Source organism: Neovison vison, chromosome 13 (assembly GCF_020171115.1).
Source record: "Neovison vison isolate M4711 chromosome 13, ASM_NN_V1, whole genome shotgun sequence".
Lineage (NCBI taxonomy): Eukaryota > Metazoa > Chordata > Mammalia > Carnivora > Mustelidae > Neogale > Neogale vison.
Window position 1 is genome coordinate 132083185 of NC_058103.1, and position 839072 is coordinate 132922256.

Consider the following 839072-nt stretch of genomic DNA (forward strand, 5'->3'; position numbering starts at 1 on the left):
TGCTTTACCATCTGAGGGAAAACGAGGGGAGTTCAGTTTAGAATTTGGAGTTATCTATTTTTGTATGCCTCGCATGTCTGGGTGCAGGTGTGGTCGGTGTGGGTGCTGGGGACAACCCCTGGGAGAGACGAGGCCAGCCAGGACACTCACAAATGTGTGGGCCAGGTTCCCTTGGTCTCCTGAAGGGACAGCAGAGCTTTCTTCTGCTTCCTTCTTATGTATGAGGAAAAGGAAGCATTGACATCTGAGTATCTGTCCTGAGCTGCCACCCTCCCCGGATCAGCCCCTGGGTCACTTACAGTTAGTGACCAGAGGCCATTGGTCATACAGGCAACATGGACCCAAGCTGATGTGCGTATGGTTGAGGATCGTGTAAGGAGCAACGGGGAGCCAAGTGTCTGTGTGGGCTGAGCTGGTGCTTAAGATTCATGGCCAACACCGAGTAGGTGGTAGAAATGGCTTTGTTCCCATAGGAAGGACTGGCTGGCAGGGATGCAGGAAAACAGCCCCCCTCTCACCCCCCAGCAACTGAATGCCTGGTTTTGGGGAAATTTCATGGTCTTTAAAGTACATAAGATTCGCTTCCTATATTTTTGGAGGAGGCACAGCAGAGAGTGAAAGGAGGAACCCCACAGGGGAGGGAGAAGCCAGATCAGGATCCCTGCTGCTCTGTGAATGGGCCAGGCTGGCCAGGAAGGCTGTGGTTTATGCAGAACTGGAGGGCACTGCCTGGGGCTCAGCCTCTTGCTGGCTGGGCAGTGGTGGACGTGGCTTCCTCCACCTGCTGCCAGAGGAGAGGACACCTGCTTTGCAGGACAGCGTGAGTCAGGAACCAGACCGTGTGCCCCACGTCACTGCAGGATCTGAGGCTCGGGAGGTGCTTGGTGTGGGATAGGCGAGGCTTGGTGCTGTGGCTGGTTGGGGGAAAGGTGCCTACACCGCCGGAGACCTTGTGCAAGTCACAGGCCCTCACGGGTCCTTGAGCTGGTGAGAGGGAACGATTCCCACAGGTCTTACAACTCATCTGGATTTTATGACAAAACCAAGTTGAGCCACATGAACCTGCTATTTTTGTTAACTCAGAAGTGGTCAAAGGCAAGCAATTTCCTATGGTTCAGTTCAATAGAGTTAATGCCAAGTTTTGGCAAGAGAGAATACTCTTTATCTTAAAAACTTTATTTTTAGTTATTCCACACCTATGAATTCATTGTGCTAGGAAGAAGAGATAAGCAAACAGAAGAGACGTTTAGATACCCAGGTCTCCCTGCCGGGGCACCGTGGTCCTGCGGTGTCTTCCCAGCTGCCTGGGCACATGCTCAGCTCCTGGACCGTGTCAGGATCCCCTTCCCCTGCTCTCGGGCGTTTGCAAGGCATTCATGGCCCCGGGCCCCCATGCTTGAGCATCGGAGTTGTTTAGAATGTTTTTCTGCTGTGAACCGTGCTGTAATAAATATTCTTGCAACTCCTTTTTTCTTCTTTCTTTCTTTTTTGGTGGATATTCTTGTTTCTTTCATTATGATACATTTTGGGTAAAAATGCTGGACAAGATGTGAAAGCTTCAGACAGACCTCCAGAAAGGTTCATTGCCCACTGACAGTGTGAGGAGGACAGGGCTGCTCTCCCTCCCTCCCTCCTACCCATCCTCTCCCCTTTCTGTCTCTCTTTCATCCAGTCCCTTCCCTCTCCCCTCCCTCTCTCCCCCTCTCTCCATCTCATTTCATCCTTCCCTCTCTCCCTCCTCCCCCTTCCCGCCCCCATCTCTCCCTTCCTCTCCCCCCTGTGTGATGGGATCCCATGGCGCAGCAGTCCACGGATCACATTCCAGCTGCCCCTCCAATGCCTTGCGACCCCCCAGGATCCCTCTGTTCCCCCCCCTTCCAGGGTTTGCTTGAGGTATTTTGAGAGGAAACCAAGAACTTGCGGGGGACCCGATATGGAGAATTTCGGAGACTTCCTGCTGACACACAGGCGGCCAGGCCGCGTGGGACTGATGGCTCAGGTGTGATACCATTTCTTCCAGGGAGAGATCCCTTTTCTGATTGCTCCCGCCCCCCAGCATGCTGGGGACCCTGAGGTGCTGACTTCATGGGTCAGACCCAAACGCGGGGCTCACAAGCCATTATTAGTTTTAAAGTATCTTATTTTTTCTGGAGATATGGCAAGTGGAGTGATGCCAGACCCTCTCTTCCTGAACCGCCAGAGCCAGCTCCAGAGCCTGTGAGTCAGATGGCTGCTTGCCACCGTGGGACACTTGGCCGGTGTCCTGTCCTGGAGCCACCGGCTGCCCTGAGAATCCAAAGAAAGGCCGCCGAATCCTGCGGCCCCAGGAGGATCCTTGCCCTCCTTTTGCAGAAGCAATTGACTCGTGGATTCGCTCTGTTGAGCTGGAAGAAAGAATTTTTAAATTTCCTCTGGTTGAAGAACCTAAAATGGGACAATCTACATCAGTTCCCCCAAATTGGACTTTTAAGCATGTTCTTGGAAAAATGGACCGTTTTCTGTGTGTGGGAGCAAATTCCGTGGGAGCCGTCTGGTAATAAATTTTAAAGTGCAGATCTATTAGTGTCATTCTCAAATACTGAGAGTCTTGAAAACCGGAAGCTGCCTGATCAAGTCCTGTGAGGCAGTGCTCCCCCGCCCCAACCCTGGGGAGGGGACAGCTGGGGAAGCCCCCTTTCTCTGCCCCAGATCCCCTCTCTCCAGGTCAGCAGCATTGTTTGTAACCAGGGGTAAACACTCCTTCCACCACCTCCTGAAGATCCCAAAAGACATTAGAAGGGTGATTTACAGTGCTGGAGTGACCCTGAAATTTACTGGGGTACATATTGTCTGGTGGAATGCAGTTTGCATGTAGTCTAAAATCTAAAGAGCTAATAAGTAAAAGAAATAGATATGACATCTCTGTTTTTAAAATAGTGCCTTCTAACAATTCTCTCGTTATCTCTAGAGGAGGAGAGAGCCATTTTTTCTGGCAGCAGAGTCGGGTTGAGAAGGATCCTGGTCTCATTGACGAGGAAGGTGTCTGACACACTCTAGATCTGGGATTCCTTTGGCATTGGTTTTGCATGACCACTTTTTTTTTTTTAACTCAATTTTAATTTCTGATTATAAAGCTAATAGACACTCATTGTAAAGATTCAAAATTTTCAGAAATACCTGTGTAGAACATGAGAGCCCCCCTCCCCCAACCCCCTGCAAAGGCAACCATTGTTAAAGTTTGGTGCAGATTCCTCCTGGTTTGTTTTTTTTTTTTTTTTTTTATAGAAATGTTTTACTTAAATCTTACACAAATACCTTTATGTTTGTTATTTTTAATATTTTTCAGTGAACTGAGATTGTATTACCAGTGTGGTTTGTCCGTAGATCTCTTCCCCCAGCAATGCATTTCAGACATTGTGTCTTGTCAGTTACGCATGGTAATATTATTCTAACATTGTACAATACTTGACTGTTTACTTATTTATTTTTAAAGATCTATTTATTTGAGAAAGAGAGAGAGAGAGAGCAAGCGAGCATATATGCAGGGAGGGACAGAAGGGGAGGCAGAGAGATCCTTTAGCAGACTTCTTGTTGAGTGTGGAGCCTGATGTGAGGCTTGATCCTACAACCCTGAGACCATGACCTGAGCCGAAACCAAGAGTCGGACGCTTAGCCGACCGTGCCACCCACACAGTGCTGCCCACTTGACTCTTGACTTATTGACAAACTTTTGGGTTGTTCCCATTGTCCACACGTTGGTCACACCAGGCTGTGGAGTCTCACATGTATATCCTTGCACCTGGCATGGGCATACCTCTAGCGTGGGTTCCAGAGGCAGACTTGCGGGGTCGAATGGTTTGAGATTTCTAACATGAATAGTTATCACCAAGGTGCCCTCTGGAGCACTCCCGACCATTTTAAAGGATGCCAGTTGTGTGGGACAACTTTCTCCCCATGTCCTCGTCAACGGATGATGTCTTCGTAGTTTCACTTGGTCATACAGGTATAAAGTTATCACTGAGTTAAAATTATGGATGAGAACAAGGTTTCTTGCCAGTGCTTCATAGTATATCTGAATTGCTTCTCTTTGTTTTCTTTTTTGCATCCTTGCCTGTCTTTCTGTTAACTTGTTCATCTTTTCCTTTTGGATTTATAGGCATTCATCATGCAAGAGGGTTATTTCCCCTTCCCTCTCTGTGTTGCAGATGTAGTCCTCCCCAGTGTCTTTTGTTTTTCACCTTCATTTAAAGGTATCCTTGATGGCACAAGAATGTGGGAGATTTACGTTGTCAAATCTATCAAGCTTTTCTGTGATAGCTTGATGGTTTACTTTGAGAAAGGAATTCTCTGCCCAAGTGTATACCTCCTGTACAGAGAGATTTTCTTCTAATATTGATGGTTCAGATTTTTTGACATTTACATCTTTTATTCATCTGGAATTTATTTCCAGGTACGTGAACTGGAGATGGAAGTTTTTTCATATGCATACAGTTTTTCGACGTGATGTATTAATAGCCCACCTTTGTCTCTGTTTTAAGATGTGTGTTCGTCATGTGTGAAGTTGTTGTTGCGTCCTGGGACATGGGGCTGTCCCGTATGTCTGGACCATCCATTCTGATTTATTGATGTATTCTTCTGCCAATATCTACTGTTTAAGTTACCGTGGCTTTTTGGTATGCTCTGTTACCTTAAAGGGCCACTGCCTCTGCATTAATTCTCCTTTTCCCATGCTTTTCTAACCTTTTGCATACATTTCTTTGACTGCATAAACTTCAGAATAAGGTATATTCATCCCACAATCTGATTGGGATTTTGATCGGGATTGCTCTAGAGGTTTCTTTGAGGGAAAAGAGGCATCTTTATATTTTCTTCTCATTGGATATTGGGATTTATTCATAGGCCTTTTATATCCATCACTAGTGTTTCATCACTTTGTTCACACACATTTGATACATTTCCTGTTAGATGTGTTCATAGGTATTTTGTAGCCCCTGTGGCTGTTGTCAGTGGAGTTATCCCCTTCTCCAGCCTCATTTCCCGGCTGATTCTGGAAAACTGTTGACTTAGGAACGGCTGGCCTGTCTGTCCTTTGGCCTAAATCTCTCTGTTGGCCTAAATGGTTGGTTAGTTCTTTCTTTTGGATTTTCTCCTTGGGGGATCATTTGCCAATGTTGACCTCTCCTTCCGGATATATACCTTCTTATTCCTGACTCATTGTTGTGGGGAGTCTTTTTCGCCAGCTCTGTAAACACCCTCTAGGGATGGTCGTCTGCTTCACATCCTGGGGTCAGCCCTCTCATGGGGCCCACATGGATTCACAGCCTCTCAGGCCACTTGCTGTGGCCTGAAGTGGGGGCAGACTGATGGGGGATGCTGTGGGCTCCCACGTCAGCCTGGTATCTGCTCCTCCCCAGAATCGGTGGGGCTCCCCCAGGCAACAGTGGTGGCCCTAGGCTTGTGCAGGTTGTGGGGGGAGGCGGGGAATGCAGGATATAGCCTGGGTTCTCGATGCCCCCCTTTGCAGGTGGTGGGCCACCTGGGAGTCAGAGGCTGGGGGAGCCCAATGAGGTGGCTCCCAGCAGGGAAGTGTGGGCATTGGCCAAACCTGCCCAAGGCATACCCCATCCCAGCTGTGTCAAGACGTGGTGCCTATATCACAGAATTCCCACGTGGACCCTCTGGGCAGGTCGTGGAATCTGTGGTGATGGTCACTCAGGGTCACCCTTCGGAAGTGAGTTCAGGTGGCAGGGAGGTGGGGGTTGGATGGTGCAAGGGAGAGGAGAAGCTGAGTTGAATGCAGGATCCCTTTGGTCGAATCCCTTTGCTCAAGCCATTAAACAAAAACATCCCTTCCTCTTGTTTACACTGTAGCCTTGGCCCTGGGGCGTCACACCGTCTAGTTCTCGGTGCTTCTTACTGACAAACGGTAGAGAATTGCTTTTGCAAGTTAAGACTCCTCGTTTCTTCTGCACATCATGGAGTTTTTGCATTATTTCCCCCCATTTGCATGTAGAACATTCACTGAGGATAGCATAGCTCTCAATTCTTGTTCATAACATGTTTGGGATGATGGGCGTTATTTCTCCTTTTCTGAGGTAAACCAGCCACCTAGTGCCTTTGGGGGGTGGGGAGGTGGTGCTGATACTTGGCATTTCGGGGTTGGTGGGCACCATGATGGGTTAAGCCTAGAGGGGACTGAGCCTCAGGGCACAGTGACGTGACCCTTACCATCCTCTGGTGGTGACTGGAGTGGGCTCTGAGGCTTCCCAGTTGGGAGGTCCCTGCCCCCGGGGGTCAGCATTCAGTTGGAGAGGCATGGCAGTCTGCCTGGATGGGTGGGCTCCAGACCTGGTGTTTTTGTTTCTTGCCCTCCCATCTGCCAGCAGTCTGTTCCTCTTCCAGGCCCCTAGACACCCCATTTCCAGCCTCTTTCTGGCTCATTTCCGCTGCTCATGGGAGGATGCACAGCAGGAGGCTGCATGGTTCTCTGTGCTGTCTTCAGAGCTGATGGACGCAGAACTAGGCCAGCCGTGTCACAAGCCAGCGGAAGAGCAGCCAGCAGGAAAACCCACTCTGCCTGTGGTACTGTACAAATTCTGGTTAGAGGGAGGGTCTGGAGGAGGGGCGGGCGGGGGGTCCACTGTGGATGGCAGGTAGCTCTCGGTTCCTGGGATATGGAGACACACAGAGAGAGGGATGGAAAGTCCAAGGGTCCTGGGTGTGTGACCTCTGACACCAGGGGCTTGGTGGGTCTCCGTGATTTGAGAAGGATGCAATCCCTGCTTAGCCGGACATGAGTTCTCTTTTGTTCGAGTCCTTCCTTGCAGTTTGGGATGGGTTCTAGAATTTGTATTCGAAGCTATGGAAAGGGGGCGGGCAGCCTTTCGTGATGGTGGGATTCTGAACTGGAGAGGTGGTGGTGTTAAAATCCAGTAGCTCAACCCGTGCAATGTCAGTAAGTACGTACCTCATTATGGCCTGCTTGAAAGCTGGAAATCTGTAAGGTGACTTTTAGGGGACTTTTTGGATGCTTGATGGGGGTGAGGGGCAGCCGTGTGCAGGGACAGGTTTGTTTCTGCTTGTGTGCCCCTCATTTCCTGGGAAACACTGAGGAATAGCGCTTTGATTTTCAATTTAAAACCTGATCTCCCTACAGTCAGCCTTTTAGAACAGAATGTTGAAATGGGCTGCAGTCATGGTGTTCCCATTCAGGTGGGTTTTATTTCAAAAGCGTGGACGGTGACAGCATTTCACTGTGTTCATATGCCTGCTCACAATAGCCCAGGTTTTCTTTCTTCTAATGGAACATGTGGAGCCAAAGCCCGCTTCACAGTTCTGTCCCCCATGGTGGCCTGGGCAGATCCCAGCTCATCTCGGAGGCCACGTGCATGCGTGGTCGCCGGCCCAGCCACAGCCAGGGAGGGCAGAGGAGGAGGGGCCCCAGATCCCACTCAAGGATCCATGTGGCTTTTATTTTGCTGCATCTTGTCCAGAAGCGTTTGTATTCAGGGCAGAGTTGTTTTGCTGTCAGCCTTCAGCAGGAGCAAGGCAGAGAGCCGTAGTACGCGGGTGTACGTGATAACCAGGGACGGCAGGCGGGAGCGCACGTGGGATGGAAGCTTAGGGCCCCAGGAGCCTTGCAGGGCCTCGCCCTTCTCGGCACCAAGACTTTGCTTTTGTAGACATCAGATCACGCTCTGAAGAGTAGTGCCCATGCCCTGTCATTCACTTGACTGCCCACTACCTCTCCCTGGAGCTGCCTCTCGGAATCTTCTGGAGTGAGTGAGTATCTGAGCTGCTTCTCAAGTTGCTTAAACCCCAGGGAGCTCTGGGACCCTTTAGACCATAAAGTCTACCTTTCCCCAGAGAAGCAGATGACGAAGGTGTATTTTCTATTTGAACCAACCCTGACCAGGCCTTCTGAAGTGTCAGAAAGGAAATCTCACTCTTGACGTATGCAGAGGGGAGTCCTTTCATTTGTAAAGCCTGTTGGAAACCCTGCATGTTCTTTAAAAAGAAAAATTAACTTTGCCATTGGTGAAAAAGAGAACCTCTTATGTCATTGGCAAGTGATGCCTCCGGCCTCTCTCGGGTCCCCCCTGAGCACATGGCTGTGCCCCTGGCGTGGCCGGACCCCCTGGATCTTCCATATCTTCACTGGCCGGGTATCTTGCCGTGAGCTGCCTGTGAGAAAAGGAGAAAAGGCAAGTCTCCCTGATTTTGATAGGAGGGTCCTCTGGGCCCCTCATGGTTCCAAGGTGTGGGGTGTCTTCTCTGACTCCTGCCATATCCTCCTGTGGTAAGGCTTGCTCCCATGTGCTTCCTGGCCCCTCATTCTACCAGGGCGTCTGTCCTTTCTTGGACAGGCTTCTCTTTAGAGGACCTCAGGCCTGGGGCTACTCCCCGGGCAGAGGAACATTCTGAGAGAATCCTCTGGTGAGGTGCCTGATGTGTATCACCCCTCTTTGGTCTTCCCATTCCCAGGATATTATCTTTTTTTAAATTTTGTTTTGTTTTAGTTTTCTAAATTGTGGTAAAATACCCACAATTTTTTTTTTTTTTTTAGTTTTCTAAATTGTGGTAAAATAGACGTAGCTCCATTCACCATTTGGATCATTTTTTTAAACTGTCGCGGTTAGTGTCATTAGGTACGTCCGTCCGCCTTGCTGGGCGACCGTCACCACCATCAGTCTCCAGAACATTTTCATCTTCCCAAATAGAAACTCTGCCCCCATCAAATAGCTGAACTCTGTTTTCCACCCTCACCCCAGTCCCTGGCGACAACCATGCTACTCTTCTGTTTCTGTGAAAAACTGACAGCACTAGGAGCCTCATATATGTGGAATCATACAGTGTTTGTCCTTTTGGGACTAGTTTTTTTTTTTTAAGATTTTATTTATTTGTGAGAGAGAGAGAGAACATGAGGGGGGAGGAGCAGGGGGCAAGGGAGAGGCAGACTCCCTGCCTAGTCCCCAACCCAGGGCTCGATCCCAGGACTTCCAGATCAGGACCTGCACTGAAGGCAGGTGAGCCACCCAGGGCCCCCTGGCCTGGCACAGTCGCTCCACATAATGCTTTCAAGGTTCATGCCTGCTGTAGCATGTGGTACGATTTCCTTCCTTTATTTATTTTTTTCTTTCCTTTATTTATTTTTTTCCTTTTTATTTTTTTCTTATTATTTTATTTTTTCCTTTATTTTTTTCTAGCTTTGTCAGAGTATGATTAATAAATAGCTATATATTGAGGGTGTGCAATGTGCTGTGTTTTGGTAAGGCGTACACCACGATGATTTAATATGCGTACGTGCTGGGAAGTGAGCACCTCAGTCAAATGAACACTTCCATCACCTCCTCGGGTTGCCTTTTTTTTTTGGTGGTGAGAGCACTTAAAGATCTACTCTCTCAGCAAATTTCAAGTATATAATACAGTATCAACGATAGTCACTGTGCTGTACATGAGGTCCCCAGAATTTATTAATCTTTTTTTTTTCTATTTTTTTAAGAAAGGGAGAGAAAGCAAGGGGGGGTGAGGGAGGGAGGGGCAGAGGGAAAGGAAGAGAGAGGATCTCAAGCAGGCTTTATACCCAATGCAGAACCTGACACGGGGCTTGATCTCACGACCATGAGATCATGACCTGAGCCAAAATCAAGAGTTGGACACTGGGGCGCCTGGGTGGCTCAGTGGGTTAAGCCGCTGCCTTCGGCTCAGGTCATGATCTCGGAGTCCTGGGATCGAGCCCTGCATCAGGTTCTCTGCTCAGCGGGGAGCCTGCTTCCTCCCCTCTCTCTCTGCCTGCCTCTCTGCCTGCTTGTAATCTCTGTCTGTCACATAAATAAATAAAATCTTTAAAAAAAAAAAAAAAGAGTTGGACACTTAACCGACTGAGCCACCCAGGCGCCCCAGAATTAATTCATCTTATAACTCAAAGTCTCTACCCTTTGGACACCATCTTTCCCATCCACCCCCCGCCCCCCACTCTTGGTAACCAGCATTCTGTTCTCTGGTTCGGTTTCAACTTCTTTTGATTCTTTGTGTGAGATCACATATATTCGTCTTTCTGTGTCTGGCTTACTTCACTGAGGGTGATGTCCTCAAGATTCACCCAGGTTGTTGCAAATGACATTTCCTTCTTTTGGATGGCTGAGTATTCCATTGTGCATGTGTGCATGTGTGGGCATGTTTGTGTGTACCCATTCATCCCTTGATGGACACTCAGGTTGTTTCTACATCCCGGCTGCTGGGCATAGCGCTGTGATGAACATGGGAGCGCAGATAGCTCTTTGACAAACTGATCTCATTTCCTTTGGATATATGCCTGGAAGTGGGACTGTTGGATCGTATGGTAGTTCTATATTAAGTATTTTGAGGAATTTCTGTACAGTTTTCCGTAGGGGCTGCACCAGTTTACATCCCCACCAACAGTGCACAAGGGTTCTCTCTTCTTCATACCCTCACCAACACGCATCTCTTACTAGCCATTCTAACAGGTGTGAAGTGATAGCTTCTCGTGGTTTCGATTTGCATTTCCCTGATGGTGAGTGACCTTGAGCACCTTTTCATGTGTCTGTTGGTCATTTGTATGTCTTCATCCAGAGAATTGTCTGTCCAGGTTTTCTGCCCATTTTTAAATCTGTTTGTTCATTTTTTTGTTTTTTGTTGTTTGTGTGTTTTTTTTCTTCTGAGTTTTGTGAGTTCCATCTATATGTAGGATTTCATTCTTTTTTAAGGCTGAGTCATATTCTGCTGTAAGTATAGACCATATTTTGTTTCTCCATTTATCCATCAGACATCAACAGTATTGCATACAGCAGAAAGAACCAAAGCAACAAGCAGGGACTTGGTACGTGATTGCCCTCGGCCCCTCACACCCTCTGTGGTCACAAGAGTGTCAGCGGGAACTGGGTTGGCCAAAGTGGTGCTTGCTCACTCCTACATTGAGCAGACAGACGTGGTCTCCGCATGGGCCTCTGAGCCTGGTTCTGAGTGCAGAGGATGCTGATGTGAGCAAGAAGCCAGGTCTTGTTCTAAATGGTCAACAGGGACATATCAAATTAATGCCCCCTCCTATCTAGGGCTTTACATTTCTTTCTTTTTTGAGAAAAGAACCTATATTCATCCTGAAGGCTGCATGGTTATGGGCCATCTGAAGGATGCTTATCTGGTCTCGGAATTGGGCGGGAGCTTCTTGGAAGAATGTGTTTCTCCTGGAGCTCCTGCTGCAGATGGGAACTCCCATCATGTGTTCTGTAGGAGGTGTTCTGATCATGGCCAGTTGCACAAGAGCCTGGGGGTCCTGCCAGTGTCACCTCTCATACAAGGATGTCAATAAATATGTGAAGTCTATAATATATTCAGAAATAGAGTTTTAAAACCATTAGTTAGAAGGCTGGGAATAGCCACCAGGAGAATTAGAATTGGTAACGATGAAAAAGGTTGGCAATGGTGTGGGCAAGTCTGGATCAGGGAATGTGGCTTTTCATTAAAAGCCCTTGCCTCGTTTGATTATTTTTAGTCTGAATGAAGGAATCGTGTCCTTTTTTTTAGAGCCTCGCAGCAGCCAATGACTGGACCCATCTGTCTGCGTACCTGGTAAGGCTGAGACAGAGGTGTCTGTCCTCAGATAGGTAGGGAGGGGAGAGCAGGCACAGCATAAAGCATCATCCGTCAGCATGAGGCAAAAAAAATGAGAAGTGCTCAGTGATCGGTGGGGTCACAGTACCTGGCACAGTCATTCCTAATCAAGCCTTAATAATGAACAATAAATTAGAGTGCTGCCCTAGCCAGATGTTACTTGCATTTTGACAGCAGCCATGTCTTGTGTGAAAGGCATATGAGGATTGGGGCATTTTGAGTCCATGGAAGGGGTTGGTGAAGGAGTTTTCAATTTGGGGCACCTGGACTTTGCTTCAAGCCTCCACATCACACCATTGGGGTTGTTTGGGAAAGGCAGTGACTACTATCTTCTTTGTTTTAATAGACTATCTGGGGAGCAGTTGCAAGTTCACAGCAAAATCAAGGGGAAGGTGCAGAGATTTCCCATATACCTTCTGTTCCCCACAAGCACAGCCTCAGCCATTCTCAACACCACCCCCTACCCCCGCGATGTGGTGCATCAGTCACTATTGGTGAACCTACATTGTCACATCATTATCACCCACAGTCAAGAGTTCACATTGGGGCTCACTTGGTGTTGGACATTCTGTGGCTTTAGATAAATCCATAATGGTGATACTCCATTAGAGTATCATACAGCCCAACAGAATTTGTTTCACCACCCCAAAAATCTGTGTTCCTATTCATTCATCCCCATACCCCTGTGACTTGTGAAATCCCTTCTTTTTGCTGTCTGTAGTTTTTGCCTTTTGTACAACATCATGCAAGTGGAATCCTATGGTATATTAGCCCTTTCTGCTTGGCTTCTTTCAGTTGGTAGTATGCACTTAAAGTTCCTCCATGTCTTTGCATGGCTTGATGGCTCATTTCTTTTTAGTGCTTAATAATACTCCATCTGGTACAGTGTGTACCAGAGTGTATTCCTTCACCCACTGAAGGACATCTTGGTTGCTTCCAAGTTTGGCAGTTATGAAGAGCACAGCTCTGCACATGCGTGTGCAGGTCTTTGGGTGGTCGGAAATCTTCTCAACTCCTTTGGGTAAAATACCAAAGAATACCATCACTAGGCCATATGGTAAGAATAGTATGTTCATTTTTCTCAAGAAACTGTCAAAAAAAAAAAAAAAAAGAAAAAGAAACTGTCAAACTGTCTTCCAAAGTAGCTGTCCCATTTTTCAACCCCAAGAGCAATGAATGAGAGTGACTTTTCTCCACATTCTTGTCCACCCTTGGCAGTGTTCCAGATTGTGGCCATTCAGATAGGTATGTAGTGGTAGCTCGCTGTGGTTTTAATTTGCATTTCTCTGGTGACATGATGTGGAGGCTCTTTTCATATGCTTATTGACCATCTGTATATCGCCTTTGCTGAGGTGTCCGTTCACATGTTTGGCCCGTTTTATAATTGGATTGTTTGTTTTCTTATTGTTGAATTTCAAGAGTTCTTTTACAATTTGGATAACGGGCTTTTCATCAGATATGTCTTTTGTAAATATTTTCTCTCAGTCTGTGGCTTGTCTTTTCGTTCTTTTGACAGTGTCTTTCACAGAGCAGAAACTTTCAATTTTAATGAAGTTCAGCTGATTTATTCTTCCTTATGTGGGTTTCCCCTTTGGTGTTGTATTATAAAACGCATCACTGCCAAACACAAGGTCATCTAGATCAAGATTTTTTCCTATGTTATCTTCTAAGAGTCTTAAAGTTCTGTGTTCGTCAATTAGGTCCATGATTCATTTTGAATTCACTTTCACGAAGGAGATGAAGTCTGTGTTTGGCCTCCCGTTTTCACAGGCATATGTCCAGTTTTAGTGCTATTTGTTGAAAAGACTCCATTGTCATTTGCCTTTGCTTTTTTTTGTCAAAAATCAATGGATGATTATTATGTGGGCTGATTTCTGGTCTCTGTAGTCTGTTCCATTGATCTATTTGTCTATTCTTTTCACCGCTCCTGTATTGTCTGGATACTATAGCCTTATAGGAAGTGAGGAAGTCCAGTAGTATCAATCCTCCAACTCTGTTCTTTAATTTTATGTGCGCCCCATCATTTTCTCTTGTAACACTTTCCCGTTGAACTGCGGTGATTTGCTTTCAAAGATGTCAGAACCATGGTTGGTCTCAAGAACACCATCTTTAGGAATCCTATATCACAATAAAGCAATTTTTCTCTTTTCATTTTTGTTATGGAGCTGCTTCTGTTTGAAACTTTAGTTTTATATCAGTTCTGTATCTGTGGGACATCTGGATGGCTCAGTCGGTTAAGCATCTGCCTTTGGTTCAGGTCATGATTCCCAGGTCCCGGGATCAAGTCCCACATCAGGCTCCTTGGTCAGCAGGGAGCCTGCTTCTCCCTCTGCCTGCTGCTCCCTCTGCTTGTGCTTTCTCTCTCTCTCTCTCTCTCACATACTCTCTCTCTGGCAAATGAATAAATTAAATCTTTAAAAAAACAACAAAACTCTGCTTCAGAGATTGTTTGTTTTCTATTAACTGGGATTGGCATGAAATTATTTAAAAGTTAGAACATTTTGAGTTTCAAGGATCATAAGTCTTGATTTGGGGAAATATCCCAACTTCCTAAATGTGATTCTTTTTGCAAAAAGAGGATCACTATATGAATAACTTACCTTTTCTGCTTTTCCTATAAGAAACAGTGTTTCTGGTTTATAAATGTTAAACATCTTCTAGGTTTTGCAATAAGAAACACTGATTAAGTGTGTTAAAAAAAAAAAACAACCATAAGATGTGATTTTGATTTTGACTTCATATAAATACCTTCTGGAACAGAAGATTCTCTGTTCATGGGTTCTGCATTTTTGATTCAGAAACTATGCTGCACTGAGGTCTGATCTACGAGGGAAGAGCCTGTGAGTGAATGGTTTGAGTTCTGCTGGCTGCCTTCCCACTCTTTACCTAGGGAGACTGGATCCCAGAGAAGGATAATAGGAATTAGGTCTTGTTGGGAAGAAAGAACACAGCCACCAGCCCTGCACCATTTTGCTTCCCCTGTACAAATAAGATAGCATGATGCTGGTGCTTGGGGTTTGTGTAGGGTTCTGTGGCCACGGCTTGCTTGTTCAAGGGCTGCTTGGTGGAGATAAGATGCCCAGAGATACGCTGGGGTCAGGGAGGGGGTTTAATTCGTTGTACTTCCTGCATGTCTTTTTTTTTTTTTTTTGAAGATTTTATTTATTTATTTGACAGAGATCACAAGTAGGCAGAGAGAGGGGTGGGGAAGGAGGTTTCCCCTTGAGTAGAGAGCCCGATGCATGGCTTGATCCCAGGACCCTGAGACCATGATCTGAGCTGAAGGCAGAGGCTTAGCCCGCTGAGCCACCCAGGCACCCCACTTCCCTGCATTTCATTTACTTTTGGGGGGCTAATAACATTCCCTTGTTCTATAAGGAGCCATTTATGGCTTCTTTCTCTTTCTTCAATTTAATAGAGCCTTGAAATCAAAATACATCTTGCTTAAGCCATCCAGAAATGTTTCATGTTAAAAAACAAGAAAACCAAACAGACAGTTGCATGATGCTCCCCTCCTCCATCCCCCTCCCCAACTCCCACACCATGGCCTGGTGGACAGCCCCCTACACTGTCCCTACACCCGCTGAAAACGGCTTCTGATTCTCTTCAGAAAGGGAGCTGTAACAGTGCAGATGATAGATTCCCGTTAGCTTTCATGATGGAAGGGTGGAAAGAGATGCTTCCTTGTTATTGCCATTCCAAGTACAGTAATGAGGCTGCATATTTGCAGCTAGCTGCTGAAGCCAGACGTCACCAGAGTCATTTGGATTCGTAGGAAGTTGGAACATATTGTTTTAAAAGAGATTTCAAGAGCATCATCTTTGGAAATCCCATATAGCAGTGAAGTAGGGTTACTTTTTTTTCTTTTTTCAATCTTACTTATATAGCCGTATCTGTTTGAATTTTTCATTCCCTATCCATTCTCTCTGGTGGTGTATTTGCCTGAGCTGTTTTGACTTCTCTTAAATGGGCTTGATATTAAATTATTTTAAATACTTTTATTGCCACTCAGAAGACATGGAAGTATTTCTAGTGTTCGTATTTGGGTCATGGAGATGCCACTTTGCATCACTTCGTCACATGTAAGAGCCAGGCTATTTCAAGGAAGGGCCAGAGGAGAGACTTTCTATTTCTGAGAATATACTATGGATTAGGAATCATGGCTTATGCAAAGATTTATCTTTTTATACTTTGAAATCTGAAACAGAGAAACTGGGAGCTTAGTTACTTGGAGATTTAGGATCTATGATAGGTTGATTAGGCTTTTGCCTTCATTCAGAACTGGCTCCCCCTGCCCCAACAACCACATCCAGCCCTAGAAGCACTGTTAAGATGAAGATCTCTCTCTCTCAAATAAATAAAACTGTGGAAATAAAAATAATAAAACAAAAGGGCCACCTGGGTGGCTCAGTCGGTTATCTGCCTTCATCTCAGGTCATGATCCCAGGGTCCTGGGATCAAGTCCTGCATTGGGCTCCCTGCTCAGTGGGGAGCCTGCTTCTCCTTCTCCCTCTGCTCCTCCCCCTGCTTGTGCTCTCTTTCTTTTTTTTCCTCTCTCTCAAATAAATAAATAAAATCAAAAGAAAAGATGAAGACCTCATGTAAAGCCCCGAATTCCAAGCTGCTCGTCACTTAGCTGGGCAGGAGCGGGATGAGGAGGCTGGAGGGCCATAGCTCGGCACCCTCCAGGGCTGCCCCTCTTTCCTCTTTGTATTCCATAGGGATGAGAGAAGAGCCGGCCTCATTTCTGCCAGGCACCCTCATCTAGTTATTGGGAAACACTCTCGAACTGCTGGGATGTCAGAAGACAGGCCCCTGGTCCTGATGGCCTCCTGACTTTTATCCTTTGTTCCTGGGCCTTTTACTGGAAGGTATCTTGTGTGTCTATTTACTTTAAAAATACACATTTAAAAAATCATAAAGAAACAATTTCAAGGAGGTACCTGGGTGGCTCAGTGGGTTAAGACTCTGCCTTTGGCTCAGGTCATGATCCCAGGGTCCTGAGATAGAGCCCCACATCGGGTTCTCTGCTCAGCAGGGAGCCTGCTTCCCCCTCTCTCTCTGCCTGCCTTTCTGCCTACTTGTGATCTCTGTCTGTCAAATAAATAAAATCTTTAAAAAAAAGAAACGCTTTCAAGGACATGTCGCATCCGTCCATGTATCCACTCATTCATGATCTGGCAAATACTTACCGAGCACCTCCTGCTGAGCACAGGGGTGAGCAAACCGGGGCCTTCTTTGCTCCATGGGGCCTGCATGCTTGTAATTGATACAGCCGCACTGTCTGGGGAAGGACCCCCGAGTTTTGTCATGTATCAAGCAGAATGCGTCTGCACCACAGTGTGCTTGTGTAAGGTACACAGCCTGAACGCAAGAACTTCTGGACAGCCAGAGGCGGTCTTGGGAGGGTTGCTCAGTAACCGAATTGAAAGCTGGGGGGTACAGCCATCCCATATGTGTGGGATCCAGTGTCTGTCCACTGCTTTGTCTTCACAGTAGCCTGGGCAGGACCGACAGTGGAGGCTGGGGACTCAGCTGAGTCAGGTGATGGAGTTCCAGAAGCCAGTAACCCCGGGGCAGCCCCCACCAGGTGGGGGTCACTGTCTTTAGAACTTGAGCTGTTATGAAAATTTTAGAGAAAGTGCTACTAGTTGTGGCATAAAATCACTTCACTTCTTTCAGGGTGTTTTGAGGCTTGGGAGCCGTTTCTGCAGATTCTAGTTCGGGGATGTGACATCTACGTAAATGAGTGGCTGTGCCCATTAGCTTTGGCCTCCTTTGTGGGGGAGCCCCCACCCCCGCTGGGCTTCCGTGACGGGCTGCAGGATGGTGGGGCTGCCCTCAGACCTTTCTAGAACACAGGGTCTTAAATGTCCATTTGCCCTGGTCCTGCATCATAATTCCAGCTACGTAGTATTCCTTCCTCTGTGTGGAGGTCCTTGAGGAGCGAAACTTGAGAAGTACATTTTGGTGTTCAGAAAATAGTTTCCATCGTGTTTTAGTCTGAGAATGACATATAGGCTTTTTAATAATGTGAGAGTGCCTCCTAACAGAGGGTGGAAAATAGTCTCCTTGCTACCCTTCTGGGTAGCAGTGTCTGGCGTGTTGCCCATGAGACGGGGGTGGAGGCGGCCGTTGGCCCCGCCGCATCTGGGGCCTCCGTCCCCGCCTCGCTGCTCCACACCCTGCGAAGGTGCCTCACTGCCAAGCATGGTTGTGTGAGAATTTAATTGTTATTAGGAAGTTTTAAAAGGGAAGCAGACATTAGAAGATCTGTTACATGGGAAGAGGTATATGTTCCCTTTGTCTAAGCAGGATGTGACATTGCAGCGGAGCTTTAAGCAGGTTGGGGTTTTGGGGCCACCTTGCTGCGGAGTGTCTCTTCGGAGCGAATTTGTTCTTCTGTGGACTCCCACAAGGCCTGCAGCGTGCTGTGGGATTAGATACCCTGTGGGATGGTGGGATTAGAGATCCTGCCCAGATTTCAGACGGGCGGCTGTTTGGACAAGCTGCTTCCATTCCCCGGGGCACTTTCACTCAGGGACTCCGCGTGTCCACCCCCTGCTCCCCGTCACAGCTCAGTTCTAATGCAGGGCTCTTCCTCTGCGCTCTTGCCTGACCTCCCCCCACCCAGAGGGTTAGAGAAAAAAGTCTCCAGAGCACTTGGGGTCCACCTTGACCCTTGTGAGCCCCTTCATGAGTGCTGTTTGGGAGAGGGAGTGCTTCTCATTCTCTCTGCCTAGAAAGGTCGCCTGCCCCGAGGCCTGAGTGGGTTGGCTCCGGTGTGGGGTAGGGGTGCTGAGCGGCGTCACCCCCTCTTCCGGAGCCCTGCGAGGGCTGAGCTGGTCCCTGCTGCGTGTTCAAGCCTGACAGCCTGCCTGTCTTTCCCTGTCCTACACACACACCACTCACGACCCGCATCTACACACATATCACAGGGACACCGTGTACATACATACACTCATGCCACCTGTGTACATCATGGATCACACACACACACACCACCCACCACCCACATCCACACACTAATCACAGGGACACCGTGTACATACATACACCCACAGCACCTGTATACACCGCAGACGCCACGCACACACACACACACACACACAGCAGCCACACCACCTACCACACACATCCACACACACACACCCCCCACACACAAAATAACACATTCACACACACCCGACACATACATTAGCACGTGCACCATTCAGGGAATGGTGCTGAATTCGCTACTTCGAGCCCAGATTAACACCCAGCATCTCCCACTGTCCTGCCCTAGAACACCCCCAGGTCTCCGAGCCCCTGTATTCTTTCTATTTTGGGTCACCGCTTCCCCTTCCGATCTTGTTCTCTCTGGGCTTGCCCTGTGATGTGTGTGGCGTCCTCCGCATTGGGGAACTTAGTGACTCTGCCCCAGCGGCTGTCGCTCTCTGCTCTGCTCCTCCCTGATGGTGAGGAGCAGGCGCTCCTGTGGGAAGCCCTGCCCCCGCGCTGCCCACCCATCCGTCCCCTCCCCCACCCCTCCCCCTTCCCCTCAGCCATTTCTCTCTTTTTTTTGTTGTTTATTAATTTCCCCTTTTAAAGATTTTTTTCCAATTTATTTATTTTCAGAAAAACAGTATTCATTATTTTTTCACCACACCCAGTGCTCCATGCAAGCCGTGCCCTCTATAATACCCACCACCTGGTACCCCAACCTCCCACCCCCCCGCCACTTCAAACCCCTCAGATTGTTTTTCAGAGTCCATAGTCTCTCATGGTTCACCTCCCCTTCCAATTTACCCAAATTCCCTTCTCCTCTCTCACGCCCCTTGTCCTCCATGCTATTTGTGATGCTCCACAAATAAGTGAAACCATATGATAATTGACTCTCTCTGCTTGACTTATTTCACTCAGCATCATCTCTTCCAGTCCCGTCCATGTTGCTACAAAAGTTGTATCACCTTACACCAGTTAGAATGGCCAAAATTAACAAAACAGGAAACAACATGTGTTGGAGAGGATGTGGAGAAAGGGGAACCCTCTTCCACTGTTGGTGGGAATGCAAGTTGGTGCAGCCTCTTTGGAGAACAGTGTGGAGATTCCTCAAGAAATTAAAAATAGAGCTTTCCTATGACCCTACAATTGCACTCCTGGGTATTTACCCCAAAGACACAGATGTCATGAAAAGAAGGGCCATCTGTACCCCAATGTTTATAGCAGCAATGGCCATGGTCGCCAAACTATGGAAAGAACCAAGATGCCCTTCAATGGATGAATGGATAAGGAAGATGTGGTCCATATACACTATGGAGTATTATGCCTCCATCAGCCATTTCTCTTACTGCAGACAGCTCCCTAACTATAACGTGAACTCCTGGAAGGCACAGACTGTGGTTTTCATTATGGTGCTGGTGCATAATGAATGTATTTGGGTAAAAGACTCAACCAGGACACACCTATTTAATAAGTTAAAAGTGAACACCCCCTCAGCCTTCCCTGTTTCCAGTCCCTCCCCCAGAGGAAACTGCTGACAAGCGCTGGTCCTTCCCAGTCTGTTCCGTATGCCTTTGCCTCCATACTCGACTTGCAGCTATGTCCGTGTTTACTCGCTAGCTTGATGGATCTATATACATACTCCTACCCTCTAGCTGTTTTACCATTTTCACTGCACCATAGGCCATAAGATTTCTCTCTGTCTGTACACATTGGTCTACCTCTTTTAGAAAAAAAACGCCTTGAAGTATTTCAGCGCGTGGACTTGGCCATAATTTATTTAACTGTTCTCCTCTTTATGGGCACTTAGGTTGCTTCCAGGTTTTAGAATGATGGCTGCAATGAAGAACGCTCGTACAGGCATCATTTCGGATATATGTGAGTCCCTCTGGAAATAGCGCTGTTGGATAAAAGGATATGCAGATTTAAATTTTTGATAGGGAATGCTGAATTGCTTTTCGGAAAGGCTTCACTGGGACTCCTCCTAAAGAGATAAATTTTTTAAAAAAGAGAAAACCAGCCAAAAAAAGTAATTCACCACTAACAGCTGAGTAAAGGAGAGAACACTCTCTTAGGCCATGAGCTGGGAAATGCAGCAGCCTGGAAGAGGCCAAGGACATGGGCTAAGGTTTATATCTTTTCTGAGGCTCCTTTGCTGCCCCTATGCCATCCCCCCCCCAAAAAAAAAGCAGTCAGGGGGGAAAAGAATATGAACAACCAAAACCCTGGGAACTTACTGGTCTTCTCAGTTTGGAGAGCTGGAGGCTGTGATGGCAGGCTTAGGGGGTAGGGGATGCTGCTGGAGCCAAATGGCCTCCTGCAGGGGGCTGCCCAGGTCTGTTTGCATTGCACTCTGGGAAAATCCCGAAGCTTCGTCTTCCAGTTGACCCAATGGTGGTATCCACGCTTACGTGTAGCCCTCTCAATCTCAACTATTATATTTGAAAAAAAAAAAAATCAACAGCCTTCATGTCTTCCAGCAGTTTTAGGCTTACAGAAAAATTGAACAGAACATTCCACGTTTCCATTTGCCCCCTCGCTCTCAAACCCTCACTTTCCCTTATTATTCACATCGAGTGTTAATATGGGATATCGGTTAGCATGGATGAGCCAGCACTGTATATTATTGTTATTATTAACTAAATTCGGGTAAGGCTCACTCTTCGGGTTGTGTGTTCCATGGGTTTTGACAAATGTTTTGACTCCACTAGTTGTGTTCCTGTCTTGGTAGCTTCCTCTTATTTTACAACTATCCATTTGTGATAGTCTTTTGAGTCTTTGCTTCCTGTGGCATGGGGGAGGGCCAGGCTGCTGAGGGGCTGGCTCGTCTCTGGGGACAGGTGTCCCCATGTCCTGGTCTCTCTGACTCCCCCATTCTGGCCCTGTCTGGTCTCAGTGTCCCTGCTGCCACTTCCATCTGCCTGTCCCAGAGCAGCTGCCCACTGCTTCAGGGCCATCATGGGGCAAGGAGGGGCTGCCTGACCTTGCTGCCCTAATTGGTCCCCGATTACTCAGCCCAATTGATAGTCATCATCTTTGGGAACCTCTGCGAAATTCCCAAACTGGCAGTGAGGTGAAGGGAGGTGGCCTCCCTGCCTGGAAGGAAGCCCCCATGCTCCTCTTCACCAGTTTCCTCTCCTTAGTCCCTCCTGGATTCCGTGTTGTTTCTTGTGTCATGTTCCGGAAAGCCGTGGTCTTTCACAGGACTACCTGAGTGGGGTAGGGGTGCGGGGCCTGTGCGGGAGCCAGGCTTTGGAAACAGCAAGAAGGGTGGCCGCTGCCCGGCCCGGCTGTCCCCGTGGTCGTGGGGGTGGGCGGCAGCATGGTGTTCCGTGAGGGCTAAGGCCACGGCACCGTGGGAGGACACACGGGCCACTGTTCTTCTGCTATGGCCTCACACGTGCCCAGGGACATCAGTGCTCCTGTCCCCTGCTGGCTCCTTGAGGAGGACATGAATAGAGAGGAAGGTGGGAAGGGATTTGAAGTCCCTTCCATATGACATCCAGCACCTATTTCATCGTGTGGTTGGAACAGGATGTAGCCTAGACATGGGAGTCATGGTTGGAACAGGCGGTTTTCCACAGTCCTACGGTGGGAGGCTTCCCTAATGGCATTCTTCCAACTGCGGCCATTTATTTATTTATTTATTTATTTATTTTTTAAAGATTTTATTTATTTATTTGAGAGAGAGAGACAGTGAGAGAGAGCATGAGTGAGGAGAAGGTCAGAGAGCGAAGCAGACTCCCCATGGAGCTGGGAGCCTGATGTGGGACTCGATCCCGGGACTCCAGGATCACGCCCTGAGCCGAAGGCAGTCGTCCAACCAACTGCGCCACCCAGGCGTCCCCAACTGCGGCCATTTAGAAGGCAGAGCATGTGTCCCCCCTCAGTGTGCCTGGTGGGGATGTGGCCCAGGCCCCATGGGCCTCAGAGGCCCTTGTAGCTGGAGGTCGGGGTGGGGAGGGCCATTTCCTGTCGAGTCACACATGTGAGCTGGTTTCCTGGTCCCACCGAGGGGGCCTTTGCTCACCCCCAGCCCATGTGCGGTACACAGGAGGTACTGATACTGCTCATGTCCTCAGACCCTGGCTGAGTGACTGCTCTGCCTTCCTGGCCATCGGTCTCTCTGAGTGGGCATCCATCTCTGTGTGTGTCCTGGGGACAGTCCTGTCACTGAATCAACATTCAGAGGGTTGCCATGGAGCACTGTCATAGGCGTTATAGGTTAGGGGAGTATTTCATGGACCACAGCAGGTGGGAATTGCAGGGATTTCCACCCCGGCAGGTGAGGGGCAGCATGAGGGGCACAGGGCAGGACGAGGGATGTGGCCTCGGGGTGAGTGGGACTCCATGGAAGTCAGGCCTGGCATATCTGGGGAACAGCAAAGAGCCCATGAAGTAGGGGCAAAGTACGTGACCAGGAGCAAAGCCAGGGGGCCTGGAGGTTGTGAGTGGAGGCCTTTCCTGCCACCCTGAGGACCTTTCCTCTGAACGGCAGTGGGCTGCTGGAGGAGGAGGTTGAAGAGACGAGAACATGATCTGACTTATGATTTAAAAAAGTGTGTAACAGCTTTATTGAGATGTTCCCGTACCATAAAATCCACCCCTTTAAAGTATACGGTGCAGAAGTTTTTAAAGTGCTCACCATGTTATGCAGCTATTACCCCCACGTAATCCCAGAAAACTTCCATCCCCAATATCCTTTAGCGAGGATCTCCCATTTCCCCCTTCCTAACCCCAACCACTTCGATTTCTTGAAGCGAACATTTTGTTCAAGTATAATCGTCATCCAGGCATGTGCGTGCATCCCGGACTGAATGTTTGTGTCCCCCCAAATTCGTGGTTGAACTCCATGCCTGATCCCAGTGTTAGGAGTGGGGCCTTTGGGGGTAATTAGGTCATGAGGGTGGGGTCCTCACGATGGGATTAGTGCCTGTATAAGAAGAGGCGGGACAGCTCTGTGAGGAGGTCCACCACGTGAGGTCATAGCAAAAAGTGGGCAGTCTGTATCGCAGAAGGGCGTTCTCACTAGGACCCGATAGCCCTGGTGCCATGATCTCAGATTTCTAGCCTCCAAATGGTGAGAAATAAATTTCTGTGGATGCCCCTTCCCCCCCCACCAAGTCCATGGTGCTGTGTTTTCATAGCCCAGGCTCACGGAGACCGTGAGTGCAAAGCTCCTCCCGCGCTGTGTTGAAGGACCACGCTTGCCACTAAGGTAGGCTGCTGTGTAGTGTCTAGGTTGAAGCAGGAAGCCCTGTGAGGAGCCACGAGAGCATGCAGGCCGTGGCTGGCTGGGTTGCTGGGGAGGACCAGAGGAGCTGGAGTTCTGGAAGCATTTGAAGCTCGAGCCCAGTACTGTGTTCTCTGATGGCTCAGAGGTAGGGTGGGAGAGAGGGGAGGCAAGGGTGAACCCAGCTGGGCAGTGCGTTGTAATCAGCTGGTAGTGTGCGAGGCTCTGCGTGGTGCTGGGTCTTTTGCAGGGAAATCTTGGCCCCGCTTGGACACACTGAGCTCGAGGAGCCTGTTAGACACGCGCTGGGTGTGCCGAGAGGGATGCCGTGAGTGTGAACTTCAGGAGAGCTTAGACGGAGGTAACGCACTAGGGAGCGGTCAGCATAGATGGGCCCAGTCCATGCCCCTGTGTCTGGGTGTCTGGCACAACAAAGGACACCCCATCCAGCCACAGCTGCGAGCTACTGAAATGACAAGCCTCGGGTGCAGTCCAGGGACCTCAGCTTCCTGTACAGGCGTGGTGACCCAGCCAGAAGGCCAGGGAGCCGTTTGGAGGCTCAGTACCTTTCTCTAGGATTCACTTGTCCTGGGATCCAGTCAGGGGCCACATTCCCCATACATTTCTCCCCACGTTCGTATCCAGCAAATTAAGAATACTTCACAGAGTATGCAAAAAATTTAGTCCCTCTGGAGCATTTTTATACAGTGAATAGGATTTCCATCATCTTACCCCATTTGATCACACCAGGGAAATTTTTGGGGTAGCCCAAGAGAAGGGTCCTTCTGGCGTGAAACAAAATGATAGCACTCTCAGAAGTTGGCGAAGTACAAAAATATACCTAAAAGTGTTTACACGCGACACCATCATCACATCCCGCATCGATGCTCCACACGTCCGGTGCCCAGACGGAAGGCAGGACAGGGGCACGAGGACAGAGAGGGCTTCAGAATGTGGTCTCCCCAGGGTCGGGGCCCTGGCTTCTCCTGGGACTTAGCTCGGCCCCCTCGAGCAAGTCGCTCGCCCTTCCGTAGTCTCTCTGCTGGTCCACTAGGGCAGGAGAAGAATAGAATCCCCTCAGGGATGTGGTGCTAATTCCCCAGGGTGAGGCTGGTCCTCACTGGCTTCCCTCCTACTGGGCAGATGGGCCTGGAGTCTGAGGGAGGGCCTTCCTGGCTGCGGTTTGCAAGAAAGGGGCTCCTGTCCGGGGTTGGGGACCCTCCACCCTCCGCTGGATGGGGGCCATTGGTTTGGATTTGTCCCAATCCCTCTGCCCTAAACCATTGTGTACCCCTCTGTTCTCTCTGCAGGGGCCCCGGGCTTGCTATCCCTTTGCCTGCCCCCTCCAGCACCCCACTCCGAGGCACATGGAGCCTTGTGGTCCTTGCTTTCCAAAGTCATCATTTTGTTGCCTTTCACAGTGGATCCTGATTTTTTTTTCCTCCAGACACTTGTTTGAGTGGCCCTCCTGCCTTCCGAGCCTGCAGAAGCCCCTAATATGGCTTCTGTCACATGCACCAGAGCAGAGCACCTTCCCAGGGACAAATGTTCTTGGAACACACCTCAGTTCCCAGGACCATGTGACAGGGGTGAGGCCGTCGAGGTGGGGTGTGCCAGTGGGTCTGAGTTTTTGTGAGGAAGAGTGGGTCCCCTTCTGCCTTTTGTCCTGGTCCTGGGCCCCCCCTAAGAGCACAGCCCTACGCCACATCCCCATGTCTGGTCTTGCAGAAGTGGTCAGCCTAGACTTTCCCTCAAGCTGGTGTCCAGAGTGGTCCCCCAAAGCTGGGGAGTACCCTCTCTGCCTGGCAGTTTGCAGCTGTGGTGAGCTCCTTCCCTTAGGACCTGTTTCCTCTTCTGTACCTGGGATGCCCGGCCCCACAGAGGATCGGAGCATGGGGGCGTGGGCTGGTACTCATTTCTCAAGGCACCTTGCCCCTCCTGGGAAAGGCAGGAGAAGTGGGTGCCTGTCTTTGACTGGGTTTGTCTCTCGTGGGTTCCATCCGGGAGCCTGGCTGACAGGAGTGGGCTCTCGTCGTCCAGTCATGGGCTTGAGCCAGGAAGACTGCTCCACACCCACCACTCCACACTGACGTGTTTAGTTCCTTGCATCCTAGGAGGAGCTTTTTTCTTTCTTTCTTTTCTTTTCTTTTTCTTCTTCAGGAAAGTTATGGTGAACCTTCGTGTTTCCTGTCTGCAAAGTGTTCTTCAGAAGACCTCGTAGGGCTCACATTAGATCAGTAAGGAAAGTTCTCAGAAAGTAATGAGGACAGAGCCATTAGATAGGTGAGCTTCTGAATTCTTATTTCCTTTCATTATCTTGATTAAAACTCTAGTTGTTCTCCATCTTTCCAGGGCTTCTCTTCTCGTTTCTCATTGCCCCGCATCCTGGGGCAGCCTCGACTTGTCAGTGTCGAGGGGTCCCGGTGCTTGCTCATCCCCAGCTGGCCCTGCTCTAGGTGGTTTGGTGCAGATGTTCCTCCTCCTCCTAGAAGCCTGTGGAGATTTCGGAAGTCCCCCATGTTCTAGAATCAGGACAAGAGAAGCCAGGGGAGTTACATGATTTGCTGGGGTTTTCAGAAAGTGAGCCTGGGCAGCCTGACTCCAGATGGGCTCCTAACCACTCCACCGTGGCCTCTGGGGGTGCTTGGGGCCAGCCTGGGGACCAAGCCCTGTGCCCACTGCTACTGGGGTGTGGTCAGGGCTGCAGACCACAGCAAGGCCTGGGGTGTATGGTGGGGAGGGGGGTCTGTATCACCCTCTGAGCCTCGGCTCCTCACCCGTAAAAGGAAAGGCTGGACCTGGTGCTTCTAGCTCTGGGCTCTCTGTAGAGAGCTTATTTGGAGGGGGGCTTATTTGGAGGGGACATTTGGATCCAAGAAGGACTTCCTCTTCTTTCCTGGACAGCTTCAAATGCTGGAGTCTCGTCATCACCTGTGAGGTGGAGAGCAGCGCTGTGTCCCTGTCAGCTTCCTGGGCTGCTTGGTGTTGGCCATGGCATCCTCCCAGGGGGAGGATGGAGTCACTCATTCATTCCACATATTTTTATTGAATGTTGATTGAAAATCCCTCCACTTATATGGAGCTTGCTTTCCAGTGAGGGAAAGCAGGCTATAACCAAGGTAAATGAAAGAAATATATCACATATTACATGGTGGTAATTGCTGTGGGGAAGCATAAAGCAGAGAAGGAGGCCAGGAAAGGCTAGGTGGGTGGCATTATGGTTTTGAGTAAGGTGGTCAGGGAGGGTGAGGTATGAGCAGCAGCATGGAGGAGGGGAAGGACAGAGCGATGTAGGGAGCTAAGAGAATGGCCCATGTAAAGCGCCTGGGGTGAAATCTGTCCAGTATGTTCGAGGAAGAGCAAGGAGGCCAAGTGGCTGGTGCTGAGGGAGCGAGGGTGGAGGTCATGAGGGGCAGTTGGAGAGAAGGATGTCAGATTGTGTAGGGCCTCAGAGACTGGTGAGGACTTAACCTTGGGCTGGTGCTCCAGGACTAGGTTGGAAAAGGCCAGACAGAGATAATGAGCTGTCAGGAGCCACTGCAGTCATACAGGGACGGGAGGCTCAGCCCAGGCACCAGTGGTTTCCTGATGGGTGTGAGGACAAGGGAAGTAGGAGAGCCCAGGATGGCTCTGGGGCTTCAGCCTAAGCAACCGGAAGAAAGTAGCCATCAATTGAGATGGGAAGGCTTTGGGGCGGGGACGATGAGAGCAAGTTCTCCATGTTTCATATATCAGGGACCCACCCTTGGCTTCCCAGGCAGACCCTTAGAGCATCCCCTGATTCTCTGGTCCTTGGAGGTAGAGGAAATGCGAAAGGCTTTTTGGACACTGACTTGGCTGTGCCAGGATACCTGTCAGGGCCATGTGCCATTTGCTTGAGGGCTGCGAGGAGGGTATGTCTGTCCCAGCTGCAGTTTGCCACCCAGAGGCTGGGCTGCATGTGGGCAGGGCAGAACCTCAGCATAGGACCTTCTGGCCTGCACATCTGGGGCCCGGCCCCTGGTCTGTACATTCTCATCTCTGTCCCCTCAGACCTAGGTTTTACCTTTTTGCCTTCTCAGATTCTTTTTCTTTTTTGTAAGTTGAGGTGTAATCCGCATATAACATTATATTTGTTTCAGGCGTACAGAGCAGTGATTTGATGTTTATGTATATTGTGAAAGGAACACCACGTTCACAGCCTTCACCACGTGTAATTACAAAATTACTTTTCTTGTGAGGAGAGCTTTTAATATCTTTCTTAGCTACTTCCAAATATGCAATACAGTGTTATTAACGATTGTCACCAAGCTCTTTCTTTAATCCCCAGCACTTACCTTATAGATGGGGGTTTGTACCCCCACTTCATGCATTTCCCCCTCCCCCCACTGCCCCCTACCTTGGGCATTTTGTTCTCTGCCGGTCTGTTCTTTGTATCTGTGAACTCGGTGTTTTTGTTTGTTTCTTTATTGTTTTAGATTCCATGTATATGTGAGATCGTATGGTGTTTGTCTTTCTCTGTCTGACTTATTTCATGTAGCGTAAGACCAGTAAGGTCCATCCATGTTGTTGCAAATGGCAGTCTGTCTGTCTGTCTGTCTTTTTCTTTCTTTCTTCCTTTAATGGCTGAATAATTCTACTGTGTATATATACAGGTTTTTTTTTTCAACCACATTTTCTTTATCCATTCACCTGTCAGTGGGCACTTCGGTTGTTTTCTTGTCTTAGCTTTTGTAAATAATGCTGCGGTGAACATGGTGGGGGCAGGTGTGTTTTGGAGTTAGTGTTTCCATTTGTTCAGATCAATACCCAGAGGTGGAATGGCTTGAATGGTACTTCTATTTTTACTTTTTAAAAGAACCTCCCCACTGTTTTCCACAGTGGCTACATCAGCTTTCTCCCCACCAACTGCACACAAGGGTTCTCTTTCCTCCATGTCCTCGCCAATACTTGTTACTTCTCGTGTTTTTGAGACTGGTTCTTCGGACAGGTGTGAGGCGGTATCTTGCTAAGGTTTTGAGTTACATTTCCCCGATGATGAGTGATGTGGAGTATTTTCACGTACCTGTTCATCATTTGTATGTTTTCTTTTTTAAATGTATATTTGTAAAGATTTTATTTATTTATGTGTGTGAGAGAGAGAAAGTATTAGAGTGGTGAGGGTCGAAGGGAGAAGCAGACTCCCCACTGAGCTGGAAGCCCAATGTGGGACTCGATCCTGGGACTCCAGGATCATGATCTGAGCTGAAGGCAGACGCTTAACCCACTGAGCCATCCAGGTGCCCGCCATCTCTGTGTTTTCTGTCTCAGATTCTTTAGGGACCAGGTAGAGAAACACCTCGCCGAGCTCATCTGGTGGTTGAGACTGGGAAGCGGATGCAGTGGGACTTTCCTCTGACTGAGAGGACAGAGGCTTCTGTGCGTCGTGCGCTGTGGGAGTGTGAGCAAGGGGCAGGACAGGGACAGACAGCCCAGCTGCAGCACACAGAGGGCCTCAGACAAGAAATGACTCTAGCAGGTTACAAAGGTTGGAGCATCCCCTGACCTCGGGGGCAGGCCTGACCCTGTGAGCTCTGCCTTCCAGAGCTTGGCCATTTTTCTGCTGTCCAGTGTCAGTGTGGACGTGGTGGAAGTGGGTGTGACATTGCCAGCACCGAGTCCCTCTCAACAGACCAGGCTGTCCTCTGGCAGTGTCCCTATGCCAGCGCAGCCCTGGCTGGGCTGTTCACCGCTGGGTCACTTCTTCCAAGTGCCCACCCATGTGCCTCCTCGTATTCTTTCTGGGGTTGGGAAGGAGCAGTGGAGGGCAGCAGCTGGGGGCTGCGCATTACTCCTTGTCTGTTCATGACTAGGGAGTTATGAGTTGCTGATGTGTTTGCCATTTCCTTGTGAGCCTTTTCTGGGTGAGCCCTGTGTGTGGCTGAGTACAGGGCGGTGGGAGTGGGGTAGGGAGGGACACAGTGTCAGCTGGTCCTGCCGGGCAGGCTCATGGGAGCAGACGGAGAGCTGAGGTCCTCAGCCTGGCACAGAGCTGGTTGGCCCCACAGATGGCTTTTGAATGGAGGATGGATGCTCAGCCAAGGAAGACTCCCTGGTCACCGGCCAGCTGCCCTCTGCCCCTGTGGAAGGCCCCTGGAGGACGAGTGTTGCCGGGAAGCTGGCTGTATTTTTAGCCTCGGGGACATGCTGTATGTGGCAGCCTGTGGCTCATGGCAGTTACCAAGCAAGTTGAGTAAAGGCAGTTTTGCAGAGTAATTATGCAGCTTTGGGGACTGGCAGGAGGCTTCCCATACCGAATGCAGGGCTGGGGGTCATGGGGAGCAGGGAGAAGCCAGGGAGGAGCTTTTCTGTGTTGTGAACCCCTTCTGAATAGCGCCATCCACATAGCCTAGGCGGGGGGCTCAGTGTAGTGTCGAGCCTCTTTCTTCTCCCCAAGGGACTCTGCATTCCTTCTGGGGGCTCCTGGATGAGCCCCACACCTCCCAGGTTGTCTTGCCCCTAACCAATCCGGTAACCCCCTTCTACAGTCAGAAGCTTTTGGTGGCCGCATTTGCCTGCGACTTATCATGGGCCTCTGAGCTTGGTGGTGGGTAGGTGCTCTGTATGGTCTTCAGTCGCCTGTTTTTTTACTTCCCTTCTGCTGCAGCTGGTGTCTGTGACCCCAGCTCAGCACTCCTGTTCAGAGTCCTTTCCCCGCCTATGTAGTGGCTTGCGTTAACCCTCCCCTTTCTTTAAGGTTATGTTTGAGGTCCAGGTCCTTTGTTGGCAGTCTCTGGAATGCTGCCTTCAGGATGCCAGGTGGGCTCCTGGAGGGATCAGGGGATAGGGTTGGGAATGAAAGCTGCAGCAACAGGCCAAGCCAAGAAGAGTGTTCTTACCACTGAAGCTCAGGGATGCCTTTCCCCACTGGGTTTTGAAGAATGAATAGGAGTTTGTCAGTACGATTCTGGAGGAACCAAAAATGGAATGACCCAAACACTGGCGTGAAAGGGGTGAAGTACCAGTGGCAGGGGGGCTCGGGGCATGATGAGGGCTCAGGCCTGGGAGCTTGGCTGCCTTGCATGCCGCAGTCCAGAATCAGTGCCGTGTCCTGGAGTACCGTACCTCCACGCACCCCCTTGGTGTCCCTGGCTGTAGCTGGGTGCTGGTGCAGGAGTGGTTGGGCCAGCGTGTTATCTGCACAGACAGTGGTGCTCTTGCCCACTGGTACTGGAGTGGGCCCATGATCGGGGGTGCGGGATCCATGTTAAGACTTCGGAGGCCTTCAGTTGGGTGGCCTGTTTCATGGGCAGGGAACACGGCAGGTGCCATCAACATTAAAGCTTAAGGCATGGGGGTCAGTGCCTTCGTTCGCCATGGTAGGGAGACCAAGGTGTTGGTGCTGGAGGTGGGGCCTGAAGCCCAATATCTCAGTGCTCCCCTCCTCCTCTGAAGTAGGGAAACTGAGGCACGGGTGGGTTTCCTTTGTCTTTCCGTGCTGTATGGGACAGAGTTAGGATATGATTCAGGCTGTCTCTCAGTACTTGGGCTCCATGCAGAGATCCAGGCAACGGCCCTCGCCGTGGTGGCCCTGGTGTGCAGGCCGCCGGCTGAGCGCCGGCATCCCCAGGGCGTCAGGGCGGAAATGATGCCACTTGCACAGGGAATGGCTTGCACTGTGCACCCACGCGTCCATACGGTCGCCTTTCTTTGAAAAGGCTTGGGTTAGTGTCTTTTGTAGAATGTCCCCCTATGTGTGTCACACACCATTGTAAGATGAATAATGCAAATGACACCGAGCTCTGTATCTTGTATCGCATTTTGCGTCTTGGGAAAACAAATTGGGAACAGGACCTTGAAGAATGGACTTCATTTCCTGTTAGAGCAAGTGAAACCTGCAATATTAATGCCACAGGGTTTCCCATACCTTCCTCCAAAAGGATTACATTCCCTGCTCTCTCTGGTGGAGGCCTGGCTGCTGGTGGCCCCAAGTCGTTAGCTCTCTGTGCTTGCTGATCTTGGGGAACGAACAGGAGGCATCACTTGGAAACCTGGAGAGGCTCACGATCTATTCGCAACTCTGATTTTCAGTCTTTGGCTGTTCTGCAGAACCCCAGAGTTCTGACCCTGCAGTTCTGAGCCGCTTTTAAAAAATTTTTATTTTTTTTTTCTTTCTTTATTTTTTCAGTGTTCCAAGATTCACTGTTCACGCATCACACCCAGTGCTCCATGCAATCCGTGCCCTCCTTATTACCCACCACCAGGCTCTCCCATCCCCCCACCCACCTTCTCTCTAAAACCTGTTTGTTGCTCAGAGTCCACAATCTCTCATGGTTCGTTTCTCCTTTCAATTTCCCCTAATTCACTTTTCCTTTCCTTCTCCCCATGTCCTCCGTGTTATTCCTTATGCTCCACAAGTAAGTGAAACCATATGATAATTGACTCTCTCTGCTTGACTTATTTCACTTAGCATAATCTCTTCCAGTCCCGTCCATGTTGCTACAAAAGTTGGGTATTCATCCTTTCTGATGGAGGCATAATACTCCATGGTGTATATGGACCACATCTTCCTTATCCATTCATCCGTTGAAGGGCATCTTGGTTCTCTCCATAGTTTGGCGACCGTGGCCATTGCTGCTATAAACATTGGGGTACAGATGGCCCTTCTTTTCACGACATCTGTGTCTTTGGGGTAAATACCCAGTAGCGCAATTGCAGGGTCGTAGGGAAGTTCTATTTTTAATTTCTTGAGGAATCTCCACACTGTTTTCCAAAGTGGCTGCACCAACTTGCATTCCCACCAACAGTGTAAGAGGGTTCCCCTTTCTCCACATCCTCTCCATCTGAGCTGCTTTTAACGCTTCGATGCAGGGTGCGGTTAGCCTCTCCTTTTAACGTGTGGCCCGTCGCTCAGCTAGAACGCCCGTGTGTTCATCGATGAGCAGCCTGCCCGCAGCCCACTGATGTCCGGTTTGTGCTCTCTTTCGTTCCAGTCTCCGGAAGCTTGAAGCTTTGCTGAATCCCGGGTGGGCACGCCAGCCTCTGAGGCCAGGACCGTCCTGCGGATGGCTGAGCGTCCTCTGGGGCCTGGCGACTCTGAGTGAGTAGGACTTGTGGTTGTCACTGCTGTGCTGCCCCCACCCCTGGGAGCTGTTGGCATAGACACCTCGGCTCATGTGCTGAATGGGAGCTGGGAAAACAGCGATGTGCCTTGTTGCCCCCACCTCTGCCTAATGAAACCTTAAGTGTGGTAACACGAACATTTTTCATTGTTTTCCTTTTTTTTTTTTTTCAAGTTTACCTTCATCAAAAAAAAAAAAAACATTTTTAAAGGTTTTGTTTGTTTATTTGAGAGAGAGAGCATGCAAGAGAGAGCACAAGCAGGGGGAGCGGCAGGCAGAGGCAGAGGAGAAGCAAGCTCCCCGCTGAACAGGGAGCCCAACACGGGGCTGGATCCCAGGATCCCGCGACCATGACCTGAGCCGAAGGCAGATGCTTAACCAACAGAGCCACTCAGGCACCCCATACGTTTACCTTCATTTTGTGGAGAAAGATGGGAAGGCGTGCAGGACATGCTTAGAAATACAGTAGGCTGTATTTCCTATGACCCTGTCTATCTCCCCTGTCAGACCTGCCAGGTCCCTTTCTGCTGCCCTGGTGTTCTGGGGGGTACTGTGTTGCCTCTGAGGCAGCCCCATTCCTGTCATAGAGGAGTGGCTCTCCCTGCAGTGCGGCCATCAGGGTCCCAGGATGTTTGAATATGTGTTTCCAGTTCTTTTGTGTATAAACCTAGGACTGGAATTGCTAGATCATGTTGTAATTTTGAAAACCAAACTGTTTTCCACAACTACTGTCTTATTTTACATTCTCACCAGCAGTATTTGAGGGTTCCGGTTTTCCTCATCCTTACCAACATTTGTTTGTTTGTTTGTTTGTTTTTAAGTTATGGCCAACCATATGGGTGTGAAGTGGTACATTACTGTGGTTTTGACTTTATTTCCCTTTGTCAAGCTAAGGATCGTCTCTATCACTAATGTGGTGAATGTTTTCTTTTTAAATCGAGAATTGGTGTTGGATTTTTGTCAGATACTTTTTTTTTTGCATCAATTAATACAATCGTGTATTTTTTTCTTCTTTAGTCTGTGTTACATTAATTGCTTTTCTCATGTTGAACCAACATTGCATTCCGGGAAGACATGTCACTTGGTCGTGGTGTATAATTCTTTGCATACATTGTTGGATCCTATTTGCTAATATTTTGGTGAGGATTTTTAAGGGTGTTCATGAGAGATACTGGTCCGTAGTTTTCTTGTAATTATCTGGTTTTGATGTTAGGGTCATACTGGCTTCATAATTCAGGAAGTATTCCTTTCTTTTCTTTTTTTTTTTAAGAGAGAGAGAGAGAGCCAATGAGTTCCCATGTGTGCATGCAAGGTAGAGAGCGGGGCACAGGGAGAGAATCTTAGGCAGACGACTCCTCACAGAATAAAGAGCCTGACATGGGGCTTGATCTTACAGCCCTGAGATCATGACCTGAGCCAACACAAAGAGCTGGACACTTAACCGGTTGAGCTACCCAGATGCCCCATCCCTTCCTTTTCTAATTTCTGAAGTAGATTATAGAAAATTGATATCCTACCTTCCTTAAATATTTGATAGACCTCATGACAGAAGTCATCTGGGCCCAGTGATTTTTTTTTTTAAAGATTTTATTTATTTATTTGACAGACAGAGATCACAAGTAGGCAGAGAGGCAGGCAGAGAGAGAGAGGGGGAAGCAGGCTCCCTGCCGAGCAGAGAGTCCAATGTCGGGCTTGATCCCAGGCCCCTGGGATCATGACTTGAGCCGAAGGCAGAGGCTTTAACCACTGAGCCACCCAGGCGCCCCTAGAGAAGGTTCTTAATTATTGATTTAATTTCTTTAATACAAATAATTGTTCCACTTTGCCTTTCTCCTTGTTTGAATTTGGTAGTTTATATCTTTTAAGAAATTGGCACATTTTATCTAAATTATCAAATTTGGAGGCATAGAGTTCTTTGTTGTATTCTTTCATTATCCCTTTAATGTCCATGGGATCAGTATTTCTTTCATTTCCCATATGAGTAATTTGTGTCTTCTCTCCTTTTTCTTGTTCAGCTTGGTCAGAACCCCCCAGAATTTTGGTGTGTTGATTTTTTTTTTCCTATCATCCTTCTATTTTCAGTTTCATTGATTTATGCTCTTTTGCTGTATTTCTTGTGCTTAATTTAGGCTTACACTTGTTCTTCATCTTGTTGCCTAAGGTAGAAGATTAGGTTACTGAATTTAGATCTTCTTTTCTAACAGATACATTTAATGTGATACATTTTTTTCTCTAAACACCACTTTTGCTACATTCTACAAATTTTGACCAATCCTATTTTCATTTAGTACAAAAAAATTCTAAAAATTTATTGATACTTCCTCATTGACCCATGTGTTATTTAGAATTGTGTTGCTAGATTTTTGGGTTATTTGGGGATTTTGTCTATCCTCCTGTTGATTTTTAATTCCATTCTAGTCTAAGGAAATTGTTTGTATAATTTCTATTTATTTTATTTTTTTAAAAAAGATTTTATGTATTTATTTAACAGACAGAGATCACAGACAGAGATCTGCCTGCAGAGAGGCAGGCAGAGAGAGAGGGAGTGGGATGCAGGCTCCCTGCTGCAGAGAGCCTGATGTGGGGCAGGATCCCAGGACCTGGGATCATGACCTGAGCTGAAGGCAGAGGCTTTAACCCACTGAGCCACCCAGGTGCCCCTTTGAAAAAATATTTTGCAAATTTTTTCCTTCTCCATTATTTCTTTTGACTCCTCTTGATATTCTAAGTACACATATGTTATATCTCTTGATATTGTCCCACAGCTTTTGGATGCTACTCCTAACCCCCGTTCCTTTTTTCTCTATGCACTTCATTTGGGAAAGTTTCTAATGATCTATCTTCAAGCTCACTGATTTCTTCCTCAGCCATCTTGAATCTACTGATGAGTATTCTTTATTTTCAAGGGCATTCTTCATTTCTGTTACAGGTTCTTTTCTTTTTTTTTTTCTTAAAGATTTTATTTATTTATTTGACAGACAGAGATCACAAGTAGGCAGAGCAGCAGGCAGAGAGAGAGGAAGGGAAGCAGGCTCCCTGCTGAGCAGAGAGCCCAATACGGGGCTCGATCTCAGGACCCCGAGCTGAAGGCAGAGGCTTTAACCCACTGAGCCATCCAGGCGCCCCCCCCTTTAAAAGTTTATTTATTCCAGAGAAAACAAGGGGAGGAGCAGAGGGAGACAGCTAAGTAGACTCCCAGTGGCGCATGTAGCCTGATGCAAGGCTCCATCTCAGGAATCTGAGATCATGACCTGAGCTAAAACCAAGAGTCAGATGCTCAACTGACAGAGCCACCTGCATGCTTCTACAGGTTCATTTAAAAAAAAAAAAAATTTTTTTTTTTTTTCCTAGCATCTGGGTGCTTGGGTGGTTCCATCAGTTAAGTGTCTGGCTCTTGATTTTAGCTCAGGTCATGATTTCAGGGTCGTGAGATCAAGCCCCGCAGTGGGCTTTGCACTGGGCATGGAGCCTGCTTAAGATTCTCCCTCTCCTCTTTCTTTCTCTCTCTCCTCTTCTCAAATAAATAAATAAAATCTAGCATCTCTTTTTGATTCTTAGACTTTCCATCCTTCTGTTTACATTACCAGTCTGTTCTTCCCTGTTGTCTGTCTTTCCCACTGGAAGCCTTAACATATTAATCATAGTTATTTTACTTTCCCAGTGTGATAATTTCAAAATCTACGTCATATCTGAATTTGGTCATAAGGCTTACGTTATTGGTTTTAAATGTGGGATTGAAAAGATAGATCTAGTTATATTTATATTCATATTTATTGATTGATCGATTTGGTTTTCATCATGCATTATAATTTGTTGAAAGCCAGGCATTTTCTGTTGGAAAACATGAACTGAGGTCATAAGCCTTTCATGTGATGGTTATGTGAATCTCATTAGGGGTTGGGGTGTCAGGTCTCCTGCAACTGTAGGTGCTGGAGGCATCAGAATCCTCCTTGGTTTTGTCTCCTCCCCCTTGACTTTGGCCTTCCCTTGGCCCTGCTGGGCAGGGACTCCTCAGCAATTTGAGCCATCACCCTCTGGTGTCCTACTGAAGTCTTGTGTCGTGGTGGAGAGGTGTGGGGCAGGGGAAGCACTCTGGAGTCCCAGGATAAACTCTCCATCTTTAGGTGGGCCTGTGTGGCTTCAGGTCTGGGAGTTTCTTCTTACTTTGCTCTTCCAGCCCCCTCAGGTGAGACAGGGAGGTCAGGGGACTGCCGTGAGCGGACCATCTTCCCACAGTGGCTCTGACACAAGGTTCTGGCTGAGTCTATCCCCCTGGACAGCAGACCTTTGTCATGGAGAACATTCTGGGTGTATTTCATCGTGGTTACTTCCTCCTCCCTCTGCCAGAGCCAAGAGATGTTTCTTGGTCCTTCAGATTTCAGGGGGCAGGCTGCAAGCTCTGTTCACTGAGGGGTCCAAGAAAAGTCCTTGGTGTTCAGTTTGTCCAGCTCTTTCTTATTGTAAAGATGCAGTGACCACTTCTAAGCTCTTTACAAATGGGAGCTGAAACCCAGCCCTTCCCCAGCTTCCGTTTTCCTCATGACTCTTGTCACCACCTGGGATTACATACTTTATTTGATAGTTCACTCATTTTTTTCCCTGTCTTCTTCATGAGAACATAAAACCTGGAAGATCAGAACTTCGTCAGTCTGTTCCCTCTCATCCCCAAACCTAGAACAGTGGCTCTTTCCAAGAGCTCTCATGGTGGCGCCGGGAGCCAGGCTCCCTGGGCAGCCAGGCAGCACAGAAGCAGGTGGCTTTTCTCCCGTCACTCCTAAATGGCCAGCTGTTTTGCCTTCTTGGTGTGGGTGAATCTCGCACCTCACCCTTCTCCCCCTACATTCCCAGTACTTTGTTTTTGGGATTGCCATTGTGGGCAGAATTGCCCCCGTGCTCCGCATCTTGCGGACGATCTGGCCACCAGCATCGGTTCTCATGAACCAATTTTTAAACCATCGCCATTGTTCTGCTCTTCATGCCGACTGTAAGAAACATTGTTTTCCTGATTCCGTCGGGGAAGGGGGAGAATAGGGATTCCAAAGACCAGGCTCTTGTAGTGCGCCAGTGTGGCCCCGCCTCTCACTCACTCCAGATAAGGTTGCTCCTGCTCCCTGTTAAGACATTTGCAGTAAAGTTAATTGACAGAAAGGGCAGTATCGGCCACTGATGTCTGGATAAAAGGAAGTTAGGAGAAAGGCGGATGTAACCAAGTTGGTGCTGTCAAGAACAAGATTCCAGCGGAGGGCGTTAGAACAATCTGACTGTCTTCGTGAAATGATTCTTGAATTGGGCAGCATGCGTGCAGTCGAGCAAGGAGAGGGGAGCTGAGGAGCTGTACAAAATTCAGGGTTTTTGTAGGAAGGAGGGTGGGGCAAGGAGAGAAGGGATTTTCTCTGGCCTGTGACCTTCCCCTAAGGGGAAGAGTAGGGAGTCTTATCATGCAGGTGATCTTACTTCCTCTGGGGGTGGAGAGGACCCTGTGACAGATGACTTCACAGATGCCAGTCAGAACATCCTTCACGGAGATGCCTGGGTGGCTCATTCATTAAGCAGCTGCCTTCTGCTCAGGTCATGATCCCAGGGTCCTGGGATTGAGTCCTATATCGGGCTCGTTGCTTGGCGGGGAGTCTGCTTCTCCTTCTGTCTGCCTCTCTCCCTGCTTGTGCGTGTGCACACGCTCTCACTCTCTATCTCTCTCTCTCTCTCTCTCTGACAAATAAATAAATAAAACTAAACAAAAAAAAAAAAAAAAAAAAAAAAGAACATTCCTCACAGACCGGGTAAGACTCCCATTCTTGCAGGAGGTGAAAACTTCCATTAGGTTAGATATTAAACCCCTCTTTGGTGACTTGGCCTAAGTGATGCCATTTTGGGCCTGCGGTTTTCTTTTTACACAATGCAGAGGCCCAGAGGCCAGGTCCTTCCACCTCTCTGGGGCCTCCGTGCCCTGGGATACAGGGTGGAAATGACTGGCAGTGATACACGGTGGCCTGTGCTGCTGTTGGGGATGTTTCCAGAAGAAGGCTACACTTGTGAGGTTGACCCAGGCCAGTGCTGAGCCGGTAGGGCCAACCGCCACGCTGTGGCACTGAGTGGGCCACGTCTGTGCCCGTGTTAGATGTGGGCGTCCTGCCCCACAGACGGACAGGGGCAACATTTTCAGTGGTTCTCCATGGGGTTTGAACCAAACCCTTCCAAAGTACGGATATGTCCCGCCCATGTGGAGTTTTCCAGTAGAGGACATCGGGGGAATTTCATTGGGGAAGGGTATGTTCAGGTCTCCTACCCAATGTGTGATAATGCTGGTGTCCGCCTGGGACATCAGAGCCTGATGCCACTACGCCCACTATGTTGAATTGCGTGCATTGGGTAAGAAATGAATGAGACGTTGCTTTATATTTACCCCACTGTCTCTCCGAACCCGCCCCACTGAACATGCAGGGAAGTCCTAGAGCTTTCTGTTGTTCTAGGGCAATAAAATGTTCCTCTGGTCACTTTCAGCCCTAGAATCTCATTTCAGTCATCAAATGAGGAATTGTAGAATCTCTGGAGTTTCATCCACGTGCCTGCAGCAGCCTGACCTGTCTCGGAAGCCGGCAGTGGAAGGAGGGCCGTGTGTGTATATGTGTGTGTGTGTGTGTGTGTGTGTGTGTGTGTGTGTGTGTGCGCGCGCGCTCTGCTCTCTTCTCTTGCTCTGTCCCTGTTAGCCAGGGTTGGGCCCCGAAAGGTGCAGTATCTGGGCAGTCTGACCTAAGAGAGGCTGTTGGGCATGCTTGGGGCCCAGTAGATGTTGAACTCTGAGCTGTCCTCTTGAGGGCCACTTGTGTGGCTTCCCCGAGATGCTGCTGCTGGGAACTCATAACTCATGCCTACGAAGCCTTGTTGGGCTGGTGCCGGGGACTGCTCCACCTGCTCCTGGCATTTGTGTCCCCATCCCTCACTACCCCTGGCTCCTTGGGCAGTGCCCTGGGCTGGCCGTGCCCCACACCCACGGGCAGCTGGCTGCTCTTCCCGAAGCAGCTTCTCTTCCTTTCTTGGTGGGGACAACTCTGGCCATGGCTTCCTGCCTGTGGATTTTCATAAGACTTATATGCCAGTCCCCTAGATGCAGGGGACACAGAGAAGTCCTTCCGAGGGTCTAGAAGCCCTGCTCCAGAGGTAAACAGAGCCCCCTGCCCCTCTTGACGATACGAAGCCCTCCAATAAAAGCTCTCCGCCGCCACCCTCCTGTGGGCCAGAGCACTGGGAAAACTGGCTGGGGGATGTGGTCAGGGGGCATCTGTCAATGGTGGTTGTGGCCATGCTTGTCACCTCTGCCGGTGCTCCCACAGCTGGTGACTTCCCAGGACAGAGAGCCCCAAGTCTGTCATCTGGAACTCCTGGACTTTTGCGGGGGCTGCAAATAGGAGGTTATGGTGAGGACAGAGAGTTAAAGGGCACCGTGAGTCAGAGGGCATCTCTTGCCTCCACTCAATAAAGCAGGATAGACGAGGAATGGTCTTGTGCCCTTGTCCCCTGCCCACCGAGACCTGGTGCTGCAGCCTTAGGTTCAAGCCATTGCCACACTGTGAGCAGGGCACTGCTGCTCCTTTAATAGGTGGCTGGAGAAACACTCTGATTTTGCAAAGCTGAAAGAAGGACTATTTCTAGAGTTTGTGGAGGGGGCTCCACCTGTTTTCAGGAGCGGCTTGACTCTATGAGGGTTCCAGAGGGGCTGTTTCCAGGAGTTGGGTGGCGTCTGAGGGTTAATTGTGATGTTGTTGTCTGCATTTGGCTTGGAGATGGGAAAGCTTTATGTTTATTCAAATAGCAGTTAATTTAAAATTACAATTTTAGTCTTAATTGTATGTATTTGGGGATCCCATTTAAGTCTCTGGAAATAATTGCAGAGTAATATTTTGGGAAGTTATATTAAAATGCACAGATGTTCGAGGAAAGAGAGGTCCCGGTGGGTGAGCCTCAGCCCTGACAGAGAGGGTGCCCAGGACAGCTTCCGCAGCAGGGGAAGAGGTGACCCCCTCCCCGAGTCCTCGGTCTGCCTCTGGACAAGGCTGTGGGTGAAGCCTCGTCAGACACAGCATCAACCAAATCCAGCCCTCCTCCTCCAGTTCAGTGCTATCAGATTCCACAAAGCAAAGGCTGTAGGGTCAGTGTCTCTGCTTCTGGGAGGCATCTGGGGGAAGGAAGGGGAGCAACCAAGGTGGGGAGAGCAGGAAGGGTAAAAGATATGGGGCAGATGCTTAAAACCCTGAGGGGGCTATGCAAGGCCAGGCTTCAGAGGTGGTGCTGGCAGAGGGGGGCTTCAGGTTCACCAGGACCTTCTGTTGAAGCCCCCTGGTGAGCTTGGTGGTGGGTCTGCACAGTGCAGGGTTGCTGGCTCCTGTGCCCAGGAGTCACATGCATGGGGAGTTGCTGACCCATGGTAGAGGGGTTGAAAATCTGAGGACAGCCCTCCCCAGAGGACGTCCTGGAGGAGCTCCGAGGGTCTCCTCTGCTCCTGCACAGGATGTGGGTGCTGGCTGGCCATGGAGCAGTCACGAGGGTGAGCTCTGGGGCTTGCCGACCTAGGGGGAGTGTCCCTGGGGGCCTCCCCTTTGTCCTTGTTGACTTTCAGGTGTCAGTCCTGGGGCGGTCCCTGAAGGCCCCCTTCACTCTGTGCCATCCTACAGAGCAGCTGGGCAGGGGCACGCTTTCCAGGTAGGAAACTGGGCCCTGCCAGTGTCTCTGTGCCCCTGGAGGCCTCTGCTATGAGACCTCTGGGCTTTACTCCCGGTGACAGTGACAAATGCTGGTTCGTGGCCCTTCCTGGCACAGGATTTACTCCACACAGGAAGGAACTATATCCCCCAAGATCCCATAAGCATCAACTGGACGGGTTTCTGTGGCTCCTCAGGAGCTTCTGGGCCCCAGGCCAGGCTGGGCTGGACCATAGTGTGTGGCATCTCATGAGCCTTGCCAAAGGCCATGGGGATGGGCAGGGACCAACGGGGGAGGGGCCGGAGGCTATACTTCCTGCAGGGAAGGGTGTGGGGAGACCCTCCTCCTTGCCTCTGGCAGTTGTGAGAGCAGGAAGTCCCTTCCACAGAGGAGCGCAGGCCCGTGAGGGGAGACTGGTGGGGGGATGGCGCAGTCACGTAGAAAACGCGCCCACATGCCCAGCTGGGGGTCTTCAGGGCTGGGGTGTGTCCTTGGCACCTGACCTGCCACTGGGACCACAAAGGGGCGCTGGAGTTTCCCCACAGGCTTGTTATCCCTCAGGGCAGAAAATGAAATGCCTCAGCTTCTCACAGGCCCCTTTGGCAGGATGGCGGGCTTTCTGGTGGCAGAGATGGAGGGCCCTCTGAATTGGGGGTTTGTCCCGGCTTGCCGGCAGAAGGGACCACAGCCTCAGTGGCCAGGCTCCCAATTTCAGTACTGGGCGGATGAAAGCCGGGTCTCTCCCAGCCTGCAAAGGGAATGAAAATGAAGGCCCTTCCCACGATGGTTCTGCCTCCTGAAAGAGAAGGATTAACAGTCGCTAAAGTGAGTACCAGCCCTGAACCCAACTTCAGCTGTTAGGATCTTACTGTTGGAAGCCACGTCGGCGAGCCTGCAGCTTACTGGTTTGAAGTCACGGCCATCGGTGGGGTCTGACGGGCTGTGTGGTCAGCCCCTGCAGCCGGCTGTGACCTCCAGGGCATCCTCTCCCCTGTGCATGGGCCAGTTCGGCTCTGTGTGGAACGGGGAGTAGGAACAGACACAGCTCTGGCCCTCAAGGAGCCCACAGTCTGGGATATGATGCTGGAGCCCAAGGAGGGGTGGCCCATGGTAGGCTGGAGCAAAGGGCACTGGGGAAGTTTCCAGGAAGATGTGATGATTCTCTGAGGCTGATAGGAGAAGATGGGTCCAGGAGAAGGAGAGATGGGGTGGCTCCCAGACAGAGAAAGCTGCCCATGTGTTGGGACAAGACAAGGGAGTGCACAGCTGTTGATGGCTGGTCCATAAAATGGAGGGAAGACAGTTCTGGATCGAAGAGACTGAGGCAGAGGAGAAGGGAACAGGCAGCTGGCCAGACCCCTGCAGCCTTGGAAACAGTTAAGGAGCTCGGATGGTGTCCCAGGGCAGTGGGGCCATTGTGGGGGAGGGGGTGGAGACCAGACCACGCTTGCCTTTTGTGATCTGAATGTGGGAGTAGATGTGGTGGCGGCAGTTGCCTCTAGGAGCTGTGTACACCTTTCCACAGTGGGGGACAGGGGTCCGTAATTGGCTCTGATTGGGCAAAACGGGTCTGCCTGCTGTGTAGACCTTATTCAGGAGGGCTGACAGCTAAATGCTAGTCTTTGCGAGATAACAAAGAGGGAAAAAAAGTCATCGTCCTCCGAGGCAGAGTGAAGGCTGACTGTGACCTATGAAGTCCCCAGGGCCCAGGTGGGTGTGGTTTCTCAGGCACCTGTGAAGGCTCTGCCTTGGCTGTGGCTTCTTTATTGCTGGGGCTGCTGGTGGTCACTTGTCCACCTCAGTGCTTTATCCTCAGAGCCATCTCCATTGCCATAGATGTTCGTAGTTCTAGAGGGACTACCGATGCTACACCTGGTGGCCTGGCCGCTCAGGGCTGTCGGCTCCGAGCTTTACTGTCAGAGAGTGAGGCCAGAAAAAGGAAAAACCATGTTTAAGCAAAGTGCACTGACCTGCCAGACCTACCCTGTGAAAGAGTAGCTTTATCCTGTAACGTTGGTTAGGACTAAGTTTGGCTGCATAAAACTGAAAAGGCAACGTAACAGTATCTTCAACAAGAAAGAAGTTAATGTTTCTCTCACTTAAAAGAAGCCCATAGGTGTGTAGCTTCATGGGAACTACTTGATGGACTTTTATGTCTTTTTGCTCTACTGTCTTCACACATGGATTTCGCTGCAAAGCATCTCATGGTCCAAGATGGTTGCAGGAGCTCCTTCCAAGCAGCAGAAGGAGAAAGGTTGGCAGAAGGGGCCCCTTCCAAGCTGAGTAAACTGCCTTTTAAGGATCTTTCCTAGGAGTCCCTGTTGCATTTCTTTATCTTTCTGGCCAGTCACTAGTTAACATGGCCCCAACTAGCTAAATGGAAGACTATGCAGTTCTGCTTAAAATCCAAGTTTTGTTGCCAAAGAAGAGAGTGGGGGTGGTTGCTGGGGAGGCTGTTCCCCCAGTCCCAGCCCCTTCCAGAAGCCTCTGCCCTATGGCATTGTTCTGCTCCAAAGCCAGACAGTCTGTTCGCTTGCCTTCTCTCTGCCTTGCCTTTCTCTGGCTCCTCTTTCTCAAGTGCTAGCTGGTGTCCACCAGGTGCTAGGCACTGGTGGCCAGAGATGAATATGTCAGAGAGGAATCGTGGGCCTTGTGGGCTGAACTTTGGCCTGCCCTGCTGCCCAGCTGCTGCTGCAGTTGGGTTCTGCAGGTGGCAGGGGAGGCAGGCTTCTGAATGGGATGGGAGCTGAAAATCTGGGCAGAATTCCGTCTGTACAGCTTGCCTCAGCTGTGTGTTCATAAGGTGAGGGCAGGACTTTGGTCCTCCTGGGGCACGGTGAGCACGGAACGGACAGCCGTGCGCTGCGCCCCACACGGGTCCTGGTACACTTGATAGAGCCATTGTTGTTCTTAGAAAAGACAAAAGCAGGGATTTTCCATGTGCCCCCCAGAGACTGAACTAGAAGTGGGGTAGATAGTTCCCCTATACCATTTTTCTTTGAATTTTTATTTGGTGGATAATTCCCTAAATCACAGGTCTCCTTAAAACAGAGCGAGAGCCCTGCACAGTGGCGTGAACCCTCAGGATCCCCTCCCGTTGTCTCATGGCCCTGCTGGCCTCTGAGCCCTGCCTTCCTTCACCTGCCTGCTGCAGCATGAGGAGGGTGTACAGCTCTGCCCGTTCCTTCAGTAATGCGCAGTCAGGGTGGGAATGGGGCGTTAGAACCTGCAGCGTAGGGTCCGAGTAAGTGGCTTTTAAATCACTGCTGGGGGATTCTAGGGCCCGCAGAGCTGAGGGCCAGAGCGTCAGCACCTCTGGGCACAGGCAGAGGTCGTCCGGGGGTTAGAGCCAGAGGGGTCAGCAGTTTGGGCAGTGGACAGTGGGGGCCGACGTTCAAGGTTGCTGTGCAGATCACAGTCGGGTGGAGTGCTGGCTGGAGGACCAGAGTCGACGGGGCCTTCTCCTTAGCCTCTGAAGTCTGTCTGGCTCAGGAGAGATGTAAAGTCTGCCCGAGGGGCAGCCCACACAGCAAGACTCAGACGGTCTCATCGAGCGCGCTTGTCCCTGGTGAGGGACCCCGACTTATCCAAGAGAAGAGGCTTGTTCATTTCTGTTTTGCTTAATGTTAGGCTGTGTTGGTTCACATGGTTTGTTCGCCATTCGTCATTGCCGCAGAGGCCGTCTCCGTTAACCGGACACAGGACTCGGCCGAACTGCTGTTCCCGAGCCTGAATGTGAAACAGAGAGTGTGCGTTCCGAGGAGTTTCTGACGTCCTGATTTTGTCTTATTGCCTGCTGATTTGATTCCTTGTAGAGGAATGAAGGTTTGTGGCCTACCAGAAATTTCTTCCTCAGGAGATGTGTTTCAATCTGGTTGAAAATAGATACAGAATTTGGTTTTGCAGGGATCCTGGCGTCTCCAGTAGCTGCAGGGGTGGGTCTGTCGGAGGAGTGGGGAGCCTCCCGGGGTGTGCGACGTTTGATCATTTTGCATTTGCTCTTCCAGCTTTGCTCTCTGCCTCTCTTTCTGCCAGGCCTCGTCTACATTTTATTTTTCGAGGAGGAGGTTTTGAGTAGAAGCTGTAGGGCTCATGGTCTCCTGCTTGCTGCCGTGTGACCTTGCAAACCAGCTGTACTGGGACTTGTGGGCTCCCTGCCCACCCCAGGACATAACCCCGTAGGCAGGAAAGCATCCTTGCGGAGCGTGTGTGGACAGGGTGAGTGGCCAGCTCCGTGCAGGAGGCCAGCTTATTCCCCGGGAGTCATCGACAGCTCTAGTGGAGAGATCATGACGCCCATGCATTAGGCCCTGGCTGGGTGCCTGGTTTCTCTGTGTTCCTCTCCATGGATCAGATCTCCCACAGAGGACAGAGGGGGCTCAGACAGTGGGCTGGAAATGGCCCCTGGGTGGGGCCCCTGGGCTCTCTAACTGGGCCGTGCCATCCAGGAATGGACAGTTAGACCCTAAAGAAAGTGAAAGGGAAGCAGAGGATCCTGGACAGGGTGCAAGTTGGGAGATCTGCTGAAGGTGGGTGAGAACAGATGTGCGGGGAGACAGGGGCTCTGAGAGAGCAGAGAGGGAACGCTGGGGCCAGAAGCAGAGATGGGGCTTGACTCATCTTTTTGGTGACTGTGTGCCCCCTGGGAACCCTGTGCCTCTTTGAGCCTCAGTGTCCCCTCCTTCCAATCTGTGAGATGAGCACAGTGGAAATCTGCTTATGCAGGGAGAGAAAGCAGTTGACAAACAGCACAGCACTGTTTAGATCTTCCTGGCTCTACCTCCACAGGCAGAGCCAGGAAGATCCTGTATAAGACCCAGGCCTGCCTTGTCCTGGGGGGACAGTGTCCTGCCAGCAGGGGCAGCAGAGGCATTGCCACAGCAAGGGGCTCTGGGGGTGGCCTGGGACACAGGGCACTTCCTGTCTCTTTCCCCATCCCTGTGGGCTTGGGGATGTCCAAGGATGTGTGGTCACGTTAGGAGCTTTTCTCCCTGGGAGAGCAACCCCTCCTGGCGATTTTGCCCTGGCTGAATTCACGCATCGCTGAATGTGTTCGGAGTGTGGCCATGGTCACAGCTGGCAGGGTCAGATGGAGGGTGGCTGCTCTGGGAGGGCAGGGCCCAGAGGTCGGAGTCAGGGGGTCTCACTCTCCAACCCAGCTTCTTCCTGGCAGTGAGAAATATCCCGTCACTGAATCGCTTTTGCCCCTTCCTACAGCACACACAGCTGACTGCTGTCATTTCTCGTACTTTCCATCTCGGATCTTTTATTGGGAACTTACCCAAACCTGTATTTCTTGTCTTTGGTTCTGTGCTTTATTAAAGGTGTTGGATGTTACTGTTGTTTTCTGTGATTTTTATTCTGTTGTTTTTCTTGTAAGGAGCTTGTTAGGTGTCCTCTGAGAGCTGGATGCCAAGGCAGGATTAAATATGTGTGGATTTTATTGGGGAAGTGCCTTGGGAGCCTGGGTGGGCATGGGGAGCCATCAGACAAGAAAGAGAGGTGGGTGGAAGCTTCCAGGCGTCCGTCCAAGGAGGGCAGAACTACCTGGATTCGCTTTGCATGGACAGTGCTGCTGTGGGAGTCCTGTGCCTCCCGGGGCAGGGTCTGCATGAGTGGCCTCACTGTGCTCAGCCTGTCAGAGGAGAAGGGGTTGCCTGTGCAGACACTGCTATGGCATCTCAAGGTTACGGAGCCAGTCCCTGAAATGCTGCAGATTTTGACGGATAGCCATTTTGCTTCGCAGTTTGCTTTGTCTTCTTGTGGGAGGCAGTGTGGTGCAGTGGTTAGGAGCAGGGCTCTGGAGCCACATGGTCAGGGTTCAGATCTTAATAGTGTGCCCCCTATCGGCGGTATCCCCCTACCAGGGCAAGTTACATGTCTATGCTGTGCCTCAGTTTCTTCATCTGTAGAATGGACGTGGACCTGGGACAGGGAGGATGCCTGATTGCACAGTGCTGCAGTGAAGGCAGTTCCGGAGTGGGGCCTGGCCAGCTGGCACCCCGGGGGGCTCAGGAATCGTTCCTCAGATGCCTTGGTTGTAAAGCCTTTTGGCCATCCTTATGCAGATTCATGGGAGGAGCATGAATAAACTGGTATTTCCTGGGGTGGTGGCTGGTCCTGGAGCCAGTCCAGAGTTTCCCCGCTGTCTTTGTCTCTCCTCCTCCTGTCCCCGGTCAGACCCCGGACGCGGGTGGCTCCTCCTCTAGTAAGTGACTTGAGAGGTGACCTCACCCCCAAGACCGGCATGATCTTCTGGTGAAGAGACCCGATGTGCAGACCAGAAGGACAGGTCCACGTGTGCAGCCGCTCCCTCTTCCCACGAGGCTTTCCCTGCGAAGAGAGGGTGAACGCCAGGCTCGGGTCCCCCTCGGCCGTCGTGGGGCAGCCCGTGGGCGACCGCGGTGCCAACTGGGGCTTCTGTCGGAGCATCTCTGCGATGTGTTCCACCATCTAATTTGTAAATGCTGTGACTCACCCAAAATTACAGAGCCGCGCTAATATGGAATCAAGACTTTTTAGATTTCCCTTTCCCTTGTGCAATCCCTTGAGTCCGGGGAAAGTTCAGCTCAGAAGGAGAGGGTCCTCTAAGCAAGGCGTCAGGCGTGTTTGAGGCCTTGCCGGTTTCTGCCTGGTCGGTTAGGTGAGCCCTCGGGACCTTACACGGAAGGCCTGTTTCCTGTCTCTGTGAGTCATGTTCCGCGCCTGGCAGCCCCTCCTGCTCTGAGGTGGAGGTGGTCCTGGAGCCACGGTGGCGGGAGTGGGGGCGGAGCCTTCTGTAGCTTACCCGCTGCGGTCTGGTCCAGTGACCTCGGGGGGTTGGACAGGTGGGGGCCTGCACAAACTACGTGATGAGCAGCAGCTGTCCGTGTCACCCCCATTCGTACACAGCCCCTTCAGACTCCGAGAGAGCATTAGTCTTGCAAACGCTTACAAGGAGACCTTCTTGGCATAGGTGGTCTCGTCTGATGGGTGAGGAGACAGAGGCTCAGCGCGGGGCTCTCAGTGCCGTCTCGGGAGGTGAGAGCTCAGAGCTGCAAACACCCCTAGAGTGTCCATCGGGCAGAGGTAAGCTTGTCGCTCAGCACTCCTGTGAGGCTGCTGCTTACCTGAGTCTGAGCCGGGGGCTCCTTCTCTGCAGGGTGCCTTCTTCACCCCCACTGTCGTGGTTAGGGATGCCCTGAGCTCCACTCCCCTCACTTCCCATTCTAGACCAAATACCCGTAGGCTCTTTAGGGATCCCAGACAGCCCCCTACTAAGCTGGCCTCAGACGGCTGCCTGGGGAGGTACGGGGGTGGCCCCTGAGGGTACGCAGCTGGGAGTACCCCTCTGCTCCCTCCGTCTGCAGCTAGGGCTCCCCTTCCCCACCATCTTCACTGCTTCTCCAGGATGTCCAGACCAGCCTCCTACCCTAACCCTTCCATGCTTCCCCCTCCTACCGGCTCTCCACCCTGCAGCCAAGCAATCTTTTCAATAAGCGTAGCTGACCGCTGCCCTCAGCTGACCGTTGCCCTCAGGATTAAGGGCAAACCCTTTGTCAACAGCGTGCATGAGCCTGGCTCCCCTCCTCACCCTACCTCTTGCCACCCTTCTCCATCTAGACCTCAGCCCCAGCAGGAGGCTTTCTCTGGTCCTCCTTGAATTTTCCCGCAGGCCCTCCCTGAAGCTGTGCCTTCCGCCTGGGATGCCTCCGCATGTCCTCCTCACTGGTCTTTCTCTTCCGTATGCGGCGTCTACTCCTTCCTGGGAGGCCTTCCCAGCCTTGAAGATCTGGGGGTACTTTATGAAAATCTCACCTTGCAGAATAAAGGGAGATAGGGACGTTTTCAGTGTGTGTTTATGGACGCCAGTGGCTAGAAATCATAAAGTAATGATCTGGACTCAGGGATTTTTGTTGTGTTGCTTTCCCAAGAATATTGATGGAGGCAGAGAGTGTGCCCAAGAGGGCAGCCTTTTATTTAAAGACCATCTTAAATAGAGCCGTGATCAAGGGAAGGATTCTGGCCCTATGGCCTGAGGGAGGTGGGAGAGGTTTTCACCTAACAAGGCTGTTGGGCTGTGGGGGCCACACTTGGTGTGATTTGTTGAAGCAGGTAGATAATGAGTTTATCACTGTGATGCAAATGGAAAGACGCACTTCACAGGGTGCCTGCCTGCTTTCCTCCTCATGAGCTTTGCTTGTGTAGGAAAAGCCACTGACATGTTTGCCTGTTTCGTGTGTGTTGAGTTTGAGGAGTTCATTATAGATCCTGGATATCAACCTTTTGTCTGTACTGTCATTTGCAAATATCTTCTCCCATTCCGTGGGTTGCCTCTTTGTTTTTTTGACTGTTTCCTTGGTTGTGCAGAAGCTTTTGATTTTTTGGAGAGCAGTGTAGAGATTCCTCAAGAAATTAAAAATAGAATTTCCCTATGACCCTGCAATTGCACTCCTGGGTATTTACCCCAGAGATATAGATGTCGTGAAAAGAAGGGCCATCTGTACCCCAATGTTTATAGCAGCAATGGCCACGGTCGCCAAACTATGGAAAGAACCAAGATGCCCTTCAACAGACGAATGGATAAGGAAGATGTGGTCTATGTACTCCAATACTCCATACTCCAGTATGTGGTCAATACTCCAATACTATGGAGTATTTTGCCTCCATCAGAAAGGATGAATACCAAACTTTGTAGCAACATGGACAGGACTGGAAGAGATTATGCTGAGTGAAATAAGTCAAGCAGAGAGAGTCAATTATCATATGGTTTCACTTATTTGTGGAGCATAACAAATAGCATGGAGGACATGGGGAGATGGAGAGGAGAAGGGAATTTGGGTAAATTGGAAGGGGAGGTGAACCATGAGAGACTATGGACTCTGAAAAACAATCTGAGGGGTTTGAAGTGGCGGGGGAGGTGGGAGGTTGGGGGAACCAGGTGGTGGGTATTATAGAGGACACGGATTGCATGGAACACTGGGTGTGGTGCAAAAATAATGAATACTGTTTTTCTGAAAATAAGTAAATCAATTTAATAAAAAAAAAAAAAAAGGTAAAGCCACTGACGATCTTGGTTTTGTTGCAAATAGGATTCCAGTTGAAAGGGAGTGTCCTGGTCCCTTAAAGACATCTACACCCTAGTCCTGAACGCCTGTCCATCTGTCACTTTACATGGCAAAAGGGACTTCACAGATGGGATAGATACCGGGAGGAATCCTGGCTTATCCAGGGAGGCCCGATGCTATCATGGGGTCCTTGTTCGAGAGGCTAGAAGAGTCAGAGGAGAGGTGAGGGGGTGATGGGCCAGTGGTCACAGAGATTGGAGTGACGGGCTTTGGAGATGGAAGAAGGGGCCACAAGCCGAGGAGTGCAGACACCTTCTAGAAGTTGGAAAAGGCAAAGGAACAGAGTCTCCCTGTGGCTTCCACCTGGTGAGACCCTTGTGAGACCGCAGATTTGTGTCATTTTAAGTCACTAAATTTGCGATATTTCCTTACAGCAGCCACAAGAAACTAAGAAAGACCCCTGGCTGACCTTTAAAGAGGCGTCAAGGTTGGCCAGTAGTCCTGTCCCTGTGGTGGGCTCTCATTTTGCTGAAGTCCTGACGACCTTGTCCTGCTGTTTTTAAGTGACCAGAGCCTATTTGGGGCACCAGAGCTCCCTTGCCCTGCCTGGGAATGCTCGTACCTTTTGGGAGGTGAATGTTCTGCCTGCTGCTCTTTCTGGAAGGACCCACACTGGGCCATTCGTGGGAAACAGCTGGTGAAAAGAAAGGCAGCTCCCTTCGGGGATGATGAGCAAGGCTAGCACCTGAGCTCGGCTTACCTCTGGGTATCTGAGGTGTATGTATCGACCGCATGCCAGCCGTATGCGACTGTCCGTCCTTGTGGGCACAGCCAGGTGTGTGTGCAGGTAGGCAGGGAGGACCGAGCTGTTCTCGGTTCTCAGGGGGGCAGTGCCTTCTCTCTGCTTATTCCGGAGGCAGAGCTATCAGGAGGTGGCCATCACTCTCCTGTCCTGGCCTGCCACCAGCCCCGGGTCTCTTGGGCTGCCTCTCAGCCTTGGGGGTGTGGTGGCTGCCCTCAGCCTGGGCTCTGCAGGCTTCTTTGTTTCTTCTGACCTGCCCCACGACTGTGGCTGCGGAGCGAGGGGCCTGGTAGCCTGGGCCCTGGCCATCAAGTTTGGAAAGGCTTGGCTGCACGGCTGCCGTGGTACCAGACCCCCAGCCCCGTGTCATCATCGAATGAGCCTTAAACCCAGAGCTGCTTGAGCCTCAAACGTGTGCCTCCAGAGATTAAGAAAGCTCCGTGGTAAATACTGCTCAGAGCTAATGATGGATTTATTATTCGGTAACTAGGATTATACTCTAGTCTGTTTATGGGTTTTTCCTCTAAATTGCTGATGTTAGAAGTGGAGACGTTCGACGCTGATTAACGTTCGATGCTTGTTTCCAGATTTGCTTTCAGGCAACTTATTTATAAATATCGTAGCTTTTCAGGGCTCACGCGCAAATTTCAAGGATGATTAGCATGATGAGATGCGTGACCAAACCGGGATGCTGGAGAGCCCCGTTCTCCATAGAGGGGCTTGGAAATCTGGGTCCTTGCACCATTGCGAAAGGGGACATTTGCATATGTGGATTCATTTGATTTTTCAAAACAGCCCGTGAAGGAGTAGTTGGTACAGAAGAGGAGAGCCCAGGGCTCACAGAATCAGTTTTTTCGGGGATCCCACTCGAAAGAGGGGGCGCTGGCCCTTGTGCCGAGTTTGGTGCTCCTTCTGTCTTTTGAACTCGTCCAGTATGTACATCTCATTTCTTTGCCATGCTGGCTACTTCTCTTTCCTCCCATCGCCCCGAGATCCCTGTTCCCTTTGACCCGTGGGGATTCTGAGTAGTTTTGAAAAAAGCACTCACATTTTTGGACCCTAAGATTGAAGAAAAGCCCTCCCCCCTTTTCTTTTCTAAGGGTTTTGGTGTGACGTTCATTCTTCCTGCCCTATGTACCTTCAGCATTGGGCAGAGGAGAGGAAACTGTCTGTCGGAGAGCAGGGGGTTCCCGGTTTTGTCCTTCCAGGCTCCTAACTGCCAGCAGCCCCACTTGAATCAGTTTACCAGCAGCCGCTTCCGCCGACGCCCGTGCCCAGGGAGCGTGAATAATCATTTCCCTTTTCTCATTTCTGTCCCGTGTCCTGTGCTGGTGCCTACAGGCTGTAGCCTGTGATTTTGGTTCTTGGAGGGGCTCATGGCACATTTGAGGATGTTCACTTCAAACCAGCAGAGGGTGGAACGATAGGGAAATGTCCCAAGTTACGGGAGGGTCCCGAGTCCCCTCTGTGTTGTGCAGTTGCAGGCACGCAGCAGGTGCTTAGTAAATACTGGGGGAGGTGTGGCGGGGTGGGCAGGAGGTTGGCCTGGGCAGGGGCGGATAAGGTCCCAGGCTGCGGAGAGCATGTGTCACCTGGCGGTAGCCAGCAAGTCCACTTTTTAACGCTGTTGCCCAAAGTGTCTGCCTGCGAAATGGCACGGATTTGGCTTTCGTCTGTCTTGCGAGTTTGGTTTCTTGTTCAAGTGAGGAGAACAGAGGAAGAAGGGAAGAGAGGGAGTGTAGGCTGAGCGGCGTGCAGGCCGGTAAAGCTGCCCTCCTTTGCATGGCTGCGTACTGACCGCCGTGTCCGGGAACCATCCCCAGAGCTGCCACGCCCGCAAAGCAGGATGGGCCTGGTGGGTGTGTGCCGGTGTGTGTGCCTGTGCATGCACCAGGCACAGAGAACAGAGAAAGGAATGCTTGCAAGGAGAAGAGCTTCCAGAAGACAAACGTTCAGTGGAGGCAGCCAGTCAGAGAGCTGGGGCAGCTTCAGGAATAGAAGCCCCCTGAGTTTCTGCAGAAGTCATGGGGGCGGGGCTTGCACGGCTTGTGGAAGGGTGTGTGTGGGACCCAGCAGCCGCCTCTCCTGCAGCTTTTTGTTGTTGTTGACAAACTATGACTTTTAGAACTGTTTTCATTTTGTAGAAAAGTTGCATAATAGTCCAGAGTGCACCCAAGTATCCTTTGCCCCACTTCCCTTCTTCTAATTATTATAAACTTAATTATTTGTTTGCTTTTAAGTAGGCTTCATGCCCAACTGGGGCTTGAACTCACAACCCTGAGGTCAAGGGTCGCATACTCTATCCACTGAGCCAGTGGGGCGCCCCACAGTTTCCCTTCTTGTTCACATCTTGCATCATTGTGATACGTTTGGCTCAACTAGGGAACCTACACTGGCCCATTACTACTAACTGAATTTCACACTTTATTCTGATTTCCTTGGTTTTTACCTAGTGTCCTTTTTTTTTTTTTTTTTAAGATTTTTAAATTTATGTACTTGGAGAGTGAGCAAGAGGGAGAGAGATGGAGTGACAGGAGGGGCAGAGGGAGATGCAGACACTCCGCTGAGCAGAGAGCCCGACATGGGGCTCGATCCCAGGACCCTGAGATCAGAACCTGAGCCCAAGGCAGATGCTCAACCGACTGAGCCCCCTGGGTATCCCCCCAATGTCCTCTTTGTATTCCAGGATCCTGTGCAGGAGACCACATCTTAGCCTCCTCCAGTCTATGGCAGATTTTGGATGGTTTTGAGAAGTGCAGGTCTGGTGCTCTGTAGAATGTCCCAATTTCGGCTTATCTGATGTTTTCCTCATGGTTAGACTTCATTACGGGTTTTCGGAAGGAAGAGAGCCATTCTCAACAAATCATCTCAGAGGTGCATCTATCTACAAGATTTATCACCATTGACCTTGGTTGACCTTGATCACCAGGCTGAGGTGGTGGTTTCTCAGTTTCTCTGATATAAAGTCATCCTGACCCCTTTCCAGAATCCTCTTGGGAAGGAAGCCACTACGCACAGTCCACATTTAGGGAGTGGGGAGTTACGTTCCCTCTTACAGACAGGAGAGTGTCTACATAAATTATTTGGAATTTTTGTGTCGGAGACTTTCTGTTCTCCCCCACTTATTTATTTAAACATTTCTTTGTATCAATATTGACTCATGGGTATTTAAATTATAGTCCTACACTATTTTGTTGTGCGGATGATTCTAGCTTTGACCAGTGGTGGCTTTTCCAGGTTGTCTCCTGTCTCTGACATGTCCCCATCCTCTCATTTTGAGTGCTTCCTGGCCTGTCTCAACACGAGTCTCCAAGCTCATCTTGCATTTTCCATGTCCCAGCCCTAGAATCAGCAGTTTCTCCAAGGGTCCCTGGGTCCTTTTGTTAGTTCCTTTTATGGGAGAATGCCATTAGAAACCAAGGTCGGAGTGTGGAGAGGGCTTGTTTCTACTGAGGTGCCATTGTTCCAAGCTCCCCTTGTTGGACAGGTGTAGGAAATAGAGTGTGGAGTGTGCGTGCTAACCTGTGTACACCTATGTGTCTCCCCTTGCTTTTTGAGTGCATGGCCCCACTGATAGCCGAGCCCTGGACCCAGTGTCCTGATCACCTGTGAGAGCCATCCCTTCATATCCCAGAGTGGAAAGGAAACACCTAGACTGGTGGTTGAACGGAGTAGGAACAGACCAAAGACTTGGAAGGGTGCAAGAATATTCTTGAGGTCTGCAAAAGACACAGAGAATAATAAGAGGAACATCTGCGTACTTTCTACCCAGTGTAAGAAATACGGTATGTGCAGTTCAAGATGCTGTGAAGGCCCTTCCCCATCACCCCCTTGGAATCCTACAAAAACAAAGCCACTGTTTAGTATTTTGGGGAACATTTTTATATATTTTGTATAATATATATTTCTGTAATTTGTGTAATAATATAGTTCCATGCATATGCCTAAATGATATCTCTTATTGTTACATATGTTGTCAGACTCCCTAAAGATGATATTTTACTGTGTTTCTGCAACTTGAATTTTCATTAACTGAGAACTTTTATACATATTTATCTTCTCGGCAGTCCTGAGAAACACAAGAGTGTCTCTGTGGTTCTGACAGAAATAGAACTTAGGGCAATGATATGATTCTTTTTTTTTTTTTTTCTTTTGCCAACTTCAAGCAGCTAATAAAAATGGGCTCAAATTGTTAACTTCAGAGACCAAAAGTCTGTGCTCTTGATGCCACGGAACTGTTGAAACTCATCAGCAAAGAGAAGACGGAACTGGTCTCCGTGGTCGGTTTGTGACTCAGTCCCTGCCTCCGGCCTGGAGGACCGAACATCTCTCATCTCTTTACCTGGAATCCCAGCTTCCCTCCGGGTTTTGCAGGCTCCAGAAATTTTGATGAAATAGGGCTCTCATTATGGTTGGCTCAGACCCCCACCCCCTCATCACATCCTTCCCTGCCAGCATCTGTGCCCGTATCCTTCGCGCTCCTCCCGAGACTGGAAATAATGTATCCGGCTCAGAGCCACCCCCTCTTCATGTTCGCGCCAGATGCCGCCCCTGGAACTTCTCTCGGCCCCCCGCCCCGTTCCCTGCTCTCTATTGGATCCTTTTCTGTACGTTCACACATGCTGCTTCTCTCTCCCATCTGAGAAAAGAGAAAAAAGTCTCTTGCTCCCACTTCCTCCTCCCGCTACTGTCCTATTTTTCTGCTTTGTTTTGCTGCAGAACTTCTGGAAAGAGTTGTCTCTGCTGGCTTTCTGCAGCTCGTTGCCTCTCATTCTCTGCTAAACCCAGTCGGGTCAGACGTTTGCCCCTTCGGCCGATACTTGTACCAACCCTACCAAAACTGTGCCCGTCCAGGTTACTAAACATCTCTGAGTCACCGCATCCTGCTGTCACTTCTCTCTCCTCCTCTTGCTTGTCCGGACTGTCACAGCATCTGTCCTCTCCCTTCTCCAGGAAATCCTTCTTGCCTTGCCTTTCTAAGTGCCCCGTGCCTGGGATTCTCCTCACTTCACTCTGTCCCTCATGGCCCCATCAGGGATTTTGGGGTATTCTTGGGACCCAAACCATGGACCTCTTTCCTGCTTGATCTTACTCACACCCTTGTTGGTCTCATCCAGGCTTGTCACATTAAATCCATCCATATGCTAAAGAATTATAAATTTATAGCTTAGATATGACTTTTCTCCTGAGTGCCAGACTTGTAACCCAAGCCCACACGGCGCTTCCCCCTGGAGGTCTGACGGACATGCCAGCAGAGCAGGTGTCATCGGTCCCCCACCATCCCTCCCAGTGCTATTTCCCATCTCAGTAAATGACACTCCATCCTTCCAGAGGCTTGGACCCTAGACTCTAAGTCAACCTTGACCCCCATCTTCTTCCCAAGCTCTACATTTCAGCTGTTCTAGAATCCCATCCCCAGGACCACCTGCACTGCCCCAGTCATATTCTGACTGGATTGTTGAACTAGCCTCCAGTTTCGTCTTTCTACCCTGACCTCGCGGCTTCCTGGCCAGGTCTGTCTCCATGCCACAGCTTTGAAACTGAAACCAGGGTGATTGCTTTAAAACTTATATCATGATCCTCCTCAATCCAGAGCCCTGCAAATGCCCTGTCTCACTCAGAGTGAAAGCTGGTGGCCCTGCTCAACTGTTTCCTCTCTGACTTATTTACTCAAGCTCTTCCCTGCAAAAACCTAGCTGGCTAACTTGATCACCTTCCTCACGTGCTGGGTCAGACATTTTCTTCTCCGTGAGGCCCCTGCAGACTAGCCTGTTTAGTCCCGGTTGCCCCCTCACCAGGCGTGACTGAACACCTCCCATGTTAACTCTGTAACTTCTTAATTATTGCCTGCACCCCCTCCCAAGTGGACGTCTGGAAGCTCAGAGGTTTGGCAGGCCTCATCTTGCCCCGGGTTCCCAGGCCTGACACATGATGTAAGAGGCAGTCCCTGGCCGGCTGCTGCAATGACAGTCTACACTCAAGAGCAAGCGTCCACAAAACCCCAGAACCAGCCTTTCATGGCTGCTTGGCCTCTGTCCATTCAGGGAGTGTCCCTCACCCTGGCCACCACGGTGGCGTCCATGTGGACACTGACTGGTGGGCTTGGTTTCCTCCAAAGAGGACCAGGCCAGAGGTACAACCACTCCAACCTCTATGTGTGTCACCCACGGGATGACTTAGTCCCTGGGCCTTCCCAGCAACACTTCTCTAGGTCTAGGTCACCTGGACATTACAGATCTCAAATAGAAGTAAGTTTTAGGAAACAATTTTTTACACTCACTAGAGGTGATGTATTCCATATAGTACTCTACTTTGGAAAATTCCTAACAGTCTGTAAGCCAAGGCTCTTTCCCCCATGCTGCTCATCTTACAGATGACCTATCTCAGCCCTGAGGAGCTACGGGTATAACGAAGGTCATATCCTTTAATTTGCCAAAGAGCCCAGACTAGAAACCCATCCTCAAATTCCCATCCTGTGACTTTTTTAAGGCTCTTATAATTAATTTTAATGATTGTGCCAATGCGGTTTATTTAAATTACTCCAGGAGGAACATCAGCCCTATTAGAGGAACTTTATTGTAGCTGCCCACCTGCTCTATTCAGGGAAATGGCATCTATTGTGGGATTTCTTCTGAGTAATTAACAGAATCTAAGAAGCTGGTTTTATAGTCATTGATTTAACTGTAGATAACAATGAAGTTAAGTAAGAAAGTTGGTTTCATCTACAGGAGCATGGGAGTGATTTGAATTAGAAAGGGGGTTTACCAAAGCAGGGCTCAGGTGCCTAGGGAGACAGGCCAGCCCTTGCAGGACTCTGGACTAGCTCCCACATGGTGTCCCAGGGCAGGCATGTGATGTTGGACAGGGGTCACAGCCCCATTCCGTGAGGTGTCCTTGGGACAGTAACTGGTACCTGTTGGAGGTGTTAATGTTGACTTGTGACTGTTTTGGGCTGTTAGACCCAGCTAGGAACTGTGAAAAATGCAGTCTTGGACCCTACCCCAACTCTGCTGACCCGGAGTCTGTGTGTTAACAAGGCCCAGGGTTTATATGGTTGGAGCAGCTGTGGTCTGAGGATTTGAATTTTGGGTTTACAGCTGTTTATCATCCATTTGGTCATCTTCAACAACTAAGTTACTAGGGTTCGGTTCCCCATTCAGGGCACCATGCTAGGTGCTAGGATAAGAAAGAGTTATGGCAGAGCTCTCCCAGCCCTCTGAGGACTTGCTCTTGGGTGGGAATGAAGGACGAGGTACACAGTCATAAATCATGGCGTTTTCAGGAAGTGGGAGTGCTGTGGACTCCCCGAGGCAGGCAGGATGTGGATGCAAGAGGGAGAACAGGAGGGGAGGGCATCCCCAGCAGGGAGAATTGGGCGAAGGAAGGTGTGGAATCTCTACCGCCCTGGGTGCAGTCAGGGCACACCAGTGGAGGCAGGTGATAGCCGGATTTTGGAAGGCTTTACATCTTAATTCAAGATACTTGGCCTTTATCCAGTGGGCCATGGGAGCCGCTGTAAAATTTTTTTTAATTAAAAATTTTTTTTTTCAAATTTTTATAAATTATAGTACGTCTTAGTCCATAGGAGCTGCTCTAACAAAATACTATAGATTGAGTGACTTAGGAAAAACAAATTATTTCTTATGCTTATGGAGGTTGGGAATCAGGATTGTGGTGCCAGCCGATTTGGTGTTTAGTGGGGGCTCCCTGGTCCATAGACGGTGCCTTCTCCCTGTGTCCTCACAGGGTGGAAGGGGTGAGGGAGCTCTCTGGGGGCTCTTTTATAAGGACCCAAAGTCCATTCATGAAAGCTCCACCCACATGACCTAATCACCTCTCAGAAGTTCCCCACTTCCTAATACCATCACACTGAGGATTAGATTTTAACAACATCAAGTTTGGGGGACACAATCCTTCCTCAGACCATATCATATGGTCAAATAAATGAAACATGAAATTGACCATTCAGCCACTTTCAAGTCTGTGATGAATCCAGCGGCATGAGTCACATTCACATTGTTGCACTGTCATCCCCTCCATTCAGTTCCAGAACACTTTTCCTCTGCAAAACTGAAACTCTGTGCCCATTACAAAAGAACTCACCATACCCTGCCTTCTCCAGCCTCGGGCAGCCACTACTGTGCACCTTGTCCCTATGAATTTCACTGTTTTAGGTACTTCATTTAAATGGAATCACAACATTATCTTTCTGTGACTTACTATGGTATGACGTCCTCCAGGCTCCTCCATGTTATAGCATATGTCAGAATTTTCCTCCTTTTTAAGGCTGAGTAATAGTCCATTTTATGAATACACCACGTTTTGTTTATCCATTCATCTGTCAGGGGACACCTGGGTTGCTTCACCCTTTTGGCTGTCATGAATAATGCTACTGCGAACATGAGTTCGCAGACAGATGTTCTGTCTTTGACCAATGGAGCGTCTTTGACTTGGCCCTTGAGACCTTTTGATCCCATTCACTAAATTCACTAAGACCCTGTTATAAAGACAGGGTCTTTAAAGAGGTATGTATGTGGGGCGCCTGGGTGGCTCTGTGGGTTAAGCCCCTGCCTTTGGCTCAGGTCATGATCTCGGGGTCCTGGGATCGAGTCCCGCGTTGGGCTCTCTGCTCGGCGGGGAGCCTGCTTCCTCCTCTCTCTCTCTCTCTCTCTCTGCCTGCCTCTCTGCCTACTTGTAATCTCTCTCTGTCAAATAGATAAATAAAATCTTTAAAAAAAAAAAAGAGGTATGTATGTCACTAAGAGGTTATTAGAATGGGCCCCAATCCAACCTGACAGGTCTTTCCTTATAAGAAGAGGAGATAAAAACACAGACACTCACAGAGGGAGGATGATAACAAGACACAGGGAGAAGGCCATCTGTAAGCTGAGGAAAGAGGCCTCAGAAGAGACATTATCAGACTCCTGAAGAGATACTTAGGTTATCTTTTACGGTAAATACTCAGAATTTGAGTTGCTGGATGATCATATGCTAGTTCTATTTTTAATTTCTTGGGGAATTTCTGTGCTGTTTTCCATCAGTTGTACCATTTTACATTTCCAAAGTACACAAGGGTTCCAATTTCTCCATATCCTTGCCAACACTTGTCGCTTTCTGTTTTTTGTTTGTTTCTTTGTTTTTGGTAATTGCCATTCTAGTGGGAGTGAAGCGATAGCTCAGTGAGGCTTTGATTGCATTTTCCAGATGATCAGGATGTGGAGCGTCCTCTTACAAGGGGAGTACTGTGGGAACTTTGAGCAGTTCCGTGGTGGGGAGGTGTAGGGTGCTGGTGATACTGTCCCGCTTGCACCTGCAGGTCAAGCTTCCTACATGCTGCTTTGGTGGCTTCTGTGGGAAGTTGCTGTGTCCGGGAGGCTGTTCCCAAGCCAGGAGGGAGCACTGTTTGTTTATGTATTTTATTATTTTTGAAGATTTATTTATTTGGAGAGAGAGCATACGCGTGGGTGGGGAGGGTTCAGGGAGAGGGACACTCTCAAGCAGACTCCACATTGAGCATGGAGCCCATCGTGCAGCTTGATCTTGCTACCCTGAGACCACAACCTGACCCGAAACTGAGAGACACCTAACCAACTGTGTCACCCAAGTGCCCAGGGAGCTTTATTTATTTTGACAGGCGGTCTGCACCAAATCCACTTTGCTCTAGGGCTGTGTTCTCACTGTTACTGGGATGAAGGCAGAGGAGGTGGGGGGGCATTTGAAGGTCATATGCGTGGCTGTGGGTGTCTTTGTGGGAGTGGTAGGCTTTAGTGCTCAGCACCATCGGGTATTTTTGCGGCTGCTCCTCCTGGGTGCATGGGAGCATTGTGCTTCCCCACTTCCTCAGAGTTAGAGATGACCATGTGACTTGTCTCAGCCAATAAAATTGGAGCAGAAGTGATGGGCAGGTCAGAGCTTTAAAAGACTTTCCAGGCTCTCTCTTCTCCAGTCACTTCGGTCCTAGAAGCATATGCTGTGAAGGTCTTGCCATAATATGGTCTCTGCCTGGGAGTGGAAACAAGACCTGCAGTAGACATTGAGTGAGCAAGACAGAAACAACTACTAAGCTGGGGCACTGTGATTTAGGAGTTCCTTGTTAATGCAGCATAGCCTAACCTGTCCTGACTGATGGAGGAGGAACTGGCGAAGTGTTTTACATGCAAAGGCAGGTTAAGATGAAAATGTAGCCTTTGGGGTAAATCCATATACTTCTTAATACCTTGAGGTAACGAGCCCCTCAGATGTAGCAGACGTTTTGAGACAGCTAATGGGCTGCAGTTTCCTGTAGGTGAGTCTCTTGCTGAAGAGTTCATTATCAGACATTAATGGTTTCATTTTGCCAGCAGCACACAGTTCTGGCCTGTGATGGCCCTGCAGCCTGCCCCAGGTGGGGCTGGGAGGTGTTGGGAGCTCACTCGGGAGCACTCCACCTGTGTTTAATGACTTCTGTGTTTTCTGGTGCTTAGCAAATCCAGATCCAATTTAGATTTTAGGAGACAACCCCAAACTCTGTGGGCCTCATTATACTTCCAAAGCAGGAGGGTCATTTTTTTTCGTAATTATTCCCAACTGTTTTTGAAAGTGGAAATGCCTTTTTAATATCAAACATGTTCTAGACCTCTCCCACTTGGCCATAGTCATGTTTTTAGTACTATTTTGGTTGTTCAGTAACTATTCATTGAATGAAACTTTTAAACTTTCTATTATAGAACTTTTCAAATACCTACAAAAGCAGAGAGAATTATATTCATCTGTTCCTGTTATGGGATGAACTGTGTCCCCCTGCCTCCAAATTCATATGTTGGAAGTCCTGTCCCCCAGTATCTCAGAATATGACTATACTGGGAGACAGGGTCTTTAAAGAGGTATGTATGTCACTAAGAGGTTATTAGAATGGGCCCCAATCCAACCTGACAGGTCTTTCCTTATAAGAAGAGGAGATAAAAACACAGACACTCACAGAGGGAGGATGATAACAAGACACAGGGAGAAGGCCATCTGTAAGCTGAGGAAAGAGTACTCAGAAGAGACAAGCCTTGCTGACACCTTGATCAGAAACTTTCAGCCTCCAGAATTGTGAGAAGATAAATTTCTTTTTTCTAAGCCACCCAGACTCTGGGTAGTACTCTGATACTTTGCAATGGCAGCCTTAGCAGACCTCTACGGTCCTCATGCAACATACATCAGCTTCAGCATTGCTCAGTATGTAAATTATCTCCTTGGGCTGCCTCTGATGTGGCAGGAGCGTGAGGGCATACAGCCGAGAGTCCAAGAGAGCACTTGCTCTTGGGAAGCTTACTGCCTATAGGAACTGGAAAACTTCACGAGGAAAAGTTGTAATTAAGAGCACTTAGAATTTTCCGTAATTGCACAACATCTGTACACCTCAGAAGCCATTGCCAGAACACAGAATGCAGCCAGTCTTCCAGCAGCGCTGGGGATGCAGATGAATTCTTGGAAGCTTTCAACTATGGTGCACTCCTGGGGTCAACATTTAGGGACCAAGGCTTCAGATATTAGATAGGTTTATGGTGTACATTGGATGAAAATGGAGGAAGTCTGGCCCAAGCAGCTTTGTCCCTGTCAAACCAAACCTGTCCTATGGATGGAGACTCCGGCTACTTCTGGGAGCAAGCTAGCCCCAAGAGGAGCCAAGATGCAAACACCATTCTTATACAATAAAGAAATGAGAGAATGAAGAGTCATACTGAGAAGTGATTCATTTGCTTACAGATGGATTCATCCAACATTCCTTTAAATACCAAATCCCCTTGTACATTTAAAAATACCCAAGTTCACTCAAAAACATTATGCTGAGTGAAAGATGCCAGACACAAAAGTCTACGTATTGCACAGTTCCATTTATATGATGCCTCTGGAAGAGGCCTAATTATAGGGAGAGAAAGAAGATTGGTGGTAGCCTAGGCCTGGGGATGTAGGTGGGATTGGCTGCCATCAGACTTGGGGATGAGGCGAACATTCTAAAACTACATTATGATAGTTGAGCAACTGAAATTCACTAAATTCACTAAAATCATTATCGCTTATAATAGGTGGATTGTGTGGTCTACAAATTATACATCCATGAAGCTGTAAAAAAATGCACAGTTGAGCTCTGTGGAAAATCAAGGGAGTCTTCTTAAAGGAAGTAGGCTCTGAGCTGGATGTGAAGGATTGAGTGTCTTTCAGTGAGGAAGGATGGCTGGAGGGGATTTCAGACGGAAGAGCACCATTCTGGGGGAGATGACAGACCGATGTGATTGAGGTAGAAGGAAGGAGAAGCTTGTTGCAGGTGAGAAAATTAGGGAATTGAAGGGATATTCAGAAATCTCAACTCTGGTTGCACATTCCAGCCACCTGGAAAGCCAGTCACCTGGGCGCCATTCCTAGGGGATTTGGATCTAATTGTTCTGGGATAGATCTTAGACGTTAGTTCTTTGTTTTTGCTTTTTCAGATGTTAGTATTTAAAAAATATTTTTTTTATTTTTTATTTTTATTTATTTATTTATTTATTTATTTTTTAAAGATTTTTATCTATTTGAAAGAGAGAAATCACAAGTAGGCAGAGAGGCAGGCAGAGAGAGAGAGGGGAGAAAGCAGGTTCCCTGCGGAGCAGAGAGCCCGACGCAGGGCTCGATCCCAGAACCCTAGGATCATGACCTGAGCCGAAGGCAGAGGCTTTAATCCACTGAGCCACCCAGGCGCCCCTAAAAAATATTTTTTGAGTGAGATAATATTCTAATTATAGCATTTCTTTTTTGCATATTAGCCGGAATGATTCTGTAGACACTTCTCTCACCTCTGAGCTTACTCAGGGGACAATTCATAGAGAAAAGGCAGGGTGAACACATGATTCTTCCATTTCATTTACCAGTTTCAAAGACGATGAATGTGTTTCCCATAATCTTCCAAAGGTGATCAATTCGTTTTTTAAAACTATCATTATGATCTTATGGACTTGAACATATTTGTAGGTTTCAAACCATTGCACTCATTAATCCATACTGAAATCCAGATCGTTCTATCTTTGACCAATGGAGAGTCTTTGATTTGGCCCTTGAGACCTTTTGATACAATCCCAGTCCTCTTTGATAGCTTCCTTGCATTTTTTTTTTTAATGAAGTAGTTTTTTTTTTCCATCCTCTCCCGCCAGCTTCTTAGGTATGCATTCTTTTACTGTTCTTTTGGTGGTTGTCCTAGAGGCTATGACGTGCAGCCTTACTTCTAGACTCTAGTGATTATCTTCTTTCAATCACTACTTTAACTATTTCCTGGACAATACTAAGACTTTTCAAACAGACATCAGTATTTTTTGAGAGCTGGGCAGATTTCTGTGGTAGTCAGGGTTGAATGGGTGGGGTATTAGATGGACAGTAGGTGTATTGAGGAAGTTGACAGCATGTAGGGGTAGAGAAGAAGACAGGACTGAAAGTCTTCGGTGAATAAGTACCCGTGTGAATTCCTTAGCTGGTTATCAGGTTCATATATTAAGAAGTGTTTTTCCATTTTGTTTGGTGTAGCCTGATATGATGATGTGGACTTTTCAATGTATAGGTTCTTTTAGGGCTGAGAAAAAGGGATACCCTATTGTTAGAGATGCTTCTGCCATTCGGGTGCTATAGGAAATTATGCAGCCCAGAGCTGGCAGGGGGATGCATTGAAGAGTCTCAGCATGAGAGTTTGAGTCCTCACAGGCACCAACTCCTCCCTAGATGAGGGGTCTTCCCCTGTGCCTGATGCATTATTGAGGGCCTTTCCTGTGAGGTCAGTTAGTTCTTTCAGTATCTGACAGATGAGGATATGGAGGATTCACAGGAGCTCCCAGACACATACTCAAAGTCATACAGCTGGCAGGTGGCACAGCTGGGATGTGAACTTAGTCTGTCCAACTTCTGTTTCCAGCTGGAAGGGGTGAGAAACCCTGCTTCCACTTCTTTTTTTTTTTTTTTTAAGATTTTATTTATTTATTTGAGAGAGAGAGAGACAGTGAGAGAGAGCATGAGCGAGGAGAAGGTCAGAGAGCGAAGCAGACTCCCCATGGAGCTGGGAGCCTGATGTGGGACTCGATCCTGGGACTCCAGGATCACGCCCTGAGCCGAAGGCAGTCGTCCAACCAACTGAGCCACCCAGGCGTCCCACCCTGCTTCCACTTCTAAGGGTCTGGCTGAGACCAAGTTTTCACTGAGAACACATTCTGACCAAATAGGCTTGTTTTAGAATATTGTTTGGAAGGAAACATTGTCTTTACTGTTACCCTATTTTGGGGGTGAATTGATATACTTAAATTACTTTTTAATTTTGAAATAATTTTAGATTTACAGGAAGGTACAAAGAAATGTTCAGGGAGGTCCCATACACCCTTCACCTCATCCTTCCCAATGTTAACATCTTGCATAACTAACTACAGCATGATAATAGTGAAACCAGGAAATGGACATTGGTATAAACAATAGAAGTTACTCAGAATTCACCAGTTCTACATGAGCAAATATATGTGTGTGTACATGTATAGTCTGATGCAATCAAATGTATAACTAGCTTCTTGTGACTACCACCATAATCAAGATATTTAACTGTATCATCACCCAAAGACTCCATCCAGCAACCCCTTTGTAGCTAAACGCACGTGCGCACGCACACACACACACACACACACCCTCTTGCATCATTCCTAACCCCTGGCAACCTCTAATTTGCTGTGTCCTTCACATCTGTATTATTTCATGAATGTCATGTAAAAGGAGTCTTGAAGTATGTCTGTCTTTTTAAGGCTGACTTTTAGCCCTCAGCAGAATTTCTTTGAGGTTTATCCATATTGTGTGTGTCAGTTGTTCATTCCTTTTTATTTCGAGTAGTATTCTGTGGTATGGATGTGCCATAGTTTAAGTGTTCTCCCATCAAAAGACATTTGGGAGGTTTCTAGTTTGAGGCTATTATGAATAAAACTGCTGTGCGCATTCATGTACAAGTTTATGTAGGAAAATAAGTTTTCTTTTTGAGATAAATGCCCAAGTATGTGCAATTGCTGAGTCATATGGTAAATCTACTTTTAGTTTTTAAAGATGTTGCCAAACTATTTTCCAGAGTGGCTGTACCATTTTATATTTCCAACAGCAATGTATGAATGATCCAGTTTCTCAGCATCCTTGCCAGGCGTTGTTACTGTTTTTTATTTTAGCCATTTGGATATGTGCGTAGTGGTATCTCATTGTTTTCTTTACATTTTTCTAATGCCTAATTATGTTGGACATTTTTTCATGTGATTAATTGCCATCTGTTTATCTTCTTAGGTGAAGTGTCTTTCATGTCTTTTGTCCATTTTCTGATTGTATTTTTCTGTTGGGTTTTGTGGGTTCTTCATGTATTCTAAATTCAAGTTCTTTGTTGGATATATGATTTGCATACATTTTCTCCTAGGCTGTAATTTGTCTCTTCATTCTCTTAACATGAACTTTGGCAGGCAGAAGTTTTAAATTTTGATGAGGCCCAGTTGATCAACTTTCGTTGGATACTGCCTGCAGTGTCGTCTAAGAACTCTTTGCCAAATCTTAGGTCTCACAGTTCTCTCCATTGGTTTTCTTGCATGGTTTTATGTTTTAGATTTAAGTCCACAACACATTGTGAGTTGATTTTTGTATAATCTGTGAGGTGTAGGTAAGAAAAAATTGGACAATTCTACATGTCCAAATCTCCAGCACCATTTACTGTAGCAATCTCTCATGCACTGAATTGCTTTCACTCTTTTTCCAAAAATTAGTTGGGCATATTGGAGTGGATCATTTTTTTCTGGGTTCTATATTCAGTTCCATTGATTTGTCTAGCCCTCTGTCCAATACCAAACAGTTATAGCTCTACTGTAAGCCTTAATATTGAGTAGAATGATTTCTCCCACTTTATTATTCTTTTTTGAAAATATTTAGCTATTCTAGGGTTTTTTTCTTTCCAAATATATTTTAGAATAAGTTTATCTGTATCAACAAAAAACCATGCTGAGATTTTCATAGGACTTTTGTAAATCTATAGACCAGTTTAGGGCAGAATTGACTTTTTTTGTTTTTCTTTTAATGTTGAGTTTTCCATTCCATGAACATAGTATATCTCTCCAAGTAGTTAGATCTCCCTTGATTTCTTTCACCAGCATTTTAAAATTTTCATCATAAAGATCCAGTACATTTCAAAACATTCATTCATAGATATCTCATTATCTTTGGAGCAGTTATAAGTGGTATTACATTTAAAATTTTGATTTCTATTTGTTTGTTGTCATTATAGAGACACAAAATTGATGTTCACGTATTGATCTTGTATCTTGCAGCCTCTTAGTGAATATGTTTTTCTCTCAGCACTGTGAGGTGTATCCCACAAATTTGGTATGCTGTGGGTTTTAAAAAATCCATTTCTCTGTATTTTGAATTTTTCTTTGAGATTTCCATTTTGGCCTATGGACTATGTAGAAGTGTGTCATTTAGTTTCCAAGTATTTGGAGATTTTTCCATAATCTTTCTGCTACTGATTTCTAGTTTGATTCTGTTTTGGTCAGAGAAGATATTCTAAATTTCAATTCCTTTGAATTTATTAAGGTTTATTTTGTGACCTACAATATGATCTGTCTTAGTGCATGTTTCATAGCACTTGAAAAGAAAGTGTTCATGCTGTTGTTGGACAGAGCTGTCTGTACATGTCAATTAGGTCCTAATGGTTGATGGTATTGTTCAGTTCTTCTATAACCTTGCTGATTTCCTGTCTAGTAGTTCTTTCAGTTTCTGAGAGTTGGGGCTGAAGTCCCCAAATGTTGTTATAAGTTTGTTTTTTTTCCTTTTGGCTAGATCATTTTTTTCCTTCATATATTTTGAGGCTCTGCTGTTTGATAAGTATAAATTTAGGATTGCTTTGTGTTCTTGAAAGGTCTATACCTTTATAATTATGTAATATACTTCTTGGTCTTTATTAATTTTCTTTACTCTGAAGTCTATTTTTATGTGATATTATTGTAGTCACTTTTGCTTTCTCATGACTAGTATTTACATGACATATCTTTTTACCATCTCTTTATTTTCAGTCTACCAATGTTGTATATTAAGTGAATTTCTTATAGATAGCATGAGTGGGTTAGGTTTGTTAAAATCACACTTCTAATGACTTTCTTTTATTTGGTATTGTTAGGCCATTAAGCCCAACAGTATTTGTTATATTTGAAGTGATTATTGATAGGTTAGGACTTATGTCTGTATTTTACAATTTGTTTTTTGTTTCTTCCCTCTTTTCATTCCTTTGTTTCATTTTCCTTCCCTTCCTGTGGGTTACCTAAACATATTTTAGCATCCCATTGGTCATATTTATAACATGTCTGAGTATTCCACTCTGCATGCATTTCTTTGTGGTTGCTGTAGATATTTTCACAACATTCTGGTATCAGAGTTTTGCCATTTTGAGCAAAGTAGTGAAACATTTTTTACTTTTTACTTCCACTTGAGTCCCTTAACCCTTACCATTTTTTAACATAACTGTCTTAAGTATTTCCTCTACATTCATTGTGTACCACATCCGATAAAGCTGTGACTTTTGCTTCAGCTTTAAAAGAAGATTAAAGAAACTCCTGAGAACCTAGGATAGTTCTGGTGTTCTTCTGTTACCATTTTCTTTCTGTTTGGAACACTTCCTTCAGCCATTCTCAAAAGATGGGTCTGCTAATAACAAATTCTCTTAGTTTTTATTTATTTATTTTTGAGTATGTTTTTATTTCCCCCTCGTCCCATTCCTGGGGAAATGGCTTTATGGAGATGTAATTCACATACCCTGGAATTTATGGTTTTCAGTATATTCACAGAGTTGTGATCCATCACCACAATCTAATTTTAGAACATGTAATGAGTTTTTAGATCTGAATTTTTGTGTAACTTAGAGAGGAGAAAGAAAAGTAGTTCACAATCTTGTTTCTGAACCAGAAGTTAATGTGCCTTTTTAAGTCTTTTGTAAAAAGAGGTTCCTCTCTCTTTTTCTTTACTTTTTAATTTATTTTAATTAAAACTTTTAAAAGCTGTGAAATATTTATAACCTAAAATTTATTATCTTAACCATTAAGTGTACAGTTCAGTAGTATCAAGTACATTCACATCATTGTGCAGTTAATTTCCAGACCTCTTTTCTCTTTCAAGACTGAAACTCCACCTGTTAAACAACAACTCCCCAGTCCCTGTTCTGCAGACTTTGGCAACCACTATTCTACTTTATGACTGTGAATTTAACTATTCCATGTACCTCATATAAGTAGAATCATTACACTGTTTGTCCTTTGGTAACTGGATTATTTTACTTAGTGTCATGTCTTTATAATGTTGTAGCAGAAATCAGGATTTCCTTTCTTTTTAAAGCAGATTAATATTTCATCTTACGGATGCATCATTACCATTACTGATTTTGTTAATGGACACCTGGGTTTTTTTCCATCTTCTGGCTATTGTCAATACTGGTGCCATGAACATGAGTAAACAAATATCTCTTTGATACCCTGCTTTCAGTTCTTTTGGGTGTATACTCAAGTGGGATTGCTGGATCATATGTTAATTCTATTTTTAATATTTTGAGGAACTGCCATATTATCTGTCCTCTTCTTTTCCCTACAAAATATCTACTGAGAATTTTGGGCTATTTGACCTATAGAATGTCCCACAGTCTTATTTTGGATGGTTACAGCCATGATGCAATTCACTGTGTCCTGTCATCTTCTTTCTTCTGCACATTGGCAGCTGGATCCATTGCCTGTGTCAGACTTAGATTTCATCTCTTTAACAAGGTTGGAGGAAGCACATAATGTCTGTGAGTGTAGCAACTGTTGGTGCTCAACACCACTGTTATAGGTTGACTGATACCCCCTAAAATCCGTATGTTGAAGTCCTAACCCCTGGTGTCTCAGAATGTGGTTTTATTTAGATGAATAGTCTTCACAGAGTTGATCAAGGGTGGGCCCCAAATCCAATACAATGGTGTCCTTATAAGAAGAGGACATTTGAACACAGGTACATACAGAAGAAAGATGATGTGAAGATATAAGAATGCAATATGAAGATGAATATGGCCATCTCCAAGCCAAAGAGAGAGGTCTGGAGCAGATCTTTTCCTCACAGCCTTCAGAAGGAAGCTCCTTGATCTCAAACTTGTAGGTTCCAGAACTGTGAGACAATGTATTTCTGTTGTTTAAGCCACTTAGTTTTAGATGCTTTGTCATGGCAGCTCTGGTTCTTATGTCAGTGCCTTGCTGGTCATTTTGATTTTCTGATGCTTGCCTTCCAATAGGTCAGGAAGACCTCATGGGATGGAAATCATTATGTCTTTGCATTTTGGAATCAGTTTCCTTTGTCCTTCATACTTGAAAGGCAGTTTTTCCTGGATAGTAGATCCTTGAGTGTCTTAAGTATTCTGGGAGTAATCATAGTTGTCCAAAAGTCTGATAGTTACCTCGTTTACTTTCTCTTATGTGTCCTCTTTTATTTTGATATGCTCAATGGATAGTGTGTGTGTGTGTGTGTGTGTGTGTGTGTGTGTAGTAATTTTATTAGGGTATGTCTTGACGTTGGTCATGCTGGGGTAGCATTCTTAAGTACATGGTGGGCTTTTTCAATATGTAATTTCACTTTTTTTAAGAAAAAAGTTTTTTTTCTGAGAGGGAGAAAACAGTAAGAGAGAGCATGAGCAGTGGAGAGGAGCAGAGGGAGAGAAAGAAGCAGGTTCCCTACTCCCTGCTCCCCACACAAGGCTCAATCCCAGGACCCTGAGATCATGATTTGAGCCAGATGCAGAGACTTAACTGACTGAGACACCCAGGTGCCCCACTTTTCTGTTTTCAATTTCAAGAAAGTTTCTTGAGGTTTTCAGTATTTGTTTCCTCCCCTCCCCCGCTTTGGCTTTTTTCTTTATGAACTCTGGTTATGAATGTGCTAGATCTTCTCTGCTCACCTTCAGTAGCTGTCACTTGCTCTGCAACTCTTTTTTTTACCTCATTTTTGGCTTTCAACACTTTTCCTCCTCTTCATCTTGTATTTTGCAATGGGATTGTCTATTCTTTTTCTTTGCTCTTGCATTCCTTCTAGTTTAGTCTTAATTTCTGGAATAATTGCTTTCTTTTAATGAAAACACATCTAATTCTTTCCTGAGCCCTGACATCTGATTTCTGAGTATTTCTAATTTTGATTCATGTTGTTTCATGTTTTTTCTTAATTTCTTTCAGTTCAGTTTGGAACAATTTTTATGTTTTTGATTTGTGCAGGCATACATTTTTGGCATGCTTTTATTACCTGAAGGGATGTTATTTTGCTCCTCGTTCTCTTCCCCCAGCTCCTTTTTTCCTTATCAGGGTGTCATATAATGGTATTTGATCTTGATTTTCTGTTGTTGTTGTTCTTTTTAATGTGGAATTCATTTTCGTGAACTTTTGGAAAGAGATGTGGTTTAGGAGAGCTTTTCTATGCACATATAGTTTTGTCTTCTGGTATTTATATACCGTGTTACATAAAAGTGTGACCTCCTGAGATTCACTATTTCCTTTCCCCACTTGTACCTGGACCTTCTCTTTCCTTCATCTCTGCAGTCAACGTTCTGTTTAATTTTGATGCCAATCCCAGTGGGGATTCTCCATGTGGGTCCTGAGTTGGAAGTGAGCCCTGGTTTCCTTTTGGAGAGCCCAGAACTCATTGGTACCGACTGTGAACTCTTTATCCCACTACTGCTGCGGACAACACCCTTCCCTGAGTCTCTGTTGGGTTTTCCTGTGAATGTCTGTTGGATATTCTGGGTCTCTCCTGTTGTCAGGTTTCTTAGACACCCTGCTGCTTTCCTGGTTGGTTCTGCCCATGTCAAGACCCACACAGGTCTTGAGGCTGTTGGTAGTCTCTTCCCACCTGCTTGTATTTGGGGGTTTATAGGGAAACATTGTTACCTAGTGGTGTTGTAAATATTGTCTTTGGTTTTTGGGTTTTAATCTATAGTTGTTATATTTGTTTTACGTGGGCATTTCAGGAGATTTCAAAACCATGCCGCTGACAACATCGCCATCTCCCCACGCCCTGCCTCTAGGTTTTGCTTATTGCCTGTGCTCTTGATCAGATGCCGCTGATTATCTGAGGCCTTGGAGCACATCTGTTCTTTTCTGTGGTTCTGCCAAGGCACTAGTTCAGATCCAAACAGCACCAGAAGGTAGATTTGGAAGGGAAAGTGGCCTCTGTCAGTTGTTGGTGGGAGAACACCTTGTGGGGAGCAAGATCTTGCCACTTTCCCCTATTTGTGTTACAGAAGAATATGATTTGGGCCAAAAAAAAAAAAAAAAAAGGGCAGCAGGGGGAGAAGAGTAAGCAACATTTATGTCTATGTGGAGTGTACTGTTCAGATGCCAAGTGGCCAGGTTAGACACGATAGCAAAGGAGAGGCTGTGCTGGGATGCTGGGGGGCACAGGCCCTGGGAAACTTGTCTACCCTTGTTCTAGCCAGTTCCATGAATTCCTAGAGGTAACTGTGGTGAGTGGTGGTGTGGACCCCCTTGTCACCAGGCACTGCCTTGTGGCTCTGGGCAGTGCTGAATGTCTTCAGTTGTGTGGGTGAATGACCCACCTGAGACCTTACTCACTTTCCTGGTAGTGGCCATCCTAAGGACTGTTACTTTGTGACTGGCCCCTTTTATTATGCCTTTGTCTCCAACAGACTTTCTTTTACATATGAGATGGAAATAGACACAGAGAACTACAGAATGGCACCATATTAGTCGGTCATGGCCGCTATCACAAAGTACCATAGACCAGGGGGCTTAAGCAACAGAAATGTATTGTTGCACGGTTCTGGAGGCTGGACGTCTAAGAACGTCACACAGGAAAGAAGCATAGGATATGGGGGAGGTCTGCATGGCATGGAGTTTTGTCAACGTGGGTGCTGTGGCGTGAACTCTTGGCAGGTCCTCACAAACTTGGGGGGTAATTATTGTTTGTTCTGAGTCATGGATTGGACTGGGTCGGAAGCATACATGGAGAGGAGCTGTCACTGGGACCAGGGAGTGTCTGCTGGTCGAGGAGGTGGGCAGCTGTCACCTGTGTGGCTCTGAGCCCAGCTGTTGGTGACTCCATGTTGGCTGTGGAACACAGGTAGCCTAGTAGTGTGAGTGACAAGGATGCGTGTGTGTTTGTGTGCACACGGGCACATGTATTCACACACACATGGAGCAGTGACAGGCAAAAGAAGTAAGACAGGTCATTTAAGTTTGGATTCTGTCTTCGCAGGGAATAGGAAAACTTGGAAGGTTTGTGTGCCTGGGCCTCATATGGTAAGACTGATTTTAGGACTGGAGAGCTATGGTATTCATATTGAATCTACATATGTTCTGATTAGTTCCAATGAGACCTGATGACTGGATGGACAGCCCCATGGTTCTCCCTTAGATAGTTCTGATTATACGAAGACAGTCCTAACTGGCAAGCTGGACCAGACAGAATTGAAGCAGGTTTTTAGGCAGTAAAGCAATTTTGACTTCATTAAAAAAAATAAAAATGAAATAACTGAATCTTCTTTGGGGACCCTGAGTGTAGAGACAGAAGGGAACACAGAATAGGGTTTGAAACCTTTATATCACAGATCAAGCTACGTTCTGGCAAGCAAGGTACCAGTCATTAGTCTCCTGAGCCCTGGACTGTCCAGAGAGGGATTTGAGGGGGGAGTCCAGAGAAGGAAGGTAGCCCCTAGTTTACACAACACCCAAAGGGTAGATTTCCCATGTGACTGAAATGAAAAGACTAAAAATGGAAAGGAATGAAAGGAGCCAAAGCTTACGATATTCCAGGTGGGGATGGTGACGAACCCAGGGCTGAATCATTTTGTAGTTCCTGGAATGTTCCCACGTAGGTGTCTAAGCCAGAACTGGAGAGAGTGCAGCACTTCCTCCCAAGGCTTGTCTGAGGTGTTGTGTCTGCCAAGGAAACACCAGCATCTCTCAAGTGAGGCAAGAGTTGAGGAACCTCCTCACAGCCTGCCCAGCTTTGAAAATTCACGTGTCTCAGAAACACATTAGAGCTTTTCCCTGCTTGTTCAAGTTGAAATGTGAGTTTTGAGACGGGGTGACTTTGCATCTTGTCTCTTACATTTTCCTGTATGTGGCAGAATAATATAAAACCCTTCCCATTATTCTGCAAAAATCAAAATCATGCAAGGCACACTACGCAGTCTGATATGAAACAACCACAAACACACATGCCAGCGGTCTTGAAAGTAAACCACAGAGACTCATGCGTTTTCTGATGGCTGTTATTATTAACACTACTACTGTTTTTAAAGGAACATTTTGAAGCGCACTTCATTTTTTCTGTGTAGCAAAGTCCAAGCCTACAACTTGTCATATTTAAAGTAACCTGTAAAATCCATCCTAATGTCTTGTAGTTCACAGTCATCAGGAAGCCTGCATTCAGAAAACTTCATACAGGATGAGAGAGAGAGAGATCACCCTACCCTCAGTGGGGAGATGCCAAGAGTAGGTCTAAGATCTAGTAAATCAAGTATTGGCTATTGAGGGAGTGAAAAAGAGGGGCTTGGAAAGTGCATGGGGTCAGAGGTTCTTCTGGGAGAGGGATACAACTTGAGAAGCATAGTGCCTCCTGGAGATTTAAAAGGAGGAGGGAACCAGATGGAGGTAAGGAATTTAGTGAAACAAAGCATCAAAGAATGAGAATGAGAAAGGCCAAATTGGGGGTGAGTAGGAGGGGGTAAAGTTTGAGGAGGGGGGTGGGGAAGGGCAAGGTGGGGAAGGAGAGAGGAGGAGGGGAGGAGGAGAAAAAGGAGGAAGAGAAAGAGGAAGAGAGGGGAGGGGAAAGGGAGAGGAAAGGAAAAGAGGGAGAGAAAGAAATCGTCTATTATTTATTAAAGAAACTTAATAGTTAATACTTATTAAGAGTATTAATAATTATATAATATAATATATAATTATATATTTTATAATATTTTATATTATTATATTATATAATTATATAATATATATTATTATATTATTATATAATAATATAATAAAATTAATACTTATTAAGAGTATTTAATACTTATTAAGAGTATTTAATAGTTAAGAGTAGTAAGAAAGGAAGATAAAACTAAACCAGGTTCCTAAGCAAGCCACAAAAATCCCACTTACTTACTGCACCCAACCCCCTCCCCTGCCAAGTCCATCTCCTGAGATTGCTGGTCCAGGCAAACTGGAGAGACTAATGAAAATAAATATAAATTTAAATAAACGTAGAATCCATACAATGTTACTGTAAGAAAAAAAAAAGAAATGAGTCACAAAATATTTAGGCATATGAAGAGTCAAGAAACAAAGAAACAGAAATGCATTATGATTAACAAGCAATTGCAAATGTAAAAAAAAAACCCACCATGAGTCAAGAAATTTAAAAAAAATAGACTGGAAATGGACAAACACTAGGAGATATGAAGTGGAAGTTTATTAAACTAAGGAAAATAATCTTTCTTTTTCTTTCTTTCTTTCTTTTTTACTAAGGAAAGAAATGGAAGAAAAAATAAAATTATCTCTGGAATTAGTGGTATATTATGAGGAGTCCAAGGGGACAGTAGATGCCAGTGAAAGTACAGTAAGTATAGAAATGTATAGAATCAAGAAAATGAAAAGAGATAGAAAGAATTGGAAAAGAGATGGAAAGTCCCCAAGCATACAGACAGTTGGAAAAAGATCCAACATACCTATAGTTAGAGACCCTGAGGAAGAAAAGAGAAGCAATGGAATAGAACTAAAATTAAATCTGTAATTCAAGAATAAATTCCTGAAACAATATCTGAATCTGCCCAGAAACACAGCTGGCCCTTGAACCACATCGGTGTGAACTGCATGGGTCCACTTCTTTGTGGATTTTTTTTTTTTTGAGAAATATAGTACAATACTATAAATATTAAAATTTAAATCTTAAAATTTTCTTAACATTTTCTTTTCTCTAGCTTACTTTGTTGTAACACAGTAGATAATACAGAGAACATACAGAGTATGTGTTAATCTAAACAGCTTATGTTAATTATAAGGCTTCCCATCAGTGGTAGGCTGTTAGTCATTTAGTTTTTGGGAACTCAGAAGTTACATGTGGATTTTTAGCTATGTTGGGATCAGCACCCCTAATGTCCTCATTGTTCAGCAACCACCTGTAGTCTACGATCATTTGCGAATGGTCTACTCAAAATTATGCTTTAAAGCTATTAGACTTTAAAGATAAATGTACCATAAATATAAGTAAAGATAAATGTACCATCAGCTGCGCCACTGGACAAAACGACCAAGTTACTTACAAAGGAAAGAAAACCAGGTAGGCGTCTGACTTTGTGACAATGACAACAGTGGCACAATATTTTAAAGAAACTCAAGGAAGAAAAGGGAGCTAAAGGTTTTGTATCCAGCCAACTCTTCTTGAAGTATCAAGGTTTTAGAAAAACAGTTAAAAGATGCAAGAAATAGAAGAATATTGTACCCACCAGCCCTATTTAAAGAATCCACCAGAATTTGTGGTGTGCTGGGGATAGCAGAAGTGGTCTTCGCTGGATGCAGGCAATGAGTTGCTTCATCTGCAGATAATTTAAAAACACTGATAAAACTGACTAAAAGTTGGTCTGCTTTTTATTATCACTGCGTTCCAGCACTGTTAAAGAATGTTAGTGTGAAATGCCCCTCCTGAAGAAAAAAAATCTCTTTTTGGTATAATTTCTAAGCAATTTTTCCTGTTATTGGCATTTTAGTAAGGTGCACAGGGTTCAAATGAGCACATCTGTATTACTTATGGTTTAATAAACATTGTTTTCTACATGGCACTGAATTTAGAGAACTCCCCCTTAGTCACCCTCTGACATACATAGACTCAGGTACACATGGATAATTTGAGAGTCAAGTTATAACCATTCAGAATCACTCAAGTTCCTTTCATGGACAGGCTTCTTCCGTGGAACTGCACATTCTTGTATTTGAACAGTAGATGTAGAAATAAACAATGCTAATCCAGTAATTGTGAAGACAAAGAAACAGAATTTGCGTTCTCCAATTCCGTCATTTTTTGTAACCATGTGGCATCTTTGTGTTTATTTTTTTTAAAGATTTTATTTATTTATTTGACTGACAGCGATCACAAGTAGGCAGAGAGGCAGGCAGAGAGAGGGGAGAAGCAGGCTCCCCACTGAGCAGGGAGCCCGATGTGGAGCTCCATCCCAGGACCCTGAGATCATGACCTGAGCTGAAGGCAGAGGCTTAATCCACTGAGCCACCCAGGTGCCCCTTTATTTGTATTTAAAGTTGAAACAGTAAAACAGAGCATAGACTATGAAGTGTAATACTTCTGTTTGTTAACAAAATAGTCGATACAGGAAATACTGTACTAAATTTGAATCATATCTTTAAAATGAAAATTTAAAGAAATTATTTAAGTTACAGATCAAACCAAGCAAATAATGACAATTATTATTATGATGTTATTATTATTATTATTATTGTGTTATTATTATTTTATTATTTTTGTGATAATTTCTGCAAATATAGTTGTTGTATAGAGGATGGAGGTGTTAAAAACAACCCCACTCTGTCAAATATATGTATGCTGTGCAATAGAGGACAGATTTTACTCAGTGAAAAGATAGTTGGGGCAGCCTTGGCAAAAGGACTGGTAGTGAGTATTAATATGGTTTTTAATTGCATGTGTAAGAACTAAAGCAAGGGTAGGGGTAGATGTGGAAGAGTAGATAGAAATGTATGAAAATTGACGAAATGGAAATAAGGTGGACTAAGGAGAAAGGCAAGTTAGAATAAGCTCATGGATTGCCCTGCCAGTAGCAAAGTCAAAATATCGACTTTCCTAAATACCCAAATGGGAAAAAAGAACCTAAGGGAATGAAGAAAATAGACTACAAAGTGAAATACACGTGGTAACGACCACACAAAAGAACATGACAGAGCTGGAATCAAACACACTGAGAAATTGAAGTGGATTTATTTTTTTAAATCTATTTAAAGAATATTTATGTATTTACTTGTTTTTGCTTCTGCTTATGAGTTTTTTAATGTTTACATCTTTTTTTCCAAGTTTTAATTAAGATTCCAGTTAGTTAATATACAGTGTGATACTAGTTTGAGGTATACATATGTGATTCAACAAGTCCACTCATCACCCAGTGCTCATCACACAAATGCTGTCCTTAGTGCCCATCACCTGTTTAACCCATCCCCCGCCTGCCTATCCTCTGGTAACCACCAGTTCTCTGTAGTTAAGAGTCTGTTTCTTGGTTTACCTCTCTTTCTCTCTCTTTTCCCCTTTGCTCATATGTTTTATTTCTTCAGTTCCACATGAGTGAAATCAGATGGTATTTGTCTTTCTCTAACTGATTTAATTTCATTTAGCATAATACTCTCTAGCTCTCTCCATGTTGTTGCAAATAGCAAAACTTCATTCTTTTGGATGGCTAATATCCCATTGTGTGTGTATGTGTGTGTGTGTGTGTGTGTGTGTGTGTGTGTATCTCCTCATCTTTATGCATTCTTCAGTTGATGGACATTTGGGCTCTTTCCATAATTTGGCTACCATTGATAATGCTGCTGTAAACATCATGGTGCATGTATCCCTTCAAATTAGTATTTTTGTATCTTTTGGGTGAATACCTGGTAGTTTAATTGCTGGTAGGTCTATTTTTTCTTTTTTTTGAAAGATTTTATTTACTTATTTGACAGAGAGTTAGGGAGAGAGCACAAGTAGGCAGAGCAGCAGGCAGAGAGAGAAACATGCTTTCCACTGAGCAGGGAGCCCAGTGCAGGGCTTGATCCCAACCCGAGCCAAAGGCAGACGCTAAATCAGCTGAGCCATGCCCCACCCCCCCGTAGGTCTATTTTTAACTTTTTGAGGAACTCCCATACTGTTTTCCAGGGTGCTGCACCAGTTTGCATTGCCACCAAGAGTGTAGGAGGGTTCCCCTTTCTCCACATTCTAACCAACACCTGTTGTTTCTTGTGTTTTTGAATTAGCCATTTTGACTTGTAGGAGGTGATATCTCATGGTAGTTTTGATTGGCATTTCCCTGATGGTATGTGGTGATGAGCATCTTTTCATGTGTCTGTTGGGCATCTGGAAGTCTTCTTTGGAGAAATATCTTTTTCATGTCTTCTGCCCACTTTTTAAACCGGATTTTTTTTTTTTTGGTGTGTTTTGAATTTTGTAAGTTCTTTATATATTTTGAATACCAACCCTTTATCAGAGATGCAGTTTGCTAATATCTTTTCCCATTCAGTAGGGTGCCTTTTAATTTTGTTGATTGTTTCCTTTGCTGGGTAGGTGGATTTAATCCAGCAAGTAGAAGACTTTCAGACTGGTTCATGCAGTGGTGTTTAAGGAAGGCATACCTGAAACAAAGTAACTATAAAGGCTGGAAAGAATGGGAGGGTGTACAGAAATGAAGCCAGCAGAAAGAAAAAGAAATTAGGGGTTTTAATCCTGATTCCTGAAAATAAATAAAGGAAACCTGAAACAAATAACACATTATATGTTAAAACAAAACAAAGCCAGGAAGCACCAAAGGCGGAGCTCTTACATAGTACTGCCCAAATCCCTGCTGGAGAAGACTTACTCTCTGTACCCCAGCAAGAGGAAGGAAGAAGTTCTCCTTGCCCAGCAATAGCTGAGCCAACGAGAAACTGCCAGTCCTACCCAAATAAGAAGCTGTTGCCACTCTCAACTCTGTGAAATGGCCCCTCCCAACTTCCTCCTTTCTCCTTAAATGCAAGCCCTTCTCTGCTGTTCTCTGGATTTGCCTATGGTTTGACCTAGTTTGCTTGTCCTGCATCGTAATTCCTTTGTTATTCCTGAATAAACTCATTTTGCTGGTAAAATGGCTGGCTCTTTTTTAGATTTTGTTTTTAAGGTCAACATTACCAAGGGAGAATTCATGCCAAAGACATGAAATGAAAGAGAGGGATACAGTGGAATAAAAGGCTGCAATTCACAGAGAAAATATTATAATTGTGGCTATGAGTGCCACACTGAACATCGAAGAACCTCCTTGAAGGACCTGTGAAGCAGGAGATATGGACAGAAGCATACTCATTCTGGAGACCATGACAGCCATTTGCTATCTAAGATGTGTGAAGGAGACAAAAGACTATGCCCCCAGCATACTGGAGTGAGTTTGTACTCCGATAATAGAGAATACAACTTTGTTTCCAGAACACATGGAACATTTGTGACAGTTGACATCTGTTAGGTTACAAAAAAAACACTTCAGTACGTTCTTGTAACATAAAAATGATCCATACAAGGTTCTGTCATCACAATGCAATTAAACTAAAAGTTAATCATAAGATAAAAAATGAAAAGGCCTTTCAGCTTGGAAAATCACACGATTAAACTCTATAAATACTTCAGTCTATGAGGTGCACATAAAGTTGTGCCTTAAAATAAAAAAATAAATGAATGAAGGAACATCAAACTCACAGTGTTAAAGCAACCAAATAACTGAGTGAGAGCAAAATGGAAAATAAGAGTAAAGTTGGAAACTAATTAATTAGAACAGAGAAAAATATAAAAGTAATAAACAACAAAATGCCAATTTTTAGGGAAGAAATCAAATGAACAAGCCAGTATCTAACCTAATTATGGGGGGAACAAATACATAAAATAAGAAATGACAATAGGTAAATAATCAATAAAATAGAACATGTTAAAAAAACATTAAAATTTACTCTTTATAATACTGTGCAAATAAATGTGAAGTCCTGGAAAAAAGAGTACTTCTCTAGGAAAATGGATTTACTCAAATGGGCCCCAGTAGACACATAACATTTAAACAAGCCAATTTTCCTCAGGAAAAAAAATATAGAAAAACCTTCAAACCTATATAGCTTACATGAGAAGTCCATCAAATCTTCAGATAATGGATTATCTCAGTTCCACTTAAATCATTCTAGAGCATAGAAAAAAAATGGAAACCTCAAGATTATTTGGTAAAAGAAGTCAATACATCAGTCTCACTTAGGAATATTGATGTAAAATTCCTAAATAAAATGTTAGCAGAGGGAACCTTTAAAAAAAATAGTTTTGGGATGACTGGATTGCTGAATGGGGAAAATTGAGTCTTTTCTCTTGAGTAGGAAAAAAAACCAGCCTCCTCTTCCCCCTGCCATGTGTTTCCTTTGTAGTCACACTTCTGACACCAGGTGTGTGGGGTTGTTCCACACCAAGCAACTCTCTGTAACACCAGCTGTGTGTCCTACATTTTAACTCAGTTTTGACATTCTCTTCCTAGAGGTCGTGTCAGATCCCACAGGTTAAGAACTCAGCCCCATGAGACTGTTCCCACTCCCCTTTAGATGCCAGATATAAGTCCAGGTAATTGACTGGCTATAAATCTGAGGTTCCCCTGACCTCCTCCTTGAATTAATTCATTAATCAATTAATTTGCTAGAGTGGCTCAGGGACCTGAGGGAAACACTCACTTATGTTTACCAGTTTATCACAGGGTATGATAAAGGATACAGAGGTACATAGGGCAAGGTCTGGCAGGGTCCTGAGTGCAGGACCTTCTGTCCTGGTGGAGTTGGGGTGTGTCACCCTACTGGTGTAGTTGTGTTTACTAATGTGGAGGGTCTCTGAACCCCATACTTTTGCCTCATGTGGGCATGATGAATCAGTAATTCCATTTCTAGCCCCTCTCCCTTCTCAAGAGAATGTGAATCATACCTTATAGTTTTATACTTTTTGGTCACCAGCCCCCCCGCCCCATCCAAGAACCATCCAGGAGCCCACCAAGATTTCTCTCATTAGAACAAAGATACTCCAGTCACCCAGGAGATTACAAGGGTTTCAGGAACCCTCTGTTAGGAACTGAGGTCAGAGATCAAATGATAACAAAAGATGCTCCTAGCGCTCCTATCACTTAGGAAAGGAGAAAGGTTAGGAGTCCCTCTGCCGGGAACTGGGGCAGAGACCAATATATATTTTCATTATCTAACAATAGCTATTTGGATAAAGATAAAACTTAATTGATATCTTTTATTATTCTATTATTTCAGATGGTTCTAGATGGATAGATAGCTACCACAAGTACTGGAAGAAAATGCAGATGAGAGAAATTATGACTCAAAATCCAAAATAACATAAAAAAGATTGATAAATTCAGTTGCATTAGGGATAAAAGTCTTTCCAGTGGGGGAGGGGGATATCATAGGCAAAGTAAAAAAAAAAAAAAATCAAATAATAAGCCACGAAAAAACAATTGCAAGTTAGGTCATGAAGAAAGCTTATTTTCCTAAAATATAAGGAATTAATAAAAATTAAAAGGCCACATAGGAAATAGGTAAAAATATATGAACAGATGGTTTACAGAGAAATAAATACAAATGGTCTTTTAAATGTATAAAAAGATGTTCAGCTTCTCTTGTAAGAGAAATGTAAATTAAAATTATCCTGAGATACCATTTCTCACGGCTTAGATTGGCAAAAGTCCAAGTTTGCGCTCTTTGTTGGTCAGGTTGTGGAGAAGTACAAAGTGCTCCAGTTCCTGAAGAGATGGACATCCTGGACCCCAGTGGATCTGCCTTGACCCTGACTCAGCCATCCCCCCCCTTCATTTGGAAGACAACACCCCAAATAAAAATATATACTCTTAGCTTATGGAGACCTAATTTTAATAGGTCTTCTTTTATGTCTTTCAATAAATCAAGAGGTATTTTCCTTAAAGGTCTTGTATTTTTACATTAGATTTCTTGCTGGGTTTCTATTTGTGGTTACTGTCCACATGGCATCTCTTTCAAAAGGACCTTTTGTGATAGTTGTTGAGCGGGTATGTTGATCTGCTTTTCAGCAACCTTGCTGAGTGGTTTGTAGACTCTTGGATTTTCTCCATGGATGTCATGGCCCCCATAAATAATTCCAGGTGGATCTCATCCAGTCCAATCCTCATTCTTTGATTTTTTTTTTCTTATTTCTTTGGTTGGAGTGGTGGGACATTGTTACGATGCAGTGAGGCTGTGAGTTCTTTTCTTTTCCTTAATTTTGTGGGGGCCATAGCTAATGATCCACCATCAAATGGCTGTTTGCTGTGGGCTAGGTGCACACTCTGTTCAAGAACACCCCTCATTTGGCTCCTCATTTCCTAAGAGTTTTTTTTTTCATCTTTAATTATGAATGCATGTTGAATTTTATGAAATGGTTTTTCTGTATGACTGAGATGATCTTTTCATGGGATGACTTATGTGATTGCATTAACAGCTTTTCTAACATTACACCAACTTGGCATTCCTGGAATAAACCTGCATTTTATCATGATGTGTTTGTTTCCTTAGAAATTGCCAGGTGCACTCAGCTAAGGTTTCATTTCAGAGTTTTGCATCTATGTTTATAAGTCAGTTTGGCCAAAATTTACCGTTCTTATTTTGTCTTCCTTTGCCTTTAGTACAGAGGTTATTTCGGACCTATAACATTCCATTTTCTGAAAAGTGGTTCGTATAAGATGGATGATCTGTTCCTTGATGGTCTTGTTAAAGCTCATCTGTAAGACCTTGTAGCCCTGGTGGGTTACTAGTGGGTGGGTTTTTGACTTTAATAAAGTCTATGCAGAATGCAGAAGTAAACCTCGCCTCACTGGTCAGGTTCCTCTGACACTACTGTTTTTCTTCTTTGTTAGTGTGTGACCCCATCCAGGATCCTCCCTAACTGAATGCTCAGTTTGGATGCTCAAAGTGGGAGCTTCCTCATTGCATCCACTGGGATTCAGCCTCCTGCTAACCTGTGAAGGTGGTGAATGAGGAGACCCTGCTTCATTAAGGCACATTCAGCTGCCAGCGTGCTGGGGGCTGCCTTCAGGTTCTCTGGGTGGCTTCTGTCCAGCACATCGGCCCCCTGAAGTGTTCTGGGATTGGGGAAAGTGAGGCGTCTTCCAGACAGGCTCCTGTATCAGCTTCCTTTCTGCTCTCGTCTGTGTCAGGCACATACTCTTTCTAGAAGATGCCTTGATGCTTAGCACAGAAATGCTAAGCAGCACACAGAATGTTACGCGCTGGCTGCCACGTGACTACCAAATAATCAGAAACTGGGGCCGTTAGACCACATACCTGTCTGTCCCATCCTCAGTGAAGAGGAAGTCAGGTCTCAGGCAGACTTCCGTTCAAATCCCAGCTCTGACACACAGGGGCTCGATAACTGCTCTGAGACACATGAGGAAAACAAAACAAAACAGGTCTCTTTCACCAGAGTGTGGTGAGGCCAAGCTGTGGAGGCCTTTGGCAAGGGCTGGTGTGCTTAGTGGGCTAGCATCTTTCTCCCTCCCTTTGCCTCCTTTCCCTCTCACTCAAAGGGGAGAGCCCTGTCCCTCTTGAGTGTTTGCCAAGGGAAGGCGCAGATGTGCTACCCACTTGTTCATGCCACTAGCCCAGCTTGTGCTTGCCGTGCTGCAGTGTGGGACTTGTAAGCACTCTTCCTCGCTGTCACAGAGAACAAGAAGACAGCTGTGGCCACCTTTGTTCAGGCTGGCCCTGGGTTCTGAGCTCTGGAGTCTTCCGGAAACATGGCTGAGTGTCTGAACTGTGGGAAAGGGGAGGCCACCTGAAGTTAATAGGGCCAGGGATAGTGATGGGGCTTTCTGTGCCCCCTTGATGAGTAGCACTCACTCCCTAGAGAATTTTAGTGAGGGGCCCCTCCAGTCCAGTTCTTGGGCCATGAAGCCCACTCTGAGCCCACCCAAGGGAGCCACAATTGCAAAAGTTCTCTAAGAGAGAGTCTGCCTTTAAATCATAAAGCTGTATTGGCATCTTGTGAGATGTAACAGCATCAGCTGTGAGGATCTCCGTGGTCTCTGTGGCAGGTTCATGTTCCTTTATGAGGGCCGGCAGGCCTGTCCCATGGAATGGAGCACCCTGAGGTTTCCATCTCTACAACCTGAAATGCAGCAGGTGGTGGAGAGTTTTCTTCTCCCAGCAGGAGTTGGATGGAAAACACCTTGAGCCTTAGGCCTGAACTGCTTAATGGTCCACAGCATTCGATGAGAGCAAAGGGCTCTTCACCTGCCACATCCGGGGATGTTAAGATCCTAAAATCCTACAGGTCTGACCCCACTGACCTACAGGTCCACCCACTGTGGCTTCACTATACCTGGTGTGGCAGCAATAGCTGCAGCGTACTCAGCTTTCCAGAAGTTCGAGAGGAGAGCTCTGAGCACCTGCCAGGGTGCGCTGCGCTCATCTCCTGCCTGGCCCCACCCCATTTCCAGACGAGGCCTCTGGATTCCCTCATACCTGCCTCTTCTCTCCTGATTGCTTCGTGGCTCTTCCTTGGTGGGTCCTGCCTGGGCGCCAGTTTTCTTTCTGCTGGTCCTCTTCTGTCACTGGCCATTCTGCTCTGCCCCCCACTCCTTATCCTTCAGCAACAAGTGGCCCTCCCAAACCCTGGTCCATTCCTCTCAACGTTGAGAACAAACAGAAGCCTGGGATACTGTCTCATTGAATTTCCTTTGGGCCTTTGTTCCATCTGTTTGGAGTCTGTCAGCCCCTGCCCGGCCGAGCATGTGATCTTCCCAACATCATTTGATTTGCCCATCTGGTTCTTTACTGCCCGCCTAGGGGTTACAGAGCCCTGCAGCTTTGCAGGACCACCAGACCTTCTCAGGGAAGCAGGGTGAGGAAGGGGACACTCTTCTCCTGTGGGGGAGCCTCCTGACACCCCCTGTCGTCCCCATGGACAGATGACTGCATCAAACGTCAGTCCTCCCTTGGCAGTCTTGGGCACAATCCTGGCTTACCATGTGCGCACTTCCTTGGTTGTCCTCTTAGAACGGGTCTTGTGTTGTTGGTTCTGTGAATTTTTCCATCGAACACCAGTGGGTGGGTATACACTCTGTGTGTCGGGTGGCTGACCCCAGCCTCACGCCCAGACCCCCGGTTCCCCCCAGCCAGCCCCCTAGAGGGCCCCTGGGCTACTGCTGAACAAATGTAGCAGCTACACTGCCTTGGCTTCTGGGAGGCCCCGGGCCGGGCTCTGGTGTAGCACAAGCAGGAGAGACCTTGGCAGGGCTCATCCTCACTCCTCAGGGTGGGGAGATGTTTGCTTTTCGTTTTGGGGGAGGGGGACCCCTTCTGCTCTTCAGCAGCCAGCAGCACCAGCTCCTACACAGCCAAGAAAGCGAGTGGCCTGCTTGTCTCGGAAATAGGATGAGCATGTCACGAAGGCCCAGGGAAAAGCTGGGACATGGAAGGGGTGTCATACCCTGTCCTTGTGCTACTCACTGACATGGTGCAGAGCCATGGGGGCAGTGGGTGACTACACTCGATGACCCAGGAGGGCGGCACAGGCTTCCAGGCAGGAGAGGGGTAATGCTAGAGTGTGGGGGTGGGCAGGAATGGGGCCAGAGTTGGGCCAGACCCCACCAGCCAGTTCGGACATGTGGAAGGGCTAGTGTGGTAGAGGGACCAACTGGGTGTGGGGGGAGATCTGAGGGCAAAGAGCAGGCAGGGCTTTCTGACGGAGGCTGACTCCCGAGACTTCAGGGCAAAGCTAGCTCCCCAAGGTTGCTTGTGACTCTTGTGGGTTTCCAGAACCTTCAGCCTTGCTGCTGAACCTTCCTCTTCCCTGGATGCTGCACATGTCCCAGGTGTGGGTTCCTCTCCATGCGGACGGCTGCTCTGTGGAGGCTTGTGGTGACCACGGGCAGCTGGAAGCTTCTGCTTCCCTGATGTCATCCAGGTCCTGGGCAGAGCTCAGACTTGCCTTTGGTCATCAGGCTTGGCTGAGCAGATGGCATTCTCTGTGGCACAGTTTTCTGGGGAGGGAGGCTCAGTGCAGTGTGAAATGAACCCAGGTCTCTGACCTTGTACATTTGGCCCCAGGCTCTGACTCTGAGAAAGTCACCTACCTCTGGACCCTTGGGTCTAAAACACACAGACAGTGAGGCTGAGACATGATACTGCTAATCCGTCCTTGGGGCTTTGTATCAGAAAGAAAGAACTGGAAAGAGAGAGACAGAGAAGGAAGGAAGGAGGGAAGGACGACCAATACAAACGTAGCCAACTGATCACTAGAGCCGTGCCTATTTATGAGGCTAATTAAGAGAACATTTCTGTCTGAAAGCTGCCTTGACGTTTTCTGTGAGCAGAAAAGTGTGGGTCAGGGTCAGAGTTATCTTTGAGAGAGGGAGGTGGTGCAGAAATGTGGGATGTACATTGTGCTGTTTCTCTTGTATGTTTGATAGAATCCCCACTGACCAATTAGGCCTGTCCTGTGGCTTTTGGAGAAGTACCAAAGATGTGGTCAAGTTAAATATACTTTTTGCCAGATTTTGATTGTGTAAGGCTTGGATATCTGACCTGTCTTCACACTTGTAAAGAATTAAGGGTTTTGGATAAATCACAATGAACACAGCCTAGGATTTTTGACACAGGCAGGACTTAATGCAACATAACTGAGCTTGCATTCCGTTGCTCTCTAGGCTGGCAAAGTCATGTTACCTCTCTGGGCCTCAGTTTCCTCATCCATGAAGACACTTGATCTAACAGAAAACTCATTTCACCATAATATAAACTTTCTCATATTGTTGGAACACATGGTTTCAGACAAGGCTTGATCTAGCAGCTTGACCTTATCATGGGTCCAGTTTCTTTCTCTCAGCCCTCTCTTCTGTTCTATCAGCTTCCTCTCAAGGCTGGGTCAGTAAGAATATTCTGATTGTGTATATTTCTGCTTTGGCAGTAGAGGATTTATATTTGGTTCTCCCAGGAGTCCTGTCTTAAAGAACAGTCTTGGGAAAATAAATTGTTAAGGTTGGACCTAAACAAAACAGCAAATTACTATGATACAGTGAGGCTAGCAAGAGGCCCTTGACAACCACCACCATCTGAAGGGCATGTTGACGACATATTGAGAGCAAGCTTCCTTACCAGGTTGTCTGAGAACATTGGATGCCTGCCTGTAGGGCCAGCATCCAGCCTGTTCCACAGAAGCAAAATTAGAGACCACCGGCCTTGGTGATGAGTCCAGGTTGTAGGAATCTTTAGGTAAAAATGAAATGGTAATGGAATGTATCATTGAACCAAAGGAGGCCTTGCAGGTGGGTTAAGGTCCTGGCACCTCAAAAGTCATGGCTTTATCAGAGTTGGGGGGAGATTGGTGAAGCAGGAAGTCATTGCATGTTCACTACCCATGTCTCCACTATGAAAGCTGGTTGGGGATTCACAGGTGTGGACCCCAGAGTGACCACACCGTTTCCCTCTTCCAGTGGGCTTGGGTTACCTGCCAGAAGTCTGAGGTCTGGGGGTGGAAACATTTCTGCAGACTTTTCCAGCCAGCCACCATCTCCCTGTATGTTTCCCCAGCCCGTGCATGGGTTGAGATACACAGGGCAATCCTTGCTTGAGGAGAGCCCTGTTCTGAAAGTGAAATTCACCTCCTTGCCTTTCTTTTCTAGATGAGAGGCTGCATATTTGTTGGTGGTGGTGTGTGTGGTGAGGAGCTGGTTTCAGTGTTGACGCAGATGACCCTACCCAGGATCTTTGTCTCATACTCAGTTTGGGGGCACATGCCTGACAATTTCGGTTCCTTTCAGCTTTTGCTAATATATTATTTTCGAGAGTCTCTTCTAGAAAACTTAACCCAAACTCACCTTTGAATTTTGTCATAGAGGTTGATGTGTCATAGATGCTGAAGCCCCCTGGGTACGTCGTACAGTGAACAGGTGACCTCCAGGAGGAGTGTCACCCCAGTGTCATCCCATGCCACCAGCAGCGAGTGAGGAAGCGAGCCAGGATGGGTTGGAGGGCCCTGGCCTGGGGGTGGCTCCAGGGCGGCTGAGCTTCTTTACTCACCAGGGGGAGGACCCCCTCTAGACCCCCCAAGACAGATTCCTGTCTTCTGGGAAACCTCTCACTGTGGAAGGTGTGGGCCCAGGGGATGTGTTGGGAGGGGTTTCGGAGTAGTTTAGAGGGACTTTGTGACCCAAAGCACCCAGGCAACTCTGCAGCCACCACCCTGGGCCAGGGTCCTGCTGACATATATGCAGAGGCCCTGACCTCCCCCAGGCCCCTGCCTCCCTCTGACTTAGTGGCTTCCTCTCTGAAAATGCCGCATCCTAGGAGGGCACCCAGCCTCTCAGGCTCTGGTTTGAGGTGCGCTGCCGGCTCTGAAAGAGTGTCTTCTGGGGGCTGCAGAGGTGGCCTGGCGGGGGGGGGGTTCTGGAGTCAGGGAGTGGGACCTTGTCTATGTGCCGGGTGCTGTGAGTGCAGACCTGGGTACGGGGTCCCCCTCTGAGGGGCTCACGGTGGGTGCTAAACAAGTAGCTGATGCATTCCTTCTTGGGGTGCTGGGGAATGAGGGGGAGAGAGAGTAGGGCCAGCCCCAGGGCAGCAGGAATCGCATGGCTTTCTGAGAGCCAGCCTGTGTTTCTCACGAGTATCTGCTGGCAGGCACCCCTGGGAGCCACATGGCAATCCTGTGAGGGAGGTTTGTAGGAGACTCATGATCCCCATTTCACAGCGGAGGACACTGAGGCTCAGGGTCACAGAGCTATTGAGTCCTGCGCCAGCACTCACCCCCCTCCTCCCCCCCAAGCCCCTGAGCTGGCCTCTGATTGATTTCCTCCCGACGTGGGCTGACTGTTGTCCTGAAGGCCAAGGAAGGACTGAGGGAGCTTTAGGATTCTGCTCTGTTTATTTTTCAGATTTTTTTTTCTTTGTTTGAGAGAGAGAGACAGAAAAAGCACAAGCAGCAGGGAGCAGCAGGGGGAAATGGAGAAACAGACTCCCCACTGAGCAGGGAAAGCAGGTGAACATGGACGTGAGGGGATCCCAGGACCGTGGGGTCATGATCTGAGCTGAACACGCAGACGCTTAACCGACTGAGCCATCCAGGAATTTCTCCTCCACCCCCACCCCCATCCCACCTTCTCTGCTTCTGAGGCAGAGCCTGAGTCTCAGAGTGCTGGGGGGAACATGTTGTGGTCGCAGCTCTTGGGCAAAGGCGGGATGTGAAGTTGGGCCTTGGACTCAGAAGTCTGGCCATCTCCCTGTCTCCTGCCATCTCTGGGTGGTGGGAGAGAAGCCTGGGATACTGGGCAGCTCAGGGCTGAGCTGGTGGTGGTGGCCAGGAAGCTTGGGGACATTGTGCTGTGTGGGCTCATGTCTGAGCCGGGCCTTCACTGGCTGGGAACAGAGGGAGGCCCTGGGCTGTCCTGATCCCGAGTGGCTGAGCCTGGCCCTGTTTGGTCTGTGCCCACCCTGCGAGGGGACAGCTGACCATCGCCGGGCATGGGGGCGTCTGTCTCCTGTGCCATCTCTGATGCTTTCCCCAGCACCTCCAGCATGGCCCACGCTTCCTCTCGCCCCTTCCGGTTCTCACCACATCTTCTTCCTCCTTTTGTCCACTGGGGCCAGCCACAGAGAGGTGAGGAATGAACGAGCACAGATGCATCCGAGGTCTCAGTGGCCATCTTCCTAACAACAAGTCAGGCTCAAAAGAACAGCGCTGAAAGCATGGCTAGTGTTCTTCTGTCATCTCAACATGCTCTGTTGTTGTTTTAAAAGCAAGCGAGTGCAGAATATATTAAGGGTATCGCTGCTTCAGCTGTCACTTCCTAGTGAGAAAAGTGGTTGTTTCAATTAGAGTAGATTTTGGACATAGTTCTTTGAATGAGTAAATTGCAGAATGTAGCACCAGTTGTGAGCTGATGAACGAGGACGGACAGGAAGAGTTGTGGAATACTTACGGGGGTTCCTCGGGAATCCCGACACGGGTCGGGTCCGTCAGATTTAATGGGTTCTCACCACTTTTGACTGGATCGGTTGACCCTGACCAACTCAGTGACTTCCAAGGAATGTACCTTTGCTTTTTCTGGAACCTGAAGGAGAGAAGGAGACAGACACAGAGAGAGAGACACACACACACGTTGGTGTCCAGATCCTGGCTTCTGGGGAACCCCACCCTTCTCTGATGGCCTCAAGACTGGGGAGGTGTGCTTGAGGAGGAGGGCCACCTGGTGCTACCAGACATCCCCCATCCCTGCTGGCCAGCCTGGAAGGCTCAGACACACCCTCTTAGCCTAAAAGGACTCCCTGTTTTAAATATGTTGATAGAGCAAATCCTTCTGCCTCCTCTTCTGCCCTCAGCTTCTCATGACTCTGCACCTTAGATGGGGTTTTTCTAAGTTCCCTATGCCCCTCAGGAGAGAAGCCATTCTCTGATCACCCAGAAGGATGAAGCGCCTGCCTGTCCCACTTCCCTGTCTTTTACTATCCACTATTTCTGACCATTGACCTGTGTGGGCCTAACTCAAGTCTTATAGATTCAATTTTTATTATGAAATATTTGACATGCAAAAAGGGAATTATGTGCCAAACCCCTGTGTACCCACCACCCACTGAAAGTAGAGAATACTGCGATGCTGGTTATTGCCTTCTGTGTCACCGGTTATGCCAAAACTCAGCAGCAGCAAACAGTAAACATTTACTACCTCACGCAGAGAGTCAGCGGGTCAGAATCGGGGCGCAGCTCAGCTGGATGACTCTGTCTCAGGGTCCAGATGTGGGCGAGGGCCATGGTCCTCTGAAGGCTTGGCTGGGGCTGGAGGATCCACTTCTGAGGTGACTTCCTGTGGCTGTTGGAAGGAAATCTTGCTTCTTTTGCCGGGAGCCTCTCCACAGTCCTGCTTGGGGGTCCTCACAGTACGGCAGGCAGCTTTCTGCAGAGCGAGTGATCTAAGAGAGTCGTCGTTGTCTTCTTCATCTTCGTCTTTGTCTTCTTCATCGTCTTCTTTGTCTTCTTCGTTGTCTTCATCTTCATCTTTTTTTTCCGAGAGAGTCTTGAGAACACCGCAGTGCCTTTTATGATCTGGTCTCCTTAGCCATCCAGTGTCACCTCTGCCTTATTCTAGACCCATGTCACTAAGCCCAGCCTGCATTCTAGGAGAGGGGAAGTAGGCTCCACCTTTTGAAGGGAGTGGAAAAGAATTATTTAGTATTTTTTTATGTTATGTTAGTCACCATACAGTACATCACTAATTTTTTATGTAGTGTTCCATGATTCGTTGCTCGCGTATAACACCCAGTGCTCCATGCAGTCCATGCCCTCCTTAATTCCCATCACCAGACGCACCCATCCTCCCACCCCCTCCCCTCTAAAACCCTCAGTTTGGACCCACAGTGTCTCATGGTTCCTCTCCCCCTCGGATTTCCCCCAATTCACTTTTCCCTTCTTCTCCTAATGCCCTCCATGTTATCCCTTATGCTCCACACGTAAGTGAAACCATATGAAAATTGACTCTCTCTGTTTGACTTATATCTTTTTTTTTACTTCTTTTCAGCGTAACAGTATTCATTGTTTTTGCACCACACCCAGTGCTCCATGCAATCCGTGCCCTCTCTAATACCCACCACCTGGTACCCCAACCTCCCACCCCCCGCCCCTTCAAACCCCTCAGATTGTTTTTCAGAGTCCATAGTCTCTCATGGTTCACCTCCCCCTCCAACTTCCCCCAACTCCCTTCTCCTCTCTAACTCCCCTTGTCCTCCATGCTATTTGTTATGCTCCACAAATAAGTGAAACCATATGATAATTGACTCTCTCTGCTTGACTTATTTCACTCAGCCTAATCTCCTCCTGTCCCGTCCATGTTGATGCAAAAGTTGGGTATTCATCCTTTCTGATGGAGGTGTAATATTCTATTGTATATATGGACCACATCTTCTTTATCCAGTCATCTGTGGAAGGACATCTCAACTCTTTTGTGGACATATTTTAAACCATCATAATTAACTAGTGGAGCTAGATCCCCTCCCTGACTGCATCCCCTTGTTTCCCACCCAGAAGTAACTACTATTAGAGTTTGGTATGTTTTTTAATTTACTGCATTAGTCAATATACTAAGCCTGTGATTTCTGCATGTCTCTAAGCATTGTGTAAACAATATCAAATTGTAAGTTTTTCTTTCTATAGCTTGCCTTTGTTTTGCCTCACTTTATATGTTCCCATTTCATCTATGTGAAAATGTGTAGCTGTCCTTTATACCTTTTCACTGCTGTGTAGCCTTTCATTGTAAGAACATGATATGCTCTGTTCTTCATTGGTGGATGTTCAGATGGTTTCCAGTTTCTTGCTGCTACAGACAAGGCTGTTATGAATACTCATGTGTGTGTCTCTATGTGACCACGAGCTAGATTTGTTTAGAATACTTAGCAAGGATCAGAACTGCTGTGGGATAAATGTATGAATCTTTTTTTTAAAAAAAAACATATAACATATAACATATAAGGAATTATTTTCCCCAGGGTACCGGTCTGTGAATCATCAGTCTTACAAAATTCACAGCACTCACCATAGCACATACCGACCCCAATGTCCATAACCCAGCCACCCTAAATGTATGGATCTTTACATTTTCTAGAAGTGGCCATGTTGTTTTCCCAAGAGGGTCTACTGATCAGTGCTTCCCCTAGTAGTGTGTGGTACCCCTTCCCCCTTTTCCCCTGATTCCACTTGGTATTGTCAGATGTTTTAAATTTTTGTTAGTCTGATGGGTGAAAGTGGTCTCTACTGGGGGGGTCTTTGCATTTCTCTGCCTGCCAGTAATGTTTATTTCATATATTTATGTATATTTATTTCTCTACCGGGGGGGTCTTTGCATTTCTCTGCCTGCCAGTAATGTTTATTTCATATATTTATGTATATTCATTTCATTTTTTATTATTCTTTGAATTACTGGTTCGTACCTCTTGCTCCTTTTTTGAATTTTCTTATTGATCATTGAATCCTTCATTTGATTTATATATTATAAATCTCTTCTTTCCCCATTTCTTCCTCCCAATGAAATTTCTTGGGCTGCACTGCCAGGATTAAGTCCCAGCTCCAGAACTTCCTTTTTTTTTTTTTTTTTCTTTAAGATTTATGTATTTATTTTTGGAAAGAGAGAGAGTGAGCGGCAGGGGCAGAGCAAGAGGGAGAAGCAGACTTCCCCCCTGTGCAGGGAGCCCCTTGTGGGACTCAGTCCCAGGACCCTGCGATCACGGCCTGAGCCGAAGGCAGACACTGAACCGATTGAGCCACCCAGGTGCCCCTCATCTCCGGAACTTCTTGTGTGACCTCAGGCGTACCACTAAATAACTTTTCTGTGCCTTAGTTTCCTCATCTATAAAAGGGGTGACAACAGCCCCGCTACCTCAAAGCACTGCTCTGAGGATTAAAAGGTGCACCTCTGTGAAATAGTGTCATCACGGTGAGTGTGACATGGGCACAAAGGACCCTGATGTCCCCTGAATGGTCATATCAGACCACACACCTATATCACACCTTGCCTGGAGCTTTCTTGAGCTCCCTGTCCTCATTTGAAAAGATTGGCAGGTGCTGCTTCTCTCTGGCTCTCAGCCATCTGGACGACCCTCCCTTCTGCATCCCTGAGCTGCCTGAAAAGAACATGAAATCCCCGCCTCCCTCCGGGGACGCGGGGGAATTGGAAGGCATCAGACTCCTCGCAGCAAAAATAGAAACTTCATTTGCCTGGGAGAGAATAATAATGAGGAAAGCCCGGCAGATGCAGGCTTGGAAGGCTCCTCTGAACTCTCCCCTCCATCCCTGGGGCCGGCGCGGACCTGCCTGAGCCCGGCGCACCAGCGGCCCCCTTTGCCCTTCACCCCTGCCTCTTAAGACATCACTTCTGGCTGCAACGTGGACAGCCCTGGCACCATGTTCTGACTTTCATCCCTCAGCGTTGCACTGTCCTTTCATTCCCCAGAGCCAGGCGAGAACTCCAAACACACACAAGACTGGTTTAATATTGAGAATCATCACAGAAATATGTCAGATGTTGCAGTGTAAACACCTCGGCTAAGAAGAGCCCTGGGGGCTGGGATTCTGTCCATGGAGCTCTCAAGGACAGATCTATTGAGAATAAAGTGAGGCTGGGTCAGGGCACCTTTAGTTTCAAGCCTGGCATTAATAAATCAGCTCAACACTGCTGTAAGGAACTCTCTGGCTTGTTTGGTAGGGCCTCAGATGATTTTACATAAAAGCAAATGCAGAAAAAGTAAGTTGACATTATTGGACGTTAGAGCCAGTTGGGTTTAGAGCAAATTATTAGGTTTTGAAATGGATCGTAATGATCTGTGTCTCTACCCCCAAATCTGCCGTCGGTGTGGCTTCACAGGCCCTATGGAAAGAAAGTCCCCATTCAGGAAACTAATCGTAGATAGAGCGTGTCTGCATCGGAGTCAGGAGCCGAGAATGAGGATCTTCCCCAACCAAGGAGTCTGGTGGGAGATTGTGACACGTTCTGCTTGGCCGGTCACCTCCACACTTGGAAAGATCAGCTTCCAAGAATGGAGAGTTTTTGACCATGCCATCAGTCACAATTTGTGCGCTTCTCTTAATAACGGTGTATTTTAATAGCCTTTATAGAGGTCCCCTTCTCAGGGGTGCCTGGGTGGCTCAGTGGGTTAAAGCCTCTGCCTTCGACTCAGGTCGTGATCCCAGGGTTCTGGGATCGAGCCCAGCGTCGGGCTCTCTGCTCAGAAGGGAGCCTGCTTCCCTCTCTCTCTCTCTGCCTGCCTCTCTGCCTACTTGTGATCTCTGTCAAATAAATAAATAAAATCTTACAAAAAAAAAAAGGAAGTTCCCTTCTCAAACGAGACCATTGTTTTTGAAACTTTGAGACCATTGAAGATGGATTTTTAAAATCCAGTGTGTTCCCAAAACGTTTGTTCACATGAGAATCTCAAGGTTTGAGCTCTTTATTTTAAAGATGCAGCTTTCTTCCCAGGAGGAGAAAAGTAATACATACTGGTGTTTATAAATAGAGTTATTAGGGACGCCTGGGTGGCTCAGTTGGTTGGACGACTGCCTTCGGCTCAGGGCGTGATCCTGGAGTCCCGGGATCGAGTCCCACATCAGGCTCCCAGCTCCATGGGGAGTCTGCTTCGCTCTCTGACCTTCTCCTCGCTCATGCTCTCTCTCACTGTCTCTCTCTCTCAAATAAATAAATAAAATCTTTAAAAAAAAATAAATAGAGTTATTAGCATTTGAAGACTGCACTTGCAGCTAGCTAGGGGACTGAGTTATCGAGAATTTTGAGATTTTTACTTGTAAACAGCCCATTGGTGTCCACTCAAGCTGGAAGATCCCCCAACTTTCCCATCACTGCTCCCCCAGCCCCCTTCCCACCATAACCTGGGCTGCAGCCTTTCTGTTTATCTGGCTCTGAGGACCTGGGCCCCCTTTCTGAGCCCTGCCCCTGTTTCCCGACTACAATTGGTCTGTGGCCAGTATTTGAAGTGGTTCCTAAGGGCCCTCTTTCTTTCTCTTGGAATGGCCCTGCCGTGCCTAACTGAGCACTGTCCTGGTGAGTCCTTCCCATCAGGAAGCAGCAGACCCACAGTAAACTTGGGGAACATTCACACACCCACAAAATCCTCCCTTGTGGTTCCAGCCACACCTGTGGGGACACTGGGCTATTTCATGCTCCAGCCCCCTGGGGCAGCTTGGCGGAGCTGTAGTACTGGCTCCCAGGATTTCTCTTCATGCAGCAGCTTCTCTGCCGGATGCTGACCTCTGCTAACTGCCCGTACCCCTCTGGGAGACAGCCCAGTGCAGATGAGCCCCATGCTCCCCTGGGCTGGCTCATGAAGGCCACAGGAGTGTGAACTCCTGTTCCAAGCTCTACATCATGCAGAGATACTGACAATCCCATGAGCTCCTGGTTTTCAGTGTGGGTTGCAGCCACTGGGCTGGTACTAGAAAGAACCACACCCAAGCTGGCTGTAAGGTGCCACTCACGGGCCCTGTCTTTGATGCGTCCTGACTGTTCCCCCATCATTCTGGCCACCATTCTCTGCGTAGACCCTTCCCAGCCCTATCCCCAGACCCCCTGCTCAGTGTGGCCAGAGCCTTTCATCAGCAAGCATTTCACTGAATCTCGGTCATTATGGCTCATCAAATTCTTCTCCTTATTCCACAATCCAGTTGCAGTCCCCAACCCCCGTGCCCAGGGCCCAGCCTCTTATAAAGCACAGGGCTGCCTCTTTGGTTCAAGGAAACGTGCTTCCGCTGGGCAGGGCCCCGGCCACTTTGTAAGGCTGTGAGATCAGCCTTCTGGCCTCCAGGCAGACTTCCTGCCTCGGCTCTGGTCACGTCCATCTCTGTCTACCTCTGTGCCAGGCTTCCTCCCAGGACAGCTTGCAGGGCTGGGAGCCCATCGAACTGCAAGTGTTGCCTTCACTTTGCCAAGAAATTGCTTATAAATTCTGGTTACGACCCCCACGTCCCCCGGGCCCTGCACCGTCGGTGCTGCAGGGTCCCCCTCTCGCGATCTGGGTAGAGGCTTGCTTGAGCTGCTCTCTCAGAGCCCATGTAGGTTCTCTTCACCTCTGGGGTTTCCTGTCTCGGGAGCCCCCTCCTCAATCATGCGGGGCGCTAATGGGGCCCCGAGGATGGCTCTTGGAGTGGGGGCCTCCCAACGCGTCCCCTGACCTAATACCAAAGGGAAGCAGCAAATTTATGAACTGTCCACTTGAAGCCATGTTTAGGATTTCTGTTTACCTCCCAAGTGTCTGGAAAGGCGGCCTTTCAAAGGCCCTGTGTGATCAGAGCTCCAACTGATTTGCCAGAAATGTGCATGTCGAATAACAGAGAATCTACAATGGCAGTTGCAGTGGGCATCATGTGGGAAAGTTAATTAATCCTGACACCAGATACCGACGCCTCGGCAACAACAGTCATAAGCGAGCCGAACCGTGTGGTGTTTCAAGTCAGGCAGCTGGAGGGCTGTTCCCTGGCAGGATTCTCTGTGCCTGAATTCGGCTGTGGATTCAGTGCCCCCGGCGAGGGCCTGCCCTCCCTTCTGTACTGGTTCCAAAGGCAGTGGGGGAGGGGAGCTCTCCGGACCCTGGGGAATCCCGTCCTCAACATGCTGGCAAAAGGAGCCTTCGTGGAATCTGCCAGGCTCCTGGGGCTCTGTATTTCCCACCTCCCCTGGGAAGCCGCAATACAGGACAAGCTACCTTCCTTCTTCCCCAAATAACTTGTGGGTGGGCCAGCAACTTGGAAAGCGGAATGTTTAAGTCTTATGGGGACACTTGTCTACTTCATTGTGTACCAATCCTGGGGCTTGGTAAGGACGAGGAGGTTATTCCAAAAAGGGCTGTGTAGGGGCGCCTGGGTGGCTCAGTCATTAAGTGTCTGCCTTCGGCTCAGGTCATGATCCCAGGGTCCTGGGATCGAGCCCCGCGGGCATCAGGCTCCCTGCTCATCTGGAACCCTGCCTCTCCCTCTGCCACTCCCCCTGCTTCTGATCCCTCTCTTGCTGTCTCTCTCTGTCAAATAAATAAAAATCTTTAAAAACAAAAAACCAAAAAGGGGCTCTGTGTTACCAGAAGAGCAGGTGCTGGGATTTCTGTCACGAATGGCCACGAGAAACAGGGGACATGACCTGGCCCTCGATGCCTCCAGAGAGGGCAGAGAGAGGATGGGGACAGGTGTGTGGCAGAAATAGGAACAGCCAGGCCGTACCTGGCCGAGAAGAGAAGTCTGGTTGTTCCAAAGTATAGGTGATTCTGTGTTCGTTCCAGCTGCTGAAACGGGAGCGGGCCCTCCCTGGATGTCCCTGGCTAGGTTGGGGGACTCAGGGCCAACAGGAACCAGCTGACCCCCAGGCGCCTTCCCAGGTCTCTGTGCTCCATGACGTTGTTGGTTTTTTGAAGGTGAACTGTCTGGCCAGAGGCACAGTTCACCAAAAAATAACACAACCCTGCTTTCGCCAACGCAAGCGAGGGGCCCCAAGAGGGCAGAGAGAGGGCACTGCTGCATGGCCAAGAAAATTCATATTTTTCTTTGGAGGAAATGGAAAGTGGTGCTGGGTCCAAGTGACCCAGCAAGGTCCAAGTGACCTTGCTATTGAGTTAAAATGCTGCTGGGGAAATTAGAGAAGACAAACATGAAAAGAATGCTAATGAGTAGTGGTGGACCAGAGCCCGGAGCCCTGATTCCTTCACCGTCCACGAGGGGTACTTGTGTGATGCCTATAAATAGACATTTAAAAACCGATTCTAAATTGAGTTAAGATGTCGGCCCGTTTCCTCCTATGGAAAAGCGTTATGTAAAGTGCAGAGCTCTGCCCTTTCTCCCAAGGCGGCGTGACGATTCTGTGCCTCTGTGGGGAATCTGTGTGGGGCATATTAGGGACACTCGGGCTACAGATGAATGAGACTCTTGTCCTTTCAGGAGACTGGTAGACTGAGGGCAGGGAGAGGAAGAGCTGTGGCTCCTTCCTCCAGGTGGAGCAATGGGGCAGGCCTCCCCTCCAGGGCGGGGAAGCCCAGCTGAGCCTGCAGACTAGCTCTGGGGTTCCCGGGGAGGCTTCTGGGTTGGGAGGAAGTGGAGAAGCTAGATCTGTGGACACGTGGTCATTTCCATGGGCCCACTGTGGCCCTGGGCGATGCGGGTGGCTGTGGACCTGAGAGAGGAGGGGAGAACCTGGGGGACAAGTGGGGAGAATTCTAGCCTACGCTGGCAGTCCAAGGCTTCTGGGCTCTTCCCTGCAGCCCCCTTGGTCAAAATTGCCCAGAGCTGGAGTAGGGGATTCTGGGAGAGGACTGAGGTCCTTCTCACTAACCTGCTTGAGTTCATAAGAGTAGGGAATCGAGGCCCTGTCTTAGGACCACCAGGGAGGGGTTCTTGTCTCTGGACATAGCATTTAGGGTGTGTGCTGACCCCTGACATCACTTCTTTTTGGAGGTCCTGGGATGGTGGGGTTTGGGGATAAAATTTGGGGATAAAGAAGGAAATACTGTTTGACGCTAATGAGTTCCCAGGCAGTGTTTTGGAGGCTTTGTGGCCTACACCTTCCCAACCAGCTTTGAGAATTATCTTGTCCATGCTTTACATGTGATAAAACTGGGACCAGGGGTGTAAAGGGATTGGAAAGGCAACTGAAGCACCGTACCTTTGGAAGAAATTGAACAGCTATGTGGATGGATGTCAATTTGCCCCTGAGCAGAGGCAAGCAGATCACACATATACAAATGGCTTGGTCAGAACGGAAGCATCTTCAGCCTTTAAGGGAGAGCCAATTTTTTTTTCCCCCCAATCTTTTAAAAATTATCTGGACTAGAGGTATCTGCAGTGGGCCAGTTTGGGGTGGCAGGAAACTCCCCCAAATTCCCTGATTAAAATCCACTGTTGACAATGCCTATCTAGGGAAATGAGAGTGACTGTCAGGTTTCATTAAAAAAAAGTGTCAACACTGGGTCCAGGAGAGATCTGCGTGATAAAGTAGAAACCTTTGTCTGCCTGTGCCAATAGCAAGACCATATTACCTCCCCCCAAGAATGATGTCATTCCCTGTGATTTCAGACCCCAGGACCAGACTGAAGATGAACTGTCCAACCAGCACAACTCTTCATGAAACGCTCTTAGACCTTCTGTTCCCAGTAGCTGAGGCCCCTGGGAGGAGGCTGCCATTGGTGTGGTTCTGAAAGGAACAAAGACCTTCCTTCATAATGCCTTGTGTCTTTGGCCAAATTGGAGGAAGAAAGGAATTTTTTAAAAAATTTAAATTCCATAGTTAACATACTGTTTTATATTGGGGAAAAAGAGGAATTTGGATGTGATGTTTAAGACCAATAAATCCCCCTCCTCGTACACCACCCCAGGCTTCCCGCTCTCTGGCGATCGGCTGCCCCACCTTGAATTTCTGATCTAACCCAGAGTCTCACCTTGAGTTCTGGAACGTAGAATATAAGGGACTTCCTCTTCACCTTTCATGGCAAAGCTTTCGCTGTCCAAGTGGAGTACGAAGCCTGATGGCCTTTTTTCTGTTCTCTTTGTGAAGCCCCCTTGCCCAAGAGGAAGGGTGAGAACAGGTGAACTTGGGCAGAGGAAGTGCACGGTGGCCCGGTTTTCTTTCTCTTTGCTTTTATCTCTCTTCACCGCCCTCCAGGCCCCACAGGCACACCCACCTCCTTCTGAAAGTGTCCCAGAATACCGGCTCTGCACACTGGTGGGGTCAAGCTTTGTTGTGGGGAAATACATATTCATGAGGGCTTTGAGGAGCTTCATTAAAATGCGGAGAGTCTCTCCTGGAGGGATACACAAGCCATGGCTTTATTTGCCCAACAGGATGCGGTTACGGCAATCATTATGTGAGGAATTGCTAAAGAAACATTTTAATTATTTGTTTCTGGTAATTTGTGATCATCTCATTAGAATGATAATTGGTTCACTTTTCCAGATAATTCAAAACCTCTCACTCCTTCAGATGTCTGTATTTGAAAGGGCTCTGTGTGAACACCCGTGTGTTTTCGGAAACCCAAGTAATTTCTTCTCTTTCCTTCTGTTTTATTCCAGAAAGGTTTCGTCACCAGAAGGTTTTGGGGGACATTACGAAACCACTTGTTTTCGGTAAGAAATCTGAGGGCACCTTGCATGGAGTGAGGTTTTGCTTCGGATTATGTGTGAAATGGAATTGTTTTACTCGAGGGACACGGCCTTTCAGGTGGAACTGGGCATTTGCCACAGCTCCTTATTTTCTGGCTCATCTGCCCACAAGGGGTCTGAGGCTGGGGCTTGATTCCCAGCCATGGAGCCCATGAGCACAGGGCTCTCTGTGGGCACTGATGTTGCCTGGAATACCTTTCCCCGTCACCACCCCCAAGACAATGGCAACATCCCCCTCTCCCATACGTGCCCTCCTCACTATACTAGTGCCTGTGAAAACCGTAGGCCTCACCAGATTCAGGCACTTGTTTGCGCAACTCCTACCTCGATTCTGATTTATACCAAAGTTAGCTAGATATCACCAATGATAAATGCCATGCACAACCAACCTTGCAGTATTAAACTGGGGGAATGTTTTGAACCTAACTAGAAGTGCACCCCCGTGAGATACCAGGACACTGAGAGGAAGAATTTAACTTGGGTCAGAAAGAGTCCTCCTAAGCTGCTCAGGGAGGAGGGACGGCCCGTGTTGCTGTTGCCCCGAGGGGGAAGCTAGATTGCGGTCCTGATCACACTGGCCCATGGTCAGCACTTGGCTTGGTCTTGTGAGTAGGACCTACAGCAGCAGATCTGCATGGGTCTTTGTAGCCCAGGTGCCCCCTGAGTGCCCGCGATGAGGGACGCTTGCAGGAGGCGTGTTCTGATTGAAAATGAGTAGGTGCTCTTTCTCCCGGGCTGAAGAGCCCCAGTGGCTTGGTTGTGGGGTTGCTGGTGTTAGGGGATGGGGTATGTTTGGAAAACGGCGTGGTGGATAGACTGTTGTTGGAGGCGAGGAAGCCGGGCCAGGAGTGGTCTCTGTGTCTTGATGCCACAGCAGGTCTGAGCTTCTGATGGATTCCCTGGGTTCTGATGCATTTGTTGGGCTTGGCTAGGCCTGCTCTGGGGGTCAGTAGTCCAGAGCATCACAGATAGGAAAGTGGCTTGGGGACTTCCAAAGGAGAGGAAGATTTGGGGTTTCCCAGTGGGGAAGCTCTGTGCCAATTCTGAGGGTAAAGATGAAGACCAGTAGGGGCAGGGTTGGGATATCAGAGCGTCAAGACCTGGGTCTCAAACCACTGTCTTGCCTCTGGGGTGGCAGAGGGGTCCCAGAAGTAGTTGGAACTGCTGTTTGGGCTTCCTGCAAGAGGCTTCTTTTGTAAGTCGATGCAGATGCATTGATCTCAATTTCTAAAGCAGCCTCTGTCCTACCGGTAGGTCGCCGCCCATGAGCCCGGTGCTGTGCAAGGGCAGGAATTCACCTGCCATCGTACTGGGGGGTGTTCTTGTCACAGATGTCCTGGATGCATTCTGCAGTGGCTTTACGGGTAGGGAAGAGGACACATCCCTAACACATTTAAGAGTTGGAACAATCAGCTCCTCTCCAAGGAAGCAGAGGGTGAAATGTCAGTGGAGCTGCTTGACTGTTAATGTGTTTGGGCATAGGAATAAACGAGCAGTTTTCTGAACTTGTCCTCCTCGGCTGTCGGTCTTTAAAGTTCATGAATTTACTTCAGTGCTCTCAATGAGGCCTTTTCCATCCTGTTTAATTTTAGACTCGTAAACATTCGTCGGCCTCAAATAGAGGAGGTGCGTCACCTGCCCTCAGCTGTGACAATGCTGAAGAGTTTGGGGGGATTCTGGGAAGGGAGGAGATTTCGTGGGTAACCAGCAGCAAGGATGGCTTGTAAAGAGGGAGGTTCTTATGGGGAAGGGGTCTCACAATGGCAGTGAAATTCCCATCTTCTGGGAATTTCCCACCCCCCGGTCAAAGGGCTGGTGTAGTCTGTTGGTCCTCTAGGAGCGGTCCACCGTGAAATTGGCTTCTTGAAGTTTATCTAAATGAAATTGGCGTTGTTGTGGCTTTCTGATGGAGCCACGGGGCAATTCTATATTGTGCCTCTAAGGTATAAGGTATTTTTTTTCCTCTGAGCCCAGAAAAGACCTAGTGGGATCTTTATGTATCCTGAAATACTATTAGAGTTTCAAAATCAGCTGCAATAGGCAAGCCGTCTCACGCTCTTTCCGATAGCGCTCACCCATCTGCAGTGTAATGGGACTGCCGTTTAAGTGAGTGTACTCATCGTAATTCCCAACAGCTTCCCTGCGGAAGAGCATATTTCTTCTGTGAGAGAAAAGTGGCAACGAGATGGATATTTTTAAATGTCAATTATGCTAGAATGGATCCGTGTGAGGAGAGCTGCTGAGAGAAGAGACCCAGGTTTATTTATTTATTTTTTTCTACTGCAAAAGAACCATTCTATAACATCAGAATACCAATACCCAGAGTCTGTGCCTGGCATTTCCTCATAGAAGAACTTGGGGAATATGCTTCCACCCTCGGTAAAAGTTTGGGGCTGTGTTCTATTCTCCCCACCCCAGGAGAATTAAATCCTTGGCCTCACTATCGTATGGTATCAATCCTACAAGATCGGTGACTTGGAATTACAGTTGAGCCTTGAACAATGGGAGGTTAGGGGCACTGACTCTCACATAGGTGGAAATTTGCAAATAACTTTTGACTCTCCAGAAACTTCCCTATGAATCCCCTACTGGTGACTGGAAGCCTTCATGATAACTTAAACATTCGATTAACACATATTTTTTATGTTATATGTGCTATATACTGTATTCTTATTATAAGCTAGATAAAAGAAAATGTTACTAAGAAAATCATAAGAAAGAGAAAGTACATTTACAGTTCTGCGGTATATTTATTTTTAAAAAGTATGCATGTCATGCATGGCGGGGGGGTGGGAGGTTGGGGTACCAGGTGGTGGGTATTATAGAGGGCACGGCTTGCATGGAGCACTGGGTGTGGTGAAAAAATAATGAATACTGTTTTTCTGAAAATAAATAAATTGGGGGAAAAAAAAAGTATGCATGTGAGTGGACTCTCACATTTCAAACCCATGTTGTTCAAGGGCCAACTATTTATAAACTTAGTGATTTCCTTGAAGAAATGGTGGGAGAATTAATAAGCTATGTTTAAATCATGGGAAGTGTCAGAAAATATGTTAAGATAGAAGACATTGCATTCGTGGAAATGGTTCCCTGATATGTCAGCATGCTCTTACATGGAAAAGTGCTATGTAAAATCTGACCAAGAGTCATCCTAAAGTATAAGATCCAAAGAAGGCAGTGAAATTCCCAGCTACTAGACCTTAAAAGAAACACAATGCTGGAATGTTAAGGGGAAGCTGGCACAAGGGTGAGACAATGAGATTCCTGATGGATGTTATTTGTGTAGGGTGGTATTTGTGTAGGGAGGACAGAGGGATGGTGAGACAGGATAGTGAGCCTAATAAACTCTCACATGTGCAGGACATAGGAGGTGGCAGAGATGTGTTATTGATCCAATGGGGAAGGATGGAGGACGAATGGTCGTCCACATGGGAAGAGAGAAAATGAGATCCCTACCTCACATCATACACACAAGTAAATGCCAACAGAATTAATGACAAGGAAGGGCAAGATAGTAAAATGTATAGAAGAGATTTTCTGTATGCCCTTGAGGTAGGACAAGGTGAGGCACCCACACACAGGCACAGAAAAGGCTGATTAACTAAACACCAATATTAGCAACTTCTTTAAGAGCAAACACACTATGTGAGGTTAAAAGTGGAGGACAAGGGGCGTTAGAGAGGAGAAGGGAATTTGGGTAAATTGGAAGGGGAGGTGAACCATGAGAGACTATGGACTCTGAAAAACAATCTGAGAGGTTTGAAGTGGTGGGGGGTGGTGAGAGGTTGGGGTACCAGGTGGTGGGTATTATAGAGGGCATGGCTTGCATGGAGCACTGGGTGTGGTGAAAAAATAATAAATAATGTTTTTCTGAAAATAAATAAATTGGAAAAAAAATAAAATAAAAATAAAAATACTTTATTGCTAAAAAAAAAAGCAGAGTATTACCTGAAGTAAATATCTGAGATACCTTTACTGTATGGGATTAGCATTCTGTCTGTATAAGGAACTCTTTCAAATCCATTAGAAAAGAGACAGTATAATTTTAAAAATGAGCAAATAATATGAAGGAGGAGGAGGTGGGATGATAATGCTGGGGAAGCCCGAAGGGTGTATCCATGGATGTTAAGTTACTACCCACGCGTGCTCCTGTGTACTTGAAAAAACTGATAAAGAAGAGGGTTTGTGTCACACCTCGCTCTGTGCCCACACAAACCTCTCTGCTCTTGTGTTGTGTGTCCCTCTGGCAGGGTGATCCTGCTCCTACTTACTAGCTAATCCTCCAACTCAACTGGAGCTGCTGGCTTCCTAGGCTCACCTTTTTATAGATGGTTCTGCATTCGTATCATTGAAATGGTTAAGACTTCTTTTTTTCTTCCCAGCTTTATTGAGGTAAAACCAGTAAGCAAAAAAACCACATCGTGTACGCAGTTTGGTGAGTTTAGACATAGGCGTACACTTATGTTGCATTCACCACTATTCAGGTAATGAACTTATGCATCACCTCCAGAAGCTCCCTTGTGCCCCTTTGTTTTTTGTTTATTTTGCAGTAAGAGCACCTAACCTGAGATCTGCCTTCTTAAACATTTTCTGAACTACAGTCCTGTACTATAACTGTAGGCATTACAGTTCGCAGAGGTTCCCTAGAACTTAGTCATCTTGCCTAATGGAGACTTCCCACACATTCAGCAGCTCCGCATTCCCCCTCCCCTCAGCCCCTGGCAGCCACCATTCTACGTCTACTTCTGTTCCTTTGAAGACTTCAGATATAAGAGGAATCATGCAGTATTTGTCCTTCTGTGATGGGCTTACTTCATGTAGCATAATATCCTCCATGTCCATCTGTCGTGTTGCAAATGGCAGGATTTCATTCATTTTAAAGGCTGAATACTGTTTCCGTGTACATATATACCTCATTTTCTTTATCAGTTCATCTGTTGATGGACATTTGGGTTGTTTCTGTATCTTGGCTGAATGAGGCAGTCTTTGTACACTGGTCTGCCCTGTTGTTTCAACAGAAGTGTCTCTATGAGTCCTTTTTTTGGCTCTGTGTGGCCAATTGCTTTTCTGTGTGCTTCTCCCCATCTTGAAAGACAAGGCTCATGGGCCACCTGCTTTGAGGTCTTTGTTGGACATTGAAGCCCCGTATGTGTCTGCTCTCTGCTTTCCTGCTGTGCTGCTGATCTCTCTGTGGACTTGCAAGCCCGCTTGTTCTGCATCCTTCACGATGTCCTGCCCAGTGCCTAGTAGATAGTAGATGTTCTGGAAGGCTGTGATCATCATATAGCTCTAGTTTCTTAAAGTTCCAGAAGCTCCTTGTCCTCAGCTGTACACGGGGATTCATGGTTTTTGGGGGTGGTTATGAGAATGAACCACATCATGGGTGGAGAGCACATGGCATGTGATAGCTCCCCAATATTATTGGTGTCCTTCCCTGGAGGAGCAAAGGGAGGGCCTGGAGCTGGTCATTATTGGCTTTCAGGCTTGGTATGTGTGTTTTCAAATACTTGAAAGTGCCTGCTCTGACACCTAACTTTTTTTTTTAAGTTGCATGTTAAGACAGAAAAAATTTCATCAACACCTTTTTTAAAAGATGAAAAATGTGTTAAGAAAATAGCGGGATGAGCTGCTACTAGGTTGAGCGCAACATAATTAGTGTGATTAAATTGAAGGAAGTTAGCCATTACTGTATGTAACTTTTTATTAATGACATTCAGATCTAATTAATTAGACCCAGTTCCAATTATAATTACATGAGTATGTAAGCTGGCGTTCTCAAACTGTGTTCTGTGGACTCCCCTGAGATGTTCCTGAAAATAGTAATCTGCATTCAGATGAGGCTGGGGATGTGTTGTGTGTACTGCCCCCTCTTGGAGCATCCCAGAGCGCCATCACAAAGCCTTTTGAAGTCCTGCAAGAAAAGAGCTTACTTAATTCTACTTAACTCATCATTTTCCAAACTGATTTGGACCACAGGTGTTTCTAGATACACAAGGAAGTGCTAGTTGAAGCCAGAACAATTTTTATACCATAGCTTGTGCTTGGACTGGTTGAAAAAGAACATCTATGTTTATGGAATAGTTCCCTAAGTCTTCCAGAGGAGCCCTGCGGGGGTCTCCTCTATTGTAGCTGAGCAGGCTGCCATGAGTGTTGCTTTCATAGAGTCTGGAACCACGAGAGATTCACCTCCTTTCTTGGACAAATCACTTAATGTCCTTTGGTCAGTCTGCAGGGAAATATGGTGGTGTCCCACTTGTCCTTCAAGGTGGCTGTCAAGGTGAAAGTTAACAATTAGAAGTGCCTGGATTGGCTTCTGGGCTGTGGAAGGGCTCCCATGGTTAATAGCAGCCTTGGCAGAGACCCTCACTTATGAGGAAGGCCATGTCATTGACCATACCCTGGTCTCAGGGGTCAGGGAGGAAGCACCACTCATGCCCTGGCAAGGTGTTTATAGGAGATTTGAAAGTATTCATTTTCTCTGACCCCCACCTGCTCCGTGTGGTTGAAAATCCATGTATAACTTTTGACTCTCCAAAAATTTACCTACTAGTAGCCTACTGTTGACTAGAAGCCTTACCAGTAACATAAATAGTTGATTAATGCATATTCTGTATATGTACTGTGTACTGTATTATTACAATAAATAGGCTAGAGAAAAGAAAATGTTATTAAGAAAATCATAAAGAATAGAAAGTACATTAACAGTGCTGTACTGTATTTATTGAAAAAAGTCTACACATAAATGGACCCATTCAGTTCAAACCCATGTTGTTCAAGGGCCAACAACAGTTTGACTGGCTTGACAGAGGAGCCAAAGGATGAGGTAGCAGAGGCCAGACTGTCCTGTTCAGATGGCCACAGAGAACTCTGACAGGACTTCACCAGAGGGCTGACACATAGATGTCTGTTGAAGGCAAGGGGAAGGGCGAAGGCTCAGGTACTAGAGGCTCCTCATATGGTTCCTGAGGAGAGATGAGGTATTTTGAGGAAAGGCTGGGAGGGTGTGGAGGAAGAGCTGGCAGAGCCATGTGGTGGGAGCAAGAGGTGGGAATTCAGAGGGAGAGAAGACCATATTTGAGGTGGAAAAAGAATGGTCGAATTACTACTTCAGGGAGGACCACAGAGCTTTTGAGGGGATGGGGGTGAGGCTGATGAGTCCGGCCCTTAGCCAGGCTGGCTGAGGCCACGGGTAGGGGTGACCTCCATGAGGAGTGGAGGACTGCAGAGGGGAGTGAGGAGTCTGAGAAGAACGTCGGGGAAAGTGGGCGGGAACCAGGAGGGAAGGGTGTCGAGGATTTTCAGTGATGAGGTGGGAGTTGCTGGACCACCATGAAGGATTTTTAAAAAACAGAGAGAGTGGCTGTGGGATTTTTCTTTTGCATGAACACGGATGAAGGAGGGGAAGGAGGCAAGAAGGGAAAGGGGTGGGCACAGAAGGGAACAAGGTATTTTTCTGTGGAGGTGGAAAATTGATTGTTGAGTGCAGTTCACGGATGAGGAGAGAACAGACGCAGCATGTAACAGACAAGCGAGGAGGGAGAATGGAGCCTGGGTGCCCGTGAAGAGAGCTGCTTTCTGGAGGGAGCTAATGGAGAAGACCCTGAGGCCTTTCTGGTCGTGACCTCTGTTCTCTCTGGGAGGCGGGAGTCAAGTCTGTGAGGAGCAGAAAGGAGTCACCATGATGGATGTATGGTCAGCACCTGCGTTCGTCTTTGAACAAATGTCTCCAGAAGTGGAAAGTGTCCTTTGGGAGGCTGGATTTGACTCATCCAGCTTCTGAAAGCAGTTCCCAAAGACAACAGACCTCCACCGCCATTTTGAGCCCTGAAAATGTGGACTATCTGAATGGCCTCCGCAGGTCCTGCCTGAGGAAAACAACACTCGTCAGGGTGTTTGTCTGGCTTTTTTGTCTATACTCGGCCTTGACAGTCTTGACTTCGGGTCCGGTAGCGACGTGGGCACATTGTGTGACAAGAGCTCTGGGATGTTGTTCCAGGCTGAGAGACTTGTCCGTTGCCAAGGAAAATCAGCTCCTGCACGCGACACAGTGAGACTTCATGTCAGAAAATCCATCAGCTCTGGCGAGCGATTAGCTTCGGGATAAATCGTAGCTTCCTTCCCTTCCTTAGGCTTCTGGGGGGATGGGATGGGGGTAGTCTGGAGTTCACCAACCTTAGCTGTGCCCATATTCATTGCTCTGTGGGCGGCTTATTGAATCCAAGGATTCTTTCAGGCGCTGAAGCCACCAGGCTGCCTCTGTTTTCTCTGTGAGGTCCTGTGTTGGCACCACGCAGCCCCCTGCATGGAAGGTACCTTGCAGATGGTTTCACTTCTTCTGCCTGCACACTCCTTCCCCATCTACCTCAGACCCAGAGGCAACAGGAGCAGCCTGTGATTGAGCACAGTGGTGTGCCAGACGTAGAATCAGGCTTCATCAGAGCTCCTTAAACTGTGTAAGCAGATGCGGTGATTTCCATCTTACAGAGAAGAGAGGCTTCTGGGCACGATGTCTTAGGCAAGGCCGGACAGTACGCCGCTGAGCTGGGCACTGTGGGGCACAACATCTCAGCATCGTGAGTGAAGCATGCAGCTCGCCCCTCCTCACCCTCCCTTGCAGACTCGGAGGCACCTGCCTGCCTCCTGCCCTTGGTGCCCACAATCGTGGTTACCGCCCCTCGGCAGGGGGAGGATGCCCAGATGGCCCCGGAGCCCAGCCCTGCTTTGATGGGAAGGTTGCTTTATGACCTGATGCCTCTTTGTTTTCTCATCCAGCAGAGGACTTGGGGAGGGGTGAAGAGGGAGTGTAATGGGCGGAGAGCTCAGATTTGCCAGAGAAATGGGTTCTGGGAATGGATGGGAGTGGTGGATCCAGGACAGTGTGAATGTGCTTAATGCCACTGAACTGGACCCCTAAAAACGGCCTAGATGGTAAATTTTATATTCTGCTTATCTTACCACATTTTGAAAAACAGAAGGAACGCAGCCCTATATCCGTGAATGTTATTAAAAGCACGGGGCTGGTCACAGAGACACTTAACCCGCGGAGGTTCTATCTACAATTATTCTTCACGGCCCTGAGGGCCTGCCTTCCCATCTTTGTGGGACTTGGTGTTCTGTCTCTCCTCTCTCCTGTCACTCGGCTCCACATGTCGTCAAGACTGTGTCTCTGTCCTTCTCCGGCCTGGCCCAGGTAGGAAGCCGTTCTCTGTGGTGCTTTCATCAGGATGGACTCTGTGTGCGTATGTGTGTGTGAGAGAGTGTGAGAGTGTATATAAGTCTTTGTGTGAGTGTATGTGTCTGTGTGTGTGTGTGTGTGTGAGTGAGTCTCTGTGTGTGAGTGCGTACAAGTCGAGCATGTGTCTGTATGTAAGTGTATATGAGGTTTGTGTGACTGTATGTGTGTGAGTGTGTATGAGTCTGTGTGTGTATGCGTCTGTGTCGGAGAGTGTGAATCTGTGAGTGTGAGTCTCTCTCTGTGTGTAAAAGTCTGTGTATGTTTTGTATGTGAGTATAAGTGTGTATGAGTCCAATTTGGTGTCTGTGTCTGAGTATATGTGAGTGTCTCTGTGAGGGCATGTGAGTCTATGAGTGTGAGTCTGTGTGCGCTTGTATGTGAGTGTGAGTCTCTCTGTGTGTATAAGTCTGTGTGAGTATGTGTGTGTATGTGAGTGAGTGTAAGTGTATGTGAATGTGTATGAGTCTGCTTATGTGTCTGAGTGTGAGTCTCTGTGTGAGGGTGTGTGAGTGTGTGAGTGTGAGTGTGCATGCATGTATGTGGGTGTGAATCTCTGGGGGGTGTGTGTGTATGTCTGTGTGTGTAGGGGAAGTAGGCTGGGGCCTTCTTCCAGATGCCGGACCATCAGAAGTAAGACTAGCCTGGGTGCCCTCTCCAGGGGCCTTACCCCTGTGGAGCACCAGGGCCTCAGAGAGAAGGTTCCAGGAAGCCTGACTCACAGAAGTGAGGGCAAGTGTTTACACTGCGGTCCTGCCTGGACAGCAGGCACTGGTGCCTCAGAATAGAATCTGAAGGAAAACCTTAAAAGATGAGCCCTTGCCCATAATATGGCGGCTTCTCTAGTCTCCTCTGAATTGCATTCCTCTTCCTTCCCTGTAACAGTCCACACCCCATAATGGCCACTTGGACTTACTAAGAAAGTTGACTGAAAGCAGGAGGCGGTGCTGGAGACTCACCTTGTCAGAGCCTCTGTTGATTGCATAGTGCGCAAAACCAGCAATAGAGACCATATTGTTTTTTTCAAATATGTTTTTCAACTTGGCTAAATGAACAGAAAGTATAAAAATCCTGTGTTTCAAAGTGAATACATCTGTGTAACTCTCATCCCATGAAGAAAGGAAAGCATCTCTAGAAACCAAGAATCCCCCCTCGCCTTCTCTCCTAGCCGCATTCCCACTTACCCCAAAGTAACCAGAATCTTATCGCCAAATTCTATTGTTGCTAATTTTTGAATTTTTGAGTAAATGAATTTCTACAGCTTGTACCCTTTTGTCGTAGCTTCCTTCACTCAATGAGAATCATGCCTGGTGTTGAGTGGGCAGTAGCTGATGGGTTTTCACTGTCATGAAGTTGCATATTGTGTAAATATACTGGAATTTACCCACTCTACTTTTGATGGAAATTTGGATCTTTTCCAGTTTTTGGTCATTATTGCTGCTGGGAACATTCTTATATGTTTGGTGCACACGGGTGATGGCATTTCTGTTGCTGTACTTAGGGGTGGAGTTGGTGAGTCATAGGGCATGGGTATGTTTATATTTTAGTGGGTCATAGGGCATGGGTATGTTTATATTTTAGTGAACACTACCGATGAGTTTTCTGAAGTGGTTTTAATAAATTTCACCCCCATGTAAGTGTAAGAGTTTTAGTTGTTCCACATCCCTGTGTGTTGCCATTTTGACATTGATTCTGGTGGATGCAGAGTGGGATCCTGTGGTTCTAATTTGCATTTCACTGAAAACTAATGATGTAGAGTATGTTTTTTAAAAAATATTTTTGTAGTTCCTCTGGGTATCTTCTTTTGTAAAGACCCACCTTCCTGTGCGAGTCCTTGGCTCGCTTCTCTGTTGGGTTTTCTTTCTCTTTGTGCTTTGTAGGATTTCTTTACATGGTCAGTGCCTGATGACGTTGTTAGATGCCAGCATTCCATATATTTCCTTCGTCTCCCTTTCCCACTTTTAGTGGTATCTTTTGGTGAAGAGAAAGCCAAGCTTGTGAATCATTTCCTTTAAGGTAATTTCTTCTTGTGCCTTGTTTAGGAAATTTATGCATACCCAAGAACATGAAAACATTCTTCTCCTTCTAAAAGCTTTATTGTTTGAACTTTCACTTTTAGATCTAAGTCCACTTGGAGTTGATTTTTTCATATGGTGTGAGGTAGACATTGAGATTCAATTTTCTTCCAGTGGAATAAAGGTCTGACTCTGCCTTTTGGTGTTTGACTGCTGGCTACTTTCAAACCCTACCTCCTGCTTTTCTTTCTGCCCACCTGTGGGAAAGCTAGTCAGAAAGCTGGCATATAATCTTGAGTGGTTATGGTGGGAAGTTTAGACAACATCATCCTAAGCCTCCGTATGCACACTCCTCTGTGGCCTAACCATCATGGCCACTCAAGACATTTTTGGACTGGCTTTTGTGCCTGCCATATTCTCCCCAGAAAGACCAGTCTGTGAGTCATTCATCTCTTCATACCCTTTTGATAACTGCTGAATCACCAATCTCAACACCCAAACCAATTTTGTATGGGAAGGTAGATCCCATGCTCTGTGTTGTGATCACAACACACTACAATATTCCAAAGTGTGTGTGTGTGTGTGTGTGTGTGTGACTCTGTTCAGCTCTGCAGGTTTGTTGGTCTATCCTTGTACCAGTACCACCAATACCACAATATCTTAATTACTGTGATTTTATAATAAGTATTTACTTCTGCTCCTTCAGTTTTTTTTCTAGATTATCTTGTTGTATTGGGCCCTTTGCATGCCTATATAAAATTTAGAACCAACCATTCCATCAATTTCTATACAGACACTTGCTCACAAAATCCGACTGAGATTTTGATGTGAGTCCTTTGAATTATAGATGCTTTAAGGGGAAGTTGATACCCTTATAATGTTGTCTTCCAAACTCTGAACCCGTCATTTATTTCTCTTTGAGTTTAAATTTTCCTGATACATTATACAGTTTTATATGTACAACATCTTCTGTTAGATTTCTTCCGAGGTATTTGGGTATTGTTTTGTTTGCTGTTGTTATTTCTGTCCAAAGTGTTTTTTTTTTAATTCTGTATTATAATTGCTTTCCACAGGTGTTTATAAATGTGATTGTTTCTTATGCATTTCCCTTATATTTAGCAACTCTCTTAAATTCATTTGTTAGTTATAATAATTTATTTGTACGTTCTTTTAGATTTTCTACATGTATAATCATGTTGCCTCTGAATAATGAGAGGTTTTTTTTGTTTGTTTTGTTTTTTTTCCTTTTTGTACTGATTACAAGCCCCTGTTCAATAATTCTCCTCTTGGGGGAAAATCTTTCAGTATGTCACTTTGAATTAAACTTGTTGCTTTCAATTTTTTTGTGAATAGTATTTACAAGGGTAAGAAAACTCCCTTTTGGGGCGCCTGGGTGGCTCATTGGGTTAAGCTGCTGCCTTTGGCTCAGGTCATGATCTCAGGGTCTTGGGATCGAGTCCTGCATCGGGCTCTCTGCTCAGCAGGGAGCCTGCTTCCTCCTCTCTTTCTCTCCCTGCCTGCCTCTCTGCCTACTTGTGGTCTCTCTCTGTCAAATAAATAAATTAAATCTTTAAAAAAAAAAAAGAAAGTTCCCTTTTATTTCTAGCTTGCTACGGATTTATCATGAATGGGGTCTGAATTTTATCAAATACTTTTTCTGCATCTAACAAAATCTACAAATATTTTCCCTTTAATTAATGTGTTGAATTATCTGATTGATTTTTGAATATTAAACCAACCTTGCATTTCTGGACTAAATCCCACTGATTTCTGTTATGATATAATCTTTATGTATAAGTCTTTTTGATTTAATAATTTCTAATAGGTTTTTTTTTTGGCAGCTGTGTTTAACAGGGATTTTCCTGTAATTTTATTTTCATATAATGTCAAGGTCAGGTTTTGGTGTCAAGATCATGATGACTTTATGAGTTGGGCAGTATTTCCTCCTTTTATGTTCCCTGGAATATTGAGAGGCAATGTTAATGTTTTCCTTTCTTTCTTCCTTTCCCTTTCTCCCTCCCTTCCTTTCCTTCCTTCCCTCCTTTCTTCCTTCCTCTCTTTCTTTCTTTCACATTTTTAAATTTATTCATTTGAGAGAGCACTCCAGCACATAAGCAAAGGGAAAGGTCAGAGGGAGAAACAAACTTACCTCTGAGCACAGAACCCCTTATGGACCCTGATTCCAAGGCATTGAGATCATCACTCACGCCGAAGGCAGACACCCAATTGACTGAGCCACCCAGGGGCCCTCTTTTCTTTCCTTCCTTTCTTCCCTTCCTTTCCTTTCCCTTTCCCTTCCTTCCTTTTCCTTCCTCCCTTCCTCCATCCCTTCCTTCCTTCCTTATTTCCTTTCTTCCTTCCTTCCTTCCCTTTGGATTTCTTTTTTTTTTTCAATCTGGTGTCAGTTTTGCTAAGTTGTGTTTCAGGAAGCTGTACTTCCTGAATGTATAAACATTGTCACAATTGTTTGTGTAATTTATAATGTCCATCATTATCTTTTACAAATGATATCTACCTTTTCATTTCTGATATTGTGATTTGTGCATGCTGTCTCTTCCTACCTTCCATTTCCACTTTTATCAGTCTTGCTAGGGATTTATAAATTTAATATTCCCGTGGGGCACCTGGGTGGCTCAATTTGTTGGGTGCCCAACTCTTGGTCTCGGCTCAAGGCTTGATCTCATGGTCCGGAACCCCACCTCAGGCTCCATTCTCAGTGAGGAGACTGCCTGAGATTCTCTCCCTCTTCCTCTGTCCCTCCCCCGACCTGAGCTTACACTCTCTTTCTTTACTTAAATGCATTTTTTTTAAAAAAGAAGGTAAATGGGTCAGAGGGAGAAACAAAGTAACCTCTGAGCACAGAACCCCTCATGGACCCTGATTCCAAGACTCTGAGATCATCACTCGAGCCAAAGGCAGACAGCGTTATCTAGATTATTTATGTTTACATCTTTTTCATTTTCTAATAAAGGAATTGGAAGTTACAAATTTCCCTGTAAACCTGCTTTAGCTATAATCTACTACTTTTAATTATTATGGTTAAAAAACACATAAGAAAGAATTTGTCATTTTTAAGTGTATAGTTCAGTAGTATTAGCTATTCACATTGTTGTGAAACTTATCCCTGGGACTTGTTTTATCCCTCAAATCTGAAATTCTGCACCCATTAAATAGTAACATCTTTTTTCCCCTTGTCCCCAGCTCTGGCAACCCCCATTCTACTTTCTCTATCTATGAAATGACTATTCTAAGTGCGCCCCATATAAGTGGAATCATACAGTATTTATCTTTTTGACTTGCTTTTTTTTAGCTTAGCATAACATTTCATACATGCTGTACCATATGTCAGAATTTCCTTCCACTTTAAGGCTGAAAGATATTTCATTGTATGTAAATGTCACACTTTCTTTGTCCATTCATCCACTGATGGACACTTGGATGGCTTCCACCTTTTGGTTGTTATGAAAAGTAAAGCTATGAATATGAGTATGTAACAATATTTTTGATATGTTGTATTTCCATTAATCTGTTCAAATGTTTTCAATTTTTTAAAATATTCTATTTACTTATTAGAGAGTGAGAGAGCATGGTGGGTGAGCTAGGAGTAGCAGAGGGAGAAGGAGAAGCAGGCTCCCTGATAAGCAGGGAGCCTGATGCTGGGCTCGATCCCAGGACCCTGGGCTTATGACCTGAGCTAAAGGCAGATGCCTAGCTGGCTGAACCACCCAGGCATCCTAAATATTTTTAATTTTTATAACTGTTTTATTCTTTGATATGTGAGTTATTTCAAAGTGGTTTATTTGCAAATGTCTGCATATTTTCTAGGCACACTTTTATTGTTTATTTCTTGCTTAATTATACTGTAGCCAGAAACATATCCTTTATGATTTTTAACATTTAAATTTTGCTTAGACTCATTTTAGATTTGCCCACCATATGATTAATTTTGATAAAATTTTCTGTGTGTACTTGTGTGTAGTTTCTTGGTGCAATAATTTACATACATCAACAGGGAAAATTTTGGTAATTATGGTGTTCACATCCATTTCCATTCTGACTCTTTTCTGCTTGTTATATCATTTACTAAGAGAAGTGTGTTAAAGTATCCCACTGTGATTTTAGATTTGTCTTTTTATAGTTCTGTCAATTTTCCCCTTCATACATTTTGAGAGCATATGACTAAATACATATAAATTTAGAATTTAAATTTGGAATTTATTTCTAGCAGGTTACCCTATGTTTTATTATGAATTACTTCCTTTTTCCCTTAGAAATGTCTTTTTCCTAAAGTCTACTTTGTCTGTCATTATAACTACACCAACTTTCTTTAAACTATTTTTTTTAACTTTAGAATAGTTTTAGATTTACAGAGAAATTGGATAGATAGTAGAGGGAGTTCTCATGTATCCTATACCCACTGTTCCCTCTTGTTAACATCTTATAATAACAGGGTACATGGCAAGCAGTAAACCAGTATTAATACATTATTATTAACTACAGTTTGTCCTTCATTCGGGTTTTCTTAGTTTTTATCTAACATCCCTTTTCTGTTCCAGGTTTTCCATTTAGGATACTACATTGAACTTAATCTTCATGTCTTCTTAGGCACTTTTAGATTGTGATAGCTTCTTAGACTTGGCTTGTTTCTGATGACCTTGACAGCTTTGAGGAGTACTAGTCAGGTATAAACTATGCTGCAATTTAGGTTTGTCTAGTTTCTTCCTAATGGTTATACAGGAGTTAGGGGCTGTTGGTCAAAAGAGTGCCTAGGGAAAAGCAGCCTTTTCATCATATCAAATCAAGGGTACATAATGTATCACTCTTATTAACCTTGATCACCTGGAAGTTATGTCGCATCTCTATGAGGGGCAGTAGCTAACAAATTATGTGGAATTATTGTACACAGATTGGTCTCTTCTCCCTTTTTTATTGATATGTTCATTTATTTAATTTGTCTGTAACAGAACATATGTTATGTTTCCTAACATATCCAACATATCCAAATATCAGACTCCTTTTTCTTTTCCCCCTTCTCTCCAGGAGTTTGGTTCCTCAGGTTCTCATTGTGTTAGTAGCCCTAAACTACAATTTCTTGTATCCCCAACCTTGTAAGATTGCCAGAAGTTCTGTTTAGTCCTTTTGCTTATTAACCACCACTTCCTGCTCGATTTTTAAGTCTCTTGGCTTCTACCAGTTATGAATCCACAAAAATGCCTTGGTGAGAAGAGCTGCACAAAATGCCGAGTTTACTGCAGTTATATTTTCTTGCTTGTCATGGGGCACCTGGGTGGCTCATTTGGTTAAGTGGCCAACCCTTGATCTCAGCTCAGGTCTTGCTCTCAGGGCTGTGAGTTCAAGCCCCACATTGGACTCCACACTGGGCATGGAGCCTAACTTAAAAAACATTTTTTTCTTGCTTGTCAGGATCTCAGCCCCTCCAGTCCTAGTTGTCTTGGCATCACTCTGATGTTTCCATAGAGATTTTTTTAAAATGTCATCAAGAGTTTCTGGTTTTGCTTGGTGAGTGAATTAGTCTGGCACAAGCTGGTGCATCATAGAAGTAGCATTGATCAGGCATCATGCTTTTTGCTTTAATCCACTATGTCATGGTTAATGATGCCTCATAATATTTGAAGATCTGGTGCTTTGCTCTCAGTCATCAGATATCCTAAGTAATGCAGATTTTATATGTCACTTAGGAAAATGAATCATTCTGTACATATCCTTTATCTATACCCGTAGTCACAAGGGCTGTCAAAAAGGATGTCTTCTGACTTCTTCTCAAGGTAGGGGGGGAAAATAATGACCTTGGAAGAAGATAGACTTCATCACAGAAGTTTATGGTGAAAGGAACAGATGGGGAGAGCTGTGTGAAATGAACTTTTCAGTCTTGGGGACCTAGCAACAGTGCAATTACTGATGCAAATTTTTGGTTTAATCTTAAAAACATTAAGCCTCTCTGTATGGTTAAGAATGGATTAGTGTGAGGACATCACTTCCAAGATGAAGTCTGTGCCTCACATTAGGGTATCTGGCAATGACAGTGTATGTTTCACTAGATGAATCTTCACTATGTGAGATATTCCATGTATGCTCTTGCCAAGCCTTGCCTCTGCCACCCCTGTACTTGGGCTGGATATTTTCCCACCCTTTCAGTTTTGCATATTCTGTGGTTCTGAAGAGCAGCTGTGTTCCTTTATTTTCACCCACAATGGAATACAACCAAATCATTGAAAAAGTCTCCACAGATTGAGTTATCCACGAACTGATGCCATTGTAGTATGATCATTCAGTTAGGCACAAATCCATCTCACTTTGTCACATCCAATATAACATAGTTCGGTTTGACCCACAAGAATGTTGGGAAGGACCTGTCATGTATCTTGTTGAAACCCAGGTGCATTCTCTTTTCAGGATCTTCTTTGCATATGTCTCTATCAGAGAGAGAAATGGGACTTATTTCACAAGCAAATGGTTAACTCTCACAATGGCTACTTTTCTTAAAGGTAATCACAAACCAGCCCTTTAATAAGTGCATTTTAGAACTTCGCTGTCCAGTATGGCAGTCACTAGCCATGTGTGGCTGTTTCTATTTAATTTAAATTAATTAAAATGAAGCAAGTTAAAACATCAATTTCTCAATGAACTAGCCACATTTCAAGTGCTCAAAGCCTACTATATTGGGCAGCACAGATAAAACACTTCTATCATTGCAGAAAGTTTTATTGAACAGCTGTTCTAAATCTTGATTCTAGAATCAGATTCAAGTCCACCAGCCTACACATTGCCCTGTCAGGATTTGATAGTGTCACAGACATCTGCATGGTACTTTCCTGTAGACACTCTTTCTCACCGGTCTTCTTTCTCACATTTCCTCTAAAACTCACCATCAACAGTAACTCTGTTCCTCCTTCGCCCAGATCTGTCTAGCAGGTGGGACTTGGGTAGCTATGGACAACCTTTTTGGCTTTCAAGGAAGTTGCATAAAAAATGAAAGTAAGTCATGTCTGATATTCAAGGATATGTGCCTGATTTGTGTCCTGTTGGTGTTTATGTGACTGTCACTCTTGTTAATAACTATATATTACTTGTCCAGGATGCCTATTTCTAATCCAAGAGAGGTGAGACGCATGCTCTTGGAGAAATCAGCCACGTTGTCTTATTCTGTACGTAGATGCCATTGAGGGCAGGTACTGTGAGGACCCTGTAAAGTGAGTGTTTGGGGTCCTCAGTTATGTCTTCTACAGCGTCCTTAGTAAAAGTGATTTTCCTGTTTTAAAAGGCAAAATGTCCCCAACTGTCCTAGGGCAAGGACCTCAACTGCTAGTCGGTAGCGCCTCTCCTGTCCCATGCCTCGCTGCCACCCCAGGATTGACACTCACCAGTTTGGTTTGCTAGTAGATGGTAAGGGCGGATGGAACTATCTCAGGACCCAGACCCTGGACAGCATTGTTAGTGGTAGAACTTATTTTCATATCAGGAAGAAAAAAAACTTTCTTAATTGAGAGAATACATTTTTTTTTTTTTTTTTTTAAGGAGTCATCAGGCAAGCTCAGGAAGATCCGCCCACTGTTTGGAAGATTTGCTTGCTCGGTGGTGTCTGCACCCAAGTAGCAGATCGTGAGTCAGAGATGTGAGGGGACAAGGGTGTAGGAAGACCTGGAAGGAGGAGCTCTGGGCTGGGAGGCAGGGACACCCATGCTGTGACCTTAGGCAGGTCATTGCAGTGTAGAGTCTCGATTTCTCCCCTCACCCCTTCTGTTTTCACAGAGTTATTGTGACGACTGGGAGCACTGTCAGACATTTTACCCATATCTCTCTGGTCCTCAGAATACCCATGTAAGCTCGTATTAGCCTTCATTCTAGACGAGTCACCTGGAGCATAGAAAGCATGACTGTCAGCATGAACTCTTAGTAGACATTCATGCCTGTTCTTTTGGTTCCTGGGTCCAGACTTTTCCTCCATAGGATCTTAGATGGGTGGGGAAGGTCTCTTAGCCTGTAACACTTCCCAGTGATGTGGAGATGGCAATGCCAGCTTCTAACCTGAAGGTGGCGCATGAGCACGTGATGCCAGTGGCAGTGTGCCCTGCAGAGGACTGGTTGAATTCCTATGATCGCAGCTCCAAGAAAAGTATCCGTGGAAAACCAGGAACCACTGAAATGCATTTCCACTCTATGGTGGACACTGTGACTCAGGTCGTGGGTTTGGTGGTAGAGAGAAGTGGCTCTTCTTTCTGTCCATGGGGTCCCCATCCCCCATGTGCTGTTGGGTTTCAGTGTCTCGTCTTACCCTCCCTGGACTTCTGTCCCTCCCTGGTTTCCTCTTTGCCTGTGTCTCCTCATTCTCTGTTTCTCTCTCCCTGCATTCTATCTCCCTGTCTTTCTCCCACTACCCTCACCCTTCATACTTCAACAAGTTCCTTTCTCCAGGTTATGCTTACTAAATAAATTCAGTGGTTAATATACTTAGGTTTCTTTCCAAGAAAGACAATCGAAAGGTCTGTAAATTCTGACTACAAGAAGAAGATAAGGAACCCAGGCACACAGCACTTCTGAGGAAGGGAGGGTTGGGTCCTGGAGCAAACGGTTTGGGTCGTGTGTTTGCGCAGCGTGTGTCTTACCTGCCTACAACTGAGAAACCTGGGAATTCAATGCTCTGGTTCCCTGAGCTGGGGCATCTCAGTGGCTGAGCTCGAAAGAGAATCAGAGCCCAGAGTGGACTCACCCAGCCCTCGGTTCAGTTCTGAGAAACTTCCTTTTATTTTCTAGTTGATAATTTCCTTCTCTCTTTTCTCCCTTTCTGGAATTCCCATTTGGCTGATGTTGGACCTCCTAATTTCATCCCACGGATCTTGGTCTTCTGTAGTTTTCCATCTCCTTTCTGTGCTGCTTTTTGGGATATTTCTGACTTTATCTTTGAATTCCTGTAGTGAGATTTTTATACTCTCTCACACTTTTAATTGGAAATTGAAGAGGTCTTTCTGCTCTGTCATCATTTCTTTTTTGTAGCACCCCACGATCAGTTTTGGGGAGCAGTATCTTCTTATATTTGTTGATGGCATTAACTACTATTTTTTTCTTTTTTCTTTTTTCTTTTTTCTTGAGAGGGGGGAAGGAGAGACAGAGGGAGAGGGAGAGGAAACTCTCAAGCAGACTCCCTGCTGAGTGTGAAGCCTGACTTCAGGCTTGATCTCATGACCCGAGATCATGCCCTCAGCTAAAATCAGACACTCAGCCAACCGCACCACCCAAATGCCCTTATTTATTTATCTTTGGCAGTTTCTCCTGTTTGCTGCTTTCTCATTGTTTCGTTTGGTTTCCTTGCACTTGCTTATCTGGATTTTTCTTTTCCTGTGTGAAGCCTTCCTCCCAAATCTGTGATCCTTGATCCCCAAAAGTGGATTGGAATCTCTGTTTGCACCTGTGGCTTCATATTATAAGCCAGGGAGCATTAAAAAGCACCAGTCCGGCAGCGGGGGCAGGGGAGGGGTTCCTGTCCCAGGCCAGTTGGCTCAAGATCTCATGGAGTGGGGTATTGATAGATTGATGGATAGAGATATGCAGATAAAGACACAGATTTCAACTCACCAGTCATTCTGATGTTCAGCCAGAGCCGAGAACCACTACTTCACTGGTTGCCCTTTGGGGTGACAGTGCTGGTTCTTTCAAGAGTTAGCTCATCTACCACGTGTTCAAACCAGTCTAGAGCTTTTTAACGCACTGGGTGCCTAGGAGACTTTGATGGCATCCACATGCTTTTCCATCTTTCTGCACCTTTGGCAGATTTCAGAGTGGGACTGTTCAGTGCTTTAAGTTACCCTCCCTGGGTAAGCTCCGGTGTCTGGGGGGTGGACAGGCAGTCCCTCTGCCAGACGCGTCTGTACAACTGCAGTAGGAAATATGGGAAGGAAGCAGGTCAGTCCAGCTGGGAAGAGTGGGATCTAGGTGGGGTGATCTGAGGCTGAAGTGGCCAGTGAGCAGCCCCTGGCTGGGGCATGGACCAGGATCTGTGGGAGAGGCTTCAGGAGTTTTGGTCTTTGGGCTCTGGTGAGACGAATCCTCCTTGTCCTCAGTGCTGGGAGAAGAGTGGAGGCCAGGACTAGCGGGATATGGTGTATCAATGTCAATTTATCTACATCAGTAGTAAAAAGATGCCATGGTTTGAGAGTGAAGACACAATGGGAAAGACTGGACTGTGGAGGACTAGTGAGACAGGTGGCCAGGCCTTGGGCCACCGTCCCTCACTGTCTTGGGACCTGGCCTCAGCCATGCCTCTTCTTGGAGTCTGGGCTTCTTCTTCTGGGAAGAGAAGGTCTCCTGATGGTCCCTGCCTTTGCAAGAGAGTAAATGGGCTGGTGCATGTGGGGAAATGGGGTTATAGGCTGGGGTGCGCTATAGATGAGGCTGGATCACAAGGCGCCAGTTGGTGTTTTTTGTTATCTCAGTGTTTGTGGTATAACTTTCCATCATGCAGTAGAGATCAAGTTTGCTCTTGAGGCATGAAGATGGAGGGGAGAAGGAATAAGCAGAAGACAGGGCGCTCTCGAGGCTGCCCTCTTACTCATGGTGAACTGGGCGGAGGGATGCTAGGTCCGTGGTGAGAGGGCCCCAGGGTATCCCCTGACTTATCCTCCCCTCTCCCTTTTTACCTGTATGGTTCTCCTGGGGGAGGGGGTTATGTCGTTCTCTAAGGAGGAAGGTGGTCTCCTGCATTTCCTTTTGGCTCAGCACAAGTTATTTTTGGTTTAAGGATATTATAGGAAGGCCAAAATTATTTGTATTTTCTTTGTAAGACACTTGAAGATCTGCACAACACAGAGGTACATTCTTCAACACAACTGAGATGTCACAGATAAAGCCAGACGCTCCCTTGGCATATTCTCCCTTGTGTATTTGGACGAGCATGTGGCTGTATTTTGTTTTTACATGAACGGAGGGGATCTCAGAGTCCGCGCGTTGTTCTGCTACTTGACTGCCTCAGTGCACCCTCTTTCAGAGATCTTACGTACAGCGCTGCCGAGGAGAGCTGCCTGCTTTGGTTTAACCACCGTGTAGGGTTCCAGTGACCCAGTGACTACACGTACTGCATAGTGTTGCATGAACCCTCTCCTGCGATGAACGTGTGGGTCGTTTTCTTACATTTGCTCGGCAAGTGGTAACGGTCGTGGGCTCATGTTTCTCTGGAGTACATGGCAAGAGGTGGGATGGCAGGGTGACAGTTGCTAGGAGGTTTCTTTTCAGAGTGGCTACAGAGTGGTTTTGTCCCTACAGTGAAATCAGCTCTTGATGCTACAGCTCTGCAGATCTAATGGGAGGAAGATCACGGCCTTACTTTGTCAATTCCCTGATGATTTGTGAGGTTAAGGATATTTATATTGTCCCCTAGGTCAATTCCCATTTGTCATTTTTGCTCTTTGTCTCCTCCTGGGTTACTTGTCTTTTTCTTATTGGTATGTAGGATATGTTTCGGTATTGATGTGAGTGTTTGGATCTGTGGTGTACAAGCAAATGTTGTAACACATCCTGTATATGAATCTTTTGTGTCATATACTCCCACTATCTGCTCCAGTTAATTTGTCTTCTTTGTTTTTGGTGGTGTTGTTTTTTTTTTCCTCCTGTGCTGTGGGTTTAAAATTCTGATATAGGAAAAAAGTTATTAGTCTTGATGATTTTTTGTTGTGTTTTACTTAAGAAACCTTCCTTGCATGGACTGTCCGCTATTGTAGAGTCATCTCCTTTATACTGAGATCATGAATCCATCTCAAATTTATTTTCATAAGAGGTGTGAGGCAGGTATGTCTTTTTTCCTAAATGGGTTTTGATGATTATAGCCCATTTTCCCCCGAATGATTTGAAATGTTACCTTCATTGCATATTATGTCATTATAGATGTTGGGCTGTTCCAGACATCATTTCTTTTGGTTCATGTATATATTCCTACGCCAATAAAAAAAATCACTATTTATTTTTATATCTTTCATTGTTCTACAGGGTTTCGACAGTCGCTTCTTCTGCCGCCTGGATTTTATTATTCTTATTGAGGTTCTGCTGGAATTGTGTAGATTTTATAAATTGATTTGGAGCAAATAAAAATATTTGTAACACTATTATAATATATAAGTATTATCATATTATATATGCATATGCTTATATATTTATGTTTATGCTATATATAATTTTATATTATTATATTACCATATTTACAGTCTTGTCTGTTGTCTCCATAATATATGTTTCTCATCAAAGTTTTATACATTTTTGTTACGTTCTTTTTTTAGATGCTTCAATTTCGTTGCTGTTGTGTCTGAAATCTTGCTCATTATTATATTTTCTCAGTTGTTACTGCTAATGTTTAGGAAAGCTATTGAGTTTTATATGTTGAACTTGCACATAGTGACCTCACTAACCTTTCCTTTTAGTTCTAGTAATTGAGCTAGAAAAATGCTTTTCTCCCAAAGATAACCCTATTGCCAGCAAAAATGCCTCTTCTCAGCTTCCCACATCTTAAGACTTTTTCTTGTGTCTGTAGCTCTGTCTGAGATGATCAGTACATGATGGACAGTGACAGTGATAGCACACATCCTCCTCTTGTTCCTCAGGCCAAAGGGAATGCTTTGGTTGTTTTGTCATAAAATGTTCACTGCTAAACATCTATTATCAAGTTAAGGAAATCTGCTTCTTCATCTGCTTCTTAAGGTGATTTTCAATCAAGAATGATTTCATTGGATTTCATCAAGCTCTTTTTATTTTCTTTTTCTTTTTTGGGGGGTCATGATCATATGGCATCATTTAGCATTGATAGATTTGGGGAGGAAGTGATGGTAGTGGAAGTTTTATGAACTGACTGTCATAATACTTTTTTTACTGAACTAAAGATTTTATAATTCACAGAAGAAGAGAAAAGCCATAATAAACAGGCATATCCATTGCCATATTTGCTTAGTTTTTATTTTTGATGATTGGTCACATTTGCTCTCCCCCCTTTTCTTTGCTGAAGTTTTTAAAATAAAATAAATGATGATAGCCATCATTATTTGCCCGTAAAATGTCAGTATACACTTTAAAAATAAGCACATCTTCTTATCTTTCACAGTACCACTATCATGTTAATAACATCAGCATTAATTCATTAATATCCCCTCACCCCGTCTGTATTAAACATTCAGTCATCCCCAGAATGTCTTTGAGAGTTGGTCTTTTTACTGGGACTCAAACAAGGACCCAAACTGCACTTCCAGTTGTAAAGGTTCTTAAATCTCCTCTTTAAACTAGGATACTTCCCCTGCTTTTTTTTTTCCCCATTATATTTAACAATTGTAAAGACTGAAATGGACCAGTTGCTGTGTATCAAGTCTCATCTTCAGCCTTTGACTGCTTTCTTGTTGTATCATGTAACTTTCTCTCCATCTCCTGTGGTTCTTGTAAACTGGAACTTAGGTCCAAAGACTGGTGTATTAGTCAGTTTGTGCTACATAATGACAATGATAGAATCTTAACTGACATGTAACTGTGAGCATTTTTCTTTATGTTCACAGGCTGTGGGACAGCTGGGGCAGGTACAGGCAGGTACAGGTTAAAGGTCTGCTGAGGTGGCTCTGTCTTTCACCTGCTTATACTGAGACCCAGGCTGGTCTGAGATAGCCTGGTTATTCGGAAACCCAGCCCCAGGTGCTGCCTAGGGCATGCATGGCTCATGGTAGATCCTGGGAACACAAGAGCAGTACATGGAAAGACGGGATAGCCCTCAAGGCATCATCTTGGAAATTTTGCATATTGTCATTTTGTCCACATTCCATTGGCAAGTCACATCGCCAAACCCAGTATCAATGGAGTGGGAGGTACCCTTCTCCCAGGGAGGAAGGCATAGATTGTCAGTGATAAATCTAATTTACCAAAGCATGTTTAGATTCAGATGAAAATTTCTTGGCAGGAATATTTTATCAGAGATGCTGTGTATTTCATATTACAACGTATTACAGTTCACACATGGTATCCGGATGTCTCATGGTTGCTAATTCATCTGACGAGTTATGATTAATCCCTGGGTTAAGATGGTGACAGCTTGGTCATCTGTTGCAAAGCTGTGTGTTCCCCTTGAGACTTACAAGTGATCTATGAAGGGCTCTTTGGTACTGTGTATATTGGGTGCTTAGTTAACTTTGCATGATCCTTGGATGATCCTGGCCTGAATCAATTAATCTGTTAGTTGCTATAAATTGGATTTCACAATTCTTTTATACCATTTGCGTTCATTACCTGGCATTCTCTGGAAAAACATTGGTTTCTCCCATCAACTGGACCACCCTGTAGTATAATTTCTACTGTTTTCTAAATTATTTTTTTATTATTTATTTTTTTAATTAAAGATTTTATTTATTTATTTGACAGACAGAGATCACAAGTAGCCAGAGAGAGAGGAAGAAGCAGGCTCCCTGCTGAGCCAAGAGCCCGATGCAGGGCTTGATCCCAGGACGCTGAAATCATGACCTAAGCTAAAGGCAGAGGCTTTAACCTACTGAGCCACCCAGGCGCCCCTATTTTTTTATTTTTTATTTAGAGAAGAGAGCACATGCTAGCAGTGGGAGGGGGGCAGGGTGAAAGGGGGAGAGAGAATTTAAGCAGGCTCCATGAAACGGGGCTTGATATCATGACTCCAAGATCATAACCTGAGCCCAAACCAAGAGTCAACTTAAATGACTGAGCCACCCAGGCACTCCCAATTTCTATTGTGAAAACAGAATAAAAGCTGACTGTTTCCCTTCAATTATTAATTTTCAAAATAAAAAGTTGGTGTAATAGCCAACTTTATTGGTATGATAGATTTTCTGAGGCCAAACCATCTTCCTTTTTATGAAATAAATGGTTTTTGGTCATAGTGTATTAGTCTTTTAATACTCATACTGAACATATTTGTTAAAGTTTTATTTAGAGTTTTTGCATCCCTGTTCATATTGGAGATGGAATTTGTTTTCATAAAAGGAGTTGCTTTAGGGAGGCCTGGGTAGCTCAGTCAGTTAAGCATCTGCCTTTGGCTCAGGTCATGATCCCAGGGTCCTGGGATCGAGTCCTGCATCGGGCTCCCTGTTCAGCGGGGAGCCTGCTTCCCCCTCTGCCTGCCACTCCCCCTGCTTGTGCTGTTTCTCTCTCTGACAAATAGCTTTTTAAAAAATGAGTTGTTTTAGCTTTCTTTTTCTTGGATCTGACATGATGATGATCTGTTTCTTAAAAATTTAATAAATCCTACTTTGTAATTTTATCTGGATCTGTTGCCATTATTAAATTACATGTGCGGTTAATTTTTAAATATATGGTTACTTATGTTTTATACTTATTCAGCCAGTTGTGGTAATTTTTGTTAAGAAAAATCTTCCTTTTCATTCAGTTACATTTGTAAGTTTATCAATATAAAATTCTAAAAAGTATTTCCTTATCACTTTAAAACTTTTCTGCATTTGTAATTATGGCCACCTTTTCAATTACATTCATTCCTTTTTTTTCCTTGATCATGTTTACTTTAGTAAACCTTTAGTAAAGAATATGTAAACATTTAGTAAAGAATATATATATTCTTTTTATATTAAGCCAACTTTTGATGAATTTTGTCATTTAAATTTTTTATATTCTACTAATTTCTGCTTTCTAACCTTAAATTTTCACTTTTCCTTTCTTAGACTTTCTTTATACTTTTGACCATCTTTCCCTACTTAAAAAAACCCCCAATTCTAATAAATGTATATATTTCCTAATGAGTACTAATGCAGCCACATTCCTTAGCTGTGAGCTCTAATTTTTTTATTCATTTTAAAAAATGTATAATTTACATTTTGAATACTATTTACACCTAAGGCATATAATCATTGTTTTTGTTGTTAACTATCCCTGTAGCAGCCTGCATCCAAACAGGAGATAGAAATCATGCCGTAGGTTAAATAGGGGTAGCTTACTGTACAGAATGATCAAGTGTTTTTTTTTTTTAAAGATTTTATTTATTTATTTGACAGAGAGAAATCACAAGTAGATGGAGAGGCAGGCAGAGAGAGAGAGAGGGGGAACAGGCTCCCTGCTGAGCAGAGAGCCCAATGCGGGGCTCGATCCCAGGACCCTGAGATCATGACCTGAGCTGAAGGCAGCGGCTTAACCCACTGAGCCACCCAGGCGCCCTGATCAAGTCTTTTAAAAGAACAGCTATAAGATATCAGAAACCCTCTATGGTACCCTAGGGGTGGGGGAGAGCACCCAAAGAAGGATAAACCTGAAAGAGATCCGAGGACATGCTCTCATTGGAGAAGGCGCAGATTAGCCACCAGGGAGCAGGAAGGTTTGTATTGTAACACTAGGCCACCCTCCAGGTGCAGGCCAGAGCAGGTGATGGGCAACTGGTATGGGCCCACCGTGGGATCTCAGGGGCCGGCAAGGGCAGAAGGCATGTGGGTCATGCGGAAGTAATGAGTTCTTGGTATGGGACCCTCCTGGCTGCAGGTGGCCGCATGTGGGTTGTCAGAGGCTTGCCAGCAGAGCCCAGACAGGTGGCTGTGCAAAGGATCTGTAAGGGTGTTTGCTGAGGTCACACACAGCTCTGTGTACCAGGCTACACAAGGTCTTGCCAGTCTGGTCTAGCAGGTGTCTGGCTCAGTGGGGTTCTGTGTTCTGTGTTGAAAGAATGGCCTGACCAAGCGCTTGGTGTTCTCCCTCAGGACAACTCAGCCTCTTCTTCAATCAAGGGGCCCTAGGAGCTTGAATTGACTTACTTTAGAAATTTGAGTTTGAAACCATGATTTTCTGCTTTGGCAACTCAACTCACATATCTTGAATTCTTCCTATCATATAGATGAAGCAGTACTCCAGAAGGCTATCCATCTGTTTCTTTCCTTAGAGACATCATGACCAGTCAGCCACCACAAAAGATCTTTGCCGGCCAAAGCTTTCTGATTACTGGCGCTTTCCTACTTTTCCATATGGCTAACATGCCCGCCTTTGCCACTTGGCCTTGGCTACTCTGGGATCCCATCATCCCCATTGCATCAGGGAGTTCATCTTGGTTGGAAAATCCCCTACAGTCACACTGCAATCTGAGTCACATTTAATCATCATCCTCATATTAAAAACTTCTATTGGAGGAGGTGTCAATGGACATAGTAATGTACAATTCCACTAACTCTCCTAAAAAAAGAGGAGGGTATTCCCTTCACTGATGTGTTTATCAATACTGTGGTGAATGGAGTATGTTCTGGGCCTTCTCATGCAACCTAGTGGAAGGGTTGAATGTGAAGGTCACACACGATAAATCCAGTCCAACATTCCTATCCCTCTGAGGCTTTGGGTTACCTCCTCCACGTCATGCTGGGGAAGCTCTGATATTCCAACTTCAGCAAATGTAGACCACCTTTGTGTCCAAGTTTCAGCCAACCAAGTAAGTTGTCAGGGCCTCATCCAACTGCATGAGCTCATACATTCAATCTAGAATCCCTAGCAAGTGCCCCCTGCCTCAGTGAATTGGACTTATCTAGTGTTATATTCTACCTTTCTTGGTCTAACACCCTCAGGATTCATTCCCACACGTGTTTCCCAGGTATCTGCCTATCTTTGTCAGTCAGGTCTTACAATGCTTTTGGTATGGAAGTGGTTTCCTCCTGGACCAAGCACATCTGTCCCCTGGAAGGTATGGAGATTTGTTGCTGGATATAGGTGTCATGGCAGTGAGGGGGTAGTTTGGGGTCAGGAGTATGAGCTTCCCCTTTTGAGGCATCTTCCCCAGGTAAAGTTATGACAGGTTTCCGAGCTATGGAAATCTGGTCTCCTCGGACAGCAGAGGCAAGCTACTTCTACTGACAAGAGATTCTCAGAACAACATTTCAAGATTGTCCGTTTCCTCTGGAGCCAACCAGATGTTCCCACTCAGGTCTCAGGATTTGTTTGTTCAATGACTGCCCTGACTGGCCCATGAAAACTGGGCAAGACTGTGCATACCGTTGTTGTTGCCATTCAGCAGGTGCACAGTTACACTTGTGTGTGATTTCTGCCAATAACAGTAATATTCCTGTGGCTACCAGAGTCAGTTCTTTAAGGGATGTCAGGGATGCTGTCTGACTCTCAGAGCATGGTGGGCCAGGAGTTAGCAGACCTCAGTTTGGCATTTTCTGTCTGTAGGCACTCAAGGGCTCTCAGAAGGATCTATCACCCATCACGGCCCATGTAGTTGTCCTTAACCGCCACCAGAGTCAAGCGTGGCAGCCACTCCAGTTCCCAAATTACATGCTTCTGTTGCCACTTCATCTGTCAACCACTGCTCTTACCTTGATTAATTGCGATGCTGCTGTATTCCATGGTTGCTAACATCCTACTTCCCACCGGTGGAGAGGAGTTCAGCATTGTACTCAAGGCGAAGGGCATCACCAAACCCATTCCCAAATCCCGTCTTTAGGGGTCTACCTCTTGGGACCAATTCTGTCACATTCTAGGTCTAATCAGGAGGTAAAAGTGACATATTAGTTTTAATGAGGGAAACCTAGTAAAAGGAATTACTAACTATGTTAAAATAATAACTAGGAGATATCAGGAAACTCTCTGTGGTACCTTAGGGATGAGCAGGAGTATCCAAGGAGGACAGTCTTGGGAAAGCTTCAGACTTTATTGGAGGAGGAGTGATTCAGCGATCAGATAGCAGAGACATTCAATGGCTTAGGCAGGCCAGAGCTGGTTTGGAGTTGCTGTTGACAGCAACAGGTTACCCCTCTAGAGCATAAGCAGGGAGCAGGCAATCAGCAACTGGCGGTGTGGGCGTGCAGGGGGAATTCAGGCCCCAGCAGGCAGGAGGAGAAGGCCTGCAGAGTGTGCAGACCCTGAGGGAGACCCAGAGGGGCCTGGCTGTGTAAGTCTCTGGTTTCCCCTTGGAGGGATGGCCAGACCAAGGCTGCCAGAGTACAGAAGAACTGGAGTCTGGGCTTGTGGCAGGAGCTGGAAATTGCAGGAAGCTGCATTCCTCCTGCAGGGCCCCTCCGTTGCCCTCTATCCAGAGCGCTTACCGTTGTGCTCACCTGCGAGGAAATGAACTTGAGAGAATTCTGTGGTCCATCACTCATCACAGAGTGACACATATCATTCACACGTGTCACAACGGCTGTGTTCAGAGCTGAGAGGCAGTATGCTGATACCTGACACAGGCTTTCTGTCCTTATTTTCTAATTTTATCCCATTGTAGTCAGTGAGTACAGGCAGTACAAATTCTCCTTTATAGAATGTAAAAGTTCCTTTGTGGCCTTATACTAGCTACATAGTATTTATTAAAACACAGCATATCTTTTTTTTTAAACTTTGCTTTCTCTATTTGTTGGGTACAGAATTCTAAGTAAATCTCTGTCAAGCTTGTTAATTTTTACTTAAATCTTTATATCCTATGTCCTTGGTATCCTTGTGTTTATATCCTTATGTTTAGTTATTTTTACCTCTGTTAAGGTCTCCCGATATGATCATGACTATGGGCGTCATCTTTTATCATCATTAGTTACTTTGTTTATATTTTGAAGGAATGCTGTTAAGTTGATCTAGGTATGTGATGCTCTTGGTGAATTATTCCTCATTAATAGGAATTTTTCTTTTTGTCTCTTTCTGTACTTTTCCATTCATGTTTATTTTGTTCCATCAGTATTGCCATACCTACTTTCTTCTTGTTGGCATTTGTCTGGTGTATCTTCTTATCCATTTTTTACTTTGAGCGATCCCATATATTTTGTTTAGGTATAGTCATGTAAGAAATGCTGTGGTCTAAATGTTTGTGTCCCCCCAAATTCAGATGTTGAAATCCTAACCCCTCAATGTGGTGGTGTGAGGAGGTGGGGCCTTTGGCAGGTAGAGCCCCCATGAATAGGACTCCTTAGAAAGGAGACCCCAGAGCTTTCTCAACCCATCTCCCAGGGGAGCACAAAGCGGAAAAAACACAGCCACCTGTGAACCAGGCTTTCTCCAGACACCAGCTGGAGATGCCTTGGTCTTTGACTTTCTAGGCTCCAGAACTGTGAGAAATAAATGTTTTTTATAAGCCACCAGGCTATTGCATTTATGTTATAGCAGCCTGAATGGACAAAGACTTCATAGTTGGATTTCCTCAGATTATCTGAAAATCTACCTTTTTCAAACAGACAGACTAAAAGAGAGTGTAAATAGCATGCTACAAATTTCTCTGGGCTGTCATAATAAAATACCACAGAAGTCCAAGATCAAGGGGCTGGCCAGGTTGTTTTCTTCTAAGAGTTCTTTGGTTTGCAGATGGCTGTCCTGTCCCACCCTGTGGCTGTCCCTCTGTGTCTGTGCATCCCTTCTGTCTCTCTGTGTGTCCAGATTTATCTTCTTATGAAAACTCAGGTCACTTTGGATTAGCCCATGCTAATGGCCTTGTTTTGACTTAATTACCTCTTTAAAGCCTTATCTCTAAATAATATCACATTCTGAGGTGCTGAGGGTTACAACATCAACGTATGAATTTGGGGGCACATGATTCAGCCCAAATAAGCACATAACTAGATTTTGTGCTGCTTTTGCAGACTAATCTGAAAATCTCTTTTATTAGGTAAATTTAATGTGATGATCCATGTTTGAACTCCTCTTGACATTGCAGTTTGTTCATATTTTCTTATTGCGTCTGTTTTGTCTCTTTTCTATCTTTGGTTAAGTGGATTGTGTTTTCTGAGTTCTCTTTGTTTTCCCCTAACAGTTTAGAAATGATGCATTCTGTTTTTCTTAGACATCAATGAAAAACTTGCATTTTTGTGTTGCCATCTGTAGTTAAGGAATATGTCCTCCTTTCTCATAAAAACGACATGGATGGAACTAGAGGGTATTATGCTGAGCAAAATAAGTCTGTCAGAGAAAGACAGTCATCATATGATTTCACTCATGTGGAATTTAAGAAACAAAACAGAGAAGCACAAGGGAAGGGAGGGAAAAATAAAATAAGACAAAATCCGAGAGGGAATCAAACTGTAAGAAACTCTTAACTCTAGGAAACAAACATGATGAGGGGAGGTGGGTGGGGGGAAGGGGTAACTGGGTTATGGGCATTAAGGAGGGCACCGAATAGAAGGAGCACTGAGTGTTGTAGAAAACTGATAAGACTGATGACTACCTGAACTCTATGTCTGAAATTAATGATATGCTGTATGTTAATTAATTAAATTGAAATAAAATAAATTTTAAAAAATATTGGCATTCTCCTACTTCGCTCTGCTTGCCCTCTGCCCTTTCCTCCTGTATGGAGATAATTCCTGATTTTAGTTCTAGAATTCCAGACTTCCAAACTATTTCACAGTCATCAGGTATTTATGATGAGTTACGTTTCACCATTACCCTCCCCATCACTGTAGCTCCTCATGTACTTATCTTTCCTCTTTGTGACAGTACCATCAGGAATTCATGTTCTGTTTGCATGGCTGGATTTGTCTGCATCTTAACCTCTCCCATGAATGATAATTTGACTGGATATAAATTCCGACCAGTTCTCTGTTACTCACACCTTTAAAGATGTTTTCCCATTGTCTTCTTGAATTCAGTGTTGCTGATGAAAAGTCTGCAATCAGTCTAATAAGCTGGTTTTTGCTTCTTTGTATGTCATCCCCACCACTGCCTTGCAAAACTTTTAGGATTTGTTCTTGTCCTTGCTGCCCTAAAAGTTCACCATGATGCATGCAGCAGAACTGTTAGTTGGTCTGACATCCATTCCCTCCACACTTTTTTTCCCTTACTGCCTGGCCCTAGAGATGGAGGCAGTAGGCTCCCAGCTGATCTTATTCTGGTAACTCCACCTAATCACCCTAGTTTGCTCAAGGCCCTTGCTGCCCCGCAGTCTGCTACATTAGAGCAACCTTGGAGTCTTGTTCACTTTTCCCAGAATTTCCTCTTTTGGGCATATATTTTGGCACACATTTCTGTCTACTTTTGAGTTATTTTAAGAAAAAGCAGTTTAGTTGCTATGGGAAGACAGGGAACTCCACAGGGCTTGGGATAGATAGAAAAGACCCACGGATATATGCCTAAAGGTTAATATATGATACATATTATATATTTTTTTGTAATTCTGAGACCCAACCCCCAAATTATGTATGTATTTGAATTTTCTGGTGAATTAGTCTTAGTGTATGGATGGCAAGAATTTCTGAGTATACTAGAAGAGAGGATGAGAAAATTGATTTCTGATAAAGACCCCTGGTTTGGTGTCAGGAAGGTCCTTCAAGAGATATCTGAAGGAGAGACCCTGTTCCTTAGCAGGTGTGCCTGACATCCAAGCTTGGGATAGCCAAGCTGCTTAAGACTCTGCCAGCCAGTCTACATTATACCTAAGTTCTGAATTCCACCCAGGATGTCCACAACTACCCCAGGAGAGGTCATCCATGAGATCATGGGTAGGGATGATCAGTATGTGGCAGAGAAGACTCTCTTTGGGAGGGCCATAGAGAGGAAGAATGTCTAACTCCTGGCAGAACAGGAAGAGGTGACACCTCCATGAGAAAAGGGACCTTGTCTTGTTTACTTACGTTTCCCTAGTACTGGTGGGGGATATGTGTTGAACAGAGTAATACTTGGGCAGTCATGATGATTAGTTTTATGTGTCATCTTGGTTAGGCTATAGTACACACTTGGTCAAACACCGATCTGTTGCTGTGAAGGTTTCGTTTTGTTTTTGTTTGTTTGTTTGTTTTGACTTTTAATTTGTGATTAACATTCAAATCAGTAGACTTTGAAAACAGATTACTCTCCATAATGTGGGTGGGCCTCATCTAATCAGTGGAAGGCCTTAAGGGAAAAGACTGACTTCCTCTGAAGAGGATATAATTCTGCTTCCAAACTGCCTTCAGACCCAAGACTGCAACATCAACTCCTGTCAGAATTTCTAGGCTGCTAGCCTGCCCCATACATTTCAGACTTGCCAGGATTCTCTGAGTCAATTGCTTGAAATAAATATCTCTGTGTGTGTGTGTGTGTGTGTGTGTGTGTCTCTCTCTATATATATATATGTGTGTGTGTGTGTGTGTGTGTGTGTGTGTGTCCCCTATTGATTCTCTCCTTCTGGAGAACACTGACTGAGGCAGCAGTTTTTCCATTTGGGGATCCATCTGGTTCTCTTACTAACTTCCGACTTGGGACAGCCTCAAATTCAGAGACAAACCATCTGTCTCTTGGACTCTTCATCCCTAGTGGTGGTGTTGCCTATCCCTTCAATTCTGCCTTCTATTTAGTAGAGCTGACTGGTCCAGTTCTGTGCTCTATGCTCAGTTCACACAGGACCAGTGTTCAGCACTTGGCCTTCTGTGGTGCTGGGCCCTGTTCTGTGTCATTTCTATAAATCTTCCCTCTGAAAACAGATCCTGAGTGCTGAGGCCAGGGAGCATTTCTGTGTGGGCTGCTCCATCCTACAGTGGGACTCATGCAGAAGGCAGGCAATACATACAGACAAGTCCAGTTGGAAGGACAGATGTACTGAAAGTCCAGTCATAGCGTGGGCAGCATCACTCCATGGGCTGCTAGGACAGGATGGGTCAGCAAGAAGGCTGGCCTTCCTGTCCAATGTGGATTGGGAGTGATTTCCATCCTTAGCCAAGCTGTACCACTTGGGGCTGGTGCCTCCTCCAAGACAATGCTGTAGGTCCCATCCCAATCTCTCAAGAGTCACATAGCATAATGCCCAGGTGGTTGGTGCACTTTACAGGTTGAGAAGATCTTTGCAGGAAAACCTGCAGAAGGATGACCTGTGACCAAGGACTTGACAAGACCTATACCCACAGCTTGGTCTTCTCCTATTTCACACCTTTCCTGACCTGATGTTGCTTCTCCATGGTCTCTTCCCTTGATTTATGTGGTAAGACCTCTCTCCCAGCATCTGGAATGGTCTTACCAGTCTTCTTCACCAACCACCTCTTTCCCTGCCCCTAAATCCCTGGTTCTCAATGTGGAGGAGCTTTGGCTGATTGGGATGCTGGAACTTTCTAATCAGAGGGTTCCGGGCCAGTGATATATATCCCAACTGGATGTTTGATCTCAGTGCCAACTCTTGATCCAGAACTGTTCCCTTCATTGTTGGTGTTGCTGGCAGACCATCTCAGCCTCCTTGCCTCTTGCTGCCCATACACTCCCTGCAAAGTCATATGCACTCTTTCTTTCAAGTGCCACCTCTGTGGGGAGGGCTGCCCCATCTGTCATGCTGTGCCTGGGATGCATGTCTTTTAGGGAACACCAGTGCCTGTGAGGTTTGTTTCAGACCCATTGTGACCCAGGAACCCCTCAGAGTGGTCAGTCCTCAGGGCAAGGACTCCATCCCTAGAGCAGTTGGCCCAGGTGCACGGCACAGGAAGTGCTGAATCTGAATTAGTGGAGGAATCAATGAATTATTCAAGAAACCCTTTACATCATTGCCTTAGGAGATTCATAAGTATTTAAGGTTCTCTAGAGAAACAGAGCTACTAGGACACACACACGCACATACTCACACTCATACTGAGAATGTCGTGGTCTTCTATCTGCAAGCTGGAGATCCAGGAAGGGTCAGTAGAGTAACATGAAGGTCTGAGAGCCAGAGATATCATGGTACAGATTCCAGCCCAAGTCTGAAGGTTCGAAGGCTTGAGAGTCAAGAGCACTGAAGGTAGAAAAAGATCAGTGTCCTGTCAGGCAGAGAGCCAGTACAACCTTCCTCTGCTTTTTTGTCCTGTTCAGACCTTCAACAAATTGAATGATGCCCACCCACGTTGGGGAGAGCTGTTTACCCAGTTCACCAGTTCAGATGCTAATCTCTTCTGGAAACGTCCTCACAGACATAGAGAGAATGTTTAACTGGATATCTGGGTGTCCCATGGCTCAGTCAAGTTGACACAGAAAATTAACCATCACTGTGTGTTTGTCATCAAACATTTGGAAGATGCAAAAAAGCACAAAGGAGAGAAAAGCCTCCGTGATCACCAAGCTTCTTTGGAGGAGGGCGGCGGGGGGTGGAAGAAGAGAGAGAGAGACAGAGAGGAGAGCCGTATCCTGTACAGTGTTCCTCCCTCTCTCTACCTTTTTCTTTTTTTTCCAGTTGACAGTTAAATCAGATGCTCTACTGTGGGGCCCTGGGTATTGGTCCATTTTATTTGTTTAATTTATTTGAGAGAGAGAGAGAGCAACATAGATAGTGAGAGAGAGACAAGTGGGGAAGAGAGAGGCAAGCAAACTCCATGCTGAGCAGGGAGCCTGACGTGGGGCTCGATCCCAGACCCCGGGCTCATGACCTGAGCCAAAGGCAGATGCTTAACTGACTGAGCCACCCAGGCCTCCCTAAAGCAACTCCTTTTATGAAAACAAATTCCGTCTCCCGTATGAACAGGGACACAATAACTCTAAAACTTTAACAAATATGTTCAGTGTGAGTATTAAAAGACTAACACACTATGACCAAAAATAGTTTATTTCGTAAAAGGGAAGAAAATCTCCCATGCCAATAAAATTGGCTATTACACCAACTTCTTATTCTGAAAATTAATAATTGAAACAGTCAAGCTTTTATTCTGTTTTCACAATAGAAATTAGGAGTGCCTGGATGGCTCAGTCATTTAAGTTGACTCCCCGGTATTGGCCCATTTTAAAAACACTACCCAGAGATTGCTCATGTGCATTTGGGCCTGAGATCTTCTACCACTTTAAACGGCTGCACATGACCCCTTGCATGGATATTACAGTTAACCAATTTGCAGATGTTTAGGAATTTTGGATGTTGTTTTGTTCTTGTTTGTTTCACCTCCTCCTCCTGTCCTATCTCCACAGCAAAACTGGACGCTCCTTGGGGGCCATGGCCTTGCCTGAGGCCTGTTTTTGTTCTGCACAAGCTCTGTACAGACAGAGCTGTTTAATCAGCTCTGACCCAGAGTTAGCCATATTTGGTGATCCTCAGGTACCCAGGACCACTCTCGCTTCCTATCAGCTGACTACAATGTCGGGGGTTTCCCAGGATCACCCTGAGGTTTGGGAAGTTGCTAGAATGACTCCCTCGACTCAGGAAAGCATTCTGCTTAACAATGACACTTTTATGACAGCAAGTCCAAAGAGACCCACACAGGGCCAAGTCTGGGAGGGTTCCAAAACAGGACGTGTTCTCTTCCCAGCATGGAAGTGTGGCGGTCATCACAGGGTAGTGCCTGTGATGACAACAGGGGAAGCTCACCTGATAAGACATTCCTATCACTTAGGCACTTAGGTATCCTACATGTTGAGAGGCTGCTTCTCAGGAATGCTTAGCCATTAACAGAGAAGGGCTCAGTTCGTATGGATGGCCCCTATGAACTCTTGGGGCCCAGAAGCACGAAGTCCACCTTCACAGTAATGAGAGGTAGTGGTTCTCAGACTTGGGTGTGCATCAGAATCCCCTGAAGGCTTGGGAAGACCCAGATTGCTGGGCCCACCCTGAGTTTCAGTCCATCTGGAGCCAAGAGGTTTCATCTCTGACAGATTCCCAAGGGAGGCCCACAGGGCTGGTCCAGAGCCACCCTTACAGAATCACTGAAGTGGACACTTTGCTGGGTTTTCGCATGGGATCCTTGGCCATCGTTTTTAAACTGCTGTGATGGGATAGAAAATGTGGCTGCAATAAAGATTCCTTTTTACACACAGGCTCCCAAGGAGGTTCTTCCTGCCTTGGTGCCTCTGTCCAGCCACCGGCTGCAGATCAGACCCTGGATCTTGTGACTGGGTTGACCTGAATGGAAACTGCTGGACTCAGGCATAAGATCTTGGATGGACTGTGGCCTCAGACTGCTGGAGGGTGGCTGTGCATGTTCAGCTCTGGATGGGGGTGTCAGCAAAGCTTGGTTCTGGAGCCCCTGACTTCCAGGAGGGCATCTGACTCCCCATCCTACTCTTAAAGCTTATTGTGAGGCCCCAGGTTGACTCAGCTTGGGTGGCTGGGCCTCGTCACTGGGGGACACTGACCTTCCCTCACTGGTAGGAGCCCACCAGCCAGACAGGCAGAGCTGTGTGGGCTTGCTGGTGGAGTAGTGAACATTTTAATGGGTTGCAACTGAGGGCTAATTGGGATAATTGTAGTAAATAGCCATCAGGTGTTGAAAAATAGGTTCATCAACAGCCTGGGAGGGCAGTTAGGTGTATCTGCCCAGATTTTGGCAGGAAAGTGTAAATCTGCTATTATCTCCAGCAGGGGCTCCTGTGAGCTCTGGACCCTGCCCAGGCCCGTTGAATGGGTGAGTGTGGCTTTGAAATCCCGTTTTCTTTTTCAGGCTTAGTGAACTAGGTGGGACTGGGGGGAGAGGCTTCGGGGGCCTCCTGTGATGATTGCATTAGTCCCTCTCCCCTCTGAAGCCTGCTAAGCTATTTTTCCTGGAAGTCATCGTGGGATCTTTATTACTGATTCCAAAGAGGTGGCCGCTGAAGGGTGGACAGGGGCACCACATCTGGTCCCAGACCAGCAGCGTCAGTTCTACCCCAGATCCCCCACATAAGAAGCATCGGGAGTGGGGCCCAGTTCTCTACATTATCACAAGCCCTGCTGGTAACCCCAATGCCCTAATGTGCAAGGCCCACCCTGCAAAGGGGCTGTTAGAAGGCAAAGCAGGCAAGAGATGCCATGAGGGAACCAAAGAAAAGAGGCAGGTCCCTGGAGCCCCCAAACCCAGGGCAGCTTTGAGGTGTTTGTCTCCAGGTGGAGGCCAGAACTCAGAGGCTGCAGGTGGCAGGAACCCTTCTCCTGCCCACTTGCCCCGGCTGCACCATCTGGGGCAGGCAAAGGGCCCCAGGAGGCTGGAAAAGTGCCTGGGCTCATTGCCAGAGGCTGCCCCGCCCCTAACACCTGAGGCCTGCCAGGTGATCCTCTGCCCCCAGCCTTCTGCATTCCCTGCCAACCAGGCATATCTGCTTGGCTTCAGTCTCAAGGACCACTGGTTATTCTGTTTTATTTTGTCTTGAAAAGCCACAGCCAGGGCCCTAATTTGAAAGTATGCACTGTCTCTCCCCTTACCACCCTTTTCTAGGGGAAGACAATGTTACTTATGGGAAGAAGGCAGTCCAGGTCTCCTGTGGTGAGGATCAAAATCGTCCTGCAGTCTTCAGCTAGGAGGGTGAATAAGAGCTGAGCCCAGCGGTAACGGGAACCTCTCTGGAGAAATCTGGTGGGCTGCCTGTCAGCAGACCCCAAGAACTGGGGTATGAGATGGAGCTGCCAGCAAAGGATGAGAGGCCTCCCCAACTTGAGCTAGAGAGCCTGTGCTGGGGGGAGGGGGATGTGGAGACCATGTGCCCTCCAGAGGAAGGGTGGTCACAGGCCCGCAGGTGACCGAGCATCTTCTATGTTGCAACACCTGCTTGCTCCTGCCAAGGACCCCAGAGTTCCCTGCTTCTCACAGTGGAAACATTTGTAAAAGAGTTATACATAAATAAAGTTAAGTCATTTTAAATGAGCCAGGATCAGCTGGCTATTTAAAGAAATCCTGTGGGAGATCTTTTATTCAGAAGATAATCATTTAACAAAGTGATTGAGTAGCCGACAATTTATATCCATTTCCGGAGCTCTGTCTCCACAGCTGAGTTTCATTTACACTCATTGAGCCCCTTCTTCTAGGCCCTGGAAAACCCCCAAACATGAGACCCAGCCCCTGCCTCCACTGGCTTATGAACAGGGTGGGTGTGTAGGCACCATCTGCAGAGAGTTAAAGAATGTTCCAGAAGACCAAGCAGATGGCTTGGGGTGACTTGCCGGAAGGCTGAAGCAAATGAACGATTGTGTGAGATCACAAATTGGCCATTACTGCGAGCCAGTGCCTCGCGGGGTGGGGGTGTGTGTGTTAGAACTTGGGAGGGGGGGGAGTCACACAGGAGAGGAGGCATCCCTTGTGGGTGAGCACCCAAGGCAGGTAAGGATGTACCTCTCTGGCTTGGTTATTTCTTGCCTGAGTTAGCTGGGGCTGGGGAGATATCAGTGCCAGAGCAAGTAGGACCCTTGACTCTCCCTGTTGGAGTGGTTGTGCTTCCCCCTGGATTCCCAGTTCCTACATCCTGGGATGGGTCCAAGCTCCAGCTGTCATCTCTGGACCAGCAGCTGAGACCCTGTGCTCTGGTCTGGGCTGCTGGCACTGTGACGGCTCAATGCTTTTGCAACTTCTGCTCACTGCTTTCTGAATTCTAGGACCCCCTACATTTTGGTAGAGGTGAACTGTGGCTTCCCACAGAGCTCTTCTCTGAGCACTGCCCCCCTCAGCAGCCCTGGGAAGTTCCCTTTTCCAGTTTCAGGTGACCCAAGCTTCAGGGATACTTGAGAACTCAGAGGACCCCAGCTGTGGAGGAGTGCAGAGGTAAATCTAAACCACAGGTCACACTCGCATGGTGAGCTTTGGAAAATGACTACCTCTTCCCCTAATAAAGGTTGGTTTCCTATCCTGTTTACATGATGCTGAACCAAGTCAGCAAAGCTGTACTTGGAAAATTTGACAGTCTGGCATCTCAGTCCTGTGATTAGAGCCCACAAGACAGTGTTAAAACAGTATGTTAAATGTGGAGAAGGGAGCCCTGGACCCCCATATGGTAGAGGGGCCTTACACATGCATACCTCCCTCTTGGCTGCTGTCCTGTCTATGTGCACTTCCTAGAAGGACCTGGAGATGATTGTATCATTATTGATCAAGGTAGAGGGTGGAGGCAGGCAGATGCCCAGCCTTAAGGCCTTTGAAATACCACCTTTTTCCTTACTTCAGCTTCATGCCGTGGTGTAAAGAGAAGGCCACTATGTGTGAGTCAGGGCCTATGCCGAAGGGCAGCCTGGCTTTCCTGAGGCCCCAGGGGAAGATTGCTATGAAGGACCAGGATCAGGAGAGCCCTAGAGGTTTCATGTGCTGTTAGAGGAAGACACCAAAGACGTCAGATGCTGGCAGGGGTGGATGGTGGAGGAGAGGCTGCTTGGCCAATGCTCAGCAACATGAAGTTCTCATTCCCTACACACTTGCCCCCTTTTCTCCTGACCCAGAGCTGCTTAATCTGGAAACTGTGAACCTTGGGGGATTATAGAGTCTTCTTTGAAGGGCCCGTGGCTCTCAGCCTTGGCAGTATTTCAGAGTCAGTGGTATAGTTCGAAATACTGATATCAGGGCCCCACCAGAAACCCTGACCTCATGGGAAGCTCCCCAGCGGTTATTGTAATATGCAGCTGGGATTGAGGACCCTGGGACTAGTAGGAATTTTCAATTTGCCTCCAGCATAGCTTCCACTCCTGCTGTTGCTGATGATGATAGCAGGCTTGAGCCCAAGTCATCAGTGGCAGTTATTTGTGTTTGATGAATTGAACAAAATAAAAATAAGTGGGCTTTCGCTTAATGTCCTTTTAAAAACCTATGAACAGATCAATGGAGGACATCTGGTGCTGGCCAGGATTAAGTAAACCCACTAGGGCTTCCTCTCTCATTCATTAAAACTAAAAACCATTGAGAAGGAAGTCAAAGCTTGGATGCCAGGTAATTTGACATAATTATGAGTATAGAGGTAAAAAAAAAAAAACCTCAGTAATATGTTAGCAAGGTATATCCACAATACCTAAAGATAGTACATTGTGACCAAGTGGGGTTATCCCAGGAGTACAAAGTTGCTTCAAAAGTCAAGCATTAGTCAATGTGTTACACAGAGTAGAGAAGAAAACCACATGAGCATCACAGTGGGGGTAGAAAAAGCATTTGATGAAAGTCAACATTCATTCGTGATTAAAAAAAAAAAAAACTTAGCACACAGGAATAGAGACATCTTCAATCTGAAAGAAGACATCTACAAATATTTACAACAAAGATCATAATGAATGAAAGACTGAACGTTTTGCACCTAAGATCAGGAACAGGGCAACGTCATTCCTGTTTATCCCTTCTACGGGATATCCTCTCCAGAGTGGTAAGGCAAAGAAAAGAAATAAAAGGCATATAGATTGCAGAAATGTACGTAAAACAGATCTTTTTCTTTAAAGATTTATTTATTTGAGAGAGAGAGCGTGTGCATGAGCAAGGGGATGGGGAGAGGGAAAGGGAAAGTGAGAGAGAGAAGCAGACTCCTTGATGAACATGGAGCTTGATCTCAGACTCTGAGACCATGACCTGAACTGAAATCAAGAGATGAATGCTCAACCAAGCCACAGGCACCCCTAAAGCCCATTCTTATTTGTGGACTTCATTGTTGTCTGCAAAATCCCAATGGCATCTACAAAAACTCCTAGAATTAATAAATGGATTTATTACTACATCAGTAAAGCAATTCTGAGGAAAAAAAGAGAACATATACAGTGCACCAAAAAAAGAAAAGAAAAACATATAATTCTGACAAAGCATGTGCAAGATCTATAGGCTGAAAGCTGTAAATACTGATAAGAGAAACCAAAGAGGACCTAAATAAATGGAAAGATATTCCTATTTATGTATTGGAAAATTCAGTGTGGTTCAGCTGTTAATTATCCCCAAATTGAGCTATAGATTAGAGGCACTCCCAATCAAATTCCCAGCCAGATTTTTAAAAAATAGGTATCGACAAGATGATTCTAAATTGTATGTGGTGAAAAGGCAAGGAAACTTGAGTAACTGATACAATGGTGGAAACGCACCCTGATTACATGCTGGGGAATTCTGCAGAAGATAAAAAACAAAGCAACTCCCTTGAGTGAAGTACACATAGTCCTTAGGGATTGTATTAGTTGGCTAGGGCTGCTGTAACAAAGTAGCCCAAACTGGGTGGTATAACCAACAGAAATGTATCATCTCAGGGGCTCCTGGATGGCCCAGTTGGTTATGCAGAGTTGACTTCAGCTCAAGTCATGATCTTAGGGTTCTGAGATCAAGCCCCCGAGTCTGGCTCCATGCTCAACGAGAAGTCTGCTTCTCCCTCTGCCCCTCCCCTGACTTGCATGTGTGTCCACACACTCTCTTTTTCTCTCTCAAATAAATGAATCTTAAGAAAAAACAAATAACTGTACGGTCTTACAGTTCTGGAGACCAGAATTCTGAGATTGAGGTGTTAGTGGGATTACTTCCTTCTGGGGGCTGTGAGGGAGAATCTGTTCTGTGCTTCTCCTGTTGCTTCCGGTGCCCACCATCTTAGTATTCCCTACCTTGTAGAGGTTTGCTCTCATTGTCACGTGGTGTTTTCCCTGTGTGAATCTGTCTTCACATTTCCTCTTTTTATAAGGTCATCAGTCATATTGAATTAGGGCCCACCCTAATGACCTTACTGTAATTAGTTACACCTGCAATGTCCATTTCCAAACGAGGCCACATTCTGAGCTCCTGGGGGTTAGGACATCAACATATAAATTTGGAGAAGGAAGGGGCACAACTCATCTTGGAATGGGTTCTTTTATGTCTGCACAGGGAGTGATGCATGTCTTTGGAAGTGATGGGAAAAGTATGAATATTGTTGGAGAGCCAGCACAAACAAATCCATTTTTCCCGTCTAGTCTTGTAGTTGCTTTCTTTGGGGTGACTGATTCCTTTGTCTTAGAGGCTGGGTTTGGAGAAGAATGTGTTTAGAGCATCCTTCCTGGCACAAGGCGTTGGCAAATGCAGATGTGCCTTTTTCTCAAGCATGTTGAGAAAAAGGTCAGTGCCGATAACTCTTGTGTTGTTTAGTTGTCTTCTTATCTGGACCCCTGTTTCTTTCTTTTTTTATATCATTTTATTTAGATTCAATTAATGAACATATCATATATCATTAATTTCAGATGTAGAGTTCAGGTATTCATCAGTTGTATGTAACATTACATCACATGCCCTCCTTAATGCCCATCACCCAGTTACCCCATCCCCCCCACCAGCCTCCCCACCAGAAACCCTCAGTTTGTTTCCTAAGTTAAGAGTCTCTTATGGTTTAGCTCCCTTTCAAATTTTGTCTTATTTTATTTTTCCCTCCTTTCCCCTGTGGTCCTCTATTTTGTTTCTTAAATTCCACATAAGTGAAACCGTATGATAATTGTCTTTCTCTTATTGACTTATTTCACTTAGCCTAACACCCTCCCGTTCCATCCACATCATTGTAAATGGTAAGATTTCATCCTTTTTGATGGCTGAGTAATATTCAATTGTATATCTGCACAACATCTTCTTTATCCATTTATCTGTCAGTGGACAATTCGGGCTCTTTCCATAGTTTGGCTATTGTGGACATTGTTGCTATGAACATTGGGATGCAGATTTTGCTTCAATGACATTTGTATCTTTTGGGTAAATACCTAGTAATACAATTGACGAGTTGTAGGGTAGCTCTATTTTTAACTTCTTGAAGTCCATACTGTTTTCCAGAGTGGCTGTACAAGCTTAAAATCCCACCAACAGTGTAAGATGGTTCCCCTTTCCCTGCATCCTCGTCAACATTTGTTGTTTGCTGATTTGTTAATTTTAGCATCCTGACTGGTATGACGCAGCATCTCATTGTGGTTATGATTTGTATTTCCTTGTTGCTAAGTGAAGTTGAGCATTTTTTCATGTGTTTTTTGGCCATGTGTATGTCTTCTTTGGAGAAATGTCTGTACTTCTGCCCATTTCTTGACTGCATTATTTGTTTTTTGGGTGTTCAGTTTGATAAGTTCTTTATATGTCTTAGATACTTGCTCTTTATCTGATATGTCATTTGCAAATATATTCTACCATTCCATAGATTTTTTTGCTTGTTTGTCTTATCTACTATTTGCTGTGCAAAAGCTTTTGATCTTGATGAATTCCCAATAGTTCATTTTTGCTTTTGTTTCCCTTTGGAGATGTGCCTAGTAAGAATTTGCTGTGGCTGAGGTCAAAGAGGTTACTGCCTGTGTTCTCCTCAAGGATTTTGATGGACTCCTATCTCACATTGAGGTCTTTCATCCATTTTGAGTCTGTTTTGGTGTGTGGTGCAAGAAAATGGTCCAGTTTCATTCTTCTACACATGGCTGTCCAATTTTTCCTAAACCGTTTGTTGAAGAGACTGTCTTTTTCCCATTGGACATTCTTTCTTGCTTTGTCAAAGATTAGTTGACCATAGAGTTGAGGGTCTATTTCTGGGCTCTCTATTCTGTTCCATTGATCTATGTGTCTTGTTTTTGTGCCAGTACCATACTGTGTTGATGATGACAGCTTTGTAATAGAGCTTGAATAGAGCTTCAACATTCCTCTGGGTTTTCGGGGTCTTTTATGGTTCCAAACAAGTTTTAAGATTTGTTCCAGCTCTGTGAAATATGTTGATGGTATTTTGATAGGGATTGATTTGTGGACCCTTGATTTCTTCCAGGAGGCAAGTGGGAACAGGTACTGAATTTGGTAAACTGCCAATATCTCCAGGAGTTCTTGTGGGTGAAAGTTCACTTCTTGCAGTTAGGGATAACTAGTAAGAAGAGCAAGCATCTGCTGGACCACAAGTATGATACTTCCATTGATGAATGCTGGTTTCAGGTGTAGGTGCCATTACAAATATCAGTTCCTGGGGACTTGCTATTGGTGAAGGGCTGATAGCATTTTTAAATTGTATTTCAGGGTCAAATCATTCCCTTTGCTTATTCTGAAATGAAGATTCAGTGGGCAGATATGCAGGTATATCGGAGCCCCAGATAGAAAAAATCCTATCCCAGGACCCTTTCAAGAGATGCTGACACCTATGTCCTTTCTATGCAGAAGCATCCCTGGGCAGGTGTGGCTGCAGAGGGCTTACCCTCCCCGGCACTTGTTTTTTTCTATGTTACTTGTCTGTAGAAATACCAAATGCAGAAATGAAGAGGGAAGGGAAGTAAATAACATTATTGTTACTCAAAGGAAACCCTTACTGGTGTTTTAATGTAGTTCTTCACAGTTTATTCTATGTTTATTTGGTTGTGAATAAATTATAACAACGCACTTTATGTGATAAACTCTTTGTAAATATTTTAGTCGCTGCATAATTGTCTTGTGGATGTGTTGACACTGGCTTAACCAAGACCCTGTTATGGAAGGTTTGGAGTGTGCTCAACATTTTTTGCCTTTTTTTTTTTTCCTTTCATTTTCCAAAGAGAAGCATATCCCTCTGTGAGCTAAGCTAGTGTCTTGTGTTGGAACTCAGCCTGGTTATGGGGAGATTATTAATGTCCCTTCAGAGTCTTTGGTTGTCTGATCTTGGAGCAAACTACTTAACGACTTTTGTCTGGGATGCTCGAGCTGAGTATACAGGTGTACTCCAGGACCATGTAAGCCCAAACTGTGTGTGGTCAGAGCACCTAAATTATATCTGAAAGGAAAAAAAGAGTATTATCTCTACAACAAGGACAGAACTGAGGAACATGATCATGGACAGCAGCAATCTGGTTGAGTACATATCTCATTTGTATGATGATGTTCTTACCTTGCCTGTAGTTGGCCACCAAATCTCTCCTTCTCATCTTGGGCTGCTCTATTACCAGCCCTTCTAAGAGCTGGCTTATGCTGTTTTCCCATGCAGAAGAAAAATGTGGTTTAGAATAAGGACACTGGGGCTCTTGATTGTTGACAGTGAGCCTTTATTTCCCACATCTCATTAGGATGTTTCAGAAGGAGACTGGTGAGCCCTGAGTCAGAGGCCGCATTTACTATTGATTTATGTGCTGTTCTAGAATTAATTGAGTCTGGACACAGGGCCTCATTTTCATTTTCTTGGATGCATAGCAGGTAATCGTGTTTCTTCTGTACATTTGAATTGCTTTCCAGATGGTCTGTTGTGAAGGATTTATCTTTAATATGATTAATCAGAAGCAGGGGACCTCAGTATGTTTGCTCACAGGCTCGCATGCAAAGTTTCTCAGCACCACTGGTTTAGGAGTGCTTAACTCTCTCTTGGCCACCGCTGTCCAGGGGCTTTTCCGAGCACCTGGATCTTGGATTGAAAGAAAGTTTAAAGGGCCCTGGATAAAAGCCCTGGAAAGGGGTAGAAGGCCTAGAGTTGATTTCCAGGGGAGCGTCAGGACATTATTCGGTGTGCAAAAATAGGACACAATCCATGTGTCAATAGGGAATGGTTAGATTATGTCCATTGGGCCAGGAAATACTATGTAGCTATTAAAATCGAAGAGAGTTCCTACTGCTTATTCTATTATGTTAAAAGAAGAGGGGGGAACATGACACTGTGTTTACCTCAAGACTTCAGCCATGCGAAAGAGATGTATAGAGGAGAATGGAAAGAAATACATCACAAAAAAACAGTAGCCATCTGTGGACAGAATAGCTGTGAGGGGGTGTCTCTTCTTCTCTGTATCCCCTGTTACATAGGCAACAAAACAAATAATAATCCTTATCCCTGGGAAGTCTTGTGTCCTCAGAAGCAGTCACCTCCCGGGTGCAAAAATCTGCCTGCATTCGCTTAACAAATGATGTGCTAAGATTAGTCACATGTCCTGCCCTCTTCCAAGGCAGGGAGTGAAACTCTTCACAGCCTCCTACAGGGCAGCTGTCCCCTTGTCACAGCTGCACCCCCAGAAGGAGGATGCGTTGAAGTCACTGCAGATCTTCCCAGGAGATGCTGCCTGGGAGCCTTGCAGCCCGGGAAGGTGAGATTTGACGGCTATGTGGGACCTCCCTGCAGACACGAAGGGTGCTGCAAAAGTTGCTTGTAACTGAGGTGTTGTATGTGGAATTCTTTATCGTCAAGCCCTGAGCCCCTCTGCTGCAAAGGCAGTGAGTTAGGCCCTTGAGCTTGCAAATGCACCTTTGCTGAGTTGCACTGGGTGTTATGAACTCGGAACTCTTTCTTGGCAGGAACCACTTGGCTCTACCAATGTTTTATTTTGTTTTAAACATATAATGTATTACTTTGGAGGGGTACAGGTCTGTAATTCATCAGGCTTACACAATTCACAGCACTCACCATAGCACATATCCTCCACAATGTTCATAACCCAGCCACCCCATCCCTCCCACCCCTTCCTCTCCAGCAACCCTCAGTTTGTCTCCTGAGATTAAGAGTCTCTTATGATTTGTCTCCTTCTTGGGTTTTGTCTTGTTTCGTTTTTCCCTCCCTTCCCCCTGATGAGCCCCCACCCTACCTCTCAAATTCCTCATATCAGAGAGCTCATATGATAATTGTATTTCTCTGATTGACTTAGCATTATAGCCTCTAGTTCCATCCACCTCATTGCAAATGGCAAGATTTCATTTTTGATGTCTGCATACTATTCCTCTGTGTGTGTGGGTGTGTGTGTATCTATATCTCACATCTTCTTTATCTATTCATCTGCTTATGGACATCTAGGCTCATTCCATAGTTTGGCTATTGTGAGCATTGCTGCCATAAACATTCGGGTGCACATGCCCCTTCGTATCACTATATTTGTATCTTTGGGGTAAATATCCAGTAGTATGAATTGCTGGGTCGTAGGGTAGCTCTATTTTCAACTTTTTTTTTTTTTAAGATTTGATTTATTTATTTGTCAGAGAGAGAGAGCGCGCGAGCACAGGCAGACAGAATGGCAGGCAGAGGCAGAGAGAGAAGCAGGCTCCCTGCCGAGCAAGGAGCCCGATGTGGGACTTGATCCCAGGACGCTGGGATCATGACCTGAGCTGAAGGCAGTTGCTTAACCAACTGAGCCACCCAGGCGTCCCTATTTTCAACTTTTTGAGGAACCCCCATGCTGTTTCCCAGAGTGGCTGCATCAGCTTGCATTCCCACCAACAGTGTAGGAGGGTTCTCCATTCTCTACATTCTCACCAACATTTGTCATTTCCTGGCTTTTTAATTTTAGCCATTCTGACCAGTGTGAGGTGGTATCTCACGGTGGTTTTGATTTGTATTTCCCTGATGCCAAGTGTTGCTGGGCACTTTTTTATGTGTCTGTTGGCCATTTGGATGTTCTCTTGGCAGAAATGTCTGTTCATGTCTTCTGCCCATTTCTTGATTGGATTATTTGTTCTTTGGGTGTTGAGTTTGATAAGTTCTTTATCAAAGATTATAGATTTTGGATACTAGCCCTTTATGTGATATGTCATTTGCAAATATCTTCTCCCATTCTGCCGGTTGTCTTTTGGTTTTGTTGACTGCTTCCTTTGCTGTGCAAAAGCTTTTTTTTTTTTATTTTATTTATCCATTTGACAGAGAGAGATCACAAGCAGACAGAGAGGCAGGCAGAGAGGGAGATAGAGGGAAGCAGGCTCCCTGCTGGGCAGACAGCCCGATGCGGGACTCGATTCCAGGACCCCGAGATCATGACCTGAGCTGAAGGCAGCGGCTTAACCCACTGAGCCACCCAGGCACCCGCTGTGCAAAAGCTCTTGATCTTGATGAAGTCCCAGTAGTTCATTTTTGCCTTGTTTTCCAGCTTTGGGCGATGTTCCTAGGAAGAAGTTGCTGTGGCTAAGGTCAGAGAGGTTGCTGCCTGTGTTCTCCTCAAGAATTTTGATGGATTCCTGTCTCACATTGAGGTCTTTCATCCATTTTGAGTCTATTTTTGTGTGTGGTGTAAGGAAATGGTGCAGTGTCATTTTTCTGCATGTGACTGTCCAATTTTCCCAGCACCATTTGTTGAAGAGACCGTCTTTTTTCCATTGGACATTCTTTCCTGCTTTGTCGAAGATTAGTTGGCCATAGAGTTGAAGGTCCATTTCTGGGCTCTCTATTTTGTTCCATTGGTCTATGTGTCTGTTTTTGTGCCAGTACCATACTGTGTACAAGCTTTGTAATAGAGCTTGAAGTCTGGAATTGTGATGCCACCCACTTTTGGTTTTCTTCTTCAACATTCCTCTGGCTATTTGGGGTCTTTTCTGGTTCCATATAAATTTTAGGATTATTTGTTCCATTTTTTTGAAAAAAGTTGGTGGTATTTTGATAAGGATTGCATTTAATGTGTAGTTTGCTCTAGGTAACATAGCCATTTTCACAATATTTATTCTTCCAATCCATGAGCATGAAACATTTTCCCATTTCTTCGTGTCTTCCTCAATTTCTTTCATGAGTACTTTATAGTTTTCTGAGTACAGATTCTTTGCCTCTTTGGTTAGATTTATTCCTAGGTACCTTATGACTTTGGGCACAATTGTAAATGGGACTGACTCCTTAATTTCTCTTTCTTCTGTCTTGTTGTTGGTGTATAGGAATGCAACTGATTTTTCTGTATTGATTTTATGTCCTGCCACTTTACTGAATTTCTGTATGAGTTCTAGCAGTTTTGGGTTGGTCCACCAATATTTTTGCCTCTCCTATCCTTCTCCCCACCCTTTGACCTCACCACACTTACTGAGTGGGAAGTGTCTGCTGTTCTCTGAATAGCCCTTGTGTGCCCAGGCCACTCACCTATGTCCTGCTGGGAGTATAGGTGACCGAGGACCTAGATCTCTGAAAGGGATAGGGAGAGAAGGTATGGAATACGATGGTCTGGGCATCTAGGGAAGGGTCTTGTGTTTCTTGGCAAGGAGGTCATACCCATTCTGTAGTTAGTGGAAAGCCCCTGGAACCTCCCTGAGCATCTATTTAGGGCAGGGTTTCAAGTACAGTCCTAGAGCCTCTTAAATCAGAATCCCCTGCAGCTCTAGGCCTGGCTTTTGACTCACCACCACTTCAGAATCTTGGGCCCATGAACCTGCATGCTTCCTGGGTGGGCCTTGCATGCATCAAAGTGAGTGAACCCCTGCTTTGGGGGAGCAATTCTTTTAATTTTTTTTAATTTTTAATTTTTTAAATTTTTTATAAACATATAATATATTTTTATCCCCAGGGGTACAGGTCTGTGAATTGCCAGGTTTACACACTTCACAGCACTCACCACAGCACATACCCTCCCCAATGTCCATAACCCCACCCCCCTTCTCCCAACCCCCTCTCCCCAGAAACCCTCAGTTTGTTTTGTGAGATTAAGAGTCACTTATGGTTTGTCTCTCTCCCAATCCCATCTTGTTTCTTTTATTCTTCTCCTACTGAGGGAGCAATTCTTAGCCTTCCCCAAGACCTGTGCCTGCCCTGCATTCCCACCTGGATGTACCCCTATCCCATTGCAGAGATGCACAATTAGGGCCCCAGCACTGTCTACCTGTGTTGGCAGAGTTCCCATCGAAGGGAACGTAGATCCCCATCTAAGACACGCACCTAGTCTGGCATTCTCTCTCTTCGAATTTCATTTAAAATTTTTCTCGACTCCCTGTACGTGGTAGAAAAAAAAAATTATAGAGTTGAGGTCTGCGTGGGTTTTTCCTCTATTTAACCCACGTCAAGCCCTGAAGGCAGGTGCTATCATTTCCAATTTACCGAGGGCAGAAGGCCATCCCTCTGTTAAATATCTTGCCCAAGGCCTGACAGTAAATGGAGGTCTGAATTTAAACAGGACCTTCTGTCTTCATCTGTAATAGAAGGGCTCTTTCTCTTATATCCAGAGTGCCCCTATAGGTTAAATGTAATTCTGCAAACCTTTAAAGACACGGCTCCCTGCCGCCCAGGGTTCTGCTGTGGGTCCCTTTCCATCTATATCCATGGAGAAGAGAACCAAATCAGAAGGTCCACACTATCAAACTCTAGACAAGCCAACAACTAGCATTGTATTTAATGGTGAAAACGTTTTTAAAAAATAGGATCATTCACAATGTCCAGCCAGAGCCCTATGGGAACCTGAGACAAAAGAAAAATCAATAATACTGATCTTGTCTTTACTTAAAGCTTCAGTATTTTGTTTACCATCTATTCTTGCATTGATTTTTATTTTTTAAAGTGTTGCATTTAAATATTCACTGTTTGGGGTACCAGGGTGGCTCAGTCAGTTAAGCATCTGACTCAATTTTGGCTCAGTTCATGATCTCAGGGTGGTGAGATCAAGCCCCACGTTGGGCTCCATGCTGGGCATAGAGCCTGCTTAAGAGCCTCCCTCTTCCTCTGCCCCTCCTCCCATCTCCTTCTTCTTCTTTTTTTTTTTTTAATTTTATTTATTTGTTTTACAGACAGATTACAAGTAGTCAGAGAGGCAGGCAGAGAGAGAGAGAGATTGAGAGGAGGAAGCAGGCTCCCTGCTGAGCAGGGAGCCTGATGTGAGGCTCGATCCCAGAACCCGGGGACCATGACCTGAGCTGAAGGCAGAGGCTTTAACCCACTGAGCCACCCAGGCGCCCCCTCCCATCTCTTTCTTAAAAAATAATTCCCTGCCTTGATTTCTGAGTTTGTTGGTGCCCTTTTAAATTTTGTGACTGAGGTGAGTGCCAGTCATGCTTCACCCTGGACCAAACCTGCTAAGAAGTAAAGACTGTTTTGTTGCCATTAGGAATAAGTCAAGGATGTCACTTTCATCACTTAACTGTGTAGTAGAAGCCCAGGGCAGTGCAGTCAGACAAGGTGATCAAATGCTGGAAATGAGAAGAACAACATTTACCAGCTCAAAATTATTAGAATTTAAAAATGGACTTTTACAAGCTTGTATGGATTTTTTTTTCTTATGTGCCAGCAATAGCCAGGTAAACATGTAATGGGAGACACACAGCCACAAAATTATATATATATATATAATTATATATAAATTATATATATATATATATATATAATTTTTCTAAGAATAAACTCTCTATGAAGTATCCTGTAATGCTGAGAGACATTTAATACTTGAATAAATGAGGAGCTATTTCTTGAGTGAAAAGAAAAACTTCTCATTGTACGGGGCTAGAAGGTTTGGGGGGAGAATGATTTTTCTGGTGAGTCGGCAGCAGTTGGTTTGACCATCTAGATCTTGTCATTGACATGTGAGAAAGGAGGCTCCTGTGTTTTGTTTTTTTTTTCCCAAAGGCTTTTTGTGTATTTATCTTCCAGAGAGAGAGAGAGAGAGAGAGAACCCAAGCAGAGGGAGCAGCAGGCAGAGGGAGAGGCAGAAGCAGACTCCCTGCTCATCAGGGAGCCCGACTCGGAGCTCGATCCCAGGCTGATCATGACCCAAGCTGAAGGCAGACGCTTAACCAGCTGAGCCACCCAGGCCCCTAGGGCTTCTCTATTTGTAAAGTATGGACAGAAATGGGCTGTCCTCCTCTGACTGTGCTGCTTCAAGGGAAAATGTCCTCACCTCCCAGAGCCACGGAACATAAGTGCTTCCTCTGACACACCCTGGGTCTGTGAGCTGCACCCCATCCCCAGGACCATGGGTTCCAGATTTCCTAAGGGAGGGGCCATTTTCCCTTGAAGAAAGCAAATCTAGCCACATCCTCTGGAAACCTTGTTTCTTTACATTTAAAAATCTTCTCCATCTGGAAAGTATATACCATATGGTAGGAAGCCACTTTGTTTTCTCCTCAGTGGTTAGCCCAGTGGGTTTCAGATTTTGCTCTACATTAAAAATCTTTCTTAAAATTTTAATTTATTTTATTTTTTCATTGTTCCAAGATTTATTGTTTATGCACCACACTTAGTGCTCCATGCAATATGTACCCTCCATAATACCCACCACCAGTCTCGCCCATCCCCCACCCTCCTCCCTCCCAAAACCCCATTTGTTTCTCAGAGTCCACAATCTCTCATGCTTCATTTCCCCCTCCGATTTACCCCCATTCACTTTTCCTTTCCTTCTGCTAATGTCCTCCATGTTATTCCTCATGCTGCACAAGTAAGTGAAACCATATGATAATTGACTCTCTCTGCTTGACTTATGTCACTCAGCATAATTTTCTCCTGTGCCGTCCATGTTGATACATGTATTCATCCTTTCTGATGGCTGAGTAATATTCCATTGTATATACCGACCATATCTTCTTTATCCATTCATCATTTGAAGGGCATCTTGGCTCTTTCCACAGTCTGGCAATTGTGGCCATTGCTGCTATAAACATTGGGATACAGATGGACCTTCTTTTCACGACATCTGTATCTTTGGGGTAAATACCCAGTAGTGCAATTGCAGGGTCATAGGGAAGTTCTATTTTTAATTTCTTGAGGAATCTCCACACTGTTCTCCAAAGTGGCCGCACCAACTTGCATTCCCACCAACAGTGTAAGAGGGTTCCCCTTTCTCCATATCCTCACCAACACATGTTGTTTCCTGTCTTGTTAATTTTGGCCATTCTAAGTGGTGTAAGGTGGTATCTCAATGTGGTTTTGATTTGAATCTCCCTGATGATGAACATTTTTTCATGTGTTTGTTGGCCATTTGTATGTCAAAAAATGGGAAGAAGACGTGAACAGACACATTCAAAGTCTTGAGGCCTGTTCATACCTCATGCCAGTGAACTTGGAATGCCAGGCATCAGCACTTGTAAAGACCCATACCACCAGGTGATCCCAGCGTGCAGCAAAGTTTTAGAACCACTAGGTCAGCCAAGGATCCCCATACCTGTCAGTGAATTAGAATTTTTTCCACCTGCCTTAGGGTGACCACCCATTCTGGCTTTAGCACTGAAAGTTCTGTGTCTTCAGAAACTCCTCAGTCCCAGGCGAACTACATTTTATGGATAAAACTATGTAAACACAGATCTGTTTCTGGGCTTCTCTGGTTTGTACCACTGCTCTCTGTCTGGCAACAATACCATGCCATTTTAATTACCATGACTTCAGAGTCTATTTATATACTTGATGAGGCAAGCTCTCCTTCATGACTCTCATTTTTAGATATTTCTCAGCTATTTTCACGTGTGGATTCTTCCAAATGAACTTAAGAATCATCAGGCCAAAGTTTCCCCCCTATTCTGCAGAGATTTGGGCTGGGATAGCCTTACTTTATAGATTGCTTTGTGTGACTTGTTTATAGGACCAGGGACTATTCCATGTGACTGTCATATATGCACTTTGGTCCTTGAGTCTTAGATTGGTCTGGAGGGCATGATGTGTAGGTATGGGTGTATGTGTATCTAGGTATGCATGTAATTTTTTTCCCCCAAATGACAGAATTTGAATTTAAGCTGGAATTTGAAGTCAAGAGGTCCTGTGTACCTGAATTTGTTCTTTGACAAGGGTATAGAAATGTGCAGTGTGCATGGCCTGAAGAGGAACAGAGACGACGTAGGGATAGTGTCACTCCCAAGGAATAGGAGCCGAGTGTTGAGGTGCAACTAACTGCCAGGCCCATTTGCCTTCGACCATCCTGACTCTTGAAGTATGGGAGTCTGGCTGTCTCTCTGCTGCTGCATTCGATGCATGCTTTGGGACCATTTGGGGGAATGTCATTACTAGAGAATGTTTCCACAAGAAGGTGACTGCCTGGTTCTGTCAGTCAGTGTCCCGGGCATTAGCTATCCTCTGTAAAAAGTAAGAGATCTGTTGTAAAATGGTAAGTGGCTGTGAGGCAGGTCAGAGCCTTCGATGCACCCTCTGGGCATCTGTGCTTCAGTGACCACTGTACCCCTTCATCCCTACCTGGGAATATATCTCTGGAATCAGTTTTGGGGTTTGGGGACGGGGTAACCTGTGAGGACATTCAGCCTCTATGGGTTCCATCTCAGTGATAATATTACTGGTGTGGGGTATCTTGCTTTTCTTTGGAATGCTCTGGAGAGGAAATACTGTGCATCTCTCAGCATCTAATGATTTTATTAGGACATAGCTGTTCATGAGACCCTTGTAAAGGAAACTTCCTTGGACTGATTCACATGTTGGGAGCATGTAGCTCAGCCAGTCATGGTGCACACACTCTTGAGTGTCTGGATGGATGAAATAATTGTCTCCTCCATTCTTTTGGGAATATGCAAAATGCTGTGACCGGCCATCCGGTAGACCCAATGTCACAGCAAAATGCGTTTAGGATACCACTATAAGCCCAATGCTGTGTGGGTGTTCTGGGGAGTACAAAGCACAAAGGGTTTTTAGTTTAGGACTTTCCTGGGGAGATACGGTGAAAGAAAGAAAATGTAGCGCCTGGGTCAGAACTGCCATGACAGCCCGTGTCTCCGACCTCCACTCATTCTCTACTCCTGCTGAGCCCACAACCCACTGCTTCCGCTGCCTGAATACTCCCTGAGCCCCGTCACCTCTTTCATTCCTGCTGCTTTAGTTTCAGCCCTCATTTCTTTAAAAACAAGTTTTCATTGTGATAAAATATACATATCATGGAATCTAACCTTGTCAACGTCTTCACAGGCACAGGCTCTCATTTCTTCTCTCTGGGCACAGGAATAAGTTTTTAAAGAATAAATGAAATGTGATGGAGACAAAAACAAGACATATGTAATGTAAAAGTACAATTTGAAGAATAAAGCAAACAGGGGAGCCTGGGTGGCTTAGTAGGTTAAGCATCTGCCTTTGGCTCAGGTCATGATCCTGGAGTCTTGGGATCGCATCAGGCTCCCTGCTCAGTGGGGAGTCTTCTTCTCCCTCTGACTCTCCCCTTTCTCATGCTCTCTGTCTCTCTCTCAAATAAATAAAATCTTAAAAAAAAAAAAAAAGAACAAAGCAAATACCTGGGTAACCACTCAGCTGGAGAAACAAAATGTTAACCAACTGCTTGAATATCCTCTATGCCTTGATGCCTGATGCCAGTCCCTCACTTGCCCTAGAGCATGGACAAGGAATAGACTTTTCACTGCCTCTCTTCTTCCAGCGTCTCTTCTATGCTGGGTTCAGACAGATGAGGCTAAAAGAGAAATCCTGTGTGCACGCACCTGCTGAAATTTGCCCGATCACTCTGCATGGTTTATGGGATAAAAATGCAGAGTCCTGGGTGGTTGGGTAAGGACTTCCCCAGTTTGGATGCACAGGGTCTTTGAGGTGCCCTGTGATACCACGACCCACCTTCTACAAGCTGCAGCCACACTCTCTGCCCTTTCCTGGGTGCTCCCCTTCTCTCCGTGGCCAGACAGGCACTGTCCTCCTCCTTGTGTTCCCCTCCTGTGCCCTCACCCTGCTGAGCTCATGAGGCTAGAGCTCAGGTTCAGCTTCTCTGTATGGTGCTCGGCCTGGACAGGTCCTTGCAACTGTGGTCACTGAGGGAATCTGTTTGAGAGGGAGGAGGAAAGAGAGGCTTCTGAAAGAGAGGGCAAGACAAGCTGATAGGGGAGGGAACTTGAGTGGGCCTTTGGGAAGCCTTGAGGATATAGACTTGGAAGTTAGCGTACCTCCTTACCAGACCTCATTATGTCTTCTGAATGCAAGCTTCTCTCTCTCTCTCTCTCTGCCTCTCTCTCTCTCTTTCGAGAACAAATAACTTGATCTAATGACCTAAACTGGGTGAGCATTTTCAAGAAGTCCTAAATGAGCTGGTGAGATTCTGGGAGAGAGGCAGTCTTCCCAGTGAATGGCAGGTGCCTCGCCTCTGCCCCTTTCCCTCCAGCCCTGCACATCCTCTCTTCTCTTTGACGTGGGCATGCGCAGCTGTGGTGGGGATGTTGCATTATCGGAACAGATGTGTCTTACCATTGCCATTAAACAACATGGTGGCCAAACACTCCAATGGGTCCCATGTGGGTGGCAGCCCATGGCCCGACACGATTCTTGGGGTGGCCATGCTTGGCGGGGTTCTCATTGTCCTCTCCAACATTCCTCCCCACAGTGGCTGCCTGCAGGTGACCATGGCTGTGTGAGTGTCCGCCATGGCCAACCGGAAGCGTCAGAGCACGGCGAGCAGCATGCTGGACCACAGGGCGAGGCCGGGTCCCATCCCCCACGGCCAGGAGCCAGAGAGCGAGGACACAGAGCTGCCCCTGGAGGAGTACGTGCCCAAGGGCCTGGAGCTGGCCACCCTGCGGCCTGAGAGCCCCACGCCCCCAGACCAGGGGTGCCACGATCACAGCCCCGATGGGGACTCCAGCTCAGACTACGTGAACAACACCTCCGAGGAGGAGGATTACGATGAGGGCCTCCCCGAGGAGGAGGAGGGCATCACCTACTACATCCGCTACTGCCCTGAGGACGACAGCTACCTGGAGGGCATGGACTGCAACGGGGAGGGGTACCTGGCCCACGGCACACGCCACCTGGAGACGGATGAGTGCCAGGAGGCAGTGGAGGAGTGGACAGACTCGGCAGGCCCCCACCCGCACGGCCACGGGGACGAAGGCAGCCCAGACTACCGGGACAGCCACCTCCCCATCCCGGAGGACGAGGCCTCTGTCCTGGAGGTCCAGGACCAGGAAGAAGGTGTCCACTACTGCCCCAGTGAAGAGGGCTATGAGGACTACTACCCCACAGAGGCCAACGGGAATGCGGGCAGCGCCTCTCCTTATCGCCCGAGGCGTGGGGATGGGGACCTGGAGGACCAGGAGGAGGACATCGACCAGATCGTGGCTGAGATCAAGATGAGCCTGAGCATGACCAGCATCACCAGTGCCGGGGAGGCCAGCCCTGAGCACGCACTGGTGCGGGGGCCTGAGCCGGGGCCCGGGGACTCCACAGAGGCTAGTCCGCCCAGCGAGGCCAGCCACGGCCCTAGCAGACACGAGGGAAGGCCCAAGACACTGAATCTCCCTCCGGAGGCCAAGCACTCCGGAGACCCCCAGAGAGGCTTCAAGACCAAGTCCAGGACTCCAGAGGAGAGGCCGAAGTGGCCCCAAGAGCAGGTAGGATGCTGGTTATCCCCAGGGACGGGAGTGGGGGTGGGCAGAGGGGCCTAGAGAGTAAAGGATGCTTTCCTGTCGCCCATGTGATCACCGAAGCCCATAGTTCAAATATGCATTTAATTCTTCATCTGTTCCATTACGTAGCAGGTGTGTGGATGTTCTGGTACCATCCCCTAGATGCCCCCTCCCACTAGGTGGCTAGTAGGCCTCCTGCTAGGGTCTCTAGCCCCCGTGCCCTGGGTCTGCTCAGGGTTGGGGGTGGTCCATGTCACTACCATCCCCCACCAGCTGGTTTCTTCAGGCCGACAGGACGTTGGCAAGGAGGTGAGCCTGCTGGCTCGTGCAGGGTCCTGCAGCCAGTGACAAGGGACAGTGACCTGAGCACATGTCACAGGGGCCACTGTATCCTGGTGACATTCTTCCAAAAGCTCAGGGGCTTGGCCTTGTGGGCTGTTAACTGTAAATAACCATTTTGAAAATAATTATGTGAAAGTTTGACTAAGGGGCGGAGAAGACAGGCTGCTGATGTGGCCAGTGGATTTAAGCATGACTGTATTCCTTTTAATGATATCAAAGTAAGCGTGTCTTCTAATAGCTGCCTTTGAAAAGCTGCTTTTCAAAAAAAAACCCTCCGTGAACATATAAAGAAGATGGGATGATTGCACTTGTGTAAAGGAACTTCTTGTTGGCCAATTCTGTGGACAAATGAGAGTGAAACACTTTTATATTTTTAAAGCCTTAATTATTATTTTTTTTTCCCCAGAGGAGTCCATGAGTTTAAAAAACACATACATATGCTGAGAACATGTCTTTGGGACATGAGTCAGATTCATTTGCTTCTAGATTTCTGGCACTGGCTTATTGATGCCTTTTGTTCTTTTTAGAGATTATTAAATGTAGGTTGACTTCACTGAAGGTGTTTCTGGAACTCAGGGCAACTGTGCCTACACGGGGGGCGTTGGGTTGTAGAGAAACTGCTGTTGCACCAGTGGATTTGGGGAGCTTCCCCCAAGGGTGGGTAGCTCAGGGGGGGCAGAGGTCTGGGCTTTGGGCCAAAGTGTTGCTGGCCATCTTCATCACTTTGGCCGAGTTGGACTCATGGCCCAACAACAGCTATGACTCCGCAGGGAACTCACGGGGGGGGCTGCCCGGGGTGGGTGACATACTATGCTTTGTTGTGACAATTTCCCTGACAAAGTTCTTGTCAAGAGAACATAATCTTTAGAGCATGAAGTGGGGGGCACTCAGGGGAGGAGTAGGTAACTTCTCTCCTTAGATAGAGTGTCTCCTCAAAGCAAATGCTCTTATTCAAGATACAGGAAAAGCTCATTTAGATGGGTTAATTATTGCATAGCTTTTTTTTATTTACTTATGCATTGGTAAATGACTTCCCTCAAAGAGAAAGACTGCCTGGTGATTCCCAGCTTAGGACTGACAAGGGTCCTGGATGAACATGGGGTCCGAGGACTCCTTTGGAGGGCTCTGCCACAGCTGAGCGAACATCACGTGACCTGGGTCTCGACATCTCATAGACCCAAGTGACCCCTTTTCCAGATGAGGAACCTTTTGAAATTTGACCCAAAAAGCCACTGTGATAGGATCATCTTGAAAGCAAGATTGTGTGAAGCAGGAGGTACAGTGGGAAACATGGGGACTCCTTGCTTCAGATCTCAGCCTACCTTCATCCTGGAATTCCTGACTCCCCGCATCCTTACCCCACCGCCCCCACTGGGGACAGCCAGGCTGTGCGGTCGGAGCCAACCCAAGAGGGGCCTCAAATGGGCTTCCAGAGTGCATGAGTTCCATGCTGGCCTTTCCTTGGGCCATCTGCTGTTAATGTGGCATAGCCTAGGTTAAGGCTATGGTAAATAAAACCAAAAAGCTAAAGGAGAAAGGCTAGTACTGGCTACCTAGAGCCTCCTTCCAGAAGCTCAGTCTATGCGCCAGCAGTCTACTGCAGGAGGCTTCCACTGGGGGGAAACTGTACAGCAGAGTGGCTCTCTTCCCTTTGACATTTCTTTTAAAGCTGGAAAAGTTATGTCGTGGCCCCTCTGAAGAATATTGTGTAGCATTTTATTTCATCCTTGCATGGACAATGCCACAGTGGAATTAGAAATGGGAATATGGAGAAAGTTCCTACCATGGCTCCCACCGCCCTCCCAGATGAGCTCTTTCTGTTTCCCTGTGTTCGCCTTCAGACTCCAGCACTGACTATGAATAGCATACATGGCTATCACTGTAGTCCAGACATGCTTTTGCCCCCCTCCTCTTAGAACCTGACACCTTGCAAGTATTTTTCCGTGTTACCATGTAATTTTCATCATCATTTTTACTGACCTTTGCATGTCCCATTCAGGCCATGTGCCATCTCATTCATTCGTCTGCACAGACCCTGCTCCTGACCCTGCAGGTTGCACATGGCTTTGTCTTCTATGCATCAGACCTCCGGGGACATCTCCTTCCAAGTTTTCCTGCTGGTTTATTATGTGGAGATAAATTCCTGGAGTGGACATGAACGTTGACCATCTCCCCATATTTGTCTTGCCTCCTTATTTCCCCTTTTCTATGAATGTTTGATGTATGCCCTTTATTTTTGGGAGGTCTGGATGATTTTCTATTTCCCAGGAGTACTTTGTATGCTCTAGATGTTACTTATTTTTTTTTAAAGATTATTTATTTATTTATTTGACAGATTGAGAGAGAGAGAGATCACAAGTAGGCAGAGAGGCAGGCAGAGAGAGAAGGGTGAGGAGCAGACTCCCTACTGAGCGGAGAGCCTGATGCAGGGCTTGATCCCAGGACCCTGAGATCATGACCTGAGCTGAAGGCAGAGGCTTAACCCACTGAGCCACCCAGATGCCCCTAGATGTTACTTACTGCTACAGATATTTCCTTCAGTATGTTTCCTTTATTTATTTATTTATTTAGTTAGTTAGTTATCTAACAGAGAGAGAGAGATCACAAGTAGGCAGAGAGGCAGGCAGAGAGAGAGGAAGAAGCAGGCCCCCACCAAGCAGAGAGCCCGATGCAGGGCTCGATCCTAGGACTCTGAGATCACGACCTGAGCCGAAGGCAGAGGCTTAACCCACTGAGCCACCCAGGGGCCCAGCATGTTTCCTTTTGTAAAGGTTCTGGTTTGCAGGCGGACCTCTCCCCTGCATCACGCAGGGGAGAGGTCCGCCTGCAAACCAGAACGTCTATACTGGGTGGGGAGGGGGCACTATTATGAGAGAACCCAAATGAGATAGGCTCAAGTTGCCGAAAGACAGGATGGGATGGTGGGGGACAAGGGTCTGTGCGTGAGTGTTTTTACGGAAGAAAGAACTATTTCAAAGCAGTGCATGTTTATTGAGGGAAATTTGGAGAACAGAAGCAAAAAAAAAAAAATTATATATTTTGCCACATGGCAGGGCCAAATTCTATCGCTGAATGTTTTCAAATCAAAGAGGCGAACTATCTGACAGGATTTCCCAAAGCGTCCTGTTAGATGTGTTCTGTAAACAAAGCCAGGCAGATCCTTGTTATTCGTGGATTCCATTACCCGTGACCTGGCCTCCTCGCTAACCTTTACTTGTGTGAGCTTCAAATCAGTTCTCGTCGCACCTTTGTGAGCATTTGTGGGCATGCGCAGAGAGGCAGAGACGTGCGAGGCCCTCAGCGTGCACGACCCCAGCTGCGTGTGAACAAGGAGACCCTTTGCCTTCTTGTCTCAGCTCTCACACTGCAAGTAGGTGTCCTATCCGCGATCCTTGTAGTGCCAGGGTTTTTTTTGTTCTTTTTTTTGTTTTTTTTTTTTTTTTTGCATTTTTGTGCTCTCTGTGGGATGACGCAATGACCTCCACGTGCAGTGCTGGCGTGCTGTCTGGTGCTTCTGGGCACGAGAAGGCTGTGATGTGCCTTATGGAGAAAATACGCTGTGTTCAATAATTCATGGAGGTGTGAGTTGCAGAGCTGTTGGCCATGAGTCAACAATATGGTGCAGCCAGAGAGAGGGAGAGGAAATTCGTCGATCCGTACACAAGGTTGCTCCGGGAAGTGCTAAAGTAATATGGAGAGCGTGTGGAGAAACATCGGAGAAGTGGCTAACGTTGGGGGTTCACGAGATGACCCGCTATAAAAAGAGCACAGGAAGGCACTGTGATGAGGCCAAGAGCCCGAGAAATGTATGGTCTTATTTTCCGAGGTCAGGCAAGTGTGAGACTCTTTGCAACCGGTTTTATTAGAAAGAAATACTGGATATAATTACTTGTGAGGAATGCACGTTAAAAAAAAAGTGTCTAAGTAGGAAAACACATAAAACAGGTGGATCGGCCTTTTGTTGCATGGATGGGCCAACAAAAATGACGACCAGAGGCTTTGCAGGAACCTTATCTTGCATTTCTCCTCGGAGCTGGGTTGGTACCCACACACACGGAGATCACAGCGGGCTTACAGACAAGAACTCACACAAATAAAGAGAACCGAACTGCATCTGATTGGCCAATGAGGTTGAGAACTTTACTGCAAAGGTATCCCGTCTCTTTCGTTGTACGTGTGCCGTGGGGCGAAGTCCCAGACTCACTATGACCAAGACACCTCCAGCCCCCGTTGGCTAGTGTTGCCCCCCAAATCTGGATCATCAGGCCCTTTACCCTCCATGCAGGGCCGATCAGGAAAACACAGGCCAAGTTGCTCATCTTCGGGGACGGAGAGCCTAATCACATGATTTCCCGAGGTCTCTCCCTTCTTGTCTGTATCCCAGGATGACTCAACATCCACCCAAAATGCTGAGGATGGGAAAGGTGTTGCCTTTGTCACCCTTGGGGCCCTGGGCTTCTGAGGAGTTCATGTTTCTTGTCCTACCGTTTGTGGAAGTCCGTGGGTGCTGGTGGAGGTGATGCCGGTGTCGGTGGTCAGGGCCAGCACGGGGCTCCGGACTTCGTGTGGACGATCTCAGTGAGTGCTGGAACATTCAGGAGAGGTAGAGACGAGCGTTATTCCCATTTCACAGATGAGGCCGTTGAGACTTTCATGGGCTCAGCACCACACCTGTGGTCACACAGCTCAAGGGGTAAATAGTCTGTGTTGCACTGAAATTCATGCTTCTCACCATCGCCCCCTGCAGTCCTTGAAGGGCTTCTAGAAGAGGTGATGCTGACTTCAGGGGCAGGGAGTGTTTGAGTCTGCCCACTAGTGAATGAATCGGGCGATCTTCCTCCCAGAGAGCGGTTACCCCTACTAGTCTGTCCTTACTGACTTGGTAACCACAAGGCCTTGACGCCTATGTCCTGACACCCATGTGGTGACCAGCGTCCAACAAGACTTTCAGGCCATAAAATTGTCTCCACGTCTGGCTTCGTGAGGTCTCAGGCCGTGGATCAAAGTCATCAAGTAGAGATGGTCTATGAGTCACTTTCCTTAATTTTATTGAGATTTGTTGATACAAAGTATTTTAATTTTTACATATGGCCATGAAGAATATGTGAGTTTCATCCAGCCTAGTTCATATCGAATATCTAGATTGAGTTTCCATTCCTGCACCCCACCTCTACTGTGAGCCGAGGGAGGACCTCCGTGGGACCCTGGTCCCACAGCTCAGGGGTGGGCTTTGGGGACTTGGTGTGTCATCGGGACAGCTCCAGGAGCTGCTCCTCCAGGCTCCTGTAAGACATGTTTGCTTAGCAGCCGAGAGAGTTCCGCAGATTTGCAGGGTGGCCTGGGATGGCGGGTTCTTGTAGTCTCTGGGTGATGCACTGTGCATCTGGGTTTGACAAGGACGAGGTTTGATTTGGACCGATTCTTTTGGGATCCCCATCTTTTTCCTGTGTTACCTTGAGACATCTAACTCGAGAAGAGGTACTCTGAAAATACCTGCTCTGTGCCCAAGGGTCCCCTCTCAGAAATGTCTTCTTTGGGCTCTGGAGGTTTCTGGAGCTGCAGGCATTCCTGGTCCTGTTCATGTCCTCCATGGGCTGGGCGCCTGTCAGGACATCTAGTTCAAGGTGTTTGATTTCTGTGGCCACTGTGCCCAGAACAACTCTGCACGCTGGACGGCACAGCCTACTCCTGTTGCGATTATTGGGGGTTTTCTGAGATTTTTGTTTATCATCATTCCAGCCAGTGCTTTCTATATGAGCCCTCTGACAATAGAAAAAGAAGGAAGATCAACGCATCATAGCCAACTTAATATAGCAGTTAAGTTGAGGTGACGTACCGAGCCCTGAGACCACATCAGATGTACAAGTGTTTGTCATTGCTCCTTGTGGAGAAGGCTTTGCTGTGATTTGGCAATCAGTGGAGGCTTGCCTTGTGGAGGACCTTTCGAGATTGTGATAGGAATGCTGGCATCACATCCGGAGGGAAGACGCTCGGTGCGTGAGTGACCTCGGCCTGCCTGGGCGTGGGGTGGGCAGTGGCTCTGTGAGCGCTCCCTTGGGGCCAGTGTCTCTCATGTGTGTCCTGTTCAGCGGCATAGGAAGTTAAGTCTGGGCACCTGCTTTATACGAAAGGGAACCACACCCTGAGGGGCTGAGAGGAATACCCCGAGGTCGCTATCTCCTGGGTAACCTCTGTTGGCATGCCACAGGGTAGCAGGTGCGTGAAGGGATCTGCTGCTTGCACTGTGCCTGGGGTGCAAGCAGGTACATTCTGTCCCAATCTGTCCCAAGCTAGGACAGAGCTGGAGAAAGCCTGAGGACAGGAGCTGAGGGCACAGCCTGGTCAGGGGCAGGTCCTCACCCACCTGCTGAGCTTCTATGGAGTGTAGGTAGGCTCTGTCTTCCCACAGCCCTGCCCCCGATTCTGCCGGCAGCCCCCCTCCCCGTCCACCGTGACATCGGGTCCTGCCTTTCTTGTGCACATGGGGAGGTGGCATGGGAGAGTTCCCAGGGGCTCCCGTGCCCCTCTCCAGCCTCCTGTGCTCCAGTGCCTTGATGGGTCCCCATAGCATCTGCCGTGACGGATTTCTAGAGCCACCCTGAGAGACAAAATCCAGGGTGTTCCAGCCTTGGTGTTCTCAGCCCCTCACTCGATCTGTTCAGGCTCCCAAACTTGATCTCTCTGGGGCTGTTTGTTGAGTCAGCACAAAGGCCTTATTTGACTTCTGTGAAGCCTCTTGAAGACACATGACTGCTGGTGGCCATTGTTGTCACGGACCAGCTTATTCACCAGGATCCTGGGATTGCTTCAGCGCTTTTAAAATCTAGTTAAAGCCAGGGTCTCTAAAACACTGTTTTGTTGTCTAAGAAAATCATGTAGAGTCCTTCCACTAACGATAATCCAGACAGAAATGTCCCCACCTCTAGGCCTTGAAGAGAGAGTAAGGTGCAGTGGTTAGGAGAGCTAGGAAGCCTGGAGCCCATCCTGCTGCCCCAGCTCCCAGTTCTGGAACATGCTGGACACGTGATATGCACTAACCACTGCCTATCCCCTGGGGCTTCGGGGAGCAGCGTTGGTGTGGATCAGAGTCTGCAGTGGATGTCAGGTGCATGGAACGCTTGCCCCAATGGTGACGGTGATGATTTCAAGTCTGGCGAGCCTTTTTCAGGATGTGGGGGAGCCCGCTGGGGGAGGCTCTGCAAACAGTTTGGGTGCAGGGCCAAGCTGTGCAGGGCTGGGGACACCCCCGAACAGGTTGGCATCACTGACTTCTGGAAGGCCGTCAGGGGAGGGCTGAAGCCAGACACACTGGAGGCAGGGCGGGTGTGTGTGTGTGGCCCGAGAGCTGAAAGGCTAGAGGTGCCCAGTGAAGGAGGGGCCGCTCCAAGGTGTCTGCGGGCTCTCCCCTCTGCAGGCCTTCCTCGGGTGGACCCTCTCCCCCTGCAGGGCCACCCAGGGGAGACAGCTCTCACGTGCCTTCTTGGGGACATTCTCAGTCCCTTTCTGCTCTGCAGTCTGATTTTGGGGGAACGAGGTGACACTGACACATCTCCAAGGGCTGCTCTGGTTTCCCACACTGCGTTCCTAATAGGAAATTGAGAACTCCACTTTCTGGGCAGATGAGCTGGGCTCTGGGCCACCGGTCTCTCACTAATCCCAAATGGCCTTCTCCTCAATCTGGAGTTTCTGCACATAACTCCCACTCTCCTTCGAAGCTGACTGTCCCTAGCCAGGCCGATCGGATTCCCTGGGCTGCTGGCACCTGCCTTCCTTCCCCAACAGCCCATGCGTCTTGGCACCTACAACGTGCCAGGCAGTGGGGGTGCAAAGATTTAAAATGACGTAAGCCCTCACTGCAAACCTCATTCTAGAGGGAGATAGACACACAGAAACCTCCTAGTCACGGTGGGGCTGGGTGCTCTGGGGAGGGACTGGCTGCAGCAGGGGTGATGAGCCGAGAGTCTCTGGGTCTTTGCAGGGCTTGGAGGGGGGCTTGGAAAGTGAGCCAACCAAGAGAGGCTGAATGTGGAGGGGCCTGGGGGCTGGGTTTGTGATGGGGGCTGAGAGCCCTGGAAGAGAGCCAGGGCGGGGGGCAGGACGTGGGATGATGATGGTGACAAGGGAGGGAGAAGGCCCATTAGTTGGGAGGGGAAAGCCAGGAGGGAGCTTAGGGGCAGGGGCACCTGGAAGGCCAAACACAGCATGGCCGCTAAGGGAGGCCTTGCTGGGAAGCCCCCGTGCTGCTCTGAGGGGCTGTAAGGGCAAAGGGTCACATGTGGGAACCGAAGGAGGTAAATGGGCAGTGTCTGTAAGGACAAGAAGGGAGGGACCCAAGGAGTTGCCAACAGGGAAAGGAGGCCCAGCATGGGTGGGGCTTAAACTGAATTGCATTGTCCCAAGTCACACCCATTTGCCAGCCATGAGCTTCTCGGGCAGATCTGGGGGAATGGGATGGGACTGGGTGCGGGACCGAGGCAGTGAGTCAGCGAGTCAACCCACACCCAGCTCCGGTCCTCAGGCCCCTGCGGCACCTCCCACAGTCCCTCGCATGCCCCAGCGGCTTGAGACGCAGCCGGCTGACAAAACTGCTTTGTCACGTGACATTGCCTAGGAAGCGCAAGGCTCCACGGAGGAATTTTTAGAAACATCTGCTGTTCAGGGAGAAAGGCCACATGGCTGAACACGAGACTCAGAGACGTGTAATGTCACTCGTGGGATCCTCTCCTCAGGTGGGACCACGTGGCCGTGGCCACCATGGGGTGGTCCACCCAAAGCATCCAGATCTCGGCCAAGGCTAGTCAGTTACTTAAGAGGTCACGGGACTATCGTAACAGGATGTGAACAAAGACTGCCTCCCAATCCTATGTGGATAACACCCCAGGCAATTTAGGAACATGAAGCACATCTCAGAAACTTCGAGAAGGAGGTGTGGGACAGAATGGTGCCCCAGGGCGCGGTGGACTCCAGAAGCTGCCAGGTCCAGGATTGTTTGCTGATTCCAACGTCATACCAGAGAAGCTGATCTCTCTCTGCCTGCGACCAAGCTCAGTTCCAGACTGCTGGAGCTGAAGGATGTTTGGAACTGGGCTTCCAGAATCTCCCAGTCTGGCTCCTCTGGTTTCAGTCAGGAGCACGTGGTGGTCCAGGCTTGCGTCTGGTTCCTGTCTCCATTGAAGAGACATTGACGGAGATGCCATATGCCGTCTTTGGTGCCAAAGCACTGCTGGACCTGCCCCCACAGTCAGCCACCTTGTCCTGCTGTGACGGCAGTCGGGCCACACAGGTTAGGTCAGTGAGCCTGAAATGGACTCCGGACGTGGGGCTGCTGCTCGGTACAGAAGCTTGGCACGTTGTAAGGCTGGAGGAACGTTACTGTTTGGGGAGGTTGCCCATTCACCCTCGTTGGCCAGCCTTCCTCTTCCTTGGCCCAGATACTTGCAAGGGCCTCTGATTTAAGACTTGTTTGCCCACACTGAATCCTAGTGCAGCCCTACTCCTACCCCAACACTCCCCACCCAGCCTTTGAGTCTCTTGCTTCCCCTCAAATCAGCCCTTGGTGACAACGGGGAGACATCTGTCCCTAACTTTCCTTCCCAGAGTTTCTAGGTCTGCTGACTTTGACCATTATGCTGCTGACACAGACTCACCTGCCTGAGTGTCTTTGTCAGACAGGCTCAGACCTGGACCATGCCACACCCATGCCAGGTGTCTGGGTGCTTCTGGGATCTTTTGATCACTCCTGCTGCTGCTTCCTTTCTCTCTCTCTCTCTCAAGATTTGTTTATCTTAGAAGAAGAGAGAGATCGGGGGGAGTGGCAGTGGGGAGAGGGAGAGACAGTATCCCAGCAGACTCTGCACTGAGCATGGAGCCCAGCACGGGGCTTGATGTCCCAGCCCTGAGATCATGACCTGACCCAAAACCAAGAGTCAGGTGCTCAACCCCCTGAGCCATCCAAGCACCCCTGCTTATTGAAATGACCCCTACTCATTGAAAATAGAAGCTCTGCCTCTCTGTGGTCTGTCACCTGCTTCACTCATTCACTCATTCATTCATTCATTCATTCATTCATTTATTGGGACCCAAGCATATAAAGATAGCACACTAGTCACGTCAAGAAATATGAATGTTAATCTTCAAGAGAAGACACGTGATTTAGCCACTCACCAGTCCTTAAAACCTGCTCCAGGAACAAGACCAGTATCAGGTCAAGGCTCTTTTTGTGGAATCGAATTTGCAATTTATGAGAGATATTGTAGAGTGAATGCCAAGAAGAATGAAACAAAATGAATGAATCTGAAGAATGCCAAGTCATCTAAACTATGGGCAGTTTGGCCCATATTCAGAGACCACGGCGTGGTAATTTTTTTCCATATTGGTGGGAGCATCGTTTTTTTCTCCTGTGCCACACTGCTAGTCATAAAGTACAAAAGAAAAGAATTTGGGGGGTGCCTGGATGGCTATTAGTAAAGCGTCTGCATTTGGCTCAGGTCATGATCCCAGGGTCCTGGGATCGAGTCCCACATCAGGCTTGCTACTCATTGGGGAGCCTGCTTCTTCTCCTGCTTACTCTGCTCTCTCCCCCACCCCCCACTCTCTCACTCAAATAACTATAATCTTAAATAACAACAACAACAACAACAACCAGAAGGAAAGACTTTTACGTGGAATATTATTCAGCCCGAAAAAGGATGGAAATTCTGACGTCTGCCACAACACAGATGCACCTTGAGGCCACTATGCTCAGTGAAATAATCCAGTCCCCAAAAGACAAATCCTGTATGATTCCCCTCATATGAGGGTCCTGGAGGAATTAAATTCAGAGAGACAGAGAGTGGAATGCTGGCTGCCAGGGGCTGGGGAAGCAGGAATGGGGAGTTAGTGTTTAATGGGTGCAGAGTTTCTGTTAGGGAAGATGAAAAGTTCTGTGGGTAGATAGTGATAACAGATTGCACAACAGTGTGAATGTATTTCATGCCCACTTACCTGTCCACTTAAAAATGATGGAAAGGGGGGCTCCTGGATAGGTCAGTTGGCTGAGCATCTGCCTTTGGCTCAGGTCATGGTCCTGGAGACCTGGGATTGAGCCCTGCCTCAGGCTCCCTGCTCAGCGAGGAATCTGCTTCTCCCTCTGCCCCTCACTCTGCTCTTGTGCTCTCTCTTGCTCTCAAATAAATAATCTTTTAAAAAATGGTTGAAATGATACATTTTATGTATGTTTATGGTGATAAAAAAAAAAGGAAAAGAAAAAGGGCTCTTGGCCCGTTTATTGGCCTGAGCCAATATGAATCATCTAAAACCAAGTCGAGCCAATCTGAGCCCATGTAACCAGTATCAGACACCTCCCTCCCCTGACACACACACACGTTCTGGGCCAATCAAAACCAGTCTGGTGTAGTCACAGTAGAGATGAGTGGACTGCACTCCTTTGGCCCTGTGGTCACTGTTGTGCATGGTCACAAAGCAGTGGATCTGTTCATTGTTAAGTAAGATTGTTGAGGTCCTACTTTGTTGGTATCATTCAAATAAAAATGTATTTTCAAATATATCATTAAAATAACAGCTAGTTCTGGGGCACCTGGGTGGCTCGGTCAAGTGGCTGACCTTTGATTTCAGCTCAGGTCATGATCTTGGGGTCTTAGGATCAAGCCCCGTGTCAGGCTCCCTACTCGTTGGGGAGTCTGCTTGTCCCTCTGCCTTTCCCTGTGCTTGTTCTCTCTCTCTTTCAAATACATAAATAAGAATATTTTAAAAAATAACAGCTAGTCAGTCTCATAAAAAATAACAGCTAGTTCGACTCTCTCTTCTTATCCTTAGTGTTAGGAAAACCAAATATTCTACCTTGTATAATCATAGAAGTTGAACAGGTAGATTTGTAGAAGCTAACTGGGTCATTGGTATCTTCTTTACATATTAGCTGGCTAAATGTATTTTTCAAATTATGAATCACAAAACTTTGTGTTAGTGTTTACAGGTTTAGGCAGTTCAATTGAGTTTTTTATTACTTAGGACTAATAGTATTGACCAAGAGAAGTCCTCTTGTTAGAACAGAGAGCTGGTCACAGCAATTCCATATTGGGAACAGTGACCTCTTTAGATGAGTACAAGTCCAATATAGAAAAACGCCCCTGGAACTGGAATTCTAACATTGACTTAGTATCGTTCATTTGATTTCCTTTTGATTTATGCACCTTCGTTGCCTTCATTTTTCAGATGTCAAGCTAGGTGGGAGGGGCCTCAGGTCTCCCAGGAGAATGCAAGAGCCTGCCGCAAGGCCAAGAGACCATTCTGCTGCTCTGGAGAGCCGCTGTCATTAAACTCTGCTCACACAAGGCTTCTCACCTTTAAGTTGGCAGGATGGGAAAAGATGCCAGTGTTTGCTGCCAACCTGTGGAACCTGTGGGAGAGGCGGCCATGTTGGCTCCCCAGCCACAGATTTAGAAAGGGGGTGGTGTCAGTTTCTTCCTTTGAGAACTGAACCAAACCAAATGGAAGACTCCTTAGTTCCATAGCATGCTTTGCTTTAAGAATTGGAACCCCCGGGATGCCTGGGTGGCCCAGTGGGTTAAACCTCTGCCTTCAGCTCAGGTCATGATCTCAGGGTTCTGGGATCAAGCCCTGCATCGGGCTCTCTGCTCAGCAGGGAGCCTGCTTCCCTCTCTCTCTCTCTCTGCCTGCCTCTCTGTCTACTTGTGATCTCTCTCTGTCAAATAAATAAATAAAATCTTAAAAAAAAAAAAAAGAGTTGGAACCCTCTTCTTTTCCACAACTGAATCCAAGTGTGATACCCTGATGTGTGATGCAGGTGACTGGGAGGGAAGAGCCTCTGTGCCACCTGGACAACCCACCTCCTTCCCTTGGCCTTTGTGTCCAAGGAGAGGCTTAGTCCTGCACAAGCTGGTGGGTGACCTTCAGCTAAACTAAAGTGAATATTACAGGTAGGGGTAGTAAGCCTTAGGTTCTTAAAGGGCTCTGGTTATTCATTCTTTCCACATTGTTTAAAAATAACTTTTAAAGATTTATTTATCTATTGGAGAGAGAGAGAGAGAGCGAACACATGCAAGAGCAAGAGAGGGACAGAGGGAGAGGGAGAGAAATCCTTAAGTGGATTCCCTGCTGGGTGAGGAGCCCATCACCGGGCTCCATCCCAGGACCCTGAGAACAAGACCCGAGCCGAAGTCAAGAATCAGATGCTTAACCAGCTGAGCCACCCAGACAACTCATCCACATTATTTTTAAACTGTAGTGATATATACACATAAAATAAAATTAACTATCTTGATCATTTTAATGTGTAGGGTTTGGCGACAGTTAGTGCAGGGATGTGCAAGCACCTCTATTTGGTTCCAGAACATTTTCATCCCCCTAAAGGGAGAGCTCATGCTTATTCCTCAGCAGTCACTCCCCATTCTCCCCTCCCCCTCCAACCCCTGCCAAAGACAAACCTGCTGTCTCTGGGTACAGATGTGCCTGTTTCTGGACATTTCCATCTAAATGGGATCACACAGTATGTGACCTTTTGCGTCTGGCTTCTTTCGCTTGGCATGCTGTTTTCAGGGCTCACCCATGTCCTAGCACGTGTCAGGACCCCATTCCTTTTCCTGGCTGAGTGATATTCCATGGAAGGGATACACCATCCTTTGTTCATCCATTCAGTTGTTGACAGACACTCAGGTGGTTTCTGCCTTGTAACTGTTACAAATGAGGCAGCCACGAACATTCAGGTACAAGATTTTGTGTAGATAGCTGTTTTCAGCCCTCTGTGGGGTGGTGTTCCTGGATCACATGGGCATTCAGTGTGTAACTTCCTGAGGACTCCCATACTGTTGTCCACAACGGCTCAACATTTTACATTTCCCCCAGCCATGTACTAGGGTCCTGGCTGCGCTCAGATGAGAAAGATCGAACCATTCCCAAGCCTTTAATGGTTCAGCGTTGGGGCTCCCCTCTTAGGCCCCTCAGGCCAAATCACACAGGAACTGCCGTTGTTCCTATGTGTATTTGTTTGTTCTCCGGCTTGCCCCACAGAGGGTCTAAAGCCAGCAGGCTGGTGAGCTGTGCCACACTAGATGGGGAGCTATCCCTGGTCAAGACTTTTGTTGTGTGTGTTTTGGGGACCTCAATGTAAGTCACCCAAGATGCTTGCTTGGGACCAGTCCTGTGGATGTGACCTTTTTTTTTTTTTTTTAATACATTTTTTCAAAGATGTATTTATTTGAGAGAGAGATTAAGAGAATGAGTGGGAGGAGAGGCAGAGGGAGAAGCAGACTCCCTGCAGAGCAGGGGGCCAAGTGCAGGACTCGATCCCAGGACCCTAGGATCATGCATGACCTGAGCCGAAGGCAGGCACTTAACCAACTGAGCTACTCAGGCACCCTGGGTGCAGCCTTTGGACAGTGCTTCATAAGGGATTGAAATGCAGAGGGCAGTTTAGGAAAATTCGCTTCTGCTCTGAAATGCTGGGCCAAGCACCCTAGGCACCACTGAAGGACAAAGTCAAGGACATGCTAGGTGGTTGTGGTGGTCAGTGGTGGGGGAGGTTTTAGCAAACCGGATGCAGAGAACTAGGCCAGGCCCTGAGTGTGCCCTGGGGGAGCTCAGTGCAGGTGGCAGTCTCTCAGGCCCTAGGTAGGGCTGCCAGATGGAGTAAATAATAAGAGGACACACAGGGCGCCTGGGTGGCTCAGTGGGTTAAGCCACTGCCTTCGGCTCAGGTCATGATCTCAGAGTCCTGGGATCGAGTCCCGCATCGGGCTCTCTGCTCAGCAGGGAGCCTGCTTCCCTCTCTCTCTCTGCCTGCCTCTCTGCCTACTTGTGATTTCTCTCTGTCAAATAAATAAATAAAATCTTAAAAAAAAATAAGAGGACACACAATTAAGCTTGAGCCTTGGACAGAGGATGCGGAATTGTTTAGTATAGGTATGTTTCATGAAATATCTGGGCAGGGGATGGAGAGAGTGTGGGGAGAGAGACTCTCCTTAACCCTCCTGTTCACAGGCCCGCCTGGAGATGTTAAAAGATAGACTGACCGGCGGGTTTCCCTAATGGATCTTGTCATGATTCTTTGAAACCACAGATTGGCTTCAAAAAGATATGATCACCCCCATGGGGATGACTATTATAAGAATAAATACTTCATCCCTAAGCTCTCATTCTCCTCCAGACAAATGTCATACGAGTGATCAGAATTCTAAGAGGGGCAGAAGAAAAAGAACAATATTGTCATTTTTCTGAGCCACCCGCCTGTCAGGGGACAGGTTGAAGGGCTTGTGAAATATGTTCAGGACGCAATAGGCAGACCTTCAGTCAGCCCACCGTGGCTGACGTGCTCAGGGCGGCTCTCCATGAGCCCCCAGCAGGCTGTGGGTCCCGGCTGACCCCTGCTGTGTGGGACAGAGGAAGGCAGCTTTGCTCAATGTCTGATGTCTTTGGGAACGGGGAGCAGGTGATTCCCAGAGAAGGCTGTCACTGAACTGAGCTGTCTGTAAGCCTGGAATGTGTCTGACAAGGAGTCACGTGTGAGGGGAGACAGCATAGTTCAGTGTGAAGCTTGTGGCTTGCCCGGCTTTGAGCTGACGCTCTGTCCCTCCGTGTGTCACTAACGTGCTTGTCATTCAGGAGACTGCTTAGGAATGTTTGGTGTTTATTATAGATGGCGTGAGGGCGGGCGTGCTTGTTTGCTGTTGTTTCTTGTCAAGCCATGTGGGTTACGTTGCTGTATTTTCCATTTAATCAAGCAGACAAAATCTAAATTGACACTTAAAAAAAAAAATCCTAGCTCTGGCTTCACCAACTGGAGCCAAGATACTTATTAGAGCGATTTATTCAGATGAATATATTTTTATTACAGACAAATCATCCCGAACCCTGAACAGCTGTCCCTGGTCCTGGCATGTCCTGACCAGTCTCTGCCACACATTTCTGTTCTGTTCTCAAGGTGCCGGCAAGGGGGTCCTGCCCCATTTCCTCCCGCTAGATTTCACTTCACAGTTTCACTCACCATCCTTCTCCCTTGGTGCGGCTTCCAGCCCCAGAGCGTCAAGAACAGCCCTCAGTGCTGGGCTGCTTCCCTGTTGGCTGAGAAGGACTCAGGTATCCTGGCTGGCCTCTCTTGCTGAGGTGTGGCTGCCTGCTGTGGTTTGGGGGTACCCAGAAGGGTGAGAGAGCATCTTCCGCTGAGATGCTGGGAACCCCCAACCCACGTGGGCCTCTACGATGTTAATTTCAGATGCTGCACCCCATGCTGCCAAGCGCGCCCCCGCCTTGCCCTCGAGATAAAAATCAGAGCGCCGGATGGGCTCTCCCAAGCCCACCTCTCTGAAAACAGCCCCAGCTGTTGATGATGAGACATGGTTGTCATGGTGATGACTGGAGAAAACGCTGACATGGAGGAAAGGGTCGAGACTGTAGAAGCTCTGGGGAGAAATCTCCGTTATAGGTGGATCTCAGACCCTGTATTGCCCATGGTGACCACGTGCTGTGGCTCCATGCGAGGTGTTCCAAGGATGGGCATGGGGGCACAGCACCCAGCCTCTGCTCCCTACCCAAGCCCTCACCCCGTGGGGGCTGCCTCCCCCAGAGGGACCCCTCTTCACCCCATGTAAGATGAATAACAGGCCCGACATGGCCTTTTCCCGCAATGCATCTGGCGCCCTGACGAGAGTCTGTTGCCCTACGTCCGTGGCAGAAAATGTAGATTCCACCCCAAGCTGTAACATTTGTAGATGTGGTGTTATCTTAGTCCATTTGGGTTGCTATAACAAAAATACCGTAGACGGGGTGCTTATAAACGACAGACATTTATTCTCACAGTTGTGGAGGCAGGAAGTCCAAGATCAAGGCCCCAGAAGATCTGGTATCTGGTGAGGGGCCACTTCCTGGTTCACAGCCAGAGCCTTGTGGCTGTGTCCTCACATGGTGGAGGGAGTGAGGGAGCTCTCGGGGGGCTCCTGTTCATGAGGCTCCCATCCTTACCAGCTCATCTAATACGAATTATATCCCAAATGCCCTTCTCCTTGAAGGTTAGGCTTCAATATATGAAATTGGTGGGGACAAATTCAGTCTCTAAAAAGTGTGGTTGACAACCATTTTCATCCATCAGTTGGCTGGTTTGTTTCTTTAGGCATTTTGGAGATGACTGTTGTCCATCCAGCATTTGGTAAGATGGTGCGGGCCTTCCAGAAATGAAGTCCGTGAACTCAGCCTAGGAAAAGTCACCAGATTAGAGCTCTTTCAAACAAAAGGGGAAACACAGATGTGCTCTAAATAGACCTTGAAATAGCCAAGAGTATAAGACAACAGAAGGTTTTCCGGGAGGATGTGGCAAATTTGGGTTTAATAAAGGCGGATGGGAATAGCGTTTGAGGTAAGAGTTCCCACTGTACTCTTTAGGAGATATTGCCTGGTCTACTTTGGCCACAAAGGGAGGTGCAGAGCCAAGGAAGCAGAGGGAAGACTTAACTCAGAGACTGGGAAACCATCCTGGCTCCCTGAGCACCCTGGCAGGAGTCATTGCCAAGTCATCCTCAGCCCTACAAGAAGGGACACTGTCCACTCAGCTTGGTCAGAATGGGTTCTAATGAGGTGGAGACCCCAGATGAATCACAGTCCTCTCCTCCAGGAAAGGATGGGTTCAGCTCCCAGAAAGAGGGCTAGGAAGGACCGAGGAGCATGCCAGCGTTCCCAGACCTGCCCGAGCCCCAGAGCCCTGCCTTGAGGCATACTGGGACAGCAGGATGAAACCAGGACCCATGTGAATTATCTGAGAGTTCACAGGGCTTGGGGTGCAGACAGTTCTTTGGGCTTCCAGCAAAGGAAGCAGAGACCAACCGACATCAGAACTTCCTGAGCCCCAGCTGCAGCTCTGCTTCCCCTCTGTTTCAGGAAAGCCTCATTTCTTCCTGTAGCTTGAGTTTTAAATTTTTCTTGGTATATGGTGATTCCCTCCTTTCTTCCTCTGTGCTCAACCTTCCTCATGCTTGAAGCCCAGCCCCATTTTTCCCACCTCCTATCTGAGCCATCCCTGAACTCCCCACTCACCCCCATCCCTGCCTTTGAGATGTAGTAGCGTTTGTAGTCAGGAAGGGGATGCTCAGCTAGGAATCTGTGGTCTTCTCGATGTCATCAGTGCCAGGAGGGTGGGCCCATGTCCCTTCATTCTTCTCTAGCCCTGCCAGAGAGACTGAATGACATCAAGGAACACAACAGTAACAGTCTAGACAAGGAAGAAAACCAGCAGCGACATCTTGCTATGCTATCTAGACCTGTGGGAACCTAGCTATTATCTCCAACACCTGAAGCCTCAGTCTTGTAAGCTGTAAAGCAAGAGTGGAAATAGTGTAAATTAATTATTTCTGTGTAAACATGAGTGTAGTATATATTTATAATATAAATTTATTTACTTGTAAGTATAACTTATCATTAATCTCATCATCATCATTATATTGTTACTGCTTGATAATTTATTTCCAGGAAGTTCTGAAACTTCGCATGATGGCTTACTAAAACCTCCCTTGGGGTTTGTAGAGTAATTTTGGTGCTATTGATCTGGACTCTACATTCTGGATGGTGCAAAGCACCACATAGAGATACTCAAACTTTAAATTTTGTTAAAATTTGAGATTTTGGTTTGATGTCCTCTTTAAGAGAAGACTTATGACATGTCCTTGGAACATTTTGTTTTCCTTAGTAGTAGATTCACTAATTTGCATTAACCAACAAGTTTAGATTCTAGAGTTTAGAATTTGCATTAAACTAAGAATTCAGGTTTTTTAGGACTATGATTTTAAACTCTTGGAAATTGCTGGGAATATAAAATCGTACAGTTGCTGGAAAACAATATGGGGGTTCCTCAAATATTACAAATAAAATCACAATATAATCTTGCAATTCAATTCCTCTTAAGGGTGTATATCCAGAAAATTGAAAGAGGAACTCTAAGACATATTTGTACCCATGTTCAGAGCAGCATTATTCACAATAGCCAAAAGGAGGAAGCAACCCAAGTGTCTATCAATAGATGGATGGATAAATAAAATGGGGTATATGCAAATAGAAGAGTATTATTCAGTCTTGAAAAGGCAGGACATTATGATACATGTTACAATATGGATGAACCTTGAGGACATTATGCTAAGTGAAACAGACAGCCACAAAAAGATAAGATTCTACTTATGTGAGGTTCCTGGAGATGTTAAATTGACAGAGACAGCCAGTGTCTGGGGGGAGAGGGTAATGGGGAATTAATGGTTAATGCATACATAATTTGAGATGAGCAAGATGGAAAGAAGTCTGGAGAGGGATGGTGGTGATAATTGCAGAATGTTAATGTACTTAATGCCTCCAAACCATCCACTTAGAGTGGATAAAGTGGTAAATTTAATGTTATGTGTGTTTTACCACTATTAACAAATAATAAATAATAAAATTAGAAAATCTGATTCAGAATATGAAGATGTCACAAACAAATGGAAGACATATCATACTCATAGAATGGAAATTGATGTTGTTAAAGTGTCCACCCTACACAAAGCAATTTACAGATTCAGTGCAATCCCTATCAAAATACCAAAGTATTTTCCATAAAACTAGAACAAATAATCCTAAAATTTGTATATAAACACAAAAGACCCCAAATAGTCAAAGCAATCTTGAGAAAGAAGAGCAAAACTTGAGGTATCACAATCCCAGGTTTCAAGATAGACTACAGGGCAATAGTCATTAAAACAGTAGGGTACTGACACAAAAAGAGACACACAGATCAATGAAAGAGAATAGAAAGTCAAGAAATAAGCTCTTCGGGGCACCTGGGCAGCTCAGTGGGTTAAGTGTCTGCCTTCAGGTTGGATCATGATCCCAGGGTCCTGGGATCAAGCCCCACATGGGGCTCTGGCTCAGCGGGAAGCCTGCTTCTCCCCCTACTGCTCCCACTGCTTGTGTTCTGAGTCTCTCTGTCAAAAAAATAAAATCTTAAAAAAAAAAGAAAGAAAAAGAAAGAAGCCCCTCCTTGTATGGTCAAATATTCTACAATATAGAGACAAGAATACAAACGGGAGAAAGATAGTCTCTTCAGTAATGGTGCTGGGAAAACTGGACAGCTGGCTATATGCAAAGAAAGGGAAACTGGGTCACTTTCTTACGCCACACACCAAAATAAACTCAAAATGAATTAAAGACCTAAATTTGAGACCTGAAACCAAAAAAATTCTAGAAGAAAACACAGGCAGTAATTTCTTTGGCATTGGTCATAGCACCATTTTTCTAGATACATCTTCTGAGGCTAGAGAAACAGAAGCAAAAATAAACGGTTAGGACTTCATCAAAATAAAAAGCTTTTGCATAGCAAAGGAAGCCATCCACAAATCAAAGAGACAACCTACTGAATAGCAGAAGATATTGACAAATGATATATCCAGTAAGGAGTTAATCCCTAAAATATATATAAAGTTATGCAACTCAACACCAAAAAAAAAAAAATTAAATAATGAGCAGAGACATGAATAGACACTTCTCCAAAGAAGGCAGACAGATGGTCAATGGGCACATGAAAAAATGTCCACCATGTCTCAGCATCAGGGAAATACAAATGAAAACTAAAATGAGATATCACCCCATATGTGTCAGAATGGCTAAAGTCAAAAGAGATAAGCAATAACAAGCATTGGGAGGATGTGGAGATAGGGAATTCTTTTGCACTGCTGGTGGAAATATAAATTGATGCAACAACTGTGGAAAACAGTATGGGGGTTCCTCAAAAAATTAAAAAATAGAACTACCATATAATTCGGTAATTCCACAGCTACGTGTTTACCCAAAGAAAATGAAAACACTAATTTGAAAAGATATATGCACCCCATGTTTATTGTAGCATTATTTGTAATAGCCAAGATACAGAAGCAGTCCAACTATCCATTAGTAGAAAAATGGAGAAAGACGATGTGGCCTACACACAATGGAACATAGCTCAGCCATAAAAAAATACGATATCTTGCCATTTACAACATGGATGGACCTGGAAGGTATTATGCTAAGTGAAATAAGCCAGAGAGAGAAAGACAAGTATCATGTAGTTTCACTTATATGTAGACTCTAAAAGACAGAACAGATGAACAAACAAACAAAAACAGACTCATAAATACAGAGAACAAACTAGTGGTTTCCAAAGGGTAAAGAGGAAGGGGGCGGTGATGGGCAAAATAGGGTAAGGGGATTGAGAGGTACAAATATCAAGTTATAAAATAAGTCATGGAGATGAGAAGTAAAGCATAATAGAAGTAAAGCATAAGAGAAATGAAGCATAATATTATAATCATGTTGTGTGGTGACAGATGGTAAAAAAAATGATTCAAAACCATTTTATTATGCTGAGTGAAATAAGTCAAGCAGAGAGAGTCAATTATCATATGGTTTCACTTATTTGTGGAGCATAACCAATAGCATGGAGGACAAGGGGCGTTAGAGAGGAGTAGGGAATTTGGGTAAATTGGAAGGGGAGGTGAACCATGAGAGACTATGGACTCTGAAAAACAGTCTGAGGGGTTTGAAGTGGCGGGGGGGTGGGAGGTTGGGGTACCAGGTGGTGGGTATTATAGAGGGCATGGCTTGCATGGAGCACTGGGTGTGGTGAAAAAATAATGAATACTGTTTTTCTGAAAATAAATAAATAGGAAAAAAAATGAAAAAAAAATGGAAAAAAAAACAAACCATTTTATAAATATAAAAGAATACATGTTAATTGCAGAAGAGTTTAAATTACACATATACACGCACATACATACATGGGCATTTCATAAAATTGTGTCATAATATATCTTGGTTTATTTCTCTAACATACAGAAGCACCATCTTCATCTTTCACTTCCTGGTTTCCAGGTTTGCAATGGCTTGGAGCAGCCAAGGAAGCAGCAGCGCTCTGATCTCAACGGACCTGTGGACAATAACAACATCCCAGAGGTAATTTTTTCCAAGGATAAGAGTTGTGGTTTAAGTTCCTAATATTGAAGTCACCACACCACCATGGTCTGCTCACCCTTTCCACCATGTTCTTATCCCAGCCAGTGTCTTGGAAGTGGGGATTCAGTCAAGCAAAGTTGGGTGTCCCTGTAGGAAAAGGAAGGAAAGTTTCTTTCCTGCTGATTCAGGCTCATACCACTGTGGGTTCATGCGTTTTCAGTGGCGTGCGGGGTTGGGGTTAGGGAAGTTCATTTATGCTCCTTGGTTTGACAGAAACTTGTTCTACTCCATTATCTTACAGTTATGTTCTAAGTTAGGGTTACTCAATAATGGCACCATTGACATTTGGGCCAGAACATTCTTTGTTGTGAAGAGCTGTCTTTTCCTCTAAAGGATGTGCAGAAGCATCTCTGGCCTCTATCCACTAGATGCCAGTAGCACATAACCTCTTTGCCAAGCTGTAAAAGCCAAAAGTGTCTACAGACATTACCCAATGTCCCCTTGGGGACAAAAAAATCATCCTGATTGAGAACCACTGTTTTAAATCCACAGCATGGTTTTGAAAAACAATCGTATATTGATTAACACTGCCTTGATGGAGGTTGTTAAAATGAGGCCTTAAACCAGTGATTTCCCTTTTCTGGATGACATAGTTTGGATAGAATTTTCTAGCTTTGATGAAATAAGTCTGGCCACCCATAGAGTGGTTTTCAGTATCCTTTATCTTGCTTTTAAAGATGGGCCCTGGTAATTCTCATGCCCATCAATTGGAGAACTATTGGTTGTATGGCCTCTAGTCTCCCTTCTAGCAATGACATAGTAATCTGGGGGTCCCTAACTTTAAATGATGGCCCTTTGTACCCCAAGCTTTCCCATGGGAATGTTTCCATGTGTCCTTCCTAAACACCATGGTGCCTGAATGCCATTGGTTTGCTTTCTGGAGCTGACTTCTTAGGAACATCAGACACTCAGTGGGGTTTAGCTTTTCACATACAGTACTCTTCTTAGCCTAGATTTTTCAGGCCATCTACTTACGCTGTCATGTGTGTGTTTTCTTTTCTTTTCTTTCTTTTTTTGTATTTGCCAATAGACAAAGAAGGTGGCATCATTTCCAAGTTTTGTGGCTGGTAAGTGACTTTGAATTTACTCTTAAAGAACAGTTGCATTTTTATCTCAAAGCAAATGGTATTTTTACCTTTGATTTTCTCCTGCAAAGCTTGTGCAGAACGCACACCTTCAAGGTAAAAACAGTGTTATAATAAGCAAAGGTGCTCAGGCATAAGCCCGTATTGTTATGGAGGGGGGTGGTTCAGCTCATTAGGGGAACAGTCAGCCATCCCATTGAATTACATCCCTTGACACTACTGATCAGGTTAATAGACTGAAATATGTCTGTATAAGCAGCTCATTATGATCTAACACTTTTGATTAGGGTGGATATACTTGCATCCATATTCAGGCTCTTACTTCTTTATTCTCCTGTCTTTTTTGAGGAGGTTAATATTGGATTTCAGCATTCGGTGTTTAGCCAACTTTGCACTGTCTGAATGGCCTCAGGGAAACTTGGGCTGCTTCTTTCCAAGGTCCTCCAACAACACCATAAAGAGCCTCTTAAATAGGATGTTTCTTTAGCCAGGAGGCTGTTTCCTGCTGTTGCTAATGTTACAACAAAAAGTGTGGATTTTATGAATTCTTTCAGTAAGCTGGTAATTAATTTTTATGAATATTTATGGGAGTAAGGTAAATCACTCACCGGAGATAAGTAACTTTAAAACCTCTCCTACCCTGGTTTTTTTTTTTGTTTTTTTTTTTTTTTTTTTTTTTTAGTAAAGAGCTGACATCTGGGAAACTGAGACCCCCAAATCCCCTTTCAAGGGACTAGTTTGAATCAGGCTAACCCAATCCAAACTGGTTGAAAATAAATTAGTTTGTTCAACCCAGTTTCGGCGGGTTCAACATTGTATTGGCTCAGTGTTGCTCAAACTAGATTAAAAACAGTTTCAGACTATTGGAATCCATGTTATATTGTTCAAATAAACTTGATTCCATTTTGACCAACTCAAGTAGGCTCAAGTGGGTTTTGCCCAGGTATTTACATGTGGTGCTTATGGTTAAAACTGGATCAAATTGGTTTTCATCAGGTCACAGTAGACTGTGATAATTCCAATCTAAATGGCTAGTTGTAGTATTTTTCAGGAACTAATTATTGGCAGAAAGAGACAACACCTACTCCATGCCCCCATCATAGGGTTGATTAGGTTTCTGATTCAGAGGACTGGACATCTCATAAATAGAGAAGACGCACCACTTTCCTGGGTGGTGGGAATGCCAGGATGGCTTGTACCAGTCACACTATTCCAGTGAGTTAGGCTCTTATGGATCCAAGAAGCTCACTTTTCAAAGTATCATGGTGTCATTTGGGCAGGACTCTTTCAGACTGCCTAGGGGAATGGTTTGGGCATTAGACTCCCCTGGCTCTTGAGTCTGCCCCCTAACTAGAGGGGAAGGTAGTGGAGAAGGATTAGGAAGCACTATCAATGCCTAGGTGCTCTGAGAAGTACCACTCACTTGCAGCATTCCTGAAGTCTCACTTCCCTAAACCAGCTTAGAAATGTTCTAAACCAAAATCAAAACAATGTGGGATGCCTCAAATCAGTTATGATGGGCTGAAACTGCCTGTCACCAGCTCAAACCAATGTGGATAGCCTTAATTTAGAATTTCCTGGGGCGCCTCAGTGGCTCAGTTGGTTGAGTGTCCAACTCTTGGTTTTGACTCAGATCACGGCTTCAGGGGCCTTGGATTGAGCCCCACGTCTGGCTTCACGCCCAATGGGGAAACTTCTTGAGATGCTCTCTCTCCCCCTCTGCCCCTCCCCCTGGTTGCTGTTTCTCTTTCTAAAATAGGTGGATAAATCTTTAAAAAAAGGAAAAAGAATCTCTGTTAGGCATGCCCATGGAGTGGTTGTCAGAGATATTGGCCCCTGAGAACATGAGGGTCTTAAAAACCAGGATGGCTCCACACATCCTTCTTCAGGGGTGTTTCTTACCCTCCGGCTCCCTCTAGCTCCTGGACAGCTGTGTGGACACTCGCAGAAGAGTCCAGCTGGAAAGTTGTATTTCCTGCCTTATTCCTTCTGGGAAAGCAGTCTCATGTCTACTTGAACTTAGGAGGCCTTATGAATCTGAATGTTTAGTTAAACCTTAAAACACCTTGAAGACCAACTCAACAGTCTTCTCATCGGCCAGACCTGTGCCACATGACCAGTGCCCTGGACTTCAGGGTTGACTGGAGGATCAGATATTTGGCTTTCCGGGAAAGCAGGGGAGAAAGTGTGGAGATGAGGGAGTAATTCCCCAATGTCTGCCATACCCCATCCATCCGGCGAGTGTTTCAAGGATGAGGGAGCCCCTAGGACTTGTTCAGTCCTCCAGCTGAAAGTCTGAAGAGTTGAGAAGACTTCGTATAACTGACAGGAAAGCAGGCTTTCCTCCTCCTCTGGGTGAGAAATCACACTGGAAGAAAACCTCCTTGGAGTTTTAAGGAGGGATGGCCTCCAGTCCCAGCACATGCCTTATTTCACACCTTGTAACTGTTCATAATAATGCAAGATAACAGTAACAGTCATAGGGACACCGTCCTAATCTTTATTGAGCATTTAGTGTGCAAGCCCCAGGGATGTGTGCTGTGCCCCTACTTCATGTCAGCCATCATAGGAGGGCTGATGCTTCTCCTCATTTGAGAGGTTAGGAAAAGTGGGGTTCAAGTGACTCATCTGAGGTCTGATGGCTGGGGACCAGGGGCCTGTGTCCTGGAGTGGTGAGGAACGGCGGGACCTGCAGGACCTGCAGGATGTCCTCTACTGCAGGACATGGAAGCTGGCAGTGGCGTGAGTCCAGGTGGACCAGATGGTTGTCTACCTCTGAATGAGTCTTTGTAAAAGTCTAGCTTTTCCATAAAACCAGAAATAGGTTCATTAAAACCAGAAGTTTGGTGCTGGTCCCAAGCAATGAAGTCTAACAATGGCAGCTTTTGGACCAAACCACAAGGGCTGATAGATAGAATTCTGCTCCTCATACTGTTCTAATCCAACAGCCAAAGCTTCTGTGAGATGTCCTGAAACACCGCCCACCCCACCAACAGCTCTTGCCCTGTGCTAGAATGTGGCTTGTCCTCAGGTATCAGGGCCCTGGGATCCCTTACAACCTATCTCTCCTTTGTAACTTCCCACCTTTGAGAACGTGGGAACCCCCATCACTGCCAAGCTTACCCCTCATACCTTCCTTCTCTTGGGGGTCCTCTCAGTGATAAAGCCACTTGTTTATTATCATGCACTGAACACCTATGACCTGACCTCTTGAAAATGGGCAGTTGGGATAAACCTGTTCAGATGAGACTGCTGAACTGAAGGCTGCTCCCATCTCTTCCTCTTCAGACCGTCAGAGGGGCCAGGCTCCTGAGCCACAGAGCAGGCCTGAGGGGGTGGGTCGGCGTGGGTCTGGGGTGCTGTTGGCAGGAGGACCAGAGTAAGGTAAATCCCCAGCACCAGCGGGGCCCAGAGCGTTCCAAAGGGAGTTTATGAAAACCAAAATGACTTTCCTTTTTTTACAAATAGTGTTTGATCTTGTCCAAATGGAGTCGTGAATAAGGATTAGACAGATTTTAAAATAGGAATTTTTATTCACTAGAGGTTTGTTATTTCTGAGTACTTCTTAGAACAAGCCAGAAGCCATAAGAATTAAAAATGCATTCTACCCTGGAAATCCTTATTTCCCTTCTCTGTCTTCATATCCCTGTATTTCTCCCTTTTCTGCCTGCACATCCCAGACCCCTAATCCCTTTCTGCAATCAAAGCTACTGTTGAGTCTCTAGTGACTCATCCCAGAAATTTCTTGGACATATACAAAACCATAGATCTTTTTCTTAAAATAGAGATTACACTTGGACACATGAGTCCTTACTTTTTCTTTTTTCCCTTTTTTGAGATTTATTTATTTATTTGACACAGAGAAAGCATGTACACTAGCAAGGAGAATACAGGTTAATAGGAGAGGGAGAAGCAGTTTCCCTGCTGAACATTGAGCCTGATGTGGGACTCGATCCCAGGACCCTGGGATCATGACCTGAGCCAAAGGCAGATGCTTAACGACTGAGCCAGGCACTCCTGCTTTTTCATTTCTCACTTCCCCTTGGAGATAAGCTAATATAGAGCCTCTTAATTATTAAGTGGCTGCCCAGGATTCAGGTTCATGGCTATATGATGGGTACTAATCAGTCCCCAGTGGACCACTTGTTTGGGTCTTGTCAGTGCAGCAGTGAGCAGCCTCATGGATGTGTCTCCATGATCATGTGCTGTGTTCCTTCACAGAAGCTGTTCCTAGGTAGAGCAAGGTTGCAGGCCAGCCAGAAGCAACTTGGGTAGAAATGGCCCAAGAGGGAGATGGTGTCACCAACACTGTCAGCCACCAGGCCAGTGGATGGAAAGTGGCATATTGTTGGTTTTACACTCAGCATCCTCCACTGGAAGTGAAGCTGGGATGCCTGAGTGGCTCAGTTGGTTAGGTGACTGCCTTCAGCTCAGGTCATGATCCCAGAGTCCTGGGATCCAGTCCCACATCGGGCTCCTTGCTCGGCAGGGAGCCTGCTTCTCTCTCCGCTTCTGCCTGCAACTCTGCCGGCTTGTGTGCATACTCGTGCTTTCTCTCTCTATCTGACAAATAAATGAATAAATAAAATCTTTAAAAGAAGAAGAAGAAGAAGTAAAGCCAAATGCTGTTTCATGCATTTACAAGCCTTTTTGGATTATCTGTTTTGTGTGTGTTGAGTTTGAGGGATTCTTTATAGATTTTGAATATCAGTCCTTTGTCTGTATTGTCATTTGTGAATATCTTCTCCCGTTCCATGGGTTGCCTCCTTGTTTTGTTGACTTTTCCTTTGCTGTGCAGAAGCTTTTGATTTTGATGAAGTCCCTAAAGTTCATTTTCGCTTTTGTTTCCTTTGCCTTTGGGGACATGTCTTGAAAGAAGTTACTGTGGCCAATGTCAAAGAGGCTACTGCCTATGTTCTCCTGTAGGATTCTGATAGATTCCTGCCTCACGTTGAGGTTTTTTATCCATTTCGAGTTTATCTTTGTGTACAGTGTAAGAGAATGGTGGAGTTTCATTCTTCTATACATATCTGTCCAAGTTTCTCAGCACCATTTCTTGAAGATACTATCTTTTTTCCACTCTATATGTTTTCCTGATTGTCGAAGATGATTTGACCATAGAGTTGAGGGTCCATATCTGGGCTCTCTTCTCTGTTCAACTGGTCTGTGTGTCTCTTTTTGTGCCAGTACCATGCTGTCTTGGTGAACACAGCTTTGTAGTAAAGCTTGAAATCAGGCAACGTGATGCCCCCAGTTTTGTTTCTCTTTTTCAAAATTTCCTTGGCAATTTGGGGTCTTTTCTGGTTCCATACAAATTTTATGCATGTTTGTTCCAGCTCTTTGAAAAATACCGGTGGAATTTTGATTGGGATGGCATTGAAAGTATCTCTAGGCAGTATAGACATTTTAACAATGTTTATTCTCCCGATCCATGAGCATGGAATGCTCTTCCATCTTTTTGTGTCTTCTTCAGTTTCTTTCATAAGTGTTCTGTAGTTCCTCGAGTACAGATCCTTTACCTCTTTGGTTAGGTTTATTCCCAGGTATCTTATGGTTCTTGGTGCTATAGTAAATGGAATCAATTCTCTAGTTACCCTTTCTGTATTTTCATTGTTAGTGTATAAGAAAGCCACTGATTTCTGTACATTGATTTTGTATCCTGCCACATTACTAAACTGCTATATGAGTTCTAGTAATTTGGGGGTAGAGCCTTTTGGGTTTTCCATATAAAGTATCACATCATCTGTGAAGAGAGTTTGACTTCTTCATTGCCCATCTCAATACCTTTCATTTCTTTTTGTTGTCTGATTGTTGTTGCTAGAACTTCTAGTACTATATTGAACAACAGTGGCAAGAGTGGACATCCTTGCTGTGTTCCTGATCTCAAAGGGAAGGCTGTCAGCTTTTCCCCATTGAGGATGTTATTTGCTGTGATTTTTTCATAAATAGATTTTATAAAGTTTGGAATGTTCCAAACATAATCAGGAACAGATGCTGTATTTTGTCAAATGTTTTTTCTTTTTTTTTTTTTTAAAAGATTTTATTTATTTTATTTGACAGACAGAGATCACAAGTAGACAGAGAGGCAGGCAGAGAGAGAGGAAGGAGGAAGCAGGCTCCTTGCTGAGCAGAGAGCCCGATGCGGGGCTCGATCCCAGGACCCTGGGATCATGACCTGAGCTGAAGGCAGAGGCTTTAACCCACTGAGCCACCCAGGCGCCCCTCAAATGTTTTTTCTGCATCAATTGAGAGGACAATGTGGTTCTTTTCTCTTCTCTTATTGATTTGTTCTATCACATTGATTGATTTGTGAATGTTAAACCATCCTTGCATGTCAGGGATAATCCCACCTGGTCATGGTCATGTATCGTTAGATCCTATTAGCTAGGATCCTGTTGAGAATCTTGGCATCCATATTCATCAGGGATGTTGGTCTGAAATTCTCTTTTTAGGTGGGGTCTTTGCCTCATTTGGAGATCAGGGTAATGCTGGCTTCATAAAAAGAGTCAGGAAGTTTTCCTTTTGTTACTATTTTTTGAAGCAGCTTCAGGAGAATAGGTATTATTTCTTCTTTGTCCATTTGGTAGAATTCTCTGGGGAATCCATCAGGTGCTGGGTTCTTATTTTTTGAGAGTTGTTTTTTTTGTTTTGTTTTGTTTTTTTAATCACTGCTTCAATCTCATTACTAGATATTGGTCTATTCAGGTTGTCAGTTTCTTCCTGATTCAGTTTTGGAAGTTTGTATGTTTCCAGGAATGCATCCATTTCTTCTAGGTTGCTTAACTTATTGGCATATAACTGTTGATAATATTTTCTGATGATTGTTTCTATTTCCTTTGTGTTTCTCCCTATTCATTCATAATTTTGTTAATTTGGGTCCTCTCTCTATTCTTTTGGATTAGTTTGGCCAGTGGTTTATCAGTCTTATTGATTCTTTCAAAAAACCAGATTCTAGTTTCATTGATGTGTTCTACTGTATCTCTAGTTTCTATCTCATTGATCTCTGCTCTAATCTTGATTCTTTCCCTTCTTGTGTGTGGGATGGCTTAATTTGTTGTTGATTCTCTAGTTCTTTAAGGTGTAAAGACAGCTGGTGTATTCTGGATTTTTCAATTTTTTTGAGGGAGGCTTAGATGGCTATGTATTTCCCCCTTAGGACTGCCTTTGCTGTGCCCCATAGGTTTTGTACTGATACGTCTTCATTCTTATCGGTTTTCATGAATTGTTTAAGTTCTTCTTTGATTTCCTGGTTGATCCAAACATTCTTAAGCAGAGTGTTCTCTAGCTTCCAAGTGTTTGAATTCCTTCCATACTTTTTCTTGTTGTTGAGCTCCAATTTCAAAGCATTGTGGTCTGAGAATATGTGGGGAATAATCTTGGTCTTTTGGTATTGGTTGAGCCCTGATTTGTGACCCAGTATGTGGTCTATTCCATGTGCACTCGAGAAGAGTGACTATTCTGTTGTTTTAGGGTGGAATCTTCTGTATATATTTATGAGGTCCATCTGGTCCAATGTGTCATTCAATGCTTTTGTTTCTTTATTGATAGTCTGCTTGGATGATTTGTCTAATACTGAGAGTGGCATGTTAAGATCCCCTACTATTAATCTATTCATATCCATATGACTCTTTATTGATTAACTGTTCTCTTATGTAGTTGGCTGCTTCTGTATTGGGGGAATAAATATTGACCATTGTTCAATTGTTAGGTCTTCTTGGTGGATAGACTCTTTAAGGATGAGTTGCTAGTTTAGTTTAGTTTAAAGTCTAATTTAACAATCTGAGAATTGCTACCCCAGCTTTCTTTTGAGGCCCATTGGCATGAAAGATGCTTTTCCATCCCTTCACTTTCAGTCTGGATGTATCATTAGGTTCCAAATATGTCTCTTATAGACAGCATTTGGACGGGTCCTGTCGTTTTATCCAATCTACAACCCTGTGTCGCTTTATGGGAGCATTTAGGTTGTTTACATTGAGAGTAATTATTGAAAGATACGTTTTTATTGACATCATGTTACCTGTGAAGTTCTTGTTTCTATATATTGTCTCTGTAAATTTCTGTTCTTCTGTCACTCTTGGTTCCTTCTTCTTTTATGGAACCCTTCTTAGTATTTCTTGTAATGCCTGCTTGGTAGCTACATGCTCTTTTAAACCTTGCTTGTCTTGGAAGCTCTTTATCTCTTCATCCATTCTGAATGTCAGCCTTTCTGGATAAAGTATTCTTGGATGCTTGTTCTTCTCATTTAGTGTCCTGAATATTTCTTACCAGCCTTTTCTGGCTTGCCAGGTTGCTGTTCTGACAGGTCTGACGTTATTCTGATGGACATTCCTCTGTACATAAGGAATCTCTTCCCCCAGCTGTCCTCAGGAGCTCTTATCTAAAATTATGATTCATCAGTCTCACAATCAAGTGTCTCGAGGTCTTTCTAGATTCGTTGATTTTGGGGGATGTCCTTTCTGCCTCAGGGACATGAATGCTGGATCCACTCCCCAGATTGGGAAATTTTTCATCAAGAATTTGTTCAACTATATCTTCCAGTCTTTTTTCTTTCTTCTCCCCCTCAGGGATCCCAGTAATTCTGACGTTGGAATGTTTCATGGCATCATTTATCTCCCTAATTCTGTTTTCATGGTTTCCAAGGTGTTTCTTCCATCCTTCCTTTTGATCCTTTTTCTCTATCAGTTTGTCCTCTAGATTCTTTCTTCTGCCTCGGTTACCTTAGCTATTAGCTATTAGTATTTAGTATTTAGATTATATTGGATCTCATTGATAGCATTTTTAACTTCTTCCCAGGGAGACTTTCACTTCTACCCTTAGAGATTCCATGTTGTCACTAATGGTTTTCTCCAACTAGCCATTGCCTGGATAATTGTTAGTCTGAATTCTCTTTCTAATATACTGTTTACATCCATATCCAGTAGTTCTGATGGAGAAGGCACAGTCTGCGAATTTTTCCTCTGTTGGGTGCTCCTCCTCCTAGTCATGCCACAATCTAGGCAAGGTGCACCCTCTCCACCAATGTCTTCTGCCCCCACATAGATCCTAAAGTATATAATCTTAGATCTCAGGCTGATTTCATGGGTGTTTCAGAGTGTTCTGGTAGATAATTAGATGACTTTAGCGGACTGGTTGAAACAGGGTCTCCTACTTCTCCGCCATCTTGCCCCTCCTCAAGCTATCAGCTACTTCTTCCAGGAATATGTACACATTCATTTCTTTCTAATTTTAGGATATAATTCCATCAGTAACAAGAGGGGAGAGTCAGCAGCTTAGATCTGATGGAGATCCAGTGTCCGCAATAAGTGGCTGGTGACATCTACAGAGTCCACAACAGGAAGTAGGCCAGGCCTTGCAGAAGTCCCTCCTGGCAAGCACACCCACATGTATCAGGAAGGCCTCTTTGCCTTCAGGGAGGTAGTAACACACACCTGAGGTCTCACACAGGCAGCCAGGCCTGGCCCCAGTGTGTGGTCAATCAGTGGCTGACCCTGCCCCAAGGCCTTCTGGACAACGCCGGCCGCCCCAGCCAGGTGGAGCAGGAGACTACAGTCATCTTTTGATATTTTTGCATTTTTAAAATTTTCATTTAAACCCCAGTTCATTCTCACACAGTGTTACGGGTATTTTCAGGTATGTAGTATAGTGATTGAACACGTCCATGTATCACCAAGTGCTCATCACAAGTGCCTTTCTTCATCCCCACCACCTGTTTCCCCCATCCCCCACCCTTGCCCCTTCAGTAACTATCAGTTTCTTCTATTTAAGAGTCTGTTTCTTGGTTTGCCTAACTCTCTTTTTTCCCTTTGCTCATCTGTTTTATTTTTTTCATTCCACATATGAGTGAAATCATATGGTATTTATCTTTCTCTAACTTACTTCACTTAGCATAATATTTTCCACCTCCCTCCACATCATTGAAAATGGCAAGATTTCATTCTTTATTACAGCTGAATAATATTCCTCTGTGTGTGTGTGTGTCTACTACATCTTCTTTATCCATTTATCAGTTGATGAACACTTGGGCTTATTCCATAGTTTGGCTATTGTAGATAATGCTGCTGTACACATTGGGGTACATATATCCCTTTGAATTATTATTTTTGTATTCTTAGCATAAATACTAGTAGTGCAATTGCTGGGTTGTACAGTATTAAATTTGTAACTTTTTGAGGAACCTCCATATTTTTACTTTTTTAAAAATGCATTTTATTTTACTATTATTATTATTTTTAGAGAGAGGAAGAATGTGAGAGTGAGCATGAGTTGGGGGAGGGGCAAAGGGAGAACGAGAAAATCTTAAGCAGACTCCATGCTCAGCGCAGAGCCCCATGTGGGGCTCCATCTCATGACCTTGAGATCATGATCTGAGCCAAAATCAAGAGTCAGTTGCTCAACCAACTGAGCCACCCAGGCGCCCCTCCATATTTTTACTTAGCTGGACGTTTTCTGTCATCAATTGTATCTGTCTTTTTCCTTTGAAGCTACTAAGTTTTTGAGATTAGTATGACCTTAACAGTCTTTTTAAAAAAGATTTTATTTATTTATTTGGAGAGAGCATGCAGGAATGGGGGGAGGGGCAGAGGGAGAGGGAGAGACAGCACCTCAAGCAGACTCCATGCTGAGCATGGAGCCAGACGCAGGGCTCGATCCCATGACCCTGAGACCACAATCTGAACTGAAATCAAGAGTTGGACACTCAAACAACTGAGCCACCCAGGTGTTCCAACCTTTACACTCTTACTATTATTTTTTTTCCTTCTAGAACTTTTATGATTTTTTTTCACTTGAGTTCCATATTTAATATTTCTGGAATTTATTTTGGTATATCGATCCAGAAATAATTACATTTTAATCATTTTCTTGCAAACAGCTAGTCATTGGTGCCAAAACCATTCCATAAATTTTTCCCTCTCTGATTTGAAATGCTGCCTTTATCATATAATACTTTGTCCTTTATACCTAGCTCTGTTTCTGGATCTCCATTGAGGTTCCAGAACCAAGCTGCTTTGTTTAGTTGAGGATTTATAGTGCATTTTATTGCCTGGAAGGCCAATGTCTGCCTTCTGTCACTGTCATTTATGTTCAGAACTTCCCTGGATCCTCTTGTGTTTTTTTTTTTCCATAGAACTTGAGAATTAGCTTATCAGTTATACAATAAAAATTCCTATTGGCATTTTTATTTGACATGCATTACATTTATCTTTATGTTAGTATATGAAATGGCAGAAGCCTCCATTTGAAACCCCATATGGGAAATCTAGGCCCTGCTGATCTCTCTGTCTCTGGCCAGCAGCCTCATAAGTGAACTTGGAAGTAGATCCTCCCCTGTTCTGAATGGCTGCAGCCTTGGGAGAGTCCCTGAGCCAGAAGCACTGAGCCTAGGGGCACCAGTGTCCCCCTGCCCACAGAAACGAACAAATCCTTATTGTTTTCAGCTGCGAAGTTTGGGACAATTTGTGATGCATATATATAGATAACTAATATTCTGTGTTTTTAAGATAAGCATGTTGTGATTCATACTGATTTTAAGATAAAATGCACCATGATTCATATTGTCAGGACTGTAGGGTTTTTACATTTGTACATTTTCCCCATCCTCAAGGACACCCACCTAATTCTGCATTTGTTTTGTTCTATCAATCATACAATAGTCTCAGAGTAATAAGACCAACATCACCAAGGACATGTGATTATAGATACAATTCAGGATTCATTTGCATTGACTTTGGTCTTCAGAGGATAGCCCAGGAGGGATGTACTGTTAAATTACTGCATTTTGAAATCATTCAGAATAGTTCTCTTCATTACCATGTCACGACTGCATTCACATTTAGATGCATTTTTTTTTCTTTAGGAATTTGTTTTTTTCATTGAATTTTGTCTTATAATTATATAAAATACTTACATGGTTCTGAAGTCAAGTATAGAAAACAGGATGTCTGCGAAGGCGTCTAATTTCTTATCCCATTACCCCACCTCCCAAATCCTTTCCTCCCTCTGGGGGTCACAGTTTTAACATTTCACCTATTTTTAGTATTTTAGGTGAATCTCCCCTTTCTTAGATAAATGGTAATGAGTTAACACGCTTATCTTCATCTTCCCCCCCCCTTTTTTCAAAAAGACATTTTATTTATTTATTTAACACAGAGAGAGTGTGTGCAAGTGGGTAGGGGCGGGTAGCAGAGGCAGAGGGAGAAGCAGGCTTCCCCCCAAGCAGGGAGCCCGATACTATGTGGGGCTCAACCCCAGGACTCTGGGATCATGACCCAAGCTGAAGCAGGTGCTTAACCCACTGAGCCACCCAGGTGCCCACTTCCCGTCTTCTTTTTTACACTTAACTCTAAGCCCTGGTGATTATGCCGAGTTCTGCCCACTGCAGAACAGTACATGGAGGTGCCCTGTGCTCTTTGGACACCTGCTGCGTGGATGAATGTCCCCTAGGCAGGAACATTTGGGTGGTTTCCAGGATTTTGTTCTTAGAAATAGTGCCACAGTGAGTATCTTTATGCCTGTGCCTTTCCCTGTTTTTGGCCAGTTTTTGTATTCGTTCTGCTTTTTCTGGGATGTCATTCTCAGGTCCAAGGTCCAAGTGTGTGTTTAGGACCTGACTTGGGTAGATCTGTCCACGGAATAGCTTGGCCTTGACCTTCCTTGACTCTTTCTCTTCCTCTGGCAGCTGGTGACTTTATCTCGCTTGCTGGGGGTCTAACGATCCATGCTATGGAACTTTCACATCCTTTCCTTCGGTGATGACCCAGCCTGTCCTGCAACCCCAGGCAGGCCCTCGCCCCAGTGAATGTTCCAAGGCTCTGGTTTCTCAGACGGCATTTTCTTTTTTATAGTAGCCCCCTTATGGGGTCGCCTTTAACAGGGGTGTCTGGGAGGCCCAGCTCAGCCCACAGCGGTGGTGGCTATCTGGCTCTGGGACAGGCTGGTGTGTGTCGTGGGGGACTGGTATTCAGGGCAGGTGGAGCCCTGCCAGAGCCCAGAGACCACGCCCCAGGTCTGTCGGTAGAAGGTCTGACCTGAGGTCCAGTTTCATGACTCTGAGGTTCATCCGCTCCTGCCGCAGCCACTGTTGACACAGCTTCCCTTCCCAGACCAGCTCTTGCCCTCATTTCAGTGGCTTGCCTGGCGTGTGGCCTCAGCACTTGGCCTGCTCCTAGCCCCTCCTCCCTGTCCTGTCTCCTTAGAGTCACGGCCCCTCCTCCTAGCTGAGACCAGTCCCTCTCTGTCCTTGTGAACCTCACCCAATTTGATGTGTTTTCTCTCCCATATCTTCCACTCTCCCCTCTATGGGCTTCCGAGAGTGTGCGTCCTGGCCTGCACGTGCCCATAGCCAGCACTCGACCACACGCCGCAACACTTTGCCTGGCTCTCCGAGATCACTGCTGGCTTCCTGGCCACTGTGCACAAGAAACGCAAGGGCTCCCTTCTCCTCCTGCCAGCATGGGCACAGCTGAACCTGCCCCTGGGCACAGGGTGCTGGAGCACGGTGGAGCTGAGTCCTAGGACCTCTCCCCACCATGTCCCCCTCCCCTGATGATTCTTCTGTGTCTGCACCAACACGCAGTTTATCGGGACCCCTGAGTCCAGCTGCCTCCTGAGCGCCTTGGAAGACTCCCAGTTTCCTGCATCTAGATGTGCAGAATACCCACCCCCAAGGCCAGCCCCCTCCCCAGCATCCCTTCCTCATAGCTGCAGCTTTGTCCATCCCATGGTACAACCTGCTTCCCAGCACTCCTCCTGTGGAACTGAATCTCCAGAGTGGATCCAGTGTGTCGCTGTCTCTGACACCATCATCATGCTGGTCCACACCGTCACTACTATTACCACCGCCGCCACCACCACCATCATCATGACTCACTCACTTGCTAGGACAGCTGCAGTAGCCTCCTGGATTCTCTCCCTGGTTTGCCTCTCCGCGGCCAGAGTTGCTTTGTAAAGACAGAGAGGCTGGGCCCCGTCCCTGACCAGTACTCTGCAATGGCAGTCCTTGGTGTAGCCCCAGGATCCTTGCCTCCAGCTGGCACTCTCTGCAGCCTCAGCTTGTTGCAAGTGCTGGCCCGCTCCATGCACCCGGGCAGTTTGCATGTTTTGTAACTTTTGAAAGGTGCTATACTCTGTCACCCCAGGGCCTTTGCACCTGCTCTTGCCTGAGCCTGGAAAGCTCTCTTCTCTTTTCCCTCTGTGATTTTTTGATCCCTTTGCATCCTCCAGGCCTCAGCTCAGAAAGCAGCTACCGCCAGCTTCTCAAGGTCATACTCCCCTGTTGCTTCTTCACAGGTCCTTCCTTCATGGCTTCACCACATGCCATCCTGATGTGTATATTCGGTGACTGTGGGACTGATGTTGGCCTGTGAGCTCCACATTATCTGTCCTCATGGGAGGACTCAAAAATCCTAGTACCTGAATCAGTGGCAGTGGTCTTGTGCAAAGTCATTTGACCTCATGGGCACTGTCCTTATTTGTAAAATTGGGAGACACCGAGATCTGCTTCATGAGGGTGTTGAGGACTGAGTGGAACTAGACCTTTGTTACACACAGAGGTCTGGTGTGTCAGGGGTGGGGGCTGTTCTCAGCGACCTTTCAGATACACACTCACACGCCCGTCCTCTGCTGTGCTCTGGCTCTACCCAGCAGTCCCCTCCCCACGAGACAAGCAGAAGCAGGCACAGGCCTTGAAATTAATGAGATCACCTGGATCCGGGCCAGTTGTGGGAAGCCTCTGTCCACCACCCACCTTCAAGATAATTTCCCCCAAAGGTGTCAGGGGCAGAGGCTCCAAGGCATGACCCTGTTGGACCTCTCACCCCTTTTTCCCTGCTCAGAGAGGTCTGCAGGGCTTAGTTTTCCAACAGACATTTCAAACAGGGGCTTCCTCCAGGAGGAAGGAGCCTGGCACAGCCTCTTCTTCATGTCCCAACTGTGCAGATCCGTTCTGCATACGCTGACGTTTGTACGGTCACAACAAGAAACTTACAACAAGAAGACAGAAGTCAGCAATCATTCTCTGAGGACACAGGATGGCCTTTAAACCTCTTTTTATTCTTTCGCCGTTCTGTCGCCCTCTGGTGGTCTTGGCCTAGGGTTAGTTCAAGACTTGAGCAGAAGAAGAATTTACACCCAGCCGTAGAGGGCCCGCTGCTTTCGTACCGTCATGAGGCTCTGTGATTTGTGGTTCTGCATTTCATGATCGGGGTTGAGAGCCGTGTCTGCGAGCCTGAGACGCCCGCCTCCGCACTCCGGCCGCTCCTCTCTGCTTCCTCATAAGTGTGCAGGTGCGAGTGGGTCCGACAGGCAGGCAAGAAGCTGAAGGCACCGTTTTGTTTTGTATTGTTTCCTTTTTGAAAGAAAGAGCAAGGCAGGGATGACAGGAACCTCCGGCGGAGGTGGGCAGCGGAGGTGAGCATCTTTCGGAGTTGTAACAAAGGCCGGGATCTTTCTCCGGCCTCTCCCCAGTGGACATCCATGCATGTTGGCAGTGGACCCCACTGCCCAGGATGGGTACCCTTCGCACCCCACAGCAGTCTGGGCTCCCGGATCTGCTGGGGCTCATTCGGGGGGATGGGGGGCAGCTTTTAATGTGTCTACTCAGGAACAGGATACGAATTTCAGAAAGGTCTGGCGAGCTGCTCCTGGCCATCCTGGGAAGTGGCAAGGGGAAAGGCAAAGGACAGTGGCCCCAGAGGGTGGGGGTCAATTCAAAAGGCAAGGCCTAACCTCCCACCCCCAGGGATGGGTTCCACAGAGAGCCATTCGACTCCTGCCCCATAGATAGGGCATGAAGACCCTTGTCCAGGCCCAGGCCATGGGTGCTGGCTGAGGGAGTGGGGGCTGTGGGCCAGCAGTTACCTCATGGCTGCTGGCACCGCGGGACTTCCCTGCAGAACACCATGGCACCATCTACTGGTCAGTAGTGGTCATTGCAGGGAGGACAAGTGGCTTGGCCCTGCTATGTATGGGGTGACTTGGAACCACACTTACTGGAAAGAATGAGGCCTGAGGGGAAGATGGCATAACATAGCAAAAATGGACACGCTTCGGTCAGAAGCCCTGAGGGGCAGGGCGGGAAGTTCCACGGTGGGACTGGCCATCCTCTTTCCCTCTCTGGGGGTGGCATCTGCCTTCCCCTAGCGAGTGACAGGGGCCAGTGGGCTGGCAGTGCATACCAGGGCTGCTGATGGATAGACAGGGAGGGGCTCCTCCCTCCACGCCCCTTCCCATTCTGCAGCTGTCCCCTCCCATCTCTTACTCTTTTACCATGATGTCGCCAGCCCTGGCCAGCTGGAGGGGGGTTGTCATCTCCAGAGGTAGGACCAAGGTGCCTGAGATGGAAGGAGTCACCAGGAATCCTGCCCTTGGGACCTGGTGCTTTGTAAAGAGCCAGCCCTGCCAGGGAAAGCAGGTGCTGGCCTGGCCTCTCAGCAGCTTTGCTCCTAAGATGACAGGGGAAGAAGAGGGCTTGTGTGCTGAAGGTCAGGTTTGCCCAAAGGGGTGCTCTTCAGTGTCACTGGGGCATGTATGTAATGCGAAATCCCAGAACCCACCCGATGGGACTGGGGCCTCTGCAGGCCCTTGGGCTCTGAACACGATTCTGGACACAGAGGAGCTGCCTCGGATCTTCTTCTGTCCCTCCGTCCCCAACTTCAGCTCCAGGGTTTTTAAATCTGGCACCTCCCACTGCCCCGTAGGGTACCGGGTTTGGAGAGGTTTGTACCACTTTGTACCTGCAGTGTGGGGACTCCCCACGTCAATGACAGTTCAGGCCACCGTGCCGGATATGGCTGCCTTTGAGTATGGCCCCTGCTCTGTCCCTTAACATCAGTGTGACCATGGTGTCCCTTTGTTGTCTGAGCCTCAGTGGGCTGTCAGACCACGTGCCCGCAAGACCATGTGAGCGCACTCACTGGCCGCGGACCCTGCCCGCTGGCATTGCTGCTGTCCCCATCAATTGGTGCTCAAGGCCCTGCCTCCGCTAAGTGCTATGATGTGTCTTTTGACTTACACGGAAATGAAACCTAAGACTTTGTTAACTAGTGCCTTGTCCTTTACATGCTTTTAGCATTTATGAAGCTTATCCTATTAATCTTACCTTTGCAAAAACCCTAAGAAGATAGAAATCAGGAGTTCCCCCTCACCCCATTTCACTGGTGAGTAAATTGAATCCCCCCAAAAAGAGAGAGAGATGACTGTTCCAAGGGCACAAAGCCTTTTCGAGCAGGACAGTTGGAAGAGCTCAGACTCCCGCCGTGTCCCTGGATCCATGGGCAGGCTCTGTGGGACCCTAGAGGGCTGTCCCCACCTCTTTTCAGACCCGGAGAGGGGTCCCAGAAAACAACACACTCCTTTTCAAGGATTTCCCTTTGCATCACACAGGTCTGTGCTCACCGTGGCTTCGGAAAGCAGCCTTCCCTTTCTTCATCAGATGCAGGCTGCACCCCCGTCCCCCTCACACCGGGGGTTTGCTTCCTGCCTCCTAATTCTCATGGTCTGAGAAGACCTTGCTCGTTTGTTTGCTTTTCTTACTCAGCTCTCTAAGAGAGGGCTTAGTCCCAGTCCTTGCCTTAGCCCCAGTCCTTGCTGTGGCTGTCCCAAAGCCCCCATGGAGTGTCCCTCATCGTTGACAGCGGGAGGGAGAGGGGCAGGTGCCTTCCCTCTCTGCAGAACTGGGAGGGGCGGCCCATTCCGCACCCCGCCCGCACAGATACCCCAAGTGCTTGTTGCCGTATTAAAATGCTCATGACGGTAACGTGGCTTGCTGAGCCCTTCTTCTAAGCTCCGGCACTGCCCTCACTGCATCCTGCATGGGCCCTGGGGTGGGCGGTCCTGGGGTCAGAGGCCTGGGGAGTTGTAGGCTCCGAAATGGGCCCCCTCTCCTGGCCAGCCCTTCTTGTCCTCGGTTCTCTGAGAGTCCTGCCTGCCGCAGGGGGGACGGGGTGCCGGGCCACCCGCTGCCGGAATGGCCTTCCTCTGGGGTCTCCACAGTGTTCGGAACTCCCCTTTCTCTTGTGTTTGGGCTTGTGGTCGTAGAAGGGCTTTTTGACCTCAATAGTGTAAGGTGTCTGCCCGCGGGGGCGCCTCGTTGTATCTGCGGGCCCTGATGTCATCACGGTGGGCACTTGGTCTCGGACCTCCCAGTGGGTGCACAGGCCTGTTTCGGAGGGGTGGCTCTGTGGGCTCGGGGCCGGGTGAGAAGCTTTGTGGACACTCCTGTGTACCTACATGGGTGTGGGTGCTTGTATACGCATGCACGTGTGTGTGTGGAGGGGTGAGGGCTTGCTGACCCGTGATGGACTCTCAGTGAAGTGAGAGGCTCTGGGAGGAGCGCTCAGAGTCCTCGCACTGGGGCCCCACCAGAGCCAGCACCAGCTGGAGGCCAGAGAGGGCAGCCCGGGAGGCAGTGGGTAGACTGGGCTAGAAGGGAAGGCACCGTCATTCCGCGTGGCCACTTGCACGGACCTTTGGGGAAGGTAGCGGTGACGACGGTTCAGATCAAGGAACGCTTTGATCTGAGCATGCGTGTGCGTGTGCTTTTCTGGGGTGTCTTTTAAATACTGGAAGGGTGAACTTATAAACCTGCCAGAAGCGAGGGTACCCCCTGGGCCCTCCAGCCCACCTGGCCCCAGCCTCCAACCTCCACCCCTAATCCCTCCCACCACCAGCCCTCAACCCAGAGTTCACCCCCCACCAGCCCCTGATACCCTCTTCTCAAGGCCCCTGTGCCCACCCCCCTCCTTGGCCTTCACTGACCCCCGGGGCTGTGGAGCCCTTGGACCACCACCCCCAGGCAGCCTCCAACGGATCCAGCAAGGCCAGCTGTGTGGGAAGAGCTTTCCCAGGGAAAAGGATGTGGTGGGGAGACCACCCACAGGGGCAGCTCTCCCCCTCCAGACCTAGGCCCTACTTTCTCCTGTCTCCCCTCCCCCATCCAAAGCTCCTGAAAGGACCCCTTCACTTGGTTCTGGAACAGAAGATGCTTCTTTCCTCCAGACGCAGATGAGGGGCTGGGAGAGGCGCTTGGGGAAAGGCTTTGCCAGCAGACTGTGGGAGTCAGGGAGGTGTCCATCCTGGGTGGGGAGGACCAGGTAGGTTCTGTGAGGACTCTGTAGCCCTCTCAGAGAGGGCTGGGGGGCTGAGGGGTGGGGCTTGTTCCCTGAGGGTTTGGGGGAGGCTCCCAAAACTTATCCGAGATCCCTGGAACAAGCCATCTGAGCCCCCAAGAAAGGGGTGCATCCTCTGGGCACTGCTAGGGAGGCTGTCAAGGTCAGTGGGGAGCAAGAGAGGGCATCCCCAGGGCAGGGGTGTCAGGATGCGAGGGCCCCCACAATTTTGTGGTCCATGACCTGGGGCGTTCCTAAGGTGGACCTGCCAGGCCCATTATTACTAACAGATTCCTTTCAAACTTCAGAATACTTGACCTTGTTCTAAAGCACATTATAAAAATTGCCTTTAGTGCAGGAGCCGTGGTGCTGGCTTGAGAGAGAGGGGAGTAGGTCCCCGGCTGTGAGTCTGACATGTGAGCCCCTGGGGAGGGGTCTTCAGGCAGCCAGTTGAGGCTAATGGACACATGCTAGGACCAATTTCGGAGCTTTAATGGCAAGTCCACAGGCTGAGGCTTGTTCCAGTGAAAGCCTAATGCACGGGTCCCCACCCAGACATCTCCCTGTGGGCCATTATCTCCTGTGGTTTGAAGAGAACTAACGTTTCAGAAAGTAATTTGAAAAACCTGCCCAGAATCCAGGGTTGGGCTGGACGTTCCCATCCCATCCCATCCTGGGGTGACAACCTGCACACAGTGAGCCCCTCACTGAGGCCCCAGCACCCGAGCAGCCGGGGATGGGCATGTGGGCCGGAGCTGGAGCCCCAGTCTCCGGGGGTCTGCTGACATCGGGATGACAGAAGCCAGCGAAACTGCCCTTGTCCCCTCACATGCACGGACCTCTGAATGGGAGCACTGGGTTTGGGGGCTCTCGGGACATTCTCCTGAGAGAATGAGGGGCCCCATGCAGTTTGCAGCACGGGAGTTCTAAGAGGACCCTCTCGTGGCAGCAGGCGGAGTCACCTGTGGGTAAAAGGTTCAGGTCTTACTTAGTCTTGCTGCTCTAACCGAGCACCAGAGGCTGTGGGGTTTATAAACCATGGAGGATAAAAGTCCCAGATCAGGGTACCCATGTGGTCGAGCCCCCTTCTGGGTGACAGACGGCCTTCTCTCAGTGTCCACGTGTGGCAGAAAACAGTCAAGGGTGCTCTCCAGTGTCCCTTTTATTAGGGCACAGATGCCATTCCTGAGGGCTCTGCCCTTCTCGACCTCACAGATCACCTCCCAGAGGTCATACTTCTAATCCCATCATGTGGGGCGGGGGGTGGGGGGTTGGGGGGTGGGGACGGTGTGAGGGCTTCTGCATCAGGATTTTGGAGGGACACAGGCGGTCCACTGCTATTCACACGGTCTAGCTGAAGGCCGTCCTCACGTCCAGGATGGAAGGAGGCAGTGGCGGTGGCAGAACTGGAGAGAGGCCCACTTGGACTGGGAGGAACAGCCTTCGGGGATAGGTTGGTTATGAGAAAAGGATGAAATGGTGCTTATGCAGCGGGAGAGGGGGCGCTCCTCGGGGGCACCTTTCGGGGTCACCAACGTGTTCTGAGGGTATTTTGGGCTGTGAATTTGGAATGGAACCAGTCTGCCTTGTTGAGCGGCTCTGGCTCTTTCCAGCGCAGGCCCGCAGGTAACAGGGGGCTGGAGTTGTTCCTCGGCCCTGGGGCCCACAGGTGGGACGTGGGGGGAATCGTGGGTGTTGGGCAGATGTTATGGGACTGGTGGACAGTGGCATCCAGGCTTTTGGCAAGTCAATGCTTTTAGCAGCAGAGGGGTCGGAGGGGAGAACACGGTTCCCCACAGCTGGCTGAGGGTCGGGGTCCGGAGGGGACTGCTGGCCATGGGGACCCGCCAGCCAGCCCTGTGGACCCTGGAGTGAGGGGGAGCCTGAGAGTCAGAGCCAAGGTCCCTCAGAAGGAGGGGTCTGGCCGAGAGGCAAGCAGAGATTTGGAAAGGAAGGTGGTGGGTCTCAGAGGAAGGCCTAGTGATGGTCTGTGGCTTACAGGCTGTGGACCTGGGGCCAAATGCTCCCAGCCACCCGGGTCCATGTATGAGGTTTTCCGGAGCCTGCTCATAGACAGACGTGCCTGCTCATAGACAGACGTGCCTGCTCATAGACAGATGGCCTGGGCCTGCTTTTGTCCTCTGGATGCTGAGATAACTCGTTGGACCCAGATTGCAAAGCCTAAGATATTTTCCATCTAGCTCCCTGCAGAAAAGTTTTGCTGACCTTACCTATCACTGCCTGTCCAGGACAGGAGTCACTATCCACATGTGGCAATTTCTGGGTAAATTACTTAGATTGCATGAAATTTAAAAATTCATTTCCTCTTGCAGTAGCCCCAGATCAAGTACTCCAAAGCCACACATGGCTAGCGGTCCCCATATTAAACAGCACCAAGATAGAACATTCTACGTCACGGCAGAAAGTTCCATTGACAGCGCTGGTCTAGAGGCTGCAGGGGGGAGCAAGAGCTATGTCACCCAGCCTGGATCTGAGGTGTAGGGAATGAGGGGACCCACCCAGGCGGGCATGTGACAGGACCAGAGCCCTACAGCGCAGATGCGGAGAAGGCCCCAGAAGAACTGGAGGGCAGTGGGCAGTTTCTGCTCCCTGTCCTGTTTCCGGAGGGCTCCGGGGTAAGCCTGGAAATGCTGTCCAGTTTGGGAAAGTGTGTCTCTGGGATTGCAGCATATGGTTGTCACCTTGGAGGCTGAGATGCCCTGTGTGACAGCTGCCCGAGGTCCTGGAGCTGTCCTCCCAAGCCATGCATGTGGACTTTTCTGGTCTGGGCGTTGCAGTTGCTTTCTTCCGTGTACCACAGGCTGTGTGGCGATGAGGGAAGGAGACTGGCCTTCCTCTGCTGACTGCGGATGGGCCCTGGGTCAGCCCTTTGCTTTCGTCCCCTGTCCCCGTGACCTTATTCTTTGGTCCTCTGGGAGGATGCTGACTGTGCCCTCATCAGTTCCAGGACCCTGTGAACCAGAAGACCTCATTGATGGAATCATCTTTGCTGCCAACTACCTGGGGTCCACCCAGCTGCTCTCAGAACGTAACCCTTCCAAGAACATCAGAATGATGCAGGCGCAGGAGGCCGTCAGCCGGGTCAAGGTACTGGTGGGCTCAGCGGGGCGCCGGTTTGGCCAAGTCAGCAACACTAATGGGGTCTGGAGGGAAGGGGGTGGTAGTCCCAGGAGATGTCCCCTCTGGGCAGGATAGGGTCTGTGGATGCTGCCAGCCCCTGGGGGCTGAAAAAGCATGTTGGTCCCCTCGTCTGTCCTTGCTGTCCTCTGACCTTCTTCATGGAGGCACAGGGACACGAGATCTTGGTGGTCTGGAGAAGAGAGCACAGTACCCCGGGCCTTCCTGCTCCACACCCCAGTCCTGCTTTTCTGCCCAAGAGCCCGGTGCTTCTCTGCACTTCCCGCCAGTGGCATCACTCTGTCCCGTCTCAGCCCCTCAGATCCAGGCGGTTGTTGGTGATTCCCAGCGCCTGAGGGACGCGTGGGGGGGCTCCTCGTGGTCAGCGTGCGTGCTCGCCGAAGCGGTGGCTACCCACCCCTCCTGCCCCTGTGGGGGGCTTCCCCTGAGCACAGGGTCGGAGTCCCGGGGGCTTGACCCCAAGACCAAAATAACTTGGCTGCCCTTCCTTCTCTTCCTTTCTTTCTTCCTTCCTTTATCCGTTTTTCTTTTCTCTTACATGCTGCGTAGAGGATGCAAAAGGCTGCTAAAATCAAGAAAAAAGCGGTGTGTAGGGCTGAGGGCTTTGCCTGGGTTTCTGGGCCTCGTCCTGTGCAGTTTGGGAGGGTGCTGTCCAGTTTGCAGGAACACACATCATGTGGCAAGCAGCTTTTTCCTCATCCCTGGGTAGATAAATAATAGACTTTTGAACAAACTACAGACACTGGTGTGTGGGGTTTTTTTGTTGTTGTTGTTTTGGTTTGTTTGTTTTTAATTTTTAACCACCCACTTATGGAAAAATCTAATCATTGCCCTTTTTCCAGATTTCTTGTTTATTCTCTCCCATGCTAGAACACGGCTAATGCCGCGACATTGCTGTTTCACGCAGGTGTTTTTACAGGTGACATTTGACACGACCATGTGATGCATTTAGCACTTAGGTCCCCCGTACAAAATTAATTAAATTGTTCTGATATTTAAAAACTCATTAGGCTTAATTTGTTAAATCAGGATGATGATGAGAAGGTCACTTTGCTCACGAGATGCGTTCCCCACTGGAAAGGGTTGCTGCGGGGCGTCTGGGAGGCTCCATAGGTTAAGCATCTGACTCTTGGTCTCCGCTCAGGTCTTGCTCTCACGCTGGTGAGCTGAGGTCCCGCATCGGTCTCCATGCCCAGCAAGCAGTGTGCTTTTTTTTAAAAAAAAAAAAAAAAAAAAAAAAAAAGGGTGGGGGCACCGAGTTTCTGGGCATGAGCCAACTTAAAAAAAAAAAAAAAAATCACGTTGACCTCCAGTCGTGTTTGTGAGCCTGGTCACTTAGTAAACACTAAGTCCTCTTGATATAGGAAATCTCAAATGTTCGGTGTTAGAAGACACTGATTTGCTGCCCTTTAAGCGGCAAAGGGCAAGAGATTCAATCCTCTGTTCGCCACTTGAACAGCATTTTCTGGGTCTGGATGCTCACTTCCTCCTGTGATGAGACTTCTCTCCCTATGATGATATTTGCTCTTTGCCCGGTGGTGTCTCCTTGGATTCCTTGAGCTGTAGGAGAGGAAGGAACTTACCCATCTCCCTCCTCCCAGCGAGACTTCTGCTAGGCGCCTCCAGGCAGTGGAGATGGGCCTGGCTTTGCAGAGGTGGGGTATGCTTCCCTCCCAAGGGAGAGGGGCTCCCAGCCTTTGGTTTGTCCAGGGCAACTCTGGGCTGCCCAAGCACCAGGAGGCTGGAGCGGGGCTCTGGTCCTCAGTGTGCCATTCAGGGAGCCCAAAGGGGCTCCAGGGAGCTGGCAGGTCCAGCCCAGAACAGCCTCCAGACCTGCTGAGGCGAGCTGGTTAGATCCCTGGAGAGCTGTTCTTCCCAAACCCACGGCTCCTATTCTGGTCTGCTTACGTCTGGCCACACAAGCGCTGAGAGGAGGATGCGTCACGAGTTTGGGACCAGGAGCAAGCAGCGTCCCCCACACAGCTAACCTGGCGTGACTATGGGGTCATGGCTCCCCATCCACAGACATGCCCACCCCGTTGTCTGGTGGCCTCTGTTGGATTCCTGCTGTTGACACACCCCCTTTCTCCCAGCAGAGAGCATGGCGGGGCGAGCTTTGCTGTCCCCTCTTACCGATCTGGTTTTGGCTTTCTCCACTCACCCCCAGTTCGAAGCCAGTCCCCTGCACGTTTGTCCCTCTTCTCCCATCAAGGGCACAGCACTCGAGCTTCCTCCAGAAATTGTCACTAAAACCCAGTCCACCTGCAACTTTTCTCCTCCTCCTCCTCCTCCTTCTTCTTTCTTCTTCTTCTTTCTTCTTTTTTTTCCCCCTTCTGGCCAAACCTACTTTTTCAAGCAAGAGAGTTTTGAGGAACAATCCCATAATATGTAACATTTGAAAGCATGTGGACATACGGGCTTAGACATACATGTTAGAATATAACCCGGTTTTTCAAATCAGAGGAAAAATAGTTCCTCTACATTCCTGCTATTTTCTTTTTTTTAAAATATTTTATTTATTTATTCGACAGACAGAGATCACAAGGAGGCAGAGAGGCAGGCAGAGAGAGAGGGGAAAGCAGGCTCCCCGCTGAGCAGAGAGCCCGATGCGGGGCTCGATCCCAGGATCCTGAGATCATGACCTGAGCCGAAGGCAGAGGCTTAAACCACTGAGCCACCCAGGCACCCCACGTTCCTGCTATTTTCAACTGCATTATTTTGAACTGTATTTTTTTCTTCTTTTAAAATCAGTTGAAAGCAGTGTCACCTCAGGGTGGGCTGAAAGCCCAAAAGAACTTTTCCCTTGAAAACTGAGCTGCAATGCAAATATGTCAATATTATATAGGGTCTCTCTGCAACTCTGATTTCTGGAGGAATTGTCAGCGGGGGGATTTTGGATTTCAAATTTCATAGCCAGGAATTAAATCACAGTTTCTGCTCTTTTGAAGTGGAAGATATGTCACCGTGGGCTCCCAGTGACCATAAAGTATTTCTTACCTCAGTGGGTAAATTGAAAGAATTTGTATTTCATTGCCACTGTGCAGTAGTAATTAAAATTCCCATGGTTGTAAAAACCAATGAAAAGCTGTCCTGGTTTAGAGCAGACCCTGAATAAATAGTTCACCCAGCTTCTAGAACATTCCAGGGACACATAAGCAATGGCCATAAGCTGAACACACTCCAGGAGCTGACAGCATCTTCTGATTTTTCGCATGTTGCTGGGAGGGCAGCACTGAGTCCTACTGGGGTCTTGCTTCCCTTAGGGTTTTTGGAAGATCAGCATTAAGCCTGCTGGGGGGTTGACATAACTAGGACTATTTAAATCAGAAGAAGATGCTGACGATCTAATCCAACGCCTTTGAAAATTTCTTCCCCATTTCTGGGGATATTTGGAATCCCAAATCCCGGAAACGTGTGCAGCCCGAGTACACAGACCCTGTGCCTTTACCGAGTCTGATAAGCGTCGGCAGGCAGGCCTACTTTTTAGGGAGTGGAGGGGCTGCGCTTTGGATGCTGGGACCCAAGACCCCAGGCGTCCGGCCCCCTCCATGCTCAGGCTTCCGGAAGCTGTCTCCTCCCTCCTTCTTCACGCCCTGTGCAAACTGCCTTCAGAACTCAGTTCGCTAGAGATTGTGCTGGAAGGCGGTGTGCAATTGAGATTTCCCAGGGCTGCTCCCAGCCGGAGAGGCATTTCCCTCTAGGGGCGCTCAGGGTCATTAGTAAAATTGTCAGGCCTTTGTTCAAATTAGGTTTTTTGTTTTAGGGGTTTTTGTTTGTTTTTTTGTTTTATTCATTTACTGTAACAGTATCCACTGTCCTATCTTAGAATTCGGAGGGGGATGCCCAGACCCTGACCGAAGTGGATCTCTTCATCTCCACCCAGAGGATCAAGGTGTTAAATGCGGACACACAGGTAAGCGCTTTAAAGACCATTGTTTAAAATCATGTCATTGAACCCCAACTTCCCACCTCAGGAACCAGAGGAGAACAAGGTCTGGCTGCGGGCGAACTTTCCCTCTGGGAGTGAGCTGAAGGGCTGTCCCCGAGGACAGTCGCTGCGGACCCCGCGGCTTGAATGGGATGTGGTTGTGAAATCTGGAGCAAGCTGCAGGGGGCCGAGAAAACCCTGTGGTGTCCTGCGGTGTAGGTGTGCTGCAGCCCGGATTAAGGAGGCAAAATGAAGGGGAAGGTGTGGGGAGTCGGAAGCTGTGTGCTCACCATCAGGGTTCTAGAAGGGCCTTCCGGAAACCTGGGCATGCCAGGCCTGGGGAATGGAGCAGGAGGGTGGAAAGGCCATGTGAGCCCTTGGCCCTCCGAGGGGGTGGTGCTCCACCAAGGGGGTGTGTGTTGGGGGGGGAGGGCTGTCTTAAGATTTTCCACCTGTGAACCACTCATCTGGTCAGCTTCTGCTCATTTTCCCTGGGCCTTCATCACTGCTGTCGGTGGAGAAAACAGATCTGTGAGGAACAAGTGAGCCATGCCAGATAGAAAGGCCCACGCGGCGAAGAGGAAGAGGGCAGGAGGCCAGCGGCGTGGGGCAGAGGAAGGGAGGGGTCGGGAAGGCCTCTGGCAGTGCCCTGTGCCTGAAGTTTGCTGGGGAAAGGGAGGCTGCGCTCACCTCCATTCCTAGGCCCGTGGGAGGAGGGCCAGATGCCAGGGTAATGACCCCTTTGCTTCTTTGTCCTCAGCGAGTAATCTGTATGGTGACTGTCTGGATGTGTGGGGACCCTGTTCCCTGATACCCATGTTGCCTGCAGGTTTTGTCACAAGGGATCATCTTGCTTGCGTTGGTTCTAACACTGGAAGTGCAAAAATGGTGCATTTCCTAATTATGTCACACTCTCCACTTTTTATTATTGCACCTGACCCTAGGCAGAAGACCTTTTGTTTCTTTCTCTCTCTCTTCACTGTGGACCGATGGATTTTTTTTTTTTTTTTTGGTAACTTGTGTTATTCTTTTTGGGGCTCTGGTGATCCCCAGTTGGACCTTTAAACTGGGTCCTGGGTGGTTTGGACATCTTCGCTTTAGTCGCTGATCACGTCCTTGCTTTCTGAGGCAGTGAGCTGTTCCGAGCTCCCCTGATGTTTCCCCAGCCGCAGACCTGGAATCGGCGGTTTCTTTGAGGAGTCACACGCACTTCCTTTCTGTGGGGAACAATATTACAGAAACAAAAGATCCGGGCTCTGGCCGTGCCCATGGTCGCAGGGGTCTCATTTTTCCTGGGGCTTTGCCGCGAGCGGAGCTAGACAGTATATGTGTTCTAAAAAGCCCAGAGTTCATACTTGTCCCTCTGTCTGCCTGGGATCTGTGGCCACAGGGTGCTGAAGAGGCACCCTCGGCGGTTTTGCGGACCAGTCCCCCTTCCTGAAAAGTGGCTCTAGTGGCGTGAAACCCCCACCCCACCCCACCCCACACGGCCTTGGCCAGGAAACAAATCAGCTCCCGAAAGACAGACGCGGGGTAATATCTGCTGTAAAAGTAGATTCTGTGAGGAAGAAAAGAGGCTTCCGAGGTTGCAGAAGCAGCCAAATCTTCTTTTGTGGAAAAAGCACAAAAGCATAAAAGACCAACTGATTAGTTTTTCAGAGCTTTTGTGTGCAGCCTTGTTACATAGGGGTCACAAGCAGGATGCTCAGGGGAGATTCCTGGAAGATGACAAAAGCCATCAAGGGTAATGGACCTGCCAGGAGCCCAGGGAATTGGATGGCCAGAGACCCATCGATCAGTCAGGGGAGCTGCCTCAGGGTCCCCTGACAGGGGACTGCCCTGCTTGGGCTCCCCGGGAAGAACTCATCTGTGGAAAACTTTGGCCTCAGAGCCTTCCTCAGCTGCTAGGGAGAAGCACATGGCTTGCAGAGAAGGGACCCCTCTCCAAAGCCACAGATTGCCTCTGCCAGCTGCCCCCCTTCCCCCAGCAGGGACAAGAGCAGCCCCTGACCTTGTGCCTGCAAGAAACAGTGGGAGGGTGCTGTGGGGCAAAGCCAGAGTCACTTTGACTGTGCATCACTGCCCTCGAACGCCATGTTCCCCAGAGCAGTGATTGTCAACCAGCGTGATGTTGTCCCCCACAGGGGCATTTGGCAAAGACTGGAAATATTTCTGGTGGCCACAACTTAGCAAGGGGGCGATGCTACTGGCATCTAGCCAGGAGAGGTCAGGGGTGCCACTAATTGTCCTACAGTGTGGGGGACAGCCCTTCACAGTATAGGAGGTCCCACCCCAAAGGGCATCAGCGTCGAGGCCAAGAAATCCCGAACTCGAGTGTGTTGTGATGGCTTGTTCTCCCTAACGTTCCCTAACGTGGACCCGTCCTGCTCCTGACAGGAGACCATGATGGACCACGCCTTGCGCACCATCTCCTACATCGCGGACATCGGGAATATCGTGGTGCTGATGGCCAGGCGCCGCATGCCCCGGTCGGCCTCGCAGGACTGCATTGAGACCACCCCTGGGGCGCAGGAGGGGAAGAAGCAGTACAAGATGATCTGCCATGTGTTCGAGTCCGAGGACGTAAGTAACTGTGCAGGCACACAGGACCCCTCCCTGCGGGAGCGACCTTAGCACGGCCCCAGCAGCATCCCAGGCTCTTTAGAAACTGTGCCTGAGGTGGAAATCTGGTGCACTGTCATTGATGTCTCCAGTGGAATCAGAATTTTTTAGTTTTTGTTTGTTTGTTTGTTTTTCCTAACATTCAGAGTTTGCAAAGAGAGTGAGCATAGTTTTATTTCACTTCGTGAAATAACGTCCTTCAGGGCTGTTTGTAAATTGAACGTGGTTGAACAGGCCAGGGGCGCTAACAAATTACTCCTGACTTTGTGGTGGTTAAGATGTGCATCTTCACACGCCAGGCTTGCATACAAGGAAGCAATGTCTGTGCCCAAGGAACAGCTTTGCTTTTGCTCATGGCCATTTCATGTCGTAATTCAAAATACTTCACACTCACTAAGAGACCATGAACCCCTTGACTCTTTCCTTCAGTGGGATGAGAGCATCTTTCTGAGCCTGGAGCTGGGGGAAGGAAGCCAGAGAAAGGAGCAGGGGGCCAGGTGGTGAGCAAAGGAGACTTTGGGCTAGGTCTCTCTGCTGCCCCCTGGCGGGAAGATCTTGTGGGTGTTGCCAAAGGAGAATTTTGAAAGCCAGTCCTCCTGGATATTTGGAAAGGGACATTCTTGTTCACATATGGGCTTGCAGGGCAGGGACCTGAAGCAGAAGGGAATGGCCCCCAGATTTTTATATGTGAAGGCAAGACTGAGGTAGAGTTCTCCTTTTGCTAAGCAGTTGAAGTCATCTAGAAGTGCTTTGAAGCAATGGTATATTGATGGGAGAAGAAATTTAAACACAGACCCGCTGGTGCACACACAGATTCTTCTCCCCATGATCCAGATCTCCTTGGGCACCTGGATGGGCACTTCCATGGGACTCGGGGCTAGAGGATGTCTTAGAGACCTGGTGGGGAGAGATGTGTCCTCGGGAAGGCCTGTGAGTGACCGGCAGGGCAAGGCCAGTGGCAAATGGTGAGCAGCCTGCCGACAGAGAAGTCACAGGAGCAGGGAACGCCATGGGGCTCCGAGCTGCCAGCCCCTGTGGATGGCCGCGGGCTGAGGGCTAGGGTCGGAGGTGCTGTTGTCTGGAGGTGAGTGTGAGTGGGACTCTGAGTGGCCCTTGAAGGATTGAGGGCAGGACCCTCCTGGTAGGGTGTGTGTGGGAATACTCAGCAGTTGCCCAGAGCATAGAACCTGGATGGTGGCTCCGTCTGGGGGGGCTGCTGGGGATGAGTAAGGGGTCTGAGGGTCTGCTGGCAGCAGAGCGAACACCTGGAGAAAATGAAAAGTGGCAGTAAGGATACCAGGGGCTCATTCTGAGACTCAGTTTCCCTCTATGAGATGGAGCTCAGGCACTCTAGGACTGAGGCCAGGGTATATGACCCACATAGGTGAAAGTGCTAAGGCAAAGGAGCACTGGGGTGTGGCAGCTCCCATTCCCCCCACCTCACCTCCTGCAGGAGGCCGCCTCTGAGTGCCAAGCTGCCAAAGCCAACCCTTTTCTGAGCCCCTTCTACTCCCCCCTGCCTGAGCGGGGCTCCTGGCTTCACAGCATTGAACACCCACAGGCCCTGGCTATGAGCTGGGGGGACAGGGGAGCCCCTTGTATGCAGGGTTCCCAGTGTGGCCCCCAGGCCAGCTGGGAGGGACACTAGGACATGGGGCAGATGGGGAAATGGGAGACTGCCCCCAGCTGTTGGTGGGGAAGTGCCTAGAGTTCCTGGATTGCACCCTGGCATGAAGGGCCTCACTGTCCCCAGGAGCTTCTATGGGTTGGGGTGGGGCACCCAGGCAGAGCCCCAGGAAGAGCCCCAGGGCATCAGATAGCATCACCAGGTGATCCATACAGGGGTGAAGGGAGCGATGCTCTCAGAACCCCTCCCTGTCAGAGGACTACAGTCAAGTGAGGACAGACACGGAGGCCTGGGGGCAGCTGGCAGCAAGCCTTGGGACCCCAGTGGGGCAGGGCAGGTCCTGGGCTCTCATTCACCACCCCCACCTTCTTCTGGCCTCTTCCCGAGGTCTGACTCCCAGCTTCTGCTAGAGCCCTGGCTGTTCCTCTGCTGCTCTCCAAAGCACCATCTCTGGGCTGTCCACCCTTCAGTCCACATGTGCCCAGGCGGGGGTGTCCCCTGGTGGCCTCCAGGGAAGGCAGCTCTGGCCAGTCTGCCCTAAGCAGTGCAGCCAAAATGCTGGTCTTGGGAGCAAGCAGGGCTTATTCCTGTGAATTCCAAGTGAACATTGCCTGTCCTTCCTGTAAACTATTCTGGGCCCAGTGTGGGGGGGCAGTTCAATCTAGACTCCTTACCTATTTCAGGAAAGCTTTCCACGCTCCAGCTCTGCTTTTATTGTCCGGCCCAGCCCACTTTGGTACAGAGACATACTCATTTGTAGCACTTAAAGCATGCAGTGTATAGAGGGAGAAAGAGATTTAAGCATTTAGGTCAAAACCAGAGGGAGAGCCTGGCCATGACTTTGCAATGTCCAGCACTCTGTAGTGTCAGAGATGCAATGACGTCCACACAAGTGGTTCCTTGTAATGGAACGACTTGCTTTGCTCTGTAGGGTCTGTACTGGTGTCTCCAGGTCTTGTGCTTCTCATCAGCGTCAGCCTGAAACAGCCACACTGCCCCCCGCCCCCAAAAACAGCTGGACATACACCCTGCCTCCCCAGTTAACATTGGGTTCTGTTGCTAAAGAGACATAAATGTTGGGGAGACAGCTCAGTCTCTGTGACCCTCCTCCAAGAACATACACCTTAAGTTTACTTTTGGAATAGATGGGAAGAAAGAAAATATAGTACATTTTTCAGTTAAAACAATGAAAATAAGATGTTTAGCAAACAATCCATAATTTTTCTGGACTTTATTTGAAACTGTGCTTTGTCCTGGATGGTCTAGGACTTAAATGGCTCAGGTGGGAGCAGATAGGATCAGGCCCTACTGAGTTCAAGACAGCAAAGAGGCTCCCCCTAAGGTGGCTGACCGTGGGGTGTTAGTGGGAGGACAGCCATCACCAGAGGAGGGCTTGCAGTTTCTCTCTGGTTGCTTTAAGCCCAGGCAAGGGCCTACCCCAGGCTTACACGTGCCCCTGCACCCAGCCCTGTCACAGCCCCTCCTCTCCTGGCTGCATGGTGCCTGTGGTCCTGTGCCAGTCGCTAGTGGGCTTCTCCCTGCCCACAGGCCCAGCTGATCGCACAGTCCATTGGCCAGGCCTTCAGTGTGGCCTACCAGGAATTCCTGAGGGCCAACGGCATCAACCCCGAAGACCTGAGCCAGAAAGAGTACAGCGACATCATCAACACCCAAGAGATGTACAATGACGACCTCATCCACTTCTCCAACTCTGAGAACTGCAAGGAGGTGAGACACACACACCCTGGGCGGACCACAGGATGCCACACTGCTATGGCCCCTGCCACCACCCACGCCGGGCCCCTGCACACCAGAGCTCCCCCGACCCCCCCGCCACAATGCCCCGGAGCAGCTCGCTTGAAGGGCCCTCATGCGAATCCCCACCCTCACGGCAGAATGAAGCGCTCCCCGGAATGTACATTTGTGCCTGCCTTTGGAGCTGAGCACTTGTGTGTGAAATGAGGTGTTGTTGTAACAAAGGAGCTGATTACAGTCAGTCTTAATGACCTTGAAAATGTGCCTTTTAATGCCGCTATTATCATCTGCTGGAGCTCAGCACCCAGGAGATGTTTCTGAAAAGCATGTAAGAAGCATCTTCAAAATGGAGAGCTTCGGGGCACTGCCCAGGGGAAGGAATAATCAGACTGCTTGTTGAATGAATGAGTGAATGAATGAATGAATGAATGACTATTCCAGACTTGTTGCTGAATGAATGAGAGGCAGCTTTCTGAGAGTGATCCTTGGAGTGGAATGAAGGTAGGACTTTTCTAGATCAGAGCAAGAGCTGGGGGCAGATTTGAGCCCTGGAGTCTATCATTCTTCTCGCCTCCATGGGTTGGTGGGAGGTGAGAAGAGCAAGAGGTAGGACCCTGGAGCCCCGCTGGGGCCTGGAGGGGTCCGTGCCAGGCATGGGCAGGAGGGCGTCTGTGCTCCTGGTTCAAGCTTGGGAGCCAGAGCCAGGCGAGGCCGGAGTGAGGTGGTAGGTGCACAGGTCCCCGGCCCCCACCACAGGCACCTCTCACCACTCATGTCCTTATAGCTGCAGCTGGAGAAGCACAAGGGCGAGATCCTGGGCGTGGTGGTGGTGGAGTCGGGCTGGGGCTCCATCCTGCCCACGGTGATCCTGGCAAACATGATGAACGGCGGCCCGGCAGCCCGCTCAGGGAAGCTGAGCATCGGGGACCAGATCATGTCCATCAACGGCACCAGCCTGGTGGGGCTGCCCCTGGCCACCTGTCAGGGCATCATCAAGGTGTGTACATGGGGCCCCTGCCTTGTTTTATTCTCACTGCCTTGTCCTTTCCCACTTGACACATGAGGAAACAGGTCTGGAGAGACCCCAGCTGCCCTTGGGGGTGAGAATGGGACATTTGGTTTCACTGATGCCATTTCTGAGGGACATGGACTCCAGGCAAGGGCTGAGGACCCCCAGATGCAGGGTGACCCAGCATGCGTGGGACTTTCGCAGACTAGCACCAAGAGTCCCATTTCCTGGGCACATGGGGAGGGTTGGTCACCCTGCAGGGGTCTAAGAGCTGGGCTGGCGGCTCCGACCATCTGGCCAGTGAGCCTGCAGCTTTGGGAGATGCTGAGCTCCCGGTCCCTGCTGGGGGGTCCTCATACCTGGTTACTCTGGCTAGAGAAGAGCCGTGGGACAGGAAGCTCAGAGAGGCGGCCCAGGGGCCTGGCGCTCCTGTGCCTTTGCCCTGTCCAGGGTCTCCAGACGGTGAGCTTCGCCGGCTTGGGGGGAGCCCTGGGGTGTCCATCGGCATTCTGCCCCCAGCCCCCTGTGGCTTATTCCCTCCTCACATGCTGCAGTCTTGGTGCTGGAGGACAGGCCTGTGTCCTCATCAGACTGACAGCTGAAGGGCATTCAGAGGTCACCTGCTGGGCGACCACCTGAGAAGACAGACAGTAGGCTCAGCCCTCAGCCCTCCAGAGACTTCGTCTGCAGGGACTTAACCTCACAGCCATGGCCTGGGGCACCTGCTGACAGTCACAGCCTCTCTGGGGCCTGAGGTCCCCCTTGGCTTCAGCTGGCCAGGTCTCGCTGTGGACACTAGGTCCTCTTGCTTACAGATTTTCACTGAGCCCCTCACCACCTGTCCCCACCCCTGCCATTCGCACATTTTGTTTGGAGGAAGGCTTCCTCCTGGTCCTTCTTCTTTTTTTCTTTTTTTGTTTTAAGATTTTATTTATTTTTTTGTCAGAGAGAAATCACAAGTAGGCAGAGAGGCGAGAGAGGCAGAGAGAGACGCAGGCTCCCCACTGAGCAAGGAGCCCCATGTAGGATTCAGTCCCAGGACCCCGGGATCATGACCTGAGCTGAAGGCAGCCGCTCAACCGACTGAGCCACCCAGGCATCCCCCTCCTGGTCCTTCTAAACAGAAGGAGCTCCTCCCGCATCCAGTGTTGGCCGAAGGCCCTTCCCGTGACCCTGGTGGTGTCCCGCTGGTCATGCACGGTGGTGGGCAGGGCCTGGCCTCTGTCTCCACGAGCAGCTTGGTTTCAGCTGGGTCAGATGGCATATCAGAGCGCAGCGGGCCATGGCCTGCACTGCCGCCCGGGGTAGCCAGCCGCCGCACACGCGGGTTGCACAGAAGGACCTGGAGGCCGAGAGGGGGCTGACCCCCAGCCTTGTTCCCCTGCACCTCCCGCCCTGCCCGCCGACTCTGCCTCGGTATGGGCAGGCGAGCACATGCTTGTAGGTGGCATCCGAGGCTCCCTGTGACTCCCGCCCCATCCCGCAGGGTCTGAAGAACCAGACGCAGGTGAAGCTCAACATTGTCAGCTGTCCGCCGGTCACCACGGTCCTCATCAAGCGGCCTGACCTCAAGTACCAGCTGGGCTTCAGTGTGCAGAATGGGATCGTGAGTCCCCCCTCTCTGCCTTGGCCACCTCCACTGTGCATGTGTGGGCCTGGATGTAGGGAGCCGGTGCGGGTGGTCGGGGGCAGCTCTCCACCCCCCTGCCCCTGCAGCTGCTTCTGATGGTGCAGGCCCCGGTGGGTGGGCACAGCTGGGCGGGAGCTTTCAGCTCTTCCAGGAGCAGGTCCCTCCCCACTAGGGAGGGAGGGCTGGTGTGTGTCAGAGGAATGGGTGGGTCCCTCTAGCCCTGCTGGAAGCACCCTTGTCCCTGTGATGGCTGGTCCCTCCTGTTTCCAACCACTGCAGTCTGGACACATCTGGCCAATGGCAACATCCTACTCTCTATGCTCAGCAAACAGATATTTACTCATTCACTCATTCATTCACCCATTCAGAGCCATTTATGAGGTGCCTGCAATGGATAGGCACTGAGGAAGCAAGAGGGCTTCCAGGAGGAGGCGATTCTGCGCTCAAGTGAGTGTTAGTCTGCCCAAACATCTGGGCCTATTCCTCAGGCAAAAGCTCGTAGTTCAGGGTTCCTGCCTTTTCTTTAACCCGTCTTTGGCTAAAGTGAATCTGTTTCCTTGGTCCTTTCTCGTGCAAAGGTCCCAGTGGGCAAAGATGTGGCCATAGATGGAGGACAGAAGAGGTGAGGCCAGTCACTTCCAGATTGCTTAAGTCCGCCTTGAGTCTTAAAGACCTGAGGAAGAGATCATGCAGTTGATGGAAGTCGGGTCAGGGGAGGGGAGATATGTGTGAGTGCCCATGAGCATGGAAGAAACACGATGGGAGAACATTCTAGAAAGACAACTGTCAAGGGATCAAAATTTTCCCTGTTGCTATCTAGTGCAGAAGTGTGGAGAGGTACTTGTGCTGGGGAGAGTCACGGGGCCATTTCTGTCCCTTCTGTGTTAGTGTGCCCTTGCTGGTGTAACAAATATTCTCTAAATCTCAGCATACTGAATTGGTTCCTCATTCAGGTCAGTCTGCTGTGGGGGAGGGGGGCGGTCAGGTCAGTCTGCGTGCCCTCACCTGGGATTTGGAAGCCCGCACTCGCTGCTCTATGTCTGGCCAGTAGCTGCAGGAAGATGGGGACGTAGGTGTGGTCCTTGCCATTTCTAGCCACACCTCACTGGCCCGACAGGACTCAGTCCCATACCGCACAAAACATGGCAGGCTGGGAAGGTGGCCACCTGCTGCTTGTGACAAAGAGGGAAAGGGTATCGGGGCATCGAGGCAGCGCTGGCCAGACTTTCCTCGCTGTGTGACCCTGAGCGTGTCAGTTAACCTCTCTGGGCTCTTCTCAAAATGCGACTGTGAGGGTTAATGGAGAAAATCCATAAAGTACACAGAGACATGTAAAGAAGGCCCACTGGGCCCGGATTCTGCAGAGGAGACCCTTTGGCACTTGCAGCCAGGCCTGGGGCTAGGTTGTCTGCAGCCCTCTGGGGACTTCTGTCCAGGTCAGGGCCTCTGTCCCAGATGCTGGCCAGTTGGGGGTGTGGCCTGACCCTGTCCTGCCCAGCCAGTCTGCTTACGGTGGGTGCCCTGGGCATAAGCAGCTGCTGGGAGCACGGTGTGGGTGAGCTGGGGCCCCGTGATCGGGGAGGCGCCAGGCGGGGCCTTCTGACCTGCCGCCACACAGGGCCTGCCTGGGAGCCACGCTGCTGCTTCCAAGGAGCCTCCCTCCCATGTGGAGGAGGCTGCCGTGTGGTGGCAGGGAGAGCTGCCTCTTCTCAGGGACCGTGAGCCTGGGACAAGCCTGACGCCACCCCCTCCCCAAACCCCTGCCTCTCTTCAGCTTGTCTCATTACACCTGCCTGAGGAGGAGTGTGGGTCCTCTTGAGGAGGTGACCGCCACACAGAGACGCTTAGTACCTGGCCCCAGGGCCCACAGCCAGGGAGGCCCTCAGGGACTGTGGGGGAGAAGGTGGGGGCAGGGGGAGAGGAGAGGCAAGGAAGGGGCGCGGCTAAGTGAAAGCAAGCAGGAGAGGAAGGGGACGCTGTGAGGTGAGGTGAGCAGCCATGAGGGACAGGTAGGTGGGTCTGAAGGGAAGTGTGAGGCTTCCTTCCCAGAGACAGTGGGATGGAGGTCGCTGGGAAGAAGGCAGGATGGCTGACAGGGGGGCTCTCCTGGAGAGGGTAAAGGGGGGTGGTCTCTGCAGGTGGGGACGGGCACGCCGGTCCATGTCAGTGACTGTGAAGCTGAGGGCAGTGAGGCAGGCAGAGGCGCTTCTCTGAGCGCTTGGGAGAGGTGGGGAGAAGGGCAGCAGCAGATCTAGGCTCTGGGGGTCTCAGAGCTGGGGGGGGGATGACACCCAGTTCTGCAGGCAGCATCGCCTGGGTTGTGCCTCCCTGGTCACTGACACGCAGACAGGAGTCCTGAGGCAGAGTGCTGGTCACTTCTTGGTGCATCTGCCACGGGTCCAGAGTGCATGTGAAGCTTGGGGTCTGGGGGTGACACCATGGATGAGAAGCAGCGGGGGGCTGGTGGCAGAGAGGTGGGGCCTGGGCTAGTTCTTGAGGACTTGCTCCCAAGTATGTGGCAGCTGGCCCTGTGGGCCCCAGGGAAGGCTGTAGGTAAAGCAAACAAATCTGCAGGGTCTCTCCTGCCATGAGGCAGCCCCCCGGTGACCCAAAAAATGGGCAGCAGGTGGCTGCACAGATCAGTCCCCCATCTCCACTGGACCCTGCAGCAGTGGCCTTCAGGTCAGCGGTGCCCAGGCTCTTCCTGTGCCTGCTCCGTGGCATGCCCGTGCCATGGACAGGTGTGGGGTATGGGGGCTGGCTGTCCAGGATCAGCTCCCTGTGCGCTCAGAGGCCCCAGGCAGCTGCTGCCACAGCCACTGCTCAGGCCATGTCCCCTCATCTGTGGTGGCTGACGAGGGCCACAGGCTCGGTCGCTCAGCGGGGGCCTCATGGGAGGAGTGTGTTTGGGAGAACGTTCAGGAAGCCCGAGGGTGCTGACTCTTCTCAAGGGCTTGCTCTGGGGACAGAAGAGCTGGCTTTGCCCTTCACAGCATGGTCAGGGTGGACCTTGACTTCCCGCCCACCCAGCCTCCCCACAGGGGCCTGGCCTGGTCACTATCTCCCCCCAACCCCGTAGTCCCCTGCTGCCTCGCAGTAGTGGAGCTGACCCCTGGCTGGCACGTCTCTCACAACCAGTGGCCTCCCTGTCCTCATTGTCCATGAGGCTCTCTGGGGTCCCCTTCGACCCTCACCAAGCCCCACACTTGGAGTCCTGGCTCCCGGGAAGCCCTCCATCTCCACCCCGCCTGACCACAGCAAGACGGGACGGTGGCAGGACGCCTGACTGGGAGATGGTATTAGTCAGCTCCTGCACACACCCGCTTTGGTTTTCTGCCCGATGACTATAAAAGCTTTTCCCATGGCAGGTGGCCGATGCCAGCGTGCAGGGTAAGTGGTTAGAGGAAGGATGTCCCAGCTCTGGGGCGGCTCAGGAAGTCTGGGCGCTGTCACGTGAGAAGTGAGAGGGAGGGATCCTCTGCACAGCTGTCGGCACGTGCGTATGTGTTTGCATACAGGCGTGCATTTACATGCATGTGCATGTGCACATACTGTGTACATGTGTGCGCGCGCACGTGTGTGTGTTTGGGAGAGGTGCTAGCCTGGGCACTGACCGCCTTCTGGAACTTGGCACAGCCTGCCTTTTCTCCAGAACGAGAGGCCCTGTGTGGCTAAGAAGCTGTATTGGGTTTTAGAATCGGCCTCCCTCACTTCAGCCCCAGCTCTCTCCTAGGACTTCTGTTTCTTCTGTTTGTTTCAATTGTAGTAAAATCGATTAACAAAAGATTTACCACCTTAACTATTTCCAAGAGTCCTGAACGTTGTAAAACCCTCTCGAGAAGTCTTCGTTGTGGGAAAGGGGAACTCTGCGCCCACCAAACACAGATTCCCATTCCTTTCTCCCAAGCTTCTGGCAGCCAGCATTGTACCTTCTGTCTCTCTGAACTTGACTGCACTATGTGCCTCCAAAAGTGGAATCAGACAGTACTTGGCCTTTGGGGACCGGCCTTCTTTAATTCCCACCATAATGCCTTCAGGGCCCATCCACCTTGTAGCCTGTGTCAGACATTCACTCCTTTTCAGGGCTGAGTAATATTCCCATAGATGACTAGCCCACATTTCGCTTTTCCATGCATCGGTCAGTAGACACTGGGTTGCCTCCACTCCCCACCCCATGGGAGTGAATCGTGCTGTGGTAACTTGGGTGTGTGGGACTTCTCTTTTTCCAGTTCTAGTTTCGCTGTTGCAAATACTCATAGGCCTCCTGATCCGTCTGTCTGGGGCGTCTGGCCATGCATCAGTTCTAGCAACTAGGAAATGAAGCTCTTCCCTCAAGCCTCGGGCATCCCTGGGCCGCTGGTGTCTGCAAGGCTGGTCCTGTTAGGGAACAGCATTTTCTTTTTTTTTTTTTTTTAGGTCTTTTTTTTTTTTTCTAATTTATTTATTTTCAGAAAAACAGTATTCATTGTTTTTTCACCACACCCAGTGCTCCATGCAAGCCGTGCCCTCTATAATACCCACCACCTGGTACCCCAACCTCCCACCCCCCTGCCACTTCAAACCCCTCAGATTGTTTTTCAGAGTCCATAGTCTCTCATGGTTCACCTCCCCTTCCAATTTACCCAAATTTCCTTCTCCTCTCTAACGCCCCTTGTCCTCCATGCTATTTGTTATGCTCCACAAATAAGTGAAGCCATATGATAATTGACTCTCTCTGCTTGACTTATTTCACTCAGCATAATCTCTTCCAGTCCCGTCCATGTTGCTACAAAAGTTGGGTATTCATCCTTTCTGATGGAGGCATAATACTCCATAGTGTATATGGACTACATCTTCCTTATCCATTCATCTGTTGAAGGGCATTCCTCAAGAAATTAAAAATAGAGCTTCCCTATGACCCTGCAATTGCACTCCTGGGTATTTACCCCAAAGATACAGATGTCGTGAAAAGAAGGGCCATCTGTACCCCAATGTTTATAGCAGCAATGGTCGCGGTCGCCAAACTAGGGAACAGCATTTTCTATTACCATTTCACAGAGGACGAAGGAATAGGGAGGTCAAGGAACTTGCCCCGAGGCTCCCAGCTGGGAAGTGGCAGAGCAGGGATCAGGCCAGAGGCCAGCAGTTGTGATGAGTGTGCCCACAGTCCCCGCTTATACGAGGTGCCGGTGAGTGTGTGCACAGTCTTGGCAGCCCTTGTGAGCAGCTCAGAGGCTGATACATTTGTACCGAAGGCTAGGGCTTTAGTGACCCCCATAAGTGTCCACTGGGTCCTGATTACGGCTTCGGGGCTGGGCTCGCCAGTCTCTCCTCTCACTAAGAGTGCAGGGACCACTGTGCTTCCTGGTGAGTACGTGCCGCACAGCCAAGTTCCCCTGAATCCCCCGGAAAAGTTTGCTGACATCTGAGTTAGTCTCGCACAAGTGCTTTTTCCATTTTCAGCTCCATTACACCCAATGTACAATGCATTAGTTGGCAGACAGGCCCCGGATGACCCAGTTAGCGCTATTTCTAAACGGATCCTTCCTCTCTCTTTCCACACCACCATTCAGGACATCAGGAAGTCTCCCGCTGGGAGACATGGGCCTTCTCCCCCCACAGAAGTGCGCCCCATGAGGTTGGAACACACCTCGGTTCCTGTGGACATGCCTTATTCGGGAAGGCCAGGACCGATGTGTGTGCATGCACACGGCCTTCTCCTCGGCATGTCCTGCCCCCCGCTTCTGTCTTCTCCCCCTGCCTGCCCCCCAGATTCCGGCTGGCCATTCCTTCTAAAGGTGCAAAGCCATTGTCTCCTGCTTCTTCTCACTTTCTTTCCCTGAATCTCCACGACTAGGGAGGAGGCTGCTGGCAGGGACAGAACCAAGACTGCAGCTTCCACGGACTGTCCCAGCTTCTTTGCTGGGGAGCACGCTGGGCCCTGCCTGACGCTTGGTCAATCTGGGAAGCGAGCTCGGTCACTGTGAAATATCTTCCTTGGGACCTTCGAAGAGCCAGTTTCAGTGGGCACAGAATGCCGTCAGATCGTCTCGGGGCGGGGAGACAAGGAGTGGAATTCTCCTTAATTCTCATATGGAGAACTGGGCAGTCAGGCCACCCTGCGTCCCTCTCTCTGCCAGCCCCCTGGTCGACCCCATCTGACCTGAGTGCTCAGGTTCCAGGACTGTAGCCTGCTCTGTTGCAGGAGTCCACTCGGCTGGGCCTGTGACCTCAGACTGTACATATGTCCTGTACCGGAAACACAGAAATCCCGAGGGCTGGGAGGGATGCTGGTGGTTGGCTGAGAAAGGCCTGTGGCATCGGTGATGAGGCAAAATCCACAAAACAGAGGACAAATGGGAATCCTGCATACGGTGCCAGGGTCAACCTGTGGTCAGTGGTCTTGGGAGTCTGTCTCAGCTTCAAACGTTGCCATGCCAGGTCCTGAGGTTGGGGACAGGAGGAGGGAGAGCTGTACTGTCTAAGGGGGAGTGTCGTCCCCCAGCAGCCTCAGAAATCAGAGGCCCTAGCTAAATGAGCAGGCCAGGCCTGGGGCTGGATGCGAGGTGGCTGTGACACGGGCAGGAGTCCCAGGGGTGCAGGCAGGAGGGCATTCCCTACAACACCCAAGGAGAGTTGTGGATAATGACAAGCCTCGCCATGGAATGAGAAGAACCGTGAAGCAGAGAGAGGGCTTGGCTGTCCTGTCTGCTTTGAACACCCCCCCCCGCCATAGCTGTGCCTCCTGCGGGCAGGCTGACCTTTGATGTCTTAGGGCGCTGACCCAAGTCACCCTTCCTGATTCTGGGCTGGAGTCCCCCTGCCGTCTCAAGTATGAAGAAGTCTTGAAAAGTGACCAAATCCTCAAGGAGACAGGGGCTGTAATCATGGTGTTTTCAAATTAAGGAAACCATAAGGACAAGGCCGAATTCACCACGAATTTGGTGGGGGCTCTAAGATGACATGGGGTGGCCCCCGCACACCTAGGGGACAGGGTCCAGACAGCCTAGGCTGCTCCAGCCTGGCTCCGGGCTGGGCCTTCCTCATTCTCCAGCATGGCTGGTGGGGTGCGGCCCTCCAGGGCTGCTGCGCTAATGCTGGGGAGGGGACACCCGGAGTCTGGCCAGTGCTGGCCGAGGGGCTCCAGGTCAGAAAGAGACCTCTGGCCGTGGGTGGGCCGTCAGGAAACCTCAGCCCCAGGGTCCCTTCTGTTGGACCTATTTCTGCCCCTGCCTTGTGTTGTTGGAAGCAGCATGGGGTTCAGGGACCTGGTGTCTCCTGTGCTCCCTCCGACCACAACATCCCCAGGACTTCAGCATTGGGGTGCAGCTGGTCCCCTTCTCCCCTGGGCCGGCAACTCTCACCCTCCGGGGTCCGCTGCCATCTTCCCGTTGTCTGGGCAGGCATCCACCTTTCTGATGGCCTGATATTTAGTGAATTCCACACATGGGTGAATTTCACAAGCTCAAAGCTTTCCTCGTCCTTTCCCCAAACTCTTTCCATTTATTGGCTCTTGAATTCATCACCTCCTTGTGAGATGGAGACAGTGACTTCTTAGCTTGTAAGAGGAGCAGAAGGGAGCCGGTGGGGAATCTTCCAGAATGTGCTTCCGCTGTACACACCACCAGCCCTCCACACTCCCCTGACAGAGGAACTGACGCCCTGGGATGGCTGGAGGGGCGGGGGGCAGATCTCCCGAGGGCCCGCAAGGTTCTCCCACAGGCCGTGCTGTTGACTTATGTGTTTTAACCTAGTCCCGATCATAGATGTCCCTGATGGTAAGTCAGCAGTGGCATGCAGAAGCATTTGTCCTGTGGGCCTCTCCCTCTGCATGCTCAATGTCCCCGCTTCCGGTTTGGGGATGGCGGTGAGCTCCTGGCGGGCGTGGCAGGGACTTGTGTGCTGACTTGACATGTGTCTGCTTAGATCTGCAGCCTCATGCGAGGGGGCATTGCAGAGCGAGGAGGCGTGCGAGTCGGCCACCGCATCATCGAGATCAACGGGCAGAGTGTGGTGGCCACAGCCCACGAGAAGATCGTCCAGGCTCTCTCTAACTCGGTGGGAGAGGTAAGGCCATGCCCCGTCACCTTGCTGGAGTTAGAGCCAGAGCTGGGGCCATCTGAGCCCTACGTTTCCGTGACCGACCTCTATGCCCCTGAGAGGGTTTCCAAGAGGGGCTTGGGCAAGCCACTGACCCCTTCCTAGGAAAACCTTCCTTCTCAAGAGAGCCTGCCCTTGCTGGGAACTTGGAGCATGCCTCTGCTGGTCCTGCGTGCCCACCTTGACCTCTGCCAGTCACTCCCTCTGCAGGGGACCCTGGGCATGTGCTGAGCCGGGAGCTGTGTCTCTCACCCAGGGTGTGTCTGTGACAAGGCTGAGCAGATGGCAGGTGCCACTCGGCTGTTCGTTCCAGCCCTGTGCTGTGGAGGGGAGGGCAAAGGTGGTTGACACCAGCTCTGAAATGGGGTCTTGCACGCTCCATGTGGAAGCCCTGCCCTCTGCGGGACTTACCCTCCCGGGCCCAAGGCTCTGGTCCAGGGTTCGCCCTTCTGCCTGCTTCCTGCCATCTTCCTGCCCATGGAGCAGGCCAGCCGTGGCTGCTGCACCCTTTCCTGCATCGCTGGCTTTAAACTTCCTCCATTTCCAGTTCTTTCTGGCAGCCAGCTTGAGGTGGACGAGGGTCAGAGCGGAAGGGCCCAGGTTTCCTCAAGAACTCTTAAGTGAACAGGGTAATTGGGGATGAGAAGATGCTGAGCCTGTGCAACCAGTGTCTAGAAGGAGGACTCCCCCAGAGGCTAGTGTGGGGGGGTATGAGTGGCAATGGGGCAGGCGAAGGGGAGAGCCAGGACGAACGCGGTGAGGGTCTCCCCGGGAGAAGCGTGGGAGGCCGAGACCATGGCAGAGGTGGGGGGGGGGAGGGACCAGCTGCAAAGGGCCTGGGTGTTGGGTGGGAGTCACATTTGATTCTCAGGGCTGTGGGGGGGCCCAGGGGGCGGTGGGGAAGAGGATGTGGCTTCCATTTTGGTGGCCACAGCCGGGGGGGAGGGGGAGAGAGATGGAGAGCTCGGCCCCTGGGTGAGTAGGTGGGTGCTGTTTCTGAGGGGGCTTTTGGCCACATTTCCTGGGTTCCTACTCTATTTTGTAAAACTACCAGGCTTAGGGAGGAGGCCTGTTTTCCCGGGGTTCAGTGGTAGCAGATGGCTGGCTTTCAAGGTTGGGGGGGGGGCAGGTAGGCACCATTAGCCTCCTTTTACAAATGGCTTCAAAGAAAGGAAAATCCAATTTTCCTAAGTGGGTGTTTGAAATGGCTGCCCCACTGGGGAGATTAGTCTGACACGTCTACGAAGAAACCAGTCGCCGGGGAGAGAAATGTTTCCACGTCTTCAGACTTGGACCTGAGATGAAGTGGTACCCAAAAAGGTAGAGAGGCAGCAGAGGGTGTGGCTGGGCGATGGAAGTGTCTGCCTGCCGTCTCCCAGCATCCCTGAGCACGTGTGCAAAATCAGTCCCTGGATGGGTTTCAGATTGAGGAACCACACAGAATGTTCTGATGGAAGAAGCCACGCCGGGCAGTGATGGGGGCATAAAATCTAAATTGAGTACGTGGATCCTGGTGGTGGGGGCTGGCTGGGAGCACGGGACATTGTGAAAACCCCCTGCACTGCTGGCCTCTCTCTGGGTTGGTCAGATGGGGGCCCGAGACCTGCTTGCTGGAGGAGGGGCGGCCCTAGGGCGGCCACACCATGGCCCCCCCCAACTGGCTACCTCTTGCTGGGCACTGGGGGTGTGAGGCCTGCAGCACCCAGGCCATCCAGATGTCCCAGAGCTGCAAGGCCTGAGCCCGGCATAGACCTGGGAACAGGGTACTAAGAGGGGAGCAGAGCAGCAGAAGCAGAGCCCAGCTCCTGGGCTTCCACTGGTTTAACTCTTCCTTCTAGAACCATCACGGTGGGGGAGGAGGTGGCGGAGTGATGAAGGTCCCACAAGCTGAGTCTCCTGGGGAGTTATCTTGAGCCATGCCTGGCTACCCAGCTACTTGGTGCCAGAGCGTGATGGCTCCGATGGCTCGTTTGCTACCTGACCCTGGAAGGATAAGGCGAGAGCGAGGCCTCTGGCCCTCAGTGAGCAAGTTCTCCGACCCCAGGTCACTCTTATTTCCAGGCTTCCCTGGAAGCTCTTGAGAGGCCTGGGCACCCCTGGCTGAGTGGGCAAACCATAGTCACAGTTAAAAGTCCGATTTTTGGCCCTTCAGCTGTCAGCTTCAGCTGAGGGAAAAAACTAGCCCTTCTTTAACGTGTGTCAGACACCCTGAAGACCCAGCTGGGGAGGCCAGCTCGGAGTCCGCCGTGTCAGGACGCGCTTTCTGAATCTCCGTGGAGATGCTCATTCCTCCCTCACTTGGCAAGTACCTCACTCGGTACTTATCGCAGAAAAGCCTCAGGGGGTCCCAAAGTGAGCTGGTTGCCACAGTGTTTGCTTTCTGTGGATGGCATCAAGGGTCGGGGGGGTGCCAGTGTGGGCCAGCCGGTTCAGCCCCTGTCTCTCGTTGACAGATCCACATGAAGACCATGCCGGCCGCCATGTTCAGGCTCCTCACGGGCCAGGAGACCCCGCTGTACATCTAGGCCCACCCAGCCTGCTCCGCCCAGCCCGCCTGGCTTCAGAGGAGCCGGAAAGGCTGGACCCGGGACCTGACCCCTGACCCCCACAGCCCCTCCAAGGACACTGGCTCCTCTGAAGGGCCTGCCCTCACCACCCACTTTTTTTTTTTTTGGGGGGGGGACAAAAAGGGGTATGTCTTCATCAAAGGAGAGTCACAGGAAGCAATCTCTGTACAAGAGTCACGTGTTTTGCCCATTCTGACCCGTTTTCTCGTTGCGACCAGCGGACAAGGGTGTTTTTTTGTAGCTGTGTGTGGTGTGGAGTATGTCTTCCCTCCCTGAAGCCGTGGAGAGCGGACGTGAAGGGAGCCCCACGAGGACAGCGAGCTCTGGGGGGCAGCGGTCGTCCCCTCCTGCCCCCCTCCCCCCGGGGGGCCCTGGGGTGCTTCGGGGGAGGGCGCCCTGCTGCAGCCCGGCTCCCGGGGTGTGAGTTGTAAGTGAGGTCCGGGAACATGTGATTGTATTGAACCAGAGGGGAGACGTTCCTGAGTTCAATAAAAGATGATGGCTACAACAGCGAAACTCCATATTTATTTAGACAATGTCACGGTGTTGACCTTTACTTTGAGAAGCCGATCTTCGGACCTGAGGGTTTCCGGATGACCCGCCATCGCAGCCGCTGCTCCTGTCCTCCCCCGAGGCTCCGTGGACTTGAGAGGGCCCCCCCCCCCCCCCGCCAGCCGCCTCTCCTCTCCCTCCGGCCCCCCTCACGGGGCGGGGGCTGCTGGCTCGTCCCCCCAGGGACAAGGGACACCGCGGAGGCCCTCAGTTTCCGATCTCTGTCTACACACACGCATCCACACGCCAGCTCCCCGACCCCCCAAAGCCAAAACCCTCTCTGGATGACTCTGCCACTCCCAGGGCAGCCGGCAGCCGGTGCGGATCCCTGGGCCTGCCAGGCGTCACCGCGAGCAGTATTAGCGTGTGTAGATATAAAGTGAAACGTAGTCTAGTTCGGTTCATTAGAGGTCATTGTTAACCGACGTCCTTTTGTCTGGAAGTCTCTTTTTTTGGCCCCGGCCTCGGAGAATACACTGTGACTTAAGAAGCCTTACCATGCAGTAACTAAAGCTTTAGGATTACTGTATTCAAGGAGTGACCTGTGTGTTGCATGCAGCCGACCCTAGGAAGACTCGCTAATATCACTAATAAAGCTCAAGTCATGACCAAAGCGGTCTGTGTGGCTGGTTTGTTAATGCAGGAGCGGATGCCGGACTTCCGCTCACCTAGGCACCTCACACAGTGCCTCTGGGATGGTGCCCTGATTGCTGATGGCATCCCCTCTGGGTCTGGGGTTGCGGCGGCGGGGGAGGGGGCTCTTTCTGGGGAGGTGTGGGGGTGGGTGTTCCAGGCACCCGGTGACAGCCTCCCCCACCCCCCGCCAGCCCCCCATCACCAGGGAGGAGACAGGCTGCTAACTGCCTAAGGAAGAGAAGGAGCCTTGTCATTCTCCTAGTCTAAAACTCAATGATTCCTGGAGAGGTGAGTTGTATGTGTGTGAATCTATGAAACAAAGTGGGACTATCCATCCTAGTGGCATCTGCTTACCTGGAGGGTCCTTTGTGGCCTGTCACCTGCCGGAGAGAGGCAGGGGTGAACACGGGCTTTGATCAGAAGGCCGGGGCTGGGGTTCTCCCCGCGCCCCCCACATTAGTCTGGGGAGCTTGGCCTGGTAGGACCCACCACAGGTCCTCCCACAAGTCACCTGCTCTCTGCACTATGAGCTATTGACCAGGGCCTTCGCCCTTGCCCTCGCCCTTGGGTGATGAGAGGGAATGTCACGTGAATAATAGCTTGGCTCTCACTTAGGAGAGCCAAGGGGTATGTCCCTGCCTTGCCCAAGACAAGGCAGGGGAACAGGCTCCGGAGGCGAAAGCCGTGGCTAGCAAATGATGCAGCGGTTGGGGTGGAGGTGGGAGTCCCACCAAATGATTCACATAAAAAATCCAAATGAAAGAGCCCTTGGAGCCGGTGGCCTGCATCCTTCTGGGAAGCCTCCGACGGATGTCGCATGCGGGGAGGCGCAGCTGTGGGCCAGCACAGGCGGGCACCTGCCCTCCACCGCTCAGCCCCCAGGACCTGCCCTTTTCTGGAAGGATGCTGGGACACATGCTTGGGTGGCCGCGGGGGCCTCACGCTCCCTGCCGGCTGCTCAAGCTCCTGGTCTTCAGAGGCACATGGGCTCTCTGCCTCTGTCCCAATTAGACCCGGAGACACAGAGGCCAGAAATAGTATTTATTAAAACACGGATCATTATGAAAACACCTTGAGGTACATTAAATAAATACAACCTTCCAGTTGTACAAACAGGTCTCCTGTGGCTTGAAAACAATTTCCTATAAATTCTGCCTAATAGCAGCATCTGTGAATCAATAGAGCTGAGGGGCGGGTGGGAAACACGTCCATTGGAAAGAAGCTTTCTGTGACATGGTTTGTTACAAGCATTCAGTTGGCATTGTTGTCACCAGCTGAAGGAGAGCTTAGGTTCTTGTGAAGGATGAGTCCCCCGCCTGTTCGCCATGAGATGGGGTCCAGAGCTCACGCACCTCAGCGTTCTTTTGCCACATCCCCGCCGCCCCCCCCCGCCCACAGGCAAATGGCAGTGTTTGGACAGGCTCTGGCTCCCATGCCAGCTGACTCCATTTGGGTTGTGGGAAAAGTCCGGGAGAGTGTCCAGGACCCAGACTTCTGCAGGTGGGGGGGTCCCTGCAGGAGGGGGACCCGTGCCTTAGCTTCTTGGTGCAGCCCGTGGGGCTCTGCCCTAGCCTGCTGATGCTTTATCAGGAGGAGACGGGGGAGGCAGTGCACCGGCAAGGGGAACCCGTTTTCCTTTGGTCGTGCGCCCATATGGTCTGGACTTGGGGTGTTTGCTGCTGAGCTCTGCTGAGCAGAGCAGGGTCCCAGGTACTAGAGCTGGCTTGTTCCTAGGGGTTCTAACTGGTGCTTCTCTCTTCCTGGGGCCTTTCAGGGAAGCCAGGATCTTGGGCCCTGCTGGACCTCACATGGGCCGCCTGGGGCCCCGAGCAGATGGGCAGAAGGTTCTAGCTCAGTGGTATAAAACTGGGTACGATCTCCTCAACTGCGAGATAAGAGTTGTTCTGAGAGCAAATATGCAACTGAGCGTGGAAGGGTGCAGGAAGGGCAGGGCCCTTGAGAACATCCGGGACTCTGGGCTTTGGCCAGAGCTCCCGCAGGTACCCACGTGGAGGCTCAGGCTGCCGGAGGTGCCCACGATGGCCGAAGAAACACTGTCCCACTGCAGGGAGGAGAAACAAAGGACACAGACCCCCAGGGTGGGCTCCCAGTGGCCACTTGCCCTGGCCACCCATACAATGAAAGGACTGATGGTCAAGCCCCAGCCCAGAGACACGGAAAATGCCCAGATTCAGAAGCCACAAATGCTGTGCTGATGGGCGCAGGGGAGGCTACTCTGGAAAACCACAACTAACTGGACCTGCGAAGGGATCCGCTCTGGGGGGGGGGGGACTTCAAAAGCCCTCGGCTGAGAAAAACGAGAGGAGAGATTCCCCATTTTGTCGTCTGAATAAAGTGCTCATAATTCACCTCTGGCGTTCGCCGGTGGAAGAGTTCCTGTTGGCATCAGAAGGCCCGAGGAGGATCCTTCCAGCTGTCTCACGTCACCCAGACGCGAGGGAGGCAACGCCCAAGAACATTACTGAAGCAACGTGCTGAAAGCAAACCGTCCTTGCAGGCTGGGACTGCAGGCGTCTGGAACGCAGAGCCTCCCTGCCAGCCCCTGCCCAGCCTCCAACCACACAGACGCGTCCCCAACGCTACAGGTGGGGCGCAGAGCAGAGGGAAGGGCAGCACGCAGCCCCTCGATGGCCGGACGCCAAGCAATAGTGGGCAACCATCAGATCTTCCCTTTGTGCTCCCCATGCCAGGCCCTTGGGCTCTCGGTTGAGAACTGTGGTTTGTGGGCTGCCTTGTTCGTGGCAGGGCCACGGCATGGGTGCTGGTGGCTGCTGTTGTGGATGGCACAGGGACAGGCGTTCCCACAGCTGCAGAAAGTTCTCGAGGACAGTGCTGCTCCAGGGCCCTGGTGGGAAGTGGCTGCTGTTTAATGTTGCCAGAACATGGAGGGGGAGGGTGGAGAGGGGAACCAAGAAAGGCAAAATGCCCAAGCTGCCAGTGCAGAGGGTCTGGGTCTGCCCCCTTCCACATACACAACGCAGTGGGTGTTGTCTGGAAAGAAATGATTTATAGCCTGTGTCTTCCCGCGCAGGTGCCCAGCTGCCCAGCTGGCTGGGAAGAGAATGCTCTGGGTTGGCAGCGACCCGCTTTCTGAGGAGGTGCACAGGCCCCAGGGTCCAGGCCTCTTCCCCCAGACCTCCACTCGTCCAGGCCATCTTGGGGAGAGCAGACACAGGGAGAACCTCCAAAGGGGCTCACCAGCAGTGTCTGCAGAGGAGGAGACAGGAGACAGCCCGAGAGACAGCGGGGAGGGTGTCCCAGGGAGGGAGGGTGGAGAGGGGAGGTCCGGGAGACTGGTGACCCCAGGTGGGGTGGGGTGTCCAGCAAAGCTCCCTGCCACACCAGCTTGCGTCCCGGAGATGGCCAGGCCACAGGGAGGTCCCCTATTGTGATTCGCACGCACGACAGCCCTGCCTCCTGTGGGCGGAGAGCTGGGCTCCCCCCGGCTGTCATCCGTGTCAGAATTCCCCATTTTCTTTCAGTCAGCGTATGACAAAGGTAGATTACTGACACACACCATAGAAGAAAATGGTCTCATTTTACTTGATATCCTCTACCTGCTCAACACTCAGCTGACTCAGAGGTGGGCAGAGTCTTGCTTTGTGACGGCCCTGACTCTGAAGACACTTAGAGTCGCTGGATTCTCAGAACGCTGCTTAGGTGCTCCATGTCTGATAAAACCAAAGAGTTCACGGTGGCCGCAAGAGTCATTTTTTGGTATTAGTGGAACAGGTAGGAAGGGTCCTCCTCAAGACAATGACGGACCGGATCCTCCCGAAGAGAGGGACCGTAGTTCCCCGCCTGGGCCACCCCAAGATTCTCCTGGGCCACAGGCCCCTCTCCACAGAGCACAGTGACCTCCAGCCAGGATGGTGAGTCCAGGCCCGTCCGTGGCCCTGTCAGGACCCGTGGGCTGGTCACACCTGGTCCAGAACGCCGGCACTGACCACGGCCTCCTCCATGTGGGCCTCCTCCGCGGGGACCACCGGGCCCAGGGTGCCCACCACGTGCTGCACCTCGGGAGGGAGGGCACAGTTCGAGTGTTCCAAAAACTTAGCCACCAAAACCCTGGCGTCTGCGTGGGCCTTGCTGTCCACTAAAGAATGTGGCCGCTCTTTGAAGACCGTCTGTAAGGCCTCTGGCTTTCCCCGTGGGTCGGTTTTCCAGGTGTCCCGGGGCCCAGGGGGCGAGAGCGGGTGCTGCCCTGCACAGGCGGCCGTGACAGAGTGAGCTCGGGAAACTAGAAATCAAGGGAAAAGATAATATCTGAAAACAACCAAAACAAAAGGCAGCTGTTAAATGAGTTCTTGACAAAGCAAATATGAGCCTGCTTGGGACATGCTTTCGGCTGGAATTTCCACGTCCCTGGGCTGGTGCGCTGGGCACGTCCCCATTTCCCGTGTCTCTTCATCCCCACTGTGGCCCCTCTCAGCCCTGAGTTGAGCTGGGGTTAACCTAGGGGGGCCACAGCTCCCTGGAGCTGAGGGGCTGTAGATTGGGGGGGGGCAAGATGTGAAGCAGGAGGGGAGAGAGGGGCTGGTGCAGGTAGGGGTCCCCCTGGCCTTTGTCTCTCTGCTAGAATTCCTGCACTCACGCAGGATTCTTTGGCTCAATGACCTTTGCCCTTGTGGGTCTGATGGCATCTAGAGAGGGTCTGCCTGAAGACCAGAGCTGGGGGTGACAGAGGGGCAGTAAGAACACCACACTGCCACCAAGTCAAGGGGTGACAGTTGCCACCTCTCAATGGCACTGGAGCTCAGAGCATGCAGACCCTGCTCCCAGTACCCACCCGGCCAAGGCCAGGGGCAACAGCACTAGCTCCCAACAGGGCCCACGGCTGCTCTGGATAACCCAAGGGTCAAGCCATGGTCTGATGGTGCCTGCAGAGAAAGCCAGCCCTAGGCGGTCTCCTGGGACCGTCGCCCCAAGGACCAGGTTAAGGCCTGACCTGCCCACAGCATGTTCCAAGTCACACAGAAGAAACACGTTCTGAGCGGGCTGCCATCTTTTCGGTGGTGGAGGGGCAAGCCTGACCACGAGGCATGAGGGACTGTAAAGACCTCACACATGAGGCGCATCCCCCCTCCAAAGAGCATCTCACAAATGCGGTGAAGCCAGCAGCCACGGGCCTGGTACAGCAGCTGTAGCTTCTAACACATCTCCGGAGATAGCAGGGGAGGCAAGGCCGTTCTTTCAAAGCCCTCAGCACCCAAGAGCCTGTGCTTCTGGCCGACACTGTGAGGCCAGGTCTTGGACAAAGGCAGCCAAGCACCGGGAGTCCCGCCCCGCCCCCTCTCCCCCCATCTCGCAGCAGGTGTCAAAGTGCTTCAGAAAAGGAGTGTCTCACCGGTCCCCGGAGCAGCCCTGGACAGTCCTGCTTCCAGGTCCTGGCTGCAGGACGGGGTGTGTGAAGAGGCAGTGCCTTGATCAGAGAGAGAATTCAGTTAACAGGTGGCAGGGGAGAAGGAGAGCTCCTGAGGATGGGAACCTCCCTCCCCTGTGGCCGAGAACTATCTTTTTGATGCAGGACTCACGGACGCACGTGCTTTTCACCTGCGGGACAGTAACTGCTTTGCCGGCTGAGGAGAGGCTGCGCTAAGGGGCTGGTGTGGGGACCCGGAGAAGGCCCCGCGACAACTTGTAATCAAACCACCACTTCTCCTCATCCCCACCCCCCAAATGTCACGGTTTGCAGAGCCCAGATTTCCCTGCAGCGCGGGATAGGCCAGAGGAAGCCATCAGGGGCCCCACGTGCATGGGATCGTGCCCCCGATGTGAATGGGTAACAGCCCTCACGGGGAGGAGAGAAGGGCTGAGCCTGGCATATGCATGGGGGAGGTGGGGGTCTGATGGAGTCCTGCCTAGTGAGCTGGCAGCCGGATGTGGGAGGGGAGGGCAGCGAGACAGAGGGATGTGGGCCAAGGAGCCTGCAGGGGCAAATCTGGCATTTCCACCAGGAGGCCCCTTGTAGGCAATGACCTTGGCGGGTTTATGGTTCCTTCTGGGGATACAGTTCTCCTGCGGCACAGATCCTGTCTATTTGAGGTTCAGCCAGACAAGACCACTGAGTCCAGACACCCAGCGGGCCCTGTAGCCCTAAGTCACACTTTACCTGCAACGACACTGCCGCCGACCTCACCCCCTCCCCGCCACTCCCGCTCAAGGCAAGCACTGCGGCACCATGGGAGGAAGTGTGGGTTCTCCAGCTTCAGGGTTTACTTAGGGCCCCTGGGAGGTTGGTGTGAAATGCAAATGCTGGGCTGCGGGGCCATGAACTCTGATGCCAGGTCAGAGAGCGCAGGGAGGGCGTCGCCTCTTCAAGGTCACGTGGGGGCAGTTTGGACCCAAGCTCCAGGCCACACAGGGAGTGCTGCCAAGGGAGCCTATGACGTGCTATTGGAAACACCCTGTGTCTGCCTGGGGCGGCTCCGGCTAGGAGGCCCCACCAACCCACTGCCTCAGGGGCAGAGCCTTGCCTTACCCTTGGTAAACAGCCCTGCCCCTGGGTCCCACCAGGCAACGAGCAGGCACTGGCACTTCCCACAAGTTGGAGCCCACACTAGTCCTGGGTAGAGAGCCACCAAGGCCGATGGGTGGATACAGCCTGTGGTCACCTGCCCGACCTGAGTCCCCACCTGGGCCCCAGAGCTGGTGTGTAACTGCCAAGCTAATGTCAGGGGCTAGCTGACCCCAGGAGGGGCTCTGATCACCCCACACCTTCCCTCCCTCCTCCCCTTACTCCCTAGCCAGAAAGTAGAAAGCCTTCTGGGTGCTCAGCAAGGCCCCCTGACTGTCTGCCCCTCCCTAGGGCTCTCGGGCATTAAGGCCACTTTCCCAAAGTGGCCCCTGAGCACAGGTCCCAAGGCCTGGCCTTGACTCTCAGCTCACTGAGGTCTGCAGTGTCCAGGGCAGAGCAGGGCACATGCTGGGGACGCAGGGGACTGGACTAGCCATACCTGTCACAACAGATGAGCACGAAGTGGGGTCGCTGGTAGAGCGGGCCACACGCCCAGGACCTGGCGCCGCCCTTGTGCCCTGGTCAGGGCCCTCTGGGGACTCGAGGCCAGGTGGCAGGGGCTGTGAGGCATCCACAGGGCCTTCGGGGCTCAGGCCCGGTGCCGTGGCACTCTCGGATGCCAGGAGGCTCGAACTATCTGCAGGCTCTGCAAGGCAAGGGACAGTGTTAGTGCCGGTGCTGAGCCACCACTGCGCCACCCAGGACGGACCCTGTGTCCGCCCACACTCCTGTTGGAGAGCAAAGGTCTCAGCCTCCTGCAGCCCTCCCAGGAGGCCAGCGCCATCTGCCCTTCGCTGCCCAGTCTAGACAAACCTGTAATCTCAAGGGCGTGGAAACACGGAGCAGGTTTACAAGTGCTTTATGGTGCAGGAAAGTTTGGGGGGGGGCACCAGACGATCTCCCAAAAATGATCCCAGAAGGGGTGTGGGGTGCAGGACATTTCCACTCTTGACACTCCACAAGAGACTAAAAGTCAGAAACCAGCCCCGTCTCCCATCCAGGGCATGGCTTCGTGGGGGGTGGTCTGAAGTTCCGGAAGGGGGAGGTCACAGGATGCTCGAAGCACACAGCCCATGCAGAAAGAGGCTGGCCTCGGAGGGGAGGCACAGCATCCTAGGCGGGTCCTCCTGGGCCTGAGAACATGCCTGCTGCCCATCGAGGGTACGGCCCAGGGCCCGGAGTGCAAGCCTGGCCCTGGTCACGCAGAGGCAGGAAGCTGCCTGGGGAGACCTGCCTGGTTCTCAAAGCGTGGACCAGGCCAGCAGCGGCAGCACTGCCTGGGAACGTGCCCACGTTCAGACCCACTGCATCAGAAACTCAGGGATGGGCCCAGCCATTGGGGTTTGAACAAGCCCCCAGGGGATTCTGATGCCTCCCCCCCCCCAAACCACGTGTGCAACCCACTCTCTATTCCCGTGATGCTGGTCAGGTGGGGCTCAGCCCCTCACCACTCCAAGACCGTCCACTTGCTGGGACTGCATCAGAACCTGTCTTAACAAGATCCCAGTGGGCCTGTGTGCACATTATTAAGGCTCGAGAAGCAGTGCTCCCTCCGCTCTTCTATCCCATTAGCAGACAACGTCAGAGCTGCCTTCCGTGAGGCTCCTCACCCATCAGGCTCCGCAGACTTTTGAGGCGAACGGCTCACTTGGGGGACCCTTTGTAAGAGTCAGAGCAGCCTGAACAACTCCGGAGTTGGGGGAGGGAAGCTTTGGGGTCTGACCCTTCCATTCCTTTCCGTGGGTCTTATGGGAGGCCTCTTTGTTTCCAGGGCCCTCCTATCTGCAAGCTTGGGTTTCCCGGTGACCTCCCACTTAATCCTCACGGCTCTCCCAGGCTACCACTCAGGACACACGGCTGAGAGGCCTCGGAGGGAGAGGGTCACGAGGCCACGGGGTGGTGGAGCTGCTTGGAAGTAGGCCCGCTCTAGAGCACTCCGGCTTCACCAGCCCTCTGCTGTCTACCCTTGCCCTCTCCATAGATGCTTTGAGACAATCAGTAGTCCATCTGGAAAAACAGAAGGACGAACTGAAACTCTCAAATCCTAGCAAAAAAAAAAAAATCTTCAGGACGATTAATCTTTCTATTTTGTATTTTTTCTAGAGACAGAGGAGGCATGGGGAGGGGCAGAGGGAGAGGGAGAGAGAGAATCTTACGCAGGTTCCATGCCCAGGGCACAGCCCAGTTCAGGGCTCGATCTCCCGACCCTGAGATCATGACCTGAGCTGAAATCAAGAGCCCAACATCCAACCGACTAAGCCAACCAGGAGCCCGAATCTTTTTCTTTTTCTTTTTTCCCAATCGTTTTCTTTTTTAAGATACTAGAAGAATAGTAGTAGAAAATACAGGAGAATAAATCTAAAACCTGAGTGAAGAAGTGAAGAAATGAAGTGAATGAAAGACTTTGTGTGTGAAGTCTTTCAGAGTGAAGAAAGACTTTTGTAAACATGATAGATACCAGAAAGGAAAAGCTTGATAAATCTGACAATAAGAAAAATCGTTCAAAAAAACTGTAAAAATTGTATGGCCAAAGGCATCATTAACAGGGAGGAAGCCAAGCACAAACTGGTAAGGTGTCCCTGCAATGAATAGCAAAAGGGAGAAAATGTCTCTATTTAACAAATATTTTTCTGACAAATTTATTTAAAAAAATAACCCATAAAACACTACAAAAAAGTGGACCCCAAACTGACCTATAAGTAGGTAACAAACATGTACGAAGGTGCTCACACCCCGTCTTGTGTGTGTATTGGTCACCTCCAGGGGTGATAAGGATCGTCAGGAACGATGACGTCTTGGGGTGTCATAAACAGCTTTTGTGGGTAGGGACACTAGCAGTAAAACCCTTCCAGAACGTCATGTGGCCAACACACCAAAACCTAAAATACCTATTTCCTTGGACCCCGCAAGTTCACTCATAGGAACTGATTCTAAGGGACTGGTTGGACAACCACTCAAAGCTGAATGTATCCATGAATGTATCCACTTCTCTGTATCTTTGGAAGACCTCAAGCCAGCAAGCGGCATTATTAACTGTATTAAATCACAAAGCGGCTTACTAGAAATATTCTGAATCGTGTGCATCCCTGCTGATTCCTCTTGATCTCCGTTTTCTCTCTTTTTAACAGCTTTATTTTAGTATAACTGATAAACAAAACCCCGTGCAATTTTAATATGTAATATTTGATGAGATTGGACATAAGCATATCCTTGATCCCTATTTCCTTTTTTTTTTCTTTAGATTTACTGAGACACCGATTTTTATTTTATATCACTATTTTACAAACATGAGCAGGAAGATATAAATGAGATAGGCTGTTCCTTGTTTTGCAGTTAAATACAATGTCACAGTCATTCTGCCAAAAATGAATGTTCCCTTCATTATCACAAACTTCAGTCTATTCCTGGTCTTCCTGTAGTAACAATAACTTTTTGCTTCAAAAAGTTATTCAATTGTAATTGCCTCAAAAAGATTTTTTTCTTTTTTTTTTCAATTTATTTATTTTCATTAAAACATTATTCATTATTTTTTCACCACACCCAGTGCTCCATGCAAGCCGTGCCCTCTATAATAACCACCACCTGGTACCCCAACCTCCCACCTCCCCCGCCACTTCAAACCCCTCAGATTGTTTTTCAGAGTCCATAGTCTCTCATGGTTCACCTCCCCTTCCAATTTACCCAAATTCCCTACTCCTCTCTAACGCCCCTTGTCCTCCATGCTATTTGTTACGCTCTACAAATAAGTGAAACCATATGCTAATTGACTCTCTCTGCTTGACTTATTTCACTCAGCATAATCTCTTCCAGTCCTGTCCATGTTGCTACAAAAGTTGGGTATTCATCCTTTCTGATGGAGGCATAATACTCCATAGTGTATATGGACCACATCTTCCTTATCCAGTCATCCATTGAAGGGCATCTTGGTTCTTTCCATAGTTTGGCGACTGTGGCCATTGCTGCTATAAACATTGGGGTACAGATGGCCCTTCTTTTCACTACATCTGTATCTTTGGGGTAAATACCCAGGAGTGCAATTGCAGGGTCATAGGGAAGCTCTATTTTTAATTTCTTGAGGAATCTCCACACTGTTCTCCAAAGAGGCTGCACCAACTTGCATTCCCACCAACAGTGTAAGAGGGTTCCCCTTTCTCCACATCCTCTCCAACACATGTAACAAAAGCGAAAATAAACTTCTGGGACTTCATCAAAATCAAAAGCTTCTGCACAGCAAAGGAAACAGTCAAAAAAACAAAGAGGCAACCCACGGAATGGGAGAAGATATTTGCAAATGACAGTACAGACAAAAGGTTGATATCCAGGATCTATAATGAACTCCTCAAACTCAACCCACACGAAACAGGCAAACACATCAAAAAATGGGCAGAAGATATGAACAGACACTTCTCCAATCAAGACATACAAATGGCTATCAGACACATGAAAAAATGCTCATCATCATTAGCCCTCAGGGAGATTCAAATTAAAACCACATTGAGATATCACCTTACACCAGTTAGAATGGCCAAAATTAACAAGACAGGATCCCTATTTTCTTTTTTTTTTTTTAATTTCACCTGTGCCTTTTATTTTTTTTTTTTTAGGATCCCTATTTTCTTAATGTCAGTGAGAATCCAATGGCTGAGTTCTTTAGGGAAACAGAGTCAGAGAGGGAAATGTGACTTAGTTCCAAACAGTTGGCCTTAACAGAAACACAGAATTAGGGTAACATGACCAGGAAAGCTCATAGGTCAAGACATTCTTGTCCCCGCTCACCAGCTTTGTTGTTAGCCTGTTTACAGAGTACCACTCGTCCCAGCTTCCAGCTTTTCACCTAACGGATCGCAAGCATTTTTCCTAATTAATGTAAAATGATATATTTAGTGTATGTATCATATTTCCCTTGACTCTTATCAATGGACATCATTATCCCTATAAGTTTTTACTCTTATGAAAAATGCAAGTGATTTCTATGGGTACGGTTCTCTTTTCTTTCTTTCTTTTTTTCTTTTTTTGCATTATTCCCCTAGGGCCGTTCCAGAAGTGTGATCACCACATCTAATGGCATAAACATTTTTATGGCTCTTTATCAAGATGCTTTGCCAAAAGGAGTGGGTTGATTTGCAAGCTGCCCATCAGGGTTGGATGAAACAGCTTCCCTCTAGCCTTGCCAGCCTCCATGTCCTCATTATTATTTTATTTCAGTAAGTGAAAAACAATTCCAGCATCTACCCCCTTCCAGGCACCTGCACCCCCAAAATTCTAGAGCTCTTACGTGAGTCCGGCAAGGTTGCAGGAGACCAGATGAACACACAAGAATGAATGGTGTCTGTACTGCCATTGGTCACGTGTACTAACAACGAGTGTGCAGAAACCCAAGTCAAAGAAGACCCAAATCCATGGGGAGACAGACAGGGTAGAAGGCTCAGATTTGCAAACATAGCATTTCTACCCCAGTTGCTCTGTGGGCTTAATGCCATTCCTGCTCAATTCCAGGTCGCATTTTTTGTGGACACAGACAAGTGGGTTATAAAAGGGATATGGAAACACACAGGCCCTAGACTAGGACCTGGAACAATCCTGACGAAGCGGAGCAGAGTGGAGGTGTGGCTCCCGATGGGAACGCTTCCCGCAGAGCGCCCAGTCATCAGAGCAGAAGGACTGATGCACAGATGAAGAGAACAGAGATCAGGGCCCGGAAATAGCCCCACGCCATTCTGCCGGGCTGACTTTTGACAAAGGCACCCAGGCAACAAATGATCTGGAGCAGCTGGATATACATAGGCCAAAAAAATGACATGGACCGCAACCTCACCCCACCCAGAAACTACTTGGCGGGAGGCATCTTTTCTAAAGTGAAACCAGCTTGGCCTGCTGTCCCATGGGTATGTCTGTCCATTCTTCTCCATATAATCCTGCCCACTTCCAGGCCTGGCCCTTGGGCCGGGAGTCAGTATTGGAGGCAGCCCTGAGCTTCCCAGTGGAGCCCAGTTAACTGCTCAGCTCCTGGGCGTCGAGGAAGGCCCCTCCCGGATAAGTTCCTGACTCTTCTGTCCATCTCCACCTGCTCTGGGCTCTGGGAACCACTAGGCTGCTTGGCCTTCCCTACCATGCTTTCCTCCAGAATTTGCATTTTGGGGAGTGGTTGGAATGGGGAGATAGACTTCCATCTCTGAATAAACCCATCCATCTGAGCCCACCCAAGGGCCCAGCCCCTGCCCATTTGCTCCCTGTGCAACCCGGGGTTGTCTGCTTTCCTGATACTTCAGACGACCTCCCTGCCTCTGGTTCCAGACAGCGGCTCCCACCTCACATCTGAGAGATGACCTTCCGCATTTTTCCTTCAATGTCCGCTAGGATACCACTTCCAGCATCCTTCCCCCAGCCTCTCCCACCAAAGCCAGTGGGCCCCGGGCATCTCCTGATGGAGGATCCCTGTAGACAAGAGCCTGCTATGGTTTTAGCCCCAGAAAGGGTCTGTCCCAGATCAAGTCAAGCTGCTCTTCAAACCCATATCCCTCAAGTGGAGGAGAAAGTGCTGGGGGAGGGGCAAGTCCCCCCAGAGAGAGCATGAGGCCCCCAGGTATACTGACTTACTTATTACTGCATGTGGCTAAGTGGGGGGGGGGGCGGTGAGCTTTGGAGAACATACATGGTCCTGAACAGCAAAGCCTGTAGCAAATTCCAATCCCTTAAAAAGTAAGCATTGGAGGGAGGGCAGGAGCAGGAAGGAGACAGAAATAGGAGGTTGACGAAAGGGGACATGCTTTGAAAAATATACACTTACTTTAAATGCTGAAAAAGGTTAAAATTACCTTGTGTGCTGAAGCCAGCGGTGGCATCTGGGTCCCCGGGGCTGGACTCGGTCACCTGCTGATCCACACTTGTAAGCTACGGCAAGAAATGAGGCATCAGATGGGACATTGCAACAGGCCCCAGAAACCGAGGTGGACTTCAGAGCTCATCTTCTAGAAGACATGGACGTGCATTTCTGCTTTTCTCCTCTAAATTTATGGACTCAGGCTGTGAGGATGCCAAGGCCAGAGCCCGTCTCTCTGACCTTCTGAAAGCCAAGTGCCCAGCTCTTCCCGAGAGCCCAACCGGGAGCAGGCACCAGCCACCCTGAACCCACTCACCTTCCACTTCCGGGGGCCCTGTTGGGAAATGATCAAGGCCACACAGGGTCCTCCAGAGTCACTGTAGGAGGTAGGACGGCCCCTGGCCTCGCTTCTAACTGCTCCCTCCCAACTGCTCTCCTCCTTGCTTCCCCAGCAGGAAGAATGAAGCCCTGGGGGACAGACATCGTGAGACCCGTCATGCACAGCTTGCATGCAGAGTGGACTTTTAAGGAACAATCCTGACCTCTGTGAGCCCCTAGACTCCCCCAGAGTTTGCATCAGCTCCCTTCCCTTTAGGCTTCTGCAGATGGAAGCCAGAGGTTGCTCCCACGGCTGCCCACCCTCCCTGAGCTCTAGCTCAGAGCCCCGGTCCACTTAGGCCGTGTGCTTGGTTGAACGTGGGCCCCATGGCTCCGGGCACACTGTCCAGTCCTGGTGGAGGGAGTGGCCGTGAAGACTGCATCATGTTTGGAAGACGTCATGCTCCTGCAGATTTCTTCTTGAACGGATCATTCTGCCCAGAAAGGCCTTGGGGAGTACTGGGTGGGGGGTGGTGTTCTGGGAAGACCAGACCTCCTCTGCCGGTGGGGGATGGGTCACCTCTGCTCTGCGGCCCTGATGTCACCTGCCCATCCTCTGCTCGCACACTCGGTTCCCACCCCGGGTGACCACATCTGTTCCACTGCTTTTACAGGACAAGGGCCCCACACAGGCCACGTGCCTGAATGTCATGAACACCGCACGCGTGTGCCTGTGTGCGATCTCCAAAAGCAATTTCTGCATCCTTGTGTTATTTCAGTATGGCTCTGGGGACCCGCTTGCAAATAATGAGCTCTGGGGGAGGCCCAGGAAGGTGAGGTGGGCCCCTGCGGCTTGGTCCCATTCCAGCTCAGGTAATTACATCCCTGCCTCCCTTGTCTCCCGCCACTACAATCAGACAGCTGCTCGTCTTCATCTAGTCTTTCCACCAGGCTGGAGCTGTGGCAGGTGCTGGGCGGCAGCCCTCCCACCAACACAAAGCAGGGGAGGCATGCCCATGCCGGGGGCCCGCGACAGGGTTTGGGGGGCAAGAACGGCACCTGCGGTGAAGACCCAGGGCCGCCTAACCGTTCCCTTTGATCCCGCTTCCGTGTAATACCGCACACACTGTGTTCCCTCCTCAGCGCACCCGTCCCGCGGGGGAAGGAACCGGGGGAGGGAAGAGTCCCATGGCCACCAACGCTCACCTGCTTATTCACTGAAATCGCTATTATCTGCCTACAAACTGATGTTGGAAATCTGTCCAAAATATTCTGCTAAATCACACGAAAAAGAACAACGGCCTCAAGGTTCATTCCCTTCCAATACTCTTCCTGACTCTTCAAACACTTTTTTTTTTTTTTTTTTGCAGGCATGGGTGGCCACTCGGACGCTCAAGGCCTGAAGAAGAGCTTCTAGTAATAAAGAAATATAAATAAAACAAGAGAAATAAAAGGCACAGTGGGACAAGGTCAGGAGGAAATTGGATTCATTTCATATTTCGCAGCCGCAGTGCTGGCTTCCCTCTGGCTCCCGGTCAAATCTGGTTTTGAGAAGAGACAGCTCCTGGCAGCGTATCTATCACATCTCATAAGCGGGGTGTCAAGGGTTTAATTTGAATTTGGCCCTCCCTGACGGCCAAGGCCACCTTTCCTCCCAAAAGCTGGGGACAGAATAGCTGTGAGGTCTGCACGGCATTTTCTATTAAATATAAAGGCAGCAGAGAAGGCAGGAGAAGGCATAATTTAAGTTGAAATCTGAGTTTAGCAATAAAGGCTTCTAATAGCTCTTGTAGGAGAGGGCTGCTGAGAGGTGAGGCTGTGCCTATGGCCTCGTGTGGGGCACCCAGAGGCTGCCTTTGCTTGTACCCAGACACGCTATACTGACCAGTTGTTTTCATTAAAAAGTCTGTTGGGAGGCGCCTGGGTGGCTCAGTCGGTTCCTCTTGAAATCAAGTGGTTCCTCTTGATTTCGGCTCAGGTCAGATTCTCAGGGTTGTGAGATCGAGCCCCACTCTGGGCTCCACACTGGGCAGGGTGTCTGCTTGAGATTCTCTCTCTTCCTCTCTCCCACTCCCCTGCTCTCACGCACCCATGCATGTGCTCTCTCCCCCCAAAAATAAAAATAAAAATAAAAAAAGTCCATTGGCATTGAACAAATAAGCCAAATCTTTGTTTCTTTTAGGAAGCTCGGTGGCTCAGACCCCCACATGGAAATTCTGCCCTATTTCTGCAGTAAATTTCCTACCCCTGGGGTGGGTCAACCAGCAAATAATCTGATATTATCAGATTTTCTTCGGAGGCAATTGTCTGCAATGTGAAAATGTGAATTAAGATCTTAGGCTAGGGTCCCAAGGCAATCTTTGAAGCAGCTGTGCTATCCAGATTTTTAAATGTAAAGGTGATTTCATTTGAAATTATAAATTCTAACCTTTAGGACTTGTGGTTGGCTGCACCTTGGCCGTGTCCACTGCCTTTCTCACAATTTCTAGTCTCCTACCTCAGGTTTCCCTCCTGCCTGCCAGATGGCCACCAAATTAAAATTCTTGAATTTTAATTCAAACGCCGAACTCTTCAAAGGCACTGCTGTAGTCCAACATCCAAGGTCATAAAATCTATACCCAAATTATTTCTGTGAACCTCCTTAATTATCTCAAGCTCCCCAGCCAGGCTCCACGCTGTCCCACCACGGTCTCTGCCCAGGCTGTCTCTTGATGAGTTTCCCCGTTGTTCACATGCTCAATCCCACTCAAACTGTCAAGGTTGGTTCCTCCCCGGAAGCTCCAGAGAGGTTTCTTGGAGTCCATCCTGTCACTACACCAGACTGCTAGTTCCGCGAGGAAGGGACTCTGCTCTGTTCGCAGTTCCGTATCCCACAGAACACGGCACAGTCTTCTGTGGTCCCTGGAATGTAAGCCTGTCATCCCTATAGGAAGATCAAACTGGCAAATTCTCGGGAATTTTCTTGTTATAGAAAAGAATGTACCCCTTTTGATCCTGCCCTACAGTTATGGTCTTGAGCCAAGAGAAAGAGAAGGTCATCACAAACGAAGTCTCCAGTCTGGGAGAGTGAATGGGTCAAAGTGAGTGTGCTTGGTCAAGGGGTGTTTTTTCTTCCTGTATTAAAAATCTCCCCCAAATGAGTGGCCTCCTGCCCCTGTACAGACCTCCCATAACACATGTCCTGCTTTTCCATCTTCTGTCTTCCCCTCTCTACCCAGATGAGTCCTGATAGGCAATTTACATGCCATTTGTCCACAAGGGGAAATAATTAACCTCTCCCTCCCCCTGGGAGAAAGGATGGTGCTGGAAAGGGGGAGTGGTTCCTTGCTGTGTGCAGGTGGGAGGGCTGCCCTGGAGGAAGGGGCAGCTGGCCATGCAGCCGTCCCTCTGTGGAGGGGAATGGGATTTTATTGGCTTCCAGACTCCCAGAGGTGTCTGTGGAATTGAAAATTGCTGCCAGACCATGGGGTCAAAGAGGACAGGCCCAGTGAGAGGAGAATGGAGGTAGCCCTTCAATCACCAGCTCCTGACCCAGAGGGGCCGGCCCAGAGAAAGGCCATGTAGACCCGCACTTCTTCCGCAGATCACATTTGTGGAGGGCCGTGTAAGCGGGTGGTTTCTGAGCCAACACAATGTGAGACAGGCCTTATCAGTGCATTTCAGGTGGGCTGGGGCTGAGCTATGATGGTTGGTAGGTTACAGGTATTAAGGGTATTTTCAAATTACAAGGGGGTTGTATCTCTGGTTGTAACCCTATCATAAGTCAAGGAAGATCTGTATTCCATGTTCCAGAAGAAAAGAGTAAACCAGAGATAAAACACTCATCAGTATCCTTGGGGTGTGCAAGTGTAGGGTAGATCCAATGTCACACGCAAATCCAGAGGCCCCTTTCCACCATCTAGGGTCCTTGATGGGCTGGAGGGGGTGTTTCCCATTTCCATGATAAGGACAACTGTTGGGGGGTTCTCACCATCAGGACTGGGAAGCAAAGGGCTCTGAGAAGTCCGGCTGCTCCCCACAGGGAAGTGGGCCCAAATCACTCATCCTTCCATGGCATTCTGTGTTCTGGAAATGGGAATGACACCTCACAAAAGGGAGGACAGAGAGGTGGGCCACAGCTGGTCCCCAGAACAGAGCTAAATTTCCGTGATGGCAATTAGCAGCAGGTGGAAGGGTGACACAGAGCTCCTTCTTCTGCCCAGGGCAGCTGTGGAGAATCACACACCTCTGGGCTTGTTGGGGTCTCCAGGTCCATGGATGGCCCTGCCTGGTGTCCCTGCTGGTTACAGGGCAGAGCTGACCATCTGAGGCTGGGTCAGCCTCCCTCTCCTTGCCCCTCTGTGGACTTCCCTCCCCAGCCTTGGCTCAGATGCTCCCAACCCCAGGCCCTTCAAAAGCCCCTTGGTAAGCCCACACCCCAGGCCAACAATCCTCCTAACTATCTCCTACCTTCTCTCCTCTTGGCCAAGCGTCTCACAAGAGTGAGCTACTCCAGTTCCCAGGGTGTCCCTGGAAAAGCAGCCCTGCAGGAGCAGGAGCTAGAGCTTAGGTAGGAACACAAATTCTCAGCAGGATCCCCTTCCCAGCTACTGACTCAGAAACTCCCGGGGTGGGCTAAGCCTGGGATGCCCACCGGAGTCCAAAAACTACTGGCTCACATCCCTCCTACAAGCCCTCATGTCCCATCCCCTCCTCTGTCCTTGTAGCTTCTCAAAGTATTGCCATTCTGTAGGGCTCTCCCTGCAGAACCTCCCAGTTCCCCAGAATTGGTGACCATCTCGGTGGCTAACATGGATCTCTCCAAGGCCCCAAGCTATAGATCCTGTCACCTGGTGGACACCTGCGTGGATGTTCTGATGATCTCAGAACCCACTGGGCTGCCTGGGTAGGTCACCCTCTACCCATGTCATCCTCCTTGCAGACTCATCCTGAGCGGCTTTCTATTTGAGGATATGCATGCTGCACTGTCCCTCCTTCTGAGTCTTGCGACCTGCCACCCACTTAGCCTGAGCCCTCAACTCCCATAGACTTCCTGGAATTCCCCAAGTAGAGATGGATGTCCATGCCCAGTGTCCTCCAGCAGGGCTTGGGGCTCCCCTCAGAATACTTATAACTTCCTTCACAGGAGACAGTTCCCCTTGATAACACTGATCTGAATTATTTTTATCATAAAGAGGAAAATAAATCACTTCAGAAAGGCAGAATTTTCCACTCAGCTTTTTACAGAATTCAAGAGAAGTTCAATTATTTTATGTTTAGAAATAAGATTTCACAGTCACACTTTGCATCTCCACTAATGAATCCCGCCCCCACTCCAACCCCAGGCAGCTCCTACACACCTGCTTCTATTGTGGACAGGAAAAAGGTCAAGAGTCCTTGGTCACTCCCTGTCTGCCATCTGCAGTTTGATGAGCTGGTCCAGGACATTTCAGGGCAAGAGGTGGTGGAGAAGGAAGGCCTAGGGGCTCAGGTGGTCAGCACCATCGCCTGCACCAGGGTGGGCTGGGGCAGCCTGAGGAGTCCCTCCCAGGTGACCCTCAAGGAATATCTTTCTTGCAAAAAATGTGTAGCCAACGTCCTGTTGGGCACAGAGGTAAGCACTTCTTGCCTTTTCTTCCTGTCCCACAACTGTCAGGCCTGCAGAATGTGATCTCCCCTGTGAATGTGATTGTTTCTAGAGGCTTGTGGAAGCTGAGTCTGAAAAGCCATTGTGTAAAACCATTCTCCACCCACAGAAGTCCCTTAGGGCCAGGAGCTCCTCAGTGGGGGGCTGAGGAAAGGACAAGCACTGCCTCCTGGTCTTCTCACCACATGGCCTTGAGACCTCAAAGGGACAGGGCAGACATCAGAAGGTCTGGGCTAGATGTGAGATCCGTACTCCATCCTGGTAGGTGACTTGGGATCCTGTCTGAAGGTTCTGTGCTGCTGAGAAGCCCATAGGTATGTGGGTCCAGATGGGTTAGGGAGAGCTCAGTGGTACCCTTCAGATGCTCCTGGTTCTTGTTTGCATACCCTCTTCTGCCCAGGGCTCAGGGCCCAGAACTGGATGCAGTCCCCGTTCTTGGCAGGATTTCTCAGTTCCCCTGAATGTGCCCCTTCTCGGCTTGACTGCTGTCCTCACCTATGGGCCCCCAGTTCTGGGCCTTCCCCAAACCCTGACCTGCACTCAGGTGCTGTGTGAATTTTGAGAGTTCACATCTCTCTGCTCTGGCTTGTGGCCTTCAATATTCAGGAGTGACAATTGTGATGACGACAATGATGATGACAATATCATAAAAAGGGGCAACTGATGTTTGCTGAATCAGAACCTGCTGTATGTCAGGTGCTGTGCTGGGTCCATTCCACACATTCCATTCCATCCTATGTGCCTGATACTATTATCCCCATTTTATAGGTAAGGAAACCGAGAATCCACCAACGTATCCCCCCAGTGCGTATCCCCCCAGTGCGTGTCCATTGTGGGTCAGGGACCCCAAGGCAATGGGAGTGTCTCACTCACCAGGCTCAGAGGAAGCCTGCTACACCTTGCCTGGTGGCTTAAGCACTTTCCTGGCCTATGGCCGCCAGGCCTCATGCAGGACCAGGGATCTGGCATGGCTCTCTCAACTCCCCAGTAGACAATGACAGAGGTATGTCACTGACACAGGCCAGACTCCCCTGAGTACTCAGTTCATAGCCTGAGCTCTATCCCTGGGGGGGTCTCTGCTCATGGCTTTGAACCTGTATCAGCTCTTTCTGCACCGTGTCCCCAGACACACCAGCCAGACTTCAGCTCAGGTGCATCTGAGAGGAGCCAAGGGAGAGAAGCTCAAACACTGGGACTGGCATCCTTGGACCTGGGGTGGGGTCTCTGTAGGTTCTACTCTCTGAGCCTGCTGCCTTCTCTCCACAAGATCACAGAGAGAAATACAAATGCAAGGACTGTGTCTTAGTACAGTGAACTGGCTTGTCTGGGGTGGGGAGGTCTCACCTGGCTGGTGGTGGTCGGGCCCACCACGGCCTCGTAGGGCGGGGGAAGCTCGGTGGGGTAGAGCAGGCCGGGACTGTTGATGGCAACATCATACAAAGTGCTGAATGGAGAGGGAGCAAAGTCCAAGTGGAGGCCCCTGAAAAGGCAGAACCATCCCATTGTCACTCCTGGGATGGGGGAGGGGATCCTGAACTGCTGACCTTTCTCTTAAAGGCAATCAGAATGTCTTTTGTCAGGGTTTCCCTTGGTCGAATACTCATTGTGTTTGGAAATAAAAGTCTCATTCCCTAAGCAGTTTTACCTTTTTTTTTTTTTTTCCTGGAGAGATGTCAACAGGCCCTGTTCACTGAAATTAAAATAATCATAGAACCGATTAAATCTTTAATTAAATTTTACAGGTCCTCTTAATGAGCATAACTCAGCGGCAGTTTTGTGTTTCATGAGAACGTAACGGAGCCGCTCTTGTGGGACTAGGTTTGCTTTTGTTGTTGCACGGCGGCAAAACCAAGAGAAACGTTCTCTCTTAAAGCCAACGTTCTCTCTTTTCACTGTTCACGCTCTGGTCTTTAATCAAATATGCTCTCTTATGTTCACTCTCCTCTGCTCAGCTGCCCCACTGAAAACGAGCGTGGCTGTTGCAAGTTCCACCTCCCCTACTGCTCCTATCTTCCTGGTGTCCACATAGGTCACTGCAACCATCACCAGAAAGACCAACCTGTGGGCTTCGGCTGTGGGCGTGCAGGTGTACTCTGGCGGGTAATAAGGTGGAGGTGGGAGTGGGGGTATGAACTCATCAAAATCCAGGGTCTGGTGGAGCACGGTGCCATGGGGGGTCACACAGGCCGGGCTGGCAGAATGCACCCTTTGTGGAAGGAACTGGAAAACAGAGAGATTCAGAGTTATTTGGGGCATCTTGTGTGGCTTGTATCTAATTAAGCTAATTATACATAAGCTTTAATGATTCGTTTGGAACTTAAGTAATTTAAACTATCGGACTGTGACGCTGAAACACACACTTAAAGATGATGGCTCCGTGAGGAATGCCTCGCCCCCACAGCTTCTTCGTTAGGCTTTGTTTCTCACAATGCTACACAGAATGCCTCCATTCTAAGGAGAAATGCAGTCTGGGAAGTCTTTAATTCCACCCCCACCCCTAAATCTTTCTCTTTAGATTATACTACTCAAAGCCTGTGGGTTAAAATGGTGCCTAATGTCCATGATTTAAGATAGCACACCCTGAAGTGCATTCATGAGGAAACACCAGACCCTCAAGATGTTCCTCTACAGCCCCTCCCAAATTTCTACAGTGAAATAAATTTGGGAAATGCTACATAGTGTTGTACTCCCTTTTTGGTGCCTTGTAGTGCATGTTTGTGTGTTAAAGCTCCTGAGAAGGTCTGCACCAATAAATAAAAAAATACATAAATAAATACATAAAATAAAATCTGTTTAATCCATTAAAGGAATATTTCTCAAATATTTCATTATGGGTCCTTTTGGACACATGGTATCTATGAACACTTCTTAGTCCTAGAAATTCACAAACTCTGTAAAATACTGCTCTGAAGGAAAAGAATCATGAGCTCCAAAACATTCTATGGGGCGACCTTAAAACCAAGACACTGCTTGAGCAAACTGAGATAAAATTGCTTAAACAAAAAGAATCCTGCCTCTGCCTAGCTTTCCATTTCTGCCATAGGAAGCACTGGCCAATAACTTCCCATTTCTGGTCACTGCTGCTAGCGGTTACCTATAGCATGGAGATGTCTGAGCCATTGCTCCAGTTCCAATCAACACTTCACTGTGAGTGCCTGCAGGTACAAGGAGATCTATGCTACTCAAATGCTACACTCTGGGCTATCCACCACATGGAGAGTGAGACAATCAACTGTATATGGCCAAGCAAGAACAGTTCTGCTAGTAAACAAGCTCTCCAAGCACTGTGGGGGGGGCCTGGAGTCTACAAAGGGTTAATGAAGATGACATTTGAACAGGTCTGAAGATTGGGAGGTAGGCTTACAAGAAGGTGCTCTAGGCTCAAGAAGAATAGGTGACCTAGTGAAAGATGTTTAAGAAAAGCAAATTTACATAAGACCATAGACGTTAATACTGGAGGCACTCGGAGGGGCTAGGGAGGGTGCTAGAGCTGGGAAGCAGTGCTATTAAAGTTGTGTGGTAGGAAGAACCTTCTGGCAGCTGTGCTTAGGGTAGTCTGGACTTCTTAGGAGGCTGGGATGGTAGGATATTTTTGCATGAGCAAGGGTGAGGTCATGATTCTGAATATGGTCAAATACCATGAAATCGGCATGCTCCAGACTTACAGAGAAAGAAAAGTGACCGTGTCCACACATGTAATGCATCAGACTGAAATCATCTCATGTGGCTTTTTTTTTTTTTTAAGATTTTGTTTATTTGGCAGACAGAGATCACAAGTAGGCAGAGAGGCAGGCAGAGAAAGAGAGAGAGAGGAGGAAGCAGGCTCCCTGCTGAGCAGACAGCCAGATATGGGGCTCGATCCCAGGACCCTGGGATCACAACCCGAGCTGCAGGCAGAGGCTTTAACCCACTGAGCCACCCAGGCACCCCTCATGTGGCTTTTCTTAACACACAGAGCACATTCCTTGCCTTTCCAGCAGGTCTGAGTTGTGGCTTTGTTTAATTGTCTGAAATAGAGGTGAGTCAGTGGCTAGGAGCTGGTCGAATGTGTGTCTGTCATCCTGTGCCTTGGAAAGCTGTCAGCCCCGATGTGCATTGAACAAAGCTGAGCAGTTAGGACAAGGCCAAATGTCCTTGAAGTCTAATAGGGACATATTTTGAATGAGTCTCTATCAGAAATTAGAAAAATCAATAACATACTCAAGCATGAAATGCAAAAGTCAACATGCTTTCTTACTAAAGGTACAATCCCACCAGGAGCGGGAACAACAAGCATTTTCAACGAGAAAGGCAAGACACTTCAGATGATTCTATTAGCCAGTTTAAATGCGTAGATGCTGCCATACACCAGAGGTGTTTTAAAAGCTAAATGACAGCTTTAACCACTTCTGCTCTAAACGTCAGATCACCTTTCCAGTGGTGTGTTGGTTCCATTTTCAGGGAAGCGACTCAGACTCAGCTTATTGCGAACTGAGCTTTCACCTAGGTTCCTCAACCTTCCCAGGAGGAAGTCCGCAAGTAACCCTTGACATACACCCTCCTCCACAACAAGGTGGGGTCTGTCTTCAAGCCCAAGGTTACCTGCTTGGAACTCTGCTCTGAGATGTTAAAGCTAGAAGTCTGCAAACCACATTTCCCAGACCCCCTTGTCAGTTGGAAGAAGAGAGCTACTGGTCTGCTCTTTCCCCACTCCTACCCTTGTGTTCCATGGAAGCTGCCTCCGTGGCTGCTCATTTCTGTGTCTGTTCTCTCTTCCCGGATCCCCACTTCCCTTTCACCTGGCAACCTCCTAGTCATTCTTCAGGACGCACAGGAATGCCTCTTGCCCAGCCCACACCTCACCGTGCTGCGTGCTCTCATGCCCACAGATCAGCGGCCAGGCTCAAAGACTGAGCCTGCACTGGGCTGTGGTGGGTGGAAAACCGGCTCTGAATCACCACTTCTTCCCCAGGTGGTCCTCCCTGTTCTGGGCCATCTGCAAATGTTTTGTTTGTTCCATGTATGGTGGAGTGGTGTTGGTACCCGGCTGAAGTGTTCCCACACCTGATGTGAGCATTATTATTGCCCAGCACTTGTCATCCACAAAAGAGGAGTGTGCATTTTTTTTAAAGATTTTTTTTTTTTTTTTTTATTAGAGAGAGAGATTGCGGGTAGGCGGAGAGGCAGGTGGGGGTTGGGGGGAAGCAGGCTCCCCGCTGAGCAGAGAGCCTGACACGGGGCTTGATCGCAGGACCCTGAGACCATGACCTGAGCTGAAGGCAGAGGCTTAACCCACTGAGCTACCCAGGCGCCCCGGGAGTGTGCATTTTAGACCCTGCTGGAGACAAGCCCCTCCTCATCTGTCTGCTCTGGAGAGGGAGTCCCAACTTATGGGGTACTGTCCTTCCAGGTGCATTGGAACCAGGGAAGAGGGCTGGGGGTACACGGGCCTACAGCAGCTTCCCAAGGCCCACTTAGGAAGACCCTAAAATTTGGTTCTATAAGAACAGTCCATACTCTGGGGTCTCAGAGGGGATGTGAAGGGGTCAGTGGGCCTTGGGTGGCCCTGCCTGACCACTGAGGGCCCATGAGACTATGAGCACATTACTGACCTCTTCGAGTCTCGAACCCCTACTTTGACCTCACCCGGCCTGACAGGGTCACACTGGGAAACACCATTTCTGTTACAGACCCAGATGGCAGTGTTGTGTGGCTTAAACAAAGGACCGTATCACTGATATTCACTCTGCAGTCCCTACACCTCCCTCTCCTGCCATGCAGGAAGGGGGAGGAGTGAGGAATGAAGGGCAGGACAAGGGGCTGGTATTTCCAGGCAGTCCTCTGAGTTCTGAGCAGCTTCTTCTCTTCCAGGCTCCAGGACGGGTCTGCCAGCCTCTCTTCACACCCCTCCCCAGACTCCTGAGCAGAAGCGGCCTCTCTGGTTCACTGGGGAGCAGAGGACACTCTCCTGGCTTCCCCATCACACTCCTGAATGGCTCCTGAATGGATCACGCACATCTCTGAGATTTCCCATAAGGACTAAGAAATACAGGGCCAGGGCACCTGGGTGGCTCAGTGGGTTAAGCCGCTGCCTTTGGCTCAGGTCATGATCTCAGGGTCCTGGGATCGAGTCCCACGTCTGGCTCTCTGGTCAGCAGGGAGCCTGCTTCCTCCTCTCTCTCTCTGCCTGCCTCTCTGCCTACTTGTGATCTCTCTCTCTGTCAAATACATAAATAAATAAATAAATAAATAAATAAATAAATAAATAAATAAAAGAAATACAGGGCCATAGCTCTCTTCCTCTATCCTTCCTGACACTTTAGAGAAATATGCTAATATTCCTTAATTGACCTCGTGTCGCCGACCGACTAGATGAGCTGGGCTCTGTCTCCACACTCCAAATGCCAGAATCATGCCCACCAGAAACACATTGCTGCTCTCTGGTCCTCCTACCACCCCAGGGACGTTCCCTGCCAAGCCAGGGCACGGGGTGCCTTTCCCAGCAGCTAATGACTAGGTTAGTTACGACCGTAATCTATAACGAACTATGAATGCAGGCAGAAAAACTTGCTTGTGCTATGAGAACCAAGTTGAATGCTTTGGGGAGACTTGACAAAGGAGCACAGCTGAGTAGAAAGTGCTGCCAAACCGGGTCCTGGCAAGGCAGGCATAAGGGAGCGGAGAGGAGTCAAAACATCCGGGGGAACTCTGCGTTCTGCTCACTTTGCAGGTGTCACTCCAATTTAAAGGAACGGAATCTGGAAATTACAGATGGTGCTGTTTTCCATAAGTTTATACAGGAAATATAACTTGGTACACTAATACCCAGATCCCCAATCAAACAGAAGGTCTTGGCCCCAGATCAAAACCCTGGTAGACAAATGTTCATCTGCATATTTAAAGTCACAACGTTTGCAGCATATACACGTTTCACTGTTAGGATTGTCTGTTGTAACTAGCTTTTTAAGACAAATCAGGGAATGCCTGGGTGGCTCAGTCAGTTAAACATCCATTCTTGATGGGCTCAGGTCAAGATCTCAGGATTATGAGATCCAGTCCTGCATCAGGCTCCACACTCAGCACAGGTCTGGATAAGATTTTCTCCCCCCCTCCCCCAAAAATAAATAAATAAAATCAAGAAGAAAGAAAGAAAGGACAGAGAGAGAGAAAGAGAGAAAGAAAGAGGAAAGGGAGGGACAGAAGGAGGGAGGGGGACGGAGAGAAGGAAGAAAGAAAGATTCATTAATCAGACATCCTTTGGTCCTAGTCTGATAGATAAGTAGCATCTACCAGATAAATAAAATCTTTAAAAACAAAACAATACAGGGGCGCCTGGGTGGCTCAGTGGGTTAAGCCGCTGCCTTCGGCTCGGGTCATGATCTCAGGATCCTGGGATCGAGTCCCACATCAGGCTCTCTGCTCAGCGGGGAGCCTGCTTCCTCCTCTCTCTCTGCCTGCCTCTCTGCCTACTTGTGATCTCTCTCTGTCAAATAAATAAATAAAATTTAAAAAAATAAAAAAAAAGAAAAAGGAAGACATGGAGATGTTTCTGGTAAACCCAGACCTCAAGGAAGGTCACTATGGGTCCAAGAAGGGCCAGCCTCCATGAGGCGCTAATGAACTGGGGTGAGCTGGAGAGGTGAAGATGCTGGTGAACTTGAGTGATTCTGGGAGTTCCAGGCTTGGGGGTGTCCCTGACCGCAGCACCCTTTGCTAGCTCCATGGGCAAGCCCCCAGTTAGCACACCTGTGAAAGTCTTGGCTCTCTGTCTGCACTTTCTGGAGGCCTTCTGCTTGACAGGGCACACGACTCGTGTTGAAAACATAAATGACAATAATAAAAGATAAAGTTCACAAGCAAGTGCCTAATGGAGATGCATGTAATAGCATATGATGTCCCTTAGGGTAAAGTGGCTGGTAATAAAGTTCATGGGGAGGAAAAGAGCTGAATGGAGAAATGGAGAAAATGAGATTACACTCAAGAAATAAAACTAAAAATGTGAGATCAGAGATACTTTGGAGGTAAAAGCTTTCTCCGCTAAACTGTATCAATAAACTGAATTTTATCATCAGTTTGCCTTTTATCACTATTTCCAAAACGTATTAGAGTGCTTTAGCTTTATAAATTCTGATGCTAGGCATAAAGCTTTTCATCTCGTGTATACATGCATTCATGATGAGTTCCAAAAATGGTTAATTATCCCAACGCACAGACCCTCAGAAGCAAGGAAGGAATTAGGGGTTCCCTCCATGCCAGGCTAAAGTCCTTGCTCTGAGTCACTCTGCGGTCTGGGGTGCCCCATGGTCTTTGGTGCATAAATGAATTATCTTGCTTCCCGTTTCTGTGTTTTGGGAGCAGAGCTGGAACTTAAAAGTACTAGTGAAACAATGTGTGTGCAGACACCTCCAAGATCTTTAAAACTTTGTATCTCAATCCCTCATGACTGTCCCACCCACACTGAAATAGAGAGCAATTGATCTAGGACCCTCTTTCATTGAATCTTTCCAAAGCACTCATTTTTTTAAAATTTATTTCTTTTCAGTGTAACAGAATTCATTGTTTATGCACCACACCCAGTGCACTCATTTTTTAAATAAGAGAGACAATGATCCTTTTTGACACTTATATTTCATTGGCTTCTATAATAGTACAATATGCACTTATAAGCCAAATACCACTGGCTTAGACTGTTTTGGGGACAGCTACAACTGACACTTTGAAAGCTTGTGACCCAACTGCTGGGAGCAGAGATGGCATGTGGGTGAACCAGAGAGGCTGCCGGTGAGCAGTTATGCTGTGGGGAGCAGGCAGCACATCTTACATGTGGGATGGAGAACCGTGGCTGTCCGGCCAGTGGGTTCAGCACCGGTGGACTAAGGGAGCTGTAACTGTATGCAGAAGAAGCTTACGGAAGAAGCTTACTGCATGGGACTCTCAAAACCAAAATCAAAACCAAGAAACAACACAAGCATCCACACACAGAGAAATGGCTCATTAACGTTGCATGCACAGTATCGATCAATATAGACATGAAGACATTTTTGTGTATATTGACCTAGAGGGATGTCCTTGATCGTTTCAGGTTACAAAATCAAGTTGCAGCACGATATGAATGGTATGATCCCCTTTGGTTAAAAGGAAGGCATAACATGGGGTGCCTGGCTGGTTCAGTTGGTTAAGCATTTGCTTTCAGCTCAGGTCCTGATCTCAGGGTCGTGGGATCGAGCCCTGCATTGGGCTCCCTGCTCAGCAGGAAGTCTGCTTCTCCCTCTCTCTTTCTCTCTCTCTGATAAATAAAATTTTTTTAAAAAACAAAAAAAGGAAGACATAGCAGAAGGAAAAAGAGAAGGAAGAATGGAGAGAAAGAAGGAAGGAAAATAGACTATTTGTATATGTTAATATAAACACTAAGAAATCAAGAAAGAAATGGAAGGATTCGCTGCAAAGTTTCCTCAGGAGAATGAGGAGGAAGAACGTAACTTATTAACTTTGTCTTTATATATCTCTGTATTTTACTTGTTTCAGTGATCATATATTACTTCTTTAATTCAACAGTCTAATGAAATAAAGTAAGGAAATTAAAGTCAATTACACCTTAATAAAGCTGAAAAAAAAGGAGAAGACTTTTCTAAAAAGTTAAAAAGAGCTTCTGAAGCATGCTCATAAATAACTCGATTCCAGGTTCCATCCCTCAGGGCGAACCATGAGTTCTTGTGCCTCCTCACTTCTCCTTCTTCCAGGGTGCAGCCTGTGTAGCCAGCCTTGCCCAGCCTCTGACCCCTGTGGTAAAAGCCGACCTCCTCCAGGTGGGCCACCAGGGTTTTTCAAAGCCCACGCACATGGATTATCTGATTCCTCTCTCAGCGGCCACTGAGGACAGCAGAGCATGAAGAGTCTTGCATAGAGCAGAGGAAACTGGGACGAAGAGGCAGCGGTATGCCCAAGGTCATGCACGGGTCACACAAAGCACCACGGTCATATGCCCCCAGTTCCCTTTTGCGCCGCCACCTCAGCCCCCGAGACACTGCAGGTCAGCAGCACTGCCAGAGACTTGCAAGAAGAGTAGAGCCTTGTCTGGTCCCACAGCCCACAGTCACAAAGGGAAAAAGACTCGCCAGCAGGAACTTAACTGATTTCTACTTCTATGTCAGGGGTTAGAAGCGAAGTTACCCACAGATACTCAGCCATGGAACAACCATGGGCTCTGAGGGCTCTGTTGTCATGGTGACCACACCTTACCTCCCTGTGGTACAGAGGGTACAGAGTACATCAATGACTGTGGCATTCACAGTCATGGCTCCAGGACATTCCTAATAACAAACCAATATTCCCCCTGCATTTAAGCGTCAAGTAGGTCACACTTCTTGAATGTTCACCGGGTATGCCATTCGGTCCATCTCAGAGGTGAGGAAACCGAGGCTCAGGCGGGTTCGGTGACATGTCCAGAGTCACTTTCTTCATACACAGAATAGGTGGGACTCAGATGCAGACACGGCTGATGCCAGGCGCAGGATGGCAGGCCCGCGGGCGAGCCACATGGCAGGATGATAGCGTGAGCCTACATCAATGTGATCATAACTGTATACACCATCACGGCTACCGCACGCCTCCTTCGGATTTAGTTGGTAATTTTCATTCTAATGCTTCACACCGGGGAAGGCAACCTTTTATATTTACAGCCCTTTGGTTCTGTTAGGTTGGTCAAATTGGTATGATGTTTACAGATCAACGGTAAAATCTGCAGAGGTGAGTAGAACCCCATGGTACTTAACCTTTTCTTTATACAACACGCCGGAGAAAATCACCAACATGAGGCCTCGGTGAGCGAGGCCAAAAGTTCATTGCCGCTGAATAACTGCTTAATTAAATCCCTTTCAGAAAACCGCCACCCCTCTGAAAGGTCAGGCCCGGCTGTGACAGCTGTGTAGATATACACTGAGACAAAGGGACGGGCGTTGCATGTGATTAGAACCAATGAATTTTTAACGTCTTGGTAATGATGCTTTCTGGCCCTGTAACTTGAGGAACTGATGTATTGCCATGGGGTAGATGAGAAAAAGTAAATCAAACAGTCCACTGCAAGAACAGCTTGCTTTTTCATTCATGCGACACATAAAACATTGAGGGGGAGGCAGGGCAGGTCTTGAAGAAGCAAAGAGAGAGAGACAGATACACACACACACACACACACACACGCACACACACTCGATTTCTACCCTTAGCCTTAGACAACCATGTCTTCCCATCAGTTTTTCTTTATCGTGCTGACTTTAGTGGTAACATACTGAGAACTGTGGGCTGTGTTTCATTCACGTTGAATAAATGAAGAGCCTTCATTATTAATCAAGCATGTACTTATAGACGTGTATTAATAAGTGTGTGACCCTTGCTCCTGGTCTCATTTCTCTCCCTTGGGAGCGGCAGTTCTTCAGCTGTAAGACTTTGGCTGGGTCGGGGGAGGGGAGCAAATGATGGCCAGCCAGTCACTCTGCCACTAGATTATGAGCTCAGGGTTAATGAGCAAATCTAAAAAGCGCAGATGAGCAGGGTTTTTTTTTTCCTTTCTTTCTTTCTTTCTTTCTTTTTTTTTTTTACTTGAAAAGGACTCATTTTCTAAAAGCAACTTCCTTTTATTAAAAGAGAATTCCAAAGCTGGAGGAAGGCACCTCGCTCTGGAGGTCCTGGACCCGGAGGATGTCTAGGGCTGTCTAGGACTGTCTCTGAAATTACTCAAGAGCACACACCGGGGGTCATCTAGACAGGTATGACGGTGGCTGGACTCGGTTAACACACAGTTCCAACAATGCCTAAAATAAATACATTCATGGCACCAAATGTACAGGTCCTCGGTCTTCCAGAGGACAGCATGAGGTGACCACCAAGCTCCACGGACTCTCAGAGCCTGTCATCCCTGGGGCTTCTGGTTGGAAGCCAGAAGAGTCCACTCTCCTTTAGTTTCAAAAAGGCTGGAGGAAAAGGGGGTCAGTCTCACTATTTTGAGTGTGCTTGGGAAGGAAGGGGCCCACTCACCATCTGGAGGACATCGGAAGAGACCATCTGCATGCAGCACATGGCCGTGGCCAACGCACACACGATGGTGGAGAGGACATTGAGGGCACACACGCTGAAGAGGAGATCCTGGGAGAGAAAAATGCAGCAGAATGTCAGCCTCCTCTCAACAACCCAGATGGCAGATCCTTAGCATTTCCATCAAGGTCCAGAACGACTGTGACCAGTTGCCCTCCACTTCCCAGGGGTTTTCTTTTGGAGTTTGTTTGTTTCAATAATCAAAACTGGCCTTTAATATAGACACATTTGTTTACCCTTCTACAATGCTGATTGAATTATTCTTAGATACTGAATGATGTATTTCACACTTTTGGTCATTATTAGACACTCACTGTCTAAGAAAATCTTGAACTCACCAACATTTAAGTAGGGGCAATCGTTATCAATTATACAATGTAACTTAAAATCTTGAAGACTTTAGTAAAATGCCAAGTTAAAAATTTTTTTTAAATTTTTATTTATTTATTTGACAGAGAGAGAGAGAGAGATCACAAGTAGGCAGAGAAGCAGGCAGAGAGAGAGGAGGAAGCATGCTCCCTGCCAAGCAGAGAGCCTGATGTGGGGCTCGATCCCAGGACCCTGAGAGCATGACCTGAGCCAAAGGCAAAGGCCCCAACCCATTGAGCCACCCAGGCACCCTGCCAAGTTTTTAAATTAAACTTTTTGCCTTCAGGTAATGGCAGATTCACAAGCAGGTGTAAGAAATAATACAGAGAAGCCCTCCAGACCCTATGCCCAGTTTCCTCCACGGTAGCATCTTGTAAAAACCATAGTGAAATATCACAACCAGGATTGACGGTGATGCAGTCAAGACACAGAACATTTCGGTCACCATGAGGATCCCCGCCCCATGTTGACCTTTTAGAGACACACGTACTTCTCTCCCTTGCTCCAGCTCCATCCCATTACCAACCCCTATCAACCATTAGTCTGGCCTCCATTTTTATAATTTTGTCCTTTCAAGAATGGTACACAAGTGGAATCATATAGCATGTAACCTTTCAAAATTGGCTTTTTTCACTCATAGTGATTCCATCAAGATTCATCCACATTGTTTCACGTGTCAGCAGATCATTCCTTTTTAATACTGAGCAGTATTTCATGGTGAATGTACCAGAGTTTGCTTAATCAGGCACCAGATGAGAAATATCTGTGTGGCTTTCAGTTTGGGGCTATTACAAATAAAGCTGCCATGAATATTCGTGTACAGGTCTTTGTGTTCATGTAAGTTTTTATTTCCCTGGGGAAAATGTCCAAGAATACAATTGCTAGGTCATAGGGTAACTAAATGCTTGGTTTTATAAGAAACTGCCACATTGTTTTCCAGAGTGACTGAACCATTTTATGTTCCTACCAGAAATGTATGCATGATCCAGCTTTTCTGCTCTCTTGCCCATGTTTGATATCACTATTTTTATTTTAGCCATTCTGATAGGTGTGTAATGATATACCAATATCATTTTTTAATGATACTGGTTTTAATTTGAAGTTTCTTAATGGCTAGTGATACTGAATATCTTTTTGTGTGCTCATTTGATCTGTATATCCTCTTTGGTGAAGTGCCTATTTGTATCATTTGCCCATTTTCCAATAGAACCATTTGCTTTTTTATGAATTTTGAGAGTCCTTTATGTGTCTTAGGTCTTGGTCTTTTGTCAGGTATGTTGTTTGCAAATATTTTTCCCAGTCTGTAGCTTTTCATCCTCTTCGCATAAGTTTTCACAAAACAAAAGTTTCATATACATAAGGTCCAGCTTACCAATTTTTGTTTTTATGGCTCATGCTTTTGGTGTCAAGATTTTCTCCTATACCTTTTTCGAAAGTTTTTTTTTTAAATGTTGTTACATAAATTGACCCATTTATTATAGGCTAGCAATGTTTCAAATGGCGGCGCTTCTACTGGTCTTTCAACTCCTTCAGTCTTCTGATGGCAGACTTTACTGTGACAGCAGAAGTGGTGTTGTAGGTCCAGGCGCCACCAGCGACGGTTTTCATGCAGGAGCCACAACGCCAGATCCCCACAGCTCGTCTTTTCACATTTTAACATTTAAGTGTGTGATTCACTCTGAGGTAATTTTTGAATAAAGTATGGGTTAGGTTGAGGTTTATTTTTGTGTTTCTACTTTTAATCTTGACATGTTCATTGCTAGATATAGAAATGTGGTTTATATTTGTATATTTATCTGGTATCTTGTGACCTTGGGATTTATGTAGACAATGAGGTCATATGCAAGTATCTATTTCCTTTTTTCCAATTTGTATGCTTTTTAATTTTTTCTTGCCTTATAGCACTAGCTAGAATTTCAAGTTTATGAATAAGAAGATGAATGAGATGGTGAGAACAGCTATCTTTGTCTTGTTGAATTTTGTGGAGTTTTAACTCTCCAAGTACAATTCATTGCTCTTTAGGAAATTTATTCTCTAAAAATAAGCATGAGTCACAAAAATGATACAGGAATACCTTGTAGATATTTGAGGTTGTGTTCCAGATCATTGCAATAAAACAAATATTGCAGTAAAGTGAATCAAATGCATTTTTTGGTTTCCTGGTGTATATAGAAGTTATGTTTATGCTATACTGCTGTCTATTAAGTGTGCAATAGCATTATATCTAAAAAATGTGCATACCTTAATTTTAAAATACTGTATTGCTAAAAAGTGCTAAACATTGCCTGGGGTTTCAGCAAGTAGTAATCATCTTACTGGTAGAGGGTTTTTCCTCCCCGTTGATGTCTGCTGACTAATTAGGGTAACAGTTGCTGAAAGCTGAGGTGGCTGAAGCAATTTCTTAAAGTAAGACAACCAGTTTGCTGCATTGATTAATTCTTCCTTTCATGAAATATTTCTCCATAGCATGTAATGCTGTTTGATAGCATTTTATCCAAAGAAATTTTTTCAAAATTGGAGTCAATCAGTTCTCTCAAACTCCATCTCTGCTTCATCAGCTAAGTTGATGTACTATTCTAAATCCTTTGTTAACATTTCACCAATCTTCACAGCATCTTCTCCAGGAGTAGATTCCATCTCAAGAAATCCTTTCTTTGTTCATTCATAAAAATAAACTCCTCCTTCACTCAAGTTTTTTTTCATTAGAGGGCAGCAATCCAGTCCCATCTTCAGGCTCCACCTCCAATTTTAGTTCTGTGGCTGTTTCTACCACAACTGCAATTATTCCCTCCACTGAAGATCTGAACCTGTCAAAGTCATCCAGGAGGGCTAAATCAGTTTCTTCCAAACAGATGTATGTATTGATATTTTGACCTCTTCTTGTGAATTATGGATGTTCTTAATGGTATCTAGAATGGTGATTCTTTACAGAAGGTTTTCAGTTGACTTTGCACAGATCCATTAGAGGAATCATAGTCTATAGATGCTATATAGAAGCTTATGAAATTTCTTTTTTTTATTGTTCTGAAAAATACTTTATTTTTTATTGTAATTCTAGTATTGTTCACATACAGTGATATTAGTTTTAGATGTACAATATAGTGATTAAAAATTTGATACACCACCCAGTGCTTATCATGACAAGTGTCCACCTTAATCCCCATCACCTCTTCCACCCATCCTCCCACCCACCTCCCCTATGGTAACCATCAGTTTGTTCTCTATAATTAAGAGTCTGTTTCTTGGTTTGGTTTGTCTTTCTCTTTTTTCTTTGGTCATTTGCTTTGTTTCTTAAATACCACATATGAGTGAAATTATATGGTATTTGCCTTTCTCTGACTGACTCTTTAGCTTAACATTACACTCTTCAGCTCCATCCATGTCACTCCAAATGGCAAGATCTCATTTTTAATGGCTGAGTAATATTCCATTGCATATACACACACCATATGTTCTTTATCTATTCATCTATCAATGGGCACTTGGGCTGCCTCCATAATTTGGCTACTGTAAATAATGTTTCTATAAACATAGGGCTACACTAATGAATTGTGTACCCCTTTGAATTAGTGTTTTTGTATTATTTGGTTAAATTCCCAGTAGTGTGATTACTGGGTCATAGGGTAGTTCTATTTTTAACTTTATGAGGAACCTCCATATTGTTTTGTTTTTCAGAGTGGCTGCACCTGTTTCCATTCCTACCAAAAGTGCCAGAGGGTTCCTTTTTCTCCACATCCTCACCAACACTTATTGTTTCTTGTATTTCTGATCTCAGCCATTCTGACAGGTGTGGGGTGGTACCTCACTGTGGTTTTGATTTGCAGGAAATGTATTTCTTAAAAAACAAGACTCGAAAGGCAAAATTACTCCTTGGCCTGTAGGCTACAGAATGGATGTTAACAGTCAAGAAAACATTAATTTCATTGTACATCTGTATCAGAGTCAGTCTGTCTTCTGAATCTTTGAAGCCAGGCATCAACTTTTTTTCTCTAGCTATAGAAGTCCCAGATGGCATCTCCTTCCAGTAGGAGGTTGTTTTGCCTATATTGAAAGTCTACTGTTGAGCGTCACCACATTAATTAATTATCTGAGTTAGATCTCCTGGATGACTGGCTGTAGCTTCTCCATCAGCACCTGCTGCTTCATCTTGTACTTTGATGTTATGAAGAGAGCCTCTTTCCTTAAACCTCATGAAGCAACTGCTGCTAGCTTCAAACTTTCCTTCTGAAGCTTCCTCATCTCTCTCAACCTTTGCAGAACTGAAAAGATTTAGGGCCTGGCTCTGGATTAGGCTTTTTGCTTAAAGGAATGTTGTGGCTGATCTGCTCTATCCAGACCTCTGGAACATTCACCATATCAGCAATAAGGAAGTTTTGCTTTCTGATCATTCATGTGTTCACTGGAGTAGCACTTTTAATTTCCTTCAGGAACTTCTCCTTTGTATTCACAAACTGGATAACTGGTGCAAGAGGCCTAGTTTCTGGCCTATCTCAACTTTCAACACGAGCTTTTCACTAAGCTTAATCAGCTCTAGTCAAAATGAGCCGGGAAATGGCTGGTCAGTGGAGCAGTCAGAATACATATATATTTATCAACTAAGTTCACCATTTATGTACGGGCATGGTTTGTGATGCCCAGAAACTATCATAATAGTAACATCAGAGATAACTGCTCATAGGTCACCATAGCAAATATAATAATAATGAAAGTTTGAAGTGTTGTGAGAATTGCCAAAATGTAACAGAGACATGAAATGAGTGAATGCTGCTGGGAAAATGATGCCAATAGACTTGCTTGATGCAGGGTTGCCACAAACCTTCAATGTATAAAAAACACAGTATCTGAGAAGTGCAATAAAATGAAGCATAATAAAAGAAGTTATGCCTGTAATGATATGTTCTCTAATTCAATCTTAGTCATACAAACTTATTCAGGCAAAAATATACAAAATATTGTACATACTCAAAAAGCTATCAGGAAAAATGGATCTTTCACCTGAAGACAGTGGTATTTAATAGGCTAGTTTTAATAATCTAACTAAGGGGTTGACAAATCCTCAAGACGAGATGGGAAATATCACTGTATTTCCTCACTGAATGCTTCATAGATGCATTAGGTATGTGTCCAAATGACTTTCTTGTCTTGGAGATCCCAGGATCTATTTACTCATAGATACAGGAACCCATATATTCTAATCTATACCATTCTTTAAAATGGTTCCCCAATCTCCTGTAAATTATTGTGATCACAAAGTCTCTGCAAGCCCTTTCCCTGTTCATTTGTTCTCAAAGTTTCCTTGTCTAATAGCCAAGAGGAAGATGATTATGATAATATTATAGGGGACAAAGTTAACATAGCGTGTTTAAATATATCCCCAAGGTTAAATCATCCAATGACAATGTGAAGACACAGAAGAGTCTTGTTTATAAGATTTGTTAGGCAGAACTGGGCAGGGTTCAGTATATGGCTAATTATTCCCCACTCCTGAAGTAAGAGTGTTCTGGGCACTCTGAACAATATGGGCACATGGGCTTCTCTCAGACCTGCATCACACACTGTTTCTAAACCTTTTTCTGTGGTTCTTTTCTAAGACAGTTTCTTCCCATGCATGCGCTAATCACTATCTAGCTGAATACTTCAGGGGGATCCTCTGAAGATCCCAGAGTTCTCTCCCTTCTATTACTCAGGCCTAGGAACTCTAGTCTCCAGGTTTTCGTCTCCCTAGGACTCTTAGATCTGTGTTCCCAACTCTGGGAGTCTGTAGGGATCCTCCTGAGCTCTCCATCCCTGTGCTGTGACCTGGAGGCTTTTGAAGCTATAAGTTGGGGCTGCCATAGGGCTCAACTCATTTGTTGACCATATCTCAGGATCATGGTCCCTAGTTGCCCGATATGTCTTCATATTCTGTCTATTTTGGTTTCTTTTGGCTGGGAAAGTGGGGAGTTGTTTCAAGTGGGAATCTAAATCTAGTTCCTATACTTCCATCTTGGCCAAAAGGTCTTGGTAACTTTCTGGTTTCCATTTCCTAAGTGGTTGTAGCAGGGCTTAGACAACTGCTTAAGTAATCTGTGCAATATTACTGTGGCCATCTCAAGTGTCTTCCCTGCTCCTGTAGCCACTAAGGATGGAGCAGGATGGGAGCTCAGCGGTGTTAAAGCACATGCACAGATATGGCTGGCAAGAGTCTAAGGAGCTTGGGTTTTATTTTCTAAGTGATGAGATACCTCTGAAGATGTGTTGATGTTGGGAAAGAGAATGCGGCCTATTGTCACAAATGATTGAGAGAGACACCTTTTGGTAGGGCCAAGCACAGAGGCCAGGATTTAACAGGTGCTCAGTAAATATGTGTTGAAATGAGAGACTGGCAGCATGGGGGTGATCATCTCACCCCTGCTACAGAGGGTTGAAGCCAGAGCACATGAAGGAAGCATGGAGACGGGGAGTCTGAGAATGACTTGAAAGCTGAAACCAGCAGAGCATGGTCATTGGTTGGGCACAGACGGGGATAAGGGAGAAGAAAGGAAATGACCCTGAGGCATAAGTTGTAAGTGGGAGCATGATGCCAGCAGTGTGCCAGGGGCCTGAGGGAAAGGGGCAGTCTTCACAGGCCAATAACCAATGTGGTCTGTGACATGTAAAGCTGGTTGCCAGGGACCTGCCCACAGAGATGTTCATGACCAGTTGGAAAGGTGGGTCTAGGGCTCATGATGGAGATCAGGATGGGAGATGCAGACTAGGTGTCATCCCTACAGAATCAAGATGTTCCTTCCCCTGTGGGTGCCCCTGATACACCTGATGGCCTGGGTTTACTCATTTTCTTCTCCCCCACCAGACTGCAGAGTATTAGGGTGCTGCTCTAGACTTCCTAGAGAAGAGGGCATTCTTGGATGAAATTACAATTCTCACCTTAAAGATACATCAGAGAATAACCCGAGATAGTACATAGAAACTATATATATAGATATATATGTATGTGTGTGTGTGTGTGTATATATATATATATATATATATATATATATATATATATATCACATATATATATATATGTGATATCTCTCAGGGGGCAATTCAAAACTAGAACCAATATAGTGACATCTCTTAATGGACCATAATCAAAAATATAATCAATACCCTTGATTTTGTCCTCAATCTAAAAATTTCAACTTTATTGACCATATATTCCACTGTCATTAAAACAAACGCCTTTCCGAAAAGAACATTAATTTTGTATATGCTTTCATTTGCAACCAAATAAAACTACTCACAGAAAAAAAAAAAAACACAACACAGATCACAACTTTTTTTGAATATGCCTCATGAGGCAAGTGCTGCTTTATGTTTCATGGAGTGTATTCATTTGAAATATACACCAAAGACTCTTTTCCCCCTTCTTCCAGCTGTTAAAATGCTTGGCTTTTCTTTCTTCCTTTTTCTTTTTTTTTTTCCTAGATAATGGCACACCACCTGAAATTATGCTTATGTGTTCCTTTGGAATTCTCTTTCTGGCTTAAATAATGCCTTTACTTCTGCCCTTTGACAGCTTTATCAGAGAATCTTCTGCAAGTACTGAAATCCATGTTCTATAAAATATTTTTATAAGGTCATTCAAAATGGCAAGTGTGAAAACAAGGCAGGTCTTCACTGTGGATGCTAAGTTTTGCTGCCAGCCATCAGGGATACTTACGCTAATAAAATTTACTGTTGTCCAGAGGACGAACTGTCTTACATTCATTTCAGTTACATTCATTCCAGTTTTTTTTTCCCCCTACGTGTTTTTTTCTTTCTTTGCATAAAGAAAGAGATCCCATAGGAGACCATTATCAGTCAAAGTGTAATGATGGAAGGTGAGGAAAGGCTCTTAGCATAAAAACTAAGGGATGAGACCATAGCCAACAGTAATTTTGTGTGTTGTAATTAAGGGATGGTCGTAGGGCTTTATCAGAATTATCCTATTGAAACTTATCAATTACTCAATGCAAGGATGTCTGTCTTAATGAGTCTTTCATGGCAGGAATGGGACTCCAATGTAGAAAAACAGGATGTTAGGGCTCCTGGGTGGCTCAGTGGGTTAAGCCACTGCCTTCGGCTCAGGTCATGATCTCAGGGTCCTGGGATCGAGGCCAGCATCGGGCTCTCTGCTCAGCAGAGAGTCTGCTTCCCTCTCTCTCTCTCTGCCTGCCTCTCTGTCTACTTGTGGTCTCTCTCTGTCAAATAAATAAATAAAATCTTTAAAAAAAAAAAAGGAAAAAAAAAGAAAAGCAGGATGTTAGAAAAGGCAGGTGAAAGCAGTGGGGAGCATAACAAAAGAAACTATGCTTGTGGACATCCTGCTCTGTGTTCCAGGTGGGTAGGTCCAAGATTGGTGACTTCCAGAGCTTAGAACCTCCCGCATTAAAACACAAGATACACTCCCAATTAGATTGTTCTGCTTTGAACATGAAGCAATTATATGAAGACTTCAAAATTCTGGACGGGTTGTTCTCATGTCACCAGCTTGAACTGAAGCATCCTCTGTAGGGCTTTTCCATGTCCCTCCCCTCCCAAATCCAGTGCCTGTCCAACTCAGGCCTTCATTAACACACACGTTCCTGGGTAACTTACCCCAGCTTCCCAACCACTCATTCTCTGATGGACCCTACCTAGTGGAGTATTTAAAAGTCTCCTCTAATTATAATTCTTTCTTATGCTTCTTTGCCTTTTGGATCCAGATGTGACTCCACTTTCAAGGTTCATGTTGAATCTCATTTCCTTCAGTGTCTTCTCCAACAGCTGATATCTCAAGGAATATTTCCTCCTTTGAACCCACAGGGTGGCCTGCACCATATATTCTTTATTGCACTGTGATGTTAGACCCTGGTCATGGACTATTACCTGGCACTTAATGCAGATCTATATTGGGAGAGGCAATCTGCCATAGGCCCTGAGCATGCCTGTAAGTTCCTGCTGGGCAGGTTAAGAAGATAAACCTTGACTCCTCTTTACCCCTCCCACTGCTCAGTCTTTTGTTTACAACAAGCAACCTTGAGGAAAGAGGTAGCATTGCTCCTAGACAAAACATGGGCTTATTACAGATGCAGTAAATTCTCCAGGCTCAATGTTTCTCTCCCATAATGTGGTCCACTGATTGTGTAGGCATCTGTGATGGACAATTAGCATTGTTCCAAGAGACTTGGGGAGCAGAGGGAACTGACAAAAACCAACATAAATCTCTGGCAATACTTTTGCCATAAGTAATACTATCCTTTGCCTCTGAACCAGGGCGTCTTGTGTCTTCTACCACAGAAGTAACAGTAAACTCTAACAGGCCACTTTGTTAGCTTGAAAGCAGGTAAAAATCTCAGACCCTGCACAGCTCCTGACAATGTATTGCCAATATCATTTTGAGAGGACAGCAAGAGTAGAGAACCGGTCTTCTGTTATTTCTATAGTAGAATACCTCATTCGAAATAAGCAACTAGTAAATATTTGTTTGAAAATGTAGGGGATATTTCATTGTTCTCTTCTGAATTTTAAATTCAGACTGGAAGGAAATGATATGTTGACTTTCCAAATTTCCAACCACACACAGAGAAAAATTCACCATCACCCATATAAATTAAAGGATAAGCAAGATTCTGTACAAGAACTCTTGATGGTAGTATGGTCTGTGTGTGTGTGTGTGTGTGTGTGTGTATGTGTGTTTAAAATTTGTGACTTCTATTTTCCATAAAATTTCTCAAGTGATGAGCACATCCTGGAACATATCCCAGGCCATTTAATTTGTCTCCATAGAAAGTAGTTCTTGCAGACAGAGGTCTTCGTGGCTGGCTTGAATACTGATCACAGTATTCAATACTGTGGTCTGTGATATACTGATATCTGTGATATACTGAATACAGTGAAAATTAGGCTGTCATATGGAGAAGGTAAGTGATTCATGGAGGAATCTGTGAAAGTTATTATTTCAAGATGCAAACATTCTACTTAGGATCCCTACAAATTTAAGTGAATTTTGGCCTTGCTCTGGTCTCTCAGGCACCATCAATAACACAAATGCTACTAGAAGAAGACAGGTTTGCTTCTCATACAATATGTGCTGTTTGTTCAATGGCACTTTTAACTTTGAGCAAGGACTTATGAAGAGATTTACACTCTCCACAATGGTACAGAACTGCGCCTTATTTGGTAATTCAAAACTGCTCCTCTGCCCTCTGAAGCAACTGCTTTTAGTTTCTAGTTGGTGGATATAAATTGCTTAGATAACTATATAAATAACTATAATTCGCAGACTAATTATTTTCTTACAATTCTATCAAATTTTAAGATCAAGAAAATAATCTTTAATGTTCCTGAAATTCAAGAAAGGGTAATCAGGTAAAAAATAGGTTTCTCTACCTATGTGTGTGCGTGTATGTACATAAGCACATACATGTATCTTTGTATATTGTATTAATTTTTTTCAAAATTTCCTTTTAGGATTTTTCTCCTTCACCCAGTGTTTGTTTAAGAGCATGTTAGTTTCCACATATTTGTGAATTTTCCTGTTTCCCTGCCATTACTGATTTCTAGTTTCATTTTATCATGGTCAGAAAAGATGCTTGGAAGGATTTCAATCTTCCTAAGTTTGTTAAGACTTGTTTTGTGCCCTAACATGTAATCTCCTGGAGAATGTTCCGTGTGTTCTTGTACTGATGAATGAAAAGCTCTGTATGTGTCTGTTAGGTCTATTTTATTCAAATCCACTGCTTCTTTATTGATTTTCTGTCTGGATGTTCTTTCATTATTGAAAGTGACATATTGAAGTCTACCATTATTGTTTTGCTGATTTCTCCTTTCAAATATGTCAATATTAATTTATATACATAGATGCTGTGATGTTGAGTGCATATATATTTACAACCGATATATCTTCCTGTTGAATTGACTTTTATCAATGACCCTTGTCTATAAACGGTTTCTGACTTAAAGTCTACCTTGTCTGATATAAGTATAGCCACCCCTGCTTTCTTTGGTTGTCATTTTCATGGAATATTCCTTTTCATCCCTTTGCTTTGAACCTATGTGTGTCCTTGAATCTAAAGTGGGTTTCTTGCCTAGCACAGAGATGAATATTCATTTTTTTATCCCTTCAGTCACTCTCTATCTTTTTATTGGGGATTTAGTCCATTTAGATTTAAAGTAATTATTGATAGGGAAAGACTTACTAATGCCATTTTGTTAACTGTGTTCTGTTTGTCTTACAGGCCTTTGTTCTTTTCTCTCTCTCACACGGTCTTCTTTTGTATTCCAGTCTTCTGATTTTTGTAGTGATAGGTCTTGATTCCTCTCTCTTTTTCTTTTAACTTCTATAGGTATTTTCTTTGTGGTTACCAAGAGGCTTACATAAAATGTAGTTCTGACGGTATGTATATGTTTTATAAAATACATCTTTCCTATATATTCCTTTATAACATGTATTTTTCCTATAAATTCTGAATTTCTAAAACTTAACTGTGATTTAAAGCTAATTAACCTTTAGCTTTAAAACAATGTCAAACAAAACATAACTGTATATTTATATGAAAGAAAAAATAAACAGGTGTTGTCAAGAAATCTTTGGAAAAGGAGAGGGGCTTTGCATATCTTAAAACATACCATACATTTGCAATCACAGAATAGTGTTGCACTGATAAGGAAACAGGAGAGCCTAGATACAGATTCTTATTATAATGATGGTACATTACATAACTTGTGTTGAGATAATTGGCTGTTAAAAAAAAAAAACGAAGAAAACAAATCTGGATACGAAAAGAACAAGAGGAAACTTCTTCCTTGTGAACCTAAAGATAAAAATGCTAAGCAAATTACTGAAAAACTAAATCCAATAACATATTAAAAAATGCATTATGAGGGGCACCTGGGTGGCTCAGTCAGTTGAATATCTGACTTCTGATCTCAGAGCAGGTCTTGGTCTCAGAATTGTGAGATCAAGTTCTGCATTGGGCTCCACACTGGGCATGAAGCCTACTTAAAAAAAAAAAAAACAAACATTATGACAAGTTTGTTTTATTCTTCTAAGGGTGTTTTAACATAAGATAATCTATTAATGTAATTCACCACATTGAATGAGAAAAACCATATTTAATCTCAATAGTGCAAAACATCAGTTGCTATTTCAACACTACTTTAAAAGCTCCCAATAACTAGAAATAGATGAATGCTCCCTTAATTTAAGAAGCCCTATAGCAAATATCAGGAAGGAGATAAGGATGGCTACCATTATCACTTCTGTTCAACACCATTTAGCAGATCTCAACCATTAGAATAAGACACTAAAAAGAAGCAAATTGTACAGAGTTACAAAAGAAGAAAAACTGCCACTATTTCCATATGATATGATTATTTACATATAAAACCCAACATTTTCAAATGTTTAAATTAAGTAGGATCATTGAGCAATGTTGCTGGGTATAAGATCAACACACACAATTATAATTATATTCTCATATACCAGCAACAAAAAGGAAAAATAACTTTTTTACAAGATGTGATTTAAGGGCACCTGGGTGGCCCAGTCAGTTGAGCATCTGACTCTTTGATTTTTAGCTCAGGTCATAGTCTCAGGGTCATGAGACTGAGCCCTAAGTTGGGCTCTGTGCTTAGTGGGAAGCCTGCTTGAGATTCTCTCTCCCTCTCCCTCTTCCCCACCCCCTGCTCCTGTGTTCTCTCTCTTGCTCTCTAAGAACACCAAATAAATAAATCTTTGTTAAAAAGTATGATTTTTATAGTAGCAACAAAAAATACTCAAGAATATAGAAAAATGGATGAAATGATAATATATTGAGAAGTAACAAATGGTGTCATAGGAAGACTCATTAACATGTTAATTCTCTACAAATTAATTTAGAAACCTGATGGAATCCCAATAAATACTGTTACAAGGTTCTGTGTATGTGTGCACAGACTGACAGGATGACTCTAAAGTCCAGACAGCAGAGCACAAGACCAAGAATAGCTATGGCAGACTTCCACTTCAGGTAGTATGGTTAGCAGATTTCCTGGGATGGGGCCCTCCTGCTTCAGAACAGATTCCAAACAATGTATTGTTCTTGATGCATTGCTGACCTTGCAGAAAATAGAGGAGATCTCCAAAGACTTCATTTCCACTCCTCTTTCCAAATTTAAGGACCAACCTATGAACCAAAACTGGAGCTGGAAAATGTGAGCAGAGAGCAAGACTGTGCTGAAGGTAAGTGCTAACACCAGCACTCAGATCTGGTTCTTTGGGTTAGCAGTAAAAAGGGTCAATTGAATAGAAACTCCAGAATTAAACTCAGACCTTGAAAGAAACTAAAATGTGCAGCAGTTCCAGGCTTCTAGAACAAGCAAAGATGAATTGTTTTTGGAGGAAACAGTCCTCAGTTTAGGTCCACAGAATTCCGATTCATTAAGATCAAGCAGATAGGAGTTCTCAATCAGAAATCATCCTATATATGAGGACATGAACCACCCACCAGTGGGAGGCATCAGAAAGAATAAACTTCAGATTTAGATTCTAAAGGAGTTCAAATACTAGACTTCTTAGAAACATGGAGTACAGAACAGCTATGTTTATATTTAAGGAAATATTAAAAAATGGAAGCACAATTATGAATGATGAATAGAGTTGACTGAACTAACAGATTTTTTTTAAACATTTCTTTTTTGCAGCTTTTGGTTGCCTAAACCATCTCACCTAAGGGTCAACTCTTATAAAGGTACAAATTTGGACTTCACTTCTTTTATCTCCCCTTGTATGGAAAAATAGCATAAATACTCAATGATTGATTTGGAGGACACTGGTTCCTTATTAGTTTTTTAAGAGTCATTATCCAAGTTTGCTATTGGCTTGTGAAATTCACACAGTAAAACTGCATTAATATGCAAAGACAAAAAAATGAATAGGTAAACCTAAAAATTATTTAAAAGGTTCAACAGATTTGCCTAGTTTTGATAGGTTAAGGCAGATGTGAGATTTCAAAGATTTAACAGCTGGTACAACTTGAGCACAGCCAATCAGATGGAGCCCAGCATGGGCAAGGTACCAGCCAGAATGCCCTCGAGGCTGGATCCTGGAGGGTCCTGGGATCCAGAGAAAGGCTCAGGGCAGAAGGAGTGGTGGATATCAAATGTAAAGACTACATATTAGCACTCATGGAAGGGAACAATAGCTTTACTTTGGGATACATTTATAAATTTAAATTCCTACCAGCTATCAAGACTTATGATGAAACTACAGTCATTGAGACAGTGTGTTATGAATGGAGGAAGAAAAGAAAACGATTCATTCATATAAACAAAATAGTGAGCCTGGAAGAAGATGCAAGTAAGTATTAGAACTTGATGCATGACAGATGGGACAAAGAAGATTTTTGTGGAAAGAATGAACTATTCAATAACCAATGTTAAAATAATTGGCTATTCATACATATTACTCAAAAATCAATTCTAAATGGATGAAGAAAGACATAAATATGAAAGGAAAAATTAAGTGAAATAAATATATGAGAACAGCTTTATGTCTTCAAAATAGGGATGGATTTCTAAAACGAGACAAAAAACAAATCTCATACAAATCAATTAAAAAGACAATCATTAGAAAAATAGGCAATAAACATGAAAGATAATTCTCAAAAAAGGAAACATAAATGACAACTATCTAAAAATATGATCTACTTCAGCAATAGCTGAGAAATCAAACTGAGATCATAAAATACCTTTGTATGTCTGTTAGATTGGCAAAATATATTGAAAAATGCCAAATGCTGGTGATGTGGATCAATGAGGATTCTAACAAATTTCTGATGGGAGTAGAAACTGATACAATCACTTTGGCAGATAACGTGGCACCATCTCCTAAAACTGAATATTTGCAACAATCCTATTCCAGCAACTATTGTAAGAAGCTCTTACCATGTATACCATGGGACATATGCACATGTGTCCATTCTACTAATAGCAAACAACTGGGACCCACTCAGTGTCCTTCCACAGGGGAAGTGATGAATGCATTATGTTCCCAGATAGACTGTTCCACAGCCATGAGAATGAATGGATTACAACAATACACAACAACATGGATTAATTTTAGGAAAAAATGTAGTAAATGATTATGCAACATGCCACCTATAAAGCTAAAGACAAAGCACAAAACTAAACAATATTGTATATAGGCATATGTGCCTATGTGATTAAACTATAAAAAAACAACAACAAAGGAACAAAAAGTGTAAAATTCAAAATGGTAGTTCCCTTTGCTGGAGAAGCACACAGATGCCAAAGACTGGTGATATTCTAGAGTTCCAAGTGTTCATTTTATTATTATGCATTATAATCTAAAGAATACTCTATTGTAGTATCTATTATTTTTCTAAATATTTATTTTTTTTATTTGAGAGAGAGAAAGCATGAGCAAGAGCATATGAGTGGGTGGAAGATGCAGGGGGAGAAGCAGACTTCCTGCTGAGCAGGGACCCAAAGCCAGGCTCGATCCCAGGATACTGAGAGCATGACTTGAGCCAAAGGCAGATGCTTAACTGACTGAGCCACCCAGGCACCCCTATTGTATCCATTATTGCATTAAAAGATACTAGAGGGATATTAAAGAAAGCAAGGTGGAAGAATCTTCCCCCACAAGATATCAAGATCTATCTTAAAGGTGGAGTGATAAAATGCAGAAAAACAGACTAAGGGAGCAGAAGAGTTCACAAAAAGAACCACATATATGGAAAATTGACATATGACAAATCAGTAGGAAAAAGGATAAAAGCATGATAAATGGTACTAGGAAAATTGTTTATCCATAAAGAATGATGATTTATTATACAACCATTCACCAATGGGAATTTTAAAAATCTAAATCTAAAAAACAGAACTCTAGAACTACTAGAAGAAAATGGAAGAGACTATATCTTTATAACTTTGGGGAAGGTAAGTATAGTCAATCCTCATTATTTATAAGTACCACATCTACAAATTCATGCACTTGCTAAAATTTATTTATGACCCCCCCCCCAAATCACCCACTGTACTTTTCTGGTCATTTGAGGACATGCATATAGCGGCAAAAAAAATTCAAGATGCCTGATGTGCATGTTTCCCAGCTGAAGTTGAACAAGGACATGTTCTGCCTTCTTGTTTCAGCTCTCAAAACTGTAAACAAGTATCCTTTTCATGGCCTACTTAGTGCCACATTTTTTGTTCGTGCTTTTTGTGGGCAATTTTGCTATTTAGAATGGCTCCCAAGTCTGGTGCTAGAGTCCTGTCTGCTGTTTCTTAAAGTTCAGGGAGGCTGTGCTGTGCCTCATGCAGAAGATATGAATGCTAGATGAGCTTCAATAAGACTTGACTTCTGGTGCTGTTAGCTTTGAGTTCAAGGTCCGTGAATCCAATAAATATTAAATAGAATCCATAATATTATATTAAATAGAAAGACACATACAGCAAGGTTCTGTGTTGATGCGTTGATGAAAATTTTGTGACCAGAGACTCACAGGAACCTAACCCTGTATTTCCTCTAGGAGCAATGGTTCAGTATTCGCTCATTCTGCAATTCTGTAAAGTCATTCTGCAATGACTTTACAGAATATCAGTACTTCGAATAATGAGAATCAACTGTATTTGCTACACAAGACACCTGCCAATGCCCTGGAGGGACTAGGACCCCAAGGAGGACAGGATGGAGTTGCCCCAGGCCTCACCTATACCTGTGAGCATAGAGAGAGTAGAGAGGGACCACCACAGTGAAGGGGGCACCTGACCTGCACGTGGAATGAAGCTCTGAAGGAGACCAAATACAATGTCAAGAGCTGAAGGTCAACAGAGGTGCAAGAAACTGTCCAAGCACGTCATTTCAGAAAGGAGCGTCCACGAGGCTGGACACAGTGATGGCTGCCGACCCCCGAGCTCTCAAGTCACATGGGGGAGCTCTGGAAGGCATGGGACCCAACGCCCTTGAAGGTGGCATAAGAGGCGGCTCAGAGGGGGTGAGACAGAATGCCTCAAGTAAAATGACAGTGCACCATGAGGTGTTTTCTTTGTTTTCATGTAAAATGGTTTGCAAGGGAAATCTCAGAAAAGAAAAAGACCAACATCACTGCGGCTTCCGACATTACATGGTGTACTCATTGGAAAGCCATTTAGAGTCTTCTTCTGTGTGAAACCACTCTTGTCAATTATGAGCCTGACTGTGAAGGTCTGGAAGCCAATACTGACCCAGTGTAAGAAAGGCCCCTGGCACGGAACTGCCGGGCACATGTTGCTTAACCTTGATTGACTTCAATTACTGTGTCTTATCTCCTACGGCAAAATAATTCTCCAAGGAGACAAAGAGCAGTGGAGGGTTTTTGCTCATGAAATTACCCTTAATGGACCTCTTTTGCTTCGGAACTGAACACCAATTAGATTAGAGCCTGCTTAAAAGAAAATCTTTTAGGAATCAATTAGTTGGCCCTATGCATCCACACAGTCACAAGGGCAGGGACCAATGTGGACTTTAGGAATTAGATCAAAATGGCAAATTGTGACTCCATCATTATTTATTGATTTAGTTTTGATTATGAAGGACAGTAACTGATTGAGCTACTTCTCTGGGCAAGCGCCAGACTAATGTAGTATCCTCTTGGTATCTCTCTTGTTAAATTCCATGGACAGTGGCTCCACAGCCACCTGGAGGGTGTGGGTTTAGCTGAAGGGGGAGGTCATCAAGTGGGGAGATTTGGTCACATAAGGACCCAGACTACAGCACTTGTTCAGACATCCACACCCTTGAGGAAGGGCAGTGAGGTCACAACTGGTACAGGCCCATGGGGAAGGAGAGAGAAAAGAAGTAGGAGCCCCATTACCAAGGCATGGACAAGCAGAGTCTGTTGGGGGAGAAGAAAAGAGAGTGTGGAGAGGATCATAGGAACAGAGGCCCTCTTGCCTTTCTACAATGGCCTTTATTCTTGCTTAATCAAAATGCCATCTGTGTGGTTGGTGAAGCCCAAATCCTAGTGGCATCCTTGATGCCACTTGTCCCGAATACCTCATGTCCAAACCTGCCATGGTAGCTGTCAGTATAGCCACCGAGGTCCCCAGAAATCTGTTCTCTGCTTGTCTTCCAGAAGACCCTTCATCCTAAGACTGGTTTGTGGTGGGGGTGGGGGTCTTCTCATTCCCCAGGATCTATTCCTGCTAACTGCAGTGCCCCCTCCAAGAGTTTCCAGGGTACCTGCTTCTGGTCCCTTCCAGCTTAAAAATCTATGAAGGATGCTTGCAGCAGCTGGACAAAATCTGTGCCTGTGGTCTGTCCCTCTCTCCATCCCCCTTTCTGCTTCACCACCATGAGTGAGCTCTCCACCTCACGAGATCTCCACCGGCCAGTTCCTAGGTAGCCATGACCAAAATAAGTAAGTTAGTATCTGTTAACATTACGAAGCATTCCCAGGATTGAACACTTAGAGTAATCACCTGTGTTTATGCTACTTTCTAATGTTAATTAAATTTTTAGTTGCTTTATTTTTTTAAAGACTTTCTTTATTTGACAGAGAGAGAGAGTGAGAGCAAGAGAGGGAATACAAGCAGGGAGAGTGGGAGAGGTAGAAGCAGGCTTCCCGCAACAGAAAGCCAGATGTGGGGCTCAATCCCAGGACTGCGGGATCATGACCCAAGCCGAAGGCAGACACTCAACACCTGAGCCACGCAGGTGCCCATATAGTTGCTTTAAAATGTTGGGACGCCTGGGTGGCTCAGTTGGTTGGACGACTGCCTTCGGCTCAGGGCGTGATCCTGGAGTCCCGGGATCGAGTCCCACATCAGGCTCCCAGCTCCATGGGGAGTCTGCTTCGCTCTCTGACCTTCTCCTCGCTCGTGCTCTCTCTCACTGTCTCTCTCTCTCAAATAAATAAATAAAAAATCTTTAAAAAAAATAAAATAAAATGTTTTAGAATCTCTTATTTAGCAATTGATTTTAACTATTCATAAGTGAAATCTCTATAGTTAAAATTAATCTCTTCATAGCTGAAAAAGAAAGAAAGAAAGAAAGAAAAGAAAAGAAAAGAAAAAAGGAAGGAAGGAGGTAAGGAGGGAAGGAAGGAAGAAAGAGGGAAGCAGGGAGGGAAGAAGGGAGGAAGGGAGGAAGTTAGTTTCATTCATTTAGGTGAATGGAGAAATATTTAGGATTCAGAAAATATAGCAGACTTTATTTCAGGCATTATTTTAAAAGAAAAATAGGATAATCATAACCCTCAAAGATTTGTAAATGAAGGCTTGTTAAGATTGTAATTTCCTGAATAAAGACATCTACAGATATGACTTGGTTATTAGCACTGCCCCTGAGTTTTGGGATGTGACCTCACTCACTAGAAGAATCCCACGAGTCACTCACATGTGTCAGTCTTGATTTCATGAGGATGACACATCATTTTCCTCCAATGTATCAAAATGACAATTTACTCCTTGCATGACAGGAGAATGGAGCTGCAAGGTAACATCACTGACATTTTATTCAGCTGGTAAGGAAGGGACAAACTGCCTTCCCCAGGGGTCTATCAAAACCAGAATCACCTCACACCCAGAGCCCTAAAGCTTTGTTTGTAAATCGAGAACTTCTCTTCACAGACTAGTTCAGAAGGAGAACACACAACACACTAAAGCCTTTCACCTGGGCCGCTTGGTAAAGGGAACTCATGCAACACAAAATATTCTGTTCAGAGGGTATTATTTCATGTGTGAACCATGAATTTGTGGTTTATCAATTTTCACAGAATTTTTTTAAAGGCACTCAACATAAATTAGAATGTGCATCACTTAGTTCTTGGTAATTTAGAAAGTACTGGTTTGTGGGGTGCCTGGATGGCTCAGGGGTCAAGTGTCCCACTCTTGACTTTGGCTCAGGTCATGATCTTGACGTCGTGAGATCAAGCCCCACGTCAGGCTTTGTGCTGGGCACGGAGCCTGCTTGAGATTCTCTCCCTTCCTCTGCTCTTCCCTCCTCAAATAAATAAATACATCTTAAAAAAAAAAAAGCAATTGGTTTCTTGTTGAAGCTTGTTCTGAGCATGCGTGTTCACTGTCCTGTGGCTAAGCCATGGTCCTGGGTAGCAGGTCTACTTGTCCCCTGAAGATGGCAGTGAGAGCCAGGTGTCTGGAGCTAACTGCCTGACCAGCAGGGATCCTTTAGGATCTGCATGACCTTGGGAGGTTGTTTCATGTCACTGTGCCTCAATGTGCTCATCTGTAAAATAGGAAAAATGATACTCACACCTCACAGGGCTGTCGTGAAGGTTAAGTGAGTTCATAAATGCCCAGTACTGAGAACAATGCCTGGCACACAGCAAGGTTCAGTCAACACTGGCTATGATTTTCACATGTGACTGGTCACCTGAGTGCCTCCATTTGATTAAAAACACAAGCACCAAGGGCGCCTGGGTGGCTCAGTGGGTTAAGCCTCTGCCTTCGGCTCAGGTCATGATCCCACTATCATGGGATCGAGCCCCATGTCAGGCTCCCTGCTTGAGAAGGAGAGCCTGACATGGGAGAAGCGGGACGCCTGCTTCTCCCTCTCTCACTCCCCCTGCTTGTATTCCCTCTCTCGCTGTGACTCTCTCTGTCAAATAAATAAATAAAACTTAAAACAAACAAACAAACAAAAAACAATACACAAGCACCAGAGGATAAATTCACCAAAGGACTTTACAGCCTTGTCCATGAACACTTTAGAAAAGTAGTACCAAAAATTATTAGATGGCCACCCAAGAAGATACTTCTGCATTCTAAACCGATCCTATACTGTAGCTCTTTTTGTTCAATCGATGGGAAAGAAAAGTCCACTTTTTATTGTTCTGCTATTTTTCTGTGTCCTGAAAGTTCCATCCCATGGCGGCTGCTTTGCCACCCCGCCTCCCCAGCCCTCAGCCTCGAGGTTAAGTGTGAAAGAAAGCCGTTTGATTAGAGCCCAGGCAGATCAAGATGAAGTTAAAAGGAATGGAGAGACTCGTGGGAAATACTGAATAACACGCAGAAGTAATTTAAATGATCTCATTAGCCTTTGCCTCTTGTGTACTTGGAGCTATTTATAATCAGAAGTAACTTTTCTGATCTGTACTTACCTGATATTCTGACATTTCTTTAAAGGTGTAGGCATGCCACTTTCCCTATCTGGCCAGACTAGATACTTTTCCTTAAATCCCAGAAGCATGTTTGAATTAGAACCCAGAATCACATCCTAATTCTGGAGGAGGAAGAGGACTCCATCAAGATGGGAATGGCCAGGGCACCAAGAGCAGCTGGGAGTATAGGTGGACAAAGCCACGTGCCATGGAGGTTTTAACACACCTGTCTTGGCATCTCCAGCAGGCAATTAGTTAGTGAGGGAGGACAGAGAAGAGCCAAACAGGCCAGATCTAATACACCTGCTAGAACCTTGTTCCCAACATGATAGGTGGGACTTTTACAAAGACTCACCACAAACGAGCACCAAAGGCACAGGCTCATTGGCTACCTGACTACAGTGCCAGTGTACATTGCTATTGTTACATTTGCTATTGTTACATTTGCTATTGATTTCAGAAGAGAAGCAAGAAAACCCTCCGTATGTCTGCACAATTCAGAATACACTGCTAAGTAACGCAGGGATTGAAAAAGAAATCATAATGAAATCAGAGCACCCTGGGAACGGGGAAAAAAAAAAAAAGGCCGAAACATTAGAATTTGGAGTGTGCAGGTAGAGACATCGAAACCTTACATCCTTATAGGAGAAAAGAAGACTGAAATTTACTAACAAAGCACACAACCTGGGACGGGAACAAAAGGGAAAGGAATTTGGAAGGAAAGAATCAATGAGGAGAGCAGAAATGATGGAGATGCGAAAAAACAACAATAGGATCAATAAAACTAAAGCTTGTTCTTTGAAAAATAAAAAATAAAATGGGCAAATCTCTGACAAGGCTGAATAACAAAAGAAAGACAAGGAACAAATTACAAACACCAAAGACATAATTATGGGCACAGTACACACATGTCAATGACTTGAAAATGTGAACAGAATGGACAATTCTTTCAGAAAAATAAAATATACAGACCATCTCAGGAAACAGGAGGAAGATGATATGAGTAATAATGACAAATGCTTAATAAAATATAAGCTAAGTGGGTTTGCATAATCACATAAGAGATTGTGATTGGGTTTTATCCCAGAAATATAAGAATTCACTAATGTAATTCACTATATCAACAGAATGAAGTTATATATGTGACTACATATATATTCACATATATGTCTATCGAATACATTAAATATATTAAAGAGTTTTAAGTCTTAGTCTTAAGAGTCTTAAGTCTTGTGTCCGAGCATTATATCGTACTGAGATAAATATGCATGTATGTGTTTGTATATTCAAGTGTGTGTGTGTGTATATAAAAACACACACATACATATTTATCTCTAGAGATGTAGCACTTGATAAATTTTAAAACTCCTTAGTGGTAAACTCTTAGCAAACTGGTAATAACTTTAACTGGCAAACACTATTTAATACCAGAAAATTTCAACAAACATTACTAAATATATTATGCTTAATTATTGAATATATTTCCTCTAAAATCAGGAAGAGACAAGGATGCCTACTGCTTTAATCTCCTCTCAATAATGTACTAGAACCATCACAGCAGTAAGAGAAAGGATGAGAATCACAAGATAATTTCAATACATGCAGAAAAAGCATTTGACAAAGTACAATATGTATTCATGATAAAAGCCCTCAACAGTAGATATACAGAGAATATACCTTAACATAACAAAAGCCGTATATGAAAAACCCACAGGTAATATTATCCTCAGTAGGGAGAAACTGAGAGCTTTTCCCCTAAGGTCAGGAACAAGATAAGGATATCCACGGTCACTTTTATTCAACATAGTACTGCAAGTCCTAGCTGCTGTAATTAGACAAGAAAAAGAAATAAAAGGCATCCAAATCAGTAAGGAAGAAAGTAGAACTTTCACTGTTTGGACGTGATACTCTATATAGAAAACCCAGGGCTGCCTGAGTGACTCGGTCAGTTAAGTGTCTGGCTTCAGCTCAGCTCATGATTTCAGGATCTTGGGACTGAATCCCCTGTTGGGTTCTCTGCTCAGTGGAGAGTCTGTCTCTCTCTCTGTCCCTCCCTCCTGTTCATGTGCTCACTCTCTCTCTCTCTCAAATAAATAAATAAAATATTAAAGAAAAAAGAAAACCCAAAATCCTCCACCAAAAAACTGCTAGAACTGATAAAAATTCAGTCAAGTCACAGGATCCAAAATCAATGTACAGAAATCTGTTCATTTCTATACATCAGTAATAAAACAGCAGAAAGAGAAGTTAGGAAAACAACCCCATTTAAAATTGCACTAAAGATAATAAGATACCTAGGAATAAACCTAACCGAAGAGGTGAAAGATTTGTACTCTGGAAACTATGAAAACACTGATGAAAGAAATTGAAGGTGACACAAAGAAATGGAAAGGTACTCCATGTTCATGTATTAGAAGGACAAATATTGTTAAAATGTCTATACTATCCAAAGCAATCTACACATTTCATGCAATCCCTATCAAAATACCAACAGCATTGTCACAGAACTAGGAAATCATAGAAGTAGGGAAAAAATTCCAAAATTTGCATGGAAGAACAAAAGACCCCCAAGTAGTCAAAAGACCCCCTTGAAAAAGGAAAAGCAAAGCTGGAGGCATCACAATTCCAGACTTCAAGTTATATTACAAAGCTGTAGTGATAAAAACAGTATTGTACTGGCATAAAAATAGACACATAGATGAATAGAACAGAATAGAAAATAAATACAAATAAATATAAATATATATAAATAGAAATAAATAGAAATAAACTGACAATTATATGGTCAATTAATCTTCAGCAAAGCAGGAAAGAATATCCAATGGGGAAAAAAATAGCATGGAGGACAAGGGGCGTTAGAGAGGAGAAGGGAATTTGGGTAAATTGGAAGGGGAGGTGAACCATGAGAGACTACGGACTCTGAAAAACAATCTGAGGGGTTTGAAGTGGTGGGGGGGTGGGAGGTTGGGGTCCAGGTGGTGGGTATTATAGAGGGCACAGCTTGCATGGAGCACTGGGTGTGGTGAAAAAATAATGAATAATGTTTTTCTGAAAATAAATAAATTGGAAAAAAAATTGTAAAAAAAAAATCTCTCCAACAAATGGTGTTGGGAAAACTGGACAGCAACATGCAGAAGAATGAAACCAGACCACTTCCTTACACTAAAGATCTAAATGTGAGACGTGAAACCATAAAACATCCTAGAAGAGAACACAGGCAGTGATGTTTCTGACATCAGCCGTAGCAATGTTTTTCTAGATATGTCACCTTCTGAGGCAAGGGAAACAAAAGCAAAAATGAACTATTTGGGCTACATCAAAATAAAAATCTTCTGCACAGCAAAGGAAACAGTCAACAAAGTTAAAATAAAACTGACTGAATGGGAGAAGACATTTGCAAATGACATATCTGATAAAGGGTTAGTATCCAAAATATATAAAGAACTTATAAAACTCAATGCCCAATAAACAAATAATCCAAATAAAAAATGGAAGGAAGACATGAATAGACATTTTTCCAAGGAAGACATCCAGTTGGCCAAGAGACATGTGAAAAGATGCTTACCGTCACTCGGAAATGCAAATCAAAACTACAATGAGATATTACCTCACACCTGTCAGAATGACTAAAATAAAAAACACAAGAAACAACAGGTGTTGGCCAGGACGTGGAGAAAAGAGAACCCTCTTACACTGTTGGTGGGAATACAAACTGGTACAGCCACTCTGAAAAACAGTATGGAGTTTTCTGGAAAAGTTAAAAACAGAACGACCCCCTGATCAAAATCACACTACTGGGTATTTACCCAAAGAATACAAAAGCATTAATTCAAAGGGATACATGTGCCCTTATATTTATAGCAGCATTTCTTACAATAGCCAAGATAAAGCAGCCAAGTGTCCCTCAGATGATGAATGGATATAGAAGATGTGGTTTTATATACAACAGAATACTGCTAAGTCATCAAAAAGAATGAAATACACAGCATAAGGATAAATAAATGAAGATATATATTTAAAATGACCATTCTCACCAAATTAACCTAAAAATGCAGTGCAGTTATGAACAATGTTTTTTTGTGCAGGTGGTGAGTGAGGAGGGAAGGGGAAAGGGAGGAGGCCAAGGACCAAAAAGAGCCAAGACAACTTTGAAGAACAAAGTTGGGAGCTTATCCTACCAAATACAAGACTAATAAAGAAATAGCATTTAATACAATGTGGTATAGACAAAACATCAAGCCATATGCCAATGAAAACGAAAAGAAACCTCAGGAATAGATGTCTTCAAATACAGAAACTTGATACACGACCATACAAATAAATGGCCCCAGACCGGTTCTGTTCTAACCGATGTTTATATGTAAAAAATAAAATAAAATTGGATCTATATCACATACCAAGTGCATAATTAAACCCCATGTGGATTCATGAACTAAATGTGAAAAGCCAAAGACTTCAAACTTACAGGGAAAAAAAAAATACAGGGTATTTATATGACCTCCAGAGAGGAAAACAGTGCTTAAATGCAACACAAAAAAGGACACATCATTTTGGGAAAGAATTTGAACTGCATTAAAACTGCAAACTTCTCTCTGACAAATGCTACCCAAAACATAACAAAACGACCAGTCACAGACTGCACGCAAGAGGTTTATGGCTAAAGGGGTCATTTAGAACAAAGAACAAATTGCCCAACAGGCGAACACACAAAACAGGCAGTTTGCTGGTGAGAAACCCAAAAAGGCAATCATCATATGAAAAGTCTGAACCTCAAGGATTTTTGGCACCCACGCGAATGGAGCAAGGGCACCCCTCCCGTCGGCAGTAAGAGCGGGCAGGTGCAATTTCTTTGTAGAGAAATAGGAGATGTCCTCTAAAAGTGCAGACACACCCCCCCTTACACCCTTGGAGTCTGCATGCACGCCAATGAGTGCACAGCTATCCCTTCAGCACCAAACTGAAAACACACTAATGTCCATGAACATGAGACAGATAAGCGAGGTGCAGAAGTTTAAAAGACAGAATTAGGGCTACCCATATCCACGATCCACATGGATAAACATCACGATGGTGGGTGAAGACAGAAGATGGCTTATGGTACTGCTTCTGTCAAATTCTAAGGAAAACTTTAGCCCCGTATGAGAACATATATGGGACCAGCAAAATTCACTAATCTCAGGATAATAGCTGCCCCTGGGCACTTTCTTGTTTCAGACAGACAGAGGGGGAGACCACGGCTGGGAGTTCAGCTGAGTTTATAATAATATATAATAACATATTTCTTACTAAAAATATTGGAAGCAAATATTATAAATCTAGGAAGATTGGGCCAGTCTGGGTGGTATTTGCTACATTAGTCTCAGGCTTTTTGGTACCTTGAACTGGACTAACTTTGCAGGGTGGAGGGGCCACTCCCACATGACCATCAGATGAAGAGGACAAGGGCGTATCTAGGACATTGTTGTTTGGACAGAAATGACCCCATGCCAGTCACTGCTCTGTCTCCACCTCCTCCCAGGTGGACCGTAGTGGTGGTGGAGGAAGCCCCAGATCTGGCATTAAAGACAAAACCTGGATCCACCACTGGGTAAGAGAACGCAGCTCGGTCCCTGCACATGCTGGAGCCATTTTCTCGTCTCTGACATGTCCATAATCAAGTCAGCCTCTCAGACCTCACTGTGCCTGGAAGAAGGGTGGAGAAAACAACATGGCTGACCTAAAGAGGCTCTTTGCCAAAGAGCCCAACAAGGACCAAATGTAAAGGAACATGATCATGCAATATTCCTCTGCTGGGCGGTTTCCTTCTCCATATGTTCTGCTCCTGAGCCAAAGGCTCTCTGTCCTGGGACCCCTCTCATCTTGCCCATCTCCACTATGGCTCCAAACAATTTCACTCAGCCCTGCCATGATCACACTATTCCAAGTTTCTGCACCCAGTTGTCTATTGATCTCTGGATCAAATCAAATGCCCTAAACCCAGCTTCGAGTTCCTTCATCATCCCATCTCTTGTTTCTTGGTTTTTAATCCCTTTCTTTTGTCCTAAAGACATTTAACAGTTGTATTGAGGGGCAACTGATGTACAACACAGCACACATATTTTAAACATACAATTTGCTGAGTTCTGATACACATACACACCCGTGGAGCCAGAACAATGATCAAGACAATGAATTTATCTCCTGACCTCAAAAGCTGCCTCTGGCTCCTTCGTGGTAAGTACTTCTGTGCTTTCATGTTCTCTTCTGTCATTCCTTCACATTCGTTCTAATGGTCTCATCATTGGGTTAAACTGAAACATTTCCCATACTGCATATTTCCCTGTTCATACTCACCTCCTCCCAGCATCCCTGTATTAATTGAGAGTCCTGAAAATAACTGAAGGCTTTAGAGATAACCTCTCATCACCAGTGCGGTCTCCTCCAGCTCCCTTGTGTAAATCCTGAGTGTTTCCACCACTCTGTTTGTCTCCAGACAAGGCAACGGCACTCCTCCCGGAGTCCCTGATTTTATTTGGACACCAGAGCAGGACGCTCTCAAGAGTGAAAATTCTGTCTATTATTACTTACACTGCGATGGTCCCAGACAAACCAGCGTGTTGCTAGTCCTAGTCAGAACGCTCCCCCGCTAAATCTAGAAGTCCAGGCTGTGCGACCTTTGCAGATATCCTGCAGCCTGAGGGAGGAACGAAATGGGCCAATAGGTCTTTGCGATGCCTTAGCTGAATGTGCCCTGGGTCCCAGTGTGGGGGTGAGGTGCAGAGGCATCCAGGTCCTAGAGTCTCCCTGAGAAGCTGCCTGTAATCCTGCTTACATCACAGCCACCAAAAGACCCCAAAGGCAGCATATCCCTTAGTGATGGTTCTAGACTGTCTAGGAGGCTCATGGCAGCAAGCTAGGTGGCACCAGGGTGGGGCTATGGAGTGGATCCTGATGCTGTATTTACAAAAGCACATTGCATCAGACCTTTAAAATGTCTGCTGTCCATTTCAAAGAATGGGAGTGCAGCCCATGGAAATGATGGGAGTTGAAAACACCCTTTGGCATCACAACTGATTCCAAATCTGCCCCACCACACCCTCAGCTATCAGTCCTTGCTTTTCAAAATTAGGACACATTCCTAAGGTGGAGGACGGCTTCCAGTGACTTCTCAGAAGACCACATGGAGATGAGCTACAAACTCAGTTGTAAGCTGAGTAAGCGCCCCTCTATCCATCTTTTCTGGGACTCACACCAAAAAAAAATTCTGAAACCTTCTAGACAGGTTGGGTTGATACCCTTCCTTCACAGCCCATGTGATGCAGGCTTTCCCCTACTATGATGGTTAATTTTATGTGCCAACTCGACTGGGCTCAGGGATGCCCTGAAGGCTGATAAAACAATATTTCTGGGTGTGTCTGGGAGAGCGTCTCCAGAAGAGATTAGAATTTTAATTCGTGGCCTAAGAAAAGACGATCATCTTCCCCAGTGTGGGCGGGCATCACCCAATTCACTGAGAGCCTGAGTAGAACACAATGGCGGAGGAAGGACGAATTCGCTCTCTCTGCTTCCACTGGGATGTCCGCGCCTCCTGCCCCTGCCTGCCTCTTGAGCTTTCAAACTCAGACCAGAGCTCACAGCATCGCCAAGCCAACCCCCACCGAGTCTCAGGCCTTTGGACTTGGACTGAATTGTACCGTGGGCTTTCCAGGCTCTCTGGCTGGCGGATGACAGACTGTGGGATAATATACCTCCATACCTCTGTATGTCTCTACCCTACTGGTTCTGTGTCTCTGGAGAACTAGTTCAATCATGATTATAGGTCTTCAGTCATTTCTGTCAGGAGTAGGTAGGGTATGTGTGTGGCCAAGCAGCTGTGGGGTGTGTGTTTGGGATCACTCAGCAAAAGAAACAAAAATATTTGTTCTCTCTCTGCACTCCCCCAGTTTCTTAGATGTCACCAATTCTGTCCTGAGAGCTAACCCACCCCAAGATCTCCGTGTACCTAAAATTTTATCCATTATGCCACTCAACAAATCCATTACGCCCTCCCTTAGGACAGAGTGGAGGATTGAAAATTCTTTTATAATTTAATATTTTTATTTCCTCTCACAGTGGAAATAAGACAGTGCACTGAAATTGCTGTTCTGCTTGGGATTTTTCCCCACCAGACCTGTGGGAAGAGTCTGTCTTTTATTTTTGTACATCCAGGGCCCAACTCAGGCATGAAAAAAAAAAGTGCTCAAAAAACTTCCTGAATGAATAAATTAAAAACTCACCGATTTCAGAAACATTTAAGAGTATTGATCATGTTGTGCCCTTCCTTGGAAGCCACAGCAAGCCAAAGATACCATTCTGCCCTCACTGAGCTTACTGTCCGGGGGGTGGGGAGTGGGTAGGAATTAATAAATACATCACAAAAAGGCACATTCACAATATGTGATAACTGTCACATGAAGATAAAGTACAAGGCACTATAAGAATTTAATGCAAGGGTGACCTGGTCTAGTCTGAGAGGAAAGGGGAACGCTGCAGGGTGGGGAGGAATAAGTTCATTGAAATGGGGAGGAGGAATGTTCTGGACACAAAGAACATCATGAACCAAGATTATGGTACAGAGACCTTTCTGGGGTATCCCGGAGGCTACCAGAGGCCAGTGTGACTGCGGGAAGGGGAGAAGCAAGAATGTCACAAGCTGAGGCCAAAGAAGAGATAAGGACTCTATAAGACAGGCTCAAGACTTAGGTCTCCACCCTAAAAGCAAGCGGTGACCCAATCGGTTGTGCAATTTTAACATCAGTATGGGATGGTGTGATGCAGGGGATAGAAAATGCACTGGGACCAGGGGGGAGGAGAATGTGATAGTTAATTTTGTGTGTCAACTTGGCTGACATGGTACTTGCGTGTGGGGTCAAACATTCTGGATGTTTCTATGAGGGTGTTCTTGCATGAGACTAACATTTAAGTCAGTGAACTCAGAGCATAGCAGATTGCCTTCCAAAATGTTGATGGGCCTCATCTAATCAGGTAAAACCAACTAGACAAAAAAACTGGCCCGCCCAGAGCAAGAAGAAATTCTTCCAGTTGATGGCCTTCAGTCTTGGACTATAACAGTGGCCCTCCCAGGGTCTCCAGCCTTTTGGTTCCCCCTGCAGATTTGGACTTGTCAGCCTTTACAATCAAGTGAGCCAATTCCTTAAGATCTCTCTCCCTCTCTGTTTATGTGGTATGTATATATAATTAGTATATGTGTGTGTGTGTGTGTGTGTGTGCGCGCGTGTCCATTGCTACACACATCTTGTGAGGTCTGTTTCTTGGGCGCAACCTGACAAATACTGGGGAGATTTCAGAGTTGAGGAATGAGATGGCTAGAGGAGTGCTAGGCAGCACAGACCGCCAGGTGAGGCTGGTGACCCGAGCATAAGGCCTCGTGGCAAGGTCTGCTGGTCTTGTTGGTCAGGGTGCGAGTGTGAGCCGGCTGTGCTGGCCGGAAAGGTGCTAGGAAAAGACAGAGAGGGTAGGAGCTCTGGGGCCCCGGTCCCTGCGTCCGTGACGCAGTGGATACAGCTCAAGGACAGGGAGAAGGATGGAATCACACGTACAGTCTAGCTGAGACTGAACAGCAGGCCCGGTGGGGGTGAGAGATGGACAAACTGAAGGCAACAAGACCTGGGCCAGAGAAACTGGGGAGCCCTATCAAGCCACCCTGCAGGTGGCAGGGCTCAGGGAAAAGCCCGGATCATGTGGTGACCTCAGAGGGGGCCACTGGGCTGTGTGGAGAAGGTGGGTTTGGAGAAGGGGTGTTCAGAGCCAGAGATGCCAGAGGTTTCCATGAGACATCTCCCTGGAATTCCATGTTTCTGGGGAGACCAGAAAGAGAAGGCGACTGAGGGACAAAGGCTAGGGACTGGCACCACGGAACGTGCCCTGACCCCCAGCAGCGAGCAAAACCTTCCTGCGCCTGCCTTTTCCATGCTTGGCCTATCACTGGACTGACTGCCCAGGGGGGTGTGGGTGCTACTCCGCAGCTGCCAGTCCCGAGAGACCCTGAGAGGGAACCAGTCCAGTGAGGCCATGTCCATGGGATGGGACTGCTATGAACAGATCACTGAAAATACTTGCACCTCAATATCTTGGACCCTGTTCCAACTCAGCAGCAGGGGAGGAGTTACTACCCCCTTGCGTAGAACCTCTGATCTGGAGGATTATTTCAGAGGCTGTTTAGTTGAACTAAGGCTACATGGGTTTGTGTAGACGCGCCACCAAACCCAGGATCACAAGAGACCTCTAGAATCAGAGGATGGCAAGGCAGGGTTTCAAGGGTATTGGAAACCAGGGACAGACATGCCACTCAAGCCACGGTGGGCATCCCCTTCTCCACAATGAGTCCTGACAGACATAAGTTGTGTTCAGTGGCCAAGAGAGCTCACTATTTCTATTTATTCCTTTACATGGGTCCCATGGTTGCTAGTATAAGTGGGAAAGCACAGAGGATCCCACCTGGCCAGAGGGACCATTAGTTTCTCTTAAGAATCCAGGGGTGAGAAGAAAGCTGTAAAGAGATAGAGACATCTGTCTTACTCGGGGTAGCTGCCCACTTCTGAAAATGTCACGGTCATGTCTAGCAGGTGTGTGTGTGTGCATGTGTGTGTGTGTGTGTGTGTATGATGCTGCACACTGCCAGTCCAGGCTGGGAGTTTTGTCACAAAATGTTGACTATTTTTATTTTTTATGCTCAGAGTAATTTTTATTTCTTTAGCATGGTGAAGAACGTGTGGAAGAACAAAGGTTAAAGGATGAGTTCATCTCCCAAGTCCCTCGGTTTTAGGAAATGATCTTGCTTTTTTTTTTTTTTTTAAGAGACAAAGATAAAACATCTGTAAGATAAGACAAGAAACCACATAAACTCGATAACTGATTTCTTGGGAAACTTTTATCTCCTTGTCCATTGATAATGTTTCTTTGGGTAATTTGGTTTCCTATGGCTCAATAAATTAAATCCAGATAGATGAAGCAAGAAATAGATTTTTAACTCTGTTCTGAATTAGAATTGCATCATTATAATAAAACCATCAGGACATTCTGGGATCTAGCAAAGAATTAAAGCTGGGATGGATATCATATCAGCATATGATGAAGCATATTCCTTCCCCAGTTAATCATTCTGAGTTTTGTAACCTTTTAAAAATTCTGTTAATACGGATTGGAAAATATGTCACAATCTTGTGCTGGGTTTGACTTGGCACAGGCGACCGTTCAACTACCCAAACATCTTTTATCATTTATTTGATCGTTTTGTCTTTCAAAAGCCTAGACATTATTTTATCAGGAGAAGGGATCTGTAGACTTGCTCCTTTGGGAAAAATTGCCCACCATTGTCTATCGCTTTGTTAGAGCAGAGACTGAAATCATTGAGTTTTAGGCCCTCTTTTTTTTTTTTTCCAATTTATTTATTTTCAGAAAAACAGTATTCATTATTTTTTCACCACACCCAGTGCTCCATGCAAGCCATGCCCTCTATAATACCCACCACCTGGTACCCCAACCTCCCACCCCCGCCCCGCCACTTCAAACCCCTCAGATTGTTTTTCAGAGTCCATAGTCTCTCATGGTTCATCTCGCCTTCCAATTTACCCAAAAGCACATACCCTCCCCAATGTCCATAACCCTACCCCCCTTCTCCCAACCCCCCTCCCCCCAGCAACCCACAGTTTGTTTCGTGAGATTAAGAGTCACTTATGGTTTGTCTCCCTCCCTATCCCATCTCCTTAGAGCAGTAGGCAGCGCGTCAGTCTCATAATCTGAAGGTCCTGAGTTTTAGGCCCTCTTTATGGATCATTCATAATGGGATGCCCATAGCCAGGTCCCATCATCAGGGAGCAGAAATGGGAATCTTGGAGAATCAGACCCTCTGAGGAGCCCTGCCCATCACTGGACTTGCTCAGGGACCAGCAAGGAACCGTCTGACCTCACTCTACCTACACAATAAGCTGTGGGACAACAGGGTGCTCCATCCCTCTGGTTCTGCCATCCTGGGATCCCACCATGGCCCGATGGAGTTCGAGATCCCCGCTATCCCCTCTGCCCTGCCCTCACCCCTTGAGGGGACAGTAGCAAACTTTAGCAGGGCGTGAGGCATTATGTTGAAGTGGCAATCAATATCCTTAAGAGAGAAGCTTGTGTGTCGCCAGGGGTTCTCTGGCTGAAGAATAGGAGAATCCAGGAGTGGGGGTGGTTGGGAAGGACAGGAAAGAGACCAAGGGAGAGGGGGCTTCCCAGGCCTCCAGGCCATGGAAAATAATCTTAGGGCTGCATCATCTTTTGGATTCCAAATATATTCTTCATTAGCCGGGAAACGTTTTGGGTTCTGCTTGTTTCCTCTGATGACAGACTGTGTGTGTACCGCCTTCTGGGATTAGGTGGGTAGCGGGATGGGGGGAGGAGGGTGGCCCATTGGTAAATGAGTAGTTAGACCAATCTCATTAAGTCACTATCAGTTAACTCAAACACAACCGAAATGAAAGAAGTGTTGATTCCTAAACAAATTGCATGAGATTTTCCCAGCACAAACTAAGTTCATTAGATACAAAGTATGGATAATCCATAACTTAATATGGAAATTTAGGCATGGAGTATTACTAATCAGATAAGTAGAGCCTCAGATCAGACTATTAAGAGATCCAGGGAACCTGCTCTAATTGCTGACCAAAAAAGAACAGGCAAGGGAAATGAATGAAAACAATATTCCCCTTTGCACCTCCTTTGGCTAAGGGTTGAGAACATCTGTAAGCTATAGGAAGGGGCTCCCATGGAAATATGCTCCATTTTATAAGAACACCTCCCATGTGTTTTCTGAGAGCTTTTTTTTTTTTTAAAGATTTTATTTATTTGAGATACAGAGAGGGTGTGAGAGAGAGCAGGAGCAGGGGGAGCGGCAGGCAGAGGGAGAGGGAGAAGCAGGCTTCCCGATAAGCAGGGAGCCCAATGCAGAACACGATCCCAGGACCCTGGGATCATGACCTGAAGCGAACCGACTGAGCCACCCAGCTGACCCTGTTCTGAGAGTTTTAACGCCAAGAAACACCAGGTCCCTGCTGCAGAGGCTTTGACTGCAGAAATGTCACCAGGCACAGCGTGGCTTGAATGACTTTAAGAGTAAGGAGCACATTAAAAATGACTGCACCACTAATTATAAGAAAATTAGAGAATGTGGCACTTAGACCTATATGAATCTCAGAGGAAGCAATGCCTATATTTATGAGAAGGAAGTATACATTCTTAATTATGCTAAAGCCTATTTAGATAGAGCACAGCATTTAATACAGGTTAGGAACTGGCTTTTGTGGTTTGAAGTATCCATATGCATCAGAAAAGATCTACACTGAAAACGCCACTGTAATTAACCGGCTAGAGACATCTGTGGGGACAACTGGGAGCAAATAGAGAAGGTTCTTGTAATCCAAGGGCTAAGCGCAGAGACACAAGGGCTCACGGAATAAGTGATAGAGAAGCAGAGACTTGCAAAGTGACCTACCAAAGCTCAAGATCACGTCGAAAGCAGAAGAAAGATACCGCTCACTGCAGAAAACAAGGTAGGAGAGAGCCTTAAGAGAAACTTTGGAGCAAAATAAGATGGAAAAGGAAGAGTTTAAACAATGAGAGGGAAGAAAATGGTAGTTACAAAAGATGGGTAAAGCTGGGCCAAGAAAATTAATGCATCATTGGACTCCACCTCTGAAACTAATAATACACTCCGTGTTTGTTAATTGAGTTTAAATTTTAAAAAGTGGTCCAAGAAATGCAGTTATCCTAAAAATAAGAGAATGGGGGAAAAATCAGATTTCCAGTTCAAGGAAACTTTGCTGAAATAAAGCAAGATGCAAACTCACTATGCAAAAATTTACCACAGAAAGCTTGAGAAAGGTCAAAAGGTCGATTAACATCAAGACGTATTGCAGTGAAGCAAATAGACTTGATGATTTTAAAAATATTATTGGCACCTGAACCAAAAGAACCCATTACCTTGCATCAGATAGAATGGGCTAGGTTATGGTGGTAACAAGTATCCCCAGATCTCAGTGGGTTAAAACAATAGAACTTTATTTCTCACCCATGCTACACTGTCCAATGTTGGTGAGTTATGGGGCTCTACCCGTTACAGTCACCTAGATTGATGGTGCAGTCTCCATCTACAACTTGCCAGTTACCGTGCCAGAAGGAACGAGTGCTCTGCACAATGTCTCACTACAAGAACAACTCAGGCTTGGAAGTGATACATGTAAGTTTTGCTCACACGGCCCTACACAACCACAAGGAGACTCTGGAAAGTACAAACTTACCACATAAAGGGAAGTTGGGGAGCTAGAAATATTTTTAAACAGCACTAATGACCACCACATATCAAAAAGGGAGAAAGCATTAGGCTGACTTTGGGTCTTTCTGTATAGCAATATAATATTGAGGCAGAAAGCTAAAAAGAGCCCTGCTCCTACCCTTTCAACAACCAAAACACTGAACATTGCAAATTCACAACTTAATTTGAACCCATCAGACAGCTGAGGTCCCAAGGCAACCAACCCACCGAAATTCAAAGGACATGAGAATTTCCATTTTGAGAAGCATGAGCACCTATTCACCTGGGCAGATGTTTTAGTGGAAAAAAAGGTGAACAGTGTGCAGGGTCACGTAGGTAATTCAGCAGAGAGAGGGAGGAGGCTATATGGAGAGTCAGATGGCTAGGCACAGTCACAGAAATGAAGGATGTCTTTGATTGGAACATCAGCAGGCTCAGCAGAACTGAGAGAGAGCTGATCAAGTGTCATTTATATTGAAAATGCAAGGCTGGCCCACCATTCAAAAGTCAACCATTGTTTTTCACCACATTAGCAAACTAAAGAAGAAAAGGTAGATGAACATCTAAGTCAATGCAGAAAAAGACAAATTCAACGTCCATCCATGATTTAAAAACAAAACAAAATAAAAATTCATAAAACAAGGAAAAGGAGGGAACTTCTGTAACCTGATAATGAGCATCTATGGAAAACTTAGAGCTAACATTATATTTAGTCCCGAAAATCAGAAACAAGGCAAGGATGTATGCTCTCAGCACATCTATCCAACATTATACTGGAGGCTCTAGTCAAAGCAATAAGGCAGAAAGATAGAGAAAAAGAGGGAGGAAGGGAAGAAGGGTGAGAGGGAGAGAAGGAAGAGGGAGAGGAAAAAAGAATTAAGAGGCTCCCAGACTAGAAAGGAAGTTACGTAACCTTCTCTCTTTGCAATTCTCATGACTGCCTACATAGAAAACCCCAAAGAATCTACAAAAGAGCTCCAGAACTGTTGAGTTTAATAAGAGCACAGGATACATGGTCAGTAACAAAAACCAAATTTCTATATACTAGCAATGAACAAGAGACAAGTAAAACTTTGAAGTACCATTAAAATAGCACCGAAATTAAAAATAGAGATTCTCTATGACCCTGCAATTGCATTTCTGGGTATTTACCCCAAAGATACAGATGGAGTGAAAAGAAGGGCCATCTGTACCCCACTGTTTATAGCAGCAATGGCCACAGTCGCCAAACTGTGGAAAGAACCAAGATGCCTTTCAATGGAAGGATGGATAAGGTCCATATACACTATGGAGTATTATGCCTCCATCAGAAAGGACGAATACCCAACTTTTGTAGCAACATGGACGGGACTGGAAGAGATTAGGCTGAGTGAAATAAGTCAAGCAGAGAGAGTCAATTATCATATGGTTTCACTTATTTGTGGAGCATAACTAATAACATGGAGGACATAGGGAGATGGAGAGGAGAAGGGAAAGTGGAAGGAGAGATGCACCATGAGAGACTATGGACTGTGAAAAACAATCTGGGGGTTTTGAAGGGGCGGGGGGTGGGAGGTTGGGTGAGCCAGGTGTTGGGTATTGGGGAGGGCACGTATTGCACGGAGCACTGGGTGTGGTGCATAAACAATGAATTCTGTTACGCTGAAAAGAAATTAAAAAAAATAGCACCAACAAACATGAAATAGTATAAGCATACATATTATAAAATATGTTAAGACCTATATACCAAACACAGTACAACACTAACAGAATGTAAAAAGGCCCAAGAAAATGGAGGTCTATATCATGAATATGCCAATTCTCTCCAAATTGAAATATAGAGTCAGTGCAATCCCAGTCAAAATCCCAGCAGGATTTCTGGAGAAACTGATCAGCAGATTCCAAAATCCTTGTGAATGCAGAGGAACTAGGCTAGCCAAAGCAATCTGGGAAAAGAACAAAGTTGAGGGCTGGCAGTAAACAGACTCTCATTTCAAATGTTCTCTCATCCTCCTGACCCCACATGAAATTCAGCTCCCCACCCCCTATATTTAAGGCCATTGTTCTCCCTACAGGCCCTCAGCAGAGGGCCAGGCTGCTCACGTCTTGCCACTTCCAGACCATTGGCCTCCTACCTCAATCATGAATCCTCTCTCATCCGACCCTCATGCCACCAGCTCTGTTTGTCGTGACCCCTACTCAAGTTTTTAAAACAAACTTATTCAGAAGTTTGGTGTAGTCTTCTGCCTTCATCTCTTACAACCATATTGGGCACTCTGAACACCCACGGGGATGAGCCATTCAAGGAGACTCCCCAGCATTGACTTGAACTCTTTAAGTATCCTTCACCTCCTTCCATTTTAGTTAGCCCCTCCCAAGTGGCTTCCTCATCAGGACACTAGAGCAGTGGGTCAGGAGGGACCACAAGCTCACTAGCTCAATCTAGGCCTTCTTAGATGGAGCACTGTTGTTCCAACACTGTCTTCCCAGCCATAGCCACCTCCTCTGCGGACAAAGAAACAGGTCCTGAGAGGCTTCCACAGAGTGCAGGTGTCAAAAAGGACCCCAACGCCTTGGGACAGCAGGTCAAATACCACCAACCCATCAACTGAGTGAGAAAAAACTTAGATGTTTGACTGCCTCCGTGTACTCATTGAGCCTCCAGAACTACAAGATTCCCTGGGGATTTGTCTGCTCCCCCAGGGGTAGTGGTTCCACTGTGATTTAATTATGATTACCTATTGTCTTGTTAGGTGTTTTTAAATATGGAAAGAAAAGGGGCCCAGATTGAGACAGTGACTTAGGAGCTGTCACAATGAGATCTCAGAGTTAGTGCTGGCTGCCCCTGCCCCCATCCCAGGAAGACTATACAAGGCCACGGCTGACCCTGCACATGCCCTGTGACACCGGAAGAGAGAAATCATGGTTGTATGCACCATGAGGCAGCAAGACATACCTTGCAGGTAGGATAGGTCCCATGAGTGCTACAATCTGTATTACCCAGAGCCTGCTGGATCTATCACTCTGGAGGGCTGCTGGACCGCTGAACTTGGCCCATTCCTCCCTGCAAAACGAGGCAGGTTCTAGGGTGCCGGGCCCAGTCCAACCTTGTACTTTAGGTGTATTTTTTTTTTTATCTCTGTACGTCATTTCCCATTTGCCACCTGGTTTCACAGTGCCCTGGACCACCAGCAAGGAGCTCACCCCGACGAAGCCGTCATGCTGGTCAGCCTTCGAAAGGACTCTCAGGGAGGACTAATCCCAGGAGCCCAATTCCAGAGGGCAATGTTTTTCCCCTTCTTCGCAGACGCCAGGGTCCTCTAGTCTCCAGATCCCCACATACTGTGCTCCTGATGCACATTCTCTAGAGCTCCCTACACAGTACAAATACAATTTCACCACCCACGAAGGATCCCTTTCACCTTGCTCGCATCCTTTTGGAAAGGTTTTCGCACACCTTTGTCCAGGGAAAAGAGAGAAACCAGGTTCATTGTTCATATGCATTTTTAAGCAGCCAATTTGGGTTTTGGAAGAAAAAAAACACTTGTTGGAAGAAAAAGCAAGTAACAATATAAACAACTTTCTATGTCACTTTAAAAGAAATCAGATGCTGTACACGAGAATAGACTACTGTGGGAAATTGGAAAATGTCTTTCTCCAAATATCTTTAAAAAGGCAAAATAAATACCCATCTGTTCCCCGATGGCAGAACAGCAAAAATGTTAGAAAAGCAGTAGAACGCATCACAGCCACATTTGTAAAGACCTCTTTCAACCATGCATATCCTCCTTCACATATGTCAGAGGTGGGAAAGTGGGATGGTAAAAATGGAAAAGGAGGTCCAGGAAGCAACACCTTTATAGTGAGAATCTATAATCCTATAAAACATGCTCCGGAAAGACAGTCCCTCTTGCATTGAGCCTAACCTGAAGTGAATTAAGGACCGGGACTATATACATGAATAAAGTCTCCCGAAAATGTCTGTAAATGCATGGGATGGAATGCATGAATCAGGAGTGCCCTTGGCCGTCACCTTCAACGTGAGCCTCACAGCGTTGCAGTCCTCCTGCAGCGGGTTCAGCTTCAGCGTCTCCCCAAGGTTGCTGCAGCCCGACGACTGGTGCTGCCTTTCGCAGCAGACACACACCTCGACACTGTCAAACTTAATCTAGACAGAGGAACACAGACAGATCTCACAATTAAAACGGCATTCTGCCCTGGGCGGGGGTACACTTGAGCTACACAATTCAGATCGTGTGAAAACGCACCCCACTTCCATTTTCCTTAAGTAATAAAGCCAAAATGATTTTTTTATGGACAAAAAAATGAAACAACAACAACAAAAAAAACCCCACCAACCCCCCCTCCCCCACACCCCGGTAGGAATAACTTCACGTTCCAATTTCAAAAGTGATAAATTAAAAGGAATACATGTGGAGTGATCGAAGTTATGAAGTTACAATTTTGGGTGAGCTGCAGAAGGAGATTAAAGTAAAGGAACGGAAAACTGCTCATGCTATGGTATGCATGGAGATGTGTTCTCATGGCTCTGTGCCTTGGTTTACCAGTGCTGCTCCCTTCCTGACTCACTTCTTGGCCTACCAAACTCCTACTCATCCGTTAAGACCCAACTCCAGCGTCATCCTTGAGACCTTGTCTGGTTTTCCCTCTCTGGAGCTGCTTGCCTCTCCCCTAGGCAGCACACTCCCACCCCAGGTCTGCTGGAGAATTTTTTTTTTAAATTTTTATGTTTTTTAAAGATTTTATTTATTTGTCACAGAGAGAGAAAGAGAGCACAAGCAGACAGAGCAGCCGGCAAATAGAGAAACAGACTCCCCACTGAGCAAGAAGCCTGATGAGGGACTCGAACCAAGAACGCTGGGATCGTGACCTGAGCCGAAGGCAGATGCTTCACTGACTGAGCCACCCAGGCGTCCCTACTGGACACTTGTGTTGTCCAGCTGCAGTTTCTGTGTCCTGCGTGCCCCCTGAGGACAGTCACCACACGTCACCATCATAGCGTTCATAATGCAATGAGGTGTGGCATTTCAATAAATGTAGAATAAATAAAAATGTCTTGGAAAATTGCAAACCATGGGAAGAAAAAAAAAGGCAATTTGAGGGTTTTAAAAAGCCTGGAGCTCAGCAGGAGACCCTCAGAGTACACGGGCCGTCTTCCCCCGGCAGCCTGATGTGGGACTGCTCAGCCCAGGCTGCAGAGATGAGCAATACTGCATTCTTCCGTTCACTGGGTCCTGCACGCCCGCCACCCCTCACTTCCTCCTTCCCACTCCTAGTCGAGCCCTCCCCTGCACCTAATTGTTACCGCATGCACACCCAACTGCTCACAAACACAGACGTCCAGAAAGGAAAAGGAACAGCCACAGGTCAAGGGTATTGTCCACAGCCAAATTTTCATCTATTTTCAGCCTCTGGATAGTTTGTCCCTTACTTGATGCTTCAATTTTTGCTCTTTTAATTTGATCTTCTAACGTAATGAGTGACGGGCTGGTAGAAGAGGACGGAGGTCTGGAGGTCAGCAGCAGAAGAGCCGTACCTGCGTAAACTACCCATCCGACGGCAGGGGGCCTATGAAAGTCACCTTTGCCTCTCATGCTTTTACTGATGTCTCCAGACTCCAGAGCTGGAGTCCACACTGAGCACGGAGTGCAGCCCGCAAGCCCTAACAACACACCCGTAACAACAAACACCTCTCAGAGAAGGTACAGCCGGCACCTACTCTGGGTGTCTGCAGGGCCAGGCTGCTGGGTACAAGCCCTCCCACGACTCCCCTCCTTTGCGCAAGGCAGCCTGTCCTGCCGAGGCACAGAACACACAGAACTCTGGGCGCCAAGTGGGGACAGCTGGGTCTGGACCCCTGAATCCTGCACACCCAGATGTGTGCTCCGGGCAAGGCTGGTCAGGGCTCCCGCACACCCAGATGTGTGCTCCCGCCAGCTGGTCAGGGCTGTGAGGTGGCTGCAGGGACACTGTCCCATAACACACCCCTCGGTCTGCAGGTTCTTCTCCAACTAGAGATGCCACAAAATGAAGAAGGGGTGCCTGGTGGCTCAGTCTGGTAAGCATCTGCCTTCCTCTGAGGTCATGATCCCGGAGTCCCGGGATTGAGCCCCGCATCAGGCTCCCTGCTCAATGGGGAAGCTGTTTCTCCCTCTGACCTTTCCCCATCTTGTGTGGTCTCTCTCTCTCTCTCTCTCTCAAAATAAATAATAAATCAAATAATAATAAAAAAGGAATGAAGAAGTATATTTGGAAAGTACAACAGTCATTCCTCTTGCCTGGGAAAGTGTTTTGTGTTGGTCTCAGCCTATTGAGAGTGATGTTACTGGCTAGGAGAGGCTGGGGGCATTCACCTGCGCCCCTGTTACCTGTGATGAGTCCCCAGAGACATGACCCTGACTGGAGCTAATGATGTGGCTAGACCAGCCCTTATGGTTCTTAAAACAACTATAAGATGGTCCTCAGCAATACTCATCAGGGAATTTTGATAGAATAAAGCCTATTAGTCAAAGTTCCCGGAGGGTACCCCATATACCCAGGGCTGCTTAGGGATGCCACAATGGGGTGGGGAATCAGGGGAGAGGCCACCTGTGGCTTTGTCTTTGCTGTGATTCAGGGTGGGGTAGGTGCCCAGGATTTCATAGGTTCACTCTTAAAACATAAGAGCAAGTATTAGGGCACCGGAAGGGAAAAGCAGGGTCACTCAAGAGGTCAGCTCTTTGGGTCACCCAGCGCTTTCTAAGAGGGAATCTTCAGGGCTGGGGTGCCTGGCTCCTTATCTCATCATGTAGCTTGTAACTGTGGGCAGTGTGTTTATTTAGGATGGATGGCTTTGAAATGAATGCCTTGATAATCAAAAGCTTAATGTCAGGCACATACACTATAGAGACTCTTTCCCCGGAGCCCATTCTCCTTCCTCTGGTGTCCCCCACATTTTCTAGGGGAGCTCAACTGCTCAGGGAGGCCTCCCAACACCTTCCTTAATGCCTTCCGCCTTCCTCTTTTCTCTCCCTCTCTCGGGGCCACTCCTGGTCCCCCTCACTCTTCTGCTTTCTCCTCTGACCACGGCATTTACCACCTCCACACATGCCCTAGGACTGGTTCATTCTGTTCATTTTCTGTTCCATGCATCAAGAATATAAGGGGGCGCCTATGTGGCTCAGTCATTTAGGTGTCGGCCTTCAGCTCAGGTCATGATTCCGGGGGTCCTGGGATCAAGTCTGGCATTGGGCTCCTTGCTCAGCAGGAAGCCTGCTTCTCCCTCTCCCACTCCCCCTGCTGGTGTTCCCTCTATCTCGCTGTCTCTCTCTCTCTGTGTCAAATAAAAAAATAAAATCTTAAAAGAAAAAAACAACCCAAAACGAGTGTAAAGCTAAGATTTGGATCTGTGTTATTCGCAGATGCACGGGAGAACCTACAACAGCTCTGACTGGGGATGGCTTTCTCTCTCGATCTCTCCACAACCTGCCTGCTACCCGCGCTGGAACAATATGAAAGGATCCTAGTTCCCATATTTCCCCTGAAAGGGGCAACACATTACGCTGTCCACTAGCCTCATTGGCCTAATTAGCTTATTGTGTCATACTCTTAACTGTGGGCATAAAATAGCCTAATGCTAGAAGAGGAAGGAGAAGACAATTTTGGGGGAGCAGGCAAGACTAGCTAAGTCTTCAATGGAGCAAAAAGGCCTAAAACAAGATTCTCATGGTGCCCATGGCTATGTCTGCATAAACTTGAAATGGTGTCCCTTGTTAGGTATCTATCTAAGTATTCCTGCTCTGAATTCAAAGCCACAGCCCAACACTTTCTACAGAGTGCACATTTTTTCAACTGAAAATTAAGATTCTATAATAAGGGAAAATCTATTTAAAATACCGGAAGTACCTAGTAGTACCTCAGGGAATGCTCAAGACCAACCATCACCCACATGAGTAAATGCACAGCCCACCGATTTACTGAGACCAAGTGTGGCTTGGTCATGGTGTGGCTGGGATTTGATTTAATTTTAATGTAATTTAATTTGAATGTAAAAAAAAAATTCCTACACAACCTTTAGAAAAAAAACACTGGAGAAGATCTTTAGGATCTAAGGCTAGGCAAAGAGTTCTTGGAGCGACACCAAAAGTATAAGAGCAAAAATGGAATTTTATGCTATAAATGACCAGTTACGAGGATGAAAGAAATACTATAGGCTATGAGAAAATATTTCCGAACTACATATTTCAACAAAACCATAGACCATATATGATTTCTGTCTTTTATTCTAAAGTTTTAACTGTTTTGTTTTATTGCTTGCTGAGTGTCCTCTCTGCCCATCTCTAATTCACCCTCGATCTCGCCAGAAGAACTGAAAATATCCTGAGTATGATCTTACACATCCAAGGTTCTGTCGGCTTGGTATTTTCTTCTTGGAGACCGCTGCACTGAGACCCTATCTTCTGCTTTAATCTGGACTAGTTAATCCATAGGCAGTCCATACACGCTGGTCATGTACATGTTGGGAAATACTTCTGCCTCCGTCCCTCGGGGCACCTGGGTGGCTCAGTCCTTAAGTGTCTGCCTTTGGCTTGGGTCATCATCCCAGGATCTTGGGATCGAGTCCCACATCAGTCTCCTTGCTCAGTGGGGATTCTGTTCTCCCTCTGCCTGTTGCTCCCCTTGCTTGTGCTCTCTCTCTCCCTGACAAATAATTAAATAAAATCTTAAAAAAAAAAAAAAGTCTCTCTCTTTCCTGAGTTAGATACCCTCTTCTCCTGTTTCTTGGCTTACAGTCTCACTGTGGGGAAGTAAGCTCCTTCAGGACTTTTCTGGCTAAAATTTAAGACTGCAAATCCCACATAAGCCAGGATGGGGAGCACTGGAGATCTTCATACAAGTCTAGTAGGTGCATAAATTGACACAACCCCTTTGGAGAATGGTGAGACATTATCTACACTGTAGTATGAAACTTAGGATGAGCTTGATATTTCTACCCATAGATATCTAACTGCTCCAGTACCATTTGTTGAAAAAGGCTATCATTTCTCCATTGTTTTTGACCTTTGTCAAAAATTGGTTGAGTATATTTCTGGGTTCTCTAATTTTGTTCCTTTTGTCTATTTCTCTCTCTCTCTCTGTTTTGGTTAATGTGGCTATAAGTCTTTAAATCAAATAAGCTGATTCCTGCCCTTCATTCTTCTTTTTAAAAATAGTTTCTTTGTCTGAGCAGCTGGGTGGCTCAGTTGGTTAAGGTTGGACTCTTGATTTTGGCTCAGGTCATGATCTCAAGGTCATGGGACAGAGCTCCACCTCAGGCTCTGTGCTGGGCGTGGAGCCTGCTTAAGACTCTCTCTTTCTGGGGCAACCTCCTACACTGTTGGTGTGAATGCAAGCTGGTGCAACCACTCTGGAAAACAGCATGGAGGTTCCTCAAAAAGTTGAAAATAGAGCTACCCTATGACCCAGCAATTGCACTACTGGGTATATACCCTAAAGATAGAAACATAGTGATCTGAAGGGGCACGTGCACCCAAATGTTTATAGCAGCAATGTCCACAATAGCCAAACTATGGAAAGAACCTAGATGTCCATCAACAGATGGATGGATAAAGAAGGAGTGGTATATATATATATATATATATATATATATATATATTGCAGCCATCAAAAGAAATGAAATCTTGGGGCGCCTGGGTGTCTCAGTGGTTTAAGCCTCTACCTTCAGCTCAGGGTCATAATCTCAGGATCCTGGGATTGAGCCCCGAATTGGGCTCTCTGCTCAGCAGGGGGCCTGCTTCCCCCTCCCCTCAGCCTGCCTCTCTGCCTACTTGTGATTTCTCTCTCTGTCAAATAAATAAATAAAATCTTTACCAAAAAAAAGAAAGAAAAGAAATGAAATCTTGCCATTTACAATGATGTGGATGGAACTAGAGGGTATTATGCTTAGGGAAATAATCAATTGGAGAAAGACAACTATCATATGATCTCCCTGATATGAGGAAGTGGAGATGCAACGTGGGGGGTTTGAGGGTAGAAAAGAATAAATGAAACAAGATGGGATCAGGAGGGAGACAAACCATAAGAGACTCTTAATGTCACAAAACAAACTGAGGAAGGCCGGGGGTGGGGGGGTAGGGAGAAGGTAGTGGGGTTATGGACATTGGGGAGGGTATGTGCTTTGTGCTACGGTGAGTGCTGTGAAGTGTGTAAACCTGGCGATTCATAGACCTGTACTTAATTAATTTTTTTTTAAAGATTATCCTTTTTATTTTTTTATTTTTTTTCCCATTAATTAATTTTTAATTAAAAAATTTAAGAAGACTTTCTCTTTCTTTCACCTGCCCCTCCTCCACCACCCATGTTCTCTCTTTTCTCTCTCTCTCTTAAAAAAAAAATTGTTTCTTTCCCTTTCCATATACATTTTAGTATAAAATTGTCTACAACATCTATAAAAAAACTTGTTGGGGTTTTGACAGGAATTGCATTAAGCCTGCATATCTATTTAGGGAGAATTGATATCTTTACTTTGTTGTATCTTCCATTTCACGAATGCAGTATGTCTCTCCATTTATTTAGAATTCACTGATTTATTTCATCATCATTATGCAGTTTTCAATGTATAAGTCTTGTATATATTTTGCTATATTTACACCTGTGCATTTTTTATATTTATATTTTTTCTTTTTTAAAAAAAGATTTTATGTATTTATTTGACAGACAGAGATCACAAGTAGGCAGAGAGGCAGGCAGAGAAAGAGAGGGGGAAGCAGGCTCCCCGCTGAGCAGAGAGCCCAATGCAGGGCTCAATTCCAGGACCCTGAGATCATGACCTGAGCCGAAGGCGGAGGCTTAACCCACTGAGCCACCCAGGTGCTCCCACCTATGCATTTTTTTAAAGACAGTTTTACTTATTTGAGAAAGAGAGAGGAGGAGTAGAGGGAGATGCAGAGAGAGAGAATCCCAAGCTGACTTCACATTCAGTGTGGAGCCTGAGCAGGGGTTCAATCTCACAACCCTAATATCAGGACCTGAGCTAAAATCAAGAGTCAGATGCTTAACTGACTGAGCCACACAGGTACCCCACTTTTATTATCTTTTTGATGTCTGTAGAGTCTGAAATGACATCCCCACTTCATTTCAAACATTAGTAATCTGTGTCTTCTATTTTTTTCTTATCGTAGATTTGTCAATTTTATTGGTCTTATCAAAGTATCAGCTCCTTTTTTCATTGATGTTCTCAACTGTTTTCCTGTTTCCAATTTCCACTGAGTTGGCTTTTTTATTTCCTACTTGCTTTGGGTTGATTTTGTCTTCCTTTTCTAGTTTCTTAAGGTAGGAAGTGAGGTTACTGATTTGAGACTTTAGTTCCTTATGTAAGCACCTAGTACAACAAATTTCCACTCAGTATTACTTTAGCAGCATTTCCCATATTTTGATACGCCATCCTTCCTAAATATATTTGAATTCCCTCTGCGACTTTTTCTTTGATCCATGGATTCTTTAGAAATGTGTTGTTTAATTTCCACATATTTAGAAATATTCCTCCTAACAGTCATGAAAACTTACAATATGGCCAGAACTTCCATGTTAAAGACGAGTAAGATGGAAAGACAACATTTGGCAACCACACAAATATCCTACAGCAGGAAAAGGGGAAGGTAATGAGGAAATACAGACTCACAGCCTATAAACAGGACACCTCGCTATTACACTGGTTTTAGAAAACAGAAAATCTTTTCTTCCTAACTGTTCTTTTTTCTCCCCATAGGTAAATCATCATTTTTCTATGGCTGCTTCAAGATTTTTTCTTTGTCTTTATTTTTCTTAAGTTTGACGATGATGTGTCTTGGTGCAGATTTCTTTGGGAATAGTCTGTTTGGATTTGCTCCACTTCCTGAATTTTTAGGCTAACATCTTTTTACCAAATTTAGGGAGTTGTCAGCCATTATTTCTTCAAGCGTTTTTCAGCCTTGCTTTTTTAATCCTCTCTTTCTGTAACTCTTAATGACATGAATGTTAGTCCATAAGCCGCTGAGGCTCTGCACATTTTTGTTTCCAGTCAATTTCTTCTCTGGTGTTCAATTTGGGTAATTCCTATTGTTCCATCCTCCTGTTCACTGATTCTTTTCTCTTTCCCTTTAAACCCAGCCACTGAGCTTTTTTATTTCATTCATTTTGAGTTCTAAAACTTCTCTGTGGTTCTTGTATATTTCTTCTACTTCTTTGCTGAGGCTTTTATTTATTTTTTTAATTTCAGGAAATGTTCATAATTCCTGATAGAGGCATTTTTATCATAGACTACACATGAACATATGAAAGTCAAAATAATAAAACTGTGAGAAGGTAAGATAGGAGAATAACTTCATGTCCTTGGAGTAGGAAAACACTTCTTAAACATGACTAAAATGTGCTAATCATAAACAGATGACTGATGTATCTGACTATTTAAAATGAAGAATTTCTTTTCATCAAACAATACCCACATTAGAGTAAAAGCAGGAGATTTTGCATCACAGGTAAGTACAGAGGATTTATATCAAACAAAACAAAACAAAACAAAAAAACAAACAGAAAACCCTCTCTAAACATTAAGAAAAAGACAAACAACCCAGTGTGAAGCATGTGATAAGAAACCCCACCACAACCTTAATCTGAGAATCATAAATCAAAATTACAATGAGATGTCTGTTACACCCTCACTAGAATGGCTAAAATGGAAAAATAATTATAACAGACAATACCAAGTTATAATGAGGATGTGAAACAATAGGAACTCTTACACACTGCTGATGGGGGTATGAAATGGTACAACAACTTTGGAAAACAGCTTCTTGTTATATACTTACATTAAAGATTACTACCCAATCTCATGTAACATCCAAAAGATATTCTAATTCTAGGAACATATCCCCAAAATGCATGCAATGGTAACAAAAATCATGAGCTAGAAAGTTCAGAGCAACATTATGCAAAATAGCCTCACACAGAAAAAATGTTTGAGGTCCATTCACAGTGAATGGACGAATGAACAATATTATACTCCCAGTATGCACTGCTACAAAGCAGTGAACATGAGTGAACTATGGCTATATACCACATGAATAAATTACACAACATAAAGGTGAATGCAAGAAGCCAGACACAAAAGACATATGAAGTGTGTTTTTGTTTAGATGAAGTCCCAAGAAATTCGCAGAATTATACTGTGGTGTTCAGAGGTACATGCACAGTTGGTACAACTCTATAGAAAATAAAAGATGGGAATATCCTAAAAATTGAGATGGTGATCATTCTCAGTGGGAATGTAAAGGCAGCAAAATAGGAGTACCTAGGGAGAGCCTTGGGTTACTGGGGAAGCTCTTTTTCTAGATTTTACTGAAGGTCATGTGGATAGTTGCCTGATGATAAATGGCTGAGCCTTATATTTTTGTTTTGTGCACTTTCTGAAATATGTTTTACATTTTCAATGAGAAAGGTTGAAAACAAATGGCTTACCTGAAAACAAATAAAATGCAAAACTTAAATTAGTAAAAGAACAAAAACCAAATTAACAGAAAATAGGGAAAAATAATTTGACACACATACAAAATGAAACAAATGAAATAGGAATAAAGATAATAGCATAATAAAGCCTAAAGATGACTTGTGACCAAAAACAAAACAAAACAAAACAAAAAACCCCAAGAAACAATCCCTCCCCCCAAAACAAACAAAAAACCCAGACAAATGCCTGGTAGGATTAAAAACAAACAAATGCCTAAGCAACTACACTGGAGAGGAGAAAGGAGCTTTAACTATACACATGTTAGAGATTTCAAGAATATGAGGCGCTTTCTAGCTATAAATCCAAAAATCTAGAAAACATGGATAATTTCCTAGCAAAATATAAACCACTGCACTAAGTCCAAGAGATGCAGTAAACTCAAAGTCCCATCACCATAAGAGATAATGAAAATTCCAAAATGGTACTTCAGGCTCCGTTCATTACAATGTTTTATGAAAAGATAACTCCTACATTTTAGCTAGTGTAATAAGATAAGAAAATATTATACACTGTAAATATTGGAAAGACAGCATTGTCTTTCTTTCCAAATGATATGACTGAATATCTTAAAAACCTAAGAGAATATACTTAAAAACAACTGGAATTAAGAATATTTGCTATATTGAGTATAATAAATAGGATATTAGTAACAACAAAAACAACAAAATAAAAATAAAAATGGCGGGGCACCTGGCTGGCTTGATCAGAGGAGCATGCCACTCTTATTCTGGGGTATAGAGATTACTAAAAAAATAATTAAATAAATCTTAAAAAAATAAAAATGGAAAACATATTGAACTCAAAGTTAATAATAATACAGAATACCTAGAAATGCATTAAACATGAAATAAATTAAACATGAAAATTAAATGAACAATGTGAAGCTATGCATCACAAATAAAAACAAAGCCACCCATTGTTATTCAATAGCAAAAACTCAGGTATAGTAGATCTGGGTCATTCTATCTGGCTACCCACTGCCATTAAGTCTTCCTCCTCGGTTTGGGGAATCCTCACCTTATGAGTCTTCCACCTTCTCCAGAAATGCTTTCTAGGCCTGTCTTGTTGAGATGGAGACCTTGAGGGAGGGCTCCACCCATGAGACACCCCACACCAGACTTTAGGTGGGAGCTTAGGACACAGAGGTATGTACTGAACTCCATTTTGAAATGGGGGGCAGCAGACACACACAGTTTCCAGAGGAGGCAGGAACTCAGGCTCTAGAGACAATATCCAAAGCCAGGGGTCAGCAGGGTGAGTAACAGGCTACTTGTGGGGTCACAGTCCAGTGATGATGAGGTTTTCCTCAAACCATTCCTTAGTATAATTTGAAGCATCATTCCTTTCCTAGCCTTATAGCTTCCAAACTTGGTTTCTGGCCATCCTGGAGACTCTGAGTTCTTTTGGTTCCTTCTGGGTGAAAAGTAGCTTGAGCTGGTTTCTTCACAGCTTAAAACCCAGACTGACACCACAGCCTGAGTCAGCAGAGGCACACAGTCTGCTCCTGAAGGGAAACGTATAATATCCGAAAAATTGCCAATTCCTTCCCAAGAAATGCTCAACACATGTGCTGGCATTCCAATCAGAATCCCAAGGGAGTGACTGGAACTGGACAAAATCATTTTAAAGATTTGTAGAGTAACAAATGTGTAAGAATTATCCAGAAATTTTGAAAAAAAAAAAAGTGATAATGGGAAGAGCGAATGTCATAATAGATATTTGTGTTACAATTAACACACTGAAGTCAAGCCTTAAAACAGGCAGAGTTCAACCAGATAGAACAGTTTCAGAAATCAGAATGATAATTTATAGGAACTCAGTATGTGGAAAACATGGCATCTCAATTCAGTAGGAAAAAGATAGTTTGCTTAATAATAGGTACCGGCATCATAAGCTATTTATCTCTGATTTTCTCAAAACAAATAAAAACAAAATATATTTGACTAAGCTTCTAAATTAAAACAGTAAAAACCCAGAAAAAAATGTAAAAGAATCATTGCATAAAGATGGAGTGTAGAGTCCTTTGAAAAGCAAACCAAGAAATGTTATAAAATTCTCAAGACAAAAGACAGACCAGGACAAAGTCTCTGGCCAGCGAGGTCCAGAGTAGAGCCATCACTACACATACATTTTCCACCAAGGCTGCTAACCCACCAGGTTATGGGTCTGGAGATCCCAGATATGTTTTCAGGAGATAGGTAAAGAGTTAATATCCCTAACAACTTTAGGGAGCATAAATACAAATGCTTGGGGACTAAAAATGGGAAGAAAATGTGAGGAATAACTTTGTGCCAGCAAATTTGAAAATCTAGAAAAAACAGACCATTTTCTATGAAAATGTCAATTAATAAAATTGGCAATCTGAAAAGCAAAACAAAATGGAACAGCCAGGTTTACAAAAACATGGACCGACTACGAACCATAGAAGGAATCTTACAAGGCGGCACCTGAGGACATCTAGGTGGCCTAAAATACGTGCCACGTTCTTTAGAGGCTCGGCAGGGATGAAGTCCCTCAGTTCCCTCACCTGTCAATGACTCCACCAAAGATTCCAAGTCCTGGAGAAGAATTCCGGTTGGAACAGCTTGGTTCACCGGCCTGCCTCGTGGCTCAGGGAGTGCTGGGCACCAAGAATGCACATAATGGGGAGATGGGCTGCCCAGAAGAAAGCAGGCCAAGTGGCCGTCCAGAAAATCTCATCTGGTTTAGAGACTAATTAACTCACAAAAAGAAGCCATAAGAAATTCACCAAATGGTTGTTTTCCTTTTCTTCTTCCCACGGAATCATATTAATACACAAGGTCAAATTACGCTCTGGCAAGTTCTCGTCATGCCATGACCACAAGCAGGCGGGCATCCCTGGCAATTCACCAGCTCTGGATCTGGGAGCATTGCCTTTGGCTTTGGTGTGTCGTTCTGTTCAACTGGACAAAGTGTCCTGAGTTCTGATCTGGTCTGCTGTCCCACATCTCAAACCCCACAAGGAATTATTTCACACAATCATGCACGATCATGCCATTACCTTGGCATGAAGACAGAAGGAGCTAGTGTAAACAGCAAGGCTGTTTCCTCAGGGGAAGATAGGAAGGGAAAGACTAGGCTTGGCTGGGAAGCAGAGTTTATCACGTTAAATAACCTTTCCGTGACCCCAGGGAATAGACATCAAAATAAATCTTTTCCATCAGTTGTTTCACTGAGTTTGTGATTAATTCCAAGAAAAATTCTGGAAACCTCCTGATTAGTTCTCTGACCTCAGCATCTTGGGTGTGCGGAAGGCTGACAGATTTATTTCGGGATTGCCCCTCCGTGTTCGGGTCACTGGGAACGACACAGCAGAGACTTTGCAAATGAAGCTGCAGTAATTTTTCATGAATCTCTTTGGAGCATTCACCAGCTAGCCGACCCCCTTATTTATGGTCCATCAGCCTGTCTGGGAGTAGAAAGGACTTAGACAGCAGAGAGGGATGCCCCGCGATTCTTTTAAGAAGCACAAATGAGACAGCTATGTGACCTTCAGACACTTTCACAAGGAACGCAGCAGGGGAGGCTGACCCTAGGGGGCAGCCCATGGTCCCCCGGGGATGCTCAGTGGGCAGACCATCCCTGAGGGTGATGAGCCTGCTGAGACCTGGAGAAAGCAAAGTGTGGAGTCAGAGTCAGACCCACCTGGGGTGCTTTCTGCTAAGGAGTGACCCAGGACAAGTCACAGAACCTCTCTGAGCTTCCTGTTCCTGGGGTACAAGTGCGAAGTGCAAATACTGCTGGTTGGTGGTGTGTCTCACTGTGTTACTTTAATTGGAGAATAGGTTTGCAAAAACTCGGCCCTCGTTCTGAATACTTCTAGCATTCTACCGTTTTCACAGACATTCTCATTAATCTGTTGACATCTGCTAAAATCACTAACTTGGCTCATTCCGGCCCCGCCCTGCTAATTCGAGTGACCCCTCTGTCCTGCCGTATCCCTGCGGCTGGCAGTGGCGGGTTCCTAAAACGCAGGCTCTGCTGATGTGAGACTAGAGAACTTACACGCTGGTGGGACACTCGGGACCCTGAATGACACGGGGCAGACCCCAGAAGTGCCTGTAATTGCATGACAAAGCTGAAAACCTTAGGCTGAGTGAAGGCCACACAACACAGGAGTCCATGAAATGGGATGTCCATATGAAATGTTCAGCCCAGGAAAACCTAGAGAGGGAAATAATAGTGGCTGCTTGGGGTTGGGGGTGGAGGTGGGAATAGGGTGTGGGGGAGGGTGATACCTAAAGGGTATAGGTTTGTTTGTTTGTTTTTGGTTTGTTTCTTTTTTGGGGGGAGGCGATAAACATGTTCCAAAATTGCCTGTGGTGGGGCCCCTGGATGGCTCAGTTGGTTGAATGTCCGGCTCTTGGTTTCAGATCAGGTGCTGATCTCAGTGTCATGAGATCAGGCCCCCGTCAGGCTCTACGCTCAATGTGGAGCCTGCTTGAGATTCTCTCTCTCCCTCCCTGCCTCTGCCCGTCCCTCTCCCCACCCACAAATAAATAAACAAAATCTTTTTAAAAAATAGAATTGACTATGGTAATCGTTATGCATATTGGTGGATATACTAGAAACTACTGAACTGTACACTTTAAATGAGTAAATAATATGGTGTGTGAATTATAGCCCAATAAAGGGGTTTAAAAAAATAGAAACAATTATCATCACTGTCTTAGCTTTAATGTTCTGCCAGTATGTTTAATATTCACAAGTATGCCAAGAACATAGAAAGTTTAAAACCAATGAACTCTACCTTCTCTATCACCATCTCCCCAATGTGATGCAGCTAAGAGATCAGTCTTAGCCAGACTCTCCGGACTGTGGAGAGAAGGCCACCTCTTCCTTCCCAAGTACCCCCTTCCTTTCTTGCCACAGCAGCCCTTGCAACCTGGCCTCGGGCTCTTCCTTGCTCTGGAGGCATTAGGGACTGGGGCACCTGCTCCTGCCAGAAAGGCAGTGGGTTCCCACCAGGCTTGGGGATGCAGCCAGCCAGTCACTAGGAGGACAGGACACCCCAGATTCCCTGCCAAGCCAGAGACACAACCCCACTTGCTAGCCTCTCCTGGCCTCGTTCTCCAAGGGCCTACATCTCCAGAAGGAAGATTCCAGGCAACTTGTTGCTCAGCAGGGATGGGGGTGAGAGGGGTTGGGGAAGCCTGTCCTGGCAATCATGGCCTGACCTGTGACTCTGACTTTGAAAATACAGAAGTAGCTAAGTCTTTGCTGTATTTCTTAAAATGAAAATACATTTGACATGGAACATTGTGTAAATGTAAGGTATACAACCTCACAACAGTAGTTTGGGTATATCTAAGACTCTGCCTCAGAGGGTCACCCACCCTGGGGAAGAGGGAAATAAGAGATTCTGCAGAACATTCTTGCCAGCCAAGCAGGAAACGTGGACAACAGCCTCATGAGACAAAGTTACCAGATGCTGTTCCATGCGGAGAAGCCAGGAAGGACCCCAGGTCCAACCCACAGACCTGGGTACATGGCTTGTCTGGGAATTTAAAAAGCAAGTTTCTTCCACGGTCATCAACTTAAAGGACCCAGGCAAAAAAATAACAAAATCTCTGAAAACATGAGCCAAGTAAACAACTAATGTCCTAGAGGAGATGCCAGGACACACAGAACCGTGTCCCCCTCCACAGCCCCCCGCCTATATTCCAGATGTGGACGGCTTCAGTTTTTCTATGATTTAGATGTCATGTAGGGGGTTCTTGGTTAGTATTTTTTCTTTCAAGAGAAAATGATCCTTTTAAAAAGTATGCATGTCCTTTAACTTGTTTTAGAATGCTTTGCCAAGACAGCAATATGTCAGTAATGACTGATAATTAGTTATAGATTATCCTACCACTTTTTATTTCTTGGGAGATGTCTGGGATTTTATTTTATTTTTTTAAGATTTTATTTATTTATTTGACAGACAGAGATCACAAGTAAGCAAAGAGAGACGGAGAAGCAGGCTCCCTGCTGAGCAGAGAGCCCGATGCGGAACTCAGTCCCAGGACCCTGGGATCATGACCTGAGCTGAAGGCAGACGCTTTAACCCACTGAGCTACCCAGGCACCCCAATGTTTGGGATTTTAAAAATTTCATAGTCTGATTCATTCTGAAGGAAATATGCAAAAAAAAAAAAAGTCAAATAGGCAGAGAGACATATAGATGAATTAACTCTACCCCATCTTAAGACTTTGAAATGGGAAACACCTTTTTCATTAGAGAAGTTAACTCTTAAACCAAGATACCGTGATACACTATAAAGATGGATTGATCCTTTGAAAAAGTTTTCGAGTACGTTTTTCAAATCATCTAAATATATGAAAAGGTTAGACATTCCTAGATTCTTAAAAAATATAAAGTGAAATTATTTGTGATCCCTGCAGGCTTTAAAAAGGGAAAATACAGACCAGAAAGGAAAGGGGAAAAAAATTACTTTGGTTCTTCACTAAAATAAACATTATTCTTAGGTGAAATTTTCTATTGGCCATATCTGCCGATACATACACATGTATATTTACATTTAACTCTAAGTGGACATAAAATCACTGCTTTGTGATGAATAATTGGGGCAGCTACTAGGACGTGACAGTTATCCAAGTCTGTGAGCCAGAACTGGGCTCAGCACTTTCCTTCTCTATTACCTTTAAAAATAGGAAACCGAGGTTCAGAGAGGTTAAGTGACTTGCCCGAGGTCCCAGAGCTTGTCTGGAGCCAGGACTGAATCCAGAACTTGTATTCAGAAGTTTGTACCACCTTTTCTTCACTTCACCTGTGTTTCGGACATGCCAAATTGTTTACATTCCTGGGACAAGCTGAGACCTTTCCACTCTCGCCGTTATTAATAGTTCCTTCCCTGGACTGTCCCCCTCAAACCACCCCGTCCAGGAACCACGTTCCTCAAGGCCCAGCTCAATGCCCTCCTGTGTGTAAACTTTCCTGATCTCACATTTAAAACTTTTGTCCTCTCTTCTCCCATTTCTTAACGATAGCACTCAGTTTATTTTGCTTTATGATGATATTTTAACTCTATCTTTTTTTTTTTCTTCCTAAAAAGCTGTTGTGGAATTCTTGAGAACTGGGACTTACTTTTGTGTCCCGCATAGAAGGGATGACAAACACAAGACACACATCCCCTCAGTTCCCCCTCTTTTGCTCGTGGTAAACACAGTTTTTGTACTTCTCCCCCGTGGAGTGCAGACACAGCCTCAGAGTCCTACTTAACACACTGCTTGCTCCCAGCAGCTACTTCCAGATGATGGAAATTGGCACCCAAGGTAGAACCTACTTTGCATGACAGATATGACTACCAAACAACAACAACAACAACAAAACAACCCACAAAAAAATAAAACAGCAATAACAACAACAAGAAACACATGCTTCCAACTGAATGTACATAAGGATATTCTAAAATGCTGATGCCTAACTCAGGGACAATTAGCTTATTTCTTATTTCCCTTTGAAATGATTAAGAAATGTTGGCCTATAAGCAGGCTTCTAAGTGCTCTCCTTGCCTCTGCCCAGCAGCTGGGAGAAGCCATTCTCCCCTCTACCCCAAGCTACAGTCCAGGTTTGGGGGAGGCACCAGCACACAACAGAGGTCTGACCCCTAAGCAAATGGGACACACATACACTCCTGGTGGAAGTGAAGATCAGTCCAGACCACTTGGAAAACTGTCAGCATCCACCAAAGCCAAGCACATGTACACCCTAGGATCCAGACACTCCGCTTGACCAACAGAAAGGCATAGGGACGTTCATCAGAAGATGCTCACTGCGACATCCATAGCCTCACCGTCCTCACTAGCCTCTCTGGGAAGAACCCAAGATCCCTCAAGAGAAGAAGGGGAAAATAAACGGTGGCGTGTCCCCACAGCGAGAAGCCAGAACTACTTGTAGTGACCGACTCCGACTTACAGGGAGGATGGAAAAAACACTGTTCTCAGGCACGATTCTATTATCAGATGTTGAAAGCCAGGAAAGCTGATGGAGGTTAAGTCAGTGGTTGCTCTTGAGGAGGGTGAGCCCCAGGGAGAAGGAAAAATGGGGACTCCTGGGGATGCTGGCCCTTTCCTCTCTGCATCTGGTGCTGGTTCCCCACGTTTGCGAAAAGTCACTTAGCTGCACACTTCCAGTATGTCAGGAGGACAGCTGCAGGGGACGGAGGGAAGCCAGAATGTTGCGCGTTGACACTGTTTCTCCTACTGTGAATATCCGTGACTTACACTATTGCCGTTGTACTCAATGTGAAGAATGCAAAGAAAGGATCATGTTTTCCAAGTCTTGGCCAAAACATCCTGTACTGTACGCTGAGAAGCTTCTCTGCTTCTGCTCTCCCCAGTGGGACGGAGTACCCTAGGCTTAAATTCCCTGCCCCCACTCCAACAACGTGCGAGCATCTCTCAGGGCACGGGGTACACACTACCCACTGACACGCCATACAGAGTGAAAACATCCTCAGGACCAGCACTGCCTTCCCCGGAGCTGCACCGGGCCCCGCACAGCTGACTTTGGTGCACGGCTGAAGAGTTAGTGCACAAGCAAGGTAGATAGATGCAAAGTGTCCTTTAGGTTCATTCGGTCAGATTCTAGAGGCTTCAAAGAGGTTTTCTATTAATTATGTTTGTTATATTTTGCATTTTCTGAGACTCTGACTGTCTCCAGATCTTGTTGATCTTGGAGAGACAGCAGGTCCCAGGGCCAGCTGATCCCCGAAGAGTAAACAGCTTGCTTGTGAATCTGCCTTTTATATGCAAAGCTGCCACTCGGGAGCCTACACCCTCAACCGCCCTGCATCTCCAGTTCAAGCTCCAGGTCCGCATCCCTCCTGCCCTAAATCACCCCTGGGGACCACCCCAAGGTCCCAATGTCCCAAGGCCCCAAGGCCGAGGCTTGATCATCTAGCACCGTGAAGGTTCCCATTTGGCTTGCTGGGGGTCTCTCCAAGCTCATTAGAATGTAAATTTCCACCTTTACACAGACAGAGGATTTTAGGTCCCTACACTGCTTCATTATGACATTTCACACCATCAACGAAGCTTGGCAGTTGCAGACGGATCAATGTTTCCAAATTCCACTTTTCATATAATTCAAGGACATTAGAACTCGGACACGTGGTAGAGAAAGTGCACTCAGGCTGCTGATGAAGGCACGGAGCTGCCACGTTCATTGTTTTTTGTTTTGTTTTGTTTTGTTTTTTCAGTTTAGCATTTTTTTAAAAATTTCTTTTCAGCGTAACAGTATTCATTGTTTTTGCACCACACCCAATGCTCCACGCAATATGTGCCCTCCCTAATATCCACCACCTTGTTCATTGTTTTTAATTGTGTTTTGGAACAAGCATCAAAGGCACAATGAGACAATATTTAAAAATATTCTTTTCAAACCTCAAAGCTGATGAGAATCTAGGGTTTTTTTTTTGTTTGTTTGTTTGTTTTTTTGTAGATGCATGTGTGCACGTGTGTATGTCTTTATAAAACATTTAAGGTAAAAGTTATCTAATTCCAGAAGATAGTATTTTTATTGTAGCTTGCATTATATTGTTAGAAAGAAAACCAGAGACCCCAAATGGCATTATTTAGGTTAAAAGCCCCAAGTCAGTAAACCAGGGCTTCTTATCTAACCTAACGGTGGTTTCAACCTCCACCAGAAAGGGAGTCTTACTACCCAGTCAGTCTGGGAATGTTGTGTTGAGTACCAATAAGGTAAATGTCACAGGGCCCTCTCCATCCATGTCTCTCACCCCCAAAGGAAGAGGAGATAATCTGCATAGTTAAGCCCCCAAGCTCTTCCCCCAACTAAGAAAGAGAAAGTGACCACACCCGAAACAATCCTTTCTTTTTTTTAAGATTTTATTTATTTATTCAACAGAGAGAGAGACAGTGATATAGAGGGAACACAAGTAGGGGGAATGAAAGAGGGAGAAGCAGGCCTCCCGCCCAGCAGGGAACCCTTTGTTAGATCCCAGGACCCCAGGATCCTCACCTGAGCAGAAGGCAGATGCTTAAGGACTAAGCAATCCTGCCTTTTCTTTTGTTATTAACTCCTTGCCCCACCCTCCTTCCTATAAAAACCTTCCCTTTTTACCACTCCTCCCAAATCTTTCCCTCTACTTGCCAGACGGTATGCTGCCCCAATAATTCAAGTCAAGAATCACATAGTACTGGCACAAAAACAGACACATAGACCAGTGGAACAGAGTAGAGAGCCCAGATATGGACCTTCAACTCTGTGGTCAAATAATCTTCAATAAAGTGGAAAAAAGACAGTCTCTTCAATAAATGGTGCTGGCAAAATTGGACAGCTACACGTAGAAGAATGAAACTCAACCATTCTCTTACACCATACACAAAGATAAACTCAAAATGGATAAAAGACCTCAAAGTGACACAGGAATCTATCAAAATTCTAGAGGAGAACATAGGCAGTACCACTTTGACATTGGCCACAGCAACTTCTTTCAAGACATATCCCTAAAGGCAAAGAAAATAAAAGTGAAAATGAACTTTTGGGACTTCTTCAAGATCCAAAGCTTCTACACAGCAAAGGAAACAGTCAACAAAACAAAGAGGCAACCCATGGAATGGGAGAAGATATTCACAAATTATACTACAGTCAAAGGGCTGATATCCAAGATCTATAAAGAACTCCTCAAACTCAACATATGCAAAACAGATAATCACATCAAAAAATGGGCAGAGGACATGAACAGACACTTCTCCAAAGAAGACATACAAATGGCTAACAGACACATGAAAAAATGTTCATCATCACTAGCCATCAGGGAGATTCAAATCAAAACCACACTGAGATACCACCTTACACCAGGTAGAATGGCCAAAATAAACAAGACAGTATACAACATGTGTTGGAGAGGATGTGGGGAAAGAGAGACCCTCTTACACTGTTGTTGGGAATGCAAGTTGGTGCAGCCACTTTGGAAAATAGTGTGGAGATTCCTTAAGAAATTAAAAATAGAGCTTCCCTATGACCCTGCAATTACACTACTGGGTATTTACCCCAAAGATACTGATGTAGTGAAAAGAAGGGCCATCTGTACCCCAATGTCCATAGCAGCAATGGCCACAGTCACCAAACTGTGGAAAGAACAAAGATGTCCTTCAATGGACAAATGGATAAAGAAGATGTGGTCCATATATACTATGGAGTATTATGCCTCCATCAGAAAGGATGAATACCCAGGGATGGATGTATCAACAGGGACAGGACAGGAGGAGATTATGCGGAGTGAAATAAGTCAAGCAGAGAGAGTCAATTATCATATGGTTTCACTTACTTGTGGAGCATAAGGAATAACACGGAGGACACTGGGAGATGGGGAAGAGAAGTGAGTTGGGGGAAACTGGAGGGGGAGACAAACCATGAGAGACTGTGGACTCTGAAAAACAATTTGAGGGTTTTGAAGGAGCGGTGGGTGGGAGGTTGGGGGAGCCTGGTGGTGGGTATTATGGAGGGCATGTATTGCATGTAGCACTGGGTGTGGTGCATAAACAATGAATACTGGAACACTGAAAAGAAATAAAATAAAGTAAAATGGACAAAAAATATAAAAATATATATTTTAAAAAAAGAATCACGTAGTAAAACCAATTAGATCTTCAAATGGACGCAGTTGGGTTTTGTTTTTTAATAGTATAAATCATAAAATTAAGCCTTATAACATTCCCTGACCTTTTTTTGGGGGGGGCCTCCTTGTTGTTTATATCATCAGCTATGTTACCCTTATTCCAGTCTTTGTGTTGTTATATTCTATCTACTCAAATTTTCATCACATGTGTGCATCCTGATGAGAGACAGAATCCAGGAGTGTGAGAATTGGAAGGTGCCCATTGCAACTTCCCTGCCAACTAATAATTGTCAAATGTGTACACCACGCCAAGCTCACAGTACTCTTCAAAAGTCATCTTCACAGGACACAGCAACAATTTCTACAGTCTTGGGGATTTTTACAAGACCTTTTTGCTCAAATGACATTTTCAAGGATGGCCTCTGGTAGAAAGCTATGAACGTCTCACACCGTCCTCCCTGGGAACAGGAAAATGAGACTGCTCTTCCTGAGATGTTCCTATCACATGAGAAGTGTGGAACTAGTCGGACACAGAGATTCCTCCTCTGGGCATCTCTGGTTCATTACATAGACTTGTGTTTTCAGTCCAGGCTCGGAAATTTCATTCGTTAGCACTGTAATCAAAGCAGAGTTCCACGTGGCTGGCAGACATGGAGAAAGGGCTGGAACAATTGGGCTGGTTAACAGGAAAATGAGGAGCGTTTAGTGCTTTTCTTCCAGAGAGACCCAGACAAGAATGTTTGCAGTGGCGGTGTTTAGAATAACAGAAAAATTGGAAAGAAGCTCAATGAGGCTCTGTGGTCAAATTAACTCAGGCAATAGTGTTTTAAAGAATTAAATGGGAATCTCTTTCTGCATGGCTTCCCAGAGCTTTAATGATCTAGGATGTGCAGTGCTCTGTGTTTCCAAGCAGGGAACTGCACAGAATTGACCACATCCCTTCCCTCCTCCTTCTCCCCTGACCCCCCCATCCATTCACATCTCTGCAACTCATGCTGAGGAGTAGCTGGGGGGGGGCTGTTTCCCCCCATACCCCTGCTTTAGGGGTGCCAAGTGCAGGGCCATGGGGTTCCTTCCTGTTCCTCCCGTTTGGAATCACCATTTACAGACACAAATGCCTATCACCTAGCCTTTGTTCATTACTAGAGGATAATGTAAGTAGCAGCCAATAAGGAAGAACATTTTCATTAGTTTTCAGTTTTTTCTGGTCTCTACCCTAATGGGATGTGATATTCTCCTGACTTTCAGAATCAAGCCAGACGTGAAAATACATTGCTCACAGCGTGTGGTGCGCTTCTAGGTAAAACTGAAAATACCACTACAGCACTAGTCCTCTGGTTGGCCCTTAACAAATTATGATCTGTTCGCCAATTCCGGTGGTGTGAGTCTATCCAATAAGGGGGGGGTGGTACTGGACAAGAACCAAGGGAGGAAGGATGTGGGTAGGGCTGTGGATTAGTCACCCACCAATGGACAGTGATCTCAGCAGAATGAAGACCCTTCTCCATGGAAGGCACAGCTGACAGAGGACCGGGAGGGTGAAGAAGTCCCAAAGAGGATTAAGTAAAGTCTGAAGCTGCCAACTCTGTCTTCTGTCCTCAAACACAGACAGCCCCACCTGTTCAATCAGAGAACTAGAAGGGCCCAAGCCCGAGAGAAAACATCCACACACGTTGACATTTTGGGGTCTCCTAAGGAATGCTAGATGTTCTGTCAAGAGTCCACACCATTGGGCTAGACCATGGTTGACCTTCAAGCTCTTGTTATGTTTCCATGAACTGTGGAGACAGGGCAGTGAGTCAATCCCACCCAGAGCTTACTGTATCTAGGTACAGGGATGAGGAAACATCACCTAGAAGGTGGCAGAAGACTGGTAATAAGGTCACAAGTCACACAAGGCACAGAAGCAAAACCCCCAGAGGAAAGTACAGTGATCTTACTTCGAGGTAGGGATCAAGTCCGGTGGAAAGAAGACTCAGGGCCTGAGCTTTACAAGGTGCATGGGACATACAGTAAGGGCTGAGGTGTGCGTTTGGGGAGCCTCAGTCCCTGTGCCTCTCTCCATGCACAAGGCTCCAGCTGCATGGCCTCCTTCCTGTTCCTCAAACTCCTCCAGGTACCCTCAGGGCCTCCTTCCTCAGGCTCCCTCTTCTGAAACCCTCCTCCCGCTGTTCCACACTCCCTGGCATCCTCAGGCCCTAGCTCATGTGTCACATGCTCAGAGAAGCTCAGAGCTGTCTCCCTCCCAACCCCCAACTGCCCCTCAGAGCCCTCTGTTTGATGTGTCATCCCCCTGTCCTCTATAGAGCCGGGACTTGCCTGTCTCGTCACTGATCTGTCCCCAGCACCCGACCTCTGTAAAAATGTAGTGATCCAGTGGATGAAAGAGTCGATGAATGGACACAGGACCGATTTGTATGGAACTGCTGCTGGCCCACGTTAGATCAGTTAATCTTTATTTTGCTGAGAACATTTTCTTTGCTAGAAAGCTGTGGGATTCGGAATTAACTTTCAAACGGCTGCTTTAGCCTGGATAGGGGCAAATTCACACAAAGACAAGTTAGAGCAGAATTATGTGGCCACCAGGGAAAGATTCTGTGTGATCACGACACACACTGCAAAGAGCCATCACATGCTAAATTTCTTGTGAGGCTGAGAGAGGCCACGACTTTTCTCGACCCCTGATTAGTAGAACAAAAGCTGCACCTTTTGGCAACAGAGGAAACTATGAAAGACCCCAGGGCGACAAGACCTCCAGAGGGGCTGTGTAGTTTGAGCAAGTTTCCCTTCATCTTTAAAGCCAGGCATCTCCAATAGCCCCTACCTCAAGCCCTGTTCTGTCATAATTTATTATTCATCACGATGAAGCTAAATCAGGGTTGCCCTGGTTACTGTGGGGCTCTTCTGAGGGCTGTGGGTACATAATTGGTGTTGGCTTGGTTACTGGATGCTTTCAATTTTGAGACTTGAGTGGTGGTAATAAATGCACCTACGAGCCTCAAGAAAAAAACTCGAACTCTGGAAAGCACGAGATAGTCACAGAATTAAGGTCCTGGTCCAAAATGCACCACTGAGGTCTCCACCTGTGGTCCTGAGAAACTCAGTGATAAAATATAAAATAACTGGCCCATAAAAATGATCGATGACTTTTTTAAAAAACAGTAACAGAGTCAGGAAACTATTAATTCGATTACTTTGGCTAAGTAAATCGGGCTGTTATACACAGGATGTGAAGTTTGCTGTGAACATCCTGCTCAGACCAGCATTCAGTGAATGTTTCCTGAGCCCTGTGCTGGACCCCAAGAGAAGGGCAAGTTTTGGGGAGCAGCAGAGTGGAGGACGGACTAGAGGGAAGGTGACCTAGGAATGTGGCCTAAGGGTAGAGTTAAAAAAAAAAGACAATAATGACTTGGCCAGCCAAGGAAAGCATTAGAAGGTCAGAATTCACCTGGGATCCCTTCTCAGTGGCCCATCACCCTTGTACCTCTGACATCAGCCTGAGAATAAGGGAGAAGGGTTACTGGCCTACAGAAATCCTAAATGTGTTTGTGGGCATCTGGGGATCAGTGGTTTTTTTGGTTTGGAACTTGGTCTCTAAGCTAAAGCCAACCTTGGGCAGCTGCAAAGCAGTGGAAGTAAAGGGACGGCATATTTAGGGTCTGAGATGTTGCCCCTCACACCTACACTCATAAGGGACATGTGTGACATGAAGGGTCCCAGAATTCCTTTGTGCCCCAGGTGGCCCTGAGAAGAGATGGGGAAATCCCAAGCAGGTAGGTCTTGAGCTGAGACCCTGGTAAGTACCTCAGATATCCCTAGCAGAGGCTAGCACAGACCCTCAGATGGAAGGGCCATGGGTCATCATCCGTGCACCAGAAAGGACTTGGAGGGCACAAAGAACAGGCGCCACTCTACCCATCCCCACTCCTGTGATGCTAAATCTATTCCCCCCACACCTAGATAGTGCCAGGGGCAAAAAAGGAGGGGATGAAGAGGGAAGAAGTGCTGAATACCTTCTGGAAAGCGAGTTAATTGGAGAGATTGTTTTAAACTGATAGAGAGGAAATCACTTTGCGGTGATAAGAGTCAAATTTCTTTTTCCCAAATCAGTAGACACACACCAAGCTGAGACGGATTACAGAAAATGAGGAAAGCCTTTTGCAGTTCTGAGGCATAATGTAAACATTTAAACACACCACATATAATACAAGTCAATAGGAATGAGACCAAACCTCTCTCATAAACATAAATAGGCTAAACTTGCAGTTAAAGGAGAAAAAAAAAAAGACTTGAATATATTACGCTAAATGAAATAACCCAGAACCAAAAAGACATATATTGTATGATTTAATAAAAGGTGCCCAGAGTATACAAAACTGCAGAGAGATAAAGGGGAATAAATTGGTGGCCAGACACTGCACAAAGATGGAACAGGGGATTAGTGTTTAATGGACACAGATTTTCTGTTGAGAAGGATGAGAAAGTTCTGGAGATGGACGGTAGTGATGGTTGCACAGCCGTATGAATATACTTAATGCCCCTGAGTTATACATCTAAAAGTAATTAAAATGGTAAATTTTATGTTATGTGTATTTTACCACGATAGGAAAAAAAAGGAGAAAGACGACTCTCACTTTTATAAGCAGATTAATTGCCATTTAGTGATTAACTCATAAGTGCAATGAAGAAGAAAGGCAAGATGCATAAATTAGCAATGATATAGGTAAAACCTTGCATACAGAGGAATATAAGATATAAAAATACACAAAATACTATAAAATATTTATGAAAGATTATGAACTGTTTATATTCATGACTTAAAAAATGATTGAAAGCCCAAAGAGATCACAAATATGAAAAAATACAAAAATTGACAAACAACTTTAAGTACCACCACTCTCAGACAGTTGGAGGAAATGATTTTTTGACAAAGCAACAAAACTGGCAAATCTCTAACAAGAAAAAAGATAAAAGCTACATATTGACATTATCAGAAGTGAAAATGGAGATATCACTACAGGCCCTGCAGACATTAAAATAATGATTAGGGAATAATATGAACTCTACATCTATAAACTTCACAGTTCAAAAGAAAAGAATCAACTCCTTTAAAAGCACAAACTACCACAACTCAGCCAATATGAAATAGATAACTTCAGCAGCTTTATTTCTATGAAGGGGATTAAATCAATAATTTTAAAACTTCCCAAAAAGAAGCCTTAGGCCTAGATGGACCCACTGAAAAATTCTATCAAACACTTTAGGAAAAATCAACACCAATTCTACACACTCTCTTCCAGATAAGAGAAGGGAAAACTTTGCAATTCATTCATAATGGGGTCATTATTACTCTGATACAAAACAACAAAACAAACAAAAAGACAAATATTTCTCATGAACTTAGATGCAAAATAGCCTCAACAAAACACTAGCAGACTAAATCCAAAAGAAAAAAAAAGTATGAGACTGGTTATATAACATGCCTAAGATATATTTATTCAATGTATATAAAACTGGTTAGCATTAGAAAATCAATCAGTGGGGGCGCCTGGGTGGCTCAGTCAGTTAAGCATTTGCCTTGAGCTCAGGTCATTATCCCAGAGTCCTGGGAACCCTGCATTGTGCTTCCTGCTCAGCAGGAAGTCTGTTTCTCCCTCCCCCCTGCCTCTCTCCCTACTCATGCTCTCTCTTGCTCTCACTCACTCTCTCTCAAGTAAATAAATAAAATCTCTTTAAAAAAGAAGAAAAGCAACATAATCCACCATACTGATAAACTAAATGAGAAAAATCATGTGATATTAATTGATAACAAAAAAAAATCTGACAAAATCCAACACCTAGTCATTTAAAAATCTTTCATCAAGTTAGGAATAGAAGGAAGTGAAACTCATTCTAAAACACACACACACACACACACACACACACACGAAAAAAAGTGTATACAAAAACCCCATAACTAACATCACATTAACAGTGGAAGGCTGAATGCTTTCCCCCTCTAAGACTATGAGCAAAGTGAATGTGTCCACTTTCACATTTATCCCACGTGATACTAGAAATTCTAGCCAGTGCAAACAGGCAAGAAAGAGAAAATGCAAACAAATTGGAAGCAAATCCCAGAAAATCTATCAAAAAAAAAACCTCCTAGAACTAAAAAATGAATTCAGCAAGGTCACAGAATACAAAATCAACACACAAAAATCAATCACATTTCCACATAGTAACAATAAATGTGCAGAACTTAAATTAAAAACATATGTCATTTTCTAACAAAATATCTAAATATACATTTAACAAATACGCAGGAGACCTATATGCTGAAAATTATGAAATGCTGTTGGAAAAATTTTTTAAAGGTGTACATAAATGTAGAGATATACCATGTTCATGGATTGAAAGACTCAACACAGAAGGATGTTAGTTCTCTCTAAACTGCTATATAGAATTTATATAATTCCTATTAAAATTTCATCAATATATTTTGGAGACAGAGACAGCACATTCTAAAATATATATGTAAATCACAGCCTACGGAATAGCTGAAACAGTCTTAACAAAAAAGAATAAAGTGAGAAGAATCACTCTACTCAATGTTAAAGCTATTATAGCTACAGTAACCAAGACAGTGTGGTATTGGTAGACACTGTGTCCAGTGACACATAGATCAGTGAGCCAGAACAGAACACAAAGAAGTAAACCCATGCAAATATTCTCAATTGATTTTTTTTTTTTTTACATAGATGCAAAAGCAATTTGGTGGAGGAAGAAGAGTCTTTTCAATACAGTCTGGAGCAATCAATCACAGGCAAAATAATGAACCTTGACCTTAACACTTCATGCCTTATATAAAAATTGACTCAAATGGGACAATTTTTAAATTTAAAGTGTACACCTATAAAGCTTTTAGGAAAGACATCAGAGAAAAGTGTTCAGATTATAGTTCTTAGTCTTGACACCAAAATTATCATCTATGAAAGGAAAAAAATGAACAAACTGGACCTTATAAATATTTAAACTTTTGTTCTCTGAAGAGGTCGAAGAGCCAAGTTATAGACTGGGAGAAAAAATTTGCAAGCCACATATTTGGCAAAGGACTAATATCTAGAGTATATGAGGAAGTTTCAAAATTCAATAGTGAAATGCAAATAAGCCAATTAGAAAATGGACAAAGCACATGAATATGTATTTCACTAAACCACATATAGAGATGTCAGTGAAGCAATTGAAAAGATGTTCAGCATCATTAGCCATCAAGGAAATGAAAAATAAGACAAGAACATATCACTACCTACTTACAAAAATGACTAAAAGCTAAGATAGTGTTGACAACACTAAAAGCTGAAGACGATGTGGAGACCTTCCATCACTCATACATTTCTGATGCGAATGTAAAATGATACAGCCACAGTGGAAAACAGTTTGGTAGTTTCTTATAAAACTAAAAATTTAATTATCACATGATACAACCATTGCATTTTAGATATTCATCCCAGAGAAATGAAACTGATGATAGCACAAAAACTAGTATGTGAAGGTTCACTGTAGCCTTACTCATCACAGCCAAAATCTGGAATTAGCCCAGATGTCTTCAACAGACAATGGTTCAACAGTAATACATATGTACTATGGAATACTACCCAACAATGAAAAGGAACAAACGACTGATCCACACAATAACTTGGATGAATCTCCATGGAATTATGCTGAATGGAAAAAAAAAACCTAATTTCACAGAGTTATATACTATCATTCCATTTATATAACATTTTGGAATTGACAACATTTTTAGAAATAGTGGACAGATGAGTGGCTGCCAGGATGGGTTGGAAAGGAAGTAGGTATGGTTATGAAGACTAGTAGAGGAATCCCTGCGGTGTTGAAATATGTGGCTCAGCATCTTGACCAAGACGTGGATATACAAATGCACACAGGTGACGAAACAGCATGGAACTGAACACACATACTCCAACACCTTTACAGACAGAAAAATGACGATAAGTCAAAACAGGGAAATCTGAATAAGATGGAACTGATTCTATCAATGTTAGTATTGCTGTTGTGATATTGTTGCCATTGGGGGAAACCGGAAAAAGTGCATAGACAATGTCTGCTATTTCTAACAACTTCATGTGAATCTACAAATTCCTTAGTAAAAAGTTTGGTTCAAAAAATTTTAAGTTCTGTATTAACAATCCCAACCCTCCTCTATTTCCATTCTAGAAACAGAGCATTTGTAGGTGACATTCCTATAGATGTTCATTGTGGAGTAGCACCAAATACCAAACAAGTCTTTGGACCCATTTTCACAGGGCTCTTGAGATTTTTCAAATCCACTATTTATAGGGGGTAACAACAAAGGATTTGTGGTTACTCTGTTTTATAGAAGTTATCTGATCAATACAGATAGACCTATTCTCCTTGTCCATTTCTAAAATGAGCAGATTAACCTTAGATAATGTCTAAAGTTCATTCTTGCTATATAATTCTATGTGTTCATTCAACAACTCCAATTTCCAATTCACGTGTTTACACAAAAAGTATTAATGTAGAAAAAGAAATAAGAGGGACTTAATTTGTATTTGTTCCTTTCTCCACACTAGCATGTATTCTTGTGCTTTAAGTCTGAATGCATTTTTAAATCCTTAACAATCAGGTTTAGCCACATTTTTTTTTTTAAAGATTTTGTCTATTTATTTGACAGAGAAAGAGAGCACCAGCAGACAGTGGGAGAGAAAGAAGCAGGCTCTCTGAGGAGCAGGGAGCCCGACACGGAGTTCGATCCCAGGACCCCGGGATCATGACCCAAGCCAAAGGCAGAGGCTTAACTGACTGATCTGTCCAGGCGCCCAGGTTTAGCCACACTTTGAACCAAAACATTTCATTTCTTTTCCTATCCCCAAAAAACTGCTTCGCAACAATTTAGGAGATGACTGGGTCAGGGATGGAATGAAAATGTGGATAACTGTATAACCCTTTTTGAATTACAAATGCCTACAAAAACAGTGGATGGCAGACACAATTATAAATTGTAAAAAGGGGCACTCAGGTGGCTCAGTGCATTAAGTGTCTGCCTTCTGCTCCAGTCATAATCCCAGGGTTCTGGGCTTGAGCCCTGATTTGGGCTCCCTGATCCGTGGGGAGTCTGCATCTGCTTTTCCCTCTCCTCTGCCGCACCCCAATCCAATCAAGCTCACTCTTTCTCTCAAATAAACAAAATCTTAAGACAAAGAAGCCTTAAATATGATTTGGTACCCAAATTAAGTAAATTTGAGGCTGACCTATTGTATTGAATTAACTACATCCCTGCTTCCTCAAGTTAGCCAGAAAAAATCAAGAACTGAGAGACTAAATGTAAACAGTTTAAATAAAGGTCTAGATAGTTTTTCAAGTGCCTTAAAATTCATGAGAAAGAACAACACAGAGGCAGATGCATATACAAAGAAAGGCATAACCACTCTGATAATACTCATTGTCCAGTAGCATCAAACACAAAACAAGTCTATGATACAACATCCCCTAGGATGATTAAACACTCGCTGATACTTTGTCCTGACTCCAGAGACAATGCTTGGGTAAGGTGCAGTACACTTTGGTTATTTATTTATGGAAGAAAACATCTGCCTTGTTTTCATTATTAATCCATTAACTGTTTTGGGGGGGTTTTTTTGTTTGTTTGTTTGTTTGTCTTTTTTTTTTTTTTTTGCCTCCCTCCTTTCCTCTCTTCCTCCCTTCTGTCTTTCCTACCTTCCTTCCCCCCTCTTTTCTTTCTTTCTCTTTTTGGTGCCAGAATTTAGGACAAAGGAACATGAACAAAGGATAAATAAAATAGCCAGGCTAGAGTGGGATGTAGTACGCAGGGTAGGAGGATGGGGGAAACAAGCAAAAACAGGTATTCAGGTAAAGAAGAAATTGTATGTTAATGAGTGGAGCAAGAGAAAATGAATCAAATATGGGAACTTCCAGTAGAGGTATGCTAGTAAATGTTTAACAACAGACTCTTCAGAACTACATACATGTATAAACTAACTACACATTTTAATAAAACAAAGATTTGTAACAAGCAATTTACAATAAAGATACAAAAAAACTCATTTAAGTATACTCTCCATACTTGATAACTATGAATTCTACATCTATAACTTCAGTTTGACTTGCTATTTCTTTTTTAAAAATAGCTATCTTGAGATGTAAGTCCAACTTACCTATGCAAAGTGTATGATTCAATGGTTTTAGTTTATTTACAGTTATGTGCAACTATCATCACTGTCAATTTTAGATAGTTTTCAATGACCTCAAAAGGAAACCTTATACCCTTTAACTATCAACCTTCTTCCCGCCTTTCTCCAGCCCAAGGCAATCAATAATATACTGTGTATCTCTATAGCATTTTCTTTCTCTCTTTTTTAAAGATTTATTTATTAACCTGGGGGAGGGGGGAAGGGCAGAGGAAGAAGGAAAGAGAATCTTCAGCAGGCTCCATACTGAGCATGGAGTTCAGTGTGGGGGCTTGCTCTCATGAACCAAGATCATGACCTGAGCCAAAATCAAAAGTTGGATGCTTAACCAGTTGAGCTACCCAGGTGTCCCTCTATAGAGTTTTCTATTCTAATTTTCATAGAAAGGAATCATAAAATATGCAGTTCTTTTACTTAACATAATGTTTTCAAGGTCCATACATGCTGTAATATGTGTCAGTAGTTCATTCCTTTTTTATGACTGCATAATATTCCATGGCATGGATATACTACTTTTCATTTACCCTTCTGTCTATTGATGAACACTGTGGTTGTTTTCACCTTTAAGCTATTATGGAAGAATGCTGCTATAAACATTCATGTACAAATCTTTGTGTGGACATATGTTTTCATCTCTCTTAGGTATGTATCTAGGAAGGAAATTGCTAGATCATATAGTAACTTTATGTTAATGTAGGTCATATAGTAACTCTATGTTTAATCAGACTCTTTTCCAAAGCAGCTACCTACCAACATCATTCTCACCAGCAATGCAGAATCGTTCCAATTTCCAAAGAGTTCAGAAGCGCTTCTCCTTTTCTATTTTTTGGAAGACATTGCAAAGAACAGCTATTAACTTTGCAAATGTTTGGTAGAAATAGGCAGAGAAACAACTGTGCCTGCATTACTCTTGGTGGGTAGTTTATACTCTTCACTCTTTATACTCTATACTCTTCTTTAGGTCTGAGTCAATTTAGGTAGTTTGTGTGTTTCTAAAATTTGTCCGTTTCATCTAAGTTATCTGATTGGTTGGTATATAATTGCTCATAGTATTCCTTTATAATCCTTATTGTGTGACAAGCTTGGTAGTTCTTCCTCTCTTTCATTTCTGATTTTATTAATTTAAGTCTTTTTTAAAATTTTTACCCCCATCAAGTTATGTAAAGGTGTGACAATTTTGTTCATCTTTTCAGAGAACAAACATTTGGTTTTGTTGATTTTCTCTACTGATTTCCTTTGTTCCCCGTTATGAATTTCTGTTCTAATCTTTATTATTTCCTTACTTCCACTTGCTTTAGATTTGGTTTCTCCCTCTTTTTCCAGTGTTTTAATATGTAAAATTAGATACTGATTTGGTATCTTTCTTCTAAGCATTTACAACTATAAATTCCCCTCTAAGCACTGCTTTAGCTACATCTCCTAAGTTTTGGTATGTTATTTATTCACTTTCATTCAGCCTTAAGGTTTTTCTGATCTCCCTGTTGATGTCTTTTTTTTTTTACCCAATTATAAGGAGTGTTATTTAATTTCCACATCTTTTTTTTTTTTTCTTTTTTGGACTATTGGTTTCTAATTTCACTCCACTATAGTCAGAGAACATGCTTTGTATTATTCTGTCCATTTGAATTTATTAAGCTTATGGTCTAGCACATGTTCTATCCTGGAGAATGTTCCATATGCAATTGAGAAGAATATAGAGTCCATTGCTGTCAGGCACTGTGTGTTATAAATATCTGTAAGGTCTAGAGTGTTGTCCAAATTTTCTTCTTTCCTGTTGCTCTTTAGTTTACTTGTCCTATCCATCATTGAAAGCCTGGTGTTGAAGCTTCCAACTATTATTGTTGAATCATCTGTTTCATTATGTCAGTTTTTTTGCTTCATATGTTTTAGTGTTTTGTCATTTGGCACATACATGTTTAAAACTATCATATCTTACTGTTGTGTAGATATTTTAATCATTATAAATTATCCCTCTTATCTGTAGCAATTTTGACTTCCTATTTCTTGCAAAATTCATTATCCATTTTTATTATTCAAATAAATCAGCTTACGAATAAATGCCTGATTGTCACTTTTGTATAAGTTACTCAATTCGATGAAAGCGAAATAACAAAGACCTTTGGAGCTTTACCTGACATGAGCAACTTCTTTGCTAAATCATATAATTACTTTTGGATAGTAGAAGAATATGTCCTCATCTTTTTTTTTTCATTTATTTATTTTCAGCATAACAGTATCATTATTTTTTCTCCACACCCAGTGCTCCATGCAATCCGTGCCCTCTATAATACCCACTACCTGGTACCCCAACCTCCCACCCCCCCCGCCACTTCAAACCCCTCAGATTGTTTTTCAGAGTCCATAGTCTCTCATGATTCACCTCCCCTTCCAATTTACCCCAATCCCCTTCTCTCTAACTCCCCATGCACTCCATGCTTTTTGTTATGCTCCACAAATAAGTGAAACCATATGATAACTGACTCTCTCTGCTTGACTTATTTCACTCAGCATAATCTCTTCCAGTCCCGTCCATGTTGCTACAAAAGTTGGGTATTCATCCTTTCTGATGGAGGCATAATACTCCATAGTGTATATGTCCTCATCTTTTTGTGTTATATTCAATGTAATGGCTATAGACACAACACACTTTCATGTTTAATCTGCACTACTAATGTTTTTTCCACTACTTCCTTAATTCTATTCTTTCTAACTCCTACCCAGAGTTGGAGTACTATCGTGCATGAGGCAAATCCAGCCCATGGCCTGGTTTAATAAAGTTTTATCACAACACAGCCATACCCATTCATTGACTTATAGTCTATGACTGATTTTTGGGCTACAGTGGCAGAGTGGAATAGTTGCAACAGACATCATCTGTCCTACAAAGCCTGAAATATTTACTATTTATCCTCCACCCAAAACAAAACAAAACAAAACAGCCTATACATGAATCAGCAAGCTAACAAATAAAGCCCTGATTTTTAGTCTTTGCTGATTTCTAAGATACCTTACTCAAATTAACACTGAAGTGCTAAATAAAATCAGCAAGAACTGAGACAGACTGATCATCTTTCTGTGTCTGATAAACTAGAATTATGACTTTAAAACGGTAAAAGTTCAAACACATGGATGTTTAACATTCTAAATAAGCGTTCCAAGAAAGAGAATTCAATGTTTTAGTAAAAGCAACATGATTTAAAAAAAAAAAAAAAAACACCTTACTCCCGCCATGGCCAATTTCCAGCTACCAACAAGACATCAGGGGAAGCAGAGCTATGAGGAGAAGCACAGAAGCACACACAGGATGGTTAATTTTACACATCAACTCGAGGTGCCCAGATTAAACACTATTTCTGGGTCTGTGAGGCTATTTATGGGTAGGATTAGCATTTGAATTAGGGACTCAGTAGACCGTCCTTCCCAATGTGTGTGGACATCATCCAATCCACTGATGGCTGGAATAGAACATAACGTGGAAGAAGGAGGGATTGGCCCCTTTTTTTTTGCCTCGTTGTTGAGCTGGGACATCCTACTTCACCTTCTCTGGTCCTTGGACTGGGGTTTACACTGTAGGCTCCCCTGCTTCTCAGGTCTTCAGACTCAGACTGAATTATACTACTGGCTTTCCCTGGGTCTGTGGTCTGGGACTTCCCAGCCTCCCAGTAGATCATGGGACTTCCCAGCCTCCACAATCAGGTGAGCCAATTCCTCATAACAAGTCTCTTCATATACAATAAATTTCACATACATAATAAATTAATCTTTCTTTCTGCACAGGTATGCATGTATATATGTGTTGACCTTCAATACTGCAGGGGTTATAGGCGCTGACACCCTGAACAGTTGGAAATCTGCATGTAACTTCTGACTCCCCCCAAACTTAACTGTTAATAGCTTACTGTTGGACTGAAAGACTTACCAATAACATGAACCGTCGATTAACACATATTTTGTATGTCATATATATTACAGACTATTCTTGCAATAAAGACAGACAGAGAAAAGAAAATATTATCACGAAAATTTTAAGGTAGAGAGAATACATTTACAGTACTGTACTGTATGAAAAAAAAATCCATGTATAAGTGGACCCATGCAGTTCAAACCTGTGTTGTCTGAGGGTTGATGCTTACCTCCCACTGGTTGTGCTTCTCTGGAGAAACCCACTAATATAACACACAATACAGTATTTCTACCATAAAGGATGTAATGAATATAAAAAACCTCAAGACCATGCAAAGATGCAAAAAACCTCAAGACCACATGCTTGATGTGGCTGGAGAAGAGCTCCCATTTCTTACGAAACTACACACTGCTTTCACTTTTCTTTGCCCTGACATATAAGTCATGGTTTAGGTTCCTTGAAATTCTTCTCTATACAGGAAAGGATTTCCCATGTTTTCAATGACTGACTATGACCAAAATTAAAGGAGACATATTCTTTACCTTCACTGTCTGTTGTTTCTTTTCCTTTTTTTTTTAAACTATAAGTAGTATTCTAAAGTTAAAATGCTATGTAAATAAATGTATTTATTTTTAAAAAGTGGTGAATTTTGAATATGTTATCTTGTTTTTAGTAGAATGTATTTAATTGTAATTTATATCAGTTAATTTTTAATATTAGCTATAGCCAGATCACAAAATTTGATCATTTAATAAGCCATTTTCCCAAATGGCTAGAGTGCTGTTCAAATTTTCTTCTTCCCTGCTGATCTTTTGTTTAGTTTTCCTATCCATCATTTAAAAGGTGGTGTTGAAGCTTCCAACTATTATTGTTGAATCAACTGTTTCATTATATCAGTTTTTGCTTCATGTGTTTTAGTAACATCCAGCATACCCTTCCTTCAGGAGCTGCTTCTGCACTCAAATGAAGGAATCAGTTCCTAGGAAAATCATCATCCCTTCTGTATCTCCTAGGTGGACTTAGAAGTAGGACAAGGTGGAAATTATAATTCTCAAATACATCATGCCTTCTTCCTTTGCTACCAAATGCTTTTCTTTCATCCCCTGTTCTCCTGGGTTCTGTGAAATATTCTTTGCTCATTACTATAAGAAAAAGAGGCTGTCCTCTGGCTTCACCCACCAGAAATCATGCATCATACCTGGGATGCACACATGAGGGAGAGCCTGAAATCAAGCTCTCCAAAGAGAAATACAAACATACAAGAAAGAAGGTAGTGATCTGCTTCCCATCAAAACAATTGCCCAGGTGTCATATCTCCTGAGGCCAACATTTTACTTTGTTCTTGGGGTTATAGGTACATAACACAAAACCTGGGCAGACACTAGAGATGTCCAATTAATGTGCAGATAACAGGCACAGCAGGATCAGGGATAGCCAGGCTCTCCAGCTGACAAGGATAGATCGCACTGTCTCTGCAGTGTGATGAATCTAATTAAAAAGGACTTAGGGTCAGAAAAACAATGGTGTAGTCCTGGGTGAACACAACATACTCATGTTACTGTTTACTTACAGGGAACGATACTTCTCCCAGTTACATGCTTGATGTGGCTGGAGAAGAGCTCCCATTTCTTACGAAACTACACACTGCCTTCACTTTTCTTTGCCCTGACATATAAGTCATGGTTTAGGTTCCTTGAAATTCTTCTCTATACAGGAAAGGATTTCCCATGTTTTCAATGACTGACTATGACCAAAATTAAAGGAGGCATATTCTTTACCTCCACTGTCTGTTGTTTCTTATCCTTTTTTATTTTTAACTATAAGTACTATTCTAAAGGTAAAATGCTATGTAAAAAAAAGAACTGTTTTCATGATTTGCCCATGGTTACGAGCACAGGATGACTGATACTAGCGCCTGCTAGCTCTATGACTTAACTCCCAAGGTCTCAATTTCCTTACCTGTAAAGTGGAGATAAAATAGCACCTGTCCCCTCTTCACAGCTGTCAGGAGAAAATGAATGAACATATATAATGTGCTCAGAGCAGTGCCTTCAACATAGCAAGTGCTCAAGAAAGCAATCGTCGCATAACAATTAGTACTAGCTTTGCATAAAAATATCAAAGAGCACATTTCAAGCTTATACCTAAATACATATTAAAATGAGTAAAAATATACTTTTTATGAACTCTTCCACTTAAATTTCTAGATTCTGTGGCAATACTGAATAGGAAAAATATTTTAATATACACCGTGCTACAGTAACAGAGATTGTTTGTCTTCTTCTTTTTTTTGTTTTTTTTTATTATTTTTTTTTCCAATTTATTTATTTTCAAAAACAGTATTCATTATTTTTTCACCACACCCAGTGCTCCATGCAAGCTGTGCCCTCTATAATACCCACCACCTGGTACCCCAACCTCCCACCCCCCCACCACTTCAAACCCCTCAGATTGTTTTTCAGAGTCCATAGTCTCTCATGGTTCATCTCCCCTTCCAATTTACCCAAAAGCACATACCCTCCCCAATGTCCATAACCCTACCCCCCTTCTCCCAAACCCCCTCCCCCCAGCAACCCACAGTTTGTTTCGTGAGATTAAGAGTCCCTTATGGTTTGTCTCCCTCCCTATCCCATCTTGTTTCATGGATTCTTCTCCTACCCACTTAAGCCCCCATGTTGCATCACCACTCCCTCATATTAGGGAGATCATATGATAGTTGTCTTTCTCCGCTTGACTTATTTCGCTAAGCATGATACGCTCTAGTTCCATCCATGTTGTCGCAAATGGCAAGATTTCGTTTCTTTTGATGGCTGCGTAGTATTCCATTTGTATATATACCACATCTTCTTGATCCATTCATCTGTTGATGGACATCTAGGCTCTTTCCATAGTTTGGCTATTGTGGACATTGCTGCTATAAACATTCGGGTGCACGTGCCCCTTTGGATCACTACGTTTGTATCTTTAGGGTGAATTCCCAGTAGTGCAATTGCTGGGTCATAGGGCAGTTCTATTTTCAACATTTTGAGGAACCTCCATGCTGTTTTCTAGAGTGGTTGCACCAGCTTGCATTCCCACCAACAGTGTAGGAGGTTTCCCTTTCTCCGCATCCTCGCCAGCATCTGTCATTTCCTGACTTGTTGATTTTAGCCATTCTGACTGGTGTGAGGTGATATCTCATTGTGGTTTTGATTTGTATTTCCCTGATGCCGAGTGATATGGAGCACTTTTTCATGTGTCTATTGGCCATCTGGATGTCTTCTTTGCAGAAACGTCTGTTCATGTCCTCTGCCCATTTCTTGATTGGATTATTTGTTCTTTGGGTGTTGAGTTTGTTAAGTTCTTTATAGATTTTGGACACTAGTCCTTTATCTGATATGTCGTTTGCAAATATCTTCTCCCATTCTGTCAGTTGTCTTTTGGTTTTGTTAACTGTTTCCTTTGCTGTGCAAAAGCTTTTGATTTTGATGAAATCCCAAAAGTTCATTTTTGCCCTTGCTTCCCTTGCCTTTGGCGATGTTCCTAGGAAGATGTTGCTGCGGCTGAGGTCGAAGAGGTTGCTGCCTGTGTTCTCCTCAAGGATTTTGATGGATTCCTTTCTCACATTGAGGTCCTTAATCCATTTTGAATCTATTTTTGTGTGTGGTGTAAGGAAATGGTCCAATTTCATTTTTCTGCACGTGGCTGTCCAATTTTCCCAACACCATTTATTGAAGAGGCTGTCTTTTTTCCATTGGACATTCTTTCCTGCTTTGTCGAAGATTAGTTGACCATAGAGTTGAGGGTCTATTTCTGGGCTCTCTATTCTGTTCCATTGGTCTATGTGTCTGTTTTTGTGCCAGTACCATGCTGTCTTGATGATGACAGCTTTGTAATAAAGCTTGAAGTTGGGAATTGTGATGCCACCAACTTTGGCTTTCTTTTTCAATATCCCTTTGGCTATTCGAGGTCTTTTCTGGTTCCATATAAATTTTAAAATTATTTGTTCCATTTCTTTGAAAAAGATGGATGGTACTTTGATAGGAATTGCATTAAATGTGTAGATTGCTTTAGGTAGCATAGACATTTTCACAATATTTATTCTTCCAATCCAGGAGCATGGAACATTTTTCCATTTCTTTGTGTCTTCCTCAATTTCTTTCATGAGTACTTTATAGTTTTCTGAGTATAGATTCTTAGCCTCTTTGGTTAGGTTTATTCCTAGGTATCTTATGGTTTGGGGTGCAATTGTAAATGGGATTGACTCCTTAATTTCTCTTTCTTCTGTCTTGTTGTTGGTGTAGAGAAATGCAACTGATTTCTGTGCATTGATCTTATATCCTGACACTTTACTGAATTCCTGTATAAGTTCTAGCAGTTTTGGAGTGGAGTCTTTTGGGTTTTCCACATAGAGTATCATATCATCTGCGAAGAGTGATAATTTGACTTCTTCTTTGCCGATTTGGATGCCTTTAATTTCCTTTTGTTGTCTGATTGCTGAGGCTAGGACTTCTAGTACTATGTTGAATAGCAGTGGTGATAATGGACATCCCTGCCGTGTTCCTGACCTTAGTGGAAAAGCTTTCAGTTTTTCTCCATTGAGAATGATATTTGCAGTGGGTTTTTCATAGATGGCTTTGATGATATTGAGGTATGTGCCCTCTATCCCTACACTTTGAAGGGTTTTGATCAGGAAGGGATGCTGTACTTTGTCAAATGCTTTTTCAGCATCTATTGAGAGTATCATATGGTTCTTGTTCTTTCTTTTATTGATGTGTTGTATCACATTGACTGATTTGCGGATGTTAAACCAACCTTGCAGCCCTGGGATAAATCCCACTTGGTCGTGGTGAATAATCCTTTTAATGTACTGTTGAATCCTATTGGCTAGTACTTTGGTGAGAATTTTTGCATCTGTGTTCATCAAGGATATTGGTCTATAGCTCTCTTTTTTGATGGGATCCTTGTCTGGTTTTGGGATCAAGGTGATGCTGGCCTCATAAAATGAGTTTGGGAGTTTTCCTTCCATTTCTATTTTTTGGAACAGTTTCAGGAGAATAGGAATTAGTTCTTCTTTAAATGTTTGGTAGAATTCCCCCGGGAAGCCATCTGGCCCTGGGCTTTTGTTTGTTTGGAGATTTTTAATGACTGTTTCAATCTCCTTACTGGTTATGGGTCTGTTCAGGCTTTCTATTTCTTCCTGGTTCAATTTTGGTAGTTTATATGTTTCTAGGAATGCATCCATTTCTTCCAGATTGTCAAATTTGTTGGCGTAGAGTTGCTCATAGTATGTTCTTATAATAGTTTGTATTTCTTTGGTGTTAGTTGTGATCTCTCCTCTTTCATTCATGATTTTATTTATTTGGGTCCTTTCTCTTTTCTTTTTGATAAGTCTGGCCAAGGGTTTATCAATTTTATTAATTCTTTCAAAGAACCAGCTCCTAGTTTGGTTGATTTGTTCTATTGTTTTTTTTTGTTTCTATTTCATTGATTTCTGCTCTGATCTTTATGATTTCTCTTCTCCTGCTGGGCTTAGGGTTTCTTTCTTGTTCTTTCTCCAGCTCCTTTAGGTGTAGGGTTAGGTTGTGTACCTGAGACCTTTCTTGTTTCTTGAGAAAAGCTTGTACCGCTATATATTTTCCTCTCAGGACTGCCTTTGTTGTGTCCCACAGATTTTGAACCGTTGTATTTTCATTATCATTTGTTTCCATGATTTTTTTCAATGCTTCTTTAATTTCCCGGTTGACCCATTCATTCTTTAGAAGGATGCTGTTTAGTCTCCATGTATTTGTGTTCTTTCCAAACTTCCTCTTGTGGTTGAGTTCTAGCTTCAGAGCATTGTGGTCTGAAAATATGCAGGGAATGATCCCAATCTTTTGATACCGGTTGAGTCCTGATTTAGGACCGAGGATGTGATCTATTCTGGAGAATGTTCCATGTGCACTAGAGAAGAATGTGTATTCTGTTGCTTTGGGATGAAATGTTCTGAATATATCTGTGATGTCCATCTCATCCAGTGGATCATTTAAGGCCTTTATTTCCCTGTTGATCTTTTGCTTGGATGATCTGTCCATTTCAGTGAGGGGAGTGTTAAAGTCCCCTACTATTATTGTATTATTGTTGATGTGTTTCTTTGATTTTGTTATTAATTGGTTTATATAGTTGGCTGCGCCCACGTTGGGGGCATAGATATTTAAAATTGTTAGATCTTCTTGTTGGACAGACCCTTTGAGTATGATATAGTGTCCTTCCTCATCTCTTATTATAGTCTTTGGCTTAAAATCTAATTGATCTGATATAAGGATTGCCACTCCTGCTTTTTTCTGATGTCCATTAGCATGGTAAATTCTTTTCCACCCCCTCACTTTAAGTCTGGAGGTGTCTTCGGGTTTAAAATGAGTTTCTTGGAGGCAACATATAGATGGGTTTTGTTTTTTTATCCATTCTGATACCCTGTGTCTTTTGATTGGGGCATTTAGCCCATTAACATTCAGGGTAACTATTGAGAGATATGATTTTAGTGCCATTGTATTGCCTGTAAGGTGACTGTTACTGTATATTGTCTCTGTTCCTTTCTGATCTACCACTTGTAGGCTCTCTCTTTGCTTAGAGGACCCCTTTCAGTATTTCCTGTAGAGCTGGTTTGGTGTTTGCAAATTCTTTCAGTTTTTGTTTGTCCTGGAAGCTTTTAATCTCTCCTTCTATTTTCAATGATAGCCTAGCTGGATATAGTATTCTTGGCTGCATGTTTTTCTCGTTTAGTGCTCTGAAAATGTCATGCCAGCTCTTTCTGGCCTGCCAGGTCTCTGTGGATAAGTCAGCTGACAATCTAATACTTTTACCATTGTATGTTACAGACTTCTTTTCCTGGGCTGCTTTCAAGATTTTCTCTTTGTCACTAAGGCTTGTAAATTTTACTATTAGGTGACGGGGTGTGGGCCTATTCTTATTGATTTTGAGGGGCGTTCTCTGAACCTCCTGAATTTTGATGCTCGTTCCCTTTGCCATATTGGGGAAATTCTCCCCAATAATTCTCTCCAGTATACCTTCTGCTCCCATCTCTCTTTCTTCTTCTTCTGGAATCCCAATTATTCTAATGTTGTTTCGTCTTATGGTGTCACTTATCTCTCGAATTCTCCCCTCATGGTCCAGTAGCTGTTTGTCCCTCTTTTGCTCAGCTTCTTTATTCTCTGTCATTTGGTCTTCTATATCGCTAATTCTTTCTTCTGCCTCATTTATCCTAGCAGTGAGAGCCTCCATTTTTGATTGAACTTCATTAATAGCCTTTTTGATTTCAACTTGGTTAGATTTTAGTTCTTTTATTTCTCCAGAAAGGGCTTTTATATCTCTGGAGAGGGTTTCTCTAATATCTTCCATGCCTTTTTCAAGCCCGGCTATAACCTTGAGAATTGTCATTTTGAACTCTAGATCTGACATATTACCAATGTCTGTATTGATTAGGTCCCTAGCCTTCGGTACTGCCTCTTGTTCTTTTTTTTGTTGTGAGTTTTTCCGCCTTGTCATTTTGTCCAGCTAAGAGTATATGAAGGAGCAAGTAAAATACTAAAAGGGTGGCAACAATCCCAGGAAAATATGCTTTAACCAAATCAGAAGAGATCCCAAATCATGCGGGGGGATTTCTCCCCCCTCACGATTGGGTGAGGGATCTCCTCTGATTGGGATCTCCTTTGATTGGGATCTCCCAATCTCTTCTGATTGGGATCTCCCAATCTCTTCTGATTGGGATCTCTTCTGATTTGGGGATAAAAAGAGGTTCAAAAAGAAAGAAAGAAAAAAAGAAAAAAAGAATTAAAAAAAAGAGATTGAATTAAAAATTCAATCAAGAATTTAAAAAAGAATTAAGAAAAAAAAGATTGAAGAGATTAGGATCTCTTCTGATTTGGGGATAAAAAGAGGTTCAAAAAGAAAGAAAGAAAAAAAAAGAATTAAAAAAAAAGAAAATGAATAAAGAAAAGTATAAAAAAGCAAAATATATATATATTAGATAATCTAGTTAAAAAACGTTAAAAAAGAAAAGGGTAAAATTATTAAAAATTTTAGCAGAAGAAGAGAAAAAAAATGAAAAAGAAAAAAAAAATAAATTAACTGCAAGACTAAAAAATCACCGGCAGAAAGCCATGAGTTCCGTGGTTTGTTTTCTCCTCCTCTGGAATTCTGCTGCTCTCTCCTTGGTATTGAAACTGCACTCCTTGGTAGGTGAACTTGGTCTTGCCTGGATTTCTTGTTGATCTTCTGGGGGAGGGGCCTGGTGTAGTGATTCTCAAGTGTCTTTGCCCCAGGCGGAATTACACCGCCCTTACCAGGGGCCGGGGCTGAGTGATCTGCTCGGCTTTGCTTTCAGGAGCTTTTGTTCCCTGAGCGCTTTCCGTAGAGTTCCGGAGGACGGGAACACAAATGGCGGCCTCCTGGTCTCCGGCCCGGAGGAGCCGAGAGCCCGGGGCCCCGCTCCCCTGTGCGCCCTCAGTGAACAGCTCCTAGTAACTCGCGTCTGCCTAACCTCCGGCCGCGCTCCGAGCTCACCGAGCCTGCGACCGGTTCAAGGCAACTCCGAGCTGCGAGCTTACTGTCGGCTCTGTCTCTGCAGCCGGCTTTCCCGTTCCAATATCCACAAGCTCTGCGACACTCAGACACCCCCGATCCTTCTGTGACCCCGCGGGACCTGAGGTCACGCCGACCCCGTGTGGGCTTCGCCCCGGTTTAGCCTCCGGAGCGATGTCCCTCAGCGGAACAGACTTTTAAAAGTCCCGATTTTGTGCTCCGTTGCTCCGCCGCTTGCCGGGAGCCGGCCCCTCCCCCCGGGGTCTATCTTCCCGTCGCTTTGGATTCACTTCTCCGCCAGTCCTACCTTTCAGAAAGTGGTTGTTTTTCTGTTTCTAGAATTGCTGTTCTTCTTCTCTTCGATCTGCTGATGGATTTGCAGGTGTTTGCAATCTTTAGATAAGCTCTCTAGCTGATCTCCTGCTAGCTGAGGTAGTCTCAGCCTGCTACTTCTCCGCCATCTTGACTCCTCCCCCTGTTTGTCTTCTTCTTAAAAAAATGTGTACCTGACTATGTTTAAATTTACCAAAAACAAAGAAAAAAATACAGTACATTCTGGTCACATCTGTAATAGCAAAACAATGGACATGAACTTGCTGCCTCTGAGCACAGATGAACATGGCACACTACGGGGCAATGCACAAAGCTGCCTTAAAGAATGAGGGACCCCCTTGATATAGTTGACCAATATGGGTGTTAGGGGTGCCAATACCCCCCACAAAGCCCCGAATCCCCCAAATGTGGAACTTTTGACTTCCCCAAAACTTTACTACTACTGTTGACCAGAATTCCCACCAATAATAGGAAAAGTTGATTAACACATATTTTGTATGTTCTATGAATGATATATTGTATTCTTATAATAAAATAAGCTAGAGAAAAGATGTTATTAAGAAAATCACAAGGAAGAGAAAGTACATTTACAGTACTGAATCTATCAAATAAAATCCATGTATAAACAAACGTATGCTGTTCAAGGGTCAATTGTGTATTTCCACAGTAATGTGTGAAATAATATCATTGAGTAGGGAAATGAGACAAAAGTATGTAAGTTTATTTAAAAAAAACTATATGAGGGGCGCCTGGTAGCTCAATCGATTAAGCATCTGCCTTTGGTTCCGGTCATGATCCCAGGGTCCTGGGATGGAGCCCCTGCATCAGGCTCCTCGCTCAGTGGGGACTCTGCTTCTCCCTCTTCCTCTGTGCCTGCCTCCCCGCTCCTGCTCGCTTTCTCTAATAAATAAAAAACCTTTTTAAAAACCTATAATAAAAAACCTCTCTGTGCATACACGTGTACACATAGACAGCTCATTGATATATATGCACACAAAGAGATTTGATGGGTCATAAAGTAATCATGCAGGGTGGCAGGGAGTGGGAGGCAGAGAGTGAGAAAAGAACTTTCATTTTTATCCTAATTTATGTATTGCTTGCATCTTCTATAATAAGAACTATTAATATTTTATTTCACATTAAAAAAGGAAAACAGCATCTTTTCATTTAAGACAAAACGCTTATCAACACACATAATGCATCACACTATGATGATCTGCATTTGAAGAGCATTCTCTTATGCTTTCATTGAAAAGCGATGTAAGAAACAACATACAGAGTTGTCAATCACTGTGTTGTACACTTGAAACCAATGTAACACTGTGCAGCAAGTGCCGTTCCATACAAAAATACATTCCTTAAAAAAGCAAGAAAAGTGTGAAATGAAATCCAGAACCTCTGCAGGATGAACCGAAAAAAGAAGGGCCCAAAGATTTTTAAATGAAAGTCTGCTGCTGTCATCATTTATTGTACAAGCAGTGTCAAATGAAACAAAACGTGATGAGGCATTTTAAAAGGCTTTCGAAAACCAACAATGCTTTTCCTTGTAATTAACCTAAAAGGGCGTGTTGACTTAAAATCCCAAAATGATTTTTTTACCTTCCTTGGGGGCTCTTAGGAAAAGAGCAACCGGGAGTCATTCACTGCTTGATGACTCACTCACTCACTCACTCACTCACACGCGCTCTGGGCCAGGAATGGCATCAGGCCCTGGACCTATGACAAACCGAACCCAGATGTGGGTTTTCCCGTCTGCTGCCTTGCCAACTAGGAAATGATGGGGAGAGAGGCCAGTCTCTGGAAGAAAAGAGAATGCCCTAAGGAAAGAAGAACACAGGTGGGGGGCCTCTCAGATAGGGTGATCCAGGAAGACCTCTCTGTGGTTATGCCACCTACTCTGGAATCTAGAGGATGAGGAGGAACCCCCTGTGCAGAGGACACAGCCCACAGGAGCAGCCCCAAGGGATAAAGAGCCTGGATCTCCCCTGGCTGGGACAGAGCAGTGTGGGGAGCATCCCAGGAAAGATGGGGGGAGGAGAGGGAAAGCCCAGGGACAGCGTGGGAACTTGGGGGGTCCAACATATTAAGAAGCAGTGGGGAAGGGAGTCATACCAGGGTAAGCTCTAAGGGAGGGTGGGGGGATTTAAGGACCACCACAAGAAGCTGTAGCAGGATAGAGAACGGGGGCGCTTAGAGAAAGAATGGGAAGCTGGGGCAGGACATCACAAGAGGCTGCATGGAGGAGGAGCAGGGCAGAAGGGCTCCAAAGGAATAGGAAGCAGGAGGGGCCAGATCAAAGAACTCACAGGCCACAAGGAGGGCTTTCTGCGCAGCATTTTACGTTCAATGGAAAGCATATGATTGAATTTATACTTTAAGAAGCTCTTCATACAAAAATTTATGAATGGATTTGAATCCAACACACCGGGAAAACACACACACACACACACACACACACACACACACACACATACATATATATTTAGAAGACACATACTCTCATGCTATAGTATTAGAAGTTAACAGTAAAAGGATAACAGAGGGGAAAAAAAAGTCTATGTACCTAGAAAGTTAGGAACATAAATTTAATGAATGCTTAAACAGCAACGCAAAATTAAAGTTCTAATTTCATTGTTATTCAGTGAGACTCAATGACCCCACTGTGTACCTTTGTGTCTCAACTATGAAAGGGAGCAAATGAACAAATTATTCCTTGGGAAAATAGAAGAGGTTAATAAAATAAAGCACGGTCAACAAAACAACTCAAAAGAGTAATCTTAAGAACACTAGCAGCTGGTTCTTTGAGGGAAAACAATTTTAAAAAAAGATAAACTTTGAATCAAGGGAGAGGAAACAGTTTAGCTTTAGAAATCAGAGAAGAGGGGTGCCTGGGTGGCTCAGTGGGTTAAGCCTCTGCCTTTGGCTCAGGTCATGATCTCAGGGTCCTGGGATTGAGCCCCACATCGGGCTCTCTGCTCAGCAGGGAGCCTGCTTCCTCTCTCTCTCTCTGCCTGCCTCTCTGCCTACTTGTGATCTCTGTCAAATAAATAAATAAAATCTTTAAAAAAAAAAGAAATCAGAGAAGACATCAACCAAAAGGTTTTTAAAATGATAACAGCCTTGCTGAGGTATAAACCACATACTACTCACTTACTTATGTAAAGCTGACAATTCATTAGTGTTTAGTATCTTGACAGAGCTGTAGAGCCACAGTCAATTTTAGGACATTTTTATCACTCCAAAAATAAACCTTAAATTCTGCCCAATGTCCCCATTTTCCTTCATGCCTTCCAGCCCTAGGCAACTATGAATCTACTTGCTATGTCTACAGATTTGCTAAAAATTTAGCTTTATTTAGAAAAGAACATGACCTTTAGATTTCTCACAATATAACAGATGAAATACACAATTTTAGAAAGATACGTATTAACAAAAATTACCCCAAACAACATAAATAACACAATGAGCCTATACAAATATTTAAAAGAAGCCAGATCCACTCCCCAAAATGTAACAAACTGGCATAATTCCTAGGTTATTCCAATGGTTTCAGGACACAGATCAAACCACATGCTTCCAAGTTCATTCCAGGCAGGCCACATGATTCCAATTCAAAAACTGGACAAGGCTGTGGCTAAAGGTAAACTTTGGGTCAATCTCAAGTATGAATTTAGGCATACAACACTTCAATAAAATATTAGCAATTTGAAAGCCACATAATATGTATGCCTCAGAAGTGCCCCGGACCGAGGAGGGCCTATTTCCATAATGCAAAGCTGGTTCAGCATTAGGAAATCTATTAATGCAAATCACGACATTAATAAACTAAAAGGGGAAAGCTGTATGATCAGCTTCACAGATGTTGAAAGACGATGATAAAATTTACATGCATTCTTGATTAAAATAAAAATCTTAGAGAGCCAGGCAAGATGGAAGTGCCGTGAGTTATTAAGGGCACCTTTCTCGTAAGCTGACAGCAAACATTAGGCTAAATGGTGACTCCTTGGGTCAACCCCATTCACTTTGAACCAGCTTGAAAGTCAGCCAAAAAATGTGGTATTAAAAAGGTCTCTTTTATTAGTCAAACTTTTCCCCTCATAAATCCTCATTGGGATTGGGAATTAACAGATGACACAGCGTTTGGTCTGATCCAGATTTCCCTGGGACAGTGACCTGTACATTCTAACTTATTTAGTCCCTGCTTTCTTGGACACTACAGATCAAGGTGGAAATGCTCTGTCTGCCTCATTCGCCCTTGCAGGAGTCCACCTGATCAGGAAAGCTCTGCATTGGTAGGCAGGACTTGGCTTCTGGCTACAAACATGTTATAAAAATTATATTTTTATTATTATATATTATTATATTATATTACATTATATTATATATTTTATTATTATATAATATTATATCATTATATTATTTTAAAAGGCTTCTTAGAGTCAGAGTAGAACCTGAACTTCTGGGATAGCAGTACACAGCTTGGAAGATGATGGGCAAAGGAAGCTGCTGAGCCTCCTGATGATGGGAAGATTCTCTCCCTTCCCTCTGCCCTGTCTCCTCCCCTGTGTCTTTCTATGAAGCTCAATGGTCAGATTACAAGCCTACTTCATTGCAGCCTACTGAATGCCAACTGAAAACTGCATCAGTGTAAAAAGCCAAGAAAAAATACACAAGCTGTAAATATACATCACAAAGGGACAACACTCTTACTTTCACAGCTACAGGGTAGTCCATATGGACAAAAAAAGATACCCTGGAAAAACTTTTAGAGTGAATAAAAAAGTTCTAGAAAACAAACAAAAATTAATAGCATTTTTCCTTCTGGAAAGAGAGGTGAACCTTTTTCTATTCCTCTAAGTACAACTAGAAAAACCCTGGATGTTATGTATCAAATGTATATCATTTGTATTTATATCAATGTATTTATACTAGAAAGTATAAAGACGGACTGGTTAGGAACCTCAGGACCCAGAGAAGGGAAAAGCAATGAGTTTCCTGGGTTTTCTTTTTGCCTCATGGATCCTGTAGCTGGAGATGAAGACAGAGAGCACCCACCCCCAGCCATCCCCTAACTCCCACGATGTTGAGGGAGACCACATGGAGAGCTTGGGCTTCCACCTCATCGGGCAACAGGAGGTGCCATCTCTCCTTTCTCAGGTTAAGTGGACACCACATAGCAATCATGAGGCCACCTCCCCACCCCATGTCAATATAAGCCACCTGGGGATCAGTGATGAGGCATTCCCACCTTTCCCAGCCAGGCAGGTACCAGTGGAGGCCCATGGAGGCTGGGGAAATGCCAACTCTTGTCCCCATCCAGGGGAAAACCATTAATAGGATCTAGGGGTAGGTAAAGAATTCTTACACTTAACACCCAAAGCATGATCCATAAAAGCAAAAATTGATAAATTAGACTTCATCAAAATTAAAAACTTTTGCTCTGCCAAAGACCCCATTAAGAGGATGAAAAGGCAAACTGTAGACTGGGATAACATTTGCAAAGTCCATCTTCAATGAAGGACTAGTATCTAGAATGTAAAGAAATCCCAAAACTCAACAGTATAAAAAATGGGTAAAAGATATGTGACCAGACACTACACCGAAGAGGATATACAGACGGCAATGAAACAAAGGAAAAGCTGTTTGCCACTGTTATTCATCAGGGAAGCACAAATTAAAACCACAAGACATCACTCCAAAGCATGAGAATGGCTCAAGTGAAAATGGGTGACAACCTCCAGTGCTGGTGAGGATGCAGAGAAACTGGAGCTCTCGTACACTACTGGCGGGAAAGTAAAATGATATTGACAACCTAGAAAACAGCATGGCAGGTCCCAAAAAAATTAAACAGGTGTCTGTCATATAACCCAGCAATTGTACTCCTGGGCACTTATCTCAAAGAAATAAATTATGTCCACACAAAACCTTTATGTCAATGTTCACAGCAGCTTTATTTGTGATAGTCAGAAAATGGAATTAGTACAGATGTCCTCCCACAGGTAAATGGTTAAAAATGGTTAAGCCAACTGTAGTATATCCCTACAGTGGAATCCTGCTCCACGGAGGAAATAAGAAGAAACTCCTGGTATGCAGCAGCAACCTGAATGAATCTCCAGAGGATTATGCTGAGTGAAAAGAGCCAATTCCAAAAGGTTACATATTGTACGATTCCACTTATGTAACATTTTGAAAACTAAAAAAAAAAAAAAAAAAGTAATAGAAACGGAGTATTCTAAGGGACTAGTGGTTGCCTGTGGTTAAGAAGGGAGTTGGGGTGGAAGGGAAGTATGGTCATGAAAACAACCTGAGGGACATTTATGGTGGTAGGAACATTCTGCATCTTGACTGTTAACAGTGTAAAGTAACCCAGTAACATGCTAGCAATGGGGGAAACTGGGAAAAGCTACACAGATCTCTCCGTATAATTTCTTGCAACTGTTTCCAAACCCATGATTATCTCAAAATGAAAAGTTTAATTTAAAAAAAATCAATAGTTTTCCTATATTATAGCAATAAGCAATTATAAAAAATAATAAAAAATGCCCTAACATTAGCATCAAAAACTGAAAAAAAACTAGAAAAAAAGTTAATATAAAATGTTTAAGCCCTTTATGAAGGAAGTTGTAAGACTTCCTTCAAGACATGAAAGACCTGAAAACAGGAGTGAAAGAATCCCTTTCTGGATAAGAAGACTTGATCTTTACACAGATCTCAATTCTTTCCAAAGATACCTACCTATATGTTCAATTCTTCTTCTATGAAAAAAAGCTCAATCTCCCTGATAACCAGGGTATACAAATTAAAATAATGAGATTTCATTCTTCGTCCTTCCGACTGGCAAACATTTTCAACATTGGTAACATCTAATGCTGGCCTGGGAGTGGGACATGCTCATTTTTTAATATAACCTTTTCTGGAAGGCAGTATCTATAAAAAATTGTAATGCATTCACCCTTTGGGCCATCAGTCCAAACCTGAGAAAATGTCCTACATAAATACACATAGACTTGTCCCCAGATTTATTTGTAAGACAATGAGTTCCAGCATTATTTATGACATTAGAAGTTAGAGACCATGTAAATGCCTTGCAGTTGGGGGCCTGTTAAATAATGTATACAAATTGCATCCATAGATTCTAATGCAGGAATCCAAAAGACAGACTAGATATGAAGCTATTTCTCAATTTTACAAACAGAAATTTCCATAACGGTACATGCTGACCTAAGGTATTAAAGAGGACTTTTTATACTTCTGTAGTTTTGAAATTTTTCAATGGACCTATTTCTTTGATAGTTTGAAGCATCAAATAAATAAAATAGTTGCATTTCTGGAAATATACAAAAGAAAGGAAGTGAAATAGACAATATAAAGCAGTATGAATGCAAATAAAATAAATAACATAATGTTAGCATAGGTATTTTTAAGACAATTCAATGCATTACTTCATATTAATAAATATGGAAAGGCCAATATAATGAAAAAAATGTTAATAATACAGAATTGTCAAAAGCTTAGAAAGAAATAGAAAAAAGCTGGAAAAGAAAACTATGTCAAATAACTATTTTATAAAATAGTGCTGGACTAGGGAATTACACATTTAGGTGTCAATATCCATCAAGTAATGGAAAATTCCTTAGATTTCATTTATTCAACTAAATGGAATGGTTGAACTTCGTAAGTGAAATTATGAAAATCTGAAATTGAAAAATTAAATTATGAAATTGCTATACTCTGGAAACAAAGTATGGAAGGGTAGGAGAAAAATGAAAACTATACATTAATTGCATTTATGAATATGAAAAATCATAAATATCAGCAGATAGAATCTAGTAGTTATTTTCAAAGATTATGGGGATTTCATTCTAATTATGTTCCATGTTCCTTAATCTTGAGAATCTATTAATATAATTTATCATACCAATGCATCAAAATAAAAATATATAATCTTAACAGATGTCCAAAAAAACTTGATAAAACTTAACTTCAATTTTATTTTTAAAGGGCTCTTAGTAAAATATGAATAGAACATCATCACCTTAACATTACAAAATGGCTATTTGAAACCATCTCTTACCATCATATTTGAAGTAAATAATTATATTCAGCAACAAAAAGTACCATTAATATCTAATGTTATTTTGATAATTTTAGACAAAATAATGAGTTGGGATAACAAGTACAAACACTGGAAAGCAGAGACAATATTATAATTACTTTTCCTGACAGACTATAAATAAAAGACTTAATTGTACATTCAATGGCATATACTATTAAATATAAATAATAAAAAATCACTGAAAGTCTTACATATCACTAGGGGCCTCTTGCAATATAAAATAATAATTTTAAAAAATGCATCCACCAGAGCAACAAGTTATTTAAAATATCTAGCACTAAACTTTAAAAGAAATATGTATGGTCTGCATGTGTATTTTTTAAAACTGTAAAAACATAATGGTATTTATAGCAAAATAAATGCAAGATCTATGAAATACATAAATATTAAAAAATGAAGCCCTAAAATTCTGGGAGTAAAATGGGAAAACTTTGTATAATTTTGGAGGGGAAAATGCTTTTCTAGGTAAAACATATAAGCCAGAAATCATATAAATATGATTTATATATACATGAGTAAAGCAATTTGAGTTTATGAAATTTCCACACAAGAAAGAATGCAGAAAAAAAGTCAAAAAATGAATGACAGGACGCCTGGGTGGCTCAGTTGGTTAAGCAGCTGCCTTCGGCTCAGGTCATGATCCCAGGGTCCTGGGATCGAGTCCCACATCGGGCTCCTTGCTCGGCAGGGAGCTTGCTTCTCCCTCTGCCTCTGCCTGCCTCTCTGTCTGCCTGTGCTCGCTCTCTCTCCCTCTCTCTCTCTGACAAATAAATAAATAAATAAATAATCTTAAAAAAAAAAATGAATGACAAACTATGAAAAATATGTATCTGTTACACATATGACCATGAGCAGATTCCTTAATAGAGGAAGTGCATTTATAAATCAATTATGAAGAGCAACAACCTCAAAGAGAAATAGACAACAAAAATGAACTGGCAATTAGCAAATAAAGAAATCCCTTCCAAACAAACGTAGAAGATGCTTAACTTCACTTTTAACTAAAGAAATGCAAGTTACTATTAAGATCTTATACTTTTAGCGGATTGGCAAAGACCACATATAATTCTGATGACACACAGAAGTTTGCATGGGTCTGGATAATTGAGTCCTGTTGGTGAGAGTCTGGCGTCCTATCTTTGGAAGTTAATTTAGGAATAACATTCTAAATTTAAAGTGCACTCTGATTTTGACTGAAAGGACACTCTTAGTAATTTCTTCTCTAGGTCTACATGTACCTTCTTCTCTGGTTGGCCACTGTTCCCTTTACACCCAGGTCAGTTCCCACAGCAGTAGCCCTAGCTGTTCTATTGGTTGAGTAATTAATGTGCACTGAGGGTAATCTTCTCTGCCATGTTTGTTTTAGCAGAACACTAGAAACATCCCTAACCTGTCCTTCATTAAGTGGTGGTTAAATAAATTATCCTGCATCCATCCATCCAGTGGAATTCTCTGCTGCTCTTTATTTAACAGCTGGGCAGATCTCCAAGTGCTGTTACATAAATGTTGCCAAGCCACAGGGCTGGCTGACAAAAGCCACCTAGATAATGATGTATGGCATAGACTCCCCATGTATGTAAAAATGATAATATGCAAAATAAATGTACAAAATGTCTGGCTTCCAAAAAATTCCTGGAAGGGGGTGGGAGTTTGGAATAGAAAAAAATATATATATGAGAGAATATGAGTTAATTTTTAATTATGCATAGGAAAAAGAGAAACACACATACAGATATGGAAATGTACTAGATAACATAAAGGATAACAAAAACCACACTGAAGGATTTACAAGAACAATTTGGAGAAACTAAAACACAAACAATGCTCCTGAATGGGAAAACATGCTATTGTTAACCCATCAACTCTCTCCCAAGGCAATCTGTAATTTTAATGTGATTCCAGTTCAACTCTCAAATCTATTCCTTTTGAGTCTTGACAAACCCCCCCCACCACCAAATTTTAAACTATTCTGGAAAACTAAGCTTCTATATTTTTTAAAAGTAGATTAAATTTTGGAATGGGGACTGCCTGCATGGCTCAGATGGTGAAACTTCTTATTCCTAGTTTCAGCTCAGGTCATGATCTTATGGTTGTGGGATCAAGCCCCATGTGGGGCTCTGTGCTCAGAGTGGAGTCTGCTTCAGATTCTCTCTCCCTCCAACTCACTCTCTCTCTCACTCAAATAAATAAAATCTTAAAAAAAAATCTGGAATGGGGGTGTGGATAAGGCTTGTCCTACCAGTTGTAAAATACATATATATGTAATATAAAATACATAAAAATACATATAGACTCTCTCTCTCTCTCTCTCTCTCTCTATATATATATATATATATATATATATATATATAAAACATTTCCCTCTCCATACACACACACACACACACACACACACACACACACACACACAGTTAAAGTAATTAAAGTAATACTGCTCTGGAATATAAAAAAACAAACCTAGAAGGGGGGGAGAATGAAAAGTTCAGTCATAGGCAAATAGACATAAGTAAGCATCAGTCTGCATGTGTACATCAGTCTAGATGTACAGCTAGAGTAGATATTGGTTGTTTTTCAATCACCAAACATTTTTGCCTCCTCCTACTTCTACCCTTCCTAGTAATACCTAACTTTGTTTTTGAGGATTATCTCTTGAATCGCCTTGGCAGGACAGTTAAGTAGCTATCTGTCTTGCCCCGACCAATTAAATGCTCTCTCTCTGGGTTCTGACTCTAGAGCAAATGAGCTGAGATTAAAAACCACTGGAGAGGCCCCTGGGTGGCTCAGTGGGTTAAATCCTCTGCCTTCGGCTCAGGTCATGGTCCCAGGGTCCCGGGATCGAGCCCCGCATCGGGCACTCTGCTTAGCAGGGAGCCTGCTTCCTCCTCCTCCTCTCTCTCTCTCTGCCTGCCCCTCTGCCTACTTGTGATATCTGTCTGTCAAATAAATGAATAAATTAATTATTTAAAAAAACACTGGAATTGTTTACTTCTGCAGAACAATACCCTGGGGAGTTGAGGGTTCCTGCAGCAGGCCTCCTACTCTGGCCCCCACTTCTGCATCCACAGAGACCTCTTTAGAACCAGCCAGTTTCCAAGTCTAAGCTGTAGCCCTCTTGGTTTTTCTACAGAACCTACCATCTTTGCAATAAATGGCTATGGCTTTGTCAGTTTCTGTAGCTTTGCCATCAAAGGACTCTTAGGATTCAGGTGGCATGTCAAATCATCAGGGAAATATTGGGTTACTCAGGGGAATTGTTTCAGGAAAGCTAGTACTCATTTTGGGGAAGAGTTAAATTCTTTAAATAAATTCCAGAATATGAAAGAGTTAACTATATTTTTTAAAAGGGGGGAAGTAACTTGATCTTGGAAAGAATGTCTTTTTACTGGTTCCAAGATAAGACCACAAAGGAAAACATTCATAGATTTAAATGCACTAAAACTGAAAGGCAAATAATAATCCAGGAAGTATACTTGACGAATACAAGCTGTAGGACTCAAAACCGTAAAATGTAAAAATCTCCTAAAAGTCAGCAAGATAGCTAAATCTTTAAAAAAATCTAAAAATGGGTAAAAGCCCCAATCAGTTCATAGAGGAAATATAGTTATATTTCCTCTATGTTTTATAGTTATATTTCTTCTATGTTTTATATATATATATACACACACACATATATATATACTCACACACATATATACATACATATATGTTGCATATATGCATATACACATATAAATTTATGTATGTATAATTATTATATAAATGAATTACATAATTGCATTTATAAAGAGTTCTTACAAATCATTAAGATAAATACCCCTAAAAATGGGTAAAGGTTATAATCAACTCACTGAAGGAGAAATATAAATGGTACATACACTCATATCCATATATTATTACCTATATATGTATACATGCAGGTACATATATAAACTTATGTAATGCAATTATAAGTAATTGGTAATATTCAAGGAAGTTCAAATTAAAGCAATGATGTCATTTTATACCTTTTAAATTAGCATAATCTTTAAAAAGTAAGAATCTGCAGTGCTGGCAAAGGGTGTAGCAAGAACACCATTCTCATCTATTGGGATTATAAATTGGTAAACTCTTTTAGAAGGCAGTATGTCAATATGTATCAGTTGCTTTAAAGATGTGGATTCCTCATGATCAAGCAAGTCCATTTTTAGGAGCTGTAAAAATATTTTGTGTAGGGACCGTGGCAAACTTCATCCATGCAAAAAGCAGACATTGGTTAAATAAATAATGCTATATTCATCCATACAGAGCAGCCACTACACTTAAAGTTGTAGAAAAGAATTTAAAGAATTATTATATTATAATATATATAACATAATATATGTAATATACTAAATTATACATAATGTTCACAAACAATAAAAAATCAAATCGCAAAACTGCATGGAGAGTACAGCACATTTAAATGTATGTTAAATACACACATGTTATGCATACATGCACATACATACACATACACACATATTATGCACAGAAAATACAGGAAGGACATAATAAACATAGTAATAAAGTGCATTTTGCTTTTTGAATTTTCTGTAGTAATTACATATTTTGTTGTAACAGGAAAGGAGTATACTTTTGTGCATTTTATGAATCCTATCTTATCTCAGGAAAAGCTCAGGGCAGGCAATATCCACTCTTAATAGGAAACAGAAGTAAAGCTGAGACAGGGAAGGTGATTTGTTCTAAGTCATTAACTATGGGGTTATAAAGCCATGACTTTGATCCTGATTCACTGAGTCCAAATCCCCTACTCTTTCTACTATTCATGCTACACCTCAGCAAGTGACCACACTGATCTTGCTCGGAAATTACTGGCCAAGTATGAGCCTTGGGGTCGGGGGTGGGGGCAGAATGGCCAGTCCCTTGCTAGTTGCCAGATATCCACAGCACCTAGTATTTAGGAACAAGGAGGCTGGCTCAGTTAGGGATAGAAGGTGGCAAGTCATCCTTCCTGAGGGTGGTAGGGCTCCTGGTTGTATCAATTCTCAGCCTTCATGAGCAATACTGCAGTACATCAAGGATACTCTGTACATCCTAATTGGATGAAATCTGATCAGTGTGGTCTAGGCCAGCTGAACAGAAAGTTGCAAGCTGAAGTTCTCACAGTTAGTTTTTGGAACTCAGTAGGTGCCTCTGCATTGAAACTGTACCAAGGGACCCTAGTCCTTCTAGCCTGAGTAGATAAAAACTGGAGAGAGCAGTAGGCTTCCCAACAGCTGCTCCTCTGAACCCAAATGGCATGGCCACTAGAAAAAAAAGCATGGCTCTGCTATGGAGAAGCTTCAGGTAATTCAGGATAGCCCCTGACCTCTCAGAAGTAACAACCCCAGGCCCAGCAAGTGCACAGGCAGCTGTGGAAGAGAATGGCTCTAAAAGGTAACTGCGTAGTCTCCAAGATTAATCAACAAATACCAGTGTCTCGCATCTAGCTGCCATGATCCTATTGGGAGTCAAACTATATAACCCCCATGCCCCTTAACAAATGGGATTGCCCCACCTGGAAGCACATATCTCGGTCCCAGGAGCCAAGTCATGATATGGAATGAAGCTTCTATCCCACAAAGCATTTATTGATCCCTTACAAAGTACACAAAACACTGTCTACCATTCTCCTAGACCTAAAAGATAATCCACTTTTTGAATTGAAAAAAAAAAAAAAGTGAACTAAATTGTTTTGATGCACCCATTATCAAGCTCATATGTATCACGGCACTTACAATCAACTTACACAATTGATTTCTAAAAATTCAGTGGGGACAAAAATCAATGCCACAAATGCCAAAATATAATCTTTGCTAAAGACATTTGCTCTAAAAGCACTACGCCGTGATCCTGAGAAATATGCTTTTAGTAACTGACTTACAAGTAGGCTGAGTTTTAATTTGAGATAATGTTTAGAAATGAACCAACTTAACTCAAATTCCCTATACAATTATAAAACATCAGACTAAATCCAAGGATATAATAAAATTTATTTTTTTTAAATTACTTTCAGGCAAAATCAAAGCCTGTGACCTTTTTCAAAAGGTTTGTATTTCATTACTCACCAACTGACAGCCTTCTAGGGAGTTCACTAGCTGAGCATTCTGACAGGAGAGAATTGAACCAGCCAAATTCAGCATTACGCACACTGCAGAGAGCAGCATGAAAAAGGTTATCTGGAAACAAACCAAACAAAAAATGGATTATTCACTTGGAGAAGTTCGAAGGAAAAGTGATTTGGCTTTTAAAAAAGCCTTCAGTTTATCAAATAATTATAAGAGTAACTGTTGTATTTCTTTTTTAAAAGACGGTATCATTTCTCAAAATTTGAATTACATAGTGAAATATTTTAGAGGCTCAACTTGAAAACACTATACATTATATAGGCTCAGGATAGTTTTATATTGTCTCAAAAATAATACATTGGAAATGACTAAAGAAAACCAACAGAAAGTAGTTTATTTATTAGAAAGCCTTTATATTTATTTAAATTTTTATGGAAAATTTCCTACCTAGGCAAAACCAGAGAAGAGAGTTTAATGAAGCCTCCACCCCACATACCTATCACCCAGACTCAATAACTAACTAATTCATGGTCTGTTGTGTTTCATTTATACCTTCTCCACTCTAGAACGCTTTGCAGTAAATATCAGACATGATATAATTTCATCCTTTCAGTGTATGTTTCTAAAATAAGACTGTTTTTGAAAACACAACCAACATAATGTCATCATCTCTAGCGTAACCATTCACTAATATCAAATGTTCAGAGTTCACATTTCCTTAACTAGCTCAAAAACTTTTTTAAAAATCAGTTTACACGGGATATGAAGGAATTCGTTCCATATAGATAACTAATTGTTTTGCGTCTTTGCAATATTTTTTAGTTGATGGGTTTTCCCACCCATTGTATTTTTTCTTCTATGAAATTTATTGAAGAGACCTGTTACTTTGTTCTTTACTTTGCTGTCTCCTCCTATTAGTTAACATTTCCCCATTCTCTGGATTTCTTGTAATTTGGTGGTTAGACATAGAAGTTTGATCAAATTGAGACTAATAGAAGGCAAATAATGTCTATGATGTTGGCAGCCATTCTTAATGATTGCTTAGACCATTAATTTGTTAGGGTTTCCTAAACAGTGCTAGTATAACACCATCATTTCATAGTTCTTTATTCCCAGGGATCAGTATATAGAACACTGTTCCTCATCAACTTTTTAAAAAATTTAAATTCAATTAATTAGCATAAAATGCATTATTTGTTTCAGGGGTACAGGTCTGTGATTCATCAGTCTTATATAATACCCAGTGTTCATTACAACACATACCCTCCCCAATGTCCATCACCCTGTTGCCCTAACCCCCCACCCCCTTTCCCTCCACAACCCTCAGTTTGTTTCCTAAGGTTAAGAGTCTCTTATGGTTTGTCTCCCTCTCTGGTTTTGTCTTGTTTCATTTTAACTCTCTCTCTTCCTCCATGCTCCTCTGTCTTCATCAACTGTTTTTTTACCCTACGGTACAGTTCATATAGGAAAATCAGAATATATGTTTGATTCTTCACTTACTTTCCAGATTCAAAATAATTAGTTGATACGGTGCTAGATTTACCAAATAAACTCAGGCCTATTATAGTTAGTTAATACTCTTGCTGTACCTTTATAAATAATCAGGCTAAATCTAATGAAACAAAACTTTTCTTTAAAAAAAATTTTTTTTTCATGTGTCTGATAGCCATTTGTATGTCTTGATTGGAGAAGTGTCTGTTCATATCTTCTGCCCATTTTTTGATATGTTTTCCTGTTTCGTGTGGGTTGAGTTTGAGGAGTTCATTATAGATCCTGGATATCAACCTTTTGTCTGTACTGTCATTTGCAAATATCTTCTCCCATTCCGTGGGTTGCCTCTTTGTTTTTTTGACTATTTCCTTTGCTGTGCAGAAGCTTTTGATTTTGATGAAGTCCCAAAAGTTTATTTTCGCTTTTGTTTCCTTTGCCTTGGAGACATATCTTGAAAGAAGTTGCTGTGGCTGATATTGAAGAGATTACTGCCTATGTTCTCCTCTAGGATTCTGATGGATTCCTGTCTCACGTTGAGGTCTTTTTAAAAAAAGATTTTATTTATTCACTTAAGAGATAGGTAGAGAGACAGAGAGAACACAAGCAGGGGGAAAGGCAGAGGAAGAGGGAGAAGCAGACTCCCCACTGAGCTGGGAGCTGGACATGGAGCTCAATCCCAGAACCTGGAGATCAGGACCTGAGCCAATGGCAAATGCTTAACCATCTGAGCCACCAAGGCACCTCGAAACAAAACTTTTCTTGTGATCAAGAATAATCTTTAAGATAATATCATCAAGAGGGGAGAGAGTATCACAAAAACTTGTTAAAAACTTTCAAATAGGAAAAAAAAATACTGGATATCCTGCCTAGTGTACCCTTTTGAGTTCTTAGTGCCTTTCATTGTCTTTAAGCTATTTGACAACTCTGTACAGTGTAAAATAATCCTAGTAATGTAAATTATTTTTTAAGATTTTTAAAATTTATTTTGGTGAGAGAGAGAGAGCACAAGTAGGAGGAACAGAAGGCAGAGGCAGAAGGAGAAAGAAGAGAATTCCCGCTGAGCAAGAAGCCCAATGCAGGATCAATCCCAGGACCCTGGGATCACAGTCTGAGCCGAAGACAGATGCCTCACCAACTAAGTCACCCAGGCACCCCCGTAAATTATTTTTGATAATGGAAATGGAAATGAATTTTGTCTGGTGGAAGGCAGTGACTGCCTTCCATGGGTGCTAACCATTTTTTAAATTTATTTGTAAGTTAATTTCAGCATTTTGGATGGCCTGTGTGTGTACATTGCTTGAATTCTCCTTTGAACTGGTTGTAGCATTTTACTGGTTCCCTCATTAAACGAGTAAAATATAATCCTTAACACATGTTTATTAAAAAAAAATTAGTTGGGTCCCTAGTATCCTCCAAAAGTACGGTTTGCGGTGTGTGTGTGTGTGTGTGTGTTTGATTCATTATGAGCCACAAACTTAAACAAATTTCCTATGTTTCAATCACCAGAGTCATTAGCGAGAGAGCATAAATTCAAGTTGACCCAACTCTAGTAGATTTGAAAGCTTTCTTCCTTTCTAATATGACAAGATTTTCCAAGATCATCACACACATCCCCTAGCCCAGCCCTGGAACCAGCCATTTCTCCAGTACCGCCTGGTTCCTTTCAATGAAAATGGTATTTAAATACCATACTTTTCAGGCCAAAGGTGCCCTTGCTACTTGGTCACTGTTTTCAATTATTTTCAGTTGTTAGATACAATATATCATAACATACTGATGTCTCTGATTCAAATTCAAAACTACAGGGTTTTTTACTTAATTACATCAACCTTTCCTTCCAACCATGCCAGAAACCTTATTTCTCATTGCAATTATCCATTTGATTTAACCTCATGATACCCACACAACAGTCTCAAAACGACAATACTAATATTAGCACCAAAAACACGATCCTTGAAAACAGGTAAAGACTTTTACATTTCTTTCTATCCTTCGAGTACATTCTACCAAGAAAAAGTGGTCAAATTACTGTGTTTTAGAGTGACCAACCTTTCTTTATGTGTGGTTATTGTACTTCCTGTGAACCCAGATTCATTTTATTTATTTATGTAATTTATTTTTTAAATTTTTTTTTTTTTATTTGACAGAGAGATAGAACACAAGTAGGCAGAGCAGCAGGCAGAGGGAGAAGAAGAAGCAGGTTCTCTGCCGAGCAGGGAGCCCAATGTGGGGCTCAATCCCAGGACGTTGGGATGATGACCTGAGCTGAAGGCAGCTGCTTAACTGACTGAGCCACCCAGGCGCCCCTCATTTGTTTTATTTTTTACTGTTAGGGATATTTTTTAAATTTAGTTTTGCTTTGAATCATGCCTATAGCCACACCTTTACTTTTTTTCTAGGCATACATCTTGGATTTCATATTAGGTTAGATTAAATTAGATTTCATACACATATAAAAATGTGTGTGTGTGTGTGTGTGTGTGTTACCCCCCCCCCCATCATGTTCTTCTTTCTCTCAACTTGGTTGTGTACTTTTGGTCTTCAGGCTTTTGGTGGAAAGACCACATTTAAACTCTTTTCTCTCATCTTGTCCTTTTAAAAACATTGGACATCCAACCCCTAGTTAAGCCTTTATCCTAAACCACTGTAATACATTCATATATTTTGACAACAGGAGGAACACCTATACCATGGATTTATTTGATCCTTGCCCCAAGACTGTGGCTTAATTTGCCTGTGTCTCTCTATTTTATTTTTCACTGGTTGGGGGTTCAGAAGCATTTGCATATCCATACACTTCTAGATTCTCTCTATTCTATTCATCCCTAAACACATACCAGCCAAGCTTTTCCAATTTTGCCTCTTTCCTGAAATTTTTGCTAGACGCAGCCACAGGCACCAACATTCATGCTACTAGTGCTCTGTTTCCTAACTTTAGAGTTACAGGTTTATTAGGTGTTGATATGTTTCTTCAAGTTACCACAAAAGTCACTTCTACCAATGCCTTTCCATTACATAATACATATGGTCATCTTTGCAAACTCCTCTGTATCAGGGTAGGACTTCTGGATCAATTTCTGGACCAATGAGGACCGGGTAAGTTAAAAATAACTCTAAAATCTCAGAGGCCTAACAAAACTGAAGTGTATTTTTTCTTCTGTTACAGGGCCAAAATAAGTCAAGTGGGTTTTGCCCTAGGTTCACTTAGGCACTTAAGCCAATGAAGGCTTCCCTTCAGTGATGTTCCTATAATCATTTCAGCCATGGAACTTAAAGCTCCTGCTGGAGATGTCACATGCAATATCTGTTCACATTTCATTGGCCAAAGAAGGCACGTGGCCACACTCAACATTCAAAGGGATGGAGAAGTACAGTCCTACCAAATGTCCCGAAGAGAAAGAGCATCCCTAATAACCACAACATCCATATCTGGCTCTTATACTGTAAATCCTCTCTGTGTAACCTTATCTAAGAACACGACGCATGGCTCCATTTATGTTTGTGACTCTTATTTTTGTCTCCCTCCTAGACCTATTCTACCATCTATGAACAACTGTCTCCTCAACATTTCCACCTGGACATCTCAGAGGCTCCTCAAACTCACTTAGCATAAAAGATCAAAATCAGGAAAATCTTCCTGAAATGTTGTCCGACTCCTGGCATCACCATCCTCCTTAATCTCCCACATTAGGTGTTTTTGACTCACGCTCCCTTACTCTGACTGCACCTAATAAACCAGCAAGTTCTGTTAATTCTATTTAAGAAATCATGCCATCCCCACTGGTGCCACTCTCTAGTTTCAATGATCATCACCCGAGTCTCCGTGGATGACTTTTCTTTCTTCTTCCTGCCTCCAGTCTTAACTTCCTTGACTCTGGGACCAGAATAAGGTTACTAAAGTATAAATGGATTATTGAGAGCAGAGATCTCTGTTTTATTCAGTGATGACCACGAAAGCCTAGCTAGACAATTGATCCATATTTGCTGAATGAGTGAATGAATGAATGAAAGAGATCACTCCTCTGCTCAAAACCCTTCAGTAGCAACTCCTTGTCTTAATAAAACTCCTTGGTTTGAATTTCCAAGGCCCAACAAACCTTGTACATGGCTGACCCAGTCTTTGCCCATTTCCTGCCACACCCTCTACCATCCAGCCATAGTGAGTATCTTTTAACTCCTGGAATTCAAGTTTCTGTTCATGTTATTTTTCTTTTCCCAAACACCCTCTTGGTTCGTTCACCTGATTCTTGTTCATCCCTAAGCCATCACCTGATACTGGCCTCTTCTGAGAGGTCTTTATTGATTTCTATAGATGGGGCTGGATTCTCTGCTGCAGATGCAGAGACCATGTGTATCTTGCCACCACTGCATTCTCAGCAACTGGGCCACAGGAGGTGTTGAAAAAAATGTTTACTGAATGAACATGAGGTTGTGGGGGGAAATCCATAAGCAGCAGCTGCACAATGATCAAAATGGAAATGAGTATCTGCAAGAAACAAGACGGAGGAGGAAACAATGTCACTGAAGATCAGCTTGACAGTTCATCAAACACTTCCTGCATATGTGCCAAGCAGAGGACAAGACGACTGGATGTCAGCTCTTATTAATAGGACTATGCAAGCAGGGACTAATGGACCATTCATTCATTAACTCATTCAGCATATCGAGTCTCTACCAGGAGCCAGATGCTATAAAAAGTGGTGTGGTTGCCAACATGGATAGATGCAGACTCTCCTCTCTGGTCAAGGTCCAGTAAAATCACCCAGACTCTACTTCGACTGCCCACAATCTGGTGTATTTTAGGGAACGACCTTGACCTGGGAAAGGTCCTTTGTCTTTATATTTTCAGAGATCAGTACTGCTGCAGTTGCTCTCCGAGACCCAATTCCAAATGTTAGTACAGAACCAAATTAGTTTGGGGACATGGACATCAACATATGATTCTAGTCCATAGAAAACCCTTCTACTTAGATTTCCAAAACTTTCAGCTAAATTCCAAATAAGCAATGAACACACATTCTTAGTGACTACAGAGCTATTGATACTTGGGGGCAGAATAATTTAAATTTCACTTTGATTCCATGAACTTTGGCCCTAGAATAGGGAAAAACAATTTTGAATATCAGAGACCAACACAGAAAAATTAGGTTTGTTAACCATGGATCTGAGTACTCAGGCAGATTATAAGTCTAACAATGAAAAACTGTTGAAACCATAAAAGCTAGTTAGTCCTTTAAAGTGTATCTTATGAAACAAAATGCATCACATACTAGTAAATGAGATAGGTGAAGGGGTCTGAGTATATAATGGGCTAAATGCAAATGCAAGGCAACACAGGGGCAAAAAACCCAACAAACGATGGCTAGAGTTGTCATAAACTCAGTAATTTCTCAAAGGAATTGGAGCCTAGGAATCCATGTCTGTGGCCTCCACACATTTCAAAACACAGTTGATCACATTTAACTATATTATCTCCTATATAACAGCAAGAAACAATGACACATTTGTTACTTTTTAAAAAATGCCTAAAACGAGAATCTAAATTTTCAAATAAGTCTTAGAGGGTACTTGTCTAGGCCTGCTATTTCCCAGCGAGGAAAAAAGAAAAGCTCACAAAAGGTACAAAATGAGATAACTACCATGAAAAGAAAAAAGATTCACCAATAAACACAGTCACTGTGTTGTTTAGTTCCCATGAAAGGTCAGCTTTTTCCTTTACATTTCACTTCAAGCTCATCTTTAGAAATTAGCCTGTTCTGCAGCCTTCAAGCTGTGTCATTATACTACCTCTAGATGGTTTGTATGTCCTTTCTTTATACAGCATAACACTTAAACCTTCTCAAATCTGTTTCTTCCCATATAAAACAAAACAAATAAAATAGACTTACTAATGTGTATGGAAGCTTATTATATCCCCGCTGACTACACTTAGGGGTCGACAATTCATAATCAGAGAACAGAACTCTGATATTCAGAGTATCCCAAGGTTGGGTAAGAAAACTTTGTTAATACTTCAGAAAATGAATGAAGGGCGCCTGGGTGGCTCAGTGGGTTAAACCTCTGCCTTTGGCTCAGGTCATGATCTCAGGGCCCTGGGATCCAGCCCAGCATCAGGCTCTCTGCTTGGTGGAGAGCCTGCTTCCTCCTCCCCCTCTGCCTACTTGTGATTTCACTCTGTCAAATAAATAAATAAAATCTTAAAAATAAATAAATAAAAACACTTTCTAGAAAATCAAGTGACCAAAAGTAATTTGAAGAGAAAATCTGAACATCCCATTATTGAAATAAAATTAGGAATTAAAAATCTACCATTCCAAAAACACCAGGCCCAGAACCTTTTACAGGTGGATTTCTTCAAAACTTTCAAAAACATGTAATCCTATAATATGACAAAAGAAGAGCAGCCCAACTCATTTACAAGAATAGAACAATGTTTTCTATTTCTTGGGCAATTCAGTCCTAAAGCCATGAAGTGGACAAGAGCAAGATATATGTGGGGGAGGAGTGAAAGACAAGGGCCCCAGGAGGGAGCTGGAGCCCAAGAATTGAGAGGTGGGTGTATGCCCAGAGAAAGGCAGCTCCTGTGGGATGTGAGCTCAGCACAGGGGAGCAGAAGGCATCCCCCATATGGGAAGGGGTAGCAGCCACAATTATAGACGGGTTACTTATAGGGGGATTGGTCAAATCAAGATTGTAAGGATAATAGAATCTGAGTTACTCATTGTTGGAGAGAAGATAGGTACAAATATAGAGGGGGGGAAACTAGAAGAACACTATGGTGTTAGAATGGGAATGATGTTATAAATATAATCTCAACAGTTTCCAGTAGATAATAGATCTGGAAAGTAAAGAAGTGCTCAGAATGATGGGAGCATGCTGAAGACACATAAGTCAGCTTAAAAAGGTTCTCACTGGCCAATCAGAGATGATTTGAGTATCAAAAGACATAACGATAGTAAGAGATTATAACTCATGTGTCTACACAGATAGAAATAGACAACGAATAAACTGAAAATTTGGTGAGAACTATTTACAAAGTCTCAAAGTATCTCTCCACATAACTCACTCATTTATTGCAAAGGAGCATAGATAATTTTAGAGGAGGGGAATGGTAAACAAAACAAAACAAAACCTTCTTTAATCAAAGTGATCAAAATTACCAAACAACAGGACAAACTGAAATTTTGTGCCACTGATAGGATTCAAAAAGAAAAACACAGCATCACTTCTATGGTATTCCTGCTGAAGATGCATAACTTGAATCTGAGCATAAAGCAATAGCAGACAAATTACAATTGCAGGTGTTCTACAAAATAACAGCCTGTAGTCCTCAAGTGTCAAGATCATCAAAGTCAAAGAAGGACAGAGGAACTGTTTACAGACTGAATAGATAGATAACTAATGTGCTCAAATAGCTGGTGGGGGAGGGGATAAAAACTCCTTGTATTGTGCTTACCACTCTTCTGTAAGTATGGGTATAAATTTAAAAAAAGTGTAATCTCAAAGCCAATAATGCAATACAATGTAAGAAAATTATAGGCTAATTCCCCTTATGACCCAAAACATACAATTTATAAATTTTTAGCAAATAAAAAAATACAATTGTTTTAAAATGTATCATCCACAAGAAGGATTTGTCCCAGGATTGTTAGGTATCAGAAAAACCTATCAGTGTTACTACACTAAACTACATTAAAAAGTATACTGAAATTGCAGAGTAAAAACAAAAATTTAATCATCTAGCAGTTTAATAAAGAATATGATACAACTTAAAAAAAAAACTATTCATAATTTTTCCAAACATCTTTAAGCAAGCTAGGAACAGGCGGGATATTTAAAAATACAAATAAGGATATTTATAGGAAAGAAAACTGAAACCAAACATAGTTAATACAATATCTTAAAAATGATTTTTTTTTTTTTTTAAATCAGGAACAAGGAATCAGGAACATTCTTGAGGCCTGATGTTGCCACTTCTTTTCAAGAATGTATTGCAGTTCCAAGTCAATGAAGATAAGTCAAGACCAAAATGAAAGCTGTAAGAATTGAAAAGGAGAAAAAACGCTTACGTTATGATGCTATAGAATTAAAATGGCATGGTATTGGCAAAGGGATAGGAAATCATATAAATCAATTTAGTCCCTGCCAAAATTTATATGTATGTGAAATATTGTATATAATAGAGAGCATATTATAAATCAGTGTGGATAAACGATGAGAAGTTGGTGCTAGGCAATCCATATAGATAAAAATGAATATTATATCCATACCTCATATCATATGCAAAAACAGATTAAAAACATAAATGTGAAAGTCAAACATTTTTAACACTTACTAGGATTAGGGAGACTTTTTTCTAAAGCCCTACACAAAAAATATAGCCCTTAAAAAGAAAACATTGATGATTTTGACACATTAAAACTAAATCATCTGTATGACCAAAAAAAAAAAAAAAAGTGAAATGTGATAAGACGTTTGCCCTAGATATAACAGACAATAGATTAATATGCAGAACATATAAAGAAATCAAACAAATCAATCAAAAATAGAAAAAGTCTAACAGATATAAAACTTGATGGCAAAAAAAAAAGATAATGTCATTAGTAAACTAGAGATGCAAGTTAATACTATAGCAAATCATCACTACATACCCACAGTAGGGCTGGAAGGGTTAATTTTCATAAGGGCGGGGTCAGTGAGAAAGATCTCTACAATGTTGGCAAATTGTAATTTAACACAAGCTCCAGAGCAATCTGGCAATGCCCCATGATCTATTTATTTCTGACTAGAGAATCTTGCATGTGCCTAAGGAAGTGCTATACACTGCAGGCAAATTGCAAAAAATTGGAAAGGACCTGTCCAACCATGAGGAAATGGATAAACTGTTAATTTTTCTCCACATGAAGGAACAACTATAAAGAACAAATCAGACCTTTGTGGCTGAACAAGGTGAGTTAAAACAGCAAGTTGCAAGAGTGTAGTATAATACGCCCTATATAAGTCATAGAAGCTCACAAAATACTACATATTGTTCATATATGTATGTGGGGGGGTGGGTAAAAGTGCTAAGTCATACCATGGGGGTGGGTAAAAGTGTTAAGTCATACCATGGAATGATGTCCACAAACTTTTGACCATCTGGGAAGGGTAAAAAGAAAAGACAGAGGGCTTCATCTGGCCTATAATGTTTTACATTTTAAAATCTGAGGGCACTTTGGCAGGCTCAGGAGGAAAACATGCAATTCTTGATCTCAGCGTGGTGAGTGCAAATCCCATGTTGGGTGTAGAGATTCCTTAAAATAAATAAAAATTTGAAAAAAGTAAAAAAAGATCAAATCTGAAGCAAAATGGTAATTCATTAAAGGTCAGTTGTTAACATCTCTATGGAAAAGTATAGGAGTGGGAGAAGAGATCTGCTTCTATTCTCGGAACTGGTATCTTCTCGGAACTGAGAGCAGGTTCTGGTTTTTACCATACAGGTGAAAATACCAGTGCTAAAACACTCCAGAAGGGGATTCAGTCAGTGAGGTAAGGGACCGGTAAGCAGGATGCTCAGTCACGAGGTAATTTATACACTGAAATAAAATGCAAACCAAGAAGAAATGCCTTCAAGGACCAATTATATTCCACTGATGAAATAAATGCAAATTCTAATTCAAGAGAATGAAATAAAACACAGTAACCTATCACATTCTTCTATACTGCTACAAACCCACCATAGACCCTTCTAGGGGTCGTTTAGTCCAGGGTTGATCAAATCCACTTTTGTTGTTGTTGTTGTTAGCTAAAGTAAATTATCTCATTTCAGGGTTAATTTGTAATAGCTTTTCAAACAATCACTTATTCACCCACTGAATAATTATTTGTCGAATCTCTGACTATAAACAGCATTTTGCCAGAGGCTATGGGAATACAATGGGAGGAGACTAGGAGCTCTTTTCTTTGGACTCTTTATGTAACAAACTATGATATTGTTACTGTTTTTCCCATTTTATAGGTAAAATGAGATTCAGAGAACTTAAAATCTACCCCCAAATCACCATGCTGACCTAACATCAGCCCTAATTCAAATTCTGTTTGTCAGACAACCTCAAAACCCATACCCTTTCACTATACAGTTAGCTCTCAGCCAAGAATAGGTTTTTTGTCTGTCCTGCTCTACTCATATGGGCTGTACTTACAATATACCAGGAGTTACATTTTTCCAAGCACCAGACAGTCGAGTCGGGCTAGAAGAATACTGATAGAACTTTTGAACCAGTAACTCCTACTCTGTGATTGAGAAGATAATGACAGAAAACCTGAGAACAAAACAAAACAAACAACAAACAAAAACTTTACTGTAGACCCAAGATTAAAAAATAAATTTAAAAAGTTAAGGAACAAAGTTAACAACTAAAATCCTCCACACCAGGCATTTGTACCAAGAACTTTGCATACACTTCTAAAATCTAATTACCACATTATCACACATAGCATGGGCATCATCAGCTCATTTCACAGGTGAGGAAACATCTGTATACAAATAACCTGCCTAAATTAACAGAGCTAGTTACATGAAGCCTGGATCTGAACCAGGTAGTGATTCCCAAGTGGGCATGGTTAATCACTAACAGTTTTATCCATTTTTTTTGTACCCAATGAGAAATGTATTTTCTTCCTTTTCCTTTTTAAAGATTTTATTTATTCATCTGAAAGAGAGAGCGAGCGAGCGAGCACAAGCGGGGGGAGAGGCAGAGGGAGAAGCCAACTCCCTGTGAGGCTTGATCCCAAGATCCAGAGATCATGACCTGAGCCAAAGGCACACGCTTAACCATATGAGCCACCCAGGAGCCCCCAAGAAATGTTTTTTTTTCTATTTTAGATCGTGATCCAACATGTACAGACCCATATAAAAGTAAGCTAGCTTCTATAAAACATTATTTACCTTAATAGTGTGTATCAAGAAAAGTTTTTAAGATGCTGTTTTTGAAATTACTATCTCATTAACCATGATTTAAAAATGCACAATGCTTAATTGCTTCAAAGATACAGTATTTATTACAACTATAGCAGCAAAAAAAGGGGATAAAAGGGAAAAAACTAAATGGCACTAAGTGGTCAGTCACAGAGCTGACTGATAATTATGAATATTAAAAAAATTGCTATTCAGAGAAAATACAATAGGTACATTACTTAGATGATGCATAATGCTTATGTACATAGGAAACATAAATATAAAATAGCTGTCTTAAGGTAAAAAAGGATAAGACAATTACATTTTAATTTTTAATTTATAAAGGGTTTTATTTTAACTTACAAACTACCAGGAGACCAGATTATATCCACTTCGCTTTTATTTTCTTGGCGCCAAAACAATTCACCGATGTGTTCTTTTTTAAATACCTGTTCCAGATCATGGTACAAAGTTTTTCAATCAGTTGTATAATGTTAGGAAAACTTTTATGCCAAAATATACAGCGGTAAAACAAATCAAACCAAAAATCCTCTCCTAATATTTTTAAAAGTGAGAAGTTGGAACCAAATAACTGACAATATTAAAAGAGAACAGAGGTTTGCAAGCACCTCCTAAAGCCACACACATTTAAGCGTTACAGAAATACGCCTCCCACCCCTACCCCCTCACCCAGTGCCTTTGACATTCCCCAGGAACCCCTCAGAATCTGTCTCAGACTTCAAGAGGAGGGTGCTGGTCCACTTGTCTCTGGCCTGGCTCTGGCCTCCTCATCTGCCAAAGCCTCACAGTACTGTGCTGGCCAGTCCTTGGGGTCTTGATTATGGACTTTGGCCACAAACTTAAGAACTTTCATCTTGCTGGTTTCCAGGTTGGTTCGGGGGCCCCACTGCAATTCATAGTCTACGGGATCAGTGTGGGGTATCCGCCGGTACTCCAGGTAACGCTGCCGCACGAATTCTTCGGTGATAAGTTTCTTTGGGTCCCCAAACACTAAATGCTTCTTTGTGGGGTACACCCCTAAGCGACGCAGGAAGTCCCAGACCTCCGTTTCCTTGATGGTATTGCCCTTCATAAAGATGAGACCCAAAACAATCATCAGGAGGCCGGTGGTGGGCGTGCCCTGATCGCCTCTCACCTCCGCATCCTCCTCCACCGGTTCCAGGGTGTTGATCAGGATGTAGGTGTTGCTTTTGGGTTCCAGTTCCACCAGCTTGTACCCGAAGACGTACTCGAGGCGCTCGGCGGCCAGTTTGAGGAGGTCCGGGAAGATGTCCTTGTAGTCCCCGATGACGTGCTTCAGTATGTCCGTGCGCTTGATCGGGATCTTCTTCTGGTCCTTAATCAGCAAGAACTGCACCAGCTCGGCTACCTTCAGCTCCAGCTGCTGCTGGGACCTGGGCCCCACCTCCGGGGAGGCCTCGGCCCGCCGGGAACCCTGCGACGAAGAGCTCCGAGCCTCCTGGGAGCTGCCCGCCCCACGGGAGGTGCTCGGGGCCTCCTCGGCGGCGCCGCGGCCCCAGTCCCTCTCCCTCTCCGCCTGGGAGTTAGGGCGGCCCCGGCTCCTCGGTTTCTGCAACATGTCCCCGGCGGCGGGAGCCGTAACGGGCGGCGGCGGCGGCAGCAGCTGCGGCGGCCGCGGCGGCTGCAAGATCGCAGCGGGGAGCGGGAATTGTGGGTTGGCGCGCGATACGTCTGGGCGGCCGTGGGCGGGGCCAGAGGGGGCGCGCGTTGCATCACGGAGACTGCGCCTGCGTCGGCGGAGACGGCGCGTTGCGTCGGGGGCGCCTGCCCGGCAGCGGCGGCGGCAATACCTGTAGTCCTGGCGCAGGTTCTCCTTGTAATTTAGAGCGTTGTCCTCACCAAACCACCCAGAGAACAGGAACCGAAACTCCTAAGTAAGTCTGCGGCTAAGTTCAGGACCACACTCCCCGGTACGTACTGCAGAAAGTGAGTATTAAGAGTGGTAAAATCGCTAATAGGTTCAAAAAAGTCTGGAAGTGGGAGAAAAGTAGGGCGAAGAGGAAGGGGAGAGCGTCAAAGTGAGGCAGAAGCGTTTCCTCCCACACAAAACGACGTTAAGAAGAATAAAAGACCCAGATCACTCCCTCCCCTCGGCTTAGGTTCAAACCCTCACAACCGTTCACCCGCCAGCCCCTAAGAGTTGACTGAAAAATGAGTGTTTGGTAAAAAAGCAAGCTTGCCTTGCAACCACGACTCTTCTTAACCGCGTTTTCACTCTTTGCAGTATTTACGGTCTATGCATTCAACTCCCTCTGCTCCACAGCTAGGACAAAACCACCGCCTAAAGCACGTTACTGTGAGGTCTTCCCGCGTCTGTCTTTTGGAAAGCACTTGCTCACGTAAACTGCCTTGGGCCCGCAATCACAATTTCAGCAGAAGTGGCTAAGAAGAGGGCTGCAAACAGAAACGTGATCCCTCAAGAGATCCCCATCTAATTTTGGGCATCACTGATCAAGAACTGCCATAATGTGAATCTCTTAAATTAAATCTTCTTAATTTTTAATATCTTAGCCTTGGGGCCCAATGAGAAAGAAAAGAGAACCCAGGAGTGCCATTCCTCATAATCTGTGATGTGTGCACTTTACAGATATATTTTTAATTGTGCAGCTCTAATAGCCAACATGAGTCATTTCATTAACTGAAGCCATCTGCAGTCTGCTGCTATTACTTCTGCAGATCTTAGCAAATGGGTTCCTTTTCTATTTACGGACTTGAAGAGAAGAAACTGAATTTCCTACTTTGTCTTTTTAAAGCTGCCCAGAAAGTGGGAAAACTTCAAAGAACCAAATCAAATTGAGTTCCTCTTAAATGCAAATATATTCAAAGGAAAGCAATTCAAAACACATTATTTGAATAATGGCATCAAAACACAACCTTATTAAAATTTCATTAAGTGCTAGTAACATAAAATTTTTGTTTGTAATTCAATATGAAAATGCAATCTGATAATGGCCCTGGAACTGCAAATCTAAATGTAAAATGATATTCCATGTTGTGATGCAAGTAGGCTAAGATCTGGGAAACTATGAGTAATAACTTTCTGTTCCATACAAGGTCTAACAACAATATATCCTCAAGCATGCATCTTAATGACAGATGCTTACTAAGAAAAACAAATATATCATCATCAAGGCATTCTTTTCTTCTTCTTTTACAATGAAAATTCATCTGCTTCATTTTCCTTCCTTATAAATTTGGACTTTTGTTAAACCTCCTGCAATCAAGAATTTTGCAGAGGTCCCTCCAGAAGGATCAATTGTACCCTGAGTTTAAAAAACGAAAGAAGGAGAGAGTGAGAGAAAGAAATCAGCAACCGACGGAGGAGAGAGAAATGGAAAATGAGATGAAAACCTTTGGCAACAATTAGGCTGCATTTTCAGTATAAATCTGCAGTGTCCTTCAGCAGCATCTTAATTCAGATTGTTATACTCAAAATAAGTCAGAAAAGATACTGGTTAAAACACCTCTCCACCCTGTCCAGGAGAATACAGGTGAGAAAATACAGAAATGTTATAATAGTATTAGAATGAACTTTAGGCATTGCATGAAGTCATGCAGACCACCCTTCATTTGAGAATGACATGGATGTTTGGGGAAAAGCTGTAGTGATGATGATGGTAATAACAACACTGACAGTAATAATAATACATAAATAACAGCTGACAGTTAATATAAAGGTAACTGTGGGTCAAACTCTAAGTGGTCTACATGTATTGCACTTCATGTAATCACCACGACAACCCTATAAGACCTGTGTGTGGTGGATTTCTACTCACAAAGGAAGAAACTGAGGCACAGAGGAAAATATTAACTGTTTGAGATCCTACAGCAAATAAGTGGTGGATCTGGTCCTAAATGAAGACCGCGTCCTTCCGGACACTGCTTTTAACCATATGTTGAAACAGAACAAAAATATGATGTCCTTGAAAAAGCGAAGGTATGGAGTTAGATGGACCTACGTTAGAAAACTTTGTGATCCCAGGAGAGCTACTGACACTCCTTTCTGTCTCCAGATCAACAAAATGAGATTACCATAGTCTTTCCTTATCCCGAGGGAATATGTTCCAACACCCTCGGTGGATGCCGAAACTGCAGATACCACTGATTCCTATATATACTGTTTTTTCCTATCTTGCATATATACCTATGATAAAGTTTACCAGTTAGGTCCAGTTAAAGATGAAAAAGAATAACAATAATAAAACAGAATTATAACAGTATATTTAATTAAAGTTATGTAAATATGGTCTGTCTCAAAATGTTACCCTTCTTATGATGTGAGATGATAAAATGCCTACATGATGAGATGAAGTGAGTGAATGACCCAGCACTGTGATGTAGTGTTAGCCTGTTATTGACCTGAGAGGAGTCAGGAGGATTGTCTGCTTGCACAGGGCAGCTGACCAATTGTAACTGAGAGTGAAAAGTGAAACCACAGTTAAGGGGCGTCTACTCTAATAACCCAGGCATCAGGGAACTAATGAGATAGGCTTGTCAAGTACCTAGCTAGAGTCTGGGACAGAGAAGTTGGTAAGTTTGTTTCTTTCCACAGGGTTTATGTGAAGGAAAATATCTGAGGACTCTACAAAGCTCTATGTAGAATGTTGTTTACTGACATGAAACACGTGTACACACAAAAATGAGGAAAAGTTCTGGAAAGAAATATATCGAGATGCTATTAAAATTATTTTCTTTTAAAAATGAAATTCAGTGTTGATTGTCTTGCTTGGGAGATAAAAGCCTGCTTCCCTGCCCCCCACCCCGCCTGCTGCTCTGCCTACTTGTGATCTTTCTCTCTCTCTCTGTCAAATGAATAAAAATAAAATAAAAAGAAATATGTTCTCAATGATTTTTAACTTCCCATGACACCATCCATGCTCCAGCAGTTGTACATATTCAGATTTTCAGCAAATTCAGTGTGACTTAAATATGACACTTGTGACTTTGTTCAGCCAGTGAAGTAATAAAGACAAGTGGGGTTTGTTTGCTTTTGTTTTGTTTTGTTTAAGATTTATTTATTTGACAGAAACCATGAGAGAGGGAATATAAGCAGGGGGAGTGGGAGAGGAGGAAATCAATGCGGGGCTGTATCCTAGGACCCTGGCATCATGACTTGAGGTGCTTAACAACTAAGCCATCCAAGTGTCCCAAGACGAGGTTTAAAAAGAAAAACATTTTCAGTTTTTGTTAATGACCTTAATACTTTTATTAGACCCAAAAGAGAAAAAAAAAAGAAAAATTCTTTGAGGCAGAATTTAGCTAGCTAAGATTTCGAATGCATTGAACAAAGAAATGCCTACCAGTTACCAGTTGCTCTTTAGATGTCTCTGAGTAATTAATTGCTTTATTTCATCTCCTTGGTAGCAAATGACTGCCAACAAGCTCTAATCATCTTTATTATCTACTGGATTTTCCTCTTCATTCACTGGTGTTTCTTGCAGAACCAGAGAAAGATTTTAAGTTTCCTGCCAACCACATAGTGCAAAAAGCAGGTAAGGGCTTTCTGGGGAGAAAAGCAATGATAAAAGCATGCAGCCACCATATATGAGCAGCTTCTCTGCCTTTTCCAGTGAAAGAAAGTGGGACAGTGTGCAGCATGTGAGCAAAGGAGTTGGAGTGGGGGAGGCAGATACTATTTTGGTGAGTAGACAGGAGGAAAAGGATTCCAGATACTATAATTAATGGTTGCAATAAAATCCCTTGTGTCCACTCATTTGTAAAAGATCCGTACAGGTTAAATCACACAATAGGACTCCTCAATAACACTTTGTCCCTCATGGAAGAATACTTTAAATGACAACAGGGCTTCCACCAACAGAGCTGGTTGAAGGGGCTGTAGAGGTGGAGCTTGCGGAGAAAGCTCTTTCTAAGCATTGCAGCCATTTGGTCCAGAAACACCTTCTTAGAATCTTATCAAAAAATAAAAACCTTCCAGTTACACAGGGCCTTTTACTTACAGAAATCATTAAGGTCTAGTAAATTATAAAATTCTAGACCCATAAGGTCTCAAGAGTAGCCAGTAAGTTTCTTGTTGGCTTGTTTTGTCTCTTGCACTCATCTTTTCTCCTTTAGGAAAAGATGCTTCTTCCAACCTCTACGAGACCATGTTAAGGCTCTCCCTTTCTTTCCTGGGTGCAGGAGATTCAGACCAGGCACAGCGACTGGTTCAGAAGTCCAGTCAGCATCCTTTCAGAGGTTCACATAGGTTCTTTCTCCAAGCCAAGAAGCGGAGTGGTGACGTAAGCCTAGTCACCTTTGCCTTTGCTTGGACATAGCCTGCCTCATGGTGAAGCCAACTCAAAGATCTAAGGAGACGGAGAAATAGTCCTAATGCTGCCATTTGAATTCCTGGATCCCAACTTCAAGGTCATATTCCTGGGGATAACTACTTAGGGAAGCAAGTCAAATCACCTTTTGCTTTATCTGCTTCCAATTGGTTCTTTTCCCTTGAAACCGGAAAAATTCTGGCTGAACAGTATCCAAACTCAATTAAGCAGGAGAAAAGTAGGTATTAAGGAATGAGACTTGGTTTCAAGAGAATGGAGCTATACAAAGTGAATATTACCTATAAGGTTATTGAACACAATGAGAGGTGATCTCAATACAATTTGGCATTTGTACTATTTCTGGGCATGATCTGTGGTTGAGGAATGCTCTTAAGATTTTAACTGCTAGCAATAAGGCCAAAGTAGAAATCATGAAAGACCGCTTTTCCATGTAGAATGTACATATGAGCTAATCTGGTGATTTACCACTGAAGAAAGAAGTTTCAGACAACCTAGAACATATCTTAAAGTATTTGTTATTCTAGGGTAGCTGTGTTCTCCATTTTAACGCAAAGCATTTTGCCATACCTTTCAAGGTGATAGAAATCTCATTCTTTTCTTGTAGGTTTCACTATCGCCTACAACAGAGGTATACTCACAGGGCAAGGACACTAAGGAGGAGAATGGACAAGGCTAGTACTCAGGGGCAAGACAGATAAGCTGTTTGGAGAAAAATGAACAAATTGAAATTGATTAATAATAAAAGAAGTGAATGAGAAAGAAATGAAAATACTGAAGGCAGACAAGAAAAACCTCACATGTATACATAACTGGTGGTCCTGAAGGAGATAACAATTATAAACTGAAAACCAAAAATAACATTCAGAGATGGCTGTAGGAATCCTGGACAGATGGTGGGTATGCACAGACCCCTTGTCTCTGGTCCCTTCTCCTTCCTGGTTCCATCCCTTGAGCTCCCTTGAGCTAAATAAGCAACAAAAGCAGGTATGCATTCAAGGCTGGAGAGTACACAAAAGCCATGGGTGCTCCAAAATCTGCAAAGGAGAGTGTACAGGCTTCTTCCTCTCTGAGATGCAAGAGAGCGCTTGGGTACCTGGTAAGGAGAAAGCCTGCCCCTTCCCAAAGACTGGGAAGACCCAAGATCATATGGTACTTGTGGGTATTCAGCTGGCAGAAAGCCAGGTCTCTCTTCTGAGAGAGCCTGCAGCTTTGAGGGTAGTTCTTCAAGAGCCTGTCCAGGCTGCTGACTAATTGCCCTCAGAGGAAGCCTTACAGGAAGGTCAAATGCTATCAGGCTCTGAGGTTGGGGGAGGCCTTGAGCAGTTTCAAGCCCATTCAGCCTGGACTCCAAGAGGCCGCATCATGGTGCCTCAGGAGACATGTAAACAGTGTGTTCTTTGATTCACAGTGGCTCATAAAAGCAAAGTCTGCTGTGCCAGAAACTTCTGGGCCTCTGGCCACCTGCCAGCCTACTTACCACTAACTCCAGTGGCATGAGCTGTAGAGGAATGAAAGAAGTGCAGAATCTGGCACAGGTGAAATAAGAAAATGGCTTATTAAAGACAATCCAAGATTTTAGAGAAGCAGTAAAACTGACAAAGAGCTACATTGACCAAGAAAGAACACCCAAATTAATAAAATCGGGAATGAAGGAGGGGATATCACTACCAACCTTGAAAAAAATTAGAATGCTATGAGCAATAGAAAACAATAAATCAGATAAATTTGATGAAATGGAAAAATTCCTGAAAGTCACAGGTTTCAAGAAGAAATAGAAAATATAAATAGGCCTAAAACAAAGAAAGATTGAATTAGTAGTTTAAAAACCTCCCACAAAGAAAAATCCAGATCCAGGTGTTTCATTGGTGAATTCTACCAAAATTCTTTTAAAAATAAACCAACTTTTTACAAACTCCTTCAGAAAACTGAAAAGCCAATTCCCAGCTCATTCTGAGTCCAGTATTATCTTGATACCAAAACCAGATAGTAGGAAAACTACAAACCAACATCCCTTATGAACACAGACGCAAAAATCCTTATCAAAATAGTAGCAAATTAAATCTAATAATATATAAAGCAGATTGAAGACAATCCCTATCAAAATTCCAGCTGCATTTTGTACAGAAATTGACAGACTGATCCTAAAAGTCATAAGGAAATTCAAAAGAGACAGAATAGCCAGAACACTTAAAAAAGAACAGGAGGACTCACATTTCCTCACACTTCTACAATGTGTTAAAACTTACTACAACACTATGTTAATCAAAGCTGTGTGGTACTGGCCCAAGCATAAACATATTGTTATGGGATGAATTGTGTCTCCCTCCTCCTCAAATTTATAAGTTTACGTCCCAATTCCTAGTACCTCAGAATGTGACTGAATTTGGAAATAAGGTCTTTAAATGGGTAAAGTTAAAATGAGGTCATTAGAGAGGGCTGCTAATCCAATAAGACTGATGCCGTCAAAAGGACACCATTCTTCTTCACCCCTGAAAGAAACACCAGGCATGTGTGCACACAGAGAGAAGGCCATGTGAGGACAGAGTGAAAAGGCAGTGGTCTGCAGGTCAAGAAGAGAGGCTCAGGAGAAACCACACTAATGAACAGTTTGATCTTGTACTTCTAGCCTCCAGATTGTTAGAAAATAAGTTTCTGTTGTTTAAGCCACCCAGTCTGTGGTAGTTTGTTATGGCAGCTCTGGTAAACTGATACACATAGAGAGCGATGGAGCAGAAGTGAGAGTGCAAAAGTAAATCCATACATCCATGGTTAGAGGGACCGAGGTAATTCAATGGGGGTAACAAGAGATGGTGCTGGGATAATGGATATTCACATGCAAAAGAATCAATTGGACCCTGACCTCATACCCCATACAAAATTAACTCAAAGTAGAAGATGGGCCTAAATGTAAGAATTAAAACCATAAAACTCTTAGAATGAAACATAGGAGCAAATTTCATGGCCTTGGGTTTGTCAATGACCTCTTAGATAAGAGACTAAAAGCAGAAGTGATAAACAAGAAGATTTGTAAGTTGTACTTCAACAATGTTAAAAAATTGTGTATCCAAGGATACTCAAGAAAGTGAAAAGGTTGGGGCACCTCGGTGGCTCAGTGGGTTAAGCCTCTGCCTTTGGCTCGGGTCATGATCTCAGGGTCCTGGGATGGAGCCCCACATGGGGCTCTCTGCTCGGCAGGGAGCCTGCTTCCTCCTCTCTCTATGCCTGCCTCTCTGCCTAGTTGTGATCTCTCTCTCTCTTTCAAATAAACAAATAAAATATTTAAAAAAAAAGAAATTGAAAAGGCAATCTACACACTCTGGGGGAAATTGTTTGCAAACCATGTATCTAATAAGGGACACATATGCAGAAAATATAATGACTCTTGGAACACAAGAAGATGACAGAAATCCAGTTGTAAAACTGGGCAAAAGATTTGAATAGACATGTCTCCAAAGATGTAAGAATGGCTAATCACATGAAGAAATGTACAACATAATTAGTCATTAGGGGAATCCAAATCAAAACCATAATGATCTACCACTTCACGCTCCAGAATGGCTATAAACAAAAAAGGCAGATAATATCAAGGGTTAGCAAGGAGGCAGAGGGATTGGAAACCTCAGATATTGCTGGTGGGAATGTAAAGTGGTACAGCTTCTGTGGAACACAGTTTTATTCTGGGGAGTGGGGAATGACCACTAAAGGGTGTGAGATTTCTTTTTGGGATGATTGAAAATGTGACAAAATTAGATAATTATGGTTGCATAACTCTGAAGTATGCTAAAAAATATTGTATACTGTAAACAAGTATATTAATAAACCTGTTTTTAAAAGAACCCAAAGAAGGTCAAACTGAAGAATCTTGAATAATTTTTTCCTTCTGAAGTATAATGAAGTGAAACAGAAGACAAAGAAAACAGTAGTGAGAACCATTGAATGGATGCAGTTAAGACACCCAGACTTTCTGGATCAACAGCAACAGAAAGAATTTATAATTAAAAAGCTAAACTAGAATGGAGCAGAGTCTACTGTTGAAACAGTGATTTTTGCCATTAGCACAAAAATGTTTATATTTTGGGCAATTAATGAACATTTTTATGCTACATGGTTTATGGAACATAGTTTCATCCTTCCTCTGCCACCAGTTTCCTCTGGGTCCTGGAAGACCTTTCACTGGTTAGGTCTCAGCCTCTTCACCTGCAAAAAGGCAGGGGTGAGTTAGGCAAACTCTTTTCAGCTATAAAACACTATTCATATAGGAAAGAATTCTGAGGGGCACTTGGTTGGCTCAGTTAGGCATCCAACTCTTGATTTGGGCTCAGGTCATGATCTCAGGTTTGTGAGATTGTACTCTGCATCAGGCTCTGCACTGGGTGTGGTTTCTTTTAAGATTCTCTCTTTCTAATAAAATGTGTGTGTGTGTGTGTGTGTGTATTTATATAAAAGAATTCTAAATAAGAAATCATACACACGTGTTAAAAAGGAAATAGAAAGCCCTCCTGAAAGTAACATTTAAAGAAATACCTGGTTCCTCGTTTATTAGATGTCAGTATGCTGGACCATCCTGAGCTTCCCAGAGCATATGCTGGTAAAACAATAAATTTCCTAACTTGTCTCTATTTTCCCTTAAGCGACACAATTCTGTGACTTCTAGGACAAGTGGAGGTCTCCATTTAAAACTACTCTGTGGGAATGAATCTTTAACAGCAGCAAAATATCTTGAAGAAATGGGGGCTTGTTTCTGCTGCTTCCTGCCATCCTGTAACAGAGACACCAGAGAAAGGTAGGCTTTGGGGGGTTGCCTTGGCCCTTGGGTATTCTTGAGAGGAGAGCAAAATTAAAAGATAGGTCATAAAGTCAGTCATGCAGGCATCAGGATCCTTTCAGAATTGGATCGACCTGCTCATGAGCAAGAACAAGTACCTGTTCTCTCAAAGAGATCTACCGTATCGAAACATACCGACCTCACTATGAAAATAGCTTCTGAATTAAGCCTAGTGCAATACGTATAACTTAATTCAGGATATTCACAAAAATGCAAAATCAGTTAACATCTGCAAAAGTATGTATTTATGAAAAGGTGTATTTATGATACATTATTTTAAATTAAAACCGTCTTTGTTTTACAAGCTTATTTTTTATTTCTTCATATAACCCTGAACTGAAGGCAAGATCTACTGCAATGAAAAATAAAGTAGCAGCCTCCCCCCTGCGCCCCAAAAGCGGTTCAGACACATACAATGGATTAATAAGCAAGTCACACACAATTTTAGGTACACATGTGCTCCTGATTGGGCCCAACCTTGACATGATCTCTCTTACCCTGACGTCATCACTTTACTAAGCTACATTCCATTAGATGAACTGAATTTGGTTCCCACCCTGTCTTAATTATGACAGCTGGGAACAGTGAGGTTCTATACAAGAACCCTATCAGGATCATGAAACTTAGTAAAAACCAGTGCAAGCATGATTCAGGGGAGACATGTCACCTCATCGATCTTGGGGTTCTGTCGACTCATTTGGCTGACCAGATTTTCAAGTGGACCTTCTGAAAGGCTGCCCATCTAGTAGAAAAAGATCATCTTAACTGTAAAAGAAGACGATGAAGAACAGCGACAATCGTTTTTTCAGTTAATACAGAAAATGAGTATTTTCAAAGACTAAGAATTGATGTAAACAATTCTTAGTTTATATTTCTAGGGGAAACAGAAAGTCAGATGCTCTGTCCTTTGTACATGGGCAACCCTTTCTCTTATTGGACTCTCACTCACCTGGACAAAAAGGCATAACTGTTGCTTTTCTTAGTATGAAAATTGTTCAAATGAGCAAAATCTGCACTCAACCAGAACTCTCACTTCTGTTCACTTGTCTTCCAGCATTAAAACACTGAATGCTATCCTATTTCCATGAAAACTCGCAAATCATTTAGGGCATATCTAACAACCCTGCTAAACAGAGAAGTTGGCCACCTCATTTGTTACAAAGTTACTAGTTCTCTAAGAAGGTACCCTCAGAAACTCAGTATTAAAGGAACCTTAGTCCCCTATCCTCTAAGGCTTTCCTTGCATGTACATGAGATGTTTTGGCTGCTAGTGGACCTTTCAGAAGCCTTGAACAAAGAAAATACTAAGAATGGCATTCCAGGCAATAAACAAGTTTGATCTCATTTGGACAAAAGGAGGCACAAATAGGTCCTAGGGAAGGAAGAAACAGAGAATGGGTAAGACAGAACACACATTTTAATGTTAGGGAAAAAGGCAACTTTATAAATACAAATATGCTAATTGGGGGGAAATCGGATGGGGTGATGAACCATGAGAGACTGTGGACTCTGAGAAACAAACAGGGTTTTGGAAGGGAGGGGGGTGGGGAGATGGGTGAGCCTAATGGTGGGTATTAAGAGAGCACGTATTGCATGGAGCACTGGGTGTGGTGCATAAACAACGAATCTTGGAACACTAAAAAAAAATAAAATAAAAATAAAGTTAGGCATGAAAATAAAAAATATGTTAAACGACAAATATCTATCAGTGCTGTGGTTGAGAAAAGTGATTCAAAGAAGAGATAAAGCCCCACACCTAAGCTGAGAATCACATGCGTCCAGGAAGGAAGAAAGAGCAGAGGGGAACCTGCTGCCTACTTACATGTCTGACCCAGCTGGTTGGCTGCAGTGTTGCTTCCCACAACCAGGAATCCACTGTGGGAAGGACAGCCCTAAATGCACAAGAGGCAGAGGAGTTTGGTTTTCTGAAGGACTCTTCTGCCTCTTGAAGATGGCAACATACTGTCTTCTGGCTGGATAAACCAGGGCATCTTTCTTGAGAAGTGTGATTTTTTTTTTTTTAATTCAGATTTTACTAATCTCACAGGTTTGAGAGAGGTGGTGTGGGAAAAGCAAATGTTAGCTAATTAACTGTTTCCTGGGATCCAATCAGTCATTAAAAATGTGCTTGTGCAATTTTCTTGAGCTGCTCAATTGTTTATAATTACCATTGGTTCATACTACTCACGCATGTTTTCTTTTCCCTTCACATCTATTTCTAAGCAAATTACCTAATTCAGTGTGGTTATTACTCTGGATTACTCTGGATATATTACTATATATTGTGAAGCTTCACACAGTAATTAATGTGGATATATCTGTTATGCTTAATCCTTTGTGCCCAGGTGTGATTATCAGGTGCAAATTACAGAAATTCAGCCCAACTCAATTGCCACTTAAAATTAACATCCATTCACTTGTTCATTTGATTAATCGTACTCAAGGGTGATATTTTCTAAATTTATAAGTAAATTATACAGCCCACATAAAAAGTGACTGGTTTAAGAGTGGACATCGGCCCAGTTCTGGCCAATGAGATTCTGAATATTTTGGTGATATGTGGGGGGTGGGGCATCTGAAAAATGTTTACTTGCTCTCAAAAAGAGGTTCACAGGAAAACAATTCCTCTTCTACTAGACGTTTTATATCTGCATGAAATGCCTCAAGCAGTAGCAGTCATCTAGTGACTATGAGCAGAACTAAACTGATACATCAACATATTGAAACTGGTAGAATGAAAAGCTAGAGAGAATCTGGATCGTGGATGACTTCTCTGGGCTGCTGAACCAACTAACTCTGGAGCAGCCCACCTTTGAACTTGTGATTTGAGAAAATTTATGTCCTTTGTCATTGAAGGTTTTGTGAATTGGGTTTTATGTAACTTAGAGCCCAAAGCATCTCAGCTGACATCTGTAAACAAGAGAATCCCAGCAAAGGGAATATATCAGTTGGTTGTTCACACTTCACCTGGTGAAGCCAGGGCTCCCAGTTATCCGCCATGTGCCAACCCCCTTCACCTAACTCTGAGATCTATAGATGTTTCAATATCAGCTTGAAATACTGCTGAAGATTGCGGTACAAGACTGCAAGTTGGCAGTCAGCCTCCCTCTCTATGGCAAAAAGACATTTAGATGTTATCGAGGACCTGCAAAGGTGGAGGAGCTATGATTTGCCCCGATATCTGGAATCTGTAAGTTAGAAAGGCAGAATGTGCTTGGAAGTCCTGTAGACACGTCCTTATATTTCATGGATCTCACCCTCGCCTCAGTGACGCCCATCAGCCAGTGGTTCCTTTTGAGTACCCGCTGAGGAGTTTACTCTCACTATATACTAGAACTTCAAAGTATATCACAAACTTCCCATTACTGAATTCACTGTTTCAAGCAGGGTCATGTCTCTAGCTGCCTGATGGACTTGGCATTTTAGCTTCCCAAGGCCATCTTCCAGGAGACTGAATCTTCAGTTCTCTGCCACTTGGCCTATACTGGTCCCTGACCCCTAAAGCCCTACTCTATGCTACAGACTTGGTTCCCAGTTTTCTTGGAAAGAGAAGACAGGAAGTTATAACCTGAGGGTCTGGAGGTTTTCAGGAGTGCCAATATGTCCTGACTGTGTGGACTCATGCAGCATCCCCAAGTCTAGCCTTGTTTCCTGCCTATAACTGTTAGTAATATGTTGAAGACCAGGAGACAGCTGAGCTCTAAGAGCCCCAGGATGGGCCAGCTAGTCACATGTTCTCTCCTGCATCTGATGATGCCTGGGGTGGAGGTGTGTCCAGAGGCTGACCTACTATTGCTCCCGTTGGCCTTTGATAAGGGTACATGCTTAGCACAGAGAGCCAAAATCAGTGACTCTACAGACCAAAGACAGTATGGAGAAGCTGCATCTCTGGAAGAGCTCAGAGTGAGAAGCAACTATCCCAAGTCAGAGTTGGCAACCTAGGGGCCTCTGAGAAGGAGAGAGGGAGCCCATATGACTTACCTGAGGTGTTGGCCAGCTGTCTCCATTGACAGAGAAGTTGCAGTGTAGGTCTGAAGAAAATCTAGCTCTATCTGATTCTGAAAATGGACACCATCCCTATTCCTACCCAGCCGCCCTCTGCCATACCTAAAGTGCGACAATGTAGTTTGCCAGCTCAGCTGCCCCTTTCCCCCAGAGGGAAAACAGTCCCACCCTATCTGCCTCCATCTCTTCCTGTTACTCTTTCATGACCTTAAAGGGGATCTTGCCGTAGCCACCAGCTAAGCCCAAACCAGCACTGGGGGAACTCCTAGCAAAATGATCAGGCAGAGCAAACTCACATGCACACTGAAGAAGCACAGTGGTTTAAAGAAAGGAGAGAGCCAAATTCCAGAACAGATGGCTACTATGGAGCAGAACAAATAGAAGAAACAGAAATAGACTATCAAATAAAAACATAATGAGAACACATAAGGAGACGTTATTAGAGCACAATAAAATGCTTCTAGAACAGAATAATTCTCGGTTTTTAAATTTAAAATTCTAGGAGAGGTACTATAAAAGAGAATAGTCCCTGCTGAAAACCAAATCACTTATTTAAAAGGTTCAAGTGAAAGATGTGCCACACAGTACAGGACAGAAGTTAATGGAATAAAAATCAATCACAGGGGAAATATCAAGAGATGAAGGGCAGAGAAGGAGGCAATATTATATAAATCACAGAAGTTTGGGAGAAAAAACATATGACAGAATAAGCAAAGAAACCATATAAAAGGAAATGCAACTCAAGTCTTCAGATTTGAAAGGGCTCTTCAAAGGCAGAATTTAGCCCCATCCTTGCTAAAATTTCTGAATTTCAAGAATAGAAAAGTTGTACAAGCTTCCACACAAAAAGAGTTAAGTTGTTTCTAGAAACAATCAGTCTAATATTCCACTTCCCACTTGTAAACCAAAAATTCTCTACACAGGCAAGCTATTATTACGTGAGTGCAAAGGGAAAGATTATGGGCCTTGCAGAGTGGGAAGCAGGTGCCCCAGGTGTCCTCTTTGAGAATACTCCAGTATACTCTCACCAAAGAACCAAATCAAACAGGGACCTATGGGAGGTGAAGATACTTTAATAAGCATTAGAACAAATCTTACAATATTTATTTTAAAATCTCAATGGACAATGACAACGTGAATGTAAATGATACTACATTTGTTCATCATGATTTTCGAAGTAGAAAAAGGAAGATTTTGGTAAAAGCCTGGGCCCAAACAATCTCAGCATATCCCAGGAATAAGAAGAGGCAGGAGATGGAATATAAGGAAAAATGATTCTAAGGGTCTTGTCCAGGCAGAGTGAGATCAAGAGGACAATGAAGATACTTTAGTGGGAGGTGCTATTTATTAAGGTCTGATCTCTCTGTTCCAATTCCACTGCTCTCTCCTGCTGGGGTTGGATCTCTGAAAGTTATGTTTTCTTCTGTTAGATGCCTTTCTGTTGAGTTCTTCTAATAAGGGGCAATGGGGTAGCCTGAAAAGTGGGGCAAGGGGTAGGATATGCTTCTTCCTGTTTGCTTGCTCTTCTGGTCAGTAAGGTCCTAGCAATACCCCCTGCCTTGACATCAGCAATTGGTTCCAACCTCTTTGAATGCTCGCAAAACCAGCTTCATTGTGCTCTCCCACAGGAATGATCAACAGCAAGGTACATCCCTGTAGATATTAAAAGGATAGGAGAATATGAGTTACAGTGTTCACTGGTACTTTTGAAAACCAATGAAATGGGCAAATTCCTTGGAAAACAATCAAACAAAACCTATACAAGAAAAAATGCACAAGGTTATAACAGTCCTGGGAACTACTGAATCTGTAATTCCAAGTTTTCCCTAAAAAAAAACCCAAAAAGCCTAACCTACGAGACTTCACTAGTGAAATCTACTGAATGCTTAAATGAGAGGTAACATCAGTCTTAAATAAATGCTTCCAGAAAAGAAAAAGAGGAACTATTCCCATTGTGTTTTATAAAGAAATCACAACTTTAATATAAAAAGCTGACAAGGACATTTTAGAAAAATGAAGATAAAAGGCCAATCTCCCTCACAAATATATAATCAAAAGCCCCGAAGAAAACATTGACAAACAAAATCGAGAGATTCAACATTGAGAAAGCTGAGTTTAATCTAGGAAAAGCAAATTGGCTGAACATTCAAAAGTCAATCAAGGTGATTCACCTTATTAACAGAATAAAGTATATCTTTCATATGGTCATCTCAAAAAAGAAAAGTCAAGGGAGAAAATTCAGTATCTATTCATGATCTTAAAAAATACTAACAAAACAAGAAACTCAGAAATCTGGAAAAAGAAGGGAACTTAATTTATCACTGCAAATAATCTGCATTAAACATCACTCTTTATTGTGAAGTATTGAAAATGTTCCTCTGAGGGCACCTGGGTGGCTCAGTGGGTTAAGCCGCTGCCTTCTGCTCAGGTCATGATCTCAGGGTCCTGGGATCGAGTCCCGCATCGGGCTCTCTGCTCAGCAGGGAGCCTGCTTCCTCCTCTCTCTCTCTCTCTGCCTGCTTGTGATCTCTCTCTGTCAAATAAATAAATAAAATCTTTAAAAAAAAAAAAAGAAAATGTTCCTCTGAGATGAGGAGTAAAAGTTACAAAGATTGAAAAAAAAACAAAATTGTCTTTTTCTTTCAGATGACATGATTCTCTATGTATAAAATTCAAAAAAAATGTAAAGATAAACCATTAGAATTAACAAATTATCAAAGTGGTTGAAGATAAGATCCACATGCATAAATCAGTTTCGTTTCCATTTTTCAATGACAAACAGAAAATGGAATTAAAATAAATGCCATATGTGACACATTTTCCCAAAGATGAATCCCATAAGACTTCTGTACTATAATGTGGGTGGCTGCTTCTCCCACCAAGAAGTGGGGACAATTCTTCCACCCCCTCAAACATGGGCTAACTTTGTGATTTGTTTTGAACAACAGAGTGTGGCAGAAGTTGCATCATGTGGATTTTGGAGCCTACACCTGAAGAGCCCCACATCTTCTGCTTTTGTGCTCCTGGGAAACTCCCTTTCACAGTGCTCTCTTTGCCGGGGACAGATGCCCCACCCAGACTAATAAGTGATGACAGGAGAGGCATCAAAGTTCTGAATATGTAAGTGACGCTATTGGAACTGACCACCAAGCATCTTCCAGTCATTATCTGAACACCATCATAGGAGGGACTCCAGGCAAGACCAACAGAATACCTAGAGAGGGGCGCCCGGGTGGCTCAGAGGGTTAAAGCCTCTGCCTTTGGCTCAGTCATGATCCCAGGGAGCCTGCTTCTCCCCCGCCCCTCTGCCAGCCTCTCTGCCTACTTGTGATCTCTGTATGTCAAATAAATAAATAAAATCTTAAAAAAAAAAAAAAGAATACCCAGAAAATCATCAGAGATAATGAACTGTAGGTATTTAAGCCATGACATTTTGAGGTGGTTTGTGGCACAGCAGGAGATAACTGATCACTATGCACAACACTGCCAAAAAAATTAAAGATGGATAGATAAACAGGATTTATAGCTAATGAAAAATATGTAGTATCTCTACTCAGAAATTTATAAAACAAAATATTACCAAAAGAAATTAAAGATGATCCAAATAAATATTCATAGGATGGAAAACACACTGTGGTAAAAATGTCAATTATCTCCATATTGATTTACTGATCCACTATAATCCCATCAGAAATTCTAGCAGGGTTTCCTTGTAGAATTTGACAAGCTGACTGCAAAATTTATACAAGAATGTAAAGGGCCATGAATAGCCAAACAATCTTAAAGAACAAAGTGCTTACTTTATTGGATACCAAGATTTACTTACAAAATTTTAGTTATTTAAGACCAAAAAAGCAAATAGAGAATCTAGGAAGAGACCCATAGATACAAGAATACTTCTACATCACAGGGATGATATTGCACAGCAATGAGGGAAGACTATCTTTTGAATAATTGGGTCCAGGTCAATTGGATATTTATGTGGAAAAATAAAACTATATTTTTGAATCATAAAAAACTAACTCTCAATAAATTATAGTTGTAAATTCAAAAGGGAAAATAATAAGACTATTTAAAGTTAACAGAGGAAAAAATCTTTATGACCTTGGGGTAGGAAAATTTTATTTTAATCTAGACACCAAAAAGATCATTATGAGATGAAAAGGCAAGCCCTGAATGGAAGAAGATAATATGTGGGTGTATATCTACGTGTGTGTGTGTGTGTGTGTGTGCGCTTCTGACAAATTACAAACAACTTGACAAAAGAAGGGCCTATTTCCGGAATATATATAAAAACTCTTTAAAACAAATACCTACAACACTCTTTAAAACAAAGTACCTACAACACAATGGAGAATGGGCAAGAGCTTTTTATAGGTACTTCACGAAGGAGGGTATCCAAATGTCTAATAAACATATGAAAAGGCATTCAGCCTCATTATTAATTAAGGAGATGCAGAGTAAAACTATAGTGAGATACCATGATTCACCCACCATATGGCTCAAAGGAAAATCACTGGCAACACCAAGTATAGATGATAATGGAAAAAAATGGAACTTTTGTACTCTGCTGGGGATAATATAAACCGGAACAACCACTATGGAAAATTATAGGACATTATCTATTAAAGCTGAACCCATGTACCCTAGAATTTTACTTCTGGGTAGTGCACAAAAAGGTACTTAAGTGAATGTTCATAGCATTATTTGCGATCGTCACCAAATTGAAATAATCTAACTGTCCATCCACAATAAAATACATAAATAAAATGTGGGACATACATACCGTAGAACACAATACAGCAGCAAGAATTAAAGAACCACATCTAAATGCACCAACACGAATGGATCTCATTCTTTCTTCGTTGCTTTTGTGCCCTGCCCTCCCAGGATATGGGTACCAGAGGGACCCTCTTAAAAGCCTTTTCTCTGCTCACCATTACAGAGGTCCCGACCTTACTTAGGGTAAAAGGCAAAGTCCTTTAAATCATCCACACCAGCAAAGCCCCCAGCTGCACCTCTAACTTCAAGGCCTTTTACTTTCCCCTCAGACACTCGCCTCCAGCCCCACCTCTCCTTGCTGTTCCCAGAGTATGCTCTGTACTGGCTATTCCCTCTGCCTGGACAGTTTTCCAACCCCGCCCCCTCCTAGGCCTCGATGGATGGATCACTGGATCACACAGCTCACTCTCACCTCCTTCAGGTCTCCAGCAACAGGAGAGCACCTCTCACCACTCTATCAAATAGCCCTTTGGTCCTCATATTCCTTATGTGCTTCCTAGTTTTCCTTTTTTACTCTAACACTTACCTGCATGTGGCATATGATTTACCTTTTTTTTTTTTTCTATCTCCCTGAACTAGAATAAATCTTCACGAGAATGGGAATTTTGTCTGTTTTTTTTTCTTTTTCATTGCTCTATCCTCAGCATCCAGAACATTTCCGGGCACACAGAAGGTGCTCAATAAAATCCTATTTAAGAGTGGCCACATAAAAGGCACTGAAATGTTAACTGAAGCTCTCTATGCTTAGCAGGAGCTTGTCTACCAGTGGGCCTCACTAATGGGTTCCCGTACCTCCCCAGACCTTTTCTTCTCCCCTTGGACAGTGGATTTCTATGGAAAGGAATCCTCATGCTTCAGCCCAAGGATGGTTGGGACTAGCAGTTAGTGCTCTGGGAGTTGCAAAGAGGGAGTGTGAGATGGCCAATGGAGGCACACCCTCACCCTTCTCCCCCAGACCCTCATTTAATCCTATATGGCAGAGACAGTTTGTGTCCCTAGAACATCCATGTGTGCTGCAGGAGCTCCAGCCTCCCTCAAAGATGGGATGGGTCATGTGGCCAAGTCTGGAGAAGCAGGGTTGTGCTTAACACAACAGGGTTGAGGCACTTAACAGTTAGGGGACCCACCCCTCTTTCTTCTCCCTAGGCAGCTATGTGGGGATCATGGATAAGATGATACAGACACAAACAGAAGCAGTCTCAACACCTCTCTAACTGCACAGAAGAAAACTGCCCGGAGGAGTTGCTCAGCTCATATGAGACATTTTGTGAGCAAGAAACAAAATTGAAATTTCAAGGTCTTTTTTGTTTGTCTGTTTTGTTACTGCAGCATAGATTAGCTCATCCTGACTCATCCCCCATAGGCATCGCTCTCCTGCCTTGTCATCTCTCCAGCTCTCCCTAATGTCTCCCTGGTGCAACCTCTGTCTACTCTTGGAGAGTGACAATTTCATAGCTATACAGTCTCAGCTTGGGAGTCGGGGGGTACAGTGGGTATGGGTCTAACTGCTTATTATACAGATTAAACCAAACCTCTAATTTTTGCCCCATTCACATCCCTGCCTTCAGGAACATCCAAATAACAAAACATTTAGATTCATATAGAGTTTTTTTTCTTCCCATAAGTTCAAAGTTCATTTAAAATCACTCAAAGAATACCTAGCTGAGGCCTGACTATCATTTTGCCAGTATTTTGAGGACCTTAATAAGTTATTTCACCGCTATTTGAATACCAACCATCGCAGGCTTTGGTTCCTAATTTCATATATGTCTTTTAACATGATTATGTTCCCAAACACAAAAATATACAATAACATAATGGAGAGATGTATTTGGGGATTGGAAAACGCAGAGGTTCACCACTGTGTACCTGGACATCTTGGTTTAAAAAGAAACATAGCGAGGGAGGATAACACTTCTTTCATCTCTCACTTCTTTTCCACTCTTATGTATTCTCTCGAATACATGATTATAAAAAGTGCCAAACACAGGTCAAATACGTTCGCCATGGAAAACAAGATAAAAAGCAAAGTTTCCTGCTTCTCACAACTACTTTGTATTAAAGCACAATGATGATGCTTTCTCTACTGCAGTGATGCATACATATAGAATCTCTCTGAGAGACCCTGTATCAATGATGCTTTCACAAAAACACACCAGGAGGCAGGATCTGTATGATTCACAGCACAACCACCATTGCTTATCATGATGCTTTTTCTCGATTAAGATCCTCATGGGGCAAACACTATTGAAGAGGGCAGAAAACAGAGGTGGACATATGTATTAGGTAGGTAGGCCTTTGGGCTATAAGTGATAGAAGCCCATATCTCTGTCTTCGGCTTTGCTCTCTCCCTGGAGCATGGCTTTCATCACACACTGGGAAGCACAAAAGTGGGCAGTGCTGAACAGCACATTTCAAACTCTGCCAATGGGGACAGGCTGCCTGTGGGACTCCCTGAGCTAAGTCCAGATATTCTGAGGAGTGGGATTCTCCAGTCTACCAGGGGCTAGTTGCCACGTCCAAATCAATACATTCATGCTGTCTGGACAGGGAGCTCTTGCGGGGAGGGGATCTCGGTGGTCCCTACAGCCTGGCCTCCATTCTCTGCCTGCTTCATATGGTCACCAGGGAGCCCTGAAGCCTGAGGCTGACAGTGAAAGCCTCTGACCCCTGCCCAGAGGCCCGAGTCAAAGAGGATGTCCTGAATCACAGTGGAATAAGAGCCTTCTGGTGGGACAGTCAATGCAAAGACACCAGAGCTCAGAGCCTTGACAGCAAGGAGTAAGGACCAGGAAAGCAGAAATAGGTGGAAGCAGGAAGGGCACAGCAAGACTAGCAAATCCTGGAAGCAGGTATTGCCAGGGTTCTGGAAGTTCAAAGAACATGTGGAATGTGGGGGCAGGCCCAAACATTTAGTGGCCAGAGCCCAAACTCAACCAACTCCCTGCCTTGAACCACAGCCCACACCCTGCTGATAAAGGGCAATTCCACTGAGCCAAGGTGGAGGGGGGAACGGAGGAAGCCCAGGCACATAACTGTACTTGTCCTGCTGTGGCTGCAGGTCAACGGTGGGGGAGGAGCCTGCCCTGGGCACCCACCATGGAGAAACGAGAAGAATACTGTCTCTTCTGATGTGGAGACCAAGTTCAGAGTCCTTCAAAGGTTTGGCTGACAAACAAGGAGACTTCCACAAAACATTTCCTAGATGCAGATCCTGCTACTGTTGTTTGTTACCTGGGAAACTGAACAACCACATAGAAACGAAAAGGGCCAGATCTCAGACACAAAAGTTCCTTAAGTACAAAATTATATTAAAATGCTGTGACTTTTTGAAAAGGGTTCCAATGTAGTGATTGATAGAAAACATTATGTTTTTTTTTTTTGACAAGGAGACTGAATGTCTTATTTACAATTACTCAGGAAATGGCAAACGTAGCAGGGCTTTCCTATTCTTGGAGCACAGGTCAGAGTGAGCTGAGGGACAATTTCTCATCCGTGGGAGAGGAAGTCTTTAGCAACGAGGCAACCAGCCTGCCTGCAGCTCTGGGACCTGTGAGGGAAGCAGAGAGCTTCCAGGGACACACTCCAGGGCCTGCCACTCTCCCTGTGCTAAATGTAGAGGAATGCATGGTGCCCACATGATGCATTGGCCCCCAGGTGCTGAGAGGAGGTTGCTAGAGCCAGACCCCCAGAAGGGAAAAGAGAGGGACAAGACAACAGGGTTAGTACATAAAGATCCTCAGACAGCTCTTTCATTCCCAAAGCAAAGAACAACCAATAAGAGCCCAGCCTCTATCTCACCAGAAAAGTCAGAGGGCTCAGAGTGTTAAGCTAGTGTCCCACAAGGACAGTGGGGACCAAGTGGTGCTGGAATGGGACAGGGAAAGTGGCAGGGCCTCATGGAAGCTGCATTCCCCAAGACCCGGAAGATGTCAGAGAGGTGAGATCTCAAAGCGAGACGCCAGCAACCCTTTCCCACCTATCCTTGGAAGGAGCTGAGTACAAAGGTCAAGAACTGGATTACCAGGGGCCTTGAGAGAAGGGCAGCCACAAACACAAGATGCTCCTGGCAGCCCCCTCAAAGCCCTGTAGGCAAGAGTGGTACATCTCCCAGCACAGCATCCTCTCGTGGGAGAAACAAAGGCTGATGGTGAGGTCCGTGGTGTACAAGGAGGAGTCAGAGCCAGATAGTTTAAATTTTTTAAAAGAAATGTAAGAAAAGGTATATATCGGGGCATCTGGGTGGCTCCGTCGGTTGAGCATCTGTCTTTGGCTCAGGTCATGATCCCGGGGTCCTGGGATCAAGTCCCACATCATGGTCCCTGCCCAGCAGGGAGTCTGCCTCTCCCTCTCTTTCTAAAGAACCCCGTTCTCTGCTCGTTCTCTCTCTCAAATAAATAAAATCTTTAAAAAAAGGTATCTAGGGGCACCTGGGTGGCTCAGTCTGTTAAGCATCTGCCTTCAGATCAGGTCATGATCTCAGGGTCCTGGAACTGAATACTGTGTCAGGCTCCCCCCGTCAACAGAAAGCTTGCTTCTCCCTCTCCCTCTGCCTACTACTCCCCCTGCTTGTGCACGCTCTCTCTCTGTGTCAAATAAATTAATAAAATCTTTTCAAAAAGAAAAAAAAGGTATATACCCAAAGGAAACAAAGTCACGATCTTGAAAAGATCTCTGTACTCCCATGTTCACTGCAGTGTTACTCTATATAGCCAAGATATGTGCACAACCCATGTCCACTGAGGGAGGAATGGATAAAGAAATTGCCTACGTATGTAAGTTTGTGTCTATGTATGTACATATATAATATGTATAAGCATCTATAATGGAATATTATTGAGGCATATGAAAGAAGGAAACTCCACCACTTAGAACAACACGGATGGACCTTCAGGGCATTATGCTAAGTAAAATACTTCAGAAAAAGACACACACTCACATGTGGAATCTAAAAAAACCGAATTCACACATTCAGAGAACATGCTAATGGTTATCAGAAGTGGGAGGGAGGTGGGAAAATGGGTGAAGATGGCCAAAAGGTTCACAATTCTAATTACAAGAGAAGTCTGTCTTAAGGATGTCACGTACAGCTTGGTGAGTCTAGTTAACAATACTGTGATGTTTATTTGAAAGATGCTAAGATAGAAAATCTTAAAAGTTCTCATCATAGGAAAAAAAATCCCTTTTTAACTGTGGGAGGTGATGGATGTTAACAAAACCTGTGGTGATCATCTCACAGTATATCAAATCATCATGTTGTACATTTACAACCAACAATATTATATGTCAGTCATAGCTCAATGAAATTGGGGGAATTTTTTAAAATTAAGAACTGCACTGTTTAAGATGATTTTCATGGTGCAATATGTACTCAAGTCAAGAGGCTTTGCATAAGGAAATATCATGAGAAGACTCAAAATATATCTCGTAAGTGAAAGAGTTTATCCTTCAGTTTATCCGACAGTAACAAATGAGCCAACCAACAGGTCTAAAGTTGGAGCTCATTTTGGGCTATTGGCAACAGAAATCTGGTTTAATTCCAATTATACTTCAAAATTTGTGTCTGTAATGTGTGTAATTATTCTTAGTCAGAAAACAAAACAAGAGACAAATATATATTGCTTGTTCCAGGTTGTAGATAACCATTTTTTCTACATGATATCATGACTCATATTCTCCAATATCCTTGATGTGATCACTATGCTAAGAAATCATTACTTTCTTAAGAGCAACTTAATATACAAAACATAAAATTTACCTTCTATCTGTGCTCTGTTCGGTGATCCCAACTTCTGCTCTGCTCATTCTCACTTTGCAGTTTTATGGTTAAACACACTTTTTTTTCCCTAAAAAGGGCAGTTCATTTTCTTCTTAAAAATTAATTCTAATTTTATTAATTTGACACTCTTTTAAAAGCTATGTCCATTTAGACATATTTTCTTAATTTAAGAATGCCCAGGATTCACCTGAAAAAACTTTCCAGGGCTCTAGAGTCAAAATAAAAATCTGTTTTGATTGTACACTAAGCACTTCCATGCATTTGACTGCAATGACTAAACAAAAACAAACACAAAAACAAAACCAACAAAACCGAAAGTCATAACCTGTTCAGAACATATAATACACACCTAAAAACTGAAATAACTATACACAACTATGAACTGAACGAGGAGAAATATTACTAAAACTTTATAACATTAAAAAAAAAAATGGACCCTTTCTGTCTCCTTTTCAGCAGCTTTCCCTGGGACTGAGAAGGAAATGTCAGGTGCCAAAAGCCCACGTGCAGCTCCTGGGAAGAGGGCTGGGTGACTTCAGGAGTCTCTCAGAGCTTTAGGGTGGAGTGGGGGCAAGATGGATCCAGGTAGAAGCAAGTCCTCCCTTCTCCCTTAGTCCCTCCAAGCCTGTTCCGACTGGTCTCCTCCTCCCCAAGATAACCCAGCTGGGGTCACTGGGATCAGCCTCAGTTCATAAAACAAATCCAGGATCCTCAGCAGACAGTTGCACCCCATAAAAAGGAACTCCTAATATGATGCCAGACATCCATAATTATGGAATTTGGAAACAAATGTTGTGTCATTGACTTGGAAGATAAATGATATGTAAACGAATAAACACAAAAAGAGGGAACATTCCAAGACAGAGTGTTCCAGAATTGACAAGACTTACAAGTTGCTCAAAGATTCCAAAACCTTTCTTCTTTCTTGTAGAAAAGACCCAATTTGCACTAACTCCCTTTTCCCATTTCCTGTGAAAGGCGTTAAAATGGTTGGCAGGGAAAAAAATGGGACATAATTATTTTTGGCAAGCAGGATCAGGTTATAAATATGCCCATTCTGAAGCTATTGTAAGAGCTCTTCATTAATTTTTCATTCATTTGAAAATCTAATATAAAGTAGTCTGGCTGCTGCTGATGGACTTAAACTTTATCAAGTTCAAGTGGAATTAATTCCTATTTGCCTTGAGTGCAAGTGAGCTGCACAGGCCCCTTAAAATACTAGGGTTTGCACTTCTCTGAGCCAGCATCACCATACTTAAAAAAAAGTCGGTGAGTGGGGACTTTGAATTTCACATTCTAAGATGAAAAGATAGATGAACGCTTATCATGATAAATTAAATATTTGTGTGTGTGTGTCTTGGTTATCAAATTCATTTCTTAAAATGGCTTTCCTCAATTCTAAAAAACAAAACAAAACAAAACCAAAAAAAAAACAACAATGATTTTTGTCTTTTCATTCTCCTTTTGTGATTTTCCTGGAAAAGACACCTCCAACAAACAATGTAATATTTCAGACATGTGCAGTGTGAGGATGAAGAGTGAGAACATGCACAAACTGAACCAACATCAGAAGTGAAAAAGCACAGAGAAAATGGAAACCTAGGTTTATAAGACCAAGATCTCAAGTTTCAAAAGTTCTGGTCTCCTGGAGAAATCCAGGGAGCTATAGTTTAATTGATAACCATGGCATCATTGAGTCAAGGTCAACATTTGGAGCCACAGACTCAGACATAAAACTTAGGTAAAATGTTTAAAATTTTTCCCATTTACTAAGGGCCTGTCAATCAACTGTGAATTAGAGTAACATTAGAGGAAAGCAGATGGCATAAGAACAAAGTTCTCTGACGATCTGAAATTTTTGTTGATGAGAACCTTAAGAGCATAAGTAAGTTTTCTGCCTCAGTAAACAGGAAATCCCGAATGCCATCTAATCTTCATTTGATGCACCAAGACCTCATCATACTGCAAGGTAGTCCCTGAAGATTAGCAATGCTTTTCATGAATTTTGTTAAATGAAATTACTTTTATTTTTTTATTTTTATAGCAATTATTTATTATTTTAGCAATGAGCATTGCAAAGAAAGCTCCTTTAACTACCAAGAAAACCCCTTATGATGTTCAGAAGTGAACATATGAATAGAATGGTTTGAAAATTCTTCAGAAAAATACTAAACGAGAAGGTAAGAGCTCCAGTATTACTTGTGTTCCAGTCCCTCTCCCTAATACTCCCATTAGGAACTGTACTTTTCTACTAGTTCCACAAAACTCTGAGGTTGTATGTCTATACATATTCAGCTATCCAGAAATTATTTTTTAAATGGACACAAACAGGGCATACTGGACTTTGTTCTGTATGTTGTTTCTTTCTCTGGGTAATTGTTCATAGTAAAACATAAAGTTTTAACTTATTCTTCTTCTTCCCAACAGTCACACGATAATATTCCATTTATATTCTTTTTACCTGGTGAATCCCCACCATTGTGATTCCATACCTCATATCCATCCATCCATCCATCCATCCATACATACATCCACCATCCATGTGGCCAACAGATATTTCTTGAGTGACTTATGATATACCAGTTTGTAGTCTAGGCTCAGGGGACACAGCAGTAAACAATACAGACAAAATATATCTACCCTCATGAAGTTCACATTGTGGTGAGAAAAGATGACAAAGAATAAAAGTATAGTTGAGTAAATTAGTGATATAGTATATCAGAAAGTAATAAACAAAGCTGCAAATGTAGCTAATGTCAAAGGGTACTGGGAGGGGATTCCCACTTTACAGAGGGAGGCCAGGGAAAGTCTCAAGCAGAAGGCAACTGAGAAGGTGAGTGTCCTAACCTGGTGGGTATCTGGGTCAAGAGGGCTTTGGCAGAAATATAAAGGCCGTGAGGCAGGAGCCTGCCTGGTATGTTAAGGAACAGCCAAGAAGCCCATGTGGCTACAGCCCAATGATCCTGGAGGTGAGTGATAGGAGGTGATGCTGAAGAGGTAGCATATCCCTCCAGCCACCGAGTCTTCCCAGCAGAGGTCCCAGACATCACAGTGTAGAGACAAGCTATCCTGACTCTGTGCCTTGAGAAATCCTGACCCACAGAACCCAAGAGCAGAAGAAAGTGGTTTTCCTGTTGAGGCTGAGAGAGTTTGTGTGTACCAGTAAGTAGTAGCCAAGACACCTGTACAAACGTGCTAACTTTTATCATGAATGCTTGTTGAACTTCATCACACAACTTCTTTCGTTGGTAAAGAATCAAAAAATATTTCTTCAGCCTGTCACGGGCAAAAATCAAGTTTGCATCCTAGAGCCAAACTTTCCATGGTCATGATGTGCCGTCCTTCTTTTGTATCTCTAAGAATTTACTTCCAGGAATATGTCTTTTCCTTTGATTTCCGCCCCCCCTTCATTTTAGAGTCATATTTGTTAAAATATTTTAGAGGATTTTTTGCAATATATTCAAGAGACAAAAGGTCCTATAATTTTTGTTCATCATAAGGCCCTTGGTAGGCTTGGTACTGAGGTTATGCTGCTTTCATAAGTGCAATGGGAAATGATCCCTCTTTTTCCTTTCATTATTTTATTATTTTACTTTATTTCTTTTCTTTTATTTTCAGTGTTCCAGAATTCATTGTTTATGCACCACACTCAGTGACCCATGCAATATGTGCCCTCCATAATTTTCACCACCAGGATCACCCAATCGCCCACCCCTCTCCCTCCAAAATCCTCATTTTTTCCTCAGAGTCCAAAGTCTCACATGGTTCATCCCCCACTCAGATTTCCCACAACTCACTTCTCTGCTCCATATCCCAGTGTCCTTCATGTTATTCCTTATGATCCACAAGTAAGCGAAACCATATGACAATTGACTCTCTCTGCTTGACTTATTTCACTCAGCCTAATCTCCTCCAGTCCCATCCATGTTGATACAAAAGTTGGGTATTCATCCTTTCTCATGGAGGCATAATACTCCATTGTATATATGGACCATATCTTTATTCATTCGTCCGTTGAAGGGCATCTTGGTTCTTTCCATAGTTTGGTGACCGTGGCCATTGCTGCTATGGACATTGGGGTACAGATGGCCCTTCTTTTCACTACATCAGTATCTTTGGGGTCAATACCCAGTAGTGCAACTGCAGGGTCATAGGGAAGCTCTATTTTTCATTTCTTAAGGAATCTCCACACTGTTCTCCAAAGTGGCTGCACCAACTTGCATTCCCACCAACAGTGTACGAGGGTTCCCCTTTCTCCACATCCTCTCCAACACATGTTGTTTCCTGTCTTGCTAATTTTGCCGTTCTAACTGGTGTAAGGTGGTATCTCAATGGTTTTTTTTTTTAATTTTTATTTGGTATTTTAATTTCTTTTTAGTGTTCCGGAATTCATTGTTTATGCACCACACCCAGTACTCCATGCAACCCATGCCCTCCATAATATCACCGCCAGGCTCACCCAACCTCCCATCCCCTCCAAAATCCTCAGTTTGTTGCTCAGAGTCCACAGTCTCTCATGGTTTGTCTCCCCCTCCAGTTTCCCCCAACTCTCTTTTCCTCTCCATCTCCCCATGTCCTCCATGTTATTCCTTATTCTCCAAAAATAAGCGAAACCCTGTGATAATGGATTTCCCTGATGGCTAATGATGATGAACATTTTTTTTCATGTGTCTGTTAGCCATTTGTATGTCTTCTTTGGAGAAGTGTCTGTTCATGTCTTCTGCCCATTTTTTGATATGATTGTCTGTGTGTGTTGAGTTTGAGGAGTTCTTTGTAGATCATGGATATCAGCCCTCTGTCTGGAGTTATCATTTGTGAATATCTTCTCCAATTCCATGGGTTGCCTCTTTGTTTTGTTGACTGTTTCCTTTGCTGTGCAGAAGCTATGGATCTTGATGAAGTCCCAAAAGTTCATTTCACTTTTGTTTCCTTTGCCTTTGGAGACATGTATTAAAAGAAGTTGCTGTAGCCGATGTCGAAGAGGTTACTGCGTATGTTCTCCTCAAGGATTTTGATCGATTCTTTCCTCACATTGAGATCTTTTATCCATTTTGAGTTTATCTTTGTGTATGGTGTAAGAGAATGGTCGAATTTCATTCTTCTACACATAGCTGTCCAATTTCCCATTTATTGAAGAGACTGTCTTTTTACCACTGGATATTTTTTCCTGATTTGTCAAATATTATTTGACCATAGAGTAGAGGGTCCATGTCTGGGTTCTCTATTCTGTTCCACTGTTCTGTGTGTCTGTTTTTGTGCCATGCTGTCTTGGTGATAACTGCTTTGCAGTAAAGCTTGAAATCAGGCAATGTGATGCCCCCAGTTTTTTCTTTTTCAATGTTTAATGTTTCCTTAGCAATTCGGGATCTTTACTGGTTCCATACAAATTTTAGGATTGTTTGTTCCAGCTCTTTGAAAAATGCCTGTGGAATTTTGATTGGGATGGCACTGAAACTATAGATGGCTCTAGGCAGTATAGACATTTTAACAATGTTTATTCTTCCAATCCATGAGCGTGGAATGGTCTTTCATCTTTTTGTGTCTTAATTTCTTTCATAAGTGTTCTGTAGTTCCTTGAGTACAGATCCTTTACCTGTTTGGTTAGGTTTATTCCCAGGTATCTTATGGTTATTGATGCTATAGTAAATGGAATTGATTCTCTAATTACCCTTTCTATATTTTCATTGTTAGTGTATAAGAAAGCAACTGATTTCTGTACATTGATTTTGTATCCTGCCACATTACTGAATCTCTGTATGAGTTCTAGTAGTTTGGGGGTGGAGTCTTTTGGGTTTTCCATAAAGTATCATGTCATCTGCGAAGACAGAGAGTTTGACTTCTTCATTGCCAATTTGAATACCTTTTATTTCTTTTTGTTGTCTGATTGCTGTTGCCATGACTTCTAGTACTATGTTGAATAAGACTGGCAAGAGTGGACATCCTTGTCATGTTCCTGATCTCAAAGTGAGGGCTGTTAGCTTTTCCCTATTGAGGATGATATTTTCTATGGGTTTCTTATAGATAGATTTTATGAAGTTAAGGAATGTTCCCTCTATCCCTACACTTTGAATCGTTTTAATCAGGCATGGATGCTGTATTTTGTCAAATGCTTTTTCTGCATCAATTGAGAGGACCATGTAGTTCTTCTCTCTTCTCTTATTGATTTGTCCTATCACATTGATTGATTTGCAAATGCTGAACCACCCTTGCATCCCAGGGATAAATCCCACTTGGTCATGGTGGATAATCTTTTCTTAAAAATATTTGTTATTTTTATTTTTTTTAATAAACATATAATGTATTTTTATCCTCAGGGATGGTGGATAATCTTTTAAATGTACTGTTGCATCCTATTAGCTAGGATATTTTTGAGAATCTTGGCATCCATATTCATTGGGAACATTGATCTGAAATTCTCCTTTTTGGTGGGGTCTTTGCCTGGTTTGGGAATCAGGGTATTGCTGGCTTCACAGAAAGAGTCTAGAAGTTTTCCTTCTGCTTCAATTTTTTGAAACTGCTTCAGGAGAATAGGTATTATTTCCTCTTTCAATGTTTGGTTCTCCAGGGAATCATCAAGACTGGACTCTTGTTGTTTGGGAGGTTTTTGATCACTCTTCAATCTCGTTACTAGATATTGGTCTATTCAGGTTGTCAATTTCTTCCTGATTGTGTTTTGGAAGTTTATAGCTTTCCAGGAATGCATCCATTTCATCTAGGTTTCTTAACTTATTGGCATATAACTGTTGATAATAATTTCTGATGACTGTTTCTATCCTTGGTGTTAGTCATGATCTCTCTCTTTTCATTCATAATTTTATGAATTCGGGCCCTCTCTCTTTTATTTTGGATTAGTTTGGCCAACAGTTTATCAATCTTATTGATTCTTTCAAAAAACCAGCTTCTAGTTTCATTGATGCATTCTATTGTATCTCTAGTTTCTATCTCATTGATCTTTGCACTAGTCTTGATTATTTCCCTTTTTGTGTGTGGGGTTGGCTTAATTTATTGCTAATTCTCCAGTTCTTTAAGATGTAAGGTGTATTCTGGATTTTTCAATTTTTTTTTTGAGGGAGGCTTGGATGGCTATGTATTTCCCCCTTAGGACGGCCTTTGCCTATCCCATAGGTTTTGGACCAAAGTGTCTTCATTCTCATTGTTTTCCATGAATTGTTTAAGTTCTTCTTTGATTTCCTGGTAGTTCCAAACATTCTTACGCAAAGTGATCTTTAGCTTCCAAGTGTTTGAAATCCGTCCAAATTTTTTCTTGTGGTTGAGTTCCAGTTTCAAAGCATTGTGGTCTGATAATATGCAGGGAATAATCTCAGTCTTTTGGTATCAGTTGAGCCCTGATTTGTGACCCAGTATGTGGCCCATTCTGGGAAAGTTCCATGTGCACTCCAGTATTCTGTTGTTTTAGGGTGGAATGTTTTGTATAGATCTATGAGGTCCATCTGGTCCAATGTTTCTTTATTGATTTTCTGTTTGGATGATCTGTCTAATACTGAGACTGCTGTGTTAAGATTCCCTACTATTAATGTATTCATATCAATACAACTCTTTATCATGATTAACAGTTGTCTTATCTAGTTGGCTGCTCCCATATTAGGGGCATAGATATTTACACTTGTTAGATCTTCTTGGTGGATAGACCCTTTAAGAATGATGTAGTGTCCTTCTGTATCTCTGACTACAGTCTTTATTTTAAAATCTAATTTATCTGATATGAGAAGCACTACCCCAGCCTTCTTTTGAGGCCCATTGGCATGAAAGATGCTTCTCCATCCCTTTACTTTCAGCCCGGATGTATCCTTAGGTTCCAAATGGGTCTCTTGTAGACAACAAATGGACGGGTCCTGTCATCTTCTCTAATCTGCAAGCCTGTGCTATTTTACAGGAGCATAGGCTGTTCACTTTGATTATTGAAAGATACATTTTTATTGACATCATGTTGCCTGTGAAATCCTTGTTTCTATAGATTTTCTCTGTAAATTTCTGTTCTATGACACTCTCGGGTTCTTTCTTCTTTTATAGAAGCCCCCTTAATATTTCTTGTAGTGTCAGCTTGGTGGTCACAATTGAAGCTCTTTATCTCTCCATCTATTTTGAATGTCAGCCTTGGTGGATAAAGTATTCTTGGCTGCTTGTTCTTCTCACTTAGTGCCCTGAATATGTTTTGCCAGCCCTTTCTGGCTTGCCAGGTTTCTGTGGAGAGTTTTGACGTTATTCTGATGGATTTTTCTCTGTATGTAAGGGATCTCTTCCCCCTAACTGCTCTCAAGAGCTCCTGTCCAAAGTTATGATTCATCAGTTTCACAACCAAATGTCTCGAGGTCTTTCTAGATTCATTGATCTTGGAGGGTATCCTTTCTGCCTCTAGGACCCGAACACTGGTTCCATTCCACAGACTGGGGAAATTTTCATCCAGAATTTGTTCAACCCTATCTTCTAGTCTTCTTTATTTCTCCTCCCCCTCAGGGATCCCATAATTCTGACATTGCAACGTTTCATGGCATCATTTATTTTTCTAATTGTGTTTTCATGGCTTCTAAGCTGTTTGTTCCAAGCCTCCTCCTGATCCTTTTTCTCCTGATCAGTTTGTCCTCTAGATCACTAATTCTGTCTTCTCAGTTACCCTAGCTGTTAGAGAATTTAGATTAGAATGGATCTCATTGATAGCATTTTTAACTTCTTCCCAGTGGCTTTCACTTCTGCCCTAATTGATTCCATGTTGTCATTCATGGTTGTCTTCAACATAGCCATTGCCGGTATAATTGTTACCCTGAATTCCCTTTTTGACATACTGTTTATGTCCATATACAATAGCTCTGATGGAGAGGGCATAGTCTCTGAGTTTTTCCACTGTTGGGCGTTCCTCCTCCTAGTCATTTTGGTGAGATGTGATTGAGGGGAGGTGTAGCTGAATACATCAACTGCAGTCCAGGCAAGCTGCACCCTGGAACACTTCTGAGCAATCGGAAGACACCACCAAAAAGAAAGAAAAAAGAAAAAAAGAGAGAAAGAGAAAGACAGGAAAAAGAGAGAGAGAGAGAGAGAGAGAAGAATGAGCCAGAATGGGCCCCACAGGTAGGATTTATATGGTATACAAACAAAAACGGACAAACAAAAAGTCCAACAAAAGTAAATGACAAGGAAAAAAAAAAAAAGAACCCAGCCAAAATGAACTCCAGGGATAAGATTTATATAATACCAGAACAAAACAAATACATAGAAACACTGATGGAAGAAAAAGATGGGACGGTGGTTATAAATCCTCGATGTGGGGGAGGAAGATTATTTTTATTCTTCCTGGGTGTATCTTGATATCTTTGTTAAAGGACTCAACTTTCCAGAGATAAAGGGAGATTAAAACTGGTTTATATACATAGGGGTAGTATTGATTAGGGAAAGAGGAATACCTTGAAGCTTATATCTATATGTATATTAAAAAATAGAAAAGCAAAAGAAAAAACACAGGTATATGTATGAAAAAAGTTCAAGTTAAAAGGTTATTAGGCAGGGCACCTGGGTGGCTCAGTGGTTTAAAGCCTCTGCCTTTGGCTCGGGTCATGATCCCAGGGTCCTGGAATTGAGTCCCGCATAGGCTCTCTGCGCAGCAAGGAGCCTGCTTCCTCCTCTCTCTCTGCCTGCCTTTCTGCCTACTTGTGATCTCAGTCAAATAAATAAATAAATCTTTTTAAAAAAAGGTTATTATGGAATTTGTTTTATTGAACCTCCCATTGTAATGGTAAATAAGTTAAAAAAATTAAAAAGACAAGAATAGTGAGAAAGAATTAAAAATAAAAGTTGTATCTATGAAGTATACAGGTTTTAGGGCAATATCGAAAGCTTAATATCTTGTTTTCCCCTGATATTAGGGTTTTACAGTTTTATGGGGACCCTGTGGTGGTTGTCCTCTCATTCTTTTGGCTGACTTCCTGGGGGAGGGGCCTGCCATGTTGTTTTTCCGTCAGTCTTAAAAGTTTGGGTTGAGTCCTCCTGCTCCCTATCAAGGGGCTGGGCTCTGTGGAAACTGGTTTTTCAGGCTTTTGTTCTCTGGAGGTTTTTGTTCCTTGGCGGCTTATTGTGGCTTTTTGGAGGTTTAGTGGAAAGCAAACTGCACCCAGACCTCTGTCTCAGAGAGAAGCCTCAGTCTGCTCCCCTCTGGGTGGCCCAGAGCACACAGACTCCCCCTCTGCAAACTTTGTTGAGCCGTGCAAACTCCCACAGGCAGTGCACGCCCCCGGCCACCGTCTCAGGGGTCGCCCAAAGCACCCACTTGTCTCTGCACCTCCCTGCCACTAAAACTTCCAGCGAGGGAGCCCCCTTCCATTGGCTGCCTTTGCCAGGTGCTATCTGGGGTCCAGACTGCCCAAGAGATCCCAATCAGAGATAGCAGGCTGAGATTTTTCAGGCCCAGGCTGGGAGTGTTCAGACTCTTGGCAGTCCTAGAGACCACCTCTCTCAGGGGAGGGTGGGAGCATGGTTCCGACCCCAGTTGTGCAGTGTACAAGGCTATGGTTCTAGAGAGTGCCAGCTGATGTCCACACCAGGCTCTCTTACATGCACCAACAGGAGTGTGCCTAGCCCAGCACTGGTGCAAGCAGGAGAATGCTGGGAGCTCAGGCACCATGGCCTGGAGTCTTCGTTGCACTCTCTCTGGCATGGGGAGTCACTGGCAGTGGCCGTCCTGGGTCCTTGGGCTAGGCCCATGCCTGTGAACCCCCTGATTCCACTAGTTACCCCTTAAGATCTTTTGCTCTTTTTGAGTGCTTTTAACCAGACTCCAAGTTAGTGCTGGTCCTCCATCACAGGGCACTCTCATATTAGGTTATTACTTTCCAATGGGTGGCTTCTGGTGGTTCCCTCCCCCTTCTGTTTATCTTCTAGTATCAGTCCGATCATTCCCAGTATGCTTTACCTCTACACTGGAATCTTCTGTCTCTGTAGAGATCCAGAGTGTATAATCCTACATCTCAGGCTGATTTCATGGGTGTTCAGAGTGTTTTGATAGATAATTAGCTCACTTTAGGGGACTGGATGAAACAGGGTCTCCTACTTCTCCACCATCTTGGCCCTCCTCCCTAATCCTTCTTTTTCTATTCTTTGGAAGAGTTCATGTACAATTGACCCAATTTCATCCTTATGTGTTCAGTAGAATTCCCCAGTAAAGTCATCTGGGCCTGAGGTTTTCTTTCAGGGAAGGTATTTAATTATGGATCCAATTTATTTAACAGTTAAGTCAAATTTTGTATTCTTGGGTCAGTTTTGGTAGGTTGTATTTATTTCTTAAGGATTCCTCATTTTATCTAAATTTTCATAAATTTAGTCATAAATCTGTTGACAGTATCCTCTCATTGTCTTTATAATGTCTGTAGGATCTTAAGTAATACCTCCTTTACATTTCTGATATTAGGGATTTATGCCTTTGGTTTGCTTTTCTTCATCAATCTTGGCATGGATCTACCAGTTTTATGAGTGAACAATAAATCCTCTTTGGACTTTATTCATCTTTTTTACTGTAGGTTGAAATTTTATTATGTTGCTTTCTATGCTTATCTTTACTATTTATTATTTATTCCTTATTAAACTTCCATTTAATTTGCAGCTCTTTTTCTAAATTCTTGAGAGGAATACTCAGGTCATTAATTCACAACATTGTTTCTTCTCCAGTGTATGCTTCCAAGGCTAGAAATTCCTTCTAGTACAGCATTACTTCTCTCTCCTTAGTTTTGGTATGATCATTCGATTCAAAATATTTTCTAATACTGATTATGATTTCTTCTTTGATCCACAGGCTATTTAGAAGTATAGAAGTTAATTTCCAAACATATACAGTTTTTCTAGTTAGCTTTTGTTATGTAGTTCTAGCTCAAGTATATTGTTCTTGGAGTCCACACTCTTGGTGTTTCTAACTTTTGATATTTGGTAAAACTTGCTCTGTTTCCCTGTGTATGGCTGATTTTCTTAATGATCTACATGTTCTGGAACCATGTGTATTCCACTGCTGAATTCTTTTGTTGTTTCAACACTGAATGGGATTCCAAAGACGCTATAGTTTAGTCTCTTCATTTTAAAAACTCTTATGTCTATACTGCTGGTTTACTTCATTATACAGCAATAGTAAAGAGGATATGACAATTCATTGAGGGAGGGGTCACAAAAGACCTCCTAGAGATGGTAACTGGGCAGTGATTTGCTCTCCACCAATGACACTGTATCAGACGTTCCTCCTGTATTGCTTCACCAACCCCCGTGACACACTCTCTCCTTTCAACTTCACCTCTCCATCCTCCTGTCCTTATCCTTCTTCCCCTCCCCATGTCCTTTCTCTCTCTCTCTCTCTCTCTCTCCCCTTTTCTCCTCCCAATCAGATAGCAATGGGAAGGGTTGTATAAACCACTCCAGATCTTTGGAAAGAAGAAAACACCTTTGATGATTACATATTACCCCCTCTAAGAAATACTCATTTCCATAGAGCAGATTTCTATGTGATAGACAGATATACCCTCCCTCCTTTTAGTCCTCCTAAAATGTGTACTCATTTTGTGCCCATTGCGGATGGGCCCCACAAGATTTTAAATGAACTCTTTATGAAATAGCTACTTTATTTATACCTTAGGGAATATCTCAAATCAACTATAATATAAAAACAGTGATTCAAAATCGTCCAATTCATACCTGTTTTTTCTTGATGAATAGAACTAAAAGAATGAATCCACAGCCCTAAATGTCTTTTGCAAAGAAGAAAATTTACTACAGAGACAGGTTAAACAGCTGAAAACACAGATGTAAAGACTATTTGTCCCAATTTTCAGAAAGCTTGCATTTTGAAATTTTGGTAGAATTGCTTACAGAATTGTCTATTCTACTTAGAATGCCTTTGGTCTCAGCTCTTCACCAAGTGGGTCTCTCCACGGGCTGCATGGGTGTCCTCATGACAAGACAGCAGGATTCACCTGGAGGATTCTCTCTCGAGGAGAGCAATAGTTATAAAATACAGAATGTAGTTTGTAGTTTAAGTAATAATCAGATTTTCAATTTGTGTATTTACTCCTGTCACTCACACAAATAAAGCATTTTAACTACCAAAAAAACCCCAAAACCTGTTCTGTCTTTTTGTCCTTTTTAATCTCAATTTTCCCTGTATCTGTTGAAGGACCTTGGGCATTTTACCTGTAGTCAGTTCCCTGCATGCAGTCACTGATTATCTACTTTTGGTACAGTTCAAAATGTTTACTTTTTGCATGTATGTCTTATAAATAAGCAACAACAACAACAAAAAATAAGCAACAGGATTTAGAGACTTTGATTAGACTCAGGTTCTTTCTCTTTGGTAAGATGACAGGTCATACTGTGTTCATTCATATGAAGGCAAGCAATGTCTGGCTGCCAATGCATTACTACACTGGAGGCTGCAAAGTGATGATATTCTAATTATATTATTCTATGATATTCTTATGATATTCTAATTATATTATTTCTTCCTCATTTATTAATCTGAATTCTTTCATATGGAGATGGAACTACTTATCTACAATGATTAAATCTTTCCCTTTATTTAGTCTTCAAGAGAATAAATTGGTTCTCTAGCATCCTCTGGGAGTAGCAGTTCATTTTTTTGTAAAGATCATTATAAATTTATAGACCCAAACATATTTAATATGTTTCACTCCTCTGCAATTTTATTCTTTTTAATGTACATATTGCCCTAATTTTGGCCAGTAAAAGCTTTCTAACTGTCTTTTGTCAATGTCTTAGGTCATTTTGGTTGTTTGAAACTTGTTCTCTCATGAATTCATCTAGTGATTTTTAACTGTATGCTAGAAATTGTGAATGTGCTGCTGTTGAGAATCTGAGTTTTAGATTCTTTCTTCAGAGAGTGCTAAATTTTGTTCTAGCAGGTAGTTGATTTGTTAGTGAATCAGTTCAATCCTTTTGAGCTTGTTTTTAAGATTTGGTATGATGGGTCTAGAGCAGGAATTGGCAAACTTTTCCTCTATAGTAAATATTTTATACATTGTGTATGTGCTGCCGAAGCGAGCACGATATTTTATACATTGTGAATCATATATATTCTTTGTTGCATATAGTTCTTCATTTTTATTTTTAAAGATATAATACTTTAAAAATGTAAAAATTGGGTGCCTGGATGGCTCAGTTGGTTAAGCGTCTGCCTTTGGCTCAGGTCATGATCTCAGGGTCCTGGGATCCATCCCCATGTCAGGCTCCCTGCTCAGTGGGGAATCTGCTTCTCCTTCTCCCTCTACCCTTTCCCTCTACTCATTCTCTCTCTCTCTCTCTCTTGCTCGCTCTCAAATAAATGAACAAAATATTTTTTAAAATAAGGAAATTAAAATGTAAAATCATTCTTAGTTCATGGATTTTACAAGAGGCCAAAACAACATATTTTGCCCATGAACCATAGATTGCCAACCCATGGTCTAGAGTAGCCATTTCTCTAGAGCTGAGGTAAACCTACTTTGAAGCCATGGCCTTTCATGGCTGTGAGCTCACTGCCCAGACTGTTCAATGATGTTTGCCCATGGTTGGAACTCCTTGCCATATTATGCAACTTCTAGAATCTGTTTAGCTCAAAGCCTTCCAGCAGTTCTTCTCTGGCAGATATTGCAGAATCTCACCAAGCTTAATTATTTGGCTAAATAACTGGGGACTTTTATGAAGATTTCTGGAGCTCCTTCTCTGTACAGCTCTTTTCTCCCCAATATGCTGCTCTACAAACTCCTTTCATGTTAGCAGTTCTATACTCTAGTCTTTGTTCCCCAAACTCAGTGAAACAACTGTGCTCTTCATGGGCTCCATCTCCTTACACTGTACTGTGGAAGATGTCCTGAGCCAGAAAACTAGGATGACTATAGAACTCATTTATGAATTTCTCCTTTCTGAAGGATTATAGTTTTGTTCTACTTATTATTATCTAATATCAGAAAATAATCATCTCATTAATCTTGTATAGTGGGAGGGTTAATTGAGTACCAGTTATTCCATCATAGTGGGAAACAGAAGTCTCTGAGAAGATTTTTAAAGTAATGAGTTCTTCAAATTTTTGATAGTCTTATTTGTGAGAAATATGCAGATGGATGATAAAAATTTTAAAAACAATATTTTCAGCCACGCAACTTTACAAAGAAGTTACAATTAAATAATTGAATATTGCTTTTTTTCTTGACAAATGTCTTTTAATAATGCACATAGTTTTCAAATCTTTTCAGAATTACTCATATTTCTACATGATCATGGTACTGTAATTTGCAGAATGTGCTCGCTCTATGTGAGTATTTGCCCTGTGGTTAGTATAGACAGCACTGAAAGAACACATTAGCTCAAATAGCCAGAAGTATATGATACAGATGAAGACAGAATTTTGATGCCACCAGCTATAGCTATATCATCCAGGAACTTGGCCTGCCTGCAAATCTACCTACCTACAACCTTGGGACAGCTGGAATACAAACTCTTCCCTCAGTCTCAGGGGCCCTAGGCCCTCAATGAGTAGCAGTGGCTCAGAGTATCATGATGGTAGAGGGAATGTTATATGTTGTTCCCCGCAGACACCATGGCATGCACCTTCAGAACCAGCTTCTTTGAAGGCACCTTCAAGGAACCCAAGATATGAGAATCTATCATGCCACCCAAAGACACCTGAAACCATTTGTGGGACATCACTGTTCCAAAGCATACATACCAGCAGATAAATTTGATTTATTCAGTTGTCAACTAATGTATGCTTTGTTGTTTTAAGCCATGCAGTGTGTGGTACTTCATTACAGCAGCCTTAGGAAACTAATACATATCCCGATCTCATTGTTATTTTAATTGGGCTTAATTATATTTATGTGTTATGCTAGTGAAAACTGACATCTTTATAGTATTGAGTATTTGTCTATTATTTCATTTTTTTAAAAATCATGTTTTATGATTTTCTGTAGAGCTTCAGAGTTTTTATTTTCCTACAAGTTTGCAATATTTCTTATTAATTTTAGGACTAGGTATTTTACAGTTTTGTAAATATTTTTAAAGAGGATCTTTTTTCCCTAATATATATTCTAAAAAGTTTTTTTTTTTTTAATTAAGTATCACCCTTCTTTCTACAGCATTCTCACATTTGTCATTCTGTTGGGATACTATAGAACTTCTGAGTTAACTTTAACCTTTCTCTTTTCTCCATCCCATATCCAAACTTTCAGGAAGTTATGCAAATCATCCTAAATCTAACTATTTCTTATTAGCCCCACTGCTACCTCCACCTGAATCAATCCACCATCATTTCTTTTTTTTTTAAGATTTTATTTATTTATTTTACAGAAAGAGATCACATGTAGGCAGAGAGGCAGGCAGAGAGAGAGAGTGGAGGAAGCCGGCTCCCCGCCAAGCAGAGAGCCCAATGCGGGGCTTGATCCCAGGACCCCGGGACCATGACCTGAGCTGAAGATAGAGGCTTCAACCCACTGAGCCACCCAGGTGCCCCAATCCACCATCATTTCTTATCAGAGTTACTATTTGTATTATCCAGAGTTCTCCAGAGAAACTGAACCAACAGGATGTGTGGGGGGGGGGGTGGGGGGGGCTGTACACACACACACACACACACACACACACAGAAGTCCAAAGGCAGTCTGTTGACGGAATTTTTTCCCGCTCAGGGGAGGTCAGTCTTTGTTCTATTAAGGCCTTCAACTCATTGGAAGATGTCCACCACATTATGGAGGGGAATTTGCTTTACTCAAAGTCCACCAATTTAAATATTAGTCCCTTCCAAAAAACACCTTCACAGAAACACCCAGAAAAATATCTGACCTAATATCTGGGTAACTTCGGCCTAGACAAGTTGATACACAAATTAGCTGTCACATTGTTATAGCCTCCTCCCTGGTCTTCCTTCTCTTTGCTTCCCTGCATCTCATCTCTTCTCAGCAACCAGAACAATCCTTTAAAAAAGTTAAATCAGACCATGTCATTATCTGCTTGCACACACACACACATACACACACACACCCCTCTCTCTCTCTGTGTATACACCTTCTAGTGATGCCCCATTTCACACAAAGTCAAAGCCCTTCAACTTACTTAGAAGGATCTACATTTTCTTTTCTGCTCCTTTCCTCTATGACTTCATCTTCTGCTCTTCCTCCCTTGTTCACTTTCCTCTCCCCACAATGTCCTCCTGGCTGTTTTTAGAACCTGTCACTCCTACTCAGGGCCTTTGCACTAACTACTCCCTCTGCTTCAGATATCCACATGGCTAACTCCTTCACTTCCTCATTCCTTCACTTGGTCCAAGTATCATCTGCTCAATGAGTCCTGCTGTCATCATATAAAAATAGAAACCTCTCAGGGCACCTGAGTGGCTCAGTTGGTTAAGATTCTGACTCTTGATTTCAGCTCAGGTCATGATCTCAGGGTCAGGAGACAGTGCCCCATGTTTGGCTCTGTGGTAGGCATGGAGCCTGCTTAAGATTCTCTTTCTCCCTCTCCCTCTGGACCTCCCTATCCCCTCTATCTCTCTCTAAAAAAATAAAACAGCAACCTCTTCCCTTATCACTCTCTCAGTATGCTGTACTATATTCTGCCTATTCCTTTTCCCCAACACATATCACTTTCTAACATACAGCATTGTCCTTTCATATTTTGTTACTTGATACTTTGATTAAAATATCAACTCTCTATCTGATTTGTTCACTGGTGTATCTCACAGTCTCAGAGCAAGTGCTCATAGTTAGAAGGTACTCAATAAATAGTGGTTGAATAAATGAATAAATGAATAAATGAATGACATATAAAATGCAAAGATACTTTTTTTTATTAGAATTCTCTATCAGAGTCTCTGGTTCTAGTGAAGATGAGACAAGCACATTCCACCGTCTCTCTCTAAACTGATTATAACTCAAAACCCTGTGCAGAATATACAAAGCAACTATCTTGGGACTCTGAAAAGTTAGTAAGAGCAGGAAGACTGGGTAAGGAAACAGAAACTCAAGGTACCATAAGGTGATGAGGTTCCCTGTTTTTTTATTTGTGTTTAGTTTTGATCTCCTGGCTTAGATTCTTCTATGTACTAGAAAAAAATGTACTATGTACATGGAGTACCAAGAAAAAAAAAATCACTCTACCTGTTCAGAGTCCTTTGGAAAGGGGCAAAAAGGGCAACTGTTAGACAAAGGTTTTTTGTTTTTTGTTTTTTTTTGTTTTTTTTGCTTTTTCTGGCCCTTCCTAAGGACAGTGTTAGTGAGGAAGCTGCAGTAAGGGAGCAGCAGGTGCTGGGGCAGTGTGTAGCAGGGAAGGTGGCAATGGTGGTCACCCTCACAGGTTCTTCCTTCTCATCACATTGCTCTGAGGCCAATGCCATATTGGGAAGTACTTGGGAATATGGGAAGGAAAGAGCCTACATTTTATAGTCAGATCATTGAAAAAAAGGTGCCCTCAGAAACAGGAAAAGCTCAAATAGCTGAAACAATTTTGAAAAAGAACAATGTTGTAGAACTCAAACTACATGCTCTAAAGGCTTATCATAAAACTATAGTGATCGATACAGTGTGGGATTGCCAAAGGGCAGACACACAGATCAATGGAACAGAACAGAGAGCTCAGATATCCTTTTACAAAAATGTGGCCAACTGTACTCTGACAAAGGCACAGTGGTAATTCAATGTGTAATTCACCTTTTTGGTGAATTTGGAGAAAAAGGTAATTCACCTCTTCCAAAAATGGTGCTGGGAAAATTGGGTACCAGTATGTCAAAAGATACAAACTTCAAGGTACACGTCACATCACACAAAAACTAACTCAAACTGGATTATACACTTAAATGTAATATATAAAACAAAAAAAAATCTCAGGAGAAAACATAGAAGGAAATCTTCAGAACCTTGGGTAAGGTAAAGATCCTTACATACAACACCAAAAGCATGATCCCTTAAAGAGAAAGCATTGAACAACTGGAAGAGAAATAGCTGATAAATAAACTTTTACTCAGAAAAAGACACTGTTAAAAAATGAAAAGAGAAGCCACAGATTGGAAGGAAACACTTTCAAATCACATATCTGACAAATGACTCACATCTAGAATATATAAAGAATCTCCAATCAAACACCCTCATTTAAAATGAAAAAAAAAAGTGCAGACAGACATTTCTATGTGAAAAGATATACAGATGGCAAATAACATGAAAAGATGCTGGACATCACTGGTTATTAGGGAAAATGCAAATGAAAACCACAATAATATATTACTACATGCACACTTATTAGAATGGCAGAACAAGTAAAAGGACCAGGCAAGTGCTAGTAAGGATGCACCTGGACTGCCACATATGCTAGAGGGAATGCAAAATGGTACAGCCACCCTGAGAAAACAGTTTGACTATATCTTACGAAGTTGAGGTTCCCTCTGCATATGACCCAGAAATCTTATTCCATGTCTTTCAGTGAAAGATACTAAAATGTATATCCATGAAAAATCTATAAATAAATGTTTATGGAAGCTTTATTCATTATCACCAAAATGTAGAAATAATGCAGTGGATATTTTTTTTAAAAGACTTTATTTATTTATTTGACAGAGCCAGATCACAAGTAGGCAGAAAGGCAGGCAGAGAAAAAGGGGGAAGCAGGCTCCCTCCTGAGCAGAGACCCCCCCCCCAGAAGCAGGGCTCAAACCCAGGACCCTGAGATCATCCCAAAGGCAGAGGCTTAACCTACTGAGCCATCAAGGCGCCACAAAATAATGCACTGTTTTAATAGGTTAAGGGATAAAGCAGTTGTGTTATATCGATATGAATGAACGATGCCTAGTGTTATAAGAACAAAATTATTTATATACACAACAGCACAGATGAGTGTCAAATATAAATGAAGCCTGCCTCACGAAAACACATATTGCATGAGTCCACCTAGATGATATTCTGGAAGCAGAAAAACTATAGGGATGGAGAACAGATTGTTTGTTTCCAAGGATTAATAATAGAGCCAAAGTTGGGCTACAAAGGTGCAGCACAGAGAATGTTATAGTGGTGGTGTTTATATTAATATGTATATATGTTAAAACTCATTGAACTATATGTCTAAAAAAGGAGAATTTTTCTGTAGGTAAATTCAGTAAATACTGTAGGTAATTCAAAATATTTTGAATTCACTGCTCTAAATATGAAAATACCTGATAACCCTGAGAAACTTACTCAGGACCCACAATATCTAATAAGCATTCTAGAACTGCATATTATTTGGATAGCACACTAAGAATACCAATATAACAATTTTTTTCCATTTGTTATATAGCCAGAAGGAAAAAATATTATCTAAATTTTTAATATTTTAACTTTTAAAATTTAGCTTTATTATTTTAGCTGTCCTCAGGTATTAGGGAAGAGGCATAAACCATCTCAAGGAATTGTCTTGTTCAAAACAAACAAACAAACAGTAGTTTTATCTAGTGTTCACAATAGAAAACAGAGTTTGTCCCTCCCAAATTCTTGTCTCCAGTTCCACTTATCAATTCTACTCATTTCAGAAGAAAGAAGCAAAGGAGGGTGAGGACAAGATTTTGTTGTATAAAAATAATCTGGGCAAGGGGAATATTTTAGGTAGCATGGCCAGGGATGGTCTTTGTATAGAGCTGTCACTTGAACAGTAGCCTATCAGAAAAGAAGGAGAAGGCCAGGGTAAGATCTTGTGAAAAGGGATGGCAGGGGGAAATAACAATATGCACACAGACTCCAGGGAGGGAAAGCATGCAGGTGTACAAGGACAAGCAGGAGGGTGAGTGTGGCTAGCGCAGAAGGGAAAGGTCCAGGAGGTGGGCAAGGACAAATCATACATGGCCTTGTAGGGCATGATGAAGAGTTCAGATTAATATTCTGAGTAAGACTAGCAGCTGCAAAAGAATTGTGAACTGCAGAGTGATATGATGTGACTTTTCTATGTGATATGACTCTTCATATCATATGACTATGACAGTCATATGACTATGACTTTTCAGAGTGATATGATGGTTTTTCTATGTTCACCAAGGCACCCGTGTGGCTCATTGACTTAGAAGCCAGAGTAGAATTAGGTAGACAGTATTATGGCTGTGGTGGCCCAGCAAGAGGTTATAGTGGCTTAGATGAGGGAAGTCATGGCAGACGCAATGAGAAAGAATGGGAATCTGGGTATATCATGAAGGGAGAGCTAATGGGTCTTGCTGATGGAACTACAGAGATACAGCAGTCAAGGAGGATCATTAAATGCTTGGTCTGGCAACAGGGAAAATGGTGGTATCAAGTTACTAATGTTGAAAAGGGCTGAAAAGAGCAGACTTGAGCAGAAAATGAAGATTTCTGCTTAGGACATGTTCAATTCAGGATGCCTACCAGACATCCATATAAAGATAGTGACTAGGCAGCTAGACACATGTGTCTTCAGGAACCCAAGAAAGAAGTTGAATTAGAGATAGTATTTAAGGCCATGGGTCTGGCTGAAGTCATAGTAGTGAGAGAACATGGACAGAGAGCAAGACTCAGGACTTTCCCCCCCCCCATTTTTTTCCCATTTTCTTACAGTGATTTTTTTTTTAATTTTTAAATTTATTTTCAGCATAACAGTATTCATTGTTTTTGCACCACACCCAGTGCTCCATGCAATCTGTGCTCTCTCCAATACCCACCACCTGGTTCCCCCAACCTCCCACCCCACCACCCCTTCAAAACCCTCAGATTGTTTTTCAGAGTCCGTAGTCTCTCATGGTTCACCTCCCCTTCCAATTTCCCTCAACTCCCCTCTCTTCTCTAACTCCCCTTGTCCTCCATGATATTTGTTATGCTAAGTGAAACCATATGACAACTGACTCTCTCTGCTTGACTTATTTCACTCAGCATCATCTCTTCCAGTCCCATCCACGTTGCTACAAAGTTGGGTATTCATCCTTTCTGATGGAGGCGTAATACTCCATAGTGTGTATATGGACCACATCTTCCTTATCCATTCGTTCTTTGAAGGGTATCTTGGTTCTTTCCACAGTTTACCCTTCAGGAGGAAAAGCCAGCAGAGAAGCTGGCGGGGGTGGGAGGGGGAGCCAGTGAGGTAGGGGAGACCTGTGAGATTCTAGTGATCTAGAAGTCACATGGAAAGTAAGATGAGCCAAAGATGACTGCTGGATTCACAGTGTGATGATCATGGGAATCCAGAAAGAGTACCATAACTGCCAGGCTATGTGGCAGGTACCCCCTGGGTTGCTGTCACAACATGTGTCAGATCCTTTGAGATGGGCTGCAGTGCCCAGCCTGGGGCAAATGGAATGAGTATAGGCAAGTCATGAGGGACCCAGTGCTCAGGGTCTGAGCATTCATCAGCAGGCAGGAAACTGGATTCAGGGTGACCAGAAAACCTCTAGAACCAAGCACAGCCATCCTTGGGGGAAGAGGAGAGGGACAGAATATGTTGGGTTTCCCAAATACAGGGCACTGAGGTGTGAACAGGATCACCTGAATGTTAAAGGAGATGGTGATGCCGTATGGCTGGAAGATTTAAGAGACCAGGATAGTTACAATTACAGAGAAGAAAGAGGTTATCTTTTTTCAAGGGAAAAGTTAAATATAAGAAGTTTAGAATACCATGTGACAACGTTTTAGCTTTAATTAACTTTCAGAATTCAGCACATTTCTAAAAAGATAGACTTTCCTTTCTAATCACACTGAGCCAGTTTTTTATACTTGTCTCATATATATTTTTTCCCCCAAGAGCAAGTTATATCAAGGTACCTACGACCCACAGGCAAAAATTGGCAATATTCTTTTTTATTTTTAAGTTCATCTGCCAAGAACCCAACTGTTTTAAGCAGCAGTTCTCTCTAGTTTTCTGTAACTAAATGAGAACATTAAATTCCGAATGTATCTCTCTCCTAAAACCATAGAGTACCCTATCCTTTCTCTTACATAAAAAACACAGGATGATGACCTGATCCGGTAGAAGGAAAATTTGAACAGCCACCTGTGAAGGGAGATTCAAAATGAAATAACACTGTTAAGAGTCACTCAAAATAGAGCTGAAAAGAGACTGAGGAAGTAGAGCCTATGCACCTCTCCTGTTTCAATTTCCGGAACACCATGAACTTTTTAGTTTATTCAGTTGCAACTCCACCACTTCTTGGAACACATCCTTCTACTTTGGACTGAACTAGAGATAATGTAACACCTGTTAGTTTAAACTCTGCCAGCACCAATCTTCATTCTTTCAAAACAAGTTATATAACTTGGTTTTTGCCTTTATAAACCTGCACTTACGCTAGCAATTTGGGCCACACTTTCCATTTCAGCAGACTTGGTCTCTTTGGGACCATAATGCCCCAAGTCCCAAATAAACACTTTGGTTGCTTTACAGCCTCTTCTCGATTGACATACCTTTAAAAGTTGATTTAATGTTATTTTTCAGCTACCATATCCAATACTCAAAGTCTACTTGAATCTTTAAATTCTCTGAACATACTGATCATGCTCATTACCTCCCTTTTTTTTTCTTAAAGATTTTATTTATTTATTGGACAGAGAGAGAGATCACAAGTAGGCAGAGAGGCAGGCAGAGAGAGGGGGAAGCAGGTTCCCTGCTGAGCAAAGAGCCCGATGTGGGGCTTGATCCCAGGACCCTGAGACCATGACCTGAGCTGAAGGCAGAGACTTAACCCACTGAGTCACCCAGTTGCCCTCTCATTACCTTCTATAATAATTATCACTTAACAGTAAAAAATTAAGAATAATGTGCTGAGTGGTTCATAGATCAGATATTTAGACACAGATCCTTCCCACTGGTATTTATAATCCAGCTGCAAAAGTGGATGAAATATAAACACAGCAAAAAAAAAAATCAAAGGGAGAAATGAGATTTAGAAAAACAAAACAACTTCCCTATTGCTAAAGACTGAATTGTGTCCTTCCGAAATTTGTATGTTGAAATTCTAAGCCCCCAATGTGACTGTATCCAGAGGTAGGCTTTTAGGAGATCATTAAGGTTAGCTGAATCATAAGGGCAGGATTCTAACCTGATGGGACTTGTGGCCTTTACAAAAAAGAGAGAGAGATCACTCTTTCTCCAAATGCATACACCAATGAATGGCCACATAGGGACACAGCAAGAAGCCAGCCGTCTACAAGAAAGGAAGCAGAAGCCAACCAGGACTTAGAGAAAATAAATTTCAGTTGTTAAGCCATCTAGTCTCTGGTATTTTGTTACAGCAGCCCAAGCTGACTAGGATAACTATTAAGTCTTCTGCCCATTTTTTGACATGATTATCTGTTTTTTGAGTGTTGAGTTTGAGGAGTTTCTTATAGATCTTGGATATCAGCCCTTTGTCTGTAGTGTTATTTGCAAATATATTCTCCCATTCCATGGGATGCCTCTTTGTTTTGTTGACAGTTTCCTTTGCTGTGCAGAAGCTATGGATCTTGATGAAGTCCCAAAAGTTCATTTCACTTTTGTTACCTCTGCCTTTGGAGACATGTATTAAAAGAAATTGCTGTGGCTGATGTTGAAGAGGTTACTGCGTATTTTCTCCTCAAGGATTTTGATCGATTCCTACCTCACATTGAGATCTTTTATCCATTTTGAGTTTATCTTTGTGCATGGCATAAGAGAATGGTCAAATTTCATTCTTCTACACATAGCTGTCCAATTTTCCAAGCACCACTTATTGAAGACACTGTCTTTTTACCACTGGATATTTTTTCCTGCTTTGTCAAAGGTTATTTGGCCTTAGAGTTGAGGGTCCATGTCTGGGCTCTCTACTCTGTTCCACTGTTCTATGCGTATTTTTGTGCCAGTACCATGCTGTCTTGGTGATCACCGCTTTGTAGTAAAGCTTGAAATCAGGCAATGTGATGCCTCCAGTTTTGTTTTTCTGTTTCAACATTTCCTTAGCAATTCAGGGTCTTTTCTGGTTCCATACAAATTTTAGGATTGTTTGTTCCAGGTCTTTGAAAAATGCCAGTGGAATTTTGATCAGGATTCCACCGAAGTATAGATTGCTCTAGGCAATGAATGGGCAGAAGACTATGAACAGACACTTCTCCAAAGAAGACATACAAATGGCCAGCAGACACATTAAAAGATGTTCATCATCACTAGCCATCAGGGAGATTCAAATCAAAACCACATTGAGACACAGTCAGAATGGCCAAAATTAACAAGACAGGAAACAACAAGTGTTGGAGAGGATGTGGAGAAAGGGGAACCCTCTTACACTTTTGGTGGGAATGCAAGTTGGTGCAGCCACTTTGGAAAGCAGTGTGCAGAGTCCACAAAAAAGTAAAAATAGAGCTACCCTATGACCCTGCAATTGAACTACTGAATATTTACCCCAAAGATACTGATGTAGTAAAAGAAGGGTGATACATACCCCAATGTTCGTAGCAGCAATGGCCACAATCACCCAACTATAGAAAGAGCCAAGATACCCTTCAAATGACAAATGGATAAAGAAGATACGGTCCATATATACAATGGAATATTATGCCTCCATTAGAAAGGATAAATACCCAACTTTTGTATCAACATGGATGGGACTGGAGGAGATTATGCTGAGTGAAATAAGTCAAGCAGAGAAAGTCAGTTATCATATGATTTCACTTACTTGTGGAGCATAGGCAATAACCTGGAGGACATTAGGAGAAGGAAGGGAAAAGTGAATTGGGGGAAATTGGAGGGGGAGATGAAGTATGAGAGACTGTGGACTCTGAGAAACAAACTGAGAGTTTTAGGGGGGATGGGGGGGGCTCAGTGACCCTGGTGGTGTTTGTGGTTTTTTTTTAAGATTTTATTTATTTATTTGACAGAGAGAGATCACAAGTAGGCAGAGAGGCAGGCAGAGAGGCAGGCAGAGAGAGAGGAGGAAGCAGGCTCCGTGCTGAGCAGAGAGCCCGATGCGGAACTCGATCCCAGAACCCTGAGATCACGACCTGAGCTGAAGGCAGAGGCTCAACCCACTGAGCCACCCAGGTGCCCCTGGTGGTGGGTTTTAAGGAGGGCATGTATTGCATGAAGCACTGGGTGTGATGCATAAACAATGAATTTGGAACACTGAAAAAAAAAATTAAATTAAATTGAAAAAATAAAAAATAAATTAAAAAATAATTTTAAAAAGATACCTTTTAAGAAGATTTTACTTTTATTTACTTTATTTTTTTACTTTTTTATTTTAGAAGAGAAACAACATGTTGGGTTAAATATCAACTAATAAATAATAGTGTTAACACATACTTCCATTATTTCTTCTGGAAGGCAAAGAGATAAAAATTAAGTAAATTTCTTCCCCTAAGACTCCTGCCTACAGATCATATTTTTCATACACTGCTACCCCAATGATTTCCCCTAACAGTCATATGGATGCTTTTGATGCTTGTTTGAAAGTGTGGGGACTTGCTGGGGTGCCTGAGGACTCTTGGTGTCAGCTAAGGTTGTGATTCAGGGTCATGAGCTCAAGCCCCGCATCAGGCTCTGTGCTCAGTGTGGAGTCTGCTTGAAAGTCTCTCTTCTTCTCCCTCTGCCCCTCCCACTCATGCTCTCTGTCTGTAAAATAAGTAAATAAATCTTAAAAAAAAAAAAAGTGTGGGGAGATGTCTGTATTGCTCAGTTCGGGGATCAACTCCCATATCAGGTTCCCTGCTCAGCAGGGAGTCTGCTTCTCCCTCTACCTGCTGCTCCCCCTACTTGTGAGCACATACTCTCTCTCTCTCTCTCTCACACACACACACAAATAAATAGATAATTTTTTAAAAAGTGTGGGGACTTGTTTTGGCACTTGCATTAAAGATGGTAAAGATTGGTCATAGGCAAAGCGGAGAGCTCTTCAAAACTGACCGTCAGCATGATGATCATGGCCTGAGCTGAGTGCAGACGCTGAGCTGACTGAGCCACTCAGGTGTCTCTAAAGTTATAATATATTAAATGTCTGCTGCTTTTTGGATGTCAATCACACTTCAAAAAAGTGATTTAACAAAATCTTTATTCTACTGCATTAGCAGATAACTTTGGGCAATGTATTTAACAATCTAAACCTCAATTTCTTCATTTTTAAAATCAGGATGATAGGACTAGTACTTCCTTCTGGGTTGTTATGGGGCTTGCATGAGTTGGTATCTGCAAAGCACTAAGAATAATGCCAGCATATAGTGAAAGTTATGTGTTTGCTGTTATCATATTTCCAGGTTATTAGTCATATTTCAGGATTCTCTGGTGAAACGTATTATTTATACTCCAGTAGGGTAAGCAGACAGCAGAAGCTGGGCCCAACAATAAAAAAAAGTCCTGTGGAGAGGTTCAGGAAGATTTGGCAGTGGCCATTAGAAGGTCTGTCACCAATTAACAGAAAGAAGATGCCTGAGAAGATGGTGGGACCAACTGGTTATCCTCTGGAACTACCACTTCTCTCAGCGGAGTTTCTGGTATGGTAAGAGCTACAGTTACTGAGCTTCTCCTCCCTGACAAACACCTGGATACAGCTCATCTCTGCAACTTCAGCAGTCAACTGAGTAGATTGATTCAAGGAGTACTAAGCAGGAACATGCAGACACCAAACTTTGGAGGACAGCAACAATTATGAACAGCATGGTTGCTTGTTTCAACGTGAACAAGGAAAATTTTCCCTGCTTATAGGGCCCTAGGAGACCAGAGCCACGTGAAGTCATGACGCTTAACCACCACCTCTCCCACATACTGAAGGGAGAATTCAGATGCCCATTGCAGTCAGCCAGACTGCTTCTTGCATATTCCCTACCTCCACTCTGCTTTACCCTGAAAGACCTTTCTTCTGTGCTGTTAAGACTGAATGATATCCTTGAATGTAAGATCATATCTTTATCACCTTTCTACCCACACCAGCCCCAAACGTGAAATTCCCAGGGTTGGGATGCCTGGGTGGCTCGGTCGGTTGGGTGTCTGCTTTCAGCTCAGGTCATGATCCCAGGGTCCTGGGATGGAGTCCTGCATGGGGCTCCTCGTTCAGTGGGCAGCCTGCTTCTCCTTCTGCCTGTAGTTCTCCCTGCTTGTGCTCTCTCTCTCTCTCTGACAAATAAATAAAATTTAAAAAAAAGAAAAAAAAAACTGACCGTCAAAAGCTAGATGACCTAACTCCAGGCATCAGAGCCTTGTTCATTCATCATTCAAAGAGCATGGCCTCAGAGTCTATGTGGACCTAGTCATGAATCTTGCTTCCACCCCTCAGTATCTGAATCATTGTGTGCAATAACCTCATTTCTCTCTGACCCCCTCTTTCTTCATTCATAACACAAAGATCAGAGCCTCCCTGCAGGTCAGTGGTAAGGGTGAAAGACTGACATTAAGTAAAGCAGCCAGGGCAGTTCCTGGCACCTAAGAGGAAGCTATTTCTATGACGACTGAATTACAGTAGAAGACATACACTTGGAAGTCATTAATTTGAAAGCGGTCATAGTGACAGTGCCCGGAGTAATTTCTTTAAATAATATTTTTAGTTCATATAACACTGATGCCTGCTCATATGTCGTGCACTTGCCAACATTGTCACAGTGACTGGTTTCCATGCCATGAGATTCCCTCATTTGCTTTCACACAGAGGCAGCACCATGCAAAAAACCTTCAGGCTCCAGAGCAGGACTCTCTGTGTGCAAATCAAGGAGATATTGCTTGACTCCTCTGAGCTGCAGTTTCCTTGTCTATAAACATGTTTGATGGTAATGCCTTTCACAAAAGACAATTACGAAGACAATTAAGGTCAAGCCCACTGAGTAATTGCTGGCACTCAGAGGCCCTCTGTAAATGTCCACCCTGGCCTCAACAGGAAATGGAGTGGGAGGCTGGGAGCTCACCTAAATACCCCTGTGTGGCAAGACCCTAGGACCCTCTTCTGGCCCCTTGTGGAATGCACAGGACAAACATTTTAAGAAATTCACCAGCACAATCCAAAGAAGGGAAGAAAAAGACACAACATTATATCCAAATTAGAGAGGGGCCTCAGGAACAGAAATAAGGGAAGAAATAGGTGGTTCCAAATGTGTTTTATTCCTACCCCACCTTCACAAGTCACCATGAGCACAGAAGGTTTTACCTGAGCGTTCTCAGTCACACCTGCAAGTCAGAAGTGACACTAAAAGCACTCCAACCCATCTGCAATGAGAACTTGCTTTAACCTTATGCATTCCCTGCTTGCCAACCTAAGTCCCTTGATCTGTTGCAGAACTAACTTACTTTCCTGAAGATTTGAAGACTACTGGCCTTGATGAGGAAAGGACCAGACTTTCTCAGAAGATAAGACCTGAGGACATTCAAAAATAGCTCCCACTGATGCCAGCAGTTCTGTTCAGGGTCGTGTCGAAAGATGACTCACTGCCTGGGCACCTGCTTCTCCTGCACCCCACCCTCTTCCCATGCCTTCTCCTTTAAAGGCCTCCAGCTTCTACAGAGGGAATATGGCCTTTGAGACATCAGTCCACCATCTTCCCAGGTGGTCAGCTGCCTGAATAAAGCAAACTTTCATTTCCTATCTTCACTTGTCTCTTGAGTATTGACTTTCAAGTGGGGAGCAGCTGAACTTGAGTTTAGAACTGGTTCCCTATCTGGTAATAATGTGAATGGGGTAGGGGATAGGTGGTTTTAGGAAATAGAGTTTTAAAATACCTTTGGAGTAAGAGCTCATACAGTGCAGCTCATGGCTCAACAAAAGAAGAAAGGACCAAGATTGAGGGGATGGGCCAGTGCTCACAGGAATGAGACCTGCCCAGAGCTCAGCCAAAGGGACATTTGATGGGGCTTCAGAAGGAAACTTAAGACTCTGGGCCTTTGTAAGGGCAGCACTCAGCCTGCATGGGCTCTCCCCATCATCTCTCGGAGGCTCAAAAAAAGGCTGGCCAGCAACATCTGTCTCTGACAGGGAACAATAAACCAGCGTGAAGGCTATGGGAGAGGAGTCACACACATGGGAACCAAGGAACTCAGAGCCAATGGCATCGCACATGAGTGGGACAGAGTGTGGGCTGGTGCATATACAAACGAACATCTACCATGACAGCAAGAAAGTAAACAAACAGAGGCCGAAGGACTGAGAAAACAGAGCCTGACCACCAGGAAGAAAAACATAAACCCAGAAACAGAAGCTCTTCCACTTTGTGGAACCTAAGATCTCAACAACAATATAAATCCAACACCAGAAACATGCAAGGTGATAAACGGAGAGAGTACTATTACAGGACACTGGAGACAGAACTGAGGAAACCAATTACAAAGTGAGAATTAAACCCTCACCACGGCACATGTAATAAATAATTTTGAAAACAGCGAGGAACAGAGCAGACATGAGTGAAAAATCACAGTACTGGTATGGGGGAAAGTGTGAGATCGCCACAGTAATTTCAAGGAGAAGGAAAGTGATGTGTGATTAATTACAATGAAGGGGATGTGAATAGCAGCTGGAAGGAGTTTGGTTTGTTGTTGTTGTTGTTGTTGTTTTTCCCCTTAACTCTATAAACGAATGTGTCTTACCATGAAGGAGCCCTTGTCTGAAGTTGAGAATTAACTTTCATCTCTCTTCAGTACATCTTCTGTTAATTTCAAATAAAAACAATTGTTTAAAACAAATGTAATGTTTTTCCCTTGTAGCTCATCTCTTTTATCACTATATGCATAGAGAGATTTCTGAATTCATGGACGCTTAATGTGAAAAATAGGTCATGACTCGATGGTATAAGTCTGTTAATTCATTGCTTTCACTGTGGTACTTTTCTGTGTTGTGTAGCTTGTTAGAAATATGCATAATTCTGTTCTTAAAAATATAATCAGTACTGTAAAAGGAAGAAAATTCATTCAACATTACTTAGATAAATATATATGTATATGTGTAGATAGAAAGATAGATATACACTATAGATACATATTGTTTCAGGCACTGAAGGTTCAAGTCAGACTAAGATCTTGCCTGGCTACAAGTAAAATCAGGGAAAGCTGCAGATTCAGGAAGACAAAGATTAATCCAAATGCAGTTCATTCCAGAAATGTAAGAGAGATTTCACAGTAGGAAATACAGTTACTCATATTAATAAAGCTAAGGAGAAAAATCATATCATCTCTAGGATACAGCAAAGATCTATAAACAACTTCAGCATCCATTCATATGAAAAACACCAAAAAAAAAAAAAGAATTGAGGGTAATGATAAAGTCACACCACAACATAAGGGGAAACATATAAAATACAGCATAAATCTCACCTCAAAAGCCAGCATATGAATGTACAAGATAATTAGAGGCTTTTCTGCTAAAGTCTACAACAGGAAAAGGGAAGCTGCCATGTCCACTACTTCTTAACATGGAGTTCAATGGATTAGCCCATTAATTGGACAAGAAAAATAAGCTACAGCCATAAAGTCTGTGAAAGGAGAGGTTAAAATATCTTTATTTGCAGAGCACATTTACAGACTATATATGTGGAAAACTAAAAGAATCCATGCAAAACAAGCACACACACAAAGAAAACTCAGTTAAAAAAAAACAGATTGTAACATAAATACATAAAAACCCATAATGCTCATTCATCCCAAATACAACAGTCAGCAAATATAATGGAGGGAAAGACCACATTTACAATAGTAGAATAGATAAAGAAATACCATCACTGTCAACTTGACAAGAAATGTCTAAAGCTTACATAAAGAAAATTGCAAAAACACTCATAAAAGAAAAAAGTACTTTGAATAAATGAAAAGATGCACTGTGTGCTTGGACAAGAAGAGCCAACAGCAGCAATGTCAGTTTTTCCAAAGTTAATCTATAAATTTAATACCGTATCAATAAAAACATCCCATCATTGTTTCCCAGAAGCCAGGCAAATTGATTATACAGTTCATTTGGAAGAACAACCAAGCGCGAATCACTAAAGAAACCTTAGAAGTGAATCAATGAGGAAGGCTAACCTACCAGATATTAAAATGTATTATAAAGCCTCTATTATCAAAGCAGGCATAGTATTGGTGTACAAATTGACAGACCAATGGAATAGAAACAGGCTTGTCTGTGGGAATCTAGGGAATGACAAAGGTGTAGTGTTGTTTAAAACCACTGGGGGCAAAAGGGACTTTCTAATAAGTAGTATTGACATAACCAGTCATATGGAAAATGGAAAATATATATCTGTCTTACACAAATTATATCAGGATTAAGTCTAAATTGATCAAATGCATAAGTGGAAAAGTAAAGGGAGAGAAAAGGAAGAAAGAGAGGGAGCATCCATTTAAGTATTAGAAAAAAATAGGGACTTCATCTATAAGCCATATATAAGCTATATGCAAAATATATATATATATATATATATATATATATATATATATGTATTTAGGAAATACTTCTTAGAAATCCAAAGCAGCAAGGGAAAAGAATAAGAAATTAAATAAAAATTAAAGTCTTCACATATAAAAAAAAAACACTAGAACTAAACAAAAAAGACAAAGGGTTAAGTTCCCTCACATACCCAGTTACAGTACTATGCAGCTGTAAAAAGCATGAGAAATACCTCTATATTATGCTACAGACTTATCCCCAGGATATATCATTAAGTTACAAACCAAGAGCTAGGACAGTGTTTCTAGAATGCAAATATACATGCAGGATGTGTAGAGTATATACACACATGCTTATAATTTTTAGATGAAAGTATAAAGCAAAAACCCATAAGACTGGTTGCTATGGGGGTGGATGTAAAGTGGTGGGGGCTGGGAGAGGAAAGAAACAGAAACCGGATAAAGGGGGCAGGATGATAACTAGAATTCTCCAAAAATCCTTTCTGGTATAGATTCGACTTTGCAGTAGTAAATGATCTATATGATCCTGTCACAAAATTAAATCAACACTTAAAAAATAAATCCCTAAAATCAAAAGCAATCAAAAGGAAATAAATCAGTATGTTGGATTGGTGGCTCAACCACCACAGGGAGTGGTTTTAAAGTGGCCTTAAAACAAATAATTTACTGTATCTCTCTAGTGGTATATAGCCTAAGGGATAACAAGGGCTACGTAGGCTCTAGCAGCCCCCTCATCAGGTCCAGCAAAACAATAAAACAAAATAAAAGATAAAGAGACTTAAGAGACACAGACAGATACAGTGTGAGAAATCTGAACGTGGGATATTTTATGATAAAACAAATTACCAGTATTTATTAGGTGTGGTAATGGCTCTGTGACTTTATAATTTTGTAAATGGAATCCTTTTCCTTTACAGATACATACTTCAGTATTTTGAAATGAAATAATACGATGTCTCGGATCTGCTTTAATAATCCAGGGGACAAATGGTGAAAGCTATCAGTAAAACAAGAATGGTCAGGCATTGTTGTAGCTGACTGATGGATACACAAAGACCAATACATTATTTTCTCTACCCCTGCATGTATTTGAAATTATCCCCAATAAAAGTAAAAAAAAAAAAAAAAAGACACAGGTTCGACAAGTTGGTGCAGCTACTTTGGAGAACAGTGTGGAGATTCCTTAAGAAATTAAAAATAGAGCTTCCCTATGACCCTGCAATTGCACTACTGGGTATTTACCCCAAAGATACAGATGTAGTGAAAAGAAGGGCCATCTGTACCCCAATGTTTATAGCAGCAATGGCCACAGTCGCCAAACTGTGGAAAGCACCAAGATACCCTTCAACGGACGAATGGATAAGGAAGATGTGGTCCATATACACTATGGAGTATTATGCCTCCATCAGAAAGGATGAATACCCAACTTTTGTAGCAACATGGACAGGAGTGGAAGAGATTATGCTGAGTGAAATAAATCAAGCAGACAGAGTCAATTATCATATGGTTTCACTTATTTGTGGAGCATAACAAATAACATGGAGGACATGGGGAGATGGAGAGGAGAAGGGAGTTGAGGGAAATTGCAAGGGGAGGTGAACCATGAGAAACTATGGACTCTGAAAAACGATCTGAGGGGTTTGAAGGGGCAGGGGGTGGGAGGCTGGGGGAGCCAGGTGGTGGGTATTAGGGAGGGCACGGATTGCATGGAGCACTGGGTGTGGTGCATAAACAATGAATTCTGTTATGCTGAAAAGAAATTAAAAAAAAAAAAAAAGATGCAGGTTCAGATCCTAGCTCTTGGTCATGTGGCCAAGATTTTAAAATCTTCCTATGTATGGGGAAAATCTCTTCCTCCATTTTTATAAAAATGACACAAACACCTAAGTCATAAGACATATTAATGGCATAAAGAAGGTCCATCATGTAGTAGGGCTGAACAAAGACTGGTTATTTTTTATATTTACATAAATATAAAACAAATAGTATGTAGGTATGACTCTGCCAAATTACTGAAAGTATGTTATAAAACACACAATCAAAGTAGTATTGCAGGGGCGCCTGGGTGGCTCAGTGGGTTAAGTCTCTGCCTTTGGCTCAGGTCATGATCTCAGGGTCCTGAGATTGAGACCCACATCGGGCTCTCTGCTCAACAGGGAGTTTGCTTCCCCGTCTCTCAGCCTGCCTCTCTGCCTACTTGTGATCTCTGTTTGTCAAATAAATAAAAAAGAAATCTTTTTAAAAAGTAGTATTGCAAAAGAACCTTTAAAAGAGAAGTAAAAAATTAAACTATTTCGGTTTGATAATTACACAAAAAAGCCCCTTTTTGTCTGTTTTTTTCTAGAGTAGAATTAAATTGATGCCTGAATGTATAATCAATATGGCTAAACTCAAATCCCAGGTACATATAATGGAGTCATTCTAACTAGTAACTAGTAACTAGTCCAAAAACTACATATAGTTATTACCATAAATGATATTTAATGTGTGGGACCACAGATGTCTGCTAAGCCTGCTGTTCCTTAAACTTCATTAACATATTTTTGCCTATTGTCCCATTAAAAAAAAAACTAGTAATCAGATTAGGTTAATTATAAAGCCACAGGCAAAATACTGCTCCTTTTTAAAATACCCTGGTAAATATGATAATTTAAAATGAGGAAATATTTTAATAAAAATAGGGAGAGACAGACCCCAAAGCATTAAGGAACTAGATCTGTACACTCTAGGGATTCACATTCAAAGACTCAATCAAATTTAAAGTCATCACTTATGCAAAATAGAACACGAAACTCCCATTACAATGATCATAACTGCTGGTTTGTTAAAATGCTCAAATGCATTAGATATACCAGAGGAAAAGCTGATATTCTGTAATTCCAACAGTGCTTCTATATTAACCCAGAAAACATGGGGCTTGACCATAAAGCAATGAGAGATGCTACAGAACCATACAAAATTTGTCTTACGGCTTTAGAGAATGACCCACTCAACAAGACAAAGAGTCTCATAGCAACCAAATCCAGAAAAGCCACACAGGGGCCCAGAAAATACATACATGAGATGGAGAAAAGAATCTTCAGCACCGATCCACAGAAAAAGACATGAGGTTGAGGTCAGATGAATACACCAGTGACTGAACCAGGCATCCTCTTAGGATGATGTCCTGGGTATGGTTTTTTCCACTGTGGCAGTGCAAGTAATTCTGGAACCACATGAATTCACGGAACTACTGCACTGCTTTTGAAAAAGTGTACTGGCTGAGTTTACTGAAGGCTCACCCACACCTGGCCCTCCAGTCAACAAGCAGCTCCTGATCTGAGGTGTAAATGTTCTTGTTTCTAAACTGTTGTCCATATTTAGATGGCAAATTCTCAACCACACATCATCTAGGTTTCCTAGATGTGAAACAGAGGCAAGGTGGTAAAGATTAGGTGGAAACCAAAGTCTGCAAATGGAACGTTCTCTTTCGCCAGGAACATCCAACAAACCCACAGCACTTTCCTCTATAAAGCTGTTACTGAAGAGAAGCCAACTCACTAAAAATCACCTGTAAAACTAAATACTAAAATTTGACTGTATGCCACCTGAAGTACTGATTCAATTACAAAAAAAAAAAAGTATGGGAAGTAAGAATACCTCATTTCTACATCTGCACCACATTCTCGAAATGAGCGAAAGCTCTGCGAGGGGGTGCTAGAAAGCATCACATTGCTCCTGTGGACACTGAAGACACTTGAAAATAGTAACAACCGCCTCCCTGTACTTTCATTTCATATGAATGGAAACACGAGGTTGTGTGAAGTCTTCTCTAACTCTCAGACATCAATAGGGTGTCTAAGAATTCAAGACCATTCTGATACTAACTAACCACAGTGTAGACCCTGCAGGGTAAGGACTCAGTCCTGTACCACTGTTGACACTTCAAATGCTAGTTGCAACTCCTGGGGCCACCTGGACTTCTGGCCAGCTGGCTGAAAGTCAGAGGTTCCCATAACCCCCATCTCAGGTTCAACAGTTTGCTAGGATGGCTCCCAGAACCAGAAAGATGCCAGTTATGTTACTGCTTCATGGTAAAGGATAAAACTCAGAACAGCTAAATGGAAGAAATTTATGGGGTAGGGTTTGGGGAGGGTGCCAGTGGGGGTAGGGAATGCAGAGCTTTCATGCTTTCTGCAGGTGTACCACCTTCCCAGGACTTCCACATGTTCACCAAACCAGAAGCTTTCCAATCCCATTATTTAAGGTTTTTTTTTTTTTAAATTCTTTTTTTTCCCAATTTATTTATTTTCAGAAAAACAGTATTCATTATTTTTTCACCATACCCAGTGCTCCATGCAAGCCGTGCCCTCTATAATACCCACCACCTGGTACCCCAACCTCCCACACCCCCGCCACTTCAAACCCCTCAGACTGTTTTTCAGAGTCCATAGTCTCTCATGGTTCACCTCCCCTTCCAATTTACCCAAATTCCCTACTCCTCTCTAACGCCCCTTGTCCTCCATGCTATTTGTTATGCTCCACAAATAAGTGAAACCATATGATAATTGACTCTCTCTGTTTGACTTATTTCACTCAGCATAATCTCTTCCAGTCCCGTCCATGTTGCTACAAAAGTTGGGTATTCATCCTTTCTGATGGAGGCATAATACTCCATAGTGTATATGGACCACATCTTCCTTATCCATTCATCCGTTGAAGGGCATCTTGGTTCTTTCCATAGTTTGGCGACTGTGGCCATTGCTGCTATAAACATTGGGGTACAGATGGCCCTTCTTTTCACGACATCTGTATCTTTGGGGTAAATACCCAGGAGTGCAATTGCAGGGTCATAGGGAAGCTCTATTTTTAATTTTTTGAGGAATCTCCACACTGTTCTCCAAAGAGGCCGCACCAACTTGCATTCCCACCAAGAATATAAGAGGGTTCCCCTTTCTCCACATCCTCTCCAACACATGTTGTTTCCTGTTTTGTTAATTTTGGCCATTCTAACTGGTGTAAGGTGATATCTCAATGTGGTTTTAATTTGAATCTCCCTGAGGGCTAATGATGATGAGCATTTTTTCATGTGTCTGATAGCCATTTGTATGTCTTGATTGGAGAAGTGTCTGTTCATATCTTCTGCCCATTTTTTGATGTGTTTGTCTGTTTTGTGTGGGTTGAGTTTGAGGAGTTCATTATAGATCCTGGATATCAACCTTTTGTCTGTACTGTCATTTGCAAATATCTTCTCCCATTCCGTGGGTTGCCTCTTTGTTTTTTTGACTGTTTCCTTTGCTGTGCAGAAGCTTTTGATTTTGATGAAGTCCCAGAAGTTTATTTTCGCTTTTGTTTCCTTTGCCTTTGGAGACGTATCTTGAAAGAAGTTGCTGTGGCTGATATCAAAGAGATTACTGCCTATGTTCTCCTCTAAGATTCTGATGGATTCCTGTCTCACGTTGAGGTCTTTTATCCATTTTGAGTTGATCTTTGTGTACGGTGTAAGAGAATGGTCGAGTTTCATTCTTCTACATATAGCTGTCCAGTTTTCCCAGCACCATTTATTGAAGAGACTGTCTTTTTTCCACTGTATATTTTTTCCTGTTTTGTCGAAGATTAATTGACCATAGAGTTGAGGGTCCATATCAGGGCTCTCTACTCTGTTCCACTGGTCTATGTGTCTGTTTTTATGCCAGTACCATGCTGTCTTGGTGATCACAGCTTTGTAATAAAGCTTGAAATCAGGTAAGGTGATGCTGCCAGCTTTATTTTTGTTTTTCAACATTTCCTTAGCGATTCGGGGTCTCTAATTCATAAAATTATGAATGAAAAGGGAGAGATCAGAACTAACGCCAAGGAAGTAGAAACAATCATCAGAAGTTATTACGAACAGTTATATGCCAATAAGCTTAGCAACCTAGATGAAATGGATGCATTCCTGGAAAAATATAAACTACCAAAATTGAACCAGGAAGAAATCGACAACCTGAATAGACCGATATCTAATAACGAGATTGAATCAGTGATCAAAAACCTCCCAAAAAACAAGAGCCCAGGACCTGACGGATTCCCTAGGGAATTCTACCAAACCTTCAAAGAAGAAATAACACCTATTCTCCTGAAGCTGTTTCAAAAAATTGAAGCAGAAGGAAAACTTCCAGACTCTTTTTATGAAGCCAGCATTACCCTGATCCCCAAACCAGGCAAGGACCCTACCAAAAAGGAGAATTTCAGACCAATATCACTGATGAATATGGATGCTAAGATTCTCAACAAGATCCTAGCCAACAGGATCCAACAGCACATTAAAAAGATTATCCACCATGATCAGGTGGGATTCATCCCTGGGCTACAAGGATGGCTCAACATTCGCAAATCAATCAATGTGATACAACAAATTAATATGAGAAGAGAGAAGAACCACATGGTCCTCTCAATTGATGCAGAAAAAGCATTTGACAAAATCCAACAGCAGTTCCTGATTAAAACGCTTCAAAGTATAGGGATAGAGGGAACATTCCTGAACCTCATCAAATCTATCTATGAAAGACCCACAGCAAATATCATCCTCAATGGGAAAAAGCTTGCAGCCTTCCCGTTGAGATCAGGAACAAGACAAGGATGCCCACTTTCACCACTCTTGTTCAACATAGTATTAGAAGTCCTAGCAACAGCAATCAGACAACAGAGAGAAATAAAAGGTATCCAAATTGGTAATGAAGAAGTCAAACTCTCTCTCTTCGCAGATGACATGATTCTTTATATGGAAAACCCAAAAGACTCCACCCCCAAACTACTAGAACTCATACAGCAATTCAGCAACGTGGCAGGATACAAAGTCAATGTGCAGAAATCAGTGGCTTTCTTATACACTAACAATGAAAATACAGAAAGGGAAATTAGAGAATCGATTCCATTTACTATAGCACCAAGAACCATAAGATACCTTGGAATAAACCTAACTAAAGAGGTAAAGGATCTGTACTTGAGGAACTATAGAACACTCATGAAAGAAATTGAAGAAGACACAAAAAGATGGAAGACCATTCCATGCTCTTGGATCGGAAGAATAAACATTGTTAAAATGTCTATACTGCCTAGAGCAATCTATACTTTTAATGCCATTCCGATCAAAATTCCACCGGCATTCTTCAAAGAGCTGGAGCAAATAATCCTAAAATTTGTATTTAAGGTTTTTAAATGAAGGCACAGTCAGTTATTGGTCACTGGTGATGGAACTCAATCTTTAAGCCCTCTGCTGTCCCGAAAGGTTGGTTGAGGGGGTAGGGGCTGAAAGTTCCAATCTTCTAATAACAGCCTGGTCTTTCTGGAGACCAGCCCCCACTCCTGAAGTTATCTAGAGGGCCCCAGCCAAGAGCATCAGCATACAAAAAGATATCCTTGCACTCAGGCGATTGGAAAGATTTTAGGCACTCAGTGCCAGGAATCAGAAACAAAGAAGAAATGCCTATATTGATTATACTACACAGATCTAAATTTTATTAACACACAGGTTTTTTCATTATAAACTAGTAAAAAAAAAAGTCTAGGAAAGCCTGAGCTAGACCCCTAATTTAAGAACTAACTAGTTATTTTGAGCAAGAAGCTCAGATAGTCCTATTTTCCTCTGCAGTAACACAAGGGAGTTTAGATTGAATGAACTATAATATAGCCAATTGTTGAAAATTTCTCTGAATCCCCAACTACCCAAACTAATTACTGACATCCATTTGACAGTGGCACATGAGTTCTTCTTCACTAATACACCCATACCCACAAACCAGCCACTGGTAAGGAATTCTTTTGGAGTAACAAAGTTCTCTTTAATTACCTACACAGAGATGTCCAATTTCAGCTCTAAATGTAAAGAACTTGAAAGTCATCAATCTCATCCTTAGAACCAGAAACACACACACACACACACACACACACCCCAAATTGAAGATCAACAACTTTTCTTAGGCCCCCTGGGAAGCTAAGGTTTCAGGACAAACTGCAACCCAGAAACTCGAAGGTATAGTTGGAACCAGAGAGTCACAGAGAAGATCTGCTCACCTGGAGAAGCTGCTGGAGCCATGAATGGGTAGGAACACTTAAAATGTCAATTATGACAAACTGTTGGAGGCCAAGTATAAACTAGCTTGAGCATGGGGCTACAGTCTTTGGGGACCCCCACATGAGAACACAACCAGGTTCTCATGGTGAAGAGCCTAGAAAGGTTCCTTGTTGGTAGTGGCAGAGGGAGGGAGAGACTAATCCCTCAGTAGGTATACTAATCATAGTGAAGTATGAATGGAACCTTCTCTATAAGAAAGAACTCCTCTCAGGGGTAAAAATCTTTACCACCTGTAGGAAGGGCATTCCCTGACTCCATGACCCTCTAGCAACCTGTTTCACCTAATGAACAATTAAAAGTCTAAGAAACACATAGGAAAGCCACAGCATGGGGATACTGGCCCACTAGGACACTGAAATTATTGAATGTTTCCCCCCATATAAACCTTACCACCATATAAGCAGAGTTCCAATGTAATTACAATGGATTGCAGCTAAAAGAATTATAAGACACAAAGATCAGTTTTTAGGAAAGTCCAAAGGAAACAGATGAGACAAACAAAGGAGAATAGATGAATTTGAGGCCTCTGGGACCTCCAGAGAAAGTAAACTTTAAATAGGACCCAAATCTCAGCCACAGAAAGATAAAAATCTCAATTAAGGTCTACTTACCTCAGTTTTTATTACCTATTACAACACATTGAGCTTTCAGCAAAAAATTTCACAGCATATTAAAAAGCAAGAAAAAAAAAGTCTGAAGAGACAGAGAAAACAACAGAACCAGATTCTGAAACAGGAGAGATTCTGGAATTATTATAGGGCTAATTAAAATAACTATGCCTGGGGCGCCTGGGTGGCTCAGTGGGTTAAGCCACTGCCTTCGGCTCAGGTCATGATCCCAGGGTCCTGGGATCGAGTCCCGCATCGGGCTCTCTGCTCGGCAGGGAGCCTGCTTCCTCCTCTCTCTCTCTGCCTGCCTCTCTGCCTACTTGTGATCTCTCTCTGTCAAATAAATAAATAAATTCTTAAAAAAAAATAAAATAACTATGCCTAATATGCTAAGGGTTCCAAAAAGGTAGACAATGTGTAAGAACAGATGGGTAATGTATGCACAAAGATGGATACTCTGAGAAAGAATCAAAGGAAATACCAGAAATCAGAAACACTGTAACAGGAATGGATAATGCCTTTGATGGACTCATTAATAGTCTGGGCACAACTGAGGAAAGAATTAGTGAGCCTGAAGATAGATCAATAGAAATGTCCCAAATTGAAGTGAAAAAACAAACCCCCTGTCCACCCTCCCGGAACAACAACAACAGCAACAACAAAAGCCACATAAAACAGAAAATCCAAGAATCATGGGACAATTTCAAAGGGTATAATATATGCAGAATACTAAAAGGAGGAGAGAGAAAGAAACATGAAAATTATCTAAAGTAATAGTGACTAAGAACATGCAAATTTAATGACAGACCCCAAACCGCAAATAAAGAAAGCTCAGAGAACACCAAGCAGGATAAATTAAAAAAAAAAAAATTTATAGTTAGGCATATCATAATGAAACTGCAGAAAAAACAAAAAGAGAGAGAAAATTTTGAAAGAAGCCAGAGGGAAAAAATAACATTGTACCTAAAGAGAGACAAAGATGAGAATTACAGTGCATTTCCCATCAGGAAAGCAAACATGAACAGAATGAATATTTAAAGTGGTAAAAAACAAAATAAAACAAAACAAAACAAAAACCCAAAACACCATCCTAGAATTCTGCATCGAGCAAAATTATCCTTCAAAATTGAAGAAGAAATAAAGACTTTTTCTGAGAGACAAAAATGTTGAAAATTATCGCAAACAGACATGCCCTAAAAAAAAAGTTAAAACAAGTTCTTTAGAGAGAAGGAAAATGAAATAGGTCAGCAACTCAGATTTACATAAATAAGAGAAGAACACTGAAGAAGGAATAAATAAAGGTAAAAGAAATTATTTTATTTTTCATATTCTTATTGATAAAAAATGTAACTTCTTAGATATTAGTAACAATGTGGTAAGTGATTATAGTGCTTGGATAAATGCAATAGGTGACAATAACGTCATAAAGTATGGGATAGAGAAATTGGGAACACTGTTAATAAGATACTTATGCTACCTGTGAATCAGTATAGTGTTACTTGAAGGTAAATATAAATTAGTTAAAAGTGTATATTGAAAACTCTAAGACAGTCACTACAACAGAACTGTAAAAGTATAATTAACATGCTACAAGAGAAGATAAACTGGAACCACAAAAACATGCTCAATTAAAACTATAAGAAAAAAACACAAAACAAAAATAGAAAAATGTACAAACATGCTAGATATGTCTCATCTTAGTTAGATATATATTTAACTGTATTAACCCAATTATATCAGTAATCACTTTAAATGTGGATGACCCAAATACCCCAATTAAAAGACAGAGACTGTCAGACTGGATAAAGAGTCAACTATATGTTGTCTACAAAAATCCACTTTCACATTAAATGTAAAGACTCATATAGATTAAAAGAAGAAGGATGGAGAAATTTTTATGTTATGATAATAAAAAGCTATAGTGTCAATAATAATTTCTGAGAAAACAGACTTCAAAACAGAGAAAATTATCGGGGGAAGATAGGGGTATTACATAATGAACCAAAGGTGAATTCTGCAAGAAGACCTCACCATCTTTAATGTGTCTTCACTAACAACACAGAGTCAGAGTAGAGGAGGCAAAAAACTGATAGAACTGAGAGAAGAAACAGACAAACCCACTATTGTAATTCAAGACTTCAACACTCTATTTCAGATAAATCAAGACAGCAGATAATCAGCTAAGGATGTGGTTGAACTGAACGACACTAACAGTCCATTTGATCTAATTGATATCTATAGACAACTCCACCCAATGACAACAAAATACACATTCTTTTTTAAAATATTATTTAAATTCAATTTAATGAACATATACTGTATTATTAGTTTCAGAGGCAGAATTCAGTGATTCATCAGTTGTATGTAACACCCAGTTCAAGTGCCTTCTTTTATGCCCATCACCCAATTACTCAACCCCTCACCCACCTCCCCTCCACCAACCCTCAGCTTGTTTCCTAAAGTTAAAAGTCTCTTGCAATTTGCCTCCATGTTTTGTCTTATTTTATTTTTCCTTCCCTTCCCCTATGTTCACCTGTTTTGTTTCTTAAATTCCACATATGATTGAAATCATATGGTATTTGTCTTCCTCTGACTGATTTATTTTGCTTAGCATAACACCCTCTAGTTCCATACACATTGTTATAAATGGCAAGGTTTCTTTTTGATGGCTGAGTAATATTTCATTGTATATATACCCTACATCTTTTTTGTCCATTCGTCTGCCAATGGACATCTGGGCTCTTTCCATATTTTGGCTATTGTGGAATTTGCTGCTATAAATGTTAGGATGCATGTTCCCCTTTGATTCACTGCTTGTATCCTTTGGATAAATACCTAACAGTGCAATTGCTGGGTTGTAGGGTGGCTCTATTTTTAACTTTTTGAGGAAGCTCCATACTGTTTTCCAGAGTGGCTGCACCAGTTTGTTTTCCCACCAACAGAAAATCCACATTCTGTTGTGTGGGAACAACACATCTCACATGGAACATCCATCAAGAAAGACCACACTGCTGGCTAAAGAACACATCTTGACAAATTTAAAAGGATAGAAATCAAACAAAGTATGCCCTCAGATCACAGTGGAATTAAAATAGAAATCAATAACAAAAAAACAGCTGAAATTTATAAAATATATAGAAACTTTAAAACACAATTCTAAATATTACATGGTTTTAAGAAGTTCTCAAATCCTGTCATTTGCAACAACATGGATGGACCTAGAGGGTATTTTGTTAAGTGAAATACGTCAGACAGAAAAAGAAAAATACTATATGATTTCACTTAAATGTGGAACCTAAAAAAAATGAACAAACAAAAAAAATTAGAGACAGAGTCATAAATACAGAGAACAGACTGATAGTTGCCAGAAGAAAGAGGGATAGGGGGATGGGTGAAATGAATAAAGGGGATTAAGAGGTATAAACTTATGCTGAGTGAATTAAGTCAAGCAGAGAGAGTCAATTATCATATGGTTTAGCTTATTTGTGGAGCATAAGGGATAACACGGAGGACATGGGGAGCTGGAGAGGTGAAGGGATTTGGAGGAAATTGGAGGGGAAGACCAACCATGAAAGACTGTGGACTCTGAGAAACAGTCTGAGGGTTTGGGGGGGGTGGGAGGCTGGGTGAGCCTGGTGGTGGGTATTAAGGAGGGCACGTATTGCATGGAGCACTGGGTGTGGTGCATAAACAACGAATTCTGGAACACTGAAAAGAAATTTAAAAAAAATAAAGGCTACCTGAGGGGTGGGAGAACAAGCAAAACTGAATTCATCTTTGTTTGCACAATTGCTCTCAAATAGGGAAGGAAAAAAAGTAAAAAAGTAAATACTGACTGAAGATTACTGTTAAATCACTTTAAATCTAGACAAAGTGATTATAGAAACGAACTTATGAACTCTGTTTTCAGTAAGTTTCAGTCAGACAAATGATAGAAGAGAAACTGAGAGACTGCAACAAAACTGTCAAAGATAACTTCATGGAATCATTAAGAATATTCAGATCTGTAAGTTTCAAGATAAGTGTATTAGTTCTCATTTGTTTGTTTAAGATAAATCATGATAATAATGTGATTTTCAAAGACTATCACTTAGTAATTCAATAATGTTCCCATGTAAGAGAATAAAACATTTTTTTGAAAAAAAAAAAAGGTACAAACTTCCAGTTATAAATAAGTCACAGAGATGAGAAGAACAACATAGAGAACATAGAGATACTGTAATAATATTATATAGTGACAAATGGTAACTATACTTACGGTTGTAGGTATTTTGTAATGTACAGAATTATTGAGTCAATTTGTTGTACACCTGAAACTAATATAATATTTTATGTCAACTACAATGAAAAGACTCAAATGAAATGAAAATTTATTTTGAAATAAACAAAAATGAAAATACAACTTATCAAAATCTATGTATAGTAAAAGCAGTGTTTATGAGGAATTTATACCATTAAGTACCATTAAGTGACTATATTAGGAAATAAGAAAGATCTAAAACCAATAATCTGAGCTTACACCTTAAGAAATTTGAGAAAAGAGCAATGTAAGCCTAAACACCCAGAAGAAAGGAAATAATAAAAATTAGGGTATAAATCAATGAAACTGAAAATAGGAAAAATGGTGGAGAAAATAGGCTGATGAAAAAAGAGAAAGAAAAGACAAAAATTACTAATATCAGAAATAAATTAGGGGTCATCACTACTGATCCCATGAACATTAAACAATAAAGAAAGGAATACTATGAACAATTTGTATACCTACAAATTTGACAACTTAGATGAAATTGACTCATTACTTTAAAAACACAAATTATCAAAACTCATGCAAGAAGAAATAGACCAATCTACCAGAATAGTCCTCTATCTACTAAAGAAATTGAATCAATAATTAATAATCTTACCAAGCAAAAAAGCACCAGACCCAGATGACTGCACTGGTGAATCCTACCAAACATTTAAGAAAGAAATCATATCAATTTTCTGTAACCCCTTCCATGAGAGAGAAGTAGAGAAAATACTTCCTTTCAGACTCTACAAGAATTCTATGAAACCACCATCATCCTAATAACAACACCAGATAAACATAGTAAAGAATGAAAAAAATATAGGCCCACATTGCTCATGAAATTAAGTATAAAAATTCTCAACAAAATATTAGCCAATTGAACTCACCAATGTATAAAAATAATTATATATCTTAACTAAGGGTATTTATTTTAGGTATATGAGGCTGGCACAATATTTCAAAATCAAGCAATGTAATGTACTCACATCAACAGGCTAATGGTGAAAAATCACATCATCATATCAATTGATGCAGAAAATGCATTGGACAAAAATCTAAGACCCATTCATTTAAAAAATGTGTATATATTGGGAATAGAGATGAACTTCTTCAACTTGATAAAGAGCATCTACAAAAAATCTGTAGCTAACATCATTCCTAATCATCCTAATCATGGACTCTCTCCCCCTAAGAATAGGAACAAAGCAAGGATGTCTTCTATCACCACCCCTATTCAACATCATACATAAACTAATGCAGTAAGACAAAACAAAGATTAGGGAAGAAGGTCTTTTTTCATAAATGACATGATTGTCTATGTAGAAAATCCCAAAGAATTAACAAAAAACTCCTCCTGAACTAATAAGTGAATATAGCAAGTTTGTAGGCTGTACAATGTTAATATACAAATTACCTGCTTTCCTATATACCAGCAATGAACAACCAGAATTTGAAATTTTAAAAAATTACTACTTACTATAGCACCAAAGAAGGAAATACTTCAGTATAAATCTAACAAAATATGTACAAAAACTGTATGCAGAAAACTAGAAAACTCTGATGAAGAAGTTCAAAGATGCTCTAATTAAATGGAAAGATATTCTGTATTGACTTGAAGACATTATTAAGATGTCAGTTATTTCCAACTATATCTATAAATTCAAAGCAATCCCAATTAAAATCACAGAAACTATTTTTTAAGATATCAAAAAACTAATACTAAAGTTTCCAAGAAGGCAAAAAAATCTAGACTAGCCAAGACAATCCTGAAGAGGAAAAAAGAAGGAAGTTGGAGGGCTCACATTACCCAAGTGATAAATTTACAGTGAAGTAATCAAAACAAAATAGCATTGGCAAGAGAATAGACAAATAGATGAACATAATGCAATTGAGATCCCAGAAATAGACCTACACAAATATGGTCAACTGATTTCTGGAAACAAGCAAACGCAATGCAATAGAAAAATAATAGTCTTTTCAACAAATGGTACTGAAAAAACTGGACATCCATATGCAAAACAAAGAACCTAGACACATGTCTTGCAAAACACATGTCTCTTAAAGGGCTTGTATCCAAAATGCATAAAGAAATTTAAAATGCAGCAATGAGAAAACAAACCAAAAAAAGACCCCAAGTTTTAAAAATGGACAAATAGGAGCGTCTGGGTGGCTCAGTGGGTTAAGCCTCTGCCTTCTGATCTCAGAGTCCTGGGATTGAGCCCCACATCACGCTCTCTGCTCAGCAGACAGCCTGCTTCCCCTGCTTTCTCTGCCTGACTCTCTACCTACTTGTGGTCTCTGGATGTCAAATAAATAAATAAAATCTTCTTAAAAAATGGCAAATAGCTGAACAAATACATCACCAAAGAAGATGTACAGAGAGCAGATAATCATGTGAAACAATTAGCATCATTTGTCACTAGGGAATTGCCAATTAAAATAGCAAGAAGATATCACTGCACAGCTATCACAATGGTTAAAATCCCCAGACTGAGAGTAAGAATGGCTGCTGAAGAGGCAGAACACAGGAGCTCTCCCTCATTGTTGGTGGGAATACAAAATGGTACAGCCACTCAGCGAGGAGTGGGGAGCAGTTTAGAAGTTTCTTGCAAAACTAGGCGTAGTCTTACCATATGATACAGCAATCACACTCCTAGATACATGCCCAATTCATTTGAAAATATCTGCACATGGATGTTTATAGCAGTTTAATTCATAATTGCTCAAAACTGGCAGCAACCAAGATATCCTTCAATAAGTAAACAGATAAACTATGCTACATCTACACCATGGAATATTACTTGGCAATAAATGAAATGAACAATCAAACCACAGAAAGATATGGGTAAATCTTAAATAAATATTGCTAAGTGAAAGAAGCCAGCTACTTACCATATGCTATGGTCTGAATGTTTGTTTTCCTGCAAACTCATGTTGAAATCCTAACCCCCAAAAGTGATGGTATTCCTATGTGGGGTCTTTGAGAGGAGCTTTCATCATGAAAGTACAGCCCTCATGAATGGGATTAGTACCTCATAAAAGAGGCTCCAGACAGATTCCTGGCCCTTGGGCCATGTGAGAATTTGAGAATTTTGTGATCCCTGCACCAGGATCCCAGACTTCCAGTCTCTAGACAGTGAGAAATACATTTCTGTCATTATAAGCTACTAGATCTATGGTATTTTTGTTATGGCAGCCTGAAAAGACTCAGACACTCTAGGACTCCAATTACACAACCTTCTGGAAAAGGCAAACCTGTAGCAACAGTAAAAAGATGAATAACTGCCAGGAGTTCAAAAGGAGAAGAGTGGATTGTTTACATGATTCATAGGGGACTTTTTAGTGTGGTGAAACTATTCCTGGGATATTGTGATTGTGAATACTACACTACATATTCAACAAAGTCCACTGACTGGTAGAGCACAGAAAGCAAACCTTAATGTACACAATATTTTTAAAAGAAGTATTTAGGAGGTTGGAAGATCCAAGGATGGAATACAGAATGTAGCAAAACAATCTGTTTTACAAAAATATGAAACAATCTCACCAAAAGGAGTAGAGGGGGAAAGGGCTAACCTAATTCATTCTGGAAATGAGTAGGGTCTATAAATCTAAAGGCAAAGGAAACTGTCCTGTGTCTTGTGGCCATTTGTATGTATTCTTTGGAGAGGTGTCTGTTCATGTCTTCTGCCCATTTCTTGACTGGATTATTTGTTTTTTGGGTGTTGAGTTTGGTAAGTTCTTTTTAGATCTTGGATATCTGCCCTTTATCTGATATGTCGTTTGCAAATATCTCCACCCATTATGTGGGTTGCCTTCCAGTTTTGTGGACTACTTCCTTTTTATTTGTGCAGAAGCTTTTTATTTTTATGAAGTCCCAATAGTTCATTTTTGCTTTTGCTTCCCTTGGCTTTAAAGAGGTTTTTTGCAAGAAGTTGCTATGGCTGACATCAAAGAGGATACTACCTATGTTCTTCTCTCAAATTTTGATGGATTCCTGTCTCACAGTTAGATCTTTCATCCATTTTGAATTTATCTTTGTGTATGGTATAAGAGGATGGTCCACTTTCATTCTTCTGCATGTGGCTGTCCAATTTTCCCAGCACCATTTATTGAAGAGATGGTCTTTTTTTTCCCCCATTAGATGTTTTTCCCTAATTTCTTGAAGATTAGTTGACTACAGACTTGAGGGTCCACTTCTGGGTACTCTTTTCTGTTCCACTGATCTATGTGTCTGTTTTTGTGCCAGTATGATGCTGTCTTGGTGATCACAGCTTTGTAATACAGCTCAAAGTCAGGCAACAGGAAACAACAAATGTTAGCAATGATGTAGAAATACGGGAACCCTCTTACACGGTTGGTAGGGATGCAAGCTCTGGAAAACAGTATTGAGGAGGTTCCTCAAGTTAAAAATAAGAGCTACCCTATGACCCAGCAATTGCTATGAGGTATTTACCCCAAAGATACATATGTAATGAAAAGAAGAAGCATAAGCACCCCAAGGTTCAAAGCAGCAATGTCCACAATAGCTAAACTGTGGAAGGAGCTGAAATGTCTTTCAAAAGATGAATAAAGAAGATGTGGTTCATATGTACAATGGAATATTACTCAGTTACCAGAAAGGATGAATACTACCATTTACATCAACATGGAACTGAAGAGTATTATGCTAAGTGAAGTAAGTCAAGCAGAGAAAGACAACTATCATATAGTTTCACTCATATGTGGAATGTAAGGAATAGCACAGAGGAACATAGAGGAAGGGAGGGAAAACTAAATGGGAAGAAATCAGAGAGGGAGACAAACCATGAGAGACTTGGGAATACAGGAAACAAACTGAGGGTTACAGAAGAGAGGGGGCTGGGAGATAGTGTAACTGGCTGGTGGGTATTAGGGAAAGCACATGATATGATAAACCCTGGGTATTATATGCAACTAATGAATCACTAAACACTACATCAAAAACTAATTATGTACTCTACATTGGCTAACTGAGCATTTAAAAAGAAGAAAAAGAAAGAAACTATCAACACAGAATTCTAGTTGATAGAACTGTTTTTCATGGGGCTTCTGGTTAACAGTTCTGATATCACTATACAAGTATAATGGACTTGAACAATTAAGTAAATGAATGGTAGATGGGGAGTGTCAGGCTTCTCACTACTGGAGTGGGAGCAAAGGGAGGAGACTAGAAGTGAAATTAACATATGAACAAAGGCTTCACCATTGTACCCTAAGAATATTCTCCTAACCTGACTTATTTATGAGTCTATTTTGCAAAAGTGGACCAATCACTCATAAGACCAACTAAGACTGCACTAACCCAAGATAATGTCAGAACTAAATTGAGGCATAGGATACCCAGTGGTGTCTGGACTGCTGCAGAACTGGTTGATATGGGGAAAATCTCACATGCATTTAGTGACCAGAAGTCAAGTATTAAGAGTAGAGTGTACCCCAATGTTTATAGCAGCAATGGCCACAGTCGCCAAACTATGGAAAGAACCAAGATGCCCTTCAACGGATGAATGGATAAGGAAGATGTGGTCCATATACACTATGGAGTATTATGCCTCCAGCAGAAAGGATGAATACCCAACTTTTGTAGCAACATGGACGGGACTGGAAGAGATTATGCTGAGTGAAATAAGTCAAACAGAGAGAGTCAATTATCATATGGTTTCACTTATTTGTGGAGCATAACAAATAGCATGGAGGACAAGGGGCGTGAGAGAGGAGTAGGGAATTTGGGCAAATTGGAAGGGGAGGTGAACCATGAGAGACTATGGACTCTGAAAAACAATCTGAGGGGTTTGAAGTGGCGGGGGTGTGGGAGGTTGGGGTACCAGGTGGTGGGTATTATAGAGGGCACGGCTTGCATGGAGCACTGGGTGTGGTGAAAAAATAATGAATAATGTTTTTCTGAAAATAAATAAATTGAAAAAAAAAAAAGAGTAGAGTGAAGGGGCGCCTGTGTGGCTCAGCAGGTTAAGCCTCTACCTTCGGCTCAGGTCATGATCTCAAAGTCCTGGGATTAAGCCCCACATCAGGCTTTCTGCTCATCAGGGAGCCTGCTTCCCCCTCTCTCTGCCTTCTTCTTCTCTCTGTCAAATAAATAAAATCTTTAAAAAAAAGAGAGAGTAGAGTGAAAAGTAGAGTGGAGAGAAACAGAAGAGTATTCCTTTCACATATAGAAATATGTATAGTATGAATATACATGGGTGTTAGTATATGTCTATATATTTCTGGTTGAGAGGACCCAGACACAAAGATTCTCAGGATCAGTGAACACCACTTACACCCTAATTTTGGTTTCTAAGACCATCTTCCAATAAAAGGAACCAGGGCTCCTTGGAGAAATAGTTGATTCTAGGACTGGGGAAAGAAATATGTAAGATGAGCCTGGAGTAATTTGTAGTGCCAGTGTATTACTGCTTTCTTACTTCCTGGCACTAATAATAACTTATACAATAATATATTATATATATAATAAAATATAATTATATATAATAATAACCTCAGAATGATGTGGGTGTGACAGAGAGACAAAAGAACCAATTGGAACAATTTTAGCAACATGATAAACTAGTATTGGTCTATAATCCAAAGCATAAAATAAATATCTATGAATTCATGCTGATATAAGTAAATAAACAAATAAATAAATACATGGGAGAAAAAAAGATAAATATTCCATGCAGAAAAATTCCAAAGAATTTATGTAGACAGTCTCCCTTCAAGGGGAAGGAATATCTACCCCTCCTCAAGTGGGCTGTGCATTGTGATGTCCTACCAAAGAGGAAAGCACAAAAATTGAGAAAGAAAAGGATAACTTCACATCAGAGAAACCTGACAACCACTCCCTCAGCCAGGTGATCAAAGTCAACACCAACAGTGATGAGTCATGTTGACAGAGTGTGCCCTTGATAGGATGTCTTGAGAATGGCATTTTCCCTCTGCAGGCTTCCTCTCCAAAACCCATAACCCCAGTCTAACCATGAGAAAAAGCATCAGACAAATCCTAATGGAGGGTCATCCTACAAAATACCTGACGGGAATACCTCAAAACTGTCAAGGTCGTTAGAACCTGGGCAAGCCTGAGAAACTGTCACAGCCAAGAGGCACCTAACCAGACAGGATGACTTAATGTTATATGGTATCCTGAATGGGATCCTGGAGAAGAAAAAAGGACATTAGATAAAAAGGAGAGAAATCTGATGAACTGTAGACTTTAATAATAATGAGTCAATACTGGCTCATTAACCATAAAAAAAAGGGGCCCTACTAATGTCAGATGTTACTATTAGGAAACTATGGGAATTCTTAAACAACCTTTGCAATTTTTCTATAACTCAAAAATGTTCTAAAAGATGAAGTTTATTTAAAAAATTCAAACAGCAATCATGCAGCACAAAGATCTCAGCCAGCTATCTCCCACTCCATTACAGGTTGTTTTTGCAAACAAACAGATCCTAGTTGCTCCAGAATCCCTAAGGGCTAGGCCCAGGGGCTGTTTCCCTACAATACATAAGGCAGGCCCTGAGCTGTCTGCCCTGGATTCAATCCCTGAATCAAATTAATGTGCATGTAGTGTGAGTTTTAGACTGTGGAAAGGGATGTTTAACACTGGCTTCTTTGATGTAGGGATGAATAACCCTAGACTATGATTTTCAGAAGGGCCAGAGAGGGCTTTTCATTCAACAGCAGGTAACCTGATGATCACTAGCCCACCCCTGTGTGCTGGACAGGAAGAGAGAAAAGCACAAGGATACACAGGACAGAGACCTGTGAGAAATGCCAGAGGGGCTAGTATTGTCCCTTGCCATGAAGGCCACAGCGGAATACAGCAGGAGCCAGGGATTTGAATCAAAAAAGCTGCCTGGATTCCTGTCACAAATCACTAGAAAGCACAGATGTCACTGGTGCTAATGCCCAAGACTCGAGCTTCCGCACCATTTCATTTACACTTCTGGAAGTAGACTCTTCAAATGCACCTTAAAAGGGGAGTCTCATCTCTCTGCCTACAGCTGACAAAATCAGAGGGTTCCCCAGTGTCATTTCCACATGTCCCGTGAAACAAGCACTCTTAATGTAAGTAAACACTGGTATACCAAGCTTCAGCGAGAGCATGACCATTAATGTGGCAAGATTTCTAGCTGAGCTGCCGGACAAGCCACTTAGCTTTATGGGCTCCACCTTCCCACACAAGCCAAGAAAATAAAAGCACTAGAGCTTTGAGAGTCCCATGGCTGACAGTTCAGCTCCTCCAGAGAAAGGTAGGGACCCAGTCAAGAATCTGGCTTTCCCGGCTGTCACACCTGTGGCATTCATTTACCTGTGCAGCTGGGATCTTTGCATTGCAGTAAGTCTAAAGGTAGAGAGTCTATATTACCACCCAATACCACAATCGAATATTCTTGAAGAACTTCCCCAACATTGTCATCTCTATTCTGTAATGATTAGGTGAATATAAAAACCAAAGTTGCACTTTGGAAAAATCTACTATAAAAATAAATACATATCATTCATATCTAATCACCAAAGTGTCAATCAATATGTCAATAATTTAGACATACAAGGACATACAGTTCACTGCTCATGAGGGCAAAACTTCTGCAAAAAAAAAAAATGTACTATAATAAAATTTAGGTCAGAGAAAGCTGTTGGATTTCTCAGGCCATCCTCAAAGAAAAAACTGGAAGTAAACAGGAATTGTAAAAGGAAGGCGGTGTAAAAATTCAGAGAATGAAATATGAAATATGACCCAGTGTGATTCTATAGCCATAATTTTACATGTAAACACTGAATTTAAAATGCAAAATCTGTGGTAACCTCTAGATCACTGACACTCAATTATTTATACTGGTTATTTACGGGTAGCTTCTAATGGAAGTCAATATTGAGTATTTTTAAATAGGAAAAAAAAAAGCGAGGGCATAAATTCTCATTTGCCTGGAGAGCTTTGAGAGAGTTTTTTCTGAAGGGAGGACAGTGGGTTAGGTGGTCTCTCAAGTTCCCTTTCAGCCTCTGATGCTGTGGTAAATGAATAGCAGAGGTAAAAGCAAGGCTGAGTACAACCAAACCACACATAATAATGCTGCAGTTTCCTAAAAATGTAATACTTGGGTTTTAAGCACAAGTATCTGCAAAATGCATTCTAATAGTGCACATGGGGAAAGTAGGGTTCAGATGGAAATGGGAGAGAAGTTCCAAAAATGTCCCTCTCAGAAAATGACCCCAATAAGCAGTTAGCCTGATTAGCCTGGCAGGTGGCTGGTCACAGAGAACTGTCTCCTTAGAGGACATCTCACTCCACATATACGTGAAATCATAAGTTGTTTGTCTTTCTCTGACTTATTTCACCTAGCATAGTACCCTCTACTACATGGAATCTAAAGCAAAACAAAGAAGGATAGAAATAGACCCACAGATACAGAAAACAACCTGTGATTTCCAGGGGAGAGGGGGATGAGTGAAAGAGGGGAAGGGCATTAAGACATACAACCTTCCAGTCATAAAATAAATAAGTCACAGGGATGAAAAGTACAGTGTAGGGAATATAGTCAGTAATATTATAATAACACTCTATGGTGACAGATGGTGATTACACTTATTGTGGTGAGCCCTGAGTAATATATAGAATTTGAGAGGCGGGACAGGGTTGTGGGGGGTAGGTAAGGAAAAAATGAAACAAAATGGGATCAGGAGGGAGACAAATCAAAAGAGATTCTTAATCTCATGGAACAAACTGAGGGTTGCTGGGGGAGGGTAGAGATAGGGTTACTGGGTTATGGATACTGGGAAGGGTATGTGCTATGGTGAATGCTGTGAAATGGTAAGCCTGATGATTCACAGACCTGTAGCCCTGGGGCAAATAATACATGAGTCAATTTAAAAAAGAATTATATGTCAATCAATTATGTGTCAATTAAAAAAAGAATTATCAAACTAGTATGTTATATACCTTAAACTAATATAACATTGTATGTCAACTACACTTTAATAATAAAAATTGAAAGAAAGGGGCACCTGGGTGGCTCAGGGGGTTAAAGCATCTGCCTGCAGCTCAGGTCATGATCCCGGGTCCTGGGATCAAGCCCCATATTGGCGGGGGTGGGGGTGGGGGTGGTGGGCACTGCTCAGCAGGGAGCCTGCTTCCTCCTTTCTCTCTGTCTGCCTCTCTGCTTATTTGTGACCTCTGTCTGTCAAATAAATAAAATCTTTTTTAAAAAATTGAAAGAAAAAAAGAACACCTTTCCTTTTTTTAAATTTATTTATTTTCAGCATAACAGTATTCATTATTTTTGCACCACACCCAGTGCTCCATGCAATCCGTGCCCTCTATAATACCCACCACCTGGTACCCCAACACCTTACTTTCTGTGCTAACACCATGTGGATGTGCAGGGTACCTGTCCTGGGGTGGGAGGGCGGTAGAAGTTTGGGAACAGGGCACTCATGTCCCATCCTTTCTAGTCATGATGTCCTTCTTTCCTGATTTCTATTACTTTTTGGTGATAGTATTTTCCCCAAAGCTTTATCTATTCTCTCTTAGTCCCAAGGACATGTAATCAAAATTACTAGTTTCGGAAGCTGTCCTACGTTATGGGTGGAATTGTGTCCTTCTACAAGTCTTGTTGACATCCTAACCCCCAAATCCTCAGAATGTGACCTTGTTTGGAAACAGGGCCACTGCAGAGGTTGTGAACTCAGATGAGTGACACTCAAGTAGGATGGGCCCTAATCCAATATGACTGGTGTCCTTATGAAGAGGGGAAATTTCAACATGGAGACACCGGGACGATGTCACGTGAACAAGCAGCCAGATACTGGAGGGATGTATCTACAAACCAAGGAGCACCAAAGATGGTCAGGAAACCACCAGAAGTTAGGAGAGAGGCCTGGAACTCATTCTCCTTCACAACCCTCAAAGGCTATCCATGCTAGAGCACCTGGGTGGCTCAGTCAGGTAAGTCTTCAGCTCATGGTATGATCTCAGGGTCCTGGGAGAGAGCCCCACATCTGGCTCCCTGCTTAGTAAGGAGCCTGCTTCTCCCTCTTCCTTTGCCCCTGCCCCCTGCTTGTGCTCTCTCTCTCTCTCTCTCTAATAAATAAATAAAATCTTTTAAAAAATAATAAAATAAAAGGTCTCAAGCCTGCTGACTCCTTGCTCCGGGTCTCCAGAGCCATGAGACACTGTGTTTCTACTGTCTAAACCCCCTGGTTTGTGTACTTTGTTACAGGAGCCCTCCCTAGCAAACAAATACAGACCTATAGACTGTGATGTTAACTTTACACAGGCTGTAACATAAGTTTTACACAGATGTTCCCACAACTTCCCTAGGACATGATAACTCAGAAAACAAGTGAAGAAGGCCCTGGGGAGACCCTGTCATTGTCCTACTTCAAGGTGCCTGCACAATCCTCATGGGGAGGCCCCCAACCAGAAACTAAATGAGTCTTCCTAACAAGCTCAGAGATGTACACTGCCCAGTACAGGCAGAATATGCTTTATCTTGAACGTGCATCTGAGTTTTTCAAGATGGTAAGAACTGTAAAGCAGTTTCCATTCTCACATCAATCAGTTCTAAGAGGCATATTTCTGTCCTTAGAGGATTCTATGAGTAAGATCATAGAGTCTCTGCTCTTATGTTAAGCATCTGCGCAAATGCTTCACTTAAATGGGGCTTTAAGTTGAATTTCACCTTAATTTATCAAAGCACTGCAATGTTGAAATTTACACGATTTCTTCTTCTATTGAGAATTGAACTGTAATTCTGGTTCCCTTGCATATGGGTGAGACTTGGTGACTTCCTTGATCATGCAATGTGAGGTAACACTCTGGGACATGGCAGCCTGAGTCATAAGAAGCCTGACAGCTTACACCCGAGTTTCCTAGAAAGCTTACTGTGGGAGAAACCAACCATCACATAATCAACCCAACTACCAGGAGATCACCATGCTCTGAGGAAGCCTAAATTAGCCACATGGATCCCATGAAGAGATGGGGTATCAGGCCAGCCCCCCCTGCTACAGCCACCCCAGCCGAGGTACCACGTATGCATGTGAGTGAAGGAGACTTTTGACTAGTACAGTTCCAGCAGACAGCACATAAAAAAGATCCAGGGAACTCAGCTGATAGACAGAACCTAGTCCTCAGAGCTATGACTCCAGCCATGGCCAGCCACCATAAGGCTCCATTCACTGATAAGAAAGTACCGCTATGGGGCGTCTGGATGGCTCAGTGGGTTAGGCCGCTGCCTTCAGCTCGGGTCATGATCTCAGGGTCCTGGGATTGAGCCCCGCATCGGGCTCTCTGCTCAGCAGGGAGCCTGCTTCCTCCTCTCTCTCTGTCTGCCTCTCTGCCTACTTGTGATCTCTATCTGTCAAATAAATAAATAAAATCTTAAAAAAAAAAAAAAAGAAAGTACCGCTGTGCCCTACCTAAATTTCTCACTCACAAAATTGTGAACATAAGAAAAGGGTGGTTGTTTAATGCTACTAAATTTCAAGGTGGTTAATTATGCAGTAATCTTGATAACTGGGATACCCTTTCTGTGAAGTATTTTTTTTTTCCTTTCTAGCCTCTAACTGAATTAAGTGAGTTTATCTGGAACCTATAGTATAAACTGAAAGTCCATTAAAGATGCCTTTTAACAAAGAACCGAGACTCAAACGTCTTCCTATTACAGAGGATTGCACCGTCTTTGTCAAACCACATCTGATGCTGCGAAGTTACCCAGGAAAACATGTATCTCATGTTTATACACCTCAAAAGCTGCCCAACTGAAATGGAAACTAAGATAGGATAGAAGAAGAGTGTTACCATAACCTTTATAAGCGAAGTATGATTCAGCTTCAACGTAACAGTCAGAAATCTCAATAAAAGTGAACTTGAGGGAATGCTTACATGCTTCGCAGCTCTCATTTCAAGAAGGCATCAGACACGTGCCAAAGCCAGTGTGGCCAGAGATCATGGAGAATGGACCACAGGTCACCCACCCAGGTGTTGCCTCCAGACACGCCAGCCCCATGTGACCTGAGAGATGTCTGCCCCACAATGTCTCTTCAGAAACACTGCCCCAACCTCTCTCTGCTGGTTGTCTGCTCTGGCTCTAGAGTCAAAACATCTTGCTCAGATCTTATTGTTAACACAACAAGGAATATTTTTTCCTTTTGTCAACAGTCATCTCATATCAGACTTTCCAACCCATGTTAACTGGAAGTATAATATCTGCTTTATAGACAGCCACATGGTTTTCAAGTGAACAATGACAACCAACACTGTTTTAAAATCAAAAGTAAACAATAAAATGCTCCTAGCAACTGGAATCTGCCAGCACTTTGAAGAATACCCTTTTTAGATAACACAGCTACATGGTCATCTCAGAGCCTCAGGTCAAGCCTGTGTCAGCCCCATTTCCACAGAGAGGCTATGCAGCTCTCCTAGGTCCCACAGCTGGTTCCTAGTGCAGCATTCTCCAAATCCAGGTCTGCCAGATGTCAGAGCTTGCAAGGAAAAGGTCTGAGTTGTGCCACCCTAATGCCACCCTCCAGCAAGGCCCAGGTCCTCCCATCTGGGCAGTGAACACATGTACATGTTTCTCATCCCAACTCTACCCCCAGCATCTGGTTGGACAACATAGAGATCCATTCCGCAGATCCCAGGGCACAATGGCCAGAATCCTCAGGTCTGAGGCTATTTGTTTAAAGCACAGTTAGGTTTCAGTTACCCTGCTGTTAGAGAAAAATGGTTTTTAAATTATGTAAGGCACACAAAATTAAGGATTATGGATTTCCTGCAGCCTTCAAAGACGGTATTATGTAGCTGTCAAAAGCCAACTGGCTACGGCTGATTTTTCTGACCTGAAGGAATGTGCCAATGCTAAGTGGAAAGTATAAAGCTGATGGAGACTGTGCATCATGTAAATTCATTTTCCATTAAAATAAAATCAGAGAACAGAAAAACCTCTGTGTGTACCTTGGTGTAGGAAGGAGCAGAATGATGTGGGTGGAAGCTCACAAACCTCCAACTTAGGTCAGCAAGGGAGGGTGGGGCAGAGCAAGGGGACCTGCCTGCCTCCTTCTGTAGACCCTCCCCTGCTGTTTGGCTGGTCACAAGGAGACTGTATTGTGCTTGTAATTTGGGGGTGTAGGATAGAAATTGCAGGGAAATCAACAGCTATGTAGAGCACGCAAAGAGGACAGATAGCACTATATCACCTGTGGCTGAACATCCAGGCTTTGCGATCAACCCCAGGGGAGAGTAATTTAAAATCAGAGACTAGTAATAGTTTAGATCATTGAAGGCCTTGGTTAAGTTTTTTGCATACACTGTGACTCGATTTCTTTTCTTCTAAAATGTATTGTTTTAAAAATAAATAAATAAATAAAATGTATTGTTTTAACTATTTCTAAGTGTTCAGTTAAGTGGTAGAAATACATTCACATTGCTGTGCAACCGTCACCACCATCCATCCCCAAAACTCTTTTATAAATCTTGTAAAATGGAAACTTTGTATCTATTAAATAATAGCTCCCCGTTCTCCCTCCCCCAGCCCCTAGCAATCACTGTTCTGCTTTCTATCTTTACGATACTGACTACTCTAAGGACCTTATAGAAGTGGAATCATAGAGCATTTGACTTTTTGTGACTGGTTTATTTCACTTAGCATAGTGTCCTGAAGGTTCATCCATGTTGTACCAAGCATCAGAATTTCCTTCCTTTTTAGGGCTGAATAGTATTCCATTATACTGTACAGATCACACTTTGTTTATCCATTCAACCACAGAAGGTCGTTTTTGTTGCTTTGATGTTTTAGCTCTTGTGAATAACCTTGTTATGAACATGGATGTACAAAGATCTCTTTGAGACCTCACATTCAATTCTTCAGTTCTCCCAGAAGATTGCTAGATCATATGGTAATTCTATATTTATTTTTTGGAGGAACCACCACACTGTTTTCCACAGCAGCTTCACTATTTTATATTCATATGAACAGTACACAAGTTTCCAATTTCTCCACATCCTGACAAACACTTGTTTTTTGGGGGGGGGAGGGGGGTTAATAGTAGCCATCCTACTGGGTGTGAGGTAGTATCTCATCATAGTATTGATCTGTATTTCCCTAATGATTAATGACACGGAGCATCTTTTTATGGGCTTATTGGTCATGTGTAGGTCTTCTTTGGAGAAGTGTCTGTTCAAGCCTTTTGCCCATTTTTCAATCAGGTTATTTTGTTCTTATTGAGTCTTAGAAGTTCTCTATATATTCTGGATAGTAATCCTTTATCAGTTATATCATTTGTAAATATTTTTCTCCCACCCTGTGGGTTGCCTTTTCATTCTGGGAGTACTGTCTTTTGACATACAAAAATTTTAAATTTTCCTGGAGTCCAATTTGTCTATTTTTCTTCTGTTACCTGTGCCTTTAGGTCATATCTAAGAAATCATTGCCAAATTCAACATGGTCAAGCTTTTGTCCTATGCTTTATTTTAAGGGTTTTATATTATTTTAGGTCTTACTGTTAGGTCTTTGAACCATTTTAAATTAATTTTTGTATCTGGTGCAAATTCATTCTTTTGCACATGGATATGCAGTTTTCCCAACACCATTTGTTGTGAATTGTCATTCATTTTTCACAAACACCCCATGAGGTAAGCCCTAGCACTACCCTATGTTACAGATGAGAAACTAAGGCACAGAGAGAGCAATAACTTCCCTTAGTTCCCAAGTCAATGGTAGAGCTGGAATTCTGACCCAAGCAGCCCACACACTCTATGCTTTCACATAATATGCTGTAGCACTTAAGAGTTGTGTTGACTTCAAGTAAAGTATTCAATGATTTTAAGAGTCATTTTCCTCATCTGTCAAAGGAGGAGGGTAATACTGCCTCTTTGCAAGGACTCCTTAAAGTGTTACATATACAAAAATTAGGCATCTCACTGGGTAATCTAAACTTGTTCAGCAGAAACTGACCACCCAGATAGGGGCTAGCCAGTGAGGGCCCTGGATCCCAGCTCAGGATGAAGAGCACAAATAAGGGATGTAGAGGCAGCTTCTGCAGGAAATGGGCCCTTCTATCAGAGTAGCCATCAAGGAGGTCTGGTGCTGAGCATTTGGCCCAAATTCTCCAACTGATGATGTCTTTTAATATCTGTTCAACACTTAGGTGGCACAGGAAGAAACTACTTCCCTGTCAATAAAAAATGTTATGCCCTCTTTGAGCATTGTCAAATAATTTTTTAAATACCATTTTCCAAATAAAACAACTCTAAGAGGCATATAAATGCTTAAAATTAAGATCATAAAATGAATTAGTGATCCACAGCAAACAATGCTCTCCCACTTAGTTCTAAAACATTAGCAGACTCTAACTGGGTCTCGGACCCTGTGTCCAGGCCTGTCCTCCACATTTGGGACTGCAGGAACACGTGGCCCAGGCAGGTCTTTACATGAGCATTCTGTGTCCTCAAGGGCCAACCTCAGCAGGACTGGGCCAATTCCTAATTCACTAGCTTTAGCATGAATCCAGCACCTCCATGACCTGGGCTGCTTTTCTGAATTATTTCAGTGATGTTCAGAGTCTGGCACAAGATGAGGCCCCTGGTGGCAACCCATCCTAACCACACCTCAATCCAGCTCCGATGTAGCTGAGCCAGGGTCCTTGAGTGTCAAGACCTGTGGAACCAGGCTTTCTGAGATGTTATAACCTGAGGGTGAAGGGGAAAAGTAAAGAGAGAACCAGAAGGAAAAAGAAGAATGGGTTCTAACATCTAGGGAAGTGGAGATGAAACAAGTACACGGGACTTAATGGGGACAGAGTGGGGAGTGGCAGGAGAGAGACCCTCCAAGGACAGCTGCTGCATTGGGACAGACCCACCTGAGGCTTATGGGGTGATGTGGGGTGATCTTTGAATAAAGGCATAAAGGGAATCTGCGCTCTGTAACATGCTTGGCCCTTCCCCTACCTTACGTCATAGTAATACTTCAATCATTAGATCTGAACTAAGTACAGATTTAATTTACCAAATAATGTTTTAATGACAATAGCAGCAGCACCCAGCCGTGCTCCAATTTAAGCATAATTTCAAGATAAATTACATCTTTTGACTTGCAGAGAAAGATGCCTCATTAGGAAGATTTTCAAATATAAAGAATTGTCACTGTAAGGCATGTAATCTCATCACTGCAAAGTCATTCATTAACATATGAAATGTTAACATTTAATAAACTGGCTACAGAAAACACGGTCTGGGGATTGCCCCCCAAGTGGAAGGCAACAGCAAAGGTGCTGGTACCATGTCTGGCTCAGCCCCCTCCTAATATCATTGGCCATGGGCATCCCTTCCTTTTAGATGTAGCCACATGATGCGTAGGTTTGCCATAAAAGATTCTTTTTTATTTCATATTATCATATCCTGGTTTTCTAGCTGGGAATAGGTCTGGATCAGAAATTATATTAGGATGAGAGATTTAATATTCTCTTTAAGCCCTGGTGTTCAACAGTTTTTCTTAAGGGTTGCTTCAAAGTTATTGCAAGATGAAATCATTCAGAAGTTTGTCAATCAATGGCAATCATGGTGGCCAGACAAAGGCAGTAAAATGGCCATTAATTCCCCAGCCTTGCTCCAAATGAAGGCAGAATCACGCTGGCTCCAATTCAGCACATACGCCAGGTTTTGCGATGGCAGGGAGAAATACTTCATGAAGTCAACCTGGAGGTTCAGGAAGGATGCCTCTGTGGGTTCTATTGGATGAATAGGAGTTTGCCAACTAGACTGACTCCAGGAAAGCATTTCAGGAAGAGGTTAACATGGACACTGCATGGAGCTTTGAGAAAAAAAACACCACAAGAGGCTACTTCAGGCTGGTTAGGTGTCTGTTTGCTAATAAATTTGGTATTTTCTTCTACAGGCAGTAGGGGTGGGTCACAGATGGGCATTGAGCAGGGTGACAAAGTGACCAGGACAGTGAGGAGGACAAATCTGGAGCCAAGGAGGGGTGGTTAGAAGGCCAGCGATGGGGAGAGACTATGGAGAAGCACGCTATGTTTTCTGACCAAATGTGTTTGCAGGCTCACTGGGAAAGTGCACTCAGATCAGCTCACCCAAAACTGACCGGAACGAGAGCTGTTCTAATAAAGCCAAGCATGAGTGGGGCCATGAGGACAACACCACACACTGAGAGTTGTACAATCTTTGATGGTTCTAAAACTTTTTTTTTTTTAAACAGAAAATCAGTTATTATCGTGGGAAAGCTACTATATCATCCCCCGCCCTACTTTTGTTACTGGAATGTTGCTCATTTGATTTTTTTTTAAAGTAGAGACAGAAAAGCCACAATGACGACCTGGCAGTGTGGCTGAGGAAATCGCATGTGTGAGCCACCGTCCAATGCACAAGTCCCAACGCCCTCCGCAAGGTTCATCAGCCCCGTCTCCAGATTGCCAGGGCATCAGCGCCACGGGCCGTCTACTCCTATTCCTCTACATCCCCCTGAGTTTTGTTTTGACTCTATTCTTCCCTTCCCAATTTACTGCTTCATTTCTTCATTACTCAGACATGCCAGGCACCGTGCTGGTAAGGAGCAGGTACGCGGCCCTGAGCCAGCTGGAACCAGCTGCCACACCTGGGGCTGATGTTCCCATGAAATTCAGCACATATACATCTGGTTAGCAACCACAGCTGGGTGAAACCCTCCCAAGGAGAGGTCAAGGTGCCTTTCACAACCCAGGTAGTAGACCTATCTCGCTCAAGCACACTCCCAAGCTGTGGCAAAGCTGCAGCTGAAATCTCGAATTCCTCATCTCCAGACTGGCACTTTTTCCTACCACATTCTCTCTGCTCATTCACTGTTTGGTTTCTTCATTTGTTCGTTCGTTCATCTGTTTGTATGTCTGTGCCCTCGTGCGCTCATTCTTTCAACTTTTGGCAAGTTTTTCATCCATCAAATGTACACACAGCAAGCACTGAAGATGCAGGCCTCCTGCCCAGCTGAGCTGTAAGGGGCTGAGGCATGAGGCATTATAGCTGGCTGATCGGTGTTGCACCTAGGCCAACGCGGGCACCCCGGGTGCACCTGCTGATGAAGACTGAGTGAGCGTAGAGGGGCTCAGTGAAGGCATCATAGAAGTGACCCTGGACCGAACTAGAGAATGAGCAGGATTTGTCCCTTCTGCAATAAGCAGTGAGGGCTGACCTGTGCCAGGCATTACACAGACCCTATGCCTGCCTTCTTAGAGGTCACAGTCAGGAGGCAGAGAGGCTGGAAGCAAAGACACTGCACCCTGGGACGAGCGCTCTGGAGAAAATAAGCTACATTATGGGGAGGCATGGAGGTCTTCTGTGGAGGAGGTGGTGGCACCTGCATGAGGGGAGCCAGGAGAAGAGCAGTACCACATAAAGCAAAACAGGGGGTGTTCCAGAACTTGGCAGGAGGCCAGCGGGGCTGGTGCACAGGGCACAGGTAGATGCCCTCAGCAACTTGGGCAAAGCACTGCAGGCCAAGGGGAAAGGTGTGATTTTTTTTTTCCTCTACATGTGATGAAAAGTCCCTGAAAGGTTTGAGATGATTCACTGACAGGTTCCCATGTGTATCTTTGAAGAAGCAGACTGTCAGGCTCCCAAGCCCACAGGAGGAGGTTTCCAAGTAGAAAAGGTTGCCCCTCCCTCTAGATGATGCAACAGGTCCCACCTCGTGGCCAGGGGCCTTTATGCAAGACAGAGGGTTCCCTGATTCTGGCCTCTGCATAGATTCCGGGATGGTGACTGGAGATGGTGGCTGGAACAGAAGAGGGGGTTATAAAGACGGAGATGAGAGAATGGACTGCAGGCAACTTTTGGAGGAAAACCTGGCAGGGCTAGATGTGCACTTGTGTGGGAGAGTAAAGGAAACGATTAAGGATTCCTTGCATCTTAGTTATAGATTATTTTTAAGGCTCTATTGAAAGCTTTGAGTGCTACAGAAATGCTTCAGAACTGCAGGTTTTTCATGGTGTGTGTGCCATCGCTTATCAACTTATTCCACTGTGGACAGTTGTTTTTGGTCTTTTTTTTATTATTATTATTTTTGTTTGTTTGTTTGTTTTTGGTCTTTTGCACACACAGTGTTGCCCTGAGGCATCACTTCAGGGTCCCAGATCCGGGATTCCTGAAGCCAAGAGGGAATTCGAATTCCCCTCTGGTCAGTTTAACACTGCGGAGTAATCCTGCTGGGGGCTGTACCATTTTACACTCCTATTAGCACGGCCTCCTCAAAAGAGCCTGTCGTCCAGATTGTGGGTTTCTGCAGGATCTGAGAGGTGAAACGTGCATCTCAGTGTTGTTTTAATTAGATTTTTCCTCTTGTCACCAGGGACGTTCACAGTATTAACATGGGGATAAGACCACTGGATTCACTCTCTTTCAATCTCTCTCTTTCTTTCTTTCTTTTTTTTTTATTTAATGAACTCTCTCTCCCCGTCCATTTTTCTCTTGGCTATGTCTGGTCTTTCTCTGATCAGTTTCCACAAAGTAGGAAGTGTTTGTGATCCGAGTTGGAAATGTGTTTCCTGGTTTCATGTTTTGCTTTTGAATGTACTTGCTTTTTTTTAAATTGTCATTTATTTATTTTTAATAGTTGACGTGCAATGTTACATTCATTTCTGGTGTGAAAGTCAGTGATCTGACAAGCTGATACATGATCCCGTGTTCAGCACAAGTGTAGCTGCCATCTGTCCTCTGACATTCCTGTTACAGATCTCCTTATGCTCTGCTTCATATTTCAGTGACTTACTTATTCCACAGCTGGAGGTCTGCATCTCCCTCTCCCCTTCACCCATTTTTCCGAATCCCCCATGCCTCTCCCCTCTGGCAACCCTCAGTTTAGTCTCTGTATTTGTAGGTCTGATTCTCTTTCTGTTTATTCATTTTTTTTAAGATTTCACTTATGAATGGAATCATATGGTATTTGTCTTTCTCATTATATTTTTCACTTAGCATAATACCCTCTAGATCTACCCATGTTGTCTCAAATGTCATGATCTCGTTCATTTTTATCACTATGTAATAGTCCATTGTAGATATATACCACTTCTTTATCCATTCATCTATTGATGGACACTTAGGTTGCTTCAGTAACTTGGCTACTATAAATAATGCTGCAAAAAACACAGGGGTGCATATATCTTTTTGAGTTAGTATTTTTGTTTTCTCTGGGTAAATACCCAATATGGAAATTATCAGGCCATATAGTATTTCTACTTTTAATTATTTTGAGGAATTTCTAGATTGTTTCCCAAAGACAGCACCAGTTTATGTTCCCACCAACAGTGCATAAGTTTCTTTTTCTCCACATCCTTGTCAAGATTTGTTTCTTATCTTCTTGATTTCAGCCATTCTAACAGGTGTGACTTCATATCTCATGTGGTTTTAATTTGCATTTCCCTGATGATTAGTGATGTTGAGCATCTTTTCTGTGTTTGTTGGCCAACTATATGTCTAAGAATAAACTTAATCAAGAAGTGAAAGACCTATACTCTGAAAACTATAAAACAGTGATAAAAGAAACTGAAGATGATACAAACAAATGAAAAGATATTCCATGCTCATGGACAGGAAGAACAAATATTGTTCAAATGTCTATATCATCCAGAGAAAGCTACACATTTAATGTGATCCCGATCAAAATACGAATACCATATGTCACAGAACTAGACTAAATAATCCTAAAATTTGTATGGAACCATAAACGACCCCAAATAGTCAAAGCAATCCTGAGAAAGAAGAACAAAGCTGAAGATATGACAATTACGGACCTCAAGTTATATCACAAAACTGTAGTGATCAAAACAGTATGGTACTGGCACAAAAATAGATACACAGATGAACAGAACAGAGAGCCCAGTAATAAACCCACAATAATGCAGTCAATTAATCTTTGACAAAGGAGGCAAGAATATGTAAATTTGGAAAAGACAGTCTTTTCAATAAATGGTGCTGGGAAAACTGGATAGCTACATGCAAAAGAATGAAATTAGGCTGCCTTCTAACACCACACACAAAAATAAACTCAAATGGATTAAAGACCTAAATGTGAGACCTGAAACCATAAAAATTCTAGAGGAGAACACGGGCAGTAATTTCTCTGACATTGGCCATAAAAACATCTTTCCAGATATGTCGCCTAAGGCAAGGGAAACAAAAGCAAAAATAAAGTATTGGGACTACATAAAAAAAAAAAAAGCTTTTGCACAGCAAAGTAAACCATCCAAGAAAACCCCAAAAAGACAACCTGCTGAATGGCAGAAGATATTTGCAAGTGATATATCTGATAATGGGTTCGTATCCAAAATATTTAAGAAGGTATACAACTGAACACAAATCATCTGTTTAAAAAATGGTAGAGGACCTGAATAGATATTTTCCCAAAGAAGAGATACTTGCTTTTTTGACTCATTAATTATTTTGCCGCGCAAATCTTTGTACTTTTATGTGGTCACATTTACATTTTAAATTTACAACATTCACATTTACAAAATTTTATAGCTGCATAGAATACTGAGCTGGTAAAAAAGGAATGGGGAAGCTATTTGGCCCAGATTTAGAAAGATCTAAATGTAATGTTAATCTAAATGTAATGATAAGTGGGAATAGCAAATGGGTATAGAATATGCTCCTTTTTGTGTAAGAAAAAAGGGAAAATGGGAATCTGTGTTCCTATTTGCTTATATTTTCACGCAGGAATTGTGCCAGTTAATTTTAGTCAGCTTGGTTAGGCTATAGCGTCCCACTGTTTGGCCAAACACCAGTCTAAATGTTGTTGTGAAGCTATTATTTAGATATGACTAACATTTAAATCATTTAAATCAGTACACTTTGCTTTAAGTAGATTAACCACCACAATGTGGGTGGGCCTCGTCCAATTAGCCTTCAGAACAAAGACTGTTTCCCTGAAGTAATTCTTCTCAAGACTAACACAGAAACCTTGCCTCAGTTTCCAGCCTGTTGCCATGTGTGATATGCTCTCAAGACTGCAACGTCAACATTTAGCTGACTCTCCAGCCTGCTGATTTGTCTTACAGATTTTGGAATTGCCAGCCCCTATAATTGCATAAGCCAACTTCTTAAAATAAATCTCTCTCCCTCTTTCTCTCTCCCCTCTCCCTATAAATATATACATACATATATATGTATATATGCATATGTGTGGACACACACAGACACACATACACACACACACAATGGGTTCTGTTTCTCCAGGGAATCCTGATCATAAAGGAACACTAGCAGGTTTCCACAAGAAATGAATAAAAAATAATTGGGGAAAACAAAATAATTGGGCATAGGAGGGACAGGGGAAGCGTAGACTGAAACAGGATGGAAATAGGAATTCTCAACTTGGATTTTGTTAAGCTCAGAAATTCTAAATTATATAAATATATTACCTATTCAAAATAGAAAATGAAGTTTAGGAGAAAATCAACTTTTGGATGTAAACTAAAACAAATGCCATATAAATTGAGGGGTAAATCTTACTTGCTTTGTATACACTTGAGAGACACACACAAAAGGAATTACCCAGTTTTATTCAGAAAATGAATTCCTGGGGCACATTGGTGGCTCAGTCAGTTAAGCATATGCCTTTGGCTCAGGTCATGATCCCAGGGTCCTGGAATCAAGTCCCACCCCGCCTTGCTCAGCAGGGAGACTGCTTCTCCATCTGAACCCCCCCCTGCTCATGCTCTCTCTTTCATTCAAATAAAAAAATAAAATACTTTTTTAAAAAAACAAATAAATAGAAAATGAATTCCTGAGGGAGGAGGTACTTTTCAAAGCACCAAGATTTAATGTAATTCTTTTAAATATGATGTTATATATCATACTTAAAAATACACCATATTCTAATATCTGAGAGAAGAACATGAGGTTGAGAAAGCATTGTACTCAGGATGGGGCAGACAAGGTTGCCCAGGGCTGACAGCAGCCCTGCTCAGGTCCAATATGTGTCTCTGCTCTCTGCAGCAGGGTCCCCACTACCATCAAAGCATACATGGCCCCTTCAAACACAAGGCAGTCAACCCTCCTGAGCATAACACTCAGTGGCATCAGTTCTGAGGTCATCCTGGGCCATCAAGCCCCAACGGCCCACAGTGACAACCTTGCTATACTCTAGTAGGGATTCTTCATCCTCTCTCACTCACTCTCCCAGGCCCTCAGGCCTGCTCCCCTGTCTTGGGCTCTGCTTTAGGGTAACCTAGAAACAACTCCAGTGTGGAGAGCTCTTTGTATTCCAAGAAGATACCAAGGACCTGAGGTCCCTTCTACCATGTACCCCAGGCATCCATCTCCCATTCAAATCCTTCAGACGAGGCCACTATCCATCAAACACACTCTCTAATGAGGCAAAACAATAGTAGTAAAAAATGGGACATTGATTCCTTGCCAGACACTGATCCAAGTACATTATAAACCATTTTAATTCTTACATGGGGAAATGGAGGCACAGAGAAAGTAACCCAGTTTCCATAATTAACCCAGCTCATAAGCCTCAGAGTCTAGGTTTCAAACTGAATAGGCAAGCTCCAGAGTTTGTTCTTTAGGTAGAAGCTGTCCCACATGAGGAATACCAAGGTGAGGGCTTTGGAGGACCCAGGCACACAGAGAGCAGGAGGGAAAAGAACAGCCAGCAAAGGCAGGGAAGAAGCCAAAAGAAGAAAACAAAACGAGGTGAAAGTCAAGGAAAGGAGCCAGCAGGAAACACAGCACGGTCACCAATTCCTGAGAGAACGCGCTGAGCGAGAAATTCTCAGAAACATCACCTGCTGGGCCCAGGTGTGGGTCTAAAGCGCCTAGAGCTGAAGTCCAGACTGGGCCAGGAGCCCTGGCTTTTTCTCTGTGCCTCACAGGGAAGACAGAGAAGAATGGAGGTCAATGGGTGGGGTCTTTGGTTTCTGTTTTTTCCATAAATTAATCCTATTAAAGTCAAATAATTACGTTAACTAAATTCTTTTTTATTTTATAGAACAGTTCCACAAACGGCATTTTTATTTAGCTTCAAATAGTCCTTCTCAGCTGACTTCCAAATTCACTATTTCACTTTCCTACTATCTTTGATGAAAGCCTATCATGTTCTGTATAGAGCAAGATTTACGTTGCCATTATTCAGTTGTTGTTGTTATTGTTGTTTTTCCTCAAAACTTGATGTCAACTTCAGATAATGCTCCGATTTAGCAGTTTTCAGGTTAAGGATTCTTGGCCACAAATGAAAGCGAAGGCTAAATTCCAAAATGGACCAGTCATGTCTTAAAGGCAAGATCTGAGGGTACGTGGGCAGTACAGTCAGTTGAGTGTCTGACTCTTGGTTTTGGCTCAAGTCACAATCTTAGGGTGATGAGATCCAGCCCCATGCTGGGCTCTGTGCTCAGTGCAGAGTCTGCTGGAGACTCTCTCCCTCTGCCCCTCTCCTGTTCATGCACACACTCTCTCTCAAATAAACAAATGAATCTTTACCAAAAAAAAAAAAAAAAAAAAGGCAAGTTCTGATGAAACCTACTCTTTCCCAGCTTATCTGGGCATAAATTGAAATTTTAAGCCACAGGCCAAGAATTAAAACTATAGTTTCTGATCTGCTTCCACTTTGATCTCTAGTTATTTATAGTCCACAGAAAAGTTTGGATTCACTTCAGAATGGCCTCTCACTCATCACTATCTGAAATGTTCTTGAAAGGCTACGTTTAATATAATCCAGAATGGATCCTCCTTTGTTCTCAGACTTCTAAAAAGAAGGAATCACTTCTCATCTTCCATATGGGTTCTTAATTTTGAAATTTAGATCTTTTTCACCTTTTCTCTACAGAGGGCATTGTTTCATTTTACCTGCTTAAGAGGACATTCAAAGAGACTTAGGGCTTTATTTCCAAGTGAATGAGAAAAAAAAAAAATCTCTGCTAAAATAGAATAATTTTTACATGAAAAATTGTGGAGAAAGGAAAGTGCCAGAAGAGTTGATGATGGTTGATGAAGAGTAGCCCAGACTTCATGATGTTTGTTTCACTGGTAGGACCTAGGTAACGCAGACAGTGTATCTGGGTGGCAAAGATCAGCTGTATTTTGCATTTCTCTCTTACAGTACAGAACCTTCACCAAAGAATTCTATCTGGAGACCCACCTTCCTGTTCGCCATTGCCAGTGTCAATGGAGAGTCCAGTTTAACAAATTTATAGAGAACACAACCAGAGACAAATAGAGAGTATTGTTGTATTACTGAATCAGGGTCTAAGAGGTTGATAGGCTTAACCAAGTGAGAGGGAGTTTATACAGGATGAATAGCCTATCTTGTACTTGGATCCCAAAATAATCAACTGCAAGTTTCTGAATTCTGAATTCACTGATTCATTCCAGAAGCACTGCCGTGTGTCTTCAACATGCCAGGCACTGTTTTCAGGATGGAGAAGCAACAGTGAATAAAACCCAAAAGTAAACTTCAATCAGTGAGAGGACAAGGAATGAAATAAACCATAGAGAGTATTAAAAAGTCGGTAAGGGGTAAACTAAAACAGGGGAAGTGGCTAGAAGGTGGAGCAGCAATTTTAAATGGGGTTGGCCACACTGAAATATTGAAATCTGTGCAAAGACCGGCAGCACTGCCCCTCTCTAGGGTCAGAATATTCTAGACTCAGGAAACAGTGAGGAAGAGTATGACCAGCTGAGTTAGGAAGGGGAGTTCAGAAGAGGGCCTCAGGAGCGGGAAGGGAAGGTGGTCACAGAGTGGAGAGCTCCGGCTTCTATTCTGAGGAAACAGGGACTCTCTGGAGAGTTTCCAACATGAGAGTGACGGGTTGGACAGAAGGTACGGAAGAATCCTTGTGGCTCACAACAGTAGCTCAGTGGAAACAAGTTTCTGTGGCTTCCTTAATGTGGCCCATGATTTTACACAACCTCAAGAAAAACCCAGCCCAGAAGAAAAAATAGCCACAGGCCATATAGTATTCATACACATACAAAAAATATTCATACAACTACCAGAAGCCCAGGGAGGGACAAGGAAGGAGGGATCCTCCCTCAGAGCCTCCAGAAGGACCCAGTCTTGCTCTTTGACATCTGGCCACTGCAACTAAGAGAGAATAAGTTTCTGTTGTTTAAGCCACCAAGTCTGTGAATTTCCTATGACCACCCTGAGAAACAAAGACGGTTTTTGTGTGGAAAAAGCAGTCTCCTGCATTATGATTTTCCTTCCACATTAAATCTGATTTCAGACCCAACCTTTGTTTCTAGGAAGCCTCAGCTCGGCCCTTTTAGGCTCCCACTCCCCACAGTTATGCTGTCTCTCACATGCCTGGAAAGAGGAAAATTTTGTTTTAAAAAAAGATGTTTCCTTGAGGATTATTGCAGGAAAAAAGCAGTCAGAGTGAGAGAGAATATATAACTCCCGAGGGGTCCACACATGCTTCCAGAAGGAAGGAGAACCAGATAATACTACGGCCTTTGGCCTGGAGGGTATGGCACAGGGTGAGGATTGGTATAAAGAAAAGAGACAAAGAGGCATGAAGCAGTGAGCCAGTGGGTACAGAGGTGAGATGGAGGAAAAGATGTTAGCCGTTCACAATGGGCATAAAATTTGGGGAAAGAGGAGAGAGACTCAAACTGGATTTTTATGAGTCTTTTTATGTGCTGGGCTGTGTGACCCCTCCAATCCTCCACCGCAGGGACAGCCACTTTAAGGAGACTCACAGTTACAATCTAATGCTATAGGCTTCATTCAGGTTTCTGCAGGAGCCACCCCAAGGATGGGCCACAGGGGGCGCCAGTGATGACAGACATTTTGGAAGCTGTTATCAGGAAGTACAGGAACCTCAGTCTAAAACCATCCCCCTGGGTCTGAGCAAAGAGTATATTTTCACAAGCCCGCCTAATAAATTTATGTTGGAAAAGAGTGACAGCCCCGCAGACCCAAGCCATCCTGGTTCTTAAAACAAAACTGCAAGGACAGAGAGACATCACGGGAAACACATCAATTTTGAAACCGTTTACAGGAAATTTTCAAGTGGATAAAGAGATTTTTCACGGCACTCTGTAAGAACAGTTAGTTGAGGACATCCACAACGGCTCTCGTGAAGTTTCAAACTAGAGTTATTTTTAAACTTTCCTTCACAGAAGCCCATTTTACTTGTAATTTATGACTTCTGATTAGAATTACAATTTGTCTGTCTGATCCTTCCTAAAAGCCTGGGGTAGGGAAGGAAGAAATGAAACAAGATGGGATCGAGAGGGAGACGAACCATAAGAGACTCTAAATGTCACAAAACAAACTGAGGGTTGCTGGGGGAGGGGGGTATGAAGAGGGGGGTGGGGTTATGGACTTTGGGGAGGGTATGTGCTATGGTGAGTGCTGTGAATTATGTAAGCCCAGTGATTCACAGACCTGTACCCCTGGGGCAAATAATACATTATATGTTAATTAAAATTAAAAAAAAAAAACTATAAGCTGCTTGATGCTGAGACTTCACTTAGCTCACGTCTGAACCCAAGGCAGTAAGTAACACAGACTTTAATAAGGGCTGGGATTGTGACACACACCCGCCAAGGGTACCTGCCCACCAATCAGGCTACTGAGGTCAGGTTACAGACCAGGAACAGAGATATGAGGATTAGCATCAGGAGTCAGAGTTCTAGAAAACCAGGTCTGACCCCCAGAACATCAGGAAGAGGAGGCTTTAACAGAGGGGCACCCAAACCAGGGAACTCAACCAAGGTCTGGGAGCCAGCAGGAAGGACAGATTGGGGGCAGCAGATAACTGGGGGTAGCGCTAAGTTCTCACTGTTACCTGGGGACAGTTCAGGGCCGAGAGCAGCTAGAAAAGCTCATGGATGCACCTTTTGCAGTTCCTTAAAACACAACCAGCTGTTGTCATCTTGGCTCTTTGGCCTCTGCCCCTGTTGGCTGCCTCTGAGCACTATTGATGCCTGGAGTTATTTACTTGCTGGCATTCTTGTTTTCTGTCTGACTCTCCCAGCAGACCACGAGCTCCAGGCTCTCATTTGTCCTACATCCTTCGCACCTGACTTCTCACTCAGCCGCGCCTTCAGGTGGAAACACCAGTTGGGTGCATGAACAGACGGGATCCATCTCACAGGCAAACCCCTCCACGCCTACCTTGTCTCGCTTGATACATAAACCCATTCCTGGTGATACTGAGTGCACCTGGGCCAGGAAAATAATGCAATTATATATAAATCTAAAGACAAGCTGGAAGGGACGCCTGGGTGGCTCAGCCAGCGAAGCATCTGTCTTCAGCTCAGGTAATGATCTCAGGATCATGGCATCGAGTCCTGCATCGGGTTCCTTGCTCAGTGGGGAGCCTGCTTCTCCCTCTCCCTGCCATTCCCCCTGCTTGTTCTTTCTCTTTCTCTGACAAATAAAATAAAATACTTAAAGACAAGCTGGGGAAAAAATGCCTCCTGAAATTTAAATGGTATAAATGAAAATAGCCCACTTTTTTTTCTGTACGACTGTGAACAAATATCTGAATTCCAATCAAATATTTCAAGGTTAGCAAACAAGATCATTCAGAAACTTGGGCATCATTTGAAAGCTTCGGCTCAAATGTCTTACCCACTGCAGCTGCAGTGAGCAAAAATTCATGTTGGAGTAGCAGGGCCCATGTGATGGACAATGCACAGCAGATCCTGCTGCTCAGAGTTCCTCCCACTTGTCATAGGCACAGCTGATGCCCTTTCTAGAGCCAGCCAGACTGGCTGGGGCTGGTATCCTGACTGGACCACACTGTCTGCTTTTTCCAGACCCTTCTGAACATTCATCAGGCTTTCCCATTTGGTCAGCACTACTCCTTCTGCCCTGCAAAATCGGCTTCCACCAGGAAATGCCACAGCGTGTGCTCCTTCCCACAGGGTACACACAAAAACCCCAAATCCCAACATATATCCCCATAGTAAATGAAGTTGACTCTATGTCCACACCACTGCAAAGACAAAATGCGAGTCGGACTGTGGAATCCAGATTAACTAGCCATTGAAAATACACAGAACAGTTTCATCAGGAAAGTATACAAGCTTATCCTGCAGACAAATTGGCATCAATCATGAATACGTGAATTTTGGCTCTTTTCACATTTCGTGCATAGTACTGATTTCCATGCACACTGGCAAACCAGAACATAAACTCGCAATACAAAAGATAACACATATTAGAAACAGCCCAAGCTGCCGGATACAGGAAGAAGGCAGAGTGTTTAGCTTCCTACAGTGTGAAAAACTTAAGAGTGATAACACAATTAATTCACAGCAAGGCAAGGGGGGAGGGAGGAAAGAGCACACTAATCTAGAAGAAATTACCACAAACTGTTCTCCATTTTTAGCAGACACTCGAACGCATCTTATTCCTGACCAAAGACATCTCTGTTGAATACCTCCCTGCATTTGGGGTTATTAATGCTGCCAACCAAGCAATAAATTATTTATTATTTTACACAATCTTCCGAAATAAGAGACCAAACTTATTTACTCATTTTATAATACTCGGTGTAAAGATACAATGTCTGTAGTTGATGGATTAATGAATTGAGATTTAAGAACAGTATTCATGTTATGGATGTAACCAACAGTGAAAGTTAAGACAGCTTACAGCTGCATGAGAAGCCAGTCCGTCAGGTAGCAAACAGAAGTCAAGGACACTTGAGCAAAAGGATAAATCAAGAAATGGTAATACAGTCGTACTGCTTGGTGACTGGATGGAACTCCCAGAAAAAATAAAATCAAATGATTAAAACTTCAGACTCTGAGGAACGGAGGTAGCGGAGGCAGGGAAGAAAGGTACAGAAGAAAGTGACCTCACTCTTTGCCCCCCTGGACCAGATTCTTTGCCTAGTTTCCTACTGAATACTCTGCCTCTTACTTATTATCCTGTAGCTATTCATAATCTTCTGTACACTAACCCTTACTTGATCACATCCTTGATATGCATCTCTACCCAACCAGTAACTCCTATTTTCCTTCTACGGTATTTTGCTGGTGCACAGACCTTCTTAGTTTTAACATTTTCCTTAATGGTCTAAATTTTCTCTATGTTTTCTGCCATTTTCCTCTTCAAATTTTAGTCTCTAGTCTATAGGAAAGTTGCTATCAGACCCTGTACGAGGCAGGATCTCGTACTGTTCCTCATCATTTTTCACACGGACGTCCAGTGGTACATGCGGCTTTATTGAATAGTTGTCCATCCTTGTCCAGCCAATTTAAATAACATCATTTCTGTGATAAATCAAATTCCAATATTCATGGGTCTGTTTCTGGGCTTATTATTCTGTTCCCCTGATGTATTTGATTATCTCTAGACTAATACCACACCAATTAATTTTTTTATTAGATTTCATTTAAATTCAAGTTAGCTAATATATAGTGTATTATTAGTTTATCACACCTCTTTAATTATTATGGTTTAATAAATCTCAGTACCTGGTGAAGAGACTCACTTGCTAGGTCCACTTCAAAATTCAATTGGCTATTTTGGGATCTTTAGTGATCTGTATGAATTATGGAAGCAGATTAGTTTTTTTTTAATTAACTTTATTATTATTATTATTATTATTATTATTAATTTAGTGAGCAAGTACAATTGCAAGCAAGTCTCTTACGGTTTCCCTCCCTATGACATCTTGTTTCATTATTTCCTTCCCTATCCCCCGAACCCCCTACTCTATCTCTCAAATTCCTCATATCAGAGAGCTCATATGATAATTGTCTTTCTCTGATTGACTTATTTTGGGGAGCAGTTTAGTTTAAAAAAAAAACAAACTCTGCACTACATCAAAAACTAGTGATGTAAAAAAAAAACTAATGTACTGTATGCTGACTAACATAACATAATAAAATAAAAAAACAAATAAAGCTCTCTGGTATTCTGATAGGAACTGTACCTAATTCATGGGTTGATTTTAGAAGGCCAGCCATCTTTACGACACCAAACTTTCCTGCCTGCAACATGCTTTCTTCACTTAATCAGGGATCTATGTCCCTCAAGAAAAATCTTCTGCATCTTTTATTAAATTTAATCATAGGATTTAAATTTTTGAATTATAACTTTCATATTGGTTTATGCTATTGTATATAAATGCTATATATTTTTGTAATTTGATCATGTTTTACCTTACCGGTTCTAACAGTTTATAGATTTTCTATGCAGACAATCAAATAGGTTGTCAATAAAATAATTATGTTTTTTTTTCCCTTATTTCCATACTCCTGATTTATTCTTTTCTTGTCTAATTTCATTGGCTGGAGGTGCCAGGACAAAACTGAGTAACAGTGATGGCAGTAGATGTACTGTATTGTTCCCATCCTAATTTCAAACATTTAACAAATTTAATATGGTATATATTACAGGGTATACAGCATATGGGTAGATCTATGTTTCATTAGATTAAAGGAGTTCTACTCTATCCTAGTGTTCTATTTCTATAATACAATTTTGATAAATGTTTTTGTAACTTTTATTGAGAAAAATCATGTGGTTTGTCATCCTTAATTTTTTTAAATTAAATAAATTGTTAGATTTTAAAAGTTAACCCAATCTTTCTTCCCTAAAATAAACTGTGTTTAAGTTACACTGCATTTTAATATAAATTCCTACAATCAATTTGCTATGTTTCTTTTTTTCATTTTTGCTCATTAGTGAAACTGGCTTATAATTTTCTTTTCTTCTACCTTCCTTGTCTAAGGTTAGCTATTGCTTTAAGCCAGATTTATAAAATAAGTTAAGTCATTTTCCCTCCTTTTTCCATTATTGCTTTTTTTAAAGTTTGCTAAAATTCCACTGTTTAACCATCTCAGCCTAGTGTCCGTCAAGGAAAAGGGAGATTTTGGACTCCATTTCAAGTTCTTAATGGTTATTCTTCTATTTGGTTTCTTTATTCTTCTTACATTAATTTTGGTTCTTTATAGTATTTATGAAGACCAGCCATTTAATTTATATTTTCAAATTATGTGTATAAAAGGTTGCTAATTATCATATAGAGTCTAAAGTCCCTTCTTTATATTGCTATCTTCCTTTTTTGGATCCTTTGTTTCCTCTCTGTTTTTATATTAATCTGTAATAACAGAGATGTGTGTACTTATAACTCTTTTCAAAGAATTTTGAGTTTTTTGACTGTCTTTATTATTTCTTGGATTTCAATTTCATTACTTTTCTTTAAATCTTAAATTATTCTCTTTGTGGATTTATGCATTTACTTTAATAAATACAAATAGGAATTTAAATTTATCTCTGGTGTTTATAAAGTTTGAAAATGAAACTCTGAAAAAAAACTCTAGAAGCCTCTCTCCCTCAAAGAAGGTTTCTAATACTTATTAATATTCAATAAGGCAACACGCGGTGTTTTATTTATTTGATTGATGTGGGAGTCATTCTGACCATAGGCACTGAGGATATGTAAGATTAAAGTTTCACTCCAAAAAGGAAATAAAATTTAATAGTAGCAATATTAACAATATTAACAGCAACAGTAGTTTCATTACTTATTATGTGCAAGGTACTGTTCTAAGTATTTGATATGAAATCAATCCTCAAATGACCCCATACAAAAGGATGAAAGGACTACACTATTCCTATTTTACAGATGAAAATCCCCAGGAATGTTAGGGATTGTTGTATAACACAAATGATTATTAATAGCCATTAGCACTGTACATAGAGCCTTAGTGTCTTCAAGGGAAGTTGTGCTATGTTTTTAACCGTCATCAAAACAGGTCAGGTCCTTGATTAATTGCACGACTTTTTTTCCTGCTTATGATATCACATGTTAAAGTTGTTTGGTTTTAGGAGTGCAGACTTTCTCCTTCCCTTGCCGTCTCTGCTGACTGCCTTTCTCACGTGGCCTCTCCTCTGTCATCCGTCCAATGTGTACTGTCAGCTCATTCATCATCTGACAGATTTACTAACTCACTCATCATTTTGCCATTTATGAGCCTGTCCCTTGGTGCATTCAGCCTCCACACCCCGGCTGCTGCTCATTCTGACATGTCGACTGCCTGTCACTGTTCACCAGCCAAACCAGTACTTTCCCTTGTAACCACTATTATCTCATTTGTCAGATTACTTTATTCCTTTTTACATATTAACTTGATTTTGAATATTTCCTAGATTTTTTTCTTTCCGTTCCTCCGGGCCGTTCATTTGGTTCATTTGCTTATTATCATAGGATATTATCCATCCTTTGTCATTTGACAGCTTTTTAGATTCCATTTCTCACGAGACATAAACATTTAAATTCTATCTCTTGTTTCTATTAGATGAAACACATACAGGTTTTGCTCTGTGTAAAGTGACTTAGAATTTGCATGAGGATGACATTTAAATTAGCATGTATTCACTATGGCATCTGAAATCTGGAATAAAATGCCCATTTCCCTTTCACAGGAAGGAAAACCTGGATAATCGGCAGCATTTTACAAAACACCATGCAGCAGCATTTTAAAAAATGTATTAAGATATGTAATTGGGGCTCCTGGGTGGCTCACTGGGTTAAAGCCTCTGCCTTCGGCTCAGGTCATGATCCCAGGATCTTGGGATCCTGCCCCGCATTGGGGGGAGGAAGGGGGGGAGTCTCTGCTCAGCGGGGGACCTGCTTCCTCCTCTCTCTTTGCTTGCCTCTCTGCCTACCTGTGATCTCTGTCAAATAAATAGACAAAATCTTTAAAAAAAAGTTTTAAAAAAGGTATGTAATTTATTCCCTTCATTGTACAAAAGTGGCAATATGTTCTCTTCTGAGAACTGAAAAAGATTCTTTATTCAATCTCCTTTGAATTGGTGCGTTTGATGGTATGTACTTCAGAAAAAAGATGGGGCTAAGTACTGATCACACAAGAGAACTAGTCATGAAGAACACATGCACACTGGACATGAGCTCCAGATACCTGCAAACTAAACTTCTGAAAGGTCCTGCCTAGACAGACTGTGTTTGTATGTACTCATGCATGCGTGGATATATGTTTATGTGTCTCTATGTGTATAACTAGGTACTGTGTGCACATATATGCATATGTGTGGAAACACGTGTGTCATGTGTATATATGCAAGTATGTATGGGGGTTCATATGTATATATGTTAAGCAAGTGAATGTCTACTGTGATTCCCATGTGGAAGCCTCTGCACTAAGTACAGTACCCAATACCCAGATGCAGTATCTCATTTGGTCACTACCACAACCCTTGTATAATCTCAACACCAAAGGCCGCCATGTAGTCACTGGTTACTACATGCCTTGATGCTCACCATAAGGCAGGTTCTATCATTTTCTCCATTGGCACAACCGAGTGAGCTGAGCCTGCATGGGAAAGGAATCACTCCCCCTAGACAGGAAATCCTACTATTCCAATGGTGTCAGTGTGGAAGCTGAAACATAGGTTCAGAAATGTGCTGAAGGTCATACAAGGAATCAGAAACAGAACCTGTGCTTTTAACCATGTAATACTGCTTCCCAGTAAGGAAAGTTCACCTTCTCTTCAAAAATGTGTAAGAAGATACACATTTATGTATATGCACACACATACACAACTTGAATAAGGCCTTCCCATCAGAAGAGAATGAGGCCATGTTCCAAAATACTAGGGGGAAAAGGCTAATTCTTAAATAAACATTTTAATAAAACCAGAGAAATTCTTGGAAATTTTTAAAAAAGATTTTATTTATTTAAGAGAGAGAGAGGGAGAACAAGCCGGGGGATGGAGAGGGAGACACAGACCCTGTGTTGAGCAGGGAGCATGACACAGGGCTCGATCCCAGGACCTTGAGATCATGACCCGAGTGAAAGGCAGATGCTTAACTGACTGAGCCACCCAAGTGTCCCAGAAATTTTCTATAAATTTCCTAACAATAAAAATACATTGCCTCTGTGAAACAGAAGCAGGTTGCGTTGACAAAAAAAGGAAGAGATGAAAATAGCTGGTGACCAAAATGAAATTAACCAAGACAAGAAGAAGCTGCACACACACCAAAAAAAAAAAAAAAAAAAAAAAAAAAAAAGAAGAAGAAGAAAGAAAAAAGAAAAAGGAAAAAGATACACATGCCAATTTAAAGTCTGCATAGGAAACAGTAAAAAGCAGGCTGGATACTGAAAAAAAAAATCAAAGTTGTTAAAAATATTTGCCATAGAGTAGCATTTAATTTTTTCCCCCAATTTTGCTAGATTTTTCTGCTTTCCTCCAGATCCACTGTGTACCCTGTACTGCTACCTGGAGACTGACCTTGATGGGTTACATGAGCTGGACTCCTCTGTTCTCCCAGGAGCCCAGCTATGTGAGGCACTGACACTTATAGTGAGGACGAGAAAAAGTTGGGTTATTTAGTCCCTCTTTGGTGGACATTGTATCACTGACTGCATCCTTCTACCAAAGATCACATCTCTTCTCAGGTGGTCCTTTCCTATGAATTTGTTCTTTCCAGGCTCTAGTGCCACCCCTTCCCTCTGCCCTTTGGGCCCAAGGGCAGCTCTAACAGCACTTAGCATCCCCTGCTGGCTTCCCTTAGCTCTCCCTAACCTTTGTAAATAGTCTCTCATTAAACTCTACCTAATTTGACTGTGTCATCTCTTTCTGCTGGATCCTGAAGGATACTGAGTAGAGAGGTCCAGGCATCCTCCCAAGACAGCCCCTTTATCTCTTTTATAAACTTTGGTTCTAGACAATAAATTCAGTTTTTAAGCAATCTAACTGCTTTTTTAAAAAGCAGTTCAAAATCAACTGGTGAAAATAAACTTAAAAGCACACATGAGAATGCCAAAAAAGAAACAGAGAGATAAAAATATAGGGAGAAAAATCCCTCACTTGGACGATATTAAAATGACCAGTAATATAAAATTTCAGAGAAGAACCCAAAACACATAATTATGTTCTCACTACAGAATGAAACTTACATTGGCTTCAGGACTTTCTTCAATTGCTAGTGCCAGAAAAAATGATTACTCAAGAATTCTGAATCTAACCCAACTGCTCCTGTTTTGAAAGTAACAGATGGCTACTTTTGTTTATACATGGCCTGGGGGGAAATATATCCCCATGTACCCAATCCAAAGAGATGAACAAAAATTCAAGAGTGCTTAAGTCAGTCATTGTATAGCTGACATGGGAGTGAAACCACTAGGTTAAACAAAGGGGTTGCCACAAAGAGAAGGCTTTATAACCTGAAGTCTAAATATAAAACGAAAATGCAAAGGGGATTTTATTTTTTTTAATTTTTAATTTTATTTTTTCAGTGTTCCAAGATTCATTGTCTATGTACCACACACATTATGCAATATGTGCCCTCCTTAATACCCACACCAGGCTCACCCATCTCCCCACCCCCCCAAAACCTTCAGTTTGTTTCTCAGAGTCCACAGTTTCTCATGGTTCGTCTCCCCCTCTGATTTCCCACCCTTCACTTTTCCTTTGCTTCCCCTAATGTCCTCCATATTATTCCTTATGCTCCACAGGTAAGTGAAACCATATGATAATTGACTTTCTCTGCTTGACTTATTTCACTCAGCATAGAGTGTTTTAGATGAACAAAATGAAAAATGTTAATATGCATTTACAAAAGAAGAAGATTTTAAAATACAACTTCCTGAGGGGTGTAATTCCTGTACAATGACATGTTCTCTAGTTTCACAATGGTGATGGTCACCTCGGCATTTACTTTTCTTCAAACACAAAGAACTTTGTGTTTAAAACAGATGAAAACTGTTCTATGTGAAGAAGAGATTTTTTAATTTTTGATTTTGGCGATTTGGCAAATGTAGGATTGAGGACACTTTCACAAAATCAAAAAGTGGCCCAAAAATGAAAAGGTGAAATGTATTTTTAATTATATCATTTCCATAGACATTTAAAAAGTAAAATACGAAGCATAAGTGCATCAAAAGATATCAAAGTCCTCTAGAGAGAAAAATCACAGAACCCAGCTCAAAATACTTTGTAAAAGGCTTAAACAAATGGAAAGATATCATATTTCATGGTCAGGACCATGACCTCGGTAATGTAAAGATGTTCATTCTCCTTAAAATGATATACAGATATAATAAAATTCCCATAAAAATCCCAAAGAAGATACTCATGAAATTTCACCAGCTGATTCTAAAATCTCCGTGGAAGAACAAAGGGCCATGAACAGTCAAGATATTCCTAGAGAAATGAAGAAAGTAGAGGATTATTCCTTCTCAAATGTATGTTATAATAGAGAAACAAACAAAATGAACCAAAGGGAATAGTATGGACTGCCCAGAAACACACACACACACACACACACACACACACACACACACAAAGTGGGCATTGCAGCTTCCTGGGTGAAGAATGAGCTATGGTGCTGATATAGACAGTTATCCACATTAAAAAGGGAAAGGAAAGAGAATTCTGACCTCAAAGCATACACAAAATTCAATTCCAAGTGAAATAAATGCTTGAATGTGAAATGCTTCAGATTTTGAAGAAAAAAATATTTATATGACCTCAGAGGTAGGAAAGGTTTTATTTTGTTGACTAGCTTGAGTTATGATTTACATAACATTGTGTAAGTTTAAAGTATGCAACATGATGATACACATATGTACTGCAAAATGACTGCCACAACAGGGTTAATTAACACATCCATCATCCCACATAATTACTTTTTTGTATGTGTGCAGTAAGAACATTTAAGATCTACTCTCCTAGCAACTTTCAAATATGCAATATAGTATACTGTCGAGTATGGTAATGATGCTATACATTAATTCCCCAAAACTTATTCATCTTTTTTTTTAAAGATTTTTTTTTTAATGTATTTATTTGACAGAGAGAAATCACAAGTAGATGGAGAGGCAGGCAGAGAGAGAGAGGGAAGCAGGCTCCCCGCTGAGCAGAGAGCCCGATGCGGGACTCGATCCCAGGACCCTGAGACCATGACCAGAACTTATTCATCTTATAACTGAAAGTTAGTACCCTTTGACCAACATCTCTCCATCCCCCCCATATCCAAGCCTTGGCAACCATCAACGTACTCTGTTTCTGTGAGTTCAGGTTTTGTAGATTCCACACATAAGTGAGATCATGAAGTGTTTGTCTCTCTCTGCATGACTTATTTCACTTAGCACAATACCCTCAAGATTCAGCCATGTTGTCACAAGTGACAGGATTTCCCTCTTTTCATGGCTAAATAATATCTCTGTGCGTGTGGGTGTGTGTGCACACGCATGTGTACGCTATCTCTATGATATCGCCATTCATGCACACTCAGATTGTTTCCACATCTGGGCTATTGTGAATAATGTTGCAGTGAAACTGGGAATATAGATAGCTCTTCAAGACAGTGATTTCATTTCCTTTGGATGTATACCCAGAAGAGGGATTGCTGGATCACATGGTAGTTCCATTTTCAACTTTTTGAGGAACTTTCATCCACATGGTGGCTGCACCAATTTACATCCCCACCAATAGTGCACAAGTGTTCCCTTTTCTCCACACCCTTACCAGTACTTATCTCTTGTCTTTTTGATAACAGCCACTCTAACATGTATGAGGTGATATCATAGTTTTGGTTTGCATTTGTCTGATGATAAGTGATGTCAAAAACATTTTCATGCAACCTGTTGGCCATTTGTGTATATTCTTTGAAAAATGTCTATTCAGGTCAGTCACCCATTTTTTTTTTTTTAAGAATTTATTTATTTATTTATTTATTTATTTATTTATTTATTTGTTTGTTTGACAGGCAGAGATCACAAGGAGGCAGAGAGGCAGGCAGAGAGAGAGAAAGGGAAGCAGGCTCCCTGCTGAGCAGAGAACCCGACGTGGGACTCGATCCCAGGACGCCGAGATCATGACTTGAGCCGAAGGCAGCGGTTTAACCCACTGAGCCACCCAGGTACCCCAGTCACCCATTTTTAATTATAACATCTGTTTTGATATTGAGCTATAGGGGTTTCCTCTATATTTTGAGTATCAGCTCCTTATATAGTTGGCTAATGCTTTCCCCCATTCCATAGGCTGTCTTTTCAATTTTTAATTTTTTTAACTGTTCATAAGCTTTTCAGTGAGATGTTGCCACTTGTTTATTTTTTTCAATTTATTATTTATTTTTTTAATTAAAAAATTTTTTTAAATTTATTTTTTATTTATTTTCAGCATAACAGTATTCATTATTTTTGCACCATACCCAGTGCTCCATGCAATCCGTGCCTTCTATAATACCCACCACCTGGTACCCCAACCTCCCACCACCCACCCCTTCAAAACCCTCAGGTTGTTTTTCAGAGTCCATAGTCTCTCATGGTTCACCTCCCCTTCCAATTTCCCTCAACTCCCTTGTGTATTTTTTATTTTATATTTTGTTACTTCTGTTTTTGGTGTCATAGCCAAAACCTCATTGCCAAGACCAATGATCTTTCTTTGTAACTATTCTATTTTATTTATTTATTTATTTTTAATTTTTTTCCCATTTATTTATTTTCAGAAAAACAGTATTCATTATTTTTTCACCACACCCAGTGCTCCATGCAAGCTGTGCCCTCTTTATATTACCCACCACCTGGTACCCCAACCTCCCACTCCCTCGCCACTTCAAACCCCTCGGATTGTTTTTCAGAGTCCATAGTCTCTCATGGTTCACCTCCCCTTCCAATTTACCCAAAAGCACATACTCTCCCCAATGTCCATAACCCTACCCCCCTTCTCCCAACCCCCCTCCCCCCAGCAACCCACAGTTTGTTTCGTGAGATTAAGAGTCACTTATGGTTTGTCTCCCTCCCTATCCCATCGTGTTTCATGGATTCTTCTCCTACCCACTTAAGCCCCCATGTTGCATAACCACTTCCTCATATCAGGGAGATCATATGATAGTTGTCTTTCTCCGCTTGACTTATTTCACTAAGCATGAGACGCTCTAGTTCCATCCATGTTGTCGCAAATGGCAAGCTTTCGTTTCTTTTGATGGCTGCATAGTATTCCATTGTGTATATATACCACATCTTCTTTACCCATTCATCTGTTGATGGACATCTAGGTTCTTTCCATAGTTTGGCTATTGTGGACATTGCTGCTATAAACATTCGGGTGCACGTGCCCCTTTGGATCACTACGTTTGTATCTTTAGGGTAAATTCCCAGTAGTGCAATTGCTGGGTCATAGGGCAGTTCTATTTTCAACATTTTGAGGAACCTCCATGCTGTTTTCCAGAGTGGTTGCACCAGCTTGCATTCCCACCAACAGTGTAGGAGGGTTCCCCTTTCTCCGCATCCTCGCCAGCATCTGTCATTTCCTGACTTGTTGATTTTAGCCATTCTGACTGGTGTGAGGTAATATCTCATTGTGGTTTTGATTTGTATTTCCCTGATGCCGAGTGATATGGAGCACTTTTTCATGTGTCTGTTGGCCATCTGGATGTCTTCTCTTTGTAACTATTCTGCTAGGAGTTTTAAAGGTTTAGGTCTTACATTTAAGTCTTTTTTAGTCCATTTTGAGTTAATTTTTTTATTGAAATATAGTTAATATACAGTGTTATATTAGTTTAAGGTGTACAATATAATGATTCAACAATTCTGTACCTTACTCAGTTCTCATTAAATAAGTGTACTCTTAATCCCTTTTATTTCACCCATACACCCGCACATCTCCTCTCTGGCAATCACCAGTTTTTCTCTGTATTTAAGAGTCTGGTTTGTTTGTTTTGTTTTTGTTTTTTGGTCTCTTTTTTATTCTTGTTCATTTGTTTTGTTTCTTAAATTTCACATATGAATAAAATCACAGTATTTGTCTTTCTCAGCCTGACTTCTTTCACTTAGCATTATTGCTCTCGGTCCATCCATGTTACCGCAAATGGCAAGATCTCATTCGTTTTTATAGCTGAGTTATACACACACACACACACACATACACACACACACATACACACCCCACATCTTCTTAGTCCATTCATCTACTGATGGGCACTTGAACACATGGGTTGCTTCCATATATTGGTTATTATAAACAATGATGCAATAAACATAAGGTACATATATCTTTCAGAGTTAGTGTTTTTGTTTTCTCTAAGTAAATATCCAATAGTGAAATTACTGGATTATATGGTAATTCTATTTCTCATTTTTTGAGAACCTCCCATATTGTTTTCCACCAATGGAAAACTGGCTGCACCAATCTGTATTCCCACCAACAATGCATGAAAGTTCCTTTCTCTCCACATCCTTACCAACACATATTATTTCTTTTCTTTTTAATTCTAGCCATTCTCACAGGTATAAGGTGATATCTCGTTCTAGTTTTGATTTGCATTTCCCTGATGATTAGTGATATTGAGCATCTTTTCATGTGCCCGTTAGTCATTTATATGTCTCCTTTGAAGAAGTATTTGTTCACACCCTCTGCCCATTTTTTAATCAGATTATTTGTTTTCTGGTACTGACCAAATTTTGAGTTTATTTTCTGAGTGGTATAAGATAAAAGACCAATTTATTTCTTTTGAATGTAAATATACAGTTCTCCCAAACCATTTATTAAAGAGACTGTCCTTTCCTCATTGAATATTTTTGGTTCTTCTGTCAAATACTAGTTGAGCATATATTCACGGGTTTATTTCTGGGTTCTCAACTCTGTTCTACTGGTTTATGTGTCTATTTTTATGACAATCCCATACTGTTCTAATTATTATAGTTTTATTATGTAGTTTGAAATCAGGAAGTATGAGGCTTCCAGTTTTGTTCTTTCTCAGGATTGCTTTGGTTATTCAGGATCTTTTGTGGTTTCATACAAATTTTAGGATTGTATTTTCTGTCTGTGAGAAAAGCGACTAGAATTTTCATAGGGATCTCAATTAATTTCTAGATGGCTTTGGGTAGTATGGCCATTTTAATGATATTTATTCTTCTAATGAACATGGGATACCTTTCAACTTCTTCAATTTTTTTCATCAATGTCTTCTAGTTTTCAGTGTACAGATCTTTCACATCCTTAAATATATTCCTAAATATTTTATTATTTTTGATGTTACTATAAATGAGATTGTCTTCTTTATTTCTTTTTCAAATAGGTCATCCTTAGAGTATACAAACACAACTGACTTTTATATGTTGATTTTGTATAATGAAACTTTACTGGATTCATTTTTTTAGTTCTAACAGTAATCTGATAGAGTCATTTGAACTGTCTATATATATGATCATGTCATGTGCAAACAGATAAAATCTTACATTTTCCTTTCTGATTTGGATGCCCTTTGCTCCTTTTTCTTGTGTAATGACTCTGGCTAACACTTCTAGTCCCGTGCTGAAAAGAAGTGGTGAGAGTGGGTACTCTTGTTTTGTTCCTGATCACAGCAGAAAAGTTTTCAACCTTTTTTTTTTTTAAAAAAAAATTTCTTTTCAGCGTAACAGAATTCATTGTTTTTGCACCACACCCAGTGCTCCATGCAATCCGTGCCCTCTCCAATACCACCACTTGGTTCCCCCAACCTCCCACCCCCCTCCCCTTCAAAACCCTCAGATTGTTTTTCAGAGTCGAGTCTCTCATTGTTCACCTCCCCTTCCAATTTCCTACACAACTTTTGTAGCAACATGGATGGGACTGGAAGAGATTATGCTGAGTGAAATAAGTCAAGTAGAAGGGAGTTGAGTTTTCAACCTTTTATCACTGAATAACTTAACATATATGGCATTTATTATGTTGAGATTCATTCCTTCTATACCCAATTTGTTGAGTTTTTATCATGGAATTTTACTGAATTTTGTCAAATGTATTTTTTGTACCTATTGTGATGGTATATGATATTTATCCTGCATTTGTTGTATCACATTTATTGATCTACTTATGTTGAACCATCCTTGTATTACAGGGATAAATCCCACTTGACCATGGTATATGATACTTTTTTTTTTAATTACTCCAATTTTACAATTCATCTATTCAATCAGAAAACTGAGGGGGCACAGAGATAAAGAATTTGCCTGAGGTCTCACTGCTTGCAGATGGAAGGACCAAATCATACTGTTAATGTGCTGTTGAATTTTGTTTGCTAGATTTTATTGAGAATTTTTGCATCTATATGGATCAGGAACACTGACATGTAGTTTTTTCTTACAGTGTTCTTATGTTGCTTTAGTATCACGGTAATGCTGGCCTCCTTATAAAATCAGTTTGGGAGTGTTTCCTCCTCTTCAATTTTTCAGAAAGAGTTTGGGAAGGATCAGATTAGTTCTTCTTAAATGTTTGATAGGATTTACCAGGAAAACCATCTGGTCCTGGGCTTTTCTTTGTTGAAAAGTTTTTGATAAGTGATTCAATCCACTTACTTGTTAATACTCTGTTCTTTCTTCATGATGCAGTCTTGATAGGTTGTATGTTTCAAAAATTTTTCCATTTCTTCTGTGTTTTTTAACTTGCTGACAGATAATTGTTCATAGCAGTCTCTTAAGATCCTTTGTATTTCTGTGGTATCAATTGTCATGTCTCCTTATTTATTTATTTCTATTATTTATTTATTTACTTCTATTTATTCTGATTATTTATTTCTTTTTCATTTGTTCTCACTTTTTTCTCTAACTAAAGATTTGTCAATTTTATTATCTTTTTTTTAAAGCTCTTAGCTTCATTGATCTTTTCTAATGTTTTCTTGTCTCTATTTCATTTATTTCTGTTCTGACCTTTCTTATTTCCTTCCTTCTGCAAACTTGGAGTTTAGTTTGTTCTTTTTTTAGTTTCTTATGGTATAAAGTTAGGTTATTTAATTGAGATATTTCCTTTTTTTCATGTAAGTGATTATCATTATAAACTTCCCTCTTGGAACTGCTTTTATTTATTTCCCATAGTTTTTGCATGTTGTGTTTCCATTTTCATTTATTTCAAGATTTATTTGAAATCCTGTGTTAGTTTTCTTTTGACTGACTGATTGTTCATGAATGTGTTGTTTAATTTCCACATATTTATGAACTTTTCAGTTTTCATACTGCTATTAATTTCTAGTTTCATACCATGGTGATCAGAAAAAAATATATGGTATAATTTCAATCTTCTGAAATTTGCTAAGACTTGTTTTGTGACCTTATATATGGTCTATCTTGGATAATAGTCCCCTATGTACTTAGTAGAATGTGAATTCTGTTGCTGTTGGATGAAATATTCTGTATATATCCTTTGGTCCATTTGGTCTAAGGTATAGTTCAAGTCCAGTGCTTCCTTATTGATTTTCTGTCTGAATGATCTATCCACTGTTGAAGTACTGAAATCCCCCATTATATCTATATTATTATTTATTTCTTCCTTTACAGCTATAGACTTAGTATTTGCTTTATATATACATGTGCTAATGATAAGTACATATATATTTACAATTGGTATATCTTAATGAGTTGATATCTTTCTTTATATAATGACCTTCTTTGTCTCTTGTGACAGTTTTTGACTTAAAGTCTACCTTGTTGCAAGTATAGCTACTTCTTCTCTCTTTTGGTTTCCAATTGCATAAAGTACCACTTTCTATCCCTTCACTTTCAGCCTATGTGTATCTTTAATCTAAAATGAATTTCTTATACAGAGTATAAAGTGGAGTTCTTTTTTTATCCAGTTATCCATTCTATGGCTTTTAATTGGAGAATTTAATACATTTACATTTAAAGTAATGATTCAAAGGTAAGAACTTACTAATGCCATCTTATTGTTTTCTGTCTGTTTTGTAGTTCCTTTGTGCCTTTTTTCCTGTCTTATTGTCTTCCTTTGTGAACTGATGATTTTCCATAGTGGTATGCTTTGATTCCCTTCTCTCTCTCTCTTTTTAAAGATTTATTGATTGATTGATTGATTTTAGAGAAAAAGTAAGTGCATTCAAGCAGTGGAAGGGGCAGAGGGAAAGGACTGAAGGAAAGGGAGACTCCCCACTAAATGAGGAGACCAACACAGGGCTCAATCTCACCACCATGAGATTATGATCGGAGCCAAAATTAAGAGAGGTATGCTTATCTGATTGAGCCACCAGGCATTTCTGATCCCCTTCTCTTTACCTCTTTTTGTATCTACTGTAGGTTTTTGTTTTGTGGTTATCATGAGGCTTAGTAAAAACACCTTAGAAATATAACAGTCTGTTTTAAGCTAATAACTTAATCGCATACAAAAATTCTACCCTTTTACTCCACCTAACATTTTATGTCTTTGTTTTTTTTATATATACCCTTTTATATTGTGCATACATTAAGAAACTATACCTACAGTTATTTTTAATACTTCTGTCCTTTAACCTTTATACCAGAGTTAAGTGATTAATATTAGAGTTTGTGGTTTTATAAATCTGACTATATAACTTCTTTTGCCAATGGGTTTTATACTTTCCTATGTTTTTATGTTACTAATTATTGTCCTTCCATTTCAACTTGAAAAATATTCTTTCAGCATTTCATGGATGGCAGGTCTAGTAAGAATGAATTTCCACAGCTTTTGTTTGTCTGAGAAAGTTTTTATCTCTCCATTTTGGAGGCAAAATTTTGCCAGGTTAAGTTTTCTCAGTTGGCAGTTCCCACTTTGAATACATCATCCTATTCTCTCCTGGCCTACAAGGTTTATATTGAGAAATCCACTGACACAGCTTTATGGAGGTTTCCTTTTATATGAGGAATTTTTTTCTCACTTTTTTTTTAAATTTTCTATTCAGATAACAGTATTCATTGTTTTTGCACCACACCCAGTGCTCCATGCAATCCGTGCCCTCTCCAATACCCACCACCTGGTTCCCCCAACCTCCTACCCCCCGCCCCTTCAAAACCCTCAGATTGTTTTTCAGAGTCTCTCATGGTTCACCTCCCCTTTTTAAATTCTTTGTCTTTAATTTTAGAGAGTTTTATTAAAATGTCTCAGTGAGTTCTTCTTTGGATTGAACTGTTTGGGGACTTACAGGTTTCATAAACTTGGGATGTTGAACTATTTCCCCATATTCAGGAAGTTGTCACCCTTCATTTCTTTTTTTTTTTTTGAAATTATGCATCTTTTTATTTTCTGTAGAATTCCAATTTGCTATCATATTAAATTACTATGTTTAGAAGAACAAATGTAATATATTTTCTTACAATGAATTAATAATATAAAGATGGCACTGATACATTACATACAAAATTGTTTCTTATTCACTTCTATTTTATTTATTTATTTATTCATTCATTCATTTTATTTTTTTCAGTGTTCCAAGATTGATGGTTTATGTACCACACCCAGTGCTCCATGCAGTACATGCCCTCCTTAATACCCACCACCAGGCTCATCCATGCCCCCACCCCCATCCCTCTAAAACCCTCAGTTTGTTTCTCAGAGTCCACAGTCTCTCATGGTTTGTCTCCCTCTCTGATTTACCCCAATTCACTTTTCCTTTCCTTCTCCTAATGTCCTCCGTGTTATTCCTTATGCTCCACAGGTAAGTGAAATCATATGACAATTGACTCTCTATGCTTGACTTATTTCATTCAGCATAATCTCCTCCAGTCCCATCCATGTTGATACAAAAGTTGGGTATTCATCCTTTCTGATGGCTGAGTAATATTCCATTATATATATGGACCACATCTTCTACATCCATTCATCTATTAAAGGGCATCTTGGCTCTGTCTACAGTTTGGCAACTGTGGTCATTGCTGCTATGAACACTGGGGTATATATGGCCCTTCTTTTAACTACATCTGTATCTTTGGGGTAAATACCCAGTTGTGCAATTGCAGGGTCATAAGGTAGCTCTATTTTTAACTTTTTAAGGAATCTCCACACTGTTTTCCAAAATGGCTGCACAAACTTGCATTCCCACCAAGAGTGTAAGAGGGTGCTCCTTTCTCCACATCCTCTCCAGCATCTGTTGTTTTCTGCCTTGTAAATCTTTGCCATTCTAACTGGTGTAAGGTGGTATCTCAATGTGGTTTTGATCTGAACCTCCCTAATGGCTAATGATGATGAACCTTTCTCATTCGTCTGCTAGCCATTTGTATGTCTTCATTAGAGAAGTGTCTGTTCATGTCTTCTGCCTATTTTTTGACATGATTATCTGCTTTGTGTGTATTGAGTTTGAGGTGTTCTTTATAGATCCTGGATATCAGCCCTTTGTCTGTAGTGTCATTTGCAAATATCTTCTCCCATTCCCTGGGTTGCCTCCTTGTTTTGTTGACTGTTTTCTTTGCTGTGCAGAAGCTTTTTATCTTGAAGAAGTCCCAAAAGTTCATTTTTGCTTTTGTTTCCTTTGCCTTTGGAGACACATCTTGAAAGAAGTTGCTGTGGCTGATGTTGAAGTGGTTACTGCCTATGTTCTCCTCCAGGATTTTGATGGTTCCTGTCTCACATTGTGTCTTTTATCCATTTTGATTTTATCTTTGTGTATGGTGTAAGAGAATGGTCGAGAATGTGTTGGAGAGGATGTGGAATTTCATTCTTCTATACGTAGCTGTCTAATTTTCCCAGCACCATTTATTGAAGAGACTGTCTTTTTTCCACTGTGTGTTTTTTCCTGCTTTGTTGAAGATTTGACCATAGAGTTGAGGGTCCATATCTCAGCTCTCTACTTTGTTCCATTAGCCTATGTGTCTGTTTTTGTGCCAGTACCATGCTGTCTTGGTGATCACAGCTTTGTAAAAAAGCTTGAAATCAGCTTGAAAACATGATACCCCTAGCTTTGTTTTTCTTTTTCAACATTTCCTTAGCGATCCAAGGTCTTTTCTGGTTCCATACAAATTTTAGGATTGTTTGTTCTAGCACTTTGAAAAATGTCAGTGGAATTTTGATTGAGATGGCATTGAAAGTATAGATTGCTCTTGGCAGTAGAGACACTTCAACAATGTTTATTCTTCCAATCCATGAGCATGGAGTGTTTTTCCATCTTTTTGTGTCTTCTTCAATTTCTTTCATGAGTGTTCTGTAGATCATTTATTGTTTTACTGTTTGGTTAGGTTTATTCCAAGGTATTTTGGTGCTATAGTAAGTGGAATTGATTCTCTAATTTTGCTTTCTATAGTTTCATTGTTAGTGTATAAGAAAGCAACTGATTTTTGTGCATTGATTTTGTATCCTGCTTCATTACTGAATTGCTATAAGACATCATTTCTTTTAAAAAGCTTTCTGCCTCTTTCTCCTTCTATTTTCCTCCTGGAATCCCAAAATACATAGGTTTTTTAATGGTATTCTATAATTCAAATAGCTTTTCTCCACTCTTTTTTATCTCTTTTTTCTTGTTCTCCTCTGACTGGGTAATTTCAAATGAACCATCTTCAGTTTTATAGACTCTTTCTTCTGCATTATCAGGTCTGATGGTCATGCTCTCTACAGTATTTTTTTTTTTCCATTTCAGCCATACTATCCTTCAGCATTAGTATTTCTGTTTGGTTCTTTTAAAAACTCTTTGTATGGGATGCCTAGGTGGCTTAGTTGGTAAGTGTCTGCCTTCAGCTCAGGTCATGATCTCAGCATCCTGGGATCAAGTCCTACATCGGGCTCCCTGCTCAGTGGGGAGCCTCCTTCTCCCTCTCCCACTCCCCTGCTTGTGTTCCCTCTCTTGCTGTCTCACTCTCTGTCAAATAAATAAAATAAAATCTTTTAAAAAATACATTAAATAAAATAAAAATTATTTATATCTGTTAAATTTCCCATTTTTTCATTGTTTTCCTGATTCTGTTAAATTATCTTTCAGCTCAATGAACTTCTTAAAACAACTATTTTGGATTTTTCATCAGACAAATCAGATCTCCACTTCTTAAAGGTCAGTTACTATAAAACAGTTGTGTTCCTTTCCCCTGTTGTTCCACTATTGTGTTACATTCAGTAATGTAGCAGGATACAGAATCAATTTGGTCGTATAATGTTTCTATGATTTTTCATATTCTTTAACGTCTTGAATTGTTGTGTTCATATTTGAAGAAACAATCACATACTCCAGTCTTTACTGACTGCCTTCAGCAGAAAAATATCTTATCATCTTAGAGATTCTGAGGCTTTCTCAGACCTCCTCTATGGATACACCTGTTCCACACTTCTTGTTCCCTCTTGGAGTGCGGGAGAGGTAGAAATCTTGAGACTGCTTTCTCTCAATCCCATCAAGCCAATCCAAGTGCGGACAGCCTCTTACTTGTTTTCCACTGATGCCTTCTGAGAGCCCTGGCTTCTGTTCTCCCAGCCCTTTCTACCCTCCAGTCATTAGCACACCTCAAATTCTGAGTGGGCCAGAAATAAATAGGCCTCTTTGACAGCATCCCACACAGTGGGGGATGCCAGTAGCATTCACTCACACACCAGTCTCACTTTTCTCCTTGGGAGAAATCACGGGCTGAGAAAATTCTCTTGGCAATGAGCTGTGCTGCCTTGGGGGAGGGGTGAGTGAAGCAGTTAACTTGTAACTGTTCCTCTTACCCTCTTTATCGTCTCTAATCTTGGATAGTTTTTGTTCCAACAATTTGCTGGAACTTCTCTGCTGGAGTTCCAGACTTCTGCAAAGGCACTCCCATCTGTGGCTGATCCTCACAATCAGTGTTCTTTGTGTGAGAAAATGGTAGAAAACTCCTCTTCCTCCATATTGATGATATCACTCCAGGAAGGATTTAACAAAAATTGCACATGCACAAAAATTACCCATAGTGAAAGAGATTGATAAATACAGAAAACCATAAAGAAAGTGAAATGGTAAGTCAAATCCTAAATGGCGACTTAACAAAGAAATAGCATCCAGAAGATATAAAGTAAGTAACTTCTAGAAATAAATAAGAAAGATAAACAAAAATAAAGTACAGTACAAACCTATTATAGAAGAGGAAACACACTGGCCAGTAAAGACATAAAAGTTGGCTGATTTCATCAGAAATAAAATAAATGCAAACTGAGACCATGAAATACTATGTTACATGCGTCAGACTTTCAAGTCAAGCCCTGTGAAGTTCTTTAAAAAAGAAAAAGTGAACACTACTCAGTGTCTATATTGGTTGCTTTGGAAAAACTATGTGGCATTATTCCATAAGAGTGAAAATATGCATTCCCTATAGCCCCGTGATTCCACTTCTGGATGCATATACCAGAGAAACTCTCAGGTATATGAAGAGGCAGGTATTAAAATATTCACAGTAGCACAGTTCATAATGGGAAAAAAAAGTTACTTGTTCCACTCAAGAAGAAGAGACAAACATATTGTGATTATTCACATGATGGAACATTATACCAGCATTAAAAGCAATTAATCTAGAGCTACACACAAAAATATGGATGATCCCCTAATATTATGCTGAAATGAAAAAAAAAAACGAAGTCATAGAAGAATAGAATGTGATTCTATTTATATGAAGTTCAAAAACAATAAAAATACCATATTATTTAGGGAGATGTATACATGTGGTAAATGAAGGGCGACCCTCAAACCCCTGCTCTGAATCAGAGAGAAGGAGATGAGATGGAGAGGGAACCATAAGCAGGCCTCAGAGTGGGTAATTTACGTTTCCTAAGTCAACTAGTTCCGGGGGGCAGGGGAGCTCTGTTGTTTGCTTCAAGGTTATGCTTCATAATTTACATGCATTCCACATAGGTGTCATATATTTTGTTCTACTAATAAATATTTCACAATTTAAAATGGAAAAGATGAGCTATATTTTAAAATGTAACTGCCGGCAGAATAGGAAACTAGCTGCTTACCTTTTAAATGTTTGCACAGAATAAAGCACACCGAATGGAGTCCTTTTAGAAAGAACACTAAAAATCAGAAGGACTGATGAAAAAATGCATAAAGGCAGAAAGATGAAAAGAATAACTTGAACTCATTCAAGACATATAGAGGAGATTTCACAAGAAACAGTCACCCTGGTTTAAGCAAATTGATTTGGATTAAGAGACATCCCAGAATAAACTATCACACAGAAGTAAAATAAAAATGATAGGCAAAGATAGCAGGCAAATCTGAACAAAAGAGAAATGATGGTGGTGCTCTAATTTTAGACAAGGCAGAATTCAAACACCATAAAACGTTCAACTGGGCAAGACCACTTCATATTAGTAAGAGACATAATCTACAAATAGTGAACACTAACATACATACAAACATAAAATCCAAACAGAGCACACAGTGGTGGACATGAGGAACTGGCAAAAACAGAGCTCCAGTGTGTGATACCAATCTGGATCATGGAGCAAATGGCTGTTTGTAGGAAAAGATGAGGTGAGTCTGGTGGTGGGTATTAAGAAGGGCACATATTGCATGGAGCACTGGATGTTATGTGCCAACAATGAATCTTGGAACACTACATCAAAAATTAATGATATATTGTATGGTGACTAACATAACACAATAAAAACTTAAAAAAAAATAAAAGATGAGACAAGGATAATAGTGGCTGTGAGCAGGGGCAGAGCCCCTACAGCTGTCTTCTCAGTCATGTCTCTGAATTTTCCAGGTTTTCTAGAACATGTACCTAATACTCACAGAGTGTGGGGGGAAAAATTTCATCAAGACATGTTTTTGGGAGGCCCCTGGGTGGTTCAATTGACTGAGCATCTGGTTCTTGATTTCCACTCAGGTCATGATCTCAGGAGCCTGGGATCTAACCCCACCCCCAGCTCTGTGCTCAGCATGGATTCTACTTGGGATTCTCTCTCTCCCTCTCCCTCTGCCCCTTCCTTCATTTGTGCTCTTTATCTCCCTCTAAAGTAAACAAATAAAATCTTTTAAACAAATAAAGAAAGTAAATGGAATTGATTTTCTAATTGCCCTCTCTGTATTTTCATTGTTGGTGTATAAGAAAGCAACTGGTTTCTGTACATTGATTTTGTATCCTGCCACATTACTGAATTGCTGTATGAGTTCTAGGAGTTTGGGGGTTGAGTCTTTTGGATTTTCCATATAAAGTATCATGTCATCAGTGAAGAGAGAGAGTTTGACTTCCTTATTGCCAATTTGAATACCTTTTATTTCTCTTTGTTGTCTGTCTGCTGTTCCTAAAACTTCTAATACTATGTTGAACAAGAGTGGTGAGAGTGGGCATCCTTGCTGTGTTCCTGATCTCAAAGGGAAGGCTGTCAGCTTTTTCCCATTGAGGATGATATTCACTGAGGGTTTTTCATAGATAGATTTTATGAAGTTGAAGAATGTTCCCTCTATCCCTATATAAAATTAACAAGATTGTTTACTGTGTGTTGGAGAGGATGTGGAGAAAGGGGAACCTTCCTACACTGTTGGTGGGAATGCAACTTGGTGAAGCCACTTTGGAAAACAGTGTGGAGATTCCTTAAAAAATTAAAAATAGAGCTTCCCTATGACCCTGCAATTGCACTACTGGGTACTGACCCCAAAGACACAGATGTAGTGAAAAGAAGGGGCATCTGTACCCCAGTGTTCATAGCAGCAATGGCCATAGTTGCCAAACTGTGGAAAGAACCAAGATGCCCTTCAACAGACGAATGGATAAAGAAGATGTGGTCCATATGTACAATGGAATATTACGTAGCCATCAGAAAGGATGAATACCCAAGTTTTTTTTTTTTTTAAGATTTTATTTATTTATTTGACAGAGAGAAATCACAAGCAGGCAGAGAGGCAGGCAGAGAGAGAGAGAGGGAAGCAGGCTTCCTGCTGAGCAGAGAGCCCGATGCGGGACTCGATCCCAGGACTCCGAGATCGTGACCTGAGCCGAAGGCAGCGGCTCAACCCACTGAGCCACCCAGGCGCCCCATGAATACCCAAGTTTTACATCAAAATGGATGGGACTGGCGGAGATTATGCTGAGTGAAATAAGTCAAGCAGAGAGAGTCAATTGTCATATGGTTTCACTTACTTGTGGAGCATAAGGAATAACATGGAGGACATGGAGAGATGGAGAGGAGAAGTGAGTTGGGGGAAACTGGAGGGAGAGACAAACCATGAGAGACTGTGGACTCTGAGAAACAAACTGAGGGTTTTGGAGGGGCGGGGGGTGGAAGGTTGGGTGAGCCTGGTGGTGGGTATTATGGAGGGCATGTACTGCATGGAGCACTGGGTGTGGTGCATAAACAATGAATTCTGGAATACTGAAAAGAAAGTAAAAAAATAAATGAATAGGAAAGAAAAAAGAAGAAAGAAAGAAAGACCTGTGTTTGGTAATACCACACAAATAAGAAATGTAGATAATGTCTTTCTTCCTCCTAAAGCCAATCTTCAAATAATCAGTATGACTGATTTTAAAAGTTTGCTAGTCATTAGATAATACTCCCTATCTACAGTGCTATTTTCAATCAATTTTTCTATCAATAGTTGAACTACACAAAGTGAATAGCAGAACAATCAAATCTGAAAACTCTGAGTTTTCTTTTTCATTCCTAATCAGAATTTCTGAATTTTAACAAGAATTAGAACCTACAGAAACTTGAATTCAATGCATACAAAAATCAGGGTAAAATATGGATGTTCCAATATTACCGTTACTTATTGTACAGCAAAAAAATTATTCAGGAATCAAAGATAAGGTCCATGAGTAATAATCTTCATTAAAAGAAGTTGGACATTTGAAAGAAAATCTGATAACTAATAGCCTATAAGTTACAATTTTTTTAAAGCTGGATAAGTAGAAACAGTTCCTCAGAACTGCATATTAAATTCACTTTCAATTAATATGGTTCAGCATTTTAGTCTTATGATTTGTATGCTTGGTAATACTTTTAAAATTAACTGTGCCACAGACAGACATACTACATACTTCTCAGCTGCAATAATTTTTCTAATGCTATATCTTTATAACAGTAATTGCCTTCTTTCTGAAAGAATATGCAGTTTGAATCTAGTGACACTTCATTTATTACTTTTCTTATATTAGAGCTACCTCAGCATATTAAGCTTTTTTTTTTTTTTCTTAACGACTTTTTTCTATTAGAAGACCATGAAGACCCCAGGGCAAAGGAAGTGCATTAGGAAAGAGAGACATTTTAGAGGTGGCAGGGATTTCTAAAGTGGACATCAGACAATTCTTTTTTTTTTTTTTAAGATTTATTTACTTGAGAGAGAGAGATAAAGAGAAGGAGCACAAGCAAGAGGAGTGGCAGGCAGAGGGAGAAACAGGCTCCTTGGTAAGCAAGGAGCCTGATGCAGGACTCGATCTCAGGACCCTGGGACCATGACCTGAGCCAAAGGCGGACACTTAACCAACTGAGCCACCCAAGAGTCCTGACATCAGACCATTCTTATCAAAAACAGACTGTACAGGAGACTCTCCATTTCCTTTAACTATAAATGCTTTTGGCAAATGTCTATACACAAAAGGCTATGGAATTTGCAAGACTTGTCATTAATATGGTGAGTTAAATTGCCAGCACAGCAAAACACACATTAAGTATGTCACTGACCATGCCACTGCCACTCTCAGTTGAAGGGCCACCCTGCACCTGCTCCCTGGTCACCTAGGACCCACCAGAACACTTGGAACAGGAGACAGAGCTCCTCCTGCACAGACAGCGGATTCAGTCTTTTCCAGACCATAAGCATCAGGTGATTAGGTCAGTGTTGGAGCAAAATGAGTCAAGAGCCAGTTACTAAAGTATGACCAGGAAGCACTTCTAAGAAGCTACTCCATGGGCTGGCAGATTTGGGCAGTCATCTATCTCTTGATGCTGGAAGCACTCAAGCAGAGGCTGAAGACAACTCTGAAAGCTAGAGAGAAAATTCAAGAACCAGCTGTGGCTCAACCACTGCCCTCCCTTTCTCCCCAAAAGTTTCTGCAATTGAATTTCTCCTGGACCCTTAGACCTTGTGCTTTTCTTGATTCCTAGATTTTGTTGATGTTGTTCTGTTGGCTTGGCAAGTGTTCCACTTTCCAATCCACCTGCACAAATGCCACCTGTCTTACATAGGTTGAATCCCATTCTCCCTGTAAGATGCATTCTGATTCATCCCTAGTGGAAGCAGCAGGACGTAATGAAAAAAGCAGACCCTTCAGAAGCAGACGGACCTAGATATCTCTACCCAAACTCTGGCGAGTTCTCTATCCAAACCTGTGACCTGGGTCAATTACATATTACTTTTGGAAGGAATGAATTCGTCACTTGTGATAGTGAATACTTGTCTTGGAGGGCTGTTATGAGCTGATACACAAAAAGCATCAGCAAAGCATCAACTCCTTTCATCTTTCAAAATAAAAAACTATGTCCAATTCATTTCTTGATTAAGTTCTAACCTGCAACTATTTATTATCTCTTATTACTATTTTAATACCTTTATTGCTGTTTATATTTTTCCAATTCATATGATTTCCTCATCTAGAATCCACACTTTTGAAGGCAAGACCATATCTTACGCTTCTTTGTTCCCAACTCAACTCAGAGTTCTGCACATTGCATGTATGAGCTATACCCCCTGTTCTGCACATTGCATGGTATATTTTGCTATCTGGAGGACTCCTGTGGCACAGAAGACCCTGAGCCTCATCATGTAACACTTCTGAACATTGCTGCTTATTGACCATATCCTGTATGTGTCCAGGACACACAGAATAAAAAACTATCTGAAAGACAGAATCATCCCGGGGTTATACACGTGAAGGTCATCTACTGACACGTACCAGGAAACATGTTACCAAGCCTCAGTAACCAGCAGGGGGGCAAACTCCTCTCTTCTGGAAACATCTTAATCTTTGCTGATGCCTGCAACTGGGGGATACTAGATACTGGGTTAATCATCATCAAGAAATTAATCAGGGTCTGGGGAGTCAGTTACGTGCAACTCATCTCACAACATACTTACCAGTGTACATGGATTACAAGTACCCACTCAAGGCATTGATAGATACATAGGAAGGGTCTAGGATGCCATGCAGAGGCAAATACTGGGAAATCTGCAACATGGAGGTATGCACGTTCCATAAGGCTTCTGAGGTCCCAAAGACCACCACCTGTCCTCAGTACTATTCCTGTGGACCTCATTGCTCTCCAGTCTCTGCCTTCAGAGGGAAAGAGCAAAATTCCCAGACTGGCCTACGGAAATAATTCCATCTCTCTAAAATGAGTCTCAACAGCCAGTCAGAAGAAACAACCAGGGGAAAGTCTATTATAGTTATTTCCAGGTATGAATCAAAATGATGCATTTAATTTGTTATGCTTTTAGGCACATGACTACCTTATTAGATATCTTTTGTCTACCTTGTTTTTAATTTTCGTATTCAAGCTCATTGTCTCTTGTAGAGAGTAACTTTTATTACATTTTCAATTAAAATGTACCTGATGGATCAAAACAGAAGAATTTATACTGAGAAGTAAATGACTCAAGCAAATATATTTTTTTTAAAAAGTCATGTTTTAATAAAATTGGGTATTTTACCAATGACCATCTTTAATTTCACTTGGCCTTCAGTGGTTTTCTTATGCTCTACTTTAATTACTCTGTGCCAGTCTTGGTTTTCTGGTGAGACTGGCTTTCCCTAATGAAATTTAACACTGTTAGTAAATTTAAGATGAGCGTATTAGTCGATCTTCATAAATAAGATAGAGTGTTTTAGATACTTAAGCTGCTTTATTAGCAGAGTAAGAGTCTGCATTGTTTCAAAGACCTGTACAAATTTGTACACATCTTACTTCCTTCTCCTCTTCAGCACTTAAGGAATGAAGGCTTCATCTTTAATGTAATCAAACAAAATACATTCTCTGGAAGAAAGGTCGTGATCTTGACTGTAAGAAACCCCCAAAGTGGATTTATAACGAATTTTCTGAATAAATAATGACTCCAAATACATTTACATTAAATATATTAACCTTTAGCTCACCTAATTTTTAAACAGCATATTAAAGTTATATTTGAGCTCAATTCATGAGCCTGAAAGAAAGCCTTACAGGCTTTCTATAACTCATATTAAAGGTTAAAGTGATTCAAACATTTTTTTTTTCCCACAAAATACTGCCAAACATACAAATCTGTAGTGAAACTAAAGCTGAATTTCTGATAGGCACAGCAGGAAACATTTTCATTGGTACAAAAATTCAAAGACACTTTTAAAAAGAATTTAATATATTCAGCATAAGATTTTTAAGCTTTCTTATATTGGAAAATGATCGCCATAGCAATGAAAAGAGAGGGGGGGAAAAACCCCACCCTAATCCAGGTTGAAGTTCATTCATCAAATAGTTCTAATTCCTTGGCATTTGCATGTTTCATTAAATACTGCAGTTGAGGAAAAAAACCAACAGTAACATAATTCAAGCTGAATGGAAGGGCAATGAAAGCTATTTTTTTCTGTCATTTATCTGTAGGTTTCCAATAAATCTGGTACTATAAGAATCAGTCATTTATACTTGGGTATATAAGGCTGGTTTCTCTAAACTTGGGAATAATTTTTTTTTTATTTTTTAAAGAAATCTATTCATTTTTTCTTAAAGATTTATTTGGGGGCAGGGTTGGAGAGGACAGAGGGAGAGCGAGAATCTCCAGGGACTCCCCACTGCGCGTGAACCCCTATGCAGGGCTCAATCCCATGATCCTGAGATCATGACCTGAGCCAAAATCAAAAACTGGTTGCTCAACTGGCTGAACCCAGGAACCCCTAAACTATTACTACCACTCCTGGGACAGCTCCAATGAATTAAATTCCAAAAAGATTGGAGGTGCTCTGGCCACTGCCCAGTGTAATGAAAGAGCTAATCACATCTCTTGGTGCCACATACTTGTGTTTCTCAGGGCTGGAATGCTCCCTGCAGCGTAGGAACCACCCAAACACCTGCTGGGATGAATGTGAAATTACGGGAGCTGCCTTTTCTGAGAAAAGAAAATATGAAAGAAAAAAAAAAATCTTCCTCTATCTGGCAGCTTCTAATGAAAAGGAAATCATGAAATAATGAATCGGACATAAAAGCATTTTATTTAGTCTGATGCTGTGCTGCACTAAGTCTTAGCCTGACATGCTAAGGGAGCTGAATTTATGCTTCAGTAAGCTAAAGAAAGAGGTTTTTTGTTGTTAAATTTAAAGATCTCAAGTAAGGCAATGTGGCACAGGGATTAGGAGCAGAGCCTCCAGGACCCTACTGGTGTGAGCTGGTGACCAGCCCATTGTTTTTACTCCCCGCCTCCCCCGACCCCCACCGCTCCCATCCTGTGCCTCAGTTCCTCCTTTGGGTGGGATAGTAACAGAGTGCGCCACTGGGGTGTCATGAGAACCAAATGCTGAGAATACTTGAAAAGGTCCTGCTACATAGAATATTTTACAACCATACTCATTACGGAAGCTAAACAGAAATGATGCCCTGGGTCTGAACTAGTCTGAACTAGTATTATTTTTTAAGTGCCTCAGGTGGCTCTGATGTGCAGGCAGGATGAAGGCTAGCCTAGCGGTTAAGAGCATAGGCATATTCCCTGGGCTCAAACCTGAGCTCTGCCACTCACAAGCTGCAAAACCTCAGGTATGTCTAAAACTTGTTGTCCTCACTTCATAGAGTAGTCCTTAGAAGACTGTCTGGAACATGAAGAATGACTGATAACTGTTAGCCATTACTGCTGACATCATCATCATCATCATCATCATCACCACCACCAGGACAAGCCTGGCTTGAGGTACCTCTGAGACTTCACAATGGATACTGAAGTTGGAAAAGCGGTTCTGCCTGGTGGAACATCAGCCCTAAGCTGGTTGCCTCTCCCAGGAGGCCTGACCTAGATCCTGCCAGTTCCCATGGATCTCCTGCTTTCAAAGATCCCAAAGATGGTCTTCCCATCCCAGGGCAGGTCTACCCAGGTGTGGGTGGCAGGAACTATGAAGGGCTGCACGCCACCCTAGCAAGAAAACACAAAACACCAAGCAACCAACCATACCAACCACCTACCCACACCAACACAGTCCTCGCTTTGTACATATGAACAGGATAACCAACCATCTGAGCAAAAAAAATTTCCTGAAAAGCTAGATGAATAAAGAGGCCAACTGACCTGTGGGGGGAAGTGAGAATACAGAGTGAGGAGATCTGACAAATAAAATTCTAATTAATACTCCTAAAGGAGACTGCACCCATACAATAAGTGCTTCATGAACTGTGAGCATATTGCTATGAAAAAGAAGCAATCAGAGAACAAGAGAATTCTCTGAAAATAACATGCTGTCAAAATGAAACATTTAGCAAAAGGGTCAAATAGTAGAATGAAGATGGCTGAGGTCCAAATTAGTTATCCAGAAAATAAAACAAAAGAAATAACCCAGGAAGTAAGAAAGAAAAAGAAAAATATTAAAACATGTTAAGAATTATTTGGCATCAGTTTAGCAGGTAGAATATCCTTCTACCAACTCCAAGTAGGATAAATTCTAGAAGGCAGAGAAATATGAGAAGAGATATAATCAAAAACTTAACAGAAGAAATTTCCCCAGAAAATTTCTCTTAAATATCTAATAGACTAACCAGATCCAGAACAATAGGTCACTATGGTGTGTTGTAGCCAGATATAAGATCAACACACAACATCATCTTTCTGGAAATTATAACAGAAAATATATCCCCATCTCTCAAAAATATAGATATTACTTGTCCAGAGTATATAAAAGCAATGTAAATGTAGTCACAACCAAAATCAAAGCATTATCAGTATAAAACTTTATGAAGTGATTCAAAAGTTTTTTAAAGAGAAAATACACGTAAGTACCAAAATTTATGTAAAAATAAGGGCACCTGGGTGGCTCAGTGGGTTAAGCCGCTGCCTTCGGCTCAGGTCATGATCTCAGGGTCCTGGGATCGAGTCCCGCATCGGGCTTTCTGCTCAGCGGGGAGCCTGCTTGCCTCTCTCTCTCTCTGCCTGCCTCTCTGTCTACTTGTGAACTCTGTCAAATAAACAAAATCTTTAAAAAAAAATAAGAGTGACTCACTTTAAAGCTTCGCTAATTAAAACATTGTACTGCCTTAATATGGATCAATAAAAAATTTTAAAAATGGACCAAAAGACTCATGAAACAGAATAGAGATTAATAAACAGACCCATGTCCAGAGAAGTAGGAAGGAGAAGGACACTTCACTTGTGAGGAGAAATATTAAACATTCAAAAATTGCTGCTGGAGAAATAAGTATTCATTTGGAAAAAGTAAAGTTAGAGCTTTACGTTTCATACCATATTTAAAAGTAAGTTTGGGATCAATTACCTAAACATAAAAAGAAAACTATAAATGTTTTAGAAATACACAGGAAAATAATTTCAGAATTGTGGGGCAAGAACAATCTTTTTAAGTACGGAACCCTAGACACCACATAAGAACAACAAAGTTTACAAGATAAAAAGCTAACAATTCTATTTTTTTAAAAAAAGACACTTCATTAAAACTAAAAAGGGAAAGACAAACAACAGACTGGCATAAAATATTAGCCATTTAGAGCAGAAAAGAATTACTATATGAAGAAATCCCACATACCAAGGAAACAGTCTTAGAGAAAATAGACAAAACAAATGAACAGCATTTCACAAAAGAAATTCAAATGAGTAATAAAATCTTACTATTTGTTTTCTTTATGTCTCATCTATGCTCTGTTCCCCCTTTTCTTTTCTTTTTTTCTGCCTTCTTTTGGATAATTGGGTATTTTGCATGACCCCACTGTATTTCCTTTGTTGGCTTATTAGCCAGCTCTTCATTTTTTCTTTTTATTTTAGTGGTTGCTTTAGAGTTTATAGTATATATTTTAGCATATAGCACTTTGCCTTCAAGTGACAGACCTCATATATCTTTTTTTTTCAATTTATTTATTTTCAGAAAAACCGTATTCATTATTTTTTCACCACACCCAGTGCTCCATGCAAGCTGTGCCCTCTATAATACCCACCACCTGGTACCCCAACCTCCCACCCCCCCGCCACGTCAAACCCCTCAGATTGTTTTTCAGAGTCCATAGTCTTTCATGGTTCACCTCCCCTTCCAATTTACCCAAATTCCCTTCTCCTCTCTAACACCCCTTGTCCTCCATGCTATTTGTTATGCTCCACAAATAAGTGAAACCATATGATAATTAACTCTCTCTGCTTGACTTATTTCACTCAGCATAATCTCTTCCAGTCCCGTCCATGTTGCTACAAAAGTTGGGTATTCATCCTTTCTGATGGAGGCATAATACTCCATTGTGTATATGGACGACATTTTCCTTATCCATTCATCCGCTGAAGGGCATCTTGGTTCTTTCCATAGTTTGGCGACCGTGGCCATTGCTGCTATAAACATTGGGGTACAGATGGCCCTTCTTTTCACGACATCTGTGTCTTAAGAGGCTTACATTGTATACCTCTCCCTCACCTTTACACTATTTTCTTCATACATATGTTAAAAATCCCACAAAATGCTGGTGTGTTTTTCTTCATATTTCCTGTCTGATGTGTGCATTGGGTTTCTCAGATCTCTGGGTTTATAGATTTTATCCAATTTTCAAAATAAAATTGGCTATTTTTTTTTTGAACTGAGATTCAACTGACACATAACAGTGTGTGTGTGTGTGTGTGTATTTTTTTTAAGATTTACTTATTTATTTCAGAGAAAGAAGTGAGCAAGTGAGCAAGAGAGAGAGAGAAGAGAGATCACAAGGGTTGGGGGAGTAGCAGAGGGAAACAGAAACCCAAGTTGACTCCACACTGAGCACAGAGCCTGACTCGGCTCAATTTCATGACTCATGAGATGGCGACCTGAGCCCAAACCAAGAGTCAAACACTTAACCCATTGCATTACCCAGGCACCCCAACATATAACATTATATTAGTTTCAAATGTACATTATCCTCAAAATCCTCAATCCTCAATATCCTCAAAATGATCACCACAATAAGTCTACTTAATGTACATCACTACACCTTGTCACAAAATATTTTTCTTGTGATAAGAACTTTTAAGATCTGCTCTCTTATTTTTTAATATTTTTTCTATTCATCCCCATTTCTTTAGGGACCCCCATTCCACATAGAGGCTTCTTGAAATTCTCCCCATTAACTCATAACTCATTAATGCTCTGTTCATTTTTCACAATTTTTTTCCTCCATGTTCTACCTTTGGATAACTTCTATTGCAATGTCTTGAGTTCACTAATCTTCTCTTCTCTTATATTCTTTTAGATTTATTTATTTGAGGGGGGCAGAGACTCTAAAGCAGACTCTCCACTGAGCATGAAGCCCAATGCAGCCCATGACCCTGAAATGACTTGAGACTAAACCAAGTGTCAGATGCTTAATTGACGAAGGCACCCAGACACCCCTCTTCTCTCTTACTGCATCTGCCATTAATCTCAACCAGCGAATCTTTTCTCTCTTATATTGAATTTTTCATTACTCAGAGTTCAAACAGGTATTTTTTAATACCTTCCTGTCTCTAGTTAACTTTTTGAACATCTGGAATACAGTTATAACTGTTTTAATGTCCCTTCTGTCTGCTGTCTGCTATTTCTAACATGTGGATAAGTTTTATATCAATTTAAATTGATTTCTTTTTCTCATTTCAGATTGTATTTTCTTGCTTCTTGGCATGCCTAGTAATCTTTGATTGGATGCCAGACATTGTGATTATTATCTTGGAGGTGCTAGATATTTTTGTACTCCTATGAACATTCTTGAACTTTATCTTAGGACATAATTAAATTAGTTGGAAATGGTTTGAGTCCTTTGGATCTCGCTTTTAAGATTTATCACAGAGCTTGCTGAAGCAGCACATATATTAAGATTTGTCATAAAGGACTGGAGTGACATGTACTCTGGGGTTAATTATTCCCCATTACTGAGGCAAGATTCTTCTAAAAGTATTCTACTCCCCTGTCTGAACAAATCACGAGATTTTCCAGTCTGGATGGTAGGAAAGCCCTGCTTTTTTGCCCATACTATTCCCTCTAATCCACTCAGATTATTCTTTCCTGACCTCAGGTAGTTTTCTCATATGAAAAATCTGATCAACATCAGCTAAATAGGGAATCCTTTGCAGACCTCCAGAACTCTGTTTGTGGAAGTCCCTTCTCTCCGGTACTTTTCCCTGTGAACTCTAGCCTCCTTGAAATCCCCAGACCTTCACCTTCTTCTTCTTAACTCAGTGAGTGCTCCAGGCTCTTCCCATGTTTTCCCTGCCTGTGCTGCTGCCTGGAAACCCTCTTACAGTTGGAGACTGGGGACAACCTTAGGACTTACTATTAATGATGGAGGATCAAGGTAGAAGGAATATAGAGTAGAATCAGGCCAGATTTATTTCTATCTGCTAAGCAGAGATCCTAACATTCAATGTTTAGCTGGAGGAGTTTAAAAAAAAGTTTGTTCAGTTTGTTAACATATGAATCCAAAGGTGGAGGTACTCTAAATGAAGTTGAAATGCCAGACTTCCTTGGTATACTGTAAAAGGAAGAGATCTAAAGGCTTAAGGAGACTGGAATAAGAATATGCACTGATCCCATAAGACTTGCTTGCCTGTCCTGTAGGATCCAGGGAACACACTTCTTACCACTACTATAAGAAATCTGTGAGATGAACTCCAACATCCTTGAAGAGCTTTGTGATACCTCTTCTCTGCAGGCCAAAAATTAGATTGGAAATATCTGTGCTACAATCAAACTAGGTTCCCTAAATGCAATAAGGATTATGGGATTCCAGGATGGCAGGGACCAAGTGACAGCACTATGTTACCAAGGACCATGTGGTTATAGTTACTGAGTGTCAGTGGGGCCAAAGCAGTACTCAGAGGAATCTGACTCACAGAGATGCTTGCTGTTAGCTCCTAGAGGTTCTATTTGTTTGATCAAACCTTTACTGATACACATTCCCAACTTGGTTGATAAAAATTTTGCGATTAAAGTAAACCAAAAAGCCAGACTCCTCAAATAAAAGTAAACCAAAAGCCAGATTCCTCAAACAGTATAATATAAAATGTAAACAGTAGTTCACTCAAAATTTTTTTAAATTACACTACCTGTGATTATGTCTGAGGCTAGTTCCATTATTGATAAATAAGCAATCACAAGATGTTCCACTGAATCTTTCAAAAATTATTTAAATCAGAGCTATAGAATTTTATTCCTAATTGTAATCTATCATAATATAGAATCTTTTATAGTTTAATGTAAGGAAGACAATTATCTCAACCACAGGAGACACTTCTCAAACTATTACAAAAAACAGAAGAGGAGGAAGAGCTTCCAAAGTCATTCTGAGGCCAGCATTACCCAGACACAAAAACCAGACAAAGACACTACAAACAAAAAGAAAACTACAGGCTAATATCTCTGATGAACATAGATGCAAATATCCCCAACAAATAAATAAAGCAAACAGAAGCCAACAATTTATTTAAAAATTATTTATCATAAAAATGTGAGATTTATTCCAGTGGTTCAATACTCACAAATCAATCAATGTGATATATTACATTAACAAGAGACAGGATGAAAACCATATGGTGGTGGGTATTATGGAGGACACATATTGCATGGAGCACTGGGTGTGGTGCATAAACAATGAAATCTGGAACACTGAAAAGAAAAAATAAATAAATAAAAATTTTAAAATATTTTTATGGTCATCTCAAAAAACATCTGAAAAAGTACAACATCCATTCATGTTGAAAACTTTCAACAAAGTAGGTTTAGAGGGAACATACCTCAACATAGTAAAGACCTTATATGAAAAACCAACAGCTAACATCATACTCAATGGTGAAAAACTGAGAGCTTTCCCTTTAATGTCAGTAACAAGACAAGGATGTCCACTCTCACCACTTTTATTCAGCAAATTACTAGAAGTTCTACCTGCCACAATCAGACAAGAAAAAGAAATACATGGCATCTAAATTAGTAAAGAAAAAGTAAAACTTTCACTCTTTGCGAATGACATGATATATATAGAAAACCCTAAAGACTCCACCAAAAAACTTCTAGAAGTGATAAATGAATTCAGTAAAGTTGTAGATACAAATTCAATATACAGAAATCTGTTGGATTTCTATATAGCGATAAGTAGCAGAAAGAGAAATTAAGAAAACAAGCCCATTTATAACTGCACCAAAAATAATAAAATACCATAATCAAAGAGGTGAAAGACCTCTACTCTGAAAACCATAAAACACTGATAAAAGAAATTGAAGATGACACAATGGAACAAATGGAAAGCTATTCCATGCTCACAGATTAGAAAAACTACTATTGTCAAAATGTCCATACTACACAAAGCAATCTACAGATTTGATGCAATCTCTATCAGAATACCAACATTTTCACAGATCTACAACAAATAATCCTATAATTTGTATAGCATCCCAAAAGACCCCAAAAAGCCAAAGGAATCCCGAGAAAGAAGAACAAAGCTGACGTATCAGCTGATAATGGTAGTAATCAAAAGTAAAGCATGGTATGGCATAAAAATAGACAATTAGATTAATGGAGACAATTAGATTAATGGAACAGAATAGAGAGCCCAGAAATAAAACCATGATTATATGGCCAATTAATTTGTGACAAAGGAGATAAGAACATATAATGGGGAAAAGACAGCCTTGTCAACAAATAATGCTGGGAAAACTGCACAGCTATATACAGAAGTATGAAAGTGGACCACTTTCTTATCCATACATGAAAATAAACTGAAAATATATTCAAGACCTAAATATGAGACCTGAATCCATAAAAATCCTAGTAGAAATCATAGTAATTTCTTTGCCTTAAGCCACAGAAACATTTTTCTAGAAATGTGTCTCCAGGCCATGAAACAAAAGCAAAATTAAACTATTGGGACTACATCAAAATGAAAAGCTTTTGCATACTGAAGGAAAGCATCAACAAAATGACAAGGCAACCTACTGAATGGGGAAGATATTTGCAAATAATATAACTGATAAGGGGTTAATATTCAAAATATATAGAAGACATATACATACTATACCAAAAAGCAAATAATCTGATTTAAAAATGGGCAAAGGACCAGGGAATAGAATTTTTCCAAAGAAGATCGATCAATAGACACATGAAAAGATGCTAAACATCACTAATCATCAGAGAAATGCAAATCAAAATCACAATGAGGTATACCTTACACCCATCAAAATAGCTAGAACCAAAAAGTCAAGGGATAACAAGTGTTGAGGAGGATGTAGAGAAAAAAGAACCCCTGCATACTATTGGTAGGAATGTAAACTGGTGCAACCACTGTGGAAAACAGAATGGAAGTTCCTTAAAAAATTAAAAATACAATTACCATATGATCCAGTAATTCCACTACTGGGTATTCACCCAAAGGAAAAGACATATGCATCCCTGTGTTTATTGCAGCATTATTTACAATAGCCAAGATCTGGAATCTACCCGGTTGTCTGTCCACAAATGAATGGATAAATAAAAAGGGTAAATATACACAAAGGACTATTACTTGGCCATAAAGAAGGCTGAGATCTTGCATTTGCAACAACATGGGTAGACCTAGAGAATATAATGTGAAACAAGTCAGACTGAGAAAGACAAATAGCGTATCATTTCACTCATATGTGCAATTTAAGAAACAAATGATCAAACAAAGGAAAAAAGAGACAAAAAAACAAGACTCTTAACTGGTGGTTAGCAGAAGAGAGGTGGATGGGGGGTAGTTGAAATAGGTGATGGGGACTAAGAGTACACTTACCATGATGAGCACTGAGTAATGTACACAACTGTTGAATCACTCTATTGTATATCTGAAATATTGTATCATATAATAATTATGAACTAATATAACAATATAACCTGATACTATATAACTAATATAAGTATATATTAACTATACTTCAATTTAAAAAGAAGAAAAGAACCACATTAATGCAAAAATACATATTCTCTACTGAAATAGCTATTATCACTTTCCAGCATTATGAAAGGCTCTTATAAAATACCAGTGCAAAAAAGTCCCAGTATTTTTCTCCTCGTTTTCCCTCTGGCATCATATTCACCAGCCTGGAAGGGGCAACCTTCCTTCCTGTCCTCTCAGACAGCCTGCTGCCCCTTCTCCCTTGCTTTTTCCTAACACAGTCTCCCCACCAGCATACCAGTCACTCCAGGCAAAAAGGATACCGTTCCTCATCCCATTGTGTTTTATAAGATTGGACTGATGGAAAGAAAGGACATGCAGCAGAGATTAGGATATGACCCCACAGACCAGCCCTTCAGAGGAAAGGCACTGCCAGCAGACCAGTGACGGTACCAAAACCCTGCCTTCAGCATGCCCACACATGGCTGTCCTCACCTGCCAGCCCCCGCGAGCGTGGGGCATGGCGCTGCGGATCCTGGATTGGCAGAGCCCAACACTGCCTCTTCCAACCACCCAGAGAGACAGACACCCTCCTTCAGAGAGGGCAACTCCCTCTGGGGGGGGGGAGGGGGAATTCTTCGCGGGGACAGGAAGTGGTGGTGAGACCCCTGGAAATGAACCAAAATGGCCAGAGTGGCTCCTTCACTTTTATAGCTCCGGGAAGAAGGAAACACTATCATTAGGGTAGAGGATAGAAACAGGAGCTTGGGATAAAAGAATTCCTTAATTCTAGATTGGGAAAAAAGAATTCATCGATTCCTCAGTTCTAGCTGAGTCTAGAGTGAGTTTTTACTAATGAATCAAAAGGCTGTATTGTTACAACTCATAAATTATTGAATGCTACATCTGAAACTAATGATGTATTCTACGTTGGCTAATTGAATTTAAATAAAAAAGACTGTATTGTCCTGGTCAACAGAGAAGAATGATCTCACCGTAGAGAGGAACAATTTTCTACCAAAATTCCCACCCACCTCTTTACATAGTATGGAGCTGCTACTGGGAAGTTCAGGAAGGGACTACCTTTTCCAGCTTCCTACCCGGCCCAAAAGGGCCATGTGACAGGCCCTCCACAGTGGTTTGACGTGTGAGCAATGAGGATCACATTTAAGCCCATCCACATTGCCTTTCCCGTTCTACTAAAATGAAATGAGTCCACAAACCTAGGGAACGGTAGAGTCCCTTCTAGAAGGAAGCAACCAGGGTCTCTGGATCCCCTGTGAGGGGGATCCATTCCACTGTCTGGAATGACCACTCAAGAAGAAGCATGTCCTTTGGCTGAGCTTTTGGGTTTTTAACTCGTGCCATGTTAGGCCACTGACAGTCTGGGCTTTGTGACAGCACCTAGTGTTATCCTAACCCATCCCTTACCTCCCTAAGTAAAGAAAGTGGTCAGTTGAGCATGGGGAGGCCCTCCTCTCCTACCTGGGGCTTGGGTAGAAATAAATGAATGGGAGAAAGTGCTCACCACCGCCCCATTGTGGCTTTTCCTTACTTGGCAGCCAGCACAAGAGGCCTTCCTTGGCCTGTTTCATCAGGGCAGGTGAGGAGGAATGGAACAGGCTGGCCCCGTGTCCCCGAAGGGAGCCCAAAAGCACAGCCAACGGGCATCTGCCCCACAGCTGGTATGTCCACCACCATTTTCCTCTGCACAGTGGAGTCAGGTCCTTGGCACACTAGTTGTGATTTACTTTAAAATACTCCAGCAAGGGGCTTGGATCAAATAAGACAGGCCAAGGTTGATATTTGCAGAAGACAGATGGGGGGGGGGTCTACAGGGATTCATTATACTAGCTTCTCTCTCGACTTGTGTGCATGTTTGATACTTTCTACATTAAAAAAAAAAAACTTTTTTTTTTAAAGGAAATTTCTCAACAAGTCATAGGAGAAGAGGCTCACTGAATTAATGCCACTCTCTTCCCGATGCCTCCTCAGGATGCTGTGGTTACTCTCGGGAGGGGAAGGTGTTTACAACAGGCAGATTTGTGGGATTTTTCTACTTCCATTAATATTTAGTACATGTCATTATCTCCAAACCTAATCACTTAAAGAAGAGATTTTAAATAATTGATGCCTACAAAAGAGAAAAAAAGCCATGCCGTGTTTTTTCATTATCCATCAAAACCCAGAAAACCTCTTCGTCTGGCCCTGACATGGACACATAAATATATTAATGTACACCCTGAGAAAAACATGCATACAAATCAATACACATGAATCTGCTCAGGCTACTTGCCCGATGGAAAAACCATCCCATTCTTTCCATCTCCTGTGTGGCCTGCTCCTCCCCAGCATGGGGCTGTGGCCATGGGAGAAGGGGTTCCAGCAACACCCCTGTGCCTTTGGAGCAAATAAACACCCTCCTCTGAAACACTGAGTTTCAGTCCCCAAAACACACACGCGGCTGACATTTCTTGAGCTCTGATAAAGGAGGGGCTGCCCATGGGCTCATCCACGCACATACACATGTGCAATAATATGTTTACACACCGAGAGAAAATGCTTATACTGACACTTACTAAAATGTCTTTGTTCCCAGAACCCAAACAGAACAAATGAAGAGGACACCCCATGAGCATCTCAGATGAGCACCAGACAGCTACTCTCCAAAGGACAGAAGGTAGGATATGCCCTGGTTGTTACCTAAGAGCCTCTCTGCATTGAGAGGTTCCAGGTCTATCAAGGTCTCTGTCCCGCTTTCATTAAAGTAGCCAGAACTCTCTTTGCTGGTACCTTTAAAGTGCTCACACCCCCGCAGGGAGGGCCCTGCTCCCCGGATGCCGTGGAGACAGGTGCAGACTTACCACCAGCGAGAGAGGCCTCTTCCAGGAGACGACGCCAATGAGCCCTGACAACAGCACCTGCAAGGACAAACAGTACAGGAAGGTAAGACTCTTCGGAAACCTCTAACCGACCATCAACACAGTCCTGACCATCTCAGCTAGAAAACGGACTACTTCTAGAATTCAGCTCAAGTACAGGAGCAGGGGGACAATGAAGCTTGCTGTCCACCTGGACGCTCACCCTGCAGCCACTGTGGGTGGCACATGGGCCTCTGAGACCACCGGGAACTCCTGAGAGATCACTTAGGCTCTGTATGGATGGGCCCAGGACTGGACACACTTGCCGGAAGAGCATTTTCTCCACTCTGTTCCTGTGAGTTTTTTGGCTTTGTGACTTAAAAATCACAGGGAGGACTATAAACCCTACTTTGGGGAAAGGCGGCGCTCCCCCCTTGCCAGTCACCTGGCTACTTTCCTTCTGCGCATGGGTGCCGGGCACAGCAGACCTGGCAGGCTCCTCTCCTTTCCCGCACTTGGTCCCCTTGACAGCTTCCCAAGTCACCAGGAGGCGGTGCCACTGGACGACGTCCCCAGCTTCCCACATACTGGCCTACATGGCTCCAGGTCCCACTGAGCGAGTCCCCTCCAGGACCTCTTCTAGCAGCCACTCCTCCCACCCTGGCTCCTCCATGTCTCCCTAACCCCATGAGGATCATTGTGTCTTCTCTCTCAGGAGAACCACCCCTCAGCTCCTGGCCCACAATCCCTGAGGCACATGCTAGCCATGGATCCCTCCATTCCCAAGCTCCTTGGGACAGGCAGGGCCCAACAGATCACAGAGACACAACTGTTCCCTCCCCACTGCCATCTGGCTTCAGCCCTCACCACTTGCCCACACACTTCCCAAGGTCACCAGAGGGGTCGCTGAGTGCAACACACTAGTGCAGTGATCAGCTTGAAGACCTGAGGTTAACCACACCCTCCTGTGGGAGGCTCCCTCTCCACTAGGCTTTGCATCACTCCCCAGATGTCCTCCCTTCTCTGCTCCATCAGGTCCTCCCCCCTCTCTTCCCTTCCCACTCCCTAAGACCTGTCCTCCAAGACTGCTGAATCTTACTCACACACAACACACAAAACAAACAAACAAACAAACAAAATGAACCAAAGAGCTCAACATGGCTCTGCTCCCAAGCACGTCACATATATACTCTTTCTTGATGCATGCATTTGGCAAACATACTCAATATCAACAAATAGTATTTACGAACACTTTCCCATCTCCCAAATCTCTCTTCATGATGCCACCCAGCTGCAACCTATATGGAAATCCCTGATGACTATTTTCCTGTGTCTCTCTGAGCCCCAGTCCCTTGTTCTTCACCCACAAGGTCTATAACCTCTCTCTTCATTTTTATACCCAAACCACTCTCCCTCTTGTCATCTCTCCTCCCACAATGGCACCCCTCCTCCCGATCTCTCAAATCTAAATCCTAGAGATGGCCCCAGCCCAGCTGGCCCTGACCCTGCCTTCTCCTTAGGATATGATTTCCAAAGAGCGCCCTCTGTTTTCCCTTGAGGCAGCACCAGCCTGAACCAAATAAAGCCTGGGTAGAGGACGGGAAGGTACACTTTCCAGAAAACATGTGTTTATACTCTGTCTTCTACTTCCCATTTCTACCATAAAAAATTTTACCTATTCTTTAAGACATGGCCCAACTCCTCCTTACTCAGGAAGGGCCTATGTATTCATGAGTACATGGGGCCCCACTAAATCCCTAAACTACCACCAGACCTCTCAAGCCATGTTTAATAAGCTCAAACAGAACTCCTTGATCTTTTCTTCTAAGTTGAAGTTTATAAAACTATCAAATGTCTACAGTGGCCAAGTTGCTTATAACAGACATATTATTGGGAAACCCACAAACCTCCAGAGAACAGGCATTTATAAACACAAAGGAAGTTAGTTAATAATCATTTACCTTAGGTTACAGTAAAAATTCTTGACCTTCCTTGCCTCCATCCCACAGTTATCATTCCATGAATCCCCTCAAATAATTTTACCTCCAACAAGTATGGGCAGTTTGCTTTACTGAAGAAAATGTTCCATTTTCTAAGTATCACTGAGAACTGTAATTACAGATGGATCCAATTCCCCTACACAAAGGGAAAAAATAAAACCATCAAACTCTGTGGCATGTAAATCTTTAGATAATCCCTGATAATCCATGGGCTTGTATAAAGCCCTCCCCTTTATATCAGTATGATGGGCTATCACTCCTGTGGTCCTACTCAGTGACACTTACAACGATGTTGCCCCAGCAACACGCTGCAGCCTTTTAAGACCCTGGCCAGTTGACTCAGATAGGCCATGTCCAGACTCCTGACCTACAAAAACTCTGAATGTTGCTGTGTCAAGCTATAAAATTTGTGGTACCTTGTGACACAGCGGTAGAAAACTATTTATTAAGGACTAAATGTCCTTATGATGGACTAAATACATATGATGAAGTCCTAACCCTCCAGTGTGATGGTATTTGGATGTAAGCCCTTTAGGAGGTAATTAGGGTTAGATTATGTTATAAGGGGTACGGCCCTCATGATGGGATGGTGGCCTGACAGGATGAGAAAGATTTCTCTACTATCTCTCTTTCTCTCTCTCTCTCCCAACATGTGCACACCATGGAAAGGTCACATGAGGACACTGCGAGGTTTCAACAGCCTGTAAGACAGGAAAGGGGCCCTCACCAGAACCCAACCCTGATCTCAGACTTCTGGCCTCCAGAACTGTGAGAAAATAAATTCCTGTTAGTCAAGCCACCAAGTCTGTGATACTTTGTTATGGCCACTCGCGCTTATTAATACACTAATGTTAATAATGAAGAGTGGAATATTGTATTCTTGTTTTCAAACGTGCACTCTCTCCCCATGTCTCTTCAGAAGAAGCAGACTTCCCTGACCACAGATCTAGAAAACCAGAACACCAGAGAACCAGAGGAGGCCTCCTCTGGTCCACTTGGCATCATAGAAGAGAGGAGCATAGCTCCCCTCAGAAATGACCGGGTCTTAGTTTGAACTTTTTTTTGCTCAATTCCCACTACCGGTGAAAATTATTGTTGCATGTTCTGCCACTCTGGTACTTCTGCGGGTTTATTTTGTACCACGTTGGTGAGGGACGAGGTCATTGAGCTAGTTAGCCGTGAAATTACTGCCTCTCATGAAACCTTTGTCCCATTTAATTTGCCGATATCGTTATTCAAAGTCCACAGTTTACACAGAATATGAAGACATTGAAGAGGGTCAGAGAAGAGTAACATATAATTAAATAGCTGTGAAAGAAAAGCCAAAAAAGAATGTCAAAGGCGTGATATTGCTGAGAGAGAAGCTTAACTTTTTGAGCACCTGCAAGTTGTTAAAAGGACACAAACCCACTTTTTTTTTTCTCCACTTGCTGCCCAGCATAAATAGAGGCAAGTGATAATATTAAAAATGAGACAGAATTTCCTGCTGTTGAGGGCAACGAAAGGGGATAATAGACTGCCAGGAAGTAATGGCATCTTTAGAGCCAAAGGCCTTCCTGTTGGATTGGTACTGCTGTCTGAACACAGAGGCTGGAAGAAATTAGCTCTTTAAATCCTGTCCTCTAAGATCGAAAAGTCCTTTCATTGTCCCAAATCAAGAATTTTCTTCCGAGCTCCTCTTCTGGTTCAAAGGCAAATGATAATGCAACATTTTAGGTAAGGAAGCGAGTCCTTCTAGAATGCAGACTTGAAAGCCAATCCAATTATTTCACAAAACATATGGCAGGATTTTCTAATAGCTACTGTGGCATCAATTAACCCCTAAGAAGCCAGGCTTCACCACTTTCTGGAAAAAGAGCTGTTGTTGCAAAAATGGGGCAAATAATATTCTGAGCTTCCTGAAATGAATGAAGTCTACCTAGCCCACTTCCCCACGTCTTCCAGACTTCAGACCTGTGCCATGCAAAATGCTTCCTTCTCCTTCATGGAGTAGGGGATCCTCCTACTTATTCCGACCTACATTTGCTTTTCTTTCTGGGTGGTTTTCTGTGTCTGGGTCTCCCTGGGGCCACAAGGCAGGGCTGACTCCATTATGCCTTCTGTGTCCATCTGTGTCCATCTCAGCTCCCTTCTGAGAAAAATACATGCCTTCCCATCCACCCCATCTCCATGGCTTCTACCCCCTTCTCTCAGAACAACCCCAAACCCATCTCTCTCCCAACCATTCACTCCCACCGGCAGTCCTGACTTTCTCCACACCACTTTCCGCTGGAGGCTTCATCAATACATCAAACTCAAAACATCCACAAGGAACGCCACTCTCCTTCTCAGTCTACTTCCTCCATGATAGAAAAGAAATCTGTAGCTTTCATTCTCTCAATGCATAAAAGCAAAACTAGACACTGATGGGAAAGACAGCCTGATCAAAGAAAAAAGAAGAAAAAAGGAAACTGTTTTAAGATACTGCAAATAACCCGTGAGTCAAAAGAAAATCCAAGCAAAATACAACACAGTCTGGGGGCACCTGGGTAACTCAGTGGGTTAAAGCCTCTGCCTTCGGCTCAGGTCATGATCCCAGGGTCCTGGGATGGAGCCCCGCATTGGGCTCTCTGTTCCTCGGGGAGTCTGCTTCCTCCTCTCTCTCTCTGCCTGCCTCTCTGACTACTTGTGATTCTGTCTTTCTAATAAATAAATAAAATCTTTTAAAAAAAATACAACACAATCTCTTCTGTAGTGAGTGTTTTTTTGACGCAAATTACTATATATATGCTTGGAACCCATTCAAACTGGTCCTGCCCTGTGTGATGCAGCCTTCCACCAGGCTATTTACTCAAAACCCGCAACTGGACTGTGTTATTTAATGAGTTAATAAAGCAGCATATGTGTTTTTATAACACATTTCTAGAATATTTGGATTTTAAAAGATTTCAAAGTAATTGGTTTCCTCTATAATCCTATCTATTTCATTTTATGCATTAGAAAGCCTTATTCTGAGATGGGCTCCCCAGGCTTCCCTAGGCTGCTATGAACCCTTGACGTAGAGGTTCCTTTAGTGCAGATATTTTAGTAGTCAATTCCATTTTTTTTTTTTTTAATCTAGAAATGTCTTACTTCACCTTCATGCTTGAAAAGTAGTTTTGCTGGGTACAGGGTTCTAGGTTGATGGTTTCTCCTCTCAATAGGCTGAAAACAGTATTCCACCATCAACAGGTTCCCGCCCCGACCATCAGGAAGTTGGCTGTCCTTTTAACTGCTGTTCCTTGAGGCAGGAAGCTGTGCTTACCCTTTTTCATTCTTTTGTTGTTTGTTTTGTTGTTGTAAAAGATTTTATTTATTTATTTGAGAGTGAGAGAGATCATGAGGGGGAGAAGGTTAGAGGGAGAAGCAGACTCCCCACGGAGTTGGGAGCCCAATGTGGGACTAGATCCTGGGACTCCCTGGATCATGACCTGAGCCGAAGGCAGTGGCTTAACCAACTGAGCCACCCATGTGCTCTTTTATGGCTTTTTTTTAAGATTTTTTTTTTTTTTAAGTTTCAGAGACAGAGTGAGCGAGAGAAAGTACAAGCAGGGGCCAGGGTGGTAGGGGAAGCAGGCTTCCCACTGAGGAGGGAGCCTGACGTGGGGCTTAATCCCAGGATGCTGACATCATGACCTGAGCCAAAGGCAGGTGCTTAACCTAATATGCCACCCAGGCACCCCTGTCCTTACTCTTTAAGGCCTTTTAAAACCATCTACTTGCCTTTAGTGTTCTGAGGTTTTTGCGTATTATGTCTAAGTGTGGATTTCTTTTTATGTATCCTTTTTGGCATGTACTATGCTTCTGACATGATGAATTTACATTTTTCATTAGTTCTGGAAATTGCATAGCCAATATCTCTTCAAATATTGTCTCTCTGGCATTCTCTCCATCAGGGACTCTGGCAATCTCATGCTAATCCTTCCTATTCCATCCTCCGAACCTCTTAGTTCTGCTTTCACATACTCCACACCCTTGTCCTTCCGTATTTCATTCTGAAAAACTTCCTTATGTTTACCTTCCAGGTGACTAATTTTCCCTGAACGACGTTTAACCAGCTGTTGAACATCTGCATTTATTTAGAGAATTTAAACAATTATATTTTATGTATTTATAAGTTCTGCTTTTATCTTTTTCCAAATATGGTGATTTGTTTCAGACAGTCTCTTACTGCATGCTCATCTGTACAACTGCTTAAAATATTTCATATGCAGATGCTCTTACATCCAAGATGTGCAGTGAACATTAGGTATCTAAGCCTGTCGCTTGTTGTTTCTGTTGACTCTCACTTACTGCAGCGTCCTTCCTTTGATGTTTGTAGTTTGGGGAGTCTTTTGTTGTGAACACATTGCTTGCTCTTAATTAGTGAGGTTCTGTGGACCCCAAATAGAAAAATTTTCCCTAAGACAGGTATACTTCTGCCAATAACCAGGAAGAACCTGAGCTCTAGAAATGCTGTGATCTCCAAGGGGCTCAGCTCATGGTTCAATCTGGAAATCTCAGTCTGAGCCCTCCTCACCCCATCTCACCACACAGTGGACATTCATGCCTAGGCACCTGTCTGCTCCAGCCGTGTACTACTCTGACCCTGCTCCCTGCCTCTCAGATTCCAGCTGCCTGCCACTCTGGCCTTGGGTCATTGTGTGGAGTTTGTTTAGGGGTGGGGTGGTAGACCCCAGAGATCTGCAATGCCTCCAGGTGCATGCCCTTTGTCTAAGATCAGGGTGCGAGCAGATTCAATGTCTGGTGAGGGCTCACTTCCTGGTTCACAGATGGCCATGTTCTCACATGTCCTCACATCATGGGTCTCTCTTATAAAGGCAATAATCCCATTCATGAGGTTCCATTCTTGTGACCTAATCACCTCCCACTGGCTCAACTTCCAAATACCATCACACTGGGGATAAGGATTTGACATGTAAATTTTAGGGAGACACAAACATTCAGTCTATAACAATCAGGATATCATAGATGGTTTTCTAGGAAAATATGTTACTACAATTGAGTCCCCTTAAAATAAAAAACTAAATGTACCTATAAACACCAATAAATTGGGAAAGTGGTCAAATACCCACAGGCAAATTCTTCAAAAGCTTCAAAATATAGAGATTTCCAACACAATTTAATTTTTTTTTCCGAGCACAGAGGGAAAAAACAAGGAAACTTTCCAAATTCTTTTTGCAAAGGTCAGCCTAACTGTTACAACCCTGTAAAATATCACAAGAAAAGAAAACAGCCAATTTTACTTATAAACAGAGGTATACAATTTTTAAATAAAATGTTAGAAAATAGACTTCAGTGGTACATTTAGAAGAATAAAGAGCAAGGCGGGGGTTCACATCAGGAATGAAAAGATGAATCAGTAAGAGGAAACAGCAATAAAATTAATCATATTAATATGACAAAAATGAAAAATATCATTCGGTAGATATATAAAAGGCATTTGATAAAATTCAATCACTATTTTTTATGAAAAATAAATCTTAGTTTAATACAACAAAATAAAGATGCCCAAATTGCCACCTATATTTAAAACTAATCTGGAAAATACCAGTGTGGTGTGCAGAATTATGTGATGTTTCCCAATAACTGCTCCCCCCAACCTGGTTGTATATTGCCTACAGAATCCCCTCTTCTTGAGAGTGGGTGGGATTATGAATATGATGAATTTCAGTCCTGCGGTTAGGTTACACTCTATGACAAAGGCAAAAGGATTTTGCAGTACACTCAGGTCCTAAATAAGTCTGGTTTTGAGTTCATCAAAAGGAAGGTTCTCCTGGGTGGGCCTGGCCTCATCAGGCAAACCCTTGGGTCTGGGCTTTTTGTAAAGCCAAAAATTTGAAGCACTAGGGAGAGTCTGCTGCTGCCTGAAGAAGTAAGCTGCTATGTTTTGAGAGGGATTCTAACAGCTGGATCCTCTACAGCTGACACCTGGCAAGAAAATAGGGATCTCAATCACACAACCATACACATAAACGCTGCCAATAACCTGAGGGACTATGGAAATGGATCTTTCTCTCCTCAAGCCTCTGGGTGAAAATGCATCTGGCCTCACTTTGATTTTAGCCTTCAGACTCAGCAGAAAGCCCAAATGTTCCAGGCTCCGGACCCATGGAAACTGCAAGATACTGTATCTGTATTGTTTTAAGCCATGGTGCTTGTGGTAATTTGTTATATAGCAATAGAGAACTAATACAACTAGCTAATAAAACCAAAGAAGAAAGAAAAGTTAAAAATTTGTGAAGAGGGGGCAAATGATTACTACTTGAAAATGATACACTTATCTCAAATACTGAAGGAAACTGATGAAAAAGAATAACAAAGTAATTACAAGAATTCAGTAAATCAAATGGTTAGAAATTAATATATTTAAAAATCATGATATTAGTTATATTTAGTGAACACTGACTTATGACATATACCTACTAAGGTTTTATACTTTAACTCTTTGTATCTTGACAACTGTAAAAGGCATGTATGATTTTTGCATACCACTGCACAGAGGAGAAAATTAAAGCACTTGCCCACATTACAGTATTAGGATATAAGCTCATAAAGTATGGAAAAAAAATAGCTTTCCTATATACATGCAAGTGAAGATGGGTTAGAAAAATGAATAAAATTAAGTATTCCATTTATAACACTTCCATTTATAACAAAAAATTCCATTTATAACAAAAAGGTAGAATGACTTAGAACACAGAGACTAATATGAAATGAGCAAGAACAATATCAAAAAAATCTTGAATATCTAATGAGAACATAAAACTCCTCATATTAGATGCAAAAAAAAATCCTTTTTTCAGGGCGCCTGGGTGGAGCAGTGGGTTAAAGCCTCATAATCCCAGGGTCCTGGGATGGAGCCCCACATCCGGGCTCTCTGCTCAGCAGGGAACCTGCTTCCCCCCATCTCTGCCTGCCTCTCTGCCTACTTGTGATCTCTGTCTGTCAAATAAATAAATAAAATCTTTAAAAAAAAATCCTTTTTTCAAAGTGAAGAACCAAAGAATGCATGAAGCTCCTTGAAATTCTAATGAAAATACTATTAAGAGGAAAAATAATCAATTCCATAAAAAGCATTGGGACAATGAGTTAACCACTTGGAAAGAAATAAAACTTATTTTCTGCCTTATTCTTTATACCCAAATAAATTTAAGTGTAATCAAAGGGTAAACCAAAAATTAAAATCTGATAGTCCTAGAGGAACATGCGAGCATTTTTTAAAACAATCTTGAGAGGAATTCAGTGTTGGAGGCATGACATGGAATCAAGAGTCCTAATAAAAAAAAGATTAATATGTTTTAAACGTTTGTTTAAAAAACAACACCAGTGGTTAGGTTACACTATATGACAAAGACAAAAGGGGTAGAGTAGATCTTTGTCCTTAATCCCATGGCCTCCCCATATGACAAGTACAAGTCCATGCTTCTGACAAGTAATATGGAAGACTCCCAAGACAATTCTTAGAGTCCTCATCCTCAGCTGATGTTGGGCTTGGCCATGAGACTTGCTTGGCCACACTGGGTGGAGGTGGCCCTCACCCTCAAGACCTCCAGGGCATCTCGTGATGCCACCCAACAACACAAATTGCCTGTCATCCTCTGTGTACCTGCCCCTTGAGCCAGTGGACTGGACCCAGACAGCCATGGCCCCTTCAGCCTGGGCCCCAGAATGGATAGATGGCACAGACCCAAACCCAACCAAGCCTTCATCCAAGGTGGGGCCACCTCAGCTTTCCTGAAAACCAGAGCAGAAGACAAAGACTGGCTGCTGCCAACCACTGAGGTTTGGAGTGGTTTCTTTATACAGTCTTATCATGGCTAGAGCTAACAAACATATTTGTGATTTAAAAAGAACCTAAAATGGAAAACCAATTCTAAAGAGGAAAAATACTTATAATACACACAACAAACAAAAGGTTTATTGTCTTAACTTACAAAGAGCTCCTATCAATTAACAAGTAAAGGGAACCACTCAATAGAAAATAATGGGGAAGGATGGTCACATTTTTAATGGATGGTAAACATATAAAATGATGTTTCAACCTACTCCAGTTTTTTCTTAAAACAAGCCAAATCAACATGACAAATATTTTGTGTCAGGCTGCCAACTTTTTGGTGAAGTGGCAAGGACAGAGGAGAAAAAACGTTCCTCTTTAATATGATTGGTGTTGGCATAAAATGATGTAGTCTTCCTTGGGAGCAATTTCATAAAACCCTCAAAATAGGAAAGGCACATACTTCTACTGAATGATTCACTACCGGGAACGTCATCTATGGAAACAGTACCGGAGGTACGCCAAGTCACTTGCACAAGGATATTTACCGCAAAAACCTATAACAAGTGGCTAACAATAAAGGGCTAGTTAAATAAACTTTGATATTTACATGTAACACGAATATATGCATTATGAAATTTGAGGCGGATCTATTTATGCTGATGTGGAACAATGTCCAACACAAACAACTGACAAACAAGACACAGCCTAGTGTGCAGAGCATGATCTTGTTTGTATAAACAGAGACAAATGGATGGATGCTGGAATCACACCTAAAGGTTTTTCCCTGGAAGGACACACAAGAAATTCAACAATGGGAAACTGGATGAGGGAGGAAGGGAAGGGACACTTGCTATTAAATGTGTAACTTTCTGAAATACCAGCCTTTAATCTGTGCACGTATTATGGCATGAATATTTTAAACTAGGCATGCCACTGGAGCTGGTAATTCCACTCCTAAGAATTCCAGGTATTAATCAAAGTGTTCTTTATAATTTTGCAAATGGGAAATGACCCGAGTGTTTAGCAAGAGAGAAGTGCTTATATCTACTGGGTCTTTCCTAGCTGCTGCCATTAAATCATGTTGCATTAGATTATTTAGTACTGCGTGGAATGCTCACACCACATAAAAGGGAAAAAAGAAGCAAAGAAAAAGCAGGCTATGAAATGGTTTGGAGGAGGGATAATTTCCCTCATATTAAGTAAAGAAATACAAATGCCAACACACAACAAAATACATAAGGAAACCCGCACCAAATCCCAAAGACAGCCATGAATCCTCTCTGGAGAGCGGGACTTGGGTTTCCTCCTTGTACTTTTCCAGTTCCCATGTTTTGTGGTAACAGAGAAAACATTTCATTGAAACACAGGCTAACAACAGCTGGTTCTGCCTTCTGAGGGAGGTGGGTATACCCAAGCAAGGGAGACATAATTCCTTCTAATGCTCCCTTCCATGGGTGGGAGATATGAATGGGGACAAACAAATTAAAGGCTTGCACTGACAGGCCCTTTGCTTCAGAACACATCGATGGTCTCTGAAGACTTACAGCCTGAGAACTGAGTAAAGATGTGGGAAATCAGAATCCCAAGCACTGTGATGAGAGTCCAGAAGGTGGTAGGCATCCAAGGAGTCTATGGGGAAGGCCCGGCCTGCCAGGAAACCTGCCAGCCAGGTGGCCATGGTCAATTCCATGTAGGCTATTATTCTTTGATGGAGAATAATAAAAACTTAAGATATAAAAGCAAGTTTCAAAGATCAATTCCAACTAGAACCCAAATGTGTGTAAGAGCCTCCTGTCCCTCTCCTGCCCTCACCCAACATGGGGAAGAAACCATGAAGTGTGCAGGTATATTGCCTGTTTGGAAAAGAAAATTAGGCAAACCCATGTGCAAATCATTTTGAGTCTCTTCTTTTAGAAGTCTCCTCTTTGCACAACAATAAAAACAATGTATTTGTTGATACAGAACATTAATTCCATTAAAATCACATTACGTGTAATGAAAAGCTATCAGAGTATAATTATGCTAGCAAATTCACAGACCCACATCAACTTTTAAGTCCACTGGAATTACAATAGGAAGTGAACCTGCCTGGTAGACAAATTGCCCCTTCATTTCCAAATGATTATGAATAAAGGCCCACTGTACTGATGTTATAAATGACACACCATTTCCGAAAACTCCCAAATCTAGGCCTGCTCCTTAAAGGTGTCTTTGCCTGGGTTTTCCCTTAGCCATCCTGTTCTTGGGGCCAAAGGCTATGCTCCTGAACCCTGAGTCTTCTGAGTTAATCTTGCTCCATGGCACACTCCCTTCTCGGAATTCCTGCCCCTTGAACCCATGGACTGGACCCTGCAGGGTGCCCTGAATTCCTATACATTCACAGTGACCCCTTGGAGTATCCTCTGCAGTTCAGACCAGGGCCAGATGCTCCCGCCTGCCCAGGTGTCCTTCCATCCTGGCACCAGCCCTGGTCTTCAGGCCACACATACATACTTGGGTGCAGAGCAAGTCTTCTATCTGGAACTTAATGAGATACTTAATGAGGAGATGGAGGGGTGGAGGAACAGGGGAGGCAGGGGGACTTGCAGTGAGAGGGTACCAGAAAAACTTCTGCACTACTAGGCATCCCATGGGAGTGAGGACCACCATAACTGATGGTCATCCCATTGCAGTGGCTCTCTCTGGGATTCCACTTTGGCCTGACCTTTGTTCATGGTCTATGACCATTCACAAGTTCAGATCCTATGAGGAACCCCAAACAGAGTCTGGGAAGCCTGGATGGCAATGCCATGCTGGTAACATGTAGGGAATCTCCCCCCCAGTGGCCCTGAATGGATCCAGTGGCTTCCCCCAAGAGCGGGATGGTAGGGGTCTGCACCCCTGTAACTAACAGCTGGGCTCTATTCTCTAGTCCTGTTCCCCTTTCCTTGTGACTGGTCCCTGCAGCCACCCCTTCTCTGGAACACTTCCACCAATCTCAGCCCTTCTCCCCTCCACCTGTGATCTGTCCTGGGAGAGCTCATACCGGCTGCTGAGTTCACGCCAGCCCTTCTCCCAGCCTCTCTGCCTTCCAGGCCCTGTGTACACCCAGAGGCTCCATGGAAATTTACTGGACACCTCATCGACATGTCTGACTCAATAGTGCCAACCGTGCCATCATGACTCTACCCCCACTGGGACATTCTCTACCCCCGTCAGAGGCCTGCCATTCACACAGGTGTGCGCTACCTCACTTCCTTCCCTGACATCTGCTTATGCTCAAACCCCATCCAAAGCAGGGCCCACAGAGCTCACACTGGATGGACCCCCCTACCCATCCCTTCACTCACACGTGGTCACCTGTCTGTCACTTTGCCCCCTGAGTTACAGCAACAGTGGATGATGGGTCTTCCTGTCCCGGCTCCTGACTGCCCCTCTAGCCAATTCTCCAGGCTGCAGAATCATCATGGTACAGTGCGGACATAACCACGTCCCTCTCCCCTTCTGACAGTCTTCTTTTATTCTGCTTTTCGGGTAAGTTCCAAATCTTCAGGCTCAGGGAGTCACTGCCCACCCATTCAGCCTCATCAGATCCTTCTACCACAACGAACCATTGTGCCTCCCTCTTCCCACACAGCGGATCACCAGAACATGCAGCCCCCTCAGGAAAGAGCTATAGGACCATGGCACTAGGACACCAAGGCCCAAAATCCCATCCACGTGCCCTTCTTCCTGCCACGCAGCAAGTACCAGGGGCAGAGGACATACCTTTTTCATGCAGGTAGTCCCCACACAGAGCCCAGGGCCTGAAGGCTCTCCGTGTACAGATGCTCAGCCTTCCAGGACCACCGTCCTTCTCACCTGCCTACCTGGCCATTTCTGCAGCCACCCAGGTAGCACAGCCCTGAGGGGCAGTGTTCTCACTTTTACCCTTTTTTTAAATAATAAAAGCAATGCAAGTTCAAGGTATTAAAATAAACAGGGCTTTCAGGAAAGGTCTATCAGCTCAAGGAGAAAAGGAAACCATCTCTCTCTCACACTTCTATAACTTCTGCTATAGACTGGACTCTACTGAATTCTATTTGGCTTGATTTTAGAAAATGGGATCATAGTGTTGTCAATAATCTTCTGTCATTACCATATAACGTATCATGATCACGACATCACACCCTGTAAGAATTCATTTGCATCACCTCAGTGGCTAAGCAATATTCCATTTTATGAAAAATCATTACTTAAAGTCATCTCCCATTCGCCTATAAACACTAGAAATCAGAAACGTAAGTAATATACTTTTGAGAAAGCGTATATGGATAAGAACACTGATTTAATTTTTGCTCATCTAAGTGACTCTTTTACATGAATTGAAAAGTCAAGCTGCTCTCTAAAGAGGCTGTCATTTACAATTGTTTAGCTATTTCTTCTGGTATCCACGTTCAAATTTCTCTGCAGGATCTTCTGGCTGCTTTCCGAGGAGGAAAGGTGAGGATTTTAACTCTCCCAGCAATCCATACACTCCCCAGGCAGAGCCAAATCCACACTCTCACCCATGCCCAATTCTAGGAGAGCAACAGCCCATCTGTCTGGTTATTCCAGTTCATAGTGTGAACATCATGATGACATGTAAGTATTATCCATAACGGGGCCATTACAAGTACTATAATTACAGTGCCTTTTAAAAATCACATGACAATATTTAATTGGGGCTAATTGTCCCATTTTTCATTTCAGTCTTCGGTGCATCTATCACAAATTCATCCCCAATCCTCTACAGATCTGACAGTCTCCACTCACTCTGAGCATACTAAGGGCTCCTGCTTTGGTTTTCTTGGATGTGTCCCTCTTGTAGTCCCTCCCCAGCTCCTCCTCACCCAGCTGTCCCGTTGGCCTGGTAAATGGCTCCCAGAGACTCCCCTTCACCCCTGTCCTGCGGGAGAGCCACTGTTTCCTTGATCCCATGTCTTTTTTTCCTCTCCTTTTTTTAAACAAGTTAAGTTTCACTCCATTTCCACTGCATCAGGATCACTGAAATATTTGGATTTGTTTCCACCTTTTTAATTTTTTTTAATTATTTACCTGACTTCTATGCTTTTCACCTCCTCTCTTGCTATTATTTTTTAATTGACAATTTTTTCTTATTACATTTTTTTCTCCCTACTAATTGAGAATTTAGAATGTTTCTTCTTCTTTTCCTTTTTTTTTTTAAAGTGATTTCACCCTGAGATTGTACCACTCTTATGTATTTAACAAGGCCTAAAATTTAACAACAAATTAATGACCTCCTCCAGTTTCTGGAAGCCATGTTTTCTTCCAGTTTATTGGAAATACCAATTTCTCAAAATTCCTACCTAGATGTTCCATTACAGGTTTTGAGTCTTAGATGCTATGCCCTTTGCCCTCTTCTGCAATATATTCAGAGACCACATATCTCATACTTATTAATAAGATGAAATGTGAATGAATTTATGAGTCCATTCACCATGGTCCTGCTTTTTGTGTACTTGTCTGGTAGTTATATCGCCTTCTTGGATCTATTACTTCGATATAGGTTTATGTCCATAGCTCTCATCTAATTCAGTTTCTCAAAGGTGTAGCAGGTTATTTTTCAGGTGCTATCTCTCTCGAGATAGAAATTATCGAGATAATACTTTCTCTGGATTTTTGATCCAAAACACTACACAAGAATTTACAATTTCCAAAATACATTGTAACCAGTGTTCACCAGTCACAGCCTCTACATACAATATTTTGCTCATGAACCATCCTTTCCCTTCCTCCTACCAAACTTTGTTACAGCTTTTAAAGTTTGCTTACACTGCCTAACATGGTGGTCCAGGGACATGTGGAAGGGTAGAGAGATAGAGAGCATTTGGTCAGCTTCAAAGAGTAGAACCCAAGGAACAAGTCTTTCCCAATGGGTACCTCAGGAAGCATCATGAGTGGCTTATTTTCTCCTTTCTTACAGACAAAGAAACCAAGTCTCCAACATGTGAAATAACCTGTTCGAGGAAACATCTAGTAAATTGCAAAGTCAACAAAAAGAAGCCTAAACAATTTCACAAAAAAGTCAATACTTGCAAACAGCAAAGATATACCATAGAAGCAATTCCACACATAAAAAAGACTGCTTTTTTTTTTTAAGTCTCTAGTCCCATGTGCAATAATCTAAATACAAAAAGAAACTTCCGTGTGGGCAAAATATATAAGGAGTATATATTTTCTTGCAAATATAATTCATGGCTATTTTCCATATAAATCATCCCAAATCAAGATTTGATTTTCTCTAATAGCTCTAGTCTGAAAAGAATCGTTATGAACAGGAGTGAAAAGACACATGCATTCACTGCTTCTTTAATTGCATTTTCTGCAAAACTCTGTAGCACTATTTTTAATATCTGATTACGCCATCAATAGAGCTATATTCCACAAAAGCAATTATGTTTTGCTCAGCAAAAAATCAGAATGGAATAACATGTGGCATACTAACAACTGTAAGAATAGAAGCAATTTAGAATATTTTAGAATAATGATTGGGATCATTTATTCAGAATTTACAGCAAACACATTTTAAAGACACGCTATCATGAAGTCTACTGCAAAGTTTAAGTTATGCACTCACAAATGAAAAATGCACAGAGAGCTCAGTATTTTATCAAAACATTAATAATAGCACTCTAAAAACCAAAGCTTTTATCAAACACTTCCTGCTCACCAGCTCTCTCCAGTGTAAAAGCAGCATTTAACATAATGTGCTTTCATTTTCTTTTAAGAGATGTGTCCAAATGTCTGTCAAGTACTAAAGTGGAATCTTTCGAACAGGAAAGGCAAATGGGGGGCAACCCCCTCCCACGACCAAGAGAGACAATTCTCATCTATCACAGCACCATTCTTTGCCAAGTACAGATGGGACACAGTATTCCAGGCACCATTACTTAAAATTTGCGTTGCTGGGCCATACCTTACCTACATAAAGGTCCTACTGCACAGGTCAGAGCAGTTGGAGGGATGCAATTATTTATGCATAAGAGAAGCTTGGTTTATGTTCCCAAAAGGCAGTTCATAATTTTTCAGGTCTTCCACTTCTAGGCAGGCTGGAGCAGTTACCAGCCCATCAGTGTGCCCATCAAGAACAACTGAAAACGCTACATAAAATATGGAAATCAACTCTTTGAAAGTGGTTGAGAGCAATGAAATTCAGAGCAGCTGCAATGAGGAGGAAGCCTTCCTCCTGGAGGGGAGCTAAACTTTGCAACTTCCTTTTTCTAGAGGCACTGGCCAATTTGTGGCACAAACAGAAGCCTGAGAACACAGGCTTGCCTTTAGGGAGAAACTTGGGATCCAAGCACAGGGTTGGCATACAACTTGGGACATTTTTCAAATTCTAAGGGTAAGACACATAAATCTTAACAAAAAGCCACTGAAAAGCTGGGTAAAGATAAAGATTAAAATTCAGAAACCCCAGAGGCAGGGTCTGTGAAAAATACAAAAGTCTCATTTGAAAACCCTACAAGGCCAAGCTAGCCGGAACAAGGCTGCAGCTCACCTGGGCGGCAACTCTGACACAACAAACAGTCCCTGTTGGCATAAGGACATGGCCACCAGCTAATCCAAACAATGAAATTAGCTCACCAACTTCAGAATGATTATGTCCAAGAAAACAAAATGAACAAAGGATGGACAAAAGAAATAAAAGAACTTCACCAGATAATTAAAAGCTTTAATAATAATCGAAGATTAAAAGTGTAGAACTAAAAAAAAAAAAAAAACCCCAAAATTTATAATGCAATGGACAGATTTAACAGCAAAAGATAAAAAGAAAAAAAAGATAAAAGATAAAAGCACAAAAAGAAAAAAGTCAAAAGTAGTATTAGAGAGGTATAAGACATAATGAAAAGGTCTGACATGTGTAATTCGAGTCCTAGAGAGAAAAAAAGAGATGAAGATGAAAGACATATAGCAAAGAATTTTCCAAAACAAATAAAACCTCAAACCACAAATTATTCAATTAGTCCTAGAAAGCCAAGCTGGCTAGTTACAAAACGAGAAAAAAAATCACAGGAAAGGGAAAATCTTAAAAGGTGTAAAGGGATGGAATTGGACATACACATTACTGTCAAAGAACTAACAAAAAAAACTGAAAGTCAGTATCTCACAGGAATCATGGACACCACCTATAACGTGGTTAAAGAAAATAACTGGAAACCTAGAATTCTATAACCAAGAAAACATCCTTCAGAAAACAAAAAATAAACAAAGACTTTTTCAGATAATCAAAGCAGAATTTGTGACCAGCAAAGCTGCACTAAGAAAAGCAAAGGAAAATGACCCAGAGAGAAGCCCAGATAAACAGGAAGAAATAAAGGCTGATGGAAGGAATAAATAAATATTGCCTACAAAAAAACTTTGGAAGCTATGAAAAAAATAGACGGTTTGCTCTGATATGGCAGAACTGAGTAAGATGAATTCCAAAAGCAGCAGAAAGCAGAACAACCCAGTATACGCCTCAGAATTCCCAGAAGGTTCAGGCACAGGCCTCACTAGACATCTTTGGAACCAGAGCTTAATTAATGTAGATTTAAGGGATTTGGTGGTTGGTCAGGGAAAAAGGTCAGAAAAGGCAGTAACCCACAATAAGCTTTAATCAGGTGATGCCCAGTTGCATAAGGGGGACAGTCCCTTATAACATGACACTGTTCAGTGGCCTAAGGCCAGGTAGCCACCATCTAGAAGGGAAGGAGAGCAACGGTACTCCCAGAGTAGAGGTAGAAAAGCATCAGAGAGGGGCTTATTTGTCTAGGTGATGTCACTCAGCAGCACAGTGAGAGGGTCAGAGAGCTTGCCAAGTGGCAGCAGCTTGGGGCTGCTAATTACAAGGCTTGATCTTATCAACAGCCAGTAGAGGCTGAGGGAGGTCTTCCAGAGTATACAAAACAAGGAGGTTCTAAATGCTAAAAACAAAACAAAACAAAATAAAACAAAACTGTTTATTCAGGCAATTCTTTAAAATGATTGGAATGTGTAAAACTTCAAGTTTGGCACCAGCAAGCTACTGAGCTAACAGGTGGCAAACTGTGGTGAAGAAATAAACAACCTAGGGGCTAGTAACACAAAAGAGAGTGAGACCATTGTTTGTCATTTATATAACAATTGGGAAGGAGGAACTAGAAATAAGGGGAAAGAATTGGGAAGGCCAATTGAAAACAGATCCCTAAATTCCCCTCCCATTACCCTCGCAGAATTCTGCAGGTTTGTTCCCTGAAAAGATTAAAACAAAAGGTCTGTGGTGGAGGGACTGACCAACACTAGTCCACACTGCAGCAGTGTGAGCCAAGAGAAGGTACGTTAAACCCAGGCAGCATTTTTTTTTTTTTTAGATATTTTTTATTTGTTTGACAGAGAGAGAGAGAGAGAGGTCACAAGTAGGCAGAGAGAGAGGAGGAAGCAGGCTCCCTGCTGAGCAGAGAGCCCGATGTGGGGCTCGATCCCAGGACCCTGGGATCATGACCTGAGCCGAAGGCAGAGGCTTTAACCCACTGAGCCACCCAGGCGCCCCCAGGCAGTATTTTTTTAAGATGAAACTAACGTTAAGATGTGCTCCACCAAAACAAGGGAGCAAAGCCAGAATAAGGAAGACCTAAGATCCAGAAAATAGGTAAATAGAATTCCAAAAATGATAGCAAAGGGAGAGTCCAGGATGACAGCTCTATAACAGGCCTTGAGAGTCATCAACCCAAGATAACAAAATGAGGTGCTCAAAAAGAAAAAGTGAATAGGAAAATTACTTGCTGGAACTGACTTTGTGTAACACTCTTTTGAGAGGTTACAGTAAGGGGAGATATTGAATGATTAAGCAAATGAAAAAGCAAGGCAAGTATCAACTTGAAGAAAACAAAAGGTAAGTTATGCAATAGTTATAATTCATGACATGGCTCTGGCATGAATAATATTTGCATATGCATGATAATGTAAACCCAAATACTGACTTAACTAAACTTATAATACATCCACTCTCGAGGATAAGAAGCAGAAGGCAGAAGAGACAGTGGGGTTAAAAAGCTAAATCCTCATTGCTGTAATAAATCTAAAATGATGTCTAAGACTGATTAATCAAAGAAAATAAGACCTTCATCCTACTCAGAAATGTGCAAATGTAGTAAGTAATTGGAAAAAAAAAAAAACTAAGAACCAAAAGTAATTGCCTCTGGACAAGTTAGGGCAGAGAACTATTAAGTATTCCTATTTGCTATTTGACTTTTTAAACTATGTCCTTATTTTATTAGATGACATGAAAATTAATTTTAAAAAGAGGTAAATGTGAATATTTTTCTATTTAGCAATACAAGAAATGCTCAAACCACCTAAGTAACAGCAGCATCTGTAACAGCTGTGAAAAAACAGCTGATCGTTTTCCATTTAAAATTTTTTTTAATTTAAAAGAGTTGAAACTCTCCTAAATTATACCAAAGCTCCCAAATTGCCCCATTTTTCATGGCACGATGGGGTAAAGTAAATCTGGCATTTCTGCCCACAAAGCACCAAAAGGATTAAGATCAGTTAATTTCTTCAATTATTATTTCATGAGCAATGGGCCCTAAGTACTGGACAGCAGCCAACAGCATTCCAGATGCTGAAGAAGGCATGGTGGAGACCTGAAAAGAACTCAAGAAGACACACCAGCTGAATGGCACTGAGCAAGTGACCTCTCATCAAGGATAAGAACCCCACAGACCTATTATCTGCTCTCCTATCTCTTGGTAAGTTGTAACAACCCTGTAACAGTTTCAGAGGCTGCCGGGACTGAGTAAAAAGTCCCTGAATTATAGTGGAAAAAGAAAGTTTAATTCTTGGATTTGAAAAGAAAGTACTGATGAAGTTCTAGAACCTAGGTGAGGTTCGGTGGGCTGATGTCTGGAGCTGATGACCAAGAAAGAATTCTTGAGACATCTTTGGTGCAAAATGGTGGTTTATTAAAGCACGGGGACAGGACCCATGGGCAGGAAGAGTGGCTGCCCCGGGTTTTGAGGGATGGCAGGTTATGTACCCTGCAGTTGGGGGATAGTGAGGGGGAGGAAGGTTTCAACAGAGCTTTCATATGCTAAAGAGGGCCTACAAGGTGCCAGGATGTCCGAGGCTTACCAGAGGCCTTGCCCTTGCGGCTTGATCAATGTTGTCTTTAGACCAGCCATTAACATTAAGATAGTTGGGAGACTTTTTGGTGGGGTGTCACAATCCTGCTATCAATCGTCTTTGTTAGTGAGATTTAGGACATTTGTAAGCCAAGGGAGCCTCCTGTCTTGCAGGATTGTGAGCTCCACAAGTTAACTATTTGCTTATTGTTCATGGCAGTCAGGGCTGCCTGAGGGATGCTACACATATGACTGAGGGGGAGCGGATGGAGAGGGGGGTGCAAGTCGCCAGCTTTTGCTTTGTCTTCAGCCAGACCCGTGCTCCCTCATCAGTACCACAGGGTAAACTCTAAGAGTCTGGAGGAGAAGGGCCAGCATTTGTACAATAAATAAGAGAATAATATAGAAAGATCCTTGGTGGCTGTTAAAGACAAAGAACTCTGGATACCTGTAAATGTTGAAAGGTGTTTACACTCGGCTGTTTCAGAGAAATCTCCCACCTCTTATCAGCTCCCCTACAAAATCATCAGTCAAATTTTTATGGTGCTTCAGAAAAGATGACCTTGTAAACCAGGGTGGAAGGAAGGTGACAAAAACTCACAAGAGATTTTTGACTGCCAAATTTGGATAAGATGGGGCAGTGCCAAAATAGCCCCTAAGTATGGAGACTCCAGAGAATGAAGCACATAATTGGTGGGAATTAAAAAGAAAGCATGAGGACTGTTTGGGACATCCTGACCAAAGTAACCAGGCAGGTCCCAGCCAATTACAACAGACCTCAAAAGACAAGGGGGCGCTGCATGGAATCTGAGACACATGATCAAATGAATAATTTTGGGATAAATGAGTGTGTGTTAGAGTGTTTCCTGCAGAAAACTAGTTTTACAAGGAAAGCACATAAAAAATTTTCCATAGTTAATGACGTCTGAAAACATGATTCAGTATATCCCTTTCATGAAGAGTGAGTACACAGTGCACATCAGAGTAAAAAATGCTCTGGAAGGTTTTTGTTTGTTTGTTTGTTTTTAAGATTTTATTATTTATTTGAGAAGGAAAGCATGAGCCAGGAGAGGGGCAGGGGGAAGCAGACTCCCCACTGAGCAGGAAGCTGACAAGGAGCTTGATCCCAGTACCCGGGATCATGACCTGAGCTGAAGACAGATGCTTAACCGACTGAGCCACCCAGGTGCCCCAGAACATATAACATGCAGCACAGAAAAAAAAAAAAAAAAAAAAATTCAACCCTGAATAACTAGGCCTTCTCCAAGTGTGACCTTAGAATCTTTTTTTAAATTCAAAACACATATTTAACATTTTGCATAAGCTCTTCCTTCACTGCACTGTTATAGGAAATGCTGGCATGGGAAATTACAGTGGGAATTCAGAGAGATATAAAGGTAGGGCACCTTCTTCTCAAAATGGAAATAGCTTTTTCTAACTACATAAATAATACATACTCACTGCTAAATTTACAGAATATGAAAAATTATAGAGAAGAAAGTAAAATTTACCCATACTACCACATAGTGTATTTTTATCTAGTTTTTTTTTTTTTTTACTAAGTTCATTTGATATTTTGTATAAAAGCTAGGCTTACAGTACAGTGGTTCTTTTAAAAAATGTATCGTGGGAAGACCTGGGTAGCTCAGTCAGTTAAGCGTCCAACTCTTGATTTCAGCTCAGGTCATGATCTCAGGGTCATGAGACTGAGCCCCACATCAGGTTCCATGCTCAATGGGGAGTCTGCTTGATATTTTCTCTCTCTCCCTCTGCCCCTCTCTCTGCTTGCTGGCATCCTCTCTCTCCCTCTCTCTCTCTCTAATAAATAAGTAAATCTTTAAAAAAAATGTATTGTAGACATCAGTGGACACAACCCTCCAAGAATGGACACTTAGATTTTTTGCTGTTGTGAAAAAGAATGAAGTTAATGTCATTGTTAACCCTCTTCTATGCTTTCTGGGCAGGCTCTATCCTCTCAGGTAAAGGGAATGAAAGAGAGGCTTCAGGCTGCCTGCACCATTTATAACCCAAGATGAGAGCACTGATAGCAGCAAGAAGAACCAAGGACAGTGGCTCTGTGAACTCTGAGTTTCTGTTTTCTGGTCTTAATCATCAGACAAAAATGACAGGCAGTACACCACCCCCAGGCATTCTTTTTTTTTTGTTTTTAAGATTTTATTTATTTACTTGACAGACGGAGATCACAAGTAGGCAGAGAGGTAGGCAGAGAGGCAGGCAGAAAAAGAGGAGGAAGCAGGCTCCCTGCCAAGCAGAGAGCCCGATGTGGGGCTCGATCCTAGGACCCTGGGATCATGACCTGAGCCGAAGGCAGAGGCTTTAACCCACTGAGCCACCCAGGTGCCCCACCCCCAGGCATCCTTAAGCTCACAGTCTCAATACATGCCCTTCTACTTATAACTCAAGCCCTTTTGAAAGTAGTGCTCTGGAAAAATTCCTACCACATCCCTCCAGTACTTCCCTGACTGGTGGTCACCAAAACATCAAAACATATCTTGATCTTGTCAACCAAGTCATGTTCCACTAATTCTACTGACTTAGTACATTCTGTTTCTGCCATTAAAACCCATAAGACAATGTGTCTCCAAACATCTTTGTAGATGATTATACTAAATAGTTTTAAAGCCTCTTTACTCTGTTTACAGTTATTTTTGTATTACATTTTATTTGATCTTATATTGATAGCCCTACTCTCCTTTCTTTGGTGCTTGCCCGATATTTCTTTGCCTTGGGTCTTTTATTTTAAGCTCATTTTTTGGTTAATAGCATCCTCGGATTTTTGCTTTTTGTCCCAGTCCAAAGAACTGTCTTTTAATATGAGAATTTAGCCAGCTTACATTTATTGTGATAGTTGACATATCGGAATTTTCTCTTGCTCTTATGTTTATGCTTGTTTATTACAATTCCTTATCTTTTATTTTTCTAATTTTCCCATCTTTTACTATTTTGATCAACTTTTCTATTTGTTGTTTTCTTTATCTAGTCATTTGGAAGTAATACACCATTTTTCTATTTAAATTTTTATACATATTTAAAACTACATATCTAACATGTATACATCAATGGCATATATACCAAGAGTCTCTATAAAAGAAAGAGGGATTTTCTACACCTGCCTCCCAGACTTTATTGAAACAACCACATTAGCATCAATTATTCACACTTTACATTTTATTGGTTTAATTGCTCACTGCTGAATCATTTATACAAATGTTTCTCATTTCCTGTCTTTACTCATAAATTTTTTCATTTGGCTTCCATACTTCAAGTAATTTTTTCTTTCAGAAATGGGATGCAGAGACTGCACCCATTGTATTTCTGAAGATAATTATTATTTGCCCATTTACATGAATGAGCTTAGAAATCTTCCATACAGAAAGCCTACAAAAATCTTGCTTAATAACCTTCTTCCTTCTGAAACATATAAATGTTGCTGCATTATCTTCTATTACTTACTTTTGAGGATTAAAATCTAGTATCAGTTAGGTTCTCTTTCCCTTTGCTTTTCTTTAATTAATGCTTATTTTTGATATTTTTAACCACTGAGATTCAGAAAATTCTATATATATGTGTGTGTGTTTATTTATACTTATATATATTTACATGTTATATATAAAACATATTTATATATAACATATATAAAACATATAAGTATATAGAATGGCCAAAATTAACAAAACAGGAAACAACATGTGTTGGAGGGGATGTGGAGAAAGGGGAACCCTCTTCCACTGTTGGTGGGAATGCAAGTTGGTGCAGCCTCTTTGGAGAACAGTGTGGAGATTCCTCAAGAAATTAAAAATAGAGCTTCCCTTTGACCCTGCAATTGCACTCCTGGGTATTTACCCCAAAGATACAGATGTCGTGAAAAGAAGGGCCATCTGTACCCCAATGTTTATAGCAGCAATGGCCACGGTCGCCAAACTATGGAAAGAACCAAGATGCCCTTCAACGGATGAATGGATAAGGAAGATGTGGTCCATATACACTATGGAGTATTATGCCTCCATCAGAAAGGACGAATATCCAACTTTTGTAGCAACATGGACGGGACTGGAAGAGATTATGCTGAGTGAAATCAGTCAAGCAGAGAGAGTCAATTATCATATGGTTTCACTCATTTGTGGAGCATAACCAATAGCATGGAGGACAAGGGGCGTTAGAGAGGAGTAGGGAATTTGGGTAAATTGGAAGGGGAGGTGAACCATGAGAGACTATGGACTCTGAAAAACAGTCTGAGGGGTTTGAAGTGGCGGGGGGGTGGGAGGTTGGGGTACCAGGTGGTGGGTATTATAGAGGGCACAGCTTGCATGGAGCACTGGGTGTGGTGAAAAAATAATGAATACTGTTTTTCTGAAAATAAATAAATTGGGAGAAAAAAAAACTTAAAAAAAAAACAAAAAAAAACAAAACATATAAGTATATAACATATAAGTATATGTGTGTGCATTACAAACAGACGTAGAAAAGAATTATGCAATCAGGATTAAACATGGGGGCTTTGACTTATTATTGTGTGTTCAAATAAGTGATGAGGGAAGGCCCGTAGGCATGTGGGTTTCCAAGAGAGATGGCAGAGTGCCCTCTTATATCTCAGCAGTGCTTTCTTTTTGTTCTTTACTCTATGTGATTTATTTATTTATATTTAAAGCAAACTAGAAACTGCTGTCGTATAAGTATCTACAGGTCTTTTTAAACACTATGTGTACTATTGTTGTTCTTATGTTTCTATTCTTAAAGCTTTCCAGGCCTAAATCATTACCCTGCAGCTACTTTCAGATAAATGTGAGTAAATGACTTCCCCTACTCCACAGCTCATAAGAATCCAACAGCGTGTGTATGACGGGGGAGATAGAAAGGCAAACTGCCTGAGTCTCTATTCCCAGACTGCCCAACTTGGGATGATCCCAAGTCTATTCATTGTCTATAGCTGATGTAACCAATGACTACAAACTTAGTGGTTTAAAACACATAAACCTATTATCTTACAGTTCTGGAGGTCTGAAGTCCAAAATGGGTTGGTAGAGGTGCATTCCTTCTGGCTCCAAAAGGAGAATCTGTTCTTTTGCCTCTTCCATCTTCTAAACGCTACCCAAAGTCTTTGGCCCATAGTACAGCATTACTATGAGCTCTTTTCCCAACCTCACACCTCCTTCTCTGACTCCCCTGTCCCCCCTTTCCCTTCTGAGGAAAAAGGAGGAAGAAGGAACTGGGGGGCCTGGACTCCTAGGTCACAGGGAGGAGGGCTGGGGGCCTGAAGTCCTGGGTCTGAGGGTCCAGATCGCTGGAGTAAAAGAAAAAAAAAAAAATGACACAGGGCCCTTGCAGATAATCTAGGATAATCTCCCCATTTCAAAATCCTTAATCATATCTTCAAAGTCCCTTTTGACAGATAAAGTGACATATTTACATGTTTGGGGGATTAGGATATAGATGTCTTGGAGGCAGAGGAACTGTTCTATCTACACACCCAGGAATCTGCACTTTTAACCAGAAACAACAGAATACACACTGGGAATACCAAACCAGAGGTCATGACATGGTCACTGGAATTAGGACATTCTCTAAGTCCTCTTTACCTTAAAAGTGCTACAAATGACACAGAGATGAACAAATTGACCAAAATATAAAATAGAACACTTCCTATTCATTAAGATAAAATATTGTAACATGTACTCAATCTACTTATTGTAAGAATTAATTTTTAAAATGGGATATCAAATCAGACAACAGACATGTTTAAGAGTCAGCAGAGTAAAATAACAATCAAACCAAAACCTTGGGGATGCCTGTGTGGCTCAGTACTCAGTACGTTAAGTGTCCAACTCTTGACTTCAGCCCAGGTCATGATCTCAGGGTCCTGAGACTGAGCCCTACATTGGGCTCTGCACTTAGTGTAGAGCCTGCTTAAGATTCTCTCTCTTCCTCTCCCTGCCCTTGCTCATGTAAGCACACACTCTCTCTCTCAAAAAACAGAAACACAACAATAACAAAACAAAACAAACAAGAACAAAAAACATCACCACTGACACCGACAAAAAAAAAAAAACCCAAAACCCAAAACCTGGGAGGTAATATTTGTGGAATCACTAGAGCTCTGTTTTCCACAACCAAATCAAGAAGGCCCCTGTGATTAGCCTTATAAATTCCTTATCAGTTCTTTCACACTAAGCTTTTGGACAGCTAGACTCTCACACATTCAAAAAGTACACTATAATTTTTTAAAGCTTCACTTTACAATTTTTCTCTAGCTATTTTTCCAAAAGGAAAAAAAAAAAACAACTTCTGAATTGTTTAAATACATTATTTTTATGGAACAGAATTTAAAATGACCAGTGTTCTTAGTACATGCCCACCCATATTTCCAAATGTGTCACTATTTATATTATAAATAGCACCCAGAATTGACAGATTTCATAATGTGGGAGTTTCCTGAGCTGCCATTCACCAGCTGATATAAAAGTTAGTATAATGAAAATGTCAAGAAATAGCATCACATTTAGAAACCATGAAATACAAAAATGGAGCTATCACTCATCCCTAATGCTTGCCAAATAAAACTTTTAAATATAGTCATGGGTCATCAGAATTATAAGCAACAATTTATGACAGAGATCCACTAGGATTGTTAAAAGTGGACAGAGATCCACTGCACAGAGATCCACTAGGATTGTTAAAAGAACCTGAAGATTGGTCAGGTAGCTGAACACGTTAGCTTACACTGAACTTGCTCTTAATGGCGACATCCAGATTGTTTTTGCATTAACTGCCAAAATAATGGGTCTTCTCTACCTTACACTGACACTGTTAATATTTACTTTGTTGTATGTGGATAGCCTATGTTAAAGCTGAGGTTTTATGTTTATATATATACTCTAAATCACATTTAAACCATCAAAAATGTCATCTTCTTTGTTGGTTTCAGGTCTTCCTCCCCTCTGTCCTGATTCTGACAAGATGTGGTGGAAAGGACAAGTCAGACTGTGGTTGAAACCTACAGATAGCAATGATCTAAAACGGGACTTCCCATGGTTCTCAGAGAAATAACCAGGGAATCAGCTTTAGAATGCCATCATGAGTAAGCAATACCCAATCCCAACCAGAGTGAGGACACCTCCATGATTTGAGGTGACAGGTGAAGGAGGAGCTCCAGTTAAAGAAGCTAATATCAGACGGTCTGCCTTAGTCATCCATGCCTAACATAAAGCCATGGACCCTTACCTGCCCAATAGGAGATGGACACAGTCTTTCCAATCCTATTTAACCTATACTTTCTATGACTCACGGAGGCTGGTGTTACAGACAAAACCACCATGGATACATTGTCTGTAAGGAAAAATCAGTTCTGAGGGAAAGCATTGGGGAGGGCAGGAAGTGCATACTTCTGCTGACCACTCTACCCAAGCCCCAAGCCTGCTTAAGAGTTGGCAAGGAGTCCATGGAAGTTCACAGAGATGAATGTGCACCCCAGGCCAAGGTGGAAGCAGACACAGATCAAGGCCAGGCAACACTGCCCCTGATGTCCCTAGACCCAGGTGATGATGAGGCAAAACCAACAGCAACGTGGAATGAAGCCAGCGTGAAATCATCAACACAGGAAGTAGGTAGAGGCACTGAGTTTTCTTCTCTTCTTTCAGAGAGTAAGTTAGAGATAATGGCTGCCTCTCCCCATTGACAGAAGGCTCTTCCCATGGCTGGCTCCAGTCATCATACAGGTCTCTGTTCACATGTCACCTGCTCAGAGAGAGGCCTTCACTGAGCTCCCCAACCAAAGCAGTGACCTGACCCCTGTCTACTGCATTGCAGTTTTATTTCTTCTTCAACACATATCTCCATAAGAAATAGTTTACTTATTTATAGCGTGTCCCCCTGCTCCAGAATGTAAGCTCACTAGGCATAGCCTGGTCCATCCTATCCAATACTGTATCTCCAACTCTTAGCATGGGGCCCAGCAAGCAGAAGGAACTTAGATAACTATGGATGGATGGATGGATGGATGGATGGATGGATGGATGGATGGACGGACAGGCAGATGGATGTGTGGATGGGTGAATGGGTGGGTGGGTAGGTGGGTGGATAGGTATATGGATGTATGTATGGATGAATGAATGGGTGGGTGGATAGTAGGCTGGCAGGATGACTAGATGAATGGGCAGATGGAAGAGGGGGGAGAGAGGGAAAGAAGGAAGGGAGTGAAAGAGAAAAGAAGCAAGGATGGAAGGATCACCTCACAATAAGGCCTGATCTAATCTAGCTTTAATTTTCCCAGAGATCACCACCTTCTTCAAAATAGCCAAGGACCCATTCTGAATCTTGGGTGAACTAACAAAAGAACAGAAGAAAAAACAAAATGGGCAGTATCTGATGAAACTGACCTAGACATCATCCAGGTTGCCCCATGCTTGGCCCTATTGACACTGTGCTGTGATCTCCCACCCTCCCCGAAGACCTTCCACTAATTTTTCTGCTTGTTAGTCAAAACTGGCTCCTGCTGCTTGCCCCAAGTACCCTCCATCTCAGAAGTGTAAATTATAGCTAAGGGTTCCTGATGCATACCATGTGCTAAAACTGTTCTTCACACTTGCTGTGCATTTCTATGTCCACGCATTCCATTTGTTTAACACTCATGAGGATCTGAAAAGGGAGGTACTGTTAAGATCTGATATTCTAAAGAAGAAAAACAGGTCTAAGTGGCCAGGAAACCCATATTAGGCCACACTGGTGGTAACAGGGAAACTAGGCTGTGAACCCAGGCCATAGAACTCTAGCATCTATGTTCAAGTCCACCAGTTGCCCCTGGAACAACACAGGTGTGAACTGCCCGGGGCCCACTTACATGCAGACTTTTTCCACCACTATAGTATGGAACATGATTTTCTTCTTAAAAAGATTTTCTTTTCTACAGCTGATGTGATGGTCAGAATGCAGAATATAATACATACAACATAGAAAATACGTGTTAACAGACTCTTTATGTTATGGGTAAACCTTCCAGTCAACAGTGGGCTGCTAGCATTAAGTTGTTATTAAATAGTTAATTTGCAAACATTATACATGGATCTTTCGCACAGGGCATGGGTCCCCCTAACTTCCATGTGGTTCAAAGGTCAACTCTACTACTTCCTGCCGTGGCATTCTGTCCCCTACAGGTATGGTTTTATTGTGATGAACTAGCAATCCATACATAAAGAATTCCACACTACTTATCTTTTTTATGAATCTAAATGTTTATGAAACAGGTCTCCTGAGGGGCAGTGGGGTCCACCTATATGTCATTCTGAATCTTTTTTTTTTTTTTAAAGATTTTATTATTATTATTATTTTATTTATTTGAGAGAGAGAGACAGTGAGAGAGAATGAGCGAGGAGAAGGTCAGAGAGCGAAGCAGACTCCCCATGGAGCTGGGAGCCTGATGTGGGACTCGATCCCGGGACTCCAGGATCACGCCCTGAGCCGGAGGCAATCGTCCAACCAACTGCGCCACCCAAGCGTCCCTGTCATTCTGAATCTTTTACCTTGGCTAGACAATGCTTGGGATCCTTCTCCGACAATATCATTTTAGAGCTTGCCCCCAGAGAGATCTTACCGGCATGCTCTCAATGACAATAGAGCCTACGAAGAAAAATTTATCTTGTAAAAGCCTCTCCCCAAATTTATGTAATATATATAACCATTTCTGTTACGGTTATTTTTAGACCCAAGCAGAGGTAAACTCATTAGCCTGATTGTAATCTTATAATCCCTGGCATCTCCAGGCCCAGAACATATAGAGCACAGCCTGGGGAAAATCAGTAAATAAATTAAAAAGTAAAATAAATCTTATAAGCCTATTTTCCCACAAAAAAATTTTTTTTTAATTGCAATTTTTACAAGGACAAGGGGTGGGAGGTGGAAGCAATGAGATCAATCCATTTTCCTCTCACTCCAGGTCTAAAAATCCTCATTTTCTATTCTTCAGATTAATGAAATGAACACAAGACCACTCTGATTAGGAAGTCTGAAAATAATGGAAGTGCCGACACATTTGCATTTTCTTTCAATGTGAACAGGCTATTTTGATAGTTAGAAAAACCATGACAAATTGCAGAAGATTTCATCCTTTGTTGCTCTAAAATGGCTCTCTGGCCATAATATGCCATATCATTGCAAAACGCACTTACCTTCAAATGAGGAGGCAAAGTGGATCGTGTTAAATATGAAATTAGTGACATGTTTTCTCAACGCATCCGCTCTAATTCTAAATTAAATGACTTTTGTAAGCTCAAGGTAACTCCAGTACATTCCTGTTTAAGACTTCAGTTGGAATATTTTGCAATTAGAATAAAACCCCCCGCCAGGGCCCCCATGCAGTTGGTCCTGCCATCCCCGTCCTCTGCCTGTCCCATAAGCACACCAATCATACCGGAGGTACTGCCTATTTTTGTTTTGCATTTTAGTTTGCTCATCTCTCCTACCTAGAATGCTCTTCACTGCTCTTGTCTCTGCTCGAATCTCACCTCCTCCTGGCAGTCCTCCCTGAAGAACTGCCCCAGTGTCGCTATCTTTGTAAATGCCCTGTTACATCATATTCTTCTTCATGAACTATCTCCAGTTGGACCCTCTCTCTGACACTGTAAAATCCACTGGATCCAGGACTCTGTGTCCCCAGCACACACAGCAAGCCTTCAGGGACAGCTAACGACCAAGACTGCGGGGGTCACACACAGGATGGTACCCCTGAAAATGACTGGAAACAGCACGGCAGCTCACACCTACAGGGACCCAGTGGGCCCTGCTCCATTGTGGCCTCACCATCAGCCCTCCCTCCCACTCCCAGCTGCAAACTCAGACCCAGGGATCCACACTAGTGGGAGAAGCCCTTCTTCTCCCCATAGGTCTAAAATCAGGCCAACAGGACTGATGGTCTAGCCCTGAGCTCCTGCCTCCTGCATCACACTTGCCCCGCCCCAACCCTCCCAGGGTAACCCAGGTGTATTCACCTGTCCTCCACCTGTTCGTTGCACCCCCAGCCAGGGCTCCATCATTATGTGGGAACATGTATCCTTCACTGACGGATGGTCCATGAGAACAGAGATCACATCTTATTTATGACCAAATCCCCAGCATTAACGAAGCTCAGTCACATCCATAGCTCCCCATGCCTGGTCCTCTCAGAACCTGAGATGCCCACGTGGGTCCTCTAGGATGCTCCTTCCTCAGGGTCCTGGCACTCAATGCCATCAGAACCAGCCCCAGCACCGGTAGCTATGATGCCATACCCCCCTCATATCATTTAGGCGTGTGTCTAGCCTAGGACGGTAGGTTCCAAACTATCCCAGTGAGTGAGGCCTTTGGGTTACATTTTTATTACAATAACTAACCAGAATCTGGTCATGAAATTAAAAACTGTGCTCTGCCTCAAAAGGATCACAGATGCCTCCTTCCTTTTTGATGTGCCTTTCTTTTTTTGAACTAATGGTCAAAAATCTCCTTGACCTTAGAAATCCCAAATTCCAATGGTGATTTACGTACACTTTTTTTTTCCCCTTAAGGCTGCTGATATGAATTCACATATCCACAAGAGAAAGGCCAATTTATTTAACAGTATAAATCTTACTTCCCATCACATAACATAGCTATTAAAAACACATTCTTTTGAATCAAAATAAAACGATTCCCAGAAAGTTCCTTTTATTCCAGTTTGGATTAACTCAGCAAGGAATTCCCCCATCAGAGACCTCAGAGGCTGGCCCCATAGCCCATCCTGGAGACTGGTAGAGAATCCCAGGGAGGAATCCTGTCCCAGGACCCTTGTCTTCCACTGTCTGTCTCTCAGCAGGAGACCTCAAAGACACCAAAGGAAGTTTGCAACAGGCAAATCTGGGGGCCCCTACACAGAAGAAGCTACAGCTACATTTTGACCCTAGGCCCCCTATATCCTTCTTACCTAAACTGAACCATCCTTACCTTTGCACAAAGCATCCCTAGGCTATCCATTATCTAGTGACTGACAGCCACCAAACTGTCACTCTAGCCCCAAACCCTGCCTTATTTGTCATCATAAGACTGATTGTGGCCAGGCTTTATATTGCAGGTTTGTCTCTTTACTCTGTCTCTGCTGGAGCCTGGGAGCTTTGTACAACTGTACCTAGAAACAGATGACCAGTAAAATTTGCTGAATGAGCTAATGATCATATGGTTACTGTAGCTCTCATATTTGTCTTGATTTTCAGGCATTCCAGAATTCCCTGCAGTCTTTCAAAGAGGTCATTTGGGCTTCTGTGATGGCAGAAATCAGAAATCCACAAGTGAAGATCTAAGTACTTCACCATTTCTGCCTTGGAGGAGACCGGTGATCTCTGAAAGGTCTGGTATTCATGAAGGCTTTTATTAGCACCACGCTCTAACCAACTGAGCTAACCGGCCGACGATTCATGAAGGCTTTTAAAAAGCTGTGTTTCCCCAGTGCTGAGGTCCCCACTGTGTATTGTCCCCTTGACCTTCCAAAGCAAGATTCATGTAAGGAGTCTTATGATTACTGGCTATTTGTGTGATTAAAGCCACATTCTTGCTTTTCACCAATATCCCCTCACCTGTGTCTCACACCCAACCACAGCTGTCCAACAGAGCATACGTAAGATTCAATGTCACTGAAAGGATTGTGTGCTACATATTACACATATTACACAATGCATACAAGATATATCCATGTATTGCCAAACAAAGACCTAAAGAGAAAAAGAGTCTTGCTCCGGTGGGTTCAGCGAGAAGCCAAATGACCGTACTTCCACAGGAAGTATATGTTACAACTCATGCCATGATGGTCAAGGTGAGGTCTGAGGACAGCCCACTGGCGGCAAAGCAAGGCCTTCACGTGAGAAATGACATCTCACATGGTGAAAAAGGCTTGTGCTGCCAACGGATATTTCAAAGTAGGATTCTGGTAAAAGAATCAGCAAGAGAGCACGGCAGACACAGGCCAAGTGTTGTGTGACCCCAACATCACGTTTCTCAAATGCGAGTTTGTGGCTCCCAGGGAACCTCAGATGGGAGCACGATTGAGAAACTGCCCTCAACTCGGTGATGCTTATTTTCTGTGGCTATTTAAGTTGTGGCCTGTGTCAAAGGGAACTGAACGGCCTGGTTGTATGCTTCCCAATTTTCTCCCTCCTCTAGCCACTCTCCCATTATCCCCCACTTACTCTGCTTGACCTCACAAACAGGTGTTTACTTGCAGGGACTGCCCCCATTTTCCTTTCTGGGGAGTCTGCCTTTGTTTGGCATTTGCATTTTGCTTGTTTATTTGTTCATTTTAATGCATACTTATCAGCAATCCCACTCCAAAGTATGCACCTGCAATAAATGGGAACATATTTGCAGAAAAACATACACACTGATGTATACAGTAGTAATTCCATTCGTAGTCGCCCAAAAGAAGCCTGGAAACCCAAATGTCCCTCAATGCATGAATGGACAAACCACAGTATATTCGTAGAAAGGAATACCACTCAGCAATGAAAAGAAAGGAACTATTTATGCAATAAAAATTTGGATGTATCTCTAAGACATTAATTATGCTGAGCGAAAGAATCCAATTCTTAAAAGGCTACATGCTATATGATTCCATTCACATGACTATGAGTAAAAACAAAATTATAGTGATGGAAAGCTGATTGGTGGTGGTCAGCAGTTCAGGGTGGGGGTACATTTGTCTATAAAGGGCTAGCTCCAGGGAGTTTTTTGGCGGTGATGGAACAATTCTGTATTCTGAAACATGTAAGATGTACATGTGTTAAAATTCACAGAACTGTGTTCCCAAATGCGCCATTTTACTGTACAGTAATTTAAAAAATAAAAGTAACTTAAAAATCAAAGCTGTTTCCTTTCCTCAGGGGGGAAAAAGATCTTTGAATACAACCTTTTTAAAAGGAATCCATGGAATCTAATTAAGCAAGGGGACATAATCCCATTAGCATTTGAGTTAGAAAGCCAGCAAAACCATGAGCTCCGAGAGAGATCGTAGCTTCTCAAATTGTTCCAAGGTGGAAATGGACTTGCCAGTCTGCAAAGAGAAAGGAAAGGAGAAAAGAAAAAGGAAGAAGAAAGTCCTCAGGTCCTCAACAGCTTGCAGATGAAACCAGACCCAGATTTGGGTACATGTCCTTGGTACTCCCCAAACAAGTAAATATTTTACCAAGATCATGCCTCCCAGATTGGGCTTGTTTTCAGTACTGCTTGTTTAAATTTTAATGTTCATTAATATTATCTCTTATTGGATGAGAAAAAATGACTCAAGTCCCCAAAGCATCTTCATCGTGTCGTTTTTTTTGTTTCGTTTTTTTTTTTAAACTTTCCTTTGGCTCTGGTCAAGCTGCCTTATTGGGAAAAAAAGGAAGAGCAAACATAAAAATAGGAGCAGACTATAAAATTAAGGCTTTTAGCTTCTTTCAAAATCACTTTGCCAAAAAAAAATTCAAAAATGTAAATGTCACTACAAAAATGCTGTGTCCCAGTTTGCCTGGCACTTCCTGGATTTTAGCATCGGAAGTCCTGTATCCTGGGAACCTCTTCAGTTCTGTTTGGCCAGCCTAATTATATCCAACATGACAGCACAGCATATGTGTCCACTGGGAGAACCATAAAATGCTTGGCTACTGACAAGGCAGCCAACGTATTCTTGCGGCCAGTGGCAACAGGGCGAGATAGGGGATCTGGGCTAGGAAGAACACTTGTGCCCACGGATGATATCATTCACAGGGTGGAAGCACGTGAAACTCCCACCAATCAATCCAGCAGGAGTTCAGACACCGCAAAGTTTGCCATTTTTCATTTTCTGTTCATGCACAGGAATTACATTGTAAAACATCTACCATTCACCTAGAGAAAAAAAAAATGTACTTGATTCTGTTGCAACATACTCAAGTTATCTTTCCTATGTCAGCAACATTCTCCAGGTCTTCTCTAAGTGCAAAGAGTCGTGGATTTTATTCTTGAGGAAGTGCCTTGAGGGCACAAGGACTTTGGGTCAACGGTTTTTAAACTTAAAGACAACTTTTATTCTGCAAAGAAATTCCTAAATCAACAGACAAAAGTTGTGTTTTGTTATCAGAGATTCATCTTAAAAGTTCAATTTAGGGGTGCCTGGGTGGCTCAGTGGGTTAAAGCCTCTGCCTTAGGCTCAGATCATGATCCCCAGGGTCCTGGGATCAAGTCCCACATCGGGCTTTCTGCTCCGCGGTGAGCCTGCTATTCCCCCCTCTCTCTGCCTGACACTCTGCCTGCCTCTCTGCCTACTTGTGATCTCTGTCAAATAAATAAAATCTTTTTTTAAAAAAAGTTAAATTTAAAATACTTATTACAGATTTAGTCAAAAGCACATGAAAGCTGGAAATTGGTATTATACAGGACAGCTAAAGTCACAACACTACCTATGAAGATGATTTCTTCTAAATTCAATCTCGGTTGCTCACTATAGAGAAAAATTTGAATATAGATGAGTATGATTTTACAATTTTCGTAGACTCTTAAATTAAATGAATCTAGAGGCTTCAAGCAAAATACAAGGGAATGGATGATTTCAATGTTCAGTCATTAAAATGAACCAATGCCTGGTGTACCCACCAGTTTAAATATTAATTACTCAGTAGAAAGTATTTTTCATATATATCTATAACATTATGGGATTTCCAACAATGTTACATTTTAAAACATGCTATTTTGGTACATATTGAATCTTTAGACAAAATTTCAATTAAATTTACTTTGTTTTCCCTGCTCACTACAAACCTCCTTTCTAAGGACTCATAAGGCCCAAAAGAAGAAAACTCACAGGAACCAGAGCCAAGAAAAAAAAAAAAGTCACTAAAACCTTACTGTAATCTTAATTTGTCTTTTATATTTGACCTCCACTAACCATCCACGCCTGAAGCCAGAGATCCCTAGGTTCATCATAACTGCAACTTCTCAGCATCTCTGATCCATGCAGAGAGCCAATGAAAAATCAGCTAAATAAAAAGAATTACTGGTTCTTTCCAGTACATTAGGATTTCTCAAAAGCTAAAATCTGTAGTAGAGTGTAAAGCTTTATTGAGTATACACGCCTAAAGGTCTACAAAGAAAAGAAGACCGTAATGTTTTTGCAACTAACTGTAAAATATGAAAATTAAGTAACAAATATCATGGAGGAGGGGAGATGGAGAGGAGAAGGGAGTTGAGGGAAATTGGAAGGGGAGGTGAACCATGAGAGACTATGGACTCTGAAAAACAACCTGAGGGTCTTGAAGGGGCGGGGGGGTGGGTGGTTGGGGGAACAAGGTGGTGAGTATTAGGGAGGGCACGTATTGCATGGAGCACTGGGTGTGGTGCAAAAACAATGAATACTGTTTCCCTGAAAAGAAATTTTAAAAAAAAAAGAAAGAAAATGAAAAAAAATTAAGTAAGTAAATGTTTAAATTACTAACTTAAGCTGATTATCTGAATTCTAAGAGGAGATTCATATCCAGTTCTAAATATAAAAATAAATAAACACCACAGGATGAACCTAAAAACTGAGTCTTCTGTTATCAAGTGGCCTGCTTTAAAAGTGAATATTTTATATAATATTCTGGCTCTAATTTCTGTTATTATTCACAATTCTGAAACGAGATTTAGAGTTTGGATAATTAATAAAATCACCCCTTCCACTCACCCTTGATTATAATTCATCAGGGTCATGTTTGTACTTCGTTTGCCAATTGTAATCATTTATTTGAACCAGTGTCTCTGTGGTTCATCAGCTCTTCATTAGTGCTTGTAGGTTGGATAAAATGTGCTTGAATTTCCAAAGTAAATGCAAATCGCATTGGTATTTGCAGCAAAGATGTGAGTTCCCAGGATGTTTTCAAGTTAAGACAGTTCCCCCTGAAGACACTGGTTCTTAAGCGCAAAAAAAGCAATGTCCACTCTCAATGGCAGAGAACTCATGCTCCTGTCCAGGCCTGAACATCCATCCTAAAAGCCCTTCAGTGACCACAACATCAGACTTCATCTTAGACCTGGCCTCAACAAGTAGGAAAATGTGTTGTTACTTAAGTAGGAATAAAGAGTAAAAGTCCAAAGGATTCAATACAAATTTTAAAAGCCAAAGAATCACCTAGCCAACAAATTCAAAATACAATTGCTAGAGCCCCATACTGGAGAGCCAAATTTCCCAGCCCTGGGAGCAGAACCGGGCACTGGGATCAGCACAGCCTTGAATACAACAGGCCTGGATCCAAATCCTCATTCTGGCCCTGGGCAATTGCACAGACTTGCACATCATAAACCAAGTTTGATGATTTCATCTTTTTTTTTTTTTTAAGATTTTATTTATTTATTTGACAGAGCGAGAGAGCACAAGCAGGCAGAGCAGTAGAGGGAGAGGGAGAAGCAGGGAGCCTGATGTGGGGCTTAATCCCAGGACTCCGGGATCATGACCTGAGCCGAAGGCAGTCGCTCAGCCAACTGAGCCACCCAGGCACCCCTGGTGATTTCATCTTTAAAAGAAGTTGGTAACCCACAGTCCTTCAGAGTGCAGTGGAGGCCACAGATAAGAGAAGGAGGAAGTCCCTCACACAGTCCCTGGCACAAAAAAGGCCTCTACGAATGACCACTCTTTCAAAGATCTGAGGGACAATTTCTCTAGCAAAACAAAGTGGAATTGGAGAATTGAAATGCATGCCATGAGATAGAAGAGCAGGACAGACAGCACCATGAGGAGGCAATGGGACACATCCAGAATGTGGGACATTCTACAGGACAATGGACCTCTTCAATGAGTCATTATCAAAATAAAACCTGAGGGATTTTGCTCGATTAAAAGGGATTTAATGGAGCCAGAGAAAAAAGTAACAAAAGCAAGGGGAGGAGACTGAACTTGACATTGAACCCGAGGCGCTGGATTAGTTAGAAATACCAGTACACACTCATGTTTAGCTAGAGTGAAAGAGAAATAAACACAGCAATGCAGGTATGTGTGTATCCCTGGGTTTGTATACATACAGACCACCCTCATTACCCACAGCTTTCATATTTTCAAATTCATCTACTCACTATAATCTATGGGTAACCCTAGAATCAACGTTCCTCCTTTTGCAGTCATTTGCAGACATGCATATTGCAGAATGGCTAACAATTTGAGGCACATGTTCCCAGGTAAGGTTTCCAGCTGCAATCAAACAAGGTGACCCTCTGTCTTGTTTCAACTTTCATACTATAAACAAATATAGTTTTAATGGTCTGTGTGGTGCCACATTTTTCATACAGTTCAGTCTATAATATCACATAATGCTGTATATATGTTTTATCATTGCACTTGAGATAACCACATAAGTAGGTTCAGATACACACACATAATATATATAGACACATATACATATATATGTACACATACATATACATATATATCCATATACACATATATACCCATATACATACATATATCCATAAATATATATTCACAAATATACACCCATATATGTATATACACACATATACATACACACATATACATATATTTACATAAAACACCTTTTCCCACCTCACCTTAGAAATTAACTTCCAAGGTCTTGTTTGATATCATACATTAATAATTCTGAAGTCAGGAGATTTCCAGAGAATTTTTACCTTGCAGAAAGTTTAGGTTTTGTGACCATACATCTTTTAAAACCATCACACTTGAGGCGGAGGGGCAAGATGGCAGAGAAGTAGGAGATCCTGTTTCAACTGGCCCCTTAAAGTGAGCTAAAAATCTACCAGAACACTCTGAACACCCATGAAATCAGCCTGAGATGCAAGATTATACACTTCTGGATCTCTACAGGGGCAGAAAGCATCAGTAGAGAGGGTGTAACTTGCCTGGATCATGGCTGATATTTAGCTATACAACCCCTCAACCACCTCCCACCAAAATGACTAGGAGGAGGAACACTGAACAAAGGAAAAATTCAGAGACTGTGTCCTCTCCATCAGAATATTGGATATGGATATAAACAGTAAGTTGGAAAGGGAATTCAGGGTAACAATCATCCAGGCAGTGGCTAATTTGGAGAAAATCATTAGTGACAACATAGGATCTCTAAGGGTGGAAGTGAGAGCCAATCTGGCAGAAGTTAAAAATGTTATCAATTAGATCCAATCTAATCTAAATACTTTAACAGCTAGTGTAATTGAGGCAGAAGACAGAATTAGTGATCTAGAAGACAAACTGATAGAAAAGAAGGATCAGGAGAAGGCCGGGAACAAATAGCTTAGAAACCATGAAAACAGAATTGGGAAATAAATAACACCATGAAACGTTCCAATGTCAGAATTATTGGGATCCCTGAGGGGGTGGAGAAAGAGAGAAGACTAGAAGATATAGTTGAACAAATTCTGGATGAAAATTACCCCAAACTAGGAAAGGAAACAAGTATTCATGTCCTAGAGGCAGAAAGAACATCCCCCAAGATCAACGAATCTAGAAAGACTACCAGACACTTGGCTGTGAAATTCACAAATCATAATTTTAGACAAGAGTTCCTAAGGGCAGCTAGGGGGAAGATATTCCTTACATACAGAGGAAGGCCCATCAGAATAACATAAGACCTGTCTACAGAAACCTGGCAAGCCAGAAAGGGCTGGCAAAACATACTCAGGGCACTAAATGAGAAGAACTAGCAGCCAAGAATACTTTATCCAGCAAGGGTGACATTCAGAATGGATGGAGAGATAAAGAGCTTCCAAGACTGGCAAGGATTAAAAGAGTATGTGACCACCAAGCCAGCACTACAAGAAATATTAAGGGGGGGGCTCTATAAAAGAAGAAAGAACCCACGAGTGACATAGAACAGAAATTTACAGAGATAATCTATAGAAACAAGGACTTCAGAGGAAACATGATGTCCATAAAAACTTATCTTTCAATAATCACTCAATGTGAATGGCCTAAATGCTCCCATAAAATGGCACAGGGTTGCAGACTGGATAAAATGACAGGACCCATCCGTATGCTGTCTACAGGAGACATATTTGGAACCTAATGATACATCCAGACTGGAAGTGAAGGGATGGAGAAGCATCTTTCATGTCAATGGTCCTCCAAAGCAACCTGGGGTAGTGATTCTCATATCAGATAAATTAGATTTTAAGCTAAAGACTGTAGTCAGAGATACAGAAGGACACTATATCATTCTTTTTTTTATATTTTATTTATTTATTTGACAGAGACCACAAGTAGGCAGAGAAGCACACAGAGTGAGAAGGAAGGAGGCTCCCTGCTGAGCAGAGAGCCCAATGCGTGGCTCGATCCCAGGACTCTGGGATCATGACCTGAGCCGAAGGCAGAGGTTTTAACCCACTGAGCCACCCAGGCACCCCCTTAAAGGGTTTATACACCAAGAAGATGTAACAACTGTAAATATTTATGTCCCCAATATGGGAGCACCCAACTACATAAGACAACTGTTAATCAAGATAAAGAGTCATATGGATATGAATACATTAATTGTAGGGGATCTGAACATGCCACTTTCAGGGGTAGACAGGTCATCTAAGCAGAAAATCAACAAAGAAACAAGAGCTTTGAAGGGCACACTGGACCAGATGGACCTCATAGATATATACAAAACATTCCACCCTAAAACAACAGAATACTCATTCTTCTTGAGCGCACATGGAACTTTCTCAAGAACAGAACACATACCGGGTCACAAATCAGGAGTCAATCAATACCAAAGGACTGAGATTATTGCCTGCATATTCTCAGATCAAAATGCTTTGAAACTGGAATTCAACCACAGGAGAAAGGTCAGAGGGAATTCAAACACATGGAAGCTAAAGACCACCTTGCTTAAGAATGTTTGGATCAACCAGGAAATCAAAGAAAAACTTAAACTATACATGGAAACCAATGAGAACGAGGACACTTCAGTCCAAAACCTATGGGATACGGCAAAGGCGGTCCTAAGGGGGAAATACATAGCCATCCAAGCCTCCCTCAAAAAAATTGAAAAATCCAGATACACCAGCTCTCTTTACACCTTAAAGAACTGGAGAATTAACAACAAATTAAGCCAGACCCACACACAAGAAGGGAAATAATCAAGATAAGAGCACAGATCAATGAGATAGAAACTAGAGATACAATAGAACACATTGACAAACTAGAAGCTGGTTTTTTGAAAGAATCAATAAGATTGATAAACTATTGGCCAAACTAATCCAAAAGAAAAGAGATAGGGCCCAACTTCATAAAATTATGAATGAAAAGGGAGAGATCACAACTAAACCAAAGAAATAGAAACAATCATCAGAAATTATTATCAACAGTTATATGCCAATAAATTAAGCAACCTAGATGAAATGGATGCATTCCTGGAAACCCATTATCTTCCAAAATTGAATCAGGAGGAAATTGACAACCTGAATAGACCAATATTTAGTAATGAGACTGAAGAGTGATCAAAAACCTCCCAAAAAGCAAGAGCCCAGGACCTGACAGATTCCCTGGGGAATTCTACTAAACTTTCAAAGAAGAAATAATACCTATTCTCCTGAAGCTGTTTCAAAAAATAGAAACTGAAGGAAAACTTCCAGACTCTTTCTATGAAGCCAGCATTATCCTCATCCCCAAACAAGGCAAAGGCCCCACCAAAAAGGAGAATTTCAGACCAACATCCCCAATGAATATGGATGCCAAGATTCTCATAAGATCCTAGCTAATAGGATCTAACAATACATTAAAAAGATTATCTACCATGACCAGGTGGGATTTATCCATGGGATGCAAGGGTGGTTCAACATTCACAAATCAATCAGTGTGACAGAACAAATCAATAAGAGAAGAGAGAAGAACTACATGGTCTTCTCAATTGATGCAGAAAAGTCATTTGACAAGATGCAGTATCCGTTCCTGATTAAAACCCTTCAAAGTATAGGTATAGAGGGAACATTTAAACTTCATAAAATCAAAACTCACAGTGAATATCACCCTCAATGGGAAAAAGCTGACAGCCTTCCCTTTGAGATCAGGAATACAACAAGGATGCCCACTTTGGCCACTCTTGTTCAACATAGTACTAGAAGTCCTATCAACAGCAATCAGACAACAAAAAGAAATAAAAAGTATTCAAATTGGCAATGAAAAAGTCAAACTCTCTCTCCTCACAGATGACATGACACTGTCTATGGAAAGCCCAAAAGACTCCCCACCCAAACTACTAGAACTTATACAGCAATTCAGTAATGTGGCAAGATATATAATCAATATACAGAAATCAGTTGCTTTCTTACACACTAACAATGAAAATATAGAAAAGGAAATTAGAGAATCAATTCCATTTAGTATAGCACCAAGAACCATAAGATACCTGGGAATAAACCTAACCAAAGAGGTAAAGATCTGTACTCGAGGAACTACTGAACACTCATGAAAGAAACTGAAGAAGACACAAAAAGATGGAAGAGCATTCCATGCTCATGGATCGCAAGAATAAATATTGTTAAAATGTCCATAGTGCCTAGAGCCATCTATATTTTCAATGCCATCCTGATCAAAATTCAACTGGCATTTTTCAAAGAGCTGGAACAAACAATCCTAAAATTTGTATGGAACCAGAAGAGACCCCGAATTGCTAGGAAATGTTGAAAGGAAAGGAAACGTTGAAAAACAGAAGCAAAACTTGCGTCGTTGTGAAATCACGTTGCATGATTTCAAGCTTTACGACAAAGCAGTGATCACCAAGACAGCATGGTACTGGCATAAAAACAAATACATTGACCAGTGGAACAGAGCAGAGAGCCCAGATATGGACCCTCAACTCTATGGTCAAATAATCTTCGACAAAGCAGGAAAAAAATATACAGTGGGAAAAAGACAGTCTCTTCAATAAATTGTGCTGAAAAATTGGAAAGCTATGTGTAAAAGAATGAAATTTGACCATTCTCTTATACCATACACAAAGATAAACTCAAAGTGGATAAAAGACCTCAACGTAAGGCAGGAATCTATCAAAATCCTAGAGGAGAACACAGGCAGTAACCTCTTCGACATTGGCCACAGCAACTTCTTCCAAGATATGTCTCCAAAGGCAAAGAAAACAAAAGTGAAAATGAATTTTGGGGACTTGATGAAGATCCAAAGCTTCTGCACAGCAAAGGAAACAGTCAACAAAACAAAGAGGCAACCCACGGAATGGGAGAAATATTCGCAAGTGACACTACAGACAAAGGGCTGATATCCATGATCTATAAAGAACTCCTCAAGGGGGCACCTGGGTGGCTCAGTTGGTTAAGCGACTGCCTTTCGGTCAGGTCATGATCCCAGGGTCCTGGGATCAAACCCCACATTAGGCTCCCTGCTCAGTGGAGAGCCTCCCTCTGCCTACCTGTGCTCACTCTCTCTCTCTCTCTCTCTCTGTCAAATAAATAAATAAAATCTTTTAAAAAAAAAGAACTTCTCAAACGCAACACACACAAAACAGATAATCACATCAAAAATGGGCAGAAGACATGAAAAGATGCTTCTCCAAAGAAGACATAGAATTGGCTAACAGACACACGAAAAAATGTTCATCATCATTAGCCATAAGGGAGATTCAATCAAAACCACATTGAGATACCAACTTACACCAGTTAGAATGGCCAAAATTAACAAGACAGGAAACAACGACTGTTGGAGAGGATGAGGAGAAAAGGAAACCTTCTTATACTGTTGGTGGGAATGCAAGTTGGTGCAGCCATTTTGGAGAACAGTGTGGAGATTTCTTAAGAAACCAAAAATAGAGTTACGCTATGACCCTGCCATTGCACTACTGGATATTTACCCCAAAGATACAGATGTAGTGAAAGGAAGGGCCATCTGTACTCCAATGTTCATAGCAGCAATGGCCACAGTTGCCAAACTGTGAAAAGAGCCAAGATGCCCTTCAACAGATGAATGGATAAAGAAGATGTGGTCCATATACACTATGGAGTATTATGCCTCCATCAGAAAGGATGAATACCCAACTTTTGTATCAACATGGATGGGACTGGAAGAGATTATGCTGGGTAAAATAAGTCAAGCAGAGAAAGTCAGTTATTATATGGTTTCACTTACTTGTGGAGCATAAAGAATATCATGGAAGACACTGAGAGACGGAGAGAAGTGAGTTGGGGGAAATCGGAGGGGGAGACAAACCATGAGAGACTGTGGACTCTGAGAAACAAACTGAGGCTTTTGGAGGGAAATGGGTTGGAGGTTTGGGTGAGCCTGATGGTGGGTATTAAGGAGGGCACATATTACATGGAGCACTGGGTGTGGTGCATAAACAATGAATTCTGGAACACTGAAAAAAAATTTAATTTAATTAAGAAAGAGGATATGGTCCATATATACAATGGAATATTGTGCCTCCATCAGAAAGGATGAATATCCAACTTTTGTATCAACATGGATGGGACTGGAAGAGATTATGCTGAGTGAAATAAGTCAAGCAGAGAAAGTCAATTATCACATGGTTTCACTTACTTATGGAGCATAAGGAATAACATTGAGGACATTAGGAGAAGGAAAGGAAAAGTGAATTGGGGAAACTGGGGTGGGGGAGATGAACCATGAGAGACTGTGGACTGAGAAATAAGCTGAGGGTTTTGGAGGGGAGGAGGGTGATGGGATAGGTAAGCCTGGTGGTGGGTATTAAGGAGGGCATGTATTGTATGGAGCACTGGATAAACAATAAATAAACTGCATAAACAATGAATCTTGCAACACTGAAAAGGTAAAATTAAATTAAAAAATAAAAAATAAAAATACCCATTACTCTTATTTCTGTGAGTATGTCCCAATCCCCTGAATATACCATAACACTAGTTGATTATTTTAGGCCACACTTCTTTTTTTTCTGCAGTAAAATGTACATACAGTGAAATTTATAGGCTGTAAATGTGCAGTTCTAGGACTTTTGACAAATACATACACCTTATCTAACATCCCAATCAAGATATGGAACATTTCCACCACCTCAAGAAGTTCTCCTGTATCCCCCTCAGATCATCCCCACCTCCACAGGCAACCACTGTTATTAGAATTTCCATCACCATTGATTAGTTTTGCCTGTTTCTGAAATTCCTATAAATGGAATCATAAAACACTAGAGTCCTTAAAAAAGTGATTTCTGAACAAATCCCCCCCCACCAAGTCAAGTAATTATTACAGCAGTGACCTAATTTCCTATTCTTTTTTAATGCCTAGTGCCAGCTAATGTGCATGTCACTTTGCATAGAACACTATAGGTAGAGGAAACTTTTTTATTTTGCCTATAATAGAATAGTATGCATTTCTCATAAAACTTTCGCAGTAACCTTGAGTTAACATCACATTTATAAAATTACAACCTCCACTCATTTCCAACATTAACATGTGGAATAAGTTCACCTCCAACTTTCCAAGTCTTACTGGAGAAAAACAGGGATACTGATATTGCCAGAAGTATCCAGTTTTCAACGTTAGCTCGGCTGCCATTTTGTGAGTCCCTGTGCCCCAACCATAGGGCTCAGCCATACTGGCTGCCTTGCCTGGCACTACAGGGGCAGGCCAGCTGTGGATGACAAGCAGCTCTCCCTGCCACCTCCCCCCACACTCCCCTGCCTCAGAACCAGCACCACCATTCTCTCCTCTCTCCCAAATCCCACACCCCTCTCCCTCCAGGCCCTGTTCCATGGGTCGTGCCTTTAGTATCTGCAACTGAGTCCTTCCACCATCCACAAACATCCCCTGTCTCCCCATCCTAAAAGTGAACCTTCCCTTTGTTCATCAAAAACTTAAACATAGAATTACCCTGCGACCCCTCAATTCAACTCATAGGTATAGACCCAAAAGAAATGAAAGCACAGACAAATATTTCTACACCCATATTCCCAGCGGCATTAAACCCAACTGTCCACTGACAAATGAATGGATAAACAAAATGTGGTCCATACATACCATGGAATATTAATCAGCCTTAAAATGGAAGGAAATCCTGACACCTGCTACAACACAGATGAACTTTGAGGACATTTTCTAAGTAAAATATGCCAATCATAAAAGGACAAATACTGTATGATTCCATTTATATGAGGTCCCCAGACTAGTCAAATTTATAGCCACAGACAGAATGGGAGTTGCCAGGTGGGGCAGGGAGAGGAAATGAAGAGTAAGGAATATCAGGAATATCAGTTTGGGAAGATGCAAAAAGTTCCAACCATGGATGGATGGGGGTAGCCTACATACTAAAGTGACTCATAAACACACGCATCCCCCCTGTTGTCTAACCCAATGCGCCATTTGTAAGAGCACTCCAACCCACTCCTTTAAGGGCTAACTTGCTGGAAGCTTGCACCCTCCTTGCTTGCTGACCTAAACCCCAAAGTTTATAGCAGAACTAACCTACTTCCCTTGAGATCTTGCAGACTGTCGGCCTTGAGGAGCAAAGGACCAGACTTTCTGGAAGATAAAGCCTGACTGCACTGGAAAAGAGCTGCCACTGACGGAGGAGTCCTCAGTAAGAGCTACCTGGGAGCCTTGGTTCCTGGTACAGGGGGAGGAGCCCAGACTGCCTCCCCAGATGCAGCTCCTGCGCTACAGGGTGGAGCATCTTTCATTGAGAGACACCTGGGAGCCTTGAGAATTGACAGAACAGAGCAATCTGGAAGCCCTGTGAGGACAAATGATTAACTAAATGCTTAACTAAATTAACTAAATGCTTGATGAGCACCAGCTTCTGAACTTAGTCCCATCACCATCTTCCCCTTTACAAACCTCCTGCATCACCTGGAAGGGGGAAAATGGCCTTTGGGGCCTTAACCCTCCATCTTCCCAGGCTCCTGCTTCCTGAATAAAGCAACCTTGCCTTTACCCCCAATGTTTGTCTCTTGAGTACTGGCTTTATAGCAGCAAGCAGCCAAATCCCACTTCTGAACCAATCCTTTTTTCCAGTAACACATCCTCAGAAATTGATAGGCTTGGATACTTCTAACCAAGTTCTACAGGTATAAGCCATCTGCTGTTCCAGAACTTACCTGTATTTACTGAGGGACAGGTGTATGTGGGGATGGGGTGTGTGTGTGTGTGTGGATGGGAATCTACATTATAAATAATGCTGGACGTGCATTTACGTACACACATGCACGAATCCTCTGTCTGTATAGTTCCACTTATTGAATGTTTACCATTCCTGCCAGGTACCCCGCAGGTGTTCACATTTATCATTTCACATAACTAACTCAGATTATCCTATGTCGCTTCCTGAACATTCCACCAGCACCTCCGATGACTCCTATTTTGTTTCTTCTCCAGCACTCTCATATGGCAGATTCTTTGGGATTCTGTCCCTTGTCCTGTGAGCAGGTGAGCTCATGCACTCTCGTGGCTCACCACCCGGTTCCACGGCAATGGCTGAGTCTTCTCCAGACCAGGGCTCACTGCTGAGTTCAACACTCACAGCAGGGGCTCACCCAACATCTGCATCTGGACATCCCAGGAGTCTCTCAAACTCAACAAAGCCTGTACCAGCCCCGTCCTCTCAGATCTGCTCCAGTATCCATAGCTTCTTGGTTTAGAAACCTCTATTGTCTCTCGGTTGCTTATCTGACTCAGTCATGAATGACCCCCAAATCTTAGCAGTTTGTAACAATAAGACTTTATTTCCCTTCCATCTGATCAGTCCGTGGGTGACCTGTTGTGGCTAGGGTCATGCTATCTCCCTTCCAGAACCAGGCTGATAGAGTCACCACTCCTACAACGTAGCTGATCATGAAGCAAAGGGTAAGAGAAGGTGAACCAGGGCCTGGCTCTCAGGGCTTTCTGCTCAGAAATTGTGTATATTCCTTCTCGGAGACCCAGCCCACCTTCACCCTCCCTGGGAGGCATCCTTAGCTCCTCCAGGCATGAAAGGCTCCAGGTTGTGCACACAGTAAAGCCTTCTTGCGTATCTATGGAAAGATCTCTCTAGTGTTGTGTAAAGACACACCACCACCCGGAGCTCCTCAATCTGATCATGTCAGCCTCAAATTCCGTTCATGTATGCACATTTACTGAGACCCAACCAAGCAGGGCTCCAAGAGCTTGGAATACATGAATGGAAATGACAAAACTCCCTGCCCGTATAGAGCTTACATTTGAGCAAGAAGAGACAAAGCAATAAACGTAATAGACTACAAGGTATGTTAGAAGGTAACAGGTGCTACAGGAAAAAAAGGATAAAATAGAGAATGGTAAGAGGGATAGGAACACTCGTCGCATGCAGGGAGTGGGGGCAGCCGTATTAATAGGTGGTTAAGAGTAAGGCTCCACAAGCAGGCAGCAGATGAGCAAAGGTTGGGAGGAAATGGAGGCAAAGCCAGGTGGGTGGTGGTTAAAAAAACTTCAGGCCCGGAATAGAGTCACTTGAATTAAAGCCCCACGTCAACAAACCAACACTTACTACCTAACCTAATGGCAGTTTCAACCACACACCCAGGTATGTAACCTTTCACCAGTCAACATGGAATTGCCTGGTCAGCATTAAGAAATTTACAGATTGCATGGAGCACTGGGTGTTACAGGCAAACAATGAACCATGGAAAATTACATCAAAAACTAACGACGTACTGTATGGTGACTAACATAACATAATTTTAAAAAAAAGAAAAAAAAAAGAAATTTACTGGTAGACCCCTACTGTTCCCCTTAAGAGGGTGACCTGGGCTAAAATAATTTGCTAATAATTTCCTTTTTTCCACTCCCTCTCCACTTTTTTTTTTTTTTTTAGATTTTATTTATTTATTTGACAGAGAAAGATCACAAGTAGGCAGAGAGTCAGGCAGAGAAAGAGAGAGAGAAGCAGGCTTCCTGCTGAGCAAAAAACCCGATACAGGGCTAGATCCCAGGAATCTAAGATCATGACCCCAGCCAAAGGCAGTGGCTTAACCCACTGAGCCACCCAGGCACCCGTCCCTCTCCACTTTTAAAAGCATTCCTTTTCCGCAGCTCAATGGAGTTCCTTTCTGTTTGCTAGACGGATGATGCCTAATTCATGAATTGTTTAAGAAAGCCAATTCGATCTTCAAATTTACTCCCTTGAATTTTGTCATTTAACAGATCTGGTGTCAAAGATGGAATCCAAAGTGAACTTCCAGCAGCGTTTGGGGACAAGAAATGCAGGTGTGTACTCCGTGAACCCTCCCAGGTCACTTTCTTGATATTTCCGTGGGCTGTGGGTAAGTTCCTTTCAATTCTGAGCTCTACTCTCTTTGCATTCAGCTCCCAATCTAATTGGCTTTCCACAGTTCCCCATTTTGAGTGGAAAACCCCAATCCTTTCCTAAGTCCCCAGACTGCACGTGGGGAGATTTGGTAGTTACTGGCCAGGGTCAGGCTGGGTCTGACCTGAACATGAGACCGGGTCCAGAATCGGACTGGGTCTGGGATCAGACTATCCCAATTTAAGCTGGACTGCGTTGAATGCAAAGCCTCAGGTGAACAAAATTTGGTTTTAAGTAAAGAACAGAGTTAATGGGAATCTCGAAAGTTTGAAAGAAAAAGAAAAAGGCCATAAACACCGGTGGGCACAAGTCAAACATTTAAAGGTTATTAGAGAGCTCACCACCTCGACTCCCGTGATAAAATAACTTGGTCACCGAACAGGATAGATGGACACTGGATCACCAACCAACTTCAAGAAAATTTCCGTGCAACAAGGCATAATGTAAAACACCCCACAATTCCCAGACTCCATAGCACTTCCCTCTTGGACGTTAGCCCAATTTTGAGAAACCTGAAGGCCTGGTAAATTAAACAGACAGGATCCTCTTAATCCAAAGAGTTGACCACACCACCTTCCAACAGACCTGCTTGTTTTATGTCTGAAAACTGCAGTCTTGAAAGCTGCAGGTACCTAGCAAAGAAAACAGACTCTTACTGAGCTTGTTCTGTGTCCTGAAAAACTTGGCTTGGCAACCATATATTTTGGGGCTCCAAAATAAAGCCGGATAGAAACATGAGTTGCACCCCATGTGTGGCTAGATGTGGGCTGAACTCCATTTGTGGCTAGGGTTAAACCAAACCATGGCCAGCCCTCAGGGGAACCTCCACCTAGAATTACAATGGTCATTATGAAGAATGTTCCAATTTGATAAGGCTATTTAAGAAGTGTACTTAAGAGCAAAGGCCTCCAAATTCCAAAAAGAGCTTCACTGAAAGTCTTGTTGCAAAAAGCCAATAAAACTCAAAAAGACTTAAGACTTAAAAAGACACAAGAGGTGCCTAAGACAAAAACTATAAAAATGACATAATTCTGGCTGATTCCCTATGTCCTCCTTCATTTGAATACTTATTCTAGTTATTCTCTATCTGACATGCCTTTCTGTGACTGGCAACAAAGTCTAATGACCTTACAGAAATCTCCTTAACGACCTTCAAGAAAGAGCCCCCTATGGGTCCCTCAGAACTGTCAAGACTCTAAGGAATTTTATTCTTTTTATTTTATTTAATTAATTAATTAATTAATTTATCTATTTGAGAGAAAGAGAGAGAGACAGAACAAGTGGGGGGAGGGGTGGAGGGAGAGGGAGACTCCCTGCACAACAGGGAGCCCGATGTGGGACTCAATCCCAGGCCCCTGTGATCATGACCTGAGCCAAAGGCAGGCACTTAACAGGCTGAGCCACCAAGGCTCCCTTTGAGGGATTTTCTGACAAATTGCTACCTTATTCCCTTCAACAGCCAAGGGAAAACTAAAAGGACAAAAAAATTAATTCCAACCTAGGTGGGTAGACAAGTCAGTTCTTTACCATCCAGGCTCCAACCCAATTCTTTGAAACGTTAAAAGCAACTTTCCTTTTCTTACAAAACTAGATGTGCAGCTCTAGAGGCAATTCAAAGTTCACAAATTTTTTGTAGTACTTCTAAAACCTTTTCTATTTACCTCAGAAGGTTTGTAAATTATCGGCCTTGAGAAACTCAAATTCTTCTTGGAGAAACTTGCATTCTTTCCCTGTGCCTTCGAGATGAAAATATGAAAAGTACAAGCCTCAGAGAGGTAATTCCTACCAGAAGTGGAACAAAAAGGGAGAATTAGTCATATTGAAATTGAGACTAATGAAAATTCTTAAATGTCTTCTCCACAAATATTAGAAAAAAAGTTAGCCATCTGAGCTTAATTTACTCCACCTGCCAGAAAACAAGTCTGCTTCCAAATAATTCATTTACAAATGAGTGAGTTTTGCATTATCATACCCATCCCATGGTTAGACAACTTAAGACAATAGCTATAAAGTCCCTGTGTATAGGTTTATGTGTATCTGTTAAAGATGTGTGACATTTCCTACCTCCAGATGGTATTCCTAAAATTAATTTGTAAAGAATTCTAACTGGCTAAAAATGAGCATTTATAAATTAAGCATTTCTAAATCTCAGACATCTTGTAATAGAAATGAACCCAAATGTTTTAAAGAGTCATGTGATCTGGAGAAAATATTCAGTATTAAAGCTAATTTAAGGGGTGCCTTGGTGGCTTAGTTGATTAAACATCTGCCTTTGGCTCAAGTCATGATTCCAGGCTCATGGGATTGAGCCCTGTGTCAGGCTCCCTGATCAGTGGGGAGTCTTCTCCTCCCTCTTTTTCGCTGTTTCCCCCTCTTTGTGCACTCGTTCTCCCTCTCTCAAAAAAATAAATCTTTTTTAAAAAAATAAAGCTAATTTGAGAGAGGGGCAAGGTGGCAGAGAAGTAGAAGACCCAAATATCATTAGGTCCCAGGAGTTTAGCTGGATAGTTATCAAACCACTCTGAACACCTACAAACTCAGCAGGAGATAGAAGAGAAGAAGAGCAGTGATTCTAGGAACAGAATATCAACCACTTTCTGGAAGGTAGGACGTGTGGAGAAGTGAATCCGAGGCAACATTTAGGAAGATAGACCACGGTGGGAGGGGCCGGTGCCTGGCAAGTGGTAGAGCACCTGAGCACAAAATCAGAACATTTAGAAGTTTGCTTCACTGAGGGACATTGCTCCAGAGGCTAAGCAGGGTGTGGAGCCCTTGTGGAGACAGTGTGGTCTCAAGACCCGTGGGGTCACAGAAAGACTAGGGGTGCCTGAGTGTGGCAGAGTTCCCAGGTACTGGAGCAAGGAAGCCAGCTATAGAGACGGAGCTGAAGAGGGGGCTCTCAGCTTAGGGTTACTTAAACTGTGATCCAAGGCACAGTCGGACCGCTGCTCTTCCAGCAGGCACCCCACAAGCAGCAAATCTGGGGAGACCCACCTTCCTCCAACAGGAGGAGTGGTGCAGGAGTGCACTGCAGGAATCTGCTGGGTTTAGAGACTCCAAATGGAGGCATTCACCAGAGATAGAAACATGTGGTTATAGGCTGGGCGAGCACGGAGTGCGGTCAGAGGCCAGGGAGATGGGAGGGATTGACTGCTTTTCTCTGAGGGTGCACTGAGGAGTGGGGTCCCAAGCTCTCAGCAACTCTGTGCTAGAGATTGCGAGGCTGCCATCTTCACTGCCATCCTCTAAAGTTCTACGGAAAGTGTTCAGGGAACAAAAGCTACCAAGAGCGAACCCAATCAGATAACTTAGCCCCTGGCAAGGACAGTGCAATTCCGCCTCAGTAAAAGACATTTGAGAATCATGGCAACAGTTCCCTCCCCGAGAAGATTAGCAAGAACACTGGGGCAAGACCACGTTCACCAGTCAATGAGAACTGTGGAACTCCAGAGCTAGGGAAAAGCAATGCATAGAATTCATGGCTTTTTCCCCATGATCCTTCAGTCTTTCAAAGTTAACATTTTTTTATTTTATTATTTTCTTATTCTATTTTTAAAAAAAATTTTTTGTCTTCCAATTTAACATTTTTAACTATTTTATCTTATCAATACCATTTAAAAAATCTTTTTAAATTTTCATTGTTACAGTCATATTTTACCCTTGTTTTTAACCTTATTTTTTGTATACCTATAGGTTTTTTTTTCTTTAAAATTTTGGTATATAGATCAAAATATACCTTAAATTTAGTGCATGGCTTTGTTCTACTCTCCAACCTGATCACATATTTCCTCTTTTTCTTCTTTTCTTTTTTCAATCAACATCTTATCTTATCAATTCCTTTTCTAGAATATTTTTTAAACTTTCATCTTTAGAGTCATATTCCATCTCTTCATCATGTTTACCCTTATTTTTGTGTATATATATGTTTTTCTTTAAAATTTTGGGAAGTAGTTTCTTGTAACAGATGAAAATACACCCAAAGTCAAGTGTGTGGCTCTGTTCTATGCTACCCTCTTAGCATTTTGTTCTCTCATTCATCTATTCCTATCTGGATAAAATGACAAGGCGGAAAAACTCACCACAAAAAAAAAAAAAAAAAAAGAACAAGAGGCAGTACTGACCGCTAGGGACCTAATCAATAAAGACATTGTTAATACGTCAGAACTAGGATTCGTCAAAATCCTAGAATGATGTTATCAAGGTGCTAGCTGGGCTCTAAATAAGTATGGAAGATATTAGAGAATCCTTTTCTGGAAAAATAAAACCTCTTTCTGGAGAAATAAAAAAAATAAAATCTAACCATCGAAATTAAAAAAAACTATTAATGAGGTGTAATTTTAAAAAATGGAGGCTCTTACTGCTAGGATAAATGAGGCAGAAGAGAGAATTAGTGATATAGAAGACCAAATTATGGAGAATTTAAAAAGCTGACCAAAAGAGAGACAAAAAAATTCCTGGACCATGAGGGGAAAATCTGAGAGATATATGATACCATAAGACAAAACAATATTAGAATAATTGGGATCCCAGAAGAAGAGAGAAGAAGAGAGAGTTGGGTAGAAGGCATACTGGAGCAAATTATAGCAGAGAATTTCCCTAATTTTTCAAAGGGAACAACCATCAAAATCCAGCAGGCACAGAGAACCTCCCTCAAAATCAATAAAAATGGGTTCACACCCCATCATCTAATAATAAAACTTACAACTCTCAGCTCAGGAGAAGAGGGCTGTAACATATAATGGTAGAAATATTAGACTGGCAGAAAACCTATCCACAGAGACCTGGCAGGCCAGAAATATATATATCACTGATATGATATATTCAGAGCACTAAAAAAGAAAAATATACAGCCAAGAATACTATATCCAGCTAGGCTGTTATTCAAAATATAAGGAGAGATAAAAAGCTTCCAGTATAAACAAAAACTAAAAGAATTTGCAAACACCATCGGAGAAAGACAACTATCATATGATCTCCCTGATGTGAGGAAGCAGAGATACAACGTGGGGGGTTGAGGGGTAGGAAAAGAATAAATGAAACAAGATGGGATTGGGAGGGAGACAAACCATAAGAGACTCTTAATCTCAAAAAACAAACTGAGGGTTGCTGGGGGGAAGGGGGTAGGGAGAGGGTGGTGGGGTTATGAACATTGGGGAGGATATGTGCTATGGTGAGTGCTGTAAATTGTGTAAAGCTGCGATTCACAGCGATTCACAGACCTGTACCCCTGGGGCTAATAATACATTGTATGTTTATAAAAAATTTAAAAATTATAAAAAAATAAAATAAAATAAAAAATTAAAAAAAAAAAGAATTTGCAAACACCAAACTAGCCCTACAGGAAATATTGAAAGGGGTCCTCTAAGCAAATAGAGAGCCTAAAAGTAACAGAGACAATATACAGTAACAGTCACCTTACAGGCAATACAACGGTGCTAAATTCATTATCTTTCAATAGTTACCCTGAATGCAAATGGGCTAAATGGCCCAATCAAAAGACACAGGGTATCAGAATCAATAAAAAAAAAATAATAAGACTCACTGATATGCTGTCTACAAAAAAATCATGTTAGACCCAAAGACACCTCCAGATTTAAAGTGAGGGAGTAGAAAACAGTTTACCATGCTAAACTGACATCAAAAGAAAGCTGGGGTGGCAATCCTTATATCAGGTAAATTACATTTTAAGCCAAAGACTATAATAAAAGACTGTAATAAGAGATGAGGAAGGGCAATATATCGTATGTAAAGGATCTGTCCAACAAGAAGATCCAATAATTTTAAATATCTATGAACCTACCATTAATTAATTAATTAATAACAAAATTAATTAATAATAAAATCAAAGAAACATAACAATAATTCAATAATAGTAGGGGACTTTAACATCCCCCTCAGTGAAATGGACAGATAATCTAAGCAAAAGATCAACAAGGAAATAAAGGCTTTAAATGTCACGCTGGACCAGATGGACATCACAGATATATTTAGAACATCCCATCCCAAAACAACAGAACACACATTCTTCTCTAGTGCACATAGAACATTCTCCAGAATAGATCACATCCTGAGTCACAAATCAGATCTCAACCTGTTCCAAAAGACTGGGATCATTCCCTGCATATTTTCAGACCAAAATGCTTTGAAACTAGAATTCAACCATAAGAGGAAAGTTGGAAAGAATTAAATTCATGGAGGCTAAAGAGCATCCTACTAATGAATGAATGGGTCAACCAAGAAATTAAAGAAGAATTTTAAAAATTCATGGAAACAAGTGATAATGAAAACACAACTGTTTAAAATCTTTGGAACAACAGCAAAGGCAGTCCTGAGAGGAAAGTATATAGCAATACAAACCTTTCTCAAGAAACAAGAAAGGTCTCAAGTACACAACCTAACCCTACACCTAAAGGAGCTGGAAAGAGAACAGCAAATAAAGCCTAAACTCAGCAGGAGAAGAGAAATAATAAAGAATCAAGTAAAATCACTGAATATCTAGGTCATTTTCAAATTAAGATAAAATACTGAACCTTAATTACTAAACCAAGTTTGTTTACCTACTTTTGTCTTATCACAGTGAAACTAAAGATGTTTAGGTCTGTTAGTAAATGTGTTTTATGGCACACTGAGAAATTTTCTATGAAAAAAAAAGCTCATTATCTCAAGAAATCATAAAAAGTGTAAGTTTGCCAACTGACAAAGCTAATGTAAAAAGACAGTTCACAACTAAGTTAACTTCTTAGTTAAGTTTCCTAAAGGTTAAGAATTCCAACTAATTGGGGCACCAGGGTGGCTCAGTTGTTAAGTGTCTGCCTTTGGCTCAGGTCATGATCCCGAATCAGGATCCCCATTCGGCGGGAAGCCTGCTTCTCCCTCTCCCACTTCCCGTTTGTATTCCCTCTCTTGCTGTATCTCTCTCTGTCAAATAAATAAAATCTTAAAAAAAAAATTCCAACTAATATATATGGTTAAAGCTACTAGAAATGATAAGGGAAACATCTCCATATGCCAAAAAAAAAATAGTAGAATGTGTGCTTTTGATAAAAGAAGGTATGAAGAATGGAAATTATTTTTTGTTAAGGGAAAAGAAAGTAACTTTGTCCTCACATGAGTCTAGTCATTTAAAGAGGAAAAATATAGGACAATGTCTGAATCTAAAAAAGAAAAGTTGTAGAAGGCCTGTGGAAAAGGCATCTGGCTAAGATTAAAATGAATCTATTTAAAAATGAGTTTTAATATAAAAAGTACACTGGTACAAAATTAGAGTTTGGTTTTTCTCCCTATTAAAAGAACAAAGGTTTCCAAGACTATTGGTCTGTCCTTAATAAGAAATTGTAGACAAAGGCTTTTCTTTAACTTTAATATAATCTGCTTAGAAAAACAAAGATTCTCTGTTTTATCTTTATCATTATTTAAGTAAATTTACTTTTAGTAACAGAAGAGCTAAATTTTGCCTAGAACTAGATTATTTTCTGTATTTGCCTATGAAATCTTTAATTATGACCTTGGCTAAATAGACAACAGAATTGTTTCATAGTGATCTATGATCCTACCTGACCATGTGTCCAAACCTTTTGATTTTTGACAAACTTCCCCCAAATCAAATTCTGAACACAGTCTTTTTGACCTTGACTGACTTTGAAATATTCCAGAGGAATCTTGGGACATCTCAAAAATTTGTTCTTTCTCCTTTTTAAAAGAAAGACAATAATCAAATAAGCTTATTTGCTATGTCAAATTTCATAGGAAGCATTATAGAGCAAAAAGTAATGCCAAGCCTTCTTTCTTCTGTGTGGGTATGTAAGTGGGTATGTAAGAAATCATGTGAAATTTCTGAAAATCTGCTACAGTCCTGGTATAATGTTATCAGTCAAAATTCCTGTTATTATCTTAAAATGTATGTCACAGAAATGCCCAAATTGTCAATTGCATCATAATGAACTTGAATCAGACTTTTAACCATGCCATTTTAAGTCTTGCCATTTACAGACCGTCACTGTTTTACTCAGATGCTTTTACAAAAGCTTCTTGCAAAAAACTTCCTGCAAATTCATGGCAAGGAATCTGACAAGTATTCTAGGATACAGGCCCCTGATAACTTTCAGATCATACATCTCAACTGGGTCAGAATTTCTGGAACTAGTGGGAAAACTGAATTCAAGCAGAACAAGAACCAATAACGGGAATAAATGAACTTTGGGAAGGATGATTATATTTATGACTCTTCTTTAAAACATCACTGGTAGTGATCCGAAGGGGCATGTGCACCCCATTGTTTATAGCAGCAATGTCCACAATAGAAACTATGGAAAGAACCTAGATGTCCATCAACAGATGAACGGATAAAGAAGATGTGGTATATATACACAATGGAATACTATGCAGCCATCAAAAGAAATGAAATCTTGCCATTTGCGACGACGTGGATGGAACTAGAGGGTATCATGCTTAGCAAAATAAGTCAAGTGAAGAAAGACAACTATCATATGATCTCCCTGATATGAGGAAGTGGAGATGCAACATGAGGGGTTAAGGGGATAGGAGAAGAATAAATGAAACAAGATGGGATTGGGAGGGAAACAAACCATAAGTGACTCTTAATCTCACAAAACAAACTGAGGGTTGCTGGGGGGAGGGGGGGTGAGGAGAAGGGGGGTGGGGTCATGGACATTGGGGAGGGCATGTGCTATGGAGAGTGCTGTGAAGTGTATAAACCTGGTGATTCACAGACCTGTACCCCTGGGGATAAAAATATATTATATGCTTATAAAATATTAAAAATTAAAAAAAAATCATCACTGGTTCTCTAATATCTTGTTTTTTTAGATTTTAGGAAAACCTTTTTCTCTTTTCTCTTAAGCTATTAACAATTTGGTACGATACACCTTTGTGAACAAAGAGGAAACATGTACTTTTCTCTTCCTACCTGATCCCTCCAAAATTCAGAAATTCTCCAGTGTTCTTTTCATGGCAAAATAGTTACTTACATTTAGTTCAGTGAGAATCTGTTCTCCTTGTATCAGGACATACTTGGAAAAACCGGCCATATTACCAAGGCTTTGACTGGATTGTCATGTTTGAGAGAGACCTAAGAATTGGCTTGGTAACTTGCTTCCAAGTTTCCAGAAAAGCACTCTTTTTTTTTTTTTTTTTTAAAGATTTTATTTATTTATTTATTTGACAGAAAGAGAGATCACAAGTAGGCAGAGAGAGAGAGGAGGGAGCAGGCTCCCCGCTGAGCAGAGAGCCTGATGTGGGACTCGATCTCAGGACCCCGAGATCATGACCTGAGCCGAAGGCAGCGGCTTAAACCACTGAGCCACCCAGGCACCCCAGAAAAGCACTCTTTAAAAGAGCTTACATGGTCAATCACTACTCTTACTATACTTACATAAATACCCAGGCAAAGCTGGATGCATTTCCTATACAAAATGGGGATAATTATAGAGAGAAAAATTATGTTGAGAGCTTTGTCTATAGTAGATTCTAATCCTGTCAATTGTCTTTGTGTCTCTTTTATATTCCTAGAAATTAGACCGAATCCTGAATCAAAATCAAAATCTAGCTATGGCTCTCCAAACTAACATTATCAGTTTTCTGCTACCCTTCTGATTTGGTATCTGGAAAAACAGACTTCCCTTGACTCTCCTTGGAAGGGACGATATCAGTCCTCCTTACTGTCCAGATGACAGACAAACTTCAGGGACTTGAACCTTGGATATGCATCTCATAATGAAAGAAAGATCCACCTGACATCTGATCCCATATGGATGCTGGAAACCTCCAAAACACATTGCCAAGGAAGAGAAGTAGCCACCATCCAGGTGGACTGCTTCCTCCCAAGATGCTGGATCAAGAGTTCATTCTTTAAACATAAATCCCTCTCTCCTTCCCTTTCTTTCCTTTACTCTGGCACTGGTCTGGGAAGATAATGCCATCATCCCTCTCTCTCAGGCCATTGCTGGTGCTGGAGAAAAGAGGGGGGTGAAGGTAGAGGTAAGCTTTGCTTTTCAGATGGCTGAATTTGTCACCAGAAACTCCTGTCTGTCCCTTAACAGTGCCACCATAGTAGAATGGGTTTGTTCCCTGGCAGGATTTGTCTTTGTCCGTGGTAGTTACCCATGAAGGCCTTTTAACCAGGCAATGCCTCCTAGGTTACCTCCCAGTACCCCTTACTGTTGCACCTCATTGATTGACTCCCTCCTGGATTTACATCACAGAGCTAGAAAGGAATTACCAAGAGGCATTCATGACTCAGGATTCACTTCCTCAACAGGATCATACTTTCCCAGTTAGGAATAAATCAAAATAAGAATGTGATCAGAAGCCTCTCCTGAACTCTTGAAAAGGTTGTGGAATCTGTTGCTAAGACAACAGCTGCCCAACAAAGATCCTTTATCCTCAAGCCAGAGCCATCCTTGATAATAGGACAGCCTCTGATTATCTTTTAGCTGAGCAAAGAGGTATCTGTGCTATGGCCAAGACCAGCTGCAGCACCTGGATTAAAACTTCAGGCAAAGTTGAAACTCAATTATGTAAAATCATTGAGCCAGCCACTTGGGCTTCAAAAGATGACTCCTTCAGTGGGGTCTTTCTTTGACTTCTTCGGTGATGGGTTTGGATCTTGGATACCATAGCTCTGAAATGCACTCCAAACATGGGGAATCGTCCTGCCCATAAAATCATCATAATCCCCCTGATGCGTTATATTCCCTCAAAAGTTTTGAGTGTGTGTTCTGAGCGGCTAACCACCAAACAAACGATCTTCCTAAGACTGGAACATCAGAAAAGGAACAAACACAATGACTGACTTAAAAACTGTAAAAATGAGGTTATAACTTGTGAATATCACAATGATCAGGCATAAACCTCTGAACTGGGAATACCACATGGAGGACCAAGGAAGGTTATAGGACTACCAAGCAGTAGTTAAAAGTGGAACTGAAGCCTTGAATTTTGATCACATCTTTTGGTTCAGTTGAAAGTCCAATCAAAAGGAGCAAATTGTTAAACCACACATGCATACACATACACACAGCCCAAAACACAGTCACTTATGTTAAGAGCCCCACGTCAGCAAACCAAGACCTACTACCTAGCCTAAATGCAATTTCAACCCCTTCTTCCAGCACAGGGAAGGTAACTTTTAACCAGTCAACATGGAATTTCCTGGTCAGCACTTGGGAATTTACTGATGGGCCCCTCCCGTTCCCGTATGGAGGCAACCTTGCCTAAAACAATGGCTTCTTTGTTAATAGTTTCCTTTATTCCACTCCCTTTCTACCTTGAAAAGCCTTTCCCAAACACCAGAAATCCAGGGAAAAGGCTGATCCTTGGGAAGGAGTGAGTTAGGAATAATCAAATAGCAGAATGAGCTACTCCTATGTTAGCCCATCAAAACAGACCAGGACAATGACTAAGCTGAAAGTAATGGGATGGCCACACTCTGATGGGTGTATCTCACACAGTGAGGGTTGGATAACCAGCCTTGAACACACAATCTAATGGGCACACTCTTAGGTAAAGATTGCTGGAGAGGCAACGGTCCCTAAAAATGGAGCTCATGTGATTGTCCACTGATCACTCTGAGACTCTGACTCTAGGAAAGGTGGGTATCAATAAGGCTGAAGACGTTGGACAAAGACTACAAAGGACAGAGTTGCAGGTCAATGCTGACATCCCCCATCCTCACAGAAGAACCCAACTAACACTGCTTTCCCACACTACCTTTGTTTCGCAGCAGCACGTGACCCAATTCTGGTTAACAAGATGTGTGTGGAAGCCTCAGGGGTTCTTGGAAGACTTTCTCTTTTTTGAAACAGGTGCCATCCCTTTCTATTTCCAATTTTGACTGCCTGGAAGACAGACATGTTACGTGGGCAGCAGCCCTATGGTAACCCTGAGACAAGAAACACAGCGCAGAGCCGACATGCGGAAGACGGAAATCAGAAAGGAAATGGAGCCTGGGTTCCAGGAGCACCATGGGGTAGGGAATGGGATAGAACTGGCTTTTTCTTTATAGTTCATGTTGTTTTGCTTCTGTATTTGTTTTCTATGGCTGTTGTAACAAGTTACCACAAAAGTTAGCAGCTTGACACAACACAAATCTGCCATCTTAACGTTCTGTAGAAGTCCAACATAGGTTTTGCTAGACTAAAATCAGGGTGTCAGTAGGGCTGTGTTCCTTTCCAGAGGCTCTTGGGATGATTCCATTTATTTGCCTTTTCCAGTTTCTGGAGTGTTGTGTTCTTCCACAGCCCTTCCACTTAAAGGACCCTGGGCTCATCCAGATAACCCAGGATAATTTCTCATTTCTTGGCCAGCATATTAGCAACTTTAACTCCTCCCTCTACAACCCCTTTGTCATATAGCCTAGCAGATTCCTTACCACATTAAGATGAGGACATCTTTGCGGGACCATCACTCCACCAAGCACGAAGTCTTACAAGCATTAACTCCTTTTGTAATTTGAAACATAAATCACTTTTAACTTAAATATTAAAAACTGGGACTATATGGGGCTATTGGGTGGCACAGTTCGGTAGGCATCTGTCTTTGCCTCATGTCATGATCTCAGGGTCCTGAGATCGAGCCCTGCAGGGGGCTCCCTACTCAGCAGGGAGCCTGCTTCTCCCTCTCCCTCCGCCCCTCTTCCCGCTCATGCTCACTCTCTCTCAAATAATAAATAAAATATTTTTTTAATTGGGACTGTGATCTAATAATTTGAAAAAAAAAATTCACCCTTTGAAGCATAATGATCAAGAATGCCCTTGAAGATTTCCACAGAGAGAAGCAGCAGCTCCACGATTCAATGAGATTAAACCACTTCTAATCAACCCTGCTGTCCTGCGGAAGTGTCTGAATCTCACTGAATGCAGAGGAAGGGCAAGTTTTACACAGCATACCCCTTCACAGTCTTTACTAAGCTAGGGCCCCTTGCTACCTACCACATATGTGTCTGTCTGAGCTAGTGCTTTACATCCCATCCAAAAAGTGTCCAGGTTCTTGAATATTTTTTAGTTTACTTAAAAATAAGACGTAGGCAATGTCCAATTATTTAAGTTTTTAATTTTTTTTAAAGATTTCATTCATTTATTTGACAGACCGAGATCACAAGTAGGCAGAGAGGCAGGCAGAGAGAGAGAGAGAGGGAGAAGCAGGCTCCCTGCTGAGCAGAGAGCCCGACGCGGGGCTCGATCACAGGACCCTGAGATCATGACCTGAGCCGAAGGCAGAGGCTTAACCCACTGAGCAACCCAGGAGGCCTTAAGTTTTAATTTAATAAACCTAATGAGATCCTTCTCCTTTCTAATTAAAACTACCAGGTATGCTTCTTAAACAAACAAACAAACAAACAAAAAAACACTGGCCTGCAAGTGCATCATCTTTCTGTTGAGACAAGCTCTCCCTGAAACAGCACAAAGGGAGGGGACAGCACCCTTCATGGATAATTTGGTTTGGTGGATGGCAAGGAAGACATATAGCAGATGTTCAAGATTCCCCATGGCAGGCATCTGTCCATCATTCAGCCCTCACAGACAGCTTCCAAACATGGACTTCTCCTACTTCTGGAACTTGAGAATTGGGTACACGGGCGGCAAGCAGGACAGCTCTGACTGCTTGCTATATGAAATCCAGCTCAGGTCACAAAATCCACTCTGCTCTCTATCCTAAATGTGTGTAGGGACTCCTTCCCTTATCTTGGCACTGAGTGTTGGCACCAACCAATGTAATTGTACGTACAATGCTCACAGTTAAAGAAACCATCCACAGATGATGATGTTCAGGTCAAGAACAGATCAGGATGAACAAAGACTGCAGAAGCTTATCTCTGTTCATCAGTAATGATATCGTTCACATGCAATAAACTCTTCACATCCATAAACTCTTCCACACATTGCATCAGTGAAGATGAAAAGGAGACTGCTCAACCAGGTGATCCAAATGTTTTTAACTGTAATTCCTTTTTATGTCAACTTTAAGACATTGATGGCATAATATAGACCTAGAGTAACATCATACATAATGATTTTACTTGACTGGATGGGACACCACTTCAACATGTGTTATAATAGACTTTTTTTCGAGCAGTTTTAAGTTCTTAGCAAAACTGAGTAGAAGGTTCAGAGAGTTCCAGTGTTTCCCCTGCCCTCCCCCACCCTAGCCTCTCCTACTGTCTACATCCCCTACCAGAGTGGTTCATTTTTATAATTGATGAACCCACCCCGATGCATCATAATCACCCCAAATCTCCCTTAGGAGCGGGAGATGTGGTCCCATTCCACAGATGGGAGCACTCGGGTTCAAAAGGGCCAGAGCAGAGGCAGTAGCCTTTTACCTCTATCTGGAGAGACTGGGTCTTTCTCCACTCCACTGCCTTGACCTATGAGTTGTGTACTGTCCCCACTAGAAAGGGGGATGAGGCTCAGTGTTAACTGTCAACCAACAAGTGAGTGGCTGAGCTAGATTCTAATCCAACAGGTGATTCAAACTTACTCTAGCTTTTTCCATCCTGTTTCCCAAGTATCTTGCCTTACTTGAAATCGGCTTTGAAAAAAGTAATGTGAAAACTTTGAAAAATATAAAAGACACAAATGTAATCTAAGTTTTTCAGAGAAGATGGTCTAAGGACACTTAACTCCAAGACACTGCTCTCTTGTTAGTCTTCTTCAACCAAGTGGTCCTCAAGGCCCCCAGAGGGCCACATTCCTCCCTCCTGGCCACTAAAGGAGAGGCTGGCAAGGACACAGGCTTCCCCCCTCCCTGTACTGCCCCCGAAACTTGTCCACTTAGTCTTCCATTTTAAAAAGCACTCAATTGATTGAACAAGGCCTGCTGGAAATTTGAGGAAAGCTCTCCTTCGAGAAAAACAAACACTGTTTATGTATGAAACTGTTCAGGAGAGAAGACAGGATATTGCAACCGCTGAAGAATGAACTAGAAAAAAAAGCATCAGCCATGAAAACCATAACTGCCAAACTTAGCTTTTTTTTCCCCTTTATCTAGGAAACCAACCTAAGAGAACCAGAGGGCTCCGATTGAAGAGGAGAGAGAAGTCCGTCCAGGATGGAATGAGGGAGCAGCATTCACAGACACCTGAAGTCACATGGGACACCTGCATCAGGGCTGGGGGGGTGGGCAGCTGGAGAAAGGAGTCAGCAGTGAGGTAGTAATGGGGACAACTGGGAAGACCCAGGAAAGGCGCAACAACGCTCAGGAAGAGAGAGGACTTCATCACTGACTGAACAAGAGAAAAGGGAGAGAAGGAGCTTGGCAGATGAAACAGAAACAAAAATAATGATGAATGTGAATAATTACCCTTTATTCTGTGGGACCCAAACTCAGCAGAATAAATCAGCGCCACGTCAGTCATGCTCAGGTACCACACTAAAGCCGTGAAGACTACACACAGTTAAGATAAAAGGTGACAAAAATGTTAATATTAAAGAAGAAAATGGATCTCATGATACCAACAGTTACACTTCAAAGGTTTATTTATCTACTTGAGAGAGAGCGAGAGAGCACAAGTTGAGGGAGGGGCAGAGAGCTCCCCGCTGAGCAAGGAGCCAGATGTGGGGCTCGATCCCATGACCTTGAGCCAAAGGCAGACGCTTAACTGACTAAGCTGCCCAGCAGCAGCTCCCCCCCCTGCAACAGTCACACTTCAAACTCACCCCTGGAACAATGTGCTGACTTAAAGCTCAAGCCTTTTATTATTTTTGCCATCCTCAAAGACCCTAGAGCACTTTACAGTTTTAATTAGCTAAGCATTTTGTAGAGTACTGCAAATAAGGGAGATGGCTCTTTATCTTTTTTTTTTTTATTTTTTTCTTAAATTAATTTATTTATTTTCAGAAAAGCAGTATTCATTATTTTTTCACCACACCCAGTGCTCCATTCAATCCGTGCCCTCTATAATACCCACCACCTGGTACCCCAACCTCCCACCCCCACCCCCGCCACTTCAAACCCCTCAGATTGTTTTTCAGAGTCCATAGTATCTCATGGTTCATCTCCCCTTCTAATTTACCCCAACTCTTTATCTTTTAAATATACTTTCAACTCTGGTAAAAATCTTTCATATTTAGGAGTGTTGACAGCTCTGAATAGATAGGAGAACCTGTCAGCACATGCCCAAATGCCCACACCGCTCCCCACCCCAAGCCATTCCCACTGAGCCCCAGTGGCCCTGTCCTAATCCCCACAGGACCTGGAAAGAGCGCCGGGGTCTCCCAGACGCAGGGCTGAAGTGCACATGCTATGGAGGCTGCAGCTCCCCTCCCTACCCCCAAAGTCTCTGCCCTGGTAGGGACATGGGATTTCGCCACATTCCCCAGGACTCCTATTCCCCTTCCCCCAAAAGTCTACAGGACCACACTAGCAGCTGGCTCTATTTACTTACAGCATAGCCTCCTGCAAACATAGCATACAGACTCAGACGGAGTCACCAGGAGACCTCAAACACAGGAAGCTGATGCGGGGGGTGTGGGGGACCAAGGGGAGCTGATAAAAAGCCAGTCAGGTCCAAAGAGGCAAAGACGGGTCCAGGGCTGCCGTGGACCATGCAGGGTGTAACTGAGTAGAAGGGATGGTTTAGAAACAACCCAGCAGATCCCCCCTGCCCACCGTGGGAGGGTCCTCACTGTCTGGGGGAGCAGAGAGCACTGGCTGCTGGAGACCCCTCCCTACCTAGACTCTGCAGGGTTCCCTGGAGGGGCCAGGGTCCTGCTCACCGCAGTATCTCCATGAAACCCTGCTCCCCTGGGAGTCGTGCTCACTGGCCGTGCTGGCTCAGAGGCAGTGCTGGGAAAGACAACAATAAAGCTTAGCCTTCAGTGCAGAGTTTCAAAAAATGCTCCCTGAAACGAAAAGTTCAAACGCGAAAGTCCTGTTTCCTATATTGATTGCTACCTTGGCTCCTCTGAATGGGAAATGCATCCTTTCTAGCTTCATCTTGTCCATTTTCTATACAGACAACTCTCAGTTAATTCCCTACACCAAACTAGAAATGTTTCATGCACACTTCATTCACACCGAGGCGTAAATGACTAGCGGCCTGCCCAGCTGTTTGCTCTCAGCAGCGTTCAAAGTCAGAAGCTGACAAACCCCACACACCCACACGCCCCGCTCAGCGCCCACCTCCACACAGGCCGTCTGGAGAGGGGATCCTGGGAATCCCAGGGAGCGGGGATCTTGAGCAAGAAGTGATCAGAGAAGGCAATCCAAGGCCTCTCCTCGCCAGAAGCCTCCAAAATACCAAGGAGAGGTCCTCTTACCCCACTGGGTGGGACGGGACTCAATGAACTCTGGCTAATAAGAACGTAGCCCCAGAACACAAGTTACCATGATGCGTTCCATGCTTCATATTTCTAAGTAGAGATGCTTATCCTTCCCCATCCTGCCAGTCCCATCTGCCTCTGACTTCAGAGACTTGATTCTCAAGCAGGAATGCTGTGTCTCAGAGACTGGTGTGACCCTGTCCCTCCAGACGCCGGCGACGCTCCTGAAAGAATGCTGTCCATCTCCACACGTCTTACTCTGCCCGATGTTTCCCTATCTCACATCTTTAAGATAGACTATATTTCTTTGATTCGAAGGGTATCTTTAATCTCAGCATGACACTTAGAAGCAAACCCTTAAGGCATGAGGGGGGATGGAGAGGAAGCGGAAGTCCAATCCCAGGGGAAGGTGGGGGCAGGAGGAAGGAGGAAGCCGGAAATGAAGCCAGAGGTCTGGCCAGGCTGGAGGGGCAGCAGGAAGCACAGGAAAGGTGAGCAGAAATTAATGGGAAAGCAGAGAAGGGCCGAGAGGAAATTAAACTGGAAGAATAAAAAGCAAATAATGTGACTCCATGAAAGGAAATGTCTCCCTGCTTCCGGCCCCTTCTAAAATAATCACAAAGGGTTACTGACCACACACGCACGGCCTTTTATGACAACAAAGGGATCCCGATTTTTAAATGACGTATCAACGTTCTACAGAGAAGACAGCCACGGTCCCCAGCCATCGCTGGACACGCCAGTGTAGGCAGAGAAAACGGAGTAACTTCTCCAAAAGGCAGCGATTGTGGGATTTTAATTTCAAGGTGACAACCTCAGAACTACGTACTCAAAGGCCAGGAGAGAATGTTACTCAACACGCTGATTTACCAACCTCATCTTTTTGGGGAAGGATTAAAAACACACATTTATCTAACTGAAATGTTACCCATGACTTTTGGCCATGTATTTTGATCTTAAAATACAGGAAGGCGCCTGGGTGTTTCAGTCCGGTAAAGCATCTGCCTTTGCCTCAGGTCATGATCTCAGGGATAGGGTCCTGGGATCGAGTCCCACTTTGGGCTCCTTCTCCCTCTGCCTGTCGCTCCCTGGCCTGCGTTTTCTCTCTATCTCTGACAAATGAATAAATAAAATAAAATAAAGCAAGAAAGAGGAAGAAAGGAACGTAGGAAGGAAGGAAGGAAGGAAGGAAGGAAGGAAGGAAGGAAAAGAACGCACTGGCTTAGACTTTAAAAAAACTAAAAATAAAATAAAATGGTCAGTTCTGGGCAGAATCTCTGCAGGAGTCCCTGCACGCCCCCTCAGGTGAGGACGCCCGGGGAGGGGACTGGCCGGCTCTGTCCCCAGGGGGTACACAGAGGGACACACCTGCTGGCCCACAAGCCTCTGAGGCCTGGTCTGGATGTTTCTGGCTCCCTTTGTATCCGGTTCCGACAGTAATACATGGATGAGGAAGGAAGTGAAGAACCCAATAAAGGATAAAAGAAATAATATACATCACCACCCAGGGATAACCGCTATTCATTTGTGACCTGTCTCCACGCGGTATTTTTTCCCCTGCACACATATTGTACGAAACTGGAATTCTACTGTATGGCAGGGATTTTGCTGTGTCCATTTCACATGACATGAGGATTTCCATAGGTCACTGAACGTTCTTTGAGAAAAGGGTCTTAAGGATCATATAATCTAAGAATGGCATAATGTTAGCATCCTGCCATTGCTTTCAATTTCCAGCAGAGATAAATAAAGCCATGGTGAGGATCTTCACACATAAATTTTATTCATATCTCTTATTTTAGTAGGAAACCCTTCACAGTGAGATGATTGAGTCAAAGGATATAAACATTCGTTTTCAGTAAGGTTATGCCCATTGACATGTCCTCCCGTGGGGTATGGGGGTTATTTACCTGTCCTCATATATGGTCACCCACATCAGAATTAATATTTAAAAGATTACTAGTTTGGTGGAAGAGAGAGAGAGAGAGAGAGAAAAGAATTATTTTAATTTGCATTTCTCTGATTACTTGAGAGGTTCAGCAACTCTCTGTTTATTTGCCTTTCATATTTCTTCAGTGACTTGCCGGTGAGGGTCCGTGCAGACGTTTTCCATCGGATGTTAATGTTTTCCTATTGATTTATGACTGCTTTTAGTATAATAGGGATGGATTGGCAGGCAGACAGTGTTACGTCTTGACTTACCAATTCTGGTGATGGTGCTCGACACACATGGGACACTAATGGATTTGTGGTCAATTGCACCAATCTTGCCCCCTTATGATACCTTCCACTGCAAATAAAGTGTCATGAACCTTCAGCCTGGGATCCAGCCCCAGATTCCCCACTTGCTACCTGGGTGGTCTTCGCTTTGCCTCGATTTCCTTGACTGGAAATGAAGGATACTGGAGTGCATTTATTACCTAAGTTTAGTATGCAGCAGGCAGCCTCCCAGCTGGTCCCCAGGGACCCCACCTCCTGGTGTCCACATGGAACCCACTCACGCCCAGTCAGGAAGGACCAGGGACCTGCTCACAGCCATGGAGTGAGCTGAGAATATAGTCCTCCCCACTGATACCTTCACTGTACCCCTGTAAGACCCTGACCAGAGGGACCCAGACAAGCTGTGCCAACACTCCTGGCCCATGGAAACTGTGAAGTATGAGCTTTCACTGTTCTCAGCTGCTAAGTTTAGGGTCATTTGTTATGCACCATGAGATAACTAATACACAATATATGTAAAGTACTTCAAATAGTGGCTATGATAGATAGCAAAAAACAAAACAAGACAAACAAACAAACAAAAACCCGAAAGGGCCTAATACATTGCTACTCCTCCCACGTGAAGATGGGATTCTTTTTCATGCCCTGACTGTGCTTGCTTGATTGACTCCATGACTTCATTCAACCAAAAGAGCAGAAGCAATGTGATGCAGAAATCTAAAAGGCACCTGCACACTGATGCCTTCCCTCTTGCTACACTTGGAGTTGTGTTGCTGCCATGTGAAGAAGCCCAGTCTGCTGGAGCCTACTGTACCTGCTATCCCTGTTGCACCCCGGTGCACAGGCCTCCACTACAGATGCATGAGTGAGGCCATTAACTGCAGACTCATAAGGGAGCCCAACTACAAGAAATACCTACCATGCCCAGGCTAAATTTCCAACACATCTCATATGCAGAATAAGTGGGTGTTGGGAAGTTCTGGGGTATGTTGTTATGCAGCATGTGAGAACTGATATGGCTATCATTCTTAGTACTTACTATCGTTATTATCTTGGGATCAATTAAATGCTCACAGATATTTCATAATAGTGCATTTCCTCTTTACATTTAACCAATCTACTGAAAACTTATTTTGGTATATGATGTTAGTTAGAGGATCTAACTTAATATTTTTCCACGTAGCCAATTCTCCATTTTCCATAAAACTGCAATACCTTATCTTTGTATATTAGAATCTAGAGGGGCACCTGAGTGAATCTCAGGGTCCTGGGATCAAGCCCTGCATTGGGCTCCCTGCTCAGTGGGGGCTGCTTCTCCCTCTCCTTCTGCCCCTCCTCACCCCTGCTTATGCCCCCTCTCTCTCAAATAAATAAATAAAATCCTTAAAAAAAAAAGAATCTAGAGCATTTTAGGATATCATTTCCACTGATCATTTCTATTGGTATATTAGCGAATCTTAAATCAATACCATGATTATTTTGTTTTGATTTGGGCCAGGATAATATTATATATTCTTCTACTGGGACACGCCACGAGAAAGAGGCATGAATCAGACTGCAGGAAAGAAGCAGGGAGGCTTCCAGGGAAGGTGCCAGAAAAGAGGGAGAATGACAACAGCAATCTAGGACAAGTAGGTAGAAGCAGCAGGGAGAGTTACCGTTACCAAAGGGATGGCCCCAAGGCCATTTTTCCTCTGGAATCAAAACGAAACCTGTCCCACATTTCTAAGTCAGTCAGTGGCAGGATTCCACAAGCTCTTTCTGAGTACAGTGCTAGGCACTGTGAAGGGACGGGCAGGGTGTAAGCAGAGATGTCTCGGGGCCTGTTCTCTAGGTGTTCACAGCCTCACTGGGGAGATAGTTCTACATACAGAATCTCTGTAGATCAGATTCACAAATCCACAGAAATACAGACTGATAAAACAGAAACACCATATAATGGTTAAGGGGAGGGGCGCCTGGGTGGCTCAGTTGGTTGAGCGTCTGCCTTCAGCTCAGGTCATGATCTCAGGGTCCTGGGATCTAGTCCTGTATTGGGCTCCCTCCTCAGCAGGGAGTCTGAGTCTCCCTCTGCCCCTCCCCTCTGCTCATGCTCTCTTTCTGGCTCTCTCCCTCTCCCTCTCTCAAAATAAATAAAATCTTTAAAACAAAAAAATAAAAATGGCTGAGGGGAGCTTAGAAGCCCCTGAGGGCAATCATGGAAGACTACCTGGAGGAAAGTTTTCAGATTTTGAGAAATAAGCTTTAGCAAAGAGAGGGTATGTGTGAAGGCAAGAAGCAGGAAGAAGGCATTCATGTACAGTAAGCAGATTTACTCAGTGAAAGTAGAAAGTCCACATAGGTACACTAAGAAGTGAGTTTGATGAATAAGTAAGGATCAGTTTAACGATCTTCAGTGTCAGTCTTCACAGCAAATGAGCAAACTATATTTTCTTAGGAAAGGAGAGTAAGAGAGCATAGCTAAGGACCAACCCCTCTGCTCTTGAATCAGTTTTGTAATGCACCCAGCAACCAGGAACTGCTCCCAGTTCTGCCTCTCCCAGTGGCGAAAGGGGCATGACTCCCAAGGACAAGGCAAGGGGAAAAGCCAAAGGGGACCTCAGCTCTCTCCACACATCCATCAAGATGTTCCTGCCCCTCACTGATTCTTGATAGAGAGCAGGCAGGAGTACATTAAGAAAACAATTTCTTTTTTTTTTAAATAAGGATTTTATTTATTTATTTGAGAGACACAGAGAGAGAACAAGACAGTGTAAGCAGGGGCGGGAATAGCAGAGGGAAGGAGGAAGCAGATTCCCCACTGAGCAGGGAGCCAATGTGGGGCTTGATCCCAGGACCCTGAGATCGTGACCTGAGCTGAAGGCAGACGCTGAACCCACTGAGTCACCCAAGGACCACTTTGTTTATTTTTAAATTGTACTATCAGCTTTGATCCTAAAAGTTCAGAAATTAAAACATGAGAATGAATGGAGCCCTAAGCTACAGGACCTGCTCATGGCCCTGAGGTCAGCAAGAGCACAAACCAGTCCCTGGTCACTGGCAGATATCATGCAGTGGGAAGCAGTGGGCACACAGGGCAGAGACTCAGCAGAGGTGAGACCCAGTCCAGGGCCTCGACTGGTGCCTGTCCTACTGGTGCTGTTACCCGCTGCCAGGGCCCCAGCTGGCTGCCATGTACCTCACCCCAGAACCTCCTGCACACTTCCCTGGCTATGTTCCTAAAGGCCTCTTCCACATCACAGGTTGTTCTGGCCATGGTCTCCTTCTTCCCTCTTCACATCCCCAGGGCCCCTTGGTCACTCGTCCCAGTCAGCATGAGGCTCCTGGGTGTTTCCAGTACGGGTCAAACAGAAGGGTGATGTCTGAGAGTCACACTTGAGAGTTGCTTTGGCTGGCCCCCAGACCCCAGACCTGCCACCTGTAACCTGCAGAATAATGTGGCTTCCCCATACCTGAAGGAAGAGGGTGTTGGGTCTCAGCCTCAAAGCACAGGCCCAGGCCCTGGGGCACCATGGAGAAGGAGAGCAATCAGGAGCCCACCCACTGCCCCCTGCCTCGCCCTGGAAGTGTCCCCAGGAATGCATTTGAGGAGATGAGCCAAAGTCCCGGGTACGCCTCCTCTAGATTCCAAGTCAGTCCAACTTCTCCCAGTCATCATGTTTAAACAACCAAAGCTAGAAATACATTTTACTAGAAAAAGGGCAAATTCTCTACTGAGAGAGATAAACTGTTTCATACAGGTTTTTTTTTGGGGGGGGGGTCATGCTCTTGTTCACTTTCACAGGAATGTCTCTCCTCTGATTGTTCAGCAAAACATTCTCTTTCTTTCAAGCTGTAGTATTTTTTTTTTTTTCTGAGACCTGGTACTGCTTTTCCTCTGTTTGCTCTTCCTCAAATGAAGAAAACGGATCCAGACCCTGAGCTTGCGAACAGATGGGATATGTGGATTTCCAGAGGTGTCTGGTGCTTATTCTCACATTTTCCCAGGTGCAGAGCTAGTGGACCCAATCTCAAAGCTAGAAGACCCTCCCAGCATGACGTAGTCTTCCCCAGGACCACCAGCTGCCATACAGGGCTAAGATAGGATTATGCAACACCCACTGCCTCTCAGATACAGGCAATCCACACGGTTCCCAAGAAACTGATCCCCTACTGCACTGCCCTGGGGCTTGGTCAACCTCTCCACGTTTCCCCAGCCAAAATGAAAACAAACAAACAAACGAACAAACAACAACAACAACAAAAAAAACAAACCAGCCCTCGACCTTCTGGTCAACCCAGCCATCTTCTAAGAATGTATTTTCAAAACAGACTAGAAAGCTGGGGTGGGAAAAAGAGGGTGGCAGCCAAAACTATTGGGGTAACACTCCCTGGGAGAGCACAGTGAGTCCCAGCATTTTCCCTGAGGCCAGGCACGATGTTCTAGTAGGTGAAGGTAGGTGGGCCAGTTCCACCAGCTTTATAAGATATTTTCCTCGGTTACTGTAAGATAGCCTCATTTCTTGAGGTTTCTTGGGCGCAATATTTTAATTAAACTAGAAGCTATCCGCTAGGTTATGTGAGGATTGTTATGAAGACCAAGGAGTTATCATCCTTAGCCCCTAAAGGACTGGCATGCAGACTTGGGCAAGGCCAGGAGGTAGTAACCCCAGGGGTTCCATGAAGGCCTGACTTTCTCCAGTGAGCCCCTGTGCAGCAAGGCCCTGGACCCAGGAAGCCCACGGGCCCCTGCCCATGCTCTGTGTGGGAATCTGACCTTTGTTTAGTTACTCTCCCATCAACGCTACTTGACTAGATAAATCAGTTCCCGCTGTTAGTATAAGTGCCATTGCCTACAGCTATATTAATATGCCACACTTCATTAAAAGCTGCAAAGTGATCAGAGAGCCTGCGTGGCTCAGTCCGTGAAGTGTCCAACTCCTTATTTTAGCCCAGGTCACAATCTCAGGGTCGTGGGACCGAGCCCTGTGCCCACTCCGAGCTCAGGCTGGAGGCTGCTTGAGATTTTCTCTCTCCCTCTACCCCTCCCTTTGCTCACATGCACTCACTCTCTCTCTCGAAATAAAATAATAAGAATTTTAAAAAGCTGCAAAGTGATCTACTTACTAATCTCAAGTATAAACACCTAAAGACAATGTTTTCAGACTAAATGTTTAAGTCTAAAAATCTGAAACAATCCACGTGTCAGGTGCAATTCTTAAATTTCATGTTGAACTAGGCTCAAGGCCTTAACATATTTGAGCAATTTAGCAATTGCAAAATATTATGAGGATTCTTCTAAGCTAACAAGTCTAGACACTCACAGAAAGACTAAAGACTCTGACACCATTAACCCAAGTCACTGTCCCCTCTCCTCCAATTAATACGCACCTGGTGGTGAATAAAACCTAGAAGTCAGTCTTGTGTGAGCTCTAAATTGACAAGAAAAAAAAAAAAAGCTATCCGGCTTTTCAGTTACTTTCTGATCTCTTTCTAGTTTTCATTTAATGGAAAACTTGTCAAGTTACAACTTTTTTATGTGCCTTGCTACAGAGCATTTACTGTCTACAAATGGGATTTTCTCAAGACAATAACTATACTGACAACACTAGGCTGAATGCAAGAAATCTATTTTTACCTATTTTCATGGGTGTTGGACATGCCTCACACTACCCTCTTTTGTAAATCTATTACCTTGTTCTGTGTGATCTTTGTGATAAATGTATTGTCACAGAACACCTCGCTGACTATCCTTTATTTCCCTTTATTTTATAAATGCCGTTTATTTAATGCCTACTGTCACATAAGTTTGTCACCCAAATGTAACAGTTAAGACTGTGTTCTAAGCCACGGCATATACTAATAATAAATCAGAAGACATGAGTTGGTTCTCACCAAATTTTTTGATGACCCAAAATACCCCACTGTTTAATCTCAAAAGAGGCTTTCATTTGGCATACCTAAAAAATTGCGGTAAAACACACGTAACACAAAATTTACCATCCTAATCATTTTTTTAGCATATACATCAGTAGTGTTAACTATGTCCACATTGTTGTACAAACCTATCTCTGGAAACCTTTTCATCTTGCGCCACTAGAAATCCATACCCTCTCCCTCCTTCCCTCAGTCCCTGACGACCACCACTCTATGTTCTGTCTCCATAAATCCGACTCCACTAGGCACCTCATATAAGTGGAATCAGGCAGTATTTTTTCTTTTGCTGATTTCAGTTAGCATAATGTTCTCCAGGCTCATCGATAGAGTAACATGTCAGAATTTTTTTTCCTTTTGAAAGCTGAGTCATATTCCGTTGTTCATACATTCTATATTTTGTTTACCCGTTCATCTGTTGAGGAACACTTGGGTTGCTTCCACCCTTTGGCTGCTGTGAACATGGGCGGGCAAATTCATACCTGAGCCTCTGCTTTCAATTCATTTGGAGGCAAACTCAGAACTGGAAGGATAGGACCACAGGGTGATTCTGTTTAATGTTTTAAGAAATCACCATGCTGATTTTCTTTTGATGTTTTTTTAAGAATACCATTTGACAATTTGAGAGGGCAAGTGATGGTCAACTCAGGAGCAAGTTCTTGGAACCATTGGGAATTCTATCATTATATCTTTAGCAAAGCAATCCTCTTTGTGGCATGACCCCTTGCGTCCCCCCCTGCAGACAAGCTCTATTGGCTGCACTTTACCATGGTAAACAAGAAATTCCAAACAACTAGAACATTTTACAAAAAGAAGAAGGAGGAGGAGGAGAGGAGGAAAAAAATAAAAGCAACAGGATTCTAATGTATAGTTTCTGATTCTCTTGAGAGTTTTGAAAATTAATGAGGAGGAGGAAATCCTGGTTAAAAGTGATACTTGACCTTCTCCACCTCTCTTCTCCCTTTAAAGTTCACAGGTACAGATCCACAAGGACAAGGAGATTGGGGAGGTATGAGCAGGTAAGAGGGTCCAACACATTCCCAGAAACCTAAGGCATGGAACACAAAAGGGTGACCAAGCTGGCAGGTGCAGGAAGGGGGGATTGAGGAGGTACAAGCAGATCCCTCCTGCAAGGGGAAGGGTGTGTGTGGGGGTCACAGCCCCTAGCTGGCAGGATGGCAAGTGGCAAGGGGCACCAGGCTGAACGCCAGGGTGTATGTAGAAAATCAGAGCCCTGCACTTGTCTCATGAAGCCATATGAGACACACACACACACACACACAGACACACACACACACCAGAAGGATCCTGAAGACTAGTCCCAGGGAAGCTCCAGAGGTCCAGGGCTGAGAGGAAGCCTGGGCGCAGGGACTGACCTTCCGCAGGGCAGAGTCTGGAGCTGCTTAGGGGATGGGAGTGTTCTACAGCTAGGTTGTGGTGCTGGTTCCACAACCATATCATTTACTAAAGATCATCCGTTGTACCCTTACAATGAGTGAATAATATGCATCGTAAATTATACCTCAAGAAAACTTAAAGAGATAGATAGATAGACAGACAGATGGATATCGGCAGACAGAAGTAACCAAAATACCCAGATACCATCAACTGACACATTTTTATTTATTTCTCCTGCTGCCCAGCAGAATAGGAGTCTGAGAACAAAATAAGGTCCATTATAACAATTAGGGAACAAGGACCATAGATGATCCAGCAATTCCACTTCCGCGGATAATACCAACAAGCACCGAAAGCAGGGACTGAAACAGGTTATTTGCACACCGGTGTTCACAGCAGCATTGTTCACAAAAGCTGGCAGCTAGAAACAACCCGAGTGTCCACCAACAGATGAACAGGTAACCAAAACGTGGTCTAGACCCACCACAGAACACTATGCAGCCTTAGAAAACAAGGGAGCTCTGTAGCATGGATGAACCTGGAGGACCGTACACTGAGCTGAAAGAAGCCAGTCACCAAAGGACTAATACTATGTGATTCTACTGGAAGGAAGTTCCTATAGTTGTAAAATTCACAGAGACAGGGAGCAGAATGTGGTTCCCAGGGGCTGCAGGGAGGGGAGGGAAGAATGAAGTGTTTGTGTTTAATGGGCGCCAGGTGTCCATTCTGCAAGAGGAGAAAGTTCCGGAAACGAGTGCTGGTGGTGATGGGTACACAACAGCATGCGTGAACCTGATGCCGCAGAGCCGTGTGCAGAAAAATGGTCAAGATGGTAAATTTTATGTAATGGGCTCTTTGATCAAAATAAAATTAATAAATAAGTCTTTTTTCTTTTCTTTTTTTTTTTTAGCCCAAAAAGAAGAGGATCAAAGCAAGCAAGAGGCTCGGGAGTGGCTGTCCCCAGGGCTGAGGCTGGGGTGCCCATGTGCGGGGTGGAGCTGGGCCAGCTGTTCTGATCACCAGCTTTCCAACACGATTTGACTTTTATTTGACTGTTATGTGCTGGGTGGGGTGTTCGGTGTTTTGTTGTTGTTGTTGTTGCTTTAATATTAATTTTAAGCCATCATGGGGAGCAGTGGAGATGCAAAGAAAAGCAAACCGAGGAAGGTCACATCAATAAGCCCAATGTCAATCCTGGTCCAGATCCAAGGCGGGGGGATTATCTGAGCAGAAGTCTCCTGAGTACTCAGGAAGGAAGTGCCAGGCCAAATTGTCTCATTTTCTCTTTTAATAAGGTTATGAGATTGGCACATTAGAGGAATGCTAAGCAGAGGAGGACCTTTATTTCAGCAAGATGTTAACACACAGGGGCCGGCGGCCGCCCCCTGCCTGGCCTCAGAGGACACAGGCGGGGGTCCAGGGCATCGAGCCCTGGCCTGGCCTGGATGAAGGATGAGTACGGGCGGAACACTACAGGGATTACGACATCGGGCTTGTGCTCTTGGACATGAGACACCAAACTGAGATCAGATCATGTCAACAGGCTGCAATGCTAACTTGCAAAGTAGAGAGATGAAATGATCATCAATGGTTACAAAGGTTTCCCATTTTGATACCAAACTTCATCAGACGCCATGAGTAGCAGACCATGGGGGGGGGGCACATTGGGCGGAGGGGGGTGGAGTGGGAGGGGGGAAGCACGGGGTTTTAAGTCACCACCACCGCAACCTAAGGCAGCAGGCTCTGGGACCGGAAGCTGCCCAGATCACAGTGGAAACAATCCACTTCCTGTCCCCCTCCACCTAGTTCGGTGCTTGTCCAGAAGGATGAGACGCCCAGAAACCACCAGATGAAAGCTGGATGACAGGCCTCTGAGTGTGGGAGCAGAACGGAGCTACCAGGGAACGGGGTGCAGCTGTGGTCTCGCACTTGACGGACGACCGTGTGGGAAGGGGAAGTAAGGACCTTTCCTCATTCTGCAGAAGAGCCGGAGAAGTCGAATCAGTGTGCAAAATTAGATTTGGCTCCAGCTGCTTCCTCCTGACGATAAAGCCTGTGACGTGGCGAGTTCCCCATCACTGGCTCCAGGAGACCAAGGACCCATGAATCAGAAATACCACTGAAGGAAGCCTGCCTTCTGCAGAGGGCTGATTTAAAACGAACTACAAACACCTTCTGCTACCATATACAGTAAGAATAACAGCAGCACTGAAAAGACCATCTGACGCTAAGTTTTTACCACAGCTGCACAATGCTGGGGGTTCTTTAAATGCACCTTTACTCAGTAATTCCATGATTCTTCAACTTTATGGTCCATTATAAATATAATCAGCAAACAAAAAATACAGAAATACATTTGATATAAATCATGAGTTCTTTAGGATGATAGTCCTATCTAAACGATTTTCAAAATTCTATAAATTTTTTTAAACATTTATTTATTTGCTAGAGAGAGAGACAGACACAGCACAAGCAGGGGGAAGCAGAGGCAGAGGGAGAAGCGGGCTCCCTGCTGAACAAGGAGCCTGATGCAGGGCTCGATCCCAGGACCCTGGAATGATGATCTGAGCCAAAGGCAGACACTCAACAAACTGAGCCACCCAGATGGCCTCAAAATTCTATAAATTTGAAAGGAAAATTTTAACAGTGTAAATGAAAAAGAAGGGACACCTCGGTGGCTCAGTTGGTGAAGTGTGTGCCTTTGGCTTAGGTCATGATCCCGGGGTCCTGGGATCAAAACCAACATCAGGATCCCTGCTCTGTGGGGAACCTGCTTCTCCCTCTACCTCTGCCATTTCCCCTGCTGGGCTCTCTCTCTCTCTCTCACTCTCTCTCTGGCAAGTAAATAAATAAAATCTTCAAAAAAGTAAAAAGATAAATGCGAAGCAAATTGCCTAATACTAACACCTAATTAATATGAATACCTGTCACACTCCTTCTTTTAGAGACATCAGTAATATACATAACAATTTTCAGAGTCAGTAGGTCCCCATATGAGTGATATTTCCTTTGTTTGTGCCCTGGAATCTTGGATAATTGAAGGTAGATTACGCCAGGCCTTGCTCCGCCCACAACTGATGAACTGCTGGGTTCACTCACTTATCCAGCAAACATTTACTGAAGGCCAGCAAAGTGGCAGGCATTGTTCTATGGGCTGGCGAGTCAGCTGTAAACAAGACAGACGCCGTGTGGTCGCCAAGAAACTAGGAGAAAACAGGTAGTAGACGGTGCAGGAGGGAACAGACAAGCCAGATCACAGAATGACAGATGGAACATAGGAGGCGGTGGCTGCGGGCTCCGGGAGCCCGAGTGTGTGCAGGAAGGGGAGCTCTGAGAAGGAACAGGGGTGGGAGCAGCGCGGGGCGCGGACCACAGAAGGGATGCACCCACAGGCTGTGTGAGGTTCTGGCGCTGGAGCTGCAGAGGGCATCGACTTCTGGAGGAGGGAAAATCTGGTTGGCAGATCAGGAGGAACAACATGAAAAGGAGAAAGACATAGGAGGGCCAGTTCTGTCAAGGTGGAAAGAAAAAGGCAGGAGAGAGGAAAGGAGAGAACGCACTGAGAGTCTACCCAGGGGCATGGTGACGTCTGACTCATGTTTTTGTAATGATTACTCTGGCTGCTGGATAGAGACGGTCAGTGGACAGGTCGGGAAGACAGTGAAGAGACTAGAGAGAAAGATGTAATGACCTCCAGGTGAGTCACAGACGAGCCCCTGCGTAAGAAGCAGAGGCTCTGGGTGCCTGGGTGGCTCCGATGGCTGAGTGTCTGCCTTCGGCTCAGGTCATGACTCCGGAGTCCTGGGATCGGGTTCCATGTTGGGCTCCCTGCTCAGTGGGGAGTTTGCTTTTCCCTCTCCCTCAGCTCCTCCCCCAACTTGTGCTCTCTCTCTCTCTCTCTAAAAATAAAAAAATAATAATAAATAAAAATACAACTATTTTTAAAAAAGAAGCAGCAGCAGCAACAGCAGGGGCTCAGCCCAGAGGAGCAGCAGCAGGATGGGGAGGGGGAACAGACTTGGGTGTGTCCCGCAGGCAGAGCTGAGGGGCAAGGGTGAAGGGAGAGAAGGGATCAAGATCCCTCTGAGGCTTCCGACATGAATGACATATATGCCAGCCAGGTAGAGAAGCTGCTTCTTGGAGATGGAGCCCGGAGAGCATCCCAGCCAAAGCGGTTGCCCAACCGGTAACTGCCAGACCTGCGATCTGCGCATCCGCCACTAAACAAGGATGGATAATGGCAACACGGCGCTCACCCACGGAGACTGAATGTCCAGAATAAAGTCTGATCCCGCGCGCAGGGAGGCAGCGCCACTAAAACAGCAAGGAAAAGACCACCTGAGCCTTCAATGGCAGCACAACGGGACACGCAGGTCAACAAGGACGCTTTTGAAGGCTACAGCGCTTTTGTGGTTGGTCTGTCCCAGTTACAGGCACTTCCGGAGGCTGTGCCAGAGGGATTAAACGCGGGGACAACGCAGGGAAACGACTCTCCTCACTCCTTCTAGGACCACGCACCCTGAAGATTTGAAGGTGAACATCCATAGCCCAGACTGTGACCCCACACAGCCGGGCACGGAGAAGGAACGGCCCAGCCATGCTGTCCTTCCAGACCTCCCGCTCTGCAGGGTGACTCGTTAGCTTTCCAGTACACTCTGCCTGTTTTGTCCCCCCAGGGGAAGCGGAGGTACGCACACCCACTGCCTTTCTCCACGCTCCACTGCACAAACCCCACCCACCTACCATTTCTGGCTCCAGTTCTCCCTCTCCCTGAAGCCTCACCTGATTGTTCCTACCTCCAAAACATTCACCTGCGTCCAGATGCTGATGGAACCATTACCCAGAGACCCTAGAGAGTGTTCACTGCTCCTTCTATTGACTACAGACGGCACATGCTGGACAGAATGCAAGGTCTTTAAAAGCAGAGACCAGCACTGTGTTGCTTTTACTGCTTCCAAACAACCCAAAACAGTGCTTTTGGTCCTAGGGGCACCCTGGACCCCACCCACACACCCATCCACCCACACACACACACGATACTGATTAACTGGTGAGGTTTACAAAGTTGTGAAGCCATAAATATTTCCGAATGTATATTGAGCTTAATTGTGACATTCCAATCTGGCAAATATGCACTTTACAAGGTAGCCCTTGAAGTGGGATCTCATTTGCAGTGGTGGTTCACCAGTCGTGGTCAAAAGTGGGCAATTAATAAAAGGGGAAGACCGATAAATAACCAAACGGACCATCTGCAGAGTTGATTAAACTATTGAGGAAAGTTTCAATAATGTCTGAAGGTTTTCCTTGATTATTTTGATTCATTTTTATTAAGCTTCTAGATATTATTTTGAAATACAACCCTAATCATCAGTTGATAAATACATTATTTTTAAAATAATTTTATGATGATTATACCTGTTTTGAAACCGTTGCATGTGTAAAGAGTTTCTTACAGAACCCCAGTTGGGTGGGGGGTCTAGCAGCAAATGTTAAGCTATGCAAAAAAAAAAAAAAAAAAGTATAAATACCAACTTTTTAAAAGTTCTTCTCGTTTAATGTAATACCTTTCATAGAAGCAGCACAAAGGCCATCTGAGCAATCCTGCACGGCCAAATACCAGGAGACAACTCTTCCCCGGAGGCTCAGGGATGGGGCGGGCACTCGGGGTGGGGGAGGGAAGAGCATCCACAGTTCCCCACTGCAACAATCTCCCTTCCAGAAATTTGACACCTGCTACAATGTGGACAAATCTCGAGGACAACAGGCTAAGTGAAACAAGTCAGTCACAAAATAACAAATACTGTTATGATTCCGCTTCCATGAGGTTCTGAGAGTCCTCAGATTCTTCAGAGTGGGATGGTGGTGGCCAGGGGCTGGGGGAGGGGAAACGGGAAGTTACTGTTCAATGGGGACAGACTTCAGTTTGGGAAAAATGAAGAGAGTTCTGGAGACAGGTGGTGGTTAGAGTTGCACGACCCTGTGCATGTACAACTTCATGGCACTGAACTGAACAACTAGAAGAAACAATTTAAAATGCTTTATAAATTACCAGGTGGTGGGTATTATAGAGGGCACCGCTTGCATGGAGCACTGGGTGTGGTGAAAAAATAATGAATACTGTTTTTCTGAAAATAAATAAATTGGAGGAAAAAAATAAATAAAATGCTTTATAAATTGAAAAAGGGGTCTCCCTTCCAGCCCCAAAGGTGGCCTTCAGCACACACACCTCCCAGAGCGAACCCAGCAAGGCCCTTCCTGAGACCCCAGCCGCAGCCAGGAGTTCTCGCGGCAACACTGGTGCCTCCATCTCTCTCGCGATAGTCGAGGACCCTTTACCACCATGGACGTCCTTCCCTGTCCTTCCCTGAAATCGATGTCCATTGGTACTCAGAAGTAAGAGCTACCACCACAGACTTCCTGCAAGCGGCAGGGATCTGTTATCATGTACATTCAACACAGCTCTAAAAACCATAGAACAGATCTTTCCATCATGAAGAAAAGCCCAAGACAAGATCAAAGAATGGATGCTGAATTAGATAAACCTGCCCAAGCGTACCACAGAAAATGACAACGTGCCCAGGAACTCTGGCAGGACAGGGCAAAGCCCAGTGGTTGGGGGCGGGGGTTGCCAGGGGGCCACCTCGATTGTCCAGGCTTGTTGCTTTCCGCTGTACTGAATTCACAGTGGGCACTGCCCGTCCTGGGTCCCTTATTCCAGGCTGCACCCCACTCCTGAGCAGAGACATGGGTTCTTATACTTCCCCTCAGGACACCTGCCCACCAGCAACTTCGCACACTTCCTCTCAACTCTCTGTCACCCCCTCACATGCTCCCTCCCTCCTCCTGCCAGCCAACCCAGGGGTGTCAAATACCTGTCCCTAGGGCCATAGGTGCCTCCTTTTAGCTGTGGCTGTCACTGCCAACTGGCCACCTGGAAGCCCAGATGCACCTTGAAATCCTTCTCCATCCTTCCAGAAACTGTTGGAAGCCGTAATCAAATGATGAGTGTTGGCAGACAAGGTGACTGATGCCGAAAAAGCCCTTCCTTTGATACTCTTTTTAGATTAATTCATTGCTTGATTACTAGTTAGTGTTCATTTCTTTGTGCCAAGTTACCATTAAAGTCGTTCTAACTCATACAGTCATTTGACAAACATCATCCCTTGTTTTAACATAAGCAACCACCATCAGGTGTGTTCTTATGATGTCCTAAAATGTTGGTTGCTGTTCTTCAGCCCCCAGTGACTGCCTGCTGAAAGTAAGCCAAGCAGGGATTGTGGAATTACTCTACCTTTTCCTGCTGATTCCTCAGTTTGGGAGGCAGAGCTCAGCCCAACAGAGAGAACCTCAACGGGCAATGCCCAGAGCCCAGGAGGATCTAGAAGGGGTTCGGGGTCCTCCCAGAAGGATCTTGTTGCCAAGGGGAGGGGCATGAGCCCCATGGCCCCTGCCTTCATCCAGATCAACTCCATATTCACATTTCCCAAAAGCACACTATTTTGAGATTTTCATGGGAAGAAAAGACTCTGCTATCAACAGGGAAAGATCATTTCCCAAATGTTGGGTCAAGCATTGTACATAGAGGCCACTCCCTGATGTGAAAAGCTCCAGCAAGCATTGCTCCTAAGGCAGCAACCAGAAGGATCTCCTGCATGCTCCTTGGATCCCAGGGTTTGAGCTGTGCCAGGCACGAGCCAAAGGGACCAGAAAGTTGTGCTGAACCAAGAAGGCAGAGATCCTGGGGGCAGAGCCACCTTGACTGCCGTGCCGAGGAGCTGGTCTTCTGCTGAAGGAAGGGAAACTGCCACCCACGAATGAGAGTGGATTTGGAAAACAGCAGTGACAGAATGATATACTGTGCAGGGGAGACAAGAAGGAGAGAGAGACCAGACGGAGAGGCAGACAGGAAGTGAAGGCACGGGCTGGTGAACATGTGAGCACCAGGGAGACCAGAGAGAGGCAAGGTGCAGAGAGCCAAGACACCTAGGAAGCAAAGAAGCAAGAGCTTCCCAGAAACAGCTAGAAGGACTGGCAGTTTGCTGGTAACAAAGGAAGGACCAGACCTCTGCTGCCCAGTGCCTGTCTGCCCAGCACATCCTTCGCAGCAGCGAAGTAGCAAAGGGCCCCCAAGGTCAATACAGACACAAGGGAGCAAGTCGGAAGGCCCTCCCAGAGGAACGGCGCACCTTGAGTGCAATGGTCCCTGTCCCCTTCCTGTGAACACAAGTCACACCCCTCTACGGCACAGTGTTTCCACCCCATGCCTCCTTCTGAGAAAAGAGTTCTTATCCATCCGCACACATGGTTGCACACACTAGCATGTACAAACAGTCAGGTGTGCTGCTCCAGGCAGCAAGCTGAGAAGCAGAGGGCCCAGACCATTGGCACGACATCTGATCTGGTTGGGGGCAATTCCAGGGGTGGGTCACGGAGGCTCAGAAGCCCTAGAGAAGCCACTTCAAAGCAGGAATAGAGCCAAAAAGCACAAAGGGCAGCACGGGGCAGCACAGGATGGGAGTCTTGGAGGGCTGGGATGGGTAAGGATCCTTGGCGGATGGGAAAAGTGAGGCACGAGCAACCACAGGGACAAGGAGCACCCCATAACAAAAGCAGGTCCTCAGGCGGGTGGGGAGTGCAGCCGGAGCAGAGTGGAGCTGTCATTTTAATTTCCCAAGAACTGCAAAACAGGAGATCATCGGGAGCAACCCCGATGGTGACGTTTTCTAGAACAGTGCTCTTCTGATGGCACTGGCCACATTCTCTTGTCTCCCTCTCTGGGGACAGCTTCAGGGCTGGAGCCGTGCCCTGTAATCTAATTCTTCCAGTATCAGCCGTGACAATTCAGCAGAGGATATGAGAGGAGGACAGAACTGCCTCTGGAAGGGCAGGTGTTGAATGCCCAAAGCCACCTTGAAAATGTCACCAAATGACAGTGGCTTTCAATTAAGGCAGCTCTGGCTTCAGAGTATAGACAAACACAGACATATACACACATAGACACCCCACACACACATACGCACGCATACATATATATACACACAAATACATGCACACACATGTACATACAATCACACACATGCATAGACACATATATACAGGCACGTGTGTATACACGTATGCCACATGTATGTACACAAACACACCCACACATACACACACAAGGACACACCTACACTCATATATATACATACAAATGAGCACACACATACACATGGCTAAGAATCCCCTTTTCTCTATTTTCAGAAATGCCAGGGTTAAGCTTACAAGCACTTGCACATGATTAGATGAAAGGGAATAAAAACGTGTTATCAATATCTGTTGAAGGATAACAGGCACTACGGGCAGGGCAGTCCCCTTGGTCCCTGAGATGCTGGGCCGGAAGGGGGTTCAGCAAGCAGGCAGGGGTGGGTGCCGGTGGGCTTGGGGGGTGTGCATCTCACAACACCCACCGCCGTCTTCTACGCCCAGCACTGGGCAGCGGCTTTCCTGTCGGCTGCACAGATTTGGCTCCTCACTCCCATACGCAGCCCGACCCGCGGTCCCCTGCTCCTCCCTGGCCTCGGCTGTGACCGAATCAGGGCAACCTGCCCTCTTCCGCAGCTGAATGTCAGCCTCTCTTTCCCTGGAAAATCCATACTACTTCAAGCAAAATAGGAAAGCCAGCGTTGTCAGACCAGGAGGCCTTCCTTTAGGTGAAGCTCTGAAGCTGCAGAAATTCTGGGCTGCTGGGCACATTCTGCTCCTTGCCCTCCCCCCCCGTACCTCCCCCACCCCCACTACGGAAGGGCATCGAAACTGTGCCTGTGCTTGCAGAGCGGGGAGAGCACCGACTACAAGGATGTAGCCCTCAAGGATGCGGCCCCTCTCAGACAAGAGGTTCCAGGGCTGGCACCGGGTGGGACAAAGAAGGGCACCGAGGGGGCCCATGGCTGCCAGGAGCTCCACCTCCCCAGAATGAAGGCGCCGGCCACCCTCCGCTCAGCTGCCCTGCGGGAATCCACCCCCAGTGGGGCCAGATCTTCCAGTTTTGCCGAAGAATTCAAAATCCGTATTCTACTGCAAACTCTCCCACGTTCCAAGTGTTGGGAAATAATTAAACATTTTTCAACGCTGCGTGACCTAAATAAAACACATCGCGGCGGGAGGGGGGGAGGTGCAGATGGTCACCTGGAAGCCTTGGTTTTATGGGCCAGAAGATATCCTTCTATGTTCAGAGTAAACAGAAAAATATATGTTAAAAAAAAAAAGAAGTGTCAGAAAGACCTCTCTGTTGATTTATGCTGGGTCGGTACCGGGCAAGGAAGCAAGGGCTGCAGAGTGGGGAGAGCACCGATAAGTCGGCACTGGCCGACTTCGGTTCAGAGCAGATGTAGGTGCCCAGCTGAGGCTCCCCGCCGATGGACCCCAGGGTGTCGACCGAAACCCCAGCTCTCATCTCCCTGGGTGAGTGTTGGTGCTGAAGCGTGCATTCAGGACAGTCAGAACATCACAAGGCCAGAAGCCCTAAGAATGGTGATGGGGTCACAGCTTCCAACTGCTTCTGAAAGGGGCCCCAGACCTTGAGAGGGCTAAGTGTTACTGCCCTCATCAACCCCATCACCCAACACACACACGAGAAAACCCAAGACCTCCCAGCACAGAGGACAGTCAGGACAAAATACGGGGCTCTCACTTTCAAGGTTGGGTCTCTTGGATGACTACTGACACCTTTAAACCTCCCCCTGGAGCGTGGGCAGCATTAGGGCCTTAAAGAAAACTGCTCAAGTCCACGAAAGCTCAATTCTCTCCCATCTCCCGTACTGAAGGGCATGCATTAGCTACTACAGAAATCAGGGCAAAGGCCCACATCATGTAAAGAACAGTCCTCACCCCAACCCCTCCCTGACACTTTCAAGAAAAGTTTTCAGCAAGCTCAGAGCTGATGGTAGGTAAGGAGGTGACCCATGATTCTGGGAAGCCGGCAAGGATAAACCATACACGTATTTCCCTTGAAGTGGAAGCTGGGGTCATAGTCACCCGAGTCCTCAAAGCAGCAAAACCAGGGCCGCGTGGGGTCCTAAAGCTCAGATGGAAAGGGCTGGCTGTGTGTGGCCACCAACGCTACAGCCAGCCACGGTCCTTGTCGCGCAGGACTGCCACCCCTCAGCAGCCCGTAGATGGTTGGGACCCTCGTGGCCACAGGCTCTGAGAACGTGCCCCGCCCCTGTTCAGGGACAGACGACCCAGCCTGCTGGTCTAGGTCCACCACGCCAGAGACCACCACCTTCAGCAGGCACCGCCCTCAAACACCTGTCAGCGCTCTGCAGGCCGTGGCCACCCCCGCTTTTCTCCCTCTCCTTGTCAAGCATTCACTCCTTCCCTGCAACCTGGCTTCTGCCCACCAATGAAGCAAGATGGGTCCCCCTCCCCGAAGGGATGTCACCTAGTCCCCAAGCTGCCCCTTCCCATCTTGTCACCACTTCCTGCTGGCTCTTCCTTCAAAATTCCACAAGAGGCTGATTCATCAGCCAGTACGCCCACCTGCTGGTTAGCAGGAGAGAGGAAGTGCCCGGAAGCCTTGCTGCCCAGCACCGTTTGACACCACCCAGTGGGGAAAAGCACACAGAAGGGTAAGCAGGAGGCCGCCTGGAAAGCCCAGGATTGAGACCCAGAACAAGCCAGGCCATCCAAACGCTGCTGGCTCTTGCCCGGCAAGTGTGGGGCTCTGTCATCCAGAAAGGCTACAGGGCAATCTTCCTGGGCACCAGAAAGGCTACGGGGCTCCAGAAATAGACCGCAGACATTAGCCCTTCAGCACACACAAACATTCCAGCTTCATGGTTACATCCAGTCTTTCAGGCCCTCCCCACCACCAACAATCTCTATATTCCCGGGTCACCCAATGCGTACTTGGGTGCCTAAACCCCCTTGGCCATACAGCTCAAAGTCACACGTCTCAGGAGCATGAGTTCTCTAGACGGCTGGTCCAATTCGTTACACATTGATTCTTCCTCTTTTACTCTGGAAGGAAACCTGTTGTCCCATCATAGAGGGACCTCCCTGTTGTTCTCCTGCAGAATCCTGTGGGCCCTAACTTGGACAATCTCGCATAGAATCTGACTCCACAAAGAGCACAGGTTCATGCCCCAATACACCAAAATGCATGCAGCTTTTAACAGAAGCAGGGTAGGGGTGTGGGGGACAAGTATGATCTGAGGGCCAGTGGGTACCTCCAGTCCCCAGGGGCGTGATGCCAATAATGGCTATTGCTTCTGAGGACCGTGCTGGGGACTGATGAGGCTCATACACCAGCACCAGGCTGAAGGTGGGCAAGCTCTGTGTAGTATTATTATCCCTGCGCTGAGCAGGAAAGCCACGCCCCCCACCCCATGGCTCTCCCCTAGGGCGGGTTTCACGGGGCTGCTAGAAAGTGGGGCTCACTCCACTTGGCTCCCTTGGCAAGCACCTGCAGTCCCAAACTTGAACCTGGATTCAGACGGCCTGTCCACTCTGGGCTCAGTGGAACACGATTCACTTTCAAGAGGTCTGAAGCTGACTCTTACCGAGGCAGACAGAAGGCACAGCCAGGGGAGAGAGAAGGGACTCCAAGGCAAGACGCAGCTGTAGATGAGCAGAGAGGAAATGAAGCAGCAGGTCTTCTAGGCTCCAGGAAAACCAGGTCCAACAAACAGAAAGCCAGACTGACCCATGGTGACAGGTCTCCTATTTCACTTCTCAGTGATGTCTCTACCCAATGGTGGACACCTGTATCCTGTTCACATTAATTTCCATCCACGAGATAATAGTCTATTAAGAAATACTCACAGACAAGATAATCATATTTAGGGAAAATGGGACAGATCTGCAAATGAAAATAAATGCAAACTTACCAAATGTCAAGGGACAACTGTCTGAAATCTAGAGACATAATACTTACAAATAAATTTTAGACAGCAAATTATACTGTTCAAGATGAAACCTTAGCTCTGTAATTTTTACAACTAAAATCTGCATTCTTTTATTTCTAAAAATAATGTTTTAAAGTGAAATTGGCTATTTACGTAATGGGTGAATATTTTGAAAAAAAGCAAACTGTGTATTTTAGTACATGCTTAAACAGCTTCAGAAACCACCGTAAAGTTCACCTCTCCCTGACCCCTACCCCCCAAAAGGAAAAAAAGTCTATGTTCACAGAGGAGCAGGTAGCTGAACCTTCCTCATTTTCAGAAGGCTTTCTGAGCTAAAACCCCCGAAGAAAATGACATCAGAACCCTCATTCATGAAAGAACTCCTGAGTGCCTGCTGTCCCAGGGCACCAAGGAAGTCAGCATGGGGTCTACAAAAAGGAAGGCCATGTCTGGCCTCATGGGTTGGCCATACAGCCATATGTCCATACAAGGCTGCTGGGCATGTGGCCCTACTCTCCTACCTCTACCCCGACCACATTCCAATTCCCCAGCCAGATTCTGGGCCTTGGCTGTTTTTATGAGAAGCCATAGGGCACTTACTCCTTACATGGCCGTAGCCTGCCTCAGGCCTGTCCTGCAGATCTAGCCTGAGCGTGGCTGCTCACAGCCTCCTCTACCCAGCCCCTCCCCACAGCTTCTAGAAACAGTCCAGGAAGCCCACTCAGGTCCAGCCAACCTGGGGTCCAGCATGGCTATCTTGGCCTGCTATCCCATCACCTCCCACTGTGCCTTCAAAACCAGGAAGTGCTGTGTGACATCATCTCCTCTCTGGGACACTTTGAGGTCAACAGCCCTGATACACAGGGGATGCAGCCCGCTTCTGCTTCTTCATTTCATTTCACAGGGATGTGTGTTTGCTGCAGAAAATACGAAAACCCCAAGAAGAAAAACGACCCAGTCACAGACTACACTGTTAATTTCTTGAGGGACACTCTTAGACTTTGTCCATACATGTACATAAATGTATGTGCACCAAAAGGGGGTCATCCTGTATTTATTTATTTGAGAGACAGAGAGAGAGAGAGAGACCAGGGGAAGGAGCAGAGGGAGAGGGACAAGCAGACTCCAGGCCAAATGTGGAGCCCCATGCAGGGCTTGATCCCATAACTCTGAGATCATGACCTGAGCAAAAGTAAAGAGATGGACCCTCAATCGAGCCACCCAGGCGCCCCTCCTGTATATATAGTTTTTTATGAACTCTTATGAATTATTCATTCTACTTAATATGTCATAAACACTTTTCACCTTAACAAGTAGACTGTCACAAAATAATATGTAATGACCATGTGTGATTTCACAGCATAGGTAGAGAACATCCTTCAGGTGTCAGCTAGTCATTACAGGACTGGGGAATGTTACTTGCATGGGGGGCATGGGCCCAGGTAGTGGGACCACCCCCTTGTGCATGGCTCTTGTGTGCACACACCAGCCCATGATCCTTACAGCATCTTCCCTGGGAATACTAATTTAGTTAATCCCCTTGAAGAGGATATTTATGTTCCCATTATATTGCTTTTATAAGCATATGTTTGCATTCATGATGCGCTATTCCCTCAAGATAAATGTCAAGAAATGGAACTGCTGAGTCAAACAGGCACATTCTTCAAGGCTTTGGAATTATACTGCCAAGGAGCCTCAAAGACTTGGCAGCATTCCTAGCAACTTGTTCAGAAAAAAATACTACCTGTGACAAGCCAGGTGTTGTGCTAGGTCCTGGGGATTTGACAATAAACAGGCTGACCCTGGCCCTGATCTCTGAGAGCATGTGCAGGGCAAGGGGACAGTGTAGAAGAGACCCTGTTTCTTCATATCTTCACCAGCAATGCTTCTACCATTCTTCAAACCTTTATTTATTGACATAACATATCGGTACTGACAGTAACACAGAAAGCTAGTATTTATTAAGAGCTTATCATGGTCCAGGCATCATAGCATTAAAATGCTTTGCATAAATGATCCCATTTAACCTTTAAAACAATCCAAAGACTCAGGACTGATTATGCCTACTTTATTTTTGTTTTGTTTTAGCTGCAAGTAATCTCCACGTCCAACATGGGGCTCAAATTCAGGACCAGGAGATCAAAAGTCACGTGTTCCACCAACCAAGCCAGGCAGGGACCTCTATTATGCCTACTTTATAGGTGAGAAAATGGAGGCATTAAAACAAATTAAAGCAGCAGGACCCAAATCACATGCTGAGGATTGGCGGGGAGGATGCAAGTGTGAGTACCAAAGTCCAAAGTCCAGATCTCCTGCCAAACAAAAGCATCATCTTGTCAGCCATCCCACTGATATAATTATTAGTGAGGTTTATCAAGACTCCAGTCATGCTCCTTATGCTAACTGGCTGCTGTTTTTTAAACTTCTAATTATCTTTGTACTGATTTTTCTCCTGGAATATTCCTTTCTTCTCCTATTGATTTGTTAGATTTGACATATCAAATATTTTAATACATTTCCTACCACAGGCAAACTTTTTTTCGTGAGCCTTCTGTTTGCATTTAATTTTAATTGAAGTACCAGTAATAATGTCTTAATACTTAGTTCAAAACATCTCCTCTCATTTCTGTTCCTTTATAAAAATTTCCTTGAACGTTGTTTTTCTATTTCTTCCTTGGACACTAGCCCAATTGGGGTTTTGCTGCTTCTTGAGAAAATGTGATGATATCTTTTCCTAGAAGAACATTTATTTCAATAAGGTTTTCAAATATATTACAGTTGCACAAATATTATATTTAAATGCTTATCCCTGCATTACATGCTCATTTTCGTTCAATATATTTTCTTTGTTTTTCTGCTTTGGGGAGATTATTCTTATCATATGATTTGTTTATCTTATTGGGCTTTTCCAAGAATGAGCCCCTAGGTTTATTCATCAAATCTACTATTTTTCTCTTTCCTAATTTTTTCATCTCCAATTTGATCTTTATTTCCTCCTCCTATTTTTAGTTGGGTATGGATTATTATGGTTTTTCTCTAGTCTATTGAAGTGGTGCATTCAGTTCATTTTTTAAAAAATTTTTTAACAATAAAAGCACTGAAACTATCAATTTTCCTATGCAAACATGTACCTACATTTGATTATTGTTTTTTTCTTATTTTCATTTAGTATTCGGTATCATTTCTGTGCATTTTATACTTACAAAGCAAATGAAGCCTCCCTAAAATAATATTGTTTTGTATACCTTAAAATTTTATATAAATGGTATACTATATGGGCTTTTTTATGAAGAACCTGACATTTCAGTTTTGATTTCTCCTTTGATTCAAAGGTTATGGACCTAGTGGCTGTGTTTATTTATTCACCTTTATTGGTTCGCTTTTTTAAAAATGGCAACTGGTTAGCTTATCTATGTATCTTTATTAAATTCTAAATTATAACGTGGTGGTCATAGATATATACATAATTTCTATGGAGATAAGCTGATGTTTTCCTTGAGATCTAGAATGTAATCAATTTTTTAAATTGCTCATCAGTATTTGAATTAAATGGGTGTTTTCCACTGGAAAAAGAGAATATTGGTATAGAGATACTAAACTGTCCTTTTATATTATTATATTGTTTCATATCTTCATTCATTTTATCTTATCTGTCAAAGAAATCAGCAACTTACAGACTACAACTCGAATTCTGTCGATTTCTCACTGCATTATTTTTATTTTTCTTTTATTTATTTTCAGCATAACAGTATTCATTATTTTTGCACCACACCCAGTGCTCCATGCAATCCGTGCCCTCTTCAATACCCACCACCTGGTACCTCGACCTCCCACCCCCCGCCCCTTCAAAACCCTCAGATTGTTTTTCAGAGTCCATAGTCTCTCATGGTTCAGACACATGAAAAAATGTTCATCTCACTGCATTTTTTAATAGTTTTTATTTTATGTATTTTGAGGGTATATGTTTTTTGTAAAGGATCAGAACAATTTCAACTCAACTGCAGAATCTATCTTTTTTTAACCATAAAACAACCTTACTCATTCTTTTTGATGCCTTCTGCTTTGATTTAATATCGTTTTTCATCTGTACCTGTCTTGTGTATCTTTGTCCATTATTTTTAACCTTTCTTGGTTTACTCATGCGGCTTTTTAGAAATTTATGACTAAATTTTATTCTATGACCACATCTATTTTAATAGAGGACTTTAAGCTGTTAACTGTAGGGACATCTATATCTGTCTTCCTTCTGTATATCTCGTTTTTTTATTTCCTTAGATGTGCCATAACAATCACTGCCCTTCCTGTGTTTACCTCTCCCTGACTCGCTGCAGTGTGGGTGTATTGGGTGTGCTAGTCCTGAGAGCTGGTGTATTATCCCCACCACACTCTCTGGACTTCCAGTCTCGATCAGAATGGCATGAGGATGGAAAGAATGGGAGGGACCCATGCATCCCAGTGGCATTCTGGGCACAATGGAGTGAGCAGTATTTGGGTCCTACCCAGGCTCCCCACCTGCATCTCCAGCCTGGGTGATCGGGGTGGGGTAGAAGGTGGCAAGAGTTCCTCTCCTCAGAGCTGGAAGCTAGAGGCACAACCACTATTGCCCTTGTCCCCTGTTTTATTCTGGGGCTCACCCATGAGCTTTCAAGGCAGTAGCATGAAGACACATGATAGGATAAATTCTGCACGTTGGCCTTCATGGGCTGCATCGTGTGACCCTCAAAGCATTTCAGGATGAATCTGGACTATCAGCACAAGTAGGAAGTAGAGAAAAGAGACTGGCTGAAAAAGGCCCATTCGTGTGGAGCCTGAAATCCAATGTGCTTAAGAATCCAGCAATCTTAAATTCCTAAATCTAGATAACCCGACAGCTCAGCTTGATCTAAAACCAGCACCAACTGTGGTGGCGAAGGAGACCCAGAGTTTGGGCTTCAAGAAGGAAGATGACACCTGAAGTCCAAGCAAATCCTGTCACTCAGCCCCTGTGCAAGTCAAGATCCTTATGGCAAGAAGGTTGGGGCAGAAATGACACCTGGGGGCAAAAGGCAGGTGACTGTCTCATTCTTACGTGGGGCAGGAGCCACGCTAGGACCACTGCAACGAGGGCCAAGAAGTGCCCACAAGAAATGACCGGAAGTCTCAGACACCACTGGAGGGAGTGGACACCAGGACAATAGCCCGGAGATCTGGGGTAACTACTGCAGTTGCACCTGTGTGTGCCCTGTACCCAATATAGGGGTCCCCACACCCATCTTGATGGAGCCACATACCAGAATGCATCCGGCAGCACTGACCCCAATGGCCCACACGGGAAGCCACCTACATGCATGTCAACAGCAGAATGGATAAATAAACAAGATATATTCACCCACTAGAGCCCTCCACAGGCAGGGAACACAAATGTACCACAACTCCACTCAGCAATATGCATGGCATTTCACAAATGCTGTTGAGGGTGAGAAATCAGACACTAAATAACACCTACTATGTGATTCCATTTATATGAAGTTCAAATAATAAGCAAAAATGTTTTAATGAATTTATTTATTTATTTGACAGAAAGAGAGCACACGCGCACATGCAGCAGGGGAGCTGCAGAGGAAGAATCAGGCTCCCCACTGAGCAGGGAGCCTGATGTGGGGATTGATCCCAGGACCTGGAGATCATGACCTGAGCCGAAAGCAAATGCTTAACCGACTGAGCCACCCAGGCACCCCTAAAATAAGCAAAATTAATGTATAAAGCTAAAGATCAGAACAGCGTTAATCTTGGGGAGGCTAGCAACTGGAAGGGGTCACAAGAGGGCTCTTGGAGTACAGTTGAGGTTCTGCACCTTGACCTGGGAGCTGGTTACTCAGAGATATCCATTTTGTTTAAAAAAAAAAAAAAAAACAGATTGAGCTGTGTACTCAACGGTTTGTACAATTCTCTGCATGTATGTTAGACTTGAACAAAAAGTTCAAAAAAATAAATAAATAAATTAGGGCTGGGGGAGAGAGTCTGTTGCTAGGAGACAAAGAAACCTGAATCCTTGGCTTCAGTTATTAGCCCTTAGAGCTCAGAGAAGAGATATACTCTAAACCCTATGAAATGTTTCAGGGAATTTTAGTACCAGAGGAATACTAAGCCCAGCCAGCACCAGCTAGATTGCCAGTCACTGGGCCAAAGGATGAGGCCATCAAAGAGCCACAGCCCCAGCAGGGGCACCCTGCCCCCTCAGATATGGTGGGGGACAGCGGTCCAGGATGGTCTTGCAGACTGGGCCAAGGTGTCTATGAATCGTGCCCAGATCCTGAGCTGTGCAAGATTCAAGGCTGCAGGCTCTTGCAGAGGAAGTGAATGTCCTTATGGGCATTCTTTTTCTTTCTTTATTGAAATAAAATGAACACAGTATTATTAGTTTCAGGTGCACAGTATAGTGATTCAACAATTCTGTATATTACTCAGTGCTCATCATAATAAGTGTACTCTTATTCCTCTTTATTTGTTTCCCCTATCTCCCTACCCACCTCCCCTCTGGCAATCACCAGTTTGCTCTCTGTGTTTAAGAGGCTGTTTTTTTGTTTGCCTTTTTTTTCCCTTGTTTGTTGATTTGTTTCTTAAATTCCACATCTGAGTGAAATCCTATGGTATTCGTCTTTTACTGGCTTACTTCACTTAGCGTGCTACCCTCTAGACCCACCATTTTGTTGCAAATGGCAAGATCTCATTCTTTTCTAATGGATGAATAATACTGCATGGTGTGTGTATTTGTGTGTGTGTGTGTGTGTGTGTATCTATGCCACATCTTTATCCATTCATCTATGAATAGACACTTGTGATTTTTTCCATTTCTTGGTTATTATAAATAATGCTACAAAAAAAACTGGGATGCATTAATCTTTTCAAATTAGTGTTTTCATTTTATTTGTGGAAAACAGTATGGAGGTTCCTCAAAAAATAAAAAATAGAATTACCATATAATCCAGTAATTCCTCTTAAAGGTATTCTTAAGGTACACACCCAGAAGAATGGACTGTGAGGATCCTGGGTGACCCATTTGAAACACTGTTTCTACTACACTGGACAATAACTCTTCTGTGGATCATGTTCCCCTTGCTTCCAGGCAGCCCTGTTCAATAGAAACATATTCTAACACTTTGGAAAACAGTGTGGAGATTCTCAAAAAAACTAAAAAAGGAGCTTCCCTATGACCCAGCAATTGCACTACTGGGTATTTACCCCAAAGATACAACTGTAGTGGAAAGAAGGGTCATCTGTACCCCAATGTTCACAGCACCAATGGCCACAGTTGCCAAATTGTGGAAAGAAACAAGATGCCCTTCAACAAACGAATGGATAAAGAAGATATGGTCCATATATACTATAGAGTATTATGCCTCCATCAAAAAGGATGAATATCCACCTTTGTATCAACATGGATGGGACTGGAAGAGATTATGCTGAGTGAAATAAGCCAAGCAGAGTCAATTATCACATGGTTTCACTTAGTTGTGGAGCATAAGGAATAACATGGAGGACATTGGGAGAAGAAAAGAAAAAATGAATTGGGGGAAATCACAGGGGGAGATGAACCATGAGAGACTGTGGACTCTGAGAAACAAACTGAGGGTTTTGAAGGGGAGGGGAGTGGGGGGTTAGGTGATGGGCATTAAGGAGGGCATGTATTAGTGGCGGGGGGGTGGGAGGTTGGGGTACCAGGTGGTGAGTATTATAGAGGGCACAGCTTGCATGGAGCACTGGGTGTGGTGAAAAAATAATGAATACTGTTTTTCTGAAAATAAATAAATTGGAAAAAAAAAGGAGGGCATGTATTGCATGAAGCACTGGGTGTGGTGCATAAACAATGAATTCTGGAACACTGAAAAGAATTTTTTTAAAAAAGAGTATGCCTCCATCAGAAAGGACGAATACCCAACTTTTGTAGCAACATGGACGGGACTGGAAGAGATTATGCTGAGTGAAATAAGTCAAGCAAAGAGAGTCAATTATTATATGGTTTCACTTACTTGTGGAGCATAACAAATAGCATGGAGGACATGGGGAGATAGAGAGGAGAAGGGAGTTGGGGGAAATTGGAAGGGGAGGTGAACCATGAGAGACTATGGACTCTGAAAAACAATCTGAGGGTTTTGAAGGGGCGGGGGGAGGGAGGTCGAGGTAACAGGTGGTGCGTATTATAGAGGGCACGGATTGCATGGAGCACTGGGTGTGGTGCAAAAATAATGAATACTGTTATGCTGAAAATAAAAAATAAATTTAAAAAAGAGTATTATTAACAACAAACAACATAAATAAATAAATAAAACTTAGAAGAAGGAAGAACAAAAAAAAAAAAGAAGAAGAAATGGTAGGGGAGAATAAGGGGAAGGAGAAGGGAAGAGGAAGAGAGAGGAGAAGGAGGAAGAGGAGAAGAAAAGGGATGCTGCCTTGGGGTCCATGCATCAAAGAACCCGGTACCCAGGATCTCTGCTCCTCGCCTCAGGGAGGGCAGAGAGCCACAGCGTCCCTACAACCTGCTGCCATTCTGGGAAGGAGGCTGCAGGGAGACAGAAGGCTCCCATATAGATACTTCTGAGCATCTCTTTGCGTTCTCAGCCTTCTGTCTCCCTGCAGCCTCAGAAGTATCTATATGGTGGGCGCCTGGGTGGCTCAGTGGGTTAAGCCGCTGCCTTCGGCTCGGGTCGTGATCTCGGGTCGTGATCTCGGGGTCCTGGGATCGAGGCCCGCATCGGGCTCTCTGCTCAGCGGGGAGCCTGCTTCCTCCTCTCTCTCTGCCTGCCTCTCAGCCTGCTTGTGATCTCTCTCTGTCAAATAAATAAATAAAATCTTAAAAAAAAAAAAAAAAGAAGTATCTATATGGTGCTTGACTGCATAGGACTCCCCTGGGGACACGCAAGTCCTGATTCAGCACATCTGGGGTGGGACATGGGGTCCTGCATTTCTAGCAGGTTCCCACGAAATGCAGACATTCTCAGTCTATGGGCCACACTTCAAGTGGTAAGGGTCTATGGAATATGGATTAAACAGAATTAATTTAAAAACACTGATAAGGCAAAAAGATTAAAAATAATAAATTACATGCTTAATACACCCTGGCTTTCCAGCAGATGCAAGATTCACATAAAACAGACCAGTTATACAAAGAAATAAGGAAGCCACGTGTTCCCTCCACACCTGAGCTTAGTGTGAATAAACACCACACCACCACCATACACACTTAAAATCTAATGAAAATTCTGAAGTAAACACTTATGCAGCATAAAGACAAAAAATATGTTAAACAATATGCCTAACATTGCCTGGTTCAGCACATGCTAGGGGTTCTCTTATTTATGGGACAAGCCCATAAATAAAGGAGCAGCGCCTTCATCTTCCTTTATAAATCACAGAGCCTGGTCCCAGCCATTTTCCTTGGTAGGAGTGCTCCCTTTCTCCTCTGATCTGATGGATGAGCAGGTTCTGCTTTCTGGCCCCCAACACTGCTGAGCACTGCATTTTAAAATTCTAGTTGATTAGTAGACTTGGCTATTTAGAGCAGTTTTGGGTTCACAGCAAACATCAAGCAGCGAGAACAAAGTTCCCCACATCCTCTTCCCCCACACACTTGGTCTCCCCCGTCCTCAAGGTTCCCACCAGAGTGGCACATTGTTACAATGTGTCACATTGTTACCACAAATAAATACTGAGGTGTATCCACTATTACAGTATACAGACTAGGTTCCCTGCTCTAAAAGTCACGTGTACTCCACCTGTTCTTTACTTCCACCCTTCCAGCCCCTGGCAACCACTGCTCTTTTTGCTGTTTCTGGAGTTTTGCTTGTTCTGGAATGTCATATCTTTGAAGTCATGCAATATAGATCTTGTCACGCGGCCTTCCTCCACTTAGAAAAATGTATGTAAAATTCCATTTAAGGTTCCAAGTCTTTTTCGTGGCTTGTTAGCTTGTTACTTTCTTGGGCTAAATCACATTCCATTGTCTGGATGTAGCAACACAGCTGTTTAACCATTCACCTACTAAAGGACATCTTGGTGGCTTCCAGGTTTTGTAAAATAATTATGAGTAAACCTGTGAGGAACATTCATGTGCAAGTGTTTGTGTGAACAAAAGTTTGCGGTTTGTTTAGTTAATAGCAAGGAGCATGGGTTCCGCATCACACAGTAAGAGGATGTTAGGTTATGTGAGAGACTACCAGACTGTCTCCCAAAGAGGCCGTACCATCTTGCATTCCCATCAGCAATGAACGAGAGTTCCTGTTGCTCCACATACTGTCAGCATTTGGTGTTGTCAGTATTTTGGATTTTGGCCATTCTGATAGGCCAAAACAGTGTATCACTGTTGTTTTCATTTAAAATTCATTAGTGACGGACGCCTGAGTGGCTCAGCGGTTAAGTGTCTGCCTTCGTCTCAGGTCATGGTCTCCGAGTCCTGGGATTGAGTTCTGCATCAGGCTCTTGCTCAGTAGAAAGCCTGCCTCTCCCTCTGCCCTCCCCACTGCTTGTGTGCATTCTCTCTCTCTCTCTCTCTCAAATAAATAAACAAAACCTTTAAAAAATAAAATAAAATAAAAGTCATTAGTGATATATGATGTTGAAACATTTTTTCGTATTCTTAGTTGCCATATGTATATCTTCTTTGGTGAGGTGTCTGTTCAGATAGTGTGCCCATTTTTTAATCTGGTTGTTCATTTTCTTAGTGTTAAGAGTTCTTTGTTTATTTTGGATAACGGTCTTTTATCAGATAGGACATTTGCACACACTTTCTCCCTATCTGTGGTGCGTCTCCTCATTTTTTGACAGTGTCTTTTGCAGAGCAGAAATTTTTTATTTTAATACCTTTTTTTTTGAAGATTTTATTTATTTATTCGACAGACAGAGATCACAAGTAGGCAGAGAGGCAGGCAGAGAGAGAGGAAGGGGAGCAGGCTCCCTGCTGAGCAGAGAGCCCAATGCGGGGCTTGATCCCAGGACCCTGAGATCATGACCTGAGCCGAAGGCAGAGGCTTTAACCCACTGAGCCACCTAGGCGCCCCAGAAATTTTTTATTTTAATGAAGTCCATTCTTTCACAGATCACACCTTTGGTGCTGCATTTAGGATCATGGCCAAATCCAAGGTCATTTAAATTTTTCCTATGTTATGTATTATAAATTTTATAATTTTATATCTTCATTACACTTAGGTCCATATTCCATTTTCAGTTAATTTTTGTGAAGATTCTGCATGTGGATATCCAGCTGTTCCACCATCATTTGCTAAAAACAATATCCTTTCTCCAGTGAATTGGCTTGTTTCATTGTCAAAGACCAGCTGACTTATGTGTCTATTTCTGGGATTTCAATTCTGTTACATTGATATATTAGTATATTATTTTGCCTTTATGACAATGTCTTGATTACTAGGCTTTATAGTAAAACCTGAGGCTGGGTAACATTGGTCTTCCAACTTGGTTGGTTGTTCTCCTTTATTATTATATTGGCTACTCTAGGTCTTTTGCCTCTCCACATAAACTTTAGAATAAGTTTATTAATATCCACAAAATAACTGGCTGGGCTTGCTGATCATTATAAACTTTTTAAGTAATTACAAAGCAAGTGGTTTTATAAATTCATTTAAAATTATAGATCTGTCTAAATCCTAATTCAGCTGTTATGAAATCTGTGATTCCTCCCTTAAAGCTTTCGTGCTATGATTATTTCACTGCTAATTAGTGCCCTTATGATCCTGAAGTTCTGGAGAACACACAAGGCATATACAGGGACACACACCACCTGGGAGGGCAGTCAGGGCTCTCCCAGGATGTCAGCGCTCAGAGGAAACAAACACCAGGTTTTCAATATTCTTTTAATGTTTTAATTTGCTACAACAAAGGTTGACAGCAAGAACGCTCCTTCATGAACCTGAACAACGTGACCTTCACACCTAGTAATAAAAATGTTTCATTAAAATAGGAAGTTACCCCAGGGCTCTCACTATTCATAACTCCCCACCTGTGTGCATGGATTACATGTGGGTTTGGGGGCCCCTTTCAAGATCTTCATGTAAGCAACCAAAATTGTTCAGGAGGCAACCTAGTTCTCTGAAGATCTGCTCACGATATTTGTGTATATGTATTCTGCTAGGCAGCCCGTAGAATAAATCTCTGGTCACACCACCAATACCACAGGTTCAAGACACCCAGGAGCACTGCTGCAGGAAGGTTAAAATTTTGTGCCTTTTAATTAGGATCAAATCACTAACAGTATGGGTGATGGGTATTAAGGAAGGCATGGGTCATGATGAGCAGTGGGTGTTATACACAACTAATGAATCATTGAACACTATATCAAAGACTAATGATGTATTACACAGTGGCTAAATGAACATAATAAAATTTTTTTAAAATTTTTTAAAAAAAACCTATTAACAGTATAAACATACACTGTAACAAACACACACAGGACCAACAGAAAATAATCATTTGTATATCACACACACACACACATGTTTATTTGCTTGTTTTGTTATGAAAAAGGCTTACCAAACGTGCAAACAAATCTAGGTTTTTTTAAGGGGTCATGCTAAAAAACACCAATAACTCAGACAGAGAAAAACAAATACCATACAATTTCACTTCTATGTGAAATCTAAAATACAAAACAAAAGAATAAACAAACAGACTCTTAAATACAGAGACAGACTGGTGGTTTCTAGAGAATAGGTAGATGGGGAGGATGGGTGAAATAGGTGAAGGGGATTAAAAGGTACAAACTTCCAGTTATCAGATAAGTCAGTCATGGAGAGATGAAAAGTACAGCATAGGGAATATAGTCAATAATCTTGTAATAACACTGCACAGTGATTATACTTATTGTGGTGAGCATTGAGTCATGCATAGAATTATCAAATCACTCTATTGTACACCTGAAACTAATACAACACAGTATGTTAACTATACTTCAATAATAATTTCTTTTAATTGACCAAGAAAAAAAGATTCACTTAAGAGGCTCTCCCACTGATTTATAAATGCTTTGCTTCCCAGGGGCCTTCCACAGCTTACACATTATTTACTGAATGAAATATGAAATTCATAAAGTATCTATTGCTTACAATATGAAAGGAAAATCCTCTTAAAAGAATGTATCGCTACATCTAAAGTTACAAAATAAGCTTGGGGCTAAAACAGGGAAGAGACTGTAAAGTTATGAGTTAGAATTTTTATTGTTCTATTTCTTGTTGGGTTTCATAGAACACTTAGCCTGTTTAAGGTCTTAAATCTTTAACCCTAAGCCTTACCCTGCAAGGCCAAGACATATTTTGTGGCCAATAACTAAACATTTCTGGCTTCTGGCCCAGGATAATAGCAAAAAGACAGTGTAGGCAGCTCCAAGGGCCCATCCCACCACAGGAAACATTGAAAAATCAAGCAAAAATAGAAGCAACATTGTCAGAATTCTGGGAAGCAGTAAAAGGCTCACAGCAACCAAACGAACACTGAAAGACGAAAGGGGTAATACAAAATAAGGGGGAGGGGAGGAAAACCCTGTGTATTTTAGTTTGCCCCTGCTTTGCCCTCCTTTCCACCTTAATGGTACAGCGGTCTTAAAGATACAACCCACGTTCCCAGTGTAGGACCTCAGTCCCTGGTTCCAGAAGGAGCTGAGTAGATGTTACTCATAGAGAATTGTATGTCTGCTCTGTCTAGAGGTTGCCTCAAAACTGGCAAAGGGGCTCATCTCTGTTTCACCTACCTTGGAACTTTCTCAGGGTAGAACATCGGAAAGCACTCCTTAAAAACACTATAAGGCAGGGGCGCCTGGGTAGCTCAGTGGGTTAAGCCGCTGCCTTCGGCTCGGGTCATGATCTCAGGGTCCCGCATCGGGCTCTCTGCTCAGCAGGGAGCCTGCTTCCTCTTCTCTCTCTCTGCCTGCCTCTCCATCTACTCGTGATTTCTCTCTGTCAAATAAATACATAAAATCTTAAAAAAAAAAAAAAAAAAAAAACACTATAAGACAAATGAACTCCAGGCAGCAGGCTGGGATAGGTGATTACTACTGAGGCACACAAGACAGTGCCAAAAACCTGAAAGAAGTTGAAGGTAATTTCTTTGGGTAATTTGGGCATTTGGAAGCACCCATGTTTCCTGGGAGATTTAGAGAGCTGTATGCATATCCAGGGCAGAATGCATGCTCAGAAAAGACACTGATCTTTCACCTCTAGATGACCTTCACAGCAAATGAAGGCTAGGGCAGAGCTAGCTGCCTGGCTAGATGGTGAAGAAGTGTCCCGACACAGCCATTCTGCAAAGACTAGGAGAGGTGTTGCTCTTCCCTATTCATCCTCTCTCTCTCTCCCTCTCTCTCTCTCTCCCCACTCCTGGCACTCAAGGAAATCTCTGTGATAGCACTACCTGAACCAAGATTTAAAGAACCTTCAAAGACTATATGCATTAGACCTGGCAAAATAGTTTTATTAAGATTTTATCTATTTGAAATAGAGCATGAGCAGGAAGCAGAGGTAGAGGGAGAAGCAGACTTCCCACTGAGCAGGGAGCCTGACCCAGGGCTTGATGCCAGGACCCTGGGATCACAATCTGAGCCGAAGGCAGATGCTTAACTGACTGAGCCATGCAGGTGCCCCCACAAAATAGTTTTAAATAGTCACTAAACAAACAGAATGAGCCACAACACACCCTGAGGAGAGACAATCATCTGACCTCCAGAGTTTGTATTATATAATGTTCAAAATTTCTCATTTTCAGAAAAGAATTATGAAACACATAAAGAAAATATAGCCCATTCACAGAAATTAACAGAAATTGTCCCTAAAGAAAAAGACATTGGACTCACTAAACAAAGACTTTGAATCAACTCCTAAATAGCTAAAAGACTTAAAGAATAGTATGGATGAGGTGCCAGAGAAACCAAGAGAGTGATGTGTTAACATATACACAATAGCAATAAAGGGATAGAAATTATAAAAAGGAACCAAGTAAATCGAGGCTGAGAGGTACACATGGACGGGACTGGAGGGATACGCTGAGTGAAATAAGTCAAGCAGAGAAAGACAATTATGTGGTTTCCCTTATACATAGAACATAAGGAATCGCATGGCCCACAGAGGAAGGAAGGGAAAACTAAATGGGAAGAAATCTGAGAGGGAGACAAACAATGAGAGACTCTAGACTCCAGGAACCAAACTGAGGACTACGGAAGGGAGGCAGATGGGAGGATGGGGAAACTGGGTGATGAGCACTAAGGGGGGGGCACGTGATGTGATGAGCACTGGGTGTTATACGCAACTAATGAATCGTTGAACATTACATCAAAAACTTATGCTGTATTATATATAACTAACTGGCCATAATAATAAAAAATAAGTTAATTTTTTTTTAAAGTACACTAACTGAAATTTTGAAAACTCTCTAGAGGGCTTCAATTTGAGTAGGCAGAAGAAAGAATCAATGAAAGTAAAGGTAAGACAAGAGAGGGGCACATGGGTGGTGCAGTTGGTTAAGTGTTTGACTCGGTTTTGGCTCAGGTCATGATCTTGCAGTTGTGGGATTGAGCCCCATGTTGGGCTCTGTGCTCAGGGCACAGTCAGCTTCATACTCTCTCCCTCTCCCTCTCTCAAATAAATAAATCATTTAAAAAAAAATAAGGCAAGAGAAATTAGCCACTCTGAAGAACAAGGAAAACAAAGGAGTAAGAAAAATGACTAGAGCCTAAGAAACATGTAAGATATTATCAGTAGTACAAATATCAATTGTGTAACAGGAATCTTAGAAGGAAAGGCAAAGAGATAAAGGAGCATGCAGAACATTTGAAGAAATAATGACCAAAACATCTCAACATAATAGAAGGTATGGACCTATTCACTCAAGAAGCTCAGCACCTCCAAGAAGGATAAACACAAAGGAATCCACACCAAAATACATTATAACCAAACTGTCAAAAGCCAAGGACAGCAAGTGTTGGAAACAAGAGAAAAGTAACTCATCACATACTAATGGTCTTCAAAAAAAATTAATAATTGATTTCTCATCAACAACCATGTAAGCCAGAAGGCAGTGGGATAACATTTTTAAAGTGCTGAAAGAAAAAAAAAAAGGTCATCAATCAGAAATTGTTTAACCTATAAAACTGTCCTTCAAACATGGAGGAGAAATTAAGAACCACAGAATATATGGCTTTAATTATCTGAAATATCACAGAGTAGGTACACAGAGACAGAAAGCAGATTGGTGGCTTCCATGGGCCAGGGAATGGGGAAGGAAGAGAAACCTGTTAATGCGTACAGAGTTTCCTGTTAGAGTGATGCAAATGTGCGGGACCAAAGTACAAACGGTGGTTGCACAGCAATTTCCCACACTAGCCATCTGTACTAAACCCTTCAACTTTTCCTGAGTGTCCTAAGTGCAGTGAACTGTTCACTTTAAAATGATTAATTTTACATAATGTAAATTTCACCTCAAGAAACTAAAAATTGAAAATTGCAGAAAATTCTGTCTTCTGACACATTGGCAGAAGGGCTGGTCACCATTAGCAGCAGAAGCAGCACTGACTGGCCTCTACTTACTTTCCTCCTTAGCTACCTAACTGACCCCATGGGTATCTGAGAGATGGACCCTGGTTTAAGGGTCAAATACTAATCAGGCTTTCTAGAAATACCAGAAAGCAACACAATATAGACTGCACCTCATGGAGCTAAGAGCTCTCTAGCATAATTACTAACTTGCTCTTCTGAGTAAAACCCTACCCTTGGAAAAGAACAGGGAACACGGAGAGGGCAACTTTTACTGGCAGTCAGCAATGCACCAGAATTTCACATACCAGGGCTGCCTTACATCTCACTGTTTCTTTGGTTTTGTGGGTGGATATTCCAAAGGGCTAGAAAAGCAGTTCAAAAATGCTTTAGCCAATTTTATTCTATGAATTTATGTAAGTGCAGCCCCCGTGCCAATTACCGGTATCAGTTCTGATTCAGTGAATGAGAACATTAGCATTTCGCACAGAAAACCTTGCATCTGCCTAGATATTTGAATGCAGCCTAAATAGTAGCTCCAACAGACCCTCCATCAGTGTCTGCAGTTATGTGAAAGAGAAGTTATATCATCACTCCACGTGGACATACCATTGCCTGCTGCGGCCCACGAAGCCAGAAACATTTGCAGATTCTGCGACTCATCAGTCAGCTCCACAATTAGAGCCCCTGATGGCATATTTCTTCCAACTACACCATGCCAAACGAGAAGACAGCTGATGATTTAGACACTTCCTGAGGATTTTCCTCTAAAGATCACCATAAAAAATGTTAAAGCTTGTCATACTCATCAAAATATTTTAATTCTCTTGAAATTATGATGTCACTTTCTCTAAAGAGCTCTACAGTACTAAGACGTTGAGTGATTCCATTGAGTCCAAAGCTTAACACAGGAAAATGAGGATAGGCATGCGCTGTCCATCTTGTCTTGTCGGGGACCATGTTTGGGTCTGCTAGGTCTGTATCTACATTTTATGAAAAAAAAATCAATTATTTTGCTCCCTGGAATTTTAATTTCCAACCCTGTGAACTCTACGTTTCCCCAGGTTTGGTCTTCCAGAGCCCTTTCAATGCATGTTAGCTTTTGATTTGAAGGAAGAACAAAGTAAATGCAAAACATTTCCCACACGAGCCATCTGTACTAAACCCTTCAACTTTTCCTGAGTATTCCTAAATTGTTGGGAGAAGATAAAGGAAAACAGGCATTTATGTATGCCATGTAGGTGGATAAAATGAGGATCTTTTTTACTTTTTTGATTTACGTCAATGACTAGAAATGAAGTTTCTCATTTTGGTTATGCCCTGGCTTACATCACACCACAAAGCAAAGGTAGAGAGTTTACAAGAAAAACTCTGCTGGACACTAAGCATATCAGTCTCCTCTTTCAACTGGAAAAAAAAAAATGTTGCAATCATCTAGTTCTTTTCTTGCACTACTTAATCAAAGAATCAAAAACTCAGTATTTCAAACTTACATTTTTTTTATACAATCAAATATCAAGGCTAAACCTGTTACAGTGTGCTAGCCATCTGGCACAATACTTTTATTTCTACTGTTGCTTTGAATCTTGTTTAGTTTGTGGGTGGGCAGGGACAGCTAAAATTCTCAGGCAGGAAAAAACAATTTAAAGTGGAGCCTACACCAAGCCCACATTGACCACACGTAACTTATTTAATTCCTCAAAGTTTTCATTTAATCACCTGCAGATTACAAAATTGTGAAGACTAACAGTAACAAGAGTAAAACCTCGGCGGATGATAAGGAGTCACTGATTACAGCCTGTTAATAATCAGATTTAGTATTCAGTTCACACCCACCAGGGGGAAGTACTCTGGTCCAACATACTTTAGTTCTAGTTATGACTCCTCAATTTCCATGTGTTTGAGAGCAAGTACCAATTACCCTCTAAGTGAAAGGAGAGGAGTGTGTCCTCAATCAGGTTGTCGAAGTGTTTTATGGAACTCTAAGGACCCAGAGAGATACTTTGAAGGCCATGGAGGGTAGGGAGGGAGGTCTGCTAAAATTCAACTATCTGATGGCGCATTATGACTTCAAGTGTTGAAAATATTAATACATGGGTATAGCTTCCTGATGGAAAGAAAAGGCAAAGATAATTTTCTACATGCTATCAAACATACCACACACTGTTAAAATAGTATTTTTAGTTTATGTAGAAATAAGTTATTTTAAATGACAGTAAATTCAATTAAAGTCAAAATTAATGAACTCACTAACAATTCAACAAATGCTTCCCATGCTTCCCTGACAACTTGCTTCAACTGAGAAACTTGCAAATCCTGATGTAAGCATCACACTTAATGCTGAGTATTTAAAAGTATTCCCAGTAAAGACAAGAAATTTAAAAAAAAGTAGACTAATAAGAAAGAGATGTTATCATTACTTACTAATAGCCTTCAAAGGTTATATTAATCTAGTAAGAAGCCACAGTAGCTGAAGTAGATAAAATCATTCACCTAAAGATACCATGATCAAACTGGGAAAAAAACCAGAGGGAATCCTGAAAGCGGCAAAAGTGAAGCAATTCATCATGTACAAGGAATCCTCAAGAAGACTAAAGGCTAATATCTCATCAAAAACCATGGAGACCCCAAGGGAATGGGATAACTGACACAAAGTGCTGAAATTAAGAAGAAAATTAGAGCGGTTGAAGAATAATCCTCTATCCAGCAAAAATTGTCCTTCAAAAATGAAGACACTAAGACATTTCCAGATATACAAAAAATGAGGGTTCATAGTTGCCCTACAAGAAATGCCAAAAGGAGTTCTTCAGGCGGAAGTGATGGGACACTAACTAGTAACCTGAATCCACATGAAGAAATAGAGAACACCACTACTACATGGCTACATATAAAACACAATATAAAGGCATTTCTGTTTGTAACTCCTTTCTTTCTATCTTAATACTCATCTGTGTGAAATGATGATTATGGGTCTATGTTGATGGGCAAACAATATATAAAGATACACTTCATAAAAATACCAACAGAAAGGGGAGAATGGAGCAAAGTTTTTGTATACAAATGAAATTAAGTTGGTATGAATAATAACTATATTGTTACAACTTAAAATGTTAATTGCAATCTCCAGGACAACCTTGAAGTAAACAACTCAAAAGATACAGCAGAGGAAACAACAAGGGAATGAAAATAATATACTATAAAATATTTATTTAACACAAAACATGACAGTAATTGAGGAAATAAGAAACAAAAAAGACACAAAATGTATAGAAAGCAACACCAAAATGGCAGAAGTTAAGATCTTCCTTATTGGTAACCACATACTATGTACATGGATTAAATGCAACCCCGAAAAACAGGGATTGGCCAAATGAATTTGAAAACCTGATCAAAATATATGTTGCCTACAAGAGACTCACTTTGGATTAAAAGACAGAAATTGAAAGTAAAAGGACAGATGTAGATATTTTACACAAAGAGAAACCAAAAGAAAGCTAGGGTATCAGACCACATAGATGTTAAGACAAAAACTGCTACTGGAGGGGTGCCTGGGTGGCTCAGTGGGTTAAGCCTCTGCCTTCAGCTCAGGTTATAATCTCAGGGTCCTGGGATCAAGCCCCATATTGGGACCTCTGCTCAGTGGGGAGCCTGCTTCCCCCTCTCTCTCTGCCTACCTCTCTGCCTACTTGTGATCTCTCTCTCTCTGTCAAATAAATAAATAAAAATCTTTTTAAAAAACTGCTACTAGAGCCAAAGAAAGACATTATATAATAATAATAAGGTTATCCATCATGAAGCTATAACAGCTATAAATATAGATATACCCAACAATAGAGCCCTAAAAATATATGAAGCAAAAACCGACAGAATCAAAGAAAGAAATAAACAATTCAACAATAATAGTTTCAGACTTCAATATCTCAGTTTTAATAATAGAACAACTAGACAGAATATCAGCAAGGAAAGAGAATATTTGAACAGTGCCATAAACCAACGAGACTTAACAAACAACTATAGACTATCCAACCCCAAAACAGCACAATACACATTCTCCTCAAATGTATATAGAACATTCTCCAGGATAGAACATATGTTAAGCTTCAAAACAAGTCTCTATAAACTTTAAAACATTCAAGTTATGAGAAGTATGTTCTCTGACCATAATAAGTTAAAAAAATAGAAAGAAATTTGGAAAAATCCAAAATAAGTGCAAATTATCCAACACACTCCTACATAACAACTGGGTCAAAGATATTGCAGGGATAATTAAAAAGTACTTTGAGATAAATAAAAAATAAATACAACACACCAAAATTTAATCAGTCATAAGAGTTTACTCCCTCCAAATGAAAGTAATGTTCAGAAAGATATTTTTACCTGAAAACTCCTATGCTAAAAAAGAAAATATATCTTAAATCAATAACCTTCTTCTTCTAATCTTCTACCATAAAAAACTAGAGGAAAGAAGAGTGAACTAAACCTAAGTCAAACAAAAGAAAAAGAGTATGATGGGGAAAATGAAATAGAGAAGAAAAAATAAAGAAAGTCCACAAAACCAAAAGTTGGTTATTTGAAAAGATCAACAAAATTGACAAACTCTAGCCAGACTGACCACCGGAAAAATAGCAGAGAAAGTCAATACCAAATTTAAATGAAATCAATAGGATTTTAAGGAAATACTATAAAAAACTGATGCCAAAAAGACCACATAACCCAGATGAAATACACTAATTACCAGAAACACACAAGCTATCAAATTGACTCAAGAAGAAACGGAAGATATAAATAGACTAGTAACAAATAAAGAGAAGGGGTCAGTGCTATGGACTGAACGTTCGCGTCTCCTCCAAATTCATATAATGAAGTCCCAATCCCAGTGCGATGGTATGAAGAGGTGGGGACTTAGAGTGTGAGAGTAGAGCCCACATAAACGAGATTACAGCCTTTATAAGAAGGGACATGATTATCTCTCTCCCTCAGCCATGTGAGGATAACAGTAAGAAGATAGTCATCTTCAAGACAACTGGTTTACCGGAAACCAGATCAGCTAGCACTTTGATTTTGGACTTCCCAGCCTCCAGAACTGTGACAAATAAATGTTTGTTGTTTAAGCCACCCAGTCTGTGGTATCTGTTACAGCAGCCCAAACTGGCTAAGACAGTCAGGAATCAAAAAAATACTTCCAATCAGAACCAGATAGATGGCTTCACTGGTAAACTCTACAAAACCTTTAAGAAGTACTAACAGTAATTTTTCTAAAACTCCTCCAAAAACAGAAGAGGACTAAACATTTCCTAATTCATTTCATGGGGACAGTATAAGCATGACCCCTAAACCAGTCAAAGACATCTTTGACAAAGAAAACTTCAGACAAATATCCCTTGTGAATATACATGTAGAAATCCTCAACAAAATATTAGCAAATTGAATCCAACAGCATATAGAAAGGGTCATTCACCATAACCAAGTGGTATTTGTCCCAGAAACTTGAGGTTGGTCTAACATATGAAAGTCGATCAAAATAATATACCATAGTAATAGAATAAAGCACATTACCTACCTTATCAATGGATGCACAAAATGTATTTGCTAAATTCCAGCATCCTGTCATGATAAAAACACTCAAAAAACTAGAAATAGAAAGGAACTTCCTCAATCTGATAAAAGGTATCCATGAAAAACTGGCAGTGAACATCATACTCTTTTATGATTGAAGTAGAGTAGACATACAATGTTGTATTAAGTTTCAGGTATACAACATAGTGTATTCACAATTCTCTACATTATGCAATCAATGCTCACCATAATCAGTGTAGTTACCATCTGTCACCATACAATGGTATTACATAGTATTAACAATAGTTCCTATGCTATACTTTTCATCTCCATGCTTACTGATTTTACACCTGGAAGTTTCAACCTCTTAATCTCCATCAACTATTTTGCCCATCCCCCTACCTTTCTTCCTTCTGGCAACTGCCAGTTTGTTCTCTGTATTTATAAGTCTACTTCAGTTTCTGTGTTTTTGTATGTTCATTTATTTTGTTTTTTATATCACATATATATTCCATATATAAGTTAAATATAATATATGTTATATTCCATATATAAGTATTCCATATTTTTATAGTCCATATATAAGTAAAATCATAGTATTTGTCTAGCTCCCTCTGACTTATTTCAGTTACCATGATACCCCCCAGGTCCATCCATGTTGTTGCAAATAACAAGATTTCATTCTTTTTTATGACTAATATTCAATTGTATATACACACCACATCTTTTTTTATCCATTCATCTACAGTTGGGGACTTAGGTTGTTTCCACGTCATGGCTATTGTAATAATATTGCAATAAACATAGAGGTACATGTATCTTTTCAAATCAGTGTTTTCATTTTCTTTGGATAAATACCCAGCAATGGAACTATTGGAATGCATGGTATTTCTATTTTTAATTTTTTGAGGAACTTCTATATTGTTTTCCAGAGTGGCTGCACCAGTTTGCATTCCTATCAACAGTGCACGAGTGTTCTCTTTTCTCCATATCCTTGCCAACACTTGTTATTTCTTATCTTTTTGATACAAGTCACTGTGACTGGTGTGATATGGTACCTCAAGGTGGTTTTGATTGGCATTTCCCTGATGACAAGTGATGGTGAGCATCTTTTTGTATATCTGTTGACCATCTGTATGTCTTTGGAAAAATGTCTATTCAGGTCTTCTTCACTAGCATCACACTTAATGAGGAAAGACTGAAAGCTTCCCCCTATGATTGGGAAGAATCACTTCTACTCAACACCATACTGGGGAATCTAGCCAGGGCAAGGAAGTTGTAAGCAATAAAATTATATAAAATGCGTGCAATTTGGAAAAATAAAGAGGCAAAACTATCTCTGTTGTCATATGACATGATCTTATTTATAGAAAACCTTAAAGAATACACACACAAAAAAATATTAAAGCTAATAAACAGGTGCAGCAAAGTGAAAGGACACAAATTCAACATACAAAAATAGGTTGTATGTAATATACACAGATAATGAACAATTTGAAGTGAAATCAATAAAACAATTCCATTAACAATAGTAGCAAAAAGAACAATTATTTTTAAAGATTTTTTTATTTATTTATTTGACAGACAGAGATCACAAGTAGGCAGAGAGGCAGGCAGAGAGAGGAAGGGAAGCAGGCTCTCCGCTGAGCAGAAAGCCCGATGCGGGGCTCGATCTCAGGACCCTGGGATCATGACCCGAGCCAGAGGCAGAGGCTTTAACCCACTGAGCCACAAAAAGAACCAATTTAACCAAAGATATGTAAGACTTGTAGACTGAAAACTATTAAACATTGTTAAATAAAATTAAAGAAGACTTAAATAAATGGAAAAACAGCCCATGTTCACAAGCAGATTCAACACAATCTGTATCTAAATCCCAGCTAATATTTTGCAAATATTGACAAACTAATTTTAAATTGATATGGAAATGCTAGAGGCCCAAACTAGCCAACAATCTTGAAAAGGAGCTACTAAGTTGGAGGACTCACACTTTCTGAGACAAACCATGTGAGGCTCTTGACTCAGAAACAAACTGAGGGTTGTGGAAGGGGATGGGAGTAGGGGGATTAGGAAACTGGGTGATGTAATGAGCATTGGGTGTTATATGCAACTGATTAATTATTGAACACTATATCTGAAATTGATGATGTACTTGCTACATGTTGGCTAATTGAATTTAAAATTTTAAAAAATGGTACTAGGACAACTAGATATCCATATGCAAAGGAATGAAGTAGGACCCTCATCTTATACCATTCATAAAAATTAACTCCAAATGGATCAAAAACCTAAATGTAAGAGCTACAAGTATGAAACTCCTAGAAGAAAGCAGGTATAAATCTGCATGACTGAGTCAAACAAGTTTCTTGGGTAAGACACCAAAAGCACATAGAAGCAAAGAGAAAATAAATAAACTGAACCACATCAAAATTTAAAGCTTTTGTGCATCGAAGGATAATATTTAGAAAGTAAAAAGACAACAGACAAAATTAAAGGTATATATATTTGTAAATTATTTAATAGAGGTATAATATCTAGAACATATTTTTAAAAAGCTGCCACAACTCAACAAGAAGAAGACAAATAGCCCAATTAATAAATGAGAAAGAATCTCACTAGAAATTTTTCCAGAGAAGACATACACATAGGCAATAATGCTGAAATGATGCTCACCATCATCAACCATTAGGGGAATGCAGACAAACAAACAAATGAAAATGACAAGTGTTTGGAGAGGCAACAGAGACACTGGAACTGTCATATCTTTCTGGTGGGAATGAGAAAAGGTGCAAATGCTTCGGAAAAAAGCCTGGCAGTTTCTCAAAGTGTTAAACACCGAATTACTATTTAACTCAACAATTATCCTCCATATACCTAACATAATGGGAAAGATATATTCACACAAAAGCTTGCACACTAATGTTCACAGCAGCATTATTCACAAGAGGCAAAAAGTGAAATAACTAAATGCCCACCAGCTGATAAATGGTTAAACAAAATGTGGTATATCCATATAATGGAAATCATTTGCTATTAAAGAAAGGAAGTACTGTTTCATGCTATAACATGGATGAACCTCAAAACATTACACAAGAAACAGAAGCCAGACACAGAAGGTATATATGATAAGATTCCTGTTATAGAAAATGTCCAGAAGAGGCAGAACCATGGGAACAGAAAGTCAATTAGTGGACCCCAGTGGCTGGAAGTAAGGGGAAATTGGAGGTAATTGCTAATGGGTACAGAATTTGGGGGGAGATCGTGGAAATGTTCTAGAATTAAAAGTAGTAAGGACTGGGATACCTGGGTGGCTCAGTCGGTTAAGAATCTACCTTCACAGTCCTGAAAGGAAAATATACAATGATACAAGCCTTTCTCAAGAAACAAGAAAAGTTTCAAATATACGACCTAACCCTACACCTAAATGAGCTGGAGAGAGAACAGCAAACAAAGCCTAAACCCAGCAGGAGAAGAGAAATAATAAAGATCAGAAGAGAAATCAATGAAATAGAAAACAAAAATACAATAGAACAAATCTACAAAACTAGGAGCTTGTTCTTGGAAAGAATTAATAAGATTGATGAACCCCTGGCCAGACTTCTCAAAAAGAAAAGAGAAAGGATCCAAATAAATGAAATGATGAATGAAAGAGGAGAGATCACAACCAACACCAAAGAAATACAAACAATTATAAGAGCATATCATGAGCAACTATATGCCAGCAAATTTGACAATCTGGAAGAAACAGATGTATTCCTAATGACTTATAAACTACCAAAACTGAACCAGGAAGAAAGAGAAAACCTGAACATCCACAACCAGTAAGGAGATTGAAGCAGTCATCAAAAATCTTCCAATAAGAGTCCATGGCCAGATGGCTTCCCAGGGGAATTCTACCAAACGTTTAAAGAAGAATTAATACCTATTCTCCCAAAACTGTTCCAAAAAATAGAATGGAAGGAAAACTTCCAAACTCATTTTATGAGGCCAGCATTACCTTGATCCTGAAACCAGACAAAGATCCCATCAAAAAAGAGAATTACAGGGGGTGCCTGGGTGGCTCAGTGGGTTAAGCCTCTGCCTTCAGCTCAGGTCATGATCCCAGGGTCCTGGGACTGAGCCCCACATTGCGCGATCTGCTCTGCGGGGAGCCTGCTTCCTCCTCTCTCTCTCTCTGCCTGCCTCTCTGCCTACTTGTGACCTCTGTCTGTCAAATACATACATATATACATACGTACATAAATAGATAAATAAATAAATAGAATTACAGACCAATATCTTTGATGAACACAGATGCAAAAATTCTTACCAAAATACTGGCCAATAGGATCCAACAGTACAGTAAAAGGATTATTCACTATGACAAAGTGGGATTTATTCCTGGGGTGCAAGGTTGGTTCAACATCCGTAAATCAATCAATGTGATACAATACATTAATAAAAGAAAGAATAATAACCATATGATACTCTCAATAGATGCTTAAAAAGCATTTGACAGAGTATAGCATCCTTTCTTGATCAAAACTCTTCCAAGTGTAGGGATAGAAGGTACATTACTGAATATCATCAAAGCCATCTATGAAAAACCCACAGCAAATATCATTCTCAATGCAGAAAAACTGAGAGCTTTTCCACTTAGGTCAAGAACATGACAGGGATGTCCATTATCACCACTGCTACTCAACATAGTACTAGAAGTCCTAGCCTCAGCAATCAGACAACAAAAAGAAATTAAATGTATCCAAATCAGCAAAGAAGAAGTCAAACTATCACTCTTTGCAGATGATATGATACTTCATGTGGAAAACCAAAAAGACTCCACTCCAAACCTGCTAGAACTTGTACAGTGTCAGGAAATAAAATCAATGCACAGAAATCAGTTGCATTTCTATATACCAACAGCATTACAGAAGAAAGAGAAATTAAGGAGTCAATCCCATTTACAATTGCACCCAAAACCATAAGATACTAGGAATAAACCTAACCAAAGAGGCAAAGAATCTATACTCAGAAAACTATAAAGTACTCATGAAAGAAACTGAGGAAGACACAAAGAAATGGAAAATTGTTCCATGCTCATGGGTTGGAAGAACAAATATTGTGAAAATGTCTATACTACCTAAAGGAATGAACACGTTTAATGCAATCCCTATCAAAATCCCATCCATTTTTTCAAGGAAATGGAACAAATAATCCTAAAATTTATATGGAACCAGAAAAGACCTTGAATAGCCAGAGGAATGTTGAAAAAGAAAGCCAAAATTGGTGGTGTCTCAATTCCAGACTTCAAGCTCTATTACAAAGCTGTCATCATCAAGACAGTATGGCACTGGCACAAAAACAGACACATAGATCAATGGAACAGAATAGAGAGCCCAGAAATAGACCCTCAACTCTATGGTCAACTAGACCATAATTTTTGACAAAGCAGAAAAGAATATCTAATGGAAAAAAGACAGTCTCTTCAACAAATAGTGTTGGGAAAATTGGAGAGCCACACGCAGAAAAAAATGAAACTGAAACATTTCCTTACACTACACACAAAAATAGACTCAAAATGGACAAAAGACCTCAATGTGAGACAGGAATCCATCAAAATCCTTGGCAGCAACCTCTTCAACTTCAGCCACAGCAACTTCTTCCTAGAAACATCGCCAAAGGCAAAAATGAACTACTGGGACTTCATCAAGATCAAAAGCTTTTGCACAGCAAAGGAAACAGTTATCAAAACCAAAAGACAACTGACAGAATGGGAGAAGATATTTGCAAGTGACATATCAGATAAAGGGCTAGTATCTAAAATCTATAAAGAACTTATCAAACTCAACACCCAAAGAACAAATAATCCAATCAAGAAATGGACAGAGGACATGAACAGACATCTCTGCAAAGAAGACATCCAGATGGTCAACAGACACATGAAAAAGTGCTCCACATCTTTCGGCATCAGGGAAATACAAATCAAAACCACAATGAGATACCACCTCACACCAGTCAGAATGACTAAAATAAACAAGTCAGGAAATGACAGATGCTGGCAAGGATGTGGAGAAAGGGGACCCCTCCTACACTGTTGATGAGAATGCAAGCTGGTGCAACCACTCTTGAAAACAGCACGAAGGTTCCTCAAAAAGTTGAAAATAGAGCTACCCTATGACCCAACAATCGCACTACTTGGTATTTATCCTAAAGATACAAATATAGTGATCCGAAGGGGCACCTGAATGTTTATAGCAACAATGTCCACAATAGCCAAACTATGGAAAGAACCTAGATGTCCATCAACAGATGAATGGATAAAGAAGATGTGGTATAGATATACAATGGAATACTATGCAGCCATCAAAAAAATGAAATCTTTTCATTTGAAATGACGTGGATGGAACTAGAAGGTATTATGCTGACTGAAATAAGTCAATCAGAGAAAGACAATTACCATAAGATCTCCCAGATATGAATAATTTGAGAGGTAACATGGGAAGTTTGGGGGTTAGGGAAAAAAACGAAACAAGATGGGATCGAGAGGGAGACAAACCATAAGAGACTCTTAATCTCACAAAACAAACTGAGGGTTGCCGGGAGAAGCAGGGAAGGGAGAGGATGATTGGGTTATGGGCAGTGTGCTATGGTGAGTGCTGTGAAAAGTGTAAGCCTAATTATTCATAGACCCATACCCCTGGGGCTAATAATACATTATATGTTAATAAAAAATTAAAAATTAAAAACAAAAACCAAACCAAACAAAACAAAAAAAGAATCTGCCTTCAGCTCATTTCATGATCCCAGAGTCCTTAGATTGAGACTGCTGTGGTACCTGGGTGGTTTAGTCAGTTAAGCATCTGCCTTTGGCTCAGGTCATGATCCCAGGGTCCTGGGATCGAGTCCTGAATTAGGCTCCCTGCTCACTGGGGACCCTGCTTCTCCCTCTCCCTCTGCTGCTCCCCCTGCTTGTGCTCGCTTGCTCACTGTCAAATAAATAATTTTTTTTAAAAAAAAGTAGTAATAACTGCACAACACTGGAATCTACTGAAAATCACTAAATTGTACTCTTTAGAATGGTGAATTTTGTTATGTGACTATCTTAATAATAAAACATAAAAATAACAGAATCATTTTAATCAGCCATGCTAGCGAAAAACAACTAAATGTCTTTTGATAATCTAGAGCAAAGGAAATTACAAAAATCATTGCCTTCTGAATAGGCAATCAAAGGATATATGGCAATATATTATAGAAGAAAAAGTATTACAGAGCTGTGCTATGCAATTCTCAAATTTTTTCAAATGTTATTTTTCTGGATCGCATGATATATTTGGTACATTTCAAAGCATTTGTTAAATTTATAACTTGTGATTTATTTTCTCATTCTAAGTAAATACCTACATTCATGATTAATTTGTATTTATAAAGTTGTTTTCTTTCTGTTAAAAGAACTATAAAAGTCGGGTCCCACAAAATCTATGGAGGAAGCAGAAAAACAGTAACTCTTCCTGGCCTCTTATAGGAAAACGAATTGATCTAAACGACTGAAAAAGCAATCTGGCACTTTTAGAGACATTAAGATGCCCACTCCCCATGTCCCAGAAATTCCACTTCTAGGGATGGGCTTTGCCAGTGTGTCTGTACCTCAACATGGGGGACCCATGAGAGGACATTATCAGGATCCTACTTATAAAGGCAGAATACCAGAAACAAGCTGAATGGTCATTACAACACAATGCAGATGACCAGGATATATTCTCACAAAGCAATTCTAAACAGGTGGTAAATGAATCCACAAAACCTGGATGGATATGGAAAACAACACAAAATACTACAAGCAATTTTCGGAATGATACATGCAGTTAATACCGCTTATGTGATTTTTTTAAAAGATTTTATTTATTTGAAAGAGAGAGAGAGAGCCCAAGCAGCAGGGAAAGGGAGAAGCAGACTCCGTGCTGATCAGGGAGCCCAAATCAGGGCTGGATCCCAGGACTCTGAGATCATGATCTGAGCTGAAGACAGACGCTTAACCAAATGAGCCACCCAGTTGCCCCAGTGTGTGATTTTTTTTTTTTTTTTTTTGAAAGCACATGTACAGGTACTGCATGTTTGTTCTGCAGACAGAAATGAAATGAAAAAAGAAGGTTCTCTTTGGTTGTGAAAGGAACAGACAGGCTGGGGGAGGATACAAAAAAGATTATCACTGAATCTGTCATGTTTTCATTTTTTACAATTTTAAAAATATTGTGAAGAACGGACTCGAATACTTCAAAGTTCTGGCATCTAAATTTTGTGTTGCTCATATAGGCCTATACTTAGGCTCATTCTCTGACCTTTTTTTCTCCGAATCTAAGCTGAGAATATTTACCTGAGTGGAAGAAATACTTGCATGTTTAAAAACAAAATGTATTGGGGCACCTGGGTGGCTCAGTGGGTTAAGCCTCTGCCTTCGGCTCAGGTCATGATCTCAGGGTCCTGGGATGAGTCCTGCATGGGGTTCTCTGCTCAGCAGGGAGCCTGCTTCCCTCCCCCTCTTCTGCCTACTTGTGATCTCTGTCTGTCAAATAAATAAATAAAATCTTTAAAAAATCTTTTTAAAAAAAAAACATATTTGCCAACAAAGGGGGTAAAAACAGTCACAAGCAAATCGGGAAATGCTAACAATATAATGCGTTAACAGCTTTTATCTGTTGAAGTGGAAGCTTTGGCATTGCCTCGCCCCCATACCCGGCCCCCAGAGTCATACCCCAGGCTGACAAAAGTTTGGAAACAGCAGCACTGTCATAATTTTCCCTTAAGAAGCCTGGAAAACATATATCTCCCTTGGCTGGAACAGTTCTCACCTGGCAATTTACCCTAATGAGATTCTCCTGAAGTTGTGCCGACTCTGATACAAAGACGCATGGTGCCAAGTCACCTTGTAGATAAAAAAAGAAACAACCAGAATGCCCAACAACGGATGGGGAAACGGGATCTGTGAACTAAACCATGACCCTGGAGCAGATGTGCATACAGACGCGCAAGGACGCGCACTACTAAAAAAACTCCGTCACGAGGCACCTGGCTGACTCAATCAGTAGAGCCTGCAACTCTTGATCTCGTGGTCGTGAGTTCAAGCCCTGCACTGGGTAGAGAAATTACATTTAAAAAAAAAAAAAAATTCACGTATGTCAGGTGGGCTTCCTGAAGAAGTGGGAAGATGGGCTCATTTCGTCACGGGGTCTCTACAGCAGCTTGCGTGGGGTGTCAGAGAATTTTCAAACTTCTCCCAAGTACCTGGTCATGCCCCGCCCCCACCCCCGGCCCGGAACTTCGCAGATCTCTCCTGAAGGACCTGTGAACTGACCTGTGCTGGCAAATCACCAAGCCCAAGTACGCAGCTAACGCCCGGCAGTTTCATTCAATCCCCTCAAAACCCTGCGAGGTAAACCGCTCTAATTGCGGTGTCACAGGGCGGGAGGGGTGCAGATGTCATCCACCAACGGGCACAGGACAGTACGCAGGGGGGCACAGGACAGTACGCAGGGGGACCCAGTTCCCACTCCGTCACCCGGCACCGCTGACTGTGGTCCTCCGCATCACCTCCAACCTGGGGGCATGCCCGCAGCGTTCAGTATCCAGGTGAGGACAACCCCTTATTCTAGCATTGTATAAGGTGTCAGCAATGCCGGCAGTCCCGCTGCAGGAGAAAAGGCAGTCCCGCTGCCACGGACAAACGCTGACACACCGGGTATTGGGACGCGCCGTCCAGGCTGTGGAAAGGTTGAGATGTGAAAAATCTGCACATCCTGGAATCAACATACCTTTTGCATAATAAAATAGGAACCGTGATCATTTGAGAGTTAGGAAATTTAGGGCAGGTGTTTTGGCCTACCTGTACTTTCTAAATTTTCTACAGTCAACCGTATTACTGCTAAGACGAGCAAAAATGACAAGTAAACATTATTTCAAAAGGAAAATAAATGAGACAATTGGATTTACTGTGAAACTAAGGAAGTTTAAGCTTCAGGGCCCTAGCCTGTTTGTATTGGTGGTTTTGTATCATTTGGGAGAAAGAGGTCCCCAAACTGTACGTGCTTCAGGCCCATAAAACTATGATCTGCCTTACAACCAGTACACATGAAGCATCCAACAAGTCTGAGCTTCCTGCTTTAAAAGAGAGAGATGGTAATATTTTCAACATCGGTGAGGACAAAAGCAAGCCTAAATCATCACACCCAGGCAAAAAATAAAATATAAACAAATAAATCAGTATTCTCTCTCTCCCTTTCATAATTAGCAATCCTGCTCTCCGCCCACAAAATTCAAACCTGGAAGCCCTACACCCAGTGTGTCATGGTATTGAGAGAAGGGGCCTTTGGGAGGAGAAGAGGGCTAGATGAGATCATGAGGGCAGAGCCCCTATGCCTTTATAAGATTCACGCCTTAAAAGAGGAAGAGAGAGTGCTCCCTCTCTACCGAATGAACACCAAGCAAGAAGGTGGCCATCTGAGAGACAGGAAGAGAGTCTCATCAGGAAATGACTCTGCCAATACCTTGATCTCAGCCTTTCAGCCTCCAAAAATGTGTGGCATTTTGTTATGGCCTCCCAAGCTAATAATACAGCCGCTGCCCCTCTAATGATCATACCAGGTCATACACTCACCCCACTAATGAATCAGCAATTTAAGCCACCACCTGTCCCCATACCACTGAAGTTTCCTACATAAATGGTGAGCTCCAGTGTTTTATAAATGCTACAGGAATATGCACCCAAGGATTTTCTTTTCTCTGGAATCTGTCAGATTCTTTAGTGAGTCAGCCTCTTTTCATCTGCAATGAGATTTTCTTTTCAAATCCCACTTTAAACATTTCCTTTTGCGGGCTGTCTTAGCCTTAAGTACTGAGCCTTAAAGAAAAGTTGTTTTCCCTTCACTGCCTTGTTTTAGATATGCATTCCTTGCCCTTTGAAAATGGCAAAAGAAAGGATCTCAGGGCCACCTGCTTTGAACTACCCAGCGGTAGAAGGGCCAACTGACAAACCCAGTTAGAATCCTGGCCCCAAGGACCTTGAAGCCACATGCAGCAGAACTCTCTGCCAGATAAACCATTAGGCTGAACATCAAAATGTAAAGCTGCTAAAAGTTAAAGTGCTCTCTTTGAAAAGGAGTAACAAACCCTCAGCTTCCTCTAAACCTAGTTTGAAAAACCATTGGTCTGCCGAGAAGACCAAGAAGCAAAGAAAATGTAGGATTCTTTCCCTCCGCAAAAGCTGGATCTCCTCTACCTCGTCCACAAGAGGAGGCAGAAATACACCCGGCGTGATGCGCACACCTGCCATCCTACAGGGAAACTGCATGCCACACCACTAGAGGCATGTGGGATGAACAGGCAATGCTCATTTTAGCCACACCTTTACAACAGTCATTCAAATACGGTGAATATTTACTCCAGTTTAAAAACACACAGCATGCCTCCTAGACCCTGCCTGCCTGTCCCTATTCCACAAGGAGCATTCCTACCCAAGCATAAACCCTCAGCTTAACGAGCACACACTCATCATTGGCAGCACCCCTGAGTCTGTGTCCTAGTGTCTGAGGTCTGGCTGGGCCAAGATTTGGGGCACATTCATGTGATCGACATACATTTATGAAGTTCCTGATCAGTGCCTGGGATTTGTCTTAGACAATCTGTGAATAAAACAAATGACAAGCTCACCTTTGTGGGGTTTACAACCTAGAGGGGAGATGTCCAAAGTAAGTAAGTTAAGCACACCAGAGAGTGATCAGTGCTCCAGGGGAAAAAGGAGAGCACTAAAGGGAGGAACGGGGAGTGACAGGGAAGGCCTAGATTTTTATTTCTGCTTTTTTTATAGTGGTGAAAAAACACCTCATATAAAATTTACAACCTTAACCATTTTTAAGGGTACGGTTCAGTAGTGTTCCATGCGTTGTAGTACAACAGAAACTCTACCCACTAAATAACAGCACGGTGCCCCTCCCGCAGCCCTAGGAGTCTCATGTTCATGCAGTCATAGAGTATTTGCCCTTTTGTGACTGCTTATTTTATTCAGTGTAATATCCCCAAGGTTCATCCATGTTGTAGCATACGACAGGACTGCCTTCCTTTTTAAGGCTGCATAGTATTCCACTGTATGGGTGTAACATTTCTCTATCAGTGCACACTTAGGTTGCTTCCACATCCTGACTCCTGCAAATGCAATTAACGTGCAAGCACAGACATCTCTTCAAGATCCTCTTATCAGGGAAGGCCTTGTTTTTAAGCAGAGCGGTCAAGGTGGTTCTCACTGAAAAGCTGGCATCTGAGGAAAACAAGCTGGTAAGAGAGAGAAGGAGCCATGGGAACATCTGGGGCAAGGGGAGTGAGACAGGCCACAGCCAAGGTGCTGAGCTAGGAGCCTCCCAGTGTAGCAGGAAGACCAGCAAAGGCCTGAGAAACTGTGGGTGGCGGGGAGCGAGCCCCAAAGTGTCGGGGAAGAAGAGACGTGTGTCAGAGGGGGCAGATCACACAAAAGGGAAACAGGACAAGAGCTCTGCAGGATCCCAAGCAGAGGCATGACACGCCCATCTCCACATTAAAGGAGCTGAGTAGCGAGCAGTCACCAGAAGAAGGCGACAGTGGCTTGGACTTGCTGTGGCAGTGGAGACAGAGGCAAGCGGTCACATTCTAGTGAACCTGATACTCCCATTAAAGGAGTTGGGGGGGTGTGGAAACAGAGTGAAGGATGACCCCAAGGGTGCTGCCGAACAGAGGGTAGCTGTCATCAGTAGGAGGAGGAAGGCTTCAGGGGAGCAGGTCAGGGTGGACACGCATGGGGTCAGAGATGCCCGCTGACATGCACCTCACAGACCCCCCTTCTCTCCTGCCTCCACAGGAGTCACACGAATTCTCTTCTCGGCACTGTCTCCACCTTCTGGGTGGGTGAAAATTCCCAATCTCAAACTAATTCCTGTCACTCTGTGATCAGTAGCTATGCAAGGCATCCCTGCCTGTCTGGAACACCCCCCACAGATTTCTGTGAACTCAAAATCACCTATTTTCTGAAGATAGATTTCTTCAAAGCACAGGGCCATTTGGGCCAACATGAATGAAAAGAGTAAAGCATGGAGATTGAAAAATAACTTGTGAACACAGGCGCCTGGCACAACATTTTCACAGGTACTTTCAGTTCCCCCAAAAGAGAGTCCCTACTCGTTTCCATCAACCAGACCAAATGGACAGCACAATGTCACCCATGACCTTGAAAAGGTTGCGGCTGTCCTTATTTTCTACCAAAGAACGACCCATCAATAGAAGTACAGTACAGGGTCATGGGGCACCTGGGTGGCTCAGCCGGTTAAGCGTCCAACTCTTGGTTTTGGCTCAGGTCATGATTTCAGGGTTGTGAGATCGAGCCCCGTGGTGGGCTCCATGCTCAGCGGGGACTCTGCTTGAGATTCTCTCCCTCTGCTCCTCCCCCCACTCATGTTCTGTCTCACACACTCTCTCTCTAAATGAATGAATGAATGAGTGAATTATGGAATCAGCAGGAAAACTCACCTTAAAGTCTTCCTTCAGATTTTTGAAATGTTCTGACACCTGATTAAGGAACCAAGAATTCAAGATTAAGAAAGGACTTCCTGGGGCGCCTGGGTGGCTCAGTGGGTTAAGCCGCTGCCTTCGGCTCAGGTCATGATCTCAGGGTCCTGGGATCGAGTCCCGCATCGGGCTCTCTGCTCAGCAGGGAGCCTGTTTCCCTCTCTCTCTCTGCCTGCCTCTCCATCTACTTGTGATTTCTCTCTGCCAAATAAATAAATAAAATGTTTAAAAAAAAAAAAGAAAGGACTTCCTGAAGTCTTGAATAATCAAGACACAATCCACACAACCAGCCTGGAAATCCTGACAGAGGGCGGGACACCCAGCCACACAGTGCAGGGAGCTCAGTCAGGATGGGTCACACCTGAGTGCTGAACGGCCGCCCACCCCTTCTGGCAGTAAACAAGAGATCCTGTATACGGACATCTAAGACTCGCGGTGGGGTCCATGTATCATGAATTTTAATGATGAATGCTTAAAACTGTGCATAGGACAACAGTCGTCAGCAGCTGTAACCCTGAAACACATAGACAACAGCAATCCAGTGGAGTAATTGGCCCCCAGCAAAGACGACATTAAATCCGTGTATCTGATGCTCAGGTCGCAGGTGTGCTTGTTCACGGTCCTGAGAAGGGCAGCAGAGCCAAGAAAGGACACCCCAAAATTTCACAGAAGACTCACGCCCCACAGGACGGGTGTGCACAGGTGAGCAAGAGAGCAGAGGGAATCAGAGAGTGACACGGGCTCGTCACTCCACCAAAAGCAAACGCGTCCTGGGTCTGCCAACCGGCGACTTACAAAATCTATTAGGAATGAAAAAACTAGTAAGCAGAGAGGCCTGGGGCAGCTTCTCAGGCAGCATCTGAGAAAGCTGTGAAAATAAAACACCTGCATGCTCATCGTTATGCTGACGCCTCTGCTGACTGGCACTGATGCCTCTGGCAGGTCTTCCAGCCCCTCACTTGGTGAGGGAGGACATCCCCAGAAAGAAGTGACTGGAATGAGTTAGCTGCCTGATCTGTGAAGGTGGCCATGTGCCTGGGTGAAACCCAAAATCAATAAACCCACCAAGGGTTTCAAATTCCAAAAGACCTCTCTCCTAAGGGCTCTCATTTCAAAAGATTTTTATATATTTATTTTTTAATTTCACTCCAATATTAAAGTTTACCTTGAAGGCAACCTGCTTGGAGGAGTTCATCAAAAGACTGTCCTCTTCTCCCCCTCCTTTCCCCTCTCCCTGTGAAGGGAGGGGACAGAGCAGGTGGCCTGTAGCTGCCCCCATCCACCCCCATCATAGGACAGAGATTTGGTAGGGCAGGGAAGTGAGTGTGTTGAGGGGCAGGAAGTGGTTAAAAACCCAAAGAGCTAAGCTGTGGGGTCCAGTACCCTTGGCTTCCCAGTTGGTATTATTCCTGACTGGCATCCAAGCTATTTTTATATATTGTATTAGGAATCTGAGAAAGAGAACAACAAAATACCTGGTTTGGCTTAATGGATACGTTAATTGGAGAAATTTAATCACTCTTCATTAATAAGCATATATCGTGATAGAAAATATGTTTCCCATTCCACATCAGATCAAATCTCATAATGGTCTATTTCAACACTAAATCTCCTCTCACATATGCCTTCCTTTCCTCACTGTCGATTTACTAAACACCTACTATGTGCCAACCACTGGTCTAGGTACTGGAGTATAGCACTAATCAAAGCAGACAAGAACCCCTGTCTTTATAGAGCAGGAGCAGACAACAAACAAAGAATAAAAACAACAAACAATAACTATAGCAAACAAGTGAATGTTCCAGAATGCCAGGCAGGGAAGCGCAGTGGGAGGGAAACAGAGCAGGCTGTGGGGATAAGAAGTGGGGAGGGACATTTAAATGGAGTGGTCAAGGTAGGCCTCCTCGTCCAAGGAAAGATCTGAACAACTGGAGGGATGAGCGATGATAATATCTCGGGCTTTGAAAAGCATTCCCAGCAGAGGGAACAGTCCTGATGTGAGCCCCAGTGAACACAGCAGAAGTCAATACAGCTGAAGGCAAAGAGGCAAGAAGGAGGTGAGTCAGAGGGGCAGGAGGTGACTGGGTGGCTGGGTAGGTCATCTAGGGCCCCGGAAGCCACTGTGGGGCACTGGGCTTTGATACAGAGAAGAGCGGGGAGCCCCTAGAAGGTACTAAGCAGGGAGGGATGTGACTCTCCTATGCTTTGAGGGGGAATCTCAAGCTACAAATAGCATGTTGGGAGACTGGAGTGGAAGCAGGAGACCTCCAGAAAGTCCCCCCACCCCAACCCAGTGATACCTCAGGAGACTGGGGTCTGGAACCAAGAGGACAGTAGAGACAGTGCAGAGACATAGCTGAGTTCTGAATATATTTTGAAAGTAGGGTCGACAGTATTTGCCAATGGACTCGTCAGAGAGAGGAAAAAAGCAAAAAATCAAGGATACTTGGCCTGCTTGTCTGGGAGGACGGAGCTGCCATGAGCTGTGATGGTGGGGACATCGGGAGGAGCAGTATGGGGAGACCAGGAGTTTCCTCTGGGGATGTTGAGCTTAAAATGTCAACCAGACAGCCAATCACATTGGTCAGGTGGGTGGCCAGTTGCAGGAAGCTGGGAGCTCAGGGGAGGGACCTGAGCTGGAGCCAGAATTTGGGAGAAAACAATTAAGCCATATATCCCATAGCACCCAATGTGAGAAAGATTCCCATTTCACAAAGCAGGCCAGATAACAGCCTCTCCTACATTCCTCTGGAGTATCGGTGAAGAAGACCGAGAAAAAGATGAGAACCAGAGCACCGCACTCAATATCCGACTCAGGGAAGCAGGTAAATAGCTGATCATGAGACCACAAGGCTGGTGGCCCTGGGCTGATGAGCCCCTGGCCAGGTGGAGCTCTGGAAAATGGCAGGAAGAAGCTGTGCTCTTCTCCTGCTGGTCCTGGACGCTTGTCCATGATGTTGACCCACAGCAGCCTCAGCACCATCCCATCCCTGCCCCCACCAGCTCCGACACACCCACCCCCACCATTCCCTACTCCCAAGACAGTACAGCCACTCTCCAACGACTGGAAAGAAGCCCAAGCCCTGATGATCTTTTGTGAGATGCAGCTCCCCCTTCAAACTGGGCACATGGGAACAGGACCCCAGTGTCAGTACCTGGGCTGTGTTGTTTTCGTCATTCTCCATGATCACAGAAGGGGCAGGACCTCTGGAAGAGAGCCTGCTGGAAGCTGGGAGTTCACACCAAAACCAAGCCACCCCTCTGTTACCCACTGCTAAGATCGCACCACTGTGGCCCACATGAGCCTTCTTAGGTCCTGCTGACTGATAAGCCCCTGGTCTAGCCTGGGCTCCCCCTGGTTCAAAGAGAAAGAGAGAGTACCCTGGAGATAGAGACAGTAATGGTGGGATCATCTATACCCAACACCCAGCCCCAAACTCTACCCAAAACAAGAGAGTGAGATACAGAGAAGCACGGGGTCAGGAAACACGGCTGCTGAGCAGGCCTGAAGCATGTGAGGCAGCATCCCTGCCAAGCCTGGGGGTGCTGGGACAGATAAAGCCCCTCTTCCTAAGCTGCTATCAGGTCCTTAGGAGGACGGAGTGGGGGTGGGCCTAGCACAAGGGCTGGGCATCAGGGAGACCTGGATGTCCGCTCAGTCCAGTGCAGGAGCAGGGCAGAGCGCAGGAGGAGATGAGGTCAGCCAGCACCCAAAACCTCACCCTGAGCTAAGAGTCTGGCCCGGGTGGGGGTGCAGAGTTGGGAGACGGAGCAGAACTAAGGCCCAAGATGGTGGAGCTCAGAGACAGAGACCTTAGGCCACTTGACGGCGAGACGGATCCACCACACTCAGTGGAGGCTCTGCCTCTTGCCTTCCTGGGACAGGTCCCACCACTTGGCAAGAACTGGCCCAATCAAAGGAAGACAACCAGCAAGGAATGGAAGCACGTCAGTGTCCACGCATCACAGAGAAGAGGCAGATGACACATCCCAGGTAGATTAGTTTGCTAGAGCTGCCGAAGAACCACAGACTAGGGGCTTCAACAACAAAGTTTATTGTTCCTCACAGTTCTGGAGGCTGAAAGTCCAGGATCAAGGTGCTTTTGGGATCCTCTTGAGGACTGTGTGGGAGAATCTGTTCCATGTCTCTCTCCATGCCTCACAAATGGCTGTCTCCTCCCTGTGCCTTCACACCATCTTCCCTGTGTCCCTGTCAGTGTCCACATTCCCCCTTTTATGTAGATGCCAATCAAAGGGGACTAGGGCCCTCTCCAAAGATCTCACTTTACCTCAATTACTCCTGTAAAGACCCCATCTCCAAGTAAGGCCATGGTCTGAGATGATGGGGTTAGTGCTTCAACATACAAACTGGGGATGTGTTGGAGCAAGGAAATACAATTCAACCATAATAAGAGGGGAAAAAAAAACCACCCTAAGACAGAAGTATTCAGGAGGGATGTGGACATTGTCATCACTTGCCCAGCATCCGTTCCTTCCTCCCTCCAATGTAGGAGCCTGTACTGGGGATGGACCCTGCTTGGCAGCAGGGGGTGGCCCCACAGGTCCAAGCCAATCACCCAGTTTCTTCTGCTCTTGCCAGAGTCACTGATGTTGGATGGGCATACTCTAGGACCTTGAGGAAAGGTGGGTACAGGGCAGTCTTTGGCCATAGCGATCGATGGGTCAAGGAGTAGGCCATGGCTTAAGCTGGTCCATTTAGCAGAAAGTCCAAAACACTTGCTCATACCCAGGCCGTGTATGGGTATGAGGTCTAACACTGCTATAGCCATTTTGCTACTGTGGGGCCAGAGCTGAGCCACAGAAGAGGACAGAGAACAAAGAGAAGAGCAGAAAAAAAAAAAAAAAAATCTAATCGCTAATGACTAGACCCACCTGAAGCTCAACGTAACTGCAGCTATCAACAAATCAATGAAACAGAAACGCCAAGAAAATCTGACATAAAACCATCAGCGCAAAGCTGTCCTGGTAAACGTCCTCTTTAAGAAGGGAGAACTTTTCACTCTAGCAGGTAATTGGGGAAGCTCTGTCTCTGTATATTGGCAAAAACATTAAAGAGTAACAATACAGGTGCCTGGGTGGCTCAGTGGGTTAAGCTGCTACCTTCGGCTTGGGTCATGATCTCAGAGTCCTGGGATCAAGTCCCGCATCTGGATCTCTGCTCAGCAGGGAGCCTGCTTCCCTCTCTCTCTCTGCCTGCCTCTCTTGTGATCTCTCTTTGCCAAATAAATAAATAAAATCTTTACCAAAAAAAAAAAAAGAGTAACAAAACTAAGGGATTGTGAACATGTTGATGAAAAGGAACTGCCAAATGCCGGAGTAGACGTGGAAATTCGGATGGCCTCTAGAACAATCTCCCCCATCCCGTCTGGCCCCCCCATCCCTGCCTCCCCTGAAGGTGCCTACACCCAAATGCCCTGCCTCTATGCCAAAGAGAGTTGGCAGAGGTGAGGAAGGTTAGGATCTTGGGATGGGATCATTATCCTGGGCTATATGGGCGGGGCACGTGGATGTAATCTCATGAGCCGCCTGAGCCCTTAGGAGCAGAGAGACTTTCCGGCTGTACTCAAGAGACAGGAGGCAGAAGAGATCCAAGAAAGGCTCCAGCCTCTGCTACCGGCTCTGAAGATGGAGTTGGGGCCTCTAGCTAAGGAATGCAGTGGCATCCAGAGGCTGGTAATGACCTTCACAGTCACAGTGGGGAGAAAAGGATCTCAGTCCTAGGGACACAAGAAACTGAATTCTGCTATAATCCAGAAGCAGCAAGGAAATGGATTCTCCCTGAGAGCCTCCAGGAAGAAGAGCAGCCTGTCTGGACCTTGGCTGTAACCCAGGGAGATGGGCAACGAACAGCCACCAAATGGTAGGACAATAAATCTGTGCTGTTTTAAGGCACCAAACATGTGGCAATGTGTCAGAGCAGCGGTAAAAAACAAAAACAAAACCAAAAACAAACAAACAAGCAAAAAAACAAAGAGAGTTGCTTTAAAAAGGAGTACAACCACAGCTCGCCCAGCCAATGAGGCACATGTCCCCTGGCCAACAACCGCCCACCCAGGTCTATACATCTTAGAACAAACATCTGTCTGCAGCGGTGGGAATGTCCCACACCCGTGCTGGCCAATATGCCAGCCACTAGTCACTTGGGGTTCTCAGGCCCTTGACTACTGGCTGGTGCAAGTGAGGAACTCTATTTTTAATTCCTTTAATCTTAGTTTACTTAACTTGGAATAGTCAAACATTCTGTGGCTCCTGTATTGGACAGAGGAGTCTAAAAGCAGAGGTTGTCAGGAGCTCATGGGTGGCTCAGTCTGTGAAGTCTTCGGCTCAGGTAATGATCTCAGGGGTCCTGGGACTGAGCCCTCCATGGGCTCCCTGCTCAGTGGGGAGTCTGTTTCTCCCTCTGCCCCTCCCCCCACTCATGCTCGGTCTCTTTCTTTCTCTCAAATAAATAAATAAAATCTTTTAAAAAATAATAAAACAGAGGTTGTCAAACACTGCTGCATGTCAGAATTTTCTTGGAGAGATTTTTAAAATGCTGATGACCAGGGTGCCTCTCAGACCAATTGAATTAGAATACCCAGGGGTGGGACACAGACATCAGCATTTTTTTAACTCTCCACGGGATTTCAAATATGCAGTTGAGTTTGAGACCCAGTGCCCCAGGGAAATGGTCACACAAAAGCACATGGAGGTAGATACACAAACGGAACCATAGCTAAAATCCTCCATTTGCAACACTAAACAATGGAAAACTCCGAGGTTTCCACTCATGCAATGAAATGTTACATATGCAAGTTAAGGTCTACACATACCAACATGGGTAAGTATCAAAAAAACAGCACTGATGACTGACAACATGATATCATTTGTGTGAATCTCAAATATACCAAACAGTGCTCTGTGTTGATTACAGACACATGGGCACCTAGTAGGAGGTATAAAAGTGTGGGTGGGGAGGACACACAGACTGCAAGATGGCGGCTACCCACTGAAAAGGGAGTAAAGATGAGGCAGTGGGGGTGGGGATACTGGGGGACATGTACCAAGAGAGATCCAACTGTCCACAGCAATTTCGTTCCTTTAAAAGGAGTTGAAGCAAATATGGCAAAATGTTGGTGTCTGTTATATGTGGATGCTCTAACACAAGTGTGTGTTGTAGATATTTTTCTCTACACTTTTCTGGGTACATTAAATTTTTCATCATAGCAAGAGACCAATAATTGACTCTCTAGGCAGAATGCATACAGCCCACAGAGGGCAGTACAGGGGAGGGTGTCTCTCTGGTGGGAGTGGGGGATTGGCTGGACAGTATTGTCTTGAGTGAAAGAAACTTAATCTTAGGTAGGTTTTCCTACCTAAGAAGACCCAATGCTCTTCAAGAATGTAAGGAATGGGGCACCTGGCTGGCTGAGTCAGTAGAGCATGAGATTCTTGATCTCAGGGTCATGAGTTTGAGCCCCACACTGGATGTAGAGATTACTTTAGGAGAAAAAGAAAAAATTAAGGGGTAAACCAATTATGATCCCTTCTTTAAAAACAAACAAAAACAAAACAAAAAACTACCGGACTACAAAATCTGGCCACGCATGAATCAACAACATGAGGAAGTAGGCATGTCCTTTAGTAAAGGAAACAGCCTGGGTGGAATATGTGGTACCAGGGACACTGGTGTGTACGGAACACACCTAAATATGGGACAAAGGTGAAATACTGCAGGAAGTAGGATAGCAGAGAAGACAAATGCTACTAACTTGCTCTATGAACTTAACAGTCTAACTAGACCAAAAAAAAAGGGGGGGGTGGATAATGAGATTAAAATGCCAGACAGTGTCCTAAGTACCTTATATTACAAATTATAATAATATATATAATTATAACATTATATCATAATATGTATTATAATAATAAATATAATAATAACTCATTTAATGTTCATGACAACCTGTAAGAAAGATACAATTATTAGGAAAATTGAACCACTGTGAGGTTCCATGATTTGCCCAAGGTCAAGTGGCAGAGCTGGGATTTGAACCCAGACTGTTTAAGTGCCAGGGGTTAACCCCCATGCTATACTATTCTGTGAAATGAAGTATGTGTCTGCTAATTTCCACTGCACTGGTAACAGGCATTCAAGAATCACTGTGTACAACTGAACTAGTTTCTGAAAAAATGACTCCAACTACTTAAAAATTTTTACAACATTTTCTACTGGACTGTGAGGCATATTCATATTCTGTTTCTTGTTAAATTATAACAAAAATAAATTTAAATTTTAGTAATTATCCTTACAGTAAAATGTATATAAAACTCTCTATACACATACTCTCTATTTATATCCATAAACAGAGGGATGCCTGAAATGCTGTTCACCAGATGGCACATTGATGGGTATTTGTTGGAGGTGGCATTTTGTATGTATGGTTTTTCTCCTTTTTTTTATACCTATCTGTATTGCTTGAATGTTTGTAGTGGTATTCCTCATTTTTTACAACACAGTCTACACCAAATGTTCATGTAATGATATTTTGATAAGGCAAAGTAAGAAAGAAAAGACCAAAGCACCTCACATAGAAACACGGGGAAAAGGAAGAGCCTATGGACATTAAGAAGGAGAACATATCCATAAAAATGATGTGTAGGATCAGAAAGGTCTTTTGAAGATTGCATCCTGGGTGGACTGCAAGCAGACAGAGCCTCCGCGAGCCAAGGGCAGAGAGCCCAGGAGAGAGCAGGCTGTGCTCAGAAGGGACAGCATGAAAGGCAATGCACTTGGAGCTAGAAGGAATACCATGGAGACAAAAAATGCAAGTACAAAAGAGGAGTTCAGACTGAAGGAAGCCAAGATCAGAACTTATACCCTGGAAAACCAAACTAGTGAGAGAGGGAAAAGCTTAGGAGATTCTATCAGAATGCAAAAACATAAAAGAACACCACTTGATGAAGTCTACTGTAGTGAGAAAAAAGACAGGAGGTCACAGGATATGAGGACAACGTATATTGATAAAAAGTGCTACAAGATGAACTGGAAACTATTTTCCAAAGAGATACATGCACCACCGTGGTACAGAGGCAGACACTTATTGTATCAAATAAAATATTTCTCTACCAGTAAGTGCTCCAGATACTGCCTGAAATGCTCTCTGAGTACGTAGTAGAGGGACCAATTTGTTTTACCAGGTCAGAAAAATAAAGTCTGTTTATTTATTTGGAGCACCAAATTCTTTGGTATTCTAAGATAATATACATTTCCTTCTCTCTGTTTCTCTTTCTCCCACACACCTCCTCTCACACTCACTAGTTAAGAAGTTCCTTTAATCTAAATTAAATAAAGTATAGTTTAAAGAGTATCAATAAATATAATTATGTCACGTGGACAAAACTGAATACTTTTTTTTCTTAAGATTTTATTTATTCATTTGACAGACAGAGATCACAAGTAGGCAGAGAGGCAGGCAGAGAGAGAGGAAGCAGCAGACCCCTGCTAAGCAGAGAGCCTGATGTATGGCTCGATCCCAGGACCCTGAGATCATGACCTGAGCTGAAGGCAGAGACTTTAACCCACTGAGCTACCCAGATGCCCCAAAACTGAATATCTATAAAATAAACAATGGTGGAGTGAAGTCCCCAAGATGGTAAAATAGTTTTCTACTGTCATCTGTCACAGAACATCCATTTCAACCATCACCAGCAGACAAGAGTATCTCTGTGGGAGTTCAGAAGTCCAGCAGAGAAGTTTCAGAAAAAAAAAAAAAAAAGACAAAACAAGAACAGAGGCACAGAATAGAGTAAGAAAAACAGTTTCACTTTGCTGCAAAAGTCCTCCCACAAGACACACAGCTCAGGGACAAGAAAGACCCCTCAGCCAGCCTGTGATGTCTCCTGTGGGAAAAATGAAAACATGTCAGAGGTTTTCCCAGGTTCCCTAGTTATGTGGGACACTGCCCAGAAGGCCTACTTCTTTCTTGCTCCACCAAGAATAATGAGGGGAACTATAACTTTTGGTACATGCTCTGGCTTTGTGGGCTTGCAAAAAAAGCATATGATCTTAAGAACTATCCCTCCAAGAAAAAACAAAAAAGTAGGTGGCAGGCACACCCATAAAAGATACAAGAAAGTCTCAAAAACCCTAGCTGTGCTGATTGTTGAAGGTATTTCTCTCCAAAGACAGTCAGTAAAGACTAGGGGAGGTGACTGCTTCTTCAAAAGCAAGAATGAAACCAAAAAAGAAAAAAAAAAAAAAAAAAAAAAAAAAAAAAAAAAAAAGGATGCCCACTCTCACTACTTTTATTCAACATAGTACTGGAAGTTCTAGCCAGAGCAATTAGGCAAGAAAAGACATAAAAGGCATTCATATCAGAAAAGAAGTAAAACAGTATCTGTTTGCAGATGCTGTGAACTTACATATAAAAATTCTGAAGGCAGAGAAAAAAAGGCAAACAAAAACCCTGTTAGAACTAATAAACAAATTTAGTGAAGCTGCAGAATACAAACTCAACATACAAAAATCAGCTGTATTTCTATACATTAACAGTGAGTTATCTGAAGGAGAAACTAAGAAATCACTTATAATAGCATCAAGGGGCATGTGGGTGGCTCAGTCAGTTGAGTATCTGACTCTTGGCTTCAGCTTAGGTCATGATCTCAGGGGCATGAGATCGAACCATGCACTGGGTCCACACTCAGTGTGGAGTCTGTTTAAGATTCTCTACCTCACCCTCTTCCTCTGCCCACCGCCCCCCCCATCGGCTCGCTCATGAGTTTTCACTCCCTCTAAAAATAAATAAATAAATATTTTTTAAAAATAGCATCAAAGCAATATAATGCTCAGGGGCAAATTTTTTTTCCAATTTATTTATTTTCAGAAAAACATTATTCATTATTTTTTCACCACACCCAGTGCTCCATGCAAGCCGTGCCCTCTATAATACCCACCACCTGGTACCCCAACCTCCCACCCCCCCGCCACTTCAAACCCCTCAGACCGTTTTTCAGAGTCCATAGTCTCTCATGGTTCACCTCCCCTTCCAATTTACCCAAATTCCCTACTCCTCTCTAACGGCTCAGGGGCAAATTTAACCAAGTTGGTGAAAGACTTGCACAATGGAAATTAATACTGATGAAAGCAATTGAAGATGGCTCACATAAAATCAAACATATCCCATGTTCATGGATTGGAAGAATTAATATTGTTAAAATGTCCACACTGCACAAAGTGATTTACAAATTCAATGCAATCCTTCTCAAAAACTTTTCACAAAAATAGGTAAAACAATCTTGAAATTCGTGGGACCACAAAAGACTCTGAATAGACAAATAAATCCTGAGAAAGAAGAACAAAGCTAGAGACATCATGCTTCTTGACTTCAAACTCTATTACAAACCTACAGTAATCAAAACAGTATAGTACAGGTATAAAAACAGACACACAGACCGACAGAACAAACCTGAGAACCCAGAAACAACCCATATATATATGGTCAAGTAACAAAATGCCAAGAACACACAGGGAGAAGGGGCAGTCTCTCCAATAGATGGTGCTGGGAAGACTGATTATCCACATACAAAAGAATGAAACTAGACCCTTATCTTATACCACTCACAAAGATTAACCCGAAATGGATTAAAAATGTAAATATAAGACCTAACTGTAAAATTTCTAGAAGAAAATATAGGAAAAAAACTTGACACTAGTCTTGGCAATGATTTTTTTAGTAATGATGCTAAAAGCACTGGAAACAAAAGCAAAAATAGACAAACAGAACTATATCAAACCAAAAAGCTTCTACATGAATAAAAGAAACAAAATGGAAAATCAAGATATAGAATGGGAGAAAACATTTGCAAACTACATATCACATAGGAAATTAATATCTAAAATATATAAGGCACTCATACAACTCAATAGCAAAAAAAACCCATAAACAATCTAATTAAAAATGAATAAGTGACTGAATAGACATTTTCCTAAAGAAGACATACAAATGGCTAAAAAGCACATGGAAAGGTACTGGACATCGCTCATCATCAAGGGAATTTGACCAAAACCACAACAAGTTATCACCTCACATCTTATAGATGGCTGTTATCAAAAAGACAAGAGATAATGATTGTTAGCAAGGATGTGGGGAAAAAAGAACCCTTGTAGGTTATTAGTAAAAATGTAAATTAGCAGAGTCATCATGGAAAACAGTATGGAGGTTCCTCAAAAAATTAAAACTACAACTACCATAATATCCAGGAATCCCACTTCTGGGGATTTATCTGAAGAAAACAAAATTAGTATCTCAAAGGGCTATTTGTACCCCCATGTTCATTGCAGCATTACTCACAATAGCCATGATATGGAAACTACCTATGTGTCCATCAACAAATGAAAAAAGAAAATATGTGTGTCACACACACACATATGCAGTTACACACACAAGAATATTATTTGGCCATAAAAAAGAAAATGCTGTCATTGCAACAACATTAATATACCTATGGGACATTATACTAAGGTGGAATAAGCCAAATATAGAAAGAAAACTACCACATGACCTCACTCACGGTGTGGAATCTAAGGCTGTTTTTTTAAAAGTCGTTCATAGAAACATGGAGAATGGTGTGGTTCTAGATGGTGGAAATGAGAAAATGTTGGTCAAAGTGTAAAACTCTGTTATAAGATAAATAAGTTCTGGAGACCTAACGTACAATATGGTGACTATAGTTACTAATATTGTAGGTGTACTTTAAATTTACTAAGAGAGCAAATCTTGAGCACTTTCACCACAAAAAAAGGTAACTATGTAAGGTGATGTTTGCTAATTAAATTGTGACAATCATTTCAGTGTACAGTTGACCCTTGAACAACACAAGAGTTGGGGTACCAATACCCTGCACAGTTGAAAATCCACATGTAACTGTTGACTCTCCCAAAACTTAACTACTAATAGCCTACTGTTGATGGGAAGCCTTACAGATAACCTGAACAATGGCTTAATGCATATTTTGTAAGTGCCATGTATTATGTTCTATATTCTTACAATAAAGTAAGCTAAGACAAAGAAAATATTAAGAAAGTCATAAGAAAGAAAAACATATTTGCTATACTGTACTGTTAAAGAAATCCATGTAAAAGAGGACCTGCACAGCTCAAATCCATGCTGTTCAAGGGCCAATGGAATATGTATATCAAATTATCACATAATACACTTTAAACATATATAATTTTATTTGTCATGTATACCTCAATTAAGGTGAAAAAAAAAATACAAAGCAGCAACAAGTCCAAAACCCATAAACTGAAGAACAATTCTGGATTTCTCTGAAATACTACTGAGGAATAAAAATAATCTTCTCAAAAAAACATAGCAAACAGATAGACAATTTACAGGTGTCAGTAAAGGAGATAAAAGTAAACAATTTTTTATTTGGGGGAACAGAGAGCAAAATAACCATCAAACATTCATTTAACTCTGTGATATACGATCAAAGAATTCACTTTCCACCTTCATCCTTCCAGAATTATTTGGGTTACTATCAATACTATAATACCCCCACATTCATTGCAGCATTATTTACAATAAGCAATAGAAGAAAACCATCTTAAGTGTCCATCAAGAGACAAATGGAGGGATGCCTGGATGGCTCAGTGGGTTAAGCCTCTGCCTTCAGCTCAAGTCCTGGGGTCGAGCCCCACATCGGGCTCTCTGCTCAGCAGGGGGCAGGGCGCCCCCATGCCTGCCTCTCTGTCTACTTGTGATCTCTCTCTCTGTGTCAAATAAATAAATAAAATCTAAAAAAAAAAAAAAGACACAAGTGGGCATACACATACAATGGAATATTACGGGCATAAAAAAGGATGAAATCTTGCCTTTTGCAACAACATGGATGGATCTAGAGGGTACTATGCTAAGTGCAATAAGCCACAGAAAGACAAATACTATATGACTTCACTTACATGTGGAATCTAAAAACAAACAAACTAACAAAGCAAAAGAGGAAGACTCATAAATACAGAGAACAAACTGGTAGCTGCCAGAGAATAAGGGCGGATGATGGGATGGGCAAAACAGGTGAAGAGGATTAAGAGACAGAAGCTCCCATTATAAATTATATGTCACAGGGATATAAAATACAGCATAAGGAACACAGTCAATCTATGGTGACAGACAGTAGCTAGACTTACTGTGATAATCATTTTTTAATGTTTCTAAACATCAAATCACTCTATTGTATACCTAAAACCAGTATAATATTGTATTTCAACTATACTTCAATTAAAAAAATACTACAGTAGTCACCAAAAAAAAATAAAATAAAATAAAAGTAATTCCACATATGGCAATCTGACCCTATATTAAATTGTACCCACCAATTCTACAGAACACCTCCCATGTTTCCTATGAAAAAAGCAATTGGAAAACTAAAGGAGTAATCCACATACAACTTAAACCTAAAAACCAGCACTGAAATAGAAAACAAAACTGTAAAGTCTTCAGTGAAAATCTACAAGAATTAAGTGAGTTTAGCAGCGTTGCAGAATACAAGATTGATAACCAAGATGAAACTGAATTTCCAGATACTAGTAACAAGTAATTAGAAACTTAACTTTTAAACAATACCATTTACAATAGCATTAAAATGAAGAAAAAAACACAAAATAAATAAGGGTTAAGTCTGACATAAGATGTGTAAGACCTGTACACTGAGAAGTAAAAACTACCGCTGGAAGAAATTAAAGGACTAAATAAATGGAGAAGTATAATGTGTTCATAGGGCAAAAAACTCAATATTGTAACAACATCAATTCTCTCCAAATTGATCTACATTAGTGATTTTTCACCTAGGGGTGACGTCTCCCCAGGGGTTGTTTGCAATATCTAGAAGCATTATCAGTTGTTGCAACTTGTAAGCAGGGAATAATTCTGCTCTCTAGTGGGTAAAGGCCAGGGATGATACTGAACATCCTACAATGCAGAGAACAACCCCCATAACATATGATTACCCAGGCTGAAACGTCAGCAAAGTCAGCGACCAGGTTGAGAAATACTGATCTATAGACTTAATGCAATTCCAATAAAATCCCAGCAAGTTTCATTGTAAAATTGAAACACTAATTCTAAAATTTACATGAAAAGTCAAAGGATATAGAGCAGCCAAGACAACTTTGAAAAATAAGATCAGTTGGAGGTCTAACACAACCTGATTTCAAGGCTTAAAATAAAAGTTACAGAATGTTGGCTGAGTAATATTCCACTGTATATATGAACCATATCTTCTTTATCCATTCGTCTGTTGAAAGGGTAAATTCTTTTCACTACATCTATATCTTTGGGGTAAATACCCAGCAGTGCAATTGTCATATGGTTTCACTTACGTGTGGAACATTAGGAATAGCATGGAGGACATTAGGAGAAGGAAAGGAAAAGTGAATTGGGGGATGTCAGAGGGGAAGACAAACCATGAAAGGCTGTGAACTTTGAAAAACAAACAGGGTTTTGGAGGGGAGGGGGGTGGAGGGTTGGGTGTCCCTGGTAGTGGGTATTAAGGAGGGCACGTATTGCATGAAGCATTGGATGTGGTGCATAAACAATGAATCTTGGAACACTGAAAAAAAATAAATATTTGGTAAGGGGGAAAAAATAAATGGTAATAAATAAATTTCCCCTAAGGGGAAAAAATCAATCAATCAATCAATGATAGTTAGTTAACATAAAAAAAAAACTACAGAATATTGAAAAGGAATTCTCCATGAATTTCTGCATAGTCTGGGCTTTCTTAGCAAGCAGCTCTGGAATACATAGTTAAAGGATGATTTGAATGCCTTGAAAGATAGAAAGAATGTATTGCTCAGGAGAGACATAGAGACTTATCTCGCAGATAGCCATTTTCTTACATTCCAGTGTATTGAACCTAGCGAACTTTCCTTTCCTTCATGGGGATTTGTTTACATTGCAGAGTAAGAGTCTCACCTCCTCCTCTCTCTCTCTCTCTGGAAGAGAAAAAGGGCAGAGGTGCCAACCAACCTATTTGAATTCACAGTTCCTCCCCAATGGGGCAATACCACTGCACCCATAGGTAAATGATTACCACTCACCATGTTTCCCCTCAGGGAATTGATGCAAGATGCACTGTGAGCAATAAAATGTTTGTTCTCTGATACAGAGACCTTATTTCCTGAACACACACACACACACACACACACACGCCCACACGCAGTTGTTTTTAGCTTATTAACCAAGACAATGGGGTAGTAGTATCAAGATAAACAAATAGACCAATGGAGCATTACAGAAATAGCCCCACACATACAGGCACAAAAAACTTTTGACAATCGTACAAAGGCAATTCCACAGAGAAAGGACAGTCTTTTCATCAAATGCTGCTGGAAAAACTAGATATCCATATGGACAAAATGAAATAAACTTTAATCCATATCTCAAACTACATACAGGAGTTAATTTCAAGTGAATCACAGACCTAAATATAAAACTGAAAACTGTAAAATTTACAGGGAAAAAAAAAAAGAGAAAAATCTTTGTGACCTTGGATCCGGCAAAGGTTTCTTAGATAAGACACCAAAAAAATAATCTATAAAATTAAAAAAAATTGAGAGGCCAAACTTCAAAAAAAAATTTACACCTCTTGGGGCACCTGGGTGGCTCAGTCAGTTAGTTGTCTGCCTTCAGCTCGGGCCATGATCCCAGGGTTCTGGGATCGAGTCCTTCATCTGGTTCCCTGCTTAGTGGGGAGCCTGCTTCTCTCTCTCCCTTGCTCCTTCCCCCTGCTTATGCTCTCTCACTCTCTCTCTCTCTGTCAAATAAATAAATAAAACCTTTTAAAAAATTGTACACCTCTTATCTTTTTAAAAACACCAAGACATCATTAAAAGAATGAAAAAGCAAGCAACACAATGGGAGAAGATATTTGCAAAGTATATATTTCATACAGGATTTGTACATAGAATATATAAACACCCCTCAAAATGTAATAAACACAGTGAAGTCAGCAAAAAAAAAAAAAAAAAAGACAGCATAAGCACCAATGAATAGTCTCTGTGCCATAAAACAAATGAGAAAATCAGCCCCAAATAGTCAGAATTGACTTTTTTCAGAACTCTAGAAATAAACAAAAGGCTTTCAGCATTCTAATGAGTGTTTATTAAATAAAAATGGCTGTTATCTCAGTAAGAACAGAGAGACTTGTGGCATTTTAAGTTTGCCCTATTCCTATGCCACTTTCATACTCCGCTGCAACTGAAAACCAACAGCCCACAATCACGATGTATACTAGCAGCCTGACAAAACACAGTTACGTTCCTTCCAAGTCCCATTCCAGGAGAACTGCCATTATTTGACCTGTCTGGTAGCTGTCTGAAAGAGCTCACTCAGAAGACTGTCTTTATTTGACCTGCCTCAGAGTTTGCTCAGTATGAAGTCTTTTTCCTTGGGGATATTAGTGAAAAACAATTGACAACAATTGTTAACAGTCACAGCTGCTAGATGCAATGGATACCAAAGGGGCAAAAAATGGGCTGACCAAAAAGCTTAAAGGAAAAAGCCATGAAAAAGAAAGAAGGAAGGAAAGAAAATTTTAAAAAGAAAAGAAAAGACAAGAAGAGAAGAGAAGAGAGAAAAAGAAAAAGCCAAGAAACTTGAGGGATCCATAGGGCCTTTGAAAAGCTCCAACATACATGTGAAAATCCAGAAGGCCATGATCATGCAAAAGGGTATGCGCATGCCAAGGACTGTGTGTATGCTCAGGAAAGGCCTGAGAAAGTCCTAAATTCTCATTTCTGACTGACCGTGTGATTCTGTGCAAGCAGAAAGTGAAGGCTAAGAAGGAATTGAAAACTAACTGGCTGAGTGTTGAAAGCATTTTCTAAAATGTGCACACACAGCCTTTCCATAAAGACGTCTGAAAGTCTAATTGATTCTAGGCATTTAGGAAATTTCTGTCTGATCATTAGTTGACCTCTACACTAACCATGCAGAGAATTCAGCAGCCACACCTGACAAAAAACACAAGCTTTTACAGAATTAGTTTTTAAGAGGCATTAAATAAGCAACAACAAATCACGATAATAACAAACACCAGGGAAAGGGAATAATCAAATTTCCAAAGTGCCCTCATTACATTACTTAAAATATCCAATTTTCAGGAAACGATTATGAGGCATCCAAGGAAGCAAGAAAATATGGCCCACATAGAGAAGGGAAAGAAATCTATCAAAAGAAGCTCCCTAGGAAGCTTGGATGTTGGGACATACCAGATAAAGACTTCAAATAAGGTATTTCAAATATGCCCAAAAAATATTGTCTCACCAGAGGATCAAATAAAGAGACAGAAATTATTTTTTAAGTGAAAATTCTGTAGTTAGAAAAAGTATAGTACTAAAATAAAACACTTACATAAGAGCTCAACTGCAGATCTGAGCAGGCAAAAGAAAGAATGAGTGAACTTACAGATAGGTTAAGATCATTCAGTCTGAGGAACAGAAGAAAAAAGAATGAAAAATATGAACACAGCCCAGCCTCAAAAATCTGTAGGACCCTACATAGCATAGCAATATATAAATAATGGTAGCCTCAGAAGGAAAGGGGAGAGAAAGAGGCAGAAAGAATGTTTGAGGAACTAATGGTGAAAACTTCCATGAAAAGCATTAAATATGAGATGTAGCATCTAAGAAGTTCAATCAAACTCAAATTATGATGAACTCAAATGCATGTACACCCAAATCATAAAAAAAATTGTTGAAAGACAAAGAGAATCTTGAAAACAGCAAGAGAGAAGCAATTAAACATGTACAAGGGATCCTCAATAAGACTAACAGTTGATTTGCCATCGGAAGGCAGTGGAATGAAACATTCAAAGTACTGAGAGACTCTCAACTAAGTATTTTATATTCAAAAGATTATCCTTCAGAAAGAAGAAATTAAGATGCTCCCAGATAAACTAAAACTGAGATAATTCATCACTAGCAGACTTGCCCTGTGAGATATATTGAAAGGAATCTGTTAAACTGAAATGAAAGAATACTAAGTAACTGAAATCCACGTGAAGAAAAAAAAGGGCACCAGGAAGGTAAATATAAAAGATGATGTAAATGTATTTTTTGGCCTGGAATTCTTTTTTTTTTTCTATCATCTGATTTAAAAGACATCTACAGGGAGTCTGGATGGCTCAATCTGTTAAGCATCTGCCTTTGGCTCGGGTTATGATCCTGGGGTCCTGGGATGGAATTCCACATCGGGCTCCCTGCTCAGCAGGGAGTCTACTTCTCCCTCTCCTCCCTCTACCCCTTTCTGTTTGTGCTTGCTCCCTCTCTTGCTCATTCTAATAAATAAATAAAATCTTTAAAAAAAAAAAAAAGACATCTACATAAAAATAATTAAATACCAGTATTGCTCAAGAACACAATGTTTGAAGACATAATTTATATGATAATATCAGCACAAATGATGGGTAAGGAATGGAGATACATATAAGCAAAAATATTGCATACTATTGCAATTAAGTTGGTTTTAATTTGAAGTACTTTTCATAAATTAATACTTTAATGTTAATCACCAGGGTAACCACGGTACAGTAACTCAAAAATGTAGTAAAAGAAAAGCTAAGGGAATAAAATGATATACTGGAAAATACGTATTTAATAAAGAAGCAGTAATGCATAAATAGAGGAAGAAGACATAAGACATAACAGAAAACAAATAGAAAAATGGCAGATATAAATCCTACCTCACTGGTAATTATATTAAATGTCAATGGATTAAACACTGACATTCAGTGTTACTCAAATTTTATAAAAGGCAGAAATTTACAGAATGGATTTTTTACATGATCTGACTATATGCTGTCTACAAGGCAAACACTTTACACTCAAACATAGACATAGACTGAGAGTAAAAGGATGGAAAAAAATACACTATGCAGACAGTAACCAAAAGAGAGCTGAAATAGCTATACTAACAGCAAACAAAAGAGATTTTGAGATTAAAAAATATTACTGGGGACAAGGAAGGTTTAATAATGATAAAAATAGGGGTGCCTGGGTGGCCAGTGGGTTAAAGCCTCTGCCTTGAGCTCGGGTCATGATCCCAGGGTCTTGGGATCGAGCCCTACATGGGGCTCTCTGTTCAGTGGGGAACCTGCTTCCCCCTCTTTCTCTGCCTACCTCTCTGCCTACTTGTGATCTCTGCCTGTCAAATAAATAAATAAAATCTTTTTAAAAATTAATGATAAAAATATCACTCTAACTAGAAAATATAACTATTATAAGTATATGCACACCTAACACAGAGCCCCAAAATATCTGAGCAAAAATAGGGAGAATTTAATACAGAAATAGACAATTCAACAATAATAGTTCCAGAGTTCAATAACCCACTTTCAAAAGGGACAGAATATCTAGACAAAAGTTCTATAAGGAAATACAAAACTCAAACAACATATAAACCAACTCAACCTAATAGACAACTATAGGACACTCCACTCGTCAGCAGCAGAATATATATTCTTCTGAAGGACACATGGAACATTCTCAGTATAAATTCTAAGCCAGGCCATAAAACAATAATAATTTTGAAACAACTGAAACCATACAGAGTATGTTCTTTGACCACAATGAAATGAAATAAGAAATCAATAAGGGAAGGAAATCTGTAAAATTTACAAATATATAGATATTAAACATCCCGCCACTAAATAACCAGTGTGTCAAATAAGAAATCACAACAGAAATTGGAAAATACTTTTACATGGATGAAAACAAAAACACAGCATACCAAAATTGAGGAGACGTAGCAAAATCAGTGTTCAGAGGGAAAATTATAGCTGTAAGTGGCTATATTTAAAAAGAAAATCTCAAGTCTACTTTAAGAAACTAGAAAAAGAAGATAAAGCTAAAGCAAACAGAACAAAATAAATAGTAAAGATTAGAGTAAAAATAAAAGAGAAAGTTTTAAAATAGAGAAAAATCACTAAAACCAGAAGTTGGTTCTTTAAGAAGAACAAATTTTAAAATTGACAAACCTTTGGCTATATTGACTTAACAGAGAGGATGAGGGAGGGAGAAAAGGAGGGCAAGGGATAGACAGAAAAAGAGAAAGGGAAAGAGAGAGAGGATTCAAATTACTAATATCAGGAATGAAAGTGAGGATATTACTATCAATATTACAGCAATGAAAGAATTATAAGGAAATACTATGAACTGAATACTGGCAAATTAACATAGATAAAATGGACAAATTCCTACGAAAGAAAATTGAGACTTTGAATTGAATAGACCTATAATAAGAGAAGAGGTTGACTCAATTTAAAAAAAAAAAAAAAAAGGCCCCAGGACTAGATGGCTTCACTGGAGACTTCTACTAAACTTTAAAGAGGAATGAATTAACACTTATCCTTAACAAACTCCCCCAAACAGGAGAGGGAATAGTTTCCAACTCATTCTGTAAAAGTAGTATTACTCTGATACCAAAATTCACAAAACTACCACAAGAAAACTACAGAACAATATTCCTAATAAATAATACCAAAATGCTCTTAACAAAATATTAGGACACTATATCTAGCAACTTATAAGAAGTATTGCACAGCATGACCAACAGGAATTTATCCTGGGAAGGCAAAGTTGATTTAACACATAAAAACTGGTCAATACAATAGAAAATATCAATAGAAAACAGGGCGAGCAAACCATATGGTTTTCTCAACAGACACAATAAAAACATTTAAAAACTCCAACATCCTTCCATGATTATAAAAAAATAAACCTCAAATAAAAAGGAATAGAAAAACCACTCCGAAATAAAAAGAAACATCTTCAACCCAATAAAGGGCATCTACAAAGAACATACAGCTTACTGAAAGATTTCTTCCTTAAGATTAAGAAAAAAAAAACAAGAATACCTGCTCTCATCACCTGCTTTTTTTTATTCAACACAGTACTAGCAGTTCTAGCCAGGGCAATTCGGCAGGAAAATGAAATAAAAAGCATCCAGATTGGAAAAGCAGAATTAGGGGCGCCTGGGTGGCTTAGTGGGTTAAGCTGCTGCCTTCGGCTCGGGTCATGATCCCAGGGTCCTGGGATCGAGCCTCGCGTCGGGCTCTCTGCTCGGCGGAGAGCTTGCTTCCCCCCCTCTCTCTGCCTGCCTTTCTGCCTACTTGTAATCTGTCAAATAAATAAAATCTTTAAAAAAAAAAAAAAAGAAAAGAAAAGCAGAATTAAAACTCTGTTTGCAGATGACATGATCTTCTAGATATAAAATCTGAAGGGACCCACAAAGATACCATTAGACCTAATAAATAAGGTCATCCAGGTTTCAAGATACAAAATGGATATTAAAAATTGATAATATTTCTGTAAATGTACAATAAACAATTCAAAAATAAGTTTAAGAAAACTCCATTTACAATAACATAAAAAATAAAATAGGAATAAACTTAACAAAAAAGATACAAGACTTGCATGCTGAAAACTACAAAACATAATTTTTTGTTTTACACAATAAATTTATTATATATAATACATATACATGTATTATATTATATATTATATACATATTACTTATAATTGATAAATTTATAATTAATCTGTTAATTATAATTAATTATATATCATGTGTAATAAATTAATAGTTTATTGTTTTATACAAATTAAGACAAATTAAAGAAAACTCAAATAAATGGAAAGATATACCAGGTTTCTGGACTAAAGGATTTAATATTGTCTAGATGGCAATATTCCCCAAACTGATCTATGAATTCAACATAATCTCAAGATTTTCTATAAAAGTGGAAAGCATGTATTCTATAATTTATACAGAAATGCTAAAAAAAAAAAAAGAAGAAAAAAGAAATGCTAGGGGCCAGAATAACAAGATTCCCAATTTCTGCTTTCAAAACTTACTATAAAGCTACAGTAATTAACAGGATGGTTCTGGCATAAGGGCAGATATACAAATCAATGGAAAAGAAGTAAGAGTCCAAAATGAAACTTATATTTATGGTAAACTGATTTCAACAGGAATGCCAAAAAAATTCAATGTGGAAAATAGTCTTTTCAATAAACAATGCTGGGATAAGTAGATAATCACATGCAAAAGAATTAAAACTGAACCTGTCTGACACCATATACAAAACTTAAGTTAAAATGGATCCAAGACCCAGATATAAGAGCTGAAACTATAAAACTCCTAGAAGAAAACAAAGATGAAAATCTTCATGATCTTGGAATAAATGGAATGGTTTCTTATATGTGACACCAAAAGTACAAGCAACCAAACTAAAAAACAGATGAATTGGATCTCATCAAAATTAGAAACTTCTGTTCTTCAATGGATACCATTGAGAAAGTGACAAGACAATGCACAGAATTAGAGAAAATATTTGCAAAGCATATATCTGATAAGAACCTAATCTTCAGACTATAAAGTGGACTCTTAGAATTCAGTAATAAAAAGACAATAGCCCAAATGAAAAATGAGTGAAGTATTCAAATAGACATTTCCCCAAAGAAGATACTCAGATAACAAATAAGCACACAAAACATTCTCAACATCTTTAGTCCTCGAGGAAAAGCAAATCGAAACCACAATGAGATACACTTCACAACCGCAACCACTTCACAATCATAGCTATCATCAAAAAACTGAAAAATGTAAGTGTTGGTGAGGATGAGGAGAGACTGGAGCCCAAAACACTTCTGATAGGAACGCAAAGCAAGGCAACCACTTTGGGAAACAGCAGGCAGTTCCTCAAAATATTAAACAGAATTACACACAACCCAGTCATTCCACTCCTAGGCTCATACCCAAGAGAACAGAAAACATATGTTCATTCTAAATCTTGCACATGAATGTTCCCAGAAGCACTATTCATGGTAGCCAGAAAGTGGAAACTCAAATGTTCAACCAGTGATGAATGGACACACAAAGGTTGTATATCTCTACAATGGAATATTATGCAGCCATAAAATGGAATGAAGTATTGTTACATGCTACAACACGTTGCTAATTGTAAGAGGCCAGATGAAAAAGGCCAAAACTGAGATGTCCTTTAGTAGGTAAATAAATAACAAGGTGAGGTGAATACATCCAAATGCTGAGTAATTCCATGGATAGAGTAGTACATCATCCACATACAACAGTATAGATTAATCTCAAAGACACCGTGCTGGATGAAAGAAGCGAATCCCAAAGGATTACATACTATACGATTCCATGTACAGGACATTGTCAAAAAGCCAAAACTATGGGCATGGAAAACAGATCAATAGTTGGCAAGGGTTGTAGGGGGGATGACTATCAAGGGGTAGCATGCAATAAGGGAGGTTTTTTTAAGGTAATGGAACTGTTCTCTATCTGATCTTGGTGGTGATTACAGGAATCTACACATATTCATAGGACCATGAACACAGAAAACAGAAACAAAAACCTAACCACAAACAGAAAGAAACAAAAATAAGTCCTCCTTTCCTGACGTGCACTTTTTTTTTAGTAATTAATTAGAAAAGCTTTGCAACTTAAAAAAGAACTTAACTGAGACTTATTTCAAAAATGACCTAATCAAGTCCATATTTATTAAATCCAAATGTTTCCAAAAGGGAATATTTAATATGCTATACCAGGGAGAGGTGCATTCTGTATACTGAAGTATAAGAATTAATTATTCAAGCTTGGATGCAAAAAGTGCAAAAATTAAAATTAAAATTCCATGTGTATGATATAATGTCAAGCTTGGAGGAAAAAAGCATTCCTGTAGATTGAATTGAAAGGCTCTTGCAAACATTTCAATCACCTGATAAAAGGAAAAATAAAAGGGAAAAAATAGGGTCACAATTCCATTCTATCACAGGGAAAGTGACCCTCTTTCAAAAACGAAATGCTCCCCCTCAAGCTTCTAGAAGATGGTGGTTCTACCTTAGTCCCTCTGAATCATTCTCCACAACCCCCACTAACAAATGCTTGGCTTCAAGACAAGCCTCAGCCCATCACCTTTACCTGCCTCCTGAATAAAAACTTGAAAACAGCCAGTTAGCAAGCACCCCGTCTCTTCTGGACATTCCAGCATGTGAGCCCCACACCCTTCCAGCACTTCCTTATTTTTCTATCCTTGACAGCCTAACACCTCCAGAGAGCCATGTCTGCTCCCACATTTCCACTCTCTCCTCCATCACCCCATCTGACTTTGTCAACCATCTTCCAAAAACCCTGTACCGCAGTGGTCACCAACACCCTCCACATGGTGGAATCCAAATGATGCATCTGTTCTCTAGCTCAACTTCTCAGATGTCATCAACCCGACTGGATGCATGCTCTCCTTCTGGTCATATTTTCCTCTCACAAGCTCCTTAACATCCTCTTAATTTCCCCTGATTTGGCCACACTTTGTTGGTTTTCCTTCCTGGCTCTGTCTGCTCTCCTGGGCTTCTAAATAGTAGAATTCTTCAGGATCCAGGTGGAGGCCCTAATTTCTCCACACTCCCCAACTTTGCAGCCCACTTCTCCTCCTATTCCCCATGCCATCAGGATGAACCTACTCACCTTGTTCCATTGGCCCAATCTCTTTTGGGTTTCAGGATACTTTCTAATCGGTCAATGAGATCTGAGTTAACATTGCACTAAAAAGGGACAAGATGGCGGGGTACTAGGAAGAGGCGTCTTTTCAGCTGGTACCCCAAAGTGAGCTGATTACCTACCAAAGAACTCTGATCACCCATGAAATCAGCCTGAGATCAGAATTATACACGTCTGGATCTCTACAGGGGCAGAAGACGCCAGTGAGCAGGTAAAGCGGAATGGGAACAGCGGACTGATATCGGAAGATAAACAAAAGGGGGAGGGAGCCACCAGAGGCGACCGGTGCAAAAGTAATACCCCGATACGAGCGAGAGTGCCCTGCGTCTGGGGACCAGCATTAACTCGGAGACTGGTTGAAAGCACTCCAAAAGAGCAAAGGATCGCGGGGGCAAATTGTGGGAATCGGGGCGGCTAGGGACAGGGGCTTGAGTCCCCGGTCCCAGACGGCCTCCCCGGCGCGGAAGCAGAGAGAGTGCGGCGGAGAAACCGGCTCCTGGTCCCTAAGCCGCCAGCGTGCCCCAGAGCGCGGGGTTCCGGCTCCTGTGAGGGGATGGGAGCCGGTCTGCAGAACGCGCGCTAGCCCTACCACAAAGCTTGAGATGCCCGTGCACGTCGCTCCAGCTCTCCTGGGTTTCTAAGGCCCTGGGGCGCTTCTTGACCCGGGCCATTGTTTCAAAGTCTAAGCCTCGCGCCCGCGAAACTCTTCCCCGGACAGAGGCGCGCAAAAGCCCAGCCTGCGGCTTACGGACCAGCACCCCGTTCTCAGTGCCCCAGATGCGCGCCCGACCCACAGCCGCCTCTGAAAAGAGGTGCGCGCAAGCCGGGCACTCCCAGCCCCGGCCAGCGGCAAAATCTCAGTGTGCGATCGCTGCTTGGAACCTCTCTGGCAGTCAGGAGCTCCCAGACAGCCGCCACTGCCTTGGCTTTGGGGACGAGCAAAAGATCCTGCGCCCCCAGGGTCTTTAACTTGGAACCTGCACTGCCAGCGTCCAAGGGGGAATTTATTCAGCTTCTGCACCCAGACTGAGGCTTCTGAGACGGAGATCAGGAAGTGTTCCAGGGTGCACCTTGACTGCACCAGAGTTGATACATCCAGCTACATCTGTTCAGTCTTCTCCCACCAAAATGACTAGGAGGAGGAATGCCCAACAGAAGAAAAATACAGAGGATGGACCTTCCGCAACAGAGCTAACGGCTATCAACATAGACAATATGTCGGAAAGAGAATTCAGGCTAACAATTATCCAGGCAATAGCTAGGTTGGAGAAAGCCATGGATGACCAAACAGAATTGATTAGAGCCGAACTGAAAGCGACCAGACAGGATGTTCACAATGTTAGGGCGGAGCTTAAAGCTACCAGGGAGGAGGTCCACAATGCTCTCAATGAGTTCCAATCCAATCTAAACTCTCTCAAAGCTAGGGTAACTGAGACAGAAGATAGAATTAGTGATCTGGAAGACAAACAGATAGAGAGAAAGGATCAGGAGGAAGCCTGGAACAAACAGCTTAGATCCCACGAAAGCAGAATTAGGGAAATAAGTGATGCCATGAAGCGTTCCAACGTCAGAATTATTGGAATTCCTGAAGGGGAGGAGAAAGAAAGAAGTCTAGAAGATGTCGTGGAACAAGTCCTTCATGAAAACTTTCCGAGTCTCGCGAATGAAACCAGCGTTCATGTACAGAGGCTGAATGGTCTCCACCCAAGATTATACACTCCAAAAAAACATCACGACACCTGATAGTCAAATTGAGAAATTATAATTGTAGGTATAATCTCTTGAAAGCTGCCAGGGCAAAGAGGCTCCTTACTTACAGAGGGAAGCCCATCAGAATAACGTCAGACCTGTCCACAGAGACCTGGCAAGCCAGAAGAGGCTGGCAAGATATATTCAGGGCACTAAATGAGAAGAACATGCAGCCAAGAATACTTTATCCAGCAAGACTGACATTCAAAATGGATGGAGAGATAAAGAGTTTCCAAGACCGGCAAGACTTAAAAGACTATGCAACCACCAAGCCGATACTGCAGGAAATATTAAGGGGGGTTCTATAAAAGAGGAAAAATCCCAAGAATAGCATTGAACAGAAATATAGAGACATTCTACAGAAAGAAAGACTTCAAAGGTAACTCGATGTCAATAAAAACGTATCTATCAATAATCACTCTCAATGTGAATGGCCTAAATGCACCCATAAAACGGCACAGGGTTGCAGATTGGATAAAACGACAGGACCCATCCATATGCTGTCTACAAGAGACCCATTTTGAACCTAAAGATACACGCAGACTGAAAGTGAAGGGGTGGAGAAGCATCTTTCATGCCAATGGGACTCAAAAGAAGGCTGGGGTAGCGATTCTCATATCAGATAAATTAGACTTCAAACTAAAGACTGTAGTCAGAGATACAGAAGGACACTACATAATCCTTAAAGGGACTATCCACCAAGATGATCTAACAATTGTAAATATCTATGCTCCCAATATGGGAGCAGCCAATTACTTAAGAAAACTGTTAATCAAGATAAAGAGTCATATTGATATGAATACACTAATCGTAGGTGATCTTAACACGCCTCTTTCAGAATTAGATCATCGAAGCAGAAAATCAATAAAGAAACAAGAGCATTGAACGACACATTGGACCAGATGGACCTCATAGATATATACAGAACATTCCACCCTAAAACAGCAGAATACTCATTCTTCTCAAGTGCACACGGAACCTTCTCCAGAATAGACCACATACTGGGTCACAAATCAGGACTCAGCCGATACCAAAAGACTGAGATTATTCCCTGCATATTATCAGATCACAATGCTTTGAAACTGGAGCTCAATCACAAGGAAAAGTTCCGAAGGAACTCAAACACCTGGAAGCTAAAGACCACCTTGCTTAAGAATGCTTGGATCAACCAGGAGATCAAAGAAGAACTGAAACAATTCATGGAAACCAATGAGAATGAAGACACTTCGGTCCAAAACCTATGGGATACAGCAAAGGCGGTCCTAAGGGGAAAATATATAGCCATCCAAGCCTTGCTCAAAAAAATTGAAAAATCCAGAACACACCAGCTGTCTCTACACCTTAAAGAACTGGAGGATCAACAACAAATCAAACCAACTCCACACATAAGAAGGGAAATCATCAAGATTAGAGCTGAGATCAATGAGGGAGAAACCAGAGATACAGTAGAACGTATCAATGAAACTAGAAGCTGGTTTTTTGAAAGAATCAATAAGATCGATAAGCCACTGGCTACACTAATCCAAAAGAAAAGAGAGAAATCCCAAATTCATAAAATTATGAATGAAAGGGGAGAGATCACAACTAACACCAAGGAAGTAGAAACAATCATCAGAAGTTACTACGAACAGTTATATGCCAATAAGCTTAGCAACCTAGATGAAATGGATGCATTCCTGGAAAAATATAAACTACCAAAATTGAACCAGGAAGAAATCGACAACCTGAATAGACCGATATCTAATAACGAGATTGAAGCAGTGATCAAAAATCTCCCAAAAAACAAGAGCCCAGGACCTGACGGATTCCCTGGGGAATTCTACCAAACCTTCCAAGAAGAAATAACACCTATTCTCCTGAAGCTGTTTCAAAAAATTGAAGCAGAAGGAAAACTTCCAGACTCTTTCTATGAAGCCAGCATTACCCTGATCCCCAAACCAGGCAAGGACCATACCAAAAAGGAGAATTTCAGACCAATATCACTGATGAATATGGATGCTAAGATTCTCAACAAGATCCTAGCCAACAGGATCCAACAACACATTAAAAAGATTATCCACCATGATCAGGTGGGATTCATCCCTGGGCTACAAGGATGGTTCAACATTCGTAAATCAATCAATGTGATACAACAAATTAATAGGAGAAGAGAGAAGAACCACATGGTCCTCTCAATTGATGCAGAAAAAGCATTTGACAAAATCCAACATCCGTTCCTGATTAAAACGCTTCAAAGTATAGGGATAGAGGGAACATTCCTGAACCTCATCAAATCTATCTATGAAAGACCCACAGCAAATATCATCCTCAATGGGAAAAAGCTTGCAGCCTTCCCGTTGAGATCAGGAACAAGACAAGGATGCCCACCTTCACCACTCTTGTTCAACATAGTATTAGAAGTCCTAGCAACAGCAATCAGACAACAGAGAGAAATAAAAGGTATCCAAATTGGTAATGAAGAAGTCAAACTCTCTCTCTTCGCAGATGACATGATTCTTTATATGGAAAACCCAAAAGACTCCACCCCCAAACTACTAGAACTCATACAGCAATTCAGCAGCGTGGCAGGATACAAAGTCAATGTGCAGAAATCAGTGGCTTTCTTATACACTAACAAGGAAAATACAGAAAGGGAAATTAGAGAATCGATTCCATTTACTATAGCACCAAGAACCATAAGATACCTGGGAATAAACCTAACTAAAGAGGTAAAGGATCTATACTTGAGGAACTATAGAACACTCATGAAAGAAATTGAAGAAGACACAAAAAGATGGAAGACCATTCCATGCTCTTGGATCGGAAGAATAAACATCGTTAAAATGTCTATACTGCCTAGAGCAATCTATACTTTTAATGCCATTCCGATCAAAATTCCACCGGCATTCTTCAAAGAGCTGGAGCAAATAATCCAAAAATTTGTATGGAATCAGAAGAGACCCCGAATCGCTAAGGAAACGTTGAAAAACAAAAATAAAGCTGGCGGCATCACCTTACCTGATTTCAAGCTTTATTACAAAGCTGTGATCACCAAGACAGCATGGTACTGGCATAAAAACAGACACATAGACCAGTGGAACAGAGTAGAGAGCCCTGATATGGACCCTCAACTCTATGGTCAATTAATCTTCGACAAAACAGGAAAAAATATACAGTGGAAAAAAGACAGTCTCTTCAATAAATGGTGCTGGGAAAGCTGGACAGCTATATGTAGAAGAATGAAACTCGACCATTCTCTTACACCGTACACAAAGATCAACTCAAAATGGATAAAAGACCTCAACGTGAGACAGGAATCTATCAGAATCTTAGAGGAGAACATAGGCAGTAATCTCTTCGATATCAGCCACAGCAACTTCTTTCAAGATACGTCTCCAAAGGCAAAGGAAACAAAAGCGAAAATAGACTTCTGGGACTTCATCAAAATCAAAAGCTTCTGCACAGCAAAGGAAACAGTCAAAAAAACAAAGAGGCAACCCACGGAATGGGAGAAGATATTTGCAAATGACAGTACAGACAAAAGGTTGATATCCAGGATCTATAATGAACTCCTCAAACTCAACCCACACGAAACAGACAAACACATCAAAAAATGGGCAGAAGATATGAACAGACACTTCTCCAATCAAGAAATACAAATGGCTATCAGACACATGAAAAAATGCTCATCATCATTAGCCCTCAGGGAGATTCAAATTAAAACCACATTGAGATATCACCTTACACCAGTTAGAATGGCCAAAATTAACAAAACAGGAAACAACATGTGTTGGAGAGGATGTGGAGAAAGGGGAACCCTCTTACACTGTTGGTGGGAATGCAAGTTGGTGCAGCCTCTTTGGAGAACAGTGTGGAGATTCCTCAAGAAATTAAAAATAGAGCTTCCCTACGACCCTGCAATTGCACTCCTGGGTATTTACCCCAAAGATACAGATGTCGTGAAAAGAAGGGCCATCTGTACCCCAATGTTTATAGCAGCAATGGCCACAGTCGCCAAACTATGGAAAGAACCAAGATGCCCTTCAACGGATGAATGGATAAGGAAGATGTGGTCCATATACACTATGGAGTATTATGCCTCCATCAGAAAGGACGAATATCCAACTTTTGTAGCAACATGGACGGGACTGGAAGAGATTATGCTGAGTGAAATCAGTCAAGCAGAGAGAGTCAATTATCATATGGTTTCACTCATTTGTGGAGCATAACCAATAGCATGGAGGACAAGGGGCGTTAGAGAGTAGTAGGGAATTTGGGTAAATTGGAAGGGGAGGTGAACCATGAGAGACTATGGACTCTGAAAAACAGTCTGAGGGGTCTGAAGTGGCGGGGGGGTGGGAGGTTGGGGTACCAGGTGGTGGGTATTATAGAGGGCACAGCTTGCATGGAGCACTGGGTGTGGTGAAAAAATAATGAATACTGTTTTTCTGAAAATAAATAAATTGGGAAAAAAAAAAAAAAAACAAAAAAAAACATTGCACTAAAAAAAAGGTTCTGTGGGAAGGCAAGCTTGAGAAACATGAGCCTGTCCTCAACTTAGGAGTAGAAAAACATGTATGTCTAAAACATTCTTAGAAAAAAAAAAAAACAATCAACTAGTTCTTTTTCCTATTTTTACCTCAGTTTCTTTTAATTAAATGTTTTTACTTAAATTCAATTTAATGAACATATACTGTACTATTAGTTTCAGAGGTAGAATTGAGTGATACAACCCAGTTTTCTAACAAGATTTGTACTACCTTCTGCTCTTCCTCCCTCACTGAAATTTAGTCCCAGGTGACATGAAACACAGAACTTACAGCTTTATTCCTAAGTAATTCCCAAGAATTTCCTTACCAGGATGCCAAAGCAGAGAAGCAAAAACAGAAGGGGTCTGCAGGCCCACTAGTCTTGAAACCTCGGTTCTTTAAGGACCATGGAGACACTGGATGAAAGATGGAATCCCCTCCTCAGAAAAAGGAACACATGCCCCAAACCCAGGCCTCTGTATAAAATTTCAAGGGTCCAAACCCTCACTCCCTAACCCATGGACTCAAGCTAAGCCTCCTATGCTGATTCTTGGTGGGGAGACCTCCACTCTTGCAGGCTTCCCAGGTTGGTCTCCCAAGAAAGTAAGCCCAATGCCAATAACAGTGTACACCATAACTGAGACCTCTCAGCCCAGGATTCAGCCCTACAGAAAATGCAGACTTGTTCATTCAACAAATATATCCTAAGCGCATCCTACATTCTAGGTGCTCTTGTACTCGGAGAAGATAGACTCAGTGAGCCCTTCCCTCAGGAAGGAGGTAACCCAGTGAATGGAATCGCTGATGCTGGGTCATCAGTTGTGTCATTTTATAGCATTTGAGACTCCATTCCATAAAAATTCCATCCAGATTTATAAGGCACCTCTACACCCTTTGAAATTAGAAACTACAGTCTCAATGTGAGGGTTGACCAAAAAAAAAAAAAAAAAAGAAAGAAAGAAAGAAAGAGGGATGTGAGCTGAAAGAGCAGCCACATGTCCTTCTAAACGAATGAAAAGATGCTCATCCTCTTGGCTCACCACTCCCAGGAGAAATCGAGCCTCTATTACCCAAGTGAGAGTCACACATTCCTGCCCAGCATGCCTAGAGTCACAGCCATCTGGCACAATGGCCTTGTGCCCACTCAAAAGATAACAAGCCAGTTTCAAATGGTAAAGAAACCCAAAAATAAAGATGTAAAAACAGAGCCCCTAAAATGAGCCAAATTATACTTCCTCAGAAAACTCATCCTCTGATGGTAAATCAAGTCCAGAAGTCTTATTACAAAGAATTAGAATTCTAGATAGAGAGTAAGAGGATTAGTTCCACGATGAAAGCCTATATACCAAAGCTGTTTTGTAATTCACTTAATTACAGATCTCTATACTTGAAAATTACATTTTTGTGTTTCAGATAGAAAAAAAAATTAAGAAGCAGTCTAAGCTCTATCAAAAGGAAAATGGCTGCATAGATTACATTTGTAAAATAGAGTAATATGTAGCCATTAAAAATAACTACATAAAACTATGTATATTACTCAAGTGATATGTGTTGTTTTATCTGCCTTAAACTCTATTTTTCTTAAAAATTCTCCTTCATCTCATGTGACTCTACTTGGAACTTCTGATTGTACTCTTTCTACATGCTCCCCCACCCCCAGGCACATGAACTAAATCTATTAGAGTCTGAGGCGCCAGGTGGCTCAGTGGGTTAAAGCCTCTGCCTTTGGCTCAGGTCATGATCTCAAGGTCCTGGGATCGAGGCCCGCATCGGGCTCTGTGGTTGGCAGGGAGCCTGCTTCCCCTTCTGTCTGCCTGCCTCCCTGCCTGCTTGTTATCTCTGTCAAATAAATAAATAAAATCTTTATAAAAAAATCTAGTAGAGTCTTCCCTAGGATTTCCCAACCTGGAAAGCGAAAGCAACTCACATGTCCAGTTAAGAGGCTGTAAGTGCATGAGCTCCCAAGAACTTCAAGTAGCAAAAGTCCACATAAAGGTGCAGGGTATGTGTGTGTGTGTGTGTGTGTGTGTGTGTGTACACACACATGCACATGGCTCTCCCAGTATAGACATAGGAAGGCTATAGTTCACACAGTTTATAATAGGGTGGGAGGCAAAGAGAGAGGAAATTCTGCTTTGTGAAATTCAAGGGAAGGTCTAGGATTATTGGTGATATTTTTCTTTCTCTTTAATATGTTTCAAATTAAAGGAAAGGTACCATAGTTTATCACTGACAATACCCCCAAGTTGCATTCCATAACTCGGCTATGAGTCAGTTATTGGGACTAGGAACATATTTTTCCAAAGAAACCATGCTATAAACAGCTGAGGTTAGATCCCAAGCCAAACCCATAAATACTAATTTAAACCATGATTTACTTTAGGGAAATTACGTTTTTTTAAAGTCCTTCCTATGTGCCAGACATTATGTCTTCTAAAAACATTAGCTTGTTTATTTCTCAAAACAATCCCTGACAGGGTTTGATTTCCTGAAATAGGCAGCTGTAAGGTTTGGGATAACCTGCCACCTCGAGTTTCGGGGTAGGTTTCTCCATCTCCATAAACTTACCTACAACTATGACATTCCCAACTTAAGAGTTCGAAGGGGGAGAAAAAGCAGAGCTCTCTGTGAACAGAAACGAGTCTGTCAGGGTGCATTCTGGACCCTGATTCTCCACTGGTTTCTTCATTATCCTCATCTCTTTTTCTCATTTCCTCTTCGTTTTCCTTAAAACACCATAGTTCTCTGGAGTTCTGTCCTCAGCCATGAGTTCCTCTCATCATGAGTGCTTTTCTTGGGTAACTATGTCTACTTCCACAGCCTGAGCCATCCCCCCCTAAGCCAAGATTCCCAAATCTTTACCTAGAGGACCTACCAAGAACAACCCACATGTTCACCACGGGAGCCTCAGGCGTCTCAGTTCTAACAATCCCCAAATGAACTCAAGATCCATTCTAACCTCTCCTCCTGGCTCTGTTTCTAACTCATTTTAGAAAAGCTGCATCATCATCATCGTACCAGTCTTCAGACTTCCAAGTGCTGTCATGTGCTTTCTTCTCCTTAATCCTCACTGAAAACCTCTGGACAGGCATGAACAGACACTGTGTTTGAAGAGTACCCAGAATTTGTTTTGATCAGATCTGGTTAGATATACAGGCACAAAATGCTCTCCATGAAGGAAGAAGTTTGACTCACAGTTGCCTAGAAACAGGAGGCACACCACACCACAGAGCCACATAATGAAGCACTGGGGTCAGTCGTGGGGGTGGGGGGGATGCGTGGGCGAGTCTTTGCTGTGGTTTCCATGGGAAGGATCAGGTGAGGCAGAGTAAACAGACTTAAGAACAGCTAGTTTGAATGATTTCAAGGGCTCTGGGTGTAGGGGCTGTCCCTAGTTGTCTGGTAACTGACCCTGGGATGGGTAAAGCAGGTAGAAAGGTAGAGAGTGGTCCACAGTGTGGGAGTCCAATAGAGCAGGTGCTTGGGGGACACACACTCTGGATCAGTTAGTTTGTAACTTGAGAGGCATGCTTGCAGGCAAGTGATTTGCTAACTCTAGGAGTTAGCTAGCACCAGGAGGGGCATCTTTCCAGGGTCAGCAAGGTCCCAATGTCAAACCCTCAAAATATAGAAAGTAAAAAAACATGAGAAATACACACTCCCTGTCTTACACAGAATGACATCCAGAGATATTCACCAATTTGACTAAGTTCCAATGGGCTAACAGAAATTCTACCTTAGAGTTCATGCAGCATTTACATACATCACCTCATTTCAGAGCTCACAAGAACTTTGAAGCATAACAGCTTTATTTATGCCCATTCTGCATCTGAGGAAAATGGAAGTTCAGAAAGGCTAAAGAGTTTTCTTTCAGTCACCTGACTAAAGAGAGGCGGCACTACAAGTAAGCCAGACCCTCTCTTCCAGCCCTTTCTCTGAGGGCTTTAACCACACAGCCTCTGTAGACATTGGCTCCCACTGGGAAAATTCATAAGAAGTATGAGGTCCCTGGGTATAGATGGTCCCTCTCAGTTGTATGAGGCCTGGCTGGGGCTGTCCTTTCTGCTCACGCCTCCAACACTCAGATATGCTGAAGACACCTCAGTGGAGAGGAGGTGCTCCAGAACATAAATCTTTATTCCAGAAGAAGACTTCAGAATCAGTCTTGAGCAATCTTCTCGTACCAAGGAAGAGGACTAAACAAGTTCCCTGAGCCTCGCTCTACAGCAGAAGATCTTAAGGCTCTTATGAGACAGACTCTGGGTTATCATATGACCATGTCATTCCTGGAATTCCTGGAATTCCTGGAATTCCTGGCGATGGCCAGGCCAGGAATGGTAGCCATCTTCAATAAGCAGTGCCAACCTTGAGATGTTAATTTGGCTACAACACTGATTTATATTTATATAATAATCTCAAGCCTAAAACTCCCCTCCATGCTTAAACCCAAGATGTTTCTCCATTGTTCTAATGGACACCAAGTGACCCAGCACTGCACCCACCAGGCCAGTTGTGGGGACTTTGGTGTGTCCAGACCTTTACCCAGAGCTGGCCCTCATTTGTGGAAATAATGCCCTGATGACAAGGCCACTCCAGCATAGTATCCCGCAGGGGCAGCTGTCATGTCCATGGTGATGGTAGGCAGAGGTGCAAGTATCTGGTCATTCATTATATATCTTAGTGGGATACTTGCCTAAGCATCAAAATACATATTATTTTATTGAAAATTACTTTCCTTTTTTTTTAGACTGCATTTAGTGTTTTTTTCCTCCAATTTATTTATTTTAAGAAAAACAGTATTCATTATTTTTTCACCACACCCAGTGCTCCATGCAAGCCGTGCCCTCTATAATACCCACCACCTGGTACCCCAACCTCCCACCCCCCTGCCACTTCAAACCCCTCAGACTGTTTTTCAGAGTCCATTTAGTGTTTTATAATGCTATTTGAAATCCTACCTGAGAGAGTACACTGGACTTTCTAGGACTTCCATTTGGGGACACAATAAAAATATTGTAACCGAGGCCTGTGGGATCTGACGGGGTTTGGCCACAAACCCAGAGCAGGCTCTGGCCAAATACCTCCTGAAGCCTTTCCTCTGGGCCCTGTCCTATATCCTGTCCATAGTTCAGTGCTCACATATAGACTCATCTCCAAAACAGCTCCCTCAAAAGGCCTTTAACATCGAAAGAACAGAACAGAAAGAAAGAACAGAGAAGAAAAGAGAGAAGCATGTTGCTTTATTCTTCCTTTTAGTATCTAAAACCATAGGTGGAGAAATGGATACCCCAGTGTGGTTGTGCCATACTTTCTTCCAAGTTTTCCTCTCATCTACAATGGCTCTCTATCATTCTTGCCTTTGCAAATTCCTTATGCATGGTTTTCCTTGAGACGGAGAGTTAGCTGGGGAAGGGAGCAGGCAATTTTGTCTACCAATGATTCACAGAACAAACATACTTTAAATGCCTCCTATCTTTTTTACCAGGACTCCTCACAGACACTCCAAACTTTGAAACTAACCATGAAATGTAAAGTAATTCGGAATTTCACATTAGAAGTGTTTACTACCTGGAGTGGCCACAAAGTAGGCCATTGTGGAGTATAGTAACTTCTACCTTGACTAGAGCCTAGGAGATCAAGAAGACTCCTGGTTCAGAGGTCTGGAATCTGAAAGAAAAAAGCAGGGCCCACCTGGGGAGAACTGAACATAGGAATACCGAGGGCCAGGAGATCAAACGGTTGTAAGAAATGTTCATTTTTAATGTTTATCCCATATTAAGGAGTGCAGTTTTAAATTTATTTCACTACACTGTGATCAAGGGAAAATATTTTCTTCAGAAAATATCACTGGTAAACAAAAAGCTCAAGAAGTGATCTGTGTTTACTAAAACTTTCAAGTACATTTTAATATATTCTGCAAGGACAAAATGTAGTTATGCAAGAAGGAGACAGTGGTTTCTAACTTGTGGTATTCACAGCCCAGATACGCTATGAAAAAAAAAAATTCTCTTGACGATTTAGGCATCTATTCAGAATCGTAGGCAGAAAACATGGTCATACCTTCCTGCTGGCAGTCACACAAAAGCGATGCATCCCACACACTTGTTTTAGTAGCTCCAACACCGGCTGTTCTAGCAACTTCTGAGAGAATCTGCAATCACAGACTGACTGTTGGTCACTGATGTGCCAAACAGCATCATCTTCTAACCTAAAACTAAAATCTCACTTTGACAAATGGGCTGACCAGATTAAGTTAGCCAAACCAATGCTTAAGCCTCAGTTTTGATTTTGAAAACTTTTTTTCTTTTTCTAGATTTTTTTGTTTAGTTTGGTTTAATTTTATTTTTTCAATGTTCCAAAATTCATTGTTTATGCACTACATCCAGTGCTCCATGCAATACATGCCCTCCCTAATACCCACCACCAGGCTCACCCATCCCCCACCCCCTCCCCTCTAAAACCTTCAGTTTGTTTCTCAGAGTCCACAGTCTCTCATGCTTCATCTCCTCCTCCAATTTCCCCCAATTCACTTCTCCTCTCCTTCTCCCAAAGTCCTCTGTGTTATTCGTTATGCTCCACAAGTAAGTGAACAAAAAGGCACCCACAGAATGGGAGAAGGTATTCACAAATGACAATACAGACAAAGGGCTGATATCCAAGATCTATAAAGAACTACCCAAACTCAACACCCAAAAAATAGATAATCATGTCAAAAAATGGGCAGAAGACATGAACAGACACTTCTCCAAAGAACATACAAAAATGGCTAGCAGACACATGAAAAATGTTCATCACATTAGTCATCAGGGAGATTCAAATCAAAACCACACTGAGATTTTGAACACTTTCTGCATATACTATAATAGCAAATAAGGATTTATGTTGTTTTAACAAAAGAGGAGAGATCGCCCAGAGGATTTACCCCTACTAGATTTTAAAACCTACAAAATCCAAGGTCTTTCCAAGAATTAAAAGCAATTCTCAGATCGAAATACTTATAAAAATACATAAATTCCACTAAAAATACATAAACTCCACATACACACAAAAAGAATAAAAGGTATTAAATATAAGAACCAAAATTACAGCCAAGATTGTCAACTATCCAAATGAAATTCAGTTATGTATTCACCATCCAAAGACAGTAGAGCCTTCCATGCTACTCTAACCTTGGTAGGAGCAAGGCAAGATTAACATGCATTGAGTACATGTTCTGTGTACTGTATACAGACCATTTCAGTTAATTCTCTCTGACTGTTGATTTCCTGCAGATAGGCTCCTTATCAGCACTCCACAGTTGCAGAAATGGAGGCTCAGCGACACACTCCAGGCTGCTCAGGCAGGAAGCAAGAGTTGTGTCTAAAAAGACCTCCATTCTCTTTGGGTATATCATAGCTATCTGATTGCGAATCCACAGCACACCAAACTTCAACTCTCCAAAAATGTTTCCACAAAATTATGTTTTTCTCATCTCTTAAAAACTGCACATTTTGGTTGCAGTAAGCAGTAGTCACTTTAAATATATCAGACATCAGAACCAGAAAGAGGTGCTCTGGACTGCTGATGCAGTGGTTACCAGTGGGGGAAGGAGAAGCAGTAGCTGAAGGAGTGACTGGGGACACAATTGCTGGACTAGGCTCAGGGACAAGAAATACCTCTTTCAGTTTTTCTGCGTGAAATACTTCTAAGTCTCCTCTGTCCCCCTTGCATGAATTTCAATTTCATCATGGACTATAAGAATCCCAAGCAGTTTATGCAGCCCAGAAAATCTGGGGAAAGGTCCCTCATGGTCACCATGGAGTCTCTTATATCCCAGGTCCAGATGGTCCATTCCAAAGGGACTGTGGCAGGGATTCTGTCCCACCCCCCCATCTCTGGTCATCTTCACCATGGAATCCCCCCTTTTCAAATGAGCTGATCTGACACCCCAGTAAAAAAACAAGAGGCTGGCATTTCTCCCCTATATCAAGGGAACCTCTCACCTGGGCAGACTACAGCTCTGTGCTCTCTTTGGGGGGGAAAAAGAAAGGAAATACCACTCATTCGTCAGCAAAGAGCCACCAGCAGACCACAGAGGGCTCAAGCAATGAGAAACAAGACAACATGTGGGTCTGTTTTCTATCTCTTCAGTTGTGCTATGCCAGGGTCCCAGGACTCTCCATGCATGATTTGGAAACTGCAGAAGATATATGACATTGGACTGTATGCTTCAGCCCAAATTGGATCATATGTGACCCAAAAATTGTTACTTTGTACCTTCAACCAAAGCCCACAGCCCACACTAGTGCAGTTACCCCTTGGTAAAAAAAAAAAAAAGGAGGATGGGCTTTCATGGGAAATGTTTGAGCCAACCAAACTCTGGTTCCAATTCTCAGGTTGCAATCCTAAATACTGGGAAGTGATTTCTGCATTGAAGTCTTTAAGAGGATGGATTTTCACCTAACTAAAATGGGTTTCATGGTAATACTGGGTTAGACTTTATAAATGTGGCTCATGAGTTCCAAACCTAAAATGGAAAACTGAGCTTCCAGGGTTTTATGATTATTGGTTTGAACTTTACTATTTTATTTATATCCCTCCTTGCTCTGAAAAATATTCAAGGGTTTTTATTTCACCATGTATAAAAGGGATGATTTAGCAACAGAATAGAAGTAAGGTACAAAGAAGTGTATTTCTTCAATGTCTATAAAAGACCCAGATTTGGTGTCCAAGTTTAGAAAATACTTAATCTCCTTCAGCAATGAAATGCCAAAATTCTTTTAAAGGCTGAGGGCTTATTTATTTTAAGTAGGAGAGGAGTTAAACCTCTGGCAGCCTCAGTCCATCAGAGGTGCCCCTACAGAGAATGTGGTAAGCACATTGCAAGGCATCATGGAGAAGGAACTTTAAGGGCACCTTAGTGGTAGTTAAGTTCTGAGGCATGGTTATCACCACACTAAGGCCAGAGTCTAAGTTTTCCCATCCAGAGGAAATGAGAAAAATAAGCACCAATAAGTATCTGTAGCCAATGGGATGAATGAATGAATGAATGAATGTACACGGTCTACTCTTCCAAAGAGATAATGTATTACATGTAAAGAACTATCCTTAAAATTAAAAATAATCTTTAACCTGAAGGTCCTCTATAACTTTCTTATTAAAATATCCTTTTTTAATGTAATGAAATGATGTGAAAGAAGACCACAGTTTCACTCTGAAAAAACAAAGTTAGCAGCCTTATATTGGACACCAAAATATTCTTGAACTTTTACTGGATGAAAAATTTGACAATTGGGGATCCACTGCTTTGGAGCACTGATTATAACCTTTATAAGGGGAACTGGAATCAGAGACGCATGGTCTGGCCAGAAAACATCCCCTGAACACAGGGTTGTAGACCCAGGAGACAACCTACCGAACAGCCATGTTTCCTTCTTCACAGGGAGAATCCCCAGATTTGTTCATCCTTTTACCATGTGACTCAAGCTCAAGTACCTCTACCTCCAGCTCCAGAAAAGGGTTACTAAGTAGCCCACTCCCCTTGCCTGTGACTGATTAGGGATGAGCATGTGACCAATAAGACAAGGGGAAATCTAATGGAAGACTCCTGGGAAAGATTTCTTTGCCAGTAAAAAGAGACACAGAAATGAGCAATTCTTCTCCTGTTGGACACTGTCCTCTCTGACTGCAACACCTAGAGCTACAGCAGCCATCTAGCCTGAAGACAAGCCGTGGCATTCTTAATAGCAGAAAAGAAAAGGGGAAGGAACCTGGGTCCTTCATGATGTCACTCAGGCACTAAATTAACAACCTAGAAATCTTTTATTACGGATTGCACCATATTCTCCAAAAAAGACAGATTGAAGTCCTCAACCCAGTACCTTAGAATGTGACCTTATTTGGAAAGAGCGCCTTTGCAGATTTAAACAGGTTAAAATGAAGTCATCGGGTTGGGCTCTAATCCAATACAACTGGTGTCCTTGAAAAAAGGGGAAATCTCATTGCAAACACACAGAAAAGAAAGACATTGTGAAGACACACATGGAGAAGTCCACGTGAAGATGGAGGCTGAGCCTGGACCGACGCAGCTGCAAGCCAAGGAACACCAAGGACTGATGGCCAGCACCAGAAGTAGGGAGGATACAAGGAAGGGTGTCCTCCAGAGTCTCAGGGAGCACAACTTTCTCGCACCTCAATTTCAGACTTCTAGCCCCCAGGACTGTGAGAGAATAAATCTGTGTTGTTCTAAGCCACCCAGTTAGTGATACTTCGTTAGGGCAGCCCTAGGGAACAAACAGACCCTCCTTCTCTGAGACTTCTTACTCTGTGAAATAACAAATTTTCCTTCTGCTTCAGCCATTTGGAGTTGAAGATACCTATACTTGCAACTGAAAGCAACCTGACCAATATTGAGTTCTTAGCATGGTACTGGTCCCAAGAAGGAGGGGCCCAACCAACAGGGAAATCATCCATGGGAAGTAAATGCCCTCTAGAGTCCACGTGTGTGAATACCCAGCATCAACAGCCTCCCTTCATCCCAACCTCACACTTCCAAACACAAACACAGGCAGCTTTGCTCCACACATCATGCCATGATCCTTCTGCAACCCAAAGCACTCCTACTTCAAGTGCAGGATCTCGATTAATGTCTATTTCTCCTTCAGTTTCCTCCTGATTCCTCTTTTCGACTAGCTTAGAGCTTAACTATAAAACCGAGGAACAGCAATGCACCTTATATAAAATAGATGCAAAATACAAGTACTTTTCCTCAAGCCCGAGCCACCGTCATCTCTCATTGGATCACTGAAATAGCCTCCTGACTGGTCCCTCTGCTTCCCCTCCTTCAAAGTATTCACAGTAGAGCCACCAGAATGATCCTGTTAGAACCTAAGTCAAGTCATGCTTCTCTGCTCAGACTTCTAGTAGCTCCCATTTCATTCTAGAAAAAGCTGAAATCCTCCCAACGACTTCTAAGGCCCCAGATGATCAGGATCTCTGTTCCCTCACCATTTCCTACTGTTCTCCCTCTTCTTCACTCCACTATGGTCACACTGTCCTTTGCGCACACCAAGGAGGCTCCAGTCCCAGAGACTTTGCACTTGCTCTGTTCACTGGCTGAAATGCCCTTCCCCAGATATCCACCTAGCTCATTCCTTCACTGCTTCAGGTCTCCACTGAAAAAAATCACCTCATCAATGAGGCCTTCCTAATCCCCTCCTCGTCACCCTTCAGACCCCCTCCTCTGGCTTTATTTCTTCTTCCTAACACTGATCACTATGCATTTTACCTAACTTTCATGTTTATTGTCTATCCTGCACTAATATGCATGCTCCATGAGGGCAGGGATTTTTGTCTACCCTGCTACATCCCACAGCAGTGTCTGGGAGAGGGTCTACCACATATGTGAACAAGGAAAAGAACAGGAGGTAATGAACGTGGTCATTTAGACCACCTAGCATGGTCTTGTGTTTTGTACCAGCCACATACAGCTGGGCAGATTCACGCATGGAGTAAGCAAAGAGTTGGATCCAACGGGGTTGGGGTTTTGCCAAAAATGTATAATGAAGTAAGAGAAGAGGAAGGGAGATAAAGGGGCAAACAATGGAGGTATGAAAATGATTGACCTCAGAAAGCAAGTTGGAAGAAATTAGGCTGGGTAAGGAAGGAAGTGAGGCTATGAGGGAACAAAGGACATGGAAAGATAAAAGAGTCAATGGATTAAAGATCAATGTGGGATTTAAGCTCTTTTTGGAGGAAGCACACCCACACTGATAAATTTGGTGTAACCTAAAATTATGTCTGTCCCTCCTTCCTTTAGCACCCTTGGCTTCCACTTATGCATACATTAGCTAAATCTGCACCTATGTAAATCAGCAAAATCCAAGTTCAGTTGGTATGAAAGCTTTCTCCTTGTGGACTTTGTAATAACAGCTACACTAACCCACCTTGCTTGCTGGGCTCTGACTCAAGTCTGGATATAAGGGGGGGTGGGATGTAAGCACGAGGAAACTGACTTCCCAGGTGTGGTGTTCAAGTGAGGGGGACCAGGACCTGCTGTGATCTGTCTTCCAAACCTTCCTCCACAGTCCATCACAGTCTTCCTCAATCAAGAGCCAGACAAGGCTGTGAACAGACCTGCTAGTGGGGTCAGCAACCAGAGGGGTCACACTTTGACCCACTGCCCGTTTCAGTGCAATCATAGAAAATTCTTCATGATCAGGCCATGGCAAAAGCAGAAAGTTGAAGACCCTGGGCTCATCCTCCATGTTCCCTAAACTGACAAACCATGAGAAGCAACCAGCTCCTTTCTCCCCCAGTCCCTGACTTCCTTGGACATCTCCTCCTCTTCCATCTCCCTTCAGGGCCTTCAGGTTCACGTCTTGCTTTGGGTGATCAGAGGAAATAATCTCAGTACTTGGCACCCCTCTGCCTCCCACAAACTGTCAGAAACTCATCATCACTCGATCTCGGCTGAACTGCCCAGCCTTCTTCCCCCACCTGGGTGAATCCTCAGACCCAGATGCCTTGCCCCCGTTGCCCATATTGTGGGCTCACTGAATCCACTTCTTACTCCAACCTGGTATTATTCCGGGCTTTTGTTTGCCAGCAAAAGAATGCAGGTTGGCTGAGCAAAGTGGAAAATGTAACTTGCCTAAAGAATGCTGGACGGCTTACAAAATCCCTAGCAAGGCAAAAGGAAATCCTGAGGGCTACAAAGTCCTGCCCAGGGAAGGAGGGGAGTCAGTGCTGGCTCTGGACAACAGATGGCACTCCTAGAGCTGGACGCGGGCACACCCTTGTGCCATCACAGTACATACTGCCAGGGAAGCCCACCATGATGCAGAGGCTTGCTGCCACTGCTGTTCTCCCTCTGCCCTGAGTCGCTGTCTCCCAAGACAAGGTCTGAGCAAGTGTGGCTAGGGCAGGCCAGTTGGTCAGGTGCTCTGTGGCCTCAAGGGGACTCCTTCGTCTGAGTCACACCTGACAGCAAAAGCCCACAGCCCTTCCCTGACACCCCACCCCACATTTCCTGACACCCCAGCTTTTCTGGGAGCCCTAGCCATAGTTTTCCAGTTTTGATGGAAGAAAAGAGACCTCAAAAAGGCCACTGAAGGGCATTCAAATGCAAATCTGTCAACTCTGTTTTCACCCACCAGGGCTGGATGAAATTGTTTCCAGGCACCAGCCAAGAGAATGGGGAACATCAAGTCCACAGGGGGAAGCCAAGCCAAGATTGGTAGATACGTGTTTACTTTTATGGTAATATGGCCATCTTAAAATAATACATCAAGAGTTATAACGTGTCAGGAGAGAAAGGCCTAAGACTTTGCTTGCCACCTGTAATTCCTTGATATCATAAAAGTAATTGCCAGCTCTTCCTTCATCTTGTTCTTTTTTTTTTTTTAAAGATTTTATTTATTTATTTGACAGAGAGAGATCACAAGTAGGCATAGAGGCAGGCAGAGAGAGAGAGAGAGGAGGAAGCAGGCTCCCCGCCGAGCAGAGAGCCCGACGTGGGACTCGATCCCAGGACCCCGAGATCATGACCGAAGGCAGCGGCTTAACCCACTGAGCCACCCAGGCGCCCCCCTTCATCTTGTTCCTAAGCAGTTAAGATGCCATTTGTAAAATGATGTAACCCTACGAACTGCACATGTGACCTCCCCCTCAGCAGTGTGATCCAGAAAGTGCTGAAGCCAACCAGGGCTCAGAGAGACGATACCATTGGACTTTTTAACAGTTTTCTCCCAACACAAGTATAAAAAAAAAAACCCTTAAATTAAGTGAAAGGCAGGGGCGCCTGGGTGGCTCAGTGGGTTAAAGCCTCTGCCTTAGGCTCAGGTCATGATCTCAGGGTCCTGGGATCAAGCCTGGTGGCATCGGGCTCTCTGCTCAGCAGGGAGCCTGCTTCCTCTCTCTCTCTGCCTGCCTCTCTGCCTACTTGTGATCTCTGTCTGTCAAATAAATAAATAAAATCTTTAAAAATAATAATAATAAAATAAAATAAGTGAAAGGCAGACAACAAAGTAGCCCTACAGCCTTGAATAGTTATCCTAATGATATTCTAGAGACCACTGGGCTAGGCATACAATCTGACTGAGGATGTGAGGAAAATATTTTTTAAAATAACAAAGCCCATTAAAAAGAATCCAGCTGGCATCTCAAGATGACAAAGCCAGAGCCATTCTTGGGTATCGACATGGCTCCTGGCCTGATGATCACAAACCACCAGGTATTCACAGACCTCTATTGACTATAAAAGGCATCACAAACTGACAAAGACCCACTGGACCCACCAGACCCACTTCTGGAAACCAGACAGTAGACACAGAGTAGTAAGCCTGCAGGAAGCAAGGCTCATTCCATCTGCTCATTGGGTTAGTCTGTAAATCCCTACTAAACATCTGCTGTTGACCAAATCTGGTTCTAGAGGCAGGAGTGGATTCACCGACCCAGACCCCTGCCTCAGGGACCCTATGCTCCAGAGGGAGAAAGACAAAGAATCGGTGAAATGGAATTTCAGGTCACAAAAGGAGTGCAACAGAAGAGAGAGCAAGGAGAGAGGGCAGTGCAGGAGAGCAGGCCTGGGTAGGCCAGGGAATGGGGTGGGTGAGGGGAAGGCTGGGGTTCTTACAGCAAGAGGAAGGGTCAGGGGTCAAAGAAAACAACCAAAAGACAAGGAGTTATAGGAACTTGGACTCTAACTTCAGAGAAGAATAACATACCTCAGTCTTAGAAAAGAGGATTACGATGTTTTCTAGACAGAGGGAAGAAGAAACATAAATGTCCTGTACCTGAAGGGAGACAGGGTTTGGGGGGTGTCGAGAGGCCACTGTAGCTGGTCACAGGGGAGCTGCACAGGATGGTCTGAGGGGGCGGGTCACGGGGCCAGATGAAAGGGGCCTCCCAGGCCAGGTAAAGGGCAGGTTTATCCAGGAACAGCAGGAAATGAGAGAAGTGGGTCTTACATGGCTGACTAGGGCTGACACAATCAGAATTAATACACATACATGAAAGCAAAATAGGCTTTAAAAAAAAATAAAAGCCCTCATCTTTTACTCTTCTATAATTTCCTGAATGAGGTGGTTTTCCTGCTTTTGGTTTTAATTGGTAAGGTGCACTGTATTTTTATCTCATTCAAATAATGTCCCTAACTTCTTGGGTTTCTTTTAATGATTAATTTTTTGAATTTTCAGAAGTTTAATTAAAAAAATTTTAAACATACAGTTCTGTGTCATGAAGTATATTGAAATTGGCAGGCAACCATCACCGCCGTTCACCCACAGAACTTTTTTCATCTGGCAAAACTGAAACTCTGAAACCTTCAGACACTAATACCCCAGAGTCCCCTCTCCCCACAGGCCCCAACTTTCTGTCTCTATAATGACAACTCTAGGAACCTCATATAACTGGAATCATACAGTAGTTGTCCTTTTGTGACTGGCTTCATTCACCCAGCATAATGTCCTCTAGGTTCATCTATGTCGTAGCAGGTGTCAGAATTTCCTTCTGTGTTAAGACTAAATAATATTCCATTGTATGCACAGAGCACATTTGTTGGCCGTTCCATCTATCAGTGGACACATGGTTGTTTCCACCTTGACTACTGGGAATAATGCTACTATGAATAGCAGGTACAAATACCCCTTCAAGTTCCTGTTTTTAATTATTTGGGCTATATTCCCAGGAGTAACTTCTTACTTTCAAAGATACTCTCTACACTTGGTCACATATGGTTTACAATAGGAGCTGGGTATAGGCTGAGCAAACCATGACCGTCCACTAAAGCTGCAGAAACCAGAGGACCCCCCCCTGTGCCTCTGAACCTGAAGTAGACCCCTGCTCCTGGGACACACCTCCAGAGGCTCACATTGCTACTGACACAGGTCATAGCCTTGATTCTAATGCATGACATAATTGGTTTTAGGAACTTGATGAGGAGATAGGTTTCATTTTCTCTTCAAAGTTATCTGGTGGAGAAAAAAATTGCTGTGTTTGACTTTCTCAAAGAATTTAAAACTTAGCTTCAGAAACCTATCACATGTCTTAGAAAAAAGAGCAAAAAATTCCCCCCTCCAATTTTTTTTTTCAAATCTGCAATCTGACTTTCATAATGAAAGTAACCAACAAGGTTGTCTTGATTCTATTAACATAACAGTCTCAAATTTCTATTCCCTTTGTTCTTCATTCACCATGATTACTCATATTTTCAATAAATGGGGGCTAATTTAGTAGAGGAGTTTACAGAACACATTCTATTAAAGCTAACTTTTAAATATTTTTATTTAATTTCATATATTTTATATAAATTTGTATTTACTTATTAAAACATCTTTATTCTGGATGATTTTATTCAATACAATTAAATATTAAAAATTGATACATGGCACTTTAAGGAACCTATTAATTTTGCAAAACACAGTAATACTGCAGAAGGAAGGATCAGAACACTTTCCAAGCCAAATAAACAGATATTAGAGAAAGGACATTTGCACATTAACTATTAATTGGCACATGGAACAAAATAATTCATGGTTAGTAATCAAATTCATACAGACAGAAAGTAGGATGGTGGACGCCAGGGGCTATGGGAAGGAAAAAAAAGGATTTGTTGCTTAATGGGTATGGAATTTCACTTCTGCAAGATGCAAAGAGTTCTGGAGGTAGATTTCACAACAGTGTGAATGTACTTAACACCAAACTATATACTTAAATGGCTAAGATGGTCAATTTTATGTTATGGATATTTTACTATACTGTTTAAATTTCATTTAATTTTTTCAAATAAAAAAATAGACATTGTTTTTTGAATAACTAATGCTAGCCAAGACCGGCTACCCATCAGCAGAAGACTGCTTCAGAGTCAGCTCAAACTAAGGAAACTTTCCCTACAATTATTCATAATTCCCCAGGAAAATCAGCAGAAGAGATATTTTCTGGAGTATGGTGTTATGTCTGATCGGAGCAGACAGCACTGAATTTACCTCAGGCTAATCCCAATGTTTCTTCTCCCGATGTTGAGGTGCCTCATGCAATCACTCTCAAAAGAAATCCACTATCCGCCAGGCAGTGGTCTAAACTGACTAGCAGCTGTGCCTGCCTGTGAAGGTATAAACTTAACCAGGCATCAAAGGTTTCAATTCCTAGTGACATATAACTGCATTGGTGGTACCAGGTGCTTGAACGTACACTTAAACTTGAATACCTACCGTCCCAACAAATGTCTTCAAAAAGATTACACGATGATACAGAACTAAAACTAAACATTATTGTGTGGACAGAAGGTTGTCTTTCACATGGCTAAGCTGTACAATTAAAATAAGCAACAAATGCCAAATCTTTTGGGTACATCATAAAATGCTCAAAGTCAGGACAGGTCAATGGGACTGACGGATCCACTGTGACACTTCTCTGTCCAAAGTTCCAGCTGACTTTCCAGAACAGCTGTTTAATTTCCACAGATACATAATACAATATGTAAAAACTAAAATTCAGGGCTTAACCAAAGAGGAAATGCAGGTATCTGGTAATTTTCAATATGCCTTAAAATTATGCTGTCCATCCCAGAAGGGTACGAGAGGTCAAGAACATGAGCATGGAGGAAGAAAAGCAAAAAGCATCTTGATAAAGGCTGCCAATAAAACCATCAATAGCCAAAGAGATAACAAAAAATTATTATACTGTGAATGAGAAGAGAGCTTACAACTCAAACTTTGTGATACTGAAGTTGAAATGGTATGATACTGGGGATAAATGTTGGGGATACCTACTAATGGTTAGAGAGCCTATGGAAACTACACTTATTATAGTAGTTCTTTTTTCTAAAAAGATGCTGCTTAATAAAGAGTGGTCTTTGTAACCAGAAGGTACATCACAGGTTTTATGCTACAGTAATTTATGTGATGAACCAAGTCATTTTTGCCACATTGAAGGTACTTATTGAAGGCCACCTTGTCTCTCACAGTGTATTATTAACCCACTGTAAACTCTTCTGAATGAAGGTGGAATACAGATTTTTTAAGTCATATATGGGTACTGTAAACTCAACCTCCCACTAATAAACAACTGAAAATAGCTTCTGATGTTATTCCTAAGTATATCCAAGCATTGTTTAACATGTTTAAGATTGGTGTCCTTGACTGTGCTCACCTGAGAAAAAAATGCATTCAACCTCAGGAAACACTGAAAGTATATGTAATGATTCTAAATCATTACCAGACAGTGATATTTCACAAACAGAATCAACAACTTGATGAGGCTATTGCTGCCTTCATCACAGACCCATGCTATCTAAACAATGCAATTTAGGTACTTCTGATATGACAAACTGTGGGATCACTTGATATAGGAAATTCAAACCATAAAGCCTGAAATGGTACCAAAATTAACAACTCTAATGCCCAAGGGAAAGCCCTAACCCATGACACTGCAAAAGGAAAAGAAACATCTTCTTTAAGATAAAAATAATGTAAGGTGTAAGGCAGTAGAAGAGAAGTAATAAAACATTTGCAGACCCTGGAAACCAAAAAATCTCCAAAATCACCGAAAGATAATAACTGTGAAGTGCCAGGGCCAGTATAAAACAACAATGACACTGAAGGGGTTCTTCAGATCCAATTCACAAGACAAAACTACTAGGAGTAGAAACCAAATTGGAAGTATGACTAACAGGGGCAAAGGAAGGAGAGAAGGACCAGATACAAGTGGCAGACAAGAGAAAAGGAGACAAATCTCACCAAATAATTGGCCAAAGTACCTGCCATGGTGTGAAAAACCACAGAAGGAATGCCAGAGTGATGAACCTAGAAACCTATCCTACCTATAAATGCAGGTAATAAAATTGGGACATGGAAAAGAGGAAAAAATAATAAAAAGGAAATGAAAGAGAGAAAGATAGAAAGCCATAGAGAAGATAGGCAAAGAGGGTCCAACCTAAGTATAATAGGAATCCGGGAAGGGGAAAGGTGGGGAAGGGACAAAAACAGCTAATAAAAACTATAATCCATGCAGACACTCCCAAAGGTTAAAAAAGGAGGAAAAGAAAATACCTAAAACTATATATTGACTCAGTTTTTAAAATAAGCAAAATATCTGAATAGATATTTCTCCAAAGAGATCTACAAATTGTCAATAAACACAAGAAAAGATGGTCAACATCCCCAGTCATTAGAAAAATCCAAACTGAAGCTACAATGAAGTATCACCTCACACATCAGAATGACTGCCATCAATCAGTCAATCAAGCAGTCACAAGTGTTGGCAAGAACACAAAGACACTGGAATCCTGCGTACTGCTGGTGGGAATGTAAAACAGTGCGGCCATTGTGCAAAACAATAGACTGTTCCTCAAAAAAATTAAAACCAGAATTACCATATGACCCAGCAATTTCACTTCTGAGTATATATGCAAAAGAAGCAAAAACAGGAACTCAGACATACCTGTACACACATGTTCACAGCAGCATTATTCTCAACAGCCAAAAGGTAGAAACAACCCCAGTGTCCATAAAGGGATGAATGAATAAACAAAATGCAATCCATCCATACAATGCAATATTATTCAGGCTTAGAAATGAAGGAAGTCTGACAGATGCTCAACATGGATAAACCTTGAGGACATTATGCTAAGGGTAATACATCAGTCACAAAAAGACAAATATGTATGATTCCACTTAAATGAGGCACTTAGAGTAGTCAAATTCAGAGACAAAAAGTAGAATGGTTGTTGCCAGAGACTGAGGGGTGGGGGGAATAGGAAGTTGTATGGAGCTATACACCAAAAAATGATAAATTTTATGTTATAGGTATTTAACCACAGTTTTTAAAAATTAAATTAACTACTATATTGAAAGGGCACACTATATTACTGAAAAAGGGGGGCAGGGGACCAGGGAAGTCATACTCTGCCACATACTCTGCCAAAATTATTAAAGGAGAAAGGATACACATATCTCCCTCAACTTACAGTGATGTTACGTCCCAACAAACTTATTGTAAATGGAAAATATTGTAAGTCGAAAATGCATTTAATAAATCTAACTACCAAACATCATAGCTTAGCCTAGCCCACATTAAATGTGCTCAGAACACCTATATGAGCTTATAGTTGGGCAAAACCATCCAACACAGAGCCTATATTCTTTTTTTTAATTTTTTTTAAATTTATTCATTTGAGAAAGGTAGAGAGAGACAACGAAAGAGAGAAAGCATGAGAGGAGAGAGGTCAGTGGGAGAAGCAGACTTCCTGCTGAGCAGTGAGCCCGATGTGGGACTTGATCCCAGGACTCCAGGATCATGACCTGAGCCGAAGGCAGTCGCCCAACCAACTGAGTCACCCAGGTGCCCCCAGAGCCTGTATTCTTATAAAGTGTTGAATATCTCATGTAGTTACTGAATACTGTACTGAAAGTGAAGAACAGAATGGTTATACAGGTGCAGAATGGTGGTTAAGTATGCCAGTTTCAACCCTTGGGATCGCAGAGCTGACTGGGATCTAGGGCTCGCTGTCATTCCCAGAGTATCCTACCACACATTGCTAGCCTGGGAAAAGATCAAAACTCAAAGTACAATTTCTATTAAATGCATATCACTTTTGTATCATCATAAAGTTGAAACATTGTAAGTCAACCATCATAAGTTGGAGGCTGTCTGTACAGAAGAATCAGAAGGTACCTCTAACACTATTTGCTATGCTTTAGTTCTCTGGGGTGAAAAAACTGTACTTTTTTTTAATATAAATATTTAACATAATGAAATAATATTTAATATAATGAAAATTTATTATTTTCATTATAAAAGATGGGAATCTGTTGCATTACTCTCTTATCTGTGTGCTGTTGAAATAGTCAATCACACATTCACACATAAAATAAAGAGAACCTACTAGCTTCCATAACTGAAGAGTTCAGAGATTACTGTGATATTCGGGGCATGCTTAAACCAGGAACTCAATGTCACTAGAGTCCCAAGTGTTTTCTACCTTCTGCTCCGCTTTAGGGGCATCAGCTTCATCCTTGGGGTTCACACCGAAACCCTCAGGCTTCCCTCTTATGTAAATGTCTGAGGTGGTCTCCAGTCTCCTAAATTCATTATTAGGAGAGAGCATTTCTTCAGGAAACTTCCATTCAGGTCCTGGAATTCACTCTCACAGTGACTGAAAGTGGGTATTTTCCTTTAACAGTTGGTATGGCAAGACAGTAGGATACAATGATTAGGTCAAACTTACCAGGAGTTAGGGGTAAAGTAAGTCTTAAGAACAGAGAAGGGAAATGGAGGTAACAAAGGAGAAATGGATTCTGTGAGGCATCATCAGCAGAGATCATAGTCCTGTGGTTGTTTCTCAACCTCACAGATACTATCCCTCTGCTAACCTGCATGAAATCATCAGACACACCTAGATTTGCTATGAGGATGTAGCTCCACTCTTTATCTGCTATATATTCCTAACAACCCTTACGTAAAAATCACAGAGGTCTTTAGATATAGGATAACTTTACAATACTCATCTGAGGAAGACAGAACAAATAAGAAATATTCTGCCTGCACTTTCTCCTAATCTTAACCAAGAAATATAAAATTAAGGGAAAGCCAACACATAATTAAAACTGAGTTGATAGTCAATGAGCAAATCCTATCAAAGATGATGGAGAGTCTATGCTCCTCTGGGTACTCACTCAATAAATACCATTTAGTCCATCTACTGCAAAAGCAAGTATTATAAATAATTTAACTCACTTAGGAAAGGATCTTTCCCATTATTTTATCTGGATGTTATCATATCTTGAAGTCTGACAGTTACCAAAGCAAATAAAAATTCTAATGTTCGAAATGCTAACATAATCATTAATAATTCATTTTCACTGAAGCTTTTTTGATAACTTTTTACTTCCTTGTTCTTGCCATAAATTAACCTAAAAAAAAAAAAAAAGCTAAAATCTGAAGAATTTCCAGGACTTTCAAACCACTCTAATTTAAAACAAAATTCATAACCAGAAGTTAACCCACCTTATCCCAAGGTCTCTTTGTGCCCATTTATCTTTCTCCAAGGCCATCCGATAACAGACTCATTCATCCATGCACACAGCCAAGATTTACATAGTGTCTTACACATGCTGGAAGGGCGGTGAAACACCACACTTCCTGAGCCCTTCTTTGCTGATGAGGAACTTGAGGTCAAAGAGAGTAAATTTTCTGCTCACAGCCACAGAGCTAATAATTAGGAGAAATCATGGGACCAATCAAGTTCCCTCAACTCCAGGCTGGTGCATTCTCCTCGCTGGTGCACTCCCTCCCCTGGGACTACAGAGAACACTATTATAGTAGTAGTTTTTGTTAGATTTGTGGCCGCCTAGCATCATTTGAACACCCTTCCTACATCTGGAGAATGTCCCCAAGAGAAGTAAGACCTCATCCAGCTGTCCTGGCAGCAAGGGCTCAGGCTCCTGACTCAGTTTTGCTGTTAGGTGAGCAGTGTGAGACAATGGGCACAAACGGAGGAGGGAAGAAGGCAATAGTGGCAGAACTGCTGGCATTGGAGCCAAGCAACTGGGGTGTCTGTGCTAAATGGTGATTGCAAAGCTATCTACACTTGTCCTAGCCCAGTGCTTTGGTCTTGACACTGGTCCTTGCTATGGAGTTCTCTGAAGCTGGATAAAATGGACTCTGTTTTTTGCAACCAAGAATCCTGACTCATATACCACCTGTGTACTTTACTATCCACATGCTTAGAAGATACAGTAGCTATATTCAGAGTAAAGAGACCTTCTGTGTGAAACTTCACTATGAATTGCTTCTTGGCCTTTTGGCTAAGACCAAGTAAAACCTCACAATGAGTGACAGGATACAATTCTTCTCTATCGAAGTCTTAATTTTTAAAAAATCTAAATGGTTCTTTTCTATTAAAAAGAAAATGGTAGGACTCCTGCACTTAAGCAATATGTACAGAATTGTCAACGCCTCTTTACAGAAAAAAAAAAATAAGAGGATGACAGAATGAAAAGTGATATCAAAATAACTTTTCCCCAAAATCTAACAACTGAGCAAAGGGGCTGCCACGCCTCTGCTCTACACGCCAGGTCCTCATAGCCCCCAGCTCCACCCTCCTTGGAAGCAGGAAGCAAGGGAGAAGCAAGTAAATAAAATCCTGAACAATCTCACTAAGAGCCACCAACTTAGAGAGGAACAGAAGGGAAACAGCTGAAGGTAACTTCCAGAGACTAAATAGAATTCTCCCTAACACCTCCATGTCACCCCAGAGATGGAAAAAAAAAAAAAAAATGCTGTGACTCCTGCAGAGAGGAAAGTTAAAAAAAAAAAAAAAAACACTCTTTTTCCTACGGTTACAGATGGGAAATGTTTAAACTTGACAATGTAAAAGCAACAGTCATCTGAATTGACAGCATGGAGTGGGAAATGGGAAGATGGACAAATGCATTCATTTCCTCGTGCGTCTTAGAGGGGATTCACTCTCCTTGAGAACCAAGATGGGACCTAACACTGGTAAATCTAGAAACAAGAGCTTGCAGGTTGGTCTGTAAAGGTAAAATATAACAACAACAGCAACTAAAATAAGAATATGAGAAATAAAACTCAGGAGATAAAAGGGAAAATGTAGGGGTTTTTTTTTCACTTTCTTTTTTTTTAAGATTTTATCTATTCATTTGTCAGAGAGAGAGAGAGAGAGAGAGGGAGCAAGTGCATAAGCAGGGGGAGCAGGAGAGGCAGAGGGAGAAGCAGGCTCTCCACTGAGCAAGGAGCCCAATGCAGAACTCGATCCCAGGACCCTGGGATCATGACCTGAGCCAAAGGTGGATGCTTAACCAACTGAGCCACCCAGGTGTCCCTTTTTTTCCAATTTTATAACAAGAAAATGATAGATACAAAGATATGATAGATAGAAACAGAACATTGTATATAAATGCATAGGTTTAGATGAGTAATCACAGGAAAAACTAAAAGCAGACTCTAAATAATCCAATGTACTAGAAAGGAAACACTATATAGACACACCCAAATTAAAAAAGAAAAAAGAAAAACAGAAAAAGTGCACCTCAAAAGATAAACCATTTGGGGTGATAAAATTAGGACCCAATATATCTGTGATATCAAGTGCAGATGACACAACATAAGTGTTATTGGCAAATGACAGGATACACCCAGAAAGTACAAGAGAATCCAATTTAAAAAACTGTTAGAAATAGCAAACAATTTATAAAATTCAAAAATATCTTCTCTTCGTATAAACAAAAATAGACAACATGGGCTGAAAAGAGCTCATTGACAATAACGCCTGGAAAGAATGGCACAGCAGAGAATTGACATAAGAAGACTGAGCTGAACATCTATGCAGAAAACGTGACAGCTCTCCCATGGGGCACAAAGAAGAAAGGAAAAGTCATACCATGTCCTTGCACAGGAAGATCCAATACTATAAAGTCATTAATTAAAATTCTCCCTAAATTAATTCACAAATTCACTGCAAACCTCGTAAAATACCAAGAGGCTCTAGAATCATTTTGGAAATTGACAAAATAATACCAATGGTAATGCTGAAAAAACAGACATGTGACAATTACCAGGTGTGACAGCTTGTGCTTTCTGATGACAGTCCCTACAATATCGCCCACCCCACCTGATTTTTTATAACGCAATGAGGCCTCCACTCCCATCTAGACTCAGGGGCTCCGTCCTTCCCCTTGAATGCAGGCAGGCTTGTGATTGCTTTGACCAATAGCATGCAGAGGAAATGATACCGTGGGACTTCTGAGACCAGGCTAGAAAAAGCCATCGGCTTCCACCTGGTGTTCTTGGAACCACTTACTCTGAGGGGAGTAGCCATAATGTAGGAAGTCCAACCACCCTGAGACCACAAGGCTGAAGAAGCCACAACTACACCCATGGCTCGGCTCAGCTGCCAGCCAGGAACAATGGCCAGCCCATGAATGAGCATATCCAGCCCAGTCGAGCCTTCGGATGACTCCAGCCCCAGCCAACATTTGACACAATCACACGAGACAAGAATTAGCCTGCAGAGCCCATCCAACTTCCTCACTGAAAAACTCATGAGCAAAATAAAATACCTATTTTCAGTTGTTAGCTTTGGGGATAATGGGATATGCAGTTAGAGTAACCAGAATTGCAAGTAAATTCTGTGAAAAAGAACAAGGGGAAAAAAAAAAAAGAAAGAACCAAGGAACAGCCCTAACACATTTTAAAACATAATGTATCAAAGTCCATTCATTAATTCATTTAACAAACGTAGAGCGAGTGCCTACAGGTCCACAGCAGGCCAGGCTTTAGATGGCCTGTTAAATGCTATAAAAAAAACCCTTATCTTGATGGGATTTGGATTTTAGTGACACAGACAAACTATTTCAGGTCAGCATAGGTGTTTTGAAGGAAAATAAAAATCAAGATAACAAAGTAGGAAATGCTCTTAAAATAGGGTGGTCAACACAGGCCTCTCTGAGGACATAACAATGGAGCAGAGACCACTAAAGGGTTTGAGATTTTCTTACTTTCTGATGCCCATTTGGGGGTGGAATTCACAAAATCTACATCAGTCTAAAATGCAGGTACCCCTCGACCTAGAAATGTGTTGGCTAGGCAATGTCCTGCGAAGATTCTTCCTCAAGCCAGCATACGCTTTCAAGTACATTCTCACAGAAATGAAAATCACCACAGTGTAGAATCAATAGGAGCTTATTAAATAAATTATGCTGTAGTCATTCAAAAGAGCACCATGAAGATTTTAGAAAAAGCAGTTGAGCCATATACACAAAAAGCCACAAGATACATGATAGCAAGAAAGAGAACAGTACACACAGCATCTCTCCCTCTGACTCACCCTTGGTCTGAAAGAAACCCTCTTTCCTCAGGGACACCTCTGGGAGAGGAGGAAGGCTGTGACTTCTCATTTTGTACCTCTCTGAATCACTTTTTCCAACAAGCTCCTGGACCAGTTTCCCTTTTGTCTGATAAACGCCCACAGGGGTTCTCTGGGCTGTGACAGTTTCTCTCCAAAGAGAGAATCAAGATTGCCAGGAAGGTTTGTTTTCTCTTTGGGGAGTCTCTGTATTTTCAAAAACTAACCCCATGGGTTTTAAATTAAAAAAAAAAAAATTAAAAAAAAAACAGTTTTTTAAGAAGAAAAGGTCTAACAACAAAATATGAAATTGTGTTCATATACGTTCTACATATTATTAAGTACAGGGAAACCTATAAAACCCCACAGCAGACACCCCATTCTACACACAGCCAGCACTTCCATGGCAGCCAGAGAGATACCACTGTGGTTATCCGGAACCACACTGGTCTTCTGGATCTCCACCCATTCTCAGATCCCCCACTCCAGCCAAGCTCACACTTGCCCAATCAACTCAGAACCAGAGAAAAGATGTGTACCAAGCCCTCCCGATTTACCCCCGAGGGCAGCCTACTTATCCAATGTTTCCTCTTTCCAGAGCTCAGTATGATGTGGGCAGCCCTGAGTAGGTCAGACACACCCCTACTCACAAATGGAACAATTCCTTCTTCACCTCCGCTTCTGCCCTCACTCCCCATCACAACACCCCCAGATCTCTGGCATGCTTCCCCCACAAAGGAACTATTTTTGCAAACAGTAATAAAAACATTTACTCTGAGCCTTTCTTGCAAGATCTTTCAAGGTGCCTAGCTGGCGGACTCCTGCACATTCTGGCTCTCCCAACTTCTCCAATTTTTCCATCACTCTTACCCATTCAAGGCTCTGTCCTCTGACGTTCTCTCTCTCCTGGCTTCAGCCCTACACAGGCGGCTCCCTCGTCCCACACTTGGACGTCAGCTCCCCACATGGGTGCTGTGCACATCCCCTCTTGTCAGCCATTCCCAGTGTGACTCAACTTGGGAAGCTATGTCATCATAGGGTGCAAACTGGGACACCCAGCTCAGGCCCCAAAGCCCTCCACCCCATGGCCAAAGGCTGGCTGTTTGCCCCTGAACACCTGGGAGTGCATAACACACAGTATGTTCCTTCCTCTGAGCTCACAAGTTTGTCTGCCTGCAAATAACCCGCCAGCTCCTCACTACGGACGAGCCCGCACATTAAGAGCTAGCTTCACTTCTTTATAAAGAACACAAATGTGAATGATTAGTCTTTCTAAGATACTGTGTTACGTCAGAAATCTGCCAGAAAGCTCCTCAGTTCCACAGCTGGCCCCAATACCAGCCCCACATCCCCCCAACTGCCACTTACCACATTCCCCTTGGGTCCCCATGTTATGGCAGGGTCTCTGGCTTCCTATAGAGTGAGCTCCCACTGGGCTTCCCAGAGCTCTTTAAGGCCAACAGACTCAGATCCACACCACAGTTAGGTGACCCTAACTGTGTCTCTCAGGGAACAAAGGTGGGGTTTTGGTTTCTTTCTCTAAAAGCCCAGAACCACATAAAAACTGATCTACCCCATTCCCAGCAACCAGCTTCAGGATCAAGGGTCACAAGGAGCAGAGCAGCCATGGAAACACACACAATTCCCATCACTGGCCCCTCTCCCACTGCCCACAAAGCCACCCACATACTTGCATCTAGGTAATTAAGAGAGCCCACTCAAGAGACAGTGGGTGAAATGAAGCTGCCCCCCCCCCAGGATCCAGGATCACCATGGGACGCCCAGGACAGGAGAGGCTGGCAGGACTGCTTTATGTCCACACCCACTCAACGTTACCGTGACGGGCAGTGTATAGCACTCATTGGGACCAAAGGGGAACAAATCACAATTCATTTATAGGATCTGCTGCAGTGACCGTGTTCCACTGCTTGGACCATGAGAAAAGAGCCCCTCCCCTCCTCACATGCACCATGAACAACCAAGTCCCTACTGCTTCCCCCTTACCTGAGAACCCAGAAATCACGGGCTAGCCCTGCTGCCTAGAAATCTGTGCCTACTGCTTCTGCATATTTTAGAATGTTGAATGTTATGCTCTTATACACTGGGATCATTTGAATGGGTAAAATGACGGCTTTCTGGAATTTTACTTGTCCAGAGCATAGTCTGGTTTAGAAACAGAACTCGGATTCAAGCCCCACTTGGCACAGATAATAAAATTCAGGCTCAGGGAAGTTGTTCTGGTCATGCCACAGACTTTTCTTAAACAACCACCTGTTCCAGGGGATGATGGGCCCTTGTATATCCACCCATCCCTGAAAGGTGGAGGTTGGTGCGCGGGCATCTTGCAAGAGGGGCAGAGGGAAGGGAAGAGGGAGCGTGGACGGCGGTGGTGCAGGGAGCTACTCAGAGGACAGCAGGCTCCCATCTGTGTGATTCCTGCTTTCCCTGCTCTGCAACCTGCTGAAAAGCCACCCCACCAGGAGAATTCGGTTTCCCATGCCTGGGGACTGCTGCGCCTGCCCAGGCATCCAGGTCCACCAGGTAGAACGGGTGAAGCAGTATGGGTCACCAAACACGCTCAATCCATGCCAACTGTGACCATGCCACGGGAGAGAGCACAGGCCCATGGGAGCAGTGCGTCTCCCTAGGGCCCGGGCTCACTACATGCCCCCTCTCTTACCATTCAAGACCAACCTTTCCCAGCACCCGATTTCCATCCTCCACAGCACATCCCGCCCAACCTTCCCCCCCAGGTGGCGCTTCTTATCCAATCTCCAATCTACAGAAGGGGAAAGGAGACCACTCAGTCCTCATGGGCTAGCAGCAAGATGTAAATGAGTTAACATGTAAAAACTGTAGGATAGGGTCTGGCAAAAAAAAAAAAAAAAAAGCAAGCATTCAACAAGTGTTAGCGCTCTCTCTCTCTCTATATATATATCTATATATATATTTTTTTTAATTTAAGTATTTGACAGTGAGAGAGACAGAGAGAACACAACTGGGAGGAGCAGCAGGCAGAGGAAGAGGGAGAAAGAAAGAGACCCCCTACTGAGCAGGGAGCCGGATGTGGGGCTCCATCCCAGGACTCTGAGATCATGACCTAAGCTGAAGGCAGACGCTTAACCAACTGAGCCACCCAGGCCCCCCCCACACACACCTGTTAGGTCTTCAGAGTGTTCTGATTGCAGCTTCCAGAATGCAGACACAGCAGGGGCCATTCCATCAGCACTTTCCTGAGAAGGGGTCCTCAGAACTGGAAAATGGCACCTGTGCCAATCTACTGGTCAAACCTGTATTGCATCTGTCTGAAGCCCAGCTATATGTGCTTTTCCTCATCCTCAGCCCATCAGAATGTAAACAGTCAGGGCACCTGAGTGGCTCAGTGGGTTAAAGACTCTGCCTTCGGCTCAGGTCATGATCCCAGGGTCCTGGGATTGAGCCCCGCATCCGGCTCTCCGCTCAGCAGGGAGTCTGCTTCTTCCTCTCTCTCTCTCTCTCTCTCTCTCTGCGTCTCTGCCTACTTGTGATCTCCCTCTGTCAAATAAATAAATAAAATCTTAAAAAAAAAAAAAAAAGAATGTAAACAGTCTTCATCCCTCTGTTTCTCCCACTACCCAGACCTCCTTCAGATTTCTCCACTGCATTCACTTGCTGCTGCTGTTTAAACAAGTTACCGTGAACTCAGTGACTGACAGCCGACACAAGTGTATTATCCTACAGATCTGGAGATCAGAAATGCAAAATCACTCTCACTGAGCTGAAGTCAAGGTGTCAGCTGGCCTCGTTCCTTCTGGAGGCTCGAGAAGAGACTCCATTTCCTTGCCTTTTCCAGTTTCCAGAAGCCACCAGCATTCCTCAGCTCGGGGTCCTTTTCCACATCATCACTCCAACGTCTTGCTTCCATCTCATCTCCTCATACTGACCAGACTTCCTTCTTCCTCTGATAAGGATCCCTGCGATTATGCCAGGCCCACCCGAATGATCCAGGATAAGGTCTTTATCTCAAGCCACTTACCTTAATCACACCTGCAAAGCCCCTTTAACCACATCGGGCACACAGCCACGGGCTCCAGGGATTCGGACATGGACATCTTCGAGGGGGACCATCTATCTACCCACCAGGCACACTGGCCTCACACATTTGACATATTCCAGATCTTCTCGTTCTGAATAGTTGGGTTGGTCCAAATTGCCTAATCCACCATTTTGGAATTCAGTAGGATACTGCATATTCACACTTTTAAAGATAACTCTGACCAATGTGTGAAGGACAGACTGGGGAGGGGGTGAACCAAAGCAGAAGTGGAGAAGCCAGTTAGGGAGCTACAGAAATAAATCTGGGTAAGAGATACACACAGTAAGCTAAAAAATCTATAGGACTCTGTGGCCACCAAGATGCTGGGTTAACTGGTTTGAGGAATTGGGCAAGAACAGAAGAGAAGAAACATGTGTGGAGGGGCCAATGAGGAGCTTTGGGTTGCGACATCCTGAATTTGAGGTGCCTGTGACATGTCCAAGTGCAGACAGGAAGGTGGCAGTGGAATATCTGGGCAGGGGGAGGGAAGTAAGCAGCTCAAGCATGAAGAACTCCACGAGGGACAGAAGTGCCCACTAGTGCAAGGAGAGGGGAGCCTGGGCCAAGTAATGACCTGCTGTGAAACAGAGATCATTCTGCCCCTTCCCCCATCTTTTGGTGTCAGCCCTGCCCTTGGTGTGTCCCCTTCAGAGGTACCCCTCACAGGGCAATGTGACAAGATCACTGCCAGGGAGCACGGCATTGCCCCCTCACTGACTCTGCCTGTACCTCACCTCAGTTTTAGGTGATGCTGAGGGTCCTGATACTAAGCTATGAGTTCCACAGGCCCCAGCTATGGATGGTGTGTCCTACAGCCTCATCTAGATACCATCAAGTCACCCTGACTCTCTCTCCTAGCTCCTTTTAACATGTCTCACTCACATCCACATGGAAACTTCCAGAAGTCTTTATTCCACACACAAGCCACGGAAAATCCCAAGTCTAATCTTCTAGAGCAGAGGTCAGAAAACGATGGCCCTTGATTCAAATTTGATCTGCTTTGTTTCTGTGATCGAATTTTTGTTAGGACAAGGCTATGCCCTATCCTTTATGAATGGTCTAGGGCTGCTTTGGTGGGAGAAGGGCAGAACTGAGTACCTGCAACATAGACTATCTGGCCCACAAACACCCGGTCTAGACATTTCATTCTCCCTTCCTTGTAAGTGCTATCTTACCGGTCCTGCACGAGGCTGGAGGACGTGGATGGTAAGGGGACCACCAGTCTGAGTGGTTACGTTCCCACTCACCCATCTGACTTCTACCCTGTGGAGTGGGGTGCTGTCATGTTAGGCCCCTTCTCAGCGACCCAAGAAGCTTCTCCTTGGAGTGAGTTGGGGGAGAATTGGAGGGGGAAACTAACCATGAGAGACTGTGGACTCTGAGAAAGAAACTGAGGGTAGGGTAGGGGGTTGGGGGGTTGGGTGAGCCTGGTGGTAGGTATTATAGAGGGCACGTATTACATGGACACTGGGTTTGGTGCATAAACAATGAATTCTGGAACACTAAAAGAAGTAAATAAATAAAATAAAATAAAAAGAAGAAGAAGCTTCTCCCTGGGGACTCCTGACTCCTGTAAGCTCTTCCTTCCAGGCCCGGCAGGCTTTCTGCTTCTCCTTCCTTCCTGCTTCCTGTTGGGTGGCAACTTTCCTTCCATCAACCCCTCTGTCTTACCAACAGGGAGGGTGAGAGTCAAAGAATTTCCAGGTCTTTAAGTTTTGTTCTCAGTGTATAAAGAAGGCTTCTGGAATTTAGAGATTCCTTTTCACTCGCAACCAAGTGTGGTTTTCATGACTATAGCCTCTCTAGAGACTCAGCAAAGTGTTGGCACTCAAAGCTAAGTAATGAGCGCTTTGTTCTAGGGAGAGGACCTGCTATTCTCCCAAAGCAATGAATGTTCTTGAATGAATGGGTAGGAGAGGTGCAGGGTAACATGGTTTATAGGAAGTTAAAAATGGGCCAATTTAAATTCTCAAAAATATTATTCTTGCAATAACTTGAGTGAGGTCCAGAAAGTATACCCCAAGTGGTAGGAAGAGGGATATGGAACAGGACTTGGAAAATGGGGGCAGGACTCAAGGAAGCCCACAGGATTTCAGCTCTGCTATCCAGTCTCAGACTATGTGAACTGCTCCTCCCAATGGGCATTCTCCTCCCAATGCACTTAGTTTCCGTAGAAGAGGAGAAAGAGGAGACCATTTATAGTAATGGGAAAAAAAGATTAAGATCAGTTATTGGCAGAGGAACCAGAGGGAAAGGTCTCTGATCCAGGGATCCAGGAGAGAAGGCTTGAGAGAGAGAAAAGCTCATCTGCATCTGTGAGCCCCCAGACCACAAGTCCCCAGAGGAAAAGTAAGAAGTAGGACCTAAAGCAGGTAACTCAAGGCCATCTGCAGAACTACAGACAGACGTCCATCCCCAGACCCCCATGCCCTCACCCCGGCTCTTCCAGCACTGGTGTGTTAGCAGGCAAAAACCAAAAGAATACTACTCTGTGCACCAAAGAAATGAGTTTTCTGCCTTGTCTGTTTCCACAGAGAGAAGTCATGCCCCAGGGCTGACACTCTTCAGAGTGGCCCAAGATACAGAGGGGAGGCAGCTAGCCTAGTCATAGCCCAAGTGCTCAAAGAAGTAGCTGCTAGGTGATATATCGTACCAGCATCCAGAGAGAGCAAAGTCAGGCCTTCATTTAATGGGAAGACAGGAACAGGGAGGAAAACATGCCAAGTACCTCTTTTTTTTTTTTCTTGTTAGTTACCATACAGTAAGTACATCATTAGTTTTTGATGTGGTGTTCCATGATTCATTGTTTGCATATAACACCCAGTGCTCCATGCAATACATGCCCTACTTAATACCCATCACCAGGCTTACCCATCCCCCACCCTCCTCTCCCCTCTAAAACCCTCAGTTAGCTTCACAGAGTCTACAGCATCCCCACCCCCTCCCCTCTAGTTTCTCAGAGTCCACAGTCTCTCATGCTTCGTCTCCCATCTGACTTCCCCCAATTCACTTTTCCTTTCCTTCTCCTAATGTCCTCCATGCTATTCCTTATGTTCCACAAATAAGTGAAACCATATGATAATTGGCTCTCTGCTTGACTTACTTCACTCAGCATAATCTCCTCTAGTCCCGTCCATGTTGATACAAAAGTTGGGTATTCATCCTTTCTGATGGTTGAGTAATATTCCACTGTACACATGGACCACATCTTCTTTATCCATTCGTCCACTGAAGGGCATCTTGGTTCTTTCCACAGTTGGGTGACTATGGCCATTGCTGCTATGAACATTGGGGCACATATGGCCCTTATTTTCACTACCTCTATATCTTTGGGGTAAATACCCAGAACCCAAGCACCTCTTTTAACCAACTTTCACATTCCTTACATTATAAACACCAAAGGACAACCGGGAACCACCTCACCGGTAAGAAAAATCGAACAGGCAAAACAGGCAGATTTAGAAAAATAAACAGACTGACCCTAGGGCCAAGAGAACTCAAGGATAAGAAGAAAACAGATTTTACTTAATTCCAACAGAGTACCCCAATGTAGAAATGAAAAAGTAATGCAAGCAGAAAGGAAGACAAATGCTAAGAAAAAATCAGCAGAAAAGATGAAAGAGATCATTGCAATTTTCCTTATGGTTGCTGGGTAAGGACAGAGTTAATCTCACCCGGCATGTTGCAGCCTATGCTAGGCTCCAGGGGGACTTGGAACCACAGGTGCAGACAGTTAGCCAAACTGAATGAATTAATAAATGAATGAATGAATGAAATGCACCAACAAGCAATTAACATCAACCCATACTAGGGTCGCAAGCTGACCTGGGCGACCCGCACCAACTCATCAGACTGTTTCTAGAAAATGTTCAGATTGATGGTTTGCATTTGGTTTCTCCAGATTTTTCTCTTTTGAACCTGGCTGTGTAGCCTGGCTTTGGCTACGGGATGGGAAAGTGTAGAAAAGATGCACTTTCAGGTAAGGGTGTTGCTCTCAAATATCATGACAGTTCACAAAAGCACATCCTGTGCAACAGAGAAAGGACCCCGGGAGCTGCCCCCGGGGTAGCCGAGAGCTCTCTGATATTTGCTTGTGCTTCTTTCTCCTGCTACACTGAACTCTCCCTTCATTAAAGCCTTCCTCAGGTACATCCCACAGTCTCCAGAAGCCTTTCAATTGTCCAGCCCTGTGTCATGGCTGCAATTACTTTTTTTAAAATTCCCATAGATGATCCAGAAGAGGAAGCTGAAGACGTCACTCAGATGATAAAGGCAAAGGCATCTAAAAAAAATGGGATGACAAGCTGAGGAGACTAGAAGATCAACACAGGTCAAACACCCAGTGAACAGGAGTTCCACAAAAGAGGAACAGAAAAAAACCAAGATGGAGAAATAATCAAAGAACCAGACTTCGGCTCAGTGGGTTAAGCCGCTGCCTTCGGCTCGGGTCATGATCTCAGGGTTCTGGGATCGAGTCCCGCATCGGGCTCTCTGCTCAGCGGGGAGCCTGCTTCCTCCTCTCTCTCTCTGCCTGCCTCTCTGCCTACTTGTGACTTCCAGCATTAAAGAAGGCACACATTGAATGGCGAAGACCCTTCACTAAATACTGCAGCGTATCAGAACATCCAAGAACAAAGAGTAGTCCCTAGAAGCTCCCAGAGGGAAAAACTGGGTATATCGCCAACAAAAGTGAATAAGCCAGATAGACATTAGACCTCTCTCCACTGACATTAAACAGGAAGACAAGGTGTGCCTGCCACCGAAAGAAATAACAACAGAAAGGTTGAAAATATTTAACTTCGAGGAATGGGGAAGAAAGGAGCTGAGGGATGGATCTTCTGCATTTCAGTCTGTACCCTTCCATGCTATCTGAATTGCAGTTTTCACAAAATTCGATAGCTATTACTTTTGTCATCACCATCAGAATCAACATCACCATCATAAAACAGCGAGAGAGGAATGGGTGCTTTCAAGAGAACACGCACTGCCAAGGCTGTTTCTCCACATGGAAACATTGTTTCTCTTCTCCTAAACTCTGATTCCATTCCCCTCACCTGAAAGATGCCATCTGGACTACCCCTGAAGGCCACTGGTAGAACTCTTGAAGTCCCTGGGCAGTGCCTTGCTCAAGGGGTTCCCAGCCCTTTGTTTTCTTTTGGGTTTTTGTTGTTTTTATTGATTACAGGGCAACAACAACAAAAAAAAGTATCATGGATATATATATATGTATATATATATATATATTTTTTTTAAACATATACTGTTTTTTTCAAAGAGAAAGTCCATCTCCAGAGAAGCTATTTACCACCAGTTACAACAGACCTAAGCCTCCATTAATCCACTTCTTAGGAGTTATTTCTTTTCGAGAAAAAAAGAGTGGACACTGAGCCTCACCCCTATCTCGTGGCACCAAAAGGCAATGGCGGGCATGGAGAGAGGACACGGATGCTGAATTTTATAAATTGGCAGGTGAAAAGCAGATGCTGTGTTCCTTTGGCTTTCTCTGAGACTGGGTCAAAAATCAGTGTCTAAAAAGGTAGTGAGTGTCCCTTTGTGAACAGCTGAAAAGAACTCTGTGGGATATAACTGAAAAAAAAAAAAGTATGTGTTTTTCTTAAATCAGGTGATTCTGATGAGTATATGCTCTTTGTGGCTAAGTAGCTTATTAACATGTTAAGTAGGGGTCATTATCATAGTCCTTTCAAATTTTGCTGAGGGTTCCAAATCTCCATTTTAAAATCACCACCCAAAGTCACTATCAAAGCCATTATCTGTAATTTCTCATCATGGATGAGAAGCCAACACTTCACTCATAATTAGATAACTTCAGTACTTTTCAAATAAAAATTTACTTTTTCATGAACTCCACATTTTTTGTTTTTCTCTATAAAAGAAGGTGCTTAAATTTTAAGGACTTATTTTAGAACAATTAAACTGCATGCCTAGGTGGTAGATAACTGAATCATAGTCTCTAGTAGCTGCTGATATAAAAGATGTCATTTGTTTACATTTGCCACGCCCTGCCTGGGTACTTGACTGAACGCTGTCCCCTCCAAAATGTCAGTATCCTCAATTCCTGTAGGCTCCTTAAATTACCATCCACTTCACTATACTATACCTGTTAAGGAAAATACAATGTTTTTGTCAACAGTTAAATGTAGAGAAGATAAAAGCAAGCCATGATTATAAATTGAAATTATAATTCCAAAACATGATATCAATGTCAGGTCAGTTAAAGTGCCTAAATGCAGAAACAGAATTCGGGTTCTGCATTTAGTCTGGTGGTGGGCATTAAGGAGGGCACGTAGTGCATGAAGTACTGGGTGTGGTGCATAAACAATGAATCTTGGAACACTGAAAAAATAAAATTTTTTAAAAAAGAAGAAAGAAAGAAACTACACCTGGCGTCTCAAAGAAAGGGCCCGGGGCTACCCCAGGTGGGCACATGGGCAGGGACACCTACAGAGCCTCCAGAAAAGCTAACAGGATCCATTTACACATACTGCCCCAGGGAGAAAGGCTTCTCCAAGGACTGAGGGGGTCTTCCCTTCATCAGGCAACGTTCTCAGCAGCAAGTGCCTGTGGAGAACCAAGGAGGATAGGGTGCTGGGGGCAGAGACGAAGCCCTGCCCTAGCTTTCTCTGCATCTATCAACATCTCTCCTGTTGCTGTCACCCTGACATCAGCTCTGTGAGGATCAAGCACCTCACACATGGTTCGAATTCATCAACAATATCAAGTAGTCTAAGAAACCATCATGGGCTTTATTACATTTTCTTTACTCTTCAATAAAAGAGTACTTTTTTGACCTTTTCAAGATTCAAATTCAAAATTCCCCAATAAAAGACTGAACCATGAAGCAAAAAAATATTCTCCCTCATGCATTCAAAGAATATGTATTATATAATGTTCAAAATCTATTTCCTTCTGAACTAGCCTTTCAGATTGAACCAGGGACAGAAAAAGGTTCCAGAGATTTCTTCCTGAGGGGCTGCTGGGCAGGGGGTAGGAGCTGGTAGAACTGAGGGGCAGGAAGGGGTGAAGAAACCATTCCACCTGAAAGAAAAGGACAGTATCATATCAATCATTTCATTTGGTAGGCTATTAGAAAATTCAGTTTGGGGGTGTATGGGTAGCGTAGTCAGTTAAGCATCTGACTCTTAGTTTCAGGTCAGATTGTGGGGTCAGGTCGTGATCTCAGAGTCGTGGGACTGAGCCCTGCCTTGGGCTCCATGCTCAGTGCAGAGTCTGCTTGAGTTTCTCTCTCCCTCTGCTGCTCCCTCTGCTGCTGCCCCTCTCTCTTTCTCAAATAAATATTAAAAAAAAAAAAAAATTCAGACTGATGGGGCACCTGGCTGGCTCGGTCATTAAAGCATGCAAATCTTGATCTCAAGGTTGTGAGTTCGAGCCCTACATTGGGTAATAATTTTTTAAAAAATTAAAACTTTTTAGGGGCGTCTGGGTGGTTCAGTGGGTTAGAGCCTCTGCCTTCGGCTCAGGTCATGATTCCAGGGTCCTAGGATCGGCCCCCGCATGGAGCTCTCTGCTCAGCAGGGAGCCTGTTTCCCCCTCTCTCTCTGCCTGCTTGTGATCTCTGTCTGTCAAATAAATAAATAAAATCTTTAAAAAAAAAAAAGAAAATTCAGATTGAAATATTGTGAAAATGTCTATGCTACCTAAGCAATCTACACATTTAATGTAATCCCTATCAAAATCCCATCCATTTTTTTCAAGGCAATGGAACAAATAATCCTAAAACTTATATGGAACCAGAAAAGACCTCGAATAGCCAAAGGAATATTGAAAAAGAAAGCCAACTTTTGTAGCAACATGGACGGGACTGGAAAAGACTATGCTGAGTGAAATAAGTCAAGCAGAGAGAGTCAATTATCATACGGTTTCACTTATTTATGGAGCATAACAAATATCATGGAGGACAAGGGGTATTAGAGAAGAGAAGGGAGTTTGGGGGAAATTGGAAGGGGAGGTGAATCACAAGAGACTATGGACTCTGAAAAACAATCTGAGGGGTTTGAAGTGGCAGGGGGGTGGGAGGTTGGGGTATCAGGTGGTGGGTATTCTAGAGGGCACAGATTGCATGGAGCACTGGGTGTGGTGAAAAAATAATGAATACTGTTTTTCTGAAAATAAATAAGTTAATTTAAAAAAAAGAAAAAAGAAAGCCAAAGTTGGTGGCATCACAATTCCGGACTTCAAACTATTACAAAGCTGTCATCATCAAGACAGTATGGTACTGGCACAAAAACAGACACATAGATCAATGGAATAGAATAGAGAGCCCAAAAATAGACCTTCAACTCTATGGTCGACTAATCTTCGACAAAGCAGGAAAGAATGCCCAATGGAAAAAAGACAGTCTCTTCAACAAATGGTGTTGGGAAAATTGGACAGCCACATGCAGAAAAATGAAACTGGACCATTTCCTTATGCCACACACAAAAATAGACTCAAAATGGATGAAGGACCTCAATGTGAGAAAGGAACCCTCCAAAATCCTTGAGGAGAACACAGGCAGCAACCTCTTTGACCTCAACCGCAGCAACTTCTTCCTAGGAACATCGCCAAAGACAACAGAAGCAAGGGCAAAAATGAACTATTGGGATTCCATCAAGATCAAAAGCTTTTGCACAGCAAAGGAAACAGTTAACAAAACCAAAAGACAACTGACAGAATGGGAGAAGATATTTGCAAACGACATATCAGATAAAGGGCTAGTATCCAAAATCTATAAAGAGCTTAGCAAAGTCAACACCCAAAGAACAAATAATCCAATCAAGAAATGGGCAGAGGGGGGCACCTGGGTGGCTCAGTGGGTTAAAGCCTCTGCCTTCAGTTCAGGTCATGATCCCAGGGTGCTGGGATTGAGCCCCGCATCAGGCTCTCTGCTCACCAGGGAGCCTGCTTCCTCCTCTCTCTCTCTGCCTGCCTCTCTGCCTACTTGTGATCTCTATCAAATAAGTAAATAAAATATTAAAAAAAAAAGAAAGAAATGGGCAGAGGACATGAACAGACATTTCTGCAAAGAAGACATCCAGATGGCCAACAGACACATGAAAAAGTGCTCCACATCACTCAGCATCAGGGAAATACAAATCAAAACCACAATGAGATACCACCTCACACCAGTCAGAATGGCTAAAATTAACAAGTCAGGAAATGACAGATGCTGGCAAGGATGCGGAGAAAGGGAAACCCTTCCTACACTGTTGGTAGAAATGCAAGCTGGTGCAACCACTCTGGAAAACAGCATGAAGGTTCCTCAAAAAGTTGAAAATAGAGCTACCCTATGACCCAGCAATTGCACTACTGGGTATTTATCTTAAAGATACAAACGTAGTGATCCAAAGGGGCACGTGCACCTGAATGTTTATAGCAGCAAAGTCCACAATAGCCAAACTAAGGAAAGAACCCAGATGTCCAACAACAGATTAATGGATAAAGAAGATGTGGTATATATATACAATGGAATACTATGCAGCCATCAAAAGAAATGAAATCTTGCCATTTGCAACAATGTGGATGGAACTAGAGGGTATTATGCTTAGCGAAATTAGTCAATCAGAGAAAGACAACTATCATATGATCTCCCTGATATAAGGAAGTAGAGATGCAACGTGGGGGAGTTTGGGGGTAGGAAAAGAATAAATGAAACAAGATGGGATGGGGAGGGAGACAAACCATCAGAGACTCTTAATCTCACAAAACAAACTGAGGGTTGCCGGGGTAGGGAGAGAGAGAGGGTGGTGGGGTTATGGACATTGGGGAGGGTATGTGCTATGGTGAGTGCTGTGAAGTGTGTAAACCTGGCGATTCACAGACCTGTACCCCTGGAGCTAAAAACACATTATATGTTTATAAAAAATAAAGACATTTTAAAAAATTAAATCTTAAAAAAAAAAAAGAAAATTCCTATTGAAACAGATTGTCCAAGATGAAAATATAACCACCAGAAGGGGGAAGCAGAGGAGAGGAGGGTTAAAGAATGGAACAAAAATCAACTTGAGGACAGAGATTTATACAGCCTCATACATAGCATTATTCATGGGAGCCAAGAGGTAGAAGCAACCGAAGGGTCCAATAAAGGGTGAATGGCTAAGCAGAATGTGGTACATATATACAGCAGAATATTATTCAGCCTTAAAAAGAAAGGAAATTCTGCCACATGCCATGACAGGTAGGAACCTTGTTGAAATTATGCTGAGTAGAATAAGCCAATTGAAAAATATATATTTTACATGATTCTACTAACATGAGACAAAATGTTTCATGTTGAGTGGAACGGAGGTAAAGGGTGCAGAGCGGCAGCTATGATGGCCGGACTTAGCTAATGTCCAAGCTGGAAGAAAAGTCAGGATCTCTGGTCACAAGAGGTAGAGAAAGCCGGAACTGAAACCAAAGCACAAAGCTACCACCCTCAAGGAATGAACATTCAATAAATTTCTGGCACGTGCATGATGTAGGAACTCTCAAGCAAATAAATTAACAGAAAAGTTGGTCCCAAGTGGTGATATCTGGCACCTAACGAAGTTCTGAAAAAAAAAAAAAGAGTTTTCCAAAGCCTCTCTATAGGACTACCAGAGTAGTCCACAAACTTCTACTGAGGGAAACATCAAATGCGAAGGTATATAAAATCATTTTTTGCTTAAATTTACTAAAGACATACAAGAATCAAGACCTTAAGAAAAGAACAAAGTATTATGACAGAAGGAGAAAAGGCATATTTAGAAAAGACCAAAATAAAACCTTTAGAAATAAAAAATATAGTCCTTGAGAATCTCAAAGGACAGGTTTAATAACTGATAAGAAACAGCTAAAAACCGAGCCCGTGAAATGGAAGAAACATAAGGAAGTTATTCAGACTGGCACACAAAGCCAGAGTTAGACAATCTGAACAAGAGGAAAAAGGAAAGGAAGGATAGAAGGAAGTCCAAGATGGATCTGGGAAGACATGATCAGTCTTCTGACTCAAATATCTTACTCTAGAAAGGTATTCATGCCATAAATCCACATTCGTTGGAAGTGCAGACCATCAAATCAAAAAGATAACCTCTAAAGCAACCCTGGAAAAGGCAGTTTTCTTATAAGCAGACTTAGGGTAAAATTTCTACAAAACCAGAGGCCAGAAGACATCTCAAAATACTGAGGAAAAACAACCATCAACTTAGAATTCTATACCCCCACCAACAATCTTTCAAAAGATAGAGTGAAACAGATTTTTTTCAGACAAATAGGCATTCATAAACCTTCACTGAAAGAATTACTAAAGACACCTTTGACTAGAGAAGAAATCTAAACCCCAAGGAAGTAACAGAATATAAGAAGCAATGATAACCAAAGAAACTGACAAGTATGTGACTCAATCAAGAAAAGGTTGGGACGCCTGGGTGGCTTAGTTAGTTAAGCAGCTGCCCTCAGCGTCCTGGGATCAAGTCCCATATCGGGCTTCTTGCTCGGCAGGGAGCCTGCTTCTCCTCTGCCTCTGCCTGCCATTCTGTCTGCCCATGCTCACTCTCTCTCCCTCTCTCTCTCTGACAAATAAATAAAATCTTAAAAAAAAAAAAAGAAAAGGTGTTGACTATAAAAATTATAAGGACAATGAAAGTCTCTAAGATTGTTGGCATTTTTTTTAAAAAGGCAAGCATGGTGATAATAATATCAACTAGAGTGGAATCCAATACCAATAGCTCAGAACAGATCAAAGATGTATACTCTGTTATGATTAAAGATATCAATAAATAAGGTGTAGTCATAAACACACACACAAAACAACATCAAGGTAAAAAACATAAGGCAAAGTCATAGAAATACAAGAATGTAAACCATAAAACAGAGGGGATGACTTTAATATACCTGTGAAACAATGCAACATATCAAATAGACAATGACCAAAAGATTAAACTTGGGAAAAAATTAACAATGCACTGATTTTCAAAACAGCTAAATTTACAAAAAAAAAAAAAGAAAGAAAGAAAGAAACTTTGTAAGCCACATTGACTATCATTAAGTAAAACAAGAAAACAGTAACAATGACATCCAACCTCCACCTCTCAAAAAAGACTATGTGCAGGTCACCTAGGTGGATCTGTTAGACAAGCGTCTGCATTTGGTCCAGGTCATGATCCTGGAGTCCCAGAATCGAGTCTTGTATTGGGCTCCCCATTCAGCGGGGAGTCTGTTTCTCCCTCTAACCTTCCCCTCTCTCATGCTCTCTCTCTCTCTCTCACTTTCTCGAACAAATAAATAAAATATTTTTTTAAAAAAAGCTATCTGCTAATTAAGAAAGATTATTTTACAGAACACCAGTATCAAAGAAAAAAATCAAAATTAAAATTATAAATAACCAAAAATTAATGTAAGTGGGAGAACTCTGTATTGAAATCCGTGTGCTACAAATATACCTATACTCAATAAAAATTTAACTGTACTTGTTATTATTAAAAAATGAATATGTCAAATATGAATAACTGACGTATCAGTAACGTATCACAAATCTACCAAACTAGGAAAATAAAACAAAACAAGGGAGCCATGTAAAAAGATAAAAAGTGGAAATTAATGAGCTAGAAATGATTATAATAGACATCCAGTGACAATTTTTAAGTAGAAAAAAAGAAATAAAACCAAAAGTCAAAATTTGATGAAGACAACTTAAATAGACCAAGATGTAAGACAATTAATAGTTATTGAGAATCTATCACTTAAAATGGTCAACTATAGACTTTACAGATGAGCTAACTTTTAAAGAACAGATCGTTCCCATGTTAATCCACAGAAAAATACGGAAAGCTCACCAATTTACATTACAAAGCCAGCGCAACTTAACAAAACTAAATATAGTGTATGCTAATGTGTGAACAAAGTCCAGACCAACTTTATGTATGATTATAGAAGCAAACATCTTAATACATGAGCACATGGACTCCAACACTATATTTAAAAAAAGTGATAAAGTTTATTCCAGAAATCCAAGGATATTTCAGTGTTAGGAAATCTATCAGCATACATACTTCATACTTCAGTGTGTCAATTACTTAAGGAGAAAAACGAAGGGATGATATAAACATACGACTGAAAACATCGGAAAAATCCAGCAGTCATCCTTTAAAAGAAATCTAAACAGAAGTTAACCACCTAAGTATGACTTTTGAATTCCTAACTTGAACACTAGACTGGACAGTAGGCAGGGAGAAATATTTACAAGGAACATTTGGGTGACAACTGACAAAATTTGAATGTGGACCATAGATAACAGTGTTGTGTCCATGTTAATTTCCCGACTTTTATTATTGTTCCATGTTTATGACATGCCCTTACAAGGAAATACACACTGAAGTATTTAGGGGCAAAGGGATCTGAGGTTTTCAATGTACTTGCAAGGGATTCAGAAGTAATATGTAGATGGATGCATTACTCATGGATCAACCGGTCAATCAGAAGTTTGGGGGGGTTAGAAATGATAAAGCTAATAAGGCAAAATAAAAGTTAATAATTGGTGAATTACGGGGCACTTGGGTGGCTCAGTGGGTTAAAGCCTCTGCCTTTGCTCAGGTCATGATCCCAGGATCCTGAGATCAAGCCCCACATCGGGCTCTCTGCTCAGCAGGGAGCCTGCTTCTCCCTCTCTCTCCGCCTACTTGTGATCTTTGTCAAATAAAAAAATAATCATAATAATTGGGGAATTATTAACATACCCCGGTTAAGGTGTGGGATTCCTTGGACTTTTCTTGTAACTTCTCTATAGGCTTGATATTATAGCATAATTTAAGTAATCAAAATTAACTATCTACTAAGAAATAGAAGAGCAAACATTGATTCAAAATATCAAAATTAAAGCCATTCCCCTTAAAATCAAAAACAAGACATGAATGTTTCCTTTCACACTCTTCCTTGACATTATTAAGGTTTCAATCAATGCAATAAGTAAAAGAAATAAACAGTAGAAAACAAATATTGAAATGTGAAGAATACTGAATATGAAGAAAATATGCATATGCATATGCATATAGATATGGATATAGATATGGAAAGCCCAAAGTTACTTAAAAATACAGTTAGTACAGGGCGCCTGGGTGGCTCAGTGGGTTAAACCTTAGGCTCAGGTCGTGATCTCAGGGTCCTGGGATCGAGCCCTGCATCCAGCACTCTGCTCAGCAGGAAGCCTTCTTCCCCTCTCTCTCTGCCTGCCTCTCTGCCTGCTTGTGATCTCTGTCTGTCAAATAAATAAATAAGATCTTTTTAAAAAATATAATAAAAAATAAAGTAAGTATGAAAATTTCTAAAAAGAGAAAGAAACAGTTTCCTTGTAGAGGAGCAGCAAGACTGTTAAAACGTTAATCAGGAGAAGCAAACCATGAAGATGGCATTATACTGTATCATGAACAATATATGAATTTCGCCATGTCTGTCCACCCACTTTCCCTTTATTTGAAGTCGCCTGGTATACCTTTTCTTTTATTTTTAGCCTTTTCGCTTTTTTTTTATTTTTAGGTCTATCTCTGGATCTTGCTTTGTTAGTCAACCTGAAAAAGTTTTTTAAACTAGGTTAATTGAGCTCATTTACATATATTAATACAGTCTATATATGCAGCATCAGCTTTGGCAGATATTTTAACCTTCCATTTAAAACACCTACACGCATACACGAAGTCTTTTGGTATGTGGGCTGCAGACTCTGCTTGCTTGTTCTCTCTCCCTATGTTTCTTCAGGTATGCAAGAAGGATCTGAGAGAGCCCCGATCTCTAGTTACTACTTTTCTACAGTACCTTGTATAACCCCCTTGGTAACCTCTGCTTTGGGATATTATCACCTCCCTACTCTGAGCAATAATGCAAGTAGCAAGCAAACGCTCCTTCCTCCCTCCCTCGCCCTTCTAGAATCACCAATCTGAGTCCCTAGTATTCTGATATTAATCTTTATAGTCTTAATTAAACTTAAATAAACTTAAACCTTCTCCTCCCTGCTTTGTCAGCTTCAAGAGATAGTTCCTACGTCTGGCTAATTCAACTGATGTGATGAGGAGCTTATTCTGTTCGCCCCTTCCTCTCCCTCATCTCCTGCCATTTATTTTTTTAGCTGTATAATTCTATATAATCAGAGCACATAATGCTTATGTATTAATTTGCCCCCCTACTGTCATGTTTTAGCTTTATAGTTAAAACAGTCAATGCTCACCCCCAGAATTTATGAAAATCATCACCAATCATTTTACAGTTTTCTGAAGCTTATTCTCTAGTAAACTCCTCATAGGTACAATATTCCCAGAGTTCTTGCAAATTCAAAACCGTGTGTCTGTGGGCTTTGTTATTTAAAGGACAATTATCTGAATATAGGATGTCTGACTCACATCGTGAGCATATTAAAAACGTTGAGGTCCAGTTCTAGGTAGAGTAAGCAAGCCTACATTACCCTGTGTCTCCCACCAACTGCAGCTAGAAGTCCTAATCGAATGCATAGAATAAACAGCTTGAAAACTGAAAAGTAAAATAGCAGCCAGACTGAGGAAGAACAATATAATTCAAAGTACCACCAAATTGGCAGTAGTTTATCATTTTTCCCTCCACAGTGTCCCCCAGCCAAAACTCAACACAGCTTGAAACCCAAAATTGAGCATTCATGCAGACAGAAAGAGCCCAGAAGCCCTCCAGTTCTGGCTCAAGGATTTGGAAATGGGCTTCCCAATGCCAAAAGACAGTAAGGCAATCCCCATTGTTCTCTCGTTTGGATTTCGTTCTCTTCTTTCTCTCACACCCCAGCCCTCCAAGCAATACCACAGCAGCAATAGGAGCAGGCAAGGCATAGGAGAATGTTCCTTTCTGATGGCAAGAGCTTGGTCCCAAGATGGCAGTGCTAAGCCTTGTTGCTGATCCCCTATCTGTCCTCCTCCTGCATGGCCCCTACTCAAATGCAGGATGCAGCAAAGGAAGGTAAAGCTCTAGCCCTCTCGGAGGACTGGATAAGGGAAGCCCCAGGGAAACAGAAAACATCCACGTCACAAAGAGGGAGGAGCCAGGGAAAGAGATCCCTAACATGTATTTATGAAGTCATAGCACATCAACCCAAGTGGTGCAGGTGTATGTACTACCCACCCTAAACAGTAAACACAAATTCTGGGAACAGACCTACAGGGTAGATCACCATCCAAGAGCTAGATTAGCCACTGGGTGGCCCACGTGCAGGACGGATGTGAACAGGACAGCAGAGACTTTGAAAACTGAACTGATCTCAGAACCATGACCCACAGTAAGCCAGTCACAAGTTGTGAAAACAAAAACATCAACACTCTCCTTGTGATTCAAACAATACCCAGAGACTCACAACATAGCAGTCAATATGTCTAGGACACAATCCCAAACTACTCAGCATGCCAAAATTCAGGAAAATGTCAATTTCCATGGGAAAACGATGACAGATTTTGGAATTCTCAAACAAAAAGACTTTAACGCAATGATAATAAAAAAATTCCAGGAAGTAAGGGTCACTACTTTGGGATATGAATGAAAAACCATAACCAAAAACTAAGAGGAAAATATAGGAGGTTTGAAGAAGAACCAAATGAGATTTTTTTTTTTAAGTGAGAAGATAATAAATAGAACACACTGGATGAGTGTAATGGCAGAATGGAGATAATAGGAGAAAATATCCATCACCTTCTCTGGCAACAACAATCTAAAACACCGTGAATTTCCATCAGAAAACATGGAGGATGACTGGAATTGGAATACTTTTCAAGGCTGAAAGGGAAGAGTTGTCAACCCAGAATTCTGTATCTAGTGAAAATGCTCTTCAGAAACAGATGTGAAATAAAGACATCCCAAGGTAAAGAACAACTAGACACAGACTATTTAAAGTTCATATGGAAGAACGGCCAAGGCATTTTTGAAAAAGCAAAGTTTGGAGGGGCGTGCTTTACTAGAGAGCAAAACCCACCATGAAGTACTAGCACCAAAATAATGTGGTATTGGCTCTATGATAGACCATTAAAGGAGTAAAACTGAAGAGAGCCCCAAAACTAAACCACACAGGAAATCTGTCTGAAAGCAAATCAAGTTAGGCCCTTTTTCCCTATGAAATACAAAACCGATTCCGGATAAAATAAAATTTGAATGGAAAAAATAAAATGAGAACATTAGAAGGAAGTTTAAAAAAAAATATTTGTGTGACCTCGGTAATGATGACCCTCTTAAACTCAGAAAAAAAGGACCCAGAAACTGTAAAAGAGAAAAAGAACAGACTTGACTACATAAAAAGCCCTTAAATCTTTTATATGGCCAAGACGCCAAAATTTAAGCCAAATGAGAAGCGAGGATGTTGCAAGAAAATACTTGCAACGTATAATAAAGTAACCATGGAAATGCAGATCAAAGGAAAACAAGGAAATATCTTTTTTTCTCCTATCCAGTGGATAAAAATGTTAAGAACTGCTAACATCCTATGCTAGTAAGAAGGTCGCAAAAGAGCACACTTATGAAATGCTTCTGTGGGTAGGAATGACTACAATCTTCTGAGGAAATCAATCTAGCAATACCCAACAAAATTCTAAATTTGAATACCCTTTGACCAGCAATTTCACCTTGAGGAATTTATGCTCGGAAAAAAAAAAAAAAAAACCTGCATCTCAGGTTAGATAAGCAGCAATGTTTGCAGAGACAAAGAATGGATACAATCAGAATATTCCCAACAGGAGAATAACTGAATAAATTGTAATAATTCATATGGCGGACTTTAACGCAGTCATTACAAATAATGGGGATAATAATAATAATGGGTTATGGCTGGGAATATTTATTATATACGAAACTTAAAAAGTCATGCAGTATGGTCTGTGGTGTGATCTTTTTGTAAATTTTTTTAAAGCAAAGAAACATATGCCACACATATACATTAATTATAATGCTTTTGTGATTCTATAGGAAGCATGGAAGAATCCCATTACCCAACACAGTACAGTGGGTCCAGAATTAGGATAGATGGAAACATTGTTATCATGTTTTCTTTGTTACACTTCTACATTTCAGTTATTGCAACAAGAGTATATTACTTTTGAAGTATGAAAAAACCCAAGTGTTGGTTTCACAGAAAAAAAAATACACATACGCACACATACAATACGCAGTCACACAGTCGGCTCCCAATGACTGTCTTCATCAATGTAGGTCACTGGTCATGTACATAATTCACAACGTGAATTTGCCTCTGATGTCCTGGGCCTTATAAAATTTTCAAAGAATCATAAGAAAGCTGCTCTGCTAAAGGACAACTATTCAAGACCTAGCTCCATGAGGCTCCTAAACTGTTCATACAGATGATCATCTCTCAAAATGCTCCAGGCATTCATCCACGAGGGAGACCAACCCACCTCCCAGCTCCTAGCTGGGTGGCAAGGACCCAGGCAGCAACACCATTTGAAGGTGATCTGTCGATGCTAAAATAGCAACTGCTCCCTCTGGCCAGACCTGCTGCCCCCCCCACCACTTCCACTCCCTGCCTATCTCCAATTTGTCCAAGGTGCTCCCTGAACCTTACATATCATTCCCAAAGTCAACACCTCCCCACGTTTTTCTTGAATGCTCACCTCTGCATGCACGTTTTGTGTTTTTCCTAAAAGACAGGAGTATGACATCCTTGAGGAGATGTACATTTGATTCTTGACTATGGTGCTTTATTCTATCTTTTTGCCTCTGCCTAAGGGGGACAGTTTAAGTCTAAGGGCTAGAAGTATGGCCTCCAGGGTCAGAGCAACCAAGTACAAACCTGACTGTGGCCGTTTACCTAGGCAACCTTGAGCAGGTGTGATGGTTAATTTCATGTGTCCACTTGACTGGGCTAGAGGATGCCCAGAGAGCTGGTAAAACATAACTTCTGGGTGTGTCTGGGAGGGTACCTCTGGAGGAGATTAGCATTTGCATCAGTAAAAGTAAACTGAATAAAGAAGACTGCCCTCACCAAGGAGAACAGGCATCATCCAGTCCTTTGAGGGCCTGAATTAAAACAAAAAGGCAGAGGTAGGGTGAATTTGCACCCTCCAACTAAGCTGGGACATCTGTCTTCTCCTGCCTTGAGATACCACTGATAGGGCCAATTTAACGTTAAAACCTGTTAAACCCCTAGGGCCTGCCTGGGCCTACTTAGCCATAGTGACTCCATGTTGCCTAGGTAGCCATTTTGTTGCTTAATAAATGCCTCAGCACTTACTGATACCAGTTCCGGGTAACCATTGCTAAAACACATACCGTTACTAAAACACACAGGTAGGAGACATCCAATCAGCCAAAGCCACATATGTAGAGGTCTGCGGTTGTGCCCTGTAAAACTAGCCTGCAAGACCAAGGGGTGGTCGCTCTCTTCGGAGGCGGCCCTGGCCATTTCTAATTTCTGATTTCTAATGCTTGGCATAGAATAAAGCTTTACATAACTTTCACTTTGTCTCAGTCTCATTCCCCTGGCCAGTCAGTCTAACTCCCAATGCTTGGCATAGAATAAGGCTTTGCATAACTTTCACTTTGTCTCAGTCTCGTTCCTTTGATAACGGACCCAACACCACCACTCCTAGTTCTCAGACTTTCAGACTCCCACCGGGAATTACACAATTGGCCCCTTGGTTCTTAGCCCCTTTGGATTCAAACTGAATTATACCACCAGTTTCCCTGGTTCTCCAGCTTGGGGATGGCAAAATCATGGGATCTCTTGGCTTCCATGTTAGCCTCAAGTAAATGAATGAACGGATGACTGAGCAAACTATTGGTTCTTTCTCTGGAGAACCCTGTCTAATACAGCAAGTTACTTACTCCCCCTCCATCTCAATGCTCCCAGCAGAAGCTGCCAAGACTTCCTACAGCTTAGGCTCAGGCCTGAGACTGCCTCTGGTCCTCAGGATTCTACTGGCCAAGGCAAGTAGGAAACCCAGTCCAAATTCAAGTGGAGGGATCCGCACAAGAGTGTGGGCACCAAGGGCCACAGATTAAATGTGCTATCCCACGCATAAAACACTCAGTTTAACATCTGGCACATAGTACATGCTCAAAAAATGTGAGCTCTTTTTCATTTGCATTATTTTCTCTTCAATAGAGATGAGTTATTTCTACAGTGATTCTTCGCTATGTACAAACCCCAGAGAAGGCCTAGAAATCTAGAGATTGTTAGAGCCCTCGCAATTCATTACAGAAAATGCAGCGAAGCTAGAATGTGGCCGTAACCCCATAGGGCAGATTTCAGAATAAAGCCAGAGACCCGAGTCACCATTCTGAAATGAAAAATAATCTTGCAGGCCAGTTTCCAGGTCTCAGGAGACAGGTATACCCACAGCCAAGCTAACATGCAAACGTGTCCCAACATAACAGGAACCAACCACCATTTCTGTAGAGGGCAAAGTCAGGATGTGAAAAATGGTGTATATTCCATATGAAAAGAATTTTAAAGGTGTTGTGGCAGATTAAGTTTGAAGAAAGAAAACATGGCAATGAGAAAGTGGATATAAGGGGGCAGAGTAGAAAATAGAGAAGTTACCCTAAAATCTCAAAAACATAAGCAGAATTTGTTGTGTGCATTGTTGTCCCCAGACCCTAGAGGAACGCCTGCACATACCAGCTATTGGCAGAATCAGGGGACGTTAAAACTCATAGGTTATACTTGTTGAAAGGAATAACGCTGAAAATGAAAAGTGAATTACTGCTTTGCAATTTACCCCTTCAAACTAAAATGGAGTCAATGTATATTTTTCACACAGTTTTTCTACTGTGTGGAGGTAATGTCTTCCCTTTTAGGTTTATTGTTAAAAGGCAGCTGTTTTTCAATGCCTTTGGGGAGTACCAAAAATCATAGCTAAGGCTAAATGGTAGAAAGGGAGGTTCAGGGAGGAGCCAGGAAGTGAAGCTAATTTACCAGTCTGCCACCTGTAGGCTGGTTCCAGCAGACATAAACATCAGTGCCCACAAAACAGACGACATAAAAATAATGCATATTAAATAATGCTAAAAACTGAGCAACAGATGTGTGAAAACTATATATAGTGGTCCATTTGAATCATGGCTCCCCCGTTCCTGCCTCGAATGTCCTCTCTCTAATTTAAACACCCGGAGCTGTGGCCACACATACTGTCGTTCCTAATCAGCTCTCCAAGACTCACCCATGGTCTGAAATAAGCTTTAGAAATTAATACCCCCATTAGGATGAAGGACTGCACCTGTATGGGTCAGGATGTCACAGAATCAGTTTCAGATCTCATTTCAAAAGCCAAGCAATGGGCTTGGACAACAGAGGCCATTACAAAAGAACAACAGCGTGAAAAACCAAAGCTGGACAGAATTACTAAATTTCAACATTCGAGAACAAACACCAAACATTCATTACAAGGGCTTAGTTTGGATTTCTGGAGAAGGAATTAAAACATACTGAGTTAACAGTTTAAGCCTGTAAGATGTACTTCAGCACCATAAACCAAATGTAGTTACAGATGTCAAGACTTCTCAGAACAAGTGCTTCTCTTTATAAATGTCTGCTCTCCATGTATTTTTTCCGTTTCCATATGTCCACTCTTTATCAATATAAGGAAAGCACAACTTTCATCAAAAGGCTACAAACCCCCCCCCCATTAATTCTTGGGAACAATCGCTTCCTTGTAAGAGAGATCTCCCGGTGGCTTTCTCCTACGGAGGCTTGTTAGTCCCTGGCTTCTCTAATTTGGGGGTCAACAGCCTGAAAATCGGTCACCGTTGAGGTGTGGAGCTCAGAAAACACGCCCCCGGACGCGGGTTTCGGGTCTCCTGCCCAGTCCCGCCGCCCACAAACCGTTCCGGACGCACGCGGGAAATGCCAAGTCCACGACGCCAAGTCTGGAAGTGGCCGCAGGGGGGCCGGCCAGACTCCGCGCCCGGGCTGACCCACAGCAGGATCGGACGCGCCCGGTGGCCCCAGCCCCTAGTTCCCGCCGCCGCGCAGGCGACACGCGCGCGGAGTCGCAGCCCCGCACCCGGATCCGGCCCCTCGTCCCCGCCTCGGTCAGGGCCTCCTGGCTGCTGAGTCTGCACCTAGCCGGGCCAGAGCGAGTCGCGGGTCCCCAGCGCGCAGAGTCCCTGAGGGCCCAGTGCAGACCCCGCGGCCGGACGCGCACCCGCAACCCACCCCTCAGCCGGCGGTCCCCCCGGCCGCTGCAGGCTCGGCGGAGGGCGGGCGCCTGGCTTCGGTTTCCTCCAAGAAAAGTAACTCGGGGAATAGCGCTATAGGAAAGGGAAAGCGATGCTCTAGAGCGGTGAGTAAGGTCCCCGGAGTTATTCAGCCCGGAGTTTTCTGAACTGCACCCCGCGCTGCCGCAGCTCGGCCCCAGCGTTCGCGCCCCGAACTTGGAGCCCGCGGTGCCGTCCCGGGCGGGCTGCAGCCCTGGGGCCCGGCGCACCTCCCCGCCCCGCCGCAGACACTCACCGAGAAGCCGGCCCAGAAGGGGCAGGAGTGGCGGACGCGGGCCGAGGTGGTAAGCGCCAGCGCGGCGAAGCTGACGGCCACGATGAGGCATCCGAGCGCCATCTGCGTGGCCCCGAGCGCCAGCACGATGCGGGAGCGGCCCGGGCACTCGCGCAGGCGGGACAGGCTGCGGGGCAGCGCGGCGGGGCGCGGCGCGCGGGGACCGCCGGCCCGAGGCATCGCGCCGGGCGCCCGCACGCCTCGCCCCGCTCCCGCCCGGCCCCGGCGCGCGCCGCCGCCGCCGCCGCCTCTCCTCACAGAGGGTCCGAGGCAAGTTGCGCCGGGCGAGGGGACGGCCTTCCCGCGGGTCGCGGGCGCTGCGGCGGCCGCGCGCCGGGAGCGGGCCGGGCCGGGCGGGAAGCCGGACGCCGGCTGCCCCTGCCCGTGCCCGCGCCCATGCCGCCGCCGCCGCTCCGCAGGGCCGCCCGCCCGCCGCCGGCCGCGCAGCGCTGCGCCCTCTCCCGCCCGCCCCGCGCGTTCCCCGCTCGAGCGCGGGCGCGAGCTACCGCGTGCCGGGGGCGAGCCGCCGCCGTCCCCGGGCGCGAGCCCCGCCGCCGCGCGCCGGGCTGGGGCCGGGGCCGGAGCGCGAGCCGCGAGCGGGCGGGTGCAGGTGCAGTCCCCGCGGCCGGGCCTCGGTGCTCTCGCCTGCCACGCGGGACGGCACTAGGGACCGCAGACGCTTCAAGGTCGAGGGCAGCAGCCTCCGAGGCCGAACCCTCGGTGGGCGGGAGCCGGGGCCCGAGGGCGGGCCGAGTCACGGGGACCGAGCCGCCGGCCGAGCCTGGCGCCAGCCCGGGATGAGCACTTTCCGCGGCGGAGGTGGGGCGAAAGGGTCACTGCGCGTCCAGGCGGGGAGAGGAGCGGAGGTGAAATCCAAGTGCGCGGCCCCAGGTGTGGCGCGCCGCAGCCTCTAACGAATGCGGAATTCCAAGATCCAAGATGCCGCTTTCCTGCAGTTCCGCAATTTCCCAAGCAATCCGCTGAGAACTGGGCCCGGGAGGAGTTGGCGTTTAAGCCTCCCCGGTTCACAAACGGATGTCTCTTACTCACCTTTAGTTTGCAGGGCTTTTGATACAAGTGAAAAGTTTAGGCTTAAATCGCACCGAACGAATTTAAATGAGCGATGGCATTAAGGACCCATTAACTCATACCTACTCCCTTTAGCCAGCATAAGGTTTTAAATTGGTTATCAGCTTCTCTGAGGTACCAAGAAAACTGGGAAGTTTGGATTGTCACAGTTCTCTTTGTGGCCCTACTGTTGTGACCTCAAGACCATGGTATTGAAAAAGACTGTTAAGAGACCCACGAGTGTTGGGAAATCTAAAGGGATCAGACACAAAAAGGCAACGTTCAGCATAAGAAAGGGCAATGGTAGGTCATTCCCCCAGGCCATTTGTCCACTGTCGCATGGTGGAACTGAGGGAGTCCCCCGCTGGATCAAAACACTGGAGAGTAGCGCCCCAGAACGTCTCAGTCGCTGGTGCTTGAAATTTCACCCTTAGAGATATTGATTCCTTTGGGGCTTGACGAGCCTCTATTAAAATGCAAATTCCTCTTGAAGGGGCAATAGCTCAAGCCTTTATCAGCCAACACCTTAGCAGGGATGGGATTTATTTTCCAATTTAAAGGGATGGCCAAGGGATGAACTGGGGGTGGGGAATTCCACAGATAAAGTAGCTGACCTCAAAATTTTGGCCATTGGCCAGACTCTGCCTTTTCCGCCAGTTTTTATCTGTAACATGGCTGAGCCTCAGGCTGGCATCATTTAGAGTACCAGAGTACAAATTCAAATTTCCTGGAGACATTCTCTATCTAGAAATTCTCAGGCAGCACTTTTTAAGGCCTTGGAACAATACCAAAGCCAGCTCCTGGACTGCCAGGAGGTTAGGTTATCAATGGAATCACCTCCCTCCCTCCCTCATTTATTTATTCCCCACAATAGTTTACAAAGGACTCTCTAAGCACCAGGCACTCTTAGGCCCTTAGAGTAAGTACAGAAGTGAACAAAACAAACAAAACTCGTGTCTTTTCGGTAGAAGGAGAGAAACAGTACAATAAGCAGAACAAGTAAATTACAGAGTTTATTGACATTATGCAGTACTCAAAAAATATGTTAAGCACTCACTATGTGCTAGACACTGAACATGTAAGGATTAGCAAAAGCAAACAAGCTAGAGAATGTTCAGTCTACTGGTTAAATCAACAATACACAGATAATTGCTCCAAGGCCAATTGTGGCCAGGCACAGTGTGATGGAGAATTCTACGTGGTGCCAAAAACCAGCATCCTCTACAGAAAATGAATTGAGGAATGCCCAAGAGAATGTAGAGTTCACATGTTACTGCTGTCATCTAGGCAAGAGATGACAGTATTTGGGATGAAGGTAGAGATGGTGGAGATACTCAGAACTGGATAGATTTGAGACGTTTGGCAGGTGTCCGCAATGAATGAAATGTAGACAAAATACAGGGCAGCGCCAGTTGGACCATCCTGGGGAGAGTACCGAATGGTAGAAACCTCCCGTGAACTCCCGTGTGTGTGTATTAGATGTGCTTCCAAAATATATGTGAATCAATTCCTTCTAATTATAAATGGCATGGAAAGAGAGCTCTGGGCAGCACAGCAGAGGGTTTGGGTGTAGGTGGATTAGGAGAGGGATCTACATTGTCTGTGAAATTTGATTTTGGGGCAGAGGGAAAGCCTGAGCCAGAAATTACAATCACTTAGCCATTTTAAAAATCATTTCTGTATTTTAGAGAATTTTAAAATTTGGTTGTATTAAATGTAATATCTGACTTTCTCTCGGTAAACAACTGGAATTTGGAGATATAAATAAAGTGAGTCAATTTCACAGAAGTGAATCATAAAGCAAGCAAGGATGGAAGGAAGGAGGGAGGGAGCTGGCCTAGCCCTAGCTCTGATCCTAACAATTCATTGATCCTCTTTGCTTCTCAGCGTTTTTCTTATAAAAGGCTGCATTGGGGGTGCCTGGGTGACCCAATTGTTTGAGTGTCTGACTCTTGGTTTCTGCTCAGGTGGAGATCTCAGGGTGTTGGGATCAAGCCCCACATCCAGCTCTTCACTCACTGGGGAGTCGGCTTGGGATTCTCTCTCTCCCTCTGCCCCTCCCCGCTAAAATAAATAAATAAATCTTTTAAAAAGAAATAAAACGCTGCCATAATACATGTCCTAGTATTATGAGAGATTCTTGGAGTCACCTGGGACCAACTTATCGCAACTTTTCCTTCTTCTTAGATCAGATGACACTAATAGATTGAGACCATTGTTCTTAAGCATAGCATGACAAGGTGGCTGAGCTTTTACTGAAAGGTAGGCTGTATGCCTGCGTGCGCCAACAGGAAGGTGAGTAACACAAATGCCTCATTTATAGTGCCCTTGTTCAAGTTTTTGCTCTTTTCAACATACCTCTCCAGCAATGGATGAAAAATAAATTGGTCCTTCCATACTATATAGCAGAAGAAAGTTCTTCTTGGATTTCACAGTCTCCAACTCTGGAATAGTAAAAATCAGCAGAGAATCACCATTTCCAGGAACCTCAGACTTGCAAATTTCCTGCTGAACACAACTAAGAAGCCAGATGAAAAAATTTTTTAAATATCTTCTTAAAAGTAGAGATAATGGGGAAACAAAGACCAAGGTTCAACAGGAGAAGGGATCAGAGAGGGGTGTGCACCACATTGGAATCTCCTGCCCTGGGCACTTGCATTTCTGGATTTGGCAGACAAACAGCATTAGAAAGATAAATTTTGAGTCCAGGGCCCTCAAGAATAAGGACCCATTTCACCAGTTCCCTGCTTTGTGATGGAACCCCAGATAGCTGCACCCAGAGAGTAAGGAATTAGTTCGTCTTTCCTCTAACTGCAGACGCCCAGAAGTCCAAACCCTGAATCTGACTTAAGATAATCCTTCATTGGGGCACCTGGGTGGTTCAGTGGGTTAAGCCTCTGCCTTCAGCTCAGGTCATGGTCTCAGGGTCCTTGGATCGGGCCCCGCATTGGGGCGGGCTCTCTGCTAAGCATGGAGCCTGCTTCCCCTCGGTCTGCCTGCTTCTCTGCCTGCTTGTGATCTCTCTCTCTGTCAAATAAATAAAATAATTTAAAAAAAAGATAATCCTTCATTGCTTAGGCTGTAAGGACCTGGCAAAAGCAATAACAAATCACCTCTGGAGAATGATAGCTTTAGCCCAGGCCTCTCATTATTTCTACAAATAGCATCTTAAAAAATTGCCATAACTTCCTCAACATGATAAAGGATATTTATGAAAAACCCACAGCTAATACCATACTCAGTGGTGGAAGTCTGAACGTTTTCCCCCAAGATCAGCAATGAGATAAGTATGTCTACATTCAACATTTCCATTGTACTAGAAATTCTAGCCAGAGCAATTATATAAGAAAAAGAAATAAAAGACATCCAAACTGTAAAGGAAAAATTAAAACTATCTCTGTTTGCAGAATGATATGATATGATATGATATGATTTTTATAGAAAATCCTAAGGAATCCACAAGAAAACTATTAGCAGTAATAAATTCAGCAAAGTTGTAGGATATAAGATCAACACACTAAAATCAGTGGTGTTTCTGCAGACCAGCAGTGAACAATCTGAAAAGCAAGGAAGCAACTCCATTTACAATAACATCTAAAAGAAAAACATTCAGAAATTCAAGGAGATGAAAGACTTATATATTGAAAAGCACAAAATATTACTGAAAGAAATTAAAGACCTAAATAAATGGAAAGACACTGTGTTCATGGATAAGAAGACTTTATACTAAGATGTCAATATCCAAAGTGTTCTGCAGATACAATGCAATCCATATTAAAATTCCAATAGAATTTTTTTTGCAGAGATGGAAAAGCCAGTCCTCAAATTCATATGGAATTACAATGGCCCCAAATAGCCAGTCTTGAAAAATAAGAAACAGTTGGAAAGACTCACACTTCCAGATTTAAAAACTTACTACAAAGCTATAATAATCAAAACAGTATGATACACACATATGGATAGATAAACCATTAGAACAGAATGGAAGGTCCAGAAGTAAATCCATCTATCTTAAGTCAACTGAGTTTTCACATGGGTTCCAAGTCTACTCAATGGAGAAAGAATAGTCTGTTCAACAGATAGGGCTAGGACAACTGGATTTTCACATGCAAAAGAAAGTAGCTGGACCCCAACCTTACACTATGTATAAAAATTAACTCAAAATGGATCACAGATTTATATATGAGGGCAAAACCATAAAACTTTTAGGAAACAACATTGGTGTATATCTTCATGACTTTGGATTGGCTGTGGTATCTTAGATATGACACCAAAACCATAAGCAACAAAGAAAGAATAGACAACCTACAACCTTTGTACTTCATCAAAATTAAATTTTTTGTGCATCAAAGAATGCTATCAAAAGTAACAAGAATGAGAAGAAATATTTGCAGATTATATATCTGACAAGGTTTCAATATCCAGATATAAACCACACCGCAACTAAAAAACAAAGAGACAAACATGGGGCACATGGGTGGTCCAGTGGTTTAAGTGTCTGTTTTCAAGTCAGGTCATGATTCCAGGTCCTGGGATTGATCCCCACATCAGGGTCCCTGCTCAGTGGGGAGTCTGCTTCTCCCTCTCCCTGCAATGGTCATTCCCCCGCATAAACAAATAAAATCTTTAAAACGCACACCCACACACATACCTACAAGGAGACAAACAGCCCAATTTAACATGGGCAAATGACTTGAGTGGACTTTTTTCCGAAGAAGATATACAAATGGCACATAAGCTCATGAAAAGATGCTCAGCATTGCTGATTAGGGAAATGAAAATGAAAACCACAATGTGATACCACTTAGCATCCATTAGGATGGCTATTATAAAAATTGATTACTTGAGACACCTGCGTGGCTCAGTCATTTAAGTCTCTAACTCTTGCTTTTGGCTCAGGTCATCATCTCATGGGTCATGGGTCATCAGATCAAGCCCTGCATCCAGCTCTGTGCTTAGCAGGGAGTTTGCTTGAAGAGTCTCTCCCTCTGCCCCTCCCCTACTTTTTTATCTCTCTAAAATAAATAAATAAATAAATATCTTTTAAAAGTAAAAATTCATTAATTTTTTAAAAAACAGAAAATAGCAAGTGTTGACAGGAATATGGATAAATTGGAAATCTTGTGCCCTGCTGGTGAGAATATAAAATGGTGTAGCCATTATAGAACATAGCATGGCAGTGCCTCAAAAAATTAAATACAGAATTACCATTTAAGGGATGTCTTGGTGGCTCAGTCAGTTAAACATCTGCCTTCAGCTCAGATCATGATCCCAGAGTCCTGGGATCGAATCCCACATCGGGTTCCTTGCTCACCGGGGAACCTGCTTCTCCCTCTGCCTGCTACCCCCCTGCTTGTGCTTGCTCCCTCTCTCTCTCTCTCTCTGACAAATAAATAAATAAAATCTTTTTTTTTTAAGAATTACCCTTTAATCCAGCAATTCTTCTAAGTATATATCCAAATATCTGTACTTCCACGATTATAACAGTGTTATTCACAATGGTCACATGCAGAAACAACTCAGGTGTCTATCAACAGACAAGCGGATGAGCAAAATGTCATGTATCTACATATATATATAATATATATAATATATATCAATATGAATAACATTCCATCATGTAGATGATGGAATATTATTCAGTCTTGAAAAGGAAGGATATTCTAACACATGTTTCAACATGAAGGAACCTTGAGCATATCAGTGATATAAGCCAGTCACAAAAGGACAAAGGTTGTTGTGCTTCCCCTTATTTTAGGTTCCTTGAGTAGTCATGTTCATAGAGACAGAAAGTAGAATGGTGGTTGCCAGGGAGGAGGGAAAATGGGGAATTAGTGCTTAATGGGTACAGAGTTTCAACTGGGGAAGATGAAAAAGCTCTAGAGATGGATGGATGCACAACAATGTGAATGGAGTTAATACCACTGAATTATATACTTAAAAAAGGTTAAAACGGTCAATATTACATTATATCTGTTTTACCACAATAACCAAAAAGTACAATAAAATACCCCTTCATATCCACTAGGATGACTATCATAGTAATTTAAAAAAAAAAAGTCCTGCAAATAACAAATGTTGGGAAAAATGTAGAGAAATCGGAACCCTTATACATTGCTAGAGGGAATGTAAAATAGTGCAGATGGAAAACAGTCTGACATTTCCTCAAAGTTAGACACAGAATTATCACATGACCAATAGTTCCAATTCTATGTATAAAATTGGAAATCAGTAACCTTAACTTGTTCCCCCATGTCCTCTGGTCCCAGCTCTGGAGTAGATTTGGTTAGATAATTATAACTGCAGGGTTGGAAGCCAGTGTGGGCACCTCTAGACCTTAACAAACAATAACGCATGTATGGAAACTTTGACTCATCTCTGTTCATTGGGTTATGAAATGTCTATCTCACTGCTATCTAAGAATAAATTTAACCAGACTTGAAAGACTGGTACAATGAAAATTCTACAAACATTTCAGCTCAGAATATTGCTGAAAGAAATCAAAGAAATCCTAAACAAATGGAAAGGCACCGTGTTCATGGATAAGAAGACAACATTAAGATGTCAATACCCAAAGTGTTCTACACTTAATAAACTAATTAAAGGACAATTTAGTGCAGGGAGGAAAGAGATCTAATTTTGACAGGACTTGAAACACTTATGATACTTCATAGGCTCTGTGATGAGGTTTAAATTAGATCGTGAATATATAAAAGTATTTTGCAAACATTAAAGCACTTTATGAATGCTGGGTGACATTATTCCATTAGTAATGAGTTCCTTACAGACAGAAGCAGAGTTTCATTCATGCTTGCAATCCCCTAATGCACCTGGCATAGTCCTTAGCAGATAGTGGTACTCTATTACGATTTATTCAGTTGAATTCTATATCCTACACTCTGTTAAAATTGAAGTTTTAATACTCCTGAGCTACTGACTAGAATTTTATGAAAGGCCCCGGAGAAATAAATGGTGCTGGATTAGTCAAGGAGTACAAAGAGGCTAAGAAGTAAGTTCCACTTAAATTAACTCAACTACCGCTATTAAATCAGGTTATTAGAACATATTTTGTAATGATTTCATTAGAATAAGCAGTTACTCATATTCATACATATTGACTCAAACAAAATTATGCATGAAAGTAATGTTTTGTCTTCGGGGAGAATGTGTCAAAATTATGAGTCAAGCCACACAAAACTTAAGAATTCTCATCCATCAACTGAACAGGAAATAATGAAGTAAAATTTATCATTTGCTTTTGAAATAGGAGAGTCACCTTCAACCAGAACTACTTGAATAGCCTTTTTTTTTTAAATAGGAAGCAAATATGAAACACTTTGTTCATAGATAAATGGGAAGTCTTTAGGAAAATAAACATTAGGAGTCACTAATCTCTGGTGTCAATTACATGATTGGGCCCACTTTTCACAGCAAAGATACATTACTGCGATGTAATTCTTCAGGGATTTGCTTGGCTTTTTCATGCAACAAAGCTGTATGCTGTATGCAAGTAAATCTAAGTTGCAGCCCAGATGATCCAGAAAACCCAAGTTCTTTCTCTGCCCTCTCCAACATGTTTCCCTAGACTTCTGCTCCTGCAGGGCACTGGCCTTTCCTTTTCCAGCTTCTGGACATTAGTGAGCCATTCCTGCTGAGAATGACCTACTTCATCATCTATGCAAACTTTATCTCTCTTCTAGGTCTTTTGTCACATCTCAAAGGGAGGCCAGCAGAGTAGTTAGGGCACAAATGAAGGTGTTATACTGCCTAGGTTCAGACCCTCGCTCGGCCACTTCCTAATGAAGTTAGTAATAGTCCCTGCCTCATAAGCTCCTTTGTAAGGATTAAATGATTAAATTTCTCTGGAGTACTTAGAACAGCACCAGCCTAGAGCAAATGCTACTTAGCATTTTTCTCATCACTTTTCTATTAGTGACAACACTGCTATATGAAGGCACTCCTGTTTGGTTCAACTTCTCCTGACCCATGCAGAATGAGTTAGGTCAGAAAAGACCAAAAAGCAGGTTAAGCAGACCCTGCAACCAGGTGAAGACAGGTTAAGACTCAAATGCCAAGCCAAACTAAACAAAAATAGGAGGAAAGGTGAGCTTTGACACTGTTGGTAGACAAAGAGCAGATTACAGATGTCCAGCAAAGATGGAAGAGGCCCATTTTCCAAACCACCATAGGGAAAAGCAAAGTAAGCTATTTCCCCAAATGTACGGTAAGTTTTAGGAGAGACTCCTAGATCAATATTTCTTTGGATTTCCTACAGTTCTCAGAATAGTGTCTTGTTATAATAAAAGATATAGTAAATATTTTTGACAGGGCTTTCTTAAAGAATTTTTGTTTTTTACACTTCTTCCTGATTTCATCCATCTATTCTATAAACATCTATTGAGTGATACTATGTGCAAGGCATTGCCTTAAACATGTACAGATCATTAAGACCCTATGCCAAGCATCATATCTCATATAGATTAATTCCCACCTATAATTCAAAAAGCATTATGGTAAGGTCTTTATTAGTTCTACTGTTCCAGTTATATAATTATTTCAATGGCCTTTGAATAAATGAACTAAGAAATGAAAGCAGAAATCATTTAGTGATTTAAATATGGAATCTGCTCCAAAACCACATTCTAGGAGGTTCCAGAATTGATTATAATGATACCTTACCTTGGAAAGGATGTGAAAGTCCCTTTCCTACTTTTTTCTCATAGGGATGAAGAAGACTTAGATTCTTAAAGAGGATATTTTAAAAAGATGGGCGCCTGAGTGGCTCAGTGGGTTGGGCCGCTGTCTTCGGCTCGGGTCATGATCTCGGGGTCCTGGGATCGAGTCCCACATCGGAATCTCTGCCCAGCAGAGAGCCTGCTTCTCTCTCTCTCTCTCTCTCTCTCTCTCTCTCTGCCTGCCTCTCTGCCAACTTCTGATCTATCTCTGTCAAATAAATAAATAAAATCTTAAAAAAAAAGAGAAGAAGGAGAAGAATAACATCCTTATAGACAATAAAAGCATACCAGAAAGATAAAACTACAAAATAGATCAAAATGCTAACTTACTATTTGAAAACAATGTGATAAGCTTTACAAACAATGCAAGAAAAACATAAATCAAATTCACAAAGTATAGAAAAAGAAGGAACAGAACCCAGAAAAGATGACTCTACTTGATAAGACCATCTACAAAAAAACCTAAAGGTTTTTTTCAAGGTTAACATCATGCTTAATGATGGAAGACTGAGTGATTTCCCTCAAAAATCAGGAGTAAAGGAAGGATATCCTTTCTCACTTTATTCAACATGGTTTGCAGGAAGTTCTGGCCACTGCAATATGGCAAGAAAAAGAAATAAAAGGCATATAAACTGGAAAGGAATAAATAAAATTGTTCCTATTTGCAGATGATCTCAGTGCCAATGTAGAAAATCCCAAGGAATCTACCTAAAAAACTCCTAGCAAGTTCAGCAAGTCCACAGACTCAAGATCAACACAGAGAAGTCAATTGCATTTCTATAACTAGTAATGAACATGTAAAAACTGAAATAAAAAACAGAATACACAGGGGCACCTTCATGGCTCAGTGGGTTAAGCCTCTGCCTTCGGCCCAGGTCATGATCTCAGGGTCCTTGGATTGAGCCCTCATCAGGCTCTCTGCTCAGCAGGGAGCCTGCTTCCCCCTCTTTCTTTGCCTGCTTCTCTGCCTACTTATGATCCCAATCTCTGTCAAATAAATAAAATATTAAAAAAAACAGGATACACAATATCATTTACAATAATGCCAAAGAAAATGGAATATTTAGGTATACAATTAACAAAAAAGGTAAAGGATCAGAAAGTAATATAACACTCTGTATTAATTATACTTACAAAAAGCCAGGGACACCTGGCTTGCTCAGTCTATTAAGCAGCAGCGGGGTGTCTCCACCCTCTCCCTCTGCATATCCCTCTAATAGTGCATGCTCTCTCTCTCTGTGTGTCAAATAAACAAATAAAATCATTTTTAGAAAAAGGTAAAAAATCTGTATATTGAAAATTACAAAATGATGATCATATAAAAAAATTCTCCAGAGAAACAGAATAGGATATATACAAAGAGAAAGAGAGAGATTTGTTTAAAACAATTGGCTCACACTTTGTGGAAGATCGGTAAATCTGAAATCTGCAGGGTAGGCTACTAGGATGGAGACCCAGGGAAGGGTTGTAATTTGAGTCTAAAGGCTATTAGCTGACAGAATACCTTCTTTGTTCAGCCTTTGTTCTAGCAAGACCTTCAACCGATTGGATGAATCCCACCCACATTATGAAGGGTAATCTGCCTTACTCAAAGTCCACTGATTTAAATGTTAATGTCATTCATTTCTGAGCTCTCTCTGCTCCAGTGTTCTATGTGTCTATTTTTGTGCTGGCACCACTCTGTTTTGACTACTACAGCTTTGTAGTACATCTTGAAATCAGAAATTGTGATAAATCCAGCTTTGCTCTTCTTTCTCAAGATTGCTTTGGCTATTCAGGGTCTTTTGTGGTTCCATACAAATTTTAGGATTATTTATTCCCATTCTGTGAAGAATGCCATTGGTATTTTGATAGGGATTACATTGACTCTGTAGACTGCTTTGGGTAATATAGACATTTTAACAATATTAACAATATTAACTCTTCCATTCCATGAGCATGGAAAATCTTTCCACTTGTGTCATCTGTAGCTTCTTTTATCAATGTTTTATAGTTTTCAGAATATAGGCCTTTTACCTCCTTGGTTAAATTCAATTTAATAATTTTTATAATTTTTATTCTTTTTGGTGTGGTTATAAATAGAATTACTTCCTTAATTTCTCATTCCACTACTTCATTGTGAAATATGACTCCACCATAAAGAGAGAATGAAATCTTGCCATTTGCAACAACATGGATGGACCTAGAAGGTGTTAAGTGTCAGATAGAGAAAGACAAATACGATATGATTTCACTTATTTGTGGAATCTAAAAAACAAAACAAATAAGAGGAAGCAAACAAAGAGCAGAAACAGACCCACAAATACAGAAAACAAACTTATGCTTGCCAGAGAGGTGGAGGATGAGCAGATGTGCAAAATGAGTGAAGGAGAGTGGGAGATACAGGTTTCAAGTCATGGAACAAATAAACCACAGTAACAAAAGGTAAAGCATTTAAAAAATGTTAATATTATTCAAAAAACACTTTCAAAGAAACATCCAAAATAACTTTTGACCAAAGATCTGGGCACCATCGCCCAGCCAAGGTGACACATAAAATTAACTATCACAATTATGAACTCAAAAGAGACCTAAACCTGGGTGGCTCAGTGGGTTAAGCTGCTGCCTTCGGCTCAGGTCATGATCCCAGGGTCCTGGGATCGAGTCCCGCATCGGGCTCTCTGCTCAGCGGGGAGCCTGCTTCCTCCTCTCTCTGCCTGCCTGCCTCTCTGCCTGCTTGTGATCTCTGTCTGTCAAATAAATAAATAAAATCTTAAAAAAAAAAAAAAAGAGAGACCTAAACAAATGGAGAAGCATATTGTGTTCACAGATTGGAAGACTCAGCATAGTAAAGATGAGGATTCTTCCTAAATTTCTCTATTGGTTAATGAAATTCCAATCAAAATTCCAGTGAGGCTTTTTTTTAAGACATAAACAAACTTGTTTTTAGAATTATATGAAAAGGTACAGGCCCTGGAACAGCTGACCAATCTTGAAAAAGAAGAATGAAGTGGGAGGAATCATTCTACTCAATACTGAAACTTAGTATAGATCAATAGTAATCGAGATCTTGTAGCTTTGCAAATATATGGAGGTTAAAGAAGACACAATTGCGCACAAAATAATAAGATACATAAGAAAAAATTCAACCAAAGAGGCAAAGAATCTGTACTCAAAAAACTATACAATACTCATGAAAGAAATTGAAGAAGACCCAAAGAAATGGAAAAACAGTCCCTGCTCATGGATTGGAAGAATAAATACTGTGAAAGTGTCTATGCTGCCTAGAGCAAACTACACATTTAATGTAATCCCCACCAAAATGCCATCACCATTTTTCAAAGACATGGGACAAATAATCTTAAAATTTATATGAAACAAGAAAAGACCCTGGGGGCACCTGGGTGGCTTAGTGGGTTAAAGCCTCTGCCTTTGGCTCAGGTCATGATCTCAGGGCCCTGGGATCAAGCCCCGCATGGGGCTCTTTGCTCAGCAGGGAACCTGCTTCCTCCTCTCTCTCTGCCTGCCTCTCTGCCTACTTGTGATCTCTGTCTGTCAAATAAATAAATAAAAATCTTAAAAAAGAAAAGAAAAGAAAAGACCTTGAATAGACAGAGGAAAGTTGAAAAAGAAAACCAAAGCTGGCGGCATCACAATTCCAGACTTCAAGTTCTATTACAAAGTTGTAATCATCAAGACAGTGTGATACTGGCACAAAAACAGATACACAGATCAATGGAAGAGAATAGAGAACCCAGAAATGGACCTATGGTCAACTAATCTTTGAAAAAGCAAGGAAGAATGTCCAATGGAAAAAGGACAGTCTCTTCAACAAATGGTGTTGGGAAAATTGGACAGCCACATGCAGAAAAATGAAACTGGACCATTTCCTTACACCACACACAAAAATAGACTCAAAATGGATCAGAGGCCTCAATGTGAGACAGGAAACCATACAAAATCCTTGAGGAGAACACAGGCAGCAACCTCTTTGACCTTAGCCACAACAACTTCTTCCTAGAAACATCACCAAAGGCAAAGGAAGGAAAGGCAAAAATGAACTATTGGGACTTCATCAAGATCAAAAGCTTTTGCACAGCAAAGGAAACAGTCAACAAAATCAAAAGACAACTGACAGAATGGGAGAAGATATTTGCAAATGACATATCAGATAAAGGGCTAATATCCAAAATCCATAAAGAACTTATCAAACTCAGCACCCAAAGAACTGATAACCCAATCAAGAAATGAGCAGAAGACATGAACAGACATTTCTGCAAAGAGGGCATCCAAATGGCCAATAGGCACATGAAAAAGTGCTCAATACCACTTGGCATCAGGGAAATACAAATCAAAACCACAGTGAGATACCACCTCACACCTATCAGAATGGCTAAAATTAACCAGTTAGGAAATGACAGGTGTTGGCAAGGATTCAGAGAAAGGGGAACATTCCTACACTGTTGGTGAGAATGCAAGCTGGAGCAGCCACTCTGTAAAACAGTTGGGATGCCTGGGTGGCTCAGTTGGTTAAGCAGCTGCCTTCGCCTCAGGTCATGATCCCAGCGTTCTGGGATCGAGTCCCACATCGGGCTCCTTTCTCAGCAGGGAGCCTGCTTCTGCCTCTGCCTCTGCCTGCCTCTCTGCCTGTCTCTCTGTCTGCCTGTGCTCGCTCTCTCTCCCTCTCTCTCTGACAAATAAATAAATAAAATCTTTAAAACAAAAAAAACAGTATGGAGTTTCCTCAAAAAGTTGAAAATGGAACTACCCTATGACCCAGCAATTGCACTACTGGGTATTTACCCTAAATATACAAAGTTAGTTATCCAAAGGGGCATGTGCACCTGAATGTTTATGTAACAGCACAATATGTCCACAATAGCCAAACTATGGAAAGAGCCTAGATATCCATCAACAGATGAATGGATAAAGAAGATGTAGTACATACATACAATGAAATATTATGTAGGCATCAAAAAAAATGAAATCTTGCCATTTGCAACAACGTGGAAGGAACTAGAGGATATTATGCTAAGTGAAATAGTCAATCAGAGAAAGACAATTATCATATGATCTCACTGATGTGTGGAGTTTGAGAAACAAGACAGAGGATCATAGGGGAAGGGAGGGGAAAAATGAAACAAGATGAAACTAGAGAAAGAAAGACAAACCATAAGAAACTCTTAATCTCAGGAAATATACTGCAGGTTGCTGGAGGGGAAGGCAGTGAGAGGGATGGGGTGGCTGGGGGATGAACATTGGGGATGGTATATTATATGGTGAATGCTGTGAATTGTGTAAGACTGATGAATCACAGATTCATACCCCTGAAACAAATAATACATTATACATTAATTTTTAAAAATTTCAAATAAAAAAAATGAAAGAAGTCATCCAAATTGACAAGGAAGAAGTCAAACATTCACTCTTTGCAGACAACATGATATTCTGTGTTGAAAACCCTAAGACTGCACCAAAAAATTGCTAGAACTGATACAGGAATTCAGCAAAGTTGGAGTATATAAAAATCAACAGAAAGAAATCTGTTGTATTTCTATACACCTGTAATGAAGCATCAGAAAGAGAAATCAAGGCATTGATCCCATTTACAATTTCCCCCAAAACCATAAGATACCTAGGAATAAACCTAACCAAAGAGGTGAAAGAAATTGTTTGGACTTTCCACCTCCAAAATGGTGAGAAATAAATTTCTGCTGTTTATAAGGCACTCAGTCTATGGTATTCTGTTACAGCAGCCCAAATGAAAACATGACAATGTAGATATAATACAGCTATTTAAAAAAGGGGGGGTTGAATGAGAAGAACAAATGCAAAAATTTTAACTACTCTCCATAAATAATTGGTTATGGTAGTATTCACGTTATTATTATGAGACTCCTGGCTGCATAATTCTGGATTAAGCAAATGAGAAATTATGGGTTATTCTAGTTATACCATCCCTTGTGTCCTTTTTAGAGGAAAGAAGTTAGAGATATAATATAGGTCGAGTTACAAAAACTCCTATAGTCCTGAATTTGAATGGGAAATATAAATTCATGAGATCTTGTTTATCTGTGTAGCTCTGTGTGTGTGTGTGTGTGTGAGAGAGAGAGAGAGAGAGAGAGAGAGTTACTTAACTCTGTCCACTAAAAATCCCAGAAACAATGACCAGCCCAATAGCAATAAACATCCCTAGGGCCCTGATTATCATCTTAAAATACCATTTCTCAATAAGAAAAAAAAAAAAAAAAGGCTGATGCCAGGCTTGGGATCATATAGCAAAAACACCAGGAAATGCTAGTAAAGTAATGCCAAAACGATTCTGGAGTTGATTTTGGATGTTCCTACTTGGTAAAGATGGGTAAATTTGAATGTCAATAAGGATATTCACTGAAATGCATTCAAAACTGTCAAATATGTTTAAAATCTACAAGTTCATAATGGTATCTTTAAAAACAACTCATTGGTTGTTAGAGATGAAAGGGAAACAACTCATTATCTTAAAACCTGACAAATAACAAGAATATAATTAGGCATTTGTTCCTCCTTTCCTATATGAAATGTCCTATTGGGCAACTAGACAAATAGATGAGGCGGCGTGTCATTTTATAAAAACATCCCAATCAATAGTTGAAAAAGAAATATTGGATTAAAATATCACCATTTTGCAACTCACAGTGAACAGGGCTCAGGGAGCACAAAAAGCTGCTGACATCAAAAAAGAGTGAAAACCAGACATGATGTGCCTCCTGATGAAAGAACACATCAATTATGTCCTGAGAAAGATTTGAGCCTGATTCCAATCCAGTCTCTGGATCTAGCTGCCAATTTGCAGGAAACCCAGAAGGCAGAGTAACATGGTTGAACATGGCAGGGGTTAGCATCCTCAGCAAAACCTGGACTGCCAGACAGCCTGGGTCCTTCAACAGATAAATTGTAAAGAAAGGAAAAAGATGGAGGAGGAACCTATAGATTAAAAGAGATTTCAGAGACACATTAAGTTTTCTTAAATGGGCCAGAATAAACTGTAGTGTCTAGGGATAGGTACTTGCTGGGAGAGAAGGAAGGGGCTGCCATTGGGATAGGGCACACGGAGGGAATTCTGAGATAGCTGGAAGTTTAATTTCTTGACCTGGGAAGGTGGTTACAAGGGCACTCACCTTAAAATAATTTATGTAGCCCTCCACTCGATTTGTGTGGATTTCTAAAGCTGTTTTACTGTGCCATAAAAAGGTATTTAAAATCTTCCTCCCAGAAGCATGTTTATTTACAATTTCAGGTGAAAACCTCACATTCTTGGCTTGTCCAAGTTCATCATGACTTTCCTATTCCATGACTTTTGTGCCTGTATTTGAGAGTAAGTTTTAAAACAACTCAATTTTGCATCTGACATCACGAAACAAAGATGTATGTCCTGTTCTTCTGGAATATGCCTCTGTGCATCTTCATTCATCTTGGATAAGTGGCTGCATATCATCTTCCAGATGGTGCTTGACAAGCAAACCCTTTATATAATGAAAGGAAACTGTGGCAATGAACACCTCATTCAGCTTTCTCCGAACACCACTGCACCTTTTAGATGCTAGCATAGACTGTCTTCCCTACTGTGGATTTATAGCTATTTGGATGTCAACTCTTTATTCCTCCCAAACTTAATCTGCAGCAGATTACTCAAAACAGGCAGCTGTGATACAGAGAGTGGAAAAAAAACAGCAGGCTTGGAATCAAAACACCTGGCTTAACCAGCAACTCTGCAGCTATGAGATCCGGGGCAGGCCACTTGATATTCCTGCACCTGTTGCCTCATCTGGAAAGTGGCAGTGATCCACAGGGTATCATGAAGTTTCAGGAAGGTGATGAATAGAAAAGAAGCTTGTGGACTCTACAACTCAACGGTGTCTTCATCACTCCTACACAGCTCACTTATAATGAATTTCTTTCTCTCTGTCATCACCTATGATCCTATAATGGGTCACCTTATGACTCTGCCCCATCAGATACAAAATGATGATTGAAAGATCTCAGTGTGGGGTGCCTGGGTGGCTTGGTGGGTTAACCCTCAGCCTTGGGCTCAGGTCATGATCTCGGGGTCCTGGGATCGAGCCCCGAATCGGGCTCTCTACTCAGTGGGGAGCCTGCTTCCCACCCCCCACCTCACCTGACTCTCTGCCTACTTGTGTTTGTCTGTCAAATAAATAAATAAAATCTTTTAAAAAGAAGAAGAAGATGATGAAGAAGAAGAAGAAGAAGAAGAAGAAGAAGCAGCAGCTACGTCTCTTTAAAAAAAAAAAAAAAAGATCTCAGAGCCCTGTGATTGCCTTTATAGCAGAGCCTTTAGGAAGCCAAGGATTGGGGACATAGAATCTTGGAATATGAAGGCCTCAGGGAGTCTCAGAGCCATCTGCCCCTGAGTTCCAAGTTGTGTCCCTTCTAAGGAGACCCAGGGTTCCATGGCCGACTTCAATGGCTGCCTTAGGGCCCAGAAGAAACCTACAAGACTCTGACCATCACTGCTACTTCCTTCTGAGCAGTTTGTCCTCATCAAATCTATTTCTTGGTGCTCTGTGTAAGAGTTCATTTTACAGGTTCTGAAAAACAATTAAACAACAGAAATATATCTGTTCCAAATCTCATTTTTCAGGTAAGAATAAAGACCTAGAAAAGGTAAGAGACTCATTCAGCATCTTTTATAAAATTTCTATTTTAATTCCAGTAAATTAACAGATAGTGTTATATTGGTTTCAGGTGTACCATGAAGTGATTCGGTAATTCCATGTATCACCCTGTGCTCATCAAAACCAGTGCACTCCTTATCCCCATCACCTATTTCTCCTGTGCATCCACCCGTGGTTACCCTCTGGTAACCATCAGTTTGCTCTCTATAGTCAAGAGTCTGTTTGTTGGTTTGCCTCCCTCCCTCTCTCTTTTTTTGTTGCCCTTTGCCTATTTGTTTTGTTTCTTAAATTCCATGTATGGGTGAAATCATGGTATCTGTCTTTCTCTGACTGATTTTGCTTAACATTATACTCACCATCCATGCGGTTACAAATGGCAAGCTTTCATCCTTTTTTATGGCTAAGCAATATTCCATTGTGTGTATGTGTATATACATACACATACACATACATACACACCACATCTTCTTTATCCATTCATCAATTGATAGACACTTGGGCAGCTTCCATAGCTTGGCTACTGTGAATAATGCTGCTATAAATAGAGGGGTGCATGTATCACTTTCAATTAGTGTTTCTGTATTCTTTGGGTAAATAGCCAGCACTATGACAGTTGAATTGTAGGGTAGCTCTATTTTTTAACTTTTTGAAAACTCCATACATTTTCCACAGTAGCTGTACTAGTTTACATTCCCACCAGCAGTGCACAGGTATTGCTTTTTCTCCACATCCTCACCGACAACTTTTGTTTCTTGTGTTGTTGATTTCAGCCATTCTGACAGGTGTTAAGTATTATCTCATTGTAGTTTTGATGTTGGCTATCTGTATGTAGTTGGCTCTCTGTATGTCTTCTTTGGAGAAATGTTTGTGTCTTCTGCTTTTTTTTCCCCTTTTTTTAAAAAAATAGTTTATTTACTTATTTGACAGAGAGAGATCACAAGCAGGCAGAGGCAGGCAGAGAGAGAGAGGAGGAGGAGGAAGCAGGCTCCCTGCTGAGCAGAGAGCCCCATGTGGGGCTCAATCTCAGGACCCTGAGATCATGACCCAAGCTGAAGGCAGAGGTTTTAATCCACTGAGCCACCCAGGTGCCCCAAATTTTATTATATTTTATTTTTTCAGTGTTTCAAGACTAATTGTTTATGCACCACACCCAGTGCTCCATGCAATACGTGCCCTCTTTAATACCCACCACCAGGCTCACCCATCTCTCCAACCCTCTCCCTTCCAAAACCCTCAGTTTGTTTCTCAGAGTCCACAGTCTTTCATGCTTCATCTCCCCCTCAGATTTACCCAATTCACTTGTCCTTTCCTTCTCCTAATGTCCTCCATGTTATTCCTTATGTTCCACAAGTAAGTGGAACTATATAATTGACTTTTTCTGCTTGACTTATTTCACTTAGAATAATCTCCTTCAGATCCTTATTTTCAATTGGATTATTTGTTTCTTGGGTGTTGAGTTTTGTAATTTCTTTAAAGGTATTTTTGTAAGATTTTATTTATTTCAGAGAGAAAGAGAGAATGCATAAGTGGGAGGGAGGGGCAAAGGAAGAGGGAGAAACAGACTCCTCACTGAGCAGGGAGCCCAATGTGGGCTCAATCCCAAGACCCCAAGATCATGACCTGGGCTGAAGGCAAACACTTAACTAAGCCACCCAGATGCCCTTTATTTCTTTTTGTTGTCTGCTTAAGACGTCCAGTACTTTGTTGAACCAAAGTGGTAAGAGTGGCTATCCTTATCTTGTTCTTGACCTTAGGGGAAAAGCTGTTTTTCCCCATTGAGGATGATATTACCTGTAGGTATTTCATATATGCCCTTTATTATGTTGATATATGTCCCCTCTAAACCTGTTTTGTTGAGAATTTTTATCATGAATGGATGTTGTACTTTCTCAAATGTTTTTTTCTGCATCTATTGAAATTATCATATGGTTCTTATGCTTTCTCTTATTGATATGATATGTCACAATGACTGATGTGGGAATATTGAACCACCCTGACAACCCAGGAATAAATCCCATTTAATCATGATGAATGATTATTTTCATGTATTGTTGGATTCGGTTTCCTAGTATTTTGTTGAGGATTTTGGATCTATGTTCATCAGAGAAATTGGCCTGTAGTTCTCTTTTTTTAGTGATGTCTTTTTCTGGCTTTGGTATAGGGTAGTGTTGGCCTTATAGAATGGATTTGAAAGTTTTCATTTTTCTTCTATGTTTTGGAATAGCTTGAGAAGGATATGTATTAAATCTTTCTAAATGTTGTTAGAACTAACCTGTGAAGCCATCTGGTCCTAGACTTTAGTTTGATGGGAGATTTTTGATTACTGATTCAATTTCTTCTTAGTTGGTGTATTCAAATTTTCTATTCCTCTTTCAGTTTTATAGGTTATGTGTTTCTAGGATCTTTTCCATTTCTTCTTAGTTGTCCAATTTATTGGCATATAGTTTTTCATAATATTCTCTGATAATTGTATTTCTGTGTTATGGTTGGTTGTTTCTCCTCTTTTATTTGTAATTTTATTTATCTGAGACCTTTCTCTTTTTTTCTTGATAAGTATGCCTAGAGGTTTATCAATTTTATTGATTTTTTTCAATGAACTAGCTCCTGGTTTTTCATTTATCTGTTCTATTGTGTTTTTGTTGTTGTTGTTGTTTTTAGTTTCCAAAGCATTTATTTCTGGTCTAATCTTTATTATTTCCTTCCTTCTCCTGGTTTTAGACTTTGTGTGTTGTTCTTTTTCTAGCTCCTTTAGGTGTAAGGTAAGGTGGGGTAGGTATGGCCTTAAACTTCCCTCTTAGTACATCTTTTGCTGCATCCCATAGGTTTTGGACCATTGTGTTTTCTTTTTATTTGTTTCCATGTACTTTTTAAATGTCTTCTTTTATTTCCAATTTGGCTCATCCATTGCTTAGTAACATGTTATTTAATCTCCATGCATTTGTGGTCTTTCAAGATTTTTTCCTGTGGTTGACTTCTAGTTTCATAGCATTGTGATCAGAAAAGATGGTATGATTTCAATCTTGCATTTGTTGAGGATTGTTCTGGGGCCTAACATGTAATCTCCTCTGTGATCAGTTGGAAAGAATATGTGTTCTGCTGTTTTAGGATGGAATGTTCTGAATATAACTGTTAAAGCCATCTGGTCCAGTGTGTCATTCAAAACCATTGTAGACAGCATATAGATAAATCTTATTTTTTTATCTTTTCTTTCACCCAATGTCTTTTGATGGGAGCATTCAGTCTATTTGCATTCAAATTAATTATTGATAGATATGGGAGTGCCTGGGTGACTCGATGAGTTAAGTGTCCAATCTTGATTTTGCCTCATGTCATGATGTCAGGGTCCTGGGATCAAGCCCCACATCGATTTCTGTGCTCAGTGGGGAGTCTGCTTGAGAGTCTCTCTCTTCCTCTCCCTTGCCCCATCCTCCCACTCACATGCTCTCTCTCTCTCTCTCTTGCTCTCTATTTTTCAAATAAGTGAACAAATCTTTTTTTTTAAGAAAGTAATTATTGGAGTACCTAGGTGACTCAGTTTGTTAGCATCTGCCTTTGATTCAGGTCATGACCCCAGAATCCTGGAATCGAGCCCCACATTGGGCTTCCCTGCTCAGTGGGGAGCCTGCTTCTCCCTGTCCTCCCCACTTGTGCTCTCTGTCATGATTCTGCCTCTCTCTCAAATAAATAATAAAATCATTTTAAAACATAATTACTGATGTATTTACTGTCATTTTATTATTTTTATAATAATATGTCATTTTTTCCTTTTTTTAATAATATGTCATTTTAATATCATTTTATTATTTATTATTTTGTTGTTTCTGAATATTTTCTCTGTTCTTTATTATCTTTTTCTCTTTCGTGGTGTACTGACTTTCTTTAGTGACATATTTGGATTTCTTTCTCTTTATTCTTTGCATATTTGTTAGTGGTTTTTGATATATGGTTACTGTTAGGTTTGTGTATAACACAACCTGCATATAGCAGTCTGTATTAAGTTGATGGTTGTTTACATTTGAACCATTCTTTACTCCTTTTCCCCCATGCTTTAGGTACATGTTGTCATATTTTACAACCTTTTATTTTGTGAATTCTTGGACTGATTTTTTACAGAAATATTCATTTTTGCTGCTTTCCTGTTTCCTACCTTAATACTGCCACTTTAGTTTTCTCCTTCCCACTCAAAGGGTCCCCTTTACTATTTCTTGCAGGGCTGGTCATGAATTCCTTTGTTTTTGTTTGTCTGGGAAACTTTTAATCTCTCCTATTCTGAATGATAGCCTTGCCAGATAGGGTGTCCTTGGATGCAGATTTTTCCTATTTGGCACTTTGAATATATCATGCCATTCTCTTCTGGCTTACAAAGTATCTGCTGAAAAATAGCCAACGAGCCTTGGGGTTCCCTTATATGTTACTGTCTTCTTTTGTCCTTGTGCTTTTAATTCTGTTTTTGTTGTGTTGTTGTTTATCACTGCATTTTGCCAGTTCAATTGCAATATGTCTTGGTGTGGATCTACTTTTGTTGATTTTGTTGAAGGCTCTCTATGCCTCCTAGATCTGGATATCATTTTCTTTTCCCAGATTAGGGAAATTTTCAGTTATCATTTCCTTTTTTCAAATATTTTATTTATTTATTTGATAGACAGAGATCACAAGTAGGCAGAGAGGCAGGCAGAGAGAAAAAGGAGAAAGAAAGCTCCCTGCTGAGCAGAGAGCCTGACGCAGGGCTCCATCCCAGGATCCTGGCATCAAGACCTGAGCCGATGGCAGAGGCTTTAACCCACTGAGCCACCCAGGCACCCCTATCATTTCTTCAAATAAAATTTCTCCCCTTTTTCTATCTCTTCTTCTCCTGGGACTCCTATAATACAAGTATTATCACATTTGATGGAGTCACTGAATTCCCTAAGTTTGTTCTCATGTTGTATAATGCTCTTTTATTCAGCTTCATTACTCTCCATTACTCTGTCTTCTAGATCATTCATTCGTTCCTCTGTTTCTTCCAGCCTGCTGTTCATGCCATCCAGCATATTTCTTATTTCATTTATTGAGCTCTTTATCTCTGCTATGTTATTCCTTAGTTCTGTGTCAAGGGTCTCTGCTCATGTCTTCCACTCTTTTCTGTAGTTCAGTGAGTATCTTTATGATTACTTCTTTAAATATTCCATCAGCCATGTTATTTATGTCTGTTTTTGCTTAGGTCTCTGGCCATAGCCTCATCCCGTTATTTCATTTGGGATAAATTTCACTGTCTTCTCATTTTGTCTAAGTCTCTGTTTCTATATGTTAGGGAAGTCAGGTGCATATCCTATTCTTGAGGGTAATGGCCTTATGAAGAAAAGGTCCTGTAGTGCCCTGCCATGTAGTGTTCCCTATTCCTCAAGGCCTGACACTTCTGTGAGTGTCTTCAATGTGTGCTGCATGTGCTGTTATTTTGTTCTGCCACTTTGTCCTTCAGGCCAGTCATCTGCCAAAGCTCTCTTTGCCCGTTGTGGACAGGGTTTTGTCCCTGAACTGAATATGGTGCATTTTAACTAAGTGTGCTCTGGTCTGCTTGTGAAATAAAATCTGTCAACACTGCCACCAGAACTGAGGTTCTGCAAAACTTCTGAGTCGGGAAATGAGGGAGCAAGGGTTTGGCCGGTTTCCTGAGGAAGGGGGTCTACCATGCTGGGACTGAGGCAAGACTGACTGGGAAGGGCAGTTCCACCAAAATGTAGGGAGTGGGTCTTGGTGCAAGCAGGTTGGGTAGCAATGAGCGCTGCATTGGTTACTGCAGGAGGGTCTATGTATATACTGGGAGGTAGGAGAAGGAAATGTCACTGGCCAGTTCCTTTTGTTCTTGGAGTGGTCTGTCTATGAATGCTGTCTCTCCAGGACACACTCTGAGATGAGAGAATTACCTCCCCACTACTTGCCCCAGGTGCTCTTCAGACTGCTGTTTCACTCTGTATGTCCACAGGTTGTTTGCCTGTCTTTTCTCTAAGAACAGCACAATGCCTTCTGGGCTCTATCCCAGCCAAACCTGTTGACCTTTAAAATTCCAGACATTAAGCCCTGCTGATTGCCAGAAGTCACAAAATTTATACTCTTTCAGTTTCCAGGCCAATTACCATGGGGATTCATTTTCCCTGCGAGCCCTCCTATGTGCTATTCTGTCTCTTGCCCTTCTCCGTAACGGTGGCTCCCTCTGCACTGCAGCAGCCATGATCCATTTCTCTCCCAAACCATGAAAATTTGTTCTGCCAGGCTTGAGGCCAGTTTCTGGGATATTAAGGATGATTTGATAGTCATCTAGTTATACTCGTGGCAAGAGGTGAGCCTGGGGTCTTCCTACTCTGTCACCATCTTCCAACCCCTCTCATCCAGGTTTTCAACTAATGACAGGCAGAACTATGGCCAGAATGTAGTTCTTCTGGAATCTATGCCAGCATCCATTCCACCAAGTCTCTCTCTGTGGTGCCTCTGAGCTCCATTTTGGACTTATGGATAAGAAGTAGAACTAGCAGCTGAGCAACCAGTTATGGTTGTGTCCTGCACAAGGATGGTCCATCAAGGTCAGGCACCCTGGACTGGTGCTTGTCCCTTTGGTATTTTCTGCTGAGTATGACTGTGCTGTGTGAGCTGGCTTTAGTCCTGGCCACCAACATGACCAACATTTTGTGCCAAGGCTCCCCAGCTTCTCTCTTCTGATTCCTTTCAAGGTGGCCTCACAATTTTGCCTCATCTCAGCTTTGTTGCGAACAGCACATCCATAGAATTGTGAAGCTTATTAGTTTTTCCAATAGTCTATGTCCTCAAAGTAAGTTAGATGGGACTAGAAACTGTAATTGCTTGTCTAAGCCACTAGAGTACCATTTAGGAAATTACTTCCTCAGTAAAATTTAGTAAATTACAGTTGTAATTTAGTAAAACTAGGCTACTCTTTGGTAAATTAGTGTTTCAGGGCAGTTGGAATCATTTCCTGCATAGACCTTAATGAATAGTATCCCAGTGACCTAAAATCCTTAATGCCCCTTCTAGATGGACCTACACATAGGGGAAAGCTTCTGCATTGGGAAAAAAAAATGTCCAGTTTAATTATAATTCATGGAGAAAGGAGAGACCAAGAGTCCTTAGGAGGTCAGAGGGTCCTCCCTATATTTGTTAAGGAAGATTTCTTGAACAGCACATGTAAATATCTCCCAAATGGATAGAGCATTTCACAGCTTTCAGGAAAAATAAATTTAAAAGGAGGAAAGAAGGAAGGAAGAAAAATTTTGCATGATTGATAGGATGGGATGTTTAAAGATGCAACCAAAATGTTTCTAATGGATCCAAATATTCATAAACACATGGTAAGAATGACTGTGTTTTATAAATGCTCTAACATAAATTCTTGATAATATGCAAATAATGCCCCAGGGGACCTGTAATGTGCTTCTCCTCAGAAACTCAACAAACTGCTGTGTAAATGATTAGCTATTAATATTTTCTACATTAATCTTATACATTAATTCAATCTTCAAACATTACTGTCAGCTCTTTTGCCAATCTCCCTTCAGTCATTATTAAATAAAATTTCTCATTTCTTTCTTCCTACAAACATCCCTCTTTTTCTCAAATCTTTCAGAAATTCTGGAATATATCAAAAGATATATAAAAAAATCTGTCTTGCTAGAAGATGCTGTGGCCAGTTAATCCTTGTAAAAGAATTAATTTTTTTTGAAATCAGTGCCTAGTTAGTTTTTCCACCTTCTTTTAAAGGATATACTCCATTTTAGAATGTTCTTGTTAAGGGGAACTTATTCCTCATCTCACACCCCCAGAAGGAGCAGTGTGGCGTGCCCAGTTCAGATTTCTCTGCCCCTGGTTTGTTCCTCCCTGTAAAGGAGTGACTTATTTGATTAATGATTGGACCACATTACCTGGAGGGCACTGATGCTCATCTTAGCTGTTATGGGTTGACTTGCATCTCCCCCAAAAATATGTTGAAGTCCTAACACCCAACATTTGTGAATGTGACCTTATTTTGAAATAGGGCCTTTGAAGATGTAGTCAAGGTCATTAGAATAGACCCTAATCCAATGTGACCTGTGTTCTCACAAGAAGAGAAGAAATACAGATGCATCTACAAGCCAAGAATGCCAAAGATTGTTGACAAACACCAGAAGCTAGAAGATGCAAGGAGGGATTCTTTCCTACAAGTTTCAAAAGAAGTATGGCCCTGCTGACCCCTTGGTTTTGGACTTTTTGCTTACTGTACTGGGAGTTTTCAGCCACCAGTTTGTGGTACTTTGTAGCAGCAACCCTATAAAACCAATACATCACCCTTGCTCTCTCTTCCTCTTCTATCTGCCTCTTGTACCCATGCATGGTGAGGGTCTTTTCTGGCCAAATCTCCTCTTTCAAGTCCAGCTCTCACCTGTGGCAAAACCAGGCAAATCAGAGTCATGAAAAGTCCTAAAGATTTAGGTTGTGGGAGGGAGGTCTCTCTGTTCTCTCTCATCCAAATCTGTCACTTACCAGAGCTGCTCCAGAACTTTGCTTCATTTTATTCCTTGTGTCTGTTTGCAGATGATTATAACGTGGAGGCTCCCCCCACTTAGCTATAACACACTGTCTGACTTATGTCACCTGCTCACCCTCTATGCTGGTTAACAAGCTAGTGCTGACCACAAATCTACCCTTGTGTTCTCTCTACTTTGTGTGGCTGTTGCCTGCCATTCATTCCTGCCATCATCCTAAGTAACTTCAACCTGCTCTTGACAACCCATCCAGCAGCCCTGTCCCACTAGCTCCTGCAAAACCTCACCTCCATGTCCTGCTTCACTGCATCTGACTTGATCACTCAACTATGACCACCCTTTGACCATCATGTATCCCCTGGACCAATATCTGTCCTCGCCCCCTCCAATCCACTCCACACATCAGAAGCAGGGAACACTTTGCACATTTGGTCATGTTACTCTGAGTGTGTCAACCTTCTTCCTAAAAAAAAAAATCATAAATAAAATATATATAGAGAGAGAACAGAGTAACAGTTGCCAGGAAGGAAGGGGGTTGGTGGATGTGGCTATAGAGAGAAAGGGTGAGGGAGCCTGATAGTGATGGGACAGTATCTTGATTGCAGTTCTCATGCGAATCTACACATGTGATAAAATTGCACAGAACTGTGCACACGCACACACACACATGAATGAGTGCATATAAAACTGCAGCTATTTGAACAAGCTCTATGTCAATTTCTTGCTTTTGATATAGTGCTATAGTTAAAGAAGGTGTTATGCTGGGGAAAAATGAATGAAGGGTACACAGGACTTTCTTGTAATTTTTTTGGAAACTTCTTGTGAACCTACAATTATATCCCCAGAATAGATTTTTTTTAAAAAGTAATCGAGTTGCCTTTCCCAGCATTGTGTTAAATGTTGAAGACAGAGTCAAGAGCAAAGCAGATGGTATACCTTACCTCATATCATTGAGAAAGTTCAGTGGGGTTTAACTGTGTTCCCATTATTCTTGAAACAAGCCAGAATTCTGAACAAGGCCTGATGGGCCCTGCCAACCCTGGAGGCCTCACCTCACATTACCCCTCATCTCCCTTCTCCACCCTCCAGCCATGCTGGTCTTCTCAGATGCCCTGGCATGCAGCAGGTTTCCTCCGTTACATGGCCTCCCACTCATCCACCCCTGAGTAGTCTTTCCTGAGTCCTAGACCTCATCAGGCCCCTGTTATAGGGTCTCCTACCACCTTGAACCTTTTCTCCAGAGGTGCAATAGATCTAATCTTCCCTATTAAATTATGAGTCAATGATTTCTCTACTCATGATTAAATCCTCAGCACCTCACACAGTGGCTGGAAACTAGGAGTCTCTCAGTCTGAACTTTTTGAATGAGCAAATGACTGGAAAGGCTTTAAGAAGAGGAAGGACATACTCTGATTTACCTTTGTTGAGATAATTGTTTTATATTTTAGAACTACTATGGAATTATAGAACAATTATGAAGGTAGTACAGAGTTCTCATACACTCCATATGCAGTTTTCCTATTGTTAACATCTTTTATTGGTATGATAGATTTGTCATAATAAAAATGTTAATACATTATCATTAATAAAAGTCAATATTTTATTCAGATTTCCTCAGTTTTTCTTCTTAGTGTCCTTTTCTGTTCTAAGATCCCTTCCAGCACACAACATTAACAATCCATTGTCATGTCTCTTTAGACTCCTCTTGGTTGTGACAGTTTCTCAGACATTCTGTTTTTTATGTCTTTGACAGCTCTAAGGATTGTTGGTCAGATACTTTGCAGAATTTTCCTCAACTGAAATTTTTTTTATATTACTCTCATGGCTTGACTGGGGTAATATAGTTTGCAGGTAGGAAGACCACAGACTTAAAGCACACTCTCAACACATCATATCAAGTGTACCTGTTACCGATATGACTTATCACTGTTGATGTGACCTTGATCATCTGGGCTCAGTGAGTATTTGTCAGGTTTCTCTACTGTAAAGTTACTCCCCACACTTTCCACTCTCCTCTTGGGGAGAAAATCACTATGTGCAGCCCACACACGGGGAGTGAAATGTTATGCTCCCTTTCCTTAAGGACAAAGCTATCTCTATAAATTACTTGGATCTCTTCTGCTTAGGAGATTTATATCTTCTCCACTATTCACTTACTTATATATTCAGTCATTTATTTATATAAATATGGACTTGTGGGTATTTATGTTTTTGTTATATATGAATTTGTTTTGTTGCACAAATAATTCCAGCTTTAGCCATTGGGAACTCTTTCAGTTAGCTCATGTATCTCTTTTACATACCTCCATTATTGTGGTGAATTTTTTTTTTTTTTAGCACTTCCTTACTTTCTGACACTACAAGATGCTCCAGGCTCATTGGTATATTTCCAACCTGAGTCCTAGATTCAGCCATTCTCCAGGAATCCCTGGTTCCTTCTACTGAAGAATGATATTAGAAACCAAGATCTAGATTGGATTATTTGTTCTTTGGGTGTACAGTTTGCTAAGTTCTTTATAGATTTTGGACACTAGCCCTTTATCTGATATGTCGTTTGCAAATATCTTCTCCCATTCTGTCAGTTGTCTTTTGGTTTTGTTAACTGTTTCCTTTGCTGTGCAAAGGCTTTTGATCTTGATAAAATCCCAATAGTTCATTTTTGCCCTTACTTCCCTTGCCTTTGGCGATGTTGCTAGGAAGATGTTGCTGCGGCTGAGGTCAAAGAGGTAAGAACAAATAATCCAATCAAGAAATGGAGCACTCGGTGTGGTGAAAAAATAATGAATAATGTTTTTCTGAAAATAAATAAATTGGAAAAAAAAAAGAAATGGGCAGAAGACATGAACAGACATTTCTGCAAAGAAGACATCCAGATGGCCAACAGACACATGAAAAAGTGCTCCATATCACTCGGCATCAGGGAAATACAAATCAAAACCACAATGAGATACCACCTCACACCAGTCAGAATGGCTAAAATTAACAAGTCAGGAAATGACAGATGCTGGCGAGGATGCGGAGAAAGGGGAACCCTCCTACACTGTTGGTGAGAATGCAAGCTGGTGCAACCACTCTGGAAAACAACATGGAGGTTCCTCAAAATGTTGAAAATAGAACTACCCTATGACCCAGCAATAGCACTACTGGGTACTTACCCTAAAGATACAAAAGTAGTGATCCAAACGGGCACATGCACCTGAATGTTTATAGCAGCAATGTCTACAATAGCCAAACTATGGAAAGAACCTAGATGTCCATCAATAGATGAATGGGTAAAGAAGGTGTGGTTTATATACACAATGGAATACTATGCAGCCATCAAAAGAAATGAAATCCTGCCATTTGTGACAACATGGATGGAACTAGAGCGTATCATGCTTAGCGAAATAAGTCAGTTGGAGAAAGACAACTATCATATGATCTCCCTGATATGAGGAAGTGGAGATGCAACATGGGGGGTTAAGGGGGTAGGAGAAGAATAAATGAAACAAGATGGGATCGGGAGGGAGACAAACCATAAGTGACTCTTAATCTCACAAAACAAATTGAGGGTTGCTGGGGGGAGGGGGGTTGGGAGAGGGGGTGGGGTTATGGACATTGGGGAGGGTATGTGCTATGGTGAGTGCTGTGAAGTGTGTAAACCTGGCGATTCACAGACCTGTACCCCTGGGGATAAAAATATATTATATGTTTATAAAAAAATTAAAAATTAAAAAAAAAAGAAACCAAGATCTAGACAGTGGGTGTGCTCATTTTCACTGAGAGCTTTTGCTGAGAGGTCTTCTCAGATGACAGGGAAAGGAAAAACATGTCTATAATCTAACCTGTGTACACTTCTTATCTATAGATATTTCTATATGCAACAGTATATTAGGATAAACATGAGTTCATACTGAGGTTGCCAATTCTAATCCATTACCATGTAGATGCTTCTAACCTCCTTATCTTGCTTTTCTGTAACCTCCCACCCCCACAGTGAGAAAGCTAACTTCCACCATTTACTTAATTTACCTGTTGAATTCTACTATATATGTAGAGTGGTTTCATACTTGTTAACCCATGCCCCCTGAGAAACAACTTTACCCACTAGAATATGGTGCTTATTTTCAGTTCTTTGTGCCTTCAGTCTTTTTAGACACACACTGTGATGTCAGTGATTTGTCAGGAAAGCTGCTTAAAGAATAAATTCCACAACCAAGCCCTTCTCCTTACTGACATTATTCTTATGACAATAATATTGCATGGCTGTTATGTTATTCCGTACACACTTTTCCACTTATCTGGAATGCCACCTTTCTTTCTCTGGATTTGTCCAAATTGGAAATTCCAAAGCCCATCTCAGTACTTCCATCATCATTATGATCCTCCCCCGCCCCTCCTTCTCCTCCTCATCCCAGCCTGGAGAGATCTTACTCTCCCTTGGCTTCTTGGGGAGATCAACATCTGTAAAAATTAGTTGTCAATGGATCATGTGTTATTTTGACACCCGCTGTATCATGATGTCTTACTAAATAACTAAAATTTAATTATTCATGTAAGGCAGTCCTCACTTTTCATGGTAGTGTGGGACAATAAAAATGACCATGTAACCTGAAACTGTGCAATGAGATCTTAATGATCATAGGAAAAAATATAATTTTTCAATGACATTTAATAATACCTGTCAAAACATTTAAAATTCTCTTACTGTCAGTTGCAAATATATAGGAAAAGAAAGAAATAGTAAAACTAAGTATTTAATTAGCATGCTATAATGTAAAACACTAGAAACATTGATAATTAAAGTGTTTGTTTCTTTTTTTAAAAAACTTATCGAGAGTAGTTTAAACAGCATTTTTTTTCTCATCTAGAACTGATGATGTGGAGCAAGCAACTTTTCTATGCCTGGGTGAAGTGTCTGCTTTCTAAGTTTGGGTCATTTCCAATGTTTTCCCCTTATTCTTTCAAATGGTGTAAAATATATCGGGGAGTGCTTTTAACGTGAAGTGGGTATTTTTGCTGGTGTTACTTCCTCTGGGACACCATTTTGTTTTTTTTTTTTATCATGACTACTTTCCTCATTTATGTCTGTACTTTTGCCTTCCGTAAGTTCATCTGCCTGCACATCTATAGTCTTTCCAAAGGTGGCAGTGGCAACATTCCCATGATCAGCTCTTTCTTCTACGAGGTCACTGACGTCCAATTAAAATTTCACTTCCATCTTTATCACATTTTTATTTCTCTGGCACGCTTTCCTCTCTGTTGACCAATTCTTCCTTTTGGTTATACGTTTTTATAAAATGCTTTTCACTGAGGGAAAAGGAGACAGTGCAACTGCACGCATTGCTGTCAGTGCCTGAGCTGGTAAGAGATGCACAGTGACCAGTCACTACAGACTTTGAGAGAAGTGCATGAGTGGTCACTGATCATGAAGAACGTGTTATTAAAAATGACCATGTAACCTGAAACTGTGCAATGAGATCTTAATGATCATAGCTATTTGTGGACGGGAGAGCTAGTAGCAGAGTTCGTACTTAAGTAATGACAGTGCCTATGCTATTACCACATTGTTAGGGGGCTGGTGTTATGTAACTGAACCTTGGTAACTGAGACTCATGCATATCAGAACCATGAAAAGTGAGAACTGCCTGTATTTTTATTTTTTTAAAGATTTTATTTATTTATTTGACAGAGAGAGAGATCACAAGTAGGCAGAGAGGCAGGCAGAGAGAGAGGGAGAAGGACGCAGGCTCCCTGCTGAGCAGAGAGCCTGATGTGGGGCTCAATCCCAAGACCCTGGAATCATGACCTGAGCTGAAGGCAGAGGCTTTAACCCACTGAGCCACCCAGGTGCCCCCTGCCTGTATTTTTACTTTGTCTCAAGCCCAGCATGAGCCCCATGAGGTAGGACTCATGACTCAGGGAGTAATCTGCACAGATTCCCTACCATCACCCTAATCACCTGCCATAGCACCTTACATACAAAAACACTCAAGTGTTTATTGAATTTAATTTTCTTTCTTTCTTTAATTTTCATCACTAGAGAAAGACCATGTAAATATATCTTAGTGCTAGAAGTTAGGGGACCTCAATTCTTGGTTTATATCTGCCACTGTGAATAGTTTTTAGACTCTTCGCCCAAATAAATGTATTATAACCATATTTTCTATCTGGTACCTAAAGATTTAATCAAAATTCTACCAATTATTGTGTACTAGCCACATTCAAATGGAAAAAACAGAGCCCTTTGTCTCAGTTTATTCTGCAAGTAGAACTTTTTTTTTAATTTTTATTTTTTTAATTTTTTTTCCAATTTATTTATTTTCAGAAAAACAGTATTCATTATTTTTTCACCACACCCAGTGCTCCATGCAAGCTGTGCCCTCTATAATACCCACCACCTAGTACCCCAACCTCCCACCCCCCCCTGGCACTTCAAACCCCTCAGATTGTTTTTCAGAGTCCATAGTCTCTCATGGTTCATCTCCCCTTCCAATTGACCCAAAAGCACATACCCTCCCCAATGTCCATAACCCTACCCCCCTTCTCCCAACCCCCCTCCCCCCAGCAACCCACAGTTTGTTTCGTGAGATTAAGAGTCACTTATGGTTTGTCTCCCTCCCTATCCCATCTTGTTTCATGGATTCTTCTCCTACCCACTTAAGCCCCCATGTTGCATCACCACTCCCTCATATCAGGGAGATCATATGATAGTTGTCTTTCTCCGCTTGACTTATTTCGCTAAGCATGATATGCTCTAGTTCCATCCATGTTGTCGCAAATGGCAAGATATCGTTTCTTTTGATGGCTGCATAGTATTCCATCGTGTATATATACCACATCTTCTTGATCCATTCATCTGTTGATGGACATCTAGGTTCTTTCCATAGTTTGGCTATTGTGGACATTGCTGCTATAAACATTCGGGTGCACGTGCCCCTTTGGATCACTACGTTTGTATCTTTAGGGTAAATTCCCAGTAGTGCAATTGCTGGGTCATAGGGCAGTTCTATTTTCAACATTTTGAGGAACCTCCATGCTGTTTTCCAGAGTGGTTGCACCAGCTTGCATTCCCACCAACAGTGTAGGAGGTTTCCCCTTTCTCCGCATCCTCGCTAGCATCTGTCATTTCCTGACTTGTTGATTTTAGCCATTCTGACTGGTGTGAGGTGACATCTCATTGTGGTTTTGATTTGTATTTCCCTGATGCCGAGTGATATGGAGCACTTTTTCATGTGTCTGTTGGCCATCTGGATGTCTTCTTTGCAGAAACGTCTGTTCATGTCCTCTGCCCATTTCTTGATTGGATTATTTGTTCTTTGGGTGTTGAGTTTGTTAAGTTCTTTATAGATTTTGGACACTAGTCCTTTATCTGATATGTCGTTTGCAAATATCTCCTCCCATTCTGTCAGTTGTCTTTTGGTTTTGTTAACTGTTTCCTTTGCTGTGCAAAAGCTTTTGATTTTGATGAAATCCCAAAAGTTCATTTTTGCCCTTGCTTCCCTTGCCTTTGGCGATGTTCCTAGGAAGATGTTGCTGCGGCTGAGGTCGAAGAGGTTGCTGCCTGTGTTCTCCTCAAGGATTTTGATGGATTCCTTTCTCACATTGAGGTCCTTAATCCATTTTGAATCTATTTTTGTGTGTGGTGTAAGGAAATGGTCCAATTTCATTTTTCTGCACGTGGCTGTCCAATTTTCCCAACACCATTTATTGAAGAGGCTGTCTTTTTTCCATTGGACATTCTTTCCTGCTTTGTCGAAGATTAGTTGACCATAGAGTTGAGGGTCTATTTCTGGGCTCTCTATTCTGCTAAAATTTTTTATAACTTTTTTTTTTAATTTTTAAATTTATTTTCAGCGTAACAGTATTCATTGTTTTTGCACCACACCCAGTGCTCCATGCAATCCGTGCCCTCTCCAATATCCACCACCTGGTTCCCCCAACCTCCCATCCCCCGCCCCTTCAAAACCCTCAGATTGTTTTTCAGAGTCCATAGTCTCTCATGGTTCACCTCCCCTTCCAATTTCCCTCAACGCAGTTAGAACTTTAAAAGGTACATCCAAATTGTCAGCACCATCCACCCTGGTGGAGTTCTTTTCTTTTTTGCATGCTCATTTGTGCAAACCTGAGCCTTGGAAAACGTATCATTTGGCCCATTTCCATTCTCCATTGATTCTATATCACTCACCTAGTCTCTCACTCCCCATACCTTTAACCATATCACATGTCACTCCATTTCCCCAAGTACAGAAGGAAAAGAGTTCTGTTCCGTCTAGAGCCTTGACAGTTTCACAAGGCACATGGCTTGAGACTTTTATAAATCTCCCATTTTGTGCCAAAAATGATACTAATGCTTAAAATTGACCCCTAAAATGTTAAAACTATAACTAGAATTTTTAAGGTATTCTTTCAGACCCTAAGTGAGTCTCTAAATGTGGGAATAAAATCTTTTTGAGTTTTACAAAGCGACTAAAATATTTTTCTAATAAATCAAATGTTATACTATGTCACCACTAAGTAATATTGTTTTACCTGATGGACAAAATAAGGTAAAAATGATGATGATGTTTTTCACATAAAACATGTGCTAAGTTCATGCATTTTACAAATGGTTAATTTATCTAAAACTGTCATATTCTAACTATATATTTTTAGACTCTTCATATTCTCTTCACTTTAATCAGCATTGTTATAAAATGCCTTTTTTTTGAGGACCATTTTTTTTTCTTAAAGAAAAGGATGTACTGCTTCTGGCAGTGTTCCTAGGAGCTCCTTAATGAGTCAAAAATGCAAAATCATTTTGACATGTGGATGTTAGCAGTCATGTGGGTTCATTAAGAGCTAAGTAATTTGATCCATATAGCTTCCTAACTGCAATTGTAATACAAATTTACATTTCATCAAAATGACCAAACACTACTGCGAAGGGCAAGAGAAGAGGATTCTAAGTATAAAAAGAACGGCATGTGCAAAGGCCCTCGAGCAAGAAAGAGCAAGGCGTTGCCTAGCTACCAAAGGCCACTGTGCCAAAGAGCCAAAAGCAAGAAAGATGTGGAGAGTAGCACAAGATTGTCCAAAAACCATAGGGAAAGGGTTTTAAGGAAGAGAATACCATGATTGAATTTTGAAATCCTTCTGGCTGCAGTATGGCAAGTGGATAGAAAGACAGTCATAATGGATATGGGAGAAGAAGCTATGGCAAGAGCCCAGAAGAGAGATGATGGGAGTTGGCTCCTTGGTGAAACCAATGACCAGAGAGACAAGGGAATAGATTCCAGAGATATCAAGAAGTCAACCCAGTGTTCTAGAGTAATGGGTTCTCCAAGTGTGGCTCCAGAACAGCAACATCAGCATGTTGGGAACTTATTAAAAATACAAATTCACAGGTCCACCCCAGACCTGCTGAGCTGGAATCTCTAGGCCTTAGCAATTGGAGTTTTCATAAGACCTCTGGGAGATTCTGACTCTCATTCAAGTGTGAGATCTCTTAGGCTAGGTAATAGAACAGAGAGAAGAAACTCTAAAGGCAACATACGAGCAAAGTTGGCTGTTGCTCAGGGCCTGGGTGGTGGATGCCTTACCAGGGCTGGATTTAAAACAAACCACCACCACAACAAAAACCCTACCAAACACTAAGCAAAAAGACAGCAAAATCCCATCTTAAATGTGAAACTCTTTTTGAAGGATATATATGACAACCTAAAATTTAAATATCTCTATATAGCAAGAGTTGTCACCCAAAATTAAGATGAGTACCAGAGGAAGAGACGATATGTGTAATATTTATAATAGGAGGGAAAGGGTCACTATCCCTAATACACAAATAACTCAATGAGAAAACTCAGTTGAAACTGGATAAAGAGTATGAATGGGAATTTCACAAAAAGAAGAAACACTGGCTAATAATGAATGAAAAGATAGTCATGTTAGTAATCAAACAAATGTGACAATGACAATGGGATCTACCTTTTGCTTGTCAGCAGGGCAAAAGAATTTTTTTAGGACTGATAACATCCAATATTAGAGTTTCAGAAAATGGGCAAAGTCTACACTGTTAGTGAGAATATAAACTGGTACAGTATTTGGTTATGGTAATTTGATAGCATCTTTTAAAACTTAAAAATGCATATTCTCTGAGAACCAGGAAAAAAAATTCCCATGAGATACATACCACAATAATTTTTGAGAGAAATAAACTATAAGACAGTTTAATTTCTATGTAGATACCTTCTTATTCATAATGTATTATATCAAGTAATTCTCAATTTACTTTCCGAGTAATTATGTTATAAATCCCTGAGGTCATTATACACCTCATCCAAGGAATTATAGTATCTAGCAATAACAACAAAAACATTCAAAAGAAGTAACTGACTCCGAACCTTTCAAATATTTTATTTTGAATTTCAATGTGGACTTTCAACTGAGCATTTTTATTTCTCTTGACAAAGCATCTCAACAGAGAGCTCTTTCACCAGGAGGGGGTGGAAAACCAGCTTTCATTCCCTATGAAATCCAGTTCATTCTAAAAGAAGCTGACCAGAGAGGAGAAATGATGCCATGTTTACCAGAAAGGGTGGGGGACCTAACTAGCCTCAAGCCTAAGACACAGGTAAGAGAGGCTGGTACTCTGTGGGCCCTACCCAGGGTCATACCTAACTGCAGTATTTTTAGGGTATTCCAATGCAGGCCAACCTCAAACCCTGTCCCCTAACAAAGGTACAGATAAGAGATAATGTTTAAATTGAAGAAAAGCCCTGCAGGTTCTATAAAGCCTGACTGTCACTGAAGCAGTGTCACTTCCTGACCCACTAGCAGTCAGCAAGTGTACCCCTCCTCAGTGAACAATCAGAGTCCGAAATGTGGATGACAGAAAATCAGAGGAAAAGGGTGTTCCGATCCTTTGAGAATAATACTTTTTTAAAAGGGTAGTTAATTGCTTTTATGTTTGTTTTTTGTTGTTGGTGGTGGTGGTGTTGTGTTAGTCACCATACAGTATGTCATTAGTTTGGTTGTTTTATTTTTTTAAGATTTTATTTATTTATTTGACAGACAGAGATCACAAGTAGGCAGAAAGGCAGGCAGAGAGAGAGGAGGAAGCAGGCTCCCCACTGAGCAGAGAGCCTGATGCGGGGCTTGATCCCAGGACCCCAAGACCATGACCTGAGCCAAAGGCAGAGGCTCAACCCTCTGAGCCACCCAGGCACCCCCATCATTAGTTTTTGATGTAGTGTTCCATGATTCATTGTTTATGTATAACACCCCGTGCTCCGTGTAATATGTGCCCTCCTTAATACCCATCAATGGATTAACCCATCCCCTTCCTCCCCTTCCCTCTGAAACCTTCAGTTTGTTTCCCAGAGACAGCAGTCTCTTATGGTTCTTTTCCTCCTCTGATTGCTATTTTGAATGGTAAGCATGGACCTAGCCAAAGTTCAAGAGGTGTATAGTGGAGGTGAATCTGCTTCTCAGCCTCTGTCACCCCCCCTCCCCATTCCTGAGTGTCCTCCCAGGATAGTCTATGCACATACAAATATTGCCCAGACATATAAACGTATGGATCATATTATGCACACTCTTCAATTTTGACTTATTTTATTTAACCATATATTTGGGAAATTGATCTAGATATCCTGAAATCTGGATTCATTTCAGTTATATCTAGATCTCACTCATTTACTAAAAAAAGTTTAATATGTTAAAAAAATCTTCAAATGCTAAACAGAGCACATATATTACTGAATATTAGTTCACAAAATATCCATTTTAATCGGGTAATTCTCTTGCAGCTTTTTTTTAAAAGATTTTATTTATTTATTTGCCAGAGGGAGGGAGAGCGAGCAAGCGAGCACAGGCAGACAAAGAGGCAGGCAGAGGCAGAGGGAGAAGCAGGCTCCCCGCCGAGCAAGGAGCTCGATGTGGGACTCGATCCCAGGACCCTGGGATCATGACCCGAGCCGAAGGCAGTTGCTCAACCAACTGAGCCACCCTAGATTGTATTCATTTTTATAATCATGTTATTCTAAATAAAATATGAATACTGAAAACTACATAAATCAAACATGTTGGCTTGTTGAATTCTTACATGGCAAACACTAGGGCAAGAAATAAAACTTTGCCAGCTGCCCCAGAAGCCCCTCCATAGAACCCACCTTCCTCCCACTGTAAGTAACATTAATCTGACTTTCATAGGAATGCCTTCCTTTTATTTTTCTTTTTATACTTTTAGCACCCAAATGTATTTCCATAAACCCTATACTTCAGTCTTATCTATTAAAAAAAGTTTTGATATGTCTTTTAAGGCTCTTTTAATCTACATTTTTCTCCTCCATTCCTTTCCTTTCTTTACAATTTATCTGTTGAAGAATGTGGGCTGCTTGATAAGTAGAACCTTCCCTAATCTGGCTTTTTTTAAAAATAAAGACTCACTTTCTATCATCTACTATCTGGCTACTCAGCGATGTGGCTCATATAAGAAGGACATGAAAATACTGATTCTTTCCTTTGATTTCCCAGTTTTCAAGATAAAGATTTGGTACCCCCATATGTTCTGAAGATGATTAATTCCTTTTTGTTTTGATGTTGTTATTAATTCATGGATTTAACTTATTTGATGGATTTCAACACATTTCAGTTATTATCTTTAGTGAAATTCAAATTGTTCAATCTTGGGTCAATATGTGCTCCTTCAAGTTGGCTCAGCTAGAGTCAGAACAAAAGGACCCAGGAACCATGAAAACACTGTTTTTCTTTGGAACAGGAGCTTTGCCATCTGGTGTGACAAGATATTCCAGGCTCATCTTGTACATTTCCTGCTCCAGGCCTCAAATCAATCATTTTGAGGTCTTTGTTTCTTTCCTGAAGAAGTAGTATCTCAGTGCCATTGAGTGGATCATTGTTCCTAGGCCTTTTTGGTGGACCAAGCTAGAAAACAAATGAACACTCAAAATATATAAATGAAAAACCTCCTGAGTTTATATTTGTTTTAGTCACGGTTCTCCAAAGGGGGGGGGAACTGATAGGAGAGATAGGGAGAGACATAGAGATAGAGAAAGGGAGAGAGAGAAAGAGATAAGCAGATAGAGATAGAGATGTAGATAAAATGTTTGTGGGTATGTAGATAGATAAATAGAGATAGACAATAAGGAATGGTTCACATCATTATGGAGGCTGGGAATTTCCAAACTTTGCAGTCAGCAAGCCAGAGACCCAGGAGTGCTGATGCTATATGGGACTATAATCCAAAAGCCCAAGAAGTAGGAGAGCTGATGGTGTTAAGTTCCAGCTGGAGTCTGGAAGCAGAGACTGTCCCAGCTCAAAGATAGGCAGAGAGCAAATCCTCCCTCACTACTCCTTTTTGTTCTAGTCAGGTCTTCAACTGATGGGATGAAGGTCCCACACATTTGAGAAAACAATCTGCTTTACTCAGTCTACCCATTCACATCTTAATCTCACCCAGAAACACCCTCACAGACATACCCAGAATAATGTTTAATCAGATATCTGGGCACCCCTGGCCCAGTCAAATTGATGGTTAATATTAACAATCACGGTATTGGTGTTTCCCATTTAAATTTGAGGCATTCACCAATCTTTCTCTCTTTTACCTCTATGTCTTTCTTTTCATCTAGAAAATCCTAATTCTCAATGACACAAGTGATGATAGAATTAGACGTCCAAAGTCATTTTTTTTAATCTCGCATTACACACATAACATGCTCAGAATAATAGAACAACAATACCAATAATACGATTAACTAAAAATATTAAAGAATTTTTCTCATATGCTTTCCTTATTCTCACTTCATTTTATAATGGTTGGATTATGACCTCATTGTCAGAGCATATGGCTATTGCTTGCTATCCTTTCCTCTCAGCCTTCATTTACTCTTAGTTCTACAGGTTCATATAATTTTTTAATATTTATTTATTCATTTTAGGGAGAGAGAGCATGTGCTTGGGAGGTGAGGGGGGGATGGAGAGACAATCCTCAAGCAGACTCCCTGTTGAATGCAGAGCCCAATGTGGGGCTCAATCCTAGGACCCTGAGATCATGACCTGAGTCAAATTCAAGAATCAGCTGAACAAGGGGAGATGAAGAGGAGAAGGAAGTTGAGGGAAATTGGAAGGGGAGGTGAACCATGAGAGACTATGGACTCTGAAAAACAACCTGAGGGTTTTGAAGGGACAGGGGGTGGGAGGTTGGGGGAACCAGGTGGTGGGTGTTGGAGAGGGCACGGATTGCATGGAGCACTGGATGTGGTGCAAAAACATATACTGTTTGAATACTGTTGCGCTGAAAAGAAATAAAAAATTAAAAAAAAAAAAAAGAGTCAGCTGCTTAACTGACTGAGCCACCCAAGCACCCCTGTGTTCTGTATATTTAATGCTCACCTCCAGTCCTCATGATGATGCTTCTCTGGCCCTTTTGGTTTCTGAGACTTGTTCTTAAGAAGATTCCTGGGAACAATATCCTATGAATTCTTTCATGTTGGTAAAAGTCTGCTATGACCTTTATAGTTGCAGGTCAGTTTTTCTGGGTATAAAACCCTCAGCTCATACTTTCTTTTCTTTACCATCTTAATATGTTAATCTATTCTCTTTTGGCATAAAGTTTTACTGCCAAAATAATAATAATCATCATCATCATCATCATCATCACCTGGTCATAGTCTATTTTTCTTTTCCTTATAAGTCACATTCTTTTTCTAATGTCCAAAAGATTTCTTTTTCTTTTTCTTTAAACCATAGTCATTTTACAAGGCTATGTCTTGATGTTGGTCATTCCGGGCCAATGTTGTCAAGTAGCACTGTACTAATTAAATACAGAGTTTCAGATCTTTTATGTCAGAGAAGTTTTCTTGGATTAAGCCTCTTACTTTGGTTTTCTTCTTGAAGAACATCTCTTAACCTATGTTCAGTACACTTTGGTGTTCAGTACTTTCTGTTAAATCCTTGTTATCTCTTTATTTCATTTTTGGGTTTTTTTTCTCATTTTCACTTTGTATTTCCTCTGAGAGAGTGTTTCTTTGCTTTCATATTCCTTGTAAGTTGCACTGCCTTCCTGGGTGAATTTTTCTGTTAGTTCTATTTTTTCCCCAAGTTCTGTTGCTTCATTTCTGAGCTTTCTAATCCTGATTGATATTATTCTTTTATGTCTATCATTTGCTTAATGTTTTTTTTTTCTGAAATAGATGAAAACTGAAGTTTGATGTTTCATGACCAAGTCTTGTTAGTGCAACTTTATTGTTGGTTGCAGTTGATTCTTTTTTTTTTCTGATAACTTTGTATACAATTGACATTGATACTATTTTGTTCCTTGTTTTTTTATGTGAAATCTGTTTTCCTGAACTTTTAGAAATAGGAAAGGCTTAGAAAAGCTCTTCAAACTTCACAGGACACCCATTTCTGTGTCAAAAATATGGCCACCTGTTTTCCAGGACTTCCTGGCTATTTCCTTCCCCCAGTTCAGAATGAAACTTGTTTTTCCTTCTTTTTTCTCATCCTTTCAATTTTTATTCCTCTTCCAGAACTTCTTCCCAAGCATGAGGCAGTCTTAAGCATTCCTGAGGGTCTGACTACTCCAAGATGCTCTCCCCTTCTTACCATGAGCCCGTAACACTACCCTGTGCTAGAGAGTCCCCTGTCCTGATGTCACCAGTTCTTCATAGATTGGCTCACAGTGCTTTCCCATTAATACCTAGTCTCTTTTGGGGTTCTTCTGTTCTCACATTCCTCAGGCACAACCCCCTTTCTTCCTAACTTCTTTCAAACATTCATACTTGGTACCATGCAGGTCTTGAGTGTATTGGTGACTTACGTATGTTGGAGTTAGTTGGGATCATTTGACACCTAGTTTTGTTGTAAATATTGTGTGTGTCTGTTCTGGATTTTGCTACATAGTTTCTCTATGTCTTTGTAGGGATTGGAAGAAATCGAAAAATGATGTCCCTTGCATAGGATCTGCTTGCTTCATTCTCTATAACAGGTGACTGTGTTTATTTATCCAGCCCCCTACTTATGGACATGTACAGTGTTTCTGAATTTGGCTACCAAAAAGAATGTACCCTTTACCCACATTTGATGCTCAAGTATAGGCATATCTGTAGGATAAATTTCTAGAGGAGAAACTGTTAAATCAAAGAAGCAAATACAATAGGTGCTCAAAATAGTTGTTGATTGAGTACATTTGTTGAAATTTGTATACCACAATAGTAAAAAAAAAAACTGTTTTGGTCAGGTAGAGTTTTAATGTGAAAAATGTACTTAAAACAGACTACTAAGTACAATTCTGGGATCCCTTGAGTAGAACAAAGAGGGAAACAGAAAAGACATTGATTCATTCTTCCAGTTAGCAATTACATATTGGCTGTTAGCAATTATGTATTGACTGCATATGCACTAGACAATGATGGAGCCTGGGGATATAGCAGAGGTCTGTTCTGCCCTGGCAGAGCTCACCGTTGAAAGGGGAGATGCCTTCCCTTGTTTCAGCACAATGCTGATAGTTAAATGAAGGCCATCCTTCATACTCACAGTCAGGCAACACTGCATAAAATGCACCATCCAGCCTTTGTCTGCACTTAGAAAACTGCAGAGTAAACCCCGGTGCAGATGGACAAGGAGAAAAGCTCTTTCCCTGTCCACTCAGTCATATTATTTCTGGGAGTCACTCTACAGTTCCTTTTTAAATTTCTTAAGAAGATTTTATTTTTTAGAGCAGTTTAGATTCACAGCAAAATTAAAAGGAGGGTGCAGAGAGTTTTCATTTACTCCTGCCCACACACATGCACAGACTTCTCCAATATTAACACCCTCCACCATAGTAGTACTTTTGTTAAAATAAGTGAACCTATATTGACACATCATTATCACCCAAAGTACATAGTTTACCTTAGAGTTCATTCTTGGTGTCACACATTCAATGAGTTGGAACACATGTATAATGACATATATCCCCCATTACTGTATTATACAGAATAATTTCATTGTTTTAAAACTCTTATGGGGTGCCTGGGTGGCTCAGTGGGTTAAAGCCTCTGCCTTCGGCTCAGGTCATGATCCCAGGTTCCTGGGATAAAGCCCTGCATCAGGCTCTCTGCTCAGTAGGGAGCCTGCTTCCCCCTTTCCCCGTCTGCCTGCCTCTCTTGTGATCTCTGCCTACTTGTAATCTCTGTCTGTCAAATAAATAAATAAAATATATTTTTTTTAAAAACCTCCTATGTATTCTGCCTATATATCCTTCCCTCTCCCCTTCTACTTCCTGGAAACTACTAATTTTTATACTGTATTCATAGATTTGCTTTTTCCAGAGTAAAATATAGTTAGTTTCATGTAGTATGTAATCCTCTTAGATTGGCTTCCTTTAGTTAGTAATAGACATTCAAGATTCCTCCATGTATTTTCACGATCAATACCTCATTTCTCTTTAGCACTGAATAATATTCCATTATCAGTTTATTAATTCATTCACCTACTGAGGGACATCCTGGTTGCTTCTAAGTTTGGGCAATTATGGATAAACCTTCTATGAACATCCATGTGCAGGTTTTGTGCAGACATAAATTTCCAACTCCTCTAGGTAAATACCGATGAGCACAATTGCTGGATTGTATGGTTAGCATATGTTTAGACTTGTAAGAATAAACTTCCCCTTTGAAGGCACCCTGAGTTTTCTGTAAGTGGACGAGTCTGCTTCCAGAGGACTCTGTGATGCCTAGGTCCCTACCTGCACTGGAATATGAACGGCTGTGGTAACTTTTACAATGCATTGACTAAGGCTAGAAATACAAAATAGTAAAAACAGCAGACTTTGCATGAGCTTCATCCAAGCTCACTCTCCTTCCCAGAATACCAGCCTCCATGTTGATGTCCTTAATGTTGCCAATGATGCCCTCCTTCTCCAAGTCCAGTGTCCAAAAATGCAGGGCAAGCTCCTAAACTCATGCACACATCTCCATTTGCCTTTCCTCACTTGCTCCCACAATCTTTCTCACCATGGTGCTCTAGGCAATCTCTGCAGATTGACAGGAGAAGCCATCCAAGTTGAGCCTTATTTCTCATCCTCTATGGGACCAATGCACACTGAAATCTTGGGCTCCTCATTCAACTCCTCTGTAGGGAATCAGTTCCCAAGTTCCATTCTATTGCCACCATTTCTTGATCATCTCTATACTTCCTCTACTTTTGCCAATCATCTTCCATAAATTCTGCTACCAAGTTAACCTGTCACCCCTTTGAAGCCTGATGCATGTGGGCTGCTCTCACACTAAGGGCATGTAAAAGAAATGCAGTTCAGCAGGCACTTGTAATTTTCAAAAACACTCAGGTTCTTTATTTGTGTTTCCTCAGTATGATAGAAGGGGATACAGTGTCCATGGAAACATTTCTCGAAGTTCCTATTTGTCTATCCCCCACTCTTGTCACTTCCTGGAGCTTCTCCGGTGCTCCTTTGCTTCCGAACTCCCCCAGCCGCCAGCTCTGGACTCTGAGACTCTTCCAAGTCTCTCCTGTCTCTGAACTTTGCACCAGGAAAGCTCAAAGAGCCAGCATGGAAATGACCCAACCCTGCTTGGAGACTGGCGGAGGAGAAGAAACCCAGCGGGGGAACCCTCTTTATCAGGCAGATGGAGGTACCTTAGAATTCATAAAACAAAAAATCTTGTAAGAAGGAATATCACTTTGATTTTTTTCTGCTCCTTGATATAGATTTCCCCATAATTCCCTAGAATCAAGTGCCTGGAGTCCACAGCCTTGGGCTTGGGAGTGAAGATGACTCCAAGCATGACCTCTATCCACATCTCAAGCTTATCTTCCAGTCCTCATTCTGCCCTTTCCAATCAGTTTCTCTGCTGTTCCTGAGCATGCCACCAACATCCCAGCATGCTGGCTCCTCACCATTTGTCTATTTCCTGTTTTTCCTTCTGTGTACAGTATCCTGGACCCAGTGCCTTGACATTCTTTACTGCTTTCAAACCTTTCCAAAATCTCATACTGTACAAAAGTGTTTGTCGAACAGGTGAACAGTTGAATCTCTTCTGCCTTGTCCTTCTCTGGCATGGAAATCTTGTTATTCAGGAAACATCTTTGAGCGACTCCAAAGCTTTCCTTATTTCATTTCTTTTAAAACAAGGGTGCAATTTCTGTCACCATCATGTACCTCCACCCTTTCAAGCTTGTATTAATAAGCTCTGTTCTCTAATTTTATTTGGACAATTAACTTCCCAAAATATATGTGAAAGAGAAAATTGCATTGTTTTTTTAAAATTTATTTTTAAATTATTTTTAATAAACATATAATATATTTTTATCCCCAGGGGTACAGGTCTGTGAATCGCCACTTTTACACTTCACAGTACTCACCATAGCACATACCCTCCCCAATGTCCATAACCCCACTCCCCTTCTCCCCACCCCCCTCCCCCCAGCAACCCTCAGTTTGTTTTGTGAGATTAAGAGTCACTTATGGTTTGTCTCCCTCCCGATCCCATCTTGTTTCATTTATTCTTCTCCTACCCCTTAACCCCCCATGTTGCATCTCCACTTCCTCATATCAGGAAGATCATATGATAGTTGTCTTTCTCCGATTGACTTATTTCGCTAAGCATGATACCCTCTAGTTCCATCCACGTCGTCACAAATGGCAAGATTTCATTTCTTTTGATGGCTGCATAGTATTCCATTGTGTATATATACCACATCTTCTTTGATGGACATCTAGGTTCTTTCCATAGTTTGGTTATTGTAGACATTGCTGCTATAAACATTCAGGTGCACATGCCCCTTCGGATCACTACGTTTGTATCTTTAGGGTAAATATCCAGTAGTGCAATTACTGGGTAGTAGGGTTGTCCTATTTTCAACATTTTGAGGAACCTCCAAGCTGTTTTCCAGAGTGGTTGCACCATCTTGCATTCCCACCAACAGTATAGGAGTGTTCCCTTTTCTCTGCATCCTCACCAGCATCTGTCATTTAGAAAACTGCATTCTTATTCTGCAAACATGGCTGCTCTGTGGAAATTTTTGTTTAAAGATTTTATTTATTCATTCAACACAGGAAGAGAGATCACAAGTAGGCAGAGAGGCAGGCAGAGAGAGAGGAGGAAGCAGGCTCCCTGCTGTGCAGAGAGCCTGATGTGGGTCTTGATCCCAGGACTCTTTGATCCCAGGACCCTGAGATCATGACCTGAGCTGAAGGCAGAGGTTTAACCCTCTGAGCCACCCAGGCGCCCCAGTTCTGTGGAATTTTTAAACAGATGCCAGATTTTCCACACATCTGTGATTTTTCTTCTTAAGAGTCAGTTGATATGGTCTTTTACTTCTTGTCATTGACCATGGTCCTTGACTTCTGACATTTTTTGCCATCCACTTCACATGCAGTTCACACTTATAATACTTTATACTCTCAATTTTTATTACATGAGGCTCTGGGACAGGAATATTTTGTGAGTTAGACTGCCATGTGAGAAGGTGAAGGCTCTCATACTAGATGAAGAGACTTTTATAGTCAAATATCTCTGTAGACACAATGTTCTTTTCTGAATAACCCTGCTCTGTGAGACTGTCACAATGTCAAATTTAAAAAAAAAAAAAAAGAAAGGACAGAAAGGAAGGTAGGAAGGAAGAAAGTCAATAAAACAAAGAGGCAACCCATGGAATGGGAGAAAATGTTTGAAAATGACACTACAGGTAAAGGTCTGATACCCAAGATCTATAAAGAATTTCTCAAACTCAACACCCAAAAAACAAATAATCTAGTCAAAAATGGGCAGAAGACATGAACAGCCACTTCTCCAAAGAAGGTATATAAATGGCTAATAGACACATGAAAAAATGTTCATCATCATTAGCCATCAGGGAAATTCAAATTGAAACCACATTGAGATACCACCTTAACACCGGTTAGAATGGCAAAAATTGGCAAGGCAAGAAACAACAAATATTGGAGAGGTTGTGGAGAAGAGGGTATCTTCTTATATTATTGGTGGGAATGCAAGTTGATACAGCCACTTTGGAAAACAGTGTGGATGTTCCTCAAAAAGTTAAAAATAGAACTACCTTATGAACCAGCAATTGCACTACTGGGTATTTTCCCCAAAGATACGGATGTAGTGAAAAGAAGGGCCACATGCACCCCAATGTTCATAGCGGGAATGTCCACAATAGCCAAACTGTGAAAAGAGCCAAGATGCCTGTCAACAGACAAATGGATAAGGAAGATGTGGTTCATATATACAATGGCATATTACTCAATCATCAGAAAGGATGAATACCCAATTTTGCATCAATATGGTTGGAACTGGAGATTAAGCTAAGTGAAGTAAGTCAAGCAGTGAAAGTCAATTGTTATGTGGTTTCACTTTTTTGTGGAACATAAGGAATAGTATAGAGGACATTAGGAGAAGGAAGGGAAAAATGAAGGGAGGAAATCAGAGGGGGAGATGAACCATGAAAGGCTATGGACTCCAGGAAACAAACTGTGGGCTTTAGAGGGAAGGGGTGGGTGAGAGGGTGGGTTAGCCCTGTGATGGGTATTAAGGAGGGCACATATCACATGGAGCACTGGGTGTTATACACAAACAATGAATCATGGAACACTACATCAAAACAAATGATGTACTGTATGGTGACTAACATAACATAATAAAAACAAAACAAAATAAAATAAAATTTAAAAAATTTGCTTCACAAAATGTCAATCTGGTTGCATTCTTTATTATCATTTATTTTTCTCTTTATCTATATGCCTTTATTTATTCACTTAACAAATATTACCTGAGAGCCTACTATGTACCTGGAATTATTCTAACATTGATCAAAGAGTTTCTGTCATATGGAATATGGTATCATAAAGAAACCAGCACAGCTCTTGGTACATAGTTATTTGTATTTAATAAATGTACAGATACTAAATACTTTAGGACCACAGTGGCCATATGTAGAAACACTGGTCATTGCTTATGGTGCTATTATGTACAGGACATTGAAATTGCCCTTTAGCCAAAAGTAGAACATCCAGTTTTTTGTTTTATTGTTTGTTTGTTTTTTACTGCAACTCTACAATTAATAGTTCATTTTCTGACATTCAATTAACTTCTTGAGAGCAAAGACTGAGGCATTCATGCTTGTATCCCTAGAATCAAGCACAGAGGCTAGAAAGAAGGTTATTTGTATTAAGTGGAATGGAGTGGACATTGCCAAAGGGAAATGATGGGTAAAAATGCAGTCTGTTCATTTGTAACATTGGCTACTTGAGGAATCATAAATAAATCTCAAAGAACTACCAGGCACAAAGAAAATTATAATGTTACAAAAAAAAATAAAAAGACACAGAGCTTGTCTACAACAGTTTACAGCATAAGTTCTAGCAGAATAAATGTAACTAATCTTCCAATAAGAAAGCTCGTTTGGGCTCAACTAAAACATGAATCAATTTTCTATTTAAAGAATGCTTCAGGGGTCCCTTTTATAGAGACACAAATTCCTTCCTATGATATTTCAAGCACAGCCCCCCCCCACATTTGCTCACATATGAATTTCCATTACTCTATAGTTTGGGGAGGAAATCAAGAAATTTTTACCAAAATAAAATCTTGACTTTTTTCTTCAGAAATGATAAGGATGAACATATAATGTTCTTGAGTCTGCTTAAAAGCTCATCATCAATGAACAAAACTTACACATTCTTTGGGGGAATTATCAGTATCCTCTATTGAATAGGAATTGTCCAGTCCTAGATAACCACTTTCCTCATATGCTATGCATAGATTAAGAGTCCTCCATCACCAAGTAGGTCTTTTTTGTTAGTCTCCTCACAGATGCCAGGTTTTGAAAGATTCTAGATATCAAAATGCCTTTATTATTATCATTATTGATTGTCCTTTTGAATGAGACAGCTTTCAGTTAGAGCTTTTCAGGAGCATGAAATAACTGTGTTGTCACCCCAAGTTGCTGTGAGCCCTCAGCAAGGCCACAAATGCTAACGTGGTAATCTAGGTAAACTTGTAAAAAGTAATTGAAATTATTAATATAATGAGAATAGACCAGGATTTCCACTGCTTCTCTAGAAAGCACTAAGACTCTCCCAGACTTTATCACAATGTAAATTATTTCCATAATTATAACTGATACTTTTGTTTATTCCCTTTTCAAACTTTCTTTTTTTATTTTTATTTTTTTATTAAATTGATATATTTATTTTCAGAAAAACAGTATTATTTTTGCACCACACCCAGTGCTCCATGCAATCCGTGCCCTCTAGAATACCCACCACCTGGTACCCCAACCTCCCACTCCCCCGCCACTTCAAACCCCTCAGATTGTTTTTCAGAGTCCATAGTCTCTCATGATTCACCTCCCCTTCCAATTTACCTCAGCTCCCTTCTCCTCTCTAACACCCTTGTCCTCCATGATATTTGTTATGCTCCACAGATAAGTGAAACCATATGATAATTGACTCTCTCTGCTTGACTTATTTCACTCAGCATAATCTCTTCCAGTCCCATCCATGTTGCTACAAAAAGTTGGGTATTCATCCTTTCTGATGGAGGCATAATACTCCATAGTGTATATGGACCACATCTTCCTTATCCATTCGCCCATTGAAGGGCATCTTGGTTCTTTCCATAGTTTGGCGACCGTGGCCATTGCTGCTATCAGACACATGAAAAAATGTTCATCATCACTAGCCCTCAGGGAGATTCAAATTAAAACCACATTGAGATATCACCTTACACCAGTTAGAAAACAGGAAACAACATGTGTTGGAGAGGATGTGGAGAAAGGGGAACCCTCTTACACTGTTGGTGGGAATGCAAGTTGGTGCAGCCTCTTTGGAGAACAGTGTGGAGATTCCTCAAGAAATTAAAAATAGAGCTTCCCTATGACCCTGCAATTGCACTCCTGGGTATTTACCCCAAAGATACAGATGTCGTGAAAAGAAGGGCCATCTGTTCCCCAGTGTTTATAGCAGCAATGGCCACGGTCGCTAAACTATGGAAAGAACCAAGATGCCCTTCAACGGACAAATGGATAAGGAAGATGTGGTCCATTTTTTTTTTATTTTAAAATCCTGTATTTTATTTATTTATTTATTTATTCCCCAATTTATTTATTTTCAGAAAAACATTATCCATATTTTTTTAAAATTTATTTTCAGTGTTCCAGAATTCATTGTTTATGCACCACACCCAGTGCTCCATGCAATATGTGCCCTCCATAATACCCACCACCAGGCTCACCCAACCTCCCACCCCCGCCAAAACCCTCAGTTTGTTTCTCAGAGTCCACAGCCTCTTATGGTTCATCTTCCCTTGTTTACCCCTTTAAAAAACTTTTTTTTTCTATTTTTGCAGAGTGGGAGAACCAAAGTTCAATAGTATAAATCCATCACAACACATTACTTAATTTTTCTGGACATGCCGGAGATAGATCCTTTTTTTGTTTTTCATTTTTATTGTGATATAATTGACATATAACATTTGTAATTTCAAGGTGTTCGGAGTGTTGATTTGATACATTCCCGTGTTGTAATATGATTGCCCACATAGCATTAGCTAATGTCTTTATCATGCCACATAATTACATTTTTTTGTGTGGTGAGAACATTTAAAATCTAGTTTCTTGGTATCTTTGAAGTAAATAATTCAGTATAGTTGACTCTAATCATGATGCTCTGCATTTGGTCTGCAAAATTATCTATCTTCTAACTGTAAGTTTGTACCGTCTGACATTTTCCTAAGGATTTTATTTATTTATGAGAGAGAGAGAGAGAGATTGAGAGAACAAGTAGGAGGAAGGGTAGAGGGAGAAGCAGACTCCCTTGAAGAGCAGGGAGCCAGCCCCACATGGGACTCAATTCCAGGACTCCGGGATCATGACCTGCACAGAAGGCAGATGCCTAACCAACAAAGTCACCCTCTTTTTTTTTTTTTTTTAAGATTTTATTTGTCTATTTGAGAGACAGAGATCACAAGTAGACAGAGAGGCAGGCAGAGAGAGAGAGAGAGAGAGGGAAGCAGGCTCCCTGCTGAGCAGAGAGCCCGATGCGGGACTCGATCCCAGGACCCTGAGATCATGACCCGAGCCGAAGGCAGCGGCTTAACCCACTGAGCCACCCAGGTGCCGACTTTAACATTTTTATTGTCATTTTTTAAGTAATTAATTTCACTGAAATATATTTAACATACAGTGTTAATTAGCTTCAGGTATACAATATACTGATTCAGTAATTCTATACCTTAGTCAGTGCTCATCAAGGTAAGTATACTCCTGATCCCCTTCATCTGTTTCGCCCTTTTCCCCACCCACCTCCTCTCTGGCAACCACCAGTGTATTCTCTGTAGTTGAGTCTGTTTTCTTCTTTGTCTCTTTTTGTTTGTTTCTTCGTTTGTTTTGTCTCGAATTCCACATATGAGTGAAATCTTATGGTATTTGTTTTCCCTTCACTGAGTTATTTCACTTAGCATTATATTCTCTAGGTCCACCCACATTGTTGCAAATGGAAAGATCTCATTCTTTTTTTGTGGCTGAGTAAAATTCCATTCTATATATATATATATATATATATATATAATTTGTCCATCTCTGGCTAGATATTTAGGTTGCTTCCATATATTGGCTACTGTAAACAATGCTGCAATAAACAAAGGGGTGCATATATCTTTTCTTTTTTTTTTAATTTCTTTTCAGTGAAACAGTATTCATTGTTTTTGTACCACACCCAGTGCTCCATGCAATACATGCATATATCTTTTCAAATTGGAGTTTTTGTTTTCTTTGGATAAATAGTCAGCGATGGAATTACTGGATCATATGGTAATCCTATTTTTAATTTTTTACAAACCTCCATTCTGTTTTCCACAATAGCCACACCAGTTTGCATTCCCACCAACAGTGTATGAAGGGTTCCCTTTTCCTCCACATACTCACTAACACTTGTCATTTCTTGTGTTTTTTATTTTACCCATTGTGACAGGTGAAAGATGATATCTCATTGTGGTTGTGATTTACATTTTTTTGATGATTAGTCACTTTTCATGTGTCTGTTGGCCATCTGTATGTCTTCCACACATAGCTGTCCAATTTTCCCAGCACCATTTATTGAAGAGACTATCTTTTTTCCACTGGATATTTTTTCCTGTTGAAGATTATTTGACCATAGAGTTGGGGGTCCATATCTGGGCTCTCCACTCTGTTCCACTGGTCTATGTGTCTGTTTTTATGCCAGTACCATGCTGTCTTGGTGATCACTGCTTTGTAGTAAAACTTGAAATCAGGCAATGTGATGCCCCCAGTTTTGTTTTTCTTTTTCAACATTTCCTTAGCAATTCAGGGTCTCTTTTGGTTCCATACAAATTTTAGGATTGTTTGTTCCAGCTCTTTGAAAAGTGCTTGTGGAATTTTGATCAGGATGGCATTGAAAATATAGATTGCTCTAGGTAGTATAGACATTTTAACAATGTTTATTCTCCCGATCCATGAGCATGGAATGGTCTTCCATTTTTTTGTGTCTTCTTCAATTTCTTTCATGAGTGTTCTGTAGTTCCTTGAGTACCGGTCCTTTACCTCTTTGGTTAGGTTTATTCCCAGTTATCCTATGGTTCTTGATGCTATAGTAAATGGAATTGATTCCCTTATTTCCCTTTCTATATTTTCATTGTTGGTATATAAGAAAGCAACTGATTTCTGTACATTGATTTTGCATCCTGAATTGCTGAATTGCTGTATGAGTTCTAGTAGTTTGGGGGGTCAAGTCTTTTGGGTTTTCCATATAAAGTATTATGTCATCTGTGAAGAGAGAGAGTTTGACTTTTTCATTGTCTATTTGAATACCTTTTATTCATTTTTGTTGTCTAATTGCTGTTGCTAGGATTTGTAGCACTATGTATGTCTTCCTTGGAAAAACATCTATTCAGGTTCCTGCCCATTTTAATCTGATTATTGGAGAGAGGATCTACACGTGTAAGCTCTTTGTATATTTTGGATATTAACCCCTTATCAAATATTTTGTCCTATTCAGTAGGTTGCCGCTTTGTTTTTCTGATGGTTTCCTTCACTGTACAAATTTTTCTTATTTTAGTGTGGTCCTAATAGTTTAATTTTCTTTTGTTTTCCTTGCCTGAGGAGACATATCTAGAAAATTGTTGCTAGGTAGATGTCAGAGAAATTACTGCCTGTGTATTTTTCTAAGAGTTTTATGATTTCAGGCCTCACACTTAGGTCTTTAATCCATTTTGTGTTTATTTTTGTGTATGGTGTAAGAAAATTGCCCAGTTTAATTATTTTACATATAGCTGTCCAATTTTCCCAGCACCTTTTATTAAAAAGACTGTTTTTTCCTCACTGTATATTTTTGCTTCCTGTGTTGTAAGTTAATTGACCATATAAGGATGAGTTTATTTCTGGGTTTTCTATGTTCCATTGATCTATGTGTCTGTTTCTGTGCCAGTATTACACTGTATTTGATTCTACAACTTTGTAGTATATCTTGGAATCTGGGATTGTGCTATGTGATACCTCAGCTTTATTTTTCTTTCTCAAGATTGCTTTGGCTATTTGGGGTCTTTTTTATTTCATACAAATCTTACAAATATTTGTTCTAGTTCTATGAAAAACATTGTTGGTTTCTTGATAGGGATTGCACTGAATCTCTAGATTCCCTTGGGTAGTGTGGATATTTTTTTTTTTTTTCAGAAGTGGTGGGGGGGTGGGAGGTTGGGGTACCAGGTGGTGGGTATTATAGAGGGCACGGCTTGCATGGAGCACTGGGTGTGGTGAAAAAATAATGAATACTGTTTTTCTGAAAATAAATAAATTGGAAAAAAAAAAGAACGGGAAAAAAAACACAATTTAATATCCATTTGATAATATAGTTTAAATTTTAATAAAAACATATTTAGTAAGGTAATGAGAAAAGTGTGTACATTGTTTATAATGTGTGGACATATGTGTAATTAATATAAATACAAATAATGAGAATGAGACAAAACTATGCATTTTTCTCATTAAATATAACGTGGATATTTTAACAGGATTGTTTCATCCAGTCCATGAGCATGGAAAGTCTTTCCATTTGCTTGTGTCATCTTTAATTTCTTTCAACAATATTTTATGGTTTTCATAGTATAGGTCTTTCACCTCCTTGGTTAAGTTTATTGCTAGATGTTTTATTATGTTCTGGTGCAACTGTAAATGAGATTATTTTCTTAATTTATCTTTTTGCTACTTCATTATTGGTATATAGAAATGCAACAGATTTCTGTACATTGATTTTGTACCCTATGACTTTATTGAATTCCCTTATTAGTTCTAGTAGCTTTTTGGTAAAGTGTTTAGGGTTTTCTAAGTATTATATCATGCCACCTGCAAATAGTGAAAGTTTTATTTCTTCTTTACCAGTTTGGATATCTTTTATTTCTTTTTGTTGTCCAATTGCTGTGGTTAGGACTTCAGTACTATGTTGAATAGAAGTGGTGAGAGTGGACATCCTTGCCTTATTCCTGATTTTAGGGGGAAAGTTCTCAGTTTTTCACCATTGAGTATGATGTTAGCTGTGTGTTTTTCATATATGGCTTTTCTTGTGTTGAGTTATGTTCCCTCTAAACCTACTTTGTTGAGAGTTTTTAACATGAATGGAGTTGTATTTTTTTCAAATGCTTTTTCTGCATCTATTAAGATGATCATATGGTTTTTAATCCTTTCTCTTGTTAATGTGATGTATTATATTGATCAATTTGCAAACATTGAACCACCCTTACATCCCTGGAATAAATCCCACTTAATTGCGGTGAATGATTTTTTTTAATGTATTGCTGGATTCAGATTTTGTTGAGTATTTTCACATCTATGTTCACAAAGATATTGGCTTGCAGTTTTCCTTTTTAGTGTCTTTATCTAGTTTTGGTATCCTTCATAGAATGAATTTGGAAGCTTTCCTTCCTCTTCTTTTTCTTGGAAAAGTTTGAAAATATAGAAGGGAGATCTGAGATAGATTCTTATATTTCCTTGCTCCTGTGTGTATGTTTGTGAAATAGAAAAAGGCATTGTTTCAGATTCACAAACAATTCAACTTAGCTAATGCAATTATACTATATTAATGCACATATCGACATGGTAGTATCTGAAAGTATACCAAGTTTTGAGTACAACTCATTAAGAAGAACAGATGGCACCCATTTTATAAGATAATTACCTATTTTGTCTGTATTTTTCTGTTGCTACATAATTTATCTGATAATTCCCTTTTAGATCACTATGACTGTGCTTTTATGAACATTGCTTTCTTTTTAAATGTTCTAATCTTAATGTAATAAGAACACTTAATATACGACGTTTCCTTTTAACATTCTCTTTAATTAAATAGGCTCCAGGCCCAGTGTACAGAGCTCAATGCAGGGCCCACCCTCACGACCCTGAGATGAAGATCTGATCTGAGATCAAGAGTCAGACACTCAACTGATTGAGCCACCCAGGTAGTCCTCTTCTTACTGAACTCTTCAGTGTACTATTGTTGGCTGTAGGTACAATGCTGTACAGCAGATCTTGAAAGTTTATATATTTGGCTTGACTGAAACTTCATGCCCATTGATTAGTAGTTGCTCATTTCCCCCTGTCCCCAGCCCCTGGTAACCACTATTCCAACCTTTGATCCTATGAATTTGATTATTTTATGTACTGCATATGAGTGGAATCATGTGGCATCTCCCTTCCTATAACTGGTTTGTTTTACTTGGCATAATGTTCTCAAGTTTCATCTGTGTTGTTGCATTTCAGAGAATTTCCTTTTTAAAGACTGAATAATACCCATTGTGTATTTTTATATATATATATAAAATGTATATATCTATTGTGTATATTATCTATTATATATATCTATATATGTATTTATATATTATACATATGTATAATGTGTATAATAAATATGTATAATTGTATAATATCTATAATTGTATAATATGTATAATAAATATACGTATATGATATTTTCTTTATGCATTCATCCACTGATGGATACTTGGGTTGTTTCCATGTTTTGGCTATTGGGAATAATGCTGCAATGAACATAGGAGTGCTAACTAATATCTGTTCAGGATCCTGATTTCAATTCTTTGGGATAAATACCCATAAGTGGGCTGGTGAGACAGGTGTTGTTTTGGGGGCAGCCTCAGAAAAATTAAGGTATGGAATATACAAATCAACTCTTTCCTTTTCTGGGGGTGGGGGCAGAGGGATCTGGGAGCTGGGATTTTCAGCAGTTCAATCTGTGCTAAGTGGGTGGGAGAATTAGTGGAGACTATCAGCCTACACTGCCACCTCTTCTCTCCCTAGGTGGCTGTATTGTGCTGGACCCATCAGAGCTCCAAGACCCATAAGACAGAATCCAGTTCTCTGGGGAGTGTCCTAAAAGGCTGGGGCACTAGACACATGAATCAAACCCTTCTCATTGAAGAGTGAACCCGTAAGCTAAGAGTTCTCTTCCTGGCTGTTGGCATTATGCCAAGGACAGGGTCTCTGGGGACAAGGTGTCTCATATCTCACTGCCATATTCAGTGAACTTGATTTTATGTTCTTCAAGGATGCAGGAGCCTTTCAATTACTTTATTTCTCACAAAGAAAATTGGCCCATGAATTGTTGCTGAATCAGTGTGTTTGTGGGAACGAGGAGGATCTGGGGCTTCCTGCTTCACCATCTTGCTGACATCCTTACTCCTGAATATTCATTTTTCACTTCATGTTTTTTTGTGCTACGTGAAGTATAACAAAAAGGGAAAGAAAACTTCTGAAATATTTTGGACCTCATCTCCCATTTACAAATAAATACTTTGTTTTCTATGATTCAACTCTTTATGTCACATTAATAACACTGACTGAATCCCTCAAAGCAAATCAGTGCAATTCATCAACAGAGGTGCATTTTAGTTGAAAAGAAACGATTTTGGGGGAAAGATCCTGAAACTGCCAAGCCCCAGTAGTCTCTAAATGTAGGATTGCAGATCACTGAAGTAGACACTCAGTAGAAAATACTGCGGTGTGGCATCCCTCAGAGAAGCCTACAGCAGCTCGTCCGGTGGGAACTACATGAGGGTGGGAAGGGACCAGGTAAGACTGAGGCCCTGGGTTCTCTGACACACATCTGGGTCTTCAGCCTTTTACACAGTAGATGAAGGGAAGGCACCTCAATGTCTTCATTGCCAGAGCTCTTTTCACTGATTCCCTGAGCCTCACATCCCGGTCTCTGTTCTCTAACCACCTGTTACTTATCAGTTCAGGCTTGGGTTTCTTCTACTTCTTACTCTTTTTTCTACTTTTTGTGGACTCCCTTCCTCTTTCCTGGATTTTTATTTTTTTTTAATTTTATTAAGTTTTTAATTTTAACTCCTGTATAGTTAACAGTGTTATGTTAGTACAATAACAGGGGTACAATATAATTCAACAATTCAATACAGCACCCAGATTTCATCACAGCAAGGGCACTCCTTAATCCCCATCACCTGTTTCACCCATCCCCCACCCAATGCCCCTCTTATAACCATCAGTTTGTTCTCTATAGAGTGCCTGTGGAGTCTATGGAGTTAAGAGTGTGGTTCTTGGTTTCTCTCTCCTCTCTCTCTCTATTCTCCATTTTGATTTTTTTTTCAAACATTTGTTTTGTTTCTTCAATTCCACATATGAGTGAAATAATTATGGTATTTGTCTTTCTTTGACTTACTTCACTTAACATACACTCTCTAGCTCCACCCATGTTGTAATTGACAAGATTTCATTCCTTTTATGGATGAATAATAGTCCATTGTATCTATATACTGCATCTTCTTTATCCATTTATCAATCAGTGGATACTTGGGTTTCTTCTATGATTTGGCTGTTAAGAATAATGCTCCAATAAACATAGGGGTGCTTATATCCTTTTGGATTAATGTTTTCATATTCTTTGGGTAAATACCTAGTAGAGCAATTACTAGATTGTAACTTTTTGAGGAACCTCCATTTTGTTTTCCACAATGACTACACCAGCTTTCCTGCCAATAGCAAGGGGGTTCCCCTTCTCCACAACCTAGAAAGAACAATTAGTTCACGTGTCTGTAGGTATAGTGGTATGGTTTTCGTTTTCATTGTTTTTTTCACAAATGGCCCAGGAAACCCTCTATGAAATAAACCTAAACCTGTTTCCCCTGGGTTATAATAGAGAAATACAGAAATCAATGAGAAGATCTTTGTCTTTCAAGACCATAGCCTTTCAATAAAAACTACACATGTGAGCCAGGTAAAGTAAGCTTACATTACCTCCTAATGAACATGGATCCAATTCTTATTTGAAACACAATCTAGAAAACCCAGGTGCCCAGAGACTGCCCTAATGGATGGTGGCTGCAGGCAGGGTCCCCTGAAGAAGAAACTCTCTCTTCTAGTCCAGTCACATGGCACTCACAGCAAGCGGCCGTCCCCATGGACTTAATGGGGGTCAGTAATATTCAGGGGGTATACATGGTGTCAGGAAAAACACAGAAGAGCTTGGCTTAGCCCAGCCCTCAAGAAAGAACCACAATACCCTGTTGATAAAGCAGAGAATTGGCTAAGATAGCCCCTGTAGAAACTAAAGAAAGAAAGTTACACGTAGGAGACAGAGACTGAATGGATAATTGGGAAAGATTCCTATGGCTGGTGCAGGAGCAAGACCACACTCCCAGTGGTGAGGAACCAAAGGAACCCCTCTGAATTTTAAAGCTGAATCACATTTTCTGTGCACTTACTACATGTCAGGCACGTGCTGAGTGTTTGACATTGCATATTCACAACAAGCTCATGATAGATATCTTTATCTACAGGTAGGGAAACTGAGCCATAAAGGATTAAATAGCTTCTGAAGATGATACTTCTGGTCATGGTGCAGGTAGGACACATACAAACCTGGACTTGTCAACTCCAGAACCCACACACTTACCCCACAAAGCACAGTGCCTCCTGAGGGACAAGGACACAATGTTGAACAGCGCCTGCAAACGGCAGTGTCACCTGTCTCACTGTAATGGCCAAAAGTGGAGCGCCAATTGTTCAGGAAAGATGACGGTTCTTTTTGAGCTTCTATGACTATCACAGGACAGACACCAAGGATTCCCTGATACCCACCCTCCTGGGTCTTCTCTTACCTCTCACTCATCCCTTTGTCAGGCTTGTCCTCCACCTCCCGACTGGAGGGCCCTCCCATCTCTGTTCCAGGTGGGTTTTTAAAAAAATATACATAAAATATATTATTTGTTTCAAGGGTACATGTCTGTGATTCATCAGTCTTACAAAATTCACAGCACTCACCTTAGCACATACCCTCCCCAATGTCCATCACCCAGCTACCTTATCCCTCCTCCTCTTTCCCCTCCAGCAACCCTCAGTTTGTTTCCTGAGATTGAAAGTCTCTTATGGTTTGCCTCCCTCTCTGGTTTCATCTTGTTTCACTTTTCCCTCCTTTCCCCTATGATCCTCTTTCTTGTTTCTCATATTCCTCATATCAGCAAAATCATATGATAATCGTCTTTCTCTGATTGACTTATTTCACTTAGCATAATACCCTCTAGTTCCATTCACATCATTGCAAATGGCAAGATTTCTTCTTTTTATAGCTGCATAGAATTCCTTTGTGTGTGTTTGTGTGTGTGTGTCTCACATCTTCTTTATCCATTCATTTGTTGCTGAACATCTAAGCTCTTTCTCTAGTTTGGCTATTGCGGGCATTGCTGCTATAAACATTCAGGTGCACATGTCCCTTTGGATCACTATCTTTGTATCTTCAGGGTAAATACCTAGTAGTGCAATTGCTGGGTTGTAGGCAACTCTGTTTTCAACTTTTTGAGGAACCTCCATACTGTTTTCCAGAGTGGCTGCCCCAGTTTGCATTCCCTGCCAACACCTGCCGTTTCCTGACTGGTTAATTTTAGCCATTCTGACCAGTGTGAGGTGTATCTCACTGTGGTTTTGATTTGTATTTCCCTGATGCCAAGTGATATTGAGCACTTTTTCATATGTCTGTTGGCAATTTGGATGCCCTCTTTGCAAAAATGTCTGTTCATGTCTTCTGCCCATTTCTTGATTGGATTATTTGTTCTTTGGGTGTTGAGTTTGCTAGTTCTTTACAGATTTTGGATACTAGCCCTTTATCTGATACATCGTTTGAAAATATCTTCTCCCATTCTGTCAGTTGTCTTTTGGTTTTGTTGACTGCTTCCTTTTCTGTGAAAAGGCTTTTGATCTTGATGAAGTCCCAATAGTTCATTTTTGCCCTTGCTTCCCTTGCCTTTGGCAATGTTTCTAGGAAGAAGTTGCTGTGGCTGAGGTCGAAGAGGTTGCTGCCTGTGTTCTCCTCAAGGATTTTGATGGATTCCTGTCTCACATTGAGGTCTCTCATTCATTTTGAGTCTATTTTTGTGTGTGGTGTAAGGAAATGGTCCAGTTTCATTCTTCTGCATGTGGCTGTCCAATTTTCTGAACACCATTTCTTGAAGAGGCTGTCTTTTTTCCATTGGACAATTTTTCCAGGTGACTTTTCTGATCCCTGGGCCATCTCCTGTGACTTCATCTGACTTGCCATGATGCAGAGTTTGGTCCTGCAATGCAAAGATCCCCAGGAAACTCAAACCCTCAGACTGTAGCTAGAAGACTGATCCTGCCTTCCCCCACATCCTCAGTCCTAGTGAATGGGTCTGTGTTCGTCCTTCCTTCCTTCCTTCCTTCCTTCCTTCTCTCCCTCCTTCCCTTCTTTCTTTCCTTCCTTCCACTTGTATTTCTGTATTTCTTTCCTTCTTCTTTTCATCTGCAGTTACAATTATTATTTTTGTACCAGTGATTAATCATGAAAAATATGGGATATTAGTTCCCTTTACCCATTGGCATTTCTACTTATTATCCACCTTTTGATAGGTTTTCAGTGTCTTAATCCATGTGCCACAGTGAAATTCTTCAAAAATTCACATAATATCCATTCTCTCATTTCTCATTATCAAATATAATTTTAACCATTTCTAGCTTTGCTATAACAGAAACACTACAAGAGTTTATCTCTTCTCTTTTATTTCCCAATAAATGTCACACTCATGCACACATATATAGACAATATAGTATCTAGAAAACACTCTAACTCAAGTTTCTGGCCATAAAACAAATGTGTGGGTCGTGTAACCATACATTTTCTTGGCCTTGGTCTATTTGTAAGGCAACAAGTTCCCACCTGATCAGGGTTGTGTTCCCACAAAATGTTAGATTTGTGTAAACGCTATTCTGTCTCCAACCAGAACAGCACAGGATCTTGCTGTAGCTTAGTGATGTTATTTTGGAAAACTGAGTGAGAGCTAACTATAGAATCTAAGAAAATCTATATTAAAGGGGAAAAAAAAACAAGCATCAATGCTCGCTGCTTTTTTAACTGTTTATTTGGAAATGATTGTAGATTCACAAGAAGTTGTAAAAATAATACATAGAGTTTCTTGAGCCCTCCAATGGTGACATAGTTGTAGTACAATCCTAAAACCAAGAAATTAACATCTGACACACACTATTAACTAGACTCTGACCTTATTCAGTTTTACCTTTTTCTAACTGTATTTGTGTGCGTACACACATGTGTGTGCATGTGTGTGTGCTCTGTGTGTGTGTGTGTGTGTGTGTGTGTGTGTGGTTTTTTGCAGTTCTCCTCTGTGCATAGATTCATGTAACACCATGTACAGGACACAGAACTGTACCATCATTGTTGATGAACTTTCTACCATCTCTCTATAATCTCACCCATCTGCCCAACTCTTGGATCAGTTCATGACAATCCCTAACCTATTCTCCAACTTTATAGTCTTATCATTTTTTAAAATTTCTTTTCAGCATAACAGAATTCATTGTTTATGCACCACACCCAGTGCTCCATGCAATACATGCCCTCCATAATACCCACCACCTGGCTCCCCCAACCTCCCACCCCCGCCCCTTCAAAACCCTCAGATTGTTTTTCAGAGTCCATAGTCTCTCATGGTTCATCTCCTCTTCCAATTTCCCTCAACTCCCTTCTCCTCTCCCTATGTCCTCCATGTTATTTGTTATGCTCCACAAATAAGTGAAACCATATGATAATTGACTCTCTCTGCTTGACTTATTTCACTCAACATAATCTCTTCCAGTCCCATCAATGTTGATACAAAAGTTGGGTATTCATCCTTTCTGATGGAGGCATAATACTCCGTGTATATGGACCACATCTTCTTTATCCATTCGTCCGTTGAAGGGCATCTTGTTTCTTTCCACAGTTTGGTGACCGTGGCCATTGCTGTTATAAACATTGGGGTACAGATGGCCCTTCTTTTCACTACATCTGTATCTTCAGGGTAAATTCCCAGTAGTGCAATTGCAGGGTCATAGGGAAGCTCTATTTTCAATTTCTTGAGGAATCTCCACACTGGTCTCCAAAGTGGCTGCACCAACTTGCATTCCCACTAACAGTGCAAGAGTGTTCCCCTTTCCCCACATCCTCTCCAACACACGTTGTTTCCTGTCTTGCTAATTTTGGCCATTCTAACTGGTGTAAGGTGGTATCTCAATGTGGTTTTAATTTGAATCTCCCTGACTAGTGATGATGAACATTTTTTCATGTGTCTGATAGCCATTTGTATGTCTTCATTGGAGAAGTGTCTGTTCATTTCTTCTGCCCATTTTTTGACATGATTATCTGTTTTGTGTGTGTTGAGTTTGAGAAGTTCTTTATAGATCATGGATATCAGCCTTTTGTCTGTACTGTCATTTGCAAATATCTCCTCCCATTCCATGGGTTGCCTCTTTGTTTTGTTGACTGTTTCCTTTTCTGTGCAGAAGCTTTTGATCTTGATGAACTCCCAAAAGTTCATTTTCACTTTTGTTTCCTTTGCCTTTGGAGACATATCTTGAAAGAAGTTCCTTTGGCTGATATGGAAGAGGTTACTGACTATGTTCTCCTCTAGGATTCTGATGGATTCCTGTCTCACGTTGAGGTCTTTTATCCATTTCGAGTTTATCTTTATGTACGGTGTAAGAGAATGGTCGAGTTTCATTCTTCTACATATAGCTGTCCAGTTTTTCCAGCACCATTTATCTCATGAAAGAAATTGAAGAAGACACGAAAAGATGGAAGACCATTCCATGCTCTTGGTTTGGAAGAATAAACATTGTTAAAATGTCTATACTGCCTAGATCAATCTATACTTTTAATGCCATTCTGATCAAAATTCCACTGGTATTTTTCAAAGAGCTGGAGCAAATAATCCTAAAATTTGTATGGAATCAGAAGAGACCCTGAATTGCTAAGGAAATGTTGAAAAAGAAAAACAAAACTGGGGCATCATGTTACCTGATTTCAAGCTTTACTACAAAGCTGTGATCACCAAGACAGCATGGTACTGGCATAAAAACAGACACATAGACCAGTGGAACAGAGTAGAGCGCCCAGATATGGACCCTCAACTCAATGGTCAAATAATCTTTGACAAAGCAGGAAAAAATATCCCGTGGAAAAAAGATAGTCTCTTCAATAAATGGTGCTGGGAAAATATAGTCTTATCATGTTGAAGATGCTTTAAGTTGACTCACCATATGTAACCATCTCAGATTGGCTTTTTTCACTAAACATCCTGCCCTTGAGATCTACCAAGTTGTTGCATAGATCAAAAGGTTGTTTCTTTTATTACTGAGTATTATTCCATTTTGTTGGTGCTTCAGAGTCTGTTCAACCTTGCACTATTTGAAGGATATTTGGGTTGTTTTCACTTTTTGATTAATATAAATAAGCTGATATGAACATTCATATACACAATTTTGTGTGAATGTTACTTTTCATTTCGTTGCAAGGTCATATGGCTAATGCACATTTAGTTCTCTAAGAGACAGCAAACTACTTTTTTTTAAGAATTTAAGATTTATTATGCAGATTTAAGGTCATGCCTTCTTCACTGATGAGAGTTTCTTTTTTTTTAAATTTTTTATTTCTTTTCAGTGTAACAGTATTCGTTGTTTTTGCACCACTACTTTTAAGAGTGACCATATCATTTTTACATTTCCACCAACGATGTACTAGAGTTTCAGTTTCTTGACATCCTTGCCATGTTTGGCATTATCCTTATTATTATTTTAGTCATTCTAATAAGCATATGGTGATATCTCATTGTGGTTTAAATTTGCATTTCCTTGATAGCTAATGATGTTGCATATCTTCTCATGTACTTAATGTGCTCTCTGTATCTCCTTTCAGTGAAATGGTTTTGTTCATGTATTTTGCCCATTTGTCTAATTGGGCTTTTTGTGTGATTTTGGTTTTTTTTGTTGTCATTATTGCTTTTACTGTTGTATCTTGAGTGTTCTTTATGTATTCTACATACAAGTTCTTTGCCAGGTGTGTGTTTTGCAAATATCTTCTTTGCCCACAGCTTATCTTTTCATCATCTTACAAGGATCTTTGATAAACAAAAGTTTTCATTTTGATGAAGTCCAATATATTACTTTATTATTTATGGATTGTGGTTTGGGAGTGCAATCTAAGACCTCTGCTTAGCTCTACATCCCAAGGATTTCCTCCTCCATTTTCTTTCAAAAATTTTATAGTTTTGTTTTACATTTAAATCTCTGCTCCATTTTGAGTTAATTGTATAAGGTGTGAGATTTAGGTTGTAATTCTTTTTTTTTTTTTCCCTTATAGATGTTCAATTGCTGTTATATCTTTTGTCTAAAGGTTATCTTTCTTACCCAGAGTTGCTTTTACACATTTGTCAAAAATCAGTTGAGCATATTTGTGTGAGTTGATTCCTGGGTTCTCCATTCTGTTCCAGTGATCTATATCTCTCCGTCTGCCAATACTGTCTTGATTACAGTAGCTCTTATAGTAAGACTTACTATCTGCCAGAGTGATTCCTCACATTTTATTCTTCTTTCTTAAGATATGCCTTTTCATATAAACTTTAAAATAGGCTTGTCTGTGTCAAAAAGATTTGCTTGAAATTTGATATATGTTGCATTAAGACCATGGAACAATTTGGGACAGAATTAATACATTCACTTTGTTGAGTCTTCCTATTCAAGAACACAGTACATCTCCATATGTTTAGATCTTTTTTGATTTTATTCATCAGTATTTTCTCATTTTGGCACACAGAGTCTGGGCATGTTCTGTTAGATTTATATCTAAATGTTTTTCTCTTCTTTTCAATAATTGCAAATACTATTATATTTCTAAATTTTTGTTTCGGTATGTTGTTGCTTATACAAGTACAATTTATTTTTATGTGTTGAACTTTTGTCCCACAATCTTACTAGACTTGCTTACTAATTCTAAGACTTTTTTTCTAGTTACCCTGGGATTATCTACATAAAGAACCATGTCATGTGCAAAAGGGGCCAGTTTTATTTCTCTCTTTTGGTTCTGTATCTTTTTAAATTTTTTTCCTTGCCTTTTGGAGCTAAGAATTTCAGTACTATACTGAGAAGAGTGGTAAGAGCAGACATTTTATCTTGCTCCAGATCTTAGAGGAAAGACATTTGTCTTTCACCATTGAGTAGTCTGTTTGCAGTAGGTTGTAGATGCTCTTAATCAAGTTTAGGAAGTTTTCTTCTATTCCTAGTTTGCTGAGAGTTTTTCATAAAATGAATTTTGTCCATAACCATATCAATTTTGAGCATATCAAAAATAATTGTCTCCAGTAGTCAAATCATCTTACTCCATTCTTGAGTAAGAACAAAGCTGGAGGTATCACAATCCCAGATTTCAAATATATTATAAAACTATAATAATCAAAACAATATAGTACTGGCACAAAATGGGCACATAGATCAATGGAACAAAATACAGAGCTCAGAAATAAGCCCATTATTATATGGTCAATTAATCCACCGCAAAAGAAGCAAGACTAAAGAATGAAGAGAAGACAGTCTTTTCAATAAATGATGCTGGGAAAACTGGACAGTTACATGCCAAAGAATGAAACTGGACCATTTTCTTATACCATACACAAAAATAAACTCAAACTGGATTAAAGACCTAGATGTGGGACCCAAAACCATAAAACTCCTAAAAGAAAACATAGGCAATAATCTTTTGGACATCAGTCTTAGCAACATATTTATGAATATATCTCCTCAGGCAAAAGAAACAAAAGCAAAATTCAACTATTGGGACTACATCAGAATAAAAAGCCTTTGCATAGCAAAAGAAACCATCAACCAAGCCTACTGAATAGGAGAAGATATTTGCAAATGATAAATCCAATAAGGGGTTAATATTCAAAATATATGCAGAATTCATATAACTCCACACCGAAAGCCAATCTGATTAAAAAATGGGCAGAGAATCTATTCAGACATTTTCCCAAGAAGACATACAGATGGCCAACAGACACATGAAAAGATGCTCAACATCACTAGTCATCAGGGAAATGCAAATCAAAACCACAGTGATACCATCACCTCACACCTGTCAGGGTGACTAGAATCAAAAAGACAAGAAATGACAAGTGTTGGCGAGGACGTAAAAAAAAAAAAGGAATGCTTGTGCCCTGTTGGTGGGAATGCAAATTGGTGCAGTCACTGTGGAAAACAGTATGGAGGCTCCTCAAAAAATTAAAAGTGAACGTATCATATGATCCAGTCATTGGTAACACTACTGGGTACTCACCCAAAGAAAATGAAAACACTAATTTGAAAAGATACATGCATCCCTATGTTTACTGCAGCATTACTTACGATCGCCAAGATATGGAAGCAATGTAAGTGGCTGTCCATAGATGAATGGGTAAAGACTTATCTCCAGGGCTTTTAGCTGTTCTTAGCAGAAAGGAGCTGAGAGAAATGAATCTCCATAAGCTTGTCTAGAACCAGAGGCCTGGCTGGTTTTTGTTTTTTTTTAATGCTAGAGGGTTTTTTTTCCCTCTTGTATTTTATAGCTAGAAATTCCTGGAATTTTTCTTTAGAATATTGGAATAAATCACTTTTTTTTCAAACATATAAGTGTCTCATAACATGCTTATTAAAATATTATCAAGTACAGCATAGGGAATATATTCAATAATCAATATCTGCATGGTGGCAGATGATAATGATACTTAGAACCATGCAAGCACTTCCTAATGGATGTAAATGTTGCATCACTATGTTGTACAACTAAAAACTAATATAATAGTGTACATCAACTATATTTCAGTTAAAATGGTTAAAAGTACACAGTTGGCATTGGTCAATGTAAGATGTATTAAAAAAAAAAATGGGACTCCTGGGTGGCTCAGTCATTTAAGTGTCTGCCTTCAGTGGGGTCATGACCCCAGGGTTCTGGGATCGAATCCTGTATTGGGATCCTTGCTCAGTGAAGAGTCTGCTTCTCCTTCTATCCCTTCCCCTTGCTCATGCTTTCTGTCTCTCAAATAAATAAACAAAATCTTTAAAAATATATATGTATATATAAATATATATATATATAAATTCTTTAAACAACTTAATGTGAGCACTTTGTACAAAGCAAACATTTTACTGCACTTTCCTTTTTTTAAAAAAGATTTTATTTATTTATTTGAGTGAGAGAGAGGGAACAAAAGTGGGGAGGGGCAGAGGGAGAGGGAGAGGGAGAAGCAGACTCCCCGCTGAGCAGGGAGCTAGACACGGGGCTCCATCTCAGGACCCTGGGATCATGACCTGAGCTGATGGCAGATGCTTAACTGACTGAGCCACCCAGACGCCCCTGCACTCTCCTTTTTAATATCATCAACTTGTTTCCGTTCATTATGCCTAAGTAATCATGGAATCTCAAAAGAAAAATAAAAGGTGATATAGAATTAGAATAACACAGAAAATTCTATTTTAGCTAAAAATACATTGTGATTTCTGTGCCAAAGAAATACATGCCTTTGTGTGTTAAGTGACAGAGTCATTGCAGGAAAGATTGGTTTGGTTTGTTTCTTAACTTTTTGCCATATTACAGTGAGAATTTGGGCTCTCCTATGAACAAGTGTCTCCGTGGGCAACATCACCCCGAATCAAGACCTGTCTCACTCGCCTTTAACTATGACAAATGACACCGCTGCAGAGTACCCCCAAGTGTTTGCCATTACAGACCACCTGTCACAAGTCTACCTCCCCGTGTGCCATTGTCACAGAGGAGCATGGTCCTGGAACGGTGCCACAAGAGCGGCTGAAAGGAATCAGGAAAGAGAAACACGAAATCCATGGTTTAATCATGCACCTTTTTTCCATAATCATCTCCAACATAAATACAGTGCATTTGCCATTTGCCAATAGTCATCGAAGAGTCCAGCCCAACCGTTTCTCTGCTCATCCGGTGTATAAAAGCTATGTGCTCCCTGAAGGGGGACTTCCCTGCCTTGTTTTCAGAAGGCCTGCGGTTCTCTAACGCTGCCCATGCAGACTGACGATGGGTTTAGCGCCTTTTACATCTGCATCTGCAACCTCTGTCCCCAGCCTCCTGCAGCCACGGCCACCCCATGGGCAGGCCCCAAGAGCGAGCTGTAAATGTTGCAAGCCATCCTGGGATGGCCCTGTGCCCCTTCTCTCTGTCCCTTCTACCTCTCCTTTTTCCTGCCTGGCTTCTGCGGTGTGCTTTTTCCACCTGTCCTTCAAGATTGGCGTCCTGGCTCCCGTGACACTCAGGTGGGAGATTCCCCCTGGGAAGCCCAGTCTTGCAGGGGACACAGGTGACTTGGACGTGACCCTGAAAGACTAGCTGTTCTGTGCTCGGCCCATCTGGCCGGCAGGAGGTCAGCTACGTGGGGATGAGACTTGACATATCTGGCCTGCTTTACTCCGGATTCCTGATACAGGGACAGTGTCAGAAGCAAGACAAACATTGGCATGAGAACGGCATACAACGCGAATGAATTCTGATTGCTGAATAAGTAAACTTTCAGTTGGAGGAACACTGCAATGACAGACTCCCATGGGACTCAGTTCTCTGGAAAACTGCCTTCGGAGTACCCCACGATTCTGTGACAGAGCCTGGAATCACCAATGTCAGCTCTTCTCCAAGTCCGGATGACAGTGCATTTCAAGTCCCACTGGAGAGCCCAGCGGACTAAGTACAAGTACCAACTTTCCAAGGGCCTGCAGCCTGAGGAGGGAGTCAGAGGGGAGAGTATTGATTCCAACCTTTGAAAGAAAACGCAGGATCAACATTATTTTAGTTAAATATCTGTAAGATGTATTTTTAATGTCAAATAGCCAATTACAATTCTACTGATATATAGTGAGATAAAAGTTGCATTTGCTTTTGGAGGTGGGGATGTTTTAATATGTCTGGCACGATGGGGTGGGGGTGGGGAGTTTCGGGGTTTTAAAAAGAACCCGAAGCGAACCAGGAAAGTAGGACACAAAGATAGAAGGGTGGGAAGGAAAAGCACAACCTCAATAAACTTGGGCAAAATTATGCAATCAGAAACTTCGGAAGACAGCCATTTTCATGTCTGTTTTGTTAAATGGGGTGGGCGTTCCATTACGGGCTCAGTGGTCAGGGTCCAACCTGGACACTGCCCCCCCTGCGCTGCATGGAGGGTGCTTTCTGCTCCTGGCTACTCCAGGCTGGCCACACCCAGCACCTCTGGTGCTCAGCTGCTGATACCCGCAAGGAAGGGGTCTCCAGAATTCTAACCCCTTCGTGTGCAACAGAGATAAGTACTCACCGCAGGGGAGGGAGGAGGACCCCAGGCCACCATGGAAGAGGCTTGGCCAGTTTGCCAGACAGACGGGAGCTCAGCTCTGCCTGGAAGGTTAAAGTGTAAGAAGTGCCACCATTAGATGCTGGCTGTTATGTTTGGGATAAGGCCGGGACTCCATTCTATTTCTCCATGGGCAGGCCAGGACCTAGCCTATGTGGTGCTGCAGGGGCCTCAATCTGCAACCCACAGCCCGCTCTGCCCACCTCTTCCCACTAACACCCTCCCCGTGTTTGGAGCCATCTATGGGGTCTGTGAGCCTGGGACACCCAGCCCCATCCATGTGTTTTCAGGACTCCTGTGCATGGAACAGGAACACAGATTATATGGAGGAACTTGGAAGAGCCACAGGGCTGTACCATGTCCATCTAGCCTCCTGACCCGGGGGAATAACAAGAGAGGAGGTTATCCTGGGAAGCGAAGCCAGAAGCACAACCTGGTGGGGTCCACAGGACAGCCACTATGGGGGAGGGCCCTCCCACTGTGTGTTCAGGGTCACAGTGCGCTGCCCCCTTTTGAGTGGGGTCGGCCACCGTGAAACTGACTTATCAAGTTTTAGCTGAGCTCTTTTGATGAGCCCACAATGTACTGAGGAATCAAAAAAAGAAGTCTGCTCCAGGCAAGTGTGATTTATGGATGTTAATTGCAACCACGTTCATTTCCTATAAAGTGGGGATGAAGCTGCCATTGCTGATGCAAGGAAACGATGTGTCTAAAATATTGGCTAGGGTCATCAATACTGGGAGCTCTTGAGCCAGGTCCCTTCTGCGTTCTGATGAGGTAAGGCTATTTGGGAAGGAAAATGCCTCCAGAACATAAATCTATTTGACACCAAATGTCTACTTCCCATGGTGAGTCAGACCCTTCTATGAAGGAGGCCAGAGATGCAGACATAGAAAGAGTGGAGCTGGTCCCTACTTCAAGGAGAAAAAGGATCAAAAACTGCCCTGGGTTAAGGCAGGCCCTTTGCTAAAAGTTGTTATGAGCTCAAACCCTACTCCCCCATTTCTCACCAAAACTATAGCTCTTAACAGTGATGAAAAAGCAACCTTGTCATCTTTGGTTATTTGGATTATGAGCAAAGGCAAAGGCTTTGAATGAGCATGTGCAGTTTGGCTCAGCTCATGGGTGCTGCCCATTCAGCTTGAGAAGAATGTGTCCAAGGCACTGCTGGTCGGAAGATAAGAGGACCTTGGAGCATGAGCTCAGTCAAACCCTGCCCAGATCGGCCAAGTCCAGTGATCCAGAGAGCCATGCATAGACTCAGTGCTTGCTGCTGCAAGCCACTGAAACTTTGAAAGTATTCATTCTACAGCCTTACTGTGTCCATCACCAAATCTAGGACTTAAGAGAAGTAATGCTTCTCAGAATTATTTTATAAGCAACCTTAATAGCAGCATAGTTTTCTTCCTCTCATGTCTTCAAATATTACATTACTTCCCACTCTGAATCAGGGGTTATTTTGTTTTTAAGTTTGCTACCTCCTCAGTAGATATAATTTGGCCCTAATTCTGTAAAACATGAATATATATATACAATCCCAAGAGAAGAGATTGAAGGGTTGAAGATGGTGTCAATGGTATTTCTGGATTGAGGGATCTAGAGTGACTTGTGTACTACCTTAAAAATTTTCTGTATTTTCCAAATTTTCTAACATAAATAATTATTTTAGAATCAGATCTATATGCCTGTTTTTTTTAAATATTTTATTTGTTTATTTGACAGAGAGCTAGAGAGAGAGCACAAGTAAGCAGAGTGGCAGGGAGAGGGGGAGAGAGAGAAGCAGGCTCTCTGCTGAGTAGGGAGCCCGATGTGGGGCTCGATCCCAGGACCCTGGAATCATGACCCGAGCCGAAGGCAGCCGCTTAACCAATTGAGCCACCCGGGCGCCCCTATATGCCTGATTTTTAAACAGGTAAAATTTAACATAAATATATTTTAAACATAAAGCTTACTACCTCAGAAACTTTGTGCTGGCTGTCAAAAACACAAACCAGGGAGAGGAGTAAATCCTCACCCACTGCAGTCACTGCCCACCTTTTTCCAAAAGAAGAAACTGGGCGGAAATCTAAACAAAAAAATTTTCAGATGTGGTTGGCCTCTGATGCTTAGGATTTGATGGAAGAAAAAATTGTCCTTGAGATCAGATCTTAATTAAATACAATTGTGTTTTGATGCAATGCCAATAAATCATTGCAATAACCCCATTTGGGCATTTAGAGAGCAGTGAGCAAACCTTCCCAGATCCACTTCTCAGAAGCAGATCATGTTGCTCACTTTCTCTCCAGAAACTGAAAGGAAAATCCCATTTATCAAAAAGTCACCTTCCCATGCATGTGCCTAAATGGATATGTGAGGTTATGAGTAATACCTTTCTGTTTTAGAACTTACCCAAATCAGAGCAAAGCTGAGGACTAACCCGACACATCCTTTAGTCTTTGTCAGGGAAACAGAACCACAGGGATGAGGAATCTACAATGGGAATGAGACCTTACCAGCTGCTGGGGGAATCAGAGAAGTCAAGGTCTGAGAGGGGAAGTTGGAGGGCTGACCATAAGCCAGCCTGAGAAGTCAAGCAAACCCCACCATCAACATCCATTAAAGGGGAAAAGGAGTCCCCGGGAAGCTGTTCCTTGTGTGGGATTTCAGCCAAACATCTAGAGGTGGTCTGGGGTTGCTATTGGCCAACAGGAAGGAAGAGATTGGGTGTGTGGCAGAGGCAAGCGAGGGTGAGCAGGATCCTGCTGGGCAACCCCGCATGTGTCTGTTGGTGGCTGCCCATTGACCAGGACTGGCTCAGTACATGTCGTCATGAAAGACTGGAAGGTGAAAGGAAATCTGGCTCTGCAGCCAAGAAGAGTGGCTATTAGGCAGGCAGCCAAGAGTGCCTGTGACAGAACCAGATAATTTAATTAATTCAAATAATTCTTGTTTGTGGGGGACTGATGTGGGTTAGCCCCATCCCTGACCTCTCTCCACAAGACGCCAAGAGCACACCCCTTCTCCCAGTGGTGGCAACCATAAATGTGTTGACATTGCCAAATGTCCCTGGTGTGGTGACAGGTAAAGTCATTCCAGTTGAGAAACTTCTGCATCATAAAGGGTTGAACCAAGATTTTAGAAAGTAGTGACACTTCTTCAGTCACACTGGTCTCACTACAAATAGCTTGGTTTTTAATGACTTTTAGTGAGAATAAAAGTATTTCTGTGCAATTAATAAATAACAAATATTTTTAAATATTTTATTTGATCTTTATATTTAAAAAATTTTTTAAAAATAAAGCATCCATAGAGAAAAGTATAAATCATGAAAGTTCTCAGTGCAGGGGGTCATCACTTAGTAAGAACACTTTCAATTAACACTTTAAGTTAAAATTATGCTTTTATGTAATTAATTGGTTAATTATTAATTATATTAATTAAAACACATCTGCTTCAAATGTGTCAAAATGGAAAGCTGTATTTTAACCACAAATGATTCAAACTAGCCAATGCTGATAAACGTCTAAGAATCCTAATGTGCCAGACCCTTACTGGACCTGAAGACTCTTTCCTGACCATAGACATGAGGGAACTGTGTTTTAAGCTTTGTGGGGACTTATGGACTCAAGCCACCTATTACTTGGTATAAGCTTTAATTCTTGAGTAGTATAATCACAATGAACTGATTTTTTGAAAAAAGGCCCTAAAATCTTCCTTCAAAGAGCCACTCAGTGGCTGTCCCCATGGATGAGTATATTATTGCTTGGCAAGTAGATAAATCCAAGATTCTATTTTCTCAATCACTGGGGAGCTCATTTCTTTCCTTTAACAATCCTTGAGGCTCCACTAAGATTGCATTGTGGACTGCTCCTCTGCAGTGGTAGACAGCCCAGTGCAGGGAGTGTGCCCATAGTCAAGGAATCTGCTGCTTCTGGTGGTGAGTCACTCAACAGCAGTAACATCTTTCTTAGTCATCAGTGGAGTCCTGGTCAGGAATATTCATCGCATGAGACATAGTATGAGTTTTTTTGTGTGTAATGCTAAAGTGTTGGTTGATTTTTTTAAATTTAATTTGTAATCTTTAAACTATCTGCTGGAAGACATGTTCATCACTGGGCGCGAGAACAAGGAGTTAACTGAGCTACTGAACATTCAGTCCAAACTCTGTCTGCAGAGTCTCCACAGATCTAGATCTTGTGTATTCTAATTATTGACTGTATCTTCTCATTCAAATATACATCAACTCATAAAAACCAATGCCGGCCAGAATCCTGAACCACTTTTGACTCAGAAAGTCTGTCATTCTTTTCTGTACGGTGGCTAACATAGCATAATAAAAATAATAATATATTTTTTTTTAAAGTGTGAGCCTCGTGGTGGGTATTATGGAGGGCAAGTATTACATGGAGTACTGGGTGTGGTACATAAACAATGATTTCTGGAACACTGAAAAGAAATTTAAAAAATAAATAAAAATTTTTTAAAAAAGGAAGTCTGTCATTTACTACACTTAACACAGTTGTCTATGTTTTGTCTCTCTGGGTATTCTAAAAATTCTGCAAAAAGTTTGTGGTTGAGCTGTGCCTCATTCCACATCCACTCAGGGACTGATGGTTACAGAATTCTCAACTCACCTTGACCATTCAGTTGAGAAAGCACCATGTTATATACATCAGTAGACATCCTGCCTTCTGACTAGAGAAGGAATCCCTTCTGTTGTGGTTCTTTGTTAAACAATGGAACTATGAACTGAAAACAAATGGCATTTCCCCTGGGGTTCTCTGGGTTCTTATATGTATACTCATGGTAATAATAATTCTTTTGTTTATTTGGTAAAGTGGAGGGTTTTTGCCAAGACAATTTAGTGATATCGTGATTATTATGAGGGATATTTGATTTTGTAAGATTTTATATCCATGAGGAACACTGGAAATAAGACAAGATGCCAAATATATAACAGCTATTTTTTTAATGGTATGCAAACATTTATAAATGCTGAAATTATCCAAATTGGACTTTCTGAAAGGTCCTTTAGCAGGACTAAGGAGAAAGTTGATCAGGAACTTCTCTATCCCCCACATACCCAGCAGCCCCCCAAAGTCATAAAGTCTCTGTCAGCCTGCTTCTCCATCATTTCTCCCCACTTTACTTCTCTGCCTCCTACTCCCCTGATACCTCTTGTGAGGAAGATAGCTTATGCCACACCAAATCCCTTGTTCTGTGGGTGGGTGGAGGGGACCTCCCAAATCTGACTCAAACTCTGAGAAATCTTTTCCTCCTCTCTGGCAATCATACTTGCAGTGCACACGATATCATAAATCAGTTTCCTGTCAAGTCTTTATTGCACCTGGCTAGCAGTGTTTATGCAGTAATATTTAAACCTTGGACAACAGTATAATTTAGAGCTATAATAAATGAATTTCAAATCCCACTACAGATAGGAAAAAAGTTACTGAATAATTTACATGCTTATTAGATACCTATATCTGGGCCTTAACTTCACTGACTGATTAGGCTCATTACCATTACTTTGTGTTTGTTTTTTGAGGTTTTTTAAAATTATTTTTTCAGTGTTCCAAGGTTCATTGTTTATGTACCACATCTAGTGCTCTATGCAATATGTGCCCTCCTTAATACCCAACACCAGGCTTATTCAACCTCACACCCCCCTCCAAAACCCTGTTTGTTTCTCAGAGTCCACAGTCTCTCATGCTGCACCTCCCCCTCTGACTTACCCCCTAAATCACTTTTCTTTTCCTTCTCCTAATGTCCTCCATGTTATTCCTTATGCTCCACAAGTGAGTGAAACCATAGGGTAATTGACTTTCTCTGCTTGACTTATTTCACTCAGCATAATCTCCTCCAGTCCCCTCCATGTTAATACAAAACTTGGGTATTCATCCTTCCTGATGGAGGTGTAATATTCCATTGTATATATGGACCGCATCTTCTTTATCCATTCGTCTGTTGAAGGGTATCTCGGGTCTTTCCACAGTTTGGCGATTGTGGCCATTGCTGCTATGAACATTGGGATACATATGGCCCTTCTTTTCACTACATCTGTATCTTTGGGGTAAATGACCAGTAGTGCAACTGCAGGGTCATAGGATAACTCTATTTTTAAATTTTTTGAGAATCTCCAGAGTTTTCCAAAGTGGCTGCACCAACTTGCATTCCCACCAACAGTGTAAGAGGGTTCCCCTTTCTCTACATCCTTTCCAACACTTGTTGTTTCCTGTCCTGTTAATTTTGGCCATTCTAATTGGTGTAAGGTGGTATCTCAATGTGGTTTTAATTTGAATCTCCCTGATGGCTAATTATGTCATTACTTTGGAAGAAAATCACAGTTCTATAAGGCAAGATGTAATCCTAAGGACACCCCAAAAGTTGTAATGCTTTTGGCATTTAGAAAGCCTTAAGTGTGCTAAAGAAATTGATAGGAAACCGCTCAGGGATATACATGAAGTTACCTTGGTTAAAAGAGATTGAATCCAAATTTCAATCCATTCAGAAAATGTTGGAGATGTAAGATATGGTTAACTTTTTCTTTTTCAATTTATTTATTTTCAGAAAAACAGTATTCATTATTTTTTCACCACACCCAGTGCTCCATGCAAGCCGTGCCTCTATAATACCCACCACCTGGTACCCCGACCTCCCACCCCCCGCCACTTCAAACCCCTCAGACTGTTTTTCAGAGTCCATAGTCTCTCATGGTTCACCTCCCCTTCCAATTTATCCCAAATTCCCTACTCCTCTCTAACGCCCCTTGTCCTCCATGCTATTTGTTATGCTCCACAAATAAGTGAAACCATATGATAATTGACTCTCTCTGCTTGACTTATTTCACTCAGCATAATCTCTTCCAGTCCCATCCATGTTGCTACAAAAGTTGGGTATTCATCCTTTCTGATGGAGGCATAATACTCCATAGTGTATATGGACCACATCTTCCTTATCCATTCATCCGTTGAAGGGCATCTTGGTTCTTTCCATAGTTTGGCGACCGTGGCCATTGCTGCTATTATGGTTGACTTTTTAGTTATTTATGCAAGAGTTGGGTATAACACTTAACATGGTTAAAAAGAGAAATGTTATGTATATTTTACTACCATAAAAAATAAATAAAATTCAGGCTGCATAAACTTGAGAAAACTCAAGCATATACTTATAAGGTGCAAGTATATCAGTGCTTTGGTGGGAATTTAAAATTGTAAACACCTATGTTAGAAAAAGAAAAGAAAAAGAATTTCAAATCAATAACCTTAATTTTCCACCTGAAGACACTGGAAAAGAAGAGAAAAATCACCCAAAGCAAGCAGAAGGAAGAAAAGAATAAGAATTAGAGAAAAATTTGATGAAATATAGAACAGAAAAATTATAGAGAAAATCAATACAACCAAAAGTTGGTTCTTTCAAAAGAGCAACAAAATTGACCAATCTAAATTTAGCTACAGAATAAAAAAGAATAGAATTACTAAAATAAGAAGTGAAATTTTTACTACCATTGTACATAAATTTTTAAAAAATCGTGAGGGAAAACTATTAAAAACTTGTGTGCAACCAACAATTTAGATAACTTAGATGAAATGGAAAATTCCTAGAAAGACCCAGACTTGGGTCTTTCAAGTAAACTTGACTCTAGGGGGAAAAAAAAAAAAATATATATATATATATATGTGTGTGTGTGTATACATATATATGTATGTATACACATATATATATACGTATACATATACACGTATATATACACACACACATACATTCAATTTCTTTCCTTCAAATTGAATTAATAATTGAGAAAAACAAATACTTCCACAGAGAAAAACCCAGGACCAGATGGTTTTACTAGTGAACTCTATCATTTAATGGGGTCTGAACTTTCATACATCCTCCAAAAAATAGAAGAGTAGGATATACTTTCCAACTCATTCTATGAGGTTAGTATTAGCCAAAGCTATCAGAAGAAAAGAAAACATAAACCAATATCTTTTATGAGTATACATGCAAAATCCTCAACAAAATACTAGTAAATGGAATCAAGCAATGTATAGAAAAAATTACACACCATGAGAAAGCAGGATTTATCACAGAAATGCAATGTTGGTTTAATATTCAATGATTAATTGTTATAATAAACCTAATTAGTAGAATAAATGACAAAACATATGATAATGGTAATAGATGTAGAAAAAGCATTCTGAAAGTTCCAACACCCTTTCATGGTTTAAAAAAAAAATAGAATGCTCTAAGAACTAGGAATAGAAGGGAATGTCCTAAATCCCATAAAGGGCATACAAAGTGGGAAGAGACTGAATGTTTTCACCCTAAGATCAGAAATAAGATAAGACGTCTTTTCTTGTGACTTCTATTCAACCTTGTACTGTGGTTCTAGCCAAGAAAATTGAGCAAGAAAATGAAATAAAAAGCAACAAAATTAAAAGGAAGAAATGAAAGTATTTATAGATGATGATCTTGTATATAGAAAATACTAAGGAGTTCATGAAAAAAACTAGTATTATTATTATTAGAATTAATAATAAATGAGTTCAGCAAAGTTTCAAGACTCAAAATCAATATGCAACAATCAATTGTATTTCTATATACCATCAATGAATAATCCAAAAATGAAATTAGGAAAACAATTCCATCTATAAGAGTATCAAAAGTTATAAAAAATAGTTAGGGATACATTTAACCAAAAAATGCATAACTTGTACTCTGGAAACTATAAAACATTGTTGAAAGAAATCAAAGAAGATCTAGAAAAATGGAAATACTCTAGAAAAATGGAAATATTCCCATGCTCATGGATTGAAAGACTTAATACTGTTAACATGGCAATCTCCAGAGTGATCTGTAGAATCAATACAATACCTAGGAAAAGCTCAGCTGACTTATTTTCAGAAATTACAAACTGATTCTAAAATTCTTAAGGAAATTCAAGAGACCCAAAATAATGAAAAAATTCTCGAAAAAGATAAGAGTTGGAAGATTCACAATTCCCAGTTTCATAACCTAACACACTACTGGTAAGGATGTAAATAGTGCAGACACTTTGGAGAACAGGCTGGCAGTTCCCAAGATAGTTGTTGTATGACCCCATTATTCCACTCCTAGGTGCATACCCAAGAGAAATAAAAACATATGTTTACACAAATACTTGTACACTGATATTCATAGCAGCATCATTCATAATAGTCAAAAAGTGGAACAACCTAATTGTCTACCAACTGTTGAGTGGACAAATGAGATGTAAATTCGTACAATGGAATTTTTTGGCAAGAAGAATAAATTAAATACTACATGTTACAATGTGGATGAACCTTGACAATGTTACGCCAAGTGAAAGAAACCAGTCACAAGGGACCACATAATGTATGATTTTGTTTATGTGAAATGTCCAGAATGGGCAAATCTTTATAGATAGAAGTTAGGTTAGTGGTTGCTGAGGGCTGCAGGAGGGATAATGGCTAAGGGGTGCAGCTTCTTTTTGAAACAATGAAAACATTCTAAAATTGATTGTGCTGATAGAAGCAGAACTGTGTGAATATACTAACACACATTTAATCATGCATTTTAAATTTAAGGATAGATTGTCTCATATATGAATTATATTTCAGTACTTAAGGAAATTCATGATAGCATTTAATCCCCAATTTGCTGAACTGATAAGAAGAAATTGGGTGCACTGTGATCTTAGAGGACCTGCAAAATAGAGCAGGGTGTTATCAGAGAGCACTTATCAGAGAGATGAAGAATATGGAAAAGGAAAGAATCCAGGGCCCTCTAATTTAGGGAGCTCATACCAGACATGACCCCCAGAGGTGATAAGACATGTGAGAATTCTGGTTCTCAGTTAACCCAGAATAAAGTCTTAAACAGTGAAAAAGATAGACAGAGATACTGCCAACTGCAGGGACTTTGAAAGAAAAGAATGTGTCCAGCATCAAAGGAAGACTCAAAGACAAAAATGGGAAAGAAAAGGCCAAGTTTATGGGCAAAGAACAAGGGGATCAGACTTCAGAAGCATTTACTGGTTTAATATAAAGCACAAATGTTTAAAAGAATGACAACAACAAAAACCACACACACACACATACTTCTCTTGCAATATTATCAAGGCTGCCACATATACCATTGTCTGTTCCTAGTGAGAAATCAGTAATGTGCTCACACGTTTCTCACTGATTGTCATATTCATAAACATCCCAGTAGTTTTCTGGGAATTGCTTGATATTTTATTTATTTGGAGGAACTAGGATAAGATGTGGAGACCCTGCCTTTTTCTTTTTTTTTTAACTTATCTCAGTGTGAATTATGTGTAGTTCTTTCTGACTGTGACACGTCATAGGGGAGGTGGGGCAAAATATCAGGTTTATGCTGCCACACCAGGCTCATCTTGAAAGCAAAATGCTAATTGCACCCAATAGAGGTCCAGGGACTCAGTTCCAAAGGCCATAAAACTGCAGAGCTATGCTCCCGTTTCCTCTTTCAGAAGAAGAAATTATTGTGTTAATTTCCTTTTGATGCATAAAAATTTAGCAGCTTAAAACAACATCCATTTGCTGTCCCAGAGTTCTGTAGGTCAGAAGGCAGTTGGCTCAACTGGGCTCTCTGCTCAGGTTCTCACAAGGCTGAAACCATGTTGATAGCCAGACTAGGTCTTTAGCTGAAGACTCAGGAAAAGAATCTACTTTGGAGCTTATTCGGAAAGTTGACAGAATTCAGCTCCATGCAGTGGTGGGAAACTGAGGTCCTGGTTTCTGGTCTGGTTGTCAGCCAGGGGCCAGGGACCAGGGGCTGCCACATTCCTTCACATGTGACCTCTCCTTCCCACCCACAAGGGCACCTGGGTTCCTTCTCATTCTCGGAATTTCTCTGACTTTCCTTTTTACCTTCCTAGTCTACCTTCCTCCTCTCAGATGGAAAAAGTCCTCTGCTTTTAAGGACTCATGAATAGACTAGATGCACAGAGAGAATTTCTGAATCTTAATTTCACCTGACCTGGAACTTTCATTACAACTACAAAATCCCTTCTTGGCAGCACCTAGATTAATGTTTGATTGAATAGCCACTGACAGGACCCCTGGGGCAGGAAGGCATTATTAGGACCCTGCCTACCACATCTGTAAACATAAAAGAGACAAAAAGGCTAATTCCTAGTTGACACAAGTACTACCCTTTCTATCCTGAGCCCCACTGCAATGAAACAACCAGTCACTCAGAGAAATTGATGTGTTACAGTAGGCATTCCAGCCCACTTCCTTTTCTACACATATTGAGCCTTTGACTACCACATTAGGACCAACAGTAGAACAAGACTGATTATCCTTTGTGCTTCCATGCCTGTCAACTACCTGGCAAAAGCTTTTTATATAAATGTGGCTGTCAGATTAAGTGTGCACCAGAAAGACTGTTCTTAGAAAATAAAAAACCTCCAGAAACACAATTTCACAGCTTATTATTTCTGCACTTGACTTTCTTCAACTGCCTTGGCAATGACACTTGGAACTTTAGATCCCTTACTCCAACCGGCACATGACAATCTATGAGCAAAAGCTCTATTGATGGAAGGACTATGAGGGGCAGAGGTAGATCCTTCTAGGTCACTGTATATGCCATTTTAATATCCTCTGAAATCAGAAGTTATTCAAGGAATAAACCAGCCATAGAACAGAACAACCACAACAAATTCCTTGTACAAGTCTAAGCACAGCCTCCTTACAAACCTAGTAGAAAGGGATATCAGTCTGTACAAGACCTAAGAGCCATTCATGGAGTTATTCCTAGGTTTCCAGAAGTCCATAATGCTAATGTTCTTCTCTCTCCAGTTCCACTATTTATAAGTAAATAGTCATTGTCCTGGCCTCACTCACCTTCATTAGCATTTTTGTAAATAAAGATTGTTTAGTTTTCCTTTATTTGGAATGACTAACAATATTTTTAGTCAATAATGACTTGGGGATTCACACAGGCACCTTTATTTTCCTTCCAGCCTTTAAATAATAAATTTAAAAAGGCAACACTCTTAAAAGGTTAAGATTTCATTCAATATAAAAGACCTTACCTCATATTTACCTCTCCTGGAAAACAAGAATTCCATCTACTACCTGGAAGAGCACGTGGCTGAATATGGTAAAGCCTGAAGGAAAAGTTACAATTTTGCCAAGAGATAGTACATTAGTTAGGAGGTGACCTCTCCATCAAAGAGTGTACTCTACCCCAAAATTGAATTACACAGATCCAGCAACATCCAAACCCAACAACCAGATGGGACTTGATAGGATTAGCAGAACTTAAGAGGTATTACAGACAATGGGTTCCCAACTCTTTCAGACTAACTGAAATCCTTCAAGAAATTACCAAAAACAGGTGACCTGAATTTACATGAAAAGCTGTAATAGGCTTTGTCACTTCAAAATCTAAATTGTAGGTGACCCCAATCCCAGGTCTACCAGAATACAAAAACAAATAAATAAATAAATGATCATCACTTTGTGTCCTTTCAATACATTTCCTTGTGCTGAAACAAAAAAGGGGTGGCAGGAGGGTACCAATGTGATGGAGGCTTTGGCTCGACGTCATGGGAAATACCACTTCCTATTTAGGTATTTCTCTAGATTCAATGGCTAGTGTTTTCCTCCCTATTATGTGCCATGACTATGGTTGCAAAACTGGTAGATGTTTCTGTGGATGTCACCCTTGCCACACCGCTAATTTCAGCTTGTGGATGCTGTTCAATCCTGTCTACTAGCTAGCAACATCCAGCATTGCTCAGTAGGCAGATTAACTATGACTGATCACTCTTGTTGGTCTCTTGTATGACCATCTGTCACTGATACAATCTCAATCCTGCAGTGTTGCTTCAATCACTTGATGAAAAAGAGCCTCATGACTCTATGACAGCAACTGTAAAATTGAGTGTCCAAGAGGAAGGTCACGTTGTTGTTTCCCTAGGGAATGTGGAGCAAATGTTCTTTTTATTTTTTTTTAAAGATTTTATTTATTTATTTGACAGAGAGAGGGATCACAAGTAGGCAGAGAGGCAGGCAGAGGGAGAGAGGAGGAAGCAGGCTCTCTGCTGAGCAGAGAGCCCGATGCGGGACTCGATCCCAGGACCCTGAGATCATGACCTGAGCCGAAGGCAGCGGCTTAACCCACTGAGCCACCCAGGCGCCCGCAAATGTTCTTTTTAAATGATCAACATCGATACTATTGAGGTTTGGCAGAGACTACATAAAACTATAAGAGGATAACCTTCCACCCACGGCTGGGTCAGCCCAAGTGGTGGAACTAATAGCCTTGACAAGAGCAGGTGTCGAAAGGTACAAGTTAAGGCATGTAGTGAGAATAATGATAAAGAAGGGGAAGGGAATGTGCTGGTAGATCATTAAACAAAGTAAGTGGTACTTTTGTCCTTGTTGATAAGACTTATTTGGATTTATGAGTATGATAGGACTTATTTATGATTTATGATTACAATTGGACTTATTTATGATTTGTTATTACGATAGGACTTATTTTTAAGAAAATGAATATAGATAAAATCTGTTTCAGACATAGGATATTAGCCTCAGGCTAAGGAAAAAAAAGAAACATTTGCTAAAATCAAGTTGTTCTGTCAATTTCTTTTCTTTTCTTTTTATTTATTTATTTATTTGTCAGACAGAGATCACAAGTAGGCAGAGAGGCAGGCAGAGAGAGAGGAGGGGAAGCAGGTTCCCTGCTGAGCAGAGAGCCCGATGTGGGGCTCGATCCCAGGACTCTGGGATCATGACCTGAGCCGAAGGCAGAGGCTTTAACCCCCTGAGCCACTCAGGCGCCTCCTTTTTTTATTTTATTTATTTATTTATTTATTTGTCAGACAGATGTTCTGTCAATTTCAATAGGTCCTAATGCAGCTAAGATGGCCCTTTGGTTGCACCCAAAAAATGAGGTGAAGTTTGACCAAAATGTAATAACACTGCTTCCACCATGAATAAGAGTTTAAGGGGGAAATTTCTCCTTGGTAGCTAGAGATGTGGAGGGCTTATGCTTAATCTGTATCATCATAACCCAGAAAACAACAACAAGAACAATGATTGTGAAGGTGGGATACAAATGGGTCTGAGCCATGTCCCAGAGGAGTTTCAGACACATAAAGATAGGCTACATCCAGTTACCCAAGTCACAAGCCTATGAATATTGCTTGGGATGGTTTATAAACTCTCTGGATGGTGAAGTCTTCTCAAACAGAAAAGCCACTGCAAGAAAAGATATATCTACACAAATTGTTAGACATGTTTTTCCCACCTGGGGGATACTATCTCTGCTCCCTAGTGTTAAAGGTACTGGGACAGTCATGAAGGAACTTGGTAAGGTTCTCTCGTTCAATTGAAATCTTATTGCTCCTACTCACCGAAGTTTCCAAGAAAAGTAGGGGTACCAGCGGAACTCTCAACAACTTTAAATTGGGGCAGCAGGAGGAGGAATGTACTTCTTTGTGGCAGTCTGGCTATTTTTCATTCCAGTTGTGGTGGTTTAAAAGCTGAGGGGATATGGAAAAGAGCTACCACTCCTAACCTTCTTTCTCCTGAATTTGTGACTCTTAGGGCAGTCTGCTCTGTTTTGGGGAGGCCCCAAGAGCACTGTCATGGCAGTAGCCCAATTAATGCCCCCAGAAAGTCTACTGATTGCCATCATCCCCAGAAGTCTGGAAGTGGCCAAAGCCACTGGCTCTGATGACATGATCTTGGTGGAGATCATTTGACACTTAGCTGTGATGCTGCCAAGGAACACAAGGCTCAAAATACATTTGAAGAGATGGAGAAAAATTTAGGTCGTTTATCTCTTGGTAAGTGCAGCTTGAATTAACAGGAATAGCCTTTTAGTAAGAAAAAAAACCTGAAGGTACAATATCTCAGCAAATACTAATCTCTTGGGTTCCATGCTGACTTGGAAAGCTGCCAGGAAGACTACGATTCAACACCAGAGAGGGTCTATTATTACTGTAGGATGCATTATTGACTTAAAAGACAATTCTGGCCAGTCTGTACGGTGCCAGTAGAGGAAGATTCTTTGGATTTTCTCATATTCTTGCTAACAAGAAAGAAAATTACAGTGAATATAGTTGCACTAGGATTTGTTCACGCAGATAGGATGAAAGACTTGAACATTTAAAGAAAAATAGCTCTCTTGGGAGGTTTGGAGAACCTACCAATGTGTACAGGACATTGTGTTTCTTTTGAAATCACCATATATGGTTTTAGAATCACCATATATGGCACCTGCATTGTGCACCAAATATGGTTGTATTTGGTTGATTTCAGGGTCATGAGTTAGAATCATCATGTTACAGAACATGTTCTGGTAGTGGAAGAGGGATTACAACTCATGATATAATTTACAGATTATTAAGTTCAAATAATGATTAGAATCAAGGGTACATTCTGTTTGACTCTTGATTTGAGTCTCATACATACATGGGTGGCATTTGCTACAACCGAGCATAATGATAAGAAAATATTTAAAAAAATAAAAAGTATGTACCTTACAGTCTGCAGCCATTTTGGTAGACAGACATTTTGCAAGTGACATAAACAGGTATTATCTTAATTTCTGTAGTTTCTCTCAAAATTATATAGTCTAGTTTTTTGAGTCATTTTATTGGATTAGACTAAGTTTTCTAGGTGTTAACTATGTGGGTCATTGCCAAAATAGAAGTATTTACAGGGCACTGGTTGGTTGTCAATACTTTAGAAACCCTGCTAACGTTTTCTATTCCTTTTCCATATGCCTTGGAAGATCACTTGTTAAAAACAAGTTAAGAAATTATCCGTATCAGTTAAAGACAGACATGAATTTACATTCTGGTTTCTTTGAGTGACATGACTTCTGACTGAGCAGTTGGGAAAAGTAATCTATGAATATAAGTGTGGTGCAATTGACCTCTATAAAAATTCTCAAAGATGATGAGGATTAACCCTGGAGCTTTTACTATCTGGTACAATAATGAGCTACATAGACCTCATCAACATAGGAAATGGAAGTTTTATGGTGCTTTTTTTTTTTTAATCCGCTAAACACTCAGTAGGACAAATACTTAAAAACAGTCTAAGTGGAGTGCCTGGGTAGATCAGTCAGTTAAGCACCCAACTCTTGGTTTTGGCTTACGTGGTGATCTCAGGGTCTTGGAACTGAGTCCCTCATGAGGGCCATACTCAGCGAGGTGTCTGCTTCTCCACTCCCTCTGCTCCTCCCCCCAACTCATATACTCTCTCTCTCTTCAATAATTACATAAATCTTTTTTTTAAAATCACCATTAGAAATAATGACATTTTAAAAATTGAGAGTATTCTGGGGCGCCTGGGTGGCTCAGTTGATGGGTATCTGCCTTTGGCTCAGGTCATGACCCCAGGGTCCTGGGTTCAAACCCCGCATCAGGCTCTCTTCTCAGCAGCAAACCTGCTTCTTCCTCTCCCACTCCCCCTGCTTGTGTTCTCTCTCTGTCTCTCTCTCTGTCAAATAAATAAGTCTTTAAAAAAAAGAATGAATGGATGAATGAATAAATAAAAATTAAGAGTATTTTGCACTAATAAATATAATAATGATTCCGAAGCTAAAATTTTAGAAAGATAATAGCTAATTACTTATGATCAGTCATAAATAATAATGTAAATAAATATGCAATAACAATGAATTAAATGTCTTTATGAGGAACAGGTAAAGCATTGGTCTTAAAAGAAAATATTTGGGGGCACCTTGGTGGCTCAGTGGGTTAAAGCCTCTGCCTTCTGCTCAGGTCATGATCTCAGGGTCCTGGGATCAAGCCCCGCATCGGGCTCTCCGCTCAGCAGAGATCCTGCTTCCCGGCCCTCTCTCTGCCTGCCTCTCTGCCTACTTGTGATCTCTGTATCTCTGTATGTCAAATAAATAAATAAAATCTTAAAAAAATAAAACATATTTAAAAAAAAAAAAAGAAAATATTTGCCTGAGAATAAAAGATAAAGAGAAACTGAATATAAAATATCAACAGCATCTATTTTGCATTGAACTCTTTGGTGGTGAATAGTGTGATATTTAAACATCATTGGATTCATGTTGATTTTTATTATTATCATTTTTAAAATATTTTTTCAAATTTTTATTTAAATCCTAGTTAACATATAGTATAATTTTGATTTCAGGAGTGGAATTTAGTGATTCATCACTTACATACAATATCTAGTGCTCATTACCACAAGTGCCCTCCTTAATACCCATCACCCACCAAGCCTATCCCCTGCTCACCTCCCCTCCATCAACCCTCAGTTTGTTCTCTATTATTAAGAGTTTCTGGGGCGCCTGGGTGGCTCAGTGGGTTAAAGCCTCTGCCTTCAGAAAGCCCTACATCGGGCTCTCCACTCAGCAGGGAACCTGCTTCCCTTCCTCTCTCTCTACCTGCCTCTCTGCTTACCTGTGATCTCTGTCTGTCAAATGAATAAATAAAAAATCTTAAAAAAAAAAAAAAGAGTTTCTTACAGTTTGCTTCTGTCTTTTATTTATTACCTATTTTTATTTATTTAGCTATTCTCTATGTTCATTTGTTTTGTTTCTTAAATTCTACATACGAATAAAATCATATGGTATTTGTCTTTCTCTGACTTAATTTGCCTATCAAAATATACTCTACTTCTATGCACATTATTGCAAATGGCAAAATTTCATTCTTTTTGATGATTGAGTAATATTGCTATATATCTATGTATATATACATAGATAGATAGATAGATAGATGTGCATACATACCACATCTCCTTATCCATTCATCAGTTATTGGACATTTGGGCTCTTTCCATAATTTGGCTATTGTTGATATTGCTGCTATAAACATGGGGAGGGGGAATGTGCCTCTTCAAATCAGTATTTTTGTATCCTTGGGTAAATATGTAGTAGTGCAATGGCTCGGTTGTAGGGTAGCTCTATTTTCAACTTTTTGAGGAAATTCCATACTGTTTTCCAGACTGGCTGCACAGCTTGAATTCCCACCAACAGTGTAAGAGTGTTCCCCTTTCTCCACATCCTCTCCAACATCTGATATTTCCTCTGTTGATAATCTTAGCCATTTTGACCTGTGTGAGGTGGTATCTCATCACAGTTTTGATTTGTATATCCCTGATAATGAGGTTGAGCATTTTTTTCATGTGTCTGTTGGTGATCTGGATGTCTTCTTTGGAAAAAAGTCCATTGATGTCTTCTGCCCTCTTCTTAACTGGATTATTTGTTTTTTGGGTGTTGGGTTTGATAAATTCTTTATAGATTTAGAGACTAACCCTTTATGAGATATGTCATTTTAAAAAATCTTCCGTCTTTTAGTTTCATTGTTTCCCTCACTGTGGCGAAGTTTTTTATCTTGATGAAATCCCAGTAGTTTAGTTTTGCTTATTTCCCTTGCCTCCAGAGGCTTGTCTAGTACAAAATTGTTACAGCCAAGGTCAAAGAAGTTGTGCTGTGTTCTCCTCGAGGATTTTGATGTTTTAAATATTTATTGCATTTTTATAGATTTGTTGGAGCTGAACATTATTTTATATAAACATTTAATTTTATAATGTATATCACTGTAAAAGTATGACTAGGATATACTAAATCAATATAATACAATAAAAGTAATGAAAATAAAAAGTAATAAGTCTAAGCTCTAAATTAAGAAAAAAAAATTTTAACTGGTTATGTTCTCTGAAACTCCTGGACGTCCCTGGCTAAGAATTTTACCCCTAATGGCCATCAGGTCAGCCCATTCTGGAACTCCTAGACTATAAACTTATGAGACAATAACTAGAAGACCATGCATCTGCGAGTCTTAGCACCTTTTTTAAAGATTTTATTTATTTGACAGAGAGAGATCACAAGTAGGCAGAGAGGCAGGCAGAGAGAGAGAAAGGAGGAAGCAGACTCCCTGCCGAGTGGAGAGCCTGATGTGGGGCTCGATCCCAGGACCCTGAGATCATGACCTGAGCCAAAGGCAGTGGCTTAACCCACTGAGCCACCCAGGCGCCCCTGCAAGGTGGATTTTTAAAACTTTCACCTTTAGAACCTCTTCATTCCTTCACCTTAGATACTCCGTATTCTGGAAAAGACACCAATTGGAAATCTTCTGTGGTGCAATGCTAGAAAGGATCCTATGAAGGCATCTTAACAGATACTATCAGGAAACCACCAAGAGTTTATTCTTGAATCCACGAATCTATTTCCTATGCAAAAGAAGGTCACTGAAATTGATTTGATAGTACAGGACTACTGGGACTATATATCATTGGGTATCTCAAAATAAGACTTAAAAATACATCTATATGAAATAAACTGTCTGATGACTGACAGCAGCAATACAAGTACTTTGAACCAAGCTGATGAATACTTGAAGTAGACAGCTTCTACCCAAGATTACCAGAAAATGACCCATTGCCCAAAACTATTAATTTTCTTTATTCCCTTCCTTCCTTCTTTTTAAATTATTTTTTCTGCTTTCTATTTGTCTCTAATTCTTATAGGTACTTATTCCTTTTTATTGACTTAGCCTTGCTGGTACTTAAAATACTATGAATTATTTTATGTTTTTTAATCTTTTTAAGGCATAGAGATCTTATGCTAGTCATGGCCTTCTTTCCCTTTCTAAGAGTGTAAATCTTAGGATATCTGACAAGTTGCTGTATTTTTGATCCATCAGCAACCTCTGGTGTATTCCATAAAATTAGATATCAAGCATTTCATATTTCTGCTCAAGATTTCCAACCTTATGATACTAACTAGCCCTATTAAATCACATGTATTAAACACGTATCCTCAATTATAAACACTGATACCATTGTTATAGTTATACTTATCCTGAATATTTGACTCATCCTGGACCTGAAATCTTTTCCAAAGTTTGAACTAAACCTGAGTAGGTTTTCTCTGATTATTCTTGATGTTCCTACCCAAATTTTTGTAAATGTATACTAAATTCCATGACTAATTAAAAATTGTTTCCTCAAGCAGTAGCATGTATGTCATGGAAATTCTCATCAAACCCAAATCAAACTCAAAACTAAAATTTGGACCAAGAAGCAAACACTGTGCTAACACTACATAGAGGAAGGTAAATATATCTGTGCAGTTGGAGAATTCAAATATATCAAGTAATTAACATTTATTGTATAGCAAGCAATTGACATTTATTGTATGTATTGTATACCAAGTAACATTTATTGTATAACATTTATTGTATACCATTGTATTGTAACATTTATTATAACATTTATTGTATTTATTGTATACCAATAAACATAAACTTTGACCATAAGACTTTATTTTATTTTATTTTGAGTTGCATAAACAGTCTTTACTCTAGGATGATTTCTTTATCCACTTGATAGTGGTTATTATGAAGTTCAAATGAGATAATGTGCATTTTGAAAGTAATTTTAAGCTATAAAACACTTTATGAATATTGGTAATGGTTCTTTATGACATTATTACTATTAATGAAGTCAAAAATTCATCTGGAACTTCTCAAATTATTTTCAAGTACATCACAAAACTATATGGGATAGAGGATTTTTAAAATTACGTTCAGTAGTCACCATATAGTACATCATTAGTTTTTGATGAAGTGTTCAATGATTAATTAGTTATGTATCATAACATGTGCCCTCCTTAATACTGTAAGACTTTATATAAAAGCTGTCCTGACTGGTAAATTCTTAATTTGTGGAAATCAAGAAATTCATTAATATGAAGGTCCACAGATTTTTAAATTCCCATATCTTTCAGGTACCTTTAACACCCACCTGATGCTTCCAATGAAATGAAAATCTATCTGAAGAAATGAGAGATGGTGGGATTCATGTCTTTATGAAGGCATAAAAAACTATTATTATGGTAATCATTGCAAATAAAACTGTGCACTACAGGCTTGAAAATGAGTCTGGACTTTCTTGATGAAGTGGTCCTAACAGAATTGTTTTAGATTATACACTAACAGACTAAGGCAATATCTGTGCGCTGGCTGAGCCTCCTGTTAAAACCAGATAAATGAGAGTTCCTTACATAAAATTCAAGAACAGCCAACTGGTTATCTAAAATGTGACAACATGTACCATAGGATCTTTTCACACAGCTTGAGTTTGGCAAAAGAAAGAGTACTTTGTAAATATTAGTTATGCTGTTTCTAACTCTGTTTCTAAACAGTACAGTTGTCAAATTATTTATAAACAAGTTCTAAAATGCTGCTGCATACTTACCATCTCATCAAACATCAAATGATCCTAAATAAAAAAGATTCTAAAGCAATTCAAACAAACACATTTCTGAGAAATTGGCACCTATGATAGTGTGTGATGATGGCCCCAATTCTTCATGCCTCTCGCTGTCCTTAGCTTCTTACGTGTGCCCTCTCTCTTTGAGGCATGGGATCATAAGAAAAGAGTAAAGCTGAGAATATAACAGGAACATGAGAAAAATTCTGCACTCAGCCCCAATCTATGCACAAGATAAAACCAGAGGATTTCGAAGCCTGTGGTGCACTGAAAGTAACCATAGCAACAGGATAACCCAAACCCAGATCAACTATTGCTTATATTGACTTAACTTTCCACCCTAAAAGCCTAGTAGGAGATGTTCCCATTCCTACTTCAGTGCAAAATACCACTTACTTCAGCCTTTACTGAGCAACACACTGTGTCTGGCTTTCAACCAGAAATTGCAAGATATAAAATTGCAATATAAAAAGGCAAGAAAGAGAAAACTCTTTTCAAGAGACAGAGCAATGAACAGAAGCAGATTTAGATATGCCTGGATGTTGGGAGTACAGATAGGAAATTTTAAGTGAATACAATTAATATGTTAAAAATATGAAAAAGCTGACAATATGCATGAGCAGATGAAGAATTTCAGCAAAGTAATATAAACTATAAGGAAGAATCAAATGGAATGCCAGAATAAAGCAAACTTGGTCAAAACTAATGACGTGTGCCTGAATGGGCTCATTAAGACTTGACACCACAGAGGAAAGAATCAGTCAACTGGAAGAGAAGTCAACAGAAATTACCCAAACCAAAACACAAACAAGGAAAAAAAGAGAGAGAGAGAGAGAGAGAGAGAGAGAGGATAATCCAAAAGCTATGAGGCAATATCAAACAGCCTAATATTGTATGATATGAATCTCAGAAGAAGATCAGGGTGAGAAAGGGAGAGAAAATATATTTAAAGAGATAATGGCTGAGATTTTTACAGAAATAATGAAAGAAATGAATCATAGACTCAAGGAGCTTGGTGAATACTAATCAAGATAAATACTGCCCTACCTCAAAACCATCCACCTAAACACATCATATTCAAATAGTCAAATTCAAAAAGAGAGAGTGAGAGAGAGAGAGAGAGAGAGTTAAAAAGAGAGAAAGAACCTTGGAGGCCAGAAGGAAAAAAATACCCAAGAGGAAAATAAGAATTATAGTAGATTCTCATCAGAAACTATGCAGGCCAAGGGACAATGGAACATTTTTAAAGTGCAGAAAGAACAAGAGCCCTCACCTCTGAATGCTATACCCAATGAAAATATCTTGCAAAAATTAAAGAGAAATAGACTTTCTCTGACAAAAACTGAAGGAATTCATTACTAACAGAACTACATTCCATGAAATCGTTTTTAAGGACGTTTTCAAGGTAGAAGAACTCATAGCAGACAGAAACTTGGATCAATACAAAAAATGGAAAGATGTTCAACATTATTTGTCACTGGAGAAAATCAAACAAAACCACAATGAGACACCACTACACAACTCTTAGAAAGGCTGAAATTTTAAGAATCAGACAATACTCATAGTGAGGATTAGAGCAACAGTTGCTCTCATGTATTGCTGGTGAGAAAACAAAATGATGCAGTCACTTGGGAAAAGAGTTTGTCAGTTTCTTGTAAAGTTATACATTTACTAAATGACCTAACAGTCTTACTCCTACGTATCACCCAAATGAAATGAAAACTTACTTTTATACAAAAATCTGTATACAAATGATTAAAGCTGCTTTATTCATAACCACCAAACACTGGAAATATCCTAATTGTCCATCAACTAGGATGAGTTGATAACCACATTGTGGTACATTAATACAATGGAATACAACTCAGCTATCAAAAGGAATGAACTACTGATGTACACATGGCAGGAATGAACCTCAGATGTCTTATGCTGGATGCAAGAAGCCAGATTCAAAAGGCAGATGACATGCTGAAGTAGGCAAAATTAAAGGGAAATAAAACAAATCATGGGTTGCCAACAGCTGGGAATTAGGAGTGGGGGTGACTTTTAGGGGTGAGGGCATCTTCATGTAACTTCATTGCATGGGTGGCAATATCATCGGTTACACAAGTAGGGGTGCTGCCAAATCCCAGAAAACTGTGTATTAATACGAAAGAAGCTTTTATTTTACATACATTTTATATATATATTTTTTAAAGATTTTATTTATTTATTTGCCAGAGACAGAGGGAGAGAGAGCGAGCGAGCACAGGCAGACAAAGAGGCAGGCAGAGGGAGAGGGAGAAGCAGGCTCCCTGCTGAGCAAGGAGCCCGATGTGGGACTCGATCCCAGGACCCTGGGATCATGACCTGAGCCGAAGGCAGCTGCTTAACCAACTGAGCCACCCAGGCGTCCCTACATTTTATATTTTATATAAAAATATATTTATACTGGGACGCCTGGGTGACTCAGTGGGTTGAGGCCTCTGCCTTCAGCCTCTGCCTTTGGCTCAGGCTCGGGGTCCTGGGATCAAGTCCTGCGGCAGATCAAGTCTTGCTCGGCAGAGAGCCTGCTTCCTCCTTTCTCGCTCTGCCAGCTTCTCTGCCTACTTGTGATCTCTGTCAAATAAATAAATAAAATCTTTTAAAAATACACATATATATATTTATATTTATATATTATAAAATAAGGACAATTTTATAATATAAAATATATTTGTATGATATATATTATAAAATATATATAATTAAAAATATATTCTAAAATAAGGACAATTTTACAATGATCGCAACACTTGCATGGCACTTAGCATATCTGAAAGCTGTTCTAACCTGCCCAAGCTGGTAAGTGTCTCTGATACATAAGCCGGTAAGCAGACTTTGAGCAGCACACTAGCAAAGCTGATGACCAACCAAGAGTTTGAATGATCTCCATTAGGCTCACGGGAAAACTCTGTCAGCTACAGAATGAGACGGGCTTCACACAACCATGTACATCCATACAGATGCCTCGTGTCCAATTCAGAGTGCAAGCTACAATCTGTAATTGGCAAAACCACAATGAGCCTCTCTTTATCTGTGGAATCTGATTTTTTTTCCCTTTGGGGAGCTATTCAGTAAAATATATAAATACAGCACTCACATTTTCAGTCGTGGAGTAGTAGCCCTTCTTCCTTTAACGACATAGTAGGATAATGACCCCCCGGTTCAGGAAATAGCCCAGCACCCCTGAAGGGAAGCTTTTTTCCAAACACTGTCCTGTCCCTCCTCCCCAAAAATAACCACTCTCACTCATCTATCTTTTTAAAAGATTTTATTTACTTATATGAAGGAGAGAGAGAGAGAACATGACCTTGATACCAGGACCCAACCGCTATCATATTTCTAACACCACAGGTTAGTTTTGCTTTTGGAACTTTACAGAAATAGAATCATACCAAATCATCCAGATACTTTAATGCCTGGCTTCTTTGCCTCCACATGATGCTTGCGGAAATGCCCGTTGCTGCCTGAGTAAGTAGTAGTTCGTTTGTATCGCCGTATGATTCTCCACTGCACGAATATATCACACTACCATTATCTATGTGCTATTGTTGGACATTTGGATTGTTTCAGCTTTGAGGTGTTATAAATAATGGTGTAAGGAGCATTCCATTTTATGCCTTTTAGGTATATACTTTTGGGTTTTGAACTACGGAGTGTAATCCTACTTTAAAATTAAACCAAAATTTGAAGTAATGAACAAATCAGTATTTCTTTAGGTTTCTTGCTGAAAAACAGTACAAAGTGTACAAATACATGCTTGCATGTAAATGTTATTTTTTTTTTCTTTGAGGGGAGGAGTGCAGAGGGAGAGGGAAAGAATCTTAAGTAGGCTCTATGCCCAGTGCGAGCCAGTTGTGGGGGATTCAATCTCACAACCCTGAGGTCACTACCTGAGCCAAAATCAAGAGTTGGACACTTTGACAACCAAACCACTCTGGCGCCCCATGTATAAAAGTTTTTAATGTTTATTTCCAAACGTTGCCATTAGAATGCAGTTATTAAAACTATTCTGAAACATTAACGATATTTAGATGAATTAAGAGTATGGTTTTAACTGTCACATTCTTTCCTTTTCTATTATTTTCTTTTTTTTTTTTTTTTTTTTTTGCCGATCTGTCAGAATTCTTTTTTTAATGTAAATTGCAAACAAGGCCAAAAATGTTCTTTAGTGTTTTAATTGAGAAAGGAAAATAAAATTCCATTCGGAAGAATGCAGAGAATTATATCCTTTGAGAAGAAGAAACTTTATATGATAGAATGCAGATGCCCTCCGTGTTTTAATTCAGCTGACCTCTAATTTGTCTCTGAGATTGTACTTTAAAACCTGCATATACACAACAAGGGCCACATAATACTACGTGGAATATTACAATTCAGTAGAACATTTAATGAGCTATACACACACACACAAATTTACAAGTATCCGCGGCTGTAATACACAGAAGTCATAAAAGCATTAATGGCTTACAGTCTCCTTTTCACTATTAATGGTTCCTCTCCGCGCCATTATTAAACGTGCATAGAAAGTATTGCCCATGGAATAAGTTATTCCAGAACAGTGTTCCTGTCCATTTGAATACAAATGTGAGCAGTGACACACTCCTTAGCCTTTAAAACATAGTTTTTTCCACGCCCACACCTACTTGAGAGATCCAAACACTATTTGCCTAAGGAAGTACAGACACCTAATTAAATGCTCACAAAGCTACTCTACTTGGGGTTACCACGGGAATACTTCTTCTGGAAGACACAGTAGATGGGTCGAAAAGACTGAGTTTTGGTTTTGCTGCTGTCTTATTGTGACTGCTTTTTAAAAATCCTTAGATTTGTAAGGATTTTCCCCAAAATAAAAACAATTTTTTTTAAATAATAGGGTAATATATGTCCTGGCATAGTGATATTCATGGGTCATCGTCTTCACGGCATTGTCCGGGCTTGGTGACATTTGTGACAGGTTCACTTTCACTGGCTTAGGTTCTGCTGCCTGGCCTGACCGAGGGGAGTATCGCTTCTCCCCATGGGGGGCACCTCACCCCAGCCTGCAGGCACATTTCTCTCTACCTGCCCTCTGCTGCCCACTCCAGCCACAAGATCAAGCCTCTCCCAAGTCACTTCAGTCATTGCCCTGACCCCACGCCCAGCTCGGCAAAGCCCTGAAACCCTCACAAGGCTCTGGGTCTGAGTCCCAACTGCTCTGAGCCTCAGCGTTGCCATCTGTGACACACATGTTCAGTGCCCTTCACAGGGAAACAGGATGAATGAGAGGGAGTCATTTCTAAGAATCGTTTTTAGTAACTGCACTGGATTTTGCCATAAGTCACTTGACTTTATGTCAATAATAAGGCATGTCATAAAAGTATACTAAAATCTGAAGAGTTCTTAAATGTGAATTCATTTATGCTATAAAAGTCAAGTGCCATGTTTTCTCAATGCGGTGAGGTTTTTTTTGTTTTGTTTTGTTTTTTTCACTTTTATTTTCAAGTAGGCTCCACACCTAGCATGGAGCCCAGTGCAGAGCTCGAATTCACAACCCTGAGATCACGAGTTGGACGCTTAACTGACTGAGCCACCCCAGCGCCCCAGTGCTGTGAGCTTTTAATTTGATGACACGGTCTGTTCCTGGGACTAAGGATAACTATGTTAATAAACACATGGTGGTTCTGCCTCATAGATGGGGGAGAGGGGTAGACCTTGGTTTGCAGCTGCGGCCATAGCGCCAACGACTTTACCTCTCTTTTGCATCTGCCGAAGCTTGCTTCATGACCTCTCCATCTCTTTGAATTTCCCTGCACCAAACTGGGGGACCCACCGCTGCTGGGTCCCAGCAGTCCTGAGCAGCAATGAGGTTGGTCTTCGAACCTTCTAGTACTATTTTCCAGTGGGAAGAGATTCTTTTTCTTCTACCTCCCATGGGGCTTTCTCCCTCCCCTGTCTCCCCTTGCAGCATTTGGATTCTATGGTCAAGCTAGTCACCTGCCGCTGGGACTGAAGCTGATGGCTGAATCTGTCTCCTCCTTTTGGCCGGCGTACATGCAGCTACAATTTCCCAGCATCCCTTGCAGCTAGAGCAAGTTATGCCTATGCACTACTGTGGGACCCTTCTAGAATGGCTCATGCACAGTATCTGGCGCTCTTTCTCTGTGCTCAGGCTGGGTGCTGTGAGTGTCCCAGTGGGCCAGCCCCACCCTGCGCTCAAAGACTTAGTGTTTAGAGTTCACTAAAATATGGGCATTTTAATGATTAGAACAACCCACACTCACTAGTTCCTCGACTAATCTTGTAGTCTCCTTGCCAACATTTGGAACTCCCTTGAGCCTTTGTCCTTTTACACTTATCTCTGTCTCTCCTGCTTACTTGCAGATGCTGCGGGGCACAGCCAGAGAGAAATCTCAGCTAGGCATATCCTCCATGTGGGGGGGGGGGTGCCACCTACCAGGCAATCTGTGTGTGTCCCCAAGTCAGCCCTCTGTCTATCTATCACCTTCTGTGATGACGATTTCAAGTCTTTGGTTTTCTGAAGCCCTTGATTCTCATGCTCCCTTCCTCCTCCAGAGAGGGTTGCAGTCATTGGTTGGGAACGTACCACTAGCGCACCATTCCGAATTCTCCTTGCCCCACTGGTGCGTCACCACCGGTCCTTCCCAGGACCCTGGATCCTAGCCCCCCACCTCTGCAGGGACACTCATGCTCTTTCTCTCCTGCCTCTCCCACTCTCTTAGTGCCTCGCTTTGGGGCAGGGGACTCCATATGAGGAATTCTCTACACGCTGAGCCCAGTTCAATAGTAAAACACACACAGCAGCTTTAATGCCTCAAATACCACTTAGAGAGCAGCTGCTGAGGACTATCAATCCTGCTAAAATGCAAATAGTGCTCGGCTCTCCTGGTCTCTCTCTCTCTCAACCGCTGTACTCCCCCTAGATAAAACGGTTCTTTCCAAAGGGGTGGCCCAGATCATGGGCTGCAGGGAGGGAGCATGAAACATCACTTGCTTTCTTACTGGGGATAATGCAGACCCTCCGGGGAACACTCACATCCCTCCGACTCCCTCCTCCGGGGAGGAAGCTGGGCTGTGCTAGAAAATGTGCCATGAAGGGCATACAGTCTTTGCAGAAGTGCACTCAGAAGCCGCAGGAGCGCTTGGCCCATTTGTGTCTGTCTTCCCAGGCAGCACGCCGCTCGCCACGCAGCCAGGCCTGACCCCTGCGTCCTCCTCCCCTTTGGCTAACATGATGGCCAAGCGTTTTTAGAGGACCTGTTTTGAATGTCTGAATATTCCAGAGATGACTTGTCTGCATTATGCAAAGTATAGGGCATGTGCGTTTAGGAAACGCTGGGCGCATGTTGAAATCCTCTTTGGAGAGAAAACAGAAGTTGTTTATACACTTGGGTGTCTAATCAGCCTCTTAAACTTCACATATCTAAAACGAAATTTGCATTCACCTTCTTCCCCGGCCCCCTCCAGGTCCCCGGGTGTGTCAGGGGCCCAGGAGGAAAATCTGGCAGCGAGGTTTGACTCCTCTGGTTCTCGCGCACCCAACACCCCCCACACACGCAATGTTGTTGTTGGCTTGACTTTCCAGTTATGCCCGCACCGCCTCTGTCCTGCCTGCCCCCATCATCTTTCCTGGGCAGCTTCCATGGCCTCCACAGGCCATCTTGTTCCCACTCTTGTCTCATCAATGCTATTCTCTGCAGAAGAGCTGGGGGGGGGGTTGCTGGTGGCTCAGTCGGTTGAGCCTCCCTCTGTTGGTTTCGGCTCAGGTGGTGGGTGATCCCACTGTGATGCGATCAAGCCCCACGTGGGGCTCCACGCCCAGTAGGGAGTCCGCCTCAGATTCTCTGTCCCTTTCCCTCTGCCCCTCCCACTCATGCTGTTTCTTTCTCTAAAATAAGATGAATAAATCTCATGGTCATTGGGCTCTCTGCTCGGCGGGGAGCCTGCTTCCCCCTCTCTCTCTGCCTGCCTCTCTGCCTACTTGTGATCTCTCTCTCTGTCAAATAAATAAATAAAATCTTTAAAAAAAAAAAACAACACAGAATTACCACCTGACCCAGCAATTCTGCATCTAGGTAGAGACCGAAGAGAGATGAAAACATACGTCCCCACAGGTGAACCATGAGACACTATGGACTCTGAAAAACAACCTGAGGGTTTTGAAGGGGCAGGGGGTGGGAGGTTGGGGGAACCAGGTGGTGGGTATTATAGAGGGCACGGATTGCATGGAGCACTGGGTGTGGTACAAAAATAATGAATACTGTTATACTGAAAATAAATAAAAAGTAAATAAAAAAAAAACAAAAACATACGTCCCCACAAAAATTTGTACATGAATGTTCATAGCAGTCCTACTTTGTAATAAAAGTGGAAACGACTTACATGATGAGTAGAAAAGCAGCATGGGGCATAGACACCCATGGAAGGCTATGAGGCAGCGAATGGGAGGGAAATACTGACTCACACTTCCACACGGAGGGTCCGGGAGAAGCCCACGGTGAGAAAGGCCAGGCCCAAAGGACCACAGAGAGCATATGATCCCATTCACAGCAAATCTCTAGGAGAGGCAGCTCCGGGCTTGGAAAGTGCATCAGTGGTTGCCAAGGGGCTGGGCGAGGAGGGGAATGGGGAGCAACAGCTAACGGGTGTAGGTTTCTTTTGAGGGGAAAGAAAATGTTCTGGAATCAGATCGTGGTAAAGGTCACACAAGTCCCGTGATTAGACTAAAACCCATTGAATAGTGAATCTTAGGGTATGTGATTTTTTAATCTTACTAAGGGACAAGAGGAAACATTGAAAAAAAGTTTTAATTATCAATAATAATAATGGGAAGGGCGCCTGGGTGGCTCAGTGGGTTAAGCCGCTGCCTTCGGCTCAGGTCATGATCTCGGGGTCCTGGGATCAAGTCCCACATAGGGCTCTCTGCTCAGCTGGGGGCCTGTTTCCCTTCCTCTCTCTCTGCCTGCCTCTCTGCCTACTTGTGATCTCTCTCTGTCAAATAAATAAATAAAATCTTTAAAAAAAATAATAATAATGAGAAATAATAATAATAAATAAATAAATTTTTTAAAGCTGGGGCAGATAAAAACCCACGCATACATATACCGGTGCTGTGCCAGTTATGAGGGGATTTCCTTTCAGTTCCAAACCTGCTTCTTCTACCCTGATTTACTTACTTACTTACTTTATTTATTTATGTTGAGAGACAGAGCTCGCGTGTGAGTAGTGGGGGGGAGGGGCAGAGGGAGAGGGAGAGAACGGATCTCCACCAGACTCCACACACAGTGCGGAGACCCACGCCGTCTCGATCTCACAACCCTGAGATCATGACCTGAGCTGAAATCAGGAGTCTGACCCTTCCCCGACTGACCACCCACCCAGGCGCCCATTCTAGGCTTTACAGTGAGACCCTGTCTCTGGACCTGCGGTGCAGGAAAAATAGGATGTCCTTGAGGTTTCTGGATCAGCAGAAGTTCACACAGTGGGTCACGTACCTGTTTCACTTACGTTTTATTCTTTACATTTCCAGGAACCCAAACTCTTAAAGAGTTACATTTTTGACCCAGTGATTTAGTTTCTAGGAATTTATTTCAAGAGCCCACAGGAGACACTTTTTATAAACCTGAAAAAATAAGGGCTCCCGGGGGCCTCAGCCCATGAAGTATCTGCCAGAGGCTCAGGTCGTGATCTCGGGGTCCTGGGATCGAGCCCCATGTCAGGGACCACGCTCGGAACAAGGTCCTCTGGAGATTCTCTCTCCCTCTGCCTCCACCTGTCTCTCTCAAATAAGTAAATAAATCTTTTAAAAAACCTCTTGCCCAGGGGGGTATTTCAGGATGGAGCGGCTGGAAGCAGGAAGCCAGGTGCCAGCCTGCTGGGCCTGCAGGGCGGCTTGAAGGTGGGGGCGGCTGGGAGTCCCAGGGGGCTCGCGCCTCTCTCCGGCCTGGAGAACCCGCCTGGGGGGGTCAGGCTCCCTGCCCTCCGGTTAATGAAACTGTCCCCCACACACATTCTCACACATACACACGCTCTCACACACCTATGCACACTTTCTCCTATACATACAATTCATATCCTTTCTGTCACAGGTACACACTTCGCACGCTCACACACACACACTTCCTCTCATACACCACACACGTCACTCACACTGACTCTCTTATACGCATTCCTGTGTTCTCTCATATTTTACATAGACACACTCACTGAATCACACTTTTTTTTTTAAGATTTTATTTATTTATTTGACAGAGAGAGATCACAAGCAGGCAGAGAGGCAGGCAGAGAGAGAGAGAGAGGAGGAAGCAGGCTCCCCACTGAGCAGAGAGCCCGATGCGGGGCTCGATCCCAGGACCCTGAGATCATGACCTGAGCTGAAGGCAGCGGCTTAACCCACTGAGCCACGCACGCGCCCCTGAATCACACTTTTTAAAAAAAGATTTTATCTGAGAGAGAGAAAGAGAGCAGCAGGGGAGAGGAAGAGGGAGAAGCAGACTCCCCGGGGAGCAGGGAGTCCGACTCAGGGCTCGATCCCAAGATTCCGGGATCATGACCCGAGCGGAAGGCAGACACCCAACCGACGGAGCCGCCCAGGTGCCCCACGCATTCCCACTTACACACAAACGTGCACACCGGCTTCGCTGTCACCGACACCCATGCTCAACCCCCAGCCGCACCCCTGCAGGGGGCCACCCACTGCTTTTCCACTGGGGCCTGAAGCAGAGCCAAGGTGCCTTCAAACAAGCAGGCAACAAGGCTCAAGGGCGCTTTTCACTAGAACTACTTCGGGAGATAAACTTGCTTCTTGCAGGCCCAGAGGCAAAGCTAGTCCTGTTCCCCAGCGCCCGGCCCCCGGCCCCCCCAACCCGGGGAGAATGAGCGCTCACTGTCCTACTGGGGCAGTGGGGAGTGTAGGGGCAGGACCTGCCCGTTCAGGGTCTCCTAGAGTCTCCCTGCCTCAGAGGGCAGAGATTGGGGCACTTCCCCCACGTGCGTCTAACTTGTCACAAGGAGCTGATCCCTGTGACCCGCACCCTGCACCCCTCTCCCCCAGGGCTGAAGGCAGGGAAGCCACCGCTGCCCATTGGAAGGGCAGCCCGCAGAGGTAAGGAACTGGCCCCCGGGCTGCCTGATCCACAGACACCGTGACTGGGCTCCCGGGTGACCCTCCCGGGCATCCCAGGGCTCACCGCCTGCTCTCGCCACCTCGAGTCACAGCTTCCAGGTGCCACTCACTGCAAAGCCACGTCAGCTCTGCTGTCAAGATAAAGGAGTTGATTGCATCTCTTATTTGCCACCAACTTGAGTGACACGCAGATTCTGAATATCTTATTTTGCAGCAATTTTAATCTGGGTTAAATGCAGCCTGTCAAATTCACCTTCCAGACAGAGCGATAGTGGGGGCTGGGAGCTAGGGGCTGCGGGGAGAGGTCCACCCTGGGGTTGGCAGGCAGGGACGAGGGGACGCAGGGGACAGGGAAAGGGGGCTGAGTCGCAGCACTGGGGACCCAGAGCCAGACTTGCCCATCGGCCCTGGAGTGGGGGGGCAGAGAACGGGGGCTGCAGTGTCCATTTCCAGGCACCAGTTTGCGGGGGAATGACAAACTGGGTCGAGGCACCAGAAGATTTGGGTCTCCAGGGCCCAAAGGACACGGGCCAGCCCTTCGAGGACCCATATCCCAGGGGCCCACACCACTACGGCTTTAGGAAGTTGCTGAACTAAATCGCTACTCTCCCCAGAGGCTTTGCGGGTCTCAGAGGTTCTGGGACTAGAGAGCACTTTCTAAGAAAAATAATACAAAATGATGGCTCAGAATTGACAGGGGCCCAGCGAAGGGGTTTGCAAGGCAAGGGCCTCTGTCCCCCGGGGCCCAGAAGACACTCAGCATCCCAGGACCTCATGCCCGCGGAAGGCGCAGCTAGAAGCTGTCCACCATTTATCAGTAAGGCAGCTTTTGTTTGATTTGCTGTTCCAACATTTCTTTTTTCACCTGGTAGAAAGATACACCTTTTAACATAAAAATTGGCTCCAGATATGAGTCCCCTGGCTCCCCTTGGGGTCCTCATGAGCTCTCTGTTTGCACGGATGATCCCAACGAGCCTCCCAGCTTCAGAGGCCATGAGGCCATGGTCCCCTTCAAAGGCAACACTTGGTGTCCCAAAGGAGTCCCCTGTTCCTTGAATGCCCCCACAGTGGCATTACCATTGGCAGTGGACACAGCTCGCCCCCCGGGGTTTCCTGAGGTTGGGAGGTGACCTCTCCACACAGGGTCTGCACAGCCCCACAGTGGCGTGCCCCCCTTTTTCTGTTAAAGTACCGCTTTTCTGAAGAAGTCGGTCATAAGTCTTCCAAAGGGGTCCTTGACCACCCCACAAGGTGCAAAGATTTCCAGATAAAAATTTAAGAAAAACGCTGCTGCATTCTTTTTCTTTCCCCCTCTTAAAAATCAAATGAAGTACGGGAAATTCCAGTTATTCAGAATGACTGGAGTTTTTCTGGCTCTTGGGACACTGAGATTGATCGAAAGTTACTACACAGGGCCCAAGGGAGCCATTTCTTGAAGGCTTACCATTAAATGCACGCTTACTCTTCATAGGCTGAGTTTGGGATGGGCTAATTTGCAGGTATGTCCCATTTTCTGGGACATGGGGACCCTGGTCCAGTTGCTGTGTGTGTTCAGAGAATTCTGGTTGCAACTGTTAGCTCTAATGGAATCTGGAAAAGCCAGCATGCACGGCCGCTTGCCCTGCTCCCCTGCAGGCCAGGCAGGAGAGTCCCTTAGGGAAGGATAAAGGGTATCATGGGTTCCTGCTGGCCTTGCTGCCTCAGTGAGACCCTCCCTGGCCCTCAGAGGTGGTGCTCTGGGCCGTAAGCTGCCTGGGTGTTGCTAAAAGGCACAGAGACTGCAGGAGAAACCAGAGCTGGCGGGCCTGGGACACAGGTAATCCTCCTCCTCACCCACCTGCCCCCACCCCTGAGTCAGCAAATGCTCCCCTGTCCTCCTGGCTGGCCTGAACAGAGTTTTGTTGTTGTTGTTTTAAGATTTACTTATTGATGTGAGAGAGAAAGAAAGAGAGAGAGAGAGAGAGCGAGCCTGGAGCCCGATGGGGGGCTCGATCTCACGGCCCTGAGATCACGACCTGAGCCAAAAGCAAGAGTCAGTCCCCTAACTGACTGAGCCACCCAGGAACCCCGAGCTTGAGCAGAGTTTTAATCAGATTTTTCTTTTTTCTAAGTCCCTACGAGATAAACTGCGCTGAGGGATTAAGAATTTTGAGGAAGGAAAGGAAGAATAAAAGAAGGGACAGTTTTTCCTCTCAGTGCAGAAATATATGGAAATCTTTCAAATGAGAAACAGGTACCAGGCCAGGGAGGTGTGGGGGGGGGAGGGGAAGAGGAAGGGGGTCCCTTTTACGGTGTCTGCTTCCCTTCCCTGCACCTCCTGCCCCCTCCCTGCCCCTCAGAGCCCCCGGTGACGGCCTCCGTCAGGCCAGATCTGAGGCCAAGACCCCCCACTCCCGTCCCCTGCTCTGAAGCCGCCTCCATGGCTCTCCCCTCCCTGTGCTCCTCTTCCTCCTCCCACACGGCCCTTCAGCAGTTGGAGGCACTTCCTCGGCCTGCTCTGGGTTCACTCAACCCAGCGAGGTGATGCTCTTGGTCCACAGGATGCCCGAACTCTCATGTGTGCCCTGCCACTGGGCATTCAGTTCCCTCAGCTCGAGCGTCCCCTCCTCCTCCCCCAGGCCCTTCTCTGCTGGCCGGAAGTGTGTCTCGGGGTCTCCAGCCCCATCACCCCAAGGCTTGCACCACACATGGCCCAGGAGCCCTTGACAACTCCCCCTTCTCAGTGTGTCCTCAGTGTCCCCTCCCTGCACCCTTCCGAGGGTCTGTCTGGTGGCTCTCTTCCCACCAGCCCCCCTACAGATACCTGCACACCCCTACCTCTGCTCCGTTCTACTAAGGCCAGTGGGTTCTGCCCCCAGGAGCTCCACCTTCCTTCCCCCTCCTTGCTCCCCGCGTGTCCTGCCATGGCAGCAGGTGTTGGGTGGCTCTGGGGACTCTGGGGACGGCTCTGATCCTGGCTCCGATGGACTTTCCCATCCCATCTGGCCGGCGGAGGGCTCCTGGCTGTCACAGCCCCCCCAGGCTGTGCGTGTGACCAAATCCCAGAGGGCGCCGCCGTGAGCTTTGTAATTTGACAGATCTTGCCAGATGGCCCTCGGATGTGGGGTGCCCTGTAGGCTCTTCCCCCTAGAAATGGTTTTGTTCAGTTGAGCAAATAGTAAGTGGTCCGTGTCTTTCACAAACAGGGGATCATTGCACACATGGAAAATGTCAAAGGCCTGGTGACTGAACCGGTTGTGTGGGGACAAGTCCTTCCCCTTCATTCTGGTGTTAAAAGTTGAGACGTTCTGTCCCAGATGCCAAGTTCTATAGTATTGGAGCTGAGTGATGGATCGGGGTGGGGGGGGAGGGGGCTTCATGGAGGCAAAATTCAGGAGGCAGGGAGGGTGGCAGGGGAAGATGGGGACAAAGAGGAGGGGCGATTCAGGCTGCAGACGCATTGCAGAAGGCCTGAAGTCATGGTCACTGGGAATTCGGCCCAGAAAGTGTTGGCCCTGGCCCTGTCCTGGCTGTTCTGAGGAAGGAGCTCTTACAGGAGGTGAAGGGGGAGGGGAGGGGTGCAGGTGGGGGGAGGGGTACAGGGGGAGGGAGGAGGAGGAGAAAAGAGAGGGGAGAAGACCAAGGGGAAAGGGGGAGAGGAAAAGCTGAGGGGAAGGGGTCAGGGGAGGAGAAAAGGGGAAGAAGAGGGGTGAAAGCTAAGGAAAGCTACAAGCCCAGCTGTGGTGTGAGAATAAAACTTCCAAACTTGCTCCTTTTAGAAGGAAAAATGAGGAGTAAGAAACCTGGAGTTTCTCCTTTGCAGCTAAAGCCAGTTTTCGGGTGCCTGGGTGGCTCAGTGGGTTAAAGCCTCTACCTTCAGCTCAGGTCATGATCTCAGGGTCCTGGAATCGGAGCCTGCTTCCTCCTCTCTCTGCCTGCCTCTCTGCCTACTTGTGACCTCTGTCTGTCAAATAAATAAATAAAATCTTTAAATTTAAGAAAAAAAAGCCAGCTTTCACCAGTCACTCGGGACGCTAGCTAGAGGTGTTCAGCAAACAACAGAATCAGCTAGAGGTGTTCAGCAAACAACAGAATCATTTTTAATTGTGAGGAAATACATTTCTCCCTCTCAACATTGAACTTACTATTTTGTAATTGGCTGTTACACAGGAAGGAAAAAAAAAAAAAAACACCTCTTTTTCCTGAAAAGGATGAGTTCCTACATCCTGTCTTCTTTGGTGACAGAGTGAAGACAGAAAGTCCCACTCACCAAAGGCCAGGCTGTGGTGTGCCCCAGGAGCAGGGATCCTCCCCTCCCAGTAAGGGGACACCCCTATGTCGAACTCTCTGAAACCTGGAAACCAGAGCTGGTGAATTGCAGGCTTGCTTCAAGGAGAATTTCTGGGGATAATGTCACCGTGACAGGTTTGGGCACTTGGGGGCTTGAATGATCTCTCCACAGGACCTAGGGGTGCCGCCAGCTGCTGGGGGGCCTGAGGTCCATTTGTGGGATTACCGCGAGACAGGTCAGCAGACACGGGGTCCCCAAGCGGCATGACCCCTAATAGGAAAATGAGGTCATTGGGTGGAAATCAAGGTCACGGACTGCATGTATGTGTCCCCCTAAGTTCATATGCAGAAGCTCATCGTCCCCACCCAGATGGAACGAGGAAGTGCCGCTCGGGGGAGGTGAGGAGGGCATGAGGGTAGAGCCCTCATGGATGGCATTCGGGTCCTTACAGAAGATCCCAGAGAGCCCTCTCAGCCTTCCACCACGTGAGGATACAGGGAAGAGACGCGTCCTTCCATGAGGAAGCAGGCTCTCCTACCGGCGCCCTGGTCTTGGACTTCCAGCCTCCGGAGCTGCCATTTCTGAGGCTTAAAGCCCCCCAGTCTATATACTTTGTCACAATAGCCCAACTAAGACACCCAGGTGTCTCCCCGAGGCCCTTTCTATTCTTATCCTTCCCAATTACAAAAATAAACCCTCCTTGTTAGGGAAAAATGTAAAATGCACAGGCACTTATTAATAACCCCATAATATCGGCCTCCCCTCCAGCAGCAGAGATTAGCTCTGGTAATGATCTGACATCTCTTCCTCGAGAATGTTTTCTGTGTGCAAAGGGACGCGTCCCAGATAGATGTGGCCATTTAACCATCTGGACTTGAGGAGGGTAAACTGAATGTTTTATGTTTTTGCACCAGGAAAAAAAAAAAATCAGATCAGTCGTAAAGAAACGAAGACACTACATTTTCTTGTCAAACAAAACAATGAATCTACGGTAACGATAGTATTTGCTGAAGACGAACTGCATGCTTTCTGTGGATTTACTCATTAACAGTAGGGATCCTTGGGACACCTGGGGGAGCTCAGTTGGTTAAGGGTCTGCCTTCAGCTCAGGTCATGATCCCAGCGTCCAGGGATCGAGTCTCACATCGGCTCCCTGCTTGGCAGGGAGTTGGCTTCTCCCTCTCCCTACACTGTGGCTTGTGCTCTCTCTCTTGCTCACTCACACTCTCTCTCAAATAAATAAATAAAATCTTTAAAAGAAAAAAAGAAAAACACAACAACTCCAGATCTTACCGGCTCTGTCTCAGCTCGGTGGGCACAGCACAGTGCCACAGGCTGTGGACTTAACCAAGAGAGATGGACTCTCCCACAGCGCCGGAGGCTGGGGTCCAGGTAGCTCTCCAGGTAGCTGCAGAGCTGGGTGCTGGTGAGGACTCCCTTTGGGTTCCTGGCAGCCACGTTCTCCCAGTGCTCATGTGACCTTTCCTTGATATCAGCACGTGCGGAATCGGAGCGGGGAGAGCTTGGGAGAGCCTAAACACAAGCATTACTGTGTCTGTCCGTGTGAGGCCACCAATCCCATAAAGGGGGCCCCACTCCTCATGACCTCCTCTGTCCCTCATCACCTCCCCCAAACCCACCTCCAGCCCCATGGGGGTGAGGGCGTGATATAAATTTGGGGAGGACACAGCTAGCCCATAGCCCATGTGGTCACCAGTCCTGTCGTAGAGATGGGGAGGTGGAGGCAAAGAGAGGCAAAGCCTCCTGGAAAGGTTCCGGGGTACATGGAGGAGGAGGGTTCACCCGGGAACCCAGCCGAGTAGTGCTGTGCCTCTGGCTCATTGTTCCTCTTTCTCCACCTACCCGCCAGCTCTGGCAGCCCCTCTGTGTCCCCCTGGGTTCAACTGCACGGTTTGCTGTGACCATATCACAGCCAGGCTGGGTTTCCAGCCCTCTGTCTCTTATTCCGTAATCATAGAGTGGATCATTTCTGGCTTTTTCTCCTTTACAAAGAGCACCACAGCCAACGTTCTTATAGACCTGACTTGGGTTTTTCCTGTGAGATAAATTTTTAGCAGAATTGCTGGGTCCAAAGGGCTTGGAAGTTTTAAATTCAAGGTCTCCGGCTCAGTCGTCCTCGGAGAGGAGGGGAACCACCGTCCTGAAGGTACACCCGAAACCAATATAATACTGTACGTCAACCGTATTTCAATTAAAAAAAGAAAATCTGAAAGACAATGTGAGACTAGAGATGACGTCCCCACTTTCAAAATGATGGTTACCTTCCTGCTGGTGAGCCGGGGTATGGCTAGGGGGAAGCAGAGACAAGCTGGGCAGTGGGACACCAACGGGGTGAGACTCAGTGAACACGGATGAGGAGGAAGGTTGAGGGGCTGCAAACTGGGGTTGCGATGTAGAAAAATGCTCTGGCTCCTGCGGAATGCGGAGTGGGGAGGCCAGGCCGCTGAGCAGCGCCTTGGCGTGGGGAGGTGGGGAGGCCTTGCCTGGGCTGAGCCAGGGGACGGGGATGGAGCTGTGGCTTCCGTGTTGGTGGTGGTTGTGCAAGCAGGAGACTGGCTGCGGTTGTGGACACGGCTCCCCTCTCCCTAAAAGAGCGGGGGCCACGTGTCGCTCACCGGGGCCCCCACCCGTGGTTCCGCAGCGTGGGTTAAACCCAACTCCCTTGCCCTGAGTACCCGGGATGTTTGCCTGGGATATAGAGAAGGCAGAAGAGAAGGATGGGGAGGAAGGGGTGGGGGGGAGGAGGAGAAAAGAAGAAAGTAGAAAGAAGAGGTGGAGGAAGAGAGGCCCACACCCGGATGCGGAAGGGCAGATGCCCTGCCTGGCCAGGAAGGGACTCTGTCCTCATGGGGCCCTGTTCCTTCTGCAGAGCGGTTGGTGACACCTTTTTCTTTCCAGTGCATTTCAAACTTGGAAATTGTTCAGTAGGTAATAAGTCTGGGGTTTTTATCGTTTTCTTCCTAATTGCAAGGCTCATGAGAACAGGAGCGGGTGCCATCTGTACCGTATTCATCATCCTGCCGCAATGGGGGAAAATGAGTAATTTTAGCATAAAATGTAGAACTGCCATGAAATTCAAATTGCAGTAAGTTGACAAGAATTATAATGTTTGCGGAAAACCTCATCTAGGAGGCTAAAGTCATCCCGTGGAAAGCAGCAGCCTTGCTGCCAGGGAAAAACGGCCATGGCCTCCGCCGAGCTGGTGGGACCAGGCCCTCCGGCCCCGTGCACGTGCAGGTTGACCGTCTGCCCAGGGCAGCCGCGTGATCTTTCCTGCAGCCTTCTGCTCTCGAACATACGCTGAGACGGAGAAAACAGGAAGGTGGGCCACACCCCTGCAAATAGAAGAGTTCTGCACACATGAATATCAGCTAGGTAGGCAGAATGCTTGCCCAATCAGTTATACATTGGAGGGGACATTTCATTGCCTTCTGGAAGCAGGACTGTTTCCTGAAATGGGTCGCTAGTAACACCCACGAACAACGAAGGTGGCCTTCAGCCTGTGATCTAGTCACAGATCCGGGGACACAGATCCAGCAGGAGGAAAGAAACATTCCCGCAGATTGCTCACATCAGAGCAAAGGCAGACAGGAAATGCGGCTGCCCGTTTGCAACCCGACAGCTCTCTTTGGCTCTAGGAACTTACTTGTAAGTCGTTTCTTGCCCTTGAAAGCGAAAACCACCCAGGTTCTAAACTGTGCAAAAGCTGAGCATGCGCAGATCTGTTATACTGCCCTCTCTTAACGTGGCAGACAGCCCAGCCCCTTCTGTCATCACTACCACTGGAATTAGCCCCTCCTGCGGTCTGTGGACCCAGCGGGGCCTAAATTTAACACGTGGTCACTTTCACAAAGGCAGGCTGGTCCTGCGTGACTTTCCCCCAAATACTGCGGTGGAGCTACAATGTGATTTCGTGTCCCCTGTGCACACCGATCCTCCAGATCCTTCCCGATGCCATCAGCCCTAATCAATGCAGGCTGTTTTCGCAGAGCAGGAAGCCATGCGCACTGGAGTCCTTCCCCTCGGCAGGCAGGCAGGAGTGGCTGTCAGCTGGGTGAGCCGCTGATACTCATCTGTCAATTTCCGCAAGTTAAGAGTTTCAGTGCGGCCAAGGGTCACCGGGAAATGGGCGCTCATATTCCCACCTGCCCTTGATAAGACCCAAACGTGGGGTGGAACCGGCAGATAGGTTTCACCCAGAGGGGTTGTGAGGGTTGTGACTAGTGCGTTGCCATTTGTTGACAGGGCACAGGCCACACATGCCCTTCTGTGCTGTACTGGTTCTCAGGGGTGTCCCAGGCCGTTCCCCAGGGCGGGACGTGTGGGGAAGCTCCAGTGCGGGCCAATCAGGGTATGTGTCAGGATAGAGCCGCTGCGGCAGCAAGTGGCCCGCTCAGCTGAGCAGTTACTCAGGGGAGTCCCAGGCGGGGAGGACTGTTGGGAAAAGAGCAGGGAGGACCATGTGAAAGCAGGGAGGCTTTCTCCCGGCTAGGGTGAGAGTGGGGCACATTCAGGGGTGACAAAGGTCACTAACAACAAGAGACGGGAGGAGGATGTCTGGCTGAGTGCCAGGACCAAGAGGGAGTGCCAGGACACTGTGAGAATGGCATCCTCGACCGCTAGATGATTTCTTTGAAGGTAAAGAAGCCAAAGAGCTTGGAACCTGTAACTACTGTTACTGATGCTAGCTAGCTAGCACGTTCCTGGGGATCCGCGATTTCTCTGGGGCGCAAGGCAGTTTGTACTTCCTCCAAATTCTAATCAAGATGAGTTAGAAGAAATTTGTGTGTAAGAAACAGGAGTGCACTTGAACGAGGAGCTAAGTGCCATCTGGGGTGTGGTCCCTGCGTGCAAGTGGCTCAGTTTTCAAGATAATGGCCACATGCCTTCATTAACCCTGCTTGCCCCAGACTGGCAGAACATCTCCAGCACTGCTCTGTCAACTTCTGGCCCTGAGGGAGAGAGCCTTGACCTTCTGATCTTGCTTCTTGTAGGAGACAATCATCAAAACTCTTTGAGGGGCACTGCGTGTTTCTGGGGCTTGAGGCCGGCTTGTGAGCAACGCTGGTCTGAACTGGTTGGTTTCCATTTGCTCTCAGGACTGCCCTGTGTCCCCACAGCTTCTGCACACAAGCTGGCAAGACAGGTTGACCTCTGGGAGGAAAAAGGACCAGCATCCTGGACACGTACTCAGAGGCTTCCCCATGTTACAGGCTGTCACAGATGGGAGTGTTAACACTTGATACAATTGGGGGACGGGTCCCTGAAGCCTGACAGAACACCTCAACTGTGTTTACTTGAATATCCAAAAACAAAGGGAAGAAGAAAAGCTTGTCACACAGGGGAAGAGGCATGAAGCTATGGGGTGTAGGCCCCAGTTCCATGGGGCAGTGCTTCCACGTGGGGGGGCCTCCATTTGTACCTCCATCCTCCTCTCTGGCTCTCTCTCTCTAGAAACCCAATGAAACCCCGGGACTATTGCATTACACTAATAACTAACAGTCTAAACTCAGAATATCAGTTTTGCTCTAAATCACTTGGTTTCAAGGATTTCTGAAAACTTATGGATGGCTCCCCTCTCACGACTCCATTTCTGCCTGATGGGCACCAAGACTGGGCTGCCTTAGGCCTCAAGCTTTGCCTTCTGCTTGGCTTCCCCCACCTTCAAATTGTCCCCATACAACATGGAAGGGACACATTCTTACAGATGCTCTGGGAAATGGCATGTCCTGAAAGTCCCCTCCAAGAAGCCCTAACACCAAGGTTCTAGCTAATGGAGCCCTCTGCCCTCTGATTTGAAGCTTGTTTCTGCCACAGACCAGCTGCTAAGCACCAAACAGTTTTAAGTGAGAATACTGTGCTTTTCTCCCCAACATTTAGACATTAGCAAATTGGGTCCATATCTGTTTTCACATTTTCCTTATGTCTCGGGTTCTAGTACAAACAAAGACAAAAATAAAAAAGTGGTGTGATCAATTTTTTTTCTCAAAATAAAAAAAAATTGTGGGGTGCTTGGGTGGCTCAGCCAGTTAAGGGTCTGCCTTCAGCTCCGGTCATCATTTTGAGGTCCTGTGTCAGGCTCCCTGTTTGGTGGGGAGTCTGCTTCTCCCTCTCCCTCTGCTCCGGACTCCCCCACCCCTTATGATCTCACTCAAATAAAATCTTAAGTAATTGTGACCTCAAGCTTAGCACAAATACACAAGCATCAAGACCTCCGCATCCCCGTGTGTGTGACCCCCCGACGCGGCACAGAGGAGGGTAGTAGGACGCAGGGCCATCTTCCGCAGTCCCTTCCCTGCACTGGTCAGGAGCACCCAGTGAAAACTGGCTTATATATTCCGGGCCTGGCATCCTTCTAGTAGGGAAAACACTCAGCACTAACAGAACTTGATTTTTGATCTTCAGAGGTATGTGGTTTCTAAGACAACTGGCAATAGTTCACTGGGAATTGTCTGACCTGCAAGGGGGGAGGGGAGACAGAGGGCTCCTGCCCGGCATGCCTTTCTCCAGGGAGCACCTTCTGTGCCAACTTCCGGCCAACCCGAAGGCTCACGGTGACCTGGACAAGACACGCTCTAGCGTGGGCCATTTGTAAAGCCATGGTTTCCTACACGACAGGACAGGAACAAGTTTAACCTACACCTTCTCTGTAAATTCTGAAAGCACCAGATTTGCTACTCCTGGGTAGTCCCCTCACTGTCAAGTGGTTTGAAAGGAAAGCACAGAGAAATTAAAAATGCCATTAACTGAGCCTACTTTAACTGGGACACTTGTTGAGATGACACGTGGTTCTGTCAGTTGGCACATTATGGCAGGTTTCCCCAGCTCTCGATCTGGGGGAACTTGGCTAAGGAACCCGACGTGGGACATCTCTGTGCCCAGTCATTCTGCAGAAACCGGAGCCAGCCTCTTAGCCAGCAAATGATTTTCAAACCACCAGTCAAGGCAAACGACAAATGCTTGTCCCCCATTTGCCTGCATCTGCTGCCACATCCCCATCCCCTCGCCTGGGTCCCCCCTGTGTGGTGCCCAATCTGTGCTGCACTGAGTGAAAATGGGTGAAGTCAAAAGGAGGAGGAACTGACTCGAGTCCCCTGGTGGACGGACACTCACAAGACGTTATAGTATGAGAACATGAATCATATGGCAAAGGGCAAAACCAGCCTTCTGACCCCAGAACTTGGCCCTCTGAGTCATTTCAGCGGTCCAGGAAGATGGTCTGAGGGAACAAAACACTCTTATTTCCATAAACACTGAAAAGCCAGATCTATAAACCTTGCCTGGGATTCATATAGTGCAGTAAAAGCCAGGTAGCTAGGAACACACAACAGACTTACAGATTATGTTCCTTCCTCTGATACATGCAAACATGGGCAGTCTTGCTGAGGCCTGTGTGTGGGGGTCTGTGTTCACAGTAAGGACACATTCTTAAGAGAATACACTAGTACACCTGAACAGCCAAGGTAACACTGTGTCAACTGCCAATAAAACAAAAATAAGGGGACAGACTGAATGGAACCCAACATATATCTCACACTATGTATAAAATTAACTCAAAATGAATCACAGACATATAAAACCTAAAACACTTCTGAAATAGAAAAATTGTTGTGCTTCGGTTTAATCAAGATTTCTCATATAGGACACTAAAAGCATGATCTATAAAAGAAACGAACTGACCTTGTCAAAATTAGTAACCTGGGCTCTTCAGAAGACACTATTAAGAAGGGGCGCCTGGGTGGCTCAGTGGGTTAAGCCGCTGCTTTCGGCTCGAGTCATGATCTCAGGGTCCTGGGATCGAGTCCCGTGTCGGGCTCTCTGCTCAGCGGGGAGCCTGCTTCCTCCTCTCTCTGCCTGCCTCTCTGCCTACTTGTGATCTCTGTCTGTCAAATAAATAAATAAAATCTTTAAAAAAAAAAAAAAAAAGAAAACAGACTGAGAAAATGTACTCGCAAATCACACATCTGATAACACATCTGCATTCAGGTTATATGAAGAACT

The 839072-nt window shown here is 43.1% G+C and overlaps 3 protein-coding genes, 1 long non-coding RNA gene and 1 pseudogene across 9 annotated transcripts; 2 read left to right on the forward strand and 3 right to left on the reverse strand.

Moving 5' to 3' along the window:
• Nucleotides 1–32775: 32775 nt before the first annotated feature.
• On the forward strand, nt 32776–230119 carry APBA2 (amyloid beta precursor protein binding family A member 2). 3 transcript variants are annotated; one of them, XM_044231804.1, is made up of 14 exons: nt 32776–32882; nt 101797–101850; nt 159512–160517; nt 182742–182822; nt 183913–183949; nt 206033–206178; nt 206779–206814; nt 210056–210142; nt 212555–212740; nt 215955–216134; nt 216946–217158; nt 218657–218776; nt 226706–226846; nt 229333–230119. In XM_044231804.1, the coding sequence occupies exons 3-14, from the start codon at nt 159552–159554 to the stop codon at nt 229402–229404; spliced, it is 2265 nt and encodes a 754-aa protein (XP_044087739.1). In that variant the 5' UTR covers nt 32776–32882; nt 101797–101850; nt 159512–159551; the 3' UTR covers nt 229405–230119. The 3 variants fall into 3 exon arrangements, with proteins under 3 accessions (XP_044087739.1, XP_044087741.1, XP_044087740.1); XM_044231806.1 differs by lacking the exon at nt 206779–206814; XM_044231805.1 differs by lacking the exons at nt 32776–32882; nt 101797–101850 and adding an exon at nt 120735–120753.
• LOC122894248 lies at nt 90204–101414 on the reverse strand. Its single transcript, XR_006381758.1, has 4 exons — nt 101166–101414; nt 91922–92394; nt 91178–91309; nt 90204–91045 (listed from the first exon to the last, which is right to left on the reverse strand). It is a non-coding gene; the product is annotated as an uncharacterized LOC122894248 (long non-coding RNA).
• A 4055-nt stretch (nt 230120–234174) lies between the features above and the next one.
• Nucleotides 234175–723935, reverse strand: FAM189A1 (family with sequence similarity 189 member A1). Of its 4 annotated transcripts, none has more exons than XM_044231807.1 (11): nt 723717–723935; nt 514045–514101; nt 360129–360239; nt 301799–301933; nt 261946–262053; nt 251996–252156; nt 251281–251416; nt 243988–244063; nt 237612–237818; nt 236003–236077; nt 234175–234895 (listed from the first exon to the last, which is right to left on the reverse strand). In XM_044231807.1, the coding sequence occupies exons 1-11, from the start codon at nt 723933–723935 to the stop codon at nt 234573–234575; spliced, it is 1608 nt and encodes a 535-aa protein (XP_044087742.1). In that variant the 3' UTR covers nt 234175–234572. The 4 variants fall into 4 exon arrangements, with proteins under 4 accessions (XP_044087742.1, XP_044087745.1, XP_044087746.1 ...); XM_044231810.1 differs by lacking the exon at nt 723717–723935 and adding an exon at nt 698077–698094; XM_044231811.1 differs by lacking the exon at nt 723717–723935 and adding an exon at nt 516085–516102.
• On the reverse strand, nt 372938–374232 carry NSMCE3 (NSE3 homolog, SMC5-SMC6 complex component). Its single transcript, XM_044231812.1, has one exon. The coding sequence runs from the start codon at nt 374153–374155 to the stop codon at nt 373295–373297; it is 861 nt and encodes a 286-aa protein (XP_044087747.1). The 5' UTR covers nt 374156–374232; the 3' UTR covers nt 372938–373294.
• Nucleotides 723936–809015: 85080 nt separating the features above from the next.
• LOC122894677 lies at nt 809016–809699 on the forward strand (annotated as a pseudogene).
• Nucleotides 809700–839072: the final 29373 nt, after the last annotated feature.

What these genes read in the sequence shown, in the direction of transcription:
- APBA2 (XM_044231804.1), top strand. Translation starts at nt 159,552, where the DNA reads ATGGCCAACCGGAAGCGTCAGAGCACGGCGAGCAGCATGCTGGACCAC. An exon ending in TGTTAAATGCGGACACACAG is followed by an intron (nt 210,143 to 212,554) that starts GTAAGCGCTTTA and finishes TGCTCCTGACAG; the next exon opens with GAGACCATGATGGACCACGC. An exon ending in TCAGTGTGCAGAATGGGATC is followed by an intron (nt 218,777 to 226,705) that starts GTGAGTCCCCCC and finishes GTGTCTGCTTAG; the next exon opens with ATCTGCAGCCTCATGCGAGG.
- NSMCE3 (XM_044231812.1), bottom strand. Translation starts at nt 374,155, where the DNA reads ATGTTGCAGAAACCGAGGAGCCGGGGCCGCCCTAACTCCCAGGCGGAG.
- FAM189A1 (XM_044231807.1), bottom strand. Translation starts at nt 723,935, where the DNA reads ATGCCTCGGGCCGGCGGTCCCCGCGCGCCGCGCCCCGCCGCGCTGCCC. An exon ending in GTGCTCATCTGTTGTGACAG is followed by an intron (nt 236,078 to 237,611) that starts GTATGGCTAGTC and finishes TCTCTGATCAAG; the next exon opens with GCACTGCCTCTTCACACACC. An exon ending in CAGGGCTGCTCCGGGGACCG is followed by an intron (nt 234,896 to 236,002) that starts GTGAGACACTCC and finishes CTTGATTTCTAG; the next exon opens with TTTCCCGAGCTCACTCTGTC.